Raw genomic sequence first — 1,153,433 nt, 5'->3', positions numbered from 1 at the left:
ATTTTTTTTCTTTTATTATGCCTTTAGTAGACCCCCTCCAGTCCATTTTTATTCCTGAAATTCCTATTAGTCAGATAGTCTTGTACTCTTTGTTTTATATGTATATATGTATACATATGTGCATATGTATAAAATATATATTTTATTAAAAAATTAAAAATAAAAAATATATTATATGTATATACATACGTTAACATATATGTATTCATTATGTTAAAAATAAAATATATATATTTATTTTTAAATTTTTATTAATGTATATATATATATATTTTATTTTTTAATTTTTTAAACTTTATCTTCTCATACTTCTACTCTTAGCTGCTGCCATTTTGGAGCACTATGGTGTTGTTGGACATGTCCAGGGGAGGGGACTAAGAGAACTACTAGTCAATATTTGGACTTTCACCTGATTCCATTTCTTTTCACCTCCACACCTTACACTATTCCTCTGCTGCATCCAGTGTCCTCCCATCTCAATTCTCCCAGTTCAAAATTTCCAGAGAACAAGACTCCAGTCTCCTATGGGGAGGTGAGGAGGACCAGCACTGGTTTAGGTGTTACAGAACAGAAGAGGAAATCAGTCCCCTGACTTCCACCGGGTGCCTCATTCCAGCCTTCCATGATGATTTATGTTTTCCAGTGTCCCCTCTAGGACACACACATGACAGCTCTCTGCTAAGCCAGCAACCTAAATACATCCCTCTGTTTTGCTTACTACTGTCTCCTCTCCAGTGACCTGCCTCCTTATGGGAAAGTTTATTCATGTTTTTTGTTCATTGAATATAATTTTATGGCACACCCAGGAGGGAGAGGAGGTAAACTTGTATTTTTAATCTGCCATATTTAATCAAAAGCCCCTAAGTTGGGCTGGGGATGTGGCTCAGGTAGCGCGCTCGCCTGGCATGCGTGCGGCCCGGGTTCGATCCTCAGCACCACATACAAACAAAGATGTTGTGTCCGCAAAAACTGAAAAATAAATATTAAAAAAAAATTCTCTCTCTCTCTCTCTGTCTTTCTCTCTCTCTCTCTCTCTCTCTGTCTCTCTCTCTCTCTTAAAAAAAAGCCCCTAAGTTATTTTCAGTACTACCTAATAAATAATAAATCTTTCATAAAACTTTGATTCTAAATTTAGTCGTGTGGATTCCTAAGGATGGGGCAGAAATTTATTAGAAAATTCCCTATAGGTCGGCCGGAGATTTTTGCTCCCAAGGATGTGAGGATGTATGATAAAATTAAAAAGCTGTGTTTGTGATCTTCATCATCATCACTCCTCCTCCTCCTCATCATCATCATTTTGATTGTATTTGTAGTGGGTTTCCTGCTCATCTCAGGAAACAGCCTGAGGCAAGGAATAAGTGTTAGTGTTTTATTTGGGATGCCCAATTACAGGGCAGCTAGAGTGAAAGGAAAAGGAACTGAGGTGGTAAAAAACTAGGAATAATGCAAAATTATGCATTACGTGCTGGCCACTGTTTCACACTAAGCAGAGCTCCTCAGCCATGCAAACTGTCTCTAGGCAGGGTATATGGAGGAAACGGGACTTGAGACAGGTCTGGAAGGCAGAAAAACAGGTGTATCTTTTTGACTCCTTCTTCATATAGAGAATTAGGCCCCTACATTTTTTAAAAAATATTTTTTAGTTGTAGAGGGACACACTATCTTTGATTATTAATTTATTTTTTATGTGGTGCTGAAGATCGAACCAGTGCCTCACACATGTTAGGCAAGTGGTCTGCCACTGAGCCCCAGCCCCAGCCCCTACATTTCTGCATTGCATCATGCATCCTCTTTGGCAGCTGCTTGGGAGCCAGATTCTCTAACCTGTGGCACAGGGTTTTATTCTGTCCAGAGTGGGAGGAGCAGCCATAAACCCTCAGGGAAACCCTCAAGGCCGGGAGAGCCTGTGGACATGCACAGTGTTTCTGGTGGACAGGGAAAGGCTTTTGCCTTCCAGGTATCTTTACCACACCTCAAGAAATCCTGTCCTCAGTCTCAGGGCTGGGACATGGCCAGCCTGATGGTCTAAATGGGTGGGTACACGATGGAAGCCTGATAGCAAATACAAAAAATAGAGAGAATACCCTGCATTCTGTCAGATCAGAATAGAATGCGGTTAGAAATCAACGATAAGATGAAAAATAGAAGCTACTCTAACACCTGGAGTTAAATAATAGGTTATTGAGTGATTAATGGATAGCAGAAGAAATCAGGGATGAAATAAAAATATATTTAGAGGTAAATGAGAATAGCTATACAACATCCTGATTTCTTCCCCAGGATTTTTTTTTTTTTCAAAGTGGCAATAGGGAAAAGAGGTCTCTTTTTTTTCCTCTTAAACTGAGTTATGAGGTGCATGAGTTTGGGGCTTCTCATGACTTCCACCGTGGGGTCAGTTCCAGAGAAGGAAGCCCATACTGGGAAGAAGGGCCAATAGGGTTTCAAACGAATCCTGGCTCTGTGAAGCCTGGTTTCCGTTCCACCCTGCTTCCCCTTTGATTGACTTCTGGATGACAAGTCTCCTCTGGTGTGTCTATTAGTTTGAGCTGGGCTTCTGTCACTTGCAAACAGAGGTTCCTGACTAGTATTATGACCAGGAAGAATATCAACAAAGTATTGTTTTTAAACCTTTTATCAAATAACATCTTGAAATGAATGAATTCTTTTAAAAAAACCTAAACTTAGTGGGGCACAGTGGTGCACACCTGTAATCCCAGCAGCTTGGGAGGCTGAGGCAGGAGGATCACAAGTTCAAGGCCAGATTCAGCAACTTAGTGAGACCCTGTCTCAAAATAAAAAAAAACAAGAAGCGCTGGGGATGTGGCTCAGCGGATAAGTGCCCCTGGGTTCAGTCCCTGGTATAAACCACACCCACCTAAAAAAAAAAAAAAACCTCAACCAACCAAACAAAACCACCCCAAACTTAAAAATGCATCTCCACTTCAGAGTTCTTCCTCTTAAAATGTTATAGGCTGAGCTGTTGTAATAAAGGCTGAAGTGAACACTTCAGTCCAGCACATGATAGGAAAAATCATATTAGTTCAGATATTAAATCCCTGCCAGGACTCCAGCTGCTTTGGATCCCCACAAAAGATCCACTTGCAGATCTGTCCTGAGGACAGTGGCTTTGACCAAAGGACATCCTTCGGCGTACACTGGAGATGGACTGAGTCAGGAGCCTGAAAACCCCAGCAGATCCCTGGTAGTGAGTCCATGCTAATATCTTGAACAAGTTCTAGCATTGCTCAATTATCACATGCAGAAAGCCTCCAGCTTGCAGGCGCTGCCGTTTGTCAGCTGGGGCTGCTAGTGGCTGAGAACTAATCATTAAGCCTGCCAAGGAGCAGAGGAGCCTCACGGCATCCAGCGTGGTGTATCTTTTCCTATTTTACTTGGATTTGCTCCTAATGATTAAACTATAGATTATTAATGCTGCGAACCTCCGGGATACCAGCATGACTGTGCTGGGCTCTATTCTGCCCTTGGAGCCTTCAGCACGTATCCTGGTCTGGCAGACAGAGCTCCGGCAGCTGTCAGAGCTGCTGGGGCCAAGAGGGTACCGTGGGCTCCAAACAGTGGCTCCTATTAGCAGCTGCAGGGGCATTGTTGGTGGCATTTGGTGTTCTCTTCTCCCCAAATTATCAGAGTGAATAATAAGTCACAAAACACAGCTTAGGGTTTGCTGGGAGAGTGACAAAAAGTGTATTTTAAGAGAGAAGGAAAAGTAGTTGGGATCATGCTGGGGTTCTGCCATCTGTCACTTTGCAAAGTTGTCTTGGGTGTGTGCAGGGAATAAAGCTGAGCAGCATGCACATGGCAAGGATCTGGGATGCACAGGACCCACAGTGGTGTGATCCCAGGGCTGTGGAGAAGGTGGAAAGCACAGTGATCATGAGTGGAATAGTTCTCCAGGCCTGGCTCTAAGCTGAAAATTTCTTGCACATTCACTCATGTAGTCTTCACAGAAATCCCAGGAAGTAGCCCTAAGTCCTCTTTTATATGTAAGGGAAACAAGGATTAAAGGAATTGAGTGACTTGCTAAGACAGCACCACTAGAGAAGCCTGAAGGAGTCCCACATCTGCTCTCTCCTTGACACATGTTAACACCATCAGATGAGAAGCAGGAGACATCCGGATAAGAAACTCGAGGCTGGTAAAATGTCAGAACTAGGACTAGCTGACATGGATGGAGGCCCCATTATTGCATGTGTCTTGGCTAGCATGGCCATCAGAAGTTGGAAGCAGCAAAACACCCTGTGTCTGCCTCCCTGGCAGTGAAATGCCTAGTGAACTTGGAGGGACAAAGTAGCATCAGATTTGGGTGTGAATCTTTCTGAGCCAGTTCAAACTCACATAACAAAATCTGTAGCCTGGGTGGCTTATATAACAGAAATCTATTTATCACAGTTCTGGAGGCTGGAAGTCCAAGATCAATGCGTGAGTGGGTCAGTTTCTGGTAAGGATTTTCTTTTTGGTTTGCGGAAGGTCATCTTCTGCCTTCTTGCTTTGTCCTCACATGGCAGAGAGAAAGACAGATGCATTCCTCTTTTAGGCCTTAAAGGCCTCATTTAGCCTTAATTGTGACCAAGGGACCCTATCTCCAGATATAGTCATTTTGGGGATTAGGGCTTCAACAGAGTCTTCAAACAAGAATTTGGTGGGACACAATTCAGTCCACAGCACTGGGGTTATATAAATGGGGTTTCCAGTTGGAAGAGAGTAAACCAACAGAGAAATTAAATGGGCATTAGGGACAGAGAATGACTTAAGAGACACTGGTTGAGGGCAGATAGGATGATCTATATAGTATGGGAGGGGTTATGCCATGTATTAGCCTGGGGATATTTTATAATATGTGATAAATGTTCTTAAATTTGGAAAAAAAATGGTACTTTAAAAACATCGCTCCAATGTCTACTTGATTACATTATTTCTGATAAGGAATCTGTTGTCATTCTTATATTTATTCCGCTATAAATAATGTACCCATTTTCTATTATTGCTTTTAAGCTTTTCTCTTTATTACAGGTTTTGAGCAGTGTAATTATGATATATCTTGGTGTCGATATTTTTAAAATTTTTCTTGCTTGATATTCATTGAGCATCTCAGATTTCTGGGTTTAGAGTTGACATCAAATTTGGAAGAACTTTTGGTTATCATTTCTTCATGCCACTTGTAGTCATTCCACAGCTTACTGATCACCTACCAGTGTTGTTTTAAATTCTTTTCTTCTCTGTGTGTTTCACCTTGGGCTGTTTCAATGGTTATGTCTTCAAGTTCACTAATCTTTTCTTTAGTGAGGTTTAATCAGCTGATAATTCCATCTAACATGTTTTTCACCTCAGACATCACCATTTTCATCTTGAGAAGTTTGATTTAGATCTTTTATATACCTTCTACATCTTAACTTTTTGATCACATGAAATATAATTGTTTTAACGTGTTTGTCTTTAAATTCTAACATCTGTATCAGTTCTGAGTTAATTTTGATGTTCTGATTCTTATCCCATAATGATGGGTTGCATTTTTCCTATTTCTTTGTGTGTTTAGTAAGTTTTTTGATTGGATATCAGAAATCATGAGTTTTACTTTGTTAGGTGCTAGAATTTTCAGTATTCTTACAAACATTCTTTAGGTTATTTGGGGGATGTGGCTAAGTGACATCCAGTAACTTTAAAAATCATTTGGTATTCTAAAAACTATTCCTTACATTTTGCGAAAAATTTTATGTGTTTTAAGTGAAACAGTAAATATGGTTCACCAAAATTTGGGAAAAAAATACTGAATTCCATAAATTTGTTCCTAGGATTTTAGATAAGGTTTTGTTGATTTGTATATAATTGAGACAAAGTTTATCCTTATTGATAGTGGATATAAATCCAAATTTCAAAAGGCCTTCTTCATAGTTTTGCATTTGGGAGGAGCTAACTTCTAATTTGACAAGGTAATTATGGGAAATATTATAGACTGGCTTGGCCATCTGCATTTTAGACTCTTTGCAGCACGCTATAGCTAAAATTCTCATGCTCATATGCAGTGTGGTATCTATATAGGACTGAGTTTCCTCCAAAGAGACACTCCCATCTAGGACTTGAATGATGGACATGAACACCATGAGATGGAACCTCTGCTTGCTTTTGTTGGAAAGACTGGTCATGGTCAGTTTTCTGGTATGAATCATGGTAGAAGGGAGTGGTTGTGGAACTGGTGTGTGTCGTAGCAGTTCTTTAGTTCCACAAATTCCTTACTGTAGCAGAGATTATCCAGATGTGAAGAGTAATTTTCTGAATTTTTCCTGGAAGCCAAACTAAAGCCTGTTGTTCCTTTGGTCCATACAAGGAATGTTACAAACCACCCAAAGCTGTTTAAACTAGCCACAATAGATTCTGTTGTCTGAAACTGGAGCCTAGTTGATAGATTAATCATTGTATTTACTCATAATGTGGCTGACGAAGAGCTTATTTGAGGAATAGGAGAAAGTTTGGCTCTGTCATTTCTGGTTCACTTGTGCATGTACTTAACAAGGATTTTCAATCTATAGTTCCTTTGGGAGAGTCCTTTACTTGTTCTTATTCATTTTGTAGAGGTTAAAAATGGAGAGTACCTATAAATCCACAGAACCATACACACACAAACTGCAGGAGGATCCCAACAGAACAAAGATGACTTTAAACCATGACATCCCCCAGGTCCTCTGGATGTGGTGAATCCATATAGACACACATCTATATTTCATCTGACCCAAGAGGAAACCAGTGTGATTGTGCTTCAACTGACAATAAAGCTAGATTCCCTTCTATTTTTAAAGATAAAATACAAATTGAATTTAAATATCTTCTTCCTCTACACATAAATTAACCTGGCATCCTCTTGTAGAGAAGCAAAATTATCCTTATGTCACAAGCATAGGTTTTGTTTTTTGTTGATCTTCTTGTAACAGGTAATTGAAAAATCAAACACATCAGCACTTTTTTCCCTAAAGGAATCTCATTATATCATGACCACTTATTCCTCTTGTCCTATATACAGGGAGTTAGAAAAAGAGTTGGGGAAGTCTGGTTCTAGTCCTACTGATGCCACTGTCTTGGTTGTGACCCATTGCAAGCCCTGTCATTCTGTTTTTCTCATGTATAAAATTAATATGCTGGATTATAATTAAGGTCATCCTAGCATCTAGGTTCCAAGACAAGTAAGTTGTACTATCCAGGAACTTGCTTCAGGTCTTAATCCTAGGACCAAACAGCAGGTACCCTCCAACTCTTCTCATCCCATACAGTGCAATAATCTAAAAATAGGTTTTGGGTATTAGGATTAGGTATGGGTTTTATATTCGAATTGGCTTTTAAAATATTTTTTACTTTTTCTATAAAAACACACATTGCAGGCTGTGGTTGTGGCTCAGTGGTACAGAACTTGCTGAGCATATGTGAGGCACTGGGTTTGTTCCTCAGCACCACATAAAAGTAAATAAATAAAGATATTGTATCCATCTACAACTAAAAAAATAAAAACAAACAAACACACATTGTTTTTGTAATGGGAAATAATGAACATTAAGCAAATATTTATAAAATAGTCCTCAAAAAGAAACCTAAAAAGATCCAGGCTTAGAAGGAAAGAAATGAGAAGTAGCATGTGATTATGCCATACTGTACAGTTGGCTTCAAAGCGTCTTTTGCCAACAATTGTTCATTTTCCATAAAACATCTAGGCAGATAGATCAGTTCCTTCTCATGATTCAGAAGACTAAGACTGTGATTTCTGAAATGCACTGATTTTAGCAACTCCAATCACAATAGAAAAACTCAGTGGTTTCTTGGAGTTTGGAAAAGAGGTATTTATATTAAGGCACTTTATTAGCCTTGGAGGTAACCATTGGCTCATCAGCTATTATTTTAAGCTCATAAATAATAACCTTCAACCACATGCTGCCAGATAGGCATGCAATGAGGAAGAAAATCTATAAAGGACTTTAATCCCACCAAATGTGTTTGGAAAGAAATGTGACATCACAAAGATGCTCAGAGGAACAAAAGTCAGCTTAGAACGTACTAGTTGGCTCTCTTGAATCCCAAATCAAGACTTGAGATCTTCTAACAAGAGGATCATATATATAATCACCATCAAGACTTTCTTGGATAACTCTTGTTGTCAGAAAGGAGCAGGGTGCATGGGGTTTGACCAGTTGGGTAGTAAACAAGCATGGAAAGATGAGGTCAGATAGAATCTTTATTTCATTCAGCAAGGCCAAGTGCTCCCTGTATCAACTGTAGAATGACCAAATGCTCCCACACCACCCACTTCATCTTCTAATTTGGGCATGTGATCTAGAGAGAAATTTCTTCCTAATTGAACTCACAAAAGCAGGTACCCATTGGGCTTTCATCTTCTAGCTACATCCTCAACGTGTTACAGACTGAGAGCCAAAAGAACTGGTGATTAGCATTATGGGAAATAATTGTTCATAGATGCTATGCCCAACACTACCCACTACAAATTCCATGAATGCAACCGATCTATGTCAGCTTTGTCCAATAGAGTTTTCCACAGTAATAGAAATGCACTGTTTGAAATGGAAGTCACATGTGGCTGTTGAGCATGTGAAATGTGGCTAGTGTGACTGAGGAACTGAATTTTTAATTTTATTTATTCTTTTCTTATTTTTAATTTTTGGTGCTGGGTATCAAAACCAGGGCCTTGAACATGGTAGGCAAATGCTTTATCACTGAGCTACATCAACAGCCCTCATTTTAGTTAAAATTTAAGTAGGCACATGTGGCAATTGGCTACCATAGTGGGCAGCGCAGATCTTCAGTATTTGTAATTATTGACAGCACTTGAGACACTTTTTCCAAAGCAAGTTCAAAGACTATGTAATAGAATAGATATTAGACATTAGACTCTAGACATATTTTATAACTCACACAGTTTATAGTTTCAAATGATTCAGAACCTATTTGGTTGCTTTGGGTGGTTTGAAATGAAATCATCTTTAAGTGCAGCTTAGATAGAAGCATCTGACCCATTCCTTTGCTACAAAATGCTCTGGGAGGTACATTGTTGATTCTAATCTTAGTGTATATTTTATTACCCTAAATAAAGCACCAGATTTTTCACTTATTTAATTCCTGATAATGACCTCTTCTTAAGTAAATTTATGTCTTAGAGCATGACTCTGAAAACAAGTATATTAACTATCATGTGTACCTCCATATAGATAATTTTAAAAAGAGACTTAGCAAGTGCATATATAATGTGATTTTAAAACATTTGCCATTTTAATTATTAAAGGAAGCACTGCATTTTCCTAAAATTCCATCAGTTTGGGAGGGATACTATATAAAGGAATACTGTATAAAGGGCCAGAGTGTTTTTATTTCTCTTCAAAGGCTAATGTGGGTCTGGAGGAATATGAACACTAACACAAAATTTTGCACTTATGTAGTACTTTATATGCTTTAAAAAGAAATGCATCTGCACAATACTTTAACACTTTCACATTATCATTTATTTTTATCTTTGATGTGGGAAGGTTTATTATAGACTATCTTCATTATATATATGAGAAAACTGATGCTCAGTGAGGTTAGATGACTTGTCCAAGAACAATGCAGAATTTGAACCCTCTGTCTGACAGTCTCATTCATTTCTACTCTAAGGAAAGGGAGCAATTATTTGCTTTTACATATTACAAGGGTTTCAAGCCCACTTCTCTCAGAATGTACAGTTGTCTGTTGGTATCTATGGAGAGCTGGTTCCAGGACACCCCCCCTCCCCCACCACACACACACCCAGGATGCTCATCTTATATAAAATGAAACAGTATTTTCATATAATGTACACCATTGTCCTGAATACTTTAGATCATCTCTAGATTACTTACAATATATAATACAACACAAATGCTATGTAAATAGTTGTTATACTGCATGGTTTAGGGGAAAAATGTGGATGTTCAGTGCAGATGCAATTTTTTTTGAATGTTAGATCCACAGTGGGTTGAATCTGCAGATGCAGAGCCCACAGATAGAGGGTCAAGTGCACACCAAGAAGCTGCAGAACCACAAAGCTGGGCAGGATGGCAGCTATGGCAAGGGAGTCATGGATAACTTAAAGGTGGCAGTGGTAGTCTATCATAAGGCATTTCTTTGTTTTTATAAAGCTTGGTGAAAAGTTTGAACTTGTTTTTATAATGTGGCAGATGTGATCCAACAACCTTGTGTGTGAATCATGTCTCACACTTGGTGATGCATACAGCTCACACTCCAACCCTATCTTCTGGAATGCAGGGTCATCCCTGGGCTGAAATCATCTCCCCCTGGAATTAATATGTGGCTTAAATAGACATAGTTCCTTTCAAATAATGAAAGCATTAGTTCTTTGGTAAGGGGAATACTAACAAGTTCCTCTGTTGTAGGATGTTACAGTGCCTGTTTGGACAGTGTGATCAAAAAACTACAGGAGTTCACATTGAACAAGGTGAAGTAGGGAAATGCTAGTGAAATGATATCTGTTAATACACTGGAGTTCCCACTCTGCTTCCCCGATGTTTCTTGATACTGAATTTGCTGCTCATTCTTTATATTCTCACTGGTAATTGCTTTTCACATAACATTAGATGGAATATTCATTTCTTTCATTCATTCATGGGCTCTATCTTTCTGGCCAACAGTGTTACTAACACGGGTGAAATTGAAGCGCTTGAAATAAGAATTTCTGTCTTCCTAAGACCTCAAAAGCACAGAACATCTCAATCCAGGTCTATCTAGTAAATGGTATGACAAATGGCTTTCATGAAAAGGAGACAAATTTTTTTAAAAAGTCCCCACAGCACTCCACGTGTTCAATACTTTTAATATTGTTTTTTTTCTGGCAATGTGAATGGTGAATTTGTTTTCCTTTCACACTATACTCTTTGGTTTGAATATCTAAAGCAATATGTGCTGGCTATAATTTTAGGAGAGTTCCAAATGAGTTCACCTTCCAAAAAATGCAAAAATGGGGTGAGATGATATATAATATGAAAAAAAAACCCAGTTTTAAACAGAACAATATTGCAATTAAAAATGGTCATATGTTGTATTCTCTACTCCCAAACTACTGACCACCTTTGTCTATTACTCCAAATTGAAGGTTGACCATCTTGGGAAAAAGAGATATTCGAAACTTGGGTTTGATTTCATAATAGTAGGAGAAACACTACTTGGTAAGGATCTCCCTTTTGGAGCAAGGAAACCAGAAAATGATTAATAAGGAATCCTCTAGACAGAGGATGTGACAACCCAATGTAAACTGCCTTTCACAAAGGTGGAAAAATAGAGGCTAATCAAATCACTAGAAAGCAAAATGAAGAGAACAGATTTTTAAATTTTTTCATATCATTGAGGAAAGGATTTTTTGCAAGCCTATCAAACAGAACTGGTGTAGTCTGAAGCTATAAAGATAGGTGAACAGGAACACTTTAGAGAGTCTGTAGAAAGATGGTTGGTGACACGGCAAGTGACTCACAGGAAAGTTTGTGAGGGCATGTTAGTTAGCTTTCCGTCACTATAACAAAACACCCGAGATAATCAAGTGATAAAGAGAATGTTGACTTTGGTGCATGGTTTTAGAGATTCCAATCCATGATTGGATGGACCTACTGCCTCTGGTGGGGGTGCTAGACAGCAATGGTCATCTCATGGACAGGAAGCTTAAGAGAGGAAGAGGAAGGGACTGTGGTTGGTTTCACTATTCTTGGAGAGGACATGGCCCCAGTGACTTGAAGACTTCCTACAGACCCACCTTTTAAAGGTTCCACTACCTCCCAGGCTGGGGACCAAGCCTTTAACACCTAGGCCTTTGGGGGACATTCAAGATTCAAACTATAGCAGAGGCATAGGTGATAATACATAGGGTGTATTATCACCCAATATCTTTTATGTACATACAAAGAAATTGAGGTGGTAGGGTGGGCAGTCACATTTCAAGATCTGGTAAAGTCTGGGAAAAGGGGCACCTGGAACTTTGTGTGCAGTTTGCTGCTGGACACAGCACGAGGCTAATGAGTCCAGCCGAACAGAAAGCCTTTTTCAAGTCATGATTAAATGATTCCAACTGCAGTGTAATAAATAATTAGGGGACCATGTAGGTCACAGTATCCTGCTTTGTAGCTTGGAAGACAGAGGCAGCACAAGGTGGCTTTCCTAAGGGAACAGCTTCTGGAGCCTCACAGTTCAAAAAGGTAATGGCAGCCTTTTAAAGGACTTGCTCGGATCCCATTTAGAATATTGTGCACAGCAGCACTTACCCACTAAAAATAGGCTGTTGAGTGTTTGGGAGTGTGGAGGAGGTGGCCTGCTGGCAGGAGGAGAGGGCCGTCAGAGGGCAGGCTTTGAGAGCTGAGCATGTTAAGATGTGAAAAGAGGTGATTTAATCAAGGTATATGAGTATCTGATGGTTCATACAATGAAGCTAGGGCAAGACCTATTCATGCTGTGAGGACAAAGGATGCTACCGACTGTTAATTAAGGCTAAGGGGGGCACAGTCAGAAGGGAAGACCTTTTTTATGTAGGGTCATCGATAAGTAGGGGTAAAAGAAGATGAAGCCAGAGTTAAGAAAGCAGAGAAAATGTGGAACATGCCTAGTTAAAATCTCTGACAGACAGCAGCTCGGGAAGCCACCTCAGCCCCCCTCCCTCCACCCAGAGCTCCCAGTCCCTGACTACTTGCACCTCCTTAAAAGGTCCTTTCACTTCCAGTGCCCTGAAGTGGGAAGCAGTGTTAGCAGGTCACTGCTGAACATGTCAAATGACTTAGCAGACAGGAGGACTGCCAGGGTTGGATGGCGGGGGGGGGGGGTGTGCATAAGTAAGCATGTGTGTGCACTCATGCATACCTCTGTGAAAGTACATGTGCACATGCAGGACCTGTGAGACACAAAGGCTTTAAGGGGGAGACCACAGAAAGATGAATTTTAGTAGCATATTTGTTGTGTGATTTTAAATGCTGGTTGGCTCAGAAAAGAATAAGTGATTTTTTTAAAAAAGCTCTGTTCTTTTTCCCAAGTGGTAAATCAATCAATCTACCAATTCTCCCCATCCCCTGCCACATGTACACAAACAACAGTGGTGAATTAGCTCTCTCCTCTGCAGTGCCAATGGTTTGTACTGGCACTCCAAGGTGAAAACAAAGAATAAAATATAGGCGGACTCTGAGCCAGCCTGGGCTGCAGCCCTCAGCTGCACTGCAGTCCTGTGGCAGCTGTCTGCCCTGTGCATCTTGGTGGCTGACTGCACGCCTGTCACCCTGCATCCCCATATGGCTCCAAGTGAGTCATTGCTCCTGAGGCTTCTACTGCCACAGCAACATCTGACCCAAGTGGCTGCCACCATTTCCTTTGGCACAGCGAGAGCCTGCACTGCGCTGGTCCTTGAGGGGGTGAGAATAGATTGAGGGAAACAGAGAAGAAAGATCCAGAGGGTTTCTTTGAATCAGGAGAGAACAGATACTGCACTAATGCCTGACTTGTGGAACAACAGAGTGGTTGGTTAACCATCAGCCCTTCCAGCATCAGGGAAGGTGCCCCCAGACACGGTGGATGAAAGTGCACAAAGAAAATGTGCCCAGATTTGAATGAGAGCTGTTGTTTGCACTGCCAAGGTCAGGAAAAAAAAATGGTGATTATTGTGGCCAAAATCAGCTAAGCCATTCACCCTGCTTGGAAAGAGCCTTGCCAGTCTGTCTGACAACAGACAGGGTGGGCGGTGCTGGGCCAAGAATCAGCGCGGGGACCTGGCAGTATTTTGTGGCACTTGAGAATGTGGCCACAGCTGTGTGTGCACATGAACACACGTAATGGAAGTGCCTGCCAACACATGGCAGGATCTGCAGCACCTCCCTTACAAATGATCAGTGACCATCTTCCTGCCCCCTGCTTCTATCCGACAGATGTCAATCAGCATCTCCTGCTATCCAGTGCCATCCTATCTTGTTTTGCCATCCTAAATATTCAATCTTAACAAATCAAATTAACCTTTAAAATTATTACTATCATCAGTTAACAGCTGCGCCCCGACTAGTGATCTCAGTCTTACTAACACTTGACCCCGAGCAGTAGTCTCAAAATCACCTTTTCAAGGAGAAATAAACCAATCATGACTTTTAATTTGTTCAAATGTGAAAACATTTCTTTTTGTCCAAAGTAGAGTATTAGCATATCATTCACCACTAAGTAGAATTTCTCTTTAACAGACAACGGATTCCCTTGAACTCAAATGTTTCCAGTAAGGTTGAATGCAATAATAAAATCCCTTGTACTAGCTTAGCAGAATACTTGTTCTTTTCTTTATTTAAGGTTTATATTAAAGTCTACAAGGATTTGAAAAGGGAAAGCCTGTGATTAAAGAATTTGATACTTTTTCAAAATATGGTTTATGTATAAAAGCATTATGAAGATATCTTTATGCTTTAAAAGGTTCAGAAATACTCTTTCCTGGTGGGGTGGGGGGAACCCACAAAACTCATTCATAATAAACATGCTGGGCTGGGAATGTAGCTAAATGGTAGAGCACATGGTATGCATGCACAAGGCCCTGGGTTTAATACTCAGCACAGGTGAATGTATGGATGTACTGCACATACATGCACACAGAGCTTAGCAAACCAGTAACCAAAAGGAATTTTCTTAGCCTAATGAAGGGCATCTATAACAATATAAGTTGCAAATGTTACATATTTGATACTGAGCACATTCCCTTTAAGAATGAGGACAAGGTTGCCATCCCTCGCTATTAAATATTGGCCAGTGTAGTAGGAGAAGAAAAAGAAATGAAAAAGAGAAAGGAGAACTATCATTATTTGCAGATGATATAATTTCTCTACGTGGAAAAATCTGAAAGAATCTATAGGTAAATTATTTGAATGACTGAAGAAGTTAAGCAAATTTGCAAGATTAGAGCCACACAAAAATTAGGGCTTTTCTAATATAGCTGCATCAATCAATAAAAATGATATTTATAATAATAATAATGACATATAAAGCACCTTGGATCACAGCAAACAAAAATCATACAAAACTTTTATGGATAAAGTGATAAACCTTTATTGAAAGATATCAAAGAAGACCTAAGTAAATTAGACTTATGCTATGTTATGATATTGGAATCAATATAAAAGAGGTCAGTTCTCAGCTAGCTGAGCTAGGATCTAATGCAGGTCCCATGAAATTCAATGGAGCTTTTCATGGAACTTGACAAGTTTATTATAAAACTTTTGGAAGAGCAAAGGGACAAAATTTTCTGAGAACTGGGTACAGAGGTACACACCTGTAATCTCAGTTTCTCAAGAGACTGAGGCAAGAGGATTATAAATTCGAGGCCAGCTATTCCTATTCTACTTTATACTATAAATATAAATATACTAATTTATACTAATGAGACCCTCAGCATCTTAGTGAGACCCTGCTTCAAAAATTAAAAGGCAAAAACAAGGACTGGGGATGTAGCTCAGTAGTAAAGTACTTTTGGGTTCAATCCTCAGTACCAAAAAAATCCCAAGCCACCCTTAAAGAAGACAGATTACATTAAGAATATCTGTTAATTGACACCATATAGAAAGATAAACGGCAAATCTCAAAATGTTTAAAATATATGAACAACACAAGTTTGTATATAAAACAACTCCTGCTAATTAAGAAGATGACAACCAAAAGAAAAATGGACAAATGTTATAAATAGGCATTTCATAAAAACTATCACAAATGGCCCATGAAAAAGCAAAAAAAATATATTATTAATTAGTGAAGGACCAATTAAGGTCATGGGAAGATACTTTTGCATACCACTAGAATGGCCAGTTTTTAGTCTGAATAGAACCAAATTGACAGCACTACATAGCAAAAGGAACTTTCACTCACTATAATGGGTGGGAGAGTTTAGATAGGTCTGACTATTTGTGAGGAAACATTTGAGCATCAATTAGTAAAGCCAAAGATGTGTATGTCCCAGGACCCAGCAGTTACAGAACTGGGACACCCTTAGAGAAATTCTGCACATGAAATAGATCCACAATGGCCACAACTTTATTTGTAATAGCACCGAAGTGGAGACAACTGACATCCATCAACAGGAAAATCCATGAGTGAACTATGACAGTCACACAATGGAAGAATACACAAAAGGGAGAACAAATGAGCTAAGCTAACATGGATGGTTTCCCCCAAACAGTGCTAAGCAGAATGTTGACTTTCTTTAGCAAGTTATAGATTTTATTCAAAATAAACAAGTTAATGTATAATTTAAGAAATCATATATTGCACATTTTTAAAACAGAGGTTGGTGAACTATGACCCTTGGATCAAATACAGCCAGTGCCTATTTTAATAAATGAATTTATTGGGACAGGTCGTGTCCATTTGTTTATGTGCTATCGATAGCTGCTTTCTTACTACAAGGGCAGAATTAAGTTCTTGTAACAGAGTTTGCTGATCCTGTTTTTAAAAGAAATAGAATGACCAATTCAAACTTCAGGATAGTGACTGCCTCCCAAGAAATAGAGATATCAGCTGAGTGGGGCTTCCAATATCTCAAGGTAAGGAATTTTTTCTTAACATTGATAGTAGGCACATAGATTTACAGTACTATTTTCCCTTAAGGGGTACATGCACAATTCACATATGTGAACATGCTTTTTAAAATATGTGGCACATGTTTTATATATTCTAAAATTAAAAAAAAATAAGAAGGAAGAAAAATTGATCATGATACTGGAAGTCACTCCTATGAGTGCTAAGGACACTGGAAACCTATGACTTATATCCTTCATCTATATCTGGCACTGACTTTGTCATCTTGTTTTGTAGACAGATGAATATTTTCCTAGCCTTGCTAAGTGGCAGGCTGCATCCAGAAGTAGCTTTCCATTCTAGAATGCCATGCTTTCTATGCTTTCCATGAGGTATAGCATGAAAGTGTGTCTTAGACTTTGAAAAGACAAAAAGTTTAGATCGCCTACTGTGGGAATTTTCTTACCAGCATTTTGGACAAATAGCCACCCATCTCTGCTTGAGCATGTGCTGGGAGGAAGAAGGCTGGGATCACAAATGGTTTGGTGACTGTGGAGTTCCCACCAGGACCAGATTCTTCCACATCCTACTCCAAGTCTTAGGTTTTTGACCACTGCTCTTAGAAGTCCCTTATGGAAAGGGACTCGAATGTCATCTCATCTGAGCCTTCCGTAGTGTGAAGGCTGTGCATGGTTGCATTTGGGATCTGGGCCTAGGTGTAAACACATCCAAATCCATGCACTTCCTTATGTGACCTTTGATCTCCAGCCAATGCTAATGGTCACATAGTCTTTATTAGAACAAAATCTCCACTACTTTTGCTTCTCCACTATTTCCTGTTTTGTTCTCTGGCACATCACAATACTCATCTCTCATTTATGAACCATCATATATATTATATTCCCACCATCAGACAAAATGTCCAACCTACCTGTAGAGATCTGTGATCAGCTTGTCGTCATAACGAGCGCACAGGTTGTTGAGGACTTGCTCATGCTGGCCAAGCAAGCGGATGTAGTTGGAAGCAGGGAAAGCCTCCTTAGAAAGGCACGTGATGGTCTCCACTATCTTATACTTGTTAACATGAATTCGGAAGTATGTCCCATTTTTCACATTACCTGTTATTATTTCTGACCCCTGGTAGGGAGAGGATGGATCAGAAAAACATTAGAAACACTTCTGGACCTTGGGAACTTTACCATAGCAAATTAATTTTTTTATATATAACAGGTTGTATCTTGTCATTTGTTGCAAATAATAGAAATAGATATTGACCAAATTCAGCAGAAGATAATGGTACTCCATATGCGTAGGAGTAAAAAGTTCCATCAAATTATGTTATGTGCATATACAAATATGCCACCATGAAATTCACTATTCTCTATAATTAATATGCATCAATAAAAATATTCTAAAACATTGAAAATAAACATAGGATCCTGCCTATATTTCCTATGACTAACATTTTATATTGGTCTGGTATATTTGTTATGATTAATAAACTCACACTGATACATTAGTATAAAAAAAGAAACCACAAACTTGGACTTTGTGACTAAATGTTCTTCAGGATATTTATAAACTGTGATTGCATTGTCCTGTGTTTATAAATTAGTTGCTAGGTTACAACCAATTATCTGTTACTCAATACCTCATGTAGCTAGTAAGTGGAACTGGCTTTATTCTTTTCTATGAGGTGTTTCTTCTTCATTTTCATTAAAAAATTTAGTTGCTCGGTCATTTATTTTTAGGAACCCCTCCAGTAGCAGTATAGATCCATTGGTGCACAAAAATGCCAACATCCAGCACAGGAGCTACAGGAGCAGTGTACCTGAACCAGTCATTTTATTAGGAAAGACTTCCTGGGAGAGGTGAGCTTTCAGGAAGTTGAGAAACAAAAGTGGGAGGATCAGAGCTGGCAAATTGTAAAAGGCTGTTGTGGAAATCCATTTGCCCTGCCTGAAAGAAAGGTGTTCATGCAGAAGAAATGGAGATCTTGATGAGAGGGTGTACCCTGGGGTGTGAGGAGTGGCACACAGGCTCTGGGTTTGCTTTATTAGGTAACTCTATATCTCACTTTATTCTCTGGCACCACAGGGTACCAAGTACAATGGCGTTATTACTTACTTCCTCCTCCCTCCCTCTCTCCTTTTTTTTCTTTTCATCAGTGCATTTTAATTGAATGGAACCAAGGGTTTCATCACAACAAATTCATATATGCACGTAACATACTTTGATCATGTACCCCCCATCCCTTTCCTCTTCTCTTCTTCAAGGTATTTAACATTGCCAAATTTCTTAATCTTTCACAGCACCATTTTGAGTAAAACATCCTAGTCAAAGTGATCACAAGGAATTTCAGTCCTTTTAAAAGATGAATACCTAATAGCTGTGTTGGGGGAGTTTGATAGAATTCCTTCCCAGTAAGAAGTTTAGAGATTCTGGCAAATATAGGCTTACGTGACCTTTTAAATTATAAATTGTTCAGGGTATGGATTTGTGGCATTTTGCCCTTAAGAAACCAACTAAAACTGCCTTATGACAAGAAAAGATGCCACTAGCTAATTCCATGTCGTCATGACTTCTTTTTCTATTTCGGCTCCTGAGAGCTACTGACCTACCAACTGGACACACACACTCCCCAAAGGCCCAGGGAGTGGAAAGCCTCAGTAGGCAAACATGAGTTTTATTTGGCTGGACTCCACTTTACCTTCTGACTCCAGGTTTAGCACACAGTAACACTAAATAAATCAGATTTTCGGAGTGCATATAGATTTAAGCTTTCACTCTGAGCTTGAAGGTGGCATTTAGAAACCCAAGGCAAGTTGAACTGCTCTGATTCCAAACATTTACTTAGTCCGGGACACCACCTAGGGATTTTATCAAAACAAGAACACATTTAGATAAACTGAGGCAACTGGTGGGTGTCTGGGTATCCCATGGAAAAGCCCTGAGGTAGACTTCAGCCAACTGTGAAAGCATGAAGTGAGAAACTTAAGGAGGCACATCAGGTGAAGAAATCATGGACCAACCCCAAGCATGGATGAGAAACTGAGTATTTGGGAGAAAGGGAGGGAACAAATACAACTTAGAGAAGAGATTAGGGGATGATGCTTCAAGGGAGATGCAAAGTGGTCCAATACCACTATATTTCATAACAGGGACATAGGTTCACAGTACATTTTATTTTACAAAAAGAGTTCACTACAATGAATAGTATCATTCCATTTGGGGGGGCATCAACATTTTTAAAAATGCTAATGCTCATTTCCTATGGTGAGGAGTCTGGGTAACTTTTGTTGTTTCTCTTTCTGTTCAGTGGACTATGTGTAGTTTCTAATTTTAAGCAATAACTATCACTTGTAAAATGATATTTTAAAGTCTTCTGGCTATGCTATGGCAAGGAACCAGACTTTTGAGGAACATTTAAAAGAGAAGTGAAACAGAAAGCAGAGGGAGTAAGGAAGACATAGAAGGAAAAGGAAGGAGAGAGGATGGGAAGGAGGGAGGAGAGGGATCCATGAGGAGTTAGTGTGGAAGAGTGTGACTTGTCCAAAGAAAAGCTAAATCCAGGTCCCAGGTCTTCCCTGACCACCTGCCACTTTCTGCACTTGCACATGTATTTCTGTGGTCCTGGATGCCCTTAGACTTTTTAATTCAGGTATATTTCCTCAAGTCTTGACTTGTCAGATTGAGCAAAGAATCCCACCACCCAGAGTGGGGGCACAGGACATGACAGAATAATTCCCGGTGGTGCCGTCTTTACTTGGGTGGCCCAGGATAACAGACATTATTTCAGAATTAGAGGCACATAGTGAAGAATGTGACGCCCATGTGCATTTCTATGGTGAAATACAAGGCTTTAGAGAACACTGGAGTTTGGTACCAACTGTGGGTGACTATCTAAGGAGGGGGCCACTCCCTCACCATGGTAGCAGGGCTGCTGGGGATCCAGGAGAGCAAGCCCCCACAACCACTCTGGCATAGTTTTAGCTGCTGGTTTCCCCAAAGATCTGTGGAGAGCAGAGAAAGCAATCTCACAAGGTCTTGGTCTCCTCCTCTTGCTCTTCCTCCTCCTCAATGTTTATTTATGCTGAGCAATTGAGAAAAGGGAACTCAGACATCAAAAAGGCCCTGCTTCAATTTGTAAATCAATGGATGTGTAACTGATGTGAATCTGCAATCTGTGTATGGGGTGAAGGTGGGAGTTCATAACCCACTAGAATCAAAGTGTGGAATATGATATGTCAAGAAATTTGTAATGTTTTGAACAACCCACAATAAAAAATTAAAAAAAAAAAAAAAAAAAAAAAAAAAAAAAGGCCCTGCTTGAGAGATCTACCCATGTGGGCAACAAAAAATTTGACTTTTCAAGGAATTTCATTAAATACCTGCCCTGCAACTTGCAAGGTTTTCTCTGTGTTGAGGAGAGCTGATTTGGACTTCAAACAACCTTAGTTGAGGCTCAGCACCTCAAGTCAGGGGCCACAGTTTCTTAGTGGTAGTAATGTGACAAATTTCTGAAGGTCCTTGGTGGGCCACTGCCTGGGATCTGGGAGAGTCTGAGCATGAAATGTCCTCCATGTTAGCCTATTCCAGGAGAGTGGAATCCTCAGCATTGTCTTCAACAATTTGTTATTATGGATGGATTGCCCTTTTTACTTTTTGTATGTTTTGTCATCATAATCCTAACTTTATAACTACAGGGGCTTAAACAGTCTATCCAGTCTAGTCACTCTATAATGAAAGTAATGAGGAGATTTTGCAGAATATTGATCTTAACTACAAAAGGCAAATTGTGTCCATTTTAATAAGATTTGGCACTATGTTGGCATAGTGGGGTGGGGAGAGGTCATCCTGGCAACTTAAAATGCATCAAAAATATTTTGCAGTGGTATTAAAGATAATTCATGCATAGATGGACTTCTCAGACACAAATTATTCTTGTATTGTGGGTTATTCCTAATGACAGTTGTTGACAGATCAGGAAAACCCAGTGAAGTCCAGAACTCTCTGTTCCTTCTTACAAAAAGTCCCTCCTCTAAATGACTTAAAAAACCTCCCAGCCCTGTCAACCCATGAGGGATTCTTGGGTAATTATGATTATTTTGCAAACTTTCCAATTTGCCGGGGTGTGTCTAGCTTCTTCCTTTAAGTATATAAGTAAATTTCTAGAAGATTTGGATCTTAAATTTAAGGTGTTGGTGGAGGGACTGGTTCTGGTTTGGTTCTTTTTTTTCTCTTATTCTTTTTCCCTGAGTACAATTATCCTTTCAAGTTCCTTTATGATTTTGACAAAGGTTGGAAAATGGCTCTGAAGTTCACGCCAAATGGAAGACACAGGATTAATCAGACTTGGTGTTCATGAAATCAGGTTCCCAGATCTCATGACAAACATACAATTTTAAATTCAATAGTATCCAAGGCAGAATTTGTTGTGACAAATTTCTTTATTTTTGTGGTGGATAAGCCAACAAAGCATGTGGACTGGAATCTGCAAATTAGTTTATTATGTAGACAATTTGGGGTACCCTTTCTTCCATTTGTCAAGTTACTGCTCAAAGAGCTCATGAATTACTGAACAATCTCCTTACTTAAATATTCCAGTTATTGAGAACTATAAAAGTCTGATAAGATTAATCTGTACTGCCCTTATTGTCAGAACAGTAATTTCTCTAGTGAAATACTGTTGAATGGGCTCTATTCTTGATCAATTGGATCTATTTAGGTGACTGCCTGACCATTTTGGCAACAATTTTACTTAATCAAATTAATTCCTACCCCAAAAGATTGCCATGCAGCCATCCTACATTTTTTTTTCTTGGATAATAAAATGGGGGGAAAATCTGTTTAGATCTTCTGTACTAATTAAAAAGGAGGCCCACCTGGCAAAATGGTTAATTAAAGTCAGGGGTCCTGTTCAAATACTGTCATAGCACCAGCCAAAGAAATGTATTTAAGTTGCACTGTTATTAAAACTCTCATTATCTAAAAACCCCTTTTGGCTTTTCCTCTGACTTTATTCAGAGAGAGAGCAAGTGGTTCATAAATAAATGACACTATATGTAGGAAATCATGCAGTGTCCTTCAAGAATCTAATTCTGTCTGAAACCAAGTCCAGTATTTTCTAGCTCTTGTACATGTCAGGCTCAAGTTATTTACCTATGATGACCAAAGTGCTCAGCCTCTGACACTCTGGGCTTTATCTTGTCTATCTGAATGCCCCTGTCTGTGGCTGATTGCACTTTCCAAAGATGGCCACATTGATGGCCCCATTTCAATTACTTTGTGCAATATGACCTTAAAAATCTTTCCATTGATAGATGGATTCTGTCCCATATACCTTAAATACCCACAGGCTGTGACTGCTCCAGCAGAGCCTGAGGGTGTGGGGGAACTGATGCTGTGTGGCTTGCTCATTTGGGCCGTACAGGCAGTGCAGTTGCCAACTTGCTAGGGAGAATGCTTGCCCTTGGAGCCCTGACCAGTCTGATTACTCAGAGGCCTCCATGCTGTGAGGAAGCCCAGGCTGCATGGATAGGCCAGGCAGGAAGGCTCTGCTCAGCACTCCCCGTCTTCCAGTCATCCCAGCTCAGGAAAGCAACAAGCTTTTAGCTGTGAGTAGATAAGCCCTCATATAACCCTAATCATTGATCTAGGCTTCTAGTCTTCCCACCCAAGGCATGTTGTATTCTATTGTGCCCTTTTGGAATTCCTGAAAGCACAGACTTTGAGTAGAATCAAATGGCTGTTTTATACCCCAAGTGTTTCATACAGTAATAGAAACTGGAACAGCATTTGCTATGATTCTGTGGTTTTCTTTGTTGTAAGGAAATTTTGCATCAGATCACGTGTCTGGGACACCTAAGCAGATCTGGGAAAAGCCTAAAGCAAAGAAATTTTAAAGATAACCATCTGTCCTCTCCCTGGAAGAAGACTGATCTGGAGCCACGATTAACAACATCCGCTATTGATTGGTTACCATTTTTGCTCCAGGCAGTACTATTTTATATATGATCTCTAACAATCCCAGAAATTCAAAGAAGTTGAATAACTTGTTCAAGACACATGGGAAGAAGCAAATGGAAGAGATGGGATTCAGGTTTCCTGAAGGGATAAAGTAGGGGACCAATAGCCTGTGACATTTTGAGTCTTCCTCTTTTCCAATAGCTTCCAAATATATTCCATTTGCCAGAACATGCCACATGGTCATTCCTATCCTAAAGGAAATCTGGGAAATGTATTTATGTTATGCTGGTCATATAATTAACCCTCAAAAATATTCAGGAGAAGACAATGGAAACAAAGTTAAGTAGGCAACTTCAGTGTCTGCCTCATTGACTAAAAGCAAATGTGACTCTTCATAAAGGAAGTTCCCAGTTGACAAAATCATCCTAGACTTGGTCCATCTATCAGATTTGTGCAGCTTTCCAACTGACCAACCGTGCTGTGTCTTTTATGATCTCCTTTAACACAGGAGGTCCAGTGCCATAGCTTCTCCCTTTCCTGGATATCTTTTTGCTATAATTCAGAGAAGGGAGGATAAAAGTGTGTTCTAGATGTCCATTTCAGATTCTAAGCAATTTCCTTGCTTCATTGTCATGAGGGTGAATATTCTAATACTCTATTTATGATCTACTGATCAAAACCTAATGACTTGCTGGGCCCAGTGGCACATGCCAGAATCCTGGAGGTTCAGGAGGTGGAGACAGGAGGATTGTGAGTTCAAAGCCAGCCTCAGAATTTAGTGAGGCACTAAGCAACTCAGTGAGACCCTGTGTCTCTAAATAAAATACAAAATAGGGCTGGGGATGTGGCTCAGTGGCCTGGATAACATGGTGAGACCTTTGCCTTCAGAAAAAAAAAGAGAGACACGGAGGAAACTTAAATGCATCTTACTAAGTGAGAGAAGCCAATCTGAAAAAGCTACATGCTATGTAATTCAAAGTATATGACATTCTGGAAAAGGAAAATCTATGGTGATATTAAAAAGACTAGCAATTTCCAGAACTTAGTATGGAGGGATGGATGAAGAGCAGAGCACAGAGGATTTTTAGGGCAGTGAAATTTCCTGTGTGATGCTATTGGTAGACACATTTGGCCAGACCCCAGGAATGTACAACACCTAGAGTGAACCCTAATGTGAACTTTGGTTAATAATGATGGCTTTGATTGTTAATGATGTGTCAATGTATAGTCACTAGTATGAACAGATATATCACTCTGATGGGAAGTGCTGATAGTGAGGGAGGGAGGCCATAAGTGTGTTGAGGGAGGGTGAGGAAGGGGTATATGAGAAATCTTTGTACATTCTGCTCAATTTTACTACAAACCTAAAGCTGCTCTAAAAATAAAGCAGTAAAGAAAACTTATTGGCTTAAAACAACAGAATACTTTAATTATCTCACAGTCTCTGGGAGTTAGAAATTGGGAGTAGCTTAGTTAGGAGGTTCAAGTTCATGGTCTCTCATAAGTTTTCAGTCAAGAAAAGTTGGCTACGACTGCAGTCATGTGAAGATACATGTCCAAGGTATGTGGGTGGCAAATTAAAAAGGGCTGGTGCAGGCATCCTGAGGTCCTTACCACATAGACCTCAAAGGGCTGCCTGTGTGATCTTGTAACATGGCATCAGGTGATCCAGAAGGAGGCAATTAGGAAGCTATAATATTTTCCATGACCTAGCACACTGTCACCACCAAAATATACGGTTGAATACACAGTTCACCCTACTCAGTGTGCGAGGGAACCACATAAGTGTATGAGGACCAAAGATTCTTGGGGGCATTTGGGGGCTGACAATCATAGTGGGTTTTTGATGTTGTGAACCAATACATTACATAAAAGACCGAGTAAAGAATTTCACTCTCCCATAAACAAAGTGTTATATTTGAACGTAGAATGAAATCCAGGAATAATACTTACAAAATTGGTCTGTGACATTTGTACCGCCAAGGGAGTTGGAATATTAGGCTTGGAAACATGCAGATAATGGTAAGACCCAGGAAGAATTCCTCCTAGAGGAAATGGCAAGTTTTCCGTATTTGAAATGAATTGTTAATGAGGTGGGGAACAAAGTTTACATTTTTAACCACTGAACAGGGTTTCCCACCATGTATATGCTCCTCAAACTCTGCTACTAAGGTACTGCTAATAATAAGGAACACCCTGGGTGGTTGAGCTTTATTTAATCAAATCAACGTGAAGGTTACATTATATCTCGTCTTGGCACCACCAGTGCTCCAAGCATTATCAAGCTGATCCCATGTACATTGTGTTTCCCCACAGCTCCCAGCACCCTAACCTATATCTATCCAAACCAGATTTGACCTTTAGAAGCTTAAAATGTTGGAATGGCATTCTCACTCCATATCACTCCTCCAATATATAGCAAAAATATTCAAAACTTACACTGTATAAAGAAAATCAATGAAGTTCTTTGTCCAATGCTTTAGAAAACTATCAGTAGGAAATCCTTCATATTTCAGGTTTGTTCCTAAAGTCTGAGCCTGATCCAACTCTGGTCTCTGATACTGTTCCTTTCTCTTGCTCGCCTATGGCTACTACCTTCCCCAAGGTCTCATCCAGTGTGAGAAGCAGAGCAGGAGCTCTCTGAATCTGTCTTATTAGATAGAAAAAGACAAGGATTGGAATGTGGGACTTTTGCTCTTCAGTGTGATGTTTTGTATACTGGATTAGAGTCCTTGGATGCCATAGGAGTCTACGAACAGCTTTGGGATTTGGTTCATGAATGTTCTGAATATCAAAATACAATTTGGTAAATATGTGGGTTTTTCCGACCAGAATGCCCACAGCATTCAAAGACACCATTTTTAATAGTATCTTTCACCTCCCAAACATATAGGAACCGTATGGTTCCCCATGAAATCATTACCTTAGTGATCAACAAAGCTTAGGGGGTGAAAGTGGAGTGTTTTACAGCTGCAAGTAGTTGAGCTTATTCATCCAGATAGCAAGCTAAGGACTAAGCTGTCTGAAAGGGTGGGTCTCCTTATCTCAATTTAAGAATGGAAGTTTAGGGCAAACCACCACTCACCAGCTATGAAATCTCTATGCAAGTTACTGATCATTACCTATTTTCTTATCTGTAAAATGGGTACCAGTAAGATGTTGCCCACAATAAATGCTCAAAATGCAAAGGATGATGATGATGATGATGATGATGATGATGATGATGATGATTCCAGGTTCAGAATAAAGGCTTAAGAAATGCTATAGACCTTTCCTCTACCTCTGTGACAACCCATTCCAGGACCCTCCTCACCAAGCCCAAGAGAAGCACAGAGGCCTAGTCTGAATGTGGGCTCACATTCAATTTGTGGCTTCATCAAGGGAAATAAAGTGGCCCACTGACATACCTTGGATCTTGGCTCCCTTATACATGGGGATGAGTCGGTCAAGATCGGCAGGTGGCTTAGTCACGGGCTCAAGAGTTGGATCAAAGAGATTGAGCATAGCTGCTGCCAGCTGAAAGCCAATTTCTTTGGAACTAAAGTTGCTGTGAGTCCACTCATTTGAGTAATATCTATTAGAGAACTTGGTGAGGGAGCCAGCAGCCCGGATGGCTACGTCATTTGTGTGGAAGTTGGTATCAATCACAAGTCGGCCATCATAGACAAGACATGCATCATTGAATGCTTTAAATGTTTCATAATCCACTTTCTTCTCACAGAAGCTGAAGAACATCTACAAAGTGAACAATTATACCATTACTCAGTTATCACTCTTCATTACACCTTCCCAAGAGTAGGAATAGCATTTTATTATTTGGGGCACAAAAAAATTTACTAAAAGTTTGTCATAATGTTTTGTATTTATGTGTGTGTGTGTATATGTGTGTGTGAGGGAGGAAGAGGGAGGGAGAGAGAGATTATCTTTGGTATGAAGAACAAATTAAAATCACCCAGTGACTTTTTTTTTAGCAATCCAGACATCCTATGGAGATAAGAAGCCAAGTAATGAATAGCTACCACAAAGTATTTTTTCTCCTGTAAGAAAATTTACACTTGTAGAGATCCTATTTTCCCCTTTCTTCTTCTAAATTTCAAATAGCTCTAGCTCAGCATTTTCCCCCATCTTCCTTTTCTTGTGTCTGACACTTAGGTCTTTCTAGATTCCTTCTTCTGGGTTACGTCAGTCAGTCTTGAGTCTTCAAAGTACTCCTTTCCTAGGTCCCTTCAGGATAATTCAGAGAGAATAAACTACCAGCCTCCACATCCACCAGGTCTGAGCTCCACCTGTCTTACTTCTTCTTGCTCTGCTACAGAAGGCAGTGGCTTACCCAGTAATCATAGGAAAATAGATTTCTTTGACTAATCTTATCATCTACCTATAGACTTTTCTACTCTCTTTTTTCCTTTCCTATGTATATAAAAATAGACTTTCCACTTAACATGAAATATAGAAATTCACTTGACTTGAATTCAAATTTTACATAAAAAAATGTCATCAATCTCTTGATTCCGCGAAATTGTTCAGAAGTCCCCTTTAGCATCCTCACAAAGTTCTTCTACCTTTCATTTTTCTTTTTCTAATTAAATCTATTTTTTGGTTCAATAACACACAAATATGCTAGTTTTGTTTCCTCAAGCTTAGTAGTATTACAGTAGTATTTATTTACACTGTTTTGATGTCAGCATTCACAATTTTTGCTACATTTGGAGTTTCATAGGAGACAGAACTGAATAAGCAAATCTAACGGTGATTTGACAAACCTCATTCCTGGTGCATTCAGACAAATACTTCTTTGCCAAGCAAAATGAGAAACCCCAAGAAAGAATATCTTGGTATAAATAATAAACATGGAGCTTACTATGCAATTGGAGAAATGGATGCTAACAAAAAGGGAGAAACTGTTTCCAGACCAGTTTAACCGGGATTCTAAACTGGCGGGAGGCTGGTCCATCTGTGGGGAGCCCAAATGGCATGATTACCAGGCAGGGGAGGCATGGCCTTGAAATAAGGTCAAAACAACAATTTCAAGAGAGCTCTTCTTCTGGTATGGTAGTACAAACCCCTGAGACTAAACCTCTCACCAATATTAGCTATAAACTCTGGTCAAAATAGGAGAACTGCCTCCTGAAGATTCTGGTATTTAAAATCAGGTAGCTTGTGTAGGAGCAAAAACAAACATGGATGCGACTTCCCTTAATTTGAAAGCTTTTAAAAGAGGGTGGCTTATAGGCACTATGTCCAGGATGTAGGGAAAATGACCTGTATGGTTTACAAAAACATTTTAAAAATATATTTTATGTGGAATGGTGCAACATTAACTCTATTGATGTGAAAGGTTACTGATATATATTATAATTCATAAAAAAATCACTAAGAATAAAGATATAGCTAAAAAGCTATTTGAAATAGAATACTAAAAAGTACTCTAATAATCCAAAATAAAATAGGCAAGATAGAGCAGAAGAACAAAAATCAGAAGGGATAAGCAGAAAACAAATAATTAAATGGTAGGCCTAAATCCATCATTAATTGCATTAAATATTGATGGTCTAATTAACTAGAATGCAGAGGTAGTTAGAAAGGATACAAAAGTATATAGTAAGTATAATTCTAATATAATTCCCAAGATTCCCACTCTTCCTTTGAGTACTGGTGTGAACTGTGAATATGATTGATGGATGTTGTATAGCTCAATTGACTTTAAGAAGGGGAGACCATGCTTGGTAAGTCTGAACTAGTCAAATAAGCCCTTGAAAAGGATCAGGCTTTTCCTGAAAAGGGGGATTCTAAGTGTGGAGAATTTGACACAAGGGAGAGTCTAGTTTGCTGGCTTGAAAATGGGAGGAGTCATAGGGGAAGGAAATGGATGGTCTCCAGGAGCTGAGAGTGGATTAGGAGCTAACAAATGGATGTTGTTTCAGGATGCTAAATTTGCTATGCAAATACGATCTACTTTATGATACCTACAAAAGACACAGTTTAGACATAAAAGACATAGACAAGTAGAAAGTACACACATAAAAATATATTATGCAAATGGAATGGCTATATTAATATCAGACAAAATGGACCTAAAGATAAGGGGTATTATCAGAGCTATAGAGGGACGTTCATGTGTTAAATGCAAAACCGGACAGAATAAAAGGGAAAATTGGAAACTCCCACAACAATAAAAAAATTTTAATACCTCTTCTCAGAAATTGATAGAATTAGGTGAAAAGAATCAGTAAAGACACAGAAGAGTAAGACATCACTATCAACTACATTGAACTAATTGTTATTTAGAAAAACACTATACCCAACAACCACAAAGTACATATTCTTTACAGGTTCAAGAAAATAGTTCATATGCTTGGACACAAAAATGGTAGGCCTAAGTTTGTCTCAACAAATCTTAAATAAATAAATAATAATAATATTGAATAATAGTAAAGAATATGTTCTCTGACCAAAATATCATTAAATTAGAAATCCACAAAAATATGATTACTAGGAAACCATCAAATATTTGGAAATTGAATGCACAATCTCAGGATCAAAAAAGAATCACAAGGGAGATTAGAATTTTTTTTTTGACCTAAATGATAAAGAAAATTCTGTTTGTTAAAACTTGTGGGGGCAGCCAAAACATAGAAGAAAACTTATAGATTAAATGCTTGTAAAAATCTATGATCTAAAACTCTACCTTTAGAAACTAGAAAAGGGCAAAGTAAATCCAAAACAAACAGAAGGAAAAAAACACTGTTAGTGCAGAAATTGATAGAAGAGAAAACTAAACAGATCATAGAGCAAAGGAGCCAAGTTTCCTGGAAAGTGAAGTTGGTTCTTTGAAAACAAAATTAATAAAATTGACAAATCTCTATTTAAACTGAGAGAGTGGGGCTGGGGCTGTAGCTCAGTGGGAAAGTGCTTGCCTCCCATGTGTGAGGCATTAGGTTCGATCCTCAGCACCACATAAAAATAAATAAAGATACTGTGTGTTCATCTATAACTAAATAAATATTTAAAAAAAATTAAACTGAGAGAATGAGGAGACAGAGACAGAAAGAGAGACACCGAGAGACTAATACAATTTACCAACATCAGAAATAAATGGTAGGTTATTATTATAGATCCAAAATATTAAAGAGATAATAAAGTAATACATGAATAACTTAAAGCCAACAATTCTGACCAACTTCAAAGAGATTGATACATTTGTTGCAAAATACAATTTACCAAAATTGACACAAGAAGTAGAAAATCCAAATAGTCTTATGTCTGATAAAGAAAGTAAATTTGTTATTAAATATCTCCCCATAAATAAACTCCAGGCCCAGAGTGTTTCACTGGTTAACTCTATGAAACATTCAAGAAGAAGTAATACCAATCTTACACAAACTTTTTCAGAAAATAAAGAAGGAGGCAACATTGCCTAAATTATTTTAAAAGACCAACATAGCCCATTTACCTAAACCTTAAAAGGGTATTATTACAAAAACAGAAAATTATAGATCAATATACCTCATGAATATAGTTAAAAAAATTCTTAAAACATTAGTAAATAAAATTGAACAGTACTTAGAAGGACACCATGACTAATAAGTGTTTATTCAAGGAATGTAGATTGGCTGAATGTTTTGAAAAATTGATCAGCCTAACTCGCTGTATTAATAGAGTTTAGGAGAAAAGAATACAACTTTAAAAAAAAAGCTGTGGAAAATTCATTTGACAAAATTCAACAATCATTCATGATAAAACTTCTGAATATCTAGGAAATGAAAGGTTACTCCTTAGTCCATAAAAGATATAAAAGAAGAACCCACAGCCAACCTCACATTTAATGGTTTCTACCCTGAGATCTGGAACAAGGCAGGGATGTCTATTTTTCACACTTTTATTCAAAATTGCCTTGGAAGTCTTACTGAAGTAAAACAAGTAACTGAAATGAAATACCTAAATATCAGAAAAGATATAAAACTACCCATACTTGCATAATAAGCATGTGTATCTAGGAAGCAACTATCAGAACTGAGAAGTGAATTTAGCGGTTTCAGGTTAAAATGTTTATATACTAAATCAATACTATAGATTGGAAAACAAAACAATTCTTTTATAATAGTTCTGACACTTCACAAAGGAAGACAAACCAATGACCAATAAGTACATGAGAAGATGCCTGACATCATTAATTATAAGGAAAGCAAGATTCAAAACACAATGATACACCATGTAACACTCATGAGAATGGCTAAAATGAGAAAGACTGACAATACTAAGTGTTGACAAGAATGAGGAGTATCCAGAACACTCATACATTGCTGGTGAAAATGTAAGATAGTACAGATACTTTGGAGAGCAGTAAGGTAGCAACTTAAAAAGGTACATTCTTTAGGTATCTAACTAAAAGAAATAAAATTATCTGTCTACCTAAAGATGTATACAAGAATATGCATAGCTGACAAATGAATAAGCAAAATGTGCATATTTATACAATGGAATTCTATTCAGCAAAGAAAGGAATGAATGATTGATACATGGGACTACATGGAATTTCAAGATCACTATGCTGAGTGAAAGAAGCCGAAGAGGAAAATTGTGCATAAAAAAACTGTAATTTTAACTGCACATAAATCATTTGTTGTAGTTTCCTAGGGCCATTATACCAAAGTACCACAAACTGGGTAGCTCAAAACAACAGAAATTTATTCCTCTACAGTTCTGGAGACCACAAATCTGAAATCAAGGTGTCCTCAGGACCATGCCTCTTCCAAAGGCTCTAGGGAAGAATCTTTCCTTTCTTCTTACTAGCTTTGGCAGACACTGGCAATCCTTGCCATTCGGTGACTGGCACCTATCATGACACTAACCTCTGCCTTTGGCATCACAGGAACTTCTTCTTTGTGTCTCTCTTCTGTATCATCAAATCTCTTTCTCTCCATGTAAGGACACTGACCATTGCATTCAGGGCCCACCCTGATCCAGAATGACGTTTTCTTTAGTTAATTACATAGGCAAAGACCTTACTTCCAAAAGTCACATTCACTGGTATTGAGGATTGGCACTCCAATATATGTATATTTCTGGGGGACATAATCTTGGGAACTCACAACAAGGCAGAGGCAGACAAGGCAAAAGGATCTGAGAGCAGACACACCAACATCTGACACATATTGCTTTGAGGGGAAGTGTTAGCAGGGAGGTGGATAGGACCAAGGCAATTAAGAATATTTTCAAGATGTTTTGGTCATGATTCTGATTTTTACCTGAATAGGGAAGTAAATGTCAGAGGGGATCCTAGAGAATCAACAGTCATTGGGATATTTGGGGAAGTTTTCTTAGGACTTTGCTTCCTAAAAAGGGTACATGCTCACCTTCAGAGGTTCCCCAGGATAAACTTAGCCATCTTCCAGGATCACAGTTTTGGGGGAAAATTTTGAGTAAACACATCTTGATTGTTCCTATCTTAAATAGGTGTCATGACAAACATGTGCAGACAGTATCACTTTAAAAGTAAAATGGTCTTTTTTCTGTCTTTTTCATTGGCATGTCCCTAACACTTAGGACAGAGCAGGGGACCGTCTTGGTGTTCAACCAATGTCGTGGGATGAATGGATAAATGGATGTACTAAGGAGCAGAATACAGAGTGTCCATGCATTTTAGGCAGCACCATGCCTGGGACAAGCGGAGTTTTCGTGCATGGCAGCACTCTAGTTTGACACTCCTTCATGAAGAAGCAGGTTCTAATTCCCTCTCCTTGGCTATGGGATGGATGTGAATGACTTGTCTCTAGCAAAAGAGAATGTGGCATAGATGCTGCTGTTTGACTTCTGATGCTGGGTCGAAGGAGGGGCCACAGTCTTCCCCCCTCTCTTTAATTGCCCTTAGAACCAAGCCACCATGGCTTGAGGAAGCCCAGCTCCACAAAGGGGCTGTTTATGAGTGTTTTGGCTAAAATCTCAATTGCAGTTGATCTAGCATTTACAGGCAGACATAAGTGAGTGCACATGCCTTCTAGATGAATCCAGCCCCGTCATCCGGAATTTAACTGCATAAAAGACCTGCAGTGAAAACTGCCTGGTTGGGCCCAAACCAAGGAAAGATGATGATAAGTGATTGTTGTTGCTTTGAGCCACTAAATTTGCAGTGGCTTCTTGTTATGCAGGAAGAGATAACCTGAGCAGTCAGAAAACAACACTCCAAATCTATGACTATAAATTCACTGCTCCCAATCTTCCAGACTCCTGAGCCCCTGGCAGGTGACTACTCTCCCTAGCTGGTGAGTGAAGTTCGCAGGGATCCACTTACAGAGCACGTAAGTCTGAAGGGCTTGGTGGGTGTGGTGAAGCTGGCACTGTGAATGGGATCTGGGTACTGGCCGTCATTCCACTGAGCTAAGACTGCATCCTGGTAAATGGTCACTCCGGCGGTACTGAGCGCATCCTCCACTGCGCTTTCCACTGTGTAGTTGTTGATGCAGGTGATGATAGACTCAGGAGGTGGATGCACTAGGTAGATGCAGGTGCCCTTCACACCGATGTGTAAGAGCGTTTCCACAGTGGTGTAAGCATCAATCGTATTCCCATAGACAATGACATTCCCTAGAAAAGGAGGGAAAATGCTAAGATATACAGTTAACGACAACGACTTATTAATCAAATGCTAGTAATGCCGAATTGTTCTCTGTAACCCTCTCCTTTTTCAGCTGCAGGAAGCCAGCGGTGTTACCTAGCAACGGCACCAAGATAATTTAGTAAAGAATTGGCACAAAACATCCCACAAAGTAGTCAAGTACTTGTAATGTAGAAGTAGGACATTCATTTATGTCCCTATAATTTGAAAGTTGAAATTATGCTGAATGAAATGGTCTAGAATATAACCTTTTATCTTGTTTTTGTTCCCTATTTGCTACACTTATTAAGGAAACAAAATTACTAAAGTTTGCAATTCATACTATGTTCTTGCCTAGAAACTTGAAAGGCCAGTGGTAAAAAATATTCATGTACATAATGTTACTAATATTTTAATATTTAAATGTTGAACTAGGTTGATTTCAAGGAAAATTTTTTCCTTTTTTTTTAAAAAGAACTAAACACTAGAAGATTCTGCTTTACAACAGATAACTTTATGAAGATTCAAATTCTGAATCTTAAAATGTAACGTGTCAAGACTTAGCCAGAGGGACTGAAGGGTATTATTTTGGTCAGCAAACATAAAATAATAAAATAATCTTAAAGGATTTCATTTATGCAAGAGAATTTTAATAGTAACGGCCTATTATTTATTTACCTTTCTCAAAAATATTACTGTAGTAATTGCAAATGCTATTCTAATAGTATTTCGCCAGTTTTAAGATCAATGACAATACAGGGTGAAACACAGTATGACACTGAATTAGCATTTTTTACCTTTGCACAAAGAAAGAAAGAGGTGTAGACTCGCTTTTCAGGTACGTTGTTAACAATCTTACCACGAAATGCATACTCCCTGGATCTTTCTATTTTGCACTGGTCGTTTAAAGGGTATGAAGAGGAATTTTACAAGTCAAAATAAATGGCAAGAATCTTTATTCAATTTGGTTGAATAAATTATGCAAAACTCAATTTTCATCCAAAATTAATAGGAGGAGTGATGGCTTGTCTCATCTGCTTAGGGAAAATGAGCTAGACTAGCTTTCAGAGGGCGTCTCTGAGGGTGATCACATCTAGAGCTGTCTCCCATTCTCCAGGTCCTTCCCTGTGGAACGTCAGGTGAGCACTGAAGTGAGGGAGTCGAATTCTTCCTTTCTGTCTTCATGGGGAGGCTCTGATTTTGTGGCTGCGATTTCCTCCCTCTTCAGATGCTGTACGTCAACCTTTCCCAGGGAGATGCATTTTTCTTGGCTGAAAGAGCCAACATTTTGCTTAAATTACTGAGGCTCCCACCTGCTACAAAACATGAATCTTGGCTGTCTGGCACAACAAAGTGTCAGCCTGCCAGGAGAGCCAAAATTTGAACCTAAAACTGTCAAAGGTTTGAGGTCTTCTGCCCTGTTAAAATATGCATGCCAAGACAGTATTCATTTTCAGTTGAACACATTTTAGTGTGTAGGTCTCACACAATTCCGAGTTTGGTATTTTTCCAATGTCTTCCATATTAGCTGCTAGCAACTGTACTGTGAATAGGGCATATCCACTACAGACTTATGGAAATCAGGTAGTGCAATGTTGCTGGGGTCTGGTAAACTACCACCTAGCAGGGGTTCCCCACAGATTGTAGGCAGCCCAAGAGGATGATGTTTTCCTATTTTAAAAGTAATATATTTTATAAAACCTTTAATTTTAAGATGAAAGATTTTTTGATGCATAGACTAACTTCTAAACAATTTTGGTTATTGTTGAGTAGTCAACTTTCTGTAGCTGTGACAAAATGCTAGAGGAAATCAACTTAAAAGGAGTTAAGTTTTACTTTGGCTTGCAGTTTCAGGGTTTCACTTGGCCCCATGGTCATTTGGTCCCTTCCATGGTCACTTGGCTCCATTGCTTTTGGTCCTGTGGTGAGGCAGCACACAAAGGTGGGGTGTGTGGTGGTGGAGCAAAGTTGCTTGCTTCATGGTGGCCAGGAAACAAAGACAGAGATTGGAAGGGGCCAGGGTTCCAATGTCCCCTTCAAAGGCATACCCCCCAGTGACCTAACTTCCTTCCACTAGACACTACTCTAAAGGTTCCACCACCTCCAATAGCATCATAGGCTGGTGACCAAGCATTTAGCATATGGACCTTTGGGTGGACATTTAATTTCCAATCCATAGCAACCCTCTTCAATTTGAAACAAAATTCCCTAACAAAAAATATGAGACGTTGGTTATCATAACAATCAGCTGTTGCCATAATAATGCTGTGTAACAAATCACCCCCCAATTCAATGTCAAACAACAATAAGCATGTCATTTGTTGGCACACATATCTGAGGCAGGCTGATGTCAGCCACTCTGGCTCCAAGGTGTGGTTGGTTGGACTCTACAACAATGCGGGTTTCATCCTCCTTGGACTGACAGCTATTCAAGGCATATTCTATTTATGGCAACGTGCAACTGTAAGCACAACTGTTCTGGCGTATTTTGAGCCTCTGCTTACACTACCTCTACCAGCATTCCATGGACCAAGGCTGCACCCATGGCCAAGGGAGCCAGAAAGTACACTCTATCCCCACAGTGGGGGAGGGGGTGAATATTTGTTGAACAAGAGTCCAAACCATCATATTCTTTTTTTTTTTTAAATCTTTTTTTTTAAATTTTTTATTGTTGGTTGTTCAAAACATTACAAATTTCTTGATATATCATATTTCACACTTTGATTCAAGTGGGTTATGAACTCCCATTTTTACCCCATATACAGATTGCAGAATTACGTCAGTTACACATCCATTGATTTACATATTGCCATACTCATATTCTTATATTAAATAACTGCCTATATGATTTCACCAAACACTCTTCATTTAAACATGCTTCATGAGATTATTTATATTTATCTCATTACTCATGTAGTAGAATCTCACTACGATAACAAACTCATGTAATAAAATTGGCCCATTCCTCTTTACGTGCTCAATCTTCTGCTTTTTAAATGTCTCCTCTTTATGGGAGATTATTCTTTCCATTATTTTCCTGCAATTGTGAGTGCTTTTTACATCATTTCTCACTTTTACTGCTGTAGTCCGGCTGGGCAAAATAACCGAGAGGTGACAAGCAACTTGAAGGTTGAAGCGGAACTGCTTTATTGCAGAGAAACTCAGTGGGAACTGAGCGGGCACTCAAGGTAGCGAGAGCCGCTTCTCTGCGGGACAGCAGAGGTACACATACCCAACTAACTACACACAGCCTAACTTAATTAACATCATCTAGATACAGCAGTCAGCCAATAAGGAATCCTCATCATCTTAATGGCTCTCTGGCGTTGCTTCACAAACCACTCCTCCTGGCAAACTGCCAGGTGCCATCTTGACTTGATTTGCATCCCCAACATTTTACTTTGCAAAGAATTTCTAGACTCAATTCAAATTTAGCTTGTGACTGTAATATGCCAGGCACAAAGATAGCACTTTATATATAATTCATCATCATCATCATTATCATCATCATCATCATTCAATAACATTTGAGAACCATGAACCATAACATTAGCTTTACTCAAATATCCATTAATAGGGCTGGGGCTGGGGCTCAGTGGTAGAGCCACAGTGGTAGTGACACACGTGAGGCACTGGGTTTGATCCTCAGCACCACCTAAAATTGAAATAAAGGTATTGTGTCCACCTACAAAAAATGCATTAAATTTTTTTTAAAAAATCCATTAATAACTTTTTCTTGTAAAAATGAAGCACCCACTTAAAAATAATAACTTTTCCCCCCATAAACTGATAGTAAAATACAAGCATGGCAAAAATTCATAGACTAACCATAGCTTTATTTTTATGTGCCCCAACCCCTTACAAAAATTAGTGGGAAAAGGTTTTTTTTTTTTTTTTTTTTTGGTACTGGGGATTGAGCCCAAGGATGCTTTGCCACTGAGCTATATCCCTAGTTCTTTTTTATATTTCTTTTGAGTCAGGGTCTTGCTAAGTTGCTAAGCCTGGACTTGAACTAGTGATCCTCCTGCCTCAGTCTCCCAAGTCACTGGGATTATAGGCATGTGCCTTGGTGCCTGGCTTAGACATTGACTTTGATGACTCACTTGGGGAAAAAAAAATCAACCTGGGCATAACAGTATGGTTACTTATATTCATCAGAGTAACTTTCCTAGCTTGGATGAGTTGTGTATTCAAAGCCCCATATCAAGACCCCACCACAGCCTGCTCATAGGCACAATTGGGCCCCCAGCAAATAGTCCAGCCTCCAGCCAGATTAGGTCTAGTAGGTGCCTGGGTGGTGTCTATCTTTCCTTCTGCTGTGGTTTAATTATGGTTTGTCCCCCACAAAACTCATGGTTAGGTTTAATCAATGTGGCAACACTGGGAGATGGGCCCAGTGCGGGGGGGGGGGGTGCTTGGATCACAGGGGCAGACAATGCTTTTCTTGGGAATGAGTTAAGGTGTGGAAGTCCATCTCCTTTGTCTTTCACACTTGCCTACTTGTCCTTCCACTTTCTGTCATGAGTTGAAGGAACACAAGGCCTTCACCAGATGCAGTCACCCAATCTTGATTTTAGAACTATGAGTCCAAACAAACCTCTCTATTCTTTATAGATTATCCAGTTTCAGGTGTTCTGTTATAGCAACAGAAAATGGACGAAGACATCTTTCTAGTACTCATCATGGTCTATATACATATCTAGGCTTCTCTGTGAGATGACTTATTTGGACTATAAGGTCCACATTCAGCTTTTCAGTTATCCCTGGAGCCTTTCACAGGGCCTGGTCTACAGAAGACGTGGCAGAATGCTTCCTGATTGGATATGTGGATGAATGTTTGAGATTATTCAGGTTGCTGACCCAAGACTTTCCCCTTGCTAACTGGACCATGTGTGTGCCCTCAGAATGACCTCAGTGTAGCTAGAGGATCCCCCTACATATTTCTACTTCACATGATACATAAAGGACATATTCACCATTAAGTCAGCACTATCAGAAATATCCAATCACCAGATTGGTCGTATACTTTGGTTGTAAGATAGAAATATGTACCACTTAGCCTCAGGTTTGGTTTTTAGGTTTGCAGTATAGCTCATAATCCTACATGATCCCAAATGTAACAAAAGTCATGTGTGTGCCTCCAACAGACTGTAGGTATAAAATAGGACTCCTGCCATATTGGTGGCACTTAAACTCAGGGAAGTAATAAATCATATCTTTAATGTGCTATTTAAGGAAAGGCAGATTTGAATAGTTACAAGGACAGGTTTCTAAAAGCTCAAAAGGGAACTTCTGGGAGTTTTTAGAATTTCGAGAGGTTCTTGGCTCTGGTTTCCTTGTAGATGAACATTTGATTTCGGATGATAGGGCAATCTTACGTTTCATATGGAGGTTAGCAGTCATGCAACTATTATTCACAGTGATCGATTTTGAGCTGTTGGAAGGAAATGGAGAGAGAAAGAAAGCGGGGCACACACAGAGAGAGGAACAGTGAGAGCCTCAGAGAAAGAGACTTTCCTCAATTCCTGGGTAAAAATCAAAAGGAAGAATTTAAAGTCAGGTGAAGGAAAGTGGCTGCTGAAAGTGGAGGGGGGATGTCCTCAGGGTTTTGGTGGACAATGACAGTGACAGGAAGAGGGGCCAGCACCTAGGCTTTGCCTGAGGGAGATGTGGGTGCTGACTCTTGTGTGCTAGCCAGTGTGTGCAGGGGGCAGATGGGGTTCCACTGCCACAAGGCACCCTGGAGGCCATATAGAGGGGGTGAAAAAGCTGGGGGGTGGGGTGGGGCCTGAGACAGGTGTTCTTTGATAGCAGGCTTTTAACAAGCCAGAGAAGTTCCTTTAGTTAAAGATGAATGATTCAGTGTATTTGCACCACTCCAGTGCTTCATGGAATCCTTACAAATGGTTAGGAGGAGGGGACACATGGCAGGGGGTTCCTTTACATAATCAGGATATCCTACACGCTGTTCTGAAGTCTGTATGTGAACGTGGTAGAAAGAGAGTAGGATTTGCCCTGAATATCACTTTTTATGCTAAAAGATCTGGGCACTGTCTCCTTCCTGGCACAGCTGATTCAACAGATAAGGAATGACTGGTTTTTGCACTTGATCCAATAGGTGACAGAGATAAAGGGTGAGCTGCCCTACTTTCAAATGGCAAATGATAACATGATCAGAGCGCTCTGGGTGAATTCATAATAAAGGATAATGCAGTACAACCATAGCCGTTTTCATGGAAGGCCAACTTTCGTTGCTTCTTTTAGGGAATAAATCATGCATTACTGAGATGACAGATCTGAAAGGGGACACAGGGTCCAAGGAGGGCGCTGGTAAAGGCATAGCCATAAAAGCTCCCACAGTGAACTGGCAGGAGGGAACAGCCAAGTCGTACTCTCATTGCTGAGCTGCAGCCGCCTTTCAAAAGAAACCTGGAAGGGCGCCTCCAACAGGAGGGAGGGGCTTCAGGGTCCACAGCCCAGCTGGGGAGAAAGCGGGAAGAGATGGTGCAATATTGTCAATTCCCCACCTCAGAAGATGGGCCATCTTAAAATGCCGGTGTCAATGGAAAGGTGATCTTTTTGCTTTCTGATACATTTTTTTTTTAAATTTTTTATTGTTGGTTGTTCAAAACATTACATAGTTCTTGATATATCATATTTCACCCTTTGATTCAAGTGGGTTATGAACTCCCATTTTTACCCCATATAGATTGCAGAATCACATCAGTTACACATCCATTGATTTACATATTGCCATACTAGTGTCTGTTGTGTTCTGCTGCCTTTCCTATCCTCTACTATCCCCCCTCCCCTCCCCTCCCCTCCCCTCTTCTCTCTCTGCCCCCTCTACTGTCATTCATTTGTCCCCCTTGTATTATTTTTCCCTTTCCCCTCACTTCCTCTTGTATGTACTTTTGTATAACTCTGAGGGTCTCCTTCCATTTCCATGCAATTTCCCTTCTCTCTCCCTTTCCCTCCCACCTCTCATCCCTGTTTAATGTTAATCTTCTTCTCATGCTCTTCGTCCCTACTCTGTTCTTAGTTACTCTCCTTATATCAAAGAAGACATTTGGCATTTGTTTTTTAGGGATTGGCTAGCTTCACTTAGCATAATCTGCTCTAATGCCATCCATTTCCCTGCAAATTCTATGATTTTGTCATTTTTTAATGCAGAGTAATACTCCATTGTGTATAACTGCCACATTTTTTTTTATCCATTCATCTATTGAAGGGCATCTAGGTTGGTTCCACAGTCTTGCTATTGTGAATTGTGCTGCTATGAACATCGATGTAGCAGTGTCCCTGTAGCATGCTCTTTTTAGATCTTTAGGGAATAGACCGAGAAGGGGAATAGCTGGGTCAAATGGTGGCTCCATTCCCAGCTTTCCAAGAAATCTCCATACTGCTTTCCAAATTGGCTGCACCAATTTGCAGTCCCACCAGCAATGTACAAGTGTACCCTTTTCCCCACATCCTCGCCAGCACTTGTTGTTGTTTGACTTCATAATGGCTGCCAATCTTACTGGAGTGAGATGGTATCTTAGGGTGGTTTTGATTTGCATTTCTCTGACTGCTAGAGATGGTGAGCATTTCTTCATGTACTTGTTGATTGACTGTATGTCCTCCTCTGAGAAGTGTCTGTTCAGGTCCTTGGCCCATTTGTTGATTGGGTTGTTTGTTATTTTATTGTCTAATTTTTTGAGTTCTTTGTATACTCTGGATATTAGGGCTCTATCTGAAGTGTGAGGAGTAAAGATTTGTTCCCAGGATGTAGGCTCCCTATTTACCTCTCTTATTGTTTCTTTTGCTGAGAAAAACCTTTTTAGTTTGAGTAAGTCCCATTTGTTGATTCTAGTTATTAACTTTTGTGCTATGGGTATCCTATTGAGGAATTTGGAGCCCGACAGATTAGCTTTCTGATACATTTGAAGGTGGAAATGAACAGGCTAGCAACTTGGATAGTGACCAGCTAAATAAGGTGATCACACTTTAAAATTTCAGCTGTGGCCAGGTTCAGGGTCATCTTGCATTTATGTTCATGGGGGCAGGGGATGTCAGCTTCATCATCCTGGTTCCTGAACATAGCCAATCACTGTTTCAGGTGAAGTTTCAGTTTAAAGGTAAAATGACGGTAGAACTGGAAAGCTGAGTAGATCACTATTTCATTCAAAAAACAAAATACAGTGTGTGTGTGTGTGTGTGTGTGTAGGGGTGCTGGGGATTGGACTTCGGGGCACTCTACCCCTGAGCTACGTCCTCTGTCCCTTTTACTTTTTTGAGACCTTCTCGCCAAGTTGCCCAGGGCAGGCCTCCAACTTGGGATCCTCCTGCCTCAGCCTGCTGAGTTGCTGGAATAATAGACATGCACCACAGCGACCGGTTAATGTTTTTTAAAGTAATAGATTTACTCTAAAAGTAATAGCACAGCCTTCTTAAGACATTATATATTAAATTTCAGAAAGGCACTTTATTTTTTTGAGCTTAGTGCTTTCATTTTTAACCACTAGGAAAAATGTGCTTTGCTGCCATTTCATGATGATGCTCAGGACTTTAAAGATGAAGGATTCTTCAAGAAGAAAACCGCGACTTAGAAAAAAGGGAAGAACTTTCTGATCTGGTGATTTGGCCATGAAATTAGATCCCAAGGATATAAGAAGTAAAGTTAAGAACTTAATGCACACAGATATTAATATGAACTTTTTACTTCAGAGTTATTATATTTTAAGACCAGAGAAAACAAGAATTATATGCTACATCTTATAGTTGTCTTTTTTATTGTGTCTGTGAATATTTACCTAGTTCATTGTATTTTAACAATTCCCTTTTCTATTTCAAAAGAAACATACAGTGGTTATGTATGGCCTCATTCATTCTCAGATCAGGCCCATAAGATAGATTTTATTATTTTCTCCAGAAAATTGGGCACAGAGAGGTTAAGTGATGAGCTAAAGTTCACACAGCAAATGTACGTCAGCAGCATTAGAAACCAGCGAGCCTGGTTTCAGAACCAGCACTCACCCACTGCCTACACTTGCAGATGGATACATAATATGAGACTAAAAAGTACTCCAATTTTATCTGGATAAGTATCTTTAGTAAATTACCAGATAATGAAAATACATCCTAGGATATTAATAAATTTTAAGATGGACACTCACTTTAAAAGCATATCATGCTCACAAATAGTTTTATAAGTCAAAGCATTAGATTTCTGTGACCCAGTCCTGACCTAAACCATTTCACTCTACCAAATAAAAAAGGGAAGAATAGTTACAACCTAACAAAGGCTTTGTTGGTGACTCATGCACTGGAATTTTAATGTTATACTTTTCCTACAAACATGCTTTTAATAAGGCAGTAAACCGTATTTAGCTAAAGATGAAAATAATTGATCCATTTTGAGCCATTAAAGCGGCTTTATTTATTTATTTTTTTACTTCACTTCCACCCTACTCTTCATTTTCATGGAAAGTACAGAGGTAATAGCAGATGAATTTCAATTAGTTTCAATTAATGCCATAAACTGTACTAATGTATCAGGTTGCTGGGTTATATCAGAATCTGCCCCCCTCCCACACTCCCCCAGAAGAACACTCCAGGTTTTGTTTGCAGTTGAAAGCGGCGTTTGAGCCTGTGACATCAGCCATTCTCCAGGACACTGGAGCAGTTCTAATAGTTTAGGGTAATTTACATCCATAAATCCATCTGACTCTAGAGCCCAGAAAACAGTATCCTTTAGCCTGGACTAATTCCATCACAGTGCAACTGCGGTCTCCTTCGGAAGCAGAGGGCTATGAGATAAAATAGTAATTAGGGGGAAGGGTCCCACTTTGGTAGTGTCTGCGTATTTACAATGGGTAGAAATTCAGAAGAGAGTCAGCTCTCTCATAGGAGCATCTATCGTGCCTGCTACCTGGCATCCACCATCCTTCTAGAACAATCTCTCTCTGGTTATCAGGGAACCTCATCTTGTCCCTGTGCTTTGGTGAAGTCAAGACTGGCGTCACCCAGGATTCAGGGCGTGGTTCCCAGATGGAAAGGACACCCAGTCACAGTCAATGAGTGGTTTTTTTTTCAAACAGGGCACTGTCTTTGGTTACCTCTCCCTTTCCCTCAAGAAACTATGTAGAAAGGAGGGAAATAGCACTGACTGAGTAAAGGTAAAAATATTATGAAAAATACTCACATTCCTTCTGGCATTTTTAGGGTGACATGGAGAGAAAACAAGGACTGAAATGTCCAACAGCAGTAATAGCTTCTCCAGTCTTTCAAATGAGCAGGATCGCAGCCCCCTTTGTTATTTTGCATGACATGCCAGACTTCCAGTTTCTGGTTTCTAATACCACTGTCCCCTAACTGACTTGGAAATAAGCTAGAAGCAGCTGTGCCCTCAGGACCACCAAATGGAGCAAAGGTGGCCACTTCCAACCATCATTGTGTCCACAGCTGCCCACGCCCAATGGGCAGTAGCCTGGAACTCACTCTTATCAGATCCCCTTCTCTCTGCTGGCATGGGTGCTACAGAGGGAAGGTCGCCTTCTTGAAGGGCTGTTTGTTTCGTGCACAGGGTCAGCCCTCTGGCTTTCTCCCTTCACTGGGTCCTCATTTTCTAAAAAGTAACCAGGTAAACTTAGACTTGGCTGGCCATTGAAGGCCTCCAGAGTCTGTCTCCCGTCGGCTCCTCTGCCTCTCTCCTCCGCTGCTACCCTAAAACAGATGTGTTGTCCAGTCCAACTGCTGGCCCACTGTCTTTTGGAAACAGATCAAACTCCTCCAATCTCCTTCTTGGTTTGCTTCTCTTGCTCTCCTTTAAAGCTAAGCTCAAATCCTCCGGGGGAGCCTTCTTCAACCTTCCCAGCCTCTAGGGCTCTCATGAAGGCCATGGTGCCTTTACACAATTAATCAACAGATATCCTCGACTTCTCTTCCACCATGTTGATGGGGGTTGAGACTGACCCTCTGGGGAAGCTTCAGCGTGTAGCAGGAATTTCATCACATGTAGTAGTGATAGTAGTGTAGGTTCCCCTTATCTACTGGAACATGTTCTAGGACCCCCAGTGGATGCCTGAAACCACAAAGAGTACCATATACTGGGTTTTTTCCAAAGCACACATACCTATGGCATCCTTTTACCATTTTACTTAAAGAATGCACTTTGTGGCTTTCTTCTTTTTTTTTTAAGTCAATTTACTTTTTTTTACTTGTTGTTGGACACACATGCCTTTATTTTATCTATTTTTATGTGGTGCTGAGGATGGAACCCAGTGCCTCACAAGTGTTAGGCGAGCGCTCTACCGCTGAGCCACAACCCCAGCCCCACTTTGTGGCTTTTCTTTGGAAAAATTTAGTTGTAAACATCACTACTCTTGCACTTTAGGGTCATTGTTAAGTAAAACAAGGGTTACTTGAATGGAAGTACTGTGATACTACAATAGGAGATCTAATAACTGAGAAAGCTAAGTAGCTAACAGGTGGGTAGTCTATATAGTGTGGATACACTGAGCAAAAGGATGATTCACATCCCAGGTGGCTCAAGATTTCATTAGGCTACTCAGAACAGCATATAGGTTATAACTTACAGATTGATTTTTTTCCTGGAATTTTTCATTCAATATTCTCAGAGACCATTTAACTATTTGCATATAATACTTCTGGTTGGTCATGAGTAATTGCAACCTTGGAAAGTGAAATGGTGGAAAAAGGGAGAGGAGAGGGACTATTGTAATGCTAATAACAACTTCTATATCTGAGACACTGTCCTGAATATAGTATACATGTCATATCTCATTGATCTCATTTGATCCTCCCAGCAAACCACTTGAGGAAGCTATTGTCCAGAATCTAACACACAGAGGGGTTAAGTAACATGTCCCAGAAATGGCAGAACCTAAGCCATTGACTCTGGAACCTGAACTACAAAGCCTTGATAAATGTATGTCATTCATAATGAAGACTTTAGTCCATTCTTCTCAGTCAATATGTTAAAAGAAAGCCATCAGGGCTGGGGATGGGGCTCAGTGGTGGCACACTTGCCTGCCATGTGTGAGGCACTGGGTTCGAATCTCAGCACCACATATAAATAAATAAATAAAATAAAAGTCTACCAACAACTAAGAAAATATTAAAGAAAAAAAGAAAGAAAGAAAGAAGGAAAGAAAGAAAGAAAGAAAGCTATCAACCTCATTCCAGGGCTCTCCTGTCTTCATCTTGATGGGTTATCAATTTCCAGGTCAGGTTGAGGGTAAAAAGTTTTTATAGGACAAAACTTGGGTGGAAGGAAAAGAGTTGCATTCTAAGTTATTTCCACTCACATTCAACAAAATATTTATTGAGCATCACCTACTAACAGGCACAGTGTTAGATACAGTTGAGATAAATTAGAACTGTAATTGTCAAAGAAATGGCTTGGAGTTTCAGCAAAGTATGGCACTCTAGACATCTTAGAAACAACGCTGCTGTGACAATTATTTTCCTTTCAAAATGTGGCTCTGGAAAGACCACTAGGTCTTCCACAGTATTAGAGGGATTTGAAAGTCCACTGTGAAACTTGAATATTACACTCAGAAGTCTCAGTTAGCACTTGAGATCGTCCCAGTGATTTGGCATGGATGTGTATTTCCATGTTCATCTCCCCCAGATGTTAACCAGATTTTTTCCACTTGCCAGGAAAGCCCAGGTGTGTTTAGGAGGCTCTACTTGGCGACCTGCTCTCTAGCGGGGTTCTTCTCAGTGCCGTATTTCCTGGAAACCCTCATGGGTACAATTCTGTTGTTGGTTCTTGGCTCTCATGTGTGGATGGGCTTTCTGTAGTATTTGAGTGACTGACCCAGGCTCACTTTTTTCTGGGATCTGTACTGGGCTCCAATGATGCTGTATTGTAGGGTTTGGGGAGGGAAGTGATGGGGGGGGATGTAGGGCATGTGGGGGCACAAGAAAAGAACAGGAAAATAACTACAAGAGTAAGATCTGATGGGACTAATTAAAGTCATGTCTGAATAGGACTCAAATTATAGAAAAGCTACAAAGAGAAGAGTTTCCTTAAGTCTGGAGGTAATATTTTTCTTCCTAACTTTTCTCACATAAGAAGTCATTTGAAAAGGCTTTTACACAGAGTTAAGTTAACTTGACTGGATCAGGTTTCTCAGATGGCTCCCAGAGTCTGGTCTCAGTGTCTGAGTGTTAAGTACACCTACTTGGGAGGCACTCTGGGGAATCATCAAGCACCAGACATGGGGAAAACTGCCTACACTTAAGACAAGAAACTAATTTTCACATACTTCTTTTATTCTCTCTGTTCAGTGGTCAAAACCAGGCACTCAGATGGTGGCTGATGAGAGACATTCTTAAGTCTTGAAAAAGCACTACAGCACCACCATCTTTAACAACTAGTCCAATCACAAAATAGCACTGATGCTCTTTCCCCACCCAAGAACCGAGAAAACACCTCAAGGGGACCATAGTGTGTCTCGTTTTGGGATTTCTAAGTTCTCTGCCATCAACATCCAACCTTAAGAGCTTGCATTGACACTTTTGAAGGCTCTTCTCTCGATCAAGATGCTCCTCAGTCCTAGCACCCTAAAACATTCAAAGTTCAGGGATTCAAAGTGCACTGGGTTGGGCACTGTCCTAAGACATATTGTGCATTTTATACTGAACTTTTGTGCTTTTATGAAGTTTAAACTGCATTTTGAGTCTGGACTTGATGCAAGGGTAATGCCTTGCTCCAAATTCTATGGATAAAAGCAGGGTTCTGCAAACATGGCTTGACACCTATTCTTGCAAATTTTGTAAAGTTTTATTGGTACACGGCCATGCCCACTCATTTCTGTATGCTCTGTGGTTGCTTTCCTGCTGTGATGGCATAGATAAATGGCTATGACAGGGATTGTATGGCCTTCAAAGTCCGAAATATTTGCTATCTGGCACTTTATAATGAAAGTTTGCTGAACTCCTGGATTAGGTCATCTTCCTGGATTACAGAATTTTTAAAGTGTATATAGGCCATGGACAGTTGCTAAAGAAAGAAGTTAAAGAATGAATAAAATGTTGAAACAGATTTAAACATATATAAATGGAAAACTGAAAATAATATCAAGACCTGATACAGATACAAAAATATTTCACCACAAAGTTTAAATCTGGGTTGCTGGTATATATATTCCCATATATCCCACCTCTACCTGAAGGTTCCAAATCCTATTGGTTTTATGTCTGATTCCTGTCCAACCTTTAAGTTATTTTGCATTTCAGACATCCCTCTGTCCTCATAAATATGGGAAGCTTCCAAAAATGTGTTGTGAACTAGTATACTCTTGAATTTAAAAATATAACAAGGAAAGCATTAAAGACAAAATTACAGATCAACCCTATTTATAAATTAAGAGGGAGACAGCCTATATAGTATTAGCAAATGGAATCCAGCAATGTATTAAATGCTATTTAATGCCCTTTAAAAATTTTTAAATGTAGTCAACTAGTAACTTTTTTGGGGGTAGTGGGTACAGGGTTTTGAATTCAGGGGCACTCAACCACTGAGCCACATCTCCAGTCCTATTTTATATTTTATTTAGAGACAGGGTCTCATTGAGTTGCTTAGCATGTCACTATTGCCAAGGCTGGCTTTGAACTCAGGTTCCTCCTGTCTCAGCCTTCTGAGGCACTGGGATTACAGGCATGTGCCACCATGCCTGGAAACTAGTAACTTTAAAAATTTAATTTAATTTTTTAAATTTTAATTTGTTATATATGAAAACAGAACGCATTACAATTCATATTACACAGAGAGCACAATATTTCAGTCTCTGGTTGTACACAAAGTAGAGTCACATTCTTTGTGTCTTCATACATGTACTTAGGGTAATGATGACCATTGCATTCCACCATCTTTCTTACCCCTATATCCCTCCCTGTCATTCCCTCCCCTTTTCCTCTTTGCCCTATCTAGAGTTCATCTAATCCTCCCATCCCTGCCTGCCACAGCATATTCTGAATCAGCATCCTTAAATCAGGGAAATCATTCGGCATTTGGTTTTTTTGGGAATGGCTAATTTCACTTAGCATTATATTTTCCAGCTCCATCCATTTACTTGCAAATGCCATGATTTTATTCTCTTTTAATGCTGAATAATATTCCATTGTGTATATACACCACAGTTGCTTTATCCATTCATCTACTGAAGGGCATCTAGGTTGGTTCCACAGTTTACTTATTGTGAATTGTGCTGCTATAATCATTGATGTGGCTGTGTCCCTGTAGTATGCTGTTTTTAAGTCCTTTGGGTATAGACCTATGAGAGGGATAGCTGGGTCAAATGGTGGTTCCATTCCCAGTTTTCCAAGAAATCTTCATACTGCTTTCCAGATTGGCTGCACCAATTTGCAGTGCCACCAGCAATGTATGAGTGTGCCTTTTCCCCACATACTCACCAACACTTATTGTTGTTTGTATTCTTAATAGCTGCTATTCTGACTGGAGTCAGATGAAATCTTAGAGTAGTTTTGATTTGCATTTCTCTAATTGCTAGAGATGTTGAACATTTTTTCATATATTTGTTGATTTCATATATTTGTTGATCTTCTTCTGAGAAGTGTCTGTTCAGTTCCTTGGCTCACTTATTGATTGGGTTATTTGTTTCTTGGTGTTAAGATTTTGAGTTCTTTATATGTCCTAGAGATTAGTGCTCTATCTGACGTGCGTGTGGTAAGAATTTGTGATAAGAGCCTCATAGTAGGCTCTCTATTCACCTTACTGATTGTTTCTTTTGCTGAGAAGAAGATTTTTAGTTTGAACCCATCCAACTTATTGATTCTTGTGCTACAGGAGTCTTATTAAGGAAGTTGGGGCCTAATCCAACATGATGGAAATTTGGGCCTACTTTTTCTTCTAATTGACTCAGTGTCTCTGGTTTAGTTCATAGGTCTTGATCCACTTTGAGTTGAGTTTTGTGTATGGTGAGAGATACGGGTTTAATTTCATTTTGTTGCATATGGATTTCCAATTTTCCCAGCACCATTTATTAAAGAGTTTTTTTCTCCAATGTACATTTTTGGTCCCTTTGTCAAATATAGGCTAACTGTAATTATGTGGGTTAGTCTCTGTATCCTCTATTCTGTATCATTGGTCTACCAGTCTATTTTGGTGCCAATACCATGCTGTTTTTGTTACTATTGCTCTGTAGTATAGTTTAAGGTCTGGTATAGTGATGCCACCTGTTTCCACTCTTCTTGCTAAAGATTGCTTTAGCTATTCTGGGTCTCTAATATTTCCAGATGAATTTCATGATTGCTTTTTCTATTTCTGTGAGGAATGCCATTGGGATTTTGATTGGAATTGCATAAAATATGTATAGTGCTTTTGGTAGTATGATCATTTTGACAATATTAATTCTTCCTATCTAAGAACAAGGGAGATCTTTCCATCTTCTAAGGTCTTCTTTAATTTCTTTCTTTAGCATTATGTAGTTTTCATGGTAGAGGTCTTTCACCTCTTTCGTTGATTTCCAAGTATTTTATTTTTTTATGCTATTTTAAATGGCATAGTTTTCCACATTTCCCTTTCAGAGGATTTGTCACTGATATACAGAAATGCCTTTGATTTATGGGTGTTGAGTTTGTAATCCTGCTACTTTGCTGAATTTATTCATTAGTTCTAGAAGTTTTCTGGTGGAATTTTTTGGGTCTTCTAGGTATAGAATCATATCATCAGCAAATAGTGCTAATTTGAGTTCTTCTTTACCTATCCATATCCCTTTAATTTCTTTCAACTGTCTAATTGCTCTGGCCAGTGTTTCAAGAATTATGTAAAATAGAAGTGGCGAAAGAGGACATCCCTGTCTTGTTCCAGTTTTTATAGGAAATGCTTTCAATTTTTCTCCATTTTGAATGATGTTGCCCTGGGGCTTAGCATAGATAGCTTTTATGATATTGAGATATGTTCCTGTTATCCCTAGTTTTTCTAGTGTTTTGAACATGAAGGGGTGCTGTATTTTGTCAGATGCTTTTTCTGCATCTATTGAAATGATAATATGGTTCTCATCTTTAAATCTATTGATGTGATGAATTACATTTATTGATTTCCATATGTTGGACCAACCTTGCATTCCTGGAATGAACCCCACTTGATTGTGGTGTACTGTCTTTTTGATATGTTTTTGTATTTAATTTGCCCAAATTTTATTGAGAATTTTTGCATCTATGTTCATTAGAGATATTGGTTTGAAGTTTTCTTTCTTTGATTTTCATTGTTGTTTTTCATTTCCTCTTCGTGGAATATTTTGCTGAGGATGTTCTGTAGTGCAGGTTTTCTAGTTGTAAATTCTTTTAACTTTTGTTTATCATGGAATATTTTTATTTCATCATCAAATCTGAAGCTTCATCTTGCCAACCAAGACTCGTGGTTGGCAACCATTTTCTTTCAGAGCTTGGTATATTTGTTCCATGATCTCCAGGCTTTGAGAGTCTGGGTTAAAAAATCCGCTGATATGAACTGGTCTCCCCTATATGTGATCTGATTCCTCTCTCTTGCAGCTTTTAAGATTCTATCCTTATTCTGTATGCTAGGCACTTTCATTATAATGGGCCTTGTTGTAGATCTGTTGTAACTTTGTACATTTGGTGTCCTGTAAGCCTCTTGGATTTGGTTTTCCAATTCACTCTTCATGCTTGGGAAATGTTCTGATATTATCTCATTGAAGAGATTGTACATTCCTTTGGTTTGAAATTCTGTGCCTTCCTCTATCCCAATGACTCTTAGATTTAGTCTTTTGATGTTGTCCCATAATTCTTGGATGTTCTGTTCATGGTTTCTTACTATCTTCATTGTGTGATCAACTTTATTTTCCAGATTGTATACTTTGTCTTTATTATCTAATTCTTCTTTCTTCTAAGTGACCTAGTCTGATGGTTATGCTTTCTATGTGTTTTTTACTTATTTTATTGTTTCCTTCATTTTAAGGATTTATGACTAATTTTTTTCTGAGTCTGTATCTCTTTCTTGAAGTAATCTTTAGCTACGTTTATTTGCTGTCTCATCTCTTTGTTGGAGTCGTCAATTTTTGTATGTTTGCTCATTTAGGTCATTCTTTAATTCACAGATCATTTTAATTATGAACCTTCTAAACTCCTTCTCTGACATTTCACCAACTTTGCTGTTCATGGGTTCTGTTGTAGTATCCTGGTTTGTTTGGGGAACTTTCCTCCCTTGTTTTTTCATGTTGTCTATGTGTCTTCCTTTGTTGCAGTGTGGATCTGAGATATTACAGTTTCTACCCTATATTCTTGTAGTACCTGTGCAGATTGTCTGTACCTCACCTTGATGTTCCAGACCCTGCTGGTGTCCCTCAATGTATGCCACTGCAACTAAAGGTGGTGGCAGCAATAGCCAAAGTAACTCACAATAATAGTGGAGATGCCCCAAGATGGATGCAATGTCTTACAGAGATGGGGCTGAAAGGGTGGGCCTTACACTGTCTTTGGGATGCCTGCTCTGAGATTCAGCTGCTTCTAGGCTCTGTCTGTTTAAAACGTAGGGGTTACTGCATGGGGAAGGCTATGGCGATGTCTGCAGTGTCCCAAGATGGAAGTAGGTTAGGCTTGGGCTCCCAGGTTGGGGGGGGCGTGGCAAACTCGAACCTACCCTAGGCCTGGGTCCTGCGCAAGTTGGTGTGGGCCTAGTAATTTTTTTAATGCGGTCAATATTCTAACTTGGCAAAAAGTTTTGGTGGATTTAAACCATCCACCAAAAATCAGGAGAAACTATATTTTATTGTAATGTATTAATTACATTAATATAATTAATATAATAATGATATAATATAATAATCATATAATATAAAATGATTAATATAATGATAATATAATAATTGATATAATAATGAAGGTAATTAAATTTTATTTACATAAATGTATTTTAAAGGTGCACATTTAGTCTTACACATTGATGCCCACTTCCTGGGCAATTACTGGTCCTTGTATCCTGGCCTGAACTGAAGGTCAGGATTAGAATTTCAGCTATCACCATAGGAGGTTGCCACATTCTACGAGATCATTAATTCTCCCTGGCCTTAGGTAAAACAAAGGGGCTGAATGTACAAAATCATCTCCAAACTTGGACTTCCAGGTTTCGACTAGAGACACATGGGTAGCTGAGCCCTGTTCTGGTGGTTTTATGAGTCAAACGATTTCAGTGAAATTCAAGCAATGGAGAGAAGGATGCTTGAGAAAACGCTTTTGAGTGGCGAAGGCATTTGTACAAATGTTTTACTTTCTCACTTGGATTCAAAAAGTGGTATGTAACTCGAATATGTGGATTTGTGGCAAGAACAGCACGGGCAACAGCAAGAAAGAGAACAATGGCTTGTGAAAAGAAGAAAAGAGCCCTTCCAATGTGAGTCTTTCTTTTTCTTCTTTGGTCTTTTCAGCTTCACAAAAGGAGACATATTTTCCATATAATTGCTAAACATGTTTGCTTATTAAATTATTCTTTAATTAGTTAATGATTTTAGCCATGCTTTGCTCTTCGGATATTCATTTTGTGTAATAAAATAATTATAGATAATTAAACTATCTCAAGCCTTTTTCTTTCCCCCAGCAAACAGGCTGGGTCTCCAAAAATGACAACAAGTTGTAAATTAATCTGGAAAACAAAGCATGACAGATGAATGATTTGCTTGGAATTAATTAGGCACTAATTATATACTGGAACTAGATGAAGAATGAGACTCATTATAAAAATAAAACGCTGTTCTGAAAAGATGCATGGCTACTGATATCTTTACCTTCGGTGGGGAAGTATTGCTTCCTTATCCAGACCAGGGCACTTAAGCAGTCTTCCTCCTCGTTGAGAATGAAATGGTTGCTGGGAACTTTCCCAGCGTATTGCAGTTGACTGCTTTCTGGAACCTCTCTGTTTGTCAGGTGTTGCCCAGGGTCGGCCCCGGTAGGGCATGGGACCTGAGGTAGAAGGAGAAATGCTTATTTTAGTGGTACGACGTGAAGATCTGACACAGTTTTACAATAATAATGATAAAATGCACTTGGCAATGTCTGATATAGATATGTCCTTTTATGTTCCCAGATATAATTAATTAGCTTTTAATAGAAAGGGGAGAAAACAAACAAATAAGACAAAATGGACCATTTAGAGACAATGCTCAGAAGGAATCACTCTGGCTGTCTGTTTTATTTGGCTTTTTTGCTGCTACGACTGAAAGAGAAGATAAGAACAACTGTAGAGAAGGAAAATTTATTTGGGGGCTCACAGTTTCAGAGGTCTCAGTCCACGGACAGCAGGCTCCATTCCTCAGGGCTTGAGTGAAGCAGAACACCATGGCAGAAGAGTGTGGTAGAGGGAAGCAGCTCACATAATGATGAGACAGCAGAGAGAGGGACTCTACTTACCAGATACAAAATATATAACTCAAAGGCATGTTCTCAATGACCCACCTTCTCCAGCCACACCTAACCCACATTTAGCTACCACTCTGTTAATCCCATCAGGGAATTAATTCACCAATTGGGTCAAGGCTCTCATAATCCAATCATTTCTCCTCTAAACCTTCTTGTGATGTCTCACACTTGAGCTTTTGGAGAACACCTCACTTCCAAACCATAACACTGTCTAATGTAAAATAAATTATTCCAAAACTTATTGGTAGAAACAATTGTTTATTAGGCTCATGGATTCTGTCAGCCAATAATTAAGACAGGGCATGTTAAGGGACAGCTTAACTGTTCCACAACATTTAGAACCTCAGATGGACAGATTAAAGGGCTGAGGGTGATTTGATGGCTGGAAGGTGGAGTCATTTGAAGGTATAATATCTCAGTTATTTTACTTTTCCCACAAAATATGTGAGGACTCAAAACTACCCATAAGTGGTCATTATCTACCTAGAAGTTGATGGTGTCTAAGACCTGGAACACTCACATGTGGAGAGATCCTGTGGCTTGGGCTTCCTCCTAACATGGTGGAAGTGTCCTGAGAGAGAGAAGCAGCACAGAGAGCCCCTTATTCTTCTCTAACCAGTCCTGGAAGTTGGCTACCATCATATGCATGGAAGTAGTCAGAGGTAGAGCTTTTGGGAAGTGTTGGATCATGACCAGAGGTAGGACTCAGTGGATTAATCCATTGATGCTGAATGGATTAGAATGAAGGGGTAGAACTATAGGCAGGTGAGGCATGGTTGGAAGGAATAGGTCACTGGGGGTGTACCCTTGAGGGACTACATCTTGATCCGAGCCCCTTCTTCTCTCCCTCTGCTTCCTGGCTGCTATGGGCTGAGCAGTTTTCCTCTACCACCTCCTTCCACCCTGTTGTTCAGATCCACAGCAATGGAATCAGCCCACCACGGACAGAATGAGACCTCTGAAACTGTGAGCCCAAATTAAACTTTTCTTCCCCTAAGTTGTTCTACAGGTATTTTGTTCACTGTGACGCAAAGCTAACACATCAGGATCAAGACGATGAAACTAAGGCTCCACTTCTTCAAGCAGGAGTAGCAAGGCTCTGGAAGGCAATGTCAAACTAAATTTGACTTGGTCTATCTGCCACAGAAGCAATTTTAATAGGTACTAAGATTCAAGTGTACAGAGGGGCTAGGCAGAAAAATACAAAAAGGGAAGTGGATTGTTATTTACTCATGAAAATTACAGGATTTTTTTCCAGGGAAATTGTCTCTCTTACTCTCTCCATCTTCCTTCTCTCTATTTATACAGAATCATCCCTGTATAACTTCTGTTCTCTCGCTTTTGACACTGACATGAGTGGAAACAGAAACTTTCCTCTACTGTAAAGAAAGTAATAGTGAAACCCCAATAAAGGATGGTGGCTGACACTTGTCCCCCATGTCAAGGATACAAACTAGAGAGCCTGTGTCCTGGCCAGAGTTCAGCTATGACTCAGCTCCATCCAGTTGTTGCCAGGGAAGAGCATGGATCAAGTAGGGCCAGATCTGATTGTTCAAGAAATGTCAAATACTGGGGTTTTTACATGGACTCTTGACTTTTTATTACTTTGGTTCAAATTAAAATCAAACAGTAAAAAAAATATAAAAAAATAAATAAATAAATAAATAAAATCAAACAGTATCCTGAAAGCCCAATGAATCAGCACAATGGCCTGAATTTGCCCGATGGGCCACTATTTTGCCCCTTCAATTTGGCTGCCAGGTGCAAATTATACAGAGGAGAAAAAGAGAAGGCACAGGATGCAAAACTTAACTGCAACTTGAGGTCTTTGTTGGAGGATCTATACCAGCTGTCTTGCGTATTCGTGTGGTAAGGTCTCAGGATTGTTAGGCAGGAATACTACTGCACCTATGATGGGCAGAAAGTTCACCTGCAGTGGAGAGGCCCCAGGCAAATTGCTAAATAACAGGTGGTCCCCTAATCTGAAGTGTGAGAACGAAGATGACACTCACTCCAAGGTGATTTTTCTTGGAATCATCTTAGAGTCACCATGAAGGTTACATCAGCTAATATATGATCATTTCATAGAAAACACTCGACTGCCATCCGGGACTCTCATTGCTCTGATGAAGGCTCTCAGCACAGCATGCTCCTGTCTCCTGGGGCTGGCCACTCCCTTGTGGAAGAGACTTCCAGACCATTAGAAGGCTGTTTCTTAGGGTGAATAAGCATCATATTCCCGTTGCTTCCGTGGACCTGTCCTAAATCAGCTTCCTGGGGTTATGATGTACAAGACTAGTTCTGACTAGCTGGTCATCCTAGCCACCGCAATTTTCATCTGTGTGGCTCAACATCTGGGGTGAATTTGAGCTTCTGGATGTGCCTTAGCTTGTCCTTTTCTTAAATGAGTAAGCCAGGTGTACACCCTTGTTTTTATGGCCTGTCCTTTGACACAATCATGTTCAGCCCATAATAGGTTTGTGACCTCTATATTGTCACCATGAATTTTGACCTTTGTCAGTGTTAATTGCTTTTGTGTCTCCAATTTTACTTTGTTGTGTATTAATATCACTGCTCTAAGAGCTGAGAGGATTTGCCTGACATAGTCTTTTATGGTTCTTTTTTTTTTTTCGGGGGTGTGTACCGGGGATTGAACTCAGGGGCACTTGACCACTGAGTCACATCCTCAGCCCTATTTTGTATTTAGAGACAGGGTCTCACTGAGTTGCTTAGTGCCTCACTATTGCTGAGGATCTCACTGAGTTGCTTAGTGCCTCACTATTGCTTGCAAACCTCCTGTCTCAGCCTCCGGAGAGCCTCTGGGATTACAGGCGTGTGTCACCGAATTCCTCTAAATAATAATGGGTCAACCCTGAAATATTACCTTTGGATTGCCTACTTAAGATGACTCATATTACTCCCTTTACACTTTTTTTTCCATATTTTCAGGAAGTTCTTGGTCTCTATTAGACTAACTTAGGTTGAGAGTCATAATTTCCTATTTCATAGTTATTTTCAGATTTACAAAAATTATTTAAATTACATTTGTGGTGCTTGCTACCTATCCTTATACTATTATAAAGTTCTAAATTTTCTTTTTTAATCTCAGTTATTTGGAGTACATTGCACTTTACAGTAAGGTTAAAAAAACATGGAAGATAATTTTTCTGAGGATATGCACATAAGAGAATGTCTCTTTGCTATCTTCTAAAATGATAGAATTAAGTAGACATATAATAACTGAACCATTAAATTTTCTCAGAATTCTGTGCAGTTGGTTTCATTTTATTTTGCAGTTTAACATCAAAGAGGGAATATTTTATGATTGCCTTATTTTTGCTCCTTTGTAAGGGGGTGCATTTGGTAATCTGTTATTTTTCTTCTGAAGCTTGTTCTCCTTTCACCTCCCGTCATTCTCATGCAACAATCAGAAATGTCTCATTCTCTGACATTTACCAGAATGTAACTAACTGAGAAATTTTTTCCTTGATTTTACTTGAAATCAATCAGTTAGACAATATTTTTTGGGGGGGTAAGGAGAGTTTTCTTCTAGCATGTCTTAAGTTATTGTTGTAAGTCTGCCCAGTGTCAAGAAGGGGAGGCACAGACTCCAACCCTCTGATGGGAGAAGTATCAGATAATTTGCAAGTGGTTCAAAAGAGCCACTTGCTTTGACTTTATGCTGTTACTTTTCCCTTCATTCATCTTCAGTGTGAATTCTCTTCCTACTAGATGCTGTCAAATGATAAGGGGAGTCCCACTCTCTAGTCTTTTCCTAGAAGGTACATCAACATAGATAGCTCTTTCCCCAGTCCCTATTTGTAGCAGACTCTTTCCTGGGGCTGCACTGTTCTGCTTACCACACTTTATTCTCATTCTAGATGTCATGAACCTCTCAGAGACTATGTCATATTGTTGAGTCATATCAGGTTGACTATAAACTGAAGTACCTATCTCTTTTTTCTAAAAAAAAAAAAAAGAGCTTTATAAGTGTACATAGTAGTTGTGTTCATCTCAACAAACTCACACATTCATAGAATGGAATTTGATTTCAGTTAATGAATCTTCTTACCTCCCATACTCCCTTCCCTCTGTAGGTTTCCTTCCTCTACTCTGCTAGACTTCCTTTTGCTTGTCTATTTATTTATATTTGATTGCTTTTTCTTACTTATACATAAATGTGAAGTTCCTGGTAGTATATTTATAGATGCACATAACATGATTTTCTAAGAATTCATTCTGTATTGCCTCCCCTTACCCATCCCTCCACTCTGTTTTTTGATCTCCTTCTTCTACATTACTTTCCTATATCTTTATGATGTCCTATTTTTTTCCCTCTTCCTTTCCTTTATTTTACCCTAGCTTCTGCATATGAAAGAAAACATTCAACCTTGGAGTTTCTGAGTCTGGCTTATTTCACTTAGCATGATGATCTCCATTTTCATCCACTTATTAGCAAATGCCATAATTTCTTTATTCTTTATAGCTGAGAAGAACTCCATTGTGAACCACAATTTCTTTTTTTTTTTTTTTGGTAGTGGTGGGGGTACCAGGAATTGAACTCAGGGGCACTTGACTACTGAGCCACAGCCCTATTTTGTATTTTATTTAGAAACAGGGTCTAACTGAGTTGCTTAGTACCTCGTTATTGCTGAGGCTGGCTTTGAACTCATGATACTCCTGCCTCAGCCTCCCAAGCTTCCGGGATTACAGGCGTGTGCCACCATGCCTGGCTCACAATTTCTTAATGCATTCATCTATTGATGGGCACGTGGGTTAATTCCATAATTTAGCTATCATGAATTGTGCTGCTATAAACATTGAGGTGGCCATACTGCTTTAGTATATTGATATTAGTTCTTTTGTGAAAATACCAAGGAGAGGAATAGCTAGGTCATACGGTGGTTTCATTCCTACTTGTTTTAGGAATCTCCATACTACTTGCCAGAGTGGTTATAATAGTCTGCGGTCTCACCAACAGTGTATACGTACACATTTTCCCCCACATCTTCGTCAGCATTCATATTGTCTGTATTCTTAATCATTGTCACTCTGACTGAAATAAGGGGAAATCCTAGTGTAGTTTTGATGTGCATTTCCCTGATTGCTAGAGATGTGAAGCATTTTTTTCATATATTTGTTGGTCATTTGTGTTTCTTGAGAAGTTTCTTTTCAGTTATTTTGCCCATTTACTGATTGGGTTATTTGTTGTTGTTTGGGTTTTGGTGTTAAGTTTGAGTTAAATTTGTGTTCTTCTTCCTTATGAGATTACCCAAGTCTAGGCACAGAGCAGGTATTATCCGTCTCTCAGTAACCATTTGCGAGTCATGTGATCTCATTTGGAAGTGATCTCAGAGTGGTTTTCAAAGGTGGCATGTATTCATTCAAAAACCAGTGAAAACTGATGAAGTGGGTGGGTAAGGAAGTTGGTACTGAAAATGAGATAGCTAAATGCCATATCATCTTTCAAAACAGAGAGGCCTTGAATAATGGCAACTTTGCAGTTGGCAGATCAAGGACAAAACTTCTATAAACATGGTATCTGGAGCTAGGGTAGTAAACACTTTATTCTAAAGCACTTTATTCTAGCAGAAATGCTTCAGACTGTATAGCTCAAGAAAGAGGACTTGGAAGTAAGAGAACAGCCCTCGTTACTCTCAGCCATGGCATACAATTAAAGATTTTACCTTGTGCACAGATTTTCTGATAAAAAGATTGTGTGATGTGCATTTGCATATCAAAATATTGCAGAATATTTTACAGTGAAGCATGCCATTTAAAAGGTCTAATTAGAGGTGAAAGATCATAATTATATTTTATAATAGATTGTCTTCTTGCTTTGGGTTTAGGTTTTATTTTCATCATTTTGTTTGACAAAATTGGGACAAAATCATGCGAGAATCAAAGAGAAGGAGATAGAAAAAGAAATACAAACTAGAAGGTCCCCAGTGAATTCAGCTGCCCTTTCTGTATTGCTCTATGTACCTTTGATTTTTATGTCCTTCTGGAAAAATTAAATTGGAACTCCCTTTATCACTTCTTCATTTCATTTTTCCCACTGTAAAAAGGGCAAGAGCTTAATGTGCCGCAAACCAAAGCTGCAGGGGCAGCTGGACACACATGGGCAGATGCCCGAGTCACTGGACAGCTGGCCCAGTCCTCTGCTCAGTTTCCAAAGTACGCAGTCGCCAGCAGCAGCTGGAACCCGTCGGGCAGGTGAGGGGGGACAGGCGAAAGGGGTGCATGGTGTTTTCTTTTGGTTTATTTTATTTTTTTTTAAGTATGAGGAATCCTTAAATATCAAAATGAGGTATCTCTCCAGTTCATTTTTATCCTTCAACCAAAATAAAAAAGGCATTCTTTTTTATCCTTTGAGAAAGAGACTTCTTAAAAAGAAAGAAAAAAAAAAGAAAGAAAGAAAAGTAAATTATTTAGAGATTCACCCAAGCTCCTCAAAGTGCAGTCCATTCACTAGCAGCAACGGCCTCACCAGGGAGCTTGTTAGAAACTACTATCTCAGGTTCTGCCACCCCACCCCAGGGCTCAGCATCTTGGTTTTAACCGGATGCTCTGAGGCTTTGTGTGTGCAGCCATGCAGTTTGACAAGTGCTGTTCTAAGATAAAGATGAAGGAATTCAACCTTGAGAAAATTCCAGCTGGTGATTCTCTGCCTTAGTTTATGATCATCTGGGAAGCTTAAAAAAATACTGCAGGAGCTGGGCACAGTGACACACACCTGTAATCACAGTGACTTGGGAGGCTGAAGCAGGAGGATCACAAGTTCAAGACCAGCCTTGGCAATTTAGCAAAATGGGATCGCAAACAAAACCCCCAAGGTCCTAGGGATGTAGCTCCGTGGTAAAGCACCCCTGGGTATTACAACAACAACAACAAAAACAGGCCCACCAAAATAACTAAAACAATTTCCAGAGGCAGCGCCTAGGGATAGGTGTTTTCAAAGCATCCCAGGGGATCTCAATGTGCAGACAAAGCAGGGAACATTGCTAAAGTGACTGCTCACCACATGCAGTAACAGCGCTAGTACTGAGACTCTGTCTGCTCCTTCTCCTGGCTTGGGAAAAGTAAAGAAAGCATACATGCATTGAATCCACCACCATGCATGAGACAGTCTAATTGAGATCCCATCCTTGAGTTTTAAAACAATGTATTTTCATGGGAGAGAGACTGTATTGTGGGCCACAGAAAATGCTAATGTGTACCAAGAAGTGGGAATATTAAAATCTGCTGCCTGAGACATGAACAGCTTCGGTTGAATCCAGCAATGCCGTATTCAAATGTGGCTTGAGAGATTAATCAAACGGGAAGCATGGTCACTGGGAAAGCAGTCAATCTGATTTCCTAGTTTTATAACTGAGAGACAAAATAAAATAAGGGTTGACAGAAGGTGCGCATGTTTGAAATACTTTTGCGTGAGTGCATTGCCACAGCCAAATGTTAGCCTCTTGAGGCATAAATTAATTTACCACAAATGTGTGCCTGGTTGTGTCTGGATTCTGCTATGGTGAGCCGTTAAGTGTTAGACTTTGGGACAACAGCTTAAGAATGACATTTCTCCAACTTGCTGTGATTTTTATCCTGGAGCAGAATGTTTTTCTTGGAATAGGTTTCTGGGAGGGTTTGCGGACACAATTCTGGTCATGTGCGCAGGCCTTGAAGAGCGCTTTTATGAATATAGAGTGGCAGCTGTCCGGGCAAGAAAGGATGCTCTTTACCCAGAGAGCATGTGCCCCAGTAAACACATTATCCGTGGAGATCTCCAAACACATCCCATGTGCACAGCCTCACCTGGTACTGCTGCCCGGTACAGAGGATGAGGTGGTCGTACAGCACGATTTGGTCCTTGGAAACTATTACGTGCTTGGCTGCTCGGTCTATGCCAGTCATTCTACCAACCACAACATTAACCCAGGAGCACAGTGACATCAATGCATAATCTTTATCATTAAAACAGTGGCTGCAAAGAGAGAAGCTCCATAAGTGACATTTGAGCAGCTGACAGCGGGCATTAATTAGACATCTGGTGAGCTGGTTCGAGTCCCCTAGTGAGCCAAGTCTGTGCTCTTGCTGTGAGTTTACCAGGATGGATGCTAGGAGATTTTTCGTTTTGAAACACTTAGGCACAAATTGACATCTTCCCATTAAAACTAAATTGTTCCACCTGGCTTAGGCCAGTCCACAAGGAAAGAGGTGTGTGTGTGTGTGTGTGTGTGTGTGTGTGTGTGTGTGTGTGTGTGAGAGAGAGAGAGAGAGAGAGAGAGAGAGAGAGAGAGAGATCACTTGTACACTTTCTTCTGCAAAGGGAATGAGGAAGAAGAAAGTAACATCATCGAGTGTTATTTTTGCTATTTTCCTAATATTTTTCAGTCAGTGACTTGTTCTTAGAATTAATGTATGGTTTCATGTCAAAAAAACAAAGCGCATTTTATTTAAAGAAATTTTCAATGAGGGAATTACATTCACAGCAAGAACAATCACTGGAGACTTTTGGGATTCACTCTTCAGGGCAGTGGTGCTTTATATTGGGCACACTTGTAAGTACACCAGGTCCAGGGTGACTGTTAATGCTGGGGCAGCGTACTGGTGGCAGTGTGGACTTTCATTTTCTGGGTTTTGTTGAGTTTGGGCACTCTCCTCTAATGTGACAAAAATGGGTTTCTTTCAGCTTTGGGTTTATTTAAAGACTTTTATGAGGGGTGTTACTGGAACTTTCTGAAAGGTTTAACCTTGTGTAAATGACCTTTGTAATGATCCTGTTCGGAAGATGGACAGTCTCAGGTGACAGGATAGTGTTTCATTTAAAATTAGGCTAGATGATCTTTTCCAGAAAGAACTATGCCAGGTCTGAGTCCCTGCTCTTCTGCCAATGAGCCTAGACTTTGGGAACCCTGTGTCCCCAGTTTCTTCACCTCTCAACATGGGGCACTTAGCCCACCCTCCATGCACAGTAAGGAATGAACATGAGCATGTAGGAGATGATATTTTGTCAAGTGGGATGCATATGTGAAGGGTACTATTTGAAATAATATTAATGGCACATAATCCTGTTTACTCTATTTGGAAGAAAACAGGGTTCTGAAGTGGTAATGGGAGAACATTTTTTTCTTTTTGATCCATACATGAGTCTGGTTTCACCACACAAAGAGAATTCTAGTAATGGATGCACATTAGACCCTGTTACACAGCCCTAGAAAGAGATGGGAGCTCTGGGCTTTGTATCTCTCTGTGAAACAACACTTAAAAACAAGAAAATTTCTCCTTAATAAAAAATAATAATAATAATAATAATAAAGAAAATCAGGGGCTGGCCTGTCACAGGAAAATAATGGATAGGGAGTTGAAATTCTTTTAAAAAGCCATTTTGATAGCTTTACAGAAATACAGGAAACTTCACTGGTTTTGTACATTCATGAGAGACCCACAAAGGATTGTTCTAGTTATACAATCTCTACTGCAAGCTGTCCAAGACGAGGAAAAATTAAACATAGTTAGTGTCCAGGGATTAGTCTTATGAGGATTTACTCAAAGATAAAAGCTCTCAGGGGAAATTTGTGAAAGGCTAAGACAATACTATTTTTAATGATGGTAGGACGGCAGTGTTGATAATGTCAGAATGCATATTTCAGACTTAAAATTTGAAGCTCTGTCCAGTGGGAACTGGTACTCGAACACCGATTTTCAGGAACCTTTACTCAGATGCAAAAAGAAGCATTGAAGGTTGTGGGATGCTTGCTTTTGCAGTCTGTTACTACTTGAATGACATTTCTTATGTTAAAATCTCACAGTGTAAGGGATTGCTGTCTATTGTGAATATTACTATCCATCTGGACCTTCTTTAATTTCTCCACAAGGGAAACTATAAGCAAAAAAAATTTCCAAAATTATTTCCTATGCAGAGTAAATAAGCCTTAGGATTCTAACACAGGAGGGACTCCCTCCCAGCTTGGTGATGCAAGACATACTCCTGCCAGGGTTCTCTGGAAAAGAAAGAACCAAAAAAAGGCGCACCAGTGAAACTTCATGTTGTCTCAAGTGAGCTTGACCCTGACTTGAAAGTAATATGAAAGGGGGTTGAGAATGTAGCTCAGTGGTAGAGCACTTGCCTAGCATGTACAAGGCCCTGGGTTCAGTCTCCAGCACCACAGGGGCAGAAATGTGAAAGGTTGTCTTTATAGAAAACTCTGGAGCCAGAGAATGAGAAGGGGGAGCGGGAAGCAGATATGCAGGAAGGGGAAATTTCTGGAAGAAGGCATAAATGAGGAGCGGCCTGCTTGTTCAATGTTGTAGTGCCCCCAGACCTGGTGGGCAGGAGACTTAGCCAAAGCTCCAGGTGCACAATTAGAAGCCAACTCCGGGGGAGCCAATAGAAGTCAGTGGAGACCTGCACCTCATGGAATCAGAACATTCAGAAATGGAAAAAACCTTAGAGGTTTTCAGAGAGTATTAATTGTGACATTCTTAGAAGAAGGACTGTTACAATTAACTTTCAATTATGCACGGTTGACTGTCCAATTAGTGGCTTCTCCTCCTTCCTGTTTCTCCTGCTTTCCTGCTGCTTCCCTTCAGCTGTGCTCTGGGCATGTCATTTGCACCTCCATCAGTGGTGGACAGAGTGGGGCAGGGGGCTTGGGGTGGACCAAAATGCTGTGCAAAAAAATAATAACTATAATAATGGAGCAAAACACTAGTTAAGAACAAGTTCAAAAGTAGTATTCGGAATGAGGAATTTAAATGATTAAATTTATGGATGTTGTTTGTCCTTGTTGTTTTTAAACTCCATAATCAGAGAGAATTTCCTTTATTCTGGTATGAGGGCCATTTAAGGGAACATCCTGTTAACAGGCTTCCAAGAGTTAGGATATTATGTAGTGGCTCATATGGACGGATGTAGCTGTTTGGTGCCTGTCTTATTATGATTGAGGGAATGCCTGCAGTTCTTTGGAGGCAACATTGGTATATTCCACATCATGTAAAGAAAAAACATAGTTTTAAAATGCAAATTATATAACATTCAGAAGGATTTCAGTAGCACTAAAAATAAAACAAAATAAAATAGTGCAGAGTAAGGGGAACTAGAGTAAGTTGAAGTATTGGTTGCAAATGAATGGGGTTGTCAGGGTAGACTTCATGGAAGACGTAAAATTTCAGAGAAAAAAAGCAAAGACCCCAAGGTGGACCAGCTTCTTGTGTTTGAGGGACATTAAAGTTGTTGATAGGGCTAGTGTGTAGAGAAAAGAGTAAAAAGTAAAAGATGATGTCAGAGAAGTAGATAGGAACAACAGACTTTAGTTTCAGAACATTCTAGAACTTTCTGTGATAATGAAAATGTTCTGTAGCTAAGCTAGTATGGTAGCCACTGCCATATGTGGCTATTTTGAGCTCTTGAAACGTGGTTAATGTGATTGAGGAGCTGAATTTTTTCATCTCATTTAATTTTAACTAATTTAAATTTAAATAGCCCCATGTGGCTAATAGCTGCTCTCTTGGACAGTGCAGTTCTGGGCCGTAAGGAGTTGACATGATCTGAGTCACATTTTTGCAGTGTTGCTGTGGTGACTGTGTTGAGAATGCAAAGAGGCAAGGACAGAAGCTAGGACATCTGGGGTATGGGTCTTACACCCATCCTGCAGGGATCAGACAGGGATCTTCAAAATGAACAACTTCTACCTAGGTACTCAGTCTGCCTATGCAGTAGTATAACGTCAGCAGAAAGTCCTTTATACCATTCTTTCCTATCACACTCTAACCTGGGGATGGATAGAACTTATACCAAGCTGGTTGCATTAAAACTCTTCTTAAATCAGCCTCCTTATATCAAAGAAAACATTCGGCATTTGGTTTTTTGGGATTGGCTAACTTCACTTAGTATTATCTTCTCTAACTCCATCCAGTTATCTGCAAATGCCATGATTTTATTCTCTTTTATTGCTGAGTAATATTCCATTGTGTATATATGCCACATTGTTTTAATCCATTCATCTAATGAAGGGCATCTAGGTTGGTTCCACATTTTACCTATTGTGAATTGTGCTGCTATAAACATTGATGTGGCTGTGTCCCTGTAGTATGCTGTTTTTAAGTCTTTTGGGTATAGACCAAGGAGAGGGATAGCTGGGTCAAATGGTAGTTCCATTCCCAGATTTCCAAGGAATCTCCATACTGCTTTCCATATTGGAGGCTGATTCATAGTGGGATAGGGAGAGGGAGCATGGGAGGATAGACAAACTCTAGATAGGGCAGAGGGTGGGAAGGGACAAGAGGAGGCATGAGGTTATAAATGATGGTGGAATGTGATGGACATTATTATCCAAAGTACATGTATGAAGACACGAATTGGTGTGAATATACTATACTTTGTATACAACCAGAGATATGAAAAATTTTGCTCTATATGTGTAATAAGAATTGTAATGCATTCTGCTGTCATATATAAATAAAAATAAAGACAAAAACAAAAACCAACCAAACAAAAAATTTCCTGCACCAAACCTTCTTTTGCACTCTATGGGTAGCAGTGGTGGAGAGGGTCTTTCAAAGAGACTTTGAACTTGAGCTCTGTGTAAAAGCCTGAGCTAGGAAGTGTAGTGCTGAAGTAGTTCATAATGGTGCCTAAGACCCAACTGCTCAGTTTTCAGGGATTTTGTTAAATATTTGTTAAATGTAGACATTATTGAAGCTTAAATTATGTAATCATACAATTAATTATATTTTGTTAAAAATAAAACAAATAAGCCAGGTAAAAAAAAGAAAGAAAATATCAGGAAAAAAAAAAAAAACCTCTTCTTAAGACATCAATAACACTAGTATTTTCTGGGAGTCATATAGTTTAGAAAGAGGGAAGGTGTGATGGAGGAAAAGACAATGTCCATTGTATCGATTCTCTATTCTTGGCCAGAATTTTTTAACAAAAATTCCAGGCAGCACATCTTAATCATACACTTTTCACAATTAAAAGAACCAAAGCTCAAAGAAGTGAAATCCTTCACTCAGACCCTTAGTAGTAAGGGCAGGATCTGAATCCACATCCTCCTGGCTCAAATCTTGTGTCCTTTACTGCTCTGTAATGGCAATCTTCCAAGAAAGAAAAAAAAATATCAATGTTTAGAGTCTGGTAAAGGTATTAGTTCAAAATGAGCCTTATTCTTCTGGCAAAGAATCTATGGTTTTTCCTCACTGTTTGAAGGCAAAGCAAGTTTTTGAGGAAAGAGGAAAGAGGGTCCTTTCATCATAGATTCTGAAATGAACTGGTCCCCTGAGAGGAACAATTTCCTTAACTCTTCACTAAAAAAAATTGGGAGATTGTTTCTAGAGGCAGGAATCCTAATATTTCTGTACTAATGTTTTGATATAGAAAATTAAAATTAGTGGAAGCTGTGTGATAATGGAATAGTACTTTCTAGAACAGATGTTGTCAAATAATGATCCTATTGGGATGAAAACAATAGAGCTTGCCTAGACCGGCATTGAAGGTGCCCAGTCAGCACCTAATTACAAATGGTGAAGTGGGCATGAGACCCAAGCCCTACTGAGGTGCCCTGTCAGATGCAAACATAGTCATCAAGGTCCATTGACCCTGTAGGGGTGGCTGGGTCCATGGACTCCACCCCAATTGTTGGAATAGGGCAACTGGCTTCTCACAGATACAAAATGGTGGCCCCAAACTGCCACTCTGGACCATTCTCTTGGTAATAGGTTTGAATTTGTATTTCTTAAGTAATGCTGAACACTAGGAGAAAAGTCTTTCACTTTCCTCTTCCCAATCTGAAATCTATTAGATACCATAGAAAAGACTATGCATGGATTACAGTTAGGCCTTAGAATGAAAAATCAAATAGAATCCATACTTGGTTGCCAGAAACTTTCTTTGTTCATTGCCCAGAAGTTTTTTCCCTGGGAGTCCATGAGTTGAAATCAGGGTGAGATTATTAAACTTCAGGTGAGAACTAAGGAGAAAAAAAAGAGGAAAAGAACAAAGAGAGGTTTAACAAGATTCAGTGGAAGTTTATTATAATTCAATTTAACTTTATTTCATGTGTCATTCAACTGTTGGATTTTTCTTTGAGGATAGCAACTCTTTTTTTACACAAACCTTAAAATAGAACGATTTAAATGAAAAAAAGGAAGATGGCATTGGAGCTAATTGCAGAAATTCCAAGAGCTACACATGGTATAATGGCAGACGCTGTTTAATTTTTTTTTTAAGTTTGCTTCCCAAAGTGAAACAGAATAAAATCCACAAATTGAGAGGAGGGAGATCAATTTGTATAAATTGATGCAAAGCTTGATTTCAAACTACCACTAAGAAACTGTTTAAAATCCTGCTGAGTACTTAAAATCATTCATGTTGCATGTGTTATTTCCTCCATTTAATCCTCACAGCAATACTATAAGGTCAATAATATTTTATCCCTATTTTATCAAGTGCAACTGAGGCACAATGACTTGGCAAAGCCATACTGGGCACTGTCTGGCTCGATGTCCTTTCACTTAACTTTTGTCCATACAGTGGCCCCTCAGAATACAAAAGAGATTAGTTCCAGGAGTCCCCAGCAGATAGCAAAATCTGCAGATGCTCAAGTCCCTTATATAAAATGGTGGAATGTTTGCCTACAAAATAACCTGAATTTCTTCCCGTGTACTTTAAATCATCTCTGGATTACTTATAATGCCCAGTACGATGTAAATGCTCTGAAAATAGTTATTATACTGTACTTTTAGGAAACAATGACAAGGTAAAAATCTGTACATGCTCAGGATAGTAAAAAAAATTTCTCCCTAAATATTTTCTGCCTGAGGTTATTTGAATGTGTGGATGCAGAACCAGAGGATGCTGGTTCATCCAGAGGATGCACTGCCCTGGAGACCCTCAAATTGTTGAGAGGAATCCATAGATCATCTCATTCCCACAGGTCAATGTTAGATTTATTACTTCAAGATGCATATAGTTATTCAAATAAAAATACCAAAGTATCATCTAGGAGAAAATTCTAGGGGCCTCCTTCTAAGAGTGAAACTGCCTTAAATACATCAAGCTTTCTAGAGTCCAAGGCCCATTCCTAGACATTATCATAGAAATTAATCTTCAAGACCATTTATGCTGGAGGAGTGGGGGCATGGCGGGTAGTTCATGTGTAAGAAAATCAAGGTTGGAAACGGTTATGTAATTTGCTGAAGGTCAGAAACTCATAAGCAGCAGGGGCCAGTAAAGAAATTCATCCCTTCCAACTCGAAGCAGCACCCTCTCCACGCACCCAAACCTCCCTCTCTAACCAGTCCTACAGGTTACAGGTAGTTTTAAGCAGTGTGTCCAACACATGTAAGTGGTAGCTTCTAATAATTCACATGCGTAAATCTGGTGCTGTGGTGCACACCTGTAATCCCAGCAACCCAAAAGGCTATGACCAGTTAAGTTTGAGACTAGCCTCAGGAACTTCATGAGGCTCTGTCTCAAAATAAAATATAAAAAGGGCTGAGGATGTAGCTCAGTGGTAAATAGCTCCTGGGTTCAATCCCCAGTACCAAAACAAAACAAAAAAACAACAACAAAAGCAACATCAAAACTCACATGCTTAAAACTTAAGACTTATTCCATATATACCCTTCAATGTCTAAAATATTCCTGCTGGGAGATGCGGTTGTGGCTCAGCAGTGGAGTGCTTGCCTCACACGTGTGGGGAACTGGGTTCCATCCTCAGCACCTCATAAAAATAAACAAACAAAATAAAAGTATTGTGTTCATCTACAACTAAAAAAACTATTAAAAAATATTCCTGCTGTAGATTTGCCCTCTGCTAAGACTCGGCAAGATTTTATGGGTGAGCTGATCTTTTCATAGGATCCTAGTTGATGAGGGAAAAAAAAAAATATATATATATATATATTCCCGCCCTCCCCAATATCTTTTCTTAGTTCACCCAACTCCTTTCAATCAACCAAATGCTGAAAAAGAAACCTTCACCAAGTCAGAGGAAAACACCTGCCCTCCTTTGCCATGAGGAGATTGGAAATTTTCCAAATGTGGAAATGCTATCAATTTACTGACAATCTGTTAAGTAGCACTAAAAACAGGAGACTTTTGCTGATGGCCCAGGCTGGCAATGCAATAAACTCAACTGCACCTGACATTTAAAAATAGCTAAATATTATGAAAGGTTTTGCTCTAAAGTCTCTAAGGATGGGTGTCATTTAAGAATGAATATTCTTATTTGATATGAGGAAAACCAAGCACATCTTATCCTCTAATAATAAGAATAAAAATTTTGAATATCTTTAAATAACATAAAGGTCACAATTAACCCCAGCTACTTATAGCTGCCAGTCTGAAAGTGCACAACAATGACAAGCCTTGGATTTACCACCTTCTAATGGAAAACACAAATAATAAGAAGAATGTGTCTACACTCAAAGGCAGTTCAAATTTATCCTGGTTTTGGGTTCCATGTGACCAAAATGGGGTTTGTGTTATACTAACAGTAGTTGTTTACAGACCCCTTTTATAGCTCTATGTGAATAAAAGGCTTAGTGATTATGTAGCTATATCTTTTACTACACAAACAATCCCTTTGGTACTGAATAATTTGAATTATCTAACAACATGGATCAAATGACTTATAGATTGCCAAATTACCACATTGTATCATCCTGAATTATGCTATTGTACAATTAGAAAATTTCCCCAAAGAGAAAGGTTTTTGAAACAATCATCTGTAGTAATATAGTAAAAAGATTTTTTTTTAAGGGAGAGGAGTATTTTCTATATAAAAGAACCAGCTCTGCACTTTTTTCTTTAGCCCTAGTCAAATTCCTTTTGTAGTTTTCATTGTAGATCTTCAAGTTCCCTATTATAATCTTTCTTGTTTCTGCAACTAATTCTCCTTCCTCCTTCTCAACTGAGCACATCTCCTACACAAACCAGTCCTCAGTTCCCCTACACTTCCCTTCACGCACTTGCAAGAACATTCTTCCATTCCCAGCTTCAGAAGGGAGGTATCTCCCCATTAACACTGTCTCCTCTTCAAATTCCTCACCTCTTTCTCCAAATCCCTATACCAGCCCATTTCTGTTACAGCGAGACTTAATAAACTAGTCTAGTGCTGATACAGTGGATCTGTGAAGCCAACAGGGACCATGGCCCCGTTTCTCTACATCTCCATGTGTGGTTTCCATTCCCAAGGCCACCCCAGGTGACTGGAGCTCCCCTCCTGAAAGTTCCACATGTCCAATTTGTTTATATTACGAGAACTCAGTGACATGGCCACATGCAGAAGCAAAGGAGGCTGAAAAATGCAGTTTCTTAAACACTGTTTTTTTTTTTCCCCAAAACCACATGGCCCACAGTTCTGTCACTGAGGACAAAGTGCAGAATGAATACTGAGAGGCAACTGGAAGTTCTTACTTACAGTGACTCCTGAAGGAAGAATGAGGTGGGGATGAGAGAAGATCCTCATTAATCAGGATCCAGGCCAAAAAAATAAAAAAAAAAATAGATGGTAGACTCCACAAAGTCAGACTGAATGAAAGCAGGAGGCATTGTACAGGGTTACAGGAACCAAAAGGACAGAGAGTTATCCATGGACTAGTAACAGTGGGATGCCATTACTGATCCTAAATCGAAAGGAGGATTGGACGGAGAAATGGTGAAGGCTGGGGTCATGCAGGCTTCCCACCAAGGAACTGTGTCCAACAGAATATGTTATCTGAGACAACACTGTCCTAAGGGTCTCTGATGATTTTTTTTTCTTTTGACAGAGTGTTATGGTTTGGCTTATGAGGTGTCTCCCCAAAGCTCATGTGTGAGACAATGCAAAAATATTCAGAGGAGAAAGGATTAGATTATGAGAGCTGTAATCTAATCAGTGGAGTGTTCCACTTGAATGGATTAACTGGGTAGTAACTGGGCAAGTAGGATGTGGCTAGAGGAAGTAGGTCACTTGGGGCATGCCTTTGGGGTTTTTACGTTGCTGCTGATGAGTGGAGCTCTCTCTCTGCTTCCACCACCAAGCCTTTATGCCATGATGTTCTGCCTTACCTTGGACCTAGAGCCATAGAGTTGGCCAACCATAGACTGAATCTTTGGGACTATGAGCCAAAATAACCTTTTACTTTTGTAAATTGTTCTTGTTGGGTCACAGTGATGCAAAAGCTATCTAAACCCAGCTCCTCCTCATTGTCCTATCCCTAACCAAGCTCCCTATCGGTCTTGTGCACATTTTCCAGGGTGATGCCATCTACCACCATTCCTTCATCTTGCATATTTTCTATAATGTACTCTTGGATACTATAATAATGTTTATTCTGAGATATAGACCTAATTTCTAAATACTCCAATGTCATCTCAAATTTAATGTGTTCAAAATTAGGGTGCTCCAGGGACATCATAAATACAAAGCTCTTTGCAGCCCCAATCCAACTCTTTTTAAAGCTTTATCAAAGCCATAGCTAACTAACCACTTCTCAAGCTATGAATCTGAAGGCCTGCACTCAGATTCCTATAATCCTTCCAACTTTCCATATTGGTCATCATGCCCAATCACTTTTACCTTGTCCATATCTCTTAAATGCCACCCCCACCCCCACAATCATTCCTGTGACACATTGCTGTACCTCACCATCTGGCTTAGAGAAATAGTATCTGGGTTAGTTTCCCTGGCACAAGTCTCTCTATTCTTCCCCTCTCCCACACAGCTACAGCTACTGGAAACCTCTTTTTAAGTTAAATCAAATCTCAATGGTTTTGGCTTTGAAATTCCTGTCTTTGCTTACTATCTTGGTAGCAGCAGAGCCCAGCGATTAAGATCATGGGTTTGAGAGTCAGACTTCCTCAGCTGGGCTCCCAGCTCTAGTACTTTCTAGCTTTTCTTTTGTTTGTTTGTTTACCTTGGGCAAGTTATTTAACCTTGCTGTGGCTCATTTTCTTCACCTATAAAAGGAGAAAAAAATACAACCTAATGCTTCATAGGGGTGCTGAGAAAATTAAATGAAATCATATCTGGAAAACATTTAGAATATTGCCTGCTTCATAGTAATTTTTGATGGATGTTAACTATTTTTATCACCAAAATATGAAGTTCAAGTTCATTAGCATGGTGTATGAGGTTCTTACAGTCAGGACCTCATTGACCTCCCCAACTTTATTTGTGACCTTGTCACTCATTGAAGGTTCCTACCTTTCATATAAAAGGCCATTCTTTTATATGAAAATGACATCAGTGATTTTCTTTTTTCCTCCAACCTTGTGTGTGTGTGTGTGTGTATGTGTGTGTGTATGTGAGAGAGAGAAAGAAAGAGAGAGACAGAGACAGACAGACAGAAGACAGACAATTGGGATTGACTCCAGAGGTACGATCTCACTGAGCTCCATTTCCAGTCCTTTTTTATTTTGACACAGCATCTTGCTAAATTGCCCAGACAGGCCTTGAACTTGCTATCTTCCTATCTTAGTCTCCGTAGAAGATGGGATTACAGGTGTATGCCACGTGCCCAACTTTCCAATCTCATATTTTGGCTAAGATAGTACTTACTGTAATCTGATTTAGCAATATCCAAAGATTTAATTTCCTAAATCTATCACTATTGGTCCCAAATCATGAAGCTTATAATCTATAATACTAATAGATTCTAGCTCTTCTGAGGATGAAATGTTTAAGATTTTACATTTGATTACCTACAAATATTCAAAAAGTTCACACAGATAGAACAGTGGGTCACAGGGTACAGCATGGCTTTGAGCAAGCATTATATAAAATGGCCAAACAGCACAGTCACAGAAAAAGCACAGCTCTCAGATGTGATGGTGTTGGCTTAATGTATATAAACAATATTTAACATCATTGTGAGCACTGTGCTCCAAAATCAAAGGTCACCATATTATGGGGGAAAAGAAGTTCAAGTTAAGAGCTCAAGCCAATGAAACATTAAGCAAGTGCACCTGCATTTTTGCAGTAAATAATTCCAGTGGGGATTTCATGTTGCTGTGGATACAAAGGGAGGAACAGCTCAAAGATACTTGTAAAGCAGGGAGGGATTAGGGTATCCAGGGAAATAAGTAAAAGGTATTACATTTCATTCCACGTTTCAGGAGGGCAGCTACAAAATCAGGTCTAAACATCCTTATCCTTCAAATAAAGAGGGTCACTTTGCCAATTTATTGGGAACATGAAGAAAGAAACATAAAACTTTTCACGTTGTTTGTCCTTCTGGGCAGTAGAGACCCATCAATCTGCTAGGCAATCTGCTCAGCATTTTTAATTTTTTTGCCGATATATATACATACATATATCTAACTATCTACATCTATATGTAATGTATCTATATTTTATGGTGTGGCAAAGGCAGCCAAAGCTACTGATTTAATTAACATGTTTAATTAATGTTTCATTTGAACAAGTAGATGATGTAGAGAAAAAATAATTACTACGCATAATCTCAACACCTTAATTTGATTTATTAAAACTTCCGCTTTCTGAATTGTCCAAAAGAGTGACAAAATATTTGCTAAATGATGATAAGTCCTAGCTCAAGATTTGACTGGATATTTTACTGGTCAAAGAATAGCTCAGATTTAGTTCAGCCTTCAAGAGGTAAGATAATGGGACACAATTAATAATAAAATGCTATGGATGGGGGTGAAAAGTTGGGAGTTATAAGAACTTGTACTATTAGAAGAAAAACTACAACAAAACAAATCAGAAGAAAATATTTAATAGAATAGAAAATAGAGCAGAATAATAGAATCTCAGTTTTTCCCTTAAAAAATTAACTTTTTTTCAGTATTTTTTTCTTTCCAGATCACAAAAGAGACTTTTTGACATGTCTTAGGGCACTTAGTTCATTTTTGTTTTGCTAGTAAAAATGACCTAGTGGCTACATCTATGGCCACAAAGCTGTCAGTAATGGCCCACTCTGAACTTTGGGGGACATCAAAGAAAGAGATCCAAAGAGAAGGAGAGGATTCCGAGAACATCTAGGTGAAGGTAGAGGGTTTGCAGGATGAAACATGTTAGCCACTCTCTCCCTGACCCTACTTCTCTCTTCTCTTGGGTGCCATCTTTTACGGTGGTTCAGAGCTCCCTGTTCTCATCAGTCCCTGTAGGAACCAAATGGGACCTAGAGAAAGGGGATAAGGAAAAGATCTCCTAAGCCTTCCTTGAGCCAAATCTTGTGACTTAGGTCAGGGATCTGGAATCAACACTGGACCCAACATTACGAATAAGTATCTTCTTGGAGTGATCTAGGTGCTCTGAAGAGCCCCATGTACCAGGTAGGGGAGGGGCATGGCAGCCAGGGCAAGTGTCTGTGGCAAATATTTGGGGATTCAGAATCTCAGATGAAAAGCTTATGTCTTTGCACAAAAGCATCACATAAATCCTTACTGAAAAAAAAAAAATAGGTAAGTGCTATGTTTGAAATGTCAATTGAAAAATGGGAATGAGATTTGAGAGTTTTGGCAAAAGAGAATCAAATGAATTTGAGCATTTATAATTTAGGGGAATTGATTAATGATGGTTTTATATATATTTGCAGGAGAACATTGGACATTTATATATACTAAGCATATACAAGATAGAAATACCAGCATGGCAGCTGTAAAAGACAAGTCAGAAGAAATGGCAAAACACAAGCTACTAATCAATCAGTTTCAAAAGACCAAATAACAACGCATCGTGGGAATTAAAAAATGAGTGACATTAGTTCTGGTGGGGAAGGATGAGGAAGGGCTTTATGTTTTGTGTAAATGATGGGCTATTTATAAGGCTTTATTAGCACCATATGGGAAGGCTTCCCCATGTCTTGCAGATATTCCTTTTTGGGCCTCCATTCTTACCAGTGATAGTTTAAGCTAGGGCTTTGTGAAATGCTCTCTACTAGGTCCAATTGAGTACGTAATGACTTCAGCTATATAAAACTAATGATAACTTAATAATTAGGCCTGGTAAACCCTAAAGTAATGATGTGACAGAACTTACATGATTTGTAGATAATTAGAAAATGTGGTTTGGAAAACCAGCCCATAAAAACAATTTAGCCCCAATGAACAATTATAGAAGGAAATAATTTCCTTCTAGATAAGACTGCCAATTTTGAGAAAATGTTTACAGAAATGGTTTCCCCAACCCAGGTGCATTTCAGAATTATCTGGGGAGTAGTCAAAAATATATATTTCTTGATCCCACCTTAGTCCCACTGAATTGCAACCCCAAGAACAGGAGTCCTGGAAATTATACTTCTGCAAACCTTTCCAACCCCACTTGGGTGGGGAATAAGTGGAACTTGCATATAATCTATTGCTTATGGAAAGATTACTCCTCATTAGCCTTAATATCTAGGAAGTTGGTTTCACACACAGCATCTTTCTCCACTACACAGTCTTTAAAAAAAGGGAAAATTTCAAAGCATTTTTTTTTCATTTTTGAAACCCAAATACTTTATTATGTTAGTAGTATTGTATTATTTCTTTGCAATCTTAAAAGGAATATAGTTAGAAACAAGCACATGGTCAGTAGACGGCTTGGCCTGGTCTAGATCACACAGTGGTTCACAGAACTCTTGCTTTACAGAGAGGATGGCCACATGTTTTGGTTGGATCTTTAATGTCCCCCAAAAGTCCTTATGCTAAAGGCTGCATTATGTGGTGCTACTGGGATGAGGTGGAACCTTTAGAAGGTGGGTAAGGATGGGAGGAAGTTACTGAGGATAACCTTGAAGGGGATATTGGGATTCCATCACCATTCTCTCTCTCTTTTTGCTTCCTGACAGCCATGGGGTGAGCAGCTTTGCTTTATTCTGGGATCCTCATGATGATGTTTTACCTCCCCACAGGCCCAAAGCAATAAGGCCAAAAGACCATGCACTGAAACCTCTGAAAACCATGAGCTAAAACAAACCTCATCTTTTTTTTAAGTTGATTTTCTTGGGTGTTTTGTCATAGCAACAGAAATCTGAACAATATACCAAAATAAATATGTATACCGATGGTACAGAATAGAGGACACAGAGAAAAACCTACCTAAGTACAGTTATCTTGTACTAGACAAAGGCACCAAAAACATACGTTGGCAAAAAGGTGGCCTCTTAAACAAATGATGCTGGGAAAACTGGAAATCCATATGCAGCAAAATGAAATTAAACTATTATCTCTCATCATGCACAAAACTCAACTCAAAGTGGATCAAGGACCTAGGAATTAGACCAGAGACCCTGAACCTATTAAAAGAAAAAGTAGGCACAGATCTTCATCATGTCAGATTAGGTCCTGACTTCCTTAACCAGACTCCTAAAGTGCAAGAAATAAAATCAAGAATTAATAAATGGAATGGATTCAAACTAAAAAGCTTCTTTTCAGTAAATGAAACAATCAATAATGTGAAGAGAGAGTACACAGAGTGGGAGAACAAATTTACTACATGCACATTAGATAGAACACTAATTTCCAGGGTATATAAAGAACTCAAAAAACTCAACACCAAAAATAAAAAATCCAATCAATAAATGGGCTAAGGAAATGAACAGAAGAAGATATACAATCAATCAACAAATATATGAAAATATGTTCAACTTCTCTAGAACTTAGAGAAATGCAAATTAAAACTACACTGAGATTCCTTATCAATCTAGTCAGAATGGCAATTAGAAAGAATACAAGTAACAATAAATATTTGCAAGGATGTGGAGAGAAAGGTACACTCATACATTGCTGGTGGCACTGCAAATTGGTACAACCACTATGGCAAGCAGTATGGAGATTCCTTAGAAAACTTGGAATGGAACCACAATTTGACCCAGCTATCCCACTTCTTAGTCTTTACCCAAAGGACGTAAAATCAGCATACAATAGTGATGCAGCCACATCAATGTTTATAGCAGAACAATTCACAATAACTAAACCGTGGAAGCATCCTAGATGCCCTTCAATAGATGGATGGATAAAGAAACTGTGCTATATATACACAATGGAATATGACTCAGCCTTAAAAGAGAATAAAATGATGGCATTTGCAGGTAAATGGATGGAGTTGGGAGAATATCATGCTAAGCGAAGTAAGCCAATCCCCAAAAAGCAAAGTCCGAATGTTCTCTCTGATAAGTGGATGCTGATCCAAAATGGGGGGCGGGGACATGGGAAGAATGGAGGAACTTTGATTGGGCAAAGGAGAGGGAGGAGAAGGTAGGAGGAATGGGGGCAGGAAAGATGGTGGAATGTGATGGACATCATTACCCTAGGTACATGTATGACAGCACATATGGTGCAACTCTACATTGTGTCCATCTAGAGAAATGAAAAAGTGTGCTTCATTTGTGTACAATGAATTGAAATGCATCCTGCTGTCATATATACCTAACTAGAACAAATAATTAAATAAATGAATAAATGTTTTAAAAAGAAATCTGACCAATATACCACCTGTCACCTCTATTGAAGGTCCCCCATTTCTGCATATTCAGGACAGGCTCTTTCTGTGTTTTCTCTCCAAATTGCCACTTAACATCAAATGGTATGTGTCGAGGGGGGCAGTTTGACATCTCCTAATTGCCTCAGAATGTAATGGATGAGTGTTATATCCTTAATCCCTCCTCTGCAGGTAAGAGAGAAAATGGTTGGTGGGTTCAGAGCTGGAGGGGAAGTGAGGGTGCACAGTCAAGGGTTTATGATCTCCTTTGTCTTTGGGGGAGTGAGACTGCACATGAGAAAGGTGGGGATGATGGGGCTGGCACAGCCAAGATCACAATGGCATGATGCATTGAAGATGGAGGGGATCCCTGGAAGGATTATGAAAACACAGATAACTGGGCCCATTCCCAGTTCCTGATGCAGCAGGTCTGGGGTGGAACCTGAGAATTCGTATTTCTAACAGGTTCTGAAATGATGTTGATGTCAGTGGTCCAGAGATGACACTTTGAGAACCACTAATGTAGAGGTAGAAGTCTGAGAGGCTCCAGGGGTTTGAGGAGCTCAAGAAAGAAGAGCAGAGTCGAATATGTTTCTATGAAGGGTGGAATATGATCTAATTAAATATTTGAGAGACACAAATGAAGATGTAAATTTTTGTTGTCTTGATCTTTTTTTTTTTTCTTTTAAGGCAGCAGAACTTTTGGTCTTGGGATAGGAGGTATAGTCACAGCCTCCTAAAACTTACATGATAAACTTGAAATCACTGGCAGAACAGTGAAGCCCAAGCATGTCAAGATCAAAGTTTGCAGTGTCTTCAGATATCAGGAAAAGGCCTGAGAAACATGCATGGGTGGCCTATTAGGCAACAATGATCAGTTGGAACCTCTGAAAAGACCAGGATATGGTCTCTAAAAATGTTAACAAGCATGGTTCACAGGGCTCTGGGCATTCCTTAGTTTGGGTCAACAGTTAACAGGGAAGTGGTCCATCTGATTTTCTCTAAAGTCAAGAAGTTTTGCAAAACAGAAATACCACAGAATGTTGGGTTATTTGCTTGGTCCTCTAGATGTTAAAACAGAAATGGTAGCTATTTTAATAAAACTTCAGGGGAATGTCTCACAAAGGGTCAGATGCAATCCTTGTCTGGAAACAACTCTGACTCACCTCCAATCTTTAGAGGAAAGCATCTTCCACACTGAGAAAACTCTATCACCTCAAGTCATTTCCCTCCTTTGAAAGTCAATGCTCAGCTCCCACCAGGGATCTATTCATGCAAATTAGTGGTTGGTGCCAAGTATTAAGTGGTAGGCATTTTGATAGATACTTTGCATCTGTTACCTAATTTAACCTTCATACTAGTACAGAAGAGGAATTCTGGGGTGTTTTCCCCATTGCACGGGCTCATAGGTATTGAATAATTCTCCAGGGCTCCACTAGCCATGGAGAGTACTGACTGTCTCCCCTACACCCCAACACAATGGTTCTCAGACTTAAGTGACCTTTAAGGTGTGAAAGCACAGACCCCTGGGCTCCATCCCCAGGTTTCTGATTCAGTCTTTACTAGGGTAAGACTTGTTGAGTATATATACCTCAAATAGGTCCCAGATAATGCTGAAGGTGCTGGTCTGCAGATTATATTTTGAAAACTACTGATCTAACCATACCTCTCTCCCAAAGTAGAAAGAGTACTGTTGTTTGCCAAGACAAAGTCCCCAAATGCCATCTTTTACTAGCAAAGGTTTCTGGTAGTGTAGCATACCTGGGGTTCTCTTTACAAATGTAAGAATGCCACAAAAGCCTCTAGACACAACCTTCTTCTATAACCTTCATTTGTTTTTAACCACTTCTGTCTATGCCCACATGCTTTGGTAAAGGCTAACTGTGAGATTATTGATGAGAGAGAAGAAATAAACCAGGGAAACTAAGGGATAGTAAACTTGTTCAAGCAGATGCTGTTGGGCCCACCTGCATTACCTTGGCTCATCTGCTCACCTGCAAATGATACCATCAATGCTTTCCTGCCTCTCTCTGCACAGGACATTTTCTGACCATGGAAGCTGGAAGAACATGCCAGAAGAATAGCCCAGGCTGACTATTTAATCACCAGGGCAAGAACTGGTGGCTAAAGAACACCCCAGCTTCCTTACCCCTCTGATGGACCATTCTCAGGATGGAGCCTCTGCCCATATTGGTGACCCACTGATAAATGCTTTACTATTATTATTATTATTAATACGACTACTACTACTACTACTACTACTACTACTACTACTACTACTACTACTTTTTGGCTATCCTTCCTTCCTTGTCTCACTATCCTATTCTCTCAGTTCCTTAGGAGTACTCCAAACTGAACTACTTGCACCCAAATTCTTTGTTTTCAGCTTGGTTTGAAGGAATGCAGACCAAGACAGGTAGTAATGTTATCACTGAATATTATCCAATAGCAAATGATGAACACTAAGTAGGAGATTATGCTGCTTAATTTTGGGCACCTGGTTTGCATCTTGTGCCCACAAAGATGCCTACCTAACATTCTTAATTCTAAAGAATCACGAAGAACCACCCCCCCACATGTGCAAAAAAAAAAAAAAGACAATAAGCCAACCTCCTCTTTGCAAAGAAGGCTTAACATCGTCCCCAAAGAATTGCTTTTCTTTTGTTCTGGGAGTTCTAATTTAGGTATTATGAGTGAAGTTACTCTGATAGGAATAGAAGTAGATAATTTCATTAAGTGAATATACTTTTATTTAACACTAATTATATTTAAATATTGGAATCAGATTAGGAAACCCAGTTGTGATTAGCAACACCGGGGAATATTCCTGGTCATTATTTTCTGATGGCAGAATGTCAAGTCACTCTATTGGGGGTGTGGGAGTTGTAGGGTGAGGCTGAGCCTCAGTGCTTGACATACTCCTCCCACCTCTGGTCCCCCTCCCCAGCCACCTGACAGGCCTCTGCATCAGTCCCTGAGGATCTCCCACAACACTGCGGCAAGATGCAGCCTGCCTGGGGTTGCTGCCTGCTCCCTGGGCTCCATGGAAAGTGGGCATGTGTGTGCCACCATCCTTGCCACCAAGCTGCTTTTACCCTGGTGTAAACAGGGCAGTCAATGGGAACACAGCCCTTCAATTCATGTGGCAGAGACCCACAGGACAGGACAGTCACATTCACCAACCTGTTCCTGGGGGTTTAGCTCTGAGATCAGCAAGGAAGCTCTGACTATTTAATTAGTCACCTAATTAGGACAGGCCACGCTGAAGGTTTCAAATGTCCTCAGACAAATGTAAAGATAAAAAGCTTAATTAAGCCGCCAGCACTAGGCGGGCTGCTGCCAGTGCCCACAGCTGTGCCGGATATTGTGCGGAACCATGCAGCCAGATAACAGGAGTTTCGGGCTTTGGGCTGCAATCGGGGCTTTGAAAACATGCCTGGCCAGTTACGAACTATTCTTATGCACCTCAGTACACTCAACCAGATGAGGGACCACAGTCTAGGTTGGGAAAATTCGTGATTTCAACCTTTGGTGAGATTATTTGGTCATTTTTTTGAGCAAAATTTCCTCGGTATGGAAGTGGAAGGCAATGTGGGCTTGGGTTTACAACGCCCACCGGCACTTCCTGTGAATCAAATTATATATTTCTCCAGTCACACAAAGGGTCGTGGGGGCACCACCCAGGGCTGCTTTCAGACACGGTCTTCCCGTGATTCATTTGTGCATTTTTATAGTGCCATTTCAGGCTCTGCAAGAGATTCTTAAGAATTGAATTAGGAAGGATTTTTAAATAAAGGATTAAAAGGAATTGCTCTAGAGTTAGAAGTAAATGCTGTAAGACAGAACCATAGAGACACATGTGTTAGAAGAGAATAGAATAAAAGCTGCTTCAGCCCAGTGAGTTTGTGCCTAAGAGATAATAAAGAAGCTATTCTTTTGTATAGTTATGGGGAAAAAGTACGTGTTTGGGACTAAGGTTCTGAATGTCTAATGAGCTTCCAGGTGATACCAATGCACCTGGTCCACATACCACAGAGTGAGGAAGGAGAGTGTAGAAACAAAAGAGAAGTTCGTAGACCTGGATCCTGTAGTTCGGTTTTTTCTTTTTTCTTTCTTTCTTTCTTTCTTTTTTTTTGTTGTTGTTTTGCTTTGGTACCAGGGATTGAACCCAGGGGTACTTCACCACTGAGCCACATCCCCAGCCCTTGTTTATATTTTATTTAGAGACAGGGTCTCGCTAAGTTGCTGAGGCTGGATTTGAACTCATGATCCTCCTGCCTCAGTCTCCCAAGGCACTGGGATTTCAGGCATGTGCCACTTTGCCCAGCCTGGAAACAGACCTCTTATTCCCTCGGAAAGGCTTTTAGACTTCATTAAAAAGCTCTCCTTCCAGAACCAGTGCTGCCTCTGCAGATGACATAAGCTCACCTGGGGATGTGGCTGTTGATCAAAGAATAGGGAGTTCACTCTTGACCTCTGCTAGGTTTGGTCAAGTTCCTAAGGTGGCAGCACCTTTAGGTTGGCACGACCTCAGGATCCTATGATGCAAACCTTCCTCAGCACAGATGAGGACAAGGCCACCCTTGGAGCCATATGCTTTCACACTGGTTGATGGCAGAGCTGGGCTTATAGCCAAGGCTAAGTTCTGTTTTTTTTTTTTTTTTTTAATTTTTTTTCCAGGGGTGTGGTTTTTTAAGAAGTCTTATTAAAAGAAGTGCTGAGAAGAATAATGCATATGTAACACCCAGACTGCCTAAGCAAAAACTTTCTGTCTCTGAGATCCAGGACAGCCAATGGGTACCATTCATCAATCACAAGAACTGCAATTCTAAATAAGTCAGGTCCATCACTTGAATGTCTCAGGCATCATGAAGTACACCCATATTCACAGTAAAGATCTGTCTTTTCCTGTCCAATTCACTGGCTTCTACATCAAGGGGGAGATAGTGTTTTCTTCCTCTGTGTTCCCCACTTCAAGAGAACTGTCCTTCCCCAACTCAGCTCCTGACTCATTGAAAGGCTCACGACCTGGTAGGGCAAGTGATGGGAAAGAAGGCTGGGACACCTGGGCAGGTGGAGCCCACAGCAGCCCTTCCTTAGCTCTCTGCCAAGTTGTTTCTGCACAGCACCCTCAGAAGACAGATGTGTGAGACAAAGGGGAGGGAACAAACCAGCTGAGCCTCACCCACATCATGAATGACAACTTTCTTTCTTCAAGCACCAGAAGTCAGGGGCCTTCCTGGGGGTGATGGAGATTGCCTAAAGATCTGAGAGCAAGACCCCTGGCCACTGGGCCCAGTGCTAGAGGAGTCGGCAGAGCCAGGCCCAGGCCCAGAGAGGAAATAGAAGATAGGGACTCTGGTGTGTGTCTCTGGACAAATAAGTGCCATACATGTCACCTGGCCAGAAAGGCCCAGTCCTAGTAAGGACAGGATGCAGGGTGACTCGGAGGCCTGACAAAGACAAGAAGACATATCTGAGCAGATGTAACTGTGGATGAGTGACACCTGAGGACTAGAAAGAATGTTGTACTTTAAAATTAAAGTCCTAATCATCATCCTCCATATTCCCCTGCCATCCCCCCAGCATGGAGTTTGCTTCCTTGTGTATTGGGTGCTGAGACTTGGAGCAAATCATTTCTGCTCTCTCGGAAGCACCTTAACACTGAGGATGGATGGATTTATGCAAGGACTACTACATTTGGTGTTCTTTGAAAAGAAGACCAAATGTACTTTGTAATTTCTTGCATGAAAATAATATAAGAAAAATGAATGTGCCGGTTGTGTCACCAGATGACAGAAATGCCAGTTTCTGGAAAAAGAGGTCACTGCACTGGGTCTCAAATGGATTTTTCCAGAAACTACGATCTACTTGCTGAGTCTAATAATGCAGCTCAAAAGTACAAGGAGAGTGATTTTTTAAAATCTTGCTTCCAAAATGTGGATTTAGTCCTCATTGGGACTCATTTCACCTAACGTTTGATGAAAACTACTTCTTCAATTTCATTCCAGTTAAAATCACGTATAAAATTTAGCTTAAGTGGCAACTAAACTGGTGAAGTAAAATATGCAGTAGGTTACTATGGTGATTGCTAATTTAAAATAATTAGAGAAAATAATGAGAAACTATTTCCTCTCTTAAGGATTACAGATCCGTAAACTGATACCAGTCTATTTTTAGTGTACATAATCTCTGTAATGATGATAAAGAATTATGAGTACTTTAGAATGCTTTAAAAAGGTCTTTCAGATTGGGGAATTCAATCAACCCGGTACTTATATCAAAATTTATATTTGTCTTTATTAAATTTAAGTCAATTCCATGAAAAGAGAATTGGGATGTATATCTTAATGTAATCATTTAAAATAAAATTTTATGACTGAATATAAAGCCAAATTAAGATTGAAGACCTGTTTATAATCATTTCTTGACTCCCATAATTTCACAACTCCACCCTGATAATTCATCATTCAACAGTGGTTGCATAAGACTTGCTGCTCAGAAATCTTAGATGAAGGTACCCAACAGAACAAGCAAGCCTTGGTACAATATGGTACACACAGGAAAATAAATATGCCACATTACTTCTCATTATTTCATTCTTATAATGAAATATTGCCACAAACTGGCCACAATATTTAAGCATATGAACTCTACTGCTAACTTCAATAACAATATGTACTTTATTTCTGTTTAACAAAGGATATGTTCCAGAGAATTGAACAAATTGGCTAGAAACTGGGGAAAAAAAAAAAAAAAACAACCAACCAACTCAGTTCTTTGTTTATCTGGTTAATATGATGTCAAATGAGGAAAATCATCTGAAGAAAATCATCATTTGGGGTTAGCTCATCTCCAGGTTATCCAGACATAGGGCCACTGAGGGGTCATTTTCTCATTCCTTTTCTTATCCAGCCTCCCATGGGCCCCACCCATCATTCTTGGGCTCCTAACTTTGTTGACTTGGTGGGCTGCATCTCTCATTTAACTCTGAGCACCTGTAGTTTTGAATAGTAGATAAAGTTTCTCATGTAATTTGGAGTAAATGATTTGGGGGAAAATTGGCTTTGTGTGGGTGTACGTGCACGCGCAGTGCTGGGGATTGAAACCAGGGCCTGGTACATGCTTGGTCAGGGTTCCTACCCCTGAGGTACTCTGCCAGCCCCCAAACTGGGCTTTTTACATTCAGAGTTCTGTGGTCTCTCAAAGTCTTTAAAAACATCTATGAGAACCTGAAAGAGTAAACGAGGAATAGTTAATATGTACAGGGGTGCAGCTGAATAGAAGGAACAACTTCTAATGTTCTATAGCAGGGTTCAGTAACTATGGTTGACAACAATTAATTGTGTATGTCCAAATAGTAGAGAGGATGTTGAATGCTCTCATTAGATATGCCAATTACCCAAATCTGATTATTATATAAGTGTATAATATACCACATAAATATGTACAACTACTGTGTCAATTATAACTAAATTACACTTTAAAATAGAGTAAAAGAGGAAATTGAGTCTGAGAGAGGTTAGGCCACACACCAGGTTTCCATGTCAGGTCCTAGCGATGCCAGGGCATGATCCCAAGTTCTTGGACTTGAACCCAGGGATCTTCCTTATAAAGAGGTGCTGAAATCCAATGAGCAGATGGAGAGAGATTGGAAAAGCTGGGAATTCTGTGGAATCACCTATCAGGAAAATGGGCTCTGAAAGGAAGGCTGATTTAGTGCCATGGGGTTAATGAGAACAGCATCAGGAGAGATGTGCAGGCCTCCAGCTTCCTTAAAGGGTTTTACTCTGATCTTCATTGAAGGGTTTTACCCAAACTAACTGGTTGGAAGAGAGGTCCTTGGTAGCACACCACTTTTGAATGCCAATTTTTGATGCATGAAGTCAAAACTAGCTCCCAAACCTGATTATCTGGAGTACCTGTTCAGAACCGATTACAGACTCCTCCCAGGAGTTTCTGACTCTGCATGTTTGGTGTTGATTCTGAGAATCTGTATCTTTCTTTAAAATTGTAATTTGTTATATATGACAGCAGAATGCATTACAATTCATATTACACAAATAGAGCACAGTTTTTCATATTTCTGGTTGTACACAAAGTAGAGTCACATCATTTGTGTCTTCATACATGTACTTAGGGTAATAATGTCCATCTCATTCCACCGCCTTTCCTACTCCCATGCCCCCTCTCTTCTCTTCCCTCCCCTTTGCCATATCTAGAATTCATCTAATCCTCCCATGCCCCCCCCCCGCCACCGACCACATTATGAATCAGCATCCTTAAATTGGAGAAAACAAGAATCTGCACCTTTAACAGGTGTTCCAGGTGGCTCTTATGACCTGGACAGTAATGGAAACACTCATATAGAAGGGATCCAGAAACCATTTTTCTGGAAACAGGCAGTACCTATTTTAGGCATTGTAGGATATATGGTCTTGTTGTAGCTACTCAAATCTACCTCTGTAGCATGAAAATGACCACATATACCACTTAAATAAATGAGAGTGGCTGTGTTCCAATGAAGTTTCATTCACAAAAACAGGTGGCAAGTCAGATTTGGCCTGGGGGCTATCGTTTGCTACCCCCCCCCCCAAGTTAGGATATTCCCCCGATTCACTAATCCACCTAGGCAAAGTTGTGTGGTGACAGACATACTCAAGTCTGTCCTGTCAAGGGACTCTCTTAAGGTGTAGGAAGAGAACTGTTATAAATAAGTAAATATAACAAAAACAACTCACCAAAATATCAATGTCTCTAGGAAGGAAATTCCCACAGTGGATGCACCAACCACAACAATCCTGGCATTGACAGTTATTTTAGGTTCCAACGTTAGTTTTCTGTTTGTGTGGTTCAAGGCATAACTCAACTAGAAGAAAAGAGTACAGAGACATTGAGAAAAATGTAGCTGAGTCAGCAACCCCAGATTGTAATTATGTGGAATCATTTAATGAGAATATCACTGGCAAATCAAACCTAAAAATGCCCATGTGGCAGCCAAGGCAAAATATAGGGAAAGTATTTTTAAGAAATTAATGGGAGAATATATTAATGCCTAACACACACACACACACACACACAAAAATTGTGCTTGATTTGGATGATATTGTTTCATTGCGGAGAGACGTTTCCTGCAGAACTGAAATGCTTAATGATTAGAGATAACAAGGCAAAAAATCCTACAATTACACAACCAAGCCACTTCCTAAGATTCTGCAGTTCCTTGAAATGTCTCACCGTTTTCCTGACCAAGGTTTCCTGATCAAGGTTTTCTGACACTGTTGAGTGATAATTATTTTAGTTGGGTACTTTAAGACAAGTATTAACTTTTATTCATTTTTGTATCCCTCACACTACTTAACATGATACCTTGTAGACAGTTGGCCATCAATACTACTTCTTGAATGACAAACATTTGTTGAATGAGAAGGATTGTTCAGTGTTTTAGGGTATCTGAAAGTACAGAAGACTCTCAGAAGCACAGAAAGTAACTAGTGATCCCTTTAACGTCCATGTTTGCAAAAATTACCTGGATTAGTTGTTCAATTTTCTTTCCTAAAGAGGCTGCACTAAAATGTACAAAGAAAGATTTTACAGAAGTCAGAAGTCTCTAAATCCTAGTAGGTCAAACCAACTTTTTTTTGTTTTCTTAAAATCCTGAGATTCCAAGAGTTGGGATGCCCATAAGTTAATTTTGCAAAGTACTATTTTAAGTGGGCTCCCACCTACCTTCAGGTAGCATGGGTGTGGGCTAATGCTTTGCCATTTACCAAGTAGCATTTAAGTTTGAGAGGATAAATCCCCTCTCTCTAGCCACATGGAGATAGAAAAATATCTTCAGCCAAATTACTTTTTTTTAAGAGAGAGAGGAGAGGGAGAGAGAGAGAGAGAGAGAGAATTTTTTTAAATATTTATTTTTCAGTTTTTGGTGGACATCTTTATATATTTATTTTATGTGGTGCTGAGGATTGAACCCAGCACCCCGCACATGCCAGGCAGGCATGTTACCACTTGAGCCACATCCCCAGCCCAAATTACTTTTTAATAGGAATATAAAACAAGGTTCCTGGTGCCTCTCAGAATCTGACTCAATCCCTACTCCCACCTTTGAAATACCTGGGAAATATCTGGGAAGAGATTGGATTCACTCCCATCTTCAAGAAGGGGCCCAAGTCGAGAATCCCACCCTCCTTGCTCAATAATTGGTCTAGGATGGACACATGATTTAGGTTGGCCTAAGCAGAGTGAAGCCCAGGATTTTTGTATGATGATTGCAGAAAACTCTCTTGCTCTCTTGCACACTAGATGGTATGGGGTTGCAGATGTGAAGCCTGAAATGGCTACAGTCATCATGCCACAAAGTCAAAAACCATCTGGGCTCAAGAGAATCAGAGAAATAGAGCAGGAATTCCTTCCAAACCCTACCTGAATCCCATGCACTCTTCAGTTATATGAACAATACGTTATCAGCAGACATTGCCATCATAGTGCTGCACAGCAAACCCTCCAGAATGCAAATAAGTGTCACTTATTCTCACTCATAAAACTCTGGGTCAGCTGGAAGTAGGCTGGGCCTGGTTGCCATGAAACTTCCAGACCCACCTCACCTTTCTCTTTTTGGATGAGAGAGAGCTGGGGCATGAGCTTCCCATGGCAAAGGGAGAAATTTAAGAGGGTAATTGAAAATAAGCAATGCTTCTATTGCCTGTTGAAAGTCATGTGGTAGAGTGAAGTGGGTAATATACTCACCTCTAGCAAAAGGCACAGCTGAGGGAGGGATGGAAGGTGAGAATGAGGGAGCCTACATTTCCTCTATTGTTTAGGCCAATTTATTTATTTTAACATGCAACAGAAAACTTCCTAGACTAAGATACTTTCTAAATGAAAACAGTGAATATCCTTTGGGATGGCAAATTTCAGGTTTTTCAAATAACCGTCAGCTCTGATCAGCTCTATGAGGATTTCCCAGGTCAATGAGGAATTGTGCAAAGACTCTAGCTTATACTGGTTTATGTGGGTGTCCCAGTGTTTCCAAGACAAGTAGGCTGACAGAAAATTCACTCTAGCTAGCCTTGGGCTTGGTGGTTTAGAGTGAGGAAGGTAGGAAGTGTGTGAGCTGTTAGGATGGCATCTAATTGCAGGTCTAATTCACAGATTTTAAATGCAAGCAAGCATCTTAACAGAGGTCAGAAATCAAGATTCTTTCCATAAGGAGGTGCGTTCAGACATTCTCCTCTGCTGTCAAAGCTAACGTTGAAACATGGGCAGTAATGAAATTCCCTGGTAAAGAATTATACCTCATTTGTGAAACAGCTCCAGTATCAAGGATACAAAGGCGGCTGGGGAACAGAACAGAATGGCTTTTGTTTCCTACACAATAGCTTTAACACCAACAGCTGCCAGGCCTCAGAAATCACCTTTCTAACTGCTAAATACACAAAGTGGCCCTGGGTGTCAAGAGTTAGAGATCTGTACCAATGATGGTGGGTGTCTCAGGAGAGTGATCGGGCATCACAAGGATGCACAGTACACCCAATTTTACAACGGATTTTAATTGAAAACATATCTATCATCAGGTATGATAAAATAGTCTGACCTAAAATGAAAACATTTTTTTTGGTCCTAGATATCATTTTTATATGCCTTAAAAAAAGAATAAAGAAAGAAAAAAGAAATCTTCCCACCTCAGAAACCTTTTAATGACAAATGGTAAATGAAGATGGCTTTTGCTGCTGGTTAATTTTGTCCATAAGCAGGAAATACACATTATTTTTAATAAAAGCAAAATGTTTCCTTCCTTTATATTCCTTCAAACTACAGGTTTTCATGGCAAAGAAAAACATTTACCCCCCCCCCCAAAAAAAAAAGTTCCATGCATAGGGAGATCTTGTCTGGGATCTGAGTTTCTTAGTGGTGAAATAAAAAGAAAAATCCTATCTATTGACTTATATTTTGTAGACAGAAATTGAATGTGCCTTGTAATAGTGAATTGTTTCAAAGATTGAAGAGAGGGGACTATAAGCTATTTATCTACATACCATAGCAATGATAACATGGATGAGCAATCAGCCTCTTCCATATTCTTTTCAGACATTTCTGATTCTATTTTCTAATGACAAAGGGATGATCTTCAATGCAGAGATCAACGTGTACCCCAGTAAGAAGGAATAAGCCGTGCATTTCGATGTATAAGCTAACCTTTTAAGGTTAAAAGAAAAATGTTCCTTAAAATTGATGTGGACGATTATAATGAGTTTAAAATACATGCAAACCTTACCTTCTATCCCTCAGATAGGAAAGGAAGGTGATAATATGGGACACTCCTGTTAGGAGGGGAGATTTCCCAGGAAAAGAGACAGTAAAGGTCAGTTGGGAGAGGAGAGGGGTTGAGATGAGAAAGTTGGAAACAGAAGTGAAAAGGCATTTAAGTACTTTTTAAATATTTTTTTAGTTGTTGATGGACTTTATTTTATTTATTTGTATGTGGTGCTGAGAATCAAACCCAGTGCCTCACGCATGCTAGGTAAATGCTCTACCGCTCAGCCACAACCCCAGCCCAAGTTTTAACCTCTTTATCTGTAATTTCCATTGGGTTTTTGAGAACAGAAGACTGTACATGTGCATGATGAGCCATCTGTGGTAGTGTTTGGTCACTTATATCTATTTATTTTGTCAGCCACACTTCAGTGGACTTTCTTGTTCCTGGAGGTCAGGAGTTACATCTTTGTTTTATTGTATCTGAACACATCCTGGCATACATTTGGGGCATTCAATAAATGGTAAAAGATTAGATATGCTAGCTTTGCATTTCTTGAGTCCGTTTTAAAGGGTGTGATGCAATTTCTAATATCCATGATTATTTTAGTTGATTCTTTTTCAGTTCCTTAAATGACCAAACAAGGGATTTAGAAGTATTTGAGGTTAAGTTTGGCATTATTAGTAAAAATGATGTTGATATGCATACTTGGTTGAGTTGATGCTATAACTCACCTACATTTATTAAGAGACCTCAAGGTACATAATTTTGAATTTTATACATATTCGTTACCTGTTCTATGTCTATAGAAATTGACCATATATAACTTTACCTGACATATATAGGCCTGAATTCCACATCTCCACATCTGATTTGGTTTCTTCACAGTACTTAGAATGAGTTACAATGATCACAATAGCATTATTGAAAGTCAATTTCAATAATATGTCCCAATCAGAAGCTACTAAAATACAAAGAGGCCAGTAAACTATAAATGTGTCAAAATAAATACAAATGATCCCACATAATAAATGCAAGGTTCATATGAAAATGGAACATGACAATATCTGTGGTGCTTTTCTTCTATTTCTTTTGGAGGTACCAATCAAATGGTGGGATCATCAGACTGGGTGTCATTAGTCTGGTGGTAAGGTTTGGGCTTGTTTCCTTAACTCTGCTACTGGTTGAGATTCGGAGCCTCTTTTCCTTAAACATCGGTTTCCTCAGTTATAAAATGGAAGTAAATTATACCAACCTCTGCCTTCCTCAGCAGGCAAACATGGGAACTATTCATTTAAAAATGTCTACAAATACTTTGAGCTTTTCAGGCAAAGATGTTACACAAGGTAAAATTGCACATCCTCTCTCCCATCTGCAATATGAAAGGCAAATCTTTGAAAAATACGTTTTAAAAGGGCAAAACAATGAGCTCAATTTTCAGCTCACACCCATGTGTATATATATTTTTTTCTTACAGAAAGCTTCCAAAGACTTCAAAGGGAGCTCTGCCCATGCAAGAAAATGGAAGATGGAGAGATTCAAACCCATTAGGAATAAAATTTCTGAAATCCTTAATAAGCCTACTTTTGCTTTATAAATGTAATGTTTTTTTCCCTATGCTTCTCCATTCCCTTTTCTCTTTGGAGAAGCCCCTTGTTTTCCCAATTTGAGCAAAACAAATGATGACAGATTCACAGTGCTACAAATGTCAGAGAAGATTCCAAAGTTCATAGTTCATAAGTGGACCTCATTCATTGAAATATTTGCCAGATAAATAAAGGGTAGCATGGTATACATGCTTAAATTGAACCAATCAGTTGGAAATCTCTTCCACAGATAGGAAATGCAATTTCAAAAATATTTTCCAATAAAAATATTTAAAAAGACCAAAGGTAGATATGAACACCACACCTTTGTCTGGTAGAGCATGGGAAGTCTATTGAGATGTTATGGGTTTGAACCTTGTGCTATAGAGAATTCTTACTTTTTTTGCGGGGAGGGGTGGTTGGGAAGGTGGAAGCTCCCAACAATTTTCTAGCTCCAACATTTCAGAAACTGCAAATTGTTCTGTGTGGCATTTGCTGAAAGTAATGATGACTCAAAGACACTGTTTGACTTCTTTCTTAATATCCAGAAAGAACATATACAAAATCATGCAATATGGCAGCCAAGAATGGGCCATGGTAATTGCAAGACCTCATGACTGCATCTCCACCACTGTACTGTGCACACTTAAGGCACTCATTAAATGTTCGTGAAGTGAACAGAACATTCATTTTGCCTTTGAAAAATTATTCGTAACATTACACATGGACAATTAAAGAAATTTTAAGGAACTATCATGCCTTTAATTCCTTTTCATTACCTCATTATGTATTGAGTGGGGACTTAACAGATTCTTGTGGCATTCTTGCATATAGATGGAATCCTAACTGAAGCAAGAAGTTTCCTGTTTATAGTTGGGCTATGCTGCATATAATGGGAAGCCCCAAATACTAGTAGCTTATTAAAAAGGATGGAAGATAATTTCTTATGCAAGAGCTGGCAATATGATGCCCAGGGATGCTGAGGCAGTGCCATGAGCTGATCAGAGACCCAGGGTCCTTCTACCTGCACAATTCACCATCCTACTGCATGGCTTCTATCTGCAAAGATGATCTTGGTGGCTGTTTGAGATCCAGACATCATATCCTCATTCCAGGCAACAGATAGAAGGAGGAAGGAAAGAAAACAAGGGCTTTCCAAAGGGAATGAATTCCTTTGAGCAGCTTTCCCAGAGTTCCTAGTCTAACAACTTCGATCTAGTGGCCAAAACTTAGTACCATGGTCATGCCAGATGTGAGGGAAGCTAGAAAATGTATTCTCTTAGTTAGGCACATTGCTGCCTTAAGTAAAACTGAGGTCCTGTCAGTAAGGTTAAAGAAAAGAATGGATATTGGGGGAAAAGATTGGTCTCTACCATAGTTCTTAAGCCAATATAACGAGTTAATTACCTTAACTTGCATTTTTCTTATATTTTTCTTAACAATTCCATTGTTCTGATCCTTCCTATACCTATATTACCCACCTGGCCATTATCATTATTTTGTACACATTGTAGAAAGTTAAAATTGTCAACAAAACTATTGGTCAATCTATTCTATTTAACATTTATAGTAGAAAAAAGTGTTCTGGAAATTGAATTGAGTGACTTTAGTGGATTTCATCAATTCTAGCTTGCATGCTTTTTCCACATTAGCATTCCTGAGATCAGACTTACAGTCAGTGGCATCCTAACAATTGCATCCAGCCAGGCAGCAGAAGAAACACAGTTGTCTCTACTTGTGCATGGGTGACTTGGCTGTGGCTGTTCACTGTCATCACTTCAAGAGAGTCATGTGTGCTATATGTACATTATGCATTGACTTTATCTGCTCTTGACAATGTCTTCAAAAAGATTACAACGTGATTTGGCATTGAAATACACACTTATTGTGTTCCCAGACAGGCTCAGAAACTGAGCAGCAGGGTACAAATTTGATATTAGTGAAACAAATACTAGTCACTGGAGGAATGACAGTAATTCTGTATTTTCTTCCAATGCAACTATTGAGTGCTTTTGGGGAGCAAATAAAGGATGATACATGCCCACAAGTAGATGAAGCCATGTTATAGTTTGTTACTGAGGAACATGCAAAACATTTTCTCTATCATCCAGCAAAAATTGCAATGGAAGAGAACACAAATTGCCTCCTCTCTCTGAATAGATGAAAGAAACTTCAAAGCAATGATTTATATGACTGATTCATATGTTGTTCAGAACTTTTATTAAGATATTGTATCACAGTGTAATTGGCCACATTATTTTCTTAGTGGCACATAAAATAAAGATGCATCTTACATTTGATAATATCTTAGATTTGATATAGTTAGGTGGTTAACTCGCTTGCTTTTAATTAAATAATGGCTCTGAAAAAGTAGCGCATAGAATCATTTAAATATGATTGATGATGCATACACAAACACTGGCAAGGGACATCCACTGTTGGCTTTTCAAAGACACTGAATTTAATCATTAATTCCCAATATCAGGCCCAAGGTGACCTTAAATGGCTCTGTTTCTCTTCTTTCACAACTTGAGTAGCATCAAGTGAAATGTTCTCTGAGCTTCTGCAACATTCTGATGGAATCCTGTCTGTTGTGTGTCAGCTTCTGTAAGGATTTTCAAAACACCTACTAAAGAAATGACTTCTTCAGGTGAACAACAGGGAAAGTAGGAATGAGACAAATCTATGGCAAGAAAATGGTTAACAGAACCAGTTACCTGACTTGCATCACTATTTTTTTAACTTTGTAGTTGTAATTGGACACAATACTTTTATTTTATTTATTTATTTTATGTGGTGCTGAGGCTTGAACCCAGCGCCTCACATGTGCTAGGTGAACGCTCTACCGCTGAGCCACAACCACAGCCCCCGACTTACACCACTGTAAAAGCAGAAAATACTACCATATTACATATGTATCTCTTTTTTAAAAAAAATCTCATTGACTTTACATCTAGTTACTTAATCATTCTCAATTCTATTTTCCCATTAAATAATCACTACTACAGGAATCAAATGAAGGGGTGGCCTTAAAGGTTTTGGAAACACTTACTTTCAAAAGTGATGGAAGGCATTCTTCCATCCTATTAAACAGTACCCTTCTGAAATGATGGCATTTTCTTATAGGTATCCAATAACAAAAATTGTCTTCCAATATAAAGTACACTGAAAGGAAACAAAGCTAAAACAAACACCGTTGTTTGTTTCTACATTCTCTCACACAAAATATTCTGACACCAGATGTGTGGGGTTTCTCCCCAGGCAATCAATTCTCCATCAACTGATATGTGTCCCACAGTTAATTCTGATACTATGTCCTTGGGGTCAACCCCACAACTCTGCTCCCCACCCACCCCCATTTCAAGTACTAATTGCAAGTCCAGGTTGTCACCTGTACTTCTGACCAACTGGCTATCAACTGGAGGTTCCCACAAGCCCTCCTACTGTTGGATAATTTGCTAGAAATGCTGGCTTGCAGAACTCATTAAATTTACTTGCTAGATTACCCGTTTATAAAACAAGGCTAGAATGCAGAAATAGCTAGATGTATAGGGCATGGTATGGAGAAGGGAGACGGAGCTTCCAGTGCTTTCCAGGTGAGCCACTCTCCCAGCACCTGCCACCAACCTGGAATTTCCCTAAACCCTTTGCATTAGGCTTTTTACAAATGTCTCACCACATTGGCATGATTGATTAAATCACAGTCAGTGATGAGATCAATTTCTAGCCCCTCTCCTCTCCCCAGAGCTTGCAGGGTGGACTGGAAAGTTCCAACTCCTTGAGTCACATGGTTGGTTCCCCTAGCAAGCAGCCCCCATTCTTAGGGGATTTCAGAAAATATAAACTCAAGTGTGGTGAAAATGGCTTGTTATTAATAATTAAAGATACTCCTTTCACCTTTATTACACCGGAGCTGCTTCAGGAACAAAGGACAAAAAACAAATATTATAACAAAAAATGTCCCAGTTGCTTTTATAATTTAGGAAGTTACAAATGTTTCAGGGGCTTTGGCCAGGAGCTGTGAGGAAAGACCAGCTATATATTTCTTACATCACATTATCACACACATCATATCTACATGTTTATAATATAGACCTTGACTATGAATGTCTTAGTGATAAGGTAAGAAATCAGAGACTATACAAGGTAGTCTATGTGAAATGTATTCTAAGGTTTTTGTTAAGTTAAAAAAAAAGTTGTATTGCTAGTTGTTTGCCCTTCTAAAAATAAAAGGGTGGTTTATGGAGAGATGCACAGGTAGGGGCTAAGGTTGTAGCTCAGTGGCAGAGCAATTGCCTAGCATTCATGAAGTCCTGTGTTCAATCCTCAGTACTGCCAAAGAGAGAAAGGGAGACAGAGAGAGAGAGGTCCACAAAGTTCTTATAGGTATCCAAGTTGCTGCTTTAAAATATTTTGTACTTAATACCCTGAAAGTAGGCTGGAATCTATCAACCCTTAGAGTACCAAAAGCAGCACATAAATAAATAGCCAAAAGTTTTGATGTCACAGAGTCAGGTCCCCAACGAGAGACGCAACACTGAAGAAAAAAAAAAAAGGTTTGGATGAAATCAATATCTAGTGTTAACAAAATTGCAATAAATTGAATTTCAAAGATATGAGAGGTTTTTATTAGCAGTTCTTGAAATTCTGGCATCCAATCTACAAAATGGTAAGGAGCTCCAATGAGCCAGAGTGGGTAAGTTTTATAGGCAGAAAAAAAAAAGGAAGAAAGTAAGAATGATGAACAAATAACCCACTGGTGATTTCAAGGTTACTTTTCTTACAGGGGTTTAAGGAAAATATTGTTCAAATAATTGGGATTTGCCTACCATCTCTTTTCTTATTTCTCAGAAGGTCAGATCTTGTAAATACACAGCATAGATTTCACTTTGTAAGGTAGGACTTGAGCATGAGTGACTCCATTTTGAGCCTGCTATCTTTTCTTTAATACTAGTAACAAGACCCGTCTAACTACTTGGTGAAAAGGGTAAGTGCATGTGAAAAGTCATTCTGGGGCTTTGGGATAACCTCCCACTATCCCCAAGTTTTACCATCAAAATTTGAACAGAGAGTTCAAGTCAGCAATGGATATAGAGCACATACTATGCTTCCTGTCTTTAAGGAGTTCTCATTAGATGGGGAGACAGACAAGTCAACAAACAAAATGGAAACTACTGCTGCGTAACAAATCAGTCTAGAAGGCAGAGAATTTAAAGAATAAGCATTCATTTCCTTCATGGTTCTTTGAGTCGGTGGGGTGGGCTATGCTCAGCTAGGGGCTTCCTCTGGACCTAGCTGGGAAGACATGGGTCTACTGAAGTTGGCCTAGGATGGCAAGGAAAGTTAGGGAAGGCCTCCAGAAGAACGGGACAGATGAGTTGGATCTGGAAGGATCAATGGGATATTTCTAGGTGGACAAGGCAGAGAACAACTTTCTGGAAGAAAAGGAAGAGCCAGGGCAAGGGTTTGGAAGAACAACACATCTCCTGAAGTACCCAATTAACCTTTATGAATGGGTCTGCAGATGATGTCCTGGGTAGGAGGCCTTGGAAAGGTGAAATGGGCATTCGTGGATACAGGAAGCAGCCAAAGAAAGGACCTAAGGGGTCAGGACAGAAGGCAGGGAGGGAAGACTGATGACCCAATTGTGTCCATGCTGCCACCTCCCATTTGCCAATATTACTTAGTAAATCTCTAAGCAGAGAATAACATGAGAACTTCTATTCCCCCAGGGGACAAGGTGTGGCTCAGGTCAGGGTAAGTGGTTATATTTGCACTCTTGGTTTAGGCCTCTGGTTCATTTGCTGGGAAAATGACAGCAGTAGAAGAAAACTCATTTTTTTCTGAGAACTTCTGTCCAAGCATGTGCTGTTACACAGGTACAACTTTCCCATCTTGCTCTCTTCCCACCGTTTCTTTATTTTTGCCCCTTGGATATTTTCAATACACCCTTACATGTCCAGTGAGCAAGCTAACATGTGTGACTCTAATGTCTAACGTGCGCCTCCCTGCACACTATTCATCTTTCAAGTAGCCTCACTACTTCTGTTGACATCCAATTGTATCTCCGATTTAGTCTGAAGAAGTTAAGCATACCTCTTTCATCTCAATGCAAACAATGGTTTGTATTCTCTTTCACATGACTTTAAAATTCCGCACACCAAAAGGCTCACCCAGCTTTTGTAAAAGCAATGCACAATGAATGTTTTGAAAGAATAAGCCTTTCTAAAAATTCCTACAGAGTATGCTAAGGCTACAAACAAAGTTCAAAGGAATGTGGTCAGCATCAATGGGATCGCCTCTTGGTTCCAATGAAGGACTTGGAGGGAGGAATAAAATAAATCCACCTTCTTTTAAAATTAAAATGAAGAGAGAGCTTGGCAGACAGCTAAGCAGAAACCTCAACAGGAAGAAGGCTGAAATACAATAAATGGGAGTGGCCCCTCCCAACAAAAGTTAGAGATACATTTTAATAGAAAATTCAGAGGCTGATTTCAGTCATTCAGATATTTCACATTAGGGCAGGGAAAAATAAAGGTCTTAGTCCTGCTGCTAATTCTTGTGAAATGAGCCGCTCACAGAATGAGAAAAATCGGTCCAGAAACTTTTCACCGTTTCCTTCTCATTTGCTGAATCGATTCCTGGTGGTTTTTTATAGCACTTTAAAAGAAAACAAAAAACAAATAAACCAAAACCCCAACAATTCTATGTTTTTCAATGGATACTCGTCCAAAATAGTGTTTAAAATATTTGAAGTTACAAAAACAAAAACAAATATAAATGAACAAAACAAACTGTTATAACAATAGTGCTTTAATTAATTAACACAAAAGGCTTCACCTTGCCTAGAAGTCCTGGCAGGAGCTGGGGTTGCTGCCCGTGAGTGCAACCCTCATGTGATGCTGGCAGCTGTGACTTTCAGGGAACATGAGACTACAAATGCAAAATCAAACAAGAGTCCTAAGGAAAATTTCCCCTTTTGCTCACTCCGTTTACATTCAAACACAAACCATTTCCCCCAAAATCCCCTAAAACCCCTCTGAGTGGGATGGGAGTCAGCAAGCATATTGCTCCATAATTAACACCCGTTCACCACTGACATCACGCTTCAGTGTAAAGATAGGTCACGTACTTTTAATTTCTCACATGCACGTCAGTGGTAAACAGTCCCAGTGTTCTTGTTAATGACACCATCTGGCGCTTCCCATAACTGTGTAGCGTTCGGCTTCCAAACAAGATGTAATGGCAGCAACACATGAAACCCACTGACATTTACAGTAAGGAAATTTATTATCAGTCATCGGTTTGGTATAAATGTGTTTGCATGACTGCTGGGGCTATAAAATCATCACCTTTGCCAGGCAAGCAAAGGTGCAATAAATAATGGATTTTAAGCCATGCATGTACTACCAAATCATTAAACATTTATCACACAGACACAATAGCATCTTAAGCAACAGTTACTACTTGAAAAATTAATGCCACTTTTGAGGGTTAAATGAAAACTGTTTAGTCTAAGCTTTAATGGTTTTTAATATGGTTCAGGATTTTTTTCCATTTCTTTTTTTTCAGTTGAACATGACTATATATATGTAAATACTCTTTTATAATAATTTTCTCTTGAGAAACAATCACTTTAAGCTCTTTTGTTAAAGAAATGCTAAAAAGTATAACTGAAATGTTTCTTGAAAAAAATCATTATTAAATCCTTTTCAGAACTAGAAATGGCAAAAGAAAGGTTCTTAGGAATCAAATGCTATTCTTCCCTTTAAGATCCTTAATGGATTAGTCTGTTGTGGCTACAATTAAATAATTTTAATTTTGGATTCAGGAAACAAATATAAAGTCACAACCAACAAAATCCCTCGAGTAATCTTGCCACAATTGTCCCCAATCCTATTCCTTTAAAATACTCTGCTATAGCCAATAATTTTCTTCTGTATGCTTGTTCTATGGGTATCCATTGCTTTAAGAAATTCAAGGAAGTAATTAAAAGCACAGATAGACTGGAAGATGGTTACTGGCTTCATGGAGGACTTAGCAAAGAACATTGCTTGGTTCAAATGAACAAAGAGAAACTTTGGTGGGAACTCCTTATATACTTGTTTGCTGAACATGGAACAATGAGGGTGGAGATTCCAGTGGCTGCCCTTATATAGAGTTTTTCGCTTGGGAAGATACTCAGAAGCAAAGCTGAGACAGATTCTGTGCCATCAAGAGGCTGTCCCAAGATGCCATGATGATCTATAAAACAACACAATCTCAACATGTAAAATTGTCACTTCACAAGATGACCTAGACTAAGCCTTAGCAAAAAAGAGCGGCACTGTTTGGGGCGGGGGTTATATTTATAGTTCTGGGCAGAATTTAAGAAGTGACTGAACAACAGACTCCCGTTCCAGTCTGTAAGTGAGTTTTAATTTCTTGGTGAGAGTTATGGCTTAAAAAGCCTTTGGACTTTTATGAATCTGCAGTTCTACCTGCCATGAACATGCCTGAAAGAGAAAGCAGGTACGAGCACTCTAGAAGGCAGGATTCCTGTCCGGGGGTGAGGGCAAGATGTTTAGCAATATATAGTGGGAGGTTAGGATGTGGACCCTGCTCCCCAATTTTGAATCAGTGGAAGGAAGTGCCAAGATTTTCTACCTTCATCTTTAATAGTGACTAGCGTCTAAATGGGTCCAGAGCATGGCCCCCTCTTCTTTGCTTGTCTTGGGACTGAAATCCAAGATTTGGTCAAGACCTTGCATTTGCAATGATGGCTTCCTCTGTTGCTGAACAGAGGCTTTATGGGAACATCCATCCTTTGGAGAACTGAGTTTAGGGATTAAAAACAGGGCATGAGGCAGGGGTGGGGTGGCCAAGGAGTGGAAAGATCACTGTGCTGCCCTTCCACAAATACAGACCCACTACTGGTTCCAAGTTACGATGGAGAACTTCAGAGTAAGGCCTGGTCAAACGAGTGCCCACTGTCCTTCACTGCTGTTCCTCCAATGCTGGCCCTAAGCACCAGGAGAAGCTCCATGGGGAGCAAGTAACCTGAGTTTCATCTGCTTGCCCATAAGCCTCCATCACACAAAGGAACTACTTCAAGGACTAACTTTAATGGGATTATGTGGAAGTGAACCCACTGGGATTTGCATCTTATTTTGAAATAACATATATGGCTCGAGCCTTGATGTTAAAAACAAAAGCATTAAGTATGGGAATTTTCCTAAAGCAGTACAAATGCTGTATGGAAGGGCCACACACTTACCCTATCCTTCCATCTGTCACTAATTAATTTAACATTTTCCTAGAGTTCTAGCTGTTTATGTTATATCCTCTGGAAATGACTATGAGGGCTCTCCCAGAGGGAGAGAATCAATGCATAATGCTAAAAAGGCCTTGCTCATTTCTTTCAAAGTTCTGGTGGCTCCCATAATACTTTTAAAATCCTGTTTCTGCACGAGAGATACAGAGTGTGCATGTGTGCTCCTGTGTGTGTGTGTGAGTGAAGGAGAGAGAGTCAGAGAGTATGTCAGAGATAGAAAGAGACAGAGGGAAGGATCACACACTGTGGCAAAAGCAGCTCTCCCGAAAGAGTGTGAAAATAACAATTGACAATGAAGGGTGAGAAACAAAAAGCCATTCAACGGATGCATGTCATTTTTACTCTTCAGTGTGGATCAGTTGATTTTTTTTGTTGTTGTTGTTAATTATATCACCTATTCTTTCCTTATATTGATAATTACATAATTACATGAAACAGATGGGTGACAGAATGTACCCAGATGGTGAGAATGTAAACAGGCTTACAAATTGCTTATTCTTGAGCATATTAAAAAGAATTATTCAATAATACATAGATTTCTATACTCCAAACATCTGTCAAGTAGAGCCATCAAAATGGCAGTTACTTTGTCATTTTTTTTCCCTTCAACAGATACAATGTCCTCATTAGGAATTTTCAGGAAGCCAACTGCCACGGAGGTAAAATATTTAACCTTTTCCAAACATCTGGACACCTGAAATTCTAAACTCTTGTCTGAGTCCACTGGCTTGATGCACACACCCTTTTTATTAAAATAGAAATGAGCCAAGCATGGTGGTTCACGCCTATAATCCCAGAGGCTCAAGAGGCTGAGGCAGGAGGATCGCAAGTTCAAAGCCAGCCTCAGAAATTTAGCGAAGCCCTAAGCAACTCAGTGAGACCCTGTCTCTAAATAAAATATTAAAAAGGCTGGGGATGCAGCTCAGTGGTTAAGTGTTCCTGGGTTCAATCCCTGGTACCAAAAAAAAAAAAAAAAAAGACAAGAAAGAAAGAAAAAAAAGCATCTAGTTTCAAGGACAGTTACAATCATACAGCTCTAATTATACTTTGTGAAGCTGTGGAGGGTTAAAAAGAATGGGACGATTTGTTTGAAGAACATAATTGAATTGCATCTGATGGGCTTCTTGCATTAAATTCTTTAAAAATAACTATGAAATAAAAACCAGAAGCATCAAAGCTGTGTTTGTTGGTTGCGTGTGGAACCGTGCCCACGTGAGTCAGACTCACAGGCGGTGCAGATTCTGAGGGGTCTGCTGGAAGAAGTGGCATCTACTCCTTCTCCCGGCCCCACACACCCTTCCCCAGGGAGACAGACTCTCCTTCAATGACACATAGCAGAGGGTTTTTGCCTGCCCACACTTATCTTGCTTCTCTAGGCTTTTCTTGATGACACCTACTGCCCCCTGACACCATGGAGCCCTGTCTGTTGACTGCCTGCCTTTCCCCTACCCCAGAATATGAACACTTAGGTGACAGGGATTTATGCACCTTCATAGGACTGTGCCACCAGTGCCCACGGTGTCCACCACTAGGTGATTAGCACACAATGAATATGGACTGAACAAGTGACATCAAAGTCTCCACCTCCAACCTTCTTGATCAGCGATGCAGAACAGGCCCTGGGTCAGAGTTTAGGCAAAAGAGCATGTCCAGGCAGGAACAGGGAGGTGACCAGTATGTGAGACTTCCCATGGCAGTGGGGATGGAGGATGCCCGAGGTTCCCCTCTTAATTAGAAGGCAGATATAAACCAGGGTGTATATCAGAGTTGTGGGCAAAAAGCAGGGTACCTAGAAGATGTGCCTGGTGGGACAGAGAAGAAGGACTAGGGAGAGACAGTCCAGCCTGGCTTCTGGTGCAGCAACCTGGCTCTTGGGGAGAACCAACATCACTGGGGCAGAGGTGGATCACAGAACCAGGTTGTTGTCCCACACCCCACTCTGGGAAGAGATGATTTGTAGATGTGCTTGAAATGAGGTATGTGATCACTTCTCCAGAGACATATTTGTGTGGCACATTGTGGCAACGGTGTGTACTTTTTCTTGAAAGAGAGAGACAAAGACATAAAGAGAGGCAGGGTGGGGGGGAGAGAAAGAGAGATGAAGAGAGGTCATAAGAAGCATCTGACTACCCAAGGGGCCTGGAGATCCTTTTGCACTCCGTGTATCCCCAAACTGCTCTCTAATAGGATGGATCCCAAGAGGGTAGGCCAACTGGGAAAAAGAAACCAGACCACTTTTCATGCATTTGAATGTCTGTCTTCATGATCTAGGGAATGGGGGTCTCAGCAGGTTGCTCCGAGTAGGACCGAGGGTTCCTGGGCACCAGGCAGCAACCTTCTGAGAAGGCTCTGCCACAGAACAGAACTCAGTAGGGAGAGGGAAGAGATGTTGGTAAGAGCCCCCAAGTAGAGTCAAACCAGGTGCCTTCACTGGAGAAGACAATGGGACAAAGAACCAGGGGCATGAACAGGACACTGATGTGGAGTTGAGCCCAGCCACCCAAACTCTTTCAGCCTCTGATATTTGCTCTTTCTTTTGAGACGACCTGGATGACCCTGGCATGTCTCCACCTGTGTCTGTCTTCCTTATGTAATAATGGGAGGGCTGAACTCTTAGAAGTCACACAGTGGGGCAGGGAACACAAACTTTGGTTCTACCAACACAGGGTGACCAAAGACTCTGTATGTGTGGATTGATCCTATCTAGTAAACAGACTGAAATACTTCCCTATGGGATATAATTCTGTGGGATACTTTCAGATCATGTTTGAGAACCTCCTAAATTATGTGGAAGATAATACCCAGTTACATTTAAAAAAATTTTTTATATTTGTAGTTGTAGATGGAAAGAATGCCTTTATTTTATTTATTTATTTTTATGTGGTGCTGAGGATCAAACCAAGTGCCTCATGCATGCTAGGCAAGTGCTCTGCTGCTGAGCTACAGCTCCAGCCCTACCCAGTTCCATTTTAAAATTAACCATTAACTCTGGTCTCATGGAAGCACCATCCTGAGGATTCATGGATGGTGGGGGGAAATGAGGTAGTTTTGGTAAGTGGAACTTCACTATGGTGACCAGAAGGATCTGCCTGAGACTTGCTCCCTGGAAACACAGTTCCTTTTGGTTAAATCCATAAACTATCATAAAAACCTCGATTACAATGACTACCATGGTGATAATTTCAATTCACTGAAACAACAACAACAACAACCTTACACAAACCAAACAATCCAGGGACACAAGGACATGATTAAACAGCACAAGAAGTAGGAGCAGTGGTAGAGTTTGTAATTTAGGTTTACTACCTTGGGTTTCAACCAACTGGATGGTTCGTGCTTGCCTACACTAAGTCATGTTGAGTCATGTTTGATATTTAAAAAAGCCTTATGGCTCCCATGCTATTTCCATCCCTTATTTATTCTATTCCCCCACGTAAGTCATCCATTTTTATTTTCTCCTTGCTTACTAAGCTGGTTACTATGGAGATCATGACATCAGGAAGCTTAATGGTCTTGAGGCAACACTGAGGGTAAAGGTCTTGATTCTTAAGTGGTTCAGTCCTGGAGAACGTAGCAGCCTGAGGACTGAGGACTGAGGACTTCAAGCTGCGTCTCTAATGAGGATGACACCCAGGTGGAAGGCGAGCTGTGTTCCCTTTGCCAAGTCCCCGTGGGCAACCCTGAGTGGGAGTGCCATGTCCCCAGATAAGTGGGCACTTCACTTTCCAAGACCCATTTAATCTTTTGCTTCCAATAAACTCAGATGCCATTTTTTGCTCAAGATTTGATGAGTGTGTAAATAATGATGGCATGTAAACTCAGACCACGTCGTGAAAATTACTAAATTGTAGAAGTCTTTTAGTCCACCTGAGTTCAATTTGATTATAAAACCTGTCTAGGTGCTGAGTCTTTTCTGGTCTTTTACATATTCCAAGAAAGCATACCTAATTTTTAAAAACCAGAATGTAAAATTTTTAATGGAAATATCTAAAAATAAAAATTTTGATGCTTTATAATATGTATCTCTATGGATGCAAAATCACTTCATAATGAGAGGATTCATCTTTTGATAATTCTTCCACAGTCAAGCAAGTGTTGGCCTGCTTTATGGGGCCTTCTCGTTATGCAGTCCTTGTGCATACTGCTACTATCAATGTAGTTGAATATTATTTTTATATTAATAGATGTGTTTCATGTCTGCAAAGTCCTTGTTGACATATGACATTGCCTGATTCTTCAGGCAGAAACCAGGGGACACTGGGCCTTTGGACAGACATACCCTAGCAGAGAAATTGGGTCACTTATGTGCTATTTTGTTCCAAGGCAGACAATAGGTTGAGAAGAGGTTTTTGAGTCTCGAAAATGTGACTTTGTGTATTAGAAGTCAGCCTCAAAGGACAGGTTTTATAATAAACAGTGATAATAGAGACAGTGTCTAAAGATTAGGAAAAGGAAAAAGTTCAGAGGGAAAGAGAGAAATCCAGTACAGACCTCACCTTCCCTTTGGTTAATGCCATAAAAGTAGAAGAAATGAGGCAGGGCCCCACAAGGTTTTGGAGAACATGGGAATAGTGGAGGCTGTGCCTCGTGGAGACTTCCTGCTTGTATCCTTGTTTTGAGAAAAGTAAGGTGGAGATGGCTAAAAGAGGTGCAGGGTCAGAAAGACCATGAGGTAAGTCATGAGCTTCCCCAATCCAGAGCAGTGGGGAGTGAAGGAGAGAGAACACATCTGCATCCAAGCTCCAGAAAGAGCATCTGAGCTCCAGCCAACAAACCCACAGGTTTCAAGGCTGTGAAGAGGGATTCTCATTGTTGAAGGCAGTGAGGGCTGGCTGGGGGATGAGGCCAGGATGAGAGCCAACAGTTCAAAACTTTATACTCAACGTGTGCCTGTGAAAATTGGCAGTGCCCAAGAACAGGCAACTCCATCCCAACACTCTCTGCCTTCCACAAGGCCACAATATTCCATGTGCAGGATCTCCTGAGAACAGAGCTGTATTGTTTTCCCTGTTCCTCTGAGTGTGTACGTGTGTGTGTGTGTGTATGTGTTTGTGTGTGTGTGAGAGAGAGAGAGAGAAGAGACAGAGAGAGATGGAGAGACAGAAACAGAGAAATTTCTAAAATGGACTCAATGTAAACATTAAACAGTTAAATTTACCTAGAGTTACCTAGAATTCATGTAGGCTACTTTTTTCTCCTATCAGCCAGAATGAAGGCTCACTGCAGTGAAGCAATCTAGTTAGTGGAAGATAGAACACTTACCATTTTGCACATCTGATTACCTGTCCTAAAAGTCTTTATCTGACAATAAAAAAGAGGGTTCTCTGTGTGTTGATGGTTTCCTTAGATAAAGCACCACATTGTCAATATAAATCATCTTTTTAAAGTGAGGAATCACAAGTTTTCATTTTCAAATTGTAAAACTTGGTACAAGTTTCAATTTGGAAAGAGATGGTAGCTTTACCTTTGACCCTTTCTGGGTATTTATTTCAAAGGAAATGGTCACAAATGTGCCCCAAAATAATAAGCATGGACATGGTAGCACCAGTTATAAAAATATGAATAAGAACTTAGGTGACCAGTGTGAGGTAATTGGATATAAACCATGGCAAGCCTTGGGCTCTCGAGTCATGATTTAGTAACTGCATGGCCACAGGCAAGTTAATGTCAATGGGACCCCTCAGGCATGAAGACAATAGGCACTACATTCCATAGGAGCCCCTCTTAGAAAAATGTTGAAGTTGGTGGGCAAGCCCTGTTAGCTGACTTCTAAACCCTAAAGGACAATGAAGGCATAAAGGATTAGAATACTGATATAAGAAAATATTTTCTGGAAATTTCTTCACTAAGCACTGTTGATGTTCTCTGAGTCCCAAACCTCTCCCCTACCCACCTTTGAAAGGAGAGGTGGGATTTGCCTTGTCCTTAGGCTCAAATCACAGAAAGATTTTTGTGGCCCTCTGAGAGTTTCACCTGAATTCCCTACTTACTGGGCACTGCAGGGTGAGTGTGTGATTCCTCCTGAGAAATCTAATGGACACGAAGAACAGGATGCTGAAGGACCCAAAAGGAAGGTGGCCTGCACTGTCTGATCTGTTGAACCCCCAACACATAAACTTATATCTAGGTCCTTCCTGTAGGGCCATGTTAGTTTTTAGATATGTGATATCCTCCAAAATGTGAGCAGGTTCAGACAAAATTAGTTTTTGAGAGGTGTAACCTAATCAATGGCTGAATCTACTGGAATAGATGGACTGGGTGGAAACTGTAGGCAGGTAGGGCATGCCTTTGGGATATATATTCTGTCCCTGGTGAGAAGATGCTCTCTCTGCTTCCTCTTTGCCAGGTCCTGAGCTGCTTTCCTCCACCATGCCTTTCTGCCCTGATGTTCACTTTGGGCCCCAAGCTATGAAGTTGGTCCGTGCTCTCTGATGAGCAGAAGCACAGCCTCTGAGACAGGAGTCCCTTATGCTTCCCCTTTGCTGGCAAAACAGTAAACCTTCTTATTCCTTTTTCTCAAAACCTATGCCCTCATTATTGAATTGGGGACAAGGACAGAGCTTACAGTTGCCATTCCTTTCCTCCTTGAAGGCAGATTCTGGAGCAGCCACTGAGCTTTGAAGGCCAGTTCCTGCCCAAACTGGCCAGGAGCTTAGGTCCATCCTGGAGGGGAGCCTTGCTCTGCTTCGGGCCTTTCAGAGCTCCTCAGTAGGCAGATGATGTGTCCCCAGGCATGGACCAAGACCTCTAAATCACAAGCCCCAAATAAACTTCCTCACTTCTATGCTGTTCTTGTCCAGTCCTTTGGTGACCTGGGAGTCAATGGTCTCAGGTGTCGAAGCTGGAGGACTGCATTGCCTGGATGACAGGAAAGCTGGAAAGTGACTGGGAATCTCTAAAGACATTTCACACTCATGCTATGAAGAGAAGAGTCTGCTGACCCACCAAGCAGGGTTTGTCCTAGGACAGGAGAGGCCGAGAATAGACTTTCCGGCTTCCTAGCCCTGTTTCTCCCTGCCCTGACCCCAATTTCAGAAGGGCTCAAAATACAACAGAACAAGAGGAAGAAACTAATGGGCATAAAAAATAAAATAACACCACTAACTAAATGGAAGAGGCATGGTGAGAAAGAGAGGAGAACCTCCCAGTTCCCCTCGAGCTGTTCCTATACACCGTTAGCTGGCTTCCACCACAGGATGGAGAAGTTTGACCTTTGGATGAAAATTGAGTTTCCATCATTTCAGAAAATGAAATTGGACATTTGATGGAATTAAGATCATATGTTGTGATTTGAAGTGACCCACACAACTTTAATTATCTAAAATTGACCAGAAGAGTCACAGGACTTGCCCACTTCCCATCTGGGTGCAGAAGAAACCCCAGCCACACTGCATGTATTCATAGGACAGAAATCAAGTGACTTTGTGATTATTTCAACAAGTCCTGATGGCTTACTGTTCACTTGTAGTCCCAAACCTCCCCTTATCTCAGTTTTCTCCCACTGCAAACTGGAGAAACTGATATAAAAACTTGCACGAGAGTGAACAAGATGGTCCCTGAATGTATATAATTTAGACTGCGCAAAATAACAAATGTTCTTTCAATGAATATTGGGCACTGCTAGTCAATAGAAAACTGCTGTCACTTTAGAATCCTTAGTAATATGTATATTCATATCATAGTTCAGGGAAAAGGCATCTTTTAAAGCATTATAACCCCATATTTAATTATATACACATGGGTGGGGTTTTTTTTTTCAATGAAGATGATTTACAGGTAAAACCAACAAAATATCAACAAAGTTAGTCCACACATAGAAGGACTACAGGTTTTACTGATTTTCTTTATTGTTTTTTTTTCCCTAAAATTTCTACCTTAAATAAATACATTTTTGGTCAAGACATATTTATTTTTTAATCAAGGGGCAAAAGATGTGACTCCCTAGTCAGCATCTGCACCTCTAATTGGCTCCTTTGTTATTTTACATCCTCAGCTACTTTAAAATACACAAAGCAAAGCCTTACATTGGCACTGCTGTTCCTTTCCTCCCTGAAGGCAGATTCTGGAGCAGCCACTAAGCTTCAAGGCCAGTTCCTGCCCAAACTGGCTAGGAGCTCAGGTCCAACCTGGAGGGGAGCCTTGCTCTGCTGCGGGCCTTTCAGAGCTCTTCAGTAGGTAGTTGATGTGTCCCCGGGCATTTCTGGACCTCCGTGGCATTCATTATCCTGACTCTGCAGGGAACAGAATGCATTTCCCCCCCTCCTACTGGGTTGTGGCAAGAACCCTATCAGCATCCAGGAAAGCCTTAGGATTTTTTTCTTTTTCTGTTGGGAGACTTGGCACCTCTTTTTAAGAACAATCACATCACTAAAGGTGAACTGAAACAAAGGCTACGTTGGTAGCTTAAAAACAAAAAAACAAACAAACAGAATGTCCTTCAATTTACTCCTGTGTTTGATGAGCATTTTCTTTGTTGCCTGGTCTCTTCTAAATAAATGTCCACACAGGACCACAAGAGGCTGATGGGGAAAGAGAAGAGCAGGGGACAGTTATTGTAGAAAATCCTCTGCTTTCAAAAACTGAAGCTATTATTGGTGTTGTGGTCTCAAATGTGTGTATGAAGTTCTCTTGGAGTGGCGGAAAACTCTACCGTTGAAACTAAAGAGTCAGGGACCCTGCCCATAGGTGGCCTTAAGTTGACTAGCATTTTACCATTTACTAGCCAGAATGCTAGAATTGATCTAAGAATGACAGAATGTAAAATGGTACATTCCCCTTGGAAAATAGTTTGGCAATTTCTCAAAATATTAAACAGAGAGTTACCATATGGTGCAGCAATTCCACTCTTAGGTATATACACTCAAGAGAAATGAGGCCATACATTCACACAAAAACATGAATATGAATTTTCATAACAATATTATTCATAACAACCAAACACTGGAAACAATTCAAATGTCCATCAACTGGTGAATGGATAAATAAAATGTGGTATCATCCACACAATAGAATATTTAACAATAAAAAGGATACACACTACAACATGGATGAACTTGGAGAACATGCTAAGTAAAAGAAGCCAGTCACAAACTACCTCAGAATTGCATGAAGTGTCCAGAATAGGTAAATTCAGAGACAGAAAGTAGATGAATGGTTGCCTAAGGCTGAGGATAGGAATCTGGGGGCATAGTATGACTGCTAACAAGCACAGGTTTCTTTTTTGGGTGATTAAAATGTTCTGAAATTAGATAGTGGTGATGCTTGTGAAATTCTGAGAGTATACTAAAACCCACTAAATTGTGCAACTTAAGGCTGTGGATATAGCTCAGTTGGTAGAGTGCCTGCTTCTCATGCACAAGACCCTGGGTTCAGTCCCCAGCACCACACACACACACACACAAAATTATACAACTTAAATGGGTGAATATGACTTATAGCTTAATAAAGTCATTTTGTATCTTAATAAATAAAGTTTATTTATATCTTAATTAAGGGGACTGTGCTGCAATAATATATAGAAAATGAGGATAAAGATGTAGGATTGATTTGTGATAACACTGAGATCAAAGCTCCTTTTTACAATTTCGTCTCTTATCACAACCTGAAGGCCTCATTTTTCACCATTCTGTCACGGTCCAACATCCAGGGCTTATTGATTGTGACCTAGCTCTTATTCTGTCCACCCCTCCAGTCCTACCCACCAAAACCCTCCAGTCACTCATGTGACAGACATTGCTTTGACACTTTATAAGAATACTGGAAAGCCACATACAAAATGGAACTGAATCTTGGAAAGTTTTTAATGTAACCTCCACATGGGAGTCATAACTTCTTTCCTTGTTTTTGAGCAGCTACCACCATGACTTTGAAGGGTTTGTAACAACAGGCTGATAACAGCAAAGAAAGAATTATGAACAGCCTGAATCACTAGTGACCAAAAAGCTGACCCTAGCACACCCACCTGGACCCAGATGTCTTCTCCTTCCCAGCCCAGCCCAGCCAGGGTCAGGCTGGTCCCAGATCAAACCCTAGTGGATGACTCTGCCAGAAGGAGGATCCAAACTACACTGGGTTAAACCCCAGGCCACCTTTTGATTAAGTAGCCGGTGCCAAAGATCTGGGAGATTCAAAAAGGTCAATGACAAGCCATCACCCTTCTTTGTGGTTTGCTTTTCCTGTAATAGTCATAATATCAGTACCACAGCTTTTTAGATAAGAAATATGTAGTGGTTAATGGTTTGAGTTTGGTCAACCAAGTGCTGGGTCTGAATATCTGTCAACATATTAACCTTTGAACTAGTCATTTACTTGCCCTCCCTGTAAGCCTGTTTTCTTTAGGTGTGCTGAGGATGATAGTCAGCAGTAACTATTTACAAGTGCTGATACGAGAATTACACAAGACAACGTGGGGACCTTTGGCAAGAGTTCAATACACAGTAATAACAATATTAGCTGTTGTTGTTGTTATTGCTAGATTAGCTTTCTAAGAGGGAGGAATTAAGACACCAATAAGAAGAAACCACGGGCTTACATAAGTCATTTTGATATACACATATATGCTACATTCTATATTAAACTAGATAGTGTTCAGAGAATAGGAAGAAATGCCTATACAACCTGTATTGCTTAAAGGAAAAGAAGGAGCTCATGAAGAAATTTATGCAAATTGTAATAAGAATCTTCACTATAAATAGAAGAAATGCATTTCCCACAAGTAGCATATACATGTAGGAAATGACTGAGATGTGGCTTTAAAAAAACAAACTGAACTCATGAACTCATTTCTAAAAACATTGCCATGGTCACATTAATAATGATCAGTGCATATTTGATATGAAAAATATGGGTTTGCATGTTTAGAAACCTCTCCTAAGGAGATGCTGAAGAGCTGATTTTTAAAAACACACCACACACACACACACACACACACACACACACACACAAATCAGGTACACAAACCAAGGGAAATCTAACTACAGCAGTGAAAGTTACCAAGTTTAAGGAAGGGGTTGGGAAATAAGCTGAGGAAAATTTAGCAGGTGCTGGAAGAATAATGCAATTTCCTAGGGCAGCAGATGCACAAGTGAAACAGTATCCAGTAACAGTCCATCAGATGGTAATTATAGCTGGACTGGGGAAGAACAGCCCAGATGAAAAGGGGCAATTCAAAGGGTAACTAAATGCCAGTGAGTGACATCTTTCTGAGAGATCACATACCAGGAAAGGGAGGGCCAGCATTTAGCTCTGAAAGGGGGTGGGGTTAAATAAACTGTCATTCTTCTTTACAGAAGGACAAAGGAGAAATGTGGAAAAACCAAATGGAGACCGCCAAAGAATTCACGAGAGGGGATCTCAACAGACCACTACTAATAACTGATCAGAAAGAAATAACAGTGTTGATCGCTCTAAAAACTCTGGAAGTATGATTTTTCTTAGGAGAGAGAGTGAGAACGAGAGAAAGAGAGAATAGTTCAAATCATAGTTCCATGAGCACTTTTATAAGCCCATATAGAAAACTAAAGTGATTGCAGTGGATGATGAGGAACTTCTGTTGATAATGAAGCACGGGTAGCCTCTGTTTAAGTTCAAAGAAAAAATTTTGGAGTTTAATATAATAATTCATAGCTATTTAAATAACCACTAGAAGGGAAGCAGTCCCAGGGACAAAAGTCACAAAGGCATTCCCTTCTGGGTAACTCTACTTACTCGAATTTAATCACAATGTGATTATTTCTCCTGACTCCAGGATCTTGTTCCCCCGAGGTCAGTGCAAACCCTCTTCCCTCCCCCATTAATTCTGAGAGTCGACTGGAAGCTTCTCAAGGGCAGGGATGGTGTCTCAGTCAACTCTGAATCCCTGCAGAAGGCAAGCAGGAAATAATACGCTTATACACAGAACCATCCCCAAAGTAAGAATGGGGAAACTTGCTCTGCAGTCTTTAATTAGTAATGGCCACACAATTAATGTAGCCATATTTTGAGAGTTGTTCTCTGACAGTACTTATTCAGGTGAGCCACAATTAATTTCATAAGAAATGTCCATGATAACAGTGGAATTTTACTCAGCCATAAAGAAGAAAGAAATTATGGCATTTGCTGATAAATGGATGGAAATGGAGAAGATCATGCTAAGTGAAATAAGCCTGACTCAGAAAAGTCAAGGGCCGAATGCTTTCTCTCATATGCAGAAGTTAGACCAAAAAAAGGAGAAAATAGAAGGGGTGTCCTATGAAAATAGAGGGATATCAGTGGAATAGAAGAAAGGGATAGAAGAGGAAGGAGAAGAGACGTGGCAAAGGAGGAACTGCAGAATGAAATTGGCCAAATTATGCTATGTGCATGTATGAATATACCACCTTTAAGTATATCTATAAATTAACATTATTAATTATTAATTAAACAATAAATATAAGGAAGACCAGTAGAGTAGAGGAAGGGAAATAGGGAAAGTGAGGAGAGCTGGAGAAACTGCTGGGGGCTGAAATGCAGCAAATTATATTCCATCTATGTATAATTATGTTAAAAGGAACCCCACTATTATCTATAACTAAAGTGCACTACCAATAAAAATAGTCAAAATAGGAAATTCAACTACAAATTTTTTTTCATGATAATAACTTTCAGAATGTAAATACACAAACCAAGCTAGCTCATTCACAATAAGAGGAGGATCTTTTTCAGGGCCATAATATGAATGATGATCTTAATTAGAAAAAAGTCCTCTCTCCTAGCCATGAATCCATACTGGTGGACCATGAAGATATTACTACAAATCCTAGGGGCCGACTTCCTCAATGCATGTTGAGTAGCATTTGCATTTTTGGGGTTCTTACTTATGACCTGCTAGAGGGTCATAAAAATAGGTCATAAAAATGGAAACAATAGGGAAGGTGGTGTGGCAGGGACACCTATCATCCAAACCAGGCAGAAGCTATGAGAGCCTCAGGGTGGGGAGGAAGGGCATGCTGCCCTGCCATGCAGTGATGAATTTCAATCACCGCTGCCTTATGCCAGATTCAAATTGGCAACCCACTGAGATGAAACACTTTCTATCCTATTACTCATGCCTGGAGTGATCTGTTCCCTTGAAGATTGGCTTCCTAGGTGAAAGCAAGGGAATGGATGGTCACTCTGGGATGCCTTAAATAGGATAAAAGGTATGAAAGGCGAGTGGCCAGAGAGAAATGATAGGGATATGGAAAAGGAGCTGATGGTCCCATATAAATCTCAATGTATGGGATGGGAAAGGGTGGGACACTTAAAGGAAAAGGGAACTCAGTTAGTAATGGCAACCTCACCCACTTCAACTCCTACAATACTTTTGCTCTGCTAACAAAATAACATATTTAGGACTATATAGTAATCTTTCCTAAAAATTTGTATTTGGTTCAACTTATCTCATGAAATCACTCCAAATCATTAAAGCCATTTAAAATTTTAAAAAGAAACAAATCAAACAATACAACTTAACTTTTGAACATTCAGATCCATCCCACATGGATTCTGGTACTAATAATCCTCTGAATAGAGCTTTTAAGATTCCAAAATTATTACTAAATCCTTTTTTTTGAGTTTTGGTTTTTTTTAGGGTCTTGTGCATCTGGGAGATAAGTGGTCTAACTCTAAGCTACATCCTAGCCCTAATACTATCCATTTTATTTTGTAAGCCTTTTTGTTTGTTTTGTTTTTGCAGAGTAGGGCATCATACCCAAGGTCTCATGCATGCTAAGCATGCACTCTACCACCAAGCAAAAACTCCCTTGCTAAATCTTAATCTTTACTAAAACCTTATCTCAAGATTGAATATAACAAGTAACAGCAAAAAGTTAGAATTTACCAATAAATAAAATCAACAGCACAATTCAGTAAGTAAACATCAGTGTTCTCATTTTCCTACCCATCCCTTAGATAGTTGTCTTCCTGGATCCCAGGTTCAACAATGCATCTCTTAAGATATGCCAGGGCTCTGAGAAGAACAGCATACTGAGATGACCAAGGAAAAGGTTATTAAAGATAAGCAATCCTTTCAAATCTTAACAATATGAGAAGCAATGATAGGATCATTTTTAATAAAACAAATGTTTTCTCTGCTCTTGTCCTTACCTGGAGCTCCAGCTCCACTCAAAGTGGCCCAACTCTGGAAATTCCTAGGGGCAGTGGGAAGGAGCAGGAAGGAGCTCCGGCATGTTCAGAAAAGCATACTCTTGCTCCATGCCACCACTCTGTACATCTCTCCTCCAGCTCCAGGACCAACCCCCCATGCCTCCAGAGGGCTGGCTTTATGGCACCGGCTATGGCAACATTAATGCATGGCCCATTCCTCTGGTCTTCCATGCTTGAAGGTATCTCAGCAATGGCTGCAAAAGGACAGCATCTCTCATCTTTACCTTGATATGATACCGAAGTTGCAAAGCAGTATGCTTGGTAAATCCATGTACTTTTTATTCCCAGCCCCTTCTCCTGGGATTGGCATGACTCCATAGAAGCTGTATTTTAGTGAGAGATACAGCATGTAGATACCCTCTCTGATCCCAAGGCATAGTCTGTGCATTAAACTTGTGGGTGGTTTCCCAAGGAGTCCATTCCCAGGATGTTCACATGTAACCAGATCACCTGGTCCTCCAGGTGGACTGGTGCATATCTCATCTCTATAGTGCAGTGGACCCTACTACAAAGAATATGTCTGACCTATGAATGAAATGATAGATATCTAGGATTTGCTCCAAAATGATATAGGAGGAAGGGCTAGTAGGTGAGTAGAAAGAAGATCCAAAATTGACCAAGAATGTAAAATCATTGCTGCTGGGTGTTGAGTTTTGTGCTACTCAAGGTGTGGTCTGGGACATATGTGCCTATGCTCTGTGACTGGTCTTTGAAGATATATGTATAGAGATTGAAAGGAACATTCAGAAGCCTTTATAGCCAGTTGACAGAATAATTCTGTGTCTGTAAAATCTAATATAAAATAATTGGACTTGAATTTTTGTCTGCCTTTGCTTTTTAAACTCATTTTTCCAAGAATTTACTTTTTACAAAACTATCAATCTATGAGGATTGTACACTTAAAAAGAAAGAAAGAAAGAAAAGTAAGGAAAGAAAGAAGATGCCTTATTATGAAAATATTGAGAAGCCTTGCTTTATATGATTCTCTTTATCTCTGTATCTGCTTGTCTTTTTCCATAATAAAATGTTAGAAGAAAAAAAGACTTGTTATTTGTTTTCAGTCTCAAATTAAAATTTTACAATTCATCAGAATATAAATGAATTGATTTTATTTTACAAATACCAAGATAAATACAGACTTGACAACCTCAGTTACCCAAAAAGGCCGCTTCCTGGTGGCCCCCTCCCTCAGGGTAGTCACACGGGGTGGGGTAGGGGGCAGGAAAGATAGTGGAACCACGAGCTTACTGCAGCACAGGGCACCACAGCCCTGATGAGTAACTTGTGGCTTAACATTTGGAATATTTAAACTTTCACTTTTACTTTTTCCTCTCTGACAAAAGACACATCTTAGCCCACAAAGGGATGTGTGTGTGTGTGTGTGTGTGTGTGTGTGTAGATATGTATGAAAATTACAAGCCTACGTGTCTGTCAACTTGACACAATTATGCTTTCTAGTTAAGTAACTGAAAATAGCTGTATGTAGGTGTACAAGTACATTTCCATTTAAAAATGGCATCTAGTCTCTTTTTGTATTCTGGTCATAACACCATCATCCCAGGGCCATTCATTTTAAGGTCAAAAACTCCTGTGACCCCAGGGCAGCTAATATGTTCCTGTTAATCATCCTGATTCCCCACAGAGGAGTTTAGGGGAAAAAAAAAATTAACAGCTTAAGACTCAAACGTCTTGAATGCAGCCAGCTCTGTTTTCTCCATCAGCTTTGTCCTAACAGTAAAAGACCCACTTAATGCCTTGAAAGCAAAACATCGATTGGAAGGAGGAATCCACTTTTGAGGAAGGGGAAAGAAAATGAAAATATGCTGGGAGGGTGACGGTAGGCCATTTGTCCTGGGACATGGCAGCACGTGGGGTGTCCCTGCTGTGTCCCCCCTGTGGGATCATGTGGCTACTGTTTCAGGCTTACCATGAAATAACCACTTGAGGGGAAAGGCTGCAGGGAGCCTTTGCAGGGCGCAGCCTGTAAGGGTATGAGCGCCAGGTTCCCTGTAATTAAGAAGCAGCCTGCTCCCGCGAAGACAGTGCTGCCACCCCATCTGCCAAGCCCGCGGGAGCTGGCACCGAGCCTCCCTGCCTGCCGCCCTGCTACCCACCGGATCCTTGGAGACCGCCTTTGATGGAGCGTTTATGCCAAGCTTTTCCAGAGGATAGACAATCTGTCGTCGTGGTCGCACGGGAACCAAGTAATGAAGGGCAGATGTCAGGGAGTGGGCGTAGGGGTTCTGGAACTGAAAGACAGCAATCTATATTTTAGGGGAGAGAATGTCAGAGAGGCGCAGCACAGATGTCTGCGTGCAGCTTTACAAATACAAAACTCTTAACTCGGCCAAGTCGGAGAGGGGGAAAAAAATCAGCAAATAAACAAACATACTCTTCGAGCAGAGGAATGAATTGTAGATAATGCCTGACACTAATGAAGATAATTACGAGAGTAATTACATTACTATCTCTGTGGGAATGACAGATAAACAAGTGGTTTGGTTTATGGGATTTTTCAGTACAAGTATTTTCCCCAGGAGGATGCTCTTCTCCATAGTGATCATGAATCAGCTTGATTTGACCCCATTAAGTTGTGTTATCTGCGTCCTGTTAACCTTTGTGTGTTTGGCACAAGCTGCTTTAAGAAGACACATAGATAAAAATGCCATTGCAGAGTGACTGAACAAAAAAATGTGAAAATCCTCCTGTTATGGAACTGAGAGACAGTCCCAGACACTTTAGCTGGACCCTTGTGGATAAAACGAGTGTTAGAACAAAAAGATAAAACTGCAAAGTGGGGTAGTGTGGGGGAGGTAGATCATATTATGCTTAAGATTTATGTTTGTTGGAATGGACTATGATAAATCATGTTTTAGGACAATGCTTTAAATATTAATTTTCTCTAGTTTTTAAAAATTGGCAGAGAAAGCTGAATATGGTGATTTCTATTTTTCTTACATGTATAAATTCTCAGAAATTTGGTAAAACTAACACAGGATATAGTAACCATTTAAACCTCAAGAGTCAAACTATGAAGACAAAACTTTTAATGATACACGTACTGAATTTAAATGAGAAAGACAAAAAAAAAAAGTAAAACTGAACTGTTGCTATATCTTAATAAATAAGATGATTTATGAATCACTTATTTACAGTTCTAACATAACCCTGGTATTTTTAAGCGCTTCCACAGGGAATTCTAAAATCCTTCACCAACGAATCTCATACCTTGACTTTACAAACTGAAAAACAGAAACCCAGGAATCTCTAGCCAGAACTCTACTTTTTGTGCCAATGAATTTCTCTCAATGCATGCCCATGCAGGGAGTACAAAGAAATATAATTCAAGCCAAAAAAACTCATATTTACTACAGTCAACCAGAGATTTACAGCAGAATTTAGGAATTCTTACCCAAATTGTTTAGAATTGCTGCTTACACTTGTTTCAAATGTATATGCATAACTGGAAATGCAAACTGAGAGGAAATCTGTTTCCAAATGTGTTTCCATAGCCTATATGATAGTGCCTAACATATCCCTAACTCTACACCATTGTGGTAAATAAACATTCAATGAAATGCTCAAGACATTATTTTTATTATGGATGCAAATGGGCTTTCTCCAACCCAGCATATCCGGGCAATATTATGAACAAAAACCAAGAATTTAATATCACATCCTGAAGGTCACACAATTGGCTTTTGGCCAAGTGTAAAGTGAAAGAAAATTGTGCAGGAATAGGATTTTCCAATAAGACTGTTACCTTCCCATTTCATTAAGTTCAAATCTAGGGTGATCATATTGCTATCTGGCTGCATTTTGATAGAAAAAAAAAATCTCTGGAGCAGGGTCTACATCTCCCTAAAAGTATTTTCCATGTTTCTTCTTCTTTCTTTCCCATTCTCTTTACACTTCTCCAACAGGCTTTTGTTCATAAGGTACACTGGCATAATTATTGTGTGCATGCCCTAATACACCCTAGATTGTTAATAAAATGTTTGATAAATAAGATCAATCTTAAAATCCATTGAGTCTTCTGTGGGAACTAAGAAATGTGACAATGTCAAAGATTCCAGGCAGAACCCAAGAAAGATTGAGGTCATGAATGGAATCTGATGGAATAACTTCTAACCAGTCTAGTATTGAAGCCTATCACCTCTCCAGTCCTCATGGAGAAGACAAATGCTTCCGGTGATTAAGGGACTGGCTTTCAGGGCAACAACCCCTTGGGAATCCAGATTGAATGGGCACTTGCCTGTGGAACAATCAGGACACCTAACATGAGGGAGGGAAGGAGGGAGGAGGGAAGAAGTGTGTGTGTGTGTGTGTGTGTGTGTGGCTTCAAGGCACTGGAGATACAACCTTGAAGAAAGCAAACACTCCTACCTTTATGGTAACACGTACTGAAATGTGCAGGATACGGAAATAGAATAGGTTTATTTTTAGTGCACACACATCCATTATTATTCTACATAATTATTACATGGAGTTATATGAGTGTTTACTACATAATGTTTACGATAGGATCATACATCTCCACTTTTTATCCATTACTTTTATGGAGTGGATATAGAATCTACTTGGAATGCTGGTGTATAGCACACCAATCTTATAGAATAGAAGTAATTTATTCTATTTATTTACTTGAAGAAACACAATAGGATTATTTTGGCATTGCTCCATAAGACATAATTTGATTTTCACGTCTCAGAGTATTTTTGCATAGTTTTTAGTCTCTGTTTTGTCAACATAGAAATGCTAACAAATTGTTCTACTATTAATATTGGTTGCTATTGTCTCAGAACTTGAAAGCTTTCTGGATATTCACTGTAGTGTAAGAAAAGGGCCAAACTCAATGTGGTCACTGGAAATTCATATCCATGTCAAAACCCATCAAGAGAGGAATGAATGAGATAAGGGCACAGAATAGGAATGACACTGTGAATGCTGATCTGCTGGGAAAGGGAATAACAAAAACTCCTTACCTTGCCTTTCCTGGGTTGTGGGTAAATAGGGTAGTAGAGACAGGACTTATAGCTTAAGCGAAGGATCTCCTTCAGAAAAAACTTGGTGTAGTGCCGGAAAATAGGGTTCAGGGCAAAGTGATACAAGTGACCATGTTCTTCCCGCTGATGGTGGCTGAAGTAGATGAAATCTTCAATATTGTAATGGGACCGTATGTACTCTACATCCTAAAGAAGAGGCAGAGAAAGTGTGTTTTAAACAAATAGCATACATGTTATGATAAATATCCATTAAAAATTATTCTAGGGTGGCTGGGGTGAGGCTCAGCGGTAAAGTGCTTGCCTCCCATGTGTGAGACATTGGGTTCGATCCTCAGCACCACATAAAAGTAAATAAACAAAATAAAAATACTGAGTCCATGTAAAACTAAAAAATATTTTTTAAAAAAATTACTGTAGTGTCTTTTCCTCCCATTTTTTTAAACCACCTTGTCTTCATGAAGTATTTTTTTTTTTACATTAAAAGCATGTGGAGGGCTGGGGCTGGGACTCAGTGGTAGAGTGCTTGCCTAGCACATGCGAGGCGCTGGGTTGGATCCTCAGCACCACATAAAAATAAAGATATTGTAAAAGTAAAGATATTGTGTCCAACTACAACTAAAAATATTTTTTAAAAAGCATTATGCTATTGTGCATGTATCACAATGCATTCCAGTTTTATAAATAACTATAATTCACCAATCATAAATAAATAAATAGATAGACAACAGAGTAGAGGAAGATAATTAGAGAAGCAAGAAGGGAAGAGAGAGAGAGGAAGTAGGGATTGAAAATGGAGAAAACTACATTATATGCGTTTATGGATATGTTAAAACAAACCCCACTATTATGTATAACTATAATGCACTAAAAAGTTTTTTAAAAATTTAAAGTAATGTTTCCTGAAAGTTGTTTGTTTTGATGACTTGTTTGGGGGGGGGGTACACAGCTTTGGAGTTCATTCATTATACCCACGGTTCACATTAAGTGGAGAGCACTGAGCCTGCGTCTGGCAGGACAGCAGCCCTTAACCCTGCTGAACACCACGAGTGCAAGCTGGTTAGCACAAGAGACTGAGCATGTGAGTTATTCTGGACTCAGACAAACAGACCCACTGGCATTCCTGGATGTCACTATTCGCCTGTTATGGTGGAAACATGCCATCTCAAAGTCACATACTTTAACCGGTACAAGTAGCTGGGCTGAGTGTGTGGGCTTTCCTAACTTTCTATGTCTGATGTATAATATAGTTTTATTTAACAGAAAGTAATTTAAAGGATTCATGAGTGTTCATATGGAAAATGAAATATTGGGCACGTTGCTTCTGTTTCTAGGAGATGGGTTTTGGGGCACACACTGCATTTCCCTATATTGCATTGGGAACTAGGGGCTTATCTGTGCTAGTTGTGCACTGGGTCAACCCATTTTGCTTCACCTCCCAGATGTGTACTGTTGGGAGCATGGAGTGAAGGGGAGCAATCCAAAGCAAATATGACTCTCTCTGATGACAGGAGACTTAATTCTTGACAAATAAGTCCTACAAAACCTACTGAATGCAAAATCAAACATAGTCAATACACCTGAAATGTAGGAAAGAAACAAATTAAATGCAGGTTGAAAAACTGTGAGTTAGATTTCCTTATTTTCCCTAGGAAAATTGTTTTAAGAAACATATTTTCAAGAAGAGAAATTGGAGAATGCAAGAAACTCGATTTATTCTGTGATCATCAAGGCTGGTTATTAGCAATTTCATGAAAACTGTCAATACTGTAGCAAAAGCTTCTTCAAGGTCCTTTGACTTTCTGTTCCTGCCACAAAGCACAGAAGAAACGGGGCTTGGGGTAACCAGGCCAGTGGTGGACCTGAGGGCAATTCTGGCAACCTTTCAATCTGCATTGACTCTGTATCAGCCTTTATACCATAAGAACTTTCTTTAATTACCAAAGAGACATCCCTCATTATAAAATAAAAAAGAGTAATAAGTGTAAGGCTGAGAAATCATTGAAAAGTAAAAAAAGCAAAGAGCCAACAAAAAAAGTTATTAGCTCAAAACAGCAGATGGGCAATGTGTAATTTTACTTCCATCCCAAATCCCTTAAAAATAACAAGATTTATTTTTAAAATAATTGGGGTTTAGTGGAGGGGGGCAAAAATGTAAAAATGGGAGGAAACTCTACTACTAGGTTAAATCTTCCTCTCTTGGGCAATTTGGGGGTCCCTGCCTACCTGCTGGTACTATCTTCAAGCACACAAGAGGAGGCCAGACAATGGTCATCTCCCTCCCAGTTAGACAAAGGGGGACAGGAGACAAGCAATAGAGAAACACATAAACACAACTGCCAACCATGCACATGCCAGCCAACCGCCCATACTGACAATTTAATTTGTCATTCATGACACAGACAGACTTTTGAGGAAAAATGACTGAAGCAAAAAACAGAATGGAGAAGCATACGACCTGCTGCAGAGGAAACAGATTGATCAGAGAACAGAGGAGGTTTTTTAAATTCTACATAATGTCTTCAGAGATACCCAAAAGGATCTTGCATGTAACAAAACAAACAAGTTGATACCAAAAAGAAACCATTAGAAAACAAGGAAGAGACATGAAAGTTAAATATATGAATTCTGGAATACAAATTCCATCAGAAGACCTGGATAACAGAATAAACATGACTGAAGACTCAATTAGGAATTAAGAAGACAAAAATCAAAGAAAATTCTTAAAATAATGAGTAACAACTACAAGATTATCTATCATATGTATTATCTATATAACATATATGTTAAAAGACATTGAAGAATCAATTCAAAAGATTCGATATCTACCTAAAGAGCAACTTAAGAAGAGGAGGATAGAGACAATGGAGGAGTAGGAATAACTAATGAAATAACAACAACAAAAAATTTTCCTGAAAGAGGCATAGATACTTCTTGACGAAATTTCAGAATTTCTGGTATAAAAAGAAAATCTAATTCTCAAAGAGATTAAACACATTATTTACAAAAGATCAAGAATTCAGTCACCATTAGGCTATATTTTATCAATGATACTGGATACTGAAAAATAATGAGAGTTTAATTATGACAAATAACTTGAATAATAACTTTAAATAGCCAAATGAGTATTTTAGCATGAAGAAAAAAATGAAAACTTCTCGCATATGTATAGAGTAGGAGACCTTACTACCTTTTTAAGAGAATAACTCAAGGATACATTTAATCAAAAAGAGAAATGAATGCAAGAAAAGGGATACTATATAGTACGTATTACAGTTTGGATCTGGACAGTTCCCCAAAGGCTCATGTATTAAAAGCTTGGTTCCTAGCTCACAATTGGGGCGGGAAATTTTAGGAGGTGGGATCTAATTAGAGGAAGAGGTCACTCGGGGTGTCCCTTAAGGTTATATTATGTCCCCAGCCACTTCCTTGTGTCTTCTCTTTCTCTCATTCTTTCTCTCCTCCACCCATCTTCTTCTTGACTGCCATTAGGTGAGAAGCTCTGTTCCACTACACATTCCCACACCCCGTGATGTTCTGTCTTACCACAGGCCCAGAAATGATAGAGCCAAGTGACCATGAACTGAAATCTCCTTTAAATTGACCTGCTGAGGTATTTTGTCACAGCAATGGGAAACTGACCAAGCCACATATATATCTAGGGATGGGGATGTAGTTTGGTAGTAGAGTTCTTGCCTAGCACATGCTAGGCCCTGGGTTTGATCCCCAGAACCACAGCGGGGGCTGGGGGGAGTCAAAGCCATAAGAATATCTCAAAAAATACCAAACACCCATTTGATAAAATTCAATATATGTTTATAATAAAAACCTTTAACACACTGAAGATATAAGAAAGCTTATTTAATTTGATATCTCCAAGACATCTGTAGCAAATGTTCTAAATGGAGGAAAATATGAAATAATCCCATTACAATAAAAAACAACACAAAAATAGCTACTGTTTTTAAGGTTGGCTGAGTCATATGCTAAAATTGCAAAAAGAAATATGATATATATTAGAAGGAAAGTCAAAGATGGCCAATGTGATAGTATCTCCTATCCTATATGTGTTTTCTACAAAGTGCCATTGCCACACCCCCATCAAGGAGTGGAATCCACTCCATCCTTGAATCTGAGCATGCCCTCTAACTCCTTAAACCAATGAAATAATTTGAAGGTGATGCTATGCCTGGAAAGAGAATAAATTGCAATACTTTGAGAACTAGTAAGAGACTTCAGAAAGGTGATTAGATATGAGACCAAAATACAAAAATTAGTAGTTTTACGGTATATTAAAATAAGTAATTGGAAAATGCAGTAAGAAAAAGTGCTTATTTATAATACCAAGAAAAAAATCATGAAATACATATAAGTAAATCATAAATGTCCAAGACTGTACGAGGGCAGGGTCTCAGTTGGAAACAGATGGCACATTCAAATTAGGATAATTAAAGGTGGTTTTAACAGAGGAAATATTTATGAGGATGGGGCAGGGTGTAGGGAAATCAGTAGGAATGGTGCGGCAGCAACTGCAAGCTCTTAATAGCCTAAGTGAGTGGCAGAGTAGGAGGATACGTTACAGGAATCCACAAAGAGAACATCCTGGAGAAGAGGCCACCTTGATAAGGCCAGGAGATTCAGTGGACATATCAGCCAGTTGTCAGCATCCCAAGCTCACTGTCCTCACCTCCTCTGGTCAAGGCCTTCCATTGGCCAAATGCACATGGAAGCCAAAGAGCATAGGCATTATGATGCTGCGCATTCAGTTTGGCCTCCAGGGAAGGAACAGGGTGGAAAAGGGTGGAGAGTTGGCCTGCACAGTAAACAAAATATCTGGCTGTATTGGTTCATTTTCCATTGTTATAACAAAACACCTGACTATGGGTGCTTTATTCATTCATTCATTCATTTATTGGTACTGGGGATTGAACTGGGGCCACTTTAGAGCTGAACTACATCAAATTGGGGTACTTCACAGTACTGTTTATTTAGCTCACAGTTTTGGAGACTTAAAGTCCAAGACCAGATGGCTCCATTGATTCAGATGATAGTAAGGGCTTCAGCGCCAATGATATAGTGGCATGAGTGTGTGCAAGAAGAAGGGAGGCATTCACATTAAATAAGTAAAAATAAAACAAGAACTGAAAGACAACAAGGGGAGAGAAAAGGCCAGTCTCAGTGATTTTTTTTTTAAATCAACTCTCTCTTAAGAAAACTGATGTCCCCTCAAAACTACTTAATCCTTTCTGAGGGCAGCTTCCTCAATGACCTATCAATCTCCCACTAGCCCCGCCTCTTAGAGGTCTTAACCACATCTTAACATTGTCATGCTGGGACAAGCTTCCAACAAAGGAACCATATCAAAACCATAACACTGGCACAAAACCAGGCACACAGAAAGTAATAAAACTTTTCCGAAGAACCCAGAGTCAAACAGGAAGACGTGTTCTCAGGTAAGTCTAGTATTTTAACACTGTTGATTCTTCCTAAATTGTTCTATAAAATCCAAATAGGCACAGAAAAAATCATAATAGGTACTAGAAGGTTTATCTGGGAGAGTATGAAATATCCAAGAAAAACCAAGAACATTTAGAGAAAGAAGGCAAACAAAAGAAGACTCTTCTACCAGAACTCAAAGTACATGATAATGTAATTAGGCATCAACTAACAAATCCATCCTTAGAATGGAGCTTAAAAATTGACACAAGTACATAGAAATTTAATAAATGTAAAGGCAGCATTTAAAATCAGTATGGAAAGAATGAAACACTTATTAATGATATTTTGGAGTAACCGTCCATTGGGGAAAATATAAAGTACATGTAATTAAATACAGAGAAGAATGCTGGAAAGAATAAATGAATAACTAGTACACTAGCAATCTTTTGGAGATTTTTTGGGATTTTTTCATGTGTGTGGGAGGTTATTTGAGTTTTTAGAATTAGAATGTTTTCATATATTTTTTGTAATATTCCAAAAATCTTGAATTAAAAAAAGGAGAATTAAAAAACTACCAAGTAGAATATAAATTGATGATGATTAGATACTTTAGGAAAGGGAAGCAGTCACATTAAATAAGTAAAGATAAAACTTAAACTGTAGCATTGTGTGCTAATTCATGAAATAAAGAATCATGATTAAGGAAATCAATAGCCATTTCACAAGTTACCATTTCATTTCTGATCACTGCAATACCAACTATTTGTTCAGCAACTTCAGCAACAAATGCCTGCATTGGTGTTCCATCCTGAAAAGATAAATATGCATTTGAAGACCATTAAAAGTATTAGTGTCAAAGTTTCTGTGAGTATTAAATTGTGAGTCCATGATCATGAACCCACAAGCCATGAGTACATAATAATGACAGACAGATCCAATACCTAACAACATTTACTTTGGGATGGTATCAAGGTAAATGCCCTCCCTGTGTTCATTTCATCCTCACCTCAATTCTTTGTATTATTATTAATCTATTTATTTATGAGAAAATGGGCTTGTCAGACTGTTACAAGATCTCCATCTCACAAGGAATAAATCTATGATTCAAACTCCATTCCTTTCTACTCACAATTTACTCTACATCAATGGATCCCAAATGTTATGATCCTAGAACCCCTACACACCAAGGACTCTTGAAGAGCTTTGGTTTAAATATATAATATCTATCACCATTTTATGTATTAGAATACTGAGAAAAGCCAGGTGTGGTGGCACACATCTGTAGTCTCAGTGGCTCAAGAGGCTGAGACAGGAGGATCCAGAGTTCAAAGCCAGCTTCAGCAAAAGCAAGGTGCTAAGCAACTCAGTGAGACAAGGTCTCTAAATAAAATACAAAATAGGGCTGGAAATGTGGTTGCATGCCCCTAAGTTCAATCCCTGCTATCCCCCCAAAAAAAGAACAATTTGAATTTATTAATTTTTTTCAATTTAATGATAAAATAAAATTTAAGCTTTATTTTTAATTGAAAACTGACAGCATATTGCATATTTAATTGAATGTATTTTTAATTAAAAATTATACATTCCAAAACGAAAATATTCAAAAGAATTGAACCATTTTCTATTTTTGCAAATTTCTTTAATGTTTGGCTTAATAAAAGACAGCTAGATTGTCATGTTTGCTCCTGCAGTCAATCAGTTGCAATATGTTGTTTTAGTTGAAATATAGGACATAAATTTGCCTTCACCAAGATATGTAGTTGGAAAAGAAAGAAGTATTTAGGTAATTTTTCAGATAATTATGGATATTCTTTGATACTCCACCAAAACTTAACAAGTGTAGTGTCTTAGAGATTAGTTCCAATGTAGTATCTGAAATCATATCAATGAACATTGTATACACTTTTATGTTAAAATTCATTGGTCTTTTGCACTTTGAATAACTCTTACTCATGCATGTTTCTGCAACATCATTCATTGTTTATCTGGAAACTATTGGTTCACCAAGCTATGAAGATTTTCCAAATCTTGAGTCATTGAATTAAAAACAAACATCAAAACATCACATTCATTAACATCATCATTAGTTTCATCAGAAAAAGTATTATAAGTATTGTTAAACTGTCAAACTCACAAATGGCAGATACTGGTTTCCCTAAATTGTATAGTCTTTTTTCTTAATTGTATTCTATCACAGGGTGCAAATGCTGTCAGTTGTTGTCTTGGTGTAACAAGCTTATCTCATTCATTTTTAAGAAAATGTCTGCCAACTACTTGCATCCAAAATCCTGTATTTTGTCTGCCAGTTTTTCTTTCACGTAAAAATGGTGTTCCATGAAAATGGCAATTGGGGGGCTAGGGTTGTGGTTCAGCAGTAGAGTGCTGGTTTAGCACCTGTGAGGCACTGGGTTTGATCCTCAGCACCACATAAAATAAATAAATAAATAAATAAATAAATAAATAAATAAATAAATGAAATATAGGTATTGTGTCCAACTGAAACTAAAAAAAAAAAAATTTAAAAAAATGGCAGTTGGTTCAACATGCAATTCAAACAACCGCAGAAGTGCTTTTTCTTGAAACAACCTACATGCTTCAGGATACAATAGACACTCTTCATGCATATTTCTCATTTTGTCACAAAGAATACCCAAAACACATGGACTCAAAGGCTGAGATTCAATATAATTAGCAATGTTACTGCCTAATCAAGTATATTCTTTAGTGAAACTGGATCCTTCTTTTTTAAAATTGAAATGGCAACTGAGATAATTATAGATTTACATATAGTTTTAAGACATAATATAGAAATTCCTTGTATACATTGCCCTGTATCCCCTGATGATAACATTTTGCAAAACTACAATAAGACAAGCAGGAGATGACATTGATTCAAGTGTGTGTTTGTATGTGTATTGAGTTCTAGATAATTTTATTACCTACATAGGTTTGTGTATTTATCACAACCATGGTATTGAATAGTCCCAATACCACAAAAATCCCTTTGGTTTCCCTTTCATAGCTATACTTATCTCCCCCTACCTTTCCCCTGCCCTTAACTCTGGCAACAAATAATCTGTCCTCCATTTCTAAAATTTTATCATTTCAAATGTCACACAAATGGAATCATACAGTACATAATCTTTAGGCATTGGTGCTTTATTTCCCCACTCAGAAAAATACTCTGGAGATATATCAAAGCTATAACATGGATTAGCAGTTCATTCCTTTTGTTACTGTGTAGTGTCCTATGGTGTGAATGTGATATAGTTTTTTTTAACCATGCATCTGTTGAAGAACATCTGGGGTAATTCCAGCTGCTGTGGACATTTATGTACAAGTCCTCATTTCTCTGGAACAAATGCCCAGGAGTACAATTGCTGGGTCATATAATAATTGTATTTGTTTGTTTTTAAGAAAACACAACATGTTTCACAAAGTGGCTGCACCACTTAGCAATTCCACATGAGTGGTCCAATTTCTCTATATCCTCACCAACATTTAATGGTGTCACTATATTTTGCTTTAGCCATTTTGACAGGCATGCAGTAATATTCCTTAGTGGGTTTCCTTTTCTGTTGAAAGCAGGTCAGGGAGATGAAGAATTCCATGACTAATAGGACATTTGGTGTCACTGCCTTGATTCCTGGTAAGGTGCCAACTGTTTTATCCACTATATCACTTTTGAATAGTTAGTACAAATGCCAATAAAGTGGAAAAGGAACATAATTTAATTCTCTTATTATGAAAATAGCTTTTATCTCATAGAACCACTGAACTTTTATGACTTGGAAATCACCACTCCTCCCAAAACCAAGGTTCCTTGGACCATATTTTGGGAAGAAGGATGCAAAATCATACTCTTGACAGGGGCTAAGAAGGAAGGAGCAACAAATGAAACAAAAAGACCAAGGCAAACCAAAGCAAAAAAAAAAAAATGCTGGTGGGAACTTTTATTTCAGTTTGATGCCTTTATAAATATTAAACATTTGTGTATTTGTCATTATATTTAGATGCTTGATGTCTCCCTCCTGGTGACTTAATAATTAACTAAAAAGATTTTTCCCCGTAAAAAGAACAAATAACTGGGAACTCCACAGATGGCCTCAGCAGTAGAGTGAAGAAATAAATTGTGATGTATCCATGCAATGGAATTCTTCATGATATAATATGGGGGCATCTCAGAAACATGTTGCTGAGCAGAAGAAACCCAATGTCAGAAAATAAACTGCATGATTCCATTTACATAAAGCTCAAAATAGGCATAATTAATCTCTGATCTTAGAAGACAAGGAGTTAATCTGGGGAAAATGCCTGAATGGAAGTAGGAGGGGGTCTTCTGGCTGGCTGGGGTCAGTCTGTTTTTGGAAACAGGTGCTGGTTACGTGTGGTATTCAAATTGTGAAATACATCAAACTGTTTATTGGTTATACTTCAATAAAATTATTTCAAAATTAGGGTTGGGTTGTGGCTCAGAAGTAGAGTGCTTGCCTACCATGCATGAGGCACTGGGTTCGATCCTCATAAAAATAAAATATTGTGTCCACCTATAACTAAAAAAGATGTATTTAAAAAAATATTTCAAAGTGAAATGTAAGTAACTGGATGCTTCTCCAAATCTAAGCCTAGTTCCATGGCCCTTAGCTGGAATGGCCCTTAAGATAATGGTGTTAACATGAGGACCACTGCCAGCCTGCCTTTGCCTTGGCATACACATGCCTTACTGTACTAGAAAGAGGACCCAATATTTTCCACACAGGATCCTTCCTAGCCTATCCAGTCAGCCAGCTCAACAAAAGGGTCTGTCCAGGCTCATCATTCAGTAGGGTCAAAATGGGGACCCACTAAGTCTGATAACTACCAGGTGGGTGCCATATCTTCATGAAGTCCCTGACCACAGGAAGATCCATCTTAGTCTAGGGACCAGGATTTATTTATATACTTTTGTGATGTAATTCTGCCTCAAGTTCAAATGTTTTCATTCTTGTGATAAAGATTTGGGGTATATTATCAGCCCCCTTGAGCAATACCAGTGAGGAAAATAGCTTCTCCTCCTTAAACTTCAATCTCCTTGTTTTGTTTTGTTTTGGTTTTCTTGTCCCCGTCTTTGAATCCCACCAGGGCTGTTCTCCACCATATGATTCTCCAAATGAAGTTCAAGGAAACTTCACAGATGAATGTACATGGGTCACAATGGTCTTATTTCATGAGGAGAAGGAGGCTACTCTGGTCACTGCAGGTACTTACAGGGTCTCTGCGAGCTTCATTGTATTGGCTTAAATCTGTCAATATGCTTTCACTGAGCATGAGGGTTCTCACAAGCTTTTCAATGCCAGGAGTGTCCATTAAAGTGGCTAATCTTATCTTAATGGACCTGGATAAGAAGAGAAATATTATTTTTTAGGTTAAAGTACCCAAATATGTATTTCTCCCAGAAATGGAGAAAGAATTGCAATATATCATATAAAATAATATCTGGAGGAGTATATATGTATTCACATTGGAATTTGATTAATTAAAAGTAATTCATTTCCTTCTGGAAAACCTGGAAAGTACACAAAAGAGTACAAATAATAAGATAATGCCATTAGCCAAAATAACAAGATTATACTTTAAAGGCATACAATTTAAAATGCTCAGCACTCTATTTCTCAGGTAGAGCTAGTCTCAACCATTTTTTCATGATATGTTAAGAAACTGCACTGTACCAGGATTGCCCTCACAAGCATGTTCCCCAGAGAGCAGCCCAGGGCAGCATGCTCTGAAGGACCTACCTCACACTTCGAGTTTAATGCTTCACCATCTTAGAAATTCTTAATAATTGTATCTTTGATTTTGTGTTTTTAAGTGAAGTGAGACAGTGCAGCATGTCCAGGGGATGGGGGTCTCTACTCATGCACGGTCCCCCCCACACCCATCACTTTTCCATAGTGGGTTATCTCCTACCTGTTCCCTGTCCCTGGCACCTTGGTACTCTCCACCCCTGCCTCACAACTGCTGCCTCCCTCTGCCATGGGTAACAGCTGGGTTATGTTGGTTTGGGGAGGTCCACATCTACCATCACCCTCAATTCCTAGTGAGAGCCTGGACACGGATGGAAGAGGGTCAAGGTCAGATACATAACCTGTGGAGTCTCTGGCCACACAAGGGAGCTACTGTCCACACTCTGGTGGCAGGCAGAGCCATGAAGTGTTGACTGGTGACACAGTGTAAAATTCTTGCCCACTCATATTATGTAGCTGGCTTTTCATTGAATTCTCTATAGTCATCAGGGTATTATGATTAAATAAGAACAGGCTATTCCTCCTAATGTTAATAGACTATTCTAGTCTATTTTAAGTACTAAATATCTGTGCATATTGGCAAAGGAAATCTACACCTATAATTAACTGGTTAAAAATGATCGATTAATATTACCCTGATAATTTTTATGTGAAAGATAAGAACTTGATTCTGATATGAGCACCTCACATCAAAATTTAGCTCTGATGGGTTAAAGATGTGAATGTAAAACAGAGAACACAAAAGTACTGGAAAAACACTTAAAGAGTATTAACAACATATGTGCTATGGTTTATAAGTGAGGTGTCCTGCAAAAGCTCACATATGAGACAATGCAAGAAGGTTCAGAGAAGAAATGATTGGGTTACAAAAGCCTCAAATAAATAAGTGAATTAATCACCTGATGGGATTAGTTGAGTGGTAACTGAAGGCAGATGGGGCGTGGCTGGAAGAAGTGGGGCATTAGGGGTATGCTTTGGGGTATATATTTGTATCTGATGAGTAGAGTCACTCTCTGTACTTTCTGATCATCGTGTGAACTGCTTCCCTCCACTACTCTTTTCCGCTATGAGCCCAAGGAAGGGAGTCTGCTGTCTGTGGATTGAGACCTCTGAAACTGTGAGCCCCCAAATAAACTTTTCCTTCTCCACAGTTGTTCTTGTCAGGTGCTTTCCTTCACAGCAGCAAAAAAGGTGACTAAAACAATATGATCTCACAAAACCTTGCACACTAATGTGATAGCAGCATTAATTATAAGAGCTCACTAGTCATAACAAGCCAAGTGTCCATCAACTGATGGATGCACAAAATGTAAGATACACACACACACACATACACACACACAATGGAATATTATTCAGCCATAAAAAGAAATGAAGTACCAACACATATTCCAACATAGCTGAACCTTAAAAACATTACGCTAAGTGATATAAGCCTTATTTAAAAGGTCACATATTATTTGTATTCCATATACATTTCATTTGTATGGAATGTCCTGCAGAGGCCAATTTAGATTCAGAAAGTGGATTAGAAGTTATCAGGGGCTGGGAAAGAAAGTAATGGATGTGGCTGTTTAATGGGCATGGGGTAGCCTTTGGGGTGATGAAAATGTCAGATAGAGGAATTGGTTGCATAACATAAGTGTACTGAAAACCATTGACTTGTACATCTTGTACACTTTTAAATGGATAAATTATATGCTCTGTGAATTATATCTCTATAAATCTGAAAAGGCAATGGAAATACAAATAACAGCCAAAAAATAAGTGGGTGCAGCTATAAATATCAGATAAACTAGACCTTAGGGCAAAAATCAGTATGTGAACAAAAGTCTTTGCTTGATAAGAAAAGTAGAAATTCACTAGGAAGATGCAACAGGCTCAAAACTGCAACTTAACAGCATAGCTTAGGACACTGAAGGAAAAACTGATAACTTCTAATCATAAGAAGAATTTGACTAGACCAATCATCCTACTGGTAGGATTTGGAAACTGGTATCAGACAAAAAAGCTTCACACACTGTGGAAGATTTGGATAAGCTTACCCTAAAGGACATTGCATCCGCAAAATGAAACAAACCCGGTTATCTAATAGTCTATTTAGTGTTGTCCTTCTACAGCCCTCCACTGTCTTTCCTGTCTGACTTAATGGTAAATCTGTCCTTCCAGGGGTTCAAGCCCCAACCCTCAGCTTCCTTTTGGCTTTCTCAAATGCCTCTCTTTCGGCTGGTTTGCACTTCAGATTGTCTCTTCCTTCAAATGCATCTAAATCCACCCACTTCTCCCAACCTTCAATATTCACCCCAATCACCCTCTCCTCCATGTTTTTCACCTTTGCCCCACAATCCACCCTCAGCTGAGCCACCAGAGTGACATTTGTAAAACGTTAATTTTGATATATTATGACCCATCTATTCAAATCCCAGGAAGAGAGGTATTTCCAGCCTCTTTTATGCCTCCTCTCGGAATAAATAGTGTTTTCAAATGCACAAGATGAGACGCAGGATTACAATACATGAAAGAAACATGACTCAGCAGTGGTCTCATAACTAGCATTTTTTTTGCTGCATTGATGGTTATAAGTAATAACTGGCAGATGTAGATATCAACAAATCTGTGACATGATGGGAAGATACCTGTGGTTACAATGTGAGAGAAAGGGGCAGCTACTGCTGACACTGTGGTGATTTGTTGTCTACTTTTACAATGGAAGGAAATGCCAAATTCCAGTTAAATCTTTGTGAAAAAAATTAGAGATATCATTTTTTTTTTGCCTGAATTTTACCCATGGACCCAAGTTAAGAATCCCAGCTCTTTCCCATTGTATTCTCCCAGTGAGAACCAAAGTCATCCAGTGACTGAAAGCCCCCTGACCACAGCCGCCTCCCTTATTTCTTTGCTTTGGGGTCTCTCTGAGACCTTTTCTCTCTCTGATTCATCCCTGAATCCTTGGCTTCTTGTTTTCTCTGCTCTGTATCACATATCACCAAAGTTTTCCTTAAACATAACTGTCATGCTCCCTCCTCAATTATCACCTGACTTCCCGCTCCCTACCCCAACAAATCTACTAGCCTTGTGTCCTCACTTCAACATCAAGTGTTTTGCTCAGACTTCACCCTTTCAATGATATCATCCCTGACCTTGATCCCCTGATTTAAAATCTGGAAACTCTAACTCTCCCATCACCATTATTAATTCTATTTTTTTTTCTGTGAACTTCCTTTTTTCCCCACCCACTAGAATAAACCTTCATGAAGATAGGAATGTTGATCCATTTGCCCCCTGCTGCAACCCTGTGTCTAGAACAATGCCTGGCATATAGTAAGTGCTCAATAAATCGCTGTTAAGTGAATGAATTATGCAGCTTATATAGAGATAGTCAGAGAGCTTATTACTTGTTTGAGCTTAGTGCTGCAACTGAGTTACAATGTGTTCTGAGAGCCAGGTAATTGAATGAGCATGTGAATGTCTTCCCCCAGCAAGGCTCAAAGCTCAGACCACATCATGGTCCACTTGGAAAGCCAGGGCTTTTCCTTAGTGTACTATAGTGATGAATAGATGTTGAGTAGGACATGGGGCTGTTTCCCTGTCAAGTGCCAGAAAAACACAAACATCATTTCCCTTATCTGTCCATAAAAATCTACTGTTGATTAGGGGACACACCCATTTTGCATTACATTGTGCAGCTCTCATGTTTGTTATTTCTATTTGCCAAGAGGAACACTTGAGAATTTTCACTGGTTCCTGGAATTTCAGGAGGAAGACTGCACAATGGTAATAGGTTTGTGCCCTATTGTAAAGCTACACTGTCTGGTACAGAGCCCCTAACTACAGGTGGCTACTGAGCCCTTGAAATGTGGCTGCTCAGAATTCAGATTGCTGTAAGTACAAACTAACAACTGAGTTTTGATAACTTGGTACAAGAAAAGAATGTAAAAAAAAAACCATCATTAATCCTATCATATATTGATTACATGTTGAAATAATATATTAGATATAGTGGGTTAAATAATAAATACTATAATTGATTTCACCTATTTTTAAAAAAATTAATGTGGCTATGAGAAAATTTTAAATTGTATGTGTGATCACAAGGCATTTTTTACTGGACAGGGCTCTTTAAATGCCTGCATTTGCTCATGAGAGCTATTTTTCACATTTTAAAATCAGTTCAGAATGCAGGTTTAGTCCATGGGTGACTTTTTCTCTACAGGCTCTGAGGGAAGGTGACTGGTTCTGCATCTTGTGCTAGGAACAGCAGCTGGAATGAGACCTGGAATGAGAAGGGCCTGTATCTAGAGAGAAGGAAACTGAAATGTGGCAACAGGTATGTGCCCTAATTGCTCATGCTGACAGGAGCCTCTAGAAAAAGGGAAAAATGAATGTGCATCAGAGATAAATTCTCTATAAAAATGTACTCCTTTAAAAATCACTTATTAAAAGGGCATTGTTAAGAATGGTTCATTTATTCAGTCAGTTGCAACTGATTATTACATATCTGCAGTACGTTCCGTGTGCTACAGATTTATCAGGAAACAGAACCTGCCACAATTCCTGCCCTGTGGGGCAGGCCTTGTGTTGATTCTAGAGCCGTATTCTGAGAAACAATTCTGAAATCCCCTAAAATCTACAATAATATATGAGTTAAAAATGGACCAGGAGTTATAGAGACCTTTATCCATGTTTTAGCTATAGAAAGCCCCTTGGAAAATAAAGTGATTTTGCTGAGCACAGTGGCATATGCCTGTAATCCCAGCAACCTGGGAGGCCAAGGCAGGAGGATTGCAAGTTTGAGGTCACCCTCAGAAACTTAGTGAAACTCTGTCTCAAAATAAAAAATAAAAAGGGCTGGGGATATTGCTTAGTGGTTAAGCACCCCTGGGTTCAATCCCTGGAACACCCCAAATTAAATAAATAGAATAAAATAAAATGACTTCAAAACAAACCTATAAGGATGCTTAGTATTTTATTATCACCCTCTGCAATTCTTACTTAGAAAGCAATTGATTTTAAAATATATATGATGTCATGTACACACCAAAAGGACACAATTTATTGTTAAATCAAGTAGCTATCTTTATTTCTTACCACTCTCAGATAAATCCTAAAGATTTAGAATATTCATTGAAGGTCCATAAAATGGTACTAATACTTTCTAAAAGATGAACTTTGAATCTGATAAATAAAAATCCAAAAACACAAGTCCACTTTGCTGTCTATACTTTGACTTAGGCCTGGAAAGACTGACAAAGATGGTGTCTCATTGGATGTATTTAAATGTGATCCTAATTTCATCTCTTAGATAAATTTTTAAAAAATCTTCTTCTGCTATATTCATGATGGTGGGCCCTTTTTTCTGTCCCACTGCATGAGACCTAGAAGGAGAACACTCTCACTTCCCTCTGATCTGTGTGTCACCTTACCTGACCCTTCTAGAAGCAAGTACGCACTCAGTAAGCAGGCTGGTTTAGCCATTTTTTTCTCAAGGGTTCAGGCATTGTTCTAAATCATCTTGCTTCAGCAAGGGACATTAGCTGTGGTTTTCTTTGTCTACCTACCTGGCTTTCTCCCACCACCAGATGCAGCAAGAAGTCTTATTTTCTAACCCATCACCTCCCCTGGTCACTTTCATCTCTCCAGATCAACTTCATCTCCCAGGTTACTTCATCTCCCAGGTCACCTTCACCTCCCCTGATCAACTTCACCTACTGGGCCACTTTCACCTTTCCAGGTCATCTTCATCTCCTATGTCACTTTCACTTTCCTGATCACCTTCATCTCCCCTAATCACCTTCACCTCCCCAGGTCACCCCTTTCTTTCTCTGATGTACTCAAATACCCAAAAGTTATCAGAAGTGTCCCCTCTCCATGAAGAAATGATGACACCTTTGACAGTTGGTTTCTTCTTAGATTTTAAAAGTTTTGCAGCCTTCGACACCTGCTTCACAGCAAGATGTTTTCATCCTTTCCTGTTTTATGCTGAGCCTGGCCTCAAAAGTCAGAATTTATGGTAATTACTCAGACAGCTTTCTGAATGAAATAGAAAATCATATGTGAAAGTAGAAGGAAAAAAAAATCACCACTTAACTTTTAACCCCAAATTGAGTGAGTAAAAATTTTTATACAACTACAAGTTGTTTATGTGTGTGTGTAGTCACACAGCATTGCAGAAAAATGGGCCAATTTTTTGATGCTGGTAAATGAAGACACAATAATGGAAATGTGATCTGGTTCTTTTTGAACTCCAACAGCGTGAACTATGTAATAGAACCATTAAATGATTCTACAGTTATTAGCATTTCATTTTAAATCAAAACAAAAATTGCCAGAAATACTCCTCACAAAAACCAAAACCAAACAACAACCACCACCACAAAACAAAAAATAAAGTTTCTACTGGGTGCTGTTTAAAAAGACTCCTCAGAAACAGAAGGAGCAGAAGATTGATATCACTAAAACATGCCCCATGATAACCTGAACCAGGTATGATGGTGGCTTTGTAGAAAGAACAGCAACCAGGCATGAGTGAGCTACTCACAGAGGAGTAAATAAAACAAACCCATTAAAGGGAGGAATCATTTAAACAAAGGCCTATCACATAAGGGCATTTTTATTTACTGAGCAGAGTTGACAATTGGTTCCACGATCTAACTCAGTGTATTTACTTATTAGAAAATTATTTCTAGCACAATAAATATTGGTTAGATAAATAAGTCTGAAACATATTCTCCCAAATAAAAAATGGCAAATTTCAGACAAGCATATTTTGGAAGAGCAACAAGATGAAATGAGCAGCCAATTCATCCAAATGCATCCTCCACAAAGGAATAGATAGAAGAGGGAAAAGCAAGTGGGAAGGTGGAGACTGGGCAAACAGGAAAAATGGAATAACCAATCTTTGAAGCCATACACAAACCCTATATTAAGTCGGGAAACATTCTAGAGATTACTATATAAAGTAAAAGTGCTAAAAAGAAAACACTTAATTTATCCATACTTAATTTCAGAGTTAGCATAACGTTAGGAAATATTCTCATATTAAAGACCAAGAGTCACTACATAAAATGAGAGGAAACTTGGGTGCAGGATTTGTTGACAGAAGAGGTAGCCATCACTAGCAATTGAATGAATTATTTGTCCCGGTGTTCACCAGCATGGCCAGAGGGCAGGTGACAGACACAAATATAATTTCCCAAGGGATGGAGGAGGAAATTAGGTAGGAGACCAGAACATGAGGTCATGAAATTTAAAGTAACCAAACTTAAGAGCAGGAACAATTCATCCCAAATGTCAAGAGAAGTGAAGCAAAAAATGGAATAACATGATATATTTTTAAAACTATGGCATAAAAAGAGTAGGTATGGAGGACCTGTGCCCTCACCCTGACCTTGTGGCTCCTTCTGTATCTCCCCCAGGCCTTTGCTCAAGTGCACCACTTCCTGTGCTCATCACTTACATACTATTTCATGTCTTTATTCATGTCTTTCTCCTTTTGCTAGATAGAATACAGACCCCATGAGGACAAGGATTTCTGTCCATTTTGGGGTCACTTCTCTTTCATCAGAACCTGGAATACAGCTGGAACACATAAGCAGTCAATGTTTGCTGTTTTACTGGACAAATAAGGAGGTTTTCTGGGGGCTTCTGGGAAAGAAAGCACACAGCATCATCCCTACAATGCTGCAGGGATGTCAGCCCAGAATACAGCAGCCATTTTGCCAGTGTGATAAGAGCCAATTCCAGAATGGAGCTGACAAAGGAGAGGGCAGAGTGGGAGAGAGGAAAGAATTAAGGCTCTTGTGATACAAACTGTAAACCTTGCCTATCTCCAGACCTCTCACCTATGCGAGCTGATAAATGCCCTGGGCTGGGAGCCATTTTGAGTTGGATTTTCTTAATGCCAGCTGAAAGCATTCTCCCCGTTAGTCTAAGTTTTGAAATTTCGAAAGATGGTTTTAGAAAAATATGGGAAAAGGGAAAAACAGAGAACAAGAAGCAGGTAAGGGAAATGAGAAGCATTACTTGATAGGTACAAAACTATATAATAATATATATATAATTAATATATGTGAGATATAAGTAATATAATTATATAAACATAATAAAACTATTATAGTCCACATATTCTTATAAAATTTAGCTCAAGGATTATTTATACAGTATGCAAGTGACCAAGTAACTTGACAGTGCCAAAAAATTACCAGATAATAAGTTTAAAGTAAGTGTGGCTTACATGGTTCCAGAACATCTGCATCTGGAAGAGAGGCAGAATCATAATTCTTTACTACTGAATAAGATATTCATAAAAGCAAAAGCATCTGCAGTGCTTCTAAATCTGTAATGTGCATAAAAGTCAACCTGAATGCTTATTAGCAATACAGATTCCTGGGCAAACCAAGAGGGAACTGAAATGCATATTACTACGCGAAAGAAGCCAATACGACAAGGCTACATACTTACTGCATGATTCCAACTACAAGACATTCTGGAAAAGGCAAAGCTATGGAAACAGTAAAAAGATCAGTGGTTGCAGGAGGGGAAGAATGGATGATCAGCAGAACACAGATTTTTTATGGCAGTAAAACTATTCTGTATGATATTATAATGCTGTCATTATACATATCATTATACATGTCCAAATCCATAGAATGGTCAACACCAAGAGGGAACTCTACATGGACATGGGTTGATAATGACCTGCAAGGTTGGTTCTCCAATTGTAACAAGTGTATCATTCTGGTGCTGGATGTTAATGGTATCAAAAAGTCCATATGTGGAGTTGGGGGAGGGTTAAGTGGAAACTGGATTTCAAGCTCAATTTTGCTGTGACCCTAAAAAATTCTCTAAAAAAATTAAGGTTTATTAATTGAAGTAAAAAATCAAACAGAACAGATACACATACAGCAAATAAGTCATCATCTTCACCACATCCCCCTAGTCCTGCTTCCCAGAGGCACAGAAGGTAAACAGAATCCTGGGAACCTTTCTAGAACTTTGGTACTTACACAAGATAGAAAGGAGATGTAATGGCCCCATATAATCCCTTACTCTTTCTCCTTTTAGTAACAAAATCAAAGAAGTTTTTATTGTATACACCCAACTGACTAGCAACGTATCTCCCAGCCAGAAGGTAGAGCCATTTGACCAAGTTCCTGGCCTCGGAATATGAACAGAAGGCATGGACTTTCTGTCCATTTCTCTACACACCCTTTTCCATGGGCTGAAATGTGGCCAGAGTCCCCTTAGCCAGCTTAAAAATATACCTTTGTTAGTCAACTGTATTTTAGTTAAATTAGGATGATTCACAAAACTTGATATAGTAAAAAAACAAACTTGTTATGCCCCTCACAGCTGTAACTTATATAAGTTTTGAACCACATCTAGGTATTTTTCACCATTATATTTCACAATCCTGGCATAGATCTTGGCCCTGAGGATATATTTTCTATTTTTTTTAATGTTTTCATTATTCGCTTAACTCTTCAGTTGCTGAGGAATCTGTTTTACCTTAGAATATAAAAAAGTATTTCCATCTTAATTTTGTCCAAACATCTGCATACTAATCTTTCATTTTCCCACTGTTGGTACAGATACTTTATCACACATTTATATACTAAATTCTTACTGTGTGTTGGGTCCATGGTTGGATTCGGTCTTGTGCATTTTGTCCCAACTATAGAATCCATCTATGTGGCATTGTTTTTATTATTGTAGACCTATACTATGTTTTAACATCTGACAGGACAAGTCTCTTCTCAGTAATTACTCTTTCCTTAAAAGTATTAATTACAATAATTTTATTAGTCCTCTGCTAATAAAAGATAATCTTTAAAATAAGTCATTAAATTTATATAGCAGGGAGTTCCTGCTTCCTTTCTCATTTTAATTTTGTGGATTGTCCTTTGGCCAAATATGGGTCCACTTACTTCAGCAATCCAGCCCGATGGAAGACATAGAGATCATGTTCAAGGGTGCAGTTGTTGTAGGGGACGATCTTCACAAAGTTCTGGATGAGGACAAACTCAGGGGTGAGATGGGGCAGAGAAATGAGGCAGAAGTTCTTGTCCTAACATGATCAAAAACCAGGACACATGGAAAGCGTCAAACGTCATCATTAAACAGATTCCTACTCTAAAACACTAAGGAAAATCAAAGCAAAATGCATTTAGGAGAAGACAGTCATTTTCCTATAATTTGGAAAGTAATCATGGAATAAGCAACTACAAGAATACGGAGAAAATACTCTCAAGTCTAAATGTATCTGAATGAATGGATGTTATGAACAATGACATCTGTTGGCATAGCTCTTTTATAGAAGTAGACTTTTAAACCAAGACCATTTGCTCTTGAGGATTCACTTGTATCACTGAGTAAATAAGACAGCTTGATGTCCTAGCAAAGTCCTGCCTCTTACTAAGTGACCTCACAGCAGCCTGATCCACTCCTCTGAGATAACAGGGTGATATAGTGTAACTTTTCAGGCTCTGAAATCCTATGATTACCCATAAACAGATGTGTGTGTGTCTTTACCATGAAATGATCCCTTTAGTGAAGATCCAAGGGCATGGGTTTAGTAAGCAGTCACAGGAGGAGCTACATGTCCTAACAGATGCCACAGACTTTCTAGACCTATGCTGTCCTGTGTGGTAGCCAATGACCACATCCAGCCAATGGGCATCTGCAATGTGGCCAGTGTAACTGAGAAACAGAATCTTTAAAATTTAAATTTTTTAACTTCATTTAAGTTTTAAAATGGGTGCTCAGTTTTGATTATTAAAATAGTTTTGTGTGTGCTTGGGTTATGTGAATCTAGTCATCCTAACTTGAGTATGTGAATCTCCTCATCTATTCTGGTTGGGATTTGAGGTGGCCCTTAAAAGGCTTCTGTTAGTGCAGGAATATTCAGATGTTAAATGATTGGATTTTGACAACTGTAACTCAATCAGCCCATCCTAGTTTGAATGGACTGGGTGGTGACTGTACGCAGATGGGGTATAGGTAGAGAAGGTGGGTCACCAGGGTTGTACCCTAGAAGAACTGTTCTTCCTGAAGCGCCCTCTTCTCTTCCTCCCTCCTCCTCCCTAATTTCTTTTTGTCATGAGCACTGAATAGCTTTCCTCTGCTGGGCCCTTCTCCCAGAATATTCTGCCTTATCTTGGGCCCAGAGCCAAAGAATCTGCCATCTATGGACTGAACCTCTGAAACTGTGAGCCAAAATAAACCTTTCCTCCTCTAAGTTGTTCTTGTCAGGAATTTTGGTCACAGCAGTGCAAAGCTGACTAAAACATCATCTATCTATAAGCCTTATGAGATCTAAATACAGATCAAGTATTTCTGATGAAATATATTACCTGTATTGAGATGTGCTGTAATATAAAATACACAGTGGATTTCAAAGACTTATTATGAGAAAAGGAACGTAAAATAGCTTACTAACAAACTTTCATATTGATTACATGCGGAAATGATTAAGTATGATTCATACTGAATTAGATGAAAAGTGTTATTAACATGGGTTTCGTCTATTCCTTTTCACTTTTTGGTCAAGTGGCCACCAGAACATTCAGAATCACTGATATGATTCACACTCAGTGTCTATGAATGGTGCTGCTTGAGGCTGCCTGTGTTTCTGGCAGCCACTTGATCCTCTGCCAGGTCCCTGCAGAAGCAACCTGCTCTTCCCAGAGCTAATTTGTCCCTTTGGGATCTCGCCTCCCCTTGAACCCTGTGAAGGCATTACTTGTGCTAATCCAAAACCCTCCGGACATTTGTTGCAACCCAAAGGAGTGAATCATTATTTGACCTTATCTTTCTTCTTTCTAGCAAAATAACACAACTCCTTTTGGGAAACTTCAGAGTTGAGTTGCTGAAATACTTAGTTTGAAAATAGGGACTGGGTGCCAAGCTTCAGTGGATTTACTGGGAGTGGGAGACTGATTCTAATGAGTTGCTTTGACTTGGATTTGTAAGATTATGGATGAAGTAATGGTCCTGTTCCTCATATTCCAAAATCAAATAGCATTTAAAAATAAACAGATATCCCTACCTTTTTAAAACACAGCATTACTTGTCTAATGCTGAAGATTTGCCTTCACGTGAACTTTAAAATGGGGATTAAACTTAGTGAGATTTCCTTGAGGCATCTTTGAAGGAAACTGGTTTTGTAAATTTTATTTTTAGAATAATATACATGTTTTTATGAGCTTTAAAAATGCCTTAAAAATAATTCAAAGAAATTACAGTGGAAGATATATTGCCTTATTATAAGGTTTCATCATATTTAAGAAATGAGAAAATAAAACCTAAGATCATATGGTGTGTAAGCAACATAATTAAACCATATTTATTTTTGCTTCCATATAAAGAAAAGTAAGGAAAAATAAAACAATAGACATTTTGCTTGAAATTAGCCAATTGAAGAATATACTCGTTGACTTTCCTGTTGGGCCAGCTATGGGAAAAGTCTGCATAAAAACCCATCTTTTCCCTCAATTGTCTTCCTTCTTCACTTTCTTCCCTTCAATAAAATGTTGCCTGGGCAACAATGAAACAAGAATGGAGGAAGCGGCTCCCAAATGTTGGCCATGAGATACATTTACCAATGTGAGTTGAGCCCCTTCTACATGTCAGGCTCTGGCTCAGGACCAAGGAATCCATAGGGAAAGAAATATGATATGTCAAGAGCTTTGCAATGTTTTGAACAACCAATAAAATAAATAAATAAATTTTAAAAAAAAGAAATGCCAATCTGAAAATCAATCACAAGTTTTCACTTTCCTATTCACCAAAAAGGAATATGATGATTTTAGAATACTTTATGCCAATGTCAGCTATAAAGTGATACAACAGTGTAATTCACATCAGTGAAATTTTTGACATTTTCATGTGCTACTATGAATGATTTGACTCTAATAAAGCACTGGTAAAGCTATCTTTTAAAGAAATTATACACTGGAAGAAGACTGTTAAAATAGCATGACCAAAGAACAAATTGAAAAGGACAATATTTTCTATTCTTAGGAGTGCCCTTGACCTTATTCTCGGGATACAGATGCAGTTTATACCTCAACATTCATAGCATTTTAGATGCCTGCACAATAAATATAAGTTTTATTTTTCTATAACTGCTTAAACTACAAAACCAATTATATTACTCAAAATTCATCATGTACTTACAGGAAAAAGACTGAAAACAAAATTCATAAAATCCAACGATCTGTAAATAAGACAATATGCATTGTCACTGGAATGAAAGCAAATGTAAAATCACAGGCTGTTTAAAGAGATTTATGGCTCTTTCCTCCTCAGGTAGCAATTAGTTGGCTGAACATTAGTCAATCCAAAAGTCATGAGCTTCATATGTCAGTAACCAAGTATTTTTTTTAATCTCAAGATCTGAAGATTAATAGCAATTAATAATCTCTGCTCATCTGAAAAACCGGTATGAAGATAATTATTCTATGAACATGATCCTTTACTTTCTTTTTGGAAGAGCTGGGGAGAGATATTGGTATGTTATAGATTATTCTGATCTTTTTATCTTATATACAAAATATTTTCTGACCAGCTGAATATGTATATTCACAGGCAACCATAATGAGTTTAAAATCCATTAAAAATGAATTTAGAATGTTTAAAAATCCAAAAATTACAACTAGACACAATCATAACTAATTGCACAGGGGGAAAACAAACATAAAACAACAAATCTCAAAGGACTTTACAGGCTTTTTAGATTATCTACAACATAATTAGAATAAAAAGATTTCCTTTTGCATATTATGCGGCCTCCATGAAAGCTGAAAATTTAAGTGGAAAAAAAAAAAGTAAAAGTAAAATATGGTTCTAGAGGAAGCCGAAAAATTGGGAAAACATTTAAATACACCCTTTAAAAAGAAATGGCTAGCATTGTTCTTGGTCATCCAAAAGATACTCCAGAACCCTCTGCTCTATCAAAGTGGGCCTCTTCAAGATTGTTCTGTGGCTACATGGTGAAATAGGCAATGTGCTAAAGGAGATGTAGAATTTGGGCATTGAGGGCAATGGTTCATATCCAAATGACCGGGTACATCAAGCACTGAGGATGTAGGGCTCCGAAGGGGCAAGAATTGAGGGGACCACGTGGGGGACGACACCTGGGCTCCATCTGCCTGGTACCATGCTCTCCTTTCAGTACCTTCCTTGGATTACTGGCTGCTCTGCTTATCCCACTCCCAGATCTCATGTTTGGGTGAGTCTCTAACCCCAGATTGAGCATGAGGCAAGCCCAATTTGAAGCATGGTCTGGTCACAGTCATAGGTTCAGGACTTAGCACACAGTGCAATTGGTTCCCATGGAACTTTGGCTAGAGAGCTGAGCCCAAGCCAGAATGCCCCCAGCTCACTGGATATTTAGGTAGACCCAAGACTATCAGCTCTCTTGACCCTGGGTTGGGAATACTCCTCTGGAGCCAACAACAGGCAACCAGGGAAATAAGGTAGAGAGAGAAAGCCCAAGCCATAGTTAAAAATGGTTCTACCTACCACTGGACTTATCCTTAGTTATGTGAGGCAATTATTCCATTATTTTCCCCCAAACCCAGTTTGAGTTGGATTTTCTGTTACTTGCAACCAAAAGACTCCAGACAAGCAGCAGTTAAAATCCATAATCTCCCAGAAATGCAAACTTTAAAGAATGGGAGGAGCATGTGGTTACAAGGTGGTGATAACTTTCCTGGTCCCCTACTGTAATATAGGGAGGCCAGACCTGACCAATTTTCTTGCCCAGATCTGTAAGCCTCAACCCCAATTTTATGAACAGTCTTTGGAAGGAGTCCAGGAATCAGTTTTTTGTTTTGTTTTGGTTTTTGCTTTTAATTCCCCAGGAGATCGGGATGTGGGGCCAGCTTTGGAAACCACTGGCTCTGCAAGATTAAAATGTCATAAGTTCTTACTGTAACAAACAACCGGAAGTTCAATACTTACCTTGCTTCATATTTCTCATCAATACAAAATAGCTGAATACAAAAAGCATCTGACTCTCCCTTGTAGACAGGGCGGAAGTAACTGGGCTCTTCGTGCAGTGAGATGGATGTGGAGCTCTCACTGCTGATATATTGCTCCTCTTCATCAACAATGGAACTCCTGCTGAGTTTTTCTACCTCCTAGACCAAGGAGAAAGGAAGAACCAATAATAATCCTGTTCACTTTCTGCAACTTATCTCTATCTTATCTACTGTTCCTAAGGCAGACAGGAAGGTCCAGCACTATAGCCACCTAGAAAGTTAGCACTTAGTATGTCCAGTCTGATTTTAGAAGCAGTTGAGGTGTTGCAACCCAGAGGAAAACAATTCATTCTGAGGTCCTTCTGAAGTTCTTTTAAATCAAAGAAATCCATGCATGTAGTCAAAATTAAAATCAAATTAACACTAAAATTTTGTAATTAAAAATCATTAGTCTTTTATCCCCATAATTCACCTTCCCCATTAACTAGCACTTTCAGCGTTTTCATATTTATTTCTAAATAAAATGCTTATATACTATTTCTTAATTCATCAGATTTTGAAATTTTCTATTGGATATTAATGTAGTAAATTGATCTAACTTTTCTGTGTAACCCTCTACCCTAAACTCTATCTTCCCAGTATAATTACATCACCATTCACAGTTAACCCAGTAAGTCTTTGCATTATTATGAATATGCAAGCATTGTTGCTATCCCTGAACAGAGAAGTATAATTTGACTACATTCTCATTTGTGTCCTTTGTTTTTAGTTGCTTGGTTTTCTGATTTTTTTCTTCATATGCATTACCAGATTTGTCAAGTATTGGTAAATATGAGTTTCCAAGCAATCAGGAAGTTGAAGTTGAAATATTCTATGAACTTTTTTTTCTTCCCCTCCTCTAATCTGGACCTGTTGCTCTACTGGCCTACAATGCCACTTGCATCTTTTCTTTTCTTTTTGTTTTGTTTTCGGTTTTGTTCGTGTTTTACAGTTGCTGTTTTCTTTTTGCCTCCATGTAGAGCTGCCTTTTATTAATCGAAACCTTATAATCTTTTTCTTAGTGATCATACCTATACTATGTCATATTTACTACATTTCTTTCAACCCTTCCAAAAATGTTCCTTCTTAGTGGAGGAGCCACTAAATCACCTCTTTATTTATTATTTATTTATTTGTTCTAAGGCAGTTGCTGTTTTTTAAGCTCCATCTCTTTTCCTCATCTTCTTTGTTCATGGTTTAGCCCCTTTATCACTGAAGTGCCATTCTAGCTTTATAAAAACAACAATGCTTGGGAGGCAAATATTTGGCAGGGCTGTGGGGAGGCACCTCCGTGACATTATCTGGAAGCCTTTTATTTTCTTTGGGCCTGTCCGTTTTTGCAGGGAATTAAGTTCTTTAATCTCCTGCCTAAGGGATTGTGGAAGGGAGAACAGTGGCCCTCAAAGGTGTGTATGTCCTAATCTCCAGAACCCATGAGTATGTTATCTTACAGGGCAAAGGGACTGCAGATGCCATTTAACTAAGGATTTAAAATGAGGAGATCATCCTGGATTACCCTTATAATAGGGAGGTAGGAGAGTCGGAGTCAGAGAAAGGACAAGAGATTCTCTGCTGATGGCTCTGGAGATGGGGGAAGGGGTCACAGGAATGCAAGTTCCTTTTAGAAATTATCAAAGGCCAGAGGACAGATTCTTTCTTGGATCTTCCAGAACAAATATGCCCCATATGCATTTAGATTTTAGTACAGTAGATCCATTTTGGACCTCTGACTTCCTGTACTATAAGATAATAGATTGGTGTTATTTTATGCTACCGAGTTTATGATAATTTGTTATAGCAGCAGCAGAAAACTCATACCAACAATTGGCTTCTTGCATTCAAAGAATGTGCCTGGAGGAGGGACTGGGGGTTCCTGTATTTGAAATGGAGAATTTCACTCATTCCTCTATTTTCTGTCCTCCACCATTACCCAGCCTCATACAGTATATGCTGGACCTGAATATGGAGCTGTGTCTATTCAGTTTTTCCAGAGAATTCTCATTTTGTTTCTCTTGGGGTCTTGTAGATGAGCTAAGTGGAGGATGCAGGGAACCTGGGGTTTCAGTTACTCCTTAACAGTCTGCCAAACAGATCCCTCATATTCAGCCTCATTCCTCACTCCGCCTGCAGCAGAAACTCCAAGTCCTTAGCCCCACTGTTCACCAGTTTCTCCTCTCAGATGGACTAAAGTTTTACTTCCTTAGAAGGGCTAAGCCAAGGTCAGCTCCGTCAATTTTATTAATTATAAATATTTTAAAGTGCCTATTTTTCAATAACTCCTCTCTGACTTGTTGTCTTTGTGGATATATGCTTTCTATCCTTTTTCTGGTTGGTTTAGGTGAGTTTTTTTTTCCCCCACAGAAGAGGCAGTAGCTAAATATGGGAGATCAATTCACCTGGTTTCAGATGCCCTCTGTGTTTGATGCAGAGAGAGGGGACCAGCCTAACCCTCCCTCTCTATCCTTGTTTGGGTCCACAAAATAATGGCCTCCCTCTTAGGAATCTTGGAGCTAAAACTGCCATTCTCCACTGCACCTCCTCTCTTTCCTCTCCAGGGTATAAGGAGTGACCTACTGGTCAACGAGTCTCTCACTGTGGGTTCCTCCAAAGAGAAACTCTGAACTAAGAGTCTTCTCTTCTTGCCTCACTTCCCCATTCTCCTTGTATAATTTCATGGCATGGCTTCCTAAACAAGCTGCTGAACCTTGGCTCTTAGCTCAAGGTTCACCACTGGAGGAACCTACACAAGGAGACCCATTGGCGAGTACGTCATTCCTTGTGCCCTCGGGAGGGGAAAATGGGGATGCAGCAGAGATGGCAGTTTTCTCTCCAAGATCTCAGGGATTTAAGGAATGGTTTCCATTGTTAACTCGGTCTCACAGAGATCTCTGGGAGACTATGGAGAACACAATTGAGAACTGTTGCATCTCAGAGACAAAGGAGTTGGGGTGTTGATTCTCCAACTCCTTTGATCATCGACTGATGGCTAATCCCCAAAGTAATGGAATTGCAGCAAGCACAGTACCAACAAAGCACCAGGTATTTTCAGTTTTCCTCAGAGTGCTGAGGAGTGATTAGTACCGAGGGCTATAGGTGCGGCACGGTGGTATACACTAAACTGAGATGCAGAAAACAGGCCCCTGCACAGCCCCATCTCTTTCTGGCAGCATATCCTGCTCTCAGACTTCATGTGCTCTCCTCTCCTCCCTCAGATATCCTGGGAGGGGACAGAAACCTGTCCTAAGAAGAAATGGGAATCCCATTTGTGTTCCAGATCCGAGCTTTGTTCTCCAGTTTGGTGGTAGCCAAAAGATATGGTACTTCTACCCCTAGATGACTTGTGTGTGGACTCCTTAATTGATCAGAATCTGGAGAGGAGACTGTATGTGCCAGGCCCTCTGGTAGAGTACTGATGTGTGGGATCAATGTTCAGTGCATGGGTCCCCAGTGCTACCATGGATCAGATGAACCCCCCTACCCAGCTTTCTTCTTCTCTGGCTGACTCATGAAGAGTTCATCTGCCTATCAATGGGATGTCCTGAGAAACTGTTGAAAATTGCACTGTGCTCAACACTGGAAAGTGAAATGTTCAGGCATGTCGATCTCCTACTCAAAAACCTATAACACCCTCCTCAGCTCCTTAGGAGAAGGTCAAAATCCTGAGCTGGGTCCATAGAACCCTGCCAATCTCCTGAATCCTCAGTTTCCTGGCAGAAAACAGACAGCACATGGAGTAGCTAGAGGACCACGTGCAAACATGTGTATAGGGTGAAGGGAAGTTAAGGAAGGATGGTGAAATACCCCAGGGATAGCCACTGGAGGAAGATGCTACCACCCTTTGGCCTAAACCTGTAATAGGAAGGGGCAGTTTCTGGAACCTGATATGCTTGCGAATGATACATATTACATTACAAGTATGTTCTTAAGTGTGTGCATGCTCAGATCATATGTGTATATATATATATATATATATATATATAGTCTTAGAAAACTTTTACAATTCTTTTGTTCTTCAAAATGTTTTCTCTTTTGGCAATGAGAGGGAGAAAGTTATCTGCACTGACTGAAATGGTTGCAAATGATGAATAAAAATGTTACTAATGGTCTGAATTATGCAGGGGATACAAGACAAGGGATTAATCAATCACTGCAGGGTCAGAGTTAACCATGGGAGGCTTTGTAGAACAGGAGCAAGACCATGGTAGATATGAACTAGGAGAGAGAGGTGGAAGGTCTGGGAGAGAAACCAGCACATAAAGACTGGTGGGAGAGGTGGTGCTTCATGCAAGTCAGTTATTATGCACACAAAGGCCCTGCTCAAACCCCACCTGAGTTTCACTAATTCCACTTTGGATTGATAATACAGGTTCCCCAGATGCAGCTTCTTCAAGGACTTTTTCCTGCAAATGACAATGATAAAACACAAGGGTTAATTACATCTATAGTAGTTCAGAGCTGAAGCTCTTGAGCAAGCTGCCAATGTTCAGACCCTGGCTTCATTGCTTATTGGCTAGGAGGCACTGAGAAAGTTATGGACCCTCAGTTTCCTCATATGTAAAAGGGGGGCAAAACAGCATTTTTTCATAAGGTTGTTAGGAGGATAAAATAAAAAGAGAGCAAGAGGGAAAGAGGGACTTATAGAGATTAAAAATATTGAATGCTTGATAGAAAAATGATAGATGGTAGATGGATGGACAGATGCTTGCCACAATGAGAGTACCTCCTAATTCTCTGTACATGTTAATTATAACTCCTATTATTCTTATTTTTATGTATAACTTGAAAACTGCACTAAGTTCTTTTCTTTAAAAAACAATTTTATGTATAAATGTATAAATGACATAAAATAAACTGCACATATTTAAAGTGAGAAGTTTTGCATTTTGTATGCACCTGTAAAAATATCACTCCAATCAAAATAACAAACACATAATACAACACTGTCCAGTCTTTGATGTTTCTTTTTCTTTCTTTCTTTCTTTCTTTTTTTTTCTTTTTTACTACTGGGAATTAAATCCAAGGGCACTTTACCACTGAGCTATATCCCCAATCCTTTTTATTTTAAGACAGGGTCTCACTAAGTTGCTTAGGCCTTTCTAAGTTGCTGAAGCTAGCTTTGAACTTACAATCCTCCTGTCTCAGCGTCCCAAGTCACTGGAATAGGCTACGATATTTCTCTGTGCCTCTTGCTACCATCTCTTGTGACCTTGATGACAACAGGCCAACATGGATCTCCTTTGTCCTATAGATTAGTTTGTATTTCCTGAAATTTTATGGTATCTTTTAATTTTTTTTTTGACAGGAGGTCTGACTTCTACTTCTTTCAGCATATTTATTTTGAAATTTGTCAATATTTTTAAGTATCCATAGTGTGTTCCTTCTTGTTGCTGAGTACTATTTCATGGATGCAGATGTACTACACTTCCTCCACTTCCCACCACTCTTGGAATGCTTAATCTTTTTTATTTTGGTCATTCGAACAGATGTCCAGTTATGTCTGATTGTGGTGTTCACTTATACTTCCTAATGATTAATGTCATTTCACATCATATGTCTTCGTCTGGAAAGTGTTTGCTCCAATTTCTTGCCCATTTTTAAATAAAAAGGGAGTTTATTTTATATTATTATGTTTTGAGAGCTTAAAAAATATCTTATAGAAACATACTTTGGTGAAATATATGATTTGTAAATATTTCTTCCCAGTCTGAGGCTTGCATTTTTCATTCTCTTAAAATCTCTTTCAATAAGTTTTACATTTTGATGACACCTAATTTATTGATTTGTTCTTATATGCATTGTGCTTCTGATATTGTATCTAAGGTAACTTTACCTAACCCAAGGTCACAAAGGCTTTCTCCCATGTTATATTTTCTTCTGTAGGTTTGGGTTTTATATTAAGATCCATGGTCCATTTGGAGTTACTTTTGGTATATGGTGTGAGGCATGAATTAAATTTTTAAATTGTTGTATATAGATATTGAATTGTTTCAGCTCCATTTATTGAAAAGACTCTCTTTACTATACTGCCATGTACGTTTATCAAAAAATTAGTTGTACATAAATGTTACATATAATTATATATATTTATGAGTATTTTTTTCTATTCTATTAATCTGTTTATTGACTTTGACACCAGTATTAAACTATTTTCATTACTAGAAGTTCATAGTAAGTCTTGAAATCAGTTAGTATTAGTCCTACAATTCTGTTAATCTTCTAAGTTGTTTGGTTATTATGGATCTTTTCTATTTACATATGAATTCTGCAGTTAAATTTTTAATTTAAAAAAGAAATTCCTGCTGAAATTTTGTTGGGCTTTTACTGAGTCTATAAATCAAATTAAGGAACTGACATCTTTACAATATTCTTTCAACCCATGCGCATAGGATATATCCTTGCTTATTTTATTTCTTCTTTAATATTCTCTCAGAAATGTTATGTAGTTTCCAGTGTGCAGGTCTTGAACATCTTTCAACAAATTTATACCTAAGTATATTCCATATTTGTACTATTGCAAATGGTATTTATTTCTATTTCTAATTGTTCATTGCTATGATATAGAGACACAATTGAATCTTGCATATTAATTTTACATATATTTAGTAAACTTGCTAAATACATGTTAGTGCTAGTAGCTGTTTTGTAGATTTTCTAGATGTTTATGTTATCTGTGAAATAAAAGTTTTAATTCTCTCTGTCCAAGCTGAATGCCTTTTATTTCTTCTCATGTCTTTTTGCAATGGCTCAAATCACCAGTACAATTGCAAGTAGTGAGAGTAGATATTCTTGTCTTGTTCTGGATGTTAGGATAAAAGTCATACCATCAAGTATGAAGTTAGCGCTAGGCTTTTATAAAAACAAATTTCATCAAATTAAGTTCTCTTCTATTCCTAATTTTCTAAGAGTTTTTCTAAGGAATGGATGTATAACTTTCAAATGCCTTTTCTGAGAAAAAAATGTGTGTTTCTTTTTTAGCTTTATTAATATGTTTAATTTCATTGATTTTCTTATGTGTAGCCAACCTTCCATTCCTTTTTATATATTGATTAAGTTGGTTAAAATTTTTACTAGAATTTTTCGATCAATGTTCATGAGAAATACTGATCTGTAGTTTTATTTTTTATAATGTCTTTCTTGCAAGGTAATACACTTTACATGACTCGAATCCTTTTGAATTTATTGGGACTTGTTTTATAGACCAGAATACTAAAAGTTATATATGCACTTGAGAAGAATAAATATGTATTCTGCCACTGCTGAGGGAAATATACAATTAAATGTCAATTTGGTCAAGTTTGGTCAACAGTGTTCTTAAAATAAAATCTTCTATATCCTAAACGATTGTCTTAGTTGTTCTGTCAATCATTAAGGGAAGAATACTACAATCTCTGTCTATTATTATTATGATTTTGTCTTTGTAGTCCTACCACTTTTTCCTTCAGGTGTTTTGACGGTCTCTTGTTAGAAGTATACATACTCAGGAATGTTTTGTCCTCTTGGCTTTGTCATCTCTCTGGCAATTAGTCTCTATTCTGAAAAACACTCTATTTAAGATTAATAAAGCCACTCCAGCTTTCTTTTGATGAGTTGTTAGCTTGGTACATCATTTTATCCTTTTAATTATACCTATTATATCTTTATGCTTAAAGACATTTTGGTAGTCAACAACATATAAAGGAGTCTTACCTTTTATCTGATCTATATCTGCTTTCTGTGTTCTTTGTGGGGATATTTAGACCATGTACATGTAATGTGATTGTTGATATGGGGGGGTTAAGTCTGTCATCTTGCCTTTTGTTTTCTATATGTCCCATCTGTTCTTTTTCTTTTTTCCTTTACTTTGTGCTTTATTTTGGATTAATTTTACATCTTTATGATACCATTTTATCTTTTCTAGGCTTATTAAGTATGACTCTCTGAATTTGATAGATAACATCAGTGAGTTTTTGTTATGGTTTACAGTTTACATTTTTAACCTATCCCAGACTATCGAAGGTAACATTATACCACTTGAGATATAGTATAAAAACCTTAAAACTTACTTACATTTCTCCCCTCTTGATTTTTGTGTTATTATTAATGTCATACTTTTTCTTTATATATGTGATAAACCACACACTATATTGCTCACTATATTTTGTTTAAAAAGTCAATGATCCTTGAAAGACATATAAATATTAAAAATAAAACCTTGTGTATTTATTCACTTTATCATTTTCAATGCTCTCCATCTCTGTTCAGATCCAGATTTCCATTTGGGTATCATTTTCCTTCTGCCTGAAGGATTTCCTTTAATATGATTTATAATGTGGGTCTGTTGGTGATGAATCCTTCCGAATTTTGTGCGTAGGCACAAATCTTTATTTCATCTTTATTTGGGGGAGAGCTCAGCCAGTTGTTATGCAGCACTCATAAGTGGAGTGAGTTTGCCAGTGGCCCTGAATGTGGCACACATGAGAGGGGATGTGGGATGCCTATCACGTTTCACAGGTTGTGTGAGGATGGGGCTGCTCTTGCAGGCCGTGTAGGTTAGATGTGGCTGGTATAACACTGGAGGCAGGGTGCCTTTCCGTTTCCATCAGCTTTAAGGGGCCAGGCTACACTAGTGGGCCTGAAAAAGACCTTCACCACTGTTTAGGGGTTGTGCAAGTGAATTTGTGGCACCTTGCTGGACAAACTAACTCAGGAAAACTGCCCAGCTGCTTCTCATGGCTGGGCAAGGTTGCCTATTTGCTTCCTGAGAGGCCCAGAATGCTGAGGCATTCAGAGTTGGCTGCTTGGATGCTTCTCAGGCCACAGGGAGGATAGGAGGGGTTGCCTGGCTGCTTTCTGGGGCACTCGGTGGACCTAGTCATTCAGGGAAGGCTGTCCAGCTGCTTTCCAAAGCCATGGGAAGGTGAGTAGAGCCACCATCTACTTTCTGGGTGCCTCAGTGGGCTGAGCCATTTAGGGTAGCAGCCTGGCTGCTTCCTCAGGTCATGGGAAGCAGGAAGGTTCATCAGGAGGTGGGCTAGTTCACAGGGATAGGTCAGATAAGCCAAATGAAGTGGGTGCTCAGCTGCTTTAAAGGACTCCAAATGGGTAGGTTCTCAAAATGGCACTTTGTAGCAGGAATCTGGGTGGAGGAGGGCACAAAAAGGGCTGGGATGTTTTTCTATGACAACGCAACGTCTGGTAACTCAGTAACTCCCCATACAGGGCTCAGGCCCTATGAGGGCTGCAAAGAACTATCAGGAATACTTCCCCTACCCATGGCATTGTACTTACTTTCTCAGACACAAGAAGTCCCTCTTGGTTCAATGTTGATCACAAGAGAAGAGAATGACAGCTGCTGTGGTGTATTACCTTTCTTTAGAAGATCATGTTCTGTGACATGTTCTTATTGGTTTTGTCCACTAATTCTAACATTCATTTCCACTGCCTTCAGAACCTCTGTCTCAAACATTCCAGTGAAATAGCTATTATTTTTTTCTTTGTTTTGGCCCTTTTTGTAGCAAGAAGTGCATCAGGCACCTCTAGTTAACCATCTTGCTGACATCACTCCCCTTCACCTTGATTTTCAAATGAAGGGTATTTACTGGGTATAAAATTCTAGATGACAGTTGATTTTAAGTTGTGACTTCAGGGCTAGGAGTGTAACTCAGTGGTAGAGCATGTGCCCAGCATATGCAATTCCCTTGGTTTGATCCCGCGCATTGATATACAGAGGAGAAGGAAAAGAAGACTCCACTGTCTCCTTGCATTGTTCTCAACAAGAACTCTGTTGTCATTCTTACCTTTGTCCCTCTGTTCCAAACTTGTTCCTTCATGCCCAACCCCTGATGCTTTTAAGATTTTCTCTTTATCACTGGCATTTCATTATTTGATCAAGGTTGGCTCTGGTATAATTTTGTGTTTCTGGTGCTTGTTGTTTCTGGAACTTCTTGTATCTATGAGTTGTTTTGTTTTCCATCAAATTTAGGGATTTTAAGTTCATTGTTTTTTCAAATATTTTTCCTACCTCAACTTCTCTCTTCTTTATAGATTGCAATTTCACAAATATTAAGTCCTCAAAGTTGTGCCAAATCTCAGATACACTGATCTTTCAAAACAAAACAAAAAACAAACAAACAAACAAACAAAAAAACTTCTCTCTCAAGTTCACTAACCTTTTCCTCTACAATGTCTAATTTTATTTCTTCAGGTGTATTTTTCAAATTATACTTTGTGGTTTTATTTCTAGAAGTTTGATCTGGAGAATTTTTATCTCTTATATGTCTCTCTTTAACCTTTGGCAGTATGAAATAAAGTTATAATTACTGTCTTTTTGGTTTTGTCCACTAATTCTAACATCTGTTTCAGATCTGGGCAGTTTCAATTGATGAATTTATCTCCACTTTATGCACCATATATTCCCAGTTTCTTTTTCCTTTTTTTGAGTGCATAGTATTTTTTATTGGATTCTGAACACTGTGAATTTCGCTTAGTTGGGTGCAGGATAATGTTCTTGAATTTTGTCTGGGACTCAGTTAACTAAGTTATATGGAGAGTCTCATCCTTTTAGTTCTTGTTCTAAAGATATATTGCACAGGACTGGATCAGTGCTTTATTCCCCATTACTGAGGCAATATGCTTCTGTGCATTTTCCCAGTGCCTTATGAATCATAAGGTTTTCCAATCTGGCTCGTAAAGACAGGAACTGTTCCCAGCCTTGTAGTAGCACTGAGTACTATTAACTCTAATCCTTTGGGAAGTTTCTTTCCTCAATCTGATTTAGTAGTTTCTTCATTAGTAGTACTCCTCTGACTGTTACCCAGCTGAATATTCAAAAGTGATGCTTGCTGATAGATGGTATGCTCTCTCTGTATCTCTCTCCTCTCTGCTACTCTTTCACACTTCAGTGAATTTAGTCTCCATGAACTTATACTTCTGTCTCTTCATTTCAGGAAGTTTGATTATTTCTCCTATCCTGTGAGATGGCCTGGAAATTCTCTCAAGGCAGTAAGCTGGGGCGATCATGGGATTCACTTGACTTATTTTTCACCACACTCAGGCATCACTGTTCTTTGTTACAGTGGGAGCAGTATTTTGAAAACTGTTGTTTTATAAACTATCCATTTTTGGTTGTTTTAGGCAGGATAATAAATTCAGCCTCTGTTACTCCATCTTGGCTAGAAGTACAAGTTCTATGTACCCCCCTCCCTTCCTTGCTTTAAATTCCATTAGTAGGTTCATTTCCTTCAATCATCCATGCAAATAAAAAAACCTGAAAAATAAAATCACCCATGCCATATAATCTTTAAAGGGTTCTGCTCCCCTCTTAGCCCCCTCTTCTGGGATGTCTCCCCTCTTCTATTCCCATCATACTACAACCAGTTTCAGGCTGGTCTTAGTGGTACCCTCAGCACTTGTGTGGGCCTCTGATCTCCGTGCAGAAAATAAATCAGTATTTGAAATACGACACCCAACCAGCTACAGGTTGAGTTTGTTTGTAGTTTGGGAGATCAGCATGTATTTTTCCATAAGGTCAACATGAAAATCAGAGAGGACAATCCAGGCGATGTAGTGCTAAGACTCAGGAAGGGACCTGAGTGGCCTTGTTCCTAAGAATATAAGGGACATACACTGAACCCATACAGGACCCAGAACCCAGAAAATGTGATTGTTTTTAATTATATGAAGTCATTAGCTGTCAGAGGTTAGCAGAGATGGAAAGATGGATGAATTCCGGGGTCCTCCCACCAAATCTTGAGGCCTCCTGTATACCACACTCAGGCCCTAGGTATGGGTTATCTCCCTTATTAGGTCATGATAAGTGGGAGCAGCACACACAGAGCTCTATTAAAGTCATGCAGATATAGCAGGAGGGGAGGGACCAAGAAGGGTTACTCCTGAAACCAGGCAAGAGCAGTAAACCTGGCAACTATCCAGGGAGCTGTGGCAGATGTTTCTGTAGTTTATAAGGCCCAATCAGAACAGGAAGAAACATGCTGCCATATTTGAATATGCAGAAAGTGTGTGAGTCTCTTTAGAAAGTCCAGATTTCCTAGTGAGCTTCCAATAACAACTTTATTTGCCTCCTCCTCCTGAAGGCAGGGAATGGGTAGGAATGAAGGTGGGGAATGATTAAAATCTTGTTCTGACATGTGTTCTGCACTATATCAGTGAAGCTTTGATTTGCCCACTATAAATGTGTGTGGTTTCTTCAGCCTTAGCTAGTAGGGCCTTTCTGTACCATGTGCTATAATTTTTGGCTAATGACCCCAGCACCAGAGATTCTCCCAATGCCACAAGTAGCCCCAGGCCCATCTCTAGGCCCCAGAAATGGGAAAATGGTCTCCCTTACCTGGATGTTCTCCATGGCCTCTATATATAGAGATTTCTCTGGATCCTCAGAAATTCTCTGGACTCCTAGCCTGTTACTCATGAACTCAGCATCTTTGAGAGAAAGAATAGAATAAGAACAGAAAATAGATGATAAATATCTATGAAACCACAGGAAATTGGGCAGCATGATCATGTATTTTAAACTATGATTATCTGAAAACTTAAATTTCAGAAGGCAGCAACTAGAGTTGAAAATAACAGGTTCTTTCAAGCCCACTTCAATCCTGACTGTGACACAGAGGTTCAGGAAAAGTTCCTCCTCAACTTCTCTGATCCTTCCCAAGGAGAGCTATGAAGATGAACTGTTATGCATGATGGTCTTGGCTTGAGCGGGGTACACAGGAGGCCCTAATATTTGCCAGTCACTGGACAATGAGATCCTTTGCTGGTATCCCCCTTGAAGTTTACAAACAACTGATTATGACAGAATTTAAAAGGATCTTAAGACAGAAGGTGGAAAAGGCCACAATCAGCAACATCAGTGCTAATAGACTGCCAAGGATTAACACAAGAGCTGCTTTGTCTTTGTTTGGAAATACTGTGAAGTTGGGGTCTACCAGTGGCCATGAAATTCACTTTTCTATCTTGCAAGAATTGAGCTGAATGTCATTATTTTAATATGTCTGAAACATCAACAATCAGAATATTTAATCTTCATTAAAAATTACAATGAGCAAAAAATTCCCATTTTCTATAAAAAGTGCTCCCCTTTCCATTTTCTGTGACTGCAGGGGAACAATTTGGGAGACATCATCATCATAGGAATGCTTGCACTCCTTTTGTCTCACCCAGGGCTACTCTGCTAGGGGATTCTTAACCATGACTCTGCTCTCAGCCTTTGGGCCTTATCTAAGAGCAGTCCCAGGATGCTCTAGCAGATGCACCAGAGGACCTGAACCCTCTAGAGGCTTCCAGAGACACTGCGGCTTCTCTGTGTGTTTTTCTTTTTTATTTATTTATTTATTTTTTAAATTTTTTATTGTTGGTTGTTAAAAACATTACAAATTTCTTGATATATCATATTTCACACTTTGATTCAAGTGGGTTATGAACTCCCATTTTTACCCCATATACAGATTGCAGAATCACATCAGTTACACATCCATTGATTTAAATATTGCCATACTAGTGTCTGTTGTGTTCTGCTGCCTTTCCTATCCTCTACTATCCCCCCTCCCCTCCCCTCCCCTCCCATCCCCTCTTCTCTCTCTACCCCCTCTACTGTCATTCATTTCTCCCCTTGTATTATTTTTCCCTATCCCCTCACTTCCTCTTGTATGTAATTTTGTATAACCCTGAGGGTCTCCTTCCATTTCCATGCAATTTCCCTTCTCTCTCCCTTTCCCTCCCACCTCTCATCCCTGTTTAATGTTAATCTTCTTCTCCTGCTCTTCGTCCCTACTCTGTTCTTAGTTACTCTCCTTATATCAAAGAAGACATTTGGCATTTGTTTTTTAGGGATTGGCTAGCTTCACTTAGCATAATCTGCTCTAATGCCATCCATTTCCCTGCAAATTCTATGATTTTGTCATTTTTTAATGCAGAGTAATACTCCATTGTGTATAAATGCCACATTTTTATCCATTCGTCTATTGAAGGGCATCTAGGTTGGTTCCACAGTCTTGCTATTGTGAATTGTGCTGCTATGAACATCGATGTAGCAGTGTCCCTGTAGCATGCTCTTTTTAGGTCTTTAGGGAATAGACCGAGAAGGGGAATAGCTGGGTCAAATGGTGGCTCCATTCCCAGCTTTCCAAGAAATCTCCATACTGCTTTCCAAATTGGCTGCACCAATTTGCAGTCCCACCAGCAATGTACAAGTGTACCCTTTTCCCCACATCCTCGCCAGCACTTGTTGTTGTTTGACTTCATAATGGCTGCCAATCTTACTGGAGTGAGATGGTATCTTAGGGTGGTTTTGATTTGCATTTCTCTGACTGCTAGAGATGGTGAGCATTTTTTCATGTACTTGTTGATTGACTGTATGTCCTCCTCTGAGAAGTGTCTGTTCAGGTCCTTGGCCCATTTGTTGATTGGGTTGTTTGTTATCTTATTGTCTAATTTTTTGAGTTCTTTGTATACTCTGGATATTAGGGCTCTATCTGAAGTGTGAGGAGTAAAGATTTGTTCCCAGGATGTAGGCTCCCTATTTACCTCTCTTATTGTTTCTTTTGCTGAGAAAAAACTTTTTAGTTTGAGTAAGTCCCATTTGTTGATTCTAGTTATTAACTTTTGTGCTATGGGTGTCCTATTGAGGAATTTGGAGCCCGACCCCACCGTATGTAGATCGTAGCCAACTTTTTCTTCTATCAGACGGTGTGTCTCTGATTTGATATCAAGCTCCTTGATCCATTTTGAATTAACTTTTGTGCATGGCGAGAGAAAGGGATTCAGTTTCATTTTGTTGCATATGGATTTCCAGTTTTCCCAGCACCATTTGTTGAAGATGCTATCCTTCCTCCATTGCATGCTTTTAGCCCCTTTATCAAATATAAGATAGTTGTAGTTTTGTGGATTGGTTTCTGTGTCCTCTATTCTGTACCATTGGTCCACCCTCCTGTTTTGGTACCAGTACCATGCTATTTTTGTTACTATTGCTCTGTAGTATAGTTTGAAGTCTGGTATCGCTATACCGCCTGATTCACACTTCCTGATTAGCATTGTTTTTGCTATTCTGGGTCTTTTATTTTTCCATATGAATTTCATGATTGCTTTCTCTATTTCTACAAGAAATGCTGTTGGGATTTTGATTGGCATTGCATTAAACCTATAGAGAACTTTTGGTAATATCGCCATTTTGATGATGTTAGTTCTGCCTATCCATGAACAGGGTATATTTTTCCATCTTCTAAGATCTTCTTCTATTTCTCTCTTTAGGGTTCTGTAGTTTTCATTGTATAAGTCCTTTACCTCTTTTGTTAGGTTGATTCCCAAGTATTTTATTTTTTTTGAAGATATTGTGAATGGAGTGGTTGTCCTCATTTCCATTTCAGAGGATTTGTCGCTGATATACAGGAATGCCTTTGATTTATGCGTGTTGATTTTATATCCTGCCACTTTGCTGAATTCATTTATTAGCTCTAATAGTTTCTTTGTAGACCCTTTTGGGTCTGCTAGGTATAGAATCATGTCACCTGCAAATAGTGATAATTTAAGTTCTTCTTTTCCTATTTTGATGCCTTTAATTTCTTTCGTCTGTCTAATTGCTCTGGCCAGTGTTTCGAGAACTATGTTGAACAGAAGTGGAGAGAGAGGGCATCCCTGTCTTGTTCCAGATTTTAGAGGGAATGCCTTCAATTTTTCTCCATTCAGAATGATGCTAGCCTGAGGCTTAGCATAAATTGCTTTTACAATATTGAGGTATGTTCCTGTTATCCCTAGTTTTTCTAGAGTTTTGAACATAAAGGGATGCTGTACTTTGTCGAATGCTTTTTCCGCATCTATCGAGAAGATCATATGGTTCTTATTTTTAAGTCTATTGATGTGGTGAATAACATTTATTGATTTCCGTATATTGAACCAGCCTTGCATCCCAGGGATGAATCCTACTTGATCATGGTGCACAATTTTTTTGATATGTTTTTGTATCCGATTCGCCAGAATTTTATTGAGGATTTTTGCATCTAGGTTCATTAGAGATATTGGTCTGTAGTTTTCTTTCTTTGAAGTGTCTTTCTCTGGTTTAGGTATCAGGGTGATGTTGGCCTCGTAGAATGAATTTGGAAGTTCTCCCTCTTTTTCTATTTCCTGAAGTAGCTTGAAAAGTATTGGTATTAGTTCCTCTTTAAAGGTTTTGTAAAACTCTGCTGTATACCCATCCGGTCCTGGGCTTTTCTTAGTTGGTAGTCTTTTGATGGTTTCTTCTATTTCCTCAATTGATATTGGTCTGTTTAGGTTGTCTATATCCTCCTGACTCAATCTGGGCAGATCATATGACTTAAGAAATTTTTCGATGCCTTCACTATCTTCTAATTTATTGGAGTATAAGGATTCAAAATAATTTTTGATTATCTTCTGTATTTCTGAAGTGTCTGTTGTGATATTGCCTTTTTCATCCCATATGCTAGTAATTTGAGTTCTCTCTCTTCTTCTCTTCGGCAGCATGGCTAAGGGTCTGTCGATTTTGTTTATTTTTTCAAAGAACCAACTTTTAGTTTTGTCAATTTTTTCAATTGTTTCTTTTGTTTCGATTTCATTAATTTCAGCTCTGATTTTCATTATTTCTTGCCTTCTACTTCTTTTGCTGTTGTTTTGCTCTTCTTGTTCTAGGATTTTGAGATGAAGTATGAGATCATTTATTTGTTGGTTTTTTCTTTTTTTAAGGAATGAGCTCCAAGCAATGAATTTTCCTCTTAGAACTGCTTTCAATGTGTCCCATAGATTCCGATATGTTGTGTCTGTGTTTTCATTTATCTCTAAGAATTTTTTAATTTCCTCCTTGATGTCTTCTATAACCCATTGATCATTCAGTAACCTATTGTTCATTCTCCAAGTGATGTATGCTTTTTCCTTCCTTCTTTTATTGTTGATTTTCAGTTTCATTCCATTATGATCAGATAAGATGCATGGTATTATCTCTACTCCTTTATATTGTCTAAGAGTTGCCCTGTGACATAATATATGATCTATTTTTGAGAAGGATCCATGTGCTGTTGAGAAAAAAGTGTAACTGCTTGATGTTGGGTGGTATATTCTATATATGTCAATTAAGTCTAGGTTATTAATTGTGTTATTGAGTTCTATAGTTTCCTTATTCAGCTTTTGTTTGGAAGATCTGTCCAGTGGCGAGAGAGGTGTGTTGAAGTCTCCCATGATTATTGTATGGTGGTCTATTAGACTCTTGAACTTGAGAAGAGTTTGTTTGATGAACATAGCTGCACCATTGTTTGGGGCATATATATTTATGATTGTTATGTCTTGTTGGTGTATGGTTCCCTTAAGCAGTATGTAGTGTCCCTCTTTATCCCTTTTGATTAACTTTGGCTTGAAATCTATTTTATTTGATATGAGTATGGACACTCCTGCTTGTTTCCAAAGTCCATATGAGTGATATGATTTTTCCCAACCTTTCACCTTCAGCCTATGTATGTCTTTTCCTATCAAATGCGTCTCCTGTAGGCAGCATATTGTTGGGTATTGTTTTGTGATCCATTCTACAAGCCTGTGTCTCTTAATTGGTGAGTTTAAGCCATTAACATTTAGGGTTATTATTGAGATATGGGTTGTTCTTCCAGCCATATTTGTTTATTTATGTTACTAAACATGGTTTGTTTTCCTCTTTGATTATTTCCCCCCCCTTTACTGTCCTACCTCCCACTGTTGGTTTTCATTGTTATTTTCCATTTCCTCTTCCTATAATGTTTTGCTGAGGATGTTTTGAAGAGATGGTTTTCTAGCTGCAAATTCTTTTAACTTTTGTTTATCGTGGAAGGTTTTAATTTCATCTTCCATCCTGAAGCTTAATTTCGCTGGATACACAATTCTTGGTTGGAACCCATTTTCTTTCAGTGTTTGAAATATGTTATTCCAGGATCTTCTAGCTTTCAGAGTCTGTGTTGAAAGATCAGCTGTTATCCTGATTGGCTTACCCCTAAATGTAATCTGCTTCCTTTCTCTTGTAGCTTTTAAAATTCTCTCCTTATTCTGTATGTTGGGCATCTTCATTATAATGTGTCTAGGTGTGGATCTCTTATGATTTTGCACATTCGGCGTCCTGTAGGCTTCTAGGATTTGGGATTCTGTCTCATTCTTCAAGTCTGGGAAGTTTTCTCGTATTATTTCATTGAATAGATTGCTCATTCCTTTGGTTTGGAGTTCTGTACCTTCCTGTATCCCAATGACTCTTAAGTTTGGTCTCTTAATGTTATCCCATATTTCTTGGATGTTCTGCTTCTGTGTGTTTTTAACCACCCATCAGACACTGCAAGACCAGAGGCAGCTCAGTGTCCACTCTGCTTCCTTGGTTTTCTTGCAATGCCCACCAAGGCAACAGCCCCTACAGACACTTCTCAACCCAAATTACTGTATCACAAATGTTTCTTACCTATTTCTTACAAAGATATAGGGGATTGAAATAGATTTCCTTTATTGTTGTGAGCAAATGCATACAGAAATATGTTCTGTTCAGTAAGTTCCTATGTATATCACTCTTGTGTAACAACCACACAAGTGAATGAAGGATTTACAGCATGCAGAAGCTTCCCTTCTCCCTGACAAATCAATACAACTATTCAAACTTTTACCATCAATTAGTTTTCCTTAGTTGCAAACTTTTTGAATGAAAAAAAAAAAACCCACTCATATCAATAACTCTTTATTTTAAAGTGGTACCTTTGCAAAAAAAAAAAAAACAGATACTTCTCTAGGTGTGGTGGTGCACACCTGTAATCCCAGCTGTTCTGGAGGCTGAGACAGGTGGATTGCAAGTTCAAAGTCAGCCTTAGCAACAGTGAGGTGCTAAACAACTCACTGAGACCCTGTCTCTAAATAAAATACAAAATAGGGCTGGGGATGTGGTTCAGTGGTCAAGTGCTCCTGAATCCAATCCTCAGGATTCCCCACAACCCCCCTCACAAAAGAGAGAGAGAGAGAGAGAGAGAGAGAGAGAGAGAGAGAGATACTTCCTTCCTCCTTTAAGTTTTAAATCTGAAGAACTACAAAAAGCACAAGTAAAAGAAATGTAGACCCACACTGTAAACACATTTCTTTTCTAATTAGGATAAAATCACTAAAAAGTAAAAACATCTTAAAGAATGGATTCCATTGGCAGTGAACTGATGATCCTGATGACTTAACTATTTGACAGCCTAGTGCTCAAGAGACAATTACCAACTACAATGACTAATTGTCTTGACTAAACTGTCGTGAAGTGTTGCAGTTTATTATTAGGCAGCTGCCACCCTTGTCCCCAGAGGTGCCTGCATTTCAGAACTGGGCGAGGTGATGCTAAATCTCTCTCTGCAACCTCTCTTGGGTTTTGTGAAGTTTAATTAGTTAATGTTCATAATGCACCCTGAGGTCTTCAAATGTGACATGCTATCCCAGGGAAAAGTCAAGGCAGTGGTATTATATAACACACAACAGAAAACACCACTGAGCTACAAGTTTAATTGTTATTTGAGTAGCTTAGAAGTTATAAACCAATGATTTCTAGTAGGAGTGGAGGCACAGTTTTCTGGGGCTTTCTCTCTAAGTGAGACTGTTTATCTGAAGTTTATGTACCACAAAGTTAGTCAAGCTAGAAATTCAAATACCTGGCTCAGGTACCTCCCACACATTCAATGTCACATTCATAATTTTGCATTATGATCCTTACAGAGGGCCATGAATTGTCCAGACTTAGGATCCACTAAACTGTGGCTCTACACTATTCTTTATCTAATAGGACTAATATATAAGGAATACAAAATAATATATTTTGAAGTGTTAGGAATAAATTATATATATATGGTTTCACATTTATTTTAGAGAATCATCAAAAATTCCAAGTATTTTTTTATGCAATGAAATAAACTGATCCTAAAAGAGCAACTACGGAGGAATAGTCAGTAAACAAAATTTTAAGAAAGATAAAAATGAGTGGGACAAAATTTCTACTAAATATTATGGCATATGAAGACTGGTTATTAAAACAGTGACCTATTGCGGTAGAAATAGAACAAAATGGAATAAAAAAATAGAGCCAGATAGTTATGAAATGTTGATAAATGTTAACAGTGGCATTTAAAATTCATGAAGAAAAGAATGAACTATACAATTAATAGTGTTGGGTAAGAACATGAGAAAAAATAAATTTCCACCTCTATTTCATACTAGACACATAAATCATTTGCAGATAGATTACAACTTGAAGGATTAAAAAACCACTTTGAAATTACTAGGAGAAAATATAGGGGAATAGTTCATAACCTTGTGGGTGGAAAAGCTTTCCTTAGAAATGTGGAAGGCAGAAGTCAAAAAAGAATAATAATGACATATTTAGCACACCAAAGTTCTGTTGGAAGAAACCCTTTACAATTTTTTAAAAAATAAGTAGATATGTGGAGAAAATATTTGCAACACCTATAATATGCCAATGATCAAATTCTAGGAAACAGAAAAAACAGACAAAGGAAGAGAACACACTGAAAATACAAGAGAACAGACTGAAAATACAAGAGAACAGACTGAAAATACGAGTGGCCAATAAGCATATGAAAAGTGTTCATTCTCAAAAGGATTTGCAGAAATAAAGTTAAAACAATGCTATCTTCTTTCAGACCTATCAAATTGGCCAGTTTAAAACTGACAATAGTAAGTATTGGTACCACCATGTTTGGTGACATGTATCTCCAAGTCCAGCAAGAACAATTCTAGGAATATAGCCTCACAGAAACTTGGAAAGGGGTCCAGAGAGATATGTACAAGGACATTTATGGGTATTGTTTACAATAACAAAACAACACAAACAACCTAAATATCTTTCAAAGACCAATGTGGCACATTCCATAGAGCAGAATGCCATCCAGAAAGTAAAAGGAAGGTTCTGGACCTATGCATATCAACATTACTAGATCTCCAAAAGTTGAGTGAAAAAGCAAATTTTAAAACATTAAAATGGTCCCTTGTGGACCATTTATGTTTTTTATAAACCGCTTTTCTATGAAAATATGAACCCCATATGAGCATATGAAAAAGAGATATGGGAAAATACTAAACACTAACATACTAAAGTTACAATAGCTATATCTAAAGAGTGCAGGAGGAAACACAATTGAAAGTTGAGCAAAAGGAATTTATCTGCATTATCTTATTTATATTTTTTAAAGGAAGACAGTTTCCTATATGGCTAATGCAACAAAAAATTCTAAGAAAGTTTAATTATTGTTATAGTTTATATTTGGAATATCCCTCATGTATTGAAGCAATATTCAGAAGCGGGGCTTTTATCTCATTAACCTGTTGATGGGTTTATAATTGAATGGCCTATTGAGAGGTGGTGCAAGGCCTAAATCTCCTGTCCTCCCTCTCCTGTCCTACTTTGTCTCCTGCCACTGTCTCTCTTGATGCTCCAGCAACTCTGAATTTGTACTTTTCTCCAATAAGCATGGTCTCAAACACCCCCTTATTCTGCATGCTTTTTTCTTTCAATAAACTGAAAGAAAATGTTTCAATTTCCTCACTCAGACAGCTTGTTTTAGTCAGCTTTTGCATCACTGTGACCAAAAGAATGGACAATAACAATTTTAGAACAGGAAAAGTTTATTTGGGGCTCACAGTTTCAGAGATCTTGGTCCATAGATGGCTGACATCATTGCTTTGGGTGGGGTAGAGCATCATGGTAGAGGGTGTAGGGGAAGAAAGCTGCTCAGTACGTGGCAATCAGGAAGCAGAGAGAACTCTGCTCACCAGGGACAAAATATAAATCCCAAAGGCACATCCGCAGTGATCTACTTCTCCAGCTACACCCTCCCTGCTTATAGTTACCACCCAGTTAATCCTTCAGTGGATTAATCCACTGATTAGGTTACAAGTCTCATAATCTATCATTTCACCCCTGAAAAATCCTTGCATTGTCTCACACATGAGCTTGTGGGGATAGCTCATATCCAAAACATAAGACAGCTCAAGTTGTTCCTGAGTTTTAACTCAAAAAAGTTTTTCTTCTCTATGAAGTCTGTGCTGATTAATGTTCCCAAAATGATCTAGTTGTAATTCTGCTATTGTTTCTATCACAATTTTTTATCCTTAGGAGGAGTTATCCCCCTGTAGATTTGTTTATCCTGCATGTTTATTTGGCCAGTGGATGGTACTACACTTACCATATAGACAAGGCTCCTAAAGTCTGGAATATGGAATGAACTCAGAATTTTCCTAATGACTGAAAAAAAAACACCAGCAAGAGAGTGGTAATAAAGTCCATAATAATACCAAGAAAAATTTTAGGCAGCCTCATAAAAGAGGACAAGGGTTTGTTTTACATTTTTCAATTAAATTCCTCCCATCTAAGATGTAGCACAAACTTTAGGTTTTACAGTATGATAAACTTGAGCTCAAAGCATTAGTAATTCTTAGATTATTGACTTGAGATGAGACTACAGTTTGAGCCTCCTTCAGGAAAACAGATAACCACTGTTATTTTTCCAACAACAAGATAACTAATGCTAAATTTGAGTTGTCTCCTCAGGTTAGGAGGAAGATCAAGACAAAAATCATCAGCAACATTTTTTTTGTGTATGTGAACATGGGTTGTAATGATGATATGAATTCTTTACATTCTTTGTATTCAGATCCTTTACCATGTAGCATCCTGTACTCTGATTCTGGGCTCAGCCATATAACCTGCTCAGGACACATGACACGTATTGATACAAAGCTCGATCTGAAGAGGTCTTTCATGTTTCTAATTGTTCTCTTGCGCTTCTACCATCACCATGAAACATGCCCAATATAGCTTGCTAAGGGATTAGAGGAATATGGAGCAGAGAAGAGGGTAGCCGAGATCAGCTGATACCCAACCAACCTAGGACATGTGAGAAGACTCAGCCAAAATCAGCAGAGCTGCCTAACTGACCCCAGACAAAAAGAACCATACAAGTTCTTTGTGATATTCCACTTTAGTTTGTAGTTTGGTTGTTTGAAGCATTATTATGGCAATGAATTATTTACATAGTAACAAAATATAATGGAAAGAAAATACCAATTAAATTTATATACCACTGGTAAGATTAATAAAGAATGACAGTTAAAGATTAAACCACACAGAGTAGATTCTCTGTCTTCAATGCAATTAAACTAAAACCTAATAATAAAAAAGATAACTAGGATATCTTTAATGGATAAATAAAATATACTACATACATACAAAGGAATGTTATTCAGCCTTAAAAAGAAGGAAATCCTGCAATATGTGAGAACATTAAGGAAACTTGAGGATATTGTGCTAAGTGAAATAAGGTGGTCACAGACAAATAATGCATGATCCATTTATGAAGGTGTCTAAAACAGTCAAATTCATAGAAGCAGAGACAATGTAAAGATCAGGAATAAAGAAACTGGGCTGGGATAGAGTAGAATACTTGCCTACCATGTACAAGACCCTTGGTTTGATTACCAGAACCACAGGAAATACAAAAATTATTATAGATCTCTGCACAGATGAGAATAGCAGAAATAATTTTAAGTTTTTACCTAAAAGAATCACTTTAATCAAGTGATCAAAGTGACACACATCATCAGTAATGGAACAGACTAAAAATGTGTCATCCCAGATAAGATGAAATGAGAACTCAAAGTGCCCCCTACACAACATGGAAATCATCATGAACATAAAGTAAAGTATGCTCTCCAAAATTTATGGGTCTACAATCCTCAAAAGTATCCAGATCTTAAAAGCCAAGGAAAGACTAAAGAACCATTCCAAACTTAAAGATAGTAAGACTGTTATCGTTTAGACATGAGGTATCCCCCAAAAGCTCATGTGGGAGACAATGCAAAAATTTTCAGAGGTAAAATTAGATGAGTTATAGTCTAATCAGTGGATTAATCTATTGACATTGATTAATTTATTCATGTTAATGCCCTGATTTTGGTGGAGGTTGTAAAGGATTATGTCCCCCTGTGTAGGAAGTATACACTGAAGTATTCAAAGGTGACCTAGTATCATATTGCTAGCTTACTTACTTTCAAAAAAAGTACATTCATCTTGTTTGCAAATTTAAGGCTGTTTCTATTTAACTAAACAATATATAATTAAATTAAATTAACATTCCATTTAATTAAGGGTCTATACACTTTTTAAAATGTATAGAACTGGGTCCAGCATCTTAGAGAGACCCTGTCTCAAAATGAAAAATAGAAAGGACTAGAGTGTCACTGGATTCAATCCTCAGTATCAAGAAAATAAATAAATAAATAAAAAGAGCACTACTTCCATCTCTCTCTCTCTCTCTCTCTCTCTCTCTCTCTCTCTCTCTCTCACACACACACACACACACACACTTATTCTGTGTGTGTGTGTGTGTGTGTGATTTGCTTATTTTTCTCTTTACTCCAAGCTATTTTGTATAGATTTAAATCAGCATTCAATAAAAAAGTTTGGAGTCTTTTTCCACACAGAATTGGATATATATATTCTCTCACACACACACACAAATACACACCCATTTCTACAACTGTATGCTAATGATTTCTTTCTTTTTTTTTTTTTTGTGCTGTGGATTGAAACCAGGGCCTCACAAATGTTAAACCACACTCTTCCATTGACTTATACTCAGAATCACACTAATAATTTTTAATCTTCATTATACTAAATGAGGCTTTTCAAGAAAAATCAAATTTACTGTCACTGATTCATAAAGACCTGAGTCTATTAATAACCTTGAGGGAAAATGGAAAAGTTGTCAAAAATGCTTCTATGTGTCTCTCCCAAGTTTTCCACTGAGCAAGCCCATGTGGCCTTGGAGGTCTGGAAACACCAAAAATTCAAGCAAAATGCAGTGGGGAGAAGGATTGTAACCCAGTAAAAAAATAACTAGCTTCATGTTGTGCATCAGAATTAATAAATTTTCCTTTGTTTGTTGCTATGTGCAAAGACTGTGATTTTTAGTAATTGCTTCCTTAGTTGCTTTGCTCAGATTAAATTTGGCCCATGATATTTTAAGAGTCGTCAAAAACCCTTTGTAAACAGACAGAACTCACAGTGACCCCCGTGCAATGGGTGCAGCCCACCAACAGCCAATTTAATCAAGGGGAAATTCAGAGTATTCGTGGCAAGCAATTGATTTTTCAAGAGAAAAGTCAGCGGGATCAAACAGCCAGTTGGGATGAAAATCCCTTGAATCACCCCTATCACTGTGTTTTCTAGCAACCAACTCCTGCTTCCATATAGTGTAATAGCCAAATTACTATAATTATCCTACAACACAAGTGGCATATCAACATTATTTTAAACATGGATTTTTTTGCATAATCTTTCATTATTATCATTCAGCCTCCCATTTGGAAATGGAAAACAACAACAAACTGTGATCTACCCCCAAAAGAAAAAAGGTCACCAGAGAGAATAAATAAAAGGGTTATTTACATGTGAATATGCTGAGATGTGTTTTACAGTCAAATACACTCTTGAAATTCATTAAATGCCTTCTCCCCTGCTTCATAAATATGGGCAAAAGAGACATCGCCTACTGAGAAAATAATCCCAGCACATAATGATCATAACGAATAAAAATAAAGCCACTTTTCTTTCAAAGACCTCCAGGCCCTATATCAAAATGCGTTTGTAGTTCCACCATTGTGAAATGAATCTGACTGCTGGAGAGCAAGGCTGAGTCATATCACAGGTTTCTCCCAGGGCTGAAGAGGAGAATAGGAATGTGGATCATAGTGGCTTCCTCTCTGCAAAATAATAGGTTCTTAAGTGGTTGCCATCATTTGTTGCTGCTGTTGTTTTTGAAGATACTGGAAAGGGCTTGGGAACCAGCATTGGAATGAAGAAGGAAAATCGGCAACAGGTTTTGCTAAATAACCATAAGGCTCACTCAGGGGGCTTTTAGGGCTGTGTCCCTAGCAGCAAGCTCTGGGTTTCAGGTCTGGCTCATATTCTTCCTGGGATAATACAAGCTCAAGGGCTCAGCCCTATAGAACCTCTAGACAGATTGTCAACCTTGAAGATAACCAATTCAGCCTAGGCATAGGACTGGTATTATTTATTTTAAGTTATTATTTATCAACATCTCTAGCAAAGCACTAAATTCACATGGTTAATTCTAGAAAACTGAAGTTGGCTAAGAGTAGCTAAAACTTTGGAAGAAGGCAATCTGGTTACCTTCAGATGCTAAAGACATTGAGTGACTTAAAAATAAAATACAAATTATGAATTAGAAACAAATTTAAGTTTATACATTAGGCTTTGCATCATTAAGTATATCAGACATTGCTGCCACTATCTACATTACTGTCATAGCTTTGCAGCTAGAAGGCACAGAAGATCCATACTGCCAAACCATAAGGAAAGAAAAGGCAGAGGGAGGAGGGAGAACTGAGATGCTAAAACTCAAATCATAGTGGGGGAAAAAATGGCATATTGGGTGCCAATAACATGGTGTGGCCTCTAAGTGAGAGATGGGAAAGGGCCCTAGAACTTGTCCTGTCTCCTGGGAAGTGAGGTGGCTAGGGGACTGCAGGCTGAGTAGAGCTCCTTTCCAAGGGACATCTAAAACCCACACCAGAGCAGAGAAACCCACTCAGTGAGAAATGGAGTGGTGGGGGAAGGGAGTCATTCCAAGGACAGAGGGCTAAGTGACTGCAGCTTGTATCCAGCCAGGGGAAGAAAGTCGGTTTATGAAAGAACATAAATATTACTGAAATGCCCCCCGCCCCAAACATAGCACACAGGAACCAGGGAAGGGAGGGAGATACTATGCAGCTGCTTCTTCAACTGTGTTCTGTCTCCTCCCACCCCACTATCCCAGAACTCTATATGTTGAAGTCTGAACCCCTGGTACTTCAGAACAGGAAGACTATTTGGAGGTAGGATCTTTAAAGAGATAAGTTAAAATGAGTTCACTGAAGTGAGCCTTAATCCAATATTACTAGAGTTCTCTTAAGAATAAAAAATCTGGACACAGGTGGTTACAGAGAGAAGCCCGTGTGAAGACAGGGACAAGTTGGCCAATGGCAACCCTAGGAAAGAGGCTTCAGAAGAAAACAATCCTGCTGAAACACATTGATCCCAGACTTCCGGCCTCAGAATTATGAGACAATAAATTTCTGTTTTTTTAAACCATCCCATCCATAGTACTTTGTTATGGCAGTCATAGGAAATTAATATAAAGTCCTAGTGATTCACTAGTTAAATGACTAGAGAATATGACTAGTATTCAAAAAATGTCCTGAGATATATAATGCAAATACATTGGCAGGAATATTGCCATGCTCCATAATGGGTGTTTCATTCATATTTGGAATCTGTGCTAAGAGAAAAATAAAGTAAAATAGAAGGGGACTGGGAATAAAAAATGGAACTTAGGATGAGAGGATAAAAGACCTGGGAGTATTTAATACACAATAAATAAGAATTTGGTCATTATTTTTTAGCTCTGGCACATTGAGAGTGATTCCAGATGTTTCCCAGCTGAACAGAAGAGGGACAAACTATGGTAAGAAGCAAATGTAAGTTCAATGAAAAGAAATTAAATAACACATAAAGAAATATTTCCTGACAGAGGTGATTTTTAAAATAATATTAAAGGTGACATTGCTGTTTTAACATGGGGATGTTATGAAAATTATTATTTTGAAGGGCCTTTTAATGTATAATAAGCAACACCTCCTAGATAGCTTGGTTACAAGGGGTTACTCTAATCATCCTTTTGAAAGCCCACAATTCTGTTATATAAAATTAAATTTCTCCCTGCCAAAGAGCACTTCAAATTCTACAGAGATTTTGTAAGGTGGGCCCCGGGTGTGTAATGAGATTTACAAGTCTGAACCTTGCAGGGGTCTTTTAAAAGAGATTTGTGCTGCCCAGAACACACAGGCCTACATGAGGAACAAAAGTTTTGTTTTGTTTGCTTGTTTTTATTTTTTTTTATTAACTATTAAACGTGGCGATGCCAATACAGCTGTGGAAACACAGGCTGTGTCCTATTTTGCTGTATGCATCATCAAGAAAATTGCTAGCTCAATTCTGATTCCAAAATCATTATTGTGATGATGTAGATAACAAAAGACACAGCTTGATTTGCAAATGCCACACAGGGCCAGTGGTGTGGCCAATTGGAAAAAAACAACAAAAAAAAAACATCATTTGGGGCCCTTTTATTGTTACCAAAGGAGAATACTCATTAACTGCCAGGCATATGGAACATCTTGATGTGGTTCCATACTTTTTCCAGAGACTCTTATTTTAAAAGGGGTTCTTATTATATTAACATTTAAATAATTAGTACAAAACATTTAAGGGGTTCTCTTAGTACAATCTCCTACACAAGCAGAAAGCCTTTTTTTCTAATATGTATTACTGTTTGTGAATTTTTCCAACATTCCAGGAACTTGCTACTTCTCAACTAAGTTCTCCACTAATTAAAAAATAAACTTTTACAACTTTTTCCCTATATTGGGACAAAATCTGCATCCTTAGAACTTGTTCTCATTGGTCCCAGTATAGTCCTAAGTTCCAATACATAAAACTCAAAATTTACATATGTGAAGATATGCAAAATGGGGAGCATTTTAACTCAGGTAAAATACAAACTGAATGTGCATAGTTAAACTTTTTAGACTCAATGGAAACATAAGGCTGAAATGATGAATAACAGTAGGCTAATCATAATGTATGTAAAGAACTAGAAAAGGAAAGCTGCCATTTTAGCTAAAGAATGTTCAGTCTTGACATCTTTCTGCTTGGAAGGGTTGAGGTTGGTGTGCAATTGCAAGTTCTCACAGCTGGTGGACCCTAACTCCACTCCATTGTGGTTAATATACATAAATGATTTCACAGATGATAGGAAAAGACCTGACCAGTAGTATTGCTTATCTGGGTTCTCTTCAAAATAGACCTTGATCCAAAAATTCAAGTACAGCCATTTATTTGGGAGTATTTGGAGAAAGCTTCCATGAGGGAATAGGATTCGACTAAGGAAGCAAAGTCGGCTCCTGGAGTGTTAATTTCCTGGCACTTCCCATTGGTTTCTACCATGGGTCAAAGTGGTCTTCCATGGTTCTGGAAAAGTTCACACATACAGAGGCGAAGATTCCAGCAGAAGGAAGTTGTGCACATGCGTGTGTACATACACACTATAATCTGAGGGATATGGTTGGTCCACTGATAACTCATTAAAGTAACTATTCATTAAATAACTCACTGACCTGGAAAGAACTGATCTTGTATCTAGTGAAGCAGACCATATAGCCATCCAAGATAAAAACTCACCTTGGGCTGGGTATGTACTCAGTGGTAGAATGGCTGCTTACTTAATCATACTTAAACAAAAGAGGATAGTAAGACACCACGCCCTGGAAAGCATCTTTCTATTCCCCTAAACCTAGCCAAGTTAAGGGAACAATGAGAGCAAGTTTAGGCTACATACTACTCTCTGTCGGATACATACTATCTTGAAGGACAATGGCTTTCTCTCATGTGTGCTGGAAATTAAGTCAATGTTATCTGTAAAAAGCTACTATTTTGCATGTTTGCCAGGACAGCTGTTCTTTGGGATGTTGGTCATATAAGGAGCAAAACAAGTTAATGCTGGTGACACCACTGTTTTTGCAGCTTAACTTATAAAACCCCTCCCCTGTGGTAACTGGTGTGGATCAGAGAACTAGGGAGAAGTAAATGCTGTCCAGATCATGCCTCTAGTGCACTTCATGCAGCAAAGATGCACCTGTCCAGCCTGTCACCACTGGACTTTCTGGCAAAGCAACTGTCCAGCATGTTGCCACTAGAACATCCCCCTGAGCATTTCTCAATCAACTTTGTCTCATATTCTGTGTCTCTTGGCAACCTATTCTACTGCTTTAGCACAAGCTGAGCAGTAGATGGTACCAATATATGAGGCAGAGGGTTCTATCCCAAGCAACAAAAAAATAAAAACATAAAAAGCCACCTTACCAAGATTGTCACCTTGAACAGAAGCAGAAAGAGACTGGATCTGAGTTCTGGGTCAGCCTATAAAGAGCTTTAAAACCTTGGATGAGCTTGGACAGAGGTGAAATGAACAGAACTTTACCTGTCCTAGCTCTTCTACAGCAAGTTTTGAGGATAAAATGAGAAAATATACATATGAAAAACCTTTGAAATGGAAAAAGCACTAAACAAGATACAAGATATAAGGCACAACAATGTGTGTTCATTTGAAACAAGAATTCTGGTTCATATTTTAGGGAAATTATGTTTCCTTTAACTTGGGACTTTCATCAGAAAAAAAACGTCACAGTAGATCACAGTACATTTAGAATTTTCTCTGGAGCCTCATTCGTTGTTGTTGTTGATATGAAGATGGCAGCAAAATGTGTTGATGACTCTTTTCTTAGATATAATGAGCTGTTGATGATTTGTAAATCCATCCCTGAGTTATTTGGAAGTCTACAATAGTAGTTCCCTGGTGAAAATTTCATGAAGAATCATCTTTGTATCTGTGAACATAAAGCTGATTTTCAAAAATAAACAAGGTCCAGAAGATAACAAGAAAAGTTTTCCTATTTCTTTCACTTACCAAGCTGTCCTAGAGCAACTGATTTTAAGCAAAAATCCTGAGGGAAGTAAAGAGAAGTAAGACTTGGGGGCTTTTGTTAGACAAAGACATACATATGATTTTAAGTCAAGGATTCTGTTTAAATTTGAGTCCTCCCTCATTAAGTTTCTAAGACAGGAATTTTCCATTGATTCTATGTAGGGAATACCAGTAGCATCAGAGGAACTTGATGGGAGAGATTCTATCTTTTCAGCTTGTTTGTAATAACAGCAGCCTGGAGAAGACAACTTAAAAATTTGTAGGAGTTACTGTGGACTTGGCACTGAGCTAAGCATATCACAAAACTTCTAATATTTAACCCCCCCCCCCAATACCTATTTGGGTTAGATACTATTTTTATCTCCATTTTATATAGAGAACATTGAGCCATAACAAGGCTCCTATTTGGTTTCTCATTGGATAGTGGCAAATTAGAGTTTAGGACTATCTCATGGAGAAAAGCTCCTTCAGAACACTCCTATGATGTCTCTTGTCTGAGAAGCCTGGGCAAGCTGGCCTTCACTATAAAACAGTAATGACCTCAAATCTTTTTTATGAAGGCTGTTGTCATCAGTACAACAAGCAAGCACTTCTCCACCCATGGCCTCACAAGTTCTCTGTGATGAGTGTGTAGAGCATGCACACTCATGCACTTGGTTTTCCCATCCAGGGAACATGACCAGCCAAATCATCACCTTCTTTTGTCTAGATTTCCAAGTCTATGCCACAAACCAAAGTATTCCTTTTCCTGTATTTGAACAATCTTGGTATACTCTTTCACACAGGAGAAAGCAGAGCAATTCAAAATACCTTGATTCTGCCCTGGAGAGATTCAAATAGGTGAAAGGCCAATCACAAAGAGTTAACTCTGCTAACAATGAGGATCAACATTTACTGAGCACTGAATTTATTTGAGAAGCACTCTACATGGCTTATCTGGGTGAAACTTCAAGGCTCCCTTGCGTGGGAAACATTACTATTATCTCTACTTTGCAAATGAAGAAACCCAGGTTTAGAGAAGTGAATTAACATACCCAAAGTCACTTGCCTGCCTGCATGTGTCTGCCATAAGAACACACTTCACTGCAAAGATACCCATGGATGTGGTGAGCCCTTGTTAAATTAACACACAGATGTTTGAGCTTACCTCATTCTACTTGGTGAAAATCCTGACACAGACAATATTTCAAAGTTGATTTTATTATTTCATGTAACTAGAAACAAGTTAAGCAAGTTAAAAATGACTACTTGCAGTAGACCTATTCTAGGTAAGATTTTGTCAAAGACATGAACACAGAAGCATTAATTGCTGGGATTAATATTTTAAAAATCTTTTGAGTTCCTTTTATTTATTTTTAGTTTTAGTTTTTGGTAATGCTGAGAATAAAACCCAAGGCTTTGAACAGCCAGGAAAGTACTCTACCACTGAACAATATACCCAGTTTCTTGAGTTCTTAATTTGAAAAAATCATTTTTTCTATTTTGGCTAAGCATGTGTGCCCATGTGCACATGTGTGTAAAATCCTGAAATGCCAGCAATTATTTTACCAAAATTTATTTTTAACAGTGCATTCTGAATTTGGGAGCTCTTAGCTGCAAGGCCAACATATCTAAATATACCAATGCACTTTTGACCTTCTCTGCCCATAGATATTTGTATAAGGATGTGATTAACCACAGAAACTACTCCTAAAGGGGAGTGGAGAAGGAAAAGCAAAATGCCCTATATAGTTTTATAACTTAGCAAAGAACACAAATATGGGGTCTGGGGTTGTAGCTCAGTGGTAGAGCACTTACCTAGCATGTGTGAGGCACTGGGTTCGATCCTTGGCATCACATAAAAACAAATAAGTAAAATAAAGATATTGTGTCCATCTACAACTAAAAAACGATTAAAAGAAAAAGAACACAAATATGTCCAAGGCATGGATTTTATTTCTTGAGATGCCCCTGAGATAGCCACAATACCTTGATCTTCTTGAACATCTATTTCTTGTGGTGTTTCCAGAATGTCATCAGGATGTGGGACACAGAGTCCGTGGAAAGGCCCCAAGTCGAAGCACTCGTGCAGCAGGGGCAAGTTCACTCTTGAGCACACACTCATGAACCCGACAGCTACACCTTCCACCTGGAACATCCAAAACACCTGGTTACTCCATCAGACCTCAAGTGATTATCATCATGAAACTTCCATGAGCCCTGGGCACGTGGTCTGATGAGGACTTCACAGGCACTTTGAGTTGTTTAAGAGAGAAAGGAGTATCTTCCTTAAGTAGCTCTAGTGTCCAGCACAATGTAAAGTACATACAACATGTTCAAAGAAACGTCCAACAAGAGACCACTACAGACAATCCTAGAGGTGGATAAGTAACTTAGGGAAGTTGCCAGAGAGTTCTGGAGAGGGAACTATTGGAACTTACTTTCTTAGCCAATCTCTCTGCCTGCCCCAAATCCTCTGCCATCTGGTGTCTTTATCATTTTATCCTCCTACAAATCCTATGCTTCCTATGCACTTTCCTCCCGTCATGGTAAGATGGATCATTGTTCCAGTGCCCAAATGATTGGTCCTCAACATTCATGATTATTAGCTCCTTATCATGTAGGAACTCTTCAATTTCTCTTAAATTTGTTTATTTGTTGATTGGATGGTCTGATGGGAGGAAAGCTGAGGAAAGGTTTGGTGGGAAATAGTTGTGTGAACCTGAGTAAGGCCAGGCGGGTTCACTAGATGGCTCTGATCTCCAAATATATCACTGCTCAGCATCCTAACAGACATAGGGTTTTGATGTTCTTGCAATGGTCCTATGACTCTGGGTCCTTGATGAGAGATGCATAGGTAGGAAATGGAGTAACTAACTGATCTTGACCCATTATTGGTACCAAAAAATTATGAATTAACAAACTATTTTAATTCTATCATATTCCATATTGAGAAATGATTGTGACTGGAATTCCTTATTATGGGCTGGGGTTGTAGCTCAGCAGTAGTGCGCTCACTTAGTACGCGCAAGGCCCTGGGTTCGATCCTCAGCACTACATAAAAATAAACAAAATAAAGATATTGTGTCCAATTACAACTAAAAAATAAATATTTTTTAAAAAGAAGTTCCTTATTATGTCCCTTTACTAATTCTGTATTTCATTCCTCTCTATATTTAAAATTCAAAGAGAGAGAGAATGTATAGTCCTTTAAATTTCACACAAATAATTCCTGTGGGTTAATAAGTGGGTTTTAAGCAAATTCCCAGTTGAACACTTAGACTCTGACTGCTCTTATTAGAAACCTGAACTTACTGGATCCTATCCCTCAAGTATTCAGACTTCATTTTTGGAGATATTCCATTCAGAAAGTAGAGCTCAATAACCACAGCATTCCCTATTCCCAGAAATGCTGCGTTTATTCATAAATGCCCAGTAGAGAAAATGGTCAATGCTTTAACACCCTAAAACAGAGAATCAATTAATCATAACGTTTAATCTTTTAGATGACACAGAAAACAAATTAAACTATTTGTTTCCCAATCTATCTTTAATTAAAAACCATTTGTTTTCAAGGGTTTTTTGAAAAATAAATGTGAGATGCTCTTTGTTTTCTCCTCAATAATGAAATTCCAGAAGAATTTTTTTTAAAAATCAAATTTTCCATGTATATTCTTTTCTTTACAGGATCCCCCAAATGCTACTTGCTGTAAAAGACTGGATTTACACAGCTGTTTTACAAAGCCATTGACACTTTAATAAAAGTCCAAAATAAACATTTTAATTTTTTTCCCAAATAACAAGTGATTGTTTGTCTTGTTTGCACTCGTGAACAAAGGCTGCGTAGCTGCAGTTGTCTGGCTTCTCTGTAATTTTAGGCCCAAGACTCAGCAGACGCTGATTAGCCAATCCATCTACCATATGTGCAGAAAGAGGCGGCCAGCCTCACTCCCGGCAGGGAAAATTGGCATCCATCTTGGTTCACATGGAGATGTCCTTCTAATCTACAGCCGCATTGGCGCAACGGAACTTCGATGGCCTGAAATACCTTTTGCTGGCTTCACGGCGAGCTGCATGTGCATGATAAGAATGTATTATTTATAAGACCGCTGTTAGTAATGAGCTATTACACTAATGGCTCATTGTGTTTGGAATTTGATTTCAAATGGCATGGATCACACATTCTGATGAAAATGAGAAAAACATGTTTTGCCATTAGGAACAAAGATTTAGCGTTCTCCAATTCTACAACCTGTTATATTCCCATCATTCATCCAGGGTTGTAACAATTTACAAAGAGTTCACAATTAAGAGACTACAACAGAGCAAGGACATTTCCTGGAAGTTTCTGTTCCTTACTTTGGATCTCTTTCATATAACTCATTTGAAAAAATACTATTCTTAAACATGAATTTGTGGGAGGATCCAAATGTATCTTTGTGTGTATTTGTGCTTTCCAGAAAAAAGTAAATGGATTTATGAACTTCCTTACCACAAAAGTCTCTTCTATTACCTTATATTGGAGAACAAAATTGCAAGTTTTGTTGTTGTTCCTGTTTGTCCTGGGAGGATCTATGTGATACATGCGGAAGGTTTAGTGTCCACCGGCCTTGTCTTCATAAACACATAGACACACATATACTTTATTGTTTATACTTCCATCCAAAACGCTTGCTGGTCACCCATCCCTTTTGGGTGACAATATTCCACAATGAGGGTTTTGTCCTCATTGTGACCACTGCTGGCTTTGATCCCCTTCTCCTGATGCCAAGTGCATGGCTAACCTGGCAGGCTTTCTCCCGCCTGCAGGTCAGTGGTGCTTACTCAGACCACTGCTGCCCATGCCCTGGATGATGCCAAAGCAGACGCTCTGCCCATCTGTCTCTAGGAGCCGCCCTTGGCCTCCAACTGCCCTTCCTTGAAATCTCAGCTTGGAGTAAACACCAGATGTCAAGGTAAGCCAGGACAGAGTTGTGACAAGGAACTTGCAGTGAAGTTGTGACCCAAAACTCCTCCAAAGTAGCTATTGAGCCACAAAAAAGTCCTTGTAGCTAAAAACCCTTTAACTAGTCATTGGTTTTCCATTTAGCTCAGGCATAGCTCTTAGGCATTCAATATGCATGACTTGAAACTGCCATGGGCCAGTTTGGAAAGAGACAGACTTGATATACTTTATTGTTATCTCTGGTCAATGGTGGTTGCCTAAAAACATGGTGTGCTGATGAATGCCTTATCAGCATTCAGGGGGAAAAAGAATAGATTTGTAGCACTTGCCAATTTTTGTGGTATGAATACTCTCCTCATGGCCAATTTTAGCTACGAGCATGATATAAGTGAACACAGAACTGAGAAGAAGCATGTCATTAAATATATATCCACTATACAAAGACCACAGGCAAAAAATCTCAAGAGCATAGACAGCAATAAAATAATTAGAATTGATGAATTGAAACTATTTAATGCTTTCTTTTAATATAATTTATTATGCTAGAAGTTTATATAAGTTTTTAATAATGGCTGTGTTTAACAAGCAGCTTGCAAATTTCCTGAAGATTTAAAAATCAGCTCTCTGGAGCCTAGAACAAGCTGGATGCAGAACATCGCCACTCAAAGGCCTCTGAGGACTAGGGTCCCAGGAAGCCAGTGGGAGGGTTAGACCAGCACTCATCCTGAACACAAAAAGTCTTCAAGACACCAGATACGGCTCTGTTCAGACTGGAGATCACCTCCCAGGACCAGGTTCACAGGGCCTGCCTCTGCGCTTCTGTTTTATGATCAAGGTCCTTGGTCTCATCTCCTCTGATGCCCAAGGCAGCATGGCCCCTCGGAAGAGATCAGGCTGGGCTCCCTTGGCCCTCTATAGAGACAACAAAAGATCCTCACAGGGTAGAGACCGCAGTTTTCAGTATGGGGCTTTGCTCTGATGTTTACACACACTGAAAGTGTGATGTATAAAAAGAGAGAAAGAGCAAAGGGGAAGAGGTACACAAAGCTTCTGCAAAAAGCACTAACTCAAGTGATTGGGGGTAAAACTAGCAACTTGAAACCAGGGAGTTAAAAATTTTCCAAAAAATAAAAATCTGATTAAATTGGGTGGGTAGATTAAAAATCTCTACTAGGGTTTGCAGGAATCATTTCAAGTCTCTCTCTTTTCCCCCTAATTGTATAAAAACATTATTTTCCAAAGTGGTACTGCTGGGCCCAAATTTTTTTTGACCTTTCCTTTTCTCAGTAGCCTGGAGCTAAAAGCTGAATAGGAATATATGAAAACAATGCTTTAAAGGTTAAGGCAAAAATCCAAGTATGAAAGAATTTTTAAAAATTAAAATTCAAATCCTTTTGATGTAGGACCTCAGAAACTAATTCGGAAGGCCAGTTTTCACCTTCAGGAAGTAATGCTCATATCTATCTAAACATCTAATTCTTCACCAAATGTGTTTTACCACCATGCAGGTGAGTGTTTCACCACCACTTCGAAATCATCTGGGGAGTTAAAACAAAAACAAAAACAAACACTGATTGTGTGGGTGTGAGGGTGTGTGCCTCAATTCCCAGCTACTTGGGAGATTGAGGCAGGAGGAACATTGGAGCCCATGAGTTGGAGGCCAGCCTGGGCAGGCAAAATAGCAAAACCTTGTCTCAAAAGGAAGTCGAAGGTTGGGGTGGGTGGGGGTAGGCATGGGGTGGGGACTGAAAGAAACAAACTTACTTTAAAAATTCTGATTGTGTCCCACACCAAAAGATTGATTTAATTGAAGTGGATAATCCTTTGGAAAGTATACAACTCAGTATTTTTAGTATATTCACAACTGTTTGTAACCACTATCCAATTCTAGAATATTTTCATCCACAACACCCACCATAAAAACAACAATAACAACAACAACAACAACAAAAAAAAAACAGTACTCATTATTGGTCACTTTCCATTCCCCTCTACCTATAGCCACTAATTGCTTTCTGTTTCTATGGCCTGTCTATTCTGGGCTTTCATATAAATGCAATCATACAATGTATGGTCCTTATGTCTATTTTTTTCTTTAGCATAATGATTTCAAGGTTCAACTATGTTGTAGCGAGTGTCAGTACTACATTCCATTTCCTAATAACATTCCATTGAATGGATGTACCACATTTGGTTTAGCCATTCATCAGTAGATGGACATTTGGACTGCTTTTCCTTTTTGGATATTATAATAATGCTGCTGTGGATATTTGTGGATGAGTCTTTGGGTGAAAATGTGTTTTCAATTCTAGATGTGGGAATGGGTAAGTATATATTTAACTTTGGAAGAAAATGACAGATTGTTTTCCAAAATGGCTGTGACATTTTATAATCCCACCAGCAATGGGACAAAGGCTCCCACTTCTCTACATTCTTTCCAACACTTGTTATTATCTTTTTTTAAAAAAAAATTATAACTATCCTAATAGAGGTAAAGTAGTAGCTCACTACAGAGCAATAGTAACAAAAACAGCATGGTACTGGTACCAAAACAGGCTGGTGGACCAATGGTACAGAATAGAGGACACAGAAACCAATCCACAAAACTACAACTATCTTATATTTGATAAAGGGGCTAAAAGCATGCAATGGAGGAAGGATAGCATCTTCAACAAATGGTGCTGGGAAAACTGGAAATCCATATGCAACAAAATGAAACTGAATCCCTTTCTCTCGCCATGCACAAAAGTGAATTCAAAATGGATCAAGGAGCTTGATATCAAATCAGAGACGCGCCGTCTGATAGAAGAAAAAGTTGGCTACGATCTACATATGGTGGGGTCGGGCTCCAAATTCCTCAATAGGACACCCATAGCACAAAAGTTAATAACTAGAATCAACAAATGGGACTTACTCAAACTAAAAAGTTTTTTCTCAGCAAAAGAAACAATAAGAGAGGTAAATAGGGAGCCTACACCCTGGGAACAAATCTTTACTCCTCACACTTCAGATAGAGCCCTAATATCCAGAGTATACAAAGAACTCAAAAAATTAGACAATAAGAGAACAAACAACCCAATCAACAAATGGGCCAAGGACCTGAACAGACACTTCTCAGAGGAGGACATACAGTCAATCAACAAGTACATGAAAAAATGCTCACCATCTCTAGCAGTCAGAGAAATGCAAATCAAAACCACCCTAAGATACCATCTCACTCCAGTAAGATTGGCAGCCATTATGAAGTCAAACAACAACAAGTGCTGGCGAGGAGGTGGGGAAAAGGGTACACTTGTACATTGCTGGTGGGACTGCAGATTGGTGCAGCCAATTTGGAAAGCAGTATGGAGATTTCTTGGAAAGCTGGGAATGGAGCCACCATTTGACCCAGCTATTCCCCTTCTCGGTCTATTCCCTAAAGACCTAAAAAGAGCATGCTACAGGGACACTGCTACATCGATGTTCATAGCAGCACAGTTCACAATAGCAAGACTGTGGAACCAACCTAGATGCCCTTCAATAGACGAATGGATAAAAAAAATGTGGCATTTATACACAATGGAGTATTACTCTGCATTAAAAAATGACAAAATCATAGAATTTACAGGGAAATGGATGGCATTAGAGCAGATTATGCTAAGTGAAGCTAGCCAATCCCTAAAAAACAAATGCCAAATGTCTTCTTTGATATAAGGAGAGTAACTAAGATCAGAGTAGGGACGAAGAGCAGGAGAAGAAGATTAACATTTAACAGGGATGAGAGGTGGGAGGGAAAGGGAGAGAGAAGGGAAATTGCATGGAAATGGAAGGAGACCCTCAGGGTTATACAGTGGAGGGGGTAGAGAGAGAGGAGGGGAGGGGAGGGGAGAGGTGGGGAGGGGGGAGGGTGGAGGATGGGAAAGGCAGCGGAGCACAACAGACACTAGTATAGCAATATGTAAATCAATGGATGTGTAACTGATGTGATTCTGCAATCTGTGTATGGGGTGAAAGTGGGAGTTCATAACCCACTTGAATCAAAGTGTGGAATATGATATGTCAAGAAATTTGTAATGTTTTGAACAACCCACAATAAAAATTAAAAAAAAAAAAAGTAGTAGCTCACTGTGGTTTTAATTTACATTTCCTTATTGACACAGTAAGATGTTGAATGACATCTTTTCATGTGCTTATTGATAATTTGTCTTTTTCTTTCTTTAGGAGAAATGTCTATTTGAGTCATTTGTCATATTTTGTTCATTGTTTTATTTTATTTGTCTCTTTTGGTGTAAGAATTCTTCATGTATTCTGGGTCCAAAGTTTTTTATCATGGGGAAATCTAGAAACCTTCCAGGTGATTCTCCTATGTGCCAAGTTTGAGAACCCCTGATGCAGGAGGAAGCCACAGACTGCTCATGTCATGCATATTAGAGAACTTCTGATTTCAAGTTTCAAGAAAAGTAATATTCTTTTTTGGGCATCATGGTGCAGGCCTGTAATCCCACTGACTTGGGAGGCTTGAGACAGGTGGATCACAAGTTTGAGGCCAGTCTCAGCAATTTAGGGAGGCCGAAGCAGCCTAGTAAGACCCTATTTCAAACAAACAAACAAACAAAAGGGCCGGGGAAGTAGTTCAGTGGTTAAGTACTCCTGAGTTCAATTCCCAATACTAAAAAAAAGAAAAATGATATTATTAAATAGTTCTTAACAGTCTTAGCAAATGAAATGAGTGTATGGAGAATGATGAATCTCTTTTAAAAATCATCCTAGAAATAAAACTGCTATACTCTCATCTTTTAACTGGTACAAAGTCTCTCTTTTTGAAATGAAAACCAAACATCCATTTGAAAACAAAAACATAATGTGTGGTCATCTGAACCTTGGGATTCTATGAATGAACAGAATGTGTGAGCACCCAAGGGCTCTATTCCTGTTTGTTAATTATTGTGTGCAAAAGACAAGTACAAAAATTCATTCAAAGTAAGATTATCTTATTGAAAAATAAGTTTCAGTCCAACTTATATAAAACTTTTAAAAATATATATATATTTTTTAGTTGTAGTTGGACACAATACCTTTATGTTATTTATTTATTTTTATGTGGTGCTGAGGATTGAACTCAAGCGCTCCACCACTGAGCCACAACCCCAGCCCCCAACTTATATAAAACTTTTTGAAAGGGCTTTCCAAAGAATGACCTCTATATTTCCCATAGATGCGAGGAGAACATCTTAGCTCACCTGTGAATTGCTTTCCTTTTTCCCAGTTGACCCTAAGATTATCAACAAAAGGTTGACCTTGTGAGGTCCCTGCACACAAGTCAATGGCAAACCATTCGCAGGAGACTTCATTCCTTCTAACAGAGTTCTCATATGTGGTCCCTGGAGTGTCAGCATCAGTCTGGAACTTGTGAGAAATACAGCTTCTCAAACCTTCCTTTGCCAGAGCTAATGAGTCAGAAATGCTGGTATGGAGCCCAGTCATCTTTGGGCTCATTAGCCCAAGAAAGAATTTCTAGGCAGACTCAACTTTGAGTACCACTGCTCTCATATACTTCATGTGACCCATGGCATGAGAAGAAGATCCATTCAAGGCCCTACTCTTCCCAACACTGAATAGCCAACATGCACTCCCTGATGACTAAGATGCCAAAAGTCCCAAGTTTTTTCAGACAGACAATTTCTCCCTGCCATTGAGCATCCCACAATTTTTCCTGTTTCAGCATTTTCAACTCTTAAGAGTACTAAAGCCTCAAATGGAATAGCTCGGGGTAGCTGAAATTCCATAAGGAAAGCATCCCCCCCTTGGTAGATGCTTCCAGGGGTGGGTCAAGGATAAGAGAAAATCTTGGGGCCTCTGGTCATATTAAGGCTGGCTAGCTTGTCAGTTTTCTTCTCTGTCTTTTCAGAAAATGTGGTCCTTTGTGTCTGCAGCTGCCAAACTGAAGGGTCCAAACACTAGGTCTTATTTTTTCAGAAAAGCTAGAAATTCCATTTTTGACACACACACGCACACACACACACACATATATATATGTGTGTGTGTGTGCGTGTGTGTGTGTGTGTGTGTGTAAGTTCCTAATTTTTGTGTGAGCCAATAATTCAACAAAATTTAATCATATCTAACCTGGATCGAATCATAAGGAAACACTGAACAAATCCAAATGAAAGACATTCTACAAAATAACTGACCTGTATTCTTCAAAACTGTCATTGTCATGAAAAATAATGACAGACCAGGGAGTTATTCAGATTAAAAGAGATTGGAGAGACTCAGCACTTGAATGCAATGAATGACCTGGACTTACTTTTTCATAAAGGACATTGTTGGAACTGACAATAAAATCTGAATAAGGTCTGCAGATTAGATAAAAGGATTGTAAGAATCATAATTGCTTGACTTTCATCACTGTACTGTGGTTACGAGTTATGTAAGAAAAAGTTCTTGTATTTTAGGGAATACACACTAAAGTTTTTAGAAGTAGAGAGGCATCATGTCTGCAACATACTTTCAAATGGTTCTGAAAAAGTAGATGGACAGACTAGAGAAAGCAAACAAGAGAATGACAAAGCAAATGGGGGAAATGTTAATGTCTAGGAAACCTAGGTACATATAAATTCTCTTGCGAAATTATATAAAAAACAAAAAGTTAAAAACTAATCACTTCCTAAGTTTAATAAAATCTACCTGTCAGCAGAATGCTGGTTTGTGACCTCTGATCTCTGACATCTTGGGGCTCTCAGAAATCCCTTCTAAATACCCTTGGAGGATCTTTCTTTTCGTACTCTTCCCTCTAGAGTTAGAACAAAGAATTCACATCTGTGGGCATCTGGAATAACCTGTGGAGAGGGTGATAGCCCAGCTCAGAAGCTGGCCTGGCAAACCACCTAGAAGGTCATGGGGACAGGGAGGGCACATCAGCTCTCAGGGTCCTCTTTAAGTCCAGGAGCAACATAACTCATGCCTCTTGTTTCTCTCACTAAGCATTTCCCAGATAGACGAGTCACTAACCTCACACACAACGGCATGATTCTCTTCATCTTGGGCCTCTATCAGTTCAGCAAGGAAGTATTCACCATAAGTTTCCTTCAGGACAGTGTCATAGTGCATAAATATTGGCATGAGATCGTCATGGTCTTCCACCCTGTTTAAAAGAAAGGCTTCAGTTCAGTGTTTGTTTGTTTGTTTGTTTTTCCATCTTTTCCATCAATGGAGCATCTAATGTGTGCCAGCCCCTGTTCTAAGAACCAGGGATACAGAAATGATCTCATGAAATGAACCAACATTCTCATGAGAGAAACAGACAAACTTAAAGCATTTCGATAATTTCAAACATTTCAAATCATGCTATGTGCCTTGGAATGAAGAGTGACAGAGTCGAATGGTCAGGGAAGATCTGTGAGGAGGGACATGTGAGCTGAGTCCTGAATGAAGAGAGGGGGAAGAAGCTATGTCAAGACCTGGAGGTGGGGTGGGTCATTAAGGCAGAGAAAGCACAGTGAGTGTGTTAGAGTGTGTACTGTAGAACAGTATTTGTCATGAGCCAATTGACAGCAGGAGACAGCATTTCCCAAGTGTGTTCAAGGATCACTACTTTATGATACTGTCCCAGAATCCCATTCTCCTCCCCTATAAAGAATTACAATGCCTAAACCCAATAACCTACTACAGGGCCCTTCCTGGAGTGTCACCTTTATATATTATACCTTATTTATGCATTCTCCAACATTGGCCCATGGTTCCTTTTATTCCTACACTTCTTGGTGAGGGGGAAATGCACATCATCCTGGGGACCCCCACCTTGAATTCCATGGTCAGTGACAACTAGTGATGGTCATGGGAATAAGAACCAGGTTCTTTGCTGGCTTTTAGACTCCATTTTGTTGTTTTATTTAACATTCCTTTCTTCTTTTTAGTACATTCTTGTTGGTATTATATTTTGCTTGTCTAGGATATGCTTATACTTTTTCCTGTAAAAATGTTTCAGATGTGTATTATTTTTTTTTCCTTGTATATCTGATTGGGCTACTAACCTTTATTTCCTCACCCCCTTATTTCATTATTTTGCCATTTCATTGTCCCATTTTATCTTCTAGTATGTTCTCTTTGATGCTAACCATAGCTCCAGCTACTGAGTGATCAATATATACATAAAGGGGTTTATCCAGATTATCTCTGTTGCTATTCTTCTCATAGCAACCCCAGGAGGTAGGCAATGTCATCTTCACATTTCAGATGTAGGAGAGCAATGCTCAGGAGAATGATGAAATGTTTTGCCCCAGATGACAGAAATAGTTGGCAGCAGAACCATGATATGAGCTCAGGTTTTACTGATTTAAGTCCTGCCTTCACACACAATATACTAAACTGACAATGCACTTCAAAACTCTTCCTTTATTTTGACACTCCTTTGGAAAATTGGCAGCAGGAAGCAAAACAGTTGAGAGGCGAGTGGTTGGCTCAGGGGCCACAGGTTCAGACAATCCTGTCACAACTCCTCCAGCCCCTGCTGAAACAAATCCCCTACTCTTCCACAACTCCACTCCCCAAATATAAATACTTTAAACTAGATGATCTGAGTGAAAATCTTTACCTGGCTCCCAACATGAAATCTTTATGTCTGATGACACTGGCTCAGCTATTGAAATGATGTTGATTTTTATCAAAAGCAGTATCTTTATGGAATAAATACATATTTTAAAACCAGGTCTCTGGTTTTAAACTCTCACAGTTCACAGCAGAGCAAGCAAACAGACCACTATACAAAAACAAAAAAAACAAAAACAAAAACATGCACACAAGATGACTACAAGGGGGGTCATCAACATGACTTCCAAGTCCCCATAAAGAATCTTAATGCTGAGGATGTAGCTCAGTGAAAGAGCACTTACCTAGCATGTGCAAGGTCCTGGGTTCAATCCTCAGTGTTGGGGAAAAAAAAATGTCTAAAAACAATAACCTCCTACAGGTCACCTCTTGGAATGTCATAGTTACCTATGGAAAGACTCTGAGAAGCACTATGAAAAAGAGTATTTAACCTTGTTTATCTGTTTCTCAAACATTGGCCCATGGTACCATTTGTTACTGCATCTCCTATGAAGGGGAAAATGATGGTGAAGGTAATGAAGCTCTGCTCACTCTCCTGGGGACACCCACCTTGCTGCTATTCATCTTGTTAATCTCTTGTTAACTCTCTGGAAAGAGATACAGCAGAGGATCCCTATCCAGGCAACCAGAGTCTTTTTTTTTTTAAATCAACCTAGCTGTGATGTCATCACCACCAACAGTCTCATTCCATCATGGCAGGGCTTCAGTGGATTTTCAGGTGTGAGGCCTGGACAGGGAGCCAGAAACAAGCACCAACTATGCATTTAGAGTATGAGTACCTCAGCTGCTGTCCCTGACCACTTGCCCATATATTTATGTGAGTATGTGCTTACTCTGTAAATTACCAGGGTCATCTGTAGCTGGGTATATCAAGGCTCTGTTATAAATTCAGCAAAGGCTTTTTGGTTGCTCTTTTAAAAAAGATTAGAGAAAAATACAATGTACTGATCACAGCTTGAGTCGGAGAGCCAGACTGAACTTGGGTCTGGATCCTGCCTTTCCACATTGTGACTCTGGGCACAGTACCTAACCTCTCTTTGCCACAGATACTTCTCATCTTTTATAAAAGAAGTAACTACAAAGAACACATATGAGCATTATTTGTACTACCACAATTATTACTTGGATAGAAACAACCAATAAGAACAAATACAGAACATCTACAGTCAGTGGGTGGGGAAAGAAAGTCTCTTATTACAGAAGGCTGAGTCACTGTGTTAGCTTCCTACTGACAGGTATGAACAATGGCATTCCATCCACTATTGCTAATCTTAAAACTCTGCTTTCTTCACCTCACCTTCTTACTTAGAAATATTTGCAAGCTCCCCACTGTTTCTGAGAGGGGCACAAAGTCCTTTGCCTCCATCTTCCCACCCTTATGGCCAACAATGACATGACCTACTTATTGTCCACAGAAGGGGACCTTACCACCTTTCCTTTTTCTTGCCTCTATTTCTATTCAGTACTCTGACTCCCTTGACTGCCCCAAATTCCAGCACTCTTCAAGCTCAACTCCATACCTCCCTCCAGTGACTATTCTTCCTATGAACCCAATGCTGGGATCATCACTGGATATACATTGTCTGTTCTGGTGTTAATTTCTTATGGCCAAGGCGTGGCACCTTCCCAACCAGGGAATGTGCTTTCTAGACTGCTCTGTAGTAGTCCTATGGTATATAGTATAGCAGCAACAGTCAACAAGAACAAGACCCTTACCTTGGCCAAGATCTTGCTGAGAGTCCCATGTACACTAATTTCACCAAAGAGGTATGATCATGAAGCTTCAGGGGGTACGTATGCAAATTCTGAACCCACAGTCCCATACTGGAAGTTCAACTTGCCCATGTATTTATGACCACTTGCCCATTTGCTTTTTCAATTGAGGAACCAGCAAAGTTACTTCAACACTAAGCCTTAGTTGTCTCATCTATGAAATGGGCGGAGGCACAAATAGCTGCAAGGATACAATGCAGTGATACAAATGACAGGCTTGAGCCTGATCTCTGCTCATAGTCAGCCCTTAGCAGGCATTTGTCCTCCAGGTGAGCCCTAGAACCTCAGCTGGGAAAACCTAGAACACTGTGCTCCCTTCCAGGAACAACTCACTTCTCACTAAACCTGCCAAAAAGCTGCTCCTAACAGGAGATGGCTTATCTCTGTAAAAAGAGTCCTTAATGATATAGTGCAAAATAAGATTCTGGAAGAGAATAGCCAAGTCCATTCTCAAACACTGCCAAAATTAAAAGGTTGCATCAATGCTTAATTATTTTGCATAATGGGAAAACAATTCAAAATCTTATTCCAAGGACGATGCCAAAATTAACTGTACCACTGGATTTTATTTATATGATGGACACACACATATTACTCTACAAATATAAAAATCAGTTCAGAGACTCAGGGCTCTAAACCTAGTCACGCGCCTTCCACAGCCCATTAACACAGCTATATCCTAATCAGACCTCAATACTAATTCTTCTGGGAAAAATAAGAAGAAAACATCCATATCTTGGAGTTCTAAAGTCTCTCCCTTAAGCCCTTGCCCAAAATGGTTAGAAAGGAACTTGGTCTGTTAAATGCATTCCTTGGGGTAATCGATAATTTATGATCTTGCATCAGCCCAAGTGCTAATGATAAAGTATGACATCAGCCTCAAAGTCTCAAATGGCATATGACAAAGTCCAGCCCTACAGAAACAAAACACCCCAGCTATGGAAAATCATTCATGCAATAAAATGTGTAAATGTGAGTGCTCTCAGGCGATAAGCACTGCCTGTCGGAGTCAAACACGAGGAGAATCAGGTCTCACCGTGAATTTGGCACGACAATGCTATACAGGTACCCACCATTTAAGTGCCACAAAACATTCCAATAATAAGAACTGCCTAAAATACAATAAAAATAATGCAATTATTTGAGTAAAAAGCAATGCTCCCTTCTGTCTTCCATTCAGCATGGCTTTGATGGAGTAGTGATGCAATTGTAAAAAAAAAATCAATTTAGAATATTTTAGAATAATCAATTTAGAATATTTTATTTTAACTTGTTTGGAAGAGACTGAAGGTCCTTCTCATAAAGGCATATTGCTCTCTCAGGCACCCAAATATCTGAGACTCTGAATATCACGCATATGAAAATGGAGTTGAATCCAAACCCTAAAATCAATAGGCTCTTAAGGACACTTGGGGAATGGGTGTTTTCTAAATCCAGGATTCAGCAATACTAAAGATAATTTGATTGGTGCCTCTCACTGACTTCCTGTAAGGCTAGGAGAAGGAAGGACAAACTCATCATTTCATCTAAGTCAGTTATCCAGGATGTACAGGGGCATCATGATGTCGCAGACACCATGGAACTCTTCCCAGTAGCCTGGCAGGGTCTCTTGGTGACAAATGGATTCTAAGATTGCTTCATCACCACAGCATCCTGACTGCTCTACAACATAATTGCCATCTTAGAGGAAAAATACACAGGCCAGGTTCTCTTGAGTCAGAGAGGTATACACTGCTTTCTTGCCAGCAAAGAAACCACTACAAATTCACAGATGGAAAGTTCACATTTCAGGACAGTAAGGACAGCAGCAACAGGCCACCTTCACATTCTGAATATTGGCACAGCCTCCACTTTCCTGTCTGACATCATTTTACATATCCAGAGAGGATTCGCACTTAATTAGCTAGGCTTAAAAATGTACTGTTATAAAAGTAATTCTGTTGCCATTTTAATTTCCAGAAATACATTTCAAGTGTGTGTGTATTTTAAGAAATCAATGAAAATTTCATAGAGAATCCAATTCAGAGATAATGATAAAGAATGCAGTATGTTCTTGTTAAACCATTCTTTTACGTGAACACTGTCTCAACATGGGGTAAGAGAACTTACAGGCTATGTCAACTAGATTTTATTTTTTATTCAGATGTGTAAAACAAAGCACCTGTTTCTTTCCAAGATCTCTTATGACCTCTAGTGGTCTTCCATAAGAAAATCAAATCTATCATTTTTTCAACTACATTTTTCATTTTACAACTACAAAATGGTTTTAGAGTCACTTAGCTTCTGGGCTTAGAAAATGTCATCGTTTTAAAAGCTATGGAGCATTTTAAAACCACATCTTCCATGTGCTTTGAATGACTTCAAAGCACGTGCAAAGCCAATTAGAGGCCCATACCATCTATACTACCAGAATCTGATCCAAAAGTTGATCTTGGCACCCCACTGCTGCAGTTGGATTGCTCATCAAACTATTTGCTGGGTCAGTTCCCAGGATGTAAGAAGATCATTGCTGAAATTCTGCAATTTATTTATCTCTTATTTTTGAACATATTAGGATATTTGTAATTTAAACAATGAAACGTTCATTCCTGTGAAATTGCTCAGAAGTCAAATTTAAGTGAATTTCTAAAAAGCATGAGACTGTTAAATATTTCAAAAATAATTACCTTAAGAAATTAAAAATTATTATTTATAAAAACATCAACCTTATGTTTTAAATAACTACTTTTTCTTTCATTTATTATTTTCTAAAATTTATTTTTCCCTAAGCAACTTAGTGAGACCCTGTCTCAAAAGTAAAAAAAAAACCAAAAAAAAAAAAAAAAAAAAACAGGCCTGGGGATGTGGCTCAGTGGTTAAAATAAAATAAAATTTATTTCTAAAGGTCTTTTATTTGTAATTGATACATAATAATTGTATATATTTATAGGATACAGTGTGATAATTAGATACATGTATAAAATGTATAATGATCAAATCAGGGTAATTAGTATTTCTATCTCCTTAAATACTTATTACTTCTTTGTGCTGGGAGCCTCTTCTCAAAAAGAATAAGTTTTTCCTTTCATCTATTTTTATTTTTATTTTTTATAAAGCAATATTGTTGAGCCAATATGGTTAAGCATTGTTATCAGCAAAAAAGCATTGATTGTATAAAAGAAACTCTAGTTATTTTAAAACACTGACATAATCCTTTCCTTGGCTGGATCTCTCCCCACCCTGCACAAGAGGACTTGAAAAAGGTTTCCCCCAGAAAGACCATACCAATGGTTTATAAACCTTCAAACACCTCAGATCCACCACTGATGATTAATTAAGCCTGCTGTAGGTTTGTAAAGGTGTGTCCAGAAGCAGCTAGGCTTTATTTCAGATATAATGAAAAACACAGAAGAGTAACTTCATTAATTAGAGCCTAAGTAGAGGGGCAGATTACAGCATAATTTTCCACATGGGTAAATCAAAGAAACAGGATGGGATTATGGCGTTAAGTCATTGGTTCTGAATATGCTGCTAGTTAAAAGACTGAAGGATAATTACATCCCAAACCGTTCACTGGTTTAGTATCTTAAGAATTGTGTTCTTTACCACTAATTAACAGTGCAAGTAACTATTGATGAAACAGATGTCAAAAATAAACATGTGGGAAATAAAAGAAATGACCTAAGAGGCACACGGCCACACCCATCTCGTGTTCAGAAATGTCTTTTGTTTTTTCACTGCTGGAGTGAGATTGTCTACATAAAAGTAGTTTTCAGATAGATGACATTCTATACTCACAAATATAGAACTCTATTTTAAACATTTTGAATAAAGAACTTTTAAAATGTATCACACCTTTCCGTTTTCTGCAGGCAAAGGAACCGACATAATGTCACAATTTCCACCTGAATTCACTACAATGCACTTATCTTTTTATAAAGTTCACTGCCTTGTTACAGAGTACCTTGTCACCTCTTTGCATTAAGACTATTTCCCATTTGCGATTTGTTTCTTTCAGATTTTCTGTGGTCTAGACAAACAAAACATTTACTATCAGAAGTTGTCTGAGCAAGACCTCAGGCTGAAGCATACAGGTTAATTTTCAGGCTTCATAGGCTCTGTCCATTATAAGGTCAGAGTCCATCCCACTAAGTTTTCAAGAGAAAGAAAGGCAGAAAAGAAGGGTTGTGGAAAGAATCGAGAGAAGGAGGAAAACCAAAGCAGAACCATTGGTTACCAAGTGCTTCCTATAGGAACCAGGCACTGGGCTGAGTATACCTTGCGCCTTTTCTCCTGTAACTTATATCCTGAATGGCAAGTGGGCAATCAGTGAACAAACTAACAAAGATGTCAAAGAAAAAGATTATTTTTAGATGAGCTGCTTCTGTACTTGTCACTTTCAGTCGTGGATTTATATAAAAGTTTTCTATTATAAAACTTATATGTATATGTATATATATATAAATATATAAATATATATATATATACATGTTTTCTCTCTGTATATATGTATGTTTATATCTGCCTATCTATAGATATAGTATTATAACCATATGTTCAATTGTATTTCCTTTATACATACTTGCTGCATGTCTATATTGAAATTATTTAAACCTTAGTGTTTCTCAAGAAAATAATTAGCCAAATCCTAATGCATAAATAATAAGATTCTTTCAGAAATGTGACGCCCACACCTATAACTAATTCATTATCCCCAACCTCCCCTAAAGAATTGCCTATATTGCAGACACATTTAAATCATCTTTCAGGATAATTTCAAAGCTGGAAACTTCTTTAAATTCTAATATTTTATACATTTTAAATAAAATCTGTAAAATGGCACCCAAATTCACATATATTTGAATGAATGCCATTTATAACAAAATACTGTTTTGGTCAAACAGATTAGAGACAATTTTAATAACTAAAAATATACAGCATTGATGAGGCTGAAAGGACACAGAATTCTATAGGCTGGAATGTATATTGACATAAAATTCTGATTTAATAATTTGATAGTATTTATTTTAAAAATATTAGTACTTATGCAAATATCTGAGTATGTCTTACCCATAAATTCCATTTCTAGGCACCTATACTATAGAAAAAAAATAGTCTGACTACTTGATGATATGTGTACAAGGTCATTTGACATGATATTATTTAAGATGAAAACAACTTAAATTTCCATAAATAAGGAATAACAAAATGAAATATATTGCAGCCACAGAATTCCCAATCCATCATGGGCCAGACAGTCATTAAAAGAATAAAATTCAGTAGGGGGCAGTGGCACACACCTGTAATCCCAGCAGTTTGGGACACTGAGGCAGAAGTATCATGATTTCAAAGCCAGCCTTAGCAAAAGGGAGGCCCTAAGCAACTCAGTGATACCCTGTCTCTAAATAAAATACAAAAATAGGGCTGTGGATGTGACTCAGTGGTCGGGTGCCCCAGTACCCCTCCAAAAAATAATAATAAAATTCATCTATGAAGACGATGAGATGTTTTATTACGTGAAAAATACCATTAACAGAATTATATGATCACATTACTGCGTATGTATCTATCCATAGAGAGGAAGATATATACACACACACACACACACATACACATATATACACACACTGAGAGAGAATATAAATACACACACACACACACACGCATACATATACAGTCATCCTTTGGCATTCATGTGAGATTGATTCTAGAACCTCCACACTCTGCCCCATAAAATATCAAAATCTGAAGATACTCAAGTCTTTTAAATAAAATGGCCTAGTGTTTGCATATAACCTATGTACACCCTTCTGTATACTTTGAATCATCTCATAGCATGTAAACAGTTCTTATACTGTATTGTTTAAGGAATGAGACGGAAAAAAGTTTGCGCACGTTCATACACAGAGGTTGAAGCTGCAGGTATGGAGAGCTGATAATGCTTGCATATGTGTGACTACTTATGTACTCACATAGAAAAATGAATGTCTTTATTGTCACAAGTTTTGTGATTTGAGAATATAGTTCATTTACTGATTCGTCTTCCAGAATAAGTAGTACATGGCATGGGGGAAAGTGAGATTTTAAAATAATTAAGATAAAACTATAGCAATTACTAGACTACTTACAAGATCCTAAGTTATTAATTTACAGAACTTGCTCACAATAAGAAACTGTGTACTTGTGAATACTTGTAAAATAAAATTTCCTTAAAGAATGTAATTTCCTAAAGGGCAGAGGGCCTATTTGTCTCTGCTGGCACTAATGAGAAACTTCATAATTCAGGAACAAGGATTTGAAAGGAGTCAGGGATCAATTAAAATGTTATTTCACTCTTCTTTAGAATGCCTTTGGTTGCATTAGTATTTGTATCATGATCAAAAGGGTTTTATAAGGAGAGGATTATAATGTACTTAGCTATTAATAATAAGAAAGTAAAGAAAAGGTTTTCTAGGAGGAACTGTCTTCCCTGTTGTCCAGAAGCAGGTGGATAATTTTTATCTGAAGTTACTCTCCTCCATGGTGAGTTTTTTTTTTTTTAACATACATTGCCCTTAGGCTCTCCAAATGCAAATTAAATGCTCTATACAGATAGTAAAAACATGATAGTGTCAGACTCTCTGCAGGTAAGTCTCTGGCCTCCTCCTCTGCTTTCCCTTTCCAGCAAACTTCTCTAAAAAGTAGCTGGTTGTTCCTGTCTTCATTTCCTTACCCTCATTTACTCAGCCCACTGCAATTTGATCTCCACTGTCCAATTCTTCACTTTGAGGGATCAGACCAGACCCTGGGGCAGGAGATGGTGTGGGTCCGTCTTTGAAAAACGCAATTTGCCACAGCTATCCCCTTAAGACTGCTGCTCTTGAGGCATGGCCTGGGGAGCATTGATGGCAAAGACCTTCAACTTGGAAAACTCTTCTTTGGGATCAATAGCATCCTCATTCACTGAATGTCAGAATACAGGTAGATTTTATTGGGAAAACTAAATAGGCAACTTCAATTTTAAGTTTGTTTTATTTGAAAGTTATTTTACATCTCTGTATGAACAACAACTGTAAAATTTTCACAATCCCCTGGCAGTAAATGTATGACTTTATGGCTACACATAACCAAATGAATAACACCAGATAGTACTGCAAATTATTTCATCCAAGGGATATTACACTTATGAGTATCAAACAAACAAAACTTAATCCAAGTGATTTATGATCACTTAGAGTAAAAATTGTTAAAGACTTTTATAAAGGTGACTACCCCATGAAGCTTAGGTTACTTGAGACACTAGTCCAACTGTACCTGGCTTTGCGAACATGCAGCTGAGGGTAATGGTTGTGCCTAAGGCATATTTGTACTGCGAAGTCCTCATCATACGTCAAATTTGGGATAGTCCCCACTTGGTGAAACACAGTTACTAGAGTTGAGCCTAAGTCATAGAAAGAAAGAAATGTGTCTTCATTTAAGCATTTCAGAACAAAATGCAGTTTCCATTTTAACAGAAGAATGGATTAAAAAATGTGGTATATATACACAATGGACTATTACTCAGCCTTAAAAAAGAATGAAATTATGGCATTTGACAGTAAATAGATGGAGCTGGAGACTATCGTGCTAAGTGAAATGAGCCAATTCCCCAATACCAAAAGCTGAATGTTTTTTCTCATATTTGGATGCTAATTCACAATGGGGTAGAGAAGTGTCTAAGGCAGAATAGAGTTAAAGGAGTGAAGGGAGGGGACAGGTATGAGAATAGGAAGGATAGAATGAATCTGACATTCTTACCCTATGTACATATATGACTAAATTACTGGTGTAATTCTACATCATGTACAACCAGAAGAATGAGAAATTATATTTCATTTATATATGATATGTCAGGTATAATTAGGACAAATAAAAAAATTAAATTGTATCTGAATGGTTATAATCAGTATGTGCTTGATAAGCGTAGGCCCTAGAGACCAGTCTTCTTTCCCATTCCCAAGAGCACCATTCCAAGCATGAGTTTCCTATGTTAGCTGCTGGGAGTAGGGGGTGGTTGGGGGGACCTTACCTAGGCTCATGTAGGATGGCACTGTGAGAAATATGAAGTGTAGTTCTGGCACTGCTTTAAACACGTTCCTGGAGAAGAAGGAGAGGTTGGGACAGGTATTAATAGCAAAGCAATCCCATTAGCTGGCACCTTATGGAGACAAATGCCACTACTGAAAAAAATGAGGTATACAGAAATCCACAGGGACTCCTTTGCTCCCTGCTGCAAAGGCAATTTCTTTTTCTTCTCTGTTTTTTCCATGGATTCCGAAGGGCCCCTTTTCTGTCTGTCTCATGGAGGTAGAGAGAATAAAGGGCACCATGTCCATGAGGCACACCAGATTTCTGCTGATATTAACCTTTGACCTGGCATCTGGATGGTCTGGTGTGACATTACAAAGTGACTTGAAAGCTGAGAACCTCTCTGAAGGTCTGTGCAGGCTGTCAGAGATGCATCACCATGGCTCAATGGCCCTGCTGATCATCTTCCCATGCACCCTATTATTCAGGTTGCTTCTGAAATCTGTCATGTTAATAAACATTTCCAAAGATAAGATTGAGAAATCTGTTTTTGAAAACACCCAAACTTGTGACTTTCTATTCTTCCCTTACCACTTCAAATTCATTTCTTTTTTTAAAAATATTTTTTTAGTTGCAGATGGACAAAATACCTTTATTTTATTTGTTTATTCTTATGTGGGGCCAGGGATCGAACCCAGTGCCTCATGCATGCTAGGCAAGTGCTCTACCACTAAGCCACAATCTGGCCCTCAAATTCATTTATTTAAATGACTGTGCTACCTGTTTGCCTCAAATGATAGCAGTAAAAGATGGGGGCTGAATGAAGAATATAGAGAATTAAGATTATTTTCCTTTCAGAAATATCACTACTATAAAAGTAAAAGCTTTAATATATCCCCAATCCCTAAAGTATAAGCAATTTAAATACCCCAAAGAATTTCACATAATTTAAAAAATATTTGAAACTACCACATGGCCTCTTTATCTGGAAGGCCACATGCACTCACCGAATAATCTCTTTGCAACAACCAGTGGAAAACTCATCCACAGCCACAAACAGGTGCATGAACAATGTATTCAGAGGCTGCAGATGGAAAAAGAATATGGATTAAAGGCTGAGTCAGCATTCAGGCTGGGTCACGGCAGAGTGGGAGGAGGGCTCAGGGCAGACACAGATGCAGAGCTGCCCAGCATTTATAGATGACATTTTTATTAAGTGATGAGACACCCAGGCAGCATTTGAGACCTTTCACCAACATAATTTGCTGCCTTCTGTCCTCCAAGCTCAGAATTATTCAAGGAAAAAGGGATCATAAAAAGAATCCAGAGTGCCCAACCCTTCCTTCTGCCCTCAGGGATGAGCTGTAAGCAGGGGAGAGCCTGCAGGGCAGTGAAATTGATTATTAACTCTGTAGTCTTGTCTTTAGGGGTGTCTATGCCAAGGGAAAGACAATCACTCCAGGGCTCCCAAGTCAGCAGCTGCTGCTCTATTCATGAGACACTGAGGGAAAGATTCTCCTATGAAATTGAAGGATGGAAGGCAGATGCCACATTAGGAATCCAAAGGCTTGTTTTGTTCAACATTCTTGGAGTCCGAATCAAATATTACTCTTGAAATCCAGATGACCCGGAAACTGAAAGCTCAAAGTAGCAAGATTCCAACATGATTTTCAGGTTAAATTTCCCCAGTTTTTAATCCTATAACTTTTGAAAACTGTTTGACTGTCCTAAGTAATAAATAGTAGTTCCCTATGTTTACCAGCAAATTTTCCAATTCTAGCAAGAGTGCAAATGTGAGGCACAGTATGTGTGTGTCTGTGCTTCTTGTTTCCTCTGTACAGTCACCCCCTGGTATCAGTGAAGATTGGTTCCAGAATCTCCCAGATACTAAAATCCACAAATGTTCAAGTCCCTTATACAAAATGGCATAGTATTTGCATATAACCTACAAATATCCTCCCCTATTCTTTACATACTTGTTATACTGTATTGTTCAGGGAATAACGGCAAGAAAAAAGTCTCTATGTGTTCAGATATAATTTTTTTCCCAAATATTTTGCATATGAAGTTGGTAGAATCACAGATGTGGAACCTGTAGATACAGAGGGATGACTTTAGTTTTCTAAATGGCCTTGAGTTACCAACTGCACATTTATGTGCTTCAGTTTTACTCCTGCTAGATGGTGTGTGACTTCAGAGTGCTTAGAAATGATTGTACTTTGCATAATATGGCAAGAGAAGAATCATGAGTTTGATTTACAAGCTTGAAAACTGCCAAAAGGCAAACAACACAAACCTAAAAGTTCAGATAATAACAACAAAGACAGCAACGACACGATTTTAAGCATTTTCTATAAATTAACCCAATAATCCCTCAACAGTCTTCTTCAAATATCTGCTTTCCATTCTGATAAGACTGACCTTGGCAGTGTGTGGTTAATTACCTGCTTGATTTTTCTCCCAAACTCTCTGCTATCAGAAATATTACAATTCAAGATTTATTCTCTAAATAACTTTAAGATAAAAATAATTACTTCAGTTGCTAATGCTCCTAGGACAGAAAATATAATAAGGCTTAAAGCACTGCCTGATAGAAAAAGAATATGCCGTAAATAGGAGCCAAATGCAATTTAAATTTTCTAGAAGACCATTAAAAAAGAAAAAGAAGTACAATGGATTTTTAATATATTTTATTTAGTCTGGTACATTTATATTATCATTTAAATAAAAAATCAATAAAAATGTCAATGAGATACTTCACACTTTTATCTTACTAAATACTTGAAATTCAGTATATATTTCATATTATAGCATATCTCAATTCAGATTAGCTAATTGCAAATACTCAATGGCTATCTGTGACCACTGGCTACTACAATGGGACAGTCTAGCTCTATATGGTGTAGGACAGTCCTAAAAGAACAAGAAACAAAAGGGAAAAGAATTTGTGAATAATGGTATTAATTAATTTATAATTTTCAAATGGTACAATCATGATCCTAATGCAAATATAAAATAAATACAAACTGGACATAGTGGCACATGCCTATAATCCCAGATAACAAATATATGAAAAAATGTTCAACATCTCTAGCAATTGGAGAAATGTAAATCAAAACTGCTCTAAGATCTCATCTCACTCCAGTCAGAATGGCAATTATAAAGAATACAAATAACAATAAATGTTGGCAAGGATGTGGGGAGAAAAGTACATTCATACATTTCTGGTGGCACTGCAAATTGGTGCAACAACTATGGAAAGCAGTAGGGAGATTCTTCAGAAAACTTAGAATGGAACCACCATTTGACCCAGTTATCCCACTCCTGGGTATATACCCAAAGGACTTAAAATCAGCATACAGTGATGCAGCCACATCAATATTTATGGCAGCTCAACTCACAATAGCCAAGCTAAGAAAACAATGTAGGTGGGGCTGGAGATGTGGCTCAAGCGGTAGCGCGCTCGCCTGGCATGCGTGCAGCCCGGGTTCAATCCTCAGCACCACATACAAACAAAGATGTTGTGTCCGCCGAAAACTGAAAAATAAATATTAAAAAAATTCTCTCTCTCTCTCTCTCTCTCTCTCTCTCTCTAAAAAAAATGTAGGTATCCTTTAACAGATGAATGTATAAAGAAAATGTGGTATATATACACACTCAGCCATAAAGAAGAATGAAATTATGACAGTTGCTGGTAAATGGATGGAACTGGAGACTACCATGCTAAGTGAAATAAACCAATCCCCCAAAACCAAAGGCCAAATGTTCTCTCTGATATGTGGATGCTAACCCACAACAAGGGAGGGTAGGGAAGAGAAGAATAGAAGTCCATTGGGTTAGATAAAGAGGAACAAAGGGAAAGGAGCAGGGAAGGTAATAGGAAGGACAGTAGAATTAATTGGACATAACTTTCCTAGCCTTGTATTTGATGCACTACCAGTGTAACTGTGCATCAGGTACAACCACAAGAATAGGATCCTAATTAGAATAAGTTTTACTCTATGTGTGTATAATTTGCCATACATTCTACTGTCATGAATACTAAAAAGAACAATAACAACAAAAAGAGGCTGAGGCACGAGATCACAAGTTTGAGGCTATCCTGGACAATTTAGCAAGACCCTTTCTTAAAAATAAAATGGAATAACAAAAAAAAAAAAAAAAAAGGTCTGTGAATATAGCTCAGTGGCAGAGCACTTGCCTAGCATATGCAAAGCCCTGGGTTCAATCCCCAATACTGCAAACAAAAACAAAACCCATACATACACACTCAAGTCAGAAATTTATTCAACTTCAACTCATCAATTAATGAGGCAACTAGTGAGATGATAAAAAAAAAATTCCTTGCACTTGTGAAGCAGGATAGTTCAGGAGATTTAATAAGGAAATGCAAGGATAAGATAACTACCTTAGATATAAAGTGGTTGATGTCCTACAGGGCCCTAAGCTAGAACCTTTGTAGTTAGCATTTTCACCTAACAGGAATTCATTATTTACATCTCAAATGACAAAAATCTCCAAGTTAATCACCTTCCAACAAAACTATAAGACAGCCCAGTCAATAGAAAGTCAAACGAAGGTACAAGCATTGAGGAGAAAGAATCCTTTTAGACTATTTCTGAATTTGGGATAATTTTTCTAAGAATGATCCCTGAGGATACAGGGAGTCAGGGATGGAAAAGAACATAAAGGACAAAGTATATTCTAGCTGAATAAGTGCTGAATACTATGCTTAGAGGTATGTGTATGTGTGTATGTGTATGTACATGTGTGTACAACATGTGGGGAGGATGAGTCAATCACACACCAATTAGCAATTTCCTTTTTTCTGACAACAGGGCTTCAGGGACATACTGTTGAACTCCACTGAAAGGCAGAGATGTTGCTCAGAGTTGCAGCCTCTGGCTCTCTCTCTACAGAAATTAGGACCAGCCCCTGGCCTGGTTCTGTCAGGTCAGGTACAAGGAAAGCTCAGACTTGACACCAAGTACCCAGGCCAGGCTTCTGAGAACCATTGACCTAAGTCCTTTGAGCTGACAAATGTCATGTGCCCTTAGGTAAAAGACATCAAATGAATCAGAGTTCATGAGGACACTTTAAAAATTATAGTGTGACATAAGCCTCAGGCTCTCTTGTGACCATTACAAGGGCAACTGTAGGTGACACGGGCACGGGCCCTTGTAGCATATCAAAGAGCGCAGACAATGATGCAGAGAAAAACATGAGACCTGGACGCACACATCCCACACTTTCACTAATTCCTTGCTTCCAGTCCTCTTTGTGGAACATGAGCTGGTCTGTGCCAGCAGCTTGCTGACTGGCTATCACCTACCATTTCCTATGACTTTTTCCCCCTACCAGTTTACTTCATTTTTAACTGACATGATGTCATATACTTTCTATGTAAGTTTTGAGCCTTTAAGTCCAAAATCCAAAATAATAACATTGTAAACAGGCCCTCCCTTCCAAGTTAAGGCTGTTCAAATAAGCATAGTGCATGATTTCTTACTGTGCATGGGATTTCGCTGTCGAGCTCCCGGAACACTGACACCCAGTCATCCTGCTTGGAAACATTCCAGTTGGGATAGTCCAAGAAGGTGGCCTGGGCCATGATCTCTTCCTTGTCATTGCAGAGGGTGACAGCAAGGTTTGCCTTTTCTCTGTAGAAATGATTTAAATTGCACATGTGAAAAAAGATGGTAAGTGTAATGAGAACAGGTTTTTTTTCCCCCTCCTTAACCTACAGTAGCTAACATATGAGGACTGATAGTCTTTGGAACAGGTGGGAAAGATATTGCAGCAACTTTGGGGGTAGTTGTTTCAGAACATCTGGTGCTAACAATTTTCATGTATTTCTTTTTTATTTTTGTGGGGCTAGGGATCAAACCCAAGGCCTTGTGCATGCCAGGCAAGCCTTCTACCACTGTGCTATAACCCCAGTGCCTACATTTTTACTTAACATTATATTTTACTAGAAAGGTGACATGTTTATGATATTAAATATCTAATAACCTTTCCTAGAATTTGGTGAAGAAAATTATTTGCACAGTTTTTATATCCCTCCATGTTGCCAATACCACTGCGTTGGCATAAAGTTTTATAAGTAGGAGGGCCAACTGCCCCTCTTTGCTCAGGACTGAGGGGATGCCCAGGATATAGGGCTTTCAATGTTAAACCAGAAATATCCTGGGAAAACTGAGAGGATTGGCCACCTATGCACAGAAGCAAAACTGACGTTAGTTGCACCTCTAATAAACTTCTTTAGGCAGTTACTCCAAATCCTGAGTCCCTGAGCTAATTAAATCATCTAGAATCTGAATATCTGACCCTGAGAGGCATTGCTTAAGCTAACGCAACCCAGAGCCTTAATCAAGCCAAGGGAAGAGAAGCAGGACTTCCAGCTCTTATTTTAGTGGCTGTCCTAAAGGGACTGATTCAGTGATCTTAGACAATCATAGGAGGATTGTCTTTCCTGTCTTGTGGTACTTCAGTATAGTAAGAGCTAGGTCTTAAGAGCCAGCATAAAGTTTATGACATGAAGAACCATTTGATAATAATTTGAAAGGCAGTTTTTACTTTCTCAGCTGAACAAAATCTACTAGTCTCTTAAGTTGGAAAAAAGAAAAGATTTAAACTTTCGTTCAAAAAGCAAAGATGTCAGGAGTTACCCAATTTCCTTATTGAAGAAGACAGGAAAGAAGATAGCATCTAGCTGAGGAGTTGGGGAAGGAAGACAGGGGAAAATGGAAAGTTACATATGCCTTTTAGTTACATTTTTTTATTGCAGAAAGAATACATTGCCAGTGCAGAGAAAATACAAACAAGAAGAGAAAAAATTTTGAAAAACTTCTTAAATACTGTGTCCTATATGTTTAAATATACTTTGTGTGTTTTTAAAAATGGAATTGCAGTCTGTACTGTTTATAACCTGCTTTTTCCTACTTGACACAAATCACATTACTAGAACAGTACACTAAACAGCAGTCTCTCACACACGTGTACTTCCCCTGCCCTAATTTAGTTTTCTTCTTTAAATCAATTCACTTTTGGCTTAAGTAAGAATATTTTAACAGGAAATTTGCATTGGTATCATAATTTACATTAGTATTATAAATGGAAAACCAGCATTCCTTACTATTAATAGGAAGTAACTATAAAAACTAAGATATAGTGTTTACTTATTTATTTTAAAGGAAGAGACAGAGGCCTATTCAGAAAGTAGATACACATTCAAGGAGAATAGCAGCAATCTCAAAAGAGGCATTTTGGGGATAAAGCAAGGAATACACGTTCAAGGGAGAACACAGGCTATCTCCATAGGGACAGACAGCAACCCATTGGTGTGGGATGTTCATATTTATATAGGGTCTTGACTAAAGATGGAGCCAGAGTGGAGCCATATAATTTCATATGTTTTCTTAGCTCTTGTGCATTGCCCTCACGTTACAAAGGCCATGTGGCTCAGGAGTTGGAATTTTTCCTAAGCACTTTTTGCATCTCAATGGTTCATGGATATTTTCTTTGAGACTCAGTAAAAAATTAGTCATGCTTATATCACCTTGGGTTCTAGCAGATGTGCTGGCATCTATGGCAAACATTGTGCTCATGATGTCAATCTCAGCACCTACAACCACAGTCCTCTCTCATAGGAAGACACACGGAGCCACATATGATCATACTGCTTGGTCACAGGGTGATATTTAAGGGTGCCAATGGTTCAAGGATCCTACTCAGTCCTTGGTTTTCAGTGAAAGGAATGGATGGTTCCTTGGGTGTCTAGAATATATATCCACTCAGGGAACCCACTAGCAAAAAGATACAGGCTCCCGACTTCTCCCCGTCTGATTCACTGAAGCCACTGCCCCTCTTCTATCGCTTCAGCTCTTGGTCTTCTGGACTTTTCTGCCCCCGACCCCCTGAGCCATGATCTCAGGCTGAAAGTCCTCCCTCTAGTTCAGATGAGAAAACACCAATGGTACAAGACCCTGTGCACATCAGCGGTGACGACCATGGTGGTGGTGGGAAGGAAGAAGTGGGCAAAATTGGGGACAGGCAGCCACCATCGCCTCAGGGAAGCAAGAAACAATGTGTTTCCTGGAATACTAATTTTAACTTGAAATGCATTTATCCATGGGAAACTTAGGATGGTGGCTGGATTCTATAGTACAATTAGCACAGTACTATACTACACAGACATTATAGATTAAATAAGCTTTTGTGGGTTGGCCTGGGAAGTGAGCCAGGGATAACTTTGTTGCAATGGGAAAATGCACTACAATTTCCAAATAGCTAACTGTAATAAAAAGTAACTTGGGCGGCATTATCCTTTTGTGTATATAATTTCCATTTCTTATTACCTCTTAGCCATTACATCCTCTATGGGACAGATAAAATCATCCTGAGAGCAAAAAAGGGAAAGATGAGGAGGAAAAAAGCGAGAGAAGGTATATTTTTTAAGAGCTGGATTTTAAATTGTTCTTTGTAATCATCCAAACACAAACTAAAAGAGCACTATTAATATACAGGCAATACATATGTCACTCACACATGTATATTTCACACAAATTATGTTTTATCCAGCAATGGAAATCAGAGCTCTTTTCATGAAGGTCTCATTTACTCAACTGGTTTAGGGAATTTTCCAAGTACTGACAAAACTTATTTAAGTGAACTTAATAAAATCTTGGTGAAATGGCAGATGCCTTTCTGTTTTGTTAAACTGAGTGAATAAAAGAGAGCTCAGTATTCCCAGTGTTCATCATGTGTGGACCAGCAGCCTGGGCAGGTGACCCATGCCCTCCTGTCACCACTGTGACATCTGCAACAGGGAGGATTCTTTCTGCTCTCCCCATCTCTTCCTATGCTTTGCCCAATCTGCTTATCTTCACCCCTAAAATTTAGCCATAATTTTAGCTAAAATATCATTTTAGTTTTATCATTTCTGTATCTCTGTGACTAAGCAGGCATTCAATAAAATAAAATTGAACCAATAGATGAGAAAAGGAAACACTGTTTTAATAAATGCCTACAAAATAAGTTGTTAAGCCTTGAGGTTGGCCTGGCAAGGGGACAGGAGTTACCTGATATGAAAAATGATGGGTGGGGGTGTACTCACTTAGCATATGTGAGGCCTTAGTTTCAACCCCCAATATCACTGAGAAAAAAAAAACAAAGAAAAATGAAATACACCCATGGGCTTGGTAGCAGCTGTATTGGAAGCTCTTAGAAATTCGTGAAAATGTAAATGTACTTTACTTTTGACAGTATGCTGGTTTCTGAGGTAGGTCACAATCTTTCCAGTTACAAGGATTTCATTTTAACATCATTTTTTCACTGCTCCCGTCCTATGACAGAAATCATACTTCTTTTTTTTTTAATTTTTTATTGTTGGTTATTCAAAACATTACATAATTCTTGATATATCATATTTCACCCTTTGATTCAAGTGGGTTATGAGCTCCCATTTTTACCCCATATACAGATTGCAGAATCACATCAGTTACACATCCATTGATTTACATATTGCCATACTAGTGTCTGTTGTGTTCTGCTGCCTTTCCTATCCTCTACTATCCCCCCTCCCCTCCCCTCCCCTCCCCTCTTCTCTCTCTGCCCCCTCTACTGTCATTCATTTGTCCCCCTTGTATTATTTTTCCCTTTCCCCTCACTTCCTCTTGTATGTACTTTTGTATAACCCTGAGGGTCTCCGTCCATTTCCATGCAATTTCCCTTCTCTCTCCCTTTCCCTCCCACCTCTCATCCCTGTTTAATGTTAATCTTCTTCTCATGCTCTTCAACCCTACTCTGTTCTTAGTTACTCTCCTTATATCAAAGAAGACATTTGGCATTTGTTTTTTAGGGATAGGCTAGCTTCACTTAGCATAATCTGCTCTAATGCCATCCATTTCCCTGCAAATTCTATGATTTTGTCATTTTTTAATGCAGAGTAATACTCCATTGTGTATAAATGCCACATTTTTTTTATCCATTCGTCTATTGAAGGGCATCTAGGTTGGTTCCACAGTCTTGCTATTGTGAATTGTGCTGCTATGAACATCGATGTAGCAGTGTCCCTGTAGCATGCTCTTTTTAGGTCTTTAGGGAATAGACCGAGAAGGGGAATAGCTGGGTCAAATGGTGGCTCCATTCCCAGCTTTCCAAGAAATCTCCATACTGCTTTCCAAATTGGCTGCACCAATCTGCAGTCCCACCAGCAATGTACAAGTGTACCCTTTTCCCCACATCCTCGCCAGCACTTGTTGTTGTTTGACTTCATAATGGCTGCCAATCTTACTGGAGTGAGATGGTATCTTAGGGTGGTTTTGATTTGCATTTCTCTGACTGCTAGAGATGGTGAGCATTTTTTCATGTACTTGTTGATTGATTGTATGTCCTCCTCTGAGAAGTGTCTGTTCAGGTCCTTGGTCCATTTGTTGATTGGGTTGTTTGTTATTTTATTGTCTAATTTTTTGAGTTCTTTGTATACTCTGGATATTAGGGCTCTATCTGAAGTGTGAGGAGTAAAGATTTGTTCCCAGGATGTAGGCTCCCTATTTACCTCTCTTATTGTTTCTTTTGCTGAGAAAAAACTTTTTAGTTTGAGTAAGTCCCATTTGTTGATTCTAGTTATTAACTTTTGTGCTATGGGTGTCCTATTGAGGAATTTGGAGCCCGACCCCACCGTATGTAGATCGTAGCCAACTTTTTCTTCTATCAGACGGCGTGTCTCTGATTTGATATCAAGCTCCTTGATCCATTTTGAATTAACTTTTGTGCATGGCGAGAGAAAGGGATTCAGTTTCATTTTGTTGCATATGGATTTCCAGTTTTCCCAGCACCATTTGTTGAAGATGCTATCCTTCCTCCATTGCATGCTTTTAGCCCCTTATCAAATATAAGATAGTTGTAGTTTTGTGGATTGGTTTCTGTGTCCTCTATTCTGTACCATTGGTCCACCCGCCTGTTTTGGTACCAGTACCATGCTGTTTTTGTTACTATTGCTCTGTAGTATAGTTTGAAGTCTGGTATCGCTATACCGCCTGATTCACACTTCCTGATTAGCATTGTTTTGGCTATTCTGGGTCTTTTATTTTTCCATATGAATTTCATGATTGCTTTCTCTATTTCTACAAAAAATGCCGTTGGGATTTTGATTGGCATTGCATTAAACCTATAGAGAACTTTTGGTAATATCGCCATTTTGATGATGTTAGTTCTGCCTATCCATGAACAGGGTATATTTTTCCATCTTCTAAGATCTTCTTCTATTTCTCTCTTTAGGGTTCTGTAGTTTTCATTGTATAAGTCTTTCACCTCTTTTGTTAGGTTGATTCCCAAGTATTTTATTTTTTTTGAAGATTTGTGAATGGAGTGGTTGTCCTCATTTCCATTTCAGAGGATTTGTCGCTGATATACAGGAATGCCTTTGATTTATGCGTGTTGATTTTATATCCTGCCACTTTGCTGAATTCATTTATTAGCTCTAATAGTTTCTTTGTAGACCCTTTTGGGTCTGCTAGGTATAGAATCATGTCATCAGCAAATAGTGATAATTTAAGTTCTTCTTTTCCTATTTTGATGCCTTTAATTTCTTTCGTCTGTCTAATTGCTCTGGCCAGTGTTTCGAGAACTATGTTGAACAGAAGTGGTGAGAGAGGGCATCCCTGTCTTGTTCCAGATTTTAGAGGGAATGCCTTCAATTTTTCTCCATTCAGAATGATGCTAGCCTGAGGCTTAGCATAGATAGCTTTTACAATATTGAGGTATGTTCCTGTTATCCCTAGTTTTTCTAGAGTTTTGAACATAAAGGGATGCTGTACTTTGTCGAATGCTTTTTCCGCATCTATCGAGATGATCATATGATTCTTATATTTAAGTCTATTGATGTGGTGAATAACATTTATTGATTTCCGTATATTGAACCAGCCTTGCATCCCAGGGATGAATCCTACTTGATCATGGTGCACAATTTTTTTGATATGTTTTTGTATCCGATTCGCCAGAATTTTATTGAGGATTTTTGCATCTAGGTTCATTAGAGATATTGGTCTGTAGTTTTCTTTCTTTGAAGTGTCTTTGTCTGGTTTAGGTATCAGGGTGATGTTGGCCTCGTAGAATGAATTTGGAAGTTCTCCCTCTTTTTCTATTTCCTGAAGTAGCTTGAAAAGTATTGGTATTAGTTCCTCTTTAAAGGTTTTGTAAAACTCTGCTGTATACCCATCCGGTCCTGGGCTTTTCTTAGTTGGTAGTCTTTTGATGGTTTCTTCTATTTCCTCAATTGATATTGGTCTGTTTAGGTTGTCTATATCTTCCTGACTCAATCTGGGCAGATCATATGACTTAAGAAATTTATCTATGCCTTCACTATCTTCTAATTTATTGGAGTATAAGGATTCAAAATAATTTTTGATTATCTTCTGTATTTCTGAAGTGTCTGTTGTGATATTGCCTTTTTCATCCCGTATGCTAGTAATTTGAGTTCTCTCTCTTCTTCTCTTTGCTAGCATGGCTAAGGGTCTGTCGATTTTGTTTATTTTTTTGAAAGAACCAACTTTTAGTTTTGTCAATTTTTTCAATTGTTTCTATTTCATTAATTTCAGCTCTGATTTTCATTATTTCTTGCCTTCTACTTCTTTTGCTGTTGTTTTGCTCTTCTTTTTCTAGGATTTTGAGATGAAGTATGAGATCATTTATTTGTTGGTTTTTTCTTTTTTTAAGGAATGAACTCCAAGCAATGAATTTTCCTCTTAGAACTGCTTTCAATGTGTCCCATAGATTCCGATATGTTGTGTCTGTGTTTTCATTTATCTCTAAGAATTTTTTAATTTCCTCCTTGATGTCTTCTATAACCCATTGATCATTCAGTAACCTATTGTTCATTCTCCAAGTGATGTATGCTTTTTCCTTCCTTCTTTTATCATTGATTTTCAGTTTCATTCCATTATGATCAGATAAGATGCATGGTATTATCTCTACTCCTTTATATTGTCTAAGAGTTGCCCTGTGACATAATATGTGATCTATTTTTGAGAAGGATCCATGTGCTGTTGAGAAAAAAGTGTAACTGCTTGATGTTGGGTAGTATATTCTATATATGTCAATTAAGTCTAGGTTATTAATTGTGTTATTGAGTTCTATAGTTTCCTTATTCAACTTTTGTTTGGAAGATCTGTCCATTGGTGAGAGAGGTGTGTTGAAGTCTCCCATGATTATTGTATGGTGGTCTATTAGACTCTTGAACTTGAGAAGAGTTTGTTTGATGAACATAGCTGCACCATTGTTAGGGGCATATATATTTATGATTGTTATGTCTTGTTGGTGTATGGTTCCCTTGAGCAGTATGTAGTGTCCCTCTTTATCCCTTTTGATTAACTTGGGCTTGAAATCTATTTTATTTGATATGAGTATGGACACACCTGCTTGTTTCCGAAGTCCATATGAGTGATATGATTTTTCCCAACCTTTCACCTTCAGCCTATGTATGCCTTTTCCTATCAAATGCGTCTCCTGTAGGCAGCATATTGTTGGGTCTTGTTTTGTGATTCATTCTACTAGCCTGTGTCTCTTAATTGGTGAGTTTAAGCCATTAACATTTAGGGTTATTATTGAGATATGGGTTGTTCTTCCAGCCATATTTGTTTATTTATGTTACTAAACATGGTTTGTTTTCCTCTTTGATTATTTTCCCCCCTTTACTGTCCTACCTCCCACTGTTGGTTTTCATTGTTATTTTCCAATTCCTCTTCCTGTAATGTTTTGCCAAGGATGTTTTGAAGAGATGGTTTTCTAGCTGCAAATTCTTTTAACTTTTGTTTATCGTGGAAGGTTTTAATTTCATCTTCCATCCTGAAGCTTAATTTCGCTGGATACACAATTCTTGGTTGGAACCCATTTTCTTTCAGTGTTTGAAATATGTTATTCCAGGATCTTCTAGCTTTCAGAGTCTGTGTTGAAAGATCAGCTGTTATCCTGATTGGCTTACCCCTAAATGTAATCTGCTTCCTTTCTCTTGTAGCTTTTAAAATTCTCTCCTTATTCTGTATGTTGGGCATCTTCATTATAATGTGTCTAGGTGTGGATCTCTTATGATTTTGCACATTCGGCGTCCTGTAGGCTTCTAGGATTTGGGATTCTGTCTCATTCTTCAAGTCTGGGAAGTTTTCTCGTATTATTACATTGAATAGATTGCTCAGTCCTTTGGTTTGGAGTTCTATACCTTCCTGTATCCCAATGACTCTTAAATTTGGTCTCTTGATGTTATCCCATATTTCTTGGATGTTCTGCTCATGGTTTCTTAACAGTCTTGCTGAGCTGTCTATGTTCTTTTCAAGTTGAAATACTTTATCTTCATTGTCTGATGTTCTATCTTCTAAGTGTTCTACTCTGCTGGTAGTATTCTCAATTGAGTTTTTAAGTTGGTTTATTGCTTCCTGCATTTCTAGGATTTCTGTTTGTTTGTTTTTTATAACCTCTATCTCCCTGTATAGTTGATCTTTTGCTTCTTGGATTTGTTTATGTAATTCATTGTTGAAGTGATCTTTCATTGTCTGATTTTGCTGTCTGATGTCTTCCTTGAGACTCCAGATCATCTGAAGCATGTATATCCTGAATTCTTTATCTGACATTCCATCTGCTGCAGCTATTACCTCTTCTAACGTTGAGTTGACCTGCATTGCTTGTGGTCCTTTCTTTCCTTGTCTCTTCATACTGTTCACGTTTCTTTCTGCTTGTTGAAACTTTGTGCTATTGAATTTTCCCCCTATATATTTATATTGCTCTTGTATAGTTGCAAAGTCTCCCTCGCAGGCGCGGGCGGCGGCTCTGCCCCTCCTCCAATTGGGGCAATGTGCCTACCATGCCTGCAGGCCGCTGGGCCTGTTCTGCTGGTCGGTAGCAGGTCCGCCTACCTTGCAGGCGCGGGCGGCGGCTCTGTCCCTCTGCGGGTCGCTAGGCTTGTTCTGTCGGTGGTCGCAGTTCTGCCTACTTTGCAGGCGCAGGCAGCGGCACTGCCCCTCTGCAGGCCTCTGGGGCTGTTCTGCCGGTGGGTCGCAGGTCCGCCTACCTTGCAGGCACGCGGGGGGGGGCGGCTCTACCCTTCCGCAGGCCACTGGGCCTGTTCTATTTGTCGGTTGCAGTTCTGGCCTGTTCTGTTGGTGGTCACAGTTCCGCCTACCTTGCAGGCGCGGGGGGGGGGGGCGGGCGGCTCTGCCTCTCAGCAGGCCGCTGCTCCTGTTCTGCCGGTGGGTCGCAGGCCCGCCTACCTTGCAGGAGTGGTTGGCAGCTCTGCCCCTCCGCGGGCCACTGGGCCTTTTCCGTTGGTGGTCACAGTTCTGCCTACCTGGCAGGCGCGGGGGGTGGGGGGCGGCTCTGCCCCTCAGGAGGCCGCTGGGTCTGTTCTGTGGGTGGTCACAGTTCCGTCTACCTTGCCGGCGCGGGGGGAGGGGGCGGCTCTGCCTCTCAGCAGGACGCTGCTCCTGTTCTGCCGGTGGGTCGCAGGCCCGCCTACCTTGCAGGAGTGGTTGGCAGCTCTGCCCCTCCGCGGGCCACTGGGCCTTTTCTGACGGTGGTCTCAGTTCCGCCTACCTGGCAGGCGCGGGGGTGGGGTGGGGTAGGGGGCGGCTCTGCCCCTTAGCAGGCCGCTGGGCCTGTTCTGTGGGTGGTCACAGTTCCATCTACCTTGCTGGCGCGGGGGGAGGGGGCCAGAAATCATACTTCTTGATCTGTCAATTTGGAAAATATAAACACACATGGATTCAAGTTACCCTCACATCACTCCAGCTGGAATACATGATGGTCAAAAGTAAAGCTTTCAGGTAATTAATATGTGACCACGTACAGGCTTGGGGCAAATAGGTTTGTGGAAGGTTTTAGGAAAGAGAAAACAATCTGTTAAAAAAAAACTCACTTGTAACATACACATATACATGCAGTATTCCATCTTCTGAATATACCATAAAAGAACTGGCCCTCGAAGGCTGATGAAAATGGGTGATCACATGGACAGTTAGGTCCTCAGTCCTTCCTGCTCAAGCCAAAGGGAGCGGACAAATTTTGTTGAAGCATGATGTGAGGGAATGAACAAAAATGGCACTGAGCATTGTGTCTGAACAAGTGGAAAGATGTAGTTGCTGGAGGTACTGGGGTGGAAAATAATGGGAAGGGGGAGACTGAAAGCAAGTGGAGGTCATGCTAGGTTTGAAGTACCTAGTAAGTATCCAAGGGTTTGTGCCCATCAGGGAGCTGGATAAATGAATTTGGAATCCAGGAGGTTCTGCCATTGATGTTAGATATTTTTTTAACATTGAAGTCTTAAATTCACCCAGAATTGATTTTTTGAAAGTTTGTATGACACAAAATTTACACCCATTTTCTTTTTCATGTGGGTAACAAATGATCACAGCACCATTTGTTGGATGTCACATCCTTTTCCCTGATGTCCTTTTGCTGGCTCTATCTTCATCAGGTTTTCATATGCATGTGGGTCTGTTTCTGGGATCTCTATTCTGGCTCATTGGTCTCTGTAAATTTTTTGGTTGTTACTATGCTGTCCTAAGTAAAATACCTTTGAGTCTTTTCATGAGCAAGTCTCCTCATCTCATTTTTCTTCTTTGGGATTGTCCCTGTACTTTGCTTTCCCAAATTAATTTATACTTATACTATCAAGTTCAACAACTAATCCTCCTAAGACTTTGATTAGGGGCAGAATTGACTTAACAATATTGGATCTTCCTATGCAAGCAAGATGTGGCATACCTCTGGATTTACTTAGTTCTTCCTTAAGTGCCTTTCAGTAATCGACAATTTACCCCAGAATGAGCTTGGAGTTATTTGATCAGTTGTATTACTAGGTACAACTCTTAGGCATGAGGGTAAATGGCAAAATGTTTTCTATCCATCTGGTGCTACTACTGTACATAACAATGAAGTTGGATTTTATTTCATAGCCAGCAACTTAGTATGGCTGACTTAGCATTCAGCCACTTTAAAGTTTTGGTATTGATGTTAATGATTTGTTCACATATCCCTTCCGATTTTCTAAATAAAGAATATATCATCTTCAGTGATTGTTTTATTTCTTCCTTTCATGTCTTAATACATCTCAATTTCTTAATGGAACATGAAGGATCTCTAGTCAATGATGAACTGAAACCATGAAAACCAATATCCTCATGCTGCTATAATAAAAAATTCTAATATTTTAGCATTATGTGTGGTTTCAAAAAACAATTTTTAGATACTATTAGCATGTTATGGTAACTCTCTTATAGTTTTATTTTATTAAGTTATTACTAAAATAAGTGTTGACTTTTATCAAATGTCTTTCTTCATTTATTGAAGGATTTTATAGTTTTTCTCCTTCAGTCTGTTTAAGTGATGAATAATCAATGTTCTGATAGTAAACTAACCTTTAATTCCAGAATCCGTTCACCTTGGTCATGATGCAGTTATCTTTTCAGTTAGTCTCACTAGATTGTTTTCCTAATGTTTTGTTTAGAATTTTGCATCTGTGTTAATCAGCAAGATTGAATATAACTTCCTTTCTCCTTTTATATAAGATTGGCAAACCCTCCTTTCTTGTATTGTCCTTCTCTGATTTTGGTATTAACATTACCCTAGCCTCACAAAGTTTAGTTAAACAAAATTCTCTCTTTCTGTTTCTAGGAAGTTCAATTTAGTTCTTCCGGCCACCTCCCCCCCCACCCTTGAATTAATCTGGTCAGAAGTTCTTTCTTCCGTTAACATTTTTAAAGAACTGTTGGTTTTACCCTCTATCAGACACTCGCTTTCTATTTCATTATTAAATGCTTGCATCCTTTATTTCTTTCATTCTGTTTTCTTTGAATTGGTTCTATTACTTTTCTTCTAACTTAGAGGTGTACTTGGAATCTTTATTTTAGGACTTTCTCATCTCCTACTATAAGCATTTAAGGCTATAAGTTCCCTTTAAGATTTGCTATTTTGTTCATTTATTTCTGCATAACTAACTACCCCAAATTTGGTAGTTGCCCCATTTAATTTGCTCACGTTTCTGTGGGTTAGAAATTCAGAAAGGGAACGGCAGGAGTATCTGCAGGAATGAGAACCTCCAAGATGGCTTCTTCACTCATGTGTCTTGTGCCTACAGGAGAGTGGTTCAACTGGGTAGAGGTCAGTTAGGACCTACGGACCTGGGTTCGTTGATTCTCCTCTATCCTTTCTCTCTTGTGACATGTCCTCCCTCATGGTTTCTCCATGTGGTCTCTCCAGCAGACCCGTAAGGCTTGTTACATGGAGGTATGAGGTTTCTAAGAGCACAAACTCAAAAGCTGTCGAGCAGGGCTGGGACCAAGTAAAGCAAAAGAGGCACTCAGGATTCAAAATGAAGGGAAATAGTCACTCTCAGGTTTGTGCAAGTGAGAACCTGAAAATGTGAATGCCCTAAATGGCTTGTTTGTCTCCCCCCAGTGCCAGCCCTGGTGCCAGGCCAAAGGATGTGGCAAAAAGCAGCAGGGAGGATACAAAGAGGTGTGAGGAGTACTAGGAGGAATGGAAGCTTCAAAGAATGAATCTCCACATTGGCTTAGCTGCATTAGATTATATTTAATATATATTTCTTTATTTTCATTTAACTCTTGGTGTATTCTAATTTTCTTTCTATTGCTTTTGACCCATGTTATAACTGCATTTAAAATTTTTCAAATGAAGCTGGGCGTGGTGGTGCACACCTTTAAAAACCAGAGGCCTGGGGCTGGGGATGTGGCTTAAGCGGTAGCGTGCTCGCCTGGCATGTGTGCGGCCTGGGTTCGATCCTCAGCACCACATACAAGCAAAGATGTTGTGTCCGCCGAAAACTAAAAAATAAATATTGAAAAACAAATTCTCTCTCAAAAAAACAAAACAAAACAAAAAACCCAGCGGCCCGGGAGACTAAGGCAGGAGGATCCCAGTTTCAAAACCAGCATCAGCAAAAGCGAGGTGCTAAGAAACTAGTGAGACCCAGTCTCTAAATAAAATGCAAAATAGGGCTAGGGATGTGGCTCAGTGTTTGAGTTGCCTTGAGTTCAATCTCCCATACCAGAAAATAAAAAATTTCAAATTATCCTTTTGTTACTGACTTCTAACTCCACTGTATTGTGGTCAAAGAATGTGTCATATATGATACTAAGTAGGGAAATTTGTTGAGCCTTTTTTATAGCTCAAGAGATGATCAGTTTTTATACACATTTCCATGTATAAACAACACCTAACAAGATTCTGTATTCTTCATTTTTCAGTACAATATTCTACATAAGCCTATTAGATCAAGTTCTTTTAATTTTGCTACTCTGAAAATCTTTCTTTTGCTACTGATTTTTATTACCTTGATATTCTATTTATTAAGAGGTATATATTAGAATCTCCCATTATGGTGGTGAATATGTATAGTTCATTTTTTGGTTTTATTATCTTTGTATTGTAAATTTTGGGACTGTGACATTAAGAAACATAAATTTATAGTTGTCATAACTCATCCAGGAATAAAATGTTTTATCATCATATAGAAACTTTCCTTATCTGTAGTGATGCTTTTTTCCCTAAAGTATATTTTTGTCAGTTATTAAAACAGCAGTTCTAAACTGGGCATGGTGTAATCCCAGCAGCTTAGAAGGCTGAGGCAGGAGGATCATGAATTGAAAGCCAACCTCAGCAATTATGGAGGCCCTAAGCAACTTATTGAGACTTGTCTCAAAATTAAAAAAAAAAAATCAAGAGCTGGGGATGTGGCTCATTGGTTAAGTGCCAGTGGGTTCAATCCCTAGTACTAAAAAACAACAACAACAACAAAAAAAAAAAAAAACAGCTTTAGTCCTACTTTTATGAGATCATAGGTTTATGAGTGGCATATATATTTTTTCCAAAATTTTTACTTCAAATGTGTCTGTGCCTTTATATCATAGGTATTTCTTATAAACAAATTGTAAACTTTTTGTTCTGTTTTCAGCCAATCTGCCCACCTTAATCTTTTGTTTCCTCCCCCAGTACCAGGGATTGAACTCAGGGGCTTTCAACCACTGAGCCACATCCCCAGCCCTGTTTTGTATTTTATTTAGAGACAGGTCTCACTGAGTTGCTTAGGACCTCCCTTTTGATGAGACTGGCTTGCACTTGGGAATTCTCCTGCCTCAGCCTCCTGAGATGCTGAGATTACAGGTCTGTACCACCCTGCCTGGCACCGCCCACCTTAATCTTTTAACTGATGTATTCTGCCCAAATACACTTATTATGATTACTGACTTGACTTTTTTCTATTTTCTTCTTAAGTAATTTTAACATGTCCTACATTTTGTTTCTCTGTTCTTCTTCCTTTTTTGCCTTCTTTTAGATTCAGGGCATATTTTAAGTTTCTCATTCCATTTTCCCCCTCTATAAATCAGAAATTATAATCTCTGTGCCTATTCTTTTAATGACTATCCTAATCACATTAACATACTATGCATTCCCCAAAAGCTTTACCTTTTGTTTCAGTTATCAATTGACATATAATAAACAATTTATTATTATCTTTTGTGGTTCTGTGAGTCAATTGAGTTCAACTGAGCTGTTTTTGCCTGGAGTCTCTCATGTGATTGCAATCAAATGGTGGCTGTGGCTGAGAACATTATAAAGATTCCATGTCTAAAAAGACCTGCTCACATGGTCACATGGAGGACAGTTGATGGTGGCTGTTGGCTGGGAGCTCAGCTGAGGTTGTCCAATGACCACCTGCTTGTAGTCATGTGATTCAAACTTTTATCAGTATGGCAATTGGGTACTGGAAGACAGTGTTCTAGGCAACTAAATGGAAGTTGCAAGACTTGGTGTGACTTAATGTCAAAGAGTCACTATTTCTATTGGCTACATAGGGCCAGCCCTGAGTAAGAATCCAAGTGTGAGAGGGAATAAAACAAGGCCATAAATGCCAGGATACATGGCTTGGAAGGGAAGGGGAGCATCTCTGCATCTTATCTACCTTGCCCTCCTCTTGAATACAAATTTAAGAATGCTTTCATTCTAGTTATGTTCCTCCCAAGCTATATGCAGTCTTTGCCTTGCATTTTAGTTTTATTGTATTATTTGTATCTCATAAACTCGTCAATATTATATTATCGTTTTATGTCATGTTTCTTATATTTACCCATGTATTTGCTCATATTTTTGCTTACATTCCTTCTCTGTCTTGGCTTTCCAGCTAAGATATTCTTTCTTTTCTGTAAAGCATATTCTTTATCAGGGTCTACTGGTAAACTGTCTCAGTTTTTGTTTGTCTGAAAAATACATTCATTTACCCGTAGGTCTTGAAAATTTGCTTCACGGTATACAATTCTAAGTTTGTTATTTCTCTCCAATACTTAAGATATTCTACTATTTTCTGGCAACCATTGCTGCTTGTGACAGTCTGTTATGGTTTAAATAGAAAGTATCCCTGAAAAACTCAGGTGTGAGATAATGCAGAAATGTTCAGGGGTAAAATGATTAGATTGTGAGAGTTATAATCTAATCAGTGGATTAGCACATTGATATGGATTAACTGGTGGGTAACTGGGCAGGTAGGGTGTGACTTTGGGGTTAATATTTTGTCCCTAATGAGCAAAACTTCTCTGCTTCCTGGCAGCCCATCCTAAGCTGCTTTCTCTGCTTCACCTCAGGCTCACAGCAATGGAGTCAGCTAACCATGGACTAAACCTTTGAAGCCATAAGCCAAAATAAACTTTTCCTTGTCTAAATTGTGCTTGTCAGGTCTTTTGGTCACAGTGACATAAAGCTAACTAAAACATAGTCTAATCTTTATTTCCTTACAGATAATTTGTCTTTTCTCTTTAATTATTTTTCAGATTGTTTTTAGCTTTGGTGTTCTGCTGTTTTATTCTAAGTGTTTAATTGTGGATTTCTCTGTGATTAGGATTTGTTGAGTTTTCTGGATCTAAGAATTAGTACTTTTCAACAATTCTAGAAAATTCCCAAATACTGAACGTTTAGCTTCCTATTAGCTCCTTCTAATATGTTCAGTGTTTTGCTCATACTTTATTCTTTATCATTTTGTGTTGGATTATGGATGATTTGTTGGTACTGATCCTCTAACTCATCACTTCTATATTTAACAGCATCTACGATGATGCTTCAATTCATCTACTATGATTTTCATTTCAGCTATATTTTCATTTCCAAATGTCCTCTTTGACTTTTGTGCAAACCTAATTATTCATTTCTATGGTCTTTTTATTCCTTAAACATTGTTAAACTTACATTTCATTTAAGACATAGTAAATACAATTATTTTATATTTTCTCTCTCTTAATATCTGAAATCTTTGAGAATCTGATTGTCCTGTGTAATTTTGTTGTTGTTTCTCACAATAGTGCATGCTTCTTTGTGATTTTAATTTTTGATTATGAATCTATACTTCTTGGAACTTTGTCTGTGAGTATCATTTGAAGACTGAGCTAAAGCTATAACCCTTCAGATCTGATCTGCATTTATTTCAACCAATCTCCTGGACATACTAGTATAATTTGGCCATTTTTTTTAATTAAATTCCCAACTTGAAGTTTTTTTGGGGGGCTACAAAGATAATTAACATGGATCTCAAATCAACATCTGCTTATAAATTCTCAGGGGAGACTTTATCTCCCCTCCGTTCCTTGTTGCATTTGAAACTGTCTAGCTTTTTTCCTGTAGTATCTTGTCCATCATTACAGCAAATATCCTGGTTTTATTCAAAAGAATCTCATACTTCCTTCCTTAGGTGGAGGGACTGATTATCTTCTGTTCTTTGCAAAGGTATGAGAAGAAAATTCTGCAATTTCTAGAACGTGGCAAAAAGTCTCAAGGAGAAAGCTAGTACTGATTCCTGCTTATTATGTTAAGTGTCTGATTCTAATTTGATAATGTTCTCTGCACAGTCCTTAACTTTTGTGTTTGTATATGTACATATCAATATTTCAGTTGTTTCCATGGAGTGGATATCATGAAGGTATTTAGTTAACCATAATGCCAACAAATGAAATGACTTCATTGGTATAGGTATGTATGTGTATATGTGTGTGGGAATCATAAACCATAAATTTTAATGTCCTAGGCTGGCTTTATTTTATACATTTCAATTGTATTTGATATAAAGCCTTATGAAATCCAAAATATTAGGCTATCCTATATTTTCAATAAAAATAATGATGAACAAAGGATTTTTATATTCTAGCAAACACACAAAGTCTATGAATAAAACAGGGATAAAAAATGACCTTTTAAGAAAAACATGTTCATATTTCAAAGTTTAGGAGCAAACCCAGGCGTGGCCTCTTATGTATAGTTTGGTGTCGGGCAGGCCTCCCATTCTCATCTATAAATTGAACCATAGTAGGTAACTCAAAGAAATATCAGAAAGATCCAGTAAGATAATGTTGACAAAGCACAGAGCCCAGAATAAAATGAAATATCAAAAGCTGGCAGCTGATATTATCAACTTGCCCCAACTGACTCTACTAGTGAGCAGGACTATAGGATTTGAACTCAAGTGGGCTTGAACCCAAAGACCTTGAGCCTTTTCAATCACAGTTTGCTAGAGAACACACAGACTGGCTGTTCCCAGAGATTTCTTGCTACACATTTTTTACTGTGCAGTGAGCTGCCCATTTCCTTACTGTAAGTTCCATCAAGACAAAGGAATGGGAGAGATCCCTTTCTGGCATAAAATTCCTGAGATAAAATTGATAAACATTCTTAACTTACTTATTAGTCATGTACTTACAGAAGATAGATGATATTAAGCTTCCCAAACAGCCTCTGGGTAAATTTTCTAATGAGTTTTTTGATACAATAAATATCCTGCGATTCTGTTCTTCGGCAATGAACCACTTCCACCTTTCCTCGGGGAGAAGTGAGTATGGACATTTTTTATCCTGTCCCCGACAGAGAGAGAAAACAATCCACTATTAGTCTGAAATGACAAACTAGTTTGGTTACAGTAATCACATAATCAGACAATTTGATTTCTATATGGCCAGAGCAAATATGGTATGGAAATACAGGTGTGCCACATTTTGTCCTGAACATTGTCTGTGGTGACTGTTACCACAAACAAGCTAAAATGTTTTGACACTAACTGTAGTTTTTGAGGATTGGCCTGTCTAGAAATCTCTATAACTCTGTTCTTTGTTTCCAATGGTTTTAAGATATTATAACAATAGGAAGAAAAACATTGAAAGGACTTATATATTGATCAGTACCCTCTTATATTTAATAAGCCATCATAGCATGTGGTCAAGAGATATATGGGGTAGGAAAGATGGTGGAATGAGATGGACATCATTACCCTAGGTACACGTATGACTGCACATATAGTGCAACGCTACATCATGTACAACCAGAGAAATGAAAAGTTGTGCTGCAACTGTGTACAATGAATCAAAATGCATTCTTCTGTCATATATACCTAATTAAAATAAATTTTTAAAAAGAGTTATATGGGAAATATTGACATCTGTTGACCAAGTTCCAAATAGAGTTCCCCAACATGGAGCCTTCAAGGACAGTAATCTTAAGAGATATACAGAGACAAAAAAGATCTGTGGTCAAATGAGTGTGGGAAATGCTGCTTGCAATAGTATTCCTGAGAGGTCATCATGCTCATGGCTAGTCCATGTGTTAAAGGATTGGTTTCTAACCTGTAGTGCCGTTGGGAAGTGCTTGAAATCTTCAGGAGGTGAGACATAGTTTTAGGAAGTGAACTCAATGGGGGCATGCCCTTGAAAGGAATATTGGGATCCTGTCCCCTTCCTGTGTTTCTCTGCTTCCTAGCCACCATGAGGTGAATAAGCCTCCTCCATCATATGGTCCTACCATGACGTACTGTGCTGCCACAGGCCCAAAGTAATGGGGTCAAGTTATTGTAGACTGAAATCTCTGAAAACATGAGTCAAAATAAACCTTTCCTCCTTAAAGCTGATTATCTCAGGTATTTTGTCAGTGATGGAAAGTCAACTAACACACCCATTAAAGGCTTTGATATGTTCCTGAATAATGTAATCTGTTTACTTTTTATAAGCCAGCATTTCCCACATAGTTTCTGAGCAGACTCTCTTATATAGAGAGTCTAAGTTCCAGTTAGACACTTTGAGAAATGCTGCTAACAGGAACAATAGGCCATAAAATGGTTTCAATTTCTCAATCTGTCTGTCTCTCTTTAACATTCCTCTTCCCTCCTTCCCTAACTAAGGAAAACTGATTTATTACACACTAACCAGTGGACTTAAAATAGAACAATATGGAACATTTCCTACTCCCTGGAATGGCAACTTCCAGTCAATACCCGCTCCAAAGATAACTGCCAATCTGACTTCAATCACAAAGATGATCTTTTGCTAAATTTTGAACATCATATAAATGGAATTATATATGTGTATATATTATATATATGTTACATGTTATATATTATATATGATTTTTCTCATAAAACATACTGTATCATTTGACCTTTTTTGTTGTTACTATACATCAAAAAACTTGAGTGCTACAGAGGCTTGAAAAAGTACTGGACTGAGCTCCTCCTTCATCAGATGAGAAAACTAAGACCCAGGAACTGAAGTGACTTGCCCCAGGATATATGTGCTTGTTCACACATAGAACCCTGGGCATTTCTTCCCAGCACAGCCTACGCCACTCCCCTCTGTGTGCTTTGTGGGTAAATGGTCCCTTTGTTTTCATTGTCCTCTTATATTCAGATTAAACTGCTGCTTGACCACTCACAAACCTTTAGACATCAAATGTGCCGGATGTGAGGGAATATAGAGGGGTATCTGGGAAGACAGTAGGGAGGCAGCAGGAATTGTTGTCCAGTAGCCTTTACCACCCTCAACTTCACAGGCTTACGAAGGGGGTTTGTCAGTACCCATAAAGAAAACCCAGGTCTTGGGGACAGCCCCCATTCCCCCAGAGCTCACAAAAACTGAGAAAGGGTCCAAATTACCAATTTACTCATTTCTTAGTAATTTCCCATTTTATAATGAGGAAATTAACAGCTGCACAGTCTACATGTCTCTGTAGCCCAGGCAGAGTTATACGAACTAAATACAAACCTGATTTCTTGGACTTTGATAAAACAGGGCACACAAGATTTATTCTGTGTGGTTTGTGGCCACTGTCATGTAGTCTTGATGTCAGGCGACTGCACCAAATTAGGGAACTCATGCCATCCTCAACTCCAGCCAGGCATTGTCTTACATAAGCATGGGTTGATAATGACAGATCATTATTTTGCAAAGGAAGACAATCTTGATATTTATGTAACATCTCCAAAACTTGAAATATTAGCTCAGTCTTTTTCATACTCAGCAGATAAAAAATAAAGATTTCTTTATGCTGTGGCAAGGCCACTCAAGAACTCTCTTTTTTTAGATCAAATACAGGGAAAGCCCAGCTATCGAAGGTGGCTTTCAGAGGAATGGCTTGGGGCTTTAGTGAAGAGCTTATTAGGCTGCAGAACCAGAGTATCAGGAATGATAGTGTTATCACTTCTTAGCTGTGTGACTTTGGAAAAGTTACTTAAACTCTATGTGCTTCAGCTTACCATCTATAAATCACAGATAATATACATACCTCAAAGAGATTTATGAATTACTTATGATATGCAAAACAGTGAACTCAGTGTGTGGCCTGTAGTTAAACACTCAGTACTTACTAGCTATCATGACTAATATCACTATCCAGTATGGACATTCTCAGGAACTGAAATAGTGGACATCAAGAAGCTGCTCACAGTTCCTGGGGCCTGAGAGGGTCATCATTCACTACGGAGATGTCAAGTCAAGAAAATCAAAGGTGAGACAATTTACTTGGGTGGACATTGTTAACCATAGGACCCTTTGTGATTAATACATTCTTTTCTAGAACAAGTAACATACCAGGTTGTAGTCAAGTTTTGATGACCTGATAGTATTTCCTTTCTAAGATGGCTTTACATAAGCCAGTGGCAATATAAACTGATTTTATACTCTGAAGATTGTTCTTAACGTTTAATTTCAAAAATGAATTTTTAATTACATGTGCAATTCATTAGTATCTCATCATTTTGGAAAGCATGAACTTTATATAAGGAGCTCAATTCTGCTTTTTTTTAGTTGTAGTTGGACACAATACCTTTATTTTATTTATTTTTTATGTGGTGCTGAGGATCGAATCCAGGGCATGTGCAAGCACTCTACCACTGAGCCACAACCCCAGCCCCTCAATTCTGCTTTTTACTGTGACAAAAACATGAACAATATAAATTTACTATTTTAACCATTTTAAAATGTATATTTTAGTGGCTTTAGGTACATTTGCATTGTTGAACAACCACCACTAATATTCACATCCAGAAATTTTTAATATGAAAACTTATTTTGAGACTCTTTTCCCACTACCCTCTTTTTTGATGAGATATGTGTAATTTCAGAATTTTCTGGTTTTTTAATTTGTTTCAATTGTTATATATGACAGTAGACTGCATTTTGGTTCATTGTACACAAATGGAGCATAGCTTTTCTTTTCTCTGGTAGTGTATGATGTAGAGTTGCACCATATGTGCAGTCATACATGTACCTAGAGTAATGATGTCCATCTCATTCCACCATTTTTCCTATCCCCATATCCCCTCTCTTCCCCTTCCTCCCCTTTGCTCAGTCAAAGTTCCTCCATTCTTCCCATGCCCCCCCACAATTTTCTGTTTTATGAGCTCAAACATGCACCATACATGCTAGGCTGGGCATGATAGCTCATCTAAGAGATATAATCACTGGAGGGTGTCTTACTTCAAATTTGGTAGAAGCATTAGAAGCCACTAGAACAATAGTCTTGTTTCAAAGGAGATGATCACAACCTTACTAACTACTATATGAATGATTAAATACTCAATTATATTTTCCATAGTCCTTGTGATTGTGAAAGTTGGTGATTGCTATGAAGAATAAAGTCTAGACACCTGTCAAAGTTATCCATAAATATTATCATTTTTGGTTTTGGTTTTAACTTAAAAAGCAAAACAGAAATAAATCAACTTGTTTGTTAAATATGATATCATAAGCTAACGCTACAAGAATGTAAAAATCCTGAATATAATAAAATAATGTATAGAGAGATGAATTAAAGCGAAAACAAGAAAAGGAAGAGAGAGTTCAAGGGAAGTTCTCCACCTACAAGTCAATGAAAATAGCTATTTGTTTATTTTTATTAGGTGATTTCTTCTTATGATAGTGACATAAATTTTTTCATTCAATTTATTTAATTATTGAAAACTGAGATAAAATATTTAAATAAAATGAATGGCACAGAGCTAGATAAAATATTTTGGTTTTGATTATAATTGAGTTTCGCAAACCTGCATAAAGTTTTTGAAGCAATATCTGTGCACAAATTTTTTGAAGCAATATCTGTGTAAGTATGTGTGATATCACTACATACATAAATATACAAATATATTTTTTCCAAATACCCAAGGAGCCTTGCAGTGGTGGAAATTCTTTTAACGAATGAGCTATCAAGCCATTAAAAAACATGGAGGAAACTTAAATGCATATCTTCACGAGAAAGAAGCCAATCTGAAAAATCTACTTATTATAGGACTCCGACCATATGACATTCTATAAAAGGCAAAACTATGTAGACAGTAAAAAAGTTCAGTAGTCCACAGAGGTTTGGGGGAGGGAGGGATGAACAGGTGGAACACAGAGGATTTTTAGGGAAGTGAAACTACTCAGTATTTTACTATAGCAGTGGACACACATTATCATACATTTGTCCAAATCCAAAGAATGTACAACATCAGTGGTGAACCCTAACGTGAACCATGGACTCTAACTGATATGTGTCACTGTGGGCTCTTTGATGATAGCACTCTAGTAGGAGGATGTTGCTAGTGGAGAGACTTTATGGCAGGGGAGGGACTGGGTAGGTGGAGGAGGTAGGTGGGAAATCTCTATACCTTTCACTCAATTTTACTGTTAACGTCTTTAAAAAAAGAATTTGCTGTTAACTTCTTTTATAATTTTTTTTTTTTTTTGCTGTTAACTTCTTTCACACAAAAAAATTATTTAAAATTTTTTTTCTTAATAATGGCTTGATTACTCTGATATTGAAAGCAGGTCAAGTGTTATACCAGCTAGCACTTACTAAGCATTTTACACATATTACCTCCTTAATCCTAGGGAAATAAGTATTACTATATTCGTTTTATACTTGAATACATTGAGGCTACAAATTTTAAGTCATGCATTTAAACATCAGTTTCTAAAACAAGACTAGGTGGTTTGTTAGTTACTCTACTGAGGTATTTTCACTTTTTCCTACTGTCTGACTTCAACATGCCTCCTGTTTTTTTAAATTCCAAATCTCCCGAGTTCATTATTTCCACACAACTTTTGGGAAACCAAAAAACGAGGGGAAAGACCTCGGAGACTACAAAACCCAGAATGCCCCGCGGCGGCGGTCAGCCAAGCAACGCGGTAGCTGTCCATGGGCACGCTGGGAATGGTAGTTTCCTCCCCTGCCCCTCTGACCTCACCATCGAGCATCCAGATTCGGGCTTGGTTCCTGCTTTTTTGCAGAGTACCACGGCTGGATAAATCCACCGAGTCCCGGAGACGGACCCAGACCCTGCGTGCCTGAGGGGCAAGCCAGCGTTACCCACCTTACCGGCAACTCCAAGAAGCCGCACTCCACCCACAGCTCCAATGAGGACGCGCAGCCTGGTTACCACGGAAACGACGCCGCATTCGTCACGGCGCGTGAGGAAGGCCAAAGGTCACCCAGCGAGTTCCGCTTCCGGTTCCGGGACCCGGTTTGTTATCGGAAAGCTTTGTGGTCTTGGCGAGCCCTCTGGAGTGATCTCTGGGGTCTGGTGAGGGCAGGGAATCTCCTGAAGCCAGCTGCTGCAGACATGGCGGCCTCCACCGCAGCCGGGAAACAGCGCATTCCCAAAGTGGCCAAGGTAGGCGATAGCGAGGGGCTTTGTGGGAGGGGGTCCGGGAAAGAGGCTTCCCCCACCCGCAGCCCGGGTGGTGCCCGGGTCAAGAGGGTATTGTCTGGGGGACAGGCCCTCTCTGGGAGCGTCCGTAGGGGAAACTAGGGGTCTTGCTCCCTAGAGCACGACTTGCACTGATTGGCATAGCCCTCGTTCTGGAAGTAATTCTTGCAGGGCAAGGTGGGGTCGTTCGGCAAATATTTGTCGAGCCAGGCACAGTGTTAGGTGCTGGAATTCCACCCTAAACGGGCAATTGGCACTACTCAAAACACGAGTAAATGTGAAGTGGCAGTCTTGCTAAATGTTACTCAAGCAAAAGGGTTGTGTAGGGCGGTCTACAGAGTACACTTGGCTGAGGACTTGAAGGCTGTGTGAGAGTTAGCCCAATTGATATTGGAGGGAATGAGAGTAGATAACAGGAGTTGCTTAGTGACCCAAATTAAATAATTGTAGATTTATTATCTGGTATTTTCAAGGATGGCTGATACTAGTTCTTAATATATGGCAGGCTTTGTCCTAAACCCCTACAGATACTCTTTCTCCTATGGTTTTTCCAACCCTAGGGCTTTCTTAAGCTTGACCTTCAGATATCAGTCTAGATGGATTTCAGAGATACTGCATATAAAGCACTTGTGTTCATTAAATACAAATTATCTTCGTCATCATAATCATCATTGCTCCATGCATGACATTAAATATTAATTTTTATTAAATATTTCTTACTCAGTTTTTTTTGAGGTACTAGGAATTGAATGTAGGGCCTTGCACATGCTAGGCAAGTGCTTTGCCACTGAGCCACATTATCAACCATTTTTATTTTGAGACAGAATCTTGCTTACTTGCCCAGGCTGGTGACGAATTTGAGATCTCCTACCCACTGTGCCTGGCTAATTCTGCAAACTTTTATTGTCATCACTGGTTCAGTAGAAATAGAATGCCAGCTATATTAAAATTTATAGCCACATTTAAATGTAATTTAAACATTTTTCATACCCACATTTAAAAATGCAAAATACAGATGACTTTAATAATATATTTTATTTAATCCAGTGAATTCAAAGTGTTCATCATGTAATTAGTATAAAAATGTTTAGTAAGGGCTGGGGTTGTGGCTCAGCGGTAGAGTGCTCGCCTAGCACGTGCAAGGCCCTGGGTTCAATTCTCAGCACCACATAAAAATAAGTAAACAAAATAAAGATATTGTGTCCAACTGTAACTAAAAAATAAATATAAAAAATGTTTAGTAAGGTCGTTCATTCTTTTTTTAATACTAAGCCTTAAAAATTAGTGTTTTACACTTATAGGCCAACTCAACATAGACTCACTATATGTTACTCATAGCCACTGTGTTGGACAACACAGTTCTAAGACCTCAAGAAGCTTGGAGTCTAATGATGTTCAGGAAGTTTAAGTTGACTTAAAATGCTGTGAAAAACCAAACCAAATGATCAACAAGGGCATTAAAATAAGTTTAAGAATTCTGTAAATGGGCTGGGCATGGTGGTGCACGTGTTTAATCCCAGTGGCTTGGGAGGCTGAGGCAGGAGGATGGCGAGGTCAAAGCCAGCCTCAGGAAAAATAAGGTGCTAAACAACTCGGTGAGATCCTGTCTCTAAATAAAATATAAAATAGGGCTAGGGATGTGGCTCAGTGGTTGGATGTCCCTGAGTTCAATACCTGGTACCAAAAGAAAAAAAAAAGAATTCTGTAAATGGAAGTCATAATGCTAGGTAAGAAACTATACAACTCTTGATAAAGCAATACCTCTGATGAGAATTTTACCTAGTCTCACAGTTTATTATAGTCATCTAAAAGGGAAAACTTGCAATTATTTTTGCCACCTTTTTCTCTTGAGACTTTTACCTATTTGTAGTAGGTGTAATTCCATATCAAAATTTTTTTCCTATTCAGTCTCATGGAGAAATGTGAACATGGCATACCAAGAGGGCATCTTGTAGTCATACTTAGGAAGTTCACATCCTAAAAACTTTGTGCTTGTTTCTTATACCCTGTGTAAAGAATATCTACCAAAAATAGACATGTCTTCTTTCTTAAAAGGTAAAAAATAAAGCCCCAGCTGAAGTGCAAATAACTGCTGAACAACTTTTACGAGAGGCTAAAGAAAGAGAACTTGAGCTTCTTCCACCTCCACCTCAACAGAAGATCACAGATGAAGAAGAATTAAATGATTACAAACTAAGGAAAAGAAAGGTTAGTTCATCCACTAAATGTTAAGAGTTTATAGGTTGGTTTGGAAAGATCCTTATTGCTTTGAATGTATAAAAATGTAATGAAGTGTTTCTGTTTCTAGCCACATGAATATATATATTTTTTGGTTATCAGATAACTGTGTTCTATAGAAATAAATTATATATATATGTATATATATGTGTGTGTGTGTGTGTATACACACACACACACACACACACAAAATGTGCCATGAATTCTTTTTAAAAGAAATTAAATTCACTAGAGACATAATTTTTAGTGCTGAACCAAAGATGGGTGGAAGTTTAACAGGCAGAACAGCTGGCACATGGAAGAGAGGTCTGCTTGGCAAGGCTCATTGTGTACTTCTGTCTGTATCACCTGTTGTGGTTAAGAGTTAGGACCTGGGGAAGAACCACAAGAAGGCTTTGGCATCTGGTTTGACCTCCTCACTCTAGAATGTTGGGTTACTTTTACCCACTAATCCTGCTGTGCCCACTTATTTGTTATTCTCAATGAGTTGCATAGGAAATTCTGAGAATTACTGAGAGAACTTAAAGGTAATATTTGAAAACATTTTCTTATGAGGAGCATCAATAGAGCTATTAAAGTATCAGTTGTCATGGACTAGAGACAATATCAACAATTCTGCTAGTAACTTTTTATATCTACAGTTTTCTTAAAGAAACATGTGATTATAAACTTCTTTAGTGAGTTTCTTATTTCTCAAAGACTCCAGCATGTAACTTCTCTTAAATAAGAATAAAATGAACAACAGTTTCAAAAGAAGGCTTAGAATAGGCAAAAGTAATCCTATTTTAAGTCGGTTTCCCTTTATTGACCCTCTTTGCCTTCTTCCAGACTTTTGAAGATAACATAAGAAAAAACAGGACAGTGATTAGTAACTGGATAAAATACGCACAATGGGAAGAAAGTCTAAAGGAGATTCAAAGGTAAAATTGCTAAGATTATAATTGTGTATATAAAGATGCCATAAATTAAAGATATAAAAATATAGAAAATATTGTTGTTGAGAGTATAATTTTGTAGGTAAAGATGTCATAAGTTGACAGGTAAAAAAGAACAGAAAAATTTAAAGCACAAATAAAAGAGTATGCCTCTGGTATTTGTTCCATGGAACCCAAGGGTTCCCGTGAAGGGCCTCAGGGTTGCTTCATGAATAATCCTGAGGGTCGTGGCAAGAGGAGGTTCCACAGGTATGTCTTGCCACCAGCACACACTGCAGATACGGAAACCTAGAGTCTGCCTCTAGATTCACCAGCTTTATATGTTATTGAGATTTTTTTGAAGATAAAAGTGGTCTGCCAAAAAACAGTGACCAACAAGATAAAAATTGTATCCTGATCCTTGGTGTTATGTAGCTTTTCTGCATTCTCCCCTCGCTCCCTTTTCCCTAGTGTGCCTGTGTACTTGCCACTCCCTCAGTACATTATTTCTCCTTGTCATGTCACTTGGCTGTTCTCTCTACCTGTTAGAAGTACTCTTCCCCACAACCTTAGGCTCCAGATACATTGGAACTCTCTTCAAGTTCAGAATTCTAGGCTAGATGATGTCCACCACACATCATCATTTCTTTCTCCCTATTTCCTGTGCAGATCTTGACGATAATGTGTATCATATTGTACTGTAGTTACAAGCTAGCCTATCCTTCTGTAAGACTTTATAAGATACTTGAGAATTTGCTATTTCTTCATCATTTTATGACCAGAACCTGGCTCATGGTAGACACTCAATGAAATTCAGACAGTTTGAAATAATGACTACATATATTACATGCACTTTTTTTTTTTTATACCCTTTAAATCTTGCTTCTTAAGGGCACGATCCATATACGAGCGTGCTTTAGATGTAGACTATCGAAATATTACACTCTGGCTGAAATATGCAGAAATGGAAATGAAGAATCGCCAAGTTAATCATGCCCGAAATATCTGGGACCGTGCCATCACAACTCTGCCACGAGTCAACCAGTTCTGGTAAGCTTCTGATCTAATAGAATAGCCTTTTGTAGACGAGAAAAGTTCCCCAATTTTGTGTATTTCCTTTATTTATATAGTTATAACGTTGTACATAATTAAATTTGCATCCTGTTTTTAAGGTCTTATGAGTGTTTTTTAATGATCTCTTGTCATAAACCTAATGTTAATAGTTTTGTAATCAAAACTAAAACTTTGATTACGATAATATTTCATGCATTAGAAACTTCTTGTTGGAGTAGGCACTCTTTTAAAAAAAATACTTTTCCCTCTAAGGTTCATCCTTTTTCAGGTTTATATTTCAGTGGAAAACATGTTTGATTTAACCATGAGGAAAGATAAAATTTAAATCTTTCCATTAATAAAAGAATAGCTAAAAATTGTCCAGGCTCATTTTTTCCCTAAGTCATTCTCACGACAGATATTTTTGGGTGATCTTATTAAAGGTACAAGTACACATACATGGAGGAGATGTTGGGGAACATTGCTGGTGCCCGCCAGGTGTTTGAGCGCTGGATGGAATGGCAGCCTGAGGAGCAAGCTTGGCACTCCTATATCAACTTTGAGCTAAGATACAAAGAGGTGGAACGGGCCCGCACAATTTATGAACGATATATCCTTTGAATGAGATATGAGTGGTACTGTTATTGTCCTGGGAGCTACTCCTCCCATAGAGCTGTTATGGACAGGACATGGAGCCATTAATGTTACACCAGAAGTCAGATGTGTGTGTATATACAGTTTCCCTAGGAGTAATGGCTTGGCATTCAGTGTTTGCAGTGACTTTATAGAACATTACCTACTGTAAATAAAAAGAATCAGCTTTATCATGCAATGTTAAGGTCTTCTGTCTCGATTTGTTTTAACATTAGTTTCATAAAAGCTTTCATAGCATTTGCTGTGTGCCATACATTATTCTAAACACTTTAAAAATAATATCAATCCCTCTTGACAGCTCTACAATGCAGGAACTACTCCCATTCTGCACTTGAGGAAACAGATGACTGAGTAAGTGGCATGACCGAGATCTCACAAGTATTGATGGAAGTGGGATTTGAACCTAGCAGAGCAGCTTCATAACTGACATTCCTAAAGTCTTTACCATATTTGAATGTATTACTATTTTGGAAATTAATTCTCTCTTCAGGGAAGATAGATTAAAAATAGGTTCTGTTAGGAAATAAAATGGTAATTCAAAACTTTCTCTTTTGGCAGTTTTCTTCATGTGGTATGGTTATTCCCCCCTCCCCTTAATCACAAGTTTAAGTATTAAAGTTATTGAGCTTATAATAATATAGATACCATTTATTGACTATATTATTTATTTTTGTTAATAATACATTGCATCTTTTTTTAAATTTTTAATTGATTTTATTTTTTAAATACATGAGAGTGGAATGCATTATAATCTTATCACACATATGCAGCACAATTTTTCATATCTCTGTATATAAAGTGTTCACACTAATTCATGTCTTCATACATGTACTTTGGATAATGATGTCTATCACATTCCACCATCATTGCTTACCCCCTACCCTCTCCTTTCCCCTCCCACCCTTCTGCCCTATCTAGAGTTCGTCTATTCTCGTCTAGGAGAGGTGCTCCCCTTCCCTATCCCATTATGGGTCAGTCACCTTATATCAGAGAAAACATTTGGCATTTGTTTTTTTGGGCTTGGCTAACTTCACTTAGCATTATTTTCCCCAGTGCATTTACCTACAAATGCCATGATTTTATTCTCTTTTATTGCTGAGTAAAATTCCGTTGTGTATATATGCCACATTTTTGTAATCCAATTATCTACTGAGGGGCATCTAGGTTGGTTCTACAGTTTAACTATTGTGAAATGTGTTGCTATAAACATTGATATGGCTGTGACCCTGTAGTATGCTGTTTTTAAGTCCGTTGGGTATAGACTGAGGAGAGTGGGATAGCTGGGTCAAATGGTGGTCCCATTCCCAATTTTCCAAGGAATTTCCATACTGCTTTCCATATTGGCTGCACCAATTTGTAGTCCCACCAGCAGTGTATGAGTGTGCCTTTTTTTCGCACATCCTCACCAACACTTACTGTTGTTTGTCTTCATAACAGCTGCCATTCTGACTAGAGTGAGATAATATCTTAGAGTAGTTTGATTTGCATTTATCTAATTGCTAGAGGTGATGAACATTTTTTCAAATGTTGTTAATCATTGTGTATCCTCTTCTGAGAAGTGTCTGTTCATGTCCTTGGCCCATTTATTGATTGGGTTATTTGGTTTTTTTGGTGCTTAGCTTTTTGAGTTCTTTATATACCTTAAAGATTAGTGCTCTATCTGATGTGTGAAGGGTTAAAAATTTGCTTCTAAGATGTAGGTTCTCTATTCACCTCACAGATTGTTTCTTTTGCTGAGAAGAGACTTTTTAGTTTGAGGCCATCCCATTTACTGATTCTTGGTTTTGATTCTTATGCTATAGGAGTCTTATTAAGGAAGTTGGGGCCAAATCTGATATGATGGCGATCAGGGCCTATTTTTTCTTCTATTAGACACAGAGTCTCTAGTTTAATTCCTAGGTCCTTGATCCATCTTGAGCTGAGTTTTGTGCATGGTGAGAGATAGGGGTTTAATTTCATTTTGTTGTATATGGATTTCCAGTTTTCCCAGCACCATTTGTAGAAGAGGCTATCTTTTCTCCAATGCATGTTTTGGGCACCTTTGTCTAATATATAATTGTAATTTTGTGGGTTAGTCTCTGTGTCCTCTATTTTGTACCATTGGTTTACCAGTCTCTTTTGGTGCCAATACCATGCTTTTTTTGTTACTGTTGCTCTGTAGTATAGTTTAAGTTCTGGTATAGTGATGCCACCTGCTTCACTCTTCCTGCTAAGGATTGCTTTAGCTATTCTGGGTCTCTTATTTTCCCAATGAATTTCGATGATTTTTCTTATTTTTCCTGATGATTGCTTTTTCTATTTATATGAGGAATGCCATTGGGATTTTGATTGGAATTGCATTAAATCTATATAGTGTTTTTGGTTGGTCATTTTGATAATATTAATTCTGCCTATCCAAGAGCAAGATAGATCTTTCTATCTTCTAAGTTCTTCTTTGATTTCTTTCTTTAGGGTTCTGTAGTTTTCATTGTATAGATCTCTCACCTCTTCCGTTAAGTTGATTCCCAAGTTGGGTTTTTTTTGAGGCTATCGTAAATGAGGTAGTTTTCCTCGTTTCCCTTTCTGAGGATTTGTCACTGTTATACAGAAATGCCTTTGATTTATGGGTATTGATTTTATATCCTGCTACTTTACTGAATTTATTTACTAGTTCTAGAAGTGGAGCTTTTTGGGTCTTCTAGAATCATATCTTCAGCAAATAGTGCTAATTTAAGTTCTTCCTTTCCTGTACATACCCCTTTAATTTCTTTCATCTACTTGCTCTGGCCAGTATTTCAAGAACTATGTTAAATAGAAGTGGTGAACGAGGGCATCCCTGTCTTGTTCCAGTTTTTAGAGGGAATGCCTTCAGTTTGTCTCCATTTAGAATGATATTGGTCTGGGGCTTAGCGTAGATAGGCTTTACAATGTTGAGATATGTTCCTGTTATCCCTAGTTTTTCTAGTGTTTTGAACATGAAGAGGTGCTGTATTTTGTCAAATGCTTTTTCTGCATCTATTTGGATGATCATATGAGTCTTTATCTTTAAGTCTATTGATGTGATGAATTACATTTATTGATTTCCTTATGTTGAACAACCTTGCATCCCTGGGATGAATCTTACTTGATCATGGTCCACGATTTTTTTTTTTTTTTTTTTTTTTTGAGAGAGAGAGAATTTTTTAATATTTATTTTTTAGTTTTCGGTGGACACAACATCTTTATTTTATTTTTATGTGGTGCTGAGGATCGAACCCAGCGCCGCGCACATATCAGGCAAGCGTACTGCTTGAGCCACATCCCCAGCCCCCACGATCTTTTTGATATGTTTTTGTATTTGATTTGCCAGAATTTTATTGGGAATTTTTGCATCTATGTTCATTAGAGATATTGGTCTAAAGTTTTCTTGCTTTGATGTGTCTTTGCCTGGTTTTGGAATCAGGGTGATATTGGCCTCATAGAATGAGTTTGGAAGTGCTGCCTCTTTTTCTATTTCCCGGAAAAAAAATTGAAGAGTATTGATATTAGTTCTTCTTTAAAGGGCTTGTAGAACTCGGCTGTATATCCATCAGACCTGGGCTTTTCTTGGTTGGTACACATCTGATGGCGTCTTCCATTTCATCACTTGATATTGGTCTGTTTAAATTGTTTATATCTTCCTAAATCAATCTGGACAAATCTTATGACTTAAGAAATTTATCAATGCCTTCAATATCTTTTATTTTATTGGAGTACAAGTTTTCAAAATAATTTCTAATATTCCTCTGTATTTCTGTAGTGTCTATTGTGATATTACCTTTTTCATCATGTATGCTGGTAATTTGAGTTTTCTCCTTTTCTTCGTTAGCATAGCTAAGGGTTTGTCAATTTTATTTATTTTTTTCAAAGAACCAACTTTTAGTTTTGTCAATTTTTTCATTTGTTTCTTTTGTTTTGATTTCATCTCTAATTTAATTATTTCTTGCCTTCGACTGCTTTTACTGTTTATTTGTTCTTCTTTTTCTAGGCCTTTGATATGTAATGTGAGGTCATTTATTTGTTGACTTTTTCTTCCTTTAAATAATAAACTCAATGCAATGAACTTTCCTCTTAGAACTGTTTTCATAGTGTCCCAGAGATTTCGATATGTTGTGTCTGGGTTCTCATTAACCTCTAAGAATTTTTTAATCTCCTCTTTGATGTCTTCTGCAACCCATTGTTCATTCAGTAGCATATTGTTTAGTCTCCAGGTGATGGAGTAATTTTTATTTTTTATTTTGTCATTGATTTCCAATTTCATTCCATTGTGATCTGATAAAATGCATGGTAGTATCTCTACTTTTTTGTATTTGCTAAGAGTTGTTTCGTGGCATATTATGTGGTATATTTTAGAGAATGATCCATGTGCTGCTGAGAAGAAAGTGTATCTGCTTTATGCAGGTTGAAATATTCTATATATGTCAGTTAATTCTAAGTTATTGATTATATTATCGAGTTCTATAGTTTCTTTATTCAACTTTTGTTTGGAAGATCTATTCAGTGGTGAGAGAGGTGTGTTAAAGTCACCCAAGATTATTGTGTTGTGGTCAGTTTGACTCTTGAACTTGAGAAGAGTTTGTTTGATGAATATAGCTGCACCATTGTTTGGGGCATATATATTTATGATTGTTATGTCTTGTTGGTGTATGGTTCCCTTGAGCAATATGTAATGTCCATCTTTATCCCTTTTGATTAACTTTGGCTTGAAGTCTACTTTATTTGATATGAGGATGGAAACCCCAGCTTGCTTCCGCAGTCCATGTGAGTGGTATGATTTTTTTCAACCTTTCACCTTCAGTCTGTGTATTTCTTTTCCTATCAGATGAGTCTCCTGGAGGCAGCATGTTATTGGGTATTTTTTTTTTCTTATCCAATCTGCTAGCCTATGTCTTTTGATTGGTGATTTTAAGCCATTAGCATTCAGGGTTATTATTGGTACATGGTTTGTATTCCCAGCCATAATTGTTTATTTTTGTTATTTAACTTGACTTGATTTTCTTCTTTAATTAGTTTTTTCTTTAGGGTACTACCTCCCTCTGCTGATTTTCATTGTTTTTTGTTTCCTCTTCATGGAGTATTTTGCCAAGGATGTTTTGTAGTGCCGGTTTTCTAGCTATAAATTCTTTTAACTTTTGTTTATCATGGAAGGTTTTTATTTCATATTCAATTCTAAAGCCTAATTTTGCTGGATACAAGATTCTTGGTTGGCACTCATTTTCTTTCAGAGCTTGATATATGTTGTCCCAGGGTCTTCTAGCTTTCAGGGTCTGTGTTGAAAAATCTGCCGTTATCCTAATTAGTTTCCCCCTATATGTAATCTGATTCCTTTCTCTTGTGGCTTTTAAAATTCTCTCCTGATTTTCTATGTTGGGCATTTTCATTATAATGTGCCTTGGTGTGGATCTGTTTTAATTTTGTACATTGAGCGTCCTGCAGGCCTCTTGAATTTGGATTTCTAATTCATTCTTCATGTTTGGAAAGTTTTCTGATATTATTTCATTGAATAGATTGCTCATTCCTTTGGTTTGGAACTCTATGCCTTCCTCTATCCCAATAACTCTTAAATTTGATCTTTTTATGCTATCTCATATTTCTTGACCTGAGGATTGTGGAGGTAACCAGGGTGGGAAGTCTGGTCCTGGTGCAGGTCACCTGGAAGCGGGGAGTGGCACCCGCCAGTCCCTTCAGGAAGACGGCACTTCACGGGTCTCTTTTTGGGACCACTCATATGACTTGAGCACCTGGTGCTCTCTCCCTGTCTTGCCTGGAGTTTTCCTAGTTCCTGGTTTCTCCATTAGGCTCCAAACTTTAGCCCCATCTCCCTCCCCCAGCAGTTCCCAATTGAGGACCCTCTCACACCGTGGCTCCCATGGGTAGCTCCATGGTCACACTGCACACCTGTGTTTGGCAGCTACTATGTTGGATTACCGCTGCTGGGGAGGGGGGAGGTTGGAAAGCTGTTACCTGGTCACTGGAGATCTGATCTGGGAGCTGCCCCCACCTAACATGGCGAGAATGTTGAAGTAAGATGGAGGCAGTCTGCTTTCAGCGCCGGGGTGTCTGGTAAGGTAGGGGGAAGTCAGATAATGGCATTGTGCTATGGGTAGGTAGCAGCTTAGTGACCTGTGTGGGAGCTGAGCGAAGTCTTGGTGATCTGCAGATGTGTTGATAGGTGATTCTGCTAAGGTGCTCCCGAGCCTTGGTTGGGCTAGAACTTTGGTCTTGAACTTCGGGTTTTGGGTCCTGCTCGAATGCCAGGCATCCTATTCCAACGCTGAGGCCTGGAGCCCTTCGCGGGGTCACAGCGCTGGTGATTTCTACAGAGAGCAGCTGTATTGGGGTCCTCTAACACTCTCAGAGATGCAGTATTCCGAATAGGTGAGATCTGGATTATTGAGCAACACAGAATGCTGCCTTCTCTGGCCCACCATCTTGAAAACCCTTATTTTTTAAATTTATTATTGCAATACTAAAGATAGAACCCAGAACCCCATGCATGCTAGGCAAGTACTCTACCACTAAGTTATACCCTCAGCCCTTGACTCTGTTCTTTTAGCCAGAAACTGGTAAGGGATTTATATATTTTTTTGTCATTTAAAACTGACAGTAACCTATTGTGGTTGGTATTAGTTTTCCATATATACAGAAGAAAAAGCTGAAACAAATGAAATTACTTGTCTGCAATTACATGATTAGTAACCAGCATTGAGATTTCTCTTTGGCTTCAAACTTCTATTTATACCCACTACTACAATATTGAATAAACAATGAGGGCACATAGAGGCAAAATACCCTTGTGAAGGCCAGGGATGAGTTTTATTGCACCTTTGTATGTTTGTTATCAACCCTAGAGGGTAGTTTGAATTATTGGGGTGTTAGGGTTTGTTATGGTTTGTTATGGTTTTGGTATTTATGTGATTTTTTTTAAAAAGCCATGTTATCTTTCCTGGTATTTCCTTAATTTCCCTGTACTTGTCCTTGTACACCCTGATGTGAAGAACTGGATCAAGTATGCCCGCTTTGAAGAAAAACATGCTTATTTTGCCCATGCACGGAAAGTGTATGAGAGAGCTGTTGAATTCTTTGGAGATGAACATATGGATGAACACCTTTATGTTGCCTTTGCCAAATTTGAGGAAAATCAGAAAGAAGTAAGTATACTTCAGTAACTTGATTGCATTGTGAAACATCTTAGAAAAGGTTACATCTTGTGCACAATGAGGTCATTTCCATTTTTTTCTTACTCATCTTTGGAGAAAATGTTTTGCAAAGACAAAAATAATTTCATATAGAAAATAACATACATATATGACTGAGCTGCAGATTGGGAATTGAGTGTTTATAGATTTCACTATAATTGTCTTAATTTTATTTTATTTGTTTGAAAGTTAAGCTTTTAAATCTTAATGTCTATAAACTGTAGAGTTCTTTGGCAGCTTCATTAAAGAAAGGTAAAAAACCTGGACAGCAAAAAGCCAAAAGCTCATAGAACAGAGAACAGAATTCAGAATGAAACAGATATTGCACCACAAAATAAGTTCTTCTCTTTCTTAGTTATACAAAAGAATTTCTGACAGTACCTCCAATAATGTAGATTTGACAGAGTTAGGCTGAGACCTTGTACAAATGCTGGAGAGTCCAGGTTCTGTTGTAAAAGGGAAGGATAGAAGGGCTTGAAGTGGGTGATGGAATATGATTTATATTTTAAGGAAAACTTCTGGCTAATTTATAGAGAATATATTGCAGAGGAGGGGGGATTAGCAAAAGTAGAATGAGGTGAGACTTACGGGGAGACTTTTGAAATGATCCAGGTTAGAAATGGAGATAGGTCAGCAACAGGGAGAGAAGAAAAGGACTGTGTTGAAGAGGTAGAAATGGCAGGACCTGTTGAAGAAATGAATGTGGAAAATGAGAAAAGAAAAGGAACAAAGAGGAGATTTTGATGTGAGCTAGCATGTGACTATAATGTTGCCTACTAAAATTGGGAAGACTGGGAATGAACCAGCTTGGGAGTGGGAGAAAGAAGTTCAGTTTGGGTCCTGGTTAGTTTGAGATTTGCAATAATCCTCCAACTAAAGTATTAGCTAGCCAGCATTATATGTGAAGCTCAAAGGAGAGCTTCTGACACAAATACTTTCAACCAAAGAGAGAAGAAAAGGTTTATTTTGGACATTTTGATACCTTAAAATTTTATAGTTTATACCACAATTACTCTCTTTTTTCATGACTAGAATGAGAATGTGTAATGGAAGGTAGTCATCCTATCTGCTTTTAGTTTGAAAGGGTACGAGTCATCTATAAGTATGCCCTGGATAGAATTCCAAAACACGAGGCCCAAGAACTCTTTAAAAATTATACCATCTTTGAGAAGAAGTTTGGCGACAGGAGGGGTATTGAAGACATCATCGTGAGCAAACGGAGATTCCAGTATGAAGAAGAAGTGAAGGTGGGTGCTGGTGTGGGTGGTTAATTCTGAAGTGCTCATCAGTACTAGTTGCTCTGGCATAAAGAATGGCTAGTTAGGACTATCAGTGGTAACTCTTTTTAAGGAGATCTGTGATCAGCTGGCACATTTCAGACAAGTTAGAATATAGAGGCTGATAGGAAAAGGCAGGCAAACCATATTGGATTTGCTCTACCATTCACAAGTGGAAAGTCATCTATTGGTTGCTGATTGTGTATGTGGAACTTGAAAAGAAATGTAGAAACCAGTTGAGCTCATTTTTGGAAGAAGATGGAAGAGTTGTAGGTTTCTAAAATCCTGTTTTGCACATTATTGCCCTTTAGCTTTAACTGCCTGGACAAAAAATGTATCGTAGATATAATTCTATTCTCATCTCTGTGTACTGTGTTGATTTCAATTTAAAATAATAGCATTTTCCTTCACTGTTATGCTATGTATTTAAAATTATTTTTGCTTACATTAAAATCTCTCCAAGCAAAGGAGTAATTCTGGTGTTAAGTGCTGTGGTAGGTCAGCAAGGTATTTTCAAGAAAAATTACTATTCTCTGAAAATGCAAGGTTCATAATTGTATGATAAAAATCCATTGTAATTTTATTATAAATCCAGTGATATGTAGTCATATGTATGTGCACCTTAATAAGGATGATATCTCATTATTTAGTAGTTACCTGGGAGTGATAACTCTGGAGGAAAGGGCCACACCTAGCCAGTAACCTCTCCTTTGGTTTCCTTTTATTTTTTTATTTATACATTTTCAGAAACGGTGTTTTTTAAATTAGATAACAGGTAAAATCTAACAGAAAAGATGCTAATCTATAAAGAGTTATTCTGTGCCTCCTTTCAGCTCACATAGTATAGCTTTGGTTTTGTCTTTATTGATAAAGCAGCTTATCTTTCTAGGCTAATCCACACAATTATGATGCATGGTTTGATTACTTGCGGTTGGTGGAAAGTGATGCAGAAGCTGAAACTGTGCGTGAGGTCTATGAGAGAGCCATTGCCAATGTCCCACCCATTCAGGAGAAGAGGCACTGGAAGCGCTACATATATCTTTGGATCAACTATGCACTCTATGAAGAATTAGAGGCAAAGGTAAAAATATTGAATTTTATGTCAGCTGTTAATGATTTCCTTGTGTTGAGTGTGTACTCATAGCTTGTCTGTTATGGGTAGTGGATGATAGTTATAATCCTTGAAACAGAGAAGTTTAATTTTAAATTCTTACAGGCTTCTGTTCAGCCATAAAATTATATATTCTCTCTGCAACATTTTAAATTCTCTATTCCTGTTGTGGGAAAAGTTTAGGTAGTGTGTGTCTCTGTGTGTGTGTTGTCTTTCTTTGAAGCATTAGGAATTGAACTCGGGGCCTTACACATGCTAGGCAAATGCTAAACCACTGTTTGTTTTTAAAACCTGAAAATAAGATAATGTTTGGAACTTGAAAGGGAATAAAGAACCAGCCCTCAGGTTAATTATATGTATTAATTTTATATAGTTTCCTATAATTTATGGTTTTTTTTCACAAATATAGCTCACAGTCATAGCTAGATTATACGATTTTATTTGAGGTTAAAATTAAATGACATTTACAGAAATTGGTCATTTATGTGAGTTAACAGGTAAAGATTAACCTGTTATTGATCTGAGAACATAAAACATCTTTCTTTCTGCTGTCAGGCAGAGTCTTTCTACAAAGAAGCACTCAGAGTTTGATGTCTGTATTGTTGGTGATTCTTAAAAGTTTGGCCATTTTTAATCATAAATGGAATCAGGGTTTGAAAATAGTCACTGGAGAAAACATATTCAGTGTTGAGTGTGTACATTTTTACTGGTAAAATTAGTAACTAGTGAAGTTAATGTTAGCAACAGACTTAAAATTTTGTGAAAAATTTTTATACAGGATCCTGAAAGGACAAGACAGGTATATCAAGCCTCTTTGGAACTAATTCCTCACAAAAAGGTATGCTTGCTCTAAAGTGTTCAACTCCAACCAGGTCAAAATTCTCATGTATTACTTGTGAAATGATAGGATGAAATAACATTTAGTGATTATTTCCCTGTACTAGACACCATGGAAAACATAAATAAGAATGAGATTACACAGAGGATAACCTGTATTGAGAAAAAAATTAATAATATAGATAATGTAAAAATTCAGAGGAGGCTGGGTAATTTGAATAGGCTGAGTAAAAAGGAAAACATTGACAAGAATTCACACAACATATGTGAGAGACACAGAACTTTGTTGATAATTGAGTGCATCCCTTGCTTCTCTAGAGATGGTTGAGATGTTACCTCTGCCATGTTTCCTAGCACAAGAAACAAAGTCTTTCCTGCTGTTGAAGTATTGGCCAAGTTATCTTCTCAGAATAGACATAGGATGTTCTGTCTACATACAAGCGGCCCACAAAACAAGGCCTATTCAAGGAGAGGCTGCAGTGTCATGAAGTACAGTAAAGTATCTGAATCATGATGTTTGTAACTGTTGTGAAATCTTTACTTGTAAGTAAGCAAAATACATCCTGCCTCAGAAGTTTCAGGAAAATCTAACTGCCAGTAGCCTTTTGTTAATTTAAATTTTCTTTAATTCAACTTACTTTAAATGAATTTCTTCAGTTAAATATTTTTATGCTTTTGTTTCCTAGTTCACGTTTGCCAAAATGTGGTTATATTATGCACAATTTGAAATAAGACAGAAAAATTTACCATTTGCCAGAAGAGCTTTGGTAAGTAAAGAATCAGATGCCTCATGAAATTTCTCGAGAAAGAATTTAAAATCTTAGTGCTTACAAGTTGTACAGTTCCTGCTCTACTAAAAACACAACAGAAATTCCTATCACCATAAACTGGGACATGTTAGGAAAAAATCGTCAGATTATGATGCTTAAATTATTCTTATTACCTAGGGCAAGTGAACGTTCTCTTTCAATATTGGAAATATCTATAGCTACCAATTGCTAGATCTGTCCTCAGACTAGATGCAATAGTCTGGTCCTGTGCAAACTTCTGGTGTATTAAATGCATCTTCCTCCTAAAAATTGTTCTGAAATTTTAATAGGATCAAATCCTATATTTAATTGTGATTTCTCTTCAGATAAGCTACTATTACCTTGGCTGTGGACAGCAAATCAAGTTTCACTCTTTGATTAGCTTTTTATTTGAAGGAGGTTTTAATATCCATTTTTTCTGAGAAAGTTTAAAGTCCAAAATAGTGGATTAGGTACCAGTGAGCACAGGCCATCTTGTCAGCTGGTTGAGCTACAGAAGTGTCTTCTGGTCTTTTGTTAAGAGCCACTGTGAACAGTGTTATACCACAGAGCAATATTATGGACTGCCATGTTGAAATGATCGTGCAACCCACTGAGGTATTGCAGTCATCTGGTCATTTTATTTTTCAGGGAACTTCTATAGGCAAATGTCCAAAGAACAAGTTATTTAAAGGCTACATAGAATTGGAGCTGCAGCTTCGAGAATTTGACAGATGCCGGAAGCTTTATGAAAAGTTCCTGGAATTTGGGCCTGAAAATTGTACCTCCTGGATTAAATTTGCAGAACTAGAGACAATCCTTGGTGATATTGAAAGAGCCCGGGCCATTTATGAGTTAGCCATTAGCCAACCACGCTTAGACATGCCGGAGGTGAGGATCTCAAGTTGCATATATTTTGTTCTAGAGACTTCTCTAGACTTCCTTTAGATAACCATCTAAGAGAAAAAGAGAGAGAGAGAGAGTGTTTTAGAATAGAAACATGATCTGACTAGCCACAATCTTTTCTACTCAGATTAGGATTTTTCTGTTTGTAGAATAGGAAGATGGGTGGGGGTGAGGGTAGTTTTAAAATGAAGGCCTCTAGCTAGGTACCAGAACACAGTAGACACCCAGGATGAATTAGGATATAATGGCATGGATGATGAGCTCTCTTCCTCCCTTCCTCAAACCGGGAAAGGAAGAGAAGAGAAGGCCAGGCAAGCAAACAGCCAGCAAGCAGCCCATGTGGAGAACAGGAGAAATAAAGGTGGGGACTGCACATTCCTGTTCTAGTACAGTTTTGCCTAGATCGGGCCAATAAAAGAGGCTCCAACCAAACCATAATGTGTCTAGAATTATAACTGCTGCTGTCTTGGCCAGCTTTCAGTAGTAAGCTTTAGCCACATGGTGGCGCCAGACTATAGGACTGATTTGAGTGACACTAGAGTCACAACTCACTTGGCCATTTTGTCAGTATTGACCTAACATGACCCTACATTAATGGTTCAGGCCCCACTGACCACATCAGGACAGTGCTTTGTATCTCTGGTTCCATCTCTTGGCCTCAATTCTTCCACTAGACTGCTGCTCCCACATGTCCAGGCCAGTTTATTTATCCTTGTGCTTGACAGGTAGGCACCTATTCAATAAATACTTGTTGAGTTTAACTCAAATAACAAGGAATTTACAGTAAAGGTTAAGACATACTGGCTAATTTGGGCCAGTTTTCTCCCCCATGATTAATTGCATGTGGTAGAATCATAAAAGTACCTGGGAGACACTTAGCAAATTTCTCAGTTCTTGATTAAATTGAACATTTTGGAAAAACTCCAAAGGAGAATCTAAAACTGAATCCATGGTCTTTTGGCCTATAGTCTAGAATTCTAGCCGAGTTTTAGCAAGCTTATAAATGCCGATACTATTATTTCATTCATATGCTGTCAATTAACTCCTTAGCATAAGTTCTGTTCTTGGATGTAAATTAAAATGTAGGTAATTTGTGCTTTGGATGGGTGCATCTGCTTTGTAAATGTTAAGACTGACCTATTGTTTTTCTTAGGTGCTTTGGAAATCATATATTGATTTTGAAATTGAACAGGAAGAAACCGAAAGAACAAGAAATCTTTATCGACAATTGCTTCAGCGAACACAACATGTCAAGGTATTCTGTGATTTGTTGTTGATCTTTGATTTTGCTTGAATCAGCAGTCCTAAAAAAATACTTTGTGTATTTTTTTTATTAGAGAATTTAACTATACATAGTGATGAACATCTGTAATCTCAGGTACTTGGGAGGCTGAGGCAGGAGGATCAGAACTTGAAGGCTAGCTTGGGCACCTTATTGATACCCTATCCCAAGTAAAAATTTTAGAAAGGCTTGGGATGTAACTCAGTGGTACAGCCTTGCCCAGCATGCATGAGGTTCAATCTCCAGTACCATAGGAAAAAAAAGAAAATTTATTTTAAATTATTTCTTTGCTTTTAATGAGGACCCACAAGTCTCAGAGGACTTGTGAATGTTAAACTTATACAATGTATATGTTTATACTGCATGTGAATATCTTGGATATCACGAGATTGGAAAAAGTTCCTCTTTTCATGGTTATTATCAGATATAGAAACAAATTACTTCCATGCTTACATTGACTCATATAGTCAATGTATTCTGTGAAACACTAGAAATGACTATATCATATTCAGATATCATGAACTAGAAATTAGCTTTATTATTATTATAATATGACTGTCATCTAGATGACATTGCTAATTTGATTCCTTAATAATTTTCTTTTAAGGTATGGATCAGTTTTGCTCAGTTTGAGTTGTCTTCAGGGAAAGAAGGAAGTGTGGCTAAATGTAGACAGATTTATGAAGAGGCTAACAAAACCATGCGAAACTGTGAAGAAAAGGAAGAGAGACTTATGCTGCTAGAATCCTGGCGAAGCTTTGAAGATGAATTTGGAACAGCCTCAGATAAGGAGAGAGTAGACAAACTCATGCCAGAAAAAGTCAAGAAGAGAAGAAAGGTCCAGGCTGATGATGGGGTAAGAGCTGAGCCTTGAAGCTATGTGTTACATGAGTAGAAATGTATGAATTTAAAGTTATGTTGTATATATGCCATGAGAATGGGAGCACACCGCCTAGAGTAAGAGTCACTTGCAGTCTGGTTACTAAGGAAGGACAGCCAGGGTAGAGGATTGGGATGGGGATTGGCAAAAGCTTTTGGGGTATGGTTGAGTCCAGGAACTATATAAAATGTGATGTTTCTAAAGTAGAAAGCCAATGTGGAGGGAAATAAACTCACCAAGTAGAGCTAATCCAGACAAAGTTTTGTAGGCATAGGAAGGAGTTTGGTGGGAATTTATTAAAGGCTTTTTATAGATAAAATGACATAACCAGATTGCTGTTATTTCATACAGGAAAGCTTTGAGAGTCTTAGATTGCATAAAGAAAACCTGTGATAAAGCAGTTTTTGTAAGCTAAGTAAGTGCAGGTAGAAGTGGGGGCCTAGAAGAGCAAATTTTGGCAAGTGAAATCAGTAGTCGGAGGTAAGGATGTAAGGGGCACAGGTATATAGCTTTTGCTGTTAGATACATGTGAAGTAAAAAATCTTTAAAAGTGTAAATCTTAAACATAAGACTGCAAAATGTAGTTAGAGACACTATCTTCTTGGTTGACTATGGAGCAGAATTTTCTTCCACCAGATTTTCCCATTTTGGTGAGCTACAACTCCAGCAACACCAACCTAGCAACTCCTTATTCATGTCCTATCTTTCAGGCTTGGCTTTTGAGTTTTTTGTAGTAGGTTTTGATATTGTTTTGTAAATGAAGACAAGGTGAATTAGAACTCTGGGTTTCCAGTAAAAAAAAAACCTCTGCTTTAACTGAAATGTATTTAAGCCAAATGTTTTCTTGCCTTTTAATTTGCTTTATTTCTATAGTCTGATGCAGGATGGGAAGAATACTATGATTACATCTTTCCAGAAGATGCTGCCAACCAACCTAACCTCAAGCTCTTGGCCATGGCCAAACTATGGAAGAAACAGCAACAGGAAAAGGAGGCTGCTGAGCAAGATCCAGATAAGGATGTGGATGAGAGTGAATCCTGATGTTTTTTTCGTATTGAAAAGTATTTTATTATTTTTATAAATTGATAGTTTGGAACTCTTGAGACTCCTGGAAGTTTTTATATTCACCAGCAAGGAATTATTTGGGATGGCTACTTTTTTGAATCATTTTTAAAATGCTCTGGATTAGGTAGGGGTGAGGAATTGCAAGTAAATGCATTTTTTAAATGCTGGATTTCTTCACTTGACTCCAAACTTTCCTAATGTTTGTCTATATCATGCATTAGGAAATGTAATTGAGGTTATGCTTAGCATCTATTTTAGATGGACCTGCAGACTTGACTTATTTTTTTAAAAAAGTTTTCAGGTTACAGTCTGCAGTAATTTTTCAGATATAGTTTTCTAATGTTATGCATTCATGAAACCTATAACTTTTTACTGTTTTCAAAGTCACAGTCTTGAATTCAGTTTCTAGCACTGCCACTTAGTGATTGTGTATTTTAACCTTTTTTTTTTTTTTCAGTTTCCTTGCTCATAAAATAGGCCAATTCTTTGACAGCACATTTCAAAATTATATTAGAAAAATACCTGGTGCACAGTAAGTGGATAAAACGTTTGTTCTTTTCCACTCTTAAATATGTTCATTCCTTGTAGATCAGGATATGCTTGAATTAACATCAAACCTTCTCAATAGTGGCCAGTTATACCAAAAGCTACTAAAAATATTGCAAAATTAACTTACAGTGACTATTTTTCTGAAGTCATTTTTACTAATAACATTTAGTTTCAATTATACCATTATTAGTTCCTTAAACTGGTTTGAGTTTTGTAGTTGAGTTTTGACTTGTTTTTAAGATGTGCTGTGAAAAATGATGCCCCCTTTTCAAATAAGTTTGGGAAATCCTAGATTAAAGCTTAAACTGTTAATGTAGTCTCTAAAATCAGTCTTCTTGGAGCCTTTGGTATACTGCTATATATCATGAATCTTCATAATGATGCTGTCCTATTGTTTCCCAAATTTAATGAACAATGGAATTATAAATTTTATCTAGAATATCATCTCTGTGTGCTAAGTACAAAAAATGTTTACTCATAACACCCAACATGTTAAACTTAGCCTAGGGGTTTAGAGCATACGTAAAAACACTGAAGGTACCATATACTAAATAATGAAAGCTTAAAGTAGCACAAGAATGAAAACATTATTAATATTATGGTGTATTACTTACATTCTCAAGCAGAAAAACTAATCTGTTTCATTTAACTTAGCTTGTATTTCAAGCATACTTTTTTGTTTTGCTTTGTTTACTACTCAAACATACAGCTGTATTTTCAAGACTCTTTCTCACCTGTAGGACCATTACTAAGCAAATTTAATATTAAATGTATAAACTCATCCAAGGGAGTAAAAGAGACTTGGTTATTAATTTCTATCTTGAAAATTAGGGCATTTGAGGGCACAAGAAAACAGAACTAATAATAAGCCTTTTTGTCTTCTGCTTTTGTTACTGGACCAGTTTCACACTTTGGGGTGTCAGATTGGTTATACTGATTGAGGTCTTAGGAGAATCTGATTGTCCTTTATTAAATATGCAGTCAAGGGGAGAGACAAATAGGTCTGATCGTTAATGACCAGCCAGTCTTCCTAGAATTATCTGTTCTGTTTAGGTTGCGTGTAGACATAAGAAAAAGTTAGGGATCATGTTCTCGAAGTCATAACAAATGTGCCAGTGTGAAATGCTGGAAGGAAAGTTATTCTCCTATGGGAGAACATAAAAGATGCATTTATCTTTTTCCTGAACTTCATCAAAATCCTTTCTACAGTAAAAGCTTTTTAATCATTTCACGTGGATTTTTCTTTAGTTTTTTTCTTTTACTTATTGGATATTTTCAGATGCTAGAAGTAATGAAACTATATATGAAAACACATGGTCAGCCTATGATCTGTTTCTTTAGGAATTAAGTTCCTTTTCTTCTTGAAAAAAAAAAAAAAAACACATCAGCTTCTTTTTGTATTTAGGAAGGCAGGATTTAAACAGTACTGAAAGAAAAAAAAAAAAATCCAGGAAACAACTAGGAAGAATCTGTACATGACAAGCAGCTTAACTGTATATGTAGTAAAAAAAAAAGTAAGAAAAATATATCTGATGAACTTTCATAATCTTGATTTAGTTGTATAAATGACCAGCAGACACCCAGAAAACATTCATAGAATCAACAATGTATTTTATTATACATCTTAGATTTATACATTTCATATATGCTTTTAAAGCTTCAATTAACAGTTCAATACAAAATAAAAAATATATATATATATATATATGTGCAGCAGTGGTTCTCAGGCACAGAATTTAAGAGGCTGGAGCAAGTCTTTTCCCGGCATATAGTGGACATTATGAATTATGATAGTGGAAAGCTTCCTTCTGACCTAGCTGCCTTCTTGATTGAATTTTATTAGAGCAAACAGCTTTAAGACATGTGATATTGCTAAATGGAAACAATGAGCTTGAAAATGTTTATATCCTGTATTTTCTTAAAGTCTTTAAGACCTAAATGATCACTTTTCTCCTAATAGTGCTCCAAGATCATCCAATGAAAATAATATTGTCCATAAACTATTTGGAACAACTGCCTAAGAACCACTGCCTATGGTTATTCAATGTCTTCAGGCCTCACAGGATGAGGTAATGGTATGATGGATTTCTTCTCAGTGTCCCTGGAAAGTGCCTTCCTCATATCTGTTAGGAAGCAAAGTTTAATGTGAAGTATCCAAGTATCAAAACACTTCATATCAAATTTAAAATGTATGTAGGTAAAGTTCCCATAAAAGATTTTGTCCTATATTCCCACTTCCAGACTCTAAGAGAAATGTATTTATAAGTAAGACTTCCAATTGCAAGTATATCAGATGCTAACCAAACCCCACCCAGGATTTAATTCATCATACACATTCGATCTTAAATACCATACTCATAATATTATGAAACAATAATTTACAAAAACTGACCACTGGTTAGTTAATGTAACTTAATCACTAATAAAGTTCATAAACATGTTAAAGGTGATTTAAATATCCAAGTCCAATATGGTTCTTTTTAATATATTAAAATAATTGAATATTTCAACCTGGAGAAAAAATTTAACTGTTCTGGCTTCTTCTTGGAGTTACTGCTTTGGAAGGGAGCTTACCATAAGCATCCTCATCGGGCTCCCCGTTGCTGGCTGAATAGTACTCTATGACCGTCCTATACACACTGTAGCCCAATTGCTTGTACATGTTGACTGCAACTTGGTTAGATACTCTTACAAAGAGATCAACAAAAAATCCACCCTTTCTTTAAAAAAAAAAAAAAAAAAAAAAAAAAGAAAGATGTTGGAATGTGAGAAACCCTAGGAAGTAATAAATACAGATTTTTAAAAACAATACTTGTTTTTACTTTGCTTTGACTACTCAGTAACAAGACTTTGCAGCTTGACAATTCTGCGGTACAAAAAGATGACTGTTTTTGCAAACAGTCAAAAGCTTAATACGTTTTCTTAAAATATATTTTTTTCCTACAATTTTGCTACTGGTTTTTAAAAATTACTGTGTATTTTATGTCACAGTAATTGATATGCTTATTTTATAAAACAGTCATAGTACATGATGTTTTCTCTCATGTGCACAAACGGCAAATAGCCATAGCAGGATGCTGGCTGCAGCCCTGAAGCCCACAGGTCTTTGTAGTAATATATACGTTCATTCACTCAGAGGTCTCCACATCCCGACCCTTGTGACCAGACTATTTTCTGTTTGCTTTCTGTTGTCGATTTACCATCTATTATAGTTTAGTTCCTCCTGTTTGTTGTCTATATGTAATGGAATCAGACTTTATGCATTCCTTTGTGATTCGCCTCAGTCAGCACTGTGAGCTGGAGCTTGTTCATCTTCACTTTGTTAAGCATTCCACTGTATGAATACACCACAAGCCATCCATGGTCCTACTGAAAAGCATTTCCAGTTTGTACTAGCACAGTTTATGCTGTGGAGGCTGATGTAGCTCAGTGGGAGAGCTCTTGCCTAGCACATGTGCAAGGCACTGGGTTCAATCTCCTGTACCGCCAAACACACAAGCACACATACAAAACAACCACCACCACTAACTATGCTGCTATGAAAACTTTTTAATTGAGCATCTTGTGGAATAGTATCATCTAAGATCTATAACTAGGATATATATTGTTGTGTCATAACCGTTTTCAACTTTATTAGATAATGCCAACCTGTTTTCCAAACTGCTTGTAAAACTTACCCTTCTATAAAAGTGGATGAGACTCCAATCCCACAGTAACAAGCTTTAATGCATCTGACATTTTTATTTTTGCCAGACTAATGGTGTAATGATATCTCAGTGTAATTTTAATTTGCATTTGATTACTAACAAGGCTGAATATATTTCTGGTTATTGATCATTTAGATTTCTCCTATTCAATACTTAGTAGTCTTTCACACAATTTCCCCCCAAGCTGCAGCTGTCTGTGTATTTTGGATATTCAGCATTATATAATATTTTTGGAAATATCTTTTCCCTGTTTGTGGCTTGTCTTATCATTATCTCCAATGTATCTTTTTTTTTTTGAGAGAGAGAGAGAAAAAAAATATCTTTTTTGTAGATGGACACAACACAATGCCTTTATTTTTATGTAGTGCTGAGAATTGAACCTAGGTCCTGCCCGTGCTAGGCAGGCGCTCTACCGCTGAGCCACAATCCCAGCCCTCCAATGTATCTTTTGATGATCAAATTTATGCCAGTTGTTAGTAAGGTTGAACATAAAACCTTCTTCTTACAGTTAAGCACGTTTTGGCCTGTTCCAAGTTATTCTTTTGTACCCTGAGGTCACATAAACATTCTTCTATCTTATATCCAAAGAGCTTTTTAGTTTTGCCTTTTACATCTAAGTTTTTAATTGATTTATGAATGTTCATCTAGTGACTATAAAGTATATTTACTAGAGGTTTATTATTGATAATAATTTTTCTTTTAGGTTAAGGACACTCTCCTCCTTTTGCCTAGTTGGCTAACAGTTTGTTGTTTTTGGTTTTTAATCAAGAATGAATATTGGATTGTATCAAGTTTACTGCACTTAATGAAAAAACAGTTGTTCTCATTTAGTGTGAAGTTAAAACAACCTTGTTCCTGATGTTATCCACTGAACCCATTTTGCCCCATGATCTTTCTGGGATTCTTTTTTTTTTTTTGCACTTAAGGAATGAGATTTCCTCAGTTCTTCCATTTTCATGTTTTTTGTCAGGTATTGTTATCAAGGTTATCCTAGCCTTAAAAAATAAGTTGAAGAATGTTCCAAGATTTTTTTTGCTTGTGTAAAAGTGACCTTACAATAGTTATTTCTTAAATGTTTGCTGAAATTTGCCAGAAAAGCCAAAGCTCTCTTTGCAGAAAGTTATACTACCTAATTGAAATCCTTTAAGGTAAGTAATGACTTAATTCCAAAGAGTTAAAAATAAATTAATATAAGACAATGCAACAGATCTCAGGTGACCTGAAAACTCTATTTACTCTCTGGTTCAGAAAAAGTTCACTGACCTTCATTCTGTACCCTTAACCAATTTCTGTCTATTGTTCTATCAGGAATAAGCATGTTCAAATTTCCCACTGTAATAATCATCTGTCTATTTATCATTGTTGTTTTGTCAAGTTTTGGATTTTTATTTTGAATTTATATCACTGGGTACATAAAATTTCTAACACATCTTTTTGATGGATTAAATCTTTTATCTGTATACAATGACCCTTCTTTACTCTGGTAATAATTATTCAACTATAATGTAACTTAATGGAAGTACACCAACTTTCTTTCCATTAGACTTTGCATGACATAATACCTTAAATTTTTCTTTCAATCTTTGTGTATTTTTTAATGTTTATAAATATTTCCTGTAAATATAATACACTTCTGTCTTTTAACTGGAATCATTAGTCCTAACATTTCCTATTCTAATTACTGATAGTGTTTGGATTCATAGCTACTGCTTTATTTCATACTTTTTGTATTGCCAGTTTAAATTTCCTTTCTCTTCTTTTGGACTGATTCTTATCATTTAAATTTTTTGTCTCCTCTTTTGGTAATTATCTACTGTTTATACTTTTAATGTATACATTTAAATACATGCATACATACATACACTCATACAAATAATTTAAGTCTTAACAGCTACCCTAAAATAATGAAGCTTCTAAAACTAGAAGAGAAGAAGCTTAGTGGTTTTCTAGTCAAAGAGAGAGAGAATCTATCCTATAATTAATTACACATGTGCAAGGTTACAGTTGGAACTTATTTCCTATCATTCTATCTGCTATACAAGAATGCTAAATAACTTTTTTCCAACAAGGATGTCATTAATAAATGTGTATAAACCATGTATTATTAAAAATTTTCTTCCCTTCCTTATTCAGTCTAGGCATAACTTTAAAAAAAAACTGTAAAATCTAGAGTCAACTTCTTTTTCAGCTAACACCATTTCCTTTACTCTCTAAAGGGATTAGCAACCTACTTGACTCAGAATGTTTGTGGCCACAGTTACTTCTTTAAAATTTGCCTTTATTAAATCCAAGAATTATGTGAAAATTAAGCCTCCAGACCTTTTTTTCATAACAATCTACTTTCCTATTACTCTTTCAGACATTTACCTTGAGAAACAAATGGCATCTGAATAATTGGTCAGACTTACATTATCTTGACTTTTCTAGAATGAGAAATGGGAGAAGCCTTCCTTTTAATTACTACTTTTTTATCTCACATAGTGAGAGTGTTTAATATATGACTCTCCCTTTTTAAATGTCAAATATATGACTCTCCCTTTTTAAATGTTATAATGTTGGCAGTTCCCAAACTGCACTCGGGTATCCCAAATTCATAGAAGGGTTATAGGATTTTCAAGATGCTTAGGGAAAACACAGTAAAACTTTATATGTCAGATACTGGCAAAATACTAGTTCAAAGTAGTTAACAAATTCAACATTATGCTACATTCCTTTTAATTACATAATATTTTTATGAAGCTGGGTTTTTGGCAGTTGCTGTAATTTTAAAAAGCACTAGTGCCACATGAATAGCAATGGGAAACAGGATGGTGAATCTATTTCCAAGGTTTAAGAAGTCATTCAGTCAGTCACTGTGGAACACACCTGTTAATCCCAGCTACTTGGGAGGCTGAGGCAGAAGGATCACAAGTTCACAAGTTCAAGGCCAGCCTCAGCAACTTAGCAAGACCCTGTCTCAAAATAAAAATAAAAAGAGCTGGGGATGTATGTAGCTCATGGTAGAGTGCCCCTAGCACTCTAGAACAAAAAAAAATTTAAAAAACCATTCAATGCCCTTGGTGCACATATCATTAATAGATAATAACCACACAGTTAAAAATGAAATGAAAATGCATGTTATTTCAGTTTATCTTTTCAAAGTGGCTATTTTACAAGCTGTTAGGCTTGTAAGTATTTATTAAACTTAAGATGGAACTATTTTCTTTTGGTACAGGAACACTGAAAATTCTACTAAGATACGCAGAACAATGATAACAAAATTTAGGAACTTATACCATAGTAGCAAGAACACAAAAATAAACCTTCCTTGAAGGCTAGTCTTTAATATCACCAGTTATCCAGCTTATAGGCCTATGACAGGTCACTGCAACACTCTGCCTTAATTTTCCTCAATAACAAAACAGGAACAATGACATCACTTAGAATAGGTGACAGTTCTAAGAACTACTAGAAGTTGAAAATAAAACCCTGCAAAGTATAAAGACACAGCAGCTACTCAGCCAGAAGTGGGGGAAAATCTTACAGATGTTCTACAGACAAAAATGGTGAGGGTTCATAAATCACTAAGTATATTTGAAAAACTGGATCTCACCTTTCTGAAATCTCCTCTAATAACTCCATAAGTTTAGCAGCCAAACCAAGACGTCGAAATTCAGGGGCAACAGACAGAGCTGTGACGTGCCCATGCCATTCTTCCCTGGCTACTGAGCCTTCTGCTTTACCCATAACTGCCGACAACAACAACAAAAGCATTCAGTAATTAGACACACTGATTAACATAAAATCAGAGTTTTCATTTTTTAAAAAATTTATTTATGTGCGGTACTGAAAATCAAACCCAGTGCCTCCTACACGCTAGGCAAGTGCTCTACCACTGAGCTACAACCCCAGCCCTCAAAGTTTTCATTTTTAAGTATCCAGTTAATGCTATGTATTTGAAAATTCCCTTGCAAATGAAATGCCACATCTGTTTATAGAATCAGGAAAAGTTTTCATGGAGGTATGTATATATGTGGGTATGTGCATACAATAAGAGACAATTCACAGCTTAAATTTTTGTTAGTAATGCTACTAATTCAATGAAGATGATACAATCCACACATTATATATGCCAAATAAACCATGATATAAATATAGAATGAAAGTCCAAGAAAAATGAGATCATGTCTGCCTGGTTCACTGTTACCTAGAACAATCGCTAAAAGAGAAGTGATCAGTAAGCTGTTGAGTAGTTGAAAAGAAAATAAAACACAGGCATCATGATTCCAATTCTATAGTCTAAAGTAATCATGTTGAAATCTACATTAAAATCAACTTTCTACCCAAAAAAGTGCTAGTGGTTTTATACTTACTATAACCCATTAATTCTCCACCAGGTGCCTCTGCAACGATGAAATACTCTGGCCAGTGGGCAAGGTACTGTAAGTAAAAAGGAATCCCATACTAGATCCTGTTAAGGAGTATGAAAAGTAATGGACGGTAAAAAGTTCCCTTAAAACAAAACACAAAAAAAACATAATTGTTACTTTATCTTCAGCTCTGTAAAATTCCTAATTATGCCCAATACATGAAATATTTAGGTTAGCACTGAATTTTTACAAAATTGCCTAGACATATCACCTCAGTTGTGAAATGGAGACTGCTAGAAAGCAAAGAATCAGGACTCCCAAGTTCTTGTACAGTTTGCTTCCCTACTTACTGACCATCCTGTATCTAAGTCTCTGTGTAGCATTTATCATCACCTGAGATTCTTATTTGTTCACTGTCTGTTAACTCATGTATTATGAATGTCAGATTTACTCTGTGGTGCTTAGCACATAAATGTTCAATATATTTATCCTTCCATAATTGCACTGGAAAATTAATGGCTAGTTCCTACTTTGGCTTCAGCCATGAAACTGAAAATAAGTACAACCTAAGTCCTTTCAGGGGCAATAATTACCTATTTTTCCCCTCCACTGATTCAAATTTTAATAATGCAGATAAAATGTGATTAAAGGAATCAAGTATGTCTGCTCATTACTTAACTCTTTGACCCTAGGGTGTCCTTACTGAGAGGTACTCTCCTATATGTCTTCTCAGTATAAGCACTCTAATACAATTTAATGAGAGGACACCATCAATCATACAAAGCTCAGTGGTAGAGTGTTTGCCTGGCCTGCACAAAGCCCTGGGTTTAATACCAGTGCTGTTACAAAAAAAAGTTTTTGGAAAATTTCCTCAAGTGTTAAATTCTTCAAATCCTCCAACTCTCCTCTGAGGAACAGTCATTATTTTGAGAACAGTCATTATTTTATCTTCAGCTCTGTAAAACAACCCTAACATGGCAGTCCATCCAGTCTTGCTGCCATGAAGCCACTCACTCCTTAATCATCTTGCCTACTCCTCAAATCAACCAGTAGGACCTAACAGATTTGTTTCAAATATGAACTCACTTTGATTATGGGATTTAACTGTAAAATTTAGATGCCACTCAAAGCACATTGTATAAGTTGACTTGCATTCTAATATTTTCCTTTATTATATAGTAAGAATTTTCCTTTGGCATTCAAAATTCTTCAAAAACCTTTTGACTTTTTTCTTTTAAAGACAGGGAGATACTTTTTATTAGTCATAATTTAAAAAATTCAAATGAAAGCTTTGTGGATTTTTCTTGTTCTACTCAATTTTGTTTCTGATCTATAGTCCTCTTATAGCCTGTACCTGTGGTTAATTTTTACTACTGTGTAGGATTCCCTGATATGAAGACAAATCTAAATACTCTGTCTCCTGTCGGGAGACACCTGGGTCATTTCTAGTTTCCCAAAAAACTTTGTAAGTCCTTCTTGGATACATCTTAATTTATTTAACCATATCCTTGTTATGTGTGAATTCCAAAATTTCAATGTAATTCTCCTGAAATAATTTTTATCATGATGTAACTCAGGGGTAGCAAACTTTTTCTCTTAAAGGCCTAGACAGTAAATTTCCTATGCTTGTGGACCATATGGTCTCTGGCCAGTGGGTGAGGTACTATAAGTAAAAAAGAATCCTACACTAGATCATGTTAAGGAGTATGAAAAGTAATGGATGGTAAAAAGTTTCCTTTAAACAAAACAAAAAAACATAATTGTGTTTGCATATCTTTTTTTTTTATTTAAGTTTGCATGTCAGTTTTATGGCTGAAGCCAAAATAGGAACTAGCCATTAATTTTCCAATGTACTTACAGAAAAATTAATGTACTGAATATCTATGTGCCAAGCATCACAGAGTAAATCTGACATTCATAGTCCATGAGTAAACACACAGTGAACAAGTAAGAATCTTAGATGATGATAAATGCTACACAGAGACTTTGATACAGGATGATCATTAAGTAGGGAAGCAGACAACAAATTAGTCAGCATGGGCACGTCTCAATATAATCTTATTTACATAAAAAAAAAGTGGGCCAAATTTGGCCCATGGACCTGAATTTGCTTACCTATGATAAAAGCCTCTATTTTTAAAAATTATTTTTGCTTTCAGGTAATGGAATCTCTAAGTATTATATTTCAAAATCACCTTCTAGTGAGACTACACCAGTTGATACTGTCACCAGCAATTTATGAGAATGCTTTTTTTTACCCCATCATCATTAATATTGAGTTTTATCTTTTTTTTTTTTTAAATTTCTGGATCATCTACTCTGTTATATATGGTTTCTCATTTTGATTTAAGTTTGCATGTCTTCTGACTGGTAAGATGGACTTTACAAGTTTACAAGCTTCTACTATACCCTCTTGGGGCATAAATTAAATTATCAATTAACAGAACATCCTATCGCTCTACAGTGGACATAAAGCACAATCCAGAAATCTAATGTTTCATTTTAAACCACCGAAGATATGTAGTTATCTGTTATAGCAACATAACCAAGAATGTCCTAACTTTCCATGTTCTGCCCATTTTTATGTTGGGATGATGATAGAGACTATCAATTATTACCCCAAATCCTCTATTCACTTTAGTAACAAGTCCCAATTTCAAGTTGGGCTTAATTCTGGACTACGAATAGACTAGACAGGTGGGGCAGGAGGCAGGTTCTTTATGGTGCTTTGCAAAATTACTCTTAAAATGGAAGGACACACTCACCTCCCCTCTGTTGATTCTGCTGCCACACTGATCATTTGCTCTGAGGCCACCTGGAACAGGAAGACCAAAGCTACTCTGGGAATAATTCAATAATTAAAATTGCAAAGAGGGTGGTTACTGGAGACTTCATTTAGAGGGAAACAGCCATCTTACTGAAGTCACTGTGCTTTTTGGTATATACATACAGCCATGCTACTGCTATGGGGCAAAGTGGGCAAGGGAGCTATAATGCTACAGATTTATGTAAAGTATATATATATATGAGTAGTTTGCCAGGCAGATTTAAGGCAACTATTGTTTTCATTGTTTTTTAAAGTGATTTACAGGTTTTTAAAGTTTTCAGCCCTTGTGTGTAATTTTTCCTTTTATTTCTCCATTTTCCTTACTGGTAAATCTTCATTTGATTTTTTTTTTTTTTTTTTTTTAAGGATACAGTTTCTGTAAGTGGGTCCAAGTTACTGAAAGAAACAAAAGAAATGTCAAAATAAGCAGTGTTTACGAAAACCAGTTTTAATAAAACTGCTTAAACAAAAAATAATATGCCACAGGAAAACAAAATATACTTACTCCACAACTTTAAAATTAACTTTCGAGCCAAGAAAGATGGTTAATACTACCTAGTAGCCATCATGAGTTGTCAACAGCAACTATAAAATTATCTGTACATTTTCATTTAACTGCTTTACAAATTATTTTACTCTTAACAAATTGCACAAGAATCTTATAGAAGATAATAAATTGTTAGTGAAGCTGGGGACCAACTAGGCATATACCTAGTATCATGAATATAGACAGCAAGTCAAACTTGCCTGCTATCCCATTTCACACAAGGATTCTACCTGCCTGTGGGGCCTTCCCTTACAGTTTTTTCTTTCTCTTTTCCACCTTATAAATATGAACATTCAGTTTTTACTTACCTACTCCTACATTTCCACCGGCCCCACTCCTATACTTTCCATTGTGCATTTTTGAAGGAGGCTTTCCCCAGCCTGGCCCTGGTGCCAGCATGTACTACCACACCATCATCACACCATTCTTAAAACCCATATCCTCCATCCCCAACCAGCTCTGGCCTCTCACTTTCCTGTTCATTTAATGGAACTGTTATTTTTTCAGACACAAACCAGCAACTTTCAACCTTCTTCCCATTTATAGTCAAGTTTTTTGGTACCCTTAACAATGCCATATTACATCTCTCTATTCCAGTAAGTTCTCAATCTTTTTGGTTTCAAAAACCCCCTTTACACTAAAAAAGTATTCAACTTTTAGTTTAGATAGGTTATATATATTGATGTTTTAAAATTAAAAATATTCATTGAAAATCTATTTAATAAGTCAACTATATGTTAACATTAATAACTTTACCAAGAAATCACTATATTTTGGAAAATAAACAAAAACTTAGTGACAACAATGACACTTTTAACAGTTTTGAAATGACTGGCTTTAAAAGAAACCAGCTGAATTTTCAAGGATTTGTTATGCTTGCTGTTGAAAGATAACACATCAGGAAAACCCCAATGTATGCTTTTAAGACAATGAGAGTGAAAAAGGCATTTAAAAAAAAAATCTTAGTATTATGAAAATAGTTTTGTTCTTGCAGAACTCCAAAACAATTCTGGGGACCCCGCAGAGCCCTGACCCTCACCTGGAGAATCACTGCTCTAACACAGTGTGGGGATTCACTCTCCTACACTTCTTGACTACTTCATATCCTCTCGTCTCACCTTGACTCTCCAACAGGTTGCCCCTTCTCTATCTCAGCTGCTTCCTATTTCATCACAAAGAAAATACAACAGTAAGAAGAGAAGAAGTGTCACCAAAGTCCCACCAATGAATCCACCCACCTAATGACCACCAGATGCTTGCTTGCACTTCTGTCACTAGGCATGGAGTGTCAGCCAGCAGATCCCACCCCTCTCACTACTCAGGACCCTGCTCTTGCGATTCTGTCTCCTGAATCTGCATCTCAAATTTCTGTCTCTTCCCTAGAAGAAATGTACAAATAGGATTTACACTTAGTCATCAGCAGCTCTCCACATAGTTTCTCATTCCTTCTTCCTGAAACACTCTCTTCACTTGGCTTCCAAGACTCCATCAGTTTTTTCTCCCACCTCAGTGACAGGTCTCCTTGACACCTTTGGGCATATTTTAGACTTTTCTTTCTACAGTTATTCCATCACTAGTGTCATATAGTCTCCTGATAACCTGCCATCATCCACACAGTAAGGATCTTCAAATTCCTATCTTTAGTCCAGACCTAAACTTGAGACCCCCATGCCCAGATGCCTACCTGACCTTTCTACTGGGGTGTCTTAATGAGAAGACAGAGAAGCCCAAGTCCCAGGAAGGAGTTTCCAAGATCTAGGCCTTTGACTCTCTGACTTCATCTCTTACATGCCTGTATTCACGATATACCAGCCACACTGGTTGCTGCCTCCTATTTGAAATATCTTTTGCACAGATATCTTTACTGTCCCCTCGATCTGGAAGCTCCTGGTATCCAAATGACTCACTCCCTCATTTCACCTAGGTCTTTCTTCAATGGCATCTTCCCTGAACACCCTACCTAAAGTTGAATTCCTAAGCACTTCCAATTTTCCTTCCCTAATTCTATTTCTTCCTTCATACTGAACACTAAGTTCTATTTACCACTTTTATCTCTAAAAATGTAAATTCCATAAAGACACCAATATTTTTATTATTTTCATTGCTGCTCTAGTACTGGCACTTATTAGGCACTCAAATATTGTTCCAAGAATAAAATTTCAGTTAAATTAATTGCAACAGTCTATACCTAATGCTTCTTTCAATTCCTTCTGCAATCCTACCCTGCATGATTTTGTTTCCAATCAAAATGACAATAAAAGGAGTGTAAAAGTGGAGACAAAGTGAGCTCCTATATACCTTATTGGTATATGCTGAAAAGGCTAAGCAAGCAAAGTGACCTGGAATCTAAAGTTTGATTATAGTGTTCATGAGCATACCCTTCAATTTTATTCATTTTCAATATAAAACAGTGTTGTCCCTTTCTAGATCTTTGATTCTACAAGCTTTGACTTGTCTATTCCTCAAACTTCAGCCACCATGTCACCTCCCATCTGCACCTCCCAAACCTGCGCCTTTGTCAAGTCATCATCTCTGGGCCATTGCCAAGGACTCCTAAGTGGCTTACCTGCCTGGTTCATTTCCTCTAATTACTTCACACCCCACAGAGCACACTGGTTAAGAGTTCAGTCTGCCTTCCATGTCTGTGGGTTCTGCATCCTTGGATTCAACCAACTTTGGATTGAAAATATATGAAAAAAATTGCATTCGTGCCTTTAAGTATAGACTTTTTTGGTCATCGGTCCCCAAATAACCCAGTAAAGCAACTATTTATAAGGCATTCACATTATATGATGCATTATAAGTAAATCTCAGACAATCTACAGTGTGTCAGAAGCACATAGGTTATATGCAAATATTATGCCATTGTAAATAAGGAACTTGATCATCATTGGATTCTTCGATCCATGTTGGATCCTAAAACAAATCCTCCACAGATATCAAGGGACTTCTTTAGAGCAATAGTCTCAAACATCAGAGAATTTGCATTTTTAAAACAATCCCTATAGTCAGGGACCAACTTTCCAAGAACCACCAGGGCCAATCTCCTTGGAGAAAATGCCTGGCTCAACCCATTCCCACCTCTGGGCTCCATCACTTGGGACAATTCATATAAGCTTGCAATACCTTACTCAAAATAAAATAAAGTAAAATGAGTGGATTAAGTGATTACATGAGCATTCAGAACAGGAGTGTATGGGACAGGGAGAAATCAACACAAGTCGGGCCCAACAGAAAATTCTTCCCACAGAATCACATTTAAACCCCTCTACCATGGATCCAAAGACCAGCTTCAACCTGTTTTTCCCTGACTGCTATTACAGAAACCAACTACTATAATTTACACTGATACCAGCTGTCTGACTAAACTTCTTGTTTTCTCATTTACACACCTTCTCCAGAATGAAATTCCTCCTCCCCAACATTTTCCTCATCCTTCAAGCCTTACTCAGTGTTCCTATCCACCTCATCCTAAAGTTTTTCCCACACTCCTGACATCTGAATCTGAATCACTGGCCCACAGTTTTCACTTATTGCACTATTGTTTTTAAAAGTGATTAGGGGACTGACAGATGGACAGACAAACGTGAGATAAGACCAGTGTAGTAAAAATAAAATTTCAACTGTAAAATCCACGTGGTACCTATAGGAGCTCAAGGCAAAATTCTTTCAACTCTTCTAAATGTTTAGGAATTTTGATAATAATTTGTTTAAAAAAAAAAAAAAAAGTACTTGCAAGTCACGGATCTTGCCTTAACTCAGACCGAACCCAGGACTCTGCATACAATGGATCTCTACAATCATCTGCCCTCTTCCTGGACTCCTCACGACAGAAAAAAAAAAAAAAAGTTGTCTACTCCGGGGATGTGCAGATACAGTAACTAAACGTTCAAACACTATGACTGCGACATCACCTGCTGCGGTGGGACACAATGATGACAATGTTACTTCATTAGGATACAATTTAACCAACGGATTTGTTCCCAGCAAACTCTTAGCTATTGACCTCAGTCGGAACCTTGCAACAGCCTCCGCCGCGGGTACTTTAGTGTGTCCACAGTACCCAAAAGTCACTAACCGGTAAGCCCCAGAACTAAGCGTGGAGCCCAAACCCGCGGCTAGGGATCGCTCGCCCACCTCGCTCCGCCAGCCCAGCGCACCCTGACAACGACCTGGAGTCGGCCCCGGCGTTGCCCAGTACTCAATGGGCACGCAGGGTTAAAGGATGAAGTTATTTAAGTGCCTTGGCTGAGGTCACCAATGCCAGTGCGCAATCAGTCCCGGACCCACCGGGCCTCGGGCCTCGGACCCCCGCAGCCCCGAAGGAGACGCAAGAGTCGGCAGGCGGGGTAACTTCCCAGGCCCCGGCCTGGGTGAGGGGGTCCGGCCGGGGTCGCAGCTAGGGACAGAGCTGGCAGTCCAGGAAGCGGGGCCCGGGCAGGAGCTGCCGGCTCAGGACGTGTCTTACTCACATGTTATTGAAGCGAAACAGGTCGTCGCACGTGAAGGCCCGGAGCGTGGTCATCTCGCCACCGCCGCCACCCTAGAAAGCCGGCACGTCGCGACCCTGTGCTCACTCCGCCGGAAGTCGCCCCGCGCGCGAGGAGAACTGCTTCCGGGCCTCAGGTTGGTAGGCAGCAACGGCAGCAACTGAGCTCCCTCTGGCGGGCAGAGTCAGAAATTGCAAGACCACTCCTCTAAGGTCTTGGGGCGCCAGGAGCAGACAGGTGGGGAGTGGAAGAGACTGTTGGTGCCCAGACCTTTCAAACCGACTGTAGAGCAGTGTAATCACCCAGGAAGGAGAAAAAAGCTGCTAGGGATTAGAAAACCAAAGCATAAAGGATCCAGAACCACAAGGGAGCCCCATAGCAAACCAGATAAAGAGAAATGGGAGGATTCTCCCTCCTGGGTGTCCGGACCCAAAGATGCTAATGGCAAAGTGATCTTATCTTTTCTAATACCACGTTACAAAACAACAACAACAACAAAAAATAAACTTCTTTTTTTTTTTTTTGGTGCAGGGAGTTAAGCACCAGGGCCTCACGACTTGCTAAACAAGCACTTTACCTTGAGCTACATACATCCCCAGCCCTTCAAAATATTATTTTAAGACAGGGTCTCACTAAGTTGTTGATCAGCCTTGCAATCCTACTACCTCAGCCTCCCAAGTAGCTGGGATTGCAGGTTTATATCGCCACACTTGGCTAATATTAAGAATATATTTTATTTTACCCAGTATACCTGAAATATTATCATTTCAAGGTGTCAATACAAAAGGTATTAATGGAATATTTTACCTTTTTTTTAGTAGTAAAACTTTGAAACCTGGTGTATATTTTCCGTTTCAGCCTATTTCAACTCGAAAGAGCAATTATCTTGCTCCAGATTTTGATTTCATAAAATGTATGATTAAAAAGGAGATTCACACATTCAAATAGTCCCAAACAGTATTTTCAAATAACTGGATTGAATTGCAGTTTTTGAATTGTTTAAATTAAAAGTTTAAAATTCTATTCTTCAGTCATATCAGCCAAATTTTAAGCACCCAATAGCCCCATGGGTAGTGGTTACCATAGTAGACAGCAGAGGTTCAAAAGTTAAGAAAGGTTAGCTTGATTTGGGAGATTCTTTCCCTTCCACCCCCTTTCTGAGCACCTGTTAAGATGGTCTTGTGGGACAGATTGCAGAGGTTAAACCAAGTCAAATAACGAATCAAAAAGAAGTATCAATTCCAAGGTCCTCTCATCCCTAATTACTCTGGGGCCCAAGTTGTTCCACAGAAGCCCCCTGCCCGCTCTTGTGGCCCAGACATGGCAGGAGGAATAGAGAAATCAAATGGTTGAAGAAGTAGATAGCCCTAATAACAAGAATCTCCAAGGCCCAAGCTCATCTCCAGGCATTGTTTCCAAAATCTCAACTATATATATATATGTAATAACATATGCAAATGTAATAACCCCTAGGAGTTTCAAATTCATGACCATAGGTACTGCAAATTCCAAAGGAAGGCAGAATATGAAACCATGAGTTCAGTTATTGTCTGCTAAGCATTTTAACAAGGAGAAATTACAGAGGCCATTTCCTATCGGTAAAATGTGTCACATTAAATAAATGTTACAGAAAAAATTTTAGAAAAGGTAAAATTGTGATTCTTATACAAATGTAAAGTGAACATATGTCAAAGATGTTGACTCATTTGTTAAAGAACCAGAAAGATATAACAGTCAGTTCCAAGGAGAATTTTAAATGCACAAGGCACTCAGGAATACTAAAATGTATACATGGATAGGTGTAAAATTGGTCAATGTTGACTGCTCAGTCATCCAGTGTGTCTCCACTGGACACAATATGATACATTTATATTTTTTGTGGAGAATAATAATTTTCATGACTACTAATATCCTACAGCTTCTACAACTTACAGATTTGTAAAATAGGTAAAAGACAATAAAAGAGAAAATCTAGAAGGGTCTACTGAACAAGATACCCAGTTATCCTTTATTGTTTTTTGTTTTTGCTGTTGTTGTTGTTGTTTTGGTCATGTCAAAGTGTTTCACAGTTTTTTCTGACAGGAACTAAATTTTAATTGATTTAAATTTTAATTAGTTGTGAAGTTTTGGTGATTATCATAATTTTTCTCTGGTTCTGATTTATTAATTATACACATAACACTATAAACATCAGAGATTCATAGCTCTCTTTGTAACTATTTAACTAATGATATAACACATAGGATTTTTTATTTTAAAAAAATTCTGTGGATTTAACACAAAGGCAGACCTGAGGGTATTGGATGCTTTGTGCCATTAGATTACAACCACTGATAGAAATTGGAATTCAGAATTATCATTTTGAGCCAGAGATCCACATATGGAAATGTTCAAAGACAGAAGTATCCCATAATGATAGCAATGACAAGAAAGAACGTGCATGAGAGCTCAGAGTATATCCTGGAGACAAGCTGGAACTTGCTTCTCTCCCTTTGCGTCTACCTATTTTAAAGCTGTTATGAACATCTTAGCTGAGCATCTTCTACGAATTAGCACCTCAGAGGGTGACCAGTAGGTGTCCAGCAAGTATCAGTTGAATAGCTGAATGAAAAAGGTGGCATACTGACTGTACTGAAGACACTGTCATCTTTAGTTTACAAATGGTATTCACATTCTCAATTAAATCATTTCGAATCTGTACCTATCTCATGGGACCATTGTGCGGATTCAATGAGTTAATATCTGTAAAATACTTAGAACAGTTCTTGCCAGCTTTACATGTCATCTAAGTGCTTTTTAAGGAAAATCAATGGCATGAAGTATTTGGCATATTTAAGAATTGAAATCTTGGAATGTAGACTCAGCCATAGACACTTTAGCAGCCCAGGAATGATTGCTTGTTGCTCACATCACCAATGAGTAGCTTGTATCAGATGCATGTGGCTTTTGAAGCCACCTTCCTTTTCCCTTACTGTGCACCAGCCAGAAGAGTGTACATGTGACATAATTTTGTGGAGTTTTACAAATACAAATATATATATATATATATATATATATATATATATATATATATATATACTTTATATTTTTGAAGCCTGTGCTGACTTAATAAAAGGAATATAAAAGGAATGTATGCACATATTAAGAAGTTGACAACATATGGAAATGTTCAAAGACAGAAGTAACAAGTCACTCAACATTTTACCACCCAAGAACAAGCCAGCTTTAATCTTTGAAGAATTTCAGACATCTCTCTATGTAATTTAAGGGGATCAAGAAAGACTTTTACAAAAAAGGGGGTTCAGATTGTATAGGTTAATATAAATAAGAGGTATTTCTTTAAAAAGAACAAAAAATAAAAAAAAATTTTCCTTGAATTTAGCAGCAGAAGAAAAAGAATGAAAACCAAAGGGATTGCTGAACACATAGAAATATTGATACCTAAAAGTTTCCTCTAAGTTTAAGAATGTAATATGTATATGCATGAAATATGATTTCAACCCTTTAATGAAAATCATTGAGATTGAAATCAAATTTGAACTGAGTTCACTGCTGACGCAGTCATGAAAGAAAGATGAGTTGATATGTTTTTTTTTATCACCTCCTCTATCCTTCTGATTAGGTATGTTGTTTGTATCATTGTCACTTTTCAGGATTTATGTATCTATGTTACAACTCCTGTGTCTCTCACTAGTTTGGTTTTAAATCGATAACTGAGTGGATGTCACACTCATCGCCATTTGTTATTAGAATTTTCCCATTCCATTCTTCACTTTGGTTTATGAATGGGTGACTGGGTTTCTTTACGGAGGTTTTTGTTTGTTTGTTTGTTTTGTTCCCCTGTGTTTGCTTGACTTTGTTTTTCCTCATGTCTCCTGGATGCTGGGATCCTCTAGCTCCCCTGACTGTTCAGAAGGCCTGAATGGGATACTGACTGAATATTCATGAATTCCATGTTCTCTCTTCCAGAACTTTGTAAACATCATTGCTCCATTGTTGTTTTGTGTTTAAAGTTTCTGGGGAAAAGAATAAGGCCAACATGAGGTGTTTTGTTTTGTTTTTTTTCTTTTGTGAGTGAATTTATACTGGAATGTCATTAATTACAACACTTCCAGAAATAAAACACTTTTATAATATATACATTTTAAACCTAGTTAATCTCTGAAAATTTCAGCAGTTTATCACTGAAACTTACCCCCAAATTAAAATCTGAATCACTCGTATATAACTGGAAGGAATGTAAGGTGGTATAGTCTTTTTGGTAGTTTCTTTACAAACTAAACATATAACTACCATCTAATCCAGCAATTGAACTCCTGGGCATTTGGCCCAGAAATATAAAAACTTATGTTCATATAAAAACTATACCTGACTACTTAAGCCAGTCAAAAATCTGTGTGCTGGATGATTCCATTTATATGGCATTTTGGAAAAGACAGAATTTAGGAACAGAAAATAAATCAGTGCCTGCCTGGGACTGGGTTGCAGAGAGCACTAGGAATTGAGGAGGGGAAAATGGGATTGGTCATAATGGTGGGTGGCAATATGACTGAATGTGTATGTCAAAATTCATAGAATGTATACCACAAAAGTGAATTTGACTGAGTGTAAGTTAGATCTTAATAAACCTCACTTTAAAAATGTACTTTACATTATTGTTGCCACTATTTCAATATTTTTATTTGAGAAGTACAAGTACCTTAAAGTCCCTGTGAGACCCACAGTTATTTGGGATTCTCAGACCTGCTGTTATCAATTTCCATTTCAGTGCATTCAATTTTATTTTTAACATGCAGGAAAACATAGTTTCTGTCCCAGCTGCACATTTTCCCTACATTAAAGATGACTCACAGAACTTTTTATTTATCATTTTACATTGAGTAATTCTTTTTACTGCTTAGTTGGAAAAAACTACAAGCTTTTACCACATTTAATCACAAAACATTTTCCTGCTCATTGAAACAAAACACCATGTGCTCTCTGTAAATAGTGCTGACCCAGATTCACATCCATCATTGCAAAATTCCACATTTAAAACAAGCAAACAGCTTAGTGCTTCATCTGTTATTGCTTTGTTTCTTTTCTTTCAGATTATGGGGGAAGCACAAAGTGCACTGTAAATAGATATTTCGATATGTGCTAGGCAACATTCTTGACAATAAAACAGCTTAAATGGATGGGTGCCTTCACTTAAAAGTTTTTTTTTTTTTATTATAAAACAATTACTGGACAGGATGAAAGCATTGGCCCTGACCATAAATATAATAATCTATTTTTAAGTTTTGCTAATTTGGATGTACAAATGCATTCACCATGGAAATCAAAAACTGATGACAGGTTTCAATTAAGCAAGGCAGGCTGTATACATCTCTTTTGTACCACCTCACTAAAATAAGAATAAAAGAGAATTTAAAAAGAATTTTTTTTTCTTAAAAAGGCCTAAATCCATAAGACAAAGAGATTGGAAGAGGAGACAAGAGCCAATGAAACAGGGCAACAACAGTTTGGATGCTAAAAATGCATTTAGTAGAAAGTTAAAAAAAAAAAAGAGTTAAGTTACTGCTGGCAGAAAGGCAATTGAAAATTGATTTCTGGTACAGAATCTGGTGAGGCTGAGGGATGAGACAGCAGGTATGACTGAGGGGAGAAGATGGGGACCCTTTTTCCTGAGGAGACCAAGAAACTGTGCCCTGTGCTCAGGGCACAGATAGCAAAGAGCAAAGGGAGACAGATGACATTCCAAGTTTGTCTCACTCTTCTTTTGCAATAGAATATAAAATGGAGAGTGAGGCAAAGTAGGAATATGGAGAGAAGAGGAGAGGGAAAGGCAAGGGTCTGGGAAATGAAACTGGCCATATTATGTGCATGCATGAATATGTCACAACAAATCCCACTAGTATGTATAATTATAATGCACCAATAAAAATTAATTTATATAAACAAATTGGAGTACTGAAAGGCGAAAGCCCAGCAGCCCCTTGCCTGCTTAGGTCTAATAATGCTGGCAGCTAGATTTAACCTTCTCTGCAACCCCAGGTGAATATGAGAGAATTTTGTTGTGAGGACAACCACCTGACCCAAGAGAAAAGCCCCACAAATCTTCACATTTTGTGTATCACCCCAATAAAATGACCAGGTAGCCCCGGGGGGAAGACACTATTTAAGAAAGATAAATCTCAGCACAAACTATGTTATATGCATTTAGGAATATGTCAAAATGAACCCCACTATTTTGTATAACTATAATGCACTGATAAAAATCTTTAAAAAAAAAAAGGTTAAGTCTTCACCTATGTAGTATGGCACCTGAAAGTAATGGGAAAAAAAATCAACAAGCAACAATGTAAGCATAGTTTTTTAAAAAATAAGGAAATTAATAATGGAAGACATTGATGGAGATGTGATTAGGGAAGGAGGCACCAGAAATGGGATTGGAGTCAGGAACAGGACCTATTGATCTCCATTAAATCCCTCTAATATTTGACTCTATAAATCATGTATTGTTTTTATTTTTCAAAAATACCTCCCTCCCTTACCAAAAGAGAAGGTGATATCATGAGAATTAACCAACATCATCTGAGGATGATGAGGACTCTGGATTTTCCGGAATGGTGATGACCCAGACAAATGGAGGCCTTCTACAGATGTACCACTCTCTTCCTGTGTATCTTCTACTGGTTGTGATTCCAGAGGGGCTTGCTTGGGAATACATGACTGTGTCCCTGGACATGCACACACATACACGTGTGTGAGCTGGTCCAGACAGAAAGGCCTTCCTGACTCACAACGCCTGGCAAAATCACAGTAAGTTTGTCTTCAGTGACCCCTCCTCATTTTTAGAGTCTTTTCCCCATGCCCTTTCCCCTATCAAAGCAAGAAGAATATGATGCATAACTATGAGATAAAAATTTGTTTACTCACATTTGCATTTTAAGCCTCTTATAGGTAAAGTAGGTGATTTTAAGCAAGTTATGCTTGATTTTTAATAAGCATCACAACCTCTTTTCTTCTTCTTTCTTCCAGGTTGTAACAGCAAGACATCTACTACATTTATGTATTTGCCTCAGCTGTACAAGTGCCAGTGCCCCCACATATATCTTGAAAGAGTATTTCTTAAACTATACTGCAAATATAAATCAGATGGGAATTTGTTAAAATGCATATTCTAGTCTTTTGTTTCATTGTGGTGCTGCAGATTGCACCCAGGGTCTCACACGTGGTAGGCAAGGGCTTTACTACTGAGCTGCATCCCCAGCCCAAATTTTGCATGCATTCTGACTCAGCAAGTCTGAGAGTGGCCTGAAATTCTAACACACTCCTGGCAGATGGGAGGCTTGGTCAATGGACTTTACCTTCAGCTGTGAAACTTTAAAACTATCTGTTAACCCTTTGCAATTCACCAAGTGTTGTACTTTCATGTGCTAGTGATAAATAGAAACTTTCTTACTGTTCTATGCTACTTTCATATTTACTTCTGATCTGTTAAAGAGCCTTTATCAACTTTCTTTCTTGTTTTTCTTTCTTTTAGTTCATAATGGATGCATTATTATTTTTTTGCATGCAATTATACACCAATAGACTACAGAGAAAAGAAGGATAAAAAAAGAAAGATAAAAAAACTGACTGAAATGACGACCTGGCTCATTCTCTCATAATTTGTAGTACTGGCAGGAAATAAGAAGTATGGACAAAAGAAATAATGAGAAGTAATTCCATCAACTGTCTTACTATTTTTGGTAAGGCATAATTTATAATTTTTAACAGTCATTCTGTTAAAATATTATAAATGCATATATTAATAGCTAAATAAAAAGTTAATATAATAAATAAAATATGGGAAAAATCTAAACAACAGTTGTTTTCTGGTAGGCATTACTTTAGATGCCTGTTGGGGGCAAAAATTGTTGCTTTCAAATTTCACTCTGGCCATGACTGGGAAACCAGCAAGATTCATCTTTGCAATCTCCCTCCCTCCCTTTCCCCTTCTTTTTAAAAAATATTTATTTATTTTTTAGTTATAGATGGACACAATATCTTTATTGTATTTTTATGTGGTGTTGAGGATCGAACCCAGTGCCTCACGCATGGTAGGCAAACGCTCTACCTCTGAGCCACAACCCCAGCCCCCCCTTTCCCCTTCTTGGCAAAAGTTACCACTGACAATAGCACCTGATGATGCTCTTGACCAGGAGGGAATTCTGGGAAAAACCTGCATGCATGTGGCCTCTGCCCGCCCCCCACCGCCGTCTTTCTCTGTCTCTCTGTCTCTCTATCTCTCTTTCATACATACACACCACCACAACCATCACCACCATCAACAGCAAAAACAAAGTTAAACCACAGCATTTACTTTTGATCCTCCCATATTGGGCATTCCACCCCAATAAGTTTTTCTTAATTTGATACCTATCACTGCCTTTCTTCTATGTCATAAGAAACTAGCAGATAATAACATGAATTAGGAATAAACTGTAGTAGGAAAGTGTCAAAGCAGTAGATCATCTAATGATAATAAAACCTAATATTTCATAGTGCTTATGGTGTGTTAGGTACTGTTCTAAGCCTTTGGCCTGGATCAATTCATGCTGGCCTTACAGCACCCTGATATAGTTTTTCTTTACTATAACAAATATCAGTGATAAAGAGAAAAGGTTTATTTTGGCTCATGGTTTTAGAGGTTCCATCCATGATCAGGCAGATCCATTGCTTCAAGGACTTTGATGGGGATGCCAAATTGGAGGGGAACTTGTGGCAGAGCAAAACCACTCACTTTATAGCCATGAAGCAATAGAGAAAGGAGAAAGGAAGGGACTAGTGTCCAAAGGATGTACTCCCAATGACCTAAAGACCTCCTTTTAGGCTCCATCTCTTAAAGGCTCTATCACCTTCCAATAGCACCACTCTGGGAATCAAACCTTTACCATGGACATGGGCCTTTGGGGCCATTTAAGATCCAAAATAGCACAAAGCAAGATGGTTATTATTATCTTTAGCTACTAGTTAAGTACTTATGTTTGATAGTATGCATATGTATGTTCTTTTGTAGATTTAACCGATGGAGGTGATTTTATTTTATATACAAATACAGGGTTTTAAAAAAGTTTTAAAATCATTCCTAGTTAGTATGGTAGAACTACACTATCCAATGGTATCCACTAGGCACTGGGGCTATTGGCATTTGAGACTGCAGGGTGAATGAAATATCCTATAAGTATAAAAGACACACACAATTTTTTGAAGACAAATATAAAAAATAAAAGAATGTAAAATTCCTCTTTTACATTTTTTTGATTAATTTTTGAAGTACAAAATTTGGAATATCATGGAATAGATGTTATCCACATCTTTTACTAAAACTGATTTTGCTCATTTCTCTTTGCTTTTTTTTAATGTGACTTCCAGAAATTTTAAGGCTACCTACGTGACTGGATTCATGTTTCTACTGGATGGGGCCATACTAGAAATACATCTTCTGTGGTCTTTTGACAGCTGCTTAAGCTGAGAACCTGTCTAAATAGGAACAGTGGACACTAAGAGTTAGTGACAGACAGGGTGTGGGGGTAATGTATGCCGCAGGGCCTGGTCCACAATCGAGTCTCTGAAAAGCTGAAGAATCCAGTTGTAAAAAGATGGGGCAAGTCAGAGCCTGTTGTCCCAGCAAGGAGCATTGGAATGCATTTAAAACCTGCTATGAGAGGGAAACCCCAGCCTAGAGAGTCATCATGGGGATAGGCATGAGAAAAAGGACAAACTAGAGTTCAAGAAGCAGGAAGACGGAGGTCCAAGCTGAAGAATGCCTCCAGTTGTGTGTAGTGATATGTCCCCAGGAACTCGAGGGCTATTAGAGAGGGGCAGTCCCTTCTGAATGCCAACGCTGGGAATCAGGTTCCCAGCTCCACACCTCCAACTCACCTAAGGACAGTGAGAAAGAGCTTGGCCACACACTATGTCCAGGCAAAAGAAATACCCAGGCTCCCTTATGATATAATAATATAATTCTGAGAGTCTCAGACCCCTTTTGAACAGAAGAGTTTTTCAGAATCAAAAAGCTGTTCCATTCCCTCCAGCTACCTCACCCCAACCAGAGTTCCGTGGTGAAGATTTCTGAGAGCAGACCTTGGTTACCCCTTTATTAAAGGGTTCTGGCCCTGACCTTTCTGAATATGTATTTTTAAACTTCCATGCCTTGTTTTCTAGCAAAGTCAGTATTCATGTGGGAAAAATTTGTGTTAGCCGCCACCCATCCTTTGATGTCAAAAAATAGATCTTTTTCAAAAAACAACCTGTTTCCTGAGACAAATGCAAGTATTTTCCTTCTCCCTCTCCTTTCCCCATCATCTGCTTAGGATTCTGCAATGTTATATGATTTCTTTTTTTCACATTTTGAACCTGATTAGGAGTCACTAAATGGCAAAGTCACTTTGGTCTCAGATCCACCCATATGAAAACAGTCTGAAAAATTATAACACTCAGGATTTTACTGTCAAATACTGGCAGATGATTAAAATACCATGCCCTCTGTGCCCTGTGTGCTTCAAAGTCTCCTGTGCCATGCCTCTTACACTTTGGGGGAAGTAATCAGACATGCCATTAAAAATTGGAAGGCTCACCTAATTCAGGTCTGTTTCAAAAGATGAAGATTAGGGCTGCTGTGGAGATGAAACCAGATTTGTGAATGGAAGCATCAGGCTGGGTTTCCTGTCCTTTGTGTTTTCTTACAGATCTAAAGTTGTAACTTCCACATGATATGAACGACTTAGAGTTTCTATTTCTATCCTGTGTCCCCAAGGGGGGCGTATTTGGCAGTGCATCCAAGATCAAAAACAAAATCCCTTCCTCTGGCTGGTGTTCAGCTTTTAAAATGTATTTTTAGATTTGGAAATGCATTCTCCACTCCCTCCACCCAGCATGTATATTTTTACTCTCTCCTCTTATTCTTTCAAACTTCCAGAGTCTGTTTCCTGGCAATTTGAGAAGTGAGAAATGCCTGCGTGGGGGGAAAAAATGAAGACACATGTTGTGTTGAAATTTTGATAGGGAAGCATTGCCCAATGACAAAACCAGGGACGATCTCATGATGTGTCCTTTTGTTCACAGTAACTTTTCCTGTTCTGATCTCTCTCTCTCTCTCCTGCTCAAACTGCCCCAAATCCAGACGTCGTGACCCATTTTTATCAACAGCCTAATGATTTCTAAGGGCCAGGACAGTGTGATGGTCTTAATTTGGAGAGAAGGAAGAACAATTGGATGAATGGATCCAGGGGTCCTGTTTTAATTCACTGTAAATATCAAAAGCAGGTGTTCATTCAGCCCCAATGCTGATCTAAGTAGCTACCCTATGATGGTAATATAAACTCTTTAAACCTGTGTTTTCCTTCCTTCAGTCGACGAGGATTATTGAGCCCTGATTATCTGCCAGGCATGGTTCCAAACATGGGGGAGAGTGCAGCAAAGAAAACCAGGCCTGCGCCCTTGTTGATTTTGCAACCAGCTGAACTCAGCCAAGACATTACAAAGGTGGCCTAAGGACAAAGTGAGCTGTCCGCAGGGCCCTAGCTAACTCCGCATTCAGATTAACTGTGATTTATTCTGGATACAATTAAGCCAAGTACTGTGGAAACCCTTTCAGGGCAGAGGATGATTTTTTTTTTCCCTTCTCTTCTGCTTCTTAATTTTTTGTCTCAGATCCACAAGCTTCTGAAAAATGTGTTTCTGTTTATTCTCCATAGATTATCTAACCACAAATGCTGGCTGGGATTTCAGATTTACATGACATAGTGTGGGGTCTGATTATATTCTGACTCTCAAAAAAAAAAAAGACAAAAAATACAGCAAAAATTATTTTCACACAGGATTACGGTACAGTATTACAATGTATTATGTGCAAAATTCCATTTAAAAATCATTTACATAAGGATGTACAAGACAGTACATGCTGAGACTTCTAGTTTAACAAAAGCCACGGCTGAAAAGGTACAAGGTACAAAGCCCACCCTATCAGATGACTCTGCACCCTTACACAGTACAATAACATGTTTTTGTAACTACCTGTTACGTCAATACACGACTCTCCTAGTTTGTGCACCCCAAACTGGTTTTATAAAACCTAAATCTAACCTCACTAGACATTTATTTATTCACTTATTTTTTTGGTGGTGCTCCCCAGGGCCTTGCACATGCTAAGCAAGAGCTCTACCACTGAGCTGCATCCCCAGCCACTGTACATTCTACAATGCAGATGGGTGTTTTTGTTTTTGTTTTTGTTTTGTTTTTTTTTGGTGCATTTTCAAATTCTTTTCCCAACAGCATCTTATTTAACTCAACAAAAGTTACATTATGCATTACTTTGTTCTTGGTTTCTGTTCCAAATAATTGTATGCTGTTAGTTTTGATTTATGTGAAAATGTGGGGGGAGGGAGAGCTAACCTTGATTTTTTTTTTGAATGTGTGGGATTTTCAAAAGTGGATAACAAGTGGAATAGATTCTTGCCAAATCTTCTTGCATATTTACAGTATCTTAAGCAGAGGTGGTTCATTCTGACTCTTTTTCCTACATCCTGCAGAGCCTGAACCAGCAGACTACACTCCTCAGTCCTTAGTTAGAGTCTGTATTTCTCTCTCTACCTGTCTCTACATTCACTTCTCTCCTATTCTCAGCATCACCTGTTTAAACAAACAAACAAACAAACAAACAAACAGCACAATACCAGTAAATGTGAACAAGATAACAGTACATCAAATTTCCAAAGGCATTCTGTGGCCAGTGTCAGGAATACATTGCTTTAAGAAATCCAGCAGTCTCTCCCCACAAAGTTGCCAAAACATCCAGTTACAGAAGAGAGACTTTTAAAATGCAATACTCTCAAATCCAGCAAGAGATTTATTTTTCCAATATTAAATGTTAAAATCACATGCATAATTATACAATATTTTAAAGTTACAAAAATATTTTAAAAACCAATCCTGACAGTTTACCTGCAACTGCTATAAAAATTTCTATGAAATATATAAAAACACAAAGGCTCTTTGTAAAAATTTTTTTTAAAGAAAGGAAAAAAAAAGTAAAAAAGGAAGAAAAGATGGAGTCATCCACAGAACTGAGAAGTACCTGACGCACTGCATCGGACAGTCTTGTCAAACACCTGCTGTTGAATTCAAGAGAAGAGCTTGTACCTTAAAAGTTCATTCAGCACATATACACACATGTCAGCCAACCTAGAACCTGGCTAGGGGCAGGTAGCAAACAATTTCAGGACACTTGAACCGTGAAATGCAACTCTGCATTGTAGGAGGAGAATCCTACTATTTTTACCAACCTCAGCTACCTTTCATGGGCAATGTGGCCAAAGATGCCCTGGGCTACGTTAGCCTGCGGATGGCTTAGTCAGTGCACCAAGGGGTCCTCCTGGAGGTGACTGCCTTCCAAGCTCAAGCTTGTGGCAACCAGAAGGCCAGGCTCTCAGCTCCCCTTTGGATGCATCCACAGGAAGTCCCCCATGGCTTCTACGAGGGGGTGAGATCTTCTTCACCATTCTGGAAAATGACACCGTAAGGATCATTCTTGATGCGCCTGTAGACGAAGTGGAAGATGTGGGGTTGTGGGCGGCTATGCAGCTCAGCCTTGATTTTTTGAGGATAAGTGTCCTCTGCCAGCTGCTGCCACGTTTCGTCAACGAAGAGAAAGAGGCTATACTCCTCTGGGTCCCCCACCTTAAACTTCTCAGCGCAGAGCTGACACACATCCTCAGTGGTGATGTACGGTCTCACGAGGAGGGTCTTTCCTGTGCAGCCACTGTTGACCTCCTGGAATGCAACACGGAGGTAATTCTGTAGGTGGAAAGAGACATTGGAGACAGTCAGAAGGGAACACCAGACAGAGCAATAAGTCACATCACGATAGGCAAATGAAAGGCTGGACCTGTGAGCTATTTCAGGGCTCTGGTTCATCACAATGTCTAACGTAAGTTCACAAAGCTCACATTGCAAGGCTGATCTGAATTTGGATGGTGGGGAAGATGACTATATGGACTGAGCTGCCACATTTGAGCTCACTGAAAATAGAAGAAACAGGAAGCCCATTCAGCCCTGGTTTTCATCTTGTCAGTATCCCTCATAAAGCCTGCTTAAGAAATCCCTGCGTAAGAATGTGAACCACATCCAAAGCTGGGATTATTCCCAGCTTGAGAAACACACCAGACAACAGAAGAATCTGAACCAGGAGCCAGCAGGAAGAGATTTTAAAAATCTAGACACAACAGCACATACCAGGCTCACTTCCTCTCACACTCTTCTATGCAGCATAAGCAAGGGCAATACTGTTAGGCGGAACCCCAAGAAACCACCCATGTTTGACCATTCTTTGAGCTCCCCAAATGGCATTTCATGTGGTTCAACCTAACACCAGGTGCCAAGTGGTTCTGAGTATAATCTGGAAAAAATCAGAGGGAGGAGAATGTTGATTCTGCCAGAAGACTCTGGAGACGGAGCTGATTAAGTGCAAAGTGGTGTTGCAGAGAAGCAAAAGGAGACATCTGCAGGCGTGGCACCTTGATGGGGGCCAGGTGCACACCGTCTTGGAATACAATAAACCCGTGGTCGCCCAACACAAAGCACAGATGAGACGTGAAGAATCCGAAACTCATGCCAGACTCTCCTGGATTCTGTGACCCTAGATAATTCCTTCAATTTCCATTTCCTTAAGAGTGCGGTTCCCAGATTAAAGTAGAGAACACCCACTTATATCTGAGTTGCATCTAGGAAACACATGCATTTCCTTCTCTATCTGGAGCCCCTGCCTAGGAGCAAGGGGAAGGCATACTCTCTGCCTCGGTTCTCACATGGTTGCCATGAAGGTTAGCTGGGATCACAGCAGGGAAGGCTCTTGGGGACAATGATGTCTTCTGCACATGTGAGATGTGTTTTATGTCTGTTTCTAGGGAGGACATTTGCCAGCTGATGAGTCTGCAGAGAGGACTGAGTGGGGCGTGCACAGACTTGAATGTCTTTCTTTAGAGTGTGTCCATATTCTATCAGACCCCACCCGACTCTTCCATCCAACCTACCCCACCCATCCTGCTAATAACTTGGCTCCAACACTTTATATGCATTTACTCAATGACTCTTGAAAAGGACTTGGTGAGAGACATCTACATTCTCTTCATTTAACCAGAGAAGAAACTGAAGCACAGGGAGGCTAAGTAACTTGCCCAAGACCACACAGTTAGTAAATGGCAGTCAGCATGATTCCACTTTTACCACTAGAGTGTACTCCCTCTTCCAATGTGAGGAGATATCCAGGTCTGGGACATTTGCTTTAGGAGTTCCAAGTAGAACTACATGTCTGGGTTTTTGTTTTTACCCCTGAGATAGGTGCTAACATTTTCCATCTTGAATTATATTCTGAGAAGGTGTTCATCTTCAAAGGAAGCAAGATCACGGATTTGGGGGAATGGTGCTGAAGGAAGTGGCTGTGTGGTATCTGGTGACCTACAGATGGATAGAGACGACAGGAGGAAAGGTCTAGTGGCAGGTGGGGAGAAGGAATAATGCACTTTTCTAACTTTTGATCTTCTCAGAAGGTACAGCACTTCAGGAATGCCCTCTTTGTATAACCAATATAGAATAGCCCAGGGATCTGCATGTACCAAATCACTTAGCACATGAATATTCTTAAACAACCCAAGAGGGCAGAAGAAGCAACACACGGTATGTGTTCTTATTTACTTATTTATTTTTAGATTTATGTGTCTGGAAGGAATTTCTGAGAATACTGCAATCTTGAAGACCATGCTGATCTTGCCTTTCAACAATAGCTGACTTTGAACCAAATATACTTTTAGGTTATTTTCAGACCATTAAGAAGGGGGGGGAGGCAAAGGAAGGTGAATCTGGACATAAAGAGACATCTGTCTTGACTGTCCAGTTTCCTGATGGAAAACCTGCCACTTGGCCCATAGAAACAAAGGACAATTGGGTTTTGTAATTCCACTCAAAACCTTCAAAATGTTATTCAAAGATGTTTGCAGACTTCACTCAAAACCTTCAAAATGTTATTCAAAGATGTTTGCAGACTTACCTGTCATTTTATAGATGACAAGTAATTCAGAAATTGTGTTGGAGAAAGATTTCTGAAGCCTTAATCCACCTCTACTCTCTGAGAAACAAGCTCATTGAAAATCTCACATTCCCAGGCATGAAAACTCCTATTGGGAGACCTGAGCAGGACTTGGATCAGATGTTGTCTCCAGTTCTGTTCCCTGAGCAAGTACCATAGCCTCTGCTACTGAGATTCAGTAAGTGAAGGAGAGAATGAGGAAGGAGAGGAGGAAGTCATCACTGAACCCCTCTTCTTCCCTAAGGGAGGCCAGCCAAATTGCAGCTCATAATGCTGCTGGTTCCTGATGAAATACAATATCCAAGGCCCATGCCAAGTGCTTCCTCTTCCTTTTTTACTTCCTATCTTCTCAGGTACTCAGTACCCAGGCAGGACATTTTGGGAGAAGTCCTGCCTTAATTTGACTTTGTTTTCTTAAGGGCAGCAAAATTTGTGCCAAACCCATTTATATACACAAGTGGTCCTGGACTTGCAACCATTGATTTAATGATTTTTCAACTTTATGATAGTGCAAAAGTGATTCACATTCAGTAGAAACTGCAATTTGAGATTTGAATTTTTTATTTTTATTTTTGATTTTTGTGTGTGCTAGGGATTGAACCTAGGACTTTATACACGGTAAACATGTGCTCTACCACTGAGTTACTACATCCCCAGCCTGGATTTTGAATTGGGTTCTTTTCCTAGACTAGTGATATGATCCTCTCATGATGCTGGCAGCAGCCGAGAGCTGCAGCTGCCAGTCAAACAGGTGATTATGAGGGGACACAACCAATCCTGTACAGCATACAATTTTGCTAAGTTAAGATGCTCAACGTGTTAGGTGTATTCAATGCATTTCCCATTTACAATATGTTCAATTTACTATGGGTTTATGGGGAACGTAACCCCATCATAAGTCGAAGAGTGTCTGTTCATATAAATTAAAAAAAAAAAGAAGTGAAACAACGAGGTCAGAGGTGGCTTAAAATATCCCCTTTCCATCAGATGATTCAACCGAGAAGGGACTCTGGGGCCTTGAGCCAGGATGTGCTAGGGGACCCAGTTCTGTCTCCCTAGAGGATAGAGGAAGCACCCTGGGGCACTCAGTTTCATACCTGAAAGTCATCCACAGAAGGGATGGTCCGGTTTGTGGTTCTCCGTTTATGCCACTGCCTCAGGGTGTCCCTGGTCTCTGAGCTGAGCAGTCGAGCTGCTTGTTCTTCTTGGAAATTCTTTATCAGAGAAAGTGCTCCATAGGCACTTGTCAAGTAATAGCCTCCTGGAAAGAGCAGAAAAAGTGGGTTCTCCATGAGCTTCATACTCTGGCAGTAACAGTGAAGGTGCTCTAATGTTAGAAGCCATAGTGTATACAGTTGTCCTTTGCTATCGTCAGGAGATTGGATCCAGAATCCTTCCCTTGAGTATCAAAATCCATGGCTTGGATATCAAAATAAATGGCCTTGTATATGGAAAGAAAAATAAGTAAAATAGGATTGTATCTGCATATAACCTATGCACACCCTCCTGTATATATACTTTAAATAATCTCTAATACAATGTAAATGCTAAGTAAGGAATTGTTACAATGTACTCTTTAAGAAATAAGGATAAAGGAAAAATCTATACATGTTAGTACAGACTTTAAATTTTTTTTTTCCAAATATTTGCAATCCATGGTCGGTTGAATCCACAGATGCACAACCTATGGACATGGAGAGTTGACTTTAATTTCCTCATCTCTTCCACATGCATTTCCTGGTGGGATTGCAGGAGAACATATCATTCACTCCTTCATCCATGAATTTCACACATGCATCTCACAAACACCTATGGAGTGACTCAGGCCTGTGCCAGGGCGGGGGGAGCCCTGGAGAGCTGACAACATTTCTGTTTCCACTGATGGAATTTCCATTCCCAAAGGTGAAACAGACAAAACCTCTATATTATTAAAGTGTAATTATGAAAATGGTCTGCCAGAAAAGGTCAGGGGTATTGAGACCTGATAGGGAGGTGGGGACAAAATCAGGCAGGTGAGGGGGTGGGGTCAACTGTTCCAAGGCCAGAATCACCTACTTTTGTCTGCAAATCTCCTCGGCTTTTCTTTTAGAAATTCCTGTTTTCTGAACTGTAAGTGAACTGTACACTCTGAAAGAACTGCAGCACTTAACAAGTGTGCTCACAAAAATATGAGTACTTCAAAATAGTTTCTCCCTCCAGATTTTTTTCTTATCCTTACTTACAGACTAATGTCTCATATATGGGAGCTAGAGAACTAGCAAAAAATAAAAGGGAGTTGGGATCTCATCAAAATACAAGGAGACTAGTAGAGGAAGGGGACCAGAGGGAGGGAGAGAGGGAGGGAAAGGGAAATGCAATTGACCAAATTATACTATATGTACATAAGAATATGTCACAATGAATCCCATTACTATGTAGAATTATAATTCACCAATAAAATTAATTCAAAAAGACTAATATAATATGACATTTAAGAAAATGATTTACAAAGAAAAGCAAGTGACATTCCTTTAATGGTACATTTAGGGATAATCTTGTGTTTCTGAGAATTGTTAACAGACTTATAGTATGGTGAGATGAATATGTATTTGTTCATGTTTTTAAAAATTGTTCCGAATTTTCATAGTGCATTATACACTGTACATAATTATACATTGTACATAATGGTGGGATTCATTATGCCATATTCATACATGCATCAGACATAATTTGATCAGTTTTGTTCTAAAATTTAATGAAATGGCCTTAGAAGAATTTGTAAATTCTGTGCTACAGAGCCACTAGGGGGCGCCTTGGAGGTTTATTAAAAATGTCTTGATTAGGCACAGTGCATTTTATTTTTAGAGACATTCTCTGTCAAAATATCCATTGAATCTCTACCATGAGCCCAATTCAGTCACAAAGCAGGAAGTGTGTTCATAAGAAATAGAATCTGAGTTCCTGCTTTCCAGAAATCTATAAATGTATTAAAGAAAACAGATAAATGTACCTCGAAATGTATTCATGCAGAGAACAGAGCATTGTGGTTAGGTGAGTTTGTTTTTTTTTTCCCCCAAGAAGTGGCACTTTCATGGCCAAAGTATTTAACTACTTATGCAAAAACCCTTTATAACACTCTCTAATCAATGTGCATGATGTAAATGACTCTATCCCTTGGGATCATAGACAATGTACCCTATGAACTTGCATCAGACATAAACTTGAGAAAGAAAACTGTATTTGTTGTTTTCAGGTCACTGATGGAAATTTGGAGGTGATTTTTTTTAACTGCAGCATAATTTAGCCTACTGTGAGCAATATGCTTTCCATGCATGGTTATAATATGTTGAGTTTTTCTTGGCAGGTGAAAGAGAGGTGCTACAGATTGGATATAGTGCCTGCTAGGCAGCTGCTCTACCACTGAGATATGCCCAGAGCCCAAGTTAAGCGTTTTCCTGACCTTATTGCCCATGGAGAAAGTTCTCTAGGGCAGCCCCCACAAAATGCTGAATCCAGATTATTCATTTTTACTAAATATTTGCTCCAGGACAAATTAGCAAGTGATTGAATGAGAAATGAAGAGAATAAAATGTAAATTGTCACAAGAGGGCTGTGTGAGAACTATGCGCACAGTAGCCATGTTCAGGAGATAGGTCTGGCATTGCATACTGACTGGGCTGCGAGATGCAAGTGTGCCTTCCCTTCAGTTCTGCCTGTGATCCCACACAGAACCTGAGATGGGTGTGACTTGCCAAGATGTCAATCAATCTGCTGACCACAAGACATCACAGAGCAAGACTCTGCCCTTGAAACCTTATCTCCTGCCCTATTTGGAGAACATTCTATTGAAACTCCATTGTGAGCCCTCCACCCCCATAAAAATAAAGAGATTCTCTTTTCCAGAACTCTTTCCAGCCTGGAAGCTGACCTATAAGGTCGCAGAGCAGTCCCACCCTCGATATGAAAATTACTTCTGTGTCCTGTGCTTTTTTGCTGTTTTCTTAGCTCTTTTGAACCCAGTTCATCTCATCTGCGGGTCGCTGGTGAGAGTAAACATTACCCAGAAGATTTCAGGAGAAATCTATATGGACATAAGTAATCAAAACAGGCTGTGTGGAGGTGCCAGTATTTGAGCTGTGACTTGGAAGGCTGCTATAATCCTGTGGGGGTGGAGGAGGGTTTCTTTGGACTTTAGATTTTAGACTCCATTGCTCTGATGTCTTCTGGCCACTAAGGAGAAACTGAAAATGCTGGAAGCACAAAATCGACCACACTTTCAAACATGTGGATGCAATTAGAGGAAGGTTTTCAATTTCAGCAAAACTATAACCCGACCATAAGAACTGTGTGTTTCGAAGGGATTCTGACGCCTGTCCCGTAAATGGGAGTACCTGCTTAAACAGCAGAAAAGACGTGTGGCTGCTGCTGCACAAACCAAAGAGGACTCTAGGCAAGCCAAGGAAGTGACAGATCTGTAACAGGCTGCTGGCGGTTTCTCTAAGTCTGCAGAGCTGCAGTTAGAAGCTGTGCAAGCCTGGTCTGTAACCACAGTTAACCCTCCTGCCTGCCTGGGCGCCCCAAGGAGTAAAGCCAAAAAGGCCCAGACACAGAGAAGTAGAAACAGGCTCTACTTCCTGCACACACTCATGGGCCCCTTTGTGTGTTTGCTAGTGTCCTTGTGTTTTCCTCATGTGGGATCCCTGGAGGTGAAGACAGTCACTTGCCCATCTGTCAGCAACAGTGGCTCACTCTGGGGCAATGCAAGGAAGAAAAGGAGGTAGAAAATGGTTGTCCCAATCCTTGGGCCACAAGGTGTAAGCCTTTTGTTTGTCCTGAGGATTCATCATCAGCAACAGAATGGTGATTTTCTCAGTGAGACTGGCATGCCCCTTCCCCAAGCCCCAAGAGATCTTCTAGATCTTACTGGAATTAACTTAATGATTGAAGTTAAAAAAAAAAATTGCAGTAATAACACAGTGGGAAAAAATAAAAGTATGGCATTGACACTAACACTTCTCTCAGTGGCTGGACAAAGCCTCATGTGTTTCCCCTTCTGTCCAATCCCAGAGAAGGAAAGGTGTAGAGAGGATGTTAGTGGCTTCTTATGGAGTGTCTGAATCCATGGTTAAGAATATTAATAAGGAGACATAAACAAGAGAGAGGGTAAAAGGGTGACAGAGACCATTTGTGTCTGGGATAGCAGATAGGATAGAAGACACTCATCATTCATCCTGAGTCAGTACTAGGGCAGGTGGAATGGGCATGATTTGGGCTCCAGGGAGGGGAGCCCCTCTGATAGAAAAACTGAGATCTAGGGAATTCAGTTTGATGACTGAGGACATTAAAGGCCATTTTGCATTTAAGATAACACAATGGATTTAACAACTGGGACGGGATGGTGCACCCCCCCCCCCACCACCACCATGGTAAAAATGCATTTAAGATCTCTCCTTGGAAAATGCTGGGGTGACACATGCCCTTGGGAAGTCCCTCAGCACATGGACCTTTGTACTCCAGCCCAGACTGAAACTCAATGGAAAAAAGAAAACAGAACCTCACCCTCAGGGTCTGTCTGGACTCTCCCATGGATTTATAAAATGGATTAACAGGATTCACAGTGCACAGGTCTTGATTTGTTCTCCTTTAGAAAGACAAGCTCACACAAGAGTCCCAGAGATTGTTTGTTCTCAAGGCTGTGAGCCATAGTGCCAAGCATCCAAATTATGTCCATGATAAAACACCTTACTAATGTATAAAGAGAAGGAATTTCTTCTGCTAAAACATGTTGGGGCTAGGCAGACACCAAGAGGAACCTGAACTACCAACATAAGTTCAAAGCAAATCACCCAGATCTTACTCCACTGTATTTTTTATTTTAACAATAGACTGACATAATTTTTGAAATGGAAAGAAAATTAATGATGTTTTTAATCTAAAAAACAAAATTTAAAAAAGATTAAAAATGAAAAACAGGTTTTCATTTATTTCACCAATTCAATAGCAAAAAAAATGACCATTTTTTTCTGACAACGAGATTACTCTCTAATAAAATATTTATGACTTCCTCCTGGAATCAAAGAAACCATTGCTTTAAAAAATGACATTTATTCTATTAAATGATATTTTTTTATTGTCACTAGCCAATCTCAATGAAGTATTAATTATAACAGGGTTGTATTTTGTGGTTTTCTTTTTTCTGACTCCAAAATTTTCTGTGATGAATATTTATTAATTTATAATCAGAAAAAAGTCTATCTATACTTCTAAATAAAGAAAGAATTAAAATTGCAGTTAAGCCTTAAAATGTCAAAAAAGTACCTTTGTGATTAGTTAATGGGTGCAGGGTTTTATTTTAGGGTGAGAAGGGTCTTTGGGAGCTAGAAAGATGTGGTGGTTGCCCAATACTGGGTGTATACTGAATGCCAATGAATTGTTCACTTTAAAATGGTTGATTTTACCCTCCGTGAATTTCATCTCAGATTTTAAAATGAAATGAAAATAACAACAACAAAAAAACAAACCACCCAGTTCCTCCAACTTTTTCAAAAGCATGTTACCTTCTCCGTGTAACAGTGATGGGTCTAGGAGCTCCATCATGTACTCGATTTCAGTGTCCAATTCAAGCATGTCACACTGAGCAATGACATAGGTCAGAACTGGCAAGAAGTCATCAGCGCCATACATCCTCCCTGGGATTGAGAAGAAAAAGAGAGAGAGGAACAACTTTATTTCATATCCTACTTGCTGCTTTTATTAGACAGCAGGGAGTCATACTGAGGAAATGGGCTATTTATAAACAGAGGTGGGTGTTTCTGGAATCTTGTGTTGTCCGTGACCCTCCCAGCTGCTGATAGGAGACACCAACCCTTACTGGCACTCTCAGAATGAATGTCTAGGAGCCATGAACATGGTTCAAATTTCCTCCCTTCTTCAATGCATAAAGTTATGCACTAGGACAGAGCAATATTTTTGAATGTTTTACCTTTGAACATTTTACTTTTTAGCCAGTCATATTACTAAACATTTATAAAATATTTATTCTGCTAATTCTTTGTTTGATTTTCTATTTTATTTCTGTGCACCTGAATCATAAATGTGATGGCAAGACCAAATTCAAATCAGGAATAAATTTTACTTTGTACTCAATATAAGAACACAGCTAATTTGTTTAAATGTGCCAATTCAGTGTATGTTGGAGATACACATTGATTAGCAGCAATAAATAGGAAAAAAAACCCAGTTATTATTTCTATTTTTTTATTTACAAGGATGGTTCTCAACTGGGGGTGCTTTTGCTCCCCCCCAGGGAGTGATGGACATAGTTTGGAGACATTTTCACTGTTACAATTGGAAGGTAAGATTACAAATAGCATCCAGGATGCTGCTAAACTTCCTACAGGAAGTAGACAAGCCCCCACAATAAAAAAATTACTCTGTCTAAGACGTCATTCATGAAGTGCTTCAGAAGACATAATCCTGTGCAGATTATTGGGGCAACTTTTAGAAATGATCTCAGGAATTCTAGAAAATTTATTCCTGTATGTGAAATACACTTACAAATTTTAGGGACAATGTTCACAAACTATCATTTCCAGCTCAAGAGCTCAGATTGTAATGATTCTTAATTCGACAATTTGCAATGTGCATGTATATTCATATCTACTTAAGCAGAGGTTAATAGAGCCTGCATTTCTCTCTGTTGCTTTTCCACTAAGCAATTTCAAAAAAAAAGTTGGTAATTGCTGGGCATGGGGGTGCATGCCTGCAATTCCAGCAATTTGGGAGGCTGAGGCAGGAGGATTCTACTTTCAATACCTCAGCAACTTAGTGAGGCCATAAACAACTTAGGGAGATCCTGTCTCAAAATAAAAAGGACTGGGATATAGTTAAGTGAAAGAGCACCCCTAGGTTCAATCCCTAGTACTGCAAAAAAATATAAAAATAAAATAAAAATGGTGATAATCATCCACAGATTTACAGGCTCACAGAAGACCTCGAACAATGCAGGGCTCAGTCACTACCCATGAATCTTCATTTCTCCTTCATCTGTGGAAAATAGCAAGGGGGAAATCCAAGGGCTTACTTTCCTACTTGTCTTTGGTGAATTCCAATTACATTGTTTCAGCTTGTATCAAAGAAGGGGCCAGCCAACAGGATGATTCTAATGAAACCTCATTGTTACTGAATGCTCTCAGTTTCTGACTCAAGCTATAGATCATTGACAGGGCCCCTTATTAGCTAAAATATAGTGATGATTATTGTCAATATTGCCACTCCATGTGGGTCAATGCAGTGTCTCAACTACCACCTTATGAAAGAAAGAAAGGGCCATATCCAACTCCAGATGCAGAAACTGCAATTTAGCAGGTTGATTAAGATGGACAAGTTCTCTCAGTGAACTCATTCCCAGAGGGAGGATCTGGAACTAGACCCCAGCGACTGAATCATTACCACCATCCTGAACTAAATCTTTAATTAAATCAGCATTACACAAAAATCTCATTACCCTTATCCACTTACATTTATTGGTGCTATTTGTAAAAATCTATTAGTTGGCATGTGACTCATTTGATAGGTACCAGAGTAACTTTATTTTTGTGAACTGCTTGGTGAAATCAAGAGACTAAAAGGAGGAGACATAGGGAATCAGAAATCCTGACATGGGTATGGCAGGAAGCAACAAATCCCTGGACTTCAGCATCCTCACCTGAGTTGTTCTCCATGACAGTGTATATGAGCTTGCAGACTCTCAACAGCAGCATGACTTTCTTTTCTGGTGAATACATCTTCTGCATGGTCATGAATTTGACTTTGATTTTCTCCACATCCACCAAATCAGGGGTTGGGGCAAAGACTCCCAACTCCTGGGGATTCCTCTGCCGCACAAGTTGTAGGTTCTCCTTGAGTTGTTTCCATGAGCCATCAGCCATGTGGAACTCCTTCAGCATGGTCTCCACGTGACCCTTCAGGGGCTTCAAGATGCACTTGTGCATGGCTTTTTCCAACACCACATCTGCCAAAGAAAGTGCAGCCATTGTGACCAGAGTCTAAAGAAAGAAGAAATGCAACTTCTGCTTTCAGGGAATGCTCATCTGCAATTCCACACATTGGTTAGAGGGTAGATAAGTTTTAACTTAGAACCCAACAGATGGCACGTAGCACCAGCAGACTTAACATGGCAACGGTTTTTTTTGTTTGTTTTTGTTTTCCATGAGCCAGGAAGAGAGGGTTTTCTCTAACAATACCTTGCATAAAATCAGTACAACCAAATATATTTGTTTGAATTACTTTCACACTAATGTGTTATTTTAAAAGAAGGATTTTATTTTCATGATTAGTATAGATTCAAGATTCCTAAAAAATATTTTCTGAGGAAGAAAATTCAACTACATATAACATCTTGAATTGAATTCTGGAGCAAAAACATTCTTTCCTTTATTTGTTATAAATCATATCAGTGGAGCATTAGATGAAATCTGAACAAAGACTGTGGATTAGGTAAAAGTGTGAACATAGCTTCTATATGAATTTAGGGGTTGATAATTGTACTGGAATTATGGGACAGATGGCCTTGTTTTTAGGAATATATAATGAAGTATCTAGGGCAAAGGGACAGAATGTCTGAAATTTACTCTCTATGGTCAGGAAAAAAAGTGTGTGTGTACACAGATAAAGGAGGAGGATGAAGCAAGGGCAAAGTGCAAAACTGAGGAATCTGGGGGAAAGCAAGACATTTCTCTGTATTATTTATGCAACTTTCCTGTAAGTCTGAAATGATTTCAAAATTAAAAGTAGAAAATTTTAAAGTGTGTTTCTTTCAGAGTTAGGAAAGATATTTAGGTGTGGGTGGTATTATTCTTCCCCTCCTTTGTGGCTGGCTATCCACTAGAGTAACTTCTTTGGAGAGTCTAAGACTGCCAATACCATAAATCTGGAGATCTAGGCTGAAAGTGATTTATACAATGATAAGCTCCCGGCTTTTCCAACACTAGCCTTTTAATTTCACATTTCTACATCACATCAAAGTCACCTGAGTTCGATTGCAATGACTGCTCCTGAAATACGACATTTGAATGTGATTCTATTTTAAAAGCCAATGGATTCACTTACTTATAAGATTGGAAATAGTTGGCTTATCTCTTGGGTCTTTGGAATTCTTGACACTGAATCAGATCATATTGAATCCAAATTATTGCCTATTATTAGAAGGTCCAGGAACAAAGAGAAATCTCTGCCAGATGTACAAATACTGAAAGCAATTTTCCTATACCCCAAAGCTAAGACTGAGTCCAGAAGTTAATGCAGTGATTAGACTCCCCAGCCCAGGTTTTTCTTTTTTCCTTCTACCTCCATATCATCTTTGATTGAGAGAGCTCTTTGATTAAATATAGAGTTTTATATCACTATAGAAATCAAGTTTGAAGCAAATGAAGTTATAAAGTAAGAAGAAAAGCAGAACTATGTATTCACTTTACACCTGGCATTAAAATAGACTACTTGATTTGCATCGGTTGTTGTGTGTTAATAAGTTTGTGTGACTTCTTAATATCTTTGACTGTAAGTTATCATTATGATAAAAAAGTAATAGTAACTAATATTGAGTACTCATATGAGTAAGCTCCATCTATATACTTCACTTCATTATCATCTAATCCTTGTGACAACTCCAACACTTTTGCAGAACACTAATACTACACCCATTTTTCAGATGAGAAAACTGAGATTCAGAAATATCTAATGGCTTGCTTGAGACCATACAACTATTGTAAAAAATTTTTTTCACTGTTTTTCAAAGTAAATGATCTTTTTCTTTTAATATTTTTTTAGTTGTAGGTGAACACACAATATATTTGTTTATTAATTTATTTTTTATGTGTTGCTGAGGCTGAAACCCAGTGCCTCACACATGCGAGGCAAGTGCTCTATCACTGAGCTACAGCCCCAGCCCCAGTAAATAGTCTTTTAATTCTAAAGTTCAAGGTTCTTCTAAAATATTCACAGGGGAAGGAGGAGGGGGGCAGGGTGTTGTGGCTCAGAGGTAGAACACTCGCCTAGCATGTGCAAGGCACTGGGTTTCAGCCTCAGCAACACAATAAATAAATAAATAAATAAATAAATAAATAAATAAATAAATTAAAGGTCTTGTATCCAACTACAACTAAAAAAATAAAATAAAATAAATTAAAAAAAAAAAAAAAACATTCACCAGGTTTTTTCTCTCTCATTCAAAGATTCTGGAAGCTACATTCCTGATTATCAGCGACCCCTCCCTATCTTTGTTAGCATGAGGTCACCAAGAAGAGAGGGCAAAAGTCATGCTGATGATTAATTAGGAATATACATAAATATTCACAGTAGTGTTATTCATAATAGCTTCAAATTGGAAATAACCCCAAGAGCTGCCTGACAGAATGGATACATTATACATATTCATACAGTGGAATTCAGACAATGGAATATGTTTATTCAATGAAAAAAAAACACACTATGGCTCCAGATGCAGATGATGAAGTTCATAGACAGGATACTGTGTGAAAGAAGCCAGATCTAAGAATATCTCCTACAGTATTTCATCTACCTAAAATCCAGGCAAAATTCACCTCTGGCATCAGAAGTAAGGGTGACAGTTACCCTTGGGGAGGAACCTGATAGGGAGGGGTGCAGAGACACTTGCTGGGAGGTGATGGGGATGTTGTATTTTTAGATTTGAGTGGTGATTACTTGAGTGTACACATTTATGTGTAAAAATCTGTGCAGCTGGGTACTTACAATTTATGCACTTTATGGATGCAAATTAAATCTCAATAAACATGCATACATCAATGAACAACTCCTGACCAGCCTGTATTTTCACCTTAAACTCCAAGGGCACCTTTTAACTTCAGAGTAAGCCTGGTCACCTCTGAGCCCCAGTGTTAATAGAATCATCTCAGAAAGGCTTTGAGCTACTCCTGGATGACGGGACGAACAGAGAGTTCATTACTAGCAAATGGGTTGGCTCCTTTGTACTGTCAGCCCATTCTTGCTGTCAGGGAACGATGCCGATCTTTGTCCTTGTCTTAAAACCTAAAATGAAAAAACAATTGCTACTACTGAAATGGAGGGGAAAAACTTGCTTCTGGTTATTTGCTTTTCTCACGGGTTTTAGAAGCCACTTAACTAGGTAATAATGGAATAGACACCTAATAGCTTTACTATGGAAAATATCACTGAGGTATGGTTACTGTGGTAACAATTAAGTTATCTTTCAGGAACTCACAAGTAGCCTTGTCTAGCTCAAACTGGTTGAAACCAGTGACCCTTCACTTGGCCTGAGCAGGTGTTCCATGGATTGACATCTGAGGGTCAAATACTCTACCATCAGAACTCACCAAGGCTGCCATTTTCCGAACACCCATCCTGCAAAAACTCATAAGCTTTGACCACAGACCACTGACAATTTCACTTATCCCTGTCTCCAATCACCTGTCCCCACAACTTAGACCACCCTGTTTCTTTATACCCCTAAATCTAATCCTCAGGGAGGCATATTGGAGACTTGGGGTTTCCATCTCCTCATCACTAGCAAATGGAGTAGCTCCCTTGGCCAATTCATGAATAAACATTCTCTTCAGCCAATCTCATTGCTTTAGTGCTGGGCATGCGGCATGGCGGCCAAAACAGGTCCATTCAGTAACAGTGCTACACTTAAAGTAAATTTTTTTAAAAGATCACAATTTTAAAATAAAACTGGTCTCTTCATTCTTTTCCAAGCATCTCCTATTATTACCTCCACCAATATTTATTAAATTTAAGGAAGGCTTAGGGGAAGTCAAATGAAAAGAGAGACCTGTGACCCAGTTTGTTCTTTCTAGTGAGAAAACAAAGGTTCTGCTCCTAAAGAAATAGTAAGAAGTGATTTGAGGAACACAGGAAACAGAAGATCTTTCAGAATGAGAACTAACTCAAACAAAAATGGAAAGAATACCCTAGCATGTTTCTTGTAAATTACTACTCTCTGTTGTTTTCCATTATCTCTGGTTGCTTTAATTCCAAGAAACTAAAACAAATCTTTTAAACTAGGAACAATGACACTATTTTAGGCACTTTATATACACTGGCTCTGCACATCCTCAAATAAACCCATGCAGGAAGAACTCTTATATCCTCAGGTTACAGATGAGGAAACTAAAACCCTAAGAGATGGATATCAGGCACCTAAAAGAGGCAGGAGCCAGGATTCCACCACAAGACATACACTTCCAAAGTTCTTGAAGTTACCTCAGTTGTACTCAACCACAATCAGAGACACATAACAAACACTTGGAAACAACCCCAAAACTTTTAAGGGAAAACAAAATAGATGACATGTTTTCTTGAAGCTAGCCAATGTCTTCTAATTTTCTAATGACAAGAAAATACTAGAGAATTGTTTGAACCATAACATTTTGAATTTTAAAAGCCCCAAGTTAGTTGGAACAAACCTAGAGACAAGTTTTCTAAGTGACCAAAACTGGAAACACATTTTCTGAGCACATTTATATAAATTCCTATCGATTGGTCTCAAGGATGATCTGTAAGTAAAGACCATGCAGCTGCTGAGGTTCTCCGTGTCTTAAATGTTACTTTCTATAGCAACGGAGAGACAAGAATTGATTCACTCCCCTGTTCAAAAGAGCAGACAGAAGACTGTCTTTTTTCCTTCCCTCTGACCTATAGCATAGATTCCAGGGGTCAGAGATCAGACAAGGAAGCATCACAAGCCCCAGTAATGTATTGGTTTTGTCTGGGCACCCACTACTACCAGGGGGAAGTGAAAATCTGAGGGGCAAAGGTGAAGTTCAGATTGTCTTAGAAAGAGCACTGGGAGCCACAAGGCCCAGCAGCCAGGCCAGCCCAGCCCCTTCTTACTCAGTGACCTAGACCAAGTCTCTTCACCTCTCACCCTTAACAGTCTGGACTGCCATCAGAATCATGGCTCATGGCATCTGCCCAAGACAGATCGTCAGTCTGAACCTAACTAGATTGAATGTAAAAACAATAAGCAATAAAAATTAATATTCTCCAGGGGAGTCTAACAGCATCCAGAGTCTAAACAATATAATACATACTATAACATAATATCCCTTATCTGAAATGCATGGGATTGGAAGTGTTTCAGATTTTGGAGTTTTACAGATTTTGGAATATCTGAATAGGCTTTACCAGTTGAGCATCCTTAATCTGAAAATCCAAATTCAAAAACATTTTGGGCTTATAACACAAAGCATCAAATTTCAAAGCATTTCGGATTTTAGATTTTCATATTAGGGATGCTCAACCTGTATTAAGAATGCACAGGTTTTGGGCTAGAGATGTAGCTTGTGTTAGAGCACTTGCCTAGCATGTGTGAAGCCCTGGGTTCAATCCCCAGCACCACAAAACAAAACAAAACAAAACCCACACAGGTTATAATTTAAAGTTATCTAACGATGAAAAAAAATGAGCTCCAATCATATGGCCTTTTGATTTATTCTAGTTCTAGCATTCTAATAACTTTTTTTTATTTAAAAATTTTTTCTCATATTTTTATTGGTCCATTATAAATATTCACAATAGTATAATTTGTTGTTTCTTATTTTAAGAAGATTAAAGTAGAAATAGAAGTGAATATATGATAATAAGATGAGAGCCTTAGTTGCTGCCTTTCTGTATAGAAAAGTCAAATTTAAATATTTATAATTGCTATTATTCATTGGGCATTCATTTGTGTAGTTCCTAGTCTAAGAATATGCATGTTACCTTGCTAATCTTCATTTTAGCCCTACAAAGTAGAAGAATTGTCATTCTTATTTTGCAGATGGGACATGTGACTTTCCAAGGATGACAGAGATGAGGTGCAAACCCGGTTGTTCTTACTCCAAGCAAGTCAAGGGATGGCATAATTATCTTCCCTCTGTTCAAGGAGGGCAAAATGAGTCGATGCTTCTTTTATGAGCTAAAATGTTTCCTTTTGGCTGTTTTATGGGAGTGAGGATCAAAACTAAAGTTGACTGAGTGCTTAGTATGATCCAAGCACTATTAAACACGTCACAAGTATTCAAATAGTCCTTTGACTAAGATGGGTACACATACATTCCCTACTTGTCTTGGTTTGGGTTCTCTCAGAAACTGATTACGAGGCAAGGGTTTTCATGTAAGAGGTTTTTTTTTTTTGGAGCTGATCCCAGGAAGTTCCAGAGGGGAAGGAGAACAGCCAATATGGTGCACTTCTCTATCACCTTGGGTGGCTGGAACTCAGTCCTGCTGGGGACTCCAAGACACAGTGTTGAACATGCTTTGGAGCTGTCCATCTAGAGGACAGTCTGCTCCTAGGGGTTGGAGTGCCAGTCTTCCCATTGCCTTGCAAGGGCTCTGGTCGCATTAGAAGCCTCAAGCAAAATGTCACAGGTGCAGCCATTGGACATCAGATTGGCAAGCCAGTGTCAGTGGGCAGAGCACAGCAGTGTCCACAGCATCTTGTTACATGTGAAGAATTGAGGCATGGAGATACGAAGAAACATGACCAAGTGCACACAGCTCATGAGAGCAGGGACTCCAAACCCAGCAGGGCAGCCTGAATTCTTCCACTGACCTACCACAGACTCCTGCTTTTCAGTGGAGAAATTTCTCCATCCCATCTCAGTAGAGCTGGAAGCTGAGGGAAATGGAAGGTGCCATCCTCAGAAGCAGCAAATGCAACCCAGCCAGCCAGGACAGCACATTGTTAGTCCTCTTTTACAAACTCCTCAAACTGAGGACCACTGGGTATTACATAAGAACTCAGGTTAGATGCAAAATCCAATGGCCAGTTTTCTGATTTGTGACCTTGAAAAAACATGATCTTCCTCAACCTCAGCTCCCTCATCTGTAAAATGGGGTGGCTCACTACTTCCTAGTGAGATTCTGGGAGGAACTGGGTAAGGTCCCACTCCATGAGCACCTGGCATGGATGGTACCTACTGACACTGCAGGCTAAAGTCACTGGATACCTTTTGGGAACAAAGGGTGGATGCCTTTGAAAAGAGACAACAGGTTTAACAATTCAGGTTGTTCCCTCTACCCCTTCCCAAGTATTATCTGTGGTTTGGTTAGATTTGAAATAGAAAGTACTTTGATAATTTAATCAAAAGCCCTCTGGTTTCCTGATCATCTCTTTCTCTCTCAAGCACTCATATCTTCGTTATTCTTCTCAGTTCCTCCCGTTCATAGGTGCAGAGAATGAGGATCTGAGGTTGGTCTGCTGACTTTTCTTTGCCTTGATCCCCCTAGTATTTTTTTTTCTTTCTTTGATGTTGTTTGTTTGTTTTTAAATCCCAGCCTTATTCTATCCCTAACATCCTGGGAACCTCAGATTAGCTGGGAAGTTGTGCATCCTTCAGAGCAGTGGGGTTTGAGCACAGGGAGAGAGACCCATTCCTATTTCATATGAGAAAACAGGGTGCATGGTGGGGGCTGGAAAAACACCTAGCTTCTTGCTGTGTGTGGGATGAAGGTGGATTCAGTTCATCACTAGTGAAGCTCTGGATCTACCAATAGGGAGAAACCCAAGTCACATTGCTGCACCTGCTCCAGTCTGTCCACTTCAGGCCCTGGCACCCTGGCTGGCCACACTGGTCTGCAGGTGTTTATGACTAGCATCTGTTTTTACTGGTTGGCACCTGGCCACAATGGTCGACAGGTGTTTATGACTAGTGTCTGTTTGGATTGGTTGGCACCTAGGATAGAGAGATTATTAAAGTGTTCTGACTCTTACCTTATCTGGGATAATCTTTCTAGAATGTTCTCCACCACCTTAAGGTCTCAGACAGCTCCTGGGGGTTTGCTTCTGCCTTGTCCTCCATTTTTTCTTTCCTCCACATCCCCATAAAGACTGCATGTTCTTGGTGAGGTAAACAATACTACAGGCCCTCTGTGCCTCTGAGTCTTTTCATATGCTGTTCCCTGCCTAGAATGCCTCTCCTTCTGGGACTGAGCTCCTGTCTTTATGTGGATTTCAGTGAAGCCGACCTACCTCCCTGCATCCTTCACAGGGCTTCGCCCAACTCCCTGTGTCCTCAGCACACTTTGTGGTTTCTACCAAGACACAGAGCAAACAGAGTTTCCTCCTTAATAGGAAGTACTCTGAAAACCAGATCTAGGGGTCTAACAAACTAGCCACAGTCCTTAGTGTAAGCCTGGCATGTAGCATATGTCCTAAAACTATTTGTTGAATTTTGGCCAGAAAATCCTTCTTTTGGGTACTTACTGAAAATGATGCTTCTTTTCAGTCCCAGTGGCACACACTGAATAATCCCAGTTACTTGGGAGGCTGAGGTAGGATTGCAAATTTCAGACCAACCTGGGCAACTTAGCAAGACCCTGTCTCCAAATAAAATTTAAAACAGGGCTGGAGATATATAGTTCAGTGGTAAAATATCTCTAAGTTAAAGCCCTGGAAGCATGAAATAAATAGATAGATAGAGGCTTCTTATCCTTGCTCCTGCAGATACAGATGTATAACTCAATGTACAGCATCATTGCCCAGGTGTGGGGAAGCCAGTGTCCCCTGCAGCTCTGCAGGGATGGCCTGTAACCTGGATTTACTATAAAATTGTCAGCAATGCACACTTCAGCTCATAAATAATAAATAAGAAACAGTGCTTTATCATTTTAAGGCAGATCCCACCAGCCCAGCAAAGCTGATGTCAAAATAAAGATGACAAACATTAGGGGTTATGATTCATTTATATTTTTGCTCATTTTGGTGGAATCAATGAAGGCCTTTACATGGAAGCACAGGATCTATTCATATAGTATTTTATGTAAGGAATCTGTCAGGCTGATTTCAATACCTTCTAGTAAAAGGCCAGTTAAAACCAAGGGAGGGGAGAAGAAGAGATGAATCTCTCTACAAATAATCCCAGCCAGGTGTGGTGGCACATGTCTGTAATCCTAGTGGCTAGGGAGGTGAGGCAGGAGGTTCACAATTTGGACACCAACATCAGCAAATTAGTGAGGCCCTAAACAATTTAGTGAGACCTTGTCTCAAAATTAAAAATAAAAAGGGCTGGGGATGTGGCTCAGTGTGGTGTAAGGTGCCCCTGGGTTCAATACCCAGTGGCAAAACAAACTCCCCCCCACCCAAAAAAAAAACCCACATGATTTAAGTAGAACCTCCAGGAGCAAGAGCTTAATTCTGTCCCATCCATTCAGTGCAGACAATGCTTTATGACTTGCTTCCAAAGAATAGGGTATGGGGTACATTTAATATTAAAGGGTAGAAACCTGGCAAACGTGGCCTTGGCCAACGGTGGAGGTGAGCAACATCAGTGATAAATCCTGTGGATACCAGATGCTCTTTCATATGGTGAAATGTCACCTCTGTAATCCTCCCTTCCCTTTATAAAATAAACAAGAAAGGCAACAGTAACCAACCGCCCACGAGAACTGCAAGAAAAGGATGGTGCCAGTCCCATTTTCATTTTGGCTTAACTTCGCTGAACTTTTGTTTTCTATAAAAATGAAAATAATAAATGAGGCGATGGGAGGATTAAAGGGGGTTCTATACATAAAAGTGCTTTCATTTGGTTCTATTAAAAACACAGTCCAGTTTGCCCCTCAAATCCATGAGTTCCATATCCATGGATTCAAACAACGGAGAGCTGAAAATATCTGGAAAGAGAAAACAAAACAAAACAACCAACCAACCAACCGCTCAATACAACAATAAAAATAATACAAACAAAAAACATAAAGTATAACAACTGTTTATATAATGTTACATTATGTTAGGTATTATAAGCAACGTAGAGATCATTTAAAGTAAATGGAAGGATATATGTAGGTTATATGCAAATGCTACCTCATTTCATATAAGGGATTTAAGCATATGTGGATTTTGGTATCCAAGGCGGTCCTGGAACCAATTAATGCCACATAGATGTGGAAGGATAACTGTATGCATTTATATTTATTCTTTGACCCTACTGATGAGGCAGTTCCCTGACTCACCCAGGGCCTTGACAGTAACTGAGAACCTCCAAAGTGGACACGATGCTGAGAGGAAGTAGGAGGTGTGAGAGACTGGGCGTGCAAGGCAAGAATACAGGTCAGACCCATGGGCCAGTGAGGGCTCTGTCTAGGTGGTGCTTCACAGAGACACCCAGTTGGAACCGTCTTTTGGCAGGAGTAAAGCGGTGGGAAAAAGGTGTCAAAGCCCTAAGGATTCTAATGCTTCTTGCATTCAATGAATGCAGCATCTTTGGTATCTCTTGGGTCCAATTCCTTGAATCCTGTATAAATTTTTCTTTTAGTTGATATGTTTCCTGCTGGGAGGAAGGGAGATTCTTGGGATATGTCAGAAAACACTCTACACAGACATGACTAGATTTGTGATGCCATTCCCTAGGTCCCACCTCATGAGCAAGGGCTGCGTGAATTACTGAGCTGACAGCTTCCTTGTGGAGTATCCGAGAGTCGGTGACCCATGTTCAGAGGTTCTCATCTGCAGAGTTGTAAACCTTCTTTTGGTTGATATAAGTTAAATGACTTAAATGTGATGCCTTCCTATATTAATTATCGAAGAAATTATACCTTATAGGGGAAGGCACTTTATGTTATGGTCTTCTATGTAGCTAATTCTCCAAATTATATTGGCTTCTACAAAAAGCCTCTTTCTCCAATGTCTCTACACATTTTTAGCTGTTCAAGAACATTTGCTATCCAAGGATCAAGGACTAGATCAAAAGTCAGAAGATTCAAGGTTTTAATCTCAGTTTGGCACAAGTAAGTCTTTTTGGCCATCTCTCTAGGCAGGAGGATTGCAATTTAAAGCCAGCCTGGGCAACTTAGTGAGCCCCTGCCTCAGGATAAAAAGCAAAAAGGGCTGGTGATATTATTCAGTGGTAGAATGCCCCTGGATTCAATTTCCAGTACAAAACAAATAAACAAACAAACAAAAAACAAGACAAACAAAAAGGGCAAATAACACAGGGCCCTAAATCATATTGTGAATTTAAAAAAAATTTAAAACAAATCACATTAGATATTGGAACTTAAGCCAGACTTAAATATTCATTTTTTAACAAATGGATCTGAACCATAGTAGTTGTGACTATTTAGCGCCTACGAGAGAATCACATCAATTGCCACCCACTTTTTGGAGGGAGGAGGAAGGGTCTAACTACTACATTGCCCAGGCTGGTCTCAAATTCCTGGGCTCAAGTGATCCTCCTGCTTCAGCTTCTCAAGTAGCTGAAACTACTACAGGCATGTGCCTCTGTGTCTGGCTCTCAGTCTCCTTTTTAATGCATACTTTATTCTCTGGTATGTAACCACATATTCAGCACCCTTTTTCTATTAAAAAACAAAACCAACACTTGAATATGTAAATTGATGTGCTCTTTGACATATGAAATTGAGCTTCAGGATGCTTTTTCAAATAATTAAAATGATCTTTGGAGAAAGCACATATTTTGATTTATAGCAATTAAAAAAAAGTATCACCTTGTTTTTCACTATCAACTTTTAGGAATGGGAACAGTTGGCTGTTTTTTATTCCAGTTGATAGTCTAGAGTATTCCTCGTGGAGTATCCGAGAGTCGGTGACCCATGTTCAGAGGTTCTCATCTGCAGAGTTGTAAACCTTCTTTTGGTTGAATAGTTTGAATGAAATAGAAAATTTGTGATGACTAACATTTTGGGGGTTGAAGAGATTTTGCTTTTCTTGAAGCAAAACTTGAAAACAGAGGGATTTCATAAGATTGATGTCATCAGAAATAGAAATTCTTTCATTAAAATTAAAACAAGGCTTCCATATTACAAGTTTTGCAAAAGGAGAATTCTTTACCAGAAATTTTTAGCCAATGTGTCTCCCAGTGTTTGAGAAACACCAAAACAAGAATGGCATGATGTGAAAATCAGATAATGAGAAACAAATGTTGAGGTAACCAGTAATGGCACCCCTATCTATATATTTCATAGCGTGGGTCACAAATAATGAGCATAACTCACTCTGCCAATGAAGGAACTCTCCCCAGGGCTTTGTGTGGTGCCTGAGAGCTATGTATACTTTATGTTAAAACACTGACTTGTTCTTTGATACACCATACTAAAAGGATGAGTTTGTGATAGCTGCCCCCAAAGTGAAAACTGACGGGTGCCCCTGGTAAGCAGGGAGTGCTTGTTCCTATGGAAACTAGCCCATGTATTACCCTCATTAACTTAATTCTTCAACCAGGATGACTAGACTAATGTCAGGCAACTAATATGTATCCAAGAATCTCTAAATGGCAGAACTTTGGGGTGGAAGTACTACAAATACATAGAATGAAGAATTTCCATGAAAACACACAACCATTTACAGTGTACCACTTGTAGTGGCAGTTTTTCAATTTGGAGATTGATCTAGTTTATCATTTATACTTGCCTAGAAAGTACTGGAAAGGATAGTGGCATCAGCACATGGGAAAAACGAAAGTGAGAGAACTATCTGTCATCCTCCCAACTCCCACTGGCTTTTCTCTATGCAACCAAAGAACCACCCTCTGAAGAAAACAGATCACTGTGATCGCCACACTAGAGAGATCCATAAGCACATATCCAAATCGTCATTTTTCACCTATGAATGACTGCTCTAACTCTACAGGGGTTAAACCATTGAAATGCCTCCTCATACAACCTTGACTTCAGGATGGATGCTCTGTAAATCAAGACTTTAAAATTCTTGTCTCCTAGTATGGAGCTGTGTCCTCCAGAAGTTATGTGAAAGGATGACAGGACTAGATTCCTTTTAAAGCAGAGAAACCCAGCTGGCATTCTTGTGAACATTAGTAGACACCTGTTCAGAACAAATTTGAGGCTTGAGATTCTAGAGATGGCATTCAAAGTGAAGATTATCTGGTGCTACCCCCAGGAAGTAAGATGTGGTAGGAATGAGTGTACAACAGATACAAGGAGACCTGGGGTGAGTGCACACTCAGGGCATCACCTCTGCACATAACTCTACACGTCTTGGCCTTTGAACACTCTCTAGAGAAATATACCAACCTTGAGCTGTGATTCTCAAATGTGTCATTGCATTAACAAGTGCATAGTAAACTAGTGAGCCCTTCATTTAGGAAGATGTAAAACACAGATTGAGCCAACTCCACATTCTGGTCAGAGTTCTTAATCTAGTAATTTGCATGTCATCTAAGGGAAGTAGTTTTCTAATAATTAGGGTCACATCCTTCCCTCCCCACGAGGAATTTCTTAGGTTGACCTTTGCTCTAATCCCCACATTTAACTATACTTTCCAAAAGAGAATGATGTTTCCAATGCCTGCTTTCATGCAAATGTTAAAAAACACCACATCAGGCTGCTTGTGGTGGTGTGTGCCTGTATTCCCAGCTTCTCAGGAGGCTGAGGCAGCAGAATCATTGGCGTCCAGGAGTTTGAGGCCAGCCTGGGCAACATAGCAAGAACCCATCTCAAACCAACAAAACCAAGAAACCAAGAAACAAATAAACAAACATGCAAGGCTCCCAGAGATCACACCCACACCTCAACAGAGAGCTTTAGGAAGCTCTCTGCCTCAACAAAAGGTCAGCCTACTATTACAATTTCCTTTAACTTCTGATGGGAAAACATAAGCACAGCCTGGCACAGTGGCAACACCAGAACTACTAGCTGAGGCAGGAATATTGCTAGTTCAAGGCCAGCCTGGGCAACTAGGCAAGATCTTGTCTCAAAATAAAATAAAAACAATCATAAAAAGGCACAGGGAAGGAGCTCAGTGGCAGAGTGCTCCTGGCTCAATCCCCAGTAGTGAAAAAAATTCAAATAAATAAAAACATGACAGTAGCAGAAGGGTTAGTTTTTTTTTTTTTTTTTTTTTTTTAAGTGGTGGGGGGTGGTGGTAGAGTTCAGGTTCCCACAGAAGTTCAAATACAGAACTTGCTAACTACTAGCTGGTATTGCCTTGGGACAAATGGCTCCCCCTGGCACAGCTCTGCTTCTTACAGTGATGCAGATGCTTCTTTCACAGGGGTGAGGTGAGGACCCCCTGAAATAGCTTGAACATTGCCTGGCTCATATTAAAGGCTCCAAGGATCTTGGCTTCCGTTCTCATTAGAATGTTAGCTTTTAAATTAAAAGCTGCCTCCTTCTGCAGCAGGGATGTGTGTAATTTTCGGCATGCTTTTTGGAGAAAATGAGGTCCTGAGCTCTAAGAGCAAATACCATATCTGAACTTAATTACAAAAGAAGCTGGCAGAAGACTGTTGTCCCAGGACTGACTCAGATTGATGCTTAAGACATCAGCAGGGAAGCAGAGTCCCAAGGCCCTTGTTCCCTCAGGAGCCCCTTCTCTGTGGGCTGGTTGGCCCTGCCTGCCACATAGTTCAGGCCTGACATCAGTGCCTGCTGGCTCTCCCCCAACCCTGGTCAGGAAGTCTCTCCTACAGGTCGGGGTCTCTGTTAATACTAAGTCAGAGCTGGTCTCCCTTAAAAGAGGGGCCTGGGGGGAAGGCAGAGGAAAGGGGCAGCTTGATGGATAGTCTGTCTGCCATCTCTGCAAGTTTTTTTTAATTCTAAGGTACATCAAAAGGACACATTCCTTTTAGCCACTCAAAAGAAACACCCAGGGCTCTAACCACGCCCAGATCAAACCTCAAGAAAACAATTCCTTTGTAAACAAATCAAAGAGGAGCTCAAATTCACTTAAAGAAGAGGGAGAAAGAGACAGGGAGGGGAAGCCACTCTGCCACACACTGTTTACTATTTTCAACAAACAGACCCAATCAGAAAAAAGAAATTCGGCCTTAACCTCTTCTAAACTGCCTGGAAATGTCTGGAATCTCTTTTGGCTGCTGCCACCCAGTGAATGAAGTCTCTGAAATTAACCTTTTAGAGTCAACCTGAAACAAAACAAAAAAACCCTTCAGTATTCTCTCCCTGTGGGGGGAAGAAAAAAAAAAGTCTGCTTGCCAAATTCAAATTTGCCTTGGCAACCAGTAATTTGCCAAAGTAATTATTAACAGTTCTATCCTCCAAGGAGGTTATAAAGAAAGCATTTCTCCCTGATTTGGTGGAGGAAAAAAAAAATGTCTTTCATGTGACCTCAAACTATGTTACTTCTTTTAAAGGTATACCAAATAATTTTTTTTTCTTGTTTGCTCCAATACTGGACCTGGTACAGAACTCTGTGGGATGCAAGGCCAGAAAGGAAGCTATCTTTGGGGCAGGACAGGGTCCCAAGGTCCCTGGATGCTAGTCCTGTTAAACTGACTGAGCTGGCACTTGATCACAGGTGTGCTCATGGCTCTGTATATATATGACCTTGTCCCTCCCAGAACATATGCTACAACCTTCATAAAAAGTTTACTTCTCAAACAAAGCAGAACACCCACTGCTTCTCAGAAAACAGCCCAAAATACCTTTCTATGTGTGCCATCCTGCACACTTTAGCCCAGCCTGCTCAACTGATGTAGCACACACACAGCAACAGCAGGCAGCAACTGAGATTCTCCAAAGTGGCACAGACTCCATCCCCAAAGAGAATCATTCTGCAGTTCTTATCAGTCACTCTCCCAATCATTTTCAAGTCTGGTATGTAGCAGCTACCTTAAGAAGATTTTATATATATATATATATATATATATATATATATATATATATATATATAAACATTCAAATCAAGGTGGAGTTTTGTGTCATTTGGAACTTTAGAGTAAATCTTATCCAAAATAGCTAACACAGGATGCAGTATCTGGCAAGGTCATATAGTAGATTTTGTATTTGCAAGGTAAAAAGTAGGTACTTACCAATCTGGTCTTCAGGGATCAGTGACTCAATAGGGGGATCAAGCTCCGAGCTCTGAGACAGATAATTCTTGACCTGGGTCATGAACTGCCGGATGGTCTGCAGCATATCTGTGCTGGACACGTGGCACTCCTTGTTCTCCTGCAGGAAGCTCACGTAGTCCTGCACCAGGCATCCAAAATAGGTGCATTTGTCCCGGGACAGCTCCGCAATCCTACGGATCATCCGCTTCTCCGGGGTCATGAAGGAGCTGAACACCCCGCTCATCTTTCGGAGCTGGGACTTGACGAGTTTGGGCAACACGAAAGAGCTGTTCCTTTTCTTTTTGGATTTGATGGGGGGTGCCATGGTCTCCTGGTCACTTTCCCCTTCATAGTCCTCCAGGCTGCTGTTGGTGTCCGCCTCATAGCCATACAGAGGCATGCTCCGGTCAAACTCCAGCGAGTCGGAGGAGGAAGTGGAAATGCTCATGTCGCTCAGCCTCTGTCTGCCTCCATGGCACGGGGACTGTGATTCAGAGCTGGGAGGCTGGGCCCTTGTGCAATCCCCGGGGGCGTCCTCAGGCGGGGCTCCACCTGCGGGGCCAGCTGTGCCCAGCTCCAGCTCCCGGTCCAGGCCCGGCCGACTGGCGGTCAAGGTCTTTGCGCTGCTTTCTGCTTCCAGAAAAGAAGCCTGCTTCTTCAGCCGGGGTGGAGGGATGGGAGTTGGTTTCGGTCCAAGCAGAGCTACGTTCCCATGTTTGTTATGGTTGACTGTTTCTGGCATGCTCGTCTGGGTTTCAGTCCTGGACAGCCAAGGGCTTGTGTGGGGACTATTAATAGCGGGTGGCGGGGGCCTGGGTGGGGGGGACCGAGGCCTCTCGGTGCCATTCGAGTTGGGAGTCCTTGTGCTCGGTCGCTTCAGGCCTCCACTGAGGTCCTGGCTGTGCACTTTCAAGAAAAGAGGATTAATAAAACACAAGGCTCCGTTGGTCTGGCTACACTCCAGCTCTGAAGGCGTCCTGGTTTTTATAGAATGCACTCCATTTATAAGGCAGAGCTGACGCAGGGAGGCAGGACAGATGCGGTCGGAGGAGGAGGAGGAGAAGGAAGGCCTATGGGGAGGTGGAGGGTTTGGGGGTTTGTTGTCAGCTGAGGAGCTCCAAAAATCTGAAAGTCATTATCAGTGAACACAAGAATGTAAATACAGTACACTTGGGCCATTCCTGCAATAAAACACACACACACAGTAACAACACGTGCCTCAGAGGGGGGGGGTGCTAACCTTGGAGTTGTTTTTTGCTTTTCTTCTTTTTACTTTTACTGCATTCTCTTACTGGAAAGGGCAGAAAGGCTGCCAGGCCCAGCTGTGGGCTTGCAGGGAGGCTCCAGGCCTCTCACATTCAAAGCCCTTGAGAAATGTTGGTTTGGCTAACAGACAACTCCAGCCCACCTCTTTTCACAGGTAAATCAAAAGGAAGACAATAACTGGAATTGTTACAGAATAAGTTCAGAAAAGGACCTCAGGGCTCAGAGCTTGCTTTGCAAAAACCAAGTCAGCTCAGGAAGCAATAACCACCCTTTCCAATCAACTTCTCCTGGGATGCCCTCCACAGAGGCAGCTGCCAGCCAAGGAATCAGGCCTCAAAGTTCCGCTTTAAAGGGTAGGACCAGCAGCTGGGCCTGGGGGATGTTACACAATCTGCTTGGGGTTTTACACATTCAGCATTAAAGCCTCAAGAAGAGGAAAATTATGCTCATGGGTCCCATCAGCGAAAAAAAAAAAGACATTTATGCAAATGCCAAGTGCAGTTTCCATCATACATCCAATTATCTTTGTGGTTTGTTACTCTTCCTTCCCAAATCCTGTCACCTTCTTACAAAGGCTATACATATTTGTCACTCTTTGGAGTAGTGCCAGTGGCTTATTGTATCTATACTACTTGAGTCTTCTCTTACAGAAGGGACCCAGTTTTCCATGCATTTAGGGGGAGGTGATGATGATGATAAATGTATCTGTTATAATTTCCACTTGGAATAGGTTATATTCTTTCTCTCTTGCTGGGTTTGCTTTACCTGCATTTCTTTCTTATGGGCCCAGAATGGCTAGCCTTGCGAGCAGTGGGGTAGGAGGGGTTGGAGAAAAGTTTACATTGGGAGCCCAGGTCCTGTCTTGTCTGTGGTGACATGCATGATGTTAGTATTTGTGTCAACCATTTTGTGGGGCCTTTCTTACATTCTTCCTTCCCTTCCTCTCCTTCTGTGCCATCCAGCACAAAAGCCAAGAATCACAGGTGGCTCCTGAGCACCTGAAAGATGGTTGGTGCAACTAAGGAACTTAAGATAAAATTCAAAGTAAAATTTAAAACATGCTCAATTCAGTTAAATGAATTTAAAATTTATAACATGCTCAATTCAGGAAAATGTTTAAGCACGTTAGGAACTTAGGTTCATGGATCTACTTTTTCAACTGTAAATTTAATGAAATCTAAACACAGATTTCGTATTGCTGAATTGAGATGTGCTATGAGTGTACAATAAACACTGGATTTCAGACACCTTGTATGAAAAAAATAGAATGGAAAAATCTTTTTGTTTTCTTTTTTTTTGTACTTGGGATTGAACTCAAGGGTGCTTTACCATTGAGCTACATCCCCACCTCTTGTTAGTCTATTTTTTTTTTTTTAAAGACAGAGTCTTACTACATTGCTTAGGGCTTTGCAAAATTGATGAGGCTGGCCTTGACCTTGCAATCCTTCTGCTTCAGCCTCCCAAATTGCTGGGATTATAGATGTGGGCCACTGTGCCTAGCTCATGAATACTTTTTTTTTTTTTAAATAGTGGTTACATGTTGAAATGATAATATTTTGGATATAGTAAATAAAAAAATTGTTAACATTAAGATGTTTTTTTAATGTGGCTATTAGAAATTGTAAAGTATATGTGAACTTGCCTGATGTTTCTGTTGGCCAACACAGCAAGTTTTGGAGGAACTAACTCCAACTCCCAGGTCCTTTGGATACTGTTTAGATTCCTCTGTCACAGTTGTAAGACTATGTAAGACCTTATATAGCTTAGAACATGTGGTTCACATATATGTATATCTCCCATGTAGACTATGAACTGCATTAATAAGGGGAGGAGAGATTTTATTAATCGTCAAAACTTGGTGTGGGACATGGTATCTACCACATAGCAAACCCTTGAGAAATATTTGTTGGATGAATGAATAAGTGAGATGCAGAATGTGTGTGTGTGTGTGTGTGTGTGTGTGTGTGTGTACTGGGGATTGAACTCAGGGGCACTTGACCACTGAGCTACATCCCCAGCCCTATTTTGTATTTTATTTAGCGATAGAGCCTCACTAAGTTGTTTAGCACCGTGCTTTTGCTGAGGCTAGCTTTGAACTCGCAATACTCCTGCTTCAGCCTCTGGAGCCATTGGGATTACAGGCATGCACCATCATGCCCCACTGAGATGCAGAATTTTAAAATGTGCTATTTTCACCCCAAATGGATCAGGGCCACAGTAAGTATCATAAGTTGAATATACATTCATTAGATCTCATTCGTATCTGGTTACCAGCCACTGTAAGAGGCTTATTTGTTTTTATCTTTGTACCACACCTCAGACATTGCTCTCCAGCAACTAAGCATATACTGCTTGCTGACCATACCAGAGAGAGCTATGGGGATGGTGGTCACCAGAGAAAAATGAGACCCAGTGCATACTTTCAAGAGGCCTACAATTAGGACTTGGGGTATAGCTCAGTGGTACAGTACTTGCCTAGCATGCACAAGGCTCTCAGTTTAATCCCCAACACCGAGGATAAACAAATAAAAATTTAAAAAGGCCTATAAGCTAGTTGATGTTATTAATTTCAATTTCCCTCCAAAGGTATGCATAACTTATTTGCAACAGAAGGCACAGCTTTTAAGTAGGATCTTAAAAAATGGTTCTGCCCCACCCCCATTCTTTTTCCCAGTCTTATTACCCAGAAAGGACTCAGAAACATATGGTAATCCTTTTGAAGCAAACTGAGTTCCAGAAGGGAGTTTGGAGCTACTGTCAGGCTTCTCTATGAATTAGGGAAGCTCCCTCAGGAATGATACCCATTTCAAAATAAGTTCTTTAGACTAAAAGAAAAATATACCAAAGGAGGAACAGATATTTTTATTTTCTGGGTCAAATTTCCTAGTTTATTTGTTCTAGGAATTCTGGTATTGGGGCTTCAAAATCCCAAACTTCCATTCAAATATTGTGGCCTGATTACTAATCTATCCAGAGATGGAGGTCCTAAAATCTTAAGAGAATTTCCCCTCTCCATCTAAGAGGAAAATTTGGTGAAAAAGTGAAACTCAGTAATTCCCCAAAGCAATAAGACAGAGAAACTGGGTGAGCTGTATGTCTCAATTCATTGTCACTCATTGTCCAATTGAACTGGAGTTTTTTTGGGGATACTGGCAGAGACACAGAAGTGGGAAGCAAGTACCCAGCTGTCAGACAAGGATCCTTGGCAGGGAAGGGAGGTAACACAGAATAGTAGGACAGGAATTGAACAATAAGGGGAGAAGTGAGACAGATGTTAGTTGGGATGGCTTCATGTCAAATTCCTCAAAGCACAGAAGTATTGTCCATGCCCATGTGGCCCTCAAAATGAAACCAGGCATATGAGATGTACCATCCTGGTCCTGGATTTCTCTTTCTGTCAACAATAGCCTTTCTCCAGAGAGATGCCACAGAAAGGGAAGACCCTAGTGGATCACAGTTGTTACGTGCATTAGGATTCTGACATCTGGGTAGTTTAAACCATTGACAGAGACCAAAGGGGAAATTTGGGGGTTACATAGACAAACTCAGGTCCCTCTGAACATATGACATGGAAAAAAAATCCCAAAGAGAAACCCAAAAGAATTCAGAGTCTATATGGACCTGAGGGCTGGGTTTTGCCATGGAGATGGGGATTCTTCTTGACCACAGGAGTGACATAACAACACAGACTTAACCAGCTCCACACTGACTGTTCCATTGACTCATTTTAAGATAGACCTGTACCAGGGATGCACACTTACTTAGTCCCAGCTGGGCTAGTTCTTCAAGTTGAGCCTCGGTCTTGGCTGTTGAAATGGCATAAGGCAACTTCAAGGTGAATGGCAGAACATCCCTTTTTTAGAAAAGGAGAGAATGTTTGTCATTACATATCTGGTTTCTATCTTTTGCATTCATTTTAATCCTAGACATGTCTTGGCTCCAATGTTTAAAATGTCCTAAATAGACACTACACTGTATCCAACCAGAACTTTTTTTTTTTTTTTTTTTTTTTTTACTGGTGCTATATAGGACTCAACATGTACAATCCTTGTCTATATTATCACATTCAGGACAGACCAAGAAACAAGCCCACATAGTTTCAACATCCACAGTGAGGATCAAATTTCCCTGTTGGGTAGCTTAAAGGCATGTAGAGTTAACATCAGAATTGCTGACTGTGTTGGTAGGTTCATCATACCTATTAGATAGTCTGTATTAATTTGCTAGATGCCTATCTGAACATCAGGTTCCAACTCCCTGACAGGATTTATTAGACCATTAATTTACACATGGCAGTGTAATTACACATTCCCTTCTGGAACTCAGCAAATATCTACCGGTTTTACTTGTGTCATTTTCCAGTAAAGCCCACACACTGTCCTTTGTATGCTGGAGACAAAACTTTCTCCTCTATTTTAAGACAGATCTTCTCTAATTTTAGTGTGCACACGAATCTCTGGGGTCTTGTCATATTGCATCCTCTGGTTTAAGAGGTCTGGGTAGAACTGAAGAATCTGCATTTCTGCCAACTTTCCTGGTGAGGAATGCTATTGACCCCCTGGACCATGCACTGAAGGCAAGTCTAAGGCACCTCATGTCAGCAACTGCCCAAGCAATGTGGTGCCATGTAAAGATAGGCAAGCACAGGCATCACAGAGCAACAGGCCCAAACGGATGGAACTAAGCTCACAGCAGTATCTTGCCTCAGACAGGGCATAAAGTCACCAGGAGTAAATTCATGGATCATGAATTGCTTTCTCAGAAAAGATAAAGGCATTTGCTCATTTTCACATGCAAGACTTAGGACCATGCTCTGTTCATGGGTGAATTTCCCATGGGGCTCAGCACATCACCTTGCTTGAAACAGACAGAGAGAAAATGTTTTATGAATAAATGAATGAAATGAATAGTCAATGAGAGTGGTGACTTACTTGAAAAGGTGCTAATTTTTTGGTAGTGGTAATGGTCCTTATAAAAAAATAGTTATTCAATTCATTCAACAAATGTTTGTGATCATCTAGGGTATGTCAAATATCGTTCCAGAGCTGGGAAAAAACATATAAGTCCCTGCCAGCATGGGGCTTCATTCCAGTGATATCAAAAGACAATGAACAAATACAAAATTTATGAGAACATAATGGAAGAGGCATATGCTGTAGATAAACATTACATATGAATGAGGAATAAAGAATTTTTGAGGTTAAGAGATGGCTAGACACTGCTTCATGAGAAGATGTTTGACTGAAGATCTCTATGTAGCTAGAGAGTAAACCTTGAGTAGAAGAGTATTCCAAGCAGAGGCAGCAGCAGGTGCAAAGGCCCTAGGGTAGGAGAGGATCCGATATAAAAAAATACAACCAGACAGGACACTGTGACTGGGGTGCAATTAGTGAAGGACAGAACTTGGAGCTTCTGCCTGAATTTGGTCATCACAAAAAGTCCTAAAAATTTCTATTGTAGAGGATAACTATATCAAATGACCTGTTGTTTATAGTAAGATTAGGCAACATTCTAGAATGAACCAGATTAAATCTGGATGACTAGATATAATTTTGGATTCTTCAAAGCTGTTGACATTGAATAACAAAGTTGTAAAGTCAGTGGAAAGAACAAACGGGGATGTTTTGACACTTCATCGTGTCACTAAATCTCTACCATGCTGTTCACATAAAATCAAGAGGGACCTCTTTCCTAGGGTATCCAACTCAGATCACTTCCTGCTTCATCTGTCCTCTAAATGTTATGAGCACCCCCCTTTTATGCTTGTCCATTTGTATCTGTTTGAGATGAAGGAGGTGGAGCTGCAAGGGACAGCAGCATCTCTAATAGCTACTGCCTGACTTGACAGGGTGGTGACCCTGATTATAATCCAAGATGAAGATGAGTGGGAACCAGAACTTTGTAATATCAAAATATTCTGCAAATATGTGTTCATATGGCTGAACTGACTTAATGAAATTTGACTTTTTTCAGATAATTTTGAGGGTAAGGCACATACACCAAAACCAGCTTATTTATTTCAAGTGTTTATGTGGCTCAATGCAATACCTGCAGTTTAAAATATCACTTGACTGGTTTAGATTTTTCTTAATGACATATGACAGGAAGCTGTACCTTACATTTGTTAATGGATGGTTGTAGGCTTTCATCTGCTAGAAAATTAGATGTTGTACATGAGTCCTCTCCCATTGTGCCAGCCAAGGAGCATCCCAATATCTAGACACACACACACATACACACACACACAAACACATACACAAACACACACACACACACATACTCACATACACACACACACGCGCGCGTGCTTCCTTCTCGCCTATGCCTTATTAAAAAGAGGGACCCCAATCCTTTTTCCTTTTTGTGGTACTGAGGATTGAACTCAGGGCCTTACATATGCTCAGCAAGCGCTCTACTACTGAGCTGCATCGCCAGACATTTTTAGTTATTTTTGTTGAGACAGGATCTCACTAAACTGCTCAGACTGGCCTAGAACTTGTTTATCCTCCTGCTTCAGAGATTATGGGTGTGCACCATTACTAGTATCCTAAATCTTGAGTAAAAAGTCATCATCTGAAATATAAATGTTTCACTCAAGAGTTTCAAGACACACACAGTCTAAATTTATTATTTTATGATTGTTCTACATGTTGCATTTCCTAAAGGGGAAGAGATTAACATTATTAAGTAACTACTACTGCATTATTCCAAGCACTTCTGTTCCTGTGGGCCCAAACAACACCATGAAGGAATTCTATGGGTTCAGGATCATACAACAACACAGATAGGTGAGATCCTTGGCACACTCCCATAGAGTTCATAGAGGTGAAGTGAGGATTAGTTTTGGACCCCAAGGTCTGTGCATCTGGCAGAGTTTAATGGGAAAATAGAGGTTCAAATCCCATAGCTGCTATTTTTGATCCGATGATTATAGGCAAATAAATGCCTCACTCTAAGCCTCAGTGTCTCAAAATCCTGATTTAGAGGGTTGTCGTGAAGATTAGAGATGATGTATGCATGGGCCAACACAGGTAGATATTTCCTTTATCCCCTTGATAAAGTGCAGTGTGAGGACCAGCATACTCATCACTCAGGAGTTGTTTGGTTAGCAGGACCTCAGGCACCACTTCAGGCCCCCGGAATTACATTCTGCATTTTAACAAAGTCCTAAGTGATTCTAGTGCACATGAAAGTTTGAAGTTCAATTCTCTATTACCACCCTAATTATGCCAAAGTGACAGCAAGCTACCAGGCATTGGTGGTCAATCGTAGACATCATTTGCATTTCAATCATATTTTCCATCGGGCCTTCCCAATATGGCAAATCCTGAACTTACTGATCCATGGAATCTCTTGTCCAGTGCACATGGGACACATTATGTGTGATAATCCAATCATATTCTCTGAGTATTATTTGTGGACTAATAACCAATTAAAATATTTAAAAAATAAATTTGGTAAGACTGGGCCACATGAACTACTGATTATCAAGAACACAGATGAGTAGCATCAAAAGAGAAACAAAAACATCAATCTCTTTTGCATTTTTTTCCTTTGAATTTTTAAAATAAAAAAAAATAATTAACATTTCAAAATTATTAGGCCCCAATAATTTTGAAATGTTAATGATGGGATTTTTCTGTAAGTATGCTTTGTATTTTACAAAATGCTTTCATACACCTTGTATCCTTTAATTATTAGACAGTCCTGGACAGCAGGTACTCCAGTCTGTTATGAATGCAGAGGGGAGAGATGGTATCTTTTTTGGGGTGCTGCCAACTATTGTTTTTGTGAGTGTAAGCCTCTTTCTGAACAACAATTACCAACACACAAACTTTGAAGATAAACATCAGCCATCTTCACCTCTAGCTGACATATTCACAATGAAATATTCTCCTCTGACCTGGTTATATTTAGATCAGAAATGGTGTGGTTCTCTAGGAATGGGGGTGGGGAAGGCCAGGGAAGCAGGAGGCTGGGGAGTGCTGGGGGGATGTTCTTCAGCACTAGTCTTCTCTCTTTGGGTAGCAAATTTCTTTATATAGCCCATGGGATTGTAGTCCAACAATGGCAGGTGACATCCCCTTGGATGGGACACACAGGGCAGTGGTCCAGTCCTGGGGAAGGCTCTTATTTTCTTTTTGCTAGTAGGCAGCTCTGAATTCTCCCTCTGGAAATGCCTCCTCTTCCTCAGGCCATGTATTATGTAGCTCTAGTAACCTGGAGAGTTTAGTGCCTGTCCTCTGGCAGGGGTCTAGTCAACAGGCAGGATGTACATCTAACTCAGTCTTTGAGGAATAACCTTATTCCTAAATCCAAACAAAACCCAAACAACAACAACAAAACCAACCTAAATGAAGTCCTTGGCCTCAGTGTGTGATAACTGTGAGGAGTGATGTTTGAGACCAACTGTGACAATGGATTGCCCTGTCTCTACTATATCAGCTGCAATGAGCAAACAGAAAAGCCAGCCACAGAAACCAAACTGAGCCCTGCCCCATAAGAGGAGGCAATACCAATCTCCGCACATAACAAGAATTCCATTTCTTTATCTCTGAGAGTTCACTTGACTTGAAAAGCTGTTACTTCGAGAAGGAAAATAATATTAAAAATAACAACAATAGAAAGGCTTCTACAACTCAAATCCTTTTGATTTCGGGCTTAATTTCATGGAGATTAAAACAGTCACTTTGGTTGAAAAGGACATGAGCACCCAGCTGGCTGAGGAACAATTGTGCAATATTTATGGACTGGTTTAAAGAACTCACAGTTGTAGAATGAACTCCATGCCCTGGAGAGTTTCCAAAAAACATTATTAAGGACCTTTAAATGTTAAGGTTTGCATATGGGTTCTTTTTCTTGAGTGTATGTGTGTGTACTCTTGTGTGTGCACATGTGCACATGAACACATGCATGTGTATGTGTGCATGTATATTTCCTGCTTGATAAGTCATGCTAACAGGAGTAGCTTGAAGAAATAACCCTATTAATGTGGCCTGACACCTGGATGGGCCAGGTAGTTGTTTCCATCATGAGCCTGGTACATGGACTTGGTGAACATTTGATTTAAGTAGTCAGTCCTTCCTCTGACATCTAGTAGGTGACCAGCCTCCCAGATCCCTCTTCCTAGCTTGAATCGGTTGATAACTTTGCATACACCAAGCAGGTCTTCAAAGTCATAAGAAATGAAGAGACCTTACCTGCTGATGCAGTAGAAAGCAATGAGCCGGAATAAATCCGCAAAACTGATTCCTGAGCCTTCCAGGGAAAAGGCTGGAAAAGAGAGATTTCAGAAATAGGCTGAGTTTCCCTGAGTGCATTTGGGAAAGGAAAGGCCTTCTAATGCAGCATGTGCAGGACAATCTTGGTCCTCTCAAACTACTGTGTGGCTTATCAGAACCAGCTGCAAGGAGGATGTGTGACAGGCAGGCTCAGGCCAGTAAACAGTCGGGTGGCCCAGAGCTTCAGCCCTTGATTCACACCAAGCACATGTTCCAAGGCTTGGTAAACAGACTAGACAGACTTGAATTGCACAACTATGTTTCTTTCCCCTTAAAGTCAAGAGCACAAGGTAGGATGGGGCAGGGACCAGTTTGCACTTGACAGCACTGGGGCACAACTCACCCTGCCCTTGACCCTTGATCCCTGTAAACATGGACCTCCTGGGCTACATTCCTTTCTGCCAAACCAGGGTACTGTTTGGCAGAAGTCACATGGTAAAGGAATGTGGACCTGATCTTTCACATCTCCCAGAAATGAACTCTTGGGGAAGTTCAGTATGAAAGATTCTAAAGCCATGTCCTCTCACCTGGTCCCATTGTACAAGTTTCTGAATGGAAAATGCATTCTGGCAAGAAGTTGCACCATTTTTTTTCCTCTTCCAAATGGTTTGGCAGTGAGTAGTGTGACTTGAAATGCTTATGTGGTTATCAACCACCCCTCACACCACCTCTGCAGAGATTCTACTCATACTGTCCTCCCTCCAAAAGCATTCCCCAAAATCCTCAGTGTTACAAAGATGTACTCAATCAGGTATGCTTTATTTCCTTTACTGTTTTTTATTTTTTGATACCAGGGATTGAACACAGGGGCACTTAACCACTGAGCCATATCCCAGTCTTTTTTTGTATTTTATTTAGAGACAGGGTCTTGCTGAGTTGGTTAGGGCCTCACTAGATTGCTGAGGCTGACTTTGAAATAGTGATCTTCCTGCCTTAGCCTCCTGAGATGCTGGGTATTTCCTTTTTTAATGCTCTAAACCATTATTCACCTGCTTATTTTGTTTATTTGGTATTTCTTTTTTTCTTTTTTGGAGGGGGAGGGTACCAAGGATTGAACTCAGGGGCACTCAACCACTGATCCACATCCTTAGCTCTATTTTGTATTTTATTTAGAGACAGGGTCTCACTGAGTTGCTTAGCACCTCACTTTTGCTGAGACTGGCTTTGAACTTGTGATCCTCCTACCTCAGCCTCCCCAGCTGCTGGAATTATAGGTGTACAACCACTGTACCTGGCCTTATTTGATATTTCTGAAGTATCCCCCAAAGCATCCATACCTCTACACATATACTGTCACAGGCAGACATACACATATACACAAACAACAAACCCACATGTGTACCATAATCTCTTGAGTTCAGTAGCAGGAAACCTGTTTTGGATAGAGCCTCAGTTTTCTCATAATAGTATTTTGAACAATAATAACATTTTCCTTGTATTTTAAAAGGGTAATAATGGGAACTGAATTTTTAAAAAGTGAAATAATTTATGTGAAAGCACTATATATCAATATGAGGTGGTGTGTATTATGAAATCACATAAAATATATATGGCTCATTAAATCATATAATCCAAAAATAATTACAAAATTATCTATCTATCTATAATTTATTTTGGGGTACTGAGGATAGGACCTTGGGCCTCATGAATGTAACTATCACTGAATTACACCACAGCATTATTTATGCATTTCTATAGCAAACTCTTTTCCACCCCAATGAATAGAGAAGACGGCCTGTCTGGGAAGGTGCCATTAGGTTGGGAGCCAGGCCTGTGGGTATTACTTATGACCACTTTAATGCTTTGTCCAAACTAGTTTTTTCAATCACTTGAAATCACTTGGAGAGAGCTAGGGAAGTAATAGGGGTTTTGCTATACTAGGGAGGGAAATCCTCTGGCCATAGGGATGTTGATGAACACTAAGGAAGCTTTGACAAACATTGACTGTGCTTCTAGAAGATAAAGGAAGTGGCTTTCAGGCCAATTCATCACACTGAACATTGGATATTAGAAAGAATTTAATAACTAGGAAGATCTGTTGCTAGCTGGACATGGTGATGCAGGCCTATAATCCCGGCAACTCAAAAGGTTGAGGTAGGAGGATTGCAACTTCAAGGCCAGCCTTAGTGACTTAGTGAGACCCTGTCGAAAAATACGAAGGGATGGGGATGTAGCTCAGAGGCAGAATAACTCTACATTCAAAGCCTAGTCCCACACATAAGTGGTGGGGGCAGGAGATATCTCTTGTTGTGTGGCCAGCAAAGTTTTAAAAAACAATTCAGAATCACTTTATCACTTAATAAAAACCAATAATTTGCTTCATATAAATCTGTTATCTTTAAAACAATGTGTTTGAATTATATCCTCCAATTACCTCCTAATGCATTTACATCATTTTCCTGGTTCTTACTGCTCAGGAAGAAGTGTTTTACTGGCATCTTTGACCTTGTGAGTTCTGGATTTGCAAATGAACCAGAAGCAGATGATAGAAACTGGCAGGTTTTACCTCCTCCATGGATTCAGTTATAGTTCATCTGGCTCAGGGAGGCTCTGAACTCCAGGCTAAGGATAATCTTATTTCTGCCCTTGGCTTGACCTTAGTACCTCTAATTTCTTCAAATGCAGGAACTGCAGTATGGTTAGGTGGAAATAGAGAAGCAGGTGAGAATTCTGGTCTCAGACTGCTTCTAAACACTACTCCTGGGCTTCACCCCTCAGTTTGCTAACTCAAGAATTGCGATAAAGCCTCCATCCCCTTTGGTGTACAGATCCATCTTCAGATCCTTTCTTGGAGGCTGGCAGTATATCAGAACTGCGTGTTCCCTTTCTTATTTAAAACTTGGCCTCCTGTCCACACTTCACATTTCCAGTGACCAAAAAGTAGACAATAATCATGAAACAGCTGAAAGAAAACTAACACTATTGAACATCACTCTCCCTTCAAAACTTCAGTCAGTTAGTTATTCAGAGGGATAGATTCTGCCTCTGAGTAGCTGCATTTTATAGAAGATTGGTGATTGGTGATTGCCTGGAGGGACTGTCTGCTCGAGGATTCATAAGGATGTGCCATGTTCTGGTGTTAGATCCTATAAAGGTCTCTGTTGCTGCAGTCTTTTCTGCGGCTTCATCATAGCAAACCTGAAACCAAGTCCATGCTCCACTTAACTGGGACGAGGGCAAGGAAGCCAACCTCTCTTAAGCCCCAGACATATGCCAAGCAGCACACAGTACACTATAAACACAGAGGCTTGTTAACAATCATTTCCCCCTAGTACAGATGAGAAAACCGAGGCTCCTAAGATAGGTCACCTACCTTGTCATCAAAGTCTGTCTGTCTGAAAGCCCAGGCCCCTTTCAGGAGACCTAAGGCCCTAAGGCCCTCATGTCAACCCAGACCTCACCATCCAATGACCACTTACTGTATGTGCTTTCCTTTATGGCAAACTCCTTGAGTGGGGCTCCAAATTCACAGGGCAGGCGAAGGGAGAGGACTTTCTTCTGCATTTTGGTGGATTTACGAACCAGAAAGATCTAGTAGAGGGAGGAGAAATTCAAGCTTAGGAAACATCTAGAAGATTGGAACCTGGGCATATGATTTTTAAGACAACCAACTACAGGAATAGAACCCCTTTCCCAGTTGTACTACATGGCTACCACAGGATACCCCAAAGAAAGGGGTGCTCATGGAGCATGCTGAAGATTCCTTTTTTTTTGATAATTGGCTTCAAAAGAATTTTATTTTTCCTTTGAACCAAACTTTTCCAGGAAGCTAAGAACTCCTTCAGTCAGCATAAGCATTTTAAATGTGGTGACTGTTTCACTGCTATGGTTACATATTCTCTAGCCTCTATAAATTCTAATCACAGGTAACACGGTGAAACCATAGGTGGTGAATTGGGGGTTTATTGACTCGTTTAGCTCATGGTGTATTCAAAATAGGAATTTGAATTTGTTGCCAGCAGAGAAAAAGCAGTTTTTTGTTTGTTTGTTTTTTACATTAATATACGAATTTCTAGGAGCTGGGGTTGTGGCTCAGTGGCAGAGTGCTTGCCTAGCATGTGTGAGGCACTGGGTTCGATTCTCAGCACCGCATATGAATAAATAAAATAAAGTCCATAGAAAACTAAAAATATATGTTTAAAAATGTGAATTTCTAGATTTTCTTGATAAAATAAGATTTTATGGCACAAGGTGTGGTGGCACGCACCTATAATCCCAGTGGCTCAGGAGGCTGAGGCAGAGGATTATAAATTCAAAGCCAGTCTCAGCAATTTAGCAAGGCTCTAAGCGACTTAGTGAGACCCTTTCTCTAAATAAAAAATAAAAAAGGGCTGAGGATGTGGCTCAATGGTTAAGCACCCCTGGGTTCAATCCACAGCATAAATAAATAAATAGATACTATATTACATATGTATAATTATATAATAATAGTTATATATAGAATGTGTGTGTGTGTGTGTGTGTGTGTGTGTGTATGTTAGAGCTAACAGACAAGATTAATAATCCTCCAGAGACAAAAAATGGTTGCTCCATTGGAAGGGAGGTGGGCGTGCTCTGAGGTTCACCCTGGTTAAAACCAAGGCTAACCACTTACTCCTAAGTTCACTTTTGAACAGTTCTTTCTAGGTCCCAATATTGTACTTTAAACTAACCCAACTCCCAGTGCTGACCTCAGAACACCATTCTGGCATGTCACTGAAGAGGCAAATGCTCCACATACTACAGTTCAGGCTGCGTACTGCATAATTCCAGTAGGCATCATCTGCCTGGCCTACCAACCAAGTGCTGCTTTCTAGAGTGTGCTGAGTGGTAGCATTAGCTAGGTCCTGGCTCCCTTCTGTAGTATATGACCCTTCTCCTGTTGTGTTTCTTTAGCTACTTCTATTTTCTGGTTTCGGACATCTGAGTCTTCACTCCTGTATCTTTCTCTAGCCTTCATTTTCCCCATCTAATCTTTACTCTCATTACATTAAGTTAATAGCTCCTGAGATACTTTACTGGGGAGGAAGTGAATATGGGAATTGGGTATTTGGTGAGGAGTGACCCAGGAAGACCTTTCAGCTCCCTTTTTTCCTAGTATCCATAGGGAAGCATCTGTGGAATCCATCCAGTTCATTTATCTGGAGACTCAATATCTCTGGGCCACCCCAAAATTGAAACAGCTGCTTTGAAAATTAGTATCCTGATAGGTAAGGGGCCTAAGCACCCCTGAGAGGCAACTGTTGGAGGGGAAGCATGGCTCCCGTTGCTGGTCTGACTTCACCCTCACTGTCCTCAGCCTGCTCTGTCTCACCAGGAAAGCCCTGTCCAGGGATCAGGGAGGTGAATGGAGAGAACATTTTGCCCAGCTTGTTCTGCACGCAGGTCTCAGCAGGAATACACATGCCCTACCGTAGGTGGGGAGCTGGGCAGGGAGGGGAACTGTTGCCTGGCAACATGGCCATGTCTTGCTTCAGCATTTTTGGCAGAAATGCAAGAGCAGATAACTCAACTGGCAAAAAGCAGGGCCTTTCAGAAGGGGGTTCCTGATCACACACACCAAAACTGGTGGCAATAACCTGATGTGCTGGCCAAGGAATTCTCCACAAGGATGATCAAACACTGTATGCTTCATTACCATGAGCATGTTCCAAAAGAGGTTTCAATCATGTTTGTTTCTGTCTGTTTCTTATAAGTGAAAAAGTAATGACAGACAGGTTCTGGCTATAAGGAAACTTAAAAGTTGTGCCCTAGTGTTATTGTCATTTCTCAGCCAGCTACTGAAGGAATTCTCATCTTGCCTCCCACCTATTTCTTAGTTTTATCTATTTTCATGTGTTTTAAGTCTGTGATGTGTTGTACTTATCTTTTTTTTTTTTTTTTTTGGAAGTAGTCACTGAACAATGGAATGTTTTTGCAATCATGGACATGTTCTCTCTTCTGTGCCATTCAATATGGCAGTCATCTATGGGTCATGGACACTGGAAATGTGGCTACTGTTCCTGAGGAACTAAATTTCTAATTTTATTTATTTTAATTTATGAGAGTCTAAATAGTCACATGGGATAAGAAGCTACCATATCAGACAAAACAGAATATATAAATTATTGAATAACATATTTTGAGGAATGTCTATAGAGTTATGGAGTGGCCCTGATGACATAATGGTCTTGGATAGACAGTACTTGAAGAAACTGAATCAAATTTGGATTCATATGAAAAGCCTCTGAGAAAGATGAAGAGAAAGAGGATTTCATCCGTAGCCACAGCAGTCATGTTCATGGACATAGAATTATAGAAAGCTGGTTCCCAAGTAGCATGGCTGAGCCCTAAAGGGTTCCCAGGTTCAGAATGAAAGGAAGGCTGCAGGGCCAACTGAGGACCCCAGAATCAGGCTCATCCTCTATATATAGACTCAAAAAGTGAGGTGTATGGCCTCTGGCCAGCACTCTTCTTCATTATGCAGATGACCTTGGACCTGTTGAACCTTGTACCTCCCTGGTAACAGAGCAGACAAAGACAGAAAGAAAAACTGTGAAAGGCTTTTTTCCTGGGAGCTGCCTCTATAGTTTCCAAATTTTCCCTGCATTTCAGCTGAGACCCATCCCAGGAAACATACTCCCTACCAGCTAACAAGAACTTTCCCAAACTAATTCCAAGTACTTGTCTTTAAGGCAGCAGAAACCCTGGCTGCTTCAACCTGTCTCCAAAGATTCTGAGTCTTACCCCTGGAGGCTGGGACTGCAGGATTTCTGCTGCTTCTTCCTCACTCAGACCCAGCTGCAGCCATATGGGGTGGGTGTGGAGAAGCCGATCCAAGATGCTGAGCCTGTTGGAGAGACTGTCATAGCCAGAGTCCCGGGGACAGGTCTTCACATCCTTTTCTTCAGAATAGCCACCATCCTTGTGTCTTACCATGCTGGGAGAAAGAGAAGGGCCAGGGTCAAATGGCTGCTTCTAATGTCCCTAACAAAGAGACCATTCCTATAAGCTCATAGGGCAGACCTATCAGAGCACATGCACCATCTTGGGTCACCACCTTATTGTCTTCTACTCAAGGCTGAAAGCTTTGCAGGCAGATAGGTCTTTTATTTTACTTTACAATAGAGAGTACTTTGTAGTCAAGAGACCCAACCTTCTTCTTCTAATCCCATTTTCAAAAGGCTCTATGCATTCTAAATACTGTTTAGTTCAGGTTTTATCTTTGGTATAAACAATTTCTTCCTTTGAGGACAGAACTCTAAATACTAAATTCTACATATAGTGTCCACAGGGTCTTGATGTTCAATAGCATTCATCATAAGCACAAATATGGCCCCACTTTAAAGGCAAAATGCACATATGTATGTTCATTTTGGAACTGAATGATTGGATTTTGCTTTTTCTTCCAAATCTAAGCATTTTCACTACCCCTATTTATAGTAGAACCTCACAGCAGCATGGTGCTCTGTTATTCATAAAAATATATTGACATTACTCATAAAAGCCAACAAATGGAAACAACCCAAATGCCCATCAACTGATTAATGGATCAACAAAATGTGGTCTAGCCTCACAATGGAATATTATTCAGTCATAAAAAGAGTGAATTAACAACACATAGATAAACCTTGAAGATATTATGCTAAGTGAAAGAAGCCAGGCACACAGGCCATATCATGTGTGATCCCATTTACATGAAAAGTTCAGAATAGGCAAATCCTCAGACAGTGGATTAGTGGTCACCATGAAATGGAGGAAAAGGAAAATGGAGAATGATTGCAAATTAGTACCAGGTTTCTTTTTTTTTTTAATATCTTTATTTTGTTTATTTATTTTTTTTTAATTTTTTATTGTTGGCTGTTCAAAACATTACATAGTTCTTGATATATCATATTTCACACTTTGATTCAAGTGGGTTATGAGCTCCCATTTTTACCCCATATACAGATTGCAGAATCACATCAGTTACACATCCATTGATTTACATATTGCCATACTAGTGTCTGTTGTGTTCTGCTGCCTTTCCTATCCTCTACTATCCCCCCTCCCCTCCCCTCCCCTCCCCTCTTCTCTCTCTGCCACCTCTACTGACATTCATTTGTCCCCCTTGTATTATTTTTCCCTTTCCCCTCACTTCCTCTTGTATGTACTTTTGTATAACTCTGAGGGTCTCCTTCCATTTCCATGCAATTTCCCTTCTCTCTCCCTTTCCCTCCCACCTCTCATCCCTGTTTAATGTTAATCTTCTTCTCATGCTCTTCGACCCTACTCTGTTCTTAGTTACTCTCCTTATATCAAAGAAGACATTTGGCATTTGTTTTTTAGGGATTGGCTAAATTCACTTAGCATAATCTGCTCTAATGCCATCCATTTCCCTGTAAATTCTATGATTTTGTCATTTTTTAATGCAGAGTAATACTCCATTGTGTATAAATGCCACATTTTTTTAATCCATTCATCTATTGAAGGGCATCTAGGTTGGTTCCACAGTCTTGCTATTGTGAATTGTGCTGCTATGAACATCGATGTAGCAGTGTCCCTGTAGCATGCTCTTTTTAGGTCTTTAGGGAATAGACCGAGAAGGGGAATAGCTGGGTCAAATGGTGGCTCCATTCCCAGCTTTCCAAGAAATCTCCATACTGCTTTCCAAATTGGCTGCACCAATTTGCAGTCCAACCAGCAATGTACATGTGTACCCTTTTCCCCACATCCTCGCCAGCACTTGTTGTTGTTTGACTTCATAATGGCTGCCAATCTAACTGGAGTGAGATGGTATCTTAGGGTGGTTTTGATTTGCATTTCTCTGACTGCTAGAGATGGTGAGCATTTTTTCATAGTACCAGGTTTCTTTTGGAGCAATGGAAATGTACTGATATTAAGCAGCAGTGATAGTTGTACAACTTTGTGAATATATGGAAAACCCTGGGTGAATCACACAACTAACTGAAAAAGGTGAATGTTAGAGTATGTGAATCATATCAATAAATAACTCATATTGACCTCCTTAGATACCTATTCTGTCAGGGACCACTTAATCCCTGTTTTATAAGTAAGAAGTTCAAGGCCCAAGAAGTAATTGAGCTGTCCAGGGTTATCAATAGCCAAACAATGGCAGAGCTAAAAATTGAAAAGAAGGTTTTGGTGTTGATCCAACTTTGTGGGTAACAAGTAGGGTTAGAACACAGGACCGTTGGTATCCACGTGGTACTATATGCGAGGCTCTTTACAGTCTCTCATTTGTTCTTCATAATAACCCTGAACCATGGGTACTATGATTCTGGTTTGTTTGTTTGTTTTGGGGGGATACTGGGGATTGAATTGAGGGACACTCAACCACTGAGACACATCTCCAGCCCCATTTTTGTATTTTTAAATTTCGAGACAGGGTCTTATTGAGTTGCTTAGCATCTCAACATTGCTGAGGCTGGCTTTGAACTCGTGATCCTCCTGCCTCAGCCTCCGGAACCTCTGGGATTACAGGTGTGCATCACTGTGCCAGCTTGATTCTGATTTTTTAAAAAGAGGATCAGGAGGCTCAGACCAGTTAAGTATCTTCTGCAAAGTTATGTCCCTACTTAGAAGGAAAGGGCTGAAATTCTAGTACAAGGCTACTTGGCACTGGTATTTCTCTCCTTCTCCCACAGTCAGAACTGACAATTCCCTGGCTCTCAAGGGGCAGGTTGTCAACATGGCCCTGGAGCAGCCAGCAGGAACATCAGATCTGACCATTCATGTCCTAATGGGTGAGTGAGCTCAGCTTGGGGAACACAGTCTTCAAACATCTAAGCCCAAAGAAACTGGAGTGTGTGGCCTGGATAAAGTCTCCAAGACTGAGAAGGATGGAGGATGAAATCGAATGGAAAGTGGAAATGGGAAGAGTGATATTGTCCATAGGAACTTTGCTCCTAAGACATGGGACTGAACACAGAAAAAGCCAATCTATGCTGATTATGTTTGAGTGTGTAGACCCCATCACATAAGCCACAATGTTAGCACATAGGCTGTCCAGAGACCTCATTCTACCCTCAAACCATCTTTCAACTTTCTTCAGATCTAAAGAATCTCATGCTTCCATTTAAGATTTATCTGTTAGGCCAAGCATGGTGGCTAGCCCCTGCAGTCCCAGATACTTGAGAGGCTGAGGCAGAGTATTGCTTGAGTTCAGCAGATTGAGCTGAGCTTGGGCACAGGGAGAGATCCTGCCTCAACAACAGCAACAAAAAAACAAAAACAAAAAAGAAGATATATCTTTTATATCCTCTCTAGTATGTGCAAGTTTTCCTTTGCTTCTGCTACAAGTTTCCAGATAGGATTATTTCAGGAGGGTACATTTTCTTCATTTTGCAAATGCCATTCCAGTACCTTTGGGTATCTTGAAGTGAATATTTGCAGCTAAAAGAACAAACTCTTCCAAAGGAAGCTAGTATTAAAACTCCTTTCACATAAGCTAACTTTGTACCAGTGATTCTTAACCTTGGCTGCCCAGAAAAATCACCTGAAAAGTTTAAAAACAAAGTCAATGGCCAAATTGCACCTGGATCAAATGGACGAGGCAGAGGGGTGGGAAGCATACATAAGAATTTGTGGAAGTCTCTCCAGGAGACCCCAATGCACATCCAAGTTTACAACCACTGCTTAGGATCAGCACATGCCAAATTTGAGAGCCTGTGTAGGGATCCCCTTGGGTTTGTGGAGCCCCAGTTTCCTGGGTTCTACCCCAGGGTTTCTGATTCTCCAGGTATGGCGTGACCAGATAGCAGCATTTCTAACAAACTATCTATGGGTGACACTGATGCTATTAATCTGAGGACCCTACCTTCTGCAGTACTTGCTTGAAAGCCAAGCATAAAAGATGCAGGTTAACTCTGATCCAGTTAGGTGTTTGGTTTTGTTAGGGGGCTGGGGAATGGGGATGGGAAGAATACCATGAAGGAATTCTAGGAGCTCAAATCAAGAAATATTTTGCAACTGGGGTGTAGCTTAGTGGAAAAGTGCTTGCCTACCACAAGGCCCCAGGATGGATCCCCAGCCCTAGGAGATTAAAAAAAAATTGCATTCCTGCCACCTCTAGTCTCCAGTTGACCATATTTTTCCAAGACCAAAGATGACAGTCTCTAATACAACAATTTGTGCCACTTGTATGTATGGTGAGGAAATAGGTTGACACTTCTTCCTTCCTTTGGGACGCATATCCTGTGACTCCTCTCTTGTTTCAAGATACTAAAAGCCTTTGTTCTAATAATTGACCTCAGCCTAAAAAGCCAAGCCCCAGACAGGAAGATGGTAGATAAGATACATGGAGCCTCTTAAAGAAGCAACCACAAATTAAGATCTTGTCCTTGCAAATGACTACTCCTTGATTTTGGCTAGCCATCTGAGATTTATAGTATGTTACTACAGGACAAAGTGGCTTTTTATCAGGGACAACCTTCAGTAAAAAATTAATTAATGAAATGTGGAGTGCATTATGGATTCCATCATCCCAGTCTGAGCCCCTTTACCAGGCCAGGTGCCTATGCTCTGGATGTTGTGGGCATTAACCACTAAAAGCTCACAAGAGCCTCACTTCTGGAAATGCCTGGGTTACACACCCTGCTGATGGCATATTAATTGTGGCTATGATCCAGTAGGTTTCTTATCTCAAGAAGTTAAGCACCCATAACTTTTAGGGTGCTCTCCACGCTCCCTGTGAGGGCTGAGCCCACATCTTTGCCTTGTTCTTCCTCTGTCTCATTCCGTGTTACTCACTCCTTCATAGACTGCTCCTGACAGCCTTCCTCTAGAAATCACTTGCACAGGGGCTGGGGATGTGGCTCAAGCAGTAGCGCGCTTGCCTGGCATGCGTGCGGTCCGGGTTCGATCCTCAGCACCACATACAATGTTTTGTCCGCCAAAAACTAACAAATAAATATTAAAAATTCTCTCTCTCTCTCTCTCTCTCTCTCTCTCTCTCTCTCTCTCTGTTTAAAAAAAATAGAAATCACTTGCACAATAATCCCTGTATCAGTTTCTGGCTCTGAAGAACCCTACCTATGACAGAACCTGCTGAAATGAATAGGAATTAATAATTTTCAAGGCAGATGTCTGCATGCAAATAAGAGGAAAGGCAAAGAATTTCTGATTTATATAAGGTAAGCCACTGTGTGATATAATCCAGGAGGTTCTAATAATGACATTGTCACAGGGGAATGGCCAGAGTGCCAGCCTCAGGGCTAGAAGCAGGGTATCCCTTTCCTAGTTCAGTCAGGCAGGGAAAACCTTGTTCAGATTCCTGTCTGAGCCTTGACTTTCTGAAAATAGTAATTGATAATAACTCCACCCCGCAGGTAGTAATTGATGAAAGCAAGAATTGTGCATGGACTCGAAAACCAAGAAGTCAAAGATTGTTAGGAAACAGGATATTCACGGTCTTAAAATATCACTCCACAGATCACTAAATTACTGATGAAGAGAGAAGGTAAGATGATAGTGGAGAAACCCAGAGGACACCATCTTAACCAAATGATCAATGTTAACCCCTCCAAGAGGAGAGACCCTGACACCACACACCTACAATGTGAGGCTCTGAGAACAACCAGGTAGTTCTTTCTGCCTATAAATTTGTTAAACCTGAATCTATACAGGAGCAAACAATGAGACAAATCCATCTTGGGGGACTTTCTGCAAAATGAATAACTTCAGAAATGTCAGATGTTTGGCTAGGAGTGTACGTCAGTGGTAGAAAACTTGTCTAGCAAGTGCAAGGCTCTGAGTTTGATCCCCGGCACTGTCCCTGCAAAAAGGCAGATGCCATAAAATATGTTTTTTTAAAGACTGTAAAATTACTATAGACTAAAGAAGATAAAAGTCTGATTACTACATTGAATGCATGGACTTGGTCTTTCATGACACCATATTTTTAAAAATTTTTTAATGCCTTTATTTTGTTTATTTATTTTTATGTGGTGCTGAGGATCGAACCCAGGCCCTCGCACGTGCTTGGCGAGTGCTGTACCACTGAGCCACAGACACCATAATTTTTTAAAAGAGCTACAAAGGCTAATGAAATATTTGAATATATTAGATAATATTGTGTCGATGTTTAATTTTCTGAATGTGATAATTTTCTTATGATTAAAAGTTCTTAGGATATACACACCAATGAATTTATATGCAAAGTGAGAAAATGTTTGAAAGTGTCACAGGGTGACACTCCCATCACCCTCCAAAGAATAAAAAGAAAATGAAGGAAAAAATACAGAGATAAAGCAAGTGTAAAAAGTTTCAGCAATTGGTGAATTTTGGTAAGCAGTAGTATTCCCGAGAGCTTGTTTGGAAGTTCTAGCAGGGGAGTGTAGCTACTCTTATGAATGAAGGTCATCCTCTTTGACTGAGTGCACAGCTTCGGGAGGGATGCACATGGAGTGGAGAGGGAGGAAGGGAACACCTACCTAGCCAGCCAGATCAACTGAATCAACCCTGGCAATCAATGGGTGACAGATGTGATAGCCAGATCGCCCTCACATCCAGGTGTATTATTCTTCCCAGTTTTTTATAATGATCGAAATATCTCAAAGTAACAAAATGGAGAAAAAGCAATAATATCTACAATGTCACTGGGTTTTTATGAGCAAAAATTCATTTATTCAATCATTAGCATCATGTCCATGTATGCAGGACTGCCATCATGGGAAGATGAATCTTGGATACAGACTCAATTCGAGGCACATATAAAAGCACTCTACAAACCATAATTGCCCCATAGATGTCAGGTGTCTCTAGGGACAGAAAATAAATACGGATGGGAAAACCTCCTATATCTGTCTCTATTGCAACCAAATCCAGACCTTATGGCTCTGAAGCAGGCTGGTAAATATTCAATCCACTATGGAGGACAGGGATCCCCAACACCAGCTACTCTTGGGTCATACCTGATGTAAGGCTAATTTGTGTGTGGAATGAATGGCTTCTCCATTGGCTGGATTCCCTTTATTTTCAGGGCCAGATGTTGGTGGCCTGCAGAAGTAGAAGGCTAAGTGGCCACAGAAAGCTCATTCTGAGTGGGACAGCCATATTGACTTTGGACTTAAGTTTCATTAAAATTGATATATCAGATTCATCTCAGAGAAATCATGTGCAGCAGATTCCAAATAATGGATACTCCTTTTTGTCCTATTCTAGAAACACAGCAGTATGTACCAGTGTAGCTCCAAGTGACCTAAGGACCAGGTATAGATAAAAGTGTATTAAGATGGCCCCCATGTCTGTCTTAATACATCACTCCCTTCCCAAGTTCATCCCCCAAAACATATCTGAAGTGTATGTTTTGACTTTAGAGTCCAGTCTTTTCAAATAAATGAGAGACAATTTGGCAATATACATTAAAAAAAATTGGTATAAGATTATTTCAGTGGGAGAAAAAAATTTGCCCAGGAAATACAGTCAACAACTTTTCGGATAAAAGACTCATAGATCAGCTATTGAATAGCAAAAATAAAGTTCAAGGGGGTGAGATACAAAGCCAACCACCGAATTCTTATTGTCAGTTAAGATCGGTACAAGGTCTTGAGAGATGTGCACGCTCTGGGTGGCTCTGCCCTCAGACTTAGGGTATAGGACCATTAAGTAAAAACTAGAGGGGTCCATTATTATGGTCTAAGTTCCTGCTTCAGGTCCCAGTGGACAGACTAAAAATCAAAATGGGGTCATTCATGCTAAAAGTCAAACCAAAACCAAATTATCTGTCCTTCCAAGAGAAGGAATATAATAGCCAAACCGGACAGTTTCAATTGGCATGAGACTGAAGTTTCCTCTGCCTTCATCTTTACACAAAGTAACCGGATGTTAATCAATCAGTTACTTTTCTACTGTTCTGTCTTTCCGTCCCTGCCTTACAAGGAAACTAGTTTTGAAAAATCAGTCCTTTTTTTTTTGCTCTTGTTTCTGCATTCTTCAAATCTTTCAGTCCATTGAACTAACTCATTGGAACTTTTATTTTATTTTATGGGATGATATGTTGCTTGATTCTAGAATAAAAAAAAAGGCCAAATAAGGCCTTTAATTATTGTAATCCTGTCCTTTGATAATAGTTATATATATATATATATATATATATATATGTATATATATATATATATATATATATAGTAATTTCCCAACTATGGCAAAGATATTAAATTTACCTTTCAAATGAATATTAATGCATGAAAAATGTAGATCAGTTTAAAGAAAGCTACTACAAATTAATGGTAAAAATGGCATACAAATAAGAGGAAAACTGGATTCCAGGGGAAAGTTCATTGTGTAAAAGCCTCTCTTTGCCATGTTCTGTCCTCTCTCTGCTGAGTTTAAACTGCTTTTGTTTAACTTAAGTATAATTAATTAATTAATTTGGTGCTGGGGATAGAATGCAGGGCCTTGCACAAGCTAAGCATATGCTTTACCAATGGACTGCTCCCCCAGCCCTAAGCAGTTCTTGAATGTCCGTTGACGTACCTGTCTCTTGCCTACCTGTCAAAATGGCACTCAAGTCCTAGTGGTCGGTCTCCCCTTGATCCTTCAACTGCAATAATCCCGTGGCCTTGAATTCCTTATCTACTGTCTGTACACCTGTGAGGCATTTTACCCTCTTTATTCTGCATCATATGGATCTCTTACTAGCCTGGCCTCACCCCCAGATCATATTCGGGCTAAGCTCAGGGCAGACACTGGTAAAATACCTGCTTTCGGGATGACCAGGAGCCTGAGTAGGATTGAGCTCCAGATTGTAAGGTTCACAGCCTCTGATTCAGGCTTTACTTTTGCCAGACCCTAACAAACAGACTGCTCAGTTCTATTCTCAGGAGACAAGGCGTCCTTGTCTGTGTGTTTATCAGGAAATGGGTGACAAGAGTCACCACAGCTACTAAGAGTCCTCTGGCCTTTGGCCATCTCAGAGCCTGGGGCAAGAAGAGGAGGCAGCTCCAATCCTTCCAGAATAACAAATCCAAAGTTTTATCACCTCCTTCCTTGTTGCTCATGAATTTCTCCCATGGGCTCCCTGTTTAGCCTCAGGTCAGCTGGTAAAGGGTGGGCTCTAGGTGTTAAAGCCAGTGATCAGTTTTAACCTAGAATTCTAATTCTGTGACCACCAACATAGGACATTAATGAAGTGCTTTCATTTTAAGTCCCCAGCTATGCCTAGTGTGCACTAGTGTAATCTCAGCACTGGAAAAAAAAAAAAATCCCCAATACAGAATGCCTTATTCTAGCACTGGAAAGAGATTTAAGATTCTACAGACAGCAGCTTGCTTAGCACAGGAGAAACTAGAAGACAGTATCAGCAGGAAAATGTCCTTTGGGTAAGGCAAGTGCACTTCATGATATCCAGAGAAACCCACAGTGAGACCCCTGTACACACAGCTAGGGGGTCCTTAGCATTCTATTCTCAACAAGTTCTCATTTGCTTGAAATCTAAACTAGCCATCTCTCGCACATGTGAATGAATTAACATCAAGGTGGCTTTTTTTTTTTTTTTTGGTAAGGGTTGATAATTTTTTTATAAGGCATATCTGTTATGATTTGGATATGAAGTGTCACTCCCATGTAAGCTCCAGTTAATGCAGAAATATTCAGAGGTAAAATGATTAGATTATGAGAGCTGTAACAGAATTTTAGAGTATGTCTCTCAGCAGTTCCTTGTAAACCATTAGGATCTAGCTAGTTTCAACCTTGGGCTCTGGTTGTTACCATCCTCAATTTTCAAACAGAAAAAAAGAAAGGAATGGTGTCAGGGGCAGATGTAGTTCAGGGACTGAATTCTTGCCTAACATGTATAAGGCCCTGGATTTGATCCAAGCATCTGAAGAAGAAAGGAGGCCCAAGTTCATTCTGGATTATCGTGGGACCCTGACAAATGCTATCCATTTAGGGGCTTCATGGATATCTTGCCTCTCTGGGACCTCCTGTCCTCATTCTGTCCAGGGAGAGCTGTCAGCTTCATTTGACTCACAAAAGCCTTCTCACATGGAGTTGTCTCAAACAGCTTCATTGGCAAGAAAGGAACAAACTGGGAGGTGACACAGCTAGAGGACCCAGGCCTCTTGCTACCAAAGGCCAATACAGGGGTTCTCTTAAGAGGTAAAGACCAAGGACTGTGTTTGTAGCTCACTAGTAGAGCACTTGCCTAGCATGAGTGAGCCCATGGGTTCTATCCCTAGTACTGAAAGGAAAAAAAGAATTAAGGACCAGACAGATGTTGGAGTGTTGTGTAGTTTTACTCTTGCAGCAGTAGATCTTTGACCTTTTATCAAAATACTTAGCAGTGGCCAAGACATCAAGGTTGGTGGGAGATGAGCCCAGGGCTTAGTAGGGCCGAGAGAGGAGATGTGGTGCATCTGGGAATCAATTGCTTCTGGACAAATGTTAATAGAAGAGGCCACTTAGTTAGAAAGAACAACCAATACTAAAATTTCTGGCAGAAGAACAATTCCAATTGCTGTTAAACACATACACAGAACCAACAAAAGACTCCAAGAAAAGCTTCCATATCAAAAATACCTGGTAGCTGATATTCAAAAATTGCTTAACACTTTCAGATGTGAAAGTAATTCTTTAGAATTTGAAGTTGGATTAAACTGCCACTCTGTAATATTAACATCTGAAGAAGAAAAGAGGCCCAAGTTCATTCTGGATTATCATGGGACACTGACAAATGCTATCCATTTATAGCAGAGAAATTGGCCAGTGAGCTGAGAAAATCTTTTACCTGCCATCCAAGATGGGAAAGGTGCTGGGCAAAAGACTGGGGGAGAGGATATTCTGGTAAAGATCACTGCATACTTAGCTGAGTTTGGAGGAATATCAGGGGTCATCAAATTTAACTCCTTATTTGAAGTCAAACAAAAATAGATAGAACTAGCAAGACACTATGGCATTTGCCTATAATCCCAGTGGCTAGGGAGGCTGAGACAGGAGGGTCTCAAGTTCAAAAGCCAGCCTCAGCAACTCAGTGAGATCTTGTCTCTAAATAAAATACAAAATAGAACTGGGGATGTAGCTCAGTGGTTAAGTGCCCCTCAGTTATATCCCCAGTAACCATCCCCTCCTTAAAAAAAAAAAAAGATAGAACTGGATCCAATTCCTGTATTCCTATTTTTCTAATTTATTAACTTAGTTATTTTCAGTGCTGAGAGACACAGTAGGCAAGCATTCTACCACTGAGCTATATCCCCAGCTCCAATCTTTTGAAGTTTTCTGAAACATACAGGTTGATACTTTGATTCTTTAAGGCTTTTTTTTTTTTTTTTGGTCCCCTTAAAATGTAAGAGGAAAAAGAATCAGTAACATATTTTGGGATTCCTGCAGGGCTAAGTAAGGGCTGTTGCTTTTTGAGGGAGGAAACAACAACTTCCTGAAAAAGATTTCTAGAAGCATGTTGCAGGAGGATTTTTGTGAAAGACTTTGAAGGCTTTCCGTGATTTTTAAGTTCTATCTCCTGTGGAAAACAGGAAAAAAAGAACATAGAAACTAGAAATAAAACTGCATGGCAAGGCTGCCTGGGGGAGGGGGCATGGATGCAATTTTCATGAGAGGAGAAAGATTGGGTGGTGACTTTGCTTAGGAACTTCCTCTTGTTGATTCTCCCGCTAGAGATGAAAAGGGCAGATATGGAGTCAACGCTGGCAGAGGCATTCATTCGTTCCTGTAAAAGTAAGAAATAGAAACAAAGAACCTGTTGTCCTTGGAGCTGAAAACAGGCAAGGGAAGGAGCCAGGCAGGCTCCAGTCCCGGCCCGCTGCCCTCGAGCCCGGAGCAGTGGCATGCATGCTGTTTCACAGAAAGGCAAGCATTCCCTGGATTTGCAGTTTCCAGTATTTAAGTGCCTTTGGCTACGCTGGTGTTGTTTCCTAGCTCCACTAATTCACCCACTGAATTTTAACTAGGCAGATATTTGTGGCAGAGCCAATAAAGGACGGAGACAAAGCTTGCAGAGAGTTGTGGCTAAGTGGTAGAGAACTCGCCCAGCATGTAAAAGGCACTCTGGGTTCAATCCCTATCACTGGAAAAAAAAAAAGTCTTAAATTAACGTAATCCTAGCATGTGGCGCTGTTAAAATTATAGGTCTGAAGTTTACTGTTGATAGAGGAAACCAGCCAGTAACTTGCATGGTGCTACCATTCAAAGAAAATGGAATCAATTTCAGGTGGGCAAGGAGGCATAGGCCTTCCGGTCCTCTGGAGGCTGAGGCAGGAGGATCACAAGTTTGAGGGTAGCCTGGGCAAATTAGCAAGACCCTGCCTCAAAAATAAATGAATAAATAGATAGAAAGGGCTGGGGATATAGCTCAGGGGTGGATCTCCCTGAGTTCATCACCACAATGAAAGAAAAGAGAGAGAGAGAGAGAGAGAGAGAGAGAGAGAGAGAGAGAGAGAGAGAGAGAGAGATTTTTTCTAGGACCAGTGCACTTCCCAAATGATCAAAAATGACCTTGTCAGTTGGCGAAAACTCATGCATGAGCTACCATTTCAATGTCTAGTTATGCAAAGCAAAAACATCAGAAGGGCATACCCCAAAGAAATAAAACAGCTCACCCAATGAACTAGCAGAAGTGGTTCTCTCTTAGTGGGTGAATTCAGGTCATTTGTATTATTACTTTCTGTTATGTGCTTTTTCTATGACCTACATATTCAACTTTTAGTAATAATAAAAAAAGAAATCTTAAATGCACCTTTTTAAACTTTCTCAAAAATTACAGATATCACCAAATTGAGACACATTAAATAGCTCTTTGGAGCATGTGACTCAAAAGGTGTTCTGACACCTACCTAACTCATTCTTTAAGGGTGATGTCAAGTCTCTGACCAGGAATTATCTACTTCCCCCTGGACATCTGGTATACTCCTGAATTCATCTTTTATATCCTCGTGTCTTTATATAAGACTCACTTGTTTACAATTCTTTCTTCTCTCAGGTTGTGTAAAATCTTCAGGCTCCACTACATAGATACAGCACCCTAAATATTTCCCTTAAGTTCAACTTAATTCTTGCCACACTGTTAACAGTATGATCAAAAAGTTGGTCAATGTTTACAGAATTCCTTGAAACCATACTCAAAATGTTCCTGGTGGTTTCAAATAAGAAAGCACCTTTGGGAATAATCCAGGGAAAACTGAGCAGACTAGTCATAGCAGAATATCCTTAATGAGCATAAGAGAAGAATACTTTACCATGGAACTATGATTGCTACATGACCTGCTCTATGAACAAAGCCATGTTCCACCAGGCATCCCATGGACCCCACCTCCACTAAGGGAAAGAGTGGCCACATCTGTGGTATTACTTGGGTATTTCACACAATGGATCTGCAACTGAGAATGCAATTTTGACTCAAGTCAAGGAGCCTCTCTATTCTGTTTTTGCTATCTTGAGAAAGAATGTGCACAGGCAGACAATGACAAGCACCCAAGAATGAGTGGAAATGTGCATGTTCAGTTCTTCAAAATAGACCATGTGTAAGAAGCAACCATAACCTGAATGGATACCAAACACTTTTTTCAAGGGACCCGAGAATTTGCAAGATAAATCTAATATGTGGTAGCAAATCGTTCCCGTGAGTCTCCCAGGTTCCACTGAACAGAATAGAACCCACAAAGGAAGAAAATCAATCTTTCCTTCCTTCCTTCCCTCCCTCCTTCCCTTCCTTCTTTCCTTCCTACCTTCCTTCTATAGTCCTGGGAATTCAACCCAGGCCCTTGCACATACTAAGCTACATTCCCAGCCCCAAAACGAATCTTTCTTTTACGGGTGAGACTGATTCGAGGAGAGAGGCTGCTTATAGATGCTGGGAGACTTGAGCATGGGCCCCAAGCCTGGAACTGTGGTGTGGGCAGGTTTCCAGATATGGAAGGAGAGGAAAATATTTGTTTTGCTGGCAAACATTACACATGACACAAATACTGCATAAGAGGTCAGAATGCAAAGGGACTTTGCATCCAGTGACTTGACCTTGATTCCAAATGACCTTATAAATTTATTCTCCAACATCTTCAAAAGAGCAAAAAGAAATAAAATCAATAAATTATAGTCTACTATTTGAATAAAAAAAGGTAGAAAAAGAAATAAAATAAAATGACTTTAAGTTCTGTGTTTGAAGTCATGAAGTTGAGGACTTACCTATTTTTTTTTAAATATGGAAAATTGTACTAGATGCAGAAGTATTCTAAGTGGTTGTATTATATTTGGGCACATACATTTATTACTTAGGATGCAGTTAATGGCCTTGGCCAAATCGATTCAGAGATGATGAATATTTCTGCATATAAGTACCAGACAAAGTAAAGCAATAGACAATAAAAATGGGGGGAATTTCACTGACAGTTTTTTTTTTCTGCTGTAAAAATCTTAAAATCCAAATGCAGAAATAATAAAAGGTACTTACATTTATATTTCCCCATAATTTCTGGGTTATTTTACTTTTTCATCTCCTTCCCCCAAATAATTCTTTCTGCAACTTCATAATTTCCTTAAATATTTCTCAGTGAACTGGTGGTGAGTTCAGAATTTCCCATGACTTTAGCCTTGAATTTAAAGATGGTCTGTGAGACCTAAAGAATTCCCATGACTGATTCCAACAATGCTGAGATAAGTACTTGAGTCAGAACATACAGGTATTCCTACCTGTTTTCATCCATAATGGTTTCAGAAACTCTCAAATAACCCAACCATCCACATGGCTAAAGTGACAAAGCACAAGCACAGGTGAGAATAGAGCATCCCAAGCTCTCACATATTCTAGGTGGAAATGCAAACTGATATCATCGCTCTGGAAAACTGTGGGGCCCTATCTACTAAAGTTGAATATTGAATATATAATCCAATAATCTCACTCTTATATTAATTACTGTGGTCCACCAAAGGACATGTACATGAATGTTTATAGCAGAAGTAAATAATATAGCCCCAAACTAAAATCAATTCAAATATCTATCGACAGAATAGATTAACAAATTATAATTTATTCATAAAATGGAATACTATCCAAAAATTCAGTGAAAGAAGTCAGAGTTTTAAAAGCACATGTGGTATGATTCCAGTTACATAAAACTGGCACTGGGAGTATAGCGTACGGGTAGAGAGCACATTTGCATACATGAGATCCTAGGTTTACTCCCCAGCACCAAAACAAAAACAAAGCCAACCAAACAACAACAACAACAAAAACAACAACCTCAAAATAAAACCATGTAGAACTAGTCTATAGCAATAGAAGTAAGAATAGTGCTTACCCTTGGGTATACAGAGACCAAAAAGAGCCTTGGGTGATGCTGGGAATGTCCCATTTTCTGATCTGGGTGTATGGGTTTTATGGTCTATTTACTTTGTAAGAATTCAAATGTAGCTATATATACTTAATTGTGTATGCTTGCTGAATTATGTTTTGTCAATGGGAAGATTTTTAAAATGCAGCTATCAATGAGGGTGGGTTTCCTCAGAAGTACACAGAGAAACCAATATGGCCATAACTGTCCCACTAGAGACTTATGCAAGTGGAACTCTCTAGATTGTAGCATCATTTTTTCTCTTCTAATGTTGTGTTCTAATTTTAGGTCATGAGAAGACTCTCCCGGTTATACGTGGTTTCCATATCATTGTTATGTGGCTGCTGGGAAATCAGACTTCCCAGAAGAAGCTAAGGATGGCGGCTAACTGCTACACTGTAACAGCATTGGGTAGACCTGGCCAAGAAATCTTTGAATTCCATGTGTCTGCTTCTGGGGTGGGATGAGTTGATGTGGGTGGGAGTAGAGGCCTTATTAAGATCTTGGGCATCACCCAATGATCCACCTGGGCTAGAGGGTACCAGGGAGGGGGCAATAAAAATGATGGAGATAGCCAGGTGTGGTGGCGAATGCCTGTAATCCCAGGGCTCAGGAGGCTGAGGCAGGAGGATCACAAGGCTGAAAGCTAGCCTCAGTAACTTAGGAGGCTGTAAGCAATCTAGTGAGACACTGTTCCTAAATAAATAAATAATCAAAGGGCTGGGGATATGGCTCAGGTTAAGTGTCCTTGTGTTTAATCCCTGAGGAGAAGGAGAAGGAGAAGGAGAAGGAGAAGGAGAAGGAGAAGGAGAAGGAGAAGAAGGTAAAAGAAAGTAGGAGGAGTCAACAGGCTTTAATGACATTGTCCTGGCAGGACTCTCAGGGATCCTGAAAACTCAGCCTGAACCCAGAAAATACTTCTTGGGGCTGTGAGGCTGATTTTGTTTGTTTGTTTGTTTTTCATTTATTTTTCTACTTTGCCTAGGACAAAGGAATCTCTAAAGACTTGTGTCAGCCAGGAGGTAATGGGTCCAGGGATGGTGAAAGTGGAGCCCTGACCTACCTCAGGCCTGGTGGACCTACCCCAGCAGAGACACCCTCCCCCAAAGGAGCACGGAGGTATGGAGAGTAAGAAGGTTTTATGGTCCCATGGTCTCTGTCTTTAGAGGTATGGGATAACGAGAAGAAGAAAACAGGAAAAATCATTTAGAAAGAGCATATCATGAGGAATAAGAAGCCCCTTCATCTTTCTCTGGTTTGCCAGCTTCTTCTTGGTAAAACATTAGCAGAGGGAGGAGGCAGATTTACTCAGCTATTACCCTATCAGAAAGAATGAAAACAGCTCATAAAGCAGAAATGATGGAAGAAGCACAGCTGGAGATCAGGGAGAAGGGACGTATCCTTTTTCTTTGCTGGGGAGGGAGCCTAAAGCCTAGCACACATTTTCAACTTTGTCCATTTTTATGCACTGGCATGAGGGGAGCAACTTCTTTCCACAGAGGCCTCTGATATTGTGATACTTTAGAATCTCCAAAAAAATTGTCGTATTTCTTCCATCCAGTCAACAAATAGTTATTGTGCATATGCTTTATTCCAGGCACCATTCTAAGCACTGAAATCCCAGCAGTGAATGACAAACCAACTCCCCACCCCATCAAGGGGCTTAGTTCTCAATGGAGGGAGGCAGAAACTGCACTATTAAGCAAGTAAGTGCAAGGGTCCCTCAGTATCCAAGGGATTTTGTTTCTAGGACACCCCGCCACACATACCAAATCTGCCAATGCTCAAGTCCCTTATGGAAATAAGATGGTATAATATTTACATATAACCTACACACATCCTCCTGTGTGCTTTAAACCATATCTAGATTGCTTATAATATCTAATACAATGCCAATGCTACATGAATAGTTGTTACACTACATTGTTCAGGGAATAATGACAAGAAATCATCTGTACATATTCAGTACAGATGCAATATTTTGAAAACTATTTTTGAGGGGTGGTTGGTTAAATCCGTATTTGCAAACTGGTGGATTCAGAAGGCTGACTATACCTGTCCTATCTATACAGATTCAATGAAAAAATTATATTAAATAAAGCCAGGTAAGGGTAGAAGGAAAGGAGTGCTCAAGGGTGGATGCTTGAATAACCAAATGCCATCATAGGCAAAGGAGTTGTGGTTTATCACCAAGAACACTAGGTGGTCACTTAATCTGGTGTTTAAACAACTAAGGAAGTAGAGACATTTCATGGTGGCTGTGGCTGGAGGAGATGAGGGCCCACCACAGCTCATATTCATAGAGGAAGCTCACTGTGATTTCTCTGTGGATCCATCAGACGCACAGAGCCATGGTCCCGTGGGGGCTGTTGGATACTTTTTTCTACACAGGTTTTGATTAAGGCAACTCCCCTGCTGACAGATCTACTTTCCTTTTCTCTCCTCTCCTTGTTGGACTGACTGCTTTGTGCCAGATTGAATTGTGGTTTTCCTCGTGGCCACAGCTATATTTTGCCTTAATTTTTGAGATGGCTCAGAGTGTTCTTTATTCTACCTCCCCATCAGCTGGGTCTCCTGATATTTCCACTGAGCAAAATGGAGAGATTATAAACAAAGTCACCACTTCTAAAAAATCAGCAAAAGACTCCAGTACAGAATCCATAGCCCCAGTAGTCCATATGTTTTTAGCCACATCATGCAGTTCCTACAACAGTAAAATGAGGGTCACAGTGGATCTCTGCCTCCTAGAGTTTTGTTAGGTAGATGCAATAGATGGTAACTGTAAGCTACTACAGACTATACCTGGCACGTATCAAACAGAATATGTGATGTTAAGTAAAGACAATGCATCTAGCTTTTTCTTTTTACCCCCATTAAACAACTCTTAAAAAGCCAAATAAAGTGTCTGTAAAAATTAACAAATTCAGTGTTAACCAATGAATCACCCAAGGACAAGTGACATTTGTCTGAAAAAAAAAAGTTATTGTGGCATACTTATAATCATTCTTAAATTTGGAAAGGAACAAATGAAAAGAAAGGTTAGGGCTTGGGGGTATAAGTCAGTGGTGGGTGAGCACATGCCCTAGGCCCTGGGCTTAATCCCGAGCACAAAACAAACAAACAAACAAATAGATGTTACAGATTAAAGGACTGCCCAGCTTCCCACCCTAATACCTCCTAAAGTCAGAGAACAAGATCTTGATGGTCCCTAACATTTATTCTTCCCACGAGCTTTATCCTTCAGCATTTACACACATTCCTGCTGGTCTATGTCTGGGTTTCGTCCCCTGAGGAGTTTGGGGTCTATCTCATAGCACTGTATTTCCTGGATATAGAAGAAATCAGTGCTATGAAAACTCTCTTCACACTGTTGCTTAGACTGAAGTCCCAATTTAATTTTAGGTCAACAATGCAAAGGGTAAAGAGGAATCCCTGGCCAACGTTCCACAGCATCTGAACTACTCCGAATATGAGATGGAATCCTCTACCTGAAAATCATTGTACATTTGTCTAGTATATGGGGAAAATAAGTGAACTAAGCAAAGCCCTTTACACCAAGGTCAAGAGATATCAGAATGCCTGTAGCGGCAGAAGTGTGAGGAACATCTGGTCTACCCCAGTCATTTTGTAGAAAAGCAGGGAAATAGAAGGCACACAGAACTTCCACAGCTAAGGGGACTGCAGTTCCTCCAAAGAGACACAGCATCAAAACACCACCTTCCAGCTTCCAAGTACCTCCCTGGGATGGTCCTCCCTACCCTCAGTCTACAGCAGAGAACAAGTCAAGCTGGTTTGAAACTTGCCTGGACAACCAGAAACACCTGGCTCACCTGCCTGTCCCATGATTTGCAAGCAAAACCTGCACCATAAATCTCAGCTTCATACTGCTCCAAGCAGCTTCAACCCCACTTTCTGGGTTCTGTCTTCCAAGGCACCACGTTTCCTTGTCTTTTTTGTGATGATATATTCTGTTGTCTTTATTAGCAAAGAATTACAACATCAAAGAACTGTAAGAGGCTACCTCCAACTTCCCACCCTGACTCTGGCCTCTGCACCCCCATTCATTCTCCACTTAGAAACCAGTCTCCTGTTACTTTTTCAGAGAATGTGGGATATGTGAACAGGTATTAAGCTTAACCAGCAGAGCACATTGCCTCCCCTTCCTTAACCATTTACAAGCTCATCCAGTTTCCAAAACACCAGATCATTTTTCAGGTTAATGACTACAGCAACTACCAGTTTTATTGATTTATTTTTTCTGACCTGAGAATGCAAAATGAGTCCATCCTCTTTAGTTGCTCCCCTTTAAACCTTCTGGAGACTGACACAGCTACACTGAATTCTATTTTGCCCACGGAGGATCAGCTGCGTTATTGTTTCCATCATTTTGAGTAGGTGGACATGGCACAGACAATTTTAGGTTTCCGGGTTCTGGTGCCAGGAGGAATTGAGAAGGTATAAAGTTCAAGTGCCTTCAAAGTGATTAAAATAAGCAGATCAGGAGCTCTAGGCCACTCCCACCTCCCACAGAGAATTTCATCTGGAGCCTCCACAGCACTCCCAGTTCCCAAACTTCAGAGGAGTGAGGAACTTCAGCCCTCATTGCTAATAGACTTCACAGAGTCCCTCTCTCACCACCATCACCTAATGGTGTCTCTGGTCACCTGGGAGTTTCAGCAGGTTCCAGGCCATTTTCCAAGCTGACATCTGTCTGCACCATCTCTTGTTTCAGTTCTCCGATCTCCGAGGCGATTGTGTCAATGAGCTATTGAGAGACAAAAATAGTATGACGTCAGGAAGTGCAGAGGCGTGGCACGTCCACAGGCCTGGGGAGCTCTGGCACTTCCACAGGAACAGAAATGACCACCTATTTTTTTTTTTTTTTAAATCTTGGTTCTGTGAATTTCCTCTAAATAGGAAAAAAAAAGGGGGGGGGACAGCTTCCCCTTAAAAAGGGGAAGAACTTAGGTTTCAGTATTGGGAAAGAACTTAAAGTTTAGTGTTATAATAATGAAAAGAATATGACACCCAGTTTGGTTGCTCAACACAAATACAGAGAGGAATAACTAAATTCTACTAAAACCAGGCCTCCATGTTCATTTTTGTCAAAAGGAATTTTCTGCGTTAAAATTTTTATAATCAATATTTGGGTTATAGAAATAAATTTATTTAAAAGACATACACCAGGGCTGGGGATGTAGTGCAGAGGCACTTGCCTAGCATGTGCCAGACCCTGAGTTTGATCCCTAGAACTGAAAAAAGATAAGAAAAGACAGGTCACATGTTGCTTACAAATTGATTTTTGAAGACGTTAAAATTACAAAATTATTTTTCACGTCACTTACAAATTAATTTTCTAAAACTTTAAAATCATAAAATTATTTCTCTCTCTCTCCTTCTTTAAAGTACTGGGGATTGAACACAGGGCCTTGCAAAAATACTGGGTAAGCACTGTACCACTGAGCTACATCCTCAGCCCTGCATTTTTGGTGATGGGGTGAGAGGAGTTTACTGGAGATTAAACCCAGGAGTGCTTTACCACTGAACTACATCCCCACTCATTTTCTTTCTTTCTTTCTTTTTTTTAAAATTTATTTTGAGACAGGGTCTTCCTAATTTCTGAGAATCTCGCTAAGTTATTGAGGCTGGCCTCAAACTTGTGATCTTCCTATCTCAGCCTCCCAAGTGCTGGAATTCCAGGTGTGCACTTTTGAATTTTTTTTTTTTAAGTGAGAGAAAGGGTACTTGGGGTAGCCTGCACCTGTAGCCATCTACTCAGGAGGCTGAAGCAGGAGGATCACTTGGACCCAGGAGTTCAAGACCAGTTTGGCTAACGTAGTGAAACTCTGTCTCTTAAAATAAATATGCGAATGAAATAGATAAAAATTTAAGAAATAAAACTAAATGATAGAAAACAGGGAAAAGGGAAGGATTGGAAAAGGACTGATTGGGTCTGGGATTGTGTTAGTAGTGGTAGGTGAGCCATTGAGTACCTAAGGAGAAAGGTGGAAGGAACCTGACCATTTCTTGGAAAAGATTTCTGTTGTTCTGTGTGCCCTACCCATGAAACTGTGAAAGGGCTGCATCTGACCCTGAAGGCTGATCCAGGGCCTGGTACATTCCAGGCAAAGGCTCTATCATTGAATATATTCCCAGCTCCTCAATATAGTATCTTTATTGGCACCTTCTAGACACTGTTAAGTGTCTAGAAATGTAGAAGAGCTGCTCAAGTTTGTTACTCTCTCACTATTTTTTGAAAGTGTTGTTATTTTTCATATGGGATTGTGTTAGCATCTAATAGGCCTTTTACTGCTTCTCTAGAAACAACAACAACAACAACAAAAATTAGCTGGGTGTGGTGGCACATGCCTCTATTCTCAGCTACTTGTTGGGCAGAGGCAGAAGGATCACAAGTTCAAGGTCAGCCTGGATAACTGAAATCCTACCTCAAACAAACAAACAAACAAAAAGTGAGGGGCTGTTAGGAATATGACTAAGTGGTAGAAATCCCCTGAGTTCAATCCCTAGTGGCTCCCCCAAATACAATAAATAAAATAAATAAAAATTTAAAAAACATTTACAATTTTAATTTTACTTTCTAATATGGCAAATATCTATAGACATAATTTACATGAATATAAGTCCTTTGGGATATTTTTTTTTTTTTTTGCAGTGCTGGGAATTGAATCCAGGGCCTCACACACGCTAGGCAAGTGTTCTACCACTGAGCTACATCCTCCCCCATTTTTATTTTGAGACAGGGCCTCAGTAGTTTGCCCAGACTGGTCTCAAACTTGAGATTCTCCTGCCTCAGCCTCCCAAGTAGCTAGGATTACAGGTGTGCACCACCATGTCTGGCAGTCCTCAATAATTTTTAAGCATGTCAAGGGATTCTGAGATTAAAAAAGTTTGAAACTACTACTCTAGCCAAAAATAAATGTTCTTTTGTCTTAAGTAGCAGCTTATATTTCACCCAGACTCAAGGAGAAATGCTTCATTTGAGCTTATAGGCTATAGGAAAAAAAATGACTCCATCCATTTATTCATTAATTTAATAAGCCTATATGGGAACCCACTTCATGCCAGGCACTATAAATGAAAAGTAAGGCTGAGAAGATCTCAATTCTCATGGAGATGACATTCCAATGGAGTCGACAGACCATAGCAATGAGCACTGAGAAGTTCCAGAATGAAGATAGTTCAGGGTGATGCTGTAGGAAGCAGCTAAGGGGCCATGCTGCTTAGTGTGGGTTGATCAGGACAGGTCTTTGTGCAAGTGGTAGAATCCTGAATGACAAGGGAACCATGATAAGATCAAAGGCAGAGTCCACCAAACCAAGTTCCACAGTCTGGGGAAGTATGTAGAAAAAGCAGCAGACAGGTACCAGATCTTCCCTAGCTTTCAGATCACAGTATTCATAAATTTTAGCATCCTATAATAAGAACTATTGTGAAGATTTAAATGGGGAAGTCACTTTTTATTTTATTTTGTTTAATGGTCTAAAAAGATTGTTTTTTGGGGGTTGGGGTTGTAGCTCAGTGTTAGAGCACTCTCCTAGCATGCACAATGCCCTGGGTTTGATGAATCTCAAGCATGGGGGTGGGAAGTAAAAGCTCATCTTGGATTCTGGCTAGAGATGGTTTGTAAGAGCAAGAGGAGAAAATAAGACCAGTTAGGAGCAAATGCAGTGACCCAGGCAAAAGACAATATTATCTTAAGAGAAAGGGGAACAGTAGAAACAGAAAGAAGGGGAAAATCCAGAAACAACTTGCTATAGAAATTGATTTGACTTGATGGATTGAATGTGAAGGTGGTAGAAAGGAAAGAATCAAGGATGACATCTAAATTTTTGATTTGAGAAATTAAATCTCAATACCCTTGACTGACCTGAGGAAGAATGAAGAATGATTAGGCTTGTGGGGAAATTCGAGTAGGACTTTGGGCAAGTTAAATTTTAATTCAGTTGCTTATTATCAGATAAATCTGTTCAGTAGTCTTGACATTCAGGATGGTAATATTTATACATTTAGAAGTTATTGGCCTATATGTCACTCTGTGACAGGGAGAGATTATCTAAGGATAGAATATCGATGGAGAAGGGATCCCTGCAAATAGCCCTGAGTACACCCAATTTGTAGAGGTCATAAAATAGAGAAGTCAGCCAAGTTCTTCATGCTTGATTCATCCCTTTTGTGTGTGTGTGTGACTGGAGTGAGGACTGTGGGTGGAGCTTCCAGAAGCACTAGGGCTTTGGGAGAGAAAAGAATCAGGAGATCCCATTTCATACACATCAAAGTAACAACAACAACAAAAAGTCTGACGATTCCAGGATATGGGGAAAGAGGATCTTCCTTATGCAGTTGGAGAAATGTTATTCACAGGTCCACTTTGGAAAGCAATTTGGAAATATTTTTAGGGTTGAAGATATAGAAACCTAAGTATGCATTTAGAGAAATCCTTGCACATGGGCACAAGGAGAACTTTACAAGAATATTTGCTGCACTATTATTTGCAAAAGCACCGATTTTAAGCACTCAAGTGTTTATCAAAGAAAAACAGATAAGATGCAGAATATACATATTATATACAATTAATGAATCAGAGCTATATGTAGTAATATAAAGAGAGGTAAAAATTCAAAAAGCTTTTTTTAAAATAAAAAAGGCAAAACAAGTATTATATTGAGTATATAAAGTTTAACACTCTGGAAAACTGAGCTAGGTATTATTTACAGATAACACTCATAGATGTAAAGGCTATCCCAATATGTATAGGGATTATAATCCTAATCCTAGTGGTTAACTCTAGGTAGACAAAATGGATGCAGATGTTCATAGGTGTTGTGCTCAGTCATTTGTGGGGTTTTATTAAAACAAAACAGCAACATAAGATTGGATAATTAAAAAGAACCAATAAAGAAAAGATTTGATTGAGCTGAGCAATAGGTGTTGCAGTATTACATGTGATTTTTCTATATGCTTAAAATGTACCATAATCAAAATTATTAGGAAAATAAGAAAAAGAGAATGGATGCATATGAGAACGGAAGTACATGGAGGTATTAAAAAGATGAGACCAAGAAAGGAGAGTCTGGGTGCCTCTATTAAAGCCCCACCACATTAAGGTTGGGTCCTCTCACTCTGTTACAGCTATGCTCTAAACAGGAGAGCATACTTGGCCCGTTAGGAAGCAGAGAACATTGCCCAGTCCAGGGCCATCCATGGCCTGTGGCAAACCTTGTAAAGAGGATTCTCAACTTGGCAGGAATACAAGTCACTAGGTCACCTCTCCACCCTTTAGTCAACCTATGGCTGCCATATTGATTTGAACCAAAAAAATCCCCAGTAGCCTTCCCCAGAAGAGGTAGTCGATCCCTTCCAGCTAGACCCCTTCCAACTGTATCCTCCAGATATAGCTCTTACTGACTTTGGCTGCATCTCTAACCCTCCATTTTCCATTTATACTTTCTTCTCTATATTTAGCCATACACAAGAAAAATCAATGTCAGGGGTGCTGGGGTTGTGGCTCAGTGGTAGAGCGCTCATCTGGCGTGAGGCACTGGGTTTGATCCTCAACACCACATATAAATAAAAATAAAGATATTGTGTTCACCTAAAAGTAAAAAAAAAATATTAAAACAAACAAACAATGTGGTTTTTACTCAGCACTGGGATAGTAAATCACCACTAAGGCCATTTATCTATAGTGCAGTGACCCTGAGACACAAAGGTGGACAGAGGTTGTGCCTGGCTGGATCACTATGGGACCCTTCCCTGCCAGATGAAGGCTTTTTTTTTTTTTTCAGTCCCCTCTATCTTTTTCCTCCGCCTTTATTCAATCCTGACTCACCTGCCTAATAGCACAGAGACATTTGCTAAGAGACCAGAGTTTAATGTCCCAAGGTCAGGCCTTTCAGAATTATGTTTACATACCCATAAGGCCCTTCCACCAGCAAGTTACCATCACAAAACATTGTTTCCTCTCTGAGGTTATTCCCAGGTCCCACTAATTGTATTTCAGGTGTTCCCAACGTTGTTTCTTGATAAATTTGTACTTATTTGTATGTTATTAATTTCTATTGACTTTTCCTCTCATCCTTTATACTTTGGTTCTTCCTAATTTCATTCTCTGAGGACAAACAGAGAGAACTTCTCACCCACCAACAGGGACCAGTTTTAACCTAAGGTTTTCCAAGTTAAAGCCATTGGTGGGGCTGGGGTTGTGGCTCAGTGGTAGAGCACTCGCCTAGCACATGCAAGGCCCTGGGTTTGATTCTTAGCACCACATAAAAGTAAATAAATTAAAAATAGAGGCATTGTGTCCAACTGCAAATAAAAAAAAGCCATTGGTAACTCAATGTAAGTTATTTATCAAAGTTGGTGCAATTAACTGAAATTTTTTTAAATCCACTTACACAAAGACCCCAACACATCCTTGCACCTAGAATGCCTTCAAGGAGGGAGAGGGGCTGGCAAATCATCTACAAAGCTGGTGACTAAGTCCTGCTTCCTACAACTCTGCTTGGCCACCCAGGAAGTATGTGAACCCCTGGGAAGGTGACCACAGAGACAAGCAGCTGTTCTTTGGTGCAGTCAGAGGGTGAGGCAGGAAACCAGGTTGCCAGGGCACAAAATTGGTGAAACAGTAGTTCTTAGGCCTCGAATCCACAAAACCATGTGATGACGAAGGCCAGAATCCTGGCTATTTGCTTTTCCCTGTGGAGACACACAGTAAGACTCATAAAATAAAGAGGTGGTGTGCTTAGGTCTGAGGCATAGCTCAGTGGTACAGTACTTGCCTAACATGAGTGAGGGCCTGAACTTGATCCCCAGCACTGCAAAAAGTAAAATAAAATAAAGTAAAATAGATGAGATACTGGGGGAGAGAAAGGGCTGCTGGTATGGCTGGGGACCGCTGAGAAAGAAACCAGAGGGAAAGGCCAAGTGGTGAAGAGAAGAGAGAGGAAGGTAGGCCACGGTTGGGTGTCCCTTATTCTACTCAGAAATCCAGTGTCCTTAGGCTCCCTAACTTGAGAGCATTCGTGCCTAACAAACCATGAGATATTCAGTGGGTGAAGTGGAAGAATAATTTGGGAAGAAACAGGTTCTTTCCCAGCCCTTTGAGGTCACACCCAGGGCTGGGCCTGGACAAGGCCAGGCCTGCCACTCTCCAGTTTGGTGCAGGAGTCTGCATTAATTTGTACCATTTTATAATCATTCTGGGTAATCTCTCCCTATGGCAGGAGAAACAGCAAACTTGTACAATTTCAAGGTGGTCTGTACTTTGGTAGTGTGTAGTAATGGTGGTGAGCACAACAGCTTTGGGCTCAGAGAGACCCATTTTCAAATCCTGTCTCAGCCTCCCCTGTAGGCTGGGCCACCTTGGGTGAGGGAAGAACCCATCCACCCACCTGGGTGCCCTCATCCTTAAATCTCCAAAGTAAAGGCTGGTGCAGTGAGGTGGGGGTGGAGCTAGAGGGTTAAACAAGACAGTAAGATTTAAATGCTCCCCATTTGAATCAAATGTATGATATATTATATGTCAAGATCAATGTAATGTTTTGAGCAACTAATAAATTTCTGATGTTTAAAAAAAGATTTAAATGCTTTGAAACAGGCATCTAAGTGCTGCCTGATTTCTTTCCTATTTAAATTCTCTCTTAATTTTGGCAATCATTAGTAAGCAGAAAGCTAACACTAAAACACGTAAAACAGACTTCTACACTTCCCAGACTGAAAAAAAAAAGGCCATTTACTCTCCAGCTATAAAGGCCTAGAACTACAAAAGTCAGTTTCAGTGGGCCCCCAATCTCCCTTTGACTGTGTGCCCAAGTCTCTAATCTAGAGATTTGCCCACTAGGAGTCAATTTTCCTCTAATGGGGAGAAAAGGCAGGAGGAGGGAAAAGGGAGGGACTCCAAATCTTGTTTTCTTCCTTTTAGGGTTAGATAAAAGGAGAAAATGTCTCTTGAAGGTCAAGTAAAAATAAAACAAGAAAGTTCTTATAGAGCAAGTTCTGATACAGTGCTTTTCAGATTCCTGGTTTCACTCGGGAATGTTATCAGAGGTTTGAAAAGGGATGTGTAGCTGATATGATGAAGACTTGAAACTAGGGTGTGGGAAAAGTCAAGTGCTTGGCTCCCAGCTATGGAATGTATTCTATTCCCCAATTGCATCCACTTGGTCTTGGGGTATGGTGGGTTTTTGCAATTCCAGAATCTGCACTGTGGGATTAGACCTAGCTCCAGGACCTAGAAAATCACATGACCTACACAATTCTCTCTCCTATCTGCTTCATCATGGTCTGGAGGGTACAGCCCATGCTGTTTTTTTCTAAAGCCATCTGGAAAATAATGGACTTATTCCAAACTTTCAAATAATTTTTGCCAACAGGAACCATCATCCTGGGAACAAAAAATTAATGGAGGTTTCCTGCCCCTCCTCTTTTAGCAGAGTGCCTGGAGAACGATGCTGGGGCACCTCAGAGGAATATTGCCTTTTAAGTACTTTGTGAGGATTGGGGATGTAGCTCAGTGGCAAAGCACATGCTTTCATGTGTGAGGCCCTGGGTTCAACCCCTGACACTGCCAAAAAATGCAACAAAACCACAACATATAAATGCCAAGGGCATTTGCATTTATATTCTTGAAATTTAATTATAATTACAAACATAATATAAGAATATATTCCCATTGAAAAAAATGAATTATCATAGTTACAACTAATTTCCACTGACCATCACTCATATTCCCTTTCACCTTCTCAGAGGCAAACCACTATTGGGTCTGTCATTCTTGAGTGATATCACTGAGTGGTATCACTCTGTGCTTTTTTTCCACCCAAAGGAACTGTATTGATGATGTATTCTTCTGTAGCTTGCTAATTTCAGTCAACAAAACGTGTGACATTTATCCACATTGATACATGAAGCCCTCGTTCATCTATTTTAGTGGAAATCATTTTCTACCATGAGGATATACCACAATCTGCATATCCATTCTATGTTGATGTTCTGCTTTCTCCAGCAGGGTTGCAATGAACAGTCTTGTCTGTGCTCCCTTGTTCACCACATTAAACCTCAAATAAAATGTCAAGGCTGATATAAATGGTGCTATACCATGATCTGGGTGGTTGTGAGCTTCTATACTGCCTCTGCCATTTTTGAAAATGTCCGTGTCACTTGTTTGATAAACTTTGGCCAATCTGATAAGTACAAGTGATTTTTGTTTTATATTGTTTTAATTTATTTCTGTCCTATTGGTGTTTTTGTTGTCTATTTGTATTTTCCCCCCCCTGAGGAACTACCTGCTCATCTATCTGTTGCTCATTTTGAGATTTCTTTGCTTTTCTTATTAAATTGGATAAGCTATGAATATGAATCTATTGTCTCATATATTTCAAACACTTTCTCTAAAACTGTTTTTATGCCTGTTTTTATGTCCTAAGCTTTTAATGATAACAGAATTAAATTAATCAAAGTTTTCACTATGACTTTTGCTTATTAACCCACTTCCAAGAAGATATTTCTTATCTATAAACAGTCTCTTCTACATACTACTAAGACATATACAATTTTGCTTATTTAAAGATGATAGATTCAGTTATTTGTAGGCCTTTCATTCATCTGGATTTTAATTTTGTGTGTGGTGTAAGCTGAGAACTATGAGGTAAGTAAAATATGGCTGGAGCTAGGATTCCCAAACCCCTAAGCATCTAAGCCCTGCATTCTGTCATTTCAGGTATCTTCTACAGGCCAGAAATGTGTACAGGGGCCTACTTTTTTGGATTTGCACAAAGATTTGGAGTATCTCAGTAGGTAGAACTTTGCCCTTAATTTTTTATTCCAAGTAGAATGCAAATGAACTCAACAACATTCAGGCAATAGTCCATCTTAGCCCTATTGATTGAAAACATCAACTTAATCAAACTAGAACCTTCTGTTTACTAAAAAACAACATTTACTATCTTTTTATTCCATTTTCTACTTCAGAATTTAAAAAATAAAAAGCAATATCTTTCTAATAACACATTACATAAAGAAAATGGTAATCATTAAACCCAATTCTATCCTCTGAGCTAAGTGAAAGTAGTGGTTTGAGGTGAATAACTTTCCATTTTTAGATCAAAGTAGTAAACAGTACAATCTAAGGGAAACAAATACAAATGAATAATTTAATCTTTAGGAGGAAAATTCTGATGACATGCTTAGCTTGTCTCTGCTGCTTCGAGCAGTGTGTCTTTGAGTAAACAATTGGACCATTTAAATACCCTCATCCATAAATGGAGGGTATGATGAGGCTGCTTCTCAGAGTTGTCAGAGTTCACTGAGGTAATGAGGCAAAGCCCTTAGCAGATGTGCAACTTTAATATTTGATGTTTTTGTGTGTGTGTGGTTGGAGGGCTTAGCACTTTATATCATCTCCACCAGGGACTTGGACAGGCCACCTTTGCACTGACTCTTCATTGGGCCTGCAGATGCCTACTGGGTAACTAAAGGCAGGATAAAACTTGGCATCTCTTTCTTCATTGATATCTGTCCCCTTTGTTATTTTAAACTTTGGCTCTGCTTATAGGCATATCCATCACTCAAGAAGTGTAATACAGGTTTATTAGTCCTAAATTTATCTAAATTATCTCATCCTCCTTCAAGACTGAGGACAATAAGATAAGGTTATTTTCAAAATTTGCAGAAATATTGAACTGACAGCTTTTACAATGTCCTGTTCCAGACCCCTTGGGTGGCCTAGAAATCTCCAGTCATTGTTCTACACCTTCCAGGAATAATGGAGCCTTGCAGAAAGATCACCCCATGGTAATGTCTTCCTAGAAGCAACCATCTCATGAGAAGCAAGTTGCTCCCTTCTTGGATCACAGGTCTAGCAGAATAACATCCTAAGAAGCAAATGATAAGAACATCTACAGAATCCCCTAGCAGAACTCAATTAAGATAATGATCAACCAGGTCACATTTTGATCAAGCCTACTCAATTACGCATACCTCTTGCCTCCTGCCCCAATTGTTCCTCTATTTAAACCTAAAGCTCTTGTCAGTGCCCCATAAACAAGACTGAGATATTTGCTCTCACTTTGCCCTTCCCAACATGGCCATATTAAAGGAATTAAAATTCCTTTCCTGCTTTTTACCATTACCATTTTGGGGGTGAGTGGCCGAACCTGATTTGTTGGGACCTACCTAAGTACTCTGGTAATATACTCACTGATGACAGAAAAGTGAGAGGTCTAGAAGTGAAGGGTTCTAGAACAGTTGGGTGGGACTGAGGTGGCAGAATGTGTTGACAGTATCAGCTTGGGACATGAGTCCTTGTGCAGTGCTGGTAAGGGAGACCTTCACATCACATGGTCCCCACGGGCACTTTAAATCCACAGGGACAGAAGGTCTGAGAAGCTTGATACAATGGATAGTCTGATTGAAATTAGGGGAGCCCCAGAAAATTAAGAACCCATTGCTCTTGTGTATGATGACACCACAAGGTGTTGAACTAGAGTCCATGGTTCTGGCCTGCTGGATATTCCTGAGATCTATATACTTCCACCACAAGGGACCTCTCCTCCTTAGGAAGAAGTATGGTCAAGCCAAGAGAACCTCATCCTACACAATTGACTCCTTATCCTTTGCCAGAAGAGGCAACCAGATTACTACTATCAGCTTTGTCTGATAGACAGAGACAAACAAGGAATCCCAGAGTCAGTCTTTGACCAATAACTGATGGGAGCTGGGGTATAAATACTCCAGTTCCCTCACTCCTTACTGGGACCACTTTGAAGTAAGATCTACTTTATCCTGAAGCTCCCTTTAAAATGGATAATATTTAATATCTAAGATGATATTAAAGCCTGATCTGATCTCTTTCCCCAGATCCAACCCTCTTGCTACTGTGAGTTTCTCTTGGGAACACTTCAAAAAAAATCTTCAGCTTTGACCCTGTTAACCTAACACATTCTCCAACCTATATGTTGGCCACTGGAGGTGACGGGCCTACCTGTGGGTTATTTGTGGAGCCAGGTATGCTTCCCAATGGCCAGTACCTGTAAATAAATTCCACAGTGCAGGAATGTTGGTTTTTAGTCTACTACTGTATACCCTGAGTTCAGAGCAGGCTCTGGCACATATTAGTTGTTGAATGAATTGACTACTCTTCCCTCTTCCACCTTCCTCTTGGTAACTTCCCTGTTTATTTGCCTTCCCGATAGGGGGTAAGTCAGGACACAGAGGAGTCAGAGCTCTGGCCAGTCCATTATAAACTCAGCTAGACAGGATAGAGAAGTAGCTGAAATGGTGAAGATACTGATAAAAAAATAAAAAAGATATTGCTGAAGATTTTTCAGTTATTTGCCACACCAAAAGGCATCTTTGAGGATGCTGGAGTTCTCTCCTGATCTCAGTGAGGCTTCTAACAAATAACAGAGACCTACATTGGCCTCACCTTGCTAGACGCTCCTGACCATTATGGTGGAGGCTCTGAAGGGCTGGGAGGACGGTGGCTAGGGATGTGCCATTGATGCAGTGAACTTCCAGAGGCCAAACCCAGAGATTTTTTTTTTCCTTTTAAAATAATGTTTGAAATTCTCCTGAAGAACACATACTTTCGTATAGCCTTCAAGTAAGTGCTTCCATAGAAAAATAGAAAAAACATTTTTAAAAGGATACATTTGGCATCTATAGTTCAATATATGAAATGCAGAAGCAGCTTTGAGGCCTATCTTGAAGCAGTCATTCTACTGGGGCCTTGTTTTATTTTGTTGGTTGTTGAAGGATCAGTTTTGTGTTAGATTATTCAGTGACCTCAGAAGTCCTATAGCACCATATTTCTGCTTCTGGCTTTATATTTTAAGGTTCAGTAATAAGTTACATGATAGAAGCACCAGGAAAAATAACAATTTTTTTTTTTCTGAGAGTTGTCCTTGATGTTTTCTGCAGCACTGGTTAGTTTTAGCATTTGTGTTTTAAGCTTGATTTTTTACTTTTTGTTTTATACTTTCTAAGAAGTATTTATAGAGTATGTATTAAGCATAAGGCTTTGGAGTTACAATAGGGAAGAAAACAAAACCATCAAGTGGCCCATCAAATTTGTGATACTATTAATTAGAAGACACACTTTTATCCTCTATGCCATCAAGAAAAAACATCTGCCCATATTACACTTGATGGACTCTAGAAAAAAAGGATTTGAGATGATAAGTTGTGAAAATCTTAGAAATCTTAAAATTGAAATGCAATGATCAATGTCTTCATGGGGCTCAAGTTGAGGAGGCCCCTGGTTGTACAGATTGAATGTTAGGGTTGTTTGGTTGCTTTTAGTGACAAGCATGCTGAGTGGGGACTAGCATCCTGGAATTTACAAAATAGGGCTGGCAAGATGACCAACAGTCCAGGTCCCATTCCAGATGTGACCAGTGCTCTCTCCCCACTGGGATTTGGCCATGGTCATGGCTGGAAGTCTAAGGAGAACAGATTCCTGCATAGTAGAAAGCACCTCTTCCCCAGCTTCCTAGGGAAACACAAAGTTTGCAGTCCATTCCAATAAGAAATGAGAAATAAAAGCTGACTATAGCACCCTGTTAACCTGCCAGCTTTCAGAGAAACTCCTTTGGAAAGTAGCTAGGGTAGGTTCACCATGAAGATCAACCTTATGCCAAACTTGGAATAAAGAAAGAAAGAAAAGAAAAACTCTTTTAAAATTACACTTGGGCACTGACAAGACTATTTAAGGTTCATCCAAGATATCATTTTGTTTGAGTCTTACTTGGATTAAGATCCAGACTTTATAAGTCAATAAAATCAGATACTAATTTGTGGAAGACTGATAAACCACAAATGATATTTGTTTGATAAAAAACAGAACCCCAAAGGTTTTGGTTTCATTGTCCTGTACATCTTTAGCCAATTTTGTATTAGGTTAAACTACATGAAACTTCATTGTTTATAGGTCAAAAGGTTGAGTGTTGGCAATATCCAGGTTAGATATAAAAAGCTGGTTCACAGTAGATGTTAAAGCAGGATCAGGAGACCAATTTTTTATCCACTGAATCTATTAACCAGTTTCTGCCATCTGGAATCAGCTTTAATATGCTACTGATTGACTCATTAATGAGTCTAAATCAATCTTTGAAACACACACTCACTCTCTGTTTTGTGCTGCTATATCAGAACATCCAATATTGCATAATTTATACAGAGCAGAGATTTATTTCTGATAGTCTGGCAGAAGATGGAAAGGCAAGAGACATGCATACAAGAGAGAGGAAGGGGCCAGACATCCTTATATCAGGAACACATTTGCTGGATTGGCATGAATACAATCAGGTCTGTTCTCCTGACCCAATGACCTCTTAAAGGTCACCTCTCAAGGCTGTTGCATTGAGGATTGACATTCCAACATATGAACTTTGGAGCACACACTCAAACCATGGCACTCCATTTGTATTTGTATGAGAGTAACCTTTTTCATTTTTTGAAAATTATCCATAAACTTTGGGGCTGGTCATTATAAGAGATTTGCTAACTGTGGGACCTTAGTCTTGGGGGAAGGCAGGGCATTGCTTAACTCCTCTGGACTTTAGTTTCCTCAAGCATTAAATACATCAATGGGTTTCTAATACTTCTTCTCGCTCAAACTTTGGTGCTCCCCAGCTGTCCCACTCTGCATTTCCTGAATGCTATGGTGTGGACATAGTAATCACATTCACTTCCCTTTTTCCACTTTCTTACTAACAGCTGTCCTCATTGGACTTTCTACAAGCCCTAGTGGGAAAAGAATGACTCATCCTTTCTGGAAGGCAATCTAAATGTATATGTCAACATTTTAAGTATGAAAACTATTGCATGCAGTGTTTCTAACTATAGAAATTGACCCAAAGAAATAGTTAGACATATAAGGTAATGTTCTTGGCAGCATCATTTTTGAAAGTGAACAACTGATAAAGAACTAAATGTCTAACACCTGTGAACTGAGTAAATAAAGTGTGGTTCAGTAATATCACGGAATACTATGCATCCAAAAAATGGCGATTCTTGTATATATTTCTTGAGATGCATAATCTATAGCCATATACTGTATACCCACATATCAATATAACAACATGTTAAGCAGAAAAAACAAGTTGCAGAACAGTATGCGTTCTATGAGCCCACTTAGGTAGTGTACGTAGATGCATTTATGTATGGATTTATGTAGACTCAGAATAAAAATCACATAGAGCATCAGTGTCAGGATGTTCGGTGGGTTCATTTCTGGTGGAGCAATTATAGATGGGGCATTATAGTTATAGGTGATAGTATTTTTCTTTATACTTCTTTATTTCTCTGCAGCAAATCTTTCTTTTTTCCCCCATGGTGGAATTAATAGAAAGCCTGAAGTTAATAGCGGAGGAATTAGATCAATTTTATTCAGAACCCCTGGGCTTAGTGGTTTAATACTCAGGTGACAAGAGTTAACTTTTGCCATATAGAAGTTGAAAAACACAGGAAAAAAGATGTTGTGTCAATTATCATGGTTCAGTTATTGTCAGTTATTGTGTCCTTTGCTCCCTGGTCCCCTCCTTCCCCAAAGCTAGGGCTTTGCTCTTCAGAACTGTGCTCGGCTGTACTCCAGCCCATCTTCCTTTTTTCACTTGACAAATCTACTTAGTTATATACCAGGGTTAACTTCAATATGGAATCAGTTACTCTTCTTTCCAAAGCATTAGTTATGTGGCAGTTTTTTCCCCCCTAGTTTAAAAAAAAAAACTGGGTTAACTCTGAGCTATAATTTTCCTTGTGCCTCACTGCTTCTACACAATCCACTCCAAACACCTACTAATTTCAAATACACTAAGAGTTGAGGTCTGTGTGCTATGTAGCATTTCCCCAAATGTTTTTCACCCAGAACTAGTAGTGTAGAACTTAAATAGGTGTAGACCTTAAAAGGTTGCTGCTCTTATAACACTGGAAACATCCCATGAAACCAACTAGGTTAAACACTTGATTAGACAAAGTTATCATGGACTCCACAGAACTTTCTACCTATTTGTGTAGGTCTCCGGGGAGGGAATAGAGTATGCAGGATTCCCCAGACCTACTGACCAGAGGACACTGCACTGATGACCATTTCTAGGAAGCAGGGCTCTGCAGAAATTCTTAAAGAAATGCCAACTTAAAGCACTGTCCCTGAAGACAGTAAATTCTGTATTTAGAATTTTGGTTTCAGATAAAATACAAAAGAAAAATGAAAAGAATGGAGTAAGAGTTCAAAGGAGAAGGAATTGCAAGAGGGCAAAACCCCACAACTTGCAATATCAAGATGAAAATTTCAAAGTAGGACAAGAAGAATTTTTTTCCTGTAAATTGAGAATTGCAATGTCCTCAGAACACATATATGTGGTTTAAGGAAGGAAGAGGCAGAGAGACTATGAAAAGGGAATTTGGAACGTAAGCCAATCATGTCTAGATTGATCATTTTCAGTCTTGTGAAGACAATTAGTAACTTTGTGGTGGGGTCATGAATCACTGAGATTTGAAACTTACTGAAACTCAAATGGTTTGTTCTTTGACAGGAAGCTGAGCTTTGATGCATAAGTCTGCCAAGGCAAGGGGGGCTTATCATTTCAGACAGGGCATATGTAACAGGTACTATGAGTGTCCTGCCCACAGTCCTCAGAAGTCACTTCTTCAGGCTGAGATGGCTTTCTACCGCAAGCACTTAGAAGTCTCTGCCCAAGGATTCAGGATGTTCTGTGCCTGGGACTGAGTACAGAATAGACCAGAGGTGCTGGGGAGATAATACCCTAGGGCAGCTCTCAGCCAAGGACAGATGGGAGTTGGTGCATAAATACCCCAACTTCCTCACCTTTAGAAGGAAGTCTCACACCGTCTCCCAGAGGGTCCAAGTGGGATTGAACCTGGTATTGGCTGCCTTTCCCTCCTGCCTCACCTTCTTATTCCCCCTGAGCTTCCTGTGATCATGTTCCAAACAGACTACAGTTGTCCAGTAGTATCTACAGGAGACTGGTTCTCGGACTCCTCTTACATACCAAATTCTATGGATGGTTAAGTCCCTTATATAAAATAATATAGCATTCACATATTACCTATGCACATCCTCCTGTACACTTTAAATCATGTCTAGATTACTTACACAATACGATGTTAATCCCTGTGATCCTAATAAAATGTCAATGCTACACAGAGTTGCTGTACTGTATTGTTCAGAAATAATGACAAGCAAAAAAGATCTGTGCACATTCGGTACAGATGCAACCCCCCACCCCGGCCAACCCCCAGGGGCTGGCTGAATCTGTGGATGTGAAAATCAAGGATATGGAGGGCCAACTGTATGCCTCATTTTCTTTATGCTTCCATGACTGACCTGTAGGTTGATTCCATATCTTGGCTATTATGAATAATGGAAGAGCAGGAACCTCTCTGACATACTGATTTCATGTCCTTTGGATATATACCCAGTGGGAGGATTGAAAAATTTTTGACTGAAAATCATAAAGCACTGATGAAAGAAATTGATGTCTTGCAAATAAATGAAAAGATATTTCATGCTCATGGATTACATGAATTTATTAAAATTAAAACATTTGTCAAAATGTTTATATTTCCCATAGCTATCTAAATACTCAATGCAATCACTATCAAAATACCAATGATGGGGCTGAGGTTGAGGCTCAGTGGTAGAGCACTCGCCTAGCATGCACAAGACACTGGGTTCGATCCTCAGCACCACATAAATGTAAAATAAAGACATCGTGTCCACCTAAATCTAAAAAATAAATCTTTTAAAAAAATACCAATGACATTCTTCACAGGCATAGAAACAACAATCCTAAAATTCATGTGGAACCATAAAAGATATTGAAAAGCCAAAAGCAAACTTGAACAGAGCTGCAAGTGTCACACACTAATCTCAGAATATACTAAAAAGTTATAGTACTCAAAACAATGTGCTTTGATATAAAAACAGCCACGCGGAAAGATGAAACAGAACATAGAGCCCAGACATAAACCCTCACACTTAAAGCCAACTGATATTTAACAAAGGTTCCAAAAACACACATTTGTAGTACTCTTGGAGTAAAGACAGTACTTCAATAAACGATGCTGGGAAAACTGAATATTCACATATAGAATGAGCCTAGACGCCTATATTTAACCATAGACAAAAATCAACTCAAAGTGTAAGATCCCAAACTACCAATCTGCAAGAAAACAGGAGAAACATTCTATAACATTAGTCTGGGTAAGGGTTTATTTGTTTGTTTGTTTATTTATTTATTTATTTTAATAAGACTCCAAAAGCCTGAGCAATTATAGCAAAAGTAGAAAAATGGGATTACACCAAGTTAAAAAGTTTCTGCATAGCAGAAGAAACAGTCAACAGAATGAAGAGAGCCCATAGAATAAGAGAAAAACATTTGTACTGTGCTTGGTGGCACATGCCTGATAATCCCAGCAACACAAGGGGCTGAGGCAGAAGGATTGCAAGTTTGAGGTCAGCTTCAGCAATTTGGTGAGGCCTTCAGCAACTTAGTGAGATCTTGTCTCAAAATAAAAAGGGCTGGGGATGTGGCTCAGTGGTTTAGTGGCCCTGGGTTCAATCCCTGCTTAAAAAAGAAAGAAAGAAACAAAGGTGTTCATATTCAGAATACATAAGGAACTAAAATAATTCAATAGCCAGAGAACAAATAACTGTATTAAAAAATGAATGAGGGATTCAAATAAACATTTCTCAAAAGAAAACCTGCAAATGGCCAACAGACACATGAAAAAAAACTCAATACCACTAATCATCAGAGAAATGCAAATCCAAGCCTCAGTGACAAATTATCTCACCTCAATTAGAAGAGCTGTTATCAAAAAGACAAAAAATAACAATGCTGGTGTGGATGTGGAGAAAGGGGAGCATTCATACATTGCTGTTTGGGATGTTAATGTGTACAGTCATTGTGGAAGAGTATGGAGGTTCCTCAAAAACTTAGCCATTCTTAGCAAACACTGGGAGTTGCATTTTGCAAGAGTGGCTAAGATTCACCTTCAGCCTTATCATGGACCCACCACAACACACGTGTGTGCACCTGTGTGTGCATGGGTCTTAATTGGAGAAGTCAAAATACTTTTATTCGGGGTGAGAGAACTAAATAATATTATTTAAAAACAGAATGCAATCCATGTAATGAATGGCAGCATTACTTATAGTAGCCAAGAGATAGAGTGTCCATTAATAGATGAATAGGTAAAGAAAATGTAAATATATCCATATAATGGGATATTATTCAGCTTTAAAAAAGGAAAGAGATTCTGACCTATGCTATAACACTGCTGAACCTTGAGGATATTATGCTAAGGGAAATAAGCCAGCCACAAAAGGGCAAATATTATATGATTTCACTTATGGGAGATACCCAGGGTAGTCACATTAACAGAAACAGAAAGCAGAATGTTGGTTACCAGGAACTGAAGGAGGGGAAATGGAGAATTATTGTTTAATGGGTATAGTTTCAGTTCTAGAAGATGAAAAGAGCTCTGAAGATGGAATTGTGATGGCTGCACAATAATTCGAATAAACTTGGTGTCACAGAACTGTATATTTAAAAATGGTTCAAATGGTAAATTTTATGTTATGTATGTTTGTTTTACCATGGCACAAACAAAAAAACCCAGAAAACCAGAATGATAACAAAAACAGACACCATAGAGTTAGAAAATAGATTGGAAGAGATTTTTTTTTTTTTTTTTTTGGTGCTGGGTATTGAATAGAAGTTTTTATTTGCAAATATAGTTGGTAGAGACCTTCTTCTGTGAAAATAATTTATAATAACCCTGAATCAGCATCTGAATTCTGGGCTCCCTCAAGAAAGTGATGGTCATCTAAAGCAAATACCAAGGGGGCCCTAAATGTGAAGAGAAATGACCCCTAAACATTTTCACTGTTTCCCTGTACATGGAATGGGGCCATCGCTTGCAGGGCACACTCTGATGGGGCCTCTTGATGCTGGGGACAAGGTGCAGCCTCCTCAGCTGTGTCTTTCCCACCCTTTGGTATCTTCTATATCCTGGTGATGCCAAACACTCAGGATGGAGGAGAAGGGCCTGCTGTTAGTGTACAGGATGGTTCAGATGCCTTGCAAATGAACCCAAGAATTTTTGTAATGTGGACACGCCTCCTGGAATCAAGTGACTGGGCTAAGATACCCCAGGAGGGTTGATCTTCCAGAGCAGCAGATCCCAGGTCAGGTTCGAGGGCTGTGACAGTTGGTAGAACCTCGTGTTTCTTTCCTTGTACTTGGAAAGATGTAGCCCTGTTCTGGGTCACAGTATTTTGTTTCAGATGAGAAACTTGTTTGTGGCCAGATGATTTTTGTCTGGGTCAAGTTGACACATACTTGAGGAAGACTCCTGGAGTTAAGACTGAGCTTTAGAATCTATTTCCAATGTTCAGCTTAATCCAATCACAAAGCACTTGGAGTGGGCACTCAGAAATAAATGCAGGAAGCCACAGGAATACAACCCATGTCCACAGCAACATCATTCACAATAGAGAAAAGATGGAAGCAATCCCATGGATAAATAAAATGTGGCATATGCATGCCTACAACGGAATACCATTCAGCCTTAAAGAGGAAATTCTGACATGCTACAACAGGGCTATGAACCAAAAGGTGAATTAAATGAGAACTCCTGGGGCCCTTCAATCAAAGCCAATCATTCCATGTTGCACGGCCCCAAGGCCATGGCTGATTGCCCATCTGTACACTGGGTTCACCCATTTTAATAGCCAAAGGATTCGTTTTTTGACCTCACATAGAAGCACCACTTAAAACCAGTCCTAGGTATGCTGACTTTGTGAAAATTCATCAAGCTGAATACCAATGGGAGTACTTTTTGTATATATGTGATGCTTCAACAAGAAATTAAACACATAGCACTGGGGCTGTAGCTCAGTGGCAAAGTGCTTGCCTGGGTACATGAGGCACTGGGTTCAATCCTCAGTACCACATAAAAATTAACAAATAAAATAAAGGCATTCTGTCCATCTACAAAAAAAATTTTTAAAAAAGAAATTAAACACATAATAAGATCAAATGAATGGAACAGACTCATTTGGAGACTAAAGAATTTACAAACCTAAATGCAGTGAAGGAGACTCAGTGGGGACCCAGGATGTGGGGAAAAGAAATAGCTTAAGGAAGTGAGTGGGGCAATTCACAAACTCTGAAGATTAATGGGTTAGAGAAGAGTACTGCATCAATGATTAATTTCTCAGTTTTTCTCATATAGTGTACATATGTAAGAGAAGGTCCTTGCTTCCAGAATTTGGAAGTACACAGGTGGGGTTCATAAAATTACTACTGAATATATATAATTCCACAGAGAAATAATTATTCTGGGTGTGGTGGCACACACCTTATAATCCCAGGTTCAGGAGGCTGAGTCAGCAGAAGGATGACAGGTTCAAGGCCATCCTGGGCTATTTAGGGAGGCCCTGTCTCAAAAATAATAATAATAATAATAATAATAATAATGATAATCATCATCATCATAATAATAAAGGGCTAAATGTAGCTCAGTGAAAGAGTACTTATGTGTTCATTCTCTAGCACCACCAGTAGTTACAAATTTATAATTTACATATTCATACAGTTGTGTGTGTGTGTGTGTGTGTGTATGTATGTAGAGAATGACATAGCAAATGGGACAAAATGTAAACAATTGGTGAATATGGAATTAGGGCTAGGGGTATATAGGATTTCTTTGTACATTCTTACAACTCTTCTGAAAGTTTAAAATTATATCAATAAACACCACATCAAAAATTATATCCTATCTGATTCAAATGTATGATATTTCAAGGTTATTGTACTGTAATGTGTAACTAATTAAAACAAATTAAAAAATTGAAAAAAATATGTACCCAGGAACCCAAACCAAGCTTTTGGGAACCACTTTCCCAATTTCTCCTAGTCCATCTCTGAAACTCACTTAGTACATTTTTACTGTTGGGAATTTTCTCCTTCAAAACATTCAGTCAGCTCTGTTCCTTGCCCTCAAAATCTGGAACAGAAGCAAGCGGAAGTGTGGCCAACTGTCCTGGGAGCTACACCTCTTCCTGCACAAATGACTGGTTTCCAAGGCATGGCCACACCAGGGCCTCTGTGCACATTGACCACACCCAACACAGCACGCCAGGACTCCTGCTTAGTGCCCCAGGGGAAGCAAATGCTCAGGGACCACCAGTCGGTTTGACTCAGGCACAGGCCAATTTAGCTTCCTGATGAGCCCTGGTACCACACAGCCCTGGATTGAAGTTTGCTCTGGCTGCTACTTCCTATGAGACATGTGCAGTGAAACTGTAATCTCCCTGTGCCTCAATTTCCTCATCTGTAAAGGGGGTGATGGTAGCTGGGCATGGTGGTGCATGCTTATTATTCCAGCTCCCAGGAGGCTGAGGCAGAAGGATCCAAAATTCAAGGCTAGCTTCAGTAATATAGTGAGGCCCTGTCTTAAAACAAACAAACAAATAGAGTTGGGGATGTAGCTTAATGGTAGAGCTCTCCTGGATGCAATCCCAAGTACTATATAAATACATAAATTTAAATAAAAAAGACTTATTTAAGTAAAAAAGGGTTAGGGATGTAACCCAGTAGTAGACTACTTTGGGGTTTGATCCCCAGTATAGCAAAAAGGAAAAAAAATAGATGATGATCTGAAACTAGTATGAGGAGGGCACCAGAGATGGCAATGGGTGCAGCTGCTGGGTGTGTGTAGGACACACCAATACACAGGAGGAGCACACGTGCACAAAAATGTACATATTTGATTAACTTGCCCAGCACTTGCCTGTCAAAGAAAATGAAAGGAATGACCTCAATTTCAGCATATTGCTAACTTCAGTGTCACTTGAAAAATAAAGATTATTTTAATTTGCTCATAAGTAGAGGTGGTGGATCAAGACTTTTCAGTATTTGGGAAACTCTAAAGACATCTGATCTGGTCCTTGGAGTACGGCAAGAAAGGACATGTGGGAATACATCTCCAGGGTGGGGGAGACCGCAGAGGGCATCTAAAATCAGGCTGCTGTGGTGACAAATGTGTTTTATATCCCTCAGCAGATTAACACCAAAATCTGAAGGGCAGGCATGGTGTTCCCTGTGTGTATTTTTTCCACAGCTCACACCCTAAGGCCAGCTCCTTCCAAATATACAACGAATAGCTACAAATCTTGGAAAGGAATGAAAGGTGGTCCTTCAATTTCTGCTGCCTATGAGTAATTTCTACCTTTGTAGCTTGATTCTGAAAAACTTTGACATTTTAAACCAGCGACCTTAGGAAATAAGTAATGACCTATTTAGGTTGCCTGAATTTTGGGGGACCCTCATTAACCTGAATGTTGAGAATGAAAATTTCTTTCCATAGCATTTTTTTTTTTTTTTTGGATTGGATGATTCTTTTTTTCCTGTTCCTTTGCTGCCCAAAGCTAGATTCCCATGCACAGAGGAGAACACGATACTTCTCGGGGTCAGCTCTTGAAGCAACAGTACTGCAGATGCAAAAAGCGAAGAATGAACCTAAGCTGTCATAACTTTAGGGGCATCTCAGAAATTCAATGTCACAGGCATCAAGAAGGGGAAGAAATATCATTTGTTAATGAATTTCAGTCAACATCAGCTACCCTTTATGTTCTCTATAACAGTCCCTCAACTTGTCTTGATATATCACCCTGGCACCTTAGGACAGTGACTTTTATCAATCCTACCTTACAGATGGAGAAACTGAGGCTCTGAGTTTGTCCAAAGTCATGCAGCTGGTAACGGTGCAATAGGGATTAGCAGCAAGCATTCTCACACTTACAAATCCATGTCCTTTCTAACAGTATTTCCTGAGGCAGGGCACACATGTCTTTGCCACACTAAAGTAGTATTGGGCTTTTTAGCATTTGAAATCTCAGTGTGCAGATTCCTGGGAAATCCCTGTGGTTGCCCCGGGGACAACTGCCCAGCTTCATCTCAGATCCTGGGGTTTTCCCAAACCCACTCCCACTCTCTTCCTTTTGGAGCTCAGCCTTCCTGCATCTCTGTATCCTCCTCAACTCTGTGGCATTTCCTTCCCTCCGGTGATAAGAGCAGTATGAGGTGCTGTCTGTGTCCAGCTAAAGGCTTGTCTGGAAGCCAGGGATAACAGCTGCAATGAAAGTTTCTCCTGTAAGAGCCCAGGGCAGCTCCCCAGCTGCCTTATCTAGAGCTGCCCCTCACCTCCTTCAGGACCAACTCCTCCCCAGGAAGGCTGAACAGTCACTGCAGCATGCATGTCATATGTCAGAGTTTATTGTGCACATCTCAGAGGTCATACTCCAGGGCCTACAGGACACACTCAGCTATACTTTGTCCAGCTTGCCTCACATGGACTTGCCCTGTCTTTCATGGTTAAGACCATTTTAACATTTCATTATAAGGATATTTCATGCCCAAATCAGGAAATGTACATTAAAAATCCAAATTTCTAGTCTCTTAGAATTGACAACATTCATCCATCATGGTGATACTGCCCTCTTTCTATTTTTATTCTGGAAGCAAATATTTTTTAGATTTTTAATGGTGAATTTAAATTATACAGAATTATGTGGTTCCTTGTGGCACGTTCTTCTATGCAAATATCACATTTGGATCACATTCATCCCCATTAACCTTCCTTCCCTCTTCCCTTGATTCCTTTCCTGTTCCCCAATAGACTTCCTGATACTTTTGTGCCTTTTTCTTTTTCTTAGAATCTTTTCCCCCTGCAATACTGGGGATTGAAACCAGAGTTTTTTTTTTTTTTTTTTTTTGCATGTGCTTCACAAGCACTGTACCACTGAACCAACCCTCCACTCCAAGACCATCTTTAAAAATAGACAAATGACAAGAGTTTTCAATCCTCCTTCCTCTCTTGTCCTCCAGGTGGGAAGACACGAGGTTTGAGTCGGTTTGCCCCACGTCTGCTGTGCGGATTCTGAATCAGTGGCAGAGAAGAAACTCAAAAAGATAAAGATACCAGGCCAAGGTGACCTCAGTAAAGACCAAAAAGATGGGCAGGAAGGACAGAGGGGCCATTTCCGGAGAGAGCTGCTAGGCACATGAAGACCCATATATAGAAGAAGATTGCTGAGCCCATTTCAAGGTTTCATGTTGTTGCTGGGTGGGATGCCGGCTCTGGCATCCTTTGAGAGACTCAAGGGGAGATGGTCTAAACTGCACTTCTGTTTTCTTGGTTGATGAATGAAAACAGGTGCTAATGCCAGGTGAACTTTATAAAGGCGGCACACAGATGGGATGATGTCACTCCCCTCCTCAAAACCCTTGAGGGTTTCCAATTGCCACTAGGAACGGAATCCTAATGCTTCACCCTGCTGGCAAGTCTGGTCTCTGCTTCCCTTTTCAGGTCACTTCATGCTGGTCACTGTGGCCTGCCTTCCATTATGCTTGCCACCCTGTTCCTCTTTCAGTGTCAGACACTGGTCAGGCCTCTGCATGCAGCTCCCTTGCTTAGGGAGACTCTTCGTCACTCTCTCTCTCCTGCACAGTTCAGCTTAAGTGTTGCCTCTTACCCAGGCAGGGAACTCCCTGCCTCCTCCCCATCCCTTGATCCCAGGTTTCTCCAACTGTACCAGCTTCCCCCACTGCACATTCAGTGGTCAGGACTAGCCTTGCCATAGTAGGTGCTTATTTAATGTTAGGTGCTTATTTGATATTAGGTGAATAAATGAATCATATACATAAAACATGTACATATGGATATTGCACATTTTTCATTCATTCAGGATTTTATTGAATACCTACTATTACAGGTCAGGTATTGGCTAAGCTTAGGGGATACAAACTCAGTAAGTCTTAATCTCTGCCTTCAAGCTTTGGGATAGTGCTAAATATGTGACCATACTTTCGTTTCCTTTATTTCTGGAGGCCCTGACACCGAAATAGAGAAATCTCAGAAAATTTATAGTGCATCTCTCAATCTCAGCACTATAAAAATGTGGGACCAAATCATTCTTGGTGGAGGCTGTCCTGTGCACTGTAGGAAGCTGGGCAGCATCTCTGGCCTCTGCCCACTAGAGGCCAGTAGCTCCCCCACCCAAGTTGTGGCAACCAGAAATATTTCCAGAGAACCAGCGTCCTAGACTAAACCAGCTGTCCTGGAACAGAACCCCAAATGACCTGCCCCTTCTAAACTGAAACCAGCCCAGAATCTGGAAGTAGAATGAGAAAGTGAGAAATACCTCTGGCAAAAAAAAAAAAAAAAAAAACCACACACACACACACATAGAATATAAACTCAGATTATTCCGTTGTTGTCTGGTTCTGTTTACTTCTGATTATTCAAGGTCTTTAAGGAAGAGGTCTGAAACAAGGCAAAAAACAAGGCACTTCCACCACAAATATGAATAATGGTTCCTTCTTCTAACATATAAGTGTGTCCTTTTTTTTGGTTACTGGAGGTTGAACCCAGGGGTGCTTAACCACTGAGCAACATCCCCATCCTCTTTTTATATTTTATGTAGAGACCGAGTTTCGCTGAGTTACTTAGAGCCTTGATAAGTTGCTGAGGCTGGCTTTGGACTTGAGATCCTCCTGCCTCAGCCTCCTGAGCCACTGGGCTGGGATTACAGGCATGTGCTGGCTGGCTGTTGCTTCTTTATCAATGATGCCTCCAGCTAACTTTTTTTTTTCTTTCTCTATTTTTTTAATTTTCTTTTTGCGAAACTGGGGATTAAACTCTGGGATGCTCTATCACTAAACTACATCACCAGCCCTTTTTATTGATTTTGAGCCAGGGTCTCTCCAAGTTGCCAGGGCTGGCCTCAAATTTGCAAACCTCTTGCCTCAACCTCCCAAGTCACTGGGATCACAGGTGTGTTCCTTAATGCCTGGCTTCCTCCAGCTCTTTTCCTCCAAACTTTTAAAGAAAAAAGGCACCCAATCACCAAATTGCTCATGCTTCCTGATAAACCCAAGCCCTCCTTTAGAGTTCCAGATAAAATATAGGATGCTTAGTGAAATCTGAATTTTAGATAAACAAGAAAAAAATTGAATGTTTGTATATCTTAATTATTGTCTGTGATGTACTTACACTGAATTTGAAATTTAAATGTAACTGGTGTCCTAATTATTTTGCTAAATCTGCAATTCTACCTTCCTTAGAATTAGTTAGCATACGCCCAAATCCTATAAGAAGCCCCTCCCAGCTCCCTCTGACTGAGAAGCCTGGGCATTTTGGGGGTCTATATCCTTCCTGGTTGTAGCAAGCTAATAGACCCAATATTGATGAAGGGTGTATTCTGGTGATCTTTGAGAAGAATGGTCCCTGCCAGGTATGGTGCTGCACACCTATTATTCCAGTGACTTGGGAGGCTGAGGCAGGAGGATTGTAAGTTTGAGGCCTGCCTCAGCAAGGAAAAGGATACTTGTCTCAAAAAAAAAAAAAAAAATGGGCAGGTGGCTCAGGATATGACTCAGAGATTAAGTGCCCTTGGGTTCAAACCCCAGTACTAAAAGAGAGAGAGAGAGAGAGAGAGAGAGAGAGAGAGAAGAGAAGAGAAGAGAAGAGAGAAGAGAAGAGAAGAGGAGAGGAGAAGAGAAGAGAAGAGAGAGAGAAGAATGGCTCCACTTTAGAGGAAAGTCTGAGAGGCATATGTTAGGGACAGTTGTGGGTTACCATCAGAGGACAGGGTTGGGTGATAGGAGCAGTGGGAAAATGATGGGAGCTCAATTCACAAGTTTCCAACCTAGCAATCACACACCGAGAAGCAGTAAGTACAGGGGTGTCCATATCTCACTTCTGAGTTGGCCCAGGCACAGAGTCAGCATTTCAAGGCTTCAAGGAAAGTCAGCTGAAATTCCTTTCAATTTTAAGTACAGCCACTATGAAACCCACCACTCAGTTTGCAAACCTTGTGACCCTGGTGAAGTTACTAAACATCTCCATGCCTCAGTTTCCTGATTTTCAAAATGGGGATAATGATGATGATGTGAGGATTAACAGAGAAAATGGTGTTAAGGATCTTAGAAAAATGCCTGAACCAGTGTTGAACCTAATAAGGTTGAATATGAAAAGCAGTTGAACAAGGAGTAAGGCTAGGCTAAGCAAACCCTGTTGCACCAACAGAGCAGATTTATTTCACTTAAATGCAAACTTCTCAGCAAACAACTCAAAACTTCTGTTTGTTCATTTGTCCCTCTGGCTAATGGCAAGGAATACCAACAAGAGAGTGTAAGTGTTCGTTCCCCACAGGCTTTGGCCTGAGAGGGAGGAACCTTCATTCCTGAGAATGTGCAAGCACCTGTGGATAAGTGGTGAGGTCAGGTGTTCCAGGCAGGGTAGTGAGATTTTTGCTTCTGTATGTTACAGGATTCTGAACAGCTGAGCTGTCTGCCTCAGGGTGCTCCCTTTGTCTGGGTGCAGATGCCTTTGAATGAGCTAACAAAATGTAGGGGTGTTGTGGCAAAGCAGACAGAAACAAAACAGAAGTAGCATCTTATCAGACAGAAGTAATAACACCAGGGCTTCCAGAGAGCCATGGATTGATTGAAATCATCAAAGTATTAAGTCTGAACCAACTGATGATCACTACTCAGCTAGTGAGTTATCGCTCTCCTTTCCAAAGGGGGACATGATGTCAGGCTTTTAAAGGAGACATTTCTATGCTTGCTTAAGTTCATTCATTCATTTAGAGACAGAGTCCAGGCTGGTCTTGAACTGACAGGCTCGAGGGAACCTCCTTGCCTCAGTGTCCCAAGTCGCCAGGATTATAGGAACATGCACCATACCTGGCTCATTATTTTATATTACTTTGTTTATAATTTAATTTTATTTTTTGGAGTGGGGTCAAACACACCGCCATGCCCAGCTTTTCTATGTCTTTTCTTGTATAGTGTTGGTCACTTGCTCAAATGCAGGGTCTAATACAAGTGATTCTCAAACTGGCATGAGTATTAGAGTCATCTGAGGGTGCCAAGCTCCATTCCCAGAGTTTCTGATTTTTCATAGCTGAAAATTTTCATTCCAAGTACATTCCCAGGTAATGCTGGTGCTGGTGTCTGGGACCACACTTTGAGAATCACTGACAAAAATGTTCTGGGTGATGTCCTTGCTGCTACTCCTGGAACCACATTTCAAATGCCATTTACTTTCTAATTCTAATATGAATGCAAATGCTTTGGTATTTCACCTTGAAGGAACCCTCCTATGTTAATTCAGTGATACTGAAACCTTTCTAAGGACAGGAATCACCTGGGCCCTATTCATGTCAGGAAGCGGAGGAGGGTTTGGTGGGGATGATTTCCTCTCCCTTCCCTTGGAGGTCTGACTCAGTGGGCTGTGGGAATTTATATTAGCTAGTACCATAGGCACTCCTATTGCATGAGAAAGTTGGGGAAGGAAACCCTTCCAGCTGAAACTCCTTATTTAACATAAGAGATGAAAGCATGAAGGGAGCACTCAATGTACTCTGGCCATACCTGGCCCAACAAGTCCTGGTTCTCATGGCATGACCCCCTGGACCCCGGGTTTACTACACCTGACTTAAGGTGAGTCTCGTCCCTTCAGGGAAACCCAGGACCCAGCACAGAATCAAAGCAAGAGCACAATGGGGACTTCCCCACTCCTGATGTGCTCTATGCAGATCCCAGAGCTTGAGGACCTTGCTATTACCCTTGGGAACTGGCTTGTCAACAGGGATAAATGTTTGTAAGCTACTATTATGTATCTACCAGTCACTAGCTAAGGGTGTGTTAGGAAGATATTTTTGAATTTTTATAACAGCAGCACTATGAGGGAGAGAACCTTATCTATAATTTCCAGGTGAAAAAACTGAGACTCAAAGAGTTTAGATAACTTGCTCAAAGTCACACGAGTAGTAGGTTATGAAGCTGGGAGAAGCCAGTTCATTATCTCACTTCAGAGATAGGCGCAGTTTTTAACCTCACCTGTCCTACCTGTGTGTTGAAGAAATATGTAGCTAAGTAGAAGACCCCTGGGAGCCACATGGTTCAGAATCTAAGAAGATGTGCTTATCTATATGGTTACCTGCCACTTCCTGACACTACCTCCCGACTGCTCCCCACTTTATTACAGGCGCTCCATGCTGTCCAGCCCACCCAGTGAGGCCCTGAGTCCTATTTCATCTCTTAGAGATATTAATTTACCATTTTCCATCTACTCCCCCCTCCTCAGAACACAAGCTCAAATTTCTTCTTTAGGCTGATTTCAGCCAATGGTTTAGACCCTTCGTTTATACTAAGTTATGAATGACTAGTGGTTCCATTGGGTGCTCTGCCATTAAGTGGTACTCACAAAATCAATGTCGAAGTTAAAGTCACAACGAGATATCACAGCACGATTGTTAGATGGCTGTGATCAAAAAGATGAAAGATAAGTGGTAGAGAGGATGTGGAGAAAAGAGGAGCCCTGCACACTGTTTGGGGGAATGTAAGTTAGGATTGCCATTATGAAATGGTATGGAGGCACCTCAAAAAATTAAAAATGAGTCAGGAATGGCAGCATGCGCCTATAATGGTAGCACGTACCTATAATGGCAGCATGTACCTATAATGGCAGCACTTCCTGTCCAGCTACTCAGGAGGCTGAGGCAGGAGGATGGCAAGTTCAAGGGCAGCCTGGACAACTTAGTGATACCTTGCCACAAAATGAAAAATAAAAAAGGACTAGGGATAAAGCTCAGTGGTGAAGCATTTGCCTAGTATGTGTGAGACTCTGTGTTCAGTACTCAGTACTTAATAAATAAATAAGTGAATAAAGGAAAATGAATAAATAAATAAGAACAATCATATGATCTTAATAATCCCACAATATTAAGAGGAAATGAAATCAATGAGAAAGAGATATCTGCTCTCTCATGTTCACCATAGCATTATTTGAAGTAGACAAATTATAGAATCAACCTAAGTGTCCATCAATGAATAAAAAGATAAAGAAAATGTGGTATGTATGTATATGCTGTATGTTTGTATACACAAACAGTGAATACTATTTGGCCTTGAAAAAAGAAGGAATCCTGTCATCCATAAAAACATAGAGGCACCTGGAAGACATCATGTTAAATGAAATAAGCCAGGCACAAAAAGACAAATATTACATTATCCCATGTGTGACCTAAACAAGTTGAGCTCATCCAAATGAAGAATGGAATAATGGTAACCAGAGGAAGGAAAGAGGTGTTGGGGGAGATGTTGTTTAAAAGGTAGCAAAACTTCAGTTAGATAGGAGCAATAAGTTCAAGGCGTCTTTTGTAAAGCATGGTGGCTATAGTTAATAATAATGTATTATGTCCTTTTTCATTTTTTTCTCTGGGTACAGGGAATTGAACTCAGGGGTGCTATACCACTGAGCTACATCCCCAATCCTTTTTAATTTTTGTTTTGAGATAGAGTCTTGCTAAATGGCCAAGGCTGGTTTCAAATTTACAATCCTCCTGCCTCAGCCTCCCAACCTGCTGAGGTTACAGGTGTGTATATTGTGTTCTTGAAATCTGCAGAGTAGATTTAAGTGCTTTCATGATAAAACAACAACAACACATTGTATAGCATCAATACATACAATTTGTATTGTTTAATTAGAAACAAGTATTTAAAAAAATAAACAACATGAACTTCCCTAAAAAAATGAATATCCAATTGGAATTATAGGCAGGTGGGAAATATGTTGTTTGGTAGCCCACTCTCCTTTTTAGATGGTAAGAGAAAGAAGAAAGAAGAATGTATCCTGCCCACCTTTCCATCTGGGACAGTTGGGCTCCAGGAACCTTGTTAGCTAATCTTGAGAGGTTACTCTTTGAGGAAGAATCTCTACTACTTAAGGTTAGTTATGTGCCCTAAGCACTCTGGTGACCTTGGGCTGGTCCAACCATTGTGGGAATTTTGGATTATTGTGCCCTGTAGTTGAACTGAAATCAATCAACTTAGAGCCAGCTTTCCCATGTTTTATGCCCTCATGGGAGGGCACTCACTCCTTCAAGGCAAAATCCCTGGCTGGGTAAATTTGAGGATGAGGGAAGGAGAGGTGTTGAAATGGTGATGAATAAATAATTTCAGTGTTAATTATTAAGAAACATTATTTAAAACTTGGAAAGTAGGCAAAAAGGACATGTCTTTTCTGATAGAGTTTAGCACTATGAATTTTCCCAATTGATGCTTTAGGTATATTCCATTGGTTCTGATAGTGTTTTGACTGCCATTTTTTTTAAGCATTCTGTAATTCCAGTTTATAGTTCTGCTTTCACCCCAGAGTTGTAAATTAGAAGTTTTTTATATGTCCAGGTGGGAGGGCTTTTTGTTTTTGGAGTTTATCTTTTTTGTTGGTGTTGTTTTCTTCCTATTTTTTTTTTACTGGTACATTATAATTATACATAATAAAAGAATTCATTAAACATGGATTCATATTTTCTTTGCCAAACTGGAGCATTGTTGAGGTTTGCCTAAAGAGTATTTAATTATCCAGGAATTTAACTTTGTTATGGGCTATCAAATATGGGCTCAGACACTTTGAGGTTATATGTTGGTAGGGGACAGATGGATATGAGTGGTGGGGACAATAGGTTAAAGAAATTCTACAAAATGGGTCCACTGAGCTGACCCCCCCCACATGCTTTCTTTTCTGAAAAGCAATTTACCTGCAGCCCTGCTTGGCTTACATGGACAGGCTATGTCACATTCCTAAGTAAACTACGCACTTTCTGCAGGAGAAATGCAGGCCCCAAATAATGTCAATAAGAGAAACCCAAGTTACACTGAAGTGGGAGACTTTTGTGACTCTTTCAAAAGGCCAGATTCTGGAACTTAGGGAGATAAAGATAATTTCTCCTAACCATAAAATCTGTAAGAATTTATGGTTAAGAATCCACCCAGCATGGGCCAAAGTGACCTAGTTGTCATGGCAGTGGGGACTTGAAAATCTGATGTCATCTGCTGTCGATCAAAAGTCAAGAAGTAAACCCGGGCAAGATTCTCTGGAAACTTCTCTGGGATCCCCCAATAAAACTGGAGTGCAGAAGAGGCAAGCCATCCTGTTCCTCTCTGAGAGGACCTACTCTCTCCCTTGAAAGTGTTCGCTTTCCCTTTTTCTATCGCTTCAATAAACTCATGCTTGTTACTCTGAGTGACATGTCTGAAATATTTCTGACTTGACTGCAATAACCAGAGTTTGAAGGGGCAGGGGTTGGGGGTGGGTGGGCTTTGCACCACCTTAGTTTTTCAGAAGGCCCCAGCCCTGTGACAATGTCATCCTGCAGATTTCTGTTCAGAAAAAAGGAGAAAAACCTAAAGGTTTTTATTGTATGTTACGGTTTTTAGGATGTTAACCAGTTTTGACTTTTAACTTAGAAAACATCTCACAGGATGCTTAAGTTGAGTAAAAATATGTTATTTGTCAAAACATTTTTGGAATCATCTTACTGGGTTCCTCACACATGAGATGGAAAAATCTTTGACGGATGTTCATTTTATATTCTATGAGAGTCACATTTTAACTTCCTGAAAATTATCCATGGACCCACAACAGTCTTGCACAAATATATCTCTCTCCTTGACATCCTCCAAATTATGAAACTTAGGCCTACAGGGAAGGCTGGAGAAACATGTGGTCCTGATTTTTTTAAAAACAAAGTACCTTTGAGCATATGTTGAGAGCTACTGGCATGTTTAGTATCAAAAATCACTGACCACAATGTGCTGGAGACAATATCCTGTTAAAACAAAATAAAACAAAACAAAACATGCAATCCACTGCTGTTTGAAAACACTAACAGGAATTGCTACCCAATAAACTCATGGGATTCCTGGAAAGTCATGCCCTGGGGGGATGACCTGGGACCTAAAGGCATTTGAAGCAGCTGGTAAAATGCATGTGTGCATATGCCCCCCCCCCCCAAAAAAAAAAAAAAAAAAAAAGTCAACAGCTCTTCCAGAGAAGGATGTGATCCCTTTGGCCTCTCCAGATGGAGTTTCCTGGGAGGGTGAGCTGGAAAAGGAAAAAGCAGTCAGAGTGCACCCTGAAGGAGGCCACTTGGGGTGTGGGTTCCTAGGACAGTCTGGCTGTGGCTGACTCTCATTCCTGCTGTACCAACCAACTCTACCTCTCAGTTTCCCATCAGTAATAGGAGGGGGTTTAGATCATACAAATGCTAAACTTTTGCTGTCCAGTATGGCATCACCAGCCACACAGGGCTACTGGGAGTTTGAGATCCAGCTGGTCTGAACTGAGACACACTGTATGTAAAATACACACTGGATTTCAAAGACAGGCTACAAGACATATTTCAAAACAACATGTGTACATGATAAATACACACATTTTTTTCAATTAAAAAAAGACATGGTATAAAGTATGTAAAATATCTGATTAATACTTATATTTATGACATGTTGACACAATGATATTTTAGATATATGAAGATAAATAAAATATATTGTTGGAATAAATTTCACTTTTCTGTCTTTCTTTTTGTTTATGGTACTAGGGATTAATTGAACTCAGGTGCATTCTACCACTGAGCTACATCCCTAGTCCTTTATATTTTTTTATTCTGAGACAGGGTCTTGCTAAGTTGCTGAGGCTGGCCTGGAACTTTTGATCCTCCTGCTTCAGTTGTCCGAGTTGCTGGGATTATAGCATGTGCCACAGCACCTGGTTTATTTTCTTTTTAACATTTTTCATGTGGTTACTAGAAAATTTAAAACTGCATCTGTGCTTTGCATCATATTTCTGTGGGACAGCACTGCTCTGTGCCTCTCCAGGGTCAATGTCTATTATAATTTTATTTATGGAAAACAAAAGACATTCCCAAATGCTGATGTCAGGCCTGCTTTCTAATATTATTGTAAGCAAATTGTCACCACAATAATGGCTCTGACCAAATCTCTAATCACTACTGTTTCCTTCATAAGTCTGGTGACAGACTGTATGGCTCTGCCTTCTTAGACACTGGCAGGTGATGTCAGACTGTTCACCATCCAGGAGACATGCTGGGAACCCAAAGGGGCAACAACACACTCATCTCTATGGCTTTGAAACATTCACAGATCCATGTAAGGACTTGCTCAGTGAAATTACTGACATGGGCTTCCTGGTTCTATTTATCATTTTTCATGCCTCTGCCAGCTCTGTCAATTTACACAATAGTAAATTGTTGTCTTTGTGCACAGAGAAATGCATTCGCCATAAAAAAAAACATTCTGAAAACTTAAACATTAAACCGAAGCCCAAGACACAGTTGTGTCATTCTGGATAATTGAAAATGTATTCTGCAGACAGAATTTTTGAAGACTGAATGCCAAGAAGAGAGAGTCAAGGGAACTCAGCCGAGGTATAGTGAGTCATCAGCCCCCTCCCAGCCATTTATACATTGGTAGAGCCAAACTTTGCAATTTGATTGTGTCACAGAGTTCTTTTACGGCTTCTCCAAAATGTAACTGCAAATTTTCCATTTGGCATGGCTTGGCACCACCATCCAAATTGTGCAAAGTGATCAAAGAGCCTCTGCCTCTGATCTGGACACTCAAGTGACCCCAGATGCTTTGCTTGGTCCCCATTGGCACTAGTGATTCCAAGGCAGAGGAGCATATGGTCCTGCAGTCCCAATACATTTCTTTCCTGGTCAGTTAAGACCAGCTCTCACCTGCCAGGTTGCAAGGGACTAAGACACTCAGGGGTCACTCCCGGGGAACTGGGCTAATCAGGCTCTTGTGTGGAAGACATGTGCCCCGTTGTCCTCCACACAAAAGACAGAAATACCTTTTTCTTTGGGGGTGCTGTGACAGCTTCTCTGACCTTAAAGGTCTGGAGAGAGAGAGAGAGAGAGAGAGAGAGAGAGAGAGAGAGAGAGAGCATGAACGCACTGCTGACCCCTTTTATTGAGGAGAAGCTATTCAAATGAGGCAAGGGGTCAGGTTTCAAGGGGGCTGAGTCTAGCTTCATGATGTCTGCTGTCAGCAGGTTGACTGACTTCTAGGTAGGCCACACCCAAGCGCACAGTAAGAGAAGGGGACAAACAAAGGATGTTTCCAAGGAACAGTCTATTCTAAACAGGGCAAGGGGTAATATTACAAAGGAACAGGTGAGCATAGCTCCATCCATGGGGACGTAGGAAGACAGGCCCCTGCACGAAGACACAGTCACTTGCACCTGGGTCTATCCAGATCACAGTGTGACCGTGACCAAAGGATGCCACACTGGTCAGGAGGGGAGTCAGACACAGTCCTGTGCTACTCAGCCTCCTACACTCACCCTGTCCCAGAGGCCACTTCCTTTTAAGAAAGTGCCACATAGAAACAGGGTGCTCTACCCAGATATTGGGGCTGGTGAGGGCAGACTTTCTCAGGAAGTTCAGTCATTCCTGTCATGGTGGATAATTCACCTTGGTCCTCTTCTGAACATGATTCTTTGCTGTAAGAAGATCCCCCCCTTGGGATCAAGGCTGTGGTGATGAAAGGGCAAGACATGGAGTTATGAACTGAAGTTTACTTCCTGGCACTACATTGGGGTCACATCTAAGCCTCCTACCATTCCTACCACAACTTTTTATCTGCAGATAAAAGCAAAGGCAGATATGAGCTCAGCCTGAGTGAGCTCTGTTGTCAGTGTACAAAGCTTTGTCAGTCTGGAAGGAGAGGTAGGAGGTGGGATGAGGAGCAGGAGGCAGTGCATGTGTGGGCAAAACCTGGAGGGCAGGTATCAGCAGGTTTGACCTTGGGGGCAGGCCATGAAGCAACAGCAGCAGGATGGATAGGGGAGCTTTGCCAGGTAGATCGGGTAGACAGAGCACAGTCTTTAAGTCCTCAAATTTCAAGGTGAAGACAGACTTAGTCCAGTGCCTAGCAAGGAGCCAGACTTTGAGTAGGTGACATGGATCAATGGAATGGTTTGGGAGAAATCAATGAAACAAACATATTCGGTGGTAGTGTAGATGGGCTATGAACATCATCTGTAATGTCCACAAGAAAAGGAAGGGAAACCTAAGTCGGGAGAGGGACGTAGGAGAGGAAAAAGGGGTGTGGATTTTGGGAACTTGAGAAAGACTTGTCATCACTGGATGTCTGAATGCGGAGGAGGTAGGGGTGGCTTGTGGAGAACTGTGAGATTCAGGAAAAGGATGGGTCAGGGATGATTCTAAGCATTCCTGCCCCTAATTCAGGACTACCTGGGACTTCTCTAGCCTAGAGTGACATCTTTCTTATATAATAACCTTCATTCAATACACCCTTGATATTTGATAGCAATAGGTGTACATATCTATTACTTAGCTGTGGATAAATTTGACTTCTTTTTCTAGAGCATCACCCCACCCCCCACCTCCAGTAGCCCATATATTTTCACAATGACCTTGTAGAGCAGGAAAATATTGCTTTTCACCGTGGCTGAGGAAAATTAAACATGTTGCTGCAAAAGACTGTGGAAAACGTGTTTGTCCAGCACAGGATTTATGGGGCCAGACTACCAGGATGTGATTCCATAGGAACAATAACCATAGGGCATTCTCATTTATCCCCGAATGCTCAGACACTGTATTATCCATGTGCCCCATGTCCTCCCAACCTGTCTGAGTCATTTCCCTGAGCCAGGACATATGGGAAACCACAAATCAAAACTTGCTACTGCTGGTTAGAAACTTTGGTTTAGAAAGACAAACTGGATAGGGGAATTTAAAGATGAAAATGAAATTCAATGTTCAATGATCTCTGCTTTACACAAAAATCACAGGAGCACTATTAACCAAAAAAGGAATAATAAGCATAATGTGGAATTCAGCTCTGAGCTAAGAACCCTCACACTTTATGAAATTATCCAAGTCAGTTATAGGGCACCACTGATGTCTTTGAGAAACTCATCATAGTAGCATAAGAGAGTCACTTTGAAATTTAGTTCTACTCTCACCTTCCTACATAACATAGGGTCAACCTTGGCTCTCAGTCAAAGTGCACTTCTTCAAGAAACATTCCTCTGGAACTACAGGTTTGGTTATATATTCACATGTAATGAACTATTTTCTTTCTTTTCTGGTTCTTATTGTGTGTGTGTGTGTGTGTGTGTGTGTGTGATATTGAAATTGAATTCAAAGGTGCTCTACCACTGAGCTATATCCTAGAGCCCTTTTTATTTTCTATTTTGAGACAGGGTCTTGCTATGTTGTCCAGTCTGGCTTTGAACTTGAGATCCTTCTGCATCAGCATCCCGTGTAGCTGGGATTACAGGCGTGCACTTCTGCACCTCACCTCAGGAATTTTCAACAGCAATTTTGACCATCCTCAATTTTCTTGTTTTGCTTTGACTTTAAAGTCTAACTACTATGTTAAGACACAACTCCACTATGCTTCCTGAGCATCATAAGGTGGTAGTTATGGACTAGCCAATATTTAAGCTAATTTAGGCAATGCTTTGGGTTAAGGAGGGGTTTGGGATCATCTTGTATGCATAAATATCTCAGCATAAGATGCAATCCATGAACCTGCAGGGTTTAGCTCCTGGTCTGCAGAAGACCTGAGAAGCTCTCTCCTCTCATCCACCTCACGTGGGTAGATGTTAAAGTCGTTTGACTAAAACCAAGTACATCAATTGAGAATTAAACAACTTGTGTCCCAGTAGCTTAACTATTAGGAAGGAGAACTGAGACCATCTGTGTCAATATAATTTAACTCTTTGAGAATCTTCTTCCCAGAAAGTTAAGACAATAAGCTTATAAGTGGATTCACTATTTACTGCAGGAAATCTCTACAAAACAACTTCTCCTGGCCAATAGTTTGTTCACTGGAGAGAAACAGCCCACTTATTAATGATTTACTTGCCAAGACTCACTTCAAGAACATTGCTTTGTGCTACCCACCAATTCTAAGCTATTATGTCACAAATTTCCCTGAAATCCAATCAGTTCTCTGCCTTGCAAAATGCACCTTAATTGATTTGGGCCTAGATCTCCAAATCCTATAAATATCCCTCCCAGCTGCCACTTGTTTATACACTAATAAGACTGTCCTATGTAGGTCCCCTGATTTCAGTAATGAACTTAGCTTTACTCTATCAACAGGTTCTTTGATTAATTTTTGTATAGTCAATAGCTGACATAGCAAATCAGTTCTGGTCTCTTGGAAACAAATAAGACTAAAGACATCCTTACAGCCCTTAAATGTTGGGGTAATTATTAAACACAACCACTTCCCAGTCATAAAGTTTCATCATTGTTCCTCCTCTGGGGATAAGACCTGGTGTTGAGAACACCTACCTGTAACAGATTTCAAATACACATTTTATCTCCATTTTTCTTTTTCTTTTTTTACATGATTCTGTATCTTCTAAATTTTCTACAATGAGTTAATTTGAGAATGAGTTAAAGAAAACAAAGCAAAGAGCCTCAAGAAAGGAATTAATTCTCAAGTATAAATTAGAAATGACCAAGTTTTAATGAAACATACACATACATACAGCATGTGTGTATATATATAAAATATCCATATACATATATACTAATACACATATATAATATCCATATTAAATCTTAAGCTAGCATAGTATACACACAATATAGATATACATATATGTATACATATGTACACACAAATGAAAGCTTGCTACTGGTGGTTAGCAACCAGTATATATGTGTGTACATATATGTTCATACACACATGTATCATACTTATTTAAAATCTTAAGAAGATTATTATAAGAAGGCAATTTAATTCCATCAATAAGATTCAGAAACGTTGTATAGTTTAGAACTGCTGCATAGCTCTCTTTCCTTATCATAAGAAATCTTGGAGGTGTTGGATAAAACACATCATCAAACAACATTTAATCAGTCCAAAGTGAGGCCCAGGAATCTGTGGGTGTTGTGCTTTTTGTCTTCAGTTTTTTTTTTTTTTTAAAGCACTTAATTGATTCATACAGTCAATCAAAAAGGTAGAACACACAGGTCTACAACATCAATACACTGGGAAGCCAAGTTTAGCTTCTGTCATAAAATCTCCCCAACTGGAGAAGGAAAAGCTGGCAGTTAGCAAAGATCCCCTCGAGTATCTTAAACAGTGTGGTATCTCTCTGTGCCTGAGTCCCGTGCCGGTTTGGAGCACTGAATCACAAAACCCCCAACCTGCTATAAAACATGGTAACAACCCCGCGGCTGCGCTCAGGCAAACCCAGCTGGTCCGAGCTGGCTCAGAAAGCAGGCTTCCGCCTGCAGCTGCACTGAGTGCCTGCAGCTCCCCAGGCATCAGGCAAAGGGAGCAGGCTGCCCAGCGGAGATCCCAATCGGGGCTTCCTTTTACCTTAAAGAAACTTCCTCGCTTGTCCAGACCGCGGGCGCCCATGGTCCAAGCTGACATTTCCCCCAGCGAGGCTCTACTGCATGCCGGGGACTCCTGAAGGTACAGACATTTTTAATGGTTAGCCCAGCCTGTAGGAAATTCCTTTCTAAGCCACAGAACACTCACAACAACAGTCCTGCCAAGATCTTTTTCCGTCAACAACACAGTGCCATTTATTTCCCACCAAAGCCCTTACATCTCTTTTCAGCCTGATTTCCTGCCATGGCCAGCACTGTTCCTAGACTGTGCCCCACCTCGCTGCCCCACCCCCTCCTTCAGCAGCTGACGTAGAAGGTCCGTAGGACTGTGGGGAGCATAATGATTGCTTTGTGTGTTTGCTTGACCTCCAGATAAAGTCCTAAAGGGACCAATATTAGATGTCCCCCTAATCTGCTCCGAAAGCTTATAGATTTAATGTGGCTGATCACAAAGGGACAGGGAAAGAAAGAGGTTCTGTATGTCCCAGGAAATCCTGCTGTAAGGGGATGAGGTCATTGTTAGTTCTGTTTAGCCCTTTCCCCTCTAGGCAAGGTCAGCAGAAGGGCACTGGGAAGAAATTCCTGATTTTCCTTAGAGATCAGAAAGCCTGGGATGCGATCCTGTGTCACAGTTTAAGGAGATCAGTTTGTGTATGGTGACAGTATGTAAACAGGAAGGTGGGAGTTCACTATGGAAAATTTAAAGGCAGCATAACAACAGAGTCCTGAATCATCATGTCTATTTGAGCTTGGAATTTCCCCTGCTGGAAACCTATAATCCTTTCCTCTGGACCACAAAGCCTTCAACCTTCACTTCTAAGGTATATACAAATGCACCTGGGGCAGCCAAAGTGGCCCAGACCAGCATGCGTTGAGGAGGATGGGGGAGTACCCCAAACTTTCCTCATCCAGTGAAGCTGTATTAGGACTACACAGAAAATTGCCCTCCACCTTCGGCATCACTTCCTGCCACAACATGCACAGGATATAGCTCATCCCAACCATAACTAACACAATGGAACGACAATAAAGAAACTAGGAAGTGAAAATACCTCTTATACTATTAAGGATTTTTACATTTTTTTTCCCAGTGCTGGGGATCAAACCTGGGACTGTGCACATACTCGACCAGCACCCTACAACAGCACTACCTCCCTAGTCTGGCCATTAAGGAATGTTGAAAGTGGTTCAAGCTGGGCGTGGTAGTACACATGCCTGTAATTCCAGCTTCTCAGGAGCCTGAGGCAGGAGAATTGCAAGTTCCAGGCTGGCCTGAGCAATTCATCGAGACCTTGCCTTAAAATAAAATTGGAAAAGGGCTGGGGGTGTAGCTAATGTAGAGTACTTTAGCTACAGTCCTGGGTTTAAAAAAAAAAAATCTCAGTTAAAAAAAAATCATTAAAAGTGGTTCACTTTAAAAGTGTGGGGTGGGGAGGCAGTAAAATTGAGGCAGCTTCTTTCTCTGCAGGTTTACTGAGGCTGTTTCTTTATGAGTTGGGCCAGAAGTACTACAGGGACATTGAAAGTGGCATTAGGGATGTTTCAACAAGTGGAAAAGCTTAAAATCACTGCACAGAAGTGCATGTGCGTGAGTGAGCAAGAACCTTTGCAGATAGACTTGTTTGGCCCCATGAGTCACATCGACAGTGAGCTGTGGATGACCTGTGCATTAAATCTCTTTTAGGAAAAAATAATAACAGTGTACACCTACCCCTGCTTCCAAACCTTTCACCTATTTGAGACATTGCTTCATGGTTCGGTCACTTTAAAGGGTCAGCAGTGTCTTCCCTGTGTTTCTTTCCACTTGCAATTGTACTGGGATGAAAGCCAACACCCCAAAACCTCCTGAGAAGGTGGTGAACTTCTCCTGGGAATCTTGCTGACTCCAGAGGTTCAGACTCTCAGCTCAGCATCTGAATAGAACCCAAGCTCCAAGACCTTTGAAGTTCATCCCTCATTAGCAAAGTCCTCAGATTGGAGCCACTCCAGAAAGAAAACACAGCGCCTTGTTCAGAGCTAAGAGCAAGATGAAAACCTTGGGGAGCAAATGATTAACTGTTTAGCCCCAGAAGCACAGAATTTTTTTTTCAAAAAAAAGCTGCTTTAAACCAAGCCTAAATTTTGTTATCCTTCTTTCAGACATTTTCTCGGCAAGGGATTCAGCAGCCTGGCAGTTTAGGAATGGCGAAGTGAGGGCCAAGGCTTCATTCCTCATCAGGACCTAAGTTTTCTTTGTTCGGTTCTGAAGTTTTCCATCTACAAACCATTTCTGATGAGCCAAGACAGGCAGGGAATTTTGCCGACAGCAATGGAGCAGTTTGGATTCCGAGAAGTTCACCAGTTTTAATTAGCATCCGGATAACGGGCATGTGCATACTTTAACCTCAAGTAGTCCTCAGTTCCTACCTCCAGTTTGGATTCCTACACGGGACAGGCAGATGCATCATATTTCTTCAACTGATGCAGGTGGCATCTGCCCTTACTAACAGGCTGCTCCAAGGTGGGAGTTGGGCACAGGTGACAGGAACACACTGTAAAGTGCCACAGCAGAACAAAAAGAATGGAAGCTAAGAATGGCTCCAGAGTCCAAGCAGAGAGTACCCGCACAGATTTTGATGATTTTAAATAAAGATCTTAACCCAGGAGAAGTTGTGATTTACAGTCTTTCCTGTTGTCGTAATAGTTTCCTCCCAAACCATAACCTCCAACACCTGGGCTCAACATTGATAGCAACGTAATTTAAAGCACCACCTCAACTCCCTTCCACTTCTGGTCCCTGTCCCTCCCCGCAGATGTCACCCAGCAGTTGCATCCTAAAACTGCCCAGTAACAGCTGGACTAAAAGATAAAAATGTACCGTAGTTTGAGAGGCTGCAAAATTCCTCCAGATTCAGACTGGTGAAAACTTTTCCTGATTTCCTTGAAGAGTTAAGCATCAAATTCTTGAAAAATGAGCCCAGCATGTCCAGTGATCTTTCCAGATGCTAGCTAAACGCTAGCAAAAAAAAAAAAAAAAAGAAAAAGAAAACCCAAAGGGGACTAAGGACACTGCAAATGGTTGGGAGCTGCCAAGCCTTTTCCACAACACCCCTGAAAGAATGTCAAGGAAGCTGTAGTGGGGGGCTAAAGGACAAAGGCAGGGAGTCACACCAGGCTCAGTCCCTTTAGAGGAAGCCTCACTGTGGCTTCCTAGGTGGCTCCCGGAGCGAATGATGAGGTAAAGGAAGATCTGTCCTTAAAAGCGAAAATGACACTCAGGTCCCCTGGCCAGGCTCCAGGCTGCACTGGCAGTCCGCTGAGAAAGACCATTCAAGACTGGCTGTCCAACTCATTCTCCCCAGAGCGACTGAGGACAGGCACCCGCTGAGGCCACCACTGCCTGGAGATTGGCTGCAGCCTGGGCTTTGGGGATTCTAACAGAGTTCCCAGTTTCCAGTTCCCAATTAGTGGAGCTGGGGCGAGTCAAGCATTCTTCGGCTTTTGTGCTACCTAGGGCGAGGTCAGGCAAGATGGAGGGTCTGAACTGCTTAGTCATGTGTGACTTAACCCCAGGGAGATATGTTCTATGTGAACATCATAAAGTGTACCTACACAAACTAAGACGGCCACAACAACACCGTCACTAGGCGATATAACCACTGATATAGGGTTTGTTACTGACAGTAGGGCATGACTAGATTGAGAGGTGGGCCTTTCCCATCTGATCCCAACCCCTCCCTCCTCTCCTCTCTTTTTAATTTCTTTAGTCAAATTGTACCCTTCCTATTTGCGGAGGATGGGGAGAATTTTTTAGTTGACAAGTAAAGTTTGTAGTGTACAAATGAAGTTTCGAAATATTTCTACATTGTGGAATGGCTAACTCAAGATAATTAACATATCCATCGTCATGTACTTATCATTTATTTGTGGTAAGAACACTTGAAATCTACTCCCTGAGCAATTTCAAATACAAAATACATCGCTGTTAGCTATAGTCACCATGTTGTCCGATGGATCTCTTGGACTCATTCCTCCTATTGAACTGAAATTTTGTTATTTTGGACTGACATCACCCCAATCTCTTCTCTCTTTCCTATTTTATTTGCTTTTGGTCACAAGCACAAGCCCACAAGAGAACAGCAATCCCAACTATAATGGAATCCATCACTCGCAAATCCGGTTTAAAAGAAGTTAGCTTATTTGAGACCTGGGTTTCTCATCTCCAAGCTGTAGTTGGCTAGAAGAGCTTTTTAATCATTCTTTTATTTTTTTCTTTCCCTTCCCTACCCCTCCCCACCCACCTCTCTCTCTCTCTCTCTCTCTCTCTCTCTCTCTCTCTTTCCTCTCAGCATTGGGGATTTAACCCAGAGACTCACTTATGCTAGGTAAGCACTGAGCTACAGTACCCTAGTACCCTAGTACCTCTCCCACCCCTTTTTCTAAATTTTTATTTTGAGACAGGGTCTTGATAAGTTGCCCAGGCTGACCTGGAATTCGCAATCTTCCTGCCTCAGTCTCCTAAGTAGCTGACATTGTAGTTGTGCTCCCAGCCTAGATTTCCTTTCCTTTCCTTTCTTCTTCTTCTTCTTTTTTTTCTTTCTGTAGCATAGTGAACCTTGCACATGCTAGGCCAGTGCTCTGCCTCTTAGCTCTATCCCTAGCCCTGCTTTTATGTTTTCTTTCTACCAGCAGAATGAGGCAAGGAAATATGGACTTCAGTCTTAGTAAACAAGATCTTGTTATTACAATCATTTTACAGCCCAGCTGGCAGACATAAAAGAAAATGACTCACCCCAATGCACCTGTCAGGTAAAGGCCAAATACAACAAATGCATTTCACCTTTTTGCCTGGTTCCTTAAACAGCTCCCATCGGTGGAAGGTGTTTCTTTTAAATGCTTTCTTCTCTCCTCAGAGAGGTAGAAGCAATCAGGGCAGCTCTGAGTCTGGATCTAAGGAAGGTTTCTGAATATTTCCATGATTATCTGTCTATTACCATGGATTTTACAAGTTGGACAGAAAAACGTTATTCCAGGCCCTGGCTTGACAATTTGAATTATGTGAATTAAAAAAAAAAATGTTCTGAGTGTCTTATATCTCTGTCCAGCACTGGTTTTCCCTCATTCAATAGTCAAACTTTTAAATAATAGTTTTAAGATAATAAAATAAAAACTTTTCATTGAAAATAGAAACAATTTATGGAAATATAAAAAATCAGAGGCAGAGAATTATATTCCCAGCCCCCTTACTCAATATTCTTTAAATAGAATTAGGAACAAAGCTCAGTACCTTAATTTTCCTAAAAGTAACAAAGGAAACATTAGCAAGGAATTTGAGGATAAAATAAATAGTCATTTGCTAATTACAGGGTTAGTGTGCAAATGGGGCTTATTCTAGCATTCATCCCTTTCCTAATTGGAAAACCGATTCATAGACTCATAAAAACTCCCACTTTATCCAAATTGCTCTACCAGTGCTGTAGCTGGTGGCCATGTAGTGATCCAAGGGCGAAAAGTGGACAACTCCAGTGGTTAGAAAATCCTCCTTTTCTTGAATAGGGAAATTAGCCTCATGAAAATCCCTTGTATAAGTCTGTTTCGCACTACTATAACAAAACACTTGAAGCTGGGTAACTTTATAAAGAAAAGAGGTTCATTTAACTGTCAGTACTGGAGGTTCAAAGGCCACATCTGGAGATGGCCTTCTTGCTGTCAGTCTCAAGGTGGTGCAGGACATCACATAGAGACAGGGAGCATAAATATATATTTCTTCTAGCCTTTGTTTTTTATAAATCATGGAGGCTCCAAACTGATGACCTTATATATTCCTAATCACTTTCCACAGGGCCCACCTCTATACACTATAATTGGATTAAATTTCTACCCTCTTAATAATGGGGATAAGATTCCAATATAATTTTTGGAGGGGACAAAGCATACCACCCCTCTTCTACATTCTTACAGACACTACTTATTCCTCTCTGGAGCAACAGTTTTCCTAAGCCTGTGGCTCAGACCTCAGGGCTGGTGGACTCTGCCCAACTGTATCAGGGCTGAGGAGGGAGAGTGGGGTGCTATCCCAAAAGTCTTTGCAATATGTGCATTTTCAAACCTTCTCACTTGAAAAGCTCTACCTGTTAAGTGGTCAGAAAGTACTGCACATGTGCAGTGTCTTCACACATATGATGTAGACTTATCCTAAGCTATCTGGGCTCTTAACCCAAGGGACATATGGATGGATGAAGAAGCCACACACTCTAGGTCTTTCCCAGGTTCTACTTGTCAATCTGTTAACACTGGAATTTAGTGCTTTCTTTTCCAAGACTCTCTTGTCCATGATGGTAAAAAGAATCCACGCAGGTGGCCACTTTAATTGGAGTTGCAACTTGGATTGAGTCTATCTGAAGTCACAATATGTTCAGTAATTATTTTCAATTTGTGTGTGTGTGTGCGGGGCGGGGGGGGGGGGTTTGCTGAGACTTTAACCCAGGGCCTTGTGCAAGCTATACAACTACCTTACCACTGAACTACACCCTGGCCACATTTAGACATTTTTTGAATTAACTATCTCTAAGAGATCTTGAGACTAGGACTCATGTACAAGTAGTTTATTGAAGATAACTTCAATAAAATTGGCATAAAGGGGATTGTGATACAGAAAAGGGAAGGCAACTAGTATAATGCACAAGGTGCATTACCTAACATATAACCATGAATGAACCCTTCTGAGGAATTCTGGGAGTCCATATAGACCATACCTTAGAGTTATCTCCCAAAAGGGGAAAAGGGAGGTGGAGTGTTTGTTATCCAATTCCTTCCCAGTCATTCGCTGAGAACAGCTCCCAAAGACCTTGGTTCAGCAGGACTTCCAGTATTCCCCGCTGTGGGTAGAAAGACTCCAGTTGCCAAAGTTAGTGCTCAGGCAAAGTTGGCTGCTCAGGTTGGCATGCATGGAATTCCTAAGTACCCCATAGGCATGGGAAGGACTTGGCAGTGTCTGCTAAAATTGATAATTTTATTAGTTAGTTTTTTGTTACTATAACAAAATACTCGAGATAATTTGTAAAGAGAAAAGGTTTATTTAGCTCACAGTTCTTGAGATTCCAGTCCAAAATTGGGAAGCTCATTGCTTTATGCCTCTGACTATGTAGCCTATCATGGTGGGAGCCCGCAGTAGAGTAAAATCACTCATTTCGCCAAGAACCAAAAAGGAAATGAAAAAGGGTCTGGGATTCTACAATCCTCTTCAAATGCATGCCCCCAAAGTTTAAGGACCTCTCAGTAAGTCCTACTTCCTCATCTCCCAAAGGCATCACTCTGAGGACCAACTCATTAAGCCATGGGACTTTAAGGGACATTTATTCAAACCATAGCAGCATGATCAGGGCATTGTGCATAATGTGTGTGGATGTCAATCTCCTCTGCTTAGGCTGAGTTATCATTCTAGCATGGCCACAACTAGCTGCCTTGAGTGTTTCTTGAGACAGGATATAAACTCTTCTAGTTCACCAGGGCCCATGGATTGGCGTCCCCCACTCCTGTGCCCTGCATGACCCATCCACAGCCCAGAGCACACCTGAAAGTGATTCACATCTGGTGCCTGATTCTGCACACCACATTCCATCAGCCAATTGGAGCTGGATGGACAACTGACCCTGGCGAGTCATTTCACTGGCTGTTCTAAGATGAAACAGAATTTTCTGGTCAAGAACTTGAGTGGAGAGTCACAGAGTAGGTGCGTATGTTTGAAAGCTGGTTTTGGAGTCATATGGCAGTTCAATGATGGTAAGTAGATAACCAGAGTGAAGAGATACAAGAATCCATTGAACCATAGCTGGTAGAGGTAAGGAGAGAGAGTGGGCAACCGGTAGTCTTCAGCTGTTTTTTGTGGATTGGTATTTTTTCCCATCAGATACTGCAGACACAATCTATATTAAGTAACATATTGTATTACACTTAATAAGTAATGTATTGTATAACCACCTTCTGTTCCAAGTGTATTTGGACCAGAATAGCTTCAGAAGGCTGAAGAAGACCATGAGTTCTCAGAAGCAGGTAGAACTCTGATCTTATTATGGTCTAATCGGATGTTTAATTCAAAGATCTTAGAATAAACTGATGAAGAAAAAGTCCCTCAAATAGAGCAGAATTTGCAGATGCCATCTTTGATGAGGACTTCTTCATAGAGGGAGAGCTTCAGATCCTCTGACAGAAGATGCTTCAATTTGGGGATGAGGAAGACAGACTGAAGCCAGGTTTCTCACCTCTTCTGTCACCTTACAAATGGGAGAGGAGTCTCTGCTCTCTTTTATTTAAATTACTGACTTAAATCAAATGCAACGGATCAGTTTCTTCTGATCAAGGGACAGAGTTGTGGACTGTTGAAAAGATGTTTTTACCCTATTATTTTAATCTGGTTTGTATGACCTCAAGAAAATATTTTGATTGGAATGATGTCAGTTTCAATAATATTCATGGAGAAAATGTTTTCTGGAACAAAGTCCATTAACCCATTTCAATTTTTCGGTCAGTTTTCTTATGTAGTACAGTTAAACTGCTTAAAACCATTTTTTAAAAAAGTTCTCTTTGACTTTTGTACCTTTCTTCTTTTCTTTTTAAAGAGAGAGAGAGAGAAAGAAAGAGAATTTTTTTAATATTTATTTTTTAGTTTTCGGTGGACACAATGTCTTTATTTTTTATTTTTATGTGGTGCTGAGGATGGAACCCAGTGCCTCGCGCATGCCAGGCAAGCGCGTTACCGCTTGAGCCACATCCCCAGCCCCCTTTCTTCGTTTCTAATATAAGAATTGAAAGCTACTGAGGATTCCGTGTTTTAGTCTATTTTTATTTTTTGCAGTGCTGGGATGGAACCCAGGGTCTTGTATAAGCTAGGCAAGCGCTCTACCATTAAGCTATACCCCCAGCCCTTTATGTTTTGTTCTAAAAGATCTATAGTTTTTGCTCTTATGCATAGATCTGTGCTCCATTTCAAATTAATTTCTATATATGATGTGAAGGAGAAAGCTGAGAGTCTTTATTTTTCCATATGGATATTTAATTTTATGGAAATTGTTTTCAGGGATGAATTCTGTTCCTCATAAACTTTATATCAAAAATGTGATTGATTGAACAGATTTTTGTCCTCATGAAACCTTACTGTTCAAGATTCCTGTTCCATATGTGGCTGTTATTTTCATTATTTCTACAAAATTCTATTTTTTTGTTAAATATTTACATTTTATATGGTTATTTAATGTTATTGACCATTTTTAGTGAATATCAAATATGGCTGCATAGTTTCAGCTTTTTTGAGGTTTCATTTTATCAGTATAACTTTTCTCAGGCCAAGTTTTTTCCTTTCTTTCTTTCTCTTTTTTTTCATGTTGTTTATTTGTTTGAGATAAAGTCTTGCTATGTTGCCCAGGCTAAGCTTGACCTTGTGATCCTCCTTCCTCAATCTTCTGAGTAGTCCAAGGTTTTGTTTTTTTCCTAAAGTTATAATCAAGATGTCATTCATCAGGCAGAGTTTTGATCTCTCATAAATGAGGTTGGATGCAGCTTTACCTATTTCGTTAAGAAATGTCTACAATACTAAATATTTTGAAATTCTTGGATAATCAGTAAGACAAATAGAAGCAAACTGTCCTCATTCTAATACTCTGTAGCCTGGTAATGGACTAGTATAATTCTAAATTCAATATTCTTTATTTTTCTAATACATTTTTTATTATATTTGTTAATGACCTACGTTATCGGTAAAGAGTAAAGAACATACACAAAGTCCAAATGACCTGTGTCAAAATGTCAAGACAGTCACCTCTCTGAAGGAAGAAAGGAAGGACATCTTCACCTTGCAATAAACTAGCCCCTTTGGTACATGGTGCCTGGAATCTCATGACTAATTTGCTTCTTTTTCCTTTGTGTTTGTTTGTGGCACTGGAAATTGAACCGAGGGGCTCACATATGCTAGGGAAGTACTTTACCAATGAGCTACATTGCCAGCCCTATTTTTTTTCAAGTGCTGCTGATAGAACCCAGGGCCTTGTACATACCATGCAAATGCTCTACAACTGAACTCTACCCTCTACCCTTTTTCTCAATTTGGATCTTGTGTTGAAGACCTCCCAAACTTTCACTCTTATCCTTAAGACTAATCTCCCCTTTAAAACAGTGATGTGCCGGAAAATGCTTAACAACTTGTTCTCTTTGGACTAAAAGCTTTAAGTTTTAGCATTTGCCTATTTTGTGGTGAAAATACTTGCATTGTGGCTGATTTTGACCTTCCAACATGACATCAACAGACTGGCAAGACTCACAGCAATTTAATAATCAGTTCTAGTGAGCAGTCAGAACAGACTTGGTGCACCACTGTATTTAATTCGCTATTCCAAGCCACAATGTCTTTAAAGAGGTTGCTTGTATTTGATTCTTCATACTAAAGTAATAATAGATAGCAAAAGTGAAAAAAAAAAAAAAAAACTAGATCCCTAGACTAAAACCAGTGCTTTATCTATGAAACCACATTATTTGTCACTAGTAGGTCATGAATTATTTCTGTCCTTTAACCAAGTTAAATGGTGCCTCAGGAAAACTTAAAGGAATTCATATGTTCAGTCTGTTACATTACACTTGGTGAGTTTGATTTCTTTAGAGTTTGAAGAGGAGAAAAAAAGATCTTTATTTAGCTAATCAGATATTGGAGATCCTATCTGCTTATTCATAGAAAGTCCTCCCTTATCCATGGTTTCAGTTATCTGAGGTCAACCATGGTTTGAAAATGGAAAATTCTAGAAAGAAAAATTTAAATTGTGTGCTGTTCTGAATAGCATGATGTAATCTTGTGTCCTCCCGCCTGGGATGTGAATTATCACTTTTTCTAGCATATCCATGCTGTAAATGCTACCTGCCCATTAGTCATTTAGTAGCCACCTTGGTTTTCAGATGGATTGTCATGATATCACAGTGTTTGTGTTCAAGTAACTCAGTGACCTCAAAGCACAAGTGCAGTGATACCAACAATTCAAATATACCAAAGACATGCCTTATAAAGTAGATCCATTAAGGGAAAAATGTGAAAGTTGTTGACAATAAGAAAAATAAATCATATACCAAGGTTGCTAAGAGTAACAGTAAGACTGAGTCTTCTATCTATGAAATTATGAAGAAGGAAAAAGAAATTTGTAGGAATTTTGAAGTCTTACCTCAAGTTGTAAAAATTATGGCCACAGTGTGTGGTAAGTGCATAGTTAAGATGACAAAAGCATTAAATTTGTGTATACATAGGGAAGAACATAGACTATTTAGGGTTCAGTACTTTCTGTAGTTTTAGGCATCCTCTGGGGGGTTAGGGAACTTTTCTCAAAAGTATGAAATGACAGGATGAACCATAGCTTCAAGAATGCAAGGTAAGATAAAAAGGTCAACAACTTCCATAATATGCTGTTGACTCATCTAACATGCTGGAAAAAAATTACACCACTTTCAAATACTAGAAAGCTGGTTTGGGGAGTCTCTATGTTCTCTCTGACTGGCTATTTCCTAGAGGTTGTGACCAAAAGCCTTTTCTACCTCTATCACATACAGACCCACTTTGTTCTCTATAAGTCTCTAACCAAATATGTTTCCCAATTCTTGAATTTTTGCACAAATCAGAACATTAGAGAAGTCTCCAGGTGAGTGAGTGTCCAAGCCATCTCATTACCATTGGAGATCACAAAACAAAACAAAAATTTACAGAAACAAATGCAAACTCTTAGAGAAATATAACTGGCCAAGCAAATCCATTTTCCCATGTGTTTGTCCATGTATGTCCATCCAAGTGTTGTGGAGAGTAGAGCCCTAAAATTTCCAATCTTGTTCTTAAAAAGTGGGTTGGAGAATCTTTAGCAATGAGGGAATTGCAAATCAAAACTACACTGAGAGTTCATCTTACTCCATTCAGAATGGCAGCTATCAAGAATACAAACAATAATAATTGCTGGAGAAGATGTGAAGAAAACACTTTAACACTGTGGGTAAGACTGAAAATTAGTATAATCACTATGGAAATCAGCATGGAGGTTCCTCAAAAGACTAGGAATAGAAACACCATATGACCCAGCTATATCATTCCTCAGTATTTATCCTGCAGAATTGAAGTCAGTCTATGATAGTGTGATACAGGCATACCCACCTTTATAGCAGTGCAATTCACAATAGCTAGACTATGAAATCAGCCTGTTTGTCAGTGGATGAATGGATAAAGAAAATGTAGTATATATACATAAATATTCAGCCATAAAAAAGAATGAAATTATGTCATTTGCAGGAAAATGGATGAAACCTGAGAACATTATGATAAGTGAAAAAAAAATCCAAACTTAGAAGGCCAAGGGTCATGTATTTTCTCTCATATGTGAAGCTAGAAATAAAAAAGGAAGAGGAAAATGGAATGGGGTGACCTCATGAAAACTGAAGGGAGACCAGTAGATAAGAGGAAAGAGACCAGAGGGCAGGAGGAGGAGAGGGAAAGCTGGAATACTGGATAATGATATTGGCCAAATTATATTGTAACAGCATGTGCATGCATGAATACCTAACAACAAAATCTACCATTAAGTATAAATATAATGCACCAATGAAAATATGAAAAAAAAAATGAAGTGGGTTGGAGAACAGTTGGGCCTCCTCCAAAGAATGTCTTCCTTCTAAGCCTGCAGGTTGCATTGGGATGGTCAGGAGAACCACATTGTCCAATATTAAAATACCATGACAAGAATCCAAGATGGCGGGCCAGAGGGAGGCAGCATTCTGTATTGCTCCATGACCTGGACTCAAGTAGTGAAAATACTCTTTCTCTGCAAGCAATATCTCTGCTCCTGTGCAGGAATCACGGCCACTGTGCCCATGTAGGGCTGTAGGCCTCAGTGTCAGAGTAGGTTTCCCAACTATTCACCTACACAGGACTACCAAGTGCCGGTCTGAGCAGGACCACCAGCAGCAGCACCCATGCAGAACTTTCAGCCACACACTCGAGCAGAAATCCCAGACACCTCCCATGCAGGACACTCAGCAGCTACCCATGCACAGGAACTCCGGCTGCCACTTCCATGTGGACCCTCAGTGTGGGGCTCCTTAAGTTGCCTCTGTCTTAGGACTCTGCAACAACAGAGATAGTCCCCTACGCACAGTAGCCTACCTGAACCTGGGAACTTCACACAGGCTCTGAAGACAGGCAAAACCTCACACTGCATGCCACAGAGCTCTCTCTGAACACATCGTCCATCTCCAATGCATCACCTGACTCCCCCCCACCTGAACCAATACCCCATCACTGAAAGCAGCTGCCACCAACTTGGGTTACCTTCAACACCATCTTTAGTGGAGGCAACTCCCAGTTTGGAACTCCAGCTGGCCAGGTACCCAGTTTCGAACTCCTTCCTCTCCTCAGCAGCCACTAACTCAGCACAGTAACACTCTGGTTACCTTCTCCATCCTGAGGGTGGAGATACCAGCTAACAACAGATGACCCCACCTATTGGATCAGAAGGGAAGCAGGAAAGATAATGATCTCCATCCAAACAATCCTTGTTTCTTTTCCCCCGGCTCCCTCTCTATTCTCCCGCCCTCACATCCCCAACAACTTTGTGTGAATTAGGATTTTGAGGACTGGGATGTCTGAATAGTATATTACAGTTGTGTTGTATATTCTTTTTCCCCTCCAATTTTACTATCTTAACATTTTTTATTTTTATTAATATATATGTGTGTTTGTTTTATGTTCTCTACTGTCCTCCCTCTTACTTGTCTACCCCAAATTACTTTCTCTCTATTCTTCTGCTACTAATCTTCTTCTTTAGATTTCTGTTCCACGGTTCCTAAGATATAATAACTATAAAATATCCTCACCTCTTACCTCCTCAGCAGATCATCTTACACCTCACCCCTGGTCTTTGTCCACCATCAAAAACTGTAAACCCTTTTACAAGCCTACTGATTATATTGTAGATAATAATTGAATTCACCATTTCTGTACATTGTAACCAAACTTAATAGCAACTAATTGTTTTTAAGGTTGTATATTATTTATATTGGGATCTGTTAACATTGTCCTTCCCCTCAAAGGAGTGGTATTGCAATCCTACAGGGAACTATAAGCCTATACAGTAAAAAAACAGTAATGCTTCAGATCCTCAGAGCTAGAAGGGAAGATACACAAGCAATATGAAAAGACAAGGGAGGAAAGTGCCCCAAACAAATCAAGATACCACATTATTAGAATCCAGCACAGCAGAAGAAATGACAGAGAAGGAGTTCAGGATGTACATAATTAAAATATTCTGTGAATTAAAGGATGATGTAAGAGAGCAAGTACAGGCAGCAAAAGATCATTTTTGACAAACAGCTACATAAGCAAATATAGGAAGCCAAAGATTACTTCAATAGGGAGATAGAGGTTCTTAAAAAAAAAACCAAAGAGAATCTTCAAAATGAAAGAAACAATAAACCAAATTAAAAGTTTAATTGAAAGCCAGGCTAATGAAGAGAAGGAGAGAGAAAACTCAAATTACTAACATATGTGATGAAAAAGGTAACATTACAACAGACACTACAGAAATACAGAAGATAATTAGAAATTATTTTTGAAAATTTATACTCCAATAAAATAGAAAATATCAAGGGCATTGACAAATATCTAGAGTCATATGATTTGCCAAACTTGAGTCAGGATGATATACACAATTTAAACAGATCAATTTAAAGCAAGGAAATAGAAGACACCATTAGAAGCCTGCCAACCAAGAAAAGCCCAGGATGAATACACAGCTGAGTTCCACAAGACCATTAAAGAAGAACTAATACCAATACTCTTCAATTTATTTCAGGAAATAGAAAAGGAGGGAGCACGTCCAAACTTATTCTACGAGGCCAACATCATCCTGATTCTAAAACCAGGCTAAGACACATCAAAGAAAGAAAACTTCAGACCAATATCTCTAATGAACATGATGCAAAAATTCTCAATAAAATTTGGACAAACTGAATACAAAAACATAACAAAGAGATAGTACACCACAATCCCAGGGATGCAAGGTTGGTTCAACATATGGAAATCAATAAATGTAATTCATCACATCAATAGACTTAAAAATAAGAATCATATGATCATTTCAATAGATGCAGAAAAAGCATTTGACAAATACAGCACCCCTTTATGTTCAAAACACTAGAAAAACTAGGGATAACAGAAGCATATCTCACCATTGTAAAAGCTATCTATGCTAAGCCCCAGGCCAACATCATTCTAAATGGAGAAAAATTGAAAACATTCCATCTAAAAACTGGAACAAGACAGGGATGCCCTCTTTCATCACTTCTATTTAACATAATTCTTGAAACACTGGCCAAAGCAATTAGACAGATGAAAGGGATACAGATAGGAAAAGAAGAACTCAAATTAGCATTATTTGCTGATGATATGATTCTATACCTAGAAGAAAGACCCAAAAAGTTCCACCAGAAAACTTTTAGAACTAATAAATGAACTCAACAAAGTAGCAGGATATAAAGCCAAAACCCATATATCAAAGGAATTTCTGTATATCAGTGACAAATCCTCTGAAAGGGAAAGGAGGAAAACTACCCCATTTAAAATATTTAAAATGGCCTCAAAAAATATTTGGGAATCAACCCAACAAAAGAGGTGAAAAATCTATATAATGAAAATTACAGAACCCTAAAGAAAGAAATCAAAGAAGACCTTAGAAGATGGAAAGAACTACCTTGCTCTTAGATAGGCAGAATTAATATTGCCAAAATGACCATACTACCAAAAGCACTATACAGATTTAATGTAATTCCAATCAAAATCCCAATGAAATTCCTCATAGAAATAGAAAAAGCAGTCATGAAATTCATCTGGAAAAATAAGAGACCCAGAATAGCTAAAGCAATCTTTAGCAAGAAGAGTGAAGCAGGTGGCGTCACTATACCAGATCTTAAACTATACTACAGAGCAATAGTAACAAACAAACAAACAAACAACAACAAAAAATCCAGTATAGGATTGGCACCAAAACAGACTGGTAGACCAATGGTACAGAATAAAGGACACAGAGACTAACCTACATAATTACAGTTATCTTATATAAGACAAAGGTGCCAAAAACATACATTGTAGAAAAAAATAGCCTCTTCAACAAATGGTGCTGGGAAAACTGGAAATCCATATGCAACAAAATGAAATTAAACTCCTGTCTCTCATCATGCACAAAACTCAATTCAAAGTGGATCAAGGACCTAGGAATTAAACCAGAGACTCTGCGTCTAATAGAAGAAAAAGTAGGCCCTAATCTTCATCATGTTGGATTAGGTCCCAACTTCCTTAATAAGACTCCTATAGCACAAGAATTAAAACCAAGAATCAATAAATGGGATGGAATCAAATTAAAAAGTTTCTTCTCAGGAAAAGAAACAATCTGTGAGGTGAACAGAGAGCCTACATCTTGGGAGCAAAGTTTTATCCCTCACACATCAGATAGAGCACTAATTTCTAGGTATATAAAGAACTCAAAAAGCTAAGCGCACACACACACACACACACAAAACAAAACAAAACAAAAAAACAACTCAATCAATAAATAGACCAAGGACATGAACAGACACTTCTCAGAAGATGATATACAATCAATCAACAAATATATGAAAAAATGTTCATCATCTCTCGCAACTAGAGAAATGCAAATCAAAACTACTCTAATATATCATCTCACTCCAGTCAGAATGGCAGCTATTATAAAGACAAACAACAATAAGTGTTGGTGAGGATGTGGGGGAAAAGGTACACTCATACACTACTGGTGGGACTGCAAATTGGTGCAGCCAATATGGAAAGCAGTATGGAGATTCCTTGGAAAACTGGAAATGGAACCACCATTTGACCCTGCTATCCCACTCCTCAGTCTATACCCAAAGGACTTAAAAACAGCATACTACAAGGGCACAGCCACATCAATGTTCATAGCAGCATGATTTACAATAGCTAAACTGTGGAACCAACCTAGATGCCCTTCAGTAGATGAATGGATAAAGAAAACGTGGCATATATGCACAATGGAATATTACTCGGCAATAAAAGAGAATAAAATCATGGCATCTGCAAGTAAATGGATGGTGTTGGAGAATATAATGCTAAGTGAAGTTAGCCAATCCCAAAAAACCAAATGATGAATGTTTGCTTTGATATAAAGAGGCTGATTCATAGTGGGGTAGGGAGGGGGAGCATGGGAGGAATAGATGAACTCTAGACAGGGCAAAGGGGTGGGAGGGAAAGGGAGGGGGCATGGGGGTAGAAAAGATGGTGGAATGATAGGAACATCATTACGCTAAGTACGTGTATGAAGACATAAATGGTGTGAATATATGTTGTATACAACCAGAGATATGAAAAATTGTGCTCTATATGTGTAATATGAATTGTCATACATTCTGCTGTCATATATAACAAATTAGAATAAAATATAAATAAATAAATACTGTGATAGCTTCTATATGTAATAAATGCTCCAAATAGCATGTATTATTACTGTGCCAAAACTAGTTCTGGAAATTACAAATTACAAGGGATAAGAATAAACAGTTCTTCTCTAAAATAATTTAATATTTTATGGATTCATAAGAGTCATGGAAACTCAGATAATTCTCTCAGTATTATCTGCTGCCATCTTCTAAATGATGGTTTTGTGAATGATTGGGCCTCAGAAGCTTAGGCATGTTTAAAGTCTCACTCTTGGTTGAACGATGGCATTCATGTCTTTTTTTGAGAATGACAAGTACATATGATTAGGGTATTTCACTAATCCAAGTTCATATTTGGTACATGTTGCAATTACCAAATAGTTTCTGCTAAGATCTGCAGGTTCAGGTCTTCCTCTCAATGGACTACAGGATCCTACTTCTAGCCTCTTTGTTCACATGTCTGATCCTTTCCTATGGCAGGGGGCCCTTTAGGGCAGACGTGGTTAGAATAGAGCACAAGGCAGATGGGGAGAAAGCAGGTTTACCTCTTATCCATTGGGAGTATCTAAGGGTGAAGACACACGGTTGAACTGCTTTGGATCATAATAGTAGCTCTGGGGTCAGTCTTGCGGAAAAAGAAAAGCAAAGGATGCAGGGTAAAATGGACCCAAGGATAAATGGTTTAAGTGCATAGTAAAAACAGAGCCCTTGAATTTTGTCTAGATTCTCATACCACCCAATGGGATGCTGGGTGGACAGTAATATTTTCAGGGCCTGGGGCAAGAGGGCAGATGGAAGCCCATATATAACCTTATATCAGAATGTCAAAAAATTATAAATCAAGAATAGAAAGTGTTGCCGGGCGCAGTAGCACACGCCTGTAATTGCAGCAGCTCGGGAGGCTGAGAGAAGAAGATCATGAGTTCAAAGTCAGCCTCAGCAACAGTGAGGTGCTAAGCAGCTCAGTGAGACCCTGTCTCTAAATAAAATACAAAATAGGGCTGGGGATGTGGCTCAGCGGTTGAGAGCCCCTGAGTTCAATCCCCGGTATCCCCAGTCCCCAAGAATGAAGTGTTATATAAAATATATTCTATTTTCCTACAATGATGGATATGCCTTTATAAGGAGTTGGGAGTCCCAGTTTTAAGTTAAAGTTTTCAAACTTCTCACTGTTCTGCCCTTGAAAATGGAGACATGGGGACATGGGCTCACCCGGAATTGCCTCATCATTTATCACTCCTGTCTTCCCTCTGACAGCTGTGTGGACACTTCAACTTTCATATCCAAGCATTGTCTCTCTCTGGCCCTTCTCACACCTCCCAGCTTATGAATGCTGTACCAGGAGCAGAGTCAGCTCTTGGGAGGAGGGTCTGGAGGCAGCCTGTGCAGTCAGCTTGAGCCATGCAGGTGGAAATTCCAGAATTCTGGACATGTGAAGCATAGTCAAGACACGGAAGGGAACAGGGCTCAAGATGGTCCAACTCTTTTGCCCCCAGAAATTTCTCTCTCCATGCAGAGGGGTGAGCTTGGAGTAGAACAAAGTGCACGTCCCAGGTCTCAAGTCACTATGGGTGCTAGGAAGGATCACCTTAGAGAACCATAGAAAAACCACAGCTTCCCCAACTGCTTTCAATCCTTTCTTCCTTTCATCCAACCATGATCTGCAGAAGTGTAAGGTTCAGTCCTGTATGGCCCTGATTACACCCTGTGATTCTTGGAGAAAGCATGTGGGCTTAGATTTGACGGGCCAAAGCATCCTAATTTCTCTTGCACCCCTAACTACAAATATCAGGTCATGCTCTCTCTTTTAAGAGGCTCCTGGCTTCCGTGCTCTTTCCTTCACCTATGGCTCCTTCTTTGGGCTATTCTAAAACACTACAGCCCCTTCACTCTGGACCTACCATCTTGGACTCCCCCTCTAATCTGTTCTTATTCTAAACCAGCTGTCTTTCCCCTCTAAGCACCCTCCTCTTGGGAGTCAAAACACACCCAGTCAACACTGAAAGATGTCTGCTTAGTGTCTGAGATCAACATGCCATATGCCCACTATCTTTAGGGCTGGAATAACTTCATGACCTCCCTGCAGTCAGCTTCTGTTGACCTCAAGTTTTTGTAGATAATAGAAAAGTGGATAACATGCCTGAGAATTGCCCCAAAGCAGATTGTCTTGGTAAACCAAGCCCCTACCCACTCTTTTTGGGGAAGACTGGACTATAACACCATCTTTAGCAAGGGGAAAATTAGATGTTAATGCTTTTATCTTCCTGAAGACCTTATCCTCTTACTCTTCTCCAGGAAGTTTTTTGTTAAAGCCCAAGAAAGATAATTTACATTTGCTTCTGTGAAGGGCCAAACCAGCCCCTTCACAGTTTTCATGGACTTAACCCAAATAGGAGAAAGGGGTGCAAATATAATAGAGCTAATGTTGGCTCTGAGGATGGTGACCCAGTCAGTTTATGGTATTTTGATTTGCAAAGGCTTTTTTACTCACACATTCACATTTTACCTGCCTACCAAGGCATCACAAGCTATATATTCTGTCTAAAACATGAATTGCTCCTGTAGTGCTTGAAGTGCTCCCAATCTTCAGTTAGGCCCTATTCTCTTAGTTGGGAGTATTTGTTTCCCTAACATTTTTATTTCTTGTTTTCTATTTTTCATTATTATTTTCTATCCCTTTATTATATCATCGAGGGATGCAAAAAGAGTAGACAGAAGTCAAACTGTCCTGTTAGCTGACTTGTGCATTATTTGTGGAATGTTACACTTTGTTTTGTCTGGTTCCAATAAAAATAAAACAAAAACCAAACACTAAGGGTTTGTGGAGTCCTGTTCTTGCTTTCTTCTCTTTCTAGACTCAGAAATATCTGTCTACCAAAAAGTGTAAGAAGCACTCATCTCTGGTTTCTTTCTCTCAAACTGATTTTCCACTTCACATTCCGTTCCTCTGAAGTTCTTGCTCCCTCTTCTGTTAATGACAACCCCAGGCTTGAAACCTCAGGGGAGGGACCTGGCTCCCCCCTTCACTCTGCTCTGCACACATCAATCACTCTGCAGTTCTGCTGAGTCTTCTGGTCCAAACGTCTCTCATCTTCCTTCCCATTCCCCACACCCACTCAGGCCTTGGACAGCGGCAACCTTAATGACTTCAGCAGCTCCTGAATGTCTGGGCATTGCCACTGTCTGTCTCAACTCCATCCATCTGCAAGACTGTACCGAAGGGATGGCCTTGCTATGGTTTGGGTATAATTTGAGGGTATCCCCCAAGGGTTCATGTATTGGAATTTAATGCCCATTTGTGAGATACTGAGGTGATAGAAACTTAATCTGATTATGGTGTTCAGAGGTGGGCCTTTGGGAGGTGATTAGGATTAGATAGAGCCATTAAGGTGGAATACTTGTGATTCAATTCTGGTGGCTTTATTTTATTTTTGGTGCTTGGGATTGAACCTAGGGCTTCATACATGCTAAGTGTATGTTTTACCATTGAGCAAAACTCTAAGTCCCTTGTGGCTTTATGAGAAGGAAGAGGAGACCAGGACATACACAAACATACTCTGCCAGCAAGAAGGCCATCACCAGACATAGGTTCTCAACCTTGGACTAGCCAAAATAAACCTCTTTTCTTATAATTTACCCAGTCTGTGGAATTATTAAGAACAGAAAATGGACTAATCAGTTCTTTTACAGCATTCTGCTTCCCTGCTCACAGTTCAGCTTTAGGAATTTAATATCCATATTCCCTCATTAGGTACTCAGCAGTCCCTCTCCCCTTATTGCTGTACTGGTGACTGAACCAAAGTTCTCAAGCAGCCTCTACCACTGAGCTATACCCCCAGCCCTTTTTAAAAAAATTATTCTGAGACAAGCTCTTGCAAAGTTGTTCAGGCTGGACTTGAACTTGAGATCCTCCTGTCTCCATCACCCACGTGGCTGGGATTACAGGTGTGCACCACTATATTCAAGGCCCCTTTTGTTTTGTATCCAATGCAACTTCCAATCTTTCCAATGCATCTCTTTTGCTCTGCATACCTCAAATCTCACTAGGCTTCCTTTGATCAATGTAAACTCACCTACTTTCAGTTCTCTATAAGCTGACTTTGAGACAAGTCATTTATTTGGGAGGTGATCCCGGAAAACACTAGAAGGGTGGGAAGACAGGTACTGAAAGGGAGTCAGGCAAGAGAAGGAGGCCAAGAAAGGGTGTGCTACTGACATCAGAAAACATGCAAGGATCATTAGAATGTCATTCAAGCACCCTTCTGTGTTATCTCCCCACTTCACTGTCTTTGAGTTACAATCAATTCTGGAACTTCATGGTATTGTGTCCTATGAAGTCATGGTCAACAGTTAATTAGCAAACACTGAACCACTGCTCCTAGGGGAAGCACAAGGCTAGGTTCGTTTCTATCAGTCTGTGGTCACAACATTTCATTAACTGAGTAGCACATAACCTCACCTTATGTGTGTTTCTGTTTAAAACCACCTAATATGTATTGTTGATTGACTAACACTGAACTGATGGCCGACAGCATGCTAACTCATGCCTGAACGGAGCTCATCTAACACACACGTTTTCTCCCTAAGGCACATCACGGCATTCTCGTGTATCGGAATGTGCTAGACAGCACTTCACTGTGATTAGGGGCCATTTTGAACAGTGAAATCACACACACACACACACACACACACATGCACAGCCCAAAAATGTGAAAAATGCAGCACTAAATAGATCACAAAAGGACCCTTTTTATAGTGTAAGAGCTGGAACAAGAAAGCAGAGCATCAATTTATTCAGCTCAGCTGGAAATATGCATGCTGGGTGACTTAAATTTGTCAGCTCTCTGTGCATCTGTACTAATGACTACAAAAGCTCCATAATTAGTAATGTGGGAATTACAAATAAACCTTAGTGAGTAGGCAAATTTGCAAATACAGAACTTGCAGATTTTGTTTTGTGGAAAGGCAGTTATCATTGCCCTATGAATATTAACCACTTGTAATTTCAGTATTAAAATTTTTTTTAGTAGTAGATGGACACAATACCTTCATTTTATTTATTTATTTTTTAACACTGTGCTGAGGATGGAACCCAGCGTTTGACATGTGCTAAGAGAGTACTCTACGACTGAGCCACAACCACAGCCATAATTTGAGTATTCTTAATTACAAAGAAGACCTGTGGGCCAAACACACCTGCCACATTCTTTTGTAAATAAAGTTTTATTGAACCACAGCTATTATTCCTCTAGTAACATATTGTCTATAGCTGTTTCAATCTATGGTGGTAGAATTGAGACCACATGGTTCACAAACCCTAAAATATTTATTATCTGTTTCTTTCCAGAAAATCTGTTATATACTTGTATGTAGCTGTAATTGAGTCCACCTTTAAATAATTTGTGAAGTTTACGTTTCCCTCATTCCTTATGATTTTAAAAAAATCTTTGATGCAGGTTTTTTTTTTTTTTTTGACAGTTCTTCAAGAACCATCTCAAAGGCTAGGAATGTGGATTAATGGTAGAGCACTTGCCTAGTATGCAATGAGTTTCCTGGAGATTGAACCCCAGGCCTTGTGCAAGTGCCTTGCCATTGAACTATATCCCCAGCCTATGATTTTATATTTAAAAATGTATCTTTTCAGGCTGAGCCTGTACAGTTGAGGCAACCAGAGCTTGATGCCACTGGAGAATGTGGAGAGACTGTGAGCAATGAGTATACTCCAGAGTCATCCCATGAAGGTTAAGGAAACTGGGTCACTGACCTACCAGCTCCTGTCAGTGGTTGGAGATTTGCTCCTGGGGGTATTAAGTCCGTGGTGCTGTCAGGTGGCTAGGTGGAGAGCTGCAGGAATAAGCAGGTAGGTGTGTCTGGGAAGCGGGTGGTGGGTAGGGCCCAAGTGTATTAGCATCTGAATCAGCCTCCTGACCACTTACCTTTGCATTTTGATCAGAGTGCCTCCCCATAGCAGCTCTGCCTCACTTACCCAAATCCTGACAGTTCTTCAAGAACCATCTCAAAGGCTGGGGATGTGGCTTAATGGTAGAGCACTTGCTTAGTATGCACAAGGCCCTGGGTTTCATTCCCAGTCTGGGGGCGGGTGGGATACAGCTATTGCAAGACTAAGACCATTTTCTCCATCAACTTTGCCAAGGCCACTGCCTCTCATAATGATTCAACTCCATCATATTTCATATACAAATAAATTGAACCTCTGAAAAATTAAAATATTTATGGAGCAAACCAGTGGCTCCATTGACATAACATTAAGAATCCACAGTTCCTAAATCTTAGTGTCTTTCCCTTCAATATCACTGAAGTAAATTGGATATTCATTTTTAATTGGAAATATCAGTACCTACTGAGCAGGGGTCCTGTGAATGATTACCTGGAGAAGCTGTGATGTGTGGACAGGTTCTGCCTCCTCCAGGGTAGAGAACCCACAAAATTGGAGATGGAAGCCATCCCTCACTAGTACCACCTTGTCTTGTTGAGTAACTTCACATGTGGTATCCGTGTACTTGAACTCCTGACCAGGCCTAGACCAGCTTCTTGAGAGTGAAGTTGGCAGGCCCAGGCTGGGGAAATTCTGAAGCCACACAATGCACCATGCACTGCTGTTTACCAGCAATGGTGATTTTCCTCACTGTGAGCCTGCGCCCTCATCTCATCTCAAGTGCGTGTTCTAAACTGTCTCTATGGGTCCCCATCATATTAAGCTCCAGCTACCTACTGGGGGCTGGTTTGATAACAAACACTTCACCAGCTGCCTTTTCTTTCTTTTTTTAAAATTTTTTTTTTTTTTTTTTTAGTTGTAGCTGGACACAATACCATTTATTTATTTATTTATGAGGATCGAACCCAGGGCTCGCACGTGCTAGGTGAGCGCTCTACCGCTGAGCCACAACCCCAGCCCCCCAAGCTGCCCTTTCTTCCACACTTCTACGCTCTCCATCCAGGATCCCCTTTACCTCCCTTAATACTACTTGCACTTGAATCCCTGTTCCAGGGTCTGCTTCCAGGGACCCAAACCAGGACAATTATAGACAGTCCTGGATACTCACTTGCTTCCTCTTCCCTGTCTCCCATTCCCTCTATGGGTGTTTCCTGAGACCTCTTCTCAATAAATTACTTGTATTTGAATCTTTTCTCAGTGTCTGGTTTCTTGGTTCCTTTAAAGAATATGAAGGAAAGCTGCTCAGTTGCTACTGTATTTTCAACTAATGGACATGTTTTTGCCAATTTAACAATTGAGGGAACAAAAAATCAGATAAATATTTTATTACAATCTGCATGTCCCTGTAAAAAAGCACTACCCTTTCTGAATATACTAACATTACCCTTTTAAGAGTGATAAAAATACTGAGATAAAGGAACATTGCAAATTGCAAATAAATTAAAATGTTATGTTACATTCAGTGCAACTAATGATTAGTCTATTTTGAATAAAGGGTGTAATTTTTATTGACAGAGAATTTGAATGTGTGTGTGTGTGTGTGTGTACGCGTGTGTGTGTCCAGCCCTTACAAAATACATTCAAAGAATAAATATCACGAAAAGATTAGTCCTTTGGTCCAGCTCTGCTCCCCATCTTCCCACAACGAAAGATTTTAAGAGACCTATCTTCACAATCTCTCACAATCCCTCACCTGTTTCTTCATGGTAACCGGCAATTAATCTTGAAATAAAAAGGGGCTCTTGAAACAGTTAGGAGGTTTTTAGGAGAAAACCCAGTTCAAATGGGCTTAAGAGTAAATAGCAAGGTCTCTTCAGATTGCTAGTAAATTTCAAGGAGAACTAATAACCACACAATGAAGCCACTAGACAACACCTTGACCAGGTGATCAAAATCAGCATCCCTAGTGAGGACAGCCAGATGCTGTGTTCCTCAAGATATGATATCCAAAGAACACAGCATTGATTATAGGACATTCCAACAGGGAGTCCATACATTGAAACTCATCATGAGAAAACACAGTGATTACCCCAACTGAGGGACATTCTATAAAAATACTCGCTTGGATTCTACAAATATATCCATGTCATGAAAGACAAAGAAAGGCTGAGGAACCATTCCAGATTAAGAGATTAAAGATCACTGAGATTCCCCCAAAAGACATGTTCCTCCATTATTTCCCAGATTGGAGGAAAAAACATGTTCCACAGATGCACTTTGACTTATAGAGGGGTGACATCCCAATAAACCCACCATAGGCTAAAAATATCCTAAGTCAAAAAAGGATACACCTAATCTACTGAACATCCTAGCTTACTTAGTAACGCAGTACTCTCTGTAGGGTCTCAGTTGTTTGCCCTTGTGATCTTGTGGCTGGTGGTGAAGTGGCTGCAGTGGCTTTACACCTTCACACTTCACATTTGATGAAAGCCAGCACCCTCAGAAATGTAAGTGGGGATCTTCTTTCCTAGAAATCCTTCCCCTCAACTTTGGGAAATCCAAAATCCAATCAAGAAGCCCCTGATACTTAGAATATAAGGTCTGAACTCTCATACAGAGTGCATGGTCTTCCCCAATCGGACTCAATCATTTTTTCCATTTCTGACCCCTTCTCAGGGCCCGCCCCCACACATTGGATCCCTGAAGCAAATAGCCTTTCTGTTTAAAACGCCACTTCCATTATCCCCTGGTAGACACCTTTTTATCCATTAAGACTCAGATGAAAGATCACCTGCTCTGTGCAATCTGTCTCTACCCCAATCCCTGCCATTAGACCTGCCCCTTTCTGGGTTCTCACAGTCCCTTCTGACAGCCTCCATGACATCACGATTATAGGGTCCTGTTTATCACCCACAGGCTGTGGGCTCCTCCAGGGCAGGGCACTGCCCTTGTTTCAAGTGAGCCCAGTATATCAACAAATTGTGAAGGAGATGGTACCGACTGCCCATCCCATGCCCTCGAGTTTCCTAACCTGGTAAAAGTCTGTGGCATGAATTCATGAGTGAATCTGTGAGAGTGCTTAAAACAGCACTGGATGCAAAATAATTTACTAAAATAAAACGTTATTCAATAAAATGCAGTTTAATTCATGTGGGTATTTTCCTCCCTGAAGGAAAATTACCCTGTTATTCAAGCCACATGGAACCACTGAGAAGTGCGTAATGTAGCCAATATGTGGAAATTGCATATGTTCTAATTTCCTGTTTTTCTCTGAGAGGTCACTGTCCCAGCCGGTCAGGCGATGTGTGGTTTGTGGCTCAGCACTCCAGCAGCCCTGGCTCAGAAGAAAGACCATGTTCATTTTATTCAGGAAAGTGGGAAAACCTCAGGAAAGCTACACTGCACAAATCTCACATCACCAAAACCCAGGAGCAACACTCTCAGAAACACTGGCTGGCCTGGCCTGGTGTCGGCTCCTAATGGAGGACTTCATACGGCTCTCCTTCTGTGCAGCCGTGTGCCTCACACCAGACATACCGACACTGACTGCTTCCACAGCCCGGCCACAAAGCAGGCTGCTGATGCTGCCCTTTCTAAGGCCACAAAAATGCCTCCCACTTTAGCAGGCTGGCTGGTCTGGCTGGATGGTGTTTTCAAAGCAACTTAGGAGCCATCATCCAGAAAAGTCTAAGTAACCTCCACTTCGGGCTCATCTCTCGCTTTTAGTCAAACTATGACTCTCAAGAAAGCTCCCACTGCTGAGAAGCTTGGAGGACACCCCTTGAACCAAGAAACCAGAGGTAACATCACCAGGAGTGCAATCAACACAGTGGAAGATAAGTGATGTGATTTTCCTCATAGCACACAACTGCTGGAATCAAAAAAATGCTCCTTGCAATAGTGATTGTGTGTCCCTTCTCAACTCTGCTTCAACATCATGTGAAGACTGTGAAATGGACCATGGTTGCAATATTTATACCATTGGAACTGGCAAAGGCTGCGTACGAGAATGTTGTATGCATTTATAGCAAACCACTGAAGGCACCCAGCTCCTGGGTGTTCTGGATGTAAAAGGGAGAAGTTAATTCAAGTTTTCCAGGTAGTCTTTCTGAGACCCAGAAAGAAAAACGAAAAATAAAATTTATGAAGGTTTTATGGTCCAGAGAGACTTCTATAGAAAGTGTTAAGGTGAACCCAGATGATATCAAGACAAAGTGTCCAAAATATGAATATATAATCATCCAAGTACAATTCACAAATGACATTTGTCTGGTAGAGAACCACTCCAAAGATGCTGGTTTCATGATCTTGTAGGGACGGTAAGCAGTTTTTGACCTCAGTTAGTGAGGCGCTGAATATATTCCAGCAGCTCCCTTTGAACTAATTGCATATGCATCCGTCTCTTATTTCCATCCTACTTTGCATTAGCTTTGCCACTCTGTGGCTCCCTAAGGAGTGATAGAAATCTTGAACCCCATCCTCATTATATGTCTGTAGGAGACCTCTATTTTAAAAATATTTTAATGATCATATTTTGACAAAAAAAAATGTTTGCTGAGAATTTTGGTCCTTTTTTTCTTATTATTAAATTCAACATCCTCCAGGAGAAGATTTAGAGAAGTAGGGAAGGAAAGAATCAGAGGACATGGTGTTCGGTGACCTGGTAGTCTTGCTTGCTCATAGAACCAAGCATCATGATTCCTGAAACATAACCAAGCCTGGATGTAATAAGAACCAGGAAAACCTTCACCACAGACAGATGGATGTTTTGCCCAAAAGTTTGGTGCTTCCTTGGGCAAATTTAACCAAACAACTTTATGAAAGTTCAACTCTTAACTCCTCCCTCCAGAAAAGAGGACACGAACCCTGAAAAGTAAACAGTGCAACCCAAGCCAGGCTCAAAAGCAGGGGAACATCAATAGTCACTTCCCTGCTGCTTGTAAACCAGCGTTTCCTAACTTCTTCAGATATTTTTTTTTTCTGACAGCTCCCCCATTAAAGCTTAATCCTACAAGTATTAGGATTAAGCTCATCCCCAGTCATGGTCCCCACCCCCAGGGCAATGCAGGCGCCATCTGAACATGCAGGTGGAACACTGACCATTTCTTCTGACCACTGATATCCACAGGGGACTTGTTGATGCAGTGTCAAACGTGGGGTGGGCCTCTCCTCTATAGGCATCTTTACTTTCTACTGCTGAACAAGGCATTGATAATAGCAGAGACAATAAGAGTTCTGGGCTTGCTAGATTCTATCTCTGAACCAGTATCTAACATACTGGACTGGTTTGGGTTCTTGCAGAAGTAGACAAGGATTACAGGGCAGGTGAGGTATTACCAGGAAGGTCATTCCAGGAAATACTGGTTGGTGACTGAGAATATGAGGCAGGAAAAGGAGGGTCAACTGGAATTCAGTTTCACAAGGTAACTCTGGTAAACAGCATGGAACACGAGCCTCAGAGTGGTCCCATCTGAAAAGGAGAGGGAGCCAGAGGATTTTGACATCAACTCGCATTAGACATTGGTTGAGGGCTGCTCCTGGAGGGTGGGGAGGTGGGCATTAATCTCCCAGGACACTTGAGGCAGAGAAATGCAAACACTAGCATCCAGAGATGACACTGGCACAAAGTGCAAGAAGGCCCAGAGTATGAGCCTGGAGCACATTCATGGTCTCTAGGATTCTTACAACATCCACGAGAGAAGCTGGCCTCCAATCAGCCCAAATATAATAGATACAAAAATAAGGTAAAGATGCTAAATATGGTTCCCAAGGCCATTTGGGGAACAAGTGGGAGAGATCAGGGATGGCTCCAGAGGCCAGGTGCTTAAACACTGGGTTTCATATTTATATTGCCTTACTTTGAGCACATACATGTAGCTCTTCTTGATTTTTCCTATTCAAACTGATTTGACAAACCAATGACTAGTATTTGATGACACTTACCTTATACCAATGCACAGTTGGGAAAACAAGGGAAGGTGCAGAGAAGAGGATAAAAGAAGAGAGAAAAGTAGATGAGATGCCACCAATTGAGAGCATCACATAGGCACAAGTGTGTTGGCTCCTCTTCCCCTGGGAACCCTCTGTCACCCTCAAATATTCACCCTTCTTTCTTTTATTTTTCTATTTTTTTTCCCCTAGGCACTAGGGATTAAACCCAGGGCCTCATACATCCTAGGCAAGTCTATATCTCCAGCCCATTTTATTTCTCAGAGTCTTGCTTAAGTTGCTTAAGGCCTTGCTAAGTTGCTAAGGCTGGCTTTGAACATATGACCCTCCTGTCTCAGACTCCCGAGTAGCTGGGATTACAGTGTGCCACTGTGCCTGATGTATGGTACCACTTTCTTAAGTCATTATAAAACCAGCTTAGAAATAAGATCTAGGAGTCAAAGGGGATTGAAGTCAGTAAAGAGGCATTTGACAAGGATTCAATGCTGAGGATTGAGCTCCCAAATACTGGGAACACACAGTGAATGAGACTAGCCCTGGCCCTAACTTTGAAGAACTCATAGTTTGCATAAGGTTTTAAAGAAAAAAGGTAGACTTTATTCAGGACCATCACAATAGGGATAGGGAGCATGGCAATGGGATTTTGCAGTAAGGGAGATTGGGTTCAACTCTGAATACAGCCCAGGCAAGTGGGAATTTATAGTAAAGGAACCGTGGGAGACAGTGGATGGAAAATTACTAAGAGAAAATTCAGGAGTGAGAGGGATTCTGGCTAAACTGACCTAACAGGAATCTTGCTGAAGACACTCATGGTGATCAGTCATCACCTAGGGGATAATGGAGGATGAACCAGATCAGAGATAGAGGGTGGGATATTCTGGCTAACTTTGCTAACACTGTTTTTTTTTTTTTTTTTTTTTAAGGAAATACACAAATGGGCCTAAGAGAAGGTTTGGGAACCTGACTGAAGTTTGGTCAAACAAAGTCTATGTCAAGGGGAAAGCTGCGGAAAAACAGCCTTTGTGATAAAGGCTGCCAATGAAAGTGAGGTGTAGACGGCATAGAAATAAATTGTCTCCAGAGGGTCAGGAGGTCGGAGAAAGTTATAAAAAGGATATTCCTGATGGGCTTTAAAGGATGGATAGGAGTTTAGGAGGTAGACAAGACTGAGAAGGGCAGAGGAAACAGCATGACATCTTTTGGGAGATAAGTATGTTTAAAGTAGATCACTTGACAAATTATTAATTTAGTCTGCTGACCATACTATTCCTCCAGAGAGAGATAGAGCCAAGGGGAGCTGTTAACCTTGAACTCAGCAAGAAAAAACTGGCTGCTGGTTTAGAAGTGGTGAAACATTATCTAAGGGTTTGAAATAAGGAAAGGAAAGCATTCTTAGCCCTGGCCTTACTATGCTGCCTTCTTAGGTTATCAAACACAAAAGAGTCTGTACACTGTGATACCTTCTCTATGATTCATTTCTTCCTTCCTTCCTTCCTTCCTCCCTCCCTCTCTGGCAATAAAGATGAATGAAATTTTGATTTCTGTTCTCAAGATGTTCTTAGTCCAGTGAGGGCCACATTAAATACAGAAACTATTAAAATACAAGGTCATCAATGCTGAAAGAGAAGGATGCATGCTGTACATACTCTGAGGAGGGTGAATATGTGAGGGTGACAGAAGGGAGCCTGAAAATATGATATGCATTGCCTAAGTGGAGACACAGTCCAGTTTCTAGTGGATGTCTTCCTTGGAAGGCAGTCAAGAGCCCTGTTTCAGACTTATAACTGTCAGCGCCTGTGTTATTTTACCTGAGGGCTTTCTTTGGTCCATGGGACCCAGGGTTAGCACAGGTATGGGAAGCTAGAAGTTCCAGGGGGCAGGCAATGATGGAGACAACCAATGATTGACAGAAGTTGGTGAATAACTCCCCAGCTCCTTTGATCTGTGAGACGGGAGCCTCTGAAGCTTGTGCTCTACCCAGAATCTCAGAATTCTTCCATGGACTCAAGTTCCAGCTGTTTACAGTTGTACCAAGCTTGAGAAAACCCCCCTATACTTTCTTCCTTTCCTTCTGTGTTTCACTTTCCTAATTCCCTACTGACGATCTCCCAAATAAACCACTTATAATTGAATCCATGAGCCCACAGTTTGGGGCTTTATGCTGGGTTTACAGAATGGAGATATAGATGAGGAAGAGAAGGATTTAGGGAAAAGATAATGAGTTGAGTTTTGCAATCGTGTTGGAGCCATCAGTGGGACGTCTGTGTGGAAGGTTCAGGAGGTAGGTGCACCAATGGATCTGGCTCTTAGGAAACTGAGACTTGTGCTGTAGTTGTGGGTGTGGGAGTTTTTAGCACAGACATGGTTAACTGTTCTTATAGAACAGGTGGGATCTACATGAAAGCCAAGGGAATGTTTCCTTTCAAGACCTTATGACTATTCAATGGTGCCAATGCTGAAAAAAATGCGCAAGAAAGATAAGGATGAAAAGCTATCTGTTTGGGTATGGCAATAGGAAGAAAAAAACAAAAATGGGAAGAAAATGGGAAAACTAGCATTCTTTTACATACTATCCTATTTGATCCTCTTGTCAATCTTAGGATGGAAGTATCATTGGCCTAATGCTAAAGTAGAACCAAGATTAAAAAGAGATGAATGACACCCAAGAGTCCTCTTTCCATTATTATGCTCATCTGCCTGGTGCCTGTAGGTAGAGGCCCACGGGCATCTCTGCAGCCTTGTCCAGGTCAGTTTTGGAAGACAGATATCTTCTTCCTGCCAAGTACTACCTGTTAGCAGACTTAATTCTATTCATTTGGCCCCAGAATTCCAAGGACAAAACTCTTGGAATGGCCTGGAAGTATGTTTCCCTGCAGAGCTGTTCTGATTTCTCAGGAAGGCCTCATAGAAGAGCCCCATGGCCTCCAGAGATCATCTTCCCAGCCCAGCCCCAGGGTCCCAATGTGGCTATTGGTACCCGATCTAGATCCACTTTAAGACATATGTTTCTGTCCTCCACCGAGTTTCAGCAGTCCGGCCCTCTTCCTGCATGTCCTCTGCCTCCTGCCAACTCCTGCTTGGCTCTGGGCCTCATGGTCTGGGTAGTTCAGTCCAGGACGTGCCAGGGTCTCATTATGAAAAGCAGACCCAAACATTTGCCCTGGACTGTAGGAAAAAAGATGAGATCATGGAATCCATGACACTGATCTTTTTTGGGAGAACTTGTGGAGCATGGAGGAGGAGTCAGAGGATTAGGGATGGGTAAATGTTATTCCAATGGAGGTTTTATTTCCTGCTTACTGTCAAAAGAGGATTGTTAAGATGATGGTTTTTAAGTACTTAGAAGAAAAATGATGGCTACCAGGCACTCACATGGTGTCCCTAAAACATGAGCTTCATTGACTTTTTAATGTTTCTAGGCAAAAGATCAGAAGCTGTGACCATGGAAGAATCTGATTTCGTGAGGGAGTCTGACAAACTTCTCAAAACAGGCTAAGAGATTCAATGTGTGCATGTGAGCTGGACAGCGATACCATTAGTCATGTATCCGCCCAAACCCAAAGTCTCTAGAATACATCTTTCCTTTCAGGTTCCTTGAACCAAAAACCTGACAGTGTTGGGCCCCTTCCTGCTTTGATTTAGACTGCAAATTTGCTGACCTCGCCTTCCTAATTTAACCCTCTAACAGTTCTCGCTTCATCTAGATCTAACCTAACCTGATTTCCATACTCCTCATTCAAGTTAATATATTGATTTGTGACTTGCCATTGAATTGGCAAGAGAAACAGGGATGAAGACACCAGGAGATCGAGGAGTGGCGTGAAGGGGACATGAGAAGCACTCACCACTTCAATAACACTTTTATTTCCAAAATAACAGATAAACATTTAAACAAGGTAAAGCATTAGGAAAAAGATACATTGGGCTTGACCCAAATGAAAAGCTTTTGTTCAACAATATATATTCATTAAAAAATGATCAACATAGAACAGGTGATAATATTCTAGAGTATCAGGCTGAAGCTCCTCAGGTACCAGGCTTGGAGTTCAGCATGAACATTTCCAGGATACTTTGAAATTTGCTTTAATGAGAACAGTCAGTTGAATAAAATCAAAAATAGATATAGAAGGAGGTTCAGGAGAAAGGAATTTGTTCCTTTTGGGTAAATCACAAGGAAAAAAAGGAGGAAAATATCGATATTTAAAACTGCTCTTTCTAGCCTCATCTATTAGACTTCACATTTTCTGGAGCCCGCTGTTTTGAGGCATTAAGAGACTTGTATTTTAATATAAAAACCACAAAATGCTGGCTTTTCTCTGTGCCGTGCCATTATCTGGCTCTTGGAAGACTTAAAATTCTTCCTTTTAAAACTATTTCCTTTTGGAGGTCAGCTGAAAGTCCAGTTCAAGTACCACATTGATAAAATTGAACACAGGACCACTCTTAAAAGCCAGCAATTATGGTTCCCAGTAGAAAAACACTCCGTGGTGCCAGGCTTCTGAGACATCAGGCCTCAAATGTGGCTTTGTGTCAATGCAGCTGTATCCACAGGCGAAAAGTTAAAAGACTTATTTAAAAATGTTTCCACTTCTGGAAGCTCCCTTTCGGCAACTTCGCTGCAAATCAGGAGCAAGAGTTGGGGTAGAAGGATGTGCTCTTGGCTTCCAGGACTGACTTCTCTGAGTCTCTCATCTGAACCAGGACCCTGTTCTCACAGGTGCCCTGTTCTCCATCCTCTAACCAGGCTTTCTTATCCAGTCTGAGTGGCCATGAACAAGTGCCTTGATAGTTGGTCAGTTTCAAGGTCCAGAAGGCAAAGTCATACTTTTCTGGCGGTCTGTTTTCAGATGGCAAAATATTAAAACCCGTTTATTCCTTCTCCAGACAGGATGAGGTCATGGGGAACCAGAATTTTATTTTAACTGGCAAAATCTGGAGGCATAAGCATATGCAGTTTTTAAGTATAGTTTATTCTTTTGATATCCAGTGAATCCTATTTCTTTCCAACTCCCCAAATAGCCAGTAGTCCTAATTTTGTGCCAATACGATTTTCCCCAAAGTAGCAATCATTGAAGGGAAAGCAGGTATAGTAAGATGAGAGTTTTACAGACTTGGGGAAAGGCCAAGTGACTTTGGACAAATGAACAACTGACTGTGAGTAGAGAACTGAAAGACATGGCTCCATTCTTCAAATAGGAGAATAGTCATTGATAGACAAGAGCAGATACACATTTTGGTCTCGTTTTAAGTCTGTTTTTTTACTCAAGTATCACATACATATGGAAAAGTGCATACATCATTTGTATATAGCTTGATGAATTTTCAAAAAGTTAGAACATCCACTTAATCAGCATGAGATCATGAAACATAAGGCCACCAGCCCTTCAGAAGACTGCATCCTCTCCTTCCCGCTACCTTTTATCAAAAAGAAGTCAATAAATCTGGCCCCTGCCTGATTTTGTAAATAAAGTTTTACTGGAATACAGACCTACCCATTCATTTACCTCTCATCCATGGCTGTTTTTGTATTAGACTGCAGAGCAAGTATCTGGCCTGCAGGGCCAAAAAGAGTTACTATCTGGATCTTTCTGCAAAAGGTTTCAGGCCATTGTTCTCAAGCAGCATCCATCAGTAGAATAGAATTTGAGTCACAGATGTAATTTAAATTGTTTTGGTGACAAGATCAAAGTGTAAACAGGTAAAATTAATATATTTTCTTTAACTGATGTTATCCAAAATATCATTTCCACTGCTAAACAATATTTAAAAAGGAATATGTGATCACTTTTCCATACTGTTTCTAAATCCAGTGTGCATTTTGTCCTGACAGCACATCTTGGTTCACTTTAGCAGAAGTTCAATGACTCAGCAGTCCCATGGGGGCCAGGGTCCACTATGTGGATACCCCCTCTGGGTCTCTAAAGCTGGTGCACCAGCAACTTTACCTTCTGATCTCATTTCAGACCTGGTATCTACCCTTTCACTGCATGACTTTTGTGTATAAATATCCACAATTCTTTAAAATGTGAATTTAAAAAAAACACACACACACACACTCATTCAGAAATCTAACTCTTAGATACAGCATATTCCAAGGACAGAGAGCAGAACATCTGCCAACACTCTCAGCTTTATAAGCAAGGGCAGAATATGGGGAGGATCAAAACCTTTTGGTTTTTTATTCAAGGAAAAATAATACTAGATGCTAAATATTTTTAAGATGAAGGATGGAAAGAAAAAGAGGAATTGATGAGCTTCCCTGAAGAGCGTCTTTGGCAACTCAGCCATGCCATTATTGTTAGCAACAAAAGAATGCTGATTGCAGGACAGAGCACTAATTTCATGTCAGCCTGCCCAATGTTACACACACACACACACACACACACTGAAAGAAAGAAAGAAAAGAAAATGAAAGAAAAATTTGTTGTTAATGTTTACCACCTATAAATCTGCAATTGTCATCTTTTAAAAAATTAGAAGAGCTGGGAACGCAGCTCCTATAGTCTGTGTGACATCAGTTGGCTGGATAGAGTAGCTGGAGTCCTCTCTCACAGGAGAAGGATCTCTTTAGTTGGCCACAGTTCCCACCATTCCCAGTTGTCACACACCAATGTGAATCCCTTTATGAGACTACCTGTTTTTTGAGCTTGTGCCTCTTACATTGGATATGCTTTTGAGACACCAAGGTGGCCTTACTGAGTTATTACAGGCTAATGTTGAAAACAATACTATAACCTATTGGCAGTAGAAAAATTTTGGCAGAAGTAAAAACTATTATTTATGAGGCTTAATATTCCAGTGGTTTCAGTAAACCTTTCAGGGATTTGATCTTTTAGCTTATATCTTAATAGAATAGTTGGTGCTAGATTAAAGGGCAAGTGATTTTTTTTTTTAATCCTTCAAATATCTGAGGCAACGAAGGGTTTAATGAGGCAGCTCCAAAAGCATAAGCTTGCAATTACAAACTGTTTCCAATCTTACCAGCCAAGCTGGAAAAATACTCCACCAACACCGTTTCTAGATTTATTCTTGCTTAAATTATTGTGGCATTGGAGTTTGACATTCTTGAGGATTTAAATGCAATTGAAAAATCAGGAAATGAATGCTTTATTCCCTTCTGGCATCCCCATTTAAAGTATCTGTACGCTGAAGTTTGTTAATTTGCCTAAATCATGCTGTTTTTAGAGTTATTAAAAGTTCATGAGCCATGCCATTGCATGTTTTATAGAACCATAAAATGCACTCTTTATAAAGTCAACATCTTTTATTTGAAGATGTTTTGATGATGGCCATTGTTTGGATGTGGTTTGGCTTACGAGTTGGAAGCATGGTCCTCAGTGTAGTAATGTGAGAGATGGTGGGACTTTCAAGGGGTGAGGCCTAGTGGGAGTTGGTTGTGTCATTGGGAGCACTGTCTTTAGAGGAGATTAAGGTAGTTCTCATGGGATGATGAGTTCTCTTGAGAGTGAGTGGTTATAAGAGATCTCATCCCCTTTCTGGCTTCTTGTCTGGCCATGTGATTTCTCTCTCTCTGGCCATATGCGCTCTCTCTCTCTCTCTCTCTCTCTCTCTCTCTTTCACACACACACACACACAGGCTCCCAACATTTTGCCACCTGCCACTAGACTGTTATCAGATGCTGAATCAATAGGAACACCTTATATTGTATTTTCAGAACCTAAAACTGTGAGCTAAATAATCCTCTTTTGTTTATAAAGTTATCCAGCCTTTGTATTTCATTATAGCAATGGAAAACTGACCAATACACTGACCAAAATTATTTTGTCAGAATAATTATCTATTTCTGAAAAGAAACTCAAAGAAAATGACTCTATTTTTTTTCAAAGTTGCTTGATATTTGATTTTTAGTGTGCTGTTGGGAGGTGGCAGTATAAAGACTGCTGTAACAGGCAAAATGGCAGGGGTATTTCATTATAACTTTGTGTGTTAGTTCATTTTTTATACTATAATACCTGCAGCTGAGCAATTTGAAAAGAACAGAGATTTATTTTGGCTCACTGTTCTGGAGCAAGGGCATAATGACAGCATCTGGCAAGGACATATTAACATGGTGGAAGGAGAAAGGGCAAATGAGCACATGCAGTTGATCCCGAGCAAAGAGACAGGAAGAAGAAGACGGAGAATGAAGAGACAGAGGAGGAGAAGAAACAAGGAGCAGCCTCATTTTATAAAAACCTACTCTCATGATAACTAACCCAATCCCACAGAAACACATTAATTCCTCTTATTATCCTAACCACCTTTCAAAGGAAGACCCTCTCCTGACGCGGCCACAAGGACAATCGAATTTCAGCATGAGTTTCAGAAGGGACAAACTACATTCAAGCCATAGCATTCTGTCTTTGACTAGCTGCGCACTCTAGAAACGAGTTGGCTACCTCCTCTGAGCTTCAATTTCTCTACATTTAATCTGAGGCAGGTAGATACATTGGTGAATCCTAACTTTTTTTTTACTTGCAGCAAAGTCCCTTCCATCCGATGAAAGCCCCAGAAGTGCCCCAGATCTGGCAGAGCTGCCACGGTTGAGGGGGAGGATGTGAGGCCCTGACGTGGACCACCCCTCACTCCACTCGCATTGTCAACTGAACAGAAGGGGTTGCCTGAGTGCTCAGGTCCTTGTCCAGCAGCACAGTTTCCACACCAAAGAATAAAGTTGTCCAGAGTGACCACAGAGGCCTTTCGGAACTCCATCACACTGTTTTGTCCACCTGGCCCTTTCTCCACGCACCTCTGCCAGGACTTCAAAGGCCTGGACTGTCCTTTGTTTCCTTCTTCTCCACACCTTTCTGCTTTTCTCACCCAGTCAAGAGCGTCTGAAGCCACACCTCCCTCTAGCTAGAAAAATTCCTTACTCACTTTGTGCCGCCCTGACTCACATCTGGCCAGTCCCCTTCTTAACCACGAAGCATCGAGACCTTGCTATGGAATCAGCAATCATCCCCAACAGCACCGACACACAGAACAGGTACAGGGGATGTCTTGGTTAGTTGCCATCCGGGCTCCCTTCACTTCCTTCATTGGTTTCCTGTTCTTCCACATTGGTGCCTGTGTTCCTCTCTGACTTTGAACAGTGGGAAGTTCTTGATCTCTGAAAAGGTCACCTTAATCCCACAAGCTGTTTCTTCTTCTTCTTCTTCTTCTTCTTCTTCTTCTTCTTCTTCTTCTTCTTCTTCTTCTTCTTCTTCCTCCTCCTCCTCCTCCTCCTCCTCCTCCTCCTCCTCCTCCTTCTTCTTCTTCACTGAGGATTGAACCCAATCACTGAGCCACATGGTCAGTCCTTTTTTATTTTTTTATTTTGAGACAGGGTCTCACCAAGTTGCTTAGGGCCTGGCTAAGTTGCTGAGGCTGGCCTTGAATATGCAATCCTCCTGCCTCAGCCTCTGGAACCTTTGGGATTACAGGCCTATGCCACCACACTGAGACCATAAGCTTCTTCACAATGAGGACATTTAGATCATCTTCCAAAATAAATGAAACTCCTCTTAGTAGTAGAGAAAGAAGGTACTCTGCTTTTATGGGTCAAGACATCATTTCAACAGGAGCCTTTTCATTCCCTAAACTGGCAAAGTCTATGGAGCTGCTGTGGTCATTCCCACAATCAGGTGAGACAGTAGATTCAGTGCAATTTAATAGAACTGAGAACAAAAGCTGATCTGTGTACAAGCTGCAGTACAAAAATAAAATAAAATAATGTAAACATAACAGAGTCTTTTTGAAAAAAATCCTTGCCTGGTTGATATGAAGGATTGAACATTCAACATGGCCTATGTGATCAAATACTCTTCCAAAGAACAGGTATCTTTAAGGGAATGAGAGGGGCCAATGAAAAAGAGGAAAGTTGTGCAAAAGGTCCATAGTGGGTGATGGAATACTTCTAAATATGACTCATGTTTCAATTTTCCACCACAAAACACCTGCATTTAAATCTGTGAGTTTCTAGAGAGAAAAGACATTTGTTCACCAATTGCTTTGGATAACTCCAAGCCCAATAAGGTGTCCATGAGAGGAGCTAGTGAAATCTGGAGAAAACCATGGAAGGGCTGGCTGCACAGAACAAGCTCTACTGGGCCTCAGGGAATGGAAGTGTACAGATCTGAGGCTTGGGTGGTAACAGTGCTCTGCCCGTGCTGTGCTGAATGACATGTCCTCCCAGCAATACAAGGTCTAACTGAATGCAAAGGTATCTCCTTAATTATTGAAAATTTTGTGTGTTTGTTTGACTCAGAGACATGAAAACTTAGTTTTGAAAGGAGTCTATGAATGGGTGGTGTCAACAATTACAATGCACTCTTGTACACTGTGGGAAAATGTTCTCTGTGAAAAGGAAATGATGGTGTGTATTTGCATATTAAAAACAAAAGAACTTTTTTTTTGGATTTCAATTTATGTCTCCCCAAACTTTCTGCTCATTGTGGGGAAACATAGGCATCTTATTAGGCACAGATGAACAACCAACCCAAAACTACTGCAATGGGAAGCTGGAACAGTCTCTCACCAAGGGATGGCACCAGGGAAAACCCTGGGGATGGATGACAGCTTTAAGACCAGGACTCAATCAGTTCCACTGGTAAAAATTCATCCCATGAACTTGAACCAGGCATGCTCTCTCCAAGTTTCTGTTTTATTGAAGACTGGAGTTATTGCTATTCAAATATTAGTTTTTAGGTTTTTTTCCCTTGACGATAGAAATAACAAATGCTCATTATTGGGAATCGTATTGGTCAGTTTTTCATCATTGTGACCAAAATACCTAATAAGAACAACTTAGAGGAGGAAAAGTTTATTCTGGGCTCATGGTTTCAGAAGTTCAGTGCATGGTTGGCTGACTCCATCGCTCTGGGCTCCAGATGAGGCAGAACAACATGGCAGAAGGGTGTGGGAAAAGAAAGTGGCTCAGCTCAAGGCAGCCAGGAAGCAGAGAAAGAGTGAGGTACCAGGGACAAGAAATAAATCCCAAACGTGTGCCCCCACTTTCCTCCAACCATGTCCTACCTGCCTACAGTTACCACCCAGAGCAGGAGTCCTTTCAAATTATTATTCCATCAAGTGGATTAATCCACCAACTAGGTCATACCTTTCATAATCTGATCATCTCACCTCAGAATATTCCTTCACTCACTCACTCACACATGAGTTTGTGGTGTGTGGGTGTGTGTGTGCGCGTGCGCATTTCTAAGGTTTTGTGACTGCAGGAATAAGCATATACAGGGGCACTTCTGATTTGAAAACCCTGTTTAGTCTCATTTTAAACAGTCAGTACTGCACATTTCGATTATCCTTTTCAGGTTGGAGCCATGCTTTAGATAGGATTCATTCAGAGGATGAGTGAGGCTGGAAGGGCCCCGAGGACCACATTACTCCAGCAGAAGTGGGGAAGGTGGGAGAATGGGGATGCACAGGTGCAGGAAGAAAAGCACAAGAGAGAAGCCAGGGGTGACAGTTGAACTACATTTTCTGGGAGAGGGCTGAAAAGAAAAGATGAAAAGGGGCCATCTCTTGTCAAGCAATTCTGCATGACACAACAGACCTGGAGCAGGTAAATGGCCATTGGTAGAGGAAGAGCAGTAGGCCAGGGGACAGGAGAAATGCTTGGTTCCATTGCTAAGCTGGTTTTTTGACTTCAGGTGGGTGATGGAACTTCCCTGAATTCCCATTTCTTCGTTTGGAGAATGTAGACAATAGATCCGACCCAGCCAACCTCACTGTGCGGTCATAATGGCACGGTGGATCTAGATTCTGCACACTGTGGGCAGGTTTTGAAATGTGCAACAAGAAATTATTTTCATTGCATGAGAAAGGAGGCCCTGCTGTTGCTTCTGTTTTATTTCCTTATATTTCTCCTTCTTAAGTATTCAGACAATAATGTACCGACTAAAGAGACTTTGTGCACAGTTACATTTCTTGCCAGTAAACTTGTTCCTCCCATGGAAACCACATGATTGTCAGGCAAAGGTCAAAGACAACCAGGAAATAAGAACAAATACCAGGGCACATCAGTGAGACACTAAGCACAGGTGCATGCACAGTCTTGAACCTGGGCCCCTCCCACTAAGTAAACAATCTCACTCCACAGTTCCTGCTGGAATCTGCTCTTCATGATCCACTCATGCATGGATTAAAAATGATTCCGGAGGCCTCACAGGCCTTCCAAGCTGACAAGCTTGTGTTGTCAGGCCACTGGATGCAGTTATGGGGATTGGGGGAGGAGGCTTGGGTGAGTGAGGTCTTCTGAGCCTTCAATGTAAGGGGTGGGGGCAGCACCGCCAGCACTAGCTCTGCCTCAGCATCACATCCCACATTGGAGAAACAGATGCAAGATTACAGGTGTTAATCCAAATTTCTCTGCAATACACTCATCCCAGTCATTGGTTCAGATTTTATTACATTTGGGAGTATGATTATCCCTAGTCATGGGAGAAAGAAGTATGACTAGACACAGGCAGCTCCCAGCCCTGGGATGAATCCCAGCAGGAAAGAAAGAGGCTAAAACCACAACCATACCTAATATTTACAGCAGCATTATTCATAATAGCCCAGAGGTGGAAAGGACCCAAATGTCCATCAATTGAATAGTCAGATATGATGCAGTATATCCATATGATTAAATGTCATTTAGGTCTAAAAAATAAATGAGGTACTTGTATGTATTGCAACACTGATGAGGCCTAAATACTAAGTGAAAGAGACAAACACAGAAGGCCACATGTTGTAAGATTCTACTTGTAAAAATGTGCAAAATAGGTAACTTGTCCTTAGGACAGAGAGTAGATTAGGAGTTGCTAGTGGCTGGAAGGAAAAAGGAATAAGGAAATGACTACACAGGGTTATGGGGTTTCTTTTTGGAGTGATGGAAATGTTCTGAGGTTAGATAATAGTGATGTTTATAAAACTTTGTGTCTAAACCGAAAGCCATCAAATTGTATAATTTTAAAAGGTGAATTTCATGGTACAGGTATGATATCTTTATTTTTATAAAGTTAAAAATAGGTAAAGGTCTCATTAAAGTCAAAGCCACTGTTAGACTTGGGTAAACTGATTCATCAGCCATAGCTTCCATTCTATTCCTCCAGGGAACATTTCAAAGATTCCTCAAGTCACAAAACAAATCCAAGCTCAGATGATCACATCTTATCCAGCACAGTACAATATAATTCATCTGGGATGGATTTATTACAGAATCTGTTTAAAAAGAAGCCAGAATGTTACTAACAAAAGTTACCTCATGTTAATAGCCTCTTGATGAGAGAAGATGGGTTTTTATATCTCAGCTAAAAATCTCAGAAGATTTTTTTTTCTTTACTTAAAAAAGGAAAACCCTGGGGCTAGGGTTATAGCTCAATTGGCAGAGTGCTTGCCTTGCATGCACAAGGCCCTGGGTTCAATCCCCAACACCTCAAAAAAAAAAAAAAAAAAAAAACCCTGATTTTTATGAAGTTAGACAATGGAATAAATTACTTTCTGTTTCTTACTCCTCTTCCACTCAAAATGTTTCAGATATAATACAGAATGAATTATGGAAAAATACAGGCACAAAACTCATTTCTACATTTTGTCAGTACACATCCAACCAAAGAAAGATTTGATTCTATAAAAATTTAAGGCATGTATACATCAGCATCGTTATAAACAAAAGTCAAAGGATGGCTTCACATTTGCTAGGAATTTGATAAAAGATAATATACTTAGAGTTAACTCAAATAAATCAATATAAGTTCTACTATCCCAAGGGTGAAATCGGAAGATATAAATAGAAAAGAAAAACAACCCTGAAAAACCACAGGATAGAAAAGATATGTGGTTAATTGGAGAAATTGAAACTTCCCAGTAAAACAAATGCAAATGAAACTGACAGTGACAGAGAGCTTCTCACTTAGAAAATGAGCCAAGATTAGGAAAGAGATAATGGCCTTTTGTTGGTTTCTCAGAGACTTTATTTTCCCTCTGAAGTATTTTAATTTTCTTTGAGTGATTTTTCATGTTTTTCAAGTTTAATTAATTCTCAAGTATTTCCTTTTTCCTGTGCGATTACACATATAGGCTTTGGGCTCAAGCAGAGCTGGGTTAAAAGCCAAGTTCTAAGTTACTCCGTGTGTGTGTGTGTGTGTGTGTGTGTGTGTGTGTGTCTGCATACACATGCATCTTATGGTCAGTGTTACTTAACCTCCAAACTATAACAGGTAGCCAGGATGATGCTATTCCTCAGTTTTAAAATGGAGCTATGGAAAATGGAGATCATTAGATCATTAAAGTGCACATCTTACAGTGCTATATAAAGAATCATTGAAATCATACAAATAAACCTCTAAGGGAAACGTTTACATATGACATGTGATAAATGGTAGTTTTAACATTTAAGTGGGGTAGTGTGTTTGCTTTTCATCACTATAACAGAATACCTGAGATAACCAATTTATAAAGAGAAAAGGTTAACTTTTGGGTCATGATTTGGGGATTTTCTGTCCATGTTCAATTGGTCCAATTGTTTTGGATTTATAGTGAGGTGGCATATCATGGTGGGAGTGCATGGCAGAGCAAAACTGCTCATCTCATGGCCAGGAAGCAAAACAGGGAAAGAGGATGAGGCCAGGGACACATGATCCCCTTTGAGGACATATCCCCAATGACCTGAAGACCTCACAACTTTTAAACTTTCTACTATGTTTGAATATACCACCCTAGGAGCCAAGACTTTACACATGAACCTTTGGGGACACTTAGGCTCCAAACTATAGCAGGTAGCCAGGATGATGCTATTCAATATCTCCTAATCCCTTACAACTTACTTTCAGAGTTAGATGAGTCTAATGCACTATTACTGTTTTTATAATGTGATTATATACCATAAAATTTGACAAAGAATTCTTTGAGAAAATAAAGTTCAGCAAAATTAAAAGCTGTTACTTATAAACACAAAAATCAACTGCACTATTTAACTTCAGTAATGGAATAAGAAACTCATCATCTTCCCTCATCATAATAGCAACAAAATTTAAATAGGTGAAAATTATGTAATCCAATAAATGCAAAAACCATCCAAAATTATATAGCCCTAATAAAAGAAATGAAGAACAATTTAAGTAAATGGAGGTAGAGATCATGTTCTCCTAGTTGGTATTTTAGAAATACTACCAACAAAAAGACTCCCTAATTTAATATAAAGCTTTAATATAATTCCAATTAAAATAGCCACATAACTGTGAAAAATTAAGTTAAATCTAATTAATTTCATTTTCTGAAGAACATGCTGGTGATACGTAACAAGAATTACAAATCTCTTCATTCTCTAGTTTTAAGTTGCTGATGTGGGAGTTGAGGATTCTTCAGTTTTGGTGTCAAGCCTAATTAGCAAATAGTCACTTATGAATTTACTGATTGAAACAAGAATTAACATGAAAGAAAAGGGGTCTATTAGGTTCAACATTATAATTTCTGGGGCTTTCAGGATGTTAATTGTATTTCCCCAAGGATCCGCACAATCAGTATGGATGTGCAGAACTATAACTTCATGGGAGGACATTATGGGAACGGTCTGTTGTGCACAAGGCTGATGCAGAGCTTAGGTGTTCCTCTGGGTGATGAGTGAACTTGTCTGGTTGTTCAAGATAGCCCAACCATGAACCAAATAAATTAAGGCACCCAGCTGTGTTGGGTTTTGCACAGTGCCAAGACTGCAATGATGCATCATGGCATCCCTCACTGACTTGCATTCTTTTTTTTGGCGGGGGGAGGGTGTTACAAAAGATTGAACTCAGGGACTTTCTACCCATCCTGGTTCACTAAATAGAATAATTGAAAAAATTTAATTCTGAACACACACTCAATTTCCCATTCATATTTGCTCTCATAATCGAAGAGAGATCATTTTTACTTGTATTTAAGAGAAAATGGCTTTCAAGAGAAAACTGCCTCTGCTGACTTTCTTTAATCTAAATTTACTTATCCTACCATCTGACTTTCTAAAAGCCAAACTTCTAATCGCTTCATGTAAATGAGATGAATTTCCATTTATTTCCTTTGTAACTTCATGGGCATTTATTATTATTTCTTTTTGCCTGATCTTGTTTAAAGTAATACATTTGTTGTTGTTGAAGATATTAAAAATCTCTGTTCTCAAAAAAATTAACAAATTTGTATATAAAAACATTTACAGATGAAAGCCTCCAACTATATATGTACATACAAATACACGCATCTATATTTCATAAGCACACATGCATAGATACTTTCCATCACCACATATAACATATACATTAACAGAAAAATAAGGTGCTATAGATAGTTTACATAATTACTAATGCAGACATTGAGGAAGTTATTCATGCAATGTGGGAGTTAGTGGAGACATGTTGTAAAAAGAATGATGAGTGGGGCTGAGGATCTAGCTCAGTTGGTAGAGTGTTTGCCTCACATGCGCAAGGCCCTGGGTTCAATTCCCAGTATCACACTAATAATGAGTATTATTTATTATGCAACTTTTAAAACAGAAGATAATTTAATTTCCTAATGTGCATATTTATGAATCCTGAAGAATAAATATAACCCACAGGGTCAGCCCACCTCCCTTCACACCTATATTCTGAATTCACTCTTCACATTTCACAGGGGTAGGGTAGGCAGAGGGCAGAGTCTGGATGGAAATATCAGGAGCATAAGTGTTTGTTGGGGTAGTTATATGTGTCAGGATTGGACACTGCTGCTGACTAGCTGTGCAATTTGGGGTAAACCATTCATCCTCCCTGTGCTCAGCAGAATACCTGGCACAAAATAAAGGTCCCACAATGTGGGCTGTCCTTCCTCACTGTTATTTGCCATCATCATCAGCATCTACATTGGCAAAATGGGCCCCCATTTTATCCTGTCACTTAAGTAAAAAGTTGAAGGGAGAGGTGTGAAATGGCTGGTATGTAATTTGCTAATTGCACTAGTGGTTTCTTTATTGTTCTTTAGAGATGGGATATTTAGGAAGTTGCCTATAAGCACATCCTTTAGTTAGCTATGACAGTCAGTACTAGAGAGATTAGCGGGATTCACCAAATGGTTCATAACTAGTCCACACAAGGGGGGAGCTCTACTCCCCAGCTCACAGTCACTTTGCATTTCATCTGATACATACCAGAAGGTAAACAGGGCCACTGCAGTTGTCACTCAGAATCCGAGGTGAGGATTCTGGTGTAAGTGGTTTCAAGAAGAGCTCAGGGGGCTGGGATTGTGGCTCAATGGTAGAGCACTTGCGTAGCACGTGTGAGGCACTGGGTTCAATTCTCAGCACCACATACCACTAAATAAATTAAAAAATAAAAAAAGAAGAGAAAGCTCAGGATAAGGGGAGTGGGGTAAGCAAGAGGGGTTGGGGAAATAGGACCTCAGCAGGAAGTCAGCCTCATCTCTGAGCTGAGATGAGGTTTGAGCTGAGCCAGAGGCCTCCTGCATGGAGGCCAGGGGCTGCCTTTTTAAACCCCTAGGCTAGACAGCCACTGGTGTGGGCTGTTCCCCTCCCCTGTAAGGGAGACTCTCCTGGGGAGGGGTACCAGTTAGCAGCCAACAACTCCCAGCAGAGTGGGCTGAGGGATCCAGTGTGACCCAACAGAACTGCTAATACTCACCTACTTTTACAGAACCATCTTTTGTTCTGTTCACTATGCACATGCACGTGAGATCACGGGAACCAAGCACTTGAGGGCAAAACATTGTCAGCATTTTTGCTATTTTAAGAGCTCAACAAATTGCAAACAATGACTCAGAGAAACTAGACAACCAGGGATGTTTGTACTTAACTGACTTTTTAAAAACATAAATTTTATTATTATTTTTTTCAGTGTGGCAAGGCCAAAAGATCAGGAGATGACAGCCATGGAAAAAATGCCCTGTTACTCAGTGCTATGGTTTGAATGTGGCTTGCCCCCACCAAAACCGGTTTTAGATTTGATCGCCAATGTAATGGTATTGAGAAATGATGAGGCCTTTTAGAGTGGTTGGGGTCATGTGGTTTCTGCCTTCATGAAAAAAATTAGTCTAATTCCCATGGCAGTGGGTCATTTATCTCAAGGCAGGTTGTTTTAAAGCATCTGGCCCCCCTTGTCTCCTTCTCTCTTAGCATGCCCCTACTTGCTCTTCTACTTCAAAGCCATCAACAGAAGCCAAATAGATATGCCCTCTACATCTTGGACTTCTAGCCTCCAGAACTGTGATCTAAATAAATCTCTTTGCTTTATAAATTACCCAGTATCAGATATTCTGTAATAGCCATGGAAAACAAACTAAGATACTCACAGATGTGACTGGGAGGGGATATGCAATGCCACAGGGGGCAGTATGGGGAAGTGCCAGGGACTGTCAGGAGGCAGAGGGTAAATGAGAAACCGGGTTTCTAGAGGAAGGAACAGGAAAGGAAGGGTAAGCAGGGTTAAGATTAACCAGTTTAAATTTCAGTGAGCTCTGTGGCCTAGGGGCTGGTATAGTTTGATTCTCTGTATCCCTCCAAAATTCCTGTTGAAACTTAATCACTAATAAAAACAGTATTGTGATGTGTTTATACACGACTGTATGACCAATGTGATTCTGCAACCTGTACACTCAGAAAAATGAGAAATTATACCCCATCTGATTCAAATGTATGAAATGTCAAGGTCATTGTACTGTCATGTGTAACTAATTAAAAAAAAAAACAGTATTAAGGGGAAGGACTCTCAGAGGATGATTTGGCCACGAAGGCTCTGCCCTCTTGAATGAATTAGTGGTTTATTAAAGGCACTGAGGGAGCAAGTTGGCCCCTTCCATCCTTTGCATCATGTGAAGACACAATGTTCCTCCACTCCAGAGAACATGGCAAGAAGGCACCATCTTGGAAGAAGGAGCAGCTGTCAACAGACACTGAACTTGCCAGTTCACTGATCTTCGATCTCCCAACCTCAGAATCATGAGAAATAAATTTCTACTGTTTATAAATTACCCAGCCTGTGGCACTTTGTTATGGCAGTGCAAACAGAGTATGACAGCAGCTCTCCTTAATTGTCAGGTATCTGGCCCTGGGATGTTTACGGCATGTGAATAGTGAGAGGCCCAGAGTGTGAAAGCACAACAAAGGAGTGGTTGGGTGTGAGCTGTGGATCAGGTGGTTTGCATGTGAACATCATGCTCACAGGTGACTTCTTTATGATCTCTATGAATTAGACCTTAGAAGGAAGTTCCCTGGGTCAGCAAAGTTCCAGGTGTCAAAGCATCAGAATGCAAGACACACAGGGAAAACTGCAGGAAAACTTTTAGACAATCAAACCCAGTCATCAAGGACAACTGGTAGCTTACTTTGGGGAGGCCTCTTCTGATCATCAGACTGTTGCCATGGTCTCTTTCTCAGGATCCTCTGTATCTCAAGTACCCAGTTTCTACAGCTGTGACACAGGACTTATCCAGAGCCTCTCCTTTGTATTTCCTTAAGTTCAATGCCTGCTCCAAAAGAATCACATTACTGACTTAAAGTTGAATGTAACTTCAAGCATTGTTCTTCTTGGTGCCAATTATCTTTTAAGGGATCAGATTTTTTAAATACCAAATTCCCCCCCACACACACCTTTTTTTCTCCTAGTATTGGGGTTGGAAACCAGGGCTTCCCACATGGTAGGCAAGCACTCTACCATTGAACCACATCCACAGCCTTTGAAAAAATATTTTTTTGAGACAAGGTCTCACACTAAGATGCCCAGGCTGGCCTTGAATTTGCAATCCTCCTGCCTCAGCTTCCCAAGTCACTGGGATCACAGGCATCCACCACTGTGTCTGAATCAAATACCAAATTTCTTGGTAGAAATGTAGGCAGTTTGATTCAGGTCAAGAGCAAGGCTTGAAAGTAGCATCATAAGGGAGGATCCAGATCTGACTTTGAGCAGGTTTTAGCATGTGACAGGGGGAAGGTATAGGATCTCTCTAATCTTCAGTTGCCTGATTTAAAACTGGAGATGATAGGGCCTGGGGGAGTAACTCAGAGGTAAGATAATCTGCCTAGCATGCCTGAGCCCTGGGGTCAATCTCTAGCACGGCAAAATAACAATAATACCTACCCACAAGGTTATTGTGTAGATAACATTGCATGAGGGTGTGCTGCACCTTAGCACCATAGCTGCACCATTAATACAAGTTGTCATGTCATTTTACCCTCCCCTCACCATTGGTCATTGGATGTTAGTGTTCCTGGTTATAGCTAAGACTTTGCATTAGGTAGCTCTCTGTAGCTATGATACCCTTAAAATATCTATATTGAAGGATGCCTGTTGTCAGAATTCCCAGCAACTGAGCAAGAAGTCCCTCCTTGAGGGGAGATCAGGAGGCACATCAGAGGGTTACCACACTAATGATGCTTCACTCATTTCAGCAACACATAATGCAACAATTACAAATGCTCTATTCCACAACAACAGGAAATTCCAGCTCAACCACATTTAGGGTCCTGAAGACAGAATTATTGGCCTGCAGTATGTTGTGATAAACATTTGCTTGTATAAAAAATAACATTGCCAAGGGCTAAGATCTATGGCTGACTATTACTGTTATACTTTTAGTGTCTTTCTCATATAGTGGGAGAACTCTGTACCTTAGCAGGTGTTTAAGGATGATACATAAAAGAAGGGCCAAGACAGTATTTCAATGTCACACCTTGCAACTGAAACACTGATTTGGGATGTGGCATAAACATTAATGAACCACTCACCAGGCGCTGTGGTACATGCCTGTAAACCCACTGACTCACTCAGGAGGCTGAGGCAGGAGGCTTGCAAGTTCAAAGCCAGCCCCAGCAACTTAGTGAGACGCTGTCTTAAAAAGTAAAAGGGCTGGGGATGTGGCTCAGTGGTAAACCACCTCTGGGTTTAATCCCTGGTACCAAAACAAAACAAACAAACAAATAAAAAATTAATGAACTACTAACTTGGATGCAGGGACTTGTTAAAAAATAAAAAAACTGAAACTAAAGAAACCAGCAGTCTCAGGACCTCATACAAAGTCATTAGGATTGACCTTGGCTGAAAAATCAAATGATTGCATCAAAATGATATCTAAAAATGTAAATTTCATCCTTCACTTGTTTCCTTTTAAAAATGTGTATCTGGACACCTGCCATTTGTGTATGTCCCACATCTTTTTGACCATATTCCCTACACATTGACAGTGACTTGAGGGATAATTCCCATCTTTTTAACACAGAATTCAAAAATAAAACACTTCCAAGATGAGCTCATGAAAGGTTTTGTTGGGAACTGAGAGATGCCGGCAGGGTCAGGGGCATCATTTTAGAGTCAGGGCCATGGCAGAGCTGTTGTGGCTGTAAGCAGCAGCCAGGGAGGAAATTTCCTGATTCAGCAGCCTCCTGACCCTGGTTACAGTTAACTAGCCCCTTAATAGGATGATTCTATTGTGCCATCATGGGAATCTCTTAGGAAGCTTAGTCTGAAGCCGACTTTTGGATCCACCCACAATTCCTCTGTACCTCTCTCTGCCTAAACCAGCTAGAGGCCATTCAGTAGTAAAAAACCCTGACCACCACATATCCTGTCACCCACAACAGTGGATTGTGAACACTATAAGCCCCACAGTATGCATTCATCAAGCACGATGCTGATGCACAATTTAGGATGGGGCTATGTCTCATTGTAAATTGAAAATATCCTAAGTTAAAAAAGCATTTAATATGCTTCACCTACCCATTTATCCTAGCCTAGCCCAGACTACCTAAACCTGCTCAGAACTCTTACATTAGCCTCCAATTAAGCACTGCAAGACAGTGTTGTATTCGGTAACCTGGGATGAGATTAAAATTCAAATCAGAAATGGGCTTTCTACTGAAATCATGTCACTTTTACACCATTGTGAAGTAAAAAAAAAAAAAAAATCATAAGCTGAACAAGTGGAAGCCAGGGACTGTCTGTGCTATAGACACCCAGTATACAAAGTAGAGTATAAATGGAGTTGTTTTAATATAGATTGGTTTCCCCAATCTTTTGCCCTCTAGAACTCCAGGGTTCCTGGAGTTCACCTGTAGGAGGAAGACAAACTCCTTTACAATGAGAATAAAGAGGGTCTTTCATATGCTGGGCCCAGCCTGTCTGTCTATCTATCTTATAATGTTATATATATATATATATATATATATATATATATATATATATATATATATATATCTCTTCATCCCCTATCATGGCTCCTGTTCTATAGTCTTAACAAATGAATCCCACTTTCAAACACACCCTAAAACTTTGGGTTTCTATAAATGTTCATCTACTCTTCACTTTCTAGAATGTCCATTATGAATATATCTGCCAGGAAAATGCTTATGTATTCTTCAAGACACAGACCAATCATAACCTCCATGAACCTCTCACCAAATATTTCCCATTTCATGGGTGGAAATTTCAATAGCCTCTTGGCATACATGGGCCTACCATTTCCAGGTGGAATTATTCTCTAATGATGATCTCAGATAATCTGTAAATTTTGACGAGACACACATTTTGAATCATTAATAAACCCTGTTGAATTGCCCAGACTTTTCTTTTCCTTTTACCCACAATATCCACCAGGGCTTCACATCAGCCAAAACTAGCAGGAAGCCAGTTAGCAAGGGAGCCTGAGAGAACATAACTGATTGGGCCAGGCCAGTAGTTATACCCAACTGAGTCACAGAGAGGCAAGCATGAATCTAGGGATGTTGGATGGAACAATCAACTCAACAGAACCTCCTAAAATCAGTGAGATTGAAAGAAATGGGCTGTGGTTACAACATGATAGAGAGACATTGACACTGAAATACTGTCTTGGCCCTTCTTTTATGCATCATCCTTGAACAATGTGGTGAAAACCACCTGCTGAGGTATAGTGTTCTCCCACTATATGAGAATACCACTTTTTGGTGTTCTGTTCATAAGATATCAATTTAAAATTTTTTATTTGTTCTTTTTAGTTATACATGACAATAGTATCCTGACATATTTTACATACCTGGAGTAAAACTTCCCATTCTTTCAGTGGTACATGATGTGGAGTTACACTGGTCATGTATTAATATATGAACACGGGAAAGTTATGTCCCATTCATTCTACTGTCTTTCCTATTCTCATCCCCCTTCCCTTCCCTTCATTCCCCTTTGCCTAATCCAAAGTACTTCTATCCCCCCCCCCTTATTGTGTGTTAGCATCTGAATATCAGAGAGAACATTTGGCCTTTTTTTTTTTTTTGGTATTGGCTTATTTCACTCAGCATGATAGTCTCCAGATCCATTCATTTACTGGCAAATACCATAATTTCACTCTTTTTATGGTTGAGTAATATTCCATTGTGTATATATAACACAGTTTTTCTATTCATCCATCTCTTGAAGGGCACCTAGGTTGGTTACATAGCTTAACTATTGTGAATTGAGCTGCTATAAGCATTGATGTGGCCACATCATTGTAGTATGCCGATTTTAGGTCCTTTGGGTCTATACTGAGGAGTGGGAGACCTGGGTCAAATTGTGGTTCCATTCCAAGTTTTCTGAGGAATCTCCATATTCTTTCCAGAGTGGTTGCAGCAAACTGCAGTGCCATCAACAATATATGAGTGTATCTCTTTCCCCACATCCTTGAAAAGAAATCGATTTTTTAAAACAAATCCTGTATATTTGTGCATGAGTTTTCATGTTGGAAAGTAAGAATGAATGAAGGGGAGAAAAAGCACCAAAGAGCTACCTAATGACATAACATCACAGCCACCTGTCAAAGGCAGGAAGTGAGGAATGTATCCTGCTATAGAAATCAGGAGGAGAGGTAGAAGACACCACTGGTGGTGGGATCCGATTATTCACACACCTTCTCATGGCACTGCTGTGATGAAAACATGGATGACACACCCTTGACTAACTCCCTGGCAGATTCGATCTTTAGAAGATTGAGAAAGTAGTGAGAGGAACTTCTATTCTTGACTTACTTCCAATCAGCAAGGAGGCACTGACTGGAGAAGTGGAAGTGATGGGCACTGGGAGAGGCAACTCTTACGTCAACTTCATGGCCCTGACAGCTGAGAATGGGAAACCTCGTCAGGCTGGGGATTTTGTCATTTATGAGCAGAGATTTCAAGAAGTTTAAAGGTGAGCTGGAGTCTATAAAAAAAAGTGTCTTAGTTCCCATCAAGCAGAATGGGGAGTTCTGGCAAGTGAGGTTCAGACACCACAAAGACAAATAAGCAGATCGCTAAAGGAGAAGGATCACAACAAGCAGATGGATGGATTGACGTGTGTGTATGGACAACGTTGCAATGAGCCAATAGCTAGAAAGGACAAAAATATGGTAAGGGTTCCAGAGACATAAGTGAATCCCAAATAGTGGAGTGGATCTATATTAATAATGTCTTAAAAAATAATGTCCAGAAAGAGAGTGTGTTACAAACAAAAAGAGCTCAGAGAACCATAAAATAAATTTGTAAAGATGCTTGTAAAATACAGTAAGGTTGAACAGTTATAGAACAAAGAGAATCTACTAAATTCCTTGCCCATTTAAGTACTGAATTCACTTAGTATGATCGAATAAAGACTACAAGGTTGGGAAGAATCTATTAATACGTAGATTGAATCCTAAAGTCCAGAAGGTGGTTGCAAGAGGGTATCTGAATGCTCTATAGGCATTTCTATCTCCATCACATGCAAAGCTGTGGCTAAAGATAAGATGTATGTGACATTATTTATGACCATCTTTTAACATTAAAGAGAACTGAGAAGGTGCTAGACAAAGTCAGTAGATAATATCCAGCCCTGGTTCCAAAAACAGAAAATGTCGTGCCCAAAGGATACCTGTTGTAAAATGAAATTACAAGAATGTTATCCTGATAATCTGATGCCTGGGAAAGGGTTAGCTGCCCTCCCCTTCTGTCAGCCTTTCTTCAGGGAACCTGATTAATCATGGGTCCCTACCTTTTGGATTGTAAATAACTCTCCCTAGAAGTCAGACTACTCCCCTTTGAAGTGTAAATCCCCTGTAAGAGGCTTCAGACCCAAGGCTTGAGGCCTGTGAGAAGGGCCAGTTTCTCCCCTTTATTGCTCTCTGCTTCCTGTTAGATTCCCCAGGCAGGACCTTCTGCAGATAGAAATTTTATGGTACCAGATAGCTTATAAATGTTTTAAGAAACTGTGGAGGGGTGGGGCGGCAGGGGGCTCAGAATTTGGAGTCTGATCTCCTCTGGGCCTGCCAGCATAAAAGTAAACTTGAGTTCTCCCATTCTCTGAGCAACCTTTGCTGCTTCTTGACCAGTTTGCTTCCCATAAGAACATGGTAATAGACTCCTCCTGTTATGAAGCTGAGGGCCATTTTACATATGACTCTGGATGAGATTTTTGGTGACATAGTGTTTGGTAACCACAAAAAGTGGTCATATTCAGGGGTCAATTTGAGTTTTCAGAGATAAGCCCTATCAGTTTAGCTAACAGTTCTTATGTGTTTGGCAGAGCTATTAGACTAAAAAAAAAAAAGTAAAAAAAAAACCTGTTATATAAATCTGAATGTCAAAAAATGAGTGACAAATAATGACACTTTTTTAGCTAAATGAAAAACTATGCATAAGAGAATGATGATATAGTGGCTAAATGTCCCCCCACAAAAAGCCTTAGTAGCTAAATTGCTACCCCAAAAAACCAGCCTGTACTGCCTGGGATGTTTATTTAAAAGCTAAAGGAGAGGTGTTTTGTGGATGTTAAGTTGACAAACATCTTGGAGAGAAACAGTAAATTTTATAGTTCAATGTTTCCTAAATATCAATCACTCATATTGTGTTAGGGTTTGTAAACAAGTCAAGATGGCACCTGGCACTTTGCCAGAGGGAGTGGTTTGAGAAGTAACGCCAGCGAGCCATTAAGATGATAGAGATTCCTTAATGACTGACTGCTGTGTCTAGATTATGTCAATTAAGTTAAGCTGTAATCATTAAGATGATTCCTTACTGGTTGACTGCTATATCTAGTTTATGTTAATTAAGATAAGCTGTGTGTAATTAGTTATGTATATATACCCCTACTGTCCTACAATAAAGGGCTCCCACTCCTGTTGTATCAGTCTTCACAACCCCGGTTAGTTTGCTGCAGCCAGACTGTGGCAATATAGTGCACTCACAATTCCTAACACCGTGTACTGTAAGGGATTAAGGATTTTCCTTGAATAACTCAAGTTGATGTCAAAGGCAGTTAATGGATTTGTGTGCTAATTACATATTTATACCAAAAATGAAATTCATAAGAATTAAAATAAAAATGTAAAAAAATGTTAATTGGAGTTCCATCCAGAAATTTTCTGAGCTCTATCTAGTGATATTTGTAACACTTTGGAAAAAATAGGACCAGAAAACACAATGAGGATACAAAATACAGTTCAACTAGTTGAGACGGTAGGTTCACAAAATGAAATGTAGCAGATATGAATGTAAACTCCAGGGAGTGGAGTTCAGGGAACACTGCTTGAGCACATGCTAGGAGAAGGTGCAGCCTCTCAAGGGCATGTATGAAAGGGACTCTAGTGTGAAGTTCAATCTTAGCTCAAGATGATAGAGTTGCTTGAGTAATTGATAAGCATTTAGGCTTATCCAAAGCACTTCCACGAATCCTCAGCTCTCAGTGAGACAGTAGGGCTCAGAATCCATGGGCACCAATGGTGGGACTCTACCACACTGAATTGAGATAAGGAAAGACTCCAGGAAGTAAAAGAAGAATAAAATCTGTCCAAAAAAACGGGGGGGTGGAGGTTAGCAGAAGAACCTGGGAAGGTTTAGGTTAAAGGGAAGAGTGGGAAGGGAATTGGGGTGAGGGGAGGAATCTGCCTTCTTAAAATTAGGCTCCATCTACTTGGCTCAGGTTAAGAAAGATCTATCTAATAATTAGACCTGCCTACGCATGGAATGAACTGCCAAGGAAATTAAAGGGCTTTGAATGGCTAGGGAAGATCAAGAATATGCTGATCAACCATTTGATGGAGACTGTTGAGAAAGGCTGAGTCCTAAATCAGATTTCCTTAGAAGCAGAAGCTAAGGTGGGGATTCAGATACGTGTGGATTATTGGGAGCGTCTTACAAGGAAAGCAGGGTGGGGCAGAATAAAGAACAGAACTGTCACCACAGGTGAAGGCTGGTCTTGGCCTGACTCCACAGGGAGCTGTGCAACATGAGTCACACCACATAGTGATACCATTTGAGGCGAGGGACGGGGCTGCACTTTACACCCTTGTATCATTCTTTGTCCTCCTGGGTGTTTTCTTCTGGATGAGGAGGTCCCCACTGGCCTAGAGCAGGTGTGTCAAAAAGCAAGCTACTGAGAACTGTGACATTTCAATACCCACTGCAGCTGGGGAGTGGGTCCTCCCACCTGGCCAAGGGAACCATGGTGGATCAGCTTCAAATGTAGTTTAAGAGAGTAGCCTCTGAGTGTTCCTTTCTGTTTGAAGATGATGGGTGGGACTTGAGTTTCTGTAACTCATGTCTTGGATTCATTTTTACAAATGATAAAGGCCATTTTTTTTCTTGTTGTCTACTACTGTGTCCCTGGCAGCTAGAATTCATAAAGATATTTATTCTGAGATTCTGAGAAGCTCCTCTAATAGTTTATGAAGTTTACATCATACAGGGGCAGATCTAGGTTTTAGGAAGACTGAGGCTTATTTTATTTTGGAAGCCCTCTTTATGAGAAAAAATACAAAATTATTAGTGCAAAATGCCCACAGACCCCATAAAGGGCACCGAGCAAGGGAAGATTCTCAAAGGACCCTTGAGTGTTATTAGACACATCAATCTATACCTGTGTGCATTAATTATTGTCATATCAATGGGCCCAATGAGGCACACACACTCTCTCTCTGTTTACCTCTCTCCCTCTCTTTTTCTCCCTGCCTATGCACCCTAATATCCATTTGTATGGTCCCCAGGCATGAAATGTACCCCCTCAGGATCTACAGGTAATAAAAGCTTTATTTTCATACTGTACCTCTCTTAATCATTTAAGGGTGCTCTCTATCTTAAAATCCTAAATTAAAACACCTAGTTTTCATCTTTCAGTTCTTTCTTTTCCATTTTATGTACTGAAGAGGGTGATACATGGCCCATAATTCATTTAATAATTTTTCTATTCAATATGATTCAGCATCTACAATACACCATGCAGTCAATGAGAAATAACAGACATGAAAAAAATGTTTCCTTCTGTCTCCAAACACATACCAAAAAACTCAATGCTAAAATTAGCTGGGAACGGTGGTGCACACCTGTAATCCCAGCCTCTTGGGAGGCTGAGGCATGAGGATTGTGAGTTCAAAGCCAGCTACAGCAAAAGCGAGGCACTAAGCAATTCAGCGAGACCCTGTCTCTAAATAAAAATACAAAATACAGCTGGGGATGTGGCTCAGTAGTCAAGTGCCCCGGATTTCAATCCCAGAACCCCCCACCAAAATTAAAATAAAATAAAGTCAATGCTAAAATTAAGATTTGTATATTTTTCTTGGTCTGCAAATTCCAGAATAGCAAGTATTCCAGTTTCCTCACCAGGCATTAGCTTCCATGGTAGACCCACACAACTGGCATTGTAGTTTACAGTTAAAAATCAAATTAGGGGGAATAATCTAAGACCTGGGCTTCCTCTGATAGTTAATTGAGTTAGGTTTATGGCCTATGCTCAGGTTAGCATGTTATTTATGATATTGCCAACAAATATGACCTTCTAGAGTTGTGGTAAGTTACAACTCTTAGAGTGTGATTAGCCTGGCAGAAAGCTGAGAGATCCTTGAGTACAATTAAAGTGGATATCTGGTTGACTGACTTCCCTTTTCTCTGTCATTGTAAATGACTGATAATTACTTATGGTACTATTTCCCAGTGTGGTGCCCCAAAATTCTTTTCCATATTGTACTGCAGGTCTTCCCCTAATTCAATTCCATTTATGAAAAAGTTGAGGCTCAGGAAGCAAAATTATATACCCCAAATCTCAATGCCAGGCAGAGTCAGAGCTGAGATTGGAACTTGTGTGTTCTTGATTTTCACCCAAGAGCGCTATCCTCAACCACACGTCACATTTAAATTCTAATTCTGGGAAGGTTACTATGCTCTGTATTACCCCAAGCTACCACATGATTGACAGTGCAGGCCAGAGCAGAAATACCAAGGTTCTCTTGTCTCAACAGGATAAAGCTGGCAATCTTTGTTTCTGCAAGGGTTGCATTATACTTTATGGTCACTTAATGTTTGATCAGGCTTTTTGTTTGTGTGACCCAGTTCTGATTTTCAGGTCAACCATGTCCAACCTTTTACCAGGGTGTAACTGTTTTTCTTTTGGCATTTCCATTTCTAACTCTCCACGCTAAAAGACTTATAAGAAATCTGAGGTCTAGGAAGGTAAAATTAGTTTCCAAATGCTACCCAGGGCTCAAACTAAAATTTGATCTTCTAATACCCTGTTTTCCCTATTTAACTGGCCTAGCTATTTGCCCCTGCTCATAAAGTGTTGTAACTACTTGCACAGGTTTTACTCTAAATAATAAAAAAAAAATTAGAGTTCTCTTTATTGCAGATAGCAGACAAAGCACTCTCAGGTTAGGTGATATCAGATGAAGGCAGAATCATGTCTACCCTTTGTGGGTGGGTGGTGGGTCAAAGCTGTCAGTGAGAAATGTTACAAATAAGTGGAAACCTATTGATAATAACTGAGTTGATTAAGATATGACTTTAGGAATGTCTTTAGAAATCTAGTCTATGAAGAAAAATCCCTTGGCTTGAAATTTTTTGATGTCATAATCAAGTAGTTTAGATAAAAATGTTTGAAATAAATGAATCTGTTCCAAGGTTTTCAAAACTGCATCCACAGACACTATGCATATGCCATAGGCAAAGGGGCTGTGATCAACTCTTAAGTCTGTTTCCCAAGAGCAGAAGAGTGCCCCAAAAGCTGCTGCTGTTCTTCTTCTTCTTCTTCTTCTTCTTCTTCTTCTTCTTCTTCTTCTTCTTCTTCTTCTTCTTCTTCTTCTTCTTTGTGTGTTTTATTTTATTTTATTTTTCTTTCATACATGACAATAGTGGATTGCATTACATTCATTATTATCCATTCACAGCACAATTTTTCATAACTCTGTATATAAAGTATGTTCACACCAAATTATGCCATTAACATGAGCTCTCTTATTGATTTTTTTGCATAATTCTTAATACATCTTTATACCACAATTTATCATATCTCTGTTTGTATATAAGGTATGTTGACACTAAATTCACATCTTTATACATGTATTTTTTATAATAATGACCATCTCCTTCCACCATCCTTGCTATTCTCCTTCTCCCTCCCTTTCCCTCTCATCCTTATTCCCTATTTAAAGGTAATCTTCCTCCCCTGCTCTCTCTCCCTACCCCACTTTGAGTCACCCCCCTTATATCAGAGAAAACATTCGGCATTTGTTTTTTTGGGGATTGGCTAACTTCACTTAGCATAATCTTCTCTAATGCCATCCATTTCCCTGCAAATGCCATGATCTTATTCTTTTTTAGTGCTGAGTAATATTCCATTGTATATAAATGCCACATTTTTAATCCATTCATCCACTGAAGGACATAGATGTCCTTCTATGTCCTTCTATGTGGTTGGCTCCACAGTTTAGCTATTGTGAATTGTGCTGCTAAAAACATTGATGTGGCTGTGTCCCTGTAGTATACTGTTTTCATGTCTTTTGGGTATAGTCCTAGAAGAGGAAAGCTGGGTCAAATGGTGGTTCCATTCCCAGCTTTCCAAAGAATCTCCATACTGCTTTCCAAATTGGCTGCACTAGTTTGCAGTCCCACCAGAAATGTATGAGTGTACCTTTTCCCCCAGCATCCTCGCCAACACTTACTGTTGTTTGACTTCATAATGGCTGCCATTCTTACTGAAGTGAGATGGTATCTTAGAGTAGTTTGGGTTTGCATTTCTCTGATTGCTAGAGATGATGAGCACTGTTTTGTATATTTGTTGATTGATTGTATATCCTTCTTTTGAGAAGTGTCTGTTCAGGTCCTTGGCCCATTTATTGATTGGATTATTTGGGGGTTTTTTGGTGCTTATCTTGTTGAGCTCTTTATATACCCTAGAGATTAGAGCTTTATCTAATCTGATAGATAAATTTTTACCCCTCACCCCTGTGTGAGGGGTAAAAATTTGTTCCCAGGATGTAGGCTCCCTGTTCACCTTACAGATTATTTATTTTGCTGAGAAAAAAACTTTTTAGTTTGAATCCATCCCATTTGTTGATTCTTGGTTTTAATTCTTGTGCTATAGGCGTCTTATTAAGGAAGTTGGAGCCTAGCCCCACGAGATGGAGATTAGGGCCTACTTTTTCTTCTACTAGACACAGAGTCTCTGGTTTAATTCCTAGATCCTTGATCCATTTTTGAGTTAACTTTTGTGCATGGTGAGAGATAGGGATTCATTTTCATTTTTGACGCATATGGATTTCCAGTTTTCCCAGCACTATTTGTTGAAGATGCTATCCTTTCTCCAGTGCATGATTTTGGCACCTCCCAAAAGCTTCTTAACCAAATGAGACATTTGTCTTTTTTAATAGTGGATTCACCTTTGTTCTACGACATACAGGTGAATTCACATAAAGGTGAATCCATGGATCGCTGCAAACCATACAAACCCCCAAACTGAGGTTTCATTATTTCTCCCAAAGGAAGATGCTACAACCACTTTTACCCTGCTCCCACAGCTGATACTAGTCATGGGCATGCTAGGTATCTTGCTTATGTATGACCAACTAGTTTCCCAGAGGACTCTGTGGTCTAGCGTGCTCTAGAGGAAGCGGCCAGTGATGAATCACAGTGCCCAGCAGTGACTCATTAACTAAAAGAAAAGATGGAGTGGGGGGAAAAAGCAACTAAAACCTAAAACCACACACAAACTCACGCATGAAACATTACCCCACTGTGCATGCCAGGGTAACTTCTGCTTTTTCAAAGTCCAAAAAAGAAGAAGAAAAGCAAATTTTCAAAACAGAGCCTAATAAATCTATTGATGGAAAAATTGAACCAGTATAATATCACATATAGTTTCACAAAGAAGTGAATTATTTTCAGTGAAGCTGGTGTTTGTCATAAGAGGAGCCGATAGAGTCGATATTGCCTAATCTCAAATATTCCTTTGTATACCTTGTTTCATTTTCATTGAATTTATCAAACTTAAAAATTTTTAACTTTTGCTTAAATTACCTTTCCTTCATGAATAGAATTCTTGCCTCACTGTAGGTCTTCTCTTAATTAGCATAATTTGATTTCTCAGTCATAAATTATCTAGGAATCCTCAATACGGGAGTAAAATTAGGCTCATCAGAATCAAATGAAAAAGCAAATTAAAAAAACAAACTAAAAGCAAGCTTCAAAGTTTTTGGGATCAGTCCTTTGAAATCTGAAATCTGACATGACTCTTGACAAAACATACTATGAAGTTAATATTGGTTAGGATTTGGTGTATTCTGGCACCAGTGATGGACAAATGGATTTTAAAATTGGTGTAGAACAGGGATTGAATGACTTTAACAGTGAGGGGAGGAAGGAGAGGCTTTGGGTAGATGTCTTGGATGGGAGAAGGTGTTGTGAGCGGTCATTATGGTAATTTGTAGTGATATCAAGAAACAAACATATCACCTTTTGGGAGAAGGTCATTTCAATGAGTGAAAAGGCGAACTCAGGCTTGTGGAAGAACTGAGGAGGACAAAGAGGAAAGATGGATGGGGTGAGTGTACAATATGGCCATCCATCCATGTATCCAGATGCTACAGAGAGCTGGCTCCAAGGCACATAGCCGGTTAGGTTTTAAAGTGAATTATTTTGTTTGATATTCTCCACATCTAGGAGTCTTCTCCGACCAAGCAACCCAAATCAGTAAAACCTTTACTTTGTATTTTACTGTGTGACTTCTCAAACACACATTTGCCCTCCAGTTGCCAATAAAAACATAACAAAACACTACCAGGAACAGTAATTCGGTCTCAAATATTTGTTCTCCGTATCCTGCATTTAATAATACCATTTTTCAGTTCTGACCTACTTAACACATTTTGTCACTTATTAGACATAAATCACCCATCGGGAAGTCATGTTATAAACATTCTGATTTTCTATAGTTTATCTGTCTCATATTTTCAAATTTTGAAATTTCTAAAACATGTTGAGACCACACCCCAGACAATAAAGACACATTATTTTCCAGTTGAAAATTTTCAACATTTTGGTTATAAATTTATGCATTGCAAGTTTGTTATTGAAAATTAGATAATACAGATTTAAAAATCTACAGGTCTATTTGTTAATCTTCAAATTAACAAATTCAAGGATATCCTTCCAGAACTTTTATGTAACCATCTATCTCTGCATCTTTGTTGTGTTTTATTTCATTTTGTAATATTTATTACAACCTAAATATATTGTGTATTTATTTGCTTTATTAGTATCATTCATTTCTATTTGTGTGCATGGGTGTGTGGTACTGGGGATTGAACCCAGGACCTTGCCCAGGTAAGGCAAGCACTCTATCAACTGAGCTATATCCCTAGCCCCAGTATCGTTCATTTCTCCCACTAGGATGGGAATCTCTTTAGGGGAATGTGCTTTGCTATTTTTGTTCACTGCTAAACCCTACCTACCCTCATGTAGTGTCTGGGACATTGTGTCTATAAGGATTTTATAAAGGAATAAGAGAATAAATAGTTGGTGCTCACTAAATATTTGAATAACTAAAAACCAGTTAGAAAAAGCCACCTGATCATAAATCAGGAGATGACAAAAGGATCAGACATCTTTCCTTTCCACATCATTTTATCTGTGATTGGTTGATTTGTCCATTGATTTCTGTTATAACTCAACAAATAGCTACTAGCATGTATTTGGTTCACTTATTCTATGAAAAATGATAAAAGTAGTGAGTTTGGTGGTGGCGAGGAGACACTTAGAAATGGGGCTGATTGTACAGGTGACCACCCTGGAGTAGGGTGAACTGGCAAGTCTGTCAGGGAACACATGTGTACCTGGGTTCCTGCTGAATCCCTCTGTCCTCACAGTCGGACCCTATACTGTTAGGAAAACACATAGCAAGTGATTCTCAATCATATACAGAGAGAAAAGGTTGAGGAAGCTGAGTAACTTCTGCAGGAACTGAGGAAAGGAAGACAATAAAAAGCACTTTCATATCTCTCTTTATCTACCATCTGGACCCTTTAAGTCACCAATTTCCCATTCACAGACAAAAAGTAGTCAAGGAAGTTTGTCTTGATTTAATAAAGATCCATTGTGCTGTTGCCAGACAATGACTATTTCTGGCAGAAGATTTAAAATCTGATCCGATCTTGCCCTTCCTTTTGATTCTTTTAGTGAATATGCCCAACGCTATGAGACAGTTCCTGAGTGTGCCGTTCGGGTGGGGGTGGGGAAGTGACGGGTGCTAGAATAGCTTATTAACTTTTTATTTGAAAATGATTTTGAACTCATGGGAAAAATTAGAATGTTCCGAACTCTCACCACTCAATAAGAAGAAAATAACAGAACAGAAAATAAGCAAAAGGCATGACCAGACATATCACCAAAGAAGGCATATGAATGACAAGCCTGGGGAAAGATGCTCTGCACCATGAATCATTAGGGAAATGCTAATACCACTATAAGATGCCACTACATTCTTATGACAATGACTAAAGTAAAAAAGGCTGAGGATACCACCTGTTGGGGAACACAAAGAGAGACTGAAACTCTCATACACAGCTGCTGGGGTATAAACTGGTATATCCTCTTTGGAAAAGAGTTTGGCAATTTTATAAAGAAAGAAGCATATACTTACCATATCACCTAGAAACATTACTCAAAACAACTACACATAAAAACTTGTATGTGGATGTTCATAGCAGCATTATTCATAATAATAAAACTAAAAACAATCCCAATGTCTACCAACTGAAAAATGGATAGGCAAAATGAGATATATTCATACAATGAAACACTAATCATTAGTCTAAAGGGAACAAACTATTGGTACCTTGATAACATTATGTTGAGTAAAAGTAGTTTGTCACTAAAAAGCCATCTGTTATATGATTCTATTTACATGAAATTTCTAGAAAACTGCATAAATTTATTAAATCACTCATGTGTATACCTGGGTGAATGTTATGATATGTAAACATAACCAAATGATGCTGTTTTTAAAAATGGGAGCACTGTTATGTACTATGTTTTTTCGTCTACTCAAAATTATAACCCCAAAAGAGTTTTACATCAGCTCTTTCTATTTTTTATTTTTATTTTTTTACTGACTGTATAATGATTGGAGGTATTTAGCTTCTGTTGTCCTCAGTTTTAAAAACAATATATTCCTTCCATCCATTCCTCAAAACCTCTTCAACATCCTATAACAAATGCTACATGTCTCCTCACCACCCACCATTCCCAGATATGTCTAGGGCTTCCCTCCACAGATCCCCATGACTACTCTTCCTGATTCTCTAGGAATAGGAGCATATTTGGATCACTCATGAGTAGTCCATAAATGCCAGGGGGGTCATTGCCACTTGAAACCAAAGAAGGATGAGAGTTGTGGATACACACCCAGCTCCCTCACTCCTTGGGTGAAAACAACCCTGCAATGAATTTATACCATCTCCCAGATGTCCCAGTAGGACTGAGCCCCAGGTGCCCACAGTAGGAACCTGCTCATTAGCATTACAGATGCTCCTTAACTTACAATGGGATCACATCTCATCCATAAAGTGAAAATACCATAAGTCAAAAATATGTTTAAAAGTCGGGTGCGGTGGCACATGCCCATAATACCAGCAATTAGGGAGGCTGAGCAGGAGGATAGTGAGTTCAAAGACAACCTCTGCAGATTAGTGAGACACTTAGCAACTCAGTGAGACCCCGTCTCTAAATAAAACACAAAATAGGGCTAGAGATGTGGCTCAGTGTGTGGCCGAGTGCCCCCCGAGTTCAATCCCTGGTACCAAAAAAACCCAAAAATTAAAATAAAAAAATGCATTTAATACACTTATCCTACCTTAGCAACACAGTCCACTGTAGAAAACATTAGTTGTTTTCTCTCATGTTCTGTTGGGAGTCACCCCAGCTCCAAAGACTAACTTCCCCATCCCCTCTGAGAAGAGCCGTCCAATGGTGAGCCCTGCTGGCTCACATGATCCTTACCCACCCATCAAAAAGCACCCCATGCCAACTGTCAAACCCTTCAACCATTAAACTGTCATAACTGTCAAACCACCCCTGGCTCTATAAATATGCAGAGCTGTTGGGCATTTTCTCCAATGAAAGCCTTGTTCATTCTTTCATGTTCTATGGCTGACTGGGAGCTCTGCCCCACTGCTGCTACCCAGAATCTCAAGAGAGTGTTGTACTGCACATATTGCTAACCCATAAAAAGGTCAAAATTCAAAATTCAGTGTATCATTTCTACTGACTTTTACCCCATCATAAGTCAAGGTATGAGTCAGGAATTATTGGTTGCTTTCCCTTCCATATCCACCTCTTTCTATTCCCACAATCCTTCCTGGAAGGAATTTACCAAGTGAATTACTTGCATCTAAATCTTTAACTCAGGGTGGCTTTTGGGGGGGGGGACCTCAAAATAAGACACCACCAAAAAGTGACATTTATTAATTGGCTCATATATTTGGTACTTTCCACTCATTCCCTGTGAATTTATACAGATGGAAACCACTGAGTACTTAGGCATTTTAATGGTATTAACAAGGCATATGATTTCATTTGTAATTTAATGAGAATGCTCTATCAGGGCAAATAAGGGGGCATCATGAAGGTACTGATCTTGGGGTCTGTGCTCATTTGCCTGTTTGCTTGGACAATCCATGCTGCAATACAAATAATTTATGAGACATTTAATGGTGCTATGCTTGGGTTTCTTCTGCAGGTCTTCTACACACAGCCAGGAACACAAAGTCATGCCACTCCTAGCATATGCTTTATGACTTAGAACTCACAAAAAGCATAACACAGCAAGCCTTTTCCATGATAACTTGGAAAAAGTCCTGCAAATTTATGTCTGCAAATTCCAACCAATATGAAAGTTTTGCCTCTTCTTCTTCCAGCTAAATTTTATCCATGCCAGATGAGAGCGCCAAGGTATTGAGAGAAGCAAAGAAATGACATTTTTATGGAATTCAAAGCCTTCGCCTAAAATGTAGGAAAACATACACATCCATAAAATTGACAATTTAATTCATTCTACTTGCTGCTCTTATTTCATTCTGACAAGCTAGAGCAACTGGTGTGTGCTGATTCTAAGTCAAAGCATTTTGGGCAGCTGCTGGGGTGGTAACAGGTTGGCCTTGTGAGAGAAACAAGTTCAGCAACTGCAAACACTTCATAAGTCTAAGATGAACAAAGTCATCATACAAGATAAGCTAATTCCCAGCTAAGGTCTGAGATCATGAAGAGGTTTCTGAAACCTAAGGTTATGCAGCTTTTAATATCATTTTTTTTTTTAGTTTTCAATGGGACTTTATTTTTTTAATTTATTTATAAGTGGTGCTGAGAATCAAACCCAGTGCCTTACACATGCCAGGCAAGCGCTCTACCACTGAGCCACAACCCCAGCCCCCTAATATCATTTTTATCTTCCATTAATAACAAATTAAAATGTCATTAAGGATTTGGGATTTTTCCCAAAGGGATCAATAAAACTGGCTTTAAATTTCACACCATAGTTGCCTAATTTGGTAGAAGGCAGAGGAAGAATGGTATACTGCCTTACTAGCTTTAAAGTCAATAATTAAAAACTCTTCCAGCAAAGACAGAATATATTACTCTGCCCCTTGACTTAGGTTTGACCATGAGACATGCTTTGGCCACTAGAATAATTCAGAAGCGTCTGTGTGCCAATTCCAAGCTTAGGCTTTGAGAGGCCTCTTGGGTTTCTACTTGTCCTCCTCCTGGACAACAGAGGAGCCTTCAGGTGGCAACTGCCCACCAACCTGGTCTTAGGATGTACTTAGGTGTTTCTAACTTTAACTTAGCCATCAGCAAGGAACTGAGCTGGATCTAGGCCAGAAGCACAGTCATCTAGCTGAATCCAGCCTGTATTAGCCAACTCCTAGATGTGTGCGTTATTCAACCAAGATCTGTCCCTCTGAGCCCAATCTACATCAGCCTATGCCGGGTCAACATTTAGTGACATGAGTGAAATAGACCTTATTTCAAAATTCCCACTGAGTTTGGGGGTGGTGGCACATATAAGAGCTGGTGAAGAGAGCAATGGGGAAGTACAAGAAACCAAAGAAATAATGCAAAATAAACTTTACCTTCTTTCCTTCCCTGGGCTAATGGGTAGCAAGAGACGGATTATAATTATGATGCTCACAATTGCTTTAAAAAACTTCCCCATAACCTCTTCCCCAAATATGTCAACTGTTGTGTCCCTTAGTAGGATGATTCCAAAATGCCCAATGGGACTGAGCCCAGGAACCTACACAGTAACCTGCTCATAGTTGCAGACTGTGTGTTCTTGTTCTCCCTTCTTATCTCACTCCTAATTCACTCTGTTTCTGGGAATCACTGTCCATATAGATATCTGTACCCTAATTCTTGACCCAAACTAAGACATGGCCTCATTTTTACAAAGGAAGACTATCGCTCATGGCACAATTGAATGTGTCAGATGCCATGACACATATGACTTCACCTCTCCGAGCCTCAGTTTTCTTACCCATAAAATGGAGACAAGAATAGCTCTTCCTTCCCTCGTGTGAGGTATGAACATGCAATATGTTTAAGACCTGACTCATGGAAAGCTTTCCATAAATGCTATTTATTTTCAAGCAAGACTTACTTATCCTTATCATCAGGCTTCCAAGCTGCATCTTCTCATGTTGGAAAGGGTGGAATAGGATTGAGAAAAATAAAAGAGAGAGAGAATATGACTAGACAAGAAATATAGTCTTTCACGTTAAATCACTTTAACATTCTCAGCCTGCTGATGGCAGCACCCACCTTTCACTAAACAGCATAGAGAACAACAAAAAAGCATTCTCCATGAGAAGCCGTAATACAAACAATATAAAAGAGGGGTGTCTAGTGGGAGATGTGAGTCAGGTTGCCCCCACACTCTTCCAACACACAAAACCCATCAGATAAAGCAAGTGGAGCCTGAAGCTGAAGGTGAGTGGCTGGAAGGCAGGAAGAAATAGTGCCCTATCAGTTCAGGCTTGTCAAATTCAGGGAGGGTCTCTTTCCACTGACCCAGTGATGAAAGAAGCTGCTTATTCTTTCCCTCCAATCAGTCTGCCAATCCCTCATCATTTGCTATCCCCAGTTGACAAGGAGAGAAAATAACAGCAAAGGAAAAGAAACTTCCTATCACCAAATGTCGACCCTGCTTCCCTGCCCATATCGCAATTCCCCCTTTCACAGACTTAGAGAGATGGAGAAATGGGGGTCACCCATGACTTTTTTATGCTGCATCTATCTCAGTCCCTTTTTACTATCCTCTTTGTTCAATCCTGTGATGTGGCTTATATCACATTATAAACCATACAAATGGCTTTCTTTCCACCATCTCTATGGTAAGGCCTCTAATTCTCTCAGTAAAAATATTTGCATTTTAAGTGGCATTATAGGTTACAGAGACAGCCACACCTCCAAGCTCCCTGTATTTGTAAGGTGGCTTAGCAGTTCCTCCCATCAAAGGCTTAAAACTGTCATCTCTTGAATCTGGCCTGGCCTGTCACTTGCTTTGATCAAAAGAATATGACAGCAGTGACATCATTTTTAAGCTCAAGCCTCAAGGGGCCTTTCATGCTATGCTGCCTCTTTGGGAGCCTTGCTGCTATGTGGACCAGCTCAGCCAACTTGCTAGAGGTTGAGAGCCATGCAGAACAGAGATGAGCCACCCCACCAAAGCCTGCCCCAAGGTCAGCTCCCCACCATCTGGCAGAGGACCAAAGAGGCACAAGGAGCCCAGAAGGCTCACTTAGACCAGGCAATCTCAGCTCATGTTGCCAACCTGCTGAACAAGGAGATAAATCAATGGCTATTAATTTTTTTAAAAAAATTTTTTAGTTGTTGATGGACCTTTATTTTATTTATTTATATGTGGTACCTCACACTTGCTAGGCAAGCGCTCTAACACTGAGCTACAATCCCAACCCCCAATGGCTATTAATTTAAGCTAAAGATTGAGCATCCCTAATAGAAAAATCCAGAACTTTTCAGGGCATTCTTTTTATTTCAGATTTTTATGTTAGGAATACTCAATCAATAATCTATGCAAGTATGCCAAAATCTTAAAAAAAAATCCAGTGTCTTGAATACTTTTGATCCTAAGTATTTTAGAAAAAGGTTATTCAACCTGTCTTGAGTTTTGATGAAGTTTGTTAGGTAGCAAAGCTAATTGACTAGACAATAAAAATACAATTTAAGAATTAAACTTAGGGGCTGGGGTTGTGGCTCAGTGGCAGAGCAGTTACCTAGCATGTGTGAGGCACTGGGTTTGATCCTCAGCACCACATATAAATAAATAAAAAATAAAGGTGCATCAACAACTAAAAAATATTTTTAAAAAAAGAATTAAACTTAGGACTGGGATGTAGTACAGTGGTAGATTAACTAGCATATATAAGGCTCTGGGTTCAATCCCCAGTACAAAAAAATTAAACTCACTTAATATTTTGCATGAATTTTCCATCCTTCATAATTAAAAAATATGTATTATTACATCCTTATAGCTCTTAAGGGTATAGTTGAATACTGGATGCTCTGGACATTATAAATGTAGGATTTATTCCCAATTCTCAAGCAACTGCAGTAACATATACACACATACCTAAATGAAAGGTTAAAAAACACAGTTCCACAATTTCCATGAGCCAAGGCTGACCAAAAGTTACACATTTCATATTTCCACAACTCCTAGTTATTTTCTTTTGCTATAATAGAATACCAAGCTGGATAATTTATTTTTTGGTACCAGGGTTTGAATCCAGGAGTGCTCAACTACTGAGCCACATCCCTGGTCCTTTTAATGCTTTATTTTGAGACAGGGTCTCGATAAGTTGCTCAAGGCCTCCTTAAATTGCAGAGGCTGGCTCTGAACTCGTTATACTCCTGCCTCCTGAGCCTCTGGGATTACAGTTACGTACCACTGTGCTGGGCAAGACTGGGTAATTTATAAAGGAAGAAGTTTATTTTGGCTCACAGTTCTGAAACCCCAAGAGCATTGAGCAGCATCTGCCTGGCTTCTGCTGAGGGGCTCATGGTGTAAATTAGGTAGAGGTGGGGCAAGGAGGCACTTTTTCTTGCTTCAGAAAAACCCATTCAGTAATCCAGCCAGTGTCCAGAGAGAAAGACCTCAGTTCTGCAAGAAAAACATTAATCCATTTTGAAGGACCTGACCCAATAAGCCCACACCTCTTAAAAGGCCTAAACACTCTCAACACTGCCGTTTAGGGAGTCAAGCCTTCGTGTGAGTTTTGGTGAGGACAAACCACAGCATATGCCAATGTCAGTTCTCTGTCCATGGTGTATATCTGTTTTCTCCTCCCTTGAAATTTTTCCACTTGGATGACAACCTAGTGAAATATGGTGTTTTAGAGCTCTGTTATTGTCTAGTTGCATTTTACTTAAGTTATTTATTTATACAAGTCAAACATAAAGATGTTTTATCTAACAGGAAAGACAGAGGAAGTGAGAAAGAAATCCTGGGCTTTGTTAAAGTGCATTACAGTGGGGACCAAGTCTAAAAAATCCCTGAGCAGGCAAAACCAGTCAGGTTTCCGAAGTGACCTAAGCTTTGCTTGATTTGTAAACAGAAGTGAAACTTAACTTGAGTTGTTTCCTGTATTTCCAATGTGATAAACCAAATAAGACAAGCATATGATTTTAAACAAATGTTTTCTTTGCTTTACATCCGTCCTGTAAAAGCCCTTCCCCCTCTACTCCCCCTTATTTCCCTTGGTGAAGCTCCAGCACCACTTCTGGTTTAGAACTGTGTGATTTATGAATTGTTGATTGCTCAAACAAACTCTTTAAAATGTTATTGTGCTTTAATTTACTTTTTAACAGCCTCAAAAGACAAGCTTTCAACATCAAGATAAGGCTTCAGTATTTATATCTGAAACTATTCACATCCTTATCCTATTGTGATTACTGTCAAGAAAACTCATATTTAACACTGTCTGGGATGTATGTAGTATGCACTTACCAATTATCGACTATAGGTCAAGGTCTGTGCTCTAAGAAATGAGGTGAGGCATAGGAGAGGAAGACCAATCCCTAACCTTCAAAGGTTAAAGGAAGGATAGAAATGTCACACAATGACTATTATTTTACATGATAGAGAAAAGCATATTTTGTAACCGGAGCAGATGCCACGGGATCTAAGCTCATGGAGAGAAGATTGACAGCTTCCCAAGAGAACTTTATGTTTAAGCCAAGCCGGGAGGTATTTAACCAGGGGCCACATGAACATATTGTTGAAAGCTAGATCTCTATAGTTTTGTTCTCTTGTCCTCTTATTCCTCTAAAGTTTTGCCAGCTTACTCCAAAAGAGTTTGCTTTTTGAAAACAGTTGTGTCTGAAGGGATCCAGCTTAGGAGGTACATGGTATTGGAACAGTGATGAATCTCCCAAGCTTGAAACTGGGCAGCCCTGGGTTTGAATCCAAGCAACACATTCATTAGTGGTAAGGCTTTGGATGAGTCACTTCAGCTCACTTGACCTTCATTTTGGTACTTATAATTGAGTATAATGATATTTACCTTAATTATGTTTCTGTGAGTTTAAATGAAGAGCCCAAAAGGACAGTGTTTATTTTGCTCATGAATCTGCCATGGGGGGCAGGGTTCAGCAGGGACAGATCATCTGGCACAGCTTGTCTCTGCTCTTCCAGTATCAATGTGGGGAAGGTCTGGCACCAACCTACTAAAGCCTCCCCCACATGTCAGTGGGTTGTCAGTTGGAACCCCTAAACATGGCCTCTCTGCAGCATCTGGGCTTCCTCACAACATGGTGGCTGGGTCTCCAGGGCATGCATCCCAAGACTATGAACAAGCCAAGTGGCAGTCACATCACTCTTGCCGATCTAGGCTTTAAAATCACTTGGTGTCACTTCTGCCACATTGTATGTATCAATGCAGTCACCAAGTCTTTGTCCAGATTCAAGGGGAGAGAAAGTAGACCTCCCCTCCTGATGGGGGAGTAGTAAGATTCTGGAAGAGAAGTAATAGCATCATGACCATTTTTGGAGCATATGATCTTCCATAGTGACCCAGACCAATGCCCTTTTGAGTCTCATTTTAAGATGGTGATTTACAAATCTATAAGGAAAAAAAAAACAGATAAAAAGTGGGTATGGGAGAAAGGTAATGGAAAGTGTAGGAGAAAGGGAGAGAGGAATGGAATGGGTACTATTGATAACAGCTCTGTCCCCAAGTTGCCAGCTGGGTTATTTGTTATTTTGTTATTTGTGGAGCAACATCAGTATCTAGATCACACTGTGTGGTAAGAACTAAATGAATGAACCCATTAAAATGTTTAAGCCATGCCTGGCAAGTGGTTCATGCCCGCTACATGTGGGTGACTCGACTCTATGTTTTCAGAGCTCCTAACCTGTTGATCATGGGGCAGCCCTGCTGCTACTGCATCATGACACCTGGAAGCAGCTTCCACTGCAACATCCAAAGCTATGGCACACCATCCTCCCACTCACACCGACAAGCTTGGAAACAAATATAATTCCAGAGTGCCATGCACTAGGTACATACCCCTTCAGGTATCTCTTCTCTCACGTCAATTCATCCCGACCTCCCCACCAGGCTGAAGGGCTTGCATATTTGATCTTTCTGGTTGAAGTTTAGAAGTCCAGATCTCTAGTCTCCATCTACAATACAAAGAATCCACCATTTAAGATTTGTATGCATTTCAAAACCACCATAAACAACCACACAGAGGAAGGACCTCTTCCTGACCTGGCTCTGGGAGGAGACACTGACAGATGAGAGCACAGTGTTAGCTTTTCCTTCCCATGTTGATCTATCTCCACCTCTGCACCAGGAAACTGTGGAGGGGGGCTTCCTTGACCAGAATGCTTTCTAAATTTCATGCTGATGCTCAAATTTGAAAAATTCCAAATGGTTTTTCATTTGTTTTAAAGACCATTCTGTCATCTCTGTCATTTAGTGACAATTCAGATTTTCCCTTACACCTTTGCATCACTCAGCTCCTTCTAAAAGGGCCCCACAATCTTCCAGTCTAGGTGCCTGAATATGAAATTCCCACATTACCTCATATTTAATTTTAACTATTTCTATTAACTCTCTACCCTTTTCAAAATACCTAAGTCCATGAATGCAGTCATTCTGCTTGCAAACAAAGAAAGCAAAATACAATTATTAGATCACAGCTCAAGTTCTCTTTGACCATCACCACTAATACCCAGATCCTCAGCAGAGGTGGACACTGTTTTAATTTGGGTTATATCTTTCTATGTTGTTCTGTGTATTCTAGCATTCAATCACACACACGCACACACACACAATTTTTTTTCTAAATAAATTTCTACCATTAATTTAGTCTCCTCACTTGTTCCATTCTCAGGATGTCTTATCAAACTCTCTGACCACTGTCTCAGGTCCTCTGTGTCTGCCTACAACTATATTTTTTGTTTGTTCTAATTAGTTATACATGACAGTAGAACGCATTTTGACACATCATACATAAATGGAGTATAACCTCCAACTCTCCACCAACATATTCCTGGCACCCTGCAGATGTAACATACATCTCTTCCTTCAGGTCTAGGTCCCTGTTAGGTTTCTGTTCTGGAAAATCCTCCCTGGCCCTCTCTGGTTACTTGAGAAGATTCAGTTCTCAGGCCTCAAAGCAAAATATTTGGACTTGAGTTCCAGATGAATCTCTCAGACAAATTAACTTTGGATCCTCGTGTATATAATGAGGTGATTATATTAGCAGTTATAACCTGCCTGATAGCAGTGATTATAATCTATCTCACAGGATCGTCCTACACAGCCACATCAATGTTTATAGCAGCTCAATTCACAATAGCTAAACTATGAAACCAACCTAGGTGCCCTTCAACAGATGAGTGGATAAAGAAACTGTGACATATATTCACAATGGGATAATATTCAGCCTTAAAGAAGAATGAAGTTATGGTATTTGCTGGTAAATGGATGGAACTGGAGAATATTATGCTAAGTGAAATAAGCGAGGCCCAAAAACCAAAGGCTAAATGTTTTCTCTGATATGCAGATGCTAATTCACAATCAGAGGTAGGGGAAGAATAGAGATATTTTGGACTAGACAGAGGGGACTGAAGGGAGGGGAGAGGGCATGGAGGTAGGAATGATAGGATAATTCATTATCCTATGTGCATTCATGATTACGTGACCTGTGCAAGTCTACAACATGTACAACCAGACGAAAGAGAAGTTATACTCCATTTATGTATGATGCGTCAAAATGCATTCTACTGTCATGTATAACTAATTAGAACAAAAAATATATTTTAAAAAGATTGTCCTTAATTCTAGATAGGGTAGAGGGGTGGGAGGGAAAAGGAAGGGGCAAGGTATTAGCAAGCATAGTGGAATGCGATAGACATCATTATCCAAAGTACATGTATGAAGATATGAATTGGTGTCAACATACTTTATATACAACTAGAGATATGAAAAATTGTACTGTCTATGTGTAATAAGAATTGTAATGCATTCCGCTGTCATTTATTTTTTAAAAAACCAATTTAAAAAAAAGCAAACAGATTGTCCTAAAGATCAAGAAAAATAATCCACGAAATACACTGGCTCATTGAAGGCTACTCTGTAAATGGTTATAGTAATATCAAATACCACCACCATTAACATCGTCACCTTTTTCAGAAACACTTACATCCCACTCCTCTTCCTTTCTCCTTCTCCTTCTTCTTTTCTGTTTATTTTGAGATGAATTATCATTATGTTGCCCAACTGGCCCCAAATTCCAGGGCTGAAGTGACCCTCCAGTCTCACCTTCCTGAGTTGCTGGGACCACAGGCCTATGTCACCACACTGAGCTTAAACTTTCCTTCTTGATCCAGATTTTCCTCTGAACTCCCACTTCACAAATAGAACTACTGGAAAATATTCTTAATAAACTCTAAGCTTCATTTATATCACTTTACAACACGTTCTAATAGATAAGATTTTGAATTTAATGTATCATCCCACTATATTCAGGATGGGCTGCACAATGGCAGATGAAGGAGAGCCGGTGAATAACATCAGGTTTCCTTTTGAGGAACAGAAATTCTACTGCTTCTTTCCTAATGTTGTTTCTGTTACCGAACTTAAAAAGTGTGTACAAATTAAATAGGCATAAATGCTCTGTATTCTCACTGTTATACAGTTATAAAATCAAGCACAATTCTAAATTGTATAAGTACAAGGATGTAAATCAGTACCAAAAAAACAACTTGGTTCACTTAATGCAATGAACGACATTTGTCCGTAATTAAGTCATTGCACACCAATATGGTGGAGTTGTGCCTTCTATGAGGGAAAGGGCTCAAATAAGAGAATAAATCATTAATTACCTGAAAGCTGATATGCTCTACTGGAGAGGCTTGGGGTAGTGATTTGCCTATCTGAACTATCATGAAGTTTTCTTTCGTTTATTCACCTTCAGTAGATTTTGGTTTACCTTGGCTTTAGGCAAAAACATTATCTATATCTAAACCCTCCTCTGTCCCTGCATACCCCGCAACAATCCTAATTGGGATGACTTAGTCTGGAAGAAAATAAAATTAAACAACCTCAAACCCAAAGGCAGTCATGTAACTGCAGAACTTGGTTGCAAAGTTCAAATTTTCAGGGGTTCTCAGCTCTGGCTACACATCTGAAAAGCTTCAAGCCTGCACCAAACACAAGGTTACATCCCAAATTAATTACAGAAGAATATCTGCAGGGGGAACCCTTACAGCCCTGTTTTCAAAGCTCCCCAGACGATTCCAATGTGGCAGAGGTTGAGAATGGGTGACTTGGTGATTTAAGACTTTCAAGCTCATTTGTTTTCCATCCACAGTGATAAACATATTTTATACCCCAATCCATACCCTAATACATACATGTGAAACAGAAACACTTTATAAAATAATACTTAGCTCTTAGCACCAATCATACGCTCTGATTTTTCCCATTCCCTTCACTTTGGTTTAAAACAATGTTAGAGTTGGGTATGGTGGCACCCTATACTTCCAACTATGTGGGTAGCTGAGACAGGAAGATCACAAAAGTTTGAGACCAGCCTGGGCAACTTAGCAAAATACCGTCTCAAAAATAAATAAGTAAATACATAAAAGGGTGGTGGGGCTAGGGATGTGGAGATGTCACTCAGTGGTAGAGTACCTCTTAGGTTCTCTATGTATGTTTAATCCCTGATACTGAAAAAAATTTCAATTTAAAAATAAATAAAGCAATGTTCAATGTACTCAGCTTTACCAATCAAGGAGTAAAAATTCATTAGAGGTTAAGACCCAGTTTAAAAACATTGCTCTAGATATACAGAACATAATCTGATAAATTATTCAAGATTATGCCCTGAAATAAAAATGTATGCCAAAAATTCCCCCAAGAATATATGAATCTCTGAGAATAAGTCCTTATTTATAGATGCCCATTTTTAACAGTTGTATTATATGCCAAATTCTTCATTTTGTGAAGTAGGAAAAGGTCAAATTCATGTACGCTTTCCCTCTTGTAGGTACACATGACTGTGTTTGTTCTGCTTTGCCCACTAGCTGCTATTTCATATCTATATTTTCATGCATAATTTTGTCTATTTGAAAAAAATCCTTAAACAATTGCATTGTGGACCCTTAAACTTAGAATGATGCTGTTGCCCTGGGTGCTGTTTGGGGCACTGGTGTTAGTTTTTCTTTGCCCACACACCATGGTGCATCCCAGCATGTGGCAGGATGCAGGTCTTTGTATCAATACTCGGCTGAGTTTTAGCATTCTGGCACATATTTCCAATTGGAAGTTAAGACAATGGCCCTCTAGGGAGTCTGATAAAAAGCACATATGGCTTCACAGAGGAGATTTGCGATCACTAGTAGTATCTTAATAGTTATGCATCTTTCTAGCCTAGAACCCTTCCACCATGGGGTTCTCTGGTTTCAGGTCCCCAATGCCCTTACTTCCCACATAAGCAAAACAAAATTAAGTATTGCTCCACAAGACATGGTTTGTATGAATGTTGCCACGGTAGCATTCAGAAGCGTTTCAGAGCTTTTTGAGGATCCGAGAGGAGGGCACCCCACGAGGTACAATGCTATTAGTCAACTTCCAAAGGGGTTTTGGCTTTAAAAAACAATAAAAAGCCAAACCCAAACAATATTAGAGAGAGAGAGAGAGAGAGAGAGAGAGAGAGACTCACTAAACTGGACTTACACTGACTACATATGACATATGCTATAAAATCTTACATAAAACACTTGTAATGCTGGCCGCTTAAAACATGTTTTATATAAGAAAACATAACCATGTATTAAAATGAGAAACAGGCTGAGCCTTCCCTCTGAGTCAGGGTTGAGCAGCTGGAACAACTTGGGAAGCTGTCCCAGCCTTTTGGGGGTAGTGTCAGAGTGTGCATACAAGAGCATTTCTTTGGCAAAGGGCATCTGCTTTAGATTGTTACTGAACTTGAACAGGGTTATGTTTCTAAGAGAAGTGCTCATTCCTTCCAAACTTGCTTACGTGCATCAACAAACTAGAACTTCTATAAGGACCACTTTTTTGAGGGGTGGATATTCTGTATACACTTGCACTACTCTTGCGATTGTTAATGGTGATCATGGGTATATTACTGTGATGGGCTGAATGTGTTCCCCAAATTTAATGTGTTAGAAAGTTTGTTCCCAGTTCAGTATTATTGAGAAGTGGGCTTTTGGGAGGCAGCTATACCATGAGGACTGTGAACTCATGAATAGATTAATCCACTTATGGATTCACATTTTAATAGATTTGGGGGAGGTATTATAAAAGTGATCTCTCTCTGGCCCACTTGCTATCTTACCATGTGATACCCTCTGTTATGTTATGATGCAGCAAGAAGGCCCTCATCAGATGCCAACCAGATACTTCTCCTCAGCCTCCAGAATTATGAGCTAAATGTACCTTCCTTTTTTTTTTATAAATTTTCCAACTCAGGTATTTTGTTATAGCAATAGAAAATGGATGAAGAACATTATTTTCTTTGATCTCTTAAAGGAGGTAAAATTGGTTAGGTTCATTCCATCTCTGTGTATCCAAGCTTCACAGATTAAAAGACTGAATTACCAATTTGATTAATTTTTATTGGTACTGTCCTTGTCATCTTCCTGAGTGGATCATGGTGTTATCTCAGTGTAAGAATTTATTCACTCACTACAAGTTTCTTCTATCATTCCAATCCCCTGTATGTAGTTCCTTACCTACAGATGCCTCAGTATCCACAATTTGGAACTCAAATCTAAGCTTGTTCAACTTTTCTCACAGCTTTTACTACTAACTCTGTATTCCCAATTTTAGAAAGTATTAAAATATCATTCTATAATACTAATAGACAGCAAAGTTGTGCAGTCACACAAAGTAAAACAGGTTTCTTTATTGTAGGATTTCTGGAGCATTCATGCTAGCATAATCAAAAAGGGTTACAATATGTTTCAGCATATCCCCAAATACTTTGAATTTTTATTCCTTAAAATCTCAGGATTAGGCCAGTTGTGAAAGATGCTGTCCTGGAGTACTTTTCTCTCCTACTTTTTTCTCTCTTTCTTTTTACCTTTAAATTACTTGCATGTATGTTTGTCAGCTTTCTGTTACTATAACAAACACCTAGGATAATCAGCTTATAAAGAGAAAAGGTTTATTTTGGAACACAGGTTTGGAGGTTTCGGTCCATGATTGATCCCATTACTTGAAGGCCTGTTGTGAGGCAGTACATCACAGAAGGAGCCTGTGGTGCAACAAAACCATTTATTGCTTATCAGGGAAGCAAAAGAGAGTGAGAAAGAGGCATGCCCCCTAATGACCTAAAGACCTCCCACTAGACCCCACTTCTTAATGGTTCAACCCCCTCACAATAGCCCCACATTGGGAATTAAACCTTTAACATGCAGGTCTTTAGAGACATCAAAGATCGAAATTACAGCATAAACCATCTTTCTGAGGAAGAAGTGAAAGAGAAAGAGTAATATTCAAAGAAAACCCTGCTGTTCTTTTAGAGTTAAGACCTATTTTTGGCTGTCCAGTACAGCAGCCACCAGCCATATGTGCTTTTGATTACTTGAAGGGTGGCAAGCCCAAGCAGACGTGTGTTTTAAGTAGAAAATACACACGAGGTTTTAAAGACTTAAGAAAATAAAACGTAAATAATTTCAATAAAAATTTTCATATTAATCACATTTTGAAATAATTTGAAATATGCATATGTTGCCATATATATATATATATATATATATATGTATATGTATATATATATATATATATTTTTTTTTTTTTTTGTACCAGGGATTGAACTCAGGGGTACTCAACCACTGAGCCACACCCCCAGCCCTATTTTGTATTTTATTTAGAGACAGGGTCTCACTGAGTTGCAGTTGCTGAGGTTGGCTTTGAACTTGCAATTCTCCTGTCTCAGCCTCCCAAGCCTCGGGGATTACAGGCATGTGTCACCACGACTGGCTTACCTTGTATTTCTATTGGATGGTGCTGCTCTATAGAATAGTCCCCAAAGCCTTTCTGGTCACAAGCATCCCTTGGCTAAGCTGGAATATTTTCTTTCTTTCTTTCTTTTTTAGTTGTAATTGGACACAATACCTTTATTTTATTTATTTATTTTTATGTGGTGCTGAAGATCGAACCCGGGGCCTTGCACATGCTAGGAGAGCGCTCAACTGCTAAGCCACAACCACAGCCCTAGGCTATTTTCTACATTCTGAACACACACAATGCCATATTATGAATGTATGTACACAATGTTATCTTCTGAATACACACAGCACAAAGACTTGAGACACACAGGATGCACGCGCCCTGTGTGTCTCAAGTCTTTTTGCACACAATGCTATATTCTGAACACAGATACCACGTACAAAGTAGCCACCCAGTTTACGACACCTTACTCTCTGCTGCCACCTGCTGTTGACATCCTGCCCATCTAAAAAACAACAAGCAATTGCTGGTGTGAAGAAATGATTACACTTTTCTCCCTTGAACCACCCTGCATCCTGGAAAGTGGGGAGCCTGTATTCTCATTCTCTAACTGGAGGAGGTGAGAAGACCTGCTTAATGCCATGAGTTGGCAAAACACAGGTTCGCTTTGGTTTGTCAGTCGCCATGGTCTCCCCATTTGGCCCTCTGATGGCTCCTGCACCTACTTCCTAACCCCATGGACCCTTTTTCCTTTGAATCCTCATTGTCCTGTTTATAGATCTCAGCTTATACATCTTTGTCACAATACATACTTGTTACATAATATTATCATTGTTTCACCCACATGATTCCCCTGATGATCAGGATGGATTCTGCTCTGGTTTAAATCATCAGGGCAAATCACATTTGGAGGCCTCAGTTAATATTTGATTAATGTAAAGCATATTATAATGTCCACTGTTAGACACCTCTTTTTTTTTTTTTTTTGGATCCTGGGAATTGAACCCAGGACCTTGTGCATGCCAGGCAAGCACTCTACCAACTGAACTATATCTCCAGGCCTGAACGCCTTTTTAACATGTAAAGTTTTGCTATGGAAAGATGAGAATTGAGTCAATTGCTCACAGGTAGGACCTACAAAGAAAAGCCAAGCCTTCCAGAGTTCTAATTTCCACTCTTAAGACCTCCCCAGGGCAATTCTCTATCTACAAGGAATAACTCCTCTCTCTCTCAGCCCACACTGTCAGTCTGACCTTGTCCACTGCTCTGGCTGTGTCCTTACAGGGGTCCTGCCTGACTGGCCTTCCCAGTCATAAAAACTACTGGAGAAGAAGCTGGATGGGGGAAGGAAAGAAGGAAGTACATATTTCCTTTTCAAAAGTTACAGAATTAAGATCATAACTATGGGAAATTCTAAAACATGGACATTGTCTGAAACGGACATAATGAAAGTGGAATAAAGATGCTGACGTTAGCATGAGAACCTTAATACTTCTCCCCAACCCCAAAGATCTCCTGGTCACAGTTCTGGGAACACTCATCCCCAGGAAGAAGTAATTGTTGGTAAAAGACATTGTAGTGCCTATGAAAGACTGGATCACCTTTTACTCTGGCATGTTCTCTTTCAAAGATCAAGCTAAGAATTTTGTTGACCTTAAATAATCTAAACATCAGCACCAAAACTCAGATTAAATTCTTTTGAGTCTTTTTAAATATATAAGATTAAATAAAATAAAAACCACCAAGATGTTTTGAGTCATTTTCTGAAATAAATACATTTGCTATTTTAGAAACTTCTAAATCTTCAGAAATGGCAAATGATTCTAAGAATATGTATGTATCCATGGCAATTTTTTGACCGTTTCTATTTTTTTTAAATGAATTAATGAAATGGGACAAGAAATTCATGTGTTCATTCAACTTAACAAACACTATTTGATTTTGTTCAAGGTCTAAGCTAGACACTGTAGGGACACAAATGAGGTCTTCTTTTAGATTTGGGCCATCTGCCAGGGATGGAGAAGGTGAGTGCATTTATGGCTGGGGGAGTGTAAGCAAAAGCATTTTAGTTTAGATAGAATTATTTAGCCCAAAGTAGATGTGCCAAGATATAAGCATTAGACTCCCACTTGACCCTAATTGGGGGGATTCCTGTGGAAAGGCCTGGACAAGGAGGAATTCAATTTACAATGCAAGCTTCAGGAAACACTGAGAATCTCTGAGTAGGAAGTAGGATGCCGGAGGAAAGGGCCCTTTAGAGCATGCAATGGAGATGCAAACTATAAACTCGAACTAGAAAAGAAGGTGCAGGCATGAGAGTCACTGAGGGAGAAGACTGCATTTAATCGTCCCGTGCAGATGGAAAGAGGCCACCCAGAAGATAAGGAAATTGGGAGGAAAAACTGGTATCAACAGGTGGATGATGACTGTATTATTATATAAGTTGAATACAACTTGAAAAATCCTCTTCCTCAAAGCCCACATACACAAATAGAGAATAAAGGAGGAGTGGTGTAACAACTGCTCCCCCTATTCAGTAAAGCTAGTGATCAACTTTTCTGTGTGGGACACAAGCAACCTGACCTGCTTGGTCTTATGAAGACTGGGGGAACTGTGGTGTCAGTGGCCATGTGATTATTTCATTTTTGGAGAAGTTGAGTCTGAAGTTCTAGGGGAGCTCCAGATTGGGAAATGCAAGAGACAGTCGAAGAACTGCCAGAGACAAATGCATCTCTCGATATCCAGAAAACAGCACTTCTATAAGGAGGGAGGTCATAGTTTAGAGAAACCAGACCACACTTAAGTTTATTAGAGGTGCCACACTTGATAAGAACATGATAAAAGTGGGGACAATCCATAGGTGGACAGAAATGAAATATGTTACTCTATTTAAGGAAACATATTTGAAGGAGCCTTGAATGATTGACTTGGGGAAAAGAAAAGCAGGAACGTCTCCCTCCATCCTGTGAAGGTGGAATTAGACTCAATCAGTAACAGTAAGAGGCAGACATAGAAACAATGATTAGAAATTGGAGGAAGGCAAATTGCAACACTTTAGAGTGGGGGCAATTTCTTCTTCATCGAAAATTAAAGCCCAAACTGGACAATAGCCCTGGGGGTTGTTATAAAGAGGGCTGGAGATTATGATGAGAATTACTCAACAGTCAGATCTCCCTGTCAGTCCCATGACCCCATGGTTGGAGGCAGATTGGAGCAACAGATATGAGGTGAAGAGCTACCTACAGAGAGTGGGCAGGTGAAAGGTCAAGTAGGTAAGATGCCCAGGAGACACACTGTATTGAGAGAAAACAAATGAACTGCAGAAGTAATCATGTACAAAATGAAAGAAACTGGTGGAGATAAAAGCACTGCATAGGAATAGGAAGAAAATTAAGAATGCCACATTAGGAAAAAAACAATTTTAAATGATAAGGTGCATAAATCTTACATGAACAGAGCTGTTTTTAAAAATCCTTACATACTCCAAGGTCTTGAAGATACTCTCTTATATTCTCTAGAAGGTTGATTGTGTTAGTTTAAACATTTAAGTGTACCCACTGTCTGTCAAAAAGACTCTCCTCTCCCCACTTAGTTGCAATGTACTCTGATTGTAGGTAAGTCAAGTGACTGTATATCTTGTACATCTGTCTCTGGATACTCATTTCTGTTCCATTGATCCATTTGTCTATCCTTGCTCTGCTGCCAGTTTTATTAGTTAATTTTATAGCAAGTCTTGATAACTGGTGATGTAAGAACTCCAGATTTGTTGTTTTAAATATTGTGTTGAATATTACAATTTCTCTTTCATATAATTACATCTAAATTTTGGGATCAACTTGTCAATTTATACAGAAAATAAACTGCTGGGACTTTAATTGGAAATTCAATTAATTTATAGGTTATTTGAGGGGGAATTGACATCTTTAAAACACAGAGTATCCCAGTTCATGAACATGATATACCCTTCTATTTATTTAGGTCTTCTTTAATTTCTCTCAATATTTTGTAGTTCTCAGTGTATCGTTCTGACACATGTATTGTTAAATTTATTCCTAGGTATTTGGCATTTTTTTTTGCTGGTAATGCAAATCATATGCTTTTTAAATTTTTTCTAATTATTACTAGTATATTAACTTCTGAATAATCACAAGTTCAGAAACTTTTATTTCTTTTCCTTGCCTTGTACCATGGTAAAACTATCAATACAAGGTTGAATAAAAGTGATAGGTGATAAATGTTGAGAGTGCATGCTTGTTTGGTCAGAGTAAAATCATTCAGAGTTTCACCATTAAATATGACTAGTACAGAACTTTTATTTTTTTAGCCATATTCAGAACTTTTATTATATTTAGGTGGTTAGTATTAATTAATCCTAGTTTGTTGACAGCTGAGGTATTTTTAATTTAAGCATTAAATTTTACAATGGACATTTAATAATTTGGAAGTTTCATCAAGAGTGCATAGTATTTACATCACTGATCAAGGATTGTCTTATTTTGGAAAGACTATCACCTTAGTCAAACTCAGTAGGTCCTGTGTACTACATAGGGCAATAAAATGGTAGACAGTCAACGTACATTTGTATCAAGCCATTTAATCTCTGCACTGTTAAGTCTTTCACTAGATCTGGGTCTCTGGATCTCAAACTTAAAATATGGATATAATATAATGACAGCAGTAGTTACCATTTATGGAGCACACACTATATGCCTGGCATTGCATTAAGCCATTCACGTATATTATTGCGTTCAGTCCTTGTGATAACCCTTATAACAATAGGCATGGCATTTGAGGCAGGATGTGATAAATTTACTTGCCTGTAATCACAAAATTAATGAACAGTGGAGGCAGAATTCAAACCCAGGCTGTCCCTAATTCCACATTAACCTCTATCCCACCAGGAATAAAATATTCTCATTTTAGCCCCCTAAGTGAAGTCACTTCTCTTTGTTACAGCCTAGAATGCTAGACATGTTTGCTTACTATAAAGCCAAACTGAGAGCTACCTAATGCTGAGCTTCATCAGCAACCCTTAAAAGCAGAACAATTCTTCCTGCATCTTTTTAGATTTATTCCATCCAAGGACAAAGTAAATAGTTCTCTCTAGCAACCTGACCCACCATTTATTTCTGCCCAAAGCAATAGATATTTAAAGCTTTGCAACTACAAAAAAAAAATCATCTAAAAAAAATCTCAACTGCTCTTTAATGCAAAGATTAGTTTATAAGCTAAATCTAGAGGGAAACATGATTCTTCTCAAAAGATACACTTTCTGGTCTATAGCTTCCTCTTCAAAAATTACATGAAACAAAAATGATCACTGAAAGATATTAGACAAGTTGCTCTTCCTTTTCTAGAACAGTTCTTATTCCTTGAGGATCCATTCACCCTAGTTATCTGTTGCTGCATAACAAGATCACAAGACTCAGTGGCTTAAAACAATAATCATCTCATTATTATTATGGTTTTCTTAGGGGCTGGAATTCAGGAAGGGCTTGGCTGGGTAGTTCCAGCTGACAGTTCTCAAATGTGATTACAGCCAGATGGTAGCTGGAACTGGAACAAAGAGTGGTGGTGGGAGGAGGCACAGCTGGAACAGCTCGAGACTGGTAGGACATCTCCAACTTGTATCATGTAGTTTCAGGGCTTTGTCATGTGGTCTCTTTGCATGGTTTAATTTGGGCTTCCTCACAATATGGTGGCCTCTGAACAGTCTCCCTTTCTTATATGATGCAGGTCAGAGCTCCAGTAAGATCTACTAGAAAGTACAGTGGATATTGCCTTCTTTTCCTTTCCTATTTATCCTCAGACCTAAGGCAGTATAATTTCTGTCACATCTTATTGGTTACAAGTGAGACACAAACCCTCCCAGATTCAAGGGGGAAAGGATTAGACTCTATCTCTTGCTGGGGAGGTGCTAAGAGAATGTATAGGATGAGTAGGTTAAGTTATTGTGGACATCTGTAGAAAAATACTATCACAGACTAAAATTAATAATAGTAAAAAGCAAATGTCACTGCCATTCTCATTCTTCAGGCATATAAAACAAGCAAATCATGACCATACAGAGGTGGGGGAGACACAATCACATGTGTTCTTTGACTCAAATACAACTTTAACAATGAATATAATGTATGGGAATTACTTCTTCAGCTATAAAATATGGCATGACTGATTATGGTTGGTGATTTATTATAATTTGGAACAAATTTTGATAAGTTCATCTCTGAAATCTTGAATGAAACTCTCCTTGTAAAGTTTAGTCTATTCAACAAGTATTACTTGATTTGCCCTGGGAAAGTATTTGGGTGTTTGCTGCAGTTTCACTTATTTAATAGAGAACTTATATATATATGAAAATATATAGAACTTATTATATATATGAAAATAAACACTATTGCTAAGATTGGCTTTACCAAATGTTTCCCATGGGAAAAGTCATTATACTTTTATGCAAGAAATGATTGCCTGGGACTGCAGTGCAGAAAGACCTGTGGATGGGAAAAGGCAAAAACGAGAGATGCTGGGTGATTGGTCAGTCTGCTTCCACTGGCAGCATGGTCCCATCTACAATTTAAGAATTCAAAAATAGGATTTCTTCATTTTCTCTCCTGAGTTTGATCAATTCTCATTTCACATCTTCTTAAGTTATTCCTACTTTAGTTCTGATATTTTGAATTTATGAATCAAGGTTATTTTATATATATATATATATATACACACACATATATTCATTATTATCTCTTTTTTCATATTACATATGTATAATAACTTTGATTCATAAGTACATATATTATATATATGAAAATACTTGAAATATTAGTGTTTTCTTCTGTTTGAGGGGTATTTGTGTGGGGGCAGTTGGAGAGAGTGAGAACTTATTGTCTGAAGTCTTTGATTTTCAAATGCTGTTTTCTTCAGCTTGTGGCTTTGCTGCGTGATCTCTGCTGATTTCTGCTCCTTTTACAGTTCTTTTCTGGACCAGCTCTAGTTGATGTAGACAAGGGACAGCATGAGAGTGACTAGTTTTCCTGATTCAAACGCGCCCTCTACTGTTGAAATAGTGAAGTGTCATTTCATTGTTTAGTGCTTTGTCTTGGAGAGGGGTGTGTCTTGTGGTTTTGTGATTCTCTTTGACCTCTGCAGGACTCTGTTTTTACCCACTTTGTATTCTTTCTTGACATCATCGAGTCTCCAAGCTACAGTACCTTTCTTAAGTTCTCCCATCTTTCCCGGGGTTTCACCTTTCCTGACCATTCAGGATGGGGTTTGACTTTCCAAGGGCAGTGTCTGGGCTGCATCACCCCAGGCTCTGTACCCTCTGTCCTTCACTTGTCCTCTGTGGTCTCCACCCAATGCCCTTGAGAGGGGTGGGCTCTCAAGGCTAGATCTGCCTGGCTAGATCTGGGTGATTATCTTGATACAGGCAATTTGAAATTTGTAGAATTCTGTTTTTAGTAATTCTGAGGGCATGTGTAAATGATTATTTGATTTGCTTTATTTCTTGATTAGGGTGATTGTTTTTTCACATTATGAGAAGAGATCTGTATCTAGGCAACCACCATTATTCCACTGCAAATCATGCTTTATGTGTTTAAATAACAGTGCCATTTACTGTGCTTTAAAATACTCATCTTACCTCCACAATCTTACCTCCACAGGCATTTCTTAGTTCAGTTACCCCCTCAGTATACTGGAGGAATTAGTTTGAAGATACCCTAGGAAAGCAGAATCTGAGGATGCTTAAATCCCTTATATAAAGTGGCACAGTATTTGCATATGACCTATGGACAACCTCTAGTACATTTAAATCATCCCTAAATTACTTATAATACTTGTTATGCGTATTTATATATAAAAATATACCATATATATTTATAAATATAATATACACATACATACATACAAACCTAGTAGGAGTATGTTGTGTGTGTGTGTGTGTGTATCAGGTATTACACTTGTTATACTGTATTTTTTAGTTAATAATGATAAGAAAAAGAAGTCTGTAGAGGTTCAGTACAGATGAACTTTTTCTCAATATTTTCCATATGAGGTTGGTTTAATCCACAGGTATGTAATCCGCTGATACTGAAGGTCAGCTGTATAATGATACACACACACACACACATAACTTTTAAACCAAGATTTCTTTATGATAACTAATACATGTTCACAACTGTTTAAATTCTTTTCTGACTATAAAGCTAACATTTTTAAATATCATCAGACATCACCAAAACAGAAAAACCTTCCACATTGATTGCAGCAGAACCCCTTGACAGCATCTGCTGTCCTGAAGTAAATACTAGTTCACAGAAGTGAAAATCACATCTGATTTTCAAGCTGCTTTAGGGTAACAGGACAATTCACAGATTTTGAGCAGAGCTCACCTGTGCCACATGACAGCCTGTACAAATTCACAATCCAGTTTCTCACTGTTTTAACCTGGGCCACAGCTCTGCAATAGATCCTGCAGGTGTTAGCCACATTTCTCCTGCACCAAGTGGCCAAATTCCACATTGCCAGTGCCTACATCATTTTGCCTAAGGTTTTCTCTGGTTTATGGAGTGGGTTTTTCCCAAAGGAGAACTGAAGTGCTGAGATTCAACCCTGATGGGCCACTAACAGTATGCAACTTATGACTGACAGGAGTTGCATATCCATATCAGGCCCTGCACCCTCCACCCCTCTAGCCAGATGAGGTTAATTCCAGGTAACATCCTGCAAGATAAAACTCAGGAAGCAACCTGGGTCCCTGAGTCACTACCTGGAAGAAGAACTTCTCCACCTATATCATCATCTACACAAAAACTCATGCGTTAAATCCCTGACAGTTTGGGGTTTATTTGCTGACCTCTTCTATACATATAATCATCTGGCCAGACTGCAGCCACCTTTCATCTCTCTATTACTATGAATTTTGAAGTAAAATGAACAAAGGCCTTGCCTCCCCATTTAAAACTTCTATTTTTGTCCATATGGCATGTAAAAATTCTCTACAACAAATGATGGGTGCACTCCATGTACCAAATTTAAGTATTACATGCGCATAACATTTTTATTCCTCTCCTTTAAGGCAGGTGCTGTTCTTATCTCTTTTTTTTTCATATGAAGAAAATGAGGCCCAGAGAGGTTAATTAGTTTGCTCAGAAATCTACTCCAGTACTTGGAGTCCCCAGGGTTGGAGCACAGGCCGCCATCTTTGGCACACATGCCACACTGTATTAACTCTCCATCTGGACTTTTGTTTCAGCATCAGACACCTCCTTGTGTACCACACACTTTCACTACACTGCACTGGCTGCTGGGAGATCTCGTGGTGACACTCCTGATTGACTTGGCTTTAAGAAAAGTTTATTGGAGGCTGGGGTTGTGGCTCAGTGGTAGAATGCTCGCCTAGCATGCATGAGGCACTGGGTTCCATCCTCAGCACCATATATAAAATAAAATAAAGGTATTGTGTCCACCTATAACTAAAAAAAAGAAAAGAAAAGCTTATTTCACCCAGATCTCAGGATGGGAGGAAATGTGACCCACCATGGAATGAAACACCCTCTCCCTTTAAGACTGGACTTTGAAGGAGGCACTGCCTTTTCAAAAACTTATCAATTCTGACCATTATGGGAAGCTGTCTCTGCAGACAACCCTGGATTATATTTGCTTCCATCTATTTTAAGATGGAATTCTAAAATAGAATTTTTAACAGAATTCTAGGCATATGCAGACTTAAAATTAAAGCTCCCTGTCTGATGAATGAAATTTCTCAAGCTATATCTTTTATATTAACAACTCAGGCTCTGAATTACATTATACTTTGGCCCAAGAGTTGAATCAATGAGGCATCAATTCATATGGTGTTTCATATTTTCAACTTTGCATTTTTCCAAGTTGTCCAAATTATGCACAATGGGTGGCTGTTATCTTTATAATCAGAAATAAAAACTATTATCAGCTAATGAGATAACCTGCAAAAAGGAAAGTGACTCAACAATTACAAAAGCTATAACAGCACTTCTTTATGGCAAATGTTCTGACCTCCAGAAATAGGCTGTTTGGGGCATGCTTGGACAAACTTAAGATTTGATGTATTCTTTCTGTAAAGACACCAAATATTCTGGCACCAATAAATCACATTAACTTGAGTTCTGTAAGCAATGACTGTGATACTGTTGAAAGTCAGGGGATGGCGAGATGGCATAATCTCCAGAGGTCTCAGTTTTAGAAAATCTCAGTGTCCTGAGTATGAAAAAGTACTTATATTTCTAATGCTTGGGTCTAATGCTTATCTGAGGCTTTCTGCTTGGCTAAAATATGAATAATCCCAGAAACTCAGGAGGCTGAGGCAGGAGAATCCCAAGTTCAAGGCCAGCCTCAATAACTTAGCAAAAATCTTCAGCAACTTAGCAAAACCTTGTCTCAAAATAACAAATAAAAAGGACTAGGGTTGTAACTCAGTGGTAAAGTGCCCCTGGATTCAATCACCAGTATCAATAAAGTGAAATAAAATAAAATACTAATAATTATTGCCAGATGAATCAGTTTTTCATCTTGGGAGGCAACATGGACTCTGGAATTTGGAATCAAATTCCTTATTCAAATTCCAGCTTCCAAACTGTCCCATCTTGGGATCTTAAGCTAGTTAGTTATACCCATGTGAGGTTCAGTTCCACTGACCCATGAACTGTGGATAATCATCAGGACTGTGCTGTCAAAGTGAGATATGATAATACAGGTGGCACGCTCAGCCCAGAGCCTGGCTCAGAAAAGAGCACCTTCTCCATGGGAGAACAGAATAAGTATCCAGGACTAGTGTTAATGATTATGAAGGTTATTCTTATCTGCTCTTTGCCAGGTCTCAATGTGTAGACCTAGCTGGATTGAAGTGAGGATTGAGCCAAAAGTCAGATACCTTCTCATCATCTCACCAGATACTTATCTGGGCTTGATCGGGAGTTGCAAAGTATACCACTAGGTCTCCTTTGTGATGATCCAAGAAGATGCATCCTCACAACACCAGACACTACTAGTATTCTCACTGGATTGGCCACATGGTGCTATTTTCTCTTTTAAGTCACTTATAATTTCCAGATGGAGATTTTGCCTTTTGACATGGCAGTGTTCTCAGTCCAAACTCTACTCTGTATCAAGTTCCACATTCTTCTCTGCTGGTTTTTGGCTATGAGAAAAAGTCAAAGGTGGACCCCCAGAGCTGTAGAAAAGCCAGGAGTACCAGAATGTAATCCCACATGGTATGTGATTCTCTGGGCCTCAGAATCCTAAATTGCACCCCAAGGTGCCCTCTGAGGTCCCAGAAGTTCTCCAGTTCTTTTTCCTCCCAATGTTCTCAGCTCACTACTTTAGGGAGCCTATCCATGCCCTGCACTGTCTGCTGGAGCTAGGAAATTCCTCAATTCTTGACTTCAAAGGGGCTCAGGGTTTTCTCTGCCTAGTTTCTTCCCTGAGTTAAACAGCAGCTTGTGTTTCAGATGTGTCATGGACAGCCTATGCTGAACTTTATTTATAATCAGCCACTCCTGATTCTAAATCCTGGCTCCGGCACCATTTACTAAGCCTGTGACTTAAGATGAGTTTGCTTAACTTCTTGGAATCCCTATTTAGCCATATGGAAATTGTGGATCAAGTACTTACCTTTCAAAACTGTGTGGGGACCCTCAATGAAGTAAAGCAGGCAAGAGTTCCCACCATAATGCTCAGCACACAGCAAACAGCCTCCAAATGTTAAAGGTGCTAGGCATAAGAACTTGGGCACATTATTGGACTTTTCTAAGATTTGGTTGTCCCCTTTTGTAAAATCAGCGGATATGATTCCACAATTCTGGGAGTATTTCTGTTATTTCCGGTTCTTTGTCCACGTCAATGCTCAGGCAACTTTAATTTGCCATCTTGTTTCAACACTGAACATTCTGCCTCTTTTCTAGCACCTGGAAGGGAAGCAGGTGCATACAGGTAACTTACAAATACCCAGGGCCAACCCTTCACATTTCTAATGTTACCACTCCTTTATCAGGAGACTTTATTTTTCCTTCTCAAAGAAACAAAAATATATTCAGGTAGATTCCAAACAAAGGCATGCCCCACCCCCACCCCCCACCCACAATTGCAAAATAGCTTCTGCAGCATTATTTTCCCTTTGAGAAATTTCTTTAGTTTTTGGAAATACACACCAGGAAGACTGTGGATAATGGCAGGTGCTGATTGTAATCACATGCCCAAAGCCTCTCAAAAGTCAATTAATATTCCATTTGCTCCTAACAGTAAAATTTGACTATAAAGAATGAAATTTTTTTTAAAAAAAAAAACTGGGAATTCCACAAAGAGAGCCTTTGCTCTACTTGTACATTTTGATTATTCACAGTATTTTTCAAATTCATGTACAATGAAAATGACACTCAAGAAATTAAAGATTTCATATGAATAGGAAATCTCCCATTTATCATATGGAAGATCAGTTCTCAGCCAGAAACTAATATAAAGTTAGAAGGAAATAATGGTGGCTATTTCTGCTGTGAGGAAAGCGTCAATTTACTTGAAGATTTAGTTTTAAATGGCCATTTCTTGGAGCCATAAGGCTATGGAGAGGTCAGATCCAATCAACAATTTTTAAAAGCCTGTTAAATTCCTGTGGTGCAGTTTTATACTAGGGATTTTACTCTCCTGGTAAAATGTGTGAAGAATGCAGAGCTGAGATCCTAAAACACTATTTTGCTTTATGAGTGAGGCCGGGGACTCAGCCGGCTCTGGCTCCCCACAGGTGAGACCTGCTCCCATCTGCAGCATTCAGCCGGTTGTGAGCAGGAGGCAGGAGGGACCTAGTGGATGTGGAGGGAAATCTATTCCTGGGGCTTGGGGCCTCCTTCCAGATATTTCTAAAGAGCTTCACCTCTGTCCTCCCTATTGGAATAACTTTTGGTTTACAGCTAGCAGCTATGAGCAGCTCGGAGTGCTGTAGAATCTACACTTGTTCGGGTCTGATAGGAACGCCTGCAGGATGGGGTGCTCTGCTCTAGCGAGCCGTTAGTGAAACCACACCCTTAGCACTTGTGGTTACGTTGCCAAGCTGTGGGGCCAGGAGGGAAACTGATAGCCAGGAGCTTCGACATGGAACTTCTAACTTAGAAACCCCCTCCCCTAGGGACAACGACACTTCCTGATGATAGCACTATTTAGAGCATCCTCATAGGTGGTTACATTAGGCATAAGATGATTGGCTTATGGATACTATCTTGCTTGTGTATGATTGATGGGCACGCCCCACTCGAACCCTATAACAATTGTGTACATTCCAAAAATAAACTGAGCTACTGGACGATGACCTGAGGTGGGTCTCCAGCCAGTTCTCTCACCAGCTCCCGGAGTCTGTGTGTTGATTCCGCATCTCTACCCCTCATGACAAGGTAGCCAAGCAACTAGTTGACCAGAACCACAGCACTCCCCCTGTTCCCTTGGTCCCTGATCACACAGCCTTTTTAACGTTTCAGCATTTAAAACCAAAAACACTCTGCCACTAATGATGGATAGATAAGCCAGGATAAAAAGTGTTCCCTCTTACATGGACCCGCACCTAAAGCTCTACACCTCCCTCCCTTATTTCTTTTTTCTCTTTAATCAACTACAGTGGTCTTGCGTATGTTCCAAGACCCCACTAGTGGACACCCATAACTATGGATATTACCAAATCCTATACAAGCTATGATTTTTTTCCCTATACACATGAAGGAGTTGAGCATGTGCTATATCAAGATAGGCTGTATTGAAGTTATTGATTGTTTGAAGCTGAAATCACTTGAGGAACCATGTGTTATTTTTTTAGCACTGTGACAAAATACCGGAGAAAATGAACTTAAAGGAGGAAAAATTTATTTTGGCTCATGGTTTCAGAGTTTTCTGGTTCATAGTCAGTTGGCTCCATTGTTTCTGGGTCTGTGGAAAAGCAGAACATCATGGCCAAGGGGTGAGTCAATAAATGGTGCTTATCTCACAGGAGATGGGAAGCACACCCCCAGTGACTCACCTCTTCCACCAAGGCCCCACCTCCTAAAGTTCTATCACCTCCTGGTAGTGCCACCAAATGGGGAACAAGCCTTCAAGACATGAGCCTTTGGGGGACATTCCAGATCAGAACTATAACAAACTAACTTCAGAAAGGGCCATTTCTACTGTCTTTCTTATAGCCAGGAAGCCATAAAGATTCTTTGGGGAGGGATGTTCTTCTCATACCAAGGCTGGAAAATGGTCTTGCTCACCAGAGACTGGCAATTGGGCTGCAATAAACCTGAATAAACAAACTCTGAACTAACTCTTATCTTCCCTGAGCTTCCACACTCCCTGACCATATATCTCTTAGTGACATCTCTAGACTCTTCCACCCTAATCCAGATATCCATTCATCAGTCCTTTACAGATTTATTGTTCTTTGTTTAAAACTTAGAAAGTATCCTGCTTTGATCATTTCTTTGGACTTCATTTTCCAGTGTAGGTCCCCACGCACATGTACATTTAATAACACATTTGTGCTTTTCTCTTGTTAATCAGCTCTTGTAGTAATTGGGGTTCCTAGATTTAGCCAAAGAACCCTCATAGAACTACAGGGAAAGTAGAGGGAAACTCTTTTTCCCTACACATAATATCTATGATAAAGTTTAATTTATATATTAGGCATAGTTAGAGATTTATGACAATAATAATAAAATAGAATAATTGCAGCAATATACTGATAAGGCTACAGTTAATCTGATAACCAAGAAAACTACTAAATGATTAAGCGATGGATAGTGAATATATGGATACACTGGACGAAGGAATAATTCATGTTCCCAGCAGGATGGGCAGAGTGATATTTTATCATGCTTCTCAGAATGGTGTATAATTTAAAACATAGGGTTTGTTTATTTCTGGAATTTTCCACTTAATATTTTCAGCCTGCAGGTAACTAAAACTGGGGAGATCATGAATAAGGGGAAATCACTGTCACTGAAAAGAAGTTAATGGTAGACTTGAGGGCATACAGAGTATTGAAGTCGAATATAACAAATATTTGTTATTAGCATTTCTATTTCAGAGGGAAACTATAAAATCAAATTTCATGGGCATTTCTCTACAGCTTCTCCTGGACCAGAACTGGAGATTTGGGTACCCCTTAAAGGATGCAGCTTTTGAATACAGAGACCCATACTCAACATGATGATGCAGGATCATGGAATGCATGTGTTCCTTAGACTCTGACTTCCAGAGGACTGAAAGGGTCGCTATGGTGTTTGAGCTCTGCCATGGGTACAGGTGGGCCCAAACCCTATTTCTCCAACTGATTAACATGACCTTGAGAAAGTTACCTATGTTCTCTAAGTCTCTGTTTTCCCAGAGTAGAATGGGTATAAGAGTTTCCATCCTAAATATGGGAATAAATATTTAATGACAGGGCATGAACTATGCCCTGCCTAGAAGTCACACACATACACACACACACACACACACACATCTGAGTGCTCACTAAATATTGATTCTCATGATGACCATTTGTGATCTTAGTTCTCAGGACTCCATCTCTGGTCTTTTGCTGAAATCAAATGATGTGTTCACCCCAAATTAGAAGGCAGTAATACCTCCACTAGACTCTGGTGTTAATGGGAACCAAATGCCAACATCTTAAATACCACTTCAAAGCAGGAAGCTAAGGGAAATAAACACTTGAATGGCAATATTGGGAATTTCAGAAACCTTATTTAGCATACCCTTTTCTTAGGTGGTTCCATTCTTTTTGTAGCCCAAAGCTCTCATTCAAGCTCTGGATTCTTGGAACTAACTCCCCTTGACACCTCCAGTTGGGTTCTCATAGATTTGTCAAATTTTACACCTATCAGATGAAACTCTTCATTGTCAAGACGACTTCTTCTCCCACATTTGCCATTTCCTTAACAGTTAGTTCCTCCTCTGGTGCTGGTGGTCAGGAGAAGCCCAGCACTATTCTTGGCCCTGAACTCGCTCTCTTTCTCTTTCTATCTCTCTTGCATGCTCCTCACATCCAATTTATCAAAGTTTTGCTGGATCATTCTCCAAATTCTGTCTCTAATTTTTCCCTGTAGTCCAGCACCACTCTCTGAACAACCACATTCTGTTCTTATCTGGTCTCCCTGACATCATTCTTGCTCCACTGAAATCCTATCTGTAATCAGCAGGCAGGGGGATCTCTTATAACACAAAATCCTATTGTATCATCGTCCCCACAGAGGACAATGGCTTGCAGTAGAGCAATGGTCTTGGATACTCAGGAAGTCCCTACCATTCAACGGAGTTGAACTAAGAACTAGTACTCTACAGTGCATGCATGGGTCCCAGTCCCTTCTTTCATTTTTCTTGAATATGGAAGATTTTTATAGATATTTCAATTCCATCACATGCCACAATGGTAGAAGATAAGGGAGAATCATAGCTTTTCCTAATGGCAAATATGCCTCTTGCATTGACTGCAATCTTTGACTCTTGGTCTTTTCTCCACTTCTTCTCTATTTACAAAAACATCACTTTTATCACATGCTGCTCTAAGAAAAATACAATGTGCCCAGTCCACATTCATATCTGACTTTCTTTGGAAACAGAAATCAGAGTTTGGTTGTGTTGAGCTCTTTACGTAATTCCATCATCCTGTCCTCTAAAGTAATCCCAAGAATCTCTTCCCTCACCTGCTTCAGGAAACTTGTGCTTGGCTACTTGGTGGTAGGAAGGGACAAAAATTGATATTTAAGTCATTGTTGATGCCCTATGTAAGCTGAATTTAGATACCTGAACTCTTTCTTTATCAATTTTTTGGAGACAAAGGCCGGTAAGTCCTGCCTGTGATAGCTGATTGACAGCCCTTGAGAGCAATTGCTCCTTGGGACAGAACCTCAGAGTTAGAATAAAGGAACTTACAAGGTCAGAGCAACTATAGCTGGTCAGGTGCAAATCAAGGGCACGGTAATGAATTTTACAGAAGTTAAAATGATTCATTTTATTTAAATCACACTATCATAGTATTTTATAATAATTATGAATCAGTACTGAATTGTTTTTATTTTCTTTCTTTGTCACAATCCATGATAGTAGAGTGATTATGATCAGAATCACTCTATTATCAGGAATTTTGAAATTCTACTACTTACCTCCCAAATACAGTAATTTGGAATCTAGTGAACTGAAGCCAGCAGGAAGTAGTTAAAGTGAATTAGGTGATTACATCTCAAGAGACATGTGCCTGGCACCTAACAATGACTTTAAAAGAAGATTGTGAAATAAAAGGGACACCAGTGGAGGAATGGAGGGGAACCAATGAGTAGGAGGAGGAGAGGGAAAGTGGAAATCACCAGGAATGAAACGGACCAAATTATATTGTTACATTGTGTGCATGTACTAATATGTAACAATGAATCACACTCCTATGTATAATTTTAATATACCAATACAATTTATATTTAAAAAAAAAACAGATCATGCAGTGACATGGGTTTAATGGACAACAAGTCCCCAAATCCATGGTCAAGAATCACTCACTTCACTTGTCCAAGGAAGCCTTCAGCTCCCATTCTTTACTTGTACACATTCCAGAGAAGGTGCCAGAGCACCCCCTGCACCCCACTCACCTGGCTGCTCAAGGCAGGACACAGGCAATTCACGTCGGGCATTTTGACCATGGAATAACTACTTCTCACTGAAAATGCCTGACTGTTTTCTGATTTTGTGCACTGGTTACACTTTCTGGATATCTGATGTCTCTCTCACTTTACACTTGGTTATGAGTTGAATTGTACCCTTCCAAAAAGGTTATGTTGAAGTTCTAACCTCCAGTGTATGACCTTATTGGAAGCAGAGTCTATGCAGATTTAGCCTAGTTAAAATGAGATTGGGAGGTTGGCTTTAATCCAATATCAAAGGGGAATTTGGACATAGACATGTGCAGAAGGAAAATGATAAAAGGTACATACAACAGGGAGAATGTCATGTGAACACTGAGGGTTAGATTGAATCAGTTGCAAGATAAAGAAAGCTGGAGGCTACCAGAAGCTAGGAGAGAGGCCTGGAATGATCCATCCTTAGCACCTCAGAGAAAGCATTACCCCTCCCAACATCTTGATCTCAAATTTCTGGTCTCCTGTCAGACAATAAATTTCTCTTTTAAGCTGCCCAGTCTGTGGTTTTTGTTATGTAGCCCTAGAAAAAGGATATTCACTATTTTCTATGTGGAAAAATTATGGAGACAGAGTAGTTCCTGAGTGTAGCTGGTTTTGACAGATCTGATATGAACTGTGGTTTCTTTACTTTATTAAGTAAGAAAGTTACTTTACCTCTCTGTGCCTCAGTTTCTACAATCTGAACAAAAAGGGGAAATACAACTATTTCATAAGTACTGTGAGGACACATGAACCACCTAACAGGCTTGTTAGCATTTTAAAATGAGGCCTCATATGTGAAGCCCAGGGCAGAGAGTCTGGCATATGGGGAGCACTCAGTACCCTTAGATACTATAATTACTACTTGGGATTTTGAAGCATTTGTCAGATGAAGCTTATGTCTCATGCAACATGTAACATGAGATCTGCATATTCCCAGGGCCAGCTTCATGGCATGCGACACATGCGGGCACACAGGGAGCTGTGTTCAGAAGGGCCCCTTGGTTCAACATCAGATACTGCTAGAGAATTAAATGAGATGGGACTCAAACACTGACCACTGGGTCTGGTAGCAGAGAAGTCACTGGAGACCTTGACAGATCTGTTCTGGATACAGCATCCTGACTAGAGAAGAGCTCGGAAAGAATGGGAGGAAGGGCTTGGAGACGGAGCATGGAAACTCCTGCCAAGGATTCTGTTGGAAAATGAAGTAGAGAAAGTAGAAGTTGGAGCTGGAGGCAGATGAGGCGTCAAGAGAAGTTTCTATGAAGATGGGCAGAGTTTTAGTATAATCATGCCTAAATGGAAATGATCCAGTAGAGAGAGTCACAATAGCTACAGTAAAGTCCTTGAGTATAGGAAAGAAGCCAGGATCTACTGCAAAAGCAGAAGATGAACCCAAGAGAGGAGCAAAAATGTCCATCCACTGAAAGAGAAAGGGAAGCAGAGCACGTGGAGGCAGAGAAAGGGAGGCAGATACAAGTTGGGATGGGAAGGGTGGAAGTTCCTCTGATTAGATTAGCTCTAGTTTCTCGGTGAAATAATAGCAAGGAGGGAAGGAGGATATGGAAGGTTTGAGCAAGGAGGAATCAGAGTGGAATAATCATAACTCATTAGTGGATTGTGAAATCAATTTAGAAGGTTGCCATCAGAATATTTTAATTAAATGAAATAACATAGGATCAAAGAGAGGAGAAAGGAAAGAGGGGCAAGTACTGTCATATGGAGTGTAACAACGGAGATATGTTGTAGGGATATGTTCTGAGCATGCTATCATGGGATGATTTTGTTGTGCAAACATCCCAGAGTGCACTAACACAAGCTAAGATGGCTATGATATCATTAGGTGATACGATCTTACGGGACCCCTGTGGTATATTAGATCCTTGTTGACCAAAACACCGTTATGAAGCTAGGGTTGTATTAGTTCCTACTTCTTTTTCTCCACGTATAAAAATGTACCTTTAAAACCAAGTTTCTCAAAGACTGATCTGAAGAGGAGAGTAGGTGGACCAGGAAATGGTAGAACCCCTTGAACCTGAACGCTGGAACTTGGTTTGCTTGCCATGTCCTTCTGCTTGGTACAGGCACAGCCCAGGGGAAGTGTGCTTCAGCCAGGGTTGGAAGTAGTCAGGAGAGTACCCTGGAGGAGACCAGGCAAGAGAATCAAGGTCTACGCAAAGGAGGGGTTAAAACTGCAGAACATGAAAACAGCACCCAGGAAGGAAGTAGCTCAGAGACAAGAGAGGGACAAAAGACAGACCAGGTGGCAGGGTCACTGGATTGTGGCATATGGTGGTGGCTGAGTTCATGCAACTCTACAAGAAAAATAACACTTCCTGCCTTCTTCTTGTTATAGTTTGGATCTTGAATGTTCCCCAAGGTCTATGAGTTAAAGACTTGGTCCCCAGTCTGTGGCACTGTTGGGAGATGGTAGAACCTTTAGGAGGTAGAGCCACTGGAAAGAAGTTTGTTATGGGGTCATGCCCTTGAAGGAGATATTGGGACCCCAACCCCTTCCCTTCTCTCTCTCTCTCTCTCTCTCTCTCTCTCTTTCTCTCTCGTTCTTGGCCACAATGAGGTGAACATTCTTCCTCCTTCACACACTCCCTGCCATGATGTACTGTGCTGCCACAGGTCCAAAGCAACAGACCAAGCAACCAGGGACTGAAAACTCTGGAACTGTGAGTCAAAATAAACCTTCACTCCTTTTGTTTATCTCAGGAATTTTGTCACAGTGATGGAAAACTGACTAACATACTACCTAAGCTTCAGAGCAAGGGAAGTCTTATTCTTTGCAAACATTTATTCACAGTGATTTTCTGTTAATTGGTTTATCTATTTCTGTGCTGGGATTTTCATATGCTGCATTAAAAATTTTTGAAATCAAATTTTATCATATATATATATATATGCGCATGTGTGTGTGTGTGTGTGTGTGTGTGTGTGTGTGAGTTTTCTCAGTACTCACCAAAAATGTTTCCTCTAAAGAAGTTTTGGTAAATTAAATAATACTTAACCACAGAGTTGATCATATAGTCATATATTAACTTCAGTTAAGTCAACATTCAACTGCTATTTTGCTATATCAGTTTTTGTCTGTTTCTGGAATGTTTATTTTATGAAAACAAATCATAACCCTGGGGTAGAGGGTGGAGCTCAGTTGGTAGAATATGTGTTTAACATGCATGAAGCCCTGGATTCAATCCCCAGCACCTCCCAATCACAATCCTGGCAAAATATGAAGTCTTGGTTCTTATACCAGATTTATTTTCTCTGGAAATCCCTAGTATGTCTTTCCCAGAAGGCTTTCAAACTTTATACTTTCTTCCATGGGAGATATAAATAATTCTGACAATCTAGTTTTGTTTGTTGGTTTGCTTGTTTGGTTTTGGTACCAGGGATTGAACTCAGGAGCACTCAACCACTAAGTCATATCTCCAGCCCTTTTTACTTTTTATTTTGAGACAGGGTCTTGCTAAATTGTAAGTCTCACTAAGTTGCGGAAGTTGGTTTTGAACTTGTAGTTCTCCTGCCTTGGTCACCCTGAGCCCCTGGGATTACAGGCATGTACCACATTGCCTAGCTCAACTCAGAGTTTTAAATGAGCTATGGGAAAATAGTAGCTAAAATGTTGTCCATTCCTTTTGTGTTGTGCCTTTTCATTTGTTGTTAGTTAATAATTTTTTCTCTTGCAGTTACTATTTTTATTATTTCTTGATTCTTAAACTTGATGAAAAAAAACCATGCCTTTAAAGAAACTAAAAGAGATATATTTCCATCTTAGAACAATAGCTTAAATTAAATCTTATTGTGATGTATCTTGAGATCTTTTTTTTTTTAAAGAGAGAGAATTTTTTAATATTCATTTTTTAGTTTTTCGGCGGACACAATATCTTTGTTTGCATGTAGTGCTGAGAATCGAACCCGGACCGCACGCATGCCAGGCGCGAGCAAGCTACCACTTGAGCCACATCCCCAGCCCGTATCTTGAGATCTTGAACCCTGACATTTAAAATCTCATCGGATTCCATGTGGTCCTGCCATGTTATTCTGTCTTCTTTGTCTCAAGGACCATTTCAGCTGCTGCCTGTTTAGAAAAGCAGATGTGTGGAATTCTTCCTGGTGGTTTATCCCTCTTAGGATCTTCACATTAAATTAAAACCCCCTGGCAACAACATGCTTCGCCTCTGCAGCCTCCTGGGATTGGTTAGTTTGAAGCAATTTGCATACCTAGCCCTTTTATGCTTCTATTGGTAGGGCCTGTGCAACCTGCTAGAGATGGGGAGGGGAGAAGAAGGAAGACCAGTGCAGCAAGGATGGAGGAAGGATGATATATATGGACTCAGATGCTGTTATGTGTATTCAGGGACTAAAGATTTAAAAAACATTGGCCTGGGGAGTGAGGGTGTGTGCTACTGTGCCCTGACATGACTAGGAAAATTTCCATTCAATCATCACATTCTCTGGTTTCCTAGATCCAAGGTTCTCAACATTCTCTATCCAACCAGGTGTGGTGGCACATGCCTGAACTCCCAGTGGCCACGGAGACTGAGACAAGAGGATCTCAAGTTTAGGGTCAGCCTCCGCAAATTAGTGAGGGCCTAAGAAACTTAGTGAGACCCTGTGTTAAAATTAAAAAAAAAATTTTAAAGGACTGGAAATGTGGCTTAGTTTTAAAGTACCTCTGGGTTAAATCTCCAAAAGCTCCAGCCCAAAGAAAAAAGAAGTCAACATTCTCTGTCCAACACCTCATCAGTTACTCTTCAGGGAACCTGGAGCCAATAATAATAGAAACAGAAAGCTAACTATTTCCAAGAAGGATATTTATATCTCAATAGGCATCCAATGATTACACAGAATATTTGTAATAAAACCTAATGCATAAAATTCCACAACAGAATTGTGAGAAGCAAAGACTGCTGGAAAAGATGGTTTCTGGTGGGTTGGTGTAACGACTCACAGGCCAGGAGGCCAGCTATGTTGTTATGGTTTGGATCTTAAATGTCTCCCAAAGGCCCATACACAAAGGGCTCAGACCCCAGCCCATGGCACTGTTGTTAAGTGTGGGAACCTTTAGGAGGTCAGGCCTAGTGTAAGGAAGTGAGGTCAATGAAAGTGTGCCTTTGAAGGGAATATTGGGATCTCTCTCCACTCCTCCCTCCCTCCCTCCCTGCCCCCCACCCCCACTTTCAGCAGCGAGGTAAAGTGAGTATCTTTGTTCTGCTATGTGTTCCCTGCCATGAGATTCTGCCTCACCACAGGTCCAAACAACACAGCCAACCAACCACAGACTGTAATCTCTTACACTGTGAACCAAAACAAACTTTTTTTTTTCCCTTGATTCTTTTAGATATTTTGTCACAGGGATGAAAAGCTGATACCTACATATTATCATGCCTGGCAGAGGGTAGTAAAAACCTCCTGTTCATCACACATTTAGGAGACCACAGGAAATGAAAAAGCCTATCTTCCTAACATAGACTCTGCCCTGCCAGTTTGTGTGCAGCTGAGAATAGGCATTCCAGACCACAGGTGCCAGTGGTCTGCCCACATATCCTCAGATCCTTTTACCATGTTCCTGTGCATTTTCACTTGTATAGGTGGCACCTGTTTTGGTGGAGAATGGCCCTCAGGATTTGGGGGCTTGATTTGCCTGTGTGCAGAGAGAGCTGGAAGTGTTTGGGGTGGCTTTCAGCCAAAGTCTGACTGACACAAGGGTATGAGTACTCCAGTAATCTGGCCTCTGGTCTGGCTACTCTGATGAGGGTCTACACTGTTTCCAGAACTTTCCTGTGAAAGTGTGCCCAAGTTTGCCTCTGTGGCCTTTGTGGGATATGTACCCTTGCGTGGCTTCCCTTCCTATCATCTCTCCCATCCCCTATTTTCCTGTGACATGTCCTAGTCCATTTTCACATGAATCCCCACCTCAGGGTCTGCTTCTAGGGAACCTGGCCTAAGACAGAGATCTTCCAAATCTCCAGTTATAGACAAAGGAGGCTGTTTCTACTTAAATTAAAAAAAAAAATAGGGCACACGTCCATGTAGGACCTAAGCATTTATTTGTTGTCTAGACTGTTTCCCTCAGACTTTCACCTCTTCCCATACAGTCTGATTCTTTAAGACGAGATGTTGACCCAAGAGTCCTTGCCTCTCCTTCCTTGTCTGAAAGTCTTCAGAGGGTCTGGACCATGTCCCCAACACCCTGACCATCTATCTCTGCTTGTTTTGTGGAACCCAACCAGGAACCTTGCATGCTAAGTGGAACCCTAATGGATTCCTTGCTCCAATGCCCCCCTTGGTTCTCATTCTTTGCACTTGGTATTCCTGCCTAGAACCCTGTTGCTAATAGCTAAGACCAATGAATCCATCCATCACAGCTTAGCCACTCCTTTCACTGTGAGTCATTATCAGATGCCAGGACAGGACTGAGTGCCCTTTCTACAGGCGACCACATCAACCTTGGATAGGAAGAAGATTAGAACCTACCCTGTTCCTGCCCTTTCCTAGCCTTGCTCTTGGAAATGCCTCCACCTCTAATCCCAGAATCCCACAGTTTAAGAGAAGGGGATCACCTGAGCCAACATTAAACTGGAGTAGGTTAACAGTACTATTTAGATCATATGTATAGCATTAGGCCACCCTGTAAACTGTTTACAGAAAAACAATGGCTAAAAATATTAGGCATAATTGGGGCATGATATGTACCCAGGGAATATCATATATAATATTATTTTGGAATACTAGGAACACACTGTTAATGTAGGAATTCCAAAATATAGAAAGAATGGGCAGGGCACCCCATGGACAGATGGCCAGGAACGGGATTCCACCTTGTGGGAGGGACAGGGAGATGTCTTATTGTCGTTTTGTATGCTGGACCTCACCCAACCCTGATGGAGAAGATAAGAAGCTATGAGGACATTCAGTATTTTTTTTTGGGGGGGGGAATTGGCTAACTTCACTTAGCATAATCTTCTCTAATGCCATCCATTTCCCTGCAAATGCCATGATCTTATTCTTTTTTAGTGCTGAGTAATATTCCATTGTGTATAAATGCCACTTTTTTTTTTTTATCCATTCATCCACTGAACGGCATCTAGGTTGGCTCCACAGTTTAGCTATTGTGAATTGTGCTGCTATAAACATTGATGTGGCTGTGTCCCTGTAGTATGCTGTTTTTAGGTCCTTTAGGTATAGTCTGAGAAGAGAAATAGCTGGGTCAAATGGTGGTTCCACCAATCCCCCCAAAAAAACAAATGCTGAATGTCTTCTCTGATATAAGGGGGGGGGGTGACTCAAAATGGGGTTGGGAGGGAGAGCAAGGGAGGAAGATTACCTCTAGATAGGGAATAGGGGTGGGAGGGAAAGGGAGGGAGAATGGGAATAGCAAGGATGGTGGAAGGAGACGTCATCATTATACAAAATTCATGTATGAAGATGTGAATTTGGTGTCCACATACCTTATAGACAGAGATTTGATAAATTGTGGTATAAAGATGTATTAAGAATTGAAATGCAAAAAAAAATATGAAAGTAATGCACTCCTCTATTGTGATGTATGTAAGAAATAATAAAAAAATAAATTAATTAATTTTAAAAAATGAAATCAGTAGAGAGAGCGAAAAAAAAAAAGAAGTTTTGAGGAAGCCACTCTAAATGAAGCACTTTCCTCAGCCTGGGAGGGACACCCTCTAGTCTGCTCCTGTTCTACCACTGCACTGGCTGCCAATCCCTCCCTCTCTCCCAGACTTTTCTCTAGACTTCTTTGATCATAAGCATGAAACCTGATGTTTTTATGGCCCACAGGGGTAGAGTCTCTATCTTTTGGCAACAACAGTCAAGCCTAGAATCAGAGGAACCTCTTCCATCTTCTCTGTGTTTTCTTAATAAAAAAAGAGCAAAAAAAAAAATTTCTAGAACCTCTGCCTTTGTTCTCATTTGGATCCTATTTCCAAGGGGGAAAAACCATTGCAAAGGAAAATAACACAGATTTTCAAGTTCAAACTCCACACTAGTATGTCTGTCTCCCAAGTCAAGCACTGACCACACAGCTCTGTCCTTGCCAGTAATGTGTCAGGCTACAAGATCCTTGAGGCCAAGAATCATAAAGGGAGCCCTGCATGGGCCAGATTACAAATGAACCTTGGAGTCAGCCAAGATCCAACACCTCCCAGAAACGCTGAAACCAGAAGCCATATCTCTGCAGCCCAGGGACCCGTGAACACACTTGGTCAGAATGTACATGATGCCTGCAGGCTTCAGGGACCTGGTTTACCAGATGAAGAGGGTCCAAAACGATCCAGTTTCTTCTCAAATTAGTGTGTAGGTTTAATGTAAGTCGAAACAAATCCCATGAAATAAAATTAGATTGAAAAGACTGAGTTGGCAGCCATAAAGAAGAATGAAATTATGGCATTTGCTGGTAGATGGATGGAACTGGAGAATATCATGTTAAGCAAAATAAGCCAACCCCCAAAATCAAAGACCAAATGTTCTCTGTGATATGTGGATGGTAACTCACAATAAGAGGGGGAAGGTAGGGAAGAATAGAAGTACTCTGGATTAGACAAAGGGGAATGAAGGGAAGGGAGGGGGAATGAGAATAGGAAAGATAGTGGAATGAATTGGACATTACTATCCTATGTACACATATGATTACACGACCAATGTAATTTTACATCATATACAACCAAAAGAATGAGAATTTATATTCTGTATATGTATGATATGTCAAAATACATTCTACTATCATGTATAACTAATAAGAACCAATAAAAATTAAATTAAAAAAGAGAAAAGACTGAGTTGGGTACAGTGGCATGCATCTGTAATTCCAGCAATTGGCGGGGAGTGGGGTTAAGGAAAAAAGATCACAAGTTGGAGGCCTGGCTCAGCAACTTAGCAAGACTCTGTCTCAAAAACAAAAAACAAAAAACAAAAACACAAGGCCAGGCATGGTGGCACATGCCTAAATCCCAGTGGCTCAGGAGGCTGAGGCAGGAGGATCACAAGTTCAAAGCCAGCCTCAGCAACAGGGAGGCACTAAGCAGCTCAGTGAGACCCTGTCTCTAAATAAAATTCAAAACAAGGCTGGGGATGTGGCTCAGTGGTAGAGTGCCCCTGATTTCAATCCCCAGTACCAAATAAATAAACAACAACAACAAAGGTTGGGGACATCAGTGGTAATGCAGCCTGAGGTATTTGATCCCAAGTACAAAAAAAATGCAAATACACACACACACACACACACAGGACTAATGAGCAAATATGCCAAGAAATTTTTAGTGGGAGGATAAAGGCGCAGAAATTGGAATGGGACTTACCCTTCCACATGCATGTGTCACAGAGCTGGAAATAACAGTTTATTCACCAAATGTTACTGGGCCTGAGGGCAAATTATTGATAAAAAAAAAAGCATTAAATTTCCTTCTTCCTTCATAAACTACCTGCCAAATGATTCCAAATGAATTTAAACAGTAATCTGTAAAACTGAAACCACAGACATTTAAAGAAAATATGAATGTGTAGTTGTTTGAGGACTTGGAAAGATTTCTTCTGTGCACAGAAGCCATGAAAGGAATCCAGAGGAAATGTACAAACAGTAGACTATGCATGCAGAAGGGTAAAGCTTTTGGGTGATGAAAAGTCATGAACATTCAGCGCTTTGGGGACAAACATCCGGATGGTAGGATGATGAGTGTTGAGGTGCCTCCTGTATTCTGACACCTGTGTGTGGAGGTCAGCTAAAGGCCAGGGCTGGTCCTGTACAGAGGCAGCTGCTGACTACAGCTCTGGACCAGGTGTGGGCTTTTGGCTGACTTTGGGAGACTCAAAGGTCCAGGTGCAATCAACCATGCAGCAGCCCTCGGTTACCACCCAGGAAACGGAGGACAGACATTGGCCTCCATTCATTTTTCAAAAGTATTCTTGTAAGCCAGTCATAATTTAAATGCAATGGGGAGTTAACTATCTGGGAAAAAAAATAATGTGATAATTTCTCTCACCAGGAAGAAAAATGCTTCATAAAACAAATTGAATTTCATCTAGCTATTTAAAGCAGCTACATGTTTGGGTTTCTGAATTTTGAATTTCTGATCTAGCAAATAAAATTCTATCTGTATCGTAAAAACCAAAATATCTTTTTATCCCATTCCTTGGGTTGATCTATTCAGTTAAAGGAAATTCTTCATTAAAACAAATGTTTCCAAGTCTGATTTTTAAAATGACTCAAATTCTGAGAATTTCAGGCAAGTGGGGGATTGCAGGCTAATATCTACCTCTGTGAAGTGTTACTTGGCCACGTGTTGTCATCAAATAAAAATGACATATAAACTCACAGCAGTAATTACGATACTTCTTGAATTCATTTCTCATTTGCATACTGTAAATCTCAACAATATCATTTAAGTAAGTCTTAAGATGGTTTTAAAATATATATCAATACGCTTTTTTAACCTTTTCTACCCAATATAGAATCAGAGGTTCTCAATTAGAGTCCACCAATTTGGGGGGGTATTCAAAATTAGTAATGGAGGTGTTGATAACCAAAGATTCTTGACCAGAAATATAATATCTCATACAGGCTGAAAAAAAAAAAATATATATATATATATATATATATATATATATCCTCACTTAAAAAAGAAAATCCAACTGGGCTGTGGATGTAGCTCAGTTGTAGAACATTTGCCTAACGTGGGAGGCCCTGGTTTCACTGGGAAAAAGAAAAACAAAAATATAGCTCTATTTTCTTAGAGTCTTTAACAAAATAGCTCTATTTAAAATTTTACCAAAACATTAGAGAGTTTAAAAACAGTTTCTACTACAAAAAGCAGTGTGGTTTAATCATTCATGCATTTAATGCTCTTGAGTCCTTTCACTGGAAAGGACTGCATTAACTTGGGTGGTTCTGTTCACACTCTGTAGAATCTCCACACTTCTGGTTAACACTAGAAATGCTTAAGCTGGAATACCCTGGGTCCTGACCAATCACAATAGACACTGGCCATAAACCAGCAGGCTGAAAGTTCTAGATTGTCCAGTTTATCAGCACAGCCTCTTTCTTCCTCCTCCCCAGCTTCACAGTCCCCTTCTCCACACCCCCTAGACATGAGCTTCCCAAATTCCACCTTCACCCCTTTCCTGCTTGACCTGTGGTTTCTCCCTGGGCAAGTTCACCTATTCCCGATTCTCTCCCTGCTGGGCCCCAGGGGCTCCCTGTGTTTCTTGTTGCTTATTGAACCTTTCTGTCAGTGACATAGAGGACTCTTAAACTCAGTGGGTTAACAATCACACTCAGTATGTATTTCCTCCCTACCCTCTTGCTTGGTCACACATGCAAAAACATAAAAGTGTGCATGCACTCATAGACACTCTCACACACACTCTCCTGAACTCCTTGGCTTGACTCAAAAGTCATTATCCTTTCAATTATCTACCTCACCTCCCTTTGGTATCCCCACCCCACCTTGTAGGTCTATTTTGCACAAAACACTCCTTCCCTTGACTTCTGTGATACCACCCTATTTAATACTTATCTCTGAATAAGACTCCTTGCTTTCCATACTTCGGAAAACTCTATGAAACAAATCTTGAGATTTACTCAGCATTAGAAAACTAGAATTGTCTGAGATGAATGTTAAATTTATGCAGCTTTCTTTTTGATTACTGTATCTATCACCTTTCATGGGGCTTCTCTGCTAGCCCACAATTCTCCTTTGAGTCACTGAAATACAAACTCTGCTTCCCCACTTCACCTTCTCTTTACTTGCAATTGAGCCTGAATAGCCAAGGTTACAGATCTGTGGAAGGTTCCTTAAGAGTTCAGTTGCAGGCAAATCTTAGAAGCAACCAATTTCAAACAATAGGTGCATATGAACATATACCTCCTGGAATGAAGGATCCACTGTTAGCAGCCCCCAATTCATATCACCCTCGTTTGAAACTGGGTGCATCTATGTTGGTGTTTGCCTGCAATCTACTGTTAGGGCACTTTTCAGGAATAAATGTAAACATGAACCACCTAGTGAATGCACATGGCCAGTACCCAGGGAGAAAGGGAACTGAAAACTCATTGAGTAGGTCTATATTCTCATTCAGTGGATGTGATAAACCAAGATGAAATGGTGCTCTTAGTACAAGAATCCCAGGGTTTCCATCCCATATGCACAGCTGCATTTGAGACCATAAGAATTGGAAAGGCTGGTTTGCTGCGCTCTGCCCAACCCTCCAACAAGCCCTTCTGGGTAGGATGAGGGCAGCTCCCGAGTCCCAGATCTGATCAAAACCCGGGGAAATGACTCATGTCAATCAGATGCACAGAGCTGGCAAACCAATAACTGATTCCAAATTTACAAAGAAGGATTACTATGCCTGCCTAATATCTGGAGCTTTGTTTTACCACCCTGAGTACTCCTAGCGGATGGGCTCCAGCTTCCTTGGAAACTGATCTAATCAGCTACAAATTTTGGGTGAAGATTTTTGGCACTATTTCCCCACGTGCACTCTATTGGAACACTGGATTCAGAAGAGACTTTGCGGGAAAGTGTGTTCTGTGGCCAGATGAAGTTGGTGAACATTCCCCATTCCACACTATGATGTCATCCTAGAGTCCCAATGCACATTATAATAATAAAGATTCTGAGAAGTCCTGCCTTTTTACAAAGGCAGTTTATCATTAGCATTTCCTAACTTATTTTACCACTGTATCTCTACTAATTCTTTAATAAAATTGCATCCTAACACACAGCTTGGTGTCTCCTGTTCTAGACCATGTTGCCTGGAGTCTGCCTTGGAGCACGTCTACCTTTAGCAAGTCTAGCTGGGATGCAGCAGAATGACTTGGATCCTGGCTCCAGCCTTGGTGCTTTGACCCCTTTGTGGTTCCATCTCCTCACCAAATAATGCAGTTAAGGTTATTTTTGTGAGAAACAATTGAGCTACTATTTTAAAAACTATTTTATAAAGCGCCATGAAAATATTATTTGCTTTCCCAAGAGGGACCTAAGTATGACCTTCCTAAGTATATACTTCTTTCTGTGTAAGTCCTCAAAGTGCTTTGAAAAAGCGATAACTTGTCCATTCATTTATTCAACACTTAACTCCTTCAGCAGTAGGTCGTAAGGCTATGATACGATTTTGAAACCTAGCAAGTTCATAGACTTCAGCAAGTGGAGTCCACTGAATATTACCTGGAAAGGATACATATACACATGCACATAAGGAATTCTGATGGCACTGGGGGGTTGCCTTTCCAGGGAAAGGAGGAGGAAGTCAAGGAAAACTTCCTTGCTGAACCTATTAGGATTCTTGAAGGATCATTAGATTAGGTGGGATGGATGTACAAGAGAAGTAGGCAAAACATCAAACTGACATAATGTAGGGATTATGTGAAGAATGGGCCCAATTAATGTGGACCTCCCCTTGACAGATGAGAAATGACTAGTCTGTCTCCTCCAAATAGAGGATGAGGGTTTAGCCCAGTAAGGAGGTTATTTCTGAAAAGTGAAACTCCTCTTTAGAGTAGGTAGTGGGTGAGGACACCTTTAGATAAGAGAGCTGCTGGGATGCTCCTTCTCAGCAAGCACACAACTTGTCCTAGAAGGAGCCATGGTTCCCCACCTTTCCTACTCTAGAGGTCAAGTGTGGGCTATTTATTATAAGGATTTCTCTTCTCTGTTTAACTGTCTGAAGGAGAATGTCTCAGACAGGGAGGTCCTGGTCGGTCTTCCCCAATGTCCTCAGCCTCCAAATATCAAAAGCAAACCCCAAAGCTTATGTCAACTGCCTTCTCCCCAAAATCCCACATGCCAAAGCCCCTCACCACTCAGAGCCCTCCCAAACCACAGCCTGTGACATCCCCTAAGGAGGTGAAAGCATGAAGAATGTACCCGTGTCCCAGAGACATGAGAAACCTGAGGCATAATGGGAAGTAAGTACCTCTATAAACACTTATCAAAACATCCTTCTATGCTTGAACTAGAGACAAAGTCAATAGAAGCTCCAGAGTCAACAAACATGACTAGTTACCCAATCTGTGGCATGCCATTGTCCCCCCTTAAAAACCACAGAGTGGGGAAACCAGACAAATGGGAGAGAGGGGGGATTGTAAACGACTGCTTCCATTGCACAATGATGCAGCATCATAACAACCCATCTTTATTTAAAATGTTGATCATGAATTGTTTATCATGAATATTTTTACATTCTGTTTCTTTTTTAAAATACCACATTAAAATACTAAACTTAATTACTGAGTGCTGTCAAATGTTTATTTTTGCTTCAATATTTATAAAGTCCTGTTGGTGAAGGAATGCTCTGAAGTTTTCTTATGGATCACAACATGTTCCTAAGAAACCCCAATGTGCCAAAAAGTGCGGTTACAATGTGTGCGGGGGTTTGTGTGCAGCCTCTTCTGCTGAACTAGGAAAGCCCCTGGGATCTGAGAGCTCTGAGAAGAGAGGCGCCTCTCAGGGCCCAGGGGCTGATCTTGCCCTGTATTTCTTGGCAACATGTCACAGGCTTTAAAGCTTAAGTCCTGGAAGCCCGGCGGTTCCCCGACCATCCAGGGGCGAGCCATCGCTGGTGGGTGGACACCGCACTCGTGGAAGCCGAGGCCGAGGGTGGAGGCCGAGCCCTGAAGGGGGCAAGGAGGCCTCAAATGGAAAAGTGGCCCCGTTCCTTCCCGGCAGGAACCCAGGACTCCTCCTCCGCCTGAGGCGACTCCATCAATCACTCAGGCAGTCCAAGCGCCCCCTTCCCGGGCTCGCTGATCCTCCCGCTGGGGTCTCACCCGGTGTGTGTGACTCGGGGCCCAGGTCCCAGACACAGGCATAGGGCATACTTGACACGCCGCAGGGGGCCGCAGGTAGAACTCAACAAAGGTCCCCAACTCCCCACTCCCGTGCACGTGCACAATCACACACACAGGAACACACACACCTGCACCTCCCGCCATCGAGCCTGCACCACCTGCAGTTGCCACTCACCCAACCCCCGCAGAGGTCTGCGGAGGCCACCCAGTGACCCTTCCTAGACCAGAGGCCGCCTTGCTTTGGGGAACGTCACCCTGTTCTCAATCCCGACCTCCGGAGTCCCTGATGCCTCCTCCCCCATCCGTCCCCTACGACCTGGGGAGAAGGCTCGAGGGCTCTCTCCCGTAAATCTCCTCCAGATAAGGAGAGTGTGAGGTAGCAACACTAGCCTGGAACCCCCCCAGCTTCGCGACCAGGTGCGGGCACAGGGGGTGGGGTCTCCGCAGCTGCCGCCCCTTACCTCTCACGGGCCCTCCCCGCAGGTCCCCGAGGCGGGGGCGACCGGTGGCCCCGCAGAGGAGCGCGGGGCTGGGATTCCCCGCCCTGGAGGAGCAGGAGGAGGAGGAAGAAGAGGAGGAAGAGGGGGAGAGGGGAGGAGAAGGAGGACGAGGGGAGGGAAGAGCTTTGTGTTTGCCTCCCGCCCTCCCCTCGCCAGAAGCGCTAGCCATCCCCCCTCCTCCCCAGCCACCCTCCAGACTCGCCGAGATGGGGCGGGGGCGATTGGGTAGGAGATGGCGAGCAAAGCGCCTGCGCGACCCCAGGTCTGGCCATTCCCTTACCATCCCCCGGTACCGCCCACCCTCCGCCCCTCCTGACGTCCGCCCCGGGCACTTACCCGGTTACCAGAAATCCAGTCTGAGGCCCGAAGAAACTGAGGTCCGAAAGTTTTATCTAGCCCGGAGCAAACTTGGCTGGACCGCCTTGCAATCCGCCTCGCGCCGCCGCCCCTTTCCTTTGCACTCCCCACGGAGGACCCGGGTTTTGTTCTTGGAGATTTTTCCCATTCTCCTTTCTTTAGCAGAGACGCTCATCCACTTCGGGTAACAAGCGCCGCCGCCCAGCTTCGGATCCGGGATCAGCAGCGCAGGCTGGGGAAACCTCACCCCGCAGCCGGGAGGCCAGCGCTCTCTGCGGTCCTTTGTCCCAGGCAGGATCTTTAGCATAGGACATGCTCTAGGAGCTCTGGCGACGGCTGCGGCCCCGCTGAGGGTAGTCTGTAAGATCCTAGCTGGCGAGGGGACTGCTTAGGGTTGAATGTGTGCTGGGCTGCCCGGCCCCGCCTGGCCCTGACTGAGCGCGAGAGGCCGGCAGCGGAATGTGGTTTGGCCCTTTGTAACCCCACTGGAGGCCGCTCAGAAAGGCATGCAAGAAGGGAGGTGCGCGGCCAGTTCCCCACTGGGAACCAGCTGTTATTTTTTTCTGAGTCAGGCGGGTCCTTGGTCATCTGCTGAATTTTCTCCCTTCCTGAGGGGTACAATTCCTTTGGGGGATAATTGGTGACAGTGTTAGAATTACCATACTAGCCTGTGTCACAAAGGGAAGCTCACAGGTGTCAAAGAGACCCTGTTTTGCACAGAAGTGGAAAAGAAACTGACAAAGGCTTTATTTTTGTTTTTGTTTATGCAGATCAGTAACAGAGGGAACTTGGATTTCCTTGCTCTTTGGTGCTTGTGAATAGTGGCTTTCAAAAATCTCAATATTTATCAGTTATTTGTCATTAGCTCAGGTTCCAGCAAAACATAAGCTGCTGCGCTCCTCTTCTTGTTTCAAGAAATTCATTTAGTGAACAGTGAGTACCTGCTATGTGCCAGATGCTGTTCTAATGCTTGGGATGTGTTGGGGAGTAAAAGAAAGATCACCCTGCCCTGATCCAACGGACGTTCTTGAGGACTAGGCTGGAGACAGAAGGGAAGTCATGAACGTCAATAAGTAAATTATCTGGAATTTTAGAAGATGTTATAACAGAGACTTAGGCTGCTTTTGCTAAAAGCACTCTCTTCATTTAGGCCTATAGATGCCCAATGGCTAACTGAAGGCAGGATAAAGCCTGAAATCTCTGCCTTCATTTTGTGTCTGTCTCCTTTTTATTACCTTAAAGTTTGTGACCCGCTCAGCTCATCAGATAGACATGTTGATACTTAAGGGGTGTAATGCAAGATCATTTAGCACTTAAATTACCTAACCTAGCTCATCCACCTTCAAAACTGAGGGCATATAGATCAGAGTAACTAAGATATGTTGAAGATATGTGAAGACATTCAATTGCCAGACCCCTGGAGTGACAACTAAAAGTCTTCAGTCATTGCCTTATGTCTGCAGTCACCTTTGATTCTAGGAACAGCAGAGCCTCACAGATCACCCCATGATAAGATCACCCTCTGAATGGGGGACAATTACCCCATGACAGGAACTGAGGCTTCCCTCCTAAGGGCAGGAGCAGTCATCTCATGGGAAACAGGTTGCCCTCTCAAGTAATACAAAATTCTCCAGGGCCACCTCATAGAACCAGTCCTGAGATAATGATTAACCAGATCATGGTCTAACCAGCATGACTTACTCTACCAGCTGTGCAAACTCCCAACCATATAAACCCCCAACCCATCTTTATTCCAATTTTCCAAACAACCTCTGAGTTTCTGTCAGTTCTTTAAAGATAGATCTTTGATCATTGTACCCCTATATCTGTTCTTTCCCAGCATGGCCATGACTCAAGCACCTTTTTTGTCTTTCTAATTGGCACATAGACATGAGTGACCACCAGAAATATATTTCAGCATAACTTAAGAGGGGCAATTCAGAAGAGCTCAAATTTCTCCATAACAGGACACCTGGGGCTTCCTTATCTGCTTAGGAAAGATCTTTTCATAGGAGGGGATGGGGTCTGACACTTGGCCCAAACAGAATTGCCACAGGTGGTCTTCTGATTACTATTACCTGGAAGACTTCATCTGCATAATGAGACCTTTGCTGGGTGCATTTGCCTCTTCTCACCCTCCCAAGACTTGTATTGTCACCTCCTTTACAGTGGTCTCAAGCCTCTTTTCTTTCTGTAGCTCAAAATGTTATTGAAGCTTCAACTATCAGGCCCTTTCTTTGAATCTCATACTTGGCATATGGCTCCCATGTTTCTGCACATTAATAAATATCTTTCTTTTCTTTTCATAAAAGAAATATGCTTTATTTTTCCTGTTAATGTGTTTATTGCTAGTTTATTTCAAAGACTAAAATTATTGAAACTTAAGAGGTGACAGAATGGTAGTTATCAAGAATACAAACAATAATGAGTGTTGGTGAGGACGTGGGGGGAAAAGGCATACTCATACATTGCCGGTGGGACTGCAAATTTGTGCAACCAATCTGGAAAGCAGTGTGAAGATTCCTCAGAAAACTTGGAATGGAACCACCATTTGACCCAGCTATCCCACTCCTGGGTCTATACCCAAAGGACTTAAAAACAGCACAGCATACTATGCAGTCACGTCAGTGTTTATAGCATCTCAGTTCACAACAGCTAAACTGTGGAAGCAACCTTGATGCCCTTCAATAGATGAATGGATAAAGAAACTGTGATATATATATATATATATATATATATATATATATACACACACACACACACACACACACACACAAATGGAATATTACTCAGCATTAAAAGAAAATAAAATTATGACATTTTCAGGTAAATGGGTGGAGTTGGAGAATATCATGCTAAGCAAAGTAAGCCAATCCCTAAAAAAACCAAAGGCTGAATGTTCTCTCTAATAAGTGGATGCTGATCCATTATGGAGGGGGGCATGGGAAAAATGGAGGAACTGTGATTGGGCAAAGTGGGGGGAGGGAGAGGAGGGAGTATGGGGGCAGGAAAGATGGTGGAATGAGATGGACATCATTACCCTAGGTACATGTGTGACTGCACATATGGTGGGATGCTACATTGTGTACAACCAGGGAAATGAAATTGTGCTGCAATTGTGTGCAATGAATCAAAATGCATTCTCCTGTCATATAAACCTAATTAGAATAAATAAATAAATAAAGGGGGGCATTTTATCACTGTAACCAAAGTACTTGACAAGAATAACTTAGGGAACAGAGATTTATTTTGGTTCAGTTTCAGACGTTTCGGCATATGGTCAACTGGCTTCATTGCTTTGGGCCTGAGATGAGGTAGAATGTCATGGCAGAAGGGTGTGGTGCAGGAAAGCTGTTCACCTCATGGCAGCTGAGAGGCAGAGAGGGAGCAGAAGATAGATTGCCTATAGGCTTTTAGAAATGGGGACCTCAGAGAAAGGGATTCCGCCACTCCACCCTAGGCTAAAGCTTTTTCTGTTTCATTTGATTTGTTTGTGCCTATCTGACTGGAAGGACCCACTCATACTTGGATACATTCTGTTGTTGCCCCAAGCTCTTCCTTCATAGCTCTAACATTAGTCAACCCCAAAGAGTTATTCTGAACCCAAGCAATTCTTTTGTTTTAAGGAGCAAGTACAGGACAAACTCAGGTTAAAAAAAGCACATTAAATATCCCATTATGGGAATAAGAAACTAAAATTAAACACTTTCAGTTGAGTCAGAAGAAGAGAACAATCAAGAGAGACTTTTTAATGAAAGTTAACTATCAAAAGAGTATAAAAAGCCCTAGACAGAGAGCTACCAACAGTACCCTCTTTGGGACCTCTCCCATGCTGCTGATGTGTTCCTGATTGCTTCTAATAAATCTGCTACTGATCTTACCCTCCGTCGTCTGTGTACTTCATTCTCTTCATTCTTCTGGTGTATGAGACAAGAGTCCTCCAGTGTCCACACACCCTATGTTACAGGAAAGGGAACAGGAACAAGAAATACCCTTTTAGGGTACGCTTCCAGTGACCCACTTTTTCCAATCAGGCCCCATCACCTACAGTTTCCACCACCTTCTAGTAGTTCATTCAACTAACAGTGGATTAATTTACTGATGGGTTCAGAGCATTCACGATCAATCACTTCCCCAAAGCCTCACCTCTAAACATTGCTGCACTGGAGACCAAGCCTTCAACACATGAGCCTTTAGGGGACATCCAGCTCTAAACCACAACAACTGCTAATACCCAATAGTGATGTAAGTGTCTGAGTCCAGCTCCAACAGGGGGTCTCAGGAGACAAATGGATGGTGAGGAGTCGGCGAAAGGGGATGGAGAAACAACACAGATACCAAAGTGAAGATGCTGAATCCCAATCTTTACTTGTGAAGTTAATCATATATACTTTTCATTTTGGCAGGCTCACAGTACTTTGTGGTTACAAAACAGGAATCATTATTCAAAGAAACAAAATATTACATAGCTACAATTAGATAAGAAGAATGTATCTTGGCTTATGCATAAGCAAGCATTTTTACTTTCAGTTCGTGTTTTGCTTTGAGCTGTTTCTGCTTAGTTAACTTTTAATAATAGTTAGAAGTGTCCCAGACTATTGGCCTATACCTTGACTATTCTTTCTTGACTTACTGACTAGAATCGGCGCCACGGTTATGGCAAGTGGTTAACTTGAAAAGAGAGGCTACTAATTTTAATCAAATAAGAGCAAGAGCACAAACCATTGTGCACAGGAACAAGAACAAGTTTCCCAGTACTAAGCACTAATCTGTCTTCTTAACATTAATTCTTCTTCTCTAGATTTTAATTTAACTTCTCAAAAACTTCCTTGACTGTTTTTCCTACAGGGGGTTTTTCATTAAACATTAGCAATTTACGCTCCACAGCTGAATCATTGCATTTAGAGCAAACAGATCTATTCTTTAGAAGTAGTTGCATTAATTGGGAAAATCATGTTTTTTCCTTCATACTTAATGGTCATATGAGAAGTCGCAACTTATTATTCCTTGTTAAAGGAATACAAAACAAAGCAGCCCATTCCCAGAAACATACTGCGCTCCTCCAGAGGATGGACACCTTGTGCCAAACACCTCAGTAGGGCCTTGCCATTGCCTGAGTCAGGGGATGGGTGCAGCATCTAGGCACTGGGGCTACAGCTATGAACCAGACAAAACACCATGCCCTGTTGAAATTCACATTCTAATGCAGAAAGAGAGACTATAAATCAGACAAATAGAGTTATGAGCTATGAGAAAAACTAACATGGAAAGAGAAAGAGAGAGTGCTGGGGATGCTGCAATTTAAATTAGAGACTTCAGTCAGAGAAGACCCCAGAACTACAACAGTATTAAAAAACTAACCCTAGTCCTTATGTGAACTCATCTCCTATTTGGTAGGTTTGACCTCCCATCCCAGGGGCCCTAGACACATGGGAGTAGCCACTCCAGTCATCTGCAGAAAGCACAAGTGTTCTTGAGACACTTTTGTCAGCAGGGTACCAGCTAGCCAAGGAAATGTCATTTCTAACGAAGTTATTCCTCCTTTAAAGCAAACCAAGCAGCAATGATTCTGGAAGCATTGCTCAAAGCTGGCAACTCAGCAATTTGTTTCTCTCCTCTTTTGAGCAGGGCAGGAAGAGATGAGTGTTGTGTGCCCAGGAAAGAGCAGCTTAGTACTCCAAGGTTTAAGCTATAAAGTAAGTGTAATAACAATTGTGGCAATTATTATCATTTAATGGTTTGTGCTAGTGCTGCGTGAGATTGTCTTGTTCCATTCCATAGCCATCCTGAGACAAAGAGATTATCAGTGGGGAGTTAACATTTCCAAGTATTAGAAATTTCCTAGTAGATATGGTAGTTAGAAATACCTGTTATTCTCTTAAAGAGAGAGAAGGTGGTTCTTAGTATTGATGTGGATATAAATGAATTTTTTTTCATTGTGTCTTTGTTTCAGAATCTAAAAGAATGAAGTACCAGTGATCATCTCTAGAATATGAATTTTTGGGACTTTCACTTCTTGAGTTGTATGTTTATGAACTGTTTGAATGTTTAAAATGGTGTATTAAGGTTTTGTTAATCCAATAAAGCATTAATTTTATAGGTTGAACTTTACACATAAAATTACAAGTATAAAAGTAAACATATAAGCACCCAATATTTTGATGCCCTCTTTGATTTCATTAATTAAATCATTTAAAAATGTCTCAGTCAGATTTCTGTAGCTGTGACAAAATGTCTGAGATAAATATAAGGAGGAAAGACATTTTGGCACACAGTTTCAGAGGTTTCAATCCATGATGGTGTGGCTCCATTGCTTTGGGTCTGTGGCAGGGTTGAACATGGTGGCAGGGAGCATGTGGTGGAGCAAAGCTGTTCATCTCATGGCAGCTGGGAAGCAAAGAGAGGGAGCCCCAATATTCTCTTCAAGTGTACGTCCCCGATTATCATCATGAGGGGGTCTGAGGAAGTCTTTCCAGAAGCAGAGGAGATCTTTACTCAAAACTTCCAGGCTTTTAATTTTTTTTATTTGTTCCTTTTAGTTATGCATGACAGTAGAGCGTATTTTGACATATTATCTATACATGGAGTATAGCTTCCCATTCTTGAGGAACTTCCCATTCTTGTGGTCATGTAATCAAATATGAACATAGGAAAGTTACGACCAATTTATTCTACTTTCTGTCTCATTCCCATCCCATCCCCCTTCCTTCCCTTCTTTCCCTTTGTCAAATCCAATGAACTTCTAGTCTCCCCCTGCCACCCCAACTCCAGGCTTTTACTTCTGGGAAACTTAGGCAGTACAAAGGTCCCCCATCAAACCCTGCTTCTTTTTTTCACATTTTTTTATTAGCTACACATGACATTTCAATGATCTTGGTAATTCATATATTTGAATCAATTGCAAACCCTGATTCTTGCAATCAAGTCAGAAAATTTCAGACATGTTGTTCAGAGGAACAGGCATGAGTTTATTGAAGAGACAGGAAAAGGAAAAGGGGACATTCTCAAGAGAGAGGGGGATCCTCTCAGAAAGGAGAGAGACAATGTATCTCTCCTATATGCCAGTTTTTATTGGGGATCCCAGAAAAGTTTTCAGAGTCACACCTAGGTCGGTCTCTTGATTTTTGACAGACAGCAGGGTGATAATCAGATTTCCTAGTGCCCACTGCCAAGACAACTCTAGGTCACCTTGGCCCAGGGTGACTGGCTCTAATTGGATTCCTTTTTCTTTTCTTTTCTAATTGGATTCTTAACCATGAATTTTTACAGATATTATGGTTAGGAGGAATTATCCTTATCTCCCTGAGCTCCAGGATCTGGTCTGTTAAAAGGGTCACAGGTTAACTCAGTTTCCTCTTATCCACATTATTTTTGGTCTGCAGATAATAGTTAGTTTGTGGAGGAATATGACATACCTTATCCAGTTAAGTCAGGCACGGCTGCAGATAAATTGCTTCTTGGAAAAGAAAGCATGTGGGGATCAGCACAGTAGGTCCGTTTTATAGAATTATTCCCTTAACCTCATGTTCCCACCATTGGCATCTGTCTGTCTCCTATCAGTAACATAGTAGGGTCATGGGCTTTCTTTGAATTGCCTATAATGAACAATCAAGTGACTTGTAGGACAACAACAGGTGTACTAATCCTGAGAATAAACAGGTGGAAACAAAGGAAGTCTATTAAGAAATTCATCAAGAAAGAAAGATCAATGGGGACAACTCCTGGTAGGCTCTATTAGGTCACTGTAAAGTCAGGGCTCCTGGTCACAGGTTTCTCAGTGCATTTCAGAAAATAAATTTCCTTAATAGCACAGAGGCACTAAGATAAAACCTGCCCAATCATTGACCCCAGCACTTGCATTAACAGAATTGACTTGTAAAGGAAGGCCCCCTGAATAGGATGGTCACCATGACAATTCTGGAGAGGAACAACCAGGGTCAAAACCCACCCCCTTCCATCCTGAAGGAGAAGGAAAACTGCTGATTGGTAAAGACTACAGAAGGTGGAACCCAGTTCTAACAAACGTCAAACAGCAATAAATTTGGGGGCAGCATTGTTTCTTTTGTTGTTCTCTACTTGGAGATTTCTCTCTCTCTCTCTCTCTCTCTCTCTCTCTCTCTGTCTCTCTCTCTCTCTCTGTCTCTCTCTCTCTCTCTGTCTCTCTCTCTCTCTCTCTCCTCTGCCTGACTTAAGTGAATAAGATATGTCACATTCCTCAGCAAACTACCTATTATCTGTAGGAGAAATGAAGACCCAAAATAATGTGGATGAGAGAGAGAGAGAGAGAGAGAGAGAGAGAGAGAGAGAGAGAGAGAGAGATCTGTGTTCTGTACTTGAGTTTTACTTTACTGTCATTTTATTTTCCCTTATAAGAAAATTCTCCTACTCGGTTTTTTGTGTCTAACTTTAAATTTCCTCTTGTTAGGACACATGTACAGAGGTTTGGGGCTTCAGGTTCCTACCCTCCTGTGACAATGTCACAGAAACAATCTAATGACCCATTAGGTTTTAGCAAAAAGGAAGAGCATTGCTAGTAAGTGAAAGGTGAAGGTAGACATTCTCAGAGAGTGAGCAGCAGCCTTGGGCTCTTCTTTGAGGGGAAACTTGGCAAGGTGTAGGTATAGGGTGGTGGCCTGTGGATGGTTCTGGCCTGGTGATAACAAGATGGTTTTTGGTGGTCTGGTCATTCTCAGGATCTTCAGGTCGATGTTTCCTCTATCTAATCAATAGATGATGTTGGGAATGTAGCTATGTTATAGGTGTCTTAAAATATTGTATCTCCCTTTATTTTTTCTAAAAATACATGTATTAGTATATTATGTAGGCTAAATAACAGTGCTAGAGCAATTTTCATTAAGAATGAATTTACAGTAACTAAGATTTTGAGTCACTTTACAGTAACTTTAAGATTTAGATCTCTCAAAATTGGGAGTGACAAGCCTAAGGAAAAAACCAGCCTGGGAGGGAAAAATGTCTGAGAAATTTTAGCAAAATGCTTCCAGATTAAAGTTACAGACTATTTTTCCTTCCCTTTCGTCCTCTTTCTGTTTCTCTTTTATTTCTTTTCATTCCTACCTCACAATTCCTACCTCAGTTCCTTCCTCGGGGCCCCATTTCCTAAATGTTCCACCACTTAGGATAGCACCACAGGCCAGAGACCAAGTTTTTAACACCTGAGCCTTTAGAGACATTTACGATACAAATCATAACAATTTTCAAGCATTGAGTTGTGTTACTGTTCTTTTAATTTGTGTTATTAGTTTATAGGTTCATTGCATTGTGCATTGTGCTAAGGAATGTCACTTATACTGATTTCTGCTTTTTGAAATCATTAGAGCTCTCCTTGTGGCCTAGAATAAGATCGATTTTGAAAAAAAATCCTTATTTATCATATAAAAGGTATATCAAGCACCCCCCTAATCGAGTTCAATTTCAGCATATAGTAAAAATTTGTTTTTTTAAATGAACATGAACACTAAGTAATTAAATATTAATTTATCTTGTGTATTTATTCAAAGTCTCTCTGTCATTGATTTTTACGATTTTAGTTATCAGCTGGTCTCCTAGTTTATATCTTGCTTTCTCCCCTAGCCCCTTTCCTGAATAAAATAGATTTAGGGCAGATGTGTTAACATCTTCCATTTAGACTAGAGTTCTGGCATTTTTCTTTGACTTTCAACCATTTGCATTCCAGCATTTTCATGCTGTGTTACACAGGACATAAATATTTATGTGTACTATAATTTCACTGTGGATTGCATTAGTCATCAGTATAATAAACCTCTTTGCCCCATTCAATGTGTTTGCCTGAGTTTATTCTTTGACTGAAATCAATGTCATGACCCCTCTTCCTTTACATTTGCATTAGCTAATAAAATTTTGTCCATCTTCTGTTTTAAACCTCTCTGCATCACTTTATTTTAGATGAGTTCTTTTGAAGGAACATACATCACAATTAAGTTTTATTTTTAAATTCAACTGGTGAATTTGATTCAATTTCTACCATATTGTTTTATGATTTTGGGGTTTTATAAAACCCTTCCATTTCCTAAGTTCTTCTATGCCTTATGGTTAAACTGAGTGTACTTTATTTCTTTATATATTCTCCAGTTGTTTGAAAAGCATAGTTCTTATTTGAACATTCCTTTCTCTTTTTTAAATATATTTTTTAGTTGTAGATGGACACAATACCTTTATTTTATTTGTTTTTATTTTTATGTGGTGCTGGGGATCGAATCCAGTGCCTCACACATGCTAGGCAAGCACTTTACCACTGAGCCACAAGCCTGGCCTCTGAACATTCCCTTTCTTCAATATACAACTTTTGACTATCCACTGGTACCGGTACTGTTATACCTTGTAGCATGATATGATGAAACATAAAATCTTTCCATTTAGTTGCTTATAATCTAAAACAAGGACAGACAATAAACACATGAAAATTAAGTATGAAAATACATGGGGCATGATGCATATCATGAAAAAAATTAAGCAGGATGTTTTGAAGCAGAGTGTCTGAGGGTTTACTTTGGACAATCAGAGAAAATTCCCTGAGAAGGTTGCTTAAACTGTATGAATCAGAAGGACCCAGACAGATTAAATATCTGGAGAGGAACATTCCAGTCTAGACAGAAGGAACAGTCAGAGTCCCCACCCTAAGGTGAGCATGCAGGAACAGGAAGAAGACCACTGTGGCTGGAGTTAAGGGACTTAGGGAGAATTATGGAAGGTTTCAAGCAGGAAAATGGCTCAGATTTGCATTTTTTAAAACAAATTTGCTGTGCTGGGTATCAACCCAGGGCCTTGGGCTTGCTAGGCAAATGCTCAACCACTGAATTGTACTCCTGGCCCTTGATTTGCATTTTAAAATGATCACTATGAGGCCAAGGGAGAAAGAATGGCTGGGTGGAGATGAACAAGGAATGGAAAAAGGAAACAAGTGGGGCAAGCTTGGGGTTACCAGGGAGGAGGGATGGATTAGGCAGACAGTTAGAGATGGAGGAGGGAAGATTAAAGGCATACTCTGAAGTTTGGACCCCAGGGAAAGCATCCTTAATCATCTTCCTGGAGTGCATTTGGATGCCATTTAGATCACACTTCAGCTGAAATTAGCCATCAATAAATTTGTTAAGCTTGGAGGGTGACTTAAATTAGCAAATATTTGCTTCCATTATCTGAAAAATATATTGTCTCTTTTGCGATCTTGAACAAAACAGAAGTTATAAAGAGACACGTGGCATGTAAAACTCTGTGTGTGTATATGTGTGTTTGTGTGTGTGTGTGTGTACCCCAGACTTTTCTGCACGTTTCGGAGGACCAGTTGTCAGGGGACACTGCAGAAGTCCTGCAGAGGAGAGGGAAAGAGAAATGACACATACACTGAGGTTTTTCCTTGAGCACCTGGGTGAATGGTGGAGTCATTTACTGAAATGGAAGAAATTTGGAGGGGAGGAAAAAATAAAGAGTTCTTGTTATCTTTAATTATTTGAAACTGCCTATCATGACTATCAAAATAAAGAAATAGATGGGTCTGCCATATACAGCGTGGAATTTATCTTGCTTTCCAACTCTCTTCTCACACCCCAGGAACTGCTTCCTCAGTCTATCTAGTCTTTGTTTACATATGCTGAACTTTCAGACAGATAGTCATGTTAGTGGATCATTATTTTTAGACTACATGACTCATCTTTAAGGAATTATTTTTGTTTGTCTTCACATTTCAACCCAGGCCTAGTTATTGTATTTATACAACTAGCTTTCATTATCTTTTCTTTATCATGCACAATAATCTACCTTTTCATCTGCTAGATTATCACATAAAATAGTTTTTTATTTTATTTTATTATTATTGGGAATGATGTAGGACCTCAGTTTTCTGAAAATATGTGCTTCTGAGAAAAATCTACTTTCTTCACATGCAAATGAGTATGGCATTCTCATTTTCTGGAGTAGATTATCTGCAGAGATGGCCCTTGACAGTTTCTCCCATCCTGATGTGTGCATATCTGTCACTTTTCACATAAGAGGCTGGTCCTTCTTCCCTCTCCTTGAATCTAGTTTTGTCCTCTGACTTGTTTTGGCCAAATGAATGTGGCCCAGAAAGTGATGTTTGTGTGACATTTGTCTTAGGACTTTAAAGGTCTGGCAGCTCCCATTCTTTTTTATAAACATTTTTTTTTTTTTTAGTTTTAGATGGACACAATAACTTTATTTGATTGATTTGTTTGTATGTGGTGCTGAGGATGGAACCCAATGCCTCACATGTGCTAGGTGACCACTGAGCCACAATCCCAGGCCCCCATTCTTGCTTTATTCTATTCAATACCATGAATAGAATCCTGGGATAAGCTACTGAATGGTGGGGCACCATGTGGAGAGAGAGATGGTGGAGGTGGGGGGGTGGGGAGAGAGAGAGAGAGAGAGAGAGAGAGAGAGAGAGTGTTCTGGACAGCTTTCAGCCATGCAGTTGCCCTGGCCAATGGCTTGACCATCTTGGATTATCAAGCCCTAGCAGAGCTTCCAACCAACTGCAGCCTCCTCAGTGACTTCAGCTGCCAAAGCATGGTGCAGAAGAACCCCAGCCAAGTCTGTCCAAATTACAAAAAGATAAAAATAAATAATTATTATTTGAAGCCACTAAATTTCAGAGCAGTCTGTTACAAAGCAATAGATAACTGAGACCATTTATTTTCAAAACTCTAGGGACGTTGATTCATTGCTGACATGGGGAGGAGTATGTCCCCCAGGGGTTCTTTTGTTGGAGGCTGGGTCTTCAGTGTAGCAATATGAGGAGGTGATAAAACCTTTAGGAAGTGGGACATGGCAAAAGTTCCTTAGGTTATTGGGGGTATACCTTCAGAGGAGATTGTGGGATTCTGGTTCTTTCCTCTTTCCTTAAGTTTCCTGGTCATGTGGTGAGAGGTTCTGCTTCACTCCTACCATGATGTGCTATATTGCCACAGTCCCAAAGAAAACGAACCTCTCCCTCCCATCTTGAAATGGAGCATCTAGAACTATGAGCTGAAATAAACTTTCTTGTTTATCATTAATCACCTCAGGTATTTTGTTATAGTGGAAGAAAGCTAATGCACACCATGTGATTGTTCTCTCTCACGGGTACTCCCGTCATGGTGCCATCTGCTGTGACATTGTATTAGCAAAAGTGCCCTTGTAGGGCCAAGCAGATTTCAACACATATTTTTGGACCTCCCAAATTATAAATCTCTTTTTTCTCTATAATTACCCAGTCTTGTGTATTTTGTTATAATATTGAGAATGGATTAATACAACTGCTTTGTAATATTTAATTTCAGTGATAAGTCTAGGTTCAGCCTGATTTGCTTTTCCTCATTACTATTCATATGGCTTTTAAGTTCTTTGAGAATATTTATTCCTCTTCCTAATTTAAGTGATTCCTCAGGATAGGTTAAAGTATGGGTTTCTTTTCATTTATCTGGTGATCAACACAATAAAACTATTTGGTCTCTAAGTCTTTTTCAGTTCTAAAAAGTTTCCTTTAGTGATATCTTTGATTATTGCTTCTGTTTTAATTGTCTTGATGCCTTCATCTAGACAAGGGTTAGTAACTACTTGACAAAAGTGGCCCTCTACCTATTTTAGCAAATAAATTTAGTAAATAAATGTTATTGGAACCTAGCCATAGCCACTTATTTACATAATAATGGTGGTACCGTTTCTTTCATGTTTCAACAATAGTTTTAAATAGTTGCAATGAGATCATCTGTATTAAGCATGTCTTATTATTATGTATTATGTCTGATGCTTTGACACCTGGGGACTTACTGGCAGTGGACTTCCTAGCCTTCCTAGAGTAGGCTAATATCAAACAGCAAACGATTCTTTCCAGCTGCTTTTCAAATGCAAACCATGCAATTTGAAGCCCATACTTCATCCATCCTTTGTGGTCTCTCACACTTGGGACACTGTCCATTGTGGGCCCAGACACCAGAAGACTAAGGATAGTAGCTATGCCCCAGAACTCACTGAAATTATTTATACTAGTCAATCCTCTATCCTGCTTACCCTGCCTTGCCTATCCCTATGAAAACCACAATAAAGGCTCCTGCCCACAGCTTCCCCTCATTCTTTCCACCTCCCAACCAACTGGTGTTTCCTGAGTGTAACTCTCCATGACTTGATGTCTCTTGGACTATAACAAAGTGTCTTTTCAATGGCAATCATCTCATTTAATGACAATCATCTATTGGTTTCACCATACACGACTAATAATAAAACTTACTTTAAAAAGTCATCTGACTCTCAAAGGGTCAGATACTACAATGTGGCCCTTTGTGAAAAGTTTGCTGACCCATGTGCTAGGACATCCATATCCTTAGGTCATGTAACTTCATTTACTTTATTTGTCTTGGCTTCACTACCAGGCATTGTTCTTGAGCCTGCTCCAATCTGTCCTTATCTCTACACAGAAATAGCATTTGTGGAAGTCAGTATTGACCTGTATGTTAAACAGCTTTTTGTCACCATGACCAAAATACGTGACAAAACCAATTTAGGAGGCTGGGGATTTGGCTCAAGCGGTAACGCGCTCGCCTGGCATGTGCGGGGCGCTGGGTTTGATCCTCAGAACCACATAAAAATAAAATAAAGATGTTATGTCCACTGAAAAAAGTAAAAAATAAATATTAAATAATTCTCTCTCTCTCTCTCTCTCTCTCTCTCTCTCTTTAAAAAAAAACAACTTAGGGAGGAAAGATTCATTTTGGCTCACAGTTTCAGAGATTTCCATCCATGGTTGGAGGGCTCCATTGCTTTGGGGCCGAGGTGAGGCCGAGCATCATGTGGAAGGATGTGGTGGAGGAAAGCTGCTCAGCTCACGGCAGTCAGAAAGCAGAGAGAGACCAAGAGGAAAGGGCCAGGGACAAGACTCACTCCTCAAGGACACAACTCTGTCATGCTCCACCTGCATAAAGTTTCCACCACCTCCCACTAATCCATTCAAATCCATCAAATGGATGACCCACTGATGAGTTTAGGACCCTCGGGATCCATTCACTTCCCCAAAAGCCACCTCTGGACATTGCTGCAGTGGAGAGCATGTCTTCAACACTTGAGTTTTGGGGGATCATTCAAGATTCAAATGATAACACTGTTGTGGGGGCAGGTCGCTCAGAAAACACACCAAGTCCTAGTTTTGTCCAAATTGAAGAGTTTTTATTTAACCCGCCAGCCGGCGACTGCTCCCTGCAGGACCCATAACTGTCTCTGCAAGGAACAGCCCCAAGCCTGAGCATTTTAGGATTCTTTTTTTTTTTTTAATTTTTTATTGTTGGCTGTTCAAAACATTACATAGTTCTTGATATATCATATTTCACAATTTGATTCAAGTGGGTTATGAGCTCCCATTTTTACCCCATATACAGATTGCAGAATCACATCAGTTACACATCCATTGATTTACATATTGCCATACTAGTGTCTGTTGTATTCTGCTGCCTTTCCTATCCTCTACTATCCCCCCTCCCCTCCCCTCCCCTCCCCTCCCCTCCCCTCCCCTCCCCTCCCCTCTTCTCTCTCTGCTCCCTCTATTGACATTCGTTTGTCCCCCTTATATTATTTTTCCCCTTCCCCTCACTTCCTCTTGTATGTACTTTTGTATTCTTAAAGGCAAAAACTACATCTGGGTTGATGCAGCTGTAACAAGCAGGTACAGAAGCTGGACTGGGCAGTTAGCGAGACAAGGCAATGGGTACCTTGGTATTTCCCACAGGACTTTCCAGGTTGGCATAGCAGCAAGCAAGCAGAAGGGAAGTGGGTCAAAATGACCCTAGTTCAATACACCTTAGAGAATGGTTACTAACGTCTAGACAATCAATCTCTGACAATGTACATCGCCCAAGAAAAATGGAAACCAAAGGGAACGATTCTAAGTGGTATAAGAATTGATATTTTGTGTTGCCAAGTATGCTATGCTAGATAACTACTAATGGGTACAGAGGTGGAGTTTTCCCACGGGAGAAGCATTTCTTACATGATGTGGAGTCTCAGGGTAAAATGGAGTCTGTTTGGACATTGCCCATAGAGCCTGGCCCATGACAATACCCAGATGTAGCCAGTTCCGTGAATGCTTACTTCCCTGTCTTCATTTTTCTTCACTTGACTTATTTCTCCAATGTTGCTAAGTGCTGTTTTCTCTTGGCTTCCATGCCCCCGTCATGCTCTATGGATCTGTCCCTACTTCCTGCAATGCTCTTTATTCTGCTTTCCTGGCTCTACCTGTGCCACCAGATTCCAGTTAGCTTCTCCTGTTTTCTTTCCTCCCTGCCTCCATTCACTCCAGTCCTTTCTGCCCATTTTCTTTCTCTCTGGGTAATTCATTCTTCCCTTCGCTTTAACCACTACCTCTGCAAATGATTACGAATCTCTGATGCTGGCCCTGATATTACACCCGATCTCCAAATTTCTACACCTACCGTCTTATATCTTCTATGCATCAAGACATCACAGTTGTTTTCAGTATTATCATGTCAGAATTAGACTCTAGAGTTTTAAATCTCCAAATGGTTTTTCTTTCAGTCTTCTTTATCTTACCATTTTCCGCTTTTTATTTACTCCATATTACCAACACTGCAATCAAATCTCCCTGCTCTCCCCACAAAACGCAGCCTGAAATTTCCCCTTTGTTTTTCCCTCTCACTCCCAATGCCATCAATTTGGGTCAAGCCATCCCTTCTCAAGTGAACCCCTGCAATAGCTTTCTGATTGGGATATTGCAGCTACTCCTGCCCCCTACTGGCCATTCTGCACGCATCGGGCAGAATGATGTACTTCAAAGAGAAATTGGCTCACTTCATTCAAATCTGCTCAAACCTAGGGGTTCTCATTGTTCTGAGAAGAAATCCACAGTGTCTCTCATGGCTCACAGATTCCTCATGCTCTGAGCCATGCCTCATTTTAAGTTCCATCTCTTGCCACTCTCTCCCAGCCAGTTTGCTCTTGGCTTTTCTTTGTGTTCCTTGTGCACCCTGTATTTGATTCTACATCAGTGCTTTTGAGCCAGACATTTTCTCTGCCTGGAACACTCTCTTCATGGCTGTATGCATAAATACATCTTCCACAGGGCACAATTCTGAAGCCCTTTGTTTTAGTTAATTTTTTTTTTTTGTGTGTGTGTGTTTGTTTGTCTTTTGTGACCAAAAGACCTGACTAGAACAACATAGAGGAGGGAAAGTTTAGATGGGGCTCACAGCTTCAGAGGCCTCAGTCCATAGATGGCTCACTCCATAGCTTGTGCACCAAGGTGAGGCAAAACATCATGGAAGAAGGGCATGGCAGAGGAAAACAATTCAGAACATGGCCACCTGGACGCAGAGAGAGCCCTATTCACCAGGGACAAAATACAGTCCCCAAGGGCAAGCCCCAGTAACCTACTTTCTCTAACCACACCCTAACTGCCAAAGGTTATGGTGCAGTTAATTCATATCAGTGGATTAGCCCACTGGTTGGGTTATGCCTCTAATAATCTTGCATTGTCTCACACATGACATTTGGGGGACACCACATATTCAAACCATAACAACCTTATATAGCTGAAGATTATTTTTATGTCATCACAGTTCAGTGATAGTTTGGCCATTTACAAAGTTCTAGATGCAAAGTTACCATTCTTTATACCTTGAAAGCATTATTCTGTTTTCTTCTTGGGTTAAATGTTGCTGTTCAAGAAGCCTGAAGTCATTTTACTTCTGGCCGTATTGTAGGTGAGCTTGTGTTTTGGAAAAGACTCAAAGACAAGTACAGGAGTTAGAAAGTTTTATAGCACAGAAAATGGAAGGCCTCGGTGTTCCCTGAAGGGAGGTTGTTGGCCCAGGGAAGCTGTTGGTGAACTAACAGGAAGTGGGGCATCCTTTGTGATTGGTTAGGGGTGCATATTTTGTTTTCCCTAGTCAGTCCCTAGTTGGAAATGGGGGCAAAATTGTGGAAGTTTTCAGTTATTCTTCAAATCCTGGTAGTTTGGGACTAATGGTTATAAAGTTTATTTTTTAGATATGGTGATCTCACTTATTGGACTGACTTACAAGTACCAGGCTGGCTTCCTGGGCTGGCTCCTGTAGATAATGGCTTGGTTTTCGGAGATGGTTGCTAGAAAACCAAAGGTTGTAGGTTAGAGTTCTAGTTTTGCATAAGGTCTGGCCATTGCTCATTTGTATGTCCAGCCTTTCAGCTCCCAGAGATCATCTGCTGTTCCCTACCATGTGGCCCTCTCCATAGCCAGCTCACCATGTGGCACTTCGCTTCTTCTGGTCAGTAGAACATCATTGCTCACTCTGATGCATTTTGGAAAGTTGGAGTTTTAGACACATGACATTATGTTGTCCCAGGAGTGGCAGTCCTTCACTTTTGCGTATTCCATTGACTAGAAACCAGAAACACAGGAACTACTCAAACTGAGGAGAAGAGGATTACACCAGGGCTTACCTTTAGGACACAGATCAAGGGACATTTTTTCCCACTACACAGGATTCTGCCTATTCCCAAAGGAGAAAGGATGGGCCCCCTAAGGGAAGCCCCAAGCCCTGGAGGACAGCTGTTGGTCACTGCAGTTTATTGGCTTTCCACCTTTGCTTGGGTTTTCATCTTTAAGCCTGTAGAAGGAACTCTGGAAGAAAGACATTCCCATAGTCACTATGTGTGCCGAGTGGCCTGCTACAAAGTACAGCAAAGTGTTGCTCGTCCCTGGAGGCCTCTTTCCAACATTCCTCATGGCAAAAGCCTTTTGTGATGTCCTCATATTCTCTCTCTAACACCTGTGGTTGGGCAGTGGTGGTTGATTTCTGTGGGAAAGAGGTCAGCCAACAAGTGTCACAGGGTAACCAGGTTGAAACGCTAGAGAAGAAATGACAAGCTTTCTTACAAACTGTTCTCTGCATGCCAGATCTGGCCCCTTCTGTTCAGTGAACAGTAATTATCCCCAATTCACTCCCTGGCTCTCTCTGGCTTTCTAATACCAACGTAAGTGAAAAAAGCTGGTCCTCAATAATCAGCTAGGCCTGCCCGGCCTTCCTTGTCTTTTCTACTGTCCTCAAGTGAGGGGTCCTGCAACTCCTAGCCCAGAGTTTCCCCATGAGTACTCTGTCATATTCTAGGACAGTGGGACCCAATGCTGACTCCATAGTACAATCACCAAATCCTGATGCCCAGGCTACATCCCAGACCTTTTAAATTAAAGTCTTTAAACTGAGACACAGGCATAACAAGTTTTATCGCTACCCAGGTGATTCTAATATATATTTATATGACTCATTATCCTAGAAGCTGCAAATTTTACATCAGTTCCCAGTCTTGGTTGAACCCTGGAATCCTTTGAAAACTTTAACACACACACACACACACACTCTAGAGACTTGATGTCTTTGGTCTGGGCTCTAGCTTGGGCATCGGGAGTTTTTAAAGCTCCCCAAGGATGAAAACCACCAACTTCACATCCAGGTAGTAAGGTGCTCATGAAGAGCAGACCTCAGTCCTCTGCTCTTTTCAGTAAGGAAAGGGGCAGCTGTCCAGTTTTAAATATTATTAAGAGAAGAGGCAGTCAGAACACCAGGATCTGTGCTGCTTTTGTTCTTCAAGTTGAAATCATCAAGAATATTAATTCAAGGATAGATCAGATTCCCCACTTTTAGGAAAATTTTTTCCAAGCAAGCAAGTTGAAACTTTCCTTTGATACCACATTTTTGCATGTGTTTGCTTTTATAAGCAGCATTAAGAGAATGTTATTCATATCCTCCATCTGGGAAGTCAGTTTGAGTTTGCAGAGCAGTTCCCAAACATCCCGTTGGTTTCAGCAGTGAGATCACTGTGCCCTGGGGTTGCCAAAGAAATCTGCATGGAGAAGTTGATACATGGGCTGGAGTCTGAAGGGTAGGTCTCACTGGGCTGGAAGAAGAGACTGAGGCTCCAAGAGGGCACAGAGGGCTAATGGTGTGAAGGTAGGGTTATGCATGGAGTTCTGCACAACAGACAGTGCAACTCAAAGGGTATGAGGGGGTGGGTTTAGTTTTCCAACTACCTCAGTGATAAAGTTTTTCTTTTCATTCTTTTTTTTCCAGAGGTTCTTGGCCAAATGGTTATTTTTTTAAAAAAAATTTAAATTGAATTTTAAAAAATAAATGACAGCGGAATGCATTACAATTCTTGTTACACATATACAGCACAATTTTTCATATCTCTGGTTGTATATAAAGTATGTTCACACCAATTTGTGTCTTCATACATGTACTTTGGATAATGATGTCCATCACATTCCACCATCTTTGCTAATCCCCTCCCCCCTCCCTTCCCCTCCCAAACCTCTACCCTATCTAGAGTTTATCTAGCTCTCCCATGCTCCCCCTCCTTACCTCACTATGAATCAGCCTCCTTATATTAGAGAAAACATTCAGCATTTGTTTTTTTTGGGATTGGCTATCTTCATCTAGCATTATCTTCTCCAACTCCATCCATTTACCTGCAAATGCCATGATTTTATTCTCTTTTATTGCCGAGTAATATTCCATTGTGCATATATGCCACCTTTTTTTATCCATTCATCTATTGAAGGGCATCTAGTTTGGCTCCACAGTTCAGCTTTTGTGAATTGTGCTGCTATAAACATTGATGTGGCTGTATCCCTGTAATATGATGTTTTTAAATCCTTTGAGAATAGACAGAGGAGAGGGATAGCTGGGTCAAATGGTGTTTCCATTCCCAGTTTTCCAAGGAATCTCCATACTGCTTTCCATATTGACTGCACCAATTTGCAGTCCCACCAGCAATGTGTGAGTGTGCCTTTTCCCCCACATCCTCGCCAACACTTATTGTTTTTTGTCTTCATAATAGCTGCCATTCTGACTGGAGTAAGATGATATATTAGAGTAGTTTTGATTTGCATTTCTCTAATTGCTAGAGATGATGAACATTTTTTCATATATTTGTTGGTTGATTGTATATCCTCTTCTGAGAAGTTTCTGTTCAGGTCCTTGGCCCATTTGTTGATTGGGTTATTTGTTTTTTTCGGTGCTTAGCTTGTTGAGTTCTTTATATACCCTAGAGGTTAATGCTTTATTGAAGGTGCATGTGGTAAAAATTTTCTATCCACAGGCTCTCTCCTCACGTTATTGTTTCCTTTGCTGAGAAGAAGCTTTTTAATTTGAATCCATCCTATTTATTGATTCTTGATTTTACTTTTGCGCTTTAGGAGTCTTGTTAAGGAAATCAGATGCTAGGCTGACATGGTGAAGATTTGGGCCTATCTTTTCTTCCATTAGAACAGGGTCTCTGTTCTAGTGCCTAACTTTTTGATCCATTTTGATTTGATTTTTATACAGGGTGAGAGATAGAGGTTTAATTTCATTTTGCTACATATGGATTTCCAGGTTTGCCAGCACCATTTGTTGAATAGGCTATCTTTTCTCCAGTGAATGTTTTTGGCACCCTGTCTAGTATAAGATAATCGGTTAGTCTCTGTGTCCTCTAATCTGTACCATTGGTCTACAAGTCTATTCTGGTGCCAATACCATGCTGTTTTTGTTACTATAGCTCTGTTGTATAGTTTAAATTTTCTAATAAGTCTTACAGAAACCTCTTATTGAACTCAACTTCTTCAGGTACTTTCTTTGTATATCAGAGGGAAGAACAGCCCCAGAAGACTGAAGGACTTGGAGATCCCTGACTTACATGGTGGGGAACTGTGGCTTCCACAGTATTCACTAGTGGCCTAAGGAAGTGACATCAGAGTGATTTTCATGTGCTCTGCCTTTAAGCCATCTGGAACATCACTTTTCTAGTTGAATGGAAAAAGATTGATCATATTCCACCATCTTCTGGAGTGTTTCCATAAGTCCTGTGTTTACGGCATGTTAAGTGGAGGGTGGAAATAAGAAGGGCAGCTTACTATATGAGCTCTGAGTGTTCAGTGGTGTACCTGACGCTGGAGAATGAACACATTTTGCAATTCTTGTATTCCAATTCAAGTCTTAGTCCATGCATGAATTGTATCCTCTACTGGAAAATGATGTTATTTATTCAAGTATGAAATAATTTTAAAAAATCACCTTATATGGGTTTGACCAGGTATTACAAGCCCTCAGAAAACTGAAATACCCCTTACCTTGTGCATCCCATCCCCACTAGACAGTGTTCCTAGCACTCCCAGTTCTCAGCCCCATCCCACCAAGCCCATCCTCCGGCAGAATCATAGAGGGATCTATTTCCACATCTCGTGTGTGTGTGTGTGTGTGTGTGTGTGTGTATGTATGTAGATGATGGGTGGTGCCATTGTATCCCTGACATCTCCAAGTACTATTTGTAGTGAATTTCTCACCAAAACACTTTCAGAGGTGGCAAAATCAGAGTGGCAAAATTTGACTCCCAAATAATTATCAAAATAAGTTTCAAAATAATTACAATAGTAAAATGTGATCAATCTTGTTATTCCTTGAGTAACAGCAAGCCTGTAAAATTTTCCCAGGTTTACTAACAGTCATAACTTTTTCAAATACAGAAAGACTGATTTATAAATACTTAGAATACTGGGAAAATGGAAAATTAATTCTCTCACCTCTCTTTAAACCCCTAAAAGGTACATTCAGGAGAAAAAAATGATAAAGGCAAGTAGTTTTACAACAAATGGCAAAACAAATGTAGAAAAATCATATTCGTGCAAATATGAAAAAAATAGTTTATCTCTTCTAAAAAGATAACTAAAGTTTCTTGCTACATCTCCTTTTAAGGTAAAAAAAAACTTATTATGGAGAAAATAATCTTTGAGAATGAACTTCTACCTTCATAATTCTTTTAATTTCTTTCTTTTAAAATCGTCCCCTAAAACAGAAGTTAAAAGTATACCATCTAATTTTTTTCCCCAGTTTTTTACTTTCATGTACATATGACACTTTGGGAAACATCATGAAATTTTAATTCCGAAAAATGAAGCAGAAAAGCTTTAATTCAAACCAGCACAACATCTCTGCTTCATTCTGACCTCTGAACAAACTCTGCTTAGTTTTCTGTGCCTTCTTTTTCTTTCTTTCTTTTTTTTTTGTGCAGCTTTGAATAAAATATAGGTACCATGGAGAAGAAGAAAAAAAAGAGTATTTTTTTTTTACAGGTGAAAAGAAATTGAAGTGCTTGCCTTGTGTTTGTTTGAATTAATATCTTAACTGTATTTAGGGGGACTTTAAAAGGGAACATTTCAGAAAGAGAAAAGGATTTTCATGACATTTCCAGGAAACTGGAGCAATTTTAGGCTTGGCACAAACCCTTGTGAATACACAGGTGTAAGGAATGATTTTAATTGAAACTATAAGGAGTTTCACATAATTATCCAAAACTTGGAAATAAGGCCCAGAAATGGTTAGAACTGGGATTAAGGGAAACCGCTTAGCAGACCCACCCAAGGATTAGTGTGTGAATGAGGGGAACATACCTGTCACTCACTATTTGTTATTAAAGATCTAGACATCACAAAGTTATATGCTAATTTGTGGGTCTTGTTGGAGAGGGGCAATTGATTTCTGCCAGGCAATAAAGATGATAATATCCTGTGAGTTTGGATACACGGGAGCTCATTTATCAGTCTCATATCTAGCATTCTTTTGTTGACAGTCTTTGTAGATACCTATAAATCCCCAGATCTTCAGATTGCTTTTGAAACCACTTTTACCATCTACCTGGCTCCCGCATTAATGAATTCATAAATCTTAAACCTACACATATTCTATTTTTGTGCAAGAGTCATTTTGGAAAGATTTGGAATACTATACTTGAAACAATTTTGGATTTTTAAATTTGTCTTCTTGTTCTGGTGGTGGACTAAAAGAGGTTGTTTAGAAAAGCACCAAGAGTGTATTTTCTTGTGCCAGGTCCTTGTTAATCCTGAGAAGAGACCACACACCAAAACTCCTCACTGCTTGGTATTCTATGTGAGACGTAGGAAATAAAAGTGCCAGAATAATATACCTCATTTGTTTTCATCTTGTACTTTTTGCAAATGTAATTCTGTAATGGCAGACCCAGCAGAAGTGAAAGAGGCAATGAACACCACTACCCACTTGTTTTGCTTTATATTTGACTTGGGGGTGCAAAATAGGGAAGGGAGAGTTGGGGTGCAGTAAGGACAGCAGGAAGTCCCTAGGAAAGGAAAACTTAATCTAGAGGAAAATTCAGAGACTGCCTGGGTTTAAGATTCAGAATGGAGCATGCAGAGAGCTGTGATTAAATTCAATTCACAAGCTGCAGAGAACGGATTTCCATTCTCACTCACATGATTGCACTTGGTGATGCCCACACAGCAGATGACAATTACTACTCCCCTGAGCATAGAAATTACCCAGTCGCTGTGCCTGTGGGTCAAGTCATCTGCTCCTCTATTTCCTGACTGTGTTTGTTTCTGGCTTTGAGAGTTGCTTGCTATTCTGCTGGGTCCCAATTATCATATCACAATTAATAGCCTAAATGTCCTCTGGTGGGATCTGTCCTCAAACATCTTCCAAAAATTGTTGTTACATAAAATCATTCTGTTCCTTGCTCTATTTTCTGCCCATTTTTGTTAACTATGTTAACTTTCCAGGTAAATTTTTTTTTCCAGAGTCTTAAAGGAGAAATCTCTTTTCTTTAAAGTGAGGCAAAGCCTTGCTGAACTTCAGAAAGAAAAACATAGCATCTGTCCCCAAGTCCTCATGGAAACGGGTCAGGCCCATTGTGCTTATTAGTACAACTCAGGGATTTCTAACATTAGCAGGATATCTGACCCCATATCTGATGTGCGTCCATGTCTTAAGAAGTGAGTGGGGTGAATTTGAAAATCAGGTGAGATCCACCTTGAGTTAGATCTTGGCCTTTCAGTTGAATTGTATACATCTCCTCCTTTGTCTCTATCAAAATGAAAGCTTACTGGAACTGAAATGTGTCTATTTTGCCTTTTGCATTTCACTGATCCATTCCCAGTTCCAAATGTGCTGCTGTCTATAACTGCGGGTCCACTTTGGCAATTCTGGCAACCTGCTCTGATACTGGACAATGCAGAGAAACCCCATGGAAAAAGACTCTGCTGATGGCTATTTGTGTTCTGTAAAGCAGAATAGACAGCTACTGGCAGCACTTCTGAGACTTGAAATGTTTGTGCAAAACACTGGGGGGTCTTGTTAAAGTGCAGGTTCGGAGGCAGAAGGACCAGGTGGGACCTACAATACTATGTTTCTAACTAGTTCTCAAGAGTCACTGCAGCCATTGCTGCCCGGGACCACCCTTTGAGAACCAATGCTCTTGGGCAGTCCTTCTATTTCAGGGCAGCCTCATAACCTTGGTCTAAGGCAGAAGTGGTAGCTTCTCCACACTCTGGAAGAATCTGTGATCTTTATTGGCCAAATGGGCCCCTTGAAATACTGTCTACTTGCTCTGCCCAATGTTGTAGTCACTAATCAGCTGTGGCTCTTTACATGCAAATTTAAATTAATTAGTGAGAAACAAGATCAACACTTTATTTCATTTGCACGAGCCACATTTCCAGTACTTGACAGTCCCATGTGCCTAATAACTACTATATTAGACAGCACAGATATAGAACATTCCATTCCTGCTGGACAATGCAGGAAGTCCTACTGGACAATGCTGAACTATAACAATTCCAAAAATTCTCTCTCTCTATCTACCCGCCACCCTACATCAAAGCTGAAGGTCAAGGCCTTCCCACGCTGTGTAACAGAGGTGCAGGACTCATGGCAATCCTTTTGGAATCTGGGCAAAGAAAAATATTCCAAGTGATCTGATTATACTTCCTGAAGTCAGTGGTTCTGAACCAAGGATAGGTGTTAGAAATTCCTGGGGGTGGAGGGCTTAAATAAAATCCAAGGTCCTGGTATATCAAGCAACTGGATAATCAGAATCCAAATTGTTGGTAGGTAGGGTAGTTGGACATTATTGCTCCTAAATGCACTCTAGGTGATTCTAACTTGGGACTGGAGTGAAGAATCACTGCTTTAGGTCTGAAAGAAGTACCCTGATTTACCTTGACCCATAGAGCAGAGAGGGTTAGGAAACTGTTTTCTGTTCTCATCAAAATAGACTACTCTATTATCTAACTGATTTTTTTTTTTTTTTTGCTGAAGTTGAACTTGGGGGTCTCATAAATGCTAGGCAAGAGCTCCACCCCGCAGCTACATCCCAGCTAAGTGAATTTGGCACACACACTAGTCTCTATCATTCCTCCCCTCTACTCTTCCTAGTCTTTACTGATCACTATTCTACTCCCTTTTTTCTATGACCTGAAAGTTCCCAGCACAGAGAAATGATAGATATTTGAGGAACTTGAAATGCATTACACATTGGATACATGTATTGAATTATTGTGCTGTATACCATAAATATCTACAAATAGTCTGTGTTGATTAAAAATAAAAAAGGAAAAGAAATATACAACCCTCCAGGGAACTCTATGAACAGCCAGCAGAAGGCTGCTTTAGTCTCCTCATAGTTTTTTTTTTTTTCAGATGAAGAATCTGAGAGTCAAGACCAAAAGCTTTAAATATTTTAATATTCTGGCAGGGACTAAATAACTGGCATCCACACTGCAGATTTCTCATGTAAGAAGAGAAATTTGGCAGCCCTCAAAAGTAAACAGAGACCTTTTGATATTTCTTAGCTTCAAGGGCTACAAATTGGAAATCTCCTTCATTCGTAGAGGTCAAGACGGAAAACTAAAATGTTTTTATATCAACACATTTCTTACACCCATCAGTACTGCTGTTATCTTTAATTGTATTATTCTTACCAAGTGATTACCTGGATGTGGGGGAAGCAATCGAGTTGGTTGTGGGATTTTGAATTCTGTATGCTACATGCATAAATTCAGAAAATATGTTTAATAAAAACAGAAAAACAAAGTTTCCTGACTTCTACCTTGCAAAACTACATACAGAGAAATGGGGAGGTAATGTAGAAAGAACTGTTTAGAAACAGAACTACTGTGATTTACTACCTGAACTTATTCTGGTATTAAGAGGGCAGAAACTTTATCTAGGTCTGGTACGTAGAGGTGGGGCATTGGCAAGTGATTAAGGTCTTTGGGTGGAGCCCCAATAATTGAATCCTGGTGGCTTCATCAGAAGAGGGAGAGAGACCAGACAAAGAGACAGATATATGAATACTCCCTATCTCTCACTGTGTGATCTCTTGTTTTGGGACTCTGCTAGCAAGAATGCCCTAACCAAATGGAAGTCCTTAAACTTGCATCTCTGGTACCACCAGGCAAAATTAATGTCTCTGTCTATCTCCCTGTAAAGTTAGCCTGCCTCCGGTGTTTTGTTATAGTAATGAAATATGAACTAATACAAACACTAATTACAACAAAGAAAACTTAAGTATTTCTGCTGAATTAGCATTTGTGCAGCAATGACATTATGCAAATGATGGATGATGTAAACATGAGTATCTGAGCAGAATCACAGATCCATGTATACCTGATACACTCTGAAAAGGCTTCTATTTTGTTTGGAATCACTATGTCCTTTTATTTTGAGCAGTTGGCCATCTGCTACCATAGACATTTTTCTCCTGGCAGGATGGAAACACACTGGGAACTTGGTCCATTTAATGTTATATCTGTTTATAACTTAATATCGATTAAAAATGAAGCCTGAGAAATGCCAAGGGATCCTTGGTCACGATGATTTCCACACATGATATTTGTGGTTAGTTCAATGAATCCCTCACTGCTGTTTACCATCTCAAGCATGTTTGATGGTCTATGTTGAGCTAAGGTTGAATTGGGAAACCACCACGTGATCATTTACTAATACACTGTGCAGATTTTACCATCTATGACTCTGATTTTCTTTGGGGGAAAATTTTCCAATTAAGTAAGAGTTGAACAAAACACTGTCATTTTATCCCCAAGGCTGACATTGGCTAGAAAGAAAGGATGCTATGGGTGAATAGATAACTAGCTACTCCCCCAATCTCAAGACCACCACTGTTATTAAAAAAAATATATTTACAACATTAGCCATTTTTTTTGCTTGTTATGGTAACTGACTTTATCATTGTGTTACACCAGATAGTGACTCTAAAGCATAAACAAAGGAAAGCAACACAGACCTTCTGGTGACCCTAAGACACACAGAGGATGATTAGAAAGTAAGTAACCTGTAGCCCAAAGGATTGCATTGTTTTGCCTACTGTACGTATTATAACTATTAAAAAATACTCTTGGTCCCTAAACTGACTTCCATGCTTCCCTTCATACTCAAGGGAAGTAAACAACATGAGGTGTTCTTGAACTTCTGTATGTGTTAGAGTGGCTTGTGAAGCTCGTGATGGTGCCTGGCTTCTTCTCCAAGCCATGAGTCTACTGGAAGCTTACGAAGCACATCGTTGGCTGAGAGCCACCCATCATTGGCTTGTCTCCTGTGGATTCCTTTAGCTGCAGAAGTCTCTGCCTCTTCTGGAGCTTTCCATCTCCCATAAGATGGCACCCTTTGGAGACTTCACTTTTTTCAGAGGTCCAGCACACACACGTATGATATTAGAAAGGATGAACTTATCCATAGCTGTTGCCAGGCAACAAGCATATACCTTACATCTCCTTTAGTATGAGTGTATTTAGTCCTTAGAAAATCTGAAAATTCTTCCTGGATAATGACACGGGAATGAGACCAAACTTTTTTTTTCCCCATACAGATGATTTCCAAATGATGTACATTAAAAAAAAAAAACAATAAAAATAAAGATGAAGTTCAGATGAAGCTGAAGGGAAATATACAGAGTAACTTGTGAGCTTCATATCAAAATTCATACAAGTCTCACTATCTTTACAACATTCTTAACTTCTGGAGGGAAATCACCTTTTTTCTTGTCTAAATTGATAGAATGTTTGAGCTTGCAGGGACCTCATTGATCATGTGGTCTGATGCATTCACATGGAGAATGAGAGGACAGTTCAGGATTCCCATCCTTGACTCCAGAGCCTGCTGACTCCTCTGAATTATTATTTGCTTAAGAAGAAGGATAATATTATGGCTATTGCATTTTTATTGAGAGTTTGAAAGTTGGAGTAGGAATGTCCACCCCCCCCCTCTTTTTTTATTCCATGCATTATAGAACCTGGGTGAGCCAAAATAAATCCAGCCCTCCCTGTTTTGGGGTCTCTTGATAGTGTGAGTCCTCTTCATGACAACTCTTGAAAACATCCCCTTTATCAATTCCAGGCCAGCAGAAGAGAGAAGTCAAGTCACACTGTCTGTGACATATGAAAGGCGCATGTAGGAATTGTCAGGGCAGAGACTAGTATGAAGCAATGTGAAGCAGGAGGAACTCAGAAGCATCAGGGACCTCTTTGCTTCCTGGATGAGGGCTCACAAGCAGTTAACTCTCAGAAAAAAAAATAATACATGATTTGGATTTCCCTCATGAAGGCCAGGGGAATGCTTACCACTCACCCTCAAAGGCTGTCTTAGGTCAGACTTTACATGTATAAATTATAAAACTTTCTGCATAGCCAGTCAACCCATGTTAAATTACTAAGGGGACATTATTCCTTTCCTAAGCAAATAAGCAGAGTTGAAATTTGGAATTCTATTAGGTTCCCTTTGAAAATAGCATAAATAGTTCTGTTACCATATTCATCCAAGGCACATTAGGTACCAATATCTCTGAGTAATTGATTTGCTTCATTTATAACATATGAGTGTATTTCTTGGCATGTGTTATGGCTTAGATGTGAGGTGTCCCCCAAAAGCTCACATGTAAGACAGTGCAAGAATTTTCAGAAGTAGAATGATTATATTACAAAAGGTATAACCTAATAAGTAGATTAATCTACTAACATGGATTAACTGGGTGGTAACTGTAGGCAAGTAAGGTGTGGCTGGAGAAAGCAGGTTGCTAAGGGTGTGCCTTTGGGGTTGGTATTTTAACCCTGTGAGCAGAGCTCTCTTTCTGCTTCCTGGCTGTCATGTCCTGAGTTGCTTTACTCTGCCATATCCTTCCAACCATAATGTTCAGCCTCACCTTGGGTCCAGAGCTATGTGGTCCATGATGGACTGAATCTTGGAAACTCCCCAAATAAACGTTTCCTCCTCTAATTGTTCTTTTCAGTTCTTTTGTTCCCAGTGAAGCCAAGTTTGCCAAAACAGCATGGATCTCAGCATTCTGTTTCTCCAAACTTCCTGGTTTCTCTGCCAAGAAGTGTTATTAGTGAAAAAATTAGTTGACAGATTAACTTTTGGCCTAGAAGTATAAAGAGGGCCTTAGAAATAGGAAGGAGTGCCTTAAAACCATTGTGTGATGACATGAGTGGGTCTCAATTAACAGTGCTACCATGGGACACATCTCTTGATTGGAGATGCCACCTTTAGGAAGGTAGGTTCCTTAGACCACCGAGGTTTTTAGAGTGATATGGTGCTCATCCTTGCCTTTGGGCTGACGGCCCAAACATCAAATGTTCTATTTTAGGAGTGGAAGGCTCCAAACTTCCTCCTTGTCCATTCTGGGTTATGTGTACCAACATTCAAGCCCACTTCATGGACTCAGAGCAAAATATTTAGTGGGCTTTATAAAATTGGGGTTTTTATCAGGTCATTCTGGAGTGCAGTGTATCCTGAGTTTTTATGGGTTAGTCAAGAGCTCATGCGTGAGTTACAGTCTGGCCATAGGCAAGGACATGCCTGTTTCAATCATTTTACACTTGGGGGCTGACCCGTGGCCTTGGTTTGTGCATGAAGATTTCTGAACCCCGGGAAGATGTGTGGTTGGGTGCGCTCTTCTAGTTTCTTAGGTAATATCACAATGGGGCACATGTGATTATTCAAAGTACTTGGAGGCCCATTCTGGTGCAAAGCATTTATTTATTTCCCAAGCCATGACATATTGTTGGATTGATTTGCATCAAAATAACACATTTAGATTAGGAAGTTAGAGATAGAGATCCATGATTTTAATGTGCAAATATAGGCTCATTTGCAAAAAAAATTCTTCTATATTCACTATTAGTTTCTCTTGCCATTTACATTAACTCCTTTTCAACTTGAATTAAATTGGTGGTTTCTTGGCCCCATGTCTGTGTAATGAATGCTTCACTCAGAGTTTTGGCTTTCTTGCAGGTTTATCTTAAACCATGTTCTTTGATCTGTTTGATTTTAATTTGGAAGTTTATTCTATTTGGAAGCAGAAAGACTGCAGGATGATAGAAAATGTAAATTATAAAGAAATGGATATATTTATTTTTCTGCTTTTAGCCGTTCATAGATCTTTGTGGAGACAGAAGAAAAAAATAATTTTGAAAGAATGAAATTGTACATTGGGCTAGGGGTGTGGCTTAGGGTAAAGTACTTGCTTAGCAATGCATGAGGCCCTGGGTTTAGTCTCCACACCACCAGAAAAACAAAATGAAAACAAAACAACCCAATAAATTATACGTTTGAGTGTGTGTGTGTGTGTATGTGTGTTTCACAATCTGCGAACGAATATTGGTGGAGGTTAATGTAGGAAAAACATGGCTTAGTGGGCAAAATTATTTATATCAGTAATTCTCAAAGATCCAGAATTATTAGTATCTTTGAGTTGGTAAGAAATACATATATTTTGTGCTCATCCTTCAGTCTTTTCTGAGTCAGCAACTCAGGGGCAGGACCCAGAAATCTGAATCTTAAGAAGCCTCTAAGCAATTCTGAAGCCTACAACAGGTTGAAAATGCAGATTAAGACAAGAAGATAGATAAATACAGGCAAACAGATTTGTTTTCATAGATGAAATTGAGAAAAGGTACAGAATATTTAAGCAGCTGAACAATTCCACCTGCTATGATAACAAAATTTTAGATGGTGGAATTGATATATCAGAAATCTATAATCAAAGACATTCTCCTAAGAACAAAGCAATAGACATTTTGGTTCAACCCATTGGTGGTTAGAGAGATGATTGAAGAGTACAGGTTTAGTATGTTGCATCTGGAAAAAAAAAAGGATCATCCTCAATCATGGGAAGGAGATGAAATAGCCGACATCTCAAAGAGAAAGATACGAAACAGAATGGAGTTCATTTTTTTTCTGAACTAAAAGAAATATTAGTTTTACACTGAAATCACCTTCATACGCAAAAGCATCTGTTTTCAGCAATGACCCATAAGCATGCTCTGAAGTAGCCAAAAAGCAACCAAAAGGATTCTAGAACTCCTCATCACATTTCATTCCAAGTTTTGTGTGCAGTTTTCTGGAATCAGTTATTGAATTTATTATACTAACCAACCAAAAATACATTACCAAATTCAGCTTTTGATAAGTAGGGTAAGTTGGAAGCTATGTAAAGAAGAAACTTAAGCAATAGGTACATATGCCTATGCAAATTAATTCAAGTAAAAAAAAATTCCTTAAATGACATACATGCCAAAATTGCAATCTTAAATCTTCCCTTCTTTCCTACCTGTAACAAAAACAAAGACCCAAACTAAAGGAGCATTAACTGTGAATAATCACTGTGTCTAAAAATCTCTACAACTTGGCAAGAATGTTTATTAAGTAGAGGTTTAGTAAGAACTTCTTAAATTAATGAGACTACTGGGTGCAATTTATTACAGAAATAAATACCTCAAGTGCAACAGTGGCTTGTTTAAAAAATGTTGGTGGAGTTTTATTACTCTGCCCTGTGTGCTGAAACTAAGCAAAAAGTTCAACGTGGGATCAGTCTTGGGGCATGGCACAATTTATCTTCTACTTACTACAGAACTCCCATTTTCAGTCCTCAGCTCTTGACTCTCAGAATCTCAGAAGTGCCTACATCTCTGGATGATGAAACAATGAATGCATAACTTTTTATTTATTAGAAAATAATTGTTGAATCCATTCCATTCCTGCAGTTGTTTGATAATAGGCAGATTTGAGAAATTTTTAAATGTCCACTGGACTGTTTTCATATAGTTTTGGTATCAGAGAGATGGTATGTGTTTGTTGTACATTGAGCAACCACAGCAGAGATCACTAATTAATATGAGTCTTATAAGACACTAATTAATATGAGTCTTATACCAAAATCCAATATGGAAATGTCCCATCTATTTGAAAATAGTTGGCTGAAATGGGTCAGAATCATGAAATGAGTATTCTATAATAATGGGATAATTATCTCATTTTGAAAAGGGAAGATAAAACTTGAGAGAAATAAATTCATTATGACCAATTTCCCACTTTTACTTTTTTGCCAACAATCTGAACATTTGCATGAATAATAAGGTAAAGTTCCAAGGCCATATTTGACTAGAGTTGTAACTGGACGTTGTTCTTGACTTTACAGCACAACTGAAAACTATCTGAACTTTACATTGCTATCACTTCCCATTCCCCTTTAAACCTTTATTTAGGCTTTTCCTTGAAGTCTGAGTGTTTAAAATGAATTCAAATTTACTGTTTAGTATACACCTAGCTCCAAATCCAATTTATGTCTTTAAAGTTTGAAGCAAAAGGTGTAGGGAAACCTAACAACCCTCACCCCTGACTAAAGGGGGTCTCTTTAGGGACATTATCAAATTGGGGATATGGAAAAAAAGTTCTTTCATTAAACACATCTCAACTCTTCTCAGCTTCTAGCAGAAGCAAGGGATATGGTAACACCAGCAATTCCACATTAATGGGCTGTCAGCACCCTGAAAACCACGTTCTCAATCAATAATTCAAGGCGTTTTTGTGCATGGCTGGGATCTAGACAGATACAGGCTAAGTTCTCACTTCAGAAAGGAAACACTCTTAGTTCTTAAACCAGCAATTCTTGTGGATGAAGATAAGCACACTGTCTCATTCCACAATTTTCACTTTGGAGAACTGAATAACAATTTCTAAAAATTTCATAGAAAATGTATTTTTTTTTTACATAAAGCTTCTGATTGCAGTCTTTGCTTAAGATATAGCAAAATGTTTACACATGAAATTATCTAATGCTTTGTAAGCACCGATCAGTGTAATGATACAGAACAGAGAAGTTTATTTTACACTATCCTGAGTTAGGGTTAGGGTATTTGTAAAATACGCAAATATTGTAGTAAAACTTTCTAAGATGTAAATACTCAAGACAAAGCCAAGGACCTACAATTACCTCTCCGCCAGGAAAAAATATTTTTAAACAGTTAAATAAAGTTGGCGTTGTGAATTAGTAACTTTCTGATTCCTGCAAATAAATTGTGTTTATTTCAGGTGAAAATGTGCCTTGTGTACCAATTTTGGATCTTGGTAATTACTCTTTTTAGAGTCTTGCAGGATCAGAAAATGTCTTAAGTCTGGCCCAGTGGTGCATGCCTGTAATCCTAGCAACTCGGAAGGTTGAGGGCAGGAGGATCACAAGTTTGAGGCCAGCCTCAGCAATTTAGTGAGGTCCTCAGCTACTTGGTGTGACCTGATCTCAAAATAAAAACAAAAATTAAAAGAAGGGCCCTGGCAGGGCCTTCTTAAAATTAAAAGAAGACCTCAGTGCTAGAGCATTCCTGGGTTTAATCCCCAGTAACCCTTCCCTCAAAAGTGGCTTTTTATAACTATGTATTAGTGTCTCTTTTAAGGAATCATCTTTGGAGGATGTCTTACTTTTCATGATTAAAAGCTTATCAAGTCAGAGAGGATGGGGAACTAGACCACAGCCAAGCACCAACTTCAGGACTGTGATGCTCTTCTTCTCCTGTCCACTTGAAGGAGGAATTCCTAACATAATGTCACATGGATTCTATGACAGGTGGAGTTCCAGAATTTGATGACAGGACCACAGGTCCAAACTTCCTTCAGTATTTGGAGAGGATGCATGACTTGCCACTTTATTCTTGCAATCTGACAGACATATAGCAGCCTTCTAAACCCAGAATATACCAACTCAGGATCAGCAGAAGTGCAAATCCCTGCCATGCAATGATTGCAGTCATTTTGCTTTCCGTGCGGTGCATTCTCCTCATCAGAAAAGGGACAACATTCCAGAGGAGAAAGGAATGCGCTTTGCTTGAAGAAGGATACAGAACAGAGAAGTTTATTTTACACTATCCGTCCAAGAAAACAATCGCCATAAACCAGTGCAAAATGTGCAACAGAATCAATAAGTGTGTCTTAGCTCTGAGAGCCCAAATGAGTGATTTCCCCTCCTGTTCCTCGGTTGGGCAGGTGTGCCCGCAGCTAAGGCTGCCCTGGGTTTGCACCGCAGACAGAAAACAATCAACCAATTTGTAGCAGGTTATTTTTTTACAATTCATACCAGAATGTGCACAAGGAACTGGGAAAACCATACCGAATGAATGGATAAGTGATCAGTGCTTAAAGTAAATACAAGGGACAGCACGGGCAAGAATCCACAGTTTCAATAAATACTAGTGTAACAAGCATGGGTGTGTCTCAACTTGGTGGAATTGGTCTGCATAATAATTCAGCATCATACAAAATCTAGCAGGGCTGTTGAGCAGTGATTGGCAAAGAAACGTTCACAATAACTTATGCCCTTGAGCGAGTCTGCATTTAACACATTCTGTGGTTTCCAAGGTGTCAGGTCTCTCTGCTTTCTCCTTCCCTGGCCATCCCTCCAAGATGGGAGGGGTGGAGTCAGGCCAACTTGGCGGTGGCATTCCATGAGAAAGGACGTTTGCCCAAGAGCCAGCCGTCAGGGTCCAGTGTACTCGATACCAAGTGGCAAATTGGGACTTAATTGACGAGGTCTGTGCAAAATGCGCTTCTCTCCATTTTCCAAGAAACCAGTGTCTGTAACTCCTGCATGGAAAGCAGTGGTGGCCTCTGTGTCATTCCCTGTCACCCCAAATAACCCAGCAACAAGAGCACATCTCAAGGACTCACATGTTGGGGACGCTTCTGTCGTTGACTGCCTGGTGCCTTGCAGATGGACAGTGTAACCAGGGCCCCTGTGTCAAAGGCCTCAGGCAGGCTAGAACTATTGCTTGTAAAACTAGAAAGAACCTAGTGAGAAATAGATGGTCTCAGTGAACATGTGGGAAGCAGTTTTTTTCCTGCAATACCTTGCACCCCCAGCCCCCAGGTGAAGCCCACAGGACTTAGCGAAGCATCCTTGGGCAGAAAATGTCATACATCTGTTCTCTGTGGCCTTACCCAGCCGCTCCTCGACTAAGCACTAAATCCATGCATACTTCATTGTGCCTGGGATTCACTCCCAGAAGACACAGCAGTACAACTTGTGGATCATCAACTATCCAGGCCTAGTGAAAGAAGACGCAAGGGATGTCCTCCATCTCTGGAAGAAAAGTAATCAAAGGGGAGCCACCCCCCAAATAAAAAAAAAACCCTCAAGCCCAGTAACCTAGGAATTACCTCCAAACAAAACACAATCCCAGACATTCCTCGTCAATGGACCCTCTCCTCTATTTCTTCAACAGTCTTAGGTCATAAATTAGGGTAGTCTTCCATCAAATAACTTAAAAAAGGAAGAGGGATTGTAAATAAGTTGTGCCTGGCTTGGGCCAGTTAGCAGCCAGTTTTGTTCTAGAATCTCAGTCACGGTTCAAAAATGGAGCTTGAAAATTCACGTGGATGGTAGATGTCTTCAGATGGAAGAGGCAGGGAGGGGCCAGTTGGCAGGTGAGAGGGGGCCAGGTGGGACGAAGGAGCAAGGAGGTGGGGGAGTGAAGGATGTGGCGGGGAGAGCCTGGGCCACCAGGACAGGAATGGAGGCCTGTGGACAGCACAGGAGAGATGGACGCCGCGGCCCTTGAGGGCCCGCATGACTTGGGGGATGCGGCCAGGTCTCGTATTGCACAGAAAAGAAGGATCTGGGCCTCTGTAGGTGGCCAGAGGATCAGTGGTCCCCGCACATGGGTAAGTTCACGAAGGTGAACACGTTGAACTCCGTCATGATGGAGAAGCACAGGAACACGCCATACAGGAAGAGACAGCCGCACCCCAGCTTCTTATCCAGCTGCCACTTGTTCAGGTGAACCCCAAACACCTGCAACAGAGAGAATGGGTCAGAGGGCACTGGGAAGGGTTATGGGTGGTGGGCCTTGGATAGGGTGCTGAGTCTCTCTGAGCCTGCAAAGTCTATCCCTTTAGATGGTGGGGGATAGGGAATGTCAGAGTCAAGAAAAGAAGAAATACAGACCAGTTGGGGCAGTGGGGAAAGTAATTTAAAAAGGAAAAATGAGCTGGGCATGGTGGTGCACACCTGTAATCCCAGCTACTCAAGAGGTTAAGGCAGGAAGATCACAAGTTTGAGGCCAGCCTGGGCAACTTAGCAAGACTCTGTCTTAAAACAAAAAGGGCTAGGGATGTTGCTCAGTGGTCAAGTTCTCTTGGGTTCAATTCCCAGTACCCACTCCCCACCCCCCACACAGAACAAAGAAGGAAAACAAACAAACAAACAAAAAGAACTATTGGTAGGGATACAGCTTGGCTATAGGGCACTTGTGTAGCATCTCCTGTGTGGCCCTCCACTGTGCTGTCCAAACAGGCCTTGGCTTGCGCTAGGGAACACCATCCCTGCAGGCCTCTCAGGGTGGCATTGCCCAGCAGTTCCTCTGATGTGCACAAATCTCCTCTCATTGCTGCTCCTGGAGGTGAGGACATTGTCACTGGGGGCTTTATTTCTGCTTCCAAACCATTTTCCTCCTCTCCTTCCTCAAAACACTAAGCTTGGAATCTCAAGTCTTCTGTGTCTCCCTGTCCCTCCTTGATTGCAGTCGACCATGCAACCCTGGCCACTCCATTTGTAGGAGTTTTATGTCTCAGCTCATGGTCACACTACCATTTTTCTCTGTTTTGGTCTTTCTCTCAAGTCTTTGACCTCTGTCTTGCATCAGCCAGTCACCACCTCCACACCCATTTAAAATTAAGTGAAATGAGATAAAAATGCAAACTCCTCAGTTGGTTCGAGTGCTCAATATTCACATAGAATCAGAAACTACTATCCAGAACAGGTCCGGGCCATTTCATTTGAGAAAGTTCTACTGTACTAGGCTGTGGCCTTGACCTTGCTATATTATCAAGAGCAGAAACATCTGTGTTATATTGACTGCAATTTCCTTTCCAGGTTATTTCCATGTGGTACCCCAACTCCCTCAACTCTGCATGCCCCCACAACCTATTGTTACCATCATAATTTCACTGGGCTTTGCCTATCTTGATCCTTCCCTCCCCTCCTTACCCTGCTTTTATTCTACTGGCAATTGCTAGAATCACTTCAGAGCACCCACCTGGATTCCTGGCCTCTCTGTCCTGGCTTAGCTAAGCCAAAGCCCTTTGGTTCAAGCCATGTTTTCATCTAAGCCGTGCTCCAACCTCACAGCTGACCACCAGGGCTGGGGAACAATGCCCAGTTATTTTGAATGGCCTCACTTTAAATTTGAGAACACTAACCTCAGGTGGTTCATTAATGTTTCAAAGCAAGCATCCTGTCCTTCCCTACTCCCTCGTTGATTTCTTTTTTCAACTTTGCTCTCTCCTGAAGCCTTCAATGCTCCCTTTTCACCCTCATTTCCATTTCATAGATTCTCATCACACACAGGCCTCCCCACCTCTCTCCCATTAGTGGAGACCCACTGTCCGTGGCCAACTCCATGTGGGCATCAGATCCCTCTCTCATACTGCTTAAGAATGTGGTTTAAACAACTCCCCTCTCTTTTATCTACATTTCCATATCTCACCCCCAGATTATGCCAGTTGGCGTACAAAGATGCTGTTCTCTCTCTCATATTAAAAAGCAACACTTAAAAAATTCCCATTCCTCTGTCCTTTACAATTTATCTCACAGATTATCTGAAAGAGTTTCAAATACCAGCTGTCTCCTACTTCTCCCATTTTCTGTTAGCTTATTCCACTAACCCTCTGCCCATCATGCCACAAAACCACCCTCATCAAGAACATCCATGGCTTTGCAATTCTAATGCTAATGGCTGGGCTCAGGGCTCACTGGACACAGTTGATCACTCCCCCCACTTTGAAACGCCTTATCCATTTGGCTTCCAGGATGACACATTCTGCTGGTTTCCTTCCAACCTCTACAACAGATCCTTCTTTGTTTGTTTACATGTCTCATCTTCATCTTTTTGACCTTGAAGTGTTGGAGAACACCAAGACTTAGACCTTGGGCCTCTTTTCTGTCTACACTCACTCTCTTAGGGAGCTTATCAAATAGCAGGGCTTCTGTCTACAGCTACATCTACATTCTGGTATCTCCAGCTTGGATATTTTTGCTGAACTCAGATTCATATTTCCAGTGGTTTTCTTGACCTTTCTTCTTGGAGGTCAAAATAGGCATTTGAAAATTGTTCTTTCTTCTCAAACCCATTTCCTCTTTCAATAACCTCATTTTGACCACACAGGTGGTTGCTAGCTCAGGATCCTGTAGCATGCACAACTATAGTACATCCTAAAGAGAAGCACAGGGTCTACAAACATGCACTCAAACATCAGCTGGCATGCTCCACAATTCACTCAGTGTCAGTAAAGACAAGTCAATTAACTTCTTAGGCCTCAGCCAAAAAATCTGTATAATGGGGCTGATATTAGTGACGACTTCATGGGAGCTCCAAATGGGAAAGTATATGCAAAGCATTAAGCACAGTGAATGGTTATTTTAAATATCAAAACTCCAAGTTATACTAGATCTGAGGAACCTTCTAAACTATGAAAAGATCAATTATGTAAACTTTCATTTTGACATAATAGTAAGGCAGTATTTGCTTTGGTAATATTTTACCATTAGATTCAAGTCCTGAATTACCTTTCTTACTTCCTGCCTACCCTTATGAATTCCCACTCTCCAGCATATGTCCATTAACAACATGCCAAGTGAAATTCAGTCAATATTTTTTTGAAACATTAAGGAAAAAAACTTACTGCATTTCAGTGTTTGTAAAAGTGAAAATTCAACAGTATACATGTATGCTAATGGATAGTTCATGTGGGTCAGTTCATGTGTTGGCATCAATTTGTTCCTACCAAACATGTTAGTAGATTTGGAAATATTCAAGTACACAGAAGACTGTAATGGCCAAGATAGTGGAAAAGCATAAAAGCACATTGTAAATAAAACATATTCTTAGTTCCTGAGTATTAGTCAAACCCATGAATTTATGGAGCTGTTTTATAACCCAGAACAATAAATTAATTGCAATCTACCCTTTGATGACAATCTTATAGAAAAACTGGGAACTCCTCTTTGCTTTTGGTAAAATATTTTGGGCAGGGCCATTCTTCTGAGAAGAGGAAGGCTGGCTCCTTTCAGAAAAAAAGAGTGGATTGCTATAATCCACTTCCAGAAGAAATAGCCAGTGGACAGAACATCTGGAGGTCTACTGTTCCCATATACCAAGAGGCCAAGTCCATCTGGTCTCCAAAGAACCTGGAAGAAGGGAAGAATATATGAACTTAAGAATGGAAAGAGATTTGCAAACCTACCGTAACAAAGACGGAAGCCAGGAGCAACCCCACAGAGTAGATCAGCCCCCTGCTATTCAGTCGAATCTGTAAGAAAGGATTAGATAGAGTTAGGCTCCTGAAAAAGGCATCACCTAACCACGAATCCAAATCTTTCCCCTCAAGAATGGCAAATCAAATGTCAGTCCTGGCAGTCATGCCCTGTACTTGAGATGTGCGCTTTTGTAGAAATGCGGGTTTATCCTTCTCTTGTCCACTCTCAGCATGATCCTGTTCTTACCTTCAAGAGTGGCGCCCCATGACTATTCAAATGACCACTCAAATTCTCCATCCCGTGTTGTATGATTTTTGTTGTCCACAAGACCGTTCTGTCAACCCAATCTCTATAGAGCTATTGCTTTCTCCAACTCATACTACTTTTAGGGTGAATTTTATCACATGATGAAAAATGGGTGATAGGAGAATGTAAATAGGCTTTTTATCTTTTCTGCATAAATTTGTTTGTGTTCTTTTCCTAACTTGATGGAAAGAGGTGAATGAGATGCTATAGTGAGCAACATATAAGAGAAAAAAGTTAAAATTCTATTTCTGCTATTAGTAGAAAGGACTTTAGGGGAGTTTGTATTTTATTGTAAGTAATGGATTAACAGGAAAATTTTGAATAGAGAGAAGCAGTTTTTTGAACTGTTACAGAATAATGTTGTTTAGTAGAACTTTCCAAAATGATAGGAATGTTTCTGTGCTTCCAGTGTGGTAGCCATTAGGTACATGTGGCTGGTCAGTAAAAGAACAAAATGTTTAATCCTATATTTTTAAAAAAATTAATTTAAATTTCATTTAAAGAGTGTGATTAGTTGCTACAGAATTTGGCAGAGAAAGTAGAGTATTGAGGGGCCAACTTGACCCACAAAGATCATAGAATTACTTCCAAAGTCTTCTGTCACGAGTCTGCCTTGAAATAGAAGGGGCGCCTGAGAGCAGTGGTTCTTAAAGGGTGGTCCTGGGATGGCAGAAGCATCTCTTGGAAATTTGTTCAAATGCCATGATGTCAGTCCTACCCAGGCCTCCTGAGTCAGAAGTTCTGGTGGGAGGGTGGAGCTCAGCCTTCTGTGTTCTAATAGTCCTTCAAAGTGATTCTGATGCCTGGGAAAGCTTAAGAACCACTGATTTGGGGAAAGTAGAAAACCTAAATCCACTTCTTTTGATCTCTGAAGGATTCTTGGGGACGGAACTTTGGCATTCACTTTTACAAGTGCTTTTAGAATCTCTTCCATATCTTCAGGTTGAGGCTACAGCCCCCTGATCAATGCATATAGTCCTGAAGGAGTGAAAAGCTTAACTGGTTCATAAAAAGGGAGAATGAGGCTGATTTGTCTCTTGTTTTCTTTAGAGAACTAAGTGGTGAGTATGAGTAGGAACAGTTTTGGGCCTTCTGACAAGGTTCAAGGTCTGTCATGTCCTGATTTTAACAGTTTACCACTGGGGTATGTGTTTAGGAACACGTATGTGTCCCCAAAGGTAGGAATGTTGGGTTCATCTTTTGGAGATAGGACCGTCAACCCTAAGTAAGCAATGCTGTGTCACAGAGGGAATGCCTCTTTCCACGGCAACTCGACAGTCTCTGTAAGTCCACCACTTGCTTGAAACCCAGCTGGGAAGTGGTTCGCAATCACCAAATGCCTTCTTAAGAATAAAAAAAGAATCAAGTCATATCTCTGTGGCATGAAAGCAATCAGTTGATCTGGTTAACTGAGTGTAGAAAATGAGAGATTGACTTCATCCCAGTCTGGCTGTCAGCTTAACTTCTTGTAGACCTCACCCTGGTTGCGGGCATAGTTTCCTCCTTATATCAGGTGGGTTGGTACAGAGAAGTCAATATCCAGGAGTATATCACCAATGCATTGTATTGAAAAAGATTCTCTTCCCCAAATATACTCTCCACACGGATTCTCTGGTGATCCCACGTGTACATGGGCCCTGGCTGATGTTAGAGGGGAGAGGTGGGCCCAATATTGGAGCATCATGATGTCCCCTAAAAACTATCCCAAAGCAGAGGCAGGAATTTCCGGCTGGAGCTGCCCTATGCCTTATGGTCCATGGGTGGTGCATAAACATTCAGAAACTGTGAATAAATACTCAGAAATCCTTTGAGCTCTTAATTTTCAATACTACTTGGATTCTTCCTAGAACAGGAGAGAGTGTATTCCCAGGCCAGCTTGCCCTCTGAATTCTGGGGTTGATTCCCTTGTCAGCAACAAGAATTGACTAAAGTGATTTCTTGCCCTTAAGAAACCAAGGGCCAGTGAGAGTAATGATTCAAGCAGGAAAATTCTCTCTAGCTAAGCATTTTCAAAATGAATCATGTTAAATCAAAGCTTTTGAACTTTAGTCTTCTTATACTCACATACAATGTCAAAGAACTTGTTGTTGAAATTCTAAATCTGGCTCCAGAGAGGAAAGACAATTCTTTGTTGAGGTTTCTGAATGTTTTCCACATTCTCACTCCCTCCCCCACTCTGTAGTCTTCCTTTGGTAGTAGACTGCTACATGCACCCAGGTGGTGTGTATTTTTGTTGTTGTTGTTTTCATTGTTAATTAGCGACCTGACCTCTTAGAGCTTGTATTTATTCCTCAGTGTCTGTTCCCACACTGCCACACAAACTTTGTAGTCAGGAATTAGGGTTACCATTTGGTTTAACTTGAACATCTCCCAGCCACTGGAGGCTATGGGAGGTTTGGGACAGGGTTTGACAAACTATGATCCTTGGACCAAATCTGGCTCATCACTAGTTTTTGTAAATTAAGTTTTATTGGAGGTAACTTGTCCATGTATGTGTTGTCTGTGACTTTTTTCATTCTATAGTATTGAAGATGAGTAGTTTTGGAAGACTATTCGGCCAACAAAGCTTAAAATACTTCCTCTCGGGTCCTTTACAGAAAAAGACTGCCAACCCCTGGTTTAGGGCACAGGATTCAGACACAGCTTCCTGGGTTTTGAATCCCTGCTCAGTCCCTCATTTGCTATACAATCGAGAGCAGATCACTTAACTTTCCCCAGGTCTCAGATTTCTGGTGTGTAAACCAGGGATAAGACTGTTCTTACTTTATGGATGTTTGTAAGGATTAACTGAATTGATGAACAGGGCATGGAGTCTATCTAACACATCCTCAGTAAGTGTGGGCCTGTATTCCCTACCACTTGGCAAGCTGCCTGGGCCCATTTCCCCAGCACTCCTGGCATCTCCTATAAACTCATCACCTATAACTCCCAGATCAATGTCTTAACTGGAAGCTACAAATGCAGGATTATATCTGGCTCTACCCTCCATAGACTATGTGCTTAATACACAATTGATGAATAAATAATGGATGACCTTGAGGGATCATGTCAATGGCTTACAAAAAGGTTAATTCCAGTGGGGCAGTTGGGACTGGTCAGAGAGAGGTTAGAAGCAGAGATCCTGGGGGACACTTCCTTGATAATATTCCAGAAGCAATATGATCTCTACCCAGAGTCCTGTCTCCCTTCACTTAATTTCTTATGAGCATGTATAGATTTTTTAAAAATCCAATGTATTATTCCAAAAATGTTCAAGCATTCAGAAAAGTTGAAATAATTATATCATGTAATTTTTTTTTAATAAACTTCAAAGTAAGCTGCAGACACGAGTACACTTGATCCCTGAACACTCCTGCCTGCTTCTCATTAAGTGGAGTTCATTTATAGTTCGGGTGTGTTTTTATTCTTACATGCAATCTTCCTATGGTGAAATTTACAGATCATAACTTCACCACTGAATGGATTCTAAAAATTGCATATATTCATGTAACTAAAACTCCCACCACGACAAAGAGTGTTTCTGATGCCAGTAAGTTCTCTTGTTGGCCTCTGCCAGTCTCACCCAAAGGCAGACCCACAGGTTGGTTGGGTCTGTCCTGGAGATTCTTACACATGGAAACCTAGAGTGCGTGCTGTTTTACATGAGCATTTGGCACAATTTTTAAGATTCCTTCCTGGTTTTCACTGCATCAATAGCTCATTTATTTTTATTCAGTAACAGTGTAAATATACCATGGCTTGTTCAATTATTCTCCTGTTGATGGACATCTGAGCTGCTTCCAGTTTTGTGTTTTAACAGGTGTCGCTTTTATAATGCAAAAACAACACGAAAAGAGGCCTATGATGGTTCCTTCTCATCAATACCATGGCTATTGGTAAAGATGAAAAAAATGTAGTTAAAGACTCTGCTAAGGACCTCATAACACTCTTTCCTGTCCTATCACTGTTCTCTGAGGCTGAGTATGGCACTTTACCAAGTAGAGTAATTCACCTTTCCCACACTCTTGCCCCCATATGGGAGCTTCAGTCCCGGTAGGTTGCCTACTCCCTTCCTTCCCACTTTTACTCTGCCCATCCTGCCCCAAGTCCATAGGTCACTTTCAAGGTCACTATTGCACATCTGGTGCAGATCTCCTCCTGCCTGTGCCTGGGGCACATTCTTGTCTCTCCAGCTGTCCAAATGCCCTGAGAGCAGATGCCCAGATCTGAATTTTTCCTCATCCTAGCATCTAATTTTCCCCAACTCCTCACACTGTGTGTTTAAATGAACATCTTCCAGTGATACTGAACATGTGTGTGCATGTACATGTTGGGCAGCAATGAGCCTGGGGCAAGGGGCAAGAGTGGAGATTTCAGCGTAGAGGCAGACCATGGTAAGGGTGGGCTTTAAACTGGTCTTTGGAAGAAAGCACCAGATATTTTTTAATTGAAGTCTAACTTGCATACAGTTAAACATACGGATTTCAAGTGTACTTATAATTGAATGAGTTTTGACAAATGTGTGTATTTATGTAACACATACCTCAATAAAAATATGAAACATTTCCATCCCCCAGGCATGCTTCCTTGGGGACATGGTAGGCCAGACAACAGCACAAAACCCTTCTCATTTCTGGATTACCTTGGGAAAAAAGCCTTTGAGCTCCAGTTCTGCACAGTGTCAAGCTCAATTATTTCCCTGCTCCCTGCCCGATAGATTCAAGGCACAGTAAATACAAATGCCTAAAAATTTCATGGCAATGCTGATTGGAGAGCATGCGAGGCGCGTCTCAGGATGTTCAGTCCTGACATTTAACATTGTTTTTATGTCTTGCCTTCAGAAATATGCATTTTCATTTTCCAATTCCCTCTGGGCAGTCCTTGCAGAGGAAACAGAACTCTGGCTACTTCCAAAGTCAATAGGAATGTAGCCCACAACACATGCGTAGTTTTTAGTACAGATGCACACACAGAGACCCATTCACACTGAGTGTCATGCATTCTTGCTACTCATAAAACAGTTCTTGAACCCTACTGCACTTAGGGAATCCCAAACCCCTAGCCTTAAAAATTCTGATTCCCCTATACAAAAATTTAAGATCTTTCTATGGTCTGAAGTCAGCTCCACCCAACCAATGAATTCTTTTGGAAAAAAAAAGAAGCCCCTGGATTTTTTCTAATTTATTTATAATTTGGAACACATGTTACTTTGCATTTTCTTATTTGGTCAGTGTTAACACTTGCTTGGGTACAGTTTCTAAATAGAAGTTGCTAACCTTGGCTTGACATTGTATAGTATCATTGGGTAGGAATCTCTTTCCCTGAACAATTAGATGAGGTAAGAAAGTGAACAAGCCCACAGAAAAGAAGCAAAATTAGTGATGGCTGGCATTCTTAAGTCCTTTCCTTTTCATGGTGTTCTCATAAACACAATGTATACTTACATCCAGGGACAATTCTATGAAGTAAGAAGGAGGGTTTTGTTCTCCCCATTTAAGGATGAGGCTCAGATAGATTAAAGCACTTAGTCAATGCTACAAAGTTTGTGAAAGGTCAAGTCTGTGCTTAGGCTTGGAGTGCAGTCTACAAATCCTGGACTCTTCATTGTACCCCCTGCCAGGTATGGGAGAAAAGCCAGGTTTCAGCAGTGAAATCTAGACTTTTCCTACATGTTATTTTGTAAGAGTCCTGAATGAATTGTAAGGTCTACAGAAGCCACTGCAGCAGATGCAATTGATATCCCATCTGTCTTAGTTCATTTTCTGTTACTATGACAAAATACCTGAGACCAGGTGATTTGTAAAGAATAGAAGTTTATTTGGTTTATGGTTCTAGAGGCTAGAAAGTCAAAGACCATGGTAGTGGCATCTGTTTGGCATCTGGTGAGGGTCTCTTTGCTGCATCTTAACATGGCAGAGATCATTGTATGAAGAGCTTGAGTCTCTCACTTTTTCTAAAGCTACTAATGCCAGCATGGAGTCTCCACCCTCATGACCTTTTCTAATCCTAATGTGCTCCTCCAAGTTTCACTTTCAAACACCATTAACATACAACTTTGAGGATTAAGTTTCTAACACATAAAATTTGGAGGGATACATTCAAACCCCTGCACCATCCATACCCCCTACTCCCAGGGTTTACTATTAGGTGTGCCAGCAGTCTGCCAACCTCCAGGATCCTCACCTGTGCCTCAGGGCTTTGTCCTAAACCATGGAAGTACCCATCAATGAATTTTAGAAAATCCTCTCTGCGAAGGACTCTCAGAAGCAGGAATAGATTAGTAAAGATGAACGTGTACCTTTCTGACCCCTCCAGGTGGGATCATTCAGAGACAGGGTGTATATCATTTCCTAGAGCTTCCTCTGAGGGATTCAGCTCCAGTTGCCCACGGTAATATGCTTGCTATTGGCTGCCACTTTCTCCCATCTCACTTTCCTATGCTCATACTGGAATTTTCTGTCCTTTCTGAATAAACTCCTCACCCTGAATCCTTGTCTCAGGATTGAACAGTTTCTGGGATTCACAAGACTGAATCACTTTTCGGTCAGCTCTTCCATTGCAGGATCGATCACAATCTTTCCTTTCCCCAACTGGAACCCAAGAGTTAAGACAAGGGATTGGGTGGTCTTACTGTAGGTCCCAGGAGCTCTCTTAGAACATCCTCAAGAGGTCTCATTCATCAAGATATCACCAAATAATCTCCATTTGTCTTTCTAGGTTCTGCTGGAACAGTCAGTAGCTGGGCCCAGCAGTGACATTCTGTCATTATGCTATTTTCTGTGATGTACACACTCCCATCATGGCCAATTTCAAACAATCAACAAGGTGTCCCCAAAGCTGGGTCAGAAAGGGTTCCACATAACTGAGCTTCTGGACTCCAGTGCCTCGCTGTCCCTGGGTTGGGGCAGGGATTTTCAGGAGAAGGAAAACTGGTTCTAGCAGATGGAATCAGGTTCTAAGTATTGAGAACATGACTGGGGAATCTGTGATGAGAAGGAGAGAAGGAAAAACAGGGAAATATCACAAAAGGATTGGTTCACTGATTCATTCCTCAAGGGCTCTCAGCTAGGAAATGGGAGCACTAGTTGACTTCAAGGAGGTGATGGCTTCCTGGCAGAGCTGGCTTTAGAAGAACCTTGGAAAAGGCCTGACCCATTTTCTTCCAATTTTCCACTTTTCTGGTTGATCAATCTTCAGTTTCCTTTGCTGGATGATTTTTTTCCCCCCTATCCAACAACAGGATATTGCTTTGAGTTCTCTATCTGCACTTACTTCCTTTATGAGTTTTATCCTTTAAAAATCATAATAGTGCTGTTGACTCTTAAGTTCTTACTTGGAAAGGAGACGTCTCAGAACTTCAGACATTTATTCCACTTCCTACTCAACATCTCCACCTGGATGGCATTCAAACAGATCAAACATAATTCACCTTAAATGAAATCCCTGATTCTTCTTCTTAAATGCGTTTCCTATCCTCCATTGACTAATTCCCATCAATGGCACCACAAGACACTTGGTTGCTCAATCAAAGAACCAGAAGTTACCTCTGGTTTTTCTCTTATCCCCTTCATGTATTCATTGGGAAATATTATCAATTTTTCCTTTAGAAAATGTGTCTTTTTTTGTCTCCATTTCTATTCCTACACCCTTAACCCACATCACCAGCATCTCTTGTCTTCAGTTTCCTTGCTTGTTTCCTCTCTTTCAGTCTTGCTTTCTTCTAATGCCCTTACAAAGAGCTTCGAATATGATCTTAAAATGTAAAGTGAGATAAAATTCTCAATGAAATTTGAAAACGTTTGAGATCCAAACTTTTCCCAATAACCAACACAATCTGAATGACCAGCCCCTGTCTCACTTGATTCACCTCCTCATTTACAGATGTTTCGCCTCCTCATTTACAGATGTTTTGCCTCCTCATTTACAGATGTTTTGCCTCCTCATTTACAGTTGTTTCACCTCCTCATCTACAGATGTTTCAACTCTTCATTTTACAGATGTTTAGGGGCTGATGCTAAATCAATCACCAAACCTCACTTCTTCTTTTTCTGTGCTCTCTTGCTTTGCTTCCACGGTTCTCTTACTTTACTGAGTCAGAGTGACTTACTGATTTCCTTCTCTCTCCTCTGTAGGAGGATGGTATGTTCGTATACTTTCTATAGCTTCATGGTGGGAAAAATTATTCCCTGGCTCTAACTTTGAGATTGGCTTTGTGATATACTTTGGCCGATGGAAGATTAGAAGAAAACCTGATTATGAGCATGTGTTCAAAATATGTTTTTTATAGTTGGGTGTGACCTCTTGGGCATCTCCCTTTTATCATGAGAAAAATGAAACTCAGGAAGCACTGGTCTAAAGAGGATGAGAGACACAAGGGGCAGACCCATCTGAAGCTTGGAGCCAACCCAGATCGGCCAAATACTTGTCAATCCACAAATGCATAAAAGAGAAATATAAACTAATGCATGTATGCTAACAAGTATTGGGAACTCTTGTTACATAGCATTATGATAGCAACAGCTAACTGGTAACAACTACCCTCATCATATCTTGGTCTTCTATGAGCTATTATTCTGTTGGGTAAAAGTCCTCTCAATTCTCTTTACCTGTTTGCCCTGATAATCTTAGATTCTCAGAATAAGTATCAATTTCTCATCAGTGTTTTGGTTCCCTTGGCCCCTGGCACACACTGCCACCTCCCGCACAACAAGTCCTGAGAGAGCACAAAAACACTTTGTTTAGAATTGCTTATATCCTTGCTTAGTTCCTTTCACAGATTGTTATTCCAGGAGCACAGGCCTATCATCTTTCTTATCATAGCTTTTTGGCACAAAACAGGCATGCAATTAATGCTTGACACAAGAAAGAATGATCTGGGTAGAAAGTGTTGAGTGAGTATATTTTTGGTTACCTCTTCTTTTAACCTCTGGGGATTCAGAAGTCAGGTAGACTCTTGTTCAGAAAGAGAAAGACAGATATTCTCTTTCCTCCTTTACTTTTCAGGTGTATTTTACATTTCTAAATCCTAGCTCAGAAATGTGAGTTTCTTCCTGGTTTCCTGGAGCCTGCCTGGTGACTTCTTTATTCTGTTAAATCTCAGTGTACAGTCATTCATCACCTTAATTGGACAAGAAGTGCTCATTTTCCAAACTTTAACTGTTTTGAAATATTTCTTATTTTGGGAACTTAGGTAACTAGCTGGCTTCTGAGCAGGCCACAGAGTGCTAAGAAATGTCAAAATCTGTAAAAGTGCATCCATTCCTCACTGCCAAATGCTTGAACCTAATGTCAGGCACAAAACAGCTGCCTGGATGGTAATTATCCCATAATTATGACTTGAAAATCCCATCTGGACGAGATGGAAAAATTGTTTCAGAATGGTTGGCAGGTCCCTTGGGAGATTGAGAGAGGCCATAAACCCACACAGGCTGCTTGGTTCTGATGTCAGAGACACTGAAAAATGTCTTGGGGTTACCATCATGCTAAATGGAAGGAGGTCCCTGAGTGTTCTTTTGGAAATTTAGCTTTTCTCTCGGGTGCAGCTGGGGTGGAAATGAGGGCAGACCAAATACTTACAGCAAATAAACCCCGAGTTTGTTTTTCCATGAACCTGAGCCATTTTTCCAAATGACTTCTGCATCTTGGCATGAGACTACACAGTGATGTCCTCAGTGTTGCTAGGCTTGGGGAATTGGACACTTAATGGCACCAAACAAGGTCAGTGAGAAACCAGAGACTTGTTAAAGGACCCAGAGTGGCTCCTTCAATCCTTAGACAGAAACCCACTATAGAAAAATGAGTGACTAGGGGCTGGGGCGGTGGCTCAGTGGGAAAACACTTGCCTAGCACATGTGAGGCACTGGGTTTGATTCTCAGCACCACATGTAAATAAAATAAAGGTCCATTGACAACTAAAAAATAGTAACAAAAAAATGAGTGACTACACTGTGACTGTAGGCCCCACAATGTCGGTGGGATGGGAACCTGGGTCAGCAGTTCTCTCCCCTTCTGCTTCCTTTTCTCTTTTTAGAAGGTCTATGAGCCCACTTTAGCTTCAATAAGTAGAGCTTGTCCGGTCTTTTAGCAGAGATTCAAACCTAGGGATGGGTTCATTCTCAGATTTCACCCCAGTGACCGCCCTTGTGCTCCTGGGCATAGGCAGCTGCTGTGGCCCCAGGTGCTTTTGGCAGTGGTAGGCTGCCCTCTCCCTTTGATCTTCAGTGCTCCGGAGACAAAAAAAAAAATCTGTCTCCTCTCTGCCTCTTTCTGGATGTGTGTTTTAACCTCTGTGGACCTTTTCTTTTTTTTAAAAAAAAATATTTATTTAATCTAATTTGTTATACAGGATGGCAGAATGAAATTCATTTCATATTTACACATATAGAGCACAATTTTTCAAGTCACTGATTGTACACAAAGTATTTTCACACCATTCGTGTCTTCATATGTGTCCTTAGGGTAATGATGTCTAACTCATTCCACCGTCTTTCCTACCCCCATGCCTCCTTCCTTCCCCTCCCTCCCCTTTGCCCTATCTAAAGTTCCTCCATTCCTCCCATGATACCCCCCACACCGCCTTTATGAGTCAGCATCCTCATATCAAAGGAAACATCTGTGGGCATTGTTTTTCTGATCTGCAGAATGGGAGAGAGAGCTGCATTGTGCTTAGCATGCAGCCTGAGCCCTGTGCCCAGCTAGGTGGCTGGTGACTCCTGTCCACTTCACCCCCACCAACCTGCCCGTGCTCCCACTACCTGGCCTTCCTTTTGTTCTTGGATACAGCTTGCCTCCCATGTCTTTTAGTTCCCTTTTCCTAGAATTCTCCCCCTTTCCCCACACACCTGACTCTTCCCACTCTTCCCACAACTCTTCCCTCAGTGGTTCACAACTCCCTACCTGATGATTTTAGAATGGAGTGGATCCCCTACTCTCTATCCCACGGCCACATCTCATTGACTTCATAAAGCTTTGGCTCTTCCAGTTAGCACACTTGTATGTTCATTCACTCCCATACTCTCTCGCCTATCCCATGTACTCTCCACCGTAAGGGGAAGGGAGTCCACCTTGTTTGTTTTTGTATGCCAAGTTTCTGACACACAGCAGGTGCATGATGAACACTGGTTGAAGAAATAATCCTTTGCTTATTTAGCTGTTGTGACAATTAGGTGAGATCATGTGTGCACAGTTTCCCCAGAACACCTGGTGAGTAACAGGTGCTAAATGAATCTTATTGCTCTTTCCTCTGGCCCCTGTTCTCTCCTCAGCTGATTCCTTCATTATGCTCTGCTCACATGTCTTCTATTCTTGGATGCAGCCTGCCTCGGGTGAAGTGACAATAAGGGGAAAGTTAGGATAAATAGGTGAATGGATGAATTGATCGATTCATTCATCCAACAAATACTTGTTGACCATGTTTTGGGCACCAGGCACTGTGCTGGGCACACAGGAAACAACAACTTCATAAGACGGGTACAGTTTCTGCACTTAGTTCTGCTCCCCCTCATTAGGGGAGGCTCAGACAAAAGGGAAAAAGCAAGTGCTTTGTTGGGGGCTGCTGAAAGACACAGGAGTGATACCTGATGCATGTTTGTAAGATCACAGTTGACATCTAAGCTGTCACCTATAGGATGACTGTGAGAACAAAAGAACAGGAGCCCTTGGGAGCAGTCCCTGTGAGGCAGTCTGATCCAGAGATCCATTTTTTGGTAACCCTTGGCCTCCAGACAAATCAAAAGGCACAGTCCAGTTGGAGCAAACACTGTGTTACTGTAATTGTGCTATTTTTACTATTTTTAACAGGTGTAGTCTGTCTACACTTGACGTCTACACTTGACGCACATCCTAGAGGATGGGAGATGCAGTGTAACTTTTGCTTGATGACTCTGGACTACTACCATGAAGGATTTATTTAATGGGGCTGAAACGTGGTGGAGTTTGCAGGAGCTGCTGAGGTGTGAAGGGATCGCTTGCTGCCACAACCGAGGAAATGAAATGTATTCTCTGTTTCAACAAGTAAAATGTCCTGCTCTGTGCAAGATGGCACTTGGTGGAGTACCTTTGGTGCCTGAAGCCCTAAACTCAGATTCTAGTAGCAGGGATAGTATGTGATAAATAACTTGCTCTGAGATGGAAAAGCAATGGGCAACAGGGGTGTGGAGAAGAGATTATGTGCAGTGTGAAGCTGCATTCGGGCAGTACGTAGAAGGATCGGGGTATTTGGCATGTGGGCAAGATTTTGAGGTGTTCGGTTCATGGGGATTTGGACCTCACTGAATAATTCTCAAGCAGAAAACAAACTCATGGAGGAAGGTAAGTAAAAAGCAACCTATTAAAACATAGGATCTGAAGTAGGTTTTATAACTGTCACTTCCCTGATTTTACTCACTGAGCTGGTCTGTCCCTGTTTTTTATGTTCTAATCCTGACTCAGGAAAAAACCTTTCAAATTGTAAGGTTATCACTACTTATGAAATGCCGGGTTGTAGAATTCATAATTTTAACAAAAATACAATCACAGCTTCCTGACTGTTCCTCAGTTACGAATCTTACTGAAAATAAAATAATCAGAACTTTTTCCTTTGAAATTTTAAAGTTCAAGGTGAAATCTCCTTTTTAAAAATGGCACTGGATGCTGGGTGTGATGATGCATGACTGTAATCCTAGCAACTCAGGAGGCTGAGAGAAGAGGATCACAAGTTCAAGGTCAACTTAGTAAGATCTTTAGAAAGACCTTGTCTCAAAATAAAAAATGGAAAAGACTAGGGATGTGACTCAGTGGTAAAGCATCTCTGGGTTCAGTCCCCATCACCCACGCACCCCTTCCAAAGTGGCACCAGAAAACCTGGGAATCTACATTCAGAAGAATAAAGTTGTCCCACCATATACAAAATGAGATCTTGACTTTCCTGGGGTTCATGAGCTATTTATTGAGTATATTACTGATTTTCTGCTTTCAAAAGAGAGGTCTTTTTTGGGTGTTTGTGTTTCTGGAATAAAATGAAGATCTCTTGCACTAGTTATTGAAACAGAGGCATTTACGTGAGAAACCCATGTGACACACCTTTCTCTGGAGTCTTCCAAAATGTCCCCCAAGAGCCTCACATGTGAGTGTGTTGATTATAGAATGGCCTGATTTTCCTTTCTACTCCAAGGATAGAGGAGATCTTCAATTATAAGACTAGACATGATTCTTGTACAATTCCAGCAGAATGACCAAAGTGACCCAATTATGTCATCTTCAATGGAAAACATAATTTTGGGCCAAATATCTAATAAGGCCTGGATTTTTTGTTTTCATGATATTATCCTGTCACTAGATGTTGGGACCTGGAAAGGATATGTTTTCTTAGCTGTTGGAATTACTGACATGAGAATAATGTTTGATTTTATGTTCTCTAAAGAAGTTAGGGAGAATGTCAGGAGGAGCGGGAAGATGGGCAGACCACTAAGGGAATTATTTATGCTAGATAGTGTGCCTAACTGAGTTGGAACAACAGGACTGATATCCATGTTCGGTCAGGAAAATTTCAAAGTTGGTAAGAGAATCTGATTTAATTCTGAGATGAGTTCTAGTTTGCTTTTCAAAGTTTCTAATTTTACCTTCCATGACTAAACCTGTAACCCCAATAACATAAAAATAAACCCAATGGATGCTGAATATGGGCTGAATATAGGCAGTGTCCCCCAAAGTCCATGTGTTAGAAGCTTGGTTCCCAGATGGCACAGTTGGGAGGTCCTCTAGATCTTTAGGAGGCAGGTCTATATGAGAGGTCCTTAGGACACTGGGAGTATACCCTTGACGGGAATTAAGGGAACCCAACCCCTTCTTCTCCATTTTCTGCTTCCTGGCTCAAGAGTTGTGTGACTTGGTCCATCTCATATTCCCATCATGATGTGCCATCCTTACCAGTAACCCAAAGCAGTGGGGTCACTCAATCTTGGACAGAAAACTGCAGAACTTTTTAAGTTAGTTGCCTTAGGTATTTCATTATAGTAATGCAAGGCTAATACCATGGATCTTAAGGACCTTGGAAGGATTCTCATTTTCTGCTCCTACTTGTCCATCTCTCATGGAAGGTCAATATGGCAAAATTTTACTATTAAGGGATTGTTTTTTCTGAATTATTTAGAGTATAGTTTCTTCTTTTTGTTCCTTTTTTTTAGCACTTTCTTCTCTTCCTCAACAGAGGAGACCAGAAGTAGTTGAAATTCAGATAGATATGATTTTTACTTCTTTACAACTTTAATGAGGTAAGTGAGAAAGTGAAACAAATAGAAGAATAAATCAACAAACCAGGTGGGTTATAGATGAACTTATTAGATTCATATATGTAGTACTCAACTGGGTTAAGGGGCATCTTTATTGGTTTCCTTGACAAGTAAAATCAGGCAATGATAGAGGGTTACTAAATATTTTTCAAAGTAGTTAGTTCACCTTAACTGCAGGGTTTCTGTTCAGAGGAGGGTAAGCAGGTTTGAGGCCAGAGTTGAACTGCTTGATAAGAAGGAAAGACTGAATGATGGAATCAGTAAACTCCTTGTCCTGGGTTGGAAGTGTCTCTCTAATTCATGAAAAGTAAACTGCAAATGCAGTGGAAGATCTCATTATGGCTTCTGTTGTGTTTGACACATATCACGGCTCAAGAATGTTCCTGCCTTGCACTGTGTGCCATAAGGAAGACAGATATAGAAAAGCCTCAGTGTTCATCTCATGAAGCTTCCTGTGGTCAGAATATGCCGGAACTGTGTAGCTGCCCCCAACCATCAGAAATGAAATTTGACAAATTAAATTGTAAGGATTATCATTTTGTAAAACAATATTCTACATACAATTCCAATTCTTGGAAAATTGTCTAAAAGAAATAACAAAATGTAGATATAGATTTATGTGCAAAATTTTTACAGATCTCTGAAATCTATCCATTGATATATAAAGATGTCTGAGACATAGTTATATTTATAACAGTGAAAATCTTGATGTAATGTAAATGTCTAAGAACTACGGCATGATTAAGTAAATTCTTGAATATTCATATGCTGGAATAATAGGCCAACTTTGAAAAAGAAGTTTCTAATCACATTTAAAGGAAAACATGTTTGATTTAATATGTATAAAAAGCGGTGTACACTATGTATAATATAATCTCAGTCATATAATACAATTTAGAAAGAGAAAATATGCTGAAATAAGAATAGTTATCTCTGGATTATTCTATGGATATTTTTTATTTAATGTGGAGCTATATGGTCCAATAGGTAGCCTTAAGCTACACGTGACTACATAAACTTAAAGTAATTAAAATTAAGTAAAATTTTAAAATTCACTTCTTCACTTGCAACAACTACATATCATGTGCTTACAAGTCACATGTAGCTGGTGGCTCCTGCATTAGCCAGTACATTTAGAGAGAGCATTTCCATAATTATAGAGAGATATTGGGCAGGTGCTGCTCCAGAGTTTTCTATAAATCACACGAGCTATTTTTATAATCAGATAAAAAGAAGACGAAAGAAAAGGTTTACATTAGCTAGTTATAGATATCTCTTTAGCATTGGCAAAACAGAACCAAAGTGACTTGTATTAAGAAAGTGATATATGCCAACATTAATGAGATAGTTTCAACACAACCAATCAATAATATTGTTTGAAGCTTGAGCACAATAAAGTGAAAGAGGGGTGTTTCACATGTGACCCAGGAAAAGGAGCTCAAAGAGCCAGGATTGGTCAATGTGCCCTGCATGTATGGGACAGAGGAGGCAGCTCAACCTGAGAGTTCTCATGGCAGAGATAAGCCCTCCAGTATGGGTGGACACAGCTCTAAATAAAAGGTTATACAGCAGATTCCTCTTGTTTGGATTTCACTCTCAACCACATGAGTCAAACTAGAGAGATTTCTAATGTTCACTGCCATCTGCATATCTTTCCCTTCCTGGACACACAGCTAAACTAATGACCTGGATCCCTTCTTGCACTTAGGTGGGTACAGGTGACTTCTGTGGTCAATGGCATGAAGATAGACAGGACATAAACCACTTCTAATGCTCATCAAAAAATGCAGTGTATAATTTTCCATGCCCTTGCTTTCTCTATGCTTTCTTCTGTGTGGCCAAAGAAAGACACCAAAATGGTAGAACCAAATGATAGAATAAACCTTCATCTCTTAGTTTCTCCTTGCAAGAGTCCATGGAAGCTGCCAAAAGGGGAACACTAGCAGTAAAAATTGAATAAGAAATAAAACTTTGTTGAGCTATTTTCGTGCAATTTTGGAGTTATCTGTAAAACAGTAGCTAGCAATACTATTCTAACAAATGAAATAATAATTTGGCTTTCTGTGTGGAAGGTGTCAACACAGCAGAATTAGTTACTTAATCCTTATGTGCCTATGGGGGTGCCTTGGTCAATCCTTGAGAATGTGTCCCTTGGAATGTTGCTGAATGATGATGTTGTTTTGTACATGGAAGCACTGGGGCATGCTGTCCCAAGTTGCCAGAATTGTTTAGCAAGCTTGATGATGTATACCTGGTGTCTGTGTTGGGGCTTGGAGATTCAGTTATCACAGCTATTCTTATAGCAGAAATGTATCTACATGACCAGTCTCAGATTCCACTGGACTTTCCTGGGTGGAGACATCTGACAAGTGAACCTGTAGTTCATGGCGAGGGAGAATTGTGAGACTCAGGAGGGGAGGAATTGGAAGCTTGCACCTGACTTCTCTGGGCTTATGATGCATTACATTTCCATGTTGCTTTCACTCCATATCCTTTGCTGTAATACATCATAGCCATGCCTATAACCTGTTATTGATTCCTGTGAGTGTTCCTGGTAAAACTTTGAATATGAGGATAGCCATGGGTTCCTCAAAATACATTCCACATAAACGTTTTCTTCAGCAATAAAGAACAAATCACCCCAAATTAGCATGCTTTCTACCTGGTATTTATGTGTCTTACTATCATCTGACATTGTAGCTTATGCATTAAATTCTTCTGAATTTGGTTGATGCGAATCAGTTCATAAGAGCCTGACTGACAACAGTTTCAGTCTTTGCCTGCAGAATTTAGGAGTGTCATTTGGAATCCCATGACCACCCAATGGAGGACACCCTTTCAGTGACCAACCTGAATGACATCTCTTTAGTGCTTCCCTTACATGCATCATATAACATGTGATAAGATGAAGTAAATGCAAATAAACAGAGTAGTGGTTGGTGAATTATGAGCCAGGGATCAAATCTGACCCACCCACTGGTTTTGCATAGCAGCCCATGACTTAAGAATGCTTTCTACATTTTTTAAATAGTTGAAAACAAAATCAAAACAAATATATAAATAAATAAAATAAAAACTTAAATTCTAATTTTTGTAAATAAAGTTGTATTGAAATAGCCACAGTTTCTATGGATGCTTTCCTGATACATGGGCAGAGTTACTAGTTATGACAGAGACTGTCTGGCCCACAAACCTAAAATAATTACTACTTGGCTCTTGGAAGAAAAAGTTTGCTAACCTCTGATTTAGAGACCTGAATGTCACCATAAGCCTGAATTTGGGAGGACTTTGACAAGGAGAATTTTTTTCCTCTCAACATTGCTATTTCTACATTTTATTTTTCCATGAGAAAAAGTCGCAGTGGCCAAGACAACTAAAAAGAGAGTCCATGTAGTTTTGCATTTAAGAAAAACATAAAGAGAAAACAACCACTTACATAAGATCCATAATCCACAGCTAGTGTTTGCAGAGCCCAGGGAAGACCCAGGCCAATCAGAATGTCAAACACGTTGCTCCCAATGGAGTTGGACACAGCCATGTCCCCCATCCCTGCAAGGATAAGAGGTTGCTCAAGTGAGAGAAGACATCTCAGGCATTGTGGTTTAGATTTGGAATACCCCCTAAAAGCTCATGTGTTAAAAGCATGGGGGTCCCCAATGCAACAAAGTTAAGAAAGGTGCTTTTTAGGCAACAATTGGATCATGAGGCCTCTGATTTCATCATTAATTCAATTGCTGAGGGATTAATCTATTGAAAGCTTAATGAGCTACTGAGAGGTGAGACCTAGTTAGAGAAAGCAGGTCACTGGAGGTGTGCCCTGGAAGGGTTTATCTTGTCTTTAGCTCCTCTCTCTTTCTCCTTCCTGGTTGCCATGAGCTGAGAAACTTTCCCTTCCGCCATGTTGTTCTGCCTCACCTCAGGTCCAGAGTAATGGAGCCATCAGACCATGAACTGAATCCTCTGAAAGTATGAGCCAAAATAAGTATTCCTCCTCTATATTATCCTTGTCTGGTAATTTGGTTACAGCATCAAAAAGCTGGCTAACACACCAGGAGAGGGTAGGGGCCCCATATGGGACTCTCCCAAGTCTTTGGTGTGACCGAAAGCCAGTAGTTTTACTGGTTCGTTATTTGATTCTCTCCCAGGCCATCACTGATATCAAGACCTGTGCAGATTTTAAAACACAGGGACACATATTCTATCAATCTGTTGACCTTCCCTTCAAATGCAATCACTGAGTCAATGTAAGTGATGCAAAAAAATAAAATATGTTTCCAAAAATTCTGGAGGTTTTGAGCCATCCTTCTAGAAAGGAATAAACTCAGCAGTCTACAAAGTGGTTCCTGAACTCGCCAACTTACATGTTTCAGTATTATCTCTTACGGTTCTACACTGTGTTCAGTTATTCTGAGTAATTAAGTATTATAAAAATAATGAAATTTGTAGAATTTCATGAGCACTTCTGTGCTATGTTTTGTAATTGCACAATGCATGTGTTAAAATAAATGCCTTCAAGCATAAATCAGGAATATAAATGAGAGTGGGTGCTGGGAAGGTCATGGCCATTCAGAAATGCTCTTCTGGGGCAGGGATGCAGCTAAGTGGTTGAGCATTTTCATAATGTGCAAGGTGTGGGGTCCAACCCCAAGCACATTGTTGGGGGGCAAGGGAAGAGTGTCCATCTGGGGAGGTGAACTGTGAGCTTAGTTTTGGAATAAAGGGTCTGTCATATGCTGAAAACTGACCTCAGCTAATTGTCACTTTGAGGAATGTTGCATGTGGATAGACCTTAGTATGGGGGTCTGTCCTCTCTAAGTCTACTTTCTTTATTCTTCAAATGGGAGTACAATTGTCCCTACCTCATAAAATTGTTTAAATTCATAAGACAATGCACATAAAATACCTTCTTAGTAGAGGTTAAGTTTTTTTTTTTTTTTTAAGGTACTGGGGATTGAACCCAGGGGTGCTTTACCACTGAGTCATGTCTCTAGTCTTTTTTTTTTTAATTTTGAGATAGGGTCTTGCTAAGTTGCTGAAGGTCTTGCTAAGTTTCTGAGACTGGCCTCAAACTTGAGATGTGCCTGCCTCAGTCTCCCAAGTCTCTGGAACTACAGACATGTGCTACCAGCCTGGCTTTTAGTACTATTTTTATAATAAAAGGAGAGTAATACAACCAGAATGATCTGTGGATGCTACCCAGGAAAACATCTCTGCCTTCCTCAAGGGGGTAGAACCTTCTGGCTCTTTTTCCTGTCCTTTTGGTCTCAGGTAGCCTTTAGGCCAACTTGGCATTGAGGTTGCTCATAACTCCTTCCAGGTGGAATTTGCTGCTCTCTTAATTGGCATGCATACTCCTGTTCTGAGGTTGGGAGGCCTTCCTTCCTATCCCTGCTGCCCTTGGTGGTCCCACCTTGTCTGGCCACAATGAGGCTGGCCATGCAGTCGGGCACACTGGTTCCGGCAGCCAGGAAGGTGATCCCCATGATGACGTCAGGAATCCCCAGAGTGTAGCCGATAATTGTGACCTGGAAGAAGCAGGAAGAAGCCATGAATTAAGGGCCACCACGAGCCCAACTTGTCCCTGGTTCCTCTGAGCAAGACTCGGAAAGCTGTCCAACCTGGGCGGTCTCTTTGGAGGGCAATGCCCACCCTCTTTATCAACTCAGGGGACAATGAATATTATTAGATAGATGAGACCAGAACTTCAGATCATGAGATGGTGCAATTACAGAATCCAGACTTTCCAATGAAAAGTTGGCCTTTCTTTTACTCCTTTCAGGTGACACAAGCAATTTGAGAGAGGGGAACCCAAATTTCTGGGAAAAGTCAATGTTGGGATAGAATATTTGAACTCAAGATGGTCCAGGAAAATCCAGAATGAATGGCCTCCGGGCTGTGGTAGAAATTCAAGTATCCACATCAGCAATACAGTGGGAATTCATGAGAGCTGGAAGAGGCTAAATTTCAAACCTTCCAGTCTTGTTGGAAAAGCCATAAGCAGCCTTTCCTTTCCTCACTTCCTTGGCACTTGGTCATAAGGTCACTGTCCTTGTCAACATCATTAAGTCCTGGGCCAAGCGATGTTCAAGGGTTTTAACTTCTTTAACTCTCACAACAACTCAATGGAGTGAATGTTAGGTGATTCCCATTCTTCAGTTGAAGAAACTGAGGCCTCAGGAGTAACTGCAGAGGGGATAGTGCTGCTAGTAAGTGCAAAGGGGATTCTGACCCAGGAGGTTGGCTCCTTTGCTCAGGCAGCACTCCTGTTCACACAGGAGGGATTTTACCAAAGGGTCAGAATTTGGTTCCAGCCTGAGAGGTTGTTTCCATTATGCAAATGAGCACCTTGTAGTCCTCTAATTTCCTGATGGGGAAACTGAGATGAAAGCAGTGGGTAAGAGAGATGATGAAGGAGCCCAGTGGTGATGGACAGGTAAGTGGAAAAAGAGACAAGTTCCCTGTCCTAGGGAAGCTACTAAGAAGTTTCAGGATGCCACCAGATCTTCCTTACTTTCTATAAAATTGCAAAAAAAAAAAAAAAAAAGCAAACCACATGTTGCAAGGAGCGCATTCTTCTCTCAATTCCTCCTGGGCCAGCCACTGAAAGAGACACCTATGTAGGAAAACCTGACTTCACTTCAAAGGCTCCTTCCCTGTGAAAAGGTTTGGGAGATATGAGTTGAATCTGTTGAGAGGCTTGGCTGGCCCCTTTCAAACCAGAGAATGCTCCTCATTTCCGTTCAGTCCAGAATTTATCCTGCGGTGGCCTCGAGGCTTTCTGACTTCCAGTCTCCAGGGAGGAAAGGGAGCTGCCGAAACGCACATTTCTGTTTTGTTGCTCTGAGAAGCCTTTGTCAAATGCAGTTATGAGCATCCTGGCCAAACCTTGTTTTTCCTTACTAACCCTGTGCTGGGTCCCTGTAGGAATGTGGTCTGGCTCAGCTCGGAGTGGCCTTCTGTCCTTTTGCTGTTATTATATTTGTGGTTGAATCTGGAGTTTGGGGGAACCCGTTACCCAGAAGGCCCAGCCCAAGTCTCTTGCTTCCCCTTGTTTCTTTTTCTCACCCTGAGAGAAAAGAGGGCTCATTAGAACCTTCACTAGAGGGGAGGCAGCAAACAGAGGGAGGGTGATCCCAGATTAGTCCGTGGGCTGGTTAGTGGACTCCCTAGAAAACCACTGAGCACTTTGAGATCACGGACAGCAGCCACTGTGCCCCAAATCCAGTCAGAGGGGGCATTCGGTGACTCTGTGCAGTGAAAATGTTAATAGACATGGGATAAGTAGAACTCTCTGGTTACAAGATTTTAGTTAAAAGGATTCTTAGTGTCTATGATGTTGAGGCAAAGGATAGGCATGACTTCATTGTGTCAGGCTGTTACGGTTTGGCTGGAGGCGTCCCCCACTAATCTCCTGTGCTAATGCAGGAATATTCAGAGACAAAGTGACTGGATTGTGAGAGCTGTAACTTAGTCAGTCCATCCTAGCTTGAATGACTGGGTGGTAACTCTAGGCAGCTGGCTGGAGGAGGTGGTTCGCCAGGGGTGAGTCCTGGAACGGTACATCTTCCCTGTGTCTTCTTCCTTCCTTCCTCTCTCTCTGCTTCCTGACCTTGCCATGAGCTAAGCAGCTTTCCTCCTCTGGGCTCTTCCACCATAATGTGCTGGGTCACCTTAGGCCCAGGGCAATAGTGTCAGCCATCTATGGACTGAGACCTCTGAAACCATGAGCCCCAAATAACTTTCCCTCTTCTGAGTGGTTCTTGTCAGGTATTTTGGTGATGAAAAAAGTTGACTAAAACCCACACTTACAAATTTGCCTTCAAAATGACCTTTTTGAAACTTGTTTTTACCGTTTGAATTTAATTCGCCTAAATTTATGCAACACTTTTGTCCAATGCTCAAGCAAGGTTAATTTGGATTTACATAAATTTGTCATGGCTTTAATTTCTGTGCAACTCCAATTTTGATCAATTAGGCTTGCTCTCCCATTTAAAAGTGTAGTCAAAAGTGAGCAATACATTCTGGATGTTTGGGTTTCTGTCTTTTGAAAGCAGGAATTGAACCCAGGGACACTGAACTACTGAGCCACATCATCACTCCTTTCTTATATTTTATTTTGAGACAGGGTCTCACTAAGTTGCTTAGAGGCTTGCTAAGTTGCTGAGGCTGCCTTTGAAATTGTGATCCTCCTGCCTCAGCCTCCTGAGCTGCTGTGATTACAGATATGTACCCTATGTCTGGGTTTCTTAAAAGACTTTGAGGCAGAACTCTTTTGAGTCATAGCCTCATAATGCATGCTAATCACAGAGTCATTATTTTAGTCTCAGAATGACCTTATTGTCTGTTTGAAGAAACTAAGATCAGGGTTAATGGGGGAAGGTTCAGATTGAGCATCCATTCCCAATTCTTTCATATTTGCTCCATATGCTTTGCCTGTGACTCTGTTGCTTTTCCATCAAAGTAGATGGCATATATTTTCCCAACTCCATTGACCATTGGGCTTGGCCAATGGAATATTGGTAGACACATGGTAAGGTAAGTCAGTCCCTAGTGAAGATCTTAGGAGGCATCTAGTGTTTCCGTATGCCTTCTAGTATTCCCATGATATACCAAGACTGCAACATTCCCCCAGGTAGCCAGTGATCCAAAGAAAATGAACAACTACAGACTTAAGCTGCTGGATAAATCATAATCAGTCCCAGCTAAGATCAATCAAATCACTGTCAAACTGAAGATGTCTTAAGCAGAATGCATGCTTGTGATTCTAAACCACAGGTTTAGGGATAGTTTGTTACACAGCTCATTATAGCAATAGCAGGTTGATACAATTATGGGAATGAAAACCCCAATCCTTATTCACCTTCAGACCAATTTACTTTTCGTTCTAAAGAGATCTGGCAATGTCATGGTGTCCCTTATAGACTCACCATCCACACCATCATGTAGGAGAAGGCTGCAATCCATAACGTGGAAGAAGCAAATGTCACCATAAACCACTTTTCCCAGCGGGGCTTGTTGCAATTGGGGACAGTGAAGTATAAGACGAAACTCAGTGGCCAGGTAAATGCCCATTTCACTGTTTCCAGTTTGCCAGCTGGAAAAACGAAAAAAAGGAAAACACAAATGGGTTAGCTTCTTTGTTCTGCAGTCCCAGTACTGGCTTTCCCCAGTCCTAACCCTCGTTGTATTGCTCTTTACCTAAAACTTTACCCCAGTGGCTTTCCATCACCAGCAATGCCTGACACACAAAGCCTAACAGAATTTAAAAATAGTCACCCACTGGCCACCTGCTAATTAGATTTCGGAAGTGACAGGGTGAGTCCCATCTGAGTGATACCAGGCTGGCAGGATGGCTGGACACATGAGCCAGGTAGGAAAAGATGAGGAAGGTACCCAGGACACACAAGGGGTGGAGTGTGTGTGTAGGAGTGTGCAGTGTGGGCTGGGGAGAGACCACCAGTGCGTGCCTGTTCTCCATGTGGTTTGGTAACTCAATTTTTTCAAATTATGAAGTGTCCGCGGAGACAACACCATCTGGTGGAATCTCTCAACATTTGTATCCCAAGCTGATGAGGGTTTGTAAATGAATAACTGCTTTTCGGTTCAGTAACTACTTGTTGGTAGGGACAGATGATGGATCTCCCAGAGGTGATCTACTTCTGCCATCTCTGTGCTGCCTGAGTGCTTTGAGTATCCGAGGCACCGGGTGTGCTTATTCAGGTGACTGTAATGCCATGAGTTCCTCGTATAATCTCTCCTTTGAAAAATTTGATAGCGTCTCAATAAATATATCCATATTACATTCCTGCTGAAATATGAATTCAACTCTGGAAGAAATATATATACATCTACATAAATGCAAGAAAGAAATTTATACATCTACATAACTCTCTACTTCAGTGGAGATATGAAACATAGCTGTCTTCCAGAAAGTTCTCTGTGCCTCTTTCTAATCAATCCTCACCCTTACCACCAAGATTAGTCTTTCCTGTTCTCAAACTTCAAGATGCACTAAATCATCTAATATGTTTATGTGTTACCTTTTTGTATTCAACATGTTTTTTTTGAGATTCTTTCATGTATCACGAAGTCTTTCTTTTACTTGCTGTGTAGTATTCTATCCTGTAAATATATTACAATTTGATTATCCATTCTCTGGTGGATGGGTATTTGGGTTGTTGCCAGTTTTGGGGATATTATAACTAAAGTGGCTAGGAACCTCTTTCCACAAGCCTTTTGATGGGCACAGTTACCTTTCTCTTGGATGAAGACCTAGGGGGGAAATTGCTGAGTTGTGAGGTGGATATTTACTTTTTAAGAAACTTCCAAACAAAAAGTTTTCCAAAATGATTGAATTACTTTATATTCCCACCAGAGTTAAGAAGGTAATATTTATGATACTATTTGAACAATGATTAAAAGTTATTTATTTATTTATTTATTTATTGGTACTGGAATTGAACCCAGGGATTCTCTACCATTGAGCTACATCCCTACATCCCCAGTTCTTTTTACTTTTTAATTTTCAGACAGGGTCTCAATAAGTTGCCCAGGCTGGCCTCAAACTTCTGCTCTTCCTTCCTCAGCCTCCCCAGTTGGTGGGGTTATAGGCATATACTGTTGCAGTTGGCAATAAAAGGTTTAATAAAATTTCTCTCTCTCTCTCTCTCTCTCTCTCTCTCTCTCTCTCTCTCTCTCTCTCCAGTGTTGGAGATTGGGGGCTGGGGATGTGGCTCAAGCGGTAGCGCGCTCGCCTGGCATGCGTGCGGCCTGGGTTCGATCCTCAGCACCACATACAAACAAAGATGTTGTGTCCCCCGAAAACTAAAAAATAAATGTTAAAAGAAAAGCTCTTTAAAGTGTTGGAGATTGAAGCCAGAGCCTTGTGTATACTAGGCATGTGCTCCATCATCCACATCCCCAGCTCCATTTCATATTTTTAAACCAATATCCAGGCCTATTTCACATTATCTCTCACTAGCCTTTGAATAGTTTCTTACAACTGCGTAGAAAGGTGACCTAACAACATTGCGGGCATCCCCAGCCTCCCTCTGATGTCCGAGGCAGAACGGCCTCTAGGGGTCAGTGTGCCTCCCTCATCAGACAGCACTACCGTCCAGACTCACTTTTTCGTCTTGGAGCTGAGTTATTATTTAAATCCCCTGGTTTTCTGGTCTCTGACATGTGGACATAGTAACACCGAGCTCACCATGATGCTGGGAGAATTAAATCATGTGATTCTGGGTCAGGGGCTGAGACAAGAGAATTTTTCAAGCTGCTTTCAAATCCTGAGTCATTCTTGATCCTTTCCTTTCTTTTACCCCATGGCCAGCCTGGCAACCAGCCTAGGGTATTCCATCATCCCCACGACCTTCCCTTGGGCCAGGTTGCTTACCTGTGGCCTGGCTAAACACCTGGCTTCCTAAGGGAACTTCCTAGTCCAATACCTGTTTGCCACTTGGAGTCAGAGGGAAAGTTCAGAAAGCAAATCGTTCTAGAAATTTCCCCTGGCTTCAATTACCCAAAGAGTAAATCTACACCTCTCTACTGAGGAATATAAGGCTTTGTCTGATTTGGCCCCTGCAAACAGGTTTCCCTACTTATGCGCTCCCTCTCTTTGGTTTTCTTTCAGTCCTCAGATACTCCAAGCCCTCTTCTGCCTCAGGGCCTTTGCACTTGTGTTTCCCTTTGCCTGGATCTTCTTGTGGCTGAGTATGCTCTGATGTGCAGCTCACCTTACCACTCAAAACCTGCCACCAGACCCCCTTCAGGTAACCCAAAATAAATAAGACCCTCACCATTCCCTTCCTATTTTCCACCACCCACTTGGAGGATCTCCATCATAGTAAATGTTTCCTATAGGAAATTACCCGATTTATTTGTTTCTTCATTCATTTCCAGATTCCCCAAAAGGACAATATAAACTCTACGAGAAAGGAGTCTTCTCTAAATTGTTAATTGGTTTATTTTGAAAGTCATGAACAGTGTAGAGCATATCACAAGCTCAATGAACATTAATAGTAATAATATTGCTATGAACAACCTAATTAGACAGAGCAAAGGAAACTATTTGTTTTGGAGAATCTAAGGGTATCTCATTAACAAGAACAGATTAAAGAAAGGAGGAAAAAAAGCTAAGAAGGGAGAGGTTTATTTTCCCATCAACCAATATGTATCTTGTTAGATTTAAATCTTGGAGATGGTCAAGCAGAAGATGAGATCTCTGAGACCAGGTGCACTGGATTTTACAAAGACAGAAGCAGTTGTGAGAGCTGTCTCGTGAGTGGCTTTCAAATGCTGCAGAATCCAGAATGAAACCACATCTTTGGATCCCAAAAGCATTTGGAAATTCTGCAGTTTCCTAAATCCTGCAATGGAGAGCTGAGGCATCTACGCACAGATAGCTCTTAGGATCCCCTTCTTGGCCTCCCATGTGGCTGGTGTCCTTGCAAGAAAAGAACTTTGGTTTGGTTTAAAATGTAAACCCAATCAAAGATCACAAAGAAACTGATGAGTACGAAGAGAACTGACCTCAATTATGTTCCTTAATAGTTTTCAGAAAATAATGAAAAAAAAAAGAACAAAGAAATCAGAGCTGGGAAACTGATATTAATTAGGTAAAATTGCAAGCAGGATGCGTTAGTGCGAGTGAGTTCTTGAGTTTTTTCCCCTCAGCTGCTTTCAAATATTTTGACCCACACAAAGAGGACGTTGTCTCTGGAACTCACAGTTTACTGATAGTAAAACGATACAGATGCTTTCTTTACAAGGATAGCTTTTTTGCAATGACAACCTTAAAGGTAGAAATTCTGTACTATCTGAGATATGCCTTGAAGCGTATATAACAAATGTGACTCCTTGAGCAAACCAGTGGTGTGGAAAGGTGCTTCTTAAATGCTTTTGAGGAGGAGGGAAGGCCAAACAGGAGTGTCCACATTTTAGCTCATCTTAATGTCCATTTCTGAATAAGGGGGTAAAAATAGTTTCTTCTCCTCTTTGAATCATCAGTATTTCTGAACATTATTTCATCTTTTGTTCCATTACCCTTTGGTCCACATAGAGCCCCCAAGGAAGAGATTTATATGTTCACTTGGCAAATATTAATTGAATGCCCTCTATGTCACTTGGTGCCAGGCACTGCTCTAGGCACTGGGGACAAAGCACCGAATTAGGAAAACAAAATTCCCTTCCACAGAGCTGACGTGCTGGTGTTTATGTGATTTCACGAAAGTCAGCCGGCAGCAGGGAGACGAAGCAAGGAAAGTGAATTATAGTGTTCAGTAAAGAACCTGGCTTTAAGGAGTAAAGGGACTTGTTTCTAACATATACACTTATTCTGACTGTAACAGACAATAAAAATTGGGTACTAAAATGGAAAGTATAGAAAAAAATCTACCTACACATTTCTATTTGCCAATGTAAGACTCTCTTCACAAGGTAAGCCCCTTCACTCAGGAAATAATATGTGTATATGTATAAGTATGTACACATACCATATAGGTGTATCTGATATATATATGTATATTATATGCATAAAGCCTATATATACAGTATGTGCATTTATAAACATATGGCACATGAATACCTTTATCTGTTTCATATATATACTATATAATATATTATATGTATGAAATATGCATGTAAATTGTTCTATGGATATATACCAATCATATATTGTATTCTCTATATGCATATATAATCTATTCATATATGTATTCCTATGTACACATATATGCATATACACTATATGCATGTCATACACGTTTATATTTACATACTCCCAAATAACTACTTGCTTGTTAATTACCCATATTATAGTCAAGTCTTGGAGAGAAGCCAGCACTGTAGCTGGGTGGCCCATGCCACCTAGAAGGATTACCATGGAAGGATAAATTTCCTCCTGGAGTAGATGGACCTTTTTTAGGTCAAAAGAACTAAGCTCAAGAGGTTCCCTGGACTGACTCTCCCCTGCATGTTGATGCCCTCTGCTGGCCTGAGGCATGCTCTGGCCTTCTTACCACCGAGCCACTCACTGCCTGCCTGCCTACCCCAGGGAAGAACCCTTGGGCAGCCCCATTGTCTTAAAATGGAGCTCCTGAGTCCAGGTGTGGGGTTTCTCAGGAGCTGGAGGAGAGGAACCGAAGTCACAAGGTAAGCCCCTTCATTTCAGAGACAGATCCCGGCTCTGATTTAGGATATCCTGTCCTAGGAGAGTCATGAAGTTCACTGTGTCTCACTAGGTCCCCGTTTTCTTGCTACTCCAAGTGTGGCCCACAGACCAGCAGTATTGCCACCAACTGGGGGGCTCCTTAGAAATCCAGATTCTCAGGCATTGCTCCAGACTACCTGAATTAGGGTCTGCAACTTACCAAGGATGCCCACCTGAGAAGAACTGGTGAGAACTTGGATGCCTGGCATGAGGTTTCTACTCCCCAGTCACAGGGCCATTTGGAGAGTGAAAGGGACACCTGCAGTCAGGTCTCCTAATGCACAAGGCACCGGAAACAGGTGGCTGAAGGCCCAAGACCTCTGTCATCTGCCACATAATCACAGAGATACAGAGGGGCAGTGAACAGGAGGTTCAAGTGCCGTCATGTGTCACATAATGATGTTTTGGCCAATGATGAACTACATACATGGTGGTGATCCATAAGATGATATGATCTAATTATGTCGTAGCCATCTTAGTTTGCATGAGTACACTCTTTGATGTTTGCACAATAATGAAACCACCCAAAGATATGGTTCCCAGCATGAATCTCTTTTGTTAGGTGATGCATGACTGTACCTTGGAACGCCATAAGTACATCTGGAATAACTCCAGCCAGCACAGAAATATGGAAAATATGATGGGAGGGGGACTTTGTCCCCCCCAAGTAATGAGGCCCAGGCATGGGAGCCTGACTGTCTCACTTCCCATGGGTATCTCTCACTGTTTGCCAGGAGGGTGCATGTCGGGGTTCTGGGCTTCCCCAGTGCCAACACAGTGCTTGGCCACTTACAGATTTTTCAATTGGTGCTACTGTTTCTTTAATCAGTGAAAAAGTTTAGCAAAATAAGCATTTTTTTTGAGCTTGATTATGGTCAGTTAGTGATGGCCTCTGGACATTATGATGTGGAAGGCAGAATTTGTGACTTGAGGCCTCAGCTACTGGACCCTCATCCTCAGAACCTGTGGGTAGATGAACTGTAGTCAGATGACAGTGCTGTGTTCATATGGCACAGCTGACCTTCAGGTAGAGGGACTAGACAGTAGCCTGATCTAATCACACCTGCCCTCAAAAGCAGAAGGGGAAGCCAGAGCGGTTGGAAATGTGAGGACTGCTACACGCAGTTGAAGATGGAGGAGTTGTGGAAGGGGGACTCACAGGGCCTCTGGGAGCAGTCAGCAGGCCCAACTGTGTAGCCACAGGAACAAAATCCTGCCACTAACACGAACACATGTGCCTGGGAGTGATCCTCTCCAGGGACTCTGAAAACGCAGCCTGTCCACACCTTGACATGGCCTTGTGAGGCTCTGAGATCCCAGCTATACTTCTGACCTATAGAACCATGAGCTGACCAAGGGGTGCTGTTTTAAGCTGATAAATTTGCAGTAATTTGTTATACACCAATAGGAAGCAAAAATTAAGGCATGCAAGGGGGGAATGAAGTGTTTGCTTACTCACTCTTTAAGATGATTCAGGTCTGGTTGGGAAGAAGGTTGCCAAGAAACAGATCCAAAGGTAGCAAATGGACTAAGAGCCAGTGTAGTAGCTCCCCTTATCCACAGGGACTGTTCCAAGACCCCAGTGGATGCCTGAAACTCTGGGTAGTGCCACCCCCAATGTATACTGTTTTTTCCTATGCATTCACACACCTACAATAAGGCTCAATTTATAAATTATGCACAGTGATTAATAGCAGTACCTAATAATAAAATATAATATTTATAACAATATACTGCAATAAAATTGCTAACATCACTGCGCTTGCAGTTCAGGATCCTTATTATGTAAAATAAGAATGACTTGAACATAAGCACTGTGATACCAAGATAGTCACAGTGGCTATTAAGTGGCTAATGGGGGGGGGTAGTGTATACAGCATGGATATATTGGACACAGGGATGATCACGTCATGGGTAAGGTAAAGCAGGATGATGTGAAATTTCATCATGTTACTCAGAATGGTATTCGATTTCAAACTTATGAAACACTTGTTTCTTTGACTTTCCAATTTAATATTTTTAGTCTGTGGCTAATCATGGTTGACGACAGTTGACATTGGGTAACTGAAACCACAGAAAGGAAAACCACAGATAAGGGGGAAACTACTGTATACTTTTTTTTTCTATTAAGATAACCTACTAACAAGCAGTAATTTAACTTTGGCTGCATAGTTAGAGAATTTAGCTGGAGGACAGGCATCAAGATGGATATTTTCTAATTAGTTTTGGTAAGCTCTTAACAAAGCTGCTATCTTAGGATCCCTTACTAACAGGACTGGTCTGTTTTACTTCTGTGCCCTGGCTACAGAGGAACATACAGCATAGCAAGACCTTGCATCTGAAGACAACACAGGATTCTCACACTTGTCACCCATGTTTTGCCACTAAATGGGTTTTTGATTGGATCAATCAGCTCATCTTCAGAAAGCCCTCATGCAAATAAAAAAACATCCTGGAGAAGTAGCACACATTAAGTCTCATACACTTGACAGTGAGTGTGAATTGGACTAGTATACTCTTTGCTGAAATAGTCAGAAGCTTCTAGAAGATTTACCAAAGTAGCGGTATGCTTTGAGTTTGGTCTACCAGTTCTGCTAATAGGTAGGGTATGGGAAAAGGTTGCTGGAATGTTCACATTCAGCAGTCAGAGAAGGACACAGCCTGGTGAGGTCCTGAAAGCATTTATAGGCTTTGTCTCTCCTGTTTCAAGGTCAGAGAGTCTTTGGCCAGCTCACTGAGTAAGGACATGCATACCAGCTTTTTCCCAGGTCTGCAACTCCTATGACTCCCCCTGTGCAGAAATCTGGTCACAGGAATGAGGGACCTGATTAGGGGTAAGGGACAGGAAGTGAGAACAAAGGGAACTGGGTATGCACACAGTGGACCTTGGTAGGACAGTTCTAACCAACTGTAATGGGATGGGTGGAGGGGATCAAAGGGCCTCTGCCCTGAGCACAGGCTGCTTTGCCAACATTGACCATGTGTCTTTACTGTTTAGCACCAACAGGCCTTGCAGAGTAGCAAAGAGAGAATTTCCACCCACCAAATGCACTTAGTCAAAGAACTCAAATTTCAGCCACTGATTATGTGCCACTATCTCGGCCAGTTCTGAACCATCTAAAACAGAGTCCTGCCCACTCTAGAAACTTCAGATAAATATTTTTATGTTCACATAGAGACTTTTCTTTGAATTGCATAGTAAAAAGATCATCCAAGTCAAGGGTATCCACTCAGTGGTCTCAAAAGAGCTCCCCACCCAGCCTAGACGCAGGACCTCTTACAGGGGGGATCGAAGGGTGTGTAGGGTCCTTCTTCCTCCTCCTCCTCCTCTTCTTCCTCCTCGTCATTCTCGTTGTTTTCGTTGTCCTCATTCTCATTCTCTGTCTCATTGCCAGCCTCGGCGACACCATCGTCCCTTCGAGTCCCATTCGCGCCCCTGTCTGGGGCACTGCTAGGCCCTGTTCCGTTCTCCACGGTGTGCTTAATTGGGATTTTAATGGCCACCTCAGACTCCCCATTGGCATAAGCTCTGCTGTTTATCAGTCTTTGTCTCTGGAAAGAAAGTGACACATTTTCCATGGTCAGAGGGATTGCAAGTAACTTACACCCAGAACACAACTTATGGGGTATTCCTTCAGGCCCCAACGAGGAGATGTTTGCAGAAGACTCTGGAGTATTAAGAGATTCCTCAAAATAATAATAGATTCAGACAACCTCCTTCTCAGAGGAAATATTAACACTGTATGACTCAAGGGAACGCTGTGCACTGTGGTGTTATCTTTCTTCTCTGGGTTGCCATATTCCCTTGTGAGAAAGCCACACAACTCTGTTTGGACTAGTGTTATCAATAAGGCTGCTTACTACAGAGAAAGGAAAATTAGATCAGAGACTTTGGATTACGTAGCATTTACTTCTGTGTGAATTTACATCAAGGGGCTTTACCAGAATGAAGAATAAAAGAAAAAGGTAGGAAGACAGAGATAGGCAAGTGTTTCTATACAACTGGGAGCTAGATGATGTCTTTCAACAGGTGGGGGAAGAGCGAGGACCAGGATACACTGCTGACCAGAAGGCAGAGATGCTGGGAAAGGGCTGAGGGATATTACTGTGGAAGACCTTGGTTAAATCCCTTCTTTCACATTAGGGAACTTTCCTTCCCTCAGTGTCCCACCCCTGTCCAGTTGTATGTGCGTGGTGCTTTCCCAGATACCTCGTTGATCAGCATTCGACTAGCCATGGAGAGCCGAGTCTTGGGGGGGAAGTGGCTTGTGATCATGATTCGAAGGCCCGCCTCAGAGAAAGACAGCTGGTGCGGGTAGGCTGACAGCAACTCATCCACCATGATCACTGACGCTTTGCGGTGGAAATTGGCTAGGGAAACGACAAGATGAAATAGCACCGAGGCCAGGAGCAGGAAAGAGGCATTCATTAATTCTTCATCCCCTTCTCCTCTGTTCCTTTCTCCCTCACTTGTTTACTTGTTTGCTCCCATCCATCCACCCACCTACCTTCCATCCATCCATCCATCCACCCACCTACCTACCTTCCATTTATCCATCCATCCACCCATTCACATACCTTCTACCACCCACCCACTTTCTACGTCTTTATCCTTATTCCTTCTTTCTATCCCTTGCCCCTTCCTTCCCCTTCCTCCATTTCATGCATCCACGGAAGTTTGCAGTAAGCTAAATTTGAAGAAGAGTCAAAATTTCCTTTCCATGGGTCTTATTTTTTTAAAAAAATATTTTTAGTTGTAGATGGACACAATACCTTTATTTTGATTATTTATTTATTTATTTATTTATTTATTAATGTGGTGTTGGAGATTGAACCCAGTGCCTCGCACATGGTAGGCAAGTGCTCTACCCACTGAGCCATGACCCCAGCCCCTCCATGGGTCTAATTAAAAGCTCACTTGAAATGACTTGAAACAAATCAAGTGTCAATCATCACTATGGTAAGAAAAAATGATAACATAAGAGAATTCCTTCCTGTCCTCAAAGGATTCTTTTCCTACCACTTAGATGTGGGGTACCAGAAACATCCCAATAATCTTTAGTAATCCTGTCTACCCTTCAAGTCACAATGACATTTATATTGAGCTATTAAGTGCTGAATACTGACTTTAGGGCCCAGGGAGGTCATGATGAGGAACTGTACACCTCCTGAGCCCAGCCCATGAGCCAGCTGATTGTGGGGCATGGGCTATGGGGGAGCTGTCTATTGCAGGGAACTGATATTCAGAGTGGGGCAGGTACAGGTCCTGTACAGTGATTTGGTGGGAGGCCTGAAAAAAAAAATCTTCTGCTGAGGCCCAGCCGCACTGGCTGAATGAGCAACAGATGCACATGGCTCATGGGGGCCTGCCTCAGCCTCTCAGTGCTGGCTGCTGTTTTCCAGGCTACCAAACCATGAGATGATCTCTGGAAACACTGATTCACTTTAGGTAGCTCTCTGCAGTCCCCTAGGATATTACTTTTATGGATGTAAACTAGCCAGCAGAGAAGAAACTAAATAATAACCTTGCATGGAATGGTACTAAATAACACTTAAGCTTTGATTGTTAAACATACTTATAATCATTCAAAAATATACTGAATGTTTTATTTTCAAAACTTCAATAATTACCCAGAGTCAGAGATATATTTGAAAATAACCTAATATTTTCTAATTTCTTTTTTTTTTTTTGCTTTTATTCCTGCCAAGCAACCATATGGGACATATTTCAAGGGATTTTTAAAAAAATTTAAATGAAAAATGAAACATAGTTCAGGAAAATTAATTGACAATTTTCTGTGTTTCTTCATGAAAAAAATATAATTTATCAGAGTTCACCACATCGTTTCCCTTTGTATATCAACTGCTTTGTGGGAATAGATTGAATATAAGAATTACTCTGAAAAGAAAAGTTATTTTCCTTTGGCAATTTGGAAACTGAGTTAATGTGACCTGAAAGTGAATCTGAATAGATGTAGTAATGTACTAAGAATAGCAGTCATGTATGGAGCCTGGCACTGAACTCATTTATATACTTGCTCAGCTTTCCTCATTACAAAAATAATTTCCATTTACCAGAAGAAAAGAGTGAGGCTCAGAGAGATTAAGTAACTGGCTTCATGGTCACATGGCCCAAATAGGATAGAACCAATACCTCGACATCTTTGGTCTTCTCTCACTGGCCATCTTGTCCTCATTTCCCTGTATCACCTCCACAGGAAATGTGTTCCCTAAGGCTCTCCATGGGGCTTGGTGAGTTGGCTCATGGCCAAGTATGAGACAGTCCTGTGATGCCACCAAAGGTCAGGTGGGAGGACTCAAATTGCTGTTTCCTGTCCTCTCTCTTGGAACAGTGCTCCCTCAAGGACAGCCAGGACGTGCCCCCTGGATGTGGCTAGGAGAGAGGGCAGAGGGGCTTCTTGGGCACCTGGATCTGCTGCTTACCTTTCTTAAGTAGCACCACAGTTGCGTCGCAATTGCTGCTGTCGTCAATTTCGGCATTGTTGGCCAACCCATTGACCATGTTCCCAGCACCTTTTGTCCTCCTTTCGAAGCACTGATGTATGCAGGCATTATATCTGAGCAAAAGAGTAAATAGAAGCTGTCCATTAGCCTTGACCACTCCCCCCATTCCCCAGTGTTCCCTAAGTGCTCTCTGAGATCCCGTGTAGATGCTCCCGTCCAATGCCTCTGGTTATGATTGTTCTTATTTCTTCCCCCATTTCCCCTCAGAATGTGAAGCTTGTTTCCTGTCTCAGATGAAAGATGTACTGCAAGTGAAAGTCAAATCTCCATCATACAGATCAACAATGGCACTCTGCTTTCTTTACCACCTCTTCAAAGTCATTGGTAAGAACTCTGGGATGGAGCTCCCTTACCTGGTGTGTAATGGAAGGACTGTGATAAGGCCCAGAGGACAGTCAGTGTCTACTTCCCTCTGGCCATGTCTCCAGGGCTTTTGCTTCATGGGAGAAGGTGAAGGGGTCCTGCCCCTACTGTCACCTAATGGCTGGACATCAGGGTCTATGTGTTACAGGTTGGATGGCTATCTGAGTGTCTGTGTTTAGTTTCCTGTGGCTACAGGTTTTATCCTGTGACTCTATTCCTATTGTGCAATGAGATACTGGCTTTATGAAAAAATTCAGGGCTATACAATTCTCCAGAATGATGGAGTGAAAAAATTGTGCAGTGTTTCTTGCATGCTCCAGCAGACCTGTGTTGGAAGGAAAGAGGTTTATATAAGCTCCCAGGAAGCTTTTGGCAGGTAAATGTTCTGGTCCCTCGATCTTGTGTATTAGAGGATTACCATAGAGTAATCCTACAAAGTTCATGAAAACTTATAAGCAAAATGTATAAGCAAAGTTGGGCAGGGTTTCCAGAGATCTTTGAGTCACTACTGCTCTTTCCCTGTCTCAAAGATCTAAAGGCTCCATGGACTATTGGCCATGGAACAACCCACTGAGGAGTCTCACCTAGCTTGACCTCTGGCCTCACATAGGGACAGCAGCCAAGCGTAGCAACTCTAAATGGCCAGCTGGCAGACCCCTCAACCTGTTTCCCCTCCTATTCACATCCCTTTTGTTGCTATAGACAGACATTAGGTCCTCTGGAGTCACTTGTACCTGGTTCTTCAATCTATGCCCCTTGGGAGTGGGTTGCCTATGGGAACCTGACAGTCATCAGGGTAAAGACAGAGGGGCCCTCTGTGGCTGGGCCTCCTCTTCCATGAGCCCATTCCTGCAGTCCCCAGTGGTTGTTCCTACATTGCATGAGAAGAACAGAAAACTGGTCACAAGTGATGGATGTTGGCTGTGTAAAGAGAAGTGAACAGCCAATCCTGGAAGACTCTCAAAGTTCAGAAGAGATGGGGTCCAGAGTTAGAACATCAGTGTTTAACAATCCTCACTAAGTAACCAATCTAGATAGTGGGCATCACAAACAGAAGCAACATTGATGTGCCTCCTGATGGAGGAACTCCCCATTGACTTGGGACATAATTTGTCTTGAATTGGATCAAACACTGACATACAGGAAACACAGAGGCTAAATGAACAGATTACACTAAACCACAAGATGTAATTATCAATTTCTAAACCATGGCAATCTCTGCAGATCAAACAACCAAACTTTGTCAAAGAAAAAATCACAAGGAAATTCGCGCACACGGGCACACACACACACACACAAACACACACACACAAGGGAGAGTTTATATAGATGAAGAGAGATCTAAAACATGGTACAACCAATTATAATGAGTAGAATTCATTTGGATTCTGATTTAAAAAATGTTTATGATATTTATGAGACTAAATGAAAACTGTAAATCATGACATTTATGAGACCATTGGAAATTTGAACACTGATTGGATATTTTATGATATTAAGAAATGAGCACTGATTTTAGGTATGATAATAATACTATGGCTATGTTAAAAAATAAGTCCTTCTAGAAAAATATACTAAAAGTGTTTTTGGACCATGGGGTTTCAAAGTTATGTGGAGGCAGGTGGGAAACACACAGTGTGGGTAGGGGATTGTTGGGTCAGTGGTGAACACTTGGAATTTGTCTTACAATTCTGTTGACTTTTGTGTACATTCAACATTCTCTTTACTGAAAAGATTTTCTCACCTTCTGGATTTGACCAGAATGCCCTACAACAGGGAGATAGACAAGGCTTCTGCCGTCTTGACTCAGAAATCATTGTCCCCATATAAATACTGACTTGCATGAGTATTTTAAAGTATAACTGCATGTCATGCATTTATCAAGGTTTGGATAACAGAATAGCAAAACCATACAATGAGGGCTTTCTTGAAACCAGATATCGGGTTAATAACTGAGCTGCTACACTCCATCCTTATTAAAAAAAAAAAAAAAACCTATGAGGTAGGAACTATTTATTATTCCTGCTTTGCAGAAGGGAAAACTGAGATTCAAAATAACAGAATAGCTAATGACTGAAAAGGGTGAGGCCTGCTGCCAGGGCTGCATGTGAAGCACTTGTTCTCACCCACCAGAACATTCTACCTCATTGGGGAACGCATCCCAAAGCAGTGTACAATATGTACTGAAAGAATCCTTGCCAAGGCCACGTATGACACATTTCCCCTTAAGGTTTCTACCTATCCGGCCAATCCCAAATTGCTTTTGGACCTTCAGATACAATGTATAAAGTCATTTTAAAAAGCCATCTACCCAGGAGGCAGCTTTATTTCTTTTATTACAGTTGCTCTGTTTTATATTTTTAATTGAATGTTTTAAATTTTGTGCTTGCACCCTGAAGCTATTTTATTGCGAAGCATGCAATTTTATAAATCAGATTTTATAAAACCCAATGATTAAAGTCTCTGATTGCAGAGGGGGATGGCTAAAGAGCAGAGTTTTCATTTTAGAACTCGGGACCAGAATTTATGCAGAAAATTCCACGAGCACGGTAGCTTCCATTGGCTCTTTTATTTGTATCCTGCTGGAATGGAACAGCTGGAATGTTGGCAAAGCTGAAGCCTCAGCAGAAACACACCTCGTTAGCTTCCGCATTTGCTATGATTTGGGGGAGAGGAAAGGATGAGTTTTCTTAAAGGTCTGCATGCCCAGGCAACAGCACATGGGCTTTTATAATGGCTCAGAAAAGGAATCCAGTGCCCTTGGAAGTCATTTGAGCAAAAATTGTTAACCTCCCTTCCCTTATTAGAACCACTGTGTACTTGAGGCCCACCTCATTCTGGAAAGTCCCTAGTGAATACATGATGGGACATACTTTCATCAAAATTCAGATTCAAGTCCAAGGTCAATGTTGGGTATCCAGCAGACATCCTATGGATTCTTCCTAAATAAATGGCAAATTTCTCTTCTCAAAAGGGAAAAAGAGAATACTTGAGTCTTTGAGAACTCAAACTTAGAGCTCCGAAAAGTTTTCTTTTTTTAGAAGGTGATTAAATAGAGAACACTGAAGGAGTCTGCACGTGTTGTTTGAGGCCTCTCCACTGCGCCATCGATTCCCTGCGTGGTTTTGTTACTTGAGGTAAACAGGAGTAAAATGGTGGTTCCCATCTTTAAAGCCTTCTCCTTTGGAGACTAGAAACTCTGGAAAGCCTTTGGGCCAACTCTGGAAGATGTTTAGTTCTATGGTGTGTGACTTTTGGTTTCTTCTTCAGTTGCCTCCTGGTAACTCCACACAAGGATATGTTGGAGTGAGGTCCTACTCTAGAAATCTCATATTCAGTCAGGAAACTTAGATATTGGGTCCACATTGGCCATTAGACAGTCCTTCTGGCAAAAGTTGGATGCCATATTGCGATGGGGAGCAGAGTACTTACAGACTGACCTGAACATCACCCAGGCTAGTTTCTACATTGAGGTTGCTGTGATGTTTGCTGTGGCCATACTGGTTTCTCCTAACAGATCTCTGTCACTGGTGGCCAGAATTAACTTTTGCCAGGCCTTACCAGAAAGAAAAACCTAACATGTCAAGTCAGAGTGCAACCTGATGTGTCCAAACTGCAAATTTCTGATAGTTCTCTATTTTCTTATACCTTGAGAAGATGGTCAGTTCTGTAGTTACACACGCTAGAAAATCTAGGAGCTAATTTAGAGTAAAAGAAACAAGCTTCCACAGGGGACTGGCAGCTACAGCTCTGCATTATTTATAAGCTCTTCATCTCAGTGACATGAACATGAGCTAGCAGTTTCAAAACCATGGGGCTTACATGTCACTTAGAGTACAGGAGACATCAGCAATATCTTTCTTGATAAAAACGAAAGACTACTCTGATTCCATGAGGGAAAATAACATATAATATGGTGGTTTCAAAATGTATCAACATGAGTCAGCCTCCTTATATCAGAGAAAAACATTCGGCATTTGGTTTTTTAGGATTAGCTAACTTCACTTAGCATTATTTTCTCCAACGCCATCCATTTCCCTGCAAATGCCATGATTTTATTCTCTTTTATTGCTGAGTAAAATTCCATTCTGTATATATTCCATATTTTTTTAAATCCAATCATTCACTGAAGGGCATCTAGAGAAGGGGAGCATGGGAGGAATAGATGAATTCTAGATAGGGCAGAGGGGTGGGAGGGAAAGGGTGGGGGTAGGGGATTAGCAAGGATGGTGGAATGTGATAGACATCATTACCCAAAGTACCTGTATGAAGACATGAATTGGTGTCAACATACTTTATATAGCAGAGATATGAAAAATTGTGCGGTGTACATGTAATAAGAATTGTAATGCATTTTGATATCATTTATTTAAAAAAATTAAAATAAATAAAAAATAAAAATATATCAACAAATCTTCTGTCATGCTCCCTTTCAATAGGTAAATTAGAGCCCTTGAGTTTGGCCTGCACTTAGTGACTTAGTTCTAATAAAAAGAATATGGCAAAAGTAATGACGTGTGACTTCTGAGATGGGATTATAGAAAGAGTTCTCTCTCTTTCCCACTGTGGTATTACTCACTCTGAGTGGAATCACTCAATAGCTCTAAGGAGAAGCTCACGTGGTGAGGAACCAAGCCCTCTAACCAGCAGCCAGCCTCAGCCCACTAGCCATGTGAGTGGGGGTCACCCCCAAGGCAGGTCTGCCATCAAATCAAGTATATGATGGCAGTCCTAGTCAACATCTCACCTGCAATCTCATGAGAGACTCTGAGATAGAACTCTGCAGTTAAGAAAGTTCTGGATTCCAACTCTTAGAAAATATGTTTATGGTTTTTAGCCACTAAGCATTGGTATAGCAGAAGTCGATGATGAGTACAACAGGAGTAATGGAAGTCTGCAGATACGTGCTTCATGGTTTCAGTCATCTCACTGTGACCCTTGTCCCTCAACGCACACAGAGAGATGATTTACCTCTTTTCTTATGCAAGAGACAATCCAAAGCAAGACTGCCAAATCCTCAAGGAGCAAAGTTTCTAGAAAAGTTCTTGAGTGAAACACCAAGGCTTTAATTCTGGCATCACACAGAGGTTGGAAGAATTACTGCTATTATTACCAATTAGAAGCACAGAGATTCTCAATAGGTTGCAGAAGAGCCCAATGAGTCTGTGAGAGTAAACATTGAAAACCCAACTGGATACCCACCCTCTCCCCTACTTCTCTTCTCACATTGTGCTAGAGGTAGGAAACAGTTTTGGAAAGGAAATGAAGGAGGTATTTCACTTACTTCATGATAACAATGTAGATCAGGTACATCAGCACGAGGACCAGAGACTCCCACCTGTACACAAAACAAGAACAGTTAAAGAAGGTGGTCATGGGTAGGCAGCCGTGAAGCCCACCAGTCCATACAGAATACATCTGAGTCTGTATGAATGGCCAGGGGGGCAATGCAGGTGGGCTACACACAGTCTCTAGTCTATAGACATTTTCCACACTGTATGCAGTCTTTAATGATCTTTCTCTTTCTTCTCCACCCAAAGGGAAACAAGGCTCCTTCCTCTCTTGTATGTCCTTACCTAAAGAGCTCCTGGACAGCTGAACACAGGCCTCCGTGTATAAATCTGTCCATGGCCTAATCACCCACTGAGATTATTCAGATGCATTTACAAAGAGCAAACTGAGACTAGAGGAATAATTAGATGGGGAGGCCAAGGGTAGTTAAATGCGTAGTAGCTAGGAAGAAGGGGTGGGGGGCAGAGAGAAATAAGAGTGGGACACAGAGACACACAGAGACAGAGACACACACAGAGATAGAGAGACACAGAGATAGAGACAGAGAGAGGGCAAGAGGCACAAAGAGGGCGGGGGCAAGAAAGAAGCAGGGAGGGGGAGAGTGTGTGTGAGTGTGCATGGGCAGGAAATTGTAAGAATGGGGGGGGAAGGAAAAAAGTTCAGAGAAAGGAAGAAAAAAATAATGAAATGTTTGAGCTTTTTATAATACGAATATATCTTTTATTTCCTTTATTTTAGTAACTTCCCACCAAAACACTGGGATCTTGTGTTCTGAGCTCCCTTTTAGTTGTCAAGGTACATTAGCTAATTCAGGGAGTAATTCTGCCTTCAAGAGAAGGTGACTGTAGAAGGTTCTAAGGGGGAAATTTCAGAAGAAATCCTTCTTTTGCTCTTTTCAAATTTCATGTTTACAAATTGATCGTAGATAAATATTTGGCCACATGTATAAGGACAAACATACATTTAAAAAATATATATGGCATTTCTGAAAGTGAGGAGTTGGAGAGAGGCCAGATCACTGTTAAACAGGGGACTGGGCACATAAATTGTAAGTATGTCCACTCAGTGAGCTACCACACCTCCACACCTCTGCAAAGATGTACTTGTCTACTGCATTTCTATAGTAGTGATCAGGGTTTGGGAGAAGGCATCAAGGTGTCCAGTCTCCTCCACCTTCTGCCTGAATCATTGCTCTCTCTTCTCAAAGGGTTTGGGCCACTCCATTTCAGTGTCCCCACTGCCAATTCACATGGCAAATGTCTCCAAGTGCCTCTTGTCTAACTCTCACATCATCAATTCCCTGAAACAAATGTACATGTATATGTAGTGTAAACTTCATGGGAAAGTTCGACTTCTTTCCCAGCATTCAATTAGAAGAAAGATGAATTTTAAAAGACTCAATTGGAGGTCACTGAAAAATAAACCAGCTTCCGTGAAATGTTATGGACAGGTTGAGTTAACACCAGCAATTTCTAAAAAGGTATATTTATACTCCTTTGAACTCTTTGAGACTTTTCGGGTTTATATTTGCTCAGAACAAGTCTTTCTGTTGGAATATTCCAACCAGGTTCCCTCTGGCCATTTTTCAGGGACGCCCAGTTGATGGGGTTTCCTGCTTTCTTTGGCTTTTCAAGTTAACTTTGTGGGCATCTGGAATCAGGGTTCACAGGAGCCTCCCCTATGTTGAATGTCTTTGTCTCTGAGGTCTCTGTGCCATTTCATTCTCCCCCTTGGCCTTTGTGGTCTGATCAAGTGTCTGATCATCAATACTCTTTGGGGTTCCTTTCCCCAGTGCCATGAGCATCTCTAAGTGACCCCATGATTACATGTCAGCCACCTGCCTCCCCTCTCGCCTGTGAGAGCCTCAGGTCAGTGCTGGGCTTGATTCTGGGTTATGTGTCCAGCTCTTTTGAACAGCATGGCACACAGAAGGTGCTTAGGAAACAAGTTAGGTGGACTGGATCCATCTCCAGGTCTCTGAAGTCCCATGGCTCTCCTTCCCCTCCTTCCTACTCTTCCTCCCTGGGATGCTGGGCATCTTCTCCACCTTCCTCTCCTGACCACAGCTCATTGCTGCCCTCTGAGGATCCAGTTCTGGAGTAGGACCTTGGTTTGTTTCTTCCCATTCCCAGAATTCCATTTGGAAACACTTTCAACTGGTGCCTGATTCTCCTGTGAAAGGTTGTTCTTTCTTGGACTGGGTTCCTCTTCTCTGTGCACATCCAGAGGGCACTGCTCTGATTTCCTAATCACAATAGCTCAGGAAGAGAGTTTCCAGGTCATGGCCCACAATTTCTTTCCCAAAGTCACAACTGGAGAATCAAAAGAAGACATAAAACATCATCCTGGGTCCTTTAGTTTTCCCCTGGGGCCTTCAGACTCACAGAATACACATTCCAGATTCCTTCTGACGTTGTGAACCTGTCTGAGTGACCGTCATGGACTCATGGATCTTGCTCTGCAAGTTGAGAATATACCCTAATAGGTGGGTCTCTGATGCTTTCTATCTTAAGTCTTTGGGATAAGTACCTAACATACATTCTCCAGCCTCTTGCCTTAGAATAGAACCCTACCTGGTTTAGGCAGCAAATGATCTCAAGGAAGGTAAGTCCCACCTCTAGTCCCAGAGGATGCATAGTTATTGATCTAAAATTGAAAGCTATTGATCTAAAATTGTAAGTCTAATCCCCCACCCAAATCTGGCCATTTGTTGGTCAAGACAGACCTAGTTTTACCAAAGAGAAGTAAGGTGAAAGGGTGCTAAGAACAACACCAAAGCCCCTTCTTCCCCCTTCTTATCGTCAATATAGACTTGATAGCTGGAACCACAGCAGCCATCATTTTGGGACCATCAGAGAAAGGCTAAGAGAAATGCACAGCCACTGCTCCATTTACATCTGGGATACTTGATGTCTAAGAACAATAAATCAGTATAGCTGGGTTTTCTACTCCTTTCTATTGAAAGCATTCCTGAATGGTTGCTGACCATGAGTTCTTGGCTGAATGTGACATACTGTACTATGGGACAGGAACAGCCAGGGAATCTAAACTGCAGATGATAGGAAGACCTTGTATACTTGGTCCTCCTTATCTATGGGTTCCACATCCGTGGACAGAACCAACCACAGATGGAAAATATCTGAAAAAAAAGCTCTGTATTGAACATACATAAACTTTTTTCTTGTTCATTATTCTGTAAACACTATAGTATAACAGCTATCTGTACAACATAGACATTGTGCTTAGGTATTGTAAGTAATCTAGGGATGATTTAAAGTATATAAGAGAATGTGTGCAGGTTGTGTGCAAATAATGGGCCATTTTATTTTATTTTTTATTTTAATTTAATTTATTTTTTGGTCCCAGGTATCGAACCTGGGGTACTTAACCACTGAGCCACATCCCCAGGCCTTTTAATTTTTTTTTTTTTTAAACTTTGAGACAGGGTCTCACTAAGTTACTTAGAGCCTTGCTGAGTTGCTGGGGCTAGCCTCGAACTTGTGATCCTTCTGCCTTAGCCTCCGGAGATGCTGTAATCCCATACAGGTGTGCACCGATGCTCCTGGCTAATCATGGGCCATTTTATGTAAGACTTGAGCATCCACAGATTTTGGTATCCTCAAGGGATCCTGGAACCAATCCCCCACAGACACCAAGAGAAGACTGAATTTGTGCTTGGCAAAGCTCATTTCATCCTAAAGAGTACTCTAGTTTCAAAATAAACACAGCTGAGATTACTTTCCTTTTGAAGATTTGGAATGAATTGATTACCTGCTTTGAAATCTCTAGGACAGGCTGGAATATTCTATATCAAGGAATGGAATTCACTGTTTGAAGTATTACTGAAATGTTCCTGTGCTTCAGTTGCACAGATTAAAGAGTCTGAGTTTAAAGAGAGAACTCAGCTCACATGCACCCTGTTTCAGCAGGACAAATGCTTACGACTGGCTGGGTAAGAAGGTAAGAGAAGTGAACAGTGACCAATATTTTCAAGTTCAATCTATATTTTCTTTCCTTCAGTGAGCTGAAATCCCTGGATGTCCCAAAGCAGTTAAAGGCCAGTGGTGCAAACTTTAATTTCCCAGCCTCGCTCAAGTGAAAAATGCTCTCCGTCAGCCCATGCATGTGATAACGATAATTAGGCAACAGGCTGGCACTCTGGGACTGGGGTTATTTTGGTGCAATGAAAGCCCTCCTGGCTCAATTCTTCCCTGGAAGTTATAGCTGTGGATGGTTTCTGAGTCCAACATCTCCCAGGCTAGAAAAAGGCAGATCCAGGGAATAGCCACTCAATTGTCTCTGTCCCTTTGGGATCCATATTCATAACTCCAGGTATGGGAGTGCTCTGATTAAGAGTCCTGATGACTTGTTCCTCTAATGAACCTAGACACTTTGGTTGTCAGCTTGGGGTTTTACCTGAGGATGATACAGCTTGAATCTGAAATGTCCCCCACAGGCTCATGCTTTGAAGGCTTGGTCCCCAGGGCAGCAATATTCAGAGGTGGGGCATTTGAGAAGTGATTGAATCATGAGGGTTCTGAATTCCTTAGTGGTTCATCCATTGTTGGATTCATAGGTGAACGGAAGACTGGGAGGTAGTAGAAACTGCAGGAGGTGGGACCTTGGGGTCATGCCCTTGGGGACTCCTTCTTGTCCTTGCTCCTTCTTCTCTGCTTCCAGGCCACCATCAGGTGAGTAGCTTTGTTCTGCCACACGTCTCCACCATGATGTTGCAACTCACCACAAGTCTATAGTTTCTACAGAAAACATTTCTGACGGATGGCTGACTACCACTTTCTTGGCTGAACAGTATATACTACTGCTCAATGAGCTTTAGGTTTGGTGAAGGAATCTAAACTGTGTATGACAGGTCCAAGAAACCTCCGAGTCTACAAGCAAAAAATAAATCTTTTCTCCTTTAACTTGTTTCCTCAGGCATTTTGTCACAGCAATGAAATGCTGACAAACATAGCTGGGATCCCCTCACATCACGGAGGAAAAAAAGTCTTTAGAATGAAGCAGAAATGGACTTCCCCTTACTAGCTCCAAAACACCTGAAACACTGTAAAAGAGGTTTTGAGGATAATAAATGAAACTGGCTTATCAAAAAAACCTGCTCTTATCTTCCCATTCTGGTTTGTATTCAGCAATGGCAGAAAAAGAGTTCCCCTGAGAATGACAGTGACCACCCTGGACTGGCCTCTTTTGATGTTTTTCAGCAGTGGAACAGTCATTGACATCACCTGCGACCTTAGCTTCCTTTGTCTCAGCATCATACACTAGCCAAGACTAGCAACAATGAGCAACACCCAATCACCTACTGTTTGCTAAGTCAGAGCAGCAGCTTTGTTAAGTGTGCCATCGGTTTGCACAAGTTTACTCCTGGAAGTTTTCTTGTACTGCATTTCATCCCCAAGGACATGGGGAGAGAAAACCACCACCCCATTGGGTGGCCACATCCAAGACGGGAACACGAGGAGGCTCTTCCTTACCTCTGACCTGGGGGCTCCCAGGCTACTTGGTCCCTTTGAGGCTGTTGATTACTAGTGCTCAAAAAAGATATCCTTCTTATTTTTTAAGAGTCAATATGGAGATTATGTGTCTGAAAGGTCACCCTCGGAGGAGTCCCCCTCCCTCTTGGACAGAGGGTGGGGAGAGAGAGAGATTTGTCAAAAAACTATCTTAATAATACCCTGGTATAATACATGACATTTATCATCAACATGATGATAGGTTCCCTGCCGCCTTCAAACTCTGGAAATCACAGAGATGTCCTTTGACACAGAGATGCCCGCTGGAACAAAGGGTTAGAACAAAGCGTTAGCGTTTCTTTTGCAGGAAGTGAAGCCAAGTGAACGCTGTACTTCTTTTCGAAGCTCATTCCTGGCTTTAAGTGATGCCATGAAAGTCTTATAGCTACAGAGTCACTCTTATTCCTAAAAAGTTATTTCACACTCTTCTACTTCTAAAGATTAAATATTTGAAAAAATATAACAGGGATGCACAGCACGGGCTATTTCTATTTCCATTTCAAATATATTTGACTTACTCAGAACTCATTTCAAGAATGGGGATTTGGACAGCTGTCCACAATGCAAATATCCTTCCATATATTTAATCTGGACAAAGTTTTCTATTTAAAAAAAAATTACTGATTTTCAGAGATCTGAGATTGTTTTCTTTGAATGTTTGGCAGAACTTTAGTGGGTTAAAGGTCACTGAGGTGCCTGGCTCCTGGCTCCTCAGTTATAGATGAGATTTGGAATCTTGAACTTGGTTTGGATACTGAAGGAGTTTGGATCTGGAATGTCCCCTAAAGACCTATAAGTCAGATTCTTGGTTCTCAGTTTGGCATCAGTGGAAAGTGGTGGAACCTTTAAAAGGTAAGGCTTAGTGGAAGATCTTTGGGTCATTGGGGGTTGTCCTTCAAGACGATAGTGGGCCTAGTCCTTTCGTCTTTCATTTACTTTGTAACTATAACTGGTTTTGTTCTGTCATGCACTCCTGTCATTTCACAGGCTCCAAAGCAACAGGGCCAACTGATCATAGACTGAAACTTCCAAAACCTTGAGCCCAAACAAACCTTTGCTCTTTATATGTTGCTTATCTAAGTTATTTTGTTATAGTACCAGAAATATGACTAACACAGATATAATTTTAAAGGATCAGCCAAATCTCAACCATAGCCTAGCAAATGGTTGACTATAGAAAGACTCTGCAAAGTCACAACATCCAACATGATTCAATAAAGACACATCTAGCTGTGAAGATTCTGAATGGAAGCCCCCACTCCAGTCCAAGAGAAAAAACAATCTCTGCTTGATGAAAGCCAGTTGAATCCCTTTGTTGAGATGGACAGAGGGTTCCCAAGAAATCTAGTTGTTCCAAGTTATCATGGCATTTCCCTTTCTTTTCTAAACCCTAACTCTGGCCTTCAATATATTTGGATCTGCAATATAACAAGAGAAAATTGGAAAAGGAAAAAAGGTACTTACCAAGAAACTTTTTCATCATAAATGAACTGTGAAAAAAATAAAAAGGATAGATTAGACACACACACACACACACACACACACACACACGATGTTTTTAGACTGCATACCATCCACCCTGCTGACATGGTGGTAATCTTCTTGTAATTTCTATCTGACATGGAGTGATGGGAAAAGCAACATATATTGTGGGCTTTAGGTCTGGAAAGGCAGGTAAGAGCAGGGCAGGTCCTTCCAAATGCTAGTCCCTTATGTGCCCCCTGTGAGATTTCTACACATCTCTGGGCACCATGTAGCCCCTTCACAGTTTTTATGCAAGCACTTGAAATTCTACGCACTCAATAGTTTTTTCTTTTCATAGACCTTTTTCCCCCAAAGACAACTTTATATCACAACCAGAAGTGAAAGATCAGCACCTCTTTTCATCACATTTAGAGATTAACCCTGAAAAAAATCAATGTTTACAGATCCTGGATAGACACTGTTGGTGGCCATAATGGGTCAGGGGCCTGCCTTTCTGTTGAGGAAAAAGGTTATGGAGGGTCAGAAGGAGTGAAAGACACAAGCGCCAAACCAAGTCTCTCCTCATTTGTTGGGACCCAGAGAGAGAATACACCACAGGGTTTAATTTACACAGTCCCTAGTTCATACACCATCCAAGATCATTTCCCACTTTGTGGCGAGACTGGTTTGATTTATACAGGGAAACCCAGTTGCAGAGAACATTAAACGTTTTCAGGGAGTTCCTAGATTTGTTACTGAATTGGTTCTAGATCTTAACCCTGGTTCTAATTTGAAGTTGCTTTCATGACACATTTATCTGCTCAAATGACTCCTTGGGGAAATCAAATGGGCACACACATTTTGTCCAAGCAGGAAGCTAATGACATGGTTTGTAGTTCTTTCTTTCCAAACTCGGATAGAATTTGGCTCCTTTGAGTAAGATCATCTCTAAGTGACCCTCCCTTCAGAGGCAGAAACCATCTGGAGACCCCAAGGAATATGCCTGCAGGACCACTTGGGTATAAAGGGCCACCATGACACCAGGATGGTAAAGGAAGCCAGCACTTGTGTTGAGTCGCGGACAACACTGCAGACACAGCTCGCAAGACACCCACAGGAGATTTCCAGTGATCTTAAAGGTCCAAAGGGAAGGTTAAAGAGGAAGGAGCTGGGCTTGTTTATAGCTCCTTCTGCCTAATAAGCCACTGGAAAAAGACATTGTCTTCATCTTTTCTGTTATTCTTGTCTTCGTCATCAGATTCAACAAGTTGACATTTGGATGAGAATGTCAAACCAGAATGGGAAGGAAATTAAAGAAACAAAAGGAAATGACCCCATAATCCAGGTTGGATTGGGTGGCATCTCTTCCCTGGGAGGCATTCACAGCTATTCTGTAGAATAACCAGCTTTACAAAAAATTGTCATCAAGAAATAATGATGGGCTGGGGATGTGGCTCAAGCGGTAGCGCGCTCGCCTGCCATGCGTGCGGCCCGGGTTCGATCCTCAGCACCACATACAAACAAAGATGTTGTGTCTGCCGAGAACTGAAAAATAAATATTAAAAAAAAATCTCTCTCTCTCTCTCTCTCTCTCTCTCTCTCTGTCCTCTTTCTAAAAAAAAAAAAAGAAATAATGAAACAGATCCTTTCATCTAAGATGGAAAACATTGTCTATTAATTAATTAATTCAATTTAGTCTCAGCAATGGGCTGGAACAATCAATTTGTAGCCACTTAAGAGAATTCAAGATACTGGAAAAGAGTTTATTAGACCAGGCCAATTTAATTTTCTTCTATCAGGGAAGGCAGACAATATCATAGGATATGAAGGCAGTCTTTTCTAAGCTCTTATTCTGGGTGATCTTCTCCACGGGCAGAGGCACAGGTCCTACAAAGGGATTAGCTGGTGTGAGCTCACCCTGGTACTCAGAAAAGTATTTTTTGTGTTTTTTCCAGGGCCCAGTCATGGGATCAGTTTGGCTTTAGCTGTTGATTATTTCAATGATCCTATTAAAAAAAAACTTAGAATGGGCTTAATTATACAAAAAACCCCAAACTGAGAATGGAATGTATGGGGAGCCCAATAAATCAGAGAAATAGTGGGTAAAGCCAGTGAGATTGGATAAGATACCCAGGTAGGGACAGAACATCACGAACTGAAGTCAGGAGGAGGGTTGTGGCCTGTGGAGTTGGGATTGGGATGTGGTTCAGGGAGGCAGACAGGGAAAGAGAAATCGAATATTACTACTAATAAATGGTAGAGCTCTAGAAACATCCAAGCCATGGAAACAGTTGTCTCTTTGATCTCTGTCTGGCCCGAAGAAGCCCCATCATTCAGGGCGCGTGACTGCTACAGCAAAAGCCCAGAGGACTCGGCTGCCCTGTGGCTGATGAGCAAACACAGTTCAGGTTTATCCCTCTACTTAAGCGGATTGTGTAGAGAAATGAGGAGACTCAAAAGAACAAGACCATGAATAACAAGGACTAGAAATCAGACCTGTAAGAAAATCTGAATGGAAACAGGCTTGTTTCTTGTGAGAAGGGAAAAGTGAGTTAGGAACTTCTCTAAGCATTCACTGGGGTCAGATGGAGGAGGAAGGTGGCTGGACATCACTTCTTCAAAAGACTGAAAATAAGAAAATGGGCTGCGGTGCATGCAGTGCAATGGCCCAATACATGCTTAACATGCTTGAACCAACTTGGGTACAACCCCAGCACCAAAAAAGAGAAAAAGAAAAAAAGAAAAGAAAAGAAAATTGGCACTGATTACAGAAGTTTCCTTTAGGCGATGATATTCTTGGAACATCCTGATGGGACGTTTCAATCACTGTGTCTGAACACTTTTGAAATGTGAAGGACAGGTATTACTTTGGCTTGAGGCTGTTGGTGGATCAGGGTGAGGGGGTGATGGATTTGTTATTCTTTAAAGATTTTCTTATTGAAGTCCCTTGACACATTCCTCTGTTTTTATTGCTTTGGCTAGAAAAGAAAACAGAGAAAATAACCCCCCTTATAATAGCACTATTCCTATTGTATAAGAAAACCTGCAATCATTTATACTCATCTAAAACAAGAAACGGCTCCTCCAGTTCCAAGTGGTCACCACTAGGTGGTGCTCATGTTCCAGTTCACTGAACAGGTCTATTCTGCCAAGGTAGAGAAGTTCAAGCCCATATTCAAAGCTCCCTTAGAGCTTCCTCCAGGAGAGGAAGCACCTCCAGGTGGGCACACCACTGGAGGGTTTTCAACTATGCTATTGCTTTGATAAGGCAAGGTGGCATTGGAGGGATAGTTCCTGTTTAAAGCTCTTTCTTGGGGACAAATTATCTGTGTCGACCTCAGTACTCATGTGAGTTGCAAGGGAGTGACCTCCCATTGTGGTCTTTGAAATTGACCCAGACTTTTTCCAATTAGAGTCTTGAACGCAAGCCTTGGATAAGCACCTCATCTTTCTATGCTCTGCTGGTTGTTTGAATCCAGGCACTGGAATAGCACAGAGATCACACATGGGTAATGCCAACCGATAACTGGGCTCCATATTTGCTGAACATGGGCTAGGCAGGGATCCTGGCCTCTGACCCACATGCGGTTCATCCAGAGCTATCCTGGACTTCACTCTAAGGTTTCCATGTGTTCTCCATCTGCATTAAATGCGAACAAACAGGAATGAATTTTTTTTTTAAAAAAAGCCCTTATTTCTTCCAGGCTTCCCAGAAATGGCTGGGTACCATGGAAACAAGCTTGTCATTCCTTGTGTCTGCTGTAGTATTCTTCCAAGCAAGACAGGCAGGTAAATTCCTAGATATCAGAGAGTTCCAGGGAACTGCCAAGGGAATGGCATGTTCAAAATGGAAGAGTGAGAGGGAAAGACAAATCAGGAATGGGCGAGGTATGGCCAGGAGAGGAGAGGCCCAAGGCAGGTGCTGTCTCAACATCACCGTGTCAGTCCCTGGGGTTTCCTTAGTGTGACCTGTAGCCATCAAACAGGGGCAACCACGTGGCTGAAGCTACGATTTCATAGCCTGTCTTATAATCAAGCTCATCAGTAGCATTTTAAGCAGTGAAAATAATAGGAGAAAATCAACACCATCATGTTTTTCTTTTCCTTGAGAGAGACTGAAACCTTGAAAATCTCTCTTTTCTTGCTATAAAATGGAAATAGCCCCCCCCCCCAATCATCCCACTCAATGGTGTGGGGACTCCCAGAGCTGATCTGTACTTGGAGTTTTTATTTCTTCAGTCCTGGGAGCAGGGGGTAAGGGTGGTTTAGCTGAGGCCAGGGCAATTATATTGGAGGAGAGTAATCTCATGGAGTATACAGGAAAGCTGACTGCTACGTGCATATGCTTTGAGGTTAAATGGTAAGTCTTACTTCAGAACATCTAGAGGTCTGACTGGATAGTGCTAATGATTGCAGGAAGGCAGGAAACAAAGATGACCTAGAAGTAGGGATTGAGAAGAGCTGGTCATCTCGTACAAAAACATAAGGGCAGGCTACAGGGAAGAAAAAGGATATGAAGATAATTTAGGATATAGGGGAAGGCTGATAAAGGATCACATTTGCTGGGCATGACAAAAAAACCAAAAACAAAACCCACAAAAAACCAAAAAAACACAAACTAAAATTTCTAAGTCATTTTCCTTGTAAAAGCTGGGAGACTCTCTTTTTGCATGGTACATTCTCCAAGCCAGTTGACCTGTGTCCCTGTTCAAGAGCGAATGCAAGGATAATCCCAGCCCCCTCATTTTCCAGCATTATTTAAAGCAGGTCCTTTCTCCTACGCACAGCAGTGTCTGAAAAACAGGTCACCTTTGTATGCTCATCGTCAGTTTGTTTCAGGACCTTAAAATTCCATCTCAGTCATTCCCTGTGAGACTCTTATAGCCACCACTGCGGTTCCCACGTAGCCAGGAGAACAGCTGAAACGTAATAGGGGAACAATAAGCCTGAAAGATTCCAAGTCTCCAAATTGGAAAGTGAAGCAGCTAATTCCCAGTGAATAATGGGTCAAAGAGAGTGGGGTGGTGGCCGGAGGAGGGCTAAGGCTAGGGCTAGGGCTAGGGCTCTGTTGCCAGTAGGACAGTGAAGGACAATCATCAATGTGACCCATAAGATTTCTTTTCTCCCATAGAAAGATAAAAAGATTTCTGGAGTATTTAAAATTAGTTTCTTCACACACACAGAAAATAATCCTAGAAGGTGAACAGTAAGACTACTCCTTTCTCTCTAAAAAAAGATCACAAAATAAAGGAAGCAGACACTCCTTTCTAACAGGAAGATTGTGAGGTGGGGACAAGCATGATTTTGAAGACTGTAGGAAGCAAATTTTATTGGAGGAAAATTTCAAATTCTGTATTGGAGCATTATAGCTGTACCATCTTATATACCTGCTCTGGGAAGCCTGAGACGTTATAGCTCCCCAACCTCGGGCAAGTCATTTCACCTCTGGAGCCTTGGCTCTGCCATCTGTAAAATGGGACTCATTTATGGTATCGGTAGCCTACATAGTCATGAGCATCAACTGATAAATCTTCTATCAGTTGACCCAATGTGGTACTCAGTCCCATTGAGTCAATGCTTATTGGAAACTATGGATGCCTGTGAGAGTGTAGGTACATTTTCCATGGGACAGTTTGCTCACTAGAATTGCACCATCCAATATGGGAGCCACTAGCCACATGTGGCGATATAAACGTATCTTAATTAAAATTAAGTGAATTAAAAATTCAGTTCCTTGGTCTCACTAGCTGTATTTCAATGCTCAGTAGCCACATGTGGTAAGTGGCTACCCTAGTGAATGGCACAGAGTTCTAGGCCATTTCCATTACAGCAAAAATTCTGTCAGAAGCTGTTGTGGTTTGCATGACTGTCCCGCAAAGATCCATGTATTAAAAGCTTGGTCCCTATGATGGCAATATTTGGAGGCTGAGAAACCTTTGAAAGGTGCAGCCTAGTGGGAGGTCCTTAGGTTAGGAGGGACATGCCTTTGAAAGAAGTTGCAGGACCCCTCTCTCTTCCTGTTCTCTCTCTTGCTTCTTGGTTTATGATGTGAGCAGTTAGCTTCCCTCCTGCCATAAAGGGCCAACTTTGCCAGAGGCCCAAAACAATAGGGCCACTTGAAAATGGACTGGAACCTCCAGGACCATGAACTAAACATACCTTTTTTTCTTAATAATTGCCTTGAGCATTTTGTTATAGTAACTTGAATCTGACTAATACAAAGCACTGACTACCTCTGGCATTATTGAAGCTGGGAGCATTGCAATGAGTCCTCTGGAGATGGAAAAGGAAATGTTAGCTTGGATCAGCCTCACAGCTGTGCCTGTGCCTAGGTGCCCTAAGGAACCACCCCAACTGGGGTCTATGGCTTCCTTGGCCCATCATCTGTAAATAGATAGCACTTGTGAACTAGACTTCAGCCCCAGCCCAAGCTATGGGAAACCTGTTCCACAGGTTTCTCTCCTATCAATGCTCACAGTCCCTGTCCTCAAGTAGAGATGAAGGGTAAAAATAAAGTATTTCTTTTAGGGCAGCTGTTTAGACTGGTGATGTAATGAATCATTTGCATTTATGTAAATTACATGATTATGTAAATTACAGTAACATTTCAATATAAGAAAACTGACAGGGCTGCTGGAATTTGGAGAAAGGGCAGGAGCAGGAGGCCCGAGATGCCCACAGTCCAAATGATCAGAGAGAGGGGCAGAAGAGAAGCAGCAGGAGAGTCTGCGATGGTCTGCAGACATTTGTTGGACCTGTAGGGTAGATGCACACAGGAATGCACTCCAAAGAACCCATATGCTCCCAAAGCTTAAGAGGTGACACTTTCCTTGCAGAGACTGAAGTCATCCGTTGAGCTTCCAGGCACATCCAGCTTTTCCATGGTCTGATGCTTCAGTGTCACAAGGGCTAAGGGGCATGCTTGACTGAGGCGGGGGAAGGGTCATGAGAACCACATAATTTAGTTCTTGAAATTATGATTGCTTTAGAAAATGACACATTTTAAATTTCTTCTGCAACCTCCCGAAAACAAGCCAACAAACAAGCAAACTAGAAAATAGCACAGAGGGAAGTTTAGGTGAAATCCAAATACCAAAGTGTACTGACTCTGTGCCTCTACGTGAACTGTTTTTGCTCTGTTAATTGCACAATGCATTTACTTTTCTTACTTTTGTGTTTCTGCTTTCCACCCTGTTCATGTCCCATCTGCATCTGCTTATATTTCTGCTGATTCAGATTGCAGGTATAGCAATGCTATTTGCACTTTCCTCTGGGTTCTGAGTGCCCTGCCCCTTAGTTGCCACCAGCATCTCAGGAGAAGCCTTTCTGCCTGCTGTTTGGATCTCCAGGCCCCATGGTTTGTCCTTGAGGCTCCTCTGTGTGTCTTTGAAAGACCCCCTGATGAGTATGTATATAGAAATGGCATCTGGTCCCACTTAATCCTGATTTACCCTGTGGGTGAATGAACTCTTTATTTTCCAGCCTCAGGGGACCAACAGTTATGCCTTCTGAACATTTCAGAACCATATAATGGGAGAAAGTATTTAAAAAATAAAAACTCTAATAGTTACATAAATTGTTTGGGAAGGTTAATAATTATTTTGTGGATAGGAGGAAGGTAGTTTTAAATAAAGGAGTTTTAAGTTCCTATGGAAGAATCCTATAGAGAAATCTGTATTACATAAGGAAAACTGGAAGAAAAATGATTTTATTATCTTGATATTTGGGGAGACCTAGAAAGAGAGTAGGAAACCTTGACAAAAGCTAGAGTGTATGTGAGCAGTGGCCTGAGGTTGGGGCATGGAATCTAGATGTGGGGACACTGTGAAAGTTACTTTGCTGAGTGCTGTGCTTCTTGTAGGGAGACTCTGTTTTGCTTCTTAGGTAAGATTTTGAGTCTCACATGCAAATGACCCTGGGGAGCATGACTACCAGTTAACAAGATTCAAATAATCCACACAGAAGAACAGAAGTCAGGAATCCAAGCAAAGGAAAGCTACTTAGACTGCCAGCATTTCTTTTCCTTTGGGAATTTTTAAATTGATTCTAAAGTCATCATTGCTAGGCCTAAATTGAATACCCAGGGGAAAGTGTTTGCAGCCATAAAGTTGTGTTTCTCAAAATGCAGTGTAGGGCTGCTAGCGCCCCGTCCTCTGGAGGTCAGGAAGATGCCAGTTGTAATGCAACTTCTTGGATCCTCACCCAGAATCTATGGAATGAAATTCCCTGGGTTTTGCATTTCAAATAAGCATGCCCCTGTTTCCAATGCCCACAGAAGGTAGAGGATTACCCGTTAAAGGAAATAGAACCAAGACCTAGGTTTGAAGACTCAAACCTGATATTTTCCATTGCTTCTTGACAATGAAGAAATGTGATTTTTCCTCAAAATCTACATTTGATTAAAAACGACTCTAATTTTAAACAACTGGTCTATAAACACATAGTCCAAATCTTCAGGTGATAGCAAAGACTCATTTTATTTTGCAGTTTGTTTCTGTCTGCAGGAAAGCAGAGCTGCCCTGGCAGCTACTCAGTCCTGTGATTTATGTAGCACACCTTGAGGGCAGATGGTGGCTTGGCCCAAAGACCAGGATTGGGTGACAGTGTCATCTGCGGCCAGAAGCAGCAGAATCTCTTTACTTCTTCACACATCATTAGCAGCAATTACATTTTATTTTATCTTGGACAAGTCAAGATACATTGGACAGAAGACAAGTTATTTCACACAGTCCATGAGGTGTCTATGCTGAAAGCAGGGAAAGACTGTTGGGAAGGGATATCACTAAGTCTGTGCTTCCAGAACATCTCTTTATGAGCATAGTCATCTCTTTCTGGACTTTAGCAACATAATTGCATTCACTTACACTATCTTCTAAACATGTCTCTTGAAAAAATAAATTAAAAAAATCATCCTGAAATACCCTAGAAGGGCAGAAGGGCACGGTGCACTGAGCAGCATGGATTGGTCCACTGAAGCACAAAGCTTGCTAGAAAGAGTGTTTGGGAAGTCTGGCTGAGGTGAAGAGACCTCTAGGTGACAGATGATCAAACCTTTTCCACAGATAGCAACTGAGAATAAGAACACAACATTCCCGTGTGTCCTTAGGTCTATGAACCAGGACTTTAAAAGATGAAGGATGTCATCAGTTCTCACAGAGCATTCCAACCCCTTCTGCTCAATCCTCCCAGTTATTCCTTTTTGAACCTGGGAGCTTTGGAGGATAGGGTTTGCAGCATGTATAACCCAATTTTCAGGGCAGAGCTTGTGATGATTTGTAAACCCAAGATTTTCAACCTCAGGAACTGTCTGGCTTCTTGTGGAAAGTCTCTTATCAAACATCATATTTATCTTATTGACACAGAGAGTTGCAATAAAACAGTCTATAGGTAAATGCTTTGTGAAACAGGTGTGCAGATCCCTTAGTGCAGCTATTCCTGTCTTGTAGGTAAGAAAACTGAAACCAGTGCAATTGGGTTCTTCAAGGTCATTAGAGCTAGAAAGGAAGTACTTTATGCAGGGTTCCCCAGACACACAGAACAAATAGGAAATTATATGTGTACATATATACACATGTACACCTACATGTGTACATTAGATTAGTAATGAGGTATTGGCTCACATTATTATGGAGGCTGAGAAATAACCTGTCATCTATAAAAACCAATAATGCAGTTACAATCCAAACCCAAATGTCTGACAACCAAAGAGCCAATAGGATAAGTGACAGTTTGAGTCAGGAAGCCCAATAACCAGGAGCACTCATGTCCAAGGCAGAGGAAGTCAAATGATCCATCTTAAGCAGAAAGAGAAAATTCACTCTTCCATTGCTTTTTTGTTCTATTTGAGTCCTCAAGGAATTGAATGCTATCCATCCATGTTGGTAAGAGGGATCTTCTTTACTCAGTCTACTGATTCAAATACTATTCTTTTCTGGAAGCATCTCACAGACACACCCAAGGGGAAAAAAATTTCACCAGCATCCCTTAGCCCAGTCAATTTGACATGCATAATTAACCATCACACGCAGGGACCAGAATTAGGAGTCAGATCTCTTAATTCCTATGTCATTGTTCTTTCCAATTTGCCACCATCTTCTCCCAGAGGGCTCAGCTTGGCAAGCTAAGGCACTGGAGTTTTCCCCCATAGGAGCCTCTGATGGTTAATCAAGAAATTGACATTCACAGGTATTCTTGATAGACATTTGGATGGCTCTTGAGGATTGACTGGCGGGTAGGAGGGGGTGGGCAGTCATGCTATTGTGTTGCAACCTGACCTGCCATGATCTGTAGCACAGATGCTCTCTCAGTTCAGGCCATGGATGCAGAAAGCATGAACCTAAGTGGGATATGGGGATGCAGGCTGAGGAGACTTTTATGAGAAGGAAATCCACAGGCCAATTAAGCTGAATGAGTGTAATCTGAATTGGGGGAAAGATCAACTTAATATTTTTGGGTTGGGAGGCTAGGATAGGAATGGGGAATGAAATATAGGAGAACACATCAAAAGTTTAGTCAGAGACATGTTGAATTTGGTACATAGAGACTCTAGTAGAGAGTTGTTTATCCACGCCTGGACTTCAGGGAGAGGTCACTGCTAGGAATGCAGGTGTGGAGGTGTTGGCACAAACGTGGCCATGGTAAGGGGTGCTGGGGCAGGAAAGGGAATGTTCTGGGAGAGCTTACAGAATGAGAAGGGGAAGAAATAAGTTCCCCAAATGGGAATCCTGGGGAAGGGAGTCACAGAAGAGCCATGAGGCAGGTGAGAAGGAAAGGAGGGTCACAGAACTCTCATGGATTTGGATAATGTATGTCAAAACTCCCATCCTGAGCACCCCATGGCCAATCAGGGGTTCTGGGTGATCAAAGTAACTGGAAGAAACAAAGTCCATCTCCATGCATAGACAGACACTTGCTCACTCTCCACCAGTGTCCTTGAGTCAAAAGGAAGAGCCACACATCGCCCTAGTGCTGAGAAGTGAGAGCAACTTACCACAATGAGCGCGACCACAGACAGCGTGTAGTAGATAGAGTCCCTCAGCAGACACCAGGAGGAGAGAGCCACAACCTAAAGGAGAAGGGACACAAAGAGAACACCCAACAGTGTATCAGACCGTGCAAGTGAAACAGCGTGACTCCTGCAGGCTCTGGCCAATGATAAACCAGAGACACAACCTCATACCTTCGCCTGCTGTCCTGGACCTGATTAGTTTGCCAATCAATGGGAATTTATTGAGGGTCCTTAGGTGTTTCGGTCTAGATCTTCTGAGAGGCAGATAACCAAGACAGATTAAACTGCAACAATTGGGTTAGGGGGAAATGGCCAGTGACAGACAATGGGAAGGGACCAAGGGAACTGGGAGCATCATCCACCCCACTGTGACCCAGGTCTGACCCCTGCAAAGAAAAGAGGGAAGGTTGGGTGTCCTGGCACCAGGCTGAGAAGGGTGCAACAGAGCCGAGAGTAGGTACTCACTGAAGGACTCTCCTGCCCCCAGGAACAGGTCTGCCTAACGTCCTGAACATCAAGGGCTTGAGAGGTGCCAACTTAACTTGTCAATGACTATAATATCTGACATAGGTGCTATTCCTGCATGGAAGGAGCACTTGAGCTGGGCTCAGAAAAGCCCCTTGTACAGTCCCCTCATGGCCCTCTTGCCTCATTTCTATTATGTGCTTGGCCCTGCTGGCTGGCATTAATTGATTTGCCTAGTGGATCTAAGAAAATGTTAACCTTAATAGTGGGAACATGTAGGTACACTGCTAGAGGCTAAGGCAGCAAGGGCTGCAGGAGAAGAAGGTCTTTGGGTTTAATAAGGAGGGCAGTGGGGACAGGACTGGGCATCTTGGGGATATGGAGGGAATTGTGGGCACCAGATTCAGACCCCTGTTCCAGGGGAAAAGTTCGAAGTCTCTTTTTGAGGGGTACTTAGTGTTTTTTCTCTGTTCATAGATAGGCTCCTTTTGGAAGACCCTTATGAAGACGTCTGGGAAAGTCCACAGAGCCATGCCAGAAGCTGGTCTCTGGGCTGTCACTCACAGCTCCCCGCATCCCTCCTCCCTAGAACAGCATCTGTCACCCCATGGCCACAGCACATTTCTTGGCCAATTTTGCCCTTGGCTTAAGTGTAAATGGACACCGCAAAGGTCAGCACTCTCAGGTGGCCCAATGACAGTCACACAGTGCACCAAAGATAATTGGAAACAGGGATCCCAAGTTCAAGACAGGCTTTTCCTCCTCTGCTGTCCCTCGACTTCTGTGTCATCTATAGAGCCCAGGCAGAGTCAGACCAGAGAGGGCTTTCTGGTTTCAAATAGCATGAAAGATATGACTCAAATAGAACCATAAATGAATAATGAGGCCCATCTTTTTCCATTAAACACAAGCTTCCACTTGTTACACTGACACTTAGCTATTTTCTGTTGCTAATTTTTCCTTGTTAGGTTTTGATTTTGCAGCTCTAAGTTACTAATGACAGTATTGTCCAGAAGAGGACTCACACCTCAGAGATCACTTCAGTGCAAACACAAAGTCCTCCTTACTCTTTCATCTCTCTCTGTGTGTATGGTGAACTCAGAATCTGCAGTCATTTCTCACCATCCATGGAGCAGATTAAATTGGACTAGATTGTTCATTTGCCACAGGTCATAAAAGGTCTTGAATATCTGTGTATCATAATCATGCCAATGGGCTTTGAACATGAGGCAAATATCAATTTTGAATTTCTTTTAACAAATGCCTTGGTATTTTGGTTAAAGATGGCAAATTGAGCACATACATTACCTTCACTCTTTCTTATTGCACTCTAACAAGATAATAGAAAAGGGTGTATTTAAAACAAGTTATAAACTCAAAAGCCACAAAGAATAGAAGAGATGAGCAGAGTGGTATAGTTTTGGAAGCTGAAAAGCAGGATACTTGACCATTCATTCATCTGGTAGTGGGGAAAGTTCTGGAAGTGGTGTTAAAGATTGCACTGAAAGCAAGACAATTGAAAAGGTTCTTCAAGAATTTAATCTTCAAACGTTTTCCTTCATTTCAAGTAGCCCAACTATTGCCTATCACTCTCTTTAATCGTGAACAAGAGATCCAGCAGTCGAAGAGCGGTAGTTCCAGAAAGCAGAGGGAAGTAAATATTAGATAGTTAAAGAGCAATTTCCAGAAGTTAAAGACGACTTAATTTTCAGAGTTCAAAAGGCCCACTGAGTGTCTGGCACAGTGGAAAAAAAATGCATGCAAGATGCTTAATCATGTATTTTCAGAATACTGGGGCAAAGTACAGATCTTAAAAACTACTAAAAAGGAGAGAAAGGAGAGAAGGAGGGGGAACTGGAGATGTAGTTCAATGGTAGAAGGCTTGCTTAGAATGCGAGGCCCTGGGTTCAATCCCCAGCACTGCCAAAAAAGAAAAGAAAGGAAAGGAGTGGTGGGGAGGGAGAGAGAGAAATTTTATTATAAAGAATCAAAACCAAAGTGACATTATAGTTATAAAAAGTTAAAAAAACAGAAGCTAGAAGGAAATGGGATGTCTTTAGCATTAAGAAAATGGCTTCAACGTGGAACTCTATGCCGAAACAACTTATTAATTAAAGATATGAAAGAATAAACAAAACTTCAGTTGTCTTAATAATTTTACCTCTGATGCACTCTTTCTGGAAGAAAAACTACTGGAGGACATACTCCATCAAAATAAGGGAATGAGTCCTTTGTTACATAAAATCAGGTTATAATAGAACATAACACTTAGCAACTAGAATCTATAACAATCATTGAAGGAACATTTCAAAATAATGGTGAAATATTATAGAAGAAAGGTAAAAGGAGTTTCCAAATGAAACTTTTGCAGCAGTCTTAGAGAACAGGTTAGAAGACTATAGAGGATATAATGCCAAAAGGAGAAAATTGATGAAATGTCTGATAATTTTGAATCTACAGAGAAGAGGTTAGAGAGTTCTAGGAACAGAACTTATGAAAACTGAGAAAACAAAAACAACAAAATAGGCAATTATAAAACTCAAGAAAAACAACAACATGGAATCATATATTAATGACTCAGTTATGAAGAATGGTAATATAGTCATACTAAATTAAACAGACTACTGTCTATTAAAACTCAAAGCTGTTTGGGGATGATGGGATGTTGGGTAGTAGTATTGGGTGGGGCTGAAAGAGACCTATATCCTTCTCTTTGACACTTCAAAGTTAGTGGGAAATGTTTGCAAGTGAAAAACCAAATATCCGCTACCTAAGAATGTTAGAGACTAAACACATACCAGGAAAACCCAAACTAGTGGACAGTAGTTGCCTCAGAAGAGAGAGAAATTGGTGCTGGTGAGACTGGAAGATGTTTGTTTTCCATAACAAGCCTTCAAGAATTGGTTGCCTTGTTAATTTATAATTTATATATGCTCAGGAGCATATATAAATTATAAATTACATATACACAGAATTATATAAAATATAAGTATATGTAATATAATATAAATATATAAAATATAAAAATTAATAACAAGAAAATATAACACAGATTATTCACTTAAAAATACTGCTGCAAGAAATACTTCTTGTACTAGGCTTAGATGTCAAATTTGAGTGTACAGTGCTATATTTTCTCTTATTATAAATAGAATCTTATTCAACGTCTGGACTGTCATCAAATCTCTGCCCTAGATTCAAAGCCCACTCTTAGCAAAACCAATTATTTTTCCCTTATATATGTGATGAGCTGGAGCACAATTAAAGCCAAGGACAATTTCTTTCCACATGCTACGGGGAATTAAAGAAAGGGACACACCCCAAATCATTCACAGTTCTGTAGGATTTATCATAAGGGCTGTGATCGTGAACTGGTGTCCACTTATCTTACCTGACACCACAATTCACCACAACAGCAAATATTAATCTGATATTTCCTGCAACCAGTGAAATTTAAAAGGGTTGGTTACCTTAATCAATTCTCACAGCAACCTAATAAGTTCTGGCTTATTCTCATTTACCAGTAAATCTGAGCTTATCAAAGTGGATAGACTTGGTAAGGTCATACCAGGAGTATTAGAGAAGACCTGGGATCTGAACCCAGGAAGCCTTGGTTGTAAGTGCCTGTACACATACACTATGCTACAGTGTCTCCCTGGGAGCAAGGATGAAAGACAGATGCCCATTTGTGATCTCCTCTCATGGGGGTTTTCTTCTCTCCATTACTTAAGTCATCAGGCCAAGTACATGAGAGAAAATAACTCCACGGAGAAAGAGAAGAAGGCTGAAAGATAAACAAGTAGTGGCCACAGGTAATTTAAAAATCAGCTCTTAAGGAGATTCAGGGCAAGGGATCAAAGCATAAAGGAGTTGCCATATAGACAATGGCTATAGTTGTGGATACATCCTAGGTATGGATCTGTTCTAGAAGAGAGTCATTTAAATAAATACTGAAACTACTTGTCCATTTGCCTAGTTTCCAAAAAATGAAATTCATCTCTCTTTTGTAAGTGAATGCTTCACTTTTCTACAAATATGAATGGGGTCCACATGGCTGCCTTTGCTTCTCAGGGAAAGAATTTTTTTTTTTTTTTTAAATCTTGATATGGAGGCCAGCAACTATCTGACTCAGACCCTGAACACATTTCCTGATTCTCTGGCAGAGAGGAACACGACATCTCTGCATTGAAACGGGAGGCCTTTTACATCTGTTGGCAGGTCTCCCCCAACCCTGAGCAGGCTGATGAGAAGACAGCTCATCATCTATAGCACTTTGCAAAATAAATGCAAGGAAGATAGACAAGTCTTTATGGTGAAGAGACCAGAATAGGGGTCCTGGGAGAAAACCAACAGTGAGTAATTCTACCCTTGACCTCACTGTTCAACAATACAGATGGTGCAGATTACAAAAGGCCATCTGCCGGCAAACTCCTCCGTAAATTCAGCCAGAGACTGTTTTCCCCCTATAGCTCTAGGAATCCCTCCCAGCTGGAATTTCATCTTGATATTTCTTTTTCTATTTCTGGCATACATTTCACACATTCTCATTCTTTATTGAATATGCAGTTTCAGTTTCCTTCCTATAATTTCATTTAGTTTCAGAGTGGCATAATGCAGGGAAAAATAAAAAACCTCTCACACTTCCAAAACAGAGGAAAACACAATATCTTGTCTTCTGGAATTCCTGCTCCTCTTAGAAGGTTAAAAGTGATTGTTTATGATAAAACTATATTTTGCGTATAAGGGTATGTATTGTAAATATGTATACATACTCACACATTGTACAAATGGAAATACATAGTGTGTTTGTATATAATATGATATACTATTTATGACTTTTTTTCTTGATGAATAATGGAATTTGACATTGCAGGCACATTTTAAAAGGCACAAACACCTTAAATTTGTGAGTGCTTTTTTTTTTTTTAATGAAAACCATTGGAATAGACAAAACACCATAATGGTTTATGACATGAGTGTGCTATCATCTCAGAGCAACGTTTTTATCTCACACAAATTTTAGGGAAAAAAAAGATTTAAAAAATTTTAACATAAATTTTGTTCCAAGATTTTGACTGGACACAATTTTTTAATAGGTAAGTCTCATCTAAGAGAATATAGCCACACAATCTGGAGTAGGACATGGCTGGGGTGTCCCTGGCCAAAATCTGAAGATACCAGTAGCACTGTAGCTCAGTCAGGTGAGGGAAATCTTGGCACTACCATCTGTCCATTATTCAACTATATTTTTAAAAGATTTCTATTCTGGGAAAACCCACTGAAATCCAAAAGACTCTACTTTCTACAAGTTTACTATTGAAAATGGACAGTAATAACTAGGCCGTGGAAAAAGACAATGCCATGCTTTTGCAAAATATTGTGCACTTCTGCTTGTTAATCTTCACAACTGGGCCCATAAAATGAATCCATATTTTCAGTTTTATCTTTTTCCAAAGAAAACTCATTTGGAGCTCTAGTTTTATGTGAGGAAAATAAATAACAAGTCAACAAATAGCTACTAGTGATATATTTAAGTAGAACAGAGGCTGCATCAGGACCGTGCAAACATAGGGTAATTTTTTATATACTCTTCATTGAGTATGGTGAACAGTAACCACTGATATTTGTTATGACCTGGATGCAACTAGGGGCTCAGAGTGTCTTCTCAATCTTCCTCAGCATTATGAATGATAGTTTTCATGTTAAATGAATGTTATTGCCTGCTAGATCTTCAAAATGTGACAGATTAGAATGTTCACGCACATACATCAGAAATCAAAGGGAACTGGCTTTGCTGTGAGGGAGAAAGTGATGGGCTTGTGGCTACAGAGCTGTTGTCTGCTGTGCCCCTGGAGCCCTTTGCCCACTTTGGGGACCAGTATAAGGACATCTGCATTCACTGCCAGATGCTGATTTGACTGCGCCTAGCACAGCATTTGGCAGTATTAGGTACTTGATATAAGTTTGTTGGATAAACGTAGATGTGTTAACTTGGATCCACCCAGAAGCAGATCCAAATTTGAATGAAAATAATTTATTTGAGGAGGTGATTCTAGGAAGCGTTGTTGGGGAGAGTGGGGAAAGGAGGCAGTTGGCAGAAGGAAAATAATAAGAAATTTATAGCAGTGGGCAAATGGGCTCAATCCCAGCAGAGACCCCCAGAGAGATCAGGTAGAATATGTTTTCCCCCTTGATTCAGCCAAGGGGAAAAAGAGGAAGCTGAGGTATTTATCTACCTACTCCTATCAGTCACTGTTTAAGGATTGCAACCCAGGAGTGTTAATGTCCTGGTAGTTTCTTACCCCAAGGGCAGAAAACTGAGGCTTCCATGGCTAGGAAGAATTCTCAGACAAAGAAATGAAGTTCTGCAGTTGGAAGTCAGGCTAGTGGGAATGAACTGGTAAGGGTGAGGGATCGTGGGTGGGCACTGGCAGTGTCTGATCTAATCAAAACCACAATTTACACAATGTCATGGTTTGAATATAAGGTGTCCCCCAAAGCTTCTATGTGAATGCAAGGATATTTAGAGGTGAAGTGATTGGACTGTGGGAGATGGGACCTAATTAGTTTGTCCTAGTTTGAATGGACTGAGGGGTAACTGTAGGCAGGTGGGGGCATGGCTGGTGGAGGGGTCACTGGGAACATCTTCCCTGTGGTCCCTTCCCCTCTTTCTCTTTGCTTCCTAAACCTGCGACGAGCAGAGCAGCTTTCCTCCACTGGGCCCTTCCTCTTTGATGCGCTGCCTCACCTGGGTCCAGAGTAATGAATTCAGCTGTCTGTGGACTGAGACCTCTGAAACTGTGAGCCCCTGATAAACTTCTTCCTCCTCTAAGTCATCCTTTTCAGGTGTTTTGGTCACAGTTCTGAAAAACCCAATTAAAACACATGATAATCTGATAATCGAAGTAAGTACACACACACACACACACACACACACATACACTCACACAAACACACAAGTTTTGTAATCTTTACAATACAATCTTATATAGTTTGGATCTTAGGTGTCCTCCAAAGATCCAAGTATTAAAGGCTTAATCTCCATCTTGTACTATTGGGAGGTGTAGAGATTTTTAAGAGCTGGGCCTAGAGGGAGGTTACTGGTCACTGGGGGCATGCCTTTAAAGTAGGCGTTGAGACCTCAGCCCCTCCTCTTTGTTTCTCTTGCTTTCTGATCATGAGGTGAGAAAAGCTTTGTTTCACCATGTGCTCTCTGCCATGCTGTGCTGCCTCACCATAGGTTCAGAGGAAACAGACTCAATTGACTCTGGACTGAAGTCTCTGAAACTGTGAGCCAAAATAGACTTTTCCTCTTTTTAAGTTGATTTTCTCAAGTATTTTCTTACAGCAATGGAAAACTGATGAACATACAACCTGATCCCTCTGATTCAAAAGCAGGCCACACTAATTCATGCTGTTTCAAGTCAGGAATAGTATTTCCCTGAGCCAGTAGAGTCTGAAAGTGGGGCTTCTGGGGGGCCAGGATTATTCTCAGGATGTTGATTCCTGGGAATGCTTAGTATGTGAAATGTCATTGAGCATTTCATTTCATATTTATAATATAGTCATGGGAACTTTTCTGAGTATAGGTGATACCTCAATAAAAATGCTAAACAAAATGAAACAAAAATGCAGTTAAGATGATAATTATCATCCTTAATACTATATATTTGTTTTTAATTTATTTTATTTGGGGCACTGGGGATTGAACTCAGAACCTAGCTCTTTTTATTTTTTATTTTGAGACACAGTGTATTGCCAGCCTGGCCTCAAACTTTCAATCTTCCTGCCTCAGCCTTCCAAGAAGCTGAGGCATGTACCACCATGCCTGCTACATATTAGTTTTAATATCAACTCTTCCATCCTAACTTGGAGTTGTTCTATTGGTAATATTGTCAGATAAAATACAGGAGGTCCATTGAAATTTGAATTTCAGGTGAACACTAAGCAATTTTTAATATATGCATATCTCAAATATCCTATGGAACATATAACATAAATATACCCATTGATTATCTGAAATTCAAATTTAACTGGCTTTCCTGAATTGTTATTTGCTAATAAGTTGCTACTGATTATATTTTGAATGTTGATTAAGATAACTATTTTGTCTTTCCTTGGATAAGAACACAAGTAGAAATTTAATGATTTTTGGAATAAGTATTCTTATTCCAAACCTTTTCTACATTACCTATTATTTCAAGCTGTGTATTGAATGTTGCTTTATTCTGGTTGTTTGGCCTGATCAGTTTTAGGTCTTCTTTGTTACTTGTTAATTGAAATAGCTCCTAACACATACATTTCAATTTTGAGGGGTAAGGTATGGTATGGGGGTATTTCACAACACCCAGACTTTTGGATTCTTTCAGAAAACTTGAAAGACCAAACAACCCTGTGTCACTGTGGAGCTGATTAGAAGACCCTCTTTAGCACCCTCTTAGACAGAACATGTGTTCTTCAGCTTACCATCAGCCCCAACTCCATGAGTATGTGCTATTGTTTTCTGTAGTCCTGACTACTTCATTCACTTATTCTGTAAACCTCAGCCTTGGAGAAGAACACATTTGTAAGCCCTGACCTGAAAGAATTATATTGATTAGTATTGATAGTGCTGAATGCAACCAGTTGTCATTTGTTCAGAATTCAATGTGGTGGGGGTTCTTAAACATTTTCTATGTCAGGAAAAGAGATCTGTGGATACTCCATGGATCTCTTTTCAGAATGGTACATTAAAAGGTATACAATAAATAACATAGAGTTACTACAAAACTGATGAACTGAAATCCAGTTATCCGAGCACTGAAAAATGAATCTATAGTAATATATGCATTTCTTCATTAACTAGAGCTAAGTTTTCTTAATATAAGAAGAGATAGTCATTCCAAAGTAGGGATGAATGAGGAGAGAGATTGGGGGTATCTGTAGTAACCATAACACAGCATGATAGTACCTTATATTGCAATTGGAGATGATGTCACAGGGATTGCTTATGCAACTATGATTGGCTGTCTCATGAATAATGACAAGAAATGCTAGACATAAGTGGTTAGTAAGAATAAAGATGTAATTTTTTTTTTCTTATCCAAGTTCACTGACCTCTTAATCTATTTTTTGGCAATAGAACTTCTGAGATTCTACTCCTTCTTTCTTCCTGTCATTGGGTCATTTAATCGTCCTTCCAACAAGAAAGGGGACAGAAGGGAATGTGGCTTGCAGTCCATTCTGGCTATCCTGATAAGAACTCAGGTGGGGGAGTTGAAACTAATGGCAAAACCACTCTTTTGGGGCTATCTGTAGATTTTGAATTTTGTGCTGTTTTGCCCATTATCACAGACAGAAACTTGGCTATATTTGTATAGTTTTCCAGAAAGAATTAAAGTGGCTCACAATATTCATTCTCTTATCTCAGACTGATAAGTGCAGAATTGAAGTCAGTCCTCAGAGGACTGAACAGATACTCTCCCCAGCTGAACAAATGCCTCCTTCTATGTACCCCAAGTATGATCTGGAACAGCATTATCAGTATCACCTGGGAGCCTGTTAGAAATGCAACTCTCATGGCCAGCTCCAGACTGGCTGCATCAGAATCTGCATCTTAATAACATGCCCAAATGATGTATGTGCACATTACAGTGTTGGAAGTGCTGGCTTAGAGAACAGAGAAATTCCTGAATCAGAGTCACACCCATGAAATGGAAAAAACAGAATTGAACACTGGTGGGAGGAAGTACCCACAACTCCCACTTGGAGCAACAGTAGGGTCTGTACATGATGCAGTGGGCATGGGAAGCCATCTAGGAGGCAGAAAGTAACTGTGTGGAGGGGTGGGGTGGGGGAAGGACATAGTTGCAAATGAGAAGCTCCACTTGAATGAGGTAGGAATGAGGGCTTCTTACTTCACCTATTTCTAGCATCAACCCTGCTTAAGAAGCCAGGACAATCCTCCCTTTTTACTATTATAAAACCATGTCAGAAGATTCTTGTTCTCTTATAAGGCGTCCCATTGAAAAGAAATATAAAGAAATAGAAACAAGAGTGGTGCAGAATTTATTTTAAATTCTCAGCCTCGTAGTTTTTAATTTATCAGCCTAGTAGCCAGATAAATATTTTATCATTCACAAAACCTAAAATGACAATTGCAAGTATGAGAGGTCATTGCAATATCCTGATCTGTAATACATCATCCTAGGAGCTGGTCTCTAAAATAGGGTGGAGCTTCTTGGCATTCCAAGTGTTGATACTAGGGGAAGTTAATATGTGGTTTCAGAAACAGGACAGCTGAGACCATGTATTTGAGACCAGTTTTTGATTTTAACCCTTATGTCCCATCATTTCATTTATGGAACTCTTAAAAAACTTAAGCTGGGCAACAAATATACCACTTACGATAATTCAAAATAAGTATGTTTTTAGAGATCTAGTATTTTAGGAAAACTAAGAGGTGAATGATTAGTGATAATATTAATTATTATTCACTAATAATATTAATGGTGATAAATTATAAAGTAAGCTCTAGATTTGATCTCCAACCTTTTAGTGTACCTGTGTCAATTTCATTGACATATTCATAGAATTGAAAACTTGGGACTTAATGAATTAAGGTTCTTGAGGTAAGATCCTCCCTCAAATTGCATAGATAATTATGTTAGCATTTGTATTTGGTGTCTATAATATTATGAAATCCAGAAACTGATGTTTTCCATGGTGTTGGAGAACCTGCAATGGAATCTTAGGGTCAGGTGCTTCATTTCCCTCTAGTTGCTCTAAACATTGATAATGCTGAAAAGAAAGGGGACAGGAAAAAAATAGGAGATCCGGCTGTTTTCAGTCCACAGGCTTGGGTATGGATTTAGAAGTTTCCATTTCATACCTGGAAAAATCCAACATTCTCTGGTTTCATCAATTAACTGAGAACTGGAAGTGTTGATTGAATGCTTTTCCAATTAGGATTTCTATGTCCTGTTGGACTAAAAAAGGAGACTGTTGCAAATCAAGAGCTAATCTGAATTAAAACAAATTCTATGTTCCCAGAGAAAATGTGAGGACCACCAACTTCAGCCAAAACCCTTCTGGGTATTAGGTAGCAGCTCCCAGTTGTAAGGAAACACCTGTCCCTTCTCAGGTGAGGATATAGGCCATGCTCTTCTCTCAGCAGTGAATAGTGATATTTCTATACTCAAAGATATTTATTGCTTTGTCTTTGTAGTTCATCTAGCCCCAGCTGATTTTCAGATTATCTATTTCAAATAATTTCTATGACCCTTATGAAAATTGAACAGAAGAACATTTCACAATGTGTTCATAGAAGATATTTTATCCCTGTAATAAAGAAATTGAGAACTAAAACATGCTAATACATCAATAACACATCTAGGCTTGATCTGTATCAAACAATAAAGCAGAGAGCCCAGGGAACTGGGTGGCCAAGGCAACCGATAGTTCAACCCAGCCAATTCAAAACTCTTCCCCCAAAACCTGAATATATATATATATTTTTAGCCAAAAACTTGGGAACAGTTGGCATCTAAGTATTGATGTTAATTTTGCAGTTTGCAAATGTAAATGCAGAGAGTACTGAAGACCTTAGCTGTTTACAGGATCAGACATGTAATCAAATGGCAGGGTGCAAAGGACAAAAATAGGAATATGTGCTCATATTGTGCCCAGGAAGCTGAGGGAGAACGGGCTCTGGGTGCAGCCTCCGGCCCTCCTCTCATCCTTCCTACTTTTCTGAGTGTTGCGGTTTGGAGGCCTAAGTTTCTTCCCACCTTAACCCTTAAAGTACTATGTGACCAGGAATAGTAGTACCCTGTTATGCACTTCAGTTTTATTCTCTCATGATAATATTTACCCACACCATATCCCCAATAGTATGCGAAAATCCATGCAAAAATGATGAGAAGATCCTCAGATTTTGGAATGAAAGGAATACTGTGCATGTCTGCATTAGGGAACAAGAACATCTGTAAATGGTGGCTTTCACGGTAGCATCCCATCTCATTCCTAGGAAAGAACTTTCTGAATGATTTGGGACCTTTGAGGACCTGGTGTTAGATTGTTTTCCAGAACCTCATGGCCGAATCCCTTTCGATAATAGCCCATATTTTAAAATAGATTCTTATTTGCCAAACACCGTCCAAAGCACTTTACTTACTGTTATGGTATAGATATTAAGTGCCCTCCATTAGCTCATGTATGACACAATGCAAGAACATTCACAGGTGAAATTATTGGGTTATGGGAACCTAAAACCAATCAGTGAATTAATCTCATACCTGGAAAAATCCAGCGTTCTCTGGTATCATCAGTTAACAGAGAACTGGAAGTGTTGATTGAATGCTTTTCTGATTAGGATTTCTATGTACTGTTGGACTGAAAAGAGACTGTTGCAAATCAAGAGCTAATCTGAATTAAAACAAAATATGTGTTCCTAGAGAAAATGTGAGGACCACCAACTTCATTCAAAACCCTTCTGGGTATAAGGTAGCAGCTCCCAGTTGTAAGGAAACACCTTCCCTTCTCAGGTGGGAATTAACTGAGTGGTAACTGAAGGCAGGTAGGGTATGGTGGAAAAGGTAGGTCATTGAAGGTGTGTTATATATTTGGTGAGCTGAGCTTAGGCTCTCTCTGCTTCCTGATCATCATGTGAGCCACTTTCCTCTGCCACACTCTTCCACCATGATGCTCTGCCTCACCTCGAGCCTTGAGGAATGGAGCTGGCTTTCTATGGACTGAGACTTCTGAAACCATGAACCCCAAATAAACTTTTCCTCCTCTAAAATTGTTTTTGACAGGCATTTTTGTCACAGCAGCAAAGGAGCTGACATTTTTGCTTGCTGTCTTTTATTATTCCTATGCTACATGTGAGTCAATTAATGTTTACTGAGGTTCATGGTTTGAAAGCGATAGAACTACATTTTAAACCAGGCGTGTATAAATGCACAGTCCTTGTGGTTAGCCATATGCTGGTTATTACCCACCTTATCTGACCATAGGATCATTTAGGTCTGTGTGATGACCAGATTCCTGGGCCCAATGCAGGCCTTTCTGGGCTCAGATTTGCTCAGGGAGGCCTTGGTTCTCTGAGCAGAGAACTGGTCTCAGAAGTGCTAAAGCTTTACCTTAGTCACCAAGCTGGAGAAGTCTATTTCATCACGTGGAACTTTTAAATGGGACAGCAGCATTAGCAATAACATTTAACTATACTTCCCTTTAAATAAAACAAAACGAGATCATATTTCCTGAGAACACACTTGGTTGCATAAGTCATGCACCCTTATCCAAATTATCTCCAATCTTGGGAGACAAACGGTTGGTCCTAAATTGAGTTTTCATAAATTTCTTCTTATTTCTCTTTGCTTTTAAGTGAAAAGTTCACTGAAGTGTGTAGGTTTCTTATAACATAAACTTTAGAACTTATTTCTATTTTAAAGTAATATGAATGATTATGGTAAAATAAATCAAGTCGAGCATAAAACGAGTAAAAATCTTGCACCTACCCCAATCTTGCTCACCAAAGTAACCATTCTTAACATTTCTGCTTTTAGTTATTTTAGGTGTCAGAAATTAACCACAAATAATTTGCTCCTACCTCTGTATCTTGGTTTCTTCTGAATCCTTGGTACTAGGAAAGATGAAGAAATGATGTGCTTGTGCCCACATGACTAAGACACTATGACAAGGTGGTGAAGAACAAGGACCCATGGCCAGAATCCCTGAGTGCAAAGCAAATTTAGTCTGTAAAGGTCACTTGTTATATGACCTCAGGCAAGCTATCATTTCATGTCTCTGCCTTAATTTCCTCATCTGCAAAACGAGACTAATAACAACATCTCTCTCAAAGCCTGTTCTGAGGATCAAATGCATTGATACATGCAATTGTTTTAGAACACTGCCCAGCACATAATACAACCTTTATAACAAGTGACAGCTATTGTCATTGCTACTCTCCTCCCTGTTTCCCTCTCCCTCAATCCTTTGCAAATTTGAAAGTTAGTTCCTCTAAGTGTATCTTAAAGACCTCATTCCTATACTAAAAATTTTTTTATTGACATATTAAAAAATTAAATAGCACTTAAGGGTCTGTAACTCAAAAACAACTGTCCCTTGCCTACCCTCTCAGCAGCATACACTTGTCATGATTTTCATTTGGGGGTCTTTTCATTCTTAGTTCTAATTTATGTAATGCCAAATTAAAAAATCTTAATGACTCCAGATTTATTCACTTTAGATATCATCTATTGAAATACCACCATGAAAAAATAAAGACAGCTAATTTGGATCATTCCCTACATCTCTTTCTGCCTCTAATATTTGATGGTTGTCATTATTTAGCTAACAAATATTTAAAAAATTTCTCCTTTATTTTGCATTCCATTAGCCTTTAGAAGTATCTCTTGATTCCATATTAGGTTGAACAAGGATGTCAGGCACCTCCTCTCCCCATCTTCTACTTGGAAACTTCTCTCACAGACAATCTGATTCTTAACATTGTCAACAATTAAGAACTTATACATTCTAGTCTATGACCATCCTTAAGTTACCTGTTTTATCTAAGGGTTGATCCAAATGTGGAAAAAATAAGTAACAATGGTATTATTACTACTAGTAAGTGACAATTACTCACTGATGTGCTAAGTACTTGTGCTAGGAATGTAATTTTTTTTCTTGTGAGTACATAACAACCCATTTGCTAATCAAAAGATTATATTCTTACATTAAGATAAAAGAGATTCTGTTATCTAAAACATCCTTAAAGATGCCTATTCCATATTGTAATTTATTTACATATTCATAATACATTTCTTACATAGATCTTTGTTTCAGAGTTGAAAGCACATCTTTTTGCTTTGGTGGAAAACTCAAACATATGTCTTTTTTTGCCATATTACTAACATCTGAAGATGCAGGTAAAAGAAAATTTGACTTTCAGATACTTCTGTTTCTCTTCTTGGAAATCTTATAACTCTCTGACTTTCTTTTCACTTTTGGACCACTTTATTTCCAGGCCTGCTTGCACAGCTGGCTGCTTGAGATTCCTCTTCATTGGACTTCTTTGTAAATGTTGTCAACTTCTTTCTTAGCTTTTTTTCCCTCTTCTTTTTAGCTTTGACTTTCATTTTGCTGGAGTATATTCTTGAGTAATTTTCTAAGAAAAATTAGTTGGGAACTAAAATTCTGAAGCTTTTGTTTGTTGGGAAATATTTTAATTTTATCACTCATTGGATTGTTAATGTAGCTAACCAAGGAATTCTAGGTCTGAATTCATTGTCCTTCATATCATCTAAAGTTCCATTGTCTTCCAACAGTCAGTGTTGCCAATTAAATTCTAAAGTTAGTCTAATGCTGTTGCTTTGTCCATGACCTGTTTCCTCTATGGAAATGTTAAGAACTTCTTTTTAGCTTTGATGTTTTGAAATTGCCTGTAGATGTTCCTAGCTATGGGTTTATTTTCAGTATTTGTGCTTGGCACTCTTTCAGTATACTCATGTTTTCCTTCTGTATAGAGGAAATTTCCTACCATTTAACATTTTTTGACTTGCACTTCTCCATTTTCTACACTCTCTTTTTCTGGAAGTCTAGTTAGATTTCATTTGGGGGCTCCCAGATTGATCTGCCATATTTTTAATTTTTTTCCATCATATTTTCCTTCATGGTTTTTGCTCTTAATGATGAAGGATACTAGTCTTCTCTATGTCTCTCAGGTCTCTATTTTGGTCATCATAATATCTATTCTTCTATTTTTGTACTTTTTATATGATTGTTCACAGTTTGGAAGTCACATTTAATATTTAAAAAAAAAACAAATTATTTCTTACTGATTACTACCCTGACTTCATTAAAATTAGCAGCCTGTTCTGATTTTCTGGCTTCAATATCCCAGTGAAGCTCTTTGAGGATACTAACAAAATTTAATAAAAAGTTCATTTCTATTATCAGAATGATCTTTGGTTGCTTATACATTTTTATCCTATTTTAGGAAAGGCTCCTCTAATGCCTCTAGTTTTAGGAAACATGCTCTTATATATGAGCTAATGGCTCAGTGAGGTGGCAACTAGCATGAGTTGTTTTTTTTGTTTGTTTGTTTGTTTGTTTTTTGTAGGTGTAGAAGGCTATTTACCCAAATTCCTCCAAATGGGAAGGCTGATTACTGGCTCTGTAATGGTTCTGAGTGTGTGTAGGTAGATAAACTTCATTTTAAGGTTGTGGCAGCACTGTAGGTAGGCAGGTTCAGATCCTCAAAAACCAAAATTAAGAAGGGGGTTATAGTTCTTTAGTGTATTTTTTTTTCCCGATCAGAGGTCCCTCTACAATATTGAACATTATTATGTCCCAGAGATACCTCAGGCTTTTTGTTTCAGTCATGAACCTCTCTATTAACATATTCATTTGCTTTAAAAATAATTTCACTTGTTAGTTGATGATCATAAAAAAAGACCAACTGATTCACCTGTTCCATGGTATGGTGGTTTTCAAATATGATTATGAATTCTCTAATGCTTCTCTCATCAACAGTTGGAGAATCTATGTCTTTTGCTCTTGAATATGTGTGAGCTTGGGACGTTCGGACCAACAGAAATGGTGGTACACAACTTTTGAGGCTGGGTCCTACAAGGACATGCAATACCTATCTACCTTATTTTCTGGAAAACTCACTCTCAGAAGCCCAGGCTGCCATGAAAGTAATCTGAAACCCTAAGGCTTCCATGAGGCATAAAGGTGAGGCCACATGCAGGTGCTCCAGGTAACAGTCCCAGTGGATCCCGGCCTTCAAGTCATGGTGAATGGAAAAATTGTTCAGATGATTCCCGACCCAGCCACTCACCTCCAGCTATTCTAGGACTTCTAGTACAGACCCTAGACATGTGGAACAGAGATAAGTCATCTTCTCCATGCTCTGTAGAAATCCCTGGATCACAGCCTTAAGTGACTTTTGTGCAGAATTAAGTGACTTTTGTTTTACACTATTAAGTTTAGGATGGATAGCTACATAGCCAGAGATACCCAAGGGCACACAGATTGTCCTTTAATTAATTATGCTGACTACTCCTTCTTTATCAATTGACTACTATACCGTGTCCCTTCCTATTCCATGCTTGAAGCTCTGAGAACTCGTCTAGAATTCATATTCCTCTATTCCTCTTGACTCTTTCCTGTATGTTATGGATTAAGGGTTTTCTGGCTTTGAATCAATACAACCACATCTTTTCTCTGTCCTCTAGAAATCCATTAAGATCTCTAGATTAGTCTCTGGGTGATGATGAATTCAGCCCCTTTGTGTATTGTGGCTGTTTTAGTTAGGAGAGGTAAATGTTCCTTCTGAGAACCAGTTGTGCAGTACTTCAGAGAAAGGAAGAGAGAGATCTCTGCTCAAAATAGAGTATATTTCACAGCCATCATACAAATTAGATATAGGCTGTGTCTGTGAGACAATACATGTATGAAGAGCTAAATATCTTTTTTTCTAATCATGCACCCTATAAAAATGATAAATTTTCTTCTATTTTAGTTGAATAATATTTTATTTATTGACTGACTTTTAAGTAAACATTTTGAAGTATGATTTATAGGTAATGAAGTACACCCATAGAAAACAAATAGCTTAATGGAAAATTTATGTATGTCCATGTAACTACCATCCAAATCATGATAAAGAACATTTCTGACATCCAAAAAAGTGACCCCCACCCACCTTCCAGTTAGTAACCCCTTCTATCCCCACCCACTTCCCTGATTTCTGCAACCATAATCTTGTTCCAGGACTTCTTAGGAATGGGTATACCTATAGTATGTATATTGCTTCTTTTACTTAGTATGTTTTTGAACTTTATCTCTGTTGTGGGGTATATCAATATTTCGTTCCTTTCATTATGGAGCAATATTCCATTTACTTATCCATTTAACTGTCAATGGAGATTTGAGATGTTAGTGGTCTTGACATATTATGATTAAAGCTGCTGTGAACATTTTGATACTCATCTTTTGATGGACACGGGAAGGGTGTTTGAGATTTTTCTATATTTAAAGCTCTTTGTTTCCCCCTTAAAGGGACTGGATTGTCCCTGGCAGAATTTCTAGTGCCAGCTGGGCAACTGAAATCCACAAATGAGACTCTCTCAGTTTTTCTATGAACGATAAAATCCTGGCTCCCAGGAGTTAGAGGGAATAAGCTAACCATATCAAAAATGGTCTATGAAAATCAAAGCCAGAATTGCTGGACTGAAAAAGTGGACTCAGGAATGCCTTGATAATAAGCGTTTCAGAAAGATGGGCAGCCTTCCTTTAAATAGCATATCAACACTACCACAAGCAAAAGACTGAAAACGCCTCCCCTTTGACTGGTAATGTCTCAATATTTAGGAATGGCCATGCCTATAAAAATAAGCGCTGAGTAGGGAACTTGAAAGGAACTGGAAGGCACAGGAAGCTTTTTTCTCCCTTGTAAACTTGTGAACTATTTTATAGCAGATATAGAAAGGGGTGGGAGGGTGTGTTGGAAAACTTCCTTTCAAAACAAAAGCAGCAGCAGCAGCAGCAACAGCCGCCTTCACATTTTATTGAAAATTTATAAATGCCAGGCACTATCCTAAGGATGTTTCGCTGTATGCTTCAAATAATTTAATTCTCATGCATTTTTTTAAAGATGAGTACTTGTTATTGCCTGAGTTTAGTCCTCCCTCAAAGCGTATACATTTGTAGTCTTAACTCCATTACCTCACAATGTAACTGTATTTGGAGATAGAGTCTTGAAAGAGGTAATTAAATTAAATGAGGCGATAAGAGTGGGCCCTCACCCACTATGATAGGTTATTTTTATAAGAAAAGGAAGTTAAGATATAGAAATGTACAAAGGGAAGAGTGGTAAAGATATAGGGAGACAATGACCATTTTCAAACCAAAGAGAAAGACCTTGGAAGAAACAAACCTCCCCAACACCTGGATCTCAGATTTTTGGCCTGTAGAACTATGAGAAAATGAATTTCTGTTGCATAAGCCACTCCATTTTTGGTATTTTGTTATGGAAGCTCTAGGTGACTAATGTGGTGCTACCTAATGTAATCTCTATTTTACTGATGTGGACAACCAAGGATCCAAAACTTTTATGCCCAGGAATAGAGGCAGTGTAATGACTCAAAAGCCCATGCTTAGAAGCATCACATAAAAATACCTTTTATTCTCAAGTAATAAACATAAAGTAGAAGGTGGATCTATTTCATGCGAGCTTACAAATCATTGTGAAGATAAACTTTTGCAGGGAGGCAAAGTCTACATGACCAGTTTTAATCCAAAGAGCACAAGAAAATGCAGGACCAAAGTGAGCATTTTTTCAAGGACAGTCTAAGATGGGTACCCAGAGCCTTTCAACATGCCATATCTGTTGTCAGAGATGTCTGACCTACAGCACAGTTGCTCTCTATTCCTGGCACTGAGCTCTGTGCTGATATACATGGGCTGTCTGATCATCTCCTGAGAAAATGGACTGCTTGATGTGGTTGGCTAAGATGTCCATATCCTAATTCTGGAATGTGAGACTATTTTAGTTTACATGGTAAAAGAGACTTTGTATATGTAGTGAAGTTAAGGATCTTGAGATAAGGAGGATAATCCTGAATTATCCTGATATTTCCAATGCAATCAAATGAGAGGGAGGAATAAAGAGCAGAGGGATTATAAGGGATAATAGATTCTCCCCTGAAGCTTCCAGAAGGAACACAGTCTGATGGACACTTTGATTTTAGATTTCTAACTTTGAGAACTGTAAGAGAGTTGTTTTGGATTATTTTAAGCCACGAAGTTTGTGGTTATTTGTTATAGAGGCAATAGGACACTAGTACACCTGTGCTGCCATAGAACTCTACCAGGCAGGGACAGAGCTTCCAACCACTCCTGCAAGGTAGGCGGGCCTGCGACCCACCGGCAGAAGAGGAGCAGCGGCCTGCTGAGAGGCAGTGTCGCCCCCTCCCCCTGCGCCGGCAAGGTAGACGGAACTGTGACCACCCACAGAACAGGCCCAGCGGCCTGCTGAGGGGCAGAGCCGCCCCCCACCCCCTGCGCCTGCCAGGTAGGCGGAACTGTGACCACTGACAGAAAAGGCCCAGTGGCCCGTGGAGGGGCAGAGCTTCCAATCACTCCTGCAAGGTAGGCGGGCCTGCAACCCACCGGCAAAAGAGGAGCAGCGGCCTGCTGAGAGGCAGAGCCGCCCCCTCCCCCCGCGCCTGCAAGGTAGACGGAACTGTGACCACCATCAGAACAGGCCAGACCTGCAACCGACAGACAGAACAGGCCCAGTGGCCTGAGGAAGGGTAGAGCCGCCCCGCCCCCCGCGCCTGCAAGGTAGGCGGACCTGCGACCCACTGGCAGAACAGCCCCAGAGGCCTGCAGAGGGAAAGTGCCGCTGCCTGCACCTGCAAAGTAGGCAGAACTGTGACCACCAACAGAACAAGCCAAGCGGCCCGCAGAGGGACAGAGCCGCCGCCCGCGCCTGCAAGGTAGGCGGACCTGCTACCGACTGGCAGAGCAGGCCCAGTGGCCTGCCGGCGTGGTAGGCACATTGCCCCAATTGGAGGAGGGGCAGAGCCGCCGCCCGCGCCTGCGAGGGAGACTTTGCAACTATACAAGACCAATATAAATATATAGGGGGAAAATTCAATAGCACAACAGTTTCACCAAGTAGAAAGGAACGCGAACAGTATGAAGAGACAAGGAAAGAAAGGACCACAAGCAATGCAGGTCAACTCAACGTTAGAAGAGGTAATAGCTGCAGCAGATGGAATGTCAGATAAAGAATTCAGGATATACATGCTTCAGATGATCTGGAGTCTCAAGGAAGACATCAGACAGCAAAATCAGACAATGAAAGATCACTTCAACAATGAATTACATAAACAAATCCAAGAAGCAAAAGATCAACTATACAGGGAGATAGAGGTTATAAAAAACAAACAAACAGAAATCCTAGAAATGCAGGAAGCAATAAACCAACTTAAAAACTCAATTGAGAATACTACCAGCAGAGTAGAACACTTAGAAGATAGAACATCAGACAATGAAGACAAAGTATTTCAACTTGAAAAGAACATAGACAGATCAGCAAGACTGTTAAGAAACCATGAGCAGAACATCCAAGAAATATGGGATAACATCAAGAGACCAAATTTAAGAGTCATTTGGATACAGGAAGGGATACAGTTTCAAACCAAAGGAATGAGCAATCGATTCAATGAAATAATATGAGAAAACTTCCCAGACTTGAAGAATGAGACAGAATCCCAAATCCTAGAAGCCTACAGGACGCCGAATGTGCAAAATCATAAGAGATCCACACCTAGACACATTATAATGAAGATGCCCAACATACAGAATAAGGAGAGAATTTTAAAAGCTACAAGAGAAAGGAAGCAGATCACATTTAGGGGTAAGCCAATCAGGAGAACAGCTGATCTTTCAACACAGACTCTGAAAGCTAGAAGATCCTGGAATAACATATTTCAAACACTGAAAGAAAATGGGTTCCAACCAAGAATTGTGTTTCCAGCGAAATTAAGCTTCAGGATGGAAGATGAAATTAAAACCTTCCACGATAAACAAAAGTTAAAAGAATTTGCAGCTAGAAAACCATCTCTTCAAAACATCCTCGGCAAAACATTACAGGAAGAGGAAATGGAAAATAACAATGAAAACCAACAGTGGGAGGTAGGACAGTAAAGGGGGGAAAATAATCAAAGAGGAAAACAAACCATGTTTAGTAACATAAATAAACAAATATGGCTGGAAGAACAACCCATATCTCAATAATAACCCTAAATGTTAATGGATTAAACTCACCAATCAAGAGACACAGGCTAGTAGAATGGATCACAAAACAAGACCCAACAATATGCTGCCTACAGGAGACGCATTTGATAGGAAAAGACATACATAGGCTGAAGGTGAAAGGTTGGGAAAAATCATATCACTCATATGGACTTCGGAAACAAGCAGGAGTGTCCATACTCATATCAAATAAAATAGATTTCAAGCCAAAGTTAATCAAAAGGGATAAAGAGGGACACTACATACTGCTTAAGGGAACCATACACCAACAAGACATAACAATCATAAATATTTATGCCCCAAACAATGGTGCAGCTATGTTCATCAAACAAACTCTTCTCAAGTTCAAGAGTCTAATAGACCACCATACAATAATCATGGGAGACTTCAACACACCTCTCTCGCCACTGGACAGATCTTCCAAACAAAAGTTGAATAAGGAAACTATAGAACTCAATAACACAATTAATAACCTAGACTTAATTGACATATATAGAATATACCACCCAACATCAAGCAGTTACACTTTTTTCTCAGCAGCACATGGATCCTTCTCAAAAATAGATCATATATTATGTCACAGGGAAACTCTTAGACAATACAAAGGAGTAGAGATAATACCATGCATCCTATCTGATCATAATGGAATGGAACTGAAAATCAACAATAAAAGAAGGAAGGAAAAAGAATACATCACTTGGAGAATAAACAATAGGTTACTGAATGATCAATGGGTTATAGAAGACATCAAGGAGGAAATTAAAAAATTCTTAGAGATTAATGAAAACACTGACACAACATATCCGAATCTATGGGACACATTGAAAGCAGTTCTAAGAGGAAAATTCATTGCTTGGAGTTCATTCCTTAAAAAAAGGAAAAACCAACAAATAAATGATCTCATACTTCATCTCAAAATCCTAGAAAAAGAAGAGCAAAACAACAGCAAAAGAAGTAGAAGGCAAGAAATAATTAAAATCAGAGCTGAAATTAATGAAATCGAAACAAAAGAAACAATTGAAAAAATTGACAAAACTCAAAGTTGGTTCTTTGAAAAAATAAACAAAATCAACAGACCCTTAGCCATGCTAACGAAGAGAAGAAGAGAGAGAACTCAAACTACTAGCATACGGGATGAAAAAGGCAATATCACAACAGACACTTCAGATATACAGAAGATAATCAAAAATTATTTTGAATCCTTATACTCCAATAAATTAGAAGATAGTGAAGGCATCGATAAATTTCTTAAGTCATATGATCTGCCCAGATTGAGTCAGGAGGATATAGACAACCTAAACAGACCAATATCAATTGAGGAAATAGAAGAAACCATCAAAAGACTACCAACTAAGAAAAGCCCAGGACCGGATGGGTATACAGCAGAGTTTTACAAAACCTTTAAAGAGGAACTAATACCAATACTTTTCAAGCTACTTCGGGAAATAGAAAAAGAGGGAGAACTTCCAAATTCATTCTACGAGGCCAACATCACCCTGATACCTAAACCAGACAAAGACACTTAAAAGAAAGAAAACTACAGACCAATATCTCTAATGAACCTAGATGCAAAAATCCTCAATAAAATTCTGGCGAATCGGATACAAAAACATATCAAAAAAATTGTGCACCATGATCAAGTAGGATTCATCCCTGGGATGCAAGGCTGTTTCAATATACGGAAATCAATAAATGTTATTCACCACATCAATAGACTTAAAAATAAGAACCATATGATCATCTCGATAGATGCGGAAAAAGCATTCGACAAAGTACAGCATCCCTTTATGTTCAAAACTCTAGAAAAACTAGGGATAACAGGAACATACCTCAATATTGTAAAAGCAATCTATGCTAAGCCTCAGGCTAGCATCATTCTGAATGGAGAAAAATTGAAGGCATTCCCTCTAAAATCTGGAACAAGACAGGGATGCCCTCTCTCACCACTTCTCTTCAACATAGTTCTCGAAACACTGGCCAGAGCAATTAGACAGACGAAAGAAATTAAAGGCATAAAAATAGGAAAAGAAGAACTTAAATTATCACTATTTGCAGATGATATGATTCTATACCGAGCAGACCCAAAAGGGTCTACAAAGAAACTATTAGAGCTAATAAATGAATTCAGCAAAGTGGCAGGATATAAAATCAACACACATAAATCAAAGGCATTCCTGTATATCAGCGACAAATCCTCTGAAATGGAAATGAGGACAACCACTCCATTCACAATATCTTCAAAAAAAATAAAATACTTGGGAATCAACCTAACAAAAGAGGTGAAAGACTTATACAATGAAAACTACAGAACCCTAAAGAGAGAAATAGAAGAAGATCTTAGAAGATGGAAAAATATACCCTGTTCATGGATAGGCAGAACTAACATCATCAAAATGGCGATATTACCAAAAGTTCTCTATAGGTTTAATGCAATGCCAATCAAAATCCCAACGGCATTTCTTGTAGAAATAGAGAAAGCAATCATGAAATTCATATGGAAAAATAAAAGACCCAGAATAGCAAAAACAATGTTAAGCAGGAAGTGTGAATCAGGCGGTATAGCGATACCAGACTTCAAACTATACTACAGAGCAATAGTAACAAAAACAGCATGGTACTGGTACCAAAACAGGCGGGTGGACCAATGGTACAGAATAGAGGACACAGAAACCAATCCACAAAACTACAACTACCTTATATTTGATAAAGGGGCTAAAAGCATGCAATGGAGGAAGGATAGCATCTTCAACAAATGGTGCTGGGAAAACTGGAAATCCATATGCAACAAAATGAAACTGAATCCCTTTCTCTCACCATGCACAAAAGTTAATTCAAAATGGATCAAGGAGCTTGATATCAAATCAGAGACACGCCGTCTGATAGAAGAAAAAGTTGGCTACGATCTACATACTGTGGGGTCGGGCTCCAAATTCCTCAATAGGACACCCATAGCACAAAAGTTAATAACTAGAATCAACAAATGGGACTTACTCAAACTAAAAAGTTTTTTCTCAGCAAAAGAAACAATAAGAGAGGTAAATAGAGAGCCTACATCCTGGGAACAAATCTTTACTCCTCACACTTCAGATAGAGCCCTAATATCCAGAGTATACAAAGAACTCAAAAAATTAGACAATAAGAGAACAAACAACCCAATCAACAAATGGGCCAAGGACCTGAACAGACACTTCTCAGAGGAGGACATACAATCAATCAACAAGTACATGAAAAAATGCTCACCATCTCTAGCAGTCAGAGAAATGCAAATCAAAACCACCCTAAGATACCATCTCACTCCAGTTAGATTGGCAGCCATTATGAAGTCAAACAACAACAAGTGCTGGCGAGGATGTGGGGAAAAGGGTACACTTGTACATTGCTGGTGGGACTGCAGATTGGTGCAGCCAATTTGGAAAGCAGTATGGAGATTTCTTGGAAAGCTGGGAATGGAGCCACCATTTGACCCAGCTATTCCCCTTCTCGGTCTATTCCCTAAAGACCTAAAAAGAGCATGCTACAGGGACACTGCTACATCGATGTTCATAGCAGCACAATTCACAATAGCAAGACTGTGGAACCAACCTAGATGCCCTTCAATAGATGAATGGATAAAAAAAATGTGGCATTTATACACAATGGAGTATTACTCTGCATTAAAAAATGACAAAATCATAGAATTTACAGGGAAATGGATGGCATTAGAGCAGATTATGCTAAGTGAAGCTAGCCAATCCCTAAAAAACAAATGTCAAATGTCTTCTTTGATATAAGGAGAGTAACTAAGAACAGAGTAGGGTCGAAGAGCATGAGAAGAAGATTAATATTAAACAGGGATGAGAGGTGGGAGGGAAAGGGAGAGAGAAGGGAAATTGCATGGAAATGGAAGGAGACCCTCAGGGTTATACAAAAGTACATACAAGAGGAAGTGAGGGGAAAGGGAAAAATAATACAAGGGTGACAAATGAATGTCAGTAGAGGGGGCAGAGAGAGAAGAGGGGAGGGGAGGGGAGGGGAGGGGAGGGGAGGGGGGATAGTAGAGGATAGGAAAGGCAGCAGAACACAACAGACACTAGTATGGCAATATGTAAATCAATGGATGTGTAACTGATGTAATTCTGCAATCTGTATATGGGGTAAAAATGGGAGCTCATAACCCACTTGAATCAAAGTGTGAAATATGATATATCAAGAACTATGTAATGTTTTGAACAGCCAACAATAAAAAATAAAAAAAAATAAAATAAAATAAAAAAAACAAGGGATGAATATTAACATAAATAATGAGGCATTATTATCTTCCTGGTGTAAGTCACTAAAAAGGACATAATATCACTTATGTAATAGTCTTGCCAAAGGCACGTAATTTGAATGTAACCATTCAAATGAGAAAATATGAGGCAAACTAAAGTTGAATAGAATTTTATAAAACATCTTTTTTTTTTAAAAAATCTAAAAACTCATGGCAACTGAATGAATTGTGTTATCCTGGATTAGATTCTTTCTTAACATTATTAACACTTTAGACAACATTATTGAGACAATAGGCAAAATTTGAATATGGAATGTAAGTTATAAAATAAAACTGTATCACACAATGGAATTTTACTCAGACATAAAAAGAATGAAATTATGGCATTTGCTGGCAAATATATGGAACTAGAGAATATCATGTTAAGTGAAATAAATCAGTCCCCAAAACCCCCCCCCCAAAAAAAGATGAAGTATTGTAGTTTTAAATTAAATATCTAATGTTAGAAGCTCAATGGGAAAGCATTAAATACTGTAATGGTTAAAATGATTTTGGAAAAGAAAGAAATAAAATAATGACTTTGGAAGGGGGAACACCTGGTGTGTGTCCCATTTCTGGACCAGCTAGTTCTGTGAGACCCCATGTTTGAAATTTAATCTCTTTAAGATGCAGTTTCCTTTACTTCAGTCCCCATTTAGAGTTGGGGGAGTTGTAGTTTCCTTATATAAAAAATAAATGCAATACTAGTACTTTCAACAAAAAGCATGTACAAGAATTTTCTGAATAGGACAATTTGCAAGCACCTCAAACTCGAAACAATTCAAATGTCTATCCATAGTGGAATAGATAGCCAGTAACTTACTCATCACTGAAGTGATATATAGCAGTGGGAATGACTGGACTACAACTGTAAGCAATAGCCTGAGTGAACTTGCAAATATAATATTAAGAGAAATGAAGCACACATAAAGGAGAAGAATCTTGTTCCTATGAGGTTCAAAACTTTAGGAGTGGGAAGGAAAGCAGTGACTAGAAAGGGAACACAAGGGAGCTTCTGGAGTTCAAGTCATGTGGTTTTTTTGTTGTTGTTTTTTTTTTTTTTTGAGTGTGTGTGTGTGACATAGCATATTTACTTTTAAAATTGAACAACCTATATACTTTTTATTTTATTTTTCTGTTAAGTTGACAAAACAATTGTCTTGCAGTATGATCACTACAAAAATTAAACAACTGTGGAATCCTTGGAAATGCTTCAAGAAGTTCACAGAACACAGGGCTGAGGATATAGGTCAATGGAAGCAGTTTGCCTAGCATGTGCAAGGCCCTGGGTTCCATCCCAAACATCACAAACAAATAAACAGAAACATTCACAGAATATAGATGTAAATTCTGCCATTAAAAGTTCTATAGACTGCTAGAGAAGAATTAGAGGCACAGTTTCACCCAAGGTCCTGACTATCTACTTTTTCCTTTGAAATTTAACCTTGGAAAATTTGGACCTGGTTCTCAGGCTCTTGTAAAGCCTTTTTTTTAAGTAGGAGAGTAAAGTTAAACATGCTTGCTTTTAGAATGAAAGGTTGAATTGTGAATCCATTCTAAGTAAGACATGTACCCAGAGATGGCTACGTACTCTTATTTGATCACTTTATAAAAGAACTATTATCTAAGTTTACTTGGGTGAAGACTACATTTATAATTGTCATTTTGTCCTTTGCCGACACTATTTTTCAATTCGTGCTTTCACTTGGTCTGGAAGACTCTGTTATGTGTGTTTTTTGTTTGTTTTAGGTGACTATGAAAGGCTTACATTTTCAACAGAGTTCCACAAATGGAGAAATAACATTTGTATTTCAAGAAAAGGTAATAAAAATGTTAAGTGAAATTAAAAAAAAAAAAGAACTCTACCAGGCAGCATGTGAAGTTGAATCCTGCCAACTCCAAGTCCAGCAACAAGGGTATGGTGCTTTTTTTGTCTTGATGTCCACAGGTCAAGGGGGATCCCAAAGCACTGAAATTCAAGCTGTGCATATGGTGTGCAGTGTCTTTTTAAAAAAATTTTTTTTAGTTGTTGATGGACCTTTATTTTATTCATTTATTTATATGTGGTGCTGAGAATCAAACCCAGTGCCTCACACGTGCTAGGCAAGTGCTCTACCACTGAGCCACAACCCCAGCCCATGTGTGCAGTGTCTTGAATGAATCTGATACATCTCTGTGTCTTCCATATGGTTATTCCCATTTTCCAGAGCAGTCAAGTGGGGGTTTAAAACAGCAAAAAGAGACTTGCCAAGGTCCTATAGTCTATAGAGGCAAAGTGAGATCCAGAGTCACATTAGCCAGAGTCTGAGGTCCACATTTGTTTCAACCTTTTTAATTAAATTAACTATTAAAAAATCATTGAAATTTGTTACATATGGACAACTATCTTAACCATTTTCAAGTGTGTAGTTCATTGACAGTAAATACACTAAGCATATCTACTGCTGTGCCTCTCCAGGCTTCTTATCTCAAAACTTACTGCTATGAATATCATTACTGTCACCACCATCCATCTCCATCACTTTTTCATCTTCCCAAACTGAAACTCTGTACCCATGAAACAATAAATTTCCATTTTCCCCTTTCCTCCATTTCGTGGAATCAGCATTTTATTTACTGTCTTGGAATTTGACTACTCAGGTATTTCATATAAGTGGAATCAATATAGTATTTTTTTTTTTTTTGCGTCTGGCTTATTTCATTCAGTATGTCTTCAAGATGCATCTGTGTTCAAAGTCCATGGTTTTAAACCTCGTATCACTGACTGTCAGGGAAGCTTTAGCATGGGTCAGGGTGGTGGTTGTCTGTATCATCTCAGAACCCACAACCCAAATTCATAGAATCTCTGGACTCATTCTTGGCCCTCAAGAATACTGTAATGCTGAATTCTGAGATAAAAGCCAAGTTGACGCTTCCTGTATTGACCACAGAGAAGCTTAATAATTAAAACAGAATGAAAGGTAATTGCAAAGTTCTTTTTTAACCATAATCTTAACACATTCTCCCTTTACACAAATCCTATTAAGTCACACAGAACTTTCCAATATTCATTTCCTCTACTCTTCCTGATCATCTAAAATATGATGGAAGGAGGAGGATCCGAGATGGCAGGCTAGAGGGAGGCTGCGTTCTGTGTCGATCTGTGATCTGGGATTCAAGTAGTGGGAACACTGCTTCTCTGAGAGTTATTAGAGGACCCTGATGGCTGCTGTGCTGTGCAGGTCCCCAGGCCCCAGTGTCAGTGTAGGACCCCCATCTGCTTGCCCACGTAGGACCTCTGGCTGTCATGCCTGAGCAGGACCACTGGCATCAGTGCCTGCAGGATCCCGGCTGCCCACTCCCGCAGGAATCCCATCCATCACTCCCATGCAGGACAGGCTGCTACCCACGTGCAGCACCTACAGCCTTGGTAGATGGGGGTCATTCCCATGTGGACCCTGATCTACCAAGGTGGGGCTCCCCTGGCCACCTCCATCTTGGGACACTGCAAACACTACCATAGTCCCATACATGCAGTAGCCTGTACCTGGGGATACCTGACAGGGTCTGGAGACCATTGCCAGCTATAACACTGCATGCCACAGAGCTGCATCTCAAAACATGCTGCCCAATGCTACCACCCAGTGCCACCCGACCCAACACCCCATCTCTGAAAGCAGCCGCCTCCCTCTTGGGACACCTTTATCACCCACCATCTTTAGTTGGGGCAACTCCCAGCTTGGGACTCTCACTGGGGCCTAGAAGCAATATCAAGGTACCTGTAGTCTCCAACTACCCCCCTCCCCCATAGCAACCAACCCAGCTACAGGGCCAGTCCATAGCTCACAAAGCCTGGTTCTGAACTGCCCAATACAAAACAACTCTCAGGTGTGCAGCCCCCAGAGTGCAACCCACAAGACCTCCAGAGAGAAAGGTTCCTGATTGGGAAGTAGAAAGGGAGAGGGTGAGTGAGATACAGTATAGAGACTAAATTAGAGACCAGGAATTATGAGGTCTACAGGAAATATAAGGAGATAAGACCAGGCACCCACATCACACAAGTGGGCCCCAAAGGAGATCCTTGAGATGCAGTCTCCCATCAGGGATAGGCAAGTGCTATGCCTCACTGCCAGTAGCTCTGCCCCCAAGACCAACCCTCCCACCACAATAACCTTCACCATCCTGAGGGTGGAGATACCAGCAAATAACAGACAACCTCACCTATTGGACGAGAAGGGAAGCAGGAAAGATACTGAGCTCCAATAAAAACAATCCTTGTATTTTCCTTTGAGACTTTTCTTTCTATTCTCTCTCTCTCTCTCTCTCTCTCTCTCTCTCTCTCTCTCTCTCTCTCTCCCCTCCCAACCCTCCTATCCCCAACATTTGTGAAACCAAGTATTTTTCATGGATAGGCCATGGAGGACTGGGATGTCTGAATGGTATATTACATTTGTGTTGTATACTCTTTTATCTCCTATTTTTACATTTTTAATTTTTCTTTATTTTTATGTCTGTTTTTTGTGCTGTCTCTTCTGTCGTCCCACTTACTTCTTTCCTCAATATCACTTTCTCTCTTTTCTCCTGCTACTAGCCAACTTCTTTAGATTCCTCTTTCAAGCTTCCTAAAATCTAATAACTCTATATGCTCACCTCCTGCCCCCTTAACATCTCATGCTATACTCCACCCCTGGTTCTCTCATTGCCCACCACCAGAAATTATTGATTCTTTTGCAAACCTACTGGTATAAACAGATAGATAATAATTGAACAAGATCTTCAAAGAAGAACTAATAGCAATGCTTCTCAAATTATTCCATGAAATAGAAAAAGAGGGAACACTTGCAAACTCATTATATGAGGCCAATATCATTCTGATTACAAAACCAGAAAAAGAAACATCAAAGAAAGAAAATTTCAGACCAAAATCTCTAATGAACATAGATGCAAAAATTATCAACAAAATTCTGGCAAATCAAATACAAAAACATAGTAAAAAGATAGTGTACCATGATCAAGTGGGGTGTATCCCAGGGATGCAAGTTTGGTTCAACATATGGAAATCAATAAATGCAATTCATCACATCGATAGACTTAAAGATAAAAATCATATGTTCATCTAAATAGCCGCAGAATAAGCATTAAATAAAATACAGTACCCCTTCATGTTCAAAACACTGGAAAAAAACAGGATATTGAAGTAACATTCTTCAATATTGTAAAAGGTATCTACACTAAGCTCCAGGCCAATATCATTCTAAATGGAAAAAAATTTAAAGTATTCCCTCTAAAAACTGAAACAATACAGGGATGTCTTCTTTCACCTCTTCTATTTAACATAGTTCTTGAAACTCTAGCCAGAGCAAATTAGACAATTGAAAGAAATTAAAGGGATATGGATAGGAAAAGAAGAACTCAAATTACCACTATCTGCTGATGATGTGATTATATTCCTAGATGATCCAAAAAATTCCACAAGAAAATTTCTATAACTAATAAATGTATTCAACAAAGTAGCAGGATATAAAATCAACACCCATAAGTCAAAGGCATTTCTGTACACTGGTGACAAATCTTCTGAAAGAGAAACTATGAAAACTAACCCATTTACAATAGCCTCAAAAAATACTTGGGAATCAACTTATGGAAATAGATGAAAGTCTTCTGCAATGAAAACTACAGAATGCTAAAGAAAGAAATTAAAGAAGAACTTAGAAGATGGAAAGATCTACCTTGTTCTTGGACAGGCAGAATTAATATTGTCAAAATGACCATATTACCAAAAACAAAATACAGATTTAATGCAATTCCAATCAAAATCCCAATGACATTCCTCATAGAAATAGAAAAAGCAATCAGGAAATTCATCTGGAAAAATAAGGGACCCAGAATAGCCAAAGCAATCCTTATCAAGAAGAATTAAGCAGGTGGCATTACTATACCAGTCTTTGAACTATAATACAGAGCAATAGTAACAAAAACAGCATGGTATTGGCACCAAAATAGATTTGTAGATCAATGGTACAGAATAGAGGACACAGAGACAAACCCACATAAATACAGTTGTCATATTAGACAAAGGTGGCAAAAACATGCTTTGGAGAAAAGATAGCATCTTCAACAAATGGTGCTGGGAAAACTGGAAATCCATATGCAACAAAATGAAATTAAACCCCTATCTCTCACCATACACAAAACTCAACTCAAAGTGGATCAAGGGCCTAGGAATAAAACCAGAGACTCTGCATCTAATAGAAGAAAAAGTAGGCCCTAAATTCATCATATGGGATTAGGCCCCAACTTCCTTAATAAGACTCCTCCTATAGTGCAATAATTAAAACCAAGAATCAATAAATGGGATGGAATCAAACCAAAAAGTTTTTTTCTCAGCAAAAGAAACAATCTGTGAGGTGAACAGAGAGCCTATGTCCTGGGAGCAAATCTTTACCTCTCACACATCAGATAGAGCACTAATCTCTAGGGTATATAAAGAACTCAAAAAGCTAAGCACCAAAAAAACAAATAACACAATCAATAAATGGGCCAAAGAACTGAACAGACACTTCTCATAAGAGGATATACAATCAATCAACTAATATATGAAAAAATGTTCATCATCTCTAGCAATTAGAGAAATGCAAATCAAAACTACTTTAAGATATCATCTACTCCAGTCAGAATGGCAACTATTATGAAGACAAACAACAATAAGTGTTGGTGAGGATGTGGGTAAAAAGGTACACTCATACACTGCTGGTGGGACTGCAAATTCCAAATATTGTGCAGCCAATATGGAAAGCAGTATGGAGTTTCCTTGGAAATTTGGGAATGGGACCACCATTTGACCCAGCTATTCCTCTCCTCCGTCTTTACCCCAAAGACTTAAGAACGGCATACTACAGGGACATAGCCACATCAATGTTTATAGCAGCACAATTCCCAATAGCTAAACTGTGGATCCAACCTAGATGCCCTTCAGTGGATGAATGGATAAAACAAATGTGTCATATATACATAGTGGAATTTTACTCAGCAATAAAAGAGGATAAAATCATGGCATTTGCAGGTAAATGGATGGCATTGGAGAAGATAATGGTAAGTGAAGTTAGCCAATCATAAAAAACCAAATGCCAAATGTTTTCTCTGATATAAGGAGGTTGACTCATAGTAAGGTAGGGAGGGGGAGCATGGGAAGAATAGATAAATTCTAGATGGGCGAGGGGTGGGAGGGAAAGGGAGGAGGTAGGGGATTAGCAAGGATGGTGGCATGTGATGGACATCATTATCCAAAGTACATGTATGAAGACACAAATTGTGTCAACATACTTTATATACAACTAGAGATATGAAAAGTTGTGCTGTATATGTGTAATAAGAATTATAATGCATTCCACTGTCATTTATTTTTTAAAAAAAATCAATAAAAAATTAACATCAAGAAACCCAAATAACCCAATCAGTAAATGGGCCAAGGAACTAAACAGACATTTCTCAGAAGATGATATACAATCAATCAACAAATATATAAAAAAATGTTCAACATCTCTAGCAATTAGAGAAAGGGAAATCAAAACTACTCTAAGATTTCATCTCACTCCTGTCAGAATGGCATCTATCAAGAATACAAACGACAATAAGTGTTGGTGAGGATGTGGGGGAAAAGGCACACTCATACATTGTTGGTGGGAATGCAAATTGGTGCAACCAATATAGAAAGCAGTATGGAGATTCCTTGGAAAACTTAGAATGAAACCACAATTTGACCTAACTACCCCACTCGTTTACCTAAAGGACTTAAATACAGCATACTATAGTACTGCAGCCACATTAATGTTTATAGCAGTACAGTTCACAATAGCTGCATTGTGGAACCAACCTAGATGCCCTTCAATAAATGAATGGATAAAGAAAATGTGGCATATATACACAATGGAATATTACTCAGGATTAAAAGAGAATAAAATCTTGGCATTTGCAGGTAAATGGATGGAGTTGAAGAATATTATGCTAAGTAAGCCAATCCCCAAAAAAACCCAAATGCCCAATGTTTTCTCTGATATGAGGATGCTTATCCATAATGGGGATGGGGGGAACATGGGAAGAATGGAAGAAGTGTAGATAGTGCAAAGGGGAGGGAGGGAGCAGAGGTTAGAAAAGATGGTGGAATTAGATGGAAATCATTACCCCAAGTATATGTATGAAGACACAAATGGTGTGACTCTACTTTATAACCAGAGAAAGGAAAATTATGCTCTACATGTGTGCTATGAATTGAAGTGTATTCTGTCATGTATATCAAATTAGAATAATAAATGAATTTAAATAAAACATATGATGGAGGGAGAAGAGGTATTAGTACTCTACAAGCTTAAAAAAATAAGAAGAGTTGATATATTTTGGCTTTATTTTAAATAGTCCATGAAGTACATATCCTTAGGGGACTTTGTAAAACAGCACCATATTTTTTGACTTATTAGTCATAATATTTTTATAATAAAATGACTGATATCCATATTCCACATGCATATTGACATGGTCATAGTGATTATGTTCCACATAGTCATGGTGGTTGTTAATGTAATTGGTTTTTATTCCTAAGCAGCTAACATATTCCATCTACGCAATTAGCTCCTCAAGGGCCAGCATCTAAAATCCATGAGGCTATTTCAGAGCATCATCCATGAAAACCCATCTCTGCTTGCTATTCTGGTTTGGAACTTGTTTTCACCCTGGGGGATATCTCTTTGGACAGCCCTAGTACATAGTCAGTCCTTCCCCACTCTGGGTGGGACTGCAAATTAATACAACCACTTTGGAAAGCAATGTGGAGATTCCTTAAAAGCTTAGGAATAGAATCATCATATGACCCAGCTATCTCACTCCTTGGTATTTATTCAAAAGAATAAAAATCAGTATATTATAGTGACATATGCATAACAACGTTTACAGCAATCCACAATAGACAAGTTATGGAACCAGCTTAGGTGCCCATTAACAGACAAATGGAAAAAGAAAAAGAAATGTGATACACACACACACACACACACACACACAGAGTTCTTATCAGCCATAAAGAAGAATGAAAATATATCATTTGCTGGTAAATCATGCTAAGTGAAAACAAGCCAAACCCAGAACGTCAAGAACTGCATTTTTTTTTCTTGTATATGGAATCCAGAGAGAAAAAAGGAATAAAAAAGATCTTGCAAATGTAGCCTTATTAGAAACTTTCAAAATATTTTTTGTTTAGTGGAGTTTGGCTTATACCATAGTTATGAAAATAAAGTTAAATAAGAAATTGGGGCAATATATTATTGTGTCAAATGGAAAAGGATGACTGCTGTCCTGTTGTAGAAAAGAGCATCTTTCAGCTACAGCATACTTGGGGAGTTAAACTTTGCTATTTTCTGGGTTTCTAATCTAGGATTAATGTATGGATGCTTTTCATTCTCAAATGGTCTCAGAATTTATTTAAAAAACAAAGTCAGAATTACCTGGCCAGCATCAGTAACAGGAAACCTGAGGATTCTGGAATTGACTTCAAATTTTCAAGTCTTTTAGGTCATTTGAGCCAAACATGGAGGGACATAATGAGTATTTGGGTGGCTTCTTGGTATAAAACTTACTATTATTAATATTATTATAGAATGAAAATATTTGAAGTCACAGCTGTCTTAATCTTATTTTCCAACTTTGTATAAGGCTTTAGCCTTGGACTGCCTCCTTCACTCCCAGATAACTTTACTACACAAAATGGAACCTCGTGAGAGTATAAACCAAAGTGGTTTTCCACAGCCTCTGAGATTATTTCTCTCTATTGATCAACAACTTGCACTTAGTTTTTATGCTTAAGTCTTATAAATTATATAAAGAGTTAATTGTGCACCAATATTACAATATTGCAGACTCTATATTTGTCTATGCTGTTCCCTTTACCAGAGACCTTTCTATTTTTGTAGACTTTCCTGTTGCTCTCTAACATGCTTTTGTTTCATTTTGATGGACTCCCTTTGGCTTTTCTTCTTGGACAGGTATAATGATGATGAACTCAGCTGCTTCCTCTTTTTTTTTTTCAAGCTGGGAATATATTTACTTCTTCATCTTTGAAGGACAGTTTTGCTACAAAGTATTCTAGGTTGGCATTTTTATTTATTTTTCTTTGGTTACCTTGAACATCTCATCCCATTTCGTTTAGACTGGCAAGATCTCTGCAGAAATCCATTAATAGCCTCATGGATGACCCCTTGTTTGTGATGAGCAACTCTTCTCTTATTGCTTTCAAGATTATTTGGTTTCACTTTGTTTGATTATAATGTGTCCTGATGTAGGTTCTTTTGGGTTAATCACATTGAATTTTTGAACTTCTCAAATTTATAGTGTTGGACTATCTCCTTCTTCAAATTTTGGAAGTTTTGGGCCATTATTTCTTCAAATCAGCCCTCTGCCCTTTCTCTCTTTGTTGATCTTCAATAAACTCACAATGCCATATATCAGTCCTCTTTATGGTGTCCTATAAATCCCTTAGACTCTTTTCATTTGTCCTTATCCTTTTACTCTTTCCCCCTCTAATTCAATAATGTCAAACGACCTGTGTTCCAGTTTTTTTTAAATTTTTCTGCTCAGTTCAGTCTACCTTTCTAGTGACTGTTTTCCAAATCATCTTTTCCTTCTCCTTTTCTCCTCTTCCTTCTTCTCCTTTCCCTCTTCCTTCTTAATTTTTACCTTTTTGCTGATATTCACCATCATTTTCTTGATTTCATCTAGTTATTTTTCTTTTAGCTCAACGTGCATCTTTATGATGGTTATTTTGAATTTTTTGCCAAGTAATTGATATACCTCCATTTCTCAAGTGTCCATTTCTGAGATTCATTGTATTTCTCGGACTATGTTTTCCTTTATTTATTTATTTTTTTGTGTGTGTCTTGTTACATTTTGTTGAGATATAGGAATTTGAAAAAATAGCCACTTTTCCCATTCTTTCTTTTTGGTGACCATTAAATCATTTCTCCCATTGTTTACCAACTGTCTTAGTCCCACTAGAGATTCTACAGGGCTTTCAAACCATCTTTGGTGCTCCATCTTCTCAGAGTTTTCTGTGGGCAAACCTCCCTGCTAAAGAACTTTGTCACTTTTTCTACTCAGAAACTTCATATGGTGTCCATCTAATTATACCATAACCTGGGGTGCTATGGCACATCAAGGGGACACCTCTGTTCTCAGTGGCACCCAGGTATCCAAAGGGTGCTATATTCTTTTCCCTTCAGTGCTCTGAAGGGAAACCAGTCCCTTGGACAGCACCCCATATAATCAGACATTGGGTGTGTTCTGCCCTTCTTTTTCCTTCCCAAGAGAAAAAGCCAGGAGGTAGGAGTTTTCTTCCAATTGCAGCTACCCTTCTGACAGTGGGATGGACTACGATGTTTAAGTGCAATGGAATTTCTTCTCTCCCTCAATGTGCCCATTGTTGGCCTTGTGCTCACCTTGGGACTGTTTCTTGTCCGAAGTTTTTGCGGTTCTCACAAAGGCAAGATGGTCCATATGTTGTTGTCAAGTCAGTGTCTCCATGGGGGAAGGAGGACATAGGGGTCCTATTTCTCTGTCTGGCTTATGTCATTCTAGTGATTTATCCACACATCAATTACACAGGCACTTGAACTTTTGCAGGTTGAGAGCATTATCCTTAATTGGCAACTGGTTAAATTTTTCTTTAAAGTTACTACAAATGTTTTTCTACCTGTGCTAATATGCATGTCCTTATGAAATCCTGGTTGCTTATCATTACCCAGTATTTATACTTGTTCAACAAATGTGACAGTAAATATTTCACAATCACTCAACTGAACACTAATCCAAGGAAGACATTATGATGTTCTTTCTTCTACTAACTAATGTAGTGGAACAATTAAAACATGTTGGCCAGGAGTGATTTATTGTTTCCTTCTTTGTTTCTTGCAGCTTATTTTCGTTTACCTATTTTATCACGTTCCCCCCTGCCTTCAAAAATATTTACTAGGTTCCATTCTGTGCTCCACCCCCCTCCATCCTCCTCACATCTATCAAGTTACGCAAGGTTCAGGGACCCTTTATGTCCATAGGAAGGGTAGGAAGGCTTGAGATTATTAAAAACAGAATGGTCAGGCTTGAGACTATTATGTTAAGTGAAATAATACAAACTCCGAAGGTCAAGGGTCATATGTTTTCTCTTATATGTGGGTGCTAGAGAGGAAAAGAAAGGTGAAAGTGTGGCATGAAAAGCAAAAGGAGATCAGTAGAAAGGAAAGAGACCAGGAGGTGGGAGGAGGAAGGGAGGGGAAGTGTTATAATATAACATTATATTGTTATATTATGCATGTAATGACATTTAACAACAAATCCCACCCTTAGGTACAACTATTAGGCACCATTAAAAATGTGGAGAAATAAAAAAAGATGCACAGTTTACATGGAAAAAACAAACAAACAGAATGGTCAAGAGTTTTGTGAGGCTAGTGAATGCTGAAACTAATTAAAGGACTTTTCTCTTTCTCACAAAACCCCCAACTCTTTCAAGTTCAAGCTACTATAATGATAGTAGGAGAACCCAGAAAATAGAGAAATTATACATAATGGAGTAATTAAATTTATGGTGTTAAAATGGAGAAGCTGGTGACTGGGAAGGGTTGGCTTTTGTGAAATTATGTCATGTCTTACAACTCAGGCAGATAACTGTATCCTGGCAGTAGGCACATGCTTGAACAGCATGGGTCCCCAAATGGCTGCCTTACATTTCATTAGACTTTTCCTAAGTGCCCTTGGTTCTCAGATGGCTCACTGACATGGATCACCTCTGCTTGGTAGAAACAAAGGAGTCTAATATGCTCTAATGGACTTAACCCCTGGTCAACCTGTGGATCTCCAGTAGGTTGGGAAATTTCTACCAGTTTGTATAACCATGAAGAAAGAAACTTCAATTAGAAGTTGAAGGCATATTGGATATCCAATAAGATAAGGTCTTCTCCAATATCTCTCCCAAGACTTAATATGGGATTTTTTTATAATTTTGTTTTTGTTCAATACTGAGGAATTGAACCCAGAGTGTTTTACCACTGAGATACATCCCTGCCCATTTTGGTTTGTTTTTTTTATTTTTAGTCCTGGTCTCACTAACTTGTTTAGCACCTCACTTAGATGCTGAGGCTGGCCTTGGACTTTTGATCCTCCTGCCTCAGCCTCCTGAGTTGCTGGGATTACAGGTATGCACCCACTATGCCCAGCTACTATGGATCTTTTTTTAAATCTTTTTTTAATGGTCATCAGATTCTACATAACAGTCCATATTCACATAAAAAGGAGGGAGGGATGAACATGTAGGCATATTGCTAGTAATTGAAATATTCAAAGACTTCTCAGTAGAATTAGTGGACTTAGGCTACAAAAATAATTTTCTTTCCTACTGGTCATTCTTATTTCTGGTGCTTGCTGCATAGAATATTCATGGAATATAGCAAGACTACCAGAGTAATTTTATAATTTTTATATATATATATATATATATATATATATATATATCCTACATTCATATAGGATACATAGATGGATGTAGACAGAGTACTGACATTGAAGAATACAGATTTATGAGGATGCACTAATTATTTAAGCTTAATGTCTCTTATGTTTCCCTAGGATGATCTACTTAGAATCCAGAATGAAAGACTAAGAAATATTTATTTACTCATAAAATAAGCTTCATAGTTACCATAAAGATGACTTTGATTCTCTTCAATTCAGCATCCATTTTTGGCTCATCTACTATAAAGTATAAAAACAGATGTTTTTGAAAAAAGCATGGGAATTTCTGTTTTTATATGTAACTTACAGCACAGTTTTTCATTAGGAAAAGTGACATGAAAAATATTCTTGCTGTCCTACATTCTTCTCCTAGAACTTATGCAAGTAGCCTTGCTATTCTGAGCCATAATTTTCTCAGTTGAAACATGGAGATAATAATAATCCATCTCGCTTTGTACTGATATGAACTTAAGCAAGGTGATTTCAAGTCTTACTATGGAGACTGGCATATAATTTGTTTCATCTGAATTCTGATGGATTTTTATTGGACTTGGTAATTATTACATGTTGAAAGTCAATGTTTCACTAATCTAAGTAACATTAAAATATAATAATTGTTACTAAAAAAAATCATAGATACTCAGCAAAGCTATGGTCAGTTATATTAAACTGAAAGAAAACAGTGAAGATGAAGAAAAAAACAATCCAAAAGAAATTTGAACCAGAAGAATGGATTAAAAACGCTTGAAGTAAAGACAGAGTTGCATTCAACTTTTAGTAGGATGAAATGGAAAACTGAGACTGCGTGGAAAAGTTGTACATTTTAAGGAATTACTACTTGCATTCACTTGTGGCCAACTGTTCCTCAATAAATATAACCCTGTAAAGAGAAATGACACAATATATGTTTGTAGTCACTTTGGCTCCCATAAAGAATGAAACTATAGGAACTTGGGCTTAATGTTATTGTTGCAGCTGTTATTGACAGCTGTTACGAGCAGCTGCAACTCCATTCCTTAGAAATGACAAGTGGTATTGACCAAGGATGCACATACATGGGGACTTCCTTAATAAATTCAGACCCAGTGGATTTACCCAGTGAATTGCTGTTATCATTTCTGATTAACAACAACTGAGTGCCATCATAATATATAATGTCAGCATCCTTTTAATATTGTCTCATTAGGTAAGACAGCACATGTAATGATGGGATAAGGAATCACTGAAGAGGATTCCTTCTCTGAATACTAACCACACTTAAGTTTTTCACTCCTCAGGTTGCCTCTGTATAGTAAATTCTGGATGGGGACCAAGCCTTATGATGTTATTTCCAAAAGCGGAATATATATCCTACATTCATATAGGATACATAGATGGATATATCCAGGACTCATCCAGTAGATTACAAAAATAACTCAAGATTATTTGAAGTTTGTCTCATCTAACGATGGATTACATTCTCCTCCCTCAAATCTGACTTGCTTGGAGCCATAGGATGCATTAAAAGTGGGGGGTGCTGGTTTCAAGTCTTGGTCTTAAGAGGCTGTAAGTGTTCACTCTCCTCCTGGGAACTTTTCCTCTGTCATTTGAACAAGCCTGGGAAAGCTAGATGGAGAAACTGAGGCACGGCCTTCCTGCTTCAGGCATTTAGGTAAACCTAGCCAGGAGCATTTCAGACTAGAAGGACCATCCCACTGAATTTATTTCCAAATTGTTGTCCCACAGAATTATGAACTATTGTATTGTTAGGGCGGAGGTTGAATGCTTGTATGGCATGTGAGAGGTCCTAGGTTTGATCCCCAGCATTCCCCACTCCCCCACACACAAATGGTTGCAAATGTTTTAAGTTATGGAATCTTGGGATAGTTTGTTGTATAGCAATAGATGAATGAAGCTATCCAGAACTCATCTGCTGACGTCAGAACTCTTTGAATGTGAGCTCATTCTTTCCCCAAGATCTGGATAAGCTGCCTAACGAAGTAAGTCATGCTGGGTTCATTATTAGATAAGATTCTTTACTCAACTGTGGACTCACATCACCTTCCAGGTTATTTTATAATTCATGGAGAGTACAGAATGCACATTCTAATGCTTTGGTTTGGGAAATGGTTATGTGACTTACTCAGAACTCTGGGATGAGAGCAGTAGCGATGGCTTACAAGCTCTGAGCCTAGCATTAAGAACCCTGGCACATTTCACTTGTCCTTTTGTGTTTCTGCCATCACCATGAGAAGACCTTCTCCTGATTAGCTGATGCTAATTCAGCCTGGCCCCAGAACAAAAGATATAAGAGAAATAAAGGCTTATTGTTGTGTGCAACTGAGATTTATGAGATTTTTTTTTTTTTTACACAGCAGTAACAGACACGCACATACCACTTTATTTTGACCTAGCCAACATATATGAACATTCTTCCTAATTAAGTTTGTGTCTTGTGTGCTGTTCTAAGTTGGGGTTCTAAGATGGTGAGTTTAAAGATTTTTTTTTTGTCTGCCCAGCAATCACAGTAGGACTTTGGAAAAATAGCTTTCAGAAGTAAAGGCAAGATCAAAACAAGAAAAGAGTTCAATCGAAACATCTGAGCGAAGGGACTGGGCAGAAGTGTAGGTGGGAAATAAAACTTTCTCACAGAACTTAGAGGTAGCTAAGCAAAGCAAGTAAGTTCTTGAAGAAAAGTAATAGGAGAAATGACCTAAAAAAATTTCTTGAGGCCTTGACTCTTCTGAGGGAGGTCTGTGCCCTGTCACTGGACAAGAGAAGTTGTTGCATCAGTATAGAAAAAAAAGGCTTGTAGAGAATAAAGCATACTCTTCAACTCCATTTCTTTTTTCTGAGTCACAAGAATGTGCCTGGCCACAGGTGTTTGTGCAGTGGGTATGTAGCCCAGCCCACCAAGGGGTATATAGGTGTTGTATTTTTTTTCCTGGGGATACAGAATTGCTCTTATTCCATAGATGTTTGGCTCACATCTAGACAAGTCCATTTTCTGCCCATTACTGGAAAAATTTTCAAGATAATATGTGTGATTCGGTTCTAGAAGCTGTTCAAAAGAATTTTCTGTGATGGAAAAAAATGGTCTATAACTGTGCTGTCCGGTAGGACAGCCACTAGCCACATGTGGTTATTGGGTTCTGTAACTGGTATGACTGAGAAATGGAAATTTAAATTTTATTTAATTTTAATGAATTTAAATTTAAATGTCCACATAGGACCAGTGGCTACCATTCTGAATAGCTCAATTCTAGAGGACATTATGAACCTCTAATAAGTACTACCAATTTAAAAATCTAAAGCTATTGAGAAGTTAAGCTTCTGCAAAAATAGCCCAGGATTGATGGTCTCTATTGTGGCTCTTGCTTCAGAGCTAAGTATGCTAGATACGATCAATCAGCACACAGAGTTTCAAAGTGCCAAGACCACTCATTTGGAGGGAGGGTTGATGGCATGAGATTTGCCACCATCCAGATAAACAATAGCAACACAATCCTTTGGGACTAGTTTTTCAAGCCTTTCGGTCAGGTTATACAAAGTACAGAGTATGTGGAAGGTACCAGTGGGAACCCACTTCTCTTGCTCCATTAAAGACTCTGAATTCAAGTAACTGCATCTGGTAGCTTTTTTGTTTGTTTGTTTGAAAAGAAAGAAAGAAAGAAAGAACCCAAAAGGCACTTAACCACTGAACCCATTTGAACTCATCTTCATGTTCCAGGGCTGGAAAATAATCCATCATGGTTGAAGTGTTGAGTTTAATTTCAGAGACTCTTTTCCCCACTCTAGCCCAAACCGTAGTGTGCTTCGAATGACCTTCTCAAAAGTGTACAGACTACAAGAATGAGTGTGAAATGGTCCCCATTACCGTTTAGAGATGTGAGGTGTCCCCCCCACCAAAAGCTCATGTGTGAGGCAATGCAAGTAAGCTTAGAGGTGAGAGGATGGGGTATGAGAGGATTAACACAATCAGGGTGTTCAGTCACTGATAGGAATTAACTGGGTGCTAACTACAGGCAAGTGGGGTGTGGCTGGAGGAGAAGGGTCACTAAGGGCATTCTTTTGGGGTACATATTTTGTCCTTGTTGAGCGGAGTGCTCTCTCTGCTTCCTTGTGGGATGTCTTGAGCCGCTTTATTCCACGACACCCTTTGGCCACGAGGTTTTGCCTCATTTCAAGCCCCAAGGGATAGAGCTGGCTCTCAATGAACTGAGACCTCTCAAACGCTGACCTCCAAACAAATTTTTTCTCCTTAAAATTGTTCTTGTTTAATCTCTTGGTCACAGAAGCAAAAGAGCTGAAATTCTGAAACAGAATATTCATCTTCTAGCTCTTTCTGATCAGAAACCCATCCTCCAGGCTACGAATGTTGGCTGCCAGTTTGTCGACAAACAGAAGTTACCAGCTCACAAAGAGACACTCTGGACATCACCCAGCCAGATACCTCAGTTTCTCTCTTCTCTATTCCCTTAAACACGTATGGACTTTCAGCTCTTAGCAGGCTATCCCTCAATGGCCCTACAGTCACTTCCCTGGTGAGGCTGCGTCCACTCCTGTCACCACATTGCCTCCTTCTTGACACATCATCTCAGAACCCTACTAGAGCTTGCCCCAGGACCCTCTGGCCGATCCCCTCCTAGTCTCCTCTTGATTTCCTGAAGGTTCATAGCACTGGTACGTTGCAACCATGCACTCAAGTTCCTTTCTTCTTGCTTGCAAGTGCCCAAGAATGCCTGAGTACAGTTTTCCAGAGTCTATCAATTCCCTTCACCTTGACTGATATTGTCCCAAGGAGGAGCTCACAGTATTTTTGATGTTTGGTGGGCAAAGTCCGATGAGAGTGACAAGTCTGCATCAGCAAACAAGAGATTTGGTATTTCTCAACATGATAACGCCTCATGGTAACCATCTTCCACCAACAGACCAGTGAAGAGGAATGTCTCTCAAGGAAAGCAGGTGGTGCATGAGGTTACGGGGAATTTAGAAACAGAGGAAGACTGTGCTGTGATACAGCCTTGTTCCTCAGCAGAGTCCGGGGTATGGCAGCAGCAGCATCACCCAGGAGCTGGTTAGAGATGCAAAATCTCAAGTCCCATCACAGACCTTCTGAATCAGAGCCTGAATTTTAAAAATTTGTTCTTATTAGGTATACATGACAGTAGAATGTGTGTATGTGTATATGTATATATATATATATATATATATATATATATATATATATATATATATATATATATATATTAGAGCTTCTTCTGGTTGTACATGGTGTAGAATTACATTGGTCATGTAATCATATATGTAAACAGGAAAGTAGCGTCTAATTCATTCTACTATATTATTCCAATCCCCCTCCCTTTCCTTCATTCCCCTTTGTCTAATCCAAAGTGCTTCCAATCTTCCTACCCCTCTCCTTATTGTGAGTTAGCATCTGGATAACAGAGAGAACATTCAGTCTTTGGTTTTTAGGGACTGGCTTATTTCACTTAGCATGATAGTCTCTAGTTTCATCCATTTGTTGGCATTCCACAATTTCATTCTTCTTTATGGCTGAGTAATATTCCATGGTGTGTATGTACCACATTTTCATTATCCATTCATCTGTTGAAGGGATCCTCGGTTGGTTCCATATTTTAGCTACTGTGAATTGAGCCACTATAAACATTGATTGGCTGCATCACTGTTGTAGGCTGATTTTAAGTCTTTTGGGTATAAACCGAGGATGGGATAATAGGGTCATGTGGTGGTTCCATTCCAAGTTTTCTGAGAAATCTCCATACTGCTTTCCAGAGTGGTTGCAGCAATTTGCAGCCCCACCTGCAATGTATGAGTGTACCTCCCCCCGCCCCACATGCTTATTAACATTTATTGTTATTTGTATTCTTGATAATTGCCATTCTGACTGGAGTGAGACGAAATCTCAGTGTAGTTTTAATTTGCATTTCTCTAACGGCAGAGGCTCCATTTTAACCAGATCCCTAGTTGCCTATGTAAACACTGAAATAGGAAAGAGCTGGTATAAACAGGTACATGTAAGAGGTATGAATCCAACATGTTTGGGAACGAGATAATATTCCTAAGGGGACCAAATCCAATACACTCTAAGTCTTTACTAGGTGAATAATAATAAGCATCTGAAATTAAAGCAAACAAATCAAAAAACAATCCTTCTACTCATGCACACAGTCTGAGGAAGTTAGATCTAAAGGCTAAGGGGTACTGTGAGGGGCTGAGAGAGGGTAACCATTCAAGTAAGAAATCTAGGGAAAACAAAACTTCTTCAGATCTATTTACTAGTTTAATAGTATCGACCTCTGAAAATCCAATCAGGCAGTTTGTATGGCTTCTTCCCAAAGAGGAAGGCACAAATCAGAAGATGCCAACCAGGAGAAATCCTTAAGGACAGGAAGTTCAGTGGTTTTATTTCCTGTTTGCTAGAAACTATGTTACCTTCAAATGGCGTGAGTGCTGATTCTGAAAATGAACTCTCAATTGGCCATTAAAGGGAGAGACTTCATGTCAAACCCATCCCAGAAAGAAACAGGCAGCTCAGAACATTTTACTTCTCAGGTGAAAAATTTATTCAGGGTCAGTGATATTTTCATTCGGCAGGAAACTAAGAAGGTATCCTTTAAAAAAATAGCTTGGGCTTTGCCAACATTCAATCTAGCAAATATAATGAGAGCTGGGGAGCCTCACCACTCATTCTTTCTTCCTCTGTCTTTGCAAAGGAGGCTCAAAACGAGGCCAGAGTTACAGCTTCTTCTAACCCAACAAATACATGCTGTCCTTTCTGATCTGGCACCCTCCCTAGGACAGATTTTCATGTCCCATTTCTCAGATAAGGAACAAAATGATTTACCCATCCAAACACAGGACAGAAGACTTTATAATGTCCAGATAATGTCCTAGCAGGTGGGACCTTATCTGATTTCTCCATCGATGTGATGAACTTCACATCCTGGTGACATCCAAGGACAGCTGGTGTGGATACTCCCGCTGCTTGTTCCCTGATGAAACTTTGCCTTGTCATCAAACTTTAATGTCAAAGTACTGAGGGTCAGACAATGTCATTTCTTATTCTTCCAGGCTCTCTCTCTGAATATTGCCTAATCTCTCACTGTTTTAGGGTTTCCCACTGTTTAGCACCGAATTTGAGATGCTCCCGTGTAATCGTGATCTCTACAAGCTTCCCCCACTCCCAAGGAAGATTGATAACAAGGTGCTTAAGACTCTGTGATCATTTTCTTTATCCTGGAGGGACAAGAATCATCATTTAATCTTTATTTATAGCAGGCTGGAATCCACTCTGATAAAAAGATCTGCTTTAGTAAAGGTGACGTGGGAAGGATTTGCTGGAGTATTACCTTATTGTGCTGGGAGACTCTTAGGATGGGCTGACTGATGGGCTGCCCAGCTGCTGCACTAATACTGGGGATGGTGAAGTGAGGGGACTAAGGAGAAATGTGGTTCAGTTCCTCTGAAAATGCAAAAAACCTTGGGGGTGGGGAGAAGTCTTGTGATCCATTTGATGCATCCCAGGGACTTTTTTTTGTTCACAGAATAAGACATCCTGAACCCCTGGGCATGCCCCCATCCTCCTTTTCCTTCTTGATCAACTCTCCTCTCCAGCAAGATTTTCCCTGGTTGTCATTTAACTTTTTTCTCACACTTCCTTCCTATAACCAGATTGGCTCCTTTAAGATGATCAACTGTCATTGATCAACAAACAAAAGTTCCTTCTGGCAATGTTAATAACATGAACATATACCATTAAAAGGTTATAGAGCTCATTATTACAGATGGCCAACTCAATACACCAAAGGGATGGTATAGAACTACTTCCTTGATTAAAATCCTCGAGAGGCACCCCACAAATTCTGTCCCCAAGTGACTGGATTCTGTCTGTGTTGATGTTTCGGTGGTGTTAGCTAAAACATGCTACTCCAAATTGTAGTGTTATAAAACAACAATTCTTACACTCACAGATCTTATAGATCCATGGGGACAGCTTGTCTTTGCTCTAATTGGCATCAATTGGGATAGCTTGAGGACTGGGGACTGAAATCATGTGACGATTGCTTATCTCCTGCCTGGCTGCTGGGCTGGAAGCATTCAGTTGGGGTTGAAACATCTGAGGCTTCTCTGAGCATGGTTCTCTGTCTTTATAAGGGGTCTCCAATATGGCAGCCTTTGAGTAGCCAGGCTTGCTTTCGGGGTGGTTCAGGGCCCCAAAGTTCCACATTCAGAGAAAGTAAGAAGGAAAAAGTGAAAGTCATACTGCTCCACATAATCCAACCTGAGAGCTATGCAATGTTACTTCTGCCTCATTTTGTTTACTGGAAGAGAATCATTGAGTCAACGATAATCAAGTAGAAGTAACTCCATTTTCTTGAGGGGAAGGGTGTAAAAGGATTTGCTGTCATGCTTTCAGCCCCTGTAGGTGAGCAGGAATAGGATGGGTAGATGAGTGGACGCTGGTAGCAACGGTGGGGAAGTGGCTGGGAGTTCGGGTCTGCCTTGGCCCTCACATTGCCACGGTTGTCCGTTGGTTTATGAGAAGCAGAACCATCAGGCACTCTCAAACAGTGAAAATAACTAGCTAGAAATGCTTTCTGAATCTGAGGACAAAACTGGGTGGGCCTTGCTCCTGTGGATCACTGGAGTAAAAGAGATATGTCATGAGGATTTGCTTGGTTTTCTTCTGACAGGATGACAATTTCTGACAACTGTTCTTACTCATACTTAATTAACGTAGCATTAACTCATTGAATCCTTACAATGACTCCATCAAGTAGGTACTATTACTGTGGCTATTTTTCAGATGAGGAGAAAGAAGGACAAGTGGTTTGCTTAATTAAGATCACCTAGTTAGTACATAATTGTTATGAGATGAATTATTTCATCCTTGGTATTTATACGTTGAAGTCTTAATCCCCAGTGCTCCTAGATGTGACTGTATTTGAAGACAGGGCCTTGAAAGAGGTAATTAAGGTGAACTGAGGTCATACAGGTAGGTCCCAATCCAATCTAACTTCTGTCCTTATAGAAAGAGATTAGGGCACAGAGACACACAGAGGGAAGACACACAGCCAAAAGACAGCTATCTACAAACCAAGGAGAGAGGCCTAGAAGAAGCCAACCCTGGTGACATCTTGAGCTCAGACTTCTAGCCTACATAAGTGCAAGGAGACAGATTCTGTTTTCAAGCATCAAAGTCTGTGGTACTTTGTTACGGCAGCCTGAGCTGACTAACGTTGTGAGGTAGAATGTGGACAGAGGTGGCTTGCCTCTGCTTCATATTCTTACCAGTTCCACTTCTGTGGCTGGAATGTGGGGTTCCCATTCATGACCCTCTTCCTCAACTTTTCCCACCACGAATAACAAGTGTGTTTTGAAATAGGCAGCCACTCCTCCCTGAAAACTTCAAGGTAGATTGCTCCTTGGGAATGCTAGGAGAAGGCAACTCAAAGACAGGATGAAAAATAAAACAAAAAACAAAGCCCCAAGTGAGATCATTTAAAAGAGGATTAGGGGAAATTTAAGACTCCTTGGGATCTGGCTGGGAAGTTGAAAATAAAAAACAAAAGTCCAGGGCCCTCAGAGCTTCCCCATCGTCTGTTCATTAGCTCACAGTTTTGTAACATGCAGCTCCTCCTGAACTGTGGACCAGAGGCCCCCGCTGGGCCATCTCCATTCTTTCCATTAAATCTCTCTTCTTGCAATTATTGCTGTGATTGGCGGAAAGCATATGGAATGGGGTTGGGCTCTGGGAGCGTGTGGGATGTAGGTGGTTCAGAATTAGGACTGTGGGCACCAGACTTCCCCAGGGACAGACCCTGGCTCCAAGCCTCAGAAAGGGAGCCCTGTCTCCTCTCCCCAGCCAATCTCACTTTGCAAAAGCAAATGTTTCATTATCCTTTGCCTTCCCAGATCTGCACTCAAACAAATGTCCTGGACTGTGTCCATGTGCCTGTGTGAGAAGAGAGCTTTCTATGTAGGCTGACCTCACTGGAAGACTCAAGACTCTGCTGCTTTGAGACCTGGGGTGCCAACTCTGATCTTCTCTGGATAGTGGTGGAAGGCAGTGGGAGGAAGGGCCTATGCACATGCCCACAGCTATTACAGTTTTATGGGCTTCTTCCCAACACTTCATAGCTGCTCTAGGGGCATGTTGTTTTTTTTAACCACTGCCCAGGGATGTATGCATACAAATGCCCTGGCATGGAGTCCATCAGGCATGCTCTCCATCAAGCATGCTCCATGGCTCTGCATAGATTCTCAAACCTCATGAAACTCCAGAGTCTAAATGAAGTGACCCCAAAGAAACTGCTTGAGGGCAATGCTGTGGAGTTGGATTCATTTTGAACTTTGTCGCACAGATTGTAAACCCTGAAGGGTGGGGCCATTGCCATGTGACTTGGTGTACAATCCCTAGTGTGGTGTCCAGCACATCCAATGCAAACAAAGCCCTGAGGACAGGACCTTCATATGTTTTATTCACACCAAGTAGGCACTCAATAGAGAATGGATGAAAAAAAGGTGGGGGACTCAAAGAATTCCTAGTGGGTGGTTTGCTCCTTTCCTCCATTCTATTTCCCAAACAGGCCCCAAAGGGAGTTGTAAGGTGACCTGCAGCACCTTGGACAGATTCCAGCTCTTGGCTGAAGATGTCTTTAGGTGGAATGAGATGCTGGAGGAGTCCGTAAGGGTAGGGCTCATCACCGATTGATCAAAACTCTTAAATGGCACCTAGGCCTTCCAATGCCATCTGAATAATCAGACACTTCCTGAAATTCATTTTTTTAAAATATGTATTTTTTAGTTATAGTTGGACACAATACCTTTGTTTTATTTATTTTTTTATGTGGTGCTGAGGATAAAACCCAGGGCCTCACAAGTGCTAGGCTAGCGCTCTACCACTGAGCCACACCCCCAGCCCCTGAAATTCATTTTTTAAGGGATGATTTTGACCCCAGAAGTTGTTCTTTCATGGTGCAAGTGCCCACTGTTTGGTAGCCTGAGCATCAGTGGGCAGACCAAGGTTATTTGTCTCAGATGGAGAGTGGGATTAAGAACTGGAAGATCACAGTTTTCTTGCTAAAATGTTTCCAATCCTTCACCCCATTGTATCTAACATACTCTCACCTTTATGGGTACCCATGAATGCTCAGAGGTCCTGGATGACTCTGTCCAGAGGTCATGAAGCACATGTGGTTGGCATAAAGGTGTGATATTCCAAACCCTTTCCAAGGAAGCACTTGCTCACCAGCTGCAGAAGTGTGTTCATGAGGTGGCCTCCACCTGTCAGCCCTTCTGTTCTGCCTTGTGTGCTGAGAGTTGCCTAGCCCAGTCACACCCTCCTTGGGGAATGACGCCTGGAGAGGTAGCGAGTGGTATCAGGTCCTGGAAGATTAGTTTGTGTTTGCTCCAGATCTTTGCCAGGTTGGCTGGGGTTGGGTGAGCCTGAATCACAGCCTGACTTCACCTTCCTCCCCATTCCCTTCCCAGACATTGATCTCTAAAAACATTTTGCATCCCAAACTCTGCCTCAGCACTTGCTTCCAGAAAACACAACAGGGATTCTCATATAATTCATTCATTTAAAATTTCTGAACTCTGCTCTGAGTTCTTCCCTAATAGAATTAAAAAAAAAAAAAAAAAAACACTTACCAAAAAAAAAAAAAAAAAAAAAAAACACCCTAAACTAAACCAAATGACAACAAAGTCAATAGGAAAAGGAATTAAATCACTTGGTAAGAAAGATCCCTTATCCCGTAGAGGTCTGTTCAAGGATGACACTAAATACCACCTAGTTCGTGAAATTAAAGCTTAAAAGATTATGGCTTAAAAAAAGATTATGGCTTGGATGATGAGTAAACAGAAAAGATTTACTAATCACAACACACACACACACACACACACACACACAGAAAATTTCAATTTGGATTGTTAAACGTTAACCCAGTGGATCATTTGATCTTCTTCAAATGCTCCTTCTAATTCAGCTCATTATTCATTTTCAAGCTTAGTGTTCATAGCAGAGTGATCTAGGCCAGAGATCTATCTGGGAACAGAAGCAAGGCCACAGGAGCTTCAAGTTTGGTGGCATTTCAATCTGCATACACACAGCATTCTTAGGGACCTCAATATCACAGGTTGCACTTTATCCTTCCTACAGATTGGGCTGCAAATTTGATTAATAAAAGCCTGCTGTGCAATGAACAGCACTTGCTCTCCCTGTGCCCACAGTCCAGATGGGTGACCCAGAATAACAGAGGCAAAGTGGGTAATAGAAGAATAGTATAGGAGTACTGCATTGGACAAGAACATAGTAATAGATAATTTTCACTGGGTACTTTCTAGATATCTGGAGCCATTTTTTATATGCATTCCTTCATTTGATTACTGCAATGACCCCATTAGGTAAAGCTATCATTAACCCATCTTAGGGATGAGAAAATTGATGCTCAGAGAATTTAAGTAATTTGCTCAATGTCATACAGGTAACAAGTGGCAGAGAAGCGACTCATTTCCAATAGTTGGACTCCAAATACCACTGTCAGTCACGACTTTTCAAGAGGCTACTCCATCCAAAAAATGGAGAATCCAATTTTCTGCCTGGCTGCAGACTCTAATGAGGGTTACCAGATTCAGAAGAATACTGTAGACAGATTGGGTTGGGTAGAAGTACCTTAGATGTCAATCTAAATTCTAAGTTTTAGTCTAAGTTCTAAGAAAGTCTGGCTGCCAAGAAGACCTCAAGTCAATCACCCATTGAAGGAGTCCTGGGTCTCCCAGAACTACTTTCTGCTCCTGTACCATTAAGCCATGGGCTGAAAACATTCTGTAGGAAATATTGCCCTGACCCAAACAGAGATGGATTTCACAACATAGCAACTAGGTGATTAGTCCATGTCCTGCAGTCAGCAATCTGAGAGGTTCATTCTCCTGCTTGCCACAAAGGAAAAGGTGGCCATTAATGGTGGGTGGTTTTGATCCACCTACTCAGGTTCTGTTCTCATCAGCACTCATATCTATAATTTAGAGACAGATCAATCTTGATTGGATACTCCACAGATGAAAATTGGCTCCACCCTCTTAATGTTGAACCTGCTTATCAGATCTGAGGGCATTCACAACTGGGAGGCAGAGCTCTCACTGCATGAGAAAATCAAGATTTAAAGGGGTGTCAACAATCTGCACTGAAACAAACAAACATAGTGCAAGAGAGGTGGATGCAAAAAATATCTCATATCTAAAATATAGAACAGGGTGGTGCATGGGAAGAACACCTGGAGATGGGAGCTGCTCAAAAGTTCCCAAGATCTATGTGTAAAAGCCAACTGCTCCACGGACCAATGCAGCTTCAACTGGATGAGAAGGTGATTCATGTGATGGGGAAGAGGTGGGCTTCTCTCTGCACTCAGCATTGGTCACTATATGTTGAGAGAACAATATTCTCCAGGCTGGGATCCATTCTGGAATACAGACCTAGTTCAAGTGTGAACATCCTAAGGAGTGGACAGATATCTTGAAGCCAAGTTACACAAAAACAGTTGAGAGAACCAAGAGAGCCAGGGAAAAGTTCCCACTGGAGTCTAAACGAAGACTGGTGGTTGACCTGCAATCTGGCTTTTATTATTGATACAATAGGGAATAGCTGTATTCTGTTGGAGCAGAAAAGGCAGAAATGGAACCTATTGCAATATATTCAAGGGAGGGAGAATCCAGCACAATACTGTAAAGAACTCTTAAAAAAATTAAAGGCACTCCGTATCACTGAGTGCCAAGTTATTAAGGGTTGATAGACACTTGATCATGATGTTTGTTTATCCAATAGTTAGTCACCAAATAGATCTCAAGCACACTTTAGGCACTGGGGAGGTAGCAAGAAACAAAACTGAAAAACCTGCCTGCCCCTATAAAACTACCATTGGAAGAAGGTATATATACATCCATAGCCAATTATACTGCATGTTCTATAATGGTAGATACTACAAACAAAAAAAAGGCAGAGCAAAGGGACTGTGGGTTCTGGGAGGAGACGTGCATGAACTTGGGAGGAGGAAAGCCAAGGAAGATAACCCCAAGATGAAGGGGTGAATGTGAAGATGTCTGGGGAAGGGTGTTTCTGAGACAGGGAAGAAGAGTTACAAAGGGTAAAGCTTGTGGCGAATTTGGAAAATAGGAAGGGGGGCAGTGAGGCTGGAGGAGATCCAGTGAAGGGGTAACTATGGGCATTCCTTTCCCAGAATGTGACCAAAGGCTCCATTTCTGCCTTCTATATCAATACTGAATACATCTGTCATCTGTTTAATCAATGGCAAAAGCAAGATCTCAGATCAAACTCCAGACATCAAAAGGGTATTCAGGCATCAGGACCCTAGAAGCCACCGTTTGGCTTTTGCTCTGAGTACCATGGGCCCCCCTGATGGAGGTATAAACAGAATGGTGATAACTTAGACTCTCACTCATCACTCTGGATGCTTTGTGGGCACAGAGCACAAAAGGATATGGAAAGAAACAGAGAGAGCCAAGGACCTGAACAGACACTTCTCAGAAGATGATATACAATATCAACAAATGTATGAAAAAATGTTCATTATTGCTAGTAATTAGAGAAAGGCAAATCAAAACTACTCTAAGATTTTATCTTACTCCAGTCAGAATGGCAGCTATTATGAAGACAAACAACAATAAGTGTTGGCGAGGCTGTGGGGATAAAGGTACACTCATACACTGCTGGTGGGACTGAAAATTGGTGCAGCCAATATGGAATGCAGTATGGAGTTTTCTTGGAAAATTGGGAATGGAACCACCATTTGACTCAGCTATCCCTCTCCTTGGTCTATATCCAAAGGACTTAAAAACAACATACTACAGGACACAGCCACATCAATGTTTATAGCAGCACAATTCACAATAGCTAAACTATGGAACAAATCTAGATGCCCTTCAATAGATGAATGGATAAAAAAGTGGCATATATACACAATGGAATTGTACTCAGCAATAAAAAAGAATAAAATCATGGCATTTGTAGGTAAATGGGTAGAGTTAGAGAATATAATGCTAAGTCAAGTTAGCCAATCCCCCCAAAACAAATGCTGAATGTTTTCTCTGATATAAGGAGGCTGATTCATTTTGGGGTAGGGAGGGGGAACATGGGAGGAATAGACAAACTCTAGATAGGGCAGAGGGTGGGAGGGAAGAAGAGGGGGCATGGGGTTAGAAATGATGGTGGAATGTGATGGACATTATTATCCAAAGTATATGTATGAAGACACGAATTGGTGTGAACACACTTTGTATACAGCCAGAGATATGAAAAATTATGCTCTATATGTGTAATAAGAATTGTAATGCATTCTGCTGTCATGTATAAATAGAAAATTAATTTTAAAAAAAGAAACAGGGAGACAGTGGAGGGGCCACTGCAGTAATCCTTGGGAGAGATGATGGCAGCTTGGCCAGGGTGGTAGCAGAAGAAGGGTGAGAAGTGCTGGAATTCTAGGTGTATTTTGAAGGCAGATCCAGTAGGAATTTCAAATAACTCTGATATAGAATATAGGCTATGCAGTCAACCAAAGATGATTGTAGGGTTTATCTGAGCCCCTAGAAGGACAGAGGCACCACTTACTCAGCAGACTTAGGGGGAGCAGATTTTGGTTAAAAGTCAAATGTCCAAATCTGGATAAACATGAGGTGTCAAGCAGAGGACTGGAGACAGGATGCTGGGATTGTAAACATATGGATGGTTTTTAAAGTCATGAGCCTGGAAGTGTGTGAAGAGAAAAGGGGCAGTCAAAAGACTGAACACTGCAGAGGGGGGATAAGGAAAAGCCAACCAGAGGCGGAGAAGGGACAACCAGAGGTAGAAGCCCACCACAACAGTGTGGAGTCTGGGTGCCAAGTCATAAGGAGGCCAAGCACACCAGGACAGCGTGGAGGCTGGAGGCCAGAGGAGGACAGTGTTTCCAGGAGGGGATTAGCAGCTTTGCCCAGTGCTGCTGTTATATCACTGATGAAGACCGCTGAGAACCAGTGTTGGGTTTAACCACATGGAGGTCACCAGAGACTTTGACAAGAGCAATTACAATGAAGTGAAGGGCCACCAGTTGATTGGAGTGCCATCGAGAGCCCCTTCAAAGGAAACCATATTGTAAGAAAATTTGGACTGAAAATAATTCCTAATGACCTCTTTGATTCCCAAGATAGATTCTATACTTTCTTTCTTTTTCTTTAATATGTCTTAAGATTTCTTTTTTTTATTTTTTTTAATTTTTTATTGTTGGTTGTTCAAAACATTACGTAGTTCTTGATATACCATATTTCACACTTTGATTCAAGTGGGTTATGAACTCCCATTTTTACCCCATATACAGATTGCAGAATCACATCAGTTACACATCGATTGATTTACATATTGCCATACTAGTGTCTGTTGTATTCTGCTGCCTTTCCTATCCTCTACTATCCCCCCTCCCCTCCCCTCCCCTCTTCTCTCTCTACCACCTCTACTGTCATTCATTTCTCCCCCTTGTATTATTTTCCCCTTTCCCCTCACTTCCTCTTGTATGAAATTTTGTATAACCCTGAGGGTCTCCTTCCATTTCCATGCAATTTCCCTTCTCTCTCCCTTTCCCTCCCACCTCTCATCCCTGTTTAATGTTAATCTTCTTCTCATGCTCTTCGACCCTACTCTGTTCTTAGTTACACTCCTTATATCAAAGAAGACATTTGGCATTTGTTTTTTAGGGATTGGCTAGCTTCACTTAGCATAATCTGCTCTAATGCCATCCATTTCCCTGTAAATTCTATGATTTTGTCATTTTTTAATGCAGAGTAATACTCCATTGTGTATAAATGCCACATTTTTTTATCCATTCATCTATTGAAGGGCATCTAGGTTGGTTCCACAGTCTTGCTATTGTGAATTGTGCTGCTATGAACATAGATGTAGCAGTGTCCCTGTAGCATGCTCTTTTTAGGTCTTTAGGGAATAGACCTAGAAGGGGAATAGCTGGGTCAAATGGTGGTTCCATTGCCAGCTTTCCAAGAAATCTCCATACTGCTTTCCAAATTGGCTGCACCAATTTGCAGTCCCACCAGCATTGTACAAGTGTACGCTTTTCCCCACATCCTCGCCAGCACTTGTTGTTTGACTTCCTAATGGCTGCCAATCTTACTGGAGTGAGATGGTATCTTAGGGTGGTTTTGATTTGCATTTCTCTGACTGCTAGAGATGGTGAGCATTTTTTCATGTACTTGTTGATTGATTGTATGTCCTCCTCTGAGAAGTGTCTGTTCAGGTCCTTGGCCCATTTGTTGATTGGGTTATTTGTTATCTTATTGTCTAATTTTTTGAGTTCTTTGTATACTCTAGATATTAGGGCTCTATCTGAAGTGTGAGGAGTAAATATTTGTTCCCAGGATGTAGGCTCCCTATTTACCTCTCTTATTGTTTCTTTTGCTGAGAAAAAACTTTTTAGTTTGAGTAAGTCCCATTTGTTGATTCTAGTTATTAACTTTTGTGCTATGGGTGTCCTATTGAGGAATTTGGAGCCCGACCCCACAGTATGTAGATCGTAGCCAACTTTCTCTTCTATCAGACGCCGTGTCTCTGATTTGATATCAAGCTCCTTGATCCATTTTGAATTCACTTTTGTGCATGGCGAGAGAAAGGGATTCAGTTTCATTTTGTTGCATATGGATTTCCAGTTTTCCCAGCACCATTTGTTGAAGATGCTATCCTTCCTCCATTGCATGCTTTTAGCCCCTTTATCAAATATAAGATAGTTGTAGTTTTGTGGATTGGTTTCTGTGTCCTCTATTCTGTACCATTGGTCCACCCGCCTGTTTTGGTACCAGTACCATGCTGTTTTTGTTACTATTGCTCTGTAGTATAGTTTGAAGTCTGGTATCGCTATACCGCCTGATTCACACTTCCTGCTTAGCATTGTTTTTGCTATTCTGGGTCTTTTATTCTTCCATATGAATTTCATGATTGCTTTCTCTATTTCTACAAGAAATGCCGTTGGGATTTTGATTGGCATTGCATTAAACCTATAGAGAACTTTTGGTAATATCGCCATTTTGATGATGTTAGTTCTGCCTATCCATGAACAGGGTATATTTTTCCATCTTCTAAGATCTTCTTCTATTTCTCTCTTTAGGGTTCTGTAGTTTTCACTGTATAAGACTTTCACCTCTTTTGTTAGGTTGATTCCCAAGTATTTTATTTTTTTGAGGATATTGTGAATGGAGTGGTTGTCCTCATTTCCATTTCAGAGGATTTGTCGCTGATATACAGGAATGCCTTTGATTTATGTGTGTTGATTTTATATCCTGCCACTTTGCTGAATTCATTTATTAGCTCTAATAGTTTCTTTGTAGACCCTTTTGGGTCTGCTAGGTATAGAATCATGTCACCTGCAAATAGTGATAATTTAAGTTCTTCTTTTCCTATTTTTATGCCTTTAATTTCTTTCGTCTGTCTAATTGCTCTGGCCAGTGTTTCGAGAACTATGTTGAACAGAAGTGGTGAGAGAGGGCATCCCTGTCTTGTTCCAGATTTTAGAGGGAATGCCTTCAATTTTTCTCCATTCAGAATGATGCTAGCCTGAGGCTTAGCATAGATTGCTTTTACAATATTGAGGTATGTTCCTGTTATCCCTAGTTTTTCTAGAGTTTTGAACATAAAGGGATGCTGTACTTTGTCGAATGCTTTTTCCGCATCTATCGAGATGATCATATGGTTCTTATTTTTAAGTCTGTTGATGTGATACTTGATCATGGTGCACAATTTTTTTGATATGTTTTTGTATCTGATTTGCCAGAATTTTATTGAGGATTTTTGCATCTAGGTTCATTAGAGATATTGGTCTGTAGTTTTCTTTCTTTTAAGTGTCTTTGTCTGGTTTAGGAATCAGGGTGATGTTGGCCTCGTAGAATGAATTTGGAAGTTCTCCCTCTTTTCCTATTTCCTGAAGTAGCTTGAAAAGTATTGGTATTAGTTCCTCTTTAAAGGTTTTGTAAAATTCTGCTGTATACCCATCTGGTCCTGGGCTTTTCTTAGTTGGTAGTCTTTTGATGGTTTCTTCTATTTCCTCAATTGATATTGGTCTGTTTAGGTTGTCTATATCCTCCTGACTCAATCTGGGCAGATCATATGACTTAAGAAATTTATCGATGCCTTCACTATCTTCTAATTTATTGGAGTATAAGGATTCAAAATAATTTCTAATTATCTTCTGTATTTCTGAAGTGTCTGTTGTGATATTGCCTTTTTCATCCCGTATGCTAGTAATTTGAGTTCTCTCTCTTCTTCTCTTCGTTAGCATGGCTAAGGGTCTGTCGATTTTATTTGTTTTTTCAAAGAACCAACTTTTAGTTTTGTCAGTTTTTTCAATTGTTTCTTTTGTTTCGATTTCATTAATTTCAGCTCTGATTTTAATTATTTCTTGCCTTCTACTTCTTTTGCTGTTGTTTTGCTCTTCTTTTTCTAGGATTTTGAGATGAAGTATGAGATCATTTATTTGTTGGTTTTTCCTTTTTTTAAGGAATGAACTCCAAGCAATGAATTTTCCTCTTAGAACTGCTTTCAATGTGTCCCATAGATTCCGATATGTTGTGTCTGTGTTTTCATTTATCTCTAAGAATTTTTTAATTTCCTCCTTGATGTCTTCTATAACCCATTGATCATTCAGTAACCTATTGTTCATTCTCCAAGTGATGCATGATTTTTCCTTCCTTCTTTTATCATTGATTTTCAGTTTCATTCCATTATGATCAGATAAGATGCATGGTATTATCTCTACTCCTTTATATTGTCTAAGAGTTGCCCTGTGACATAATATATGATCTATTTTTGAGAAGGATTCATGTGCTGCTGAGAAAAAAGTGTAACTGCTTGATGTTGGGTAGTATATTCTATATATGTCAATTAAGTCTAGGTTATTAATTGTGTTGTTGAGTTCTATAGTTTCCTTATTCAACTTTTGTTTGGAAGATCTGTCCATTGGTGAGAGAGGTGTGTTGAAGTCTCCCATGATTATTGTATGGTGGTCAATTAGACTCTTGAACTTGAGAAGAGTTTGTTTGATGAACATAGCTGCACCATTGTTTGGGGCATATATATTTATGATTGTTATGTCTTGTTGGTGTATGGTTCCCTTGAGCAGTATGTAGTGTCCCTCTTTATCCCTTTTGATTAACTTTGGCTTGAAATCTATTTTATTTGATATGAGTAAGGACACACCTGCTTGTTTCCGAAGTCCATATGAGTGATATGATTTTTCCCAACCTTTCACCTTCAGCCTATGTATGTCTTTTCCTATCAAATGCGTCTCCTGTAGGCAGCATATTGTTGGGTCTTGTTTTGTGATCCATTCTACTAGCCTGTGTCTCTTGATTGGTGAGTTTAAGCCATTAACATTTAGGGTTATTATTGAGATATGGGTTGTTCTTCCAGCCATATTTGTTTATTTATTTTACTAAACATGGTTTGTTTTCCTCTTTGATTATTTTCCCCCCTTTACTGTCCTACCTCCCACTGTTGGTTTTCATTGTTATTTTCCATTTCCTCTTCCTGTAATGTTTTGCCGAGGATGTTTTGAAGAGATGGTTTTCTAGCTGCAAATTCTTTTAACTTTTGTTTATCATGGAAGGTTTTAATTTCATCTTCCATCCTGAAGCTTAATTTCGCTGGAAACACAATTCTTGGTTGGAACCCATTTTCTTTCAGTGTTTGAAATATGTTATTCCAGGATCTTCTAGCTCTCAGAGTCTGTGTTGAAAGATCAGCTGTTATCCTGATTGGCTTACCCCTAAATGTAATCTGCTTCCTTTCTCTTGTAGCTTTTAAAATTCTCTCCTTATTCTGTATGTTGGGCATCTTCATTATAATGTGTCTAGGTGTGGATCTCTTATGATTTTGCACATTCGGCGTCCTGTAGGTTTCTAGCATTTGGGATTCTGTCTCATTCTTCAAGTCTGGGAAGTTTTCTCGTATTATTTCATTGAATAGATTGCTCATTCCTTTGGTTTGAAACTGTATCCCTTCCTGTATCCAAATGACTCTTAAATTTGGTCTCTTGATGTTATCCCATATTTCTTGGATGTTCTGCTCATGGTTTCTTAACAGTCTTGCTGAGCTGTCTATGTTCTTTTCAAGTTGAAATACTTTGTCTTCATTGTCTGATGTTCTATCTTCTAAGTGTTCTACTCTGCTGGTAGTATTCTCAATTGAGTTTTTAAGTTGGTTTATTGCTTCCTGCATTTCTAGGATTTCTGTTTGTTTGTTTTTTATAACCTCTATCTCCCTGTATAGTTGATCTTTTGCTTCTTGGATTTGTTTATGTAATTCATTGTTGAAGTGATCTTTCATTGTCTGATTTTGCTGTCTGATGTCTTCCTTGAGACTCCAGATCATCTGAAGCATGTATATCCTGAATTCTTTATCTGACATTCCATCTGCTGCAGCTATTACCTCTTCTAACGTTGAGTTGACCTGCATTGCTTGTGGTCCTTTCTTTCCTTGTCTCTTCATACTGTTCGTGTTTCTTTCTGCTTGGTGAAACTGTTGTGCTATTGAATTTTCCCCCTATATATTTATATTGCTCTTGTATAGTTGCAAAGTCTCCCTCGCAGGTGCGGGCGGCGGCTCTGCCCCTCCTCCAATTGGGGCAATGTGCCTACCATGCCGGCAGGCCGCTGGGGCTGTTCTGCCGGTCGGTAGGAGGTCCGCCTACCTTGCAGGCGCGGGCGGCGGCTCTGCCCCTCTCTTGCCTCTAGGCTTGTTCTGTCGGTGGTCGCAGTTCTGCCTACTTTGCAGGCGCGGGCAGCGGCACTGCCCCTCTGCAGGCCGCTGGGCCTGTTCTGCTGGTGGGTCGCAGGTCTGCCTACCTTGCAGGCACGGGGGGTGGGGCGGCTCTACCCTTCCGCAGGCTGCTGGGCCTGTTCTGTCTGTCGGTTGCAGGTCCGGCCTGTTCTGTGGGTGGTCACAGGTCCGCCTACCTTGCAGGCATGTGGGGCAGCTCTGCGCCTCCGCAGGCCACTGGGCCTTTTCTGTCGGTGGTCACAGTTCCGCCTACCTTGCAGGCGCGGGGGGCGGGTGGGGGGGGCGGCTGTGCCTCTCAGCAGGCCGCTGGGCCTGTTCTGTGGTTGGTCACAGTTCCGCCTTATACTTTCTGTTTTTAAAAAAAAACAATTTCCTTCCTGGAGGAAGGTGTGGCTAGCAAAAGGACAACTGAAGAAGAATCACCTGCTCCAGTTGGGGAAGGTCATAAGGCTTTTGGATAAGTTTTGACTTTGACCAAAGGTAGTGCCCTGACCAAGTCTGTTTTCTCATTTTGGTCCATCTATCCAGTGGCTTTACTGATAAAAATGGGCTACTGTGCTAGGGAGTACTTACTGAGACACTGGACATCCTAGTGGAGATATTAGATTGATTCCTGTTTTCAAAGAATCTCTCAACAGGTCACAGTCAACTCTTTCCACTGTCTCTCCTAATTATCACACCAATGACAGATGTGAATTTCACTTTAATGACAGAAAGAGGCAGAGAAATGAGGAAACTTGCAGAGTAGAAAGGCTGGATGAGATTCATCTTTTTTCCCCCCTAAATTTGGTCTACCTATTGAATTTGCAGCATTGGCCTCCTTAATTGATAAGATTTTCCCACAGTTTTCTTTATGGGATGGAGTCACATTTAGATCTATCAGGGTCTTCTAGCTTCTCCTTCCTCTCAATTTTTTTTTTGTGGTGCTAAGGATTGAACCCAGGGCCGTGTGCATGCAAGGCAAGCACTCTACCAGCTGAGCTATATCCCCAGCCCCTTCCTCTCATTCTTGAAAGAGGGATTTGGCATGTAGAATGGAATTTGGATCTAGAATGTCTCCCAGAGTTGCATGTGTTAAAAGGTTTGGTCCCCAGAGTGGTGCTATTGGAAGATGGTAGAACCTTTAAGATGGGGAGTCTATTGGAAGGTTCTTATGTGATTGGTGCCATGTTGTGAGACCCTGGACCCTTTTTCTTCCTCCCTTTTTCTTCCTTTCCATGAGGTAAGCAGCTTTACTCTGATGCCCCAACCATAATGGGCTGCCTTGCTACAGGCCGAAAAGAAAAGGGGTCAACTGGTCCTAGACTGGGACCTCCAAAGCTGTGTGTCAAAACAAACCTTTTCTAATGAAAGCATTTTTTTAAAGTGCTGGGAATTGAATCAAGGGTTTTGCATGTGCTAGGCAGGCACTCTACCATTAATTGACTCATAAACTTTTCTGTTTATAAGTTGAATTATCTCAAGCAGTTTGTTATAGTTATGGGAAGATGATTAACATAGCTTTGTACATAAAGCTAGTATCTCCCTATCTGAGCATAGGAGAATGAATGCTGTGCCCTCTACAGAGTGTTTCCATGTTATGGTGGGAAAAAGACAAGATGGTATCCTGTCTTAGTCTCCTCTGTATCATCTATTCCATTCACATAGGCTGGACTGAGCTTCTAGAGCTTGTGAGTTTTCTTGAGCATTCTCTGCAAGCCAGGTCCTTCTCTGCTTTCACATGGAACAGCCTGGATTTGCTGAAGAGTCCTACTGTCAGGGGTTCACTCTCCACGAGAGACTAACAGGAATTGGTATATAACTCTCAGAATCCTTACCTCTCAGGGCATGTCACCTGCTATCTTCCAAAATTTTTCCATGGGACTGAGTCCCAGGTATCTGGATCAGTGATCTGCTTGGTAAATCATTGGCTGCCTTCTTTTTCTCCTTTGTCTCTATCTTCTACCAGTGTTTCCAAGGATCCAATCCAAAATAAATTTTAATGTCAAATCTTTGTCTAAGGACCTTCTTCTAGGGAATACACAATTGGACATGGAAGGAAGGCTCCAAGATCTGGTGTCCAAATATTCTTGTCACTCCTCTCTGACCATCTGTTTCAGAGGCAGAACAGGTATCTGCCTAGAAGCTGTGGTCTAGAGCTGTGCATATGGTGGAGGGCCTGCCCAGCCCTGCCACTCTGTTTCTAGGCCAAAAAGGGGTGAGCCAGGACCATCTCTCAGGCTTATATTAGCATCAGTGTTCAATGCCTTGGAGAAAAGTAATTGTAGCCATGCAATTCCCATGTTTCACTTTGTAAGTAAAATACTTCTTGGTATAAAATAATACAAAAAGAAAAAGAAAGGAGAGAGTAAAGAGGAATTGAAGGAAGATAATGGGGAGAGGGAAGAAAGGGAGAAGAAGATAAAAGAGTAAAAAGAAAAGAAAAGGAAGAAAAGCATAAACTTTCAGGAAAAGACTATTTCATTGATATTGAAGTGACTGACTCCAGCTAGCTCATAAAAAAAATAAATTAACATTTTTTTTTTTACCCAAGTTCCCTGGTATGAACTGCATACCATATTGACTCAGTCTACAACTTGATGATTTGTGGTTATGACCAAGAGGAGTGAATGCTTGTTTAATTTGATGGCAAACACTGCAAGGTTCCAGTTGCTGTTATTGCTTCCACCTGACTCACAGGAATACAGAGACCCCCAAACCAAACACTTTTGTTCTCAAGTCTTTTATCCAGAGAAAGGAATGTCTCCCGTTATTTAATCACAATAAGCATGAGGGAAGCTAGCAGAGAAAAGACCCCTTTATGTAAACTACCTTAAACAGAGGTAAGCTATCCAAGTAACAAAAGTTGAATTGATATTTTATTCTACTAAATAAAATGCATGAACTTAATGTTTTCTTAAAAATTGAGATTCTAAGAGCATCCAGGCCCTGCTTGTAATAATGAACAAGGGAGAAATCAGCATCGATTGTTCATTGATGTCACATCCTTCATAACATAGTGGGAGGGCATGAGACAACAACTGTCCCCTCCTCAGGCTTCATACTTTATTTTCCCTGAATCATAAAGAGAGTTTGGAGGACACTGTGTAGTGGTTTCATCATGTTTTACAAGTCTCCATCCTAGTCCTTTTGTATTCAAATCCTTCTCTTTGGAGGGAGGGAGGGGTGTGTCGTCATCCCTATGTTTTCTTCTTCAACTGTGAGATGGTGTGTGGAATGTCATGCCATTTCTTCATGAAATCCTCCATCTTGGCCAGATTTTCAGCTTTATTGTGCTGTCAGTTTGCATTTTTGTGGAATGTTACAACTTCCAACAAATGTCCATAAACCAGACAAAGAGGCTGATGTCATGGGTGGAAGAGAGGCTATTGTTAAAAAGGGAAAGATTTTTGAAGTGGTCAGTTCATTACTGAGAACTGTGTATGTTAACAACTTTGTGTGCCTGTGCAACCTGCCAATGGCAGTGACTCAGATAATGAACACCACCCTTAGATCAATAAGGTCCCCTGATCTGACTTCACTACCTATTATACATTCTTTTTTTGGTCCACTTAAAAAAAAACATATTATTCTTTTTTTTAGAGCCTTATTGTGATATAGTGCTTCTGCAGAAACAACAGAAACAGACCTGAAAAAAATGGAGCAAGTATTGATAATCTGCAAAGAAAAGTTATGATTATTCACTTAATTATGCTTACTCATAAAAAAGCATGTGTTAACAAGTGGTGAGGTCACCAATGGAACAACTTCAACTCATGCTTTGGAATGCATGGGATCTTAAAGTCTGGATATTGCATTTGGCAGTTCATTACTTACTGACCTATATCTTCACATTTCACGTGGCTTTGAATGTGTATTTAAATCTCGTGCTGCTAATGAATATTCATATGTTCATGTCTTTTTCTCTCCACCCTTACTCCCAAATCACTATCATCAAAGGAATAAAATACCATAAGGATCAGTTTGTCTGATAAATTTGGCATCTACTAGAGATTATCATTGCAAACATGAATAAAAAAATAAACTGAAAGGTTGCTATGGGAGTTTGGATAAAAGATTATGTCTACCTGGTGAGATCAGAGAAGGCTTCTTGCAGGAAGTAACATTGAATACAGCCTTGAAGAACAAAATTTACTTCCTACTTGCACTTTTAAAATTGGGAGATGGTCTATGGGGAACAGAGATGAAAAAGGGCATTCCAGCTGAGGAGGAACAATGCATATACACTGGCACATGCACAGGGACAGGAAAATGATGTCAGATACAATGAGCAGTTCATTTGTGCTGTAAGTGTGCATAAATGAAAGGTGGCCAGAAGTAAGAGATGAATATTGGGACATGAACATGGAAGGAGGACCTTTCAGGTGAGAGAAAAAGTCAGAGTGAATGTGAACTTGGACTCGAGGGAGTAGAGAGACAGTGGCACAGGAACTCTGGTAGACCAGTTGGCTGAGAGAGAAGGTCTCCATTGGATGGTATGAGCAACTTGGAAGGAAGGGACAGATGTGAGAAATGCTCTGATGGAAGAATTGGTCAGATCTGACAACAGGCTTGGTATGGAGAGTTTTCCCTGAGACTGAGGCTTACAGAACAAGTCACAGAAACCACAGGTTGGAAAGATCTGATGACCATCTGTAAACTACATCCTGAGGATGGGAGGAAAGTCAAGGCTATGGATGAAGAGTGGAGTTCCCAGAGAAAAAGACTAACATGAGATTAGATGAGACAATCCTATCTAATGGCAGAACTGAGTGCAGCTCTTCAGGGAAGGGCTGTCATTATCTGGGGTGAGAGCAGAGGGATTTTAGGAGGAATAAAGCATTTTGTAGAGTGGAGCAGGTGGAAAAGATGCCCAATGGGAAAAGCTCACTGGGTCTGTGTCTCAGAGGAGATCCTCAGGAAGCTTGAAGAACTGACTTTTATTGGCAACCAGGGCAGGAGAAGGAAGCATCATGTGCTACGGATTCTCAAGGAATATTTTTTAATTGACTCATATTTCTGGTGGCTTTCTTGAGGATAACCATCTGGACCCATTCATCTGTCTTCTCCATGTCTGTGTGTTTCTTCGTTCATTCATCAAGGGGTCTGAGGGACTGCAGAGGTGGGTGAACATACAAGTACATCAGGTATGAAGCAGAGCTTGTTCACACACTGTCCACCTACACCGTGGGACAGCTGAAGGATGCTGGGCATGAAGTAGAACAATGGGAATCATCAAGTCCCCTTCTGACAGCTACAAGCTGTGTGGGCTTGGAAAAGCCACTTCCCCTTCTGAGAAACAGTTCATTCATCTTCAAAATGACAGATAGGACCATGTGGTTTCTAACATCCTTTTAGGCTAATGTCATTCTTTTATGGCTTGTGACCTTTCCTGACTTTCTTCCTTCTACATCCTCCATCCTACATGTCCCTGTGTCCCTCTGACCTCCCTCCTACACACAAGGGACATGCAAATGCTTTCTATTTATATTTATGGACAGAGAAGAGGTTACTTCCTTGGACTCTAAAAGTTCACTCACCAAAGTTGTCAGATGAATACCATTTGTGAAGCAGATTCAAATTCAGCAAGAGGCCACAGAGCTTTATTGGAGGGTGGTATTCCTACAATAAATGTGTGCTTCTGCATTTTAAACAAAATATTTTAAAACACCCTGAGCTGTGGAAGGAAAAACAAAATCAACACCAACTGCTGTTTCCTTTAGGGGCACTGCCTGAGCCAATGTCAACCAGAATCATCCTGGCTATAAAAGAAGCTCATTTAAATGATTTAAGACACTACTTCCCTTTATTGAAAGCTTCCAAGCACTCAGCAAACAGTTGCTAGAACATGACAAGTTCATGCACATTGGATAATAACATGTCCACTTGGAGCCCAAGCAGGCAGGCCCATTCACCTACACCTTGGGAGAACTTTTGGGAACAGGATCCTATTGATCATGGAGCTTAGGGAATGCTCCCACAATTCCATTTCATCTAAAGAGAAATAGGGAGGCTGCTTAGTTTGATCAACATTCTTTTGCTTGGTGGTGGTGAGTCATGGACAAATAGCAAGTCCATCTGGGGGTTGTCAGGAGGCCTACATTGAACATGTTCCCAGGATTTTAGGAGAGAGTTCCCATTCTGGGAACTCAGGGCTGAGTGTCAGAATTGACTCAGAAGGTGGGCACAACTATTCAGAGCAAGGAGGACACGTAAGGTGTCCTTCAAATCCCACCAAATCTCTTGCTACTGCTTCAAACAACCATTGAGTGGAAGAGCTGGAACCAAAAGCAGTATGATAGGTATAATGTTTTTTTTTTCTTTCAAAGGCATTAAATTTACTAGTTTTCTTTTGGTTTAGCAAGTTCAATGGATTGATTTGTGGGGAAAAGTGAAGCTTAAAAACTCAGTGGTTGTGACATGCTGGGGAAGATATTGAAAAATCAGGTCACTAAACAGAGGCTCCACAGGTAGAAGTCAGAAAGCGTACATTGTAAAGAATGTATTTTTAAAAAGAAGGTGGCCTGTGCTATGGCTCTGGATGAATAAATCCGGTGATGATTCTTACAGCAGGCTTGTGGTATTATAGACCTTCATCTCTTAATGGCAGTCAATATAAATTGCAAAGAATCATGAGAATCAATTGAAGTCAGCTTCAAGAACTCACACATTGTTAGTGTACAGTAGCATCAAGGCTACGTTTTATTTTTAAAAAGAAGAAAGGAAAATTACTCTGTGGAGAAAGTTAGTACATGTCCTAATTGAAAACAGAATATTTAGGAAGTGGATTTAAATAATTTTTTAAAAATCACAAGAGAAAGAACTAGAAATAAGCACAACATGTAAAAACCTCTAAACACCAAATAGTTGCAGGTGAACTGGGTAAGTACAAGCTTTAATTAACTCTGATTAATCAAAAATTTTATATAACTGGTGCAAATCTCCTCTTTGCTTGGTCATATACCACTGGAAACTATCTAGGGGTGGGCCAAATCCAGGACCATTCTGGGATTGAGATAAAGCCAGTGTGGTCTGTTATTTTTTGCTGATATCATTTGCTTGTTGAAAGTCAGATGCATCAGGAAGCCATGCAGGGCTGTCACTCATTTGTATGCAACAGATATGTGTCTGATTCCTGCTATCTGTTTACTGGTAAATCCCTTATATCTTGGAGGCTTTATTTTGTCAAATCCTTACTGTATAAGTGATATATTACTATGTAACAAATCACCTCCAAATTTCACTTCCTGGCTCCAGGCCACTGCTCTTTAGCAATGGCTTCCCATTGTTTCTGCCTCAGGGCCTTTGCATCACAGTTCATGCAACCATTTTCCTATGGTTCCTCCCTCATACCAGTCAGGTCTTAGATCCAAAATTCTCTCCTGAGAGGCCTCTATACTTCCCATCTGTGGTGGTCCCCTTCTAGTCCCTCCCTCTTACTGTGCAGCAGTGTTACCCTATTTTACTGTTTTCTGAAATTATTTCATTGATTTCTTTACTTGTTGATTTCCTGTCCATCTCCCCTCTATGAGCATACAAGCATCTGTGGCCTGTCCTTTCTTGATCACTCTCATATCCCTGAGCACCAGAAATGTCCTTTAGTAATTACTCACTGATTGAATTAGGAAGTTGGACTTAGTACTGTCTGGGGATTGTAAAATCTTCTGTTCCCCTTCATGACATGAAGCATCAGAAACTCAAATTTTCCTTGGAAATCCTTGCACAGACCTGTGAATGATGGGGCTCAGTGCAGACCCAGAAATACCAAAGATGACAGCCCAGCTGTTTTCATGTGCACAAGGCTCGGGGTGGACCAGGACACCAGAACAGCTGCTGTAGGCACCCCAGGAATTCATAGCCTCTTTTTGGATTAGGTGCATACCTGGTTTCAAGGCTGGCAAAAGCACACTTAGTTCTGAAATGAAAAATGGATTTGGGGGGGTGGTGCGGGAAACTGATGGGAAAATATGTACCCAAATTTTAAAAAGCTACAGGAAACCTTTTCTTTCTTCTGAGGGAGAAAAAGACTTCCTGCTTTCAAACAACTGCCGAGTGACTTGACAATAGCCAGCCCACTGGGTGAACAGGCGTTCAGACTCAAGAAGGATTTAGTCACAAATATGAAGTCATTTATGGAGTCTATTGATTCCATCTCTGATGGGGCCCACCTGATACTAGAGTACCCTGAACAAGTAAACAAACTCAGCTATATCCACTATCAACCCCCATTCCACATTGATCTCTTTGGAAAAGGAGAGAAATGATGGTTTGTAGATGCAAATCTTCAGTATATACCCTCATCCCCCTGCTAAGCTGCCTGAAATAATTTCTCCATCAGAAAGAAAAAGAGGCTGCCTGTTGCTTTCAGGGTTTGGGTACATCATGCTCTGCTGAGTTTATCTGTTCAGTGAGCAGATGCAATGGTGTGGCCAGAAGTGCTCAGACCAAGACCACTCAGAATTTAAGCACAGAACTGGGGACTTGGTGAGTCAGGCCCAATTGTGGCCAAATTAGAGCCAGAAACTTAATTATGCCTAAGGATCCTTTTGCTTCTAATTCACTCTTGGAGCTTTGTTGGATGAACTTCAATTCCTTGACTAGTGTCATGCTGTGTGATTACAGAGCTCCAAAGGGAGTGACATTTCCAAAGGGACTAGAATCCTGACTTCTTTTACTAGGACCTACTTTCACATTCTCTGGGTACTTGCCAAGCTTCTCCTGAGAAATCTGTCTGGGTGAACCCTGGTGTGGGTGTGGGTAGGCCTACCTTGGCTGGCAGATGCTTCCAATGGTGGCAGAAAGGAGTCTGTCTGTTTGAAGGGCATGTAAGGTGGCCTTCGATTGCCACATATGCATTTGCTGGTCTATTACCATAGGGAGAGCTGTTCAACCATCTTCCTTCAACCATCTGCATTGGATATACCCACTTTACCACAGAGCAAGGAATAGGGATTTTATATATGGGAAGAGAAAACTCTTTGGGTATTGCTGTATGTGAAAAGGGAATATCAAGTCAAGCTGTGCTTAGCATGGGGGACTGCTTTAGAGTAAATAGTGGAGAGGAGGCTACAGCTCGAATTCTGGAATTGACCAAATCTGGGTCTGAAGCATGAATTGCACTTTCCCTACCTAGGTGGCAATGAAAACCAGGCATAACATCAATGATCATAGCAGCACAATTCACAATAGCTAGACTCTGGAATCAACCTAGATGTCCTTCAATAGATGAATGGATAAAAAAAAATGTGGCATTTATACACAATGGAGTATTACGCAGCGCTAAAAAACGACAAAATCATGGATTTTGCAGGGAAATGGATGGCATTAGAACAGATTATGCTAAGTGAAGCTAGCCAATCCTTAAAAAACAAATGCCAAATGTCTTCTTTGATATAAAGAGAGCAACTAAGAACAGAACAGGGAAGAAGAGCATGAGGAAAAGATTAACATTAAACAGAGACGAGTAGGGGGAGAGAAAGGGAGAGAGAAGGGAAACTGTATGGAAATGGAAGGAGACCCTCATTGTTACACAAAATTACATATAAGAGTTTGTGAGGGGAAAGGGGAAACAAAAACAAGGGAGAGAATTAAACAACAGCAGATGGGGTAGAGAGGGAAGATGAGAGGGAAGGGGAGGGGGGATAGTAGGGGATAGGAAAGGCAGCAGAATACAACAGTCATTAATATGGCATTATGTAAAAATGTGGAGGTGTAACCGATGTGATTCTGCAACTGGTATTTGGGGCAAAAATGGGAGTTCATAACCCACTTGAATCAAATGTATGAAAGATGATATGTCATGAGCTTTGTAATGTTTTGAACAACCAATTAAAAAAAAAAAAAGAAAACCAGGCATAGCTTCAATTTTATAAAGGAGAGCCTTGGGCAGCTTTCTGGATAGATGATAAAGTCGAGGGCTTTTCTAAGGTCATTACCTTATTAGCAATGGGGGTTTGTGTGTGGAGTGGGTGGGCAAAAGCTCTCCCAAGCTGCCCCACTGGTACCGACACCATTGATTTATGTCTCTGTTTTCCTGTCTGTAGAACAGGGCAATGATAGTACTTTCTTCAAGGGGTTCTGGAGTAGAGTAAATAAAATATGTGTAAAGAACACAGTGAAACAGCACCCAGGAGCCCTCCAGTCCATGTTAGAAATAATAACTTAATACTAATACTCATCTGACTATCCGGTTTTTATTCATGAGTAGAAAAGAAGAATAAAAGCCACCTTCTTGCAACCACATTCTGATAGTCTAATTTAAAGTAAACCTTGTTACCTAAAACCTCCATTAACACATCCATCGAGTGGAAACTGGTCTATGAAACAAAACTCTACATGGAATATGGGCAGGAACTCACACCCCTCTTTCCAGGAGAACCCCAGCAGTTCACACACTCTCGCTTGCAGAATGCTGGAATGCACAATCCCAACTTGTCCCACAATGATAGACATTCCGAAATTCCAGGAACCCTTGAAGGAGACCTGTTTCAGTGGCTCCTCTGAGAAAAGGCCGCCTTGAGCCTGGGTCCTCTGTGGAATAACCAGGATGGCATTGGTGACATTTTTGGTTTTGCCAACAGGGCAGGGTGAGAAGGGGGAAAGCTGTGGTTTTAGCCCGAGGAGTGACCTTTGTGGGAACAGGAAGGGAAGGTGCAGGCTCTGGATGTGTCGCTGTTTCTTCCCATTTGTGAGTAATGATCCCCAGATGGAGGGAATCCCAGCTCCTTGACCTCTCACTCGCAGAGGTTTAGGTATTTTCAGGACAGAGCATCAGATCGAGGGGCACCAAAAGGACAAGGGATGTCTGAAAGGCAGCTGCAGAGGCTGAAAATAGAACTAGGGCTTCTAAGAAAGAGGCCCCTTGGAAAAGAGGGCCTGAATTCCCCAGAGGGGCTCTCACTCTGGACAGAAAGACATGTCAATGTCTGGGGCAACAATGCAGACGGAGGGTGGGGCTATGGGGCTGTCTCTGCGGAAAAAACAGCAGCAGAGAGTGCCTTGGTGAGCTACACCATGAGGCATAAGAAAAGGGGGGAGCTACAGAGAGAAGCAGGCAGGAGCACCTCCCCACGGACCAGGGGAGCCTCAGGAAGGACTGATGCCATGTTCATATTCAAGGTCACGCTTCATGGCTGTTGGCAACCCAAGTGTCCTCTGGATGGAGGGGAAGTCCTTGGGCAGCTTTCTTATTCTTTGTTGCAGGATCCTGAATAAACTCACCTTTGTCTTTGAAAATTTACTTACTCAGTCATCAAGTTGGGAATAAAGATAGCACCCTTCTCCTTGGTGCTGAGCAGAATAAATGACCCCTTAGTTGGTATTACAGACATTTCCCATGTAGTGGCAATTGTCTAGGTATTCTGCATACATAGACATATCTGAATAGCACAACTACCCTATTAGGTAGACATTATTATTATTTTATCACTTAATAGGTAAAAATGAGGAAACTGAGGCACAGTGAGGTTAAGTGACTTCTGCAACCCACACAGTCAAGATGTAAGGAAGGTGGCTGGGGTTGTGGCTCAGTGGTAGAGCAGTTGTCTCACACGTTTGAGAAACTGGGTTTGATCCCAGCACCACATAAAAAGAAATAAATGAAATTAACCTACAGTGTCCATCTATAACTGGGGAAAAAAAGGATTTGGGGAGACCAAGATTTGAACTTGGGCAGTCAGCCTTTAGAACCATATAAAAAACTTAGTCTAGTGCTGGTACATTTTAATACAAGATGACTAATATTTACAATCACTCTCTCTGCCCTGGCCAGAATTGGAGCTGTATATCTTAAATATCTGCTTCCATTAAAACTCAAAGAATCACACTGTATTAAAATCCATTTTCATTTATGGGAGATGATAGATGTGCAAGATTCTTTTATTTTACTGCCATAGAAATTACATTTTAGATTGATATTCTTGTTTGTTTTTTTTTAATACGAAATTATAGAGCCGCCTTTTTTTTTTTTAAATAGCATTGAAAAACAGTCTCCAAGGCCCTCTTGAGTCTTCATATGAGTGTAAAGATTCCTATTAGGGGTTCTCCTGGGGTTTAACGGCTGGACAGAATTTATCTGGTCTAGGGAGGGGTGGGTCCCTGGAGGGGGTTTATCTAGACTGAGTTGGCAGGCTCTGGAGCCGAATTCCCAGGCAAGGAGAGGGATGGGAGACAGATCTATCCCTATATAAAAGTGAAACATTTTCCACCCTGAATTGTTTTTCAACTTTGTACCAAGAACACTAAGTCCTTCCCTCAGAAGGGATTCTCTCTGCTTTCGACACAGCCCCTGGCCTTCACGGGCAGCATGAGCCAAACCATCCAAGGACTCTGAAGCAAATGTACTTCCAAGAGGAAAACAAACATTTCACCAGGGACAGGCCTGAGCTTTGACTCCCTGGGACATTTAAAAATCATCTGACTGCTCTCCTTTCAATCTTTCCTCCTAGTCCCTGAAACAGAGTTAATTCTTTGAAGAGAAAGGACAGAGGCCACGGGCAGCAGAAGCGGAATGAATCCCCCCTGGGTTGCTGCTGTTAACACAGGACAGGAGGAAGGTGGGGCCTCTACTGCTCCATGCAGGAGAATGTCACCGCACCATAGCACAGTGGTATTAGGTGTTGGTATCAGAAATGGCCTCAGAATCCCTTAAGTCAGAATCCCACACGCATTTCAGTCCCTCCTAAATCCCATAAGCAAGGCACATATAAATGCCCCTCGGAAGGGAGTCCCAGTTTCTAAATCTTGTTTTTCGCTTAGAAACGACAACTTGCATAGCCAGTCTCAGCATTTTCAACAAGAGGTTCTAAAACAAAAAGGTTTAAGGACACCACGCACATATCGTCATCTTCTAGACCAGCAAGAAGAGCTGCGGGACAATCCAGGACAAGCCCGTCTTCCCTCTGTGAGATGTGTTCTACAATCTTCCACCGCGGGAGGCCCCTGCACCCTGTCTTGTTCCATTGGCTTATGTGTGCTCCACAGAGATTAAGAACACACATTTGGAACCAGAATGCCTAGCTTCAGATCCAAACTCTGCTGTTCCTGGATGTGTGGCCTGGGGCAAGCTTCTCAACCTCCCTCTCTGGGTTCTATTTTCTCATCTGTAAATAATGAGGAAAAATAGTACCTACACCATGGGATTGATACTGCATTACATGAGTTAATATATGTAATTTTGTATTAACTCAACTGAGATCCCAGTAAAAATGAGCTATTAATCCTAAAACTGTTTTTAATTTTAAATAAAAGTAGATAATAACTGAGAGTAGAAGAAAGTGGCAATTTTTTTTTAAAAGAGAAAAAAAAGATGTTATGGGGAGGCGGAACACATGTTTTTAGAAGTTTCAGTAATAAAACATGGGGCAAAAAGAGTGGGGAGGGGGGAAAGGGTTTATGGTATAATGACCAAGACCTGAAAATGATGAATGCCAGGGGTCTGATGTTGTCTAACAGCTGCACCTAGCCCTGGAGTCTGTCAGATGCTGGCTACCACATCAATTACTCTAATTCTTATTTTCTATGCCCCAAATGCAGTTATGATTTCATCTGGGAGAAAAAAGTCTCAAACAAATAATGCACACGTGGCTACATTTCTTTCTCATCTCTGGGGAAGTGGTACATCCACTGCAGGGAAGGGAGGGTAGAACTTAGCCTCACGGACACTTAAGTGCCAGTGGACACTTGGTTAGGAAAAGACAGCCCCAGGCAATCTCTACCCCATCTTACTTTGCCAGTGAAAGCCAGACACTTGGTCCCATGAGCTCTCCCACTGCCCCAAATGGTCTGCACACTATCTGGAAAGGATAATGGCATTTGTATTTTTCTCACTTGGAGATTCAGTCCCAGTTTCCATTTAAATGCAGAGCTGTATTTACCCTACAGAAATCAGCAGCTGGTCCAGGAGGGCATATGTGTCTTACTTCACTAATGTCATACAAGAATGACTTGGAATGAGAAGGGTTGGTCTAGAAAAATGTTCAGTCATATTAGAAAAACAAAGAACACACCGCCTCCACAAACTTTCCTTCCGTTGTCCCCTCCATTTCTCTATTTTAAAATTGTAAACAGAGTCCTTATTACATGATGGATTTATAAGCAGAGATATGGATTGTCAGAAGCTCAAGGAACCTAGATTTAAGAAACCCTGATGGCAATGCAGCCTAGTATGAGCTGATAAAATGTCCACCCTCTAGCTGGAGAAAGGGTTGGTGGGGAGAGGAAGTGAAAGAAAGGAGATGATAGAGAAGGTAACGCGGGAAGCTATATGTAGTAAATGCTGTGTTTTGTAAGTGTTCATTTCCTGCATTCACCATGTGCAAAATCATGACTACCCGGGGTCCATGAAACTTTGCCAATTGGAAATTCAGAAAGACAGGTTGACCTTGAGGTGGGCAGTGTTATCCAGAGCTTAAGAGTTGCTATATTCCCGGTCTTAGAAGAAGTCAATCAGGTATTTCACCAGAAATGCTACCAACAGGAATCATGACATCATGAGAGAGTTAGGTGGCTGGGGAGGTTGGGTGGGGCTGCCACTGTTAACAGCTGTCCAGCAAAGAGGTGGATGAGTCATAATCAGAGGATCAAGCTTTTAGTTAAAGCTTTGGTTTCTACAATTAAAATTAAATTAAAAGGAATTTTTTAAATTAAAAAAATAAAAATCTCACTATTTACATCCATGAATATCCCAAAGGATCCTGACACACAATGATTGACTTCAGAATAGTTTGAATGATAAGCTTCCTACTCTCTAAAAACAAACTCTCCTGATTTTTCATAACCAATTTGTAGTCATTGGTGGAATCAACAAATATTCCTTGACCCACTTACATTGCTCAGTACAAAAATCCTATGCTTTATCTCATTCTGTCATCACCATTTAAATTCATCAGCAAATCCTTTTGGTGTCATCTCCAAAAACTATTAAGTCCAGCAAAGTCCACCTCAAAAAAAAAAAAAAAAATGTCAAGCAAGCACTTCTTAAGATCTTTACTGCGGAAAACTTTACTCAGGTCTCACCAAAGTCTTTTTCCCTGGTCTCCCTGTCCCCATTTTGCCCCATTGAGTCCTTTCTCCACTGGGTCGCTGAAGCGATTTTCCTAGAGTATTAATCTATGGTTTAAACTCTCTAAGGGTGGCTTCCCATTGCACTCAAATCCTCACCATGACCTCTGGCCAGACATGATCTGCCAACTTCTCTGAGGTCTCTATTAATCATATTTCCTTTTCTTCACCAGCCTTCAAACTGGCTCCGTCTCTGACTTTCGTGCATACTGAGCTTGGTTCTGTCTGAATATGCACTTTTCTTTTTATCTGGAACTTTATTCTCCTAGACCTTCATGTGACATTGCCTTGATGATTTGGGGTTCCTTTGAGTCACTTCCCCTGAATTATCATCACTAAACGCACCTCTCCATCTTTCCCACCAGTCACCTCTTGTCCTGTTGCCCAATGTATTTCCCTCAAGAACTATTTATTTTTACTATAATTTGATCATTTATTGGTTCACATGCTCTTTTCCCATGATCTTCCACTATCTGTAAGCTCTGGGAGCACAGGAATATTTTCTACCTTCTTCCACCCTTATGCCCCATGCCTGCACATAATAGGCAGTGGATCAACATCCACATAGAGCAGCTAATTCTGTTTCATGACTATGATTCAAGTTTCCCTCAGTTTCTGCTGTTTTAATTCACCTTGTCTTTGCTATCCCTGTGGTATGTTATGACATTCAGTTCAGCATCCTTCTAACCACCCAGGCACCCAAGATATAGTTCCTGAACATGTGTGTGCCAGGCTTCAGGGCACTGTGAACTCTGATCATTTGTCCATTCTCTCCCAGACCTATGTCATGAGTCAGTGAGTGCTTTCAATGGTGGACACTACTCTTAGTGCCATGGCTACATTGGGAATCAGGAAAAGATTGGCTGAGCTCTTGAGGGAGCTCACAGCCTAGCACTTTGATTCTCTCCTGGCAGAAAAGAGATTCTTTACACCTCTGTAGCCACATTGTGCATTCCTTCACTGCGGGAGATGGAGGTGGTCACTGAGCATGAATCTTCCTATTGCCCTTGGGGTTGCTGTTTTCTTACTCTAGCTGGTGACCCTCCCAGATCAGCATTTTACAGTGTTTCCAGGGGCAGTAGCTGTCTGTCTGCTCAGATGGTATGTTCACACTGCTTAGAGAGTGACTCATGTTCAAAGCAGCACTTGAATCACAGTCTACATTTTAAGTGGTGCCCTTTTCATTATAGAGCAGAAGGTAGTAGTATTTTGTCCACTGCATTAGACTATCAGCATTTGTAGAGGTATCTTCCCTGGAAACTCTTAATAAGACAATGCCTTATTTCTCATGCATTCTCTGTAAAGCTTATTATGCTTTTTTTCCATAACATTGACCTCTAATTGACACATTTCTCCCCTTTTCACTATGCCTCTATATAAATATTTCACTATCTTTCTTTCCATCCATCTATCCATCGATCCATCAATCTATCCATCCATATCTCCATCCTTCCTTCTACATACCTATTCACCTATCTACCTAATTACCTACCAATCAACCATCCTTGTTGTCTATTTAATATCCTGTAGCCCATTTCTAGAATGGATTTTTTCCACTATGTTCCTCTAAAGTGCCTAGAACAGTGCTTGGTACATGGTTGGCATTCAGTAAAGATTTGTTAATCAAGGAATGAACTTAATGCTTAGAGAAAGACTATTATGAACATTTCCCCCTAAGACACAATCAATAGATTATTACTCTGGATTTAAATTTACAGATGATGAAGAGACAAACCACCTTTCATTAACATTATCGTATAAAAAACGAGCCTATAATTTCCATGTTGGGCAGCCACAAACCTCAGGGTCTGGCTATAGGTCATGCCATAGACACTTTGATGGTAGCTACTTGGACTTCAAATATAAAATCTGAAATCTGATATGTTTTGTTATAGCTCACATAGTGTCCCATGTAAGTGGGGGGTGACAAGAGGTAAGACCAGAAAGTACTCTGGGACCGTGGCCTTTACTGTTCTGCTGCATATATGTGTTCACAACTTGCTAATATTTTGTGGTCCCCTTTATCACGGGAAGCTTCCTAGTGACTTTTTCCCTGGGGTGGAGTTACAAGGCCATGAGAGGAATTCTTCACTTCCCCTTGTTTGGTAGGTGGGCTTTACCTTGTACAGAAGGGGCAGGTGTAGAGGGGAGGGATCTCTGTGCCAAGTGCTGGGTGTGGCTAGGTTCAGGTGGAAGCTTTCATGGAGTTCAGGAGGAACATTCATGGCCAAGATGGTTCAAGTCCACCAGAAGAAGATTGGCCAGCACCACACACTCCTCTGAGTTGAGGGTGAAGGAGGCAAGTGGTGGTTCTCTATTCCCTTTCACCCCAGCACAGCCCTCTGTTTTCCTGGGCAGGGGGGGGGTGCTTTAGGGTGATAGGAAGGCTCTGTGCTGTGAAAGAATAGTAAGGATGGTTGCAGTATGGAAGGGAGGCTAGGGGTGTAAGATCTAAGAACTGTGCTCTAAATTAACCCTTTGAACCACACCTGAGGGAGAACTTACCATCTGCTCAGCTGGCTATACCCCTGCAGCCTCCAAACCTCCCAACTCTTCGGTTCTGTGACCGACACATTCCTTAACCTCTCTGAGCCTCAGTTTCCTCTTTTATCCTCATCAGAGAGTTATCTGAGGACCAAACAAGTGAACACAGATAAAGGTGCAAGAACAGTGCTTGATACAAAGTACGCCCCAGAGTGCATCTGTGAAAGGGAATCATAAGAAAAAATAAGCATCTGCCAGCCAGACTGGCTTTTTCCCTCATTCCATTCATCTTTCAACTCCTGTTCAGCTGCTTGTATCAGGAGAGGGACTGACTGCATGCAGTATGTGCTGTGTTTGGTGTTGTCTACTTTGTTCTGTGTTTTTACAAAGTGATGGACTGGTTTTGGTTCACTTTGGCATAAGCAAACATGGCAGATTCCTGCTATGAGCCCCACTTATCTGATTAGGGGGAAGTGGGAACATCATTATGCTCTGGAAAGAAATGTCTGTGTGTCCAAAAGATGGACATTCCTTTTGGGCAGATGTTTAGCTGCAGTGGTGGTAAGGTGCTGGGCTCCTTGTGTATTGACAGTCTATGGCAAAACTGTGGATGCTCTTTCCAAGGACATAGGCAGTGACCTGCGATTCACTTCCTGGAGCAATGTGAGGCTTAACTACATGAAAGGAATGCTCATCTCCAGCTGCCAGAGACTCCCACTTTCCTCCTTACATTTCTGGAACGATGCATGTTAGATCTTCATTACTGCTACATTCAAGCTTGATGGACACAAGGGAGGTGACCTCTTGGCTTCCTTCCACACTATTAAAGAGTGCTATTTCTGAGCACCTCTCTTGGAAGCCCAAATGTAAACAACAAGACTTAATAAAACATTTCTATGACCACGCTAAATCATTTCTAATAGCCTTATTCTCTATTGATCTGGAAATAAAAATAAATTGGACAGAAAGACTCCATGGAGCAGTCGAGTGTAAGGATTTAGAGACCTCCTGGACAAGGGAGTAAGAAGAGGACAGAATCCCCAATTAACACACAGGTAAAGACTTGTACAGACTTTTCACCAAAGAAGATGGGAAACAGGCACATGAAAAGATGCTTGATGTGGCTGTGTCACTGTAATATGCTGATTTTGAGTCCTTTGGGTATAAACCTAGGAGTGGGATAGCTGCGTCACGTGGTGGTTCCAGTCCATATTTTCTGAGGAATCTCCATGCTGCTTTCCATAGTGGTGGCACCAATCTGCAGTCCCACCAGCAATGTATGAGTGTACCTTTTCCCCACATCCTTGCCAACATTTATTGTTGCTTGTGTTCTTGATAATTGCCATTCTGCCAATCCCAACAAACCAAAGGCTGGATGTTTTCTCTTATATGCAGATGCTATTTCACAATGGGGAGGGGTGTCTAGAGAAGAATAGAGTTACCTTGGATTAGGTAGAGGGGAGTGAAGAAAGGGGAGGGGTGGGGAGGTAGAAAGGATAGTAGAATGAATCAAACATTATATGACTACATGACTGGTGTGATTCTACATGATGTACAACCAGAAAGAAGAATGAGAAATTATACTCCATTTATGTGGGACGTGTCAAAGTGCATTCCACTGTCATGTATAACTAATTAGAACAAATAACCAAAAAGAAAATAGAAGATTAAAGACCTAGCTTGTTCTAGAAATATATTAAGTATTCTCATACCCTTTTATAAAGTACAAGGTTCATTATGAGTTGTCTACTTATCATGTCTTACCATTTTGCTTTATAGAGCATTTCAATGACTAAATTCTAAAATGAACACTAACATTAAAAATAAAAGATGCTTGACATCATGATTTGTCAAGGAAATGCAAATAAAATGTCCAATGAGGTGCTACTCATTTTCACTAGAATAACTAACATAACAACAAATGAAGAAAGCAAAACAAATAATACCAAGTGCTGCTGGTGATGCAAAGTAACTAGCATCTCACACATTGTTGGTGGGAATACAAAATGGCTCAGCCACTTTGTAAAGCCATTTGGTAGTTTCATACAAACATACCTACCACACAACCCAGTAACCCCTCTTCCAGGTTATTTGCTCCAAAGAAATGAGAGGCTATGTCCACACAAACAGGTCTGGGTGTATTTTACCATCTGTGTGATACTTGCCCAGGGAAAGTAGCCATTGAAGCAGCATGTAATACTGCACAGGCTTTGCCCAATAGTCATTTATCTCTGTGTAATAACCAGGGACCCAAAGCTATGAATTTGGGGGGGTAGAACTGATCAAAGTCTTATCTTTAAGGAGAAGAAATAAATAAGGGGGGGGTGGTTCTTGATTAAACATAAGCCAGTTGGATACCTGATTCTTTCACCTGCATGGTTGGTCAGAGGACTTCAGCTGGCTCAATCAGATTTTTTGTTTAAGGACGCTAAGTGGAGGCCAGGGGGTGTTGTGGGCAAGGAGACATTCTCTTTTTCTCACTTTGTGGGGTATGTGAATATGAGACCTAAAACGGCTACAACCATTTTCTGCTGTGAAAGAAAACTACTCTGAAGAAAGGGAACAGAAGATATTAGAGGAAAACAACAATGGGCCAGGAGCCCTGACCACATCTTACCTGATGACCATTTTCCTTTGTATTTTTCAAAAGACACTAATAAATCTCCTTCCTTTAAGAAGCCCAGTTAGAGGTTTTGTTTTGTTATTTGTTATTGGTTACCTGAAACTGAAAGCCACAGAGCTAATCTAAATGTAGATCTCAGAATGGATATGATTTTAGGAGATATTTCAAAGAAGTAGAACAAGTCAGAAACAAGTTCTATGAGCCAAAGTCAAAGCCAACCCAGAGATGTGGGATGGAGATGTAGAGGCAATCTAAGTGGAGCCCGGCAGAGCTGGGCGGGTGACCTTAATGGAACTTTGGGCTTGGGAACAACAGTCTGTGTTAAGAAGATCAGGTGTGGGGCCCTGCCAGGACCTGGCCTTGGAAGAAGGGGGTGAGGAACAGCCAGGGAAAAGAGGCTACCAGGAGGCGGTGAGGAAGACTGCCTCAGGCAGATGGACAGTTAGAGGACTGAGGCATCAAGAGAAAGCCGTTCGTGCTGTGGGACTGCCTGTCCTCTAGGCCAGGGCATTAGTCATCTTTCCATCCCAGAGACCAAAATACCCGACAAGAACAACTCAGAAGAAGAAAAGTCTATTTTGGTTGATGGTTTCAGAGGTTCAGGCTGTGGATGACCAACTCCATTACTCTGGGCCTGAGGTGAGGCAGAACATCATAGCAAAAGGGTGTGGTGGAGAAAAGCTGTCCAGTTGATGGCAGCCAGGAAGGAGGGAGAAGGGAAGAGAGAGAGGAGAGAGAAGACAGGGACAAAACAGAATTCCCAAAGGCGTGCTTCTAGTGACCTCCTTCTTCTAGCCATGCCCATCTGCCTGCAGTTACCACCCAGGGACAAGGTTAAATTATTAATCCATTTGATGGATTAATCCCTGGGATGTGGTCACAGCTCTCAGGACCTGACTATTTCACCTCTGAACATTCCTACATTGCTACATGTACTTTTCATGGGACATTTCATATCCAACCCACAACAGCCAGCATTGTTCTAAGAACTGGAGTAGAGCTGAGCCTGCAGGTGGAGTTCAAGCAGGCTTGGCAGCTCTTTGGATTCAGCTGGTCTGGCACTGCAGCTGGGGATCTGCCTTCTAACAGGGACCTGCCTCTAGCCTTAGGCAGTATGTAGAAGACACCGGGAGCAACTCCATTTTCCTGGGTGACAGAACCAATGACCACTCTGGCTGGACATGACTCTGACCTTGGTTCACTTCTGCACCACACATTTGGCTTTCTTGTCACTCACAGCACCAAAATATCAGAGCATCATGCTTCTTGGGTACCATCAACCCCTGTTTATAGGTTTGTCAGCTAGTGGTATGAGCGATTCAGCCTCTTTTTCCTCAGTTCCCAGCCTCTTGGGGAATCTAGAAAATTCCCAGAATTAGGATATGATAGGTGATGAGTTGAAAATGATAGCTGGGATTTGAGGTGTACAGGGTAAACTGGTATGGGTCTTCTACTGCATATAGTCTGAATTTTCCATATATTTGATGGAAGCAACAGCCTTGCTGTGGGAGATTCCATCTGATTATAAGAGAAGCTTCTAGATTCACCTTGGCTGTGCTGAATACTTCTATCATTGATTCTGGGTCTTCATTCTTTGCATTGCCCCCAGATCCTATACCCTAAACTTCTAAAAAAAAAACCCACAAAATATAAGGATAATCATAAGACTATCATAATGCATCTAGAGATTTATTAAGTTTAAGTTTCCCTATACAGAAAGTGAATGGATTCTGCCCTCAGCAGATGTGTCAACTTTAGTCTTAACCACCTCATTGGACTCTTGGTATCCATTTATTGGCCTGTCAATAAAAATAAAGTTACTTTAAAATTCAATGGGTGTATTTCTTAAAACATTTGAGTGCCACTCAATGGGTGTATCATGGAGTATTGAGTGTATTATCTTCACATACATGAAGCTTAATAAACAAATGGTAGTTGTTATTCTTAACATTAGAGGAAATTCTCTAAATGCAAGATGTTCTGGCCCCAGACTCTAAATGGCCTGGTACTAATGCTTGTGTTTCCTCCAGTAGAATCGAAGATAAAATCCAACAGGTATCTTGTTTTAAAGCCATAGTCTTGAGTTTGCAGTAAACAGTCATGGGTTCACTCCTGTCTCCCCACCTTACCATTTCAGATCTTTGTAACTGCTAAACTCTATATTTCTTTGCTGAGGGATTTCTCTGGGCCCCCAGATCTCCTCTGTCTGTACTCAGCAGTCTGGAATGCTGGGGAATTCGTTCATTAAGAGGAATCCTTAACCAATAACTGATGGGAGTTGGTGGATAATACCCAGATCCCCCACCCCTTACAGAAGGTCCCTTAGACAGCCCGGTACCACATTCTTTCCTAATTCTCACAGAAGGATCAAATCCTAGTGGCTGCAGTGATAATTTCCTTTCTAACACACTCTGTTTGATTGCCTTTTCTTCTTTGTCTCTCTTACTCCAGGTCTTTCTGGCATTTCCTGGGATCACCTTTCAGATGAATTACTTGTATTCAAGCCCTTGTTTAGAATCTCCTTTAGGGGATACCCAAATGAAGGCAAATTTCAATTCAGATGTGAAGCCTTTGGGTGCGGCTAAGTTTTGTGTAAATGATCCAGCAGAGATAGGGTGTTATTTGAAGAAAAACAAGCCTCACCGAGATTAGATGGACCTCGCCAAAGAACATCAGGCACATTAGGGGGATGCCAGGAGCTGATGTGGGAGCTCTTTATAATAAACTGGAGCCATCTGCCGGCCTATATAACTGGAATATGAAAGTCCTAATCTGGGATGTAGTTAAACTGTTTACTCTCTGTTTGTGGTTATGTATTTAAAGCTTAACATGCTCGGAATGGTGGATTTAAATTCATAAGCACATTGTTTTACAAAATTGGCATGAAGCCCTTTCAATGCAATATGCAAAATACATTAGTAGGTTGCATCCAGAGCTTCGTGTTTTCTCTTTGTCCTTATTATTTTTTGTTTTTATATAAAGAAAACTGGTAGGACCACAGTCCTGCAAAATGCCTTGTGAGGATGCCAAGAACCACTCTCTAAGCCACTTTCTAAGAAGCAATTTCCTTCCTGTCCCATAAAACTCCCCAAAGCACCTTAGGCGAACACTGAAGCATTGGGTATGTTTGCAAACTGCAAATACAGCAGACATTTAATTACACCGAATTCATCAAAACCCTAATTGAGACAGGAGCTCAAACCTTACAGCTTAATTACTTTAATTTCAGATGGGTAACAGACTTCGTCCTGTACTGCCCTTTATGCCGAAATGCTTAAAGAGAGGCCCACGGGCGCTCACTGGTAATTCTCCCAACCAAATGAAAGTGCAGATCAACATAAATAATAATGCTAAGTGAGAACCATGATTGGATTTATTAATCACTTCAATTCCCAGTTTCTATCCTTTGCTGTAATATTCCGCTGCACCAGTTTTATCACCTGGGAGGGTTCCTCAATGTGGGGAGGTGGGCAACTTTCATTGCTTACTAATTTTTTCTGTTCCATCCACTGATCAGACAGCACAGAAGGAAGTACCCGTCCTTTGAGATTCTCCTTCTACCAACATCTCTTCATTTTCATTTGCACTTAGAAGACCTTTTCCTTGACCTTCTCTTTCCTTCTTGCCACATATCCTTGGGAAACCCTGGAGGCCTGTTAGAGAATTCCACCAACAGGTGGTTCAATTATCACAGTGACCTACTGTGGAATTTGGCAGCCAGGACCACCTTTATTGGTATTCTGGCTATTGAAAATGGTACCCAACTTGTGTTGGCTTACTGTGTGGGCCAGGTGCTATTAATATTGAACTTGCTAGGTTTCATCCTTATAGCAATGCTGGGAAGAAGGAGAATTTATACCCACTCTATAGGTAAGAAAATGGAGGCAGACAGAGCTGAAGTCACTTCTCCAAGGTCTCATAGTGAGTAAATGACAGAGTCAAGAACTCCCAGGCCAGTCTGATCCCCCAGGCCATGGTGCTTCCAAAAGATCATTTTGCTTCCTCTGAAAAGTGTTTAGGGATTTCACAAAACCCTAAAAGAGAGAACTGGATGGCTTTGAAAATCTCCAAGTGGGCACAGGATGAGGAAATTCAGAAGAAAGGGCTGGCACCCAGAATCATGGTGTGGGCTCCTTTGAACAATGATTCTAGTTATTTCTCCTCACAAGTGTGTGGGGTTGTGAATAAGCCAGCAAAGACCTCTGGAGGGATAGAGTGACAGATACCAGCATTTGCTGACGTGCAGGCAGCCACATGCCTTTGACGCAGGTGTTCCAACCAAGCTGGTGATGAACTGAGTTGCTGAAGAATTATGCACCCACGTGAATTCAAGCCATTTCATAAGTAATTAGTTTTTGTGACACTGACTAGACACCGCCCCGTCATTTGTCTCATTTCTTTACATTATCTCTCCCCCTTTGGGCTTGCTTTTGAATTAAGCTCCAGGTACAAATGACTAATGAACTAATGACAACACCAATAACGGCCAGGCTAATAATCATACTGCTAATAGTGACAATGCTAATTAAGAGAGTGCTAACAGCAACAGACTCTACTGGTGTGACTATTCATCTCTGGAAGGCAATGAGGTCTCCAAGCAGAGGACAGCCAGGGGAGAGTGACTGGCAGTGAAGGCAATGATGGAGACTCATTTTTTTTTTTTTTGGTGTTAACCACATATGTATGAGAATTTAAAAACACTGTAATATGGGTCCAGAAAAATCTAAGACAACATATTATTGAGCAAAAGGATGAGAAAACAGAAAACATTGTCTGGTGAGTTGAGCAGAGCTCAATGTCCAGGAGTCCCTTATTAGAAGGAATTTGTGCACTTGGGGGCCCTGGAGCTAATTCCTGATGAGATCAAAGGGTCCCATTTGCCCATCACTCAGGAGTAACTAATACACCAGGCATCCCGGACAAATCCATCCATGTAAAGATGGTGGTGATAAAAGTGGGCCATATACAAGAGCAACAGTGTGTTGCAGTATATACAAGGTGGAGACACTGGAGTCAGGCGTTAGAGATGGGCAGCATGGGGTGCCCTAGCTGGCTGCTGAAAAATGGAACAGCCTGGTAAAGAGTATATTAAAAGGTTGGAAGGTGCATTCCTTAGCCTCTTAGGATTAACAGGTTGCTCAATTTTATAAGTGGAGCCTCCTCAAATGGAATTCTTGAAGTTGCTTTTTTTTTTTCCTAGAAGACACTGAGCCTTGGGTGTTTGGGCAGGGAGTTCAGGATTATAGTTCTTCTGAACAAAGTCCCTGTGGAGTCATAAATCTGCATACCTTTCGTACTGCTCCAACACACTGTGCCCATCACCACTCAGGAGCCTCACATTTTGGTGACTTCTAAGAAATTCCCCAAACGGACACCAGTGTACATAAAGGAAACAGATCCTTATGATTCCCTAGCAGCGGGATAATCTCCTTAGCTAAAAGGGAGGTCTGTGAAGCCCCTCAGAACCTCAAAATCTAGCTAAAGCAAACAAGTAAATAAAATGCTCCTCTCTGTCCCTATAAAAAGAAAAGCTGTGTCCTAAACTGTTTTTTGGTAGATGATATTCCAGCCCTCTATCTCTCCCATTTATTTTATTTTCTCTCAAGCAAAACCAGATCTAAAATTGTTTGAAGTCATTCTAGTTCAGATCAGTAACCCATCAAAACGAGTGGGACACATTCAAATTTGTGACTTGCGTCTTTCAGGCTGGTTAATTATTTATGTGGACTTGGGGATTCTGAATCCCATTTTGCTGGAGACATTTAAATAAGGATGGCTTGACAGTGTCTAGTTCCCACAGGTTCAGCCTCCTAAGGTGTGAGGCCCTCAATCACCACTGCCCAAGTCTGCTGCTGGGCCGCATTGTGAGTTGTGAGCCAAAAAGGACCATCTTGTGCCTCAACTTTGCCTCCTCTTCTCCAGATGCTTTGTTCCTTCATCATGAGGAGCTGTCCGTCTTACCTGCCCTGCAAAGAGCCCACAGACGCCAATGATGCACAGGATATTGAACACGGCTGAGCCCACGATGGTGCCAACTCCTACGTCACCCTTGGTGATGAAGACCCCTGAAACACAGATCCAATGTCAGCCTGCTTGGGGTGGCCCAGTTGAATTCCAAGGTGGACCCGGGGCCTTTCATAACTGCTAGACTGTTCTCAGGATCTGTAGGAAACAGCCAAGGGTTGGAGGGAGCTTCCTAATCTACAGAGTGAAGACTATCCCACAGGAGCATCGGTCCTGGGTCAGGGACACATTCATGCATGGCAAAAGCATCATTTAAATAAAATAGCTGGGAAGTAGATATTCGGCTTGGGGCCCTGGACTCTTATTTCCTTTCACTGGAAAGAAAACCCTGGCCTAGGCCATTTGTCCCCAGTGCCCCCTCTCCATTTTTTTCTCAGATAGATAGGAAAGAGCTGAAATCCTCTCAGCTGAAATCACCTACCTATGACTGATGTGAACAGCTCTGGGGCTGAGCTGCCTGCTGCCATAAATGTGGCCCCTGCCACATCTTCGCTGAGGTGCAGGCGCTACAGAGGAGCAAAGACAAAGCACAGGTGAGTTTGGATTCTACCTGAGAACAGAGGTGACTGTGACTCTGAGGTCCCAGGTCCCGAGAAGGCCAGGACTAGGTCCCCAGTGAAACCTGGGGGCTGAGTTCAGTTCTACTCAGCCTCCTTCCCATCCTCCCAGAGTTGGATCACTCCTGCTGGACCCCTTGATGGACCAAAACTCCTCTTAGCATCCTCCTCACAGGAGGGGTCCCAAATCCAAGTGCCCCAGGGGCCATGCTGATGACAGGAAGGTGTGGAGTGGGTGGCGTGGGGTCACAGTGGATGACAGGCTCAAGGCAATGAGGGGCATTCACCTCCAGCCTAACAGCAGCATTGCCAGTTCCCTCAGTGTTGCCAGACATTTTGATTTTAAAATAGAGGCCAATAATCCAGATTTATATGCAAAATATCCTGATTTTTTTTTTACAATGCTTTGATGATCTTGGGCAAAATAAGGTTCATGGCCACCAGTTTGTGAGCTTTCATTCTGAGGCTTAAAGGAGGCTGCTGAGGTGTGTGTGTGTGTGTGTGTGTGTGTGTGTGTGTGTGTGTAGGTCACCTTCCTGCAACTCTCTCCCCAACCTTGATGGAGTCCTCAAACCCTGGGCGTTAGAGTAGGAGTGGGGGCTTGAGATGGGGAAAGGTGATGAGGTATCTGCTCTGCTGAGGTATATGCAACACTCTCCAGGTCACCCTGCCTGTTAAACCAAAAGGTGATTTGCAAGAAGACAAGACAAATACACATTAGAGATTGTTTATCTTTTCTGCCTTCTCTCATGATCCAGAAAGTAAGCTCCTGGCTGGCAGAATGTAGCCAGTTCTGTCCTGGAGTTCCAGCAAAAACGTGCCAGTCTGGAATGCCATCGTCCTTCTTCCCAGATATACCAGTGGCTGCATTTCCTTGCTCAGCCATAGAGGGGCAGCATGGCCTTGGTGGAGGTTGTGGATCCACTGCCTGCTGGATCCCAATGGACTGAAGCAGGAGTCCTGGTTAAACAATTTTATCTGACATCCTAGGTCCCTAGGTCCCTTCGCTCTGGACTCAGTAGCTACATACAGAGTATTGAGGAGACTCCAAGATGGAACCTCAACACTGAAAGCTGTGCCTGTGAGGGATACCTGAATACTCCAGTTGCAATGAGGCAGGAGACTAAGGAAGGCAGCCTAACTCAGAGCCTGGGCTCCCTGGGTGGCTTGCCTTGCCCAGACTCACCATGAGCTACAAGCCTTGCAGTGCTGTGGTTTCTTTCCAGGGGGACTCATGATGGCATTAGCTGTAGCCTTCCAAGCTTGGGTTCATAGCCTATTACTCTCTTTCCTTCCTTCAGTCCGTTTGTTTCTTCTTCCACATGCTCTTCCATTTCTCACTCTCTCTTCCCTAATTCACTCTAGTACTGGCAACATCTCACTGGACTCTTAGAATTACCACACAAGGGGTCTTCCTGTCTCTGAACTTCCAAATACCACAACCAAGTCATGGAAAGTCTTCCCCAGCTCCTGTGAGCATGGAATAATTTCTAACACCCCAGCCTGACATCCAGGTTCCCTCTGACCTGATTCAAGCCCCTGTTCTCCCTCTCTTGGTTTGGTGGCTCAGACTCTCTCTGACCATATATTTTTTTCCTTGAAATGCTTTGCCAATGAGACCTGCCCTCCAAGCATAAGCTCTTCCTGGTGTTCCAGGCAGAATCCATCTCTCTCCCTTTTCTCTCTGCACTGTCCAATTATTCACAACTTCACCCAGCCCTCTGTGCATCCAGGAAGATTGGCTTCAGGAACCCCTGTGGACACTAAAATTCTCAGCTGCCAAGTTCCTTATATAAATCAGAGCAGCATTTGCATATAGCCTACACACGTTCTCCAGCCTACGGTAAATCATCTCTGGGTTGCTTAGAATTCCCAACACAATGTAAATGTTATGTAAATAATTGTTATACTGTATTATTTAGGGAATAATGACAAGAAAGTGTGTCTGTACATGTTCAGCACAGATGCAATATTTTTCTTGAATATTTTCCATCTGAACTTGAATACTTGGATATGAAACCTGAAGACACACGGGGCTGACTTTATCATCCTGGAGCCTGTATGTGTCCTGTAAGCTCTGGGATGGCAAGGCCCAGGCTGGATCTCGTCAGTTACTTCTGAAGCCTTAGGCATAGAACTTGGCCTGGGCAGAGCCCAGTTCAGTGTTTGTAATACATGGGATGGACCCTGCCCCATGACCGAAGGGCATCACTCAAGGATCAGAAGGTCCCTGGAAACCTCAACCTGGCCCTGAAAGCCTTCTCACCCTCCTTATTCAATGTTGTCTTCTCTCCTCTGCTTGATCCAAGGCTGCCACTGCTGGGGTCCTTCAACTCACGGGCTTTTGCTCACTTTAGTTGTCTTTGAAACGCCTCTTTTCCTTCTTTACCTCCTCAGTGCAGCTGAGTATCTACCCCCCATGGACATAGGATCACTCAACACTCTGGACACCTTCATGTGTCCCATGATGAACCTCTTGGATGTCCAAAATCTAAGGACTGCTAATCCACATAAGGGGAAAGGCAGGTGATAAGGGTGACATGAACTTTGCAAACATCAAGGCCTGACCCACTACTTGCTTGTGAGATCATCATGTGGATCCTCTTCTCTTTCCTATTCCTTGTCTCCCTCAACCTCCATTTTTTTTTTCTGATTTCAACTTAAAACTATTTGAGACGGAGAATCTACCCCTCAGCTGTTGCTTTACTGAATAATATGAATTTCTTTCATAAGTCATATTCACAAAAGCTGCAAACAACATCTTTTTGAGTTTCTCTCCCCACTCTCAGTTTTAGTCTATGGGCAACTACTGACGACACACTACCACATTCCTCAAGGCAGATGAGGGAGAGCCAAGGTAATACACAGAGGCCTGGCACAGAAAGCCCCCTAGGCCACTGTGGATGGACCAGCACTGTGGTTCCTAATCTGGCAAGAAAATATAGCTCCAGAGAGAACTGATCACAGCTCTCTGAGAAGATGTAAACATGGGATCTCTGAAAAGCTGTAACTCTGTCCCTAACCCACAGACATGATGTTTGCTGAACAATTAAGGTTGTCTAAAGTCCACAGAGCCACACTGTCTCTCTGGGAGACATGTACCCTCTCTTGTTATATTGATCTTATATTGATCTTGTTATAATGGACTTAGGTGGTGGGAGCAGGGAGAGCTTGGAAAAGTGGTCCCTTTTCTGTGCCCATCCCTCCTGGGTGCCTATGGGCTCTGGAGTTGGAGTCAATCTTGACCAAACCATGGCCTGATATAAGCTCATCTCTGCAGTTGACTGGCAACAAGAATGAAGACTCCAAGGAGTTCAAGCCACCTTGGGTTCAGATCATGACTCTACCCCTAGCTAGCTGTGAGTCCTGGGGAAAGATGCTCAATGTCTCTGAGCTCTGACTTCTATGTTCCTAACTCACCTGGTAGAGTTTGAGGAATGATTAAAGAGGCAATGAGCACATTCATACCATACTCACTTAGTAATTGATCCAGTTTCCAGCCCAACAAGGATTGAAGAAAAATAATAATTTCCCCTCATTAAACATTTTCTTTCCTTTTCCTCCCATCTTAACCTTTCCCTTAAAAAGCTCACCTCTGCCCTCTTTTTCTGCCATTTGACAGCTCTTTGATTGCTTCTCCCTATAAGGGCATGTGCATTCTTGCTGGCAAGTTCTATGGATTTCTTCAATTAAGTTGAACCCATGATGACAACTGTATATATATTTACAGATCATAACAGCTTTGCTATTAACAGTAAGAAAGTTGCATGGGAATGAGACAGAGTGATTTTGCTTTGCATAAAAAATAAACCCCAAACATTGGGAGAGTCAATTCTCAGAGTCCTGGGTTCCACATCCCACAGATTCAACCAACCTCAGATGGAAAATATTCAGGAAAAATGTGGCATTAATATTGCAATTATACTAAACACATGCAGACTTTCCCCCTAGTCATTATTCCCCAAACAATAAAGTTAAGACAACTTTTTACATAGCGTCTATGTTATATTAGGTATTTAAGTCATCTAGGGTTGACTTAAAGCACATGGGAGGATGTGTGTAAGTTATCTGCAAATATCATGCCATTTTATATGAAGGATTTGAGCATCCAAGGATTTTGGTATCTATGGAGATCCTAGAACTAAACTCCCATGGATATTGAGGGACAACTGTACTTCAGTCACAATAACCCTTTGTTATAAGGTGACCCTGTCCCTGGGCTGAATCACTGTACCAAGGACTCTCATACCTGTGCACCCTACATCTCAGACACCACTTCACTTTCCTTATCCTACTGCCACTGCACAGAGGAAACCCACTTCTGCAACCTCTGCAGGGTTACTGTGGAATAATCATTTGCTTATTTATACACACAAAGAACTCACAAACTTCCAGGGTGTTGAAGAAGCTGTTTAAGTTAATGGTTTTCTAAGTGTATTTTCCAGACCAGCAAACTTGGCATTACCTGAGAACTTATTAAAAATACAAATCCTGGTCCTCTTCTCCCTCATCTCCTAAGACCTACTGAATCAGATGCTGTGGGGAGGAGGAAGGAAAGGGAGGGGACCCCAAGCCTTGAGGACGAATGGCATAAAGAAACTGGAGTTCCGGATGGGCAGTGTCTGAGAGGGAGCCTTTCTGAAAACTGAGATTCTGAATCTGAAATAGGTAAAATAAATAAATAAAATGCAGAGCCTCCAGATAAAGGAAAACTGTACTTCAGAACAGAAAAAGGGATGAAAGAGGCAAGAGAATGAGAGAGTTCTAGATAGGCTGAATTTTTTTTTTTTTTTTTGATGAAAGGCATTTGACTTGCTGTTCAGCCTGGTGTTCACTGTGATGATTTCTATCAGAGATATTTTCCTGAGCTCTGTGCCCAGTTCTTTCATCTCAGTGCCTTTCAGGCCAATGCTCAGAGCATCTCTGTACATATGTAAGGGAGGATGATTGACAGGGCAGGTTCTCACCCTGCAAGGACCCCATGGATCACCAAAGCAGCAGAAGGAAATAAGGGAAAGGAGGGTGGGGGAGGGGATAGAAAGGAAAAGCAGGATTTAAATGAGGAAAAGAAAATGGGGGCAGGTCAGACCACAAGTATAGCTGACCCTCCAGATCCCAGGGTTCTGAATTTATGAACTCTACCAATGATAGATGAAAAATACTTGAAAGAAATTGTGTCTGTACTGTACATGTACAGATTTTTGTCTTCTAGTTATTCCCTAAATAACACAGTATAACAATTGTCTACATAGCATTTGTAATTTATTGGTATTTTATCTAATCTAGGGATGATTTAAAGTATATGAGAATGTATATATACATTGTAAATACTGCACCATTTTACACAAGGGACTTGAGCCTCCATTGATTATGATATCCTCAGGGAGTCCTGGGATCCACCCCCATGGACACCAAGAGACAACTGTATCTGTTATGGCCAAATGGAGCAGGAAAGTTGGCCATGTGGGTTAAAGTCCAGCCTTCTACTGGTGTCATGAAGCGCTCAGTGGATTGATGAGGATTTTGTGCTAGGGGCTAGGGCTTTGGCTCAGTGGTAGAGCACTTGCCTAGCATTTATAAGGCGCTGGGTTCGATCCCCAGCACCACATAAAAATAAATAAATAAAATAAAGATATTGTGTTCAACTACAACTAAAAAAATATTTTTTAAAAAAGATTTTGTGCTATTACTGTCCTTTCTCAAGCAAGTGGATGCCTGGCATCTAAGACTCCCGGTGGGCAAGGAGGCTGGAACATACTCAGACACAGGTCCCTTTCCAGGCCTCAATCAGACACAGTGAGAATGCAAAGCATGTACCTCACAGATCTTTTCCAAGGAGGGGACGAAGAAGTCATCACACACAATGGCCAGCGCGTAGAACATGTACATGGCCTGGAAGAGAAGAGAAAGAGTTTACGTTACAGTCAGGCAGAGCCAGTGGTGAGGGTCCGGCTACCTTCTGCTTCAGTCATGTTCTCTGTTATCATGATCTTAACTCAGAGTAAGTCTTTACCATGCCCACAAGAACCTGTGCGACTTGGCCCAGCTTCTCTGACCTCATTGCTGCCACTCTCTTCCTGTCTACGTCCTCATTCTCCAAGCTTGCTATGGATGCCCACTGCAGGGCCTTTGCACCTGCTGTTCTCCTCTGCTCAGACCCCCCATTCCCCTACAAAACCCTATTGACTCATTCCATGATGTCCTTCAAGTCCCTGTTCAAATATCAACCTAACTCTCCTCTACCATTTCTCTTTACCCCATTACCTTGCCTTCTTTCTTTTTGATATATTATACATTAATTTTTCTGTTGCCAGTTTTCCTGTCCAAAAGATCAGGAGGAATGAACTTTATTTTATTGTTATGGTTTGAATATGAGGTGCCCCCTAAAAACTCACGTGTGAGACAATGAGGAATGTTCGTGGGTAAAAAGTTTAAATTGTGAGAGATATAACCTAATAAGTGGATTAATCCACTGATATGGATTAATTGGGTGGAAACTGGACAGGTGGGTTGTAGGTGGAGGAGGTGGGTCATTGGGGGTGTGACTTTGGGGTTTTCATTTTGTCCCTGGTGAGCACAGCTCCTTATTGGCATGTTCTGAGTTGCTTTCTTTGCCATGCCCTTCCACCATGATGTTCTGCCTCCCTTTGGGCCCAGAGCTATCGAGTCAACTGACTCTGGACTGAACCTCTGAAATCGTGAGCAAAAATAAACTTATCCTCCTCTAAGTTGTTCTCTTCATGACTTTTGGTCACAGAATGCAAAGCTAACTAAAACACAATTATTGATATATAACTAGAAGTCGGCACAGGTCTGGTTCACTGTAGGTGCTCAGTAAATATAGGTGGAATGAAGACATAAATAGATAAACAAAAAATTCCAACTGAACCTGTTTACTATCTTGGTCCCTGAAGAACAGTCTTCATAAATGTGTTTCCATATCTTGGTCATCTATGACCAAGAAGGAAGAATTCTACCTTTGGGCAAGAAATTGCTTCTCCACCTTATCCAACCCTGTGTTTACTCACTAATTAAGGAAATATTATTTGGATTCCAGTGTTGGTTGACCACCCAGCATCCATCTCCCACTCTTTCCTGAGGGGATCCCGTTTTAATCAAATTTTCACAAGGCTCTATGTGGAAGGTGACTCCATCCTTTTATCCAAGGGTAGATAATGGTTTCCTAATTGCTGTGTAGTGATGATGATTATTGGTTCAGAGGTGGTCACATGACCTAAGCAGGCCCAATCCAATGACAGGAAAGTCTATGTTGTACTTTACAGTACTGCTGGCTATGGACAAGAATCTGGGGCCCCTAATTGTCATTGGTAGCCATACTGAATGACTTGGAATGAGGTAGACCCTGACTCAGAAATCACTTAAGCCCTTAAGGACATCACTGAGTCATTGATCACATAGTGTGGAGCCTTCCATGCCTCAGGACTTCATAAATACCATAATCATCACTGAGGTCAGTTTGGAGTTTTCCTCTTACTTGCAGCCCAAAGCATTTAATGGATGTGGTTCAAGTTCTAGAATCCTCAGTAGTGATTTGTCTTTCATTACTGACCACCCTTACCACAGGGCATAGGACATGACCACAGCTAGCCATCAGAACACCCCATTCCCTGTCTCACAGTGGGGGTATGTAGGAGGTCTGCTTAAAGGGCCACAAAAGGATTAATAGAGAAGTTGGGGGAGAAGGTCTTTCCTCTCATGAGATACAAACACCCTTTATATCTGAAACTACTAGAAACAGTTGAAATGTAGAGAGAGGTTATCTGAGAAAGTAGCTCACACAGTAAGAAACCAAATCAAGAGATGGAACAGGTACACTACACACTCAGTCTGAAACCAAAGTGGACTTTCTCATTTCATGAGCCAATAATATGCCTTTTATACTTAAGTTTTCTTGAGTTTTTGTCACAATTGTCTTTCATGAAACGTTCTGTAGCAACCTGTGTGAAATGATGGCAACCTTTTGACTCTCAGTCATACTCTAATCTAGTCCGCTGGCCCTCCTTTGGATAAGCTTATTTTCTTTGCACAAGTGTATATTTTGGTCTTTTCCATCGGATTTTAAAATAAGCCTTAACATTTGATTCTGTGGAACTATCAGACAAATGCAAAAAGACATATTTGTTCCAAAACAACTGGCTATAATAAATTATCAAAACCTAATGAAATTTACCATAATGAGATGGGTTATATAAACTATTATTCCTTATCCAATGAAATACTATTAAAAGGGATTATGTAAATCCACATTAAGAGATAAGGACATGCATTCACAATACACTGCTAAACAGAAAATTTTATAAAACAGTATGCAAAATCTCTTTTTCAAATTGTCTAAGTACACACACACACACACACACACACACAAGTATATTTATTTGCATATAAATTTGTAAGGCCATCAATCAAAATAACAGCCACCCTCACTTTGTGTGAATCTGTCTACATTTTACAATCACTGTCTATACTTTTTAATTTTTCCATGCTGAATTTTTATTTCTTGTGTGATTTTTCTAGGTGGTAGGAGATTTTAGAGGTAAAAGCTATGTTTTATACTTCTCTAATCTCTGAGGAGCCGGGAGGCTTGGCATATGGAGAAATCTTAAAAATATCTTTTTATTGATTGATATACTCAATCTGTACAAAATTATTTGCCTGTGGGGTGTTTTGAAGATGTCAATTTAAAAATAATTAATGCTGTATTTTACAGCCTTGGGGATAAGCTAGATAATACATTCCCGAATTACAATGGCCTCAAACGCTCTTTTGCTGTGTGACTTGGCTGATCCAATGATACACAGGTTTTAACATTATCCTTGAAAGGACATCCAAATTCAGTAATTGAAATACAGAACTGCACATCTGTGGATTAGCCAAAACCTAAATAAGCTGTCTATCACTGACATATTCAACTCACTGAATAGCCATCCCTGCTTAGAAGTCCATAAACCATCTCAGTAAGAATATGTCCCCATATTAAGTATGGATCTTGTTTCAGGGCAAGAAGCTCTGTCTAACACACGGTAATATCAATGCTCAGATCTGCCAGGTTTTCAGTGCTTTTAAGGATGCCAGCTAAGGGGCATCACAATGGTTTCCATGCACAGGCAAGGTGAGGAGGGGACACCCACTGTCAATCAGACACCCTGTAACAAAGAACTTCAGGGGAGTCCAAGGGACCTGCAAGGCATAGGGGGCTCCTTGTCAGCAGCTGGTCTCTTCTGGGCATCTGAGGGTATGCCTGCCACCGTGGTTATAGAACCCCCTTGCTATAAAAGTTTGCCATGTCCACCCACGACCCCTCAAAAAGAGATTCCCGCTGGAAAAGCATGCATAAGCAAACTGAACAAAGCAATAAAACAAAGGTACAAAGTTCGAATCCAAGATTCAGGTTACCTCCAGGAAGTACGACATTGGTGGTACTATCAGGGCAACAGGCAAAAATATTTTTAAAAGAGTAAGGCAATTTCAGATTCATTTGACTATTCCTATATTTCCAAAGGACATGATAATATCATTGATGATAATGATATTAATAAATAATATGTGCCACAGCTTGTTGAGCCAGAAATTCCAGGCATGATCCAAGTAAGGATCACATGGTGCATTCACAATACACTGCTAAACAGAAAATTTTATAAAACAGTATGCAAAATCTCTTTTTCAAATTGTCTAGGTACACATTAAGGAACCTTTACATAAGCTTATAAAATACTGTCCTTTATGAGGCCTATCTTATTTAATTCTTTCAGTTTCTGTGGGAGAAAGGGCCCCATTTCTCAGATGACTCAAGAGAGCTTTTAACAATTTGCCCTGGGACACATGGCCAGCAAATGGCAGTGATTAGATTTGACCACAAGACTCTCCCAAGCCTCCCTACAGAGCTCAGCTATCCAGCTGTCTCTCCCTACAGTGGTCATTTCTTTCATTTTCCCTCCCTCCCTCCCTTCCTTTCTGCCTCCTTCTCTCCCTCCCTTCCTTCCTTTCTTTCTGCAATACCGGGGATTGAACCCAGGGCCTCATGTTTGCTAGGTAAGTGCTCTGTCATGACGCTGCCCCCCCTGGACCTTTTAAAAACTTTTACTCTGAATCCAAGTTACCCAAGCTGGTCTTGAACTTGGGATTCTCCTTCCTCAGCCCCCTGAGTAGCTGGGATCATGGGCATGTGCCACCGTGCCTGGACTACAAGGCCATTTCTGATTCATGACTTTTTGTTTTTCAGCTCACCTGTTGGTAAGCTGGCTTCTCCAAACACACAGAGGGAGGAGCAGTTTTAGAATCCCAGCCATCCATTTTGGGGGGCTGTTTGTTAGAGCCACTGATGTTCTTTACTAATGTTATTATTTTTACAAGGTGCACCTCAGAATACAAGACAGCTATGAAGTGTCAATAAAGTTTGATCTGTCCCCATATCCTGGGGCAGCACAAATGTGTTCGAGTTCACTGTGGAATGTGAGCCCCCAGACTGGCTGCAGCCACCAGAACAAGTCAGTGCTTGGGACCTGTTCTGGAAATGACGAGTGAGGGATGTCGAGGGAGAGAGAGAGAGTGGTTCTTTTGGAATTTTAGCTGAGGTTTAGGACCACAGGGGCTTCTCTTCCATGGAAACTTGTCGAAACCCTCTGTGTGGAAACCTGTACTTTGACCTTGATCATGTGCAGCCTGGAGCATGAGCCATGTTTGATATTTGTGTATCTGGCCTTCCTTCCTTCAAAGGTCAGCAACGGGGTCCTTTGCATGCATACCCACCCTGTCTCAGGATGGGCTTGTACAGAATGATTTATATGGAATGAATAGATCCCAAGGACAGTGGTAATCATGGAGTAGCTGGTGTCCAAAGAAACGTTAAATAGCATTGATAGGGCACAAACAGCTGCTAAAAGAGATGTAGCCTGGGGCCTTGCAGGAAGCCCAGGATAGGTGGAGGATTTCACATCAAGTCCTAGACTTGACACCTCCAAGCTGTGTGACTATGAGCAACTCATCTTATCTCATTGAGCTTTCAACATGAGACTCATCAGGTCCTGTTCTCCAGTTAGCTTACAAGGCTCTGGTGAGAAGTACATGGAAACAAATGGGCAGGGAGCTGGGACGAAGCTGAGCATCTCACACACAGTCACTGTTTCAACAGCAACAATGTCATGGGGATATGCCCAGACTAGCCTGCTGCAGAAGAGGAGGCATGTGGAAGAGACCAGTCACTCCAGTTGCCCCAGCTGAGGCTGTCAGAGATCAGTTGACGAGTAGCTCACCCTTCAGCAGGATCCCAGCTGAGACTGGCCCAGCCCAGCCCAAGTTCATCAGCTAAGCAAAACCCAAAGACAGCCAAGCAGTTGTTTCTTGCTGTGTGCCCTTGAGGTTGTGAGGTCATCTGCTGCACAGCACTACCGTGGCAATATGTTGATTGTGTCCTTTGAGACACACATAAGAGGGGAAGCCAAAATAGCCAAAAGAGCTACAGTGAAAACAACAATCATTAGTATCTCCCAAGAGAGTGGACTTGAAAAATTCCTAAGACACAAGACGACAAATTTGAACTTCCAAGGGCAGCCAGGACCTCAGTTGAAATCATGTTTATGTGTTTAAAGTATACACCATCCACAGGCCACCAAAGAAAAAGATGATCCTTTTCTGAGGAAGACACACCTTAGGATTTGAAGAGTTACTTGTGTATTAATTCCACAATGAAGGGTGGAGCATCAACTCAAAGCCAGAGGCAAGCAGGTTGGTGGGAATGACTTGAGGTCCAGTTGCGAGGACCCAAGATAAGTGGCTCCCCTTAACTCAGAGTGTGAAAATCCTAGGACAGAGCTCTACAACATGGCAGAAACAGCTGGTTACCTATTCATTAGCCATTCACTCATTCATCTTGCAAACATGACCCTAATGTTGTTCTTAGTAACAACATCCTCAGGTTTTTCACTTCTCTTGGGACTAACCATGACCATATGGCACAATTTTGTCCAATGAGAATAAGGCACAAATCAAACTAAAGTCATCCTTTCTTCCTGCCTTCAATTTTGATAAGATGTCTGGAATGGTAACAGCCATTGTATGACCACGAAACAACAAAAATGAGGGTACATACTAACATGCTAAAGGTAGCCAAGACTTGAGGACACCATTCTCCATCTGAACTAAGGTCTCAAACCATCTCCTTCCATGCTTCTTATTATGTGAGCAAAGGAACGTGTTATTTCACTCACTATTAGTACGTACTTGCAGTCAGGTGCCTCTCTACTCCATATGGGGCGTAAAAGATCTGGCTGGGCAAGTGTAGTGTAGATGGTTGGAGAAATCTTCACAGAAGAGGTAGCTATTGAACCGAGATTTTAAAAGATAAATACTATCTCATCAGGCAATTTCAAAGGTTGATTGGGACTAATAAATCTGGAGAAGTTTGGCTACGGTTACCTAGGGTAACTAGAAATCACTGTGGTCCGTGAGTTAATGGAGGTGAACAGGCAGTAGCTGAACTGTCCATATATAAGTGCTTCTGAATGGTGAAGGCAGATGCGTTTGAGTGGCACTTTAACCCTGCTGTTTTACGTGGCCTCCACAGTCAGTCGTTTTCACAGATGATTTCTTTTTACTACATCATCTGCACTCCTGCCTCTGTCTTTAATTTCAACGAAGATAATGCTGAAGAAACAATTCCTAGGGAAGATCTTTAGAACTCTGGCCTGAGTGGAAATTGTTCTAAATCTCTCAAGGAACAGGGTTTGAATAATAAGATAATAGAGGTTTCTTTTCCTCCTCTTTTTTCATAGCTTCAAGTGATCACATGTTTAGGCTTGGAAAAATAAAAGTGATTTCTTTGAAAAGCACCTTCTCCCATTACAGTCTCTGTATCTCATGGCCTGAGGAGGCCTCAGGGAAATGGATCATATGCCTGCTCCTGGGTTCTGCTACCACTATGGATTTTATTCTTCTGGAAACACACTGACTGCAGTCACTACAGAGAGACAAGTGGAGCCTCACATCCCAGAATAAGGTGTCCCAACAAGAGCACTGGGGGAAGAGAATGGCTGGGAAGACGAATGTAGTGGATTGCCATTGGCATCCGTCCTCTGTACCACCACGTTCTTCAGGTTTTATTGAGTTCCACGGACTTTTCAAAGGTCAGAATCTGCCTCAAGTTGTCTGAAGACTTTGGTTTCATCTGGCAGGATAGTCAGTGAACGCTGGGAAGCTAACTCTGTGTCGGGAACCCGCAACCAATGTCTGGTGGAACTGGTGTACCAGTACCCCAGCTCCCTCCCTCTCTGGGTGGGGTAGCTCTAGGTGGACTCCCAGGGTTTCCTAACTGGACTAAACTTCAAGTGTCCAAAGTGTTGTCCAAGAGCTTCTTTCATGAGCATCCTTCCATCCATCCTTCACTTTCTACTCCTGTATTTCTATCTACCTCTCAAGTAACCACATACATTCACATTGTTGTCTCCGGATCTGTTTCTGGTTGAGCCAAAATTAAAATAAGAAGAAGTGAGTTAAGGAGGATTGTGGAGGTGGATGAAATACGATTTGAAAACAAGAGGGGTCACTCCCAGAAACGACTGTCTTCCTAAAGTCTAGGGGACTCTCTACTAAGCCCCACCCTGTGGTCATTCTATCGGTTGGCATTGTGAAAATCTTGGGGCTACTGCCAACTGAAAAAGTTGATCTTGCAAGCACTCAAAGTTTAAAGAAAGGGGTAATGTGAATGTACCTGCTCCATTAGCACAAATCCTATAATTATTTTACTTTAAAGGAGTTTCGAGGTGCCTAGGTGTGGGCTGGGGTGTAGTTTGAGTGGTAGAGCATTTGCCAGGCTTTCAGGAGACTCTGGTTCTGTACTCAGCACTGCAAAAAAAGGAAAAATAAAAATAAAAAAAAAACGATGCCCAGGTGTGGGACAGCTGTTCAGTGTTCTTGGAGGTCTCCATATTGGGAGTCGTTATTTTGGAGCCTTGGGAATAACAGACTTGCCCTCTCCAAGGAGATGTTTTAGTAGAGGATGAGGATCACAGATGCCCCCTTGCATTCTTGTTTCTTCCCCCTTCTCTCCTTTTCTGACTCCAGGTGACATTTTCACACTGTCCACTTCCTGAACTATTGGCTCCTATGTCCTTAAGGAAGTCATTGAGTCTTTCAGGCTGTTTTCCTTTGATATCTCCTGAAGGAGGCTCTGAGAACAAGGTTTGGACTGCCTGGGCTGAGGCTGAGGCTGAGGCTGAGGCTGAGGCTGAGGCTGACGTGGCCTGCAGGGAACACCTGTGGGGCAGGTACAAGCTCTCTCTATTTACTCTCACAATCTGCAGGAGAGGACGCTGGGTGTCAAATGGAGACAGAGGCACAGGGAAGTTCAGGAACTTGATGTACGCCACATAGCAAGAGGCAGAGGAAGGATTCCAGCCCAGGGGACTCACCTCTTCAGTGGGCTCTCCCGACCACCAGGCCACAGGGCACGTCTGAAGGAGGACTGTCTTCCTTCTCTTTGAGGGGAATCTGCTCCTCTCACCTCTGCCAGACTTCCAATCCCTTTTTGCAGAGACCTACTTTAAGATGGGGGCTCTTAAGTTGGATTCGTAAGCTCCAACTCCCAAGGAGCTCTTAGAATTTAGAACCTTGTTGGTTTGGATAAGGATTAATTACACTTTTGTTCTCTTTAACTGATTTTCTATTATTAATTTTTAAAAATTTTAAATGTTTTTATTTGTTCTTTTTAGTTATACATGATAGTAGAGTTTATTTGGACGTATTTATACAAACATGGAGTATGTCTTATTCTAATTAGGATCCCAGTCTTGTGGATATACATGATGTGGAGATTCACTGTGGTGTATTCATATATGTACATAGAAAAGTAATGTCAGGTTCATTCCACTGTCTTTTCTATGCCCACCCCCTGTCCCTTCCCTTCATTCCCCTTTGTCTAATCCCTGAACTTCTGCTCCCTCCCCTTGTTGTGTCTTAGCATCCACATACAAGAGAAAACATTCCACCTTTGGTTTTTGGAGTTGGCTTATTTCACTTAATATTGATAGTTTCCAGATCCATCCATTTACAAGCAAATGTCATATGTCATCAAGCCATTGTTTTATTTTAATGGCTGAGTAATATTCCATTATGTATCTATACCACATTTTCTTTTTTCAAAATTTTTTAATTTATTCTTTTTAGTTACACATGACAGTAGAATGTGTTTTGACATATCATACATACGTGTAGTATAACTTCCCATTTTTGTAGTCATAGATGATATGGAATTACAGAGGTCAAATATTCATATAAGAACACAGGAAAGTCATCTACTTTTTTTCTCACCCCTCTGCCCTTCCCCCCATAACCCCCTGCCCAAAAAGGTGAACCTAAACTCCTCCCTCTCCACCCACTATCATGAGTGAGCATCTGCATATCAGAGAGAGCACTGGCCTTTGGGTTTTAGGGGTTGGCTTATTTCACTTAGCATGATAGTGTCCAGTTCCATCCATTTATTGGCAAATGCCATAATTTTATTCTTCTTCATGGCTGAGTAACATTCCATTGTGTGTGTGTGTGTGTGTGTGTGTATCTCACATTTTCTTTATCCATTCATCTGTTGCGGGGCATTTATGTTGGCTCCATAGCTTAGCTACAGTGAATTGAGCTGCTATAAACATTGATGTGGTTGTATGTTGATTTTAAGTCCTTTGGATATATGCTGAGAAGGTGGATAACTGAGTCAAATGGTGGTTCCATTCCTAGGGTTAAATGGTGGTTCCATTTCTAGTTTTTTGAGGAATCTCCATACTGTTTTCCAAAGTGGTTACACCAATTTGCAGTCCCACCAGGAATGTATAAGTGTACCTTTCCCCCTACATCCTCACCAACATTTGTTGTTTCTTAATTCTTGATACTTGCCATTCTGACTGGGGTGAGATGAAATCTCTGTAGTGTTAATTTGCATTTCTAAAATTGCTAGTTCTGATTGACAAATTTGTGCATATTTATGAGGTACAATGTGGTGTGTTTTATTTGCTTTTTTTTTGCAGTGGTGGAGATGGAATGCAGTGCTGTTAGGCAAGCTCTCTGATACTGAGCTGCATCCCCAGGCTCAATGTAATGTTTGATTCATATACATGGTGGGTAATTATCACCTCAGGATGATATCTATCATCGTAAACATTTATCATTTCTTTAAATATTCAAAATCCTCTCTTCCAGCTATTTTGGAGATGTACAAAGCATTATTGTTAGCTATATCCACCCTACTGAGCCGTTGTTCTCCCTAACTTCTAATTCAAATTCAGCATTTCCTTCCTCAATGAATATAGGCAATAAGTCATACTAAGTTTGTCAGGTTCTGGGATTATGTCCTCCATGGAAATCATGGATCTTTCATATCACACCAGTGGTGTTGCCAAGACCTTGAACTATTATCTACACTTACCACTACTGCAAAAATAGGTAGTTATATGCTAGATAGTAGATGCTAGATCTTCTATCAAATGAATTAACAAGTGATCACAAATGTTACTGTATCACCGTGTACTTTAATATGTACCTGTTATGGTTTGGATATGAGGTGTCCCCAAAAGCTCATGCATGAGACAATGCAGGAATTTTTAGAGATGAAATGATCAGAATTATGACCTAATCAATGGATTGATCCATTTGATGGATTGATAATGTGAATGGATTAATGTGTGGTGACTGTAGGAAGGTAGGGTGTGGCTGGAGAAGGCAGGGCTCATATTATCCACGGCTCCTGACACCCAGCTCTGTCTGCTTTCTGTCTGTCCTTAACTCGGCAGCTTTCCTCTGCGTGCCCTTCTGCTGTGATGTTCTGCCTCATTTCAGACCCAGAGCTGTGGAGTTGGCCGACCTTGGACTGAACTTCTGAAACCATGAGCCAAAGTAAACTTTTCCTCCTCTTGGTTGTTCTTGTTGGGTACATTGGCCACAGTGATGTAACCCTGAATAACACAGTACCAGACTGACCCGGAATGCATACAAAATGGGAACTCCCTAGCATCACTGCTAGAGGATCTAATTAGCGGGTCTGGGCTGTGGTAAAGGGGTCTTGGTAAAGGGGTCTGCATTTCCAACTAGCACCACATGAAGGTTCTGAATCAGGTGGCCCAAGGGAACACAGTCAGAGGGAATCCTCAAGTGTTCCCATCTATAGGGCCCTAGTAGGACAACTTGAGGGTGGTCAAATGCAGGATAGTGGGAGAAGGAGGCTGGTATGTTTGACAGGGTCAGGCAAGAAACGAAGCCAACTCAAAATTTTGAGTCTGACCAAAGATAACTTTTCTGACTGAAGACAATTTAACAAAGGGCTTATTTGAAGCAGTACAGTCAGAGTTAGGGGAGCCAACAAAAGGCACCTAGATCCTTGTAAGAGTAGGAAGCCGTGATCTGTTTGTGGGAATGGAGTTGCCGTAGCCAGGGTGGTGATCGTGGGGAAAGAACTTCCCAGAAGGTCTGGAATCCGAGAGGAAGAAGGGAAACAGCTGCTGCCAGACTCTGGATAACCAGGAGGGAGTTGGGAAGAAATGCCCAACCTCTCTGCTCCTGTCCTGCTTCTCATTGGTTGTACTGGAAGCCAGAGGCGCAGAAACCCTGGGAACTCATCCTTAGTGACTGAGTGCAGAGCAGGGCATTGAAGAGCAGAGAACGGGGAGGGGTACAGCAGAGAAGACCACTAGGAAGAATGAGGAAGGAGGGAAAGGAGAACGGAGCCACACAGGGGAGAGGAGGGCCTCCGGAGTGGAAGGGTGAGAAAAGGGACCCCAGCCTGAGCCCAGTTCTGCACAGAACTCTGGGCATATAGATCACACCAGAGACTCTGTCTTTCCTTGAGGCACAGGAATCAGTCATTTGCTGTAGACCACCTGAGAAAATGCAAATTCCTAGGAACTTTCCACTCTCAATGTATCTTGGTGAAGTGGCCTCAGTAGCTCAATGTAGCTTTTTAAAGGTTACCAGGGTGATCCAGAACACACCCAAGAGCTGCTGGATAGGCACCCAAACCGGTGAGGAAGATTCCTGTGGATCTGATGGGATGCCAACATGTCTGCTGAATATGAAACCAGAACACTTGATATTAAAGCTGGGAATAGAGCTATTGAGGGGAAGAGTTTGGTAAGATTATCTGAAGGAGCTGATTCTTATACTTCATCTGAAAAGATGAACAGTCATTATCCAAGCAAAGAATCCAGGACAGAACTAGCAAGGGAGCAGCATGAATAAAAGCATGGTGTCTTAAATTAATATGGCTTATGCTGAACACCATGAATTATTCACTGTTGTTGGAGGGTAGATTGTAAGTGAAGAAGCAGCGACAGAACCGGAGGCATAAGTGACGTTCAGTTTGGGGACGGTCTTATATGCCATGCTGAACTACTTAGATGATAAATCTGGATTAACTGTTCTTAAGTAGGAATCTCTGTAGGCTCTACCAGATGAACCTCACGATCATGGTTGTGATGATCTGATGTGAAGATGATGGTGATGGTGGTGATGATGGTGATCACAGTGACTATGATAGAATGATGATGGTGATAATGATGATTTGATGATGTGATAATGACAAAGATAATGATGGTGGTGGTGATGAAAAATGATGTTCGTTCGACATCAGCTGTGGGCCTATAACTACTTTAAAACTTGATCCTTTTGAATATATCATGAAGTAGGCACTGTTGCTGCGTTTCCTTTCCAAACAAGAAGATGGATGCAGAGATAATATACACCCAGAGTCACAGAGCCAGTACAGGCAGAAACTGGACTCCAACCCTATGTGTCTGACTCCAGTCCAAGTCAGAGCTTGTGGTTCTAATTCTAATTTCATTTTGCTTATGATACCCACTGATTTCTCATGACCTGTCAAGTTTTCTTGGATTCTTGCTTGCCTTTCTTTCTGTCCCACTTTTTCGATGACACCCACATCCTTCCCTCTAAACCCAGGTGGCATAGTCTAGGAGTTATTAAAATTCCATGCAAAGGCTGATTGACTAGCGGCCTTATTTCTAGCATTGAGGTCTTCTTCTTCAGACTCACTTGAGAAAATGAGAATAATGAATTCTACCCTAGGGAAGTATTCTCCTTATTTTAAAAGTTAACTTTTCTGGAGGATTTGAAATTTCAAAAAAAAAAAAATGCACTCTGCAAGATAGTAGAACTCTTCGCTTCAAGTCCAAGAGACCTATTTCTTGCCCAAGTTTTTTTACTAGTAATTTGAGTTAAGCCTTTCCAAGGAAAACCACAATAGGCTAGGAATTTTTGTGCCAGGATTAGTACTAAGCTGCTGCACATTTCCTTTGAAAGATACCAACCGGGTTGAAGTTATCAGGAAATTTGCATTCTTGTCTTCCTGTCATTTTCTTGTTATTCTCTCTGCAGTCACCGTTTTGGGAGCTGCTGGGCACCACAGATGCCAGATAACATCAAACAGCTGAACTGTAAGCGAATCAAGGGCAAGCAACCAAAACCAGAATAGGCCTGAGACATGAGCACCCAGGGCAGGCACGTAATCTGGCGCCTCTTCAAACCCATATTCTTTAAATATTTACTCAACACTTATTCAGTGGAGGAAGGAGGACAAAACTAATCTTCTATTAACAAAAAAATGTATATAGAAATAAAGGTGCTAAGTAATTCATTTCCACTGGTGCAAACATAGTCAATATGCTGAAAAATATTCTACAACCCCTCCCATTTTTCTGGATTGTTATTCTCTTTTAAGTTTCTTTTGTATTTTTCTAAGACAGCTTATTTTGGGTGAATTCAAAGTTTTCATATTTAATATTTGGAGAGTAAAACACATCTTATTTAACCTTGGTAAATATTTTACATGTTTTTCATTTAACAATTTCAGTTGGATGGGATGAGGTGAGAATTTAACAGAACACATGTGATAGAGGTAGGTGGGTGGGAGAAAAAGTGGGAAGTGGCTTCTTATTTCTATGTTAAGGGGCTGTTTCCTTCAGGGGAAGAGGGTCAATTTATTTGTCTTCAGCTGTGTAAAGAATTGTGTCATGTGGAAATCCAAGTGTCATCAGCTTTCTAGTTTATTATAGTGATGGTTGAGTGCCCCAGAAGGCTGGCATTCTGAATCCAGCTTTGGACACATAGTTGGAAGTCATGACAACCTTCTCCTTAATTGTGTGTCTTTACTATGTCCTATTAACAGAACCAAAGGAGTTCCCCATAGGGCATGCTCCTGGAGGAGAATCTGATTTTGCATCAGGGGTGATGAGCTACATTTCCTCCCAGAAATGTCTAGCCTGATCCTTCTTGTGAGGGTTGTAAAAGGCTAATAAGCTGGATGACCATGGGTAGGGGTTCCATCTGGGTCTGTGTGTATAAATGAACAAAGTCCACAGGCTTGAATGGGATGTAAGCTCTGACTTTCCTATTGCTTAAGATCTGGTACAATTAACTAAGCCAGATCAAAGCTTCCTATTTCAGCACTTCCAACTTCACACTTCAGTGACAATCCATTAAAATAATTACCAGATGATTACTGTGGACTTTTAGCTAGGAGATTCAAAACCTCTCTTGTTAGACAATTAGCTTGGCTGGGCACATGGGCTCCTTCTCCTCTGGCTGATGTAGGCTGGCTTGAAATTCAGGAGTCGTCCAGAACTGTGGCATCTTAGTACCCAATGACTCCTGGTCTAGGCATGTCCTTACAATCTGTTCACCTGGTATGTGTCCTTAAAATGCAACCAGGGCTCAAGAGAATGATGCTCTTGGACTATTCTAAAAATCTTCTCTGTTGTTTCAGGAACAATGTGAGGTGTTGTTATTAATGAATAGGGCTGACTCTTGCTGCAGTTTGTAGATGCTGACACTAATGTTAGAAGTTGCGGCTGTAAGGCAGCAAGCTAGAATTTAATTATGCTTTTAGTTACCTCCCTCAAGGCTCCAAAAAAGCAAGAAACACAGTTGCAAATAAGAATTCAGGAGCTATCCAAAGGCATGTGTGGTAGAACATACTAACTCACGAGAGAAATAAATCCCTTGAGGTTATAAGTGTTATAAAGAGACTGGAAGACAGTGGTATCTTTGAGATTTTGCACTTCTTTTCTGCACTTTATAAAATAGGAATGGAAGAATTTGGCTAGCTGATTACTGCTGCTCCTCTCCATTGTAAATAAGCCAATGGAGGCAGTGAGGATACCTGCTTATGAAGCCAAATCAGATAGCGTGGGTCCAAATCTTGGTGAGTGATGCAAGGTATTTAAACCTAAGGCTCTAGTGTTCTCATCTGTAAAATGGGAAAAAATAATACCTTCCTTATATTATTCTGAAACTAGATAATATATGCAAAATTGTTAGTACAATAGCTGTTGTGAGTATTCAGTAAGTGCCAGATAATATTGTCATTGGGGAATCATTGTTATTTTAATCAATTGGTTAGAAAAGTGGGACCGATTGGATAGAAATGGACTTAGGGAGGCATTCATACCTTTTCTTTAGAAAAATCACAAGAAAAGATTAGCAGGCTTATTTCTTTGACAACTTCTGGGAGGCCCTTAGTACAGATGCCTGGGGAATGGTTGACCAAGAGCTTGATTTCCTTTTCTTCCTTTGTCTCCTAAGAGTAGTTGCCCATCCAGAGAAACCCAACCTAAGCTTCACATTCCAACAAACACAAGGTTTAGGATTCCCCAGCAGTCAACAGGGATGGCCAACTCAATGGTAAAACCCAACTGGATCCAATGTTAATTACAGCTGAGAAGCAGGTGGTGTCTAAATCTGGGTCCATCTGTTTCACATCTGTGGGAAGTTTCCCCAGTGGAGAAGACAGAGCCATGGCCAATTTCTTTGTGTTCCAAGAAAGACTGGACTCTTGCATTCAATAAATTATCTTATTTATTTGTCATGATAAGATTTTTCTCTGATCTACATAACCACAGAAACATGGTTGACATCCAAGCAGAAATTATTTGATTCAATTCTATTAGTCATATTTATGTTACCTATATTTTTAAGAAAACAAAGTCTACTCATTGAAAAGATCATGGATCCTGTAGGGAATTCCATTGTCATTAGTGATCAATTGGGGACTTTAAATCCACTTACATCAGCCAATTAAGAAAGCATTACTTAAATCAAAAATCAAGAAAAGGGATGGAATCAAACTAAAAGGCTTCTTCACAGCAAAGGAAACAATAAAAAAAGTAAAGAGGGAGCCTACAGAATGGGAGAAAATCTTTGCTACCCGCACCTCAGATAGAGCAATGATCTCCAGGATATATAAAGAGCTCAAAACATTTAACACCAAAAAAAAAAAAAAAAAAGAAAGAAACAAAGAAAGAAAAACAAAAAGAAACCCAATCAATAAATGGGCATAGGAACTGAACAGACATTTCACAGAAGAGGAAATACAAATGGTCAACAAATGTATGAAAAATGTTCAACATCACTGTGATTAGAGAAATGAAAATTAAAACTATGCTGAGATTCCATCTCACTCCAGTCAGAATGGCAATTATCAAGAATCCTAGAAACAATAAATATTGGCAAGGATGCGGGAAAAAAGGGTACACTCATACATTGCTGGTGGGATTGAAGATTGGTGCAACCACTCAGGAAAGCAGGATGGAGGTTTCTCAGAAATCTCCATGATTTACACCAAAGGACTTAAAATCAGTGTACAACAGTGACACAGACGCATCAATGTTTATAGCAGCTCAATTCACAACAGCTAAATGATGGAACCAACCTAGATGCCCTTCAACAGATAAATGGAAAACAAAAATGTAGTATATATACACAATGGAATATTACTCAGTCATAAAGAAGAATAAAATTATGGCATTTGCCAGTAAATGGATGAAACTGGAGACTATCATGCTAAGTGAAATAAGCCCATCCCAAAACACCAAAGACTGAATGTTCTCTCTGATATGTGGTTGCTATCTCACAATAAGGATGGGGGTGGGGTAGGAAGATTAGCAGAATATTTGGGTTAGATAGAGGAAAATGAAGGGAAGGGAGGGGAAATGGGAATAAGAAAGATAGTAGAATGAATACACCTATATGCATATATAAATACAACACCAATGTAATTCCACATCATATACCACCAGAAGAATAGGAAGTTATAGTCCATATACATATCATATTTTAAAATACATTCTACTGTCGTGTATAACTAATAAGAACAAAAACAAAAAATGAAAGCATTACTTAATGGGGACTGAAGGTGACGCTTTCCAGTTACATTTCCTCCATGAGTTTAAATCAGATAGGGAATGGTGCCTTTGTGGCTTCAGTGGGAGGAGCTGTTGATGGTGGTAATCCAGGGATTTAAAACAAGTGTGTGGTAGGTGGAACCCATGTTCCCCTTGGTCTGTTTCTGACAAGGGACAGTTGAAGACACACTGGCAGCCTCCTACCCACAACAACTTTCCATCTCACCTGTGGCTCCTTGCTTTTCTGCCAGAGGCTTTCATCAGTGCCTCTGCCACCTGCAGAGCAGCCTGAAGGGTACCCATGTCTCACTAACCCAGAGACAAGGGTCAAACAAACAGAGACAGGTGTGGGAGTCGGTGGCTCAGCAGCTCAGCCTCCTCAGCCCTTCCCGGATCAGCTGCAGGAAGCTGTGGTCTATGCTGCGCCTCTTGGCATCCTCAGTGGTGTTGAATCCAGTTGTCCGCATGTTATCCAGCTCTTCAATTCCCTCCTTGTTGGTTTCTTTCCTTTCCTTGTCTCATTTCCCTTATTCCCTCACTTTCTGATTCTTGGGGATCACAGTCAAGACAACTACTTGCACCTGATGGTGAGCTGGAGCAGGATTGCATCCATTCTTGACAGACAATTATTAAATTTTTAAATAATTTGGCAAGCCAGTTGATTGGTAGCTTAAAATTGGCCGTGTCGTATTTACACCCTGGAAATGTACAAATGCTGCCAATCAGATCTTAAAATTATTTGCTTTTCTCAGGAGAGTCGGTTGTTAAGTATTTATCAGTAAACCAAGTCCTCACTAGAGTTAGATTAGTTTGCTTTTGGAAATACCCCAAAGTAGGGTTGTGTGTAGCAAGTGCCCCGCTGAAGCCATGAGCATTCATGACAAAAATATCAAAATTATCCTTGGTTACTATGGACGTTTCTTCATGGGATAAAGGATTAATGATTCTTAGTGCGCCTAACTGTTGTGCACCTAACTGCTAGAGGAAAATTTGTAGCTAGATTTAAAGTTAAGTGGGTAGGTAGATAAACTAAAAGGAAAAAATGCTAGGAGCTATTGCCTTGAAAGTCATTTCAGGAGAAAACACAGGAGAAAATATTTGTGACCTTGGGTTACACAAAGATTTATTAGATAGAACACAGAAAAGGAAAAACCAAGAAAGAAATAATATTGATAAAATAGATCACATCAAACAAAGCAAAACAACTAAGAAAAAAAAAAGACACCTTTGCTTCTTCAAAGGATGTTGCTCAGAAAATGAAAAAGACCTCAGACTGCAAGAAAATGGTTGCAAAATCTACATCTTATAAAGATAAAGTACATGTATTCAATATATAAAATATTTGTAAGTCTTTTTTTGTTTGTTTTGTTTTTGGTAAAACTCTGACTCCTTTTCTTTTTCTTTTCTTTCTTTGTTGGTACTGGGGGATTGAACTCAGTACCATTTAACCACTAAGTCACATCCCCAGCCCTTTTTTATATTTTATTTAGAGACAGGGTCTCACTGAGTTGCTTAGTGCCTTACTAATTTGCTGAGGCTGGCTTTGAACTCATGATCCTACTGCCTCGGCCTTCCAAACTGCTGCATTACAGGTGTCTTCTCTATATTGTAAGTGGCTTGTAGCTTTGTTAATATTTGATTTGCATTCAATACGTCCTTTCAATATATGTATTCTCAAACATACACTATGGTGGACCCATGCTGCTAAGGTAGGTTTTAAACAATTCCTTTGGAGACTGGAGCTGCTGCTTTTATCAGAAGCTCTGGGATACAAATAGCTACCATTTCCTCTATTGACAATCAAGAGTTTGATGATTTGCTTTTAGCTACAGGAAAAATTGGCCCTTTATTGAGGCCAGATAATCCCTGCAGTACATCTCCATACTGGTACCAAAACAGGCAGGTGGACCAATGGTACAGAATAGAGGACACAGAGACCAATCCACAAAACTACAACTTTATTATATTTGATAAAGGCGCTAAAAGCATGCAATGGAGAAAGGATAGCATCTTCAACAAATGGTGCTGGGAAAACTGGAAATCCATATGCAACAAAATGAAGCTGAACCCCTTTCTCTCGCCATGCACAAAAGTTAATTCAAAATGGATCAAGGAGCTAGATATCAAATCAGAGACTCTGCACCTGATAGAAGAAAAAGTTGGCTCCGATCTACATATTGTGGGGTCAGGCTCCAAATTCCTTAATAGGACGCCCATAGCCCAAGGGTTAAATACAAGAATAAACAAATGGGACTTACTTAAACTAAAAAGTTTTTTTCTCAGCAAGAGAAACAATAAGAGAGGTAAATAGGGAACCTACATCCTGGGAACAAATTTTCACTCCTCACACTTCAGATAAAGCCCTAATATCCAGAATATACAAAGAACTCAAAAAATTAAACAATAAGATAACAAACAACCCTATCAACAAATGGGCCAAGGACCTGAACAGACACTTCTCAGAGGAGGTCATACAATCAATCAATAAGTACATGAAAAAATGCTCACCATCTCTAGCAGTCAGAGAAATGCGAATCAAAACCACCCTAAGATACCATCTCACTCCAGTAAGATTGGCAGCCATTATGAAGTCAAGCAACAATAACTGCTGGCGAGGATGTGGGGAAAAGGGTACACTTGTACATTGCTGGTGGAACTGCAAATTGGTGCGGCCAATATGGAAAGCAGTATGGAGATTCCTGGGAAAGCTGGGAATGGAACCACCATTTGACCCAGCTATCGCCCTTCTCGGTCTATTCCCTGAGGACCTTAAAAGAGCATACTATAGGGATACTGCCACATCAATGATCATAGCAGTGCAATTCACAATAGCTAGACTTTGGAATCAACCTAGATGCCCTTCAATAGATGAATGGATTAAAAAACTGTGGCATTTATACACAATGGAGTATTACGCAGCACTAAAAATGACAAAATCATGGATTTTACAGGGAAATGGATGGCATTAGAGCAGATTATGCTAAGTGAAGCTAGCCAATCCTTAAAAAACAAATGCCAAATGTCTTCTTTGATATAAAGAGAGCAACTACGATCAGAACAGGGAAGAAGAGCATGAGGAAAAGATTAACATTAAACAGAGATGAGTTGGGGGAGAGAAAGGGAGAGAGAAGGGAAACTATGGAAATGGAAGGAGACCCTCATTGTTACACAAAATTACATATAAGAGTTTGTGAGGGGAAAGGGGAAAAAAATAAGGGAGAGAATTAAACAACAGCAGATGGGGTAGAGAGGGAAGATGAGAGGGAAGGGGAGGGGGGATAGTAGGGGATAGGAAAGGTAGCAGAATACAATAGTCATTAATACGGTATTATGTAAAAATGTGGATGTGTAACCGATGTGATTCTGAAACTTGTATTTGGGGTAAAAAATGGGAGTTCATAACCCACTTGAATCAAATGTATGGAAGATGATATGTCATGAGCTTTGTAATGTTTTGAACAACCAATAAAAAAAATAAAAAAAAATAAATGTCTTCCCATTCTGTTTGAAAAATAAATAAATAAAAATAAAAACACAAAAAACAAGAATATAAAAACCCAATCAAAATGGGCAAAAATATTAGAGTAGACACTTCCTTTAAGAAGATTAATTAGCCAAAAACTCATGAAAAGATATTCAACATCTTTAGTCATTAGGAAAATGCAAATAAAAAACACAACGAGGTACTTCTATAAATTCACTAGAATAACTAAAATTTAAAAAGACTTATAATATCATCTTTTTTTAAATATTTATTTTTTTTAGTTTTCAGTGGACACAACATCTTTATTTTATTTTTATGTGGTGCTGAGGATCAAACCCAGCGCCCTGCACATGCCAGGCGAGCGCGCTACCACTTGAGCCACATCCCCAGCCCTCAAGTGTTTTTGAGACTGTGGAGCAACTGGAACTTTCGCAAGTTATGGATTAGAATGTGAAAAAGGTATGGTCATCAAATAAATGAGGTCTTACCCTGTTGCAATTACTTTAAGCCATTATCTCACTTTCTCTAACATTATGTAATTGCTTCTCTTTGTAGCTGAACAATGTTTAAGGTACGGCCATGTTCCTAAACAATTCATCAGTTTGGTATAAAACTCAACACATACTTACATAAACATCCCAGGTATCTAACCAAGAGAAAGAAAACCATTTGTACACACTTTTGTATATGAATGTCCATAGCAACTTTATGCATGGTGTCTACCAACTGGTGAATGGTCAAGCAAATTTCAATATACTACTAATAAAACATGCCCATATTACCCATTCCTGACATGATTCTGAAATTGCACATTACTGAGATACTCCACTGAAAGTATATGACCTTAATTAAATCACGAGAAAACAGAAGATAAACACAAAATGGCCTGGACTCTTAGACACTGTTAAAATTCACTGGAAAAAGAAAAAGGACCAAGGATTTGTCATAGATTAGAAGCAACTAAACAGACATAACAACTACATAACAGAAGGGATCCTGGATTGGAGCAGAAAAGGAGATTAGGGATTAGTGGGAAAACTGATGAAATTTGAATAAGGTCTGTAGATTAGTTCAGAGTATTGTACCAATGTCAGTTTTGGTTTTGGTCATTGTACCAAGGTTATGCAAGATGTTAACACTTAAGGGAAATCCAGATCAATGTTGCATGGGAAACTCTTTACTATTTTAAAGCTTTTCTATGAATGCAAACTCACTTTAAAATAAAAATTTTCTAAAAATAATGAATTTTTATATGCAGCTATACCTCTATAAAGCTGATTTTAAAAAATTAGTGGGTCTAGGTTTATCAAACTGTGATTCACTGAGACTGATGTTCTTCAAAGGAACTGTAATGAGGAAATGGGAGCCTGGGAAGCTTCAACTGTGTTCCTCACTAATCCACTAGGCATACACACACACACACACACACACACACACACACACACACATTCATTCTGTGACTTCATTTAAAAGGAGAAATATTATTGCTAATAATTATTTTTAAATTATTGCAAAACATTCTATTTTGGCCTAAATTTCAGATGCCCATCATTAATAAAATGAAAGTAGTTGATAAGTGGTTTAGGAGATAACTTCTGAGCCGGAGGAGATGACATCAATAGGTAGAACAGGGACAAGCTGACAGATGTTTAATAACGGACACTCTAGCAAGGTGGGGATTCCCTGATTGATAGTATCTGTCAATTTACACGGTATAAATATTGTCATGTTGGCTGATTTTAAGCTACCACCATCATGGTCAAGTTGGGCAGAGAGGTCCAGATGGGCTCTTGTGAACCCTTCCAAGTCATTTCCAATATTCCACAGGACAGCCATGAGGACTTACCATGGTTTGGGGATGGGCTAAGACCTTGTATATTGATACTTGGGAGACAGGCTCCTACAAATGTTTAGAGGTGAAAGAGGCCTCAAAAGCCATAGAAGAGTCAAGATGTCTCCATCATAGAAGAGCCAAAGAACCAGTTTGCTCTCGTAAGAGTGCAAACTACTTCTGCACTGCCCAGGAACCCTAGCCCCACATGGAAGGAGCCCCATAGTTCTGTGGCTTTAGATAAGCCTGGAGGGCCTGGGATCGCTTATTGGTATCATGTTCATAGGCCCAAGGGGCAGTCACACTGTGGAGAGAACTCTACCTCTTAGGTCTTAGGCCACCAGGAATGAAGCAATGTCTTTTTTTTTTTAATGGTTTTGAGAAGTGTGTGGAATATTCAGCTCCCACAAGTCATCTGCAGACCTAATGATTGCCTGGTTTTGTCTTGTAATTAGACTTATGTTTCCATAACTTTGGGTTTTGAGGTCAATAAGGATATAGCACAGTCTTGTCTAAGCAGTAAAAGAGAAAATACCACCCAGAGGAAGAACTACATGAAACTAATCAGTTGAGAATCTTGGGCCAAGACAGGTGTCATAAGCCTATTATAGAATTGAGTTAAATCTTAGTTGTTTGAACAGCCAAGTTGAAACTGCCTTTCACCCCACCCCTCCCTCCCCTTCTTCCCTCCCTCCCTTCCTTCTTTTCTTCTTTCTATCACATTGGCCACTACACACACATGCATCTGTCAACTTACATGGTGTAAATATTATCACCTTGGCTGATTTTAAGCTACCACCATCATGGGCAAGTTGGGCAGAGTGGTGCCCATACACACACAGACACACACACACACACAGTGGTTATTAAACAGGCATGTTTTACCTCTGAGCTACATTACCAGTCTTTTTTATATTTTATTTTGAGACAGGGTCTCATGAGTTGCTGAGGGTTTCACGGAGGGGCAATCTTCCTGCCTCAGCCTCCGAGTCACTGGGATTAGTCATTGTGCCCAGCTACAGCAATATTTTTATACTCCAGCTAAAAGCTATGCCTCTTTCTGGATTTGTGATCATTATTTAGGGTTTGCCAGAAGAAACCCCACACTCACTAAACAATTCAACTCAATGGTGAAAAGTTTCAGCTGACTCTGAGTTCTCCACAAGTTTGATGGGGCAGAAAAGAGGACAATTTAATAAGATAGACGAGTTATTAGCACCATGAACAATTTTCCCACTAGAATTCTTTGTTAGCAAGAAAGGAGTTTTATTTTGGATTCTCCTTAAGTCAAGGATAACAAGTAACAGGCATTTTTACCCCCAGCACTGGGAGCAAACTCGAGGCCTTGGGCGTGCCAGGCAAGCATCCTAACACTGAGCTACACCCGAGTCCCAATAGGAAATGTTTGATTTCTGTTTCCTGAATATTTGTGCCAGTTCAAAATTCATTCACTGAAACCTGATCACCAATGTGATGGTATCGGGAGATGGAGCCTTGGAGTAGATCATAAGGAAGGATCCCTCAAGAATGGGATCAGTGTCCTTATTTAAAAAACCCTGGAGAGCTACTATGCTTCTCTCACCATGTGAAGACATCTGGATGTTGCCATCTGCAAACCAGAAAGCCTTCACCAGACACCCACCCTGCTGGTGTCTTGATCTTGAATTCCCCAGACTCCACAATGGGGAGAAATAAATTTGTATTGTTTATAAGCCACCAATCTGAGCCATTTTATCATAGCAGCCTGAACTGACTTAAGGCTTACGTCACATCTTTTTGCACATCTTTGTGACTACTAGCAAAGTAGATGGGCCTGGCTTGTTGAACCCCTTGGTGTGGTGTATTTGTTATGTAGAGGAAAGGTGCCTTTAAAACCCATCAGTTCACAATCTCTTCCAGTCATTTATGAGATGACTTTTTGAGCTTCCTTTTCCATGGGCCTAAAATGAGGGAACTGGTTTCATGATGTCCTTTCTTATGTTAATCATCTTCATTTTATGAATGATAAACCAAGTTCCCTTGAAGAGGGACTTGATTTTCCCAGGGGAATGAACAGGTTATTGGTCTCCTTAAATCTCCCTAGACAGGGGTTTCCATAAATTCTGCTTAGAGTAAGTTGGAGATTACCTACTGTCCTTGGTTAGTCATGCAACTATCTTTCTTTTCTATTGTTGAGATCTATAAATGAAAGAAGAAATATGATTATTCTTTTTTTAATTGGCTCTTTTTAGTTATACATGACAATAGAATTCATTTTGACATAATTATAAAAGTATGGAATATAATTTGCTCTAATTCAGCTCCCCTGCTCTTCCAATCCTTCCTCTCCTTCTCCCTTTCCTCTACTCTACTGATCTTCCTGCTATTTACTTATAGTTTTTTTTTTTTAATTAGTATCTTGTGGATGCACATGATGGTGAGATTCACTGTAGTATATTCATGTATGTACACAGGAAAGTTAGGTTAGATTCATTCCACTGTCTTTCCCTATCCCATCCCTCTTCTCTTTCCTTCATTCCCCTTTGTCTACTCCATTGAACTTCTATTCTGATTTTATCCACCTCCCACACCACGTACACCACACACACACCTTTATTGTGGGTTAGCTTCCACACACATCAGAGAAAACATTTGATCTTTGACTTTTGGGGACTGGCTTATTTCACTTAGCATGATAGTCTCCAGACCCATCCATTTATTAGCAAAGTCCATAAAGAATATGACCATTCTTGAAGTATACATTCAATAGATTGAAACTGGATGATGGAATTTCTCATCCATCAGTATTTCTTGGCTTCAGTTTGTTTTATTGAAGAAATGTCAAATTACCTCCAGGGATCTCCAATCACTGAGCCTCACCAACATTCTGGAACATTACATGAGTATTTTGTGTTCCTTTGGCAGGTGACTTATTTATTTATGAATAGCAAGTAGTAGGCTCTTCCCATGAGTCTCTGAGCTGAACAATAAACATGTGTTTTCCCAGGGATGCTCATTTTATGGGGGGATGCATTAATGTTGTGGGTGGCTGAGGCAATGGCTAATTCAAAGTCAGTTTTGCAAAACTGCAAAGAAATTGAAAAAAAATCACACTCTTTTACCTAATAGGAGCAAACATATCTGTTTAATTTGAGCATATGTGAGAGCAGCTTTTTAGTGAAATAGAACAGTGTACCTCTAAATCTTCCTGCTTGGCTTTGTCACTGCAGGTTGGCTGCAGTCCTTGCTCAACTCCTGGTGGTTTCTCCACTGGACTTTCTACTCCTTTTTTCCACTTACCCCATCTGCTGTCATCCAGGACATTGAGAAAGTTGAGACACATATTCAGAGTTTAGTGAAGTTATTTCAGCTGTGTGTCCTACAGCCTCTGGGGATCCCAACATGCTACTCTGAGTGAGGGAAAACAAAGGAAGAAAGGAACTTCCCTTTGAGCATCTCCTGCTGAATACAAGGTATTAGAGGCTTTGCTTAGTTTCTGGTTTAGGTTTAGCATCCACTCCGTGAAATGGATGTCATCAGCGAGCACAACTTTACAAATGGGGAAATGGAAACTTTCTGAGATTATGTAACTTGCCAAGCCATCAAGAGCCAGGAAGTGAACTCTAAACCCAATGTGATTTCTACTACCACAGTATTCTTTGTTGCCTTTCCTCTCCCCAGACTTTGCTGAAAGCATGTCTCGAGCCAGGCCATCAAACAGAAATAAAATAAAATGTGAGTTGCATATGCAATTTTCTCAATTTGGATTTGCCACCTTACAGGGGTTCAGAGACACTATGGCTGGTGCCCACCACAACTGAATACTGGAGAGGGATATCCCATAGTTTGTTTGGGGGCTATTTCTTATAGATTGCATTGGATATATTCCTCTTCCTATGCATTTAAGGTCTTAGACTGCCTTTCTGCCTCTTATGAATGAATGTTCTCCTTTTCTTAAACCCTGCCTACTCCCTTGCACTATGTCTTCTGCTGTCCTCAGATCATCCACCCCGCTGGCATACATTCTCTACAACTTCAACCAAAGGGCACACGGCTGGTCTGGCTCTTGAATGCTCCCTCTTTTTTGCTCCCAAATATTTTATATTTCCCATGGTGTCTGTTTCTGAAGACACTTGAAGACACATGTGTATCCTTCAATGCATACACTCTTACTCTTGGTCTCAGATGTTGCCTTTCACTTCACAACGTTCCAAGGTTTGGAGTCACTGTTTCACAGTGGGCTGATGGGGACAGTGTTATACCACTAAAATAGTTTTACCAAGCATTAGCTTTACATATCTCATCCAGCAACCACACTGTCTAAGACATTCTGAGGGAGAAGTAAGGATTTTTCCAATCTGGTCTCCTGCCTCTTGAAATTTATACAGCTGTGTTAAAGATAGGACATTCTACCCACTTTTCTTGGGTTGGATCTATCTAATTAGCCATGAAAATTACCTTACTTCCTTGTGATGCAGTCAGTCACTTTATAAAAACTGTGACCAACATACTTTCTTCCCCAGGCTTTTGAGTGTTCTGTTAATACCAGGTGCCACTTACGTTCCTCATATGCACACACACATACACACACACACACACATACAGAGATGGAAACATGGAGGTGCACACAGCAGTGCATGCACAGGCTGCCTGCAATCCTATGGATGGCTTGTAATTTAGCAGTTAATAATTCTCTAGACAAGAACAATAAAGGAAGGGAGGAAGGAGTGAGAATGGAAGGGAAGGAGGCAAGGAGGAAGGAAGAGGAAAGAAAAAAAGACCTAAGGAAAGAGGAGAGGGAAGGAGGGAGGAAGACAGTAAAGAAGGAAAAAATAATCCCAGCTGTAATCCTAGTGGCTGGCTCTAGAGGCTGAGGCAGGAGGAGCATGAGTTTGAAGCCAGCCTCAGCCAAGAGAGGCCCTCAGCCACTTAGCAAGATACTATCTCTAAATAAAAAATGGCTCACAGGTTAAGTTGTGCCCCTGGACTCAATCCCCAGGACCAAAAAAAAAAAAAAAAGGAGGATCCCTTAGAAGCCTTGAGAATTGTGGCCCTTGGCGTTTGTCCCCCATGCTGCATTCCTACTGCATCATCTATGCATCGTGATAAGGACGTCCCCTTCTTCTAATGAAGCAAGACGACACAGGTTAGGCTGTCATGTAGTCCTAACCGTTCTTGCTCATGGAAACTGACCCTGGAGGTAGTTGGGGAGGGAGCCTTCATCTTCATCTTCATCTTCCCTCAGTGAAACCTTCAGGTCGGGGGGAGTGGAGGCAGCCATGAAATGCCAGACAGGGAACTTCAAGAGACAGAAAGAAGACAAAAAGATCTTTGGAAATGTTTAAGCTCCAAGTAAAAAGCAAATGCTAGCAGTTACACTCAGGTGGTATTTCATAATGAAATAAGATTTGAACCCCTCACTGGAGCCCTGAGACCCAGCTGGTAAACAGTGAAGTAACGGTTTCTATTGTCAACAAAACGATGGCAGGAAAATGTCATAACCAGGGAAAATGGGACTATGCTTCTAGTATTCTAACCTTCTCAGTAGATGGTCAAGGTGAGGAGCGGCTACACGTTATGGACCTGGACAATTTGGTGTCAGAGTCAATTCACAGAAGAATGCATTTGATGGTCCGGTCCCCCCACTATCAGGCAAGTGTGTAGACAACATCATAACAGGGGTGAGTTTAACTTCCACAGACACTAAGAGAACGGGGCTGTCGGTGGAGATCTGGGGATGTGGGAGGACAGGTGTTTACATGTTTTCCCCTCTGCTGAAGGCAGAGGCTGGGAAGATCCAGCTCACCTTCCTAAATCTGGCTGAAGCCTCAATGGAGTGATCCTGACTATTTTTAGGGGGAGGGAAATATTCCGGAAATGGACTAACAATAAGATTCAGAAAGAAGAGAGAGACAGGGCGGTGGGGGGCGGGGAGAGAATGATTCTCTAAAGGTAGCTCTTGGAGGGAACTAAAATATAGGTGAGAGGTAACTAAATTGAAATTGGTTCCCAGGAAATAACAGAGATGAGTGGTTTCTTACACAGTCAGCAAAAGCCAACTTTCCAGCTTTTGCTTATATTTTTAATTTTTAAAAAAGTATTTGGCTTTGGAGAGATTCTGATATATCTTGAGTCCTAAGAGAGGATCCAGCTGCTGAGATCAGCCTTTTCTCGGTGCTCTGGGAGTAAAGGGAGGGAAGATGAAGGTAATGAAGGAGCCTCTTGAAATCGATTCTCAGACTCATGAGGAGGGAAGTGGAGTGTGTGCCACAGGGTGGGCAGTGAGCAGGGTCCTTCTCAGGAGTGTGTTAGTCCCCAGGAGCAAGAAAAGCCCAGTCCAGGTGGGTGGCCCCTCTGACACAGGGCAGTCTGTGCTCTCCAGAGGAGGCTAGGAGGAAAGGCACATGAAGCAGTAAGAGAGACTCATGGCAGGCCACCGCAACTCCACCAAGGAATTCTTTTTTCTATGCCCATCACAAAGGCAATGAAAAGTCATGTGGATGGGGAGGGGGAGGCAGGAGTGAGAATTCACTTTAAAATGATACCCTTTCTACCTTAATTTTTGGACACTTCAGTATACATGTTGGTGATATTTTCAGTTTCTTGAATTCCCCTCTTAGCGTCTTATCATTGATTCTACATCAGACCTTCACCTCCACAGTGGACCTTGTCATTATCAATACCCACTTTCCCCCCAGCCCCCCAATCTCAAATTCATTCACTCCATCCGGATCCCTACAGCCTGATATTCCATCCCAGACTATTCCATCTGATGTCCCAACTTCATAAACCCTTCCACCCTAAGTAGAGCCTCCACCTTGATATCATGAGAACCAGAGAGAAGGCTTTGCTAAGTGGAAAGATGGAAGGGGCTAGGTACCTGAATGAAGTTTCAAAGGCTCTTGAATGGAGTTCCTTAAATTCTTTTCCTTGAGAACAACAGGCACCTCTAAATTTAAGTCATTATTGGTTGAGTTTTCTATTTCCTGAAATCAAATGCAACTCTCAAAGATCAGAGTCTACCTGCTCTGTGCACTATGTCCTCCTGTCTCCTCCCCATTCTCACTTCCTCTCTGACCTAACTGCCCACTTGGCTCTATTTGACTTCTCCACTCTCACCCTTAGCCCCATCTGCTCTTAATTATTTCCTCCTTTTATTTTTTCAATATGGTTCCCTAATTAGTCACAGCTATCGAGGGAGTTCCTCTCTCAACCAGACACAGGGGTTACTTTTCCTCCCAGGTACAATAAAGGGCCTGGCATACCATGGATAGAAGGGCAGGGATTAAATTTTATGCAGAGGTAAAAGGAAATTCTGTTGGCCAATATCCTAATTTCATTGTGATATCGTTTGGAAATGTTTAAATTAAATTCAAATAAAAAGTAGAAATGTATTTTCCACTTTCCTTGTATACACACACACCCCAAACCCATCTCACTCTAATTGTGATTTTGTTGCTACACAGAGTAGTAATTTTCCTTTCAGTTTCCAGTTGTCCATTGGCCTCATTTCATGAACCAAGGAATGAGGCAAAGCTATTGTCAGCCACTCTATCAGAGAGTCTCCCTTGTTCTCTTTTGTGAGAAGTGTCCAGTTCAATAGGAGGTATTGTAATTTAGCTCAAGAATATTGTGTATATTGTTTGGCGTTCTCATACATGAGTAGAACAAAAGTGTTTCCTCTACTTTTAAAAATTGGTTGATTTTTAAAGAGCCAAAAAGAAATATAGAAAGTAGAAAAACTAAGAGTAGGAGCCAAAAGGAAATTGCTGTTAATTTGTGAATTCCTATATAGAATAGCATGGAGACAGTAACTTTTAGGAACATTTTCGAGATTAAATTTAGTAAATGGTGTCTTGGTAATTCAAAGCTTATATTTGTATTTCTCTCAAACCCATTTTTCCTTAACAAGAAAGACTAGCAATGATTAAGTGTGATTTAAATGACATAAGATATTTTAAAGAAAATATGTAGAACTTTTAGTTTCAAATGAGTGTCACAATTCAAGCTAGTCATCTTGGAAAGTTATATAGTTTTTCTTGTGTTTTCCATTTTTCAAAACATATTTGGAACTCAGATTCCTCTTCCTCTTCTTCCTCCTCCTCCTTTTCCTTCTCATTGTTTGTGGTAGTGGGGATAGAATTCTGGGAATATAACACTGATCTACATTCCCAGCCCTTTATATTTTGAGTCAGGGTCTAAGTTGCCTGGGCTGGCCTTGAACTTGTGAGCCTCCTTCCTCACCCTCCTGAGTAGCTGGGATTATAAGTGGGCACCACCTTGCCCAGCTGGAACTCAGAGTTTGAAATAATCTGTCAGTCAGCTCCTCATCAGTTGGAAATGAGTTTTCAAAAGAGTCAAAGTCTTTGAGGTTGAATCTAGTAACTACATTGCGCAAATAAGTTGTGAGTTATACATATGTTGATATCTTTAAAAATCATCTCTGACTTTTGGTCAGAACAGAGGTCTTGGTTCTGCTATGTCAGCTTTTAACCTTGGAGGACAGTAAACTTCATTTAGATAGATTTGCTCTGGATTGTCTTCCTAAAATTCAGTTCAGATAGAAGCCTGTTTAGTTCTCCATCAAAATTTGGGGTCTCTTTATCATGGTGTAAAAGACCTCACTGAGAGTGTCTACCCAGACACATAAAACATCTTCCAGCATCCTTGTAGTTGGGTGCCACCATGTGACTGGGGTCCAGTCAATCAAATATGAACTGACAGTAGTGATGGCATCTGTTCTCAGGCTTGGTCCATGAAGACCTTTCATATCATGCACCTTCACGTTTTAGTACTACTGTTGGCCATCTGTAAAGATTCAGAAAGATCTTAGAAGCCAACAAATGAATGGACAAAGAAAATGTGGTACATATACACAATAGAACGTTACTCAGCAATAAAGAAGAATGAAATTATGGCATTTGCTGGTAAATGGATGAAACTGGAGACTATCATGCTAAGTGAAATAAGCCAATCCCCCAAAACCAAAGTTGGATGCTCTCTGTGGTATGTGGATGCTAACTCACAACAAGGTGGGGAGAGGGGAAGAATGGAAGTTAAGTGAGAGCCATCAGGCACCAAAGGCAGGTGGTGGGTGGTGGGCAATGGGCAGGTGAAAGGCAGGCAAATGGCATTTGCAGGTAAATGGATGGAGCTGGAGACTATTATGCTAAGCAAAATAAGTCAAGCCCCAAAAATCAAAGGCCAAAATTTTCTCTGATAAGCAGATGTTGATCCATAAGGGCTGGGTAGGGAAGAATGGAGGAACTTTGGACTGGGAAGAGGGGAGTGAGAGGAGGGGGTGTGGGGGCAGGAAGGATGGTGGAATGAGATAGACATTATTACCCTATATACATGTACGATTACACGACTTGCATGACTCTGCACCATGTTCACCAGAGGAATGAGAAGCTGTGCTCCATTTGTGTACAATGTGTCAATGCATTCTACTGTCATATATAATGAATTAGAACAAATTTAAAAAGAAAGAAAAATAGAATAAATATAAATAATTGGCTTCTCAAAAAATTCATTGCATTAGACAAAGGGGAATAAAGGGAAGAGAAGCAGGGTCAAGAATAGGAAAGACAGTAGAGTGACTCTGACATAACTCTCTTATGTACATACATGAATACACCACAGTGAATCTCAACATCATGTACATCCATAAAGCTGGGATCCTAATTAGAATAAGATATAAGCCATGTTTGTATAAATTGATTCTGCAGTTATATGTAATAAAAATTACAATTAGAATTAAAAAAAAGAAAATGACAGAGCCTCCATTGAAATGAATTAACCTCATCATTGTGACCTGCAACCACCTTAGAATATCCACAATAGAATATACTCAGAGTATATTCTGAGTTAATATTCTATTGTGTATATTCTGAGTGCAGAAGAAATAGTCCTTCAATATGTTTGTGTCATGATGCGTTTAAGGATTTGTGGAAGATGGAATTCTAAGATGGCCTCCTGATGTGCACATACCTCATCTTTATTCAAACATTAATCTATGTGCTGCTAAGAATGGGATTATTTTAAGGAGTTTTGGATGGTAAACATAATTGAAGTCTCTAGCCAGTTGACTTTAAAATAAAGAGGTTTTAGTGTGTCGAACCCACTCAGGTGAGACTTCTACAGAGGCTAAGCTCATCATGGTGAAAGGGATTCAGAGAAACATTTGATGTGAGGATATTCTCCATCTGTAGAGGCCACACCTTGATTTTAGCATTGTGAACCTGCACAGAGAACCCAGTTGTACTTTACCTGACGTCTGTGATAATAAGTGGCTGCCTTTTTAAGCTTCTAAGTTTGTGGTAATTTGTATACAGCAATACAAAACTAACACAGGGTCTAATTGTTACTACAATTATCCTACCCTATGTAGTTCCTAGACATTTAGTCAGTCATCCTGTATCATCTCATTGTTCAATTAAAATGTATTCATAAAGAAAATTTCTGATTAATGACATAGATTTTCAAAGGTCATTCCATATAGTGCTAAGGTGTGTGTTATAGTTTGGATATGAGGTGTCTCCCAAAAGCTCCTGTGTTAATGCAAGGATACTCAGAGGTCAAATAACTGGATTATAAGGGCTGTAACCTAATCAGTCCATCCTGGTTTGAATGGACTAGGTATTAATTGCAGGCAGGTGGAGTACAGCTGGAGGAGGTGGGTCACTGGGGTTATGCCCTGGAAGGTTTCATCTTCTCTATAGCCCCTTCCCATCCCTCTCTCTGTTTCATGGCTGGTATAAGCAGAACAGTGCTCCCCCTGCCTTGTCCTTCCACCCTGATATTATGCCTCATCTCAGGTTCAGAGCAATGGAGTTGACCCACCATGGACTGAATCTCTGAAACCATAAGCAAAAATAAACTTTTCCTCCTTTAAATTATTCTTGCATACCCAAAGGACTTAAAAACAGCATACTACAGGGACACAGCCACATCAATGTTTATAGCAGCACAATTCACAATAGCTAAACTGTGGAGCCAACCTAGATGCCCTTCAGTGGATGAATGGATTAAAAAAATGTGGCATATATACACAATGGAATATTACTCAGCAATAAAGGAGAATAAAATCATGGCATTTGCAGGTAAATGGATGCAGTTGGAGAAGATAGTGCTAAGTGAAGTTAGCCAATCCCAAAAACACAAATGCTGAATGTTTTCTCTGATATAAGGAGGTTGACTCATAGTAGGGTAGGGAGGGGGAGCATGGGAGAATTAGATGAATTCTAGATGGGGCAGAGGTGTGGGAGGGAAAGGGAGGGGGCAGGGAATTAGCAAGGACAGTGGAATATGATGGACGTAATTATCCAAAGTATATGTATGAGGACTCGAATTGGGTGTCAACATACTTTATATATAAACAGAGATGTGAAACATTGTGGTATATATGTGTAATAAGAATTATAATGCAAAAAAAGTACATGTATAAAGGCATGAATTGGCATTAACATACTCTATATACAAAAATATGAAAAATCGTACTCTATATGTGTAATAAGAATTGTAATGCATTCCACTGTCATGTATTTAAAAAAAGTAAAATCAATAAAACTAATAAAAATTATTCTTGTTGAGTATTTTGACCATATTGAGGAAAAGGTGACTAATACAATGTGGAAACAGTGGACTAACAGTGGAGGCCAAGATTTATAATTTGTGATGGTACGCTCTCTATAAACAGAGGGACCTTTCCAAATATGTAATACCAGATAAAGGATGAGCACCCACAAATCAAGACAGATGCTGGCTGGGTCAGAATTGGGAAGGGCTTGGTATCAGCCTTGCTTATGGGACATCACTTCCTGTGCCAGGTTCATGTTATCCACGCACTAAAGTATTCTGCATGTACATTCAGAGAAGAAAGGAATGAAGATAGAAGAATTCTAAAACAACAAAACTTGGCTCAAACATTCACTTTTGATGATCTGAGAGAAAAATCCTGGACTGTACCATGGTTCCTAATACTTGATTATTTTGCTAAAGTCTACAGTGATATCTACAAAGATGTCCTGATTTCTGGGCTATGCCCAAAGGAGACTGCTCTAATTAGAGAAGGGACAGAGCTACAACCAGGGCTGAGGATTATTAGAAATCATGAATCTTTCTCTTGCTCTAACTCTGGGACACCATCAAAGGAACTGCAGTTTCAGCATCTGCAACTGAGCTGGGCTCTGGGCAGGAGGACGGAGGGGGAGGGAGTTGTTTTTGGCCTGGTCATTCACCCAGCTGCTGCTGAGCATGCACAAATCTTCACTGGCAGAAAGAGAGAGGGGAATATGACAACAGCCATGTAGCTGCAGTTACCTGTGAGATCCTGGGCCACTTAATTTCACCTTTGAGCATTGCATTCATTTTCCAAACAGCTTTATTGAGGTATAATTTACATACCATTAAATTCACCCACTGTGTCGGTACAGTTGCGATTTTTTAACAAATGTACACAACCAGGCAATCATCACCACAGTCCAGACCTAGAACACATCCATCAACCCCCAAAGGTCCCCCATGTCCATTTACAGTCAACCTTCACCCTTATCTCCAACTTCTGGAAACCAATGAAAAACTTTCTGTTGATTAGTTTGCCTTTTCTAGAAATTTCCTACCACTGGAGTCATACCATCATCTTTTCCTTTGTACCTATCTTCTTTTACTTGTGCAATGGTTATGGGGCTTCCATGATGTTTCAGAAACAGAGTTAGGCCCTGGAGATGGAATGAGGAGAGAAATTGACCTGGTCCCTACCTTCATGGAGATGAAGACCAGTAGGAAGAGAGATACTAATTGAACAATCCCACAAAAGGTGTACAACAATACATTGTGACCATAGTTGTCACAGGAAGATACAGAGTGCTACCAACTCATATATAGACAGGGGATGTGTTCTGACCTGGGTAGTCAGAGGTGGTTGCACAGAGATGACCTCTTAGCTGAAATCTTAGGAATGAGCAGTGGTTAGTCTACCAAAGAGAGAGAACAAATGTCTGAGGAAATGGAAGAAGGGAAGAGATGCTGGACCTTAGTGTGGGGCGTGGTGGATGGAGGCTAAGGGAAAGGACTGGTAGATGCTACCTTAGCCTGAGTCCGAGGATGATACTGGAGTGTGAATACACCAGAGCTGCTCCATCTAGAGGCCTGGTAGTGGTCTAGATAACAATCCATGGGATAATGGGCAGAAGAGAAGGTAAGAAGATGAAACTAAATGTCCCTTGCTTCTCATACTCTCACATGGTTTCTTGGTGTTCTTGCTAAAATGCAGATTCTGATTCTGTTTGGGGTGAGGCCTGAGAGTCTGAATTCTATCCAGCACCCAGGTGACACCCATTCTGGTGGTCCAAGGACCACACTCTGAGAAGACCTGTTGATGGACTCAGCATGGCAGGCGTAGATGTTATAGATGGCACCCAGGTTTCTGGGCTCTGCTGCAGAAGGGGAAGCTCCAATTTCAGAGGAAGGAGAAGCTTGAAAGGGACCAGGTTTGGGTGGCAAGACTTGGATTAACTCCCCTGGGCAGCTGGCTTGAGTATTGTGTTACTATGCCATAGAGAATCAGAGAACCAGCCAGGTATGACAGTGAATGCCTATACTTCCAGCAACTTGGAAGGCTGAGGCAGGAGGATCCAAGTTCAAGACCAGCTTCAGCATCTTAGTGAGACCCTCAACAAATCAGCAAGCTCTTATCTTAATAAAAAATAAAAAGGACTGGGGATGTAGCTCAGTGGTAAAGCACCCTGGGTTCAATTCCCAACACGCTCCCATTCCCAAACAAAAAGATAAGATAGAATCAGAGAACTTCCCAGTTGAAAAGGATGTTAAAAACCATTAGCTTGGCATTCCAGAAAATGAAGGCAGAGTTTCCAAGCTGATCACCCCTTCTCAGCATTCTGTGACACTGCCTTGAAGGGGTGGAGGTGAGACCAGAGGTGAGCACTGATGGGATTGGGGAGAGTAGATGTCTCTGGTCCTTCCAACCAGCCCTGCAAAGCAGCTCTGTTTTATACATTGATAAGATTTGATTCATAATCTATTGCTTAGGAAAAATGATGGGAAGAGGCATAGAAACATTTGAAAGCATGTTACTAATCTGTCAATTTGTACCGGTGGACACAAAAATGAAATTTACCTGGTTCTTTGTCTCCTCCGGGAACCTAAAAAGACATGTGCCATCAAACTGGTCCCCAAATTTGCCCCAGCACTGTAGAAACATCAAAAGATATCCTCTTCTGTGGAACAGGGGGTTGGGGAATATACTAGGGGAAGGCAGCGGAGGGGGGAGGGGTTGGTACAGCAGAAGGGCCCAGATCTCCCTGTGCCCCAACCCTGTTTCAGGGGGACCTGCTGACATCACTCCCTCTCTGGGGCCTGGGGAGCATGGCTGACCTAGTTGTTTGATTCCTTTCAACTCCACATGGAAGAAAAAGTCAGAAAAAAAAAAAAGCAACTGTTTTATCTGGTCTTAATTAAACACGATCTGGTAGAGGGGCGTGATTCTGCACACATGTGGAAATGAGGCAGCCCACTACAGGGACAGAGCCTTTGAAGAGGAGCCCTGTAACACGCCAGGAGCCGAGCATTCAAATATCCACAGGGACACCAGGGATTCCTTTTTTTTCCTGAGATAACTTGACACAAACCACATGCACACCTCACTATCTGCTGTTTCATAGCTCATTTTATGCAATTGTAAGCATCTTGATTTAAAAGCTGCTTCCTGTATTTCCCATATATATTTCCCATTTTTCCTTCTGACCACTTGGAGCCCAGTAAGTAGTGAAAGCAAAACAATAGAGTTGTGATATTTTTAAATCCCATGTGATCTCTCTTCCACCAGATTTTGTTTTTAAAATTATGAATGTGCCTGCACAGCTGTCTTCTTCCTTCATGCTTGAATCTGGTGGTAGGAAGAAGCATCCATGTCTCCTTTTCCCTTGCTTCTAATCCAAGGTCAGAGTTCAGGTACACAGTACTTCCTTCAGATGAGCTGCATCTGTGTCTTTCTAACTCACATAGGTGGTCAGGTCCACCCTGCTGACTGTGCCTTCTTGGATCCAGTGAGGAGAGAAAGAATTAGCATTGGAATCTTGGCCTTGGGCATCTAAACCTAGTTTTTTTTCCAGAGTTTTTCCCAAGTGGTCATCAGATTCATACTTAATTTCAAAGTTTGCTATTGTTCTTTGCTAAGAAATGCCCCAAACTGGAGGAACAGATACTACATTTGCAAATCTCTCCTCCCACCATCTGTAAGCTTATCAATTTTAGTCTGTAGCAAGAAGGATGTCATTGGGAAGACTTCTCCTCCCACCTCGAACCACAAGTGCTGGAATGAAGGATGGTCCTCTTATGCCTATTTTGCTTTTTTTCTTTCATGCTTCCTGTTGATTCTATTGCTGTGTCACAAATGGACGACTAGACTCTTGGAACTGAGACAGAGTGAAAATCACCTGTCTCTTTGCTGGTTGGTCTATTTCTTAACTTCAAAGGATTTTTACAGGCTCAAGTACAAATTGTGCATCTCTCAGGGCCCTTGAAGGTTTCTGTAATGTTGCTAATTTCCCTTGGAATTGTTTTTAGAGCCCACAGCTTATCCCTTTTCTAACAAAACCACCCTTAAAAGGTCGTTTTGACTTGGGGAAGTGGTCCAAAAACCCTCTGGAGGTAAAATGTGTCACTCAAGTGGGTGGTCAGGCTTCATTATCATGTTTTATTGGTTAGAAATGAAGTTTTACTACTTCAACGTAATGAGCACTTCCTGCTGGGACTCAGAAACAGCAAAACTCTTCATGTGTCCAAGAAGAGTTCCAAAACTGTTCAGGATGATGGCATTATCACAGGAGTAAAGGTGTGACCTCACAGGGTACTATTTGAAGGGAGGCATATCTCATTCCAATGTGTACATTATGGAATGTATAAGATAAATCTCATTCTTCACAGCCATCAGTTGTTCCAGAGGCAGGACTGCATTATGATGTTAAAAGTTTTGTTGATCTCTTTGGACATAGCACATACACTACCTTCAGGAAACCTAGTTTATTTATCAATTCAAACAACATTTATTGGAGGTTGGCCACCCACAAAGCACATTGTCTGGTTCATTCTAGGATATAGGATGCTGTACTTCATCTTATGACCTAGATGAAGGCTTCCCATCCACCCAGCTGGGTGGACCACTCCCTCCCTGTGGTCCTGCTGGGGAAACCTGTCATATGACTTCCCGTGTCCATAGCATTTCTGCTCAGTGGTGAAGTTTCATTAATCCGTGCATACCTAACACTAGCATGGCTTGGCACATCATAGGACTTCAATGCATACTCCCTGAATGAATGCTTCATGGCTCAGGTCCCTTCAGAAGCTCAAAGATACAGCCTAGCATTCTTGGCTGCCCTAATCTCTTCCATGATGTGCCATTTCAAAATGAAGTTCATACTCTCTGAAAAAGTTGCCAGTATTCAGAGTTCCCTTTCCTTGTCACATGCCACCACCAGAGGTAGTGATGCCTACACGAGGATGAAACAGCTCTGGAATCACATCTCATTATTGTCACTCCCTAGATGGATAATCCTCAAGACCAGATTTCATCTTAGAGCTTCTGCTTTTTCCCTGTACGATGGGCACATGCCTAAGTGCCTTAAATACAAACCCTAGCTTGATCCTTTCTTTGACACTCATGGTAGGTGTCCTTAAAACAATTTGACAGATAAGAAAACCGAACCTGCAGAAGGTCAGACTGAATCTCACACACACAGACAGCCCAACTGCGGCTGCTGGTCTTCTGAAGGAGGCTCTGTCCTTCTCTCTCATAGGCTTATGGCCTCAGGGGCCTTTTTTAATCTTTCCCTCTCTGCTATGGCTTGGATAGAGGCAGTGTTCCCCAAAGATACATACATAAAGTTTTGGTCCCCAGGATGGTGAGAGGTGATGTGGACTTCTAAGTGATATGGCCTTGTGGGAGCTCTTTAGGTCACTGGGAGTATGTCCAGAAATGGGGGTAGGGGACCCTGATTTCTCTCTGCTTTCTAGCTCATGACATGTTCACCATTATATGCCAATCTCACCCACGGCCCATAGGCCTAGGACCATTCAGTGTTGGGCTTGAAACTTCACAACTGTGAAAAATAAATAAATCTCTCTTCACTTCCTGAATAGCCTGTGTCAGGCATTTTGTTATAGTGATGTGAAGCTGACTAATATACTATCCTTAGTACCATCCCCACTCAATGAATGCCTATCTCCTTCAGGCACAGCCTGAGTATATGCTGAACTCTTACACAATTATAGTAGTAAAGACATCCACTAACACCTATAAACTGAAACATTTTTCTCACTCTCATTTTGGGTGGCAGTCCTCATTTTAAGGTTACTCTCAGCCCCTGTTTAGTCAGCTTTTGCATTGCTGTGACCAAAATACCAGAAAAGAACAACTTAGTGGAGGGAAAATTCATTTGGAGCTGATGGTTTCAGAAGTCTCAGTACACAGATGGCCAATTCCATTTTTTCTGGGCTCAGTATGAGATAGCACATCATGGGTAAAAGACCCAGCAACCCAGCAGAGGAAAGATGCTCAGGAAGGAGAGAGAAAGAGAGAGAGAGAGAGAGAGAGAGAGAGAGAGAGAGAGAGAGAGAGAGAGAGAGAGAGAGAGAGAGGGGGGAGGGAAGGAGGGAGAGAGGGAGGGGGGAGAGAGAGAGAAAGAAGAAGAAGGAGGAAGAAGAGGAGGAGGAAGAGGAAGAGGAGGAAAAGGTGGAGAAGGAGGCGAGAAGAGAGCAGAAGGGATCACAGAGAAGATGTCACTTTCCAAGGCATGTCCCCAGTGATTTATTTCTTCCAGCCACACTGGACCTACCTAGAGTTACCACCCAGATAAACTATTCAAACCAGGATAGACTCATTAGGTTAGAGTTCTTGTAATCTAATCATTTCACCTCTAAATATTCTTGCATTAAAAGGAGATTTGGGGGAACATCTCATATACTACTATAATAGACCCTAAGCCCTGATTTTACCCCAAATCTAAAGTTTATCTTGCAGCCCTAATGAAACTAACACATCAGGAATAAAGAAACCTTTGCACCTTCAAATATAAAACATTGTGATTTCACCTGGTGCCTGGTTTCCAGTCAGTTCACCATCCCCAATGGAGCAGCTTTGCCTTCTCAAGAGGAATTCCCCAAACAGGAGGCTAAGTTTTCAAACTGATAATCATCAGTTAATAAACATAGTGACTACTCTTTTATAGTAACACCCCTTAACCTTTGGGGAGTACATTCCAAGATCCCCAGTAGATGCCTGATACCACAGAGTACCAAACCTTACATATAGTACATTTTTTTCCTTAAGAGCATTCACCCTTTCACTTAAAAGAAGAATTTTAGGTCTACTCTGTGTTATATCTAAATTATCACTATGCTTGTGCCTTGGGGACATTGTTAGGTAAAATCAGAGTTACTTGGACACAAGCACTGTGATACTGAGACAATCCATCTGATAAAGCTACTAAGTTTCTAATGGGCGGATAGCATATTTAGCATGGATACAATGGACAAAAAAATGATTCATGTCTGGGATGGGAGCAAATGGGATGACTCAAAATTTCATCAAGCTAATCAGAACAGCAAGCTCTTTATAACTTATTATTTATTTCTGGAATTTTCTAAATAATGTTTTCAGGTCATGGTTGACTTTGAGTAACTGAAACCTCAGAAAATAAAACTTGATCAGGGGGCCTCTTGTATATACTTTCAGTACCTAATAAATGCATGCAGTCTCCCAAATTCACATTCCCTAACGTTTCTGAATAGACTGAAGGACGATTTTCACTTGGATCTAAATCTTTCATACCTGCTCAGGCATGTTTCCTTTTCTGGGCATGGCCTTTGAACATTACCCTTATCTCTCCCTTTCTGAATGCCCACTTTCCAACTTGCATTTAGAACTGGTGACCTGAAAACTAGGAGAATATGTGGGACAGGGACATAGAGCTGGATCAGCAGCCATACACCTCTCCCATCTCTACAAAAGTTCCAACTGGGAAGACCATCCTGTCCCTCCACTAAAATTTTTCTAAATCTCAGGTAAGGTTTTTGTATTTTAATGAAGACATTCAGGAAACAACAAATGAGTTCTTTAGAAATGACTTTAATAAGAAATGAGACTGTGTATAATGATATCACCAGAGGTGGTCCAAGGAGGTCCTGGAGAGGGGGACCTCAACAGAGGATGATGGGGTCCTTAGCACACACTGTGGGAAGGAATTTCTAGATGTGTCAGATATTGAGGCACAAAGATTTATTTAGGAAAGCAAGGAATAAACATTCAAGGGAGAATGTGGGCCATTTGAGAGTGAGAGACACTTTTAGGGTTCTCAAGCTCTTCTCTTAAAGGAAACTTGGTGAAGGGTGGTCATGGAAGGTGTAAGGATGACCCCCAAGATAGACTGTGTTTGTCTGGCCATTTTCAGGATCTTTAGGTTGACACATCCTCCATTATCTTGTCAATAGCTAATATTGGGAAACATCCTATATTATAGGTGTCATGTCTCCCTTTGCTCAAATTCATTAAAAAATATCTGCATTGTTGGAGCAATTAACAGTGCACAGGCCAATTTTCATAAGTAGAAAAATGTCTAGTAAGTTTGAGATTCAAGTGAAGATTTAATTTTCCCAGAAATTTAGGAGTGACCAGCTGGGTGAGAGAACTGACTTCGGTAGTAAAGGTCTGAGGAACTTTAACACAAGGCCTTCAGACTCAGGGTAGAGTCCCCTTGTTCTTTCTATTGTCTTCTTTCTTCCTATTTTAATGTTTTCTATGCTACATCATGGAGATCCTTTCTAATTCTGAGATGTCAGGCTCTGGCATTCATGGGGCAGGGAGGCAGGGGAATTGGCACCCACATTACACTATGTCCCCAAGTCCCCTTCCTTCCTCATCTGTGCTGACTCAGGGATAGCATTTCCTGGTATTGCTGAATGATTAAATGCAGCTAACCCTATGGGCTTGGGAAAGGAGATAGAGAAGGTATTTCTCTTGGGCACAAACTTTTAAAACTTTAACTTGGCCATAAAATGGAAGTAGAGAATAAGAAAGAAAGGAGAGGGAAGGCAGACCGCTAGGACCGGGTGGAGCAGGAGCTCAATTTTCCAGAGCACAAAAAGTGAGTTGGGATGAAGGGTTTTAGGGCAGCTCAACCTACTCTTTATTTTTGTATTAGTGCATTATGATTATACATAATAGTGGGGTTCATTTTTGACATATTGATAAATGTCATAACATAGTTTGCTTCATTTTAATTCCCAGCACTTCCTCTTTCCCTCCCCTTGATCCTCTTCCTCTACTCTATTTCCAACATATTCTTGAGCGGCAGCTTCCTTGGGGCATGATATGAAGAAGGAGGAGGAGGAGGAGGAGGAGAAGGAGAAGCAGAATTCTTTCACATAAGCCCTTCTCTTCTATCTGAAAGGCTTATGTTATGGGCCATAGCCTAAAAGGATATATTTTGTTGGAAATGATTTAAGCAAAATTTGTTCCCTATAAGGGGAGAATAGAGGGGGGGAAATGGTGTAAAATAAGAACATGTGAATCATTTGTGTAAGGGGTTCTTAAAACAGCCACCTCCCAAGTCTTCACTCTCTCTGGTTCTTACCCAAAATATTTTTTTTGCAGGGATATCTCATAAGAAGCAGGTGCAGGGACCTGGCCGAGAATATTCATTTTAATATTGCTTCAAGGTCTATACATTTCAAATACATTTAAAGTGACATTGTTATTAAAATAAATTTTCTTCTCATTTACACTTGTAATGGATCTTTGGTGACTATAATAAATTAGCCAGGGCTGTCCTATAAAGGCAAGGAAGATGGGAGATGCTTTGTTTCACCCAACCCCCATCCTAGCTTCCCTTTTGATTACTGAAAATAATTTTGGGAACTGAACAAATCAAATGCAAACTTCTCCATTAATGCAGCACTGACTAAAATACAGATACAGAATGTCAGGAAATGGGCCTCACCCAATGCAATATTAACTCATGTAGCACATGTGATGTTTATTCCTTGATGTGGCACTGGCTCTGCCCCTCACATACTTTTTAGAATGTAGGATGCTGAAGAGTTGATGTTACTGGCCTCAGAGAACCTTCTGGGTTTATCTTTGTGTAAAGGAACAGCTCTCGCATTTTTGAGGCAGATCGAAGATTTAGTTTGCATTTCAAATGGAAGCTTAGGCAGAGATGTCCTGGGAGGACTTCCCTTGGCTTGTGAGTGGTCTTTCCAGGGAGGATCCTGGCTGGGAGCATTGCTTACTGAGTTTCCTTATCTCCCCTTCCTGGCCAAAGGGCTGAGTCCTTGAGAAGATAAGTTCTGGAGTACAACTGCAGATCTGGGCTGAACAGGTTCACTGTGTGACTTGGCTAGATTATCTGTCCTCTTTGAGCCTTAGTTTTTTAATCTGTAAAATGGGAAGGTGATAAGAACAAACATGTCCATGTTTCCTGCAGTATTTCACTGTTATGAGGACAGATGTTTACAAGGCAGCCAATATCAGGCAGACAGGCTCCAGACTGGACTGACCCCGCCAGCACATGGCCTTCAGGTTCACAGCAACAGACAGCCTCGAGTTCACAGCCTTGCACCTGACCACTAGAGGATGTGAAGAACCCCCATACCAGGCTGACCTCCAGCATGGTCTTTCACTCCAGGCTAGTGCCCAGAGGTGGGGAAGGCAGGGAGCACTCACTGACCAGTGTGTCCATGGCAGCCATGTCTCCACCAACTCAGGGATTCTGATTTTATTTCCTTTTTCACTGGAGTAGGAATATATAAGTGGTGAGATTGAATAAATTTCTACCCAATGAATATACCAATGTAATCACTAACCAGATCAAGAGACAATAGAACATGAGTAGCACCCTCACCCCCATTCACTAACCCCTAAAGCTAACCACTATCCTGACTGCTATAATCAGAATCTTGAATATCCTCCAAGAGCCCATATAGTTAAAGCCTTTTACCCCAGGGTGGTGTTATTGGAAGGTGGTGAATTATTATGGAAGTGGGGCCTAGTGGACAGTCTTTCAGTCATGCGGGAAATGTCCTCAAAGGTGATTGTGGGATCCTGGTCTCTTCCTCGTCTTTCTTTTGCATCTTGGCCATAAGGTAAACAGGCTTTGCCCCATCATGAGCTCCCAACATGATGTTCTACCTCCCATAGGCCAACATGGACCAAATGATCACAGACTGAAACCTTCAAAATTGTGAGCCCAGATAAACAGTTTTTTTTGTAAGTTGATTTGTTTTAGGTACTTGTTACAGTAATAAAGAGGTCACTAACACACTAATTTCTATTACTACTGATTAGTTTTGTCTGTTTCTGTATTTAGAAATAAGTGGATCATACAGGCAATACCCTTTTGTGTGTGAAATTCAACCACATTGTATATAATTGTTGCTCATTATTATCTCTGGATAATGTTTGCATGAACACAGCACAGTTAATTTATCTTTTCCATTACAGATGAACTTTTGGATAGTTTTCAGCATTTGATTATTATGAACAATGCTGCCTTGAACATTCTAGTACATTTGATGTGCATACATATGCACTTCTGTTGGTACACAGAAATAAGACTGCAGACTCATAGGCCATGCATATATTCAGTTTTACTATGTACTGCCAAACAGTTTTACAGAATGATCAATTTATGCTTTCAAAGGTAGTAGATGAGAGTTTTAGTTGCTCTACATCCTGTCAACACTTGGTGTTGCCTGTCTTTTGTTTTAGCCATGCTGCTGGGGGTGTGGTGGTGATGACTAACAGAGTGGAACAACTTTTTATATGATTATGATGACCATCTGAATTTCCTCTTCTATGAAGTTTAAGTCTTTCACCTTTTCCCTCTATGAGGTTGTCTGTCTTTTTCTTATTGATTTCTGATTGACTTGTATGTATTCTGGATAAGCAACCTTTTTGAATAACTGTATATCTACATCTATGGTAATTTCTCTTACTGATCAGCTTACATGATGACTTGTGGCAAAATAAAAATCATCACATGTGATCAAATCACGATATTTCCAAAAGAACTCTGATGTTTCCACACAGGCTGAGGGATCCTGAGATATGTGTCTAAAGGGACAGAGACAAAGCTGAATCCTAAGCCCAAGTTAACCAAGTCCTTTCCAGTACCCTAAATAAACATGTGATCTGGGTCTAACCTCCTTACTATGCAAAGATAGCTTCAACATCAACCCCAGCCCTATATCCCAAGCAAATTAACTCCCCTCAAACCCTCCTATACAGAGATTTGGAAACTCCACTTCTCAAGCTCATTTCATCTTGATTTGGGACTCACAGGAGCTGCCCTTGTGATTTGCTTTGGCCAAAAGAGTGTGAAGAGGATTTTGAGCCTCTTATAAGCCTAGACCTCAACACGCTCTGCAGCTTCTGATTAATCTCTTGGGACCTTGTCCTCCTGCCATGTGGATAAACCTGGGCTGGCAGGTAAAGATGACAGAGATCTCACTGTCCAGGTAATAGCTTGTCATCTACCTAAAGCCAAGCTCTCTGGCTTACCAACTGTTGACTACAGGCACATGAGGAAGACAACCAAACTGGAAGAAAAACCCAGCTATGCCCATCATAAGTTGCTGACCCACAAAACCATCATCTAGGTAAATTATTATTGGTTTAAGCTACTAAAATTTGGGGCCACTTGTTACTCGGCAAAAGCTAACAACACTACTCCTTTTGAGAGTTAAGATGAATTAATAAGCCCTGAGGAGCCTGGCAAGGTGGCATGCCTGTAATCCCAGTGATTTGGGAGGCTCAGGCAGGTTTACAAGTTCAAGGCCAGCCTCAGCAACTCACCAAGGCTTTAAGCAATTTAGTAAGACCCTGTCTCAAATTAAAAAGGGCTGATAATGTAGCTCAGTAGTAAAGCCCCTGGGTTCAATCACCAGTATCCAACCTTCCTCCCAAGAAGCTCGGAGGGTGACTAGTCATCATTACTCTAAGAAGGATGCTTATTTATAAAAATGCTCTTATAAGGGTACTCTGAAAAATACTCTGAAAAAGAATGGTCACTTTTAAAAACTGTGCTACTAAACTTCCTGAATGGAAAGTGGTGGTCCAATTAGAAACTTTAAAATTTGTGAGATACCTTGTAATTAGAAAATAAACAAATAATAGAATTGTTCAGGAAATGCTGATCTAGGTCTATAAATGAACTTTGGTTTCCAATCTGTGGGCCACAATATGCTAAAGAGCCCTAACTTACAATAAGAGGGTAGGAAATCTCTATGCACAAGTGATGGGAATGGCCAAAGCATTTTTTGGGGGGGAGGATGGGATGTAAAAAAAGAAATCTCCAGACTCCAAGAGAGATTTAAGATTACTGCTCCTGGTTTTGGATTGCTAGTTGCTTCTGGAGTTGCACTAGTCAAGCCACTAGAAGGCACAGGTAGTGACCCAATGCCTCCCTTAGAAAGAACTACAATAAGACAAGTACTGGCTCCAGAGAGTGGATGAACTGCTTGGTAGTAACTGCCAAAATTTTTTATTTACAGAAAACCAGCACTTTGTAAATACCAAGCTGTGCTATTTATGTAGCTGTTTCTCATCAATATACATGGGGATTCTGTAATTATCACTAGTGCTATTCAGAGGCTTCCAGAGCCTCAGACAAGTGAGCTTAACAGCCAGTTGAGCCCTATAGACACCACGGCCCTGGGCGCCTGCTCTTTATGTTGACTATGACTTCAGATGAGACCAAGAGACCCGGGCAGAGCCAAGGCTTGAGCTGTGACCAAAATCTAACTTAGGAGCTTCTTTCCTTGAAGTGAGAGATTTCTTGGGAGGGTACTTGTTCTCTTGCCCCTTTCTCCCCATTCTCCATTTTAGAGGCAGCAAAACCTTTTCAAGACATAAATGTGGTTGGATCAATTCCTTCCTTGATTCAACTCCCTCAATGGCTTTCAATCTTGTTACTCTAAGTGGTCTCTGCTTCAGCTCTTGCCATTGCTCATCTTGAGCCCAGCACTTTAGCCATGGTGAGAGAGTCTTGTGAATCCACACATGTCCCATGTTTTCTCTCCCCTCTGTCTTTGCGTAGACTGTCTTGATGACTGAGACTTCCCCCGTCCTCCCCTCCATCACTGGGTGCCACTTAGATATTAACTCTTTTAAAGTTGTTATGTCAGATTGTTTTCCAAAGATGGACATAAAAATATCATGTATCCCATGTGCTCCTCTGCAGTGTACCTTGCCATGCCTCTTAATTCCAGGCAGGTCCCGGAACTCTCATCCATTAGAATATAGCGGAAGAGATGCTGGACCAGTATTAGGGGTAGTCCTTTAGCAGCTACCTGCAGCCCCTGCTTTCTGCCTCTTGGAGCTCTGAGAAGCTGTGTAAGCCATCCAGGCTCCTCTGTTGGACAGAGAAGCCATGCATAGCAGTGCTGGGACACACAGCATGTGAATGAGAAGGCCGTCTTGGTTATTTGACCCCAGAGCATATTGGTGTGACCCCAGCTTCAGCTGTCATCTGACAGCATCTTCATGAGGGACAAGAAAGAGCCATCCAGTTGAGCCCAGTGGAATCATAGATCCACAATTGATAATAAATTATTTCAAGTCAGTAAGTATAGGGGTGCTTTTTTATACAGCAATAGATACCTGGAAAGGGGGCTTTCTCTGTTTCTTAAGACATATCAGGCAGTTTTAAAATTTAGCTGGTATATGTTATTGTAGTCACATTGGTTGTTTGTGGTTGATATCTGTCTTTCTGCATGGACAGTGTCTCTTCTCCTTTCAGTTATTAAATATCAGATAATACTCTAGTCAGTGGTTTGCTAGTGGACTCTTATGGCAGCCTGTGTTGATTCTTATTATATAAGTTAATAGCCTACCTTTTGGCTATGTGGCCAATGACAAGTTGCCCCACCCTTCTACTCTTTTCAGGTCCTCATTTCAGGAGTGGGTGCCATGGTACCTATCTCTGAGGACTGAGGGCTGACTGAGGCACAGCATGCAGAAGACCCAGGATTGTTTGGTGTGATGGCTCTGCAGACAGTGCCTTCTTGCTACCCAAATTACTTTCTCAATTTACCTGTCTTTCTCATTGGATATAAGTGCCACATGTGTCATCTACTACTGAGCTCCCCCTACCTGGCATACTGCCTGGTGTCTCAGAGGCACTCAGTATACTTGTCAAAGGAAGAAAAGAATGAATGCTTATATTCAGTCTCCTGTCCCTTGTACTTTTCCATAATAAGAACCCAGGTGGTAGGAGACTACATCACAGTTACTCCAGGACAGACAGCAGAGACCATCTACATGTGGGGTCCTCAGTATTGCAGAGACCCCATGAAACACAATGGCTGTGGGCATCAGAGGCCGAGATGGCCTCTTAGGATTTAATGGTTTTGTTGAAGAGAGAGTGTGAGGGCAGATTTCAGCAGTTGGACCTTGAAGGGTCCAGATGAGAGGGCTGCAGAGCCTGGCCCATGAGTATCAAGTCCATCTCTGTGTTAGGCTTGAGGCCAGTTGACCCTGGCCTGGGAGCAAGCCCGCCTCTACTCCTTAGGCCCCTGGGTCCCTCTGGAAGCTTATAAGAGCCAGATAAAGTTGTTTCTAGATCCATTTCTAGAGTAAAGGCTGAGAAAACTGATCAAACACCTTTCCCACTGCTCAAGCCAGGAATTCTTGCTGAAGCCATTGTCATGGGAAGGGAGCCTCTCTTCCTGCTGAAACTCAGAACCCCATGTCTTGGGGCCAAACCCTAGCTTCCCCACAATGAGTACAGGGCCCTGGGAAAAAGGCTCAAATTTTCTGTGCTTCAGTTTCCTCCCCTGTAAATGGAAGAACAAACAATATCTGCAGTATAGGAAGCAGGCTTGTTTTAACCTTTCTGAGCCCTAAATATCTAACTGCAAAATGGGGACAATAACAGCCACATGGCAGGGTAAGGGACATCCACACCAGTGCTTGGAAAGCTGTTTATGCCTCCCACTGCTGGCTACTGCTTCCCAGCTTCTATCTTGGGAGATACTAGAGTCACTGTCAGTAAAGTCCATGTCTTATCAACCCCTTTTGTCCCCATTATTCACCCCTCATTTACAAAGATCTCAATAAACATGATGTAAGCAATTTGTTTTCTTGGACTAGTTACTGCTTTGAGTCTCAGTTTCTTCCTTTATAAAATGGGGAGGATTAGAGACAGTGGGAGGATTTGAATCCATACTCAAGAATGAGTATGGAAGACATGGGCACCCTCCTCACCCCACAGTAGGCCCAGCCAGTACCATTGCCTCTTCCTCTTAGAAGCCTAGGAGTGAAAAAACTGGACAGAATTGTTACACCTTATGTATTTCCACAAGCCACATTTCTCTTCTGTTCTTCCTTGTAAACTTCTTAGTGGGAGAGATGAATTCCTAATTACCTAGATGATTATGAATTTGATTGTTAGTATATTTTGGAACTTTTGGGAAATACTCTGAAAAACTTAGTACCCACTATTGGGTCCATTTGTAGCTAAAAATGACATGAAGGATAAGTGGATTGTCATCCTGGTGACTGAGCAGAGGGGACCCTCTGCTCAGCTCCTATCCTCATACTGTGGATAAGTGCAGAACAATATGACTGCAGTGCCACATTTCTGGGCATCAGCAACTGGATCCATTCATTGTCTAGTATCTTGCTCCTTGACTTCGATATTATTTTGGGGGTAGTGGCTCTTATTTGTGACAAGAGTCCTATTCCTCATATGGAGCAGCTGTAGGCCTCTGTTCTGCCCACTGGTCATGTGACCTGATCTAACCAAGGGCCTTGGAGATGGGATCACTTACAAAGGACTAGAAGAGCCTCCTTGGCAGAGTGCTTCCACTGTCAAGCTCCAAGCTGTTGCCTGGGAGTTTTAGTTGGGCAATGAAAAGCCTCCTGGTGTGTTTTCAGGAATTTCAGCCTCTTTAGAAGGGTCTGTGTTTTTGGAGAATCCAGCAAGTGTCACAGTTGTCCATGGATGGTGGTTTCACATCACCTAGGAGCCCTTCCTCCTTCTACTGTATAAATAGTAAATGTTGAAATTAGACAAGACCTTGAGAACATTTTCCTCATTTTAAAGATGAAGAAGCCAAGACCTCAGAGGGCAAATAACTTTCTCAAGGTCATAGAACTGGTCAGTGGTGAGAACTGTCATGGAAATCAACAAGTTTAAGATCTGGACATCCTCACCCAGCCATGCTTTCTCTCTCCTTTGATGAATGGGCTCACCATCACCACTGAACTCCAAAGCATGCAGACAGAGACACTCAGAACTCAGGTGATTTGAAGACATTCAAGGCAGCATGCCGATGCCTAGCAAGTACAATTTCTAGACAGCTCACAATGGAAAACAATGGAAGTCTGTGCCCATGTCATACAGTGCAGGATATCCCCTTCTTTCCCTCCTCATGCTGTGTATCTGTTTTAGTCAGCTTTTTCACTGCTATGACTAAATGGGAGGGCTCAGTTTCAGAGACCTTAGCTCATAGAAGGCCGGCTCCACCCCTTGAGGTTTGAGGTGAGGCAGAACATCATGGAGGAGGAGTGTGGTGGAGGAAAGCAGCTCACATCATGATCAGAAAGCAGAGAGAGAGAGAGAGAGAGAGAGAGAGAGAGAAGGGTAAATATATACCCCAAAGCCACACCCCTAATTCCCTCCTCCAGCTACCCCCCACCACTTCAGTTACCACTCAGTTAATCCCTATCAGGGGATTAACTCACTGATGGGATTAAGACTCTCACAACCCAGTCATTTCTCCTTCTTGCATTGTCTCACATGTGAGCTTTTGGGGGATACCTCACATCCAAACCATAACGGTATCCATGCCAACACCATCATTAAATCAAGTCAAGTCAACGTGAATATATTCACAGAGGAGTGGTGTCCTTCCTTTCCAACATGTTTTCTTTTTTAAATGAGGGCCAGCTAGTTTTATATGGAAGGACACAGTAAATCATCTCTTTAGTCATGCTGAACGATTTCTAGTTTGAACAGATTCCTCCCTGAGCTGACTCGTCTATTTACTATAGGAAGGGAGACAAGACAATTCACTTTTTGCCATTTTTGGTATAGAAAAGTCTGATTCCTTTGCCAGCAAAGAGTAGGGCAAACATTCAGGCTCCAGGCGATTGGTAAGAGTTCACGTGCAGGCAGGAATTGGGACATGCGTAACACACTGCCCAAGACAGCAGTCTTTGGAGTTCAAATGGAATCAAGAAAGTGGGTGTGCCTACATACCTAAGGTGGGACAAACTTGAAATATTTGAAGAACAGGAGGAAAGTCCAGGGCTAAAGTGTAATGAGTGGGGGTTGGAAACGAACTTGGAGAGGTAGGCAAGGCCAGATCATGCAGTCCTGACAGCCGCGCATGTTTTTAAAGCACCTCTTGGACTTCTACATGGAACATGGACATGAAAGAGAGAAGATGAGATCAAGACACAGAACTTGCTGATGGGTGGGTTGCGAGGGAGAGAGATCAGGGTTGATTTCTAGGATTCCAGACTGAGCAATCCACTGCATGATGGTTGACAGGTGGTAACAGTTACTGAAATGTCAAGGCTAAGGAATAAACAGGTTGGCAGAGAGAATGAAAACATTTTGACTCCATGGAAAATGAGGAATTGTAGTCTGTGTTGCCAAGGGAGATACACACACACACACACACCCCTCACACATATATGTATATATAAATTCATTTATTCAGAGCCACATTTAAGTGATTTAAATGTTAAAAATTATTGCCCATTGTGTTTTACAAAAAAAGATGAGAGACTACTAGAAATGTATGTGTGTGTGTGTGTGTTTGAGAGAGAGAGAGAGAGAGAGAGAGAGAGAGAGAGAGAGAGAGAGAGATTCAGATCTTAGTATGAGTATCAAATTACCCTCCAGGACCTGCCCTCTATAAGGGAGAGTAATGGGTCTTTCCCAAGCTGACTCTGCAAAACCAAAGCAATGAAGCCAAATAAACTGTGGGCCCACATCCAGGGGAGGATGAGAGGGCCCTGCTCCAGCCAAAACTGCTGGTCCTGTCACAGCTTCAGATTCTGAGAAGCGTTATGCTAACTGCCAAAAATACACCTCTGCCTAATCCCTGTGATCCACACAGCACAGAGGAAAATGCAGTTTTAACAAGCTCAAGAAGGCAAAAAAGAATTCCTGGGGCTTCCACCTTCCTGCTTAAAACAACAGCAATCAGAGTGCTAATGAAATAGCTGACAAGACAGATTCCATGATTATGTTTGGAATCTGCTCATGGTGAGCAGCAGGGATTCCTTCAGTATTATGAGGCTATATCATGAGAATCAATGAAATACATCCAAACCAAAGGCCCAATTGTGAGGGCCACATTTGGACCTAATTTGTATGCATGCTTGGAGATTTCTGGGTAGAAAGGCACATCATCAAGGAATATGTTTGCAAAGAGCTCCTAGGATTCCAAGCGTAAATGGTGAAGAGAACCTTAGGCTGCAGGTTTATGAAAGAGAATGTCAGTGATCATAAACAGATGGACAGAGGGATCCCATGTCTGGTCCCCAGCCTAGAGGAGTGTGAGGGTTGCTGGTAGATAGCTTTTTCCAAATGTACTCTGAAACAGTTCCTTGAGATCTCATTCCCAATTCCTCAAAAGAAAGAAGTTGTGCAAATTGAAAAGGCAGTAACTTTGGGGCCCTTGGGATTCCTCAAAGTGCAAGAATAAGAAAACCCACAAAATGTTAAAAATCTGGGAAAATCTTCCAGAGATTTTGAATAGGTCAAGAAGCAATGGGAAATGGAGGAGCCATCGAAAGCTTGGCCTCCTGGAGTCCTCACTGGGTAGTCCTGGAGTCCGGGGCAAACAGGACTGCTGACTTTCTAGTGGTTGCATTCCAGGCCAAATGGGCTTAGGAAATCAAAGCCACATTCCCAGACCTCACCTCCGCCCATTCTTAATTGATGACATGTCTGGGCACCTTTCATATGTGGGACACTGAATTTGGTTGCTAAAATAATACCTTACTAGTTAGAGGCCAGTGTTTCAGGGAAACAATTTAACTCAATAGAAGTTGAAGAACATTGTGATCCTCATTAACAATGATGTTTGTTTAGATGTTATGTCTTTGTGCAAATGTTCAGAAAGGACTCTGAGTCACTGTTGAATTGTGTGAAATAGACACATCTTTGCAGGGGAAGATGTCCACTGTCAATAGGTTTTTGCAATATCCAGGCGATCTGGGCAGCACTGACATCTTGGAAAGAGTCAAGGTATGCCTTTGATACAGGTGACCTGCGTGTACTTGCTTAACTTGGTCTTCTGGCCATGTAAGATGGGGTATTGAATATGTTAATTGAGTACATGTCTCTCAAGATGATCCCCGCAGAAGTCCATCTGGCAAATAATTCTGACTTCTGCAGTTCAGTGGACAGACCCCGTACTCAATAGCCAAGATATCAAGTGCACTTCATTCATTCATTTACTCAGACACTGCACATTCAGTAAGCAGTTTCTCCAGGCAAAGTGTCATGCTGGACATTATGGGGACATAAAGATGACTAACACATGGTCCCAGCTCTCTTAACACTGATCTCACAGAGAAGGGGAAAGGTAAGGCATGTTAAAGGAGAGGAACAAAGGAAAGAGGGAATTTTAGAGTAGGAGAGATGCCTGCTAGTGCAAAGTCCCATTTTTCCTTATGGGAAGTAAGAGAAAGCTTCAAACGTAGATGGCATCTAGTTGGACCCTGTAGGATGCCAAAAACAAAGTGACAGGGACATACCCAGGAATGGAGGGAAAGAAGTCCCTGAGATTTCTTGGTGGTTAAAGAATCTGTTTTTGCTAAACCACGATATATGATGTACAGAAGAGGAAAACATGGCTAACAAATGGAATGCAGAAACACTCTGAAATAACAATGGTGACAATGATAAATAATAACTGAGCTTGTGCTAAGTTCCTGACCCTCCTCTAAGCACTTGACAAAGATTTGATTCATTTAATCCTCCCATAGTGAGCCCTATGAAGCAGATACCATCACTGTACTTATTTTACAGGAAAAAAAGGCACAGAGAAGGAAAGTAACCTGTGCCTTTAGTTTCAGTAGTAATGTACCTAAAAGTGGTGAGGCTGGGATTTGAACAGAGGTAGTCTGATTCCAAAACTCCACCTGCTCCCTGCCATGCTGTGTTGATGCTCTGATGATGGAGAGATAGGAGGGGGAGATCTGTGAGCAAAGTGTGATGTGGACATTGCTGTCAGAAGTTGATCTGGTGCCATGGAGCTCAATTTCAACTGGAAGAGAATAGGTGGAACCCAGAAAGGTCATCTAGATGGCCACCATCTAGACAAGAGACAGCCATGGATTGACTCAGGGTAGAAGCAATGAACATAATATGAGAGTTCACATTTTCTCGTGCCTGTTATGTGCCCGGCACCAGACTAAGCATTAGTTATAACGCTTTCTCTTATTTATCCTTATGAGGTAGGTACTAGCCTATCCCCATACACAGATGTAGAAAATGATACAGTATTAAAGGTCACACAGGCAATACGTGACATAGTCAGGGCTTATATTCTTGACCTTTACACCCATCCTGCAAAACGGTGTAGAATGAATAGGGCTTGTCACGTCCAAAGTCAGACACAGTGCTCTGAAGGGAATACATACTTTGGGATGAGGCAAGACCCTTGCTATTCATAGCTCAAGGATGAGGACAGGAACATGTGAGCTGAATAGAAGAAAAGCTGTGTGGGAGGGGATGACATCACACACCTGAGGAGAGTGTTGGCAGTTTTTCCACACGGAGTGTCAGAACTGGGTAGCCACAGAATTCCCACAGCTCCCTGGATGAGAGGAATGACATCACCACCACCTCCTGACCTCCAAGTTGGTTTAGACACTGTGGAGAGCCTCAGGGGGCTCTACTAAAACAACTTGCCTGAGGAGTTTCCCTAAGAATCTTTGTGGCCTCTGAGGTGTTCACCGCGTACTCCAAGCCTGTGGAACATGAAGATGAGGAGAACACACTAAAGAAGTTGCTGGCCAGGATCTGCAGGCTGAACTCAACTGTGGACATAGGTGTATGTTTTTCCCTAGCTGGGGTGGCCCCACTAAATGAGATCTAGTACGTGTGATCGTGGGTGCTGTCAGTGCTTGTCCTTAACCCTGGGCACTCATATTCCTGAGTCCTCCAACATTGCCATGACTGTCTACTTGTGTGAGGGCCTTGGAGCCTGCCTGGCTGCCATGACTATGGAACCAAATGGAAAGGTAAGGACCCCCAAACAGCCTTCATCCAACAACTGACAGGAGTGTCCCAGACTCCTGTACCCACATTAGGATAATGAGAGATAGGTGTTCCCCACTGTCTGCTGTGATTCTTCATCTGTGAGATGATGTCTTCATCTGTGAGATGAAGCTGCCCACAGTGGATGCCTGGCTTCATTGTTGGCCTTCCTTCTCTGCCTCAGTCCCCACTTCCTGGAATCACTGGCTCTGAAAGAAGTGCCTGTTGTGGACCCTGAAAGAGTCTGCTTCCATGGGAGCAAGCCCAAGACAAAAGTTTGGCTTCAGAAGCTCATTTGGTACAAATCCTAGAAGAGTTGGAAATGAGCCTTGGGGACACTTATTGCATATCTAGGTTCCTTGGGTACAGAAGCTTCTTTGCTATGTGGGTTTAGTTTTTGTTTGTTTGTTTGTTTTTTAACTTGAAACCCTTATCTAACATCTCTATTATACCAGAGACATAGGATAGGATGGGGAGGGGTAGAAGGTTAGCTAGAATATATAACAAAGTTCTTATTGGATAGCATGGTCTCAAGACATAATAAAACAAACACAGGGAGAATCCAAGATGGCGGGCTAGAGGGAGGTTTCATTCTGTGTCACTCAGTGACTTGGGTTTCAAGTAGAGGGAATACTATTCCTCTGTGAGCATTTAGAGGACCCCTGACAGCTGTTCCCATGTAGGAATCATGGCCACCAAGCCCACAGGTCTCCAGGCCTCAGCATCAGTGCAGGACTACCAGCCACTCATCCATGTGGGACCCCCAGGTGCCCAAGCAGGACCACCAGCATCAGCACCTGCACAGGACTCCTGGCTGGCCACCCATGCAGGAATCCTGGCAGCAGGTCCCACGCAGGACACCCAGTCACTGCCCATGTGCAGGAGCTCCGGCTGCCACCCCAGTGTGGATCCCCATCTACCAAGGTGGGGCTCCATCTTAGGACACTGCAACCACTGCCATAGTCCCCAGACATGGTAGCCTGCACCTGGGGACACTGTCCAGGATCTGGAGTCAGCCACCAGCCACAACACTGCCCACCATCTCAGAATACAATGCCCACCCCCACTGCCTAGCCCCACCCAACCCGACACCCTAGCCACCTCCATCTTGGGACACCTTTGTCACCATCTTTAGTTGTGGCAACCCTCACCTTAGAAGACCAGCTGGCGCTTAGAAAGTTGCTTAGAATATCAAGGTACATTCAGTCCCCAACTCCTCCCTCTGCCTGGCAGCCGCTAACCTGGCACAGTGCTTGTGGCAACGTGGCCAGTCCATAGCTCACATAACTGGTCTTGAACTGCCCAATAAAAAACATGACAAACGAGCTGCCCACAGAGCACAGCCCACAAGACCTCTGCAGAGAGAGGTTCCTAATTGGGAGGTAAAAAGGGAGGAAGGGAGGGAGATAGTTTAGAGACTAAATTAGAGACCAGGAATTGTGAGGTTTATAGGAAACATAAGGAGATAAGACCAGGTGCCCACATCACAAGAGTGGGCCCCAAAGGAGATCCTTGGGGTGTAGTCTCCCACTGGGGACAGCAAGTTCTATACCCCACCTCCAGGAGCTCTGCCCCCAAGACCAACCCTCCCACCCTAATAACCTTCAGCATCCTGAGGGTGGAGATACAAGCAAATAACAGACAACCCCACCTATTGGATGAGAAGGGAAGCAGGAAAGATACTGATCTCCAACAAAAACAATCCTTGTTTCTTCCTTCAAGATTATTATTATTTTTTCTCTCTGTTCTCCCACCCTCATATCCCCAATATTTGTGAAACCAAGAACTTTCACGAATTAGGTTACTGAGGACTGGGATGTTTATATATTGCAGTTGTGTTGTATATTCTTTTATCTTCTATTTTTACATTTTTTATTTTTCTTAATATTTATGTTTGTTTGTTTGTTTATGGTACTCTATTGCTATTGTCTTCCCACTTACTTGTGTCCCCCAAATCACTTTCTCTCTCTTCTCCTCCTACTAACCAACTTCTTTATATTCCTTCTTCATGCTTTCTATATCCTTACCTCCTACCCACTCAACATCTCATCCTACACTTCACCCCAGGTTCTTTGTCCACCATCAGAAACTGTAGACCCTTTTGCAAACCTACAGTAGATAGTAATTGAACTCACCATTTCTGTATATTGTGACAAAACCACAAATGTCTTAATAGCAGCTATTTGCTTTAAGGTTGTATATTGTTTGTATTGGGATCTGTTAATATTGTTCTTCCCCTTAAAGGAGAGATACTGGAACCCTGCAGGAACACTATAAGCCTATAGGATAAGAACTGTAACACCTCAGATCCACCATACTAGAAGGGAAGACACATAAATAACATGAAAAAACCAAGAGAAGAAAGTGCCCCCAATAAACCAAGATACTACATTATTAGAATCCATGGCTAGCACAACAGAAGAAATGACAAAGAAGAAGTTCAGGATGTACATAATTAAAATGTTCTGTGAATTAAAGGATGATATAAGAGAACAAATACAGGCAAAAAAGATCATTTCAATAAAGAGCTACATAAGCAAATACAGGAAGCAAAAGATTACTTCAATAAGGAGATAGAGGTTCTGAAAAAATAAAACAAACAGAAATCCTTGAAATGAATGAAACAATTAGCCATATTAAAAACTCAATATAAAGCACCACCAACAGATTAGATCACTTGGAAGACAGAACCTCAGACAATGAAGACAAAGTATATAATCTTGAAAAGAATGTTGACCACACAATGAAGATGGTAAGAAACCATAAGCAGAATATTCAAGAATTATGGGATGACATAAAAAGACCAAATATAAGAATTATTGGAATAGAGGAAAGCATGGAGTTATAAACCAAAGGAATGAACAATCTATTCAATGAAACAATATCAGAAAAATTTCCAAATATGAAGAATGAGTTAGAAAATCAAATATAAGAGGCTTATAGGACACCAAATGTACACAATCACAACAGAGCTACACCAAGGCACATTATAATGAAAATGCCTAGCATACAGAACAAGGAGAGAATTTTAAAAGCCACAAGAGAAAGGAATCAGGTTACAGACAGGGGGAAATCAATTAGGATCTCTGCAGATTTCTCAACCCAGACCCTGAAAGCTTGAAGATTCTGGAACAACATATATCAAGCTCTGAAAGAAAATGGATACCAAGAATCTTATATCCAGAGAAATTAAGCTTTAGATTTGATGATGAGATTAAAAACCTTGCATAAGAAACAAAAGTTAAAAGAATTTAACAGCTAGAAAGTCTGCACTATAGAATATCCTTGGCAAAATATTCCTTGAGGAGGAAATGAAAAACAACAATGATAATCATCAGCAAAGGGAGTTATTACACTAAAGGAAAAACCAATCAAAGGAAAAACCAAGTCATGTTAAATACCAAAAATAAACAAAAATGACCGGGAAAACAAATCATGTCTCAATAATAACCCTGAATGTTAATGCCCTACAACCACCAATCAAAAGACATAAACTGGCAGATTGAATTTTTAAAAAAAAAGACTCAACAATATGCTGTCTTCAAGAAACTTACCTCACAGGAAGACATCCACAGACTGAAGGTGAAAGAAAACAAACATACCACTCACATGGACTGTGGAAACAAGCAGGGGTTTCCATCCTCATATCAAATAAAGTAGACTTCAAACCAAAGTAAATCAAAAGGGATAAAGAAGGACATTTCATACTACTCAAGGGAACCATACACCAACAAGACATAACAATTATAAATATTTATGCCCCAAATAATGGACATCTACATTCATCAAACTCTTCTCAAGTTAAAAAGTTAAATAGACCACAACACAATAATTCTGGGTGACTTTTAACACACCTCTTTCACCACTGGATAGATCTTCCAAATAAAAGCTAAACAAAGAAACTGTAGAACTCAAAAATATAATCAAAAGACTTAACAGACATATATAGAATATTTCATCCATCAACAAGTGAATACACTTTCTTCTAAGCAACACATGTATCCTTCTCTAAAATAGATCATATATTATGCCACGAAGAAACTCTTAGTATATAGAAAACAGAAGTGATACTACCCTGCATTCTATCAGATCATAATTGAAATGAAATTATAAATCAATGATAAAATAAACACTCCAACACCTGGATACTAAATAATATGCTATTGAATGAATAATGGGTTGCAAAAGACATCAAGGAGGATATCAAAAAATTCTTAGAAGTAAATGAGAACACTAATAAAACATATCAGAATCTCTGGAAACTATGAAGGCAGAACTAAGAGGAAAGCTCATTGCAAGAAGTTCATTTCTTAAAAGAAGAAAAAGTCAACAAATAAATGACCTAATATTACATATCAAAGCCCTAGAAAAAGAAGAACAAATCAGCACCAAAAGCAGTAGAAGACAGGAAATGATTAAATCAGAGCTGAAATTAATGAAATAAAAACAAAAGAAATAATTGAAAAAACTGACAAAACAAAAAGTTGGTTCTTTGAAAAAGTAAACAACACTGATAAACCCATAGCCATGCTAAAAAAGAGAAGGAGAGAGAAAACTCAAATTACTAACATCCACTCTGAAAAAGGAAAGATCATGACAGACACTACAGAAATACAGAAGATAATTAGAAATTATTTTGAAAATTTGTACTCCAGTAACAGAAAATATTAAAGGTCTAACAAATTTCTAGAGTCATATGATTTGCCCAAACTGAATCAGGATGATATACACAGGTTAAACACCAATTTCAAGCAATGAAACAGAAAACACCATTAGAAGCCTACCAACCAAGAAAAGCCCAGGATCAGATGGGTACACAGTTGAGTTCTACAAGAGCTTCAAGGAAGAACTAATACCAATACTCATCAAATTATATCATGAAATAGAAAAAGAGGATACACTTACAAACTCATTCTATGAGACCAGTATCACCCTGATTCCAAAACTAGACACACCAAAGAAAGAAGCTTCAGACCAATATCTCTAATGAATATAGATGCAAACATTCTCAATAATATTCTGGCAAATCAAATACAAAAACATATCAAAAGGACAGTACACCATAATGAAGTGGGGTTCATCCCAGGGATGCAATATACAGAAATCAATAAATGTAATTCATCACATCAATAGACTTAAAGATAAGAATCATATGATCATCTTAATAGATGAAGAAACAGCACTGGACAAAATATAGCACCCCTTCATGTTCAAAACATGTAGAAAAACTAGGGATAACAGGAACATATCTCAATATTATAAAGGCTATCTATGCTAAGCTCCAGGCTAACATCATTCTAAATGGAGAAAAATAGAAAGCATTCCCCCTAGAAACTGAAACAAAACAGGGATGCCCTCTTTCACCTCTTCTATTTAACACAGTTCTTGAAACTCTAGCGAAGGAAAATTAGACAGATGAAAGAAATTAAAGGGATATGAATAGGAAAAGAAGAACTCAAACTATCACTACTTGCTAATGATGTGATACTATACTTAGAAGATCCAAAAAATTCTACCAGAAAATTTCTAAAATAAATAGCCTCAAAAAATACTTGGGAATCAACTTATGGAAAGGGATGAAAGACCTCTACAATGAAAACTACAGAACGCTAAAGAAAGAAATTAAAGAAGACCTTAGAAGATGGAAAGAGCTACCTTGTTCTTAGATAGGCAGAATTAATATTGTCAAAATAACCATACTACCAGAAGCACTGTGAAGATTTAATGCAATTCCAACCAAAATCCCAATGGCATTCCTCATAGAAATAGAAAAAGCAATCATGTAATTCATCTGGAAAAATAAAAGACCCAGAATAACCAAAGCAATTCTTAGCAAGAAGAGTGAAGCAGGTGGCATCTCTACACCAGTCTTTACATCATATTACAGAGCAATAGTAACAAAAATGGCATGGTATTGGCACCAAAATAGACATGTAGACCAATGGGTACAGGACAGAGGACACAGAGACAAACTCACATAAATACAGTTACCTCATACTAGACAAAGGTGCCAAAAACATTTATTGGAGAAAAGATAGCATCTTCAACAAATGGTTCTGGGAAAACTGGAAACCCATAGGCAGAAAAATGAAGTTAAGCTCCTATCTCTTACCATGAACAGAACTCAACTCAAAGTAGACCAAAGACCCAGGAATTAAACCTGGTGCCTAAAAGAACAAAAAGTGGGCCCAAATCTTCATCATGTTGGATTAGGCCCCAACTTCCTTAAAAAGACACTTCTAGTGCAAGAAATAAAATAAAAAAATCTGTAAATGGGATGGATTCAAATTAAAAAGTTCCTTCTCAGCCAAAGAAACAATCAGTGAAGGTGATTAGAGAGTCTACAGAATGGGAGCAAATTTTTACTACAGATCAGATACAGTACTAATCTCTAGGATACATAAAGAACTAAAAAAATCAAAACCCAAAAAATAAATAACCCAATCAATAAATGGACCAAGGAACTGAAGAGACACTTCTGAGAAGATGTTATTCAATCAACCAACATATATATGAAAAAATGTTCAATATCTCTAGCAATTAGAGAAATGCAAATCAAAACTCACTCCAGTCAGAATGGCAGCTATCAAGAATATAAACAATAAGTGTTGGCGAGGATGTGGGGGGAAAGGCACCCTCATATATTGTTGGTGGGACTGCAAATTGATGCAACCAATTTGGAAAGTAGTATGGAGATTTCTTGGAAAACTTGGAGTGGAACCACCATTTGACCCAGCTATCTTACTCCTTGGTTTAAGACCAAAGGACTTAAAAACAGCATACTTCAGGGAGGCAGCCATATCAATATAAATAGCAGCACAATTAGCAATCGCTAAATTGTGGAACCAACCTAGATGCCCTTCAGTAGATGAATGGATAATGAAAATGTGGTATATATACAAATGGAATACTACTCAGCATTAAAAGAGAATAAAATCATGGCATTTGCGGTAAATGGATGGAGTTGGAAAATACTATGCTAAGTGAAGCAAGCAATCACCCAAAACCAAACGCTGAATGTTTTCTCTGATATGTGGATGCTGATCCATAATGGGGATGGGGGGAGCATGAGAGAAACAAAGGAACTGTAACTAGGGCAAATGAGAGGGAGAGAAAAGACAGTGGAAGGAGATGGTTATCATTACCCTAAGTACATGTATGAAGACACAAATGGTGTGACTCTACTTTGTGTACAATCAGAGATATGAAAAATTGTGCTCTATATGGGTACTATGACATGAAATGAATTCTGCTGTCATGTATAACAAATTGGAATAAATAAATAAAAAATTAGAAGAAAATAAGATATATGGAGAACAAATAAAAATGTTTATCATAAAAAAAAGAAACACAGGTCTTAATACTGAGGTTTTCCAGACAATGAAATCAGCGGGGAACTATTTACTAACAAAGAGCAAAAACCACTGAGCAACATGGGATGATTACTGATAAATTAGAGTATCAGATTGATTATTTTATCCAGAATGATTTGTTGAATATCTGCTAAAAACTAGTTCTTTAAACTATGACATATGATAAACCCAAATAGCAGCTCCTCATTCTTGACTTAGCTTTTGAGCTTATATTTTTCAGCAGGAAAAAAAAATCCTGTAAATTTCAAGGACTCTATAGATAACTATTATATGTCATCTGTGACCATTTTGGCAAAGCCATTTCAAAGGATCAGATGAAATTTATTTGCTATATAAAAATAAGATTAAATACTGGAGTGGGGAACAGGTGGACCAAGTAGTAAGTAAACCAAAAATATGAAAAAGTGTATACAGCAGGCTGTAAGTATGTGGTTTCTGTATGTAAATGTTTAATATCCAAGGAATGTGCATGTTCTCTCTACTACAGGCAGAAGATGAACTAAAACAAAAAAAAAATTATCTCTTTACCATTTGAGGCCTTCATAAAATTAAAATTGAAACTGTCTACTTCAAAGTCCATTCTCTAGTTTGCCTTTTGTCTTGCTTTGGGTTCAGAGCATGAACCAAAGTGATGACAGATCAACTCACTCCAGACTCTTTCCTCTAGATGTCTGGAATGGGTTGGAGTCTCAGAATTCTGCCTCTCCTGCAGGCTCATGGATTGGGGGTGGGAGATAAGAATGTAAGAAGGGTAGATAAAGCCTGGTGAGCCAGTGCTCCAGAAGCAGAACTTGATACCAAGATTCAAGTGCAAGTTATTGAGGGGCCAAGTTATTCAGGGACCAAAAGGCAGTAAATGAATCTGTGTTGCTAAGAAAGTTCCTGGGATAGTCACTAGATCTCACTTCTGCAAGGGGACTGTGAAAGACAAGGTAGCTCATGTGCTTCAGTTAGTGTAACCAAAGCACAAGGGGACTGAGCTATTCATCCAACACCAATCTCTCTCTGTCTAAGGGATTTTCCTGACATTTAGAGGCTATATGCTTGCTGGAAGAATGGAATTTGGGGACCCAGAAAATCCCATATTTGCAAAGAGGACTAGAAGTTGAAAGTTGGGGAGGCACATACAATCAGCAAGTACTAAGTGAGTACAGATGGAGAGTATGATCTTTTCAGTGTCAGACACTCTGCCAGGGGCTTTACACCTCTGCTTTCAGGTATCCTACAAAGCAACATGAAAGGTGGGTACTGTATTGGTCTCCAATGATAGATGAGGAAACAGGCTTAGCAAAGCAAAACAACTTGCCCATGGTTACCAGCTAATAAGTAGAAAATCCAGGACTGAAACTCAGGTGGATTTCATTGAAAATGTGTGCTTTAAACCATTATGCTTTCTATCCAGCTTTACATCAACCCACCACCAAGCTGCCTGTGGGGAGCAGAAGGGACCTACTTAAGATCTATTGAAACATAATAACTTACTGTCTTTGTGCTAATCCTCTCTGGACACCACTTTTAGCCTTGTGTTGACACTGACAAATTAAGGACATGCTCAGCACTTTTCCAAGAGTAAACAGCAAATTCCACAAGCTGTTCTAATCATTTTTCTCTTCCAGGGTGAAATCCCTTAACTAAACACGTCTGCCCAGAGAGTGAATTGTTGCTGGGACCTTTCTAACTAGATTCTAACTAGACCATTCAGGTCCCTTAAATTTCAAAAAAACTCCCTTGGTTAAATTTACTCCTAAGTATTTGATCGAATGGATTATTCTCTTAATTTCATTTTCAGATGGTTCACAGTTTCTGTGTAGAAATGCTGCTGTCTTTTTTTTTTCAGGTTGATTTTGTAACCTGCAACTCTGTTGAATTCATTTATAGTTCTAAATTATTTTTTTAAGTACAGTTTTCAATATATAAGATCATGCCATCAGCAGATAGTTTTACTTCTTCCTTTCTTGGTTTATAGTTAATAATGATGCAGTATGGATCTAAAATTGCTGGGAGTGGATTTTTTTTTTTTTTTTTGCAGTGTTGGGGATTGAACCCAGGGCCTTGAGCATGCTAGTCAAGGGCTCTTGCTGAGCTATATCCAGGCCCCAAAGAATGGAACTTAAATGTTCTCCACACACAGAAATTATGTGTATGTGAGGTGATAGATATATTATTCAGCTTGATTTGGTTATTCCACGATGTATACATGTATCAGAACATCACATTGTATCCCATAAATGCATACAATTATTATTCATTAATTAAAAATCCCAGCAGCAGGCAGCACCCTGCCTTAAACCTTGGACTTGATGGAAATGCCGGTTGCAGAGAGGCCTTCATGGTACCCTGTCCTATTGCTCACAAGGATGGCAGCTACATTTGAATGGATCTGGCTCTGGTCCCATGACAAGAGGTGCTTGGAAGCACAGGTAAGCTGCCTTTTGTAGGCTGTGGGGGGCAGGGTAAAGATGAGGACCAGAAAACCTAACATTTATTGGGTATCTACCACATGCTCCACTTTACAGATAGGTAAACTAAGGTCAGAAGATGGTCTGGAACTTGTTTCAAAGGTCTGGAACTTGTTTCAAAGCACTGAGCTTGTTGCAATATACAAGTTTTCTAACTCCTACTCTTAAGTGTCCTTTCTCTTTCCCCAGCCTGTTATACCCTGTCCTTGTTTCTAGTGGCCTGGTACTGCCTTCTATGCATCTGCTTGTTGGAATGGCCAAGCGTAGGTCATTTATTTAGAGGACTAAGTAAAGGAGCAGAAACTTTGCTGGCAAGTCTTCTTACTGGCCATCTCTGGTTGTTGATTTCCAGTGGACACCATAATTTAAATGAGGCAAGGTGCTGGATTAGCATTCATCTCTAGCTCACTCTCTCTCTCTTTCTCTCTCTCTCTGTGTGTGTGTGTGTATGTGTGTGTATGTGTGTGTGTATGTCTGTATGTATTGCTGGAGATCAAACCCAGGGTCTTGTGTGTGTTAGACAAGTGCTCTACCACTAAGCTACCTCCCTAAGTCCCATCCCCAGGCCTTCTAAGAAGAGTAACCCCTAACTGCATGTGGCTATATAAACTTATACTAATTAGAACAAAATAAAACAAAAACCCAGTTCCTCAGTCATACTAGCCACACTTCAAAGGGTCAACAGCCATCTCTGGTCAGTGACTACTGAATTAGAAAGCACAGATATAGAACAATTCTATCTTCACAAAAGGTTCTGTTGGATAGTGATAATCTGTGTAAGGGGAGATTTGAGTCCCAAAGTCCAAAGACTAAAGGATGGCCTTGGCAAGACAAGAATAGCCCCCGGGGATGAGGTGGGATGTGGTTTTTTGATATAGGAGGTTCCTGCAGAGGCTAAAGCTGGGGACAGGTCTTCTCCACCTCCTATTGGAATCCTGGCCTGTCTGCCCCCTAGAACTAGCTACTACATCAACTAATTCATTTTCTGGCTCTTCACAAAAGCAGTCTGGGCCCAATGGATCACCTCTAGTGAAACCATATCCTCCAGATATTAAAATTAAATAGGAGAAATAACTGCAAATGTCATCTGATTGTTGAGGTCCCCTCCAAAGCAAAGCTCCCCATCTCCACCACCAGTCACCTGGGATATGGGTTCACCTAGCCTCCAGCATCTTCAAAAACACAACCCAGTTAGTCTCCATTTTTGCTGTGGGTGGGAAAGGTTGGACTGTGGAGCTGAGACTCTCCCTTTCAGAGCTGCTTCACCCTTCAGGCTCTTCTGAGGCAGCTGTGTGATTCAGTCTTTTTGACAGGTTAAGACCTGATTCAGGGAGGCCAACTCATGTGGGCAGGTGACCAAGGCCAGGCAAACATGAATATGAGCTGGGCCAGTGTAAGAATTCTGTGAAAGAAGAAAGAGAACAATGCAGGTAGGTAGTGAGCATGCAGGGCAGGTGTACAGAAGACTTGCACCAGGGACAGCCATGGCCAGAACAGGAGCAGAACCACTGTGCTTCTTCAGAGAGGACAAAGATGGTGCACAGAAGGGAGGCAGGCCAGCTAAGCCTCCTATTAAATAAAACTGAAGGAACAGGGAACAGATCTGTAAACCAGAGGGAGGATACTATTTAAATAGCCTCCCCCATTCCTTCATTCCGGGATCACATTCCATTGCTTTTATCCCAGGGGCTTCCTCCAGTGCCAAAAGGTTTTCTCTGCAGTTCTGGGAAGCAGGAAGGTCATAATGGAATCCCAAGACAGAAATCAGTTAATTCTTAAACTTAAAAGCTAATATGAGAATAAGAGAGAGAATTTAGATGTAAGAACATAAAATGAGTTTCCCCAATTCCCAGATCAGATAAACTCCTTGGGAGGGGGAACAAGAAAGAACCATGGGTAGGAGTTGTGGGGAGCCAAGGGAGACCACCAACTTGGGATCAACTCCTGGACATCATGACATGGGGTGGGCTAAAAGGTCTCAATGGTCTTCCTTACCATTTTTGGAGGAAAATGGCCAAATTCCTGGCTTTGTGCCCAGTATAGGAATCTTGCCTGAACTTCCAGAATGTTCCACCTTATATGGAGCCTACCTCCTTTATTGCATGAAAGCCCCTAATGGGCATTGGACACTGGAGTGGGTGAAACTGGAGATGTGGAGAGGGGTTCTTTAACACTGAACGTGTTAAGAATGTGTTAAGGCAGAGGGCCAGACAGCAACTACCCAAACAGCTCAGTGGAAGAAAAATTCTGTTCTGCATAAAATCCCAAGTATCCTGTGAGATTTTTTTTTTTTTTTGGAGCACAGCTAAGCTTTAGAACATAAAGATGCACACAGAACATTCTCACTGATATTTCTTTTCTTTTTCTTTTCTTGGTGGTGCTAAGGATCAAACCCAGGGCCACGCATACAGTAGGCAAGTGCTCTACCACTCAGTGGCACCCCAAGCCCTCTCATTCATATTTCTTTCCTGGGCACAACCCTTAACATGTATGCATTGCTGCACTAGTTAGCATCCTGTCTCTTAAATAGACTCATTTAACAAGACTTTGTCTAATAAAGTCTAGAAAATCATCTTCATATGTGTGATACTTTATACCACTGTACACACAAGTGCCTAGAAATACCTGCCTGCTAGAATAGAGGACTTACATTAAAAGGGGTGGGGGGAAGGCGCAGACTCAGGAAGAACACTTTTAAAAGTCGATAAGGTGCATAGAAAATATTTATCCCTGCTGTGGAGTTTGATCTATTAAAGATAGAAAACTGTCCATACTCAACTTGAGAAAGAATTTCAAACATTAATTATCTAAAGCAGCTTTTACTAGAAGGGAAAATGTGTAGCTTGGCCGATAACTTCAAAGATCTAGCTATCATCTATGATATGGAGGATAATTATAAAAATTTTGCAAGATATTTATAAAATAAAACATAGTTTTAAATAAAAATTATTCAGAGGCTTCTTCCTCTGTTTGAGGAAGGCTCAATGAGTTTATGAAGGGGGCAAATTTCCTTACAGACAGGAAGGAAGTCCTACTTTTAATGTCTCAATGTTATGAAAGATGGGATATAAAGCAAATGCTAGGACAAGTATGTTTTCTTAGGGCTATTCGTTGTTGATAAAATTGTAAAGATCATGGATTTCCCCACTTGTGAGGAATCCATAAGTCCATAAATGAAGAACAGTTGGAAGGAAGAAATCTTTTTTCTTTTTTTTTTTTTAAGTGCAATCTCAGGGCTTAGGGATTCTTAAATCCACGAAAGCAGAAAGATTCAAGAGGAAATGAAAGCTATAGTGTTCGGCAAGTTGAGCCAGAAATGGCTGTTTTGAGTTTCATAAATCACACACAAAGAGAGAATTATTTACATGGAAGGAAAAATGGAAGTGAACTCGCACATTTGTGATTTAAAAGACCGTTCTGTGGTCCTTCAGAGCCATCCAGTCTCAACTGAAGTTAAAGGACATAGGCCTTACTCGAAAAGCAAACTCTTGGGCCCAAACAGAATGGGGAGTTTGAGTTTCTGTGCAAGTGCTAACTTTGGTCAGGTTTTATAGGAGAACTGGAAAGCACCTAGCACTCTCTTGAGCCCAGTGATTACAGCCAGTTAACCCCATGAAAAGACAGCCCAGTGGCTCTTCTCTGGGGCAGCCTGGAATAATAGGACAAGCCTGCGGGGACCATCTGGCAGAAGGTCATCTCTCTCAAACCTGGATGAAATAACTTGCTCTACAGGGGTCTAGAGAACACCGGATGATGTTGATCCCCTATATTCATTTCTCGAAGGACCCTCATCAGACCTGGATATTCCTCAGGGTTCTAAGCATCTGGAAACCCCTATCCAAATTGTCCAGTCTTTTCTATGGCTTTTTGCAACTGACAGGGAGGAAGACCACTCTGGTCACCTCTGTATATAGCTGACCTTATTCAGTCCTATCCTGAGGCAAGAAGGTATGCCTGAGGACTGGTCAGATCAGTAATCTGCTTCCTACCACTTCCAATGCAGCAGCTAATTCACCTCATGGTGTTTCACATGTGAGGTTCTACCATTCTCCACCCTCTTGCTTTCTCATCCACCATCCACATCCTTGGTTCTGCTCCCTCTAGGCCCCCTGAAGTCTCAAATCTCTATATCCTCAAAAACAGAATTCCCATTCTCCCTTCTGCCTGGAATCCTCTCTCTTCAGTGTTCTTTGGAATCTGCCTGCTCACCCTTTAAGAATAGTGAGCAGGCAGATCCTGGGTACCTTCTGTAAGCTCCTGCAGTATAGACCATGGCCAGCACTTGATACATGGTAGGTCCTGACCATAAGGGGTTTTCTTCAGAAGACACTGGATTCCTAAAGGGTGAGGCTGTGCGGCTGTCTTAGCTATTTAAAAGGGCTCATCCCAGCACTACCATACTGCAGGGGATCAGGAAGCGCTTTGTAGATGTGCACGTTCAGGAAGTCTGTATTTAGCTTCTGGCAGTTTTGACTCATGCATTAATCTGTTTCCTGCTGGCCACTGAAATGCCAACTGTTTGCCCTTGCAGCAATCCTTGTTAACTCCAATGATATTCATGTAACAATTCCTGAGCATCCTAAATAACCAAGGTAGATGAAAGGGATAAAAAGAATCATTCATTCCTGCGACAAACAAATAATAACTGCAATTTTTGTTGTTCAATGTGACAAATACAGTATAAAGGGGCTTCTCTTGTGAGGCTTATGTCTAGGGTTGGGTGGAGTGGATATCCCCCTAAAGTGGGCTGGATAATGTTAGAGGTGGTCCATCATCTTGGGGATGCATCAGTAGGTCCACCTTAACATTTACCTCTGTTCTGCCCTGCACCTCATACATGTATGTGGAACCCCAGGCAGCAAGTTCGAGGTTGCTTCACTTGGGTCTCTTGCCTTAAAATGGTGGATCTTGGGAGGAGGCCTGCAAAGACCTTGGCAACAGGTGTTCAGATTGTCTGGGTAGAGAATTCTAGGGTTTTGTGCACTTGGAATGGGGTTTTGAAGGGATAGGCACCAACGCTGGCCCATAAAGTCCTTGAACTGTGGATGCTAAAGTGCAGGGACTGGCATGGGGGCTAATAACATCATTAAATATCAAGGATGACAAAATCCTTTGTAGGCTGATGTCCACTCTTGTAAGGATGCATCTAAGGGCAATATTTCCCACCACTGCACATTTCTGCTTTCATGCCAGTCTAGAAATGCACTCCCCCAAAAGACAGTAGAGGCCTTACTGGGTATTCTGGGCTCATGAAGAGCAAAGGAAAAATTTACCCTTGACCTTTAGTTGGGGAGGTGGAGGTGGAGAAAGGGCACTGCCAGCTGCAAGCAATAGCCCCACTTTGGGCTGAGAATGGAAATCTCATGTCTCAGATGTTGAGGTGGCAGGGTGCTAATGGCTACTGGAAAATTCTGATCCTACTTAGCGCCTGGGCCTTCTCAGGCTCATGACAGGAGAGCCTCTGTGGTGCCAAAGCTGGCATCTGTATTAATTGCTTGATGCACAAGACTCTCTGGAAGGGCAGGGAGGGCTGGGAGGGCTCCAAATTTCTTATTCATTTGGTATTTTTAGAGGACACACTTGTTAAAAGGAGACATGCCTTCCTCCCTGCTCTAGGTGCAGTGGGGATGAGGAAACAGTTGAAGTGTTTATTGCTTCCATCAAGAAAGGAATTAGGTTCAGGGTGGCTCATGGATCCAGACCTCTCTTGTCAGAAGTCACACACAAAGCATATACAGTAGAAGTGGGCTTTGAACCCATGTCTAACCTGACTCCAGAGCCCAGGGTATGCTACCAACCATCTCCCCGTGTGTATTGAAAACTAAGTTCTCTGTCCTCTCCTTTGGGTCATGGTCGTCTGGGAGTGCAATGAGTATGACAGAAACGATGCCATGTCAAATTTGACTTCCAAAGTCAAATCACAAAAGGCCACAAAGTAACCTTTTCTCTCTGAGCTGCCAGCTGACACATGGAAGTCTGACTCCCAGTGCCTGCCATGCTGGAGAAGTCACGTGAAGGAGTTCTGGTGCATGGTCCCAGATGAGCCAGTCCTTTAGCCAGTCCTAGACTAGGCACCAGACATGGCAGCGGAGAAGTCCTCTTGGAAGGGAATCCCCTAGAACCAGTGGCTCCAGCCCCATCCAAGGCCCCAGATTACACTGAGCAGCATTCTCTTCATGCCCTTTCGGAATGATTGACACAAAGAACTCACAAACAAAACAAAATAGTGACTGGATGTGTCACTAAATTGGGGGAATTTATTTCATAGCAGGAATAACAAGAATGGAATTAAGAGCATTGCAAGAGAGACTGAACACCATAGAAATGGAAAACAATCATGCATCTAGACCTGACTTTGGTTGGAGCTTTCTGGTTCTGCAGCCACTCCTTAGACAAATCTTCACATGCACGTGCGCGTGCGCGCGCACACACACACACACACACACACAAATCCTGCCCAAACTCTCCAAATGAGGACAAGGTAATGAAAGCCCTTAGATCCAGTAGGTCTGTTGAGAAAGATGCTGAAATAATGATAAACATACAAGTCCAGAAGGGAAAAACAAGTTATTTTTGATCACCTACTATTTTCCAGATGCTATTCTAGTTATAATCATGTTTAATTCACGGATTTAGCAAATTTTTTTATCCCCACTATGTGTCAACAATGGGTGTGGGAATGAGACCAAGTACAATACAAAGTCTCTCTTCTCATAGTGCTTATATGTGAGATCAACAAACAATAAGCAAATAACTATTTAATGGCTGGTCACATGGAGAAAAATAAGGCATGGTAAGTAGAAATACTGAGGTACATTAGACAGGCTGGTTAGGAAAGGGGTCCCCAGGAGGATGGTGTGTGAGCAGAGAGAGAATCAAGCCAACATGGGAGAGTAAGTCTGTTTGACTTCAGAGTCCACACTTGGGCACTAACCTGAAGGAATAAATATAGACAGGTGTCTTTCAGCATATAAACCTGTGATCTTTGAAAGATGTTGCATTTAGACATGGCTCAGTACAGGACTCAGAGGCCTCCCACCAGGAGGGAGGGAGACTCTTGTATAGGCACCTCAGCTGCCCACCTACCTCCTGCCCTCTGAACCCTCAGGCAGAGGCACAAGATGGGTACTTACACAGAGCACATGGAGGACCACCGCTCCTTGTCTTCTATCCTCATTGGTGAAGATGTCATTGGGGAATTCATGCAGGGCTAAAGAAGAGAGAGAAAAACCCAGCTCAGTACAAATGCCAACATTTTCAGTGCTGGAGGGTTGGAACATTGTTACCAACTCTGGTTTTAGAGTCCAAGTGTTAATATGGGATTCATGATCTTGAATGAGAAAAAGCTTTGCATCTTTAATTTACAAAACTTTATAGAATTCAGTGTTTTCTTCAAATAAGAAGAGGAGTAACAAACCACAGTAGCATTAGAAAAACCTGAGGCCTGAATCCTAGTAGAAATTTTCATATTGCCATTGTTCCTTGGTATTCATGTAGGACCTCAGGGGGATAACAAAATCTGTGCATCCTTAAGTCCTTTATATAAAATGGCATAATATTTGCCTAGAACCTAATACATTGTAAATGCTATGCAAATAGTTGCCACACTGTGTTGTTTATGGAATAATGACAAGGAACAAAAGTCTGTACATGTTCAATACAACATACAATTTGAAAAATATATTTTCAATGATTGGTTGAATCCATGGATGTAGAACCCATGGATATGGAGGGCCAACTGTATTATTTATTATATCCATGTGGCTCTTGCTCATCATTTCAGTGCTATGGTGGTCTGTAGATGACCACTTATGACTTAAAGTTTAACAAGGAAGCATGTGAACTACTGTCTTGCAAATTTGTTTTCTAATATTTTGACAATTTCATCTCAACATGATCAGGTTCCATTTGTAACTGTACGTACTTTATTACATGCAATAAAAAACATTTTTTTTCTGAGAAGGGCTTGTAGGCTTCACTGAGTGACCAAAGGGGTCTGTGGCATGGGCAGGTTAAAGGCCCTGTTCTAAATTATCCATTTTCCTCTGTTCCTTTTCTCCTTGCCATGGCTTAAGACTGTGGGCTGTGACTATTAAAACTCCCAGCCTGCTCTGTCAGTCTGCTCCTCTTTCAGACTCGACCCATATTGGCCATGGAACTGGGATATCCACCACAGGGTTGGCCAGGTCCCTCCTTGCTCCCAAACCTCCTGTACCGTGGCATCTAAGCCTGAGTATGTGAACTGGTGGCTCCAAGTGGGTTCTAACCATTTCCCACTAGAGATTTCTTCCCCCTCTTCTTCATGCTTTGCATGTGTCCATTCATTAACTACTCACTGAGCATTTACTGTGCTTGTTGTTCAAGCTGGGCAGTGAGCACTGGGTTGTTCTCATATCTCACCAGATAGGATCATATGCCATTCCCTGAATATACCTTGTACTTTCTTCTTTCTGTATCTTTATTTGTCTATTGATACACACAAGCATCAGCCCTCACTCCTAACTGTGCTCCCTGTCATAAAATCAATCAACCTTCATGGCCAAGTTCTCACATCACCACTCCTTTATGAAACTTCCTGTCATCCCTCCAATAGGAAGCCGTTGATCCCTCTCTGGATGATGTGTCAGGCCGGGTGCTTGCAAGAAGCAGCACAGGCCACACCCTGACTTCAGCCCCACCTTCAGCAAACACCCCCAGCCAATGGAAGCAATCTTTCTTTCAGAGCTCAGTGACGGACGTCCTTGGTCTTTCTCTAGCAAGTACTCAAAGAAACCATCACCAGTGTACAGGGAAGATGTATAAGATGACTTTGACTCCACAGTGCATTGTGAATGAAGGAGATGATAAACCAGGGAGGGAGAAATGTCAAAAGCAGTGGTGCTGAAGGGTGTGTAGATGACTACGGGCCCCCAACCCTGCTGGGGACCCCAGAAGATTACAGACCACATGCCACAGGATTGTGGCTCATTGGCCAGAGGTTTGTCTGAGACCAAAGCCACTGGATACTCTCTGAAAAGGATCTTCTTTATTTATAGAGCAGTGCTGGAGTAAGAGGCATCATGTGGTCTTGGGTCTGAGACACAAGGTATTTGGGGCAGAGTGAACTCCTAGATCAAGATCATCTAATGTACAGCAAGGAGACTGGAGATAAGAATACTGATTTTGTACTTGAAATTTGCCAAGAAGGATATATCTTAAATCTTTTCAACACTCTCTCCTCTTTCTCTCTCTTTCACACACACAACAAGTATGTAGAAGTGATGGATATGTTAATTATCTTGGAATATAGTGATCATTTCATAATTTACAGCCCCCAAATTACGATGGTTTATAATTTTTCAGTTTTACAATGGTGCAAAAGCTTTATCTATCCAGTAGAAATCATACTTTGACTTTTGAATTTTGATCTTTTCCCAGACTAGTGATATATCTGGCGATATCTAACTGAGGGTTAATATCAGTATTCCCAGCATATTTAAGGTAGGCTAGTGTAAGCTATGATGCTTGGTAGATTAGGTATATAAAGCATAAAGCATAGTTTCAATTAAGAATATTTTCAGGGTTTGATGAGTTTTTGGAATGTGACTCCATTGTAAATTCAAGAGCATCTGTATATCGAAAGACCATAAACATGTATACTTTTCATCATCAATGTTAACTCAATAAGGCCATTTTAACAAAAAGCAAGGCTCACCTGTGTCTAGTTAATCACACTAGCTAGTTTTGTCTGATATTTGAGATGTTGAAAGGGGGAGGATAAGGAACAAGAGGCATGCTGTGATCACCCCAAGTTTTCCTAAGTGAAAGCTGTTCTAAATATATGCTGTACAGAATTCTCCAGGTCAATGAATAGGGAAAATGAGAAGAAGCCTGGAGGATTTCACCTTAGCAACTGCACACAACTACATCTGAAAATGACTATAAGGGGATGAAGGTCCACAGAAAAAGTTGGAAAGTTCATGTGCAAGGATCCCAGACATGTTATTGCAATGTCCAAGTCTAATCTCTTTTCTCTGCAGGTCTACTGCTCTGGCCCCTTGCCAGGTTGGGCAGAGCTGGAGAAAGCTCTCCAGCCCTCCCTGAGGAGGAAGCCCTTTAGTTCCTAAAACCTCCCTGCTCATGATGGTGTCCACAAGGGGCTTCTTTGGAGCCTTTTAGTCATCCTTCTTTCCCCCCTTCTTCCTCTCTGTCTACTCACAGAATCTCTTACATTCTTGAGATGCCATCAAGCTTTATCCTTTAACTTTCACTTTGAACTCTCTTTAGGTAAATGAGTTTTAGCACCAATAACCACCTGGTGGTTCCCACATTTCCTCTCCCTCTCCCAAAAGTCCAAACTGGATCATAAACTTTGAGAAATGTTCTTTTATTCCCATTTTTCAAACTCAGTAAACTAGAAGAGGAAAAGCCCTTTCAGAGCAGCTATGTTCCACTCCTTTGGGACTGGTGCCTCCAATCCAGACTTTTCCAGTAAGGCGACTGGCTTCCATGCTTCCTGGCTTTGCCTAGAGTTTGCATCCCAATTTTTGGTCCTGAAGATGTGACACCCAATGTCCACAATTTTGCAACTTTTTCCTGAGGCTTTTTATATAAATTCTCAGTAATATCGGGAGCCAAGTTTAAGCCTAGGTTGGCTGGTGATGAACCTAACATGTTTGAGAAAATGACCCTGGGTAGGGAAGCCATCGGACTGATATCAAAACTAGGCAAAAATGACAACAGTGCACATTTATTGAGCACCTGCTTCTGGAAGGCACTGAGTCTTGTACTGTGCCTTCTCTATCCGTTTCCACCCCCACAGAATGCTGTTATTCCCATTTTTCACATGAGGATTTCAAAAGACAAGAAGATTATGTAGCACACTTGAAGTTCCATAGCTAGAAGCCTGCAGAGCAGGGCCAGAAAATTCAGGGCAGTGACTGCCCCTAACGATGTCATCCCATCCCCTTGCACCAACTTGTAATCACACTCTACCCAGAGACCTCTTCTTTTTCATGACTTTCTCCAAAAAGAGGATCTGAGCTGATCTAAATTCTGCTGCCACACCACCAGAGAGAAACAGATAGGCTGATTTTTCTTTGCATTTCTCAGTTGTCATTGCCATAGGATTTTTTCAGCATTGGCTCGTTCCAGGGTTCAGATGTAACCACTCTTATTGTCTTCCTACCCTGCGAGCTGGAGATGGATAATAGGATACCAAGTTAATTTATTGATCACAATTGCTATCACATAGATAAAAAGCCAGTTGTCTTCCCTGGGAGAGTGCCAACCCAACAAATAACATATGAGAACTGCCTAGGTGAGGTCCCTAACCATTTGGGGAATTGAGAAGGATATAGAGGTGAGGATTGAGGTATGTTTTGTCACAAATATGTGGCAGCCAGCGATTGCTCGACTTCCTGCCTAGTTGGCTTCCTACTTGAGGAGTAAAGTAGCTTTAAGAAATAACGGTCCAAGGGCAGTACATGAAGAGAGCTAAGTCAACACATGAGCATTGACCAATGCTATGAGACAGGAGGCGGAAGGTATGAGCCTGCAGCCACAGTGTGTCCACACAATCAATAGCTCCATCCTCCCTCCTCACTGCCACCTCATCCATGCAGTAACCCAGGCAGTGTAGTGGTTCTACCCAGAGATCCATGTCAGGAAATAAGAAAGCTGGTTTTGAATCCAGGCATTTTGATTTGAAATCCCCTTGATACTCCACAAACAACAAGCGGATTAAATAAAAGTTGACTGAAGACATGGATTCCATTGGCTTTGCCTTTTTGTAGGAGAAGGGCCTTGCCAGAGATCTCTATGCCCAGCCAACACATGGGTAACCTTGGGACTCTTAGGTAAGACCAGGATGCACTTGGAGGGGGCAGGACCCAAACGACCTAATGCTGGCTCTGAAATGTCTGCAGAAGAGCCATCCAAGGTCCTGTCCAAGCAGGAGGGAGATGAGACCACAGAAATGTAATCAGGATCCTCCTTAATATCCTTGATATTCAGGAACCCTCCTTTCTCTCTATTCCAGGAATTAAGCATCTTGGTAGGAACCTGTTCTTATTGTGCCCTCTAGATCTTGATCTGATCCATCACTAGGTGAGTGCTACTGGCCCTGGTGAAAGACACCTTCCCATAGCAGAAGGTGATGTCTGGTCATGAGAAAATGTATAAAAGTTCTCTATGAGGTGATGCCAGCCACTGCCTGGGTGCAGCTCACACCAGAGACTATTAGTGGAGCAGTTGGCACTATGTGGCTTCCTTGCAAATTTTATGTGGTTGGTCCATGGCTGAGATAAAGGTAGGGAATGTGCAGTGGAGAAAGGCAGAGAAGAGCTAAAGCAATCATCTTGAAGCAATCATTCTGCTTCAAGAATGACAAGAATTCTTATTTGATAGTTAACAACAAGGTAGAAAGAATGACCAGGCTAAATATTCCCCTGGAAAGCTTCACCTGATATAGATCATACGTACCCTGACTGCTTTCTCATCATAGCCCCCTCTAAGCAAGTATACATCAGGATGATGATGAAACTGTAACAATAGGTTCAAAGTACTTGCATGCAACTTGCAAAGAATACAGTCCTCTCTCATTCCAGGTTTGACTTTTGTGCCCTCAATTGGGAATATGCAGATGTACAGCTCAATCCTATCACTTCCCACAAGTAGGGCCTTTGGTGACATGTCGCTGAATCTCTCTGGGCCTCAAATTATCCACTGACAATCTGCTCTCTGGGCCTCAAATTATCCACTGACCATCCTCCTCACTGCTCCAAGTAGTACTACATGGGATGATGTAGTATACACAACAAGCACCTAATAAGTGTGGGATGAAGAACTCTGAAGATAGCAACCCCTGGGGTGTAGGGATAGAGTAAGTCAGTTTTGTCCAGCTGGCTCCATGGTTCAGGAAAAAGCTGATAGCAGCAGCTAAGATTGCTTTTAAGAGACCAGGCAAACTCTGGGGTACAGATGATACACTTTGGTACCTTGCACATGCACATGGGAAATGATGTATTTAAAGTAGCCGCAGCTATCTGAAAGGCATATATGAAGACAGGGTGGCACACTGGATTGGAAGGCTCTGCCAGTGCTTCTTGGACTTGGTTCCTTCATCTACAAAATAGGAGGTTAAACAGTGTGGGGCCTCCAGTGTCTCCTGCAGAGCTAATGGCTGGTAGTGATGTCACCCTGCTTAAGTGTGTTTCCTCATCTCTTAGAACTGGAATAAGAGTGTTCACTGACATTTCCTTTGGGTTGTATTTTGTATAAGACCTGCAGTGGGGAATAAGAGCCCTGTCCAGATGACCCCCAATACCATGCAGAGCCCCATTTCCAACTGTAGATGGGTGTGTCGATGTCATTCTTGTGAAGTTGTTATGAAGTTTGTAGACAAGGTATGTGAAATACCTACCATTCATGTTTCCTGGAGTTACCTGTCATTATTCCTAATTATAACAATAACAAAATCCTGATCTGGCACATTCCTCTCTGGTCTTGGTGTTGAAATCCACCGATTGCCAATTTTTGTCTGGCTTGCATTGGTATCTTTTTCCACAGGATGGTGTTTAGTCCATAGGAGTTGTGTGAATATATCCCATTGGAACCACACAGCCTGTGTGGCATGCTGGGAATGGTTACATATGCAGGGAAAATGGAGCAGCCTTGTTCAGCTGAGATTTCCCCCAAATACCTTCAAAGTCTGCAAAGTCTCTCTTTCTGTTCCTCTTTTTCTCCTCTCCAATTTCCTTCCAGTATATCCTGCCAAACCTGGGGGCCAACAACAGCATCGGTGCTGTTCCCATGGAAACCACAAAGCCCTGAATGGAGTGAATCCCCCTTTCCAAGGCAGCGGCAATCAGTGTCCTTGCTTCCCTTCTGTCTCCTGGCTGTGTTCATGAGGCCTGAGTTTGAAGAGTCTAAACAGAGGTTTGCAGAGAGGTGAAAAGTGTTCATGTCATGTTAGACATATTAATCACATATTGATCAAGGAGCAGCCCAGGGTAGGGATGAACACATCCGAAAGAGACTAGATCCTTCAACATGTCTAAGCAGAAGGGATCCAGGATGCTGCAGCCATCACAACATCAGGCCCTCATCTCAGCATCTTTCTTAGGGAAAAAATACCTAATACAACTTGATGGACTGATCTTCTAAGATTGCTCCCCAAAGTGGGGGTCTTAACGTTGTCCGACTCTTCCCTGCGGCAATGGGTTACTTTACCCTATTGTTTGAGACACTTTCATTTGTCAGTGCTCCTCCCACCCCACCCCTCCTCACCCCTGTAAAACCTGCTGCTCCTACTTTCCCTGGCTGGAACATTCTGAACTCTGCCAGGTATCTTATTTACCTGGTCTCCCACAGAGCCTTCTCTGACTCTATTTGTGCCCCTATTGTACTGTGCAAGTGCCCATCAAATGATTTCACAATCACATTGCTTACCCATATGTATTTTAGATCCAGGGACACTATGAGCTCCTGAGGACAGGAACACTGTCATTTCTTTCTCTATTGCCAGCATCTACCAGGCAGGGATCCATGAAAGTGACATAAATGTCAAGCGAATACAAATGTAAATGAACACAGAGGGCCTTTTTTTCAAGAGGTGGTTTTTGTATAAACACAAGACAAAATTAGCTGATAAATGATGCTGGGAGGCTCATTTCAGTAAAACTTCCTATAACGATCCCAACTCCAGTGTCCATTAGCATTGCTCACAAATATCCCATTTATTTTTGTTCCAGAGACTTGGAAGAAATACTTTCTACAACTCATCAAAGGTTAGGTGGGATCATGAAGCTAATTTTGTTAGTGAAATGTGACCAAAATGAAATGGATCACATCTGGCTTTGAAAGCTAGTGTCTATATCACATATCATTAATATGTTAGACATATTAATCACATATTGATCAAGGAGCAGCCCAGGGTAGGGATGAACACATCCGAAAGAGACTAGATCCTTCAACATGTCTAAGCAGAAGGGATCCAGGATGCTGTAGCCATCACAACATCAGGCCCTCATCTCAGCATCTTGTATTTTATTGTCTCAATATTCTTGAAACATAAATCAGGAGGAATCTCCTATCAGCCTGGGACCTTGAGTGACATAGCAGAATCCTCACTCCCTTGATACATTTTATACATGCAGCATGAATAAAATGCATCATTTTATTCTTTGCAGCCACTGAGATTTGGGGGCTGTTTGTTACACAGCATATCCTAGCCTGTACTGTGTAATGGTATAATGTGGTCCTTGGCATCCCTACAGCCTTTGGCACATTAGAACTTGCCTTGTACCAAATTTTGGTTGTTTCTGCCTCTCCACTAGACAGAGGGAGGGGGATTAAGGTTATAGGATGTTTATTCTTCCCCGTCTTCCCAGTGCCTAGCAAAATGTGCATTTCAGAAATTAACAGATTTTTCATCACTGAGATCCCTTTGGGAATATTAGCCATAAAAAACTTGTGTAAAAGCATATATAGGTTGAGTAATCCTTATTCAAAGTGTTTAGATCAGAAAAGTTTCAGATTTTGGATTATTTTTGGACTTTGGCAGGTTTGCCTCCACATAATGAGATATTTTAGGATTGGGATCCAAGTCTAAACATAAAGTTAATTTATGTTTCATGTGTACCTTAGACACATAGCCTGAATGTAATTTCATCCAGCATTTGAAATAATTTTGTGCATGAAGCAAAGTTACATAGTATGGAGATTTCCACTTGTGGTGTCATAACAGCATTTAGAAAGTTTCAGATTTAGGAACATTTCTGATTTTGGATTACGGATGTTCAACCTGCATATGCCCAATTTAATTGGTTAGTTTCTGGAACTGTTTTAGAGACATCCCTGTGTATTCTTACACTCAGAGAGGTTAAGCAAGCCTTTGAAATGCAAGAAAGAGAGAATTAGGCAAAGGGAGGATGCTGGGGTTCCAGGGAACTGCTGCTCTGAGATATTTTTATTTTTGTTTTTCATGTGTGGTTACAGGGATTGAACCCAGGGGGTGTTCAGCTATATCTCTATACTTTTTTATTTTTTTTTTATTTTGAAACAGGGTCTCACTAAGTTGCCTAGACTGTTCTCCAACTTATAATCCTCCTGCCTCAGCCTCCTGAGTCACTGGGATTGCAGGCATGTGCTACTATACCTGACTGAGATCATCTTTTGCATTTGTATCTGGTTCTAAGGATAATGTCTTAATTATTTTTAAAAAATTATAAATAAATCAATACAGTGCCAAAATTATACATATTTAATCAGTCCTTACCATTGCTGGTTACCACACTCAACCTAGTATGGAAAGACAAAGAATGCATAGTCCTTGTCATTGAGGAATTAACAGTTGGAGGAAAGTTAAATTGGGGGCAACTCTGTAAAAATCATTCCAGTAATTTCAGTACCCTGAATTTAAGGGCAGAACAAACTTTTATCAAGAATGCAACTATATATTTCTGACTTCTTCATTGCTTCAACTTGATAAAAAATTACTACCCCCAATTTACAAATAAGTAATCTGAGACCCAAAGAAGTTAAATAACTAACCCAAGTCCACAAAGATGTTAATGGAGGAGATCAAGGTGGGATTTGACTTTTTAGTATATTTATTTCACTATACAAAAAGGTCAAACTGACCATTTTTCTTTGACTTTTAGCATGAGTTCTTCCCTTCAAAAAACAGACAAGTTTCAAATTCAAGTAGACTGATGAATGAGTGGAAGCAAGATCATGAAAAGCATCTCCGTGAAGGAGGATCAATCACAGGTCCTGGTAGAGAAGAGCCACAACACAGAGTTCTTCAAAAACCAATCAAAAACCTATTGCCAATCCAATTTATTAAGGAAAGGTGGATCAGTCAGTGCTCATGATGTGACATTTGTTTACTACTGGCCACCAGATTTTTGAAGAGCATAACGACCTGGATTTGAATTCTTCCTTCACTACTCTGTGGCATTGGAAAAATACCTTCACTTTTTTGAGTCCTAGTTTCAGAATATACAAAATGGGAGAATAAAACAATACCAGATTTTATGGTGATTATGAGATTGAATTTTGAAGAAGCTTATGAAATATGCAGAACCTAGAATTGGGTAAGAAATTATCAAATGTTAGCTCTTTCTGGCTTTAATAAATATTGGAGAGGGAGAAATATGGACAAGGTGTGTTTCCTGTCTTTCCCACAGTGCTGGGGCCCCTCCACTTTCATATTAGGCATCCACCAGCACTTACATTTTTTTTCCCTAATGTTTTTTTCCAAACCTAAGAAAGAATGCATTGCCCAGATATGGCAGTCTGGATATGCTGAAAAGTTAAAACCCCTCTTTCCCCCAGAAGAAGGCTTCAGTCAAAGTCTGATGGAAGGTGGTTGTACAAATACCCCAGCTCCCTCACTACTTGGATGAGATCACTCTGACATGTGTTCTACACTGTTCCCCACAGAATGAAGTTGCTCACAGTGATAACTGGCTTTATAACATGCTCTGATTGGCTGCCTTCCCTTCCCTGTTTCACGATCTCACTTCTCAATGCCTCTGACCTGGGATCATCTCCCAAACTACTTGTACTTGAGTCTGCTTCAGGATCTACTTCTCGAAAACCCATATTAAAACAAAAGGAACTAGGAATTTTTGCATTTCTACACCTTTCCATTTCAACAAAAGTTAATTTTTCAGCAAAGGATTCATTCATATCCTGGTGAATTTTCCCCCAAACATAGCATAGTCTCATTGGGCAATTTTCTGTGAATTCACTTCCATGAATTCATATAGAAGAGATTCATCTTGAAATCTAGATAGCATTATGGAATCACCTCACTCCTGAATGAGGAAGTTGGGAAGCCACCTTTGCTGCTTTTTCATGGTGCTGAAGTTGATCCAACACCCACGAGAAGATCCTTGTTTTCTACAATAAAGTTCTTTCTTTTGCTCATGTCCCCATTGGCAGGAGATTTTAAACAATCATTCCATGAGCTTTTCTCCTGGAAGGGAACAAGCATTCTTTGGAACTAAAGAAACTTGATCATTAGTTACGTAGATGTTTGGCCTGGCAGAGCACTGACATGTAATTTGATGAACTAGAAACATATTTTTATCAATAATTAAAAAAATAAAAAACCTCACAGATCAGTGCTGCTAATCTCTCTGAGCCACAGCTGCTGTAGAAAATCCTGTGATCTCACGAGTAAGATACCATTTGCAGGTTACAAACATGGCAGCAGACAGGAAGACTATTTTCAGCCTACAACTTGGATGCATTGCTTGTGGAATTATCAAGGCTGTGTCAGTAATGAATCCTAATTAAAGAAAAGAAAATATCTATGGTAAATATTCCTATGGTTTTCAGAGCTTTACGTCCATTTTGGGCCTCCTTTGTCCCTCAAAATGTTCTTTGGTGGCAGTGTCAGAGAGAATGTTTGAATGGATGACTTTAGGGTTGGATCAGGGTGTTTCATCTTTCATGTTCTTATGTCTGCTTATTGATTCAGGGAAATCCAGAGCAACAAGCTGAGGTACATAAGAATGCACTTATTCTTTAAGAGGACATACAATGGTTAAAAAGCCTGCCCATTCCCTCATTACCCTTGGAAAGGATGAGACTGCACAAATAATGTTTTTTTGAAAAAAAAAATGTGCTTAAATTAGTTCTTTTTGAATGCAGTCATTCCCTAGAGGAATCTATGTTCAACATTTTTATTTCTTTAAGGCATTTATTTTATAAAAGATGAGGGGGATAAGCAAAATGACTGTATGTTTCAAAATCAGTGATATTTTTTAATGTTAAATCACCAAATCTCAAAACTAAAACTAACCTTTAGATGGGAGGGTAATAATAGAAAGATTTGGTGAGGAGCACAAATCTTCCCCTCCACCTCTTTTTAAAATCTGTTATTCTTTCCCCATTTTATTCTTTGATTGTCAATTTGGGGGATGGGAAAAAGGTCTTATCTCCTGTGTTCATTAAGCAACTGGTAATGACAGTTGACTCTATATTGCAAGAGCATCTTGATCTATTAACAATGTTTGTTATGGTTTTAAGATTAGAAATGGAGCTGTATGTTCCTTATTTCTCTACACTGAAGCTTTGCTGACAAAGTCTACAATGCAAGAATGGCACTCCTTCGTCCTACTACTAGTGATCTCCACCATCATTTCCTCTGAACTGCATTTCAGATAGAATATAATCCACTTAAAAGGAGAAGAAAATATTAAAAGTGTTCCAATACAATCCTCCAAATATACCAAATACATTAAAGCAGATATATTAGATTACAGTGACAAAATATTAGGTTGGAATCTAGTCTATAAGAATAAAATTACATATCTAAGAAAAGTCATAGCTAGTTGTAAGAAGACAAAAATTGGTTAATTTATATGGCAAAATACAAGTTGTGCTATTCCTCAATTTTTAACTTGGCCACACCTAAACCCTTCCTTGAGGAAAAAATACAGATATTACCTGCAATAAATCCTTTGTCTTTTTATGTTACCATGTATTGGACATCTTTCATTTACCTATAGTTTTAGATCAAAGCAACAAAGAATCTCCCAATTACACCTCTAATTCTTTTAAGGGTTGAAAATGAACTCAAGACTTTTTTCTTATATAACTAATTTCCAAATATCATTAATTCATCTTTTAGAAAAAATCTGTCACTGCATATAAATAGATATTTAAAAAGAGTCATAATTATTTCAAACAAGAAAGTAATTCCCTTATTTATTTTTCCCATTGATGATGATGACATTTATTATAGCTTTGAATAAAACAGATAAGGTGCCTTTTGCTATGACAATGTACTCTGGTCTCCAACTAGGCTTTTAGGATATAGAAAAAGAGTAGCATCTGATAATGAGGGAGATATCTTAGGAAGGTCACTCTGCTATTTTATAGTTATTAGAGAAGAGTGGTCACAGTTTGTAGTAGGCAAGAACCCAGTCAGAGGATTTAGAATCTACCTGATGTGAGTCCAGTAATTTTGGATTGTGTAGTTTACCTCATGAATGATGCTTTGAGGAGACTCTGGATTCTGTTGTCTTCCTATGAAGAGTGCTGAATTTTGTTCTCAAAAGAAATTGAATTACTGTAGGGTTGGCTTTTGTGGTGGCTTCAGACTTTACTCTGATAAACTTTTTTGATTGTGCCTTTAGTCTTGGGAAGTTGTCTTTGTAGAATTTTAATGAAAAAGGCTAAACTATTAAATCAGGCCCACTTAACTTTGGGAACTTGAACTCATAACTTTTTTGTCACCTCAGCCATTCAGTCTTTCAACTATTGTTTTCCCTGAGCTGCTTGGAGTCTTCCCCAAGTGTGCCCAGTCCAGAGGTCAGTCAGTATTTGAGGGGAGTTTATAAGTATATATCAAGGCTTTTCCTCTGTTTCCCTTTCCTTTTGGATATTTCCTCCAATCTTTAATTAAAATTCAGGGGCTTCAAACTCTAATCTCTGATGCCTTAATTCAGTAAGACTGCTGCTTTTTGTTGAGCTCGATCCCCCACACACTGCGCACACTGTGGAGTTTCCCAAGGGGAAAAGCCAACAATGTCCCTCTCCCTCAGTGTGATTTCCTTCTTTCAGTTCATATTTCCTCTAGTCTTTGCTCATCTTATTCATTTTCCAGAATTTTTAATCAGCTTTTTTCACATTGTCCTGAGTTACAATTGTTCCTGTGGGAATGCTGTTATGGCTTAGACATGTAACATCTCCGCAAAGATTCATGTGTTGAAGATTTTGTCCCCAATTTTCAGAGTGGGATTTTGGGGACGTGGTTGGATCATGAGGTCTCCGATCTCACCAACTTACTAGTCTATTGATGGGTTCATAATCGAGTAGACTACTGGGAGGTTGTAGATACATAAATAGTGGGACCTAGTTGAAATAGTTGAAGGGAATAGGCCTTTGGGGGCATGCTTTTGGGGACGATATCTTGTCCCTTTGGTGTTTTTCTTTCTCTGTTTCCTGGCTGTCATGAGGTGAGCAGCTTTGCTCTATCATAACCTCCTTGCCATGATGTTTTGCTTCATCACGAGTCCACAGCAAGAGAGTCAGCTGACCATGGATTGAAACCATGAGACAAAATAAATATTTTCTACTTCAAGTAGAATTTCTCAGGTATTTTTTCATTGCAATAAAAATAACCCATATAATTTACTCCTCCAGAACTGGAAGCCCAAAGTCAGATTATATGCTTCATTGTAACATGCTGTACATAAATTCACAGTACTAAATTCACAAAGAGATTCCCCAGACTTGCTATCAGCCACATCAAGTCCACCATAGAACTAATGCAGCCTGGCCAAAACTCTATGGCTCAGTGGTAAATAAGGACCTAGGGAAAATACATTTTTTGCTGGGATAGGTTGGCAAGATATGATGAAGGCCTCAGAGGTAAACTAATTTCATACTAACTTGTATGAATGAACTAAGGGTTAGAGAGAAGGAACTTTCAGCACAGCAGGAAGTTACAAGAAGAGATCCTACAGCATTTCAAAGCCCTCAGCTATAAATATTTCAAGGTCAAGTCATTCCAAACAAGCATCTGTGGCAGTTCTGATGTTTCTGACAGGTGATACCCCAAGGCTCAGAGGCCAGAATACACACTCAAAGGCAAAATGACATTGGAAACCAGTTACAGTCGAGGCAATGAAATTGTGTTCTTCTTTCTTTTGGAATCTGGAGGATCTCTTACGTGTTTCCCGTATGTGTCAGAGTTTTGATGTCTCACGTAAAGTTGGCAAATTGAAATTCACAGCAAAAGAAAGTAGGTGTTTAATATATGATTTTCAAGTCCAGACAGATTTGTGAAGCTTTACAAGAAGGAAATAAAGAAAGGCAGTGAACAACATTTTTGACCAAGACTGGCCGTTACATAAAGCATATAAAAGTATTAATGCTTAATTTTTTAAAAGCATAAAAGGAAAATTCTGCCTCATTCTTGAGTTAGTTGAGACCAAGATAAAAAAAATACCACAATTTGGGTTCAAGGAAAGAGAAAAAAACTAACATGGAGTAGGAGGAGAAAAATCTGACATTATTCCTAAGTCAGAGAATTCCACTCCCCTGGCAAGGAAATGTGGTCCCCCTCAGAACTCATGAGTTTGGGTTGTCAGCTATCTTTGTGTCCTATGTAATCACAGTTTGTTGTAGAGTTGGCTGCAGTTGAAAACAGACTAAAACAGATCCTTAAAATTACCAACATAATTATTTTGAGACAAAATAATGCAGAGGCAGTAACAGCAACAAAATCCCTGTGATGTAATGACCTTGATCATGACCTCACCGAGGCCAAATACAGATGTGTATATTGAACCAGGACAGATCTCAGGCCCTCTTGAGCAAAAGGCCAATCAAAGAAATAAATCTCTCCTGAGCCCTCCCATTCAAGAATGTCCTTAAATAAGTTGGATTAGAGCTCATCACCTGGCCGGCTCTTTCATTTGAGTTCAGATAGTGGGTGGAGTGAAATGACATAGCAGACTTTTAAAGAGAGGAAAAAATTTCATATCATTACTTCCTTTTATCTTTTCTCATAACCATTAAATTTCAGAGCATTTCATGTAGATCTATGAGAAAGTCTATTTAAATAATTATTTTTAAAAATAATCCTCTTAATGTTTAAGCTACTTTTTAATAAAAATGACATTATAGTTGATGAGAGAGCCTAATGTTTAAATTTTCTTGTATAGCTCAAATAAATCTGATCAGACCACCAAACCTAGCTGCATAAAAATCGCTGATCTCCTAGGTAACGCTCAACTGAGGAGAGAGAGGCAAAAGGGCTGCCTTTATCTGATGGGTGGAAGCAGAAATTCCCGTGGATATGTATCCATGACCAAGGAAGCAGGGTCCAGCCTCCAGGATCCATAGGTGGGAGGGCTGGTGAGAGCAGCATTGTCTTTGTTGGAGCCTGTGGCACAGGAGCAAATCAAGTCGCTCATTCTCTGCAATTTCAGGGAAAGGTCTCTTTCCAAGGATACAAGGTTCCTTTGAAAAAGATTCAAAGATCAGGCTCTTTTATGATCACAATCACATCCTGTAATCAGCTTTTCAGGGACACAGATGTGTACACATTTCCCCATCAATTTAATTCAAGAGTTCAGGATATAGTTGCTACATCTGCCATGTCCTTCTAAATCTGGAAGAGGATAATAAGGGAGTACAGAACACAGTCTTGTCCTCTTGGAGTTTACAGAGTAGTTAGGGAAGCCAGATTCAAGCATATGTGCATATATGCACAAGTGAACACAAATTAAAGGCTATGTCCCAAACCATTCATGCATATATACACACATGTATATGTGCACATGTATGTACATACATGAGCTGCACACGATATTGTGTGTGTTTATACAGGTATTGCATGTATGCATGTCTGTGTGTATGTTCAATGAACTGAATGCTTTTTCCCATGATATGTTGAAATTCCAATCTCCAATTTAATACCATTAGGAGGTGGGGTTGTAAGGAAGTAATTTCATGAGTGGTATTAGTGACCTTATGACAGTCACAAAGAGCCTGCTTCCCCTTTCTGCTCTCTACCTCCAAGTGAGGATACAAGGAGAAGGTGGAGACCTATAACCCAGAAGATGGCCTTTACCAAAATGTGAGCATGCTGGCACCCCAACCCTAGCCTTCCAGTCTCCAAAATTGTGTGAAATAAATTTCTGTTGTTTATAAACCACCCAATGTGATACTTCATTGTAGCAATGAGATTGACTAAGAAAGTATGTATGTATATTATGCATATCTATTGCTGCATCATAATCATCTCCAAACAGAGGTTTAAGACAACACTAACATATTATATGTGACACATTTCTGGGGGTTGACTGGATTTCATTAGATGTTCCTTATTCAGCCACTCACACAATTACAATCATAAAATGATTGGGTCTGAAAGCATGTGAAGACCCAGGCTCTCATTGCCTATCTGGTACCTGGCCTGGGGAAACACAAACATTGAGGGCTAGAACCTCTGGGGCTCCTTGGCCTCTCTATCTGTACGTATTCTTTCCACGTGATCTCTTCAGCTCGAGGATTTCCCACATAGTGACTCAGAATCACACATCATGTATCAAGACAGAGTCAAGAGGAAGTCCTAAGACTTTGTATGATCTAACCTGGGAAGTCATGCAGAGCATTTCCACCGTCTTCTATTCATCATAGAAGTTACTAGGTTCTGGATGGTCTTAAGGGGAAGGAGAGTGGACTCAACTTCTAGATTTTGGTTGTGGGAGGAAAAAGTTTCTGGAAGACCATGTGGTCCTGGAGTTATTGCTGTGGCCTCAATACCTCTATATGAAATGATACCTTCATGTGTAACTTTATTTGTAGCAAATCTGTAGTTATTAATATTGATCAGACAATGAGTAGGATGTAAGAACAGGAAGAAAGGATGACTAGGAACCAGTGCAGTGGGGAAAGACCTCATGGGGCTTGTCAGGTTTGAGTGGAGCCTTGTGGAAGGGATGGGTTTATACAACACAAAGGAAGCCGTCCATGGGAAGAAGAAGGCACCGTGGAAGGTTTGGATGCAGGAAGTAGATTCCCGGATTGTAATGTGGTAGGTGCTCTTTAATGTGCTTCTTCTTGAACAACCAAGCTCTTCAGTGCAAACAGAAATATCTATTGATATATTTGCAGGTCATTGTTCCCATTACATGATCTTTCTTGATTCTCACAACAACCCTGAGAGCTCTGTGCTTCATAGGGTAGGAAACTGAGACCATGTTCATAATACAGTCTTGGGTTTAGGTCTTCTAATTCAAGTGACCTTTACTCCATACCACAGTGACCTCTTCAAAATTGACATTAGACATGGAGTAGTTCACAACTCTCCCTGGCTCCAAGAAATAAGCATATACTTATGCAAACTCTAGCTTTGTTTTGTTTTCAAAAAGGAAAAAGACTTCATCTAGAGTCTGTTAAAACTTGTGGAAGGGCATTAAATTTCATGGTGCATTAGAACCTAGAATGGGCTCAACCCTAGAATTGGCCAATTCCTTATTAGCCTTTCATCAGACCTTTGGAGTATGTAGAGTCTAGAATTTTGCTTCTTGCTATAGGTTTTATGTTGAATATTTTTAACTCATCCAAGGGCTTCCTATTCAGATGATATGGTCCTAGTCCCTTCTACCCCAAAAGGGACTGGTTGGGAGTTCTTGTCTTATTTAAGTGCTGACAGTGTCCTCTTGTGGCTTGATATTTGTCTTAGGCTAAGAATGAACGAACAGTTGTCTCAGATTCTCCTGTTCAAACTCCCTGATCAAAAGCATGTGGGCACATGCAATAATTCTGTGTCCTGGGCCCAATGTTATCATTTACACATTTTTGTGGTCATGGGATGCCAGTGCCCTCATATTTGCTTGGGCAAGGCAGAAAAAAGTTTGTATCAGGGCCTGCAAAAATCCCAACTTACAATACAGCAAGGTTTAGCCACTGGAGAACTGGACTGGTGTGTTTATTGTTCCTGAAACTCCTTTGTTTCTAAATGTTGCTAGAACTGAAAGGAAGCAGAGGAAGGTGGTGTTCTATCTCCCTGAAGATGTATTTACCATTTTGCTCAATTCAGGTCCCAACAGCCTGCACCTGGGGCTCCCCTGAGTTGAGGATCTCCTCTGTGAGGTTCTGCTTAACACTACACCCTCCCTGACTTCCTACCCTTGGTGGTTCCACGTTCCACTTCCTACCAGCTTTTCCAGGAGAAAAAGCTCAACCTCACTTTCCCATGAACATTTATGTCAGGCTAACTAAGGAACTGCGTAGACACGATTTCTTCTGTCCAGGAAATCTGTGCTAAATCACTGCAGAGATTGCCATCTAAACCTCATGAGTGCTGGCTGGTGGGCAGGTAGTGAAGAACAAGGTGTCCTCTACACTCCTGGGGCATGGGTACAGCATGGCATACTCTTCATTCAAATGAGAGGATCCCAAATGAGACACACACATCACTCTGCAGGCCATCAGTTCCTAAGGGTGTCTGTCAATGTGTACTCAGTGGAAGAGCATTCTTTCTGTTGAGACTCCTGCATGCCTGTGGGTCCTTGCTGCACGGAGATGGGTTGGCTGGTATTTAGAATAGATTGAAGCTAGATTGGACTTGCTCTGGGAAGTTGTCAGTGAGAATTGGGGAGGGTTGGGGATGAGACAGGGAGTAGAGAAGCCACAGAAACAACCAGCCATGGCCAAAGTTTCCATTCCCTGTGCCAGCTGAAAGGAGCCAGGGGAGTCCCAGAGGCACGTCTGACTTGTCTGAACTGACAGGCGGCTATGAGACCATCTTCACAGTGTTTTCACTGGTCTTGAACATGTTCCAGACATTTCTGTGTTTGCTCATCACATCATTCTTTTAATCTTGTTTTTTTACTGGGAAGCTCAGATCCAAATAGCCCAAAGAGCAAAATTTGTGGTTATATCTTGATCTGTTTGAAATAGTTATATACTCAGGTGACAAGAGAATGCCCAGCCCCAACCTGGAGCATAACAGAGGATTTATTTAGATATTAGAACCACATGGGATGAAGGAAAATGGCAACTTAAGTTTGGCAATGGAAAAGATTGTAATTTTTGTTGACCAAACAACAGAAAGACTAGTGGCAGAGGAAAGGTGGGAAGCCTGCGTGAATAATCAAGGGCAAGACTAGTCACATCCAAAACAGAAGAGTCTTCAAAATATCTTTCCCACAAAAGGTATGGACCACCCACATTTTGGCCAGCCTTGCCTTTTCTGGGGGAAACTCTCCTGCCATAAAATGAATGGAATCAGTTCTTTTTATGCCCTCCTATTTTAATAAGCTGAGCTGGATAGCTGAGCAGCTACGTCCATGGCTGGCAACACAGGGGAATTACCAACCAAGTTAACTATGTGTACACCCTCCTTCCATCTCTCTGTAAAACACGTCTAAGACCTGCTAGGGTATATGGCTAGAAAAGGCAACTACTTTCATAAACAGATGAATGACACTTCCTTGTAAAGTTGGCAAGAACTTGTACAACCAGTCCAATAGAAGACATGTAAGACAGTAATATGACCTTCTACCTCTGTAGTAGGTTCTCTCAGTGTTGGCCTGGAAGCCAACATTGAATTGATGCCCTCACCACCCAATGCTGTGTTGTCTGCTAATGGCCCCTAGTGCATTCTTCTCTAGATAAGTGCCCTCACCAATGCGTACTACTCCAAACAGAAATTTTTGGAAGATTAAGTCCTTGTACTCAGAGCATGGTGCGTCCAATAAGTGACAGACAGACATAAGGGTGCACAGGTCAGTCCCTGCCTCAAAGAGAGGCAGCTCCATGGTGCCTTCCATGCTCCATGGTCTCTGGGTTCACTTGGAACTAGTCTGCAGCTCAGATCACATATTTGCAGGCTCCTCCTACCTGTTTCCATCTCTCATGCCACTTCTCCAGAGAATTCTCTATCAATATATCACTTGCACAAAATCTCTGCCTTAGGGACCCCTCCTGAGACAGCCTCTTTGATTGGTTCTTGTTCTAAGTCTCTAAGGGAATGGAGCATCTCTTGAAATGAAAAATGCCCATCAGCTGCTGGAATTGAGTTCCTCGGGATAACCATAGCAAGTTTTGCCTCTTTTAATCCCTCCAAATCACTACAGCGCTGGAAGAGGAGTTCTAGTTCTTTCTCTTCCAAGTGAAACTTCTGGCCTGTGAAAAGCTGCCACACAGGCTGTGCACCTGGAAACTGACAGCAGAAAACCAGATTCAAATTTGGCATCAAGAAACAAATGTACTCTTTTGTTCCACATAAACATCCATGGAATAGTTAAAATTGGGTAGGATTTCCATACTCTCAATCTCCCTTTGAAGTTTGAAGAGAATTTGGTGGGAAGGTTTCAGATTCTAATTATGAATTTCTTTCCAAGGTAATTCCATCACTTCAAAGTAATAACTTTGGATGTAACCAGGCATCTTTCTTAAGATGCTCCCAAAGATCTGAGTTCACAAAGCTTTCCTTGGTTGATTTTGTACCTCCTGTAGATTGAGGCCTCTTACTGTAGGGGTACTTCTCTGATGAAGGACTCCAAACTTGGCTTCTGGAGGGAGATTTTGCTCTCCTTTATTGCAAGAACTACAAATGTTTAAAAGCTTTTCCATGGGCAGAACTGACTCGAGTAGGCAGACTACAGATGGGTAACCTTAGGGTGTAAATATTTGCAAAACATGGACGGCATCTCTGCTGGTCACATGCAAGCCTGGCAACTGAGGTTGAACAACACAGAGATGCTCGTCAAAAGGAAACTCACCTTTGGCACAGATCTTCGTACTTCAGGCCCTAGAGAGCCTGCTAGATTCCACCCAGAAGGGGCATGAGCTATTTTAACTTGGAATGTAGCAAGCTAGGCCAAGGGCACCAGAGCCAAGAGATACAGTGTACAGCAAGCACACCCTAGAGAGAGCATTTCCTTCCACACTGGGCCTCCAAAGAGCCAAGAGGCAGGCAGCAGAGTGGTTTGTCTGCAGCACACACCTAGAAAGTTAGGCTTGTTGTAGTGTTTTACAGGACGTCATGGGCTAAGCCACTTTCTACCTGGAGAAGGGAGCAGTAGATGAGTTCACAGTTGGCCTGAGAGGTTTTTCCCTGACCTATACTTAACTGTACCCTGAATTCAGATTCCTGGTTCCCCATCTCCAGTGTTCTCAAGTTCTTATCTGACCCTTTCCTAAGAAAGTACCCAGATTCTCTTCCTTTACCCCTCTACTCATCCACTAATATTTGACTAATATACAGATTATTCTATTCACTCATCCTCAAACAGGTTCTCAGAGTGCAGAAAATTGTCAGTAAATGCTGATCAAAGGAGAAGATGCCTGATTATTATATAATATGGTTTAGTACGTGGTATATTCACTCAATAAAAATTTTGCAGTACCCACTCTTTGCCAGGTGCCATGTTCATCTGTAAGTAAATAAGCAATGCTTACCCTGTTTTCCTTCTATACTTAATGCCTTGTATGCATCTTTCAGGGTATGTATGCTAGTCCAGGTTTCCTGGGCTGCAGTTTCCCCCAACAGAGATGTCAGAGGTGTGATCTGAGATGATGTCCTTCATGTGACCAGCTCAGGAGAATGGGACCGTCATTCAGATGGCCAGCAAAGAAATGACTCACACTTGAAAGGCTTCCCCATTCAGTTGGTCACCTGATCAGATTATGTTGATGCCCGTCACCATGGCAAAGAGGCCAGAACCAATCATTTAATTCAGAGAGCTACCCCTGCCAGTCCCATAAGCAACCTCATGGTCCAGAAAGAATTCTGTGCCCTTAGACAGACATCAGCTGTCAGAAATATAAGACATTATTGGGGGGGGGGGCGCCAGAAATACAATACTTTTTCTTAAGAGTTTCCTACATGATAGGGCTGTTCAGGCTCCAATTCTAATGGTAGAATATGGTTGGAGAACTTTAAAGAATGGGAATTACAGATGTTGGAAATGCCTCAATGGTCCTCAATGTGTTTCCAGGGTTATGAGAGATGATATTATGCCATGCAACAACAAACTTTAAAAAAAATAATAGTTATATAAAGGTATTTTAATTTTATTATAATAATATTCATGCTTGTCTATGGAAGAGAGGGAATAAAATCACCTTAAAAATAAACACTACTGGGGCTGGGGATGTGTCTCAAGCGGTAGAGCGCTTGCCTGGCATGTGTGCAGCTCGGGTTCGATCCTCAGCACCACATAAAAACAAAGATGTTGTGTCTGCCGAAAACTAAAAAAAATAAATATTAAAAAATTCTCTCTCTCTCTCTCTCTCTTTAAAAAATAAAAAAACCACGACTTTTAAAAGTGTATTTAAAAATTATAAAATGTATAATTTCCCAGGGTGTATATGAATGTGATGGACATGTAAAAATATGGGATGCAGGAACTAAAGAACAGATTTGGCCTTAGTATTAAAGGCCTGAAGGTCTCTAGGGCTGGGATCCTACTATTGTATTAACTTCCCCAAATCCTCTGCTTTAACAATGGGACAGAAAAGTGACCATAAGACCTCTCACACATAAGCAGCTATTATGGACTATATCCTAGGGCCAGGCCATGCATGCATTGTCCCCAAAAGTCCTTCAAACACCCTGGAAGATAAGTAGAACAGCAGCGCCAAGTCCATGTTTTAACCATTGTACAGATGTGGAAAGTTGATACAGAAAAGCAAATAACTTGCCCAAGGCCACACAACTCCTAATTGGCGAAGCCAGATCACAAACCCACGCTCTTAACCACAATGTTTTCCTGATTACCATAATGCAGTCATCTGGCCCAGATGGTAAGGAAGACTATGCTCAACCTTATCAGGACCAAAAGGCTCTTCCTATGTACATTCAAAGTCATCTGCTCTCTCAATTGGCTCTTTCAGATCTGATGCACAGTAGGCAAGATGGGGATCATCCCAGGTTCCTTGTTTTTATCTGCATTCCTTTCCTTCAATGTGCTTCCACCTTCCAAAAGCTGGTACCTGCTCTTCCTCTTTAAAGGACAGCCCTTGGGTACCTCTAGAAGAATTGGGGCCTTAATGTCACCTGCTCAGGCCCCTACATTAATAACCAATGGAGGAAGATATATGTGAATCCCACCTCCTTGACCCAGCTTTCGGATATCTCAGGGGTCACTTTATACCCAAGAGTCCTCAGTAGAGTTGGAACAAAGCTGTCCTGAGCAGGACTTTTACAAAAGGTCATGACTCTGCTTTAGTTCCTCTTCTTCCTTCCACTCTCTTACCAGTCTTTCCTTAGTAAATGACTTGTACAGAAATCCTCATCCTTAGCCCACTTCTGGAAAGCCCATCCATATCCATCATGTGGCCAACACGTGAGTAGGGTGGAGAAGAGGTGTTTAAGTATGCCCAGAACATAGCAGCAGTCCTTGGGACTGATGGTCTAGAGAGGACAGAGCCAGGATGACAAGAAGCCCAGCCCTCATCAGGCTGCCCTTGTCCATCAACAACAAGGAATGGTCATTTTGGTTCTGAGGTTGTCACTGTGGTAAGGGGCATGGATGACAGATGGCACCTCTGTTCAAACAACTTGGGAAGACGACTAACCACACAAGTATGTGCTCGGGAAGGAAGCAATCAAAGAGACTATCTTTGAATATAGGTTAGTCATGGACTAAAGAACTAACTAATGCACAGGAAAACACAATGGTCAGAGGAAATCAAAGAAGAAACACACATGCAAAGAGAGGGAAGACTTAAAAGCCCTCTCCTTCCCTGGACGCTTGCTCAAAAGGTAAGGAAGTTGGCAAAGTCAATGGGTGCCATTAACCCTGGAATCCAAATTTAAGGATGGCAAAGACCCTTCCTCACCTAGCAATGGCAGGGCCAAGTTCATACGCTTTAAATGATTATTGCCACAACTAAGTTACTGACACATGGGAAAGGGCAAAAGTGAGTTTTATTAATGTTTCATGTTTTAAAATACGAATAGACTACTTTCTGCTCTCTGATTTGATGAATACATGATATAGACATGCACTGAAATACCACAATATATTCCATAAGTTTATACAATGACTACCTGTTAATCAAAAACTTTTTAAAAATGTTTAAGGAGGTGACACATTAATTACCCTGATTTGATCATTACACACCGCATACATGTACACATTTTATAAATTACACAATAATAAATTTATACAATTAAAATAGAAATAATAATACTTTATAAAACTATTTTTAAAAATAAAAATCTGGAAAATAGAAATTACAGGGACAAGAAGGAAAAAAAAATTGTTTGCCCAAAAAGTAAGATCTACAAAGGCATATTTTCAAAATCCTTGAAGAAAGGCAGGGAACAGAGGGAGAGATAAACTCCCAACTGGCTCACAGAGAGATCTCTTGCTGTTTTGTGCAAAGAGCACACAGAATCCTGTGACCTTTAGGAAAGCGGGTCTGGGATGGGGAAGAACCGAACTGAGGAACAATGTTTATTTTTAACATTGTGTCTTTGGTAAAATCTTCATCCTAACCTACCCAATCTTAATAGGTCCAACTGTATTGATCACCAAGCCAGAATTATTATCTTTTAGCAGATGAACAGGTCAGACATTTCCAGGGGTTCAAAAATATATATACTTAAAGCTGCTTCTTAAGGTAATTATAACATGATAATATGAGAGTCATCTGGGCATCTATCTGCCCCCAAAGCCAACTGATTTGGTAACAAGGAGGCCACTAGGATTCCTGGGCTCTTACCTGCCTTCTTCTCAGGCTTTGTAGGTAGAGTACGGATAGAAGACATTTTTCAATTGCTTGATTTCTCACAAGTCTCAGAGAGTTTCTGTTTGGAGGAAGTTAACCAGGACACACCTTCTCAATTCCCAAAGGACCCTGAGCTGTCCATCTGAGATGTGCTACCCCTAGGCTCAAGATTGGTTTCCATGTTACTATTGTCCAAAGTGACAGATGGGAGGACAAGTGGTCTTTGGGGTCAGTTTGGGCGAACTGGCAATATGGCCAGTCTGGGTCCTAACAATGGGTAGGAAGAAAGGCTTCTGCAGTCCCTGAGAGTATTTGGAACTTTGGGAAGTTTATAAATATGGATATAGGTAAGCAATTCAGGATATCTCTCTGTCTCTGTCTCTCTCTTACTCTCTCTCTCTCTCTCTGAAGGACATGAAATTTCTCTATTTCGAAGGTCATTCTCTCTGCAGACTTCTGTTTCCCCAAAGCCCCCACAATTTAGTGCTGGATTCAGAAAGGAAACAGGGCAACATTCAAGTCTGTTATTCAGCATGGTAAAGGGAATGGTATATTCCAGAGAGAGGCACTTACCAGATGTTAACATGTGAGCCATCAATTAAACATATGGGCCACTCACCATGAAGTATACTCTGTGCTAACCTTTTTCAAAACAATGTGAATTTTCTTCCACATTCCAAAGATAGTTTGAGATCCACAGACCCTCAGGGCCACTACAAAGCTCAACAGCAGTTAAAATTCCACTGATGTGTACTTCAGTGCCTCTGAATTGTAACTTCTGGCTGATGGTATCCTGGAACAATCCAAAGGCCCTTGGGCTCATTTGAAACAACAAATTTGGAACCAACCATGAGAGAGAAAGAGGGAGAGAAATATGTCAATGTTGAGAATAATATCTACCAAATTTCGGGTGTTTGGTATATGTCAATTATAAATTGAGAACAAAGGATACAAGCCCATGTCAGAGACGCTACTATGATGCTTATTTAATTTTCTTGAGTCATGTGCTGTTTTATCCAGCCATGGTAATTAAAATAACATAATATAAAATTAAATTAAATACTTCTCGTTAAAATCTGTCACTTTAACTTAGGATTATGAAATGTGAAAAGGAGAAAGCACTGAGAAAAGGAAACCTTATCTAGGCAATAGTTCTCCTAGAGGTTGGATCTGAAGTATCCTCTAAAGGCTGATGCTTTAAGGCTTGGTTGCCAATCTGTGGCACTACTGGGAGGAGTCAGAGCCTTTAGGAGGTGGGGTCTAATGGAAGGAAATTAGGTCATTGGGGTATGTCCTTGAAAAGGATATTGGGACCCTGACCCCTTCCTTTCTCTTTGCCATGAGGTTGAGTATCTTTGCTCTATCATGCACTCCCTGCCATGCTGCTCGGCCTCACCACAGGACCAGAAAACAGTGGAGCTCACCAACCACGGACTGACACCTCTGGAACCATGAGCCAGAATAAACCTTTCCTCCTTTTAAATTGTTTTTCTCAGGTGTTTTGTCACAGTGACAGAAAGCCAATTAAAACAGGATCAGTCATACAGAGAAGGAGAAATGTGTGCTTAATAGTCCATGTGACTTGGATTGACTCTAGATGTTCCCTATATTATCATGATGTTGCCCTTTTACCTCAGGAAATTATAGGCAGCAGTTTAGAACATATGGATTGCATTAGGCCATGCACTATCCCCAGAAATTTTAAGGACAACTTATCCCTTTCTGGAGTACTGTAAAGGAGGAAAAGCAACTAGAAAGTGCTCAGGTTTGTGCTCTTGGATTGACCTCAGTAAGCACAGCTTGAAAAAATTGTTTCTGCCCATTGTAACAAGGCTGACATGCAATTTGATCAATTTCCCAACTGGTCTTATCCATGGAGAATTCTGAAATGAGTTTCTGGGAAGAGAGCTTTTCCTGGTGGCAACTGTAAAGAATTCCAGGGCATCTCCTCTCCAGAACTAGGCCGGATAGGGCTGGGCTGCCATTGTTATCTTCTCAATTATTCACAGAAGAGGGCAATTCCTTAGATCTTTCTCTTGTCATGAAGGAGGAGAACAGAGTCCTGCACATGGAGGTTCCTAGTGAAGATCATCCTGCTTTTGTTTTAGTTTGCAATATAAAGGATCCCTTCCTAACTTCTCAGCCCAGTCCTTAAGGTGTTCTAGTCAGGAAGGAAGAGTTTCCATCCTCAGAGGTGAGCAGGGAGTGACAGGAAGAGAAGTCCAAGTTGGTGCTTCAAAGCACCTACCGTCTGGCCTCTGTCTTGCCCAGATGAGCAAAGACCTGAGGTCCCATGATTAGAGCTTTGGGACATATGCTAGAGTAAATAATAGGAGTCACATTATCCAGGGCATGCTAATTCTCCTATGGCTTAGCATAAGAAAGTCTCCCTTGAATTTTCTAATTGGCCTTTGGAGATGGAGGTACGTTGTAAGAGTATGTTTGGGATGTTGTATCACAAATATGCATAGATAATTATCCTTATTCTGCTGAAATTTGAAAAAGGAAACACCCCACGTATATAGTCCCATCAGGAAAAAAAAACCAAAAAACAAAAACAAAGCAAAATTCTACAGGGAATTTGACAATAAATTTGAAGTACAAGCTAACCACAAAGAATATCATTCTAGAAGGCTTAGAATAAAGTTTCATGACTTCCAAGTGGCATCAATATTTTGGAGATCCCAAATATTTCAAGAATTGAGTAACTCCATTGCATACACTATAAATTCACTGGGCAGGTGGTGCAGTATATAGACCTTTTTCTTCACTTTCTCAATCCATAGCACCTGGCTAGGTGTTGGGGCTGTATCTGACTCAAAATTGAATTTCTTGATGTGTTCCAATACTAATGCTATTGTGCAAAAAGCTGGGATTAGTTGTCCAGAGAGCTTTGGCTCCACTAAATAGGTATGAGTTTGGTGACCGTAGGTAAAATATATGTATACTATGAGCTTTAGTTTCCTCATCTGCCAAACCAGGTAAAACATATATGACTTTGGAAACTGTCAAGTGCTATTGTTGTTATCATTATTATTATTATTATTATTATTCAGAACCACTGATTCTGATTCAAGGAAAGTCAATTAAATATAGTCGAAGTGCACTGAGAAAAAGGGAGTAATATATATGAAAACAATGAACTATAAAAATAAAAAGAGAGAACAAAGGTAGTGAGAAAACAGATATTTATCCTATGCTCTTAAAAGGAAACAGAGATTCCCCGTGATTCCCCGGGGCCATCAGTCTTTGAATACCTCACTATTCCTTGCAGGGCATTAATTCAAGTCAGAAGGAATCTAGCATCTCCTATATACAGAGCACTTGGTTTTACAAGAGATACAAGGGAAGTTTATAGGAAATAATTACAGCTCCATATTTACCTAACATATTCTTAAAAACTATATGAAGAAAAAGATATTTTTATTATCGTTCCCATTTTATAGATTTTAGCATTCAAATAATTTTGTTTAAGGAATTGGACTTACAACTGAAATCTGGGTTTGGGGCATTTTGGATTTGTTTGGTTGTACAGTGCTGGACATTGAATCCAGGGCCTCACACATGCTAGGCAAATGCTCTACCACTGAGCCACATTCCCAGATCTTCTCTGGGACCTTTCAAGGGAGGTGTGGGTATCCTCTCAAACCCAGCTATGAGGGACCTTAGTGTCAGAACCTCTACCCACCATACAAAGTGGCAAAGAGGCAAGATTCTAATATCAAAAAGAACTTGACTATGTATACACATGAGTCCCTGTGATTAGAGTGCTGGTGTATTTCAATTTCCAGGCTCCCAGTGCAGTAGCACAACTTTATTGGTTCTGCAGGGTCTAGGGTCCCTGACAGATGGTGAAACTCAGGTTTTCTTTTCTACTTCATCCACAAAATGAGCTTCACCTCATCTCTAAGATAGTTTTGGGCCCCTGATGAAGCCACTGGACGGTGCAAAAATAAAAAGGAGGTAAGAACAACTTATGTGAAGTGGCTGTCAGTGCAGTTGATGGAGCTACAGGGAGAGGGAGATAAATTAATTATAAAACTGTATTCCTGAAGGGGAGCTTGCAGGTGTAGGCTGGGACCACAACCCCTATGTGAAGGGCTGAGGTCCTGAGCTCAGGCCGTTCACATGGTAACGGCGTTCTTTCCTGAGTTCATCTGGCCAACAGTCAGATACTTTCTTTTGGAATTTTTAACAGTTTTTTTAAAAAAAACTTACATTCAAAATAAAAATCCACCACTTTTGTGTATAGTTCTATGAGTTTTAACAAAGGCATTCATTCATTCAAACCTCATCATGATCAAGATGAAAAACAGTTCAATCACCCTCCAAATTCTCTGTCAACTCATAAAAGGTAAAGTCTGATCTGTTTTTCTGTTCTTATAACTTAGGAACCTAAGTTATAGGTTCCTAGCCTAAGATATAGGTTCCTATAAGGCATGCTAAGTCCAGGGATGGAGAGAGGGATGGAGGTGAGTGAACCTGGGCAGCACCTCGAGATGAGGCAGCAGCTCCTTCCCGTTGTCCACCTCCCACAGCCAACACCCTCACCCCCTACAGTGCAGCCCTCCCTCACTTGCCTAACCAGACCCCTCACAGGTAGCAAAGCCCATAGATGGCATCAGCCAAGGCCCTGAATGGCTCTGCGTTTGGAAAGAGGAAGGCACCTGCGTTTGGAAAGCAACAGAATTGAAGACAATGAGTATTTGTCCCAGCTGGAGGGGTGCTCTGTCTCCCGGAAGGGACTCCCTCTACTCTGGAGTGGGGGGGGTGGCTCTCTCTCCCAGAGAGATTTTTCTCTTCTGGGGCAGTTGCTTTCTTCCTTTGTCTTTCGAGAGTCTAGCAATGTGTGGAAGATGGTTGTGGCAGGCATCTCTAGACGTCGGGGAAGCTTGATGGTTTGGCTTTCCAGAGCTGTGGCTCAGAAGGCCCTCTGTGTAGCTGAGAGGTTGGGGCCTTTCACATGACAACCAACTCCAAAAAAAAAAAAAAAAAAAACTGCATGTGTATTTGGGTAGATGCACTGGTCTGCATATATTTATTGAGAATATGTAATGCAGGCTTTTGGAAAGTGATCCTCAAAGGGTTAACGAGGGAATGAAGGATCCCAGCCGCCCACATACAAGCAGGATACTGGGTCTCCTGAGGGCCCTGGCGTGTGTGTCTTCATGCATATCAAGCACTCAGGCCTAAATACAGCCTCCTTTCTCTTTGCACAAATGGAAGCTAATTAAACACAGTGGCCTGCATGCTGCTCCTCTCGCTTGACATATCTTGGAAATCTCCCCACATGGACTCCTGAATCCAACAGCCTTATCCAAGTGACTGGGTGTAAGAATGACTCACTTAACTACTACCCGAGTGATAGAAATCTAGCCTGCTGGTACCCACTTGCTCTGTAGCAGCAGGCTGTGACCAATTCTTTGTGTACCTAGACAAGAATATCTAGAGGACAACTCCCAGCACTGCAGCTGATGAAGCACATTTTTTTTTTTAATTTCATAGAAATAAAGTTGAGTATCCCTTATCCAAAATGCTTGGAGTCAGAAGTGTTTCAGATTTCATTTTTCTTGGATTTTGGAATATTTGAAGATATAAATCTTGGAGATGGGGCCCAAGTCTAAACATTTCTGTTTCATATACACCATATATGTGTGGCCTGAAGGTGATTTTTTACAACATTTTTCATATGACTGAGTTTTGACCATGATCTGTCACATGAGATCAAATGTACGATTTTTCCACTCTGGCATGGCCATATAGGTGCTCAAAAAGTTTGGGATTTCAGATTTGGGATTTTTTGAATTAGGGATGTTTCACGTGTGCTACCCCAGGGTTTATCCCAATCTTAGGAATGCATGAGATTCTCTGACCCCTAGTTTTTTTTTTTTTTTTTTTTTGCCAACACACACATTGAATCATGTCACTTGATAATCTCTGCCACTGATACAGTGGTGTCCATTGTGGCTTTAATTCCCTCCATCCTTTATAACTGACGACACTGAGTACATTTTAGTAATTTTTAGGTTTATTTTTAAAGTTTGTGTTTTTCTTTTTAACTGTGGTATAATACATATAACCGAAATTTTTGACATCTTTTTAAGGGGGGGTTACTGGGGATTGAACTCAGGAACACTTGACCACATCCCAGCACTATTTTGTATTTTATTTAGAGGCAGGGTCTCACTGAGTTGCTTAGCACCTCACTTTTTGCTGAGTCTGGCTTTGAATTTGTAATCCTCCTGTCTCAGCCTCCCGAACCGCTGGGATTACAGGCAAGTGCCACCATGCCCAGCTAAATCTTGTCATCTTAATCATCACTTTTTAGTGTATAGTTCAGTAGTGTTAAGTTTATTCATATTCAAGAACTTTTCATTTTGGAAAAGGGAAACTGTACCCATGAATCAATGACTCCCCATTCTCTTCTTCCCCCAGCCCCTGGAAACCACTTTTCATCTTTGAATTTCAATATAAAAACCTCTGCAAGTGGATTATATAGCATCTATCTTTTTGTAACTGGCTATTTCACTTAGCATAATATCTTCAAGATTCTGACATGCATTGCATATTTCAGAAATTCTCTCCTTTTTCAGGCTAAATAATATTCCTTGGATGGACATACTACATGTTTATCCATTCATCTGTAGAAGGCACTTGGTTTGCTTCCAGCTCTGGACTAGTGTGAGAAATACTGCAATAAACAAGGCATGCAAATACTTATTTAAGACCCTGCTTTCAATTATTTTGTATCTGTACCCAAAAGTGGAACTGGGGCCATAGGGTAATGTTATCTTGATTTTTTCAGTATGTTTTAATGCCACTGTATTTTCAGTTAAACCCTAAACACAAGCTAGACCTTCATTTTCAGGAAGCCTCACTCTTGAATATTTAAGTCTATTTCAGAAATTATCCTTAGCTCCTTCAGCCCCCTAAGATAGTCTTGAGACCTTGCCTTCTAATTCAATTCACAAATAAAGCCAAAGACCAGCCCTACCAGTGTGGACCTAATCTAGCCTCAAGTTTGGAGAGGCTGGTTTATGAGCAAGGCAGCCTTTCTCCAAGCTCCTAATTCAATAGTTACATAATCTCAGTCCTAGGGGCACTTGGTTGAGCCTTTCCTTGTCACAACTGTAGTGACTCTAGTGTCCACAGCAAAGAAGCCAGTTTGTTTGGGCACTGGGAACATCATTGAACCTCAGGGCAAGAAAAACCACTCTTCAGCTGATAAAAAATGCCATCTCCCCTAATGGTCTTGCCAAATACTCTAAATCCTAATTTTAGGTCTCACTAAAACATACACGTAACTACTTCACAGCCCCACAAGCCACTGGGACATGACAGTCCAATTCTGTGTCCAATGTCCTAGGCTGACTGTTGCCAAAATTTATTTTTCAATTTTTTTTTTCAATCGGAAAAGAACTTTTTATTTTTTGGTCTCTTTCCTCACTGTTTTGGAAAGCCAACCTCAGCCAAAAATCTGCCAAGGAGCTATTGTTTGTTAAATGTCAGCCTCTGCGGGGTGGGTAGGAAGAGAATCACCAGTGACAAAGTACAGCTCGCTGCCTTCCAGAGTCCATGGTCAGTGGGAACAATTCGATCAATGAATCAGAACTGATCATGAGCCCCAATTTGCCTGTTTTCAGCAGTAATTAATTGCAAGGAACAATCTAGTCTTTAGTAGAGCCTACTACACGCCTGCGGTGGAGACAGAAGGTATGTTGACATGTGAACTCAGCCAGAAGTCTGTGCTGATTACACGTTGGTGCTGAGAGGAAAGACCACAGCCAGACTGTGGTGCATGTCTGGCCCGACACCGTGCCGGCCTGCTAAGCTTGTCTTTATATTGAACCATAAACCTCACAATTGAATTTCTAGTACGTTGTGGAAGTGTATGCGTAGTAAACGGCCACCCAAGGGGAGGGTCAGGGCTAGGGGTGGGGCAGGAGATCAGTTTGAACATGTGGAACTTGAATCTCCTGTGGCTTCCCAGAGGAGTTGCTCACTACATCGGCTGCCCAAGGGTATGTAGAGAGAGCTCAAAGGAGAACCCTGAGGGCAGAAGCCCACAAGGGAGAACCTAGTACCCACTCCAGAGAAGAAGATCAGTGTGACAAGTTCACCCAGGGGTGTTCACCGGGCAAGAGAGGCTGGCTTACCTTTCCTGAGTTCTCCAGGGAGTGCCCTTGGACACTCCCTCAGCTGTCCCACCAATATCTGACCCCACAGCCCAAATCAGACTCACTCTGTTTTCACCAACCTCAGACTCTCCCATGAGGCTTTTGTCCTATTTCCCTTCTATTTTCTTTTTCCAGTATAAGGATGGAACCCAAGGAGGCTTTACAACTGAGCCACATCCCCTTTTGGTTTTTGATTTTGAGACCGGGTCTCACTAAGTTTCTCAGGCTGGTCTCAAATTTGCAGTTCTCACTCAGCCTTCCAAATTGCTGGGATTATAGGTGAGTACCACCACGCCTTGTTTTTCTATAAAATGGTACGCTCACCACTTCTCCAGGCACTGAATTTAGAAATCACCATGATTCTGGATTTTTCTGATCCTGAATGTCCCACAGCTGAGATCTGGATTTCTCTCCTCTGACTCTTCCTCTCCGTTCCTATAGATTCTCCTCTGACTGATAAGATGGGGTTTTAGTTAGGTCTTCAGCCAGGACTCCTGCAGTTCTTCTTTCTGGAAAAGTTTTGTAGCCAGTACATTGACAATGTTCTGCTTCCTAGGGAGACTTGGCACTGATCAGCAAGGCCACTCGTTCATCCACTGGGTCAACAAGGGTTGACTGACACCAGAGCCTGGGCTGTGTTTCAGGGATGCAGATGCACTTGAGACAACTTTTGCCTTTAAAATCTCTTGGTTTGCAGTTCCCTGTCATATAGAGTAATCTCCTCTTATGCTTAGAGGATATGTTCCAAAGCCCCCAGTGGATCTTGAAATCATGGATGGTAATGAACCCTAAATATGTTATGCTTTTCCTATACATATCTACCTGTGATAAAGTTCAATTTATAAATTAGGCACAGTAGAAATTAATAAGAACTAGTAATAATATAGAATACTTAAAATAATATACTATGATAAAGCTAGATGATTGGACTCTCTCTCCCCCTCAAAATACTGTACTTTCACCTTTTCACTTAAAGAAAGTGCTTTTATACCTTTTCTTTGGCATATCTGAATTATCAGCTTTACTATTCTTATGCTTTCAAATTATTATTAACTAAGAGTTACTTGAATACAAATGTCATGACAATGCAACAGTTGATCTATAATGGCCACTTAGTAACTAACAGGAGGGTAGCGCATACAATATGGATACGCTGGACAAGTGGATGATTCATATCCCATTAGGACAGAGTAGAATGGCACAAGATTTCATCATAATACTCAAATGTAGTACAGTTTTATTTGAATTTTTTTATTTCTGGAATGTACCATTTAACCTGTGGTAACGAAACCACAAAAAGCAAAACCACTGAGATGGGAGACTATTATAATGTTATCACAGGTTTGCATGGACTAGTGAACCTGCAGTTATCTATTGAACACAAAGGACTGTGCATGGTTCTTTTGGAGTATAAAAGCTCTTGGATCTGAGCGGCTTGGGAGGCTGAGTAGGAGGATCACAAGTTCAAGGTGGGCCTCATCAATTTAGTGAGGCCCTAAGTAGCTCAGCAAGACCCAGTCTCTAAGTAAAAAAGTATTTAAAAAATGGCTGGGGATGTGGCTCAGAGGTTAAGTGAACCCGACTTCAATCCCAGTACCAAACAAACAAACAAACAAAAAGAAAAAACTCTTGGATGGCTTGCTATCTGAATATAGCCATTGTTCATGGTTCCAGCCTGTGATTGCTAAAAAGTCCACCCTCACCCCAGCCATGAGGGGCATGGTCACCTTTGGGGCACACTGTAGCTTTCTGAGCTGGACTAGTTAAGCCTTTACAGATCTAGGGCTGTGATGCTCTCATTCTCCTTTTAAAAAATATCTTTGAGGTTTAAAATCCAGAAAACACCCCTCTCTGAAAGAAGAGGATGTACTTGAACCCCAAGAATATTCACCATGTCAAAACCCAAAACAATAAAACAACCACCACAACAAAAAAACTACAGCATAAACATTCATGCTGAGAACAACAGCAGCAAAACATTTTGTCAGCTGATTTACAGACCTGAATGAGGTCAGAAGGCCACTTCTGAAATAAAAATAGAGCCCTAAAGAGGCATCAGTTGTTCTGGGAAATCGATAAGACCCTGAGCTTGCACTTCATTTCTCTCAGGGGGAAGAGGGAGGGGCGAGCCATTTATCAATTTCAAGAAGGCTGGGAAGGGACCAGAAGCAGGGATACAAGGTCACCCCTCCTCCTCCAGGCTCCTGATTCTGATGGACAATCTCTGCCTTCAGATCACTAAATGAAATCCCTAGAAATAATCAAGAAGACAGATGGCAATAAACTAGAATGATTGAGGACTCCTTGCTGGCAGCATGGATGGGATTCCTGAAGGCCTCCCAAGGGGGGGAAGTTAATGCCCAGGAACCTGTGCATTCTATTTCTCTATAAGGTTTCCTACCCTCCAGGATAGGCTGTCCCTTGTGAAAATGACAACCAATTATTTCATTCATTTTCAAATCCTACAAGCCCCCAAATTACTGCCTCAGCTCCTTTTTGCATCAATTCTAAGCAGTTTGATACCATACAGAGCATAGGTAATACATAGAGTTTCTGCTGATAACCCTTGATTACAGTAGGGTTCCATTGCAATAAACCCATCATAAGTTGAAAATGCATTTAACTCACCTTAACTTCCAGACATCAGAGCGTTTCCTTCCTTCCCTGAAGCAACTGTCTCTAAGCATTTACCTTGCTCTCTTCAACAATATACTGTAAATTTCTACATATTTTGAGTACTAGTTCTTTCTCTATATGCTTTTGCAAAGATTTTTTTTCCCCCACTCTGGGGCTTGGGTTTTTATTCTTAGAGGTGTTTTTTTTTTTTTCCACAGAGCAAGCTTTTAATTTGAATGGCGTCCAACTTATCAATTTTTCTCTTCATTAATCACATTTCAGTGTTGTAGCTAAGAAGCCATTGTCAAGGTCACTTAGGTTTTCTCCCCTGTTAACTTCTAGGAGCTTTATATTTTCTTAATATAGCCATTTTACATTTCGGTCTGCATTTTTACATTGCTAGGCAGGAAAAAGCAATAAAGTCATTTGCTAAGTAAGATCATCAGGGTTTCTCTTACTCCTGTCTTTAATCAATTAAGTCACAGATTTGCACCTGAGGCAAGCTCAGACTTATTATGTTTTAATCACCAACATTTTGGATTAATATCAATTGCTCATCAAAATGAACCTCTGGGTGCATTTACATAACCAGCTGTAAGGAAGCGTCTGGGTGTGGATCACTTAGGTCTGACAGCGCCATAGGAGATAAGTGGTGAGGAAATCGAACTTGATTTTTCCCCAAGTAATTTGTCAATTTTCCTATACACTTTACTAAACAATCCTTCCCTATGCCTTGGTTGGGTTTGTTTCCTTTGTCATAGACTAGGATCAGATTCTAATATCAATTTCAGTTTCTGTACCTCTCTTCTATCTGATTTAGTGCTGTAGTTTTAATAAAATGCAAGAGACCTTTCAGTATAGAGTAGGAAAAAATGTTCCTTCTTTGCTCATGAGAATGTGTTCAGGTCTTTAGATAAATCCAAAAATAAATCTTCTGGATTTTTAAATTAAATCGGAGAAATGATTTTAAAGTAACTTTACATTTTCCACCAGAGAAAATCTATTTATTAAAATATTTTAATGCATTAGATACATGTTGAAGTTTTCTTTATGTAGGTTGTGCACGGTTAAAGTCAATTTTAGTTATTTTATTACTTCTTCCTTTATTGTTATTATCCAAATAAAAGATTTCTTGTAACTAATCACTTACAGTATTTGGCAGAGTTATGCTTTCTGCATATTTATCTTCTCTTTGATCATTTAAAGCTTAATTATTATTAATTTTAAGTGATTACCAACAGATTATTACTGTTCTCTAGGTATATAATCATATTATCTACAAATAACAATTATTCTTCTATTTACAATAGCTATGTATCAGGACTTTTAATATGTTAAAGAAATGAAAATGATAATGGTGGCCATTTTGGGTCTCTGATGTGATTTTTATGGGGATGGATGGGAAGATGTTGGTGCAAGGTTACAAAATTTCAGGAAGACAGGAGAAAAGTGTTCAGAAGCTCTATTATATAGCATAGTGACCACAGTTAATAATAAAATGCTGTAATATATACTACATATTAAACAATGTGTAATTTTTATATATTCTATATTCTATAATTAATATAATATGATATATATTTGAAAACTGCCAAGATGATTTGCTGAGAGTAGATTTTAAATGTTCTCACCACAAATACACACCCACAAAAACAAGTATGTGAGGTAATGGATGTGGTGCATGACACAGGTAGATATTCTAGTATTAAATAATCTTGTATCATGGGAATAAACTCCTACCTGCTCATGAGAGATGATTATTTTAAGGTATTGATAAATGTATGTAGTTAGTATTTAACAATTTTGACTCTTCAATATCTTCCTTTTTGCAGTGTTCTATCAGATTAAAATCTGAGCTGTGGTGTCTTGCACTGGGAAATGAAAGCTGCCCTCCACCATTCTCTAGATGCCTGTCACAGGGGCAGTTAGACAACTTCCAGGGGACTTGGAGATCTTCTTGATGACCTGAAACTAGGTAACACAGGCATTGTACTCCTTATTGTCCTGCTTCAGACCAGTGACTCTGGAGACCATCCTAGGAATTTTAGAGGCAGTAGATAGCCAAATCTGCCCTGGCTTCAAAAAGCAAAGGTAGACTCAAATCACCACTGTGGTTGATGAGCTTTACGAAGAGAGCTCCCTCCCGGCCAGTGTTGAGTAAGACAAGTAGAAAATTTCCTCAGACAGTTTAATTAAGTTGAGTGACTTTCACTGTTCTGGAAAATAAACCAAACCATTTTCTCTATTAGCAAAAATGACAATTCAGCATCCAGACAGATTGCTGAATTAATAAAAGTTCATTAGAAAATCCATCTTTTAATTAGAAGTTGCTGCAGACCAAACCACTGAATTAAAGACTGATCCAATTGTAAAGGACAGTACAAGGTCATTAGAGGGAAGGCCAGCACCAGTGCCTCCTACACCATGTTGGAGGAGCATTTACCAGAGCTCTTTATCAGTACCTTCAAAGGACCCACCAGACCTTCGTGGTAAGTAACAGCATTCCTCTGGGAGTCTGGTTAGAGCCATACACATAGATCATCCCAAGACTCAGTGAGTAAAAGATGGTATGGAATCCTAACTGCTGGGGTTCAGGTCCCAGCTCCCAAACTCATCAGCCATGTGACATGGATGAACTATTTACCCACGTGACCTTGGAAACTGAAATGATAATAGTACTGATGCATGTCATGGGTAGTGTAGGATAAAAGAGAAAGATGGAAAGAACTGAACAGAGATCCAGAAAATATTAAGGGAAAGCCAGATGTCATTGCTTTTACTATTACTTATTAGTACTGTTACTAATTATTGTTACTATTGTTACTTACCTTTGGCAGACAGCATGGTGGATTGTGAATTGAGAATCTAAAGCTCTGACCTTAATAAATTTCATAAGCCCTAACCCCCAGTGTTCTTACCTTTTAAGATCTAGCCTGTTCTTCAGGATTCTAAGGAACAAGTGTTTACAAATACTGAATAGTCACAAAGATATAAGCTCAATGTTTTGCCAAGTGTATAACTATAGCAGTCATCTCTCTTTACTCAAAGTTTCACACTCTGAAGTTTCAGTTACCTGCAGTCAACTGCAGTCAGAAAATAAGTAGAAAATTTCAGAAATAAACAATTCATACGTTTTAAATGGTACATTGTTTGGAGAAACATGATGATGTATCACACCATCCAACTCCATCCTTCCCAAGGACATGAATCATTCTTTTTTCAGTGTATCCATGTTGTATATGCTACCTGCCCATTAGTCACTTAGTAGTTGTTTTTGTTATCAGATTAACTATTGTAGTGGTTGTATTCACAGTTTGGCACTAACCATGGTTTTAGGCATCCACTGGGCATCTCAGAACATATACCCTGCAGTAAGTGAGGGTTCTATTATATAACTAAAACCTTAATCCAACAAATCTCAGGAGCAATATCTTTGTTTTTAAAAGTGGCACAGCAAGGTTTCTGTGGATTATAAAAGTGAGGAGAGGGGCTGGGGATATAGCTCAATTGGTAGAGTGCCTGCTTCACATGCACAAGGCCCTGGGTTCAATACTCAGTGCCACCAAAAAAAAAAAAAAAAAAAGGAGGAGAGGTAAGAAGGACTAACTCTAGGACCAGAGGCAGTAGGGGCTCCGGCTCCTGTTTCAGTCTTGACCAGTGTCTCCCAACGCCTATCCTGTGACCACAGTGCACAGTGGCCAGTGGACATTCTGTCCAGTGGGTTAAAGATTGGTTGTTCTCTTCTCAGTCTCCCTGTGGGGTTCTTATGAGCAACTCCCATTGCCACTGGCACCAGTGCTCCAGACATATGAGAAGCTAACAGGTGAACTCTGCTGGGGGTCCAGGAAGTCTGGACAGTATGTGCGCATGGGTCACACACCATGCATTCCCATGGGTGTAAAAATGATTGGAAAGGGATGATAAGCTCTGTTCATACCCACTCACCATAATTTGCTCTGGTATTTCAGGCAAGAGGAAAGGGAACTTCCAGCCACAATCTCTTTCCTCTAGTAGAAAATTCAATAGTCCTTGGGTGAGCCAGTGTTGGAGGTCTTGGTTTCCCCCAGTTAGTAGAGACCAAGATCAGCTTTCTGAGAGCCCCTCAGCATAGCAATTCATATTGTCTTGGAGGATTATCTCCTATAAACCTGGTAAAGTAAGTTTGTGAAACACCTAAACTCATTGCCAGACACAGGGCAGACTAGCCTTGTGGCTGGAGATGGAGGCAACGCACTTGGGCTTCTGGCTTGGTTTCCTGGCACATGTGTGAAGCTGAGGTGGCATCCCTGTTGCAGATGCTTTTGAGCAAAGTCCATGTTCCCTGCTATTATGCAGAAGCAAGCCCAAATCCTCTGGAATGTAAAGGTGGGCAGGTTACAGACTAAATCTTCACCAACTTTAAATTTGCCTTCAGTTTTAAAGCCTCTCATTGGACCCACAGAGCTAACCACCCAATGTTTATTATGTGCATAACACAGGGACCCAAGGCAGGTGATATAAGTTTTGAGTCATGGATACATCTAAGAATTTCAACAGGGAAAATCCGTGTGCACTGACCTAAAGCATTCACTAAATCCTTGAACACTAATCAAAGTAGATCCTTCCAGGGATCCATAGAGCCCAAATTAACAACTGTTTCTCTATACAATAGGAATTAAAAAGAAACAGTAAATTAAATATTAACAAAATTGAGTTATTTTTAAAAACCCCAGGAGACCTTGGGATTTAAAGGACTATATAGCAAATTTCTTTGTGATAACAATAATCCCTCTGTCATGCAGAGATTCACAAACAATTATTTGTATATTTTTGACTTTCAATTGTTGCTGTTTTTTTTAAAGGTTGAAATTTGGGTATAAAAGATAAACAAGTTGCATCCATACAGTTAATTTTTTTTTCAATTTAAAAAAGAACAACTGATTATAGAGAGTGCTGTGGGAGACCACCAAAGCATCAAGGGAAAAAAAGTCACCATCTTTTCTGCTCACTTTTTTTATCCCTACCCCCACCACACACACACACACACACACACACACAGTGATGGCCTACGGTTGTTTGGAACCAGCTCCTGAGAGTCAGGAATGTTGAGTGTTATTTTATTACCCTGATATTAGCCATTTGGGGTTATCTCCACCACAGAAATGGGGACTTCCTCTCAACTTAGTCATTTTACTAGGACAGCACTAAGACTTCTACTCCCTTGTTAAATGTGCATGATTGACACCTAGAAATACCTGGCTTCCCAGTTTCCCGAGCAAAAATTGAAATGCACTAGCAATAAACTCTAAGGAATAAATTGATACCATACTGATCCTAATGGCTTATTAATTAAAGCTGAAACTGAAGGCGATTTCTGTGAATGTTTCAGAATCACACTCAGGGAGTACCATACAGTGTTTTAGTGTGAAGACTGGGCAAACCTGGGGATCTCTCATGGGTGGTGGTTGCACTGCAGCAACACGTAACACTCCAGTGCAGCTTCAGCACTGTCACCTCCCTGTGAATCTGCTTCTCCTTCAAGTCCCCCAGACATCTTGACCCAGAATCATCAGAATAGGCACAACTGACCAGAGAATTCCCAATGAGTAATCCAAGCCCCTGACACCCTTTCTGCCGGGACCTTGACCTTTCCCAGCCTCTGCCACCTCTCTCTAGAGATTTCCTGATCCCACTTTAAGAGAAATTTATCTTTGTACAAACTTCCAGAATGTTTTGCTTGTCACTTTCTTATTTTACTATGATGCTATTACAGCTGTAGTGTGCTTTCCACCCCTACTGAACTGCTCCTTCACAAGTGTCCGGGAGTATGTGGGTTTCCATCAATGATATGTGAATAGGGAATAGATAAATGAATGAAATAAGGTGTATACATATGTGACCCACTCTGTGCCAAGTCTTGTGCTAGACAAAGGAGACACAGAAGTGGGTGTGTGGAAGCCTTCACCTGTGTCTCATTTCTGGTGTGTTGTATTGTTAGTGTCAGCGTGGGCCGATAGTGATCAGGTCCACACGTGAGCTCATGTGCCTGTAAATATGCACAAAGATGCATAAGTCTAATGCTGTGCATCTGAGCCATCATCTCCCAGGCAATGATGTGATACATATTTTATGATGTGAGAAAATACTACTCGGGAGAGAGATGAGCCCAGTTTTGATGCTTGGGCAGTATAACCTGGCCTTCCAGTCTCAACACTCCCCTTTCTCAGAGAAGGGAGATCAGCTCTAAAACCCATACACACAAAGTCACTGAGATAAAACCCCTGCCAAGATGCCTCCTCTGCTCTAATCTGGGCATTGCCAATGCTTCACTACAGCTGATAGAAAAGGAAGTATTTCTGCATGAACCATTATGGGTAGGACTTGGGCCCCCTAATTGAATCTCTAACCCACAGACAAGACAGGTAACGGTGGACTGGCTAATGTACTGATCAGAAACACGGGACCAGGAGGAGCCCTCAATATACTTTGGTATAGTCCCAAGACTGTGGGCACAATTTGAGCTTGCTAGATAGTCCTCAAACAAGGGCACCTGGCTAGTTTGAGAGACTTTTTGGGGTTTCAGTGGGAGATGCATGTGGGTGGACACCTTCTTAACACAGACATGGATATTATTTTGCATGGGAATAATGTTAGACTTGAAGAATTGAGGTTAGCAAGGTGACCTCATGCTCAGATGGGCATGTGACAACATTCATTTTGTTTGTCAATACTCATTAACTCATGGTGTCCTTTACCAATGTAAGCAAACCAAGGCTTGCTAGATTTTTCTCATATTGAAGAGAGACCTAGGGCTAGTGCAGACATGAAAAGTCAGAGGTGACTAGCATAAGAATGAATTTAGGAAACCAAGTACATGTATTCTCTTGTACAATTTAGTAAATTTAGTAAACTGAGGTAGAGGAGTTGTTAAGTTTAAGGAGCTGGATGGATCCTCAGGTCCACTGATGTCCCCAGATGAAAGCACCATGCAACATGGATCAGGGTGCTCTCAGCAGTGGAGTGCTCCCTGCTCAGCGGTGAGGTTGCTGTAATTTTCCCAACATCATGAGTTAGCCAGGGCAGCTGGAGTCCTCAGTTGGGGACCTGTTCTTGGCTAAGAAGCTTCTCAGCACTAAGTAAAACTGGTTACAAGCCCAAATGTGAGAAAACTTAAGCCATCCAGATAATTTTGATTACCATCAAAGCTCCCTACAGTTGCTACCAAAACATCTCTCCTCCTTCTTCAAGTTCCAGCTCCTTTGAAGTTCATGCTGTTCAGCTCCTCTTGCACCCCGTCTCATCCTCCTCACATCCTGCTACCAGTTGCATATTCTTCATCCAGAGGCTCAGTCTCTGCATCTTTCTCTCTGCTCTTGTCATAATCATGGTGACATCAACACCCCCGGGGATGACCATCAGGAGCCCTGACTTATTACATCCCATAATCATGTTCTCTGTCCCTCTTAAGCTTTGACTCCTGCTATCATGAACAATGTGACATTCCACATTTGAGGTTGAAGCATCTTGCTTTCTGACCCTCTCCCCATCTGTCCTGGCCATCTGTCATCCTAGAACCTCTAGGGTTACAACCTCCTTTTTCGCTATCCATCATCCTCTCCCTTTCTTCCTTGCCTGACTATTAGATTCCATTGTCTATCCTTCCAATTACTTCTTTTCAAATACCCTTCCTTCCTTGCCTGGCTCATTTTGTACAGTACTCAAGTGGCCAATCCTCAGACTGTGATTAAACCTAACTATTCCTCTACTCTGGGTCAAATCTGGGTAAAGTGTATGATGAGACAAGACCTTACACTTAAGCCAGCGAGACTCAATTTAAACAGAGCATCTATGTGCAAAAACTCACCAGCAGTCTGGGTGATCAGACTGTGCTTTCTCAATAAGTTTTCTCCCTGATTTTTGGGATGACCATTTCATACTTTCTTCTCTCTCCTCAAATATGTCCTCTCTATCAATTCATTATTTTGCCTTACATTTTAAGAAAAAAATAGGGTGATGAAGCTTGCTTCTTCCTCTACCAAATCTCTCAGCCTCCTGTAGATTCATTCTCCCTCACCTGCTGTCAAAATGAAAACATTCTTGCTGTTTTAGAAGTGAACAATGAACTTGAATTCTACGCTCCCATCTCCTCTCAGATATTTGACCACTTTACTCCTATAGTAGTTCTTTCTTTTCCTGCCTCATCTATATCCCTCTTTCTATTCCATGACTTCCTTCAGTAAACAAAAATGCCACAGAATCTCCTTCCAAAATGACTTATCTTGCAAACAAATCCGAACCTTGGTTGATATCAGATGTCTGGTTACTGTCCCATTTCTATGCTCAGTTTTCAAACTTGCAAAAGTATAACTCCACTTTTCCAGTACAGTTACTCTTTGACTCATTTGATCCATTTTCCACTTCAAAGCTTCCCTCTAAAGTTGCTCTTGTCAAGGTCACTATAGGCTCCAGGGTGCCAATCATCTCTGAGAATGTTTCTCTGACCTCACATTGCTGGTAGCCATTGCCTTCTTCTTGAAACTTGCTTACCTTGGTTTCTAGGATGTGCCCCACTTGGCCACTCCATCTTGGTTACCTTTGATGGTTCCTCTGCTCCTGGATTCTAAATGATGAAGGCTCAGAGGATTCATTCTGCAACGGAGCTATCTTTCCAGGTCAGCTCACAGCCTCCCACGCCAGTTGTAAGTTTCTGCTTCCAAAGTAAATATCTCGAAAATTGAACTCCAGCTAGAATTCTGTGCATATCTGCACTTCCATGATTCCATACCTAGATCATTTAGATATATTTCTCCCAAACCTGTCCCTTCTGTCTCTACTCAGGTCTAGTCCCGAGATTGTGGGGAAAACCTGAGCTTGCTAGATGGTCCTCAAATAGGGATATGTGGCTACTCTGAAAGCATCTCAAGTCTCAGGAAATGTACAATCCACAGTCTTGAAGTCATACATTCAGGAGTTTTTCTTGTTCTTTTTTCTTTCTTCTATTCTGTCCACATTATTGGCAAGTTCTCTCTTTCACTCACAAAGATGGGTTGCAAATCTGCTCTCATTTCCCCTTCCATCAACACCACCACCTCTTCCCTGGACCACTGAAATGGCCTCTTAATTGATGTCCCGGCTTTCACCTTTGTCCCTCTACAATCCATTTTCCCATCCGGCAGCCAGTGTGACCTTTCAAAACACAATCAGCTCACATCACTTCTGTGCTTAAAAACATGTCAAACCATCCTGCTTGTTTATTTCGCCACAATTATCACAGCCTACAATTACCTCAATTATTTGTTTTCATATCTATTGACTGTCTTTCCCTCAACTAGAATTTAAGCTCAGAGGTCAGGGTCCCTGTCTTATTCCCCACTGTGCCTAGTACAAGGCCTGACACGCAGTGGACAATCCATATTGTATTATTGAATAAATTAATAAATTAACGCTTCTTGAGTAAGAGGTTTTATCACCTGATTTCAGGCTCAGGAAGGTTTCTCATTGTCAGCAGAATATCTGCATGCTCAAAAGACAAGATATGCTTTAAATAGGCACTAGTCCTACCAAAAGCCAGGGCACTAGGAGAACTGCATCTCAGCAGACCTTTTATGGCCCTCAGTAACTGAAAGCCCCTAAATATAGGCTTCCCATTAAAGATTCACGAGCTCCTGCCGTGATTTATCAGAGCCATGGAAATCAGAGACTTCCATCATGGTGGGCACTTTGACATTTGCTCCTAATCAGTGAATGCACATATTTTATTACCTTTTGAGGGAAGTATGGCCAAAAAAATATTCCAGAGAAATAAGAGGCTTCCCTTAGAGCAGAGATTATGCTTTGCTGTCAAATCCGAACACCAAACACTGCACAATCAGCTAGAAAAAAAAAAGAGATGGCTCGGACTCAACCCCTTTTCTAGTGTTGTTTCAGGCAACTTAATTGCTCATTGTTCTTTATTCTTCACTGTATTTTACTTAATCACCACTTAGGGGAAGTCTGTAGCATTCTTTCTTGGGGTGACTGGACTATTTGGTCAAAGGGACTGTCACAGGGAATAAGTAGAAAAGGAATCGACATGAAATAATGACATCATTTGACATTTTGCAGAAATTCTCTTCAGATTTATCATTTGGGGCCCCTGTATTTAAGAAAAGCCAAACTTCTGGGCTCTGGATAGAGCTCAGTTGGTCGAGTGCTTGCCTAGCATGCACAAGGCCCTGGGTTCAATCCCAAGTACCACCCAAAAAAAAAAAAAGAAAAGAAAAAGTCAAATGTCTATATTTGTACTTTCTCTAATGAATAAGGTAAATTTTAATTAAGGATTATACACAGTTGACTTCTAAAAGAAACTTCTGAGGCTTACAAGGAAATCACATATGAAATAAAATAGCCAGAGGGATCATGGGGAGAGACCACCTAAAGAGTGATGGTCCACCATAGGGACACAGTAGAAGCTCCTGCATGGCTTTAAAAGGTGCCAGTTCTTAGGCTGCACACAGAGACTAATTGTCCTGAGATGGAGCCTGGGCTTCACTGTGTTATTTTTAAAGCTTGCCATTACTATAATGTGCTTCCAGTGGCAGAAGCACCAGACCAGAGGAAGTGGATCTAGATTCTATTACATCCCAGAGATGAACCGCTGAGTACAACTCGGCTGCAACTTTGTACTTTGTACATTTTCTGTCATCTGTGACAAAGGGGAAATATGCTGAGCCACACCAATTTCATTTGTGCTAAGAAGAGACCTCAAGTTGGTCTGCAGAGATAAGATTTCCTGCTTTCCTGGAAGACCCCAGACTGGTGCATGAATTGATCACAGTCAGTAATACAACAGGCACGTCATTGACTCAGGTTTTCACAGGAAGTGTCTTAGCTAAATGTCATTGCTCATTGGCTGGATTGCAGCAAACAAAGGTACATTCTAGCAAGCCATGCGACTAAGAACCTAAATAATAATAGTCTCTTGTGTTTCTGTGTTTTACTGGGGAAATGTATTCCCAAGTCCTCAGGGGAGAACTTGTTCCAAATGGGAAGTTTCTCTCAGAGGACTGGATTTTATGTATGCTGTCACATGCAGGAAGGATGCACTCAGTCCCCAGAAACTCTCCAATCTTCCAGTTTCCTACTAGGGTGAAATCCTGGGAGAAAAGGAACAGGAGAGACTTGGCTTTCCATTTCCATGAAATGTGCCCTTGCTCACTCCAATATGGTAGCCACTGGTCACATTTGGCTATCTAAATTTTAAGTGAGCTCAATTTTTGTGAAATTTAAAAATTAGGCCCTCAGTGGCACTAGCCATATTTCAAGTGCTGAACAACCACGGGTGGTGAGTGCTACCATATTGGGCATCACAGTTATAGAACATTTTCATCACTACGGAAGCTTCTAGTGGACAGCGCTGCTCAAGACCTGCAGTATTCCATCAAAGAACACTGGAGAAACATTGACAGGGGGCAGTAGAAGTCAAGAAAGATCAAATGCCTAGGTATAATCTATGAGTTCCTGAAGGAAGAGGAACATCAAGCACTTGTGGGCCTTAGTTTCTTAACCTGTATAATGGCCATACGCCTATTTTTCTTTAGTATATTTGAATGTTTGCTAAAAATGAAGCTTTAAATCCCAGAGACAAATGTACCATGTATATAGAATGCATATGATTTTATTTTATTTTTTTATTAGCTATATATGACAGTATAATGATCTTGACAATTCATACATTTGAATCAAATGGGGCATAATTTTATTAATTCAAACAGGATGAAGTACTAACAAACAGCTCCCCCAAACCAGGCCCAGGAGGAAAGATGGCGCAGAGGAAATGAGTAAGCACACACAGAGCTCTCCGTTCGATGCTCTCAGTGAGATGGAATTTTGCATGGTCATTCCTTTCCCAGTTGACTTCAATTAATTTTTTGGACCCGTCTTTGTGAGTGCATGCTTGAGAGGCCAGTGGATGTGTGCTTGCATACACGTTTGCACATGTGTGTTTGCATATGTATACACGTGTATCCTTGCATATGCACACATTAGAGTGTGTGCATGTGTGTGCAGATGTGTATTCGAGCTGGGGGCCTCAGGAGCCCAGGAGAAGGCAAATGAGTCATAAACAAGCCAAAGAGCCAGAGCTGTGGGGCAGGAGGGTCAAAGCCAGATGCTAGCTAATCCAACTCTGAGATGACACAGGAAAGCCCACCTCCCTCTGCCAGCCATGGTCAGCCAGGAAACTAAGCAGACCCTGACAGTCCCTGTGATGAAAAACCTTTCATGACAGTTTTTTTACAGGTTCTATTGACCTTTCTACAGGTCAATAAAAACCATTAACTTCCCAGAGGCCTCTGTGACAGTGCAGCAAGATTTCATTCTCAGTGTTAAGCAAGTCTAGAGTGGGTGTTCAGGGCTGGGGACACTGTGAACATCCTTCTATTTTCAACAGGACTTTGACAGTGGGTAGAAAAGAAGCCAGGGATGCTTCTCTCCCCCTGATGGGGTGTCTCCCAGCAGTCTTGGAGGAGTCACTGTATAGGTGACAAGAAAAATATAGTCTGGGCTGTGCTCTCTCCCTTAAGACCTCTACGCAGCCTTCAGGAGCCTTTACACCCCTTCCTTATCCCTTTCTCAGCCCTAATCCCATTTTCTGGCCATCTCTGCAAGGTGAGTTTTCTCCTGAATTTCTCAATCTGAGTGTGTGGCATGGGAGAGGCCTCCTGCTTGCATATGCTAGCTCTTCAACAAGGTGGTCAGTGTCATTTAGATGGGCTTCCCGCCAGTGTGTCCTGGCTGAGCCCACCAAGGTGCCCAGCGTGACTGATGGTCTACCTCTCCCATTCTGTCCCTTCCCTGTGACCACCTTTCATTCATGCTGTGTGTTCACCTGGGGAGCTGTCTTAGAATGGGTCATGGAAAAGACACAAAAAGATCTCTTGTACCTTGATATTTGATAATAGAAAACCACAATGATGAGGAGGGACTCTGGGAGTCTTTCTCCACAAAAATGTGTGAACATACACCCATGGCATTATTTCATTGAGATTGAAATGTTAATTGATAGAAAGATGATGGTAGGCACCTGCATCCTGGCAAAGAGGAGAGCTATCCGTGTGCACACTAGCTTACCTGAGGAATACTAGCATTGCCAGAGCCAGCAAATACACTCCCAGGAATGTGTTGTTGTAAAGAAAAATGAATGTACAGGGATGCACTTGTGTTTATGATATACAAAACTGGGCTTCACTTAAGCGTCTCAGAAGAGAAGCCTAAGTAGAGATGGAGCATTAAGGTAAATGCTATGTAGTTATTAAAATAAAAGATATTTTTCTTTATATTAATGAAGAAAGAGGGTCATAATACAATGCTAAATGAACAGAGAAACTCGGGTGTCAGCCCTTGGAACACCAGAAAGTGATCCATTGCAGAGAAAGGGCCCATTGTCTTCTCACCATTCAGAATTTCATCAGTGGTAGTATAGGGACTTGAACCAGCAAGTCCCTCAAATTAACAATAGGATGCTTTAACTGACATTTTCTTTTTCTTTCTTTCTTTTTTTTTTTACCTTCAAGGCAATGGCCAGAGATGTTTGCTTGAAAATAACAAGAAGAATTTTTTCAGGGAAATGGACACTGCTAAGAGTCTTGGCCTAGAGAATTTTTTTCCAAACTCATTTTAGGGAATGCTTGGGTGTCTAGTAGGAAACTAGACACTAGGTAGGGAACAGAAAAGCTCAAAACAGGTAGAAGGTGGACTGGTCTGTGGATTAACTGAGAGGAGCAATCAGCTGGAAGCTGCAGGAATGACAGTGATGGGGCTGCCTGGGGACTGGTAACTCTGCACTTAACAACCAATGGCTGTCATTCAGAGCAGATGAGGTGGGGCTGCTGTAATTCACAACTACGGAAGCTCAGTGGGTCAACACAGCACATGTGGATTTCATATTCCTAAAGTGTGCAGGCCTCACATGGGTTGGCAGGAGTGAGGTCCTCACCAAAATCACGTTGGATGCTTTTCATCACAACCCTTCCTTTCACCAATGTCCAGGCAGGAGAGGAGGATATGCTGCATCAACCATTAGCTCTAAAGCTTCCATGTGGAACAACAAACCTTGATTTTGCTCACCCTTGGTCAAAAACATATCACATCTGACTGCTAGGGAATGAGAATGTCGTCTTGCCATGTGCCTGGAGGAGGGAGGAACCATCATGAGACCTTGTGAAAGCACTAAGCCAACTACAGAGGCAATGCACTACCGTGGAGGATGAGGCCGCCTGAAAGATATGGCAATTATGAACAGGAGGAAACCACTGGTGAGCTGAGTCAGACTGCAAGGGAGCGTGGGGCATAGGAGCCAGGTGACAAGACAGGGACTGAAGGCAAACTAATTATGATAAAACATCTCTCCTTCCATTAGGCCCCTTTGAATGTAGTGATCCTAATGTGTTTGGGGACAGTAAATCACCCACATTAAGAAGTTAAAGAAGCCAGATGAATGCTCTGAAAAGACAAAACATATCCTGGAGCCTCTAATGCACCCTGGACCTTTGGCTACAGGACACAAAAAGCAAGAAGTGGCCATAGCTCCTCCTATCCCCATAGTCAGGTGTGGGGGCGGTGGGCAGGGTTAATGTCTTCTCTTCCATGCTGGCTTTGCTCCTGTCCTGGCCTCAGCAAAGTTGAGTTATAGATGCTTCAAATGTATCTATTGAAATTCTAGTTCACTGGGGAAATGGTTATTTCCTGGTCCTCAATCACAATTATCACAGGGGGTCATTCCTTCATCCACGGGTACTCTAGGCTTGGGTGGGGAGATCAGCCGCACTCCAGAGTTCAGGAGAAATTCCTACTAAGCCCTTTGGTTTGGATTTTTTTCTTCTTCTTTGGAGCCGCATTACTGCCAGGAAAGCACTGAATAGGAACACTCAAAGAAAGAGACTCAGGAGGAGCTTCCAGTTCTGCACAGAATAAGGTAAGTGTCCCTGTTCCCTGGGGAAGCCAACAAGGGAATTTTGGGCATCGCAGTGGGAACTGCTGGAGGAAGAGAAATTTGAAAATCCCAAGTTGCAATCTTCCTTCCAAAAGTGTACTTTTTCCTCTTCTTTTAAAAAATTATTCAAAAAGTAGAGGGAGAATGGAAACAGAAGTTTTCTGTTTCCAAACAGCTGCCAGTTTTCCAAGTCAATAAACAGCAAACCACAGATAAAACTCTATTTTCTCTCCACTGCCTGCATGCTTTGGAGGGGAGCACCTCATAATGTGACTTCTTGCCCTTGGGAACATTCTTGGCCCTGTGGAGGAGAGAGCTAGGTCAAACTCCAGACAGGGAAAAGGCAGAGGTGGATAAGACACCTTTTCTAAGTCAGAGTCAGACCAGGTAACCAGAAAACAGAATTTCAAATTAGGACCTGGGAAGAAGCAACACATTTGAATTAAATTTCTAAACCTCCAGAGACAGTCCAGCACATACCTTTTCTAAGCAAGGAAATGTTGCCAGTGAAGTAGAAAGGCTGGCTGGGGGGCTTAGGGTGTTCCCTCCAGGCTGATATGCTTAACCTGCCCTCACCACCTCCCTAACTCTGGTCTCATTCGTTTCCTGGTAGAATCCTTGACCATATCCAAGACCTTTCTCATTTGGGTGGAAAGAAACCCAAATACACTGTTCCAGATGAATTTCCAAGTGATAATCAACCCATGGACATCTTGCATCACTTAACATGAGGTCTACATTCAGAGAAATTTGGCATTAGGTGCTTTCATTGTTGTGGGATCATCACACAGCCAAATTATATGGTACAGCCAGCTACACAACTGGGCTATATGGTGCAGCCTATTGCTCCTGGGACCAAGATGAACAAACCAACATGAGTTTAAATCAAACACAAGAGAATAATGACGATGCAGTCAAGAGGTGCATAAGGCTGCTGTCAGCATAGCACTATTGTAGAAAGAATATATTCTAAAATCACAATGAAAAGTATACTGTAACAAACACGCAAACCAGTAAGAATGTTGTTTATTATTACTGTTATTAAATATTATGTGTGGCACACAATTGTATGTACTATAGTTTTATACCACAGTGGGTTTGGGTACACTAGCATCCCCACAAACACACGAGTAACGTATTGTGCTACAACATTTTGACAGCTACGATGTCATTAGATGGCAGGAATTTTTCAGCTCCATTGTCATTTTAAGGACCACCATTGTGTATATAGTCAATCACAGACTGAAATTCTCTGTTATGCATGACTGTCTGTTATCCATGACTGTCGATGGGACTAGGAACAAGTAGGCACCTCTCTGAGGCTTGTCTCAGTCAGGACTCGGGTCTCACAGTGTCCTCTATGCTCCTCTCCATGACTGGGGGCCTCCTCCCAAGTCTAGGCTGTGTACAGTTCTCAAGTGTCCCTCACCCCCACAGGAGCATCAGCCCCTGGGAACCTGTGAGAAATGCCCACTCCAGACTCACTGAATAAGAAACTATTGAGATGGGGGCCCAGAGACCCAAGTTTAGCAATGCTTCCAGGGGACTTAGAGGGGTTCTCAAGTTTGAGAATGAGTTTCAGTGGTTAAGATTCAAAACATTATAGTCAGAATGCCTGGATTAAAATCGTTAATCATCCATATAATATTTGTTTAACTTAATACTTTACCTAATCTCTTGGGAGTGAATGGATAAAAATATTGCTACTTTACTCTTCAGGCTGCTGCTAATCATAAATGAGATACAGTAGGCAAAGTACTTACAAATATCTGGCAAGCAGTAAGTGATCAATCCATGCATATTATATACACATTATATATAATACATGTATATGTATGTATATGCTCACACACAGTTGGCCATCCTTAGAGCCAGGGATTCCACATCCATGGATTCAACAAACTGAACTGAAAATATTCAGGAAAAACCAAACTGAAATTATACTGAACATGTGCAGACTTCTTTCCTTGTCATTATTCCTAAACAATACTGTACAGCAATTATTATATAGCACTTATATTTAATTAGGTGTTCTAGTTATCTAAAGATTACTTAAATTATAGAAATGATGTATACAGATTATAAACAAATACTACATTATTTCATAGAAGGGACTTGAGCATTCGTGGATTTGGATATCCTTAGGGGGCCTGAAGGAAACCAATCAGAGGGATGACTCTGTGTGTGTGTGTGTGTGTGTGTGTGTTTTCTTTTGCTGTTATTATTCAAGTTGAGGAAATTTGAGGCAAATCTCTATTGGGACACAGTAATAAAGTAAAAAAAAATAAACTCAAAGTGGAGGACAACTGGCTTATGTAGGACCATTTAGAAAGCACAAAATGAACTCAAGACTTAGCATCCCAAGATCCTCCCTGGAGACTTATCTGGTTTCCTAAGGCAACATACATAGTGAGCTGAAGACAGCATCTGGAAGGGGAAGGATGCTGAGGCAAGCATGTTCACTGGTCTCTTCTCTTCCTCCTTTGGGACCTATGAACCCTAGAAGTAGTATGAGAAGATGTCCCCTATTCTTCCATAGACTGAGAAATGAACTCTTAACCTTAAAAACAAAATGTAGTCTCTTCTGAGACATATCTACATTGGGAAATTTTATACTCTCCACCCCTCTACACCTGCTGGGACATCCCAGAAAGACTATGGCTGAAGGAGGCCTGGTCATTTGTGAGCTGACCCCCGCTCCTCCTCTTTTTTCTTTCGGATAATTTAATTTTACTGGATCATTAGAGGCTTGCTGAGAGGAGAGAGAAAGTAGGTAAAGGAACACGGGAATGCCTACAGTAGGAAACTCTGCAATCTCTCCTGCCACACTGCTGACATGCTGAAGATAACATAATTATCTGCAATAAGCACCCTGGAGGGGAAAACATCAAAATAAAACAGTGTGTGCTGAGCACGCTCCATCAGCTGTGCTTCAGTTGAGCCGCGTGTTTAAGGCACAGTGAGTCAGGGGACTGCTTGGGTTCAAGTCACGGCCCAATGCTAACTCACTCTGGTATCATGAGAACATCATGCATATCACACCACAGAGCACTCAGAAGAAAACATGCTAGAAGCACTTGTCTTAAAATATTGCACCATCCAGGCAGTTGAAGGGACCTGACTGTCAGAGAGTCCTGCTCTCATCTGGTTAGGCCACAGGGATCATTCAGATGAACCTGAGTCTCTGTCTACAGATGACTTAGGGAACAGGAAAGAGGCATCTCCTGTCATACAGGAAAAGGTTTCTGTTTTATTTGCCTCTAGAGCAACTGAAATCAAACCACAATCCCCAAATTCCCTGGATCAGAATTTTCCATTCAGGTCTAGAAGTAGGGCAAGGTGCATGGGGGCAGCTAGGGCACACAATTTAAGGAGGTACCCACTCTTGAACTGTGACTGCCCTGTATCTGGACCACACAACGGGGAGAGCCTCCCAAGGACACCTAGGTGACTTCTTTTTGTGCCCTCAATAGGTATTTGTGCCCTGGTCTTACCCTAGTCCTGGACCTACTTATTTTATATTGAGATATTTGCTTTCCATGGATCAGAAGCACCAGTGCCACCTAGGACCCTGCTAGATGTGCAGAAGCTCAGTTCCAGATCTACTGAGTAATCTGCAAATTAACAAGATCCTCAGGTTATTCATAGCAAAAAAAAAAAAGAAAGAAAGAAAAAGAAAAGGATGTTTGAAGTGGTGGAACTGAGGAAGAGGCAGAAATCTCAGGCTCTTCTGGAATTTGGCATCTTAGCTTTGGTCATGCAAAGGGAGATAGGTGAACGATATTCATGAGAGGAAGATACCCCAAGAGTTTCCCCTAGTCTCTCCCCTTGGCCACCTGCAGATCACAAATCTATGTTCAGCTTCCAGAGAGATATCACATTGATGATATTAAAAGAAATATTTATTGACCATTTATTAAATATTTAGCAAAGCACTGTACTTGGACAGAGAAATAGACACCCTCTAAGGCTCCGTCTATTTAATATTGCATTATGTCAATACAGTCTGTGCAATAAAAATCAATAAACATTTATGTGGTGTCTCATATGCCTCAGAACTTAAAAGAAAAATGTGTCAGGCACGTGCTCAAGTTCCAACTCCCTTCACAACTGGAAGAGAAAAGAATGGCAATGAGCCAGTTACTAATACAAGGGTCAAGAGACCACAAGAAATCCATATATATTGGATAGCTTTATCTGTAAAGATTTAGATAGAGGTGTGGGAGGACTGAGTGGAGACAAGAAGATACTGGTGAGTACAATAAATTTTTTCAAGACATCCATGGCTATGCTAAATATCTCTATAAAAGGTCACAAATATATTTTCCATTAAAAGCAACTCAACTCAGTGGTAGAGAACTTGTCTAGCGTGGGTAAGGACTGGGATCAATCCTCAGCAGCACAATAAAAGAAAAGAAAAGAAGATCAACTGAATAAATCATGTTAATCATCCAATTCAGGTCTAATACATTGAACACATCAGTCTTGCAGTATCCAATAAGTAGGTGCTAGCACCTAAGTCCTCCAGGATTTCAGGACTTTAGAATATGCAAGGCTTCCTCTAGAAGGGAGAAGTGAGTTCTGAAGAAACCTGACTACAACACTCCCATTTGAACAACCCTAATGGGCCAAGGTAAGTGTGTTAACTAGTCCTAAGTTCTCAAGTGTCCAAAAATAATGATTCTTAAATTCATCCAGGTAAGTGACTTGAAGAAGCTCACCCTAGAAAAGTGCACTAAATTTTTGCATTGACCACACAGAATTAAATATCATTTTTATTTCAAATATGAATCATCATAGGATATAAATTAACAACAAAAATGAGACTGTTCAGTGAGCTGTGAAAAATAGTCTGGAATAAGTAAATGTGGTATGTATATAAAATAGAATATTCTTCAGCCTTAAAAAGGAAAGAAATCCTGTTACACATTGCAGGCTGGATGAATCTGAAGACATTCGTCAAAAGAAATAAGCTAGTCACATAAAGATAAATACTGTATGATTTTACTTATCTGAGGTACCAAGAGTAAGCAAATGCCCACAGACAGAAAGTAGAATGGTGGTTACCAGGGTCTGAAGAAAGGGGGAATGAAAGAATTAGGGTTTCATGAGTATGGAGTTTAATTTGCAATGATAAAAAAGTTCTGGGGCTGGGGATGTGGCTCAAGCGGTAACGTGCTCGCCTGGCATGTGCAGGGCGCTGGGTTCGATCCTCAGCACCACATAAAATAAAATAAAGATGTTGTATCCACTGAAAACTGAAAAATAAATATTAAAAAATTCTCTCTCTCTCTCTTCTCTCTTTAAAAAAAAGTTCTGGAGATGGATGGTGGTGATGGTTGCATGACAGTGTGAATGAACTTAATTTCACTGAATTGTAATATTAAAAATGGTTAAGATGAGCTAGGTATGGTGCTGCATGCCTACAACCCCAGTGATTGGGGAGGTTGAGGCAGAGGATTGCAAATTTGAGGCTGGCCTCAGCAACTTAGTGAGACTCTGCCTCAAAATAAAAAATGAAAGTGGCTCAATGGTAAAGCATCTCTGTGTTCAATCCCCGGACTGTCAAAAAAGAAAAGGGTTAGGATGACAAATTTTGTCTGTATTTTTAAACAATTAAAAAAAAATAGAGCTGAGGGTGTAGCTTAGTGGAAGCGCACTTGCTTAGCATGTGCGAGGATCTGGGTTTGATCCCCAGCACCACTAAATAGGTAGGTAGGTAGGAAGATAGATAGATAGAATGAATAACCAGCTTTACTGAAATTTGGGGAAAAAATCTAGATGAGTATCAATCATCAAATATGTCTAGAATTGGATAAAATATCTTAAAAATCTTTTTTCGTGTGTGGTGTTGGAGATTGAACCAAGTGGTACTTTACCACTCAGCTACATCCCCAGCTCTTTTAATTTTTTATTTAGAGACAGGGTCTTGCTAAGTTGCTTAAGGCCTTGCTAAATAGCTGAGGCTGAGGCTCGTTCCTAACTTGCAATTCTCCAGCCTCAGCCTCCCCAGTCTCAGGGATTACAGGCCCGCGCCACCATGCCCAATTTAAAAATAATTTTTGCATATCTATTCTTGTCCTTGGGGTTGAAAGTTGCCTCTGACTTTATTCAAGTGGAATCTGGGAGAATACGCAAACATGAATACACATGTGTGCATAATGTGTGCAGGTATGTGTGTGTGTGTGTGTGTGTGTGTATACCTGTGAGGAAGAAAGAAGGAAGGGAGATGGAGACAAGACAAAGGCTTGAAGCCCCCTTTGGCAAGCTGTAGGATTAACCCAGATTTGCAAAGCACTGTAGCTCCCTCCACCCAGCCTTGCCAATCCAGGAATGCAGAAGTCGTGGATGGAAAGACGTTATGTAACTGCAGAGTAAGTAGAACCTGGAATTTCTGGAGGAAAAATCTGGGGAAACAATGCATCCATGCCCTCCCTGCCTCCATGCTCTGTGATTCACCTGGGGCCACCTAATGCCGAGCCCTTGCCACCTCTGAGCCTTAGAACTAGAGCTGCCACTCTCAATTACCATGGGCTGGAGGTAATTCCTGCAGGAGCCATGCATGGTTCTTCCTCTAGGGACTGCTCAGTTTTGGCAGCTGACTCCCTTGTCCTCCAGATGGGTCACATAGGAGGCCAGAATCTCAGGTCCAGAGAATGGCAGTCATCATAAGGGCATTATCTGGAACTATCTGATTCTATGGAGATGCTCAGGGTTTTCCCGGCTTCACAAGTAGCCCACAGATTCAGTTTTAGAGCAGAACATTAGAGAGCTGCCCCCATTATACCACTTCTCAAATATGCACACTTATTAACACCTCTGAGGCTAAAAAGCAGCACTGACTTTTCCATTGGAGTTCTTCTAGTCAGTAGAATAAACCATCTAAGTTGTAAAAATACATATTCTCTTTCAAAGAATTTAATAAAGCATTTTCATACTGAGTTCTTTAAATAAAGGAAGCCATACATATGTTTTTTTTAGTAAGAATTTGTACCATGCAAAAAAAAAAAAAAAGTTGCTTGAAATCAGCCCAGTCTAATTTCTTCATTTAAAAATTAAGGCCCAGGGAGGTAAAGTAACTTGCCCTTGGTCACACAGAAAATTAGGCACAGAGCTGAAACCAGAACCCCATCCTCTGCATACTTTCCTCTACCACGACTAGACTCTGGTAATAAAATGTGAGGCTCCACAGTTGATGGGCCTGGGGTTATTGCATTCGGGTTTCCCATTACATCCCAGGCCACATGTTGGTAAGCACTACATTATTCATTTTTTCTTGGTTCAGGCATTTTTCTGGATGCCCTCTGCAGTGTTTCTTTTTATAGCCTTGGAGAGTTCATGGAGGAGTCATATCTGGCACATGTCTCCTCTTATTTTAATCCCAAGAGAATTCTCAGACTCTAATATTTAAGCTTCCAAGATGTTAACAGGGAGGTTCTGGACAAAGTCACAGTATCGTCTTTTATCTCCACAAACACAACATGCCTGCCAGATTGAGGCCTGGGAGGATTATGTACCCAGGTTATGGCTGGTGTGTTGTATTAACTCCTGGGTCAAAGCTGCCCCAAGACGTGAACACATCAGCCACAGTCTAAACCAGGTCCCTGCCAGCCTGTCCTGCCCAAGGATCAGAGGTTGAAATTCCTAGGTTGTTACAGGATTTCTGAGCCACTGCTGGCTGCAAAGGACAGTGCTGGAGAGAGTCCATCACTGAAATGCTGGCCATCTCAAGAAATGTGGCAGCATTTGAAGAACAGGATGAATGCCTGCTCCCGGAAGGAATGATTCAAGGCCATTCTCTTTGCCATACTTCAAAGTCTACCTGAGTCCCAAATGACTTTGTCTAAAGGATCTTCCTTTCAAGACCAAGAAAAAGATTTATAGATACAGACAGGGAAAAAGAGAAGAATGCAAGATTCATAGAGATTTCACTGCCTGGCTGCCTAGAGAATTTCCTGGGTAGGGTGTACACTCTTTAGCTTGCCCTATAAGCTATAAATCCCTAGCTCACTCACCTATGTAAAAACAAACATCAAGTGGAATTCCTTGTACATGGCTGCCTCATACACACCACTTAAATAACCCATTAGATATTATGGTAGCACTTGTAATTTTAGTAGTCCTAATTATTTAGCCTCTATCTTCATGTGGGTTGCCCCAGAAGTCAACACTAAGATAAGAAGTGTATTTGGGGGGGGGGGTGTCACAGGAAATACCAATTAGAGAATAGGAGGTGACATGGGAAGGCAGAAAGACAAGGCATATGCATGACTTTGTCACTGTCAATTCATTGGGCAACCAGGGCTTAATCCCTCTGGGAAATCTCTGAGAAGGATGATGTTGAATCACCTTGGAATTGTTCCATGATGAGGTGAGGAAGCTGACTGCTCCTTGGGCATTAATTCCTGGGTGTTTTCAGGTTGCTGCAGGCACAGGCTGAACACACTTCCATGGCCAGAGAACACCAGGAAGGACAGAGATGCAAGAATCTTTCAGTTATGTGCACTCATGGAAAGTACCTACAAGTGACTTTGGGAGTGAGCTGAGGGGACATGGGCATGACACTGGTAGCATCTTCCAGGATCTCTCATCCTATTCTCTATTAGAATTCTGCCGCTACCTAATTATACTCACGAGAAACAAACTTCATAAAAATCAGCCAATGCACTGACAACCCCACAGTATTCCAGGACCTATGAAAAATAACACAGAACCAGAGACTCTTACAGTTGCCATCTACCTTCTGTAGCTGACACTTTGGGCTGCCTACCCGACACCCAATTCTCCCTCCATCTATTCTAACAGGATCCTGATTTTGCACAGGTAATCTGTTCTCGCAAATGTCCGTGAGCCAACAATGGTGTCTCCACTCTTCCTGCAAATGCTTGACCTGAGAAAAGACACAAGATATCGGGGTAGGTCTTCAAGGAGAAAGGCAAGAGATATGGAGGGAAAGAAGGAGGGAGAGAGCTCTGAAAGTGAAACTTTCAAAGTGATATTCCCTAGATCCTGTTCTTATTAATAAATTAATAATTAATTCCCAATTCTGCAACGGATTGAAAGAAATTGACTCAGGTGCATTAAAACAGGTTGGAAAACACAATCTAGAGCTTATATATCCTTTATTATCATTAAGAATGAAAATAGATTGTCCTATGAAAATAGATGGTGAACTATTTGTTCTATAAATAGAACACTGGGACAATATAGTATCTCTTACATATATGAGCCATTCTATAAATAGAACCTTGGGCATATATGGTATCTGGGATGCTAGTGCAAATGGACTGATTGAACTAGAAGAAACAAAAGATAGTGCAATTTATTCAGAGTTCACCCACCATGTGCTTGTGCAGTTGGTTTGGGAAACTTGCACATGGGACTTTTCATTAATCCCATTTAAATTTCCTCCTGTTCATGAAGGCTGTAGAGATGACATAAAATCTCAGTTCTTCATTACACTTTCTGGTTACTCTTACAACCCCTTGGCCTTTTGCAAATGTGATAATTATGCCTTTTATGTCTTCTCTGGGTTTTTTACAGCTTGACTTTTCTAATTCTCTATTATTTGTAAAAATGTTGAGCTTGTTGAGGTCAAGCCCAGACATGTTATTATAGAGGTCCCCACACCCACCCCAAGGCCATAAATCACATTTTTGAAGCAGTTTTTAAAGAACTACTAACATACCAACTGCATCCCATCTACAGCATGGTCATCTGTCTGGCCAGCAATGGTCCCATAACAGATTCTGCAAATAGAAGCTCAATCTATCCACCTAATTGTTCGGAGTTAATCACCTGAAACCCTATTGCAAAACAGGAAATAAATGATGACCAATGAAAAAGATGCCCTTAATGAACCTTGAGTCCATTATGGACCAGAGAGTTATAGGTTGGGATCACAACTGTGTCTTTCCCTATACAAGTCTGTTCCCATGTGAATTCCATAGATGGTCAGGAAATGAGCAAGCCCAGCTCCTCAGCCTTTCTCCACAGGGTGCCATAAATATCCAGTTACATCAGACCCACCTCTAAATCACAGGCTTTGAGCATGCTTCTCAACCCCCTGCACTTGGTCTCCTGAACTGAGGTGGTCCTATCACTGGGCTGGTTGGATGGCTGCAAGAAACAATTCATTAAAATTTGGAGACAGCAGCTTGTAAAATGGAAAAATGGCCCTCTCGGTGGTGTTAGAGATCTGTTACCCAAATAAATGCTTGCAGTAAATGAAATCTTTGGTTATATATTTAGTGTATTTTTTTTAAAGCAAACAGGACAACCTGGGAAACTCTGAGCCCTCAAGAGTCCTCTTCTGCGTGTTTATGTCTTGAGGTACCCATTATTCTATCAGTGGGCACCGTGTGCAAATGGCCTGTCAGGGAGCCAGCTCAGATAGGAGTGAGGGCATACAGGAGTCCTGCCTACAGGAAAGTGGGTGGGGCACATGTGGGGCCCAGCATGTGGCAATGGCAATAAAGAAGCATTTAGAGCAACTGTTGCAGATATGCCTCCATCATCCCTGAACCCTGACCACCTCTGTCCCTAGGCTCCAGCTCCATCCACAAGCTCCCCACAAGTCTCCTTGGATACTTGGCAGATTTTTCATTTGGGGCCAGAAGTCAAGGATCTCTAGAACTTGGTCAGGCCCCCAAAGGACTCCAGTGGTTAACAGGATGTTCCTTGTGTCCACCAATATATCCTCCTCTCCCAAGGGCCAGATCAGGGAATGTGTGAAACAGATCCATCTCTCAGTGACGCTCTGTGGAAGGGCAGAACATAAGGCTCCCCATAGGCTTCTCACAAGAAGATCAACCGCTTTCCTTTGGCTCTTTCCCAACCCCACTCAGCCCCTTGACCTTCCACAGTGAAGTCCCAAAGTTTTCCCTCACTGTTGACATTCTCCCTTGGCTCTAAGATCCTTCTCCTTATCACCACTCCCCTCCCCACCACACACACACACACACTCCCTTCAAACCTCTGCACTGGCTACCTACCTACATTCCATTTAAAAAAAATTCTTCACAGATGAGTCTGATAATTAGGATGGAACTACTGCTGGGAACCTGATGGCTAGATAGTAGGAGATAGTAGGTTTCCATGTGGACATTTGATAATTGGTACCCCCTTCCCCCCACCCCTAGGAAAATCTAACCCTATTCTTTAAAAAGCATACCACCTCTTCCCCTTGGTTCTTCCAATGTTGGTCTGTTGTTCTGAAATAGCACTGGTGAACTTGTAGGATAAGCCTCAAGTGTCTTATCTTTCATAAGCAATGCTTCCCAGGAGTGCAGCTTGGCTTCTTTTGAATTATGTTCTTGTGCTATAATGAGATGTGGTCTGGGCTTCTGAAAATAACCGCAAGAGAGAATTCTGTCTTACAACATGCGGACAGACTGAAGCATGTCCAGAAAAGCAACTTAGGATGGGGAGCAAGGCGTTTGGTAAACATTTCCGTCTTTCATTTTATTGGGGCCAAAAGACCTTTTGAGTCCTGCTAGGGGGAATAAAACCAGGAACATGGTTGATCGCCCTTTGGGGACCTGAGATGCCAATTGCATGACAAGGACCATGTGGTCTACTCCTGAGATGGGAGTATAGGGAAGATGGAAAAAAGGAAACAGCACCAGAAAAGGATGGAGTCAATAAGAAACCAGTTGAAGGTTATTTATCAGCTGCTAAAAATGTAACCTCCCTGGTGGCCTCGAGAATCTCACAGACAAACATGCTTTTGCAGCCAACATCAAAATGTCTCTACAACAGGGAACTGCTGGCCAATCTTTCATTTGCTCTTGCAAAAGCAGTGGATTAGTTCAAGTAACAGAACCCTTGAGTTTGCACCAGTCACCTCTCTACTGTGTCACACAACAGAGCTGTCATCCGCAATGGAGGCGATAAAGAGCTGCCTCTGTTCGGATGATGATAGAGGGTCAACAGGACTGGAAAGCAGATCAAGTGGACAACCATGGACTAGATACCTTGCTGGATGCCAAACCCTCTTAAAGAAAGCCACCCCCACCCTGAGACACACTATGTTCAAGGTAGCCATGCATGGTTGTGTAGGATGAGCAATTCTCAAGGGACCCTAAGTGGAGAGGCAACTGGATGCTAACACCCCATCATAAACTCCTCTTGCCAAACCACATTGGTGAAACGGGTATGTTTTCAAAGAAATTTTCTTATTCCTTCAATGTTTTTGTAAATTGCATTGAAGTATAACATGCAAACAAGAGAAATACATAAGTCACAAGTCACAGGCCTGATAAATGTTCACTAACTAAACATACCCATGGATTCAGAACTGAGTCAAGAAATGGAACACTAGCAGATCCCCAGAAGTTTCCCTGCAATGGGCAGCTTTCAAAAACTCTGAACCAGGGAGTCATCTGCCCATGAAGTCAATGTTTACAATGCTGTGATCACTCGAACACTTTTTGAAGTCTGCATAAAAGCACTCTATAGGCCAGTGGTGTCCAGAGAGAGATTTCCACTGTCCTCAAGAACTTGGCACATGGTGAGAGATTACCAACCATATGATGCAGAATGTGACCAGAGGGAGGGCCTCCTCTGTCTGAATCCCTGAATCCCTCCCCTCTGCCACCTTCTCCTCAAAGTCAATATCACATCATGTCAGTAACAGAGTTGTGGACATAGGAACAGAAGGAGAACCTCAGTGGCCATGGGGGCAGAACAAAACTATAACAAGGGTGAGGGATGCAACCCCATCCTGTACTGAGACTTTCTGAGTTTAAGTGTTGTCTGTAGGCTGTTGTCTGAATGTTGGAAGCAAGTTCAGTTTACAGCTTAGTGGAAAGGATTGTCATATGCCCTCTGAAACTTCTGAAACTTACTGTCATAATGCCCTCTGAAACTTCTCACCTAATTTTTTTATGGGCCTAAATAAAGGTTCATGCTATGACCACATTAATCTATAGAGATCCAGCTCTTCTGAACCACTATGTTCTCACCTGGCACCTGTGATTGCTACTCGATGTTGGTTCTTTTCAAAGTGACACAACTTCTGCCCCCTTCTCTCTTATAAACTCCTTTAGGTCTGGACCCCACAGCTCTATTCTTTGGGAAGATATTGGAGATTCTCAATAAATACTGAATAAATGAGTGGAAGACAAAAGGTTTTTAATTTCCCCCTTATTATCTATTTAATGTGATTTTTTTTCTAAAAAGTTTCAAGATAGTGTTTTTGGAAAGAGTGCTCAACCTAATTGGCAGCCCTTCAAGGGCTGAGCAGGGGGAAGGTGAGGATCAATCATATCAGAGAATCTACATTAGTCAGGTATTCCTCCTTGCGCTCCCCACTAACTCTAAGTTGTGCGGTTTAGTACAACATTTGTAAACATAACTGACCAAGAGGAAGTTTTTGTTCATCTCATCTGTCAGGCATGTTCTAGTCACGTCACTAGCATGTTCAAGCTCAGGTACAAAGGTGGGAGACTTCAGTGCAAGAGACACGAGCCTGGGCCTCCCCCTGGCTGAGCACCACAGCTCGGAAGACCTGAGAACTTTCATTTTTCTGCCCAAAGCCAAGAAATCTTCTCACTTCCCTACTCAAGGCTCCATCTTAGGACATCAGCAGTTTGACCTTCCTGAAATGATATCTTGAACCCTAAAGACTAGAGCAGAGAGGCCACCAAACTCAGGGGCCTTTATTTCACAGATCTCTTGGACAGAGCCCCCTTGCCTATATCTTCAGCAGCTCTCAGCTTGTCTGCCTCTGAGCTTTCTCCAAAGCCTAGCACAGCTGCTCAGTCTCTGAACATACAGAGAGTAGGCCATCAGCCACCAGGGGCTAGGGATGGAGAACTCCCTGCAGCCATCTCTGCAGAGACATAATGCCAGGTGGCATTCTACTCAGTGCTATTATCATATAGTACCACCTGTCCCAAGCAGTAACACATTCAATAAGGCACCTTTGATTGGCATTTCTCCTTTCCTGCCTCACTCTCACTAATCATTCACTTCTTTTTCCTGCCATCCCACTTTCCTAAGAAACTACTTAAATTCTTGTGTCTTGGACTCTGTTTCAGGGTCTAAATTGGCAGGGTTCCTAAATGTGTCTAACCCAGGGCTGCACTCCCAAGAGCTGCTGAGTAACTACTGCTTAGTTGTACTTTTCCTGCCCAGGAAGTATGGTTTCCCTCCTTATGAGTAGAAGAAGAAAAAAGTGACCTAAAGGCCTGCTCTTTCTCAAATACTAATAATCTACAGAGTACTGACTGGGTACTAGGACTATGCTGAATTTCTCTGCACAGTGCTCTGATTTATATGTTCCAAACAAAACTACATGTTGGATTTAATCCCCAATACAACAGTGTTGGAAAGTGGTGCTTTACAGGAGATGTCTAGGTCACAAGTGCTCCACCCTCATGAATGGACGAATGTTGATTATTAAAGGACTTGAGGCTGTAATCCCCACGCCCATTCTTTTTCTTACCCTCTTGCCCATCTGTCTAAGATGTCTCAAGTGCAGTAGCAGGGCTTTTCTGAGGTTATAGTGGGTGGGGAGCAAATAGACCATCTACCTATGGGTTCCCGGAGCAGCTCACCTCCTTCCAAAGTTGTGCTCAATTCCCTCAAAAACACTTCCAGCAAAATTTGCCCAGCACCATCTTAAATACTTCCACTGATGGTAAACCTGACACCCTCTCATCTCCGAATTTTTTAAGGGCAAACAATGGTTTTTCTTCTACTGAACAGAATGTTGTCTCCCAGAACTATACCTGTTCAGGTACTAGACCCACTGCTCAGGGCTCTGAAAACATAGTCTTCTTTCCTTCTAGTATATGGGATGGCTACCTGAAATGCCCATTCTCTAAGCCAAATAGCACCAGACACCCATCCCTCCCTCCAGGACAGGGATTAGACACCATGCCTGCCCCTATCATTGAGCTCACCTCCTGCCTCCATCTTCTAAGAAGTGTGACATTGAGAATGACCATGTTCATTCAAAAGATGTCTATCTAGCAGGGAAGAGAGAAAGACTTAACTAATTTCCTGAGTTTAGGAAATCCTTTCTCTAGAAAGATATGAAATCTAGACAAGACTAATGTACATTTGATTTTCATGTGCCCCATATCAACCCTGTGACTTTGATCTCCCTGAGCTTCAGATTCTCTATCTGTGAAGTGAGGATGATGAGAATGCTTACCTCAGATGGTAGTTGTAATGATGAAATGAGATAATGAATGCAAATGCACACAAATGCCCAGTACAGAGCCTGTCACATAGAAAGCACTTGGCAAACTTTAACTACCCCTTAATACATTAAATGCAGACTCAAAAAAGCTCATAGTCACTTATAAGTGTGATGTATACATATATGTCACATCTCTATCCTGTTTCTTCCAAAAGACTTTCCTCAAACCAAGAGCCCAAAATTATTTTTATATCTACCAAATCTCATCTTTTAAGATAAACCTCCTTATTACAGGCTTTTGTCAAACTTTTGTGACCCCATTTCTGGTCTCATACAATGAAGGCAGAGTTGGCTATGATTCGACTAAAACCTATGTCCTGTGCGTCTGAGGCACACACACCTGACTTATAGTGTTTGGCCATGCAGCTGAGTCCTGGCCAATAACACATGGTCAGAAATGATAATCACTCCTTTTGGGTTTGATTCCTCCAAATTTCCCATGTGATCCTCCACCCTCCCTCTTTTCCTATCTGCCAGGCAGAAGGGAATGCCTGAGGTCCCAGCAGATGGTAAGCTGGGGATGTAAGGCTTCTGGGTGCCCGAGTCACTGTGTGGATGGGTACCTGATGAATACTGGGTAGGACTTGGCAAGAATGAGAAATAAACTTCTGTGGTATTAAGCTACTGAAATTTGGGGTATTATCTATTATTACATCATCTAAGTGATTCAACAAGATACTTCCTGCTTGTCCTTCAAGCTTTGTTGGGATGCTTAAGATGGGTCTGTACTCTTTCAGTGCCCTAACACAAGTCATGCAGGAGATGTTGAGAATTACAGAGAACCTGAGGCTTGTCCAAGATGGCATTTACAGGTGGCAGATATGAGTTGAAGCTGACAATGCTACAGCAGGTGTATGCAGAGGGATTTTAGCAAAGGTTCTGCTGCTTACTTGTTCACTTGTCTGCCATGTGCAATTTATAGAGCTGCATGACCTCACCAAAAAATCACTCTAATCCAGAGAATTCCATGGACTTGTCCAAAGTCCCACAGGAGGCTAGTGGCAAAGCTGAGTTTTCTCTGCTTTTAGCAAATGACTTTTCCCTGTAGGCAGACATTCCAGCAGAATGAATCAAGGTCACTTAAAGAACACTCTCCCTTCCTGATATTTCCTGCCCAAATGGCTCATCCTAGTCACCTGAACTCTGCAAATAAGAGTAACTCTCTTTTGCAGAGCAATTTCCAGGAACACTTACTTCCATTGAAACATCCAAAAGACATGTCCCTTGGCAACAGGCTTCAGCCAGTGACTAGATCCAAGACCTGTCTAAATGCAGTTTGTGGACAGAGAATTAACATCTTTTTCCTGATTGCTAGGAAACAGAAATTCAGTAATTATATTATACCTAACGAGAGACCTGGATTTCCAGACTTTTACATGTCTTTTAATCTGTAAATATTAGCTTTCCCATTGAAGCAGCTTGCTTTCAACCTCTTGTACTTTTCAATGTTTAATTAAAAGGCTCCCAGAACTCATTATATTCTGCCCTCTAAATGTTGGCTCAAAATAAGAATTTTTTTTCCATCACAGAGTTTTCCTTCCTGAATAATTTTAAGGGGTCCTGAAGCCACACTCTCTGAAGCTCAGGATCCTAGGCGGTGAGTCAGAATCCCAGTGCTGACAAATGTCACTTGTAATTGCTGAACCCCTGGCACCTACACCTGGACAATGGGGATAAAGATAACCACATCCTCCTCACAGGACTCTTGCAAGGATTGAGTAAGATCCCACAGCCTAGAATACAGTGTGTAATCAGCAAGGGTAATGCTCCCCTTTGTTCTTTACATGTACCTACTAAGTGAGTTAAAACTCAGAAGAGGAATTTTTTTTATAGAAGGTTTCAACAGATGCTGTTGGTGGACTGCCCACATTACCTCACCTTGACCAATCCAGTGCCTGCTGGCTTAATTTCTGCCCGCTGGCACCTGTGCCTCTCTGCCTGAGGGTTCTTTCTGGCTTTAGAACTAACTTTGGCTTCATTCAGAAATAAGAGGGGTTCAATGTACGTGGGAGTTGCCCTTAACCCATGGTTGATGGATGTTGTGGATGAATATCCTGCTTCCTCATTTCTCATGTGTGTTTCCTCATTTCTCATGTATGCCTGAGTTTCCAGAAGGATTAAGCAATGACAAGTCCCTCAACAATAATGTGACTTTCCTCAGCATTCTTTCCTGCCTTGTCTCAGATTCCCACTCCTTGACCTGCACTGCCAAATAAACTATTCACCCTTGAATCCTTAATCATGGGTCTGTCTTGGGTCTGTTTCTAGGAGACGTCAAGCAAAGAGAGATACATAAATCCATATCCATGCATTCTGGACTATATATATATAAATTCTGCCTCAACTACTTTCCACGGTAATGACTGCACTCCTTTCTAGTTTCCTGATATTCACAATGTTGATGCAGGAATATTAACAGTTTGGAACTGGACTTTCCCCCAAAGGCTCATGTGTCCCCAAACACAGCAATATCCACAAGTAGGGCTTTGGGGGATGTTATTGGATCATGGAGGCTCTGATTTCATCAATGGGCTAATTAATTGATAGAGTCATAATTGAATGCACTATTAGAAGGAGATGGAAATTGCAGGAGATGGGCCATGTTGGAGGAAGCAGGTCACTGGGGGCATGCCCTGGAATGTTATATTTGTCCCCAGTCCTTTCTTCCCAACTCTGTTTTGTGGATGCCATCGGGTGAGCATCTTTGCTCTGCCATGCCATTCCACCATGTTGTTTCTGCCTTTAGCCTATCAACCAACCATGAACTGAGAATATTGAAACTGTAGGCCAGAACCAAAATAAATCTTCCCTCTTAGTTATTTCTCTTGGGTGTTTTGTTGGAAAATTGACTAACACAAGGAGTAATCAAGGTGTCACTTAAGTCAGTACAAATAATTGGACTGGAATGAAACACACTGCCTTCATGATAGTCTCTGTATCTGGATAAGAGAGGTGGTGGGCTGTGTGATGAGAACTGGTGATGGCAAGAAGTCGATGTTCATACTAGGTACACTGTTAGACTGGCTTTTATCATAAAGAGACAAAGCAAATTTAACATCATTGACAAGACCAGTTGTGGCTGATGCTTATACGAGTATGTTAAATTATCTTTGTACTTTCCTATAGTTTAAAAATGTTTTAAATGAAATATAAATAAGAACACCATTTATTAAGACTTGTGGATACAACAAAAGCAGTGCTTAGGTATAAATTTACACCACTGAAATGCAGGTATTAAAAAAGAAGAAATCACTAATCTAAGATTCCATAAATGGAAACTAAAAATATAAAGTAAAAGCAAATTAAATACAAAGTAAGATGAGGAAAAGAAATAATAAATATTAGAGCAAAAATCAACAACATCAAAAATAGAAAAATCATAAAAAAGATTGATGAAACTGACAGGTGTTTTTTTAAAAGATCAATAAAATTAATAAAACACTTGCCAGTTTAGAAGGAAAATGAGAGAAAACACAAACTTAATTAATCAAAAATAAAAGAGAAGCCATTACTACTGATGTCATGGACATAAAACAGATAATAAAAATATATTACAACAATCCCATGCCCATAAATTTGAAAACCTAGATGAAATGAACCAATTCCTTGAAAGATAATATCTACCAAAACTCAAAGAGAAACATATAATCTGAATAAGCCAATATAATTAAAGAAATTAAATCAGTAAAGAGAAATTAATAACCCTTTAAAAGAGGATCAGGTCCAGATGAATTCATTAGTGAATTATACCAAACATTTGAAGAAGAAATTATATCAATTCTTTATAATCTTTCCCTAAAAATGAATGCAGAGAGAATATTTCTGACTCATTCAATGAGGGTAGCATTATCTTAATATCACAAAGAAGTTACAGGAAAGAAAAATTACAGACTAATAACTTGCATGAACATAGAAGCAAAATATCCTCAACAAAATATTATCACATTAAATTCAATAAAGTATAAAATATTATAAATCCAAGTGGCACTTGTTTTAAGTATTTAAACTCATTCAATATTTGAAATCAATTATTGTAATTCATCATATCAACAGGCTAAAGAAGAAATATCATATGATCATATTAGTAGATGCAGAAAAACCACTTGACAAGAATGACAGCCTTTCATGTTAAAAATTCTAAGCAAATTAGAAACTTGATTGAGATGTCTACAAATGCCTACAGCTAATATCATACTCATCAGTGAGAAATAAGATGCTTTATTAACTTGTCAGCACCCTAGCCTTCTCCATATAACAAGACGAACCTGCTCTGTGGCTAAAGAAAGCCCTCGGACAAGGAAGAGTGGATGCCAAAAGAATTTGGGTAGACCACCTACTATTTCTAATCACACAGGGGTCTTAGCAGTGGACATAATGGTGAGAAACTTCATGCTTTTCCCTGAGACTAGAAATACAAAAGGATGTTTCTTCGCACCATCATACTAGTAGTTCTAGCAATGCAATAGAAGAAAAATAAATAAAAGTCATGTAAATTGGAAAAGAAGGGGAAGAAAACCCACCATTTTCTCCACAAATCACATAACTATCTATGTAGAAAATTTCAGGAATCAACAATGAAAGAAAAATCTCCTATAACTCATGAATGATTATAGTAAGGTTATAGGACACAAGATTAATATACAAATGTTAATTGTTTTCCTATATACACTGACAATGAACAATTTGAATTTGAAACATTTATATTATCACCAGAAAAAATAAAAAAAAAAATAAATCTAGGTATAAATCTAAGGAACTATGTGTAAGATATATATTTAAAAATGCAAAACTGATGAAAGAAATCAGAGAAGAGTTTAGAAACAAGGAGAGATATTCCATGTTCATGGATTGGAAGACTCAATATTGTTAAGATATCAGTGCTTCCAGATTTAGTCTGTGGCTTCAATATAATCCTATTGAAAATCACAGCAAGTCACTTTGTATATATAAACAAAATGATCGCATGGTAAGGCAAAAAAGGCCCAGAATGTCCAACACAATACTGGACAAGAAAAAAGGCCATGGACTGACATTACCTGACTTTAATACTTACTACAAAGCTATAGTAATCACAGCAGTGTGGTATTGATGAAAATAGATTAATGGAACTGAATAGGGACTTATAAATAGACTCACACAGATACAGTCAATTCATCTTTGACAAGGTATCAAACACAATTTAATGGAGAAAGGGCAGACTTTACAATAAATGGTTCTGGGAAAAATAGACTGCCACATTAAAAAAAAAACACAGACATTGATATTACACCTTCAAAAATGAACTCAAAATGGATCACAGATTAGCTGTAAAAGTGAAAAAACTATAAATCTTTAAAACATAAGAGAATTTAGGTGACATTGGGTTTGGTGATTATTTTTCAGACACAATATATAAGACAAGGAATTAAAAAATATAAATTGAGTATCATTAAAGTTAAAATCTGGCTGTGAAAGACACTTCTTAGAGAAAGAAAAGAAAAACTAAGGACTGGAAGAAAACACTTGCAAATTGCATATATGATAAAGGTCTAGCAAGTGAAACAAAAGAACTCTAAAATTGTAATACATAAACAAACTAATTAAAGTGGTCAAAAAGATCTGAAAAGACACCTTGGTAAAGAAGATGCACAGATGGCATATAAGCATATAAAAAGATGGTACATAATGTGTCATCAGGAAAATGCAAATTAAAACAATAATGATAACTACACACCTATTAGAATAGCTCAAATCCAAACCACTGACAGCCCCAAATGCCACTGAGGATGCACAGCAGCAGGATTCCCATGCATTGCTGGTGGGAATGCAAAATAGTACAGCTTTTGCAATTAATTACAAAATAAAACATACACTTAATAGATGGTCCAGTAATTGTGTTCTGTGGTATTTACCCTAATGAGTTGAAAACTTATAACCACACAAAAACCTACACAAGAATGTTCACAGCAGCTTATTCTTAATTGCCAAAATTTGGGAGCAACCAAGGTGTCCTTCAGTAGATAAGTGGGTAAATGAATCGTGTTATATCCATACAATGAAATACTATTCTGTGATGAAAAGAAATAAACTACTAAAAGATGATATGGAGGAAACTAAAGTGCATATTACCAAGTGCAAGAAGTCAATCTGAAAAGGCTACAGCCATCCTACTGCATGATTCCAACCATATGACATTCTGGAAAAAAGTAAAACTATGGAGAGAGAAAAAAAGATCAGTGGTTTCCAGGAGTTAGTTTGAGGTGGGGAAAGATAAATAAGCCAAGCACAGAGGATTTTTATGGCAGTGAAATTATTTTGTAGGATATAGTAATGTTGGATACAGGATATTATGCATTTGGCAAAACCCATAGAAGGAATGAAACCTAATGTAAACTACGGAGCTTAGTTAATAATAATATATCATTATTTGTTCATCAGTTGTAATAAATGTACTACAGTAATGTAAGATGTTAATAATAGTGGAAACTGGGATGGGAGGGTGATGGAGTATATGGAAACCTTCTGCATTTTCCACTCACTTTTCTATAAACCTAAAACTGCTCTGAAAATAGTTGATTAGTATAAAATGTCTCATATAAACATTTAATTATGTTTATTAATAAGTGGGTACGTGTGTGTGTGCATGTGCACATGCATGCATATGTGTCTTAACTGCTTTTTGCTCCTTTGTTTTTGGAAGCACAATGTCCCTTAAAGAGTGGGAAATCCAGAGCAGGCGATGCTGGTCTTGGGGTTCCAGCTCGGTGGTTGTGCTTGGTGTTGGGGTTCCAGCAATCATTACTTCTAGCCCTTAGGTGGGATGCCAGTGTCCAGGAAGATGAGGTAACTTAACCAAGGTCACAGAGTCTGCAGTAATAACAGCTTGAATTAGATACAGACTCCTACTGTGTGAGGAGGTCAGCCCCTTAAGGAGGTCAGTCCATTTCTGGCTTCTTAAGACAGCTAGAAGGCTAAAGGCTTCCAGCTGAGACTTCAAAACCAGCCCTGCCCAGCTGTGATTCCACAGCCTTGCATAAAATGTAGCTGCAGGTATGTGATGTGAATCCCAGTGATTGTGGAATCTCTGCAGCCAGCCTGCTTCCCACTCAGAGAGCAAACAGCTTTTCTCTCAACCCATCCATCTAAACCCCCATCAGTCAACAATCACAATAACGAAAGCACAGTCTATTGCATCCAACCGCCTCTTGAGGCTGCCTCTGTCCTGGTGCACATTCAACACCCTCCACCAAAGTCTATCTTCCATTCATTCTTGCAGACGCCCACTGGAGCCCTGGACACCACCCCCACTGTCCTCCTTCCTCTGAGGACATTGTATCTTGAGCCGTGAGGTATCTCTTGTTCTTGAAATTCTCCTCATGCTTTAAAGAGTAACTCATCGAGGCCTCTCTTCCAGGAACTATTTCTGGATTTTTCAGAGTAAACAAATCTTTTCTGGTTAGAAAATATGGAAATGGCAGTTGTGACTGCCATCTCTCTCTTACCGCATTGTTCAGAAGCCAGATTAATACAGCCAAAGCAGTTCTCCCCTCGTGAGGAAACCCAAAGGGGCTGGATTATTATTTTCCCAATAGCTCTGCAGCATATGTCTTTAAAGACACTAACCAAAGTCAGAGACCTAATATGCCTTTTCCCCTTCTCTCTCTCTCTCTGCCTGCCTTCACAGCTCCTTCTGTGATTACTGACTGGAGCTTTCCTATCTGAACAAACAACACACAGTCCTAACACTATGACTAGGTGCCCAGCAGACACTGTGGAGATGTTCAGCAAAACGGAACTAGCAGGATTATAGAGAGTATGAGGTATGGATTTGCTCTTAAATTTACATTTGGTATCTCTGAGCTTTGAAATAAATTTACCCATTTCTTTGAAGAAAATGTGAATTCTAGAGTATTTATCAATGCCCAAGAATTCTCAGGTCACTATATATCGGCAAAGACAAATTATCAATTAGGTCTAATTATTTCTATCAGATTTGAAAGAGTGAAATATAATCAGGCTGTAGGAATACATAGGAAAAAAAAAGCCCCTATGATCCAATCAGAAATCTAGTCACTAACATCCCCCACTCTTCTCAAAACTAGCTAAATTCAAAACAATGATGCTTCTGGATTGGGGCTGAATTCAACCCAATTCTCCTCTCTGATCTCAGGCAGGATTACCCAGGTCCATGTGGAGAGAGCAGGTCTCTGCCAAATCAAACACTGATTAGAGAGGCATTCCATTCTTATTCATTCAAAGTCTTCCCAATATGTAGATCAAATTCACCAAGCATTCTGACTTTATGTAGACACAATTTATGGAGAAATAAAGAGAAAGAATGTAAGATATCTGGAAGTCCTTGGAAGAAAATAAGTTTGTTTTTGATGAATTCAGGGTATTACTACTAATCATTTTTGTGGGTCCCTAAGGAGTCACTTATGTATGCCAAAAAAATTTGTATAAAATATACACATTTACAAGTGTGTGTCACAAATGTATCTCTTGAGTTAGAGAAACTCAGCCAAATACACCTGTTTTTTATTTTGTTGTTTTTTTTTTTTGGGGGGGAGGGGTGTGGAATATTCTTTCGATGTAGAATTTTTGTTTGAGTATGTGCTTTTCTTTTCTTACAGGAGAAAAAAAATTTAAACCAGCAAAAATGCAAAGAAAAAATTTAATGCCATGTTCCTCATATAAGATCTCCAAGGTAAAAGGATATAGATAAGGACGAGTGAAGCTTGATCCTCAGACTTGGGATGGCTACCCAGTGACATTGACACTTTGCTCCACAAGAGATGAAGGTCATCAATATGACAGTAGACACTGTGCATGGGGGTGTCAAGCCTGGGTGGGAGGTAGGGGCAGAGACAAGGCAAGTGGAGATGGGCACTCAGGTGAATGGGAGAATCTGTGTAGTACAAAGGTGCCAACTTGGAGACAATAAGACTTATTTTCTGGAAGTCCACTTTGCATTTCAGAAAGTCATAATGAAAGGACATCTTAACTATGTACTCCTCTGAGCACGATTTAAAGAGCTTCTGGAAGCCTTGAATTGAAGGCTACAGATCACTCTGTGGAGATGGAGGATGCAGAGATCAGTGAATGGCTTGCTGTCTACACTGTTTACCATGTGGAGATGCAGATATAGAGATCAGTAAATGGTTTGCTGTCTACACTGTCTGCCATGTGGGGATGCCGGGTGCAGAGGTCAATGAGTAGTATGCTGTCTACACTACCTACTATCTCCCAAACAGGAAATGGGTCAGGGGAGCCAAGGTTGAAGATCTCCAAGACCACCTTTTTTATAGCACTTAAAAATAGTGTCTGCACAAACCTGAAATAAAGATCTTCTTTTAAAAGTTCACTTTCCCCTCCTGGAATAGTGAAGAGCCACTATGACATGCTCGAAGGCCAATGTCTTCCTTTTGCAGCTAAGTGCCTAGACACTGGGGACTTGACAAACTCGACTGACCTCTTTCAAGAACACAGGGCCACTGAGTTCAACCTTGAAGCAAGGAGAGCCCTGGGCATGCCGATACTGAAGCCTTCCAGGGAAAACCACTGTGTTCTCCATTAGCTCACTTGAAGTCAGATTGGTACACAGAATATTGTCCAGAAATACAGCTGGCCCCTATTTGGGCCTCATTCCCAGGCCTCACCTTTCGTGGTAAAGTGACAGTGGGGAATCTTCTGGAATTGTGCTGTGGGAGGCAAGTGTGGACAACCACGGTGCCTCAAATACCTATGGGAGGAAGATGGAGGAGAATGGAGACAGGACCAGAATATAGAGGTGAAACACAGTGGCTCACCTGGCATCTCTATCAGCCATTTTAAAAACCACCTCCCCATAGACATGTGGTTCTGCCAGAGAACAGTCATGCTGTGCCGACCCTGCCGCAGACATGAGGGTGAACGTGGCTAGGTAAACTCTCGCCTCACATGGGGTGGGAAACCCCACTCCCTGGGGTTCTCAAGGGCAATAAGTTGGTCCCGGTTCTTAGGCCCCTGTGTCTTTTGTCTACATGTCTTATCCCCTCCCCACACTGGCAGAGACCATTTGCTTTTGATCTCTACCTAACACACAAGGCCTCCCTGTTATTCCTCCAATATTTATTGAGTGCCTACTGATTGCCAGGTACTGGGTAAGCACTGAAGGTATACAGGGAAACCAAACAGACATAGACCAGTGGGAAGACAGGCAGGCAACAAGTACATGAACAACTCAACATATGACTAAAACTTATTTATTGTAAATGCTTTAAAGGAAAAAGGGTTCTTTGAACAAGAAGAAGAGACGGGGACCTTGCCGAGATCAGGGCTCAAAAAGGAGCTCCCTTTGGAGATAACATTTGCCATGGAATCGGCAGGATGCAAAATACTGAGCTACCTTACAAAGGAGACATCCTATTTGATGACCCTTGGTGAAAAGTCTCAGCTTCTACACGCCCCCTGATCACCCCTCACACTTACATACCCTTTAACCCCTCTTCTTCCTTATGTATGTCTCCCATAGCATATTGCAAAACTTCCTGCTGATGTGGGCAGAACACTATGCTCTCAGTTTGCTTCGCTCTGAGGAACGCTATTTTTCTATATCTATGATTCACACTGTTATTCTCCCCACCCATCTATTCATTTGGTCTTTTGGAGCTCAGCCTCACTTACTCCTCTTCTAGCCTTATCATCCAAATTATGGCTCTACTCCCTGATGTGAACTCACTCCCACAGCTGCAGTAAAGTTGGAAAACATAGTCTCTACTGGACCAAACATAATCCCTCGCTTATTCGGTCATTGTGATTGGTCCAGGAAAGGGAATATTCCAAGTGCCAAATGTAACCAGTCAGAGACCGTTCTTAGTTAGGGTCCTTTTCTCCCTAGAGATGGCTGTTCAGTGAGCCATGACATATGCATTAGGACTCAGGTGTAGTGGTGAGCATAGTAGACCCAGCTACCTAAGGAAAGTTGTAGGAGAGACTAAGATTGATATGAGGGCAGATGCAGTTGTCGACCTCCCCGGGTCCTTTGCTCTGGTGTTGTCTACCAGCCACACAGCTCTTGGCAGCATCCTCTCAGAACAGGGGTAGGAGGGTAATTAGGGAGGGGAGACATCCCCAGGAGAGGCTCCTGTAAGTACTGAAGCCTATAAATCTACATGAGCCCACTCGACCTTTATTTTTTTCTTGTGGGACTGGGGATGGAACCCAGACCTTGAACATCTAGACAAGCATTCTGCACTGAGCTGCCTCCCCAGCCCATCATACTAGAACTTTTAGATGGATAGAGCAGGAGTTCTTTCACAAACCATGTGTAAAGTCCAAGAGACACAAATCAGAGTGTCATACTAAATAGTATCAAGGTCATGAGCTGAAATTCTGCTTCAGTTTTTTTGTTTGGCTTTGAGAAAGGAAATCAGGAGACTATTCCCAAACTTTGTAGAATCATGTGTCAAAATAGAAGGTAAACCAATGGCTCAGTATAGATCCATCTCTTCTGCTTCCTCTCCTCAGCCAAGCACTGGACCTATCATCTGGGCAAATATAAGCACTGGTGTATAAGAAATAGTATTAATAGTCTTAACCTTATGGGTTATTGAGGAGTTGATAAAGTGTCAAGTTCTGAGAACAATATCTGAATCCTAATAAATGTTCAGTATGTATTCACTGTTATTATCTCTATGATTTGTATTTGATCTGAGAAAGATCTCAAACAAGACTCCTTACCAAGCACAAGTCAGTGTTGGAAGGAAACACATGTTAACAGGTCATTTGCTTCAGAGTTTCAAGTGATAAAGCTGCAGACCCAAGATACCAGGAAGTAAATGTTTGAGTCATCATTTCCTTCATTCTTGGAACTAGCAATGAGTGTCTCCTCCAATGTGAAGTTTAGCCAAAACAGCAGGACAAAACTTTTCTTTGTTCTATTTCTTCTACAACCATTGACAAAGATAAATAAAGCTGTCATAGACTCTTACTAGACAGAGGAAAAACCACAATCACTTTCAAAATCTGGATCCACATGTCAATGCCTGCCAATGTCTTTACCTGGGGAAATAGCTCAATTTGACCATGAGGACTTTAAGCACTTACTAATTGCCCTGAAACACCCCCAAATGCCTCATACGTAACTATAAATACAACATTTAGTCAAGTAGATCATTCTGTATTCCAAACATTTTTTAGGGGGAAGATGAATTTCTCCTAAAAATATTTCTCCTTGCAACTGCAATTATTACTATAGTATAGACTATTAATAATGATAATAAATGTCTTTTTTATTAAAGTGTTTTGTATGCTGTTTGGTGTAGAAAAGTTTTAAAAAATACTAAAACTATATGTATAAGATGATAGATGTTTGCATGAGCGCTACCACTTGCCACTCTAGCACTATGGGTTGGATGGTATGAGTGCTATTGTGCTCATTTCACTGGGGATGAAACTGGGGTTCTAGAAAGCTCAGTAAGTTTTTCAAATTTGTCCAACCGATAAGTGGCTCACCCAGGACTGATTTGAGCAGGTGTGTTTTCATTGCTTTGACCAAAACACCTGTCAAGAGCAACTTAGAGGAGGAAAGGTTTATTTTGGCTCATGGTTTCAGTTCATGATCAGTTGACTCCATTGCGTTGGGCTTGCTGAGGAAGAATATGATGGCAGAAGGGTGTGGCAGAAGGAAGCTACTTAGCTCATGGCAGCCAGGAAGTAGAATGAAAGAAAGAGTGGAAAGGGTCAGGGACAGAATATAGTCCCCAAAGACACATCTCCAGTAATCTCCTTCCTCTAACCACACCCCACCTGTCCACATTTTCTACCACCTCCCAGTAATCCATTCAGCCATCAATGGATTAATCAATCTGATGGTGGGGTCAGAGCCCTCATGATCTAATTACTTTCCAAAGCCTCACCTCTGATCATTGCTGCATTGGGAACCAAACCTTCAACACACAAGCTTTTGGGGGGCATTCCAGATCTCAAATACAACAGCAAGCCTGACTTCTGTATCCATTGTAGGCTATCCTCAATTAAAGAAGACAACATTTTGCAACTGTTTTGACAAAATACAAAGCTGGAGTTTCTGGATAAATTGATTAAAAATACCTATTGAAAGATGTGCACAGTACCCTATGTACCAGGAACACAGAGGAAAGAACTGATAACTGTTGCCAAGATAACTCTAGGGAAGCTGAGGATGTGGCTCAGTGGTAGAGTGTTTGCCTAGCATGCACAAGACACTGGGGAGATAAATGAAGGGTAATTATTGGTTATCAAGTAGGTAACAAAAATAGGAGATGGCATGGCTGTTTGATGCCACTAAGAAGAAAGGGGGTCTTTCCCTATAGATATGCTGTCAGCATCTTTCTTTTCCTGAATACATAATTTTCTAATTAGTCATTAGATTAGCCCCACTTTTTCCATAGGGAAAAAGTAAAAAAGAATTCTATCTGTAAATGTCTTTTGGTAAAACTGTAAAATCCCTTTACTCTATAATTAGCCAAGAATGAATAACCACCCAGAGACACCTGCTTAGCCCATTACAGACATGTGGAAGAAAAGAAAAAATGGTAGATACCATACTATTCTAAGGCATTATGGACAGCTAACTTTTGCCTTTTTTTTTAATGAGCTAAAATTTATTTATTTATTTATTTATGGTGCTGAGGATCGAACCCAGTGCCTCACACATGCCAAGCAAGTGCTCTACCACTGAGCCATAACCCTGGCCCACGTTTACCTCTTTTGAAGTAATTGACAAGTACTCCCCAAAAGGTCATTTGTCACAGGGCTAACAGTAGAGATCAGGGTTCTATAGCATTTGGCATCTTACCCTATAATTAAAACATTATTCCTGCAGTGTAAACTTTCTTGGGCTAAGTCACCTGAAAAATGTTTTCTAATTTTTTTTCCTACCTATGTTCTTTCTCTCTTGCACCTTGCTCAACTGTCTACTTTGATTATACAAAACTTTCTTCAAGGCCCTCACAATGGAGTGACCAGAAGTGGCTGATGGACTCTGGGTTCATGGACTTCCAGGTGAGAATAAAGTTGTATGATTCCTTGGTTTTACTATGCATAAAAATTTCCCATTTATGGGGGTTTCTGTGATTGCAAGAGTAACCCTAAATCCTTACTCATCTTGTTTGATAAAACTCTGGAGTTTGAGTTGGGGAGGTATTTTGTATATTCTGATCCTTTACCATGCCCCTTCCAGGGTCAGCCAATTTTTAGAGAGCAAAATTTTACCTATAAGTATAATTTTCAAATATAATACAACCAATCCAGAGACCACAACCTTACCACCTTCTTTATTGGGCTCTCACACTCCACTCTGGGAGTCCTAGGCATCCCACAGCCAAGTGCCAAAAACCTAAGGACAGCCCCAGAATCCATGAAATTTATCCAAACTAGCCAATCCTAAACCTGCTTACTCTGCCTCACTTGTTCCTTCCATGGAAACCACAATAAAGGCTCTTTTAAAATTTTTTTTTTTTTAGTTGTAGGTGACACAATACATTTATCTTATTTATTTATTTATTTATTTTGTGGTGCTGAGGATCAAACCCAGGGCCTCACACAAGTAAGCAAGTGCTCTACCACTGAGCCACAACCTCAGTCCATACAATAAAGGCTCTTGTCCACTACCTGCCCTCCAACTGGTATCCCTGGTGCCCTCCATAGCATGGCTACTTCTTTTGAGAACTGTAACAAACTACTTATTCAGTAGCGGTCACCTCCTAATTTGTTCCCTTACCATACCTCAAGTTGTCATGAGTACCATTATATTTCAAAACAAAATGGGAATCTCTACTGAGTCACTCTCACCAAACTCCTCAGCCTGGCCCCCACAAGGTAGCAGAAAAAGTTTGGACTTCACTTTATCTTCCTTTTCAAAGAGGAAAATCGACCACTGCAATTGAAAAAAGAATCAAAAGAATCAAAGACATGAAGATGCAAGTTTAATAGTCTGCATAATGGAGAAAATTTTACCTAATTTGACCTAAGTTTAGTCACTGCCTGATTCAAATGAAAAATCTTGGTGCATTTCCCCTGTGGAACATTCATTAAAACCATTGCAAGTATGATTTCTGAGGATCTGGATTTTGTAAGCTCATTAGTTTGTAGAACAGCTCTCTGTGATTTGACCCACTTTCAATCCCCAAACTCTGAAAATAAAATATAAATGTTTCATGCACAAGGATCTGGTCATCTATCATTAGTCTACTAATGAAATATGGGCAATATTGTCCTACATAGAGCTTGAAATGTCCTGAATACTGCAATGCAGAGAAAGGGCATATTCCATCAAATCTTAAATTGAGAAAATTTCCTGGAGAGATAACTATTCATCCCGAATAAAACATCTATATCTCAATTGGAATTACCTGAAAAATGAAACCATACTCTAATGCTACATAAGATGCAAACAATGACAACCACCTCTTCCACAGAAAGTTCCTCAGAAGTGCTAATCATCCGCATGGATTTATACTTTTCACAATTTATTGCATTAGTTTGTGTTTTTTTTAACATACTTTGGTAAACACATGCTAAATAATGCATCTGGTTTCTAAGAACTGGCAAAGCATTCCCCTTCCTCGCCAAGCCCACACAACTGAGCCAATCTGCAGGATAACTTTTAGTATGCTTTGTACCCAGAGGAGGGAGAGCCTAAGCTCCTGACCAAAGACTCCCTTCCATTGCTTCCCCCCCCCGCCCCCGCCCTACTGAAGTCTACCTCTTTTTGAAATAGGCAAGATGGTGGTAGAGGCAGACTTTAACCTGGAATTCTCCATAGGGTCCTCTGCCTCTACTTGAATTAGTGTGGATCAAAGGCCAACTGCAAGAGAATCATAGAAAAAGAGAAACCAACTGGACACTTTCAAAATATTCAGCCACTTTTTTTTTCTAGTCTTTGATGATGGATTGGGCTTTTAAAATTTGAACTCCAGAAATTTCCATTATTTATTATAAGATTACATGTAAATATCTGTTGGATTTTGTAAAGTCAATGAAAGGTGACTACCTACCCTTCTCAGGATTCCTGCCTTGCAGTGTGGTTTTGCTAAATGTTGTGTTTGTATAGACATCTCTGGCATTCCCTTGGTCTCAGTGCACAGACCTTCAGTAGCTGCTCTTCTCCTTCCCATGACCTGATCAGTGGTTTTTATGGATCTCAACCAGATGCTAGGGAAGCATTGATCCAGGTAGCTAGGAAAGCTGGAACTGCAAAGTCTGGCCCTTCACACTCATCTTAAAAAAAAAAAAACCAGAAAACGATTCTACAACTCTTTGCAACATTTAGAGCTCCACTCACCAACCTGAGCTAAATGAACCTTATCACAGCTGAACCCTAACATTTCTCAGAGCTGATAACAGCTGTGCCTATATGCTGCCCAGTGGATGTGGAGAGAAATATGCTTGAATTCAGACAGAGAAAACATCTTGTTAGCAAATGATTGTCTGACTGAATTGACCTTTTATTTTTAGGTAGATCTATTCCTTGAAAGAATTGCTGATTTTCTGTTTCAGCTTAGTATGAAACTGACTGGGGCTACTGCTTTTGACAAGGGCTAAGTGTTCAATCTACCTCCTTCTCTAGTAACTCAGCAGAAGTTTCAAGGGCAGAAGGGAGGGGAGGCTCTGGCCACTCACTGGGCAGGTGCACACACACCTCGCCTACTGATCAAAAAGTCACTGGATCCATAGCTCCAGGGTCAGAGTACTCCCAGTCAGTGACTTAATATGATGGGGATGCCTAGGGTTCGGTGGTTCCCTGATGGTCTGACTGGACATCCCCAAGATTTCACTGCCCTCCAAAGAGATGCTCCAGACAACATTGCTTCCCTCTGCCTCACCTTCAATCAAGGTCAGACAGCACATGGTCCATTACCTCTCCCAGCCTACCTCAGATCCCCTGCCATCTTTAGAAGCACTTCCCTAAAAATATCTTTCATGTTTCATTCTGTCTTGGCAACTGCTTCTCAGGGAACCCAGACTTGTAACATGGATGACCTTGGATGTCAGATGGGGGCTGGACCAAGGGCTCAGCCAAAGTTGTCACCAGACTGCTCAGTGTTCCTTTCCACTGACCCACTAGACTGTCAAAACCTTTACCAGTTTAAGAAAGGCATCCTTTGGGATCAGATCTGATCCCAAGGCTGGAGGTGCTCTTTTTACCCCCAGCAGAGATACCTGACTGCATCAGGATCCTGAGGACATCTGGAGAGTGGAGGGCATGACCTTTGGAGACTCTGCCACTGATCAGGGTCAAAAACAACCTCAAAGGGCAACACTTGAATCAGAAGGAATGGAGCAGGGTGTGACTGTGCATGTGTCTGTGTGTGTGTGTGTGCACGCGCAGAGTGGCTAGGTGTGTGTGTGCCTCTGACCATGTGCACAGGTCTGGGTGCATATGTCTGCATGTGTATGCATGTTTGTATGTGCACTTGTGTGGGTGTATGATTGCACATGTGTATACATGTGTATACGTGTTCCTGCCTAGGTGTACACATGCATATGTGTGAATGTGGATGCTCCTCTGTATGTGCATGTATATGTGTGTGTATGTGTTTGCGCACATGTGTGTGGTCCCCACCTGGGGCAGGGGCATCTCAAGGGAAAAGGGCTGCTAACATGAATCAGCTGCATTTTTATGCACTATTTTCCCCATTAATGCTCTCCCTGAAGGCTACAGAAATCCTACAGCATGGGTTCTGGTTTTAATTTCCACACAAATAAATCGGGAAAATGGCCTTTCCCTCCCTCCTTTGCGTCTTTCTCTCCTAACTCTCCTTCTTTTCTGTTTTCCTTCTTTGGCATCAGGGTCCTTAGGCTGTATGGAGACTGCACTTGGCTGAGCACTGAGCCTAGGGAAAACTCCTTTTTTCATTATTTATCTTCTCTTCTCTAATCCTCTTTGCTGTCCTCAGTGAGACCCAAACAGAACCATGGTGCTTTTGCCTAGGTCTCTTTTGTCAAACCAGTTTTGGCAGACGTAATGGTTCCAGGGACTCAAACTCTAATGCTGGGCTTTCCCCTGCCAGAGCCGAGTCTTAGCTCAAAGAAAACAACAGGGTTAGTGTGGGGTCAGAGATGGGGAAGAGAGACCAGACAGAACACCTCCCTCCCTGACCCTTCATCCCCCTCTGCATCTACAGAATGCCTCCCTACCTTTACTCTACTCCATCACAGCCCCACCCCCTACCCCCTTCTCTCAGCTGTGCACACAGGCTTTTCTGCTGAAGCTCAGGATTAAAAATGGGAGATTTATTGTGAGGAAATTCCCCCTGCTTTAGTGTGACATAACTTGAAATCAAATGATGAGCTTGTAATCAGCCACCCTGAACATGGCTTTTATGGGTCAGTCCGAAATAAAGATTGAATCACTTGGACTGTGCTCACTGAGGAATGAAGATTTATGACCCTCACAGATGAACCTTGCATAGAGTCTCAGGTCCAGGGCATTATTTATTTAGCAGATCAGCAGGGCTTCGAAGACAGTCCTCTAAGAACCTCATTGTCAAGTAGAGGGAGGGAGCATCATTTTAAAATGGCACAGTATATTCAAGTCCAGTTCTCATTCTCTTCTCTTTCCTGGGCTGAACTAGATTCAAGAAAGAATAGCATCTAATCAATATGGCCAAAACAATAATAGGATTGATGCATGAGTTACCTTTGCATCTACTTAAATGGAAATCCACAAGTATTTTTTTTAACTTTTTTTTAAATTGTTTTTTATAGTTGTAGATGGAAAGCATGCCTTCCTTTAATTTATTTTTTGAATGCGGTGCTGAGGATTGGACCCAATGCCTCACACATGCTAGGCAAGTGTTCTGCCACTGAGCTACAGGCCCAGTCTCTCCACAGGTTTTTTTTTTTTTTTTTTTTTTTAGCCTAGAGTTTTCACCATAAAAACGAAAGTCAGCATTATGCTGGGGAGAAAAAAAACTGCTTGGATAATCCATAACCAAGGCCAGAATCATTCTAAATGGAGAAAAATTGAAAGCATTCCCTCTAAAAACTGGCACAAGACAAGGCTGTCCTCTTTCACCACTTCTATTCAACATCATCCTTGAAACTCTAGTCAGAGCAATTAAACAAACAAAAAAAAAAAAGAAATTAAAGGGATACAAACAGGTAAAGAACTCAAACTATCACTATTTGCTGATGACATAATTCCATACCCAGAAGGCCCAAAAAATTCTACCAGAAAACTTCTAGAACTAATAAATGAATTCAGCAAAGTAGCAGGATATAAAATCAACACCCATAAATCAAGGGCATTCCTATACATCAGAAATGAATCCACTAAAAGAGAAATTAGGAAAACCACTCCATTCACAATAGTCTCAAAATAAATAAATAAATAAATAAATAAATAAATAAATAAATAAATAAATAAATAAAATTAAGTACCTGGGAATCAATCTAACAAAAGAGGTGAAAGACTTTCACAATGAAAACTACAGAACACTAAAGAAATTGAAGAAAACTTCAGAAGATGGAAAGATCTCCAATGCTCCTGAATAGGCAGAATTAATATTGTCAAAATGGCCATAAACCAAAAGTGTTATACAGATTTAATACAATCATAGGGATAGAAAAAGCAGTTATGAAATTTATTTGGAAAAATAAGAGACCCAGAATAGCCAAAGCAATCCTTAGCAAGAAAAGTGAAGCAGGAGGCATCACAATACCAGATCCTAAACTATACTACAGAGCTATAGTAACAAAAATGGCATGGTATTAGCACCAAAATAGACTTGTAGACCAATGGTACAGAATAGAAGACACAGAGACAAACCCACATAAATATGGTTATTTCATACTAGAGATAAGGGTGCCAAAAACATTCACTGGAGAAAAGATAGCCTATTCAACAAATGGTGCTAGCCTAACTGGAAATCCATATGCAGTAAAATGAAATTAACCTCTATTTCTCACCCTGCACAAAAATCAACTCAAAGTAGATCAAAGACTTAGGCACTAGAACAGAGACCCTATGCCTAAAATAGGCCCAAATTTTCACCATGTCAACTTAGCATCTGACTTTCTTAACAAGACTCCTAAAGTGTGAGAAGTAAAATCAAGAATCAATAAATGGGATGGATTAAATTAAAAGCTTCTTCTTAACAAAAGGAAACAATTTTAATGTAAAGAGAGAGCCTACAGATTGGGAGAAAATCTTCATCACACTCATCTTGATACAGCATTAATCTCTAGGATATATAAAGAACTCAAATACTTAACACCAAAAAAAAAAAAAACCCAAAAAACAACAACAAATAACTCAGTCAATAAATTGGCTAAGGAATTGAACAAACACTTCACAGAATAAGAAATACAGTTGATCAACAAATATATGAAAAAGTGCTCAACATCTCTAGCAATTTGACAAATGCAAATCAAAACTACTCTAAGATTTCATCTCACTCCTGTCAGAATGGCAGTCATCAAGAATACAGGCAACAATAAATGTTGGTGAGGATGTGGTAAAAAAGGTACACTCATACATTACTAATGGAACTGTAAATTGGTGCAACCACTATGAAAAGCAGTATGGAGATTCCTCAGAAAATTGGGAATGGAACCACACCATTTGATCCAGCTATCCCACTCCTTGGTTTATTCCCAAAGGACTTAAAATAGTGATGCAGCCACATCAATGTATATAGCAGCTCAATTCACAAGTGCATTAATGCATTCTACTGTTCTGTGTAACTTATTAAAACAAATGAAATTATTTTAAAAAAGAAATAGCTAAATCATGTGTACTAGACACAGTATAAGAAGGCAAGAAAGTATTTTTAAAATATTGCACTAAAATAAATAAAGCCCAAAGAGAACTGTTGTTTTAATGCTGTTGAATTGATGTCTGAATGAACTTTTCAATTATTTGTGTAATTCAAACATAGGGAACACGGCAACACTAGACTGCCGATGAGTTACTGCAGATCAGCTATTTTGTTATGTATGTAGACAGCAGAATTTTGGGGAAGGCTTTTTAAAATGCAGAATTATCCAATGATATTAAAATCATGCATGAATACACAGGCCCTCACCTTCAGCCAAACATAAACAGCCCTGTGGAAATAAAGAGTATCCCCTGATAGAAGATAAAGGGCCTCTTTCCAGGGAAACTTTGTAGGTCCCACAGGAGCACATTAGTGAACTGATTCCCACTGCTTTCGCTTCCTCCCAGCCTCTAGCAAATACTTTAATTTTCTAAGAGAGATCTTTATCCTCCCTGGGTCACTCCGGGACAGGCCTGTAGAAGGACAGGGCCTTTAACCGCACCACAGAATGTGGTCTCTTGAGATTCCCATGGAAAATCTCATGCCTCATACTGGGGTCAAGGTTGCATCCACCTGCTACTGAGGGGACACTATAGAATGTGTGGCAATTGAGAGCCTGGAAAATATAAAATCAATTCATTTTTTAGCAGTAGTGAGTTGTATTTTTACATAATATTCTCAATATATTTTTCTTTAGCCTCCAGATGCTGCTTCAGATGAAATACCTCTACATTTAAGGCAACGAGTGTGCTTGTTCAGCTGAGAAAAGCGAAATGAACACACTGTTTTCCCTGTGTGTAGAGGGTTTGGGGACACTCTGCAGCGTATGTATCGATCTCATCCATAGTTCTGGATTTTACTGCCTTCATGCAAGGGGCTCACTGCTGCCAGCCCCAGCCTGCCTGGTGTTCCAGGCTTCCTGGGCATCATGATTTCCAATCTTCATGTGTTCAGACGAAAATCATTTCAATATATACAGTCACACACACACACATGTGTACACACATGGCACATAGGTTCATGCACACATGTGTAGGCACACAGGTACACGTGTACACAGAACACATGCAGATGCACACATAAGCACACATGTGTGCACACACACATATGCATAGTACAGTCCCAAACTCACATGGATACACACACACACACACACACATACACACACACACAAACACACATCTTCCTCCACATGTTTCCTTAGTGTGGACCCCAAACTTTTGCCTAACACCTGGTATGTCTTTGCATTCCCTGGTTCTTCTCTTCTTTTTACCTTTGCCCAAACACCTGAGAATCTTTTTATCCCTTGTCTTTCTATTATTTTCATCATCTCACAGCCCACATCCAGTCCAGGGTCAGATCCCCACCTCCCTTGCCAGTCCCACTGTCACAGTTCTGGTGCTTGGACATCTGCAGTAGTCTCCTAACCCATCCTCTTATGTCTGACCTCATTTAATCCTTTCTCCAACAGAACCAATGAAAACTCAAAATGGTACAACCTGTATGGAAGGGAATATGCAACATCTCATAAAATTCCATGAGCAATTGCCCTTCCATGTGGCAACTGCATTCTCAGGAGCTTACCCAGAAGACACATGTGCATAAATTGAAATAATTCACCACAGCATTATTGGTAATAGCAAAAAATGAAAACAACCCAAGAACCCTTACTTAGGAGACTAGTTGGTAAAACAATTTTATACAGTATTGACTTTTGAAACCTAAGTATTTTCTGTTTCCAAAAAAATCAAAGATGACAAAACAATCCCTAGAGTTGTATACAAACAAGCGAACCTAATTGTACACATCTACGACATAACTACACATACAAATAATAAATTCAACTAATTTTTTCCCCTTGGCAGTACTAGAGATTAAAACCAGAAGTTCTCTACCACTGAGCAACATCCCCAGCCCTTTTTAATTTTTTATTTTAACACAAGAGTTTTGCTAAATTGCCTGGGCAGACCTTCAATTAGCCATCCTCATGCTTCAGCTTCCCAAATAGCTGGGATTTTATGCATGCGATGCCACACCTGGAAAATCCAACTTATTCTTAATGCAGTACTCTGAGAGTACACCCATTGTACAGGAAGGAAGATAACTCAAAGACATCTTACATTTTTTATCTCAGGAGATGCTGTTGTTGGTGTAACTTGTATAGCAACCTGGAAAGACTTTGTGAATACTGTAGAATAGAACTAATATGTTCATGTATTTTGGAACAAATGTGGGGATATGGAATAGGGGGAAATGTGGAGAAGAACCTTGAACTTATTATTGCTATAAGTTGTAAGTTTTAAAAAATATATGCATTTCTAGCAATTGGCACTCAAAGGAACTAAAATAAGGACATTTCTGCAGCCATAAGGTACAGCTGGCACCCAGATGTTTGTCCCTAGTGATTATTACACATTAAAAGAAATTAGGGACCCTTGGAGAAGGAAAAGTAGTTAACTCCAACCAAGTATGAGGAGGACAATACAAAGGAAGGCAGAAAGTCTAGTATGCTTAAGGTCAGAAAAGGACCCTTTAGGGACACACAAGATGGCTTGAAGGGGCTCCCACGGACCCAATTTGGGCAATTTGAGCACCAACGTGCATAATGACATTCATGAATTATAATACGATGAATAAAATATGAACTCCATGAGTTTATAATGGTGATTTTTTAAAAAGGGGGATCAGTGGGAGTTTTTCATTAGAGAAGAATGCTAAGCTATAAATGGAGACTGAAAGAATTATAAACCCACCCTTAATTAGAAAGGATCAAATGTACCTTTACGTTTGGAGAGACTGTGGTGACACACCACATGAGCATCTTAGCATGACAATATAAGGACAAGCTGGCATCATGAGTCCCTTGATGTAATACTCTGGGAAGGACTTGGCTGCTTCAAGATGGCACTCTACTCATGCCAAAGTGTTTAATCTTAATGTGAGTATGAGGGAATACTTAACACAAATCCATACTGAGGGACATTCTACCAAGTGAGGGTTTGCACTCTTATCAAGTATTAATGTCAAGAAAGGCAAAACAACCAAAAGGTGCATAATGATATTAAATATAAATTTCTATATTAAAAGAGATGAAAGAGCCAATGTCCTCAAATATCATATATCTTCCTTGATTAGACTAGATTAAAAACAGGAGACCTATAAAGTTCATTTGGAGTTAGTTCAGGACCCTTAAACATAGAATGGATGTCAGATAATAGAGCCAGTATATTATCAAATGTTCAATTCTGTAGGGTGGTGATAATGGCATTGCAGTTACCTGGGATAATTTTCCTTCTCTTGGAGACCAATGCTCAAGTGTTTAGGCTCGAGGACTATAACCTACTTCCACAGATTCTGAAAAAATATACAGAGAGGGAGAGAAGGCCAATGTGGCACTTGGTGTAACAAGTGGGGAATCCATGAGTCAGGTATATAGTTATTTTTTGTAGTATTCTTGCAACTTTTCTGCAGATTCAAAAGTTTCCACATAAAATGTTGAAGTGCGTGGGAGTAAATTTTAGGCTTTTTAACTAAAAAAAATGCCTTTAGGTGTTTGGTCTCTGCTCACTTTCTCAGCACCTCCTCTTCTCCCTCATGCTTCACCCCTTCCCCCTTTATACTACAGCCACATCTGTTTACTGTTTCTTGATCACATTATGACTTTCTTTCTTGCTCTGCCATGGCTCCTGTGGTTTTTTCCACCTTGAAGAACTCCTCCTTCCTTTTCATACAATGACTTATTTTCTTCTAAATTACTCTCAGACAAGATTTCTTAAGGGGAAATAATTTTTCTGCACATCCCTCCTCTCCCTCCAGGCTCAGATGCCTCCATTGTATTGTCACTGGGTTGTAGTTTGAAATGGACTACTGATGTACCTGGCATCCTGCATTAATTAGTAGACTCCCCAGGTAGCACTGACTTAAAATAGTGATTGCACTGTCAGGACCTACCACCCCCAAAAGTTTACAGAACCAACCTACTATAGAAGATAGACAGACATGTCTCTCAATAGGCTGCCCTCTCTAAACAGCAGGTTTCCTATTTCTCTTAATGCCTGCCTTGGCTCAAGTTCTGGATGATACTGCGTTATTAATAAAAATAAATGGGGTTCTAGAGGACCAAAATCATTCAGTGCCCATACCAAAACAGAAATTGAATCCCTGGAAGCCAAAAAAAAACTATCTTGCAAACCCTCCTACTGCTTAGCCCCATTAAGAACACCTCCGGGGGGCACCTGTTTAGCTCATTTTTTTTGCATCCTGTGAAGTATGTAAGTGGCCCAGCTACATTTCCTTCCACCCTAATTATCACACAATCTCTTTTAGACCTAGGAGCCCTTTATCACTTGGCATTCATCCTAGCAATTGGGTGATACTTTCCTGATTGGGTTGAGTATGCTGAGTAGAAAAATCTGGAGAAAGAGAAATCTCACCTCCTGAGTTTGACTCCTTAGATATCTCCTTCACATGGTATATGGCTGCAGAAAAAAAAATAGAATATTCCCTGATCTGCTAAAGAAGCTTCTTTGCAGCCCACAAAGAAGCTGTGACCCGTCCAGCTGGATGTGGGACAAAAGATGTGTAGGTGTCTGCCCTGTGGGTGCCAGATATACCTATCATATGAGTTTGCTCAAGCCACACGAATATACCCATTTTTATAAATGTGGAAATCGAAGCTTGGGGAGTTAAATAGTTGGTAAGCAGGATTTTATGCCCAGGGGGTGGTAAAGATAAGTAGCTCCAACCCTATCATTCAATCATAGCTTTAATCTTATCAATCAATCAATGAATCGATAATAAATTACATTTATGTGTCACTGTCATTCTACCAGAAGTCTATAGGCAAAAGGGCTCATTCACATATCCCTCTATTGGGTCTCATTTTCCCCTCTACTCAGTGGGTGGGGTTTTATAAAGAAGTGTAAAATTCCTTCCTGATTGCTTATATAATTGCCTGCAATAGGGACTTCCTCCTTAAGCTCTTAGAACTTTCTTAGAAGATGTGGCTGCTCATTAGAAAAATCTGGGGACATTTTTTAAGTTCCCTGTGCCAGAACTCAACACAGAACCAGCAAACCAATTACTTTTCCTATTCTGGGGAAGGGACATAAACATCAGCATTTTTAAAGTTCCTGAGGGGACCTTAACTTGCCCTCAGGGTTAATAACTACTGTCAGCTTTTTCACCAAAGCTGCCACACCCTGGGCAGAATTAGTCCTGTTCAAGAGCTGGATGCAAACGATGCTGAATTCTGGAGGGGGAGAGCCCAGATCAGAAGCCAAGTTCCTGCTGGCACACTGAGCACAGAGGCCCCCATTTCCTTTGGAGTGCAGAGTCCTGGACACCTAAATAAACATTACTCTCTTGATGTAATACCTATGTCACTACCTGGTCTACCTAGGCAAGTCCAGCCAGGATCAGTCTGTCCTTTCCCTAAGTCCCAGATCCGAATTTTATAAAAGATCTCAAATTTAAGTGCAGCAGTTACATGCCCAGCACTGGGGACTGGTTGGCTTGAGTCGGCTCTCAGCTTTAACACTTGCTAGCTCAATGTAAGAGAACTTGACCTACCTGGAGATCACCTGCAGACAGCTTGTCCCTATGTGCATGTGATCTCTGGCTAGAGAGCAGTCGTGACCCTCAACCAATGGGGGCAATAGACTCCTGCTTTCCTGACCCTGAATATGACATCCTTAAGTCTTGTTCCTCAGTCTTCCAGAGGTTCCCCAGTCAGACTGAGCCCGAGCTGCCCACTGTGGTCACTTCCTTTCTGATCCTTGACACAGGATGTATTTATTGCCTCTCCAGTCTCATTTCCTCCCTTCTTCACCTTGCTTCTGGGGATCATCTCCTAAACCCAAACCCTGGTTCAGAGTCAGCTGTTGGAAGAAATCAAACTAGGTACCCTGAGACCTGCAATAAACTGGCCCTGTGTGGCTTCATCCTCTGTACTGGGAAGTAAAGAGCAGGGAGCTGCCCTGGGAAAAGGCCTGAAAGGTCAGCTGTGGGGAAGTTTCAACCTAAGAGGCTACACCCTCCTTTTCTGACTTCTTCACATCCCTCCACCTAAAGCATCCTGTTAGGCAGAAAATCCTATCTACCTGATAGATGGACAGATGGGTTCAACCTCTAACATTCCTTATGGGCAGACATTCAAGAACTTTCTCTTGGAGTCACCAAGTCACTCATTAAATGTTAAATTATTTGCCAAAGACTATGCCAGAGCCCTCATCCCTGCACTCAATGTAAACTGAGCCTCAGCATGAAATAGTCTCTTCTCTCTTAAATAGCTAGGAACACAAGAAACTAGCTTTTTATTGCCTCGTTTGTGCCAATAGTTGAAGGAATTTGGCAATAGGACCTCACAGGTGGTGGTGTGTACTTCCATCAGGAGGCACAAAATGTCCACTTGTCACTCTTTGTGATGTTAGCAACAATCAATGGTCCTGGCCCAGATCCTCTGTTTCACTGGGGGATGCAACATGGCTAAGTTCTCATTTGTTTTCATTCCTTCTTTGTTTCTTAACTGAAATTCTCGTATAAAGAGAAACCTCCCATCCACTGTTTGGTTACCTCAGCTACAAGTTTTACAAGGAAGACAAAATAAATGCTTGATTCTTTCGTGTTATTTTCCAGCTTTCAAAATAATGAGTTGGATCCTTAGCATCTTCCAAAGGTGGCCAACAAGTCTTTCTGTTTTGAAGAATCATTACAGACTTGTGGTTTGAAACACATCTGGTGCACTGCAAGTCATTATTCTAAGTGGTGCTGAGATGATCACACCTTTGGCCAGTGGGGATCTCTTCAAATTGGCTCCTGAGTCCCACTGACATGAACCAGACTTTGATGACTGTTTTCTTATTGGGTTTGACATAATGTTCCATCTTGAATACTTCCTGTCCCAGCCCTGCAATCAATCATTTTTCCAAGGATCTCTGGTTCTTTTAAGGGGGAAAGGTATTTAGGTAAGGGTTTTAAGACACTCAATGAACTCTTTCAAAGTAGATAACTCAATATTGGTGATTTGAAATTTTTCTTGTCTTTTATTCTGTGATGATTTCTTCTCCCTTTTCATTTTCTGTTCTCTGTTTTGTTTCTGTAACTCTGACTTATCTAAGTTGTAGAATTCATCGACCAGTCCTCTAATTTTCTACCGATTTTATTCCTTCCAATTGAAGTTTGATTCTACTTTCTGGGAGATTTTGACTTTATGTTGCTATTATTTTATAGAACTTTTTGTTTTTGCTATTCTATTTTTTATTTCCAAGAGCTCTATTGTATCCTCTGAATGTTTCTTTTTTATAGCATGCTGTTCCTGTTCCACAGTGCAATAACTTCTTTTATACCCAAGGCTATCGCTTATCATTTTCTTCATGTTTTATACGTGCACCACACTGCCTATTTCCTTCAAAGGCCTTTTTGTCCTGCTTTTTCACTTTGATTTCGGGCTTGCCTCTTCAAATGTCTAATAATCCTGTTTTGTTCATTTGTATTGGAAGGACCGGCTAAAGTGCTGATTGGAAGGTCTGTTTCTGTGGAGAAAAAGACTGTCTTTTAATGGGCTTGATTGTAGAGTGATACAACAGCTGTCTAGCAATCTCTCAGAAGACTCTCAATGTCAATATTATGTAGGTCATTTTTTTCTGAGAGGATCAGTTTTCCCGCTGAGGACTCCTCTACTCTTCCAATTTCCTGCCTGGAAAGTATAGGTCTGGCTTCCACTTTTGGATACCACACAGGGGTCTCATCATTCAGTATGGAGATTTTCACTCTCACCTTTGTCGTATGAAACCTCATCCAGCACCCTCACCCTGGCTTCTACAGGAGTCAGAAGGTATCTGCTTCAACTCAGAGCACGCACCTTCAGAATTCTACTGGATTGGGGTAGCGGCTGGTTTCCTGTTTGTGTGGCACAGCAAGAGATAATATCTAGAAGTTTATGTAAGGGTTCCTAATTCAAAAATCAATTGATTCTTCTGGTTTTGTCCTTTCTCCAAGTCTGCACCTTTGGGGGTATCTAGAACCTTGATTTCTCAGATTCTCAAGGTTCTTCAGTGTGAATCAGTTTGGATCTAGTTTTTTTTTTTCTCCCCCTTCCTCTCCTGCAGAAGCAGGAATTCCCCATCTGGTTCACTATTCTGGCATCACACTTCTATTCTCTTGACATTTGTGAAACAGATGACCTCTCTCCTCTGATCACTGTTATTCCATTCTCCTTATACTTATGGGTTGTTGACTTTTAATTATGTGATTATTATTATTATGTTCATGGATTTTGTGAGGAAACAAAGATAATCATATATAAAACAATGTATTTAACCCCAAATTGTCTCCAATCTATGTTCTATTCTATTGCTTCAGGAACTCCTTATAATATGCAAATATAATCATGTTATTTCCTTTAGGCCATCCCTTAGTGTCTTCAGGATAATATACAGATTTTTAATATTTAAAGTCTTTCAAGGATCTAATTTCCCCCCCATCTATCCCTCCAGTCCAATACACATAAAATGACTTGAAATTCCCCAAACACCATTTTTTTCTGGCCATATTCCTTTGTGTATGCTATCTCTCCAGTCTGTGTCATCTTTCCCATATCTCTGAATTTCTCTAATTCTTGATTATCCTGAAAAATGAAACCTAGCTCTTACTTGCCGCAGAAAGTATTCCAGTATTACGCCTGCTTGTTATAGATTACAGCTGTGTGTTCCCACATTAACCTATGCACACTTTGCTGTAGATCTCACAGAATCTTGTTGTATCTTTATGTGTCCCCCATAAACTGGAAGCTCCTTCATAAACCCCTTATGTCCATATTGTAAGCCCGTAGCAAAGAGCCCACGAAGTAGTAGATGCTCAATATTAATGAAATGACTTTGCAAGGGAACAAGTAGAAGGTTCTTGGTTCCAAACCTAGTATTTCTACTCCACTCTTCTATTTAAGTTAAAAATTCTCTTTAGGGTACTGTTACAATTCCATCTTTGCTTTGAATCTCTCTGTACTATTAGTTTGCTCTAACCAAGGAGATATCACAGCACCAAATTAGGAGCACTAATGAAGAATCAGGTAGGATAGGACATGCCCTTAAACGTGTCCTTGAGCTGGTCTATTTTCCTGACCTCAGTTTCCTCATCTGTGAGAGAGAAGGCTCTTATCACTCACAGGTCTTCATTTTAAGCAAAAGAACCTCCTCTGACTGATCTAAGTAGGATAATTTATTTAAGGAATATTAGGTAGCTAACAGAATTGCCATAATGACTGGCAAAGCAGACTTAGAAACAAGTTCAGTATCCAAAACCATAATCAAACTCATACCACTGAACCTGGTAGTAACCTACTGCCACCCCTACATCAATGTCACCCCTTGCAGAGTGGACATGACTCCTCAGTGCTACCTGCTATAACTGGAGACTGGGAGAAGCTGCGCCAGAACCAGCCCTTCTACTTTTCCCCTGTCCTTACATCAGATTCCAAGTGCAGGTGAGTGTGTCTATCTGACTGGCCAAGGGCAGGTGTCCCCAACCTTAGGCCCTGAGAGCTTAGCACTGAGCCTTTCACATACTATGGATATATGTGACTATGTCTTCCACCAAAGTGAGAGTAGTAAAACAATACCCAGGCTTATCAAAAATGGCCATATTCAGATGCTGGTAAGCAATACAATAAAAACCTGCTACAGAGTCCGAATGGTTTTTTTTTTTTTTCCAAAAGCTAATATAACAAAGCCTTGAGAACTCAAGAAGGGGCTCAGGGATATAAGATAAGTTCACAGATAACTGGTACTTGCAATGGGATCATATGGGAATCTTAAGAAAGCTTCAAATCAACTGTCAGGGGTTGCTTCTAAGGCAGGGTCACATTGACTAGAGACTCAAGGAAGTCACATTCTAGCCCAGTCTATTTGTGGGAAGAATGAATGAGTTTGTAAATAAAGAGGTTTCAAGTGTCATCTCTTTATATACCTTAAATTCATGGTCTATTGGATTTGTTCATTCATTCATTTTCAGCATTTACTGAGTACCTATTATGGGCCCTGCAGTGTTTTGGCCTCAGTTGTCAGGATCTCATGCTAAGAGATGTTCAAGGAAGGTCTCTAAGTACTCAGAGAAGAGTTTCCAACATTTCCAAAATGAATAAGGTAATAAGACCTTATGAAATTCACATCTTTGTGCAATTTGAACTTAAAATCAGCATACTACAGTGACGCAGCCACATCAATATTTATAGCAGCTCAATTCACAATACCTAGACTATGGAACCAACCTAGGTGCCCTTCAATAGATGAATGGATAAAGAAAATGTGGTATATACACATAATGGAATATTACCCAGCCTTAAAGAAGAGTGAAATTATGGAATTTGCAGGTGAATGGATGGAGCTGGAGAATATCATGCTAAGCAAAATAAGCCAAACCCCCCAAAATCAAAAGGCCAAATATTTTCTCTGATAAGCAGATGTTGATCCAAAATGGAGGGGATGAGAATGAAGGGACTTTGGATTGTACAGAGGGATGGTGGGGAGTGGAGGGGTATGGGAATGGGAAGGACAGCAGAATGAGATGGATATTATTGCCCTATATACATCTATGATTACACTACCAGTGTGACTGTGCACCATGTTTGGCCAGGGGTAAAAGTTGTGCTCCATTTGTATACAATGTGTCTGAATGCATTCTACTGTCATGTATAAATAATTAGAACAAATTTAAAAAAATGAAAAATTAAAAAAAAAACCAGAAACTAACCCGCTAACGAACCCACTTACATTCCCAGAGCCCAGAAGTCAGCAGGTTCATGGTCTTCCTACAGAAGCTGTAGGGGAGAATCCTTTCTCACCTCTCCCAGCTTCCTTCCTCGGCTTGGGGCAGCATCTTTCCACCTTTCCCTTCATTTTCACATGACTTTCTCTTCTGTGTGGTCAGGTATTCCCTCCCCTCAGCCTCTTTCCTCTTCTTCTTGTTCTTCTTTTTTATTCTTTTTAGTTATACATGACACTAGAGTCAATCTGGACATATTGATACAAACATGGATTGCTATATAAGGTGAGATTAGGAAGTGCATCTTTGAAAGGACATTTTCTCCAACTGTTTACAAATGTGATAAAGTTCTTATAAATCTCTTTAGAGAAATGCTTAATGGTAATTTTAGCTGAACTTGAGCATTATTCAAGACACATAGGGTGTTACAACACTTCTTTCCTGAAGGATGACTTCCGCTAATGTCACTTTCTGCAATTGGGGGTGAAGGAGTATCAGTCCCCATACCTGTGCCATTTTACCTAATCCTCAGGATAAACTTTAGAGGCCTATGTCCCCATAAGGCAGGGTATTTGCTAACAGAGATTTCGTAACTTGGAATCTGGGCTCTGCCACTTGAGCAAACAATGTGGTTATTTATGTTGTTGTTGTTGTATTTTGGTTTTGTGGGTCAATTTCTTCATTTGTCACAGGAGTCCACAGAACTCTCTCCTCTGTGGGGTAGAGCTAGATGACATGAGTCAATGTGTATAAAGCACCCAGCCCAGCCACTGGCACTTCATAAATATGCATGTTATTGAGTGTGTTTACAAAGGAGAAACTGAGGCCCAAAGGGTTTAAATATCACTGCTGAACTGAACACTTAATATGCAGGAGAGACATAGTTTAAAGCCAATCTGTATGACCAGCCAACTCTTGCTTAGCTACCATAACCCACACTCTTTTGCATCTAGAAAGAAAAGTACAGAATATTCAGGCCAACACAACCTTGGCAGGTTTTCATTTTAATTTTAGACATTATTTTGTAAGAAATTAGGTTTATTGTACACTTTAGTTTTTTTCTCCCAGAATTAGAATATGATAGGAAAATTTACTTGATGGAGCAGATTCCCAGAAATGCATGCAGATTTTTAATAACACCTCGCCCCAAAAGAAAGCATAAATACCTGAAGAAGGTTCCAGATTTATTAAGGTACAACTGATAACCAAAAGCTTATAGAAATTTAGATATACATTTTGGTAAGCTCAGAGTTAGTTTTGAAAGTTGTTTTATTCTAAGATTTCTTTTTTTAAGAGAGAGAGAGGATTTTTTAATATTTATTTTTTTAGTTTTCACTGGACACAACATCTTTATTTTATTTGTATGTGGTGCTGAGGATTGAACCCAGCGCCCCATGCATGCCAGGCCAGCGTGTTACCGCTCGAGCCACATCCCCAGCCCTTATTCTAAGATTTCTTTTCTTTCTTTCTTTTTTTTTTAGTTGTAGTCAGATGCAATACCTTTATTTATTTATTTTTATGTGGTGCTGAGGATGGAACCCAGGGCCTCGCACGTGCTAGACGAGCACTCTACCACTGAGCTACAACCCCAGCCCCAAGATTTTTTCCTTAAGTAGAAATTAGACTACCTGTTTTAATTTTCTTTAGGGAAAAATAAGTGATATGGCTATGACTGAAGCATATGTTTCCACATCAACTTTTATGTAGAATTGTGTGAGCTGGGACCTGAGGGATGCAATAAAGTTCTGCCCCACTTTGTAAAGGGAGACAGAATTCCTTGCTAGGTGGCTTTTGCCATCCCAGCCACATTGTGAATAGCACAGTCAAGGGACAAGCATCTACATAGTTCTGAAATAACATGCTAGGCATAAAAGGCTGCAGGCCTAAGGTTCATATTCTATAATGATTAATCAAGGACAAGCAGGGTGTGTCACTATTAACATGTGCACATGTAAGAATATATACACATGCACATACTACACACTCTCAATACCACTAGGCTCCCTATACCACTTACCATAGACCCCTGATGCTGGACAACACATCAAAACCAAATATGTTCACTGCCTCTAAAACTTCATCTATACATTTGTCAATATAATGAAATCAATATCTATATTCAAAATAAAAAGATTTTGAAGTAGTTCCTAACTAGAAGTACATATTATAAGGCTGTAAGAATAAATATAAATTAAAGCAAGTATACAGAGAGGTAAGGAAAATCTCAATCAAAAGGTAAGATAATTATTTATTTTAGTGAAACATTATTTTGGTCTTACGTGTTTAGCAGTCAAGGTAGAGAAGGAAAACTGATATGATGTGTTATGTAATTTATGGGTTATCTGTCCATGGATTGAGTGCATGTTGTAAGATAATGCTAAACAACATACCCTGGATGAAGGGTATCTATGGGGGATTATTATTCCTTTTCCACTTTAAGAGAAAAATATCCTTTCTGGAAAAATCTGGCTCGGGGAGCACATTTTAAATGTAAATAGTCATTTCCTATAATCTCATTGCCCTGAGATAACTGATGTGAGGATATGGAATAGTTTTCCTAATTTCTTTATATTTTAAAAAGCATAGATGAAATCATACATAGTGGTATTTTCCTTTTATATTATTATTTTTTAAATCTTAAAGAGTTTAAAGTAATAAATGAAGCCATATTTACTGAGCCATTTTCATACTTTGGTACACTTTGTTCCATTGAAATAAACTATATGTCTGCTATGAATGACCTGATATGTAAATGAGGTCCCACAGCTCTATGACCTCAAGATACATTTCTAGAGATTGAATTCTTTGGTCCAAGGGCGTCTGCATATTATAAGGTTCTTGATGCAGATAGGTTGTTTTCCAAAATGTCTGTTCTTCCTAGTGAGCATGACATCTTACTTCATTCCACCCTTTCTTAGACCATCAATTTAGAATCTTTGTTAATTTGATAAGGAGAAATGAAAACTGATTTTTATTTCAGTTTGCATTTTACTCAAAACCAATGACTCTGGACTTTCTCTCCTATGTTGATTTGCCATTTGCATTTCCCCTTTAGAGATTTGTTTGTCATTTATTTGTCTATTTTGGGTTTTAATGTTTTTCTTATTGATTTCTATGAATTCTTTACATATTAGGAACATTCCCCTTTTTATTCTATTACGATTGTTTCAAATAGTTTTTGGCTTTATGCTTATCCATTAATTTTGTTCAAAAGGGAAATTTTAAAATGTTATGAAGTCAAACCTATTGATTGCCTCCATTATTCTTTCTTCTGATGCATTTACACCATGCAATTCCAGCACAGAGCTTTACTAGAAGATTCCTCTTCTAGGGAACTCAAGTAGCTCATTATGGAAACTTTTGTTTTTCCTTTTGTTCAATTGCTTCAGAACAGGATGTTGAAAATCAAAATGTAATCATCAGTGCTACAGTTTAGATATTTTGAGTGTCCCCCAAAAGTCGATGTGCTAATGGCTTGGCCCCCTGGGTGGAGGAACCTTTGAGATGTGGGGCCTATTGGGAAGTTTGTAAGTCATTGTGGGCCTGCCCTTGAAGGGGACTGTGGGACCTCAGCCCCCTCCTTGCTCTCTGATTTCTAACCATGAGGTGAGCAATTTTGTTCCACCATGTGCTCCTGCTATAATGTGCTATCTCACCACAGGCCCAAAGGCAGTGGGTGTCAATCAGTTATGGACTAGCACCTCCAAAACTGTGAGTTAATAAAAAAACAACAAAAAAAAACTTTTTTCTTTATAAGTTAATTGTCTCAGGTATTGGCTATACTTATGGAAAGCTGACTAACATAGTCTGTACTGCATAGATGAGGTTGAGGATTAAGTAAAAGGTGATTTCTGGGTATCCTTGAGAGGAACTAAAACAAGCAACCAGAGAGCCAATCAATGTAACTAGAACACTCAACGTGAGGCATCTTTCCAGATGGGCTCCTTTAAAGAACAGGGAACACTGATGGGCAGCTCAAAGGGCTCACCTGAAACTTAGTAATTGTCTTTATCAAGAAGAGTTGGAATTTTTTTTCTAATTTTTCAGTCGTTTCTCCAATCCCTCTGCTATTTTCCACTGTTGCAGAGACCAAGAATCCCAATGTCTGGTACCATTTATTTATGTACATAATAAATATTCATCGCATCTTGGTTTGGCCCGAGAAACTCCATGAAGCATCATAGACCATAGAATTACCCATGTTCTCATCTTTCATTTTATGTTTTTCTGTTTTCAGAAAAAAAGCTCTGACATCAACATATGATTTTCTATAAATCCAGGGCAATTGTGGGAGAATCCTAGCCCTGGCCTTAGACTTCTGGGTTTGCCTTTTCTCAACCACTTAGGACAGAAGGCACAAAGGGCTGAACATTATCTTAGGCACCAACAGATCATGGGAAAATCCCACTGGCCACTAATCAAAGCATTCACACCAAGATGGTGTAGCACCAGAGTCTGGACAATCTTCCCCAATGAAATGGCCATTTCTAGTTCCGATTATCATTATCACATTTATTCTGAAAATATGGCAGTGTGTTCAATAGAGATATATTAAAGAGAAGGAATCCTACAAAACAACACCAACTGGCTAGCTGATGGAAGTTTAGTGGCTGGAAGCCAATCAGGTAATGATTTGCAAGATGTTCAGTTGTTACTTCACATATGGAGAATAATAGGGAATCCAGACCTTGGGGAAACAGTCCTTTTCCACCTTAGTTGCAAGATATGAGGTCAAAGTGGCATCCAAACAAAGCACCCTATACTCTTCTGTGAGAGGTCCTAAAAAAATTCCATCAGGACAGGTCATTGGCTTTGGATCTTATTGCTCCTCTTCCTCTTCTTACTCTTGTTCAATTTGACATTTCATCCATGAGGGAAGCTGAACAGTCAGAGCCTTCACTACTTTCCCATCCCTGTCCCATAGGAATGCTGTCTCTAGGAAATTTTGGCTCTTCCTTGCCATCCAATCCAGTTTTTTTCCTCCTCATCATCTGGGTCACTTAGGTCACTTCCTCTCCTTGAATAATTTCAGTGAGGCTTCATTTCATTAGCATTGTTTTTAATTCTCTATTTATTCATTTGCTTATTATTTATATATATTTTTTACTACTGGGGATTGGACCCAGATTCCCACACATACTGGGCAAGAGCTGTAATGCCCAGCCACATCTGCAGCCCTAGATTTAATTTCATAAGGCTTGAAACAGAAGATGCATTGGATGAACATTAACAAAAATGGCATGAGATGAATTCACAGTCAAATGCAATAAATTCCTGGAGTTACTGGGGTTTGAAATTTGCCTTGTGCTATACTCAATAATATTGTAGTTTAATATCTTGAAAAGGTCTCTTTAGTTTGTTACATAAGACGTGGCTGACACACTGTAAACGAACACAATATACAGTGAAGAATGCGTGCAGGGTGAGGTGGGAGCCACATGGGAGACTCTCTTAAGCTCACACTGTGAACTTCTTCTACCATAACAGGTCCTGAAATGAACACAAAGCTCTCTAAAAATGTAGGAAACAAAACTTGATGAGTTTAAAAGTGGCAAGGCAAATTCAATGTCCCCAGGCCCAAAGCTATAGAGTACAGCTGCTGGAGATTGGCTGCATTGGAGGCTGCTAACATAGAACACTTGGGTGTTTGCTTCTCAAAAGCATAACCCACAATTATTCAAATAGACCAAAAGGTGGCCAAATCTTTGAAGGGAAAGCATGGGAGACACTCTCTGAGTGATACCCTGTTTCTCTATTTGTTTTCCTTAAATCACTCCCACATCAAGCCTGCTCAACCCACTCATGCATTAAAACAGGACTGTTCTAACTGCCTGAGCCTTCAACCACCTGAGAAATTCAACTCACTTCTTGCTGCTGTGGCACTTAAAAGATCTGGATCCTAGAACTGGAAGGAAGGATCATCAATCTCCCTGGCCAAGGATATTTGTAGAAACATCACCCACCTGCACTCCCTTTCCCTATCATATGTGGAACCACTGATTTAGTCAAATTTGATGTGAACTAGTTTCTATTTTAAAGACAATGACTTGCAAGGGAAAATGTTCAACAAATATTTGTAGAAAGAATGAGTGAATTTGTGAATGAAGAGGTTTCCACTGTCACCTCTTGATCCACCTTAAATTCATGATTTATTGGATTTGTCCATTCATTTATTTTTATCATTTTCTGAGTATCCATTATGGGCCCAGGCAATGTTCTTGGTATTGGAGCAAAACTGGATACGGTTTAGCCTTCTTGGAATCCAGAGCCCTGCCTGACCGAAACACATTTACTTTGCAACCTGCTTGGGATGAAGTGGCATGCTTTCTACAGTGCCATCATTTTATCATTTTTATGATCTGAAACATACTTATCATCAGAGGAAGTTTCTCTTCCTCTGCCCATCTTTCTTTCAGTGAAATAGCCTTAGTCTCACTTGGCAGCTGAGAACAGTGTTTCTCCAAATGTGATCTGATATGCACAGCATCATGACCGCTTCCTTTTTTGTTTCTCTTATCTTTGGGGGGTGCGTGTCACAAGGACACAGCAGGTCAGTTTCTTCAAGGACACTGTCTAATGCCTTTTTGTCAAGGGGAGAGTCCATTTCTTCTCTTCTGGGTATCACTTCTTGTGCTTCTTTGCAGTTATTTTCCCTAGTCCTCTAGTAAGACATTTGATAAGATCTCCTGGATTCTTGTAAAGGCTTTGTTACACACTTCATTTCAATGCTTTTCTAACAAATATCCCTAGTCTTGCTGCAGTTACTTATTCCATAATTGACTAATGGTACAATAAATTTCATCTTAATTCTGACATTCAAAAAAGTATCTACATATTTTTCAGGTTACAGATGTAATGCATATATCATTAAAAATTTGGAAGAAGAAAAAGGCAAATAAAATAAAAATTTTAAAAAATTTTTAAATTTTTTTTAAAAAATAGAGGAGTCAGGGCTGGGGCTGGAGTTCAGTGGCAGAGCACTTACCTAGCATGGGTGAGGCACTGGTTTCAATCATTAGCACTGCATACAAAAATAAGCAAATAAAATAAAGGCATGCTGTCCATTTACAGCTACAAATTTTAAAAAAAAATGGAAGAGACAGAAAAGTAAAAGAAAAAAATAACTCAAGATAACCAGGATCCTACTACCTAAAGGCATCCACTGTTAATATTTTGGACAACTCTATTTCAGAATATTTTATGAGCATATATATGTTTTATATAACTGTGTTACTCTCTATAGTTTGATATTTTTTAAAAAATCAACACAGTGTCATAGCATTTACCTGTCATTCTTTGCAACCATGATTTATTAAATGATGGCATAATATTTTATACTATAGATTTACCATAATAATTTATTGCATCAAATTCCCACTTGTTACTTGGGTTGCTTTCCTTCTCTTGCTATACTTCTGTAAGGAATTTATCTCCCTCTGCCCTTTCTTGAAATGAACATTTGAATTTAACTGTGCTGCAATCTTTCAGACTCACGGGCTCACCCATGAAGGTGCTCTGAACCTTTTCAGTTAATTAGTCTAATCAAACACAGAATGCCCTCTTTGTTCTTAGAGTATGCATCTTGCCCAAAAGCTGCACACTCTCACCCTCGCTGAATCAGGTATATCTTGCTTCCAGATCCTTCCATGTCAATATCTGTACTCACATCTTTGCTTCCTTAACTCCACTGAGCCTGGACCTGCTACTTTTCTAGATTATTTCTACCTCCCTTGTCCTCAAACAGAAGCCCCTGCCTGGCCTTTGCACCTGTTGTACGTCTTCTGCTCCCTAGTCTTTCATAAGGCATATCCTTACTATTGAGGTCCAGGCCTGTGGGTCACTTTCTCAGAGAGGTCTACCTGGATGGACAATCCAAAGAAGCCTTAAGGTCCCTTCTCCACCAGTTATTTGTAATATCGTCACCCACAATCATTGAGCTCTGTATCTAATACTCCCTGAAAATATGTTGTTGTTGTACTGTAACATTTCTTGCCTTAGCCAAACCCACTTTCTCACCTTCATGTCTGTCTCCAGCCCATTTAGCAGGAGCTCAAAAAATGTTCCCTGAATGAATGAATGTGTGCACAAGCTTTTTATTACCATAATGAAATACATGAACCAGGCCACTGATGAAGAAAAACGGGTTTATTTAGTTCACAGGTGGGAGTTCAAGGCACAGACTCTGGCTCAGGCAATGAGCCCCTGACCAACGGTGGATGGTGGAGCACATGTGGGAGAGGGAGCACATGGAAAGCCGGGGAGCTGGGAGACCTGGATGGTTTCAGTCCTGTTCCTTTCATAACAACTGTCTCAGTAGACTTCAAGGGGTCACAGGATAACCACCCTCCAAGAGAACACCCCCAATGACCATAGGACCTTCCACTAGCCCCTTTTTCTTAAGGTTCTACAGCATCTTTCAATATTTATATCCTGGGGACCAAGCTTTTAATCATATAAACCTTTGGGCAGATTCTATTTAACCATATCCAAATCATAGCAGTGGTCAATCTCATTTCCTTGATGAAATGTTCCATATATATATATATATATATATATATATATATATATATAATATGTACATATATGTCTATATGTACATATTATGTATATATATGTGTGGATATGGATACACACACACCACACACACACAGACACACACATACACATACACACACATACACACACATCTATTATCAGGGACTGAATCCAAGGGTACTTAACCACTGAGCTACATCACCAGCCCTTTTTATTTTAAGACAAGGTCTTGATAAATTGCTTAGAGCCTCACTAAATTGCTTAAGCTGGCTTCTAACCTGCAATCTTCTTGCCTCACCCTCCCAAGCCACTGGGATTACAGGCATGTCCCCCTGCACCCAGCTACCCAGATGATTTCCTAAATCTTGAAAACACTCATAACTCTTTGGCCAGTATTTTGCTTCTAGGAATATCTCCTCATGACATAGATAAAAGTGGATCCACCAATTGGACACAAGGATGATCATCTGAACACTGTATCAAGAATTGAAAGCAACCCTAATAAAGAAAAATACAAAAATTATTACAAACATTAACCTCATATAAATGGCAAAATATAATGCTTTAAAAAACATGCTTGTAAAAAATTTTTAAGGACATGATATTGCTAAGAAATATACCAAAATTTTAATAGTAGATCTGAGTGATAAAATTATTACTTTTTCTTTATACTTTCAGTGTTATGCAAATTTTCTCCAGTGAGCATACATTTCTTGTACCATTAGACAAAAAAACTTCTCTGATTTCTGGAGTATTTGTGCTCAACATTTCACTTCTACTTTTTTTTTAAAGTATTCACATTGGCCTTCTTTTTAATTCTTAGGAGTAGTTTTAAAGCTATAGGTATTTTTTTTAAGTGTTACAGAATGAATGATCAAAGGAGGAATCAGATTTACAGATTTATTCCTATACGTAAACCTGGAATTCTTAGAAGCCTTCATCCTTGATATATTCCAACCCCTACTAAAGTAATAAGTATGATCGTATTTCACTGAGTGTTCTGCCAAATTTTTTTTTTTTTTTTTTTTGGTGGCTAGGGTGCAGACACCATGATAGACACACACCATCGCCATTCGATCTTTGCTAAAAGAAGATTCTGCAATCAATATGGTGAAGAAAGGGGAAATATATAACATGAAACAAGAGGACAAACTGGCACACAGGAATGATAGCTACCATTACGGTTGTTGTTCTTCTTTTTTTTTTGTCTTCCTATGCCTGATATTAATCAAAAGTAAAAACCCCTAAAACAGACACTTCTGTGATTCATTTATTCTCCTTGAAGAGCTTTCTCTGTTGCATCTTTCCTGCCGTTCTCTTCTAAAACCAGGAAAACTTTGTTGTTATTTTCCCTTCTCTGTTTCTGACATGAAAGGCAGCTCTGCCCTGCCGGGTGGCCTCCCGATACCTGGAGCAGCTGGATCAGGCGCAATCACAGCACAGCCTGCCCCTTCCTCAACTCCCAGGAGGGAGACAGAAATGAGGACACAGTGTTGGGACACAGAGAAACTAAAAAATGACAAATTCTTTCTATCTGAAGGACGTTTCCAACTGTCCCCCAATTTCCCATCTCCATTGTTTTAATTGATCATTCCAAAAAACTTCAGCTATATCTTTGCCTTGGACCTTCTTAGGGGGCTAATGTACCCCCAGCATGATTACTCCCTCCACCCAAGGAGTCTGTGAAAGGAATGCGGGTCCTTGGGAATCCGTTTTCCCTGTATCAGCACATCCAATGTGCCCCCACTTTTCTACTCAGTTTCCAGAAATAGAACCTCTGGTAATTGTCAATAGGTATCCTCCTCAGGACAAGCTCAAGGGTTGGTAGAAAATGCCTGGTTCACTATCTTGTCAGAGATCAACAGAAAAGAGTACCACGATTGACTAGTGATGCCTGTTTACAACGGGTCCTGGAGGAGGGCCTGTGAGCAGCACATATCTCTGCCAAATGTCATCCCTTCCTGGATCCATCCCTCTAACTGAGGCTTGTGTTTGCATTTTTGCAACAGTACTTTGTAACAGAGGTGTGAGATTTCCATTGCATACAATAGAGAAAGCAAACAGAAAACCTCACCCATGCATTGGGATACAAAGGTTATGGCCCTGTCTTATTCCAGTCAGGGAGCTGACCTGCCACTAAGGGCATGGAGGAAGCCACCAACTCTGCTGCATTCCCAGACCCTCAAATTTCATCATTTCCCCTTCTATGCCACTTTTCCCTTTTTTGGCTACACTCCTGTACCTCATTCCTATTCTTTTCACTGCATTTATGGCCGTATTCTAATGAGACACTGGGTGTCTTTATCCTCACTAGACTATAAATATCTTGAAGGTTAGAATAACATCCTATATGTTCAAAATCAAATGGCACAGAATGAATTCTCCATATGCATGTTTTAATTGAATTGGACTGAATCTCGGGATGAAGATTGAACAGTCAATTATTTTAGACTCTGCATGGATATTAAAGGAAAAAAGAGGCAGAATGGCTGTAAAATTGAACTCCAAGCCTCTCAAATTCTAAATCAACTTTGTTAATGTAATTTCACAATTGTCCTCACATGTAAGTACAAGGATACTTATGTGAAATTTCAAAGAAAATGGAATTTTCCAGATGGGATATAATTTGTTACCAATGGTCAAGCAGGTTCTCTCTTTCTCTCTCTCTCTCTCTCTCTGACACACACACACACACACACACACACACACAAGTAAACTACATTTAAGAACACTAAGAATACTAGACATTCTGCTAAAAATGGAATACTTTGTACTGGGCACCCCAACATTAGTGAACTCAGTTAAGCCTCTTAGACTGAATTGTAAGGACTTTTCAAAGCAATAAAATAAGAAAGGAAGGACAGGCACAAGATTTCAGCAAGTTCCATGAGGCAATTCAAAATCAGACTTTCAGAGGTTCCTTTTTGAAATTACATTTGCTGACAGAGTATTTATTAATACAATCCTTCAGCACAGGAAATCGTTCACTGAACAAACATGAATTCATTTCCAAATGCATGTGTTAAAACCATTTCATTATTTTACCCAAAGTTCCCCTCTACAAAAAGTAATTTAAAAAAAAAAAACACCTTCATTTTCTACTTTCCAGTGTGTGCAATCCCATTACCCTGGGCAGCTAAATCTTTTGATTATTTTCCTTAGTAGAAATAAAATTAAAATTCTTCAAATATTTCCTCTGGGTTCGTGATTTTGTTTTAAACTGACTGGAAACAAAGCTGGTGCCAGATGTTCTACTGGGAATTAGGTGACTTATCTCAGGATGGTTTTCAGTGAAAATGTAGAGGAAACACCAACTGTGAAAGTACATACAGCTGAAACTATGCTTCTATCATGGTGATCAAGTCTCCGTTGCTACTCTGCCTTTTGTAGTTTCGGTGATATTTCCACACACATATCACACAGGGTACTAGTAACATTTTGATTATTTGCCTGTTCCTTGCCTCAAAAAGAACAGGGGTTTGAGGAAACAAGGATGCCACTAATAGAAGGCTTACTAAAATTTTGTTTTCTCAAACATGGATCTTTTTCTCCTAAATATTAAGTTTTACTTTATAGGAGAAATGGGAAGAGGGAATTAAGATTGACTTGCTAGAGGCACTTAAGGTGCCTGGTTTTCTTAGAGTCTATTGGAAGAAGAACTGAAGCAGAAGTCCCAAGGCCTGGACTTAGTTATACCAACAACTAGCACCCTACTCGGGCCATTGTACTGGAGAGGATGCTAGCAATGGTCTCTGCAGAGACATGATAGCCAGGGGTGGAGAAATGCACCGGACCTTGGAATTAAGACTTCAGGAAAGCTGATTTCTGACTTTCAGTAAGAGCTCACCTTGTGGGCAGAGGATCCTGGGCACACAGATAGTGGTCACTGAGGAAGGATATCTTTGGGGTATGTCATACTGTCTGCTTTTTCTGTTTTAAATACTCTCAGAAGAGGGGGGAGACTAAGAGAGATTTTAAAAATAAAACCATTTCACCACTAATAGGCTTGGAAGAAATTGGAAGTACAAGACCATCTGTCTTGCATGGGCACCCGATGAAAGAACTGCCATTCAACTGGGGAAGAGCCAGGCTCCTGTGGAAGAGCCCCTTCATTTCTTAGCCATGCCAAAGTTCTTGTGAGGAGCAGCATGCAGTGCAAGAGGGCAGGCTCAGACTAGGATCAGAACACACCTGACTGGTCCCCTTGGTCCATGAAATCTTGTGTCAAAGTTTGCATGGAACTGAATTAAAACTCACGCTCAAATCATTGACATATAGATTCTTATTAACAAAAGCACAGGAAGAAGGTTGATGGAAGGGCAGAGAAAGAACTGGGATAAAATGGGGAAACCCTTGAGGTGACTTCTATCCTGGTAATACCTACCAAAGCTCTGCTTACCAGGAACTTATGTTCAGCACCATTCACTAACCATTTACTTTACTTCTCTCACCTACAGGACCATAGCAATGGATAAGGAATTTTTTGCCCACATTGCTGTCATAACCTAAGGATTTTCATAACTAGAGAGGGCATTGGCTTATCCAGCTCAATATTTCATTGTCTGAAAATAAGTTCACAGAAATTGAGCTCCATGAGGGAATATGGCCTGTTTTGTTAACTGATATAGTCCCAGCTCCCAGGGGGGTGCTTGACATGTAGAGCAGGTGCTAAAAATATTTACTGGCAATTCACAATGGCAAGTTGTGGAACCAGCCTATGGTGCTTGTCAGATCAATGGATAAAGAAAATGTGCTATATATACGTACACAGTGGAGTTTTACGTAGCTGTAAAGAATAACAAAATTATGTCATTTGCAGTTAAATGGATGGAACTGGAGAACATCATGTTATGTGAAATAAGCCAGTCTCAGAAAGTCAAGGGTCCTATATTTTCTCTCATAAGTGGAAGCTAGAGAGAAAAAAGGGGGAGGAATTTTTCAGAAATTGTAAGGGAGACTAGTAAAGGATGGAAGTTTGGGGGGGGGGAAGGGCAATGAAATGGACCAAATTATATTATGTGTATATTTGAATATATCACAGTGAATCCCACTAATTTGTATAAGTACAATGCACCAATAAGACAAATATGTGCTGGAAAGAACTGAATGCTCAAAGAGGTGTCAAGGAATCCCTAGCAGTGGGTTCAGAAATTTTTTCGTTGCAATGAAGCAGGAGTGCCTACAACCATGGTGCCAACTCCCTTTTGCTCTTAGCAAGCTATATGTGACCTCAATAATCAAGCCCCACACTTGCATTGAGCTTCATGTTTCTTGCCCATGAAATAGAAAGAGTTGGTCCCAGCAGTGTTTTCTAATAATGTCATGTCCAGCCCCAGAGCCTGGCAGAGGCACATCTGTGCAGGAGGTCCACAAGAAACCCAAGGTTATCTGCTTTCATCCATTGGATGATGAGGGGCACCCAAAATATTTTGCTTGACTAAAGGATTCCACTTGCCAATAAGATAAGGTTAGATAAATCACTGGGGTCTACTGTCCCTACTGGAGAGAAGTATAATCCCTTAAATTCATCCCAGCTAACTGGCATTCTTATGGATCCTGAACTATCCCAAAGTCCTTCATTCCCCTGGCCAGCACACACAGTTCCCTTGACCTGTTGTGCCACTTTCTACCCTGTATCTCTGCCAAACTCACTTCTACTCAAAAGTGACTTCCTCAGGAAGGCCACCCTGCCACCTTCAGATGGCTTGGAGCCTTTGTTATTGGTTCCCACAGCCCTTTGTCCTTCTCATTGATAGTGCTTTTTATAGCCATAATTAAATAAATCAATGATGACGTCCGTTCCTTTTATTAAATTATCATCTCCATGAGGATAAGGACACAGACTGTGTCTGTACCACCTGGTTCCCACAGCTGAATTCTTGTTTTATTTGACAATTATTTCCTGTAGGAAGGAAGGAAGGAATGAATGACAAATTTACCATAAATTAAGATGTACCTGAGGGCTACGTAAGATGCCGCATCAGAGATCATAAATATGAGGACATCTCATGTACTTTAACATGTTAAATAAATCTGTGGTTCCAGAGGTCATATTTCTCTTACAAAAATAGAGAGAAAACCCTGGCCCTTTCCCCAACCATCTGATTCAGTCTCTGTCTTATGTGTTGTCTCAAGATGGCAGGCCAGTGACAGCTCCATAATAGCTAAAATGACCCTGGGATGCATGTTCCAGACCTGAGTTGTCTAACACAATCACCTCCAGTCACATGTACTAATTATATTTACAGTGGTTAAAATTAAATAAAATTAAAAACTTCATTCTTCAATCTCACTAGTCTCTTTTTGAGTGTGCAAGAGTTGTCTCTAATAGCTATTGTCCTGGACACTGCAATTTCCACCAGTTCAGAAAGGTCTTCTGGACACTGTCCTGGACCCAGCTAAGCTCCACACATTCTGCATTTCTGTGTTGTCCTGGGCCACACTGTTCCTTATCCGGGTTTTGCCTTCCTTCCTAACAGTGTAACTGCAACTTGCTATGACCTAGTATTTACTGCTGATTTTTTTTAAGAGAAAAAAACAGATATCTTAAAAAATTTCATCTGTCAAAAAAATGGATTTCTCTGATCTTTTTTTCTGCCCAATAGAGTTTAAATGTCCTGTTCATTTTCATTAATCTCATGTTCTTTGCAACAACTGCCTTCAAGATGGGCCCTGTTAATATTGCCCTTACATAGTTGGACTGTCTTATTTTACTTGTCTTGGAGGATAGGTCCTCAATTCCAAGATGTCCTGACTATATGGAGTCCCAGTGAGTCCTTGGTGGGTTTCTTGTCACTTCTGCACTTGAGAGATTCTGGTTCATTTGCTTCCAAAGCAAACTTTTGGCTGTTGAACCACAGCTTCAGTGTCTGCATTTGTCTGTCACTTACATTCACATAATGATTGGGGAAATGGCTGAAGAGAGAGAAATCTAAGCAAATCTGCTTTTCTGGATGGAACTCTCTTCATTTGCTGGCTTATTCCTACTGAGATCATCATGGATTTGATTACTTTGTGATCATTTCCCTCAAGGCTTCTAATTTCTAGATTAGAGTTTTAGAGCAGTAATTCTTTCTTTCCTCTCTTATAACATTACATTAAAATGGGATTTCTGCCCTTTCTAAGGTTTGGAAATTGTCCCCACATAGCCCTGACTTTAGTTTGGGTTCTTTCACAAGCAAACAAGAATTAAGCTGAAGAAACACCAGTGCAAGGAAAGGGAATGAGAAAAGTACAGTGAAGACGGTCAATAAAAGGTGTGTTATAAAAACCAGCTACCACCTCACACAGCTGGAGCTCAGTCCTACCGGGGAATTCAAGAATGTGGTATAAAGCACATGCTTCTGAGGCTAGGAAGCTGGCTTATCTATACACCAGTCCCATAGTCACCCAGTAAGAGCAACTCCTAGACAATGGGTATTATTTCTCCACACTTTCAGACATCTCCTGGACAAGAAAATATGCTTTGCCAGCCAAAGAAAGTCCTTGGATGAAGAAGTACAGCATTATATGCATGGCAATATCACACTGAATTCCATTAATACATGTTATTTGTTTTTAAAGAGCAGGTACTAGAGCCAGAACTTGGGCAGCCATGCCCTGGAGTGATAAGGGTGAGGAGTTCTGGGCAGGATCCTGACAGCAGCTGCCACAGCCCCGAAACAAGTTAATAATGAATCTCTACTATAAGATATTTTAGGGAAAGTCACTTAACCTTTATCATCAACCTGGAGAAGGGTCTACAGCAGATGATACCCAAGATTCTGTAATCTGTGTAGATACTATAAGACTCTGAATTACTTTCCAATAGATATCTAGATGGATGCCCCATATCATCTCCCAGCCTGACAGCATGCCATCAGATGTGACAAGCATTTTGACCTACACATGTTTCATAGGTTCCTCGGCCACTTCAGGGCAGTTTTCTGTGTGACTTGTTGTCGCTCTCCACAAATATCCTGACAACGGTAGAGGCTGATATCATTCTTGGCAGCACCATCCCACCTCTGTGGACTAGCTCCTCAGTCAACTACCTGACCTCAGAAATGTTCCTGACCTTCCAGGCACTGTCTCACAATTCTTTTGACAATCTCAGGAAGAGCAACTGAAACCACTGTCCCTTTCAGCCCTCAGTTTCCTTCCTGCAATAGGAAGGGCACTTACTGTGTACCAGTTTGTTCTAAGCACTTTCCATCAATCATCTCATACACTTCCACAAAAGCCTTATGACACATGAGGGAAAGTTAAGAAAATCAAGGCACAGAGATTTAAATATTGACTCTAGATTCAGCTTCTGGCCAAGATGGAATAACAGTCTAGGTTCACCATTGTATCTGAAATAAATAGAAAAATGGGCAAAATATATGAAGCAATAGTTTTCTAGCAATTGATACCAGGAACTGAAGGGCAGTGATCCTCCAAAGATAAGAAATGAAGGACACAGTCCTAGGAATGCCCTAGCCTAAAAGAAAACTCTTATCAATTTCTAGCCACTGCAGCAAGAGCAGGGGAAATGCAGAAGGAGGTTGGGGGACTTCTTATGTCAAGAAGATGAAGCTAAGAGACTGAGAAGACCAAGACAGCTAGAGTTCTCAGGGTAGGGTACTAAGGAAAGGAGGACTTCTCAGGGACAGAACTCTGGGGACTGCAGAGGATCTCCCTGAAACATATGGCCAAGTACTGATCAGACCAGTAGTGAGAAAACTACGTGAACCAGGGAAAGAACAACGTAAAAAGATTAGAGATCACAGTGTCCAGCACCTACACAGGGCTGGGTCTATCTAGTGTCTAAAGGTTCATGGGACAATACACAGAGTACCACTGTCTTGCCTCAGTAGTGGATCTCACCTCAGTGGAGTCTTGTCTTAGTAGTGGGGAATTATTAGTCCTACTGAGCATTGTGTTTTTTGCAGCCTAACAAGTAAAATACTCAAGATCCAAAGGATCAAACTGTTTCTAAGTAACTTAACTGAATCCCCAAACAAAACACAAGAATATTTGTAGGAAGACAAAAATATCTAGAATCTAACAAGGTAAATTTCACAATCAAAAATTAGCAATTTGGTACAAAGGAGCAGAAAAATGGGACCCATAATGAGGTGTTTATCAGTCAAAACTAACCAAGAGTCCCTGTTCGGGCGCTTTAGTTTTACCCACTTGAATCAAAGTGTGGAATATGATATGTCAAGAAATTTGTAATGTTTTGAACAACCCACAATAAAAAATTTTAAAAAAAAACTAACCAAGAATGGACACAAACAATAGAATGAGAAGATAAGGAAGTTAGAACAATTGTTTAACTGTGTTTCATGAGTTCCAAAAGCTCTACCGAGACAACAAAGATATAAACAGGATTCAAAATGAACATCTCAAAATAAAAATCACAACATTTTAGATGGAAATATATTAGATGAGACAATGGCAAGTTAGGCATTTCATAAGAAAAGATTAGTGATCTTGAAGATGCAGTAACAGAAACAATCCAAAAGGTATTTCAACGCCCTTGTCCCAATAATAGATGAAAAGTAAATAGAACATCAACAAGTATAATTAATGTTATCTATCAATTTGACCCCTTTGATATTTATGGAACACTCCATCCAAAAAAATAAAAAAAACAGAAAGCATGATTTATTCAAGTACATGTAAATCATTTATCAAAACAGACCATATTCTAGACCACAGAACTGGTCTCAGTTAATGTTTTATTTGTTTGTTTGGTTGGTTTTGGTACCAGGGATTGAACCCAGGGTGCTTAACCACTGAGCCATATCCCAGCCCCATTTTTATTTTTTATTTTGAGACAGGGTCTTGCTAAATTGCTTAGGGCCTCACTGAGTTGCTGAGAGTGGCTTTGAACTCATAATCCTCCTGCTGGGATTATAGGCATGTGCCACTGCAACTGGCTGGTCTCAATTAATTTAATTCCATGATGGAATTAAATTTGTAATCAATCACTGAAAGACATCAGAAAAATCTCCCCATGTTTAGAAATGAAATAATATATTTCTAAATCATTCACATATCAAAAAAGACAGCTAAAAGGGATTAAGAAGTATTTTGAATTGAAATGAAATAAAAATACACCATATTGAACTTTGTGGAATATAGACAAGTAATGGGAAGTATGTAGAATTATATGTTGAAAAGGCAAAAATTTAAAATCTTTGAAAACCAATAACCTCTGCTTCCACCTTATGAAAGAAATAAAAGATCAAAGTAACTCAATAGTAAGTAGAAGATTGAAAATAATAAAGATGGGGTACAGGGAAACAAGTAAATAGAGAACATCAATGAAATCAAAGGCTACATGAGATGGTCAACATACTGATAGCTATCCAGACTGATAAGAAATAAGAGAAGCTGATATCAATATCTCTCTCTCTCTCTCTCTCTCTCTCTCTCTCTCTCTCTCACACACACACACACACACACACACACACAAGGATTTTATATTTTTTTTCTAAAGGGTACTAAGTAAATATTGAACAAAGTTAAACCAATAAATTTGGCAACTCAGATTAAATGAACAAGTTTCTTAACTAACTACCAAAGGTCATTTAAGAAGAGAAGACAAAACTTTCAACCTTTGACTTTCTGAGTCTGGCTTATTTCACTAAGCATGATAGTCTCTAGTTTCATTCATTTACCAGCAAAAGCTAGTCCAAAATAAGGGAGGAAGAGTCAGGGGTGATTCCCTTAAACAGAAGAAAGTTCAGTGTACTAGATGAAGAAGATTAAGGGGTAGGGAGAACAGATGGGATAAGGGAAGAACAGTGGAATGAATCTGACCTAACTTTTCTATGTACATACACGAACATACCACAGTGAACCTTACCATCTTGCCATTATGCATATCCATAAACCCCTAACAAAAACAAAACAAAACAAAAACCCTAAAAATGAATAACAGTAAGATCAATAGAGTAGAGGGAAGGAACAAGGGGAGGGCAAAGGGAATTAGAGCAAATTATATTCCATGCTTTTACAATTATGTGAAAATAAATTCTAATGTCATGTGTAAGGAAAAAGGAAAAGAAGAGAGAAATAATTTGAATAACTATTTTTTAAAATTGAATTTTTAGTTAAAAAATAAGTAAATAAACCCTAGGACCAGATGACTTCATTGATAAATTCTACCAAATACTTAAGAAATTAATAATCCCAATTCCACATAAACTCTTACAGCCCCCATATAATTTATTTTATGACACCAACATACTTCTGTTACCTGACAAATGGAGATATAAATACATTACAAGAAAAGATAATCATATGCAAATTTAAAAGAAAGGAAATTTTAATACCATTATTTCTTTTGAAAATGAAAAATACTATAATAGGATATATTGAAAATACAAGAAAAAAATAAAAAATAATATAGAAGAAATGCATGTATAAACAATAAATGAAGGAATACAAAAAGCTATCTTCTATTTGGAAGAGTTACATTTTCAAATAAATAAAAAGATATCCTATCTTCTTTTAAAAAGAAAAAAAAGAACAATAAAAATCTTTCAAGAACATAGATGTAAAAATTCTAAATAAATTTTAGCAAATTGAATCCAACATTGTATGAGAAGACTAGGAACATAGTATGACCAAATGAGATCTACCTGACCAAATGAGATCTATCTTAGGAATCAAAGTTGATTTGACATTAAAACTCAATTGATGAGAGGGAAGATGGAGGCGAGGGGAGTGCATTGCCCCCGTGTGCTGCTTCACTGTGTGGGAGTATGACAAGTCAGGACGGCTAAAGGCTATCTTGTTAGGAATTTCCAGCAATAGTGGGGTGCTCCGGAACCTGGAGGAAGGATTTCCATTGCACGAGTATCGGCTACGGGGACTCAAACGCGAGAGGTTTGTCGCACGGAGGGTAACACTGCTTATTCAGCAAATTGCCCCGTGGCTAGAGTCTGCAGCGAGCGCTGGGAAATGAGGAGATAGCGACGCAGAGATACAGCGCTGCAGTTTCTGCCAGCCGTGCAAGCACCGTACTCAGGGCTGAATTCTGGGTTCGAGACGGGGGAAGGAAGCGGTCCATCTCGGTTCTCCACACCGGTCAGACCACAGAGGAGGCCAGCAGCCACCATGTTGGAAAGCTGACGTCACCATCCCTGTTTTCGACTGACCGCAGCTTATTCAGCCATAGAACAGGAAATTTCAGGTTGCCATTCGCCTGCGGCTTGCAGACAGATTGCTAGGGTTCAGTGCCTGGGTGCTTCTTAGAACCTGATCTTATCGGAGCGAACACCGAGCGAGGGGCGGCCGAGATCCGGCTCCCGGAACCTTCCCGGAACCGCCCTGGCCCAGGGCTGCGGAGCCTGCGGAGGCTGCTTCTTGGACCCTGCTCCTATCAGAGCATACACCAAGCACTAAGCAGCCGAATTCCGGCTCCCGGAACTGAGCCCGCGGGGACTGCTTCTTGGAGCCTACACTTATAGGAGCTTACACCGAGCACGGAGCGGCCGAGTTCCGGCTCCCGGAACTTCCCTGGCCCGGGGCTAGGAGCCCGCGGAAACTGCTTCTCGGTCCGGGTCCTGCTGAGGGCCAGTCAGGACTCACCCGTTGCTTTGGTTGCCCGGCAAGGGGAACGAAATGCTGCCATTCGCATAGGATACCAACATGGCAGAGATCTGATGTCATCAGAAAGCGGCGGAGGAGAGAACTTCATCAATACAAGCGGCGACATAAACAGTTGGTCTCCTGGTAGGGGGGGTGAGGCACAGACACCCGAGTCTCCTCAATTTGTCGTAGAGCCAGAGGGGAGGAGCCGGGCCGCCGCCAGCGCCCGGAGCAGGCCCAGCGGCTCGCCAGCGTGGTGACCGCGTGACCCCAATTGGAGAGGGGGCGGAGCGGAGCCGCCACCCACACCCGCAAGGTGGGCAGACCCGAGACCCAGTGGTACATGGGCATGGTAGGAGGGGCAGGGCAGAGCTGCCGTTCGCGTTTGCAAGGTAAACAGACCTGTGACAGCCTGGCGGGTCAGGCCCAGTGGCCTGCCAGTGTGGTACACACGTCACCCCAACTGGAGTAGGGGCAGAGCAGATCCTTCTCCCATGCCCGGATCAGGCCCTGCCGGTGTGGTGGTCACGTGACCCCAATTGGAGTGGGGGCGGAGCGGAACCCCCACCCGTGCCCGCAGGGTGAGCAGACCTGTGACCAACCTGCAGATCAGGCCCAAGGGTCCGCAGGCGTGGTAGGAGGGGCAGGGCAGATCCTCTGCCCGCGCCTCCAAGGTAGGCAGACCTGCAACAGACCGGCGGATCAGGCCCAGGAGCCTGCCGGCGTGGTACACACACCACCCTAATTGGAGTAGGGGCAGAGCAGAGTCGCCGCCCGTGCCAGGAACAGGCCCAGCGTCCTGCAGGCGGGGTAGTCACGACACCCCAATTGGAGTAGGGGCAGAGCAGAGCCTCCACCCGTGCCCGAAAGGTGGGCAGATCTGCGACCGACCAGCGGGACAGGCCCAGTGGCCTGCTGGTACGACAGACACATCACCCCATTTGGAGTAGGGGCAGAGTAGAGCCGCCGCCCGCGCCTGCAGGGTAGGCAAACCTGCAACCGACCGGCGGATCAGGCCCGGTGGCCTGCCGGCGTGGTACACTCGTCACCCCAATTGGAGTAGGGGCAGAACAGAGCCGCCGCCAGCGCCCAGAACAGACCCAGTGACCTGCCGGCATGGTAGCCACGACACCGCAATTGGAATAAGGAGAGAGCAGAACCGCCGCCCGCGCCTACAGGAAAGATACGCAAGCAGTATGAACAGAAAAGGAAAGAAAGGACCACAAGCAATGCAGGTCAATGCAACTTTAGAACAGGTAACAGCTGTAGCAGATGGAATGTCAGATAAAGAATTCAGGATATACATGCTTCAGATGATCTGGAGTATCAAGGAAGACATTAAACAGCAAAATCAGACAATGAAAGATCACTTCGACAATGAACTACGCAAACAAATCCAGGAAGCAAAGGATCAACTATACAGGGAGATAGAGGTTATAAAAAACAAACAAACAGAAATCCTAGAAATGCAGGAATGAATAAACCAACTTAAAAACTCAATGGAGACTACTACCAGCAGAGTAGAACACTTAGAAGATAGATCATCAGACAATGAACACAAAGTATTTCAACTGGAAAAGAACATAGACAGCTCAGCAAGACTGTTAAGAAACCATGAGCAGAACATCCAAGAAATATGGGATAACATAAAGAGACCAAACTTAAGAGTCATTGGGATACAGGAAGGTATAGAGCTCCAAACCAAAGGAATGAGCAATGTATTCAATGAAATAATACGAGAAAACTTCCCAGACTGGAAGAATGAGACAGAATCCCAAATCCTAGAAGCCTACAGAACGCCGAATGTGCAAAATCATAAGAGATCCACACCTGGACACATTATAATGAAGATGCCCAACATACAGAATAAGGAGAGAATTTTAAAAGCTACAAGAGGAAGGAAGCAGATTACATTTAGGGGTAAACCAATCCGGATAACAGCTGATCTTTCAACACAGACTCTGAAAGCTAGAAGATCCTGGAATAACATATTTCAAACACTGAAACAAAATGGGTTCCAACCAAGAATTGTGTATCCAGCGAAATTAAGCTTCAGGATGGAAGATGAAATTAAAACCTTCCACGATAAACAAAAGTTAAAAGAATTTGCAGCTAGAAAACCATCTCTTCAAAACATCCTCAGCAAAACATTACAGGAAGAGGAAATGGAAAATAACAATGAAAACCAACAGTGGGAGGTAGGACAGTAAAGGGGGGGAAAATAATCAAAGAGTTAAACAAACCATGTTTAGTAACATAAATAAACAAATATGGCTGGAAGAACAACCCATATCTCAATAATAACCCTAAATGTTAATGGCTTAAACTCACCAATTAAGAGACACAGGCTAGTAGAATGGATCACAAAACAAGACCCAACAATATGCTGCCTACAGGAGACGCATTTGATAGGAAAAGACATACATAGGCTGAAGGTGAAAGGTTGGGAAAAATCATATCACTCATATGGACTTCGGAAACAAGCAGGAGTGTCCATACTCATATCAAATAAAATAGATTTCAAGCCAAAGTTAATCAAAAGGGATAAAGAGGGACACTACATACTGCTTAAGGGAACCATACACCAACAAGACATAACAATCATAAATATTTATGCCCCAAACAATGGTGCAGCTATGTTCGTCAAACAAACTCTTTTCAAGTTCAAGAGTCTAATAGACCACCATACCATTATCATGGGAGACTTCAACACACCTCTCTCGCCACTGGACAGATCTTCCAAACAAAAGTTGAATAAGGAAACTATAGAACTCAATAACACTATTAATAACCTAGACCTAATTGACATATATAGAGTATACCACCCAACATCAAGCAGTTACACTTTTTTCTCAGCAGCACATGGATCCTTCTCAAAAATAGATCATATATTATGTCACAGGGCAACTCTTAGACAATACAAAGGAGTAGAGATAATACCACGCATCTTATCTGATCATAATGGAATGAAACTGAAAATCAACGATAAAAGAAGGAAGGAAAAAGCATACATCACTTGGAGAATGAACAATAGGTTACTGAATGATCAATGGGTTATAGAAGACATCAAGGAGGAAATTAAAAAATTCTTAGAGATAAATGAAAACACAGACACAACATATCGGAATCTATGGGACACATTGAAAGCAGTTTTAAGAGGAAAATTCATTGCTTGGAGTTCATTCCTTAAAAAAAGAAAAAACCAACAAATAAATGATCTCATACTTCATCTCAAAATCCTTGAAAAAGAAGAGCAAAACAACAGCAAAAGAAGTAGAAGGCAAGAAATAATTAAAATCAGAGCTGAAATTAATGAAATCGAAACAAAGGAAACAATTGAAAAAATTGACAAAACTAAAAGTTGGTTCTTTGAAACAATAAACAAAATCGACAGACCCTTAGCCATGCTAGCGAAGAGAAGAAGAGAGAGAACTCAAATTACTAGCATACGGGATGAAAAAGGCAATATCACAACAGACACTTCAGAAATACAGAAGATAATCAAAAACTATTTTGAATCCTTATACTCCAATAAATTAGAAGATAGTGAAGGCATCGATAAATTTCTTAAGTCATATGATCTGCCCAGATTGAGTCAGGAGGATATAGAAAACCTAAACAGACCAATATCAATTGAGGAAATAAAAGAAACCATAAAAAGACTACCAACTAAGAAAAGCCCAGGACCGGATGGGTATACAGCAGAATTTTACAAAACCTTTAAAGAAGAACTAATACCAATACTTTTCAAGCTACTTCAGGAAATAGAAAAGGAGGGAGAACTTCCAAATTCATTCTATGAGGCCAACATCACCCTGATACCTAAACCAGACAAAGACACTTCAAAGAAAGAAAACTACAGACCAATATCTCTAATGAACCTAGATGCAAAAATCCTCAATAAAATTCTGGCGAATCGGATACAAAAACATATCAAAAAAATTGTACACCATGATCAAGTAGGATTCACCCCTGGGATGCAAGGCTGGTTCAATATACGGAAATCAATAAATGTTATTCACCACATCAATAGACTTAAAAATAAGAACCATATGATCATCTCGATAGATGCGGAAAAAGCATTCGACAAAGTACAGCATCCCTTTATGTTCAAAACTCTAGAAAAACTAGGGATAACAGGAACATACCTCAATATTGTAAAAGCAATCTATGCTAAGCCTCAGGCTAGCATCATTCTCAATGGAGAAAAACTGAAGGCATTCCCTCTAAAATCTGGAACAAGACAGGGATGCCCTCTCTCACCACTTCTGTTCAACATAGTTCTCGAAACACTGGCCAGAGCAATTAGACAGACGAAAGAAATTAAAGGCATCAAAATAGGAAAAGAAGAACTTAAATTATCACTATTTGCAGATGATATGATTCTATACCTAGCAGACCCAAAAGGCTCTACAAAGAAACTATTAGAGCTAATAAATGAATTCAGCAAAGTGGCAGGATATAAAATCAACACGCATAAATCAAAGGCATTCCTGTATATCAGCGACAAATCCTCTGAAATGGAAATGAGGACAACCACTCCATTCAAAATATCTTCAAAAAAAATAAAATACTTGGGAATCAACCTAACAAAAGAGGTGAAAGACTTATACAATGAAAACTACAGAACCCTAAAGAGAGAAATAGAAGAAGATCTTAGAAGATGGAAAAATATACCCTGTTCATGGATAGGCAAAACGAACATCATCAAAATGGCGATATTACCAAAAGTTCTCTATAGGTTTAATGCAATGCCAATCAAAATCCCAACGGCATTTCTTGTAGAAATAGAGAAAGCAATCATGAAATTCATATGGAAAAATAAAAGACCCAGAATAGCAAAAACAATGCTAAGCAGGAAGTGTGAATCAGGCGGTATAGCGATACCAGACTTCAAACTATACTACAGAGCAATAGTAACAAAAACAGCATGGTACTGGTACCAAAACAGGCGGGTGGACCAATGGTACAGAATAGAGGACACAGAAACCAATCCACAAAACTACAACTATCTTATATTTGATAAAGGGGCTAAAAGCATGCAATAGAGGAAGGATAGCATCTTCAACAAATGGTGCTGGGAAAACTGGAAATCCATATGCAACAAAATGAAACTGAATCCCTTTCTCTCGCCATGCACAAAAGTGAATTCAAAATGGATCAAGGAGCTTGATATCAAATCAGAGACGCGCCGTCTGATAGAAGAAAAAGTTGGCTACGATCTACAGTCGGTGGGGTCGGGCTCCAAATTCCTCAATAGGACACCCATAGCACAAAAGTTAATAACTAGAATCAACAAATGGGACTTACTCAAACTAAAAAGTTTTTTCTCAGCAAAAGAAACAATAAGAGAGGTAAATAGGGAGCCTACACCCTGGGAACAAATCTTTACTCCTCACACTTCAGATAGAGCCCTAATATCCAGAGTATACAAAGAACTCAAAAAATTAGACAATAAGAGAACAAACAACCCAATCAACAAATGGGCCAAGGACCTGAACAGACACTTCTCAGAGGAGGACATACAGTCAATCAACAAGTACATGAAAAAATGCTCAACATCTCTAGCTGTCAGAGAAATGCAAATCAAAACCACCCTAAGATACCATCTCACTCCAGTAAGATTGGCAGCCATTAGGAAGTCAAACAACAACAAGTGCTGGCGAGGATGTGGGGAAAAGGGTACACTTGTACATTGCTGGTGGGACTGCAGATTGGTGCAGCCAATTTGGAAAGCAGTATGGAGATTTCTTGGAAAGCTGGGAATGGAGCCACCATTTGACCCAGCTATTCCCCTTCTTGGTCTATTCCCTAAAGACCTAAAAAGAGCATGCTACAGGGACACTGCTACATCGATGTTCATAGCAGCACAGTTCACAATAGCAAGACTGTGGAACCAACCTAGATGCCCTTCAATAGATGAATGGATAAAAAAAATGTGGCATTTATACACAATGGAGTATTACTCTGCATTAAAAAATGACAAAATCATAGAATTTACAGGGAAATGGATGGCATTAGAGCAGATTATGCTAAGTGAAGCTAGCCAATCCCTAAAAAACAAATGCCAAATGTCTTCTTTGATATAAGGAGAGTAACTAAGATCAGAGTAGGGACGAAGAGCAGGAGAAGAAGATTAACATTAAACAGGGATGAGAGGTGGGAGGGAAAGGGAGAGAGAAGGGAAATTGCATGGTAATGGAAGGAGACCCTCAGGGTTATACAGTGGAGGGGGTAGAGAGAGAGGAGGGGAGGGGAGGGGAGAGGTGGGGAGGGGGGAGGGGGGAGGATGGGAAAGGCAGCGGAGCACAACAGACACTAGTATGGCAATATGTAAATCAATGGATGTGTAACTGATGTGATTCTGCAATCTGTGTATGGGGTGAAGGTGGGAGTTCATAACCCACTTGAATCAAAGTGTGGAATATGATATGTCAAGAAATTTGTAATGTTTTGAACAACCCACAATAAAAAATTAAAAATAAAAAAAACTCAATTGATGTATTTCACCATATTAACAAACTATAAATTAATAAAATTATACAATCATCTTAACAAATTCATATAAGGCTCTTGACAGAATCCAGAATTTAAAAAATATATATATATAAGTGAATAGCAGAAAGACCAGTAGAGTAGAGGGAAGGAGTAGGGAGAGGAAGGAGAACCAGGGACTGAATCAGAACAAATTATATCCCATGCTTTTATAATTATGCCAAAATAAATCCTCTTTTCATGTATAACTAAAAATAACCAATAAAAAAATCACCACCACCCCCAAATTCTTAACATAGGAATGGAGGGTAACTTCCTTATTTGAAACAGGGAATATCCAAAAAAATCTCATCATATTAAATAGTGAATGATTGAGTCCTTTTCTCCAAATAAGGGATAAGACAAGGATGTCTACACCCCCCTGTTCAGTTCAAAACTACAGGCATTCTAATCAGTACAATAAAGGAAGAAAAAATAAAATAAAAGACATTCATATTGGAAAGAAAAAAAAACTGTCTTTATTTGCAGATGGAGTTCTTTGTAGAAAACTTAATACAGTAAATACAAAACTATTAGAAGTAGCACATGAAGTTTTCAAGGATGCAGAATACAAAATCAATGCACAAAAATCTTTTTTATTGTGTTTTAAATGCTATCAGTGAACAAAAAACTTGAAATTATAACAAAATATCAAACTAAAAAATGTTTAAAAGCAACACATTTTAGCATCAAAAATGTGATAAATCTGGCAAAAATGTGCAAGATCTGTACACTGAAAATTATAAGACATCACTGAGGGAAATTAAGCAAATGAAGAGATAATGTCGATATTATGTGTTAGAAGACTCAATGTTGTTAAGATGCCAATTCTCTCCATCCAAATTTATATACTCAACACAATCCACATCAAAATTCCAACAGACTTCTTTCTGAAGATGAAAGAGAAGGGAAAAAGTCATGGTGATTTAAATTAAGCAATGAAGACATATCAATTAGGAGTTACAAGCTTAACCATGAGCCAAAGTAAATGATCACTACTGGAATAAGAGAGAAGGTGTCAATTCTTGATGTAAGTAATAAGTAAAAATTTAAGAAAAAGAACACAAGATAGAAGAAAGATGTTTAGTATACCTGTAATTTAATAAGTTAGGTAACATTGTTCTAAAGTAATGTTTAAAGAAAATGGCATTGATTTTTCTCCATAGATGAAACTCTCCCTTGCTCAGGTTGGGAAAAAAGCAACCAAGTTTCTTACTTCCTGTTAGCATCTCACTCCCTACTGGAAACTCACTTCCTCTTGTTGCTCTAGATCCTCCAAGAGCAAAGCTTATAATGTAATATTCTTTTTTTTTATTCTCACAAGACTATGTCAAGAATTAACAGCCCTTTCAACATCACAATGATAGTTCCACATTATGTTCTTTCCTGGAAGCTTCCAATTTATATAATAAATGTAAAGGGTCTTCTATTTGGCCAGATTTTGTCAAACTTGAGAATTTTTACCTTCTTTCCCTTATCTGTTGAATTACCACTAAAACACACACACACACACACACACACACACACACACAAATACTGAAGCACAATCTTTCCCTTTATAACCACTTACATTTTGGAAAAGGCTAACCTTTTTAAGACAAAAAGAAAAAAAAAGAGATAAGGAAAAAAAAAAAAAACAGCCCTCCTTCCTTCGAAGACAACAAATGTCTGTTGTCTAGTAAGTTGTTTTTAGGATTTGTTTTCCTTCATAGTTTGAAAACACTGTAAAAACTCCTGGGTTTGGGTCTTGTTTTCTTTCCAACTGCTATGCCTTCCAAGTATCCTGATTGGAGGGCTGGGGCTTCAAGTTACGCCATCTCACAAAATTATTTCATTCCTTTGGCAATAATCTGACTGGTTATGATGAAAACAAATCATTCATATTTTGAAAGAAGAACAACATATGGCTTGCAGAAGAAATTTTGCTAATGAGAAAAAGATAATGTATGATTTGAGAGTTCCAAATCTGTATGTTAAAAATACACAAGACATAGAATGAGGAAAAATTTAGAAAGTGGATAGGATATATGCTTAAATTGAGACTGAAAGAATTAATTCTATTGAGTTTGGATTGAAACGCACACAGATAGGCAAACGCATTTATCAAAGTCTCTACTTCATGCTCATGGTTTATGACATACAATATTTAGTGATGTTAATGATCACTTTGTCTTTTACCCTTCTGGACAAGTTCTCTTCTAAATGCAACCCCACCTATATACTCACACAGGTCCCATGTAGATATCCTAAAGAGGAATTCAGTTCTGTTGATGGGGAGGAAAATGCAAAAGAACATCCATGTACAAGGCTGGCAAGTGAAAGTGATAAAATCTGCATGCCCCCAACAAAATTTTTCGGGTGCTAATTACCATGATTTGACATGATTACATATTTTTTAGACACTCTATGATCCTGGTGAAGGAAAAGTGTCAGTGAAAATTATATTCCATCAGCTTAAACCTTTCTAAGTGTCAGGAAAGTAATTCAAGCCATAATGTGAGCAAAGATAAAAAAGGATGTTTATCCCGATTATTTCTTATTTCAACCAAAGAGTTTGAACAACACACATCTAATTATAATTGTCATTAAACCACTGCAAGTTCTAGACTTGCTTTGTCCAATATAGTAGCCACTGGTGAAATGTGGCTACTGAATTCTCAAAATGTAGGTAGTCTATATTAAGATGTGTTATAAGTGTAAAATACACAGTAGATTTTAAAGACTTGGTATTAAAAGATAATTTTAATACTTTAATAATAATGTGCATATGAGTTTCATGTTGGAATGATAGTATTTCAATAATAAAATGGATAAAATAAAATAGATTATTCAAGTCAATTTCATCTCTTTCTTTTTTATTTTACTTGAGATAAATATTAAAAATTTTAAAACTACATAATATGTCTTGCACGGTAGCGCTATTAGATAGTGCTATTCTAGATGATAAAGCTGAATAAACTCTGACCTCACCACTTGGTTTATTTTAAAATGTATAGATTAAAAAAGCAACAGGAGGCAGGAGGGGAGGGAAAGAGGAGGAATGAAACTGAACAAATTATGCTGTGCACAAGTATGGATATATCACAATGAATCTCATTTTTATGTATAAATATAATGCATGAATTATGTGCATATATATCTATTTGTATATGTATGCATATATACATATATGTTTACGTATGTGTGGGAGAGAGGGTTGAGGCAAGAAACTTGGGACTTTAGGTTCCTAGCTACTACCCAGAAAAGTTTTCCTTCCTAACAATCCCCTCAAAGTGGGTTTTCTGTTTGTTTTTAATAATGAGAATGATAATAGGCTGCAACATGACTCTAAGAGATCAGCAGGAATCAGTTGGCACTGCAAAAATCACAAAATAACCCCTGAAGATGAGAATGTACAGCTCTGAAAAAGGAAAATACTAATATCCTGACTCCTAGAGGACTGAACTTCTAACATGTGTGAGAATTGACTCAGTTGTGTGCTCTTTCTGTTGCTTTTTAAAAATATTTTTATTGGTGCATTACAGTTATTCATGATGGTGGAGTTCATTGTGACATATTCATTTTGCTCATAACATAACTTGCTCCATTTCATTCCTGGTACTTTTCCTTTCCTACCCCTCCTCTTGATCCTCTTCCCCTTCCTTTATTCTACTGGAGGTAACACAAACATACCTACATACATATATGTATACATACATAAGAGCAGCATTATACTTATCTATATATACAAATCGGGGACTTTAGGTTCCAAGCTTCAGGGGTTATTGTATGCCTTCTGCTGATCTCTTAGAGTCATGTTGCAGCCAATATATCATTCTCATTATTAAAAACAAACAAACAGAAAACCCACTTCGGGGGATTGTTAGGAAGAAGAACTTTTCTGATGGGTAGCAGCTAGAAACGTAAAGTCCTCAATTTGTGTGTATATCTATACACACAAGGCTCAAGCCTTACTACAACCTATTCCACACCAATGCTCCAAACATCCCTGGACTTCTTCACTTTCCTCCAAGCACACCACAACCTCTCACAGTTCCATACCTTTATCATGTTCTTCGTCTTCCTAGAATGTTCTGGTGCCCTTTGTCTGCCTGTAAAACTTATACTTTAAAAACCCAAATCAGATGCATCCTCCTCTGCAAAGTCATCTTCTACTGCAGTTCTCTGACATTTTTAGCATGTAATAACTAGGTTACAACAAGGTTTCACTATAATTATTAGATTCTATCTGCTCATATAAGCAGAGACCACCTTGTATATTTGTGTCTCTACAAAACTGTCAAGCCAACAAAATCAATGTTGACTTGCTAAGTATGTCTGCGTGTATGTGTACTACTACGTGCATCTTTGCAAACACACACATGTAGGAAAGAAAAATCCATAAACCTAATAGTTATACACCAAAACCTTAGTATTGGTCAATTCTGGTAGTGAGATTAGGTAGGTGAATCATGAGTGGTATTTTAAAATTATGGTAAAATGCCCATAACAAAATTTACCATCTTAACCATTTCTAAGAGTATTATTCAGTAATATTAAATGTCTGCACATTGTTGTGCAATGCATTCCAGAATTTTTCATCTCTCAAAACAGATCAAAAAATAACTATCCATTATCCCTCCCCCTAGTCCTTCACAACCACCATTTCCATCTCTAAGAGTTTAACTACACTAGAGTCCTCATACACGTAAAACCACATACCATTTTTCTTTTAATGACTGACTTGTTCCCCAGCATTTGCCCATGCAGCATGTGTCAGATGGAGGGATGGGGAGTATTGTGGATTGAACTCATGGGCACTCAACCACTGAGCAACATCCCCAGCCCTTTTTGGTATTTTATTTAGAGACAGGGTTTCACAGAGTTGTGTAGGGCCTCCTAAGTTGCTGAGGCTGGCTTTGAACTCAAGATCCTCCTGCCTCAGCCTCCTCTGCTGCTCCCCTTCCTTCTTAAGGATGCATACTACTACATTGTATGCACACACCACATCTTGTTTATCAATTCATCCATCATTGGACATTGGGGTTACTTCCACATTTTGGCTACTGTGAAAAATGCTGCTATGAATGTGGATGTACAGATATCCACTTGATATCCCTGCATTCAATTCTTTGGGTATCTATCTAGAAGTGGAACTGTTGGGTCATATGGCAATTCTATTTCCAACAGTGGTTACATCATTTTACATCCCCTCCCTAGAACAAATTGGTTCTAGTGTTCTGATTGCTCCACAGGCTTACCAACACTCTTTACTTTTTTTTTAAATACCACCATCCTATTGGGTATAAGGAGGTATCTCCTTGTGGTGACTTGAATGTCATTGTTCTTGTGTTTTAATTGGTGTGTTATAATTATACCTAATAGTGGGGTTTATTGTGATATATATATATATATATATATATATATATATATATATATATATATATATATAAAATGGTTTTCTCCAATTCATTATACCTCTTCTTTTGGAGAAATGTCTATTCAAGTCATTTGTATATATATATATATATATATATATATATATATATATATATATATATATATATATTTAATTAGTTAGTTGTAGGTAGACACAAAGACACAATACCTTTATTTATCTATTTATTTACTTGTGGTGCTAATGATCGAACCCAGTGCCTCACACAGGCTAAGCAAGCACTCTACCACTTGAGCCACATCCCCAGCCCTCCCTATTTTTAAGGTGTGTTATGGTTCATTTTTGAGTTGTAGGAGTTCTTTATATATTTTGGATATGAACTGCCTATCAGATATATGATTTACAACTTTTTTTCCTGTTCTATTTTCACTCTGATTATAGTGTCCTTTGATTCATGGAGTTTTTAAATTTTGATGTAGTCCAATTTATTTTTATTTTTGTTGCTCTTATTTTTTTTGCCATAATTGATAAATCCCTGCTAAGTTTGGAGTCATGAAGCTTTTCTCTGATATTTTCTTCTAATAGGTTTTGCTGCTTTAGATTTTATAACTAGGTTTTTTATTCATTTTGAATTATGTTTTATATATATTGTATAAACTATGGGCCCAAGTACCTATCAAGTTTTCCCATTACTGATTGAAAATATTGTCATCTTTCCATTGAATGGTCTGGTACTCTTTTTGAAAATCATTTGGCCATATATGAAAGGTTTTATAGCTGAACTCTGTTTTATTCCATTGATCTATAAGTTTGTCTTTATATCCCTACTACATTTTGGTGGTTGTTTGCTGGTTTGTTTGTTTTTTTTGTGTGTGTGTGTGTGTGGTTGTTTTCTCACTTTTCTTTCTCTTCCTTCCTTCCTTCCTTCCAGACTAAGCCTCACTAAATTGCTCAGGCTAGCCTCTACCTCATGATCCTCCTGCCTCAGTCTCTGGAGCAGCTGAGGTTACAGACATCTCCACATTGCTTTGATCACTGTAGCTTTGATAAAAAGTTTGAAAATCAGAAAGTGAGAGACCTCCAAGTTTGTTGTTTCTCACAATTATTCAGTCTATTTGGAATCCCTTAAGAGTTCATAGGAATTTTGAGTAGTTTGTCTTTCTATTTCTTAAAAAAATATGATTCTGATACAGATTGCATTAAATCTGTAGCTTGCATTGATTAGTATGGTCACCTTAATTTTAAATTTTGGATTCATGAACACAAGATGTTTTTTTCATCTGTTTCTGTCTTTTTAAATTTCTCTCAGCAACACTTTGTGGTTTTAAATATACAAGTGTTTTGCTTCCTCAGCCAAACTTATTTCTAAGTATTTCATTCTTTTTGTAATGTTGTAAATGGAATTGTTTTCTTAGTTTCCTTTTCAGATTATTCATTGTTGGTTTATAGAAATTCAATTGTTTTTCCCAAGTTGATTCTACATTTGGCAACTTTGCTGAAATTGTTAGCTCTAACAAATGTTTTGGTGTAATCTTTTGAGTTTCCTATATATAAGTTTCATTATACACTTCTCATAATTTTCTGCAGGGATCATGAACCATTTTTATAATCAGATGAAACATTGTTTAACAAATAATAATTCATTGGACAGATCATAGTTGAACAACTTCAATGAAAAATCTAATCTTATCTTGAATAAAACTAGATGTGTAGATCTGAGATAAACAAGTGGGGAATATTTTGCTTCTGGCCAAACAGATGGGTTGGATAGGAAAAGATCTTTCTCCTTTTGACTGTAAGTTCTTCTTTTCTTGACAGGGAGAGTGTACACAATTATTGTCACTGGATTACACGTCATCATGTTAATTTTTTCTTTTGTAAAGACTTAAAAACACGTTTTGGTAGTATGGCCATTTTGACAATATTAATTCTGCCTATACAAGAGCATAGGAGATCTTTCCATCTTCTTTAAAAAAAATAAATGACAGCGGAATGCATTACAATTCTTATTACATTTATACAGCACAATTTTTCATATCTCTGGTTGTATATAAAGTATGTTGACACCAATTCATGTCTTCATACATGTACTTTGGATGATGATGTCTATCACATTCCACCATCCTTGCTAATTCCCTGGCTCCCTCCTACCCCTCTGCCCTATCTAGGTGAATTCTAGATGTTTCCATCTTCTAAGGTTTTCTTTAATTTCTTTCTCTAGTGGTCTTTAGTTTTCATTGTAGAGGTCTTTTATTATTAGATTTATTCCCATGTTTTTTAGGCTATTTTGAATGGGGTAGTTTTCCTAATTTCTCTTTCAGTGGATTCATCACTGATGTACAGGAATGCATTTGATTTATAGGTGTTGATTTTATATCCTACTACTTTGCTGAATTCATTTATTAATTTAGAAGTTTTCTGGTAGAATTTTTTGGATCTTCTAAATATAGAATCATGTTATTGGAAAACAGTGATAGTTTGAATTCTTCTTTTCCTATTTTACCCCTTTAACATCTTTTGTCTGTCTCATTACTCTGGCTAGAGTTTCCAGGACTATGTTGAATACTATGAAAAGCATTATACAGACTTAATGCAATTCCTATTAAAATCCCAATGAGATACTTCATGGAACTAGAAAAAGCAATCCTGAAATTCATTCATAAAATTAAGAGACTCAGAACAGCCAAAGCTATCCTTATCAAGAAGAGTGAAGCAGGAGGCATCACAATACCAGACCTTAAACTATATTACAGAGCCATAGTAACAAAAACAGCATGGTACTAGCACCAAAACAGACATGTAAATCAATGGCACAGAATTGAAGACAGAGCTAAACCGACATAAATACAATTATCTCATACCAGACAAAGGTGCCAAAAATATTCATTGGAGATAAGATAGCCTCTTCAACAAATGGTGCTGAGAAAACTGGAAATCCATATGAAGCAAAATGAAATTAAACTCCTCTCTCTCACCCTGCACAAAAATCCACTCAAAGTAGATCAAGGACTTAGGCACTGGAACTGAGACCCTGTGCCTAATAAGAGAAAAAGTAGGCCCAAAGCTTCACCATGTTGGCTTAGGAATTATATTCCTTAACAATATTCCTAAAGCACAAGAAGTAAAATCAAGAATCAATACACAGGATAGAAATCAAACTAAAAAGCATCTTCACAAAAAAGAAAACAATCAATAATACAAAGAGAGAGACTACAAAATGGGAGAAAATCTTTACCACCGCACCTCAGATAAAGCATTAAAAACACTTAACACTGAAAAAACAAATAACCCAATCAATAAATGGGTTAAGAAACTGAACGCATACTTTACAGAAGAAGAAATACAATTGATCAACAAATATATGAAAAAAGCATTCTAAATCTGTAGCAATCAGAGAAATGCAAAGAAAACTACTCCAGGATTCCATCTCACTCTAGTCAAAATGGCAATTATCAAGAATACAAGCAACAATAAACATTGGCAAGGATATGGGGGAAAAGGTACATTCATACATTGTTGGTGGGACTGCAAACTGTTCAACCATTATAGAAAGCAGTATAGAGATTCCTCAGAAAACTAAGAATGGAACCACCATTTGACTCAGCTATCCCACTCTTGGTATATATCCAAAAGATTTAAAATCAGCATACTACAGTGATGCAGCCACATCAATATTTATAGCAGCTCTTTTCACAATAGTTTAACTATGGAACTAACCTAGGTGCCCTTCATTAGATGAATGGATTAAAAAAAATGGGGTGTAATCTGATTTACACAATGGAATATTATTCAGCCTTAAAAAAGAATGAAATTATGGCATTTGTCAGTAAATGGATAAAGCTGGAGAATATTCATGCTAAGCAAAATAAGCCAATTCCAAAAACCAAAGGCCGAATGCTAATTCACAATAAGGTGGGGTGGCTAGGAAAGAATAGAGGTACTTTGGATTAGGCAGAGAGGAGGGAAAGAAGAGAGGGGGAATGGGGGAAGGAAGAACAGTAGAATCAAGCATTATTACCCTGTGTATGACTACACAACCACCATGATTCTACATCATGTACAACAGAAGGAGAAGTTATACTCTATTTATGTATGATGTTTCAAAAATGCATTCTAATGACATGTATAACTAATATGAACAAATAAATAAATAAATGAAAAGATTTGCCCACATGTCACACTCTGGCACACATGGTAGAGATTTACCCATATTTGTCATTTGAAATGAAGATACATTACATCTCTGTGTCTGAGGCCAATGGTTGAGATACTTCACTCTTGCTTAAGAGTATCATCCAGTGAGAGTGAAAGGAGGTCCCTTTCCCTGGCAGGCAGAGACGATCAATCTTAAATAACACACACCATCATTTTCTACAAGATCATTGCCAAGGGTGCCGGGATTACATCTTAATTTTTTTTATTTGACTCTAGTGAGAAAGTGTTCTTGGTCAGCACCATCCCCACCAAAGAGGTAAAGAAGCCCAAAGGAGTTCATAGTCCAAATGGAAATATCCAGGTACAGTTCTGGTAACTGTGTTGGAGCATGTCTCATCAATACCAAGTCCTCTCTGAAACTCTGTACACCGAGAGAGTTTCCAACACCCTGTACTCTCAAGAAGGAGTGATAGAAACACGAGAATCCATACACTTTGGGACACTCACAACAGACCAAGGCATTTGAGGATCCTGTGTCCCTTTGTGATCACCCTTCTATCTACCCATAACCCCAGGCAATTAGAAGGCCACTGCAAGGGGGCCCTCAGGTAGTGCTGTTGACTTTTTATCCCAGGAGAACCACAGCCTGGCATCATGGGACAGAAATTAAGTTCTCCGGGTGTCTCTTCAGAGAGGCTCAGACACAAGTATCAAGAGGCAAGAGGAATGATTCTTTTTTAGCTAAGGAAGAAACCTCTGCATTTTTTTTTTTTTTTTTTAGAAATGCCTCCATATATGAAGCTTGGATAAGTTCTCTTGCTGGTTAGCTAAGACCTTTTCTAAAAATGGAAGTCAGTTAGTTCCTTCTTGCAGCAAAGCCAGACATTCAGTGCTCTGGGCCCACGGTTCTCCCACTGGAAAGTACCTCAGAATCTCCTGGTGGCTGTTTATAGCAACACTGCAGGGCCCCACCCCAGAGGTTCAGATTCAGGAAGCCAGGTACCAAACCAACTCCAACTTACAGGACTTGGTATTGATGAGACATGCTCCCTAGAGATCTGCATTTCTAACAAGTTCCCAAGTGATGTTGTTGCTGTTGGATGGGAACCCCACTTTGAGAACCACCAGTTTAGACTTTGTATTTATGCATCTAAGGGAAACTGGGCTGCAGGATCCTCCACCTTGGAGATCTAAGAAGCCCCTCCTTCAAAGCAGACACTCCTCTCCATTCCTTGGAGACACACACCTGGACGCATGCCCAGGGACTGTGAGAGATGTTCTTTCACCTGCAGTCACTCAATCTGTTGGTTAGTCACCAAGGAGATCTACTGGGATGGTTAATCTTGGTTGTCAAGTTGACTGGATTGAGAGACCCTAGAAAACTGGTAAAGCCCATTTCTGGGTGTGTCTGTGAGGGTGTTCCCAGAGAAGATTGGCACGTGGGTCAGTGAACTGAGTAGAGGGCAGCACTATCCAGTATACAGGGGGCCTCAGTGGTATGAAAAACAAGAAGGGACAAATTCACACAGGCACCCTCCCTCGGTCCTTCTTGAGAGAGTTGGGTTTTTTTTTTGCTGTAGTTGTCAGCAGACTCAGACTCTAAATACTGAGATTCTGAGAACACTGGACTTGAGATTCTTCAGCCTTTGAATGTGGACTTGTACCAGTGTTCTCTAAAGGGCTTCTGGGGCTTCTGTCTTAAATTGGGGCTGTAACATGGGTCCCTCTTGTTCTGAGGTTTCCAGGTCCTGGGACTGAGCAGCTGCTTCCCTGGCTCTCTAGCCACAGATGGCCACTGGAGAACTCTTTAGCTTCTGCTTGTGTGAGTCAATGTAATAAGTTCCCTCACGATTATGCACATTCTATTGGTTCTATTCTTCTGGAGAACCCTGATTAATACACCACTATGACCTGGAGCTTTTCTGGGAGATTTGTGGCACATAAAAAAGAACAGAAAATACAATTGGTGTCCCACCTAAGGAGCCCATGATTTCAGTGGTTAGGTAAAGAGATCATCCCTCAGATCAGTTAAATAACAGGATAAAAGAGCCTGGAGACAGTCACCAGGTAAACAATGATGATAAGATGCCATAGACACATCTGGGACACATCTTGTCCCTCAGGCTTTTGCAAGTCTTATTAGGGTAGATTTTTCTCTCATGTAAAGATAGGAGGCCATCCACTGATGTCTAACCTTAGTGATGATGAATGTCCCTTAGTTACAAGACTCAGCACAGGGAAAGAATACCCTTGGAACCTCATTGGCCATCTTCTTCCTCAACTGAAGGAACTCATCAAGCTTTGGAGACTCCTACTTTGCTCACACTCCTCAGCCTAATTTTAAAGATATTTTCCAACTAACACATGAATGGAGAAAGAGGCAATAATAGGAAAAGTGTGGTAACTGACAGTGGTTAGGATCTAGGTGGTGGCAATATGCATGCTAATGATGTACGATCGATATGACTGAAAATTATCCACAAAATAGCGAGGGGAGAATAAAAGGCTGTTGTTAAGGAACAGTGTCAGAGGAACTTGGGGACAGGAACACCAATAAGATCTCAGACAGAAAAGAATATCTAAGACGAATCATAGTTAAAGTTAGTATTTTCCATTAATTAAAAATTTATTAAAAGTATTAGAGAGTATATGCTATATTTCAGATGCTGTCTTTGGACAGAAAGTCAGCAGTAAACAAAATAAATTCCTAGATTTGTCCTAGAGCCTATGGCAGAGGATGTAGAAAAATTAATAAGTATCTGAGATAAATGAGGGGAGAGACATTAAAAAGATGGTGGGATAAAAATTTCTATCACTCATCTTCTTGCAGAAACTTCAGTTTGAACAATAATCCATGTAAGAAAACAACTTTCACAAGAGCTAAGGAATCCAGGTGAAAGAATAGAGCATCAGGGTGTAGCACAGAAATAGGAAGAGACATGGTGACGAGGGTAAGAAAGACAGGTTCACATCACCCACATTGCCACTCTCCCAAGCCCAGGAAGTGAGGAGAGAGACTTTTCAGCATGGGGAAAGAAGAATGTACTGAGCACCTGACTTTGCTGAGGATGCCAGTGTCAGTCCAGCACCCTCAAACCCCAGACTATAGGATGGCCTTGTACACCCCAGGGTCAGACCTGTCCTAGTACCAGGCTACCCCATGACCCGAGGCTTCAAGTCACTCTGGTACCAAACCAACTCCAATTTACAGATCCACCCCACTGCCTGGCTGGCCCCAGGAGCACCAAGTTCCAGGTCTATCCAGTGGAAGACTTTTCCCTACAACTGCAGACCCTAGGCCAGTCTCTTCAGAGCCAGCCTCCAGGCTTCTCCAAATTCCACACAGGACCATATAGTCTCAGGTACCAGACTAACCCTTGCAGGTGCAGCTTTCATGCAAGACCCCATAGACGTACTCTCCAGGCCCATCCAGCACAAGGCCAGTCCCTATAACTCCAGTATCCAGGCTGGACTCCAGGATCTTTTGAAGATCCATGGTCCAGTAAACACAGAATGAAGACATAACCTAGTTACTAGGGAAGCCCTTGCAGAACCAGCCTCTAGTTCTCCCCAGTGCTAGGTCATTTCGTATAGCCCCAAACTCCTGGCTACTCCCAGGGACCAAGCTGGCCCCTGTGAAGCCAAGTACCAGGACTCAATAGAAAGCCTGTCCATAGAAGTTACTAGATAGCCTGCCCAGTATCTCTAAACCAGACGACTGATGAAGGCTTTTTCCCTTCCAAAGCCCCATCTATAAAGTCAGGAATAGAAGTATATATTTCAATAGCAGAATTAATCAAGCAAAAGAAAAAATAATCAGTGAATTTCAAGACAGATCATTTGAAATACTAAGAAAATAGAAAGAAAACGAGTACAGAAAGCCTATGGGAATTCTGAGACATTATCAAGTAAACCAATATATTGATTATATAAGTTGTAGAGAGCAGAGAAATATAAAGAGGCAGAAAATTTATTTAAAGAAACAATGACAGGAAACTTCCAAAATCTGGAAGGAGAAATGATCACCTAGATCCATCAATCACAAATAATCCCAATTAGATTAAATAGAGAGAGATCTTCATCAAGGCACATTATAACCAATCTCTCAAAAGCTGAAGATTAAAAGATAATTTTGAGAGCAAGAGAAAAGTAAATTGCCACAGACAAGGGAGCTTCCAAAAGACTGCCAGCAAATTTCTCAGCAAAGAACCTTGCAGGCCAAGAAAACAGACTAGGATATGTCTACAATCTGTGTCATGGAACGTCCTTAAAGACAAAAGAACTGTCAACCATGATACTCTGTTAAGTATTTCTTCAGAAATAAAGGCAATAAGGACTTTTTTCCCCAGACAAGCAAAAGGGGTAGGAATTCATCACTACTAGACCTGCCTTACAAGAAATGCTCAAGGGAATCCTTCAAGTGGGAACAAAAAGACACTAATAACCTGAAAACATAGGAAAGTACAAAACTTAAAGGCAAAATTAAAACCAAATTTAAGGCAATTTATAGTTGAATTCAGAATATCCAAACATGTAATAATGGTGCCTAAATCAGTTTTAACTCTAGTAGAAAAGTTAAAAGACAACAGTATTGATATAAACTACAGTTACACTAATTTGTAATGACAATATTTTTAGCTAAAAAAGATGTAAACTACAAAATCAGTAATATAAAATGTAGTGGTTTTTGTATGGGGGTAGTGGTAAATTATCAGATTGAAGTAGACCGAGGTTATTATAAGATGTTTTATGTATGCCTCATGGAAACCATAAAGCAAAACCTGCATTAGATATACAAAAGAAAAAGGAATAAGAGCCTATCACTACAAATTCAGTGAATCACGAATGAAGACAGCAAGATAGTAAAAACAGATCAAATGCACCACAAAACTGCAATCTGTTAAAGAAACACAGAACTTGTAAAGACCAAACCATGAACAAATGGTAAATTCTGACCTATTATACTTTAACTGGAATTATCCAATCAAATGTCATAAAGAGAATAAATACATTTTTAAAAATCCAACTATGTGCTGTCTGTAAGAAACTAATTTTGGTTTTAAGGACACAAATAAGCTGAATGTGAAGGGATGAAAAAATATATCTCATGAAAATAGTAATAAAATGTGAGCTGAAGTGGTTATACTTACACCAATTTAAATAGATGTTAAGTCAAAAACTCACAAAAGACAAAGATGGTGTTTATGTAATGACAAAGTGTTGAACTCATCAATAGAATAAACAACTATTATAAAAATATGTGTGCCCAACATTGAAGCATCTAAATATATAAAGCAAATATTAATAAAACTAAGGAGACTATTACCACACAGTAATAGCATGGGACTTCAATATTCCACTTTCAACCATGGATAGATCATCAAGACAGAAAATCAATAAGGAAACAGCAGACTTGAACAACACCATAGATCAAATGGACCTAACAGACATATACAGAACATTCCACCAACAGAAGCAGAGTACACATTCTTTTCAAGCACACACAGAATGTTCTCAAGGACAGATCATATGTTAGGCCACAAAACAAGTCTTAACAAATTCAAGAAGACTGAACTCATATCAAGTATCTTTTCCAACCACAATGAAATGAGAAATGCAAAACAAGAAAAAATTGGAAAACACACAAATATGCGGAAATTAAACAACACACTTCTGAACAACCAATGGGTCAAAGAAGAAATCAAAAGGGAAATCCAAAAATATCTTGAGACAAATTAAAATGGAAACATAACATACCAAAAATTATATGGCATGCAGCAAAAGCAATTCTATGAGAGAAGTTTACTGTGATGAATGCCTACACAAGGAAAAAGAAAGTTCTAAAATAAACGACCTAACTTTACACCTCAAGGAACTAGAAAAAGAAGAACACACTAAGGCCAGCTCCAACAAAAGAAAGAAATAATAAAGATCTCAACAGAAATAATGAAATGGGGACTAGAAAAGATTAATGAAGAGTTGGTTTTTAGAAAAGATAAACCAAATTGACAGATCTAAAGTAGACTAAGAAAACAGAATTAACAAAATTATAAATTAGATAGGAGATATTACAATTGATAACTACACAAATAGTAAATATAAGGGATCACTATGAACAATCAGACATCTACACATTATATAACATAGAAGATATGGAAAAATTCCTAGAAACATAGAACTTGTAAAGACCCAACCATGAACAAACAGAAAATCTACATAGGCCAACAATAAGTAAGGAGATTGAGTCAGTATTTGAAAGAAAAGAAATCTCCTAATTTAAAAAAAAGCCCAGAACCAGATGGTTTCATGCCTGAATGCTAACAAACATGCAGAGAATGAATACCAACCCTTAAACTTAGAAAAACAGAACTAAAGAGAATACTTCAAAACTTTTTTTTATTAGTTCTGTATCACCTTGATACCAAAACCAGACAAAAAAATCTTCAAGAAAACTAGTCCAATATCTCTGATGAATATAGATGTAATCATTAATAAAATACTAGCAAACTGAATTTGACAACACTTCAATACATACACAATATATAATCTTATACGTCATGACCAAGTGGGATTTATGCTTAGGATGCAAAGTTGGATTAACATGCAACTCAATTAATGTGATATATACCATATTAACAGAATGAATGAAAAAAAAAAAAAACATGTGATCATCTCTATAGATTCAGAAGAAGCATTTAACAAAATGAAAATCCTCTCATGATAAAAGAATAGAAAGAAATTTCCTCAACCTAATAAGTGCCACTTAACAGAAACCCACTGTTAACATACTAATCAATGGGGGGAAAAGTTCAAAGCTTTTCCTCTGGTACAAGCATCTCTCACCACTTTTATTCATGTAATACTAGAAATCCTAGCCAGAACATTGAGCAAGAAATACAGATGAAAGATATCTAAATTGAAAAGAAAAAAATTATCTCTGTTTATAGATGACATGATTTTATATGCCAAAACCCTAAATACTCCACCAAAAATTATTAGAATGAATAAGTCAATTCAGTAAAGTTGCAGGATACAAAACCAACACACAAACTATCTGGAAAAATGTCAGGAAAACAATTCATTTGTAATAATATCCAAGGAAATACTCAGGAATAAATTTAGGTTGGGAGGGAGGAAATCTCTATATTGAAAACAACACAACATTGATGAAATTAAGAGACAAGTAGATGGTAAGAGCCCATGTTCATGAATTATATAATTAATTTTGTTGAAACATTCACACTAGTCAATACAATCAAGGAGTAAAAACAATTCCTATCAGAATGTGAATGAATTTTTTTTTAGAGAAACAGGAAGAAAGTCTTAAAGTTCATATGGGACCACAAAAGACCCCCCAAACCAATCTTGAACAATAAGAGCAAAACTGGAGGCATCATAATCTCAGATTTTAGGATATACTACACAAGCCAGTAATAAAGAGAATGTGTCATTAGCATAAAAACAGACATAGAGACCATTAGCCCAGAAGAGAGAGCCCAGAAATAAACCCACACATTTACAGTTAATTGATCTTCAACAAAGCTGTCAAGAATACACGATGGAAAAAGGAGAGTCTCTTCAATAAATGGTGCTGGGAAAACCAGATATGCACATGGAATCAGAGTGTTTCTCATACTTATTGTAAAAATCAACTAACAATGGAGTAAAGTCTTTTAAATACATGTTGTGAAACTGAAAAACTACTAAAAGAAAACATTGAAAAAAACAATTCTTGATATTGGTCTGGGCAGTGATTTTTTTGGATATGTACCTAAAAGCCCAGGCAACAAAAGTCAAAATAAATAAATGAGATCGCATCCACTACACAGAAAAGCAATCAATCAACACTGTGAAGAAGCAACTCACAGAGAAGAAATATTGGCAGATCGTATATCTGGTAAGGGGTTAATATCTAAAATATAGAAGGAACTTAAACAACTAATAGCAAGAAAACCAATAGTGCCCTTGCTCATGTTTAAAGCTAATTTAAAAATGCACAAGGGTCTGCATTAACATTTCTCTAAAGAAGACAAACGACTAACAAGCATATAAAAATGCTCAATCATCATAGAAATTTGAATTAAAATTACAATAAGATATCATCTTATACCTTTTGGAAAGACTAATACCAGAAAAAAAGATAAGTGTTGACAAAGGATGTAGAGAAAAGGGAATCCTTGTATACCATTGGTGGAAAGGCATATTAGTATAGCCATTATGGGAAACAGTATAGAGGTCCCTAAAACAATTAAAAGTAGAAGTACCACATGATCCAAAAATCCTTGTGCCTTAAGCCCAAAAATCCTTGTGCCTTAAGCTGACCGTTGGAAGTGAGGGAACTCCAGCTATGGATTAGGATAGCATGCCAAGCCCAGGGAACCCCTTAGATCTGAACAGTAGGGAAGAAAAATGAAGATGAAGCACTATATGAGTTTAAAGAGCTAAGTTCATAAGAAATCAATGACTGATACCTGGAAAGAGCTTTCAGCTCTGAGAAGTGCAAGAAGGTGCTGGATAAAACGAGTCAAAATGTCAACAGTTGGTACTGAAGTTATAGCTCAGCGGTAGAGCGCTTGCCTCGCACGTGTGAGGCCCTGGGTTCGATCCTCAGCACCACATAAAAATAAATAAAATAAATGAAGATATCGTGTCCGTCTTTAAAAAAAATTTCAATAGTTCAGGTTTCTTACAGAGGACTCAACAGGGGTACAGGAAAGTCATGCAAATATTCCAAGTTTCACCCTAACAAAGCCCCTAACTCAGTAGGTCAAGCAAAACAGGCACATGAAAACCTGAAGCCGAACACTGAGCACCTGCACATGCACAGGAACTGATACATATGCATGACATGCACACAGTGAAGCCACTTCACAGGATAAGTGGTCTATTTTTGGCCTAGAGAAAAGGGGAAAAAAACCCATGTATTGAAAAATGTTAAGGGAGAGCACATGGTTCTCCTATTTTTTTTTTCTGACAACTACTACTTTCAAAAAGCCACATGATTTCTCTTCCTGAAATAGAGGGTTAAATTTTAAAAAATTCAAGACTTGTGATGGAATAGCAGCTGTCTGAGGTGATATCTATGGAAAATGAACTGGATTAGCCAAGCAGCATCCAGAGAAATATGTACATCATCATGATTACCTCCTTTTATAGCCTCGCCCCTTGGGAGGGTGTTGATCAGGGCTGCCAGAGAGGATAAATCAATTCATTCCAATTAGACTTGGTGACTTTACCACTTGCACTTTGAGAATCAGGCTGGAATCACTCTGAAAAGAGATCATCTCTCTCTTCTCCTCTCTATTTAAACAGAAGCCTCTGTCAGAAACGGATGGAAAATATGTTTTGGCAGCTGAGTCGGTGGCAATTGTACAGAGTTGAATGCTCGTAATTTTGCAGGCTTTGCCATAGAGACGTGGGGCAGCCAGACTCCAGTGAATACATTGGAGCATTTAAGCAGACGGCAGCTCTGTCACCTAGCCTGGCTACAGCCAGCCTCGTGCTTGAATCCTCCTCAGGCCCTGATATGCCATGTTTGTTCCACAAATCAATTTCTAGGTGGGAGAAGACAAGCAGGCAGGGGAGAGAAGCTGTAATTAAAACTCCACTCCCCGTTCCCATAGAGGCCATGCGGTTATCCAGTGTTAACATGCTCTGGAGGGCTGGGTGTTGTCTGGTAAGCCCAGAGGGGAGCTAAGGAGAGAGAGAGAGAGAGAGAGAGAGAGAGAGAGAGAGAGAGAGAGAGAGAGAGAGAGGCTTGTAACACCTAGGGCTTAAGCAGCTCCCAAATTAGGAAGAATACGTGGATTCTCATTGCAAGTCTTTCCAGCTGCCAGGCCCCCAAAACAAAGACAACAGTCTTGCTAGGTTGTTTTCTAAAAAGAAGAGGAAGTTGCTTAATTCTAATCATCATGACTCTCACAATTAAAAAAAAAACAACCTTTTAAGACAATTTTCTTCTTCCTCCAATGACAATAAGACTAATTCCTATATGACTTCAATTGATCATGTTATCAGAAGCGGCACCAATCAAGTCTCTAGACCTTTCCACACATTCAGGTCATGCCTCGTACAACACTGTCCTGGGGAGGCCTCTGGAGTTTGTGTTTCTACCCACAGGTAAAAAGTATCACTTCCTCCCATCTTTTCAGACCCTAGAATACTGTTTGATAAGCCAAATTCATAGCACTCATTCACATGGAGTGAATCACACAAACTGCTGACATGTTTACCAAGATGTTGACATGATAAAGAATGCTGCCTGGTCCCCAGCTGAGAACTGACACATGGCAGACATCCGCATAAATGTCAGAATGGATGTTGGTGGCAGGAAACACCATCTATGGAATGCAATGCAGACACTGGAAATGCCACTAGAGTGGCTCACTTTCAGGCAAAGATGTATTTCCTTTGGTTTCTACTTCACCATGTCAACCTCCAATACTTATTTCTGTGTTCCATGTTTAACAGGCCACCTGCCTCTCCAGTCCTCGGGTGGCTAGACAAATACAGATTTTTGTCACTCTTGAAAATTGTTAGAAAGGAGACACAATAATACTATGATTTACTAATATTCTCAAGACATTACTTGTGGGTACCTTTGCCTACTACAGGAATGGCAGCAGCCCTAACCTGCACTGGAGCAGTGAGGGGAGAAGGAGGGGGAATTGGAAACTTTAGGGCAAAGAAAGAAAACTGAAAGGGATGCTAATCACTCTATCAGAGCTGCTCATCTCCTCCACCTGGAAGAGGGGCCCACCTCTGCTACTAAAGGTTAGGGGCTATTAGAACAAGAGGTTGTGGGCACTTCCTACCCCAGGGCCTTCTCACCTGCTGTTCCATCTTTGCAGGCATCTGCATGGTTCACTCTCTCTAGTAAGGTCTTGGCTCTATAGCACCTCCTCAGAGAGGCTTTCCATTTTCTCCATCATTTTCCACTCCTTCGTCTGCTTTATTTTTCTTTTCAGCTCTCATCATCATCAAATGTTTCCAGACAACACATCTGTTTATTTAGTGTTTATTTACTCTCCTTCTCCACCAACCAGAGGGTAAACTCCACCGTGACTTAGTTTTGCTTACTATTATGTCCTCAGCACCGGTAACGATGCATGGTATAGTAGGTGTTCAATAAAAATTTGTTGAAAGAATGAATTGAAGGAATGAATGAACGGTTTTTGAAAAAGGCCAGAGAGCAATGCAGGAGTTCCTGTTGGTAACAGAGATATTTTGGTTAATAGTAGTCACTGTAATGAGAGCCAGCATTTATGAAGGACACTGTGGTAAGCAGTTCAATACTTTTCACTATGCCTCTGCCCTAGTCTCTTGATCATCAGGTGTCCATTTATCTTAGCCTGGCTATTTATCTTGAGGAGACAGAAATCATTCTCCCATGTCCTATCGTTTAAGATAAACTGCCCAGGAAAACCTTTTCCATTTTATTCTGATGGCAAAAGAAAACCAAGTTTAAAACAGGAACTGGATCAAGAACTATGTACTGTTTTGAACAATCAACAATAAAAAATTAAAAAAATAAAAATAAAATAAAACAGGAACTGGGGCTGGGGATGTGGCTCAAGCGGTAGTGCGCTCACCTGGCATGCACAGGGCGCTGGGTTTGATCCTCAGCACCACATAAAAATAAAGATGTTGTGTCCATCAAAAACTAAAAAATAAATATTAAAAATTCTCTCTCTCTCTAAAAAAAAAAAAAAAAAAAAAAAAACCAGGAACTTAAACTTCATGGCCAAAGTTCTATGGGTAGAACATTTCAGACATCAGTTTATCTCTGAGCACTATAACTACATCCTTCCAGAACATGCCATTGTACTTCCTTTTAAATATACCCTTTGTCCAGTCCTGCTTAGATATTATCAAAGACTAAATCAGCTCAAAGCCCCAAAACTCAGAGGAAAGGGGGCTGCGGTTGTAGCTTAGTGGTGGAGGCCTTGACTGGTGTGTATGAGGCCCTGGGTTCAATCCTCAGCACCACATAAAATAAATAAAGGTACTATGTCCATCGACAACTTAAAAATTTTTCTAATTAAAACTAAAACGTAAAAAAGAAGAAAAGAAAAGGACAAGAAACCAGAAGAAAGTCATCACTGGGGGAGTGAGATTTGGCTGTTCAGGTCCATACCAGAGAGATCTTTCCAGAATGCAAATCCACTCTGATGGAAGCTCTGCAGCAGCTTCCTGCTGTTCTTGGAATCAAGGTCAGCCTCCTTAACACAGCCCATAGCACGTGCATTACAAGGTCTTTGGCAGTGTTTCAGCCTTGCCTTGCTGGAGAAAGGAACAGTTCCCTTTCTCCTACTCTGCAGTTCTTCTTTTTGTTGTTTTTGTTTGTTCGTTTGTTTAAGGTGATACTGGGGATCAAATCCTCCCCCACGCTGAGCATATGCCCTATCACTGAGCTATACCACTAGTTGCCCCTACAGCCTTCTTTTAATTCTTCTAACATACCCTGCCTCTTTGGACCCCACGACCTTTGCACAGGTTTCCCCAACCTTCACCTGGTCAATAGTCTTCCTGTAGATTCCAGCGCCAGTGTTATTTCCTTCTTTATAAAACCTTTCATGTTCCCCAGACCCACTGTGTAATCTCACAGTCCTACAACTCTTACAACACTCTCCTAAATTTGTAAGTGTATATTTGAACATTATTTCATGCTTGCCTGCTTCCCCTACTAAGCTGCAACTTCTCTGTGGGCAAGAATTAGGTTTGTTTCACTCACTGTTGACTCCCCACCACCAAGTACGGTACTCGGCATACAGCAACGTGCTCCAGGAAGATGAGTTAAGGGACCAGTGGATGAATGAATGTAGGCACCAACCATAAAGAATACTCCCCAGCCTGAATCTCTGTCTCAGGTTTATTATTAGCAGTTCTGTACGAATACTCACAAAATAAATGCTTTGCAAATATTTTATACAACTATGAAAAATCATATTCTCCCTCAGTCCCAAATCCATCACTGAAGCTATAAGGAAAAAGTCACACTAAGACGTGTGTCCGTGTTGTTCCATTGTAAGATGCAAAGACCTGAAGGGAAGAGAAGAGGCCTTTAGAGAGATTTAAATCTTTGACACTATGATACAGTAGAAAAGTAAGTGGCTTTTTGTGTGTGTATGAAGCCTCTGACAGTCCCTGACAAACTTTCAACCGACTAAAGGTAACAGGGTGTTTTTGTGTGAGCCCCCTGCTCCTCCACCCCAGGGCCTACCCACATGTCTCCCCCAACACAAATAACAACACTTCTCAGCTCAGATTCACCACCAGTCTAATGAGCACCCTCTCCTTTCCAAAGAAATTTTTTTAAAAAATGACACTCTACTGATGGTGGGATCAAACACCAAATCCAGCGGAATCATGACTGCCTTATTGCCAATTATTTTCCCACCTGCTCTTCTAACCCAAACAGGCCGACCCACCCCATGTCTAGAGAGAAATTCCGTGAAGGCAGAAATCCATGGTGGTGCGTCATGGGGCAGCACCAGGTCCTAATGCAGTGCCAGGTTTGCAAGGGGCTCTGAAGACATGCAATTGACTAAATGGGCCAATGCCCACCCAGGAGCCACAGGACAGAGGATTGGATAGGTAATACTTGCACTCTGGGCAACACACTCCCACCACTCGTGATTCATCGACTTGTTTCTGAAATCCTCTTGGTTAGGCAGTAATTTTCCATTTCTAGCAATTATTCCTCAACTGCTCACAGTCGCTGAACCTGGGGTCATTAAGAAACAGCCTAATATGAAACTGAGGCACTGCCTGGAGTTTTTAAGTCTCTGATGAGGTAGACTCTTGGAGACTATAATTAGCTCTCTGCAATTAATTTCTTTCTTTTTTTCTTTTTGAAAGCAGAAGTCTACTTCTCAAGCTTTAGGTGATACTGATCATGCTTAACTCTTCTCATTTAAAAAAAAAAAGAAGAAAGAAAGAAAAGAAAAGCTATTGATTCCTCTTCCCCAAGAACTAACTCTTTAATTCCACTAACTATGAAATGAGAAAGTATTGGAAGAAAATAAATACCTGCAAAATGAAAAAAGACAGAGTTTTGGGACCTGAGTCTCTCATTACCAAATCCTCCAGAGACTTCCTGCTGGGTCATGAGCATTAGTTTTGGGTGGAAGGTCAAGGAGAGAAGGGAGGTTTAAACCTTATTAAAGAAAATAACAATACAGAGTATCTTCAACTAAATGACTCATTTAGCCCCAAATTCAAACCTAAATTTTTACACTGGCTCAATTTGTTTCCTCATGTACTTAACAAATGTTGCCAAACATGTTGACCAAGTTTAACCAGATCACATTTACTTTTATCCCAATGAATTAGCTTAGTTTTATTTTCCATTCAGAGATAATTTACAGCCAACAGCTCAGAGTTTAAGACAGGAGTCTTGCTTTGGCCACTGATAGCTTCCAGGACTGATTTATTTCTCCTCTCTTAACAACAGTGACCCAGAAAACTAAGGAAAAAAAAAAACCCTCCATGTAGGCCAAGCTGTGTTCCATCATTGGTTCACACCACTGCATGCCCAGCAAACTCCACGGGATGCACAACTCAGGCAGACTGTGACCCCACTCAAGGGCCTTCCCTGGCTCTAGAAGTTTCTTCCCAGGCAGCACACTGCACCAGATCTGAAGTGAAGAGTTTCAGAAAGAAATTATTCTTTAGACTGACAGTCGGCAGACTTTCTGGAAAAGGGCAGAGAGAAAATCCTTTAGGCTTGTGACCAGTGGGCCTGTGTACCAGCTACTCGGTTGTCATTGTGACGCAAAAGCAGTAAGAGAGACACAGAAATAAATGGGTATGGCTGTGTCCCAATACAATTTTACATACAAAATGTGGTGGTGTTCAGCCCAAAGGCCATAGTTTGTTGTTCTGATTATTATTATTATTATTATTATTATTATTATTATTATTATTATTATTTTACAATGAAAGGCTTTATTGTGCTCCAGGGAAGGCTGGACTACAAACAGGAGATTTATCCTTACCTCTCTTTGAGATGGACTGACCAAGTTCAAAATCAATGTAAAGACAAAGCATTGGAAGGTCTTTTCATATTTCTTTCATTAGGTATGCTTACAGGCAAGAAAATGCAAAGAATATTTCAAATTGACATTCATCAAAATTTTTAAAATATTTACATCCAAATCATCTTCAGCACAAGAATGAAAAAAAGAAAAGAAACCATTCCCATTGCCCCTATTAAGTTCCCTTTATGCAACTGCATGTATGACATCTATCATCATAGCTCGTTTAAATTCTTCTAGAACTCACCAAAATGGAATCATGCAGAAAGGATTTGGAGATCTAGCATCTTTCACTTAATTTACTGTATTTGCAATCCAGCCAGGCATTATTGCATCCCATCATGTGTCCATTTCTTTGCTACATGCTAATCCATTCATGCATATGCAATGACTTATTCCTTCCACTCTTTGACAAGGGTCCATTGCCTCTGGCCCATAGAATCAAATTCATTTCGACTCAAAAAGAGAAGAAACACCTCCAGAAGTGCCTACGCTAGCACTTGAGTTTGTCACACTTTCCGTGTGGATCAAAGCTAATCCCCCACCAAACCCATACAAACCAAATGGCCACCTTGGCTGGGAGGAAAATGAGGGAAATGTGCACACTGCCACTAATAAATAACCCCCGCTTCACCAGAATCCCAAGTAGGCAGCCCTGGCAAGTTCTCTAGAAACCATGAATGTGTCTCTCCCAAGCTTTTCAACTGCCATGTGATGGACAGGCCTGTGGCATTTCCTCTGCTCACACTGGACTGTGAGGCTGGACTGCATAATTAACACCCATGGTTATTTTTCAATGCCTGCACCTGGCACTCTTAATTTAATTATCTCTCCATGTCTACAATTCACTGCACACTGGTGACTGCTCCACCTGGCCATCCTTGCCCTGAATCTCCACTTGCCTGCAGGAGTTTTCATCCAGAAATAATTAGGAACACAGGGTCCTCTGTCTCATGGCCAACTCAGCCGTGAACGCTCCTGGACCAAGAGGGAAGTTTTATCTCAAACAAATGAAGTCAGCTCGCAGCAGTGTTAAAGGAGCAGAGTTGACATCCAAGCATTTCTGCTGTGCTGGGAGCTACCAAAAAAAGTGGCAATGACCTTTCAGCAAACTTGGAACACTCTGGTTCTGGGACGATTCTTTCCCTTGGCTTGCTCATGGTTAGAGGGAAATAATGAATTGGAATCAGCCTCCTAGCAAGGCTAAAACGATAGCCTGCCACAATTATCCATGCTGAGAACACACAGGGAGAGCAGGGAAAAAGGTGATCTGAAGATGACTCTGAAGTCTTATTTTGTAGGATCATTCCAATCAATTCTTCTATCCATCCTTCCTGTTACTATCATTCACTAGAATGACCGGCATGTGGCAATCCTGAATGCAGGTAGAACTCCCTTTGTCTTCTCAATTTTGTGTTCTTGCTAATATGGCATCTAGCACCTAAAGGGTTATTCCCAAATTAGCAGTTTTGTTAATAATAAATACAATTATAAGCAAAATAAGAAAATTATAGGAAATATTAGTTGGACCCATGCATTCCAAGAGGAATCCTTATTTTCCTCTTTTACCCTCACTATTTTCTTCTAATGTGTACTTGAACATGCACACACATACACTTGCACACTCACATATATGCACCTACACTGGTGTACATACTTGCCAACTTGTGCATTCACACGCATACATACAGTTCTATAGTCACACATACACACTCATAATGAGTTAAAATGATTAGGCTTTGATAATCAGTTTTAAATAAGAAAGGCTGTGCTTAACATCTTCTCTTTATCTCAATCTCTTGCCAGACAGACATACAAGAGTCTTCTAAACAGGTACAGGAATACTAAAGAACTGTCCTCATTTTAAAAGTCCCACCTTTCACTCACATGGCAAATTTCAGATCACCTGTATAAAGTGAAAAACAAATTCCTCGGGAGATGAGGAATTTTCTCAGCTCTTCTGACTTTCAGTGGTGTCCAAAGGAGTTGTGGAATCCCACCCTGTGAATGCCTCAATAATGCCCCTACCACCCGATACATACCCCATTAGCCAGATGCCCAGATGACTGAGGGCCAGGACAGCCCAGCTTCCTGGTTTGACAGATGGTTTCATTTGCAAGCCCCAGCATGGAGGTGGCCGCAACACACTTCCCATGATTTACAACATCTGTCATGGAGTTTGATATGGTGCTTCCTCCCCCTCACGTACAATAAGGCCATGGGCACACTAAATGCAGTAACTTCATGAACTCTGTAACATAACCCGGCCCAATCTGTCTTCCCAGGCCAGAGGCTCTGACACTAGAGTTTTCTCCTGGGTCTCTCTCTGCCTGCTGTGTCTCCATTTCAGGCAACTTCTCTTTATGGTTAAGAAACATAGTGCTGATCTGGGAGGTCATCAAGGGAATGCTCATCAAGACGGTAAGTTTTCTTTGTGCTCAGAATAAAAGGAAATAAAGAAAATCTATCAAGCTTTACTACACACTGCACCAGAGTGTTAAGACAGGCTGCTCTTAACCTCAGAACACAGGTTGAATCCTCCCTGAGAAGCCTGGTGAATCTTTATACCCAGAAGGAAAAGCCAGGATTTGGTGCCCAAGAATCTAAGCTCTAGATTAGGTTCTCCTAGAACCAGGCTCTGAGACAAGGATTTCAGTATAAGTAATTAATTTGTGAGGTGAAGGAGCACCAGCAGAGGGGTGAGGAGGTCAGATTGGGAAAGGAAGGTATCCAGGAAAGCGTGTGGCCTCTAGTTATTTACCACAGTGGGAAACTAGGGTTTAATCCCACTGGAAACCCTGGGAAAAAATGAAAAGTGCATAGAACACATGCCTCAGCATTATCTCACCCCAGGAAAAGGAGGCTGGGGCATTTATACACCAGGAAAAGGGACCTGGGGCATTTATACACCAGCTGTCATCTATTCTAATATGGGCTGCCCCAGGAAGCGTTCATTCCTCTGACTTTTGGTCTATCACAAAGACAAGTTGGCCCACTTAGGTGGCCAGAGAAAGTCCTCAAGCCAAGGAATGCTGGTGCCTTGGTGGCTACAGAAGGAAAAGGGGAAGATCATGGTAGCTCCTGGTTGCTATGTCCAGCGACTGAGTGTGATTTAAGAAAAACCCCTTAACTTCTGTGACCCACACTTAAGCTCCCTATCCAGAAAACGATGCCAACAGACCTATCCCACATTCTTGTGGTAAGAATTAAGTTCTACGATGCTGTGAATGTACTGTGAAAATTGAAAAGCACCGTAAGATCATTATTAACTGCCCCAAGCCTACAGGGATGGCGAGGAACCCACCGTGGATATAAACTCTAGGGGAGATGAGAAAGACGCAGGCTTTTTCTCCCGTGTCTTATAGCGAAGGGCAGAGGGGAGGTGCATTCAATAGTCAAGCTTCCACCTGACTGAGCATGTAGTGTGCAGGTACTCTGCTAATTTTCAGGGGCATGAATTCAGTCTGCTTCATCAGCATCCCCGCTCAGAGAAAACATGTGTCACTTTAATAGGGTTATGGTCACTCTTGCATGACCAGAAAGAGAAGGCAACTTGAGCAGCAGAAGGATCAACAGTCTCTGTGCGTTCTCTCTCTCTCTCTCTCTCTCTCTCTCTCTCTCTCTCTCTCTCTCTCCCTCCCTCCCTCCCTCCCTCTCTCCCTCTCTCTCCCTCTCTCCATACTTTAAGGTGACATTTTAATTCTATCTTGGGGTCAAGTACGCAGAGACACAGGGGGACGTTTCCCACTTTTCAGGCATGACATTCCTTGCTGTGCTCTCAGAGTGCAAAATAGATCATCACTCTCTATACTTTCCCAGTCTGAGGCTCCTTCTTCATCAAGGCTTCAAGCAAAAATGTTTGATATCAAAGCAACCATGCTACCTTACAAAATGATAGTGTGAAAAACTGACACCAATGGATAGGTGATAACCACATGGATAAGGAAAACCCAAAATAATCTGAGATCGACCCTACCAGGGATCTTGAATTTGCAGATAAACATACTCCTCCCACCCCTCCAACCTTGCAGAGTTTCATAATGTCTTGACTTAAAAATGGGTCACTATCTCAGCAGACACCTCCAAATCCCAAAGCCCACTCACTCCAGAAAAAGGAGAACAAGCAGGTGCTCAAGTTCTTCCTCCGCCCACTCTCCCTTCTTACGTATATCACTTTGGACAGCGTTTTCTTAAACTAGGATCCAGGGACTGGGGTGTATCAAAGTGGGCTTGAATTCCTTCAAATACTGTGCAAAATCTAAATACAAATTTGAAGCCACTATAATCACACATTCCACAGGCTCAGAGTACCTCAAGCATTAGGAACCACCATTCCAGACAAAAACAGCTGGAAAAGGCATGGAGATGGTGAAGATCTATTCTAAGGAGGATTCAGGTGGCACATGGACTTAGAGAAGGAGGGAAACTAGACAAGGCATGGAGAAAGGGGGAAGATTCTCTTTTGTTCTTCCCAGGTGTCCATGGCTAGAGCCTGAAAGTGGTTTTACGTAGGTATGAAATTCATTTACTGTTACTTTCTTTAAAATTAAAAAGCAGATTTTACACTCCATGCATAATACATCCATGTTTGTTTTAGCATAGGAAACAATTGTCCTACTCCAAATATTTCCAGTAAAAACTGATAGCCCACAAGTCAGTATGAGTTTGTTGGCTTCATGCCCCCAATGAAGGGTAGGCAGATAATCCTGGAGACAAGAGGTTTGAAAAGTTATCATGGGATTTCATCTCACTCCAGTCAGAATGGCAATTATTGAGAAATGTTGTTGAGGATGGAAAGAAAGGGGTACACTCATACATTGTTGGTAGGACTGCAAATTTGAGTAACCATTCTAGAAAGCAGTATGGAGATTCCTCAGAAAACTATGAATAGAATTCCTTCCTTCCTTCCTTCCTTCCTTCCTTCCTTCCTTCCTCTAGGAATAGAAGCACCATTGGACCCAGCTATCCCACTCCTCAGTATATATCCAAAGGATTTAAATAGTGGCACAGCCACATCAATGTTTATAGCAGCTCAATTCACAATACCTGAGCTAATGGAACCAACTTAGGTGCCATTCAGAAGATAAATGGATCAAGAAAAATGTGTATACATAATGGAATACTACTCAGCCCTTAAGAAGAACAACTTTTATGATATTTGCCAGTAAATGGGTGGATCTGGAGACCATCATACTAAATGAAATAAGCTAATCCCCCAAACCAAAGGTCAAATGGTTTTCACTTTTGTGGATGCTAACGCAAGAAGGGAGGCAGGGGGAATTAGAAGTTTGGTAGATTAGACAAAGGAGAATGAAGAGTAGAGAGGGGGAAAGAAAAAAAGAAAAGTTCTCCTGGTATTCAGGAAAATGCAAACATGATTGGCTAGCATTTAGGGCAGCTAAGTAACCTCTCAAAGCTGGTAGCAGACCCCGTCCATTTCCTCTGTCTAGGCCCTTAGCTTTTGTACTCATTCTCCTGGGCTTCTTTTCTGGTTTTCAGTTTCGGAGGTCATATTGCAGTTGTTCTTCCAATGATGAAACAAGGTCAAGAAATTTGGAATGATTTTTCAAAGTCATGGGTAGTACTAGACACGAGAATAAGGACAGGGACTCCCTACCAGGGCCATTCCCACTGGGGCCTGTCCCCTTCTTCTCTGAAAAATGGAAGTCTTTCCTTCCTTCCTTCCTTCTTTCCTTCCCCCCTCCCTCCCTCACCCACTCCCTCCCTTCCTGTCTCATTACTCTGGTTTTCTGAACTTTTGACACCATAAACCAATATGGCACATTGTTCCTTACAGACAGCCAGTGCCCCATCCCACTTTCCAAGCAGGTTACAGATGAGTTTGGCCCAGCTCCGAGTTCCGCCTTTGCAGAGCAGGTGAGACTGGGGCTGATGCCGGCCAGCAGGTCTGCCAAAGGAGAAATTAGGTTGTACAAGTCAGATTCCCTCTGAGGAACTGAACACCAACCACCACCCAAAACCACACCTGAAAGCATCCCCGTGAAAAGACGCAAGGAGACAAGGGCAGGAAGCCAACCTCCAGGTCTCCTGAGTAAAGCCCCTGCCAGGATCTCCCTTTATAAAAAGAGACCCCGAATAAATAGGCAAAGCAAAAGGCTCTCTCTCAATCCCAATCTCTCTCTCTCCCTCTCTCTCCACCACCACCCCCGCCCTCTTTTTGGTAACCAAGTTAGGCATGTGTCCTCCCCCTGTAATTCATTTCCCTTGTGGTCCGGTCCCATCCAGCCCCAGGCTACCACAGGAAATGGTGAATCAGAAGAACTTTCCATAGAAAGATCCAAATATTTGCCCTCTGATGCCATCTGATTAAATCTTTAATTCTGTCCTCCACAGAGAAAGACAGAATTTGCTGGTTGTCCCTGTGTCTTTTGATCCACTGTGCTAAGCAGGTGGAGGGAGAGTCCCATGTTCACTTGAGGTTTTCTGGTTTCTCCCTGGGAATCCTTCCTTCCTGCCTTGTCACTCTCCATAAGTGAGGTGGCCCTTGGGGTTCAGACAAAGCAAAGCGCCCAGGAGGATTCGGTTTTTAGTGAATACACAGGAAGTTACTCTAAGGCTTGGTTCATCGGACTGCTTATTGATGTGTTCTTGTTTTGTTTGTTTGTTGGCCCATTGTCAGAAAAAACAATTGAGCCCACCTCCAGATATCACTGATGAGGTAAGGTCATGGCCTGTAGTCCCTCACAAGTCTTTGTTTTTCTTGTTTTTCAACTTGCTCTTTGTCCTCTGAGAGCATCCCTCACCCTCAGAAGGTTGACATGACCGAATCAGATGTGGCACTGAATAAGTGTTGGTGGGTTGTGGACATTGCTGCCCTTCTCCCGTGCCTTGCGATGCTTCCCTTATTTGTAAAGCTTCCTTTCTGTTCTCCTTAGATCCCCATTCCTGCCTTCTCTCAACTTTTATACCTCCTTCCCAGATCCTAGGTAAATGCAACTCTAGACCATGAGGAATAGACACATGGAGTTTGGACTTTGCTCAACTTTATAAGGCTCAGGGCTCCCACTCTAAGACGGGAGTAGAGAACTGGCTCTGGGGTCCCATTCCACAAAGGCAGAGAAATATGTCACTAAAAAGCATTGGCAGCCAAAGGCTTTCACCCACAAGGAAGGGATGAGGGCTGTTGCTGGGGCATCTGCTCTAAATTTGGGTCATAGATGGTGGGCTTTATTACTGATGGTAGGTACCAAGAAGATTTACATCCTCTCAGGAACTAACAAAAGAGGCATCCCTTTCCCCTCCAATGTCTTTCTGAGTCTGTCCAGCTTACTGTGCCTCTACTCCATGGTCATGTTTGCAGTCCTATCCATAATGCTGTTTGTCTGCTCGGCACTGTCAGTCAATTCCACATGATCCTACCTTGGAAAGGCAGCAGGTCACACACTGTTGGTAGGCTTCCTCCTCAGTCTTTGCCAATTCAGAGCTTGCCATTTCCCAACACTAGCACCTCTGCTTTCCCCAGGTCCCAGCAGCCTTCAACCAACAAATACTGAAAGTTGGTATATATGAATCCTTGCTCCCTACACCCACAGGCGAGAAAACGTTGAGATCCACATTCTACACCATTTTCCAAAATTCCCAGCAGAGCAAATCTTTGCCTAGTTGTTCCCAAGCTTTCTTCTCTTCCTTGGTTTACCTCCCTGATGGATGGCCTATATTCAGTTCTTGCTCAGAATCTGCTTCTGGAAAAACTCTCACTAAAACAGGTAAGAGCCTTGGAAAAGAGTTCTAGTGAGTTGATATCTCTAAGCCTTCATTTCATCATCTGAAAATAAGGGTTAAAATAGTGCCTGTCTGACTCAGGTACATGCGGAAGAATGGAAAGCAGCACTGTGTCCTACCAGGCTGTGGCCAGCCCAGTGCTGTCCCAACATGAGTGCTGTTTCTCTTCTTGAGCCACTGGAGCCATGGTGAAATCCTGACCCTCAACTCTTATCCTTGCTTCAGAGGCCTAATATCTTCTTGCAAAATCCTAATCCTCTGGCTGGGCTAGGCTGGCAGGAAATTTTTACTCCATCTGATTTGGAGGTGGAAGGATTACAGAGTCCTGACACTTCCAGGCACAGGAGAACGATTTAAAAAGCAACAAATAAATTCTCCAACCTTTGCCAAACAAGGCAGGTTGCTGGCTGGGATCCCTTAAGAGGAAACTTCAATCAACAGGTTGTCCAATTCCACTCCACAGAACCACGGAACCTACCACTCTTCAGATGGCCTGTGGGTTGTAGGAGCATTTCCCAAGGTGGAATAATGTTTCCTAAGAGATTGTGAGTGCCTGGAAAATTCTGACCTGGGGTCACCTTCTGGTCCTCCCAGGAAACACAAATGTCTGTCCGTCTGCCAGATCTCAAATAAGATGAAATGTATACTGTCAATGATATCAGTATCAAACATTTGGCAAACACTTATGATGTTCTATTTGATGCTAAATGCTATGAGGGAAATAATATATGACCAGAAAACAGGAAATGATAAAAAAAAATAACATTACTCTGATTAGGGACTGATCTGGAATTTCCAAGTAGCCATTGTGGAACCAACCCACTACAATGGCTTGACACACTAAACAATTTTGGGATTTTTAAAAAAGTTTTTGTTCTTTTTTATTTAGTTTTTTATTGAGGCATAATTTACTTATGAGACAATACATAGGTTTCCAGCATTGAGTCCAGTGAGTTTTGACAAATGTGGATCCCCTGGGAATCCATGATGCATAAAGCCATAGAGCATTTCCATTACCCCAGACAGCTCTTTTGGGTCCCCTCCCATTAATCCAGATATTATGTCTCTGCATGCCTAAACATGTTAGTGTATTTCCTAAGAACAAGGACGTTCTTTTACATGACTACCACAAATTGTCAGAAGATGGAATTTATAAGGATAACATTGATATCTATCTAATCTATAGACCTGAATTCATTTTTCCCATTATCTCACAAATGTTTTTTATAGGAAAAGAAAAATACAGCAGTCAACCAAGAGTCACATGCTGCACTTAACTATACTGGCTCCTTAAATATCCTATCTCCTTTAATCTGGGATAGTTCCTCAGTCTTGCTTTTTCTTTGATGCCCTTGACATTTTAGAAGGGTACAGGCAAGTTATTTGGGTTGCTTAACAATTTCTCATAATTATATTCAGTTTTTGCATTTTAGACAGGACAATCCCAGAAGTGCTTCAATGGCTCAGGGCACAATGCCTGCCCTTCATCAGGTGGCACAATGCTATCTGTCCCTTGATTGGTGACTCGATCTGCAAGCATGCAAATAAGGTGGAATCAGCCAGGTTCCCCCCCTGTGAAGTTGCTATTTTTTGTCCTTCATAATTAGTAAGTGTCTTATGGGATATACTTTGAGATTATGTAAATATCCTGTTTATCAAGCATTTATCTGCTAGATTTAGGATTCTTTTGCATTTCCTGCTTCAAACAATTACAGTTGAGCATTGTTTTATGATGGGGATATATGTTCTTAGCAATGCTGGGGGTATAGTTTAGTGGCCTGCACTAGGCCATGGATTTGATAACCAGCACCAAAACATAATTTTTTAATTTTAATAAAAATACATCCTTTAGCAATGTATTGTTGCGCAGACATCACAGTCTTGGAAACCTAGATGGTACAGCATGACAGCAGTACACACTTAGGCTATACAGTGTATTCTGTGTGTCTACACACAATATATTTGCATAAACACACGTGCACACACACACACACACACGGAATAGACTATTGCTTCTAGAACCAAGATGAACAAAACAACATAAGCTTAAATCTAGCACAAGAGGGAAAAAAATGCAATCACGACACTCAGTAAATGAGATGTATGAGGCTGCTGCTGGTATACTGTGGCATACTATTTTACAGTGAACATTTTTAATAAATACAAGGCGTATACACTAAAATAACAATGAAAACTATAGTACAGAAATTATGTAAATCAATACCACAGTCATTTATGATCACTATCAAGTGTTTTATATACTGTACATAATTATACTTCTGGGTGACTGGCAGCCCAGAAGGTTTGTTTACACCAGCATCACCCCAAAATCAAGAGTAAAGCATTACATTGTGATATGTTGACAGTGACCGTGTCACCAGGTGATAGAAGTTTTCTAGCTCCATTATAATCTTAGGAAACCACTATCATAAATGTAGCCCCTCACTGACAGGGATGTTATGTGGCTGCTATAACTTAGATTTTGAATGTCCCTGAAAGGTCCATGCACTAAAGGTTTGGTCTCCAGGGTGGTGCTACTGGGAGGTGGTAGAATATTTAAGAAATTAGGGTCAGAGGGAAGTCCTTATGCAATGAGGTTATGCCCTTGAGGGAGATTATGGGGCTCCAGGTCTCTTCCTCCTTTGCTTCTGGCTGTGAGGTAAGCAGTTTGCTCTGACACATGGGCCTGTCCTTTATTATCCAGCACACCCACCAGAGACGTAATAGCAAGGATCCAGCCTGATCATGGACTGGAACCTCCAATACTGTGAGTCAAAACAACCTGATTTCTGTATAATTACCTGAGGTATTTTGTTAAAGTGACTGAAAGCTTACAGAGACACATGTATTATGACAATGGTTACAAATGGTAATTTTTCTAATTCCATCATTTCTCCTACTCAGAGAGATCCTCCCAACCTCTTATTCATTCACTCAAATATGGACTCACAGATTCTGATTTTACTCTATGAATTATAACCTATTACTTATTCTGATATTCAAATTGTCTCAGACTTGACCAGTGAAAGCTCCTTCCTGCTAGCTCCTAGGCCCTTTTGATATGTCAAGATTCAAAAAGTTTCTCCTGGATGATGAGGGACCATAGGCCTTTTTTTTTTTTGGTTCAGATTAGATCAAACTCTTTTTCAATGCTTCTCGGGGTATTGGGGCCAAGAGTTGTTATGGTTGTCTGTCCCAGGAAGAGAGGTGAAGTCAATGGGCCTGGGACTGCAAGAAGAAATGGGGATGGTGTTCACTGAGCAACCAGGAAGGAGGACCAATGCCTGGACCTCAGCTGAATGCAGTAGCCACCGCTGGAGGTACCTGCCAATGGTGTAGACAGAGGGCACATAGCAGGCTATGAAGCCAGAGCCAGGTAGAGATGCTATGACTAGATTGGAGACACCAGCCAATGGCATGTGCCTTTGAGGGCTCTGAGCTAACATCAGGGGAAGTAAAATAAGTAAGATGAAGCTGATGGAGGTACATACAAGCAGCATTCCAGATTCCCAGGATAATCTTCCAACCCCTATTTGCTGATTTTTTTTTTAAATTGTTCTTTTTAGTTATACATGACAGTAGAATGTATTTTGGCAAGTTATATATACATAGAGTGTAACTTATTCCAATTAGGATCCTATTCTTGAGGTTGTATGTGATTTGCTCTTTTGGATTCTGTGGTCCATTTTCACTCTGGTAGCACCTAGCCTATCTTAAAGTACCAACATTTATTATCCCCAATTACTGGACCAACCTTGGTGGAGACACCAGCCTTAGGGTTCTCAAGTTCAAGGAACCTAACATCTCTCTAACATAAGTTTTGTCCCACTGCCTGCCACCAAATGTGGGCATACATATACTCACATCTCTATTCTTTAAAATCAATACTTTGAAAATGTCTACTGCCCCCATTCCAAGAGTGCATATTTTACCTTTACAACTCTATCACAGCATATTCTTTGGTATGTTGCTTCTTTAACTTGCATGGCATGAAACACAGTCTTTTATTCATCAGACATCCAGAGATAACAGCTGGCCCACTAAAGCACATTCCAAAATAGAACCATTTTCTTCAGATAAACATGGCAAAACACCAATGCCAAAACAGTACCAGGCACAGGGCTACCTGTGACCTTCTAGCCTTCATCTGGGATGTTTCAAAAGCCTCCCCATCAGTGCTCTCATGAATCTGGACAAATAGGAAAGGTGGTTTGATTATCATTCCTACCTTCTTCTCCTTTCCTGAAAGGGATGTGGCTCAGGAAGATGATAAGACTGAAAATGGGAGATTGAGAGCCTGGGCTTCTAATTAGACAAGTGTTTACTCCACATTTCCTAGGCAAGAAAAGCCCTTAGACACCAACAGAGTTTTCTGCCATTTGTCCCTAGTAGACAGAGAAGGGTTTAAAAAAAAAAAAAAGAGCAGGGCTTTCTCTTTAAACTTTTGCTTTGATCCCAAGTCTATATATTAACAATGAAGGCTCTGTTTCACCTCAGTGAAAATTTCAAGCCTCCATTATCTCTCTTTCTTTATAAAACAATTGCCTTTTCTTCTTTTAGATTCCAGATTTAGGATCGGGAAAGAATTCTTCTTGAAGGACTCAATCTGCTCCTTGTAACCATCAGGCATCTCCACTTCCTTTCCCCTGGCTCTGTTCCATCTAACATGATAGCCACTAATTACATGTGGCCATTTAAATTTAAGTGTGAACTAAATCAAATTTAATAAAATTTAAGATGTAGTTCATCAGTTAGGCTAGCCACATGTCACATGTGTAGTAGACACAATGGCAAGAAGCTGTCATATTAAACAGTACAGAGAATATTCATGTCATTGAAAGAGGTGCCACTGGATAGTGGATCTGACCAATTTCTAAGTAGAGAGAGCTTGGGGTTGTGTCACTCAAGGACTTTCCAAAATTTTGACACCATGTATGCCCATGAATGGTGGTGAGATGCAAGACATGTACAACTAGGAGACAGAATTGTTCACATAAGATGTGAATAAAAGTATCATTAGAAAAATTTTAGCATTTTTTATGGATCTATAACATATAATTTAAGTAATAACTATGTGATTTTCTGTATAGCAATTTCCCTTCCAAATATATTCCACTCTTTGTTTCACTGCAAGGTGAAACCCTCCCCGCCTCCATATGGAGCCCAATCGCTAGTCCCCATGTTTTCCTCAAATTTTAACAAAGTAAATTTGATTCTGTCAAAGGTCAGTCTGTAGCCAAAGAGTCCCACTTATTCTTATTCAGGGTCTCATGAAGAGAAAAGCATAGTTTGGGGAGGCCCATTCAGGGAATGATGCATTTGATTACTACAATGGTTATAGGGAACAGAAAAAAAAATCTTAGGATAAGCTCTAGTTATTATGGATAGAAAGGAAGATGGAAAAAGAGAGTCCAGACTCACAAATATATGAATGAACCCATTATGTGGAAAAATGCAAGAAAAGGCAATTCTCCAGAGGCCTCCCTTCAGTGTGAATGCAATTCACTCTGGAGATAATTCTCAGCTTACCTATGTCGTGGCAGGCACTATTTAAAGATTGTTTTTTAAAATAGTCATAAAATCACATTCACTTCTATAAGGATAGGGAAACTTTTAGGGAAAATTAGATATTCACTGAGAAGCCTCGATAGGTGTTTGGCCTTTAGAGAAGTTAATCAGCACTGAAAATCAGGACGCTTGGCAACGGAGGGGGAAAACAGGATCCCACTCCCACCCTAACCTCCACCAATGCCACCACCTAAAATTAAAAAAAAAAAAAAAGAAAAGAAAAGAAAAAGACTTTGTCAATTGTGTTATAATAGCCTGAAAATGTAAGAAAAGATTATGGGGCAAGTTAATCGTGAGGGGTGGGCAGGTAGAAGGAGGGATTTCCTGTTCCAAGGAAGTCCCTGCCAAGCCCAGAGGAGGTTAGCAAAGAGAGAGTTATTTTTAAGACTTGCAAAGTTTGAATTGGCTTAAATGTGGTCCATGCCTGAAGGCAGGGAGAAAAACCAGATAATAAATAATACCTGGACTCACTGTCAGGGAAAAGTCAGAAACAAAAAAAAATAATTTTCACAGGACAGTGTCCTACACTAGAAAACAGGATGTGTTTGCTCTTAGATGTGTCAATTATGGAGCCTCAGTGAGGGACTGTGGGGAACAGGGCTGACGGTGGCTCTATTAATGTTCTACATTGACAACAGTTACTAATAATTGCCTTTGAACCATTGACATTTGCTCCCTCTTACATAACGTGAACAAAAGTATCATTAGAAAAACTTCACCGTTTGTATTGATCTATAACATATAATTTAAGTAATAACTATGTGCTTTTCTACATAACAATTTTTAAAAAAAATTAAATCCCTAAATGCCCTGTACCAGCCAGATCATTGCCTCAAGTATTCCTAAGTCGCCTCCCATATAGAAACCTCACTAAAGCCAATAGAATAACTGTAAAATGTGAAAGGGACTAAAGAAATGCCCCACAATGGGATCCCCATCTTCAGCCATTTTCCATTTTCTGAGAAAGCTATTGTGATTCCACTACAGTTGGGCATCTGGCACTAGGAGAGCTAAGCAGGCCCACCTGGATGGCTTGTAAAAACTCAGACTCCCAGGCTCAGTCCCATTCAGTAGGTCTGGGGTAGGGCCCAAGAATTTGCATTTCCTAGAAGCTACCAAAGGAAGTTGATGCTGCTGATCCCTGGATCACTTTTTGAGAATACTGCCTTCATACTTAGGTCCTAGTGTTCCCAAAAACTTACTTACAAGAAAGTCAAGCTGAAGTGGTCAGTAGAGAAATAGCCTTCTCCTTGTTTGTCTTTAGTGTCAAGTGCAGGGTCTCTTGGGAAAGCATCTGTCAACACTCAGCCCAGCTGTGTGGCTCCATGGAGGAGCCATGTTGAGGGCATTATTCTCTTTTTTAATTTTTTTTTATTTTTTTGAGATTTTATATCCATTTAATTTAATCTTATATTTACAACCAATTTGCAAGGTAATTATCAGCTCTGTTTTACTCAAGTTGATATAGGTGAATGCTTAGGTATTTAATACATTCCACGTTATCTGAATACAGATCTAATTCCAGAATTCTACATTCAGAGAGCATTATTCTCAATAGACTGACAGCCACACTCTGTGGTCTACAGGGAGGCTGCCCAATGCAGCTCTGGATGAACTTATTGGACTTTTCTTTTCATTTCTTCTGCTGCTCCTCCATATATTCACCCCTGAAGTGACTGACCTGGAAGATTTGGGGCCCTCAGATGACACTGCCCAAAGAAAACCTGGAGTGTGGGTGGGTTTCCCAACCCTGTCCTGGAAATTCTAAGGCAACACGTGGTTTAAAAGTTAACTGCTCCTGCAGAAGCCTAGAGCTGTGTATGGATACCAATGGAAGCTGCAGAACATCAGAGTTCTGCTCTCCATCAGGTTTTGACTACCAATTGTTCAAAAGTGTACATCGCTACTGGCCAGAGGTGAAATCTTTACTGCATTTGCAATTCCCACCAAATGACCTGGTTGGGCCCTCTCTGAAGATAGCAATCATTCACTCTCAAGCCCACCACCTTACAAAGAATCTTCCCCGTCCCTGGACAAAGCTTCATTTACTCTAGAGAAAATGGCATCTTTGCAACTGGACCCAATGGCCCCTCTCAAGTTGCAAACTGACCCTCGAGTTGTTTTCATTCTCCAGGAACTATTTTTCCTGGCATACATGTAACACACAAAGAAAAAATCCTTTGCTTTTTTTTAAACATCCAACACAAAATAAGCGATTGTTAAGGCTCCAAACAGTCTGTTGTAGTTCTCTAGCATGCTCTAAAAACAATAAGCCACATGAGAGTGTGTGCTCTTTGGCTATGGTTTTCCTCCTAGGGTTGGTCCGAGTGTACTTTGTTCCTTCCATGGTCTCCTTCATGCCATAGAGCACCCTGAATGGGCATCCCCAGCCAGACACATGCTGGGCTCCAGGGCTCTCCCTTTCAGCTTGGACGAGCACTCAGAGAGCTGACATTATTCTAAGTGGACATTTCTTTTGTTTTTCCTTTATGCTGCAAATAAGGCTATTTGCCAATTATGGATGATGAACCTAAGAAAACACATAAACTTTCAATTAAACTGAAATATCTGGATAGGCACGGTGACACACTAAATCCATTGACTCAGAAGAATGGCAAGTTAGAGGCCAGCCTGGTAAACCTAGTGAGACCCTCTCTCAAAATAAAACATTAAAATGGCTAGGGATGGAGCTCAGTAGTATAGCACCCATGTGTTCAATCCCTAGTGCCAAAAAAAAAAAAAAAAGAGAGAGAGAGAGAGAACTCAAATGTTTGGCATATATCTACCCCATATGGTGGTGTCTGAGGCAGATTTCACTGAACATCAAACACTGGCCAGCTACTCTAGGAAATGATGCAACGATATTAGTTCTCCCAGACAGTACCGTCATGGTGATGTGATATAAGGGTCTAAGGCTGATTGAGAACCTACTATGTGTGAGGCTCTTTAAAGTGCTTTCCCTAAATGTTTTCTTTTATTTCTTACAAGAAGCCTGTATTTTAGGGATCATCATTTGCACTTGTTGCAGAAAAGCACTGAGCCCAAACACATCAAGTGTCTTCATGGTCATGCACCCAGTAAGTGGTCCAACTCTAAGTCAAATTCAGAGGACTCTAACTTAAAAGCCCTTTATCTAAACCCTTGAAATGATACATGTAAAAAATGTCCTGGATATGACGAAGCCAAGTGAAAGGTAAGGTGATACGATCAACCACTAACTAGAAATGCTAATTAAAATGACATCCGCTGCATGCGTGTTGTCAGGGAATGCAAGGTTTCAGTTAAATGGGATTTTCCAGGTATCTAAAGCTTACCCCTAATTAAGAATCAATTCTTTTTTAATGCAGAGACTTTTTTAATGGAAAGTTTCCAAAAGTAATTATGTTCTTTCTTTGCTGTCTTAAATACACATGGACTAGAATTTAAGATTTCTAAAAATAACCCAGGAAATTAATGAGTTTCAGACTTGAAAGTGAGATACAATTGGGTGAAGTTCTCAGAGTCTGTGATGTGGGTAGAGCACCTCTGAACCATAGGACTTCCTTACTTTTTCCTGGCCTACTTTGTTTTCTGAATTTTTTTTTTTTAGGAAACTTTTCAAACATGCAAAAATGTTGAAAAAACGTTACCTACCTCCTAGATTCTGCCATGATACTGTAAAATACTTGTTTTGTCACATATCTATCCATCTACCCATCCATCAACCTATCATTTTTTAAAATGCATTTAAAAATACAGTTAAGACATCAGCATACAATTCTCCCTGAATATTTCAATACACTTGTGATATCAATATCTGTTTATGATTAATATCTTTCGGTTGAGATACAATTTTAAAACTTACAATAAAATGCATGAATCTGGAGCAAACGTTCACTGAGTTTTAACAAATGAACATACCTGAGTAATTCAAATCCCTATCAAGATGCAAGCCCTCACCATGCCCTAGAAAGCTCCAGAGGCCTCTTCCTAGTCAATTCTACCCTCACTGCCTAAAGAGCTTCATTCACTATAGTCAACTGTCACCTTGAATGTGTCAGAATATTTTTCTAATCTGTGACAGCAACTTATCTGCAATAATCTGGATAGGAGCATGAAAGTAATTCCAAAGCCACTTTGAGAAAAGTGATTGGGCCCCAGGGTGACTTTTACCCTTAAGGAGAACTTGGAATCATCTGACATCATCAGCAGCTTGATTTCCATATAAATGGAGTGCTACCAGATAGTTATAAAGCTTGTCCAGATATATCTCTGCAAGTAAAATATAGAGCTTATATGCAAACAGAACAGAATTTCTAAAAGAGTATTTCAAAAGGATTCAGAGAAACTGAATTTGGAATAAAGATAATGGCTCCCTCACTACATCATATGCTGTGATGTCAACACAATGCATGTTGAGATTATGACAATCACAGGTTGAGACATCAAGACATTTGCATGTTGCTATGTTGTGACATTCCTGGGTCCCAATGCAATAACATCCACATGCTAAGATACTGAGACATGTGCATTTTGAGTCATTGACATATTCACAGGTTCAAATGCTGATGTTGTGACATCTACATGATAACATGCTGAGACAGTCATATGGTGAGCTCTTGAGACATTTGCATGTTGATATTTTGAGATATTTACAGGCCCAGATGTTGAGATGTTCAGATTTAGATATTGAGAATTTTATACACTGATATGTAGAGACATTGACAGGATCAGTCAAGACATTCACATATTGAGATGTTAAGACTTTCTCATTCATACATCTGACTTCAAACATCAGATGATTTCAGCCAGACCCATGATACGGGTACTGACTCCTCCTTAGCAATAACTGTCAAATGCTTCCACACCCCTTTATCCATAAAAGTCAGTGTTGATACTGCTTCAGAGTTCCGAGGAGGGTTTCCATTTATGCCTAGAACTTCCTACATCTTTCTACCTGAGGATGTTCTCTGGCCCCCAGAGAGTGTTTGGCTTCCATATAGGAAGTTTGGGAATGATGGAGAGTTTGCATCCTGGTAGTCACCCTCAACTCCAACTTTCTCACTTCTCAGTGGCTCCATGTTGAGGATTCTACATTGTCTTCCACACCATGGGTATGAAATACAGGTCAGATGCGTGTGGCCAATCCCAGAATTCAGGCAAGTCCTTTCCCTTTGCAGCCACCTTCTAGGGTCACACACCCACCTCCCTGCTCCTTCATCACCTTCTTCACCAGCAAGGCCCCTGGTTCAGATTGTTGATAGAAAAACGATAAATAAAACTGTGACACTGGAATTTTAAGCAATGAAAATAATAAGCTTCATGCAAATGATAAGACATTTGGAGCAGGAAGGAGAATATCCTGGCAACTCTACCAGAGCTACAGGGGAAATTCGCCAGAGTTGGAGCTACAATGATGGTAACTGAACTGGAAAGAAATAGGTGATAAGTGATGATTGAAAAGTGCAGGAGTTTTTATCTACCAAAACTCAACATCAAAATAATTAGCATGGCCAATTGGCAAAATTAAGGCTTAAAAGGGGTAGCCAAGACTCACTCCCAGCCCAGATCTCTTTGGCAGGACTGCTAGAATGTCTGTGTGCAACTTTGCCTATCATTTGAAGTGTAAGGCTGCTCCTTCTCTGCTAGGGGCTCTCTCCCAAAGGCATGGGCTGAACATGCACCCAAAGAGCAGAACATGTGCAGAAGACAAGAGCAGGATATTTATTTACCTCCAAGCTCAGGATAGCATAGGACACTTTTTTTTTTTTAATGTACTGGGGATTGAACCCATGAGTGCACTTAACCACTGAGCCACATCCCCAGCCCTTTTTAAATTTTTTTTTATTTTGAGACAGGGTCTCACTAAGATGCTTAGGACCTTGCTAATTTGCTGAAGCTGGCTTTGAACTTGCAATCCTCCCCGCTCAGCCTCAGGAGCTGCTGGAATTAGAAGTGTGCCTTGCCTCACCCACCAGTACAAGGCTTTTCAAACAACACTCAGCACAAACCCTAAAGGAAAAGAAAAGACGTATTTGTCTATATGAAAGTTTAAAATGTATGTGTATCAAAAAACTGCTATTCAAAACAGAAGAGAAAATCCATGGACAAATTGTAACAGAAAATTAATATCCAGAATACAGAAAGCTCTCTTATGGTTAATGAGAAACAATAGGCAAAGTATATGAATAAGTCAACCACAGAAGAGACAGTGCAAGTATCCAATGAATCTGTAAACTGAAACTGAATTTGATGGGTGTATTTGTTTCCTAGGCTGCTGGAATAAATTACCACAAATTGGGTAACTTAAGACACCAGGAATTTATCCAATCACTATTTTGGAGGCCAGAAGTCCAAAATCAGGGTATCTGCAAGGCCGTGAGTCCTCCAGAAGTTCTAAGGGAGAATTGCCTTTTGCAGTGTCCAGTGGCCGCCAGCATTTCTTGGCTGTGGCCACATCACTCCAATCTCTGCCTGTCTTGTCTTACTTCTTTATGTGTGTGTCTAGTCTCCCTCAGCCTTTCTTACAAAGACACCTCTGATGACACTTAGGTCCCATCGATGCCCTCTGGCAGGGTCTCTTGAGGTCATTTCCCTGGTCTGCATTGTTGATAGGAAAATACTAAATAAAACCCATTACTGGAATTTTAAGCATCCAGACAATATAGGATAATCTCTTCATCTCAAAATCCTTATCACATCTGCAAAACAATTTACCATATATATAATTACCATATAATACAAAGTAATATTTATAGGTTCCAGGGATTAGAATCTAATATCTTTGGTGGGGGAGCACAATTTATTTCACTATAACCAATAACCAGGGGAATGCAAATTAAAACCAGATTGAAATACCATTTCACATCATCAGACTACAGATATTAGAAAGCATGGATGACAATTTTGAGCAATAAGAACTCACATCACTTGCTAGTTAGAGCATAAATTGGTCAGTATAAAAATGCTGTAAAGCAATATAGAGCAATGAGGTAAGATCCACAAAAAATAAGGATGTATATACCTCATTACCCGGCCATTCCCCTACAAGAGAAATTCATCTGACCCAGAGACACCCATAAAAATGGTCCGTAGAGCACCATCATGTTGAAAAAGTGGAAACAACCCAAATGTTTATCAGCATGAGAATAGCAAACCTAACTGCTACAGTCATAAAATAGACAGCCTTAAAAGTAAGGGAACTAGAGTCCCCCACATTTGGCACAGATAAATCTTATGAATATAACATCGAAGGACCAAATGTATGTTGCAGAAGGATGCACACAGTGCCATTCCATGTTACCAACCTTAAAAACACACACTGATATCTTTTAAGTATAGAAATCACAGACACCCAGTTCTAGATGGAGGTTGTGCTGAAAAGTCTACAGGGAATTTCAAAATACATTTGCAAATGTTTTATATGTTAGGTGGTTGATGGGTACATGGATATATATCCATTATATGCTTTTATGCCTGAAATATTGTTAATTTATTTTAATTTAGAAGGCTGTTAGTGAGAAGACTGATAGATGGTTCACCTTATTGGGAACTCCCTAGCAGATGGGAGAGTTTCTTCCTTAACCCTGGAGGTTTTTAACCTGGGACATACAGACAGACAGACCCTCAAGGTATCTATGAATAAAATTTATGGAGTCTGTCCTGTGGGATGAACAAAATACACATGTTGGGGTTTTTTTGTTTTGTTTTGGTGGGGGTTTTTGTTTCTTTGTTTGTTTACTATCTTCGAATTATAGTGCAGCATTTCCCCCAATGTGAATGTCCCTATATATCGCAAATAGTACTAGCGACTGCTATGACTTTATCACCAATAGCATTTAGATATTTTACAGCATATTACAGTGTAGCAGACATCCCAAAATAGCCTTTATGCTCATCAGCAATTCCAAATGACAGTTGGCCACCAGATCTTGCTATTAAACATACTAATAAAGAAGCCTACAGATTACTCACAGCTAAGCTCTTTATTCACTTTCCTGGTAACTGTATTTCAACATAGCGAAAATACCTTTTATGGCTCTGTGTATTTTATCATGTGTATTTAAAACAATTTTCCACCAGACTTCCAAGGGGTTCAGAACTCTGGAAAGAAAAGAGGTTTTGAATTTCCAAGGGGTTGAGTCAGTGGCTACTGAAGGTCTCTAGGGGGTCCCCACAGGTTCAGGTCAGACAGGCCAGAGATAAGAACCAAATCTTGATTACAGGAGGAAAAGGAAGTTGTACTTGTTTATCTTCCCCAATGCACAATGCAGAGCCCAGGAATTAAGATGAACTCTTCTCAAATGTGTCATCTTTCTTATCCGATCTTCTCTCTGTCTCATTGTATTGGATTTTAATCAGGAGTTATCTTGTGAAGTATTGTGAACTCAGACATAAATTTGAGACAAGAACTGAACAAGTGGATCAGGTCTCCAAGGGAGCCTCTGAACAGAACAGAAACTGAAGTGAATGAAGGCTGAGCTTGTAATTCAGCGATTAGAACCACATGTGCTTCCTCCCTTGGGGTTTGAATGATGTCCTGACTTTGCCCAACCTAGGGTGTGGCAAACAGGCCCTGGAAGTCTGACCGGGGTCATAGGATGCCAAGACAGAAAAAAGAACATAATTGCTTCCGGCAGAAAGCAGCCTTATCCACAACTTCCGCATAACCAACCGCCCACCGAGAGCTGGCATTTCTGCCCTATTTAGAAAAGTAGAGAGTTTCTGTACCTTTCTGAAGGACAAGAAGTGACCTATCTGAGAAGTGATGCTCGCAAGAACCTGGCACACAGTAAACTAATATGTATTTTTTTCATGACCTCTATGTAAACTACATAGTTTAGCAAAATCAAAACAATTGATGTAGTTACATTTGTTAAAGCATCCTTGTGCATTATTTTCAGTATCATCATTAGCTACATGCATAATGCAAATATTTCTTTTATGAGAAAAGAAACCAAAGTACCAAAAGATAAAATAGCTATTTTTCAATCCACCATTTATTTGCCATATTCTATGTGCTAAAAATGCTTCTATGAGCTTTTCAAAAATCAGCTCTATTGATGTATCATTTATGTACAATAAATTGCAGCCATTTAAAGTGTGTAATTCCATCACCCCCAGAAGTTTCCTTATATAGGTCTCTTCATAATTCATTCCTCCTACACATTGCCCCCATGTGACCATCAATCTGCTTTCCTCTCCTATAACTTAGTTTGCATTTTCTAGAATTTATAGAAATAGAATCATACAGTATGTATTCTTTTATATGTGGCTTCTTTCATTCAGGATGTTGTTTTTCAGGTCCTTGTTTGTTTCAGTGGTTCGATCCTTGATTGCTGAGTAGTAGTCCATTCCATGGATATTCTCTTATTTGTTTTGGGTATCTAACAGGTGATGGACATCTAGGTTTTTCCAGCTGGGGCTATGATGAATAAAACTTCTATGTACATTCAAGTGTATATCTCTTTTTTCCTATTTTCTCTCTTTCTGAAGCAGGACCTTGCTATGTTGCTCAGGCTGGTCCTGAACTTCTGAGCTCAAGCAACCTTCCTGATGTCTCAGTCTCCTGAGTCATGGTACAACAGGTGTGCATTACCAAGTCCAGCTCACGTACATTATTTTTTTTTATTTCTTGGGTAGGTACCTACAGGCAGCATGGCTGAATCACATAAGTGTATGCATATCGTATTAGAAACTTTGTTTTCCAAAGTGGCTGCACCATTTTACATTTTCATCACCCGTATATTAGAGTTCTAATTGTCCCACATCCTTGTCAACACTCAGTATTATCAACTTTTAAATTTGACCCATTTTAGTGAGTGTACAATAGTATCTCATGGTAGTTTGTATTTTCATTTCCCAATAACTAATAATCTTGAGCATCTTTACTGAGCTTATCAGGTCCTGTATTTTTATTAGTTTGGTTAATGTGATAAAGGACCTGGCTTATGTCTATTGCTTCCTCGTCATTCACTCTCTGTTCAGCCCTGTTCAACCAGTTTTTAAAATACAAACAATTTATAGGCAAGGATCATGTCTTATATTTCTGGCATAGTATCTGACATATAATAGGTATCAATTAAATTCTGCTGGGAAAAAAATGAGAAAATACCAGTTAATTCTAGGGTAAAATCTAATGACATTCTTGGGACCTACTAAAGAGTGCTAAGCTGTAGGTTTCTCTATGCTGAATGGTCTAAAACTACTAATATCTTTAATTGCTATGATTAAACTCTCTATCTTCATATCAAATTTCTAGCTTCCCCCTGCCTGTAATGACCTACTTTCCAAACTGGTGATTAGAATCTACTGTGGGCTCATTTAGGAAGATAAGAAAGAAGTTTACTTTGACTTCTATCTTTGAAAATGTAAACAAAAGCCTGACTGAGAGCCTTCAGGCATTTAAAAGATAAATGTATACGAGATTCCTATACAATGCCTCTTTCCTACTGAGTTCTGAGAATCACACGGTGAATAGGAGTCCTAGCCCAGGAAGCAATTCAGCGACCAAGTTCCATGAAGACTCAGGGCTTTGGAGAAACCATGAAAGAGGGATCCAGATCTAAATCCTATTCTGCTGCTTATTGCTTTTCAGAACTTAGGAAGCTCCTGAATCCTACTGAGGCTCAGATTCTTCATTTTAAAATCAGGGAAACCTGCTAGGGACACAGTTCAGTGGTAGAGCACTTCTCTAACATGAATGAAGCTCTTAGGTTCAATTCCCAGAACTCAAAAAAGGGGGCGGGTAATAATGTGTATATAAAATATAATTTATAAAATAAATATATAAAAATAATATGGTTTGTTTTAAGAATTAAATCAGAAGATGTAGAAGTTCTCCATACATCTATTCATTGCAGTCTTAATAAGTACTAGATTCCTTTATTCTGAGTAAGCCTCAGGTGGTTGCCACAATTAATGCTGGCTTAGGTCTCTTTTAGTGTCCTATACCATCTCCCAGCTGCTGCCAGAGCTGGGCTAAAACTTAAACTCTTTCTGCAGAACTGCCCTTCATCAACAAAGCTCTGTGGAAGGCTGTATCCCTGCGAAAGCATCCCCAGTAGCATCCACTGACTTACCATGGAAGTAGAGGAGTTGGGGCCCTTGAGTCAAAAAGGCTGATTCTGAGTGACTTAAGCTACCAAACTATCTCCTTGTCTGCAATAGATCAGACCAAGGCTGAGCCTGCCCCGCTTGACACATTATCTTCTTTTATGGCCGTGCCCAGTCCTACACTGCTTCTCTCCCTCAATAAAACACATGCTCATGGATCTCTGCTTCAGGCTCCACATTTAGAAATCCTACTTATGATACCTAAGAACTTTTGGGGCACAACTGTTGAATGATTCATTAGTGACACAAAGAATAATGCTTTTTGAAGTCATGCTCTCTGACTACTGGAGTTGGTAAGGGGTCAAGGCTAAAGAAGTTTTTCATGAATCCTGAACTCCTTTAAACCCAGTCAGTCTCTGGATACTATTTTATCCAGTCTGCCTCAAACCTATCACCTAGAGGAAACTCAGATATCTGAGTAATCCAACAAGAGGGTCCTGAAATGGTTAAGGGTATACATAAGGGACATGCACAAAGCCAACCCTCCAGCCTGCCATGTCAATTGTATAAAAGACATTGATAAACATTCTCTCCAAGAAAGGAATTTAGGGGAGGCTGGGATTGGTAAATATGAAGTTGATGTGAATCTTAATTACTTAGGTTACACAACAAACACTGAAGAAGTTCTCCAAGTTGATTCTCAAGTTTGCACATAAAGATTAGAGCAGAAAAGAGTCATGGGAACTTCATAGGGATGAGGTATATTTCTTCAGACATCCAGACTTAGAGAAGTAGCAGCTAAGCCCTACAGGTTGGCCATGAAACTGACTAACCAATTACATGAAAAAGGAATAGAAAAAGGAAATATGTAGAATAAATTTTCACTTTTAAAAATTGAGCAGGAGGAGGAAATAATCCCCCCATTTGAGTATCTGAGCAACCTGAGAATCTAAGATAATAGAGAGGCCTGTGGGGGTATTGTCAGAGTAGCAGTGACAATCAAAGGCTAACAAAACCTGCCAAGGCCAGGTTTCTAGGAAAGACTGAGAGATGAGGTGTGAATGTGGGGAAATATCTCTCTTCTTCCCCTTTCCAAGCAATTCTCTGGAGGCCAGTCCTGGACCTGGGCTGTTGATGATCACCAGAGAGATGGCCAAATGCCAAAGGATTCAAGGCAGAATAATGTCAGTGTTTAAAGGGATGTGGGGCCTTGATCATGAGAAAAATGATTGGCATTAACATGTGTGTGTGTGTGTGTGTGTGTGTATATATATATATATATATATATATATATATATATATATATATATATATATATATATAATGCATAAGAGGAGATAAAAGGTAAGAATCCCATCCATACGTATTGTTAAAGATCTGAATTAAACTTCCACTGGAGCTTGGACAAAGACAAGTAGCAAACCAAGCTGTGGTTCTTTTTCTTGGTGTTTTCTCAAGCTGATGAGAAACTTAGAAGTCTGCACCCACAAATGACTGACAACACATGGCACTCAAAGAAAAGTTGTCCAAGAACCCTCCTTTCTTCTGAAGTAATCATTCAAGCCTATTTCTTCCAACAAAGGACAAATGAGAGGAATAGCAGATCAGATATCTGCCTAAATCAATCTCCCCAATCTAATCCTTTACATTAGATCACAACAGTTCCATTTCCTATGCTAATATCCATCAATTGGCAATGTCTCCCTAGAGCTTAAGAATGAGAAAGGTTCTGTGATTGATTACTGATGTCTGGTAAGTGCAGTGAAGGGAGATAACAACACATATGCCATCTGTCCTTCATATTTAAAAGCTTTTAAGGAGTTCAAATGTTAGACAGTTAAATCAAACAATGTGTATATGTATTAAAAATATGCCTTAACATTTTCTAAACACAAAAAAAAAAATAGCAAAAAGAGAAACAGAGAGAAAAGGTAAGAGAAGAATTAAAAGAGAACAAGAGAGCCAAGAATTAAGGAAAGAAAAGTAGGAGCCAATTCAGATAGAAATAAATCTGTAAAAGTAATTTTGCAAGGAAGCTTATTTCTTGCACCAAATTCTATTTGAAACAAATGTTTTTTTTAACTGACTACAGAACAAAATGAAATTTCACATTAAAAAATATTTCCAATTTTTCATTTATAAACTCCCCAGCTATGAATTCATTCCTTATAAATAGCAGAACTGGTTACTCTCAGTAATCCCTGGCTTAAGGTAGAGCTACTGCAGCCAAGAACTTCTCAGCATCGTTCTTTCCAGAACTCCTGGAGACCTCCAACTGGGCTCATGTTCTCCAGACCTGCTCCTCACCCTGCTGGGTCCCTAGTTGAACATGCCATTTACAAGGATCAGTCTTGTGATACGAATGAGACAATAATTCCAGCTAAGAGCTTAGAGACATATGCTTCACAGGTGGCAAACTGTATGAACAAAACACCAACCAGAGAAAACCAAAGGCTGACAAAACCAAAGAGGCCAGAATCAGAAATGATGATTACTTGATAGTTATTCAATCTAAATTCAGATTCCTCAGAAGCAGAACTTAAATATTTAAAGCAAATAGGTACTGGGAGGCAAAGAGGAAGGGGTGACAGAGGAAAGGGATCAACAAACGGTAAGTTTTCAAGACATTTACTCTAAGGACAAATGAAGTTTCACTGCTAGGAACTCTGGAGCAACTATATAAAGCAGGTACCTTACAGCCATCCCCATCCAACATGTAAGATATGTCAGGTATTTACATACTGATCCTCATCAGCCCTTGGTTGAAGACTGTTCCCAGGGGTGTTCACTGCCCTAGGACTTTGGATCTGCTTTGAAGGACAGTCCTCACAGGTGTTGCAAAACTCCCAAAGCACTCAGGCAAAGAGATTCAGGCTCAGGCAGTGGTGGTTGGCTTGGACAATGCACACTGAAGTAATAAGGATTAAGGAATACAAGCTAGGCAAGGTCAATCCAATCCCTTTAGCCTGCAGAATAAGACAAACAGTGTAAATAAATGTTGGTCTAAGGCACCAGATACAGAACTGATCCAAGGAGAGAGACTGTCAGAGGAGGAAGAGACTGTACAAGGTCTTCCACTGGCTTGTTGCTATGGTCATTTTGGAAAGAATTCTTAGAGAAGTGACACTGGAAACTACTTCTTGGAGAGAAAGGGTCTCTTACCATTCATGAAATGGTATTTCTCAGCAAGACACTAAAACAGATGTAAGTTGCCAGAGCACTTGTCCTTAAAGGAACCTGTATTCCAGGAAGCTGAGTAATGCAAGCAGATTTATTTCATATAAAGCAAGATGTACTAGGCATCACTTGGAAGTGACTACCTACAATATTAGAGCAGTCATCAATTGAGTGATCGTGGAGGCCTTCTCTGAGGAGAAGATATTTGAGAAAGTTGTCACATAATGGAGATTTTGACCAGAACAAATGGACAGGAGGGGAGACCGTTCCAAGAGTAGAGAACTGAAAGGACACCTAGCACAGAGGTAGGAATGAGACTGAAGAGCTCACAACACAGCAAATTGCTGGTATGTAATACTTATGCACTCCTGGGCATGTCTTGGGCAGTGAAGGAGAAAAGGTGACATAGGTGGGCTGGTGTCCTAACGAAATACTAAGTATCAAACAGAGAAGTACTTCTGTCATGGAGATGCCAGAGACTCAGACTTATTCCAGACTTACAAGAAAATAACCCTATCAACATAATGGAGGTTTACAGGCATTAATGGCTGGGACATAGGTGGTGACCACACTAATACCAAAGAGGAGATTAAAAGGGTAGCCAGCAAGAGAGAGAATATTTTCTGTCTGCCCTGTCCAACATCAGAACTTTCTGAAGATATATATATATTTTTCCATATCTGCATTATCCAATTCAGTGACCATTCACCTTCTGCTACCGAAAAATCACTCTTGCAGGCAGGACTGTGATTGCACGTGTGGGATAGTCTATCAGAGGTGCTAAAATGAGAGAGTATGGAAATTTCCAATCATCTGGAAATTCCCAATCCTCCTTGAAGAAAGCGAATCATTCTCCAGAGGCCCATCTGAAGTGTGAAATGCCTTTTGCCAGCCCATAAAGAATGCCTGGAGTGCCACAATGTGAAACTGAAACCCCACATCGGGGGAGCCCTTGGCTTCTAGCAGAGCCTGAACAGATGTCTTGGGGGAAGCAAGGTCAATTACCACCTTGTTGTGACTTGCCAGAGGAGCTGTCTGTCATTGATTGGCAGCCCAGCCACAGAACGCAAGCCAAAGATGGTGCAACTCTTGATTGAATCAAAGGGAAAAGTTGAGTCCAGCTCCAGGAGAGGTTTGGAGGTGGGAACTGAGCTTCACATGCTGTATTATGTGAACATTTTGCAGAAATCATTTCCTTTCACCTTCACTACCATCCCCAGGGACAGGTCTTATCACCCTCACTTCACAGATGCAAAGTCTGACTTACTTATCATTTATCTAACTCCACTGCATGTTAGAGACAGGCTGAGATAAGTGCAGACATGGCTGCGCTCCAAGTCCATGGTCTTCACTACACCATGCATGTCCCTATACATAGTATTTTTTGTTTCTACCTCACCCTTTCACCTTTCACACTGGGCTTAGTTTTTAATGGGCAAGCCTCTGATTGTTATTATTTACAAAACTAATTTTTAAGAAACTCAATCCATATTCTGTTTATTATATTGTGTTCTCTTGTTACTAGACTTCATTTTTTAGAGTGCTTTTAGGTTCATAGATAAATTGAACAAAAGGTACAGAGGTCCCAAATGGTCTTCTTACCCTGTTTTCTCCTACTATTAACATCTGACATTGGTAGAGTGTTTGTAATAATTGGTTGGCTAGTGTGGATTGTTTACTAAAGTCCATATGTGTTCACTCTTATGTATTCTGTGGGTTTTGACAAACACATAATGTCATGTTTCCACCATTACAGTATCATACAGAATACTTTCACCACCCTGCACACTCTCTGTGCTCCATTGTTGATCATTGCCCTGATAATTCACTCTTCCTTTTGATCTTTTTGCTCTCTCTATATTTTTCCTTTTTCTACAATGTCATGTACTTGGATTATACAGCATATAACCCCCTCATATTGGCTTATTTGACTTAGAAATATGTGTCCAAGTTTCTTCCATGTCTTTTTATGTCTAGAAGTCTCATTTCTTTTAATTACTGAATAATAGTCCATTGTAGGAATGTGCCAGTTTGTTTATCCATACACCTATGAAAAGATATCTTGGTTGCTTTTAGTTTTAGAACTCTCTTGTCCTTTTCCATTCTTTCACTAACTTGGCTCTATCTTGATTACTGTCGCTTTGTATTAAGAATTGAAGTCAGTTTATATCCTCTGACTTTGTTCTTCATTATTGAACAGCCTATACCGGGTCTTTTGCCTCTGCAGGTAAACTTCAGAATCACTTTGTTAATAGCCACAAAATAACTCACTGAGTTTTTGACTAGGATTTCACTGAATCTGTATATCAAGTCAGGAAGAACTAACATAACAATATTGAGTCTTCTGATTCATAAACACAGGAACATGTCTTCATTTATTGAGTGCTTCTTTGATTTCTTTCCTCAAAGTTTTATAGTTATCCTGATATAGATCTTGAAGACATTTTGTTAGATTTATACTATTTTCTTATTTATATATTTTGGTGCTCATGTAAATGGCATTATGCTTTTAATTTCAAATTCCAATTGTTCATTACTGGTATAAAGGAAAGCCATAAACTCTTGAATCCTTTTATACTGTAACACTGTTATAATCACACATCAGTTCCAGGAGTATTTTTTTTAACAATTCTTTGGGATTTTTTCATGGGCAATCTTATCACCTGAAAAAAAAGTTTTATTTCTTTCTTATAAGTACGCACACCTTTTATTTCCCTTTGTTGTCTTGTCTCACTCATTACAGTTCTATTAGGTTGCTGACTAGAAGTGAGGAGAATGAATCTCCTTGCATTATTCCTGGTCTTAGGAGGAAGGCAGCTAGTTTCCATCACTTTACTGTTAAATTCTCCGTATGACACAGGTAAGTGGGTGCTCTACCCTTGTCCCCTTGTCTAAGGGTTTTCTCGGGCCTTAGGGTAGGCTCAGCCCCTAGCATGGAAAAGCCCAGGATGTTTGAGAAGCTATTTCCCCAGGATCAATTCTCAACTAATGATGGATAGAAGTTAATGGATAAAATATTCCCCAGTATCCTCAGCCCTGACAAGGGAGAAACCTGCAGTGTATGTTCTGCAGGGTTCCAAAGAAGGGACCATTTACTATTATCTCCTTGGTGGACTTCCATCCTTGCCTGTCCCACTTTGCATTCCCCTTTTAGTGCTTCTTGGATTACTTCTTAAATAAATTAGTGGAACTCAGATTCTAGTCTCAGAGTCTTTTTCTCAGGAAACCCAATCTGAGAGCAAGCCATGTACTCAGGCAAATTCTGATTCCACTCTCCGCAGGTGTAAAAATGAGGATTCAGAATGCTTGCAAGTACTCTTCAGAGATGCAAACTGTGTTTCCACTAGAAACCCAGCCAAGGCATATATCTCAACCATATCATTAAACTTAAAAAATAATATGGTAGCCAAAGGCTAAGTTAAGAAGAGTTAAAAAAAAGCAAAAAAAAAGTTTTTAAAAATGAGGTTAGCAATACAGTTGGCTATGACTCCACATTTTCACTGCTTTCTCCATTGTTGATCATTGCCTTGATAATTCTCTGAAGGAGGAGGTGTCCAAAGATGCTCGTATTTTCACTAACCCAGAAACCAGTGCTCAGAAGGGAAGTCTTCCATGATTCTTTCCAGGCTCTGAGATCAAAGCTGACTATCAAGAATGTAGAAAAATAGAGGTCCAAAATACTTGCAGATCAGTATTGGCTACAGGTGAGGTCCACAGGAAGTTAGACTCAAGGAGTTTAGAACATATAGCCTGGACCACACTCCATATACACCAACATATTCACCAAGCATACCACACCTGTAAATTCATATGCTAATCCTTTTTTCCTTTATGTTTCATATCCATCACCTGGCCCCTTGTCCTTTCTCCATTATCTAGCTTCACGGAACGTATACACCGTTGTTTCCCAACACTCCACAGTCCTTCCTTCTGCACAGCCAAAGCTCATTTGAAATCCTGAACCCAGCAGAAATTGCTCTCATTGGATGCTATCCCTGCCATGGCAATGCTCTATATTTTTCACCCTGCCTGCACAATTTCAGAAAATCCCATAGAGTCCCTGTGTTCAATGAAATCTTCCTTTCTGCTCACCATTTCTCTTTCCCCTTGGACTCCCAGAGAAATAATGCTGCACACTTCTACTGGGTCCAACACAATGTCTTCCATAATGAATATGAGTGAAAACTAAATCACACCACTGATGGCATTTTCTAAACACTCCCTATGCTCCAGGTGATAAGTCTAATCACTTCACGTATGTTAATAATTTGATCTTCCCCCATACCTTGGTTCTAATATTATCCATATTTTGCAGAAGGTACTGAGAGTGGATAAGGGTGAAATGAATTTTCCGTGGTCACACAGTTAGAATGACAGAACCAAGGCTCAAACTCCTGTTGTGTGGGTCAAGCACCCTGCTCTCAACCACTGTATTACATTATCTTGATAACTAACTCATCACCCATTTGAATGTAGTCTGGCCTAAACTGCCACCAGTTCCAGAGCAGACCATCAGCTTTCATTCCCCCACAAATGCTACTCCCATTTTTCAGGATCCCCCTTCTGCCTTTTCAAATTATAAACATCCATCAAAACTAATCTCAAATGTTACCTCTTCTGTGAAGCTATATTAATCAGGCAGAATTAGCATTTCCTTTAAACATAACAGATACAAAAATGAAAGTAAAAATAACTACAGTCTGATACCAAAAACATATTCTTAACACTTAGGATGTGTATTTCTGTACTACTCTAAAACAGTTATCATAAATGTGTTCCCATGTCATTCAATAGACAACAGCCTAACTTATGATTGCCCAACATTCCAATGTATGATTATTATAATTAAAAATGATCTAAAGCATCAGATCTGTCCAAAGATTAATATGGCTAACTCAGCAAAAATTTGTCATGACAGGTATCCAGGGCCAAATTTTTGGAACACTGGCAGAGTATAGATCCCATGGCCCTATTCCAATTTCCCATAGTGTTTGGGCAAGATGTAAAGGCTGATTTATTAATGGATCTTCTCTGGCCAATGGCCCAATCATGTTTGTCACTGCCAATGTTTTTCGACATGGATTTTAAGCTCTAGGAGAACAGAAAGCTAATCAGCCAATCAGCTTAACTCACTGTATAGCGTATTACATTATAAAATTATTTAAAGGCTGGCAAAAGAAAATCAGATCCATGAATGGCAATCCATACTTATCTGTTCTTGTAGATTCAAATCAAAATTGGTACAACACCTTAAGTTTTCATACCAACTTCATGAGGACTAACAATAACAACAGCAAGAATGATAACCAATACTTAATAAAATTTTAAAGTGCTTTGGACACTCACCATCTCATTTATTCTTCAAAAACATTCCCAAAAGCCAGGCGTAGTGGCACACGCCTGTAATCTCAGTGGCTGAGGCTAAGACAGGAGAATTGCAAGTTCAAAGCCAGCCTCAGCAACTGTGAGGCACTAAGCAACTCAGTGAGACCCTGTGTCTAAATAAAATACAAAATAGGGGATTTGACTCTGTGGTCAAGTGCTTCTGATACCAAAAAAAAAAAAAAAATACCAGAGTAAATATTGTTAGAGATGAGAAAACAAAAGCCCAAGCCCATATAGCCTAATAAATTTATTCAGTGCAACTATGGGGTGGAGCTAAAATCAGACCTCCGGTTTCCAATGCCAAAGGTTGTGCTCATCTATATCATGTCATGCTGTCATTTCCCACACACAACATGAACCACTCTAGGATAGAGGGGAAAGGGTTCCCTAATGTAAGCAAGATGACATATGAATCTATAGGATGCAAAATTAGGAGCATCCCAGAATTATGTACAGCTTTCCAGAGAACAGCACGCCATTCATTGTACAGAACACCCTACGTGGGAACTTGGCTCCCTTTGTCCCAAGCTGTGCATGTGGAGTGAGATGTGTTCTTACTCTTGTTGGACACATTTCCTGAGAACAAGCATAGGCCCTGGCCATGAATAGCTTTGCTTGTTACCACATGATGATAACTCTATAGGAAGCATCTAATTCAGAACACAGAACTCTCAGAGATGTGGCCAGTGAATTGCAGTTAGATGCACTCAGGGTCAGAACACAGATAATGAAAAGCATATAACAACTTACATTAGACCCTTCAATCCTTAGACCCACCAGTCACAGGGATTAGATGGGTGGCCACACCCTCTTATAATCTTCCATTTCTTCATTTTCAGAACATAGAACTTGGTCAGATGATATCAAAAAGGCTGCATTCTGTGGATATAGGGGAAGGGAAACTACTTCCATTGGGATCATTTCTACAGAATTCTGTTAAGTTCTAAATCAGGGTTCAGAGGTGGCTAGGAGGTGTTCTCACAGTAACTGGATGAGGGAGTATTTACTCTAAGCCCTGAGTCCTTTCATGTATACCCTATACCTGCCTTTCAAATCTTTGACATGTCAGACAATCATGTTCCCTGGGTGTTTCAGCACAGGGAAGACAGTAAAACCCTTAATTGCCTAGAATCTCACTAGAACACACTCTGCAGGTAATAGACTGGACTCAGTTCCCAAATGAGTATGATCCCAACGTGACCCCCAAACCTCTAGTAAAATACAGATTCCTAGACTCCACTCCTAGTAATTCTGATCTGGTGTGCCTGGGCAGGACCTGAACCTGTATTCAAAGAACGACTTCCCAGGTGATTGTCATAAACCTGATTGTCTTTGATAAGATAACTTCTCAAGGTTGCCATCAACCTAAAATATTTCATTGGTTTGGCCTATTAAGGGGGATCAGAACCTGAGAAATCTGAAAAAATGCCCTTATGGCCAGGCATGGTGGCGTACATCTATAATCCCAGTGGCTCAGAAGGCTGAGACAGGAGGATTGCTAATTCAAAGCCAGCCTCACTCAGCAGCAGCGAGGTGCTAAGCAACTCAGTGAGACCCTGTCTCTAAATAAAATACAAAATAGGACTGGGGATGTGGCTCAGTAGTCGAGTGCCCCTGAGTTCAACCCCCATTACCCACCAACCCCCCCCCAAAAAAAATCCCCTTGCCTAAACAATCTCTGAAATCAATTAATTAATCCAATCTCTCTGGAGGTCCAGGCATTGGTACTTTCAGAAATCGCCAAGTGATCCCAGCCAGGCTCTGGTGTACTCATCCTGCTATTCAGTGGGAAGAACCCAGAGCCCACAGTCAAGGGTCTGGAACCAGATCTCTGGTCATCATTCACCTTGGACAAGTCACTTTATCCCCAGAATCTCAGTTCCTCACACAAAAAGTCTAGGAAGACCTATTTCATTCTGTGTGGCAAACATTCAGTGTGGTCTGCACATAAAACTACCCTGGGAAATTGTATCACACCCTCAAAGAGGCATATGATACAACTATACTTCTTATATTATTGTTTTTGTTATAAACAGAAAAATCTTAGATGACAAGATAAAATGCAGAAATCCAGAGCCTGCCATGTTATTTCTGGATGCATATTAGATATGCAAGAATCTCATTGCCAAGTGATTCCCAGCCTGTCTTGGGGAGACCTGGAAATGCCTGGTTCCCAAACCCTGTCAGTCACTGCTCTTTCCCCCATTCCAGCCTTCCCACTGCACAGGACATGGGGATGGCATGAACAGGGGCCATGCAGAGAGAATACCCAGGCCCTTTATCAAGATGCCATCTGTAGAATTTTCTAGTGATGCTGTAACAAAGTACCACAGACTAGCTGGCTCAATCAACAGAAACCTATTGTCTCACCAATCTGGAGGCAGATATCCAAGATCAAGGTGTAGGCAGCACTGGTTCCCTCTGGAGGTGGGCAGGGAGACTCTGTTTCATGCCTCTCCCTAGATCCTCGTGGTTTGCTGCCAATCTTTGGCATCCCTTGGCTTGTAGACACATCACCCAAATATCTGCCTTCCTTGTCACATGGCATTCTTCCTGTGTGCCCATCTGTGTCTAAATGTCCACTTTTTTATTGGGATGCCTGCCATGCTGGATTAATATGAACATAACTTCATCTTAATTACCTCTGTAAAGATCCCATTCCTAAGTGGGGTTAGGAGGCCAATATATCTTTTGGGGGGAGCAAATTTCAAACACATAACACTGTCCCAAACCTAAAAACCTGAGCCCAACTTTGGTTCATCCTTCTGCCTAAAGCTTCAGTGACAGAAGACAGACTGTGGGACATCTGCAGGGTTGCAAGACTCCAGTTACAAGGTCACTTCATCTAGCATCTCTTGCCTCACAAACCATCAGAAGAGTACTTAGAAGAGTATAGATTATAGACAACTCACTTAATTTTCTTCTTCAATTCCTCCACCTCTCTCTCTTCTCTTTCCTGTGCCCAATTACTGTTGCATGATTTATCAAACATTTAATAAAGTGCTACTATCTCAGGGTTGCATACAAGTGGTTCAGCTCTTGGTCAGAATCTGACGAAATCTGTTTTCATCTTAGCTTGGGCCCCATACTTCCCAGCTGGTTTCTGGTCCTCAGCCCTGTCTTGGCAAACCTCCCAGTCCTGGGTTAAGAACACAGTTCTACCCAGCAGGTAGACCAGGGTGGGATCTTTCTAACACATCAGGTGGGAAGCAAAGTGAAATATGACTCCAAGAATTATTTAACAATTTCTGGTTCTTCTAACACTGTCAAACTATAGGCTCAGTTTTCCTAACCTGCTCCTTTCACTTTTCCTAAAGACACAGGAAACATCAGAACTTCTGAATAGCTCAATAAGTGAAATGACACTTTGTTCTCTTATAAATTGTTTTATAGATTCAGTGATAGCTTATGAATAAATATTCTCGTGGGTTCTTCATTGAGTGTATTTATTTGCACACTCTCTTCTACGGAACAAACACCCACACAGATCCCGAGTGAATGGAAAAAAAAAATAAACAAACAGATACCTGGAGACAAATATTAACTACCCTCTGCCAAAATGTGGCTCCCATCAGAATGAGGACTGAACTCAATTATCCGATCTGAAGCTACGGCCCAATGAATTCCCCATGGGAATACAACAGAGAGGGTATAATATGAAGCTCTGGAAGCATTCAAATTAATTACAAACAGAGTCGGGTTTGTTGGGAGCTTCATGTTCAAGAATGCCTTTCCACATTCAGCAAGTTTATAGCTCTTTTGAAGCTTGGCAAATATCCCTTTGCTGAAGGGAAGCTGTCCCCTTCAAAATATAGAAAGTCCCTGTATGAATCAAAAAATGACATCTCCGTGGTGACCCATAGATATTTCCACGAACACTGGGCCTTCCAGACCTGGCCTTAAAAAGGCAGTTGAGAACTCTTTGAAGAGGCAAAGCCAGGATTGTATCTCAGGTTCAATCATTGTCAAGGGGCTCACCATGGTGCAGTTGGACCTGTAAAATAATGGTGATGTTAACAGCTATGTTGAGTGAGTGCTCATTTCATACACTGAAATACAGGGCCACACCACCATGAACCCACGCAATCTTTACATGATTGCTTCCTCTGTACTGATGCGAACCTGAAGCTCTCAAAGTCAGCATCTTGCCCAAGGTCACACCTGAAAGAGCCAGACTTCTATGTCTTATTTGACACCAGAACTCAAACTCTTAATCTCCTCATGCTTTTCAAAAGTTAGTCCCAAGAACTGGCTGAAATAAAATAGCCGATGAGATCAAGCCATCAGGTCAGCCAGGAGGGCCTGATCCCCAAGACCAGGACAATACACTGTCTAGTCACAATTTTTACTTCTCATGAGGCTTCAGTGGCCATGTGCAGATACAGCCATAGGGGTCTTCACAAGTCTGAGAAGTAAGGGGCTCATGAGCTCCTTCATAAAGGAATCCAAGGACTATGCAGTTCATGAAAATATCAGAGAAAGAAATCCGATAGGCAGCTAGCCGACAGGCCCTGAGGTTTGCTGACCCTTTTATGTGACAGACAAACTGTGGGAGGCAGGACGGAAATCAGCCATTCTGTCACATCAGAGGTTTCATTAGCTAAAGTCATGGTAAGAATGACAGGATACTCCAGGAGTGGTGGTGCACACCCATAAACTCAGTAACTCAGGAAGCTTAGGCAGGAAGATCACAAGTTTGAGGCCAGTCTCAATAACTTAGCAAGAGACCCTGTCTCAAAATAAAAATTCAAAAGGGATAAGGATGCAGCTCAGTGGTAAAATTTCCTTGGGTTCAATCTTCACTACTGCCAAAAAAAAAAAAAAAAAAGACAGGGAAGAACTTGGGTTCACTATGTGGAACATCCTAAAAACAAAAAAACTTCATTTTATAGCTTCATTCCTTTAAAGGTAAAGATGTAATGTTGTAATATCCATTGCCTCTATAAAGCTAAAAAGCTTAGTTGAAAATATTTGGACACTTAACTTTAATGTTTCATGCTGTTCAAAGACATATGGTATGTATGGCTCCTCAATTTATTTTTTTATCACCTTAGTGACAGAGCCAATGTGATAGATATTTGCAAAAATTTCTCCAGATCTTCATTCATCACTTTGCAATCAAGTTTTTCTGCTCCTCTCATCATTTTATGGGGCTCTCTCTTGAATTCAGGCTGTCATTATGACTCAATTTGACCATGAGGATCAGCTCTGTCATTTCTAAGCCTGGGCTTCAAGTTGTTTTGTGCACTTCCACTCCTTGCCAACACTGTGAACAAGTCTCAGCTAGCTACCAGGACGGAGAGACAAGTCCCAATTAACCTCCAACCAACCTCAAGACATGCAAGGTCATCCTAGTACAGCCATTCCCCTGCTGACCACCAGCTGATCACAGACATGTGGACAAGCTTATGGGACACCAGCTGACCCTGTCTTAGCAGCATGACTATTCAGTCAACCCATGGACACAGGAGCCACAATAAATATTTATTATTATAAGTAAATGAGTTTAAGGATGGTTTGTTACACAGCTGTAGCTAACTAATATGATAGGGTTCCCAATGCATAAATGGAGTCTTTCCTCAAGATATTCACATGGAAGATAAGAGCTTGTTCTAAGCAAGTGCCAATTCTCTTGGTTCATCACTTTATTTGGGAAAATATTCTGCTGTATGAACTATCATTGATGGACTTTTAAGGTGTGTGAGAAATTAGGATAATCACTTTTTTCCCCAATTTTCTTGCTTAATACTCAAAGCAACTTCATTCTAACAGCCACACACAAGAATTGAGATTTAATATTCTCATATGAAGGATAAGGAAACAGAGACTTAAGAGAAGTAGATTAGACTAAGGTCACACAATAAGTGATAGATCCAAAATATGAATCCAAGGCCAACTTAGCCAAAGCTTGTGCTGGATTAAAAAGTTTCCACCATGGTCATACAGATAGTCCATATGCTCCTTAATAATAGAATTCTCATGAGTAATAAGCTGCACCAGTTTCTCCCAGTCCAGCAGAGGACAAGCACAGGCTAATCTAGCTTTGCTCTCTGCCAACAGGAAGGAGAGCATTTCATTGTGTACAAAAGTCAAAAGAAGAAATCTAGGGCCAGGATTAGAAAGCTTACTCTATGGATAAAGAAAATGTGGTACATATACACAATAGAATATTACTCGGCCATAAAGAAGAATGAAATTACGGCATTTGCCAGTAAATGGATGGAACTGGAGACTATCATACTAAGTGAAATAAGCCAATCCCAAAAAAACCAAAGACTGAATGTTCCCTCTGATATGTGGATGCTGACTTTCAATAGGCAGGGGTGTGGGGGAGCGGGGGGAGGAGTGGAAGTTCATTGGACAGGGGGGAGTGGGGGAAAGGGATGGGGAGTAGAAACAGGAAAGTCAGTAGAATTAATCAGACATAACTTTCCTGTGTTCATATATGAACACATGGCCAGTGTAACTACATCATGGATAACCCCCAAATGGGAAGTTATCCTCCATATATGTATGAGAAATCAAACTACATTCTATTGTCATGCATAATTAAAAAGAACAAATTTTTTAAAAGAACTGAAAAAAAAAGAAAACTTATTCTATAAAGGGCCAGAGAGTACATATTATAGGTTTTGGAGGGTATACAGTCTTTTTTATGCTTTTATTAGTGCATTATGAACCCAACATTTAGTTGGGTTCATGTTGACATGCATGCATGGAATTTAATTCACTCCATTTCAGTCCACGATTCCCCCCTTTCTCTCCCCTCTTCCTTTCCCCTATTCAGGCTATATATTCTTGAAGGCACTGTTCTACCACAAAACCAGACATAGATAATACATAAATAGATGGGTGTGTCTGGGTGTCATAAAATTTTAATTACAAAAACAGGCATAGTTTTCCCAGCCCTTGCCTATGGGAGAGAGCCAGGGGAGGAAAAATATACTGTAATGTTAGTGCTGATACTCCCTGGAGTTAGGAAATAATAATAAATAGTCTATTAAAAGTGTTTTACACATAAACAATATCTGAATCATCCATTTTTTAATAAGATGTCAGAGATGACTAAATGTTTCTTATTGAACAAATTCACTTTGATTGACGTGCACTATTCGCCAAGAGTGTTGTGTTAAGAAAGACCCAGAGGCTACATCTTGGGTCCAGCAGAAAGTGCACTGTGATCGATTAGCAATGTCTGCCTTGGGTAAGAAAAAGAAGAACAATGACATGAGAGAAGCCAAACATTTCACACCTTTGTCATTCATATTCAATATTGTCCCTGCAAATTAACTGGTGATGACACAGGCTATTCTTCAGAAACAGGTGTGAATAATCCTCTGAGTGTCCTTAATGCAGCGATCTGATTGACATCTTCATCTTAAAATTTTCAGTAATGAGATCAAACCAAATGAGTAATTCCAATAACTCCTTGCAACATTAAGCCAAGTGGCCTTTACCTGGGTCTAGTTAAGCACTCGGGCAGTCTAATATACATGGATTTCCCCATCACTTAAGAAACATTCCAGCAATCACTCATCTCTGTGTGCAGAGCTAGAATGAATGGACACAGATATTTCCTACTGTGGTCATTAAAAAAAATTGCTGAATTTCATTAATTCACTATTCACTTCCACTGAAAAAATGAAGTCCTGTCAACTAAGAGAAGCTGGAAACCCATCCAGATGAAGGGCAAAAGACTCAAGGTTTAAGAGGCAGTGAAAATACATCCCTAAATGTCATTCACTCTATCTTAGTTCTCTTAATACTACATTTGAGACCAAGAGATATTGAGGGATTTGTTTTTCAATATCCTATTTAGACCCCTGCTATCCATGATGATAGCCACTAATCATATATAACCATTTAATTAAAATTAAGTAGAATTATAATTTCAATTTCTCGGTCATATTAGTCCTATTTCAAGCTGGACTATCATTACATGGTGCAAACAAAGACCATGTCCCTCATCACAGAAACTTCTAGACCGTGCTGGTATCGACGACAACAATGATGCCATAGTGCTCCGTTTGTATCTCACAGGCACTGCCCAGATGCTCAGCAGTTTGTTTGCCATTAACAACCTAACTTTCTACCTAAGTGCTTGTTTCCAGACTAGTAGGGCACACTCAGTCAATGCTTGGGGAAGGCCCGGTCAGCAGATGCCAACCCCTAGGAACAGTACTGACAAATGACAGGAGGGAATCAGTGGACAAGCACACCATAGTCTATGCTCCCTGACCTGCGTGACTCTGAGGCATGATCTAGAGAAGCTCTCAGGGCCTCCAGGAACAGTGAACTCCGGTTGCCCACAGCCATCACCTGCGCTCCCGGCCCTAAGTTGACTTGGGTGGTCTCCCAAAGGAACCCAGCTAAGACAATTAACCACATCACTACAATTTAGTTGATAAATCCTAAGATCATCACATTTATCTTGGCACTGAGTCTTGGTGGTTGAAAACTGATTTAACAAGTGGAAAAGATGATCATTTATGGAATCGGAGTGAGATCTCAAAAAAAAAAAAAAGAGGGTTTTTTTTAACCATTTATTTTTTGCATTGCATTGATATTTCTCAGCTTGATCATTTGCTCAATCACCAAACCTACTTTTCAGGAATCTTAGCAGTTTTCAAAAATCAGACCACTCTCCAATGACATCTGACCCCCATTGAAAATACTGAAAAGAACACACCCCTGGCTCTGAAAGCTATTCCCACAGCCTGGCTGTCAGGATCTTTTGGTCACTAACAAGTCATTAGCATAAGTGAACCAGAGCCATGGAGACAAGGACTACCCATTTGTAGATTTTATTTCCTTTTCAAATGCAACTGTTTCATGGTCAAACCTGCCCTGATTGTTCTCATTTTGCTGTCTTCTTTTTCCCACAATTTTGTTCAGATATAATTCATGTCTAGTACAATTCAATCAAGGTTGTGGCTCAGTGGTAGAGCTCTTGCCTAGCACATGGGAGGCCCTAGGTTCAATCTTCAGCACCACATAAAAAAATAAATAAATAAAATAAAGGTATCATGTCCAACTACAACTAAAATAAAATATTTTTAAAAAGAAAGTAAGAAACTTGACATTTTTTAAGTGTATTCACAGGGTTGTACAATCGGTAACCTATTATACAGATTACTCTCACCATAAATGGTAACAGGCAGTGTGATCTCACAAAATCTTCTGATTAAGAACCTTGTGGCTGCATCCAAAAATCAAAGTCACTTGCACTAGAGGATCATTTAACACCACCGAGAGGACAGACAGAAGCATAAGCAATAGTTATATTAATGGTGCTCCCTTCCATTTTTAAAAACCACCAGGTTCAATCATGTTCACTTATTTATACTTCAAAAAAATGTGCAAGACTGGACTCATCAGTAATACAACTTTTTCAATAAAATTCAAATTCCTATACAAAAATATAAACTTTTTAAAAATTCCATTTCTCCCTAGATGTCTGATCCTTAGAGATGCCGCAAGCCACTTTGATGAAAAATTTCCCTCCTTTTTTCACAACAGACTAAACGCCCCTCCTTTCCCTGACACCCCAACATCTATCTGTTGGAGCCATTGAAGTCCCATCCAAGGTGCTTCACAGCCCCTCATTTGAGTATCCTGGCAATAGTGGAGGGAGGAGTTAGAGCAGGTAAACATTAAACCAGGGATGCGGTAAAAGAACACCCTGTTCTCCTTCACCCACAAGAGATCTTACTGTAACTATGGGTATCACTGTTGAAGGTCTTCTTAAGGACATCCATTGTCTTACTGTATATTCCTCACCTTTCCCCAGGAACGTGGGTGCACACACCCACGTGCAGACATGGCCTGAAATTTGAAAAGTTTGACAAGAGCTGCCCATTCTTTAAAAATCCCTCACAGTTTGGGAGGACACATCCCTGGTCTTCACATTTTCTGTCAGAGTCTCTGCCTCCACAAAACACCCACCAATGAGCTATAGGGACTAGCCACTAGTCCCTTCAGCTCACTGAAGAAAAACCTTAGTTCACCTGACCCTAACTAGGAAGAGCAAAAACTGGAAAGCTATTTAGATAGTTCTGGCTCTCTAGACTTCAGAAAGTTCCAGTAAAGGTGGCACAGGGTAGGAGCAGAGGTGGGACTCCATTAACAGGTGAGGAAGCCACAGATTTTATTTCCTTCATCAGTAAGTGCATGGGACCAATGTCACCTTCTATTTTAGGGGTTCCAGTGATTCCCCAAATGCTTCTCTGAAGCATTGAGGAGTTTCCTCCCTGGGTAATCAGGCCTCTTCAGGCATGTTCTGGGTTTCTATTTATTCTTCTTAACATTCAGGCCTGAAAGTAGCTCAACAGGGAAAAATAAAAATGTCAGAAAGAGAGGGGGAGAAAGAAGGAGGGTGAGAGAGATGCATTTTTGTCATTTTTGGCATATGTCAAAGTAATGTTGGAAAAAAAAATCTGGTCAATTTTTAGAGTCGCTGAAAGGCACTGAGTGACTGCATAAAGATATGCTTTGGTATGAAAGAAATCCAAGAAGAGAAGGTGTGCTTAAGTAATTTGTACTCTACAGACATTAGCACCAAGAGTATGCGGGTGGGGAGGAGACACAAGTGAGTGGTATCTGGATCTTCTCTTGGTTCCTGGATGAAGGTGGTGACCTTGTCCTTGGACAGCCATAGGAGTGGTCCACTGGCTTCTTTTCCTGCTCAGTGTCACCCTATGATTCACACTCTACATGGTAACCAGAGTGATCTTTGAGAACATGGATTCATTACTGTTAATTCCATTCCTTCAACCTTCCATCAGCTCCCTCTCCTAATCAGAATAAGATCCAAATTCTTTACAAGACCGTAAGATGATCCAGGAGCCCTTCCTAAGCTTCCAATTCTCCCTCTCCACAGAAACCCCATCATAAAGGCCTTTTCCATTCTTCAAGAACTTCTGTCTCTGTCCTGGCTCCGGGCCTCTGCAGGGGCTGATCCCTCAGGCTATGAGGCCCACTCCTGGTTGATACAGTACCAGTCAGTCCCTTCTCTCAATCAGGTTTCTCTTTATAGGGTTCCCCATCTAAATCACCTTTCCTATGATCCCCACCAACACTCTTACCTTGGACCCCTTTTCTGTAGCATTGATCACAATCTGATGTTTTCCAGTTGTGTGTGTGTGTGTGTTTAATCTCATCTTACCCCCAGAATAGAAGCTTCATGAGTAGGGAGGTTTATGTGTGAAGCATGGAAGATGAGAGCTGACCCCGACCTGATTGATTCATTCACCCATCCCTGAAGGAACTGAGCAATCAATAAACAAAGGGGACTTCATTATTGTTTTTGATATTTTTATAAGTAATTTCTAATTTATAGTTAAACTGAAACGACATTATGTGAAACTCCCATAAACTTTTTATGAGTCTGGACTTATCTGTCAATATCCTGCCCCCACTACTTTACCATTCTATGTATCTATATGTATATTCTCTCATTATCTATCGTCTCTCTCCTTCTACTGTATTACATATATTCTATCTATATCATTTCTTCTGAACTCTTCTAGGTAGTATGCATCATGATCCTTCACCCTTAACTCAGTATTTATTTCCAAAGAATAAGGATATTCCCTCATATAACCACTGCACATTCATCACTTTCAGTAAGTTTATCATTGGTATATAATTCTTTTATATAATCTACCATACTTTTTCAAATTTTGTCAATGAATCCAAAAACATCCACTAGAGCATTTTTGCTCCACTACAGGATGCAGTCAAGGTCTGACATCCATCAGTCTCTTCTCTCTGGTCTCCTCTGATCTGCAGCAGTTTTTCAGCCTTTCTGTCTTGGATGACATTGACTTATTTGAAGGACACAATCCTTCTTTCCATAGGATGTTCTCTATTGGGAGTTTATCTACTACTGCTGTGTAATTACATTGAGGTTGCACATTCCTGACCAGAATACTAAGAAAATATGCATCCTTCAATCTTGGAGCATCACACCTTGGAAGACACCATGATCACTTGGTCTCATTGGTGATATCAACTTTAAGTAATTTCCCATCAAAGTACTGTCAGATTCCTCCACCATATAGTTACTATTTTTCCTTTTTGTATTTACAAGCAATCTGTGAGGAGGAACTTTAAGACCCTGCAAATATCTTTTGCTCATCAAATTTTTCCCCTAGATTTTGCATGCATTGGTGATTTTACCTAACCTAATCCTTACTGTGACCCTGCAGATATAAGAGTCTTTAAGCCCAGCACTCCTCTACATTTAGTGACCATTACTCAGTATTCCACTGTAAGCAAAACTCACCCTGGTATCCCATGTGCTTCTATCTATTTATTATAGGCATAGAATCATGGGTGGGACTTTTTTTCTTTGAAGTTTATACTTCATGTCTATTCTTAAACATTTTGATGCTCAAATCTTCCCAGATTTGGCTAGTGGGAATCTCTTAGAGCTGGCTCTTGTATGAAAGGGATTATTTTAAAGTACATCCAAAAGATTCTGGTTGCTTAAAAGGTGCCCTCTGCTTCCTGTTAAGGGGAAAATAAGCATTTCTCTCACTTTGAGGCTCTGTACAGTTGGGGGCCATCTAATTGGCCAACCCACAGCTCTACAGTGATCCAGACTGCCACCCTGGGCACAAAGAGAAACCAGCCCTGTGGAATTTTATCATGTTCAGACCCAGAGCCTGAAAAGATGCTCCTTGGCCCAGCACTGCCTAGGGAAACCTTAGACCAAAGAGATACAAACTAGCCCTCCATCTCTGCAACTAACTAAAACGAATCCTTGTTAAGGCACAACTATGTTTCAGAAGACAGCATTAGCTCAAGAATCATGTTACAGTGAACATAGTATGAGATGGTATATGATATATAAAGAATCCTTTTCAATTAAAGTCATGTTTAGAGACTCTAGATGACTAAAACACTGGTTCTAACTAGCTCAATGGGTGTCCAATAACATGACAGACTTGACACGTGTCAGATCACAGAGCATCCCTGCCTGCTGCCAAGGTCAAAACCTTGGCCTTGAAATAGCACAGGTAAGAGGATAGCACTCACTAAGTATTAATTAGAACAATGAAGCAAACACCAAACCCAGGACCAGTGAACATTTTTTCAAACCAAGACTAACTGCCCTGGATTACTTAGCTAAAATTATCTTCAGGGGGTATACTTTCCAGAACAGGAGAATTACATATGTTCCCCCTCCCACCAAAAATGATTCCTCAGTGCTTCCCACTGCCCTGTTAGCTGAGTAACAATTGTGATGGCAGAATATACAAAGTAGCCTTCATGGCTATTTAATAGAATACAGCAATCAAATATTACAACGGTCAAGATCATAATAACCTTACTTGTTGAGCACTCAAAAGTCATTTCTATGTGCCCAATGAGCTGATGAACTGAAATGTGAACAGAGGTCAGCTTGCTGTACATTATGTACTTGCTGTACAATAAATGATGGTCTGCATGTACTGACAGGAAGAAGGCACATTTGTGTAATAAATAAGTGGAATACAAGATTAAGATCAGTTAATCTAAATAGAAAACAAACCATAAAGTCAATAAATTCAGGGGAATGAAAACTACTCCTTTAGCGTCAACATGTTATGTTTTTCTAAGAAGTAAAAACTCCTTTTATCCCACTTTTCCTCTGAGCTACTGCATTATTTTATGTCAATCTTTTGTAGCAAAACTTCTGACAGAAGTTACCCATCTGATCTACCTCCAATTCTTTCCCCATCCTTTTATGAACACTTCAATCAGGATTTTGCTTCTATCAGGACCAAGACTGTTCTTATCCATGTCACCAGTGGCCTTGGAGCCACCTGATGTGTTGGAAGTCTTACTCTTCTGCTCATTTCCTCCTTCCTGGACACCCACCTTCCAGGACCACATCTCCTGCTCTCCCCAGTCTCTTCTGCTAGCTCCCTCAGGGACTGGGCTCAGTCCTTGGTTCCCCTCTGTCCACACTCACTTCAATAGAGGCTCTCCTCCACCTCACAGCTGTCCCTCTACTTTAGTCTCCAGTTCCTATGTCCAGCCTTGACCTGTTGCCCTACATCCTGATGCACATTTCTCAGAACCATCTCTTCTCATTATTTCCATGTGGATGTCTAGAACTCATCTTAATAATTAACATTTCCAAAACAGTCCCCCTGAACCCCCCACAAAGCCTTCTTGATTGTTCTTGCACCAGCTCAGGTCAAGAATCCTGGATTCCTCTATGGGTCTCTCACCCACATCCATTCTTTCAGGGTGTTCTCATTGCCTTCAAATCATACCCAGAATCTGGTGCCTCCCCACACTCTCCCTGTTACCACCCTGTTGTGAGCCCAACCATTCTAATAATCTAAACTTCTTACTTGTCCCCCTATAAAAACCCAAACCTGGTCATGTTACTTCTTGGAGCAAGAGGTAGCCCTCTATTCCATAGTGAAAGCAAGAGACCTTCATTGGCTCAAAGGCTCTAAGGGGCCTAGTTCTCATATCCATCTTGACATCTTGCCCATCTCTCTTCTCCCTCATCGCATTCCAGCAACTTTGACGTTGTGCCACCCCATGGGCACAGCAAGCATGCTTCTTTCAACACCGGGACTTTGACCTTGTGTCCTCTTTGTTTGAATGCACATCCTCAGAAATCTCCACGGTTCCCTCTCTTCTCCTTCAGAGATTGCTGAAATGTTACCTTCTCAAAGAGTTCCATCTTGGTTTAAAATTGCAACCCACCTCACACTTCCCCAAATCCTCTTCCCCCTTCCCCTTTTCATTTTTTCCCTTTCTACCATCCTTCATATTCACTTAGATAAGTTTAGTGGCTATTATTTATCTTTTCTACTACCCTGAAATCTGGATGGAAACCACGTTGAGTAGCGACTCTGGCTTTTATGTTCCTTGTCTTTACATCCAAGAACACATAATGGGTGACACACGGTGAATGACCAATAAACAGATATTGAATGAATGAACATGGTTCTATACGACCTTGTAGAAAGATGGACAAAAAATGAGGACACACCTAAAACTTGGTAAACTGAGAATGTTGTAGAGGGCCCTGAGGCTGGGGAGCAGAACAGTCCAAATAAGTAATATCCTAAAGCTATTTTGATGATAGGGACATATGCCAAGGAAATAAATCATGACAGAAGCAGAATAATAAGTGCCAAAATGAGCTTCCCCTGGTGAAAAGGAACTGAAGACTTTACTAAAGTCCAAAGAAGTACCATTGAGGTAAACACCAGGATCCTGCAGAGCAGCTGGACATGGCACACACTGTTTTTTTGGTCTGTTCTGGCGGAAGTGTGCAGGTGACCAATCAGGTGGTGCACATCCATGTCATCTTGTATGCTCCACCCTCTGGCATGTTTATGTCGAGGGACTCTTACATGGGGAAATGAAAGGTCTTTCTTTTAGTGACCTCTTTGGGAACAAAGTGGCTGTAGCTGCCTGCTTCTCCATTGCTCTCCCTGCCTGCCGATCCATGGGGTGAGAACAGATAGGGAGTCAACAACAACCCCCTCAATTGCTAGGGAAGCTCAACGTATTTCTAATCTACCAACTCCAGCAGTCGTGAGAGGAGAGAACGTTAGAAACACAACAGAGCAAAACGATCCAAGGCTTGGTAGCTAAATATTAATGAGATATTAAAAAAAAATAAAATTAAAGAAATGAAGAAACATTAGTCAAAATAAATGTAGGGAACAGTAAGCCTCCATAAAAGGAGTAGGCTGTGTCTCTTTCCTAGCTCGGTCTTGTTCTAATGAATCTCTAAACAGTACCTAATTACTGGCAGGATTTATTTTTCCTGGCTTTCCAAAGAATCCATTTCTATAAAACAAAGGAAACAAGCTTTGTTTTGTATAAAAAAGGGAAAACTGAATGTGTTGGAAATTCTCCCTTTGCCCCTCCTGACCCAGGCTCCCCTTCCCCCAGAGGTCCAACCTGACTTCTTGGCCCTCTGACTTCCACATAAATGTCAAGAGATTAAAGGGTGGGGGGAGACAGCAGTCGGGCACTTATTTCCCTAGTTCTTTCCCAGTCCATGGATGCTCTCAAGTTTCCAACATCCACAGCTCACAGTTTGGGGGTCCATCTTCCTTTGTTCCTATAGCCATAAGGAAACTAGTAATGGCTTCTTGCTGTGGTCACTCTGGTGCTTCATCATCTCCCCTTGGCTCCTTCATTCTGCACATCCTGGTAAAGAGCCTCTTTGTGAATCTATGCCCCATTACCCCTTCTGAGCATCCCATTCCCTGCTTCCCAGATCCTGGCTAGAAAAGAATTCATATGCCAGAGGGAACAATACATTCGGAGGGAAATACACCCCTTGACCTGGTAGCTGTCTCCTCTCTCATGGGGGTGATTGGAATGGTACAAGAGCTGGAGGAGACCACTGTTGACTCATGAGAATGAGCTGGGGGTGCTTACCCAAGTCAGCACTTCAGGTTGAGAGCTGGATTCCTTCTCTTTATGGGGTGACCCCACTCTGATCTAAAGGCCACCTAAGATATTTTAGGAATGCGAGAGAATGACAAGCATGAATAAGAATGAGATGGTGTCATCTCATATGTGTGTGTGTGTGTGTGTGTATGTGTGTATATATATATATATATATATATATATATATATAAAGCTCTACCTCCCATGTACCTTTGCAAGCTGTCATAACAGAAAAGCTCTGCTTCTCCAATGTCAACTTCCAGGGTGAAGACTGAAAACTGAAGATACCATGAGAATTAACTCACCAGAAAAAAAAAAAGTTTGAGACATTTCCTGGGATGGTATGTGTCACAATATTAATCCAAATACTGGACTGTGTTAAATTCTTTGGGAAAAAAAGTAAGATAATTGATTATTCCTATTTCTAGCTGCATAATTGGTAGTATTCTATAGATACAACCTAAGGAAATCTCATCACTGAATCAACAACTTGATTTTTCTCTGATTCTACAGATGGATAAAGATGTCAAAGCATCACAGTGTGGCATCCAGAGAGGGCACTGAACAGTGCCGTCATAGCCATAGAGCATGGTGAACCCCAAGGCTGGATGGGACCCTGGGAATATGAGATTGTGACACTTCTTGGTGTGAATCTCAGAGAGTCATTTTCATAAAAGCAGAATATTTCATTCATTAATTAGAGCAGTGAAAATGCCTCAAGATAAATGCAAAAGGTTTTATAACTTAGACAGGAAAATATGTTTGTGGCCCAATCACCCTGCGGGTGAGAAAAATATTAAAGTTAAAAAATGCTTTCAAATTGACAAAGGTAGACTTTTAACACCAAGAAAAGCACCATTCTGGCTAATGTTTCCTACTCTAATGAAGGGAAAGGACAGTCAAATTTGCCCTCCGACATCCATTTATAACTTATCATCTACCACCATGGACAGCCTGGAGTTCTCAAATGACTGAAATAAGAGGAATTGTATAATGGCATAGGAAGACCTTTTTCTTTCATTCTGAAGTGTTTCAAGGCCAGATCATTGTGGTCACCAGAAAGGCACCATAATCATGCCCAGGGTCTTCTGAGCCCTTATTATACACAAGGTGTTGTGCTAGGAGCTCTCTCTGTGTGACCTCATTCACCTCTGAACAACCTGACAAGGCAGGTACTAATCTTGTCTATACAGATTAGAAAGCAAATATTCTTAATTTTAGACTTTATGGAAATACTAATGATGGAGCTGGTGATGATAATGTTAACTAAATGGTTTGCAAATCTATCATTTTTTTTCTTCTTATAACCAAGCAGGGGAAGGGAGAAATTTTCCAACTAAGGCTAATTCTTCTGCCATCTTAGAAAACGAGGCACTAGCTGTTCATTTCCTTTGTGGAGAAGTCTGCTTTCCAGAACCTCTGACAGATGGTTCACAAAATGTACAAATGGTACCAAAGTGCCCCTTAGGCCTGAACCTCCCCTGTTAACCTCCTGGCTACCCTACTGGATATGATATTCATGTTGAGTACGTTTATGGTAAAGTCATCAAAGACAGCAGGCTGAAGACACACTGGCCTCATGGTGGACAGATGTCTGCATGAGCAGGGCTACCTTTGCTCAGCTCCACAGAGCCTGATTCCATTGGTTCTTAATGTCCAATTGTATTTAACAATATCTTAAATATAAAAGACAAGATAATCTTTGACAAAAACAATAGCCCAAGTTGAAAGCTCTGAGTCCTTAGGAAAATTCTAGAACATTTTCAAGTTGCAACATCCAAAAGTTTCTGTGTCACAGAGCTGCTTGCACTTTAACACCAGTTAGCACATTTACAGTTAAACTTTGTTCCAGTTCATTCTGCTTAAAATGCTCTATTCTGGATACTTTAAAAGCTTAAAGAATAAAGAAGATTGTGTTTATCCTTAACAGAAAATTTATTCATCCCAAAATGGGCTCCTTTCTGCCCAGTGTCTTTTTGTCTCTTTGTCTTTTGTCATCTTTAACTGACAAGGAGAGTTAATCCCAAAGAAGCACAGAGAAAAGTTTAAGAAAAGTCCCTGGGTTTGCTGCATTCCATGAGCTCATGGCTGCTGGCCCAGGTCCGGCATGTGGATGGCATCTTCCGAGTATGCCAAGTAGACACAAGGAACACCAGATTATTAAGAATGATATCCAACAGTCAAAAAAATGCTACATTCTAACTGAATTTCACTACACAGGTAGGGAGAAATCCCAGGTCTTTGAAAATCAAAAACACCCAGTAGGAAAGGATAAGCTGAAGGAGAGATTGGAGACTCTATTAGGAACATGGAAGCTTGTGTGGGCTTTCATGGCCAAAACTGGGAATTTGTGGGCTGGGGTTTTAGCTCAGTGGTAGAGTGCTTGCCTCGCATGCATGAGGCCCTGGGTTCAATCCTCAGCACCACATTAAACAAATAAATAAATAAAAATAAAGATATTGTGTCCATTTACAATTTTTAAAAATGTTTAAAAAAATGGGAATTTGAGCTCAAAAAGAATAATGATGATGAAGATGAATAACAAGAAAGGAAGGAAGGAAGAAAGAAAGGCACATATACATACAATACACACATAGACATATATACACATGTAAAACATGAGTGCTCACACATGTGTGTGTATGTAGTAATAATATATGTGCAATGTAACACACACACATATATATAACACATAATAAAAGGAGAGATCAAGCAAATATGATAAAACCCTGCATAAGACACTGACACAGAGGCAGAAATGTACAGTATAAAAAAGGTCAGCCCACTCAAAGCAGAATAACCATAGCATGAACCAAGTGAGGGACAACATCTGTCCCAGACAAATGAGCAGATGTCCAAACCCAAAAGCTTGAGAATAGAGGTTCAGCAGCATTCTCCTAAATGAGGTACAAATAATCTGTTAAGTTCCACTCAACCATCCCCTCATGTTAATTTCATAACTAGACTTTATGGTATTAGTAAATTACCATATTTTGATTGAAACAAAAACACATGAACACCAATTCTCCAAATGACAAAGCCTGGTTTGTCTGTGCCCAACAGAAAACAAAGCCACAGAACGGCTGCTGTGTAGGACACAGGGCATTGCGCCTCCTCAGCCCAGCTTTTTATTTAAGCATGTTGGGCTCCAGGTGCAGCCTTGGAATGCCAGCAAATTTAAGCAAACATAATTACAGGTGAGCTAGCTGTATGGGCCCAGCTTTTCCAATCCATACTGCAGCTGTCCAAGAAGGAGGCAGGCCCAGAATCTCTCTCCTGGGAGTTTGTAGGAGGAAGTTTTGGCAATCTCCCCACAGTACAAGGAGGAGCCACTGACCTTTGACAAACCCAGAATACAAATTTCTTAAGTGTGAGTAACCTGCAACCCCATGGAGTCAACGGGGAACAGGTCAGCTGGTATACACCACTATGGACTTACCACTTGTTTAAATACCAAGCTTTCTCTAGCAGTTAAGAAATAGCTGCCCTGCAAACCCCTCCAGCATCTCCTCCTGTGTTTCTCCGACTCCCAGAACCTGCCCCCCCACTACCACCTTCCTATGACCCATTGACTACAGGTGCCAATATCTTGCTCCATCCAACCTAGAACAGCTCCAACTTTTCAGTGTTTCTACGCTATCATCATTGACTATTTTAAACAGCCCGCTGCCTTCCAGACTCCCGTTCTTCCAGGACAAGGAGACTACTTTATTCATTTCTGCATCCCTGCACGTATCACAGAACCACATGTTGGAGATACCAGTTAAGGGCATCCAAAATCATCTACCAAGGAATGAGAGGATACTGTGCCAAGGCAAAGCTGCCTGTGCTTGTGTTGGGGTGAGTGGCAGGGAGCTGACAAGGTAGGAATAAAACCACACTGCTTTGAGCCACACCCGAGTTCCAAGGGCAGGGCCTACAAACAGCAAGAGGCCTGAGGCACTGGTTTATTTATAAGGCAGTTCTGCTGGAAAACGCTTACTTGAGAGACACTTTTAAAATACCATGTGCACACACATTTATGGAGCAAAGAATTGAGCCTGCCCATCCCTACTGGGGTCTCCCACAACATGCTTAAGGGGCAGTAGAACCCATGGTTCTTTGAGATTCACTTTGGTCTTCTATTTCTACTTCCCTAAAGGAAGCTGAGCCTCACCCTTGAAAACTAACTGTACCATCCAGGGCAGGAAGAAGCAAAGATATTTGGCAAACACATCATTAGGCTAAAAGAAGTGGATGCTCTGGTGCATGGTGTGGAGGGACCTCTTACATCTCCAAGTCTAGGAGCCTTCTAGAACTGCCCTCTGAGAACTGGAAAATGCTGGGGGGGGGGAGGGGGGAGGGAAGGAGGAAATGAACTATATGGAAGGAAAATGTCTCAAAAGTAGAAAAAAAAAAACAGGAAACCACCATTCAGTTGAGGCACCCATTCTTTATGGAACTAGACAAAAATAGCTCTCTGTCCTAGCAAGTGTGTTCCTATCCTGAGTGTAGCCCAGAGAGAAGCTCTGAAAAGTGATTTCCCACCTGTCATCCTCTCTCCCAGACCTGAAGAGTATCCCTGCATCTCTGCATCATCATTTTCCACTAGAGCTAAGTTTCTTGGGTGCCCACATTGATTCCCTCCCCACACCTACATTTCCACCTGTGAAAACTGCAAGAGACCAGAGCCAAAGGGAGCTAGGGGCCTCCAAATGCACAGAAACATATAGTATCTCACACTCTTAATTTCATACCTGATAGTAACAGCAGCTCATCTCTGGGAAAAAAAAAAGCATGAGGAGAGTTAATTTGGCTTTTCTGGAAAAATCATGAGCATCCACACCAGAGATGAGGACAGAACACGGTTCCTTGGGCAGAAGCACCAGTGTTTCTCCAGACTCTGGTTTTGTCCTGAACCCATTTCCTTATCACGGCTTATTACTTTTTCACTATGTCTACCTGCAAAAGTTATGCGAGTATATGTCTTAGATTCAAATTCCACTGAATACTGAGACAAAGGTTCAGTGCAAGTAATTTATTTGGAAAGTGAAGACAGAGGAAAAGGAGACGGGGGAAACTTGACCAATAAAACATGTGGTATCGAGCAGGCAAATGGAGCTTAATCCTACTGGGCAATTCTAGGAGACAGAATAGACTGAGGAATGACTGTCAAAGGTATAAACATCAATTTCCATCTTCCTTTGGCTGAGAACTGCTCCAGGGGTCATAAGTCACTGACTCTTCCACCCTGCCATGCAGAGAGCAAAGTGACTCTGATCTCCAGAGAAAGTCTTTTGGCAATGGAGTCCAGAAGCAAACAGCTGGAATCGAGCCAGCGTGCACTAAGGTTGTAAGAGCAAGGAGCCATGGTCAGGGCGCTGGTGGCATCCAGATTGCAGTTATTACAACAACCAGAGGCTGGGATGTCTGAGGTCACCTTGTATGCAAAAGGATTTACACTTCTCAGGAGCAGGGTGTCCCATAAGCACAAGGTGTATTCACTCCGAAAAGCAATTCAATTTTCCTGACAAGTAGGAGAGAACTGGCAGAGATCCAAAATGCACCCCCCAAAGGTGTATATACCTGTCTACATCAACTTGAAGGAAAGACATCCAGTGTGGGATCATCTGTGTCAACTATCTTAAAGAGAAGACTCAAGGCAAGTCTGGTGGGTGGCTGGAGGACTGAATCTATTTGACCATTTGGGGTCACAGGGGTGAGGGGGGTGCCCAGGAAGGGGTGGCCTAGGGACGTGCTGGCATCTGCTTTGCTCCGAGGGCTCTTTTCCCTTTTACCTCTTTTCTGTGAATGCTGCAGGTCACAGGGGAGTCATCATGGGAAACAGAGTGGAAATGAAAGCACCGCTAAGCAATAGAAGAGAAACAGAAACAAGAGGATCCTGATACCCGTGAATAAGCTCATCTGCCCAGACACCTGGTAGCTCACTCAAAGACTATTTTTTTTTCTTCAAAATTTGCAAAGAGTTGGGAACACTTGAAGTCTGCCTTCTCCACAAAGACCTGGACATTTTTCTCATTTGTCTCCCACACCCCTTCTGGAATATTCATCTCAGCACAGGTGACCTCTCCCTTACCCCTTTGGCCAATCTGACCTCCACCCCGCCCCCTCCTATGGTGGTGGAGGGGAAATCAGAATGACAGTTTCTGATTTACTGCTGATTTACGACTCCCCTTGTCGAGCTTTATCCCAGAATTTTTGAACTGCTAGACATTTTCAGAATTGGATTTTTTTATTTGACTGATTTATGAGCCATAGCTCAGATTAAACAAAGAACCCCTGCCCCGTCAAATGGGCCATTGCACTTGCTGTCATGTGAGGTGCGGTGCTGATCTTTAAACAGCCCGGGGCATCCAAAGTGGCAGCAGAGAAAGTCCTTCCTTGCTTTCAGTGTAAATCCCAGAGACCTGCTTATCTTCTCTGTTGCTCCTGAGCTTCATCCCACTCCTCCCTCGCCAGCTATACAGTAAGTAAATAGGGGTAGGAATGGTGGTCTCATCTTCCCCAGCATCCCTCTCACAGTAGTGTTTTCCAAGACTTCTTGTGCCTGAGTCAATAAATAACTGAACTCTGATTACAGAGCTATGATTCTCTAGCAGGCCAGTGACCTTTGGCTCCACTGAGATCATAAAAATCACCAGCTTGGGGGTTCCTGGGAACACCCCAAGCACACAGGAGCAACGTTCCCAGTAATCCCCATGACCACAACCATAAAGGAAAGGCATCTTAGCTTTGCAGGAAGAATCCATAGCCCTAAGAGTTCAAGGATCTACCCCTAGCTGTATGGCTCGCTTAGGATGGGACTATGATCCCGTTTCAGCTTAAATCTAGTCTCTTGCCAGAACAACCCATCCCCTTCTTATTCAGTGCTGGATGGAAATCCCTCAAACATAAACCTCTTCCTATGTACCTGATCTGAGTGGGGGGCATATTGAGGTCCTAACAGTATCATGCTCTGGAAAATTTGCCCCGAGGCCACAGCAGCCTGGTACACGACACTGCCTCCTACTTATTTCTGTTTAGAGGATCAAAGCCTGGTGGAAAGAAGGAGATCAGGTCTGTCTGGCCCAGAGGAATCCAACCTATTTTGGGTGAACAGCAGAAACAGGTATGAACATGAGACTAAGTGGGTCTGGGGATAGAAACATAAAGGACCCTTTCTTTGCAGAAACAACAAAACAAAGAAGTTGACATCCTAGAACCGGGATAGGACAAGGGTGTCCCAGAAGCTGGTGACTTCTTGATTGCTAGCACATCAGCTCAGGGACCCACGAGATGAAAGCAAGTTTCCTCTTCAGAACCTTTATGTGATGTGGCCTTCATCAAAATGTCAAAACATGCAGTTTATGTTTTTAGGTGACAGGGTGATATTTGCAGTCCTAAACAATGCAAACACCATGTATTAATCTCACATCTGACACATCAGGCCTCCTGCCCAGTCAGTAACCCATGTCCAGACGTACAGGCAGGCTGAGGCCTGGGAGACACCAAGGTGTGTCACGACAAGCCTTTGCTGCCTTTCCTCCTGGAAGATGGTGAGAACTGGCTGCATCACCAGTGAGGCTGGCATTCCAGGTTGCCTGAACCTTCCATGGCAACTGCATTCAGCTGTGGCCAAGGAAAACCTCACGGCTGAGCAACAACTCTCAAGAGTCTAGAACATCAGAGAAGAGGTTTATAAGAGGATCAGGCAACAACTGCACCTTTAATCCAACCTGCCTCAAAAAATATTGGCCCAAGGAAGAACGCCTCTCTGCGGGTTTGGAAACTTACAGCTAAGCCACAGATAAAATTGGGGACAGAGAATTTCCAAACGCCAAAAGCTTTTTTGTCCATCAATAGTACCAGACTCTGCACATGTGCGCTGCATAAATGACCAGAGTGATCCGTCTTAAATATATCAGTGCTTACAGCACAAGAATCCCTTCCTGCATCCCAACACCTGAAATGCTACAGTGCAGCCCACATGTATGGTGTTGCCTTTATGCTTTGAAACACCATCTCCTGGCAGGGTCAGGTAATAACAACAAACTTCTTAAGCAGTAAAGGGACTAAACTGGCACTTTCTGGCTTGTTAAGGTTCAAGCACAAGAGAAACTAGCCCCATGTCTCTGTGATCCACAGGACCTCCTCTGAAAGCAGTGGCTATGACAGTCTACCTGGAATCAGCAACAAAAACAGCAGCCACAGTAGATTTCATGTCTCAGATTCTTGGTTAAATCTCAAAATCTGACTTACTAAGCCAACGAAGAAAACTAGGAGAGGCAAAGTCGGAATGTGGGGTTGAAATGGACCACTGACTGGGGTCTAAATTAGCTCTGGTTTTGGTTCCTTGGCCATATTCAGTGTCACTCAGGTATAGAGCCCAAGGCAAACAGGGGAAGAGCCGCTCTTCCTTAGAAGGCTCTGATTTAATTCCACCTCTGAGTAGAGGGGCAACACCTGAAATATTCTGTTTCACTTGTCCCCCTTTTGTAGGAAGAAGGGGTCAGAGAAAAGGTCAAGAAAATGGGAAAGAACAAATAAAAATATGGGAGGAACATTTCCTGTGCCTTCTTCTCTTGTTGGTCCTGACACTGCTGGTTGCACAAAGTACAGTAAAGAGGGGACACTGAATGAGAGTGACCTACATGTATGAGAGCTATGAGCCCAGGAAATCAAAGTGGCCATGCCATGCCATGGTCACCACTGACTACCAATATTAATACCAATTCTGCTGCAACAGCATACAGTGCAGCTGGCCCATGGAGCTCTGAACTTTTGAGCACCCACATAAGCACATGGTAGCTCCCTAGTCTCATTTAAGGGCCAAAATAAAACTCACCCAAGACCCTCCTCCTCCACACATGTCAACATACAGACTGGATAAAAAGTATGCAGAAACAAAACAACAAAACAAAATGAAAAAAAAAAAAACAAAACCCATCTGGGGCAGCCATTTAGCAAGTAGCAAAATGATCAATGTTTAAATGATCCACACATGGGATCATTATGTTTTCATGATGCAAACATGTACTTGTGAATGAATAAAAGAGGTTATGAAGAATCCCACCTCCTAGCCCACCCTATTCACAATGGTGAGTGTCCTAGTGTGGCATAACTAAAGCAGACGAGATGCAAATGAAGAAAGATTTTAATTTTTTTTACTCTGTATAGTTCAGTATTGTTTGGGTTTTCTAGGACAAGTATGTATTCTTAAATGACTCTTTCAATTTAAAAAATCAAACATATAAATATAAAGGCTATATATATATTTAAGCTGTTCCATATTACTGGAGTTTTGGAAAGTTTCCTAGGCCCACTGACAATGCCTGGCACAGTTAAAAGACCCTTCATACAAGAGAAATGAGGCCCTTCACTAAAGGAAGAATGGAGCCCCATGTCTTATACTCCTAAAGAACACTTCCAAGACTGGTATAACAGAGGGACATCCCCTGCCACTCAAAAATAACATCATCACATTAATAGATCAATCAAGTACCCTTCTGGCTCACATGGCAATTTTCCATTCCAAGGGCTATTGTTCTTATAGTATATGTTCACCTGCGTTCACTACTCCAGTGTTGGAAACAATGAATTAGAACAAGAGCAGGAAATGGGCACTCAGTTACTCATTACTCATGACAGAGGAACAAGAGAATGCACTGGGGAAAAAAGATCCCAATGCTATAGACTGAATACAGGCAGCCATGTTCTCAGACGGGCCAAGAATTACATCAGGAGTCAGTAAGGTATTTCTTTTATGTGTAACCTTCTGAAAGATGGATTTTAATGAGTGCAGGAAGCAAGTGTTGCAAAATGAATTCTTTGCTGATCAGAGGTAGGAGAGTCACATCGTCTTGTTGCTAAAATATAATGGGCTTTACTGGTTTCCTAATTTCCACCTCCACAAACAGGACCTCCCAGGAGAGACCTCATTTCATCCTTTTCCTTTGGAGACACTTGTTGACTTCAACACCACCTCCTCCTGGAAGCTTTTTTTTAAATTTTTTAACCCTCTACCTTATATCCATTCTCCTCTGAGCCCCGTCAAGCCACAGGTGTACACATTTAGTAGGGTATTTGTTACTCTAAGTGAAAGTTAATTGGATTTCTCTCCCCACTATCTTCAGTATATGTGTCCCGAGGGCTTGATATTGTGTTCTTCCTATCTTTAAGTCTCCCCACCTCAGGAAAATGCCTGGCCCAGCACAAAAGCTCTGGGAGTGTGGGACTGTTGAGTGACTCCAACGATGGAGTTACCACCTCATCCTGATTTTCCCACACAACCCTGGAATGATTCCCCAACATGGTGAGTACCTACAAGTGGATCCTGGTGGCCCAAAGTCCCCAAGGCAAGTCTAGGGTTCTCTTGCAGTCCTTGACTTGAATCTGTGGTTTAACTTCATGTCCAAGCTACTCACTTATCTAAACTCAAGTCTGTACACACAAGTGAGCAATGAAAAACTAATCAAAATTATGCTTCTGCATTGAAGGAAGGAAAAGAGGGGGAAGAAAGAAAGGAGGAAAAGAAGAACGAAAGAAGGAAGGAGGGTTGGTTCTGTAGAGGGAAAGAAAAACAGAAAACCTCCAGGAAAGCAAAGCAACTTAGAATGAGCTCAAAAAGGCATTTTCTCAGATTTAAAGCACCTGACTGTCCTTGGAAGTTGTCTTTGACCTTTTCCCCAGAAAAGCTGAATGTGGCTAAAGAAACAGGTAGTGCAAGAAGAGGGGAGCATGCCTATACACAACATCTGGAAACTATGACTCCAGAGCAAGTTATGTAACTGTAAGCAGAAAGCAGCACCAGGCTCTGTTTATACTCTTGCTGCCTGAGCGATTGCAACACAGACAACGGCTGCCTCTAGCAAGGGCTTCACTGGTTGCAGACATCCCCGAGGAAGAACAGTGGCCCAAGTAGTAAGTTTCCTCCCCAGGTGGCCACAGGTCAGTCGTGGAGCAACCCTGACCTTCCAGAGTACAGGCTTGGATAGAGAAGAGAGAATTCTTATGAAATCCCTGTCCTGAAGTCTCTCCTATTCACAAGCTCTCCTGCAGAACCTTATTGATTTTTATTTCATACACCATATTTAACAAAGAAAGAGAGAATTAATATTTCCTGAACACACAGGAGCCCAGCACTTCTCAATGTCTACTGTGCACAGGGTCACCTGGGAACTTTTGAAATTCACTTTCAGCTTCTTTGGGTCCAGGTGCAACCTGAGCTTCTTTATGGGCAATAAAGCTCCTGGCCATGCCAATGTCTCTGGCCTTCAGGCCATACTCTGAGTAGCAAGAGTCTAGAATAGGGAGAAAGGAGATCAGATGGGGCACTGTGAAAGTAAGATGTTGAAAAGTGAGTGATGAAGCCAAGCATAGTGGTGCACACCTGTAATCCCAGCGGCTTGGGAGATTGAGACAGGAGTATCACGAGTTCAAAGCCGGACTCAGCTATTCAGTGAGGCCCTGAGCAATTCATCAAGACCCTGTCTCTAAATATAATATGAAAAATGGATGGGGATGTGGCTCAGTGGTTAAATACCTGAGTTCAAACTCTAGTACTAAAAGAAAAAAAGAAAAAAAAAGGAAAGACAAATGAATTATGAGATGTCAAGACACCTAGATAAGGTAGCCAAGAGGTGGAACCAGCCCTATCAACAAACAGGCCTGGTGCCTCCAGGTCTACTGCCAATGTCAAGCTTGGCTCTGCTCAAAACAAAATGCAAAATGCATTACAAAATAAAAGCCTCTTTAGTTTCTGCTAAAGACTCTCCCTTCTGTGCAGGATCAGGTAGGCTGGACAGTTGTACCAGAGTGAGCGTGATGTTCTGCCACCCTGTTCTTGCCGGGTGATCCAGAATTGCCCCAAGGGCACACTGTGCATGGGGTACAGGCAGTAAGTCCTGCTCTCCTAGGAAGATTAGGGAGTTCCTTGTCTTCATGTGATGATTCTTCATCTGCATGTGATTGACTAAGAAAGAAAAAATAACAGATAACCCGCTAAAAATTTTCAGTTATCCTTTTGATGACCACTTGGACCCTGAATGCCCCATAAAGCTGAAGGTCTTGACTATCTGCAGTTGGCATATTGTTTTTTCTCCCAAATAAAGGAAAAGAAAGGGAAACTCTAGGCCATGGATTTCTAAAGCTCAAAGTGTACGGAAACCACGTGGGCAGTTTTTTTGTAGATTCTGATTCAGTTGCTTGGGGTGGGCTGGGGCCCATATATGTGCTTTTGTTGTTTGTTTGTTTGTTTGTTTATTGTTGTTGTTGTTAGTGGAGATTGAACCTGGTGCTTTACTGCTGAGCTACATCCCCAACCCTTTTTAATTTTTGTTTTTTTTATTCTGACACAGGAACTCCCTAAACTGCTAAGGCTGGCATCCAACTAGCCATCCTCCTGTCTCAGCCTCCTGAGTTATTGGGATTAAAGTGCTCTCAGGTGAAGCTGATAATGTTCAGCTAATTCCTGGACCACAATTAGTATCTAGGAGGCTAGATAACATGCTAGGGATGTGCTAGATACCTCCTTAGCCCCTTAATACACATTGCTAATTTTATTTAATAGCCACACTAGTAAATAAACACCTGACAGATGCAGAAGCCCCTATATTCAGAGAGGTTAGGAAACCTGATAGAGTTCTGCAGCTAGAAGGCAGGAGAGTCCAGATTTCAAGTCTGGTCTCATCTTTTTCCCATGATCTCTTCTATCAGGGTGGATCTTTAGAAGTTCAGAGGGTATGAAATTTTTGAAGGCAAGACAGGAAGTAGCAGAAGTGACAGTAGGCTCAGTGACAAAAAAAAAAAAAAAACAGAAGCCCCAGTATGGATTATAAAATGGTACAATAACACGTATAACACGTGTCCTCAAACGAAACCATGGCTTCAATTTATCAGGAGAGAAGTCAAATCCACATTCAGTGTACTGTGACTCAGAAGGCAAGAATGTTCAGAATTTACTTTTAGAAAGATATCAATCAAACGCTTATCACTTTTTCAAATGGCCAGGCACTTGAAGAGACGTTTCATTTAGTTCATTCAGCCACATTCAACAAACACTTTTTGAGTTCCTAACATGCAAGGAACTGCACTATCAGCAGCAGCCACTTGGGCGGAAACGATTTCTCCATGGTGCCAGATAAATGAGGTACTTAAGTCATAATGCAGGCTCCTTAACAATGAAATAAAGCCCCGACTGCAACCCCGCTTAATATTTCTCCATTCTGAGTTGCAAATGACACAGCTGATTCAGACACTTTAATAAAAAATAAATAATAAAAAATAGCCCGATAAAGGTTCGCGGAGTGCATCAAGTATGAAATCTATCTTAATAAGCCTCAGCCAGATACACGGCAAATGAACAGGGAATTTGGCACTATTGGGCTGACAGTCCTCACCCTCAGAAGCCAGTTCTTCATCCACAGATCTGCCCTCCACTGTCCCTATTTCTCATGCCATCTCTGTGGACCCATGGATGCCAGGGTCTCATGTCCTCTCTAAATGATAATAATTCTGGTTAGGCGCAGTAGCGCATGCCCATAATCCCAGTGGCTCAGGAGGCTGAAGCAGGAGGATCGCAAGTTCAAGGATGGCCTCAGCAACTTAGTGAGGCCCTCAGCAATTTAGCAAGACCCTGTCTCTAAATAAAAAATAAAAAGGGCTGGGGATGTGGCTCAGTGGTTGAGTGCCCCTGGGTTCAATTCCCGGTATATAAATAAATAAATAAACTGCTGTTCATTTATTCATTCATTCACCAAACAGCTCACTGCAGCCCACTTTGTAGGATGGTACCGGGAAACATACTAGGCAAAGACCCTAACCTCAGGGAGTCTCCCAACCTGAATATTCCTTTGCAAAAGGCTTTACAACACAAGGTGTCTTCTTTTCTTAAATTTTATCTTTCCTCATCTACACAAGCTCTTCAACTATATTAAGAGAGATTTTTATGTCTTCTCTTAAAAAATAAAACCATTCCCCTTTAGCAGGAGACTAAAAGATCATCTCATTTATCCATGCATTTCACATCCAAAAACCTAATTTCAAATGAGAATGTCAATTGAGCATTTCGTGTGCACCCAGTACTATTAAGTACTAGGCAAAATTACAAATATCCAATTTATTCTTCATAATAACATATCCTCATTTTAAAATATTTCAATTATAAAGTAATCTTTTTATTTTGGGATATTATGATTACATATAATTAGTGGGATTCATTTTGAAATGCCCATTAAAAACATTAAATTTTCCTTCATTTCCATCGCTAGTACTTCTTCTTCTCCTCCCCTCCTTCCTCTCCCTGATCCCATTTCTCTATTCATTGGTCTTCCCTCTATTTATTTTTTTATTTCTTAATTGGTGAATTATAGTTATATATAAAAGTGGATGCACCATGATGTACTCATACATGCACCGAGCATAATTTGGTCAACTTCATTCCCCAGGGCTTCCCCTTTCCCTCCCTTCTTCCCTTTTGGTCCTCACTTCTGGGGATCTTGCAAAAACAGAAGGCAGATCATATCCTTATTTTGAGAGAGTAGACTAACGTTCCCACCTAACTGGCTAAGAGAGAGGCTATGACCAAAAGCCAAGCTTCAGAATCCCCAATCAGTGTGTTTCTATACAGAACTGCCTTTTAAATTTTTCTCAACCACTCTAAACCCCTGCCCCACTTCAATGAAAATCCTCAACAGGGCCAAGAACAATTAAAGCCTGAAGAAGACTCAGAATGTCTCAAAGCCTTAGAGAAGACTCAGATCTCATTCAGACAAAGGGTCGGTGAAGGGTCATCAGGCAGCACCTCCACCAGAAAAAACATGAGATAATTTTTGTTCCCACAAGTCAGCCTAGTCCAACATCTGAGGTGTACACAATCAAGCAAGGCCAAGTAAAGAAGACCAAGCACTCCAAGCCATGCCTTGGCGTCCTTCCTTAACCTGTGATGACACTTGCAACAAATCCTTTACCCTCTGTTAGTCAGGTACCTCAGTTATAAATAATGTCACTCCTCAGAAAATGGTGAATGCTAAGAAGGTGTTCAAGGATGTGAGAAACTGGAAGAATATTCCATAAATCATGCCATGATTTAGATCTTGAATGTTTCCCAAATGCCTGTGTGTTGAAAGCTTAGACTCCAACCTCTGGTATTATTGGAAGATAGAGGAATCTTCAGGAGGTGAGGCCTAATATAAGGAAGTGAGGTCACTGGGGGCATGCCCTTAAAAGGGATATTGAGACCTGAACCCTCTTCTTTCTCTCTCTTTGCTTCTTGACCCCCATGAGTGAGGCAACTTCCTCTGCCACACACTCCCCACCATGACGTACAGTGCCACCACAGGCCCAAAGGTACAACAGAGCCAAGTGACCATGGACTGAAACCTCTGAAACAGGAGCCAAAACAAATCTTTTTTCCTTTTAAGCTGATTGTCTCAGGTACTTTGTCATAGTAATGGAAAGTTGAATGACACAAACAGCTTTTAAAACTACAAAGAAAACATTTCCTCACGAAAGAGTCAATACTAAAGATCTCCTGAGAAAATTAGGGGAACACCAGAGAAGATGGGTAACAATGTCAAGGAAACTAACTCTGAGGGGGAAAAATATATATAAAACTGAACAATAAGAAAGGTGATGTTTAAGAGACACCAACCTTATGAGGCCCATGGGACCATCCATCCCCAGGGCTGTGATAGCTCATGACAATATTGGTCCTCCATGGGGAGCTGCTAACAACCCACATGGGTCTTATATGAACAAATATTCCAAGCAGCCAACAGGAAGAATTAAATTTAGAAGCACAACTGTCACTTTGCATTTAAGAAGGAAAGAAAAAAATAACCCATCAGGTCTCAAAACTCAGACAGAGCCAAAACATCCTGGTCCAAGTTTTCAGGGTGTTGATTATTTAAGCAGTCAGGCTTTGAGGATGCCCAGGAATAAACTCTTCATCACTACTGCCCTCTCTTTCACAACATCATCCTTTCCAAAAACATTTTTTCTCTGCTTTTGTTGGTAATGAGCATTTCCTCATGTGCTTTCTTCCCCTCTGAAAAAATGTTTCGCCATTGACTTTCAGATGAGGAATTTTCATATTCATATTCTTTAAAGAAAAAAAAAAGCATAAGAGTAGATGGTTCAGAACCTCACTGTGTTCTTGCCTTGCTGACTTCCGTCTCACCCTGGAGACATGGGGTCACCTGGACCACTCAGGGCAACTGGATGATGTTGAACAGTGGAAAGACAACAGGTAGGGGGCTCATACAGAATGAATGGGATTTTTCTCTATTATGTCCCCAAGAATCTATGGCAGCAGTTGGGCCCTCTGGTCCTCCCCTCAATGTCCTTAAAGATGAGGACTCTGAGAAATATGAAGAATGGGAGAATAAAATTACCATAACAGTCCCTGATTGAGCCCCGACTCTACTCTTTGTGCAGGCTACCACTTAAATAATCACCCTAATGATGGCTAACAATGACGTATGTGGAAGCGTGCGACCTCCTTACACGCTCATGTTAAAGGAGATGGACCCAGGAACTTGTGGCTCAGGGGATACACAATCAGCTCATACGGTCAGGGGACAGTGGGCCTTCTTTATGAAAAAAAGCCAACAAAATTATGATTAGTAAATGAGATAGAAGGACTTGGAGGACCCTTGCAAGTAAGAAACTCCTAGACTCCTGCCTCTCAGTCAATGTATCAACATCCTCTGCTTCCAAAGATGAGGAAATTGAAACTCAGGAAATTACATCAATTGCCCCCAGGCCTCTCAAAGAGAAGTAGCAGAACCAGGTGGCTTAAGGACCTTCCCATACTTTGAGATGGGAAAAGAAGGTCTTCGTTCTCACAAAAACTAAACCATCTTTTGATACATTTGTAAAATGTGGTGTGATGTTACTTGAAGCCATGAAATTTAAAGAAAAATCAGGAAGAAGAAATGATAAGTCTTTTTTGATGCTAATTAGTTTTTAAACTGCTCTATGGGGAAATTACATTCAGTTGAAATGAAGAAAGGGATGTTAACCCAAGATAGAGATGGTCCCATCTCCCAGGCGTTTATTAGCTTTGCATCTTTTGAGCTGGAAGATACGGCTTCCCCTGGCCTCTTGATGCTTTTATGAAATTCAAGCCGCTTCTTGGTGGATTTAACTTTTATCTTGTCTACCCCTCAGGAAACCACCCATAACCGAATGATCAGCAGCCACCAGGTAAGAGACTTGGTGACAGTGCTGTCCACACTTAAAGGTGACAACAGAGATAGCAAGACCAGCATCAGGTATAATTCCCCTATCATGCACAAGTCTCTTCTCTTCCTTGAGACACATGAGGGTAATCTTCTTTTGTATAAAACATTTATATAAAACTCAATTCTAAAAGTAGTTATTTCCCTTCCTGCAGGTTTTAAAAGATAAAACTAACCAACATTTCCTGTAACTTGTCTCCTTTCCTGAAGGGAGACAATTATGGAATCATGAGAAAGACCACTGGCCTGACATAGAAGTTAGAGGATCATTCTCTAGCTGTCTGAACTATTAGAACTGTGACACCTTGGGTCATTTACCTGCTGGCTCCAAATTTACCTGCTTGAAAAGTTAGATGATGATTATACTAATCACCCACAGCAGGACACTGAAAACTCACCTGTTTATTACTGAGGAATGGGTAAATAAATGGCAATCAAATTATACAATGGAATATTACATAAATGTTAAAATGAATTAGAGTAAAACCATCATCTCAAAAATATGTGAGGTTAAAAAAAATGCATACAATTACCTCCAGGATCTGTGTATATGATGTCTAAGAAACAGATGAATTTCATGTTTAGGCTGGGGACCCATCCCCAACATATCTCACTATGTATCTCACGCCTCCCTAAGCTGAACTTCAGGGAAGATACTTGAGTGGACGCAGTATTTCGACAAGTACCAGTCTTTTGCTCTGCTGGTGATAAGCCCTGTGTGGGTTGGGGCTGTAAGGGGAAATACAAGGAGTGCTTAGGCATGGACGGGTTTTAACTTCCACTCTGCTCTGTCCTCCTGGGGTGCTCCTGGAACATCTGACTCATGGCCTATTACCAGAATTAAGGAAACACTGCAGGTAGAGCTAAGAACCAAGCTAGAGCCAGCCCCAGCTCCAACAAGAGACTTGACAAGCGATTCCTTTACCTTATTCCTGCAAAGAACCTATGGAATTAAGTCCTTATGTAGGATTGCTGAGTTTTGCATCTGGAAACATTGCATCTCACAGCTGAACATGGATTGAATCAGCTCCAGTTTCTTCACATATGGTTCAAAAGTAATAACAGGGAGGTTGATTTTTACGAGCTGAAGAGGAGAGGAATGTTTGGCCCATCAACAGGGATGGTGATGGGGGGCGTCTCTAAACCATGTCACAGAAAGAGGCAGCCAAATAACTGAAGAGAGGGGAGCCTAAACAAGGAAGAAATTAAGAGCTGACCTCAAAGGTATGCCATGTGGAAAAGAAATAGGATATATTTTAAAAATTCAAAATGACTAAAAGAAAACTGGCCGACTTCCACAAGGAAGACATTTTTAATAATCTCATGGCCCAGGAATACAAAGTCTCTAAAAGGAGGTGGGGAAGTGGTCTCCGCATCACTGAAGATATCCAAGGACATGACAGAAGAACACTTCATGGTGATCCTACAAAGGAATTCAGGCATTACATGGCTTGATGGCCTACATAATTTTTTTTAATATGCATTTTTTTTAGTTGTAAGTGGACACAATACCTTTATTTTATTTTTATGTGATGCTGAGGATCGAACCCAGTGCCTCACACATGCCAGGCGAACACTCTGCCACTGAGCCACAGCCACAGCCCCCCACGTGAATTTTTAAAATCTCTGAGTGTGGAGAGTTTATAACCCTAACTTACACTGAATGGAAATAAAATAACTTCAAAGGTATACTGCTCCTGCTCTACTTGGTAATTGCTTGTTAATCTCTTAAAAGTGGCTTCTATTTCTTCAATGTCTTTTTAGATTTTCAAAGTTCTTCCACATGCATTTCAACATTTCCCCCGCAAAAGCCGGTAAATAAATGGCAGACCCATTCCTGGACTGAGCAGGGAGAGGTGCAGGGGAGGAAGATATAGAAAAGACCCTGGATGTCCTCCACAGGACTGTAGCATGGAAGGGATGCAAGAGCCACTGTCCCCTGAAGCTGGCTACTTCCTGAAGACGGAGGCTCAGTTATGGAGGTCATAGCCAAATAGCAGGTTAGGTGTCCAGCATAGGCCCAAAGCCCAGAGCATGGAACAGCGAGGAAGACTGTTTCCCAAGTTGCTGGCTCTGTTGTGGTGTTGTCTGCAGGTAGAAAGGAGCAGCTACTTGCAGCCAGGCCTTGCATCCCCAACCGGGAAAGGTCAAAACAGCTGGAAACCTCACTTCTGCCTCTAGGCCACAAAACTCCACAGCAAATAGGAGACTTAGCTTCAGAGATACCCCTTTTTGTCTCTTACTCCTGACAATGACTTTCTAGGAAGCAAGAAGCATGTCAGTCACTGCATCAGAGGAAGGAAGTGCGTGATGGACGGTGGAGAGCCTTCTCTGGCCCCTGAGTCTCTTCAGCTGTTTGACAATGAGTATATGTGTATTCAGTCACTATGGCGACATAACAAACCAACCCAAGTTGGCAACATGAAACAGCAACAATCCTTTTTTTGTTATTAGCTCTCCTGGCTCTGAAAGTGCCTGGGGTTATTTGTGCAGTTCTCATTCAGGGTCTTTGATGCAGTTGTAGTCAGGTGGTGGCGGAGGCTGGGGCCATCCAGAAGGCATATTCACCCACGTGATTAGGTGTCGAGCTGGCTGTCAGCTAGGTCCTGAGCTGGGGCTGCTGACTGGAGCACTGACACGTGGCTTTTCCTGAGGCTTGGGCTTCCTCCCAGCATGGCAGCCAGGTTCCAGGCATAACCATTTCAAGAGAGAGCTGGGTCAAGCTGTATTGTCTTTTGTGACTCAGCCTTGGAAGACCCACAACTTCTGTCATATTCTGTCCATTAGAAGTGAATTATGAAGTCCAGCCATATTAAAGGAGAAGGGAATGAGAGCCACTTCATGTTGAGAAAAAGATCATAGCACTTGGGAGCATGAGGATGGTTTAGAACACCAAGAGGTACAACCCTTTCTATAGAAATTCCACTCCACCACCTCCAGGGATCTCCACATCACATTCCTGCATGGGAATTCCCTCCCACTGGGCCAAGCTTTGGGCTCAAGAGAATCACTAAGCTAGACATGTCTTACATTTGGTGGGCTCTAAAGATACAAAATCTTGGAGGAACTGAACATATCAACTCACTTTGAAGATTGATTTAGTATAAAATACAAATTCCATTTCACACAAGGGGGAGCCCACTAAGGACTTAAACCATTACCTAAAGGCATGATTCTATTTGCTTTTAACTCTGGAGTCAGAAAAGCCTATGTATACCTCTAAAATCACACATATGCCAGAGACTACACATCTGTGGTGACACTACCTCCCCACTCCTATTCAGGGCTCTAATGGAGTCTTCTGAGTTTTTTTAAATCTCAGACCCAGGCTCCAGAAACACTTCTAGAAATAACTCTTTTACTTTCATGGATTATAATATAAAAAGTCCTGCCCTAGTGAGGGGGCCCCTTGGGAGCAAAGTCCTTATTTTCTTGCAGAAGAAACAGAAAGAGAGTTATGATTTTCTTATTGATTCCCCTTTTGCTGTTTGGACATATTTTGAGATTTCCTGGGGGTCCTTGGAAGTTCAATGGCATGGACAGAGGTGGCAAAAGATGAATAAAGAAGTGTTCACTGAAGCCCCTCTCTCCCACAAATCTAAGCCCGCTGCTTGTGGTGAGGTGGCTTGTCAAGCTGTCAGCACTTCTATAAATATGTTATGAGGTAGTGAAAACTAATGGGATGAATCTTAGCACCTGCACTTAGCAAGATGAACACATGTACATGCAGAGGAAGGGGAAGAATTCCTAAGTGGTCTTCTGAGTGAGGATGAGTCCTCTAACTTATTCAGAAATGTAGGGAAGGGAGGAGCTTGCATGGCTGCAGGTGCCTGACTCACTTCCCCTCTGTTCTCTGGAACACACTGGCTCAAATTCAAATCACTAGCTCCTGTACTCCTTTACCTGATGGTCGCCTCTGGTCATGGGCACTGTGCTCTACTTGCATGAGGGCAGGCTAGATATGCCAGGGCTTTGACACCCCTTGGAGCAGCCTCCAACGAATAACTGAAGGAAACTGGCCTAAAAATACCCCAGCTCCCTTGCCTCTTGGTGGAAGAACTCTGAAGTGTGTGTTCTCCACTATATCTGGGGGTTCCCTTGGCAAATCAAGACCATATGCCCACAGTGGCAATCAGGTAACCATGTGTTGGGCACTGCATTTTTTTTTCTTTCCATTCTCACTTCTCCACGCCCTACAGGTGTTTCCTGGGATCACCTCCTAAATAATCAAAACACACTCCAATCCTTGTTTTGGCATTTGCTTCTAGGGAAACTCAAACTAAGTCAATGTACTTGATGGATACAGCAATATATTCATGGTCACCAAGGATGTACCACCATTATAAATATGATTTATGCATCTTAAAATATCTATTCAATATCACCTCATCAGGAAATAAGATTTTTTTAAAAAAAGAATCACAAAGAAACCAATTAGGACCCAACAAAGGGTTCTTCTGGGTCAGAGTGTATTTGGGAAAATAAGAATCTTAATCTTTCCAAAAACCCTAACACATACAATTCCCTGTACTTCAATGCAGGAGGCCTGGTTTCCTTATCTAACCAGGCATCCATTTCTCAATTAAGGTGCTTGAAGAAAGAATGATTTTTTTCACTCTCTGATGCTGAGATTGTAATGAGGAATTGGCCCAGCTCCAGAACTGAGCATGTGGACATCCTGACCTCTAGAAGTAGCTTCCACAACAGAATAACATGGCCGTTTATTCAACAGATCAGACCTTAGCCACCTCCTCCACTCTTCTCCATCTACAGTTTTTTTTTTTTAATATTTTGTAGTTGTAGATGGACACAATACCTTTATTTATTTATTTTTATGTGGTGCTGGGGATTGAACCCAGTGCCTCACACATGCTAGGCAAGCGCTCTACCACTGAGCCACAACCCCAGCCCCTCCATCTACTTTTGATAGCTGAACGTGCAGCATTATACCTGGAGAGATGGGACTGATTATAAGTCTTAAGGACCAGGAAGACCTCGTTCTCCCTGTCCTCCCACCCTTCCCTTCCTAGTCACATAAGGTTTCTGAATCAAGTTCATGATTCTATGTTGGAAGGAAGTGACAGGGGGGACTACAAGGTTTAAGGATAACTGGCCCTTGCTAAGTTGCCTTCTGTGGTCAACCAAAGTTCTGACTAAGTTTCCAGACACCAGAAAAGTCTCTTCTAAAGTTGGCCTAAAATAAGCATCTAAGAAAAGTGGCCAAAGTCTACAAACAAGGCATTTCCTAGGGGGGAAAAAATACCGAACACATTACCATTTATCTGGGAATTTTATTCTAGTGTATGTGTTATCTGTATTATAAATGTGTATGTGAATGTCCATACACACAAAAACACATATGAATCTCAAAAACAGTGTGCTAAGAAGGCTTACATCAAACAGCACATATTGCATGATTCATGCACATGAAGTTCTAGAATAAGTATCAGAAATCAATTGAGTGGCTTGTGTGGAGGTTAGCTGGGCTGGAGATTTTCTGAGAAAAGGTACATGAGAACTTCCTGGGATGATGATACCCTTTATCTCAATAGGAGTTGGGTGCACAGGTATAAGTTATATGTTGGAACTTATTGATGCTCCACTTAAGACTTGTGCATTTCATTGCATATAAATGGAACACAAAAAGATGAAGGGTAAATAAATAATAAGCTTTTAGTTAATGATATGCATGCTAAAGTACTTGATAGAGAATGTATTGATTTTTGCAAAGTTCTTTGAATTCCACTAAAATAGAATGGATTGGTGAATGGATACAGGTTTGGATACATGTATAAACGTGATAAAGCCAACATAGTTAAATACAAAGTACGGAGCCTAGGTGCTGGGTCTATAGGCATTCACTGTAAAATTCTTTCTGTTTTCTAATGTGTGTTTGCAAGTGTTCATACTAAAATGTTGGAGTGAGAAAAAGAAAGAAAGACAAAAAGGCAAGAATGTTGAGACAGAATGGGGAGAGAGAAGGATGCAAATCTTCAAATGAACAGCATGAAATTGGGGCATTGTTAGGACAATAATTTGAGATTATTATAATGGTAACTACTGAGAGACTCTGCTCCCCTAGGAACCACTAAGCAGAACTACCAGGAACCTTAAAGGAAATGTTCTTTTCTGAGCCATGAACCCAAAATGATTCTGCAAAGAGACCAATATCCTGCATGAAACCAATGGATAAAAAACAGCCAAGAGAGGGAGAAGGACAGCTGTGCTACTATTTCCTTTTTTAAAATTCAGTATTAAATAATTTAATAATAGTTGACTCAGGATGTGGTTAACATAGAGCAGGTAGTGGAGAAATGTGGAAGAACAACATGCATGCACCATGGGTCACCTCTTTTGGGGATAACCTGACTGAAATTATATTTGAAGGGCAGACTCACATCTGAACAATCACAATGGCGAAAGAGTGCTAATAACTAACGTTTAGGTTCCCTCTGAGCTCATATGTTGAAATAAGAAGTAGAAATAGAATTAATGTCTATATAAAAGAGACTGTGGAGAGTTGCCTTGTCCTTTCCACCATGTGAAGTTGGAGAGAGAAGGTGCCATCTAAGAACAAGAAAGAGACACCAACTCTGCTGACACCTTGTTCTGGGACTTTCCAGACTCCAGACTGTAAGCAATAAATTTTGTGCTGTTTGGAAGCCACCACTATGTACTATTTTGTTATAGCAGCCAGAACGGACCATGACAAACCAGAAGAGAGTCAGGCATAGGACAAGTCCCACTTCTTTTCCACCTGCTCACAGCCCTTCAATTCCTCTTCGTAATCTACTGGTTTCCATTCTGTACATCCAACTTTGCATACCTGGTCTAAAGCCCCCCAAATCCCCATCATCAATAATTTTTGTATGGATTTGTCCTGGGAAAATCAATAAGATTTAAGCATAAATGAGTTCCTGTTCCCCAATAAAAAAAATGCATTGAAAGACTTATTTTGATATTCATAGACCATTCTTGTAACCGGCACATTAGCTCTGATAATTAAGATTATTTCTACTTTCCACCTGAATGTTTTTAAGATTAGAACTTGAAAGAATTGTTCTATTGCCCTCCTAAAGTATAAAACTCCCATTGCCTAAAAATTAGAATCAATAGCATGAATAATAATCACATTCACCTAAACATCAGTGAGACACTGTTTGTGAGGTTCCTTAGGAGTCACACAAAGTGTGTGCTCAGGCAATAGGCGGTCACTCAAGGCTGAGCATTGGCTGTATGCAAAAACACTTCACACACTTTATTTCACCAACTCTGTGCCAGGAATTATCCCCACTACCCAGGGGAGGAAGCCAAGGCTCTAGGAGCTTAAATGGCTCGTCTAGGGTCCCACACTCTGTGCATGAGTGTCAAGGTCAGCACCCCCCCACACACACACACTCATACTGGATTATGAGACCCAGGCCTGTGTCCCAAACTCTACCCAGGGGTACTTTACAATTATGAAGTGTGGGCACCCTTCATCTTCAGGGTCCCTCATGACCCTAAGGCAGGTTAGGTACTCTGAGCACCATTTTAGCAACTTCTAATGAATCCACCATGCTCTCTGGATCCTAGTTCTTTGCTCCCTCCAGAGTAGTCTGTCCCAGCAGTCTGCAGCCTATCACCTTTACTTTCCTGATCCCAACAGTGTGGCCCTGAGTGGGCCCTCAGATCCCCTTACAGGCCCAGGGCTGGGGAGCCCAGGCTGAATTCATGGAACAAAGGCCTTGACAGGGATGGATAAGACACTGGGCTGGGTCCAAATCCATTTTGTTCTCAGTCAATTTCTAAAAAGGGCCACTAATCTTTTTGTTCAATTAAAGAAATTTCAGCCAAACAAATGGGATAGCATCAGAAACCACAGAGATGCCCATATGATAACCCAGGTTGTGTTCTTATTTAAATGTACTCTCTGAAGTGGACTATGTGCCCTATTGTGGGCCTAACTAGAGTCCACAGTTTTGTAGGGCATATAAAGTGGAGGGGTGGGCATTGGTTACTGGCCATGGGCAGTTTATGTCCAAGCTCACTCAGTGGGTAGCTCAGACCCACCCTCCTTGCAGACCTCAGCCAGGCTGCTCCCACTATTCAATGGAGCCTGTAGAAACTGCAGGGAGTCTTTGGGGATTAGCTTGGCCTCACTGGGCCTTGTCCACCCCAGTAGCCTATATCTACCTAGACCTAGAGCATCATACTCAAGGTCAGAGTGTGGCAGGGAGAGCTGGTCAGTGCCCTAAGATCCTTCCCCGAGTCCCATAGGCACTTCAGTGCTATACTTAGCCAGCCCAGGTTTCTGAGCAGGTTAGGGAGGCAAGTATTCAGACAACCCAGGGATAGAGGCAAGATAAGATCTATAGATAGGACCAGGCAGGAACACTGCTTCCAACTTCAACATACAGGTATTTTAAAATCTAGCCAGAGTGAAACTCCACCTGATGTTTCTAAGAAAGCTTAGAAACAAAATTTATGGTTGCCCAAGATGGAGTATAAAAATGAATATTTATACAACACAAAAGAAACCTTCAATGAATAAGGAGCCTACAACAGAATAGATTTGGAATCTTACATTTGGCAAGTGCTTGCCTATTGTTTGTATTTGCTTGTAGAGGGTTGGGAGAAGAAGGGTTGGAAGAACTGGTTTGTAGGCCCAGCTTTCTTTCTCTCAACTAGACAGACATAGTCAATACATTCAGGTGGGTCTAAGGCTGTGGTTCTCAGCCAAGCTGTTCATTACATCACCCAGTATCCTACAGTACTTTCTTATTTAGGATTTTATAACAGAATAACATAAACTGGATTGGTCCTCAACAACATAAATTTATTGCTTATAGTTCTGGAGACTGGCAGATTCACTGTTTGGAGAGGATCCATTTTCTGGTCCATAGATGAAGACTTATCAATGTGTTCTATGATGAAAGGAGAAAGAGAGAGCTCAGGTCTCCTTTTATATGTAAGGGTAATAATCCATTCTTGAGGGTGCCCCGTGAATGACTGAATGACCTTCCAAAGGCTCCACTTCCTAATACTTTCACCTTGGAAGTGAGGATTTCAATATATGAATTTTGTGAGGATACAAACATTCAGACCATAGCATCTAGGAAACCTAGAAACGTCTGAAGCCTGATTCTCAGTCCGAGAGACTCAATTTTCTTGGCTTAGGGAGGAGCCTAGGTTTAGAATATCCCCAGGTGACTCCAATGAGCTGAGCACAGCGGTCTCATCTAACAACCCTGGAGACTACCTAACAGGCTTTTGAGGGGCTTGTGAAAACTGGAACGTCTAAACCTTCTTCTGAGAGGCTCTGATCCAGCAAGACTCAGACTGACAAGCCCCAGGGGCACAGCTGCTGGAGGACCTAGGGCATCTGAGAACACTTGGACAAAGGCAGAGCCATACCCTACTGGCAATCCAGATTTACATATGCAAATCAAGACTGACTTCACACACCAATAAGGCAAAAGGAAGAGAGCCTAAACTTGTGGCCAGGGGCAAAAAAATACCCTGGTCCTTGCTCTAGCACCAACTAGTGGTGGACTTTGGAAAGTCCCCCTTCACATCTGGACCTCAGCCCTGGCTTGATCTGCAAATTGAGATTATCTGGGAAACAAGATAATTTCTGCATGATAATTGCCATTCTAACTGGAGTGAGATGAAATCTTAGAGTAGTTTTGATTTGCATTTCTCTAATTGCTAGAGATGAAGAACATTTTTTCATATATTTACTGATCAATTATATATTTCTTCTTCTGTGAAGTGTCTGTTCAGTTCCTTAGCCCGTTTATTGATTGGGTTATTTGTATTTTGGGTGTTAAGGTTTTTGAGTTCTATATATAACCTAGAGATTAGTACTCTATCTGAAGTGCTTGTAGTAAATATTTTTCCCATTCTGTAGGCTCTCTCATCATGTTATTTTTTCCTTCACTGAGAAGAAGGTTTTTAGTTTTAATCCATCTCATTTATTGATTCTTGATTTTACTTCTTATGCTTTAGGAGTCTTATTCAGGAAGCCAACATGATGAAGATTTGGGTTTACTTTTTCTTCTTTTAGGTACAGATCTCTGTTCTAGCGTCTAAATCTTTGATTCACTTTGAGTTGCTTTTAGTGCAGGGTGAGAGATAGAGATTTAATTTCACTTTGCTACATATGGATTTCCAGTTTTGCCAGCACCATTTGTTGAATAGGCTCTCTTTTATCCATTGTATGTTTTTGGCACCTTTGTCTAGTATGAGATAACGGTATTTGTGTGGGTTTGTCTCTGTATCTTCTATTCTGTACCACTGGTCTACAAGTCTATTTTGGTACAAAACCATTCCATTTTTGTTACTATTACTCTGTAATATAGTTTAACATCTGGTATTGTGATGCCTCCTGCTTTACTCTTCTTGCTGAGGATTACTTTGGCTATTCTGGGTCTCTTATTTTTCCAAATAAATTTCATGATTGCTTTTTCTAGTTCTATGAAGAATGTCATTGGGATTTTAATAGGAATTGCATTAAGTCTGTGTAACAGTTTTGGTAGTATGGCCATTTTGACTATATTGATTCTGCCTACCCAAGAGTATGGGAAATCTTTTCATCTTTTAAGATCTTCTTCATTTTCTTTCTTTAGTGTTCTGTAGTTTTCATTATAGAGATCTTTCACCTCTTTTATTAGATTGATTCTCTAGTAATTTATTTTATTTTTTGTGGCTATTGTGAATGGGGTGGTTTTCCTAATTTCTCTTGCAGTGGATTTATCGCTTATATATAGAAATGCATTCTATAGAAATGTCCCCTAGTTCCCCTGGGCATGTCACTGTTCCAGGAATGATTGAGGAGAGGAGATCCAGGTGAAGAGTGAACCCTCAGAGGGCTGGAGACATGGCCTAGCATTTATTTACTCTTTAGACAGAAAGGAGACATGCCCCCAAGTGGTTGTAGGCAATGTGGATCCAAGGGATGCATTGTGGCCAAGACTTTCTCTTGGTTGGATTCAATGGTCAGTATTCCCAGCCACCACAATCCAAAACCCATTGCCTCTACACACAGGTCAGTATGTTGCTCAGTACTCTGGGAGTGCCTGCAAGGCAACCTCTGAGGAAATTGTCCATGGGTGGTATGGTCCGGTAAGCCTGCTTTGAAGCTTCACTCTGACCCAAGAGAAAAACAATTCCATGGAGTGATGAGATTTGGACAGATGGTCTGGACACCAGATATTTTGAAATTGAGGGTGGGTAGTCCAGATCAGTGATTCCAAAGCATTTTTAGGGGGGTGGAAATTTGCTTTTCAATGACATTTTAAACAGATCTCCAACACATGGACAGAGAAATGTTGACGATTTTTTATTGTGTTGGGTAGAAGAGGCAGAAAGGGGAAGGTAACTGACCACAGACTCCACCCCCACAGGGTGATGTTAAAAGTCCTTAACATGGTCTAGACACTATCTGGGGGAAGGGTCAGGGACAGCAGAGAGCACTTGGTGAGGTCATTCCTGCCTCAGCCTCCCTCCAGGCCACATGAGGCACAGGTCCCAGGGCCTAGGGCTGGGGTCAACAGTAAGCACTTCTGTGAAGGGCTAGAGAGTAAATATTTAAGGCTTTGCAGTCCTGTGGTGTGTGCTGCAACTACTCAACTGTGCGTTCATAGACAAAAGGAGCCACAGACAAACATAAATGGATGTGTGTGGCTGTGTTCCAACAAAACTTTATTTACAAAAACGGTCAACAGGCCCAATTTGGCTAAGAGCTCCTGTTTGTTGAGCATTGGCTTCAAGGAAAATGATTTGGAAGTCACTACAGGCCATAATCCCTATGCTTCTTTTCACATTTATGACTCTGGATTTTCAATTCTTTAATTCAATTTGCCTTGTTCTCAAACTTCTAGGCATCAGAATATAGTCATTCCTGACCTTGAGTTATTTGTTCCAAGGGCCAAACAGTTCCAGTGAGCTAATAAACATGAAATGCTTTGAAAAAAAATCTTAAAGTATTTTGCAAATAGGTCCACAAGAGCACAGTTTATCATCCTTTACCTGTGTTTCAAGAAAATTCTAGGAACCACTCACCAGATTAGGCTCCCTGGGCTACTTAAAGAGTGGAGTTTTAAAAAAAAAAAAATGACTCAATAAAAAAAGTCCTAACGGGATATCAAAGCTAGAAGAAATGAATACCGTCTGAACCTTTTCTCCCAGAGCCTGAGACTTCTAAACTCTTCACTACCATGAACTAAAAAATCCTCTACTCTCTATTTTATCCTGTTTATCTACATTTTTGCTTTTTAGGTCAGAAAATCTCATTAGTCAGAGAGTCATAGTGAATACCTTTCTTTGTCTTCTGTGCATAGTTCAACCTGTAAAATTTGGCATTGTTGCTGAACTACCCTGAATAACTTAGTCTTAAAATAATCTTGTTCTGCATGTGCCGGCAGGGTGGTAAAATCCCAGTAAATGATCCCCATCAGTCTACCTTCTATCGCATTTCTGGTTACAAGAGATAAAGTAGTTACAATTGATTAAGCACACACTGATTGAGGACCCAGTGCCTTCACAGAGCTTACTTCATTTAGTGATTACTATAACCCCGTGAAGAAGGTATCTTCTCTACATTTTATAGAAGATTGAAATGAGGCATTAAAAAAAATTTAGGAAATTTACCTGATATCACATAGGTTGGAAGTGATGGAATTTGGATTTAGGATTTAATCCAGAACTCAAAACTCTTTCCACATGATTGCCAAAGACTTCATCTACATAATAACATGCATCATTTCCACACCCCCCACCCCTGCAAGGTGCTTTTTGTTTCCCAAGGAAAAGTTACAATTTACAAATGGACATAACTGGGAAAATTTCTACCCAATGTCAAATCGTCTCAAGTAAAAACAGAATCAAATTGCATCACTTTGACCAGTTGAGAATCATGGTGATTAAGCCAAGAGCTAAAACTGGGCTTATAAGACCTAAGTTTGTGTGCTACGATTTGTCTTTTTTTTTTTTTTCTGGTACCAGGAATTGATTCCAGGGGCATTTTTCCACTTAGCCACACCCCCAGCCCTTTATTTATTATTATTATTTTTTAATTATTTTGAGACAGTGTCTCATTAAATTGCTCAGTCTAACCTCAAACTTGCAATCCTCCTGCCTTAGCCTCTGGGGTCCCTGGGATTACTACCAAGACTGGTGGGTTATGAGTTTTTTCTATGCAAGTACACTGCATTTGTAATAACATAAGCATACAGGAAAGTTGGGAAGTTTGTTTAAAATGATGGGGGAAATTAATGTAGCAGAGACTAGCTCGCTTATTACCAAAACGGTTTCATCTTCTTTCTACATCCTGCTAATATACATATCCCAGCCTCCCTTGCAGTTAGAAGTTGTCATGTAACTAGCTCCAGCCAATGGGATGAGAGCAGAACCCAGTATCTAGACCATAAAACCCTTCTGTGCATAATCCTCCATGTTCTTTCCCTCCATGCAAAGAAACACAGTGTCTTGAAGCCAAGTTTGAGGATGGGGAGCCAGAAGATGAAAGGCTCTGGAGTTCAAGGACCACTTCTTGCAACAGAGCCAACCACAGACCAGAACTCTGCATGAGAAAAAGAGAAACTTCTCTCATGTTAAACCCCCAAATCGGTTACGGCAGCTACTATTGCCCCATCTAAACTAATTGAATAAAAAGTTTGATACAAATTAAAAAAACAGATCACATTAGTTTCTAATTTGTTCCACTTAAGAATGCCAATAACTTCTATTGGAATCATTAAGAAAATTACAACTGCAGAGACAACTTAGTGAAAGTTATATGAGCTGGTAAAATAATATATAGATTTTAAGACTTTAAACTTAGTTCTTTCCTGGATTCAAACCCGGCAATATTCACAATGAGGTCATTTCAATTTGTCATTCCTAATATTTAGGATATATTTGGTAAAACAAAAAAGTATTGAAATTAATTTCATCTATTTCTTTGTAATTTTGCCAAGTAGTTTCTGGAAAATCTAAACTTCCATTTGTAATCCGTAGTATGATTCTATTGGATAGAAATATTCTATTCTAGATTGCGTGAACATCCAATTTTGCATTCACTTATTCATATGTACTGTGTATCTCTACTGAGTAGGAGCTAGATGGCCCTGCTTTGCTTCTGAGAAGTTCTGTGATTGATCTTGGGCAGGTTGTTTATCCCTCCTAGATCTTGATCTTTTTTCATATTAAAGATGACAAAAGATAAATATTTCATACTTTGTAGATTGCTTATAATCAGCTGTATCAGACCTGCTGACCCCCATATTATGGTTTAAGCCCCCTAAATGGTTGGCATCCTGATACTTAACATTGTTCATGGCCAGAACCTTGAACAGATTTGTCCTGCTTGCCCATCTATGTTTTTGGGTTCTTCTTTACTGACCATACTTACTCCTTAAACCCACCTATATAATGCTTCTCTCATAAGGACTTCTAGCCTTCCTCCTCTATTGCAATTCACATTTATCTCTGAGGTAATGTGGTTTCTGGCCATTCTCATAAACAGCTGATCTGGCAAACACACCACAACCCTCACCTTAACTTGCAACACAAATGTCTTCCTCACCTTACAAGACCTTAGAGCCAACAAAGCAAGAGAGTCAGAGTGAGATGACGGCTAACCAAAGGCTTTCTCAGTGACCTCACAGTGAAGCCCACACCAAAGGCCATCTTTTAAAATAGTTTCTTCTTCCAAAGCTTATTTGAAAGAGGCACTTTGAGGAGAAGCTCATTTCCTTGAAATATCAAAGAACTTCAAACCAAAAGATGATAGATTTTTCTGGAGACATGTTGCAAAGTGAATACATAAATTCCTGCAGAGTATATGCAGAAATATTATGAAGAATTCATTCCTGCTGCAGTTTGTCCACCACCCTCAATATTACATTTAGCTAACTTAATTTTCCGTGGATCAAATTTATTCAAAGTTAAATTTCTCTTAATAGGTCATCTGAGTAAACAATTTCAAGTGTTATTTGCCAAAAAAACAATATGTTTCCAGGCTTCAGATGAAATCGGCAGTGTCAGGCTAAGAAAACAACCTTAAAAATTCACAGAGAGCTGGAACAATTACAGAAAAAAAAAATGAAGCCTGGAGGTCAGTCTTTGTCATGCAATTCTGGAGGTAAAAAAATAAAATTACAAATTTCCACTAAAACCAAGACTTTGAAGAGCAGAAGAATGGCGTTTAAAACACACGCGCGCGCACACACACACACACACACACACACACACACACATATATATATATATATATGTATATATATATATATACATATATATATATCAATGTGTCTTTAAATGGCCACTGTCACGTGAAGGCAGTGCTGCCACACTAGTCAGTGAGTCAATATTGTCATTCTGAATAGGCCTCCTGCACCCTGGGCTTCATTTTATCTGAAAACTGGATGCTCTGTACTCTTGGCTTTCGAGGAGAGGAGCAAATGAATTAGAAGACAGGTTGAGGTCTAGCATAGAATTTTTCAAAAGCAAAAGAAGTTATTAAGAGAAGTGGAGGTCAGTCGGACAAGGTGGTACATGCCTGTAATCCCAGAAGGAGGGGGATTGCGAGATCAAAGCCAGCCTCAACAACTTAGCGAGGCCCTAAGCAACTCAGCAAGACCCTGTCCCTAAATACATAAAATGTAAAAAAGGGTTGGGATGTGGCTCAGTGGTTAAGCGCCCCATTTTGGGGTACTGGGTCAGTCCCCAGTACCAAAACAACCAACCAAAAAAAGTGGATGATGTCGTGGAGTAATGTAGAAGTTTTTGGTCAATTTCTATTCATGAAATTTCTCAGAATTTTTGGATTTGTGCAATGGACGGAATAAAGTATTTCAAGATCCATTTCATTGGTGAATAAATGGACATCTGAGAAGCAAACCAGCCTGATATCCTCAATAGGAAATACAGTCACAAAAGAGGTGATTCTATCTCTAGTCCCTGAATCTACAGCCTTTCCTCTGATGGCATCTAAAGGCAGGCACACCAAGAATCTGAAAAACCTGTGATATCACAGGTAGCAAATGGATATGAACAGGCATTGAATTAACTCTTGAAATGTGACCTTAATACCATTACTCACATAGCCGCAGCCACGGACACACTGGCACCTCGAATGCTCAAGTTCCTGTGGAAATAATCACCCCTATGAACACAGAGGGAACCCTGATCCATCGTCTCTGTTCAGTACCAGGTTGCTGCTGACATCACCACAAATAGGAAGGGAGGGAGTCCAAAAACCACAGGGCTCCTTCCTACCCCTATATTAAGACTTTTCAGAGCAGAAACCACCATATTCAACTAGCACACATCATATTCATTGCATTCAGGGCCTCTTAAGAGGAGATGAATACAGCAGACCCCCTTATCCACAGTTTCATTTTCTTTGGTTTCAGGGACCCACAGTTTCAGTTACCTGAAATATTAAATAGAAATATCAAATAGAAAATATTAAATAGAAAATTCCAGAAGTTAACAATCAGCTCTCAAGCAAAGTTGGAAAGAATAAAAGATAGATCCTCCTTGTGCCCAGACCCCAAACCCTACATAATCTATATTATGTCCCAAAATATTAAATGTCCCAAATATTAAATAGAAAATTCCAGAAGTGAACAATTCATTATTTTTACATACATTTTATTACAGTATATTGTTATATTTGTTCTATTTTTTATTGTTGTTAATATCTTACCATGCCTGTTATCCTAAGTATGTATGTAAGAGAAGAAAAACAGTATATATAGGGTTCTATGCCATTGGCAGTTTCCACTGGGGAGGTCTCGGATACTCCCTATGGATAGGGGTTTACTGTCCTATTAAAAATGTAATACTAAATCAGAGCTGTGCATGCCTGTAATCCTCATGGCTAGGGAGGCTGAGACAAGAGGATCGTGAGTTCAAAGCCAGCCTCAGCAATTTAGTGAGGCCCTAAGCAGCTCAGTGAGACAGTGAGACCCTGTTTCTAAATAACACACAAAATAGGGCTGGGGATGTGGCTCAGTGGTCAAGTACCCCTGAGTTCAATCCCTGGTACCCCACCTCACCCCCGCCCCAAAAAAAAGGAATACTAACTTAGGACCTGACAAGCACTTTGATATCAACATCTTTTCATGAAATACCTGCTCAATTGAAACTGAGAAACAGACCTCCCACAGCATTCTGGGAAGGGCACTGAGGCAACTGGGTGTGTTACCTTGGTGTGTACATGTGTATGTATGTGTGTGGCAAGTTTGATCACATTGTTCTTAAATACAGAGATGATGAGCAGAGGTGGTGGTGCTCATTACCATGTGTGGGATATTCAAAGTTTCTCTGTGTGAGAAGAGAGTCCTTGAGCCTCATTTTCTAGCTAACTGGCTGCTCAGACTTGAACCACCTAAAATTGTGGATTACTGACAAAACTAGATAGTTGCATCTGCCTATTCTTATAGTAATCAACTAGAGCATGTGGCTCTAGAAATCCTGCACTGTGGCCCACCCATAATGTGGAAATGTGTACCCCTTAGCAGACAGTGGGAAGTTCGTAAGTAACTACTACAGAGCAATAAAACACACAGTATTAAGCTGTACATACTTCATTACTTCATTACCAATTCTCACAGCAGTCATGAAAGGTTGGAATGATTATTACAATTTCACAGAGAAGCAGACAAGCTTAGATAACCTCATTATGTTGCCAAAGCCCATAGCTTTTAATCTGGGATTCAAACCCAGGTGAGCGTGACTCCAATACCCAGGTTAGATATGGGCTTTCAGATATACACATCACCTTAGCCTTGAGATATTTACAAAAGAGCTGGAAGGACAGGACATGTGTCCAAATACAACAGGAAGCTCTAGACCAGCCAATCCAATAGTCCTTTCTGTGCTGATGGAAATGTTTAAAACCTGTGCTGTCCGGTTATGGCAGCCGCATGTGGCCATTAGATATTTGACATATGGCTAGGACAACTGAGAATCTGAATTTCTTATTTTATTTAATTTGAATTCATTTATATTTAAATCATCATTGAATGTCCACATTGGTTGGCACAGTTAGAGACATTTCATTCTAATAGCATTCAGAAAAACGACTGGTCCCCACTGTTCAAACAGGCTTTGTGATGGATACATGCTCTGACAAGTTAGGGTTTGAACAGGACTCTTCCTGTTTCCAGCATGCTCTTCTTCCCTATAGAATTAAGTTCACAATCAAGGGCCCCCAAAATGAAGCCCAGTCCCTTTAGTCTACAGATAAGGAAATCAAGAATGTCTATTCTGGTTCCTTATCGTTTTGGGACCTGCTATACATAACGTGACAGCTGTCTTTTATTGCCTCCCATTCCCTTCCTAAAGCCATTCGTTTCCTCTCCTTCCCTGTGCCCTCCCTGCCATCTCCAGAAGGGGTTGAGTCTATGCTCTTTATATCAACCAGGACACATTCCTTGCTACCCACAAAGCTGGTCCTTCCCTCTCTTGGAATGGCTTTCAATGCACTTGAGGTTTCTACACCTGCCACTCTGAGAAAGCCATTTCTTAGTACAGTTAGCAAGGCACTCAGAGACAGCCTGCCCACCTACCCCCCAAAACACAACCCCAACAATAGGGAACAGAAGCCCTCCATCCCCACTGGCTCTGCATATGTCTAAATCCAACACAGGAGCCTTGTCACTCTATCTTGTCTACTCTATTCTTTCCATACCAAAGGTGACAACTGGATTCTCTAATACTGTGTTTCCTGTCTTTTAACATTTCACTCAGCATCAGCTCTTAGTTGAGAAAGATGTTGTCATGGTTTGGATATGAGCTATCCTCCAAAAATCTTCTGTGTTAATGGTCAGAGGTGAAATGATTAGCTCAGGAGAACTGTGACCTAATCAGTGTATTACTCCATTTGATGATTTAATAATTTGAATGGACTAATTACATGCTGGGGCACACTGGGAGGAAGTTAAGTGACTAGGGACATCCTTTGGGGTTTATATTTTGTTTCCTGATCCTCCCCTTGTCTCCCTGTCTCCCAGCTACCGTGAGCTGAGCAATTTTTCTCCCACACCCTTCTGCCATGATGTTCTGCCTCCCCTTAGGCCCAAAGTGATGGCATCAGTTGACCATGGGCTGAACCTCTGAAACCATCACTCCATCATAACTTTTTTCTCTTCCAAATTGGTCTTGTTGGGAATTTGGGTCACAACAATGTAAAGCTGACTAACATAGATGTTGAAAAAAATGTTTGACTATGGGACCAGACCAGCTAACAGAGTCCCTGGCCCAGAAACTGCGCTGTTCTTGTCATGTACTTTAGGACAGCCCTTGGTAAGTCTATGTTTCTTAGAATCTATATTGCTCTATGCTCTCAGCTGGGGCACTCAAGCCCATCATGGACATCTTCATTTCTAGCTAATACACTTCACTAACCTTCGAAAATGTTCCTTGTGAGCATTTAATAACCACAGTAACCTTTGAATTCTCCAACTTGAGGAATATAGGTTATGTAGGGTTTGAGGGCTGGGTACAAGGAGGATCTATATTTTATTCTTTCCATCTTTGCTTGAGAGCTGATTGTTAAGATTCTCAGTATGGTAGTAAAGGGTACTTCTACCTACCTTCCCCAAATAGAATAACCACACAACTTCCTGAAATGCCGCAGTCTGGCTGGGCACAAAATCACGAGCCACTCAAGCAGGAACAAACTTTATTATTTTTTGAAACTGCCGCCAATGTCCCGTACGCACCCGGGAAGATTTTTTCCACCCACGCGGCCTCCTCTCAGACCCGCAGAGAGCGCTCCTCCCCCGGAACTCCCTCCTACTGTACTTCCCCAACCAATGGGAACTCTCCAGGAGTCCCGTAGCCGGCCTAGGTGAACAGCAGGAGTCCAATATCCATATGAATGCAAATCTTAACATAATCATATCATCTCAATGGCTAGCTGGCGTCACCTTTCAACCAAAAATGCCATGCATCATATACTTGGCTCTTAGCACTGAAACACTTTCTATACTCAAACGTAGGTAGTTTTTGTGGATGCATTGATGACTGTTATATCCATTCATGATGACACTAAAATCAGACTGGTTTTTGGATGTGGGATCAACATGTTGTTAAGCTCATGGGCCCTTGGAAAGAGCACACATGAGTCCCAAGTGCACACTAGGAAAGGAAGGGAAGCCCCAAAGAGCTTGGAAGTCTATTTCAGGGTCATAAAATATGGCTACAGACCTAATCCTTCACACAGCTGGTTTTTGTATAGCCTGTGAGCTAAGAATGATTTAAAATTTTTTTAAAAGCAATGTAAAAAAAAAAAAAATAAAAGACACACAACGTTTTTAGAGACTGTATTACAGACACTATTTTACTGCCTGGCTCTTTCCAGAACAAGTTTTCTGACCCCTGTTCTAAACTTTTAGCAACTTCATCCACCCAGAGGCATACCTGTCAGTTTCCTGAGGACTGATAAACTGAGTCCCAATAATCCCTAGCTCTCATTGATCCTCTTTGAATTTATTTTCTTTTCAGGTCAGTATTACTAGAGCTAAAATATTCCATGTATCTTTCCAAGAATAGGCACAATACATATCAAATAGAACAAAAGATAGATGCATAAATGCATATTTACTTCTTCCAAGAAGATCAACTTCATGTGTCTTTCCTGTGACAAAAATCAAGGCTCCCGATTAAAGACCAGTCAGAAAGGATCCCAGGAATCAAAGCAAAGAGAGCCGCAAAGCATCCTTACTCATCCTTCTCCTGTCACAGCCTCTCACTTGCTAGTATCAGACTCCATTTGATATCAGTATGAAATCAGGACACCACTGACTTTGACTTACCTTCTTCTTAACTCCACTAGGAAAAGAAGACAGAGCTGGAAACATACCTTTATAATCCCTTCGTTTCTCACCTTTGAGTTTCTTAGACACCTACCTAAATGTCCTTCAAGTGTCTCAGTATTTGAAATCAAAGGCAAAATATGTCATCCAGCCCTTCCTCAGCCATAACCAAAGAAAATGGCAGCCACCACTGAGTGCACAGACATTGCTGTTACCTGGTTCAGTGCAGTTCTTGCTGCTCCGGAATCCTGTATCTTCAGAAGTCAGAGTATCATTCACCTGCATTAGCTTCCTTCCTACCATCCATTTTCTGTCTTCCCCTATGAGGTCCATGAGGTCAAGCTCTAGAGAAAAAAAAGACAACAACCACACATTAACTAACAGCTGTTTCAGCCTTTACCAATGTTGGATGTGCAGTGCCTTTATCAGCCATCATGTTCTCAGCCCTGCCTAGATCCCCCTCAAGCCATCCTGCCTTTACCCACGTAAGGGCTTTCACTGGATTCTATTGGGCCCAACAGAGGCAACCCTCAGCCAATGATACCTAGAATTTGTTGTATAAATACCTAGCTGCTTGAATGGGATGACTTTATGGTGTGAATTCGAAACAGGTTCCTAAGTTTTCCCCCAATAATGGATAATTGATAAGCTCCAATTATCAACAGTATAATTCTCTTGATAAAGCACATTTCATTAGTGGTTGTCTCTTCCCTGTCTCGAAATTTCCTGCACCCAATGTTTAACAACCAATCCTCAAATTGGAAAAGTATTCCAGAAATGTAGCCATTGGTCTATTCCCAAGCTATCAATACTCCCATTAAGGCCAATTTTAAGTTACCTACATGACATCCCTGAGAATGGAATTAGGAAGAGATGAGTGCAGTCATTTCCATTATGTCAGCAAAGCTGTCTTCAGCTTACCAACCACTGGCATTTCTTTGAATTACCTTCTGAATAAACCATCTGCCACTGAACATGAGCTCAGGATCTGTCTCTTGGGGTTACCCAAATTAGGATACCATTTCACCATCTCCAAGCATAGGCCAGTGAGCACCACAAAGTAAGTTTTCAAAAAAACAAGAAATTAAGGAAAAAGCAGAGCACAGAATACATGTCAGAGGCTGAGCATGTGACAGAGTTCAGGTCTCTGGCTAAGATGACCATGGGAATGGAAATGCCAGGGGAAAGAACAGAGATCAAAGGGCACATACAAGAAAAGAACACAGTCTATTCTGTTTAGGACATGTTGAGTTTGAAGTATCTTCAGGGTATCAAAAGGTAAGTATATGACCTGTGGGTAAAGGTTCCTCAGGTGAGAAAACTAGTGTACAGAAGGCCCCAAGAGAGTAATGAGAAAATAGGGAAGAACATGAGACATATGTCTGGGTGGGATCTCGATATGTTCCATGTGAAGATAGAGATCCCAGGATGACAACTGAGAAGGAATGGAAGAAGAAATCTTGGGAAATCTAACATTCCTTCAGGGGGCAAATAGAGTAAAAGAATCAAGCAAAGGATCAGGACAGGAAGGGAAAGAGCAAGGGAACATGGTATCAAGGAAGGGAGGCAGAAAGAGAATTCAAGAAAAGAATAGTGAATGGATGGAGCTGGAGAATATCATGCTAAGAGAAATAAGCCAATCCCAAAATACCAAAGGCCGAATGTTTTCTCTGATATGCAAATACTAATTCACAATAAGGGTTGGGGGTAGGGAAAAATAGAGGTACTCTGGACTAGGTAAAGGGGAGTGAAGGGAGGGTAGGGGGTATGAGGGTAGGAAAGATAGTAGAATGAATCAGACAATATTACCCTGTGTACATATATGATTACTCGACCATTCTACAGCGGGATTCTACATCATGTGCCACCAGACGAATGAGAAGTTATACTCCATTTATGTATGATGTATCAAAATGCATTCTACTGTTATGTCTACTATTTAGAACAAACTTTAAAAAAAATGCTCAGATAAATAAATAAGTGGGAGCTAATAGCACCTAATAAAAAAGAAAAGAAAAGAGAGTAGTCAGTGGTCCTAACTATCATAGACAAATTTTAAAAGACAAAGGCAAAGAAATGGCAATTTGAACTAGACATCAGGGGTCATTGGGAGACGGAGGCAACCAATTATGATGGCTCTTTCTAACAACTTGGCACTAAAGGAAGAAATTATATGAGACCATGACTAACTCTTGGATGTCTAGAACAGCTATGGTCAGAAAATGGATATAAATCCAAGAGAGGGCCTAATTTATGGTTCCCAGGGCCTTCATACAAGGTCACAGGTTCACCCAGCCATGTTGACATGGTATTCTGAAATGGTCAAGGAAGAGCCAAATGTCATCATGCTCCCTTCTCTATTCCTACAGTGGTTCAGTTCCCACGTGATTCCACCTTCACTATTAAATTTGATCCTCACGGTACCACTCGGGAAAGAAAGGGGAAACATGAACATGGTTTCTCCAACACCTAATCAGTACTGGCTCAGAGTTGGTGCTCAGTAGGTACAAGTTGAAATTATCATTCCCATTGTACCTATGCATAAAGAGAGACTAGTGGAAATTTCTGGAAATGACAATGTTTGTGGGTACCTCACCTAAGCCAAAAGAACACATAGAGTATCATATACTGAGGTCTTTCTCAGTCAAACACAGACCTACTCCCTGAGGTAAAATTATCAAGATGCCTAATTATAACTTATATGTATTGGTCAGGACATCCCCAGATTTTTTTTTCTCAAAAAGGGGGTGGGGCAGGCACACTGATGCATGATTATAATACCAGTGGTTTGGGAGGTTGAGGCAGGAGGATCGCACATTCAAAGCCAGCCTCAGCAAAAGCGAGGCACTAAGCAACTCAGAGAGACCTTGTCTCTAAATAAAATACAAAAAGAGCTGGGGATGGGGCTCATCAGTTGATTGACCCTGAGTTCAATCCCCAGTACCAAAAAAAGGGGGGTGGTGGTGGTGGTGGTGGTGAAATACTAATAATTTTTAGACTGAAATACAAAAACCTACATTGTAGCCACAAATTGTCAAAACACCACCAAAGGAATAATTCAAAGTTTTCAAAGCATTTGTGCCACTTGGTTAAATGGAATGGTTAATTCTTATGCTTGAGAATAAGAAGAGGGAAAAAAAATTCAAGAATTCATGAAAAAACAATGAGGTCAGAGGATTTAAACTCCAACAAGCAGTCCTCAATGTGAATGTAATATTATATCATCAAAAAAAATGACCTAAAAATGTGGATAAAGGCATTTCCTTCATCTCAGGCTGGGTTTCCTCAGAAGCAACCCCTCAGGGGAAGATTTGAGCACCACTGGTTATATGGGAGGTGATTCCAGGAAGAACCTATAAGGAAATCGGGAAGTGGGGCAGAGAAGGTATGTTTTAAGCCAGTTGCCAAAATGAGTGAGGAGACCTTGACCCTTGTTGAAAGCTCTTGGGAGCCAGGGTATACATGCATCTCAGACACTAAGATGTGAGGGAGCTTGAGTATTTATCCACCTACTCCTGGTCTGCCATTAGTTGAAGACTATCCCAGAGGACATTAATTCTCCATAATTTTCAACCGACCACATGCATATCTAAAGTGAGCTCTGGTGCCCAGCAAGGATCCTGGACAATGAGATGCGAGTTCTAGAAGCTGTAATTTGCCAATATGCACAGAAGAAGCCAGTGCATGGGATATGGACAGGGCACCATGTAGCTGCCAGCCCACGTGGTATCTAGAGAGTCATGCTGTGGCTGGCTGACTGGCCATTTACTGTTGTCATAATCTGGGTCAGAGAAAAGCATTCTATGGAACTGCAATTCTAAGGTTCATGAAGACCCCAAAGGTCTGCAAAGAAATAAATGTAACCCTTCCAATAACTTCCAAAGTTCTTTTTTATGCCAAGTTTCCATGGTTCTGTAATTCTAAGAGAAAAGCTGATACCAATTAAGAGATGTAAAAGTAAAGCCAGCTATTGTAGCAGAAAATTAGAGGATTTTTTTACATAATGATTCAATATCTTCAGGAATTAGAGACTATTAAGGCAGCACCTCTGGATTCCAAAACCTACAAACTTTTATCTCAACAAAAATATACTTGACCACTGACCACTGATATAATAATGCAGAGACTACAGTCTGAGAAAATATGATGAAAACATTGCATTTCATTCATTTTCCTTCCAAGTGAGAACCAAGTTTGACAGCATTATAACCCAGTGAGTTCACTTGTCCTCACAAAACTCCCAGTGAAGGAGAAAACGGCAATTGATTCTGTGGTCAACTTACCTTCAGGGTAACTAAGGCAAAGCAGATGTGATTTGCCTAAGATCAGAGTCAACCCATGGGCCACTTCAACCACCTTTCCTGTCTTCCATTTATTGAGTGTCTGTTGTATACAAAGGGCTTTCTATTCTTCAACATGTTTCATCTTCACACAAATCCTACATGGAAATATTAGCTCCATGTTTGCAAATAAGGAAAGTGAGGCACTCTGAATAACTTGCCCAAGATTAAGGAAGCAACAGAATAAAAATCTAAACCCAACTTAACAGACTTCAGATTCCAAATTTTTGGGAGTCCCCTGGATAAGATGAAATTCACTGTGGTTGCACCGTCCAGACAATAGTAAGGTAGATGGATAGTGTCTCACTGGAGCTATGTTCCCAGAAACTATTAGGAATAACAGTGAGGCCCAAGCATCACCCCTGGGAAGCATCACACACACACACACACAAAAAAAAAAAAAAAAAAAACAAGAAAAAAAGACCTTACTAAAACCCCACTGTATGCCTGATGCTCAGCTCAGTGTAGATTTCCTGGGGACTAAGCTGGTCCCACTGGCCATGACATGAAGGGCTGCATTCTTGCATTTAGGGAGGAGGAGCAGAGGGTGGTCAGTAGGGAAGCTGTGGAGGGTGGGGAGGGCAAAGGGGATACCGAGAGGTGCCCACACTCTTGCTTTCACTGCTCTCTCCTTGCTCACCTACCCCAGCTTCCTTGCACTTCTCTGCTACAGCAAAGAGGCTGCTCTGCAAAGCTACACTTGAGCAATGTCAACAAAAACACTTGGCCCCCATCCACCGCATTCTTGGCTCCTCATCTGCCAGGCCCTGGAAGTTGCATGTTGGCCTAATTAGTCGGGGGAAGGGGTGAGTGTCGGGGGTGAAGAGGGGAGGCTCCCATGACACATGTCACCAACAGAGGCAGTTTGTATGACTGTGGGCTCCAAAAAGGGAGGACAGGAGTGAAACTGGAAATGGTGTGGGGTGCTGCTGGGAGGGAGGAAGCCCAGTTCTCAATCAGAGCCTCAAGCTGCAGGCACTGAGGAAGGAAAGAAAGGGGAGGCTTCATGCCAAGTTTCCATTACAGAGCTGTATGCTCACCCTCTTGTGTGCGCTCTCTCTCTCTCTCTCTCTCTCTCTCTCTCTCTCTCTCTCTCTCTCTCTCTCTCTGCTTGCTTTCTCCATCTCTCTGTGTCTCTCTCCCCCTCCTCCTTCTCATGACTGGAGCATAGAGAGCCCAAGGATTTCTGACACCAAGAATGGGTCTCCTTGGGTCCTCCCTGACAAACAGCCTCAGCTCACAGCCTTCATCCCAAGGGTAACACACAGTCTCCTGTGAGCAACTTTATCCCATGGGGCTTCTGGCCCTAACTGAGTGCTGACCCCAGGCCCAGCAGGGAGGTAGGGCTGCCTGCTTTCTGATGAGGGGATTAACTCCTTCAGACACCTGGGGAAGCAGCACAAAGGGACTGTGCTGCATAATCAGCAAAAGCATCTTTTATGAGCCAAGTATCCTTCCTGTACCATCTCACCACCTCCTCTTATAGAGTGCTGCCCATTTTCTTTGCTGCTGTTGTTGGAGTTAAATAATCAAGCTGGGGACCAAACCTACATCTGACTGCAAAGTCCAGGTATGCACTTACCACCTTCTCTGGGAGTTCTGGGAGCCTGGAGGAGTAGTCTTATAGAATCAAGGCTTTATAACCTTATGTCTGAGAGGACATACTAACTTTCCCCTCCCTGTGAACTGAAACGCTGAGCTGCTTTTTGTAAACTAGAATGGAGAGGGCCACCATTCTCAGATATCCAAAGAACCATGCAACAGCCCCTGCCCCCATTTTCAGATGCAGGAACTGAGTCTTGGAATGCCTGCTTAATGCATCCACCTAGAAAGAAGTTAATGGGCACAAGAAACACAGGGATGGCAGTCGCCACTGACTTTGGGCTCTCTGGGCTGGCTCAGTGCTCCTCAACCAAGGCTATAAATACCCCACCCAGCAGTTTACACAGCTGCGTCTACTCTATGCACCCCAGGTCTTCACCCCAGAGTTGGAGGTCAGGTTTACATAAGCCAGCTGCCAGCGGACTGCCTTCTGCAGACTCCAGTGAGCAGCACCACTCTCCCAATGACCCCCTTCCTTTCTCTACACCTTGAATCTCAGGAGGCTTTGCCTGGTGATTCTCACCCTCTGTGAGTGAGTGAAGAGAGGGCAGTGGAGTCCTGGTTTAATTCATGTGGATATTTTTGCATGGATTTTTTTTTTTTTTTTTGAGACAGTGTCTCACTGTGTTGCTAGCTTCAAACTCGCAAACCTCCTGCCCCAGCTTCCCAAGCTGGACTGACAGTTGGCTTCACATGGATTTTTGAGGGAGGATCACGGGCGAGGTACCAGGGATTGAACTCAGGGGCACTCGGCCACTGAGTCACCTCCCCAGCCCTACTTTGTATTTTTTATTTAGAGATAGGGCCTCACTGAGTTGCTTAGCGTCTCGCCATTGCTGAAGCTGGCTTTGAACTCCTCTTGTCTCAGCCTTCAGAGCTGCTGGGATTACAGGCATGCGCCACCATGCCTGGCTTCCAGGTAGATTTTTTAAACAAAATCTTCCCTTTGCATTTGTTTGTGGTCCTTAGAAAGGAATACAAATTGAAGAAAGGTTGCAACTCACCAAAGTGAGCTCTCCAAAACCACCAGGAGGAGAGAAGCTGGGAGCTAAATAAACTCTGCAACTGGGTTCCCTCAACTCCCTCAACTTCCTCAAAGCTTCCCAAAAGACAGGAGAGATCCAGAAAAGGAGTCTGGAAGAAGAACTCAGTTGCAGAGAGGTCATGGATTCCATTTAAACTTCTCTCCTTCTAGCTGTTTGCACACTATGTCTGGTGGGCAAAGGGACTCTGAGAAATAGGCAGGCTAGGTCAAATACTCCCTCCAGTGTCTCCAACTCAACCATGGCACTCACAGACAGCAGCCTTCATACTTGATTTAAACTTCTTCCCAGAACCTCCACTCCAAGAGGAAACATATAGAGATTAAACCCAGTTGGGAATCTCAGTCCCTCAAAGGAGACCTCTCTTTCACTCAGAGGGGAAGGGGGAGCAAGTAACCAACCCCAGTCACCTGCTCAATTGAAAGAGGGCATTTCACTTGATGCCCTGTCCTCTGCACCTGGCAGCATTCAGAACCTCCTGGGGCCTGAGTGGAAATCTGCATCTAACAAGACCCACAGGAGATCCTTTTGGGCATACTGGAGTCTGAGTTGCTATTCCAGACATGATCAGCAAAAAGACTACAGAGCATGCAAGGACCTGGCATTGTTGCTAGGCCAAGGACACAGGAAAAGCAGGAAGAAGGGAGGGCAAGGACCTAATCAAGCTGCCAAAGCTCCGGGGCTTCCCTGTGCAATGGGTGATATTCATTGATGTTCTGCATCTGTGGTGACTGGCCCCATTACCAGTCTCCATGCAAACTTACCCAAGAAAACGCAAAGACAATGGCCAGCTTCCTCACTACGTCCCTCCCAAATCTCCTCGTCTTCCTGTCCACCTCACACTGATCCCTCCACTGTCTCCCTCTATTGCCTACACTGACCCTGACAGTTTTTGTATGGGAAGGGGTGAGGTGGCTGAGCCCCTAGCAAGTATGGCCTTGGGAACAAAGGACAACCCAAAGCACTCAAAGGCCTGAGCCAAGAATCCAAACTTCCCCAAATGCATGTTCTTCCATGGATATTGGAAATACCAAGACGGGTTGTTTGTGAGACTGAGACTGAAAGAACAAACAAGGCTTGTTGTCAGAGCAAATGCCCATTTATTGAGGAACCGCTCTGCATATTTATAGAGCCAGGGGTAGTTTGACAGTTGGCATGGGGTGCTTTTTGATTGGAGGGTAAGGATCAGGTGAGCCAGCAGGGCTAGTCTGATTGGTGGGTAGGATCAAGTGAGCCAGCAGGGCTCTGATTGGTGGGTAAGGATCATGTGATCCAGCAGGGCTCTGATTGGTGGGTAAGGATCATGTGATCCAGCAGGGCTCTGATTCCTGGGGAGGGGGAATGCCTCGCTGCTTGTTCCCCTCTCTCAATGCTTGCCGTCCTGGTCCACTCTTTCGAGTGCTGTTTACAACAACAGATCTTCAGTAGGTGAGTTCCCCTATCGGGTATCCAACTTCAGATGGGCTACGCAGGGGCTTTGACTGTGATCGTCCGGCAAACCTCTGACGCCCAATCTGGAGGAGAGAACGCACCCCACCACGACCTTCATGGTCACGGTGGACTCTCTGGAACCCGGTTCATGAGTAGGAGGTACTGAGGGGTGGAAGAACAGGCACTCCTCTCTCTCTCTCTCTCTCTCTCTCTCTCTCTCAACCACCCTTGTCCCTCTCCTGACATATGGGGGCCTCTTCTTCCCTCCCTGCAGACTCCTCCTTATTAAATTCTGCACACAAGATTGGCCTTACTATCAATTACAATCAAAGTCAATGGCCCCCAGGAGGATCCCTAGATCCCACAATTCTCAGAGATCTGTTTAACTTCTGCAAGCGCTCGAAAAAGTGGAAGGAGTTCCCCCATGTTGAGGCTTTTTCTCTTCTTCATTCTCACCCCTACCTATCCGGCAGATGAACCCCCTCCCTACCGACCTCCCCCTTCGGCTCCGTCCACCCCTCAGGTGCTCCCCCTGACTCGGCCGACACCTTTAGTTCCCCCCAAACTAGGTCCCACCCCTAGTCCCACAAACCATGGCCCCTTTAAGAGAGGTTGCTGGACCTGAGGGCATTATCCAGGTACATGTCCTGTTCTCTATTAATGACCCCATGCAACTTGAGCAAAGGTTGGGTTCATTCACCACAAAAGAGAGTTTCAAAAGGGCCCTCCAGGCTTATAGCCTCACTTATATGTTATTGGCTAATACTCTCCTTCTTTTTTTTTAATTGGTTGTTCAAAACATTACAAAGCTCTTGACATATCATATTTCATACATTAGATTCAAGTGACGTACCAGAGTCTGGGAACTTGCCAGAGCCCATGCGGATGAAACTCACCGAGTTAATCCCAATCATCCTCCGGGGCCACTTGCTGCCCCAGATCAAACTCCCAAAACCCCAGATGGCCGATGACATATTTCCTCTCGCAGAACTACCCCGACATCTGGGCCAAACTAAAAAAGCTCAGACAAGGCCCTGCCACCCCCCAGACTGAGAAATTTCAGATGCTCACCCAGGTCCTGCAGGGTGCTTCCTTGGGTCACCGCCCATCACCGAACCCCGCCCCCCCCCGTGCCTGCTTCAAGTGTGGCAAGGAGGGACATTGGGCCAGGGCATGTCCCGCACCATGCACTCCGTGTACCCCATGCCCTAAATGTCAAGAACAAGGTCTTTGGGGCTCTGACTGTCCTAGATCTCGTAGGAGGCCTATGGCCAGGGAACCCTCTGACCTTCTGGGCATGGCAATCAATTGACGGTGCCTTGGGTCCTTGTCCCTGGCAGTAACAATCAATAGACAGAAACCCAGGGTGCAGATTCAGGTGGATAGGTGCAAGGTTGACTTTCTCCTTGACACCAGCACTACCTTCTCAGTCCTGACAGAATTCTGGGGACAAACAGTGCAGTCCACCTCTCCTATTGTCGGGGTAGGAGGAAAAACCATCTATCCAAGAAAGACTCCCCTATTACTCTCTTCCATAGACAACTTCCCATCCTCTCAGAAGTTCCTAGTTATGCTCCAATGTCAAGTTCCTTTGCTTGGCTGAGATATTCTCTCTAAATTCAATCCAACAATCAACATACGAGCTCCTGGCATCAGTCAGGTCCCAGAATCGGCCTGTTCATCTTTTCTGGCCCTTTTGGCAGAAAACTGGCCATTCTGCTCCACTTGTGAGGCTGACATGAAATATCATACTAACCTAGTTGACCCAATTGTATGGGATACCCACACCCCCTCCACCATTTCCTGATTATTCAGGACCTTCTTAGCAAGGGGTACTTCTGTCCTGCTCATTCCCCTTACTCCCATACTAGTGGTAAAAAAGCCCAATGGGTCCTACCTATGACTCATCAACACTTCTGTTAGGCCCATAAAGTTCTTCTGGGCCTACAACATACAACCTTTGGTTCCCAACCCATACCATACACTCTGCTGTCTCAGATCCTCCACACTGCCACCCACTTCTCGGTCATAGATTTCAAGGATATCTTTTTGCCTTTAACCTGGACTGTCCTTCCTCAGGGATTTTGAGATAGTCCACACCTCTTTGGACAAACCTTGACCTCCGACCTCAAATCTTTTCACCCCCAGTGCCCCGAATCCACCCTTTTGCAATATGTTGACTATCGTCCGGCAAATCTCTTTGCCTACCTGCGGGGAGAAAAGCACCCCACCACAGCCTTTAAGGCTATGGTGGCCCTCAGGGACTCCTTCCTTGGGCAGATTCTAAAGTCCTAGTCCTCTCACCTTAAGACTCGGCTGCTAGAGAGACACTTACCCTCCCCTTCCTCTCCCCTCTTTCCGGCCCTGGGAGTATCCGGCCTCTCCAGGAGGGGTCCTGAAAAGCCTTGGCCAAGGTCTCCCACGGCTCCGGCTCCATCCAGGACGAGAGCTTCGACTGTCAGGATTCGGTGACGACCAATCTCTGCAGTTCGAACCTGCCACTTAGGCACTCCTGATTTTTTGGCTCTAGCGGGGACGCCCCTTTTGCCAATAAATCAGTTTCCTCCTTCTCTGTGTCCTCTTCCCTCCTCCTTACATGGGTAATGTGTCCTCTCTGCCTGTCAACTCTCCCCTACAATGCCTCTTGGATCAAATATAGCACCCAGGCCTGGCCCACTTATCCCTTAGACAACCAAAGCAGATGGCCCCTTTTGGGGTCCCTGGATCCCTCCATTCTAAGGGATCTCTTCCAGGCTTTTTTCTTGCTCTGATCCAATCCTGCTCTCTGCACCTCTTGCAAACAAATTCTTCTAGCCGTCCAAAGCGTGCTCAACAGATGACAGAGTTCTCCTACTTAATTTCTTGGCCTTAAAGGGATATCGGGCCTCTCCACAAAAGGCCCAAATAGCATGTATCTAGGGTTCTCTATCTCTCAAGGGAAAAAGGCCATTACAGTAGACAGAAAACAGCTTATTGTGCCTGTACCTACACCAAAGACCAAAGATGACTCTCCTTCTTGGGTTTGGCTGGGTACTTCAGGGCCTGGAATCTGGCCAAGAGCCCCCAAGATGAACCCCTACTCTCAGCAGTAGGGAAGCCCTTTAAAAAGGCCCTCCTCTGGGCATCCACCCTGCATCTCTCCGACCTCTCCCGACCCTTCACCCTCTATATAAAAACAGGGACAAAGTCTGGCATTCAGGGTCAGGAATATGGCCCCACATTTGCACTAGTGGCCTACCTATCCAAACAGTTTGACTCCACCATCAGGGGCTGGCCCCCATGCCTCAGAGCCCTAGCAGTGGCCCATGACCTCCAGAAAGAAGCACACAAGCTTACCTCTGGCTCCCTGATACCATCTCATTTCCTCACCATTAAAGGATTTTCTCACTTACAAGGGGACTACAGTCAATTCCTCCTTCCAGGGTTCTATCCCTCCTTGTCTCTCCTTGAAAATCCCTCCGTCTCTTTTCAGCCCTGCTCTCCATTAAACCCTGCCTCCCTCCTCCCATCTTCTCCCACACAAGATCCCATCCACAAATGCCTGGAGGTATTAGGGATGATTTTACCCTGCCCTACCACCATTTCTGAGGGACCCCTGCCCTCTTCGGACCTTATCTGGTTCTCAGATGGTAGCTCCTTTATACACTAAGGGGTTAAAGTGGCGGGGTATGCTGTCATTTCCCTCTCATCCATCATAGAGGCAAAACCTCTCCCACCTAATACCACCAACCAACAAGCCTTGTTCGTTCTTTCAGAGACTATGGTAGGGGAATCCATACAGCCTCCTACTCCTCACTGCTTACACTGAGAAGCCCTTCTCCCAGGCAGCCTTCCAGGGCCCCCCAGGAACCTGCTCACCAGTTTCTGCCTGTATTTATTCAATCATTCATCCCCAGCCTCTGGCTTTGTTTTCTTATCATTGGGTCTCTAGCCTCATCTGCCCCCCAAAAGTTGGCCTGAAACTTAGCAGATGCATCATAGCCATCATGTCCTAATGTTTCATTAAGGCCACCACCTGGGGAAGACTGAGGGGTAGTCAACAAACCCCCAAGAGAAAAGGAAAGCATTGAGTGTCCAGGGAAGATCTCAGATAGGCCATCAGCACCCCTCAGGATCATGTCCTTTGACTTGGGGATTAAGTAACAGGCACAGGAATTTTAGAGGCAAATCTGAACCAGAATCCGGATTTTCTGGGATCTTAGCCTTGCTACTCAGAGGACCAGCAGATCCATATCACTTGGGAGCTTGTGAGAAATGTAGAACCCTGCATCAGACCCTGTACTTTCAAAAAGTGACTCATGTGCACACTGGAGTTAAAGAAGGATCATCCAAGTCCCCACTATTTGATCTCTCAGTCTCTAAAGTCCAAAATCAGAGTTCCCCTCAACATCTCCAGGAATTTAAAAAGCCCTTCAGGAAGACCACATAAGCCCCCACTAAAGGTGGGTTTTAGCATCCACATGGGGTCTGGACACCCAGAGACACTTCCTCCCTTATATACCTCGATAGTACCCTTTTATAATTGCCTTGAGAGCCTTGAGAAACATCAGGTCCCAGCAGCCTGGTTTCAGAGCATTCACTTTTCACAGCAGCCCCATCTTGCTTTACTGAACTACTAACTAAAGCAAATGGGGCTGTTCAAACAACCTGCAGGGCTGACCCCCAGGAGTGTACCCTTCCCAGAGCCTGTCTTCCTCTTTATGATCTGTAGACACCTCAGGGGTCCAAGCTTAGCCCTGAGAACTGACTTGCTTCTCTGTCTCCCTTTTCTCTGCTCATCGCTACTCCTGAAGGCTCTCTGATGTCTTTTGATGACTTCCCACAATCTGCACCAGCCCCAAGGCTCAGGTCTCCTCATGAATCTCTCTCCTGACTAGCCTCACTTGAAGAGGACCCCCTTCTTCCCCCCCCCCTCTCTCTCTCTCTCACACACACACACACACACACACACACACAATGTCTATAGGGTTTTCTTGCAATGGATTAAATGTTTGTATCCCCCACTCATTTATGTGTTGAAATCCTAACCCCCTATGTGATGATAATAGGAAGGTGATTAGGTTATACAGCTGGGTGTAGTCACTGAAACCCATGGATGGGATTAATGCCCTTATAAAGGGATCTCAAGAAGTTTTTTAACCTTTTTTATACCACATGAGGGAGGACACAATAAGACAGCAGTATGCAACCCAGAAAAGGGCCCCCACCAGAACCTGATCATGCTGTCCCCCTGATCTCAGACTTCCATCCTCCAGAACTGTAAGAAATACATTTTTCTTGTTTAAGCCACCAAGTCTATGGTATTCTTCTATACCTGGCTAAGACATTTATCAAACATTAATGCATGTATATGCACATAACCTTGTTTAAATGCAGATTCTGAGTCAGAAGACCTGGGATGGGCTCTGTGATTCTGTAGTTCTTACAAGTTCCCAGTGGACGCCAGCACTGCTTATCCAAAAACCACTCTGAGCAGTGAGACATAATAATATCTTTAAATAAATGCATGCATGCATTCATGAAAGGGTCTGACTTGGTACATGCAAATGTGTGCCCCAGCTGGGCTGAATTTCAGGAAGAAAATTGCAAGTTTCTGGGCAATGCATTCTGCAGTAGCCCCAAGAACTCTCAAAGACCTCCAGGTGGGTGGGACTGCACAACTCCAATGGAATACATGCCTTTGGAAGTGAAATGGTAGGAATTAAAGCGAAGAAGTGATGCTTTCATCAGTTTTGTGTCCCGTCTAACAGGAAAGAGAGGATAAAGGTGTTAGAGACATTCATCTCTTAGTGCAGTCATTTTGCAGAACTATTGTTAGCCCTCAACAAAAGCAGGAACCTATACCTCACTATACCTCATGAGGGGTAAATAGAAATAAACCACATATTTCCCAGGTATCAGGGGCATGGTACAGCTTTTACCCTACCCATTCCCATTATCCTGAATGATCTAAGGACAAGAAACTAATTCATCTCATCCTGTGTTGATATCTGTGAAACTGGTATTATAACAAAGGCAGTATTCAAGAAGGGGAAAGGGTGGACTAGAGTTGTGGCTCAGTGGTAGAGCACTTGCCTTGCATGTGTGAGGCCCTGGGTTCAATCCTCAGCACCACATATAAATAAACAAATAAAATAAAGGTATTGTGTCCATCTACCCCTAAAAAATATTTTTTTTTAAAAAAAAAGGAAAGGGAAAGGGAGGAAGAAAAAGTAGGTTGATGGTAACATTTTGATAAGGGAAATGTGGACCCACATTTTGATAAGGGAAATGTGGATCCCTAATTCTGAAATGGAAATCATCTTTCAGATAGAGGCTGCCAGTTAAAATTCTACTTTTCACACTCCCTGGGCTTTTCTTTGACCATCTGGCCTGATTCTAACCTGACCAGGAACTTTGGGATATTAAATAGAGAAACATCTGTTTAAGCCACCAAGTCTATGGTATTCTGCTATACATGGCTAAGATATTTCTCAAACATTAATGTTCATGCATGCACATAACCTAGAAGAGTGGCTACCAATCCTCTTCTAAACTCTTGAAATGCTCCCCAAGAACATTCTAAAAAGCAGAACTCCAAATACCATGGTGATCAGTCTAGATCTGTGCTGTCCAAAAAAAACTCTCGATTATATTGCAGGTGCCTGCACTGTCCAATATGGCAGCCATCAGCCACATGTGGCTATTATTCATTTTAAATATGACTATGCAACTAGTAATGAGATCTTTAAGATTTAACTTTAATTATTGTAAATTTAAAGAGCTACATGTGACCAGTAGTTACACTAAGAGTTGGCTTTACCTCATAAGCAGGATGTACTTTACCTTGGAAGCAAGGTAAAGAACTAAGGTGGAATCCTAATTCTGTCAGCACACTGCAGGAGCAAGGCAAGGCAAAGAAAACTGCAAGGGCATTTAGACAGAGGTGATCAAATATTCTAATAAGACAAAGAAGAAGATGGGGCTGACTGACTTTTTATTTGGGGCTTCTTTTTTTTTTTTTTTGGCCTGGAATGAAGAATCATCCATTAACAGTAAGTCATGACATTAACAATAAGTCAATCTCACTATTCGAAGAAAATGGAAAGAATCATCAGTACTAAAAAGGAGCCTGTTAAAATTTGGATCTGGAATGTACCCCAAAGGCTCATGTGTAGACAAGTGATTTTGTTCTGTGACACAGAAGCATCCCTCAATCGAGATTTAAACAAAAACCAACTCAAGTTAATCAAGAAAAGCATCTGAAGTCTACATAGGAAGGTAGCTGGGCTTATGGTAATAGGGAATCAGTTTCTTGGGCATTTGGCAACTAGGAATTCTGGCCCCAGATCTGTCACTAGCTTTAGACTGTTGGAGAAACTGAATCACTTTATTTCAAATATTGCATCTGAAATTGAAAGGCATGAATGAGGTAACCTCTAAAGTTTCTCAAGTTTGGAATTTAAGGATTCATACATGAATGTGTGTGACTGTGTGTGCAGGCACGGATGTGTGTATGTGTGTTAAATCTTGGGTACAGTCATCTCATGAAGGCTAACTGGGAACCTTTCCCAGTCTTCAGAGCTATATACTCCAGGGAGATGGTCCACATGTCCTTTTTAAGAGTGGAAAGAAAATATTAGAACATTCATATCAATATCACATGCCTCTCCGAAAATAAGAAAAACACATTTATTTAATATTTAAAATAAGGATAAATATTAATATATAACAATATGGGTAAAATATTAACAATAAAATATGCAGTGGCACCTATAGAGTTCATGTGCCAGCATATTCCAAATAATGTAACAGAAGGGCACCTGTTACCCATCACATGGTGGGAGCTGAAAGAAGATCACACTTAATATCCTTCCTAGCTTTTAGAATACACTATAGCATAATGTGCTTTATATGGATTCGCTGGAAATGATTCATCAATGTTATTTGAAATAGCAAAATCTTTACAATAATTTGAAATGAGATGAGAACATGATCTTGAATTTTTATACCATACGTGTGCTGATTATTTATTGGCAAAGAATTTTTTTAAATGTTGACCTTAAAAAGAAATTACACAACTATTATTAGTATGCTAACCTTTTCTGAGAATACACATAGCCACCAGGTAAGTATGCACCTAGTGGACATTTTCAGAAAATATACACTTGGGCCCAACCACCCCACCCATATAATGTCCTTCAAGACAAGTAGCTGCTTTACTATAGAAATCTGTTCTATAGAAAGAGCATCTTGAAAACAAATATCAAGTATTTCTGTTGCCCTTCCTGCAGTGATAAAAGTCAGTAGATTCTAAATACATTTTTATGTTCCTCCGTAAAACTTGGAAGTAGAATTATGAAATCTTATGAGAAACACTCCAAAACGAGAAGTTCCAATGAGTTTTGAGCACGTTTATTAACCATATGTAAATACAACATCTTTTGAAAAGTTGCAGGATCTATCAACAGAAATCAGAAAGATGAGAAGTCACTGCATAACTGGTAAGCTAAATAGAAAAATTAATATCTTGATTTAGTAGATCTACCTTTGATCTTTTCTATGATTAGGATCTGTGTATCTTAATGAATTGTCTACTTCAGATAAGACAGCTATTAAGCTTCAATATTTTTTTAAAATGAACCTTAAATTGAAATAAACAGGACTTCAAATAGAATTTCCCAAAGTATGGAATAATTTAAAAATAGTTTCATAAACTGGTGATATGGCTCAGTAGTAGAGAGCTTGCCTACCATGCTTGAGGCCCTGAATTCAATCCCTAGTACTGAAAAAAATTAAATATATTTAATCAGATACTTAAGAAAGTAGTACTCATAAACAATAACATTAATATTATTATACTTTAGTAAAATCAAAATAATTTGTTCTCTGAAAAACAAACTATTATTCTTATTTTATTTTTTTGTACCAGGGAGTGCTCAGGGTCACTCAACCACTGAGCCACATCCCCAGCCCAATTTTGTATTTTATTTAGAGACAGGGTCTCAGTGAGTTGCTAAGTACCTCGCCATTGCTGAGACTGGCTTTGAACTCAAGATCCTCCTACCTCAGTCTCCCAAACCACTGAGATACTATTATTCTTATATGGCTTTTCTTATCTTTATTTTCTTCCACTTAAGTTTATGTTTCAAAATATGAAAAACTTTGGGGTGAACTAGGTTTTATGTATGGGGCCTGAGGCCTATGTAATACTGGGGTACCTCTTTAAAATACAAAAATTAAATATAAAATTTGGTGCAAGGCTTAATGAAATGCATGATTACACATATTAATACACAGTATAAAACACTATTAAAATATACAATTCTAAATAAATACACATTCTTCAGAACAGTCTGGAGATCATAGCCTTGAATGGTACCTTCCACAGCAGCAGGACCATATGTCACACCCAGGCTCCAATGCCCACACCTATATTTTTCACACACACACAACACTTTTAATAACTACAAATTTGCCAAATTTGAGAACGTGCATTTCTCTTTAAAACTCACCTGTTTGCAAAACTTGACCACACTGTATCACATGGCTTTTCAAAATCACTGTCATTTCCCATCATTTGTGTTTGGATAAACAGTCCAATTTATTTCTGAGAGTAAGTATAAAATTTGTCTGTGTTTCCTTTTTGGCTAGCCTTGTCTCTGCCATCCGAGAAGAGGGCAAGAAGCAAGACTTCTCCTCATTCTGGGCTTTTCTTAATTCATACCAACAAGCTGAAACATCATGAAGAGTCAGGCAGAGGGAAGAGAAATGGGAAGCAATTTCCTCTTCCAATCCCAACAGGCCACCTTTCTTCAAATGTACCAAGTATCAAGGCTCTCCGGGGGATGGGGAGAAGGAAGAGCAATGGCAGGAAAGAGGAGATACAATGTGAGCGATGAAAGAACATTTCATCTGCACACAAAGAAGAAGAAACTTGTCTTCAAACAATTATTACACTACAGTTATCCACATGTTTCCTTTCCTTTTCCTTTTTTAAAAATTTTATTTTATTTTATTTTATTTTATTTTGGTACTAGGGATTAAACCCAGAGGTCTGTAACCACTGAGCCACATCCCTAGCCCTGTTTTATATTTTATTTAGAGACAGGGTCTCACAGAGTTACTTAGCACTTTGCTAAATTGCTGAGGCTGGCTTTGAATGCACAATTCTCCTGCCTCAGCCTCCTGAACCACTGGGATTACAGGCCATGTTTCTTATTTCTTTCATTAGACAATAAGCTTGACATCGTCTCTCTCTCTCTCTCTCTCTCTCTCTCTCTCTCTCTCTCTCTCATTGGCCCTCAGTACTCACACAGCACAAGGACTGAATAAATCTTTATTGAGAAATTTAAGTGTTAACCACGCTGGGAGTTTCATGCCTATGCTTCCCCATCCCTAGCATTCCTTCAACATCCCTTCTCCCTTAATTTGAATCAACCTCAGACTTTCATTTGGGAGCAAACTTCTACCACTCCCAGTCCATCTGCTATGAGGGGAAGGTTCATCCTCTCCACCAAAGATGAAGCCTGTCCCAGTGGCATGGCCACCTGCTATAATTTTAATGTTGAATGGCCCCCAAAGGCCCACAGTTAAAGGCAGGAAGCTTCCTGCTATTGGGAGGTGGTGGAACCTTTAGGTGGTGGAGTCTAGCAGGAGGTTTTAGATATTAAGGGTGTAGCCTAAAAAGGGTGCTGGTCTTTTTCTCACACTCTTTTATTTATTTCCAGCCACTATGAGGTAGGCAGCTTTGCTTCACCATGTGTTCCCACCATAATGTGCTGCCATACTACAAGGTTCAGAGCAATGTGAACAAATATGGACTGAAACCTCCAAAACTGTGAACCAAAAATAAATCTTTTCTCTTTATTACTTGACAAGCTCAGGTATTTGTTATAGTAGCAGAAAGCTGACTAACATACCAAAGGGTCACATCTCTCAGGCCATGATGATTTTTTCTGGGAAATACTCATAACTGAAATATCTATGGGAATGGCAGAGTTCCCAGGAGATAAACACCCACTTTCCCCCAGTGGGCTTGAACCTGGACTTAGGAGAGACTGCTTCCAGTAGTCCAACAATGCTGCCATCACACAAAAGTAAATACAACCAGACCAAGAGGCAAACAGTCAAGAGCTTGATGACATCACACATCAGCCTTGAATACTTGAGGTTAGACTGATCTAGCTTTTCAACTATACATTGCAATGGCTTCCCTCTGTAGCCTGAGCCACACAGGGTTGGATTTTCTCTAATAGCACCAGAGAGACTCCACATTGATTCATGATTCCCCCCCTTTTTAATCCCATCCCACATAAAATCTGGTGAAGTCCAAAACAGAAAGTAAAAGTCTTCCCCAAATCTTTGTTCCTTCATCCTGTATTCATTCATTCTACTAATCAGAGAATTATTTTCTCAGCTTAAATGCCCCTCATTCTTCCATGAACATGGAGCCTCCCAAATGGCTTCTATAAATCAAAGTAAGAGTAACTGGGAAATTGTGTAGGAATTCATATCTGAGTAAGGGGGCACAAAGGGTTCGAGTACAAGGTGCAGTGGCTGAGGGTGAATTACTGATGGTGGATCGACATAGTCTATGAACAGCCCCCAAAATATCAGCTAGCCTGAGCCAACTGACAGGCATATGCTAGCTCAGTCAAATAAACAAAAGACTCAAATGTCATTTTGATATTGCAGTAATGCTTTAGATTGCAAAACAATCTTGCAATCCATGCTGGCAGGTGTCCTGGTTGTATTCCCCAAAAGCTGAGTTTGAGACAAAGACTTGGGTGCAAGTAGTTCATTCTGAGGGAAAACTCGGGAAGAGGAGTGAGGAAGAGTGGAAAGCAACACAGGGAAAGGGGAAAGAAGCATATATAATGGGCATAATGGAGGCTCTTCCCACCAGCAACAAGGGTGCAATCCTGCTAGAAGCTCAGAGATGCATTCAGAATGCTTCCCCAAATTGCCCACCTGAACAATGAGGAATGTACCTTTTGTCCTCACAGTTTAAAGGTGCTCAGGAGCATGAACTCCCCAAATTCCAGAGAGCACTTTGAACGGGTCAAGCCCGGTTCCACCCCAATGGGAGCAGGAAACAGAACGACACATGCTCCGTGCTGGAGGTGGCACTTACCACCATTATCACGGAGTCTGAACTCAAAATGAACTGCCTACTGACACTGTGGCTGGAACCCAAGGAGGGCTGAGAGGAGATCTCAAGGGACACCAAACTGTGTCAGCTACTGAAGGTAACTTTGGCCTCATCTTGGAAATATCTCTTGAAGTCATGGACACATAGATTTTCTAATGTTTTCCCTTTTGGTTCTCTCCTCTCACCATGGAACTTGACCTCAGAAGTAAAATATCCTCCTGAATAATGAGAAATACAAGAATGTGCCAAGGACTGGCAGTTTTCATTTAAACACAAAGTCACTTCATTCTTCTCACTTTTTCCTACTCTTTGGCCCATGGCTTACACCTTTCCAAGTTGGAAATTGAAACTAACAAGGGGAGAATAATAAGGCTGAGTGGAAAGAAAGATAGGATCCATGTCCTCTCAGTTTCAATCTGAACCTGAGGTCCCCCAAGAAGAAAGGGAAGATTGGGAGAGAGGACACGCATGACTCAGTGGGACAGGGAACAAGCTGACACAAGCAGGACTCACCTGGACACACATGCCCTGGGCAATGAGCAGAACTGTTTTCCACCATTCAGCCAGAAAGAAATGCCTCCCTTATGCTAATTTCTATTAATTAGGGATAAACTTAAGAAATCAGACCTTGTTTATTTTCCAGAGTTCTGACAAGTAGCACTGATGTCTAATGCAATCTTCCATGACTTCCCCCTTGAAAATACTCATTGAAAATTATAATCAATACTCAGTCTTTAGTATCTTCTGCATGCACCTGACCAAGGGCTCCTTGCCCACCCTCTGTAGTCTACTCCTTTTGCCTGCTCCCTTCTCCCCAGCCCGTGGTCTCTCTCCCAAATCCACACTTGGACTGACCATTCTCTTGGACTGCTATGAGATACCCTGTCCATCATGGTTGCTACCAGACAAGGTCCGTGAGTCCTTTGACAGGGAGCCAGAAATGAAGAAAAAGGTGTGTGGGGCCGGGGTGGGGGGGAACTCTTCCACTGTTTCTAAAAGTACAGAAAAGAAAAGGAATAACAAAAGAATACAAAACACACACATGCACACATGCACGCACACACACACACACTGCTAAGAGAGTTGGTGGAGCAAGGGATTCTGGGAATGAAGTGGCACGTCCATCTCTTCTGAAACCATGTAAGGTTGCTCTATGGCAGAAAGAGGAGTGGGTGGTGAAAGGTCAGAAGGGTCACAGACATGAAGGGTAGGGTTCGTGAATGTCTCCATGGCTGATATTATGGATGTTGTCCTTTATTCAAGATATTTTCCACCCATTTCTTTCACCACTTGTACCAGCAGGACCTATGGAGAAGCGATGGCTTGAGCCCAGCTCAGTGCCAGGGGTGGCCAACAATGTTTTAACTGGAAGAATCTGTAAAGAGCATCTCTCTGGCCAACAGGATTAGTTCAGGACTTATCCTAGTCAGAGCTGTGAAAAATAAAGTTTGCTGGAAGATTCAAGGAAAAGAGCGCTTTCACTGTTCAGAGAGAATGCTGACATCATCTGTTCCCCTTTGCGTGTGAAGAGGAAATGCTTGGAACCTCTGCAGCAACTTTGCCGCCATGGGGGAAGCTGGCTTTGGGATGAACTAACATAGGAAGGGAAGGAAAGAAGAGGTGACTGCTGATCAATTGCTCACCCCAGCCCCGATGCCCACACTACCTGCAGAAACATCTGCAGATAAGTCTCCCAGGAAGTTCAGCATTTTGAATTGTTTTCTATTTTGACAGCACGAAGCGGCATGACTGGTGTGTCATGTTAAGCTTTTCTGTTAAGAAGACACAAGCCTTGCCCTGACAAGCATCATCCTTTGGTTCAGAGCATAGCTCTGCAACTTCCCAACCTAGGCATCTTCATATGAACTTCTTTCAAGAAGCTGGCCCTACATGTGTGTGAACTCTTCTATACATCAGCCTCCCTAGAGATGAAGATTTTTAATAAAGGTGGCAAATGCTCATCCAAAAATCTTCTCTCCTCCTTCTCAGGATCCATCACCCATCAGGTCAAATTGTGTTCATCTTCAGGGTGGGGGAGAGCACCCATGTGTGTTCTCACCTTGTCTCCATCAGGGCAGCCTAACAACTAGCTCAGTAGAGAAGGAGAGCAGAAGAGGAGGATGGAAGAGAATTAGGTGTCCCCACAATAACTCCCCATCTCTCTGAGAAGACCTCTTGCCTCAGAGAAGTTCCATGACGCCAGCACGGCGCTGTGAATGGTGTCATCTGATTTACGTGGCAGCCTGAAACATGTTGGGCCTCGTGAGGGGCTGGGGGTGCATCCGAAGTGCTGTGGAAAGTCTTTCCTCACTTCCTGCCTCCCAGGCCACCCTGATTCGATTTCCAATTAGAAACACATTGGATCTGTGACTCAAGTTGAGGCATCCTCTCTGATGACAGGCTGTCTTGTCTACTGCTGGATGACAAACCAGAAGCCACTGAGTCAGTCAGAGGAGCATGTCTGTCCACGCCAGAGACCAGTAGCTAACAGGAGGGCAGAGCTCCAGCAACCATGTCCTATTCTGAAAAATGACACCTTCAGCACTGATGTCCCACCAGACATCTCTAAAGGCCCACAGAGGAGGAGGATGGTCTCCTAACTTCAGTCTTTCTTGGAAAGCCATAAACTAGAAATTTATCATTTGCAGAGGCAAATGGAACAGTTCTTTTCCTAAGGATGCACAGGTTGTGAACTGAGAAAAAATTTTAAACCCCTGATTCTTTGTGTTCAGTTTGGGTTTATTTACACTCGTGGTAATTACAGCTTTTGCTCCTAATACTATCTCTAAACATAATACTGTTTTAGTAAGCTTTTTCACTGCTGTGACTAAAAGAGCTAACCAGAACAACTGTAGAGGATAAAAGGTTTATTCATGGGTTCACAGTTTCAGAGGTCTTAGCCCATAGAGTGCTCAAGACTCAAGGTGAGGCAGGACATCATGGTGGAAGAGTGTGGCAGAGGAAAGCAGCTTACATGATGATAAGGAAGCAGAGAGAGAGGTCTCCACTTGCCAGATACATACATATACCCCTCCACCAACACCGTACCACTTTAGTTGCCACTCAGTTAATCCTTATCAGGGGGTTAACTCACTGATTAGGTTAGGCCTCTCACCATCCAATCATTTCTCCTCTGAACCTTCTTGCACTGCCTTACACATGAGCTTTTGGGGGACACCTCACATCCAAACCATAACAAATACCAATAGAGCTTCATCAATATCAACCCTCTCATGAGTTTACGTGCTGGGCATTGTGCAAAGGTATATGTTACTTGCATTTGTAATATTTGCCCTTCTGACTCTGCCTACCGAATGATAGAAATAGTTAGGGGGTACCTTCATTGCCTCTCAGTTCCTCACTTTTTTTTTCAGTACTAGGGATTGAATCCAGAAAGAGTCTTGAGCTTGCTAGGCAAGCCCTCTACCACTGAGCTATATCTCCAGCCCTCAATCCCCCACTTAATGTGCTCACAGCCTTGTGAGTTGGGTGTTGTTATCCCTATTCCCCAAATAAAAAAGGAGTAGCTCAGAATCTTTTCCAGCAACTTGCCAAAGTCACCAAGTGTCAAGTCTCTACGTTGAACTACAGGTAGCACTGAATCCAACATCAGCCTTATGATCATCCTGGCAGATCATAATCATCTCAAGTTCTTGAGCTTTTGAACAGTACATCCTGGCCCAGCACCCTCACCTTTGGGCTCCCATCAGGGACCATTCTTTGATCTTTTGCTGCTTTACACTAAGGATACCTGGACCTCAGATTCACTAAAGTGATCTTCCCCTTCAATGTCCATGTCTGAAATATGGGAGGAATAGAGCTAGATTTAAAATACATATATATATATATATATATATATATATATATATATATATATATATGATTAAGTCAGATGTGGTGGTATGCCCCCCCCCCATGATTCCAGCTACTTGGGAGGAAGAGAAAGGAAGATCCCAAGTTCAAAGCCAGCCTGAGCAATTTGGCAAAACTCTGTCTCAAAATAAAATTTTAAAAGAGTTGGGTATTAAATAGAGGCAGGAGCTGGGGATATAGCGCAGTGGTTGAGTGCTTGTCTAGCATGAGCAAGCCCTGAAATCAAACTCCAGTACCACAAAAAATAAACAAATAAATAGGGGCAGGAACTTCACCATAGCAAGAAAAAATAAGCTATACACATATCAAAATGTTAATAGTGTGATTTCAGTGGTGGATATCTCAGTGTTCATTGTGCAGTTTTTTTTTTCAATGTTTCTGTAGATTTGAACATTTTTATCTGGAGATGGAAGTGGGATTGCAAAAGCCTCAGTGCTATGTTAATATTAATATCACCCCCATGTAATATATTTTAAAAGATCACTGTGAGGGCAAGGGCTGTGGCCAAGCTCAATCAATGTGTACCAAAGGGAAAAAAAAAAAAACCTCCAGATGTGACCACACCACACCTGGCTGTGCTGTCACACCACTTTGGCTGGCTGCGAAACATGAGGAGGCACTGCCACCATCATCTGCTTCCAACACTGTGTCTACTATTCTTTAATGGCCTCTGAGTGACAAACAGAGCAGAGACTGTGGCCAAGCACACTGCTAGCATCCATCATTGAAGAGATATCCTGGTGGCTTCAGGCAGATGCAAGCAGCCCAAACCAGAACCACACGTGCCAGAGCCTTCACCCCTGAGACATCTGCATGTCAGAGGCAGGACACCCCAGCAACTCACAGTCTCTCTCAAGCTGCATACTCATTCCAGTTCCTCTTCCAGAACTACAGAGGGGCTTAGAGAACTTCTGCTCAGTAGCAAAGCCATATCAGCAAAATGTCCACTCGTGGGAGGTCCATGAATTAACTTAGCTCAGAGGCAAATGATCTCTGAGCAGCTCTATTTTCAATTGTTCCTCAGGATGTCACTAGTACTAAAAATCTTACCTGACTCTTGTTTAATTGTGAAACAGGGCCTATCCTGCACTAATATTAAAATGGAAATCTTCCAGTGAAATGGCTCATTCCTCTAGTGAATTGTTGCCAGAACAAGATAGAGCCTCGATGCAATTCACTCAGTGTTCTGCAGACCACTCTGATTTAGTTTGGAAGATGGGCCTTATTCGATACTTATCACCCCCATGCAAGTGACGTGCTTGCTTATTCTTCTCTGGAGATCTCTGACAAGCTTGTGCTTAGTGGAAAATCTATAGGAGAGTGAATGCTCATTCCTATCTGCCTTATTGTTACTGTTTCTATTGTTATTCCTCTGTGTTCTAATTATTGAAAAAAGATACCCAGGACCTAAAGAAGATAGATTTTGCCTTGTTCCAAGGAAAAGTCTTAAAAGTGGCTTTTAACAAAAGCCTTCTCTTCCCCATGCCTTTGCCCAGACTTTGAAATGGACAAGAAGAACCCATGAAGCAGGAAGCAACCAGCTGGTCAAGAACCAGATGCCAGATTCTTGGAGCTTGCACAAGCCCCCAAAGCCTAAGAAAGCTGTCACCAGCTGCTTCAATGAAAATCAGTACAAAGAGAGGTAAAACTGTACAGGAACCATGCTGCAAACAGGAACACACCCAAGCGCAGATGCGGAGGGATGCAGAGGTGGACCAGGACTTCTGATTCCAGGCTCTGACTCTGACCAACTTTTAAGGAGCAGGTGGAAAGAGCAGAGGGGAGAGAGACTCATCCTCACAATGGAAATATAAACTGTATCCAGGAGTTCAGTTTTGTCTGGTTTGTATGCACACTGACACTCTCCAGATCTTGCAGAAGTCACTTGTCTCTACAGAGGGATCTAACTTAGACTTCTGAATTTCCCTACAGCACTCAGGACAGCAAGCAGAATAGGCATTCAAGAAATCATTCCTATGGAGGGCCTCAAATAAAAACATGCTTCCTAAGATTGCCTTCAGACCTCCTTGCAGGTGCGATTAAGGGCCAAGATTTGTGTTTTGACTCAGACCTCTGGGGGAGTAAAAGATGATCCCCTTCGCAGCGGGACCATGCAGGATGAGAAGAATCCAGGCACACGTGGAGCCCTTTTGTCACCGGGGGTTGGTGGCCTAGTCCTCTCAGCCTCCTGCTCAGCAGCGATAGCTCCCAGTCAACCTTCCAAGAGGAAAAGCCATGGAGTAAGGAAGCTGTGGCTCAATCCCAGACTGTCACTTTTTAAAAACAGTCCTGTCCATAGTTATAGATGGTTCCAGGTGGCTCACAGGGGTAACAGAAAGTGACAATTCAGCTCTCAGGCTCACCTTTTATGACTCTGTGACTCCTTCCAGGATTTCTCTTTAAAAAGCTATTTTGCAAATGACGTTTAAAGAAGAAAAGCCCAAATAACGTTTTTCTTTTTCAAGTTGGGCTTTAGCCATGATACCAGATGAGTCATCAGAAGTCCAAACCTGGGGATCTTTTCATGGGCAAATATAAGTTTGGAGCTAGGATGGTCCTTAGAGAGGGTGCAGTGCAGCGGTCCAACAGAAATATGATGCGAGCCATGCAAGCATTGCAGATTTTCTAGCAGACATATTTTAAAAAGTAATGCCAAACAGGTGAACTTAACTTTCATAATATATTCTACTTAACCTGATATACCCAAAGTGTTATCCTTTCAACATGTCATGATTACAAAAACTGCTTCATCAGCTTTGCTGAAATATAACTTACCTGCCATAAAATTGACTTGTGTGAGAGTGTACAATTAAGTGGTTTTTAATATATTTGCAGGGTTGTGTAACTATCATCAAATGTTAGAATATCTTCATCCCTGCAGAATGAAATTATGGTATTTGCTGATAAATGGGTGGAACTGGAAAACATCCTGGTAAGTGAAAGAAGCCAGCCAGATTCAGAAAGTCAAGGGTTGAATGTTTTCCCTCATAAGTGAGAGAAAAATAAGGGAAAAGGGGGGGCATCCCATGAAACTAGAAGAAAGATCAGTGCGGTAGAGGGAGAGGGTTGAGGGGGAGGGAGGAGGAACAGGAAAAGGAGGAACAGTGGAATTAATCTGACAGATCTTTCCTAGGTACATATATGAAGACCCCACAGTGAATTTCACCTTTGTGTATATCTGTAACGCATCATTTTAAAGAATTATAATTAAAGAGAAGAAAGACCAGTAGAGTAGAGGGAAAGGACTGGGGAAGAGGGGGAGAGGAAGTACTGGGGACTGAATTGAAACAAATTGAATTCCATGTTTGTGTAATTATGTCAAAATGAGCCCCAATATTATGCACAACTTAATGCACGAATAAACAGTCTTTTAAAAGAAATATTTTCATCATTGCAAAAAGCCACTTTGTAGCCATCTGTACTCATTCTCCATTACCCCCTTGCCCAGCCCCAGGCAACCACTAACCTGCTTTCTGTCTCCACAGATCTGCCTACAGACATGTCATATAAAGGGAATCATACAACATGTGGCCTTTGATGAATGGCTTATTTAACTTTGCATAATGGCTTCAAGGTCCGTCCACCCTGCGGCATGCGTCGGCACATCATTCCATTCCATCTAGTTGTCAACTACTATTCCATTGTGTGGATAAAAGGTTATCAGTGAACAATTTCACATTCTCTCTTTTGAACTAATCCTTCAAAACCCACTGTGCCTTTTACACTCACAACACCTCTCACCTGGACCAGACACGTTCCAAGGGCTCTGTGGCCAAGTGTGGCTCATCACGCTCATAAGAGATGGCACAGGTGTAGCCTCTCTCTCTCTCTCCTTAGGAGACTAAGTAAAAGCCCTGAAAGGATAACTCCTTGCCCAAGGTCACATGCCAGTCAGTGACTACATCTGACCTTGAACCCAAGTGTTCTTGGGCCCATCCTATGGCACCATGCTTCCTCCTTGCTCACATTCTGGGCCACATAGGATAAAGATGGAGATTCACCCAGCTAAAAAGACATGACATGTAAGGGGAATCATGCAACCTGCAAGTCCACTCTACTCCCTCAACAACTCTGAATCTTGTTGGCCATCATTCTGTTTCCAAGTAGGGCCCAGGCCCAGTGAGAAAAGAAGTGGAAAACCCAGCCATGATCACCTCAAACAAAACCTCCCGATCTCATAGACAGCTGACTGCAGCAGCAGCCCCTATTGACAGGCAGCAAAGGTTGAAGTGCTGGGTCACCAGGAATAAGACACTCATCACCCTGAGACCACTGCTTTATAGGGCAGCCGTGGAGATGAGACGCAGACACACCTTGGGGGTGGAGCAACGAGGGTCAGTGAACTTGTAACCCTTGTAAACAGTATTGTCCCATGGAGCCCCACCCAGTGAATTGAAAGCACTTACTACCTCTGGGAAAAGGCAGATGCATCCTTTCTCACATATATAGTACAAGAGTAATTAATAAAAATAGTTATCAATTGTATGGCTGTTAAGATGTACTGGAGAGACTTCTAATAGGTTTACTTACAGTAGCTTTGGTTCTCATGACCCCATGTGGGAGGTATTATTGTTTTCATTATGTATATTTAAAGAGGAAAAAAGTCTGGCACAGAGAGGTTAAGTAGCTTTCTCAGGGTCACAGAGCTAGTAAGGGATACAGCCAGCACTTATCCCAGACAGTATGGCGCCGGGATTCAGGTTCCTGACAACCAATGCTGCCCTTGATGAGCCTGGAAAGTTCAGAGGGCCCAGTCCTTCCCTGTGACTTTTCCTGCCCCTTTCAAGAACCCAAAGATTTCCCATCCCTTGCCACGTGTCCTCCAGAATTTTGCCTTCCAGCTCCAAAGAACATTTGTGGCCACCCCCCCCAAATAGAGACATGAGTCAGAAAGACCAAAAAAAAAAATTCCTTACTTTTGCTTATGAATTATTATTACTTGTCATCACGCTTGTTGTAGGAGCCACAAGGGTCTGGATTTATTAAATTGGAAGCGAAGCTGCTGGGTTTGTTAATGAGGAATGACAGACTCCACAACACTTAGATTCAACACTTTTGCCCCCAAAACCATATCCCCAACTTGGCTGCCTAAAATTATTTCCCAGAAATCCTAACCCAAGACAGCGAGCAAGCAACCTGGATAGCAAACGGACATGGTTTTCCTGCAGGTGAACCCTGGGTGCTGGCCTTTGCCCGCTGAAGATTAAGGGGGTTCTTGGGACTCTGTCAGTGAAGAGTTATCACATTAGGAGGGGATGACATCAGGCTGCCTGGGAAATGTCATCCCACAGGAACATGATAGGATGGTACTCTCTAGCAGCCACAATCTGGCTGGAGATGGGTACAGACAGGTTTAATTTGTTCCTGTGATGTTATAAAAGTTCCCCAATTTCATATAAAAAGCCATATTTCCAGATTGTCTTGAAAAACCAGAAAACCTGGAAACATGAGCCACAGTTCATTCCATGTAGGCTCCAAGGGGAGGATCTCTCTGACTCTCACCACAGTCCCCACCACTCCCTACCACCTTCCTCTGACATGGACAGAGAGGATGCACAGTGGACCCAGCCACATTCAGATCACACTGCAAGATGTGGTCAGTCTGCAGTCCTCCTCTCTGTGACACCTTCCCTCTCTATATCCAAGCCCCTTTTCTTCTCTGCCTGAAAAATGGTAGATCTACTTAACCTCTCTGTGCCACACTTTTTCCTCTTTAAATTTCTTCTCCATCCACTCTAGGGCTCCTGGAGGACAGGGCCATTTCGTAGGCTTCTTTGGGCTCCTTCCCTGACAGCCTGGGTTGGACCCGTAGTAAGTTCTCAATGAGGGGATACAGCATGAAAAGAAGAGCCTTAGGGTGACTCCATGGAGCTCCTTGATGATCAACATGGGCCGAGACCTCAGAAGGCCGTGGAAGGTACACAGATGTGATTCCTACAGGCAAAGATGCAGATGACTCAAAATTAACAAGCATGAAACAATCAGAGAAGAAGTGGATGCCAGACTACATGGAGAGGCTACAGGAAAAGTCAGAGGATGCCGCTGGACGGCTCAGAGGAGCTCAGGCCCTGAGGGGAGCAGTGAGGCTGTGCCAAGGTGACGCCTGGCAAGGAATCCATTAGCATGTGCCATGCATGCCTTCGTCAGACCCCGGAGTCCAGAGCAATTGCGTGCCTCGACTGATGTGAAAACGCCCTGTAAACAACGCACTCCTGCATCCAAGAGCGGCAGGTCATTCACACTCAGCATGTGGGGTCACTGGTTGAAATTTCCCGAACATGCACTGAACATTGGGCCATCTCAACAAGTCCCCAGGGCATGTGATAGGCCTGGCCCCTCCTCCACCTACCCCTATAGGAACAGGCAGGCATGGCCATAAGCCACCAGGGCCAGGGCCTGATGCCTTCTATAAATGGTACCATCCCATCTATGGCCTGGGGGCACAGGAGGAGCAGCACTATTGCCTAATCCTGTGGGAAGACCAAGCATCCAAGAATTGCTCCACATGCTGCCACATGACCTTGCATCTCTCCAAGAGTCAAAGTACGCATTGCAAAATTATATAAATCTAAATGCACACATAGCTCTGACCATAAGACTGCAAATCACGTAAGCCTTTAGAAGGAAGTATACAGTCACGAACACATTAATTCTAAATATAGCTTGACCCCTTCCCCTATATTAGGGACTATAGGAGGATTCAAAGAAGGTTACCATGGGAATGCCATCAAAAAAAAAAAGTTGTTGAATAAATCCATGGAGCTGTTATCTCTCTAATTTATACCATCAAGGACCCAATATCACATACAACTCAAGGAAAGTTCTAAGAGGATTCTGAAAAGTGTGGCGCTCCCCACCACCTCCTCATGCCAATGAAACAGTTTTTGAAGCTAAAAGAAAAACTGTAGGAAGGGAAAAGAGAACAGCTTTGAGTATCCGCTTATTGGAAAAGATGAAACTGAACCACTCCGTCAGCTAGCTAATTTCAACAGATGACAGCGATGATTAAAATCAGCTGTCGGGGTTAATTAGCGCCTATTACCGCAAGTGTATCGTTACCCTGTCACCACCACAGCCTTTTCTTCTTGCTCCAAGCTTTGGTGGCAATGATTCTGCTACCAGTAACTATTGGGATCCCCCCACCCCCATCGCTGAGGGTCTTTCCAGTACAAAGGTCATATGAGTCCATCCTGCCTCCTATCTGCCCTTCTATTGTGGAAACATTGTTTGGCTCCATTTCAAAGCTAGTTATTTTGGCCCCAACACCTCTTTGGTCTTCAATCCATGGTTGTCTGGGGTAACATTTGCTCTGGCAGACATGGTCCGCTAGGTCCAGAGGAACAATGCTCGGCTGAGATGGTTGTAAAAGATAACAAGGAGTTTATTAGGAGCTATGCACAGCACTCTTGTCATTTTTGATGGAATCAACTACCACCATAAATTTCAAATCCACAGGGTTACAACCACTGAGAATGTAGCACGGCCACAGACAGAAGCCATTCACAGTATGTACAGCCCGTGGCATTAAGTTTTCAGAACGTACAGAACCTGGGTGACTTTCTAAAGCAAGGAAAGTGGACTCAGCTCACTCTGTGCCCACCATGTGAGAAAATCACCCCATAGAGCCAGGCACGGTGGAGACATGCTGGAGAAGTCCTCTCAGCAACCCTCTGTATATCCTCATGGCCTTTTGCAGTATCCTGCCCCCCAATTCTGGGGCCTGCATCTCCCAGCTGCTCCCAAGGTGCTATCTCTAGCATCCATGCAAGTGAGAAGTATAGAAGATTAAATCTGGGACAGTGAGGAATGTGAACAACCCTCAGCCTTCAGGGAACTGGATTTGATGGATAAACATCCCAGCTTCCTTGTCCCCATGTGGGGTGATTCTAAAGCCTACTTCTACAGTCTCTAGAGACCTCCGCTGGGGGGCAGCCCCAGTGGCACTGCAGGATTCCACTGAAAAGTAGACCTTTCCTCTGCCCTTCCCCCATTTTGTCTCTCCTCATTCCCTGTTTGTTTCCTGGGTCTCCTTCTCCGTACCTAAGTCCTTGTCTGAATGTCTGTTTTAGGGAAACCAAACCAAGACATTGGCTAAGCAAACAGGATTGAAATTTGCAAATTCTTGTTTTTCTTCCCCGTCTGTGTTTATTCCACAGGGAACACTTTAGCGCTCTCTCTTACTACTCCTAATATAGAAATAGTGGGCATAAGAAAATGCCAGGAGGAGAGAGGATGGCCCTCAACAGTGAGTGGCCACATTGGTCTAAAAGCTGCCCACCAGGAGCTACACCAATGGCTCCCTAAGCTAATCATTCCTAAATTCTCTTTGCTTACTTTATCTTTCATTTAGAGAGTGAGATGGATTTTCTACTCTGAGTATAATTCAACAACCTCATGGGTAGCATACAATATCACAAGGCAGGCATGATAAATAGGCTATCGATTATTGATGTCTGTAATGATACCAGGATAGGAGAGCTGTGGCCAGTATGACAGACATTTGTGATCTTTTCTATATGGATCAGCGTAAAGATTTGGGGATCAGACAAATCAAAAAATTAAAATTCAATTCTAACACTTAACAGTTGTCAGGTCTTAAGCATCTTAATTTTCCTGTCTAGGTCTTAGTTTCAACTAGATAATGAATGGTTCCTAGCCTATAAGGCTATTGGGAGGATCAGATATGATGATGTTTCAAAGCTCCTGGCACACTCCTCACTCAATAAATGTTTGCTTCCCTTCAAACTGGAAGTCGGGGAGCTCTTTTATAAAAAGTGTTTTGGATTTCTTCGGCAAATACATTATTTGCCAAAACTACTTAAATGTATTTAATGGCAAAGAATTGCAAAGGGATTTTTCTTTTAATTTTTAAAGCTTGAAGATCATGAACTTCTCCCTCTGGCCCCACCCCTCTTCTGGTTGAAGTAGTTTTTCAGTGGAATTTAACCCTCCAGGCAAAGACATCTGATTCTAAGTAAACTATAACACACCCCATAGAGCATGATAGCCATAATTCCCAGGTCAATTAAAAACACCAAAGAAAGGAGGTGCTGAGAAATGGGAAGGCTTTGATGAAATATGCGTTGAATAATTAACCAGCAACTCTGCAAGTTTAGATCCTACTCATTAGTTGATTGTTCTCCTTAGAATAGAGACTGTCACTGTCCCACTTGACAGGACAAAATGGAACTGTATCCCAATATGAGGAACCTGATGCTCCTAACACCATGTGTATCCCAGCAATGAAGATAGTGGTAAATTGTGCAAGTGAAAAGTCACTTTAAAATCTTGTGCAAATGGTATAAGCGGTGGTTTGGAAAATATGCTGGAAAGTTGGCTTCCAAAAACCAAAAATGAGAGCAATTTCAGGCATTTTCAATTGCCAGCAAACATTCCAGAGTCTAGTACTGGGCCCAGCCCAGAAAGGATTCTGGGCACATGGCTGTCGAATGACTTAATGACTGCTGATCCCTGCACATCTCTCCTTCACACTTGGTATGCCTGCAAGACAGAATTTGAGGGATGCAATTGGGAAAGGTGTCCTCTCAGATCAGACAAGGAACAAGAGATTGATTCAAGAGATAGCAGTGTCTCTCCCCAAGGGACAATCTCCTGAGCATGCTAAGTATAAGAAGTTCTCACTTTGCACAGTTCTGATAGACAAGTGCCCTAATAACACAGCTCAAATTTGATTTACATTGTATGGTCACTCTGATTGCTAATGGTATAAACTTTGCTCTAACTCTAACCATGAAAATCACATGCACACCATGATCAGTGACTAACGCATTGATTTTAGCCCAGTTAGTCATAATGGGTCACTGTCAGGTACTCAGTCCACCAACAAGACAGCAAATTGTGGAGTTGTTTCCTCCACCTCCCAGGGATTAAACCCATCAGAAGATGGATAATCAAAAGAAGAAATGGAGCCAGGCATGGTGGCACAGGCCTGTAATTATGGCAGCTCAGGAGGCTGAGGCAGAAGGATCACAAGTTCTAAGCCAGTCTCAGCAACTTAGCAAGGTCCTAAGCAATTTAGCAAGACCCTGTCTCAAAATACAAAAAAAATAAAAAAGTTCTGGTATGTGGCTGAGTGGTTTAGCACTCCTGGGTTCAATCCCGGGTACAAACAAAAGGAGGAGGAAGAGGCGGAGGCGGAGGCGGAGGAGGAGGAGGAGGAGGAGGAGGAGGAGGAGGAGGAGGAGGAATGATGCAATGAGATGAAAGTGAAGCAAGGAAATGAAGTGCTACCACTGAAAGTGAGATGTGAGCAGAAGTAAAAGGAGTTACAGACAAAATAGCTGAGCATGAGAAAACAGGTGGCACCGCTGTGACTGTGGGACTAGATCTGCAAGATGCACCACACAAATCAGAACAGGGTCATGGGGAAAAGGATACTGAAAGCACAAAAAACAAAGTAACAAAGGAGCCTGCAGCCAGCCAAAGCATCAGAAAGGAAAAGGATGTCCCCTCCATAGCACCACGCTGCTCAAGCTACTCTGGGTGAGTGTTTTGTTTTGTTTTTTTCTTTAACAATAAATAAAACACTTTGATTCTCAGCATTTCTAACACTTTAAATTATGTATACTAACAAAATATTATTTTTATTATTTTCTGTCTTATTATACATTTATAACCAGTAATAAGAGAGTTTTTAATAATCTAACAAAAAACACTGAAGTTCATAAAATCGTCAAAATTTTTCATATGGATACTAAGATCACTTTGCATGGTTTCAATTTGCATGGTCCATTTTTAGGATTCTGTACCACCTTGGTGTGATGAAAAGGAAGCTGGGTTGGGTACATATAATCAACTCTCTCTGAGAGTAGAAGCGCCCATAAGGAAGACAAATAGCAAAACTTTGCTTAGAGGTTGGCTCTGATTTCTGGATCCAATAAATCAGCATGATGCCAGCAATGTGGTGTGTCTCTGTCTGTCTCCATCTCTCTATCTTTCTCTGTCTCTCTCTATCTATCTATCTCTATTTCTATCTCTCTCTCTCTGTCTCTCCCAATCCCTGCCTCTGATTTCTGGAGCTCTGCCATACTCTGGAAGAAAAATGGACTGCCAAATAAGACACAAAAGCATCCAGTGTTAGGTTTTATAAATTTTGCCCCATACCAGTCTATCCTTTGAAGTGTGGTTTGCTCAACTTCTGTCAACCACCTACAGGACAAGAGACACTTACCATCTCTGTTTACAAAGGAGAAAACTGGAACAGAGAGAAAATGGGCACTAATCCCAAACCACACAACCAGGAAAGAGAAGACCTAGAACCCTGCCATCCAATGGAAATAAAACATCAACAAATGCAAACCTCATGGGTAACTTTAAATTGTCTCATATTCACATTTTAAAATTTTTCTAAAAGAAACTGTCATAATTAACCCAAGATATCAAAATATCATTATTGTAACATGTACTTAATAGAAATTTTTAATGAAATATTCACCATCTTCAAAATTTGATGGGCACTGGACACGTACAGCACATCTCAGTGCCACAGTTCCAGAGCTCCGTCGGCTACATGTGACTGTTGGCTACTGTACTGCACAGAACTGGGAACTCTCTTCTGCCAGGAATGAAAATTTCAATGGCTACAGGCCGCATATTTTTAGCCACAAAATTATTACCTCAGGATAATACCCTTCCCTCCTAAAGAGTTCTGAGAAAGTCATAGATCACTAGAAAGTGCTGAAATGTGAAAACATTTCAGAAATTGGATTTAGATTTTTTCTCTCTTTAATTTTTTTCTTAGTCAGAAAAATAATCAGCAAAGCAACCAAGGAAGAAACTTTGGTGAGTTTGGGCCAGAGTCTGGGCATCAGCTATGGCAGCAATGATTTCTGGACCTAGACAGGAAGGTTAACTGAGGTTGACCAAGGAAAGGCCCTCGTGTGACAGATGGTGACCAAGGGGGTTGCTGGCCTTGCGTTCCAAATGGTACATGGTTTCTATTTATATACAACTAAAGTGTAGATATGGAGTCAACTTTTGTTTCATTTCAAAGAAATTTATTATAAATTGTGATCATCTGTATACTTTCTTTTTTATTTAGAATATCAAATTTTAAAATAAACTTATTTTTGTATTAAGATAATTTACCCTCAATATTTACTGACTTATTACATTTACTACAACCCCAGATAAAATATTGATTACAAGGAATGATAATCAATGATAATCACTCTTACTAATTCCTAACTTTAAAGGAAATGCTTTTAATGTTTAATTAATAATTATATTTATTTTCAGGTTTTGATAACTACTATCTACTCCCTATTAGACCTGCTTGTCACAGAGACAGAGATAGAGAGATAAAAGTAGAGATAGAGATAGAAGTGGAGAGGAAAGAAAGATAATGAATAGGTTTGAATCTTTTAAAAGTTTTTATCATGTTAAAATAATCACATTTTTTTCTTTATCTGTTCATGAGATGAATTACATTATTAATTTAAATAAATATACTTTAAGCTACTTATTGAAGTTGTTAATATTACATATTCCTTAAATTTTTAATTTCTTCTCTGGTCATGTTATCAAATTGCACCTTTCTACAAAATGTCAGTTTTATCTGGGTTTCCTAACACATTGGCAAAAAGTTGATTACTCTTTTTAATCTCTACTATATCTAGGTTCCACTTTTCTTGCCTAATATTATGCTTTTTCATTAACCCAACTTACCAAGGGCTTTGTATATTTTATTGTTCTTCATGAAGAACTAAATTTGGTTTTGACATTTTTATGGATTATAGCTCTATTTTCTATTTCATTGATTGTACTCCTACATATATTATTCCCTCTCTTCAGATTTCTTTGGATTCATCTTTTGGTTCTCTAACTTCTTACACTGAATAATTAGCTCATTTATTTTTAGTCTTCCTTTATCATAATATAATACAGTCATGTGCTGCGAAGTGCCATTTCAGTCAACAGACTACATATACAACTGTGGTCTCATAAGATTACGAGAGTGGAAAAATTCCTCTTACCTAGGAGTTGCCAGTGTTCTAGCTATCCTAAATCCAGAGCACAGCGCATCACTAACCTGTTTGTGGTGATGCTGTAATTCTACTGCACTGCCAGTCATAGAAAAGTATAGCACATACAATTACATACACACAGAACAATGGACAATGAAAAGAAACCCTGCTACTGGTTTATGTATTTACTATACTATCCTTTTTCTCCATTATTTTAGAATGTACTTCTTCTACTCATTAACAAAAAGAAAAGGTGAACTGTAAACAGCCTCAGATAGGCCCTTCATGAGGGATTCCATAAGAAAGATTGTCATCACAGGAGATGACAGCTCCATGTCATCTGACCCTGGAGACCCTCCAGTGAGACCATATGTAGAGACAGAAGACAGTGATATTGTTGATCCTGACTCTGTGTGAGCCTAGGCTGATGTGTGTGTTTGTATCTTAGTTTTTAACAAAAATGTTTAAAACATAAAGATGAAATTGAGAAAAGCTTATAGAATAAGGATATTTTAAAAGTATGTTTGCACAGCCATATAATGTGTTTGTGGCTGAAGCTAAGCATTATCACAAAAGAATCAAAAATTTTAAGAAGTAGAAAGTGTATAAAGTCAAATGGCAACAGTAATGAAGGTTAATTTATTATTTAAAAGAGAAAATTATTTATAAATTTCTAGCCTTCATGCACTGTGTCATTTAAGTCTACAGTATTGTACAATGATGTCCCAGTTCTTCATGGTCCCTCAGGATTCACTCAGTGACTCACCCGGAGCAACTTCCAGTCCTACAAGCTCCACTGACAGCAAGTGCAGTGTACAGGTGCCCTCTTTTCTATGATTTGTACCTTACTTTTATGTGGATGTTTAGATACACAAATATTAAACCATGGTGTTACAATTGCCTACACTATTCAGTACAGTGATGTGCTCTATGAATAGCTGAGGAGTAGTAGGATATACTACTCAGGTTTATGTAAATTTACTCAATGATACTATAATACCAATGTCACCTGACAACTCATTTCTCAGAAGGTGTCCCCATCACTAAGTGGTGCATGACTGCAGGATAAATATAATATGGCACAACAGAACACACTGCACAGAACACAAACTATACATGCCCCTCACACACAAAGAATGTAAGCTGGTGTGACACTTATTCTATGATTTTTTGCCCTTGAAACTATTTTATTGGATAGTAATATCCAATCTAGTGTTGTCTTTTTTAAAAGATTTTTTTAGTTATCAATAGACCTTTATTTTATTTATTGATATGTGGAGCTGAGAATTAAACCCAGTGCCTCACACATGCTAGGTAAGACTCAGCCACTGAGCCCCAGCCCCAGCCCCAGTGGTGTCTTATTTATTTATTTATTTGTTTGTTTTGTTTATTTATTTATTTATTTATTTGATTTTTGAGTACTGGGGATTCAATTCAGGGCCTTGCACTTGCTAAGCAAGCACTCTACCACTGGACTACAGCTCCAGCCCCTTTTTGCTGTTTTTGTTTGTTTTGATTTTTTACTTTGGGGTTTTTTTGTTTGTTTTTGAGAGAGAGGGTCTCAATAAATTGCCCAAACTGGTCTTAAATTTGCAATCCTCTGGCCTCAGCCTTTTGAGTAGTTGGAATTACAGGTATGCACCACCACAACCAAATCAAAGGTCTTTTGGGCCAGACATGGTGGTGCAGGCCTGTAATCCCAGTGGCTCGGAAGTCTGAGGCATGAGGATCACAAGTTCAAAGCCAAGCCAGCCTCAGCAAATAAGTGAGGTCCTGAGCAAGTGAGCAAGACCCTGTCTCAACATAGAAAATAAAAAGTGCTGGGGATATGGCTTTGTTGTTAAGTGCCCATGGGTTCAACCCTTGGAACACCCCTCAAAAAAAAAAAAAAGGTCTTTCCATTAGTATTCACCTACTACATCTTTTTTCACTATTTTACTTCCAACTGTTTGTATCTTTATGTTGTAAATGTAACTATCCCTTTTAAACAACATATAAATTAAATTTGTTTTATATAATCGAATAATCCAACCTGACAATCTATAATAAATTTAGACCATGTATATTTAGTATTCACCTACTGAAATTTATTTCTCTAATCTCATTTGGTATCTTTTATTTATCCTGCTTTTTCTCTTTCTCTATTTCTTCTTTTCATTGCTTTTTTTTTTTTTTTTTTTTTTTGCACTTGGGATTAAACTTGACCACTGAGCCACATCCCAATTCCATTTTTGTATTTTATTTAGAGACAGGGTTTCACTGAGTTGCTTAGCACCTCACCATTGCTGAGGCTGGCTTTGAACTCACAATCCTCCTGTCTCAGCCTCCCAAGCTACTGGAATTACAGGGATGCATCACCGCACCCGGCTCATTGATCTTTTATTCCCCTTCTTTGAAGTGACTAGGTTCTGTTCACCAATTTTTTCATCATTTGGTCTGAAAATCATATACCTTATTCTTATTATTTTTAGTATTTCCTCATAAGTTTTAGTGTATATATATATATTACACATTTGACTTAATAAAAAAACTGTCAATCCTTCCTTCTCAATGCCTCCTATTCCTGCTTCCCAATTTCTTCTCATCCTATTGTTCCACCATGATCCTGGCCTTCAACCCTTCAACAGTGGTTCATCATAATAATTTCTGCTTTCATATTAATTCAATCAGTATTCTCCCCCCAAAAATATAAGGACTTAAAATGTTTTAATTTTGATTACCTATCTAAATCAATCATACTTAAGCAATTATAGTTGCTTTGTAATCTAAGTGTTTCAATGTATATGTATATACACACACACATAAATATATATTGTATACACAATTATTGACATGCGTGTGCATGCACTATTTTATGAAGTTCTTTAGAATTTAATTCTACTGAGAATTTCAAAGAAAATTTCAAGTCTTCTTCTAGGAATCCCAGGGCGACTGCCAGTTTGGGACACATTATTATGTTGATTTCTTGGCATGGGGTTTCTCCTGCCATGAAAGTAGTATCAAAAAGAACTCCAAACCCACTTGGAGCAGGTCCATGGCAAGGTGTTTTTGGAGAAGACTCCCCTGCCCCAGCTCAAAAGGGACAAACTTCCTAGCATTTTCTTTTGTGGTTAACAGAATTACTGAATGGTCCTCCATTTACTAATATTGCATGGCAGTGTCGTAGATTTAATCCCTCAACCCACTTACACCTCCAGCCCTGCCTTCTGCCTAGCATGGTCACTAAAAGTACATCTCTTATTCACTGAGAAAGGCAAATGCTACCAGAAAAACGAAGCAGTCAGTGCCCACATGCTCCTTGGACATTCTTCTTTGTCTTTATTCACAGAGTCAAGAATATGTCCTAATTCCTGTGAGTTCATCTCAGCTCTAATATTATCCAGTATTTCCTCTTGTTTTGGATCAGGGGGATGTCTACTGGACATCACATAGCAGTCACATGACCTTTAGAAAAGATTTATTTAATCATGTCGTCCCCTTCCTCCTGAAAACCCTTCAGAGACTCCCTTTTCTCTGAGGATAGACACCTGACAACTTCTTACCACTTAACATTGTCTGCTGCTACCTTCTCCCACCCCGCTCACCCAGTGTCTCTCTGCCCCTCACTCACTTCCTTCTAGCACACAGGTCTTCCACATTCAGTGTCTCCAGTGCATGATGCCTCCAGCTACCCTGTGGACTTGCAAAAGCTGGTCTTTGTCTGGAGAACTCTCCCCCTCCATCTCATTCCCACTCCTACTCATTCCTCAGATACTCTCTCAGTGATTGTTTCCTCAGAAATCTTGTCTGGATCTCCAGACTAATTTAGGGTTCCCCAATACATGCTCTTGCAGCACATTCCTTCTAGCACTTATTTTGGTTATTATTATATACTTAATAGCATAAGTATCTAATTGATGTCTGTCTTCTCAGTAGTCTCTCAGCATTGCATCTCGAGCAGCTGGGTCAGCTTCTGGCTTATGGTATCCACTCACAAGGCACTAAAAGAATACTGACTGAATTGAGATGAACACAGAATTTACTGCAATGAAGGCCAAAATTATGGTGCAATAATGGGATGAGAGGAAAGATTAGACAGGAGGATCTGAGAAGGAAGGATTTGGTAAATGAATGTGGTATTATGTTCAAAAAGTAGCTACATTTCATGGTAAGAAATTTTATTACTGACATTGTAGACACAGTGAATACGAAGGGTAAAAATATTTGGGTACAGAAGTCTAATGGTCATTAGAAATGCTGAAAAGATGCTCAGGAGCAGAGTGAGGGTCAAGGTCATCTGAACCAAGGTGGAAGCCAATCCTAATGAGGATTCAGGGTGAGGAGGAACACAGATCCTGGGGCAGCATTCTAGAGACAAGGGGATGGGAGTCAAAGGGTGCCAAAGAGAGAATAAGAACAACCTCAGCAATGAAAATCAGACTATAAAGAGTCAAAGAAAGCAAGGGATGGGTTTCCAACAAGACAGGCGGATCTACAAAGCCGAAAGTTGTACAAAATCAAGAAAAATTGAGCTGAGGGTATAGCTCAGTGGTAGAGCACTTGCCTAGTACGTGTGAGGCACTGGGTTCGATTCTTAGCACCACATATAAATAAATAAAAATAAAGTTCTATCAACAACTAAATTTAAAAAAAAATAAAATAAAAAAAAATTCACAACAAGTGAAATGTTCTACTATGTAAGTTAAATACTGCAATGATCCCCTAAGTCCTCTCAGTGTTCATGAAAAACTGTATGTCTTTTCAGAATAAACTTCAGACAAGATAAAGAGATCTAGGATTTAGGTTTCTTCTGAATTGTGAAAAATGTCAGCTTTGATCCAATTACTCTAAATTTTTTTTCAGAGATTAAAAATAATGCATGAAGAAGTTCCCAGTTATTTTTTCAGGAATTATGTTCTGAAAGTATCCAGATGTTTCTGAAAAATATCCTTTTCCCTCACCTCCCACTGCTCACTCTACAACAGATAAGCTATGGAACCTTTTGTGGTATGTAAGCCATTCTTAAGCCATTCTTTTCTGGTTCATAGATTCACTCTTCCAATGTTAGTTATAAATCATATATATATGTAATAAATCATACTTTCTACTCATTAATACAAGTCCTAGGAAACTACACGGGGTAAGTTCAGTAATTCTCTTCGAAAGTAACTCCTTCAGTTACATTAAGAGTAATAGACATATTTTAACATAACAGAAATAAAACACTCCAAAATGGAACAAAAAATTTAATTATACTACTTCCATATTAAAAGGAAAAGAGAAAGGCAGTGTCTGAACACATTTAATACTCAAAATACTTGATTTTACAAAGTTAGGGCACAGGGAAAAAAATTCATGTTTCAATACAAAATCATGTATTCTCTACAGCACATCCTTCCAGATTGTCTGATTCTAACTTTTCATTGCCCTGGAGCTATTTTACAACACTGTAAATTGATAGTGATGCAAAATAATTACCTATACATGCAAATTTTGTGAAGCAGTTTCCATTGACTTTTCTCCCCTACTGTGGGAGAAAACAATTTTGTCTCCGTGTGTACATTCATTTCAATATTCCTGATCTATAAACGTGTCTGTTCTTTGGAGTGTCTGTTGACATGTTTGCAACTTCTTACCAGTTTCCTCATTTGTAATGAATTAAATGAAATCTTTAGTGCATGTTTATTTTATATCTGGAGGCAGGTCATGATCTGCCATTTCTGAAAATTATCATTTAACAAGGAGTGAGAGAACTTGCCCCATGAATTCAGAGACAACTGAATTCAGAATTCAGTTGACAATCAGCTGGTACTTTCGAGGTACCATCGTCCTGTGTAGAAAATGTTGGCTGAAATCCCAGCTGCTTTAGGCAGAGTTTTGAGAAAAGAATTGCTTCTCGCCACATCCCAAACCTCAACTGTCCGACATCAATCTATATGGGACATCTCGAACACCGTACAAGCAAAACTGACCTCACCTCACACCTGTCTGTTGATTCAGTGAATGAATAAATAAATCAGTGAAAGAAGCTGAAACAGTGACAAAAAGTGGAGTTTTTATTTACTCCCATCAGGGCCCAGACAGACAGAGACAGACTCCAGATTACACCAACACCCATCCCTCCAAGTTGTAAATTAATCTTCCTCTTGGATCCAAGTTCCAGAATGCCCATTCACAATCCTGCACTTTACCTCACTCCTCCACCTTTTCCAGGAAATTCTTTTGAGTTACTATTCTCAAAACTAAAAACTTACTATTGAGTCAGGAGTCTATGGTGGGGATCTGATAGCACTGAGGCCCAGAGAGATATGCTGAAGTCAATCACTTTTTTCCAAAGCGCCAGGTCAGGGACCTTGAAGGTATGACTGGGTCAATCAAAGGGAGCCATTCAGACTTGCTGCCTGGTGGGATCAAGTTCACTTATTATTCAGCATTTCTACAGCTCTTAACATTCATTTCTCAGAACCCTTTTGCCAGAGAGACAAAGGGCAGCCATTTTGCAGTAAAATGACCCCCATTGTCTGGGGCTGCTGATTCACTATTCATCACAATTGCCCTCAATGTTGGCTAAGTGTGCCAAAGCTCCTTAAGTGAAGTCAGAGCCACCAGCCTGGGAGGAGCATCTCCCACTCAGCCAAGGAGGGACAGAGCTGAAAACTCCACTATGCATCCACTATGCATCGACAGGCACTAATGACAGACATACTCAAGTGTTAGTTATCAATCATCCTTTCCTACTCATCAATGCTGGCTTTAAGAAATATCCCTGGACATTCTCAGTCAGAATTTTTACTTTTTTTCATAATTCAGACCTGGATACTTATCCCAGCCTGTGTGAAAGAGAGATGATTTTCCTAATCAGCAGGACCACCTCAAAAAAGGAGAAATGAAGTGGACAGAAAAGGCAGGCCATCCTTATTAAAAAAAAAAAAAAAAAAGTCCCAGGCCTGAGAGCGCAGGTGGAAGTGACAGCTCAGAGCCATGGGAACCTGAGAGAGCATTCCAACCCTGCTTAGTGTTTGCACCAACCCTGGTGTCTCAGCATATGTGGGCTAAGCAGGAACACTCGCCTTAGTAGAAATGACATCCATCACTAATCTCTGACAGGACTCAAGCAGGGACACTTCCCCAGACATCTGCCCTAGGCCTCACAGCCACATCTGTGCAGCTCCACTTTATAACTTGTGTGGTCCTCTTGCATACAGATAGTTTACTTTCCCAAAATCTACTGTCCAGTCCCAGCAGGGCCACAGACCCATCCTAATGACATGATGCAAATTGGCTGGTCCACAGCAGCCCTGTTCACAAAGACAGAGCTGAGGGAGTGCAGGCCTCTAGCAGGCTGGTCCCCCTGGGCATGAGGCTCCCAGATGGTGCCCACTAGACACTCTTACATCCAGGCATCACCTTTACTCTCAGCTGCCCCCATTTCCAGAGAAGCTGCTTCCCCAGAATGGCCACAAATCTGCCCTCTGCCACATGCCACAGGCAGTCAGGGGCTAGTGAGTGACAGACTAGGGACTACAAGAGGTGACTCTTTGCTCCTATACAGGATAGACACTGTGATGACAATGTGCTCTGGAGCTCCCAATAGAATCACAAAGATTCCAGAAGAGAGGTCATTCCCAGCTTAGTCTTCATCCTGGGCCTTTTCTGCTTCCTTCCCTCAATAATTCACCTACCCAAGAATCAGGTTCTACCAGCCAGAAACAGTGGGTGACTCAGAGCAGGAGGCTTATAGTACACATGTAGCTTGGTCCATCCTAGAGAAAGTTTTCCTGTCTCTGGAGCTCCCATTAACCTGGAATTGGGAAAACACTGGAAAGAAAAGTTTCCTTTTACAGTTCAAACGCAAATTTCAGAACCACCTCTCTGTCTAGTGATAGGACAATGTGATACTGAAGGGCTGTACATAATTCAATGAAACCAGAACCTCAGACCCACTGCAGTTAAGGGTGCAATGGCTATCAGAAATGCCCATAATTATACAAAATCAGGAAGTCACACCTGAGTATTACAGAGTAGCCAGAAGCCCAACTGGCCTAATATGAATTTCAGGAGAAAAGAAAGAGATAGATGCTTTATTAATAACAATATGGATTTATTGTTCCACAGAAACTTACAAGATATCGAAAGTTTAGAATACACCAAGAGAAGGGACATGGGAAACCACCCTTTTCACATCTTGTTAAAATGATCCTGTTAGGCCCTTGGACTTGGGCAGCCAGGAAGAAGATGGAAGAGATGCAGGTCACCCCCTAAATCATGCTTCTCCACCAATGATCATGACATCTCACATAGTCCAAGGAGTGACCTGAAAACCAAGAGGGTATCTTCCCAGCCCCGGGCTTTGCAATGGTCAAGGAGAGGGGTCTGTCCCTGCCCAAAGGTAGAAAGGGCTCTTGATAGTGACATAAAACGTCACACAGTCACTGTGGCCACTTACCTTTGCTTTAGGTACCACCCCCCAAGCAGGATACCTCCTTTGAGTCCAAGGGCCCAGAGTTTGTGCCAAGGCTGTCTGGATGGTTCCCTGTCTGTGTCCAATTGGTTTCCTCATTGACACCTCCTCTGTATTCACTTCCTTTGGAGAGAGAGGACCAGCAGAGGAGAGAGGCCAGCAGAGTCCCTCAAGCCCGCAGCCATAAGTCCCCAAGTCTGGCCAGGAGCCAGGGTTCTGCAGAGACCCCTAGGTAATGGACCCCACATGTACAAATAGTCATATGGGTGTGGGTGTAGCCTCCACTTCAAGAGAAACTCCTCCCACTAAGTTGAGGCAGCTGCTACTGTGTTCTATGGATGGGTGGGGAGGACAGCCAGATGGGATGGAACAGGACAGGTTTTCAGGCCCTCCACTACAAACAAGTTGCATGATCTCAGACCTGACTTCTAAACCTCTCAGGGAGAGATTAAAGCAACAGTGCTGCTGCTATCTGCTAATATGAATAGATGAGCAGATGTCAGACCATGGAATAGAGAAGGGAAGGGTCAACTAATGAGGGACATCATCCTCTAGTGAGTTGACCAATGTCTCAAGGGAATATCCTCCTTCCCAACAGCACACTGTCTCTCTTGTGTGCAGTAGGTCCTCAGGTCAGGGGCAAACTCCCACCTCATCTCAAAGCCCACCAAAGGGAGACAGCCTCACAGGTGTCATGGAGTTGTTGGCAGTGTGATCCCCAGTCACAGAAGATAGGTCCAGAAAAGCATGGCTACTGAGAAAATTCACTGCCCTGTTATGTTGAACTGAGGGTGTCTGGCCTGTCTCTCCCTATACTGCTTAATATGGGCTCAGCACATTTTAAACACTACAGAGAGCACAGGAGAGAGGCCAGCATTTGCAGGCCTGGTCCCAGACATAATAATTTTGGAAGGACTCATTCTTATTCTTTTTCTTTCTTTCTTTCTTTTAAGTAAGCATTTCTCTGAAGAGCTCTGGTTATTGAGATCACACTTTCTCCAGTATAATTAACACTTTTCTCCATGCTGTGATTCCCCTGTCTGTATCACTACCTCAGGAACTAGTCCTCCTACACACAAGGAGTGTGTGTGTGTGTGTGTATGTGTGTGTGTGTGTGTATGTGTGTGTGTTTAGGAAAGGAAGAGGGAGGAGAAGAATGGGATGGCCAATAATAGTAAAAATCATTGCTGTTTTGTTTGGGCCTCCAGCCGGCAAGGTGTGTGCCTTGGATGCATCCCTGTCTGGCCAGTGGGAACCCAAAATTAAACAAGGGTGAGGAACTAGAAAACCCCAATGCTGGGGTATTGCCCCCTGCCAAAACTTTGGATTCTCTCTTGACTATGTTTGCCTATCCAACACATCTTGGAATTTCAAGCCCAATTATACCCCTTACTTGAAAATCCAAGTTACAAATTAGATAGATATATACACTTTGGAAAATTATTAGGATTTGCTAGGCTGCTACAGTTCTGCTCTGGGGTAGATGGAAATGCATACACATGACCACAGAAGGGGCATGTACAAGAATGTTCTGAGCAGCATGGATATAGATGAATCTCACATTCAGGTTACACACACATACACACACACACACAATATGTATGTATGTGTGTGTGTATATATATATAATTTTATTCATCACAGGATGAATTTCAGACTTATGCTTGTAGAAGGGGAAACAGTAGCCATTCTTAGCGGGTGTTTAGTTTGTGAAGTTCATCAAGGTATACACGTATGCTAGTTATATATATATATATATATATATATATATATATATATATATATATATAACTTCAAGAGCAGTTTTAAAGAAAGTAACAAAATGAATCATGTTCTTTCTGCACTGAAACCATCCTTGTCACTTCCTATTTGGGTTGAAAATAGAAAAGGCAGCAGGAAAATGTTACAGCAGCTCAGGCTCTTATAAAATCTACTGAAAGTAAAATCAACGGAAGCAAGATGCAAGCCCAGGCTTAAATCAGAAGGCAAAATGGAGGTTGGGAGGGATTTGAGGATGAGGAGGCAAAACCAAGAGTCCATCCCATGCGAAAACTATACATCTCTCCTGTCCAATTTTTCTCTCATTGGGGCAAATTACAACCCACCTGTTAATGCTCATGTAGTCAACCCTTTGATTACAATGCATGTGTTGGCACATGACCAGAGATCAAGTGCAGTTGTCCCTCGGGATTCATGGGGGATTGGTTCCAGAACCCCTTGCAGACAAAAGTCCTTGCTGTGCAAGTCCCTTATATAAAATCACACCATCTTTGCATATAACCTAGACACATCCTGCCATATACTCTAAGTCATCTCTGGATTGCTTAAAATACCTAATACAATGTACCTCTGTGTAAAGTAGTTGCAATACTGTATTGTTTGGAGAATAATGACAGTAATATAGTCTGCACATGTTCAGTACAGACATAATTTTTTTTTCTGAATATTTTCGATCACGAATGCACAGATGCAGACTGATAGGCCAAGTGTACTATGTAAGAACATATGAGAGATCAAGTTTGTGCCCCCAATTCAGGCCTGGATCTGCTGAATTGGGGGCACAAATCACATCTCAGAAAGACTGATGCCAGGCTGAGAAGTCATGCAACATGAACAGATGTTGACCCCAGAGAGCACAGTTTCCTGTGATTTTACAGCGACCCCAGACCAGGCCTTCTCAAAAGGTAATTCTCATGAAATCCCTTTTCAGGATGACTTGCAGATGTCAGAGAGGATAAAGGCAGGCAGCTGAGGCAAGAGAGGAGTAGATGGTGCTGCTGGCTAGCCTAAAATCCAGACCCTGGCTATTCTCTCCATCCACCACCACACCTTGAATGGAGCCTGCCTGCCCAGCAGCAGACATTCAGGGTCTCCGTCTCCCATCAGCCCTTTCCACGGCAGCAAGAACTTCACTTTGGGAGGTAAAATAAAATGAATGAACATCTGAAGCTTCTGAAACTGCAGGGGAAATGAATGAACATCTGCAGTCTCTACATTTGACATTTAAAGAATTCACAGGAAAAGTGACACAGGGACAATGGAACAACTGCCCTCGTTTTTGAGAACTGAGCTCATAAAAAGTCAACATACTTTTGCCATCATTTCTCCTCATCCGCATTTCAGACCAAGTGCTATATAATGAATACTAAAGTTAATTGCAGGATTTAGAAGGATCTGGAGCCTAGGAAGCTTTACTGTACAGGGGATAACAGGAAAATTACCAGCTCAAGTCCTTTAAAAAAAATTATGTTTATAAGCGTAAACATATAAGCTCTCAGCTATCCCTGCTATGATTCGGATATGAGTTGTCCCCCAAGGGTGTATGTGCTGGAGGCTTGGTCAATAGTGCAGCAATACTGGGAGATGGTGGGACCTTTGTGAGGTGGGACCATAATGGGAAATAGTTTGGTAATTGAAAGCACAGCCCCCAGAAGGGATTAATGTAGTTCCTTAAAGGCTCTGCTGGAGTGGATTATTATCAAAAGAGCAAGACTGCCCCCTTTCCATTCTCAGGCTTCTTTTCTTGATATCTGGTCTCTCCTTACCATGATCTTATGCAGCCTAGAGGACCTCACCAGAGTTAGTACTATGCTACTTAGACTTTCAGCCTCCAAAGCTTTAAGTTTAAAAACAATATTTTTCTTTATACAATACCCAGTCTCAAGTATTTCCTCATAGCAACAGAAAACAGACTAATACAACCCTCAAGGGTCACTCCCTCCCTCCTCTCCACAAATGCATCCCTGTCTGTCTCTGGGTCTTCTGTCACAGACAATTACCTTTCAATGTGTCCTAGATGTTCACTTTAGGTTTTTTCTTATATAAAAAAATTGTGAGGTTGGGAATAGAAGTTTACAACAAAAACATGAACTGGTCTATCAACCCCTAGGAAAAGATGGAGACTCCATGCTTCTCCAAGGAGCTCCCTGTCAGTCATTTTGTGGCATTAACCACCTCAATCATTATCAATACCTACATTCACCCTCAAAATCACAACACTCTCCTCTATCATAATATATACTTGTTTTTTTTCCCTATGAGGAAACAAAAGGATTTTTTTTTCTGTAAAACTCCATTTATACCATGCACAATACTGATGGCAAATACCCATACTGGTTTGGATTCTGAACTAACCAACAGAGTCTGGTTCCTAGATCAACTTCTTCAGTATATGGAGCCCCCAAAATAACTTGTATTTGTTAAGGGTGAGCAGCTATAAAAAGAAAGCCAAAACACCTGGTGGTGTTTCATATAAGGTCAATTGTGCAATGCTTTCTCCATCTGCAAATGGAAATCCATTCATTTAACAGCTGATTTTCAAACTACTTTCCCCTGAAAAGTAACTTGCTATAGACTGCAGGGATGTGGAAGTATCTGAGATCCACAACCTCTATAAAGAGATTTCAATATGAAAAAGTAAATAACTACTCTGGTGATCACATCACTTGATGTTACCCAGAGAAACTGCCTTCACATATATGAACTAAGAACTATATACAAGAATGTTCAATGCCAGCACCATCTGTGATTGGAATAATAATAAAAACAGTTCAAATGTCCAACATGATAGAAGAGCTAAAAAGCAAAATAATCTCTGCTATATCTATATGAATGAGGCAGTAGCCAGTGGAAAAAACAGAAACAACAGTAGGTATTTCAAACAGAAGGAATTTAATACAGGAAATTGGTTTCGTAAGGGACAGCAAAGTCAAAGGGGATAGGGAAGCATGCCAGAGATTAGCAAAGGGAGGAAACTATCAGTATCTCTAGGGTGAGGGGGCAAAGGCTATTACAAGAGATCAGGAGTCAGACCATGAAGGGTGGGACTGTCCAGTATAACAGAGTCACAACCACTTCCGGGGATGTTGCCTGAAGTAGAGTAGCAGGGGAAGGGAAGGGGATGAGAAGCAGAACCCTTCTTTCTTGCTCTCGCTTCTCCTGTACTTCCTGTTGACTAGTCCTTCCTGGAAACCAGAAATCAAGGTAGCTGGGGAATAGCTCCATGGGATAAGAGCAGGCAGGGGAAAGGTGAAGGACACATCTGAGAGTGTCATATCCTGAAAAATGATTCTAACATCAAAAATGAGGAAGTAGATTGATCTTTGGATAAAGAAGATACAGAATGAGACTTACTACCATCCAAGCACGATGAAATACCACGTTTACTATAGATAAATAAAATAAACTAGGTCTCACCCCATTGATTAGGATGTGGCTTCTAGATAGGGGTGTAGCTATTAGGGATAGGGCCAGGGATGCTCAAAGAGAACATAAAGCATTATCTGTGATGTCTTCAATCTTCACAGGCAGGAAGTAAGTCATAAGTTAATTTATGAGTAAGTTCTGAGTTTCTAACATACAGCGTCAATCTTATAGTTTATAATACTGTATTGTTTACATGACATTGGATAAAAGAGTAGGTTTAAAGTGTCTTCACAACAAACACACATGCACACACACACATGCAGGAACACACCCCCCACAAATGGTAAATATAGGGAGTGATGGATGTGTGTTCATTAATATAACTATGACAATCAGTATGCGATGCATACATATATCAAATCATCACATTGTACATCCTGAATGTATACAACCTATATTTGTCAATTATTTTAAATAAAAAATTAGAAAGTGAATGTCCAAGCCACCTCTGATACGTATTGCATCCCAACTCTGCCAGTCAGAGCAAGTATCATCCCTCCATGTCAATTTCTAGGGTGATTCACGGGTGGCCTGAGAGCCTCTTTCTTGCCCACGCCTATCTTTCTACTGAACTCTATTTTTCCATGACAGGGACTATGTCTTATTTATCTCCAAATGGTACCAACAGAGAGTGGCTCTCCCATAAAAGTCTACCTACCTATATCAAATTAAGTGAAGAATAAGTTTCACAAAAGAAAAAATGATCAGTAACTAGAGTAAGGGGTCAAGGACACAGAAGCTGAATTACTCCATGAAAGAGCGAATGGATGAAATGACTGAGAGCCTGCCAGTCTGCAAGCACCTCACACATGTTGAAAGGATGAGTGAAACTGTTTCTTCACTTGGTTTGTCACCCAGCATACATTCTGTCAAGTTCATTTACACTCCCTATGTATCTTGCCCCTAAGGTCTGGGGAATGAGCTCTGCATCTCTGAGGCACGCTACAGCTGAATGCTGAATGCCCAAGCTGTGAACAGACGTTCAGCTGGAGAATACACCTGACAAGCACAGCACCGCTTCAGGGAGCCCAGAACAGCCCGTGGGATGTGATGGACGGTCAGGGAGGAGGGTACTTGGGGCATGAGAATCCAGATATGTCAGGGTTCAGAAGATGCAGGTACGAGAGACAAGGTCTGGACCTCAGGGAAGAGGAAGTGAGAGTATAGACAAGAGTTAGCTTTGAGAGACACCGTGAAGGAGGAAGAACAAAGATCCAGCTTCCTAGATTGTTATGGTTGGGATGTGAGGTGTCTCCCAAAGCTCATGTGGGAGACACTGCAAGAAGGTTCAGAGGAGGAATGATTGGGTGGTGAAAGTCTTAACCCAATCAGTGAATTAATCACCTGATGGGATTAATTGAGTGGTAACTGTAGACAAGTGGAGTGTGGCTGGAGGAGGTGGGGCACTAGGGACATGGCTTTGGGGTATATATTTGTATCTGGTGAATGGAGTCTCTCTCTCTCTCTGCTTCTTATCCCCATGTGAGCTGCTTCCCTCCTCCACACTCTTCCTTCATGATGTTTAGCCTCACCTGGAGGCCCTGGGGAATGGAGCTGGCTGTATATGAATCGAGACCTCTGAAACTGTGAGCCACTAAATAAACTTTTCCTCCTCTAATATTGTTCTGGTTGGGTCTTATAGTGGCAGCAGTGAAGAAGCTAAAACATGCTGGTATAAGAAAGATATTCAAGTCCAGGATGCTCAGGTACTAAACCTGGGTGTCCAAACAGGAAAAGACCTCATTTAGGAAGTGTTCCCATGAGTTTTTCTTTGACAATGTTCATACTGGGAGATAAAGGCACAACACCTGATTGAAAATAAATGTTTCCACTGCACCTTCTAAAGGCCCAGAGCCATAGCCAAGTCTTGTACAAAGTGGAGGCAGAGTCAGGAAGACAAGTGAATGGCACCTTTATGCACATGTGAGATGGGCAGCTCTTGCTCTGAGTGGCTGCAGCTCCAGGCAGGGTATCTGCCTTAGATCACCCTGAGCTAGACAACCTGGGCAGAAGATGGCTTGTGCTACCACATTAAATGGCCCAGATGGAGCATGTTCCAGGTGTAAGATACCAGAGGATGTAACAAATAAGTATTCATGGGTAGAGAGTAGCCCAATAGTGCTAACATGAACTGCACAGCAGTATTTTAACTCAGTGTGAGCAAGTTTACAATGAGGAAATGACTGGTGGCCCTAAACCATCACACCATATTCTGGCTAAAGAGAGAATCTTCACAATACCCTCTACTGGGGATGGATGATTGTGTGTGTGTGTGTGTGTGTGTGTGTGTGTGTGTGTGTGTTGCAAGGGTACGCACATGCTAACAAACATCTGTAATTATCCAGTAATTATAAACTCTTGCATAAATGATTGATAATGAGAACCCTTGGACCTCTTCTGAGCTCAGGCTAAGCTCTCCCAAGAAGAGCTCCCTGTGAGCCTGCTGCTTGCTCAGGCCTCAGGACCTGGCAGGCAGAACACTGGTGCCCATCATCGCTGCAGGGATGGGAATCAACGCCCAGGGCCGAACATCAAAATAAATAACTGCATGACAGAAATGGCAGACAAATCATGGATGTTGTTTCTCTTCCCAGTTCCTTCAGAAATACCCTCCATCTACTGCCTTGTTTCTCTGGAGCATGTCTGTGCCTCAGGATGCTCCTAGGCACCTGCAGCTCCCTCTGGGGTCAGAAAAGGTGCCATTCCTGGGAGACTCATGGGAGTTAATCCTTCCATACCAGAAGGAAAGGAGACCCATTCTCCTTTCTACCCCAAGAGGATCTACATTTTCTTTCAGAATCACTGGGCCCTGAAGAAAGCACGGTTGCTTCACAGACACGGAAGGGGCTCCATCTGAGCTGTTAGGTCTGTTAGGTCACTCTGAAGTACAGTCACTGTGTCAGTCAGCTTTGTGTTACTGTGACAAAATCATAAATTTAGACCGAATGGTTTATGGATAGTTGAGAGAAATATTGTACAAGGAGGAAAGGCTGATTTTGCCTCACAGTTTCAGAGCTTTCAGTTCATGATCACCTGTCCCTATTTCTTTGAGCATGTGGTGGCATGGGACACCACGGCAGAAGCACATGGCAGAGGAGGTCTGTTCACCCCATGGCAGCATGGAAGTGGGAGAGCAGGAGGGAAGGGGCTAGGGTCCCAATATACCCTTCAAGGGGCATGTCCCCCGTTTCCTAACTTCCTTCCACTAGGCTCCACCTATTAAAGGTTCCATTCCAATAGTGCCATGAGCTGAGGACCAAGCCTCTGGGTGACACTGAAGCTTGAAACTATAACAATCACTCAAGGAGCTCATTGTTCACATGCAGAGAGCAAAACCCAGCACCTGTTTACTGCCCAGGGTTACAGCAGTGCTTCTCTAACCTCTCTTTCCTATGCAATAAGACCCCTGGTTAAACAAAGGTTACTGGGTCTCCTTGTTAGAAATCCAGGAGGTTAGGATGAGACCCAAGATTTTTGCATTGCTAACAAGCTCCCAGGGGATCCTACAGGTGCTGATGCTGCTGATCCAAGTATCTCACTTTAAAACACACTGACTTATACTATGAGAAAAATTTATGACAGGCAGAAGAAATCCATCGAACTGTGCAATTGCAATGGCTCTGTGAAACCAATAGAAAATCACATTTACAAGAGTAATTCTCATGAAATAAAAATGAGTAATGATTCAGAGCATGCTTGGGAGCAAAACTATATTGCTCTGGCTGTAAATTAGCCTTAGGAGGAAGCATATTTCCAACATCTTTCAGGGGGCTGGTGATTTAGAATTAATGATCAAATTAGAGCGATTTAGTGTTACTAATGTAAAGACAGTTTAGCATAAATGCTCACATTTTATAGATGAGGAAACTGAGACCAAAGAGAACATGCAGAAGGTAGTTGCAGAAGTAGAAGTAGAGGCCCTGTCTCCAGACTCACTGTCCAGTATTCCTTCTGTCCTGGACAATGTCCCTGACCCTGTGAGTCAAATTTCCCCATCCACAAATGTTTTCAGGGCAGAAATCAGAAAGATTCAAGAGCATCATGAAGTTTTACTGTCCTTTGTAGCAGAACAATACAGATCAGTCCTGCACAATATCAACATAAAAGATTCCATTCCTGGTGTCTCCTAAAGTAAACCCTCACACCAATGTTCATCAGCGAATAGCATCAGACAAGTATGCTTCCTCTCTCCCCTTCCTCGTCCTCTCCTCTCTACCTGGCTATCCAGAGGATTTGAAAAACACTGGAAAGCAAACCCCAAGGTGAAAAAGCCATTAAGGAACCCTTGATGCCAGAAGTCCACAGGAGCAGCCCAGCCTACCAGGATAAGATGTGTCCATTTATGATTTTCTTGGCTCGAAATTGAAAGATGATGCTCTTTTCCATCTTAGGCAAAACAACTGTGCAGATCTTCCTTGGAGTGGACATCCTTCTCCTCCACAGCTTAGATGTGTCATTTTAATTCAATGAGCACTGCTTGTGCAACCATTGGAAGCCTGGGGGAGATCCCCTCCTCCACCCCAGACTTCTCGCTGCATTTGCAGTTGAGTCAAGGGTTAAAATTTTGCTTTTCCTTCTTATTTTGTTATCAGAGGAACAGTCAGCATGTAGGAAAACCAAAGCAACGGTCAAGAAGAGAAGATAAGGAAAACAAAACGTGTATTTAAAAAGGGAAGGTCATCATATGATGCATTTGACTGAGGAGCCTCAGCCTGATACTAATAACCCTCTTGATTGTTTCTCCAGCGAGCTCTCCTTGGCCTTCACTGTCCCTTTTGTGCTCTGCTATCACCTTCACTGGTAGCTGTGGTCCTGGGAATTTCTGTCAAGGAAGAATTTTAGGTAGAAGCACAAGCTGAGGGTGAAGAGGCAAGCTGGGATACTTGATGACAGTTGAAAAATGTCTTCTTAAATAAGCTTAAAATTTTTTAAAGACATTCAAGCTGGAGCTGGAGCTCAGTGGTACAGTCCAGTGTGGGCCTAGCATGTACATGGCCCTGGGTTCCAACCCCAGGAAGTGGGGGGAGCCCTTTAACCCAAAAGCAGGTGGTCTAGTGCACAGGGCTCTGCAAAAATAGGCAGATGCTCCTCTCCATAGGCAGCATCAGGGACTTGATCAGTTAGCGCAGGTTTACTGAATTATTGCAAACATAAAAATGTAGTAATAGCTGAAGAGTTGAAGTGATTCATAACAGAATCATGTGTAAAGGCATCCAATTAATAGAATTAATAGAAATACCTGAAAGTACCTGTAATATTTTACAATATCCAACAATAAATAATTATGACCTGTGTATTCAATAAAATGCCTACCAGCATATGAAATGGTGATGATAAAAAAAAAAAAACTACAGTTACCTTTATTTAAAATGATATGTCATGAAAATGCAACATGGAACATCCTATCTGTAAGCAAATAGTGCAACACACTATTATTTATTTTATGACAACAGTCTCTCTGATCATTTAGAGTGTAAGGAATATTTATTACTGATGTGAAAACCCTTTTGCAAATGACCAAACATTAAAAGGGGAATGAAAATCAATATTTTTAATACAATGGGTAATATAATTTTAACTCAGTCTCTTCTTTCTATTTCTGTTATTACTTATAAAGTTTGCAGTTTTATATCAAGGATGTAAATTAGTTGGTACACTGGACCCTGAGAATACAGATACACATGCACAAGATCAAGTTCCTGCTCTCAGGGAGCTGGCATTTTAGATGGGAAAGAGTATTTATCAAATGATCAAATAAATGGTGACACAAAAATGCTAATATAAATACCCCATGTGATATGCCCACAGTCAGTCACTCCAGACTGTTCCTCATTCAAAGGCATATAGCCCTCAAAGACCTTGAAAATTCTCTGCAACATAATAATACTATTGTTCTAAGAAAAATGTACTATAAGAAATAGAAGTAAATTTCAGAAAGAATCTATTTGGGTTTTTTATTATTATTTCTTACATACATCACAATAGAGGAGTGCATTACATTCATAATTTTTTGCATTACAATTCTTAATATACCTTTATACCACAATTTATCAAATCTCCAGATAATTATCATGCTAATAAACTACAATAATTAATTAATTATATATAAGGTATGTTATTTGTGATCTTAATGTTATGCAAAGAAACATGAGCTACAAGAAAGAAAAGTCAATAATGAGACAGCAAGACTAGACTGCAATGGCAGAAATATAAGCACAGAACATAACCAGGAATAAGAGATAGCAGAACCAAAAACTCAGAGTGCTGAAAAGCAAATCATTGAGAAGAAAAATAATGCAGAGACTCTTACAGATGAAGAGGAAAAGACAAGAAGAGGAAAATGATGAATGAAAAGATGACTGACATGAAAGATGAAAAAAATTGCTCTCTAAACTACAGACAGTTTTTGTTCCAAGAAAAACAACCCAAACAGATGAAAACCCACAGGTAGAGGTCAAATTCTCCAGATAAAATTAAATCGAATTAGAACTTGATATTTTAAAATGCATACATATAACTATATTGACAACTAAAAAAATCAGTCTCATAAATAATTGTAAAAAAAACAAAAGCTAACATTACAAGACACCTTGTAAAGTACCAGCAATGACTGCATGACATTTTAAACCTGTAGTGTGAGTCTAAAGCCACCCTCAAAATCAGGTGCATCATTGTGCTAGGTTCTCATCACTGTGACTAAATTACTGAAAGGCTTATTTTCAGGTTTCAGTCCATGGTTGTTGGCTGGCTCTATTGCCTTGGGCCTGAGGTAAGGCAGAACATGGAGGCAAAAGGGCTTGGTGGAGGAGAGCTGCTTAGCCCATGGCATTCAGGAAGCAGAGAGGTGGTGAGGAAGAGGGGCCAGGTTCAAGATATAGTCCCTGAGGGCACACTCTTAATGACCTACTTTCTCCAACATGCCTCACCTACCCATAGTTTCCACCTTCTCCTAGGAGTCCATTAAAATTATTAAAACGTCAAATGGATTAATCCATTGATGAGGTTCTAGCACTCATGATTCAAATACTTTCAAGAAACCCCACCTCCAGATATTGCTGTATTGGGAACCAAGACTTCAAAACATGACCTTCTGGGCAACATTCTAGATCTAAACCATCACAATCATTAATCAGAAAAGAATAAAAATAAATAAGGCAATTAAGTCAAAATAAAGAAATTAAGAGAAGAATGTAAAGAAATAATAAAGTTGCAATCCATAATTCACAAAAGGTGGAAAAAGCAAAATTGATAAATGTAATATATAGACCTTCAAAAATTAATAAGATAAACCAAATTCAGTCAGGTTTGACCAAGGGAAAAGAAAGTGAAACTTATATATTAGTACTGAGAAAAGGTTACATAATCACAACTACAGAACAAAGTAAGTAATGCATGATTTTGTTCATTTTAAATTCTTAATGAAATTGACACTTCTCTTGAAAAATATAAATGGCCCAAAGAAAATAATTACACATTAAATTATCAATAAAAGAAATTGAAGTTTTTTCAAATTACCTACAACAAAGACTATGGGGAAAGCGGTGTTATACATGTTCTTTCAAATTTTCAAGTTATGGATAATTTCTGTACTTCATAACATTCTAGAACATAGAAAAACATGGAAATTATCAATTCATTTACATAGCTATTTTAATCCTGACACCAAAACCTGGTGATGAAGCTATATATAAACTTAGCTCACGCATATTTGTGAAAACTTTCATAGAAAATGCCAACAAACAAAATCCAACACCACATTAAAAGAAAAAAACATGTCAGAGCTTTTAGGTTTTACTTTGGGAGTAACTTACAATGTATACCTATTTATATTGTATTATACTAAACACTTCAGTGAGTGTTAACAAAGCATTTGACCACATTCAACATCCTTGACTGATTTTAAAAAAGTAGAAATAAAAGGAAATGTAGAAATAAAAGGAAATTGTAGAAATAAAAGGAAATTGCTATAGCAAAATGAAAAATAACTAAATAACCAACAGCTAATAGTAAAAAACTATTCAGCCACAGTTATGAATCCAAAAATTCCCTAATAGCAAATTATTAAAAAATTAAATGATATTGGTTTGTACAATACATTTATGATTACTTAGTAACTTTAACCTTTTAAAAATAAAATGTAAATAAGAAATATTTTTAAAAAATATATAAAAATAACAATATAATGACAACAATGTAGCAACAATAAATACCAGAATAAATTTCACAAATAAATGCAGGACAGAGATAGAGAAATAATCATGAATCTTAACAGATTTCTTTAAAACCTTGATCTAATGGAGAACCACAGATGAAGAATCAGTGCTGTAACATGCTATTTTTCCACAAACTATTTATAGACTCATCCAAACCTAGCGGGAGTTGAGGGAAAATTGAACAAAAACTCTAAAGTTCACCTGGAAAGATAAACGAGTGATAATAACAAGTGATTTTTTTTTCAAAACAAGAGAAAAGTAGTCTTGCCCTACCAGATAATTATCATGCTAATAAACTACAACAATTAATTAATGAGTGAACAGAACCAAATAGATGTCACAAAGACTGCCACTGGCACAGAGAAAGTAGAAACTGGAATAGAGGTGACACAGTGAATGTGTGGGTAAAGATTATTCCACAAACAATGCAAGAATCAACTGTCAAATCTGTTAATCCATTTCCATCTTCATCACACACTAAAGTAATTTTTAAAATTTATTTATTTGTTCTAATCAGTTGTATACGACAGCAGAATGGTCTTCAATTCATTGTCCACAAAAGGAGCACAATTTTTGACTTATCTGGTTCACACTAAAGTAACTTCTAAGTAAACGAGTTTCAACTTTAAAAATATTAAACCATACAAATAGGGGAGAAAGGTAAAAGATTATGTGGAATAAGTACATGATTGAGATCCACAGCCTAAGAATAAAACAATAAAAAATACAAGGGCAAATACAGTTTTAACTAGATAAAAATTAAAATTCAGATACCAAAAATTTGTTTGAGTTTGATAAAAAGATTTCCTTAAAATATATTTAAAGTTCTCATAAATAATTATGAAAGACATTATTATCCCATCGGGAAAAAATGGAAACTGTACATGAGCAAAGCTTTCTCCCAAGGAAAGAAACATAAGTGGTCAATAAACATCTATGAAAATATTTAACCTTACTGATAAAGGTGGAAGGCAAAGTAAAGCAATGAGATACCATCTTTCTGCAATCAAACTGCATTAAAAATATGCAGAAGCTGGGGATTAGCTTAGTGGTAGTGCACTTGCTTCGCATGCATGAGGCAATATGTTCAATCCCCAGCACACACAAAAAAAAAGTAAAATAATTATCATATTAACTTCTGGAAAGAGACCACTCAATTGAGCACTCTCAAATATAACTGCTGGGATTTCAAATTTGCTCAAATTCCTGGAAGGTGAAACTACAGTATGCATTAACTTTTACAATGGACATGCCCTTTGACACTGAAATAACACTTCTAAGAATCCAGCCTCAAGAAACTGTCAGAGACTGGCAAGTCTTCTATACAAGAACCTCATCATAATGAGGACTTGAAAAACACCTCAAGATCTCACAGTTATGAAATAATCAAGAACACAATATAATAGTTAAGTCCATGGAATGTGGATAGTTAAATCCACAGGATGTGGAATTCAAATTCTATGTGGCCCTGTAGAAACCTTGTGACTTTAAGAAATTTGCTTGAACTCTGTGTCTTATTTTTCTTTGCATATAAAATAGAGATAATATGGTATATACCCTACAAGGGTACATACCGTAGGTTCACAGGACATTAAAGCCAAGGTAGGTAACGCATGCAGGCTAAATGCTCAATAAACATCTCTCAAAGTAATGTTAAATAAATTGTGATTTTGTTACAATTAATCAGACATTTAAAAATTATTATTATTAAAGTTCAATGCCATAAAGAAACGTCTAATGCAAGCTAACAAGCATGATCCACTGATTCTTTACATTCCTCCCAGGAAATAGAAGTAGAGGAAATACTTCCTAATTAAGACACTACAAGAGCATTTTTCATATATTTGTTGATTGGTATTTTTATCCTCTTCTGAGAAGTGTCTGTTCAGGTCCTTGGCCCATTTGTTGATTGGGTTATTTGTTTTTTCAGTGCTTAGCTTTTTGAGTTCTTTATATACCCTGGAGATTAGTGCTCTATCTGATGTGTGAGGGGTAAAAATTTGCTCCCAAGATGTAGGCTCTCTATTCACCTCACAGATTGTTACTTTTGCTGAGAATAAACTTTTTAGTTTGAGTCCATCCCATTTCTTGATTCTTGGTTTTAATTCTTGCGCTATCGGAGTCTTATTAAGGAAGTTGGGGCCTGATCCCACATGATGAAGATTAAGGTCTACTTTCTCTTCTATTAGACTCAGAGTCTCTGGTTTAATTCCTAGGTCCTTGATCCATTTTGAGTTAAGTTTTGTGCATGGTGAGAGATAGGGGTTTAATTTCATTTTGTTGCATATGGATTCCCAGTTTCCCCAGCACCATTTATTGAAGATGCTGTCTTTTCTTGAGTGCATGATTTTGGCACCTTTGTCTAATATAAGATAATTGTGATTTTGTGGGTTAGTCTCTGTGTCCTCTAATCTGTACCATTGGTCTACCAGTCTTTTTTGGTACCAATACCATGTTATTATTGCTCAGTAAGTATAGTTTAAGGTCTGGTATAGCGATGCTTCACTCTTCCTGCTAAAGATTGCTTTAGCTATTCTGGGTCTCTTATTTTTTCCAGATGAATTTCATGATTGCTTTTTCTATTTCTATACTCCATGTATGTATGATATGTCAAGATACATTCTATTGTCATGCATAACTAACAAAAACAAATAAAAAATTAAACTCATGGTTAAAAAATGAACAATAAATCTAGCAACAAAAAAAAGACACTACAAGAAAAGAAAATAGCAGACTGATATGAGATTACAGATGCAAAAGTCCTCAACAAAATACAATCAAATCAAATCCAAGAAATGTGAAATGAAAAACACACTCTGATCATTTGTAATTTATCCAGGGTATGGAAAGATGATTCCATATTCAAAAACCATGTTAACTGTCTGAAGAAGAAAAACCACATGAGCATCTCATTGACACAGGAAAAACATTTGACAGACTTTAATAACTATCACCAATATCCAAAAATCTCAGCAAATTAAGAATAGATATAAACTTCCTCAACCTAATAAAGAATATCTATGCAAAACATACAGAAAGCATCATAATTAACAGTGAAGGACTCAATGTTTCTCCCCTAATCAGGAACAAGGCATGAATAACTACTGAAATTCAACATTGTACTGAAAGTCCTAGTCACTGCAAAAAAGTAAGAAAAAAATTACAATTCTAAATCTAAATATTTAAAGCAACTGTATACATAATTACCAAAATTAAAAACAACACAAATATTTTTCAACAGAAAAGTGACTATTTGACCTCCCTGTATAATGGCAAACTCCTCAGACCGAAAAAAAAAAAAAAAAGAATGAACTATTGATTCAGGAAATGACTTAGTTGAATATGAGAGACTCAGAACTGAGTAAAAGAAACAAGCCTCAAAAGATTATAGACTAGGATATAAAAATGGTTTTATAACATTTTTTAAAAAACAAAACTGTAGTGACAGAGAACAAACAGATCAGGGTCAGGGAGGATTGGAGGGTGTGACCACACAGGGATAGTTCAAGGAAGATTTGGGAGGTGATATATTGTTCTATATATTTTTTAATTTAAAAATTAAATTTTTAACTTAAAATTTTAAAGTAAAATCTATGATATTATATACACTGTAGTATAAATTTTGATAGATATAAGGGAGGAAACTGACCACAATGTTTGGAAAACACTAGATTTGACCTGAATTCATGCCTACATTTAGTAAAAGTAGGTGCAATGAGTTTACTTTCTGCATAGAGCCCCAAACACATCTGTGAATTTAAACCATCAAACTGGAATCCTGTCCAGGAGGTCCTAAGCCATCAGTTTATCAAAACCTAGGTTGTTAAGGTCCTAGGAAGTTTTTGTTTTTTTGGAATTGATGTTCACATCACAGCCCAGAATTATAACAGCAGGTATTGGAAAAAAAAAAGTTGAAAACTTGTAAGCTCAAAAGACCCCTGACAAGAAAAAATAATGTCTACTCATTATCAAAACAGCCAACCATTCTAATGATTACATGAGGTGACCACCCAGGTAGAGGAAGGTGAGCCAATGATGTAAACTATGTCCTAAAGCAAGCTGGAAGTGCTGTAACATCCAGTACTTCTGCTTAAACAACACTCTTTTTTTATTTGTTCATTTTAGATATACATGACAGTAGGGTTATGTGGACATACTATATACACATGGAGTATAACTTATTCTAATTCCCATTCTTGTGACTGTAAATGATGTGGAGTTTCACTCAGTCATGTATTCATATATGAACCTAGGAAAGGGTATGTCCCTTTCCTCTGTAGGCCCTAAGTGAGCCTCCACCTCCAATACTCCAGGAAACAAGCGGTGGCGAAAGTAACATTGCCATGCATGTGACTCCGGGGCCTGAATGAACAAACTACCAGAACAAACTGCTTCCATGGAGCATTCATTCAGAAACATCATGCAAATGACAGAAAAAGAAAATCATCCATCATAAAGAAACCGTTAACAGAACACACGTGGCCTTTATCGGGCACTCAGCTGGGGTTACATATCTGAGAGTGATTATAACTATAATTGAAAAAGCTTTCCATGCCCTCATTTTCCAGAGTGCAGATTGGCTTGACACTTCTTTCTCTGGCCCAACTTATAAACAATTTTTTGTGCAGCAGGTAGTAACCTCCAGAGTGGTATTTCCCTTAATTCTTAGATTCCTAATTTCTTCAATTAACTTTATTATTGAAATAGGTGGTGTAAGTTATGGGACTGCACCTTTTGTAGTGAAAAGTACATGGGGTTTGGTCACATGAGAGTAACATGAGGGATCCTTGTTCAGTGTCTTGACTATGGTGGTAGCTACACAAATCTATATAGGCAATAAAATTATATGGAACCTAATGCACACACATGAATAAGTATCTGAATTAGATGGGTGCATGGTATCAATGTCATCATCTGGGGATGATATTGTGCTATAATTTTGCAAAATGTTACAAGTGGAGGAAACCAGGAAAATATATAATAGATGGCTGGGTATTACTTCTTAAATATGCATGTGAATCTCAATAAAAATTTCAATTTAAAAAAGGATATGCTAAAGACTAAGCCTTCCTCCTGCCTCTATTAAGTCCTCCCAAGAGTTAGTCTTTTTTTTTTTTTAGCCAAGATTGAACCCAGGGGCACTCAACCACTGAGCCACATCCCAAGCCCTTTTTTTACTTTTTATTTTGGAGACAGAGTCTCACTAAGTTACTGAGGCTGGCTTTGAATTTGTGATTCTCCTGCCTAAGCCTCCTGAGCCAGTAGTTAAAAAAGAAGAGGAAGGTAAGTTAGAATGGAGGAAGGCAGGCAGGCAGGCTGACTTAAATAACTTGGAATGGTCTTTCAATGTCTCCAAATAAATTATTCAGCCCTTTCATACTCACACTCATAGTTGGGAAGGAAAGAGATTTAAAAAAAATTTTTTTTAGTTATACATGGACACAATATCATTATTTTGTTTATTTATTTTTATGTGGTGCTGAGGATCGAACCCAGTGTCTCACATGTGCAAAGCTCTACCACCGAGTCACAACCCCAGCCCAGGAAAGAGATTTTGCTGAACAAATCTCCCCCAACCCAGCTTTCTCTTTTCTTCTCTCCTCTTACCAGAAGTAACAGGTCTTTCCCTTTAAGACAGAACATTGAAAGAGAGATCCTTCTCTGGGAAATATGACCAACCCCTGATAAAGATGATAAACTAGAGACATGGAGCTTTGCCCAATGAAATGACCCAGTGAGATCACCTTACAGGGACACTCACACTCAAAAAGACCCTCCTTTGCTGATTCCAATCATCTTTGCAAAGGCTCCACCAAAGGATGTGTAGCTACCAGATGCCCAAGATCCCCTGACGTTTGAAGAAAGCGCATAATATAAAAAACAGAGCAAAACCACAAGATTAGCAACTTGGAGAATCAGAGTCCAGAGAGGGAAAAAACAGCTTCAGAGACTATGTATACTCTTAGAGATAAAAGAGATGATACCATATTAATGAAGTGGAATGGATGTATTTAAATTAACTTGCAAAAGGAAAAAAAAGGGATCTTGAAAATTAAAAATATGATAGCAGAAATTAAGAGCTCAGTGTCAGAGTTGGGAGACATAGTTAAGAAAATCTATAGATATTAGAGCAAAAGGATGAAAGAAATGGATGAAGAAATAAGAAAATTAGAAGCTCAATCCAGGAAGTCAAACATCCAAATAATAAATGATCAAGAAAGAGGGACAGAACTGAGGATGGAGAAAAGGGGAAGTTCCCAGACTTGAGTGACATTTACTTCCCGGCTATCAGAATCTGGTGAAAGATCCAGGAAATAAAGGAAGACAGATCTCTCCCACTCATATAATTGTGAAAAGACTGACATTAGGAGCAAATAGCATATTAAGAGGGTGACTCTACATTGTGCACAACCAGAGATATGAAAAATTGTGCTATATATGTGTAATATGAATTGAAATGCATTCTGCTGTCATATATAACAAATTAGAATTTTAAAAAAATCAAATAACACACATGATCTTAAGAGGGGGAAAACACATTTCAAAACCAAAAACTAGGACAGCAACAGACTTCTCAAATGCATCTGGAAGGTGGAAGACATCCATGAAATGCCTTCAAATTCCCAAGGAAAATGTGTTCAGCCTAATTTTTTGACACAGCCTAACTACTGAGTAAGCGTGGCAGTAGAACGAATATATTTTCAAACACATGAAGTCTCTCTAGCCTTGACTTTCCACACTCCCTATTGTAAAAGACATCTGGAATGTGTGGTCCCCAAAAATGCACACCACAAATGCAGGAATAAGCATATATATATATATATATATATATATATTTAACTACATTTATATATATATATATTTAACTACATTTATATATATATATATATATATATATATATATATATATATATATTTCTGGGAAGCAGGGCTTTTAACATAAGGGACAGCTGAAAGAAATTGCAGGATGGAGTTGAAGGGGGATGGCAAGAGGACAGTTGGACAGCAAGCTTAACCAACAACCTGTCCATAGAACAGTCCAGGACAACCTGGGAAATACTTATTCTAAAAGAAAACTTTTTTGAGTAATAGTTTTAATTAATGATATTCTTTGTATTTATTAAGAGGAAACTGGAAGGGCTGGGAATGTAGCTCAAAGTGTTCACTAGCGCGTACAAGGCCCCAGGTTCCATCCCCTGCACTGCAATAAATAAATAAATAAGGGAGATTGATCAAGGCCAGTGGAGAAAAGTTTGGATTTCAAAAACTAAGCAGACAAAGATTAATTTACATTCAGCACAGGAAAATTAAGCACAGTGTACTTCCCAGCTCAGTTACAAAGAACATTTATCTCCATGGCTGTGATAAGGTAAATACTGAACATTAATCTAATCCAGTGGTGCTCAGCATTGATTTCATGTTGGTACCAACCGGATCACTTAAAAAAAAAAAAATCCCAATGCCCAGCTTGCAAAAAAGCATTACACCAGAATCTGTAGGGGATCAGACATGGATATGAGTAAGGTTCAAAGTTACCCAGGTAATTATCACTTGCAGGGAAGACTGACAACCATAGATCTCACCAAAGATACAATTTCCACCCTCTTGTACCCTCTTGTACACAAATTCTCCTCTGTGGCTGCAACTACTTTTAATCTTGTTCGTCAACTCTCATCTCTAGATGTTCTACCAACTTGCAAAGTCAAAATATGCAAACTTCATTGTTTCTCATTCTGTCTGGAAAATGGCACTACTGACTTCCTGACAATTTGTCAATCTGTGACACCTCCTTTCACTCCTTACCCACACGGCTTCTCACCCACTTTGTTCTTTCCTGTCCTCTTCAGGTTTAAATTCCGGTGGCAGCCCAGCTTACTAAAGTGAAAACGACTTTTGTTAACATCAAACAATGTAGAAATACACAGGGGAAAATGAAGAGAAATGTTGCGAATGTTGCAAAAGGGAAATTCCCCAAACTAGGTCACAGATGAACTGACTTTATTTGTTCACTCTCTCTTAGGAAGAAAGAGCTATTGACAAGAAAGGAATAATTGCTAAATTTCATGATTTAAATAAGCAACTTACACCAGTTTGGAAAGTTCCAGAAATGGTGTAGGCTTTCCCTTATTCCTTCCAGCTCTCCTCCTAGGCCTCAAGCTCCTGAGTTCAAAGGGTCACGACTGACCTGCTCCATGGTACACAGGAGAATACAGGTTAAGTTTCTACCCACATTTCAGAAATTCACATATGACCATTCTAATCCTGTAGTCATGCTTACAGTTCAAAGAAAACCTAGCCCCACAGCCTCCCTGTTGTATTTAACCACACTTTAATTGTTTGCTAGGAAGAAAACCTATGCCTTTCTAGGCACACATCCCTCGTACATCATTTCAGACCGAAACTAGAAGCACAAGGTTGATTTAAAACCTGTGTTAAAATGGTCTTTCAAGACCCTAGTCCACATTCTTCTCAGTCTTGCTAGCTTACCAAATAAATCTTTCTCCTTGCCCTGACATCTTTTTATTTTTTTTTTTTTGGTATCTGGGATTGAACTTAGGGGTTCTCAACCACTGAGCCACACCCCAGCCCTGTTTTTGTTTGTTTGTTTGTTTTTTTATTTGATTTAGAGACAGGGTCTCACTGAGTTGCTAAACTCCTCAACCATTGCTAAGACTGGCTGTGAACTCGCAAGCCTCCTGCCTCAGCCTTCCAAGCCTCTGAGTTGTCCTGACATCTATCTTATCCTCAATTTACTGAACCCTTCTAGAATGGTGAGTAAATGGACACATGTTTTATAACAATCGCTTCTATACATTAATCTCTTTAAATGGCTTCATGTAAGGTTGTTGCCTAAAATCTCATCACCTTATTGCAGTCCCCCATGGTGTCTGGAGTACCAGTTTATTCCCTCATTTGAAGTAAAAGAGAGAAGAAGCTTTACCAGCACTCCATATTATCACATTTTAATTTTTGCCTATCTAATAACTGAAAACTAGCATTTCATTATTTTTAAATTCAGATTTCCCTGTTGATGTTTAAGATTACAATGTTTTACTTATGTCAATTGCCCCTTTGCAACTGCATCTTTATAAACTGTCTGCCTGTATTTACTGTCTGCTTTTCTATGAGTTTGCTTTTTTATTCCCCATTCTTAATCAGTCCAGTTCCTTTTATTTCAAGCTCTAGTTTCTACTGACCACCATGACCTTCCCCATGCCACAGTGTATTTCTCATTTGTGTCTCTCATAATTCTTGAAAACTAGTTGTTGGATGCCTCTCTTTTCACTAAACCAGGAGAATGACAGTCTGGGTGCCCATCTCTGACACCACAGTCACCTCAGCAACTAGCAAAAGGTCTTCCACGGATATATCGAATGAGCCAACAAAAGTCCCTATGTTTCTTGGGGATCCAGGCAGGCACCCCCTCAAAGGGTTCCACTGAAGAGAGTTGTTTAAAAGGACAGTTTACAAGGGTGGGGGAAGGGGCAGTGGTGCCAAGGAGGGATGTGATGTCCCCAGAAGCAGCAACAGTGAAAAGCTTGGCCACCCCTGAAGCAGAAAGAAGAATAAGATGAAAACAGGCAGAACTCTAAGAGACCAATGGCACCCCATCACCACTTGACTCATAGAAAACCCTCCTCCACTTGAGTCCTTAACACTTCACATTCTCAAATCCTACAGGATAAAACCCTGTTTTAAACTATTGCAAACAACAAATAAAAATAATTGCCCAATAAACTACAGAAACAGAAAGCAGGAATAGACCAGGAAAAAAACACTCAAATTACCTTCCTGGCAGCACAACCCATTGCTTTGCAACTCTATGTACATTTTCTAAACTCTCCATACCTCAGTTTCCCCATTAGGAAAACTATATACTATTAATACCCCCATGTCGGGATGGGTGGTTCTTGTGCTCAAGGAAAAGAAATCTCCTTACAGAAAAAGAGAGTTTGCCAAAATCCTGTCCTATCCGCCAACTTCCACCAAGCCTTGGAATTCTCAGCAAATAGCTGGTTTTGCAATTCTTTTGGCTTTGCCAACCCTCCAGGGTAAAAAAAATCTTCCCACAAGGATTCAAGGCTTGCAAGTAGAGGAAATCTTTGAGAAAAATCTGGGTTGATGAGCAGCTAAGAAAAGCCAGGAGGAAAGAGACACATCTATATATGTTTGTGCAGAAAATAGAAAAGGTTGAAAAGCAATGTGTTTCTAAAATACTGCTTCTATGAAACCAACCTTCTGTTACTCTCCTTGGTTGACTGAAAAAGGCAGGGTGATTCCCCATCTCCTAGTCACATCCTCCTCAGCCAAGGCTGGAAAGTGAAGCAGCATGAAGTTTTGACACAGGTAGGCTTCAGTTCAAATCCTGCCATTTAACCCATTTACCCAACTGACAGCAGGCAGAAATACCTTTTTTTTTTCTTTTTTTTTTTTTTTTGGGGGGGGGGCATGGATTGAACACAGGACCTCATGCCTGCTAGGGAAGTAAGATAGATTCCCAGTTCGTTTTTTGTTGTTGTTGTTGTTTGTTGTTGTTTTAATTTTGAGTCAGAGTCATGCCAAGTAGCCCAGGATGGCCTCCAACTTACAATCCTCCTGTCTTCCTGCCTCAGCCTCCTGAGTAGCTGGGATTACAGGCATGTGCCACCATGCCTGGAAGCACACCACCTTTCTTCAGGTTAGTACTACCCCAGGAAAAATGGGGGATCAGGCATCTAATTTGCAGGATCAGGGTCAGAATTATAAATTATGAAATTAAAGTGTGCACTGGCTAATAGGCTTCTAGCATAAGGTAGCCAGTTTTTATCATAAGCACTACAGTTTAGAAATTAAAAGTACTGAAATTTAACAAACTTTTAAAAACATATTTTCCTTTTTATTTAACAAATATCTTTGAGCTATGATGGAGCAGAGTGACAAAAGTGAGGATAGTTCACAGGGTCCCTGACCTGGAGCTCAGAATCTATTGAAGAAGAATGTTACTCAAATCATGACCAAATATATACATAATTGCCAACTGGGATAAATGCTATGAATAAAAATACAATGTATTTAGAGAACACAATGGGGGACCTAGTGTTGTCCAAGAAGGTCCTATGGGCCGGAAGTGAAGGAATAACTGGTTGTAGTGATGAACTCAGCAGTCCCCACATAGCAAACCAGCACATGCAAGAGATCTGAGGCTTCACCTCTTGTGAAGCAAAAGAAAAGCCGGAGTGGTAAAGTAAGGAGAGGAAAGGTGAGAGGAGGGGCAATGAAGCTGGAGAGTCTGGCAGCTCTAAGTTCTCTAAGGAATGAGAAGCCACAAAGTCAAAGAGGCAAAGACAGGCTCTCAGATCTGCAATTTAAATTTGCAGCCCAAATCTCCACTGCCACCCATTCTTCAAATGTCACCTCTGGCCCCCACACCAGGTAATAGTTTCATGATCAGGAGAATTTCAAAAAAATAATATGCATGCAAATATGTGTATGTGCATGTGCATATACATAAATGTATGCATGTATATGTTCTAGTCACCATTGTCCACCTTGGGAAATGTCTACAGTTGCTCCTAAGTTATGACTCTTTCAAATCTCTAGACATTCCAAAGACAGGCACAACTATATCTCCCACCACTCATGTTCTTCTTACAGTATGATCCTATACTTTTCCTTTCAGTGAGTGGTAGTTCTATGTCCCCACTCTTTGAACCTATGCTGACATCTGTCACTGACTTGATCAACAGAAAATAGTGGAAGTGGCAATATGTGGCTTTTGAGGCTAGATATTAAAATGCCATGTACTTCTCCCTTGTTCTCCTGGGATACTCACTATTGGAACCAAGCTGCCATGCTCTGAGGAAGTTCAAACTAAGCCACATGGAGAGGCCACGTGTAGGTCTGGGCCAATAGCCACATCAACCCCCAGACGTGGGCGTGAGACTGCCTTGGATGATTCCAGATCCAGCTGTCAAGTCGCCCAGCCTTGCAATCTTTCCAGCTGAGGCCCCTGACATAATGGAGCAGAAAAAAGCTATCCACACTCTGTCTCTTCCAAATTCCTGATCCAAAGTATCCGTGAAAAAAAAAAAAACTGGCTATTTTATATTACTAAGTTTGGGGGTGATTTGTTACACAGCAATAGTAACTGGCACAGAAAAACTCGGTATATCTGTAAAAATATAGACCTGTACATTTGCACGTATAATATATATATATATATATATATATGTGTGTGTGTGTGTGTGTGTGTGTGTGTGTGTGTGTACATATATTTTTCTTAATCACTATTCACTCACTGAAAACCTTCTAGAGAGGATGTCTACAGTGAGCACTGTTAGAACCCCTTCTAGAAAAAGATGGCTTATCAAAGAAAAATTAAAACCTTTTAAACCACTCAAAATATACAAAGTAATCCATCTTTATTGCAAATATATAAAAAAATTCTTGTAGGCAAATTTAACACCTTACTGGCTTTGAAAAGAGATAAAAAATGAGGTCTTCGTCCACAGCAACTAAATAGGGCACCTGGGACTTGTCTTTCTCCACTGCTGAAGGCTCACATGTCTGAAAAGGGTGCAGATTAAATAGAGCAATGCATATAAGGTATACTTAGTATAGTGCTTGACACTTAAGAGTCCACCAAATTCTAGTTATTGTTGCTTTAGTTGTTGTTAGAATTACGATTTTTATTGATCCCAGCACTAACCTTTTCTGATTTAAATTAAACAACCCTCATGTTCCATCTCCACAGGGGGGAAACAAAACAGTATAGATTCTTTTCTATACTGCAGGTAACCAAATACTGAATCTACTGAAAACCTTTTCAGTCTATAACTAAAACTTTTCAGTATATAACCAAATCTGACTTTGGTTAGAAGACAAGAAAGGGATCTCAGATCCATATGATTAGAAATGTTATGCAACATTACATAAAATAAGTATTACACATCTCTATTTGGTCTGGGAAAATAACTTTCCTTATTATAAGGGAGAAGGAGATCAATATGTGTTAGAAAACAAGCTACTGAAATGTTATCTTGAATAATCACTATACAGCTTTCAATGTAAATAAATAAAAATATTACCTTTGATCATTATAAAAGTACCCCCCTAGGGGATTTTATAAGTATTACAAGCTACACACACATTGTGGGAACAGATACCAGGGAACAGAGGTGAGAACAGTCAGTCACTTCAGGTTGGTTTATCCTCTACTCCTCATTGCTGTGTGACTTTAAGCCAATCACTCATCCTCTCTAAATCACAGAGTCTTTAAAATAAGACTAAATTCCAAACTTTTCATCCACACCAAAATAGTTCATATTGGGCTATTAAGAACAGCAGCCCCCATGCTTTCAGAGTAAGAGTCACGTTCCAAATGTTTATGTGTGTGCAATGATGATTTCACAAGCAGAAATATCATTTCCAGAGTCACATGCATTAATTAATCTGTTACAGATTATCTCAAAAAGCACTGTGTCTTGCTGTAAATGCTGCTGTGCATCACATACTGAAATCATCAACGTCAAATGGAAGGAAAGCAATTGGAGATAGAATCCCAACTAGCAGTGCACAGAGGCTGGCCCACATCCTTCTTAACACTCTTGGCTTTTCCCAATTAGAGGCTCAAGTGGTAGGGTGGGGAGTTTTCCTAAACTGGACATTGATGGGAGGGGGTTAAGAGAATATTAATGGTTAAGAAAAGAAAGGGGGGAAGGTAAAAACCAGGGAAAGGGAACATGCTATGGAACTAAATGAGTTGGTGGCACCTAAGCAGAAATTTCACTTCAGGGGAAGCCATTTCAAAAATGACAGTCTAGTCACTAGGTTTTAAGTTTGCAGAGGGTTTGACTTCCTTTTGCCTCTAGATAGCCTGGTTTCCTGGGAGTGGGTGAAGCATACCCCTGCTATTGATCTACTTAACTGTATAGGGTCACAGTCTCCATCCAGAAAAAAAACAAAATGCCTTTTATATCCTGGAAAGTGGTGAGAACCCTGTGACTAATGGAGCCCCAACATGGGAAAAAAAATGGCCGGCATGTAACTGACTTGGTAGGGCCCTTGTCAGAGATGTCATGGACTATCCACTGGCTTTTAACTCATAAAAACTGGGTGAGAGTCAGCAGGCTGATGCCTGGCAGGTCTGGATCTGCCCTTGGAGAGAAGTCCTGCTTCCCTCATGTAGGCTCAGCCCCTTCCTGATGTCAGAACCCATGGCTGATGATTTGGGATTCAGAAAGCTTTGGAGTCTTGAGGCTTCGCTGGAAACCAAAACCGCCTCTCTCCGATTACCATATATGATGAAGTCTGAGAGTTCTGGTAAGACCTGAAGGATCCGTCTGGTTTTACCATGAAGCAGGACACAGCCAATTTGAGGGAGATCCCTTTTCTGATTGATGGCATCTTTAAAAATGTTACCATCACTACCAAAATGCCTTTTCTGCACCTCACACCACCTTGTAGCAGAGCTAAGTCTGTCTTAACACCACAGCACATATTTGTAACTCCTTTTTCTTGCAACCATTTATGTGGCTGTTTTTTCCACAAACCCCACCACCTGAAGGTCTGGGATATAAAACCATTTTACAACAGCTATTCTTCCAAGCCTTTCCCTCCTTCTTGTTCTTAGCTGCACCCCTGAGTCCGAATTTGGTTTTAGTGGACAACTGTTCTGAGCACATTTCTCCACAAGCTCCATCTCAGCTCCAGAAAGGCCAAGGACAAAGATAAGACCAAAGTTGTGTGTGAAGGAGCAGACCCAGGGCAGAGCATGGGAAAGGAGTGGACAGAGTGATGAGTGGTCCGGCCGAAATAATTTCTTCCAGAGCAGCAAATCCGCAAAAGGGAGTATGGAGAAGGAATCCATGTCTTCCCGGTGATGGGTCAGTGCAAGAGCATAAGACCATTCCTGAAACCTGGTTGGATGGCTAACACTTTTTTCCTAGCCGAAGTTGCGGGCACCTGTTCAGGAAAGGCGGTGAGGAGCCTTCTAAGCTGGCCGGTCTGCCCGTGCTATATAGAGAACTATATGTTAAGCAGTCTAACCGGCCCCCTTCAAGCCTCCACCAAGCCCGAGTGCACAGGTGGTTACCGGCACAGGTACTGAATCTTACCAGAACAACTTTATTACTGGCCCTGGGAGGCTTTTTTAGAGAAAGAATCCCCACCACCGCCACCACGAGTCCCTCCAGCTCGCAGGAAAGAGGCGCACACCGGCAAAAGGCACAGGTAAAGGTTCCCAGTGCAGCCAGGCTCCCACGCTTGCCGGCCGCTTCTCCACTAAGGCGGTCTTGGCGCTGGGTGACCTCTCCTGTCAAGCCCCTGAGCGGGGTATAGCGGGGTACAGCCCAGCACCCCCGCGTATCAACCCAGCCCGCTCGCCCCCCACGGCTCTGGCCCGGCCGTGCAGCCCTGCCGACCGCAGCAGCCCGGCACCCAGCCCCGGCAGCCCCAGCCGCCGGAGCCGCAGCGCCCACTCGGGGCAAGCAGCGATCACTCACCCTTCTGCTCTCGCAGGCTCGACAGCGACCAGAGCAGCAGCGCCACCGAGGCCAAGAAGCAGAGCTGGCTCAGCAGAAGGTCCCTCCGGCGGCGGCGGCGGCGGCGGCGCGCGCGGTCCTCGTCGCCCGGCGGCTGCATCCTCGGGCTGCCGGGCGGCGGCCCCGGCAGGCGGCGGCCGCTCCTATCGCAGGCTGGCGCGGCGGGGACAGAGGCTGTAGGCAACCCTGCGCGCAACAGCAACGCTTCCTCGCTGCGCTCCCACCCGGCCGCCGCCTCCTCCTCTCCCTCCTCCTGGCCGCAGCCGGTCTCCTCGTCGTCGCCCTCGTCGTCGCTATCGCTCAGTCCCTCCTCCCCCCCTTCCTCCTCCTCCTCGCCGCTCGCCCGCTCCGCCGCCTCCCGGCGCTCGGGGTCCCTCTCCTCATCGCGCGCCATGGCTCCCACGCTCCGCGCCCGCGCTCGGCCTGGGGCGGCGGCGCGGCGGGGGCGGCGGGGGCGGCCGGGAGGCGGGGGCGGCGGCGGCGGCAGAGGAGGAGGAGCGGGGAAGGACCGGCGGGAGGAGGGCCCGCAGCTGGCCAACTCGGCCGGCTGGCGAGGCCACCCCGGACAGACTCCGGCCTCGCGGGCTGCAGAAGCGCGTCCCGGGGCTGCCCTCCTACTCCATGGTTCGCGCCGGGGGGACCCAGGGCTGAGCTGGGGCTGGACCGCGCCGAGTGCACCGAGCGAGCTGGGAGCGCAGACGAGTGTGGGTACCCTCAGCCTGCAACCACGCGGCTGGTGGGCCCGGGTCGGCGGCAGGGGGGCGCGCGGGCAAGGGGCTGTGCCAGAGATGCAGCTCGGAGCTGACCAGCACGACGGGGAGGGGGCGCGGGGAGGAAACTGGGCTGGGGATCGAGCCCGGTGCGCAATCCTTCAGCCCTCGGGTGCCAAAGGGAAGCGGGTGGTGTAGGGGAGCCCCTCTCCGACGCACAGGAGCAGGCATCGGAGAGAAATCCACAAAGAAGGATTCCTCTAAAACTTTAGGAGAAACCGAGGGTCCCGTCAGCCCCTTCCCACCCACTGCCCCTAGTAGGGGATACACTATTGCGCTTAGCTTGCCCACACCCGACCACCGATCTCGCCTCCTCCCGCGGGCCTCCCGGGTTCCCCTCTGCCCCCTTGTGGGGATCCCCCTGCGCGTCAGACTCAGGTCCTGGAATAGGCCTCCCCAGAGGCTTGTGGCTCACTAGGGGTGTCCTGGCTCCCCCCTCTGGCCCAGGCTTACACTTCTCCACCTTTAATGTGCTGGACCAAGCCCAGTGCTGGGGCTGTGGGAAGGGGGACCGCTGGCAAGGTCCCTGACAAATGTGCCCTGAGGGTCCTGGTCATCCTGAAGAGGAGGCTCCTGGCCTTCTGAGGGGACATCAGCCTTGGACGTTAGAGCCCTAGTTCCCCTGCTTCCAGTCTTCCTGATCCTACCTACTGGAGGTGTTGATTGCCTTAGAGACTAGAGGGCCCCATAGCACTACAGAAGGTGCCCATTTGGAGAGGATGCCTAGTAATGCCAGGAACAGCCCACTCTCCCTACTTGGGTTTCTTTGGCTTCCTCCCAGGTGCCTCCCTGAGGTGGCCATAGGGTCCTGAGAAGGAGATGTCTTTGTGGGGAAATGAAAACAAAAGGTCTTGTTCAAAAAGGATCACCAGGAAACCAGGTGGACTGAATAGAATCGGAAATCGGGGAATCTAGCCTCCAGGCTTTAGGGAGGTGGGGAAGAAGGAGGAAGCCACTGTGCAGGTTTCCTCTTGCAAATGTGTCCCCACTGTGGTTGATCTTTTATCTCACAGCCTCTCGATGGCCCCTGACACATCCAAAAACAGCAGGGACACAGCAAAGGACTAAGTGGATAGTCCTGGGTGACTTATTTCCATAGAATGGCCATTTCACCCAGCAAGAGTAGAAAACTTTTGCTTTCTGTATCATTTATTTACTCTGGTTCAGCTTGGCATGGTCTCAGACATGCAGAGCACCTTCCCTGCAATGCCCTTCATGGTTGTCCCTTTGCTTGGGTTACCAGGTACTAAAGAGGATTTAAAAATATGTGAGTTCATCCAGACTGGAGTGTGTGTCTTGTGTTATTGCCATCAAGTGTTTCGAGACATGGAAAAGAAAGTTTAGGAGCCCCGAAGAGTCCAGCTATCTAGGAAAGACACTCAAATCGTGTTTTCTAATGAAAACTCTCAAAAGGTAAGAGAAATAATCTGGAACTAATTGGGTTAGGAAATGAATACCCTCTCTGAGTGAAAATGCCATAGGCAAAAAGAATTGTGTAATCTGGTAATGGGTGGGGTGATAGGAAAGGAGCAAGAGGGAAAAGAGTTGAAACCTGTAACTAGCAATTCCCTGGAAGAGAGAAAACATGTGAACCAGGTGAATCAGAGAAGTGATTTTTTTTTCTTTTGTAACAGGACTTGGGAATGGGTGAATTGAACCCAGGGACACTTAACTTCTGAGCTACATAGCCAGCCCTTTTTATTTTCGATTTTGAGATAGGACCTCTCTAAGTTGCTTAGGGCCTCACTAAGTTGCTGAAGCTAGCTTTGAACTTGTGATCCTTCGGCCTCAGCCTCCCAAGTTGATATTCATTTTGACAGATATCAGAGCAAAGGGAGGTAGTAAAGTAAAAGCAGAGAGAAAGATCCCAAAACAGCCAACCATCACCCAGGGAAGACAAATGAGGGATTGGGGTCCTCAGTGTGACAGAACCCTAGACCTGGTGGGCTCCTCACTTCACTAGATGATGCCTTCTCTGAAGGAATTTGCCTGCAATCAGGGAAATCCTTTGTACCCACCCAACCCCCTCTATCAGCCAAGTGTGGAGTAGAGCAGGATCTTGAGTTCCCTATCAGCCCTGGGGAAGAAAGGAGAAAGCCTTAATGGGGGCGGGGGGCTCCTCTACCAAGGAAAACAGTAATTTTTGCAGTACCTGCCCCTCCCAGTCTTTGGAATATCCCCAGGAGACCAACTTTTGGAAGGAGCAGGAGTCAGAATGAAGAATGTGCTTATGATCTTTCACAATCAGTATCCTCATTGGACTTGAGGTGGCTTTGGCCTTTGATTTCTGGATCTATTTGCTTTTGATCTCCTATTTTGTGTAGACAACCTTAAGAAGAAAATTTCAGTCTCTGATACTCCTGTCTGAGAAGGACTTTGATTGGAAAAAGCAGCATCACCTGCAGAGGTGCAAGGATCCTCCCAAGAAGGACAGGTGTGTTCACAAAGCTCCTTCCCCACTCTGGGCTGGGTGCTGGGCTCACCACAAGCTTCCTCCACAGCTTCCATCAGCATTTTGGTTTTATGTCTAACAGAGACTTTGGACCTGATGTGGGGCATAGAAGTGATTCATTTTTCTCAAAGGCTTTATAACAAAAAACGAAAAGCCCCCCTCCACCACCACTACATTTGCTGACTGTCAGCCCAGGCCAAACTTTCCCTCAGTTGATGATTGGGGCCTTATCTGTGCATAGATAAGACGCATCTCTGACCAGCCATCCCTCACCCACAGTTCCCAGACCTGACAGAGCAGTTTCCACAACAAAGCAAGGTTGTGTCTCCATAACACCAATCTTGCCAGTTGCAACAGAAAAGCCTCCTGTTTAGAATGGGGAAGAAAGAGGGAGAGAAAAACCATAGAAGTTGCTCAGGAAAGAAAGACCACCCTCCAAGGAATTATACAGATATATTCACTTTCTTTGAGCACATTGAGACCAATATTGGTAGATGGGGGAATCAAAGGAAGAAGGGTCCATGAAATATTCAGATACACTTGACCTCAGATACTCTTGAGTGTCCAGGCCTCCTATCACTGCATAATTCAAATGTAGCTTAGCCCACTATGGTGGAACACACCTATAATCTCAGTGATTCATGAGGCTGAGGCGGGAGGATCCCAAGTTTGAGGACAGTCTGGGCAACTTAGCAAGACCGTGTCTCAAATTAAAAATAAAAAGAACCTGGGATGTAACTCAGTAGTAGAGTTCCCCTGGGTTCAATCCCCAGGGATACAAGGGGGCGGGGGGAGGCAGGTAAAACTGCTTCTTCAGATACTCCCTGAGCTGGTAGCACTACAAAGGACCAAAAAAAGAAAGAAAGAAAAAAATCATCCCTCTGTGTGGTGAGTCAATGCTCCACATCGTGTCTTTTGAAAGCATCATGTCTACAAGGCAGGCTCCCATTATTTTAGGTGTTCAGTTTACGACTGGAATTCAAAGAAACCACTTATTTTGTAATCATCTCCAATTTTTTTCCCTGCCCAGTTATATGGATTTGATGATTTTTTTTTACTTACTCCATGTATATGAGTGTAATTTTTTTTCCGAGTGAACCATTTCTATATTCAGAGCTTTTAAAGCAATTGTTGAGGTATAATCTACATATAGCAAAATGAACACACAGCTTAAGCCTTTAGCTCAACAAGTTAATGTATGTATATAAGCTTACTGAATAAGTTCCAAATCAGGACTTAGAATATTTCTACCCCACCCCATTTCTCCCAGTCTCCCATGTCTCCCTTGTTCCAGTCCCCTGCCAGGCAAGAATCCCCCACTGCCTCCAAGATAAAACCCCTCTCCCCAACCCTCTCAGCCTAGGTCATTGTTGCCTGTCCTTGAACTTCGGGTAAATGGAGAGTACTTTGGCTCAGATTTTTTTCCGTGAGATCTGTCCAGTGTGCACAGCTGTGACTTGTTCTCTTACTTGCTTTGTAGGTATACAGTTTTTCTTTTCTTTCTTTTTTTCCCCCCTTACCTGAGGCTTCAGTTCCCTTCCAAGTTTAGTGTAAGCCAAGAATAATCAAACCACTGCATCTGGATCAGAGACAAATGACCTCCCAGATTGGCCAGTTTTGTAGGGAACTTCAATTGAAATTCAAACAGTCATCCACCGCTTCTCAAACCGGTTTCCCTACATAATGAGGAGCCCGAGGGTGACTACAGGAGGAAAGGTTAAACTGAAAAACTTGAAGGGTCCACTTTTAAAGATAAGCATACAAGAATTCCTAAGAAGTGCATAAAAGTTTGAGGCAGGTTTTAGTGGGAAAAATCAGTCTGACTGCAGAATCCACTTTAATTCAAGCCCATTTCCTGCAATCTTTTCCATTCCCTTTTTTCTTCTGAAGGAGAAGCAGAACAGTAGAGATATGCACCTAATCCTCCACAGTCATGGAGCATCATCCTTGTAATCCAGAGTTGGTGGACATAAAAACTACAAGGTAGCTTGTCAGAAATACCCATCCCCAAGCCTATCCTGAGCAAATAGGACTTGGGGAACAGGGCAAGGTATACTATTTAACAGCGACCAGGAAATATTCCTTATTAAAGGTTGAGATCTGCTGTTCTTGAGAAAGGCACAGTTTGGCATGTATTTCTAGTGGATCTTGGAGGGCAAATCTAAAAATGAATAGTATATTACCCAGCTCCTACTAGTCCATATTTTAATTGACTTGTTTTGTTTTTTTGGAAGAAATAAAGACAGAGGGTATGCAAACACACCTTCTAGGTTTGTCTGCATCCTTGGTTCACAAGTTCTATTTAAAATAAATGATGACTCCTATAAAATATAATTTAGAATCATGAAAACAATAGAGATTAAAATGTTAAACCCTCAGAGGGAAAAAATAATTAAGTATTCACAATTTGATCGATTTATTCGTCCTATCAAGATCATTCAGAAAGAAAACATTTAATTTTATTTTGTTCATGTAAACATGGACAGACAGGATGCTGAGTGTGTCAGAGGAGCTCAGGGAGGGCCTTGGAGCTTATTTTTGCTAACATGAAAATATTAGGCTTAGAGATTGAATGTTTTAAATCAATAAAATAGATCTGAAAAAAAAAAGAAAAGAAAATAGATCTGTAAATTTAAATTTTATTTTTTAATTTCAAAACCTCTTCCTGATAGGCCATAATATATAGCGAAAGTATAAAAAAAGAAGAAGCTACAATATGAATTATGTGATCCTGTTTTTATAAAACTCAGCAAAATAATCTATGTTTATATATGTATACATGTATATTTATGCATACATATATACATATACTCACATACATTCATATACATGTATATATGATTGACCTCTCTCCCCAAATATATGAATGATCCTGATAAAATGAATAAATGGCTGAAATTGTAAATACTTACTTTTTATCTCTGAGGATTTAAATTTTTACACACACACACACACACACACACACACACTTAGGAGGTTAGCAATGGTTATTCCTAGAGGTGAGATTATAAGATTGGGGGTAGGGAGTAATGAACAAAGAGGGATTTTCACTTTTTATTACTAAATAGTAGTAATAGTTTTTGAAATAATTTTATCCCACAATATGTACTGTTCTTTAGTTTTAAAAGTCAAAATTAAAAGAATTTGTTCATGTGTAAGCAGTTAAGTGGAGTTGACTTAAATTAGAGGAAATGGCATGGTTTGACTTTGACAGGACAGAGAAGGAGCTGGGTTCAGGTCTGCAGGCCTGCCTTCCAATGTGAGCATCTCCCAGCATTTGGTCCTAGGGCTTCTTTCTGAGGGATCCTAGAAAGCCCAGACACTGGCTAGAGGAGAAAATTGGACTTCTGGTTCTAATCTGGTCACAGATCTAAAGTGTAGTCCATTTCCCTTAGTGACAATCCTTCCTCGGTAGGACATTTTGCAGAAATGAAAGTTTCTGAAAATACACAGTTTTCAAAGAAAAGAGATGACAAAATCAGTTGCCTCTTTGCACCAGCCTGTGTTATCTGGATAAGGATAATCACAGCAAACCCATGAATCTGACTGCAGAATCCGCTTTAATTCAAGCCCAGCTCAGCTGTCAACTGTAACAACCTAAAAGTTGTAAACACACGACCTATCACTAAGTCCTCATCACCAGAGACCCGAGGTCAGTGGTATGGCTCCACGTTGTGCAGTGTTGTCTTGATTTCCTTAACTCATTTCACCCTGGGTGTTACCAGATGCCCAGGATTAGAGGATGACTTAGTCTAGAAGGTGTTCACAGGGAGACGCTGTGGTTATGCGCCCCCTGGTGGCAGTGGTAAACATCCTCCTGGGGGATTTCTGTATGCTTAAAAGGTCAACACCTTCCTGCCCTGACTGGTTCACCTACTCTTAGATTGAGCCCCGGATCTCTTTTCTTTCCACAGTTCATCTCAGGTTATATTAAGATGTTATTGAGGGCTGGCGTGGAAGAGCTCAGTGGAAGAGCACTTGCCTAGCATGTGTGAGGCACTGGGTTCAATTCTCAGCACCAGATACAAACAAATAAAGACTCATTAACAACTAAAAAATATTTTTTAAAAAAGAAAGAAAGATGTTATTGAATAACCGGTGTGTCGTATGTAGCACTTCCTGTCTCCAGAGTTTGTTTTGTTGGTGAGATTTTTCTCGAATTTTATTATCAAGCCATACAACCTTCATTTAGATACTGAAATATTTCATTTGTTTAAAATTAAGTCATTTTCATTGAAGGCTTACACCTGTGGTAGACAGGAATCGTCTATATCACTTCCTTTCCATTCAATTAAGTCCTTACTACTTGAAATGTTGTCCCAGGATTAAGAGAGACCAACAGTTAGTGGCATCACCTGAGAGCTTATTAGAAATGCAGAATTGCAGTCTTGCCACAGACCTGCTAAATCAGAATCCTCATTTTTACAAAAGATTCCTATGCATATGAAAGTTGAGAAGCATGCATTTGGTTGATGCTTCCTCATAGATTAGTCCACTAATCAGGACTACATATCTGTTTTGTTTCATATTGCGTTGCTGTAACAAAATGCCCAAGACTGATTAACTTACAAAGAAGATTATTCATTCACAATGGCAGAGGGTCCAAACAACATGGTGGCCAGAATCCTAGTGAGCTCCCCCTGGCTGCATCACAACATTGTTGAAGTAGCAGAAAAGGAACTGGCTATATGCAGAAGAAGCCAAGTACATGGGATGGCCTCCTTAATAACAAACTTGTCTCACAACTAATCAAGTCCCATAAAAGCTAATGCTCCCAAGAGAAATCATCAATCCATTCATGAGGGCGGTGCCCCCATAGCTTAATTACCTCCCACCAGGCTTTACATCTTAAAGGTTTTACTACCTCAACACCACTGCACTGGGGACAGTTTTCAGCATATGAACCTTTGGGGGACACACTCAACCCATAATACAAGCCAGAGTAATAACTACCCCTATTTATAGCTGATGATAACACTCAAGATTACATAAACTATTTTACTTTTCCATGTCTTGTTTGCATTTAAACACCTCTTAAATATGGAAAATGTAACAAAACTGAATTTTCAGTGTTTAAGCATTTAATCTATAAGCAATAAATTCTGAAGTCCCTAAGGAATAAGAATTTCAGCTACAGCATCATTTAGCAAGGCACTATATTCCACATAATATTCAAAAGAAAACTTTCTACATCAAATTCCACATATATTGTAAACTATGTTAGTTCGACGACATGTGTATAACGCATATCAAGCACAAAATAGGGCATACCCTAAACTTTGAAAAAAGTATCACCAAAATTGGAGGATACAATCCTGCCTTGGCATAATTCCTTTTAAGTTTTTCAAAGTGTTCACCTACTTAGTATGCATTAGCCTAGTAGTCATTAAAATATTATGTCCAAGAAATATCAAAATTTTTAATATGATGAGAAAACTTATTAAAGGAATGAAAAAAGTCCTTTGAGATGTTAAAAATTAGGTGCAATCATTTTCATTGAACTTTTTATTTTGAGCTAATTTTAGACTTATGGGAAGTTGCAAAATAGTACTGAGATTTGCTGCCAGCCCCTCATCAATCTTCTTTTAATGGTATCACTTTGGGTATTTATATTATAACAATCAGAGCTATGAAATTATTATAGGTGCAATACTAATTTGCAGTCCTGATTTAAATGTCATAATTTTTTCTTCTAATACTCTTTTTTTTTCTCTTCAAGTATCCAATTAAGAATTCTACATTGCTTTAAATTATTTTTGCTCCTCTGTTTTCTAAAATCTAGGACAATTCTTCAATCTTTCCTCTTTCATGACTGACACTTTTGAAGCATACTGAGAGTCTATTGCATGGAATGTCCCTTATTAAGAGGTTTTCTGATATTCTTATGATTTTTATGAAGTTATGCATTTTTTAATTATTATTCTTATTTGTTCGACTTAGTTGTACATGACATCAGAATGCATTTCAATTCATCGTACACAGATGGAGCACAACATTTCAATTCTCTGGTTATACACGGTGTAGAGATGCGCTGTTCGTGCAATCATACATTTTCTTAGGGTAATGATGTCCATCTTGTTCCATCATCTTTCCAACCCCCTTAACCCCTCCCCACCCTCCCTTTTGCCCAATCCAAAATTCCTCCATTCTTCCCATGTGCTCCCCACCCATCATAGATCAACATCCACTAATCAGAGAAAACATTTTGGTCTTTAGTTTTGGGAGATTGGCTTTGAAGTTATGCATTTTTTTTTTTTTTTTTTTTGCAGTGAAATGACACCATGTTTTTCTCTGTGCAACCTTCCAAGGGATTCATGGTGTCAGTACTATTTCTTATAATGGGTGATGATAAACTGGATTACTTGGAATTAATATTTTGGGTAGATACTTAGTAACTACACACATCTTGTTTCTCCTCAAAATTCCACAGTCATTTTAGTATCTATTGATGGATCTTTCTGCAACAATGATTACCGTGGGACTTAAATGTCTTGTGAAAAGTTACATGCCATTTTCCTGAAGCAGTGAATGACTACTGGAGAAGAGTAAAATGTGTGTAAATAGACTGGAAATTTGAAGAGGAAAGGAGGCAATGTTCAAGCAAAAAAACAATGACCAATGGGGAGAGGAGAGCATATGGCACCCTATAAGTTATATTTCCATCCTATCTTGGTGTTCCAGAGAAGTGCTTCTGTAAGAAGCAGCAGGCAACTTCCAGACCTCCTAGCACCTAACTTCAAGACCTTATTATCTCCCATGGATAAGATTTCCCATGCAAGGATCTGAATCTACTAGCCAATGACTCAGGATTCTAAGACTTGAAGTCATATCTTTAAAAGACCCAGGGTGCTGTTCAGAGTGGAGCAAAACCATATACCTATCTGTATACCAATCTTATCTGCAAGTAAAGTATATAAATCAAGATGAGGCAGTTGTCTATAATAAAATAGACTGCATTTTAATTTATAAACCACCCACATTTTATTAGCATTAGTAAATTCCTTTGATAGACACACAGCTTTTGTCTTTGGTTACTGGAGGTGTTTTACATAAAGAACTCTTTGGTCAGATCTATTGAGGTGTTTTACATGAAGAACTCTTTGGTCAGATCTATTGAGAATTATGCTGTGGGTGGTCTGCAGCTTCAAAATGTCATGGTTCACAGGTGTTTTGTGCATTACACTCTCTTTATATTTAAGAGAAACTTCAGAGGCACTGAAATTACATTAGGATCTCCTTGTTCACACAGCAAACCCCTTTAATTCCCTACCAAGCAACAATCCATGGTTTCCAGAGCACTGGTAAATATTCCACCAAATGCAGAGCTAGAAGGAACCAAGACCTAATTCTGGATTTTCCACAGATGTGCAAGATGAGAAAATGTCACATCTTCCAGATGCCTTCATTTTATTAAGAATACCAGTTTTAAAAATGGGAGTTCATAACCCACTTGAATCAAAGTGTGAAATATGATATATCAAGAACTATGTAATGTTTTGAACAACCAACAATTAAAAAAAAAGATGGAAAAAAAAGAATACCAGTTTTGTACATGTATGAAGACTTGAATGGGTGTCAACATACTTTGTGTACAGAGACATGAAAAATTGTGGTATATAAGTGTATGAAGAATTGTAATGCAAAAAAAAACAAAGTACATATAAAGACATAAATTGGCGTGAACATACTTTATATAAAGAGATACGAAAAACTGTGCTCTATATGTGTAATAAGGATTGTAATGCATTCCACTGCGGTCATGAATTTATAAAAAATAAAATAAAATAAATAAAAGATAAAAAAGAATACCAGTTTCTTTTCTCTAAGGTAAAGAATCACCACATCATCATTCACTGTTATTCACAGCTATCAGGAAATTTCAACTTTCTGAAAAAGGTAAGTTATTCTCATCGTGGTCATAAGAACAAAAGCTTTGCTCTTTATGAATTTCTCATTTATAACCATATGTGTGATGTGATTACTGAGATGTTCTATATACTCCAAAATCTGACCTAGGCAGCGTTTCACCTGCTATTCAAAGTTCCATGAGCTTCTGCTGATGGTAAAATATGTCCAAAAATCCTCCCCTCTTTAATAGCAATGAAAACATTAGGGACAATATTTTAGAAATTATCAGGATTTCTCTAGGGAATCCACATTTTCAGTATTCCAGAAATCAATTAAAGAATTTCATAATGTGGGGAGCATTTATTCAAAGAACAAATGGCTGAAAACCAGTAAGAGCAGTGGGCTTTGTGGCATTTTTGCTTGCCCTATTCTCACTCCCACTTCCCAGCTCCATGGTAGCCTTGACAACCAATAGCTCACATCTACAGAGCCAAGCCAGAAGCCTTGCAGCCCCTGGAAGAGGCAGATCGTCATGACTGGACATGTCTGATGGTTCCCTGAAAGATTCTTCTTTACCTAACCTGACACAGAGCTCAGCCAATGCAAATAGCCTCTCGCCCCCGTGAGAATTTGTTGGAAATAATCAGCAACAATTGTTTAACATCATGCCCGAGGCAGTGAATAACAGATGGCGCAAACAGTAACCTAACCAAAAATTTGAAAGTAATAACTAGAGAAAGAGATATCCACTGGGAGCTTTGAAAACACCAAAATTTATGGGAATAGAGAAAGTCACATTCACATGTAGGGTTGTGTATATGGCCAGGGCTGTGCATGTGTTAAAGGAGACCCAGAAAAGATCCTAAACTCCCACCTCTGACTGAGGCTGTTTGCAAACAGGAAGAAAAAACTGGGAGCCTTGATTACTCTGGGAAGTGTAGCAGCCCTGATTTCCTGCGAGGAACCCTTCAGCTTCAGAAAGGCAAGGGCATTGATTACTATCATGAAAACATACAAGAGTACAAAACTAACTGGCAGAGGTAAATTCACAGTCAAATTCATAATGCTCCCTGACAATTAGTGGTAAGTAAATCTTTTGAATCTTTAATGTGAAAGTTAAAAGTCAAATAGTCAATAACAGCCATAGCCAAATAAGTTGTTAAGGAATCCATAATATGAAAAGTGTAATTTGTGACAACAAAAATATAAATTGTGGGGGGCGGGGGGGGGCTAAAAGTCTAGAGTATATATGTATGTGACTGAAGTTAGCTTATTATCAGCTTAACATAGTCTTAATGTAAAACTGTTGGCAACCACAAAGCAAAATCTGTAACAGATATGTGAATGAAAAAAAAAAGGAATCAAACTTAGCACCACAGAAAATCATCAAATCATAAGGGCAGGCAATAAAAGAGGAGTCGAGGAACAACGGATTTATAAAACATCCAGAAAGCAACTAACAAAATGGCAGGAGTAAATCCTTACCTGTCAATAAACCTAAATGTAAATGGATCAAACTCTTCAATCAAATGATAGAGAGTGGCTGAACAAATAATATGAAGATCCAACTAAAGGCTGCCTATAGTAGAAACACTTGAGCTTTCAGAACACACAAAGGCTGATACTGAAGGGATAGAAGAAGATATTCTATACAAATAGTAACAAAAGACAGCAGGGATGTCTGTACTTATATCAGATACAATATACTTCAAGTCAAACACTTGTAGAAGAGACAAAGAACGTTATCTTCTATTGATTAAAGGGTCAATTCATCAAGAGGACATAACAATTGTAAATATAGATATACTCAACATCAGAGCTCCTAAATATGTAAAACAAATACCCATGGACATGAAGGAAGAAACAAATAGCAATACAGTAATAGTAGGGGACTTCAGTGCCCACTTTGAGCAACAGATAGATCATCTAGACAGAAAATCAATAAAAAAAATACTGAACTTGAACCGCACTTTAGACTGAATAAATCTAACGAACATATATAGAACATCCCCTCCAAGACCAGCAGAATATACATCCCTTTCAAGCCTGCATGTAATATTCTCTGGGCCACAAAACAAGTCTAAACAAATTAAAGAATATTGAAATTACATCAAGTGTTATTCTTAACCACAATAATTTTAAACTTGGAATCAATAACAGCAGGAGTCTTAGAAAATTTACAAATATGTGGAAATTGAACAACATACTCCTGAGCAATCAATGGGTCAAAAAAGATCAAAAAGGGGAATTAGAAAAATATCTTGAAACAAATGACAATGGAAACTCAATGTATTAAAACCCATGGATATGGCAAAAGTAGCCCCAAGAGGGAATTTTATCTCAATTAATGCCTACATTAACTCAGAAGAAAGTTTCCAAATAAATAACCTAACATTATGCCTCACAAAACTGAGGGGAAAAAAAAAACTAAACCCAAAGTTAGTAGAAGAAAGGAAATAATAAAGATCAGAACTGAAATAAATTAAATAGGGAACAGAAAATCCATTTTAAAAAGTCAATAAAACCAAGAAATTGTTCTTCAAAAAATAAATACAATCAGCAAACCCTTAGCTAGACTTAGGTAAGGTGTAATATTTCTGCTGTCTCAAAAATGAAGCATATAATGGAATAATATTAGGAACAACATACATGTGTATGTCACCATGTATCTATCTATCTATCTATCTATCTATCTACATCATTTTGTGCATAAGTAAAATGCGTGACATTATAATACAACAGACAAGAGTGAGGAATTAGGGATATTTTGTTATTATAAGGTACTTACTCTGCCTGTGAAATGAGACCCTGATATTTGAAAGTAGACTTGGACTTAGTTGTAAATGTACATTGCAAACTGTAAGGCAACCACTAGAAGAGGAAAGGAAAGGACAGGAAATTAAATCATATAAAAATGCTCAATTGAGACCACAAAAGGCAGAAAAATAGTGGAAGACAAATGCAGGAATAAAGAGCAAAAGCAATGAGTGGAAAATAATAACAATATGATAGGATAGATTTTAACCCAACTATATCAATAATCACTTCAAATGTTGATGTCTAAAGATACCAACTGAATGACAGAGGTCTTCAGAGTGGATTTAAAAAAGAAAGAACCAACTATGTGTTGTATACCAGAAACCCAAGACACATATAGTTTAATAGTAAAAGGATAGATATGTATATACCATGATAACACCAATCAAGAGAAAGCTGGGGAAAATATACACAGTATACCAAATATACCAAATATATGTGTGATATATACCAAATATATCACACACCAATGTACAGGAAGTTTGCAGGGATAGAGAGGTGTATTGCACAATGATGAAGAGGTCAATTATCCAGTAGGTATCACAACCTTTAACATATATGCACCTAATGTGGATGGATGCACCTTACATATCCATAATGCATGTGGATGGGAAGACTCCTCACTGTTAAGATGTCAGTTCTCCCCAGCTTGATCTACGGTTTCAAATCTATCCCAATGTAAATCCCAATAAGTTATTTTGTAACTTTGTATTTTACAAAGGAACAGATTCTCAAACTTTTTTGAAAAGCAAAAGACTCAGAACAACCAAAACAATATCAAAGGACAACAAAGTTGGGGGATTAACAATATCTCACTTTAAGACAATATAATCCTACAGAAATTGAGACTGTGGTATTGGCAAAAGAATTGTCAACTATATCAATACAGTGAGACCAGAAATAGATCCACATAAATATAATGCATCCATCTTTGACAAAACAGCAAAGGCAAGTAGATGGAGAAAGAAAAGTCTTTTCAGTAAATGGGATTGGAACAAATGAACATCCACTCTTAAATAAGTGAAACCAGACCCAAATCCTACGTTTCTCACAAAAGTTAACTTGAACTCCACCTTAACTATTTTAGTCCACTTTCTGCTTGCTATACCCAAATGCCACAGACTGGGATAAATATAAACAATACAAGTTTATTTGGCTCACAGTTCTGGAAGAGATGCCAACAGCATGTCACTGCCATCTATTGAGGACCTCCATGCTGTGCCATCTCATGGCAGAAGACAAGTAAGCATGTGGGAGAGAGAAATCAGGCCAAACTTATCGTTTTTTCAGGACCCCACTCCCACAATAACTAACCCCACTCCCACAACAACAGCTTTAATACATTAATGAGGTCAGAGTCCACATGTCCAAATCACTTTTTAAAGATCTCACCTCAGGACTGTTACAATAGGAATTAAATTTCAACCTAAGTTCTGGAAGGAGACATTCAAAGCCTAGTAGTTACCTAAATATTAAATACAAAACTATAAAAATTCCCAGAAGATAACACAGATGAAAAGCCTAGGTAACCCCAGGAATGTTAGTGACTTTTTATATAAAATACCAAAGGCATGATCCATGAAAGAGATAATTAATAAATTGAACTTTATTAAACTGACAGTCTTCTACTCTGCAAATGACAAAAGTAGAAAAGAATGATACAAGAAAACACCGATGGGGAGGACATATCTGACAACAAATTGTTGTCCAAAATACACGAACAATTCTTAAAATTCAAGGAGAGTTATCTAAATTATGTTGTTATATTGTGTATTGTGTGCATGTATGAATATTTAACAACAAATAACATCAGTATGTACAACTATAATGCATCAATAAAAATATGAGGAAAAGAACAAAATAAAATAAGAGTTTATTTTCTCAATAAGAAAATAAACTATCAGATTTTTAAAATGAACAATGAACCTGAAAAGACATTTCACCAAATAAGATATACAGATGGGAAACGTGCAAATGAAAATGTGCTCAACCTCATTTGCCATTAGGGAATTGAAAATTAAAATGACATTCAGATATATATATATATATATATATATATATATATATATATATATTAGAACAACTAAAATCTAAAAATCTTACAATCATAAATACTAACAAAGATATGGAGCAACAAGAACTCCCCTTCATTTGGTGGTGGGAATGCAAAGTGGTACAGCCACTTTGGAAGTCAGTTTAGCAGTTTTATACAAAACTAAACATGGTCTTACCATATGATCCCACAATTGCACAAATTGATATTTACCCACATGAGTTAAAAACTTACATCCACACAAAAATTGCACATGAAGATTTTATAGAAGCTTTTATTCGTAATTGTCAAAACTTGGAAACAGCCAAGGTATCTCTCAGTACTGGCCACCTATGGACAAACTGACACATCCAGATGAGAAAAGAAATGAGTGATCTAGTTATGAGAAGACACCTTAAGTATAAGTTCCTAAATGAAAGAAGAAGATCTGGAAAAGCTACTTATTGTGTGAGGCCAACTGTATGATATGGAGACAGTAAAAGAACTAGAGGTTGCCATGAGTTGAGGGGGGTGGGGATGAATAGGTTGAGCACAGAATATTGGGGGGAGGGTGGACAGTATTTTGTTTGCCACTATAATTGTGGATACAAGTCATTATACATTTGTCAAAACCCATAAAATGAAAAAAAAAAAACCCATAAAATGTACAACACCAAGGGGGAACCCAAATGTAAACTCTGGACTTTGGATGCTAATGATATATCCATTATAGAGTCATTGAATGTAGCAAATGTACTATTCTGGTGCAAAGCTTTGATGGTGGATGGGGCTGCATGTGGGTGTGTACAGGTGTTATATTGGAACTCTATATATGTTCTCAGTTTTGCTATGGATCTGTAACTGCTCTAAAATATAAGCTTATTTTTTTAAAAAATCACAATGTAATCAGAGGGATCTAAAATAGCCAAAACAAACTTGAAAAAGAACAAACTTGGAGAACTCACACTTCCTAATTTCAAAACTAACTAAAAAGTTACAGTGATCAATACTGTGAGATATTGACACAATGCCAGACATATAGATCAATGCAATATAATTGAGAGTTCAGAAATAAATCCACACATTTACAGTGAATTAATTTTTGATGAGGTGTCCAAGAAAATTCAGTGGGGAAAAGAATATCTTTTGCAACAAATGGGATAGCTATAAATGTACCTAGAAGAGAATGAATTTGAAACTAAACTTCACAGCATATACAAGAATTAATTCAAAATAAATTGAAGAATCAAATACCAAAATGTAAGAGCTAAAAATGATAAAACTCTTGGGAAAAAAGGTCATAATTCTTTCTGAGATTTCTCTAATATGACACTAAATGCACAGCAATACACACACAAAAAAATGATTAACTGAACTTCCTCAAAGTGAAAAATAAGTGTGTTTCCAAGGACACTATCAAGAAAGTGAGAAGACAACCTATAGACTGGGGAAAAGCCATATAACAAATAAGAGACTAGTGACCATTATAAATAAAGAGAATTCTTGTACTTCAACAAAAGACAACCCCCTAAATGGATACATTTTAATAGAGAGTTCTTCCAAAGAATATTCTCATTGCCAATAAATATAAGTAAAAATGCTTACTTTCATTAACTGTTAGGGAAATGCAAGTCAAACCCACAATGTGATACAATTTCACTCCCATAAGTATTTCTCTAATTAAAAAATAGACAATAGTAAGTGATGGTAAAGATGTGGAAAAAAATGGAAATCTCTCATAATACTGGTGGTAATGTTAAATGGTGTGTTGTTTTTGGAAAAGTTCAGTCGTTCCTCAAAATGTTAAGCATAAAGTTATCATGTGACTCAAATTTCAATCCTAGGTAGATATAAAATATTATACATGAATGCTCATAGAAGCACTATTTATAATTACCAAAAATGTAGAACTAACTTAATCATAGATGAGCTGACAAAAAATGTGGTATATCCAAAAGTAATGAAATATTAATATTTGCTGCAACACACATGAACATTGAAAACATTATCCGAGGTGAAAGAAGCCAGAAACAAAAGGCCACATATTGTATGATCCAATTTACATAAAATGTCCAGGAAATGCAGATCTGTACAGACAGAGAGACTTATAGTTGCCTGAGGCTTGGAGATGAAGCAAATGGGAAGTGAATGCTAGTAAGTCAGAGGTTTCTTTTTGAAGTCTAGAACTCGGTAGTGATGATGTCCTGTATACTAGAAATCACTGAATTGTACATTTACTAAGTTGGATTTTTGGGTATGCAAATTTTACCTCAATTTAAAATTGAATAAAAATATATAGTGCAGAGGAGGAAAAAGTTCTGAGGATAAGATCAGGATCCATCAATGATGACATCATGACAGTTCTTTAAGTTCTTTCCTACAAGACCACCTCACAAATGAAACCCCTTCCTAATAACAATCTTCCAATATCTGGGTAACTACATCTCAGAGGACTGCAGTCCCAGGTGGCCCTCCCCAAGTGGAGAGCACTGTGGGGATGGAGCTACCACACAATTATGGTGACCAGCCTGCCTTTGGATTAACTAGTCTGGCTGGTTTTTCCACTCTAAGAATCAAATTGTTCTTACTAAAATGGAAACCAACATTTCCTACTAAAAATGAAAGGAAATAGCCAACTTGTTTTTAGTTTTGAAGATATAACATGAAAATACATTTATTTGCCTAGGAGAATTGTAGCCTCTGGGATAGGAGTCCCATGTGTTTCTTCTTTGCTAGGAGAGCAATAAAACTTCTTTTTCCTTTTTCTCCAAACTATGTCCTCATTATTGGTTTGGTATCTGGGACCAGGACCAAACTTTCTGTAACAAACTGGCACCTCAGATGGGACCTGAGATCAGGATTGGCTCTCTGAGCAGCCCCACTTGCATGCTGAGGAAGCAAGGTAGTGGCAAACTTGTTGAGAGTCAGCTGCAGGAGAGTTAGGAGACGGATGAGTTTGCCTCCAGTCAAACCACAGGAGCTATTCCTGTGAGTAAAGGGAGGGACTGAGGGACTATCCCCGCAGCTATGGAAGCTCCTTTTGCTTCAGGGAGCTCCTTTTCTCCCTGAACAATACATATTGCTCTATCTTGGTCCACTTTAAGGAAAAGAAAACTGAATACTGTAAAGTTATGACATCCTTAGCCATCTGGTGAGTCCCATGGAGTGCACATCAGGATCCTCGATGCTACACATCAGTTCCCTCTTTGTGAGGACATCATTAGCACAGCTGGTATAGGAGTCACCGTTAAGCAGGACTTGGGAACCTAGTGATTTTACTCCCTTCTGGTCTGTTTTAGATTCTCATCTCTTTGTTGGCCTTGGGTTCAGGAATTCCTTCTGGTTGTCTGTTTGGGTTTTGGTTTGTATCTATTATTGCCCCTTTTAAGACATAGGCAATGATGTGCTGATCTAATAGGGCAGTCTCTTGGGAAATATCTTGGCTGAAAGGGTATAAGCCTGTCTAAGAAAATTGTGTTGTTTTACTATAATGATCTGGCCATTGAGTGGCTTTCTGAAATATTACACAATCTTGCTCTTGGAGTTGGTCTGTCAGAGGTGAAGTAGAAGAAATTCTTTATGTGCAGGTTTGTCTGTTTTAAAGCTTCCCTTCTATCAGCCATGGTTTGGGGATCTTCTTTGCTTCTCTGTCTCTGGGTTTTTGTTTTGTTTTGTGGTTGTTGTTGTTGTTTTGTTTTGTTTTTGTATCTCATTACTGTCCCTTTAAGACATGGGTAATGCTCCATTGATCTTATAGGTAGTCTCTTGGGAAAGATCTTGGCTAAATGGGCCACCTGTAGTTATGAGACTGTCTAAAAGAAAGAAGTTTTACTGTAACGCCATCTGGCCTTTGAATGGTTATTCTGGACTGCTATACAATTTTGCAGTTGGAGTTGATCCGTCAGAGGTAAAATAAGTGAAAGAAATTCTGTATGTACAGGCATTTATGCAGTTGCAGTTGGGGTCTGAACAGTCAGTAACTAAGTTGAGAATGCAAAAAGGCATTGTCTGCTGTTTAAGGACAGGACACCAGAAGAAAGGGTTAAGAAAAAAAGATTTAAATTCTTTCAACCCAGCACTGGCAGTCCAAGCCCTGTTTCCTAGACTGGCCCCAGATCATCTTACTGTGGGTCAGCCCCAGGCTGGGAAAATAAAAATCTCAGAAAAGCTGCCTGCCCTGTAGAAAAACGGATAAAGAGGAGCTGGCCTTGGCCCTGCCTTCCAGCCCCTTTTGCCCATGGTGTGGAGGTTGCTAGCCACTGAGGATGAGGCAGTAGGTTCCAGAAGTGTTTAGGACCGGGGGACAGGAATGGTCTTCCCTTTAAGATCTGACTGAATACTCATCTGACCAGGGGATATCCATCACTGGGACAGAGCAATTCTTGCTGTGACAGTATCCCATCAAACTAAATGTGTGGGGAGACTGGCAAAATAAACAACAATCACCCAGCAAAGAAAAAAAAGAAAAGAAAGGAAAGCCAACCTGTGTATTGTTGGCAGTCTCTGCAAAGGATCTGCAAGAAAGTCTGAAGAAAAGGATGGAAAGGGCCTTCTCCATTAGAGCTTGTGGGTACAATCGACAGTGGAGAACTCTCATAAAGTTGATGGTGTTGTGATAATAATAATAAGGGACATAGGTCAGGCTCAAAAATATCCTGTGTTCCAACCCCTTGAATGCAACCTGGGAGAAAAAAAATTAAGGCACAATTTTTTGGTTTGTTTTTGTTTTTTGTTTTGTTTTGTTGATTTGTTTTCTGTGTCAGATACTCTGATCCCTCTCCTAGAATTAGATTTGTTATGTAAATTAAATGCACAGATAACATTCATGAGAACTGTTTCAGAATATGAATTTAAGAAAGGATCTGAAACTAGAAAAGAGATATAAGAAAGTTGTTGGTATGGAAATATATTTTAGTACACAAAATCAGAAGGTAAAAGAAATGTTCCTAGATGAGAAAGTATTTTGTATGGTAAAGTAAGATTCTTGGGCTAAAGCTCAAGATGAAAGAAAAGACAGAACTGAGGATGTAAACAAGTTGTAGGCTGTCTAAGTAAACTGCAGAAGGTTTGTGGAAGGTAAATATCAAGAAGTTTTTGTATTTGATTATATTGGCTATAATTAGCACAATTAGTCAAGGTTATTGAAATTTTAATGATTTGATATGAAGCAAAGTCTGAAACATTGATCTGCTCTTATCTATTGAGATAATTTTCTTCTGGTCTGTTAGGTTTTATTATGTAGGGGAACTAAGTCTTAAAAGAATTAGGATTTGTACCTATTTAAAAGTCTTTAAAATGATCACTTAGTAACTGGTTAAATAAACAACTGTTATCTTCAGTTATTACAATGTAGTTGATACCCTAAATATATGTGACTAGAAATATGTATACACCTGAGAACTGTTTGTCTGAGCCTTGTTTAAGTGTCATGTAAAATTTCATAAAAGGAAAGTTTATGTAGGTTTACCAGCAAGGTAACCAATGTGCTGTCTTTTACACATTGTATCTGACATAGAAGGGCCACAATGCCATTCAAAATTTTGGCTTATATCTGTTTGCTTTAACTAGAACTATTTCTGATTATTAACACTGTTTTCTTTATAAATGTGTAAGAGATTTAAGATTATTTTTTTATTTTTTTTCTAGTACTGCTAACCCATGCAGACTTGTGATTATTGTTACCTTATACATGGATTCTAAATTTTACTTTAAAAGTTAAACTTAGTTAATAGAAGGGCATCTGTGTAATTGTGATGCTAATAATTATTGGCTTTTTTGTATATTAGATGTATTCATGTTCTTCAAGTCTACAAGCATTTTAAAATGTGAAGTTTAGGAGAGCATTTTACCAAGTTGGTGTTCTTCAAATGAAAATTGTAGCAATCACCTCTTTCAGATTTATATAGAAACAACAAACTTGGTTGATATTTATGTCATTCAGTATTTTGTAACTGAATAAGATAATGTTATCAAGAAATTATATACAAAATTTTGTGTTACTCTTTACACTTGATGGGAATTTAAATATATTTTTAGGAAGTAATAGGAAAAGCCTGAATTGTTCAAAGGTTGACAATGTTGAATATGAAAACATTCTGCCTCTTTTCCCACAAAAAGGAAGTTAAAAACTCTCTTAGCTTTGCTGCTTGATTGGTATTTCAGATGTAATGTTGTATTATGTTAACAGATATTCAGATAGGCTCAGGAAATGATACATGAGAATTTTGTACAATAACATGTTCTTTAAAAACAGACAAAGATAAGCTTCAGAAATAAAACACTTAAGATTTGTCAAAAGTTAAGGCTCTGCCTCTTGTCCTTCTCCATGGTAGGATGGCTCCTAAGTAGGCTAGAATGAAACTTATTTAAAGTGTTTGAGTTCCAAAGACATATTTTCTATTGTTGTTGTAAAAGAGTGCTATGATCTCAAAATAAACAGGGGATATAATAAAATCTTAGGTAAAGGTTTGAGTAAATAGAAAAAGATATTTAGGTTTGTAAATGAGTTTTTAAAAGAAAAACTTATATGTAATTGAGTTGATAGATATAAGGATCTTTGTAGAGGCTAAATAGTTACCAAAGAAACATTAGTGTTCATTTTATATTTTCCTTATAAAATGTTGTAACTGTTGCTTGTTAGTGTTTTGCAGAACTACTCCTCCTAACCAAACAACCTGAGCTAATTTAAGACAATAAGTCATCACCTACAGAATGGTTAGGACATAATGATGACTTCCAATACTAATACAGACCTCAGTTAAATGAAGGGATAACTGTAAAATTATGGACATTGAAGTTATATCCACTTACTTCCAACTTAAGACTGATGAGGGAGGCCTGGTAGGTGTTTAAAATAAAAACTTGGAGACCAAAGTCAAGGAAGTAAAAACGACCAAGAAAAAGGCAGTCAGTGTTTTACCCTTGCCCTATAAGGACAGTGAGGACCTAGGGAATGATAGAACCTATCCAAGGGCACTGCAACTCCAGTGAGTAACCTGACGACCCAATCAGGGGGATCAAGAGAACCCTAGAGAACAGGAAGTCCACCCATGCACATTTTGCAAAGATGAGGATCATTTGAGAGGGAAATGTCCCTGATGCTTCAAAAGGAAGCCACGAATGGTCTGCAAGACTATGTCCCATTCTGGCAGATAGCACCCCTGGTAGAGGAAAGCTAAAGGATCCAAGAGGCTTATCACACATTCTCAAGAGTAAGCTCTGAGTAATCTCAGCTGACCCAAGAGTAAATAAGAACAGGTCAATTTTGACCAACTTGATCTTAAACACCTGAAGGAGAGTATAACCAAAGCACAATCATACATGGATTTTGAGAGCCACAGCCAGGTCAAGATGGTGCCTGGCATTTTGCCAGAAGGGGCGGTTCCTGCTGCCTTGGGTGCCCGCTATTTTTGAGCTCTCACGGAGTTCCGAGAGAGTTCACGGGAGTTGGTTGAGCTCTCACAGAGTTCCTAGAGAGTTCCTGTGAGTTAGTTGAGTTCCGGTTGAGCTCACGCGGAGTTCCTGGAGGGGCGCGTGGGTGGCGTTCCTGTGAGTTCGAAAATAAAGTTAGTTCCTGCTTGAATCTACAAGTGGCTCGACCTCCCAGTTATTTGTACCCAGCCAGACTGTGGCACATGGACATTTAAAAGGAAAGGCAATGCTTTTTAAAATGTAACTTACAATGTACACTTATGTCAGCCCTACTAAAGAAAGTAAATCTGAAGGCTATAAAGAAAGCATTCTTGTGTGGAAGAATAATAATAACAAAGCACTCTGGAGTCACAAGTTTGTCCTGAATTAATTTGAGCCTAATGTCATAGATCTACAAACCTTCCTAATATCCTACCTAGGTAAACTCAATCTATTTTTCACAGGTGTGATATTCTAGCCCCAATATTTATCCCTCAGATTGGTCTTAAGATACAATTTGGCACACACAAGGCCTAACTAACCTTATCAAGAGATCCTTAAATGGCACAGATGAAGGGCTCCCTCCACTAAGCATAGAGGGAATGCTAATGAGAAAGCTATTTTATAGAAATCAGATGACATTAGATATTTTAACTACTGCTCTAGGGAACACCTGTGCCATTATAAAAGCTAAATGTTGTATATGTTTCTAACAACTCTGCTAGCGTATCTAAAGCCTTCAATGGCCTCTGCTCACAAATCAATGGCATGTTGAATCCTACCTTCAGCTTTAATGAGTTACTATCTTCATGGTTTTTAGAGCTAGGCTGAAAAACTATTTGCTTTTGTTTTATTGTCTACAAAAACATAATGCTTTGCTGTCTTATTTATTGTTGTCCTACTGTGATCCCTGTCCTATGTATGCCTTGTCCAGCCACTGCCAACCTCACCATGGACCTCTGTACTGCCCTGATGCTGAACACCCTTAATGGTCCATGCCCCACATGATAGAGAACAAGGACTTTGAGTCATTTCCCCAACTCTTAGGAAGCAGCTTGGGGGATGTCGTTGCCCATTTTTCCATAGAAATGGAATGTAGAAATTGACAGTGGGAAATGTGACAATGGTCTACTTTATGCTTTGACTATAGCCCTTGCTGCTCTGCCATTGTGATAATTTTAGAAAGGACATGTTTCTTTCTCTTCTTCTCTTCCTCCCCCTCCCTAATCTCCACAGAAACCAGATTGCCTTTCTTCCCTGTCCTACGCAGAGTTATCTGTCCTTGAATTTTGAGACAGGATCTCACTAAATTGCTTAGGGTCTTGCCAAGCTATAGAGGCTGCCAACAAACTTGTAATCCTCCTGCCTCAGCCTCCAAGTCCTTAGGCACCTGGCTCATGAACACATACCCAGCACAGGAACCAAAGTAATTCAGAATCCCAGGATGACACCAAAAGATCTAATCTCCCAAATTTAATAAGCAAATTACAACTCTGGATAGATAACACCCGGAATGTAGCATTTGAATCACCTCCTTTTAAAAAATCCTGCTCCCCCTGATGGGGGGGAATCACAACCTCAGAGACAGGAGTTTCCTGTGTTTCTCCTTAGCTAGCAAAGCAATAAAAATTTATTTTTCTTTTTACTCAAAAATAATTAAATCAGAAAAAAGAAAGAAAATGCATTTATTTGCCTAAATCTAAGTCTTTATCACATTCCATATGTATACCTATCTATTTGTAACATATATAAGTATAGTTATATGAGAAACAATACAGTGGTGCAATTGTAGAGCAGTCAGGAGTTGGCCTGCCTTGTATTGAATCCCAGCCTCACCACATACTGGCTGTGTGCATCTGGGCCTGTCCTCAACCTCTCATAGCTTCCAGTTTCTCATCTGTAAAATGGGATAATAATAGAAACTCTTCATACAGTTTTAAAGATTCAATAAAAGATGTAAAACATTAGAATATAGTCTAACATTTAAAGAGTGGTATTAGAGAGCTGAAATTTATTGTTCCATGTGAAAGTTTTCAGTTATATTTGTAATAATGTACCAATTATTTCTTTCCATTTTAAAAAGTTATTTTTTTTTCCATTTTATTATGCTTTATCAGTGAATTATAATTGTACAAAATAATGGATTCATTATGACATATTCATACATGCATATAACATGATCTGTTCCTTTTCATTCCCCAGGACTTCTCTTTTCTGTTCCCTCTACCTCCCCCTGATTTCCTTCGACTCCTCTGATTGTCTCCCTTCTATTTATTTTTTTTTTAAATTAGAATCCACCAAGTCTAAAAATAAAATAGTGATCCATGCTGGTTATTAAATTGTAAATTTTTCAAAGGAATTCAGTTTATTCACTTACTAGCTGTGTGACCCTGGGAAAGTTGCTTAACCTTTCTTCAACTCCATTCGTTCACATATAAAATGAGAATAATATTAGCATTTACTTCCTTGAGTTGCTGTGAAGAGAATTAGGCCAATGCATGAAAAATACTTAAAACATACCTTCCACATAGGTACTCAGTGTATATTGGTTATTACTAATGATATTTATATCATGTTTTATTTTTATAACAAGATAAGGAGTGTTTTTTAAAATGAACACTATTTTATAGCGTCATCAGTTTTCTGGGAGCCCCCCATCATCCCTTGATACCAAAGTCATTCTTTACTGAGGTGTGCCTTCTGTCATCCATCTGGTCAGTTTTCCATCCTTGGCGGTGAACTTGACACTTTCTGGCCGGTCTTCATTTGTCAACAGTCTTTGTTTGCCAAAATCCCTTTCCTTGACCTCTTAAAATCCTGCATCTCTGGTTATGTTTAGAGTTTTGCTTGGCAACTGAATCATACAGAATGTACATCAAATTGTTGGGAGTTTACAAAAATGAGTCAATTAGCCCAAATTCAGACTCAGAAGTTAGTTGGATACACAAAGATACATGCTAATTTTCAATGGTGGGGGATGTTGAAGGGGAAACATAATTTTTTTAATCAGTCATTTCACTCATGGGTATTTTCAGGTTGAGATCATTTCTGCTGTCCTAGCCAATTCACAAAGCAGAGTATGAACACACAGATAGCCAGGGCTCCTTTTACCTCCTTGCTTATCTTCTTCGCCCTCAAGGTAGTATTAGATGGGAGGGGCACAACATAACACATCTGGCCAAATTTAGTATAAGAATGCAAAAACCAGTATTCGGCTGAAATCAGAGCAGGAAACAAAAATCACCATAATTAGGATGAACTTCTGCCATACAAAAGTAAACCTGAAATGCTATCAGGAAGAAATTTGGATTTTGTTATAATGCTACTAATTAGAATGTTGAAGTGGTCACATTTTACCTTTGATATTATACTGATAGAACATCACCTCCCTGTACTATGCATCAGTGATATGAAAAACTGATGCTTATTGCTAACTGAAAAGTAAAAATTTTAAAATAAATAAATAAATAAAATCACCTGTCTCTAGCAGTGTATGTGATATCACCACAGTTATTAGGTTTTCTTGCCCTTTCAATTCCTGAATTTAAAGGTTTCATCGATGGTAATAAAAATTTTACTGAAACAATCTAACAATCTGCCTTAAGAATATACATTTTAAATATTTTCAAAGGCAGATTTAAGGTGGTGACTATATATGGATACAGATAAAGATACAAATATAGATGTCAGTGTTACTTTTTTACATGCACTTACTACATCACAAAATTACTAGAGAAAAATGTGTCCTTCAGCATAAAAGGAGAAACATGGTTACAGTGATATTTTTGACTTTCAAGACAACAAAATTGTCTTTGACTTTCCATTAGCATCTTCCATTTCAGTAGGTTGTTTGACCTAGAATAACATGAAAACCACTATGACAGGTATCATGTTAAAATAAACAACTTGCACTTTTAAGATTTATCATTTGGGTAATTTTTCAGCAGTTTCCAGCAAGTTAACTATTTTCTCTGTAGGTAACCATTGTTAGTGATCCCTTCTAGGTTAGTTTAGCATAAAGCAAGATGCAAAACACTTTTGTGTTTTGCCTTTTTAATTTAATTTTATTTTTTTTGTCCAAGCAGCCATTTAAACATGTAATACCTGTTCTGTATCTACTCTAAATGTCTTATGCCAGCATTCTGCCAGCAGGTGCAAAATCTCTTCTATTTCATAGTCTGTCTATTGCTTAAGGAGAATGATAAACATGGCTCACAATTTGTCTCTAGTAATTTTCTCTCATTACCCTCAGCTTTATTACTTTTTGAACATACATCTGGAAGATGCGCATAAAACTTGGCATGTTTGTGAGCTTCTCATTCACTCTTAGCCTTCGTAATGGATGTTTCATTGTCAAATGTGTAGATCTTTCCTGTACTGAATTTTCATTCTGAGTGTTTCTTAAGCAAATTAATATGTACTTAGCTACAAAGAAACCAAAAAGCCCCTTTGTAAGCCAAATTATTTATCACAAGGAGAAAGGATCTCTGGTTATTTTGCATATACAAATGCCTGATTCAAGATATAGAAGTAAGACATTAAATTATATTATTAACCTTTTTGACTATGGCAGTACAATTTAGTAGCATATTTTTGTTATACATTTCTAGAAGGAATTTTGCATATAGGATCCATAGCTTCATTTAAAACTTTGGAGAACACTTGTAATCTAAAGCAAATATTTTGACATTTTTATTTAAAACATCAACTTCTATTAACTTAAAACTATAAGTTCTGCCATTATGAATTTGTATTAGTAAGAACGAAATAATTGTTCCTACACAACTTCCAAAGTATGTCTTTGTTTTTTATTATATTTGCACTGAAGTTGTTTTATCACAAAGGTTTTAGATTTTTTTTCTTTCCTGTGGATTTTTCATGTGAGAAAGTTGAAGATCTGCTTTAAATTTTTCTTCATAAGATATGAAGAAGTCCTATGTAAGACTTTAAAAAAAAGACTTATAGATTAAGTGGCATTAGATAACTAAAAATTATTACAGTTCTTAAAGTGTTACTTTAATTATATAGAGGCTCATAGACTAAAATGTTTTTGCTAATTACAATTATCTTATATTAGACAAAGACACCAAAAACATGCATTGGAGAAAAGACAGCCTCTTCAACAAATGGTTCTGGGAAAACTGGAAATCCATATGCAACAAAATGAAGTTAAACCCTATCTTTCACCATGTACAAAACTTAAGTCAAAGTGGATCAGGACCTAGGAATTAAACCAGAGACTCTCCATCTAATAGAAGAAAAAGTAGGCCCTCATCTTCATCATGTGGGATTAGGTCCCAAGTTCCTTAATAAGACTCCTATAGCATAAGAATAAAACCAAGAATCAATAAATGGTATGGACTCAAACTAAAAAGTTTCCTCTTAGCAAAAGAAATAATCTGTGAGATGAATAGAGAGCCTACATCTTGGGAGCAAATTTTTACCCCTCACACATCGGATACAGCACTAATCTCTAATGTACAAAAACTCAAAAAGCTAAACACTAAAAAAAAAAAAACAAATAACCCAATCAATAAATGGGCCAAGGACATGAGCAGACACTTCTCAGAAAATGATATTCAATAAATCAACAAATACATGAAAAAATGTTCATCATCTCTAGCAATTAGAGAAGTTCAAATCAAAACTACTCTAAGAAACCATCTCACTCCAGTCAGAATGGCAGCTATTATGAAGACAAACAACCATAAGTGTTGGTGAGGATGTGGGGAAAAAGGCACACTCATACATTGCTGGTGGGACAGCAAATTGGTGCAGCTAATATGGAAAGCAGTATGAAGATTCCTTGGAAAGCTTGGAATGGAACCACCATTTGACCCAGCTATCCCTCTCCTGGGTCCATACCCTAAGGACTTAAAAACAGCATACTACAGGGACACAGCCACAGCTATGTTCATAGCAGCACAATTCACAATAGCTAAACTGTAGAGCCAAACTAAATGCCCTTCAGTAGATGAATGGATTAAAATTGTGGCATATGTATACAATGGAGTATTACTCAGCAATAAAAGAGAATAAAATCATGGCATTTGCAGGTAAATGGATTCAGTTGGAGAAGATAATGCTAAGTGAAGTTAGCCAATCCCAAAAAACAAATGGTGAATGTTTTCTCTGATAAAAGGTGACTGACTTATAGTTGGGTAGGGAGAGGGAGCATGGGAGGAACAGACGAACTCTAGATAGGGCAGATGGGTGGGAAGGGAAGGGAAGGGGCAGGGTTTAGCAATGATGGAGGAATGTGATGGACATCATTATCCAAAGTACATGTATGAAGACATGAATTTGTGTGAACATACTTTATATACAAACATATGAAAAATTGCTCTATATGTGTAATAAGAATTGTGATGCATTCCTCTGTCAGGTATTTAAAAAATAAAACCAATTAAAAAAAGATTTGCAAATACATTAACAACAACTGATAATTACTGTATGTGAAAGCATATGCATTTCCAGCAAACTGTTACCAGAACTTTCTTCTGTGCTGTTTTTCTTATTTGTACAAAAGAGAAGACCTCAGCCAATTAATTTAATTTGTTTGTTACAGTGTTCTGATGGCTGTGGATAAAGAACAATAAAGAAAGTAATTTTAAAAAAAAATGTTATTGCTTTCCCTGTTTTACCCTACATTACTGTTATGGGCTGAACTTTGCCTCATATTCATTGCCAGTTCATAAGTTGAGCCCTAATGCCGATGTGACTGTATTTGCAGATAGGAGGTGATTAACGGTAGATATGATCTAAGAGGCAGGGTCCTAATGTAACAAGACTGGGGTCATTGTAAGAAAAGGAAGAAGAGAAGGGAAATTGCACGGTAATGGAAGGAGACCCTCAGGGTTATACAGTGGAGGGGGTAGAGAGAGAGGAGGGGAGGGGAGGGGAGAGGTGGGGAGGGGGGAGGGTGGATGATGGGAAAGGCAGCAGAGCACAACAGACACTAGTATGGCAATTTGTAAATCAATGGATGTGTAACTGATGTGAATCTGCAATCTGTGTATGGGGTGAAGGTGGGAGTTCATAACCCACTTGAATCAAAGTGTGGAATATGATATGTCAAGAAATTTGTAATGTTTTGAACAACCCACAATAAAAAATTAAAAAAAAAAAAGAAAAGAAAAGGAAGAGACACCAGAGTGCACACACAAATGAAAGGCCGCTTGAGGACACAATGAGAAACTGGCTCTTGCAATCCAGGAAAAGAGGAACCACCCAAAACCAACCCTGCTGGGGCTTTGTTCTTGAACTTTTAGCCCCTAGAATAGTGAAAAAGGAGCTTCTACTGTTGAATCCACTCATCTGTGGTATTCTGTTACCACAGCTCAAGTAGCAATTATTATTTGAATTTTCATAATCATTCATTTGCTCAGAAGGGATTAGATGGTCGATCTCTAGTGAAGTTATTTAACAAATAGCCTCTCTTTTAAAAATTAATCATAATAGTGATCAATCTCTTTCCCTGGTAAAATATCTGAAAATGCCATTTACTCTTATACATAAGTCTAATGATTTAATCATCATTAATCAGTACAACCCTTTGCTCTTGCAATAATAAATATGCATTTATACTTCAATTAATAAAATTTCGACATTTAAAGTTTTATTTTATTCAAAGTTACATATAGAATTCTAATCTATGTTTGGAAATGAATATCCAGACATTAAAGAAATATGAAGAACATGCTTCATTCCTATCATTGGCATGTTTCTGGTTAGATATAAGGGTAACTTATGTGACCACATGATCATTAATATAAGGTTGAAAATAGAGTGGTAGAATAGGTGAATTAGACTATTTGCATTTCAAGACTGAGACCTGGCAAAATCAAATAACAGGAACACAATATTGAGGCCAAAACTAAACTTTGATACATCTGTAAATTTGGTGCCAACATTTCCTCTTAGACCCAATTAAACTCACAATACCTAAATGAGACTCGGAATCTGTTTGAGAAAGTAATGTCATTCAAAAAGTACTTTAAATTTATGATCTGAAAATGTTTCCAGTTTTACTGGCTTGTCTGTAATCAAATGCAGACAGTACCTGAACTTTCTGTACCAGATAAGAGGTATGGATGAATTCCTTCCCTCCCCCAAGAGTTTATTCTCCACAACTTTCACTCACAGTGTACCTGCCCCTCAAACTAAAGCTGCCAGTCTGAGTGCCTTGGACACTTAGAGGGAGCTCATCATTTTAGTGATAGAATCAGATCATTCCACTAAAATTAAATAACTTGTCACTGAGGAAATACCCTTTCCTGAAAGAGCACATACTGGTAAGTATGTCATGAAAACTATGCATTTTTTGGTAAGTTGTACTATCTTTTTCATTTTTAGTTGAAAATGTTTGTAAATTCATCCTCAGGCTTCTCTTTTGATTAACGTATTATTTAGAAGTATGTTTTTTCAATTAATTTTTTATTTGTTTTAATTAGTTACATAGAGTGCATTTATGCACTTTGATATATCATACATAAATGGGATATAATTTCTCATTTTCTGAGTGTACAAGTTGAAGAATCATATTGGTCATGTAGGCACATATATACATAAAGTAATGATGTCTGTTTCATTCTACTTAGAGGTATGTTTTTAATAGCCAAATATTTCAGAATTTCTCAGCCATCTTTGCTGTAATTTTCAGTTTCAATCTATTATGGTCTTAGAATATATTAGATATGATTTCTACTCTTTTAAATTTGTTAAGTGTAATTAATGATTCAGAATGTGGTCAGTCTTGGTGAAGGTGTCATGTGAGCTTGAGAAAATGTATATTCTGCTCTTGTTGGATGGAGTATTCTATATATATCAAGTTGATTGACAGTGCTATTCAGATCAACTGTATCCTTTCTGATTTTCTGCCTGTTCCAACCATCAGTTACTGAATGATGAATGTTCAATTCATCAACTACAATAGTAATTTTATGTATTTATCCTTGGATTCTGTTACTGTTCACTTTATGTTATTTTTTGATGTTCTGTTGATAGGTGCATACCCACAAAGATTGTCTGTGTAGGGGAATTCACCCCTTTAACATTTTGAAATAACTTTCTTTATCTTTGTATTGTTTCTTGTCCTAAAGTCATCTTTGAATGAAATTAATGTAGTTCCTTTGATTTTCTTGATTAGTGTTAGCATGGTATATCTCTTTACTTTTAACCTATATATTTAAAGAGGGCTTCCAGTAGACAATACATACTTCAGTATAATTTTTAAATCTAGTCTGATAACTTTTGTCTTTTAACTAGTAAGTTTAGCACATTCACATGTATTAATTGTTAATAGAATTAGATTAATATCTACCATATTTGTAATTGCTTTCTTTTTCTTTCCCCTCTTTTTCTGCCTTCTCTCGTTGTTAATGAGTATTTTGTATGATTCAGTTTTCTTATGTCATGGCTATATTTGGTTTAGCAATTTTAGTGCTTGCATTAGAATTGTAACTACAACTTATCTAAATCCACCATCAAATAACACAGTACCACTTCACACATCATACTGCTTCTTACTCTGTATTTCAAATTCTTTTATCCCATCATTTGTGATGTCATTATTCACTGCATATATCTATGCTATAATTATCCAGTCTGTTGTCACTATTATTAAGCAGTTATCTTTTAGATCAATTAATAATGATAAAAATAATTTTTATCTTATTTTCATTTATCTCTTACCCATTTCTTTCTTTCATTTCTTTCTGTAGATTCAAGTTACTGACCTACATAATTTTCATTCTCCATAAAGAATTTTTTAAAAACACGTTACTTGCTGGAAGATGTACTGGAGATGAATTCCCTCTGTTTCTATGTTACTGAGAAAAAAAATGGTTATTTGCTTTTCATATTTGAAAGATAATTTCACTGGATATTGAATTTTTTTCCTTTCAGTGTTTTAAATGTTTTACTCTGCTCTCTGCTTGTTTGCATGATTTCTGATGAGAAGTACTTTGTAATTCTTTGTTCCTCTATAGATGATGTGCTTAAAAAATCTTCTACCATTATTATTTCCAATATTCCTTCTGCTCCTTTCTCTTTATTCCCTTTCTGGTATTTCAATTGTGTGTACTTACACCTTCTGAAAATCTCCTGTAGTTCTAGGATATTTTGTTCTGCTTTTTAAATTTGTGTGTGTGTGTGCCGCAGTCTGGCTGGGCACAAAATCACGAGCCACTCAAGCAGGAACAAACTTTATTTCCAAAACTCCCGTGAATGCCATGCACGCGGCTTTCTCCCGGGACACACTACACCAACAGGCAATCCCTCCTCCGGAATTCCCTCCTACCGCATTTCCCCAACCAATGGGAACTCTCCGGGAGTCCCAGGAGAGCTCCAAAGTAGCAGGCCAAGGCGGACATCAGGGGTCTAATCTCCAATTGAATGCACATCTTAACATAATCATCATCATCTCAATGGCTTGCTGGTGTCACCTTTCAACCAAAAATGCCATGCATCATTCCTACTTGGCTATGGCTCTCAGCATGTGTGTGTGTGTGTGTGTGTGTGTGTGTGATTTTTGCATGTCAATTTGGGAGTCCTCACCCTCTCTGGGTTGAGTATTTATTTCTATTATTTTGCTTTTGATTTTTTTAAGAGTTTCCATCTATCTGCTTATATTACCCATTTTCATGTTATATTCTTTTTATAGCCCTTAACATATGAATCAGAATTATTTTAAATTCCTTGACTGATCATTTCAAAATCCATGTCAGATCTGAGTCTGGTTCTGGTGATTTTTTTTTTCTCTTCAGTTTGTATTTTCCTTGTCCTTTAGCATATACTATAATTTTTTTTTATTAAAAGCCAGATGTGTCATGTTGGATAATAAGAATGGCAGTAAAAGCCCTTAGTGTTAGATTTCATGTTAACTTTTTCTGGGAGTTGGGCTGTATCTGTTTGCTGGAAGAATAGATGTCAGAAGTTTTAAATTTATCTCTTTGCCCTTTATTTTCTGTTACCTTTGGGCTCCTTAAGTAAACTTGTGCCTTTCAATTCTTTCAACTCTAATAGACAAAAAAAGAAGACATGCAAGAATGCATGGGCCAAGTAAGCAGAAAGATGAAAATTTTAAGAAAAAAGAGTGAAATCATAAAAATTAGGATAAAAATAAATTAAATAGATGATATAAATGAGAAAGAATATGCACAATGTATAAAGATATAAGATATAACAAAAATAACATAGAGAGGGTAGAGTCATTTAGAAACAGAGTTTTTATATTCTATTTAAACTAAATTGGTAAAAATTCAAATTGGATTGTTATAAATTTAGGATGTTAAATGTAATCCCCATGGTAACCATAAAGAGAATATTTAATGAACACATGCAAATAAAATTAGAAAGGAATCAAAATAGTTCATTGCAAAAACAACAAATTGTAAAAGAAGGCAGTAACAGAGGAAATTAGGAACAAAAAAGTATAACACATAAATCCTTCCATTTCAGTAAGTACTTTAAATGTAAGTGAATTAAACTTTACAATTAAAAGGCAGTGATTAGCAGAACAGATTTTTTTTAAAAAATGATCCATTTATATGTTATCTATAAGGACTCACTTTTGCTCCAAAGACGCAAATAGGTTGAAAGTGAAAGAATAGAAAAAAAGACACTCCAAACAAATAGTAATCAAAAGTGACTATACTAATATGACCAAATAGACTTTAAGTCAAAGCTATTTCAAGAAGAAAAGCAAGGTTATGATATATTGAGGAAAAATAAGTTCATCAAGAAGATATAACAATTAAAAACCTATATGCACTTAACACTAGGATCCCAAAATATATGATGCAATCATTGACAGAATTCAAGAGAAATAGAGAAGTCTATAATAGTAGCCAAAGACATCAATATACTACTTTCAATTCTAGGTAGAATATCTAAACAGGTCAATAACAAAATGGAGTGTTTGAACAACATTATAAACCACCTACACACAACTAGAGCACGCCATCAAACAACAAATTCTTTGCAAGAACACATGGAACACTCCCCAGGACAGAAAATATGTTAGACCACCAAATACCTCAAAAAATTAGAAAGATTGAAATCTTACAGAGTATCTCCTCTGAACAGAATGGAAGACAGCTAGAAATTTAAAAACAGAAGGAAAACTGGAAAATTTACAAATAGTTGGAAAGTAAATAGCATTCTTAACCAAAAGAAGTGTATACACACACACGCGCGCGCAAGAGAGAGAGAAAGAGAAAGAGAGGAGGGAGGGAGAGAGAAAACTAGAAAATACTTGGAGATGAATAAAATGAAAGTACATTATAAAATTTGGAGTACACAATAAAGGTAACAGAAAATTTTCTTACTGGACCATTTATAGCACTAAATGCCTACATTGTAAAGGGAAATAGATCTCAAACTTTACACCTGGAGAAATGTTTCTTAGTTGTTTTTTTTTTCTAGGAAAAAAAAACAACAAACTAAATTAAAAGCTAAGAAACAATTACACCTTACGTTTTTATAATTATTTCAAAATAAATCCTAATGTTATGTATAACTAAAATAACCAAGAAAAATACATAGAAAATTTTTAAGAAAAAAACTGAAATCATAAAAATTAGAATAAAAATAAATCAAATAGATAATATAAATGAAAAAGAATCCATAAAAACAAGACTCCATTTTTGGCAGGGGTGCCAGGAATTGAACTCAGGGGCACTCAGCCACTGAGTCACATCCCCAGCCTTATTTTGTGTTTTATTTAGAGACAGTCTCACTGAGTTGCTCAGCACCTCCCTGTTGCTGAGGCTGGCTTTGAACTTGTGATCCTCCTCTCTCAGCCTCCAGAGCTGCTGGGATTACAGGTGTGCGCCACCTTGGCCTGCAAGCCTCCATTTTTGGGATCAATAAAATCGACCAAACTTTAGCTCAGCTGACAGAGACAAAAAGAGAAAAGTTGCAAGTAGCTAAAATATGAAATGAAATGAGGACATTACTATCGACCTTACAAAAACAAAAAGGATCATAAAGAATAGTCTGAACAAAATTGTACACATAAAAGTCATATAACCTAGAGCAAATGGAAACATTTCTAGAAACGTACAAATTACCTAAACCAAATCAAAGAGAAATAGAAAGTCTCATCAGACCTAGAGCAAGTAGAGAGATTGGGGATTGGGGGTAGCTCAGCAGTACAGAGCTTGCACAGCATGTACATGGCCCTGGTTTCGATCTCTAGCACCACAAAAGAAAAGAATAAAAAAGGGGAAAAAGAGAAAGAGAGAGAGATTGAATCAGTAATGAAAAACTTCCCAGCAAAGAAAACATCCAGGGCCAGCTAGCTTTGTTAGTAAATTCTACCAAATAGTTAAAGAAGAGTTGACAATAATCCTTCTAAAACTCTTCCAAAAAGTCAGATTCCTCCCTCACACCAAGCACAAAAATTGCTTTAAAAATGATTAAAAAATGAAATATTTAATATTTAGCTAAAATCAAACATACTATCAGAATAAAACAGGACAAAGTATATGACATTGAATTTGATAATGGCTCTTTGAGTATGTCATCAAAAACACAGAAAGAAAAGAAAAAATGAATCAGTTGGACTTATTGAAATTAAAATATTTTATAAGGAAAAAGGCATTATCAAGAGAGTGAAATAACATTATCAAGAGAGTGGAAGAAAATAGAAATCTCAAGTCAACATTGGAGGGGGAAAATTGATTTTTAAAAAATGATTGCTTTTCAAAGAATATACAGATAGTGATTAATATTGGGTGTTACAATTTCTAATGTGACTGCTAAACAAATGAAAACGGAGTACATACTTTTCAATCTATTAGGATGAAAAAAAATGAAGTAAAACAGAAAGAGAGCAAAGAGCAGAAACAGAAAAGTGAGACAAATGAAGAGTAAGAAACAAGGTGAGAGAAAACAATCCCCATGATCATTAATCAATGTAAACGATCCTTCCAGGGAAAATGTTTTCATACTGTTTTATGTTTTAATCCAGTTATTTGTCACAAAAGAAATATATCTAAAACAGCAAAAACAAAGACAGTTTGAAAGTTTAAAAAAAATGGAAAAGAGATAAGACCAGGCAAATACTAACCCAAAGATAGCAGGTTGGGTGTATTCCTCTTAGACAAAATGAGTTTGGAGCTGAAGTGTTACAACGTACAGGTAAAGATATCAATTTACCAGAAAGATATTACAAGTTGAAACTTGTAATAGCCTGAAACATAACAACAAATTTAATATTTTTTCCATTATCCATTCTCACAAAGATTTTTACCTTTACCTCTCCTCTGTGATAATTGTTCTACCACATATACCAAAAACTGAAAAGATGAGATTTGAACAAGACACTTATCACACTTGGTCTATGAATGGTGTGTATTTACTAGATAACCAGAAGTCAAAAAAGAAGTGAAAATTAAAAAAAAAAAAAAAAAGCTTAATAAACATTAATGAAATGTTGCTTATTAAAACTCTTGGGTCATTTCAAAAGTGACAGAATGGCATTTACACATTCGTGACTTTAAAAAACATGTATTTCTTAAGTAAAAATGATGAAAAGAAATGAGCAAAGGAGTGGAGAAGCTCAGTGGTAGAGCACTTGCCTGGCATGTGCAAGACCCTGAGTTGTTCCCCAGCACCACAAGAAAAAAAAAAAAAAGAAAAGAAAAGAAAGAGCAAATCATCTAATTTAATAAGTTGGAAAAGCACCATGAAATTTAGTGATATAGAAGGAGATAAATAACTAAAGAACAAAAATGAAATGAAAAGTAAAAATATAATCAAAACAATTTATGCCAGAAGAAGTTTTTTTTTTTTGACAGATTAACAAAATTTACAACCCTGTGGCAAGATTGATCATAAAGAAAGAAAAGTGGGAGAGAGACAGAGCTAACAACTTATGTCAGTAACAACTTATATCAGTAATAGAAAAGGGTATTTCACATGAATGCTATAAACATTAAAAGAATTAAAAAGTATTATGACTATGCCAATTAATTTGAATGAAATGAATGCATTTTTAAAAATATATAATTTACTTAAAGAAGAAATAGAAAAATCTGAACGATATAATATTAACTTGCAAAACATAACAGTTGATTGTAAGATGTCCACAAATAAGATATAAGGTTCATTTTTATAGTTGAATTCACCTGTGCACCTAAGGAATAGACAATCCTACTTCTGCACAAACTCAGAACCAAAGAGAAGCATAATCTTGATAGCAAAGCCAGACAAAGAGAGGAGAGAAATAAAAATAAAAATGACAATCTCAGACATGACCAGAGATGCACAAAGCCCTACACAGAACACTTGCACGGTGAATCCAGATGTGAAAACTATATATATATATATATATATATATATATATATATATGACTAAGGTGGATTTATTCTGGAACACAAGGTTAGACTCACATTAGAAAATCTATTAATGAAATTGCTGAAGTGAGTCCAAATTTATATAGAACTTTCCAAAATAAATAATGCTGAAATCAAATGCTGATGGGATGTGACCTGGGGCACCAAAAACATCATTTATAGAAGAGAAATTATTTAAACAAACAAAAAAAGAAAAAAAAAATCAGACAGGAAAAAGTTTGCTTAATTCAGCTACATGAAATTTAAGAAGTGTTCATAGATGATTCCAATAAATTAAAAGGCAGTCCACATATTGGGAGAAGGTGCTTGCCTCATATATAAGTTGTAAAGAATTTGAATCAAAGATTTACAAACATCTCTTTTAAATTCATGAGAAAAAATAAATAGCATAACCAAAAATATCAGTAAACAAGAATTTTTGAGTGTTTGTCCCTCAAAAATCCATATTGAAAATATTTAGATAAATGTAGGCATCTAGTTTCAGAAGAGTAGGGTTCTTCCCTTCTCCCCCCAAATTCCACCGGTCTCACTACAATAGAAAGTGCATGGGTGGGATTTGACATCTACCAACCACATTGTTTCTTTGGCTGGGTGAAATTCCAGCATGGCCTCCTGATTTATTAGCAGGTACTTCATTTCATGAAGAGCACACAATGCAAACGGTAACTCCCCCTTGTCTCCTTCATCCTCTTTGTTGGCTTTTCCATTTGGTGCAGGTGGATTGGGTACCTAAGGCTCTTTTAACTCAGAACCTCACATTTTGAAGAGTCAGATATGCTTCTTTCTTATCTAGTTTCAGGGTTTCTTATTGAGCGCATGAAGTCCAGATCATTCCTCTTTGTGATTTTGGAATATCGAATCACATGGTCTGTGACTGTCTCTCATGGGCCATGTGTTTCCCCAACTGAACACAACTGTGAGATTCAGAATCACCAAAGAGAATTAGAGTAATGATGATTTGTAACATTTTTCCTTTTCTATTCTCCATATTAAATTTCATTTTATTAAATGGTTTCAATTTTTAAATATTTATTTTTTAGTTGTAGTTGGACACATACCTTTTATCTATCTATTTATTTTTTATGTGGTACTGAGGATCAAACCCAGGGCCTCACATGTGCTGTAAATTGGTTCAACCACTCTGGAAAGCAGTGAGCCACAACCCCAGCCCACATAGTTTCAATTTAAAAAAAAAAAATGCATGTTAAAATTTTAACCCCTAATGTAATGAAATTCAGAGGTGAGGACTTTGAGCAGTGATTAGGTCATGGGGTTGAGCCTTTGTGAATGGGATTAGTGCCCTTAAGTACAAGGAACCAGGGGGATTCTCTTGTTTTCTTTCTGCAATGTAAAAATACAATGAGAAGTCAGCAACCTGAAAAAGGGCCCTCACCAGAACCTGACCATGCTGACACTTTGATCTCAGACTTTCATCTTCAGAACTGTGAGAAATTAATTTGTGTTAGTCATAAGCCACTGACTCTATGGTAGTTTGCTATAAGACCCCAAAACAACTAAGAAAGAGCCAAAAGAAAATGACACATATACATGCAAAAAAAATTTTTTTTGCTTACTTTAGATTCCATATGCTTTTCTTTTTCTAGATTTCTAAGGTGGAAACTTAGTCATTTCAGATCTTTCTTCTTTTCCAGTACAAGCATTCAGTGTTATAAATTTTCCTCTAAGGATTTGCTGCACCCACAAATTTTGACAAGCTGCATTTTCTTTTTCGTGTACATCAAACTATTTTTTTGCTTTCTCTTAAGACTTCTTCTTTGACCCATATGTTATTTAGAATCTCTTTAGTTTGGGGAGACTTCCACCTATTCTGTTTCAGTTATTTCTTTTATTGGTTTCTGGTTTAATTTTACTGTAATCTGAGAGCAGACTTCATACCATTTCTATTATTTTAAATTTATGGAGGTGTACTTTATGTACTTTCTGAATATTCCATGTGAGTGTGAGAATGTGTATTCTGCTGTTGTATGCAATAGTCCCTATGAATCAACGAGATCCAGTTGATTTATGATGATGTTCAGTTCACCAACGCCCTTCTTATTTTTTGACTGGTGGATCTGGCAATTACTAATAGAGGGCGTGGAAAACTCCAACTATAATCATGAATTTATCTCACATTATTTGAAACTAGGTTGTTATATATATATATCTAAATGAAAGATTTTTATGTCTCATCATTAACAAAGACTCTTTATTCCTGATTACTTCTCTTTCTTTGAAGTATGTATTAGCTAAAGTTAATATAGCCATTCCAGCTTTCTTTTTATTGGTGTTAGCATGATATTTCTTTCTCTATCATTTTTAGTCTAGATGATTTTTTAGATAGGTTTCTTTTTTTAGTTTTTTATTTCTTCTTTTTTGGTTATACAGGACAATTGACTAATATATATATATATATATATATATATATATATATATATATATGGAGTATAAAACTGCCCATTCTTTCGGTTGTACTTGATTTGGAATTATACTGGTTGCGTATTCATATATGAACATAGGAAAGTTATGTTCAAGTCATTCTATTGTCTTTCCTATTCCCATCTCTCCTCTCTTCCCTTCATTTCCCTGTGCCTAATCCAATGAACTTCTATTCTTTCCTCCACCCTCCCCGCTTATTGTGTGTTAGCATCCACATTTCAGAGAGAACATTCCACCTTTGGTTTTAGGGGATTGGTTTATTTCATTGAGCTGATACTCTCCAGATCCATCCATTTACCAGAAAATATCATAATTTAATTCTTTCTTATGGCTGAATAATATTCCATTGCGTATGTACCACATTTTCTTTACCCATTCATTTGTTCAAGGGCACCTAGCTTGGTTCCACAGCTTAGCCATTGTGAATTGAGCTGGTATGAACATTGATGTGGCCATATCACTATAGTAGGCTGATTTTAAGTCATTGGGTATATGTCAAGGAGTGGGATACTTGGATTAAATGGTGGTTCCATTCCAAGTTTTCTGAGGAATCTCCATACTACTTTCCAAAGTGGTCGAACCAATTTGCAGTCTCAACAAAAATGTATGAGTATACCTTTTCCCCCACATCCTCACCAATATTTATTGTTACTTGTATTCTTGATAATTGCCATTCTGACTAAATCTCAGTTTAGTTTTAATCTGCATTTCTCTAATTGCTAGAGATGTTGAACAATTTTTCATATATTTGTTGACCAATCACAATTCTTCTGTAAAGTGTCTGTTCTGTTCCTTAGCCCATTTATTGATTGGGTTATTTGTCTTCTAGTGTTAAGTTTTTTGAGTTCTTAATATACATATGTGGAGATTAATGCCCTATCTGAGGTGCAGGTGGCAAGGATTTATCTCCCATTCTGTAGACTGTCTCTTCACATTCTTGATTGTTTCCTTTGCTGTGAAGAAGCTTTTTGATTTGATGTAATTCCACCTATCAATTCTTGTTTTAATTTCCTGAACTACTGGAGCCCTGTTCAGAAAATGGTTGCCTGTACCAATATTTTGAAGTGTTTCTGTATGTTTTCGTCAAGTAATTTCCAAATTTCTGTTAATACATTAAAGCCTTTGATCCATTTTAGGTTTATTTTTGTATATGTTAAGAGATAGCAAACTGGTTCCAGTCTTCTGCATGTTTTCTAGTACCATTTGCTTGAAGAGCCTATCTTGTCTCCAATATATGTTTTTGGCACTTTTGTCGAGAATTAGATGGCTATAGATGTGTGGGTTTAATTCTGGGTCCTCTTTTCTCTTCCACCGTTCTATTTGCCTATTTTTATGCCAATTCTACACTGTTTTGTGATGATGGCTCTGTAGTATATTTTGAAATCAGGTACTACAATGTCTCCAACATTTTCTTTTTGCTCAAGAGTACTTTGGTTATTTTAAGATCATTTGTGTTTCCATACAAATATGATTCTGAAAATATGAATTTTAAGGGCTTTTCCCCCTAGTTCTGTATAGAAAGCCATTGGCATTTTGATGGAGATTACATTGAATATGTAGATTACTTCTGGTTACAAAACCATTTTAATAATATTAATTCTCCCAATCCAAGAACATGAAGGGTTTTTCCATCTTCTAGTGTCTTCTTTAATTTCTTTCTTCACTATTTCATAATTTTCATTTTGAAGGTCTTTCACCTCCTTGGTTATAATTATTCCTAAGTATTTTATTTTGGTTTTATTTTGAGGCTATTGTGAATGAGTTCCTTTTATTGATTTCCTTCTTTCAGCGACTTCATTATTGGTTTATAGAAAATCTACTGTTTTTTTATACTGATATTGTATCCAGCTATCTTGCTGAATTTGTGTATCAGTTCTCAAAGTCTGTTGATAGAATCTTTACAATCTTCTGAGTATAGAATCATATCATTGCTCTGGCTAAAATTTTAAGTAGTATATTTTGAATAACAGTGATGAGAGGGGACACCCTTATCTTTTTCCTAATTTTAGAGGAAATGCTTTTCCCTATTCAGCATGATGTTGTTATGTGTTTAATGTACATTGCCTTTATTGTGTTGATATATGATCCTTTGATTCCTATATTTTTCAAGGATTCCTTTAAAATGAAGGAATGCTGAATTTTCTCAAAGGCTTTTTCTTGTGTATTGAGATGGTCATGTGAGCTTTATCCTTGAGTTTATTTAAGTGTTATGTTTATTGATTTGTGTATGTCAAACCATCCTTGACTCTCTAGAACGAAACCATGGTATCTTATCTTTTTAATGTATTATTGAATGTGATTTATCTCAAGGTCCTTGAAAAATAAGAAAAAAAGCAAAACTAAAACCTATAGAAGGAAAGAAATTATGAAGTTGAACTAAATGAATTAGAGACTAAAAGAAAAATACAAAAGGTCAATGAAACGAAGACCTGGTTCTTTGAAAAGATAAACAAGATTGACAAACCCTTAGTCCAACTAACAAAAAAAGAAAAAGAGAGAGGGAGAAGACCCAAATAAACAAAATTAGGAAAAGGGGAATATGACAATAGGTGCCACTGAAATCCAGATGATCATTAGGGACTATTTTCAAAATAAAATGGAATATCTAGAAGGACAAGTTTCTAGACACATATGCTCTTCCAGAATTGAACCAAAAGGCTATTTATATAAACATAGCAATAATAAGAAATGAAATTGAATCAGTAATAAAGAGTAATAAAAAACCCAAGAACAATATAAAAAGTTCAAAACCAGGTAAATCCATGGCTAAATTTTACCAGACTTAAAAAAACAAACAAATAAACCTAATACCAATGCTCCTCAAACTGTTCCATAAAAAGAGAGAAAGAAAGAAAAACAAACAAACAAAGAAATCCTTCCAAATACCTCTGATACAGCTACAAAAGTCAGGTAAGGACACAACAACAACAAAAAAACAGAACTATAGACCAACATCCTTCCTGAATTCAGATACAAAAATCCTCAATAATATATTTTCAAATTGAAAGTGCCTTTTAATTGATATATTTAGACCATTGATATTTAAGGTTATTGTTGATATAAGTGGGTTGATATCTACTTCTTTTTGTACTTTTTTAGTGAATGCCCTTGAGTTTTCAATATTTATATTTTTAACTAATTCACATACTCTTTAAATAATGCTACCACTCCTTTTTAGGTAACAAATCCTACAAGCAAAGCTTGGTAGAACACATATCAACTTTACATTCCCCAAAAGAACATTTGACTCTCTCAACACTAAAGTTAACGGTGTCTTCCCCCAAGAACACCGCGTGAGTTTTTCTTTTTTTTTTTTTTTCGGTACTAGGAATTGAACCCAGGGGTGCTTTAGTACTGAGCCATCTATAGCTCTTTTTATTTTTTATTTTGAGACAAAGTCTCACTAAGTTGCTTACGCCCCCTCTAAATTGCCAAGGCTGACTTTGAACTTGCAACACTTCTGCCTGAGCCTCCCGAGCTGCTAGGATTATAGGCTTGTGCCACCATGCCCAGCTTGAGCACTTGATTTATATGTGCTCAGTTCATGTTGACTTTCTCCTAAGAGTCAAATCGAATCATACTTTTTCTGAGTCAGAGTATGTCTGAGATCTTTAAATCACTTTTTTTTCCAAGGAAGAAAAAAAATGTGTTATTTTCAATGATTACCATTTGAGCCATTTAGCTTAGGATAAAGGCAGAATTCCTTTTAGGAGAAATCCACTCTGAAGTTTAGTTAAATATCATAAGGGGGTGTTTGTTTCAGTTAAATAATATCCCACCAAATTTCATGTCCACCTGGAACTTCTTTGCAGATGTAATTAGTTAGGATGAGGTCATGCTGGAAAGAATCAGTTCTGATCCATTGACCAATGTCCTTATGAAAAGAAAAAAACAAGAACACAGGGAGAACCCCCATGACATAATATGCCCCGTGCTATTGCTTGCACTTATAGAGTGATGTATATTTTCTCTGAGCAGGTTAGGAAGAGTTGATATGGGGAAGGAGGCCTTTTTGCACCTCATACTGAGGGAAATATTCAAAATTAATGGAGCTGGAAAACCTCCATATTTTGAATGGCCTATCTGTCCCTTGGTATTACAAGGGATAACCCAGTATGTCCAAATGCTGGTCTACTTTCTTCTAGTGTAATTGTCTTGTGAGAGGCAGGCAGCAAACTCACACTCCTGTGAGCAAAGAGAGTTGTTTTTATTTTTTAAATACAGGACAACAATGGAATGCATTATAATCCTTATCATACATATAGAGCACAATTTTTCATATCTCTGTATATAAAGTATGTTCACGCCAATTTATGCCATTATGCATGTACTTTTTTTGCATTACAATTCTTAATACACATATATACCACAATTTTTCATATTTCTGTTTGTACATAAGGTATGTTGACACCAAATTCAAGTCTTCATACATGTACTTTGTATAATGATGCCCATCACATTCCACCATCCTTGCTAATCCCCTTCCCCCTCTTTTCCCTTCCAACCCTCTTCCCTATCTAGAATTAATCTAATCCTCCCATGCTCTCCCTCCCTACCCCACTATGAGTCACCCCCCCTTATATCAGAGAAAACACTCAGCATTTGTTTTTTGGGGATTAGCTAACTTCACTTAGCATTATCTTCTCCAACGCCATCCATTTACCTGCAAATGCCATGATTTTGTTCTTTCTTAATGCTGAGTAATACTCCATTGTGTATAAATGCTACATTTTTTTTTATCCATTCATCCATGGAAGGACATCTAGGTTGGCTCCACAGTTTAGCTAATATGAATTGTGCTGCTATAAACATTGATGAGGCTGTCCATGTAGTATGCTGTTTTTAAGTCCTCAAAGAGAGTTTTATCTGGAAGGTTTTCTCACTCTAAGCCACTGGGAATAGGTCTATATTGGAGAGAATTCATTGCCTGTGAAGACAGGCCTTACTAGGGTGTCTAGAAGAATATCTTTATTTTCTGGAATTTAGTGATTGTGTCCAAACGCCAAACTAGAAGCCATTCTCCTCAGGGGGAGGTGAGCTGGCCCCTGGACATTGGCTGCAGGTGGGGAGTCAGACAGGGAAACACCTATCATAACCCCCTGACAATGGAGTTAACTTGATCTAGATGGCCCTAGGCATAGTAAGAGTGTGGTTATGTGGAATTTTTCATGGCTCACCCTTCCTTTACCCACGAATGCTCACCTTATTGTCATAGAGGTAGAAAAATTGCTTCTCTTCACAAGGACAGTTTAGTATGCAGACTGTTATGTAAGTATTGAAAGGGTGAAAAGACAAGAATACTGAAGTCATGGACATAGAACCATAGGGAACAGTGACCACCTGTAGGACTGGAGGAGCCCAGGGAAGAAGCTGGAATTGCCAAAACATAGATACTTAAGGAGATGTCCCCTGCAGGCAAAACTCATACCACTGAAGAAAGGAGATCAGGTGTCCATGCTGGTTTCTCTGAGCTCAGAGGAAGGGTCCCTGTGAGGTTGGATGAAGACCTAGGAAAAGGACACCTAGCCAGCTGGTGCTGGCGTCTGGAGATAAGATGTGATAAGGTTGGTTTGTGAATGTTGGAAAAACTACAAACTAGACTCAGCTGTTGCTAGAGCAACAATCTGTTGCTGTCAGTGTGGAGAAGAAGGACAGGAATGGGATTCAAACAAAAAAAGAGCAGGTCTTCCCCATCCAGCCTTGCAGTCTTAGCTAATGCCTCCACTGCTAGAGACCCACAGAGAGCAGCTGGCAGAGCACAAATGAGTTCTAGTCCCAGCCCTCAAAACTGAGTATGGACAGGTGAGCTGGGAACAGAAGGCAATAGCTTCATGACTGGTACAGTCCACCTCTGGCTACTCAGCATCTGCATGTACCCTACCCACATTCCATACCTCAACTAAACAACTCTTTGACTGCACCTGAAAAGGTGCAGCTTCATACCACCCAGACATCTAACTTTCTCCCTGAGATGAGGAGAGTCATCATGTTCATCTCTGAGTAGTTTGAAACCACGTTTCATAGAGCTCAAGGCAGACTGGGTGGGGAAGCTGTGTTGGCATTTGCCATGTGGCCCCTTTGATCTCTAGAGCTTTTTATTCACAATTCTGATGTTTTTCTTGGCAATTCTTTTTGTGTTTTTTATTGCATTTGGCGATCAACAGGGGAACACTCTAATTTAATAGCATTTTTTAAAAAGTCTCACAGCTCATGTCTCCTGGTGAATGAAAATGCTGGGCTAAAATTTCACACTGTGAACTCACCTCTCTTTTGGCAGAATTTTTAGTATTAACTGATTCTTTCCTAAGGTAATCTGAGGTTCTTATGACCTCTAAGCCCCCTTGGAGCTTCAAAATGGCTCAGAAAAAAAAATAAATGTGAAAAGAAAAGAAGTTGTTCCCTAACAGAAAATACTTTTAAAAAATTATTTCCACATGATAGAACATAAAATTTTGAAAATATTAGCTGTTAAAGTGAGGCTTCAAACTGGCAGACTGAATAGTGCCCTAATCACTGTTGCTTGCTGAGTGTAGCATCTTTCTTTATTTTTTTAAAAAAAGTATTTGTGTATCCCTGACCAGGTATGACGAGGTCTTCAATTTGCCCCAGTCACCATGTCCCTAATGTCTCACTCAGCTAATACATACTACTTATCTGTTACCTGAATGCAGGCTTTTCGGCTTACAAGAGCTAAATTAATATTGATTTTTTTTTCTTTTTCATTTTAAAGCAGGCTGTGTTACCAACCACAGACTCATGGAGATAGAAGACATCTGGCTCACCCTCCTGCCTTCAACAGAGCACCATTTGTGATCCTTAACAAAGTACAGCTTCGAGGGGTCTGTCACCACAAGTCACTACATCAGAAATTCAAGGAAAGATTTGATGAAGAATAGCTCAGTGAATATACACCACGGACCAGTCAAGAGAAAACATGAGACCCATTTCTTGGTGTGGATATTCAGCCCACCTAAAAAGAAAAATGTGAAGACATAAAGCAATATGCTTCATACTCAGACAAGCACAGAAAGTATAGCTTCCCTATTAACCGTAAACAATTCAATCTCCCTGGAGATCCACCATATCCCCATCCCATAGAATAAATGGGAAACATACTTGACAATACACAAGAATTCTATTTCTTTGGACATATGCTGTCTCCTTTTAGTTAAAGACAGTATCTTTGAGATAAATGCTTGTATCTTTCAAATCCTTCCTCTCTTCTTCTCCCCTTTATGAAAGCATTCATCTTGTCTTTGGGAAAGGAGACAAGAGTAAGGGAGGGGAGTCCTTATGCTGTTGTTACCTGCAGTCGATCTGCAGAGGGGTTGATGGTGTCCCAGGGGGACATCCCTGATGAAGCCCACAGTTGTTGAATCTGTCAGGCCTGGTAGGCTTCCTTACTTACCATCAGTATGTTTCAAATGCATGGCTGGTCTTCTGGTTCTCTGTTCCTTCCAAGTGCTATGTGGTATTTGAGGTGGGGAAATCCTACTGATGGAGGAGAGGGCTTCTCTAGTTCATGCACATAGGTCAGGTACAGCTACGGCTCCTCTGATCTCTTTGGAGAAGCCCATGGGCATCTGTTCTCATGTGCTCTATTTTCACTGGAGGTTACAATTGTGGCTGGTGAACTCAGAGTCCAGGTTCTTGGTCCTCTCCCCTTGACTTGGTCTCTTAACTCAACACCTTCTGGTACAGAAATCTGCCCCGGTCTAAGATCCAGCTCCCAGTCTGGTGACTTTCCCTGTAACTCTACAAGTCACTTTGCCCCAACATGGAAACCCCTCTGTAAGCTTGCCAAGGCTGTACCACTGATTCTCCATCCTCCAGATCCTCCATTGGTCTACCAGTCTGTTTTGGTGATAATACCATGCTACAAGAGAATGAAGGAACTGCTAAATCAATTTCTCTCTCTTTCTCTCTCATCAGAACATTTGTAATTTATTCTTTTTTATTGATTTAAAAAAATGAAAGTGAAATGCATTACAATTCTTATTACACATATAAACCAAAATTTTTCATATCTCTGTTTGTATATTAAGTATGTTGACACACAATTCGCGTCTTCATACATATACTTTGGATAATGATGTCTATCACATTCCACCATTCTTGCTAATCCCCTGCCCCCTCCCTTTCCCTCCCACCCCTCTCCCCTATCTAGAATTCATTTATTCCTCCCATGCTCCCCCTCCCTACCCCACTATGAGTCGGTCTTCTTATATCAGAGAAAACATTTGGCATTTGTTTTTTTGGATTGGCTAACTTCACTTATTATCTTCTCCAACTGCATCCATTACCTGCACTGCCATGATTTTATTCTCTTTTATTGCTTAGTAAAATTCCACTGTGTATATATGCCACATTTTTTTATCCATTCGTCCACTGAAGGGCATCTAGGTTGGCTCCACAGTTTAGCTACTGTGAATTATGCTGCTATAAACATTGATGTGGCTGTGTCCCTGTAGTATGCTGTTTTTAAGTCCTTTGGGTATAGTCCAAGGAGAGGGATAGCTGGGTCAAATGGTGGTTCCGTTCCCAGCTTTCCAAGGAATGTCCATACTGCTTTCCATATTGGCTGCACCAATTTTCAGTGCCACCAGCAATGTATGAGTGAGTGTACCTTTTCCCCACATTCTCGCCAACACTTATTGTTGTTTGACTTCATAATAGCTGCCATTCTGACTGGAGTGAAATGATATCTTAGAGTAGTTTTAATCTGCATTTCTCTGATTACTAGAGATGATGAGCATTTTTTTCATATATTTGTTGATTGATTGTATATCCTCTTCTGAGAAGTGTTTGTTCAGGTCCTTGACCCATTTGTTGATTGGGTTATTATTTTTTTTTTTGGTGTTTAGCTTTTTCAGTTCTTTATATGCCCTAGAGATTAGTGCTCTATCTGATCTGTGAGGGGTAAAAATTTACTCCCAAGATGTAGGCTCTCTGTTCACCTCACAGATTATTTCTTTTGCTGAGAAGAAAGTTTTAGTTTGAGTCCATACCATTTATTGATTCTTGGTTTTAATTCTTGCACTATAGGGATCTTATTAAGGAAGTTGGGGACTAATCCCACATGATGAAGATTAGGGCCTACTTTTTCTTCTATTAAACACAGTCTCTGGTTTACTTCCTAGGTCCTTGATCCATTTTGAGTTAAGTTTTGTGCATAGTGAGAGATAGGGGTTCATTTTGTTGCATATGGATTTCCAGTTTTCCCAGCACCATTTGTTGAAGATGCTGTCTTTTCTTGAGTGCATGATTTTGGCACCTTTGTCTAATATAAGATAATTGTGATTTTGTGGGTTAGTCTCTGTGTGCTCTATTATGTACCATTGGTCTACCAGTCTGTTTTGATGGCAATACCATGCTGTTTTTGTTACTATTGCTCTGTAGTATAGTTTAAGGTCTGGTATAGCAATGCCACCTGCTTCACTCTTCCTGCTAAGGATTGCTTTAGCTATTCTGGATATCTTATTTTTCCAGATAAATTTCATGATTGCTTTTTCTATTTCTATGAGGAATGCCATTGGGGTTTTGATCAGAATTGCATTAAATCTGTATAGTGCCTTTGGTAGTATGGTCATTTTAACAATATTAATTCTGCCTATCCAAGAGCAAGGTAGATCTTTACATCTTCTAAGGTCTTCTTTGATTTCCCTCTTTAGGGTTCTGTAGTTTTCATTGTATAGATCTTTCTCCTCTTTCATTAAGTTGATTCCCAAGTATTTGTGTGTGTGTGTGTGTGTGTGTGTGTGTGTGTGTGTGGCTATTGTGAATGGGGTAGTTTTCCTCATTTCCTTCTCAGAGGATTTGTCACTGATATTCAGAAACCCCTTTGATTTATGGGTGTTGATTTTGTATCCTGCTACTTTGCTGAATTCATTTACTAGTTCTAGAAGTTTTCTGGTGGAGCTTTTTGGGTCTTCTAGGTATAGAATCATATTGTCAGAAAATAGTGCTAATTTAAGTTCTTCTTTTCCTATACATATCCCTTTAATTTCTTTCGTCTAATTGGTCTGGCTAGTGTTTCGAGAACTATGTTGAATAGAGGTGGTGAAAGATGGCATCCCTGTCTTTCTCTAGGTTTTAGAGAGAATGTCTTAAATTTTTGTCTGTTTAGAATGATGTTGGCCTGAGGCTTAGTGTAGATAGCCTTTACGATGTTGAGATATGTTCCTGTTATTCCTAGTTTTTCTAGTGTTTTGAACATGAAGGGGTGCTCTATTTTGTCAAATGCTTTTTCTGCATCTATGAGATGATCATATGATTCTTATCTTTAAGTCTATTGACATTATTAATTACATTTATTGATTTCCATATGTTGAACCAACCTTGCATCCCCGGGATAAATCTCATTTGATTATGGTGTGCAATCTTTTTGATATGTTTTTGTATTTGATTTGCTAGAATTTTACTGAGAATTTTTGCATCTATGTTCATTGGAGATATTGGTCTGAAGTTTTCTTTCTTTGATGTGTCTTTGACTGGTTTGGGGATCAGGGTGACATTGGCCTCATATAATGAGTTTGGAAGTGCTGCCTCTTTTTCTATTTCCTGAAATAAATTGAAGAGTATTGGTATTAGTTCTTCTTTAAAGGTCTTGTAGAACTTGGCTGTGTATCTATCCGGTCCTGGGCTTTTTTTGGTTGGTAAGCTTCTGATGGCATCTTTTCATCACTTGATATTGGTCTGTTTAAATTGTATATATCTTCCTAATTCAATCTGGGCAAATTGTATGACTTAAGAAATTTGTCGATGCCTTCAATGTCTTGTATTCTATTGGAGTATAAGTTTTCAAAATAATTTCTAGTTATCCTCTGTATTTCTGTAGTGTCTGTTGTGATGTTGCCTTTCTTATCATGTATGCTTATCTTTGTTAGAGTGGCTAAGGGTCGGTCAATTTTATTTATTTTTTCAAAGAACCAACTTTTTGTTTTGTCATTTTTTTCAATTGTTTCTTTTGTTTAAATTTCATTGATTTCAGCTCTAATTTTAATTATTTTTTTGCTTTATACTGCTTTTGTTGCTGATTTGTTCTTCTTTTTCTAGGGCTTTGAGATGTAGTGTGAGGTCATTTATTTGTTGAATTCTTCTTCTTTTAAGAAATTAACTCTATGCAATGAATTTTCCCCTTAGTACTACTTTCATAGTGTCCCAGAGATTTCGAAATGTTTTATCTATGTTCTCATTTACCTCTAAGAATTTTTTAGTCTCCTCCTTGATGTCTTATGTGACCCATTGTTCATTCAGTAGCATATTGTTTAGTCTCCAGATGATAAAGAATTTTTTATTTTTTATTTTGTCTTGATTTCCAATTTCATTCCATTATGATCTAATAAAATGCATGGTAGTATCTCTACTTTTTTGTATTTGCTAAGAGTGGTTTTGTGGCATAGTATATGGTCTATTTTAGAGAAGGGTTCATGTGCTGCTGAGAAGAAAGTGTATCTGCTTGATGCGGGTTGAAATATTCTATATATATCAGATAAGTCTAAGTTATTGACTGTATTATTGAGTTCTATAGTTTCTTTATTCAACTTTTGTTTGGAAGATCTATCCAGTGGTGAGACAGGTGTGTTAAAGTCACCCAAGATTATTGTGTTGTAGTCAATTTGACTCTTGAACTTGAGAAGAGTTTGTTTGATGAATATAGCTGCACCATTGTTTGGGGCATATATATTTATGATTGTTATGTCTTGTTGGTGTATGATTCCCTTGAGCAGTATGTAATGTTCATCTTTATCCCTTTTGATTAACTTTGATTTGAAGTCTACTTTATTTGGTACAAGGATGGAAACCCCTGCTTGCTTCTGCAGTCCATGTGAGTGGTATGACTTTTCCGAACCTTTCACCTTCAGTCTGTGTATGTCTTTTCCTATCAGATGAGTCTCCTAGAGGCAGCATATTGTTGGGTCTTTTTAAAAATCCAATCTGCCAGCCTATGTCTTTTGATTGGTGAGTTTAAGCCATTAACATTCAGGGTTATTATTGATACATTGTTTGTATTTCCAGCCATATTTGTTTATTTTTGTTATTTAACTTGACTTGATTTTCTTCTTTGATTAGTTTTTCCTTTAGGGTACTACCTCCCTCTGCTGATTTTCATTGTTGTTTTTTGTTTTCTCTTCATGGAATATTTTGCCAAGGATGTTTTGTAGTGCTGGTTTTCTAGCTATAAGTTCTTTTAACTTTTGTTTATCATAGAAGGTTTTTATTTCATCTTCAAATCTAAATTTTAATTTTGCTGGATACAAGATTCTTGGTTGGCACCCATTTTCTTTCAGAGCTTGATATATGTTGTTCCAGGATCTTCTAGCTTTTAGGGTCTGTGATGAAAAATCTGCCATTATCCTAATAGGTTTACCCCTATGTGTAATCTGATTCCTTTCTTTCATGGCTTTTAAAATTCTCCCTTATTCTATATGTTGGGAATTTTTATTATAATGTGCCTGGGTGTGGATCTTTTGTGATTTTGTACATTCAATGTCCTTTAGGCTTCTTGAATTTGGATTTCTAATTTATTCTTCATGTGTGGAAAGTTTCCTGATATTATTTCATTAAATAGACTGTTCATTCCTTTGGTTTGGACCTCTGTGCCTTCCTCTATCCCAATAACTCTTAAATTTGCTCTTTTTATGCTATCCCATATTTCTTGAATGTTCTGCTCATGGTTTCTTACCATTATTGCTGTGCAGACTATGTTTTTTTTCAAGATTATAGATTTTTGTCTTCATTATCTGATGTCCTGTCTTCCAAGTGGTCTACTCTATTGGTAATGCTTTCATTTGAGCTTTTAATTTGGTTTATTATTTCTTTCATTTCAAGGATTTCTGGGTTTTTTTGTTCTTGTTCTTGTTTTGTTTGTTTGTTTTTAGAACCTCTATCTCCCTGTTGAGGTGATCTTTTGCTTCTTGGATTTGTTTATATAATTCATTGTCAAAGTGATCTTTCACTGCTTGTATTTGCTCTCTTATATCTTCTTTGAGCTCACAGAACATTTTAACAATGTATATCCTGAAATCTTACTCTGTAATTTTTTTTTTTTGCTGTAACTGCCAATGATTCTAATGATGTGTTGCCTTGGTTTGTTTGTGGTACTTTCTTCCCTTGTCTTTTCATGTTGCTCATGTATTTTCCTTTCCAGCTCTGTGGATCTAAATCAATCTCTCTTCTCCCTCTTTGCCGAACTGGAGGACCTAAAACTCCAAGCAAAACACATGATTAATGTCACTCTGCCTCTGAGTTGTGTGTCTTTAAGCTCATACACCTCCCTTCTTTCTCTGATAACCCTGGGGATTATCCTCCTTCTTCTGCTTATTGCCCCCCGTCCCCCCGCCCCGCTGCCACCACCATCGTCGTCATCGTCGTCGTCGTGGTCTCCTCCTCCTCCTCCTCCTCCTCCTCCTCCTGCTCCTCCTCCTCTTCCTTCTTCTTCCCACAAATTCCTTGGGGATGCTTTCATTTCTACTTCCTATCAGGATTTACAACAAAGCCTCTTTTTCCCAAGGGGCATTTCCATCTCTCCCTTCACCTGGCTATTTTTGCATAAAGGCAACTAGGTAATGTACAAGGGATGGAAATCAAAATAGAAATAGAAATCTTATTTTATTAAGCTTTCATTTCATTATTCCAGAAGAAGCATATGTATTGCAATGACTCTTAGCTGAAGGCCATGAACATTTTATCAAGTAAAGAATTATGAATTCCCATCAATATTTCAATTTTGCTGATATTGCACTTCTTAGTATGTTCCCACAACACACACTTCTCTCTACACATATTTGCCACTTCCCTCAACCATGCAGTGCTATTAGAGCTGAGTGTGGCTAATTCAGGTGGTCCTGCCTTCCACAACAGCTGGTTATCTCCACCTGCTCACCCTTCCTCCAAGGGATCCTTCTTTGCTTGCCCTCAGAAACTTTAGCACATGCCAGCTATGTTCCCAGCATGATGGCAAATCCAAGTACAGAGGGAAAATAATGAAGAGAACCTGCAGAGGAGTACATTTAAGAGCTGAAGTACATTTTCCAGGTGTTCCTAAACCCCAGAGCTTCTGAAGGTTCTAAAGAGCAGTATTCTGTACAATTAAACCAACTGAGTGCTCCACGGTATCTTTTTCCATTTTTGTCACTGGCTGACACAAAAAAAAGAAGCACCAAGCTTCAGTAATTCTGAAATTTCCAGCTTTCTCTGTTTGACCTATGTTCCATTTCCCCAAGCTACATTTTTAATGTATTTTTTCACTGGACTATTGTTCTTCCCTTCCTCTCCCTGGTCACTGTATGTACCTATAGAATATTCTTAGAGGTCAACAGAGGTTTATATGGTTGCCCTCCTCACATTGTTTACCTGAGAAGCTCCCCATGTGGTGCCAGGTTTAATCACTTCTTTTTTCTCCTGCACAGGCCATGTGTACCCTGAGCCTGCCTAACTTTTGTGGTGATTATACATTAAAAAAAACTTTTTCATCTGCAATCTCCTTCTCCTTCTTAACCACAAGTATTTATAGCTTATAAACTAAGATATGGGGATAGAAAGAGTGTGGACTTTGCAATGGAGTAGACCTGAGTTTAAATTCTGGCTTCACTCTTTGACAGGTGTGCAACCTTGGACAAGTCCCTTACTCTCTCCCTTGGTCTTAGGTTTCTGGGCAGTGAATAGCAGTCAGAGGAGACAGACAAAACTCTCCTCTTCCCACAAAAGGGAAAGGATCTCACTAAGGTTGGAACTAGAAATCCCACAAAGATGAGAGGAGCATGTGTGGGCTTGTGTGCAAGTATGTTTGAGGTAAGCCGGTCTCAAAGACTCAAACAAGACTTACCCCAGTGATGTCAGGGTTTTAGTAAGGAAGGAGAAGCTGGAATCCCCCAAGAGAAAGAGATGGAACACAAGGACAGCAGGGAGGGAAGGAGGTAGGAAAAGAGGGTAGCTACATATGTACGCTCATTTGAAGGCTCTGTCTGCAAGGCCCTTGTCCAGAATGACAGAGGAATGAAGTCCTTTGCAAGGGCATTGCTTGGAATAGGAGTATAAAACTCCTTCTGTCCAAAATAGAATTGTCAAAAAAAAAAAAAAAACATCCAAGTACAACATGAAGTAGATACTTAGCTAGGGTAGAGCAGAGAGAAAGAAAAACTATCTGGAAGAAAATAGTTGGTCTATAGAATGACTTTGACATGAATATTCATGGCAGTTTTATTCATAATAGCTCCAAACCAGAAATAACCCAAGTGTTCAATAACAGAATGATATACACACAGACTACAGTTTATTGATGTGATAGAATACTACTGGGCAGCAAGCATGATAGAATTATTGCTACACACAAGGTGATGAAAGAATCTTATAAGCATAACGTTGAAGGAAAGAGATATAATGTGATTCCAATTACATGAGGTTCTCAAACAGGAAAATTGAAACAATGATAATGTAAATGAGACAGTGGTTGTCTATGATTTGGGAGAGATGAGGATTAATTGGAAAGAGGTACAAAGTAATTTTAGGGTGACAAAAATGTTTATTATCTTGACATACAGACATTTGTCAAAACTCAATACTTGAAGGTTGCACTAAATATAAATTATGTCTCAATGTTTTAAAACCTCAAGGGAGAAAGTAGCAAAGACCTGTTCCAAACTTAGTGTCTCAGTGTATTGGCTTCCTGTCAAATCTGCCTGATTGTTGTTAGTTTGATTAAAAAATAAAATGTACTCCTCAAGAACTTCCAGATCTCTGTGTACAGAGACAGAACCATCCAGAGGCCCAAGGAGAGTCCTCCAGCAGAGACACTGGGGCTGGTTGCTGAAAGTGAACACATGGCATATACCCAGAAATGGTGCTGAGACCCTAGAGGTCATGGGTACTGATAGCAGCAGCATCCGCTTCAGTTACTCCCCAAATATCACCTGCCACCAAGGCCCACTCTTCAGGCTTGTGTGAGGACTCCAACAATTGATGTAAAAGCACCTGAAATATGGTAGATGTTCTAAGAGTGATGTTCTGCAGAGTTGGGTTTTTTTTTTTTTTTTTTTTTTTTTGGAGACAGAAGCTCTTAATAAGAGACAAAGAGGAAGGGAGGGAAAGACAAGAAAAAAGAAAAATAGAATAAACAAGAAATCCCCAAAGCAAAATAACCACAATAGAATGCCAATGTCGAGCATATACAATCCCAAGCCAGGATGCCTCTGAAAAGCACAAAATAGCCCCCAGGGTCCCAACTGAAACACAAATGCCATGTGTGCCACATGTGCATGCACATGTTCATTTATCTGGCAGCCCAGTTTAAAACTAGCTCAGCCTTGAACAGTCTTCCCTGCCGACTGCCCTGCATGCTCATCTTTAGGTTAAACTTGGACAAGTGCTTCAGTGTACATCAGCCCTGTGGGAATCCAGGTGGGAGGATTCCCTGAGGTTATTACTGCTGATTTCTAAATGGATAAGTTCTATTTTCAGAAGGAAGCAGAAGATGCTGATTGGAGGATTTCCCCATAGGCCCATGGAAGACATGTTCTAGACTTTGGCCCAGTGAAAGCTTTTAGCCATTCTTGAGTTCACAATGTGTTAGTGTACTACCAAATACCACAAAGCAGATGGAAGAAAGGGAGTAGAATCCCCTCATTGGCAGAACTTTAAAATGATAGGATGTTTTAATCACTTTGGAAGCATTTCCATGTGATCAGGAAGGAAAAGGGCATTGGATAACCTCCCAAATTTCTTACTGTTCCTAAATGAATGCCCTCTGGGGGCATAGTCCTAGAAGTCCTATGGATAAGCCCAAGGATTGCCTTTTTGTAAAGATGTGCCTCAACACACACGTTTTGAAAAATCTCATGTTTTTATATGCCCTGCCCATACCCTCTTATATGGGGATCCCTGCTCCCAGACTCCAGTGTGGAGCAGTGGACACCTAATACCCCTTCCCACACCCCAGGTAACTAGGCACACACACAAGGGTAAGGAGATTCCAGGATAAGGAATGAGGAGGGTCTGGGAAAAGGATGAATTCAGTTTATACCTGAACCATACTAACTCCTCTGCAGGTGCCTACCACCTTCTTCATGTTCTCTGTGACTGGCATGTGATTGTGTGAGACTTTTAACCAAGTAAAAAAAGCAAAGATTCTAATTGGGGAGGGTAACTGACATTTGGCAAGGGAGAGAATAAAACCCGGCAATGAAATAACAGCACAGGCCTCTCTCCACTCAAGTTTCAGAAGTTGTAACAGCAACCAGGATGATGTCCTCTGGTGTGATTTTCTACCTTCTACCTGACTTTGTTCAACCAGAGTTTGAGCATGCCACTCAGACGAGACACATGCTCACAGCAGCAGAAGAACAAGGGTTTCCATGCCCTTAACATGCTTTGCCATCTCAAATAAACAATATGGGAACAAAGTGGTTTTACTTTAGCTTTTGTGAGCATGAGTCTTTGAATTGTTAAAGGACAGCAGCTCTTGTTGGCATTCACGCTGGAAAACTCCCCACAGGTCCTCCTAACAACAGGGATGTCTGTCAGCCAGGGTCAGCTGGTACCCAGCTGGTGGTGATGAAGCCAAGCCAGCAGGAGACCGGCTGGCTAACTCCATTGGGCATCTCATCTTCTTCCCTGTCCCTAGGCCAGAATAAATTCATCTTCTCTGAAAAGAGACCAGTTCTTCATGTTTTCAGTTCTGCCTTTCCTTCAAAAGAAGGGGAACAGGCAGGTTGAAGTTAAAGGAAAAATAAAGAAGAAAGCAGGGAAAGAAATAGTTGATTTTTCCCCATGGCACAAAAGGCAAACCTAAAATTCAAGGAAAAAAATAGAATAAAGGAGAAACAAGGGCAGTGTAAGATGTTAGCTATGGGATGAACTGGACATAAGAAGCCTATAGAAACGCACCTCCACTCCTTTTCTACACAGTTAAATTATTCCAGAGCAAGAAGAAACGTCAAAAATTTGAAGGTTCCTAAGTTCATTATAGAGTATGCACCTTCTCTTGTTCCATACTTCAAAAAAAAAAAAAAAACATTAACTGTCATGGCACAGGTGTGGTCTTTCATAGGAGACACTTTCAACCTTAAGATTAGAGAAATGTGGGGCTGGGTGCCCAGCTCCCCCTGAAGGACTGGCTTTAGCTACATCTACTCTTGAGTCCTGATGACAGATGTGGTAACATCAGAAGGCAGACTGAGTGACTTCAAAGGCTGATGTCCTTGTGTATAGATAACTCCTGCTCAATAGTATTAGTAATGAAGGGGATTGGCATTTCCTGAGCACTTGCTCTTCCAGGTACTATGATCTCAGTGACTCTGCACTAAATGCCCCACACAGAAAGCACACACACTTATAACTCTATAATTTCTATTGTATGCAAAGTGAAGGCAAGTTAAGTAATGTCAAAAGTAGCATAAATTCCTGAGCATGTGTCTGTTTTCAAACACAACTTGTATGAAGCTCTACTTAGTGAAATATTGGCTTTTCTTTTTCTTTTAAGAAAACCATTTTGGTTCCCTTCATTATTCATCAAGGGTCAAGAATTGGAATTGGAGGAATGGCTCTTGGGTAGGAGCCAAGTGGATCTGTCACAGAGTTACTGCAGCATGGGCCCCTAAGCCTCTTGGAACCTGCAGCAAAATATGCATCCATAGCCAGGTGGGTTGAGAATTGAGATAAAGGGATTGAGCTCCAGGTCTACACTGGTGTAGAGCAGATAAAGAGAGAAGCTAAACTGGGCTTCGAGAACAAGAGCACAAAGTAAAGTGTAAAGATGAATCCACAAAGCCCCAGGGAGGAGGTGAACAGGAAATTGTTTGTTGGTCATGATTTTATTTTTGTGGAAGATAGATAGATAGATAGATAGACAGATAGATAATAGGTTCCTGATATCTATTGAATTTATATACCATATTCTTGGCACTGTTCTAGGCACCTTTTCTATTATGTCCTAATTAATCTAATCAAGAAATAAAAAGGAAATGCAAATGATTTCAATTTTACAAATGAACACATGGAGGCCAAGAAAGGTTATTTTATTTTTTCCTTTTTTTTTTAAAGAAAGTTTACTTTCTTGATTAATAGCCTATAGATTCTCTGCCTACTTGCATGTTGCACTGCCAAAGTACAAATTGTAAATTACCTGCCCACCTTGCCCTTGCCTGGTGTTAAAACCCCTGCCTTGCTTCACCAGCGGGCATGTAGCCCCAGCACATTGTACTTCGATCTCAACTGCTCTCCTTGAATCCTTAAAGAGGCCAATTTTCCTTTTTTTATTCTGAACACTTAATCTCCAAACTAAACCTTACCCTAGAGTGGTTCCTCACACATATTATTTAATTTATCCTCAAAATTGCCCCCACTCGGGTGGGAAGAGGCCAGAAAACTTAAGAGTGTTGGGTCCCTGCCATCTCTTCTCTCTGTGCATCCTTAACACTCCGACATATTACATTAGGAGCCCATAAAGACTTCTTCTAGCTGATTGGCAGAGTTCTTAAGTAACCCACCAGTCTTTTCTGAGGGAGAAAGTCCTGAACAATCTGGAATTTAAGAAGCTAAAAGGTCCAGAAAAGCTGCAGAGGATGACATCACCACCAAGAACAGAGGGGCCCAGGAGAGAGAGAGAGATTCCACTAAATCTCACCACAGGGCTTCTGGTCTAACAATCAGCATGAATCACCTACTTCTAGAATCAGTATTGTCTACTGGTCAACCAGACTGGGCCACCAATCAACCTTTGCAAGGGCTACTTCATGGGAAGCTGGTGGAGTTCAATTTCAATTCTACCTCTAACTAACTAGATGACCTGGGGCCTCAGTTTCCTCACAATAAGAAAAAAGCTTGAGATTCTAATTCTAAAATTCATGTTCCTACTAAAGCTTCTAAGTCCCATAACTCTGTTGCTACCTACTTGGCACTGATAAATAAATGTTTACTTGTCCTGCTAGCAAACAATGGTTCCAAGTCTCCAAGAAGCTAACAATCCTATTTTGGGAAAGATAATTCCCAGCTGAGGCATCAAATCATCAACAAATAACTCATCCTAAAGTATTTCAAACACACCATAAAATGAGTTCTGAGGGATTTTTATAGGCTTGTTGGGTTGATGGAATTCTGCCTTTTATGCCGAAGAGCTCAAATGCATCATAAAAAAAATAAAAAGACCCTGCCAAACTTATAAATAAACATCTCTGAGTTCTGATATCATGCATTCACGGCACATTCTTCAGTTTCATTGCCATAGAGGGTTAATGTTGAATCTGGATTTCACAACTTTTGTTTTGGATATTCTTTGAGTCACCAGAGATGATCACTCAGGTATTTGATGTGTGTGACAGGGCAGCACCCAGCCCAGTCATAGGATTTTCCTGTGCTTTTACTACCACATATTGACAATCCTTGCCCTCTTCCTGACACTAGCCTAGGCTCACCAGGACTGGACTGTGAGTAGGACAGGATGGAGTGGTACTTACCAAAAAAAGAAAGAATGCAATGGCGATGGATACTACTGGTGTCTGACCCTTACACCCCGGTCACTCACAACTCTTACGTACATCCACCCAATCAATGCCTTCCAACTGCAAGCACTTGTGGTTCTCTGTCAGACCAGAGGCCTTTTCTGATCCCTGGATCCTGCTTTGTCTGGGCAAAGGGGAGGTCAGAAATGCCAGGGAGTTAACATCTTCCTGGAGCAGCCAATAGCAGATGGAATGTACAGGCTCCATCTGCTATTGAGAAATGGAGAAATGTACAGGCTCCCTCACTCTTCAGGGAGAATAACCCTGAAGCACATGACCCTCTCTCTCACAGATCCCCAGTGAATGAAGCCCCAGTTGCTCCAACAGTGAACTCAGTAGCATACATGCTTTTTGCTTCCTTCCACTCTGTCTCACTTCCCTGCTCTCAGATGGGTGCTTCCTGGGCCCACTTCCTGTTTGGAGTCACCCTGGCTCCAAAGACTAATTTCCCCATCCCCCAAGAAGAGCTGTCCAATGGTGAGCCTTGCTGGCTCACATGATCCTTACCCACCAATCAGACTAGCCCTGCTGGCTCACATGATCCTCACCCACCAATCAGACTAGCCCTGCTGACTCACATGATCCTTATCCACCAATCAGAAAGCACCCCATGCCAACTGTTAAACCATTAAACAGACATTTTCTCCGTAGATGAGCCTTATTCCTTCTTTCACTTCCCAAATAAACCATGGCCTTCTGGGAGCTCAACCTAAAAAAAGCTGCTCAGTGTAATGCAGCAGGTGATCACATTTTTACATGCTCACAAATGCAATCAGAGACAACTATAGATTTACATACAGCTTTTCCACATAGTTTTTAAGGAAATCCAAATTTTTTTTATTGAAACTTTTATAATGCTGAATACAGCAGAATCTAAAGAGATAGGGAGAGAGAGAATTCTTAAGAAAATTACAGCTCTGCATTGTGTGTTATTTTTTAAAATAGCTTTTATTTATTTTTCTTATTACAAAGGTGATAGCTGCTGATTGCAAAATACCTAAAGATTATAGTTCAGCAAATTGCATAAAATTTACACCGTCAATAATCTTAGCACCAAGGTTGTATCACGGCTATTTGGGGGGACATATTTCCAAATTATAAAGAAGAATGTGTTTATGTGTGTGAGCATGCATGTATACACTCACAAATAGAATTATAGTGTTTGTACTGTCTGGAATTCACTTTTTCCTTTTAACAATGTCTTAAACATCCTGCCACATAAATATTCTGTGACAACTGCATTTTTTGGTGGAATAGCGTTTCACTGCACAGTTCTGTCATGATTTATTTAATCAATTGCCCATCATTGAACACTGGAGCTGACATTTCATAATTAAAGTTCCATCACAGACATTGATTCCTTTGATCTTCCCAACAAGGACTTGTTGGAGAAGGCAGGTCAAATAGGAACCGTTTGACAGATGGGCCAACAGAGACCCCTCTCATAAAAGAGACAAGATTCAGACATATGAATCACCACAAGGATGATTAAGTATTATACTCTGAAACTGAATATAAGTGGGATTAAAGATGACAACTTATTCCCTACTCTGCACACGTGGCTTTAATGAGGTCTTTGTTCATGCACCCCAGATGGGTAGGCATCACACCCCGTCACCCTATCTTATCTTTTGTGTCAAAAATGATGGAATTATGTTGGACACCTGACCCAAGGGAGTCTCTCCATTGGTCTACCAACTTATGGTTCTTGTGTTCTGGCTCAAAAGGATAATCTGGGTAAACCAAAGTCTTCTTGTTCCAGGATTTAGAACTAAGAGACAAAGAGATAAGTTTTTGTTAGTTGTGGGTGCCAATGGGCATTCAGAGTTGAGGACAGGGAAGTCATTTGGGGCCATTTTGCTTACCAAAGTTATAAGAAAGTAAATCCCAGAGGATGCAAGTTGGAAAATAACGACTGGATAAAAATAGCAGAAGTGAAAGAGTAGAAGGAAGAGAGGATAAGGAGGATGAAGGAAATGGAAAAAGAAGAAAAGAAAGAGGAAGGAAAAAGAATGAGGAAAAGGACAAGGAAGGACACTAGCTGGTTATGCAGCAGAGGCCAACCCAGTTCCTGGAACTGACCAGCTCTCCCCATCCTGAAGCCTAATTGTTTAGCCCTTTTCTATAATTTTCTGTATTCTTGAGTAAATGTCTAAGATGTCACTTTCATTTTTCTTCACTTGAGCTCATACAAGTATCTATCTATTCTTTTAAAAAATAGATGTAAGGGCTACTGAAATACACAGACAGGGATACTCAGTATGGGCTGGAATATTCAGGGTAATATTCATGGAGGCATCCAGAAGCACCCAGGAAGTAGAAGACATGCAGGATTTGGATGACAGGTGAGCAGGAAAATGAGTGAGGATGAAGAACTAAGCACAGCAGGTCTGAGGGGAGATCCAAGGAGTTCCCATATCATGTCCCTTTCTGAACAGGGAAGGACATTGGCAGTTGAAAACACATCCCCCAAGAAAACCAGGAAGGACTTTCATTTTGTCACCTAACCTCTAAACAGCCACAGAATATTAAGAATTGAAATTCCCAAGAAGTACCCATGGTATGTCACCACATTTGGGGGACTGATAGCTAAATCCTAGGGCTGGGGAGGGAGTATAAGTCCTGGCCGCTCTAAATTTAGAAAAGGAGTAGCTAAGAAAGTGAGGTGGTGGAGGAAAAAAAAATCACAATAATGTATTATGTAGGAGCCATTTAAGGACACAGCTCTGCTATGATGTAGTAAATCTCCTCCCCCTCTTTCCTCAGTTTCTCCACCTATAGAATAAAGTCATTGTTATTTCCTTTCAACTAGTCATAAATAAACTGAAATTCCTCCACTCTTTACATACCAGCCCTGTTAAAACCTCATCTTGGTACACAGAAAAAACATCCCAGAATTATTGAGGAATCAAAGAGAGCAATGCCACTTTGTCCTTGGAAATGTTAGAAAGTCAAGGACTCAAAAATTTTTGAGTGATAATAATGTCACGATGGAAAGTTTTCAGTGTGCAGACAAGGAAGTTTGTCATGCTTCTAAGCAGACGTTGGTAGGAGGCAAAAAAAAAAATGATTTCTTCAAATCCCTTCAATGTGGGTATTATTAAATATCTAGAAATGTAAGCATTGTTCTTCAAGAAATTGAAAATGTGTGCCTTCATCTGCTGCCAAAAAATCAATAAAAAATTAGGCACAGTTTCCAGCCCTAGCTTCGTCATGACGAATATACCCCCACAGGGTACTATAATAAAGCACAACACACGCAGTATTCACCTCTCAAGGTAGAGGTGGACAAGGGATGGTGAAGAAACCTTCCAGAACTAACACTGCATTTCTCCTACTCAATCTCTGAGTGCTGTGCTAGGTCCGGGTGCAACTCCAAAGCAGTGAATTTCAGTTGTTTGAGAAAACCTAATTCCCATTCTCCTGCTTCCTAAGGGGACTTCTGCTCACCGGCCCACAGGGGGCAGCATTGGCGAGAAAGCCACTGACGGTTCTTCCCCTTTCTTGTTCCTCTCCAATCCAGCTCTGCTTTTAATGAGGCAAGTGATATTCATTCCCTCCACTGTGTTCCATCCCAAATCCTTACTATAAAACCCCAGTGATTAAGCCCTCACGACTGACTCTAGTCTCATCTCTTTTCTGTCCTCTCTGCCATGTCCAGATGATCATACTGTTCCAGAGACATATGAAGCTCATTACTGCCCCTGGGGTACTTGTTGTAAGATCTCCAAGTTGGTGTTTCTAGAACATGACTTGTGTGTTCCAAAAAAATCACCCTGCTATACAAAATCATGTAATGCAAACCACAAAGTTTATGGGAAAACTGGGACTATGGGCATAGCCTTCATAAGTATCATCAGTAACACATGAAAAAGAAAAAAAAAGAATCTAATAAAAATGGAAGCAAAGTTTTACTCAGGTAAATAGATAAGAAATAAATAAACACAGCCAATGAATCCATCACTGGACCTTCAAAAAGTCCTAACGCTTGCTTATAGAAGCAGACATCAGGACAGTTGCACCTTGTGAATTATTGGGAGTGGAATGGGAGGAGGTCATCTGAAATCAGACAGAAATTACATCACTGAACATGCATGGACGTGTCTCCCAGCTCCTGTGGGCTAAGGTAGCTGGTGGGTGTTTGAGGCCCATGTGCGTGCCTTTTGTGTATTCCCAAACAGCTTGGTTCACTGAGGACTGTTTTCTGTGTTTACCTTGTGTTTTTGCAGATGAAATCATGCATAAGCAAAAAAAAAGTGTGTTTCCTAATATAGCAATCTCATTGGAACGAATTCACATTTTCAAAACAAGCATGAGAGCAGAAATGACGGTAATTCACGTTTCAGCTGCTACCTCTTCACACGGGCCTTCGGTGGCTGCCCTGTCAGAAGTGGCTTTTCCTCCACCAGCACATTTCCCTGTTCTATTTTCCTTTTAAGAGTTTCCATTGCCTAAAATGATCTTGCACACTTGCACGTTTGACTCTTTCCTCTTATGCACCTCTAAGCTTCAAGAGGGGAGATGTTACCCGCTGAGGCAGCACCCATAACCCTAGCACTCAGCCTAGTGTCTGTCACAAGGGAAGCATAATAATAATTTTTTTTAAATGAATCTGGCTACTCACATATCAGAACTCCTAGGAAATGGGTATATGATTATTGGTCCCACCCCATCTTTACAACAGCCCTTCCATTAAGAACAGTGAGAAAATGCTAATTTTTTCTACCTTCGAACTTGTCTCAGTTACCTTAGTTATATAACAAATTACTGCCCACATATAAGGACCTAAGACCATCATAGTATTATGTTCATGGGTCAAGATTTTTAACAAGGAGGGTACACTGGAAATGGCCTGTTTCTGCTCTGCTATGTCTTGGAACTCCATTGGGACATTTTGAAGACTGGGAGTAACTCAATGCCTAAGGGTCCTAATCACCTAAGAGCAGTTCATTCCAAGGTCTGTAGCCTGGTCAGAATTTGGGAATGCCAGCCAGAGTGCCTAGCTGTGAACAATATGTGAGACTTGGCTTCCGCACTGCATGGTGACCTCAGAGTAGCTGACTTCTTATATGGCAGACAGAGTTCCAAGCAATAGTGTGCCAGAACACAAGGATAAGTCACCTGTTATGACCTAGTTTCAGAAACCATATAAAGTTATTTCTGCTATACTGTATTAGTTGAACTGTCATCAGCTTTGGAACAGTTTCTTAAACGTCACCCCAAAGATGTTCCACCCTAATCCATGAGCCTATGAGTGTCCATGATCATGTTCTGTTCTGTGGCACAGTTGACTTTAAGGTTGGGAAATTATCCCAATGGGCAATGATATAATCCTGTGAATTCTTAAAAGCAGAGAGTCCTCTGGCTGATGAAAGAAGAAGTCACAGAGGTTTGAAGAATTAGAAGCATTCAATGCACCGTTGCTAGCTTAAAGATAGAAGATGCTACATGAAAATGAATGCAGGTAGCATTTGGTAGTGGAGAGTCCACCAGCTCATGGTCAGTAAAGAAATGGGAACCTCAGTCCTACAATCACAAGGAACTGAATTCTGCTAACAGCTTGAAGGATCCTTGGAAACACATTTCCCCCACATCCTCTAGACAAGAACATGTACTAGCCAACATCTTGCTTTTCATCTTGGAATTCTCTGATCAGGGAATCAGAGAGGCAATGCTGGACTTTTGACCTAACAAAACCATGAACTAATAAATGGATGTCATTTTAAGTGGCTAAGTTGGTGGTAATTTGTTATATGGCAATAGAAAACTAACACAGGAACCCACCTAGATCCAAGGGGGGGGGACTTTAATCTTTATCTCCCAGTTAGAAAAATGGCAATCAATTTTGTAGCTTTTTCAAAATCACCGCAGGTCATTTTCAGAAGCCTCTTTTTCATTTTTTAACCCACATATTCAATAAAAGCAGTTGATCAGATAAAAAAAATAGATCTGAACTCAGCTATCTGTATCAGCAAGCCTAGGCATTGACTCTTCTTCCCGCCCCCCCTCCACATGTCCGACACAGCTGAAAAATCACACCTGTGTGGCACCTATTATTAGCCCTGGATATCCACTGCCAACTGGCAGGGCATACCATGATTATTTATATAAAACCTAACATGAGGTCATGGAGATTCATCCAACACCATCTAAACTAGCTATACAATGTATTCTACAACAAAGAGGAATCAGAGATGATAAAAGATAATAACTTAATAAGAAAACATTTAATCTATAAAAATATCACAACTTTATTATATGAAGATACAATAGTAATTTAGTGAAAGCCTAAAGCCAGAAAACCAAAGTTTCAGTGATATTGTTTTCATTGTCTAACACAGGCAGAGATACTATGTGCTATGGAGACCAGTGCTATCCAATGGAACTTTATATAAGGAGGAAATATTTTACAGATGTGCTATCCAAAATGGTAGCCACTAGCCATACGTAACCATTAAGCAGTGGGAAAGTGGCTGGTTCTGTTGAGGAAATGAACATGTGGCTAGTGACCATTACATTAAAGAACATTTATCTAGACTTCTCTCAAGGCAATGTTTATTTAGGAACTCCAGCCCTAGACTCGGTGAGCAGTAGGGAGGGTAGGCTAAAGCTCAACGGATGTTTTTAGTGTTGGGAAGAACACTTAGCAACTTTTTGTTATTGTTCTTTTTAGATGTACATGGTGGAGTATATTTTGACATATTATACACACATGGAGTGTAACTTTTTCTAATTAGGTTCCCATTCTTTGGTTGTACATCTATATCACTGAAGGTAAAAGCATGGGGGAAAAATATATCATTTACATGGACTTTGTAAACAAGCAGGGGTTTCTATCCTCATATCAGATAAAGTGGACTTCAAGCCAAAATTAATCAGAAGAGATAAAGAAGGGCATTTCATACTGCTTAAGAGAATTATACATTAACAAGACATAACAATCACAAATACTTATGCTCCAAACAAGGAGCATCTACATTCATCAAACAAATCCTTCCCAATTTCAAGAATCAAACAGACCACAACACAATAATACTGGGTGACTTTAATACTTAGCATCTTATCATCTTGCCTCGAGCACCAATGAGGGGACCAGGGTATCAACTGCAGCAGCCACATGGAGCCACGTACGCTTTAAACTCCTCCCAACCACATTCCTTCTAGGGACTCCAGGTTAACCTTTCACAGAGAAGCAATCTAGGAATTCTCTAAAACAGCTGCTACTACAGGCTGTTGTTTCTCCTCTTAGCAAGTCAGAAAAGGGGAGGGAAATTTTGTTTGCTTATTTTTAACCCAAAGATATAAACTATGGAAGCTTATGTGGAAGGCCCTTTTGACATGAACCACAGAAGCAATAGGAAGAGTGAACTTGGCCAGGATTCAGAAAGGTTTGTTTAAATTTGTCCCAGTGTCCAGGGACAGGTATTTTACCATTCATTGTCCAACCCTTGTGTGTATTAATATCATCCACTATCTACCTCAATGTCTTATGAATTCTTAACAAACCCAAAGTATCTCATAAGGCATTAATCTCTCAAGGAAAAAATGAAAGAAGTAGCATTATTATCCTTGGTCTTAGGATTCCCAGAGCTTTATTTCCAGATATGTGATAAAATGGTGAACCATTTGCTAAAGCAAATTCAAATTATCTGTCATGCATACATCAAAACATGTAGCTGAGGATCATGCATAAGCTATGGTTTGCATAACTTCCTAGTTTGGGAGGAATATTCTCCCACACAGAATCAATAAGTCAATAAGTCAATAAGTCTAGTAGTTTAATTTTGTATCACCATCCATCTGTAAAGTCTTGAAAGTGGAAGTTCTTGAGAGCATCTGTTTAAAGTTAACTTCCACACACATACCATACCACTCACACATCACACATGCACACTACACATACCATACAGTCAGATATCACATACATGCATATGCACACACACATGGATACACACCATACATGGCACATACAAAACATACCATGCGCTGCACCGGCAAGGTAGAGGGAACTGTGACCACGCACAGAGCAGGCCCAGCGGCCTGCTGAGGGGCAGAGCCGCCCCCCACCCCCCGCGCCTGCCAGGTAGGGGAACTGTGACCACGGACAGAAAAGGCCCAGTGGCCCGCGGCGGGACACAGCTTCCAATCACTCCTGCAAGGTAGGCGGGCCTGCGACCCACCGGCAGAAGAGGAGCAGCGACCTGCTGAGAGGCAGAGCCGCCCCCTCCCCCTGCACTGGCAAGGTAGAGGGAACTGTGACCACGCACATAGCAGGCCCAGCGGCCTGCTGAGGGGCAGAGCCACCCCCCACCCCCAGCGCCTCCCAGGTAGGTGGAACGGTGACCACGGACAGAAAAGGCCCAGTGGCCCGCAGCGGGACAGAGCTTCCAATCACTCCTGCAAGGTAGGCGGGCCTGCGACCCACCGGCAGAAGAGGAGCAGCGGCCTGCTGAGAGGCAGAGCTGCCCCCTCCCCCCAGCGCCTGCAAGGTAGACGGAACTGTGACCACCATCAGAACAGGCCAGACCTGCAACCAAGAGACAGAACAGGCCCAGTGGCCTGAGGAAGGGTAGAGCCGCCCCCCCCCCCCGCGCCTGCAAGGTAGGCGCACCTGCGACCCACTGGCAGTACAGCCCCAGAGGCCTGCAGAGGGGCAGTGCCGCTGCCTGCGCCTGCAAAGTAGACAGAACTGTGACCACGGACAGAACAAGCCTAGCGGCCCGCAGAGGGACAGAGCCGCCGCCCGCGCCTGCGAGGGCGACTTTGCAACTATACAAGACCAATATAAATATATAGGGGGAAAATTCAATAGCACAACAGTTTCACCAAGTAGAAAGGAACACGAACAGTATGAAGAGACAAGGAAAGAAAGGACCACAAGCATTGCAGGTCAACTCAACGTTAGAAGAGGTAATAGCTGCAGCAGATGGAATGTCAGATAAAGAATTCAGGATATATATGCTTCAGATGATCTGGAGTCTCAAGGAAGACATCAGACAGCAAAATCAGACAATGAAAGATCACTTCAACAATGAATTACATAAACAAATCCAAGAAGCAAAAGATCAACTATACAGGGAAATAGAGGTTATAAAAAACAAACAAACAGAAATCCTAGAAATGCAGGAAGCAATAAGCCAACTTAAAAACTCAATTGAGAATACTACCAGCAGAGTAGAACACTTAGAAGACAGAACATCAGACAATGAAGATAAAGTATTTCAACTCGAAAAGAACATAGACAGCTCAGCAAGACTGTTAAGAAACCATGAGCAGAACATCCAAGAAATATGGGATAACATCAAGAGACCAAATTTAAGAGTCACTGGGATACAGGAAGGGACAGAGTTTCAAACCAAAGGAATGAGCAATCTATTCAATGAAATAATACGAGAAAACTTCCCAGACTTGAAGAATGAGACAGAACCCCAAATCCTAGAAGCCTACAGGACGCCGAATGTGCAAAATCATAAGAGACCCACACCTAGACACATTATAATGAAGATGCCCAACATACAGAATAAGGAGAGAATTTTAAAAGCTACAAGAGAAAGGAAGCAGATCACATTTAGGGGTAAGCCAATCAGGATAACAGCTGATCTTTCAACACAGACTCTGAAAGCTATAAGATCCTGGAATAACATATTTCAAACACTGAAAGAAAATGGGTTCCAACCAAGAATTGTGTTTCCAGCGAAATTAAGCTTCAGGATGGAAGATGAAATTAAAACCTTCCACGATAAACAAAAGTTAAAAGAATTTGCAGCTAGAAAACCATCTCTTCAAAACATCCTTGGCAAAACATTACAGGAAGAGGAAATGGAAAATAACAATGAAAACCAACAGTGGGAGGTAGGACACTAAAGGGGGGAAAATAATCAAAGAGGAAAACAAACCATGTTTAGTAACATAAATAAACAAATATGGCTGGAAGAACAACCCATATCTCAATAATAACCCTAAATGTTAATGGCTTAAACTCACCAATCAAGAGACACAGGCTAGTAGAATGGATCACAAAACAAGACCCAACAATATGCTGTCTACAGGAGACGCATTTGATAGGAAAAGACATACATAGGCTGAAGGTGAAAGGTTGGGAAAAATCATATCACACATATGGACTTCGGAAACAAGCAGGAGTATCCATACTCATATCAAATAAAATAGATTTCAAGCCAAAGTTAATCAAAAGGGATAAAGAGGGACACTACATACTGCTCAAGGGAACCATACACCAACAAGACATAACAATCATAAATATTTATGCCCCAAACAATGGTGCAGCTATGTTCATCAAACAAACTCTTCTCAAGTTCAAGAGTCTAATAGACCACCATACAATAATCATGGGAGACTTCAACACACCTCTATCACCACGGGACAGATCTTCCAAACAAAAGTTGAATAAGGAAACTATAGAACTCAATAACACAATTAATAACCTAGACTTAATGGACATATATAGAATATACCACCCAACATCAAGCAGTTACACTTTTTTCTCAGCAGCACATGGATCCTTCTCAAAAATAGATCATATATTATGTCACAGGGAAACTCTTAGACAATATAAAGGAGTAGAGATAATACCATGCATCCTATCTGATCATAATGGAATGGAACTGAAAATCAACGATAAAAGAAGGAAGGGAAAAGAATACATCACTTGGAGAATGAACAATAGGTTACTGAATGATCAATGGGTTATAGAAGACATCAAGGAAGAAATTAAAAAATTCTTAGAGATTAATGAAAACACAGACACAACATATCGGAATCTATGGGACACATTGAAAGCAGTTCTAAGAGGAAAATTCATTGCTTGGAGTTCATTCCTTAAAAAAAGAAAAAACCAACAAATAAATGATCTCATACTTCATCTCAAAATCCTAGAAAAAGAAGAGCAAAACAACAGCAAAAGAAGTAGAAGGCAAGAAATAATGAAAATCAGAGCTGAAATTAATGAAATCGAAACAAAAGAAACAATTGAAAAAATTGACAAAACTAAAAGTTGGTTCTTTGAAAAAATAAACAAAATCGACAGACCCTTAGCCATGCTAGCGAAGAGAAGAAGAGAGAGAACTCAAATTACAAACATACGGGATGAAAGAGGCAATATCACAACACACACTTCAGAAATACAGATGATAATCAAAAATTATTTTGAATCCTTATACTCCAATAAATTAGAAGATAGTGAAGGCATAGATAAATTTCTTAAGTCATATGATCTGCCCAGATTGAGTCAGGAGGATATAGACAACCTAAACAGACCAATATCAATCGAGGAAATAGAAGAAACCATCAAAAGACTACCAACTAAGAAAAGCCCAGGACCGGATGGGTATACAGCAGAGTTTTACAAAACCTTTAAAGAGGAACTAATACCAATACTTTTCAAGCTACTTCGGGAAATAGAAAAAGAGGGAGAACTTCCAAATTCATTCTACGAGGCCAACATCACCCTGATACCTAAACCAGACAAAGACACTTCAAAGAAAGAAAACTACAGACCAATATCTCTAATGAACCTAGATGCAAAAATCCTCAATAAAATTCTGGCCACTCGGATACAAAAACTTATCAAAAAAATTGTGCACCATGATCAAGTAGGATTCATCCCTGGGATGCAAGGCTGGTTCAATATACGGAAATCAATAAATGTTATTCACCACATCAATAGACTTAAAAATAAGAATCATATGATCATCTCGATAGATGCGGAAAAAGCATTTGACAAAGTACAGCATCCCTTTTTGTTCAAAACTCTAGAAAAACTAGGGATAACAGGAACATACCTCAATATTGTAAAAGCAATCTATGCTAAGCCTCAGGCTAGCATCATTCTGAATGGAGAAAAATTGAAGGCATTCCCTCTAAAATCTGGAACAAGACAGGGATGCCCTCTCTCACCACTTCTGTTCAACATAGTTCTCGAAACACTGGCCAGAGCAATTAGACAGACGAAAGAAATTAAAGGCATCAAAATAGGAAAAGAAGAACTTAAATTATCACTATTTGCAGATGACATGATTCTATACCTAGCAGACCCAAAAGGGTCTACAAAGAAACTATTAGAGCTAATAAATGAATTCAGCAAAGTGGCAGGATATAAAATCAACACGCATAAATCAAAGGCATTCCTGTATATCAGCGACAAATCCTCTGAAATGGAAATGAGGACAACCACTCCATTCACAATATCTTCAAAAAAAATAAAATACTTGGGAATCAACCTAACAAAAGAGGTGAAAGACTTATACAATGAAAACTACAGAACCCTAAAGAGAGAAATAGAAGAAGATCTTAGAAGATGGAAAAATATACCCTGTTCATGGATAGGCAGAACTAACATCATCAAAATGGCGATATTACCAAAAGTTCTCTATAGGTTTAATGCAATGCCAATCAAAATCCCAACGGCATTTCTTGTAGAAATAGAGAAAGCAATCATGAAATTCATATGGAAAAACAAAAGACCCAGAATAGCAAAAACAATGCTAAGCAGGAAGTGTGAATCAGGTGGTATAGCGATACCAGACTTCAAACTATACTACAGAGCAATAGTAACAAAAACAGCATGGTACTGGTACCAAAACAGGTGGGTGGACCAATGGTACAGAATAGAGGACACAGAAACCAATCCACAAAATTACAACTATCTTATATTCGATAAAGGGGCTAAAAGCATGAAATGGAGGAAGGATAGCATCTTCAACAAATGGTGCTGGGAAAACTGGAAATCCATATGCAACAAAATGAAACTGAATCACCTCCTCTCGCCATGCACAAAAGTTAACTCAAAATGGATCAAGGAGCTTGATATCAAATCAGAGACTCTGCGTCTGATAGAAGAAAAAGTTGGCTCCGATCTACATATTGTGGGGTCGGGCTCCAAATTCCTTAATAGGACACCCATAGCACAAGAGTTAAAAACAAGAATCAAAAAACGGGACTTACTCAAACTAAAAAGTTTTTTCTCAGCAAGAGAAACAATAAGAGAGGTAAATAGGGAGCCTACATCCTGGGAACAAATCTTTACTCCTCACGCTTCAGATAGAGCCCTAATATCCAGAGTATACAAAGAACTCAAAAAATTAAGCAATAAGAAAACAAATAACCCAATCAACAAATGGGCCAAGGACCTGAACAGACACTTCTCAGAGGAGGATATACAATCAATCAACAAATACATGGAAAAATGCTCACCATCTCTAGCAGTCAGAGAAATGCAAATCAAAACCACCCTAAGATACCATCTCACTCCAGTAAGATTGGCAGCCATTATGAAGTCAAACAACAACAAGTGCTGGCGAGGATGTGGGGAAAAGGGTACACTTGTACATTGCTGGTGGGACTGCAAATTGGTGCAGCCAATTTGGAAAGCAGTATGGAGATTCCTGGGAAAGCTGGGAATGGAACCACCATTTGACTCAGAATAGTCCTTCTCGGACTATTCCCTGAAGACTTTAAAAGAGCGTACTATAGAGATACTGCTACATTGATGTTCATAGCAGCACAATTCACAATAACAAGACTGTGGAACCAACTTAGATGCCCTTCAATAGATGAATGGATTAAAAAATGTGGCATTTATACACAATGGAGTATTACTCAGCACTAAAAAAATGACAAAATCATGGAATTTGCAGGGAAATGGATGGCATTAGAGCAGATTATGCTAAGTGAAGCTAGCCAGTCCCTAAAAACAAATGTCAAATGTCTTCTTTGATATAAGGAGAGCAACTAAAAA

General features: G+C 40.1%; 5 protein-coding genes and 1 long non-coding RNA gene across 19 annotated transcripts in view; 2 read left to right on the top strand and 4 right to left on the bottom strand.

The window, feature by feature from the left end:
- Cfap61 (cilia and flagella associated protein 61) overlaps positions 1–231,107 on the bottom strand; it is a 273,395-nt gene extending 42,288 nt beyond the window's left edge. The window contains exons 1-25 of one of the 3 annotated variants that reach the window (XM_046434983.2): positions 231,038–231,107; positions 225,120–225,270; positions 206,886–207,036; positions 202,384–202,460; positions 201,378–201,445; positions 200,624–200,750; positions 189,983–190,115; positions 180,037–180,196; positions 159,810–159,901; positions 151,813–151,884; positions 147,426–147,604; positions 145,638–145,677; positions 142,388–142,527; positions 131,926–132,052; positions 127,409–127,486; positions 121,222–121,428; positions 118,351–118,485; positions 87,660–87,787; positions 68,377–68,475; positions 62,321–62,489; positions 53,884–54,058; positions 33,806–34,098; positions 26,922–27,249; positions 25,468–25,559; positions 17,477–17,682 (exon numbers count right to left, since the gene is read on the bottom strand). In XM_046434983.2, the coding sequence (XP_046290939.1) occupies positions 17,477–17,682; positions 25,468–25,559; positions 26,922–27,249; positions 33,806–34,098; positions 53,884–54,058; positions 62,321–62,489; positions 68,377–68,475; positions 87,660–87,787; positions 118,351–118,485; positions 121,222–121,428; positions 127,409–127,486; positions 131,926–132,052; positions 142,388–142,527; positions 145,638–145,677; positions 147,426–147,604; positions 151,813–151,884; positions 159,810–159,901; positions 180,037–180,196; positions 189,983–190,115; positions 200,624–200,750; positions 201,378–201,445; positions 202,384–202,460; positions 206,886–207,036; positions 225,120–225,262 (3,419 nt within the window). In that variant the 5' untranslated portion in view covers positions 225,263–225,270; positions 231,038–231,107. Of the gene's footprint in view, positions 1–17,476; positions 17,683–25,467; positions 25,560–26,921; positions 27,250–33,805; positions 34,099–53,883; positions 54,059–62,320; positions 62,490–68,376; positions 68,476–87,659; positions 87,788–118,350; positions 118,486–121,221; positions 121,429–127,408; positions 127,487–131,925; positions 132,053–142,387; positions 142,528–145,637; positions 145,678–147,425; positions 147,605–151,812; positions 151,885–159,809; positions 159,902–180,036; positions 180,197–189,982; positions 190,116–200,623; positions 200,751–201,377; positions 201,446–202,383; positions 202,461–206,885; positions 207,037–225,119; positions 225,271–231,032 lie in introns of those variants that run through there. The other 2 variants (XM_046434992.2, XM_058576462.1) reach the window with 2 other exon arrangements.
- A 56-nt stretch (positions 231,108–231,163) lies between these two features.
- Crnkl1 (crooked neck pre-mRNA splicing factor 1) lies at positions 231,164–251,600 on the top strand. Its single transcript, XM_046435004.2, has 14 exons — positions 231,164–231,332; positions 233,424–233,576; positions 234,435–234,526; positions 235,412–235,570; positions 236,017–236,183; positions 243,197–243,375; positions 244,500–244,670; positions 245,590–245,781; positions 246,590–246,649; positions 247,335–247,415; positions 248,088–248,327; positions 249,496–249,597; positions 250,232–250,480; positions 251,378–251,600. The coding sequence occupies exons 1-14, from the start codon at positions 231,282–231,284 to the stop codon at positions 251,543–251,545; spliced, it is 2,064 nt and encodes a 687-aa protein (XP_046290960.1). The 5' UTR covers positions 231,164–231,281; the 3' UTR covers positions 251,546–251,600.
- Positions 251,601–253,708: 2,108 nt separating this feature from the next.
- On the bottom strand, positions 253,709–268,174 carry Naa20 (N-alpha-acetyltransferase 20, NatB catalytic subunit). Of its 2 annotated transcripts, XM_046435016.2 has the most exons (6): positions 268,021–268,171; positions 263,373–263,397; positions 260,178–260,268; positions 259,418–259,553; positions 254,693–254,838; positions 253,709–254,241 (listed from the first exon to the last, which is right to left on the bottom strand). In XM_046435016.2, exons 1-6 carry the CDS (start codon positions 268,071–268,073, stop codon positions 254,156–254,158), a joined length of 537 nt encoding a protein of 178 aa, XP_046290972.1. In that variant the 5' UTR covers positions 268,074–268,171; the 3' UTR covers positions 253,709–254,155. The 2 variants fall into 2 exon arrangements, with proteins under 2 accessions (XP_046290972.1, XP_046290978.1); XM_046435022.2 differs by lacking the exon at positions 254,693–254,838 and having other exon boundaries at positions 268,021–268,174.
- Positions 268,175–279,892: 11,718 nt separating this feature from the next.
- On the bottom strand, positions 279,893–499,820 carry Rin2 (Ras and Rab interactor 2). Of its 11 annotated transcripts, none has more exons than XM_046434922.2 (14): positions 499,021–499,162; positions 477,734–478,026; positions 459,158–459,273; positions 386,020–386,112; positions 346,384–346,484; positions 326,187–326,379; positions 322,901–323,012; positions 319,401–319,473; positions 313,962–314,053; positions 308,914–310,059; positions 292,839–293,144; positions 290,689–290,820; positions 285,250–285,413; positions 279,893–281,865 (listed from the first exon to the last, which is right to left on the bottom strand). In XM_046434922.2, exons 4-14 carry the CDS (start codon positions 386,074–386,076, stop codon positions 281,542–281,544), a joined length of 2,700 nt encoding a protein of 899 aa, XP_046290878.1. In that variant the 5' UTR covers positions 386,077–386,112; positions 459,158–459,273; positions 477,734–478,026; positions 499,021–499,162; the 3' UTR covers positions 279,893–281,541. The 11 variants fall into 11 exon arrangements, with proteins under 11 accessions (XP_046290878.1, XP_046290887.1, XP_046290873.1 ...); XM_046434931.2 differs by lacking the exon at positions 477,734–478,026 and adding an exon at positions 493,071–493,132 and having other exon boundaries at positions 499,021–499,155; XM_046434917.2 differs by lacking the exons at positions 477,734–478,026; positions 499,021–499,162 and adding an exon at positions 499,396–499,820.
- Positions 499,821–534,401: 34,581 nt separating this feature from the next.
- Positions 534,402–1,078,446, bottom strand: Slc24a3 (solute carrier family 24 member 3). Its single transcript, XM_046434889.2, has 17 exons — positions 1,078,013–1,078,446; positions 1,003,480–1,003,608; positions 766,152–766,228; positions 693,222–693,296; positions 687,269–687,353; positions 686,785–686,888; positions 598,741–598,815; positions 587,751–587,776; positions 580,748–580,801; positions 575,020–575,153; positions 572,786–572,946; positions 571,857–572,127; positions 563,294–563,460; positions 559,777–559,891; positions 557,803–557,915; positions 539,802–539,867; positions 534,402–536,352 (listed from the first exon to the last, which is right to left on the bottom strand). Exons 1-17 carry the CDS (start codon positions 1,078,443–1,078,445, stop codon positions 536,203–536,205), a joined length of 2,235 nt encoding a protein of 744 aa, XP_046290845.2. The 5' UTR covers position 1,078,446; the 3' UTR covers positions 534,402–536,202.
- A 112-nt stretch (positions 1,078,447–1,078,558) lies between these two features.
- Positions 1,078,559–1,089,029, top strand: LOC124088864 (uncharacterized). Its single transcript, XR_006850492.2, has 4 exons — positions 1,078,559–1,078,755; positions 1,080,065–1,080,234; positions 1,081,146–1,081,255; positions 1,087,704–1,089,029. It is a non-coding gene; the product is annotated as an uncharacterized LOC124088864 (long non-coding RNA).
- The last annotated feature ends 64,404 nt before the right edge of the window (positions 1,089,030–1,153,433 follow it).

The sequence above is a fragment of the Marmota monax genome, unplaced genomic scaffold (genome assembly GCF_021218885.2).
Source record: "Marmota monax isolate L192 unplaced genomic scaffold, Marmota_monax_Labrador192_F-V1.1 WCK01_AAM20220418_F8-fsc00005, whole genome shotgun sequence".
NCBI lineage: Eukaryota > Metazoa > Chordata > Mammalia > Rodentia > Sciuridae > Marmota > Marmota monax.
Note: the sequence above shows the minus strand (reverse complement) of the source record. Positions and strands in the feature narration are given on the sequence as shown.

What these genes read in the sequence shown, in the direction of transcription:
- Crnkl1 (XM_046435004.2), top strand. Translation starts at nt 231,282, where the DNA reads ATGGCGGCCTCCACCGCAGCCGGGAAACAGCGCATTCCCAAAGTGGCC. An exon ending in GCATTCCCAAAGTGGCCAAG is followed by an intron (nt 231,333 to 233,423) that starts GTAGGCGATAGC and finishes CTTTCTTAAAAG; the next exon opens with GTAAAAAATAAAGCCCCAGC. An exon ending in CCACGAGTCAACCAGTTCTG is followed by an intron (nt 235,571 to 236,016) that starts GTAAGCTTCTGA and finishes ATCTTATTAAAG; the next exon opens with GTACAAGTACACATACATGG.
- Naa20 (XM_046435016.2), bottom strand. Translation starts at nt 268,073, where the DNA reads ATGACCACGCTCCGGGCCTTCACGTGCGACGACCTGTTTCGCTTCAAT. An exon ending in TTAGAGGAGATTTCAGAAAG is followed by an intron (nt 254,839 to 259,417) that starts GTGAGATCCAGT and finishes TTTTTTTTAAAG; the next exon opens with AAAGGGTGGATTTTTTGTTG. An exon ending in GCCCGATGAGGATGCTTATG is followed by an intron (nt 254,242 to 254,692) that starts GTAAGCTCCCTT and finishes GCTTCCTAACAG; the next exon opens with ATATGAGGAAGGCACTTTCC.
- Rin2 (XM_046434917.2), bottom strand. Translation starts at nt 386,076, where the DNA reads ATGTCAGCTTGGACCATGGGCGCCCGCGGTCTGGACAAGCGAGGAAGT. An exon ending in TGCAGTCCCAGCCTCCAGGG is followed by an intron (nt 323,013 to 326,186) that starts GTAAGACTCAGA and finishes TCCCTCTACTAG; the next exon opens with ATCTTTCTGGTTCGTAAATC. An exon ending in GATCCCTGAAGACCAGATTG is followed by an intron (nt 293,145 to 308,913) that starts GTAAGTACCTAC and finishes TTTCTTTGGCAG; the next exon opens with ATGTGGTGTTGGAAAAAGCC.
- Slc24a3 (XM_046434889.2), bottom strand. Translation starts at nt 1,078,445, where the DNA reads ATGGCGCGCGATGAGGAGAGGGACCCCGAGCGCCGGGAGGCGGCGGAG. An exon ending in CTGTGGATTATGGATCTTAT is followed by an intron (nt 539,868 to 557,802) that starts GTAAGTGGTTGT and finishes CCTTTCTTACAG; the next exon opens with ATTCGACTGAATAGCAGGGG. An exon ending in TGGCTTCCGTCTTTGTTACG is followed by an intron (nt 536,353 to 539,801) that starts GTAGGTTTGCAA and finishes TCTCTGTTGCAG; the next exon opens with GTGTTTGGGGTTCACCTGAA.